A 1,153,433-nucleotide genomic window follows, 5' to 3' on the forward strand; every position below is an offset into this window, starting at 1 on the left:
GGAGTTGAGGTCTACCCCTGGCCTTTTCCCACTTAGCTGGAAAAGCATGAAAGAACTGGCAAAAATGAAAAATAAGAGGGAAACCCCAGTCCTCAGACTCCTCTGGAAGCACTGCTCTCTAGTCTGGGAATGTACCACACACATCAAGTTCTGTGCTCCAGCACTAGGACCTCTGCTTTAGGAGAAAAGTCAAGGAATGGAACTGCCAGTATCAGATTTTCAGTGTTGACCCTGGTCAGACTGACAAGAATAGAGCAACCAGGGAAGAGTGCCTCCCATAGGAAAGGAAGCAGCAAACCCACTTAATGCCAGGTGACAATTAGCAAACATTCTTTAAGTGCCTTCTCTAACAGCAGTAATGATACCTTACATTTGCACTGATCTATGGTGTTCAAAGGGCTTTCACATTCACTACTCATTTTGATCCTTCCAGCAAACCTACAGAGTAGCAGGGGCAGCTGTCATTATCCCCATTTTACAGGAGAAGCAACTGAAGCTTGGAGAATGATGTGGCTACAGCCACAGTTGGTAAATGGTGGTTTTCTCATGATACTGAGACCCTCATGTAGTTCTCGCTCTCTATTGTATTCTTCTACTGCGTTGGATGAAATGTGGGAAATGGAAGGGAAAATGTTAAAACATTTTCTAAACATGTGCAAGGGGTATCTCTGATGTATTGGGGAGGTTTTTACCCCACTTCTTTCCTCCAAGCGAGGCAGATGTTGGTTAAAGTGTGTCATTATCCCCAAATGGTGATAACCACACGGCTGCCGTGACAACCATCCATTCTTACCCCTTTCCCTAAATATTATTAAAGGGAGAATCGTCAAAAAATAGTCAGGGAGAGACACGGGGGAGTTAGGATTCTGTGAGGCTCAGTAGTTTTTAAGGTTTATGGGCTTTAATCACATTGTTCAAAAGTGAATGCAAGCTGATATGCCTGATTTTCCTGGTAGGTCATCAGAAGAAGGCACCCTGGTGGCACAGTGGTTAAAGTGCTCGCTGCTAACCAAAAAGTCAGAGGCTCAAACCCAACAGCCATTTTGCAGGAGAAAGGTATGGCAGTCTGCTTCCATAAAGACTATGGGCTTGGAAGCCCAGTGGGACAGTTCTACTCTGTCCTACAGGGTCACTATGAGTCAGAATTGACTCAATGGCAGTGGATTTTGTTTTGGGTTGGAACCATCAGAAGGAGCCATGATTCTTGCTCTAGTTGGGGGATACAAAGCACGCATTCCAGAAAATTAGAAAAGATGAGAGATAGATAGATAGATAGATAGATAGATAGATAGATAGATAGATAGATAGATAGATAGATAGATAGATAGATAGATAGATAGATAGATAGATAGATAGATAGATAGATAGATGATAGATAGATGATAGATAGATAGATAGATAGATAGATAGATAGATAGATAGATAGATAGATAGATAGATAGATAGATAGATAGATAGATAGATAGGAGGGTAGGAAGGTAGGTAGATAGATTGATTTTATAATGCAGACAAGGTAGTTTGTAATTGGAGATAAAGTCTTGCAGTTTTTGACAAAGTAATCACTATATTTGCAAGGTTTACAGTGTCAAGATCAGAAAATATTATATGTATAACATTTATTGACTACTTAATATGACTAAACAAAATACTAAGTTTTGCATATAATAATAACAAATCCCATGTTTTCCCTAAAAAAAGTGGCAATAATTGTGGGGCCATGATTTTAGTCCCAAACACTCCTTTCCTGGTCCTTATCCACACTTGTACATCTACAATCCCCTGCAAAGTCCTATCAAACCATTTCTGAGAAGCCTGAAGAGGTGATTCCTGTGTGCTCTCATACCTGGTAACTTCTCTGTTGTCATTTTGCTCCTTCCAGTGCCTTCTATTGACTCTGACAATGGACTGAGTCAAAACCCCCATGCTGGTGCCCTCAATTCAAGTTGCATATAAGCTGCCAGACCTGCAGACTCCATCTCAGAGTTACCTTCCATAATATTTGGGTGGTTTTTTTTACTATATTCCATGGGTCCCAAATTGGAACCAGCTGGCGCTCCTAATTCCACAGACTTTAATGAAACTACTGTTAATGATTTCCTCTGAGCACCCGTTTTCCTGAGCTCTTCCTTAACTAAGGTAGCAGGCTGAGCAGAGGCAAGCGGGTAGAACACACCCTCAGAATGACCCCTCTCTGCTTTCCTATGGCCGATTTTCAGTGGACCTTTATTGGGTCCTCCATTCTCTCTTCTCCCCAGCAGGCTTCTTAGTCACCACTGCAAATAGTCAACTGCTAACCCACCTTCATAGATCTTCCAGTCCTCTTCAGAGAGATCCCCATCCTAGGTTGAACTCAGCCTAGTTTAAATCAATACTCCAACATCGCAGATGTCTACATTATGTATATACACTTTTCAGGTAATAATTTTCTAATGGGAGCTCTGTGGTGCAATGGTTAAGCACTGGGCTGCTAAAAGAAAGGTTAGTGGTTCGAACCCACCAGCAGCTCCATGCGAGAAAAGATCTGCTCCAATAAAGACTGGAGCCTAGGAAAACCTACGGGACAGTTGTTGTATGGTCACTATGAGTCAAAGTTGACTCAACGGCACACAACAACAACAACTTACAAAATTGTGCCATAAGGGAAACTGGAGAACACAGCTAAAGTATGAAGAAGGGGGCAGACTTTTAGGCTCTCAGGTTAAGGTTGCTTCTTTTCTGATCTTGAAAAGTACAAGATGCATAAGCTGTTCCAGGAACATGGAATGGACACCTGGCCATACTGTACTCTTCCAAGTATGGATGCTGCCAATGTGGAACCCATTTCCATAATTCCAATGCCTTCGGCTAACTAGGCAGCCTGAGTCCTAGTTACACCCGGGTATCTCTAGTTGGTGAGTTCTCTAACCCTCCTCTTGCTCAATTTGCAGAAACACTGAGGGGTCCTTTACTAGACCCCCTGTCATCAGCCCAGTACATGTCTACAGCATCCTCCTTGGAGGTTCTGCTCTTAGAAGAGTGCAGAAACTCCTTAAATAAAGAGAATGAAGGAGCAGTAGATCACTTCCTATATCCATTTCAAGAGAAAGGCAATATGTCAAGGAAGTGAGTGTTTTACATCTGCACAGTTTTCTACTTAGCCTCTGACCTCTTCTACTATGGCTGTGAATTTGATGACTACCCAACTGTCAGCCTCCCCAGACACCATTTCTCTCCAATGTCCCTCTAGGAAGAGAAAAAATGTACCACCGGAGAGACTGCCTCAGGCAAGGTTCTTGTCTGTTTCTGTCCCTGTGAACAAGGTAAATGGCTGTAGGTTGAAATTAACGAGAAGCTGAAGAGGAATGAGAGAGGAAGGGAGTGTGTGCATGCACATGTGTGTATGTGTGGGCCTCTTGGGACCCGTCTTCCTAGTGACCCCTTCCCCTTGAAGCCTCCACTGGAGTGGAAACATGTTGCTTAGGAATCATCTCTGTGGGTTGTAGTCATAAAAACAACTCTGTCGTAACTGCTGGATGATTTTAAAGTTGGATTTCAAATGTGTCTCTAGTCACCAACGAATTAAGTGACCTTGAGCAATCCATTTAATACCTTTGTCCTCCTTTTTTGTGTGGTTGAGAAAAATGAATTGACTCCACAAACATACACGAATCACCCACTCTGTACCAGCTACTGCATGGGTGGGGAAGGGAGCATAAGAAGATGATCAAAACGTAGTCCCTCCCATCAAGTTCTTTCCTGTGTGATCAAGCCCTGACGACCCTCTACCTCCAATGTCATCTTTCACTGCACATTCACGTACACGCTTACAGACTTTCCCTCTCATGCCGCCTTCTATACTCTTGCTGGACTGAACCACGAATTACATATGACACTTAGCGTCTCTGAAATATTTCTGTTTACACTCTCAAAGAACCATGTCTCTCACCTTCATAGCATTATCACGGTTACAATTTTATCGTTACTTTTATCCTTTAATTAAAGGCTGGCTCACCCTCTTGACTGAAGCTTCTATATAAGCAAGGCTTCTGTCTGTTCTTCACCATCGTTATCTGCAAAGCCTAGCACAGCACCTGACACATTGTAGACACTTCATATTTATTAAATGAATGAATGAATGAATGTCTTCTCTAATATAGTCTCTTTAGGGCTTATTTAGCCCAATTTCCTCATTTTACAGTTGGGAATACTAAGGTCCAGAGGAAGAGAAACTTGCTTGGGATGATGTTACGGGTTAGAGGCTGAGTCAGACCTAACCACCATGTCTCCTGACTCCATGAAAAGAATCCAGGACTCTTCCCTTGCTGTTCTTTTCTCTTTGGTGTACAGTTGACATGCCCCAGGTATATTACCAAAGGAACCCTGGATGCGCAGTGGTTAAGTGCTCGGCTGCTAACCGAGAGTCTGCAGTTTGAACCCACCAGCAGCTCTGTAGGAGAAAGACGTGGCAGTCTGCCTCCATAAATATTACAGCTTTGGAAACCCTATGAGGCAATTCTGCTCTGTCCTATAGGGTTGCTATGAGTCAGAATCAACTCGAGGGCAATGGGTTTGGGGTTTTTGGGAGGTATATTACTAGCCTGTGACTAAAAAAACAAGGGGGGGTACTTTTTTTTAATTGATATTATGATAATACAAACTACTACTGGCTTGGTTGCCAGAAATTAGCTTCCTTTAGATGTCTACAATCTGCAAGTGAGAGTCCCCAAAGTGGAGATTCACATGGACCCACAAAGCAGAGTGTCAGCAATGGCCACAGTTTGTCAGCCCTGTTCTTTTGCCTCTGCTCCCGCTTGACCTGCAGAGACAATTGCGGAACCCTCATTGCTTCCATCCATCAAGTTCACTGTCAAGGCTTCTGCTCTAAGCTTTTCAGTCTGCAGGATGCAAGACTGACTCTTGTTTCCTGAAGAAGTAGGAAAAGCATCTCTTCCCTCCCCCATGCCTTCCTCTGTTCTCTGTGCTCAGTTTCACAAAGACTTGTATAAATCCCCCAGAACCTACCAGCCTCAGACCTTCTCTCCACAGGAAGCCCAAACCAGCCTAAGTGCCGGTTAGGGACATTATTGATGCTCTGAGTCATCTTTCCTAGCACAAGCCACCGACCAAAGCTCCTATGTCCGTGAGGGAATCCTGATGGCAACTGGGCTTGGGGGAGTGGGAAGTGTTATCTACACAACCTTGGTCTAGGCTCAGCAGTCAGAAATGGACTTTTTCATCAGTAACTGGGCTAAGGGAGCACAGAAACATAGATTTTTCTAACAGCAAAGCCAACGGCCATGCCTTTCCCTTGTAACAAAAGTCCTTTTGTTGGATCCAACGCATCCAGGTACAGCTATCCATTAATTATCAGGGGCTTTCAGTATATTGTTTTGTATCTCTTACTGAATGCAGCCCACTATGCTTCTCATGGAAGGCCCCATAATACATCTGTTTAATGTTTAAAGCACATTGTACAAGCTAACCCAATTATTTTGATGCAGGGAGTTTTGTCAAATTAAACACTTGGCTAGAAATCATATGCCAGTCTAAAGGATGGCAAAATGGAATAAAGCCCTACTTGGCCCCTCATAGCCAGATCCTGTTCTGGAAATGGAATTCCTCTACTCTTTTCTCCACCTCTTCATTTATTCATTCATTACAATTTGGGCTAGGATCCGGGGCTTCCAGCATAATAGGACACAGGCCATGGCCTGGAGATACATACATGGTCCAGCTGTATGGGAAACATGAAAACAGAAACCATCTCGCATGAAACATGTTGTAAAAAATGTTGGCTATTGGAGTGTCTGGGGGAAGAAATGGCTAGAATTCAGATTATCAGGAGTACAAATCAACTCTAGAAAGATTTAAAATAAAGAGGGAAATGCCAAAACAGGAAATTGGACAAAATATGGACAAATCAGTGCCAAGAAACTGAGTGGTGATACAGATGGCTAAGCAGGACTAGGCATTAGGCAAAATCACCCAATTCTGTACATGAGGGTGGAAATAGAACGGAGCCAGGGGAAAAGACAGAGCGCACAAGGACCCGAACATCTACAGCCCAGGGGGGTACCTGTGGAGATTTAGGCTGATATCACCAGCAAACCCAAGGAGGCAGCTCAGACCTTGAAGGCCACCGGCTCCTTTGCTGACTGAGATCTGGTGTGTGGTCTTAATATTCCAGGGCCCCAATTTTTTTCTTGGCAACTCTAAGTAACTTGTTCAAGGCCATCTAGAAGCAGATTTGGGGTTATGAATAGGCCCCCAGACTCCACAGATTTTCCCCATTGTCAGCGGACCCCCAGCTCTGCAGATCATGTAGACAAGGCAAAGAGAGCCACACCCAGAATTATGGATGTGGTGGGGAAGTGGAAACCAAGCTGACATTTGGTGTGTTGTCGCATTCCCAGCTCTGGTTTAACACAAGCGATGTGTTTCGCTCACAAACTGGCACTGAGAGCTCATTTACATTTAAATAAGAGGCTTGTTAGTGCCAGCAGGAGGACGCTGTCAATGCCAAGCCTGGTTCCGGATTCCTGCCAAGGAGTTTCTAAGAGCATCGTTCTAGGAAACTCCCCCAGAAGAGAAGCGAGCATGCCTTCTCATTAAGACAACTCCACCACAGTGACATTTGCCTCAGAGCGGCAAGCCTTTGGCTGGGCTGGAAGCAAGTGGTTGAGTCTCGGAAAGTCATCTGTTGCCAAGACAGTCGTTTCGTTTGATTCAGCTCCGCATACACTCAGGGGCCACCTGCCACATGTGAGGTGTAGCGGTCCCTTTGGGAGTGTGACAGACCAACTCCTGCCCTCTGGGACCTCCAGTCATTTTGGGAGGACTGAGGGGTACTAAGAAACACATGCAGAGGACCATGTGACAACATAGAGAGGGTCTACTCCACTGTTAGGCAGCTCTGAATATTGGAAGGTTCTTCCTGACATTGACAGGAAATATGTTTCTCTGCAGCAGGGATTGTGTTACTCAAATGCCTACGGATGCCAGACAGGGAACACAGATGAGTGAGACAGGCTGTCGTTTTAAAAGCCTAGGAAGTGGTTGGGAGTCTGGAAACCTGAATCTCCTTGTCTAGTCTAAAGGGGAAGGCACTATTCAGCAAAAATTTATCATTGGGTTTTATAAACATGGATCTTGTCTTATGCAGTTCAAAGATTAACGGGAAAGACAGATAATTAGACAAGAATGACAAGCAGTTTTTAAGTACTGTCACGGGGAAGTAAAAAAGTGTTATAGAAGCACATGGGGGTGAGAGGGGCACTTATTCCAGAATTTCAGAGTCACAAAAGGATTAATGTTGAAATTGAATCTGAAGAATGAGCAGAAGTTATCCAGGAGAAAGGGTAGAGCAAGTACAGAGGCCCTGAGGCAAGAGAGAGCAAAATACATTTGAGAACTTAAGGAAATTTTTTATGACTGGAGCCTTAAATTCAAGACAGAGAAAGGATGGAGAAGTAAACGGGAACCAGTTGGTAAATGTCTTTCCAAGCCGCTGAAGGAGTTTGAACTTTAGCCTAAGTGTAATGAGAGGCTTTGGAGTAGTTAAGCAGTGAAGTAACAGGATTAGGACTGATGCTGGCTGTTTTGGTCGACTGGTGCTGCTATAAAAGAAATACCACAAGTGGATGGATTTAACAAATAGAAGTTTATTCTCTCACAATTTAGGAGGTTAGAAGTCTGAATTCAGGGTGCCAGCTCTAGGGGAAAGCTTTCTCTCTCTGTTTGGGGGGAAGGTCCTTGCCATCAGTCTTCCCTTGGTCTGGTAGCTTCTCAGCACAGGGACCCTTGGTCCAAAGTATGCACTCCACTTTGCTCCACTCCCAGTGCTTCTTTCTTGGTGGCGTGAAGTCCCTCTCCTCTCAGCTGGTTTCTCTCTTTTATATCTCAGAAGAGATTGACTCAAGATACAACTTAATCGTGTAGACTGAATCTTGCCTCATTAACAGAGCTACCTCTAATCCTTCTTCATTAACATCATAGAGATTAGGATTTATGGCGCATATGATAATCACATCAGATCACAAAATGGTGGACAGCGACGCAATACTGTGTCTAGCCAAGCTGACATATATTTTTGGGGGACACAATTCAATCCATAACACTAGCTAAATCTTCTTCTAAAATTTAAGTCCTCCCAATTCTGATATAGAAGGCATCATAATAGATAAAGAAGAGCCTAGGGCTTGGTTTCAGAAAGCCATGGGCTCTGGTTCTGAGTCCACCACTCTGTGAACATGGGTAAGCCTCATTTACCTCCCTTTTAAATGGGAAAAACATACACCACTGTTAGTAAAATAATGGGGGAAAAGGATCTGTCATACACCATTGGTGGTATGGTGAATTATTAGTAAAATCTTCTTGTCAGGGGCTGTTTGATAATATGCATCAGAAGCCTTGAAACCTCTTGTGAACCTACCACAATTTGATCTCTAATATTTAGCCTAAAGAAAAAAACAAGGATTTTGTGCAAATATTTAGTAACTGCAATGGTGTTCCCTGTAGTGTTGTTTATAAAAGCAAAACAAAAAAGTGTAACTTGAGTCTTTGCTGACTGGATATTCCTCAAGTCCTTTATTATGCTGAGGTCATTTTGGTCTTTAATATTTAAGCACGATTGGATCAGATGCTCATCTCTTGTGCAGCAAAATTCCTGTGACTCCGATCCCAGTATCGCTGGTGATTCTTTTTCTCCTAGTTGCCTCTCTGTGTATACACACTCTACATTTTGCACCTGCCCCTATCTGCAGTGAACTACTCTGCATAATACCATCCACCGCACACACTCTTCCTTCCCCCAAGTACCTTAGCCACGGCCAAGGAGTATGGGCAACTTATACTGAGCATTCAGGCAATAAAAGGGGCTGACATCCCAGCAGACAACTGCCTTACTTCAAGTCCCCCCAGCTCTAAGCCTCTTTCCATCCATTCTTCTCTTTGTTTTCCAAGATCCCCCGTTCTTGGCCTCCTCCTTGGCTACCCACTCCTAAGCCATTTCCTTACTTTTATATTTGCCGAATTCATCTAGCTCTCCACTTCTCAACCCCTACCACAGCCTAACCAGAGTCTTATGAAGGGGTCCTACTCAGAGTCTTATCTGACAACAGCACAGATGAATTGGCAGGTCTGATTTAAGATTTCTCACCTCTTCCTTGCTCCCTCAATGTTCTCTGTAAGTGGAAGGTAGCAATGTAATGATTCATTTTCCCATTCATATGCATTATGCCTTTTCACTTTCAGCAAGCGAGGGTGTGTCATCTGCATAATGCAGGTTGTTAATGAGTCTTCCTCCAATCCTGAGGGCCCGTTCTTCTTCATATAGTCCAGCTTCTCAGATTATTTGCTCAGCAAACAGATTGAATAGGTATGGTGAAAGAATACAACCCTAAAGCACACCTTTCCTGACTTTAAACCAATCAGTATCCCCTTGTTCTGTCTGAACAACTGCCTCTTGATCTATGTAAAGGCTCCTCTTGAGCACAACTAAATGTTCTGGAATTCCCATTCTTTGCAATGTTATCCATAATTTGTTATGATCCATACAGTCGAATGCCTTTGCATAGTCAATAAAACACAGGTAAACATCCTTCTGGTATTCTCTGCCTTCATCCAGTATGTCTTGCACCTCAACATAAAGAAAACAAAAATCCTCACAACTGGACCAGTGAGAAACATCATGATAAATGGAGAAAAGATTGAAGTTGTCAAGGATTTCATTTTACTTTGACCCACAATCAACAGCCATGGAAGCAGCAGTCAAGAAGTCAAAAGATGCATTGCATTGGGTAAATCTGCTGCAAAGGACCTCTTTAAACTGTTGAAAAGCAGGGTTGTCACCTTGAAGATTAAGGTGTGCCTGACCCAAGCCATGATATTTTTAATCGTGTCATATGCATGCGAAAGCTGATTAATGAATAAGGAAGACCGAAGTAGAACTGACGCCTTTGAATTGTGGTGTTGGCAAAGAATATCGAATATACCGTGGACTGCCAAGTAAGTACAGCTGGAATGCTCCTGGGAAGCAAGGATGGCGAGACTGTGTCTTACATACTTTGGACATGTTGTCAGGAGGGATCAGTCCCTGGAGAAGGACATCATGCTTGGTAAAGTACAGGATCAGGGGAAAAGAGGAAGACCCTCAATGAAGTGTATTGACACAGTGGCTGCAACAATGAGCTCAAGCATGACAACGATTGCAAGGATGGCGCAGGACTAAGCAGTGTTTCGTTCTGTTGTGCATAGTCTTGCTATGAGTCGGAACCTGCTTGACAGCACCTAACAACAACAAATGCATTATGGCAACCTCCTCCCATTTTCGGAGACAAAAGAGGAATAATCGTTTTGGTTTTTGTTTTAATGTTTTCACTACCCTTCGAAATAATCTCAAAAAAAAAAAAAAAATCTCAGTGCCCAGAAAATCAGGGATTAAATACACCATGGTCCAGCCTTGCAATTAAGCACAATAAAGTGATTAAGATGATGTTATACAAACATGGGAAGGAAAATGTCCAGGATGTATGTTTGAAAAGACAATTTACCTAGGGACCTGGTTAAATTATAGGTCCTAATTTAGTAGGTCTGGGGTGGAACCTGAGGTTCTGCATTTCTGAAAAATCCCCAGGTGGTCTTGAACTGTACTTCGAGGGACAAGGTTCTGAAATACCAAATTTGAGGCCTTGTTAATGGGCCATCCCCAATAACCACCTTTGGTTAAGCTGGCTCACATCCTTTAGACTAGGGGACAGGAACACTTACTTTCCCAGGTGTCATTTCAGCTGACCACTGCAAACTCAGTTCCCTAGTAGAGACTGTCTATTCCACCTCCCTTACGAATACATACAGACACACACACAGAGACACACACACACACTATGATTCCATTTTAAAATCTATTTTCACTTGTATGAATGCAGGAATAAAGAGTAGAACATGTTATCGGTGTTTAGCCCTAGAGCAGTGGTTTTCAGCAGGAGTGATTTTTGCCCCCTGGGAACATTTGGCAATGTTTGGAGACATTTTTGGTTGTCACAACTGGTGGGAGAGTGTGTTAATGGCATCTAGTGGGTAGAGGCCAGGTCTGCTGCTAAACATCCTGCAATGCACAGGACAGTTCTTACAATTAAGAATTATCTGGCCTCAAATGTCAGTAGTGCCAAGGTTGATAAACCTTGCTCTACTTAATGAGCATGTATTCGTGTGTAATTTTTTTTTTTAAGGGCATTAAATAAGTACTTCTGAAAAAAGATCTAGAGCTAATGCTTGTATTTTTTGCCATGAGATAACTCATGTGAAAGTACTTAGGACATTGCCTTAGGTCTCCTCACTACCACAGTGCCTTTCCGTAAACCCTCTTGTTTAAAATAGGGCCACAGGCCAGGGAACCCAATGCCCTGGATGCAGATGACTCTTTTCCGCAAGTCTTTCTAGTCATTCTGCCTAAGCTGGCCCAAGCGTTTCGGCAGTCTCAGTCTACAGCCACCCAGAACCCAGTGCCGTCGAGTTGATTCCGACTCATAGCGACCCGTGAATTTGCTGTTAACCAAAATGTATTTGACTTGGTCACATATAGTCCTTCTAGGCATTCCACTAGAACCAAAGAGGTGGGGCAGGGGTCTGGGCAGGGGAAACACGATGGCTACACACACCTAGAGCTCCAAGCTACTGAATCCCTCCTCATAGAGCCATGTCTTGGGGGCCCTCTTCACTGCCCTGGAGAACGTTTGCAAGGAAATGTTTCTTGTGGTAATCAAAGTACGTAAGCTTGAAAGTTTAGTCACTTGAAAAAGTGGTTTATTGCCCCCACAGACTCCTCTGCTGTGAACATTAGACCTAATTAGTAGCTGAAATAGTGATGATTTAGCAGAGCCTCTGCATTTGATGGCTGTGGTTTCTGGGCCACCAGTCGCAGTTGAAAAGAAAAAGGCAATCATCTCTGTCATATAATGAATCCTTCTTCCTAATTCCCAGGGAGATGAAAGGCCCTGCGGGGACTGGCTTTTCCTTTGACCCTAAAAGTGGTGGAAATGCAGAGCTTATAGAAATGACTCACATCCCCAGAAAGGTGAATTTAAGTTGGAAGGGGCATTGGTTGATTTTCAGAGCTGTACTGCGCCTCTTTGTGAACGCGTCTAGCTTCTTGCAATTGAAAAAAGTGGTTTCTCAGAGGAATGAGATTTTCTTCTTTGGCAAGAGATAGCAGGCCTTCTCTGGAACTTTCCATGGGACGGTTGATCCCTTCTTCTATCAGATTGATTGAGAGGAGGAGGGAAGCTAAGGCTGTTGACTGTTTAGAACAAAGGCTGATGGTGGAACCTAATAGGGTCTGAGCTAGGAGAAGCCAGGTAAAGCAGGGGCTGACTTCTTCCACGGTTTTGAAGGAGAGAAATAGTGGGACCCCTTTCAGTCTGAAGGGCTTGGATCAAACAATTTCAGCTATCTTTTAACTGCTGCTGACACAGGAGAAGGGACTGGTCTGATCTTCTGATATTACCTTTGATGAATGTCTTTCCTCTTCGCTTCCACTCTCTGAAGATACTCCCAGAGCTTTGGTTCTGCTCCTTTCTCCATTTTCGTCTCTAGTGATTGAGTCCATGTGGAGTATGGTTCTAAATCTCTTCACTCTCTGCAAAAAAATTTGTATCCCAGAAGGCAGAATTATGAAGAATAGTCTACAGGGAGACAGAAGAAATGCTGGCAGACCAAAGGTGTAAGAATGTGTTTTAGGAGGAACAGAGCCCCATAAGAGAGTGTGTACATTGAACCTGAACTGCCTGATGCACTGGAAGTTTTCAGATGGGCAGGGAAAGTGTTGGTCCTCACTAGAAAATCTGGGCAAAGTCTTCCTAACTTGGATTTCAATATTCTGTGCTGCTTTTGTGACTTACATAGAACAAAATCTAAGAACAAAAAGCCACTGCTAAACTTAAGAGAACTCTTAGAAGAGTTTTGTTTTTCCTTCTATTTTTTTTCCCCTCTCTCTCAAGTGGTTATGATGTGCAGGAAGCCATTCTGTCCAGACAGCGAAGTACAACGACAGCCTGGAAATTTTCCATTCTAGAGTCAAAAAAAAAAAATTAAAAAATAATAATAAAAAAATGCCAGAGGAAGCAATATTAGCCAGTACTTAGTCACACTTGAAAACAATGGGATAGTTTAGGTTGGCTTGACATCACAAGTTTTAATCTGGTTATGGTCAAGATGAAGCCCTTTTAATTGGCAAACTTCATCCGGTGTTTGAAGGGATTTGAATCCTCCCCAGCTGCCTCCTGTATTACAATAAAGAACAAAAGATGGTTCTTCACAGCCTCTGAGGGAAAAAGACCTAGTGTACATACTTAGAAAGGTCTGCAAAGGGAAAAATGGAGTGGAAAATTTCTCAGTGGCAAGAAAGGACAAATCCATACTGGTCTATTTTCCTCTCCTTCTGGAGACGTGTAATTGGCTTCCTCCTACTCTGCAGCCACCCCTCTCAGTTTCCATTCCTTTAGGGATAACTCCAGAGAAAGAGTACATATTAACCCTTACCATCCCATAGAGAGCACTCAATCACTCATTCACTCAATCCTTCCTTGAATACACGTTTATTCAAGGTCTGTTATATACCTGGCACAATGCATAAAGATATGAGTAAAACACAATTTCTGCCCTTTAGGGCTTTAATCTAGATGCGAATTTGACTAGGAAAAAAAAAAATTTAATGTAATATAATAAAGTTCCTAGTATATGTCTGTTCAAAGTTGCATGTAGAGTGACAACTCCATCCTGGAGGTCAAGGAAAGGAGGCTTCCTGGGGGCAGGGTCTTGAAGTGTGAATTGGTGCCAGACAGGAAGGGGAAGGGACAGTCTAAACACAGAGAAGAGTGAGTACAAAGGCATGGGGAAGTGAGAAGGGGTGGTCTGTTTGGGAATGATAAATGATTTACTGGAGGGTATGCTGAAGGGGGAAACGGGGTAGATAAGACTAGAAAAGTAACCAGTCTTCAGGGTCATGCCAAGGAATTTGGACTATATCCAAGGTGATGGAGAGACCATCAAGGTTAGAATCAGGGGGACGGGGCTCAGATTTGTGACTTGGGAATACCAGTCTAGCAGCAGTGGAAAGTGGCTTAGGGGGAGAGTGAAGTGCTAAGTTCAGAACGCCCAAGATAAGGAGACAGGTGAGGACACTACGAATGGTTGCCTAAGGGAATGACAGGCTGGACTTGGAAAGTGTGGATGAAGTGAAGGATATGGGTATTAAGAGATGGGACAGTATATGTGGAGTCATTAGCTAAGGAGGTGACGGGGAGAGCTAAGGGGGTGACTGGGATAAAATTGAGATTTAGACTTTGAGTGACCCAAATGACATGGCAGACTTTGTTGACATGACTATTTCATATTTCCTTCTTCCTATTTACCTGGGATCCAGAATTCCTGGTGGCATAGTGGTTAAGTGCTATGGCTACTATCCAAAATGTCAGCAGTTCAAATCCACCAGGTGCTCCTTGGAAACTATCGGGCAGTTCTACTCTGTTCTGTAGGGTCACTATCATTTGGAATTGACTTGATGTCAACGGGTTTTTTGTTGTTGTTGTTGGTATTTACCTGGCTAATTCCCTTTATAAGGAGGTGGGGGTATAGGGGCAGAGGAGGTTCTCTGACCTCAATTTAGGGATTTTTTTGTGGCATTTCAAGCAGAATTCTCTACCATCGTTACGTTTTACATCATCATAGGGAAGTCATGAGAATTTCATTTACTTCTTGAGCATAATAGCCAAGACAGAAAGAGGTGAAATGCTTTGCTTTGGGCATTAATCTGGAGACAAAGTGAAAGAAAATCAGTTTCATTCTATTTGATAATTGTTTACCTAGGTCTGTGATGTGTTAGGTCTGTGTTAGATTCTGTGGCAGCACCAAAATTGATAAGATCGTTTACCAAAACTACTGTTTGTATAGAGCGATGCTGTATACAACCCAAGAACAAGAGCATGGTAGTTTGCACTGAATGAGAACCCGGAAGAGGGAGTGTCTTAGGCTGGGTTCTCTAGAGAAGCAAAACCAGTAACACATATAAATATATCTAACCCAAAAGAGAGCTTTATATCAAGAAAATGGCTCACGCGATTGTAGAAGCCAACAAGTCCCAAGTCCATGTATCAGAATAGAGGCTTCCCTCAATTCATGTAGCTGCAGGGGCTAATGAACCCAAGACTGGTAGGTTGGAGAGCAGGCCTCCTGCTCCCAGGCTGTGAAGATCCATGAATTCCAAGATCTGCAGATAACCCGATAGCTCAGGTCCCAGGAGCCAGAGGCAAGACCAGCAGGAGTCCAGCACAGGATCCAGAGTGAGGAAAAAAGCCAGAACATCTGCTTATATTTGGATGCAGACCTCACCCCCAAGAAAACTCCCTTACTACTGATTGGCTACTCACAGCAGATTCTAATTGTGGGAGTGATCACATATAAACACTGAGAATCCTGGCCCAGCCAAGTTGACATACAATCTTAACCATCACAAGGAGTAACCAGTTTCAATAAAGAAAGTAGAGGAGACTTCATGGAAGAAAAGTCTTTATAGAAGATGCCAGAGGCAGAGACAGAGAGGAGTACTATAATTGGCCCGTACTGAGAACTTTGCTATCCAATCACAATTTTCCATTTAACCTCATCTACATTTAGTAAAGGAATTGCTTCTAGGATTTATTTTGTATAAAAAAGGATGAAAAGTTCTGAGGCTTCTCTTAGGCCCCTCCTGAGGCAGCCTTAATCCCAAATAACTGCATATTAAGGATGCATTAAGGACTTCACTCTACATTAGAGTAGAAAACAGGGGTTCCTTGGAGCACTTCTCCCCTTCCTTTATTTTTTAACTATCATGTTATAAAATATATGATATATATTTAACCAAGAGGTTGGCAGTTGGAATCCACCAGGCGCTCCTTGGAAACTCTACGGGGCAGTTCTACTCTGTCCTATAGGGTCACTATGAGTCGGAATCCACTTGATGGCAGTGGGTTTGGTTTTTTTGGTTTTATATGTATATTTAACACATATTATAATGTATAATAATGCCCATGAACCCACAACCTAACTAAAGTAGAATATTAACAATACACTGAAGCTCTCTACGTATCTTTCACCAATCACATCTCCCTCCTGTTATATTAACACTCCCAGGGGTAACTAATTTTGCATTTATTGTTTCTTACTTTAGTTATATATATATAATCTCCCTGGTGGCTCAGTGGTTAAGAGCTCGGCTGCTAACCAAAAGGTCGACAGTTCAAATCCACCAGCTGCTCCTTGGAAGCCCTACGTGGCAGTTCTGCTCCATCCTATAGGGTCACTATGAATTGGAATTGACCCAATGGCAACAGGTTTGGTTTATATATGTACACATATATACATGTATATATATCCTAAGACAACGTATTTAGTTCTTATTTTTTAAATTTTCTATAAATGATATCATATAAATGTATTTAATATTCTATGACTGTTTTTTCCACTCTTGGTTCAGAGAATTGACCATGTTGATTTATTCAATGATAGTTCATTCATTTTCACTGGTATGTATTATTCTACGGCATGAATATACTACTATTTATCAGTTCTCCCTTGGATGAACATTTGTGATATCTTCTGCTTCTTGTTATAACAAACAGTGCAGCTCTGTACATTTTTGTACATGTCTCTGGTACACGGAGTCCTGGTGGAACACTGTTGGGCTGCTAACTAAAAGGTCGGCAGTTCAAATCCACCAGCTGTTCCTTGGAAACATTGTGGGGTAGTTCTACTCTGTCCTGTAGGGTTGGTAGAAGCTGGAATTGACTGGACAGCAGTGGGCTTGGTTTTTGGTTCTGTACACACAGGCAAGAGTGGAATTGCTAGTCATAGGCTTTGCACATCTTCATCTTTATTAGATAAGGATAAATTATTTTCCAAAGTGATTTTAGCAATTTATACTGCCACCAGCATTGTGTATAAATACCCATGCCTTTATATCATCTCCAATACTTGGTGTTATCAGACTTTTGGATTTTTGCTGATCTGGTTGGTGTAAAATGGTAACTCACATTGGTTTTCATTTGTATCACTATGTGTCAGATTCGACTCCACGACAACAGGTTTGGTTTTTTTTTTAGATGACCAATTAACTTAAGCCTTCTTCTATATGTGAATTAGCCATGCATGTTTTCTCTCAATGAAATATCCGTTCCTACCTTGACTCCATATTCTACTGAGTATTCTTTTTCTTAGGAATTCTTTGTGTATTCTGGATAGTAATCCTTTTGTCAGGATTGAGGCAAATAGCTTCTCTAGCATGAAGTTATTATTGGTCTTTTGGTAACAAATTTCTTAATTTTAATTAAGTTTAAATTGTCAATTATTTTAATTATAACTTTCATGCTCTGTGTTTTGGTCAAGAAATTCTTCATAACCTAAAAGTCATAAAGATATTTTACTGTGTCTTAATATTTTGCCTTTTCTATTTAAGTGTTTACTCCAGCTAGAATTTTATTTCTTCAGATGACATGAGGTAGGCATTCGATTTTATTTTTCCATAGGAAAAATCAATTATTCCAACATCCATCCTTTCCACAGTTATTTGCAGTATCATAGATATAATATATGTATATATAATATCAACTTACCATAAATAGATACTTCTGTTTCAAGATTCTCAACTATAGTCCCATTTGTATGTTTGTCTCTTTGTTTTGTTGTTGCTGTACAAATAATACACTCTCCTAGTTTTTATAGCTTCACAGAAAGTCTTATCTGGTAAAGAAAAGTATCCTACCTTGTTCATCTTCAAAAATATCTTGGCTAAGTTTGCATTTACATCTTTATGATATTATCTTCCTGTCTTCGAACATGGTATACCTTTCCATTTATTTAGATCTACTTTAACATCTTTTAGAGTCCTGGTGGTGCAGTGGTTAAGAGTTTGGCTGCCAACCAAAAGGTCAGCAGTTCAAATCCACCAGCCGCTCTTTGGAAACCCTATGGTGCAGTTCTACTGTCCTATAGGGTTGCTTTGAGTTGGTTTTGTTTTGTTTTACATTTCCCAGTAAAGTTTTATAATTTTCTTCATTAAGATCTAGCACATTAAAAACAAGATATCCTTAAGCACTTTGTATATGTTTTGTTACTATATATGATTTATCAAAAACTAACTTTTTGTGGCTATTGCACATAAATTTTTTTGTGTATTAATGTTATAGCTAACAAACTTGTTAAACTTTTAAATGCTAACTATTTGTATACTATATTGGGTTTTCTACATAGGATTTTCTATAGTTATATCATCTGATTAACGACCGTTTGGTTTTTTACAATATACCTTTTATATAAGGAGCCCTGGTGGGCAATGGTTAAGCACTTAGGTGCTAACTGAAAGGTTGAAAGGTCAGCTATTTGAACCTACCAGCTGCTGCTTTGGAGAAAAGACCCGGTGATCAGCTCCCATAAAGATTGTTGTTGTTGTTAGATGCCGCCAAGTTGGTTCTGACTCATAGTGACCCTATGTGAAACCAAACAAAACACTGCTTGGTCCTGTGCCATCCTCACAAATCATTGCTATGTTTGAACCCATTATTGCAGCCACTGTGTCAATCCATCTCGTTGAGGATATTCTTCTTTTTTGCTGATCCTCTGTTTACCAAGCATGATGTCCTTCTGCAGGGACTGATCCCTCCTGATATCAAACCAAAACCAAACCCACTGCTGTCGAGTCGATTCCGACTCATAATGAGTCTATAGAACAGAGTAGAACTGCCCCGTAGAGTTTCCAAGGAGTGCCTGGCGGATTCAAACTGCTGACCTTTTGGTTAACAGCCATTGCACTTAACCACTATGCCACTCCACTAGTCCAAAATACGTGAGATGAAATCTCAACATCCTTGCTTCTAAGGAGCATTTTGGCTCCACTTCTTCTAAGAAAAAAAAAAAATTTTTTTTTTTTTCATCTAAGATTTGTTCATTCTGCTGGCAGTCCATGGTATAGTCAATATTCTTTGCCAACTCCATAATGCAAAGGCATCAATTCTTCCTCAGCCTTCCTTATTCATTGTCCAGCTTTCATATGCATATGAGTCAGTTGAAAATACCATGGCTTGGGTCAGGTGTACCTTAGCTCTCAAAGTGACATCTTTGCTTTTGAACTCTTTAAAGTGATCTTTTGGAGCAGATGAGCCAGCCCATCATTTGATTTCTTGCCTGCTGCTTCCATGGGTGTTGACAGTGGTGTGGATCCAAGTAAAATGAAATCCTGGACAATCTCAATATTTTCTCTGTTTATCATGGTGTGGCTTATTGATTCAGTTGTGAAGTTTTTTTTTTTTTTTATGTTGAGGTATAACCCGTACTGAAGGCTGTAGTCTTTGATCTTTATCAGTAAATGCTTCAAGTCCTCTTTGCTTTCAGCAAGGAAGGCTGTGTCATATGCATATCCAACCCTGATGCCTCGTTCTTCTTCATATAGTCCAGCTTCTCGGATTATTTGCCCATCATGCAGACTGAATAAATATGACGAAAGGATACAACCCTGATACACACCTTTCCTGATTTTAAACAACGCGGTATTCCCTTGATCTTTTCAAACGACTGCCTCTTGGTCTATGTACAGGTTCCTCAAGAGCACAGTTAAGTGTTCTGGAATTTCCATTCTTCACAATGTTATCTATAATTTGTTATGATCCACACAGTCGAATGCCTTTGCATAGTCAGGAAAAAACAGGTAATCCTCTTTCTGGTATTCTGTGCTTCCAGCCAAGATCCATCTGATATCTGACATCAGCAATGATAGCCCTCATTCCACATCCTCTCTGAACCCTGCTTGAATGTCTAGCAGTTCCCTGTTAATGTACTGTACATTTTTTAATCACCTTCAGCAAAATTTTCCTTGTGTGTGATATTAATGATATTATTCAATAATTTTCGCATTCTGTTGGATCACCTTTCTTTTAAATGGGCACAAATATGGCTCTCTTCCAGTCAATTGGCCAGTTAGCTGTCTTCCATGTTTCTTGGCCTAGACAAGTGAATGCTTCCAATGTCGCATCCGTTTGTTGGTATCCCATCACTTCCCAGAGCCTTGTTTTTCAACAGTGCCTTCAGTGCAGCTTAGACTTCTTCCTTCAATACCGTTGGCCCTTGATCATATGTTACCTCCTGAAATGGTTGAACATCACACAGCTTCTAAAGATGTACAGCTTTGGAAACCCTATGGAGCAGTTCTATTCTGTCCCATCTGGTTGCTATGAGTTGTAATCAACTCCACGGCACACAACAACAACCGTTTACGTATTTTATGCTACTGGATAGTCTTCAGTACAAAGTTAAATAGAAGTGGTGATGGTGGGCATCTTTGTCTCGTTCATGATTTAAAAAAAAAGTTTTTCATTATTTTGGATTTTTTTTGCATATTCATTATTCAGTTAAGGAAGTTGTTTTCTCTTTCTAGTTTGTGAAGAGGTTTGATTTTTATCATGAATGTTTTATCACATGTTTTTTCTGCATCTATTGAGATACTATGATCATAAGATTTTTCTATTTTGTCCTGTGAATGTGGTGAATTATATTAATAGACTTTCTAATGTTAAGCTACTTTTGTGTTCCTGGGATAAACACAACTTATTTGAGTTATCTTTCTTGCTCATTAGTGTGTTTAGCTTTCCAGTAGCTTAGAATTTTTGTATGTAATTATTTATGCACAAAATTGGCTGGCAATTTGCCTTTCTCCTGTTGTCCTTGTCTGGTTTTAGTACTAAGGTTAAACTTGCCTTATATATTGTGTTGAGGAGTGGGAAAGGGAACACAATGTCACATTGTATATACCCTTCTTTGTTTAAAACTTCCTGGCAAGAAGTTATAAATACTCAAGTCCCAGTGGTTTACCTATCATTTGTTTCTCCAAAGATGTATCTTGTGTCTGGCTGCTTTAAAAATGGTGGCCCTTTGCTCAGCTCTATACTTCCCAGATCCCCAGCATCTGTAGGCTGAGACATGATGTTGGAGTAATAAAATCCCTGGCCTAAGGGGGAAAGAAAGGTGATACTCTTTTGTGGTTTTCATGGAAGGAGTCTCATGCACTCTCAGGTTTTAGTGGATAGACCACTGGACTGGGTGTCAGAGGAAACCTGGGTTCTCCTGAAGAGCTGTTCCTTTAAAAAAAATTTTTTTAAGGTTAATGAAAGAATGAGAGTGATCTTGAATTACTACCTTTATTTCTCTCAGTTTCAGCATTTTCATCAATAGAAGGTCAGATAATTACACATCACAGGTCTATTGTCAATGATATAATAGTGAAAACTTTTTAAAAATGATTATTACTCTCCCCTGTGTTTGAAAAGGATGCATAGTAGAGGTGGAATAAAAGTGAGATAAAGTTAGGCAGTTTGTGAGGACAGTGGAGAAACCCTACAACCCAAAGAGATCCATTTACTTGAATCCAGCTTAAAAAAGAAAAACAAAAAAATCCCTCTATTTGTAAGATATGATGCAGGGTGATCAGGCAATTTTTGAACATATCCCATCTTAAAATCTTCTATGCCGAGTAGGGGAAATGGGTGCCTTCATATCATTGTGACATCGTATCAGCTTTGAGAGACATTCTCTTTTTCAGAAGACCACATGGAGAGCAAATGACATAAAAAAAAAAAAAAAAAAGAATCACAGTAAATGGGGTTAGAAGAAAACAGAGATTATCCAACTCAGAAAGAACCCCACACATGGGCACGTAAATGTAATAAGAAGTTTATTGGATTTCTAAATATAATAGTTGGAGTTCTTTTACAGAAAAAAAAGGAGTATGATTTTCATCTTTATTTTTATAAAGCATTGTAAAAACATAATTGGTAGAAAAAAATTTATAGACGGTAAATAGAAACATGTGTTAATATAGTTGGATAATGCATAAATACAAAAGAAAATACCCAAGTCACTTGCTTATAACAGATTTCTTTCTCTTGTTTTCATAGGGAACCATGAGTACCATTTTGGATATGCCAGTGGATGGTACATGATGTAGTGGAGAAAATTCAATTCACTCAGGATAAAATAAAAGAGAGAAACGTATTTTGGGAATACCATGGCTCTGTCAGTATCGAACATGAAAAAAAGGCATATACCTGTGTGGCTTTCCCTGGGTCAATGACCAGACTAAATGATTACAATGGAACTATCATTGTGCTTAGCTACTGGGAAGTGCTTGCTCTCAGTAGACATGCTAAGCCAAGAGAAAATCTGGCTTCTCCCCCATCTCACCCTTCTTGATTTATCTACTTCTAAATGTCATTTAATCTTTATATAAAATTTTGCTCATTGTCACAATAAATCAGATTGAAACCTGAAGCAAAGCCATGCTGCCTCTTTCCCAGTCCATCTTATTCCAAGGAGGGAAACACTTGTATCCTAACACATGACATTGCAAAGATTTTTGAACTCTTTTCTAGCACTAAGATTCTGATTTTCTAAAAAATAGAATATGAGTAGTGTCAAAAGTGGACAAGGTAAAAACAGAAAGGTAGCATCAACAGGAAGAGTAGGCATTTTTAGTGAAGAACAGCACTTTCTCCTAAGAGTCAACTGGTCTCATAAAACGATGACGACCAAAGCCCTGTGGTCCACAATCTTGAGTTTATGAAACAGCGATCTGTTCCACCCTCATCCGAATTCATGCAGTGGGCCTCCTTCCAGGGAGAATGAAATGGTGCTGATTACAATGGCATAGGAGCCATCTTCCATAGCTTGGCTCCCTTCATTTCCATTTGGTGAAACTAGGTAGGGAGGAGACAACATTGTGACCAAGAGGCCATCAAAAGCTTCCTTGGAGAAAGGTTAACTGGAAGTATATCCCTTTCCCAAAACAGAGGCACATTCAAGTGACTATGGAGCCAACTGACTTAGAAGGAACAGGAGCAACTTGGCAAATGTAATTTGCCAGCTGGTTGAGTCAGACAACACATAGAAGAAGATCTTTTTTTGGAAAGCATGTCCTCCCTTCAACCCTTCTTGTACAATCATGCACTGTCTCCTTGGTCCCTTTTACCTGGACCCTCTCCTATCACCCCCAGTGGATAAGGACCAACACTCTAGGCTATGCAACTGCTCCATCAACAATACCTACACTTATTCCGTCAGCGACACAACTATAGAAACAAAGCCATCGAATAATGTAAGCTACTATTTTTAGGAGTCAAAGTAAAAATGCTCTCAGGATCTGGCAAGGACATTTGGCCCCCGGAGCTCCAATTCCCAGAGCTAAGCCTTTTCTTCAGTTTTCTCTGATGTGAGCCTGAGAGATAAAAGAAGAAATGTGCTGACATTCTACACCCACCAATGCTTAGTTTACAAAAATACACATACGACACATTTTCTAATACAGACCCTGGCTCTATTAATTCTTTTAAACATTTTTTTTTTTTTGACTAAATGTTCCAATTCTATAAAGTGTATATTCCCTTGAAGCAGAGTACAGGAAACCTCAGAAATATGCCACCATCTAGTAGGATATAAATATGAAGTGGCTGTATCAGCAAGGAATGCTCAGGGAATATGTTTGCAGCCCGTTTCACGGCGCCACTTGAGAGGGGCTATTGGAAATGCATGTCTTTCTTTTCTTTGGCAAGCTTTTCTTAGCTCAGCACCTACTCCTTTTGGTGGTATGCTTTTGAAGGCTGCACAGCGTGACTCTGGGTACTGTGTGTGTGTGTACATACATATGTAGGGATAACGTTTATGTTTCTCAGAATAGGCACTTTTTGAAGGCAGTAACTCTAAAAGTAAAGTTAGTAGAGCCTATATTTAGTGTTCATCTTCTCACTTTGCTGCTGTGTATGCTGAACAGAAGATCACAGATTTGAGTCAGTCTCGCAAAGGGGCCGGAGTCGGCAAAGGGCTATATTCAGAGCTGGGGAAGTCTTGCCAACTTCACTATAGCTGTTAAGAAGGCCGATTTGGAGAAGGTGCAATCGTTTTTCTCAAAGGTGACGGCACAGAAGGAGAAAAGCCTGTGACAAAGCCGTGAAATAAAAGCTTGTGCGTGCGGCTCAGGGAAAATTACTATCCTCAGGCTCTGCATTTTGCTGTCACGTCTACTTCATGGCACAGATTTGCCATGCACAAAGTTCCTTCCGTTTCCTCTTTTTCTGTGTCTTGTAATGGCACATATTCCCATTCAGTGGTGGAGAAACAGGGAGTTCCAAATCGGTAAAAGTAATGGCAAAGGTGAAGGTTAAGGGACCAAAAGAAAAAAAGGAATTCATTGCATAGATAACATGTGCAAGTTCACTACTACATCCAGGTGTATAAGTTTTGCATTGAAGTTTAAATTTTAGCTTCAAGCACATTAAACCACATGATAATTCTATTCGTGCTAAAGAACCAGAAAAATCAAGCATCATCTTTAATTTTATTTGCTCCTTGATAAGTTTCCTGAAAAAGGATGAGGGTATAATTCTGATTTTTTTGAGGGGGAAATATTCTGACTTTGTTTAGCAGGAAAATAATTCTTGGGTAATTTGTTCATCAGCTTTCCCAAGAGAATAAACGGGTAGTAAGAGGAAGAAGCCCTTGTGGCGCATTGGTTGACAGCTATGGCTGCTAACCGAAAGGTCAGCAGTTCGAATCCACCAGCCACTACTTGGAAACCCTAGGGGCCAGTTCTCCCTATAGGGTCACTATGAGTCAGAATTGACGAAAATGAGCAGAAGTAGCGTAGCAGTAAAAGGAAGTTATTTAAGATGAGTTTTGCTATTACTTCATGACAAGATATTGGTGACAAGATTTAGTTTCTAGGGTCCTAAATCTCTTTCATCAAGGAGACTCCTCTATTCAGACATTTCAGTTGAGCTAGAAGGCAGGGCCCAGATTCACTCTGTTCCCCATTGAGGGAAGTCTGAGGCACTCTACCACTGATGTGTTGATGCACTTGACATTCATCTAAAAACTAAGCAGAAGAAGGGTACACAGTGTTAATAAAATGCAAGCACTGCCAAAATACCAACTCTCCCAAAGTTAAAACATGACGGCTTTGCTATTGTTGGCATCCGAATTATAAAAATCCCTCTTCCTCTCAAGTCTTGTGTCTGAAGGAATGAAACATGTTGGCAGGTGCATCGTAACCTAGCTAAGCTATTCTCTTGCTTCTGGTTTATAATTACCAAGTGATCATCACTGTCACTAAAAAAGCAAGAGAGATGAGAAGAACCTAGATTTGTTTTTCTTTATACTTATCTCCCAAGAAAGGAAGAAGAAACGTATCCAAGAAAAGCTAGCTCCCACCGTTTCCCACCTTCCACAGTAGTTTGGAAATGAAAGAATAATTTGGTGAGAAAAGACATTTAGGCTTAATATTTACTGCCCCATGATGGAAGAAATGGGGTTGAGAAAGAAACTATTATTCTATGCCTGAGGGGGAAGCAAAGGAGAGACTGTACAAAGTGGCAATACAATGGGTCAATAATAATAGCCCAAGGATTGCTCTTTACCCTTTTCCTGACAGATGGAAATATAAAGAATCAAGCAAGAGAGATACATACCTTAGTTTCCAGCCCCGCCTCAAATTGCTTTGGCATATTTTAAGAGATGAATGGATCCATTCGAAATTTAAATAGCTTTTTTCTTTTCCTTTTTGGCAGCCACGAAAATGGGTCAGGTCTAGGAATTATTAATTTCCTGGCCTGAAAAACCCAAGTGTTTTAAAATAAGGTTTCTTTTTTTGAAGGGTCAGCTTTCTTGGAAGATGTTTATTTTAAAAGCACATGTGTGTATCTTAAGGACAACACAATTGTATTGTCCCTAACTACTAGGGGAACTATATGGTATAAATTGGGGGAAGAGAAATTTTCATTAGCTATTTTTCTTACATTATATAAATCAGGGTTTGTGACTTTATTTTTTTAAAGGCCTCTTGTTCATGTTCACCACCTCTTTGTCCTTTTGTTCCCACTAATAAGATGTCACAGGTTCCATCCAAATGAAGCTCTAATTAGATGTCCTCACCTAGATAATTCTAAGAAGTGTTCTTAATGCATAGTCTATTAATGCATTCTTGGGGCTAGAAGGTATATCATCTATTCTACAAGGCTCAATTTCCACTCTACTGGCCACAGTGTTCATCAAACCTCACAGGAAGATGAGAAACCTTTCCAGTCCCTCAATATGGCCATCTCAGCCAAGGGCACCACTTGGCTGGCCCTGCTGGCACTACCTGTATTAACCAGGCGTAAAGACTTGGACCGGGTGAGCGTCCATTTGTTTTGAACTTGGCTTTCGAAAAGTCTAAAGAATACACAGATGGATGATGAGAAAGGTTTGATGGATGATAGATTTGAGGGAGGGGAAATGCCTAGAAAGCTTCCTAGGTAAGATCACTTTAAAGGTTTCCTGCAGTAAATTTAATGCAGGTGGAGAAAGAGTATTTTTCAGTTTAAAGATTTTAACTTAGAGTCAAACAACCAGAAGGGTGGAATGGAAAGAAAGAAAAGTCCAAGAGCACAGCTCGAAAGGCCTAGCTCCCTGGGGGATGAAGCTCAAGAAAGGAATGTCCGGTTGTGGAGCTGCTGTGTAGGTCAGGCTCCAGAATAAACACGGAGGCTTCCAAGTACCCTGGAAACAATGTAGTACCACTCTTTGTGATAAGGATACACAAATCACAAAACTACCACAGCCGGGGAAGCCCAGCCTATCAAATAGCAAAGGCCAACTCTCAGAAACACAATCAGTCCAATAGCATTTGTCCACAGACATCTCAAGGTCATGGGTTAGTTGATGCAGACACACCTGAGGCAGCTGCACGCACCTGGTGGGCTCTCAGTGAATATGATGTGGGACAGACCAATACATACTGTTTACCAACAGCCGTTTCTGCTTCTGTGGGGGCATAAATCATAGCTTACAGGAGAGACACTGGTCTTAAAGATCAAGTCACCCCGCACTCCACTGAATTCTAAATGATATGGTCCCAGTTGATATTCTGAAGCTCACAGTTCCGGAGAGTTTTTCAGTTAATGTAATGTAAACTAATTCTCTCTGGGGAAATTTGATGCAATGTGCTTCGGTGCCACGGTTATTTGTTCTCATCGATGGCCTTTCCCCACCAACTTCATCACAGTGCTGATCAGACCAGAATACACAGTCATCTCCCACAAGATGGCACAGAACACACACATGATCTCTAAACGGACTCAAACACCTCAGCACCCGTATGGATTTGCCAGCTGGTAGCTAAATGGTCTCTGCAAATTTCCCTGGATGACTTCCAACAAGAGGCAAGGACAATATTTTGAGGTATGTTGAGCCCTGCAAGTGGGTATTGGTAAGAGTCCTGGACTTAAGTCCGCCACCCTGTCACTTACCAGCTGTTATCACTTTTGACAAAAGTCATTTAGCAATTCTGAGCCTCAGCTTTCTCTTCTAGGATAGGGCTATTAATAACCTTCTTCCCAGAGCTGTTTTATGTGTGAAAGAAATTTGTAAGCTCTCTCAGGAATTATTATTTTAGAGTTCAGAAAACCACCCCCGGGGCCTGCCCAGGAGACTGATGACAGGTTGTGCCTCTAGGGCTCTAATTCAAAGCTGGCCTGAAGAAGCCACAAGCCTTGTCCTCCCAGGGACTAAGGAATACCACAAACTAAACGGTAATCTAGGGCGATAAAGGTTATCTACATTTCCACATAACAGCATGACACAATATAGCCCCTTCCCCAAGAATGATTTCCTTTTGCACAGAACAAATGACCAGGAGTAATGAGTTTTCAACCATCTTTGGTTTTTGAGTAAAATTTTCCTCCTTTGAACTGTAGATTTACACTTTGACATTTCCCAACAATTATAAGACCATTATCAGCAGGTCAGGTAATGGGGAGTGTATCGTTCACAGCTTGGTTACCAGGGGAAGACATGGAGTGATGTAACAACTGTCAGAACAGTTTGTCTTGTGAATAAGAAAGTACAGAAGAAAAAACCAAAAACTTCTTAAACTCTAAAATCTGACCCTCAGAAAGTCCTTCAGATTTTTGTTAGAGATGTTTAAAGATATTTAAATCTTCAACTAAAAATCATTGCTTTTTTTTTTTTTAAGGAATGGTTGGCCAAAACCAAAAATATTTGGAAGAAAGATGGAGGAAGGAAGTGACAATTGTATCATGTACATGGCGCTAAAGGTTTTGTATGGCGCCCAGAACATAAGCCCAAGAGTCAAGTCACAGGGAAACCAGTTCTGTTCCAAAGTCAGGGGGAGCTTCCCACAATGTGTGATTGAGGGAATCGAAGACCTCGAGAGGGAATGAGTTCCCTGGTGCAGGTGATGTTTAAGTAGTCTGGATTACCACTTAGTAATGAATCAGTGAGGCGATGTTAACACCAAGTAGAATAAATGACTGTGAGGTCCTTTCCAATTGTGGGCCTGGATGCAATAGGAAAATAGAAGTGTCCTGCTTGTTCTTGTGGGGGATCAAAAGACAGGTGTAGATATGAACCAATAAGAAATTACATTTTCTATGTTATAAAAGAAATTCACGCAGGGCTGCTTCTTGTTCATACGTGTTGGGTATATTCTGGCAGCTCATCCTGTCTCCCAAATACAAAGAGATGGAAAAGCAAGTAACAATTTCATTGCCTTCCTCTATGCATTTTCCTTGACCCTCAACATCTGGAAGCCTTTTTCCCATTAACAAGTAGATCTCAGAATCTCTCATACTTTGGCCAAGACAGAGGGTTTTCTCTGCGTATAACCTATGCTTCCCTAAATACTCTTCCGTCAACTTCCGAATCTTCCCATTTAGATTTCTTACCAAATTTCACCTGCTCTGAGAAGCTTTGACTAAGAAGAATTACTCTTTCCAATGCCATATTCCTTCCTATGGAGTGCAGACTGAACCTTTTTTTTTTTTATCTTATTGCAGCTGGCCTGAATCAGATTTACTTAGGGGCTGATTCTCTTAAAGTGATTAGTAGGTGATTATTAAACTGAAGAGATGAGTGAAGGATAAGGATGATGGAAAGACAAAAGTGAAAACACAGGCTCCTAAGGATAAATACCTAACTGATGATGGAACAAAGTGGCTCCTTTGGCCTAAAGTGTAACATCTCTGGGTATAAACATTTGAGCACCGAATGAATGGAAGTGAAACTCAACACAGGTCAACCAGGAAGTATTTATGTAGAACCTATAAAGTGTCCAGAATTCTTTCCCTATATTTAGTATGGCGAACATGGGCAAGAAGTATCTTCTTCTTGAAAAAATAGATTAAAGGAAAGGACTGAAGAGGATTTATGGCCATTAACCAGGAAGTGAGGATCTCATAAATGGCATACACATTAGCTTGCTTCCTGTTTCCATAATGACTTTGCTTTTGGCAACGTTAAAAACAATACAGGACATGGAACACAGGACTGTTTTCTATATATGGGAGCTCTATCTAGAGTCCACTCTCTTAGGTCTGAGTCCTTGGGTGAATTTCCACATTGAATATTAGTATCCCTTGGGTGACTCTACCTCTGTTTACTTTCAACCGTGAATAAAGTGTTTTACCTGGCCTGTCCCAAGTTTACTGCTAAGTTTCATCGAGTAGATTGAAAACAATTAGAGAATATTTGGGGGCCTAACTGTTCAGAGGAGAATTCGAAAGATGATGGGACTTGATGTCATGTCAATAAATGAGGAAAAATTGAAAGAGCTGGTGATATCTGACCTGACAACATTTTAGACATTAGACTTGTTTTGTATAGGTCCAGAGCCAAAAGTTAGTTTAACAAGAGGAAGAACTTTCATCGATAAGAGTTGCCCCAATGCTAGAATGGATTGCTGTGTAGTCCTGCATACCAGCTAAATTTAAGATGTGGGATGGTGACTTGTCAGGAAAATTACAGCGATTTAAATCTTTAAAAGGTCCATGAGTCTATGTTTATGTAGGAACGACACTGGTGTTTGGGGTGCTAGGAGCTCAGGTGGTGCAATGGTTAAGTGCTCGGTTGCTATGCAAAAAGTAGGGTAGGTGGTTCGAACCTACCTCACAGCTCTGTGGGAGAAATGACCTGGAGATCTGCTTCCATAAAGATTACAGCCTAGGAAACCCTAAGGGGGCAGTTCTACTCTGTCATACGGGGTTGCTATGAGTCAGAATCGACAACATAACCATCTACACTGGTGTAGAACAAAAGATGACAAAGCAACACTTCTCTCATTGCTGCAGAGCAGGGAGCTGCATTCAGGCTTCTAGTTAGGTATCTTACGTAAATGACTATCACGAGTTAGAAGAATAAGGTTTTCTCTTGCCCCTAGCTAGATGGGAAACTAGGAAAAATTAAGAATTAACAGCAGGGAAGGGCTACTACAAGCTTCTTAAATATTAAAAGAAACGAGCTGCAGGGTTTCCTCCTTTCGCTAGGGTATTTAAAGTTTTTGTTTGTAGGATTTGTTAGGGTGGCTAGAGACTGCTGTCAATATCAATCAGAAATAAAGAGCAAACATTTTAGTAATTTCAGTAACTTCAAAGGGAAATGTCAGTTTAATCAAAATGCATCTTCCACAAACTCTGCATAAAATAAATTCCGTACATGTTGGGTAACTAAAACAGAGTCTACAACTTTTTGCACAATGCTCTGGGAGGTAAAACAGAGAAACGAATAAGTGTCCTTTCTGTATTCAAGGGGTAATATGCTATTTTATATTTACTTTTCTTTAAAGTTAGTTAAATGAAGTAGGTTATCTGTGTTTGCAACTAAAAAAGAGATAATAAGTACAAATCAGTTATAGCTATTTAGGCAAGACATTAGAGAAAAGTGGATGATTGAATTTGAACAAGAAACTCCTACTTGTGGTCCTCAACAATTAAGTACACATAGGAAGGGATAAAGTACTAAATGTGTGAAAAGAAAAACCTCTAAACTTCAGAGATTCTTAGGCGACAGTGCAGTTTGTATCCCTGTAACCTTTCACCATACTTATCCAATCTGTATGCTGAGTAAATAATCTGAGAAGCTGGACTACCTGAACAAGAACATGGCATCAGGATTGGAGGAAGGTTCATTAACCTGTGAGAAGCAGATGACACAACCTTGCTTGCTGAAAGCGAAGAGTATGTGAAGCACTTACTGATGAGGATTAAAGAATACAGCTTTCAGTATGGATTACACCTCAACATAAACAAAAATCCTCACAACTGGACTGATAAACAACATCATGATAAATAGGAAATATCGAAACTATTAAAGATTTCACTTTACTTGGATCTACGATCAATACCAATGGAAGTGGCAATCAAGAAATCAAATGACATATTATTGGGCAAATCTGCTGCAAAAGCTTCTTTGAAATGTTAAAAAGCAAGATGTCACTTTGAGGACTAAGGTGTACCTGACCTAGGCCATGGGATTTTCAGTTGCCTCATATGCATACAAAAGCTGGACAATGAATAAGGAAGACCGAAGAAGAATTGATGCCTTTGAATTATGGTATTGGCAAAGAATACTGAATATACCAAAGAATGAACAAATCTGTCTTGGAATGGGTACAGCAAGAATGCTCCTTAGAAGCGAGGATGGCGAGACTTTGTCTTATGTTCTTTGGACGTGTTATCAGGAAAGACCAGTCCTTGGAGAAGGGCATCACGCTTGGTAAACTAGAGGGTCAGTGAAAAAGAGGAGGATCCTCAACTAGATGGATTTACACAGTGGCTGCAACAATGGGCTCAAACACAGGAACAATTGTGAGGATGGCGCAGGACCAGGTAGTGTTTTGTTCTGTTGTACACAGAGTCACTGTGAGTCGGAACCGACTTGACGGCACCTAAAACAACAACAAATGCAGTTTGACTAAGAATATGTCGGAATATGTATCACCATCTGTCAGAAAGAGAATAAGCTATGCTTCTCTCTCAGAGAGGATGAAAGGATGTGTTTTCTAAAAGTTATGATGTAATTATGACCAATGTCATTGGGCTAACAGTAATACTCATTTTCCTCTCTTCTGATAAGAGAAAAATATCTAGATTGTCAGGCACAGTGATTTATAAACAGCTTACATAGGTTGGAAATACAAATATTTTACTTTTTTAAACAATTGCAACTGCTGTTACATAAAACCCCTATGAAAGTCCTTAGCATTACACTGTATAGGAAGTCTCTTGCCGAAGTTTTAATTGCAGACTGCCCCTTCTCTCAAAATTCCACTTCCCTTCTTATCTCTGCTCCTATTGGAGACAGGTAAAAGACCTGGACTATATATTAAAAAAGCATACACATGGAGACTATAATTATATTTGTTAGTATGCTTTACATCCTTTTATCTGATCCTTTTAAAAAAAAAAAAAAAAGCAACATCAACCTTGTGAAAACTTAAAGTGAGGGTAGAAAGCCAAAATGGAAATACGATCCTAGAATTATAAGCTTATTCCAAACAAACAAAATGGAGACAAAGGGTATATTTTTATCAGTATCTGCCACTGTTTGAAAGAATCATAGACCCAAATTTTAACAAAGGCGTTATTGAGAGACCTGGACTTGTTCTTTTCAGATTGCTTTGTGTAAACAGACTACAGACCTATAATCTGTGCTCCAGCAAAAACTCTGGACCCACTACCCCAGAAAAAAATTGTGATTAAACTATTAGGATTTATTATTAGTGTCATGGTCAAAGGGCTGATACGTGTTAAAATTCTGGGAGGATATTAGCTTTTTCTTACCACGAAAGTCAAAATGACCAAGTTTCAATGGAATAAAATGATACACCACATTAAAAACCCAATTGTTTTGTTAGCCAAAATGCTTTGTATTTTTAAAAACTCTTGACCTAGTCTTAGAAACAGTACTTTGCATATAGCTGAGAAAACTAGAACGGTCATAAATGAATTTGCCAAGAATTATACGGCCTAAGTCCCTGATGAAAATTCATGAAAAGAAAACTGAAAGACTATTATCTCATCTCATTTTATGGAAAAAAAAACAAAAAAAAAAAACACAGCCTGTAATATACACCCTTGGAAATGAAGACTTTATGGATACCACACATATTTTGGTGTCACCTCCTCCCCTTAATATGATCATAATTCTGTAAGGATAGTAATGAACTGATTTAGTCTCTTTATGAAAAACTCAAGTATGGTAGCATCAAGAGGAAGAATAAACAGCAACAAGGGAGGAAAGGAAGGATAAAGAGAAAAGGAGTGAAGAATTTTCACCAAGTTGTAGTAGCTTTAATCAGATAATTTTTAAAGACTTGAAATAATATACTAACCAAACAACAGCCTCATGAGAAGAGTTTCATTTTACTTATCTGTCAAGTAAATAATCTGACCTGAAATGTTCATGGCTGCATCATAGTAATGATTGAGAACCAAAATTCCCAAATTCTGTCCACTGTTTACTAAACAAATAAAAATAAACTAAGTGTCATGGATTGAATTGTGTCCCCCCAAAATATCTGTCAACTTAGCTAGGTCCTATTCTCAGTACTGTATGATTGTCACCATTTTGTCATCTGATGTGATTTCCCTATGTATTGTAAATCCTGTCACTATGATGTTAATGAGATGGATTAGTGGCAGTTATGTTGATGAGATCTACATGATTAGATTGTATCTTAAGCCAGTCTATTTTGAGATATCAAAGAGAGAAGCGATCATAGAGACAGGTGGACCTCATACCAAGAAAGCAGTGCCGGGAGCAGAGCGTGTCCTTTGGGTCTGAGGTTCCTATGTGGAGAAGCTCCTAGACCAAGACTTACGACAAGCACCTTCCTCCAGACCAGGCAGAGAGCGAAAACCTTCCCCTAGCACTGGCGCCCTGAATTCGGACTTCTAGCCTACTAGATCATGAAAGAATAAACTTCTCTTAAAGCCACTCACTTGGGGTATTTCTGTTATAGCAGCACTAGATGACTAAGACACTAGGGCAACTTAAAAAAATGGATATGCTTAATGGAGGTTAGAGGCTCAAGTTGAAGTCTCTGCTTTCATTATCTGACTAAAACCAGGATAGATCAAAACATAAACACTAATGACATCCACTACATCACCTCCTGGCATAAGAATGTCCAAATTTAGGGATCCATGAAGTACTTCCAACAGACAAGGAGAAAAGGAATATTATTAGAATATACCAAGATAAAGAGTTCAGATCCTTCTGGATTTTGGTTTTTGACTTTTTGATGAGTATGTCTTTGAGATTTGGGGGTTGTTATTTACATCATGGACTCTTCAGCGGACTATTCATAGTAGTGTAAGTACTTTCTTTAAAAATAAGGCACAAAATTACATTGCTCTCTGTGATTATCTCCCATGAAAGTGCACTAAAAGAGCGATCCCAGGCAATGGACTTGAGGCACATTTTGCAGAGGTATATCTTTTTCAGCCTACTGGTTTCCTACAGATGGCTAAGCAGGGGTATGGAGCATGCTGTCATATTTCATTCATAACACACATGTACTGCAGTTCTAGGCAACAGATGGACAATCGCTTGTTTAAACTACAAATGTGAAGTACTAAGGTAGAACTGCAATATTTCTAGAAATGTATATGAAAAAGAAGCCCTTCCAAGCCATGAGGAATGGTGAGAGGCTGTGAGGTTACATCATTGTTTCCCTGATCTCCCTAGCAGCTGCCATCATTTCCCCAACACCCTTCAAAACTTGATAATGGAAGGATCAGGGGGCAACCGACACCAATTTGACAAGGGAAGCCCAAACCATATCAAATAGAAATAACACTGTTATTCCTGGCTGGTTCACATTAATAGGATTTTTACTAACTAGGAAACTGTTGGAAGTTGTGTTTTTATAGAGTCCTGTCTGTCTTTCATTAACTCTTTCCCATAGCCCCATTGAAAATGCGCCCTCTTTCTTCCTCTGGATCCAAATGTAAAATACTTCTATAAACATAGAGTTTTACCTACTTTAAACATCACTATCAACAGCTTTGTGGAATCTTTCATGGTCAGACAGCAGCTATAGTGTTGAGAACTCCACCACATCAATCAGCATATACCCAACAAAATAATTTTACTCGGAGAATTTGCTTCCACAGAAACAAATACATGTCAATGGCAAGAAAAAGAACTCACATCTTTGAGCTGCAGAGATGTCCAGCATCTCAAAACCATCATGCCTTCTGCTGGGATGCATGACTTGTTTTTGAGTTTGAGGGGCAATTTTGTTTGCCAAATGAGATTTCACAGTGGGTTAGCACAGCCTGAGCTGGGGATCCAGACAGTTGGGAACTCTTACTTTCAAAGAGTCTGCAGAGCTCGTGATATAGTGGGTCCCAGCCTCCATCCCTCCCCTTGCCATGTCTCCTATGCTAGACAGGATTACAAATATTTGTGTTCTTAACAATTTTCCAAAATCTGTGTATTTTTACAAATGTTCTCTTAAGAGACTTTATGATGCTCTTTTCTACTCCGTTTGCATTTAAATGATAACCATTAAGACAGCATATCAAAAGACAATAGGATTATAATCATGAAAGCCATATCTTTATCTCTGTTATAGGCAAAATGTCATGTAACTACAACAGTGAAGAGTGACTTGGTATTGTTTAAATCAAATGATTAACAGAAAGCACAAGAAAGCAATATAAATCACGTATTAAAAAAATCCTGGAAGACAACATCACAGGATCCTTTTCTAATTAGACTTTGTGAAAGAAAAAAAAAATCTAAACCTAAATATGTCTGCATATGTATAAGTGTGCACATTCATTATTATAAAAGTGTAAGTCTAAATTAAAAAGAGATTCATTTTTAAAATCTTTGGTAAAGATACTCTGAGGTTATATGATAAAAACACACAATAAAGATTGTAAGCAAGCAGTGTTTTGTTGGCCATGCCATACTGATGGGTCTGTGACCCCCTTTTTATAAATCTTTTTTGGGGCATATAAACATTCAGTTACATAAGAACTTAAATGGAACAAACAAGCAGAGTGTTATTGCATTTTATAGTATAAATGTCTCTTAAAGTCTTCTTTTGGTAAAATTTATAGTAATATGACTGCATTTGATGAGATAAAATCTATCCCTCAATAACTTGGGCTCTCTACTTTTGGCCTAAAGACAGCTCTTTACCCCGTTACCCCCAATTATTTTTTAGAAAAACAAGTTACTGAATTAATTCAAGCAGATTATAATATCATCCTAACTGTCCTATAGAGTCACTATGAGTCAGAATCGACCCGACGGCAGTGGATTTAATTGTCTACGAGTCAGTGATCTTTGATGCCATCAGCATGGTCTGGCTTCTGAGTTAGAACACAGAAAATCAAACCTATGGTTGCCATTGTATCTTAAAATTAATTGCATTATATTTCACATTAGAAGAAATACAAGATCAAGGATAAAAATAGCAAGGAAAGGACAGTGGTCAAGGGAAGCTCTTAAAACCTATAACTTGGGTGGTTTAAAACAAAACTGCTTGGTGATGATAGCAAATGAGCCCTAAATTAACTTAGATGAGCTATGGTGACTATGGGTTTGTTGTTGTACAGCTGAGTTGACTTTTGACTCATGGTGATCCTATGTGACAGAGTAGAACTGCCCCAGAGGGGTTTCTAGGCTATAATCTTTACAGGAGCAGATTGCCAGGTCTTTCTCCCACAAAGACGGTAGATGGGTTCAAACCACCAGCCTTTCGGTTAGCAGCCGAGTGCTTACCCATTGCGCCACCAGGGCTCCTTGACCATGAGCTTAAGAGGGCTTTATTTATGGTTATCCTTATTTAGGGAAAGTAAATTTAACTGGAACTCCTGAGGCATGGGCTGCAATTCAAATCATGCACAAATAGTTTTTCATTTTTGTTCTGGGTGTTAAAATTAAAAAAGAGAAAAAAGAATCACACTATAGAACACCTGACTCTATCAGTCTATAATCATGAGAAAGATCTTTGCAGAATCAGGGAAGGGCATACAGAGGAATATAACTATATTCGTTATATCTGATTTCTTATACTGGGTGGTATAGATTCATTATATTATTATTTATATCTTTTTGTATATTTAAAATATTTCATAATTTAAAAGTATATATTTGTGGAAGATTCGAAGGGAAGTTTAAGAAATCTCAGCCCCAAATACTTCATTATGATACAAAATGGCAACCTGCCATTACTAAGCTAGGTGTCTCTTCTTACACAAAACATTTTAGAACTTAATGAAGTACGGCTCTGCAGTTGGCAAGCAAGTGTTTCACTGGCCAATAAGAGCTGGAATAAAAATTCTAGGCAGAGACTCTGCATATTTTTAGCTCTGAAAGGCAATTTTTTTTTTCCCAGTGATTGTCTGTGTGGTATAAATGTCACACCAATGATATGAAAATGAAAATGTCTCTTGTAATTTGTAATTTGACTTGCAAAGGATTATGAGAATAAAACAACTGTGGGCTCACAATCCTTTCAAGCTTTTCTTTTCTTTTAAAAGTAAACCAAACAAAACTACAGTTTGATTTTGCGTGCCCTTATTTGCAATTGTCAGGCAAAAAGTACGTGGGTCTGGGGGAGGAAAAAAAAAAAAGGAATCTGAAATTGTTCTTTACAGCTATTTTCCTTCTTCTAGGAAAAAAAAAGTCCATTTTGTTTGGATATTAGGAAAAAAAAAAAGCCAATATTTAAGATGAAAAGTAGGATAGCACTGGATAGCCTATACTGTAGCGAAAACTAAGTTTGTCAATATTATTATGTCCAGGTAGTGTGGAAAGGAATACCTCAATATTGTGGAATAATATTCAATGTTTCAAACATACTCCAAAATTCTTTTTTTCAGCATGACCTACCCATAATTTCTTTAGAAAAACATTAAAATTTGTTTCTCTCCCATCTCTTATTAGCTCTGGGCTGATACCCATTTGTTAAATGAGCCCTGATCTCTGGTCACTAGAGATTAGAATTTGGATGATAGCAAATTAAATCTGGGCTTATTTTAACCTACATAATATACAACTTACATTCTTTACAGCCTAACACATAAGTGCATTTTTTTTCCCCCACGAAAGACATGACTGGTTTCGAGCAACAGAAAGATGTACAGACCTACTTTTCAATACATAGAAAAAGAGTGTCTAACCTGTATAATCACAGGCAATATGGAAGTGATAGGAGGGAGCCTTCAAGCCCAAGCACCTGTGAGCTGGCAGCCTCACCCATGAAAAACTGCGTGACAGCAAATACCACGCTAAAAAAAGCCATTCAACCAGATGAAAAGTGAGACAAACACAGGGATTAAAAGTTACAGGAATGCAGAAGTGAGCGGGATGGGGCATAATCCGTGCAAAAATGTGGAAGCCCTTGGGAACAAAGGCCCATCAAGGTCCTACATGATTCAATGTGAAATGTGTATTTGGTAAGAACTTAAAAAAAAAAAAAACTCATATTCTAGGCATTTCTAAAGAAAGGTTAATAGCAGATGATGAACAGAGACCATCCCAGAGTGTGATTTGCTTTCCTCTATTGCTCTATTTCTTTGCTTATCATTTTCTTGTGTTTCGTTCTCAGTGTCACCCACTAGCCCACTAAACAGGCGGCTGGCCCTAAAGGTCAGTGCTAGCCTTGGCGGTCAGCACCCTGATGCGGGCAGAGTTGCAGGTCTTGCAGAGAATGTGTCCGTCCAGGGGGTAGCAGCCTTGGTTATCTCCTTCAGACAGGAGACCACCACAATCCTAGAAAAAATGGAGACAGGTGAAAATGATGTCAGTGAAACACGAAGTATGTAAAGATCAAATTTCTCAATTTTCCATCCAAAGCCTTCCATGATACGGCTACTTAGTACCTTTTCTATTTCATACATCACCAACCCCTTCAATTCCTTCCCCTAGTATGTAAACATAATTATTTCTTCAATTAAAATGATTCAGATGTTGGGGACATAAGTACAAAGGGAATTAAGAGCTCCACTGCTAACCCAAAGGTCAGCAGTTCAAATCCACCAGACGCTCCCTGGAAATCTTATGGGGCAGTTCTACTCTGTCCTATAGAGTTGCTATGAGTCGGAATCGACTTGACGGCAACGGGTTTTAGTAAGGTCACTTAATATGAAATACAGACACAGAAAGAGAAGAGCCAAAGCTCTAGTTTCCTAAGCAATGGCTTTGTCCCTCCCCCTCAAAACAAGAGAAAACAAGAATAATCCCCTTAAGTTCATCTGAACCCTAAAGTTCATTTTTGCCCTTTATCATTAGTTTAACGGGCCCTCAAAGGGAATACACCTGTGTAGGAATGGAATTTCTTGGCCATTTCTGGGCTAAAGCAAAGCTCCAGAGTGATTCTTGCCAAGCAGAAGGGCCACCAGTTGGTTCTGTACATATATTCTAATTGCACATAAGAAAATAAAACCCTAAAGTTTGTGGGGAGAAGTGATTTGCTGTACATTCTAAAGGAAATAGGATGTAGAGGAATGAGTGCTGCGTGGGGAAATGGGCTCCCTGGTACTACCCCTAGTTCTACCAATGCCTGTGACACTGCAGGCAAGGCCCATTACCACTCTGAAAAGGATTCCTGCATTCCACCTTGCCAACCTGTTGGGAGGATCAAAGAGGATAATAGATGTGGATTTACTTTGAAAAAATGCAAAGAGCTAAGCTAAGCGAGGATAACGAGACTATGTCTCACATACTTTGGACATATTATCAGGAGGGATTAGTCCCTGGAGAAGGACACGTCATGCTTGGTAAAGTAGAGGATCAGCAAAAATGAGGAAGACCCTCAATGAGATGGACTGACACAGTGGCTGCAACAATGGGCTCAAGCATAGCAACAATTGTGAGGATGGCGCAGGACCGGGCACTGTTTCGTTCTGTTGTGCGTGGGGTCGCTATGAGTTAGAATTGATTTGATGGCACCTAACAATAACAACTTTTTTTTTTTTTTTTTTTAACAATAACAACAAGAAGCAATTTTAAAGAATTATACGCCTGTTGACAGTGCCTCTGAGGATCCATTTTGAAATGTGCTGGATCTTACCTTTGAGAAGTCAGAAGTGTCTCTGGAAAATAAAAATGAAGTACTTGATCTAGTGGTGTGTGGTCTTGCTAACTTTAGTAGAAACCCTAAAAGACCACAACTACTGCATGCCTCACCTCTGCCATCTACCAGGGCACCAAGGAGGCCAATGGCACACATGTCTACATTTGACAAATAATGAAATTTAACAGACTCAGAGGGCACTTCCCAAAACACGACAGAAGCAGCAACAGTTACACTCTCCAGGAAGTTTGGATTTACCAAAAAAAAAAAAAAAAAAGAACCAGAGGCTATACAGTAGCTCTGGAGGCAACCTGGAAGCTAATAAATATAACAAAAAAATTTTCATTGCACTAAAAATTTTAAGCACATAATGTGCTAACATGTATAGTCATCTGGACATCTGATATGTCCAGAGTAGACCACAGCCTTGGAACCACCAATACATTTAATTTTAGGACTCAAAGGAGCCACAGGAGACATCCAGCACAACCTCCTCATTTTATAAATGCAGAAAGTGAGTGCTTGGCTCTAATCAAAAGGTTGGAGGTTCAAGTCCACCCAGAGGTTATCTTGGAAGAAAAGCCTGGCAATCTACTTCTAAAAACCCTATGGAGTACAGTTCTACTCCGACACACATGGGGTCGCCATGAGTCGGAATCGATTGGATGGCAAATGGCATGCAACATGAATTCAGTGTTCTTTCCATTCTATAGTTTTGCTTCTAAAAAATTTCTCAGCATTTTAAAGGAAATTTAACTTGTATGGCTACTGTTTAATCTGAGAGAAGAAAGACACATTTGATGGAAACTTTAGCCCACACACACGAACACTGAAAAATCGAAATATATAGGTACGTATATCAAGTGTGTGAGGAATGCCGGGAAGCCTTGCCTTTGTTCAGCCTCAGTTTCCCCATCTGTTAAATGATCACTGAAGTATCCATTAGCTCTTCGGGTCAATTTTAAAGGGGATGCAGGACATTGTTGCTGCGCTTTACTTCCCTGGTTATAAAACCTTGTGTATAAGTTCGTTGTCTCTACCAACTTTTCTCATTTTAACATCAGGGAGTGACATGTAACTTGGGCTCTAGGGCAAAACAAAGTACCTGGCATAAAACAGGTGGTCAGTTATCAGTAAGAAAGTGAGCGGAAAGAATACAGTCCCAGAGAGGCAGGCTCCAGCCCTCATAGCCCCACCAGCTTGTGTCCAGGGAAGATCTCCTAGTTGGACTACATAAACCAATCTCATGAGGCTGTGGTAATAAGGAAGTTCATATTATAGATGGAAGAGGGAGCTGAAAATTGCTGCACTCAGAAGAGCTAGTGGAAACCAGATAACTGCTTCAAAAGAGGAGGTCTGGGTAACTTAGTGAACCAGGACATGAAAACGTTTTAAAACCATTTTAATTTGTGAATGTGGTGCCCTTTTGATATCCAAATTTTAGGGGGAGAAGACTTCTTGGCATCTGGTGTATTAATGGCTGGATGTCCCTCGGGCTTCAGCGGACCTCCTCTGAGAAGCCTTCCTTGTCACTTCTAGCCTAGAGTTCAGGTCTAGTCTGTGTATTCCCATAATACCTCATGAATAATTCTCCCATAATCCTTAGCAATCATCTGACTCTTATCTTAGGTGCTCCGTCAATGGCTGCTAAATATATCATGCTCCATAACTTTGCACAAGAAGTTCCAATTCCTCTGAGATGAAAGAGTTCTTATCCTTCTCCACAGGTGACAATGGCATCTTTGCCCCAAAAGAGCAGGCAATTCTATCAGAGCCTAAGTTAAAGACGGAGTATAACTCATAATAACATCATTCTCATGAATATAGCTTTAAAATTTACAATGTCTTTTGATACACAATTTTGTATTCCAGTCTCACAGCCATACTTGGGGGAGTTAAAAACTTGAGAACTTTCGAGAGGTAAAGTGACTTATCCAATGTCACTTGCATTCAATGCCAGTGTTAGATCTAAAACCCAAGTCCTATGAATACAGGAATTAGGATCTCTTCCAGATTAATTGTGACATTTATAAAAACCCAGCTGGAATGGGACTTTTGATGCCAGCCATATGGTGGCAGGGCATGGGGACGCTGACCACAGACCTCACAGCGGTAGCAGTGAACATGGAAATCGCGATCCAGAGCCACGATGCGCACAGTCTCCTCCTGGCCTGGGGCTGGCATGATGGGTTCCTTACACACAGAACATCGGGGAGCAAATTTCCTGAAAATGGAGAGAGAGTTCTGATTAGATATTTTTATGGATTGAATTGTGTCCCTCAAAAATGTGTATCAACTTGGCTAGGCCATGATTCCTCGTATTGTGTAGTTGTCCACCATTTTGTCATCTGATGTGATTATCCCATGTGTTGTAAATCCTAACCTCTGTGAGTTAATAGGAGCCCTTGTGGTGCTCTGGTTAAGACCTTGGCTGCTAATGAAAAGGTTGGCAGTTCGAATCTACTAGCTGCTCCTTGGAAGCCATATGGGGCAGTTCTACTCTGTCCTATAGGGCTGCTATGAGTCAGAGTTGACTTGATGGCAGTGGGTTATAATGCTAATGAGGCAGGATTAGAGGCAGTTATGTTAATGAGGCATGACTCAATCTACAGGATTAGGTTGTATCTTGAGTCATTCTGAGATATAAAAGAGAGAACTGAACAGAGCACGGGGACCTCAGGACACCAAGAAAGAAGAACCAGGAGTGGAGCACATCCTTGGACCTGGGTTCCCTGTGCTGAGAAGCCCCTAGGCCAGGGGAAGATTGATGACATGGACCTTCCCATAGACCTGACACAGACAGAAAGCCTTGCCCTGGAGCTGGCACCCTGAATTCGGACTTCTAGCCTCCTAGACTATGAGAAAATAAATTTCTCTACGTTAAAGGCATTCACTTGTGTTATTTTTGTTACAAACAGCACTAGACCACTAAGACAAGATGCGAAGCATCAACACTTACAAAAAGGTGAGACACACGTAAAAAGAACAGGTTGTAAATCGAGAGTCAGGATACCTGATCTGCCATTCTCATGTGGCCTTGGGCAAGTCACTTTGCTTCTCTGGACCTACCTCATCATTTGTAAAATGAGAGACTTAGACTAGGTGACTTTGAAGCCCTTCTAGATCAAAGATGTTATGATGGAGGTGGTGGTACAAATGTGTGAATTGCTTATGCACGAAGAGCATCTAGGTGCTATTTACTACACAGTATGTGGTATGGATGACCATCCATCCGTCAGTTGTTATACTGTGGTGGCTTGCATGTTGCCATAATGCTGGAAGCTATGCCTTTGGTATTTCAAATACCAGTAGGGTCACCCATAGTGGACAAGTTTCAGTGGAGCTTCCAGACTAAGACTAGGAAGAAAGGCTGGTGATCTACTTCTGGAAATTAGCCCACGGAAACCTTCTGGATTGCACATTGTCTGATATAGTGTTGGAAGAGAAGACCTCCAGGTTGGAAGGCACTACACAACAGCTGTAACAGTGGACTCAAACCTACCAACAATCATGAAGACGGCACAGTACTGGACAATGTTTTGTTCTGTTAAACATAAGGTTGTCATGAGTTGGAACTGAGTAGATGGCCACTAACAACAACAATGAATATGGAATGGGATTTGCCTTTGGATAGATTCAGAACATAACCCTGGTATCGAGGTAGGCTGATGAGTGGGGAGAACAAAGGTCCTGACTGGCCCCTATATGTTTCTGACTTCTGCTTCTAGATTTTTGTACCTGTCCTCAATTCCTACTCAAATATCCAGAGGTTGGTACCTTTACCTCGATTAGAGGCTCTTCCTTAGAAATGTGTCTTAAATTTTAAGAACTGACACAAGAAGACTTCAGTATACAGTTTTACAAAATGGCAGAGGTTAGTGAGTTTAAATACAAATCACATGAAACTTACAATGGCAGAGTCTGAATTTCTTACATCTTGGAGGCATTAAACCTTTGTTTGGAAAGAAGAAGTTAAAGAACTCGAATTCTTTATTCTTTAAGGGATTTTAGCACTTCAAAGGGCATGTGTACAAGGAATACATAGACACATAAGACATATATACATATGTTTTTGAGGCTAACTGTTGATGAGGAATTTTTATATTTCTTAATGTGACCGATAGCCCCTAAAATTTCTTCTCAAAATAGATTAATACACTGCATATATAGCCTGCACATCCATCTGTATCTTCTGGACACTGGAGGTGGCATTTGTGAAGGTGTGAAATGAGACATGATTTGAAATGGCCACGGAAACGAACTGAAGGGATAAAACAAACAAAAAAACCCAGACTGTGCAACTCAGTTTTTTCATGGCAATGCTTTTAAGATTAATGATATTAAAATTTACCTATTTGTAGTGAGACTTAAAAAGAAATAATGATAGTAATCTAATACTTTGTAGAGCACTTTATGGTTGTCAAAGCAATTTTACATATATTATACTCTGTATGGACATATTAATTTCCCTGGCAGCACCCAAAAGGCATCTGTATGGCTGCAATCTAAATAAATATGAATTAAGCAGCTGATCAATTGATTGCTAGGAAAGAAAAATTAAAAGGATCCTGGTACAACTGCAGCAGTAATCAGAGTTGCTATAATTGGTATTTTATGCAAGAAGTTTATACTCAGTGGTAAAAAAAAAAAAAAAAAAAACTGCTTTGGACTACCTGATTATTTTTGAATCTGGGTCATCAGAAATGAAATAAGCAGACTTTTGGGATCGACCACAAAATTTCCTCCCTCCAAATCCACTGGGACTGTAAACTCCTTGAGGATAGAGCTATGTCTTGCCTATCACTGCACCTATGAGCCTTGCCCAGTTTCCCTGGGTAGAATTACTTCTCTAGGTGGAAATTTCTTTCTTTGGGATCAGACGGGCCTATAAAACAAACTATAATACACGTAGCTCAACCATGTATACGAGACTAAATGAGCACACCAAGCCAGGGGCAAGGATGAGAAGGCAGGAAGGGAAAGCAAAGCTGGGCAAATGGGAATGGGGAACCCAAGGTTAAGAAGGGGAGAATATTGCCAAGTGGTGGGGTTGGCAACCAATGTCACAAAACAATATGTGTGTTAACTGTTTAATGAGAAATTAAAAACAAAAAAAATCTTTCTTTGGACATGCCTGTTTTTTAGTAATTATTCAATTCATAACGACCCTATAGGACAGAGTAGAACTGCCTCATAGGGTTTCCAAAAAGCGACTGGTGGATATGAACTGCAGACATTTTGGCTGGCAGCTGGACACTTAACTACTGCACCACCGGGGCCCCTATATATCTTTGGGGAACACTTAACTGTGAGCTCCCAAAGGATAGGACTTTGCTCCATCTCTGAGTCTCCAGAAACTACCTTTGTCACTGATGCAAAGGGCAGACATTCAGGCTACATCTAATGAAGGCAAGTATCTGCCATACTTCTCTATAAAAAAGACCTTGCTTGGACTTTCATGTTCAGTCTTAAGGTCTTTCCCTTTTGGAAAGGCATAAACTGTACTCTTGTTGAGTGATGACTCCTTTCTACCACTGCCCTCATTGTCATGATGTGGAAAAGTAAAGTGAAGAGACAGGAGGTGGTTTCCACAGTCCCCACAGTGTCCCTCGGCTGGTAATGCAGAGAGTGTGAAATCCCAGACGGTCTACTCCAAGGCTTAGTTCATTGAGTGAACAATAATAATAATAATAAATTTGATGAAGACTATTTTGATGATTAAAATAGCTACCATTTAATGAGTGTTTCTTCTGCTCCAAGCCCTGTTAAGCACTCTACACACTTAACTTTATTGTCTATAGACAGCAACCTTAGGGAGAACTACTTTTATCATTTCTACTTTATAGCTGGGGGAGCGAGCCCAGGCCCTGAGAGGCAGAGTCTTAGTCATCTTGTATTCCAGTGGCATAGCTTCCAGCACACTTGTATCCCAGCACACTTTTGGCAATCAAGGAATGGATGTTGGCTATACAAATAAATGGATGAGGGAGATACTCCTGATAAGAAAGCACAGATGGAGGAATAAAGGCTCAACATATTGAAAGGATCAGTTAAGTAAATCTGCTGTTCTGGACTTCATCACTGTGCTGGGATTGGGAATACAAAAATAAACAAGGACTGCAATCAACACACTAGAGAGAGAGATTCTATATATTTCTGCATTTGTTTTATATATATGTGTGTGTGTATACATATATATATATTTTTATACATATATATGCACGTATATATGTATGTATATATCTACTGCCTTAAAAATGCATTAAGGTAGTATGCACATACATGGACTTATTTTATTACTAGTCAGACTGTGCTAAGTGCTATTTATAGCAGATTTACAAAACCCTATAAAACATACAGGAGGGAGAAAAACATTCAAACATTGGGAGATAGGGATGAGCTGAGATCAGTGATGGCTTCTTAGGGGAGATGGTATCTAAGTCGGGCCTTGAAAGATGGCCATTTAGGAAAAATGTGAAAGTGTGCGTGCTGTTGGGGGGGTGGGGGTGAAATAGTCAGTCTGCTAGGGAACTGAGTTATGCTGTGGTCATCTGAGATGACATCTGGGAAAGTGTTCACGCCCAGTCGTCTAGAGGACGTGAGCCGACTTAACCGAAGAAGGTTGCTGGAGGGGATGGCCCATTAGCAAGGGCTTAAAAATGGTATTTCAGAACCTTACTTCAGAACCTCAAAGTACAGTCCAAGACCACCTGGGAGCATGTGGAAAAAGCATGTGGAAAAAGGATCTGCAGTTTAACAACGTCCCTAGGTGAATCATAAACACATGAAAGTTTGGGAAGCACTGGTTTAGAAGACAGGTTACTAAGCAGATGAGATAAATCCCTTCTCATTGGTCTCCTTTATCTTATTGTAGGAGGACTGGTGGTGCAGTGGTTAGGAGCTCAGGCTGCTAACCAAGAGGTTGGCAGTTCAAATCCACCAGCTGCTTCTTGGAAACCCTATGGGGCAGTTCTACTCTGTCCTATATGATCGTTGTGAGTTGGAATTGACTTGACAGCAATGGGATTTTTGGTTTATCTGGCCGTAACCTCCACCCCCAGGGTTCGCCAGGTACAGCAAGGGGAAAACTTCCTTGCTCATAAAGATGCCTTTCTTCAAGCTGTGCCCTTGCTTTTTGCCTGAGTCATTCCTTTTGTCAGGATTCTCATTTCCCATGTAAAACGTTCTTCATATTTTGTTCAAATTCTGCTTTCACAAAGCCTACTCTGGTCCCAGAGCCAAGAAATCTCTTCCAACTCTTAAAGCACACGTTCTCACCTGTGCTTATCTCAAGGTATTTAGCCTTTTGGCCTTATATCTCAGTTGTGTCTGCACATAGTGCCTCCCCTCCTCCTGGCAAGCTCCTTGCTGACAGGGATTTCTCTGTATGTGTCTATGCAATTTCTATCATGTAACTCCACCACTCATCTGTCAGTTTGTCGTACTGTGGTGGCTTGTGTGTTGCTATGAGCTGGAAGCCACATCACTGCTCTTTCAAATACCAGCAGAGTAACCCATGGTGGAGAGGTTTCAGGGGAGCTTCCAGACTAAGATGGATTAGGAAAAAAAAGGCATAATGATTTACTTCCGGAAAATTAACGAGTTTAGATCACAACAGAACACTGCCTGACTCACTTGCTTTGGACACTTCAGCAGGAGGTATCAATCACTAGGGGAGGACACCATGTTTGGTGAAGCAGAGGGTCAGCGAGGGTGAGGGAGACCCTCATGGAAATGGATTGGCACAGTAGCCGCAATGATGGACTTGAACGTGCTTGGGATCATGATGACGGGACACAGGGCCAGGCAATGTTTCATTCTGTTGTACCTGCGTCTCTGTGAGTTGGAGTTGACTTGACGACAACTGACAACAACAATTTCTCTCTACATCTCTCTCTCCTCCAGCACTTTGTATAGTAATTGGCACACAGAGGGTTCTTTGTACATGTGAGTTGAATTGAATGAATACATTTCCTAAAAGCCCACAAAGGGAGGTGAGACTCATTCAGAAAGACCAAGAACAAGACCCTAAAAAATTCAATCTGTAGAAGGAGGTCCTATTCCCCTACTTACTCTCTCCCTGGCCTTGCAATGCTTATACTGTGCTGGACCTTTAGCTGCTTTTTTTCCTAGTACTTTCAAGGCCTAGAAACAGAGTTCTATAAAATTTCTCTTATTTTCCTTTGGGAAATCAGGAAAAGATCAGAAGACTTCTCTCCTACATACCTGTGAATCATGCAGACAGCCTTACTTAAAAAAAAAAAAAAATCGTTTGTTTTAACCTATCATTGAACTAATGGGGAGGGTACGAGATAGTTTCCTTTTAGTTGCTCAAGTCTGCTTTTCTGGAGCTTTAGACCCACCACACACTTTTGACACTAGTCACAGGTCTCTTATTATGCTTCCCATCCCTAGAAATGAAAGATAAATGACATAGATATAAACTTACGTTTGTCAGAATTGATTTCCTATTTTAACTGAGGGGTGTAATGTATCAGTCTACAGCAAGAGAAACACGTGTACTCTGATTATATCTATCAGTCTTCCTTGGATTTGCGTAAATCTAAGAAAGGATCGGAACAGTGACAGAAACACTTCCCATTGCTATCTTTTCACTTCCCTTAAATAGATGCAGGTCTTTCTTTTTTTTTTTTTTCATGTGCAATTACAAGCTAAAAATATCAATAACGTGAAGTACAATTTATGCTGTGACTGCCCTTTAAAAGTGAGCCTTTCCTTGTATAATTCTGGTTGAGAATTTCTGCATCTGGATTTTTTCTTTTTAATTCATTCAGCATCACATTTATTTTGGTGAGGTTTTTACTTTCTTTGCTACTTGGAAAGTGGTCAGGAAATACATTTTTTAAATATGAGTCTCAGGTCCCCAAATGGCTTGTGGCAAGAACCTCCTGGCTGCTGACAATCAACAGAGTGGTGAAAATTAACCCACAAGGCTGCACATTTTGAAGCTGAAGGACAGATACCCAAAGCAGTGAGCAACATGAGCTTTGCCTCCGAGAGCCTCACAGACTGTCCTCCAAGCCACTGCTTGGAACATAAGACAGGAAGACTTTGTGTCTACCTTTTACAAATGACATCTTCAGCTTTCACACAATTCTTAGAAAAATAAATTGAATGGGATCCATCAATTAACCAACTAAAAAACTGGACAAATAAAAATAGGCAAAACATAAAACCATACAATTTGTATGCAAACTCCAGCTCCAAGTAGAAGAAGAGGGATCTATGAAGTCCGAAAGTGGGGACATGTTTTCCCAGCTCTATGAATAAGTGGTCTTGAGGGTCTACTTTCAAATCTTCCGTGAAAGACTACACAGTACCGCATTAATCAACTTCACTAGAAAATATCCTGAGAAAGAGAAGGCCTGTTTGGGGGAAGAGGTTAGGAAAGGGTGTGAATATGTTGGCAATGGTATGAAACTGCTTCCAAATATGTGAGAGGCTTGTATTAGTAAGAGTGACTGAGTTGTTCTCTGTATCTGTGCTCCCTCTAACGCCCGCCCCTGACCCTAACCTCCTATCCGTAGAGGTAGGGAGGTAAAGGTCAGTTCTAGAGAGAACCCTGGGTTGTTACAGTCAGAAGAGCTTGAGGACAGAGTCTGGCCTAACGACCAAACTGAAGAGCATAAAGAAGTTGGGAAATTGGCCCATCTTGTTCCTGTTTAGGCCAAAGAGGGTTGCCCCAGTATCCTATTCTTTCCAATACACACACTTAGCCGATGACTCGACCATCTCACATTAGAGACACAAGAAGATACAATGGACAAGCCCCAGAGAAGTCTTCAAGCAAAGACATGAATTACCTGATATTAATGCCTGCATTGGGTAAGGGGATAAATCAGCTCATGCTAAGGTCCCACCTCATCCTGACATTCTATGGCTTTAAGAGAGACAGGATTATGCCAACCAGATGCCAGACCATAAGAACAGACTCCAAGAAGACTGGCTGGCTGGCAGAGGGAAAGCAGATTGCCTACTTGTGAAAGTCCTCAATGCAGTGAATGAGCCCGCCGGCGTCCACGGTGAACGGGATCCCATCTAGGCTGCGGTGGCACATCACACAGGTGAAGCAGTGAGGATGGTAGGCCTTCCCGGTGGCACGGAGAATCCGCTCCATGATGGGCTTGGAGCACACGTTGCACTGCTCCAGAGTATTCTGAGGAGGAAAAGAAAAGCTCTCGCATTAGGCTGGGACTCGAGGAACTCCATTTAGGTAGTAATGTACAGCAATAGCAAGCATTTTCACAAAACATGTTGGCTTCTGCATTTATCACAGTACTCTGAGGAAGGCAGAGTATATATTTATTACAGGGAGGAGAAAACATAATTAGGTAGATCAAGAGGCTTTTCCAAGGTCACCCAGGTAGTAAGAGGCAAATCCAAGATTTAGAACACATGTCTTCTGACTTCCACCCTCCTTCCTTTTTACTACACTAGAAGTCTGCCAACTTTTCTGTACAGCGCCATACAGTAAATATTTTGGGTCTTGCAGGCCATAGGGTCTCCATCACAACAGCTCATTTTTTGCCGTTGTAGCACAGAGGCAGCCACAGACAATACCAAAACAAATGGGTGTGACTGTCCCAATAGATCTTTATTCACAAACGCAGGTGGAGGGCTGGATTTGGCCCAAAGCTCTGGTTTGTCTACCCTTGCACTACACCATCCAGCTTCTCCACTTGGAGAATGTTTTGCTATTACTTCTAAAACATGATTAACCAGAAAAGACCTTATGTGGGTACCAAGGCTTCTAACTCTTTAGAAAGGGGTCTATCTAAAGACTGGGACTCACATAGCATGCCAGCTGCCAAAGCCAGTCAGAGCTCAGCTTTTGAAGAGTTTTTGATCATTAAAGCCCTGATTTTTCAAAAATCATCTCCAATTTTAGGGCTGATAAACTCTTGACAGAAATCTTGAACCTGGAGGGAGTCCAGTTTTGAGAAGTAAATTGACAAAGTCAGTTTAGCTGGCTTTAAAAATATGGTGAGTTTTAAAATACATGCTGTTGTTGTTATGCGCCATTGAGTAGATTTTGACTCTTAGCGACATCATGTGGCAGAACAGAACTTCCCCATGGGGCTTTCTAGGCTGTGATCTTTATGGGAAGGAGCCCTGGTGGCATGGTGGTTAAGTGCACGACTGCTTACCAAAAGGTTGGCAGTTGAAACCCACTAGCCACTCCACAGGAGAAAGATGTGGCAGTCTGCTTCTGTGAAGATTTATTCTTGGAAACCCTACGTGGCAGCTCTACTCTGTCCTATAGGATCTCTCTGAGTAAGAATTGACTTGACGACACTGGGTTTGGTTTGGTTTTGGTTAATCTTTATGGGAATAGCTCACCAGGTCTTTCTCCCATGGAGCTGTTGGGTGAGTTCCAACCACCAACATTTTGGTTAGCAGCTGAATACTTAACCACTGCACCACCAGGGCTCCTTCTATATACCATTCTTAAAAGGGATATCATTTTTGAGTCAGGACTCCAGGAATGATATTTGCTGTTAATTTTCCATCCATCCCTAGAATTCCATGTTCTCTTACAACCATGCATCACAATCCGAGTTTACAATCTGGAATAAACCTGGATATGAACCTGATTAGAAAGATACAGAATTGGGATGGGGCATGGAAATTAAGGAGTATAATTACTTTCTCACCATGAGAACCTTTAATGGTCATGAGGCAGGAAGTGTCTGTGGGTAGATAACTAGTGTGCTGATGTCTGAACTACAGCAACAGCCCCTCAACTGGTTTCCTTGTTTCCATTTCTCCTCCTGTAACAGTGCCTCCACCCTGAAAATAACTCCCAATTTCCTTTCCAAAACACGGATATGACCAAGTAGCTTTCCTACGAACAAAAACTTTCATGGCTCTGCGCTGTAAAAGGATCTAATTTCTTATATGGCATTCACCCTCTGTTTCCAGAATCAGCTTCTTCTAACATCTCACTCTTGTTAAAACCAGCAAGGAACTTCCATATCCCCAAGCCTTGGCTAATGCCTAGAATAACTCTCAATCTGCCATTTTGATCTTTTAAAGTTCAGGTCAGAGAGCACTGCCCCAGTGAAGGCTTCCTTGAAGCCCTCCCCCCTACCCCCCCGGAATGAAATGCTACTTTCTTTCTCCAGCACTTTATTTATTTTACTTACAGCACTTACTGTATGCATTTTATTCAAATTATTAGCATATGTGTCTATTCCCTCCACTAGACTATAGTTTCTTTAAGGACAGGGACTATGTATTAAGCATATCTACCTTTGTTCCATACTGCACCCAGTATACTGCCCTGCATAATGATGTACGTGCAAGAAGAATGAATGAAGGAGTACTATTTACATCCAACCCCGGCTGCATGATGATGGCCCCAACTTCCTGGACTCTGGAATTCATTCCAAGATGGGTTGGTTAGTCCATCCTCATGCTCTCCCCAAAGCTGCGGTTGCCTGAGGTTCTGAAATTGCTTAGTACGCCTCTGGTCACAGTCTAAATGCATGGAAACTATTAACCTATTTCTTTTTCCCATTTTGAAGTGGTGAAATTAAAATAGCAGAAGGGCTTAGGATGAGAGTCTGCAGATGATGATGGTCTGGACAATAAGAGCCGGCTTCTATTCTACCCTGGTGATCTGAGCTGATGCGGCTGGAAACTCTTCCCAGGCTTGTGTTTTGCTCCTTTGTGGGTTTTAACCTTGCTTTTCTTCTTAAAGCCAGCTCTGTAATGGAGTTGAAAAAAACAAAAAATGCTTGACCAGAAAACGTTTTTGTTTGCATTAAGGCTTGGCTGCAAGATTCATCTCCTTTACTCAAAGCCAGCAGCAATAGATAAGGTTTAGGTAGTTTCTAAGGAAAGGCTTCACGGTCTATAGGAGCACTGTTCCAAGGGCAGGTGATCTGAACACTTCTGTGAAGAAGAAATAATGTAAAATATGCCTAAGGTGGTGGTGGTGGTGGTTAGGTGCCGACGAGTACGTTCCGACTCATAGCGACCCTATGTACAACAGAACAAAACACTGCCTGGTCCTGCGCCATCCTCACAATTGTTATGTTTCAGCCCACTGTTGTAGTCACTATGTCAATGCATCTCGTTGAGGGTCTTCATCCGTGTCAGCCTCCATGGTCAAACTGTGACGTGTGCCAGCCCTCTGCACCCCATGGAGCTATAACAGAGTCTAAGCTTGAGTCACCCAGGAAACAGATTCTGAAACAAAGGTTTGCATGCAGGAAGTTTATTGGGGACAGCCATTGGGATCAACACTTGGAGGAGACTCTGGGGAGTAGAACAGACAGAGAAAGGGGGTGAACTATGATGTGGTTGGAACAAAGCCCTCAGCTAATCCAATGGAGAGCGCTGGAAGTTGGAATGGCCCAAAGAGTTGTCCCTAGGGGGTAGGCCCTTTATACCCCCTGCATCCATTAGTCAATGTGGTGACCTGTAGTGTTCTTAGGTGCCAAGCACAGGAGGAGGAGGTTGGGCAGAGCTTTGGGCACAGAAAAGAAGGGACATGTCTGGGTCCTCTGGTTTAGGCCTGTAGCCCCCCCAACTAGAAAAAGGTGTGATCATAGATAAGGCAGTTCTATTGAGTTGAGGGTAATTTACAGAGAGGGACTCAGCTATAAACCACTGGCCACCAATAATCCCAGCAGCCAGGGAAATGAGAGCCTCAGTTCTGAAGTGGGACCTAGAAGGGGCACCAGAGTGCTCACAAGTATAATCATCCCTGGCCAGTGCCAACCATAGTCTATGCCACATAGTAGCTAATTGGTAACCAGCTGTGGAAGGTCTTATAGCCTAAGCTGAATGGAGAATCTAGATTTTTATTCTTTATACAGCAGGCAATGTTTAGGATTTTTTTTTTTTTCATAGAAAATCTTTTCAGCAGTTATTCTGATAAAAGTATGGTTGAAAGGAAAAGATGTTAGAGAAGCAGGCAAAAGCAAGAAACTCTTCAGTTACTAAAAGGCACAGCCTCCAAATGGTGGCAATACAATTGTGATTAAAAACAAAAAGCAAAGTGAAAATAAAAATAAAGTCACAAATGAATCTTGTACACAAAACTCCCAAACACAACTGTTTTAAATTAAAGATACAATCTGGTTGTATCTTTTCTATCCTTGGAAATTATATAAATAACATCTCTAATTCACAGGCAGAAGTGCTGGAAGTATCATCAGAATATCAATGAGGCCTATAGGTAATTTAAACATTAACTGCTCGTTAGATAAGGAAAATAAGAATATTTGTAAAATTTAGATATTACGTAAGTATGTCTAAGTGCTTAGTGTTGAGTATTTTAAATCAAGGGAGATAAGTAAAGATTTAGAAGACTATAAAGTGATTGTTGCCATTTAGAAATGTTAAAATTTTCATTTCATAAAATTAAAATGTGATTTCATATTCATTTTTCAATTTTTTTTTTTAACATATTAAATCAGTATTGAAACAGGAAGGGCTCGTGGAAAGATAAAGGATGACATCTCTAGATAAAAGTTTTGGCACTTCCCTAACAGGTCGATATTTACTAATTCTCTGACCTTTTTTTCTTTTATAAGGTCTTGATCCTATCAATTTGGATTGTGATAAGAATACAAAGAAACAGAAGAGTTAGAAAATGTAAGATCTTGAAAAGTCCTTAAAGACTACTGTCATGGATTCAATTATGTCCCCCCAAAAATGTGTGTATCAACTTGGTTAGGCCATGATTCCCAGTATTGTGTGGTTGTTCTCCATTTTGTGATTGGAATTTTATGTTAAGAGGATTAGGGTGGGACTGTAATACCACCCTTACTCAGGTCACCTCCCTGATCCAAGGTAAAAGGAGTTTCCCTGGGGTGTGGCCTGCACCACATTTTATCTCTTTAGAGATAAAAGGAAAGAGAAGCAAGCAGAGACTTGGGGACCTCATAACATCAAAAAAGCAGCACTGGGAGCAGAGCCTGTACTTTGGACCTGAGGTTCCTGCGCTGAGGAGCTCCCAGACCAGGGGAAGGCTGATGACAAGGACTTTCCTCCAGAGCCGACAGAGAGAGAAAGCCTTCCCCCGGAGCTGACACCCTGTATTCGGACTTCTAGCCTACTGGACTGTGAAAGAATAAATTTCTCTTTGTTAAAGCCATCAACCTGTGGTATTTCTGTTATAGCAGTACTAGATGACCAAGACAACTATTGTAGTCCAAGAGTTTCTAACTCCCCTCAATTGCTTTCCTTTCCCATAATCCACTGTTCAATGAAACAATTTATCAAAGAAACAGATCCAAAAGATCTGGATGAATAACGTGAAAGAACAGGGCCTGTGGAAGATCCATATAGTACAGTTTGAAAACCATGATTCTAGTCCAACTACCAGAGTCAAGAAACTAAGACACACAGGAGAAAACAGTTTCCATTCTGGAGTTAGAATACCCACTGCTGTCGAGATGATTCTGACTCATAGTGACCCTATAGGACAGAGTAGAACTGCCCTGTAGAGTTTCCAAGGAGCACCTGGTGGATTTGAACTGTTGACCTTTTTGTTAGCACCTGTAGCACTTAACCACTACGCCACAGGTCTATTAATTCTCCACCCAATGGAGAATCCCTCTGCTATCTCGTGCTACAGCTATTCCATATTTCAGTGGACACAGCTCCATATTGCAAATACAAGGCATTTAGGCTGCTTATCTGCAAGTTTTATAGGGTCACTATGAGTTGGAATCAACTTAACAGCAAAGGGATTTTTTTCTTTTTAATCTGCAAGTTACATTCATCTAAAAACATGAAATATCTCAAGATGACATCAAGTTTATCTACAGTGGGTCAACTGCATTTGTAATTGACTCACTGCCAGTTCCCCAACACCTACAATGCTACATGAAGTTGATGTTCCAGCAATATTGGTTTAATGATGAGTTAATCGTTTCTGGGTAAGTACTTTACACAAGCTTCTTAGTTCAAGTACCAATATCATTACTTAAACTCAAATAATTATATTACCTAACTTAATTTTTCGAATACAGATTTATTCTGTATCTTGATTCTGGTAATCAAAGAGGTTTCCCAAATGCAGACAGTACTTTTGGGGTTCCTTTCAGAATAAGGTATTTTACCTGGGGAGTTCTCCTAATGAGCCTATACTACAGTATCTTCCAACAGTTCTGCCTCTTTGGAAGGAATGTATTTCTTATTAAAATTCTCTGACTCTTTCCTAATTTCCTTTACCAATATTGCCAGGCCTATCCATCTCTATCTTTAATTTGCAGCTCAAAACAGAGTGGAAAATAAAAATGGTAGCCTAGTGTTATCACCTGCATGCGAAAGCTGGACAATGAACAAGGAAGACCTATGAAGAACTGACGCCTTTGAATTATGATGTTGGCAAAGAATACTGAATATACCTATGGACTGCCAGAAGAACGAACAAATCTGTCTTGGAAGAAGTACAACTGGAATGTTCCTTAGAAGCAGGGATGGTTAGACTTTGTCTCGTGAACTTTGCACATTTTATCAGGAGGGACCAGCTCCTGGAGAAGGACATCATCCTTGGTAAAGTAGAGGGTCATCAAAAAAGAGGAAGATCCTCGGTGAAATAGACTGACACAGTGGCTACAACGATGGGCTCCAGCATATCAACGATTGTGAGGGCTATGTAGGACCAGGCAGTGTTTTGTTCTGTTGTATATAGGGTTGCTACAAGTTGGGACCAACTCAATGGCACCTAACAGCAACAAAATAACAAATGTCACCCCCATGAGGCACTGGTGGTTCCGTGGTAGAATTCTCACCATCCATGTAGGAGATGCAGATTAGATTCCTGGCCACTGCATTTCCTATGCAGCCACCACCCGTCTGTCCGTGGAGGCTTGGATGTTGCTATGATGCTGAACAGGTTACAGTGGAGCTTCCAGACTAAGATGAACTAGGAAGAAAGGCCTGGTGATCTACTTCTGAAAATCAGCCCATGAAAACCCTGTTTACTGGTTAACCTGCCCCCAGCGTGTGTGTATTGGGCAGCACTAGGAAGGAGAATTCAACATCATCAGAGATACCCATCCACTGACCATGTGGCAGCACCATGTGTCAAACTATCACAAACAAAATTCATGGTTGCTAATTAACACTGAATTTTGAAAAAAAATTTTTTTCTTACAAGGCTTTCTGTTTACACTTGCACTAAATAAACTAGCCTAAAAATTAAGAAATACATCCTAAAACCATAAGACAAAAAGCCAAATGATGGAACAAAAAGATCAGAGAAACCAAGCCAATTTTATTCAATTTTGTTATGAGCCACAAATCACATTCTTCACAAAGAAAATTATGCCTTGTCTTTTATTCTTAAGTACTAGGGTTGGGAATGCATTCTCAGCTTTTGTATATCAGGAAAAAAAAAAAAAAATCTTGACAGGATATTTGGTTAATCTATACCCGAAGGCCTAGAGAGGTGGTATTTATCTTAACAAAATAGGTAACCCACATGGACACTAGGCTTTTCCAGAGCACATCTCTTGAACATCTGTGAATCTCCACTGAGAGCTGTGAAGGAGGGTGGAGACTTGATGAGCATGTCAGACCTTCATGCCAGAAAGAAAATGGAAAGATGGAGACTGTTGTGTGAGGGGGCTGGGGAAGAAGAGGACAGAACTCTTTTCCTTCCCAGCCCAGTCAAATCATAGTTTTGCCTTTATAAATATCTTTAAGGCACAGTCTGTTGGGACTTATTAACTCAGACATAAGAGCAGAAGGTATGTTGTATATGATCAGTTGCAGTTGAGTTGGTTCCGACTCAAGGCACCCTCATATGCGTCAGAGTAGAACTGGGTTCTGTAGGGTTCCCAATGGCTGATTTTTCAGAAGTAGGTTGCCAGGCCTTTCTTTGGAAACATCTCTGGGTGGCTCAAATCTCCAACCTTTCAGTGAGCTGCCCAGTGTGTTAACCATCTGAGTCACCTGGGGACTCCTCGTTATACATGATAGATTCAGGGAGGCCTGGATTTGAAAGTCTAGGCTCCTCTTCCTACCAGTAGTGCTGAACTTGGGCAAGTTTCTTGACCTCTCTGGTTTCTGTTTTCCCTGTCTATAAAACAAGATCAATAATGTCTACACTGGAGTGTTTTTTGAGAGGATTAAATGTGATCACATATATGAAAGCAAACACCCAGTGTCTAGCTACACAATAAATGTCAGATTTACATCATTCCCCTTACCTATCCTAAGAGCTAGGACATACATTTAATTAACACAAAGCTTTGGCATTTCTTGTTCATTTATTTGAATTACTATAGCTAGCAGTATTCTTCTATAATTTTTTTCCTTCACCGTTAGTTCCCTACATTGTATATCTTTATGTTTTTTCTCCAAACAATGGTGTATCTGAGGAATCCTGTGTATGGTACTGTAGGGCAACTGAATAATGTTATAACATAAAATGGGCTTCTAGGTCCCTAAGAAACTCCCCCCATTCCAAAGGAATTTTCTATTAAAGCTGTTCTTACTTCTATATAAACATTATTACATCCCAAACCCATAAATTCCTTAGTTCTTCATAAAATTTGGAATTACTTTATATTGGCTGCTAACCAAAGGGTCAGCAGTTCAAATCCACCAGCTGCTCCTTGGAAACTCTATGGGGTGGTTCTACTCTGTCCTATAGGGTTGCTATGAGTCGGAATAAACTCCACGACACATAACAACAACAACAAACATACAACTTGCCTCGTTACAGTCTTTACATTTTACTAAGCGTACACAAACAGGATCTTAGTTAATCCCCACAGGAATCTAGTATAGAAGGTAGAATGGTAGAATTCTTATCCCTGCTACATAGTTACACATAGTTATAAATATGGTCAAGATTTGAGCCCATATGCTCTAAATCTAAAGATCAAGGCTCTTTCTTCTACTTCTTCACATTTTCCACTAATTAACAAGTTTCTTCTATGTCCTTCTATTTGGTTCCATATAATGGCAATTACGTTGAATGCAATTGTTCACGTCCAGCATACTCCTGTACCTTGCTAGCCTTTCATAAATACTTAGTGTGGTTGAGCCTGGAGGAATTATTAGAACCATCTTGTCCAACCATCTCACAGTACAAGGGTACTGCACGCAGCAAAGTTAATTTGTATAACGTGCACTAATTTCGTGAAAAAGCTGAGTCCAGGTCCCAGAAGTCTTGTTCTCTGTGCAGTGTTCGTTCGTGACCCCACACTGCATCCTCTTTGGGTACCACAACTTTTCTTCGGTGTTATGGACCTTGAACCAGTGAAATATCACTAGACTGGGTACTAACCAAAAAAAAAAAAAACCAAACCCGCTGCTGTTGAGCTAATTCCAACTCCTAGCAACCCTATAGGACAGAGAAAAACCACTCCATTGGGTTTCCGAGGCTATAATTCTTATGGCAGCTGACTGCAGAGCAGCTGGTGGGTTCGAACCGCTAACCTCTCGGTTAGCAGATGAGTGCTTTAATCGAAGCAGTACCAGGGCTCCTTAGACGGGGCACAAAACTGGGTATATTACATTACATAGGTTCTCTCCACTATCAAAAGAAGGTTGTCATGTACACTGATAAATAAGGGGGCTCTCAGAGGAGCTAATCCTCTCCTCAGCCTCATGGTATGATGCTTTAGGTCCAGCTCTCATCAATTCCTGGCACCGGTAACCTGTAAATGGAAGTTATCAATAGATGCCCAGGCCAGTTCCACTGAGCCTGGCACTTTCCAGAGCAGCTGAAATTGTATTTCACACCATTTCTGTTACCATCTTGAACATACTTCCATAATCTCTTTGTGTGTCAGTTTTCTCATCTATAGAATGGGGTACTACTTATTCTGTCCCATCTCACAGAATTGTGAGGATTCAACAAGATAAGGAATGTGAGAAGTATTCCTTAAGAAAGTGAAGAGCTGAAAAGATGCTGTTGTAAAGATATTGTTTTATCTTTCATAAATTGCTTTTCTTTGAGCAAAATGACTGTTCTGTAAGAGGACTGACAGTAAATCTTTGTTCAGCAGTCTTTGACTACTCAACTAAACCTACTTTCCATTACCCTTATTACTGGACGTAGCCCTGGTTGCACAGCAGTTGAGCACTCGGCTGCTAACCAAAAGAGTGGCATTTTGGATCTACCAGCCACCCGTTGGAAACCCTATGGGACAGCTGTACTCTGCCTTATACGGTTACTATGAGTCAGAATCATCTCAACAGCAACAGGTTCAGTTTTTTGGTATTAATGGAGCGACGCAGACAATCCACATTTATAAGATACTCACACACACAATTCTATGTGTATTAAGTTTGGGAAAATACTACGTGTTGTTTTTTGTTCTTTTGTTTTCAACAGGAATCTTTTTTTTTCTTTAATTTACATATTTCTATCACCTAATAAGTGATGAAACAGTTATGTACCATTCATTCAGAGGCAGCACAGAAAAGTCTCATAGATTAGTTAGTTGTTTAGACTAAACGATAGTATAGTTTGCCATAGAAACACTCTGCAGGATCTATTCCCTTGACCAAACTATAATCACAGTTCATCTAAGTCCCTGATGGCTGTGCCTGTGAAGCACCATGTTGACAACCCCCAACGATGTTTATCTTCAATTTAGAGGAAGCTCCGATGGAAAAGATGATATATCTTTAGGTTACAATGCTAACGCCAGCACTATTTGAAAGTATAATTGAGGCAGATATTTATGGAGACCCTCAATGGGACAGTGACAAAGAGAAATGAACCAGAAGCCAAGTTCTACTAAGGCTAGCAACTAGCAGTAAGGTCTGTGCAAAAAAAAAAAAAAATCCCTTTGGACTTAAATTCCTTTACTATAAAATAACGGACTTAGGTTAGTAGACCTCTTGGTCCCTTGAAGGTCTGTGATGGATTTGAGGACTGAACAAAAGTTTCAATGAGGTAGGTATCTCTGTCTTGTTCACTACTTCATTTCCTAGTGCTCAGAATAATGTCTCGCCCAAAGAAAGAGCTCAGTAACTATGTAATAAGTAAATGAATGACCGACTATTTGGGGATACTCCAGAGATCATCCAACAAAATCTACTCATCTTCATCACCATCTTCAGATGGGTCTTCCTTTGCCACCCTATTCAAGCAGCCTCCTCTTCTGGGCCAGAGTCTATCTCATTATCCAGTTCCTTCAAATTCCTTATCAACATCTGAGATCACCTCATGTAAACCCTGGTGGTGTACTGGTTAAGAGCTACGGCTGCTAACCAAAAGGTCTGCAGTTCAAATCCACCAGGTGCTCCTTGGAAACCCTATGGTGTTATTCTACTCTATCCTATAGGGTTGCCATGAGTTGAAATTGTCTTGAAGGCAACGGGTTTGGCTTTTTTTTCATGTATGTTAGTTACTGACATGCTTATTGTTGATCTCCCCCACCAGCATGTAAGCTCTCTGAGAGTGGGGCTCTTATGTCTTGAACACCGCTGCATTCACAGCCTCTGGAGCAGTGCTGGTGGCATAGTGGTTAAGTGCAACGGCTGCTAACCAGAGGGTCAGCAGTTCAAATCTGCCAGGTGCTCCTTGGAAACTCTATGGGGCAGTTCTACTCTGTCCTATAGGGTTGGTATGGGTCGGAATCGACTCGACAGCACTGGGTTTGTTTTTTTTGGGGGGGGGGAGCAGTGCTTAGCACATAACTGGCATTCAATAAATATCTGTTGGTCAATAATAACAATAATGAATGGCATTGAACTAGTTAGCTTCTTAAGGTTCTTCCTACGCTTGAGTTCTTTGATTCTGTCTCAGTAAGAGCAAATGTCTCTAAAAAATTAATGTCGCAAATTTCCTGAAGAATAAAAATGATCCAAAGTTCACTATACAACATAGTAGATGTGGCACTGTTCTTCTTCCTGAGAGTACTGACCTACTCATGGGTAACCGACCCATCCAGGGGCAAAACCTACGACCTTGACATACGCTGTGTTTTCAGTCATATCTGTCTGCCTGCACATTTCAAATTAGAATTAAACTCACTGTGAATCACCCATTAGAATCAAGATCTGTAAGCAGAGACTAACAACGTTCTCAATGCCATTCTACTCAGGTATTGGTTCCCTTCACAGGTGCCTGAAATTCGGCCATGCCCAGATGTTTATTTTCTACCTGGTTTTACGAATTGCAATTACTTCCTAAATTGTAGCAAGCCACAAGTGGTCTGATCGGGTCACTGAAGGTCTTTCCTTGTGCTCTTGGGGATGAGAAGAGAGCTTGATTGAAACAAACTTGATCGTCTTTTAAAAGAAATAAAAAATTTTAAGCCTCTAACTCCTGGGAGTGGCAAAGAGAACAGCCAGAGGGCCATGAGCTAGCTTCGTTCTCGAGAGATCAATTGAACAGATTTAGCAATCCTGTTGCTTCTGTTGAAAACAAGCCCTTCTAATTAAACTTCTGCAAACGGAAGACAAAAGACAGCACCATAGCTTACAAAGGCCATTACGAAATGCCAGCATCATGGCTGTGACTGTGTGGTTTCCTTCTGAACAGAGCACTGCTGATGTGTACAGCCCAATCAACAAAAAAACAAACCAGCTGCTGTGGAGTTAATTCTCACTCATGGTGACCCCATGTGTTGTACAGTAGAACTGTACTCCATAGGGTTTTCAAGGCTGTGACCTTTGGGAGCAGATCACCAGGCTGGTTAGTACTAACTTCTGGTTAGTAGTTGAGTGCTTAACTGTTTGCCTCACCCAGGGAGACCATACAGTCCAACACTCAGTTCCAAATCCATTCATGAGACTGTAAGCCCATGAAGAGCACAAAGGGAATCCTGTGAAATGAGTTGTTTCCCATAAACTGTATCTTGGCTGTAATATTTTCTGACACTAGAAATAAAATAATTCCATGTTTTGGTTCTTCTCTCTACCCCTACCCAGCCAAAAGTGGTTTACATTAAGTAGGTATGACAGGCACAGGCAGCCAGAACAGGGTTTTCCATTCCGTAACTGCTCGGAGACAAAGGAGACAGAAAATACAGATGTGTTCGACTTGTTACTGCAAAAGGGCGGTGGACTAACTCTCTCAGTGTCTCTGGAATGCAAATTTTCTTTCACAGTTTAGCAGTCTTTTTTGGATTTTAGCACAGTGAACTAACACGTTCCCGGATTCCAAGACCTCCAGAGAACCAGATGGATGAGAGGAATTGGGAAAAAGAACCCACACTGCTTGAAAAAGGTATGAATTTCTCACTTTGCGTCTAGCCAAAAACTCTGAAAGTCAGAAGAGTAAAATCTTTTTTGGTTTGTTCAAATGTATGCCATCCTAGAGTTGTTTGTGGTGCGGGCAAAAAAAAATCCAAAGTGATTTGATGGTTTGGAGTCTGTGTTCAGATTAAGCTAGGAAGCAAACTTTAACGGAGATGATATGTTTACTATCAAAGGGAGGAAAGAAAGTAGAAGGAAGACATTACTCAAGAGAATCATTCTACTCCAAAGCCAGTGACGGCTCCCCAGTGCCAAACCTTCAATCTTGAAATTCGAGGCCCTTCAGGATACTATCTTAGCTTCCCTTTCTATGCACACGTCCCATCACCACCCCTCCCCCTCCTGCCAGTCTTCATTTCTGCCAACTCCAACTATTTAACACTCATGCTCCTTGCATTTTCATGCCTTTGCATCCAGTTTGCCTCTACCTAGAACACCTTTCTTAATGAGTTGAATGCCTCAACTTTTAGGGCTCATGGCTTGTGAATGTTACTTCCTTTATTAATCATTTCTCTACTTTTCTGATCTTCACAACACTGCTCATACCTTCATTATAACAGGAACCCTGCTTTTTTAATCTGTTTATATGCTATGGCAAACTGTAATTTCCAAAGATGACCACACCAGTATATATCCCATTGTTCAGGTTCTTCTTACAGTGTGATACTAATGATAGTCCTTCAGCGAGAGGAAGGTCCTGGGAAGACCTTTGTGACTGTCTCCAACAATGGAATGTGATATGTGATGCTACATGACTCCTGATGCTAGTCATAAAATGTGACATGGTTCTCTCTTGAGACATGTACCTTTGGAGCCCTGAGTTGTCACGTCAGAAGTAGAGCTACCTTGAAGCTGCTATGTGGGAGAGACTACATGTAGATAGAGGGAGATGCCTAAAAAGCCCAGATTGTTGCAGCCCCAGCTGTTCAAGCATTCCCAGCCCAGGTGACAGACATATGGATAAGGAAGCCTTTAAGAGATCTTACAAGTCCTGAAGACCTCATGAGAGAACTCAAGCTAGAATCACCCTGCTGAAATGCCCCTGAATTCCTGATCCATCAAACCATGAGAGATAATAGATGATTATTGTTTTCTGCTACTAGGTTTTGGGCTGATTAGGTATGTAGCTGGAGCCTTGGTGGCACAATGGTTAAGCACTTGGCTGCCAACTGAAAGGTTGGCAGTTTTAACCCAGCAGCGGCTCCACAGGAGAAAAGACCTGGTGATTTGCTCCCATAAAGATTATGGCCTAGGAAACCCTATGAGGCAGTACTACCCTGTCCTTTAGGGTTGCTGTGAGTCAGAATCAACTCAATGGCACACAACAACAAATATATAGCCTGAAGAACCTTCACCCTTTGACTCAGCTTGACACTCAGCCATTCGTTCCTTTTATGTACCTTAGATTCTAGCCAAATCAGATTACTTTCAGCTTTCTGAACATATCCTACCCTTTCCTCCCTTAGCACTTCTCTTCATATTACTCTCCCAGGTGGGAATGCCTTCCCTTACTTACGTCCTTGACCAAGCAACTCCAGACCCCAATCATATGTGCCCTCTTCTCCCCTCTCTAGTAGAATTGGTTGCTACTTCTTTCTCTATCCATAAAACATTTTCAAGTATACTCTTATGGCATTTGTTACACTGAGTTCTGGTTTAGGGTATAAGCTTGTCTCTTCTGCTGTACTGAAAATTCCTTGAGATGGGACCAAGACTCCCATCTTTCGTATCCTCTAGCATGGTGTCTGGAACAAACAATAGGTATGCAATAAATGCTTCTTGACTAAAATCAAAAATCAAACTCACTGCCATCGAGTAGATTCTGACTCATAGCGACCCTATAGGACAGAGTAGAACTGCCCCATAGGGTTTCCAAGGAGTGCCTGAGGGATTCGAACTGCTGAGATTTTGGTTAGCAGCCATAGGTCTTAACCACCACGCCACTCATTGACTAATGAGTGACTAAAAAAACACATGGGCAAAGAGTTGCATTTGTGGAAGTTAACAGTGTGAGTCCTCACCTTGTTTTGCAAAGACTAGACTTCATACAAGAAAATGGGTTTGGAAGCCTGGAAGGGAATAGTCTGGAAATTTGGTAAGTAATTATAACCGTTCTTCTTATCTGAGCTAAGCAACAATAATAAATGCTTTGTAGTTATGTAGTACCTTTCTCGAATGACCTCTAAGCCCATTGCAGATAAGATCTCCTTCACCCTTTTTGTGCATCAACTTGCCCCAAGGTCACAGAGTCAGTCTTTGGGAGAAACAACAGACTTAGGAGCTCCCAATTCCCACACCAGTGCTGTGAGTTCTAGATCATATGTCTCCATTACCAATGTTCTCCTTGTCAAGGGTACATGGCATATACACCAGGGGAGACGTATGAAAGAAGCTGGCTATGTGACCTACTTCCTTCATGTTCAGTCAAGGAGAACAAATCACAGATAATCCAAACACTAACCAGAAGAGAGGCCTATCCCCAAATTCTGTATAAATAATGCTTCCCTTGAAGGTGAAAATTCACTTTATCGTGTAGATTTTTTTTGTAATTTAGTATTTCTCCCTCAAGCCCATTCAATTTTTATATTCTTCAAGCTTCTTTTCCTCCCACTTCCAGTATCTGGGGGGTGAATGCCCTATGATTTCCATATACTGGGGCTGTCTGACCTTGGGGCTGGCTCAGCCTTGACTATGGAAGCAGGATACACACCCCCTCACACTTCTCTGATGTATAGAGTATATTAGTACAGAGTGTTGCCACATAATAAACATCTCTATTCTTTCTCCCTGGGTCCTTTACTGGAAAACCATATGCACCAGGACTTTAAAATATGATTTTATGGATCCATTCACAGTTCGGTAAGATACAAGGCAATAGTGGAACACCTCAGACCTGTGAGTGTGAAAATGAAATTCACACTTCATTTTGGAAGTCCCAAAGTTAGAGTTTAGAGCTTTGGGCTACAGTAAATATTAGAAGAACTAATTTTGATGTTATAATGACAAGTAGCCAGAAGTGACAGCTCCTAAGTAACTACGTAAGAGCCTTCATTTCTGGCTACGTAACTGCACCCATTACGCATCTGTCAGTCTGTTGTACTGTGGTGGCTTGGGTGCTGCTGTGATGCTGGAAGCTATGCCACCAGTATTGAAATACAGGCACGGTCACCCATGGTGGACAGGTTTCACCGGAGCTCCCAGACTAAGACTAGGAAGAAGGACCCAACAGTCTGCTTCTGAAAAAACTGGCCAGTGAAAACTATGAATAGCAGTAGAACACTGGCTGATACAGTGCCAGAACATGAGGCCCTCAGGTTGGAAGGCACTCAAACTACAGCTGAGGGACAGCAGCCTCCTCAAAGTAGAGTCGACCTTAATGACATGGATGGAGTCAAGCTTTCGGGACCTTCGTTTGCTGAGGTGGCATGACTCAAAATGAGAAGAAACAGCTGCAAGCATCCATTAATAATCAGAATACGGAATGTGTGAAGTACGAATCTAGGAAAATTGGAGGTCATCAAAAATTAAATGGAACACATAAAGATCAATATACTAGGCATTAGCGAGCTGAAATAGACTGGTATTGGCCACTTTAAATCAGACAATCATATGGTCTACTACGCCAGCAATGACAAACTGAAGAGGAATAGTGTCACATTGTCAAAAAGGTCATTTCAAGATGTATTCTAAAGTACAATGTTGCCAGTGATAGGATAATATCTGTACGCCCACAAGGCAGATTAGTTAATATGACTGTTATTCAAATTTATGCACCAACCACTAATGCCAAAGATGAAGAAACTGAAGATTTTACCAACTTCTGCAGTCTGAAATTGATCGAACATGCCATCAAGATGCACTGATAATTACTGGTGACTGGAATGCAAAAGCTGGAAACAAAGAAGAAAGATCGGTAGTTGGAAAATATGGCCTTGGTGACTGAAACAATGCTGGAAATCACATGATAAAATGTTGCAAGACCAATAACTTAGTTCACTGCAAATACTTTTTTTCAACAACATGAACAGTGACTATACACGTGGACCTCACCAAATGGAAAACACAGGAATCAAATTGACTACATATGCAGGAGAAACGATGTAAAAGCTCAATATCATCCATCAGAACAAGGCCAGGGGCCGACTGTGGAACAGAGCATCAGTTGCTCTTATGTAAATTCAAGTTGAACATGAAGAAAATTAAAACAAGTCCAAGAGAACCAAAATATTACCTTGAGTATATCCCACCTGTATTTGGAGATCATCTCAAGAATAGATTTTATGCATTGAACACTAACGACCAAAGACCAGACATGTTGTGGGATAACATCAAGGGCATCATACATGATGAAAGCAAAATGCCATTAAAAAAGACAGAAAAGATTGAAATGGATGCCAGAAGAGACTCTGAAATGTGCCCTTGAACACAGAGTAGCTAAAGTGAATGGAAGAAATGATGAAGTAAAGGAGCTAAACAGAAAATTTCAAAGGGTTGCTCAAGTAGACAAAGTAAAGTATTAAAATGAAATGTGCAAAGACCTAGAATTAGAAAACCAAAAGGGAAGAACGTGCTCCGCATTTATCAAGCTGAAAGAACTGAAGAAAAAATTCAAGCCTTGAGTTGCAATTTTGATGGATTCTATGGGCTAAACATCGAACAATGCAGGAAGCATCAAAATCAGATGGAAGGAACACACAGAGTCACTGTATCAAAAAAGAACTGGCTGACATTCAACCATTTCAGGAGGTAGCATATGATCAAGAACCAATGGTATTGAAGGAAGACGTCTAAGCTGCACTGAATGGAATGGTGAAAAGCAAGGCTCCAAGAATTGACGGAATACCAGCTGAGATGTTTCAACAAACGGATGCAGTGTTGGAAGCACCCACTTGTCGATGCCAAGAAATGTGGAGACAATTGAGGAATATTCATATGCTGGACTAATACTCAAAAATAAAAAGGAACAAACCACTGATACAACAACAAGGATGAATCTCAGAAAAGGTTTATGTAGAATGAAAGCAACCAGATACCAAAAAATATAGTATGATTCCATTTAGTTAAGTTAAAAAACCAGGCAGAAGTAACATATGGTGACAGAAACCAGAAAGTAGTTGCCTCTGAGGGTAGTGGGAAACCCTGGTGGCGTAGTGGTTAAGTGCTAAGGCTGCTAACCAAAAGGTCGGCAGTTCAAATCCACCCAGGTGCTCCTTGGAAACTCTATGGGGCAGCTCTAGTCTGTCCTACAGGATTGCTATGAGTCAGAATCAACTCGATGGCGATGGGTTTTTCTGAGGGTAGTGGTGGGGTGGACCGGAAAGAATCAAGAGGAAACTTTCTGGGGTGATATGTACAATTGTCAAATATCATCAAACTGAATATTTGAGATCTGAATATTTTATTGTATGCAAATCATACCTCAATTAGGAATGAGAAAAATGTAAGAAGACAACAACAGAAACATATTAACCAGTGATACAGGAAAGAAATTAATTTTATAGCCTATTATCTAACAAAGATGAATGTTCTATCTATGATAGGGTTTAATTCTGTCAGTGCAAACATTTTTTTTTTTAAGATGGACATCTTCAGGGAGGGTATAACCTACTTCTTTGCCACCTGAAAGAAAGCCTGTTCATAACTTAATCTTCTTCCATGATGAAATCTGCGGCTCTTTTAATCAACTCTTTACATAGGAAAATTAAAGAACAATTTCAGAAGAGGATGGTATATTTGAAATCATTCGATTCAAACACATAACTGGGTAGTTGAGAAAATTGATTCAGAAAGGCCAGCTGACTTCCCTGGAAGAGGCAGGACTTGAACTCGGTTTTCTAAGCTCCATGGCCTTCAGAGATGCCTTAAACCTAGCCCGTCTCAGTCATTCACCTTCATAAGGCATTATGAGTAAGCCAAGGAAACTAAAGACAGAAAGTTACAAACTACAGAGACTTTTTCTAAGGTGTCTTCCATGTAGCTGATGGAATTCACATAGATTGTGACCCATGGACACATCTTATGAATAGGCTGGTCTTAATAAAGGGCCTACAGAATCTCTGACCACAGGCCTGGTGCTCTCCTATTTCTTCTGACATGGTCAGGGACAGACTGATGGCTGGCACAGCCCACAGCCACCCCTCTGCTGGAACCTGAGAGGAAGAAGAGCAAGTCCCAAACAGAGCACCATTTTCCCCAGTGGTCTGGACTCCTGCCACATCAGATGGCTCCACCTTTAAAGCACATGGAGCTTGAGCTTGCTCTGAGGACACAGTGAGCCGGAAACAGGCTGGAGATGGAAAAGAAGGTGGCTGGATTTCAGAATGAGCCTGACACAGACTCATACAATTTCAGATTATAGGAAAGTTACTTCACCAGCTTCCTCATCTGCAGAATGAGGATATCCTTTTGTGGACTGGGAGAACTAAACAAGTTGGAGGATAAACAGAACAGAACTCCTATAAACAGAACTGCTTCCAACCTAAGGTTGAACATTTCCAAGGATCAAAGTTCTTTCTAGAGTGTTTTGGAAGGAGGGGAAAACAGTGAGGGGTGAGGGGCTGGATAAGACAAGGCTTTCTACATGACCTTGATTAGGCCAAATGTCTAGGAGTTTAGGAGTTTCAATACGTGGTATTTATTTCCCAGCTCCATCATTTAGGAGCTAACTACATCACATAGTCCTTCATTCTCCTAGAGTCTCTGTTGTTTCATCTGTATGATAAAGATCACGGTACATCTAACAGAAGTCAAGTTAGAATAATGAAGCAATAAATATAACATTTAGTATAATAATAGAACATTAGATACTATTAGCAATAATAGAATAATAAAGTACTGTGTAAGCCATAAAATGCTAAACAAATATTGGCCATTATTCAAGATGGTTATTAATCTGAAGCTACCTGATCAACCAAGGCTTAGAAGCAGAATCACTAGAGATACAAACAAAAACCCAGTGCCATCGAGTCGATTCCGACTCATAGCGACCCTATAGGACAGAGTAGAACTGGCCCATAGAGTTTCCAAGGAGCAGATAGCATTGTTAATAATATGAGTCTGAATTTGTGGAACAATCTATGGTCCAAAGCTGTTTCACATTCTCAGGGAAATAGATAAGGATTGGAGACTTTCAGGGTTATGGACTCACCTAAAAATAATAATAAAAAAATATATATATTTTTTATTTTTAAAGTCATGAAGCTCAAAGGACACAGTACCATGACTCCTGCTCCAATCTTACAAAGCCAAGTAGAGCACTCTCCTCATTTCATTACCATTCTACCTCTCTTCTTTGACTCTTGGGCAGTGGCCCCTTTATACTTCCTAACTCATCCTTGGTAAGTTTCTTTTCTCTAATAACAATATCTAGAAAGAATTTAAGGTTGAATAGATTCTGGAAAGCACAGTTGCGGGCTGAGAAAGAGCAAAACGATGGGCTTCATACTCAATCATTTTCTACCAAACTTGAAATAGGGGCGATTTTAAGATTTACTTATTTATAAAAAAAGATCAGTAGAACAGATTGAATTTCTCAGACAGTTATGAGCATAACTATTGTTCGCCTTGTCCCTGACCAAAAGCAACACCAATTTAGTTATGAACATAAAGGACACAGGTCTTGCTTGGCAGTAATAACGGCAATACTAGAAATGAAGCAGGACGCCCAGTTTTCTTCTTAGTTCTTCTCTATCCCTAGAACCAGTCTAGACACAGTCATAAAGCAGAGTAATGTTACATTTTTGTGGGAAAAAAATTGAGAATATCCATATAATACCTTGACTAAGGATAGTCCAGTCCCTTAATTCGTTCATTACAGATAAATAGGCAAATATGTCAGCTTCCTTATCTGTAAATTATAAGAATTTAGATTTCTGTTGCCGTTGAGTCGATTCTGACTCATAGCAACCATATAGGACAGAGTAGAACTGCCTTATAGAGTTTCCAAGGAGTGGCTGGTGGATTCCAACTGCTGATCTTTTGGCTAGTAGCCGAGCTCTTAACCACTACGCCACCAGGGTTCTAAGAACCTCGTTAGATCTCTAAAAGCCTATGAAGCGCTGACAGTTCAGTATTTTATGCCACATGAATACAAAGTTTGGCAACCAAGCATGGCTATGAAATCCAGGAACTGAGTGTCATGGACCCAAATGACATTTTATGGGAAGATACTGAACTCATTAACTCCATAATTGGAAATATTCTAATTTGGCTTCATTTGGGCTTTATCAAAAGTAACATAAACCATTTATTGAATATTAAAACAAAGTAAATAAATGCTTTGATTAAATAAATGCCTTATGCTAACCTAGGTGGTGCATCTAATGGCATCAAGCAGCTCATGGAATCAAAATGGAAGACTCATCCATGTGTTCACTCATGCCGTGAGCGTCTACTGTATGCAGAGCATAATTATAAGCCGTACAGGGAGAGAGCAGAGAGACGCTGACCATGGATGCCTCCTTTGTCAAGTTGCTCACACTGGAACAATGAGAAGGAACTCCATGCAGGATTGGAAAGTTGAGAAAACTGAAAAGCTGTGAACACCAAATGCTTCTTGTACAAGGCAAGGGCAAATATGACAGCCTAAGGCCAGCATCAATTATTGCTATAAAAATATAAACACACAGGAATGTTTCATGTTTGCCCTCCTCCAAGCCTATAGACTAAAGAGAATAATCCTTTATTTTATGCTTAAAGGGACAACATCAAAGGGTTTAAAACTCCAGATGTGGGGAAGCCAAAACTCACACAAAGAGAAATCAAAACAGGAGTTTGGCAGTAGAAGCTTTTGATACATTTTTCTTTATTATCCCCTTCTTTAAAGAAAATTAAAATAAACATTTCCTGGAGTTTTGAAAAAACCTGACATGACCCTGCAGTTCTGGACAGAGGCAATATATGAAATTCATCTCAAATAAAAGGCAAAACTGCCCCAAAGCAGTTGTTCTAAATCCTGGCAGACAGGTGTTCACAAGATACATAACAAAAGCCCTGGTTTTCTCATCAAAAATGCAAAGGAGTGCACAGGAACCAAGATACACATGTGAGACAATTATAAATGTTTCCCTTCAACACAGACTGTTGTGTCTTTGCGTATGAAGACTGGGCAGAAGGCTTGCCCTTGCTTCATGAATGGCTACCTTATTTATGGATGCCTTCTCCTTTTCTCCTTTAGGTTTCATAAGTGGTTAAGCACTTGGTTACCATGCAAAACGTTGGTGGTTTGAGTCCACCCAGAGGTTACTTGGTAGAAAGGCCTGGTCATCTACTTCCAAGGGACCAGCCATTGAAAACCCTATGGAGCCCCACTGTACTCTGATACACAGGGGGTCACCCTGAGTCAGGACAGACTTGATGGCAACTGTTTCCCCTCCTCCTTTAGGTAGGAATGGGTATGACCACCCTGCCCACACATATCCCCCCAAATCACAGTGGCACCCTCTGCACCCTACGTGGTGTCCTTTCTGGCTGCCACCACTGAAGGCTGCTGGATGCCATTTCTGTGGCTGTCCCAACACGTTTTTGCCCTATTTCTCACTTAAAAAAAAAAACTTGTAGCTTATTCTCTAATAATCTCAGGACCACCTGAAAATTGTTATCTAACACTAGATTAAATTTGCCTCTTTGTGGACTAGTGCTAGGGATTCAATTGTGTCCCTCAAAAATGTGTGTCAATTTAGTTAGGCCATGATTCTCAGTATTGTGTGGTTGTCCTCTATTTTGTGATCTCATGTAATTATCCTGTGTTGTAAATCCTAACCTCTGTTTTATGTTAATGAGGCAGGATTAGAGGCAGTTATGTTAATGATGGAACCCTGGTGGTGTGGTGGTGCAGTGGTTACGAGCTGAGCTCCGCTGCTAATCAAAAGGTCACAAGTTCGAATCTACCAGTCACTCCACGGAAACCCTATGGGGCAGTTCTGCTCTGTCCTATAGGGTCACTATGTTTCCAAATCGACTCGATGGCAGTGGGCTTCATGTTAAGGATGCAGGATACAATCCACAGGATTAGGTTGTATCTTAAGTCAACCTCTTTTGAAATATAAAAGAGAGAAACAAGCAGAGAGGAGAGGGACCTCATTACCATCAAGAAAGAAGAGCCAGGGGTGGAGCATGTCCTTCGGACCCAGGGTCCCTGTGCTCAGAAGCTCCTAGTCAGGGGGAATACTGATGACAAGGGCCTTCTCCCAGAACTGTTAGAGAGAGAAAGCTTTCCCCTGCAGCTGGTGCCCTGAATTTGGACTTCTAGCTTCCTAAACTGTGAGAGAATAAATTTCTGTCCGTTAAAGCCATCCACTTGCAGTATTTCTGTTACAGCACACAAGATAACTAACACAACTATCTTAAGTATGCAACAAATTAGTATATATACATGTCTATGACAACATGAGAACAGGTAGTAAGATAAAGACACTGAGCTAGGTAGAAGTTCTGCCACAAACTCTTCCCAGGACTTTAAGCAAGACATTTGCCCTCTCAGGCCTCAAGTCATCTCTGTAAAACAGGAAAGCTGATATGCATTCTGTCGAACTCTATGAGCTGTAGTATGCATTCATTTCTGACCTATTGGGATGCACTCCATATGTATTTTGGGAGCTGCCCGCACACACACACATACACGGATTTTCATTGATCACACAAATCCTCTCACTTGGTGTCTCACATGCTATGGCAAGATCTAGCATTGTATTAACTGGTCTATGGGAAAATCTGAACCTGTGAATATTCATTCATTTAGGAAATAAACAATATGGAACATCAGATTCTCAGCATTGCAAAAGCTCACCGCCTAGCAGGAAAAACACAGGAATTGAACTGATAAATTAAAATTTTCAGTGGTAAGCATTATAAGGTCGGTTGGAGAGAAGATCTCTGAGACCAAAGATGAGAAAGCAGGTAACTTCCCCTAGTGGGGAAGGCTGGTAGCACCATGTCTGAGCCGCTGAGATAACCAGCCAGTGGAACTCCAAGGAATACAGTATTTAACATTAGCATTCAAATTAGCACTGAACAGCAGGCTGAGACTGGAAAGCACTTTGCTCCCACCCCTTCTCCCGTCCCCACAAAAAACAATCAAAGCAAACAAGTAAACAAAAAACCAAAAACCAACCAACCAAACCAAACCAAACCAAAATGAAAAAAATTGAAATCATGGAGAAGAGGTCTGATGAAGGATGAAGATAAAAATTGCAGCCCTGATAGCACATTTCTGATGTTCCTGCCACTTTATACTGTGACACCTGTCACCCTGCTGACAAGAACACAGGGTGTGTACAGAGAAAGGCAAACACTCAGACCAAAGGTAGGAAACCCATTTGTGGGACCGCACATTAAAGAACATATAAGGTTGGCTTACTGTAGACTTTTTAATCTAATTAAAAAAAAAAGTTTGTGGAAGATTTTGTTATTAATCGTGGAAACATTGTCTTGTTCTTCCTGAAACAGGCAAAAGAAATCCACAATAAAATAGAAGCTATTTTTCACCAAAATGTGAACAGTGTCATATAAACAGATATAGGAAATCTTCCTTGCAAAATACACATACAAAAACATGCTTCTGTCTTCCAAGTGAGACGAAGCAAAACACATCAACAGTCTATACTGAAAGAACAGCGCTTGCCGAGAGATCCTTGAAAGAGCAGATTAAATATCCTCATAATTTCCTGCACTCTTGGGGATTTACTTTTTGGTGGCTCACGGTTGTAGGGAAGACTCTAAATAAGCGAATTTGGGGCTGGCAGAGAATGTACAGTGGCTGGATTTGTAGGTGAAGACATTTTGCTTAGTTAAATCTTGCATCAGATAAACTGCCAAGTTCCCAGCAGCTCTTCAAGAACAGAGAAAACATGTTCAAACCAGTTTTGCCTGTAGACAGAGAGACGCTAATTGCTTCACTCCGATTCTCTTGAACCTTCTTACAAGAAGAAGCATAAAAATAACCAAGCTGTATACACTGCCTCTAGGATCCAACCTTCCACCTGTGAAAAGGAATTCAAGTTCCATCTCCGCCTCCTGCCACAGGTTTGCTTTTCAGCCTAATTACCAACGAAGTTTGATGATAGTATAACTGGCTCCAGGGGCTTCTTGTTCCTTCCAAACAACAAAACAAAACAAAAAAATCAAATTCCTGAAGTAAAATCTGAAATGCACTGCTATGGAATCCAGTCAGTGATGCAATTCCAAACTGGGGCTGGCCTCCTCATCTTCGCATTGGCAGCTTCCCTGGAGAGTCTGATCCATGAGTGTGGACCACCTTTGACAAATATTTACTGACAAATGACTATTATTTTAACAATCACCATTGTTTGCAATCTTTCTTAATTTACAGCCAACAAACGCTTTCATAGACGTTATCTCACTTGATGGCCACAAGTCCGTGGAGCAAGTAGGCAGAACAGCACCATCAGCTTATTAAGCTGCGTGAAACTCTGCACTGCTGGCAAGCAGTAAAACTGGGAACAAGAGATCCAGGGTTATCAACCTGTCACGTGCATTCCCCTCCAATCCTTCTCTTGTGAAGCAGGGGGATTCATGACTTTTAGAAAGAAAGTCCCTTTGCAATAGTCAAGGCCAAGAGAACTAGGACCTGCTTAACAGGCTATCTGGAAATTCATGGCATATCCCAGGCCACCTCTGCAGAGTGTATTGCCCTCAGAAGACCTGAGCTTGACAACAGCTAAACCTGTTAACTCTGAAATGGGCTGCCCTGTGAAATGGTGAGCTCCCTGCTACTGAAGGTGTTTAAGCAGAACGTTGATAACCACCTACTTGAAAGCACATTTATTGGGTGGAAGGATTTTCTACATAGTATCTATTTAGAAAACAGTAGAGTACTGTATTAGCTTTCAATGGCTGCATAAAAATTTTGTGGCTTAAAGCAACACACACTTTTTATCTGATAGTTTCTGAGGGTCCAGGCAATGGCTTATCTGGGTCCTCTTTTCAGGGGGTCACAAGGCTACAGCAAAGGTGTTGGCTGAGATGCATTTGCACCTGGAGGCTTGACTGGGGCTCATTCAGACTGTTGGCAGAATTCATTTCCTCGTGGCTGTATGACTGAAGGCCCTGGGTTTTTGCTGGCTGTTAGCCGGAGGCTGCCCTTAGGTCCTAGAAGCAGCTTGTAGTTCGTGGTGGCTGCCCACAGTTCTTTGCCACATAGGCTTCTCCAACACGGCAACGTACTTCCTCAAGCAAGTAGAGTCTCTCAGTTCAGTTTGCTAAGATAGAGTCTGATACAACTGCAGTATGATATCCCATCACTTTTGCCATCTTCTGTTGGTTAGAAGCAAGTCACAGGTTCCACCTACACACAAGTGTAGGTGACTACACAAAGGTGTAAACACTAGGAGGTGAGAATCATTGGGGTTACCCGAGTCTTTCTACAAGTACCTACAGAAAATCTAAGGTCCTTGCCAACTTGCCCTTCTAATTTCTCAGAATAAATAACATACATTTCCATCCATTGAATTCTCATGAAAACCTAGGATACTATTTCACACCCACTAGGATGACAATTATCAGAAAAATGAAAAACAACAAGCGTTAATAAGGATCTGGAGAAACTGAACCTTCATCCATTGCTGGTGGGAATGTAAAGTGGTGCAACCACTGCAGAAAACAGTCTAGTGGTTTCTGAAAGTTAAACACAGAATGATCATATGACCCAGCAATTCCACTCCTAGGTATATACCCAAATGATTTTAAAGCAGGTACTCAAACAAATACTTGTTCACCAATGTTCACAGCAGCATTATTCACAATAGACAAAAGGTAGAAACAACCCAGGTGTCTATTACCAGATTGTTAAATTGTTACATGAAAAAAAGCCATAAAGAAAAATGAAGTTCTGATATGCGTGTTAATATGGATGAATTTTGAAAACGTATTCTAAATGAAATAAGACAGACACAAAAGGATAAATATTGTATGATCCCTATTGTGGACTGAACTGTGTCCTCCAAAAATGTGTCCAACTTGGCCAGGCCATGATTCCCCATATTATGTGGCTGTCCTCCATTTTGCGATCTGATGTAATTTTCCTGTGTTATAAATCCTAATGTCTGCCTGTGGTTAATGAGGCAAGAATAGGTTGTGTTAAAGAGGATTAGAGTGGGATGCAACACCCTTACTTAGGTCACAGCCCTGATTCAATGTAAGGGGAGTTTCTCTGGGGTGTGGCCTGCATCACCTTTTATCTTACAAGAGAGAAGCAAGCAGAAAAAAGGGACCACATACTACCACGAAAGAAGTGTCGGGAATAGAACACGTTCTTTGGACCTGGGGTCCCTGTGCTGAAAAGCTCCTAGACCAGGGGAAGATTGATGACAAGGACCTTCCGCCAGAATCGACAAAAAGAGAAAGCCTTCCGCTGGAGCTGGCACCCTGAATTTGGATTTCTAGCCTCCTCAGACAAAAAAAAAAAAAAAATTTTTTTTTTTTTTTTTAAACTGTGAGAGAATAAATTTCTGTAAAAGCCATCCAGTTGTGGTATTTTTGTTATAGCAGCACTAGATAACTAAGACAATCCCCCTTACATGAAATATCGAAAATAGCAAATGCACAGAGATAAAAGTTTATTAGTGGTTACCAGCGGCTTGGGGGAGGAGGGAATGAGGAGTTATTACTAAGGGTTATTGAGTTTCTGTTTGGGTTGATGAAAACTTTTGAAGCTAGGAGTGATGATGGTGAATGTCAAATAACATCACTGAATTTTACCCTTTAAAATGGCTAAAGTGGGCAATTCTATTGTTATATGTATTTTACCACAATGAAAAAAAAAAAAGATCCAGGACACACAAATCCATATTTAGCACCATGTTTACGAGACTTTTCCTTTATTGTTCTGAGAGGAAGGAGTAATGCACAGCCTGAGAGTGAAAAGCTTAGCTCATAAGCTCATATGGACTGCAGTACCCTTATCTTTACGATGTGTATTAAAAGTATGAGGAGCTTGATCCATTAGCACAATAAAAGGAGGCACCGCTTTATCAGGGAGTGAACACTGCACTGGGAGTAAAAAATCTGGGCTCTCATCCAGTTCTCCCGTGTACTCACTCTGTGATCTTGGGCAAGCCACATCGCACTCCTGCAGAACTCCAAAATGGTCTAACTCTAAAATTAAGGAAAAACCCCATCAGTGCTGAGAGATCCTTCTGTGCGGTGACTATCTAGTACTGGGAAGCAGGAGGCTGGGAGGCTGGGTCCACAGAGCTCTCTAGCGTCCTTGCTTGGAAAGCATATCCTGGTGAGATGGTACAGTGAGGGAATGTGTTTAGCCAGAGATAAAAATGACCCTTTAAATATAGGCAGAGTGGGACTGGCTTCTTAGGCCTAAAGGGATCAGGAACTTCTAGCAGCTGTTGGAACAACTACTACCAGGGAATTTTCCCCTCTCCTAAATGTTGGGTCTGAACCCTTGAGCTCTAATCCCTTTCTGCCCTCTAGATAGAAGTCTAGATATGAACATGATCCTCTCTGTCTTTGAACTATTGCTGGTTTCATAGCTATCTTGATGTTGTCATGTCTGTAGTGATGTATCACTTATCTCCCTCTTTCCCATCCTTGCCAACTTTGATGGTTTGGACCAGAATGCATTAAACTACAGAGCTCCTGCCTGGCACCATCTCCTGGTAGACCATTGTGCCTTCTGGGAAGCATAACAGAATGATGATAGAGAAGCCTCAACACCTGCACAAAGATGACTTTTGCAATTCAGGCCAAAGATCCTTATTGCAAACATTAACTCAATTTAATTTTACAAATGTCTGTAGAATACCCGGAGCCCTGGTGGTGCAGTGGTTAAGAGCTCAGGCTGCTAACCAAAAGGTCGGCAGTTCAAATCCACCAGCTGCTCCTTGGAAACCCTAGGGGGCAGTTCTGAGTCAGAGTTGCCTCAATGGCAATGGGTTTGATTTGGTTTGGAGTAAGCAATGAACTTGAACTGGAATGCTGAACTTCTTACTATCATCTGGTGAATCAACATGTCATTAATATCACTGAATTTTATAGGTACATGAAAAATCAGGGCCTCAGCACGTTAGAAGTTGCCCAGAAGAATAACCTTCTTCTGTCTGAAGCATGTTTGACTGTTAGGGGGAGAACTTTTTAAAAAATAGTATCTAGACGTCAAGGGTTATGCATACCCTTAACTTTTTCAGCCTGTAAGTTTCAATTATTAAAAATGCTTTCAGGAATTCTAAATTCTTTACCATAACCTAAATCCCCCCTCCCATGTTTTATTCCAGGGCGGAAATTATGGATGTCACCAGTCACAGAGCTTAGGCTCACATTTAAACATGACAATATATCCTTTCTAAAATTTCTTAACATGTTTTTTAGTCTTCAAAATGTTCCTGTGAGTTGGGGAGGGCAAGAACTCTTTTTATTTTACAGATATGAAAACTGAGGCTTTAAAGTACTTTGTAGAGTCATGGGCAAGTTAATAGGAAGCTGGGGTGAGAACCCAGGGTGTCTAACTATCTAGAACAAGCTTTCTGGAACCCAGTATATTGCTTCAGATAATACGAATTCAGATGTCGCCTCTGCCATTTTTAGCTGTATCAACTTGGATTTTTCATTTCGTCTCCCTGAGCTTCCGTTCCTTACTCGAAAAGGGCAGCTGATAATTCCTGTAGCTTGTACCTCACAGAGTTGCTCTAAGGATCAGATGAGAAACTGTAAGGAGGACGAGCCATGTGTATAGATGTCAGCAGGGGAATAGGTGGGTCCCACTAGTCAGAAATGATCAAGATGCGTGAAGGTAGAAAGAGGCTATAGAAACTGGCTGGATCTGCAGTAAAATGATCTCTGAGACTCTTCTTCGAACGGACAGATAGGTGTGAGTCAGTGAAGTAAGTACTGTAAGTATGGTATTCTGTAAGAGGTTGAAAGGAATGATTAGAAGATAGAAGAGGTGAGAAGGCAGCTCCTGTTTGGATGGGATACCAGAGTGATGGGAATTAGAAAAAAGCTCTAAAAACTGGTGCTAATATAAAATTATTGTACCTAGGAAAGGGGTATCCCATTTGTCTCTAATTCAATAAGCAAACATTGACTCTTTTATGTTCTGGGCACTATGGAGGAAACAGAAATAAACAAGATGCAGTCCTTGCCTTCAAACTGTTCACAGTCTAGCAGGAGAAAGAGACATAGACATAGTAAACAGAGGCATTTTGAGAAAATGTCTCCCAAACTAGCGGAACAAAATTCTATAATAATACAAGCTAGTATCAGTTAAGTGTTTATAGGGGACCAGGCCCTGCATGGAGCATTTTACACTTACCATATCATTTAATCCCTATGGTACCCAAGGAAGTACACGTTTCTATTACCAAGAAGAAGACTGAGAACCAGTGAGGTCTATTAACCTGTTCCAGGTCTCATGACTAGTAAGGATGGAGCTAGGAGTCCAACCCTGGCTGACTCTGGAGCTGAGATACTTAGGGCCTTCTCCCCCGGCACTCCCTGCTCATTTCTCTCCTGGCATTTATTAGCTCCTCATAGAGTCTATGGGAACCCTGGTGGCGCAGTGGTTAAGAGCTCGGCTGCTAATCAAAAGGTTGGCAGTTCAAATCCACTAGCTGTTCCTTGGAAACCCTGTGGGGTGGTTCTATTCTGTCCTGTAGGGTCGGTATGAGTCGGAATCGACTTGTCGGCAATGAGTTTCAATGGGTTAACAGTCTATAAAGAACAAAAAACAAACCCACTGCTGTTGAATCGATTCCCGACTCATAAGCTACCCTATATGACAGAGTAGAACTGTCCCATAGGGTTTCCAAGGCTGTAATCTTTACGGAAGCAGACTGCCACATCTTTATCCCATGGAGCAGCTAGGTGGTTCAAACTGCCAACCTTTTGGTCAGTAGCCAAGCACATTAAGCACTGTGCCAACAGGGCTCCTTAATAATCTATATAACCTACCAATTATTTTTTTTTGTCTCCCCAACAGAATATCAGCCCACGAAGGGAGGGATTTCTGTCTGTTCTGTTCACTGCTGTATCCTCAACCAAGAGAACTGGGCCTGGCACATAGTATGTGCTTGATAATATTTGTTGAGCAGATAAATGACCTCAAAAAAGAGAGATCTCTTCACCTACTATGAGGTCTCATAGTTAGGGAAAAAGGTGGTCAGATGGAAATATTTAGGAGAGGGCTGGGATACACCATGAAAAGGTAGACAGAGAGGAAGGTGGGAGTACGGAAAAAGTTATGCAGATTAGGAAAGTCTAAAGAGCAGATGGTTGGGTGGCAGATGGGAGAAACAGGGGTTGCTTGTGGGTCAGTGAAGAGAAGGATAATGAGAAGAGATTTACAGTCCACATTCCAGCATGCACTCAGCTCAGGACACATGAAAAGCTCTGAACTCACTCACGTAATGCTCTGTGCTACATAGTTTGAGAAAGGAATCTTTCTCCCGCCCTACCATTTGGTTCCTGCCCTCTTCTCCTACTGCTGGAGTGCAGGACTCTCAATATTTTCCTCCCTTCACTCTCTTCCCTATTGTAGGAATGTCAGCCAGATCCAACTCCTACTTCCTTTTGTGCTATCAATGACTTGACAGTCTGGACTTCAGTCAATAAGCCTTTCACCAAGTAAGACACTGAATGAGACTTGTCTTATCTGCCTACCCAGATTTCTGATTCTGCTGTGCAAAACCACCATATGATGGCAATACCCATGCTTCCCTCTTAAGTTGCTATGCTTTTGGTTGGCTTTATAGCAGCAAGGAAATAAATATGCGGGGTGATGTCTTTCCAGAATCATGTGTCAGGGCAATATTATGTGCATCTCACTATTCTTTAGCCTTATTTCAAAAGAATATGCTGAGTTGGATGCCAGATTTGAGTTGTAAGTCCTGGCTCTATTATTCATCCATCATGAGATCTGGAATTGTCAAGTCTGAATCTTAGTTTCCTCATTTGAAAATGAGTATGGTCTTGGTCGTTGGTAGTGGCAAGTCTGTTCTGAAGTTCTTGTCAGCTCTAAAATCACATCCTATTGATATTAACATTCCTCAGATCTCCTATATAATCAATCTCTTGTCAGTAGCCCTAGTCATGGGAATGGCTTCCATCTGACTTCTACTTATGGTTTCCCCTATTTATTCATTCATGTATTCAATAAACATTCTTTGAACATCTACAGTGTATGAGGAACTGCCCAAAGCCTTACTGGGTAGGGCACAGAGGAGATTAGACCCTACTGTTGTCATCAAGTTTACTTCCTAGTAGTAGAGATAAGACACAGTCAACTAAATAAGATATAACACAAGAGAGAAAGCTATTGGGGATGTCATAAGAAGACCAGAGAGTGGGGTTCAGAGGAGAGGATCATTACTTTTAGTCAGGACAATTAGGGGACGATTTTTCTGAGGAAGAGGTCCTTGTGTTGGGCCTTAAAGGACAGGACATATGCTAGTGCGGTAGTGGGGAGGGGATTGCTAGACAGACAACGGTTTGACCAAAGATGTAACGATGGGCAAATCTGCTAAGGTGAGAGGGTCGTGAAAAGACTTAGAGAAAAGAGAGTTTGACCTCAGATCATGGAGGGCCTAGAACGCCAGGCTAAGATGTCTAGATATTACTCCACTGAGAATACTGTTCCACATTGCTCATTAAGTCACACGTCTCTGTATCCAGTTTTCTGCCCATTGAAATAGCTATACTAAGATGGCTGCCCATGTAACACCAGTGGGGCAGAAGCTTCCAGATGCGTCGTGGAAGGAATTACTGATGAGAGCCAACGGGGCAAGAATCCACACTAAGGGTTGCAGGATGACGACCCATTATGCAAACCTGTAAAAATGAGAGTATTTTCTTGCTCCCCCTTCTTCTCCCCAACCAAGCACAAATTAGATTCATTCGCAAATGGTAAATACCTCAGTGCATGAGAAGGTGTGAGCTGCTCTCTCTGAAGAGGTAACCTGTTCACTGTAAAAGAGAGTCTATAAGTGTTTGCAGATAGGCTGTTCCCTCCAGTCTGTCCTCTGAGCTGAACTCAGTGATGGGCTATGGGGATTGAGCTGTACCCCACGTTGAGCGGCGCATAAAGACCCAAGAGAGGAGAGGGTAAGGGAAGAGGCTGAGCGGGTGGAGAGAGGAAAGAAAGGCTAGGTATGATTATGTCACTGGGTATCCTTGGTAACCAGAAAACATCTTGTACACTCTGCTCAGAGTTCGGCGGCACGTGGAGGAAAAACGTGACCCACTTCTGTCAACATCAATAGCATGGGAGCAAGACATCCCTGAGCCCCAGTCAAGGTGGAAGCAGAGATTTCCAAGGCTCTTAAGTCTTAAGCATCTGGCAAAAAAGAAACACAAGGAGTTGGAGTGTGTGTGTGGATGTACGTGTGTGTGTGTACACACACACGTGGGCAGTCAGCGGGAGTGGTTGGAATGTGGTGGAGGAGAAAGCTGTCCTAGCAGCAGGAGTTTGAGGGAGGGAAGTGTGAAGGTCTCAGGGCACTGGAGCCGCACTGGATCTGCAGAGAGTATCTAGTCCACTCAGGGGTTAGTGAACATCTTACAAGGGAAGAGTTTAACCCAAGTGGCCCACTTTCTCCAGACACAGGACACGTGTGTCTGAGGTGTGAACCTAACAAAGACACTCTCCTATGTTCTCAAATTTGGCAGGCCACAGGGCTCTAGGAGAGAAAGACCAATAGGGTCCATGTGTCTCTGCTCCAGAAAATGCAATCAAAAGCAACAAGGACAACAAAAAACAAACCCGTTGCTGTCAAATCAATTCTGACTCATAGCAACCCTACAGGACAGAGTAGAATTGCCCCATAGGGTTTCCAGGGAAGTGGATTTGAACTGTTGACCTTTTGGTTAGCAGCCAAGCTCTTAACCGCTGTACCACCAGGGCTCCAGAAGATACAACAGACAACTAGAAAACCTACCTGTCCAGACTGGATTCACATGGACCTTAGCTGACTGCCTCTGTTGCAAGTCTTTTTCACAGGTACTCCTCCCCTGTTGAGGTATGGGGGATAGCAAATAACCACAACTATGCTTTATGTCCACTAATGAATATATTGGAGCCCTGGTGGTGTAGAAGTTAAGAACTCAGCTGTCAACCAAAAGTCACTCCTTGGAAACCCTATGGGGCAGTTCTGCTCCGTCCTCCAGGGTTGCTCTGAGCTGGAATCGACTTGATAGCAACAGAGTAATGAACACATCAGTGGCCTAATTATAACAGTCAATTTTTAGCTAATACTTAAATAGCACTTGTAAAGTGCCAGGGTTTGTGGGTGGTACAAACAGTTAATGAGCTCGGATGCTGACAGAAAGGTTGGTGGTGCAAGTCCACCCAGAGGTGCTTTGGAAGAAAGTCCTGGCAACCTACCTCTGGAAAATCAGCCACTGAAAACCCTACGAAGCACAGCTATATTCTGACACGTGTGAGGTCGCCATGAGTCGGAACTGATCTGATGGCATCTGGCAGTGGTGGGAGATAATGTGCCAGGAAGTATTCTAAGTACCTTTGTATGTGCGCACGCATGCAGATAAGTAGATTATATTTACATATTTACAAATATGCACACACATTCTCATTCAGTCCTCATACTGATCTGATTGTGCTAGGACCTACTACTATTCCCATTTACTATGTTTGAAACACACAGAACATAAGTAACTTTGCCAAGACCACCCAGCTAGTTCATGGTAGACACACGATTTGAACACAGGCAATTAATCTTAGAGTTCATGCTGTAGACAACCAGGTGATACTGCCATGCATAAAGAAAAATGGTATCCTCATGTACAAGTGAGCATAAGTACGAGTGTGCCGGCATACGCACACGTGTGCTTACACACACACACACATCTGGGGGAAGGCAGGGGCCACTGCTCCTGTACAGAACTTCAGATTCTTTCCTAAAGACAGCAGAGATGGTCACCATGCCATGATTTCATTATAATGTTGTTAAATAAAAACCATTAATGATATTAATAACCAATATTGTCATGGATTGAATTATGTCCTCCCCAAAATGTGTGTACCAATTTGGCTGGGCCAAGATTCCCAGTATTGTGTGGTTGTCCTCCATTTTGTGATTGTAATTTTATGTTAAGAAGATTGGGGGGGGATGTAACACCCTTACCAAGGTCACATTCCTGATCCAATGCAAAGGGAGTTTCCCTGGGATGTGGCCTGCACCACCTTTTAGCTCTCAAGAGATAAAAAGAGAAGCAAGCAGAGAGTTGGGAACCTCATGTCACCAAGAAGGCAGTGCCAGGAGCCGAGCACATCCTTTGGACCTGAGGTTCCTGCCTGAGATGCTCTGAGACCAAGGCGAGACTGATGCATCACAAGGACCTTCCTCCAGAGCTCACAGAGAGAGAAAGCCTTCTCCTGGAGCCGGCACCCTGAATTTGGACTTGTAACCTACTAGACTGTGAGAGAATAAATTTCTCTTTGTTAAAGCCGTCCACTTGTGGTATTTCTGTTATAGCAGCACTAGATGACCAAGATAAATACTAACTTTGGTATATGATCTTAGAGCTCATAAAGAACTTTTGAAAGCAGACATACACACAGAATGTGTGGGGTAGGAAACCATACGCAGAAGGAGTAACTATTTTCTGACTACTACGCACCTGCTGCTGGTCACTGAAGATGAATTTTCGCCTATCCATAATAGCAGCATGGTTCTCACATGTCCCCTCACTCTTCATTCTCAGCACCACTATCCCACCCCACTTCAGGCTTCTAAAGCTTCGTATGTCATCATCACTTCGGCCTTTGATGGCTAAATTTATGAAAGAGACTGTGAGGTTTCATTTTGAAACTCAGACGAAGCTGGAGAAACATGCCAAAGACGACACTGGACATATGGTACTTAAAAACGATTCTGACGGAATTCAGAATAAGCATGGCCACTCGTTCCACATCTGTGGTGATACAGCTGACATGCCACTCAACACAAAATAACTAGTCCCTCACACAAGCCGGTTTCATGATCTCATGTATGGTTTAAGGAGAGACAGAGTTCTTCAAGAATTGTGCTAATTTCAGTAGCTCATAAAGCAATCCAAAGAGGTACCATCCAAACTCAAACAGCATTTCCCAGAATTTTGCAAGGGGCCTTCTAGATCAGCACTATCCAACAGAACTTCCTGTGATGACGGAATGTCCTTCTGTGTTGTCCAATATGGTAGCCATATGTGACTACTGAGCATTTGAAACCCGGCTGGTGTGTGTGACTGAGGAGCTGAATTTTTAATAATTAATCTTAATTAATTAAAATAAGCCACACGTGACTAGTGGCTACCATATTGGAGAATGCAGCTCCAGACAGTCTAGACCAGCATTTTCATGTTACTCCTTCCGTCAGTCATCTTGTTAAGCCTCACATCACCTTGATGAGTGAATTCACCTTTCAAAGGACAACACTGGGGCCACCAAGCATAACTCACCTGCTCAAAATCAGACAGACCATCCATGGTAAGAGCCAGAGTTAATAATATAAACGTCCTGGTTGTTACTCTGGTTCTCTTTCCACTTAAAAACACATTCAAAGCGCGATACAAATAAATGGATTACTGTGCGTCAAATCATGACCTCTGACCGATTTTTCTCCTTAAAATTAGTGACTTTGGTAGTAGAATATGCTTAAAACCTAATAGGTTTAAAAATGAGCAACAGTGACAACAACAAAAAAAGTCACAGAGGTTGGGTACATACACTAAGGCCGGAATATAAAAGTTCATGATCAATAAATAACTGAATTGGCAAGTTGAAATAATTTCAGAATGCTAGATTTAAAATTATTATTAATAATCTTTTAAAGGACTGATAAAAAAATGCTAAAAAAAAATCAGAATCTTTACGAACTATTATAATTCTACGTCTTTTAGTATTCCCTGAACTCATTTAACTTCATTAATGCTTTGTCTTTCTACACCAAAGCAGTTATAGCGTGTCATAAACATCCCAAAGTATTTTGGAGTTATGGGAATGCAAAAAGCCCCAGCACAACAAAAACATTCTAATTTCTTCTACTTGTGCTTTTTTTTCTTAACATTTACAACAGAAAAATGGTGTTTGTTTTTTTCCTCCCCCCACCCCCCATCTGTACCCAATAAAAAATGTTTCCAAACTGGGATGCCAAGTTTCCATCCAAATCCCATTTAATTTTATATCCCTGGGCAAACCCTCTTTAAAACAAAGATTTACACCGTGGCCATCTGAACTCTCCAAGCCTGGATGACATTGGAAACGACTCCTCAAAGAACAAAGGCCCAGCTTCAGGGAAGTAAACTTGTTTACTGAGCCTGTAGATATTCTCACCCATGTCTTCCAGAAAGACTGGAAAATTTCACACCTCTTGGTCACATTATCCTAATCATTAGCCTGCATTTTTCCTCTCTGTCTCACAGATTGGTTGGAATTCTTAACAGGACTCTTGGAAGGAAGTAACTGAATCATAAAATGTCTAAGTAAGACCTTGCAAGAAAAAGAGATGTCATCTAGTCCACACTCAAAACTTTGTGCAGGACTTTGCCCTGCCCCACAAAAGCTTCCCTAGTACAAATAGTATAAGGTTTATAGTTTTCTGTATAAGAAAAAAAAACTACGAAGAGGGGTTTACTTTGGAGGGATTTCACATTGACATAAGAAAGGATTTCCTGTGCATATGGTCCCCAATTTTAGACACAATGCATTCCTGGAAATTGTATCATAAAGCAGATCACCAGAAGGGAAAGCTGTGATAGTGCCTGCTTCTTTCATTCAACAAACATCTACTGAATGCCCACTACGTACCAGGCACAAGCTCTGTTCTGTTCAGACATAGGCTAAACATGTTTGCACATCAGAATGCGTAAGGTAGTAAGAACAGAAGTAAGTGTTTATGAGGCTCTGTCAAATGATCTGAAAAGCAGATTGGTAAAGGGTGGGGACAGCTAGAATACTCTTTGGCCCACTGAGTTTGTAACTGAATTCTATACTACCCCAAGCTGTGACTCAGTTATTTCATTTCTGCCTTACTTTCCAGGCAAACTACAAGACTTCGGTGAATAAGCACCATGTCAACTGGGACGACCCAAATCCTAGTGGGCTTCCTTCTAGTGGGCTCATCAATCCACGGCTTCCTCAATCACTCTTGATCCCATTCCTCCCAGAGGCCATCTCAGTCCTTCCTGGGCCTCAAGCCTCCAAATCCAGGCTCGTTTCTCCTAGCCTGAGTAGATAATTTCAACTTTTTATATCTGAAAAGACAGTGCTCATATGCCAAGGTTCCCCAGTATTTCTCCACTCTACCTCAAAGAGCCCTTGTCATCATTTCCTAGACATTGGGCTCCCTGTTTCGGAGGAGGAAGAGGACCCAATCATTTCGAAGATAATTTTTCAAGTTAGTAGAGATTCTTTCAATGCCAAGGTTAGATGCCTGTTTTTAGCTTGTAACAGTGCTGTATTAAGTTAGAAGACTAGAAAACAGCCCTTCCCTAATATGCCAGAGGGAAACGAGGCAGCAGTGAGAACACAGCTTCTTAAGGGAGCTACCACTCTTCTCTGTACAAAACACAGCCCACATAGTAGGCCAAAAAAGAAAAAAAAAAAAAAAAAATTGCTGTCAAGTTGATTCTGACTCATAGCAACCCCGTAGGACAGAGTAGAACTGCCCCATACGGTTTCCAAGGAGTGCCTGGTGGATTTGAACTGCTACTCTTTTGGTTAGCAGCCGTAGCTCTTAACCATTACGCCACCAGCGTTTCCACATAGTAGACAGTCAACAGGAAATTCACAATAGTTTGTTCTCAAGGTAACAATTGGATATATGCCCTGAAAGTGGTTGAAGACTGTTTTTTGCAGCCTTAATGTTCAGGAATACAGGAATGAATAAATCATGGCGTAACTATGTAGTACAAATGTTATACAAGTACTAAAAACCAGGCTCTCAGAGAATATTTCTGCAAAAATGTTCCTGCAAATAAAGCAGATTTGGAATAAAAAAAATACACCTATATACATATATTATAATCAACATATACAAAAATATATAAATATAGGCCATGTTTATATATTAATATATATGTATAAGTTTTATAATACATAAATACATGAATATATGCTATGCACATATAAACAAATGATTCCAAACCTGTATATAAAAAGCAGAGGAAAAAAGATGATCAGGTTAAAAAAAAAAAACTCTCTGCTGTCGAGTCGATTCTGACTCATAGCGACCCCATGGGACAGAGTAGAACTGCCCCATAGAGTTTCCAAGGAGCGCCTGGCGGATTTGAACTGCCAACCTCTTGGTTAGCAGCCGTAGCACTTAACCACTATGCCACCAAGCTATTCCAAAATATTTATAACAATTTATAACAATAACAATGATAGGATTACAGGTGATTGGAATTTTTTTTTTTTTTTAATCCTTTCAAAACCTTCCTTATGTAGGATAGGAAGACTTAACATAGTAAAAATGTCTATTCTACCAAAAGCCATCTATACATACAATGCACTTCCGATCCAAATTCCAATGTCATTTTTTAAGGTGATAGAGAAACAAATCACCAACTTCATATGGAAGGGAAAGAAGCCTCGGATAAGCAAAGCATTACTGAAAAAGAAGAAGAAAGTGGGAGGCCTCACTCTACCTGATTTCAGAACCTATTATACAGCCACAGTAGTCAAAACAGCCTGGTATTGGTACAACAACAGGCACATAGACCAGTGGAACAGAATTGAGAACCCAGATATAAATCCATCCACATATGAGCAGCTGACATTTGACAAAGGCTCAGAGTCAGTTAACTGGGGAAAAGATAGTCTTTTTAACAAATGGTGCTGGTATAACTGGATATCCATTTGCAAAAAACTGAAACAGGACCCATACCTCACACCATGCACAAAAACTAACTCCAAGTGGATCAAAGACCTAAACATAAAGACTAAAACGATAAAGATCATGGAAGAAAAAATTGGGACAACCCTAGGAGCCCTAATACAAGGCATAAACAGAATACAAAACATTACCAAAAATGACGAAGAGGAACCAGATAACTGGGAGCTCCTAAAAATCAAACACCTATGCTCATCTAAAGACTTCACCAAAAGAGTAAAAAGACCACCTACAGACTGGGAAAGAATTTTCAGCTATGACATCTCCGACCAGCGCCTGATCTCTAAAATCTGTATGATTCTGTCAAAACTCAACCACAAAAAGACAAACAACCCAGTCAAGAAGTGGGCAAAGGATATGAACACACACTTCCCTAAAGAAGATATTCAGGCACCTAACAGATACATGAGAAAATGCTCTCGATCATTAGCCATTAGAGAAATGCAAATTAAAACCACGATGAGATTCCATCTCACTCCAACAAGGCTGGCATTAATCCAAAAAACACAAAATAATAAACGTTGGAGAGGCTGCAGAGAGATTGGAACTCTTATACACTGCTGGTGGGAATGTAAAATGGTACAACCACTTTGGAAATCTATCTGGCGATATCTTAAAGAGTTAGAAATAGAACTACCATACAACCCAGAAATCCCACTCCTCGGAATATACCCTAGAGAAATAAGAGCCTTCACACAAACAGATATACGCACACCCATGTTTATTGCAGCTCTGTTTACAATAGCAAAAAGCTGGAAGCAACCAAGGTATCCATCAACAGATGAATGGCTAAATAAATTGTGGTATATTCACACAATGAGATACTACGCATCGATAAAGAACGGTGACGAATCTATGAAACATTTCATAACATGGAGGAACCTGGAAGGCATTATGCTGAGTGAAATTAGTCAGAGGCAAAAGGACAAATATTGTATAAGACCACTATTATAAGATATTGAGAAATAGTATAAACTGAGAAGAACACATACTTCTGTGGTTACGAGGGGAGGGGAGGGAGGGAGGGTGGGAGAGGGTTTTTTACTGATTAATTAGTAGGTAAGAACTGCTTTAGGTGAAGAGAAGGACAATACTCAATACATGGAAGGTCAGCTCAACTGGACTGGACAAAAAGCAAAGAAGTTTCCGGGATAAAATGAATGCTTCAAAGGTCAGCGGAGCAAGGGTGGGGGTTTTGGGACCATGGTTTAAGGGGACTTCTAAGTCAATTGGCAAAATAATGCTATTATGAAAACATTCTGCATCCCACTTTGAAATGTGGCGTCTGGGGTCTTAAATGCTAACAAGTGGCCATCTAAGATGCATCAATTGGTCTCAACCCACCTGGAACAAAGGAGAATGAAGAACACCAAGGTCACACGACAACTAAGAGCCTAAGAGACAGAAAGGGCCACGTGAACCAGAGACCTACATCATCCTGAGACCAGAAGAACTAGTTGGTGCCTGGCCACAATCGATGACTGCCCTGACAGGGAGCGCAACAGAGAACCCCTGAGGGAGCAGGAGATCAGTGGGATGCAGACCCCAAATTCGCATAAAAAGACCATACTTAATGGTCTGATTGAGACTAGAGGAATCCCGGCGGTCATGGTCCCCAAACCTTCTGTTGGCACAGGACAGGAACCATCCCCGAAGACAACTCATCAGACATGAAAGGGACTGGACAGTGGGTAGGTGAGAGATGCTGATGAAGAGTGAGCTAATTATATCAAGTGGTCACTTGAGACTGTGTTGGCATCTCCTGTCTGGAGGGGGGATGGGAGGATAGAGAGAGTTGGAAGCTGGCAAAATTGTCACGAAAGGAGAGACTGGAAGGGTTAACTGACTCATTAGGGGGAGAGCAAGTGGGAGCACGGAGTAAGGTGTGTATAAACTTATATGTGACAGTCTGACTTGATTTGTAAATGTTCACTTGAAGCTCAATAAAAGTTAATAAAAAAAAATGAAAATGGTGAGCAAAAAAACTACTAAAGCATATTAGTAAATTACAATGTGTAATTAAAAAAAAAAGCCAAAAAAAACTTCCCTATGTAAAAATTTCCATGATGAACATCATAATGAAAAAGATTTAAAACAGTGAGTATGAATCTTGGAATTGCCTGGGGAACTTGAAAAGAAAAATACTGATGTCTGGGAGCCCTTCCTAGATATTGATTTAATTGGTTTGAAATGCTGCCCAGGAAGCAGAGTTTTAAAAGTACTCAGGTGGTTCTAATGCTTAGCTAAAATTGAGAACCACTGTTTTAAAATATATATATATATATATATATATTTTCTCAACCATGTGCTTTATTCATCTAAAAAAAATCTTTTAAAAAGAATTTGATTTGTCTTGCAATTAAAATTTACATTCATTAGGATTGCTGCAACTAAAATCTGAAAAAAGATCAGAGACTATAGAGAAAAATGAAGGGGAGAACGATACCAGAAAGCTAAAAAAGATGGTTACTATAGCAGAGCATTAAATATAGGCTTGAGCTTTCTAGCAGCCAGGACAAAGAAGGAAATTTAATGATAATTTCTCTTAAAGAAGCCGCAGGCTAAATTCTAAGAGAAAAATATCTTGTACACTTTTTTAAATGACCTCAGCGTAGGAGAAAATACCTTTCACAGTTTCACAGAAAATACAGACACCTGTCCTATAACGTTGCTGTCAGAGTCGACTCAATGGCAGTGCGTTTTTTTTTTTCTTATAGAAATTTCTTACATTGATTTCTCATGAAAGCCAAAGGTAAAATATTAAATTTTAATTCTGTGAAAACATTTCAGTGGTGAATTGAGTGAAGTAATCTGGGCTTACTCTAGGCAATACTGTATTTATTTATAATAAAAAGGCTTATTCAAGAACACTGAAAACTGTAACGTATAACCCTTAATAACTTTGGTATATGTGTAACTCAGAGGCTGATTCCTCAACGTAGGATTTTCTGATATGTAGCCAGACCAGATTTAGGAAATTACGTTGGGGATGTACTGGGGTGTGGGAGAGTTGGAGAGAGAAAACACAAAGAATGTAATAATTCATATCAGCAGGGATGGGGGGGTATTTTCTGAGAACTTTTGAGAATTGCTCTCCTTTCTGTATACCAATTATGCACACACAGATACACGGGCATGAACACAAAGACACACACACGCAGTTTTTCCTCCTTAATGACAATTTCCAAAGCATATTTATAAACATTTGACTGAAAATAACAGGAAATGTTCAACTTGAGTGCCCTTTGGTCTTTAGCCAATTAAACACACACACACGCACACACATGCACATTTACACACTTTAAAGCAAAATCCACCAGGGAACATAAGGGGGAAATTTTCTTTTTTTTTTTTTTTTTTTTAACTTTAACACATAAGCAATGATTTATTGCTAGCAGCACTTAAGGTGATGGTTTTGGATATGTGCTTACCACACTTCCTTGGGAGAGTCTGCTCCAAACAAAACTAACCCTATTTTACAACAGTGAGAATAACTCCCGAAGCTTCTGGACTATGCATGTGTAGTTGAAGTCACAGACAGTATGTAACCTTTTGAAACCTCTACTCTGCTTCAAGTTAGGGCACAAAGCTTCCAAAGATGATCTTTCTTCTTTTTTCTTTTCCCCAACTGACTCCTCTTGTGGAAACACTAGTGGTATAGTGGTTAAGTGCTATGGCTGTGAACCAAAAGGTCTGCAGTTCATATCCACCAAGCGCTCCTTGGAGACCCTATGGAGCAGTTCTACTCTGTCCTACAGGGTCGCTATGAGTCGAAATCGACTGGACGGCAACAGGTTTGGTTTTGGTTTTTGGATCAATCCAGGTCTGGTCGTGCTATGCCAGGGCTTAGTACATCTTCCCGTTGACCACTACAGGTAAATCCTCTCATCAAATTGCCATTCAAAACCCTCTATGAACCAGCCCTGCATGACTTTTCTACCTTTATTTCCTACCTCTGTCCTTCTCACTCCAGCCCCGCTAGCCGAATTATAACTTCCCATGGGTTGATCTCTCACCTCCTTCTCATCCTGACACTGTCAAAGATCCCATCAGTTTTTAATCCTATTCAGTCTCTAAGTCCCAGCTAAAACCCCAGCTTCTCCACAAAGTACTCCCGGATCAGCTAGCTAAGATAAATCCCTTTCTCCCCAACTTGGACTTCTATTATAATGATGCTTCAAAGTCAACTTTTCATTTTTTTTTCCAAATTAAATTGTTTCTTTCTCTTATAGACTCCCAGAGGGCAGTGGATCTCTGAATGCCCTCTATAGCAAGGCACGCAGTAGGTACCGAGTACGTATTTTTAAAAACGTATTTAGAATTTTAAGACCTGCCCAATCAAAGAGCATCATGCCGGAACAACAGAGATGGCAAAAATTCTTGAGGTATACACACATACGTAACACAGATGCTGCAATTGTTTAGAGATCTGGGGAAACGAATCCTTAAACGGTCACCAACTGAATGCTCATGATAAATTTATCTTAATGAGTTATCTGCTCTTCCTCCTACACCCCCAAGCTGGGTTGACAACATGTGCTGACCAGAGATGGATAGGAAGGAAGCTGCCAAGTGCTACGTGTTTACCCAGGGCCAGGTGCTTCACACAGATAACCCTGCAAGGTAAAGACCTACCCCCATTTTTTATTTGCAGAAACTGAGCCTCAGGGAGGTTAAGCAATTTTGCCAAAGACCACACCGCTGGAAAGCTGTAAAGTGGGGATTTGAATCCTTGGTTCTAGAACTACCAACTTCGTACTCTTTCGATCCTGCCAAGCTGTCTCTCACATAAACACAGCTCTAAGGATTTAGCTCCAGATTAACAAGAGATTAAATCTTATGTTGCCTTACATTTTTGCAGGGCTTTAGAAAATAACACCTGGCCAATTGATGTGGGATTAAGAAACACTGGATATTGTAGAGAGACTAAAGGGAGAAAACAGCCTAAAACACAAAAGAGTTATAGAAGATGTCAGAGCATTCAGAATGGCCTGAACATTATTAAAGTGAGAGTTAGTAAATAGTTCTGATCGATTATACATATTCTACATAACCTGTTGCCGTCGAGTCAATTGCAACTCATAGTGACCCTATAGGACAGAGTAAAACTGCCCCGTAGAGTTTCCAAGGGGCGCCTGGTGGATTTGAACTGCTGACCTTTTGGTTAGCAGCCGTAGCTCTTAACCACTATGCCACCAGGGTTTCCATTCTACATTAACCGCCCCCCCCCAAAAAAAATTCGTATCCATGAAAAAGCATCAGTTAGCTGTATGAGAAAAATACAAAGACCACTGAGAAGAAGTCTTGACACTTGGATTTCAGTACAGAAAACCATGAACCTACTGTGGTGTCTTGAGCAAGTCATTTCTCTGGCTGGGTTGCTGGTTTCAACTGTTTGTTAAATGAAGGAGTTGATGAGAAGATTCCCCATGAACGTTTGAGTTTTAACAAGCTGGAAGCCTGAGGCCATTAACAGAACTATAGGATCTCACTAAGAAGAAGGAGAAATTCTGCTCCTGCCTGCACTCCGAGCATTATTTGATGTGCATCAAATTAGGATCCTCACCGCTGCCTGAAAACTCATCACAGCTCAATGAAAACACTAAGTTAAGAGTGAGAGGACAGAACAAAAACGTAAACTTCCATAGGTGTCTGAAGGCGATTCCTTCACTGCTTTCCTTTGAAGTGAGCCCAGACGTTCCCTTACACAGGAGCATCTGTTACTTCACTCCATTCCATTTTTGTTGTGTGTGTAAAGCAAAATTGGGGCCATGGCAAATTCAAGCAGCACCCCTCCCCAACGCCAGCCTGTAAGAATCTAACAGGGCCGGGTTTTGTTTTGGGGTGGGGAGTGGCGGCAGCAGCAGAAATACTTGTAAAATGGAAGAAGGTGTGATATGCTGCCGAAAAGGAATCAGCTGCCAGGAGCAGGAAGGATGGGAAAAGCTGGCATCCTAATGGAAACAGCTGCCGAAGAGGCAGGCAGTTTGTTAAATTCATTTGTGTATCTCCAGACTCCAGAGCTAAGTGCTTTAGCAGCCCTTTTGAAGTTTGAAAGCGGATTTTCCATTCATTCGGAGCTATCCATTGACTCAAGTTAGCACTTGTTCAGAGAGGTCATCTGGTAGACCCCGGCCCATTGTACATCAGCCATTGTGCATGGAGCTTTGAGAAGGTTGTGTGAAAACAGGGTAGGTCTGCTTGGAAGGGTCTGTAGAGTGAGACCTGCATCAGAGTCCACGCCTGCCCCAGCCACTCTGGTGGCCACTGCCCTCAACACAGGGCATCCTTACAGGCTATACTGAAAAGAAGACAGGAAATGGACCTGCTTGCACCGAAAACTTTTGTGAGTTTCTGTATTCGTTAATTTCAAACATACCTGAAAGCAATCCTGAGTTCAAGCTTAGATACTAAAAGTAGAAGCATTGACCATGAAGTCATCCATACTGCACCCTCTGCTGTCAAGCTGACTCTGAGTCATGGCAGCCCCGTGTGCAACCCAGTAGAACTGAGCTCCATGGGGTTTTCTTGGCTGTCATCTTTACGGAAGCAGATTGCCAGGCCTTTTTTCCATGGCACTGCTGGTGAGTTTGTACGGGCAACCTTTCAGTTAGCAACCAAGCGCGAACTGTTCGTATCACAGGGACCGGGAAAGCACCTGTAGAACATTTTATAGGTTATCAACTATCGTTTGTGGTTTTCTATGGATTCTTTCCTTTGAAAGCAAGGTCAAAAGAAGCTAGAAACTTTACTCAGTTTAAAAGAAAAAAGAAAACTAAAAAAATCCCATGAGCACGATGTGTGTATGCATTTTTTTCCCTATGGAATTATTTCTGGATCCTCCGACTAACATAAAACAAGTGATTTGTTGACGCAAAGACCCTTAGTTGTGAAATCTGCTTTCCTGTGGCCTGCTGGAGCACTACTGTAGCCTGCCATTGACTTGAAATAGAGAAAGCAGCTAGTCTGCCCTGAACAGTTGCCAAGGGAACAGCCAGCTTTTTATGACATTACGGTCAGACTGGGGGAAATAGACTGACCTGTAACAATGCCAGGAGAAGACCAGCTGCTTGGAAAATGACAACGATTACCCAAGGTCCTCTTTCAACACACACATACAACAATGGAAAATCCAAACACACAATTGTGCAAACAATTGGTTTTTTCAACAAATCCATTGTGGAATTCTGGCCTAAACATAAAAGTCAATTATTGCTTTTTTTTTTTTCCCTCATTCAGAAATACAAGCTTAAGTCCAGACTTACATTATTTTAACCGACATCAGCCGGAGAGAAAACAAGTCTAAGTTGAAATGCTTTAAAGGCAAACCTATGCCTGACTCGGTAATCTGTGAGTGCTTTGTCTTTCCTGAGAAAATACTCTTGAGAACAGATACAAAATCTGGCAAGTCCGATTAAGCCCGTATCACTTCAGTGTGTTAACTGAGATGCCAGCAGGGTCATCCAGGTGGCCTAGGAGCCAGCGTCAATCCGAGGGGCTAGGGTTGGTTTTGGAGCTGAATCTAAACAGCATCATAAAGCTTTGTTATCTATATGGCAAGAATCAGAGTGAAGGGTTTGAGTACTACATTCTAGGCCATTCAATGGAATAAGTGCTTATCAGTACCTGGCATTCTGCAGACGTTCCATACATGGTGGCCGAGGATCGTAATAAGCAGTGCTTACGAAGCACAAACTGGGTGTGAAGTACTGCACTGACTGCTTCCTGTGTTTTCTAATTTAATCACTGTGGGAGGAGGACACAGTATTACTGTCATGGATAGAATTATGTCCCCCAAAATATGTGTCAACTTGGTTAGGCCATGATTCCCAGTATTCCGTGGTTGTCCTCCATTTTGTGATTGTAATTTTATGTTAAGAGGATTAGGGTGGGATTGTAACACCCTTACCCAGGTCACATCCCGGATCCAAGGTAAAGGGAGTTTCCCTGGGGTGCGGCCTGCACCATCCTTTATCTCTTAAGAGATAAAAAGAAAGGGAAGCAAGCAGAGAGTTGGGGGCCTCATACCACCAAGAAAGCACCACCGGGAACGGAATGCATCCTTTGGACCTGGGGTCACTGCGCCTGAGAAATTCCTCGACCAGGGAAGATGGACAACAATTGCGTTCCTCCAGAGCTGACAGAGAGAGACAGCATCCCCCTGGAGCCAACGCCCTGAATTTGGACTTGTAACCTACTCGACTGTGAGAAAATAAATTTCTCTTTGTTAAAGCCATTCACTTGTATTTCTTTTATGGCAGCACTAGATGACTAAGACAATTACTGTTCCCATTTTACAGATAAGAACAAGGAGTCTTGGCGAGGGGTGAAGGAACTCGCCCAAAGCTCCACAGCTTATGAGCAGAGAGGCTTACCCCCCAGGCTCTGGGTCTACCCACTCTGCAATACTGCCTCTCCAGGCTGAGACGCTGAATTAATTCAAGGCCAGACTTCTCACAGTGGGTGCCATATGAACCACACATTGACTCTGTCTTCTAAGAGCTTGCAAAATAGTCTGCAGTTAATTGTGTGTGTGTGTGTGTGTGTGTGTGTGTGTGTGAGAGAGAGAGAGAGAGAGAGAGAGAGAGAGGAAGAGGGGCTTGGGGTATACACATGGGTACAAATAACTCTCCTCCAAGCCAGGAAGCCCTGGTGGCACAGTGGTTAAGTGCTACGGCTGCTAACCAAAAGGTCGGCAGTTTGAATCCACCAGGCGCTCCTTGGAAACTCTGTGGGGCAGTTCTACTCTGTCCTACAGGGTCACTATGAGTCGGAATTGACTCAATGGCAATGGGCTAAGCCAGAACAAAATTGGTACTACAAGAGAGGAAAGAAGACTGGGGAATGACACTGGGAATTCTAATCCCATCTGGTCTGGAGTAAGATACTTAATGTACTTTAAAGGGAATATACAGAATCCAAGTGAAGGGGTACCAAAAACAAAAAACAAACAAAACAACTCATTGCATCAAGTGGATCCCAGCTCATAGTGACCCTATAGGTCTATAGGACAGAGTAGAACCACCTCATGGGGTTTCCTGTGTAGGGGTAAAAAAAATAGGTGGGTGGAATTTCAATGACTAGAAACGAACCAAGCTCAAAAAACTAAACCCATTGCCATCCAGTCAGTTCTGACTCATAGCGACCCTATAGGACAGAGTAGAACTGCCCCATAGGTTTTCCAAGGAGCACCTGGTAGATTTGAACTGCCGACCTTTTGGTTAGCAGCCATAGCACTTAACCACTACACCACCAGTGTTTCTAAGAAATGAACAGAAAAGTTTAACACTCTAGCTATTTCCATAGAAGAGCAGATGTTAATACTAAACCAAACCAAACTCACTGCCTTGAAGTCGATTCTGACTCTTAGTGACCCTATAGGACAGGATAGAACTGCCCCCATTGGGTTTCCAAGGCTGTAAATCTTTACAGAAGCAGATTGCCACATCTTTCTCCCAAGGAGTGGTGGCGGGTTCAAATCGCTGAACACTTGGTTAGCAGCCGAGTGCTTAACCACTGTACCACAGGGCTCCTCTGACTTGAATACTACAAGGATGTAAAAAAGAAAGTGTGTACTTATGTGTGTGTTGGGGGAGTTTCAGATTTACTCCTGGGACACTAATTACTTTCACCTCTATTTCTCAATTGACTCAGTGCTATGTAAATGACACTAGTAAAGTGGGGTTTTAAAATTTCTCTCAAGCTGACCCCTTATTATGGCTTTGTCTTCTCTGATAGTATCTCAGCGTATTAATGGGGGCAAACTTCTTGTGTATTAAATGAGATCTGAACCAGATGACTTCCCAACTAAAGGTATTTTACCATTTTCTAAGATAAGGGAGCCCTGGTGGTGTAGTGGTTAAGAGCTTGGCTGCTAACCAAAAGGTTGGCAGTTTGAATCCATCAGCTCCTCCTTGGAAACTATATGGGGCAGTTCTACTCTGCCCTATAGAGTCACTGTGAGTTGGAATCGACTTGATGGCAGTGGGTTTGGTTTGGTTTTAAGATGACGTCAGGAATACACTGCTCATGACAGATACTTAATGAATGTTTTGCTAACCAAATTCCCTTGGAGAGCTGGTTCTTTTAAAATACACTCAGGTGGGTCCCTGCCTTCTGCAAGAGTTGTAACCTTGTGGAGCCTAGGAGTTCTAAGGGGATAGACTGTAGCTTGTGCCTAGTATATCCAGCAAAAGGCTTAACAGTGTAACCAGAAGAGAACCTAGAACTGTGCCTGGCACACAATTAAAAAAACCCAGTGCCGTCAAGTCAATTCTGACTCATAGCGACCCTATAGGACAGAGTAGAACTGGCACATGATAGGCACCCAATAAAGGTACGTCAAATGAACAAACAAATGCAGAGTGATTAAGAATTCATGTTCTAGAAACATGACCTGGAATGAAACTGTACTTATTGACTAGCTTTTTAACTTACGGTAACCTACTTCTCTCAGTTTCCGTATCAGTAACCAGAGATTAATCATAGTACCAATTTAATAGATTACTGATATGATTAAATTAGATCATGCATGCAAATTACTAAGCACAAAAGCTGGCACAGAATAAAGCATCCATTAAGTGATATTATTGAAGGACCCAGAGAGAAAGCCATGTGCGACTGGTAAATGGGCGATACTCCAATGATATAGCCATGGTATTTGTTAATCTTACAGGGGACTAAAAGGTTATGCATATCAGGCTATATGCAGGGTATAATTTCTATTCTTCAAAGACCATTTCTTGTCCAATCCACAAATTCTGTGTAATCTCTGCGGTATGAGTCTGTAAGGTTTCAATGCCATTATCTATTGCCAGGACTGGCTCTAAAAATTGGGGAGAACAATAGAAAATTTCACATTGAGTGGATGGTAGAATCATAACCTATTATTTTGTTCATAATCACCCATCAATTTACCTATTAGATTTGAGTACATTCTCTCCTGCCCTCGCCCTCATTGACTGATACTTTAAAGTGAGAAGCTAAAAGATACCAAGTGTAAATTTTTCTGAGTCAGACCTAGAAGGTCTGATGTTAGGAATAATAGATAGATATACTACACAAAAGGAAAAAAAAAAATTAGCTCCTGAGAGTGAGGGAAATTTAATCATGAATAAGGAAAAAATGTTATCCTGGGTTAGCTCTCTGAATTATTTAATAATCACATCTACAAAAAGAGCATATTAATCTACTCCATTGACGAACGTTTTGGCAACTATTTACTTGGTTTTTGAAATGTAATCTTAAAAAAAATAATATGCACAAGAGAAGGGGAAAATAAACACAGATGTGAAGGAAACAAACTAAGTTTGCTTTTTTTTGAGTCCTCTAGTCGGTTTTGCAAATTCCATCAAAGTCTATATTTAGAGTTTTTTATAGTCTGATTACATTCGCCATTAAAACATTGGGTAAAGTCCCACCATCGCTACCAATGTGGAAATGGAGGATTATGTTAGCTCCAAGAAATGAGCTTTTAAAATTCTCTGGTTGCATGAAGAATGCTGTTTGCCCACTGGTACTGCAAGCACCAATAAAAGAAATTGGGAAGCACTAAAAGGAAGAACTGTGTAGGTGAAACACACACAGACACACACAGACACACACAGACACACACACACACACGAGTAACCGGTATTCTCCATATTCCACTTCATTCTCTGCTGCCTAGATCATCATCTGTTTAAATTACACTTCATTTTTATAAACAAAACATACTTACAAAATACCTAAAAACTTCCCCACCCTTATTTCTGAATAGGTCAGGAGAACAGGGCTTCATTGTTTATTCCCACAACAATCCACTAAGTACAACTGACAAGGTTTTGTGGGGAACAGAGAGACGAGGAATGGCCGCTGCTCAGGGCTTCCAGTGTAACTAGGGGATTTTAACAAGTACATATATCAGCACAGTGTGACCCTGGGCAAGTCCCTTCCCCTCACAGGGCCTCCGTAAGCAAGGATATTGTGCCCAGTGATCCCTAAGAACCTAATGAATGGTTCTAAGATCATTCCTCTCAGGGCCACAGGCCCGCATATCCTCAGTCATTGCTACAAAGCAAAGCTCTAAATTTATTTCCTGACATAACAACACTAAGTTCTATGAAATCACTATGAAGTACACTGCAAGATAAAACCATATAGGATGACAATCATCTTCATAGCTAACATCTGTTGAACATCTAAAATGTTGCCAAGCAAGATGTTGTATTATTTCATTTATGTTGGTGTTTCTACCATTCCTATATCCTTCAGAAAGAAACACTGAAGATTACCCGGCTAGGGAGTGACAGAACCTGTATTTGAGTCTAAAACTCCAGATCTCAGTTTTTGCCCACTATCTTTACTACCATCCTTAAAAGTCTAAATCAAATGATATCTTTTAAAATATGATTTTCCTGATTTCTGCAATCATGTTTTCTCTCTCTCTCCACTTATTTTCTTCCATACAGCATGTGATCACATCCATCTTTTAAGGTTCTTAATGGCAGGGCCTTCTCAGTTAATGTTTGGGAAGTCTGTCATGTTATAATTTAAAATGCTCTATGGTCACTTAAGGCGGCTGTACATTTCTATATGTTATATACTTCAATGAAAATTTTTCGAAAAATAATTTACTAAAGTTGAACACACATATAGCCCATAAACCATCAATTCCACTGCCACTTATATACCCAACCAGAATACTGATAGATGTACCCTAAAAGACACATGCAAACAATGAAGCTTAGTTTGTACTAATGGAGCCAAACTCTAAATAACCCAAATGTCTTCCAACATTGAACGGGTAAATTATGGTATATTCAAATAAGGAAAAACTATACAGAAATAAAAATGAATAAAGTGAGCTTTATGGGTATCACACAAGATGGAGAAAGCTGGAAAGAGCATCCCTCCCACCCGTGCAACAAAAAGTACGCCAGACAGTCTGCAAACTCACGTTTTTTTGGAGCTCATCAGAGAATTGAGGCTGCAGGGCAACCACCTAACCTGAAATTTAAGGAAAGGAGCTGCAGGATGTGTACCTTTGCTTACCTGAAGCAGATGCTTCTAAACAGCATACTACCTGATAAGAAGAATTCACCTAAAATTATTAAAGAATTGCCAAAGGCTAGTTGTGGTTTAGATGTATCCAAGGAGCCTGGAAGAATGCATCTCATGTTGTGGGCATTCACTAAACATCTGCAGAATGAGCTGAATGGATAATTGTGAAATAACTCTGGATAAATATGAGAACATTTTAAAGGAAATGGGGGGAGATTTTTTGAGTTTGCAATAATAAATTATCTTGTAATATATCCACCAATTTCCCATTTTAAAAAAACCTGTTCTGAATAAGCCTTTGAATAAATCCATTACAATAAGTCTTATTGAATGATTAAACTGGTATAAAACAGTCCCACAGATGACTGTAGAAATGAAACCCTTTTTAAATGAACGGGCACAAAAAGATGCATTCAAACGAATGCCCCCATGCTACCACCTTGAACATTTAAGAGTTGTTACTTCACTCTTATTTCAGAAAGAATGAAAGAATGACAGCCACAGCTATAATGAACACTATTCCTGAAGGTTCTTTTTTCCCTTTCATTTCTTTCTTCAAGTCCATTTCAGAAAAGATTGGAGCTAAATTTCAACCGTGGTCTAGTTCAGGATATGTGAACATGCTAAAAACAAAACACACTTAATGACTGCTGTTGCCAATCAAGCTAGCGATTCTACTTGTAACTCTAAATTGAAAAACTCACTGCCGTCGAGTCGATTCCGACTCACAGTGACCCTATAGGACAGAGTAGAACTGCCCCATAGAGTTTCCAAGAAGTGCCTGGCGGATTCAAACTGCCAACTTTTTGGTTAGCAGCCATAGCACTTAACCACTACGCCACCAGGGAATAATACCTCGCACTTTTCACAAAAAGCAAGAATATTCATTACCCATCCAACTCCATCCTAGACAGGATGGACAACGCATGCATTATTACTCTCACTGAAAGAGAGGGGAACTGAAGCTGAGAGAAGTGAACATCTGCCCAACATTACCCAGCAAAGTGTGGCAAAGCAGGGAAAAATGCACTGAACTAGATTAGACGTCAAGAGGCTAACGATTTTGGGTATCGCTCTGGTCTTAACTAGCTCAGTGTCCGCAAAGACTCACTCCCCATTTATAGAATTAAAAGCTAAGCCCAAATCAGCTATTCATAACTGTGGGCAACAGATTCCTGCTGGGCCTCAAGTTAGCAGAATCCCCAGATGTATACACCATCTACTGACTATTTAAGGTAGCACCAAATTTACGTAGTGATAAACAATAATCACCAAGATGATAATGAATAAATCCTGAAGACTGCCTACAGACATAAGGGTACTGCTAATATACGTTGAAGCCATTGGAAAGAATAAAATATATATTAATAGGAAGAAACTACGGAATACGTGACAGCTTTCAGTCAGTATTTATATGTATCAACAGATACAAACGGTATAGTCTGTATTATGCGGGTGTTTGTAATAAAATAGGAACTTAACGTGCATTTTCTAAAGACTCTTCCAATTTGAAAATGCTATGTTGCAGAGCCAAAAGAGATCACTTTACGGCTAATCTAAAGCTCTTCTTCCCATAAAAAAAAAAAAAAAACCCAAAACCAAACCCAGTGCTGCCGAGTCGACTCCAACTCATAGCGACCCTATAGGACAGAGTAGAACTGCCCCATAGAGTTTCCAAGGAGTGCCTGGTAGATTAGAACTGCCGACCCTTTGGTTAGCAGCCGTAGCACTTAACCACTATCCCATCAGGGTTTACCTTCTTCCCATAGCAGTGTTTTTTAGAGATCTTTTTAGCCACAGATGCATTTGCTCAATACCAAGGCCAAAGGCCACCATGAACGCTGGTAAAAGTTGGGATACTCTGACTGACCAGTGTTTGGGCGTGGCTGGAGTTGATAGGGGAGGATGCAGGGCCCTGGGGAGCCCTGTCAGCCAGTCCACTGCTCCCCACTCAGGTTGCTCTCTAAGGAACCCCTTGGGCTTCGTGGAGCAGCTTCAAAATAACCATGACAAGGCGTTAAAACTCATAACTTCCTAAAAATGAATTAAAAAAAGGTGAATCACCTAGTTCCCCCCGCTTCTGCTGCAAAAGAGGCAAGGATATGAATAGGCAAGTGGCTGATAAGCATATAAAATGATGCCAAACCCAATGGAAACCATAAAAATTCAAATTAAAACAAGAAGATCCCATTGTTAGATAATTTTTCCAGGCAATCTTTAAAGCATGCCCAAGCTTAGGGAGTGTGTAGGGAATCTGAGAGTCTTACATGCTGTTGAGAAGGATGTGAACTGAGGGCCGCTTTCTGGAAGGCCACTTCAATAGTTATCAAATGGAAACGTACATATACTTTTGAGACAGCAAGCCCTCTCTGGAAATATATTCTACAGAAAGTCTCAAAAATGTGTAAAGATAATTGCACAAACTGTTTTTAATGGCAAAAAATGAAAACAATATAAATATCCATCTTTCGGGCAATGACTAAATACGATATGGTTCACACATCCTACGCTCACTATGGTACCATTAAAAAGGCTGAGGTAGACTTGTGTGTGCTATCATTTTCAGAAAGATTCCAATCATACATGACTCGGGAGAAACAAAAGTAAGATGCAAAACAATACGTAGACTATTGTTTGTGTGTGTGCGTGTATGCCTGTAAGAAATCTGTGCTCATAATGCATCAAAAAATCTGGAAGTAGATACTCAGAACTGTTAACAGTGGCTTCCCTCTAGGGAGAAGAGCTGAGAAGAAATTAACTTTTTATTTTAAATGCAGCAGAATAATTTATATTTTCTAGTAGGAGATGTATTACATTTATAATTTTTTGAAAAATGAGAATACTGGGCTGTGGCATGCCGCCTTTCTATATAAAAGTTGCTTGAAAGAGGACAGTTAAGCTTAACTTGCCCTTTGTGCAGATGAGACTATTTGGAACCTGGCCTACTTACCTCTTAGGTGTTAAAACCTATAAAAGGAAGGTGGTAGGCCCACTTGGTAAGAAGTTAAGTATTTACACGTTCTGAAGACAGAAAATATTAAATACCCCAAACGATGGAAGGAAACTCTGGTGGCATACTGGTTAAGAGCTATGGCTGCTAACCAAGAGGTCGGCAGTTCAAATCCACCACGTGCTCCTTGGAAACTCTATGGGGCAGTTCTACTCTGTCCTGTAGGGTCGCTAGGAGTCGGAATCGACTTGACGCAATGGGTTTGGTTTGGGTTTAATGATGGAAAGAAAAGGATTTCGACACAATAAAAAAGGATTTAGTGGAATTAATAGAGAACTTCCTGAAACCAACAAGTCACTGTTAAAACAGTTAATAGGGTAAAAAGCACGTGGAGTGGGATGCAATGAGTAATGAAGCCTGGGAGTTTGCAGTGACCCCATGTAGAGCTTCAACAATTCCGGTGGGGGAAAAAAATCTACAGAAAAAGCAGATCAGCATACGAGTCCATAAAAAGAGAGGCTTAAATCTTAAGTGGTTTTGTCTCCATCACGGATATAAAGGTTTAAATGGGCATTAAAAGAGCAATAATTCTTTCTGATTAAATTTTTATCGAAAGTGAGAGTAAAATGTTTAAAATGAAGTAAAGATTTTATTAACAGGAGAGGCTATGAGAGTTAAAATCTAACTGGCTGAGTGGGAGCTATTATTTATTTATTATTATTATTTTTTAAAGCTAAAGGTGATGTTGTAAATCTGGAACCTTCTTGCTGTGCCAGACTGAATGAAAACCTGTTAAAAGGCAGTTGACTAATTCTGGATTGTTTTTATTATGGAGAAGACTTGGCTTACACTGAAGGAGAGAGAAGCAAAACAACTCCACACATGTAGCTGAACTGGCAATTAAATAATTATTCATCACAAATAGTTAATCACCCTTTTAAATGAAGAGGGTGGAACCCAAACTGCAGCTGTACTTTAAGACCGAGCAAGAAAATTCACCAGCAAGTGACAAGAGTTCATAAAATATAAACATGTAGAAGCTTCAGAGAGGGCACAGCCTCCCACTCTGGGACATCAATCCTGTATTTCTATTCGGTATCTTCCCAGTTCCGGCTTTCCAAATGACTGTTACAAGCACTTGACCCAAGTCATCCTGTGGCTACATTAGGGTCTCGGTACAGTGTCCCCTGAACTCAGGAACTGTATCTTCTATTCTCTCACCTCTCTCAGTAGTATCTCAAAGCAGCTACACCCCACACTTGAAGAGGGACATAAAAAGGTTGGAGCCTGTCCAGAGGAGAGAGACCGAGATAAACGTAGAGAGCTGAAAATCTGACCTGTGAGGGAAGATAGAATGGACATGGGAGGTTTAGTCTGGAGAGAAGGCAGCTTAGGAAAGAACTGAGATTTATCTTCAAATGTCTGGGAGAGTGAACAAACTTTATTACATTCTTGGACAGAGCTGGATTTACTAGCTGCATTGTCTACTAAGTGATAATTCAATACTGAGAAAGTACCAAGAAAGTACAGTCAAGAGCACAGCTTCTGGAATCTTGCCTGAGTTCAAGCTCCAGCTCCACCTGGTATCTGTGCCACCATGGACAAATTACTAGACCTCTCTAAGTCTCAGATTCTCCTCTGTAAAATAGGATGGATCATAGTACCCATTTCATAGGATGAAATGCAGAGAATATGCCATATAAGAAGTATTTACTAATACTAAAAGTATCATCTTGACTTCTAAGATATTTTATGTTCCATGAAAACACTCAATTCCAGCCACAGACATATACACATATGAAGGCTATACAGTGGTCTTTCTGAGTATCTACCACGAGTTAGGCCCCACACTAGGAGTTTTCTTGCAAGTTTTCTGATTGATCCCCAACCAATGAGATAGTCCTGGTGAAGAACTGAGGAGGTTCAGAGAGGTGAAGAAACTTGTCTAAGGTCATAAATAAATATTTTAGCTGTACAGCTCAATTTGAACTTAATTCACACTGACCTCAAAGGTACCTTTTCCCACTAGAAGGAGCTCTAGGAACTACAAATACGAAGATAAGTTGTAGGTCCTTTTCTCAAAAGTTGCTCTTATGGGAATGTAAGACATACACACAAAAGTGGCTAAATGTATTAATAAACATAATTGAAGTTACAAAGTCAGCAGAAGAGGGAGCGATTCCCTCCAATGGGGAGGAAAAGGAAAGCCTCTGGGATGAGGTAGCATTGGATCCGGCCGTGAAAGATGGAGAGGGAAAGGCATTGCGGGGCACAGGAGGAGCAAAAGCACAGGGTCAGAGAAGGCTGGAAATTTTGGGGGAAGTACAGGACAGATCAGGATGGTTGGAGTGTAGGATGTGTGAAATGTGGATAATTCCAGTCAGATGCAAGGCTTTGACCCCTCAAACTTTTCTGTGTCTTGAAGTCTAGAGGATTCTATGACTTTAACATCTAAGCAGTAGGAACGTTCATTAGGCGCATGGACAGGAAGAACCGGGTTAACTGCAAATTGTCTTACCATCATTTTAATCATCACCTAGACCCTCTTATATGGGATGCAATTACTTCCCTTGGCCTATGAATTAACAGAGACAGGAGCTCAGTAGCTTGACTACAGCTTCTTAGCAAATATATGATAAAGACACATTCACACTATGGGTTTCTGTCCTTCCTTTTTGTTAAATTACCAAAACCCACAATCACCTGCCCAGAGCCCAGAATTATATTTGTGTTTCCAAGGAAACTTCTTGTTGTTAGCTGCTGTTAAGTCAGCTCTGACTCACGGCGACCTTACATACAACAGAATGAAACGTTGCCTGGTCCTGCACCATCTTCATGATCTTTGAGCCCACTGTTGTGGTTATTGTGTCAATCCACCTCACTGAATCTCTACTTTATCAAACATGATGTCATTTTCTAGTGATTGGTCTTTCCTGATGATGTGTCCAAAGTAAGCAAGATGAAGTCTTGCCATCCTGCTTCTAAGGAGCATTCTGGTTATATTTCTTTCAAGACTGATTTGTTCCTTCTTCTGCCAGTCCATGGTATATTCGGTTTTTTTTTTTTGCTAACACCACGATTTAAATGCATCAATTCGTTCTTCTTCTGTCTTCTATTTTCATTTCATTCATGCATGTGAGGTGGTTATGATGACATGGCTAGAGTCAGGCGCACCTTAGTCATCAAAATGACATCTTTCTTTTTTTAATTTATCTATAGACAATTTCTTCCAACAGCTCTTCTACTCAGTGGGAGAAACATAAAATCAACAAGTTTATTGTCAAGGCAGATTTTTGTGGAGATGGAAGTCTTGAGTTCCAATTTTAAAGTCTGTACAAGTTTTAGAGGGGAAGAAGACATGATGAAGACAGACCTAGTTTGAACAGAAGGGATTTTTTAAGGTTTTAAAGAGGGAAGAACTACAACTGGATCCGTGTGGAAAAAGGGAAAGTATGCTGGACAGAGATCAGGAGGCTGTAATCTAGACCCATTTCTGAAAATAACTGCCTGAAAATTGCTGATAAGATGGAACTGGCTAGTTGAGGAAAGACCTGGCAATATGACTCCAAATCTAATGTGTCTTTATACTAGATTATATATTAGAAAATGCAGATGGGACTCATATTTGGGACAGGAAAAACCTTTCACTATCCAGGTTGTGTTCCTAACTCGGCATGTTTCCTTGAAGTTTTGCTTACTTTGAACTCTGAGAAACTAGGAGATCTGGAGAGATGTGGAATGCATGGTGTGTGGCTATAAACCACAACACTAAGGGAAAAGGTTCTGCCATTCACTCCCTCATGATGTTGCTTCCGTAGCTCCCCTATTGCCAAAGACCTTTCGGGAAAAGCCTGCGATGGATAAATGGTGTAAAAAGTAATGAAATGGCTAGGCCTTCCTTTACTTTGGGGGAAGAAGGCCAAAGCTCTTAGTGTGGCCTACGTCCTTCATCATCTACCTCTCCAACCCCGCTGTCTTGCATCATGCTTCTCCCTCAATCTCTGAACTCTAACCACACAGGCCTTCTTTCAGTTCCTCAAATCAACATGCTCCGCTGTCTGAAATGTCTAAAGTCCTACTCATTCCTGATAGCTCAGTGAAGTATCACTTCCTCAGGAATGACTTTTTTGACCCCTTTGTCTAGGTCAGATTCCTTTGTTTTAATTCTCTCACAACAACACTCCTTTCTCTTAAAACACTTGTGTGTTTCCCTTAATAGAACATAAACTCCCTGAGAGCAAGCCAGGGTCTGTTTTTTGCTCACCACTGACTATCCGGTGCCTGGTGTGTGGTAGGCTCTCCATAAATATTTGTTGAATAATTGAATAAACACTTACTTTATCAGCCATAAGATGCATCCCCCCCCAGTTGGTGACATGGGTTAGTGGAATCTAAAACAAGGAGTTAGAGGTTAAATTATCTAGTTTGGACAGCTTGAATCTATTTGTCAGTCATTAATTCAAATCTGAACCAGATAAAAAACACATATAAGAATAAAAATAATTCACATTACATAAGAAAAATGTCCTTTACATACTTCGCGTTCAGCTAAACAATCCAAATAATTCAATTTGGAAAATTCCAAGAATTGTAATTCTGATTTAAATTAGGTTATCATTATTATTAAAGTACGGCGAAGAACAGCCAGATGTGCACCAAACCACTTCCTCTTCTTTCTGAGCACAGAGTGTAAGTACACTTTCAAGCTTTCCTTGTGATCCAATGTGGCCAAATGACTGAGTGCCAGCCAATGAAATGCGAGTGGGAGGAAAGCATGCTGCGTTTCCCAGTCTTGCCCAGAAGCCAACCCACGAACCCACAAGATCCTCAGTGCTCTCTCTTCCCTCTTCTGCCAGCAGCAGAGGATCTGTCTAGGACCTCATGGCTCTAGAAAATGGTGGAGCTATTGAATGGAGTAAGTCCAAGTCCCTGAATCTCCAAGTGCAAAAAAAAAATTTTTTTTTTTTTCCAAAGCACCTGCCAAATACCAGTTGGATGTTATCAGAGAAAATATTCTTCTATTATGTTAAGTCACTGAGATTTGGGGTTTTGTTTGGTACTGCAGTTAGCATTATTTGCTGAAACTAACACATAAGACATCAGGAAATTAATGTGCGTATATATACATATATATACACACACACACATAAATATATATATATAAAAACTAAAAACCAAACCCATTGCCATTGAGTCTATTCTGACTCAGAGCAACCCTACAGGACAGAGTAGAACTGCCCCGTAGAGTTTCCAAGCAGTACCTGGTGGATTCCAACTGCTGACCTTTTTGGTTAGCAGCTGTAGCTCTTAACCACTTCGCCGTCAGGGTTTCTATATATATATATATATATATATATATATATATATATATATACACCCAACATATATGTGTATATATAAAGTTACCTTCATAATACATTAAGAGAAAGTTTAAGGGTAGATTTGATGAATCCAGTTTACTTCTAACACAGCTTCTCAACCCAGTTCTGCTGGGCTGCTCCATTGCCTCAGTGGTTGTATACTCCTAGGGGTGGACAGATCTCGGGACATTTTATTCAGCTCCTAGCCAATGTGGAAAGTGATCCTTGTCATTGCCAGTTCATCTATAGCCTCTTCCTAAGACGCTCCTAAGCAAGGGTGCACCTATACCCCTGGGCTGAGATATCCCTTCTCAGCCTATATTGTTATCGAATGCTTTCATGTGCTGAACTCCACATCTCCTGAATGACTTTTTTCTATTAGAACATATTCTTCTAAGACTTAAAGAAATGGGTCTGAAAAAGGTCACTCTCTTCTATTCACCTCCCTCCCTGCCCACCCACCTAAAACAAATCTAATTAATATAAATTTCATATGCGCCCAGATGAGTAGGCTTCACTCAAAGGGCAGGCTGGAGGCTATTCTTGCCTCAGAACATCAGTGAAACAATTAGTTTGATTTCTGACCTAGGACTCCATTTTGCTACCGGTACAACAGGAAAGAGAGGCTTGGCTCAGTTATCTTTATAATCTCTTTCTCAGAGTTATGTAAGAAAAGAAACATCTCTGTGCCTCTATCTGCTATCTGCCAGCCCCTCTGGAGCAAACTGCCACCCAGCTGGGCTCCCCATGATGTAGACTGGTGCCCAGCAGAGGGACTAGAGGCGCGTTCACTCTCAGTCCACGGCCCGACTTCTTCCCCTCTATGGAAGCCTCAAGATTCTGTTTCTGCTACTCTTCTAAAAAAAAATCCCTAATGCCAAAAGGAAAGCGAGGACTTTTTAAGGTAAATTTAGCACCGTCTTCACCTTTTTTTTTTTTTTTTTCACCTTACAGTATGCATACAGCTGATTCTTGAAAGTGGTGGCTGATGGTATCCCAAAGGTCCGATTATCAGGGTCGGGTGGCTGAGCAGAGAAATTCACTTTCTTTACTTCTAATGTCAACATATACGAGAAGGGAATGGGGGAAAGAAAGATGAAAAATGGATTAATCTAATCAAGCTTTGCTTGCCTTTTGTTATTTCTCCTCTGCCCCGGACTGGGCCAGTTTTGTGCCCTACTAGAAGAAATATGTAGGAGCCCTGGTGGTGCAGTGGTTAAGAGCTGTGGCTGCTAACCAAAAGGTTGGCAGTTTGAATCCACCAGCCGCTCCCTTGGAAACCCTATGGGGTAATTCTACTCTGTCCTATAGGGTCTCCATGAGTCAGAACTGACTTGACGGCACACAACAACAACAGAAGAAATCTGTGGAACTCCAGACAGTTTCTGCTGTATTGCACCAGGACAGCTGATCTGGCAAGCTCAATAGCAGCCCTTTGATATAAGAGGGAAGGGACCATTTTAAAATCCTGCCAAGTGCAGACTGGAATTTTTGACTCAAGACTTTGATGAGAGGTTGATTGGATGACTAAACAGAAAGGCAGAATTCAGGTCCTCACCTCTCACCAGGGACAACACTGCCAGTGTTCAGAACAATCTGAGGAAGAGGAGGTGAGCAAAAAGACGGTACTATAATTCTGCCACCAAAAGCCATAGTTTTGACTGGACATGCTCAATCCATCCAACTGGAGTTGAAACTGGCAAGATGGAAAATAATTCTCAGAGCAGGGAAGTCTACCCCTTCTTTATTAAGCAAAACCTTGAAGGACATTAAATTAATAACTCCTATCCTGGACTGGGGAAACCCTGGTGGCATACTAGTTAAGAGCTACAGCTGCTAACCAAAAGGTTGGCACCTCGAATCCACCAGCTGCTCCTTGGAAACCCTATGGGGCAGTTCTACTCTGTCCTATAGGGTCACTATGAGTCGGAATTGACTCAATGGCAACGGGTTGGTTTTTTTTTTTTTTTTTGGTTTATCCTGGACTGGAGCCCTGGTGGTGCAGTAGTTAAGAGCTATGGCTGTTAACCAAAAGGCTGGCACTTCAAATCCACCAGCCGGTTCTTGGAAACCCTATAGGACAGTTCTACTCTGTTCTATAAAGTTGCTTTGAGTTGGAATCAACTTGACAGTAACAGGTATCCTGGACTAAGGAGTCCCTGGATGGTACAAACAGTTAAGTGTTTGACTATTAGCCTATAAGTCGGTGGTTCAAACCCACCCAGAGACTCCTCGGAAGACAAGCCTATTGATTTGCTTCCGAACGGTCATAGCTTTGAAAATTCTATGGAACCGTTCTACTCCGCACACATGGAGTCACCATGAGTTGGAACTGACTCAACAGTAACTAAAACAAGGACAAATGCCCTAACCTAAAAACTCCGAGAATAGGGTATATAATACTAGGCTACACATAGTGCTTGGGTCCAAAAAACAGACTAAGGAAGGGGAAGTAGGGAGGAATCCTGATACAGGAGCAAAAGCAGGGCCCTTGGGTTCAGAAGATCCAGTGTCTGTTTTGACTCAGCCACTTGCTCGCTGGAGCTCATTCATTCAGTACAGAGTATATGCCAAACACCAAGTTAGAGCAGAGAGTTTAACAGAATAGTTTCCTCATTACTAATAGGAGGTCAGACAATTTCCCTGTTCCCAGGGAGTGGTTTGCAGACAAGCAAAACCAAAATCCACAATAAAAAGTAATGGGTGCTATGAATGGAGATACAGAGAGCGCTGCTAGCAGCACGCACGGACAGGTCAACACGGACTTGAGAGGCCAGGGAGTGCTCTGTGAAGGAGAGGAAACATCAGCTGAGATCCGAAGGATAAGCAGGTGTTGCCTAGGGCAAAGTCCAGGAAAAAGTGTTCTAGGTAGAGAAAGATAATATCTAAAGGGCCATGAGTAGATGACGGTGCAACTGGAAAACTGAAGGCAGTTCAATGTGGTTAGAGTGTAGAGTGCAGATAGGTGCCTAGAAAGACATAAAAGGGCATATAACCAAGGTCATATGAAACATTTTAAGAAGCTTTGCTTTGATATGAAGAACCACTAGAGACAGGGGGCACTGGGAAAAGGAACCTATTGAAGGATTTAAGTTTGAGATGGCGGTTCAAACCCACCAGCAGCTTCATGGAAGAAAAGACCTGGCAATCTGCTCCTATAAATATTATAGCCTAGGAAATCCTATGAGGAAGTTCTACCTTGTCATATAGGGTTGCTATGAATCCAAATTGACTTGATGGCACACAACAACTACAACCTTAGATATCCAAGTGGAGATGCTGAAAAGGCAGAAGGATGAATGAGCCTGGAGTTCAAGAGAGACATCTGGGAAGCTACATGATGAGGTTTACATTTTAGAAACATGACTTGCTCTTTCTTTAGAAGGATGTTTTGGAGAAGGAGGCAACGGCAGGAATCTAGGTGGCAGAGGGTATGGAGAGAGCAAGGAGCAGGTGTGCACACAATCCTCTGAGAAGCAGGAACTAGAGCTGTAGAATGAGGGCATTGTTAGAGGCGATGGGTGGTCTCTAGGGGCCCTTCTACTCAGAGGCGTACATTTATCACTGCTGACAGATGGCAAGGTGAAGGAAAGGCCAAAGACAAGTCACCTGCCTTCCTGTTACATTTGGGGGATGAAGGTGAGGGTTCTGACATACCGAGTCAGATTACTATTACGTTTGGACTTTAAAAGTCACATAAATCTAAAGCTTCTGAGTTTTAAAAGAATTTTCTACTTGGGTTAATGACGTTGGGCAAACCAATGAAAAACACAGTAGCTAATGAGAATAAGGAAAGCTGAATTCTGAATTTATATATATATACACATATTATATGTATATATATATGTTCATTTAAAACATTCAGTTGGTACAGAAGGTATAAAGAAAAAAAGAATAATTCTTTCTTCTCAGATGTAACCGCCCAAAACTTGAGTTTTCCTGAAAATTTTCTTTGCCTATGTATAAGTATGTTAACACAGACACAGTCACATATAAACAGCCATGTTCAAAGTTTTTCTTAAAACAGAAATGAGATCTTTTATGTACTGCTCTGTATTCTTTTTTTTTTTGAATTAGTTTTCTTGGTATCTTCTATTAGTACATGTAGACTTACCTAGCTTTTTTTTTTTTTTTTTTTTACAGCTCCCATGTTAGTATTGTATGAATCTGCCATATTGTATTTATTTGGTAATTTTACTTAACTGACCTCTTTACAATTACAAACAATGCTGCAATGGGCATTCTTAAACAAGTACTTCTGTGCCCTTGTACAAATAAGTCTGTAATATAATACTATTTGAAATTGAATCTCAGTGTTGGAGTATACATACATTTAAAATTTTGAAAGCATGTACTAAGTTTTGTTTCCAAAAGGTTGTATCAACGTGCACTCCAATCAAAAGTAAACGAGAATGCATGCTTTCTCACACCTTTGCCAACAGTAGGTATCAAACTTTTAAATCTTGGTGAGTCGGACAAGGGAAAAAAAATTGTATTTAAACTCCACTTCTTCAAATAAAATAAGGTTGAACATCTTTTCACGGAAACCCTGGTGGCGTAGTGGTTAAGTGCTACGGCTGCTAACCAAAAAGTCAGCAGTTTGAATCTCCAGGCACTCCTTGAAAACACTATGGGAGATAGCTCTACTCTGCCCTATAGGGTCACTGTGAGTTGGAATTGACTTGATGGAAATGGGTTTTATGAGCTATTTTTATCTTCTAGGAATTGCCTGTTGATATCCATACTTTTGACGGCATCTAACAACAATAATCCATACTCTTTTTGTCTATTGGATTGTTCTTTTTAAATTGTTTCCTTTTTTTTTAAATCAGATCTTTATACATAATCAAAATTATTGGCTCTACTATTTTTTAAGCGCACATGAACAAGTCACTAAGCCTCAGTTTTCAAATTTGTGAGGATTAAATGAAATAATCAATGTAAAAGCACACTGAAAATTGTTGAGTTTACTTGGAAATGTTATTCTTGTGTTTTACAAGAAATTCTTCATGTGAGTGTGTCAAATCATTGTATTTTATTCTGTGCATTATTTCATCACACAATGGGACAGAAAGAGGTCAGTGCTTACTCTCATAAAATGAAAAGACCTTTAAAAAAGGGAGACTGGATAGCACATGGGCCCCTGGGTGGCACAATTAAGTGCTTGTCTACTAACCAAAAGGTTGGTGGTTTGAACCCAGCCAGTGGCAACTCAGAAGACAGACCTGGTGGTCTGTTTCTGAAAGGTCGCAGCCATGAAAACCCTAGGGAGCGCAGCTGTACTCTGAAATACGTGGGGTTGCCATGAGTCAGAATCGGCTGACAGCAACTGATTTGGTTTTTGGTCTGGATATACATTGGAGCTAAAAGAATAAGTGTGGTCAAAAGCTCAAGTCTCCCCCACGTTCAAAGCAGAGTCAGGACTGGCCCAGCTTTCCTGATTCCAAGTTCCGTGTATGTTCCATTAAACCAGACATGTTATACTAACAGTTAAAAAGAAAGACAGAAAGAAAAGACTCACAATGGATGAGGTAACGTATTTGGTAAAATAACAACTGAGGCTTCAGTGGACCACAGACTGGGAGGATCAGCGGCAAACATGACAGCGGCCACAAAAACTTGAGAAGGGACCTAAAGACTGATGATGCTATAGGCAGTGTTGGTTAACCCTGATTCATTCTGGTCTATACAACTTGGGAAAGATGGAGAGAACCTAAAAAAAAAAAAAATCATAAAATAAAAAACAATGCTGACAATATGCAGAGGAAATGACTAAGAAGTTTGGAAATCAGGGGCTGTAGGGCAGGGTTCTAGAAACTGGGATCATTTACCCAGTATATGATCACTGACCCTACAGTCACCTCTCCAGCACCGAGGTATATGGCTTTGTAGTCAGTCATCTCATCTCTGCTTAATTCAGCACAACCCTTCAGTCAGCAAACCTTTATTAAGTGCTTACTACAGGATGCAAGGAAGAACAAGACTTCATCCCTGCCCTGAGGGAAGAGTTCAGAGCTAACGGGGTACATGGAGAAATAAATAGGTAATTTAAATACCATTCTCTAAGTGCTATGCTAGGTAAAGCAAAGATGCTATCACAGGATGCTGGGGAGGATAAGAAGTAGGTATTACATACTTGAGGGAAAAGTGATGTCTCAACTGGGGCCTGAAAGAGCTAGGTGATGGCCATGGAAGTAGGCAAGTTGCACATTTCAAGAAGGGAAAACATTTGCCCAGCCCCAGGAGGAAGAGACAACCTCCTTGTTTTCGGTGTGTGTGTGCGTGTGTGGCTATAGGTGTTTTTAAGTCATTCTGAGGAGTGTGGATTTTCTCTTAAAGACAATGAAAAGTCACTGAAGGATTCTGAAGGTGCCTGCCATGTGAACAAAGGTAGGCCTTGGGAGAGCAAAAGTAGTACCAGAAGTCACTAACTGGATAGAGGAGAGTTAAGGGGCAGGGATTCAGGACCGCTCCTGTGCCTTTGCCGAGGGCAACCAGGTGGTGCTATTCACTGAGAACACAGGGGGAGAAGCAAGATTAACAGGGAAAATCATGAGTTTTGTTTTGAAAATGTTGAATCTGTGGGCCTCTGAGGCAATTTATGAAGACTATCTGGTAAGGTGATAGATAGGTAGTCTGGACCTCTGAGAGGGAGAGAGGGAGGGAGGGAGAGAAACAAGGAGGGAGGGAAGGAAGGAGGGGGAGGGGGGAGAGAGAGAGGAATCTGGGCTGCAGATCTTGGACAGAGTTTTTAGCACAGAGAAGGTATTTGTAGTCATGGAAGCAGATGAAATCACTCAAAGACTGTAGAGAGTGAGATCAGAAGGGGGTTAGGGCAGAACTCAGAAAAACACAGAATTTAAGAGCTGAGGGTGGGGGAAGGGAAATCTATCAGAGAGAGTGGGAAGTGGTAACTAGAGAGACAGGAGGAAAACCCTGAGTGTGTGGTGTCACAGAAGTCAAATGAAGGAAATGTCTCAAGGAGATAGTGTTAACAGCTGTAAACACAGCAGAGGGCTCAAAGAAGATAAGGACTGAAAAGCCTCGAGTGTATTCCGCATCAGAGAGGTCCTTAGTGATGTGGAGGAGTGCAGGTTACATGGAGGGGACTGCAGGGAGCTGGTTTTGAGTAGGGGTAAGATAGTGGAGAAAAAAACGCTTAAATGAGAGACAGAGAGAAAGTGAGAGGGAGAGTGAAAAATGAGTGAGAGAGAGACAGTGAGTGAATGAGAGAGAGAGAGATGAAAGGTTGTGGAAGGGGTTTTATTTGATGTTTAATTTCTATTTTGTTAATTGCTATTTTTTCAGTCAAAGCAGGAATTTTGAGTGGCTGAAACCCTGGTGGCGTAGTGGTTAAGAGCTACAGCTGCTAACCAAAAGGTTGGCAGCTCAAATCCACCGGGCTCTCCTTAGAAACCACGTGGGGCAGTTCTACCCTGTCCTAGAGGGTCACTGTGAATCCGAATCGACTCGACGGCAACGGGTTTTCAATGCCTTTTCAAAAATTATACTTTTTACTTTGTCATAGTTGTTTCATGCGAAGTTGAAGGAAATAATAGAGAGCTGATGCACTCTTTATCTAATTTTCCTTATGGTAACATCTTGCAAAGCTTTAATACAATATCACAACCAGGATACTGACTTGATATAATCCTTCTGATCTTATGCAGATCTGATTCTCCAGTTTTCCTTATTTGTGTGTGTGTATATTTAGTTCTATGCAATTTTATCACAGGTACAGAGGTTCATGTATCCACCACTACAACCAAGAGAGAGAACAATTTCATCCCCACAAGGATGCCTCATGCTGTCTTTTTGTAACTACGCTTACCCCCTCCCTCCATCCCCTATCCCCTGACAACCACTAATCTATTCTCTATTTCTATAGTATCATTTTAAGAATGTTATAAATTGAATAATCCAGTATGTAGCCTTTGGGGATTGGCTTTTTCCACTCAGCATAATTCTCTTGAGAGTCATCCAAGTTGTTGCATGTATCAATAATGAGTTCCTTTTTATTGCTGAGTAGTATTCCACAGTAAGAATGTACCCCAGTTTGCTTAACCACTCGCCTGCTGAAGGACATGTGGGTTGTTTCCAGTTTGAGGCTGTTATGAATACAGCTGCTATGAACATTCATTTATAGGTTTTTGTGTGAACACTGTATTTTTCTGGGATAAATGCCCAGGAGAGCAACTGCTGGGTCATATGGTAGTTGGATATATACAGTTTTTTTTTTAAGGAAACTTCAGAAGTGTTTTCCAGAATGGCTGTGCCATTTTACATCCCCACCAGCAGTGTATGAGTGATCCAGTCTCTCTATACCCCGTCCAGCACTCATTGTTGTTCAACATCATTTGCCATCATCTGAACCAAACCTGTTGCCATCAAGTTGATCCCGACTCGCAGTAACCTTATGTGCTTCAGAGTAGAGCTGTGTCCACAGGGTTTTCATGGCTGTGACCTTTTTAGAGTGCAAATTGCTAGGCCTTTCTTGCAAGATGCCTCTGGGTGGATTTGAACTCCCAACTTTTTGATTGGTCGCTGAGCACTTCACTGTTTGTGCCACCTAGAGACTCCTTCATTAGCCATTACGGACATACAGATTAAAACTACAGGGAGATCTATCAATGCTTATCTATCAAGATGGCTAAAATAAAAAATGGTAACGCTACCATCAAGGTACCTATTTGAGAAAAGTCACTAAAGTGATGTACTTAAAACCGTAGCAGGAAATGGAAGTGACTGAAGAGAGAAGTAAGGGAAAAAAAAGGAGCTCAGAAAAACTGGACCACTTCTGGTTCATGTAGGAGGGGAGGAGCAAGCCCCCAAAGGAAACTGAGAAGCAGCAGCCAGAGAAACAGGCAGAAAATCAGGAGGAGGAGGGTGCTGAGGAAGTTGGGAAATGGTTTTTAAGGATGAAATGACCATCCCTTGTTGAGATACTATGTCCAGTGAACACTGGTATTGACCTACGGTTTTGGCAATATAGAAATCAACGATACCCTCAGCCTGTGGAGTCGAGGTAGAAGTGGCCAGCAGGAGCGAAGGTGGAATGTGAGGTAGAGAAATAGAGGGAGCATAAGTGATAAACACTTTCTAGAGTTTGGCTGTGAAGGAGGGGCAAAGCTGTCGCTAGAGGGAGCTGTGGAGTCAATGGCGAGAAAGCATGGGCCATGCTGGAATACAAGTTGCTGACAAGAATCCAATGGAGAGGGAGAGGCAGAAGACGCAGGATAAAGAATGGATGGCCTCTGGAGTGAGGCCCTGAGAAGTCAGGGTAGAATGGAATCAAAGCACACACGTCGACAGACTGGCAAAAGATAATCAGATGGGCAGAAGAGAAGAGAGGATGGTGCAAATTTGATGGCAGAAAGTGAGGGAGTTTCTTCCGGTGCCTTTCATGTTCACTGCAAAGTATGAGGCAAAGTCATCCTTTGAGAAGAAGTGAGAGAGATGGGAGGCAGCCAGAAATCAGGGAGAGTGGAGAATGTATGCAACATTCTGAATGAAATGTAGGTGCGTAGGCTGTGGGGAAGGAGGGTTTGAGGCTGGTCATAATTTATAATGGCATCAATATGACTGGCTGTGTGCTTTTCTCCAGCAACATTCAGCTTCCTTAGTGAGCAAAAGACAGACGTTTGGTTGAGTTTATCCAGGCTGGAGTATCGCCAGGAGAGAGAGAGAGAGAGAGAGAGAGAAAGGATTGAGGGAAGACATTATAATACAAACTCTTATGGTGCATTTATAATCTATTTGCCAGAGAAGGTATGTTAGATAGGTATCTTCAGGGTGAATCTGAGGTAGTAATAACAGCTAGAACTCATTAAACATCCATATGTAGGCAGGTACCCTGCTAGACGCTTAACACATGGTCTCATTTAATCTTCCCGCTAGCCCAATACAGTAAGTACTATCAACACCCTTTTACAGAGAAACCCTGGCTTAAAAGATGTGAAGAACCTAAACCACTATCACAAAGTAGAAAGTTGCAAGGCTTGGGTTCAAACCAGGTCTCTTTAATTCAAAGGCTGAGAGTACTGTACGCTGCCTTGCCATCTTCAGGTATTCAGAGACCGAGCCAAGTAGGAAGGATTTTCCTGAATGTAACAAGACACTGAGTTTGGTTTTTTGCACTGAGATACTTCCTGATGTGAATTTGCAATAGCAAGTAAAGACAAGTTTCTTTTCACCGCAAAAGGCACTGACTGGTAATATCTTATTTTTTTTTCCATCTGAATAAATAAATAAACTTTTCTTTCAAGAAGGTAGGATATACACCATGGTCGGCTTTGATGCAAGCATGTCAGGGCATTCATGTACAGTGGGTTCTTCTTAGATGTTCCATTCCCATGTTGTAAAGGCCAGTGTAGGTCATTTTCTCCACCTCTCATCCTTCACGAGAGTCCTGTCCGTCACATCTCTGATGACCAGTCACCAGTCTCTGCCCCTGTCCTTTCAGTGACAGGTGTTCCTGTTTCACAAGGCGTCCAGTCTCTGAGAAGTCTATCTCCTTTTTCATGTGGCACGTATTACTGAGAGCTGAATATGTTCCATGTATGGCGTTAGTCATTTTCCCAAACATAGTCTCGCTTTATATCCACAAAACCCCTCTGAAATAAATATTGTTACAGCCATTTTACATAATGAAGAAACCGAAAACTCTGTTTACTTCTCCCAGTTGGTTCTGCACAATGAATACACACAGGACCAGTCTAACTGCCCTTTCATCCAAAATCTCTCCAGTGCTAGCAGGCTGGTCCAGAAGGGCCTTTCAGTATACAGATTTATGCTCAAAACACAACTTGACAAAGGGATTGCTCAACCTCCTTTGGAAGTGTGACCCATTGCCTAACAGCTCAAAGCGTCTATGCCATTACTGGAACTGGCTGCTCAGTACTGGGATTACTGGAAAGGGTTGTTATGATTGGAACACTTCATCCAATATGCAAATTTTCAGGAACCTTCTGAAAGGGACAGTGGGCACCATCGGAATAAGGACATGGATCCAGAAACAGAAGGGTGTGATGGAAAGGAGGGAGAACAATCTGGAAGTGGGATGGTGTGGAGCAATGGTGGTGAGGTCAGGAAGGTGATGAGGAGGAGGTTTTTTTCACAACGAGGGAGAAGCAAGAGGACTTTTACTACAAGCCCAGACTGCTCATGGGCTTCGGTTTCTGCAGGATCAGGTCCAACTGGCCAGAGAGTCTGCCTAAAAACCCAGGAGCTCCAAGTTCTTTTCCTGACTCCACAGCTGGTTCATTTGGGAATGTCACCTTCTTAGCTGTAGTTTAATTTCTCCCATTTGCACCTATGGATTTAACTACAAAGTGAGCTTCCTGCTGGGGACGCCTAAAGGGGTTCCACCTCCTGCCTCAGTTCTGGCCCTCACAGACCTCCCATTCTCATGTGTTACTGCAGATTCATTCTGGATAGTGCTCTGGAAAATGCTGCTCTAACAACTCCTAGAAACCCAAAGGATTTCTTTCAAATTTACCAGAAGTCCTTGAATTAGACTAACACCTTCGAATAGGGTATACAAATCAAAACTCTTCCCTCTAAACCATTTACAAATACATCCTATCTAGGCAGAAACTGAGTAAGTGACAGGAGACAGCCTTAGAGATTCTCTAGATTAGACGACACTGTTTAGAGACACAAAATCCTCTGACCAGCTCTGTGTTCTCCGGCAAGACCCTTAAGCCCTCAGAGCCTTTCCTCATGCTTAAAAAGATGATGATGCCTGTTTTTGTTGTCATTGTTAGCTGCTGTACAGTTGGTCATTGACTTATGGCAATCCCATGCACAACAGAACAAACCCTACCCGGTCCTGTGCCATCCCTGTGATTGGCTGTGGGTTGAACCATTGTGATCCACAGGGCTTTTACTGGCTGGATGATTTTTTAAAGTAGATACCTGTTTTCCAGGATGAAATTTTGTTTGAAAATATTTTATCAACGATGAAGCACTAAACAGTCATTATTACTGCTTTTTAATTTAACAATTAGTGAACACTATGCATATGAAGGAGCCCTGCTGGCGCAGTGGTTAAAAGCGTGGCTGCTAACCAAAAGGCTGGCAGTTTGAATCTACCAGCTGCTCCCTGGAAACCTTATGGGGCAGTTCTAGTCGATCCTATAGGGTCACTATGAGTTGGAACCGACTCAATGGCAACAGGTTTGTTTTTTGTTTTAGTTTTTATGCATACCAGCGCTAGATGCTAATGGGGGAATGAGTAAGTTACCTCGGGCCGGAGATGACAGACACATATACTTTAACACAGGCTCAAAGTCATAAATGTCATAAGAAGGGTTTGGATAGAATTATAGTTGCTTCAAGCACATCTCCAAGTCTTTGGACGATGTATACAGTCTACTAAAGCAGAAAAGATTTCCAGAAATATAACCTTGTACCAAGATTTCATTTAATTTCTGCTTAAAATTAATCAAAGGGCAACCTCACTTGATTCTGCTAGGAATTGAGAAGAGGGCCATAACAGTCTCCTTCAACTATAAAGCATACTAGCATAGCTTTAAAGTCACTAAAGTCACCTTGTTTTGTTGTTACTTGTTTTTTAAACTAAGTTCTACATGGCCCATCAGGTCAATTTCTTTATTTAAGCCAACAGAAGCACCAAGCAGTACACTACAAGAATACTGACATGTTGGGCCCAACCAGAGGAAAGTCATTAGGATGGTGAGTGGCTTGACACCAGGGCATAGAAGAAATGGATGGAGAAACTAGGAGTTAGCTAGAACAAGGGAAGATTCAGAATGACGTGAGAACTTTCTCCAAACACCTGAATCCAGGTTAAGATGTATTAGGTGTCCTCTCTGTGGACCTGTGAGTAGATATCAAGTAAATAAGACTTCAGTCCAAAATAAGAAGTAACTCTATAACCTTGGGAGGATTCAACGGAGGGAAAACGCTGCCCCCAGTGCTAGTGAATTTCCCACCACTGGAACTACACTTATTTAAAAGAATATAATGGTAAGTCCATTGAAAATCAAAGGCTTCTTTTGAAAAGCGAATAAATGCCTGCTCTCTATTTGTTTCTTTTGTAAATTGTTCACTCGGTTAACTGGTGCAAAATAAAGTAGACCTTCATATTCCAAGACCCACACAGAGAACACAAAGCAAACGGCATAGCTGATGAGTTTGAAGTGGCCGTTCACGCACTGCTCAGTGAGTCTCTGCCATCACCGGATCTCTGGGTTTCAGACTCACATTGATCAATGTCCCCCTTGACTTTCTGCTGTACTAAATGAAACAGAGTAAAACCTGTGAGAGCCGGAAATCTGTGTAAGACGGAAATGTGTCAAAGAATGAAAACTCAAGTATTTTCACTAAAATGATTACTTCAGCCTAATAGTCTCAAAAGCTAGAACCTGCTAGACTCTGCCAGAATCAGAAAATCGTTGACACTGCAATTTGAATAGGAGGAAGTACAGATGTAAAAGCCAGAATAGTTCCAAGAAGTAAAAGTAAAAGTGAATTTTACCCATTTCTTTGTTTCACTAGTGTATGTGCATATCTGCACATAATTTGAATGAACATGCAAATTATAGAAAAATGGTTTAGTTTCTTTTCCAGTCCTATAAAATTGAAAAGAAACAGTTTCTGGGTGTTTATGAGGTAGGATTCTTAATTGTTTTTGTTCTTAGGTACCAACGAGTCAGTTCCAACTCACAGCAACCCTAGGTACAACAGACCAAAACACGGCCCGGTCATGTGTCATCCTCAAAATCGTTGCTATGTTTGAGCCTATTATTGCAGCCACTGTGTTAATCCATCTCCTTAGGGGTATTCCTTTTTTCACTGACCCTCTACATTACCAAGCACGATATCCTTTTCTAGGGACTGGTCCCTCCGGATAACACGTCCAAAGTACATGAAATGAAGTTTCGCCATCCTTGCTTCTAAGGAACATTCTGGCTGTACTTATTCCAAGACAGATGTGTTCGTTTTTCCAGCAGTCCATGGTATATTCAATATTCTTTACCAACATCACACTTCAAAGGCATCTATCCTTCTTTGGTTTTCCTTATTCACTGTCTAGCTTTCACATGCATATGGGTGATTGAAAAACTTAATAGCAATAGAAAAGTGGTAAGACTACACCCTGTCAAAGGTGGAAAACTCGCCAGACCTGGAAAAACAAGGCAGTCCCGTTGAGTTCCGGCTCTCACAGGTTTCACAGCAATTCATCGTCCACAAAGCCTGCATTACAGCCCAGTTTGACTCATCAAGGGAATGTGTCCGAAACATGCACCTCTCCAGGATTCCCATCTCCTGAGCACTCTATCATCAGGTACTTTTTCAGAAGGGGAGGTGGTGGCTGACTTCCAAAGGCATGAGTTTCTGTAAGCGCAGTAACACTCCTCAGTTGCTAAAGGGCATTTGTATTTTTAAAAAATTTTTTTAAGTTGTCATTTGAATTCAAACTCTTTGGAAAACATGCATAATAATCTTAATGATCGCATTCAGTAGTTTAAATTCAAATTGTGGAGCATTTGAAATACTGTGCTGGCTGGCAATACTTTCCATAAATTGCTCTCAGATTCAATACATCCCTACACACACGTGTGCAAGCACACATACACTTACATGCACCACACTCAAAATTCTTTAAATTACAGCTTTTCTTTTCCTGCCCCACTGAAGCTGTTACTTAGTTGATAAATTAGTGCTGTAGTGTCTGTTTACGACTTTCCACATTATTTCTTAAAAAAAAATAATTTTGTGGCAGGCATACATTTTATTTCTATTTCCCCTGGGTGTCAGTGGGGCTTTGCCTTGTTGTAGGGTTCCTGGCGTTACGTGCTTGTGTTTGTATGACCACTCAGGCATCTGTCTAGGTGTTTAGTAAACCAAGCTTGATGCTGGCAGTGACTCATTTACCACCTGGGTTACCTCTACACTGGCGTTTTTAAGGAATGTTGGGAGACTGGATAAAAAAAGGTCACTTCAGCTAGACAGACTGCTCACCTAGAATCTTCATAATGACCTCCTACCTACAGCAGACTTGGACTAATGACATCTTGGGGATTTAATGATGAAAAGAAAGCTGTTTCAGATATGGGAGAGAAAAAGGTCCAGTTTTCATTTCATTTCTAGTTATCTTTGAGAATTAATATTTGTTCAAAAAGCCTGACAATAAGATTTACAAACTAGAAAGTGTAGATCAGTGAGCTGGGAAATATCCTGTTTGTCATATATGACCAAAAGAAAGCAATAAAGAGCGCAGGTATCCTTCAGCAGAATTCTAAGCTTGTGAATTTGTGAGTTCAGTCATAACCTCAAGATGAGAAAACATTTTCCCATAAGGTTGAAAATTTGGTCGTCCCTTCTTGCTATCTTGTACTGAAATTCATTCTATTCCTGTGGAAAACAGTTGGAATTTTTGGTATCATTTAAAACATCAGTGAAACAGTGATAAGATACTTGGAGGTAACGGGAATTTTTTTAGACTAACTAAAGACTATTTTTATGTGTTAACAGCCCCCAATGAAAGAAACAATTCCTCGGCTTAAGAAGACAGCAGTCCACACAATAAACCAAACCCGTTGCCATGGAGTTGATTCCAACTCATAGCAACCCTACAGGACAGAGTACAACTTCCCCACAGGGTTTCCAAGGACCGGCTGGTGGATTCTTTCAGTTAGCAGCCGAGATCTTAACCACTGCACCACCAGAGTGCCAGTCCATACAACACCACTTTCTAAATTGCAAATTATGACTAGGCATTAGCTGGTTAAAATAAAACATAATTACTTTTTTGAGTATGCTAGTATTTAGAAGAGTCCCTGGGTGGTACAGATGGTTAGTGCACTCAGCTGCTACTGGAAAGGTTAGAAGTTTGAGTCCATTCCAAGGCACCTCAATAGTAAGACCTGGTGATCTGCTTCAGGAAAAATCAGCCATTGAAAACTCTAAGGAGCACGGTTGTGCTTTGACACACGTGGGGTTGCCATGGATTGGAATCAACTCGATGGCAACCAAAAAACAGAAAAAGTATTTAGAAACTATCTCATCGTAAGTTTCTTTATTTTACTTAAATATGATTTTTAAAAGGCTAACTCAAATTCATGAAAGCAAATCTATTATGCCAAAGGACCATTTTCTTTTTCCCAGGCAGAAAAGTGCTCCAGTATCACGAAAACGAGAGGGAAAAATCACCCCTATGATCAGCTGCAAATATTAACCAAATGCCAGCAGTGTGTGAACCCTGTGTGAGTATCGCAGGGGATGCAGAGAGATACGTGACATGGTGAGACACGTGCAATCTAGTTGGGGCCACAGGACCTTGGCGTACTTAGATAAATAGCAACAAAATTAGTCCCTCAAGTTTTCGTGTGTCCCCCAACCTCCAAAAACCATTCACATGCCCATGACACCAGTTCACGTTGCTAAATTCACCCTATCTGTTTGGATCTCTGTCTCTCGCACTCAAATGGTGAGCTCTCCAAGCACTGGGGATTGTGTCTTATTCAACTCTGTACCCCCAATGCCCACGACGATGTTTTAAATATGGAGGATGCTCAGTGAAATAGTGACCGGATGAATAGATACCTGAAGATCTTGTAGGCAGGTGGCTGAGATGCAGAGGTAAGAAAACTAGATTTGTAGTCAGACCATGGATATCAGGGCCCTGTTTCAGTTTCTTAGCTCTTTGGGTTCCTTGGACAAGTTGCATAAATTCTCTGGGCCTCTGTTTTTCTCAACTCTAATCTAGGAATGGTGCCCTGGTGCCGCAGTGGTTAAATGCTTGGTTGCTAACCAAAAGGTCTGCGGTTTGAATCCACCAGCCACTCCCTGGACACCCTACGGGGCAGTTGTACTCTGCCCTATAGGGTTGCTATGAGTCGGAATCAACTCAATGGCAATGGATTTGGTTTGGTTTTAACCTAGGGATAACACCTGTCTTGTGGGGTTGTTGTGAATATCAAATGGAAAACAACTATCAAAGTACTTTGGACATACACATTTATGGATGAGGTATTATTATAATAAGTGATTGGTGCAGGTGGCAAATGTTAAATGATATGTAATTAGCATAGCTGGAAAACAGGTAAATTATTAAGCAAAGTTGCCTAATACCCATCCAACAGTAACTCAGGAAATTGGGAGTCAGGTTATTCTTTTCTGAAAAGGTTTCACCATCTTTTCTATGTGAATGTAATCTAGATATCAAACAATAAACTGGTTGTTGTATGACTTTAGGAAATTCACACAGCTCTCTCTTACCTAGGCAACTTATACTCCTATTTATCCAAGTGACTTTCTGGGCTTCAGTTTATTAATTTGCAAAAAGGGGGTCAGATTGGAAAAATCTTCAAAATTCTCTCCAGCTTCAGTGTCATGACTGTTGGCTTCAACTCAATTCTTCCAGCAACAATGGATGTCTTAGCAGGACAGCTGTACTTCTTTCTTTACTTTGTAGTTTCTACCTTTTCAGAAAAAGAACAACAGCCTCAACATGGCTTTTCCCTTGGTGCTTGCTTTCCTGTGGTCTCAGGACAAAGGAGTTTGGCTTTGTAATGAATTCCATTAAGATGTCATGAGAAGAAGGTGATGAATTCAAGACTGTCAGTCACTTTACAGAAAAACTCGTGAAACTGAAGATACTTTTTTTTACCTCTCCTACCTTCCACATTTTCTGCAGAATAATACATACATGATGGATGTTCAATAAAACCTTACTGACCAACAGTCTGATTTCTTTTCCTTTGGATTCCAGAAGTGGTAATGGAGTTCAACGTGGAAAACAATTGTTTAGAAACTGGAATTGTTCTCGTCCCTCCTTTGCCTTCTATCAAATTCTCCTCCACTTTTCAAGGCCTAGCTCAAATGCCTTATCCTTTGGGGGGTCTTTCTTGATGTTGGTCCCCTGCTTTCCCAATCCAGGACACAGCGTTCTTTTCTCTGTGCTCTGGTCACCAGCCGTAGCTCACGTATAGTTAAGTCAGATTACCTTCCCTTGTATTATATTTGCTGAACTGTCTGACGCTTCTCACTCATCCATAGGCTATGTGTGAGCAGGGATCCTCCCGGGCCACTGGGCATAGTCCTTTGCAAACAGAAGGGGCTCACTCAACATCTCTTAACCCACTGCCGTTGAGTCGATTCCAACTCATAGCAACCCGATAGGACAGAGTAGAACTGCCCCATAGAGTTTCCAAAGAGCGCCTGGTGGATTCAAACAATAGACCTCTTGGTTAGCAGCCATGGTACTTAACCACTATGCCACCAGGGTTTCCCAACATCTCTTACAACAGGCAAATAGTTTATCCTTCAGTTAACAATATTCAACAGACATATGCGTAAAGGCTTACTTTTTCCAAAGCAATGGAGACAGGAATCCCCTCCATTTCCTGGGTTCTCCTCCGTAAAAACTCAGAGATACCCTTAAGCAAAATCCGACAGCACTATTTCACAAAAACAATCTTCTTTGTTTTATTTCATTTTGAACTTAATTAATAGTAATGCTTAACCTGCCACCACTTAATTACATTGGCAAGTGGGTGACATTTATTGATCCATGCGTGAAGAGTTAATTCCAAAAGAGACTTTGACAGAAGGCACTTTCTGGGAGAACACATAGTTATTCCAACAGCTCTACTGGAATGACCCATAGACACCGCCTGGCCAGACTCAGGCCACTCTGGCTTCTGGCCACTTGTACCAATTTCCTAATGATCTAATAGGAACATGAAACAAGCCTCTAAAGAACCAAACCTCAGTCTTTTTTTCTCTTGGGTCTTAAAAATGAGATCAGATCTGGGGGGTAAAACTCAACATCTAAAGGAAAATGCAGTGGTACTGTACATTGTCTTAAGCTTTAATAGGGTTCTACGATGTTGGAGCCCTGGTTGCACAGTGGTTAAAGAACTTGGCTGCTAATCAAAAGGTTGGCAGTTCGAATCCACAAGTTGTTCCTTGGAAACCCAATGGAGCAGATCTACTCTGTCCAATAGGGTTGTTATGAGTCGGAATAAACTCGACAGCAGTGGGTTTGGTTTTTTTACTCTGTGTCTGAAAGGTCTTTGGATGGCATAAATAGTTCACTTTCAACTACTAATTGAATGGCTGGTGGCTAGAACCCCTCCCCTCCATATCTAGTGATGCTACGAAAGAAAAGGCTGGCGATCTGCTTCCATAAAGATTACAGCCAAGAAAACCCCATGGAGGGCAGTTCTATTCTAACAAATGGGATCGCCATGAGTCAGAATTAACTCGATGGCAACAGGTTTGGTTTTTATCAGTACTGTGTGTCTAGCAAAATTCTTTAAAGGCAGTAAGATGTTCAGTGAACACCTGTTAAATACAGAGTATGTACCTTCTATACCTAGAAAGGTAGGATATTCTAATCTCCACACCAACCAGTGTTGGTGATATACTTACAGATTTATGGTCAAAAGGTCCAATTCATTAGAAAAAAATATTCTAAACTCACCCCCCTTGCCTCCCTCCAGGGTAAGAGGTTTTACTCTGTCAACTATTTTGGGAGACGTGAAATAAGGTTAGGTCCCTGAGTTTTGCAAATGGTCTTCGCTTGACTGTTCAACTAAAGGTTGGCTGGTCAAACCCACTCAGTGATGCTGCAGAAGAGAGGCCTGGCCATCTGCTTCCATAAAGATTACAGCAAAGAAATCCCCGTGCAGCAGTCTACTTTGTAACATGGGGTCTCCATGAGTTGGAATTAACCTGACAGTAACTGGTTTAGTTGTGGGCTTTGGGGAATAAGGTTTGGGGATGGATAGGGGAAGGAGATACAAAAAACACCAAAGAAATTGAACTTGCTCTGAAAAGCTCACAGTCTGTATGATGATGAGATTATCCACTCATGACTGAACACAAGGTACAGGTGGTAAAGTCATACGCCACTCTGGGAGGACGCAGGAGTCTGTCTGCAAGGGCACAGGAAAGGATCCTTAAGACAGTGGCAACCCAACTGGGATCTGAGGGCTAAAAAAATTAGACTTGCTGATCTTAAAAAAAAAAAAAAAAAAAAAAAAAGCCATATCTGATGACAGGCCATCTGTTAGTTTGCATATATTTAAGAGAAAGGTAGAGCCTAAGATTTAGAGTCCAGGAGCTGAAAGTTCTGCTCTAATCCTGAGCTAATTCCTCATTTTTCAAAGTCCTTGGTTTCCTAAGCACTGATTTTTTTTTTAATTTGTAAAAAAGGAATACTAACAGTTTCTACTTGTCTGTCGACGGGGGTGGAAAAAGAATGAATACGTGGCATTAGAAGGAAATAAGATTTACCCCCTGACACACCAGCAAAGGCCTCTGCTTCCACAAAGACTTTTGTCTTTTTCCCACAAGCCTCCAACTCCAATCCCCGACCTGGTACTTAACCCTGAGCTCCAACATACTTAGTACTTTCTCCTTTGTGGACAAACTATTTGTATATTTGTCATGCTTTATACTAGAATAAACTCAGATTCTTTTCCTAATCAGGCTGTTGTTGTTGGTTGCCATCAAGTTTTCTGTCTCATGGTGACCCCACGCGTTTCAGAGCAGAACTGCTCCATAGAGTTCTCAAGGCTGCCGTCTTTTGGAAGCAGACCTCCAGGCTTGTCTTCTGAGGTGCCTCTGGGTGAGTTCGAACCTCCAACCTCTTAGCTAGTAGTCAAGCGCTTACCATTTTTGATACCCAGAGATGCCTCTAATTAGACCAAAAACATAAATTTTCATTTTTGAAAGAATAAAATTTAGAAGGTTTTGTTTTATCTATGACATCCCAAGAGCTTTATTAATATAAATTATCTCAAATATCTTTCAGCATTATTAAAGGGCCCTAAAAATAAAAATAACATCTGGAAAAGATGTTCACCATTTCTTCAACGTAATTTCAAAAGTCACTTCATATGTGCGTTTGTGATTTTTAGATTACTTTAAAGAGCTCTTAGTATCTCCAATTCTGACACCTCAAGCAAGTCCTTCCCTTGGCCTCTTATTTCCCCATACTATACAGACTGAATTACTGAATAATCTCTAAGATTAAAAAAAAAAATTCAAACAAATACTGTTTGAATACTATAGGACCTTGTCAGGGAGCCCTGACAGAGCAATGGTTAAGCACTCGGCTGCTAACCGAAAGGTTGGCAGTTCAAACCCAAAAGCTGCTCCATGGGAGAAAGACTTGGTGATCTATTCCCATAAAGATTAAAAAACAAAACCAGACCAAACCTGTTGCTGTCAAGTCGATTCCAACTCATACCAACCCTATGGGACAGAGTAGAACTGCCCCATAGGATTTCCAAAGAGCAGGCCAGTAGATTCAAACTGCTGACCTTTTGGTTAGCAGTGGAGTTCTTAGCCACCATGCCACCAGGGCTTCCAATAAAGATTACAGCATAGAAAACCCTATGGGGCAGTTCTACTTGGTCACATGGTGTTGCTATGAGTCGAAAATCTACCTGAATGTACCTAACAACAACAAGCCATTGTCACTAGTAAGTGCTCAAAAAAAGAGCAGTTGCCTCAGGGTGATCATGAAGTCAGCCTTGGCTCACATTTCCTTATTCTGTAGGGAGGTGAGCAAAAGAGATCCAGGAAGTAGGCCTTATTTATTTTTTTTAAGTAAGGTTGGCTGTAAGAAGGAGTTACCATGTTGTACTCAAAGTCATCAGAATATCATACCATCTCACCCTGACAATACTGGCACTAATTAAAAAAAGAGAAAATAATAAATGTTGGAGAGGTTGCAGGGAGACTGGAACTCTTCTGCACTGCTGATGGGAATGTAAAATGGTACAACCACTGTGGAAAACAATATGGTGCCTCCTTAAAAAGCTAGAAATAGAAATATCATATGATCCAGGAATTCCACTTCTAGGAATATATTTCAGAGAAATAACAGCCTTCACACAAATAGACATATGCATACCCATGTTCATTGCAGCATTATTCACAGTGGCAAAAAGATAGAAACAACCTAAGTGCCCATCACCAGACGAATGGATAAACAAATCATGATACATACACACAACGATAAAGAACAACTATGAACACACAAAACATCTCACAATATGGATGAATCTGGAGGGCATTATGCTAAATGAAATAAGTCAACTACAAAGGACAAATATTGTATGAGACCACTATTATAAAAACTCAAGAAACAGTTTACATATAGAAAAAAACACATTCTTTGATGGTTACGATGGTGGGAAGGGGTTGGGAGGGGAAATCACTAATAGGATAGTAGACAAATATCAACTCTGATGAAGGGAAAGACAATATGAAATATATGGGAAGTCAGTACAACTCGACCAAGACAAAGTAACGGAAGTTTCCTAGACACATCCAAACACCTTGAGGGACCAAGTTACTGGGGCTGAGGGCTGGGGACCATAGTCTTGGGGGACATCTAGGTCAACTGGCATAAAACAATTCAGAAAGAAAATTTTCTACATCTTACTTTGGTGAGCAGTATCTGGGATTTTAAAAGCTTACATGTGGTCATCTAAGATACATCTATTGGTCCCATCCTGCCCAGAGCAAAGGAGAATGAAGAAAACCAAAGATACAAGGAAAACATTAGCCCAAAGGACTAATGGATCACATGATCTAGAGCCTCCACTAGCATGAACCCAGGAGAACTAGATGGTGCCTGGCTACCACCCCGAGTGCTCTGACAGGGATCATAAGAGAGGGTTCCAGACAGAGTGGAAGAAAAATGTAGAACAAAATTTAAATTCACAAAAAAAGACCAGACTTACTGGTCTGTCAGAGACTGGAGGAACCCCCGAGACTATGGCCCACCGACCGCCTGCTAACTCAGACCTGAAGCTACTCCTGAGGCCCATTTTTCAGACAAACATTAGACAGGCCTATAAAACAATAAGACACATGTTTCTTAATTCAATCAAATATACAAGACCAAATGGGCAACTCTTGACCAAAAGCAAGACGAGAAGGCACGAAGGGAGAGGAGCTGCATGAATGGACACAGGGAACCTGGCATGGAAAGGGGGAGAGTGCTGTCACTTGTGGGGATTGCAACCAATGTCACAAAACATTATGTGTATAAATTTTTGAATGAGAAACAAACTTGAGCTGTAAACTTTCATTTAAAGCATAATACAATTAAACACACACAAATCATCAGAACATCAGAGACTGCACTCAAACCCCCTGACAATTTTTACCTGTGAGCCGGGTCTGTGTATTTGACCTTGAGTCTAGCAGCTCTTATGATAATTCTATGCCTGGAAGCCAGACAGCTGGCTTCACTCTCACATCTTTCCCTTCAATCTTTTATATTTACATTTCAGCAATGATTCTGCTCATAGGCTCCTGGAACCAAGATCTTCTCTTTCCTTTTTATATAGACACATAGTGCCAAGTTCAAGGTACACCAAAAGGGAAATAAAGGGTATGTGAAGTCAATGACTCTGGGAGGAGACACTGGAGTCTGGAGTGAAACAATGTCCCTGTCCCCATAAATATCAAAGGAGCAACAGACTCACCTAGTCTGATAAGAACTGCAGAAAAGACAAAGATGGATCAGATGTGATCTCTACAGTGCGCCCTCCCCCGCAAGCGTTTTCAATTCGTAAGGGAATGTGTCAAGGACTCAAATGGCTTATAACAGCAGTAGGTGGTGCAAACAGGTAATGTGCTCAGATGTTCACCAAAAGGTTGGAGGTACTTGTCAACTTAGAGGCACCTTGGAAGAAAGGCCTGGCAATCTACTTCTGAAAAATCAGCCCCTGAAAACCCTATGGACTGTGGTTTACTCTGACACACATGGGGTCACAAGAATTGGGATCAACTGTATGGAATCTGGTTAACTGGTTAGCTAGGTTAAATCCTACGAGACAGGTAGAAACACAAAACTTGCCTGTTCAGAAAAGACCTCATCTATTTGAGGAGGTACCAGGAAAGCTGTGTTTAGGTTGGTTGATACAGAATTTCAAATGACGGAGATGGAAGGCACAAGACAGATGACAGCCTGGGCACAGACAGAGAAGCCTAATACATCAATGTCTGAGGGAAGAGAGTTCAGTTTGTCCAAGTGATGCAGAAGAGAGATGGGAGGTAAACTTGGAGAAGTCTTTTGAGGCTATTCCTTAGAGGAGCTAGCTTGGAAGTGGCTCTCAAACTCAACTGTGCATAAGAATCCCCTAGAAAGCCTTTAAAAGGTGCAAATTTCCTGGCTCCCTCTGCAGAAATTCTGGGGAGGGGCCAGAACTTTGCATCTTAAGGAGGAACTCATTTAATCCTGAAGCAGGTGACCTCTGGTCACATTTCTGAGAAAACCAAGCTTCGGAGACCAGCCCTCCCTCAGGCTCTGAGATCTCTCAAACCAGCAGCCTGGAACGAATATTCCAGAGACTGAAACGCTAACTTGCAATTGCCCCTTGGTAATTCAAGCAAGGTAAAATTCTTCTCTGCAGATTTCGTATGTACATCCCTGGGCCCTGGTGCAGTTACTCACTGTTCAAACCCCACATACTGTCTTCTGCTTAGCTGTCACCTCCTCTGTCACTGAGCCCTCATTTGCCCCACCTAACCACGTGAGGTGAGAAATACTGCTTTCATTCCATAGGTGGGGAAGCTGAAGCTAAAAGAAATGAAGCGGAATCCAAACAGTAGCTGGCCAAGTGGGGCGTGAACCAGTTCTGACTTGAAATTCCGTATTTTTTCTTTAAAATCATTCATTAACTCATACCAGACCCCCTAAGTAAAGGACTGGATATAGCATAAACATGTGCACACGCACGCACACACACACAGACACACACACAGACAGATAGACACACACACTGTTCTATGGCCTGAGCCTTTTCTTTCAAATTGGAAATGTAAGGTCATAGATATTTCTCTCTTCAGATGGTGCAGAGCAATTCAGAAGACCCTCCCAACCCAGGTTCCATGTTGTAGCTGGGTAATTATCATTCCTTTATCCTTTAGGAGATACAAGATAAATAGGAAAGAAAAAGAGGAATAGACTCCTTCCCTATTTTCTTTCCGTCCTTTTCTTTCTCAAGTAGAAAATTTACTGACTCCCTGCCAGCAATTCACTCAGCCTAATGAAGTGTATAAGTAATGGGATTAAATAATCTTAAACCATTATTACAGTGGCCTGATGCTCACATTCATCCAAACTCTGGCAAACCCCAAGTGGTGATTTCATGCTTGATTTAAAAATAAACAAACTAGGGCAGCAGGAAGATTCTAGCATAAAGTTTCAGAGGCATTTAACCTGGAAATCTGAGCCCCACCATCCTGGTTAGGGCTGAGGCAAAGCCTGTCCTATTTCCACACTCTCCAGCCAAAATTGACTGAATCCAGCATTTTCTAAAAATGTCTCTCTGGACCTGTCGCCAGATATGGCACTTCGTGTTAGACCCCAGGAAAGCAGTTCTTTGAAGCCATCATCAAGGGTCGTGGTTTCTATTCCTGCTTCTGCCACAATAAACTCTATAACCTTGGGCAAATCACTCAGCTTTCTTGGGCTTTAGTTTTTTAGCAAGAAAATGACGTTAGAGAATTTCTAGGGTTCCTTCTGGCCCTTAAAAAGCATGCTAGTTCTATGACAACAGAAGGTATCGTAATTTCGGACAGAAACTGGGAGGAAAAGGTTACGTTCAGCGAGGCTCTTTGTTGGTCTGGGCAACCTACTTACAGGTCTGTGCCTCACTTCCCTGATGTGTTTGGCTACTAACCAAAAGGTTGGTGGTTCGAACCCACCCATGGGAGTGAGACCTGGCCATCTGTTCCCATAAAGATTACAGCCTAGAGAACTCTATAGGGCAGTTCTACTCTGTCACATGGGGTCACTGTGAGTGAAAATTACTCGACAGCATCTAACAACAACAACAACGACATGCCTTCTTGGAGCTGAAGTGATAAGATGAGTAGTAACCAAGATGGGCAAAGTGCTGGCAGCTATTTGGTGAAAGGGCTAAATCAATGGCATTAGCAATTCCCCCACTGAAAGGTTGCTGTTTTATAAATTATAGGGTGATAACATGAACGCTTGCTAAAGTGAGAGGTGCTTTCCAGGGCACATTCGATCCCCAAAGCATGTTGCATCTGAGTTAATTACCCCTGTAAAATTTTATAGCATTCTTCACTGAGATCTTTTACACTGTTAAAGTTTTACCTAGGGTTTTTTTCCCCCCTCTGTTGTTTTTGTTGCTTCTCTAAGGAATACTTTCCTGTTATATTTTCTAAACCTAAATGTATATATATATATTTAGCATACTAAGCTTTATTTCTAATATCTTAGATTTCCTCAGGTTTTCTGGAAAAACGATCATCCCATCTATAAATATTTACACATCCTAATCTTATGAACATAACTTTGAGAGAAAAAGTCATAGAAAAACATAGATACAATGACATGCGTTTAAAATTAACAAATGCTATGCACCAACACTATATGTATTGTTTAGAGATTCATGTATGTAATAAAAACATAAAAAAAGCATGGACATGATAATAAAAAAAAATTAGCATAGTGGCTAAATCTGTAAGGGAATTTTGGGAACACGATTAGGGATAGAACCCAGGGGATTTCAATTAGATTTCGAATGTTTTATTGCTTAAATGGGGTGATGGGTACATGAACCTACATTATATTATGCTTTATGTCTTCATCTGTGTTAGAAATATTACATAATAAATTGAAATATATGTATCTAACTTTTTCTGTATTTCCCAATTTCCATGGCAAAGGCTAGAATGTGAAGAATGATATTAATATAACAGGAGTGATGCTGGGCACATCTGGATCCAGGGAGAAGGTTAGCCATTGGCCATTGGTTTAATTTAAAAAGTCTGCTTTTTTTTTTCTTTCTATTTGTGTTACTGCAGTTTTTTTTTTTTAAACATTTTATTTTGATTTTGGAGAAAATTTAAATACCAAATTAGGTTCTCATTTAACAATTTCTATTCAGTGCCATTGGTTATACTTTTCACAGTGTGTCACTATCCTCATTGTTTCCATTCTGGTTGTTCTGTTTCCATTAATCTAGCTTTCTTGCCTCCCCCCACCCCCTCGCCCTTACCTTTTCATCTTTGGTCTAGGGTAACTGTTGGTTCTTAGGTCTCATTTAGATAACTGTTTAGAGAAGCACATTACTCACAGGTGACATTATTTAATTTTATGAGCCACTCTCTTTTGGCTGATAGGTGACCTCTGGTAGCGGTTTGAGTGCCAAGTTTAAAGAGTATCACAGGGTGACAGTCTTAGGTGTTCCTCTAGTCTCTACCAAGCCAACAAGTCTGGCCTTTTTTTTAGGAAAGTGAGCTTTGTTCTTCATTTTTTTCTCATTCTAGTTTTGTTTTAAAACTAGAATGGGTGATAAATTTCATTAAGTGCTCTTTTCGCAGCTGTGGAGATGACTGGTTCTTTTTTCTTTCCTTCCTTCCTCCTTCTCTCTCTCCTTCCCCCTCCTTCTTTCCTTCTTTTTTTGATGTACCAATATAGTGGATAATGTTAAAAGATTTCTAATATTGACCTAATATTGCAATCATAGAATAACCTGGACTTGGCCATGTTTTATTATGTGGCATTCAAATTGCTAATATTTCATTTAGGATTTGTGCATTTGTATAAGTCAGATTAGAACAGAGTTTTCTTTTGCCAGTAACCAATGTTAGGAATTATTATTGGGATCATGACAGCGTTATAAAATGGTTTGGGATGCTTTCCTCACTAAGGTATGAAATAGCACAGGAATCATTTATTCTTTGAAAATCAGACCAAACCCCGTTGCTGTTGAGTCAATTCCGACTCATAACAGCTTGAAGTTCTGCAGATCTCATTAGTGAGATTTCCTGGGTCTTTCTCAGGTCGAATAGCTCTGCATTTTACCCATATTTATGAGGTTATTAAAGTTTTCTTCCCTGTTAGATTTGCACAGAAAATAGCCTCTTTAATATAAAGTTTAAGTGTCATAATTTTTAAATGTCTTCTATTCCTGGGCTGAGAGCTTCCTTTTCATTCCTAATTTTCTGGAATTTTTGTTGTCTCTGGTTCTTATTATCACCATTGTTCCTCTTACTGTTCATTTCAAAGAATCATCTCTTAGGCCTAAAAGTTCTCGTCTTCTTCAATTTATCAATTGCTGTTTATATTTTAACCAATTATTTCTTTCTTTAGGCTGATTGTGTTGCTTCTTAAGTTAATTAATTTGCACACTTTCTTGTTGCAAGTAAAGATACTAGGTCTCCTTGGAATTCAACTTGGGTTACATTGTATTCCTGCCGCTAAGCAGTGTTACCATAACCACGACAATCTAAGAATTCTTTAACCCAAGAGTCTGTTTGGTTCTCCTTTAATACATTTCTTGTTTTAAGTAAAGCTCCCACCAAAGTAGGAACTGTCTACATTTTCCTTTTAGAGTTTTTTTGATATGGTAGTTTTTTCCCTAAGTCTTCCATGGAGATTTGGCAAGAAACTCTTTTGGTTGTATAGGTCAATGTCATTGATTAAGTGAATCTTACTAACTATATTATTTAACTCATAACTGATTTGTCAAAGATTGAAAGAAATGTATGATAGTTATAAGGGACATGGTTTTACCACTTCTACCTTCTCTTTCATCAATATTTTTGTATTATATATTTCAATGCAATGTTTATTTAATGAAGAAAGGGTCAGGGTTGTTCTTCATTAGAAATTGTGATTTTGACCAATAAACTATTGCTCTCTGGTCTATTTAATGATTGCGTCTTGAATGGTACTCCATCAGCTATTAATATTGGAGTTACTATGAAATTAATATATATTTTTGGTCTGAATTTACTGTAACATCTCTTGCCCATCCTTTTATTTTTAACTGCTAGTTTTATTGCTTCATTGCTTATGACCATTTTTATTTGTTCTGGACCTTCCTCTCATGTTTATTTTGATTAATTTATTTGTCTGCTGGAATATTTGAGTAACTTTTTCAGGGAGGATATGTAGGTGATATACATTCTTTTTGAACGTCCATGAACTATTTAAAAAGTGTTCCTGTAGAGGTAAAAGGAAACCCTGGTGGCGTAGTGGTTAAGAGCTATGGCTGCTAACCAAAAGGTCAACAGTTCGAATCCACCAGGTGCTCCTTGGAAACCCTATGGGGCAGTTCTACTCTGTACTACAGGGTCACTTTGAGTCAGAATCGACTTAGTGGCAACGGGTTTGGTAGAGGTAAAAAGTTTGATGTAACAAAAGCGTGTTACAAACTAGTATCTGTGGTATGGGCCCATTTTGTTTCTGTGTCACCACATGTATACAGGAGTATGGTTACATCTATATACATAAATCCATATACATTAGTATACAGAAATAGACAAAGTGTATGTGCTAAAATGTAAATGGCGATTATATTTAGATCAGGGAAATGCTGAGTTTTTTTTCTTCAGCTTTCTTTAATTTTTCTCTAATGAGCAATAATACTTAAAACTTAGGACATATTATTCCGTATTAATTCCTTAATATATATCTATATGTATTTATATATATTAAAGAATTACTATCATAAGAAAGATTATTCTGAGATCAATAAATTCAGAGATTGGGTTAACTATTAATTTTGAAAACTTCACATTATGAAGAAATAAAAAAAAAATAGAAAAAATTGGCGGGGGGGGCGGGGAACCTAACAATCGCGAATGAGATTTTTAATGATTTCTGTTGGATACATGGAAAGAGCTAGATTTGGGAATGAAAGGCCAAGTTTCAAGTCTTGGCTCTGATACTCACAATCTGTGGAACTGAACAAGCTTACATTTTCTCTGCCTCGGTTTCTTACTCTTGGAAATAATAAAAAAAATAATAATAATAATTGCACACACTGCCTAGATCATCAGAGGATAAAACGAGGTATGAGAAAAGTGTTTTGCACTCAACAACTGTTAGCTATTATGATTATTTTAACCATTAAGAACTTTTTTTGCCTTTTAACTTGAGGCATTTCAGAGAGAGCCACACGCAAATACTCAAGAAAGGCGGAGGTGTATGATTTTTTGTCTGCAGAGGGTCAGCATTCCAGGTTCTGAAATACTAGAGGCATGATTCATGCAGTCATCAATTAAAATCTTAGAAATCAAAAGCTATAATCACAGATGGCTTTAAATGTGGCAGATAGGGGCTGTCAGTATCTTCGTGTCTTCAGGAAGCTGAACATTAGTTTCAGGATCCCTGGTGGTGTAGTGGCTAAGAGTTATGGCTGTTAAACAAAAGGTCAGCAGTTCGAATCCATCAGCCACTCCTTGGAAACCCTATGGGACAGTTCTACCCCATCCTATAGGGTTGCTATGAGTCAGAATTGACTGGATGGCACACACCAATAAAGTACGGACTCAGCAATAAACTGCGAGTTAGAAGATCTGGTCCTAGTCTCTCTCTTTCCCTTTGCCTTTTATTTTGAAAACTTCAAAGCCACATTTGTAAAACGGAACTAATCATCTTCCCTTTTTCTATCTCACAGGGTTCTAATCGGTACGATAACATGCAGTCATAGATGCTCAGGAGCACTGTAAAATGTAATGGATTGTACAAATGGAAGAGCTAACTCTTCATAGTAGAAACAAACAAACAAAAAACCCCACTGTTGTCGAGTTGATTCCGACTCATAGAGACCCTAAAGGACAGAGTAGAACTGCACCACCAGGGTTTCCCTTCATAGTAGATAGAATGGTTAAACCTCTTAAGAGTGCACTTAGCAAATTTGCTTCTCCTTTCTTGTGCCCTTACCGCTTTCCTGGGGGAGTGCTTGTGGGCTGATGATGTAGAGACCAGGAAGGACAAAGGCTCCTTGGAGAGGAAAGAGCAGAGGTGGGCGATAAGAAGAGAGAGAGGGAAGGAAGTTCACGTTCATGTGGATTTTTCAGAGTCAGTCCAAACTCTCAGTTCCTTTTCCAACACCTACATAAAGCACTAGCCATGCTACTTTTAAAACATCTTACTAGGAGGAATTGAACATATAAAAGGGCAACTTTCCTGCAGAGGTGGAAAAAGCTAGCTCTTAATGTCAGCTGAAGGGTAAGAATGTTTTAACTGGAGCCATTTAGTGACAGAGGGAGCAAAAGGCTGAGAGTGTTTGCCGCTAACACGCCAGGTACCTTAAAGTATTTAGACTCCTGCGGAGTTGGCCTCCTATTTCCAGAGGCCCTTTAATGGCTTGGATTGCAACTCTAATAAAAACGTCTGTACTGACTTCCACAGTTGGAGAGTTAGAGTTGGACTCCATCCACTTATTTCCCTTCTAAGAGCCCTGTTTTAGAGGAGGATCCTTGGCTGCCATTTCGTAAACAGCCTTCTGGGGCGCGTTTCTGATGCGCTGGGTCCCTAGACCCAGACTCCTCTGCAATGCTAAGAAGAGAACAGTGATTCTTTTGCTCACTCTAAACTTATGAGTAAGCCCATCTCATCAAGGGCAGAAGGCACAGAAGTGAGAAGCACCGTTGCTGCCCTTCATACTTACAAACTTGAAAACCAAACACATTGCCACTGAATCGATTCTAACTCATAGTGACCCTTCATACTTGCACCAACATAAAAATATTCCTAGGCAAAGTGCGAGCTGCTTCTTCTCATATATGTCCTCATATTCCTTCCATTGCATATATTTATTTCTGTATATCCATAGCAACTGCAGCCAGGAACCCAGCCTTAGAGGGTTTCTATATCACATTATACAGAGGGAAAAAGCAATGCTAATCATGTTAGTAATCAGATTAAGCCCTTACATTAGTAAACAATTTTGTCATTCACAAAATATCACATCCATGAACTTGTTCATTCCTTCTCTTTGAGGACAGGGAAGAGGCTAGTATCTCCCGTTAAAAAAGAGGATACTGGTGCTCAGAAAAATAAGATAACTTACCCAGGGTCACACCAAGAGAGACAGGACTATAAAATCAAAAAACAACAACAACAAAAACCCAAATCCATTTGCTGTTGAGTTGATTCTGACTCGTAGCGACCCTATAGGACAGAGCAGAAGTGCCCTATAGGGTTTACAAGGCTGTAAATCTTTACAGAAGAAGACTGCCACACCTTTTTCCAGAGAAGTTGCTGGTAGGTTCAAACCGTTGACCTTCTGGTTAGCAGCTGAGCACTTACCCGCTGTACCACCAGGATTCCACTAGAACCAATAAATTCAATTTATACCACATTACTTCCTAAGGAAGTTTTATTGCTCTTCATTTTAGTGTCCTCATTTATATAAATCTATTAAAAATAATCAAAACGAAACATTCCTTGATTTTGCTAATAATTGCACAAACTCAAATCAAAATAACTATGAGTTAACATAATACACATATTAAATTGGTACAAAATAAAAAATAAATGTGAAAACCTGTCACGGATTGAATTATGTCCCTCCAAAAATGTATGTATCAGTTCGGCTGGGCCACGATTCCCGGTATCGTGTGATTTTCCTATATGTTGAAAATCCGGTCTCTATGATGTTCATGAGGGAGGATGGGTGGCAGTTGTATTAGTGAGACAGGACTCAACTTACAAGATAGGATTGTGTCTTGAGGCAATCTCTTGGGATATTAAAGAAAGAAGCAGTCAGAGAGACAAGGGGACCTCATGCCACCAAGAAAGCAGTGCTGGGAGCAGAGCGTGTTGTTTGGACCCGGGGTTCCTGTGCGAAGAAGCTCCTAGTCCGGGGAAGATTGATGAGAAGGCCGATAGAACGAGAAAGCCTTCCACTGGAGCTGACACCTTGAATTTGGACTTTTAGCCTACTTTATCGGGAAGAAATAAATTTCTTTTTGTTAAAGCCCTCTACTTGGGGTATTCCTGTTACAGCAGCACTAGATGACTAACGCAGGACCCAGTAGTGAGGAGGCTGCAGTTCAATGTATGGATTCACCGCTGATGGTTCTGTAATTTGGAAAAGTCTTTCTGCAGAAATTTGTCAAGGTAATGTAAAAGCCCTCAAAACTACCTTCAGCATAACTCATTAATCTAAATGAAAGAACTTGTGCTGAGCGAGTAAATAAAAATTAAGAAAAAAAAGGTAAAAATTTTACTCAGTTATTTATAGGCATGTTATTTACAACACTTAAGGCTTGGAAAATATCCAAAACTTTTTGAGTGGCAAATGGTTTTAGAATGTAGTATATAAACACAATGTAAAACTAAATAGACGAAAAAGCTAAAAATAAAGATTATGAACTGGAAAACTACATACAAATTTATCTTAAGTTAATCAACAGAAAATAAAAAAACAAAGCATATATAAAACGAATAAGAAGACAATTACAGTGCCTTACTTAAAGAAATTTGTTGAATTGCAAGGGGACCTGGTGGTGCAATGGTTAAGTGCTTGGCTGCTAACCAAAAGGTCAGTGGTTGAAACCCACCAGTGGCCCCACGGGAGAAAAGATCTGCTGATCTGCTCCCATAAAGATTACAGCCCAGGAAGTCCTATGGGACAGATCTACTCCATTCTGGAAGGTTGCTATAAATCAGACTTGAGTTGGCACTGTACAATAGCAAGAACAACAACACACACAAGAACTAAGAACTCAAGAGACCATCTTCAAAACAAGCTAGTTTCATTTCTTTCTCCCTGCCCAATGCCCCTTCCAGAGAAATCTTTTGGCATTTCTAGTATGCAACTTATTGGGCTTATGAGAGTTCAGAAGAAATCAAGGTGCTAATACATCCATTTGAAGGCTATGCTGAACTCTGAAATCAATACCGAACAAGAGTCTTTGAGTAAAGCCTAACTGAATTCCGATAAGGATTAAATTACATTTTAGAATTACTATGGATAGGTCTCACGGAAGAAAAGTCTTGATTAAAGGTTTTATGTGGGAAAGAAGTCCAACAGGACAGTAAACATTTCCATTATTTCAATTCGTCCAGCTATTCCAAGTATATGATTAAATATCTCTCAGATCTGTTTCCTTGTCATAAGTATAGTATAGTATCAGGCAACCAAAGAAGAAGAAGCTGGCATTCTGAGGAATCACAGAGATCGAACTCCTGGAATGGTCACTGTAAACTGAACCCACACATTTTAGAAACCCCCTGTGTAGTCAGATAAGACTTTCTTCTATCTTGTTATACACTCAAGAAAGCAAGCAAAGCATTTAAAAGTGGGAGGGGGTATTTCTGGGAGGTTAAAACTATTTTCCTCAAGTCCATGAATCTCACTGTACAATCAAGGTCTTCACACTCAGAAATATTAAATAAATCGACAAATCTCATCAAAAGGGATCTCAGAATACCATTAATTCCACCACCATTTCCTAATCAAGGTAAGTGTGCCTTATACAAACATGAATTGTCTCATATACTCTTCACAACCTTTTGGGGTAAAGACTTCACTTCCATCCACTATGCAAATAAGGAAACCAAGGCTTAGAAACTTCAAGAAACTTTCCCAAGGAGATGAAGCTTTTAAGTGACAGAGCCAAATTCAAACCCATATTCTTAGCATCATGCTGTATTATCTCCCAATATTGTCCATAGGATTCTTAGCTCATAAGATACTAAACGTGCATCACTAAAGTAGCAAGAACCAATAATCTAGTTATAAAGGGATGAATAACAGACATAAGACCTACAAAAAACACAGCAGTCTGTGGTCCCTCAGCCTGAGGACAAACAACCATCCGGAGCCTCCAGAGGCTCTGCTGACGTCACTGTTGTAGAGCTCGCTGCAATAAATAAATTCGTAGTGATGATCCCAAGCTGTTGCGAATGACAATCAGCGCAAAGACAGAGAGAGATGCAACACCTTTCAGTTGAAAACAAAGATTACAAGTATTGATATCTGAAATATTCTCATTTCCTAAACAGGTTAGCTTTTGCTTACTAGATTTTCTGTCTAAATGCTCCTTCCATGGAGATTCCAGGTCAACAGGACACCACCTTGTTCATGTTTTGGGCAAACTAAAAATGTGTGGCATCTGTACAGAATATGGGACTAGGACTGTGAACAACTGGATACAACCCTGGCTGTGACACTAAAGAGACACTTTTTTTTTTTTTTTAAATAATTTTTATTGTGCTTTAAGTGAAAGTTTACAAATCAAGTCAGTCTGTCACATATAAGCTTATATACACCTTACTCCATACTCCCACTTACTCTCCCCCTAATGAGTCAGCCTACTCCCTCCTTCCAGTCTCTCCTTTTGTGACGATTTTGCCAGTTTCTAACCCTCCCTACCCTCCTACCTCCCCTCCAAACAGGAGATGCCAACACAGTCTCAAGTGTCCACCTGATACAAGTAGCTCACTCTTTGTCAGCATCTCTCTCCAACCCATTGTCCAGTCCCTTCCATGTCTGATGAGTTGTCTTCGGGAATGGTTCCTGTCCTGGGCCAACAGAAGGTTTGGGGACCATGACCACCGGGATTCCTCTAGTCTCAGTCAGACCATTAAGTCTGGCCTTTTTATGAGAATTTGGGGTCTGCATCCCACTATTCTCCTGCTCCCTCAGGGGTTTTCTGTTGTGCTCCCTGCCAGGGCAGTCATCAGTTGTGGTCGGGCACCATCTAGTTCTTCTGGTCTCAGGATGAAGTAAGTCTCTGGTTCATGTGGCCCTTTCTGTCTCTCAGGCTCATAGTTATCATGTGACCTTGGTGTTCTTCATTCTTGTTTGATCCAGGTGGGTTGAGACCAATTGATGCATCTTAGATGGTCACTTGTTAGCATTTAAGACCCCAGATGCCACATTTCAAAGTGGGATGCAGAATGTTTTCATAATAGAATTATTTTGCCAATTGACTTAGAAGCTCCCTTAAGCCATAGTCCCCAAACCCCCACCCTTGCTCCGCTGACCTTCGAAGCATTCAGTTTATCCCAGAAACTTCTTTGCTTTTGGTCCAGTCCAGTTGACCTGACCTTCCGTGTATTGAGTATTGTCCTTCCCTTCACCTAAAGTAGTTCTTATCTACTAACTAATCAGTAAATAACCCTCTCCCACCCTCCCTCCCCCCTCGTAACCACAAAAGTATGTGTTCTTCTCAGTTTATACTATTTCTCAAGATCTTATAATAGTGGTCTTATACAATATTTGTCATTTTGCCTCTGACTAATTTCACTCAGCATAATGCCTTCCAGGTTCCTCCATGTTATGAAATGTTTCAGAGATTCGTCACTGTTCTTTATCGATGCGTAGTATTCCATTGTGTGAATATACCATAATTTATTTAACCATTCATCCGTTGATGGATACCTTGGTTGCTTCCAGTTTTTGCTATTGTAAACAGAGCTGCAATAAACATGGGTGTGCATATATGTTTGTGTCAAGGCTCTTATTTCTCTAGGGTATATTCCCAGGAGTGGGATTTCTGGGTTGTATGGTAGTTCTATTTCTAACTTTTTAAGAAAACGCCAGATAGATTTCCAAAGTGGTTGTACCATTTTACATTCCCACCAGCAGTGTATGAGAATTCCAGTCTCTCCACAGCCTCTCCAACATTTATTATTTGGTGTTTTTTGGATTAATGCCAGCCTTGTTGGAGTGAGATGGAATCTCATCGTAGTTTTAATTTGCATTTCTCTAATGGCTAATGATCGAGAGCATTTTCTCATGTATCTGTTAGGTGCCTGAATATCTTCTTTAGTGAAGTGCGTGTTCATATCCTTTGCCCAATTTTTGATTGGGTTGTTTGTCTTTTTGTGGTTGAGTTTTAAGAGAATCATATAGATTTTAGAGATCAAGCACTGGTTGTAGACGTCATAGCTGAAAATTCTTTCCCAATCTGTAGATGGTCTTTTTACTCTTTTGGTGAAGTCTTTAGATGAGCATAGGTGTTTGATTTTTAGGAGCTCCCAGTTATCTGGTTTCTCTTTGTCATTTTTGGTAATGTTTTATATTCTGTTTATGCCTTGTATTAGGGCTCCTAACGTTGTCCCTATTTTTTCTTCCATCATCTTTATCTTTATGTTTAGATCTTTGATCCACTTGGAGTTAGTTTTTGTGCATGGTGTGAGGTATGGGTCCTGTTTCATTTTTTTGCAAATGGATATCCAGTTATGCCAGCACCATTTGTTAAAAAGACTATCTTTTCCCCAATTAACTGACACTGGGCCTTTGTCAAACATCAGCTGCTCATATGTGGATGGATTTATATCTGGGTTCTCAATTCTGTTCCACTGGTCTATGTGTCTGTTGTTGTACCAGCACCAGGCTGTTTTGACTACCGTGGCTAAAATCAGGTAGAGTGAGGCCTCCCACTTTCTTCTTCTTTTTCAGTAATGCTTTACTTATCTGGGGCTTCTTTCCCTTCCATATGAAGTTAGTGATTTGTTTCTCCATCACATGAAAAAATGTCATTGGAATTTGGATCGGAAGTGCATTGTACGTATAGATGGCTTTTGGTAGAATAGACATTTTTACTATGTTAAGTCTTCCTATTCATGAGCAAGATATGTTTTTCCACTTATGTAGGTTTTTAGGTCCTTTTTAGTTTCTTGCAGTAGTACTTTGTAGTGTTCTTTGTATAGGTCTTGTACCTCTTTGGTAAGATTTATTCCTAAGTATTTTATCTTCTTGGGGGCTACTGTGAATGGTATGGATTTGGTGATTTCCTCTTCGATGTTCTTTTTGTTGATGTAGAGGAATCCAAGTGATTTTTGTATGTTTATCTTATAACCTGAGACTCTGCCAAACTCTTCTATTAGTTTCAGTAGTTTTCTGGAGGATTCCTTAGGGTTTTCTGCGTATAAGATCATGTCATCTGCAAATAGAGATAATTTTACTTCCTCCTTGCCAATCCGGATGCCCTTTATTTCCTTGTCTAGCCTAATTGCTCTGGCTAGGACCTCTAGTACAATGTTGAATAAGAGCAGTGATAAAGGGCATCCTTGTCTGGTTCCCGTTCTGAAGGGAAATGCTCTCAGGCTCTCTACATTTAGGGTGATGTTGGCTGTTGGCTTTGTATAGATGCCCTTTATTATGTTGAGGAATTTTCCTTCAATTCCTATTTTGGTGAGAGTTTTTATCATAAATGGGTGTTGGACTTTGTCAAATGCCTTTTCTGCATCAATTGATAAGATCATGTGGTTTTTGTCTTTTGTTTTATTTATATGGTGGATTACATTAATGGTTTTTCTAATATTAAACCAGCCTCGCACACCTGGTATAAATCCCACTTGGTCGTGGTGGATTATTTTTTTGATACGTTGTTGAATTCTATTGGCTAGAATTTTGTTGAGGATTTTTGCATCTATGTTCATGAGGGATATAGGTCTGTAATTTTCTTTTTTTGTGATGTCTTTACCTGGTTTTGGTATCAGGGATATGGTGGCTTCATAGAATGAGTTAGGTAGTATTCCGTCCTTTTCTATGCTTTGAAATATCTTTAGTAGTGGTGGTGTTAACTCTTCTCTGAAAGTTTGGTAGAACTCTGCAGTGAAGCCGTCCAGGCCAGGGCTTTTTTTTTTTGATTACCTTTTCAATCTCTTTTTTTGTTATGGGTCTATTTAGTTGTTCTACTTCTGATTGTGTTAGTTCAGGTAGGTAGTGTTTTTCCAGGAATTCATCCATTTCTTCTAGGTTTGCAAATTTGTTAGAGTACAATTTTTCGTAATAATCTGATATGATTCTTTTAATTTCAGTTGGGTCTGTTGTGATGTGGCCCATCTCGTTTCTTATTCGGGTTATTTGTTTCCTTTCCTATATTTCTTTAGTCAGTCTGGCCAATGGTTTATCAATTTTGTTAATTTTTTCAAAGAATCAGCTTTTGGCTTTGTTAATTCTTTCAATCGTTTTTCCGTTCTCTAATTCATTTAGTTCAGCTCTAATTTTTATTATTTGTTTTCTTCTGGTGCCTGATGGATTCTTCTGTTGCTCGCTTTCTATTTGTTCAAGTTGTAGGGACAGTTCTCTGATTTGGGCTCTTTCTTCTTTATGTATGTGTGCATTTATCAATATAAATTGACCTCTGAGCACTGCTTTTGCTGTGTCCCAGAGGTTTTGATAGGAAGTGTTTTCATTCTCGTTACATTCTGTGAATTTCTTTATTCCCTACTTAATGTCACCTATAACCCAATCTTTTTTCAGCAGGGTTTTGTTCAGTTTCCAAGTATTTGATTTCTTTTCCCTAATTTTTCTGTTATTGATTTCCACTTTTATGGCCTTGTGGTCTGAGAAGATGCTTTGTAATATTTTGATGTTTTGGATTCTTCAAAGGTTTGTTTTATGACCTAATATGTGGTCTATTCTAGAGAATGTTCCATGTGCGCTAGAAAAAAAAGTATACTTTGCAGCTGTTGGGTGGAGTGTTATGTATAAGTCTATGAGGTCAAGTTGGTTGATTGTAGCAATTAGGTCTTCCGTGTCTCTATTGAGCTTCTTACTGGATGTCCTGTCCTTCTCCGAAAGTGGTGTGTTGAAGTCTCCTACTATAATTGTGGAGGTGTCTATCTCACTTTTCAGTTCTGTTAAAGTTTGTTTTATGTATCTTGCAGCCCTGTCACTGGGTGCATAAATATTTAATATGGTTATATCTTCCTGGTCTATTGTCCCTTTAATCATTATGTAGTGTCCTTTTTTATCCTTTGTGGTGGATTTAACTTTAAAGTCTATTTTGTCAGAAATTAATATTGCTACTCCTGCTCTTTTTTGCTTGTTGTTTGCTTGATATATTTTTTTCCATCCTTTGAGTTTTAGTTTGTTTGTGTCTCTAAGTCTAAGGTGTGTCTCTTGTAGGCAGCATATAGACGGATCGTGTTTGTTTATCCAGTCTGAGACTCTCTTCTGTTTCTTTATTGGTGCATTTAGTCCATTTATAATCAGTGTAATTATAGATAAGTATGTGTCTAGTGCTGTCATTTTGATGCCTTTTTGTGTGTGTTGTTGACAATTTCATTTTTCCACTTACTTTTTTGTGCTGAGACGTTTTTCTTTGTAAATTGTGTGTTCCTCATTTTCATAGTAGTTGACCTTACGTTTGCTGAGTCGTTAAGTTTTTCTTGGTTTTTATTTTGAGTTATGGAGTTGTTATACCTCTTTGTGGTTACCTTAATATTTACCCCTATTTTTCTAAGTAAAAACCTAACTTGTATCGTCCTATATCGCCTTGTTTCCCTTAAAGAGACACTCTTAAGGAGAGGAGAGTTAGGTAAATGATTTTAAGATTTTTTTTCTAGCTCCATAGTTCTGTGGCCGTATAATGTCATGATGTGTGTTGAAGTTGCCATTGGGGAGAAAAATGAAAATGCACCTCGACCTAAAAGATGCAAAACAATATTAAATCATACAAAGCCTTAATCTTGAAGAAATTTCAGATCTGTGCTGCAGACCTCGTGGCTGCAGAGTTTCAGAGATGTCAGTTACTGGAAGAAACCAATGACGCCAGAAACTTCTGCAGTAAGGTTGGATCTTGGGGATCTGCAGGGCTATGTATAGTTTCCCATATCTTGCACCCAAGGCTTCTTGGATGTTTAAATGCATAGGTGCTGATGGCTAAAACGTTCTTTTTTTTTTTTTTTTTGTGGGTTTGCAAAGAAGTACTACTTTTTTTCCCCTAACTAGTGTGAAATCAAAAACCAAAAAACAAACCTGTTGCCCTTGAGCCTATTCCGACTCATAGCAACCCTAAAGCGACCCTACAAGACAGAGTAGAAATGCCCCGTAGAGTTTCCAAAGAGTGGCTGGTGGATTCAAACTGCCAACCTTTTGGTTAGCATCCATAGCACTTAACCACTGTGCCACCAGGGCTCCCACCAGTGTTAAATAGAGAGATTAAAATCATACAGAAGGATAGAAAAAATATTTAGGTTAAAAAAAAAGTTTGTGCTCATTTTTCACATTTCTCTATCATAAGATAATTTAATGCATAGATTAGGTAACCTTGTAAAAAAGTGGAGGTAATGTAACTATGAGTATTTTTTTTAGAGTCACACAGCTATGTTATTAAAACACAGTTGTGTTATTTCAAAAACGGAAAACACGTATTAGCTCAGCCAGCATTACTACTCACTTCCCTTCATGTTATGTTACGTGAGGTGCTATTGAATCAGTTCTGACTCATAGAGATCCTATGTGCAACAGAACAAAACACAGCCCGGTCCTGAGCCATCCTTACAATCGTTACTTCTGAGTGCCTTCCAACCTGAGGCTCATCTTCTGGCACCAGATCGGTTAATGTTCCGCTGCTACTCACAAGGTTTTCACTGGCCAATTTTTTTCAGAAGTAGACCGCCAGGTCCTTCTTCTTACTCTGTTTTAGTCTGGAAGCTCGGCTGAAACCTGTCCACCATGGGTGACCCTACCGGTATTTGAAATCCCAGTGGCATAACTTCCAGCATCATAGTAACACAGAAGCCATCACAGTGCAACAAACTGACAGACATGACAATTCCCTTTAAGGTGCTCTATATGAAGTGTTTCTCTGTTTGCATCATAGAAAACCTGCTGGGGAATGGAAGGTAAGAAATATCCTGGGTAGCATAAGGGGTGATTCAAAGGCCCAAGAGTTTGAAAGAACATTGATGAGTCCAGAGGGCCTGCAAAGCTTCCCTAAAAGCATTGGGAACTCCAAATGTAGGGTGAGGCTTAATAACGGGAAGTGCAACTCTGCTACTTAGGAAGCCTTCTGATACTTTGGGAAGAAACATGCTAGCTTGTAAGTATACCCTTCAAAGTCATAGGAACAGGATCTTCCCAGCAGACCACCAATTGAATGGTAGCCCCATCCCAATGCACCTTTCTGACCTCATATGAGCAGGGGATAGAAAGAAGGAATAATTTAAGACACGCCTATTCACGTCACATACATGTTTTCTATGGTCAGGGGAGGAATAAAGATCGGATGTTTACATTCCAGCTGGAGTGATTGGCTTTTTGCTAACAACGTCCCTTTTACCAAGCATTTGAGGAACAAAACCAGACTTACAATGTAGCAGGGCTCACAGTACGCTTTCTTTTCCACGGCATAGAAAGGCTGCCCCCGGAGCTTGTTGTTACAGATGATGCAGGTAAAACAATCCACGTGGAAGACCTGATCCATGGCAGTACAGCCTGTACCTTCCCCAACCACGTTTTCCCCACAGCGAGCACAGCGGCCTGAAAGAAAAAGGGATTGGTTGTTAGGAAAAACTCTAGTCCTTCGAATGAAGCCAACATGGGTGAGACAGCAGATTCATCATGTCAGCAGCAGCGATGGAACCACCACTGCCATCGCCACCACTGACGCTATCACCAGCATAGCCGCCACTATTCTTTCTTTGTAAAAGGGTCCCTGGGTGGTGTAAATGGTTATATGCTTGGCTGTTAACCAAAAGGTTGGGGGTTCAAGTCCACCCAGTGATGCTGCAAAAGAAAGTCCAGGCGATCAGTTTCCACAAGATTACAGTAACTGAAAATCCTATATAGTGCAGCTCTACTCTGACACACATGGGTCACCATGAGTAGGAACTGACTGGATGGCAACGGATTTATCATTTGTAAAGGACTCCCGGTGTGGTGCAATTGGTTAAAATGCTGGGTTGTTAACCAAAAGATTGGTGGTTCTGATCCACTCAGCAGCACCTTGGAAGAAAGAACTGGTGACCTACTTTCACGTAAAAACCAGTCACTGGAAACCCTACAGAGCCCAGTTCTACTCTGACACACATGGGGTCTCCATGAGTCGAAGAGACTCAGGGGCAACCTGTAGTTTTTCAATCCTTTGTAAGGCTGGCATGATGGGGATTTGTACATCAATCAGTGAGGAAATTAACCCTCCCAGCCCAAAGTTCCACAAAAAGTAACTGAGTTAAGCTCAGGTTTCCTAATTTGGAGTCTAGTGCTCATTCTACCCCCTCTGCCTCTAATCTCACAGGGAAGTGTAAAAGGACCATGCCTCAGGATGCTAGGAGTGCAGAGCATGCTCTACAAACAGTCTAGGAGAGCCTTTCCTGTGGAAAGTCTATGCATCCAGTTAGACTGTGAGGGAGCGGGGTCCAAACTCAAACTTTAATCCCCTTCACAAAACCCCTGTTTGTAAAACCTCTGCTGTAGCCCTCAAGGGCAGGCAGAACACAAGGCAGCCCCTTTTATTTTCAAGACAGCTTTGGCTGTAGAAAGTTCTTTCCCACATTTAACCAAAAAAATGCCTCCTCACTCTAACTGCTACCCAATAGTTCTACTTATGTCTTTGTGGCCTCACAGATCAACTCTTACCTCTCTTGGACTCGATGACCTTTAAGATATTAGAATTAGGTTATCACTGCCTCCGGAATGGTTCTTAGTTGGAACATCCCTAAATTCTGCACCTATTTTGTGTACTGTAGGGTTCTGAGCCCCTCATAGACCTGATTGTCATCGTCCAGCCCAGCGTTCCACAAACTTCCAGTATTTTTAGATCAGTTAACAGGGCATCTGGTCTATATATGGATATCAGATTTAGGTTTAAAAAATTCCAAATGATAACAATAAAATTTAATAGAAATATTTACATCAGTGAGAGGCATGACGCTAGTTGCAATCTTCACCAAAATATCTGTATCTGGCTCAACATTCAGTTTCCCTTCTTATTCTTTATTTCAACTAAGTTAGAAAATCCTAATATGTAATTACAGATCACTGGGAACATCAATAAGAATTTTCAGGTTTTTACTGATAAGTTATAGCAAACATAATGCTTCATGTATATTAGGCATTTACGGTGTGATGGATCACTTTTGTGTGTCCTTTCTCACTGTGGTCTTGTAACTCCAGCCCAAGTGACTGGGTAGGACTGTGCAAATAAGGTAATTGTGGCCCACCAAGGGAACTGGTTACTGGGCTTGAATTGAGTCATTCCAGAGGTGAGGAGGGGATCTCATCATCACCAAGAAATAATAGCCAGGATTAGAGCGCATCATTTGGATGTGGGAATCCCCGTACTGAGAAGCTCCCGGAACCAAGAGAGAGAACATGAATGAAAGCTGTAACGCTGAGGATAGTGGGAAGTGGTGACAGAGAAATGGAGGCAGGAGAGGCCAAAAGGAGATACTGGCAGGAGAGGTGTGGTGGGCTTCTTGGCCCACTAAGTGAGAAAGCTGAGTGTCTTTGGGTAGGAGGCTTGCCGGCAGAGTGGGGTGCCTCTGGTCACATATCGGCAGAGCTAAAAGAACTTTGTAGTACTTGCCTGAGCAGGTTAGAAGCTGAGGAGCCAGAGAGGGTGTGCTTGTGAGCATGGCTGGGAAGAGGCTGTCCTGATGGACAAACTGTATCATGTGCATTCCTCAAACTAAATTGTAACCTGTTACTTCCCTGATAAATCCCATAACCATGAGTATTATCTGTGAGTTCTGTGTGGCCATTGCAATGAATTACTGGACCCAGCAGAGAAGTAGAGAGTACCATGGGAGGAACGGTTGGTGTCAGAATTGGCAAAGATGGCAGAGACAGAAGGCATGTCTGACCTCCACCTCATAGGAATCAGCCTTGAGCTATTGATCTTGATCCTCCTTCCCTGTTGTGAAGAGAGAGGTGGTCAGACGCTGCCCCCCATGCCATTTTTATAGCATTGTTCTTGGTGCTTTATATGTATTAACTTATTTAATATTCACAAGAACGCTATGAGGTAGGTACTGTTATTATTCCATTTTACAGTTGAAGGAAGTAAGTCATAAAGTGGTTAAGTCACTTCAAACTCACGGAGTCTAGCTTCAGCACCCATGCTCTCAGCTACTACATTATATTTTTTCTTACTAGTTTTGTGCATCAAGATTGAACACAGATCTAGCATCACATAGAGATTTCTCACTGAAGGCTGCCTTTCAGCACTCCATCACGCTGGACTGACAACCATTTCACACTCAAATACGAGAAGGCTAAATGTTTCAATTTGGAAGAAAAGAGGCAAATATATTCCAAATTGTCTCTGGTTGCATTTGGCCCTGGAAATTATTTCCTTATATTCTGTCGCAGGATTTGGTAAGTCTTTAAAGTATGGCCCAAATCATACATTATTAATTTCTTTCTATAAGGAGTAAGAAATATCAAATGCTCTTAGAAATTGAGCTGTTTCTACAAAGCTGATACTATCATGAAGTCTTAATATCATATCCTTGTCATTTGATAAAATAATTTTGTATAATATTTCTAATAAACTTTGTGGTTGGTTTTATAGGCTACTAACAACCAAGCAACCAACGACAACAAATCCAAGAGTTAACTTGTACCTGTTGTTATTATAAGATGTATAACTTGGAATGATGACTTCAACATTTTGGACATCCCCACCTTTAGTAACAAAATTGTTATTTCATATGACATTATTTTTATGATTATTCTGGGGGGGGGGAACTCAATTGGTTTGCTGTAAGGTTCTCCGTGCTATGCTTGACAATGATGCTAAAATTCTGAGAATTGATGCCGCCACTTGACAATGTTTCATAACAGAAAACACATTGAGAACTGGGGCAACTGGATAACCAATCCATGTTGTTGTTTGTTAGATGTCATCAAGTCGGTTCCCACTCATAGCGACCGTATGTACAACAGAACAAAACACTGCTTAGTCCTGAGCCATCCTCACAATCATTGCTGTGTTTGAGCCCATTGTTGCAGCCACTGTGTCGGTCTATCTTATTGAACATCTCCCTCTTTTTCACTGACCCTCTACTTTACCAAGCATGATGTTCTTCTCCAGGAATTGGGCCCTCCTGATAACATGTCCAAAGTACATGAGATGAAGTCTCGCCATCCTTGCTTCAAAAAGCATTCTGGTTGTACTTCTTCCAAGATAGATTTGTTCGTTCTCCTGAGAGTCCACTGTACATTCAATATTCTTCGCCAACACCATAATTCAAAGGCATCAATTTTTCTTCAATCTTCTTTATTCACTGTCCAGCTTTCTCATGTACATTAGGCAACTGAAAATACCATGATTTGGGTCAGGCGCACCTTAATCCTCACCGTGACATCTTTGTTTCTTAACATTTTAAAGAGGTCTTCTGCAGCATATTTGCCCAATGTAATCCATAAAATGTAATTTTTAAAGATTCATCATCATACTTATTATTCAAATGTGTTGTGTTTCAACTTCTTGTACAAAATCATCATATTCATATCACCATATACAGATTCACTTCTCATAGTCATATTGGAATTTATTTCACTAAATTTTACATTTTAATGTCATGAAATAGTTTCATGGTATTATCTTTATTATCATTATTATTTTTTGCCTTCAATGAATCATATTCACCTTGCAGATCTTTTTGGTGAAGAACTAATGCAATACAATAGTGATACGAAAAAACGCAAGTTTAGCAGCAGAAGTAAAATATACAAATGATGTGAAAACACTCTGAGCTGAATGCACTGTTACTGAACATTGGCTAAAACACACCAATCACCACAGGTATTGTCGTACTTGTGCTGCCTTTAAGAACACAATGATTATTAAAAGCACGCTGGATTCTTTTGAAAGTTATAATTTTACATTTCAAATGTTTTAAATGCAAGTCATGAAATAAGCAAAAAGTTATTACTCTTTCCCTTTCTAAACTTCAAAGAGGACCAGGGAATACTAATGATCTGGGGCCCACACTCTGTGAAAAAAGAGTTCTCACCAAATGTTATCAACAACTTGTCATGGTGGTCTACTAGGCAGCTTAGAGGTAGCAGTTTTGACCCTGACCATGGATGCCCAAAGTTTAATATCTGGAACCCAAAAGCCTAAGCCTACGTGATCTATGGACAGGCTGATAGCTACCCATGAGCATCTGGGAGTGAACTTCAATTACTGATTAGAAAAAGAAAGGCTGGAGTAGAGCCTTAAAGGTCAGGCTGAAAGGACAATCCTTGAGATTTTTACCTATTCAATAGACAATCCAAGTACCTACTATTCATCCAATACTATGTTCTGCTTCTGTGGGATATACAGGAACGAATTAGATAAAGATCACTGCCTGTCACAGTCATTACAAAAGTACACACAAGCAACAATCCCAGGACAAAATATGCAAAGGAACATATGAGAAGGTGCCACAGAAATGTGCAAAGAACACATCTCAAAGGGCTCAAGAAAGGTTTTGTAGAGAAAGAGGCATTTCAGGCCAATCTTAAAGGATGGAATTTCAACAAGCAGCGATAGAAGAGAGAAAAACATTTTAGTTCCTCCAAAGAAGGAATTTTTTTGGTGGCTTATTGGATCCTAAAACTCCGCACTGATTTAGTATGGGCAAAACAAGGTTTTGTCTGCTCAGCTATGAAAGCAGATGGACTATATTTCTAAGGGACAAACTTCTCCTTTAGTTTTTGGGGAATATTCTTCCATAGCAGGTCAGATGAATGTGCTGGACCCAGACACAACTAGATCTGCTGCCTCCCGTGTAATTTTCCTATTCTTGGAAGAAATCAGGGACACTAGCCTTGAGGGCAGTCAGTCTGGCACCTTTAAAATCACAAGCACAGACAAACAGTGAAGAACAAAAAATAAAAATAGCCTTACACTTGAGCAGGACAGAAAAGGTGCCCGAATGTTCCCTTTTCACATTAAACAAAAATTTACAAACTCTGTCTTGTAGGGAGGCGTTCAGAATGGAAAGAAACCCACTCAGGCATAACACATCCTTGCCTGGAGAGGGCCTTACACCACACACCATTAAAAGCACACCATGATCTTAGCGCCTGTCTTGTTAAGACAAGTATCTCTGCACTGTCAAACAAGAAAACCCAGGGGAACGGTAGGACATTGCAAGGCATCAGAACACAAAGGAAACATAGTGGATCAGAGGCCTGTAGGAAGCTGAAGCTCAGACCCAGGATCTTGTTGGCAATACTTAGCTCTGTCCGATGACAGAGGAATGGACAACTTGGGGAGGATTTCATCAAGGAGTTAAGATTCTTGGTGCACAAAAGAAGAGCTTGTGTGTGCGTATGCCTGCGTGTCTCTCTCTCTCCTTCCCCTGACTGTGAGGTCAGCCATGGCTTCCTCTTATCTCGCCCCCACCCCCGCCATATCTGCAGCAATCTCTGTGGTGTGTCTGAAGCCCTATCCTTCCATCACATGCCCAGCCCCTGAATCGGGCTTCCTTATCTCTCACTGGGCTATTGCAATGGGTTCCTGGTTATTCCCCTATCTCTGATTTACCCCCTCTTACAAATGGAAAGGTTTTATGGCTGTCTTCACACTTGAGCCAAGTATGGGAGGACAGGCAGAACTTGGACAAGTCATTTTTAGGAATTTCATGGGAGGCGGATGACATTGCAGGCAAAGCAACAGGTTGAGCAAGGGAGGAAGGGTATGGGGTAGCGGCATTCTTCTGTATTGGTTCCAGTTTTCTGTTTTGGTAATGTGAGTTTATTCCCTTTCTAATGCAAAGATATATATTTTTTTATTTAAAATTGTTTTTCCTGTACCATTGAAGCATTAATAGAATAGACCATAGGCCCTCTTTTGCAAATACCACTTGTTTTGGAGGTGGTAATTAAAGAAGGTCCATAGCCATTTTGAGAGATGGTGCCACGGTGATCAGGGGTACCATACTCCCAAACTTGCACGTTAGTCAAGATCAAATGTAAAATAGTAAATTTATGCAGACATCAAGCCCAGTCACATTTTTCTTCATGTTCTCTTTGCTACTTGACTTAGAATTTCGAGGCATAGCAAAATTAATATTCTATCTTTAAATATCATAATGGATTGAAGTTCTATATGCCAATTATATGATTTATCAATGCTTTCTCATTAAGCACTTTCTATAGCATATTCTGAAAAAATTCCTGGTCAAATAGTTTCATCAATAAGGTTACATAAGGGTAGTGAAGTGATGGTCAAGTATTCTTAGAAACAAAGTCTGTTCCAATTTATTCTACATACAGCCACGGGAATTATTTTCTAAAGCACAGCTCCCATTAAGCTGATTCAGAAATTATCTTCCACTAAAGGCATAAAAAGATAATAGAATGAGTTTGTGTCCTTTATGGGACAGGCCCATATGACATCACTGAAGGTTCTAGGATGAGAGCATTTTCCAATCACCAAAGCTTTTATTTTATGGGATCCTTATAGCACTAACAAAGTCCCTGGGTAGTGCAAACAGTTAATATACTTGGCGCCTAACCAAAAGATGGGAGGTTTGAGTCTACCCAGAGGCACCTCAAAAGAAAGGCCTGGTGATTTACATCCCCCAAATCTGCCACTGAAAACACTATGGCGCACAGTTCTACTCTGAAACACATGGAGTCGCCATGAGTTGGAATCAACTCGACGGCAAGTGGTTTGGCTTGGTAGCCTTAGCACAGGTGAGAACAGACAACCCGTGCCTAAACTGCTGAGGTCGAAGGTCAGTGACTCATGATCTTACTCTAGGTTGGAATCACCCAGGAAACTTCAAACATTGTTCCCTGGGTCTGAGTTCCAGCGATTCTTACTTCATTGGTCTAGGGTGGGATGTCCTGGGATTGGAATTTTTAAAAGCTCCTCAGGCAGTCCTAATGCTCTGTAAAGGTGAGCCCCTGTTCCAGGGGTACCTATTTCTGCACTGCTTTTCAGGATAAAAACCAATGAGAATCGCCCCAACAGTTTTCATCTGCATGCAAAACAGTTCAATGACACACTGTTCAAAAATGAGTTGGCGGAAAGAAATTTTTTTCTGTAGCATCATAATACATGTTGTTTTTCACCAACAAGAATAATCTCCCAAAGCTATGTCTTTATGTCTTAGTTTGTTTCCACCTGCTGAAAACATACCAGAACAGAATTAACTAAATTTTCTCATAAAAAATACGTTGCCAGCACCCAATCAGAGAAGCTAGTTCACTTAAATTAATAAAAGCCCGACAGGCTCTTTTTTTTTTTTTTAAATAATTTTTATTGTGCTTTAAGTGAAAGTTTACAAATCAAGTCAGTCTCTCACACAAAAACCCATATACACCTTGTTACACGCTCCCAATTACTCTCCCCCTAATTTTTTAATGAGACAGCCTGCTCTGTCCTTCCACTCTCTCTTTTCGTGTCCATTTCGCCAGCTTCTAACCCCCTCCACCCTCTCATCTCCCTTCCAGGCAGGAGATGCCAACATAGTCTCAAGTGTCCACCTGATCCAAGAAGCTCACTCCTCACCAGCATCCTTCTCCAACCCATTGTCCAGTCCAATCCATGTCTGAAGAGTCGGCTTCGGGAATGGTTCCTGTCCTGGGCCAACAGAAGGTCTGGGGGCCATGACCACTGGGGTCCTTCTAGTCTCAGTCAGACCATTAAGTCTGGTCTTATGAGAATTTGGGGTCTACATCCCACTGCTCTCCTGCTCCCTCAGGGGTTCTCTGCTGTGTTCCCGGTCAGGGCAGTCATTGGCTGTAGCCAGGCACCATCTAGTTCTTCTGGTCTCAGGATGATGTAGTCGCTGGTTCGTGTGGCCCTTTCTCTCTTGGGCTCGTAATCACCTTGTGTCCTTGGTGTTCTTCATCCTCCTTTGATCCAGGTGGTTTGAGACCAACTGATGCATCTTAGATGGCTGCTTGCTAGCGTTTAAGACCCCAGACGCCACTCTTCAAAGTGGGATGCAGAATGTTTTCTTAATAGATTTTATTACGCCAATTGACTTAGATGTCCCCTGAAACCATGGTCCCCAGACCTCTAGAACAAGCTCTTTTGTGTTGTCAATGAATTTATCATCTAGCACTGCTGTATGGCCTCCGATAATACAGGATCCACAAAGAATGTCAACTGATAGCCATTTAAGCTGGGAATACATCAAACTGAGTTTCCACTATTTTCTTGGACTCTGCCTTAAAATAATATACCAACATGCAGTCTCCTATGGCTAGTACCATTTAGCTCTGAGAACACTGGAGTCTTCATTCTATCTTAATCTGGATTGCAGGACAAATCCAGTTCTTTAACTCTGCTTGTGTCATCTATACTGTCATTAGCTGCCATCCAGTCAGCCCTCAACTCTTGGAGACCCCATGTACACCAGAAAGAAACGCTGCCCGGTCCTGTGCCATCACCAGGATCAGTCGCAGATCGGGCTGTAGTGATCCACAGGCTTTCCACTGGCTGATTTTTAGAAGTAGATCACCAGACCTTTCTTGCTAGTTTATCTTAGTCTGGAAGGTCTGCTGAAACCTGTTCAGCATCATAGCAACATGCACGCCTCCACTGACAAAGGGGTGATGGCTACACATGAAGTGCATTGGCTAGGAACTGAACCTGGGTCTTCCACCACTAAACCAATACCGCTCTTCTGTATCTATCAGTATACTATAATACTTCACTATGTTATTGTTTAGATGGTCTTTACAGAGATGCTTGTGGTTTCAGGGGATGGGTAGGTGGTATGCTTTTAGGTGGCTGCTCCCCTCTCTCCTTCGCTGCCCTACACACACACACACCCACCCCTACCCCCACCCCCCCCAGGAAGAGGAGTAATGACTGCTGAGGCACTAGGATTGGTGGTAGAGGTATGGTGCTTACAGAGACAGGCAAATAAGAAACATTCTAGCCCCAAATAAAAACTGTTGTTAGTTGCTTTCGAGTGGATTCTGACTAACGGCGATCCCATGTGTACAAAGCAGAAAAGCTCCATAGGGTTTTCAAGGCTGTGATGTTTCAGAAGCTGATGGCCAGGCCTGTTTTCTGAGGTGCCTCTGAGTGGGTCTGAACCACTAACCTTTCAGCTAGCAGTTTAATGCTTAAGTGTTTGTACCACCCAGGGACTCCAAATAAAAATTAACTAATGGGAGAACAAAACCAAACCAAACAAAGCTGTCAGGGAGAGCAGTTTGGGAAGGGATGGACAAAGGCCTGGGGAATTAACCAGCTCAGATAATCTGAGTGAAGACCGAACTGACCAACCGATAATGGGATGTTACGGTGAAGTCTAACAAGAAGGCAATTCATTTACAGGTATATTTGCTTAGGCTGGACCTTTGCGGGGTCAGTGGGAAGGAAGAGCCTCACATAGGGTTGGAGTAGCAAGCATGTCTCACTGATTTGAATATACTGCAGTTGTGAAGAAAGTTGACAAAAACTGCAGAAGAAAATTATTGCGTTTTTTTCCCGCATTGCCAGGCCCTACTGCCCTAAGCACTTTACACACATGCTCATTTAATCCTACCGACCATTATTATCTATTATCCTGATTTTATAAACAAGAAACCTGAGGTTAAGTCACTCGGGCAAGATCTCAAAGGTAGAATGTGATGGGGCAGAGGCTGGAAATAAGTGGGTTTTTCTACGAATGCTTTTATTATTACTTAGTCATAGCTCTGAAGCTACCTGTATTCCCTGTGAATGAGACCATTCCTACTCCCAGGAAAAGAAAGGAAGATCAAGAGCTGGAACAGCATCACTTATTACTCCCGTGTCTCCCAGCCTGGGGATCTGCTACAGGTGGGGGAAACCAGTACTACAGGTGGGGGAAGCCAGTACTACAGGTGAGGAGCCTTCATAGCAGGTCTGGAAGTGCTGAACCTCAAACCTGGGCTTTCCATCAGGGAAGTTTAAAAAAAAAATTCTGATGCCCACACTGCACCTTCAGAGATCTTGATTCATTTGCTCTGGGGTGGCCCTGGAATAATTACTTTTAGAGGCTCTCCAGGCCATTTTAAGCTGCAACCCAAAAACCAAACCCACTGCCGTCAAGTCAATTCCAATCCATAGCGACCCTATAGGACAGGGTAGAACTGCCCCACATAGTTTCCAAGGAGCACCTGGCAGATTCGAACTGCCGACCCTTTGGTTAGCAGCCGTAGCACTTAACCACTACGCCACTAGAGTTTCCTTTTAAGGTGCAGTGGGTTTGAAAACCATTGCTTTAAAGAGAACTATGCTTGTGTGTTACACAAAGGATGGCTGGTCCTAGAGAAGTCACAGAAAGTAATAACGGCTAGTATGAAAAGACCTGATGGCTCAATGGTTAAGTGCTCAGCTGCTAATCGAAAGGTTGGAAGTTCGAACCCACCTGGTGGTTCTATGGGATAAAGATCTGGTGATCTGCTGCGGTAAAGATTACAGCCAAGGAAACCCTATGGGGCAGTTCTACTCTATCACACAGGGTCACTGTGAGCTGGAATCGACTCAGTGGCACACACCACCACCAACAAAAGACCTTGCCCTATCTAAGGAGCTACATCGCAGGAAACTGAATTCTAATACTGGCCTGACACAAGCAGTGAGGTGAGCACCATACACTCTGGCCCGAAACCTTCTCTAAACTAAATCTCATGCACATATGCAGTAGCCATGAGAGCAGCTTTCTGACAACAACCTCCATTCTCAGGGACGGCAGCAATAAAGCAAAAATAAAAAGCAAAGCATTGCCGTGTAGTTTTGGATATAATACATGGTACCTTTTAAATAAAGATATTTCCAAGATGGTACAAAGAAGTCAGAAAGAGCGGACAGTCATGCTTTATGCTTATTAGCTATGGGGCCCTCAACATGTTTCCTATATTTTCTGAGCATGAGGTTCCGTGTGTTCAAAAAAAGCAAAACAAAACAAACAAAAAATAAATAAAAAGCAACTAAGTGGATATATTCACTAGACAGGTGATCTGTCTAGCCATCCGTCAATACCCCCAAATGCACTTAATGACTATATAGTCTGTGCCAAGTAGTAATCTCTTCTGAGCCTCCAACAAGGAGATCATAATAACTGCCCTAACTATCTGACCACGAAGTTCAGTGAAGGTGATAGCCATAATGTGCCTAGCATGGGGCCCTCTTCTTTCTCCCTCTAACCATAGCAGGTGTTGGCCAATTCAAAATATCTGAATCGCTAAAGCTCATCACTCTCTAAAGATGATAATCAATGTGTGGGTACTAGTGGCAGCTGCATTTTTTTAAAAAAAATTTTATTTTCCTTTAGGTGTAAGTTTTCCCATTGGATAGTCTGTACATAAAGTGTTCCACGGTATTGGTTGCATTCCCCACAATGTGTTAGCACCTCTGCATTTCCGCCCTGGGTTCCCCATTTCCTTTCATCTGGATTTTCTGCCCCTTCCTGCTTTCTCATCTTTGCTTTTGGGCAAATGTCCTTTTGATCCTCTATAGTTGATTGTTCTAAGAAACTCATTCCTCTTGGGTGTTATTGTTTATTTTATGGGCCTTTATTTTATTGTTTGGCTAAAAGGTGATCACCTTTTTTTTAAAAGGTGATCTCCTGGAATGACTTCAATTCCAGGTCAGAAGGATTTCTTAGGGCCATAGTTTCGGGGACTCCTCCAGTCTCTTTCGGACCAGTAAGTCTGGTCTTTTTTGTGAATCTGATTTTTTGTTCTACGTTTTTTTCCCGCTGTGTCTGGGGCCCTCCCTCTGTTGTCATCCCAGTCAGAGCGGCTGGTGGTGGTAGCTGTGCACTATCTAGTTCTTCTGGGCTCAGGGTCATGTAGGCTGTGGTTCATGTGGTCCATTAGTCATTTGGATTAATTGCTCCCTTGAGTCTTTGGTTTTCTTCACTCTCCTTTGCCCCGGATGGGAAGAGGCCAATACTTGAATCTTACATGGCCGCTTGCAAGCTTTTAAGACCCCAGGCTCTACTCCCCAAAGTAGGATGCAGAGCATTGTCTTTATGAACTATGTTGTGTCAATTGACATAGATGTCCCTTGAATCTATGGTTCTTCACCTTCGAGCCTAGGGACTTTGTCCCAGAAGGTGTTTGGTTATGTCTAAGAGGTTCTCATGACTGTGCCCCTTGTGTGCCCTGTTGTCTACCTTAATATATACGCAGCACCTACAAGTATGTATGTAGAAATATCCACCACCAAACCTGGATCTGCAGGTGGGTGTACTCCCTTACACCCTCCCACATCTCTTTATCACCTATCTACCTATACACACACACCACCTATGTATCCATTCATAAATTATTGTTTGCTAAAACTGTTACTGCAGGATTGTCTATGTTATAGTAATTAGTAGTTGCCCTTTACTCTTGCATTCTTCTCAGTGTCTTCCTTTGCCTTGGTCGTGTTGTGCTGACTTCCCTCATATTACTATTGCCTTTCCCTTCACCAGTATTAACATGTGTCTTCTATCTAGTTAGTAATCTTCCCTCCCTGTCCCTCCCATTTCTGGCTGTTGTTGTTGTTAGGTACCGTTGAGTCGGTTCCAACTCATAGCAATCCTATGCACAACAGAATGAAACACTGCCTGGTCCTGCACCATCCTTAAAATCATTGTTATGCTTGAGCTCGTTGCTGCAGCCACTGTGTCAATCTATCTCCTCGAGGGTCTTCCTCTTCCGCTGACCCTGTACTTTGCCAAGCATGATGTGCTACTCCAGGGACTGATCCCTCCTGACATGTCCAAAGGATGTAAGACACAGTCTCACCATCCTTGCTTCCAAGGAGCATTCTGGCCATACTTCTTCCAAGACAGATTTGCTCATTCTTTTGGCATTCCATGGTATATTCAATATTCTTCGCCAACACCACAATTCAAAGGCATCAATTCTTCTTCGGTTTTCCTTATTCATTGTCCAGCTTTCACATGCATATGATGCCCTTGAAAATACCATGGGTTGGTCAGGCGCACCTTAGTCTTCAGGGTGACATCTTTGCTCTTCAACACTTTGAAGAGGTCCTTTGCAGAAGATTTACCCAATGCAACACGTCTCTTGATTTCTTGACTGCTGCTTCCATGGCTGTTGATTGTGGATCCAAGTAAATTGAAATCCTTGACAACTTCAAACTTTCCTCCGTTTATCGTGATGTTGCTCATTGGTCCAGTTGTGAGGATTTTTGTTTTCTTTATGTTGACGTGCAATCCATACTGAAGGCTGTGGTCTTTGATCTTCATTAGTAAGTGCTTCAAGTCCTCTTCACTTTCAGCAAGCAAGGTTGTGTCATCTGCATAACGCAGGTTGTTAATGACTCTTCTTCCAATACTGATGCCCTGTTCTTCTTCACACAGCCCAGCTTCTCAGAGTATTTGCTCAGCATACAGATTGAAGAGGTATGGTGAAAGAATACGACCCTGATGTACACCTTTCCTGACTTTAAACTGATCAGTATCCCCTTGTTCTGTCCGAACAACTGCCTCTTGGTCTATGTAAAGGTTCCTCACGAGCACAATTACGTGTTCTGGAATTCCCATTCTTTGCAACTTTATCCATAATTTGTTATGATCCACACAGTCGAATGCCTTTGCATACTCAATAAAACACAGGTAAACACCCTTCTGGCATTCTCTGTTTTCAGCCAGGATCCATCTGACATCAGCAATGATATCCCCAGTTCCATGTCCTCTTCTGAAACCGGCCTGAATTTCTGGCAGTTCCCTGCTGGTATCTGAATACCGGTGGCATAGCTTCCAGCATCACAGCAACACGCAAGCCCCGACAGAACGACAAACTGATAGACATGTGGAGGCCATCTCTAGTAGCCACCAAAAAAAAATTTTTTCCTGTGTGTAAATCTTATCTTGTTTTTTATAATACAACACTTGTCCTTTTGTGATTGACTTATTTCACTCAGCACAAGGTCTTCCAAATTCATCCATGCTGTGAGATGTTTCGCAGAATTCATCACTATTCTTTACAGTTCTGTGGTATTCCATTGTGTGTATATACCACAGTTTGTTTACCCATTCGTCTGGTAATGGGCATTCAGGTTGTTTCCATCGTTTTGCTACTGTGACTAATGCTGCAGTGAACATGGGTATGTGTCTATTTATGTCATGGCTCTTATTTCTTTAGGGTATATTCCTAGGAATGGGATTGCTGGATCATATGGTATTTCTATTTCTAGCTTTTTAAGAAAGTGCCACACCATTTTCCATAGTGGTTGCACCATTTTACATTCCCACCAGCAGTGTATAAGAGTTCCAATCTCTCCACAACTTCACCAACATTTGTTATGTTGATTAGTACTATTATTGCTGAATAGAAATGGTATCTCATTGTAGTTTTGATATCCATCTAATGGCTAATGAAGGAAACCCTGGTGGTGTAGTGGTAAAGTGCTGTGGCTGCTAACCAAAGGGTCGGCAGTTCAAATCCACCAAGCGCTCCTTGGAAACTCTATGGGGCAGTTCTAACCCTGTCCTATAGGGTCGCCATGAGTCGGACTTTACTCGATGGCAATGGGTTTGGTTTTGGTTTGGTTAATGGCTAATGGGAGCCCTGGTGGCGCAGTTAAGAGCTCTGCTGCAAACCAAAAGGTCAGCAGTTCAAATTGATCAGCTGCTCCTTGGAAATGCTGTGGGGCAGTTCTACTCTGTCCCATAGTGTTGCTATGAGTCGGAATTGACTTAGCAGCAACCAGTTTGGAATGGCTAATGATTGAGAGCATTTCTTCATGTGTTAGCCACCTGAGTATCTTCTTTGGTGAAGTGTCTGTTCATACCCTTTGCTCAATTTTTAATTGGATTGTTTGTCTTTTTGTTGTTGAAGTGTTGAAGATTTCTATAAATTTAGAGATTAGGCCTTTGTCGGATATGTCATAACCAAAAATTTTTCCCCATCTGTAGGTTCTCTTTTTACTCTTTTGGTGAAGTCTTTGGATGAGCACAAGTGTTTATCTGGTGGTGTAGAGGTTAAGTGCTATAGCTGCTAACCAAAAGGTCAGCAGATGGAATTCACCAGGCACTCCTTGGAAACTCTATGGGCAGTTCCACTCTGTACTATACGGTCGATACGAGTCGGAATTGACTCGATGACAATGGGTTTTGTTTTTTTTAATTTATCTAGTTCATCCTCCGCTGGGCAGCTGCATTTTTAAAGCAATTATTAAAGAATTATATTTACCAATATTTTACTAGTAGAATTTGGGGATAGCAATTCAACACCTACTATTCAAAAATTTGTGGACCCCACAGTAACTAGTAAAAAATATTTATTCAGCATTTATTACGTACCAGGCATTGTTCTACCTGCCTAAATTTATTACCTCATGTGATCCTCCCAACAATCCCATGACATAGGTCTTATCAACATCCACATTTTATAGTTGAAGAAATGACAGCATAAAGACATTAGGTAACTTGCCCAAGGCCAGAATTAAATATTGAAGCTGGAATTAGGGCCCAGGCAGTCTGTCTCCAAACCCATTCACTTAGCCACTCTTCTAGGCTAGCTTATTACTTTAAAAAAAAAAAGATCCAAAATTCCTAAAAACATCCAGCCTGGCAAGAAACTTGTATAAATCTTAGAACATTCCTGACAGGAATATCAGCATCTATTTTGGCTCAAGTAAGATTTCCCTTCAAGTGAATACCTACATATAGACATTTTCATATTCTCACTCTTTTAGTCTACTTTTTATATTTAAAGTTCATTTCATGATTGATCTGTTAACAGAAAAATCAGTATTTACTAGAACAGTAACAACTGCTCCTGCAACGATTATTTGTGAATTCTGATTCAGATCTGCCCTATGGTATCTCTCATGGGAATCCGCATTCCCCCTAAGCTCCAGTCAAACATTGAAAACACTCCTGGATTTGTCCAGTTACTTTTAGCTTTGGTGGTGGGAAATCCCCAAATTTATTCTGGCTATTAGAGAGTAGCAAATCTAACACTGAGCTAACCCAAGGGGGTGTTTCTAAAGACACTGTATGTCAGTGCCCAAGAACAGCTCCAATCCTCCCCCATGAGGGTAATAAGCACCACTTATATTTTTTTATATTTATACACAAGGAGTCCCTGGGTGGAACAAATGGTTAAGGACTTACTGCTAATCCAAAGGTTGGTGGTTCGAACTCACCCAGAGGCACTATGGAAGAAAGGCCTGGAGATCTGCTTTCAAAAGGTCATAGACTTGAAAACTCTATTGATTGCAGTTCTACCCTGCAGGCATGCGGACGCCATAAGTTGGAATTGACTTCACAGCAACTGGTTTGGTTTGGTTTATATTTACACATGACCAAACATCAGTTTGTCTGACTGTGGCAGCTTGTATGTTGCCGTGATGCTGGAAGCTTTGTCAATGGTATTTCAAATATCAGCAGGGTCACTTGTGGTGAACAGGCTTCAATGGAATGTCCAGACTAAGGCAGACCAGGAAGAAAGGCCTGGTAATCTATTTCTGAAAATTAGCCAGTGAAAACCCCCTACGAATTGCAACAGAATATTGTCCGATATAGTGCTGGAAGATGAGCCTCTAGTTTGGATAGTACTCAGAAATACACAGTGGCCACAACAAGGGACTCGAGCATACCAATGATCCTGAAGATGGCACAGGACTGGGCAACATTTCATTCTGTTGTATATGGGGTTGCCGTGAGTCGGAGTCAACTCAACGGCAACTAAAAACAAGAACAATATTCATACAGTGCTTTACAATATTAAAATTACTTTCTTATTCATTAATGCACCTGACTTCTCAATGGCCCGTGGAGACAAACAAGAAAGGGATTATTATTATCCTCATTTTAACAATGACAAAAATGAAACTTTAAAGGGTTTAAGAGCTTATAGGACTGTAGTTCAATACGTGGCATATGACCATCTAAACCATCCAACAGACAGAGCTCAGGTAAAGGAATATGTTCCAGATGAGGTGGAAGCCACTTACATAATGTGTAATAAACACACTAACAACAAGACAAAACAGGAGCCAGTTTGCAGATAGAGACATATGACTCACCTTGTTAAGGTGCATTAAGTTTTCTCAAATGTCCCTCTTATCTTCCTGCTTCAAAAAAGAAAGAAGCAGGCAAGCAAGAGTGAGAACACTAAACAGATCCTCTGGATAACTGTATCATATATATTTAAACCTTTATGCAAATGATCAGTATTTCACTTAACGGGTTTCTCCAATGATTCTATTACCCTTCTATCTTAGGCATCTGTGTAGTTGCTAAGACTTCTACCTTACAGTTTCTGCCTCCATGAGGGATATGACTTAGAATATAAACTAAAAGGTGAAAAAAAAGAAAGTTATAACTACTATTACTTCTCTTAAATTCTTAATACATGAAGATTGAGGGGCAATTGTGCCAGTTGACATAGAACTTCATAATTTCCATGCACTCGTTTGAATCTTACAAAGACTCTAAGAGCTGACTAGGGCAACTGTCCTCTTTTTACAGATGAGTGAACTGGGGATAACCTTGTATATGACTTGAGAAGGACCACAGTTGGAATTCAAATCCAGTTTACCTGGCTCCAAGTCCAGTGGTCTGCGAGCTAGACCACGTTACCCATACATGGCACTGGACTAGAGACGGGCCACATTCTCATCCTGGTACCACTTCACTGAGAAGCCAGTTGGGCTTTGGTTTCTCCACTGGACTCAAATGCCCATAATAAATACACTGTCAAGAGGATTCAATATAAAACAAAACTCAGACCAACCTCCTCACATACAGATCCAAAAGCCAAGGCTCAGAAACAGGCAGCACCTTGCTTAGCTAAGATCCCTTAGCAAACAGGTAGGCAAAGCTGAGACTTGAATGCAGGCTTCCTGGGGTCTCAATACAGCGTTCTTTCAGCAGCAGGAAACTATCTACCAGGTGTGCTTCCTCAAATATTAGTTTCTTTCCACTAGTAGGCGCTGTTGCCTGAGCATGAGCAATTTCTCTCTTCGCACAAAGGCAAAATTTCTTGTAAACAGGAGCGCTGTGGGGGCCACTGCACAGTCTACAAGGGTGACGACTACATGCCTCCAGCGCTGGGCTAACTGCGTTATCACCGGCTCTAGCACGTCATTCCATTTCTCTCTCAAACACCCTGGTGTGTTTTTGCACGTCTGTATGTTTTGAAATTCTAAAGGAATGGAAGCAAAATGTCAGGTAGTGACGTTCTGCAAGGTGCCCGGAGCCGCAGAGGACAAGGCTCCAGGACCTCTCTCCTCAACCCTGGTTCTGCTTGACCATGGCCAGTCGGAGCAGATTTGTTTCATACACTGGGGTTACTTACAATATTTCATTTCCTAAAAGGTTTCCAGGTTTTTTTTTTTTTTTTTTAAAATCATAAAACCAACTCAAGTGGAATAAGTGGCAGACCTGCGGTTAGAAGAGCTGGGTTCTAGTCTGCACCACATGTCACCTGTGAGGAATCTGGTGAGTTTGGGCAAGCTATTTCTGTGAAATAGGGGCAGTAATCCCAGCACTCAGGATCTAAAAGCATGCTGGGAGAAATAAATACATAATAAAAGGAGCCCTGGTGGTACAATGGTTAAGCACTCAGCTACTACCAAAAGGCTGGTGACTTGAACCCACTTATGGCTCCACGGAAGAGAGACCAGGCAATCTGCTCCGGTAAAGATTATAGCCTAGACAAGCCTATAGGGGCACTTCTACTCTGTCACATGGAGTCGCTATGAATTGGAATTGACTCAATAGCACGTAACAACAACGACAACATATATCATGCTTGGTAAAGTAGAAAAAAAAAAAGAGAGGGTTAGCAAAAAAAGAGGAAGACCCTCAACGAGATGGATTAACACAGTGGCTGCAATAATGGGCTCACGCATTACAAAGATTGTGAAAATGGTGCAGGACCAGGCAGTGTTTTGTTCTGTGGTACACAGGGTCACTATGAGTTGGAATCAACTTGACAGCACCTAACAACAACAACCTACATACATACATGTATATATATGTACATGTTTATATATATATTTGTGTGTGTATTAAAAAAAAATTTTTTTTATAATTATAACGGAAAATACAAGGAATTCTTCCAGGATATAATAAAAATCATAAAAAAATAAGTTTTTATTATGATTATTGACATAAATCACATGCACAATAGAGTAGAATGTATTTATAAATCTGGGGCTTTCTGCCAGAGGCCACATTCTGAGGAATTCCTGTGTAAAATCCCCAATATGAAATGCAGTCATCAAGTGACTGGACAGCTTTTGAGGGTGTACACTCCTTACGAATGCAGGCAGCGCTGTTTATAGTCCCAGTGGAGTGGGCAGATGGATGCCATGAGAACTGGACATGTCATGTTATATCAGAGCTCAGAGGGAGACCCAGAGGCACACAGAGTCTTACCACGTCAGGCCACCACCGCCCTCGTGTCTCTGTAAAACCCTCCTTGCTAAGCTGTAGGCTTGATTCCATTGCCAGTGCTTGCATAGCAACGCCGAGCACTCTGAGCCGGAGTGATGTCTAGGGAACAGTTATTAATACACGTATGTATGCACACAGTATGTGAAAATATGCAGGATTGAAAGCGATTAGTGTATTACTTTTAGGTAAAACTTCCCACCGGGACGACGCTCCTGGAAAAAAAAAAAAATCCTCTTTCTTTCAAGAAGCTTGTACAGTCATCTGCTATCACTTACCAGAATGTTTGGGATAAAAATGGTGTCAATTTTAAGGAAACACACTTCTCAATTTTCTTTGTTAACATCTGAATAAAACATGAGACAGCTCCAACTTCCCCATCTCCCCTTTCATTCAGAGAATGACTCCTTTCACGGTCTTGCTTTGTGCGAGAGAGGAAATAAACAGCTGCCCTTCTTTGCCACCTCCAGATGAGTAGAATCACTGTGTTTGAAAAGTAGAGGACTTGAATCCCTGTCTAATAAACTCCACCGGCTATCTTCCTTTCTGAGATGCAGAGCAATGTGTTATGATAAGAACGCAGCAAGAAATCACATCTCCACCCTGCACGAGCTCAGAGCCTGCGAGATCATCTGAGGGCAGAGCAGAAGAAAGGTACAGAAAGTTCTACGGGATGATTTGCTTGGGATTGAAGGACGACTTTCTGAAGTACATGAGGGTTTAGAAAAATGGAGCATTTCCTTTGGAAGCCACATATCCGGGCTGGCTATATTCTCTCTCTGTATTTCCCATCTACAAAATAAAGACATTGAATTGAGGAGGTTTTAAGGACCTTCTCAGTCTTCCTTTTTTCATTCTGAGATAAATTTTATAGGAGACACACACTGAATTTAGATGAAGGCTCCCTGAAGGTAAGGAGGATCCACTCAGTGGTGATATCTGGACAACCCTTTAAGACCCCCACATTTGTTGAAACACTGGAAGAGTTATGAAGTAAAAGAAACAAGAAGACCGGGTCATAGCTATGATCTATTTACGTCCAGGGAGTACTTCTGGGCGATTCCTCTTGTACTAAAAGTAGTTTCCACTTTTAGATTATTATTTTGGTAAACACATTTAATTTCTACAGGATGACTAATACCCAAGTGCTTACTAACTAGCAAGGTAAGTCAAGTGCTCTCTTCCTTACTAAGGCTTATAGGAAGTTTCCAGAAACCATGTAAATCCACAGAAACCGTATAAAAACAGATAAGCCCCGTAACGGGTTCTTGCATCAGCTCCTGCTCCATGCTTTTATTTGAAGTTCTGTCTTGAGCAAGAGATACCACACAGAGGGAGTGCAAAGTTGAAGGTCTTTAGCAAAAATGTGGACAGTAAACACAGCCTGGTATTATCCGCATTCTGTGAAGTTCAAAGAAGAAACAGTTACAACAAATACAGCTTTGCTTTATTTCTGAAACAAAAAAACGATGCACATTTTTGTGGCCATACTACTAATTAACCTGTAGATTGTTCCTTTCATCTATTTGGTGCGGTTTTCTCCCCCCTTGTTACAACATGTTGGGGTTATTTTTTCCCATCTGGAATATACTCAAACTGTTCTCTTCCAGGCATAGAGAGAAGAACGGTACCTACGATAAAGGGACTGGAGAAACTGACGTGCACAGGAAGATTAAAGGAGCTATATATGTACATAGAATGAGGCTGATGGATGACTAAGCAGTGCCATGATGACGGTCTATAAATATTTGAAAGGTGTAAACACCGAGGAATAATTTAGCTTGGTGCAGGTGGTACAACTGGGAGTGATACTGTATCTTAAAGAAAAGGGAAGATCTCTATTAAAGAAACAATTTTAAAGGTTTAAGATGTTAGAGATGAGATATAAAACAATTGGAACATAAAGGGTAGTTGAACGAGCAATGGAATAAATGCCAGAAGACTTGGGCTTAAGGGTTGGCTCAACCATATGTAAGTGTGTGATCTTGGAATTTGCATGTCATCCTTGTACAGTGGCCACCCTAATCTTCTCTGTATCGTTCCAATTTTAGTGTATGTGTTCAGCAGGTTGAATCCACCATCCACTCCCTGGAAACCCTATGGGGCAGTTTTACTCTGTCCTACAGGGTCACTATGAGTTGGAGTTGACTCGACAGCAATGGGTTTGTTTGTTTGTTTGTTTTGACCTTGGAAAGGTCATTTAACCACTCTGGGCCTCAGTGCCCTCTTTTGTTGGACCCTTTCTTGTCTCTTAAAGTGTTGGACCAGAATCTGAGATTTTTCAAAGTATGGTCCAAAGAACGCTACAGGTTCTCAGAATCCTGGCAAAAAACCCAAAACCAAACCCGTTGCCATCCAGTCAATTCCGACTCATAGTGACCCTATCCTGCTAAAAAAAAAAAAAAAAATGATGGTAGGAAATACAAAGAATGAAAGGAGTGGTAATAAGATAGGGTTCCCTGATAAGTTTCATTTCTATGTCATCAGCTTCCCCAGAATAATTTGGTTGAACAAGGAAACACCATCTTAAGAAAAAGGTTTGTAAAAGGTATTAGGAATTGGCTCACTGTTGTGGCCCCATTTTTCTCCACTTCGTACCTGTTCTCTAGGTTCTGAATGTGCCATTTCACCCCTCCTTTCTTTTTTTTTTTTTTTTTTCCTTTATTTTCACCTTTCCCTCTACTTACAATACCATCGCCCTCTCTGCTTCTCTACTTTGGTAAAATGTTCTGTTTATCCCTCATAGCCTGATTCTATAATTTAATTGTGGTATTTTTACAAAGGCACCCTGGTAGCTCAGTGGTTAAGTGCTTGGCTGCTAACAGTTCAAACCCCATCAGCTGCTCTGAGGGAGAAGGATGCGGCAGTCTACTTTTGTAAAGGTTACAGCCTTGGAAACCCTGTGAGGCAGTTCTACTCTGTCCTATAGGGTCACTATGAATTGGAATTGACTCGATGGCAACAGGTTGAGTTTGGGTTTTGGCTGGTGATATTTACAAGGACTGAACATTTACCAGAATTTACCAAAATCTATGCTATAAAAGGATTCATATTATATGTAAATTGTACCCAATGAAGTTGAATTTAATAAACAACAAAAACTGTATTTTATCATTTTAATAAAATATATGGCAATGGCTATTTGAGTGAGGGCTGTTGGCCTTGTGTTTGGCACATATCATAGTACACAGTGTCATAATGGATCCTTTATGAGTTCCAATTAGGATTCCTTTAAATTAGCACAAGAACTAAGACACTTGTGAAACAACTTGAGTACACAACGCTTTGAGATATTTATGCTTTTTTTTCCCTAATATTTTTAAGTTGCTTTGCCCAAATAGCCTCCACTCAAATATCACCACTGTCAAGTTAAAGAACACTTCTACCACCCCAAGAAGTTCCGTTGTGTCCCATACCAGTCAATCCTCTCTCCCCATTCAGTCTCACAAAAACACTGATTGCTTTCTGTCCCTAGAGGTCAATTTTGCCTGTTCCAGGATTTCATAAAAATGTAATTTTACAGTATGTATACTATTTTTTGGGGGGTGGGGAGGAGTATAGCTTCTTTGGGTCAGTGTTATCTTTGAAGTTTTACCATTTTGTGTATATTAGTAGTCCATTTCTTTATGATTGCTGAAATGTATTCTCCTGTGTAAATACAGCAAAACTTGTCCATTTACCTGTTGATGGATATCTGAGTTATTTCCAGTTTTTGGCTATTACAATTAAAGCTTTTATAAACTTTAGTATACAACTTTTTGAGTGGGAGAGAAAAAAAACTTTTCATTTTTTTGGGGTCATTATCTAGCAGCAGTGTTCCTTAGACATATGGTGAATGTGTGCTTAACTTTTTAAGAAACTACCAATTTGTTTTTCAAAATAGCTGTACCGTATTATATTCTCACCAGCAATGTCTAAGTATTACAGTTGCTCCACCTTCTCGCCAACACTTGGTATTGTCAATCTTTTTAATTTCGGCCATTCTGATAAATGTGTATGGAGGTACTTCATGGGGTTTTAATGTTCATTTCTCTGATGACTAAAGATGGTAAATACTTTAATTACTTAATGGCTATTTGTATATTTTCTCTGGTGAAACATATGTTCAAACTTTTAACCTGTTTTTTAATTGAATTTTTGTCTTCTTGTTGAGTTTTAAGAGTTCTCTCTATATTCAGGACAAAAGTCATTTTTTAGATATATATGTATCCTTCAGATTTTCTCCCAATTTGTGGCTTGCCATTTCATTTTTTTAATGTTTTTTTTTGAAAAACAGAAGTTTAAAAATGTTTATGAAATTGAATTTATTAATTTTCTTCTTTTATTATTTTTCTTTTTATACCCTCTCTAAGAAATATTTGCCTACTCTATGGTCATGAGATTTTCTTACAGAATTTTTCCAGTTCTAGCTTTTATGTTTAGGTCTATGATCCAAAATGAGCCCTGGTGGGGCAGTGGTTAAGAGCTCGGCCGCTAACCAAAAGGTTGGCAGTTTGAATCCACCAGCTGCTCCTTGGAAATCTTATGGGGCGGTTCTAATCTGTCCTATAGGATTGCTCGCTATGAGTTGGAACTAACGGCAGTGAGTTTGGTTTGATTTTCTGGTTTGTGATCCAAAATATGTACAAGACTTTTATAATGAAAACCATGAAACACTGCTCAGAGAAATTAAAGAAGGCCTAAATAAAGGGAGGAATACATCATGTTCATGATTGGAAGATTATATTGATAAGGTGTCAATTTTTCCAAATTGATTTATACCAATGTTATCTGAGCAAGCTTTTTTTTTTTTTTTTTAGAAATTAACAAGCTGATTCTAAAATTTATATGGAAATCCAAAGAGCCAAACAGTATGAATAATTTTGAAAAAGAACAAAGTTGGAGGATTTACACTACTTGATAACAAGATTTGCTCCAAATTTATAATTAAGACAGTAATAGTGCTGGTTTATGGATACACATAAAGGAAATAATATTCAAGATAATGTATATACATATACGAGGGTAAGTCAAAAAGTATTGCTACCAGGGTTCCGGTTCATACATGCAAGGGTTTATTCCAAACAAAATGTGTTTAAACATGTCTCTGTGATCAGTGGATAGCTGCAGACAAGTTCTCTCAGTAATACACTTGTCTTACTCTCCTTAGGATGCCTTCAAAAAATAGGATACTTTTTGTATCATGGAAAAAAACAATTTGAAGTCAAGGCTAATATCAAATTTGTAACAAAACTCAAGTGGACATCTTCCCAAATCACTGGAGCTTTGTAAAAGTTTTTGGGAATCCTGCCCCACATAAAACAACAGATTTTAGATGGATCAAGTGTTTTAAGGAAGGTCAGGAAGACCTCTAAGATGAGCCAAGAGAAGGAAGACTGCTCAGAAGGTTATGGCAACTACTTTTTGGCATTCCAAAGGGGTAATCTTGATACATTTTCTTGAAGGACAAGGACACAGGAGGATCATCAGGGCTTATTATGAAGAAGTTTTAAGTAAATGGAAAACCGCATTGTTGAGAAAAAGTCCAGGAAAGTTGCCCCGAGGGATTATTTTTCCATCACAACAATGCACCTGGTCATTCTTTGAGGGTAGCAAGGGCTATCCTACGAGAATTTTGTTGGGAAACCTTACCCCATCCACCTTATAGCCCCTGATCTTGCCCCTTCAGACTTTTTCTATTCCCAAACTCAAAGAACATTTAAAAGGAACATGATTTAAGCGCCTCGGGGGTGCCAAACCCGCCATTTTGACGTGGCTTAAGTTGAAGAGCACGGAATTCCTCAGGGAAGGGTTAGAGAGATGGAAACACCACCTTCAGAAGTGTATAGACCTAGATGGAGCATATGTCAAGAAACAATAGCTTTTTTGCTATTTTCGTTTAATAAAGGTTTCTACAATTTTGTAGCCATATTTTTTGACTTACCCTCATATTTACATGGAAGTGTGTGTATGTGTGTATATACACACACACACACACAATTATTTATTTATTTATTTATTACATAGATAGTCTTCATTTCTCTTTTCTCTTCTCTTTCCCCTCTGTCATTTGACATTCCCAAAATGAAAGTACATGTTTGTAATCATTTTTGATTAGCTCAGTGGACTCAAAGGCATTGAGGAAGGTTCTACCGTATTTTTCTTCATAAAGTTCTACCATAAAACTGTAAGTTTTTATTTTAAATACCATGTTCAGGAAAATATCATAGTTCCTTGACTCATTTTCCTCTTTGCAGATATTGAAGACTACTGTTTTCATTTTCTTTCTTTTTTTTTTTTTGAAACACACGTAGGTCTTTTTACTCATTTTCTCTTCCTCCAGAAGCGCATTTGTATATATCTTATCATGGAAATGAATGCTTTGTCTCAAATTTGTTTATTCATTAAAAATAGTAGCTGTGCAAGGTCATGGAAACAGAGAAAAGGCAGAAGATTAGCAGAGACATTTTACATTTCATCAAGAGATCTGAATTAGTACCTGGGTTTTGGTGTTAAACAAAAAATCTACCTTTTTTCTTCTAGTAGGGGGAAGATGATAATCATTTTGCAACTTACAAGAAATCAAATTTAAAAGTGTTTCATTATGATAAAGTCATCTCTCATGGATCACTACAGAACGATATGAATTTTACAACCTGCTGAGCATATCAAACAAGTTAACTGTATGATCACAACCTGAAGACAAAAGACTTCTAAATGGTCTGTAGTCTATGAGTTCAGGCTTATTTTTCATTTCTTGCCATTTATCATGCCTCGACTACTTAAAGTTATGAGGTCCTAAAGTATAAAGCACTCCTTGAAAGGAATGTTCTCCACTAATAACTGAATGTAATTTTTCTTAACTCTGTGGAATAAAATTTTTATAATGGATTAATGTGAAAGGATAGAGACACAATTAAATGTAATTTCTGTGTCTTTATTAAATTGATGCAAGATATTGAGCTTGGAAAGACATGCTGTAATAGAAAATATGAATATAGCAGAGCTCAGAACATACTATTGCTTTGTTTCTTGCTAACCTAAAATGCAAGAAAGAGTGCCCTCTCAAGTCTACAAGTAGATCCATCTACTCATGGCTATTATCATGAGCAAATTAAAGCTCAGAGAGCCCATTAGGCAACATGGTCCGTATTGCAAAAGTGACATTTAGTTAACTATTGCAACAGAGTAATTGGCTTGATGATGCCTGTGTTAATATCCACATTAGCTCTCATATTGACAAGACGGAGGAAATGGCTTTACAGGGTCTGTTAGTATATATGGGGACACATTGTGGCCTTGGATATGCATGAACACCGTCAATGCTGACTTCTGCGGAGAAGCAAAGGCAAAATCTTTGTAACTCACTTACTATGGCTCTTTAATACCAGCCAACTCAAGCCAGTGAAGGCCAACGAACGACACTATTGGTCATTGATCTTCATGAAACATGAGACACAGAAGACCTAAGAAGTAACTTTCAGAGATTATTACAAAATGACACTGTTGTCAGTTAAACAGTGTTATTACCAAGTAAGTATATGGGATCACTCTAAATTCCTACCTTTAGTACAGTGTTGTTGTTGTTAGGTGCTGTTGAGTCATTTCCGACTCATAGTGACCCCACATGCAATGGAACAAAACACTGCCTGGTCCTGCGCCATCTTTACAATCGTTGTTTTCCTTGAACTCACTGTTGTAGCCACTGTGTCAATCCACCTCATTGAGGGTCTTCCTCTTTTCCACTGACCCTGTACTTTGCCAAGCATGATGTCCTTCTCCAGGGACTGATCACTCCTGACAACAGGTCCAAAGTATGTCAGATGCAGTCTTGCCATCATTGCTTTCAAGGAGCATTCTAGTTATACTTCTTCCAAGACAGATTTGTTTGTTCTTCTGGCAGTCCATGGTATATTCAATATTCTTTGGCAACACCACAATTCAAAGGTGTCAAGTCTTCTTCACTCTTCCTTATTCACTGACCAGGTTTTACATGCAAATGACACGATTGAAAATACCATGGCTTGGGCCAGGCACACCTTATAGTCTTCAAGGTGACATCTTTGCTTTTTAACATTTTAAAGAGGTCTTTTGCAGCAGATTTGCCCAATGCAATTCGTCTTTTGATTTCCTGACCGTGGTTTCCCAACTGCCCTGTGTTTTCAAACCTCTAGGCATTTGCCTGAATTATTGCTACCTTCTCAATGCTCTGCATCTCATTACTGATCACAATCATACACTCTTCTATGCGGCCTATTTCAAATGTTGTCTTCTCTAAGAAGCCAGACAAGGAATCGATTCTTCTCTCCCTCCCTTACCACTATCTTTCCTCCCTCTCGCCCCTCTTTCTAATGAATATTGCAATGTTTCCCCTTCTGTAATTGCCTGTTTAGAACTTTTAACCATTTTTTAATTGGGTTGCTCATGAAGTCTTTTTTTTTGCATCTCCAAAGCATATATGGAAACCCTGGTAGGATAGCGGTTAAGAGCTATGGCTGCTAACTAAAAGCTTGGCAGTTCGAATCTACCAGGTGCTTCTTGGAAACCATATGGGGCAGTTCTACTCTGTCCTATAGGGTCACTATAAGTCAGAATCAACTCGACAGCATACTTTTGGTTTGGTGTTTTTTTTTTTTTTTTAAAGCATACATAACTTCTACTTTCTTTAAATTAATCTATATATTTTAACTCAACTGAAGAAATCATATTAATTCATTTTGGGCTATAAATTTTGAGGAACTTTTAAGGTAGAATCATGCTTATTTGTTTATGTACTCTAAATGACTCCCAGCCTATGCTGGATACCAAGAAGGATATTCAGTAGCAAGTCATCATTTTTAAGAGGAGTTAAAACATAATCAGGATAGCAAGTCTTTTCAAGAAAGGAATTTGATGTTTATGCCAGCTAATGTTCTTATAGTAAGAGCTGAAAGGTACATTGCTAATTGGTTTACAGAAATTATGTCTTGCTCATGTCAAATGAAGGAAGAAAGTGAATGTGACTTTCACAACAAAAGTCAGATATGCATAGCACCAGGGATCCAATTATATGGTCAAAGTTAAGAGTTAGAGGACACCAGGATGCTTGTCTGTAGCAACTAAGAGACTATTTTCATTTATGATTAAAAGCAGCTGTTCAGAAAATGGGGATCACTCACACCTCTATATGTGTCAGCACAGTAATATAAGAGCTTTAGATTCTATTCCATTCTACTAAGATAGAATAAAGCTCTTCATATAGTCTTGTAAGGCATATTACTATGTTTAAACAAGAACAATTAGGAACAAGGTCTCTGAAGTCATATCCTCTGCCTTGAAAACCTGGTTGTATCACTGGTTGTGTGAACTTGGGCAAGTCACTGAACCTATCTGGGCATTAAACATGATTGATAATAGTATATATGTAATCAGGATTTCTGTGAGAATTATAGAAGTCAATACACATAAAGAGCTTTGGATAGTATTATTACTGCCAACGAGTCTGTACATTCATTACATCACCAATCCTCATGTTTGGAAATGGCCCTTCTGAAGACTCATGTGCTATAAAATTCTATTTTCTAATAATATCTGATCAGACTTCGGATTCGAGATGGTGGACTAAACACACAAGTGCCTTCCAAGCCTCTACTGAAATACAAGCACACAAGAACCAAAAACTAATAAGGAAATAACAGAAAGGTATGTGTGTGTATGTGTTACAAAAAATATTTCAATTTATATCTGGAATATACAAAGCAAATGAGAGCAGGTAGATTAAGTGCAACCAGTCACATCCGAGAATAAGCAGGATAGGGTTGAGAAAGAGGTGAAAAGACACTATCCTTAAGTACTGCACACCAGTGAAGCCACACTGATTTTTCTGAACCAAGGGTATCCTAGATACTTTGTTTACAATTGCTATTTGAATCACAGGGTTGGAAAAAGTAGGATGAGGCTTCTACAGTCTCCTATCTAGAGGGTACTGCCACATGGCCTAAGGCTGCTAAATATCTCAGAAGTTCATGACAAGTACATCAACAACAAACCACAAGCAATGACAATAAAAATTATTCTGGTGCTGAAATAGCATTTGGGTGTAGAACTGCTTTTGCTTCCTCATCTCATAGCTGAGAGCAAGTGGGAAGCGGGTGGACGGTGGTTTCTGAGCTCTCTTCCAGAAGACTGACGGGTCAATCATTGGGGAGGAATGCTGAAATTCAAACACAGGAACTTTCGTCTGGACTGCTAACCTGGACACCAAGGTTGGCAGGCCCCTGGGTACAATAGGAAGAGCTCTTTGGTACAATGTTGGCTCAGACAATCTTTGACCAAGAGAGAAAATTAACAGCAAGTCTCCCTATTTTTCAGTGACTGAGTCAGGGCTAGAATCCAGGTCTCCTCCACCTCAATTCAAGGATATTTCCACTACTTCTTTCACAACCTTCCTTCCTTATTTTTTCATACTTTTATATTTTACTCGTTTTAGTTCTACACATTCCTTTCTTTTCTCACTATACAAATAACATATATTCCTCGTAGAGAATTTAAAAGCTAAAAAAAAATTACAGAGAAAATAAAAATCGCATATAATCTGATTGCTGAGAAATAGCCTGTTTATATTTTAATGTATTTTCTGGTAGGTTTTCTACGTATATACATTTTTTAACATAAATTTGGTAATATTAAAAATATAAACTTAACCTATATCCCCTCGCAATATGACAGCATTTTCCAAATCAGATTCTTCAAATATACAATGTTAATAATAGCTCATCATTTGGAATCTGTAATATTTTATTGAACAGATTTCCAAAATTTGGTCACTTAAACTTTATGCCATTATAAATTGTTCTTTAGGATGTACTTTTGTAAATTTTGTCCATATCTCTGTTTCCTTAGGGTAAAGTTATACAGGGATTGAAAGATATGCAACTTGAAAGTTCTTGAAGAACACCGTCAAAGAATTTTCTAGAAGAGTTGGGCCAATTTACACTCTCATCAGCTGCAAAGAAGAGTAGTTTCTTTTCCTAAATCTTTGCTAATTTCATAGGTGAAAAACTAGACTGGTGGTTTTAATTCTCATTTTCATACTGTGTGAGTGAAGTTTCTTTCAAGTTAATTATCCATTTGTATTTGCCCTTCTTAAGAATTGTTTACTTCCTTTGTGTTTTCCTATTGGTATTCTTGCATGTGCATGGAAATTTGCATATGGATATTAGCCTTTTGGCTATCATACTCATTGCAAATATATCTCCCATTTATTTGTCTTTTAATTTTATCTCTGACATTTACATACATCTTTACATTTTTGTCATTAAATTGATTGCTTTCTTTTGTGATTCTTCCTTTTTGCTTTATGTTGAGAAAATCCTTCCTCAATAATAGAGGAGATCAATATTTAACTACATTTCACCTTAAGTTCTTTTTTATTTTTTGAAAGTTGTTAATTTTTAACATTGAATTTTTTAATCCATCTGGATCAGGTATAGAGTGAGTTTAAGTTCTATCTTTTTCTGAAAGCACTATGTTTTTTTATAAGTAACAACCCTTATTTTTAAAATAATTTAAACTTTCAAGTGAGCTTTGTGGCTGGTTCTATCTATCTCTCATAATGAACCCACTCTCCCCAAACTACTTCTACTGTGCAAAAAACCACCAAAACACAACCCGTTGCTGTTGAGTTGATTCCAACTCATAGTAACCCTATAAGACATGGTAGAGCTGCTCCACTGGGTTTCCAAGGAACACCCGGTGGATTTGAACTGCCGACCTTTTGGTTAGCAGGCATAAGTCTTAACCAGTATGCCACCAGAGTTCCCCTAAATGACGATGCCTTTGACTCTGCTGGGACAGTTAAAACAAACCAGTTGGCCTGTCTCATGTCTGCCTTTGCTCTCTGGTGCCTTTGACAACTGTGCAGAAACAAAACGATATTCCCATTGCTACTCTAACCCTCATACCTGAGACAGCATCATTCTAATATTTGGGGGCATTTCCCTTTCTCTACAATTTTAAAATAGATTGTTACATTACATACAATAGAAATTGGCTGACAATAATGATGGTAACTTGGTTAATTCATTTAATGAACTGTGAGCATGTTGTCTTTTGTGGCTACAATCAATCTATTGTTGACATGCGTGATCAATCAAGCTGCTTAATTGCCTGAGACAAACACAGGCCAATTTTGAGTAACACAGAAATCTTTAGGTTGGTGTATGAATGCATGAGGTACTGTACAGTTCAGATCTGGTTTAACCAAAAGAACCAGACTTTCTGGTGCATTTCAACTTCTAGGTATAGATGAGCCGAGCCATCTGTTAAAAAAAATTCCACTTGCGATCAACAAAGGGTTCACGATTCCCCTAGAATGTGAACTACGTATGCATATATTTTTCAAGGATGAAATGACCGGTGGGTTCACATTTAGAGGATGGCATTCTGGAATTCCAGACATGAGGTGACACCAAGTGGCTTCAATTTCAAGAAGGATTGAATACCTTCAGGCTCTTGACCATATGTTCCCCAAACCTATCAGTGTTCCTCCTGGACTCTTTTCAAACTTAGCAAATGCATCCTTTCCATTGAAGTCACTGGGATGGATGACAATCTTCACAGGTCATCTAATCCGTGCACCTGCCTTTAGGCAGGGCTGCTCTCAAACCCACCCCCAGACAGATGGTTCTTTGCTGTTCTCAAAAGTCCCCAGGAAAGGAGGTTCTACAGGCTGCCACAAAAGTCCATTCCCATGTCTCCCAGTCACCCCTAGGACACTGAATCCTAAGCATTTAGTTAAGAGCAGGTGGCAATGAGGCAACCCTTTGTCTCTCGCTGAGGAACTGGAAGTTGGCCAAATTAGCCAGAGGGTAATTGCCAAAGTGTACAGGAACCCCAGTGCTGCTCTGAGCTCTACAAATATCAAGTTAAGTGGGGGTATTTAGTGTTCCCAGCTGACAAAATACCAAATTCAGCAGTGAGCTGGGCATGTTTTCCAATGCTCAGTCAGGCATATATGTGTCAGTAATAAATTCCAGGGTGTAATTTCTTTCAATTGAAAAATACTTGGAATAAATAACAAATAACTTAGAAATAAAATACAAACTTCTGTAACTCAGTGGAAGAACAACTGAATTATAAAATACTTATGATTAATAAAAAAATAAGATACATATCAAAATCCATGGGATGCAGATGAAGTCAAAGAGGTATTCATGAATTTAAATACTTTCTTATTACACATAAAAGGTAGAAAATAAATGAACTAACATTCAGGTTAAGATACTACAAAATGAATAAACAGATGCACTAAAAAAAAAAAGCAGGAAGTGGAGACTAGAGATCAGTTTTTAAAGCTAAATGCTAAAAGTAACACCTAAGTTAGAAAATAAACTCCTTCACACACACACACACACACACACACACACACAAAAAGTAGAATTAAAAATAAAGCTTTCTCAGAAATAAAATGTAGAAAAGCTTAAAAAAGGAAAAAATTATTAGACAAGGTGAGAAAGGAGATGTAAATACAGAGAAAAAAGATATTTAAAAATTATAAATGAAAAGCATCCATAAGCCATACTACAGTAAAAAATCGTGAGGAAAAGGATGATTTTCTAGCAATATGTAAACCACCAAAATCGATTCCGACAGAAGAACATCATCAATCCAATAATCATTAAGATATTGAAAACCTGGTTAAAGATCTATAGCAGTACCTAACAGTCAAGGAACACATAATTTCTAAATTAACTGAAGCTATTCTGGAGCACAGAAGAAAGATGAGAAGCTTTTTAATTCATTTTAGGAGGCTAGTCTATACTTAGCAAACCCTGGTGGCGTAGTGGTTAAGTGCTATGACTGCTAACCAAAAGGTCTGCAGTTCAAATCCACCAGGCGCTGCTTGGAAACCGTATGGGGCAGTTCTACCCTGTCCTATAGGGTCACTATGAGTCGGCATCAACTCGGTGGCAGTGGGTTTGGTTTGGTTTATTGGTACTTAACACCAAAACATGATACTGTACAAAAGTATAGAACAACTCTAACTCATCAATATAGGTCAAGAATTATAAATGAATAATATTAGCAACTTGAAACTACTAGATTATTAAGAGAAGCAGATATCATAGAATCGGATTTACACATTAAGAATTCTACTAGCGTAATTCACTATACAAATAAATCAAAGGAGAATATACCTACAGGGTCAGTAGATCTAAAAATAAAACTCAAATAAAGCTTAATGGCAATTGCTAATTTTTAAAAAAATCCAAGGAAAAGAGGAATAGAATGAAATTTCCTATATGAAAATTTGTTTGAAATAAGCAGAAAGTATCACACCAAAATATGAAACACTACTGCCATTGTTATTAAAATAAGTAACAAGAAGAAGAGATGCCCAGTATCATCACTAAAATTCAAAAATATTTAAAAAATTTTAGTGAAATTGTCAGATAAGAAAAGGAAACAAGAAATATAAACCTTGGGAAGAAAAGACAACACTGGTAAATATTGCCATATGCCTAAAAATATTCAAGTGACCCTAACAAAGGGCTTACAGAACTAATAATAAAATTTAGTAAGGTGTTTGGACATGTAAAAAAAGAAAACCCATTGCTGTCAAGTCGATTCCAACTCATAGCAACCACATAGGACAGAATAGATCTGCCCCATAGAGTTTCCAAGGAGTGCCTGGTAGATTCAAGCTGCTGATCTCTTGCTTAGCAGCTGTAGCACTGAACCACTATGCCACCAGGGTTGGACCTGTGAGTAAGCAAAAGTCAAGAGCTTTTGTTTATATCAGCAACAACCACTTAGAAATGGGAACAAACAAAAAAAAATGCACAATAGCAACTAAAATTATCTTGGAATAAAGTTATTAAAGAAGGTATACAACTTAGATGAAGAAAAACGTATAAATGTATTGAAAGACATAAAATGCAATTTAAATAGAGAAAATACCATGCTACAAGAGGGGACAGCCTAATTTTTAACCCTTTGATGGCCCAATTATTTTCTGCTTTGAAGTTTTTGTTGATATCAAGCGTTTTCATTAACGAAAGCATGCTGAATCATTGACTGTGTCTGAAATTTTGGCAGGTAGTATGGATATTTTTTCTTGCCCCCTCCCATAAGCCAACCCTCTGAGTCCAGTGGGACACACTGTGTCCCACTAATTCTACTCTCTCCAGGCTCTACTGGGAAATTTCTATGTTTCCTACCCAAAATTCAGACACCTCATACAATACCCTGCAAAAACAGTAGTTTGTGGTTTTTCGATTTCAAACAGCCATAAAGGCTTTGGCAGCACAGATTGTCAGTGGGAACTCAGCTTCCCAATAAACCTGAGAGGCTGAAAATGTATGTGGTGGTTTCTGTCCCACAGGTCACTAAAGGGTTTTTAAAAACTGACCATAGTACAGATTTAGGATTTTTTATTCTTTGAGTTGAAGGCATGTGGAAACATGCAAAACATTAAATTATTTTTCAGAAGTATTACAGGGTTTTCTAGTTTTCCTAAAGAGGCTTTTTATTCTGCTGAAGTATAACCTGCTGCTGTCAAGTTGATACTGACACACTAGCATGAATATATGTATACATGCACACATACACACACATGTATACATATTTTTAGTGAAGAAAAAAAATCTAAGATAGGCTCAGGACTCTTGACTCTGTGGAAGAGACATAATAATGTTCCCTCTAGATTGCGCCCATGTGTGGTAACACATAAGACTTGGGTTACAATTTAGAACTGTGTTCAGGCAATCATCCATACAGTAACAAAATTTCAGCTGCCTGTGGGCATGAGCACGGTCTTTTTAAAGGAAAACCAGTGGCAGGCGGAGTTCAAGGACAGCCAGTTCCAGCAATTTTTTTTTTTTTTTTACTGAGTTTGAATTCCTCTTGGAATTCTCCCTGTTTAATATACATTTCAGAGTAGCCACTAGTCCAACTTTTCTCTCCAGCCCAAGAAAGAGAAAACAAATTACTTTTGAAGAAAAATAATACAATAAAAAGGAATAGAAAGAAGAACTTGGATGACCACTAGCCAGGGAAACCAGAGCTGGACTTCTAATAATTTGTGAGCTTAAATGTTCCACCAAAAGGATGAAGCTTACTAGAGAATCAGCATCTTTGCCCTAGATATCCCACAACCTTCAAAAACAAAAACAAAAAAAACCCAAAAACTCAAACCTTTTGCCGTCGAGGCAATTCCGGCTCACAGCAGCCCTACAGAACAGAGTAGAACTGCCCCATATGGTTTCCAAGGAGTGGCTGGTGGATTCAAACTGCTGATCTTTTGGTTAGCAGCTGAACTCTTAACCACTGTGCTACCAGGGCTCCTCAGGACCTTCATGTGGTTGACATTTCCCACAGGGGACATAGCAGCAGCAGGAGTTACTGTAGGCAATTCTCAAGCTTTCCTTTACTCCAAGGTTAGAATTCAAAGACAGAGGTGGGCCGCTTAAAAAACAGGCTTATTGGGACACCATAGTGCACATCCCAAGGACAAATTTGGTATTATGTCTAAAAGGCCAATGGACATTTACCAGAAAGATGCTGTGGTAGGTGGAATGATGGCTTCCCAAAGATGTCCATGTCCTAATCCAGGCAAAGTATGAATATGTTACCTTATTTGACAAAAGGGACTTTACAGGCTTTAAGGAATTTGAAATAGGGGAATTATCCTGGATTATGTCAGTGGGCCCCATCTCATCACATCCCGTTGCTGTAACAACCCTATAGGACGGAGTAGAACTGCCCATAGAGTTTCCAAGGCTGTAATCTTTGCGGAAGCAGACCGCCACGTCTTTCTCCCACAGAGCAGCTGGGGGGTTCAAGCTGCTGACCTTTCAGTTAGCAGCTGAGTGCTTAACCACTGCACCACCAGGGCTCCTTCATTTAATCAGATAGTTCCTTACAATCATACATCCTTTCCTGGCTGTTTCCAGAGGAGATGTGGTTATGGAAGAATGGTCAGAGAGAGATACAGTGCTACAACCTTTACAGATGGAGAAAGGAAGCCACCAGTCAAGGAATGCAGGTAGCCTCTAAAAAAAGGGCAAGGATTCCTCCCCTAGAAGTTGCAGGAAGAAATAATGCTCTGTTGACACCTTGATTTTAGACCAGTGAGACTTGTGTTAAAGTTGCAGACCTACAGAACTATAAGATAATACATTTGTGTTTTAAGCCACTATGTTATCAGTTTAGTTTTATAGAAAAGCACTGACACAATTCTTTAGAGCTGACAAAATGCCCTCTCATGTCCTATCAAACCAATCGGAGAGTGAAGAAAAAGGGAGGAAGAGGCTGAAGTATTCTTACATGTTAGCAACGAGTCCTGTTTCCCTTTTGAACGGGTCCTATTTCCCTTTCGAAAGATAATTTGAACTGCGGTTACATATGGTAACCCCATTCACACCTTCTTACCAAGTCTCCTGGAAATTGTTATCATTTCCTCAGCTACAAGTCAGTACCACGCTACCTGCTGCCTTCGGATGACCCACCCAATTCCTAACTGCCCGACACTTCCTAAGTAAGCAATGCAGAAATGAAATGAGTGATCCAGGCAGAGAAGAAAGAACCTAGTTTTGCCCATGCACTGCCACTTGGTGGCTGCAGCTTGGTTAAAATCCTGTTTCTCTCTGGGCATCATTTTCTTGACCAAAAAGATGACAGAATTCGGAGATGAGCTGCAAGGAATGTTCCACTCTAAACCTATATAAATTCTTAAATACGCATCAGTACCTTAAAACCTTTCCTGCTTGAGGGTGGGACCAGCACAAACAAAACATACACCAACACAATTCATTTTCTAAGGATTGGCTTATTTTTTGAAAGTTGGCATTTTGTAATCTTTGAAATCTACATGTGCATATTATACAGTTTTAAAATCTAATAGTCCTCCTTGAGCTGAATCTGGTGGGTTATTCACATAATTGCATTCACATAGTATTGCTGATGTGCGAAAATCAAAATACAAGCAAGACATACCAAAAATATAGTTGACTTGATTTGCATTTCTGCATACCTAGACACTTCCTGTTTTGAACTATGAGAACGAAAGGCAACAATACCTTCTTTCTCACCCCCGCAAGTTCCTTCATCTGTTCTCATGAAAGTTGCAGCCCCACTAGTCCCTGTGAAGTGGCTTTATAAAGTTATCTAGGCCATTAGTTATGTTATAAGGAGCCCTGGTGACGCAGTGGTTAAGTGCTCTGCTGCTAACTGAAAGGTCTGTGGTTCAAACCCACTAGCTGCTCTGTGGAGAAATATGTGGCAGTCTGCTTCCGTAAAGATTACAACCTTGGAAACCCTATGGGGGAGTCTACTCTGTCCTACAGGGTTGCGATGAGTCAGAATTGACTCAACAGCATGCAACAACAATGGCAGTAGTGTTATATGGCAATAGAAGTGGTTAACTTTCCACACTTTTATAAACCAGTATTTTTGATGTTATCCCTCTGTTTAACACCAGACAATAATTTCCTGTTTTGGACAGGAAATGATCCAAAGGATCTTTTTCATGACATACCATGCAACGTCTTTCACCAGAGGACCCCAGGATTGACTCTAACCTCCCATGTGCCACTATTTCTCTCTCAGCTCATTTTGCTTTAGTCCCAGATAATGTCTGATATGGAGTGTGCAACAATTTTTTTCTGGTCCCCAATATACCAGGCTTTCCTCCCTCAATATTTCTGGACATGCTGTTTCTTCTATTTGTAATACTCTCTCTCTCTTTCTCTACTTGGACAAATTCTATTCCTCCTTCAAGGCTTAGCTCAAATGTCACTATTTCAGCTCCCCACTCTCCCAGCCCCCCAGATATTACCTCTCATTGTCACAAATACAGAGCTCCTTTATAACATTTATCCTATGCTTAGAAGTTATGAATTTTTGATTCTCCAATCTCTAGTAGTCTGTGAATTTCTTAGGGGCAGAGTCCCCCAAGTGTTTTTATAGCACATTTTTTTTTCCCCAAAAAGGATGTACAACAATTCTTAAATCTCCCCATCAAGGTTAGTGATGGACATGTAATAAGCTCTCAATAAACATTTACTTAAACAAACAAAACAACCTTAATCTGTTGTTGTTGTTAGGTGTTGTCGAGTTGGTTCTGACTCATAGTGACCCTATGAATCCTGGGCCATCATCACAATTGTTGCTATGCTTGAGCCCATTGTCACAGCACTGTGTCAAACTATCTCTTTAAGGGTCTTCCTCTCCTTCATTGACCCTGTACTTTACCAAGCATGATATATCCTTCTCTAGGGACTGGACCCTCCTGGTAACATGTCCAAAGTATGGGAGAAGTCTTGACATCCTTGCTTCTAAGAAGCACTCTGGCTGTACTTCTTCCAAGACATACTTATTTGTTCTTCTGGCAGTCCAAGGTTTATTCAATATTCTTCATCAATGCCATAATTCAAAGGCATCAATTCTTCTTCGGTCTTCCTTATTCATTGCCCAGCTTTCACATGCATATAAGGTGACTGAAAATACCATGCATGGCTTGGGTCAGGTGCACCTTAGTCTTCAAGGTGACATTTTTGCTTTTTAAAACTTTAAAGAGGTCTTTTGCAGCAGACTTGCCTAATGCAATGCATCATTTGATTTCTTGACTGCTGCTTCCATGGGTGTTGACTGTGGATCCAAGTAAAATGAAGTCCTTGACAACTTAAATCTTTTCTCCATTTATCATGATGTTGCTTATTGGTCCAGTTGTGAGGATTTTTGTTTTCTTATGTTGAGGTGTAATCTATACTGAAGGCTGTAGTCTTTAATCTTCATCAGTAAGTGCTTCGAGTCCTCTTCACTTTCAGCAAGCAAGGTTGTGTCATCTGCATAACGCAGGCTGTCAGTGAGTTTTCCTCCAATCCTAATGCCATGTTTTTCATATAGTCCAGCTTCTTGGATTATTTGCTCAGTATACAGATTGAATAAGTATGGTGAAAGGATACGACCCTGATACACACCTTTCGTGATTTTAAACCACAAAGTATTCCCTTGCTCTGTTCAACAACTGCCTCTTAGTTTATGTACAGATTCTGCATGAGCTCAATTAAGTGTTTTTGCATAGTCAGTAAAACACAGGTAAACATCTTTCTGGTATTCTCTGCTTTCAGCCAAGGTTCATCTGACATCAGCACTGACATCCCTCATTCCATGTTCTCTTCTGAATTCAGCTTGAATTTCTGGCAGTTCCATGTCGATGTACTGCTGCAACCACTTTTGAATTACTTGAGCGAATTTTACTTGCATGTGATATTAATAATATTGTTCAATACTTTCCACATTCTGTTGGATCATCTTTCTTTGGAATGGGATCATATATCAATCTCTTGCAGTCAGTTGTCCACGTAGCTGTCTTTCAAATTTCTTGGCATAGATAAGTGAGCTCTTCCAGCGCTGCATCCATTTGTTGAAACATTTCAAATGGCAATCCATCAATTCCTGGAGCCTTGTTTCTTGCCAATGCCTTCAGTGCAGCTTGGATGTCTTCCTTCAGTACTATCAGTTTTTGATCATATGCTACTTCCTGAAATGGTGGAATGTCAACCAATTCTTTTTGGTACAGTGAGTCTGTGTATTCTTTCCATCTTCTTTTCAAGCTTTCTGCATTGTTCAGTATTTTTCCCCTAGAATCCTTCAATATTGCAACTCAAGGCTTGAATTTTTTTTCAGTTCTTTCAACTTGAAAAGAGCCAAGTGTATTCTTCTCTTTCGGTTTTCTAACTCCAGGTCTTTGCTCATTTCATTATAAATCTTTACTTTTTCTTCTCGAGATGCCCTTTGAGATCTTCTGTTCAGCTCTTTTACTTCATTTCTTCCATTTGCTTTGGCTGCTCTATGTTCAAGAGCAAGTTTCAGAGTCTCTTCTGACATCTTTTCTTTCTTTTCTGTAGTTTTAATGACCTTTTGCTTTCTTTATGTATGATGTCCTGATGTCAACCCACAACTCCTGGGGTCTTTTGTTGTTTGTGTTCAATGTGTCAAATCTATTCTTGAGATGGTCTCTAAATTCAGGTGGGACATACTCAAGTTTGTATTTTGGCTCCTGTGGACTTGTTTTAGTTTTCTTCAGCTTCAACTTGAACTTGCTTATGAGCAACTGATGGTCTGTTCTGCAATCGAACCCTGGCCTTGTTCTGACTGATGACATTGAGCTTTTCCATTGTTTCTTTCCACAGATGTAGTCGATTTGATTCCTGTGTATTCCATCCAGCAAGGTCCAAGTGTATAGTCACCGTTTATGTTGTTGAAAAAAAGTTATTTGCAATGAATAAGTTGTTGGTCTTGCAAAATTCTATCATGTGATCTCTGGCTCAGTCTAGTGTGTCATTATTAGACGTCCCCACTCACTAGAGAAAAGAGATCATACTATATCTAGGAGATAATTCTGCTGAGTTTCACCACCTCTCCTATTTGTTCGGATATCAAAGGAACAGAAATTGAAAACAGACACAAAAAAGCTATGCAACCCACAAACCTACTATTATGAAAAAGTACATTCCATATTGATGAGTAATAACTTAACTGGAACCATGTGAATAGATACAGAACAGCATAATATCATGAACTTATCTTGTCTTGACCCACTGGTTCATTATGGAATCCTAAGGAAATTAATCATTCCTTTTCTATTGTCTTGTATTCCTATAGAACCTTTAAGAAGCATCCCACAACCTAACACTGAAAGTCAGAAGACCCAGGTTCTAAATTTAGATATGTCATAAACTAGCTGGAATCATAGGTAAATTATTGCCTCTCTGGTCCTCTGTTTCCACATCTGTGAGATGAGAAGATTGTACTAAATCAGTAATTCTAAACATTTTTTTTTTTTTCCATCTTCCATCACACCTGGGGAATATACCAGACTTTATCAGTTAAATTTTCTCAGAGTAATATTAGTTTCTCAATGGGAGGGCATCTAGGATCATATCAGAATCAGAGTGTATGTATAAGAAAGGTGTGTGTAGGTGTGCAGGTCTGTGTACTGATAACGTTCCCCCAGATGATTCTTAGTCTCCAAGTTAAGAACCAGGAAACTCAGTGTCCTTCCAGCCCTGGTAAGTTATGATTTTATGGCACAGAAAGGACAGTCTATTGGAAAATACAGATTAATTGCAGGATAGTAGCTTGTTTAGAAAAGTATCATAATTAAAAACAGACATTTGCTGAGCAAACAGGAACAGAACCTTGGTTTGTGAAAATTCAGGCTCTGCCTCTTGTTATCTATGTGATCTTGGACTTAGATGAACTAAGCTACTGAACTGCCTGCCCTAGGTCTCAGTTTTTTCACCTGTAAAATTCAGATACCAATGCCCATCTGCTGTGAAAATTAATTAATCAAGTAATTATTTATTGAATCAATCTGCTTTTGTAAAGCATTCAGCATGGTGCCTGGCACATAGTCAGCACTCAATAAATGGATGTCAAGGATTATGAAGCCAACCTGTGCTAGATATGAATCAAGGAACAAAATATGTCCCTGTCTTTAAAGCTTAAGGTTCCACTTCTGGTTCTAGGATCTCGGCTAATTCAGATCTAGACAGAATTTTCTAGAACGTGTATGAATGGAATGATTGTGAAAGCTATTTTAATGTTTTCTATTTATTCAGTGACGCCAAAGTAACTACCAGTTGACATTTTAACATCTTAGCTGAAAACTGCGGAACATCTTAGTGTGGTTACCATCAGAGACTGGATTCTAGCGTCAACTCAAACATATCGAATCTGATGTAACCTACACCATACTGCTCTAACCCCCTTTTTTCCTGACATATAAATGCAATGAATATTTACTGAACACTAACTTTGAGTCAGGCACTGTTCTAAGTACTTGCATGTATTATTAACTTATTTCATCCTCCAACAACCCAACTGCAAATACTATTATAATCATCCCATTTTGTAGGTAGGCAAAGTAGTGCAAAGAGAGGGGAAACTGGCTCAAGGTCACTGTGGCTAAGTGGGAATTCAAACCCAGGCCTTTTGCTTGTTTTCTATATTGAATAAGGGTAAGATCCCTAGATGGGATGCCAGAAAACCTGAATTCTGGATCTGCCTGGGTATCGTTGAATAAGCTACTTCCTTGCTAGGCCCGAGTCTTCTTTGTTTAAAAAAAGGGATTTGGATTAAATCTAAGGTCCCCTAGCATTAGGAATCTTATGACTACCCTGTTCTCATACTGATTTTCACTGTCCTTTCCATGACTTTCTAATTAAAGCTTTCCAGCACTTCGAATTTCAAGGATTAGTGTCTTAGGAAGGCCGCCCACCCCCCCCCCCCCCCGCCCTGCTTAATATATTTTCTTTTATAGCTGCTGTTTTCTTTCGTTTTTCCTGGCACGTGTTATGTTGGCAATACAAATTATTGGGTATACATCTATGTTTGTAAATGTTTATGTTGCTATTGATCTTTATTTTCTTTGTTTAAGAGAAATAATAATTTTTAAAAGGAAAAGGAAACAAAATTAGGCTGGCCAGATTTTACCAACAAAAGGAACCTCACAATTATATCTGCCACATTATTTACCAAGTCATTTCTACCCGTACGATCACCCCAACATTCACTATCCCCCCATTCTCCAGCTTAATTTTTCTGTGTAGGATTTGGCACCATCTGACATACTATATGTTTTACTTATTTACGGGTTGTCTTTCTCTCATCACTAGAATGTAAGCCACAGAGGGAGATATTTTGTGTGTTGTATGCACTGTTGGTGTCCCAGTGCCTATAACAGTGCCTGCACATAGTACGTGCTCCATAAATACTTGATGAATGGAACTGAATTGTTTCCAAAAGGGAAGATTTCTGGGGAATGATAGCATCATCACTATGGAACTTCTGTTTTCTCACTTCAGTTAATGATATCCCATTCATCCAAGATAGAGACCCGGAAATACGCATCAACTCATTCCTCTTACTTTCCCTCCCTACGGCCACCCCACCGCCTTCCCTAATGGCCACAAGACTGCCTTAGATCCAGACCTATCACCAGTTTCCTAGTTCAACATTTCACCCATCATGGTACCTAGAGTCATCTTTAATCGATATCTATCAGATCACCATGCCATTCCTTTGTAGTAAACCCTGCATGGCTCCTTAGGGTCTTCAGGGCAGACTGACTCTAGTAGAAAACAACATCCCCTTTTATCTGTTCACTGACCATCTTTTAGGCTCATTTTCCCTCCTGTACCCTATTTTTTTTTTTACCCTTTTTTTTTTTCACCCTATTCTAGTCTTACCCCATTTTTTCTTTTTCTTTTCTTTTTTACCCTATTCTAGTCTTACCCCATTTTTTCTGCCATTCTCTCTTTGGTCTCTAGATCTTTCTAGATCTTTTACCCTATTCTAGTCTTACCCCATTTTTTCTGCCATTCTCTCTTTGGTCTCTAGATCTTTCTTCCTACTAAATTGTTTGCCTGAAATGCCTTTCACTCATGGTTTAACTGGAAAATCCCATTAGCATTCAGTCCAAACATCATCCCCACTACACTAAAACATCTTCTCCCATTTTTCCAACCACAGTAAGCCATTCTAACTTCTCTCCTCCCACAAAACTTTTCACCAAACTCCAGTAATACATTTACCATGTTGTAATCTGTAAATACTTCTGTCTCCACTTTGTAGATTAACCTTTAACGGAAATGACCAGCACAGTGTTGGCACAGAGTAGGCCTTCAACAACCACTGAATGAACAAATGAGGGAACAAACAGCACAGATTTCCCATCTAGAAAACTTTATCCTTCTACACCTAAAGCACATTGACAAATAAAATCAGATCTGAAATCCTGACAAACAACATAAGCTTTACAATTCTCCTAGCCTTACCCAAACAAATCTTGTGGCCTGTCTAGGAAATCTCTTGACCTTGAAAGTGACTGCAAAGCTGAGGCCATTCCTTCCATAGGTGTCTTCTTTGGTAATGTCTAAATAGAAGCCCACCTGAGCTGAATGCAGCAATGAGAATGCTGCTATATTTAGAACAGATTTGGGATGGCAACTAGCTGCACACACCTGAGTTGTATTTCCTTGATCTGTCAGAGGAGAACCAGAAGTGACAGTAACTCCATGCCACCTGTGACCAGAGATGCATTGCCCAGGAGGCTCCAGGCAAGTAGGATGTGGAATAGACTGTTCCCAGGATTGCTTTAGACGCACAAAAAATTTTTTCTTTAGAAGCAGGGCGTCACAACAGCTGCCTGAAGACACCACACATCCAAAATTAGGAGTGGGAACTAAGTCGAAGAATCAGTTCATCAGTGTCTGGCTTCCTGAACCACCTTAATGAAATAAAATGCCAAAATTCACAGATACATTGACACTCCTGCTGATGGCCTAAAATAGCATCAACTTCCGACTGAGCGAGCCAATTAGGAGCTATTGCATTGAACTCCTCCGCCTGATGACATGTCAATAGGATGATCTTATTTTCAAGAGATTTTCCTCCTTCTTGCATGCTCTCGTTTCCATGTAGGCAGTGAGAATGGACCTGGCTTTTTCTCAGGTTTACTAGACCATAAGATGCCACTGTGGATGAATCGCTAGGACTAAAAGTAGCTATTTCCGTATGTGAAAGAAGGCAGCACTGGATCGGAGCAAAGTTGTTGGTGGGGGGTCTGGACATAGATATTGCTATAGTCACAAGAAGCCAGGATTCAAGCCCAAGAGGGAACAGAGGAATAGAGATGTATATTGCGAGTGCTGTTAAGAAAAACAGTATTACATTCAGCACTGGTCTTGTATCATCTGGAGTAAGTGGCCCAGCTAGGCACTATTACCCTTGCTGGGGAGCCAAGCCAGTGTCTCTATGGGCATCTGGTGCAGCATAAACAGAGCAATGGCACGCCTGGGTTTCTACCGCTGTCTAGTCAGTGGTGGGTCTTGCAAATCAGAGGACGTCAAATCATGCTTGAAAACACCTCCCAGGAGAAGCAGTGGGAGAAGGGGAATGGGGTTTGGCAAAAAGCCACATGATAAGCATAGACCCTGTGGGCCCAGCCTTGTGCCAGGCCTGTTAGCTCACCTTTTGCAAGCTATTGTTATAGGAACAGTCTACGCAGGGGGATAAGAGCCAGGCTCTGGGGTTCAAATTTGTAACTCCAATATTTACTAGGTAAGTTGCTTAACTTCTCTCTGCTTCAATTTCTTCATTCTACAAAATAATGGTGCACGCTTAACAGAGTTAGAGTTAAGATTTTTGAGCAGTGCACACAAAACAAATAGTACACAGTAAGTGCCCAATTTATGCTAGTCTTATTTTAAAAAGAACCATTAAGTGGGACGTTTTAGCATCAAATCACACTAGAGAAAACTTTTTGCAACCAATGGTCTTTATGGAACGGCACAGAGGGATTTAAAAATCATCTAGAGTGATCTCTATGCACAGGTGTGCTCTCTTCTCAGTGACCTTACAGTGAAGTAGGAAAAAGACATATAAACTGATATGTATACATGTAATATATGATATGTATACATATATATGAGAAAGGCCATTAAGAATTATGAATAAAACACAACAGTGACAAGAATTAGAAAGAAATTCATCTGACTTAGTAATTGGAGGATATGGCAGAGGGTAGGTTACGGTGCCTCTCTTCTTGTTCAAAATTTATAGTCTTTTTTTTTTTTAACTACATTCGCAAGCCAAGTGGATTACATCTGGACCCTGGAACCCAGTAGGACACAGTCTTCCTTTTCTTTAGATACCTCAATAACCCAAGTTAAGTTCAGGGAAGCAGCCACTGCACCTTGACCAGGTTACTGTGGCTTTGCTGTCTCTCTGCTTCCTCCAACCTGACAAACTGACTCTGGGACCTGATGGAGTTCAAGCTTGCCCAGTGTGACTGGCCTCCGACTATTCAACAGAGATCTGATCAACTGTGACATCTTGGGCCAGCCCAAGGTAAGCTTAGGCAGGTACGTTTTTGAAGAATTCAGGTGACAATGGCTGATGGGTCAAAACTCTTGATTGGAATGGTTTTTAGCCCAGCAGAAAAAGAAAAAAGCCAGACTAGTATTTCAGCAGACTGTAGACAAGGAGAAAATTAAGTTTTTTACTATATGTAATTCTCAGCCTGGTAGTAATACACTTTGTGCTACCGACTAATGTCCTATATTGATTATGCTGACACTGACAGTAAAGTGGTGTGGTGGCTGGTTTTCTTTATTTTTCTTCACATCTCGGACGAGAAAGTGGGTTATGATTCATCCCGTACAATCTGAGTCAAAATTCATTTTTGTTTCTTTTCAATTAGTTCCAGTGCCTTCCACATTAAAAAAGCAAGAGTAGTTTGGTCAGCAAATGAGAACATTGTGGCATCCCTTGGTGTGTTGCTTTCTCACACACAATGGTTAAAAAATATTTTTTGTATCCTCTCATGATTTAACACTTGAAAGTGTTAAAATGCAAAGATACCACCTTGAGGACTAAGGTGCTCCTGACTCAGGCCATGGTCTTTTCAATCACCTCATATGCATGGGAAAGCTGAACAATGAATAAGGAAGACCGAAGAATTGATGCATTTGAACTATGGTGTTGGTAAAGAATATTGAATATACCATGGACTGCCAGAAGAATGAAGAAATCTATCCTGGAAGATGTACAGCCAGAATGCTCTTTAGATGCAAAGATGGTGAGACTGTGTCCCATGTACTTTGGAAATATTATCAGGAGAGAGTGCTTCATTCTGTTGTACATAGGGTTACTATGAGTCAGAAGTGACTCCACGGCATATAACAACCACAATGATATTCCAATAACAAGAGAACACCATAAATAAACCTGAAGTGTTAATTCAAATGGAAACAAATGCTACCACTGAAAAGTCAATGAGATCATTACTATACACTAATCATAAATGGCATAAATCAAGCCAGACACTGCAGTGGGAAGCCATACCAGTATTTCTTAAATTTTTTTGTCCTATGGTATGATTCAGAAAGCATTTACACATCTATTTATTTAACTTGATCCCCACAATAAGCATATAAAATAGGGATGGGTAATGATTTAATAGGTGAAATAATGGAGACTCACAAAGGCTAAGAAGTTACATAAAAGATCCAAAAGACCAGGTAATTTAATTGAGAAAATCTAAATTATGAGTTTGCTTCATTCTCTTACCTCTAATCTTAAAACTTCTAAAAGAATGGCTCTCCACAATATATAACAAAATCTTTTAAAGCACATCCTAGATGTCAAATGCCACCCATGTCACAAAGAGAGGATATAGGGCTTGAACTTGGATTTCCTGACTTCAATGACTCTAATTCCAGTGCTTGTTCCACTCTGCCATCTAACAAAATATGAATTATCCATTTTTATGACAGTGCTATATTACCTATACTGAAGACCATTATCACATTAATGGTTACCAATATTAGTATCACTTATGTATGCGAAGTACCATTAGTGAACAATATTATTGACCCAAAAAAATGCTTAAATAGAGTGATGCTATGGTATCTAACCCTAGCACACTGTATTCACCATATTGTACAATCCTATTTTTATTAACTGGCACTCAAAGCTACTGTAAATGTAGCAAACCATGTCATAAAACTCAGGAAGTAGGGCATAGTACCAAGCAGAGTCTAAAATGAAGTGGGGAATATAATTCTTGAGTTTCTTTTTCCAATTCTTCCCTGGAACTCTGACACATGTAATACTACAGCTTTATCTGGTACAGCCATTTTTCCTATCCACCTACATTTTCATGGTTAATAGAGGACCGTATGTGAAATGTGTTTGAGGCAAAGAAATTAAAACACCAAAGGATCCCTGTAGATCACACAGGCAGTCTAGTCTCAATATGAGATGTAAAACTAACAAACACCAATCTAGTTGCCATCTAGTCAGTTTTGACTCATGGTGATCCCAAGAGCATCAGATGAGGCCATGGAGAAGTGGCTGGCCCAAGACATCACAGTGAGTCAGCAGATAAGTGTCAGACCCAGAATGTGGCCTCTGAATGCCTGATGTCTGGCTGTTTACACCACTGCACCACCTTTCATGATAATATGATAACCTGTCTTCAAAAAAAAAAAAAAAAGTCCCTTTATTTTATAAAACTTGATGTGTTACCTTGAGGCCACCATTTCACCATGGTGTCCCATCAATTTATTCTGTTTGTGAATCATAATCCACATTTCTCAATATTCTGAATATCAAATGATTCATTGATGAACATTCTAAATTTAAATACAGTATTTAGTTTAACGTCTTTTATGGGAAAAAAGCAACTAGTGCTTTAACCCATAAAATCAGATAATGAAGATACAGTAGGTTAAAAAGTTAACTGATTTAAATAAAAATGTTAGGTAAATATTAGTATGGAGAATTTATGGATATGGTAAAAATGATAACCAACCAAAACCACTGCCACCAAGTCAATTCTGACTCATAGTGACCCTACAGGATAGAGTAGAATTGCCCCAAAGGGTTTTCAAGACTGTAATCTTTACGGGAGCAGACTATCACATCTTTCACCTGCAGAGCGGCTGGTGAATTCAAACCACCAAACTTCTGGTTAGCTGCCAAGCACTTTAACCACTGATAAAAATGATAACACTACCTTCAAATGACTGAAGAATAGAGAGCCCTCAGACTAGATGATTTCTAAAAGTGCCCCTCCAGCTTTGCCATGATCTCAAGGCTGAACAGGAGAGAACTGTGGGGTCAGGGGAGGATAAGAACTGTTTTCCATCCCCTCCTGCCTACTGCATCCTCTAAGCCTCCTTTAGCAAGACACTGCTGTACAGTTTCTCTGTTCTGTCTTGTTGAATTTCAACAAGTGATGCTCACTGCCAAGTAGGGCCTAGGACTCCTATAAAGTGAAGGTCTGATGGTTGTAGAACCACATGGGGGCTGTGATCAGAGCTAGACAGTGCTGTAGTGAAAGTGGAGAGAATTCAGTGCAACGTGACCACCATCAGAGTCAAGGTTGGGAAGAGAATTGGGATCAGGTCATGAACTTGAAACTGCTTCCATAACTTCCCAATTGCTTTGCCTTGGTTATCTTTGTTTTTCTTTAAAAGGATTCAGCTGTCTCTGCTGGGACTCTAAGCACGGACAGTGCCTTGCCACTCCATTTCACTCCCCAGTAATGGGTGTCCCCCTGTGTGGACTCCTTTGCCGCTTTATGTGTATAGGTCAGCTGGTACGCAGTGGCAAGAAATCCTGAACCTGGATAAAAAAGCCTAGATTTTCCAGTTGTGGAATCTGTTCTCTGTCAAAGCCTCAGGTCCAAAAGGATTTAATGAATGCCTTCTCTTTAGGGCATTACATCACCTCATTTTTATTGTCTTGCATAGTACACACTATCATGATTGGTGTATAGTAGGCACTCAATAAATATTTGTGGATGAATGAATTCATTCAATTAAAAGTACAAAAACAGATGCCTACCAAGTAGAACTCCACAGATGTTCAAACAATGGCTTTGGTGACAGTCAATTAATTATGCCTCTGACAATCTTAGTTACTTCAAAGGCTAGAAGGAGATGATTATCTGTGTGTTTTAGAGCAAGTTGTACAGGGAAGAAGGGTGGTTTGGAGGAAAAGGACAGTTCACAACTACCTGTGTTTATATGTGAAGATCAGAAAAGGCATATTTAGCACTTGTAGGTTCAGGCCTCAGGTCTAGCCAAGTCTCGGTACACAGCCATAAGCAAGCTACGTTCTAAGACTTTTTTTTTCCACCCTTCAGCCATACACAATGGCACCAGTTCTGTCTCTCCCAGATTTTTAAGTGTGGGTCCACGGTTACTGGAGCCCTAGTGGCGCAGTGGTTAAGAGCTCAGCTGCTAACCAAAAGGTTGGGAGTTCAAATCCACCAGCCACTCCTTGGAAACCCTATGGGGGCAGTTCTGCTCTGTCCTGTAGGGTTGCTATGAATTGGAATCTACTCAAAAGCAATGGGTTTTTGGTTTTCACACTTATTAGATAAAGGTTTTATTATGAAGTAGGAGCCTTTTCTCTACATTTCTTTTCCTTCTTCTGATAAATAGTGACCCAAATGCAACAAAATGGGTGGGTGCCTGCTCTTTGTATCAAGAATATGAAACTCCAATCCTGGGTGGTTTTTAACAGTCTTGAAAGGGGCCTATTTTAAGAAGAGGGCCTTTCACAGCCAGTTGCTATGGGCGACACACATAAACTTGGGGAAAGGACATTTCTTCCAATGGGATGTCCTCACCATCTGACCCAATTAGATTACCATATTTTCAAGCAGATAATGCATGCATTATACATTTTTTTTGCCAACCGTACTATGGCAGAACTATTTTACTTAATTTCATCATTACCGCATGTTACACGCGTGGGCATATTACTTGAAAAAAATATGGTAGAACAGAGGACATTGAGGAGGTAAGAGACTGTCTTGGGAATTAAGACTCCACTCACGGATGCTTTATACAATAGGCTGGAGGAAAGCAGAAAAGCGAAAAAACCCATTTTTTTCCCCCTAATCAATAAAGCATTTTCTCTGAACCACTCGTTTGCTAATTTTCTTCCATTGTGGTTTTGGGTTTTTTAATTACATCATTTTGATGCAAACAAGATCTTTAAGGCCTCAGGTTCTATCTTTACTAAAGTCAACTACCCACCTGGAGTCATTTCCCAGTTTATAATTGACAGGTGTGCTTTGGAAACCATTTTCTTGTCAGAAACAAACCAAATAAATAAATTAAAAAAAAAGAAATATAAATTACTTAGCACCTCTCAGTTGACACTCTCTCAGTACTTTTCAAAGGATTCAGATTGTTTTAAGACACAGGGTATGTTAACTGGTCTCTCTTTATGGTCCATGAACAAGCCAGGAGAGTGGTGCTATCAGAGTGACGGGGGTGGAAAGAGAACAGGATCTGGACTCAGTAGGCCTGGCCCCCAATGCAGGTCTGTTACTTATTGGTTCTATGACTTGTAGGGATGGTGGAGGGCCCTGAGGAGGGGGAGATCCCTTAATTATTCAGATCCATAAGTTTCCTCTATGCTAAACGGTTAAATGGAAATAGCATGCTATGTGTTTTGCTATCTAGCTCAAATAACGGAACAGTTATAAAAGTGTTTTACAAAGTGTTATAAAAACATTAGTTGTAATCAAGTAGTGATAATCAGAAGATTTGCTGTTGTTGTTTATTGCTGTCATGGTCGTGTTGGTTCTAACTCATGGCAGCCTCATGTAAAACCTAACAAATCATTGCCTGGTCCTACTGCATCTTCAGGGTCATTGTTAAGTTTGAGTTTACTGTTGCAGGCATTCTGTCAATCCATCTACCTGAGGGTTTCCCTTGCCTTCAATCCATCTACTTGAGGGTTTCCCTTGCCTTCACTGGCTCTCCGCTTTACCATTCATGATGTCCTTCTCCAGTGATCAATCTCACACTGATAGCATGTCCAAAATAAGTGAGTTGCTGTCTTAGACAATATTCTGTGATCCACAGAGTTTTTATTGACTAGTTTTCAGAAGTAGATCACTAGGCCTTTCTTCATAGTCTGTCTTAGTTTGGAAGCTCTGCTGAAACCTGTCCACCATAGGTGAACCCATTGGTATTTGAAATAGTGGTGGCATAGCTTGCAGCACTGTAGTGACATGTAAGCTACCACAATGTAACAAACTGAGACAGGTGGTAGAACCAGGGGGTAGAACTAGACACTGGATACAAAAGGCTGATTCCCAGGCAAGTTTAGATGCTTAAAGTCACTGAATATCAGAGCTGGACAGTGCTTGAAAAATCTAATCTAATCTTCTACCAAGTGCTTGAATGCCTATCACCATCTTTCCTGAGAAATGGCCTAGACTCTTCCAAGGACTTCCTTCTGTCTTTTAAAAAAGTTATTTCATTACACTCAATGAAAATCTAACAGCTTCCAATCACTCGCCTTTGTTGCTAACTTTGGACCAACAAAGATTAAGCCTAATCCCTTCTCCGTATGGCAGTCTTCCAATCAGGACCCTAGGTATTCTCTTCTCCACCCCTTCCATTATAACTCAAATTATGGTTTCCCGTTTCCTAAGCATCTTAGTCAAAGTCTTCTGGATATGCTTACTACTATCACTCCATTGTTCTGGACACTCTGCTTCTATTCATGGACATTCATTGGACGCCCATTTTTTATCTCAGTTGAGAAGATACATAGCACCAAGCATGGTGGGTTGGTATTATCAATAAAGTAATCACAGCAAATTCCCACTCATGGCTTCATTCTTTCAAAGCCCAACAAGTGTCAAGTGCCTAATACCTCATATATCTTTGATCTCTGCTCAACTGTCCTTTGCAGGAGTAAAGCCTACCTGCACTAGAACAAACACCTGGCTTTATGCAACAATTCTCCATATCCTTCACTAACAATGATACCCAGAGGGGAAGAGAAAATTCTCTCAGATAAATTCCAAGTTCTGTGACGAGAATTTACAGTGCGTCTTCAGAGAGCTCACTGAACAATTTTAAGACTCACAGTTTTAATCTTTTTTTTTTTTTTTAAAGAAGGTATATCATATAAAACAATGCCAAGATAATTACACCTCCAGCTTAAAAATATGCTGGAAGATATTTTCATCCCATCCTCAGATACATGGCACCTTTCATTTCCAGGGATGCTCTATTTCAGTAGTGTTGTCGTCATTCAGGACACTATTATTTGAAGAGACTCATGTCATGGTGATGGTCACAGACATGCAGATGTGGAATATCTCACATATAAACACGCTTCCTCTTTCAAAATGAAAAAAAGAATCTTTGACCAAAATGTTCAGTAATGGTAGCCAGGCTCCATCCAGTTCTTCTAGTCTGATGGAAATGGAGGCAGTTTTTCATGGAGGCAATTAGCCACACATTTCATTTCTTCCACCTATTCCTAACTCTTTTTCTTCCATTGCTCCATGTGAATAGAGACTAATTGTTGTACTTGAATGGCCACCTGCAAGCTTTTAAGACCTCAGGCACTACACAACAAACTACTAGATAGAACAGAAGCACTAAACAGGCTATTAGGCCAATTAACTGGTATGGCCCATGAAACTCTGATCGTAAACCTCCAAACCAAGAAATCAAAACCCATTAAGTGTTTGGTGGTTGTACCTAAGCAGCCTCCGTTTCCATGAGACCAGAAGATCTAGATGGTGCCTGACTACCATTACTGAACATTTTGATCAAAGATTCTACAGAAGAATCGTGATCAAAAGGGATAAAATGTAGAACAGAATTTAAAATTCCCACTGATTCCAGCTTTCCAGAGCCACAGAGGCTAGGATGACCCCCCAAAACTATTGTCCTGAGATAATCTTTAAACCTTAAACCAAAAATATACCCTGAAGTCTTTCTAAAACCAAACAATAGTTTAGCTTAATTAGTAAAGAATGTCTGCTTTGAGCACTGTGCTCTTCTAAAAACTGTATGGGATCAAGCTGACAACAGCAACAGGAAACATTAGATAGGAAGCTTAAAGGGTGGTGAGTTTGTATTTATGTCAATGAGGGAGGAACAACTTGGGAAAGGTGAGAATGGTTACACAACTTGAAGAATGTAACCAATGTCACTAAATTGTACATGTGGAAGTTTTTGAATTGGTGTACGTTCTGCTGTGTATATTCTCAACAACACAAAATAAAATAAACTATTAACAAAAATGAACAAAAGTACACAATTTAGAGGCTCTGGGCACCAGCCAACATGGAAAACTCTTAGAAAATTTCAGAGATGTCTTCAGGTTATCTAGAAATAAATTCAACTTTCCTTTATATTTTCCCCTCCAAATTTTCTAAAACCTACATAGAACCTACACAGCCAGTGACCAGTCCTATAGAGTCCCCCAACTTTCTAGCAATTATACCCTCGTCCTCCATTCGCTTAACAGCTAATTTTAAAATTCTTCCTCTATTTTTAAGTTCTGAAATTTACCCTAAATTATAACTTACAGTTCATCACCTCTTATTCCTGCTATGTGTCTATCTCCTCTGTTATAAACACATTTTTCTAGTTGTCCAAGGAAACAGATTGCTCCAAGAGGCAAGCATTTGAACCAAGGTATGTTTCCTTACTGCACATGATGTGAGCTAAACATTCACTGCCTGGTTAATTGAATTAGACAAGAAGTTTCTCCTCCCTTCAACTTCTGGAAACCCTGGTGGTACAGTGGTTAAGAGTTATAGCTGCTGACCAAACGGTCAGCAGTTCGAATCCACCAGGTGCTCCTTGGAAACTCTATAGGGCAGTTCTATTCTGTCCTATAGGTCACTATGAGTCGGAATCGACTCGATGGCAACTGGTTTGTTTTTTTGGTTTTCTTCAACTTTTATGTTTCTTCTCTGCCCCCAGCAGGTAGTGTTCAGAAGTCCACTCAAGGACACCACTGCAGAGGGAAAGACACTTGGAGATGGTCAAGGAATCTGTTATAGCCAAAACTTAAGTTCAAGCAGCTGGAAAATGTTCACAGCTAAGAGATTTTATCTGCCCTTCAATGATATGGACTCACCCAACTGTTGTAACATCTACTGAAAACTGTAACGCAAAGCTACAATTTTTGATGAAGATGGAAGAGAGAGGGTATGGGAACACCAAAATTGGCATCTTTTTAGAAGAAGTCAATTTAAAAAAAGATACCCATCTAAGATTCATTTAACCGTTTCTGCTTGTAATGTTTTATCAACAACTGGCTTAAGAAAACAGGATGAGCTGTGGCTACCAGCAACTTGTCTCCCCTCCCCTACATTGGCAGAAGCATTAAAAGGTAGCTATAATATGGTTGATAGGGAGGTATTAGTGTACTATCTTCCTGAAGTATGTAGCTGAGCCATGGCAAAAGCCTATGCTTAGTGTCACTTGTAGCCCTGACACTGGTGGTCCTTCCATCTCTCACTTGAAGATCATGACTTCAGAAAGGAGAGGGTGACATGAGATGGGAACAGCTAACTATTGACAATCTGCAGAAACAGCATATGCCTTCCTGTAATGTAATGAATCAGAACAGGCTTGCAACTGGAAGAGTCAATCCACATTCTGAAACTTGCTATGTGACTTTAAGCAGCTGGTTGAGCCTCTCTGAATCTGCTTTCTCATCTGGAAAAGGAGACAAGATGTCATCCCCAGATCTGCCAGGGAGATCATGGTTGTGAGTGGGCTTTGTAAACTTGTAGAACGTTAGGTAAATATCAGCTATTGTTAGCACCATCACCCTGGTCATCATCTCAAGACACAGAAAGGATATATGTCTGGTAGAAAATAATGAAACAGATATATAACAAAGGGAAATTTCACCAACTGCAGTCATTAGAGGAGCCCTGGTGTGAAGTCATTAAAGCACTCAGCTGCTAATCGAAAGTTTGGAGGTTCCAACCCACTGGCCCCTCTGTGGAAGAAAGCTGTGGCAGTCTCTTTCTGTAAAGATTATAGCCTTGGAAATCCTATGGGGCAGTTCTACTCTGTCCTATAGGGACACTAGGAGTCTGAATCACCTTGATGGAAACGGGTTTGCTTGTTTCTTTTGGTGCTGTAGTCCTTAAAATGGTCAAGTTTATTAGGTGCAGGAATGTTACTCCATTTCTCCCACCCAAGGAGTCTTAAGATAATTTATCTATGACAAGCTTCAGCACTTTTTTTGGAGAAGGGGCGTGTCCTGGGCAGTTACAGCATCTCTAGCTGTTTTAACCTGAAGTAATGTTGCCCTCCTACTCATACATTTATGCGTATACATAAAGGAGTATATACGTATACATATCTCAAAGTAAGTTGTAGATATGATACTTCATCCTAAACACTTCGTTATGTCAGGTAACTCCTAAAAACAAGAACATTTTCCTGCACAGCCAGAATACCATTACCATATTCAATAAATTAACACTGTTCTATTTTATTATCTAATGTATAGTTCACACTCAAATTTCTCTAACTTTTCCCCCAAATCCTTTACAGTTTTTTTTTTTTTTTTGGATTGAGAATCCAGTCAAGGCTCATGTCTAGCATTTGAATGACACGTCATTTCAATCACCTTTAATCTAACTTTTCTTATGTCATTGGCAATTTTGAAGAATACAGGTCAGTTGTCTTGAGGAATGTCCTGTCATCAGGGTTTGTCTAATTCCTCATGGCTGGACTGAGGTTAAACATTTGACTAGAACATAGGTGACATTGGGTATTTCCTACTACGTCATCAGTTGGCACATCGTGGTCATGCCATTATTGCAGATGTGAAACTTCATTAATTGGATAACAATGGTGTTCAACAGACCTCTCCAGTATAAAGGTATCCTGTTTCCTTTGTAATTGGTAAGTAAACTGTGAGTTGATCTTTTGATACCCTTTCTCAATATGTTTACATGCACCATAATTATAGTTATTCCTTAATGATAAAAAAAAAAGATGTTAAAAATGATGACAGGCTCCAAAAGAAGAATCAATTCATTCATGAATTATTCCACTTAAGGAAAAAGAAAATAGGAGGCAGCATGGGATGAAAGCAATATGACTGCAGGAGAACCTATTCTGTGACACCATTTATTTATATTTAGTCCCTGCTCACTCCCTGTGCAGCTTGTAGTCCAGCAGGAGACCTCTGAAACAACACTTAATTACCTTCAGCAACTCAACTGGTTTGAATGAAAACTCCAGCGTTAAATAAGCAAAGTGATGGAGGACGGGAGTAGGCAATGGGGTTCAGGTGGGGCTGGAGATGGCAGTAGAAACAAGAGTTCATTTGGGGTAGTGCTTGTGAACACTATTTCTGGTCTAGAATGGACTTATGGTAAAATTCTGACAGAGAGCAAGTGAGGACTCATACCACCTCCCTTGGGTCAGGCCCTCCTGATGCAAACACACTTCTGTGTAGCCTTCCTTCAGGCAGACTTATGGGCCCAGTCTTCTGTGCTCACATAGTGTATCGGTCACACTCAGCCCACTGCAGATATCCTTACTAAAATCCCTAACCCGTCTGCCTCTCCCCTGTCCTTCTCAGGAAGCTGTGAGCTCTGTGAGGGCAGAGTCTCTGCATCTGGGTGTCTCTAGCACCCAGCAGAGTTGCAGGCATAGAGCAGGTGCTCAGGAAATATTTCAGGAGCAGGGCAGTAAATGGAGCCCTGGTGGCACAATGGTTAAGCATTTGGATGCTAACCAAAAGGTCAGCAGTTTGAATCCACCAGCTGCTCCTTAGAAACCCTGTGGGACACTTCTATTCTGGGGCACTTCTGTTCTTTCCTATAGGGTTGCTAGGTGTTGGAATTGACTCGACAGCAACGGGTTTGGTTTAGTTTGGTAAAGCAGTAAATGGCAGTTCTGTTAATTATTACTTTGCATATTGCTACTACCTAGCCTGTAAAAGGTAGTGCTGGCATTCACACCAAGTCATTCTGGCCCCTGAACCCACATTCTTAACCCTTACCCATCCAACAGTTCCCATGGCATTTAATCTCAAGGTGTGCTGACTCATTATGAAAGGTAAAGTCCCTACCCATTGTTGTTGTTGCTGTTAATTGGTTCCAGCTCATGGTGATGTTATGTATAACAACGAAACATTGCCTGGTTCTGTGCCATACACATGATCGTTGCTATGTTCAAAACCATTGTTGTGGCTACTGCATCAATCCATCTCATTGAAGGCTTCTCTCATTTTCACTAATTCTCTACCTTACCAAACAAGATGTCTTTTTTTTAGTGTTCCATTTCATTTTTGATGACTTTAGTTTTCCTTGATTCATACTTTGTACATTCCATACTCATTTTGAGTCATGCTACACAAGCAAATGAAGGTCCTGAAGCTTTATCTACCCCCATTATTAAGGTCCACTCTACTTTGAGAAGGCTTCTTTCCCAGTCATATTTTGAGCGTCTTTCAACCTGAAGGGCTCATTTTCCAGCACTATATTGGACAATATCCTGTTGTTATATTTTTGTTACATGTATGTTGGGTTTTCATTGGATAGTTTTTGGAACTAGACTGCCAGACCCTTCTTCCAATCTGTCTTAGTCTGGAAGCTCTTCTGAAACCTGTCCACCATGGGTGATTCTGCTGGTGTGTGAAATATTGGTGGAGTAGCTTCTGGCCTCTAGAAACATATAGGCCACCACAGCATCACAAACTGACATATTGGTGGTAGCCCCAGCCCTTAGCCAGGCATTAAAAGCCCTCTTTAGATTGGTCCCACCTACTTCTCCAATCTTACCTCCCAATATTTGCTACTTCCAACATGGGCGCTCCAATCCAACTGGTTTATTCAGTGTTATGTCAAAATTACCCTCATCAGAAATAACCTCACTCTTCTACTATCTTCCCACTTCTAAATTTCAATTAGTATAATTTTAAAGCCTTACTCAAAGTCTAACTACTCCATAAACACTTTTTTATCCTTGCCTCTCTTTTTCTGAATCCTCGAAGAACACTGGCTGAGCCTCTGTTAAGCTGCTTGTAACTTTTTATCTTGTGTTATGATAAAACACCATAACCGTGTACATATATGAGACGACAAACACCTTTAAAGGCAAGCCCATGCCTGCCTACCTCCATATTCCCCCAAAATGCCTTCCAAGAGAGCCTGCACTTAACAGGCACTTGGTGGATTTTTCTGGACTAAGTACGTTTTTCTTGAATAACTCAGGCTTGCACTCATTATATTGCTTATTCTGTCTGGTTAGAAGAGAATACCCATCTCTTATTTTTCATTTGTCCAAAGCTGATCTCCTCCATAAAGCTTTTGCTAAATATCCAGCCTGGTAAGTTTTCCTTATCTTCTATAGTGTGGTGTTTCAATGCATAGAGCAAGAGCCTGGATTCTAATCCTAGTCCTGAACATATTAGCTATTGATGTGAAGCCAATTACTTAACAGTCTTGTGCCTCTGTTTCCTAACCTGGAAATTAATAATAGCATCTACTTCACAGGGTTACGTTTTCCTGTAAAGGAGTTAATTCATGTAAAGGACACAAACTGGTGACTGGCATATTACGAACACTCAACAAAAGTTAGCTATTATTCCAGATTCTCTCTCATGGTTAGTAACATTCATTTGGCAATGATTTTATACTGATTGGTGACATCTGTTTTATTGTTGCCAGGAACTTCTATCGGGTATTGTCAATAGATTTTTATATGGGCATATCTTGTTTTCTTAAATAAACTGTAAGCCCAAAACAGGAAGGGAGAACTTTGATTATTGATCATATTATACATGCCAAGAACTAGCCTAAGTGATTTGTATAAATATTTCATTCAATACTCAAAATAACAGTGTTATTATTTATATATTATAGATAAAACAAAACAAAAATGAAGATTTAGAGAGAGTAATTCATCCCAGTTTTTTAAGTCAGCAAGTAATTGAACTAGAATAGTTCTTGAAGACAAAGATACCATTTAATTTATGTCTGCTTTTCAGAGTGCTCAACATATATCCATTACATAATTCTATTCAATTTTCTTTATTGCTATGCATTTTATCGTGACGACATCTGAAGCATATATACTTGGTATGTTCACTTCTCATTTTGCTTGTTCCTTAATACTGAGTCCTTAGTTCTCATTTCTAACATGATTTTTTTTTAAGGTTTATCTTAAAACCCATTGTCGTCGAGTCGATTCTGACTCATAGCGACCCTATGGGTTTAACTTAGATTCCAATATAAACCAGCCTCCGCTGTAACAACAAGAGTATGACACACTTTTAGTGTATATATTTCTTATGTTGTGTCCACAGCAGCTCACAAATAGCAGACAATTCATAAATTTGTGCTGCACAACCGGGCAGTGTCTCATTCTGTTGTACATTGGGTAGTTAGGAGTCAGAACCAACAACAATGGACTGAATGGATTACTGGTTCACAGCTGTTCACTGGTTTGGCAAGGGAAAAAGTTAAAACAAAACAAAACAAAATAAAGCATACCTAGGGAACATCCTGTCCTGGAACTTGGATGGGGAAAGGATTGCAAGTGTGGAGTTTAACCAATGACCAATTCTACGTTTTGTGCATGAATCTTCAAGCCAATGAGAAACCTGAATGCACAAGAAACCCTATTTCTGCCTGATGGGAAGCTAATTAATTGCCAAAAAAATTAATAATTTAAGTCAAATTTTTACCACATTACCACTGAGATGTTTATACAAGCTAAGCAGATACCACATTTATGATAATCTCAGAATTGCTCAGTTGGGGGCGTATGCATACCAACTCCCATGCATCAGGACTCATGTACTTTACCAGCGGGGCTGATAATACTTCAAATTCCTATGTAAGGAAGTCAGAACAGGACATAGCATTCAGCAGTCAGCTCTGGACCCCACTCACCAAAGTATTCATCAGCAGGCGGATTCTCCATGTCATATAGCATCTTCTTGGTCAGGTGCTCGAGCTCATCTTCCGGACGGAATGAGGAGGGGGCAGCTGGAGGTCCCATAGACCCTGGGTGTCCACCCTGAAAAGCAGAAAACACCATGGTCCTTTAAATCCAACCTAGACATCAACAAAGGCAATCAGCCGGAAGAAGTCGTGTTTTGCATTGCAGAGGAAGAAGTACTGGAGATTAGGAGACCTAGGTTTTAAAAAATGTTATTACTTGTTCAGTGTCTGACCTTAGATGCATCACTTTATTCACTTGCCTTATGTAGAGGAGTCATCTAACAGGCTTTAGAAATCCATGTTTGTAACAGTAGGAATCTACTTTTCTGGCGGGGCTGTCAGGTAGCAAGCACTGTAATTATAAAGTCAAATTATTCAGGGTTCCTGCCTGCAACAACTCACAGTGTAGGATGAAACTGACAAGAAAACAGATCATTACAATAAAAAATAAAAACTAAAACACAGATATGAATCCAGTGCCCTGAGATGGGAGGAGCCTGCTGGACATGAGATGACATCTTAGTTAGATCTTGAAGGATAAATTGGATTTCACCAGATACTAAACAAAAAAAGAAAGGACAAAAGAAAGAAAGATAGAAGGAAGGAAGAAGGACCTTTTAAGAGCAGTATATATAAAAGAACATGTTTTTCAGCAAAAAATGGTAAGAAATAGAGGAGGAATAGACTTAGGAGTCCCTGAGTGGTACAAACAGTTAAGTGCTTGACTACTAACTGAAAGGCTGGTGGTTCACACCCACTGAAAAGGATCTTGGGAGAAAGACCTGTAATGTGCTGTAGAAAGCTCACAGCCTTGAAAACCCTGTGGAGCAGTTCTTTTCTACACACATGGGGTCACCATGAATTGGAATCGACTCAATGGCAATGGGTTTTAGAGCTAAGATGAGGCTAGAGAGGTGAGTTGAAGTCAGTGCCAGGATACTGTTTTTTAGACAACAGAGAATCATTCGTGGATTTTAAGGGCATGGCTAACTTTATCAAAGACAAGCTTCTGAAACATGCAAATGTGCGAACATCTTCAGACACCCAGGCCAATGACGCCTTAAAAATAGCCACCTGACATCATTTCTGAGCAATTTAAAGGATAATGTGTGTAAAAAGGACCCTAATTCTGTGGTGGAGACAGAGAACTGTTCTCTCTTCCTTCTGGGCATACAGTTAGACTATATCTCCCATCTTCTCTTGTTATACGTAGCCTGTGAGGCACAAGATGGAAGGAGCCTGGGTCCTGAGTTACAACAAGAAGGAGAGCCATCCACTGCCTCAAACTCTTAAAGGAGGAATACTAATTAGAATGAAATATGAAGTATGCTCAAAGGTTAAGGTTGAAAGTGATGGGTACGTGGGTTGTTTTATGTTGTTTCCATTTATATGTTTATGTATTTTCCTTTTTTTATAATAAAGATGTTTTCTCAGATATGAAAAATATAACTGAAAAAGTGTCAGGAAATAGAAAATGTCCAAGTAACTGCACCTGGCTCTTTCCTGCCATTGCTCTTTTCTTGCTAGAGGCGCAGGAGATTGTTATTTCCAGGAAGGCTTAATATGGACGTAACAGGTTAATGGGATCTAGGTCCCTGATAAAAGTTATGGGTGGGACAATGCAATAACAAGGACTACTTTTCGTACACAAAACACATTTGGGTAGAATCCTTGGTGAGCAAGGAAACTCTGCCAGTTTAAGAATAACCCAAATATCAGTGTCCTTCACATTTCTGTAACACTTTATGGTATTTTGAAGCACTTGTTACATTCTTACACAGGAACTCATAGTACAGAAGGCTTGACTATTTAGAATCTGTCTAATCTTGCAGTTGAACAGGCTTCAGCTGAGCTTCCAGACTAAGACAGACTAGGAAGAAAGGCCTGGTGATCTGCTTCTGAAAATCAGTAAGTGAAAACCCTGTGGGTCACAACAGTCCAATCACATCATGCGTGGGGTCGCCATGAGTTGAGGGCCAACTTGACAACAGCTAACGACAACTACAACAACAATCTTAGTTCTGCCTTTAACTTGTCTTGTAATTTTCATTCCCTGGGCCTTGGTGTCTTCATGTGTAAAATTTTTTCAAAGGCTCCTTTGATTTTATTCTCTCGGGTTTTTTGTGCCCATTATACGCAAGGCGCATAGCATTGCGGATGTGTATGGTGAAATCACAGATATTCACATTTACAGGTACTTTGTAGTTTATAAAAACAGACACACACTGAGTAAGTGGAAACCTCATTATGACAGAGGTTTCCACTTACAGACGTACTTAAGCCGCTTGTCAGCATCCCCCGAAACAATCCAGAACTTCATTCAGCATTCTTCATCTGAGTAAGCAGTGGGTAGGTCACAGGGTGTCTGCAGCCTACTGAACTTTCACTACAATGGGGCATAGAACCAAGAACACACGAAGGTTGATCAACCTGCCCTACCATCAGCCCCCTTGGATGGAGAAGGCAGGATCCCATTGGCACTCCTCAAGAATACAGGAAGCAGGGTAAACAGCCTGTACTAGGCAAAAACATCAAAGACGCTGGAGGAGAGGTGGAGGAATCCGGATCACCCACTACCTTGAATCTTAGCTGTCACATTTAAATATTTAAATACACTTCCTAAGGAGCCAGTTTACAACATGGCTTCCCATTACCTGGCCGTCATTTCAGCTTCTTCATACTGGCCTCGATATAGGTCATTATTCTCCCTTGAGTCCTTATGGGCTGTTGATTTCCCAGCTACTTAGTGCTAGATAACTCGAACTTAGTACAAGTCCCACCTTTACCAGCAAAGCAACCCTCCAGACAGATAAAACACCTGGAAAAGACGCCAAGATATTCAGAAAGATTACATGATAATGAACACGCTATGGCTCTGAGTACCAGAGCTGCTCATTTTTCTCTTGTCCATTTGTAACGATGTACAAGACGTTCCTCCTCTCAGAGGGAAAATAACTTCAATTATATGTTCTCGAAAAAAGAAACATGAAAATTATCTTCTTTTCAAAAGGTAGAATTAGCCCCGTTTTGGAGCTGAAGGCCTGCCAGGAAAAAAAAAATATATATATATATATATTTCTGATATTTTCATTCTTTTCTTTTCTTCCCCCTATTTAGCTGTGTCAAGTTTGCAGTTTGCAATTCCCTGTGGCTGCCTCTTCTTTCTGATACACTTCCCTCAATGTCTCACTATTTAATGGAAGGAGCAGTTCTCTCTGGCCAAGAGCAGATGACTGCCGGATACATATTCTGCCTCAGATTAAAAGAACTGGCCACAAGGCAATGAGCTGCAGAGAATTAAGGGAGGGTGGGAGGATTGCCTATTTGTCAACAATTAGAAACCCACAAATGAAAATTCCTCGCAGTTTCATGTCAGTAGAAAAGTATGCTCTTGGTTTTTCTATTCATAAATTCCATTTCCTTGCAGGATGAATGGTGAGAGCATAAAATCAAAGGCCCAGAAATGTTGCCTTTAGAAGTTTGAATCTAGCTTTGAAACCCATTCCAGCCAGCCTTTAACTTTCAATTTTGATTTTCCCTTTCTCATGCCCTGTACTGACGCCTCTAAATCCCCTGAAGCCACAGTTGGAGTCCTACCCAGGGACTGATGATGGTGAATTACAACATGGTGGGCTGCAGGAAGATTTACTGTAGCCAGGGGAGAGGGCTGAGCCTCCACTAAGGCAGCTGTGGTGCTTTCCAACCTGAGTTTTATGGTGATCCAGCCTGAGCTGAGGGAAAGTGACCTCTCTCCACACACACCTCCCTCAGTCTCCATGTGTCAAAACAGCCTCAAGAGTGTCTAGGCTTGGAGCAAGCTTGCTCTTATGGCTTGACATCTAGGGCATTAGGTAAGTTCCCTGAGAGCGTGCTTCCCTATTATTGATTTTTCTCATCAATAAACTAGAGAATAATAATACGTAACTTGTATGAAGAAACCTTGTAAAGCGTTAAACATCAAATAAATGGCCATTATAATTACCAGAAGGGACAGATCACACACCACTAACAGACAAGGCTTTTGCCTTGGACTTGGAAGGTTTGCAGAATAATACCTCTTCAGTAACTTTCCACTTTCCGATTTGCTGATAAAGTACTTCGGTGTAGGAGACCTGAATTTCACATTAATTGTTGCTTTAGCAAGAGATGTAATTATTCCGAGTACTTTATCTATAAATCTTAAAATGCATGATAGTTGGTGAATGCATGCTTTGCTGGCTCTCCAAATTGTTCACCTCTCCACATCACAGGCTTTGACACCAGAAGAGAAATAGTAAAGTAGGGCTTATGTGAGCTAATCAAAGCAGAGCAGTCTTCTCTTACGCTTTCCTACCTGGATTCATCAGGCAGATGAGGTACAACCACTGATGCTATCTCACTTGGTAGGCAGGAAGTAGGGAAGGCATGTGTGCAGCAGTAGCCCCAGATTATCAGGGTTAAGGAGAAGCTAGGTCAAAGGATCTCTTGCCAATCTAATTCACTGTTGTCACTTCACTGCTTTTTCTGTACTCCCAGGTGGGCTCTCCTTAAATAATAAATCAAGCTGCCTAAGCAGGGGGAGAAGATCTTTCTCAGTATTTTCTCCTCTGATGTCACTACACATTCCTCTTACACCTGGCTAAAGGAAGCTATTTTCACAATACTAAGGCTAAAACTTCCATGCCTTTTCCCGTTAATTAGGACTTATTATGCTTCTTAGGCATAATAGGTTTGGTATAACAAGAGTAAGATAATCCAAGACATGATTTCCATTGGTTGGCTTCACCTCAACAAGACTCATGGAAGTTTGATGAGTTGAATGAACTATTGTTCAAAGTTGAGTTTCCAAACTAAACCATGTCTTGGTCTTTTCTGTGTCCCACTAGGGCTTGGCAGTGACTTTCCCTAGATGTTGCATCTTTATTTGACTCCTGGAACAATGCAAAGGGCTAGCTGCTCCAACATTGGGAAGAAAGGTTTTACTACAACCCACCCCATCGTCCCATAGAAAAGTTATCCTTAATCAGATGGTGCACTTTTAATAAAGTTGTATCAAAGAAACACCATGGTGTTTCTCCTACCTGGGCTGGATGATGGTGGTTCTAATTCACTGTCTGCTCAGGGTGAGGTTTTACCAATCTCTTGTTTTTAGATATTTAGCTTGTCTTACATTTCTAACCATTATAACATTAAAAAGATGAAAGAATATTAAAATAGTACATCTGATAATCCCAAATGTATAAAAATACACATGAAAAGTGCCAGGGTGTGTGTCTATGGAAGTGTAGAAAAAATTACTAAAAGGAAATATCCTGAAATGCTAAGAAGACTTAAGTCAGGATGGTGGGATTATGAATAATTTTTAAAAATTAGTAATTTTAAAATTATCCAAATAGTACATAGTAAGAAAAGAAAAAAAGGATGGCCCTTAAAATAATAAAATAACAAAACATATACTTTGTAAAACATGGAGTTCCAGTCTTTTCTTCAGTATTTTCAGGTATGAAGCCAAGAGGGACTTGAGAACTCAAAAGTGTGGACGATTTTTGAGAAAAAAAAAAAAAAAAGAAAGACACCTATATTTTCAGTCTGATATGCACAGAAACACTTTCCTACCATACAAGCTGTTTCTATCTAGTGGGCTTGACAGATGCCTGAACGTGACACAAGACACTGAAATAACATGCAAATCACTTTTCCGTTTTAATATGCAAACACGACGCTTGGCACATCACTTTCCATGGCTGAGGTAAATTTCTGTTTTTGAGTTTTTCGTGGGAAATGCAACCCAGCAAACAAATGGTTAACTCCCCATATTTCACCTCACACATGGTGGTTTTCATTTGAGTCAGAGGGGTTCTTGCTTAGGCACTTTGGATGCAAAGAAACGGCCTGTGTTTTGTTCAATAACAATGCCACCCAAGGCAAACAAGTCCATCCTCTGCAAGACGCACTGTTCTCCCTGATCAAATTGCATTTTGGTGCCTCGGCAGGGAGGCAGGCAAAGTGCCTAGATGAGAATGACAGAGAAAACGGTGTTTTTTGCTTGACCGGTGAAAATCAAATCCAAGTACAGTAGCTCAACAGGGTGAGAAGGTTGGCTTCTAGCCAGTGACAAAGAAGTGACAGGAGTCAAGTCTCTGTTTCCAGGACATTTGAGTGGTGTTGACAGTGTAGATTCTGCTTAAATTCACATTCAATTATCCACAAATACTACTAACTACACATTAAGGTGGTCATCAAAATAAGTGAGATACACCCAGTTGTAGAAATTTATAATCCAGTCAGGAAATCGAGGCGTTTAAGGGAGAAATAACAGAACAAAGCAAAAATTGAATGTTGACAATAATCAGTATGGCTTGTTGTTATTCTTGTTAGTTGCTGTCCAGTTGATTCCAACTTATGGAGACTCTACATGTTACAGGATAGAACTGTTCCATAGGGTTTTCTTGGATGATATTAATGGAAGCAGATCGCCAGGCCTTTTCTTCCATGGTACTTACTGCTGGGTGGGTTTGAACCACCAACCTTTAGGTTAGCAGTCAAACTCCAACCATTGATGCCACCGAGGGACATAATCAGCATGGCTTGTTAGCTGCCTTTGATTCCATTCCGACTCATGGCGACCCCATGTGTGCAGGGTAGAACTGCTCCACAGGGTTTTGAAGGCTATGACCTTTCAGAATCAGATTGTTAGCCTGTCTTCCTAGGTGCCTCTGGGGGGTGTTCAAACCCCTAAACTTTCAGCTAGTCCAGCTCTTAACCATTTGTGCCATCCAGGGACTCAAAGTATAGCTTAGAGATACGAGATACTAGGGTCTGCCTACCTGGGTTCAAATCCCATACCCACTACTTGCCAATTGTGTGATCCAGGCAAGCTGCTTAATTTCACTAATTAGTTGCCTCAACCATAAAATGAGGTCAATAGGATTTACCTCATAAATTAAATGAGATGGTCCATGTAAACCCCTTACTGTCTGTACCAATTAAGTGCTAAATTATTATTATCCACGAAGATATGTCATGCTTGTATAAATATCACTTGAGTGTATCAACAGGTGATACGAATTCAGAGCAGAAAAGGGGGCGCAGTAGGCTGGAGCATACCAAAAAGACATCAGGAGGATAAGGGGCCTGAATTAGGACGTAAAGGAGGGATGAAATTCACAGAAACTAAGGGGTATTCTACTCCTTCATGGGTTAAAAACAACCCTTTACATCTGAATGCTCATTCAAAGTCAACAAGAAGCCTCAATGCAACATTCATACGCTAGATCATTTAATACATTTCAAAGTCCAAAAGGAAACCTTGGTGACATAGTGGCTAAGAGTTCAGCTGCTAACCAAAAGGCTGGCAGTTCAAATCCACCATGCGCTCCTTGGAAACCCTATGGGGAAGTTCTACTCTGTCTTACAGGCTCGATATGAGCCGGCATCAACTTGACGGCACTGGGTTTGGTTCTGGTTTTAAAGTCCAAAAACGTGGTGATGTTATGAAACTCGTTTTGTTATCAAGAAACAAAAGAAGAAAAGTTAAGTAACTTAGCCGACATCACACCCATAATAAGCGGTAGAGCCAGGAGTTAAACACAAGTCTTCTGATCCAAGCTCAGTGTTTTTCCACTAATTTACAGCTGCTTCTATATATTCATTTAGAAATATGAAACTTACATGATCTATCATAAAGGTTAATCAAGACAGTCAACCTCACTGATTAAAGCATGATGCTAATTATACCAGAGCTCGGAGACCAATGTGGCCCCTTTTACTTTCAGAACCACTGATTGTGGTGTAACGGGGAAAGTGTGGGATTCGGAAGCAGAAGAAGCTGGTTCAAACACCAAGTTCTATCACTTATTTTGTGTAACATTTCCCAAGTATTTTTTTTTTTAACTGTTCTTAACATTAGCTTCTGTAAATGGGGGGTGATGGAGGAGGCAGGGAAGAGGGGAGGCCTTCACTTCAGGGTCGTTCTGAGGAATACCTTAGATGATACATGGCATGTGCTAATATTTAACAGGGTTCATGATTATTTGTATTACAGCCTCACAAACAGACTGTCAAATCTGAGCCGTGGCTGCCTTTCAAACGTGGGAGGAAGGTGGAAGACAGAATATGAATGACTCAGTGTCATTCATCAGCAATGCTGCTGAGGGGAACAGACATCACGCTTTGACAATCTAAAAGCCCAGTGTTGGTGTCAGGCGATGTTGAGGTGGTTCTGACTCACAGCAACCTTATGTACAACAGAACGAAACACTGCCTGGTCCTGTGCCATCCTCACAATTGTTGCCATGTTTGGGTCCATTGTTGCAACCACTGCGTCAATCCATCTCGTTGAAAGTCTTCCTCTCTTTCACTGACCTTCTACATTATCAAGCATGATGTCCTTTCTCCAGGAACTGGTCCCTTTGGACAACATGTTCAAAGTATGTAAGACGAAGTCTTGCCATCCTAGCTTCCAAGGAGCACTCTGGCTGTACTTCTTCCGAGACAGATTCGTTCGTTCTGGTAGTCCATGGTATATTCAATATTCTTTGTTAACACCATATCTCAAACCTATCAACTTTTCTTCTGTCTTCCTTATTCACTGTTCAGCTTTTGAATGCACAAGAGGTAACTGAAAATATCACAGCTCGAGTCAGGTGTACCTTGGTCCTTAAGGTGACCCCTTTGCCTTTTAATACTTTGAAGAGGTCTTTTGTAGCAGCTTTGCCCATTGCAATACATCATTTAATTTCTTGACTGCTGCTTCCGTGGGTGTTGATTGTGGATCCATGTAAAATGAAATCCCTAACAACTTCAATCTTCTCTCTGTTCAAAGCCTAATAGCATTTATTATTTCTAATCAGTTATCTACCATGATTAAAATAATAGTAATTCTGCTGAAGGAATTCTTTACCATTCTCCATGAACTCTGAAAGGCAGAAATACTTTAGTGTTTAATTTATGTGTTTATTGATTTATAATTTATGAGACTGAAAATAAGTAAGGTATACTAAATGCTTAACAGGTGCCAGGCAGTGCTCAAAATACTTTATATGAGATGACTAGTGATTCACCACAACAACCCAATCAGCTGGTTACTATCCTGACTTTACAAATGAGAAAACTGAGGCACAGGCTACCTTGATAATAAGCACAATCTGGAATTTGAATGCAGTCATCAAATCTAGAAAGCACGCACTTCACCACCACCCAAACTGCCTTGTCTTCTCGGCTCATCTACTTCATTATGGAGGAATTTGATAACACGTCTACGTGTTTTTAGGGGAACTTAATAAGATATTACAAAGTCTTGAACTATCAACGGAACCTTTTAGGAACAAACACTACTTTTTATGATATAGTATTTGCTTTCTGTACAAAGGCAGCCACCAAGGCTATAGCAAGCACCTGAGGCAATTCTGATGCAGATGGTTTGAGGACAAGACTTTGAGAAACCTGGCCTTTTTAATGTCCTTTTCACCCTGGTTAAGAGCTATGGGTGCTAACCGAAAGATCGGCAGTTCAAATCCACCAGCCGCTCCTTGGAAACCCTATGGGGCAGTTCTACTCTGTCCCATAGGGTCACTATGAGTCGGAACTGACTTGACAGCAAACGGTTTTAGTTTCTTATTCACGCTTCAGCAAAAGATGGAGAACTGCTCTGCAAAGGACTACTTCCTTCACCAATCTCTGATATAAGCTGGGTGATTAATGCTAAATCTTATACTAGCCAAAGGAAATAATAAATAACACTGTATTTAAAGGTCTGCAAAAGGGAAAGACATGTAAAAGACACCTTCTCTCTCATATGAAAAGCTAAAGGATAGTCAAGTTTCTCAGTGACCAAAGTGATAACGTTATCTGCTGCATTCTGGCCTAAACATGCATAAAACACTAAGAAATCAGTCGGGGACTTCTACAAGAACTTAGGCCTCTCCAAAATGTGCCAAGCAGTAGTCTAATTGGGAGGCAATTCTCTCTGCGAGTTTCAGAAACAGAAGAGACACTGGGATCATGTAGTGGCAAAGGAATCCCTTCCTTCGTTTTGAGAAAGCTGAGCATCACAGAGGGGAATTGAGTTGTCCAAGGTCATCTGGAAAGTGAGGGGTAAAATCGAGAAGAAAGCTCCGATCTGGAGAGCAGGTCTCATTCCAAACTATTTTAGTCCTCTTTCCACCATGAAAGATTCACTCAGAACGGTGACGCATTCTTGATGCCCTGTAAAGTAGCTCATTCTTGGCAAGCATTTTGGGAGCCTTAATCTACATTTATGCAGCATTCTGAGATCCTGAGATGGAAGTTGCTATAAAGTGAAAATTATTGCTGTTATTCTCGGCGAGCCGACACAGACTGACAACAGCTGGCACCAACAGATGTGGTCCACAGAGAATTCTGTCAGCCTGCACTGGTGCCATCCCTTTTAAGTCGCCTGTTCCTAGACTAACAAAGACTGTTTCTTCTCAGTCTATGTGGTCCCCAGGGGCTTCTTATTGTTGTGGATGAGTCCAGAGCAGGGCTTCTAACCAGTTTGAAAGAACTAGTTGGAAGCCCTGGTCCTGAGCCCTAAATAAACTGACCTCAGTCTTGCCTCTCTTCCTTCTTCTCAACCACATTTTCCAACATTTTAGAGGGTAATGCTTCTGTTCTATGAGAAGGAAATTTAACGAGCCCTCGCAAGGGGATTTTCCAGGTCCTAGGCCTCATACAATGTCTGAGGGTTATGATAAGAAGTAACATTCGGCTAGCTGCCATGGAGTGGATTTTGAGCAACGCCGAGTGTGTCCAAGTACAAATGTGTTCCATACGGTTTTCAACGGCTGGTTTTTTGAAAGTAGATGACCAGAATTTTCTTCTGAGGTGCCTCTGGGTGGTTAATGGACAAGTACATTCCGAGAGCCATTTATACCACTCAGAGACTCCCAGTAACATTTATGCTGTCAGTATTCTGTGCATGCATAATCTCCTTTAACCTTTGAAATACTCCCATGAAGTACTTTTGTTACCCCTCTTTACAGATAAGGAAATTGAGACACAGGGAAGCTAAATAACTTGCTCAAGGTCATAGAGTTGGTATGAGAAGGAACTAGAATTTGAACCCAACCACACTGATTCCAGAAACTGCCTCCTAAATTCTAGTAACAGGAGATTAAGTCCAGGAAGGTCAGCGTCCAAAGTGTTGTTCTAATTGGAATGCCATAGCATACAAAGGGTCATTACCACACCAGCACTCTGAACACTGTTACAAATGCAATATACCTCACCATTTCTATCATTTTAACGATCCTGGGTCAAATAAGGTTAGAAATGCAAAATACCATGACACATGGGCTTAAACTGTGGTTAAGGTATAGCTGATACTATTTCCTCTCTAGGGAAAAGATATGGGAAGAAAAGCCCTAAAAACCAAAAGGAGAGGGTTTTGAATAAAGATAACAACTGTGATCAGAGGTAACTTTAATTAAAACCAAAACAAAACAAAAAAACCAAAACCATTGCTGCTGAGTTGATTCCAACTCACAGGGACCTTATAGGACAGAGTGGAATAGCCCCACAAGGTTTCCGAAGAGCAGCTAGTGGATTTGAACTGCCGAACTCTTGGCCAGCAGCCGAGCTCTTATCCATTGTGCCACCAGGGCCCCTAACCTTAATTAAAACAAACAAACAAGCCCAGGGCCATAGAGTCGATTCGAACTCATAGCGACCCTATAGGACAGAGCAGAACTGCCTCAAAGAGTTTCCAAGGAGCAGCTGGTGGATTAGAAATGCCAACCTTTTGGTCAGCAGCCAAGCTTTTAACCTCTGTGCCACCAGGGCCTCTAACCTTAATTAAAACAAACACACAAACAAACAAACACACAAACAGAAAAACAAATAAACCCAGTGCTATCGAGTGGATTCCAACTCACACGGACCCTATAGGGAAGAGTAGAACTGCTCCCATAGGGTTTCCAAGGAGCAGCTGGTGAATTTGAACTGCCGACCTTTTGGTTAGCCGCTGAGCTCTTAACCACTGTGCCACCAGGGCTCCTACTTAAAATGTACAGGCATTGTGCCAAGTGGATGTTTTACAAGCTACAGGTAATATCATTAGCCTCCTTCTACAAACAAGGAAATGGAGGAGGAAGGATGGTAAGCAGGTTGACTAACTCTCCCAGGTAGTACCAGCAGAGCCCAGACTCAAGCCATGGTGTGTCCAGCTCTAGCACTGGTGTTCTTCACCACTGAACTACCTCTAGAAGAGGGACCATGATGCAGGAGAGAGGAACGCCTCGACTCTTTCCTTATTCTACCTGCTTCCAACTACAGGGCTTTCGGGAAGTATTTATAGACTTGATCTCTGTTTTACCCTGCTTTTTATCATCCTTTAAAATGTGCTATTCCTTGTGCGAGAAGGGGACAGAGAAATTAGGCCAACTTTTCAATTCCAACTGGTAGATGAAAGAAATACTGAATATTTTTTCGAAACATTAAGAAAAAAACGAGAGGTAACACTGGGGAAAAAATGAAAACTTCTCCTTAAGTGCAGTAGACACTTGGAAGCAATATAGTATTTTCCACTTCAAAGGATACTTCATGCAACCATTTCTATGGCAAATTTAGACGTTTATAGGTTTAGCCTTACCATGCTCTAGCGTCCAAAGGAAAAGCCTAACACAGAGCAAACAGTAAGGAGATTAGGTCATGAGGCTGGGATGTCAGGTACTGTAACAAACACTGGGCTTAAAAGCCAGAGGGCTGGGATTTGAGCCCCAAATCTGCACAAATAAGCCACATGGCTTAGCATGTGCCACATAATCTCTCCAGGGCTTACCGGTCTATTCTGGACCAGGTGGATTCTATGTGCGCTTTACAAGGTAGGTGTGAAGAGGGCCTTTGGAGGCATTATGTCGGCCTTTAAGAGTTTCTCAAATGTATCTGATGACATCTTGAATGGCATACACTCTGTATAATGGAATAGATCTACACTGTGACCAAAGTCAGGGGAACAGACAGGGCAATTTCCTAGCTCAGAGAAGCACATCAGTCTTGGAAATCCCATTCTGCATTTCTTGAGGTCATTCATTCACTGAGCCAAAAATTGAACACAGATCATCTGGTATACCATCATGTGCCAACCAGACAGAAAGCACTAATATTTACTCACAGTTTTTCTGATGCAACAGCAAGCCTCCTACAAAAGGAAGCATGACCTGTACGATCCTGAGCAAGTCACTTCCCTTCTGTGGGCCTCAGTGGCCCCAGTGGTGAGCGCTCACCCCTGCCACATGAACCTCAGAGACTTCATTAGGAATGAGTGAGACTGATGAACCATGAAAATGCTCTGAAAACAATAAGGCATCAAGCAAAGGTGAGGGGCAGCCAACACCTCCTGTTTAAGGCCACTGTGAGAAGGACTCCATCATTTCTAAACACACTAGCTCAAGCCAATCAAGCTCTCCTGCCGAGAGGATTTGTTGCCTTCGGTGAAATAATGGCATTCTGGCTGGAGAGGAAATTGCGTCATCTTCTTTTGACTTTGGTTCTGACTTTTACAAAATACGTGCCCAGGATTCAAGGATGGGGTGTGAAACCCAACACTGGCCTTGAGCTTAGATCACAGCCTGGAGTAAGTGACTTGTTCACTGAGCTGAGAAGGGACCTGCTAAGTAAACATGGTGGTTGCCAACAATAAATATGGTGGCTGAAATCCTCCCAACCCCAGGACACCAGAGTACACAGGCTCTCCAGTCACCCAGGCAGCAGAAGTGTCCTGAATATATACCTACCATGTGGCTGGCACTGTGAGGCAGAAGAGCACATAGAGTTCCTGCTGGGGGAAGCATGTGTCAGCCTTCTCTTAGTTAATTTGTACAGCTCCCTGATGAGTACACACTGCTAGCCCCAATTTCCAGATCAGTTAACTCAGGCGAATAAAGTAAAAATAATAAAGCTAGGATTGTAATGCAGGTCCAACTCTGAAACTTAGGCTTATTATTAGTATTTTTTTTTCCAGTTGAACAAAAGTGCCTGCCCTCCAGGAGCTCACAATCTAGTGGGAAAGTCAGAAAGGCAACTCAATAGACTGTGAGCTCCTTGAGGGCAAGGACCGTTTTTCATTCATTCTTGTGTCTTCAGAACCAAGTACAGCGCCTACCATGCAGAAGGCATGCAACAAGTGTTTGAGAATGGGTAAACCATAATGAGATGTTTTCCTTTGTAAAATGCAAATCTAATTATATTACTAACCTATACTCACATATGCCTCTAAACTCTGCTGGCCGCTTTCTGCCAATCCCGAGCATTACTTAGAAAATTCTTTGCAGCCCTGTCCACATAGCTGCATCTTCTTTGATTCCCTTCCACATCCTCCATGTACAACCTTCATCATCCAGCCACTCTGGCATCATACAGACGGTGTTCGACAAATGTTCACTGAATGAATTAACAAGTCAAAAAAAAAAAACAAAAAAAAAAAAACCAGTGCCGTCGAGTCAAAGAAGGGATATATCTGGTCTATATCTGAGGTACAAATACAGTAGCTCGTGAATACCAAAAGTAGATTTATCTAACTGAAATCATCAGGAGACAAGGCATTTGATTTGGGCCATGCCACTCTAAAATCTCAAAGGCTGGATGACATTGCACAGAAAAAGTCAATCCTCTTTGACTATTAATTAACAAATGACATCAGAACAAAGCATTTTTCTTTAAATCAGAATATAAGCTATGTCAAATTTCATCTCCTCTTAAAGGGTATGGGTTTAGGCCAAAAGCCCATCACATAGATTATTGTTTTTCTCCTCCAAAGTACTTAGGGAAAATTAAGTCGCATCTGGCACTCCACAGCTCTCAGCAAGGTCATGGTTCTTCTGCAGCCATGCCTGGGGCAGTTGAGGTAAGATCAGTTTTCCAAAGGAAGAAACATCAGTCATCCTTGAAAACAAGGGTCAGCAGGACAGGGGACGCTCCAAAGTTAGAGCTTCCATCCTTGAACCCAAATTAGAGAAGACCATGGCCTACTGGAAGGGAGACAGGAGATCTGCCTCTATCGTACTGTGAGGTGTTAGGCATATCACTCGGTTTGCTGATCTGTAAAATGAGGCAGCTGCCACTGAACTAGATGATCCCCCATAATTTGGAAACTGGAAATGAGAGAACATGGAGAAAAGAGATGAGTTCTTACTGAGTACACCAACGTGAAAAAGACTCGTATGAAAGCCAACGAATCGCTTGATTATTTTGACAGCAGGCAAAACTAACAAAATCTCCATCCTTTCAGAGAGCCTGACATTCAGCCTTTCACAACAATACAGAGATTTCCCCTCAGCTACACTCAGCAGATACCTTCGCTTTTCCCCAAGCTGAATTCTTAAGGCCCCTGTCTAACATCAACCTGAAGACTAGCAGCAGCTTTCAGATATCTGATGTTGGGTCCCTCCTCCTTTTTTCTTTCCTGACTGCACTTGTCACACTGAGATAATAGATCCAGCAGAAGCAGAGCACGCTTGTTGGGTACTTGTTTTTCATCGACTCTTCCCATGGTCACTTTGAGAGCATGCCGACGTCCTCCTTTTGCTTGCCCCTTCTCTAAACCACCAGTTGTCATCAAGTAGATTCCAACTTAGAGCGACCACATGTGTTCCAGAGTAGAACTGTGCTCCATAGGGTTTTCATGGCTGTGACCTTTCAAAAGAGATTGCCAAGCCTTTCTTCTGAGGCCCCTCTGGATGGGTTCCAATCATCAAACTTTCAGTTAGCAGCCGAGTGCTTCTCCATTTGTGCCACCTAGGGGCCTCTACATAAATGAGGGGTTCTTAATCCTGGCTGCCTATCAGAATCACTTGGGGAGCTGAAAAATCACAAGGGTCAAGCCTCTCTCTCAACAACAATAAAAATAACACCACTTAAATGGTATCTCTGGGGATGGAGCCCAAGAGATACTTAGAAGTATCTTAGAAGGTTCCCCAGTTGATTCTGGTGGGCAACTGGGGTCACGGACCATTGGTAGTTTAAACATTGGCAGTCATATACAGTGTTAATTTGTCCCTCATTTTATTGCTTGGCATATCTTTGGGGAATCGGTATCCACGATTCCCATTAGCTTTCTCCCTACTCCCTAGGGAATGATATCAGGATAAGGATGGCAAGAGAGAGCATGGGGACAAGCTGAAGCCACCTCCCTTAGTGTTTTTTTTTTTTTTTTTTAATTGGGCTTTAGGTGAAAGTTCACAGAGAAAATTAGTTTCCCATTCAACAATTCATATACAAATTGTTTTGTGACATTAGTTGCAATCCCTGTGATGTGTCAACACTCTCCCCTTTTCCATCCTGGGTTCCCTGTGTCCATCTATCCAGTTTTCCTATCCCTTCCTGCCTTCTCATCTTTGCTTTTGGGCAGGTGTTGCCTATTTGGTCTTGCATACGTGACTGAACTAAGAAAAACCATGTTCCTCATGTGTGTCATTGTTTGTTTTACAGACCTGTCTAATCTTTGGTTGAAGGGTGAACTTTGGGAGTCCACCTCTCTTAGTTTAAAAAGGAGCCCAGACTTTTCTGTGCCTTCTTCTTTATCATCATTGATTTTTGGGATAGGCCTGTGGCGTCATAAAATAAAACCAGCCACAGGAAGAGGCATGAACTTTGGCAGGCATGATTAATCCTCAATACTTCATGTTATTGTCAATAATGGCTACAGTTACTGAGCGCTTATTATGTGTAAGGAATTGGGCTAAATGATTTACATGGATTGTTACATTTAATGCAAAATCACATCCAATCATTACATCCAAAAATCCCTACGAAGCAAATAGGATTAATGGCTCCATTATACAGATGAGAAAACTTGGGCTCAGAGGTGAAGGACACATGACACTGATCTGGCCCAGAGGTGCCTCACCCAAAGCCTGTGCTCACACACACGGGGCTGTGGTAGTGCCTTGACAACGTCACCATGAAGGAAGGTCAATGAAGGCTCTCAAAATGTGGACATCTGACTCCAAGAGTCAGAAATCATCCTTTGGATCTGTTCATGTGCCTGATCATACCCCAGACACTGGCCTGAATAAGGTCCAAACTGGGGGAGAGGGATAGTTTCTGGTTGGTGGAGGCAAGAGACTTTAAAAGTCTTTAGAAGAAAATCAGTTGATGAATTAAGTTCCTTTTTTTTTAAGCATAGGTGATAGGGCTGGTAGCCAAATTCAACATAGGCTACGATGTCAAATATTTTTCCAAAACATTCCAGCAGCATCTGAAAAGTGAGCTGTGCAGTTCCCAGACAGTGGCTTGTCCTGCTAATTGGTAAGTGAGCTTCCTAAAAAAAGGAAGAGGAGCTACAGTTGTGTGTGAGGAATTAAAACTGACACCAGCAAGGGCAAAGCTGGTCCCCTCAGTGCTTCAACCTCATAAAGGATGCTCCCTCCATAGGGTCTTCACTTCTGGCAACACATTGTCAGTGGAAGCCAGAAATTATTTTAAGTACAGAAGGTGACCAAGAGTGCAAGAACAATGTATACAATTCAGAGTTCGTTGGCTCTAATGGGGCACAAGGTTGTGCTAAAGCAAATGTGTTAAATTTGGGAAATGTCCTCTATCAACAGAGAGGTGAAGACTTCTCACGGAAATGGTCCGGCTTGCTCAACTGGGCGTATGCATCAGAGCGTGTTCTTTGAGGACAGCAGGACCTGGTGGCAGTTAGCTGTCTGGCTTCAAATGGTGCACTGCTGTGGACAAGGTACACTCTCCTTGCCATGCTGGTCTAAGACCTACCATTGCCTAGTGGCCCCACTTAGACAAATTACATGAGGCAGGTGGCCCTGTGCGTGCTATCAGAATAAAAAAATATAAATTCATTGACCTTACTTTCAAAGCTTTTCATATCCTGGCACCAAACTTTGTTTTTCATTTTATCTTCCATTTATCTGTACTCTCCATTCTAGACTTGCTCACTTGCTGTTCTTTCAACACAACCACAGATACCATTTTCCACCTTGAGGCTATTGCCCATAAAATGTCCACTGCTAAGAACACGAACAGAAAGCCACTCCCAGTTACCTTATGGAGGGTCAATCCTACTTAGTCTCCATATCCCAGCTCAGATACCTCCTTAATGGATCCAATGAGTCCAAAAATTTCTTTCTTCTCTTGCTATTCTCCAGGGCATATAGCATAGTGGGTAAGAGCACAGATGCCAGAGCCCATAGGCTGATTCTGTAACTGTTGACTGTCTGACCCTGGGTAGATTATTTCCCCTCTCTGTGCTTCAGCTTCCCAACTGCAAAATGGGGTTAATCATAGTACCTACCTTAAAGGGTTATTCTGAGGAAGAAATGCCTTAATAAAGCACTTAGAACACTGCTTGTTTTTTATACACACACACACACACACACACACACACACACACACACACACACACCCCCCAAACAACCAGCTGCTATAGAGTCACTGCCCTAGAGGGTTTCCAAGGCAGGTGGATTTGAACTGCCAACCTTTTGGTGAATAGGATAGTTTGTCTCCTTTGTGGTTACCTTATTATTTACCCCTATTTTTCTAAATTTAAAACTAATTTTTATTTCTTTGTATTGCCGTATCTTCCTCTCCATATGGAAGGTGTATGATTACATTTCTTAGTCCCTCTTTATTATTTTAATGGTGTCTTCTTTCGTATGATAACATCGCTGTTACCCTGTGTTGGGCTTTTTTTTTTTTTTTTTTTTTTTATCTTGCTTTGTTTTTTTGGATTTCCCTGTCTGGGTTGACTTCTGATTGCTCTGCCCAGTGTTCTAGTCGTGGGTTGATACCTGATTATTATTGATTTTCTAACCAAAGAACTCCCTTTAATATTTCTTGTAGTTTTGATTTGGTTTTTACAAATTCCCTCAACTTGTGTTTATCTGGAAATGTCTTAATTTCACCTTCAGATTTAAGAGACAGTTTTGCTGGATATATGATTCTTGGCAGGCAATTTTTTTCCTTCAATTTTTTAAACATGTCACCCCATTGCCTTCTTGCCTGCATGGTTTCTGCCGAGTAGTCTGAGCTTATTCTTATTGGCTCTCCTTTGTAGGTGACTTTTCGTTTATCCCTCGCTGCTCTTATAATTCTCTCTTTATCTTTGGTTTTGCCAAGTTTGATTACATGTCTTGGTGACTTTCTTTTAACATCTACGTTATGTGGAGTTCGATGAGCATCTTGGATAGATATCTTTTCATCTTTCGCAATATCAGGGAAGTTTTCTGCCAACAAATCTTCAACAATTTTCTCTGTATTTGCTGTTATCCCTCCCTATTCTTTTTTTTTATTCTGGTACTCCAATCACTCATAGGTTATTTCTCTTGATAGAGTCCCACATGATTCTTAAGTTTCTTCATTTTTTAAAATTCTTTTATCTGATTTTTCTTCGAGTATATTAGTGCCAAGTGATTTATCTTCGAGTTCAGAAATTCCAGCTTCTACTTGCTTAATTCTGCTTCTCTAGAAATTGAGTTGTCTAATTCTGTAATTTTATTGTTAATCTTCTGAATTTCTCATTGCTGTCTGTCTATGGATTTTTCCAGCTTATTAAACTTTTCATTATGTTCCTGAATAATCTTTCTAATTTCTTCAGTTGCTTTATCTGTGTATTCCTTGGCTTGTTCTGCGTATTGCCTCATTTCTTCCCTGATGTCTTGAAGGATTCTGTATATTAAACTTTTGTATTCTGCATCTGGTAATTCCAGGGATGCACTTTCATCTAGAAGATCCCTGGATTCTTTGTTTTGAGAGCCTGTTGAGGTGATCGATCATGGTCTGTTTCTTTATGTGACTTGATATTGACTGTTGTCTCCGAGCCATCTATAAGTTATTGTATTAGTTTATGCTTGCTTACTGCGTCGTAGCTGCTTCCTTTGTTTTGTTTTTGTATACCCCTACGGGTTGCTTAAGTGAGCTAGCTTGATTATTTTCACCTTTGGAGCTCTGGCATCCTGTCCCCAGCTGGCTAGAGCTGTTATCAGGTATATCACTCTAGGAGTCCATTCAGTTTTCTTGTATGAATTCACCTCAGGTTTCCAGGTAGCTGATCATCAAGCATGTGGTACAGGCTCTGTCCTACAGTCTTAGAGCGGCAGGGGTGATTGGCGTATATACCCGTATCTGATTGCAGCAGGGGGTCAGGCTCTGAACAAGGCAGGGGGCTGAGAACTGACCCCCAAGTGTCTCTGAGGAAAACACATCTCTGTTCCCTAGAGCGTGCTGATGGTGGGTGGGTTCTGCAGAGGGACCATTGGCGCCCAAAGTTTTTGGTTGTAAGGACTGGGAGGTACCAGTTATCTTTGGACCCCTGTTGCTGGTAGCTGGGTGACCTGAGTGGAGCTACCAGTCCTTAGGTCCCTGATGTGGGTAGGTGAGGACCTTGTTTAATAAGCAAAGCAATGTCAAATGTCAAACACCCACCTCTCCACCGCACAGCTGAAATGGTTGGAGTTTGCCAATAGGGGCCTATTCTCCCGAAATAGGCCCACACAGGTCCATGCAGAAGGGAAAGGTGCTCAAGGTCCACGGACGGTTTATGCCTGGACAGGACCCGCTTCTGTCCTGAGCTCCCCCAGTTAACGGAGCTAGCAAATTATCTTTTCCCCCCAGTTGCAAATTTTTTCCTTCTCGAAGGCCGGGAAGATGGCTCTAGGTGCTCAGCAGTGTCTATCTCAGGCCCAGGGATTCAGCTGCTGAAGCCGGCTTGGGGGTGGGGGGGCGCAGTAAAATACACGCAAGTACTTAGCTTTTGCCAAGAGCGCCGTTATTCTCAGGTTCCGGAGGTGTGAGGAGGCTGTGTGGCTGGCTGCTTCTCCCTGAGGAAACTGTAGCCGAACGCTAGTACCAGCCCACTGCCGCTGCCACTCCGGGAATGGTGCCTGAGGGCTCCCCGCGATTCAGGTCCGGTAACTCCTCTCCACTTCTGAACGGTCTCTTCCTCCCTCTGCCCCTCAGTTCGTTGTCTAAGCTTGCCTTTGATGCTCAGGGCTCCCAGCTTGTCACAAATATACTCATTTCACTTGTTTTTTCGGGTCTTTGTTGTAAAGAGGGCTCGCCGGAAGCATCTGTCTATTCTGCCATCTTGGCTCCCCCTGAACTGCCGACCTTTTGGTTAGCAACCTGAGCTCTTAACCACTGTGCCAGCAGGGCTTTTTATATATACACATATATACACATATATATATAAAACCCCACTGCCGTCGAGTCGATTCCGACTCATAGTGACCGTATAGGACAGAGTAGAACTGCCCACAGAGTTTCTGAGGAGCATATATATGGCAATATAAGTACTTGATAAATTAATAAATACCTCTTTTGAGGCATTAGTTACTGTCTAACCAGTATTGTAGTTATACGCTTTTAACACATCAGGAGAGCTTTTAAGTGTTTGTTGTGTTAAGGGTGTCCAGACCTTCCAAAACAGGGGCCCAGCATGTAACACAGGGAACGCAGGCAGTGAGTGCTCACTGAACTGAACTGTGTTGACCCGTCGATATCAACCCCGCATTCCTGATTCTACAAATTGAGTACCAAGTAAAGAGCCTTTGGCAAAGTTTGAGCACCTTCGTCATCCTATAGCCTGTCTCCAACAACACAGGCAGAACTAGTAAAAAGGAAATTTTGTTTTCCTTTCAGTGTTGTATAATTTTGGTTTCATATTAACATGCCTCAGGGAATAAAATATGTATTTACATAAAAATTTCTGGTAATGGCATCTTGAAAAGTAATTAAATGAAACAACAGATTCTATCTGCTGAGCTCCATTTCTTGATCTAGGTATGTGGCAACGAAGTGACTGGAGAGCTGGATGGACCCTCTTCCCCCTAGCCAGACTTCGCCCACTGAAGAACCTGGCTCATCCATGACTTCTGGAATCTGTAGACATCTTCGGAACACAGAAGAACCTAACAAGCTCTAGGCTCACTGATATGACTCCTGGGATAAGGTAAATGTAGGTGTTCCATAATGTCCGAAAGTACACTTCCTCTCTGCCAACCTTCTCCCTAAAAATTAGTTCAAGAGAGAATTGAAGCAACTGACAACTTGGAAAAGATTTGAGAAATCCTCCAGGTTAGTGTTTCTCAACTCGGTGTTCTTGGAACCTGGTGTGTCCATGTGTGTCCATGAAGCCTGTATTATTGAGCTTCAGGAGTTCACTTCAATTTTTAAAAAGCCTAAACATATTCACACATTCACCTGGGAGTAGACTGTTCACTAATAGAATATCAATTCAGTACAGTGACATTTTTGACCAGTGGTCATCATATATGTGTCTTGGAGTATAAACACCAAAAGAGGATGGCATATTTACATAATAAATGAAGTATGGCGCACAGAATCTTCAGCACAGAGGGTAAAAATTCCAAAAATAATGAGAAGTCCTCTCACTGATGAAAAAGACCCGTCTTAAATTAAAATGATGCAACCTCTCAGGCTTACCAATTTCAAAGCTAGCGTTCCCTCAACTATTTCACAACTGATACTTCTGACTGGAAGATCCTTGCAGGGAATGTTTTCACGTCTATGTTTATAGTTTCTGTTTTATGTTCAATGCTTTTGATTCTATACAGTAAGATTTCTTGACCCTCCTACTAAGCACCTACCAATGCATCCTTCTAACAGACAGTAAACATACAACTAGAAACATGCAAACACAAACACATGCAGCTCTCCTCCCACAATATACCCACAACTACAGTTTCCTGACTGACCAGTCATTTCCATACACTTATTTTTTAACAAATTTCAAGGGGTTTTCCCTCCTGTTAGGCCATGTGCCTTTCTGTCAGATTAGGAAAAAAAAATCACGGTGCTCAATCCAAAACCTAGGCGGGCAAGGCAGATGGACAAAGCAGCTTTTACAAACCGTTTCCCTAGGAAACCGGGCAATAAGCAGGCTTTTTACCAAATATAGAACTGGCAGTCAAATGTGGAAATAGAAACTTCGAGTCTTGGACTGATGGGAAACCCCAACAGCCCATGTCGGGCACGGGAGGAATAATCAGAGTAGGGCATGGTTCACTGGGTGAACACAGTGGGGGTCTGAGGACACGCACTTCCTTAACTGGCAATTCCAGTAAGAGAAGCCCCTCTTAACAGCACACATGATTCTCTGACTCCTGAGTCATTTATGAGAAAGGGAAAAAAGAGCTGACTCCTCCTGGAAGCTGAAGTCCATGGACTGTGGCCTGACTCATGGTCAAATGGAGAATCAGACTTGTGAATTTGTGTAGACACCCTTTTCTACCTCATTAAGATCTGTCTGAGTGATTAAAAAAATAGGCCTTGGAGAGTTCCCAGGCTACTGACTTCCCTCGCCACAGAGTTGTGGACATAATGCATTACTTAAGATACTCTCTGCACAGCTTTTCACTGATGAGGCCCTAACCACATGGGTTTTCGAGAAAACCCAATGCTAGATTTCCCTTATTCTTTAATGGAGGATCCTTTATTCCTGTATGCCTTACTCCCCTGAGTAGTCATCCCGTTTTAAGATAACGGAAAAAAGAGAGGAGCCTAAAAATAGACATTAACTACGCATGCTACAACTCTATTTTGCGGCCAAGTATGATATATGCGTCCCCAGTTCCCTTCACGTGGTAGGCCCTTAAAGGTTGCCTTTTCTTGGCTGATGTATTTGTGCCAAATCTGTCTCCGATGATGGGGAGAGACTGCGTGTGGTGCTTGGCTTCTGTTTTTGGTCAAAAAATGATATTTTGGTTGGATTCCAAGTGATTACTGTGATGACTGACATCCTTGGACCTTCAGCACAACTTAATAATTTGCATGGGTGTTTGCTCCCTTTGCCGATGTTAAGCTACTATTAGGGTGAATATAAAACTTTTCGACAACCCAGCCTAGTCCTGCTCCTGCTCCTGAAATGCCTGCTGCCTGGTGTCCCTTAAGCTCAGGGCACTTGCCAAAGTAACCATAACATACCCTGTTGCAGGTCGCTTGGCCTTGGCCTGACCAGGTGGCAGCCCTGATAGGCACTGGGGATGGTCAGGGCAGGGAGAGCCAGCAAAAGGAATTAATAAAGGATTGGAGAAGAACAAGCTGAGAGTGGGAGAGGGTGCATGCGTGGGCAGTGACATGTATGCTAACAAAGGCAAGGGGTTGGGAAAAAACCAAAAAGGTTTCTCCTTTGAAAAAATCACACAGTCTGTGTTGCTATTGGATTGAAAAGTCAGTAATGTCTTGGGTATGAATTTAAACGTGGAACCAACTTCTTCCTTATCTGACTTTCCTTGCTTCGAAACTAATACAGCAAATCCCCCAGAAGATGGACAGTAAAGAACATGGCAATAGAAGACCTGAGCTCAAATCTTGCTTTGGCCAACGAACAGCTATGCGACCTTGAGCAAATCTCAAAGCCTCTGTTTTGCTATCGGCAAAAAGGAGCATAGGGTATGGATAGTATATTCGCCGTACTGGGTTATGGTGAAGGCAAATGAAGTAATATCTTCGTCTGTTCATGCAGCCATGCTTATGAGCTTCTTCTCCTTGCCAGGCACTGTTCAGATCTGGGGATACAGCAGTGAAAACAACAAAGTCCTTGCCCTCAGAGAGCTTACATTTCAGTGTGTGTGTGCGGGGGAAGGCAAGCAATACACATACAAATATCACACACACACATTACATACCCATGCACACTATTTCAGGATAGTGACAAATGCTTCAGAAATACACGTGAAAGAAGTCTGCAAATAGTAAAATTCCACACATGTCAAAGGTCTTATTTAACATTACTACATGAAAATCCACTGATGTCAAGTCAATTCCAACTCATAGTGACCCCTCAGGACAGAGGAGAACTGCTCCATTGGGTTTCCAAGGCTGTAAATCTTTATGGAAGCAGACTGCCACATCCTTCTCTGTGAAGTGGCTAGTGGGCTCTAACCACTGACCTTTCAGTTAGCAGCCGAGCACTTTAACTGCTGTGCCACCAGGGCTCCGTCTTATTATATTAGAGTCCTAGATACAAGCTTTCTCTGTTGTTATTGTTAGCTGCCATGGAGTTGGCCTCTGACTCATGGTAATCTCATGTGTAACAGAAGGAAATGCTGCTCAGTCCTGCACCACCCCCAGGACTGGTTGCAGATCAGACCATTGTGATTCAGATGGTTTTCACTGGCTGGTTTTCAGGAGTAGATCTTCAGGCCTTTCTTCCTGGTAGCTTTGCTGAAACCTGTTCAGCATCACAGCAACATGCAAGTCTCCACTGCACTGACAGACGGGTGGTAGCTGTGCATGAGATGAAAAGATTAGGAATCGAACCTGGGTCTCCTGCACCGAAGGCAGGAATTCTATCACTGAACCAACACTACCCTCAAGCTTTCTTTATTTGAAATATTCTCTTCCCTCCCCCTTTCCCTCCCTCCTATCCATCCATCCATCCACCCACCCACCCACCCATCCATCCATTCATATTAATTTGGAACATACTTTGAGAACAATTGTCTGCAGTTACACAGGGAAACAAATTAAAAACAGGTCCTGCCCTTATGAAGCTTATAGACTTGGCATGGAGATAAGGCATCATATAAATGACTGTCCCTCTAGGTACAATGTAACAAAAACCCGTTCAGAGAAGGGTAAGTCAAAATGCCTCGGACATTCCTCAACAGAGAGACCACTTCCCATTTGGGAGTGGAGAGGCTCAGGAAGAGCCTCCTGGAGGCCAATGTGACAGAGTGGAAACGCAAAGCCTGAGGCAAGGAATGCTGTCCCAGGCAGGGAGGAAAGAGTATATCCTAGGGAGGATTTGTTACACTGGCTGGCTCACAGTGTACGAAAGGGAGATGAACCTGGAAAGACAGCGTAGGGGATCCGTCAGCTCCCCACAGTGAAGAATCCTTCCACTTACGTGCTCAGCTCCATTTACTCAGCAGCAGAAAGTCATCACTTTGGTCAGGAGACTCAGTCCTCCAGTCTCCAAGTTCTGGTCTTAACTACATCATTTTCCTCAGTTTTTAAATTTTTGGTAACTATTATACGGGCTTCCTTTTCCTAACAACGGCACAAAATCTTTTGAAAGATAGTAAGAGACAAAATAAAGACATCTTCTTCAATTGGATTTGCAGTGCTAGTCCCAAAGATGGTCTCTGAGGAAAGCTGAACCCTTTTCCTACAAATTAAGCAAATTATTGCTTTGTTTTTCTTTCTGCTGTTTGGGTCTCAATACACCACTCTCTTCTTCTGCTGTTAGTTTTGGGGGTTATATAGGGTAAACTTCATTGCCGTTAAGTTGACTGCTACTCATAGCAACCCTATAGGTCAGAGTAGAGCTGCCCCATAGGGTTTTCTAGGAGCAGCTGGTGGATTTGAACTGCCGACCTCTTGGTTAGTAGCCTGAGCTCTTAACCACTGCGCCACCAGGGCTTGGAGGTGGGGTAGTATAGAAACGTTCTGTCACTCCTGCAGGCATGTGAAATATGAAGTTAGAGAAGTAAGTTATGCTCTTTTGGCTTTGTTTCAAATACCCTTCTTAATATGAAGGGTGTAAACTGGAAATAAAGATGTCGTCTTTCATTTGAAAGATTGTGAGCATTCTTGCTTGATAGTCGAAATAAATGGATGAAAGCTGCCAACAGTATGTGGCTTGGAATCAGCTTGTTCTTAAAGTCACAGAGAGCTGAAACAATCTGCAAAGATTCAACTCAGCAACGCTTCCTAATGGTTACCATTTAGAAGGAAAGTGCAAGTGGAGGATTAGAAAGAGTAGCTAAAGCCATATAGCCCACACTGCAAGATTTACTTGACAGCTGGAAAGAAAGGAAGGAGAAGGAAGGGGGAGGAAGGAAAAGGAAGAGAAGGAGAAGCAGCAGCGATGTGTTAGTAAAATAATGAGTCAAAAAAAAAAAAAAAAGAAGCCAGAATAAAAACATTTCTTTTCTCTGATACATGCTTCTTTGGACCACTGTTGAGTGCTTACTGACTTGTAACTCATCAACAATTCTAGTGACCATTTTGCTGCGTCTTCCTCATACCAGAGGAGATTAGGACTGATGGACAGTATAAGGCAGTGGGTAAGACTTCCAGAGGCAGCATCGTGACAGCAGAGATGACAGCTGACAGCCTGAGGGGACGGGAGAGAAAAATTACTGACTTCCAGCAGAGCATAATAATAGGTGGTCATGATGGTGACCTTGAGTCACTAAGAGGTTTAGAATGTTACGATGGCTGGTTTAAAAAGGAGACAGATATGTAATGGATTTTAATAAGGTTCTCATGTAAACCAGCTAAAATGATTATTTAAAAATAATTAATTTGGGCTCTGAAGGCCGAGTAAGCTTAAGCCTCGTGGAAAAGTCAGGTATAATGTACAAGGTGAATACACGGAGCATCCATACCACATGTTCGTGACAAGGGCCATTTAAAATGTTCATTTGCTTGGCTATAGTGGACACAGTAATGGCAAAGGGATAGCATGATTTTAAAAATAGGTAAAAGGACACAATCTTTAAGAAAGAGACCCCTATTATAATCTTGACAGGTAAGAACATAACAACAGGCATGAAATTTACTGTAGACTTTCACCATTTCCAACCACACTCATGTAATTCTCTGCATTTCTCCTAACTGCCCTGGGAGGTGGCGGGGCTCCCAATGGCCGCCATTTTGTAGCTGAGGAGCCTGAGGTGCGGATACAGTTAGTAGTTGGCCCATAGTCACAGGCTGCTGAGTGCTTGGAGACCAGGTCCGCTGAGTGCCAACCCCACTTCCTTTCACTCCCCCCTGCAACTTCTTCCTGAGCCAGAGGTTGTCCTGTTGAAGCCTCCAAAGATACCCAAACAATCATGGTGATATTCCTATTGCAGATTGACTGTTAAATGCCAGGCACTTCCCAGGGTCCCTTATTGATCCTTCCCACCAACCTGTAAGGAGACCTGGTGGTGAAATGGTTAAGTGCTCAGGGGCTAACCAAAAGGTTGGTCGTTTGAACCTGTCTAGTGGCTCCATGGAAGAAAAACCTGGTAATCTGCTTCCATAAAGATTATAGCCAAGAAACCCCTACGGGGGCAGTGCTACTCTGTCAGATTGGGTCGCTATGAGTTGGTATCGACTTGATGGCACCCAATGACAATAATCAATCTGTAAAGCTGAGATTATTAACTCCCATTCTTTACATAAGGAAACAGGACCAGAAAGTTTATGTAATCTACCTAAACCTATACATTTATAATCTAATCTCACTCATTTCAGTCTGGCTTATTTATTTATTTTGGTGCATATTTTTCTTTCTTTTAACCTAACTGATTCTCTTTTTACCCACAAGGACAAGACTTAGGTCTTATTCATCTGCATATCCCTCGACATATCTGAGATGGTACATTGAACATGGTAGGTACTCAGAAAATATGAGCTGAATATATGACTATATGTATACACGTGTACACACACCCATGTATGCATACTATGGGAAGAGTATAAAGTTTGAAATCAGAAAGATTAGGATTTACTTCTCCCCCTGGGCCATTCCTGAGCTATATGTCCTTAGGCAATTCTCATAACCTTCAGGAGTTCTCTGTTCACTTGTAAGGCAGAACTGAATGACATATCCTGAGTCCAGGAAATTGTCAACACTTTCCTGGTTAAGTTACAGCTCAATTGATTTCCCTAGATTTTTCCTAGTGACCCATTCTGAAGTGTTTTAGGAAGAGTGTAATTAAATGCTTAACCTTGGAAATAAATCTGAACTACATAAAGAGTGTAGTGTTCCCCAGAGGAAGGAGGCATTGTTTTGTTACACTAACATTTTAAGTATCCTTATTCTCTCATTCATTCATTCATTCAGCATTGAAGGACACCTACTCTAAGACAGTACTGAGATGGAAACTGAGGCTCCAAAATTGAGGGGTTTTGCTGATATGGAACAGAAACAAAAGAATGGTATAATCAGAGTCACAAAGCGAGAAGCACAAAGTGCTTTCTTGGGGAATTTTTCAAACACCTCTTCATCTTCCAGATGGCTAGGTGAGTAAAGAAATTCTGGGGAGCATAGTTGAGGGTCTGGCACTTTCCCATGTAAGTCAGAAATGCCATGACCACACTGGGGCCATATTTGGGCTGCTCCAGGACTGTAGGAAACCCTGGTGGCATAGTGGTTAAATGCTACTGCTGCTAACCAAAAGGTTGGCAGTTCAAATCCAGCAGGCACTCCTTGGGAACTATGGGGCAGTTCTACTTTGTCCTACAGGGTGGCTATGAATTGGAATGCACTCGATGGCAATGAGCTTGGTTTGGTTTTGGTTTCCAAGACTGTAAGTTATTTAAGAATATCAGGAACCTTTGTCATTTCCAAACTGTCAAGTCCCTGCTTCTCCTAGCCAACTACACCTGAGGGTCACCTAGGCCTAGGCGGGTGGGAGAGCCTGTGCTATATAAATACCTTATACACATCCATCATTTGGCTAGTTTTTGCTCCTGTTCTATTTCTGTAACATTCTTCAGGCTGCAGAGTGACCTTGTAAAATAGCTGCTTTATTTCAGGCTCCTCTTAATGTGAATTTAAACATAATTTCACTAGCATGCAAATGACAGATGAGCTTACAGAGTTCCCCGCCCCCCCCCACCCCCACTACACACACTATTTCCCAGCAGGAGAAGTTCTGAGATATCGTCCACCACGTAGCCACAGGAAGATTCAAAAATAGCTTTCAGAGAAAACTCATCTTCAGATAATTCAACTGGAATCAACAAGTATCAACAATTTTCAACCTTATTCAACCTCCTTAAAAAATGGAGTGAGGGGATATCTCCCTTAAGAGAAACCAGCAACTGAGATACAGAATTATGAGTTATATAAAGACATAAATAAATCAACTGAAAAAATACCCTTACCAATATTGATGATGGGGATAACAGGCTACGGTCACTTAATAACCATCGTGTACAGAATAAAGGTCCCTGAACGGTTTGCACTTGATGACTAACGTAAGGTTGGCAGTTCAAACCCACCCAGTGGTACCATAGAAGGAAGTCTTGGTAATCTGCTTCCATAAAGATTACAGCCAAGAAAATCCTATGGAGCAGTTCTACCCTGTATCACATGGGGCCACCATGAGTCAGAATCAACTCAACCGCAACGGATTTGTTTTAAGACAGTGAAAGATGAAGAAAATAATGGATTCTAAAAATAGCATGACTATTATCTATTGGTACAAAACAATAAAAAACTTAGTGGCTTAAAACATATCCATTTATTGTTTCCCAGTTTCTGTGGGTCAAGAATGCAGGGACGTCTTAGCTACGTACTCGGCCTCAACATCTAACAGGCTGCAATCAAGGTGTTGGCTAGGGCCATGGGCTCACCTGATGTTCGACTAGGGAAGGATCTGCTTCCAAGTTTACATGGAAGTCAGCAGCATTCAGTTGCTTGCAAGCCACCAGGCTGAAGGCTTCAGGTTTCTTGCTGGCTATCAATTGCCCACAGCTCCTTGCCATGTGGTCCTCTCTATATGGCAGCTCACAACATGGCAACCTTCTTCTTGAAAGCCAGCAAGGGGGGAGAGACTCCTCCCAGAACACATTACAATCTTGTGTAATGTAATCACATACAAATAATCATGTCCATTCCGTCATTTTGCTGTCTTCTATTGGATAGAAGCGAGTCATTGGTCCTGCCCACACATGAAGGCATCAACACCGAGAGATGGGAAAGTTGGAGACACCTTAGAATCTGTCTGCGTTAATGACATTTTTTGCCTTCTGGCATAACATCTGTCTGTGAAGTCACATGGGTCTGAAATGGGAGACAGGAGCTTTCATGTTCTGATTGAGAAAGGGCTTTCGTTACAGATTTTGGCTTGTCTCGATTTGCTTGAACAGAGTTCATATTTTTCCTTTATTAACCAAGAAGATATGACAAAGGATGGAGAGAAAGATGGTGTTATGGATTGAATTGTGTCCCTCCCCCCCAGTATGTGTCGCCTTGGCTAGTATTGTGTGGTTGTCTGCCATTTTGTGATTTGATGTATACACCTCAGCCCACCTTACTTGATACTCTACCTCATGTCCACAAAGCCCATCAGTACCACAAGTTTGAATACCTAAGTTATTTAATTGTCTCTGCTCTTCCATTTTCTAATCCACTTTCTAAATTCCCACCAGGCAGGACTATGTGTGTTCTTTAATGTTATGCAAATAACTAAGACTAACATTAACTTTGCTTAAAATATTTCAGGATTACTTCTCTGGCGTCATAACTGTTCTAAAGCCCAAGATCAGAATGGTATCTAAAGGTCATTTTGTTAACGTTTTACATGACACCATATTAATACTGGATTACAGATTTGAAGTAATAAATATGTCACTATCTCTGAGCCCACCACTTGGTCTTTGGGACAATTTTTCCATTAGGTGGAAAGATCATGGACTTTGAAGTGAAAGACACCGCAGTTCAAAGCTCAGGTTTGTCACCTACCCTCAGGCAAGGTATTGGATACCTCGGGATACCTGTGGCCAAATGGGATGGTAATCCTTACCTAGCAGGGTTATCATGAAGACTAAATGAGAAACTGTATAAAATAAGCCTAGCATGGTTTGTTGCAAAGTAGGTGCTCATTCTATGAGAGTTTTTCCTTCATTGCCTTCACTAATGCTTGGATTGAAGTTCTCTCAGTCAAAGTCTGGGCACAAGCGCGTCAACAAAACAAACTGAGGTTTACAAATAAAGAGTTCCCTCATATGAAGTATATCGTGGCACGCTAAAAGATTTAAATTCATTACTGTGGACCCCAGGTGACAGGGAAAAGAGGGGAGAAAAGACAAGCCATTTCTGCTGTGAGTGAAAGTGAAAAGGGAACCGCATCAAGCATACAATGTACCCTAAGGGTTCACAGAAAGGACCCCTGGAAATACTGGGATGAAGAGTAGGAGGAGGGAAAGGCTATTAGGAACTTCAAAGCTGGGCGTTCCTTTGTGCTAAAATAGAGTGAGAAAGCTTTCGACTACATTCTTAGTAAACCTGTTGTATGCCTACTGTCCCAAAGTGTATTTTTTAACCAAGTATAATGGGTTCAGAAGCCCTGGTGGCACAGTGGTTAAAGCACTCGGCTGCTAACCATAACACTGGCGGTTCGAACCCACCAGCTGCTCAGTGGGAGAAAGATGTGGCAGTCAACTTCCATAAAGATTTACAGCCTTGGAAATCCTATGGGGCAGTTCTGCTCTGTTCTATAAGGTTGCTATGAGTCGGAATCGACTCAGCAGCCATGGCTTGGGTTGGGTTTTGGATAAGTGGTTCAGAATGGGGCAATTTAATAGGTAGGAGGCCTTTTAGATGAATTCAGCAAACCAAGAGCTCAGCAATGTATTCCAGAAAGTGCTTGTTATGACACGCCCAGTAAACACTCTGTGGCTGGGAATGTTTTCCCTACACGAGAATGAGATGCAAATGACACCAAGGGTTTATTTCATCAGTCATTTCCTGGAGATGGTGATCTTACTCAATCTACTTTGAATGCAAGAGAGAGGGAAAACGATGATTACCAAAAACACAAAAACAAAAAACGCTCCAAGGCACCATTTTTCCTCAAGACTTTGGATGTTGGTCCCAGTGGCCTGGCCATATTCCCATTTGTCTCCTTTTAGTCACTCCACCAATAAAACTCCTCTTCCAGTTTCAGTGGGTCATGCTAAGTTTTCACTTCTTTTCCTCAAAAGGGGGAAGGAACGACTTGGTCTATTCTTCTAATGCCAGGGGCGGTTGGAAGGTTCACAGAATCCAGAACCAGTTTCTGGGAAAGGAGGAAAGGTCAAGGTCAGCAGGATAAATTAACCCTTAGCTGACTGTGGGAACCCTGCCAAACGACCTCCCACATGATGTTTTAAAAGCCTCAGAGAGACAGAAAAGACTGGTCTATTATTGACCTTGTTGACACTAAATTATAAAGGTGAAGTCTCATAGAGGCCACCACTCACGTGTCAGTGGTGGTGGCTTGTGTGTTGCTGTGATGCTGGAAGCTACGCCACTGCTATTTCAAATATCAGCAGGATCACACATGGTAGACAGGTTTTAGCAGAGCTTCCAGACTAAGACAGACTAGGAGGAAAGGCCTGGGGATCTACATTTGAAAATTAGCCATCCAAAACTCTACGGATCACAAGAGAACACTGTCTGATTTGCTTGCTTTGGACACATGATCAGGAGGGAACAATTCCTGGAGGAAGACGTAATGTCTGGTGAAGCAGAGGACCAGCAAGGGGGAGGAAAGCCCTAAATGAGATGGGCTGGCACAAGAGCTGGAATGATGAACTTGAACATGCTGGCAGAATGTGAGGATGATGCAAGACCAGGCAATGTTTTGTTCTGTTGCATGTAAGGTCACCACCATGAGTTGGAGTTGACTCAAAGGCAGCTCTCTTTCTCTAACCAGGGCAAGTGCTATGTCTGATAATTACAGAGGTTGCATACTGTCAACCAGGTTTATAATATTTAATAATTTATAACTAATGTTGACGTGGATGAAAACCATCTTCATCTTTCTCTGAAAGAGACTCCCCCACAGCTTTTTCATTGTCGTTGTTGCTCTTCGTTTTTAATTTTTTTTACGTGTAAGACCTTCAGTCATTCAAGAGATGATGTAAGGTCTCTGCCCCTGGAGGCCTACAAACAAAAAGGTCTGCAAGAAAACAAGGATTGTGACTCTCTGTTATCGCTTGCTAGAATGGTGCAGATTTTGCTGCTGAGAGAGGCTGGAAGATATCGACAGGCTTGGGCTTGTGGTGGTCTTTTAAGGGCCCTTAAGGAGGGTGGGGAGCCCTGGTGGGGCAGTGGTTAAGTGTTCGGGTAATAACCAAAAGGTCAGCAGTTCGAATCCACCAGCTGCTCCTTGGTAACCCTATGGGGCCGTTCTACTCTGTCCTATAGGGTCAGAATGAGTCGGAATCAAGTTGATGGCAATGGTTTTTTTTAAGGAGGGTGGCAGCCCCCCCAAAAAGATTGACCTCCCCGTGACCCTGTCCCTCTGGCTTATACTTGGAGTTTGATAACTTCATCCTGTGTTGCACGCTTGAGAACTTTAGGAAGGGAGCAACTGATGCTCTCCTGGTATACTGCCTTGGCTGCACAGGATGCCAGTACTTAAGGACACCCCTAGGAGGCCGAGTGAAATTGGGGTATTCCGTGGGTTATCCACTTTAAAATGTTGTAAATCGTGAATAACTTCTGAGTACAAAACCAGCAACATTTGCCTTAAATGGAAGTAAAATGTAAAAAAAATACTATTATCATTTGAAGGTTTTTATTTTCATTTTTTTAAGAGAGATGATGTAAATTGATTGAGGTCACAGGAGCCCTCAGAGTTAAAAAGAATAAAAAATAAAAAAGGAGGGAAATTATTAACCATAAATTAGCCCAGCTCAAACTGAACCTCTCCTGGCTAGAAATAGCTCTCTTTTACTTGAATGTTCACAGTTTATTTAATTTGTACCTCCCTAGGCATATGTGGGGAAACCCTGGTGGCGTAGTGGTTAAATGCTACGGCCTGCTAACCAAAGGGTCGGCAGTTCGAATCTACCCGGTGCTCCTTGGAAGCTCTGTGGGGCAGTTCTACTCTGTCCTCTAGGGTCGCTATGAGACAGAATCGATTCGATGGCAACAGGTTTTAACCATACGGATTACTTTTAGGAGAGTTATCGACATGTTACTGTATGCCCTCTATTTGAACAGACAGACCATGTCACATCTGTATTAGTGCCCCAAAAGGGACTTAAGACAGCTTGGAGATTCTCAGTAAATGAGTGCTGAATAGAAGCAAAACAAAATAGACTTCGTTTTATCCTTGAATATCTACTCAATGGCAGCTAAGAACAATACAGAATTTAAGCCATCTCTGAGTGATGCAAATGGTTAATACATTCGTCTGCTAACCAAAAGGTTGGAAGTTGGAGTCCCACCCAGAGGTGCCTTGGGAGAACGGCCCGGAGATCTACTCCCAAAGAATCCAGCCATCGAAAACCCTACGGAATACAGTTCAACTCTGACACACACAGGGTCACCACAGGTTGGAGTCGACTGAAGGGCAACTGGTTATACAAGTTAAGTTTTGTGTAAAACAGTGATTCATATATTGGATCACCTCAAGTCCCGCAGGACCTCTCCTCCCAGAGTCTGGACATTTAGAAAACACATTACTGGTTTAGCAGCAGTTCCAGGAACAACCCTAAAAGGTGTTGTAAGAGCAGTGGAGGGAAGTGAATTCATCTGTTTGCAGAAAGAACAGGTAAATAAAGAGCAGGGAGGGTGCAAACCTCCAGGAACCTGGGGGAGGAGGGCAGACAGTGATCTGGCACCAACCTGCAGGGATGGCCTCGGCCCAGAATTAGGGAGGGAGTCAGTAACAGCAAATAGAACCAGATGGAGGGAAAAAACACACAGCACTATGCACGCACACTTAGCTAGCCAGAGGTGAGGAAGGAGTAAATGACAGCTACCATTTTTACTCAAGTCTTTTCCTCATTCCTCTCCACACCCACCAACAACAAAAACAAAAGCAAAAAACAAAAACAAAACAAAACAAACAAATACCAGTAGGATCACTCATGGTGGACAGGTTTCAGTGGCGCTTCCAAACTAAGAAAGACTAGGAAGAAAGGCCTGGCAAGCTAATGTCCAAAATCAGCCAGTGAAAACCTGATGGATCACAACAGAACACTGTTCGATTTGCTTGTTTTGGACACATCAGCAGGAGGGGTCAATTGCTGGAGGAAGACATCATGTTATCGTGATTCTAACCTGGTCTAAGTTAAAACAAAATAAAACACCGCCTAGAAGTCGAGGTACCAAGCTTAACAAGACGAGTTCTTTTTTCCTTCATGTACTCTTGCAGTGAGTGATTTACAAATAACTTTTATAACAAAAATTTGGAAAAAGGGCTAGCTTTTATTAGTACCGTGAAAGATTATAAACGTGAGTTCTGCCTTCCAGGAATACAAATAGCTTCCTCATTTTTGCTCCTCCCAGTAATAACTTAAATTCTGGTACAGTCAGTTCAGACTCACTCAGTCCCTTGACACCTAAAGTGCGAGCAGGAAAGCACTCAACAGGCAAAGGCGGAGATTAACGGTGGATCTTCAAGGCTTCTGTTTACACAATGTTTAGAGCAGCCTGATTCCTGCTATTCTACTGCAGTGCTTCTAGAGACCCCTGCAGAATACTTATTTTCTTTGTAATGAGATGTCCCACAAATGTGGTAAATGAGGCAAAAAGAGCATTCTGTTCAGAGCTGTCATTTATGGTTAAATAACTAGTCAATATTACATTCAATTGTGACCGTGAGCATTATAGCCATTCTGGGCCGGAGGGCTCTGTAACTCCATTGAATGAGGGCCTACCACGGTAATTTGTCTAAAACAGGCATGTTTTCCAGAAAGAATGGGTCAGCGCCTCTATACCAGCTATGCTTCATAGCTCAAATAACGAGCAGCAGAGAATTAAGTAGAAGATTTTTCCAAAAAAATAGCATACGTAAACAATCTCGTCACTTCATTTCTTTTCCACGTCTTCTCCTTTATTTAAATATGGTGCACACACATTCAGAGTAATAAAAGTGTTTATTAGTTTATCTTCGCCGCAGAGGGAAAATCATGTTTTTGTCTGGGGCAAACCATCAGGCAACTACTTCGAAAAACAGACAATACATTGGTATTGAAATCCACTCATTCATGAGGTACTTACTGAGCTTCATGCAAAAGATATTGTGTTATGCTCAGTGTAGAATCAAAAGATACAAATGACATCAGTCCTTGCATTGGTGTTCAACTGCAGGGACGAGACAACTAACCATACAAGGTTAACACAGGGGGTCTTTGTGCCATAACTATGTTTTAGGAGTGTTCGTGAAACTCCGTTATTAGTAATAACACTAGATGTAAAATGGTGAGTAGCATTAAGCATGTATAAAACTGTTGTGTAAGTTCAGAAGAAGGCACCCTGCCAAGCACACATAGAAAGTGGTGACATCTTTCATTCCTCTCTGTGTCTCCCACCCCACTTCCAATTTAGCAGTAAATCACGTCACCTCCACCTTTAAAATATATCCCCTATCTGACCATAATGGGGCCCTGGTGGCGCAGTGGCTAAGTGTTTGGCTGCTAATCAAGAGGTTGGCAGTTCAAATCCACCAACTGCTCCTTGGAAACCCTATGGAGCAGTTCTATTCTGTCCTGTAGGATCGCTATGAGTTGAAATCAACTCGATGGCAATGGGTTTTATTTGACCACATTGTACTAACTCAACAACTGCCACCTTAATCCAAGACACCATCATCTCTTGCCTGGATTATTTTAATAGCCTCTGCACTGCTCTCCTGCTTCTGGTTTTCATGCCCACAGTCTACTGTCCAAAAATTCAGTCCCATCATGTTATATCTCAGCTCAGAAGCTTCCTTTGGCTTCCCAACTCATTCAGCATGGAATCTGAGTTCATAGCCTGGCTTCTGTGAGCCATCAACATTCTTGGCTGCCTCCCTTATCTCCTACATCATTGCCTTCCAGCCACAGTGGCTTTCTTGTTGCTGAATGTTCCCAATATAACTGAGCCTCAGGGCTTTGCATATCTGTTCCCTCCACCTGGCACAGATCCCTCGGCCACCCATCACTACACTCAGGTATGATGCAAATGACACCTCGTCTGCAATAACATCTCCATTTCATTCCATCCCCTTCTTTATTTTTCTTCCTAGCATTTATTATCACTGAACCCTATGCATGTATTACTTTTATCTTTTTAAAATTATATTGTCTTTCTCTACCCTTTAAAATATAAGCTCCATTAGAACAGAGACTGAATTTTGTTCACCATTGGGGTAAACACCTTCATACCTAGGACAATGCTATCACCAGTTGCCATCAAGTCCACTCATAGCGATCTGACTCATAGAGATCCAATAAGACAGGGTAGAACTTCCCCACAGGGTTTCCAAGAAGTGGCTGCTGGATTCGAATTGCTGACTTTTGGTTAGCAGCTGAGCTCTTAACCACTGTGCCACCAGGGCTCCACTATTACAATGTAAAAATCAACAACAACAAGAAAAACCTATAAGACAGAGTAGAACTGTCCCATAGGGTTTCCAAGGTACAGCTGGTGGATTCGAACTGCCGACCTTTTGGTTAGCAGCAGAGCTCTTAACCACTGCACCACCAGGGCTCTGATGGGGTAGTACATATGAAAACAAACTATTTCTGGAGCTTTCAATATCTATAGTGTTGGTATAATAAGCATCATCGCGGACAGGGTTTAGTAAATGACATAAAAGAGGCAGTGCCATTTTAGGTGCTTGACACTTGATCTGAGATTTAAAAATGGGAAGGATTTTAAAAAATGGAGAGAATCATCCAGGAAGAGCTACACTGCATGAAAAAATAGGTAGAGAAAAGGCAATTCAGGTGAAATACATAGAAGGAGCCAAAATTGGTCCATTGGGTTAGAAATATTTAATTACCAGGAAGTAGCAATGGAAGCCAAGGCTGAAAAGGCACTGAGAAAAAATTATGGAAGGCTTGGGGTAGCTATGGGGGTGGCATTAATCATGAGACTTGCCAAAATAAAGGGCCTGTGGACATGAGATGTGTCAGTTCAGAATCCCTCGGCTTCATTTTGTTCCCCTACCCACCAACCATGCAGTTTGGAGGCACAGGAGGTTACATCTAAAAATAATCTTCAAATATGCTTGTGGTCAAAGCTTTAACACCAACCACGTGTGTTAAATCCAATCACAAAATTACAAGGGGGGGAGGAAGTAATGTGCATGCCAAAAATGGAGGTGAGTTTAGTTCAACATGAGATTCCTGACTCAAAAATGCCCTGTTCTGGAATTGGTTCAAACCCCAGCTGTTGGCCTGAAGGGGCCTTGAATAACAGTGGGCCTAGACCTAAAACTAAAAGGGTGGGAAGACTATTGGCTTGAGTGATGAAAATTCTAGGTTCCCATCCTTGGTTTGTTTTTACATAAAGTTAAACACATATGTGACCATTGGCAAATCCCTTCCTCTCCCAGACCCTTGCTTTTTCCCATCTGTAAAGGAGATTTCACTAGAAGATTCAGGACATGCCTAAACCATATGGGGCAGTTCTACTCTGTCCTACAGGGTTGCTATGAGTCAGAATTGACTCGACGGCAACGTTTTTTTTCAACTTTGACGATCTGTTTTTAAGTGCTGCAGGCTGAGTAGGTAGCACTCTCTGCAACCAGCCTCAGGGCTGAGATAGAATTTGACATGGCTTCATCGGATCATGATCCCAGTGTTTCTGCCCAGTATCAAGAGTCTCTACTTCATTCTTCCATTTTCTTAATATTATACCTCATGTCCTCCTTCTTTACCAGTCTACACGCCACTTTAGGATTATGCTGAACCTACTTTTGTATCTGACAAAGCTCCTAGTGTGGGGTCTTACAAGTAAGGATCACCCAATAAGTATGTGTGGAATGAATGAAATGCCAGAATTTCTGAGTCAAGTAGTAGTCAAAAACAATTTCCAGAAAAATCCTGGAGGAAGTATTAACAATATATATCAAAGAAGATCAGATACCACTAGTGCTATGATTTTTTCCTTTTTGTGTATTTCTTAGGAAATCAGCACAAAAAGATGAAGTAATTATCCTACGGAAAAAGAGGAAATCATTTAATGACCTTACACATGTGTGCCAAACCATGCTTTCCCAATAAAGGCTTTATCCACAGATTCAGGTATCAGACAGAGAAGTATGGAGCCTGCAGATCTAACTTCCAGTCTTACCGCTTATGCTGAAATACCTAAAAGGAGGCAGACTACATCTTGGCCATTTCAGTGCCACTTAGCTTTATCATGTAGCCAAGGAAATTCTGCAATCAGTGTCCTTTAGCACTGATGATTACTTGTTTGGAAGCTGTCATGAATTGAATTGTACCCCCCCAAAATATGTCAACTTAGGTGGGCCATGATTCTCAGTATTGTGTGACTGTCCACCATTTTATGTGATTTTCCTATATGTTGTAAATCCTACCACTATGATGTAATAAAATAGATTAGCGGCAATTACATTGACAAGGTCTACAAGATTAGGTAGTGTTTTAAGACAATCTCTTTTGAGATATAAAAGAGAGAAGCAAGCAGAGAGACTTGGGAACCTCATACCACCAAGAAAGAAACACCTGGAGCAGAGCACATCCTTTGGACCCGGGGTCTCTGCGCAGAGAAGCTCCTAGTCCAGGGCAAGATTGATGAGAAGGCCAACAGAGAGAGAAAGCCTCCCCCTGAGAGAGAAAGCTGACACCCTGAATTTGGACTTTTAGCCTATTTCACTGTCAAGAAATAACTTTTTCTTTGTTAAAGCCATCCACTTGCGGTATTTCTGTTACAGCAGCACTAGGTGACTAAGACAGAAGCTATTCTACGTACTGTACTCTCTAAGTCATCTTCAAACCTTGTAACACCTGAGCAGTTATAAAGTTCACGGAGAAGCCGCTCTACTGAGGATGGCTGAGTTTCATCACAGCTCTTGCTACAGACACCTCCAACACCTGCTCTGCAAATCACACAGCGGCGGGTGTCCACGAAATGGCTTCCCATTGTTCGTTGCACAGGTCAATGTTGTACAGGCACAAAATTATATAAGCTTCCATTTTCAGAGTCAAAAAAGAGGAAATTAAAAAAAATAAACAAAAAACTAATCGAACACATCATCTTTAAGAATAAATGAGGTTACAAATCCACATTTGGAAGAACAGAATTGAGTCCATATGTACCAGATATCATTTTTTTTTTTTTTTTAAACACAAACTCCGGATTGCAAAATGTATACTCTCTCTCTATACAGAGGGAACAGCTTGTCAGAGGAATGTGGAAAACGACAGCAGTGCTAGCACAGCAGATGGGGAGTATTTTTACACTGGCTTTTAAGTGATAATGTGAGTTTACGTAGGGTCATCCTAAATATTGTTTAAGTGCATGGAATAACTGGAGTCACTGTCTAACCTTGAGTAGGCTGTTTTGCTTTCAGTTCTCTTGTAAATTTGCTGCCGTCAAGGCTTCATCAAGAGAAATCTATCTTTTCTTTGAAATGGGAGTTGCGTGAATTGCTCAGAATCTCACTTTTCAGATCCTTGAACACGTTTTAAATTGACATTAAAAAAAAAAAAAATAGGAAGAAAGCTATGAAGTGTCTCTACTTAACACAGTGGCCTCGTTGGACTAGTTAGTTGGCGGAACTCAGTTTCTATCCAACACATCACAAGTGATACGTGTCCCAGAGGGGGGAAAAGCACCGAATGTTGAGGTTGTGAGTTCAAAATTCTACTTGCAGACCCCCACAAGCATCTTTGGAGCCCTGGTGGCGCAGTGGTTAAGAGCTTGGCTCCTAACCAAAAGTCAGCAGTTCAAATCCTCCAGCGGCTCCTTGGAAAGCCTCTGGGGCAGTTCTACTCTGTCCTATAGGGCCACCATGAGTCAGAATTGACTTGATGGCAACTGGTTTAGGTTTTTTGGTTTACTAGACTCTTTAAGCTTCAATTTCCACATCTGGAAGAGGTTTTTACCAATAGCTGTTGCACATGTATAGAGCTGTTAGAGTGGGCGGCGTCAAAACCAGTCCCTGTAAGGCACCTACTAAGACCTTCAGGAGTCACATCTTTCCCTCCTTCTTGTGCCTCTCTGAGTCTGTTTCACTTGATAATAAAAACGGAGAGAACTGTCTTGATGACCTTTCATTTCAGCCCAAAAAGATCGTATGGACTTTAAACCAATCCTGTGTAATCAGATTAGGATTTTCTTTGTGTTCACTGACAGATAAAAACTTCCATCAGCCTTAAGAAAATCTTAAGAAACAATAAATTTATCTTATCAATGCCTTTTGTGTGCACACATACCTGACGGATATAACGTTGAAACCACTAGGCACAGTGGCTTCCTCTAAGACAAAAACCAAAAACAAAAAAAACAAACAAACCCTTTGCCATCGAGTCAATTCCAACTCATAGTGACCCTACAGGACAGAGTAGAACTGCCCCATGGGGTTTCCAAGGAGCAGCTGGTGGGTTCCAACTACCGACTTTTTGGTTAGCAGCTGAGTTCTTAATACTATGCCACCAGGCTTTTCAAATGGGGATGGACATTTTAGAAGGGTAGGGTGGAGGTTTGAGAATTTCTGGACAGTGGTAGGTAGTGCTTCCTTTGAAAAGCTTTCCCTCTGCACCCCAATCAAATAAGCACCCAGAAGGCAGGGATTTTTGACAATTTTTTTCACTACTATATTCCCAGTATCTATAAGAGTGACTGGCACAGAGTAGGTGCTCAAAAAAATACTTGTTGAAGGGCTAGGGAATAAACGACAGGCCCGTTCAAACATAACCTTTTCCCCTTTCCCCAGTAAAAAGTCATTGTTCAATAGGTACCTGCGCCAGTGCCAGTACTAGTTACTGTTGAGTTGATTCCGACTCATGGCAACCCCATGTGCCTCAAAGTAGAACTGTGCTCTATGGGGTTTTCAATCACTGTTTTTAGGGAAGCAGATTGCCAGGGCTTTCTTCTAGGGTGCCTCTAAAAAAAGAAAAACAAAAACCAAACCCACTGTCATCAAGTTGATTCCGACTCATAGTGATCTTATAGGACATAGCAGAACTACCCCTAGGGTTTTCAAGGAGCAGCTGGTGGATTCGAGCTGCCGACCTTTTGGTTAGCAGCCCAGCTCTTAACCACTGCAGTACCAGGGCTCCAAGGTACCTCTGGGTGACCTCAACCCTCCAACCTTCCTGTTTGCAGCTGACTGCACTAACCATTTGTTACACCCAGCTCTATTTCACAGGTAAGGAAATACCATGTTCAGAAGAATTAAGTCTACAGTTTACACAGCCAGAGAATGCCTGAAGAAGGGGCCCACCCCAGAAATGCAGTTCCAAAGGCCCTGTTCCTTCTTCTAAGCCATGCTACCTTGATGGACCTTGTAAGCTGAGAGGCATGGGTCAACTCATTTGAGCAAGGTCAAGCCTCTGAATCTTCTGACCCTTCAAATTTCTCACCTGTAAGGATGGAGCCCTGGTGGCGCAGTGGTTAAGAGCTTGGCTGCTAACCAAAAGGTCAGCAGTTCGAATCCATCAGCTGCTCCTTGGAAACTCAATGGGGCAGTTCTACTCTATTCTATAGGGTCACTATGAGTCAAAACCGACTTGACGGCAACAGTTTTTTTTTTTTAAAGGATGGGATGATAACGTAATACTTCACAGAGTCACTAGATCAAATGAGGGCAAGTCATAATAAGCTAGTAAATGGTGAAGAAAACTTGTTCCCTGGTCTCCTGACTACAAATAGGAATGTGCGATTTTGCTTTGTAAGGTATATAATGCTAGGGAAATATGAACAGTTACTAACATTATAATTCTTAGTGTACAAGCTCTTTGAGCCAAGACCTTTATCTTATTTCTCTACCTATGAATGATTTAGCCAGTACTTGACAACAGCGACTGGCAGAGTTGGCATTCTGAGATGCAATGACCGGATAAATGAATAAGAATGATAAAATCTTAGAGGGAGAAGTGAGGATGACTGCATTTCTGCTAAAACATTAATTGTAGACTTATATGATGGGCCAGATCCTGCCAAACAAGGCAGAGGCTAAGACAATTACACAATAATGGCAAATTTCCCTAAAATGCAATATTCATAGGTTTCCATTTATTTTCTCAGTAAAACTGATCCAGGTTCCAAAGAAAGAGATAAGTTGGCCTCAAGACCTGTATTTTTCAAATTGTATTTAGGAACAAAATAATATGTTAACTATGTTTAGAGGGGAAATTATAATTTTCTAATAAAACAATACTACTACTTTTAGACAGGAAGTAAAGATAAGAGAGTAAAATAAAGTGATTTACCAGAGTTCTCTTTTGCTTTGTCCTAAAATCACATCCATTTTCAGATTGACTCGGAATTCTACATTTTCTGGAAATAAGCAACATTTTGGGTGCTATGTAGTTCTGAATGTCCGTAGTTCATATGACACAGACAAGGATTCCAGTGTTCCTGGCTAACAGCAAAAGAAACGGCATGTACTATTCGACTACATTCAATTCCATTACAATGTTAGGCAAAAGAAAGGTTAGACGGGCCACATAGTAACCAAAATGGAATTTGAGGAGGGCCAGAGGAAAGGCAGGAGACCTGGTGGTGCAGTGGTTAAGAGCTACAGCTGCTAAGCAAAAGGTTGGCAGTTCAAATCCACCAGCTGCTCCTTAGAAACCCTATGGGGCAGTTCTACTCTGTCCTATAGGGTCACTATAGTCGGAATCAACTTGATGGCAACAGGTTTGTGTGTATATATATATATATATATATATTTTTTTTTTTTTTTGGAAAGTTAAAAGCCACACATAATCCCCAGGCAACGCTCAATCACAATTGATCTTACCAGTACCCATTGCCCTCCAGTGGAATCCAGGGAGAGGTTCTCAAAAGATGTGGGGCGTGAAGAAGTGCATGCCTCCAGTAGGCATGTGGAAATGCCCTGGGCAGATTATGGTTGTCACAAGCATAGAAGGGGGCTACTGGTAGTCAGTGGGTGGACACCAGGCTTGACTTGCTAAATGTTCTGCAATGCATCGAACATTCCAACATAATGAACTCTCTTCCCCTAAATGCCAATAAAAAACAAACAAAAAACCAAACCCACTGCCATCGAGTCGATTCTGACTCATAGCAACCCTACAGGACAGAGTAGAACTACCGCATAGGGTTTCCAAGGAGCAGGTGGTGGATTCCAACTGCTGACCTTTTGGTTAGCAGCTATAGCTCTTAACCACTGAGCTACCAGGGCTCCAATATGCCAATAAGCCAAACTAAACCCATTGCCATCGAGTTGATTCCGACTTATAGCAACCCTAAAGGACAGACTAGAATTGCCCCACAGGATTTCCAAGGAGCAGCTGGTGTATTCAAACTGCCAGTCTTCTTTCAGCTAGCAGATGAGCTCTTAACCACTGCACTACCCACCACCAGGTCTCCAATATGTCAACAGGACCTGTGTAAAAAAACACCAAGATATATAAACCCTAACTTACTTCCCAGTTTTCCCTAATTTTGATTTGGTGGTATTTCTATTACACACACACACACACACACACACACACACACACACACAGAGGCAACACTTGATTAAATTAAAAAAAAAAAACTGTTTTGATCATGCCATTGAGGAAATGAAAGTGTAGAATACACAAGCCTTGAACTTCATGGTTGTTTTAATGAAAGCAGAAGTCTTTTCATAGCCAAAGAACTAGGTCAACTTGAAACACCATGTGTGATTTTGTTTGTTTGTTCATTCAAACAAGGTTAGGGAACACCTTCTAGGTTTTATGCACTTAGCAGCGTACCAAAATGAGTCAGTAAGAATTCATTTCCACCAAGCTTCGGCTCTACGAGGAGCATCTAACCCACACAAATAACTTTAATACCAAGCAGAACATTAACACTTCAAAAAAGGTTCTATGTATGATAAACAGCAATAGGCATTCCGAGAGAGGGAAAGCATTTTTAGCTCCAGGATGTGAAAAGGCTCACAGCTGAGGAGGAATCTGAAACCTAAGTGTTCCTGCAATATCTTCGCTCCAGTGACATTCAAGTACAGTAAGTGGTAATATATAACTCGTACTGGGAACGCATACCAGGTAACATTTAACAATATAAATTCTACAGGGAACTTTAGTATAATACCTTACAAAATCATTTGCCCAATTATAATCTCCTCAAAATATCCTCCAGAGGACCCAAAGACCAATATTTTTGTGTTTTCCCACTTTCTACACGGGTTGTCCATTCTGACTCATGGTGACCCCATGTGCTTAAGAGTAGAACTGGGCTCCATAGGGTTTTCAGTGGCTGAATTTCCAGAAGTAGGTCACCAGGCCTTTTTGTTCTTTGAGGAACCTCAGGGTGGACTTGAACCTCCAGCCTTTCTGTTAGCAGCCAAGGGCATTAAATGTTTGCACCACCCAGGGACTCTGGCCCGCTTGCTATTGCTTTCCTTATTTTGCAGAAAACGGTATTGTGTCCCAAATGTATGCGTAGTATACATCATGTGGACACATGCTAAACACAGCATCCACCCCGGCACTTTTCTTAAATAGCAACATGTTTAATACTTAACACAACAAAATGGGGTGGAGAAGAGAATATCAAAACCTTGTTTGAAGGAGCTCACCTTTAATTTGTTGGGTGCAAAGGGATGTCCAAGGCAAAAAACAGAGCTTCCTGTTCCAACAGTTTATTTAACAGTTTGAAATCTTTATAGCAGATTATCTTTTATGTGATGCTTCTCCCTCCAAAAACCCCTTTTTACGGAGTTTACAGGCTCCAATTAAAGAAAACAGAACGGTTAACAGCCAGAGACACCAGGACCCTTTAATCATCCAGATCCGAGATGCCTGTTCATGAAACAATCATGGCTTCTCCAGGTACACACAGATTACAGCACGTAGTGACACCTTCCTATGATTTTCATGACTTGCTCTGCCCCGCCCCTCAAGTTTGTTGTGGCTTTTTCTTTCCCCTTCTTGCTTCTTCTTTCCCTTTGTTTTTTCAGGGGCCTTGTACTGTTCTGTTTGATGACACCTTGTCAATTAGATGTATTCTGTTCGGTTCAGAAGTTCATTAAATTCAGAGAACACACCATTCCTGTAAGCTATGTTTATTAATGTATCACGTGAAATGTGTAATTCAGCAGAGAATTGGCGCCTTTCTTTCCACTCCTCAGATGCCTAGAATAATGCAGTATGCCTGGAATCCATCAGGGGTTTTATAATATTATATACATATTTAAAGAATTCTTTAGAGTCATATGCCTTTGAGAAATTCAGGAACGTGTGTGTTGCGCAAAGATAAATAAAATACAGGCAATATGCTGATGTACACATCCCTAAATAGCTTTGATTTTTGTGCCTGCATTATGGAAGAGGGGGTGGAAGAGGAAAAGAGACAAAGAAGAGGTGAAAAGAAGCTCTTTATGTAATTATGCTTCGGGTTTTTAATGAGATGTTTGGCGTTATTAACAACAATAATAATAGTAACTTTTAATTTAAACAGTAACATCAATTTTCAAAGTATTTTCCTCTATATGTTCCCTCACTAAGCTTGGTTTGTCTACTATGCTTTCCTGAGGGATAGAAACACACGTGAATGAGTCAAAATATTAATTGGGCTCTCAGGCCTCAGTCATTCACGTAACCTTGCCAGGAGGAAGGAAGGATTTCTAAGGGTGGGCAATGCAAAAGCAGAAACCCAGCAAACGTGTAACACCTATGGCCCATCGGGCCCCCTCACCTTTTGGTAACCTTTTGTGCCCATGGAGCTCATTGAGGTAAAACGGTTAGGAGAAGCCCAGAGATGCCAGCGCAATGGTTAAGCACTTGGCTAGTAACTGAAAGGTCAGCACAGCTGTGACCCTAAATTGGACTTTTATCCAAAAGTGTGAACCCATCCAGTGGCTCTGTGGGAGAAAGACCTGGCAATCTGCTTCTGTAAAGATTCTAGCCTAGGAAACGCTATGGGACGGTTCACATGGGGTCGCCCTGAGTGGAAATCAGCTCGATGGTGCTGAACAATAGAAGAAGTGCAGTGATGTCATTATCACTTCAGGATAAATACAGCTAGTAGTAGTTAGCCAGTGCTGCTATAACACAAATACCACAGTGGTTGGCTTTAAAGGTCAGAAATTTATTTTCTCCCAGTTTGGGAGAATAAAAGTCCAAATTAGGGTTACAGCTGTGTTGATTTCTTCCTTGTCAGTAGCCCTGGGTATTCCTTGGTTCTTGGTGATCCTCATATGGTATTTGTCTTCCCCAGTATGACAGCATGTCTCTGTGTCTAATTTTCTGTTTTTATAACTCAGAAGTGATTAGGTTTTGGACCCCAACTACAACGTACGGATCTCAACTGACCGATTAATGACATTGCATTAGACTGGATTACGGAAGGTGTTATATTACATTAGATTCGATTACATCCACAGGTATAGGGGTCAGGATTACAAAGCATTTTGGTGGGGACATAATCCAATCCATAACACAGCTACCCTACTTAATTTAACAGACCTTGCTTGAGTGTCTACTATCTGCTAGGCACTCTTAGATTCTACGAGCTTCTCTGGGAGCTCACAGTTTAGAAATAAACAAGTACCATATCTACACGACAGATAAATATTTAAATATTTTTGTTTCACGTAACTAGAGGGTTGAGCCAATAGGTTTTGCTTTCTCTCTGTCTCTCTCTTTCTGGCTGCAGCGATAGCAGGTCTGAAAATGTGAGAAACTGTGTGGAAGTGCATTGCAACAACAGTCAAATTTTACCTAAGAGGGTTTTGGTTCTTTTATAACGTGATTAAGTACTCACTGAGAATGAGAATATTCTTTTATCTTTCTAAGGCTGTTGTCCATTATGTGAAAGAGGATACAGGTTTCCCTAAGAAACCTCAAGTTGGCCTTTAAAATCTATTTCAAGATACACCATAGATGGGGATAGGTGCTCTCGTCAAAAACACTTCTTTGGAAAACTACTTCACTGTGAGAAGGGCAGGAAGTCTGCGATGCTCAGTTACACTGGAAGAAAGAGGATTTTAAAACATAAATTATGGATTTGACTCCTGGTTCAGAGCTTTACAAGCTGTTTTATAATCTAACAATTTCCACATCTGTAAAATGGGGCCAAATACCTACTTGAAAGGAGATTTGTGAGCATAAGAATGAGACTGTTCACACAAATGCTCCACACACTTTAAAGCACGTACACACTGAATGGTTCTGCCTTCGGGTGTGTTGAAGCAGATTCCTTAAAGAACTGCCTCCACAACAAGGCTGGCATTAATCCCCAAATCACAAAATAATAAATGTTGTAGAGACTGGAACACTTATACACTGCTGGTGGGAATGTCAAATGGTACAACCACTTTGGAAATCGATTTGGCACTTCTTTAAAAAGCTAGAAATAGAACTACCATACAATCCAGCAATCCCACTCCTTGGAATATATCCTAGAGAAATAAGGGCCTTTACATGAAGAGATATATGCACACCCATGTTCACTGCAGCACTGTTTATAATAGCAAAAAGATGGAAGAAACCAAGGTGCCCATCAACAGATGAATGGATAAATAAATTATGGTATATTCACACAATGGAATACTACACATTGATAAAGAGCAATGATGAATCTGTGAAACATTTCGTAACATGGGGGAATCTGGAAGGCATTATGCTGAGTGAAATCAGTCAGTTGCAAAAGGACAAATATTTTATCAGACCCCTATTATAAGAACTCAAGAAACAGTTTAAACACATAAAATATTCTTTGATGGTTACAAGGGTGGGGAGGGAGGAAGGGAGAGGGGTATTCACTAATTAGATAGTAGACAAGAACTATTTTAGGTGAAGGGAAAGGCAACACACAATACAGAAGAGGTCAGCACACCCGGACTAAAGCAAAAGCAAAGAAGTTTCCTGAACAAACCAAACGCTTCAAAGGCCAGAGTAATAGGGGCAGGGGTCTGCAGACCATGGTTTCATGGGACATCTAGTTCAATTGGCATAACGAAATCTACAAAGAAAACGTTCTGCATCCCACTTTGGTGAGCAGTGTCTGGGGCCTTAAACGTTAGGAAGTGTCAATTGGTCTCGACCCACCTGGAGCAAAAGAGAATGAAGAACACCAAAAGACATAAGGTAATTATGAGCCCAAGAGACAGAAAGAGCCACATAAATCAGAGACTACATCAGCCTGAGACCAGAAGAACTAGATGGTGCCCAGCTACAACCAATGACTGCCCTGGAAGGGAACACAACAGAGAATCCCTAATGGAGCAGGAGAACAGTGGGATGCAGACCTCAAATTCTTGTAAGAAGACCAGACTTAATGGTCTGACTGAGACTAGAAGGACTCCGGAGGCCATGGTCCCCAGAGCTTCTGTTAGCCCAAGACTGGAACCATTTCCAAAGCCAACTCTTCAGACAGGGATTGGACTGGACTATAAGATAGAGAATGACACAGGTGAGGAGTGAGCTACTTGGCTCAAGTAGACACATGAGACTATGTGGGCAGCTCCTGTCTGGAGGGGAGATGCGAAGGCAGAGCGGGGCAGAAGCTGGCTGAATGGACACAGAAAAATACAGGTAGAGAGAAGGAGTGTACTTTCTCATTAGAGGGAGAGCAACTAGGTACATAAGGGTGTATATAAATTTTTGTATGAGAGACAGACTTGATTTGTAAACTTTCACTTAAAGCACAATAAAAAAAAAAAATTGCCTCCAAAGATCAAAGAGCGCAAACATCATATGGCCGCATTTGGTGTGCGGGAATAAAATTGGAGAGGGGCTGGCAGCCATATGATTGGTGGCCTGAGAAGGATTTTCACACTTCACGAGGGCAGAGGGAGGCAGAAGTGGTGAGGTTGAGAGTATAGAACAAAAAGCCTGCACACAAACACATAGTATGTGAGTTGTGCCACATGCCATTTCACATCCATTCATTCTCACATCCTAATAACTTCACAGATCCAACCGGCGTATTCCAGTATAAGCTCATTTCTGTTACACAGAAAGCAAACATCATTTGGGTAAGAGATGAAGAATGAGGGGAAATGGATTGAGAACAATAAGCATCAAAGAGATTGCAAAATAATTGCTAGCCCTCAAATTGTGTGTGTGCGTGTATCTAGGATCCAGTATATAAGCAGAAGCATGAATTAAAAACTAAAGAAACTAACGAAAGATTAATCTGTACGATCGGTTCCATGCAAGAAACCTGGTGGTGAGAACCCTTGCCAAGCTGTGAGATAGGCTGCTTGAATCATCCCTGGGGTAGTGAAGAGCAAGACTCTGGCTGTATTTCTGAGCTTTAGTGGGCACTATCCCCAAGCCCTGGTGGCGAAGTGGTTAACCGCTTGGCTGCTAAACCAAGAGGTCAGCAAGTCAAATCCACCAGCTGCTCCTTGGAAACCCTATGGGGCAGTTCTACTCTGTCCTGTAGGGTTGCTATGAGTCAAAATCGACTCAGTGGCAGTGGACTTTTTTGTTTGTTTTGATGCCCAAGCTACCAACTCATCCGCTTGCCCCACCAGACTTTTAGTACAAGTCTAACCTTGGGAAATAACTGAGGAAACATTTATTGAATAAACAAATGACAAAATAAAATATTAAAGGCCACCCCAGACTCCTTCTTTAGCAACTCGTAAGCTATAAAGATAACCGTATCAACTAACCCATTTGATTGTTACATAAAAAAATATTCCAGTGCAAGGATGACTAATCCTATTCTATAGATGCAAAAAGTGAAGCTCTGAAACATGTAACATGTGTAGATTGTCTTGCTAGAAAACAGCTGAGTCCAGGTCTCCTGACTTTGATAATATTCCCATTGTCTCTATGCAACAACTGTTAAGTCCCCGGGAAGCAGACAAATACACCCTATGCAACCAATCTGATGTTGAAGACGTAATTATCCCCACACCAAATAGGTTATCACTTGTTAAGCACCTTGACTATATTTGGAAACACACAGCTGAGATCCAGGGTACACTGCCAGCTGTGTGGGCACTAAGAGCGCCTTGTATTTCCTGAAAGGACATTCAAAATCTCCAAGTCACTCCATCATTATTTCATTAAACCCACTCTTGCAACTTTTAATCCTATGTCTTGTGGGGAAATGGGGCCCTAGAGGATCATCAAATAACTTTTTTGGCTCAAAGCCAAACATAATCCACCTAAAACCCCAGGTCAGCAGGCCAGCAATAAGAAAGGACAAAGCTGCCACACCTCCCAGGGTACCATGACGACCTGATGATAACCTGGAAGCAGGGTTTCCTGATTTTGAAGGGAGATGGGCAGATGTCCTTCCCACCCCCAAACAGGATGCTCTAAAAATACATATGGATGACAGATACACACTTTTTGTATTCCTGACACACAGATAAGGTCTAAGATTCATGGATCTATATACAGAAAACATACTTTTTTGAAACAGAGCTGTATAAATGTACTCCAGGGAGAAGCAACCAAAAGCGTATTTTGGGAAGTAGAAATGGAGAATGGAGGTTGGGGGGGCAAGAAAGAGATAGTGGTTGTTTTAAACCCATTAGAACTATCTATTAGACTTTTTGTAAATACTGGTGGCATAGTGGTTAAGAGCTGTTCAGCAGTTTAAATCCACCAGGTGCTCCTCAGAAACTCTATGGGGCAGTTCTACTGTGTCCTAAAGGGTCACTATGAGTTGGAATCAACTCAACAGCAATGGGTTTGGCATGGGTATTAGACTTATTAAACTATTGACATGAATTACTTTCATCAAAAAACAACTTTTGGTAATTATGAAACATTTATTTATACATGTAAATGACAAGAACATTGGCTACTCATTCATCATCATCGTCCATGTGTTGGTTAGTAAACTGTATCAGACACCCCTGCGGCCCTCAGAGAGGCTGCAGTTTAATACGGATATTCAGACTGCACAGATGGAAGCCATGCCATTCCATATTCTTATCTGACACTTTTCAGTTTACAGAACACATTCCCGTAGTGCTACAGAGAGGTTCCATAATGTGCTGTGAGTATGCAAAGGAAGAACTTATTATTTCCATCTGGAGAAATCTGTGAAGCCATTATGCAGGGGTCTTTGAGTTTAGCCAATCTAGATTAAAAATAATAATAATAAAAGGCATCCTCCACAGAGGGACTAATGGATTAAAAGCAGAGGAATAAAAGTACCGGGTTAGTGTGCACGGGGGCCAGCTATTAGTTTGGACTGGGTGAAGTGAGAAATTGTGAAGGAATATCGAAGGGAAAAGACTAGAAAGTTCAAAAGACCTGTAAATATCAGGCTCTGGCGTACAGACCTGATTCCATAGTCATGGGATGCTGTTTGAAATAAAATTAAAAAATAGCAAAGTGACAAAAGCAGAATGATAAGAACATTTAAAATATAAAGAAACCAGTGGTAAAGCTAAATTTATACCAATTTGTGACCAATGATTTGTATTATCAAGGAAGGCCGAGGATAGCACATACTATAAGGACAAAAATTTTTTGAAATTAAGGTTTTAGTGATGCTAAAAAAAAAAAAATGCTTGCCTCTATATACTCTTTCTCATCCAGATAAAAGTAAAACAAAATAAAAGTCTATTATACTCTGCTTTTGGTTATACAGGCCTTGACAACTCTCAAGAATATTCAAAAAAAAAAAAAAAAAAAAGGAGAAGAAAAAAAAACCCCCAAAACAACAACAACAAAAACTCACTGCCATCAAGTCGATTCTGACTCATAGTGACCCTAGAGGTCAGAGCAGAACTGCCCCCCAGAGTTTCCAAGGAACAGCTGGTGGATTCCAACTGCTGACTTTTTGGTTAGCAGCTGTATCTCTTAACCACTGTACCACCAGGGCTCCAAGAACTAATACTTCACTATGGTATTAAGGAGAATGTGCATATTGGAGAGGAAAGAGGAAAAAATAATTGAATTCAGAAATCGTATCCTCAGGCAACTTAAATCCCTAAGAAAAAACTCAGCAATTATGAAATACCCTAAAACTTGCAAAATATTTCATGGAAATTGGCCAACATGGACTCTGTTTGGAAAGCCCTGTGAGAAAGCAGGGATCAGGTGTTATCTTCAAAGGAGGTAACAGAATCTCCTTTTCAGAAGCTACTGAAGGAGTGGTTAGCTAGATGCAGTAAAAAAAAAAAGCAGTATCATGTAGTAAAAAGAACATGCCATGTGACGTTGAAGGCCTGGGCTAGAGTTCTCACTTCACAACTTACTGGTTCTGTATTCTTGAGCAAGTTCCTCCTCTAATCCTCAGTTTCCTCACCTCTTTTGTAAACCTTCAGCGGCATACTTCAGGTTGAATGTACAACGCCAGTGTTAGCTATTATTCACCATCATTTCCTTATGCAGGAAGCTTTAATGAAACCTTTATTCCAAATGGAAAAAATGAGCATGCTTTGCCCCAGATCACAACCCTAGCCAGTAGGAAAGTCACGTTAAGAGGGAGGACTCCTAAACACCTCCCGATTCAACCACTAGAAACGCTTCACCTGTCAGCAGTACAAGGAGGATACTGTCTGATGTCATTTGCTATAATTTTGGCAAAAACAGAAGCTTAGCCGCAAGGCCTTGGCAGGTGAGCAAAAAGGTTGTCACTGGTTTTTTCCAACACTTTGTTTTTAAATATAATTGTTTGTTTGCTTTTTTATTGAGTCTACACAATCTGTTCTTTGATTTGGGATCTCAAACAGTTTGCTACTGCTTCACGGCTTTGAAGATCAGCTTTAAGAAACGAACCCAAGGAGCTGTCACAGACTGCGAGCAGCCAGGCAGCCAACTTCTGCAGGCGAGGGAAGGCAGCGCTCAGGTCTGCCTTTAGGACTCTGACTTTGAGGACTGGCGACGCCTGGGTATTCCTTGGCATGGACCTTCTTCGTAAAATGCAAGCATTTTCTAAACATGAGAGCATCACCGCTTGCTGTTTGCACCAGGAAACATCAGCATCGCAGGGTGATGTTTTCCAAAGTCACAGTTAAGAGCTGCAAGCACGAAGTTTTGCGTGAGAAGCTCAGAGCAAAGCAGGATTATGTAACGTAAATAAATACGCAGATGGACCAATTCTCTTTAATCTCTAATAGATCTCTTTCCCTATCCTTTGAAAAGAATTCATTTGAACTTCTGGAATTTAAGAAGCCCTGGTGGTGCAACAGTTAAGCACTCTGCTGCTAACCAAAAGACTGGTGGTTTGAACCCACTCAGAGGCTCCACGGAAGAAAAAGCTGGTGACCTGCTTCGGTAAAGGTCACGGCCAACAAGACCCTGTGGGGCAGTTGTATTGTCATGTGTGGTCACTATGAGTTGGAATCAACTTGTCGGCAAACAATAGCAACCACCACCACCAACTAGCATTTTAGAATCTCTTTTTTTTTTTTTTAATTTTTACTGTGCTTTAAGGGAAAGTTTACAAATCAGTCTCTCGTACAAAAATTTATATACACCTTGCTATATACGCCTAGTTGCTCTCCCCCTAATGAGAAAGCACACTCCTTCTCTCCACTCCCTATTTCCTGTCCATTCAGCCAGCTTCTGTCCCCCTCTGCCTTCTCATCTCCCCTCCAGACAGGAGCTGCCCACACAGTCTCATGTGTCTACTTGATCCAAGAAGCTCACTCTTCACCAGTATCATTTTCTACCTTATAGTCCATTCCAATCCCTGTCTAAAGAGTTGGCTTTGGGAATGGTTCCTGTCTCGGGCTAGCATTTTAGAATCTTAAGGTTGAAAACAACCTCCATGGTGATCTATTCAACCCCCAAACACTGCTTTATTTGATGGCTGAATCCCCACTGCAGTTTTGCAGTCTCACCAGGGATGAAAATCTCTCTACTTCAGAAGCAACAGAACTTTCATTCAGAGTTATATTTGGGGCTTCCTGCCATTGAGCGCATCATGGGTCCATGCACCTCTCACTATCACCATTATATTGTGAGACTTATTAAGCAACCTCTCTAATGCTGTGGTGGCACAGTGGTTAACAACTCGGCTGCTAACAAAAAGGTTGGCAGTTTGAATCCACCAGGTACTCCTTGGAAACTCTATGGGGCAGTTCTACTCTGTCCTAAAGGGTGGCTAAGAGTCGGAATTGACTCAACAGCAATAGGTTTGGTTTGCTAATTCTATCTGTTGATTTTGTCTTACTTTGTAGTTAAGAGAGGAACAGGGCGACATATCAGACTCACACCTATATTCAAGTGACTGGAACATACAAATGGGTCAGTTAAAGCCAGAGGAACAGTACATCATACCCTTCACTGCAAGATATGGGCCTAAGACAGTTCATTTTGTATCATCTGTCCATAGTTGGCTTTCCAATGACATATATGCCTCCACCCGATTAATGAGTCCTACCATTTTATTTTACACATACATGTGTTTTCCCATAGAAATTATCGGCCCCTCCCCCCCCAATTTTTTCCTTCCATAGGATGCTGGCCCAACTGCAGGAAACTTGCGGGCTGAAACTATCCTATTGGTCTATCCCCTGAGTATGATTGGGATCGTTTCCTTCTTGCTGGGTATAATCAAGTTGGAGTTATCTTCTTAATTCCTGACTCACTAAAGATATAGCAGGTTGGAGGGGTCCAGAATGTATTTGTGAAGGGATCTTTGTATTTGCATAAGCTGAATCTCCTACCTTCAACTCCTTATCCAAGGAGGAGCTGGCTGAGCTATTGGGGAATCACACAGAAACTGAGCAGGACTGCGAAATATTGACGGTCTTCACCAGTCTGCTGACTGCAGTGCTTAAGCATGCAGTTATTTGCAGAAAATTGGGGAAAATTGTTCCATTTGCTATTGTCATTGATTTGTGGAGACATGTGGAATGTGCGTGTGTGTGTGTGTATACACACAACTCATAGGGAAAGCAGAAATATCTGCATCTTAAGTGTTCTGTAGACTTTTCACCCTAACATATATGGGAATCTTGAAGCAAAACATGGGCACGTTAGCAAAATGTGCCATTTTAAGGCATTCTGAAGTACAGGCAGCTTTAATCTCCAGAATTCCCTACCTCCCTGAGTTTACTCATGTTATTTCCTCTATAAGGAACATCCCTCCCCTAATACTCTGTACCCTACAATCACTGATTGCCAAACTCGGTTGGCAAGACCCGCTCAATCACCACTTTTCTCCTGACCCTTCTCTCAACGCCTAAATGGCATTGCTCCTCTTCGATGGCACTTAATTTACTCTACCTTATACTCCCCCAAGTGTGTATTGGTGCAAGCCAGTCTGAATTTATCTTTGCATAAATCAGTACTTTTTTTTCCCAGTTCCAGGCACATGATAGGGGTGATCAGGAAACCTTGAATAGCTTTTGTTTTCAAAGTATAAAATAGGGGTCCTGGCCATTTTATCAAGGAAGAATACTTCTGCATTGAAACTAAGCTCATAAAGGACAGAGGATGCTGCATGGTGACTTCTCAGCCCACACTACTACCACACGGTAGAATAGGAGATTCTCATGAACAACTCCTTGTGGCAATGGAGGCAATTCACTAACTGGGCTCTGGTTTACAAGCTTGAAGGTAGATATTATAGGGCAGCCAATGAAAGAGCCATCAGTTTTATGCCAGCACATGCCATCCAATCTACAGATCAAAGACTCTCATTTCTTTTTTTTTTTTAATTTTCTTCTTTATATACATATATTTTTTTTTTCTAGTCTTTTTTTTTTTTTTTTTGTGCTTTCGGTGAAAGTGTACAGCTGAAGTTAATTTCTCATACAAAAATTTATACACATATTTGTTTTGTGATGTTAGTTGCAAACCCCACAATGTGAAAGCACATTCCCCCTTGCCATCCCGTGTTCCCTGTGTCCATCTGATCAGTTCCTGTCCCTTCCTGCCTTCTCATCCTGCCTCTGGACAGAAGCCACCCATTTGGTCTTGTGAAGACTCTCATTTCTTATTTAATAAATGAGAAAACAGACAAGGCCAAAATGCAAAGCAGCAGAAACTAACAAGGAAAATAAATCTACTTCATAAGCTGAGTGGCTGAGGGCTATCGCACGACCCTCATTGGTTGCGTTGAAGAAGGTGCATTAGAAACCTCTACAAATACACATGCAAAAGTAAGCAGCATTTGATAAGAATACTGTTGCAGGCTTTCCTTTGCCAGCATCTTTTTCAAGAAGGCTCTTTCTCCAAGTTGGACCATTTCCTATAGATGACTGATTTCAGGCCCAAGTGCTTCTTTGTAAGTCATCTGTTTGGAACTCAGAAATTCATTCTCTCATGAAACCAGTGCTCTAATTGGATGTTAGGTTCAGAAGCTAATCCAAAAAATTCTTTTAGACCCATGATTATGTTAACCATATTTTTGAACCCGAAATAGAAATACGGTATGACACGTTTAAGGGGAGGATTTCAGTGGTAGAAGCCCTGTCTTCCATCCGGGAGACCGGGTTTGACTCCTGCAGCCACGACCTATCTGTCAGCGGAGGCTTTGCGTGTTGCCATGATGCAACGGCAGAGCGTCCCAGCTAAGAAGGACAAAAAAATCAGCCAGTGAAAACCCTATGGATCACAATAGTCCTATAGTGTTGTGCATGGGGTCACCATGAATTGGGGCCAACTTGATGGTGGCTAACAACAACAACATGACAAATTCAAGTACGATTGAGAAGTAATGATAACAACAACAACAACAATAATAATAAAAATAACTTTCACAGCCAGGGACCACTCTAATAGCTTTACATGTGCTTGACATTTAATCCTTACAAACATCCAATGAGATGGATCCTAGTATAACCTTTCACAGATGATGCTTGGGGAGGTTGAAAGGCACTCAAAGTTCGGAACTAGTAAGTGAAAGAGCAAGACAGAACCCCTGGCCGTCTGATTCCAGAGTCCATCTCTTAACCTCTATGCTTTATTAGTTCTTACTAAGGGAAAATGTGTCATATTTTTCACAAATAAACTCCTGCACACATATAACGTGCATGGCATGCCTAGGAAAATAATGCATGGGGGGGATTGCAGGGTTGGCAAAAAATGTATAACGTGCGTGATATTTGTGTAAAAATACAATATTGAAAGCTCCAACTTGTATTCTCAAGACCACTCCCGCTGGGGTAAGAATCTGGCAGTAGAATTTTCCCCAAAGGGCAGTGAGAGAAGAGACTCATATATTCCCAAACCTGTGTTAGAGATTTCCATGACCTAAGACAGAGACCAAGGAGAAGATGGAGGTTTTGCATGTGCAGAGCTCGGACATTTGGGGATAAGGATCTGGAAAGAAGACTGAGGATATAAAAGCAGAAGAAGCACCTGGCATAGTACTTGGTAAGGGTTGTAAGCATAAGTGATGGACCTCTACGGTTTTTAGCACTGTGACGGTAGGACTTGGAGCCCCCGCCCCTTCTCTCAAACACCAGGAATGCTGGTATGGTATCCACTGGATTTAAACGGATTGTTCTCTTTCTAAGTAGAGGAGGGAACTGTGCAATAAGGAGGTACACCTTGTGGTAGAGAGCCCATGAGCTGGCATCAGCAACAAGGAAGGAGGAAAGGAGACTAAAACGTAGACAAGTCTCCAGGGAAAGTGGAGAGTAGAAGAGAGACCTATGGCTGACTAATGAAGGCAGCCATACGAATATAAGGTAAAGCATACCCAATGGAGTCCACTATTACTTCAACTAGCAGCCTGTGCAATAATGTCTGATGCAAAACACGTTTCTTGGTGATGTCTGGTAAAAGGTAGGTTACTCTAGTGCAGGAAAAGTCAAAGGCTTCTTTTGTCATATTTCAGACCGAATACAAGTTCCAGGGAATATTTGTAGACTTTTAGTCCAGGGAAATTTGACTCAGGTGGACAGTGCTGTGGTTTCAGAGTGAGAAGAAATAGGGTCAAGTCAGTTTTACTGTTTATAAGCAGTAGAACCTTGAGCAAGTCATTTAACTGTCCCGACGAAGCCTTGTTGTTGTTGTTGTTAGCTGCCATCGTTGAATTGGCTCCCAGCCAGGGCAATTTTACATATAAGAGAATGAAACACTGCTGAGTCCTGCGTCATCTTCACAGTCCTTGGTATGTTTGAGCCCATGGTTGCGGCTATTGTCCCAATCCATCTAAAGGATTTCTCTTGTTTTTGCTGACCCTGCATTGTGTCAAACGTGTCTTAATTCTTAATACAGATAATGATTACAACTGAGCTCCACTGTAAAGACCAAAGAGATAGTGGATGAGATGGCATTTTAGAAACTGTGGCTAAGTTTTTATTATGTACATCAAATTATTGAATGTAGAGGTATGCTGAGTTGAAGCTTCTAGAAATAAAGCATTTGCTTCTATCCTTGCCTACCTTTCAAAGCTCATCCTTCCAAATGCAGGTCAAATTTCAACTCCTTGTGATATCTTCCAAGAAGGCAGACTCCATGTCTCCTTTCTGCTTCTTCATTCTATCTCCTAGATAGCATCCATCACAGGAGGAAGCATTTAATGACTTGAATGTCCATCTCCCCTAACAGACCAGGAGCCCCTGGAGAGCAGATTGTGTTGTATTTTCTGAATATCACAACAAACACATGGCAGATATGCCTGAAACATATCCTCTGTACCAGTTGGCTGAATAATGGGGAAATATAATTTATGGATTTCCTGTCTGTCATCTCTCAGCATAGGTTTTTTGTTTTTCATTTTTTAAAAAAGATATTCTGAGTTCTATTGACTAAGAGTTTCAGAACCATGTGTTCTATAAATTGAAAATTATGATAAAGGACTAGTTTTTTTTTTTCTGTTCTCCATCAGAGATTAAGAAGGTGATTCACTTCCTAGATTGGCAAACATTTTCTGTAAAGACCCAGACAGACTCTGTGGGCTGTTAGGTCTCTGTCACAACTACTCAGCTCTGCCGTGTAGGCAAAACCAGCCATAGACAACAGGTAACGAATGGATGTGAATGAGTTCCTATAAACTTCTATTTACAAACACAAGTGGTGGGCAAATTTGGCCCATAGGCTACATAGTTTGCTGACCCTTGTCCTAGACACAAAACTCATATCACTTTTTTCCTATTTCCAATGGTCTCAAGTCAAGCAGATAACGTGAAATGTTACACATCAAATGCCCAATTGCCCAGAAAACCAATTTTAAGTTGCAACCAACTGCTTAAGACTTGTGAGAATGCACTTGTATCCTGACTGCTAGTCTCCTTTACCTTCTGCCAGTACTTGATGTATCTCCATGGAAACCCAATGACAAGGAGAGGAGATAATAAAAAAGCTAAACAGGGGAGCCAATGTGATGGGCAGAAGCTGAGGTCTAGTTGCAATGAGAACCACTCAGGGTCAGAAGCGAAGTCTCACAACCTGAGATGATCATATGTCCTCACTCCTATCGAGCACCTGACATGCAATGAGTGTCCAATAAATACTCATTGAATGGATGATGAGTTGCCATGGCCCAGGCTCATAGGCATCAATCTCACGAGTAATGGCTTGAGTTTATAAGTACAAGAACCCTTCATATCGATCCATATTTTCTCAGCTGTTTTTGTTTTCGCTACTGAGCTATATGCTAATTGAACTCTGTATTGCCTTTAGCATCTTGCAAAATGTCTGGCAGATAGGTCACTGTGAAATGAATGGAAGGATGGATGTAAAGTACCGCCCAGACTATACGGCCAAGTGAGAAATCTGTCCAAATGTGAAGGATATTATGTGGTGGGAACACTAGATAGCTACATAGCTAGATACAAAAACAAAACAAATGCTGCTGTTGAGTTGATTCTAACTCATGGTGAACCCATGCGTTACAGACAGGAACTGCTTCATAGGGGTTTCCAGGCTGTAATCTTTATGGAAGCAGACTGCCAAGCCTTTCTTCTGCAGAGCCACCTAGTGGATTCAAACTACCAACCTTTAGCTTAGTAGTCAGGTGAAAACTGTGCACCATGCATGGACCATAGCTAGACAAATACATAAACCAAAAAAAAAAAAAAAAAAATCAAACCTACTGCAGTGAAGTCGATTTCTACTCATAGCGACCCTATAGGACAGAGTAGAACACCCCCAGAGGTTTCCAAGGAACGGTTGGTGGATTCGAACTACCGACCTTTTAGTTAGTGGCTGAGCTCTTAACCACCAAGCCACCAGGGCTCCAGATAGATAGATAGACACATGGAAAAAAAACAGTTGCCATAGAGCCAATTCCTACTCATAGCAACCCCATGTGTGTCAGGGTAGTACTTCATGCCATAGGGTTTTCACTAGCTGTTTTTTCTAAAGTACATTGCCAGGCCTTTCTCCAAGGAGCCTTCAGGTAGACCTGAATCACCAACCTTTTGGTTAGCAGCTGAGCACATTAACTATCTGCACCAACCAGGGACTCCTAGATAGATCAAAAGCCAAACTTGTTGCCACTGAGTCGATTCTGACTCATAGCAACCCTACACTGACCCCAGACAGATATAGACAAATATTCCTACAGTGACCCTAGTTATAGAGAAATACAAATATTAAGTAGCAATAGAGATATAGAAACAGGACAAGATGGAAGCCAAACGATAATTAATTCCCATGGGTGGGGCAAATTTCATGTTATATATTATCAATAAACGCCATGTGAAAAACTATTAAAACTAGGATTTGCATGTCTGAAAAGTATGTAATATAATGGTTCTTTTTCCTTTCCCAAGGTCCAACCTGAAAATTAATTTCTTCATGTACCTTCCTTTGACTTGCACTCCCTCCCTCAGGAAAAGTTCATCAAAGCCTTCTCTGGCTTCCTTGATACCTTGCTCATTGTGATGCTTTGTTTAGGAACTCAGAATTAGCTCTTTATACACCTGTCTCTATTTTCTTGATTATGAGTCCCTTGAGTGAAGAAATCATGGTTGATGCAGGAATGACAGTTAATTCATCTCAATCTCTCTCTTCATCTCAGATTTAATATCATTTCATCTACTGCTCACTGCGAGGTGTGATATGGTGCAATTGTGGTAACTATTTGAGAACTAAAATATTTTGGATGCCTGCCTGACAAAAGAAAGTAGATACTTTGCTATCACCTCAGGACTGCAAAGATGGTCTTCATCTAGCTCACAATTTCATCTGGGGTTATTCCCACAGGAGCCTGGGTTTTACTGCAGGAGCTCAGAGTTCTGTTATGGCCAAAGACAGCCTCATTTGGGGGCTCTGCTTGCAGAGGCTGAAGCTAGAGGTACATTAAATCTAGCGCCTCAGCTTTCCCTCTATACCTGGCAGCTACTGTGGCAAATGGCTCTTCCACTAGGTGATGTATTTTTTTTTTTGGCCTAAGTAGTTACCATGTAATAATAGATCTGCAGTAGATCTGGGTTAACCATCATCTGTAAATGATACTACTAGAGCGTGATGTACTAGAAGATTTAAAATTGAAGGCTTCAAGGATTGTAAAACTAATTAGCTTCTCACTATCTTTTTTTTTCGCATCTGAAATTTCCTTTGTTGAATTTACTTAAAATATGGACTATCCCCGGCACAAACAGAACATTCCCGCTATTGAGCTGAAAATGACAATGATGATAACACTTTGACAAGACAACACTGTGAGAAAAACATTTTGTAGCAAACACTTCATGTGCCAGAATTAGAATCGAGCAAACACTTTTTCCCCCTCCTGAAGCATCTCTGAAGAGAGGGAAGACCTTTTTAGAGAGGAAGAAAAAATATTTTTTTTGCTGTGCGCATCTTAGCTTGGATACAAAAGCTAAGAAACCAACACAACCTAGCAACATGCTGGCCCAAACTGGGTGGCAATAAAATAGAAGGGGGAAAAAATAAAGCTCCAGTGCCAGATCCACCTCAAGCGGAAATTTTCTTGGTGTTTGAGCCTCAGAGTCATCACTGAATCCTGGAGCAGTCTCTCAGCCTCAGAAATACTGAAAACAAATACCCAAATGAAGATACCATTGATTCAAAATAAGGATTAAAAAGAAAAAAAATAAGTTGCAGTAGAATCAATTCTGACTCTTACCGATCCGACAGGACAGGTAGAACTGCCCTATAGGGTTTCCAAGCAGCGGTTGGTGGATTTGAACTGCCGACCTTTTGATTAGGAGCCATAGCTCTTAACCACTACACCACCAGGACTCCAAAATAAGAATATCTTGCAGAAAATGCCTCAGGATATGTGGGTGCTGGAGAGAGCATAAGAAGGAATAGAGGCGGAAGGAACCAGCAGAACAGGGTAGAGAGCTTCAACTGCAATGGGGCACAGGTGATGCCTTGATATAAACTGAGGTCAGACCTATAAATGAAGAGCTCATGATTCCCCATGAATCTTTCCTAGTGATTACTCATTATCTGAAAAGGTAGAACTCAACACCAAAAACACAAGGAAAATATGAGCCCAAGAGAAAGAAAGGGCCACATAAACCAGAGACTCCATTAGCCTGAGATCAGAAGAACTAGATGGTGCCCAACTACCACCAATGACCACCCTGAAAGGTAATACAACAGAGAGTTCCTGACAGAGCAGAAGAAAAGTGGGATGCAGAACTCAAATTCTAGTAAAAAGACCAGACTTAATGGTCTGACTGAGACTGGAGAGACCCCATAGGTCATGGCCCCCGGACTCTCTGTTGGCTCAAAACTAAAACCATTCCTGAAGCCAACTCTTCAGACAAAGATTACACTGGGCTATAAGACACAAAATGATACTTGTGAAGAGTGTGCTTCTTAGCTCAAGTAGATATATGAGACTAAACGGGCAGCTTCTGTCCAGAGGCAAGATGAGAAGACAGAGGGGAGCTGGTTGAATGGACACGAGAAATACAGGATAGAAAGGAGGTGTGTGCTGTCACATTACAGGGAAAACAACTAGGGTCACATAACAACGTGTGTATACATTTTTGTAAGAGAAACTAATTTGAACTGTAAACTTTCACTTACAGCACAATTAAAAAAGAAAAAGGTAGGACTCATAAACTAGTGAGGAGCATTTATCAGAATCTAACTTCCTATCCTGATTTGGCATCATGTAAACACGGCACTGGGCACTGGGTAAACACCTGTGAGCTCAAGGCCTCCCTCCCCCCAGGGGCTGGAGATCACCATCAATTAAGTGGAATAAGGCATACTCATTTGAAAGTTTATGCTGTGGTAGAATAAACTCACCACTGTCTCTTGTGTAGCCTGCAGAGCACACAGAACCACACCAATAGCTCACTTCCTCCAAGTAATGATTAGGTAAAATTTAAACTCTAAAGTTCACTACATCAGCTACTCAGATCAACTACCACGATAATGCAGTGTGCCCATTTATAAGTGGGACAGGAAGAGAGTCCCATACAAATTTTCACATTCATATAGTGTTTTGTGGTCTACACTACACTTTCTCACTGAGTCTGAACCTCACAACAGCAGAGTAAAACAGGCACATCAAATATATTTATCCCAGATTCATAAATGAAAACATTGAGGCTCAGTAAGTCCAGACAACTTAAGTCATATCTTTTGATCACAGGCCCTGTGTGCTTGCCATCAAGTCATCATTTCACATGGAGCTGCCTCGTCTTTAATTCTGAAAGAGTAATAATTTTTGAGAAGGGAAAAAAAATGTACTAGGGTAGCCAAGGTAGAACAGAGAAGGAACAGGTCAGGACAGTAGTGATATACTAGGGAAAGGACCGACAGTGATCCTTTTCTTGAAAGAATGTTCTTGGGGTAAGCCTGAGTGCCCAGATGGTCTCCACTGAACCCATGTGGACATGGTGGAGGTGATGCTTATTCTAAGGTTCCCATAATAAACAGGACTCGTGTGAATGCATTCCCTAAGATCTGTACCCCTTTTGTTACCTCTTAAAGGTGTTGGGCGCGGGCGGGGTGGGGGTGGGGGGCATGAGGGATGTCTCTTAAGTTTGGAAGAGACATCAGCACCAGCTGTATCCTAAGGCGTAAACACACCAAATTAAACAAAACCCAAGAGAGGGAAGGAGAACAGGAGCAAGTGAATCAAGTCTTCTCTTCTGTTTACAGTCCTTCCCGGCAAATATTTTGTCACTCATGAAAAGATCCATTCATGGAGCCCTATCTCCCACTTTCTACCAGGCCCTGCAGCGGAAGCTGTTAGAATGATCAGTCCACATCCCCAACATAGTAAGCATTGTGTGAAGACCACTGCCTGCATCCTAAGGTAGGCAGTGTTTAGCACAAGACAGGCCCAGAGCCATTGTGGTGGGTGGCAGGGCACAGGGGTACACTGTGCTCACCTCCACCTCTTCCACAAATGAGCTTACACAAAGAAATCCAGAGTGGAAATGAACAGTCCAAAACTGGAGTCCCAACAGCATAAGAGGAAGGGGGAATGGACAAAAGGAAGTAAATATTAGTTGAACATCCATTATGGCCAAGGCACTAGGCCAGGTGCTGGCACGTCATCTCAACTAATAAACACCAACACCCTGCTTGGCACATATTACTCACAGCAAGGCTCAGGAAGGGGAACTGACCTAGCCTGTAACAAACGCCCAGTAAGTGGCAATGAGATTTGCACCCAGGGTGCCATGATTCCAAAGTCTATGGTTGGTCTTATCATTCCCTAGTGATTTGCTGGGTTTATGCATCAAAGCCTCAGCACAATATGATATGAAGGAACAAGTGTTTTGTCACCGGCTCACAAAATCTTGGCCTGCTTCTGCCAAAAGGGGGCATCAGGTGAGACTGAGGTTCTAAGGCACATTTCAGATCTGACAGTGCTCCAATTCTGTGGACCTCTAGGGGCTTTCTGAATCTACATGTAGCAAGTTATCAGTGGTTGGAGGTCCAGCTCTACAACATACAAACTTACCTTTGGTAACCTTACCTCTATTGGTTACCTTTCCCCTGTGGAATCAGGTGCCTCATTAGTAAAACGGAAATAATAATAACGCTGCTGTAAGTAACTTACAAATATGCACAGGGATCAAAGGAGTTTATAGTGTTTTGCATACAATAAATTATTTCAAAAATATTACTTATTGTTAGCACAGCACTCCTGCTCCTTCAAGGGCTAGCCTGTAGGACTCCTGACCAGTTACTGTCAGAGCTGAAATTGCCTCAATTTAGGGATGGAGAAGGACAACATGCTTGGTAAAGCAGAGAGTCAGTGAAAAAGAGGAAGACCCTCAAAGAGATGGACGGACATAGTGGCTACAACAACGGGCTCAAACATAGCAACGACTGTGAGGATGGTAGAGGACCAGACAATATTTTGTTCTGTTGTACAGAGGGTCTTTATTGATTGGAGCCAACTTGACAACACCTAATAACAACAACGTATTGCTGCTTCGAGTGACCAACGAAGTTGGCTGGCTAATCTTGGCCATGCCCTTGAGTAATTCCTGATGGAACAGGGAGAACAGATTTTCACTAGGACCCTGGGATGAATGACTGAAGCTATAAGACTATATATTTCTACCATCACACAGTATCACATTAATAATATCATTCTTTCCTGACAATAACCCTCTAATATAGGTAAAGAATATTTTCTCATTTTATAGGTGAAGAAACATATACAATGTCAAAACCAGAAGGAGTCTTAGAAATTATTTAGTTTTACTTCTTTGTTTAAATTTAGGAAAAACGAAGGCCAAATCTCGGGAGAAGTACAAGCAGAAGAGTAGGTAAGTTCCGTACTCTACATTTACATAAGAGAAATGATTTCTTACAAAATTTGCATAGATCCACATTCCTTTTTCTGATCTAAATTATTTAAAACAACATTTTGTAAATTCTTTTTCCCTTTTTTTCCCCCCAAGGACCAATATTTGGCAATCAGGTGACGCGGAACTTTACAACCCTGTCAGGATAAAGGTAGCATACAGTAAATTTCTTCTGAATGAATTATCCCTTTACAAGTAACACTTATTTTCCCAGAGCAAGGAAGGGAAGGATCATTTCTGTGTAGCCATCCTCAGTTACAAAGAACCACATGAAAAAACTGATGCTAGAGGAAAGAGATCCAGGGTCCCACAGTAGTGCTAATAAGGGCACCTATAACTTGATAAAAAGAAAGTAACAGTGCACTTCGCTGGTAAGACCACACCTCCAGGACAGCATTTGATTTTGAGCCTTATATTTCTTAATAGGGATGAGGGCAGTACCTTGAATACAGACAGCTCTCAAAACTGTCACAATGAAGAATTATTTAAGAACTGGGTATGGTCACCCAGATGAGAAGGCTGAAGGGGTTCATGAGTATTGTCTTCAACATACCTAAAGAAAGATGTGTGGACAAGGACACCTTTTCTTCCCTCCCTCCTCCCCTCCGTTCCTTGCTTTATCCAATTCCAGAAAACAGTTTTAGGATTTAGAAATAGCATCAGGGTGCAGAAATAATTGGGGGAAATCTTTCAACTTAACGCAAAGAATATAATAGCCAAATCTATCCAACGATGAGATGAGCTGCTTTGGAAGGTAATAAGCACCTCACTACTGTGAACTATCAAGCTTATAACAATAACCATTAACTGAGTATACACTATGTGCCAGAACTTGGCTAAGTGTTTACATATATTTTTCACCTTTACTGTTGGCTGCAATCTTATAAGTAGAGGTTATTATACCACTTGTCAATGAAGAAAACTGAAGCTCAAGAGATTCGGTAACTCACTTAAGGTCACAAAGTTTACAGACAGCAAAGTCAAGACTTGAGCCCACTTCTGCCTAACTTCTAAATTTATACTAATCATTATTTTTCTGTTCTCTTCCTTTTCTGTACCCTACACCAGTCCACGGTCACTCTGGAATCATTTTGCCAAGACAGACAAGGTTCAGAAGAGCTGGTTGTACTTTTCTTTTGTTAATAGACTGGTGCTCTCACTGGCTGTTTCTCTTTTGCGCTGATTTTTTCTTCTTTTCTTCGTTTCTGATGATAAAGCCTTTTGGCTTCCACATGAAAAAAACACAATCTTTTGCAATACCTCAATCACATATCCTATATCAGAATGATTGTTTTTAAAGACTTCAAATAAATAATAAAAGGACAGGCAAGGAGAGGAAGAGAGAGAACTACAGTTGGAGTGCCTACCAGTGAGGTCGAGAATACTCTTGTTATGCTGAAAAAAAAAAAAAAAAAAAATTTTTTTTTCTGTTATACTGAGGTTAGGATTAATTCCGGATTCTCTAATCCAATGACACAATTATTTCCCAACTCAAATTATTCTGTGTCTGTGCTCAAGGTCCCAAGATTCTCCTGAGGTCTACCATGGTGCTCAAAATTCTTAACATTTAATATCTTCCATAACCCCCCAAAAACCCACTGCCGTCGAGTTGATTCCGACTCATAGCGACCCTATAGGACAGAATAGAACTGCCCTGTAGAGTTTCCAAGGAGCGCCTGGTGGATTTGAACTGCCGACCTCTTGGTTAACAGCCATAGCACTTAACCACTACGCCACCGGGGTTTCCAATATCTTCCATAAAAAAAAAAACAAAAAAACTATCTTCCATTAAAAAAAAAAAAATTTTTTTTTTTTGAGATGGTACCAATTCATCTGACCTATCAAACTTCCCTTGGTTCTTTCACTCGAACCTTTGTTCCAGCTAACTTACTAGTCATGGATCCAAGACCTGGTGACTCACCCATGAGTGAACTTGGCGAAAGCATATTCTCCTTCTACCTTAACTCCTTGTGCTCCCCGAAACCAGTATGCTCTAACTCTTCTGCTGGCTGAAATCTTTCCATTTATTAAGGTCTTCCTTATACCATTTCTCCTCCAGGAACTTCTTTAGAACAGAGAATAAGCTCTCTTATTTTATCATATGAAGATCGTGAGATGATTCACGGTAGACAGGATCTAAATTTTCTTCCTATTACTAGAACTAACGTTGTTGTTAGTAGCTGTTGAGTGAGTCAATCCTGACTTATGGAGAGCCCTTAAAATTAAATACTTTACCGATATTGGATGATGTTGCTTATTTTGTTCCATGAAAATTCCCAGTCAAGAGTATTTCTGTCTTATTTTAAAATTATGCATGACTTTATATATATCTATCTCGATACTATTTCCTGCCTTGTGTTATAGTTACTTGATTATCCCTGGGTTCCTCCCAATCGACTGCAAGTTACTCAAGCAAAAGAGTTGGTCTGACTGCTTTCTACCTTGCCAAACACAAGGCCTGGCACGCTGAAGTCACTTAGCAGATACGTAATAACTCCTTCATTGCTAAAACTGTTGGTTTTAAAGGCATGGCTTAGAGGTATCCCATGGTTTGCCAGAATCTCAAGCAGCAAAGATAAAGGTCAGGAGGTACTACCTCTATCGTACTAGGCTGCACATACTGGATCTAAGGATGATTTTAAGTAAATTTAGTTCTTCTAGAGGAATCCACATCTACTTATAATAATTTTTTTGTATGGATATCAGAGACCTACACAGAGGTTCAGACTCAGATATTGACGATATGCCTTCATTGATGTGCTATTAGCTCCTTTAAGTCATCCAGCTGTAAAATGATAATCCCAGCTGGTGAATCCCCAGCTGTGTCTGAGTCACAGGACTTACTGGTACAATGAGGAGAGTACTCCACTGTTGTTTTGTAGTAACCTTAGGGCTTAACGTGAGGGGGAATACTCTATCCCCTCAAAAAGCAGGGACGTTAGCTTGTAAAAAAATAATAATACTTCAGGCTCAAGAATAAGAACGCAAGTACATAATTAAGTGAATCTAGTAGCATAAGAACGGTAAAGGGAAAAGAGCCTTAGAACACAAAATACCCTGGTCTCAGGCTGAATAGTGGACTAGAAAAGCACTGAACCTGGAGACGTGTGTTCTCCAGAATTTGTCACAACCTAGCTGTAGGTCCCTGGGTACATCTCCAGTATTTGAAATAGAGTTCCTCCTCTGTAAAATGTCTGGACTAGACTAAACGATTTTCAACTTGTGATTTTAAAGAAACCTATGCAGCAATAATGGTCAAAGTTCTCCTCCCACTCCACTCTTGCCCCTCCAAGTCTCTTCTTCTTCTTATCCTCAGGATAAAGGAGAATATTTTCAATGGTTGGGAACCTCTCGACATTTCAGCATTTTTATATGTGAAACTCGAATCTCAGGTCAGTTTTATGCTATCCATCAGCCACAAGCATGGTATTTCTTGACTCTTCTTGATCCTTAGACAAGACTTCATCATGTCACACAACAAGCTTTATAAATGAATCCAATATACAATGAATTCATAACATGAACAGGTTAGAACCCTAAAGGAGACCTTACTAAGAAGTGCATGAAGGCATTGATTCCATTCCCTAGTACGCCACTGTGTGTGGCTACTGGAAACTTGTTGACTACTGAACGTTAACCAAACATCTTATTTTTAGAAAAATATTTAGCTCCATCTTTATAGTGTCTGGACTTGTAACTACCCATTTCTCTACCATTAAGCTCAGCCACACAAGAAAATTACTACAGTGATAATATTTCCAGGGCACAATGAGTCACTGTCCAATGTCTAAAAGGGGAAATAAATAATTTGTGAGGACTTACTGGCACAATGAGAAGGAGAGTACTCCACTGTTGTTTTGTAGTAACCTTAGGGCTTAACATGAGGGGGAATGCTCTATCCCCTCAAAAAGCAGGAACGTTAGCTTGTAAAAAAATAATAATACCTCAGGCTCATGAATAAGAACGCAAGAATGGGAAGAGGCCAGTATCACCAGTAATTATCATGCTTAATTGCTATAAAAGCAAGGATGCAGTTTGCTTTGGATGGTAAAAGGACTTCTTGGGAGAATGAATGATTGGATCCACCCCACCTAGCAACGAGGCAGGAGAAAGGCCAAGGATCAAAGGCCTCCAGACTTAAATCCCAGGCCACACCGAAAGGGGTTTCTATCAGAACAGGCTGAATGCCACAGTTACTATGGGAAGCTGTCCATTCCCTGGGTGAATTAACAGAAGTGTTGTGTCTGTACTTCGTCCATCTGACACATTCCTCTGCTGCCAACTTCACAAAACAAAAAGGAAAACAAAAAAATAGGAAGAGAAAAACAACACTCAAACAATCCCACTGATTATAGAGCAGTAGTCATGTACCTGTCTTCATGGTGGCCAACACCCTTTTGATCAAACCTAAGCTGCTTTTTAGATCCTTCTCCAACAAACACGGCTCTGCAATTTTGAGCTTTTCGTAGGTGAAGAGAAAGGGAAGGGAAAAAGACACAAACAAAACCCCAAACACTGTTTACTCCCCCAGGAGAGCAGCAGGGTAGGAACAAAAATAATAGTTATGCTCTTGGGTTCGGAACGCTGATGGAGTTGCCGCAGAAAATAATTTTAATGGTGAGCTAGAGAGTTTTTGCAAAGCACATAACGAAGCTATAATAAAATGGGATGCTTATCCTGCTGCTCCAATTAGACCACTTCCATTCAATAGTTGTAACTAATGACTTGTTTTTCCTTTGGTATTATGGAGCCCTATTACTGTGCTGAACATGCCATACTTCATTTTGTTTTTCTAGCCAAGCTTATCTCTCTCACCGAGGACTGCAATTGGGTATTTATGAAATCACCTAAAAATACTGTGTAATCCTCTCCATTACCCCCCTCCTAAATTGTATAACATTATTCATGGGACAATAGATTAATGTACACTCCAAGGCATGTGTCCTTTTTTCTAACCACTTCTAGCTGACAGGCTGGCTCGAGTTCACTCTCTCTCTCTGGCTAGAGAACACTCAGTACTCGGGAGATAATTGACTGTGGAATATGATGATGTTTATTCAAAAACAGGTCACACAGTCTGCAATCTGAGAGTCTTCCTGTATCCTCTTATTCTCATCCAAGGGAAATGCATAGAACTGTTTCTGGCCAATCAAGAATGTGGAACTTTAATCACTTCTGTAGGTTTAACCTACTGAGAAATATCCACTGCAAAGGTAGTCCCCCTCCCTGGAGATGGGTGATGTTTAGAAAACTAGCTTTGCATTACTCATTTAGAACATACTGGGATAAGAGAACGTGCACTGAGATCATTTTTAACATTATGTTCTACTGTTTTGAAAGGAAGATGGTACATTACCCTTTTTTCTTTTTTTTCCAGGAATAACACAAATGGGCAGTAATTTTTGCATCTGCAGGTGTGACTGAAAAAAGCAAACTCTCAAGCTATCAATAATCTCTGCTTGGTGGCGTAGTGGTTAAGTGCTACGGCTGCCAACCAAGAGGTCGGCAGCTCGAATCCGCCAGGCACTCTTTGGAAACTCTATGGGGCAGCTCTACTCTGTCCTATAGGGTTGCTATGAGTTGGAATCGACTCGACGGCAGTGGGTTTGGTTTTTGGTTTATGGTACAGGCATGAACGCTGGTCTTTGACCTGGGATTAGAGCTTTTGCTCCTGTCTGCTTCCATTATGGGTTTAGTCCTCACTTAATCTGTAATGCCTTTCAAGTTTTATTTCGCAGATCTAGGTCAGACACTGGGTGGGGCAGGTAGTCCTAGTGATATATCGGCCCCAAAAAAGACAGTCTTCTTGGTAAAGTAGAGGGTCTGCGAAAAAGAGGAAGATCCTCAATGAGATGAACTGACACAGTGGCTGTAACAATGGGCTCAAGCATAACAACGATCACGAGGATGGTGCGGGACTGGGCAGTGTTTCCTTCCGTTGTACACAGGATTGCTGTAAGTTGGAAATGACTCAATGGTACCTAAGCACAACAACATCACTTACAAGCTACTTCCCTAAATACGTGATACGGGTATGAGCAGTGAATTTCTGCATCAATCTAATACAGGACTGTGGTCAGGAAACGGGGACAAACCACAATTATCTCATTCCATTGTAATCATTTAATAAAGATTTTCTGCGTGATGGCGAGGTGCTCAGAAATGTGTGAGATACTCGGACATGAGATATAATCTTGGAGTTTGGTTTTAAAAAGTTACGAACTATCTACCAATGTGTTATTTGGCACAACACTACTGGTATTTCCATGGTTTTGTAAAAGCCTGCCAAGGTACTTTCCAAAGAACACAGCCATTGAAAACCCTATGGAAGACAGTCCTACTCTGACACACGTGCGGTTGCCATGAGTTGAAATTGACGGCAACTGGTTTGTTTTGGTACTTATGGTAGTTTTCAATAAATTTCTGAATAAACATTATGCATGTAGACTTCATAGGACATTTGGGTGCTTTTAATGTCCCTGGGTAGTGCAAAGAAACCCTGGTGGTGCAATAATTGTTCGACCGGTAGCTGAAAGGTTGGCGGTTCAAAACCACCAGCTGCTCTGAATGAGACTGATGTGGCAATCTGCTTCCGTAAAGATTACAGCATAGGAAACCCCATGGAGCAGTTCTACTCTGTCTTGTAGGGTTGCTATGGTTTTGGGGGGGGTGGTTCAAAAGGTTTACGCTTAGCTGCTAATCTAAAGGTTGGTGGTATGAACTCACCCACAACTTCCATGGAAGAAATGCCTAGGGATCTGCTTCCATAAAGATTAACCATATGGAGGGAGCAGTTCTACTCTGTAACACTTGGGGTTACTGTGTGTCCGAACTGACGACAAAGGGTTTTTGCTTTTGGCTTTAGGCCCTTCTAAAAAAGAAAGTAGTCCAATCACGTGTTTTACAGAACTGAAGAAAAGGGAGAGAGATGATTTTTCTATTATTACTTGGGGATTATACACCAGAATAAGAGTCCAGGAGCCTCCACCCAGCCCACTTCTCTTTCCCTTATCCTGTACCACCTCATTTTTATCAGCCTGGTCACTTAATTCCCCCCAAACCCGGTATCAGAATTCACTTCACAAATGCTTATTAAGTACTTATTGTGCCATCCTGGGGATGCCAAGTTGAGGAATAAATGTTTTATTGCCCCAAATGAAGAACACATCATCCCTCTACACCCTGGGCCACCCTCTCATTTCTCAGTGTATCAAATTACAAAAAAGAGGACTTCTAGACCCTGATGTATCAAAAACGGTGTATGGGACGTCGATTTACTGAGATAATTCCCATTTTGCCCGCTCTTCACATAAGTAGAGCTCCTGAGAGGCTGTGTTTCCCTACACACACACCTTCAGCTCTCACATAGCTCGGAACGCCCTGTCTGAGCATGTCAAAATAATCTGACAAAGCCTGTTTTCACAGTCCTTGTGGTGGGGACTAGAACCAAACGTACTGGTAACCTCTTGAGAACAAGCAGGATTTATGCTCCACAGTTAAAATGAAAGGAGTTTTAGGAGCACATCCAAACTCTTAGTGTTTGTCTAGATGCCACTGGAAGCTTTCTCAACTGTTCCCTCTGATGCTCCAAGCAGCATTATCACACCAAACAGAACGTTTCCAATAACCCAGTAGGTGAGATCAGAGGCTTCTGAAAGCTGGAGAAATCTGAAGTCTGGCGTTGATATGTTGTTGTTGGTGTTGTTGTTTGCTACCATCGAGTCAGCCTCCAAATCACGGCAACTTCACGCACAATGGGGTTGGACCATGGTGAACTACAGGCTTTTCTATGGCTGATTTTCAGAAGTCAATTGCCAGGTCTTTCTTCCTAATCTTAGTCTGGAAGGCCTGATGAAACCTGTTCAGCGATCACAGCGACATGCAAAACTCCCCGACAGATGGGTGGAGGTTGCTCATGAGGAGCATTGGCCAGGAATTGAACCCTGGCATCCCACAGGGAAGGTGAGAATTTTACCACTGAGCCACCACTGCCCACATGACATTAACACAGCACACACACAAAGAGCATTTTAAACATAAAAGATCCTGAAGCCCATAAAGCTTGTAACCTGGAATAACAAATTATATCAACCTAGCTGTAACTTCTCTGCCATGTCCCGGGTTAGGGAGATAAAAGTGGTTGAGTAGAATCAGAACTAGGCAGCAGGCTGGGAGACCTAATTCTAGTCTGCTGTCTGTTCTCCATGCCTAGAAGGACCTAGAACAAATGACCATAGGCCTCAGTAACCTCACCTATTTCTTCCTCCACTGAAATCTTAGAAAGCACAGACTATATCTCCTTAACCTGTCTGTCCACAACACCTAGGACGGGACCGGGACCACAGTAAGAGCACAAGAAATGTCTGTGGAATGTCAGAGAAAAACAAGGGCTTTGAACCAAGGCCCACTAAGTCCTCTTCCAGTATGAAAGTTTAGTTCAGCCAAGAAAATATCAGTAGGGTTGCTATGAGTCAGAATTGACTCAACGGCACTGGGTTTGATCTGGTTGGGTTGGTCACCTGAATGTCTAAGAAAAGAAATGAAAAGGAAGGAAGCTTTGATTCCAGAAAATGAGGCACTGAGGGTTTCTGGGTACTTCCTTTTTATTAAGATTTATGCAATTACACTTTATATGGCATTCAGCCTTTTGCACATAGCGCTTAAAAGACATCTTGTGCTGAACCGTTAAACTGACTAAAGTAGGTAGTGCAGTTCTAGTCTAATCAAGCTATGTAGTTTATCTGATAGTTCCATGGCAGACAGAACAAGCCACGTCTGGAACAAAGCAAAAAATGAGACTGGAAAGTTAAAAGCCTTCAAATTAATTCCCTGGACCAAATAATAAGAGTAAAAAGCAAGAGCACTGTATTACATTACATAATGTATTGAAGAAGCATCAGTCAAAGATATTCCTGCAATAAGTAGCTAGTAGAAATGATACACAGATAGATTTTTCAATTATATCCCTGCTGTTTTACTTGTAAATATTGTGAGTATATTACCTGCTAGTTGTCAGTAGAGTGATGTTTTCTTTTTGTTGGCATACTCTCTCCCACCCCATTTGATTTTATTTTGATATACCCATGTCATTATCCCAACAAGCCCACTCTGGGGAGTGAAATTACGTGGGACCTAAACGTGTTTAAGATGAACGTATTCATTCGCTGTCAATCCAGCACCAATCTTTGTATTGTTGTTTGTTGTGTGCCTCTGAGTCGATTCCGACTCATAGTGACCCTACAGGATAGAGTAGAACTATCCCATAGGGTTCCCAAAGAGTGGCTGGTGAATTCGAACTGCTGACCTTCTGGTTAGCAGCCTGAGCTCTTAACCACTTTGCCACCAGGGCTCTTAATCTCTGTATAGTCTTTCCTAATGAAAAAAAAAACAAAAAACTAAACCCAGTGCTGTCGAGCTGATTCCGACTCATAGTGACCCTATAGGACGGAACAGAACTGCCCCATTGAGTTTCCAAGGAGCGCCTAGCGGATTCGAACTGCCGACCCTTTGGTTAGCAGCCGTAGCACTTAACCACTACGCCACCAAGGTTTTCTGTCTTTCCTAATATTACACCTAAAAACTCAGCATATAGGCCATCATTCCCACCAGAGCATTATGGCTGCTATTGGCCACCATTAAACCTTACAGTCCCAATTACCTTAGCAACTCCATCATCATTACCTTTCTTCCTCAAATTACAGTAAGAACAGTCATGGAAGACACAGTGTAATCAATACTACAGCATCTACTGAACACAGGTTCTGTGCAAAGAACTATGCCCTAGCAGTGATGCGAGGGGTGAACTGGCTGGGGTCCTGTGCAGTAGCAGTCATCAGATATTTAGTATTTAACTATTTATTGGCAATAAATGCAGTTCCCTGCCCTCCATGGGCTGACCACCCAGTACAATGGTGACAACGTTCCTCTTTCACAAAGGTTAAAATAACCAACAGACCTATGTGACGTGGCAGAATCATGCAAAGAGTGAATATACAAACATTCCCACTGCCAACTGGGGTTCTGTTGCTAGGTCATACTAGGTGACACTTGGCCAGTCACTGGCCTCATATTTCGTATGAATGAGACACCTTGCTAGGCTCTTCCCCCTCTGGGCCAAGGGAAGTTCAGAAAGAAGACCATGCCTAGGCTATCTTCTATGGGAGTGAAGAGAGTCTCTGAACTAAATAAATAAAACAAAGGAACACATGAGGAATGGGAAATAAGACAATAAATGCAAACGGATAAATTTCGGGGAAGAGTTGTGGGATACGGAGAAAAGAAGCAAGTGAAAAGTACGGCATCAAAAAACAAAAAAAACATTGCCACTGAGTTGATTCTGACTCATAGTGAACCTATATGACAGGGCAGAACTCCCCCATAGGGTTTCCAAGGCTGCAATCTGTATGGGAGCAGATCGCCAAGTCTTTTCTCCTGTGGAGTGGTTGGTGTGTTTGAACCACCAATCTTTCCATCAGGAGCCAAGCACTTAACCACTGTACCACCAGGGCTCCTGCAGAATCAAAGGAGCTATCAAATATCATTGAGGACTAAGTTCTGTTTGTCCCCGGATGATAGTATTAAAACAGAGGGTCTTAGTGAAAGGGGTGCTTTAAGCTTATATCTGATGAAGTGGATAAAGCTACAGGCTTAATTTCTTCAAATGTTGTCATAGAAACTGCTTACGAGTTCCCAGAACAGAGATGTGCTTGCATGTTCTGACCCTAAGTCCCTGAAAGAGGCATCAAACTCTGAAGGACACTGCCTAAAAGCACTGAAGTGGCCACCAAACCACGGGTTCTCTCTGGTACACTTGTTTTGCCTTTACCTTGGCCAAGTAATGAAATAAAACTTTAAATGTTACAGATACAAAATACATCTTGCAGAGATGCAGGCACGTGCAGAACCAGCCCTCTGGAATGTTTTTCCCCATCCTCCATCTCCCCAATCCCAATCTTAGCCATCCTTTAGGTCATATCTAATGCCACTTCCTCATAAGGTCTTCTATGATCCTTCAACTGAAAGTGATCCCTAAATCACCCGGATCCCCAGTAGACTTATCTTTAACCGCCTTTGGTTACCCATCACTTTCTACCTTGTGCTACAGACATCGTCATACTTGTCTTATCCCTTCCCCCTCCTCCAACATAGGTTATGAGATATTATATACACTAAATACATGGTTGAAGAAAACAGAGAGGAGGAAGGGAAGGAGAAAAGAAGGGAAGGAATAATTATTTCCAAGCAAGTACCCATGTGCTTAAACTGACATGGACTGACAATGGAGTGTTAAGGCTCATTTCCACTGGCCCCTCCCAAGGTCCTGGTGGGGCCAATGCAGTGTGTTTAATATTGTCTCTTTCTACTTTAACTGCCCTCTGTCACATGCTCATGTTGGGCAGTGTTGAATGGTCACAGAAGTTTTCAGGTTTTGGTTAGGGGAAGTTGAATTGGAGATACATTTAGTTGAGTGTGTTGTTTTTGTTACTTGCTGTCGAGCCAGTTCTGATTCATGGCGATCCCCTGTGTGCAGAGCAGAACTGCTCCATAGGGTTTTCAAGGCTGTGACCTTTCAGAAGCAGACCGGCAGGCATGTCTTCCCAGGCACCTATGGGTGGGTCCGAACTGCTGACCTTTCAGCTGCTAGTCAAGTGCTTAACCCTTAGTGCAACTCAGGGACTCCTTTAGTGGAGTGTAAGGGATATATTTACATGTTTGGTAGTCACTATGGTGGGCGTTTAGGCCATTGCCAGCTGAATCCATGTAGGAGTGTGACTTCCTGGAATACTTCTAATGTGACTGGGCTCACTGTTCTCCCAACTTTGTGACTCAGAGGTATAGAACCAGAAGCCATGTGACATGAGCATATCCTATAGCACCAAGCATGGGAATTACGCTGGTGGAGGAGACAAGCCATATATCGCCAGAAGTTAGTCTGCCAAAAATTCTATCAACCATTAAAACCAATCCATTGGCGTCAGGTCGATTCTGACTCATAGTGACCGTATAGGACAGAGTAGAACTGCCCCATAGAGTTTCCAAGGAGCATCTGGTGGATTCGAACTGCTAACCCTTTGGTTAGTAGCCGTGGCACTTAGCCACTACGCCACCAGGGTTTCCTATCAACCTTTAGACACATAAAAGTGAATACATGGAGGCTCTTAGCTTACGTTGGCGCTAAAGTGGGTGCTTTCTCTTATCAGGAATATGCTCAATAATGTACTCCAAACAATTATAAATACACCACTTTTTTTTTTTTTTAATAATCTATTTTGACACGAACTGCACAAGGTACAATTTTAGGACACAAAGTTGCAGCGATAGTACAAGTATCTCTGTAATAGCTCATGAATGAATGAAACTTGATAATGGTTTCCTTAAATCTGACAATCACCTTAAACTGTACAAGACTGTACTAATAAAAAGTTGTGCAGATTAAAGAAACTTTTCCAACCTTTTAATAATAATAATAAATATATATATTTTTCTATCAACAAAGCTAGAGGAAAGACTAAAAGTATCTATTCTCTCTATAAAAAAATACTACAAAATTAGGGTTTCATGGATAGGCAATCAAAGAGCACATAGCCACAAAATGTAAGAAAAAGAGATTTAGGAAAAACGTTATTTTTCTGGATTTTGTGATTGGTTTTCTAATTAAAAATAAACATTCACCTAAAAATAATTTTGTTCATAATTTCACTTTTTTTTTTTTTAAAGAACGTTCCTCAAAGCTATAAGCTTCAAAGTTTGAAATCCCACAAAATCTCTTCCTCGTCATTACGGGATGTCTTAACCACAGTAGCTAAGGCCAATGCAGTTTCCTGAGAAATTTCTACTTTGTATACACACCTCTTTACAAATCCTCTTCATCTGGAATGGCCATTTGTATCTTTGTAAAATACTGAACGGTTAATATAACTGAATCATTGAATCAAATTCTTTATCTGGCTTCTGAGCAGTGGGAAGCCTTCCCATCTATGGAGTCACTGTCTACAGACTCTTCTCCAATGTAATGATAAAGAGCACCTAGATATCAGCCCAAGGCTTTTATTCTGTTTCCTGTTTAATGAATTTCCTATTTTCAATCTAAATGTTAAGGAACTACAAGGGGTCTCCTGTAAGCAGAAAAGCCAAGGGCTACAATTTCTTTTAACTACCGTATGTGTCATGTTGTTGATTTTACAGACAGGGGACAGAGATTCTATGATCTGTATAGTGTGCAAAACTGGGGAAATGGCTTGACTTTTCTGAAACTGTGTCAGCATCTGTTAAAGGGGGTAATTATTCATTCTCTGTCCATCTCACCATGTTCTTTTTAAGGATCAAATGAGATAATTGGATATGAAAACGTGTTGCATTAGAACTTTCACTGTTATTTCATCAAAGACAATGATAAGTTACCTACCAAGGCAGAGAATTACCCTTCATCTCTCAAATTTAGAGGTTTTTAAGAATTGTTTTAAAGTTGTAGCTCTGCTGTGAGGTTGGGACAGTTATGAATTCTCTGGGTCTTAATCTCCTGAATGGGCAAGGAGGTCTCTTAGGTTTATGTCAGCTCTGGCAGTCCAAAAATCTATAAATTCTCCATCATTGAGCAAATATTTTGGAAGTACCTATTCCAGTAGGTCCCTGGGTAGTGTAAATGGTTTGCACTTGGCTACTAGCCAGAAGATTGATGGTTTGCATTACTAATGAGCCTTGGTGACGCAACAGTTAGGTGATCTGCTGCTAACCGAAAGGCTGGTGGTACAAACTCACCAGTGGCTCCACGAGAAAAAGACCTTGAGATCTGCTTCCATAAAGACTACAATCTAGAAAACCCTATGCGGCAGTTCTACTCTGTCACATGGTGTTGCTATGAGTCAAAATCGGCTTCACAGCACCTAATAACAATAACACGGCAATACTAGAAGGTGCCCCAGAGGATCCCTTGGTTTACTGCATACTGCATAACAACACCTCTATAACTCCTTGATAATGAGGACCAAAAAAAAAAAAAAAAAACTGATGGTCCGAATTTATCCAGTGGCACTGCAGGAAACAGGTCTGGCAATCTATTTCCATTAGATTACATCCATTGAAAACCCCATGGAGTTCAGTTCTACTGTGAAACCCATGGGGTTGCCATGAGCAGGAAGTGAGTCTATGGCAGTGGGCTATTGAGCTGCAGATCACTAAGAAAGTTGTGCTTTAGTTATTAGGATTTCTTTTTGACTTTCTAACTGGTTAGCACTCAAAGCAGAGAACTAGACTTCTGTTTTGAAATAGGAAATGCTAACGCTAAGCATAAAGAGAAATAAAATGGAAACCAATGACTCTCTGCTCTCTGACTTGATAACCTCTTGCTAAAGGAAAGGGTCCTTTGTAAGTATGGTCCATGGGTTTAAAAAACAAAAACAAAAAAACCAGCAGCAGCCGCACACTCGTGCCCGACTCCCTGTTAATAGCTTGGTCCTAGAACTCCCAGAACTGCCACAGAAGGTTGAACAGACCAAGTTCACACTTCCAAGGTTCTTCCAAATAAAGCTTTCCAACAGACATGGCCTAGGCGGGCTCATCTGGCTTTTTTCCTGCAGGGATGCAACTCCATGTTATACCCAACAGTTTCAAGACCGACAGTTCTAGACTATTCATTTATTTATTTTATCTTCTCTAGGTTTGTTTGGAATCCATGGCAAATGCGACTAGTGAAAAGAACATTCGTTTTGTTCAACGGGCTCCAAACATCAGACCTAAGTGGGCTCGATTTCCAGCTAAGTGTCATGTTTTCTTTTCCCTCGCCCTTTTCTGACCAGCTCTTCAATGATGTCAGAAATTACTCATGCAAATGTTCAGAACAATGTTACTCCTGGCACTTGACAAACAGATCATATGTTTGAGGAAAATTACATTGCTCTTGAAAAACCAGTTATTGTTTTGCTACAACTCTTTACTTCTAATTTAGAGATGTTTTACTGCTGCCACACATAGGGGCAGAAGAGGTCTTTGGGCTGTCTTGCATCTCTCAAAGCTCAGTAGCACTTTCCTCTCAGACTTTCAAAGTTACCGGCGAGATCCTCCTTTATGCCATCCTGCTTATCTCCATTACATAGCCCACCAATCACATCTCTTACCCTGCCAACTGCCTGACAAATGTCTGGCCAGGGCAGGCTGGCAGATGACAAATAAAGGGATGAGCTTAAGTACTCTATTAGAAAAATGCAGAAGAAGCTTTCTTGGCATTTAACCACTCACCATAGCTCCGAAGAGGGTTCTTCAGCAGCTTAGCATATGGAATGTGTTCAAGATAATTTGATTCAAGGCTTAAAGCTTAGTCACTGTACATCAGGGAGATTTTCTATTTAACTTCCTTTTAGACGACGGTACGTTTTGGCTTCTGTTTCACCAAGAGGCAGTGCAGTGTAATGGCTAAGAGTTTGGGCCATGTGGTCTTGGACAAGTAATGTAATCCCTCTGTCTCTGATTCTCACTTGGTAAAAAGTTAGAATATGAAAAGTATCTTCTTCAGAGGCTTTTTGAGAGAACCAAATGAGCCAATGCACATGAAGTCATCACATACAGGAAAAAGAACGTATCTTGGGTACTTCCTAATATTCACATTTGAGAGAAGGTTTTAAAACTTCAGGACATATAGACATTTTTGCATAACAGCATTTTAGGCATGGAAACCCTAGTGGTGTAGTGATTAAGTGCTATGCTGCTAACCAAAAAATGCCACCAGTTCGAATGCACCAGACACTCCTTGGAAGCTCTATGGGGCAGTTCTACTCTGTCCTGTAGGGTCGCTATAAGTCAGAATATCAACTTGACAGCAATGGGGTTATTTTAAGCATGAATCAAGTTTCTCTTGGCACGTTAACAGAGTTTTCCCAGTATAGGAAAGTGTTTGGTAAATGTTAGAAGGGATTATAAAAGTGTTACATGTTATCATCACTTATTTGGAAATGTTATTTTAAGTAAGCCACCTTCTTAGATAAACCAAGGTCTATTTTCTGAAGAACATTCACTGAAATCCAATGAGGAAATACGACAAATACAATAAGGGTGTTATTGCTAAGAGTGTTTCAAGGAGCCCTGGTGGTACGACGGTTAAGTGATTGGCTGCTAACCGAAAGGTCTGTGGTTTGAACCTACCAGCTTCTCCGTGGGAGAAAACACCTGACGATCTCCTTCCATAATGATCATAGTCTAGGAAACCCTATGGGGCAGTTCTACTCTGTCCCACAAGTTTGCTGTGAGTTGGAATTGACTCAACTGCATACAACAATAATAACAACAAGAGCGTTTCTAAAAAGTTGGGTTTTCTATATTTCAGAAAGTCAAAGAGTTAAAACAACAAGTACATATTTTTTGGAACAATGGCACTTTTGGTATTGTACTAGTTAAAAATACTGGATTTTCACTCTGGGGTACTTCTTATTACTCTTTGTGCAAAATCTCTCAGAGTTTTGGTATTCACCACTAATCATTATACATCAATAAATGGTCAGGCTTCTTTGTTTGCTCAGGAAGAGAATAACTACAGTCTCTCCCCTAAAATAGGACAGTATGATTGCTTGCAGCTGGCCAAGAAGGAAATGAGATTCCCAGAGGGACGTATCAATAAGTCTGGTAGTTGTTTTGCTATAGAATTGAAATAAACAAAAGAAAACAAAGCCAAAACACTGATAAATTGACGTGAGTTCTCTCACACTCTAAACAAAAATAAGAATTACATATTGCCACAATCATCTGTTAGAATGTTTTATGATTTATTTTTCCAAAACGACTAAGGACCTGGGATATTTTTGAACATCCAAATCTAAGAAAAAGTTAAATGAGTAAAATGAACAAACGATATCCGGAGGGGTTCCTCAGTGTGCAGGGCATCCATCCGGAGAGCATTTAAACTCTGGTCTAAGGAGAAACTCAGGAAAAGGAAGGACTATGGGCTGAGTCAAAATCATACAGACCCTAGAACAGGTCTTCTTACAGAAGCAACAGTGATACAGAACAGAAGAAGGAACACTAGAGAGGACCCATTTATTATTAAGAGGCAGTCTAAGGCTGGGAAAGAAGCTTCTTTCAGTAATAGGTATTAAAAAAACTCGAAACCAAAATCACTGCCATCGAGTCGATTAGTGACTCATAGCGACCCTATAGGATAGAGTAGAACTGCCCCAGAGTTTCCAAGGAGCAGCTGGTGGATTTGAACTGCTGACCTTTTGGTTAGCAGCTGTTGCTCTTTATTACACCACCAGGGTTTCCAAACAGGTATTAGGCTTCTGAATTTACCTGTCCTAAACTACTCTCAATCAATGCAGAGAGGCACCGTGCTATAAAAAGAAGAGCTAGATTTCAACTCAGATGTACCACTGACCAACTGTATATCCTTTGAAATCACTGTAACTCTTCAGGGCTCACTTTTGCAATCTGTAAATTTAAGGGGTTGAGACTTTATGATTTTATGGTCCCTTCTATGTCTGACATCATGAGTTTCAATAGTCTAGTGTAAGGAAGTAGGGATAAATATTTCTTTCTTCCCACCATCCCACCCCCACTTTATAGGAATTTATAGGAAACTGTTTCTTCAGTCACGTAGCAAATTTTCCAAACAAGAAACTGATGGATAGGCTCTTAAAAGAAATAAACTTATAGACTCCATGAAGAAAATCATCAACTGAACCAACAATTCATTCACAGATGAAATGATCATATTGAAAGAGTAAGCAGTCTAAAAGAGGCTATTAGAACTATTAAATAACCTTAACAGCATCAAGGGGTACAAGGGTAACATACAAAAATCAATAGTATTTCTATATATTAGAAACAAAACATTGAAATAAAAAGAATTCCATTTACAATAACATCTAAAAGTATTAAATGCTTAGGGGATAAATTTAACAAAATGTGTATAAAAGTACAATACACTGTTGAGAGACATTAATGACGATCTAAATAAGTAAAGCGATATACCATGGTCATGGATTAGGAAGACTCAACACTGCTGTGCTATCTATTCTTTTCACATTGATCTATAGATTCAATGCCATCTCAATCAAAATCACAGCAGGCTGTATTTTGGAAATTGAAACACTGGTGCTAAAACTCATATGGGGACAGAAAGGATCTAGGATAGCTGCAACACTTTTGAAAAATAAGAACCAAGACGGAGAACTTATACGGCTCGATTTCAAAACTTACTATACAGGTCAGATCACGACAGTGTGGCCTTGACCTAAGGGTAGATAATTAAATCACTAGAACAGAATAGAGTCCAGAAATAGACCCAAACATACATGATCAATTGATTTTTGACAAAGGTGCCTGGGTAATTCAACGGCGGCTCAACTGGATTGAGAGGCTGAGAATTAATCTTAACCCTTCTGTCATACCATACACAAAAATTAACTTGAAATGATTTATAAACCTAAAATTACATCATAGAACATCTAGAAGGAAACAAAGAATAAAACTATGGTAACCATGTGGTGGCAAAAATAAGGAAACAAAAAGCACAAACTATGGAAGTATCTTCATCATTAAGAATTTTTGCTCTTCAAAAGACAACATCGAAAAATGAAACGTCAAGTCAAAAACTAGTAGGGAACTTTGGCAATGCATATATCTAAGGACTTTTATTCAGAATAGGTAAGGTACTTTTATAACTCTCAATAAAAAGACAAACACTCAAAAAAAAAAAGGGCAAAAGATTTGATGATGCTTCGCAAAAGAAGAGATACCCTATGATCAATAAGGACATAAAAAAATGTTCCACATCATTAGTCAACAGAAAAATGTAAATTAAAACCACAATGAGCTACATCTACATACCATGAGAATGCATAAAATGAAAAAGAATGACAATATCAAGCATTGCCAGGATTGGGGCAACTGGACAAGTCATAAATTGCTGGCAATAATGTAAAACAGTACATTTAGTGTGGCAGTTTATTATAAGGTTAAATAATTAACCTTACACACATACACACCCACTGCCATCGACTCGATTCTGACTCATAGTGACCCTACAGAGCAGAGTAGAACTGCCCCACAGCGTTTCCAAGGAGCGCCTGGCAGATTCGAACTGCTGACCTTTTGGTTAGTAGCCATAGTACTTAACCACTAAGCCACCAGGGTTTCCAGTATTTAACCATGTAGTGAAAAACACTACATAAAGGAGCCGGTAATTCCATTTCTAGGTATTTATCCAAGAGAAATGAAAAGTATGTTCACAGAAAGACCTGTAGATGAGTGTTCACAGCAGCTTTATTCCTAACCTAAGATGGAAAAAAACCCAATGCTCCCCAAAAGAGTGGATAGATAAAATTTAGCATATCCATAGGATACTACTTAGCAATAGAAATGAATTACTGACATGCAAAACAATATAAATGAATCTTTAAAAAATAACACTGAATGAGAAGCTAAGACACAAGTCTATAAGATTCCATTTACATGGAATTCTAGAAGGTAAAAACGATTTGTAAAGTTAGAAAGCAGAGGGACTGCCTGGGGGTGAGGGTAGAGGGGATTGACTATAATGGGGCACGAGGGATCTCTTTGGGGTGGTTGAGATGTTCTATATCTTGATTGTGCGTACATCTGTTAAAGTTCATTGCTTTATGAACTTAAAAGGGGTATATTCTATTGCATGCGAATTAAATATCAAAAAGTTGATTGAAGAGTATGAATCAACAAATTCCATGGCGTTCAGCAAGGGCTAAAACATAAGAGACTCTGTATACCTAATAGCATATACTCACAAACATATATTTTACACGAGAATCCCACAAGGAACATAAAACACTGGAGCAGCGTGAACCTGAGAAATCACTTTGGCTACTGAGCTGCTGATGTGACAATGCTTGTGGTATTGAGGTCACCTAAGCTAATTTGGTAGGGTAGGTTCAGGTTTTGGAATTTTCTCGAATAACCTGCTACATTCTAAAGCAGTGCTTATTCGTTATTTTAAGAGGATACAGGGGATTTATTCAAGCATCTTCATTAAACAAGAAGGTCTTATTTGCTATTAGTTAACTCTGAGACACAGAACTGTTCACATACCATCTATACCTCACAACTTAGAGTTATGGTGGTGAAAGACAGGTCCATAAACGACTCTAATATAACAAGAATGTGAAAACTTCCACAAGAAAGAGTGAAATAACGTACAAGTGGGTTTCAGGAAAAGACTTCATGAAAGAGATTAATACTTGAGTGGGGTTTTACTAGATCACAGAATCCTCGAGTAGTGCAAATTGTTAATGTGCTCGGCTCCTAACCAAAAAGTTGTAAGTTCAAGTCCACCCAGGTGCCTTGGAAGAAAGGCCTGGAGACCTACTTTTGAAAAATCAGCCATTGGAAACCCTATGGAGCACAGTTCTACTCTTTTACACACCGGGTCATCACGAGTCAGAGTCAATTCAACGGCAACTGAGTTTTAATGTTATGGGATCATATTTGCTGTGCAAAACTGAGGCTGACATAGATTAGGTTTTATGATAAGCAAGCAGGTGCTAAAGGTGCCCTGCCACTGAAAATCTGAGAGTGGTGATTGGCCTACAGGTGCTGACTCTGACCCTTTCAGGGCGAGCCACCTCATCTGAATATTGGAGAAGATATGCATCCCACCTCCCTGGGATGTGAAGATAATGTACTGAACATGAGTTCTTTCTGTAAATGACAGAAACATGGACATGATCTAGGCTTTCATAAACTAAAAAACAGTGTCAACTGCAAAAACTGCAAAGGGAATATATTCCATTGTTCCTTTAAGAGCATTTTCCAGTGAGAAGGGATGATTCCTCCCTGATAAAGACCTTCTCACGACAATATGTTCAAGGAACTCAGCTCAGATGGTTACAGACAACATATTATGGTCTACTGTGGCATACAGATTCACTGCTCAGCACACTTGGGAACATAAATATAATCACGATCGCCTAAGCCTGGCAGGTTTGATTTAATCTTCCTTCCTTCTCTTTTTTCTTCCTCTTTCTCCTTCTTTTATACTGCGCTACACAGGCAAGGAAACCCTGGTGGCATAGTGGTTAAGGGCTACAGCAGTCTGAAACCACCAGGCGCTTCTTGGAAACTCTGTGGGGCAGTTCTACTCTGTCCTATGGTCACTATGAGTCGGAATCAACTCAACAGCAACAGGTTTTTTTTTTTTTTTTTAATGTAGGCAAACTAAAGCAGCTCATCTCAAATATACAGGAGATTTCTTTCTTATTTAAAACTTTTTTTTCTTTATGGGTCAATTGCCAAATTCCCCGGAAGTTCTCAATGTAATAAAAGATAATTGTTTGAAAGCATGAAAGTAAGCTTTCCATTAGACATTAAACATTCTGAAATCAATGAAGGCCAGTGAAAAAGCTGAATAGGCCTCACTTGGCAATTATTCAATCCTTGGAAATTTCCAAGCTCTTTGCCATCATTAATTAATTACTTAAGATGACGTTCCACTTTGCCGAGGTTGGAAGCATGACATAAAGAGGTCTAGAGGGTTTCCTCAAGCTGAAAGTGGAATGCTAAGGGAGGAACTGGGATTAGAATTAGGAACTCATTTCTCAAGCCAGTAGTCACTCGCTAAGCCAAGCAGTCAATACTTGGACAATAAGGTTTTCTGTGCACAGGTGCAGCTGAATACAGCAGTGTTCTGCTCAAAGACCAATTGTGAAAGAGCCCACCCCTTCATCAGTCAGCACCCCCACAGCACACTGAAAATACCTGTTTTTTCCATAGCCTCTTTTCCCTTTCTTAAAATATAGACGGCTGGCTAAACATCAACCTCTAATCATTCTCCTTAATATCCATAAAATGAAAGTACCATAGCCAGCAAAAACTACATAATTTGCCTCTAGGCCCTACCAGCTCAGCAATGAAATCACTCCTGAGGTTCACCCTTCAGCCAAAGATTAGACAGGCCCATAAAACAAAATGAGACTAAAGGGGCACACCAGCCCAGGGGCAAGGACTAGAAGGCAGGAGGGGACAGGAAAGCTGGTAATAGGGAACCCAAGGTTAAGAAGGGAGAGTGCTGCCATGTCCTGGGGTTGTTAACCAATGTCATAAAACAACATGTATGCCAACTGTTGAATGAGAAAATAGTTTGTTCTGTAAACCTTCGTGTAAAGTACAATAAAAAAAAAAAAAATAATAATATCCTTGCTGTATCTGTGGACTGAAAAAATTAAACAAATGAAAAAAAGTACAACTTGATTTTCATTTTTAAAACACACAATTGAATAAGATGTTAGAACACAGCACACTGAGGGAAAACAACTATTTCAAATGTTTGAAAAATGACCTGAAAACCACTATTCCCAAATCTGTAATAATGTATTAGATCAACTTGGATAATTCTCTTAATCAAATAAGAGGCAAAATTAAAGTTATACGGTTTACAGTTAAAAAAAAAAACCAAACCCATTGCCATCGAGTTGATTCCAAGACACATAAATGGTTAATAAAAAGTAGGTTGGCGAGGGTGGATCAAAAGCTAGTAATGTATCTCGACCCAACATCTTAGACCCAGGCCTTTCAGTGAGTACTGATTTGTTTTCTTCCACCACTGGGTTGGTTCCAAACGTTGAAGAGTGACCATCCACAGGGCCATTGACAAGATGGGAAAACAGGAGACTCGAAAACTGGCTCGTTCCTTCTCACCAGACTATTCACTCCGCCTAGACATACTTTCACTCTCTCTCATATCTGTTTCCCCAGGTGCAGTGAAAACCAAACCAAAAAACCAAACCGACTGCCGTGGAGCCAATTCCGACTCATAATGACCCCACAGGGTTTCCAAGGCTGTCAATCTTTACTGAAGCATACTGCCACATCTTTCTCCCACAGAGCCACTGGTGGTTTCGAACTGCCGACCTTATGGTTAGCAGTGGAACACTTAAACCACTGCGCTGACAGGGCTCCTAAACAACTCAGGGGCCAGACCTTTCCCTTAGCAACATCACCCAGTCACCCTGTCAATCGGGCTGTGTTGGCCAGGGCAAAATGGCATACCTATTTGAGCTTAACTGCTAGTAGCAACTGTTGAAATGCAAACTTTTATTTTACTTTATTCTTCTATAGGAGAAATGGATTACAGTAGTTTCAAAGTGAGATAAAGCTGAACAATCCCGTTTTCTCCAAGCTGGTTACTTTGGAGGCCAGGAAGGGCTCACGCAAATATACTCTGATGTTAAAAAAAAAAAAAAAGGGCAAGGATATCCAGCTTGGCAACTGTGCACAAAATTTGTTTAAAAAAACAAAACAAAACAAATACCTAAAACCTTAATAACATTCCTTCCCATAAAGAGGTTTTGAAAACAGAGGCCTCCCAATAGTACTGTTTCAAAAATATTTAAAACTATAACTTAAAATGTTTCTATTGCTCTAGGTGGAAACGATCATGGCTGAGCCAATTTCATGTGATGGACACTCCTGGGTCAATGGCTGCCTCTAGCTCCTCACAGATCCCACTTGTTGGGAAGGGCAGGGCTCTGTTTCTCTAAGGAATCCCACATGCAATTGGAGCAGATGCTTTCATGTGTGAATAGAGCTTTACAAAACACTCTACTATGATAGCAAAGGCCTGAAAATTTTTATTACGATGTTGAAAATGTGAATGAATCTATTTGGAAACTGAGAATCTCAAATGTGATAAGGATTTATATATATTTGTTTAGACATATATATATATACACATATATATCTATAAAGGGTTATATATTTAGTTTTATATATATGTATATACATACATACTTATATATACACACACACATATATATATACACACACACACACACACATAAATAACTATATTTATATAGTTAGCTCGGCTGCTAACTTAAAGGTCAGCAGTTGGAACCCACCCGAGGCTCCACAGGAGAAAGACATGGCCATCTGCTCCCATAAAGATTATAGCCTAGGAAATTCTATAGGGCAGTTCTCTGTCATATAGGGTTGCCATGAGGTGGAATCAACTCAATGATACCTAACAACAACCTTCTACCCAACCCACCAGCAAAAATTATCATTCAGCTTCCAGGTAATTAAGGGCTCTAATTTCTGACTTCTCATAGTCCAACTGAAAAGACGAGAGGACACTGTTTCAACCCAGCAGCTGGAAACTGGCTTGGTTTCTCCATTTTGCCCTTTCAAGTAACTCTTCTTGACTTCTCGTGTCAGGGTGGGAGCACACAACATGTTGGTTTTCAGACTGATGTACAACCCAAATCTTAGGACAGTAGGTATGTGCAGAATTTTTACTATTCAGAGGGATTAACAAAGTGTTGTCTTGAAAGGCATACATGTTGGCAGTTACATGAAACAACAAGTGTTTACTAGAGTTCAAGACTAGAGAGTAAGACTCTGCCTCAGTGATCAATGAACAAGGGTAACAGACAAGTCCCATTTCACTACAGCCTGCTTCTAAAGGAAACCAGACCAGGTGTCTGCACTGCCTTAGACTCCCTTAGTCTCACTTGTCTCCTGGGCCCTGGGCCACTTGTTCTGCTCCAGCAACCACTGTGGCACCAACTTTCCTTAGGCTTCAAGTGCTTTCATGTGGACTTAGCCTGAGAGTTGCTCACTTCATACCTGTTTTGCAAACCATTCACCTCCATATCTGGAGATTTCCTGTGCTGTCCAGGCATGAGATACTGCAGACTTATTTTGTGCTCATGCAAGTGCCACCTGGAAGTGCAAGGAAGGTTATGCCCCATAGAGGGAAGCTTTGACCAACAAGACAAAAGAGCTGGAGGATTAATTATTTTCACTTCCTCCCCCTGAAAAAGGAACCAGCTATGGCTGCTACCAAGACTGTCCTGAGACGCTAAGGTTCAGATGGCCTTTTGGAAAATTGTCCTCAAGACTGTGCAATTATGGGCGTGAGCCAACATGGCACCAGAGGCAGACCCACCAATCCATACCTTGCAGAAAAGACCTTAAAAACTAAGTACAAAGTATACAAACAACAATCCTGGAGCCCTGAGCATCAAATGAAGGAATAGAGAATTAGATCAAACACTGAATGAAAGAAGAAACTGATGGAAAACAGAAAATGAGGAAAGATACGGCGTGGAGGTCTCCTGCCAACTAACACAGTACAGCATGGCCATATTTAAACACAGCCAGAAACCACCCTGGGCAGGAAGGCAACTTCACAGAGCTCCCAAGAGGAGACAGAGTAGCTGGTAACCAGAGAAACAAGCTTTTCCACCCTTCACCTTTCGTGTGAGTAGAAGCAAGAACCACCCCCATCCCAGCAGCCCCTACTGCTGGGGTCCAAAATACTAGCCCCTCCTCAGGTCTGCCCTACCCCCTCCTTGCTATACAGTTCCCCGCCCCTCCTTCCTTTCTCCCTCCCACCTAGCCCTATACATCTAAACAATACCTAAAATGATAAAGATCATGGAAGAAAAATAGGGACAATACTAGGGGCCCTAATACGTGGCATAAATGCAAACCATAACTAACAATGTACAAACACCAGAAGATAAACCAGATAATGGGGAGCTCCTAAAAATTAAACATTTATGCTCATCGAAAGACTTCACCGAAAGAGTAAAATGAGAACCTACAGACTGGGAAAAAATCTTTTGGCTACGACATATATGACAAGGGTCTAATCTCTAAAGTCTATAAAATATTTCAACTTTTCAACAACAAAAAGACAAGTAATCCGATTAAAAAAATGAGCAAAGGATATGAACAGACACCTTACCAAAGAAGACATTCAGATGGCAAACAGACACAAGAGGAAATTCTTGCGATCAATAGCCATTAGAGAAATGCAAATCAAAACCACAATGAGATATCATCTCACCCCTGTATTACTGGTACTTATCAACAAAACAGAAAATAAATGTTGGAGACACTGCGGGGAGACTGGAACTCTTATGCACTTCTGCTGGGAATGTAAAATGGTACAACCACTATGGAAAATGATAACACACCTCCTTTAAAAGCTAGAAAAAGAAATACCATAAGATTCTGCAATTCCATTCCTAGGAATATATGCTAGAGAAATAAAAGCCATCACATGAATGGACATATGCACACCCATGTTCATTGCAGCATTATTCACAATAGCAAAAGATGGAAACAACCTAAGTGTCCCTCAATAGATGAAAGGATAAACAACTATGGTACATACACACCATGGAATACTACGTAACAATAAAGAACAATAGTGAATATGGGAAACATCTCACAATATGGATGAATCTGGAGGGCATAATGCTGAGTGAAATAAATCAGAAAAGGACAAATATTGTGTGAGATCACTACTATAAAAACTCAAGAAAAGGTTTATGCAAAGAAAAAGACAATCTTTGATGGTTACTAGGGAGTGGAGGGGTGGCAAGGAGAAATCCCTAACTAGATAGTAGACAAGTGTTAACTTTGTTGAAGGGAAAGACAACACACAATATAAGGGAGGCCAGCACAACTTGATCAAGGCAAAGTCATAGATGCTTTCTAGACACATTCAAATATCTTGAGGGTCTGAGTTACTGGGGCTGAGGGCTGGGGACCATGGCCTCAGGGAACATCTAGGTCAATTGGCATAACATTGTTCATAAATAAAATGTTCTACATCCAACTTTGGTGAGTAGTGTCTAGGGTCTTAAAAGCTTGCAAGTGACCATCTAAGATAGATCTATTGGTCCCATTTTGTCTGGAGCAAAGGAGAATGAAGAAAACCAAAGACACATGAAAAATATTAGTCCAGAGGACTAATGGACCACATGAACCACAGCCTCTATCAACCTGAGCCCAGAATAGCTAGATGGTACCCAGCTACCACCACTGACCGCTCTGACAGGATTCACAAAAGAGGGTCCCAGACAGATCGGGAGAAAAATGTGGAACAAAATTCAAAATCACAAAAAAAGACCAGGCTCACTGGTCTGCAGAGACTGGAGGAACCCTCGAGACTATGCCCCCTGAACACTTTGCTAACTTGGAACTGAAGCCATTCCCAAAGTTCACCTTTCAGCCGAAGATCAGACAGGCCTATAAAACAAACAATAACAGACAGGAAAATGGGGTGGAAAGGGGGTGAGTGCTGACACATGGTGGGGATTGCAACCTATGTCACTAACCAATTTGTGTATAAATTTTTGAATGAGAAACAAGTGTGCACTGTAAGCTTTCACCTAAAGCACAATTAAAAAAAAAAAAAAAAAAAAAGATGGTGCAATGAATTGCACTTGATATTAAACAGGCGCCAGACTGGTAACTATCTGCAAACAGGATCTTCCTTTCCTGCTTCACTTATGCTTCCTTGGGATTCTACTCCCCAAAAAAGAGAATATATGTTCTCATCTTACTTCTGCTTTCTGAGAAAGGCAGGCTAGGCTAGGCACCGACACTATGCTAATGGATTTCTTACCTTTGGTTGCATCGGTGGTACACTAGGACCTAAAACAGGATCCGTGATATAGGTCTTCTTGGGAGCAGGGACAGGATACATCCCAGCAGGGTTCTGGCTGCCTGCTCCAGGAGGAGCGTATCCTGGTTCCCGCTTCCAGGTATTCTGGGGACCTTGTTGACTACAGGCAGGATCGGCGTCATTTCTGCCCCCATAGCCAGACCCTCCTGGGTAATAGCCATCGTAATAGCGTGCTTGGTTGGGGGCATACCCATACCCAGGATCAGGGGGAAGTCCTGGTGGTGGGATATATGCATAATCCATGCCTCCCCGGGTTGAAGGAGGTGGGCACTGTCCAGGAACCGGCACTGGCTGCGTGCTGTAGCCTTGGGGCCCTGGACCGTACAGTTGTCCTGGTGAAGGGGCAGACATGTAATGAGGGCTGGGCTGAGCTGACTTCACTTGCACATTGAAGGCAGGTCTTGAAGGGGTGGGTGCTGTGGTGTAGGAGGCTGGGACCGGCTGAGGCTGAGGCTTGAACGTTCCAACTGGAGCCACTGGGATGGGTCCAGCCTGGGGCGCAGGCTGTGGTTTCAATGTCGACTTTTTGGTGGCTGTTAGAGGAGGCTGGTTTGGGATGACCATTCTCTTGTGTCCTGTGACAGGGGTAGAGACCGGTGGAGAGGCTGTTGAACTAGCAGAGCCCTAAAGTGGGAGATGAAATAAAAATGAAAGATTACTGCCAATGAAACATAATAAAAATATATAAGTGAACAATATTAAAAACTATCAATTATTATATTAACTCTGCAAAACACAAATAAGGCATTTAATGAGACTTGATGAGTAAGTAGGTAACTACCAAACAAAAGATGAGTAAGTTTGAGCAGCAGGAGAGAAACCTGGTGGAGATTCAGACAGAACGGATCACAGAAGGTGCAGAAGGAGACCCTGGCTGATACATGAGTACAGACGTGTGTGTGGTCTATGCCAGTCTCTACACAAATTTAATATTGCTGGAGTGTATACTGTGAGTCATGGAAGAGCAAAGGAGGCAGCTGGATAGGTAGGCAAGGGCTAGATCGTGAATGTCACAGTAAAGTATAATTGAAAAACAAAGAAAATAGTCAACAAACAAAAAGTTCAGCATCATCACCTAGGCAAGACAGAGTCACTAGCAAACGTGAGACGAGAGAAGTGAGGTCAGAAAATAGCAACAAATAGCTCAAGGAACTAACGATAAAGGCCAAAACCAGGGGAGTGACAGGAGAGAATAAAGTGGGAGATGTGAAAAATAATTGGGAGCTATATACAAGATGGAAACCCTGGTGGCGTAGTGGTTAAGAGCTACAGCTGCTAACCAAAAGGTCAGCAGTTCAAATCCACCAGGCGCTACTTGGAAACTCTTTGGGACAGTTCTACTCTGTCCTACTAGGTCACTATGAGTCGGAATCAACTTGACAGCAATGGGTTTGGTGTTTTATATACAAGATAGGAGCCCTGGTGGTGCAACAGTTAAACACTCAGCTGCTAAGTGAAAGGCTGGCAGTTCAAACCCACCCAGCGACTCCACAGGAGAAAGGCCTGGTTATCTGCTCCAGCAGAGACTACAGCCCAGAAAACCCTATGGGGCAGTTCAACTCTCACATGGGGTTGCTATGAGTTGAAATTTGACTCGACAGTACCCCAAACCAACAACATATACAAGATACAGAAGTTGATGAGGTTTGTGTATGCGTGTGTTTGTGTATGCATGCTCACAAACAGGTGCTGAGCAAAGGGATGGGCAGGGGAAAGCAAGACAGAGGAATGTAAGATGTTGCCCAGGTTTCTGACGTGGGACAAACAGAAGCTGAGGGCCTGCTCCAGGAGAGAGAAGATGCAGAAGGCATACGTTCATGGCACTTTGTTCTTCTCTCCTGTCCACAGCCAATTCTGCTTGGTAGAACAGACATCCATTCAAAAGTTATCGACTGCAAGAGCTCCTTTCTCTACCATACTACAAACCGCTTTGGGGAGGGAGGCAAGCACTATTCAACTTAGAATACTGCCCTCCCACCAAGAAGCTCACAGAACTTTACATATTAAAGATGCTTAGAATGGTTAATGGGAAAATAACCACATAAAAAGTACTGCTACAGAGATACAGATCCCAGAAAAAAATATATAAATGTATATGTGTGTGTGTGTGTGTATATATATATGAATATATATACACACATATAGATGTATATATATATATATTTATATGAATCTAATTTTTTAAGTGTGCTTGATTTCAAAATTAACATGTGAAATCACGATAAAACTTGAAGAGTTCCTGCAAAAACAAAAAAAGAAACGAAATGCCAAAAATAAATGCTTGGAAGCGCCAAAGAATCCAGTAAGTAGAAAGATTCGCTATATATTTAATTGAGTATGTGGGCTAGGAGAGTGTTGCCATAGCTTTCTTTAACCACGGAGAACATAAATAAATATGCCTTTAAAGTGATTCCTGTTCTTTACCCCCTCCACCTCCAGTGAGGTGAAGAATGCAAAACTACAAAGGAAAAAATATAGAGATAGCTGAAAGTGCTATTTTCAAACACATAGTTATAATACATAAAACACTCAGAAACATGCCAGCACATATATACCAGAATTCATAATAAAGTTCTAGAAACTGCCTCATCTCTCGAAGAGAGCACTCCTCGTGAGATATTTCCTATGAGAAGGCAATGGCTCCTGACACTGTGCCCTGATGCCTTCATTCAAAGACTGCCTGGACTGGTCAAATTGCGTGTGCGTTCACTAACAGAGAGAAAGGAGGCCTTTCGGTAATCTGTGAAAAAACTTCCTTCTAAGAGTGAGGTCTACATTAATTCCTTTTTGTTGGAGTGTGAGTGATTTTCATTTTCAAAATATGTGACTTTTGAAGTGTGTGTTTTTGGGGGCGGGCTTTAAAGCTGCAGGGGAGGGTGTGTCTATCATTAGCCCCGTTGCTCCGTCACTGTCTCCATTTATAGTTGGGGTTTGTAGAGAGCTCAAAATAGGAACTCTGGGCTTCTGCTCATCTTAAGTCATCAAAGAAATGCAAAAATTTATTCCTTCTTGCATGTAACACCATCTATGCTGACATCAGGGAGCCCTGGTGGTGCAGTGGTTAAAGCACTCAGATGCTAACCAAAAGGTCAACGGTTCAAACCCACCAGCCACTGCACTGGAGAAAAGATGTGGCAGTCTGCTTCCTTAAAGATTTACAGCCTTGGAAACCCTGTGGGGCAGTTCTACCCTGCCCTATAGGGCTGCTATGAGTCAGAAACGACTTGAAAGACAGTGGGTTTGGTTTGGATTTTGGTTAAGCTGCTGTCTATTATGACTGACATAGTTGAGTAGAAATACTGACCTTAATTGTTTCTAGGTCCAAATTGACTCTTTCATGCCATATACAAAGGAATAACAGAATCTTAATTGAGTTTTTCTTTAGGAATTTGTTCAGATTAAAAGAAAAAAAAAAAAAAAAGCACTTACAAGGGCAATTGCATGATGCCTGAGTAACCAGTGGGGACTAATGGGATCACCTTCCTGCAGAAGGGAAGGACCACTCCACCAAGGTGAGACTACGTAGGCTGCTTAAATTACAAAACTAAATTATTACTTTGGCCTCGAAAGGCTAAATAATACCTCCTGTAACTTACTTGTGAACTGAATCTAGAGCTAATTACTAGAATCACTGTGAAACTATAGTTGAGACAAAACAATATGTGGAAATGATGGCTGTAACATTCAGAACACCACAGAAAAGATGGCACACTCAAAACAAGGACATCTCGAGGAGTTTATTCACAAAGGCATTATGTACGGAGACCCATAGGGGTATGGAGGAGCCATAAGGGACAGAGCAATAATCTGGGGCAGCAGAGTCAGAGTTATCATCATCTCTAGGTTCAAAGGGACCAGGAGAGAGAGGAAGGAAATAATACAATGGAGGATAGCACCTAGAGAAGACCAGTGGCCCTCTCTGGCAGATAGCTTGAAATTTAGCAATCAGGGACCCAGAGGAAGATATCTGGCCAAGAGCCTATTAGCACTCTCAAGAGGGACACGTTGTCATCTTGGGTTTGACGATAATATGTTTTGTTTCCTACCTATTTGAGGATAATAGCATCCTTCAGTCACTATGGCAATAAAAAGTACTCCCACTCATTTCTAAAGTTCCCCTGGCCAGCGGGCAGTTCAATCTGCAGTTGAAAACCATTGAAAGTAAACTGTTCATCAAATGCCCCTGGAATTTGTAAATCTTTATCTCTGGGTCAATCTAGAACACCAGAAAGCTATATCTGGAACACATTAACTATACGTAGACATTTCTTCATCAAATAGAATTTTATATTTTGACAACTGAAACACATTTCTAATAGTCTGTAAAATTGCTGCCAGCAACAATGACCAACATATTGTTCAATGGCTCCTGAATAATGATCCTCTTGATCTGACACAGGGTTGTCTGCTCTCTCTCTCTAAGGCCATGACCACAACTTGAAATATCTTTTACATTATGAAGACCCTCAGATTTGTATTTCCATAATTCATCTCCACTCTTAATTCTAGGCCTAAATATTCATCTATTTCAAAAGTCAACCTGAACATTTCATACATTCTTGAGACTCAACAAGTTGAAAAAACTGTTTTCATTTGTCTTTTCTGAATCTTCTTCTCATTAGGTTTTCTCATCCATCCCATTGTTGTTCAAATGAGAACATGTGGAGTCACCCTTGAGCCACTTTCTTCTTCACTTCCTATTCAATTACTAAATCCTATTGATCCTATTCCCTAAATACCTCAAATATGTCCACATCTCACCAATTCTACTGCTACTACTCCACGCCAAGATACCACCATTTCTCACCTGGACTTCTCCAGCAGCGTGCTAACTGGGCCCCCAGGGTCTACCCTTCCCCTTCAATGCATTTTTCATTCTGCAGCCAGAGTAATTTCTCTCAAATGCAAATCTAATTCCATTATTTTTCCTTCAAAAATCTCAGTGGCTTTCTACTTAAGGAATGATTTGGCCTTAGCCTACTTCTCTTACCTCTCCTTGACAGTGTCACTCTCTCCCTTACACAGGCTTTCTTCGATTCCCAAGTTCATGAAGCTCCCTCTCAACCTCAGGGTTTACACCCATGTGTTCCCTATCTCTCTCCAAACTCCCTGTAGAGCTAACTTCTATGCATTCCTTAGGTCTCAACCTAGATGTCACATTCCTCAATGAGCCTTTGACTGAATCCCTGGGCACTGTGAGCAATATTTATTTCTCTTTTTCTATGTGTAACATGCTTGTACATGACTGTCTCTGTAGAGACTGGGGCATCCCTTTTATTCACTGCTGCTTCCCCTATGGTTATATCATCATAGCACACAGTAGGTATTTGCAAATATTTGATAAATGAGTGAATGACAAACTCCCCCCAAAAAGTGCATCTCTTTTATCCAATTGCAACCTTCCATGCAAAATGACACATTTCCCCTCATGAAAATCAAGAAACTCTGCAACAAATTTAATACAGCTTAATTACAGTAATCTCATTAGTCTCTCCCTTTCACTAAACAGTTTAATGATTTTACTTTTTGTGTTTATTAATACTGTTCTCTTTCTAAGAAGCATTTGAGGAGGTTATTTTCATTTTAACGGTCATATTGTATATGTATGCTCTACTCAATGCCGGCTCCAATCCCTTCTGGAAATAGGCAAGGGACAAATTTTAAATAAACTTATAAGAAAAGGAAAGAGATTAAAAGTATTTTAAAATAATTTTTAACAACATGTACTGAAACAAAATATACTTTGAGTTAACTCCCAAGTAATCACAACACTGTAATCTCCAGAAATTCAATTTATCCAAATTATTTATTCTATAAAAATGGACTGACAGCCTGCTGTAAGTCAGGCATGGAGCTAGTCGCTAGAGCTGTAATAGGAAAATCACAGTTGGTGCACTCGGAGATTTTTTAGTTAACAAATTTTGGGGGAAAAAATTCAGTGTGCCTTGAGCAAAAATGATTTCTACTTGAAAGGAAACTTTCTAAGGTAGAGAAGGAAAAATATATAAAACCTAAACTCCTACATTTAATCAGCAACATAAAGTTCAAAGCCTATCATTATATTTTGATTCCCGTTAGCTATCTAATGACATACAAAAATGCTTAAGATGTTAAATGAAAAAGAGAGAATACAGAATCACATGTAGGGTACAATTGAAATTATACAGAATGATGTTCCCATATGAGCAAAGAATACACAAAATATAAAAGGGGGGACGATTGATTTATTAGATCATATTTTCCTAACAATTGTTTTAAAGGCACTTGAACAAGATCTGCTAAATGGTTTTTCACTTTCAGGTATTCACTTTATTTGATTATCCCTGTGGCAGGAAACACAAATTAAAATACCTCTTGGTAACAACAACAACAACAAAAACCAGAAAAGACCATTTTAAACTATCGGGTTACACTTTTCCTATTTTTAACAGAGGTGATCAAGATGTGGATAAAGAAAAATATATTTCTTTAAACAAAAAACAACTATATAAATGGGACAACTAATAGTACATGGGTGCTCTGTGTTCATATCTGGGAGACAACAGGCTCATGTGGACTCTGGAATACTGAACTTATGCTTTCTCTAAAGGCAGCTGCCATACTGTGCCCGCCGACTGCTGCCCGTTGGAATATGGATCCAACATTACTCTTCTGACTTTAAAGCTTTGTTTGTGTTTTGTAGACACCAGGAAGCCAAAGGAAGGAGTTCTGTGGGCCACATATAGTACGTGATATGTCATTCTGTAACTTCCAGTCTAAGTTATGCACACTGGACAATGGGAATATCACCAGGGAAGGTGCTTAACGAGAGTGAGAGGTCTTGCCCTGGAACTCAGAAGACCTAGAAAAAAAGTTCCACCTTTGCCACTGTTCAGGGGTATATGATGCTAGAAAAATCACATTACTTCTCTAGATGAAAAGTGAGCTTCATTCAATGAGGTACGAGATCGGGGGGAAGGAGCGCATGCTTCTTAGTCTCCTAATATTATGATAAATGGAGAAAAAAAATTAAGTTGTCAAGGGTTTCCTTCTACTTGGGTCATCAATAAACACCCATGCAAGCAGCAGTCAAGAAAGCAAACGGCATATGGCATGGGGCAAATGTGCTGCAAAATACCTCTTTAAAGTTCTAAAAAGCAAAGATGACGCCTTGATGACTGAGCTGCGCCTGACCCAAGCCATGGCCATTTCAATAGCCTTATACGTATGTAAAAGTTGGACAATAAAAAAAGAAGACAGGAGAAAAATTGATTCATTTGAATTGTAGGGCTGACAAAGAATACTGACTATACTACGGACTGCCAAAAGAATAAACAAATCAGGAGCAGAAGAAACACATCTGAAATATTCCTCGGAGTAAGGATAGCAAGGCTTCATTCATCTTGCTTGCTTTGGACATGTCAACAGGAAAGACCAATTGCTAGAGACGAATACGATGTTTGGTAAAGTAGAGGGCCAGGGAAAACAAATAAAACCCTTAATGAGATGGATGAACACAAGAGCTTCCACAGTGGGCTGAAATATACCAAAGAGCATGGAGACAGCACAGGACCTGACAAAGTTTCCTTCTGCTATACATAAAGGCACCAAGAGTTGGAGCTGATTTAATGCCAATTAACAACAACACAGAAGAAGACATAACCAGCCGGTTGCCCCCAAGTCAACTCCAACACATGGCCACCCCAGGTGTGTGTCAGAGTAGAACTCTGCTTCACAGGGTTTTCAAATGGCTGATTTTTTGGAAGTACCCCAGAACCTTCTTCTGAAGCACCTCCGGGTGGACTTGAACATCCAACTTTTCATTGGCAGCCACGAGTTTCAACAGTTTGTACCACCCAGGGACTCCAGAAGAAATACAGTGACATTCTAAATATTTACAATGAGTTTCAATGGAGAATAGGAGCTTTATTTCATTGTGAAAGATCAGTGCAGGCAAGTATTTATAAGTAATGGCTGGATGAAATGAACAGATAGATTTAGTTTCTGAGTTTGCACAATGAGGAAAAATGCAAATACAGCCTACCTGTTTCAGTTAAAATGTAATGCTTTCCTCATTTGGTACTCGTTTTGGCTCAGTGAAAAACTACTTCATCATTTTCTCCTACCTCCAAACAGAGGAAAAACTAAATAATTCTGCTTTCTTGAGTCCCCCCGCTAACTATATTTCATAACTCAAGTTTCAGTACCCACAGCTCCATTTCTTGCCCACCCAGGGCTTCTCACACTATCCATTTGATAGATGACACCTCGAGCTAGAAAACTACCTAACAAATTCAGAATACATCATGTAAATGTAACACTACACATTTAGACAAGTACTTCTCTACACTGGCTGCACCACAGAATCATTTAAGACTTTTCAAATATAAATGATCTTGACCCACTCAGAGAGTAAAATGTGGAAGATAAAAAGTGGGAGGGGTGGCAGATGATTCTGAGTTAAAATCAGAGTTCACAAATATCTTTTTTTCCATTCTTGTAATACCTGTTTTTTTTTTTATTGTACTTTAGATGAAGGTTTACAGAACAAACTAGTTTCTTATTAAACAGTTAGTACACATATTGTTTTATGACACTGGTTAACAACCCCACGACATGTCAACATTCTCCCTTCTCGAACTTAGATTTCCTATGACCAGCTTTCCTGTCCGCTCCTGCCTTCTAGTCCTTGCCCCTGCGCTGGTGCGCCCCTTTAGTCTCATTTTGTTTTATGGGCCTGTCTAATAGTTGGCTGAAGGGTGAACCTTGGGAGTGACTTTATTACTGAGCTAAAAGGGATAACTTTTCTTGGTACTGCTGTTAAAGCAGAATTAGGGAAGTGTACCCAGGGCTATGAGTAATGGGTAGGGGTTACTCCAGTTGCCTTCGAGGGCAATGTTTATATATACTGTTTGTTTGTTTCTAGTAAACATAAATTCTTCATGAACAATCTGTCTATAGAACAATTTGACAAGATGTATCAGAGGCCCTAACAAAGTCCATACCTTTTAAACCAGTAATTTTATTTCTGGGAGTTTGGACTAACCACAGATGGCATAAATGTTTTGTTTCAGGAGAAATACAGAGTAATGTATCTTATAAACATGAAATATTATGCATGATTTAAATAGTCAATACATGGGGAGCAGTGAAATAAATTTCACATATTCATATAATGGAATATTATGCAACTATTAAAAATCACGTAGTAAAATGTTTAAAGCCACCAAAAATTACATATTTATAGGTTTTAAAAGCAGGTTAGGAAACGCTGAGGCCTCTGGGTGGCGCAAATGATTTATGCTCAACTGTTAACCCAATAGTTAAGAACTACAGCTCCTAACAACCCAAAGATCAGTAGTTCGAATTTACCAGCTGCTCCTTGGAAACCCTATGGGGCACTTCTACTTTATCCTATAGGGCTGCTTTGAATTGGAATTGACTTGACAGCAGTGGGTTTTTAACAGGTTTCTAACCTTAAAAAATTGGCAGTTCAAAACCACCCAGCAGCACTGCAGAAGAAAAGACTAGCCAAGAAATCCCTACAAAGCAGGTCTACTCTGTAACCCATGGGGTTGCCATGAGTCAGAATCGACTTAACAACAACAGGTTTGGTGTTTTGGTTTAGGAAATATTGTTTTATATCTGTTAATCAACACATGTACCTATCTGTACCTTACATATACACATACAAGCATACATAGTTAGAAGGATTTAGTCCCAAACAGGTAATGGTGGTTATTTTAAGAAAGCAATTTTTAGGCATTATGTATATTTTCCCAAGTTTTGGCCACCAGCATCTATTGGTTCCCTTATCAGAGACATAAATGTACATATATATATATATATATTTTTTTTTTTAAAGCAACCACACAATAACACCAAAAAAAAAAATTATAGTATCTGAACTTGTGTGTATGTGTGTGTGTGTGTCCGCACACATATAAAACAAAGGAACATAGAAAAAGATTAAAAGTAGTTTTAAAAAAAACATTAAACAGGGTTAAACATTGCCCTGAGTGATGCTATGAAGGGAAACTTGGATTTTCACTTATACATTTTTTGTCATATTTTCCACATTAAAGGCATTCCTTTATAAGCAGTCGCTGAAAACTGGTGATGAATTAAAATGATCCAAAGTTCCTTTGGAAATACAAACAAACACAATTTTAATTGGTGTCACCGAGGTCAAAATATTACTGCCAATAGAGGGACATGACCAACGCATTCATCTTCAGTCCTCAGACACGTAAACCACACACACACACACACACACACACACACAATATCTTATGAGCTCCCCAGAGAGCTTTTGACAGAGAGGTGCAGACAAAAATATCTTACTTCTGTGCAATGTATCAACACTTGTTCATTTCACAGCGCTCTGCTCTGCAAACATGTACTCCAGCTAGCGATGGGCTATTCTTAATAGCTTCGGAGTCAGAAATAGCAAAAAAACAGTATGGTGTGGTGTGGTATTCCAGGGCAGCTTTTGTCTTAGAAGCTTTTCTGTTTAATTAATTCTCAGAGCCCTTCTGAACTGGTATCCAATCCTGTCAAGACAATCAGCTCCCTGGACTACTGACAACACCAACGCCAGTCTGTCAAGTTGTTTTCCAGAAATAAAATTGAGTCAAATTGGGAACATCAATAGGCTACCTTAAAAATCCTCATTTCCTAATCCCTAATTTAAGAGCTCAGCTGCTAATCAAAAAGGTCAGCAGTTCAAATCCGCCAGCCAGCTCCTTGGAAACCCTATGGGGCAGTTCTGCTCTGTCCTATAGGGGGGTCGCTGTGAGTCAGAATCGACTCGATGGCAATGGGTTTGGGTTTTGGTTTTAACTATTAAACAGAGGAGCGATGACGCAGATGAGGTCCTGTGCTCACATGATCATAAAACAAGCACATTATCATATTAAAACCAAGAAAGCAACATTCTAAGTAGTTTTTTTTTTTTCTAAGTAATTTTTAAATGAGATGGTATGCCATCAGCTTGGAACTTGAGAGGTTTCTGAGGCTCCTCTTTATTATAAATACCAACCACCCAGTACAGAACACTTAGTCCTCAGCATGCATGTGGCTGGCACTTGATGAAAGACCACTGTGATGAGGGTTAATTCAATCTGAGACTGTCCTATAATCTAGGACCGTGGCGAAAGAAGAGCCTATTTCCATAGCCAGCAGCCTCACCCACTGAATCATCCCCTCATAGGGTCATACGCTTTTCTCCAGTCAAGCCAAGGGTTTAGTGAAAAGCACCATGTGTTGGACCAATCAGCCCAGAAACAAGAAAGCCCCATTCCGGTGAAAATATGATGGTATAGGCGCATTTTACATGACTCACAGGACTGGAAGTTGGAAACATTCTTTTGGTGGGCAAGCTAGCAAGGAAGAATCAGTACAACGCTAACAACTTTATGTATGTTAAAGAAAATTAAAAATATGGCACATTGATCTAACGGGATGTTGAACATTAGGCTGCTGGTAAGCAAGGGAACGTGTATTCAAAATAAGGGTATATAAAGAAAAGTAAAATAAGATTTACAGAAATATGCAAACCCGCTATATTTTACGGTTGGCAAGTAGCTCAAAAGGAGTCCTGCTGGCACAGTGGTTAAGCGCCCAGTTGTAAATGCAAAGGTCAGTGGTTTGAACACGCCAGCAGCTGCTTCACAGGGGAAAAATGTGGCAGTAGGCTCTTGTAAAGAGTAGAGCCTTGGAAACCCTACAGGGCAGTTCTACTCTGTTCTACAGGGTCACTATAAGTCGGAATTGACTCAACGGCAGTGGGTCTGGGTTAGTTTCAGGTACGGCAAAGATTTTTAATAATGTGACTAAATGTTATGAATGCACTACTCCTTTATCCTCCCCTTGGCATTGTAAATGTTGCTGATTCTATCACCCAATGACCTTGAATCTTTCCAGGTATCGCTACTGATACTTAATGGTACCCTAGTCCACTATCACTGGTGACTTTAGTTTCCTGCAATAATATATATCTTTCTAAACCGCCGCTCGTCTTATTGCTCTCCAGTATGTTCTTTATGCTGCGAGGAGAATATTTCTAAAACCCACACCTGATCTTTGCCATTGCTTGTTTAAACCCTCCCCACAAACGTTCTTATTGCTCTTAGGATGAAGTCCAAATTCCTCCCTCATAAGCCGCTGCTTAGCTTTCCAGCCTCCTGTCTTACCCTTCTTCAACCTGGGATTCTATGTTCCAGGCATACTCTGGTTACCCTGAAGTGAATATCTTTTGATCAGCTCCTACCTCTCAACTCCCAACGCGCATTGTCAAATGAAAAAACATTTCTGGGAGGCCATTCTTGATCATTCAAGTCTAGGTAAGGTATCCATCAATAGTGTCCCTTAATGTACTTCCCTTATGGTAAACCTTGTCTATTGTTTGGCAGTTACTTTTTTAATGTTCTCTCCCCCTCTAAGCTCCACAAGGGCAGGGACTTATTCTTTCTCATTCAACATTCTACCTTTAGGGTCTAGTAAGTAGATACTCAATAAGTATTTGTTCAATGAATCAAAGTTATTTAAAAAATGTATTATTGACCAATTCCATAAAAGAGAGATCAATACAAAAAAACACTCATGGCAGTAGTTAGCTAAATGATAACCAACCCAACAATCTTCTCTAACCCTCATCAGTTTTGTGAAATTGAACTCTTAGCCACTCATCTAAGAAGTATTCAAATACGACAGAGTGTACTACAATTCAATGTAATTAAAAAATGTTTTGAGTTAGTTTATGCATTTTGGGTTTCTTAGCTCTAGATAACAGGCAATGTGGTGAGAGTGATTCAGTAGTTTTGGGTTATAATCCACTACTATAATAGAACCAGGAGCCTCCGGGTGGTACAAATGGCTAAAATCTTTGGCTACTAACTGAAACGCTGGAAATTCAAGGCCATCCAGAGGGGCCTCAGAAGAAAAGCTCGATGATCTACTTGTAAAAAAGCAGCCACTGGAAACCCTATGGTGCATAGTTCTACTCTGACACCCATGGGGTTGCCATGAGTCAGAATCAACTTAATGGCAACTGGCTTTAATAGAACCTACCATTCCAATCTATTATTGCTACTTACGAGCCATTAACAAAATAAAACGATGGGTCAAATGGGTAGGATTCTTTCTCTGAGGAAACCCCCAAGTCCTGTAGCGGTGTCTGGATGAAATCTGTGTGTCAGTGGTAAAGTTAAAAAGGTAACCACTGTTGAGACAAGAGTCTGAAAGAGTTAGTGGGGTAGTCACAAGGGCATTTTGAGAAGGAAGGAATAAAGTTGATTTATTTATGCATAATTAAAATATACAATGTTCTCTATAGAGCTTGAAGGAATTTGAAGAGCATAGATTTCCACCCTCTACTGAAGCAAACCAGGCTGAGGAAAGACGTGCCCAAAGTGATGAGGCCTTGACAGGGTCAAGATGAGAACTCAGTTTTCCAGACTCCTAGGACCAGTGTTCCAACCAACACATTACCGAGTAAGCAGACTTGCTAATGAGCTTACAAAAAAGGCAACAAACCCCACTTTGTTCTCTAACAAATGTGGACCTCAGTGTAGACACCAGGCAGCAGTGCATGGAAATCACCAACAAGCCTCAAAGGAGACAAGGTAGGTGCTGTGTTTGCACGCAAGAGTTTCCAAAATAGTAGTGGAATTTGGTAAGGGATGCCACCAGCGTAGGCAAGTGGCTATATTTGCTTCAGTGGAAACAAACAGACCCTCGTTCACATGTTTCCAAAGAATTCGGGTGATTAAAAGCAAGGCCAAAAGGAAGAGGTGGCCATCTTACAGAACTCAGAGAATTCCAAGAGCCAAATGTGCTAAGACCTAGCAAGAGGTCAAATAAAATATTGAAAGGACACCCTACTGAAAGTATATTAAGCTCACAGCAAAGCCACTAGATGTTTGCACAGTTCTTTTCTTTCCCTTTTTGCAGAAAGCATGCTTATTTTTAAATAATCTCTGTATCATTATGATCTGAGTGAATGTCAGCCACATGATACATTGTTTGGGGGGAAAAACAAGTTTCTCTCCTAGCATGTTTGTTCTCAGAAATGGAAGCTGTTTTGTCCACTTACTGTAAACGGATAAAAGGGCTGAATCACAGAAGGGTATAATTTCTAAGGAGAGAGCACTTTTGCCACAGAGCCAGAGGAAGGGGAGAAAATGTTTTCAGAAAAAGCGACTATTAGGGACAAATAACAGCTCTATTCACCAAACCTGTACACATCCCTGTATCCTTGTAAAACAAGCTCTGAAACCCCATAATGACTAATTGCAGCAAAATTACTCACATTCTCGCTTTGCATAATCGCTAAAATGGCTCTGGGTTTTTTAACTCTCCCCCTTCAACAATTCTGTACTCTTCAAAAAAAAAAAAATATATATATATATATTACAACCACAGCACAAATGGTTACAGCAAACAAGTGTACCAGGCACATCTGCTGTTCCAGAAAGAATTCACTCTCGTGTGCCAAATCCACGTCTATCGGAAGAAATAAAAATAAATGGCGAGCCGGTTCAGCAAATGCCCAGATAAATCCTGCAGAGACCACATAGGGTAGATTCATTTCTCCTGGTTACTGTGGCCTGAAAAGGGCAAAGGAACGAGGGGTAATCCAGAAGCAAGGGCCGCTCTCACACGCCTGTCTTTGTCACTCACTCACTGAGTAGCAGTTTAACATCGTTCCCTTCGTGATTTCTCTGGGCAACCACTTAGAACACAGGATTGAGTTTATCACATCAGAGGTGGAGGACAATTGGAAAAAATTTTTGTAATATATGAAGAGTCTTTTCAAAAACAACAGTAATGATGACAGCAACAACCAAAGTCTTTGAAGGGTCCCCAAACGACCCTTTGCTATTTTCTCCGTTTATCTTGGAAAGCTTTGTCGATAGAGTGTATTCGATACTTTAGAACATGCAGTACAGAAAAGTGCCCTAGAATTTGGAGGAGTAGAGAATTTATATTTTCTCTCTTTTAGATAGCCACTGTCAACCGGAATTTGAAGATGGCTGTGGGAGAGACTGCCATTACTTTGGCCATGAACACTGTCATCAAGCTTTGTGGGAAAGCTGGTGGGCCGAGGTCAGGGTATCAGTGCCTTCACCAGCTTGGAGGTAGAAATTTCTGAAAGACTTCATTTGAGACTCTTTCCTCCAGTGGAACTTCCTTTTGACCGTAAAATGAAGAACTGTTTTTTCCTTTTTAAAATTATTATTAAAAAAAAAAGCAAACAAGAACAACAAATTCTAAAACAAATATTCCTTGGGACACAATTTTAAACTGGGGCCAAGAGGTTTGCAAGGCTTGGGTCTAAACAAATTCACTCATGTTCTTGTGTCTCAGTTTCCTCTCTATAATTTGAAGGGTCTGGACTGGAAGAATTCAAAGATTCCATCTAGCTTTTAAGAACTGAAGGAACCCAGCTCCTCTGGTCTCGGATAAACACTGACATCTTCAGTCTGGTATACAAACCGAGATTCTTCTCATTCTGACACTATTTTTGGATTCATTTTCTAAATCTCCCAGAACCAAACCCAGTGCCGTCGAGTCGATTCCGGCTCTCGTAGTCCATATATTAAAAAAAAAAATGCTTCATCAACCATCATACTCCTTATGCTATAATGTTAACTAAAAATAACGGGATATAAACTTGTATATGAAAAAGTATGATTAAAATACAATATGTGAATAAGGAAACAAAACTTATGGGTAGAGGGAATATAGGTATTTTTCTTTCATTTTCTTTTATACAATGAACATGTATCTCTCTATATAAAATAAAATAGCTTTATTTTAAAAGGAAAACAAACACATCACCAAATATCTTTTCCATTCGGAGAAAGCACTGCCTTTCCCAAAACCATCCAGACGCAAGGAAATGCAATATTTAGTCGGCTCTAAATGTACGACTTTAGAATTTCTTTTTGGAAAAAAAAAAAAAAAAAAGGTGTCATTCATACAGTCATCGACCATTTACTGACCACCTTCTAAATACCAGCAATTTTGTCGGCTGCTGGGTAACAAGTCACTGTCCCGTCTCAATGAACTCAACTATAATAAGGGAAGCAGGCAGAAAACCAGTGGAAACCTCTCAGATTCCCAGAAGTCTGACAAACCCCACTTGGAACACAGTGCTCCAGTACAACCCATTCATTTTTTTTAAACATAGAGCTGAGTTCCAGCCAGCCAAAGAACACTGATTTAAGATGCCAAGAACTAGGGTACCCATTCTACTCTGTAAGTACTGGGTGACTGTAGGCAAGTTCCTGCCTTCCCTGTGACTCAGCTCCTTCCCCTTCAAAGTGCTGGCTAAAAATGCTTCTTCATGCTTCACACCTGTACGAAGAGACAATATATCAGGCAACTGCCTCTAGCCAGCCAGCTCTTCCTCTTATGTCTCCCATATCTCAAATAAATGCCATCACCTAGATAACTCACAAGCACTCTCAAGTTTGAGAACAAGTCTTCCAAACTACATATTGCTAGAGATCACAGTCTAATATTAAACTCTTCATGCTCTCATAACACCTAAAACATAGTAGCGAGAAGCCATAGTAGGTTCCCTAAATATGATTGTGAAATAAATGAATATATTAAAGTATGAAGTTATCCCCCGCTTAATTTCCTCTATTTAGTGTGTGTGTGTGTGTGTATGTGTGTGTGTACCTATGCATGCGTCTTAGCCCTTGTGGATTCTAGGGTGACTGTCATTACAGAAATATGGAAACATGATAAACAGCCTCAGAAACATCATAATTCAATAAGAAAGGGAGATACATTATAGAAAGAGAGGAGAGGAGGGAGGAAAGGAGGAAAAAGAAACACCAGAAATGATCCAAGACATGAGAGACGCAATCATGGAGCTACTCATTCTATTGCTGGATTTCTCCACTCAAAACCTCAACAATGAAGAACAACAACAACAAAAAAACCCAAAACCAACCAAACATACAATTTCTCAGGGATCCAGTTCTCAGACAGTAAGAAACAACTCTTCAAGAAGACATTTTACTATTATAAAAAAATAGTTCAACCTTGACAATATTTCTTCCTGTCTCTCCATGATTTTTAAATGTTTGATCAAAACATTATCCTTAATTTTTTGAGTTGTTCCTAAGAGTCGACGGCAATCCCTCATGTAAAACAGTTTCTTCATTAAAACAGTGATACTCAGTCTATAAAACATGAGAAATACTAACAACGGTAATAAAGAAAATGGGGGGGGGACCATCCATAATTCAAGCACTTACTGATAATAGCTGTTAAACCTTGGTAAATTTATTTGCAAGCTATTTTTTTCTATGTATACATATGTGTGTGTGTCTATGTGTGCATGTGCACGGTTCATATGAGTGGTGATGTTTAAATGTGAACACTGTCTGCACGCAGCTTTGTATCTTATTTCTTCATTTAACATCATATCATAGATAGATTTAAAAACCCTTTTAAAAAGCTGTTTACAATGTGGTTACCAAGTAGTCAATCTGCTTTAACAGACAGGAAATTCAAATGTAATAATCGGCTACTTAAAACACGTCTTCAGTGGCAAAACCAGGACTCTGATGCAAAGCATTAAAATTTTTCCACCATTCTGAATTACACGATACTTTCACAAAGTAGTTTGCTGCTGATAACAAAGATGTGAGGAGGTGCAAAGGTATATCAAAGTACCAGGCATGCGCTTCTAACAAAATGTCAACTCCCCACCTACTCAACTTCCCATGCATATCTGAGGATGTTCTTTCAAACGAAACAAGATATGCGTGCAATTCAGACAATTGCCAAATGCCTCAATGTTAAACCCTCTGATATCAAATTCCAAAAGCCTTGTTGTCTCTAGACAATTGATATTTGAGATGGAGCATAGAAGGGGCAGTCATTTATTGTAACTACATTCCTCCTAGACCTTTCAGTTCTATCTCTGTAACAGGTTAGACTGCCAGAAGGTCACCTGTAGAATGACAAGACCAGGGCTCTGTTGAACACTCTGCGGCCATCTGTATATACAGGCATAAAGGGGGTCAGACAAGAAGTGACTTCAATAACACAGGCAAAAATGATGAGGGCCCTGCCCTGAGGGAGAAGATTTGAAGGAAAAAGTCTTCGGCATGATCAAGAGAGTTTCTCCCTGTAGAAATTCTGTCCCAGTATACTTATTTTCTACCATGATATCTCCAAAGATGAACAGGTATGCAGCAAATGAGACCAGCTGCATCCGAAGAAAGCAAAAACACCTTCCTGAAACAGGACCTTTGTTAAAACAGACACTAAAGTGGAGCATCAGAATGCAGGTGAAGAAACGGAATCAGAGTGAGACTGTTAAAAGCGAAGGCCTACAATCTGGCTGTCAAAATTAGTTGACATTATTACATTTGACCATCTATGGGTCCTTTAAGAGGCGGTGGTCCCCAGCCCACCCCCATCCCTGCTTTGGGCTGTCCAAATAACACAGTCCTGGTCACCATGAGTACGGATCAACTGGACAGCAACAAGTTTGGTTTTGGGTATTGCCTTGGAGTAGATTTCAACTCATAGCAAGCCTACAGGACAGAGTAGAGCTGTTTCATTGGGTTTCCAAGGAGTGGCTGGTGGATTCGAACTGCTGATGTTTTGATTAGCAGCTGAGCTCTTAACCACTGCACAACCAGGGCTCCAAATAACACAGTAGTTATTCATAAGTCTTAACAGAGGATCCAGAAAATTTCAAGGGGAAGCACAACAAATGTGTTCAAGTGGCCTCAATAATTTTACCTCTGGCTACAATTCAAAGACATAAATCTTGCCTCTGACTCAGAAAATAATCATCTGGCTGTGGAGATTCCTATATAAACCCTCAAGGAGAAGGGGGAAATATCAAAGAAAAACAAAAACAAATGATTTACTTCACACACTTACTAGACTTTGTCTAAATAGCTAACTAAAACTGGGGCCTTGGGGCTAATCTCCTCAATTTAGTTTTGTAAATAAAACACTGAACAGAGTCACTGGTACAGTGGTCTGAATCTCCTAAGTCGACACCCTTAGAGATCATGGAGCATTTATTTAAATACGACTCAATCTGAGAGATCTAGGAAGAACAGGCCTGCATTTCCACATGCAGCCTGAGCTAAAGCTAGTGAGTACATGTCCCCACAAGTTTTCCACACTCCTCACTACTCCCTAGTATCCACCCAACCAGAGATCAGATGTCAGTCAGCCATTTATCCTGTGAAATACTTCTTTTGTAATAAGTCTATTAAAAAACAATAGAATGCTTGTTTTAAGAAATATAGAAAAAATGTTAATTATTCCTAGGTGGCATATATATAAACAAGAAGCATCTATGCAGACAATGTGCAACCAAAATTACCATTATAAAATAAAGCAAACATTTGGTCAACTTGGCTTTTGTTTTTTTGGTCAGCTTTGTTTTTAAAATGCTTACTTGGATCTGTGATATTACATCTACCATTCTAGAATAAATGAATCATCGTTCGGCACCAAAGAAAGAGAGGTCATTTAAGTCTATATAAGAGTGCTATGCAGTGCAATGGAGCCCTGGTGGTGCAGCGGTTAAGAGCCTGGCTGCTAACCCAAGGTCGGCAGTTCGAATTCACCAGCTGCTCCTCAGAAACCCTATGGGGCAGTTCTACTCGGTCCTGGAGGGTCGTGATGAGTCAGAATTGGCTCCACGGCAACTCATTTTTTGGTTTGGTGCAGTGCAAAAGAAAAGTAGACGTGCCCACAATGCTGCCAAAACAAAACAACTACAATAACAAAAAGGAAAAACATAAACAAAATGAAGAAACAATGCTGTGAAAACAGCAAAACTTATATATTTTCAATATATGAGCTACACATTAACCAAAAACCCACTGCCATCCAATCGATTCTGATTGACAGTGGCCCTGGAGAACACAGCAGAACTGCCCCACAGAGTTTCCAAGGCTGTAATCTTTAAGGAGGCAGACGGCCCTGTCTTTCTTCCATGGAGTGGCTGATGGGTTCGAACCACTGACCTCTAGGTGAACAGCCGAACACTTAACTAGCTGTCTCTAACTCAGAATATGTTTTTTAATATAAAATTTTTTAAACCAATAATAAAATATACCCCGTTAGAACTTGAGAAACTATCGTGGTTTATGATTGTTTTTAAAGTATGGTCAAGTAAATAGCTTAAATGTATAAAAATTAAACTACTTCAAGCCTCACAAGTTTTGAGCACTAAAGAAATAATGCAACATAACTTTTATCATGGAATACAGGGCGTTAAAACTTTATTTCAGGGTGTAATATTTTTAAAGATGTCACAGCATGACAGTTTTCAGAATGTAACTGTTGGCCTATAACCAACAGGCACTAAGGATTTTTTGCACTGTTTTCAGAAAGACAATATATATGAAAATATTCTATTTACCTAATAATCCATAGATGAATGAATGCCATTTATAAGATGGAAGTAATAGATCAGCTTTCTTTTCCTCTAAATAAGAAATCCGCCATTACTTTGCAAAACTTTGGAGGGCTAAGTGACAGAAGGAAAGACAAGAGGGACTCATATTGCTTAAATGGACTAAACATATTTCTTATTTTTGTTCCTCCTCATTTTCTGACCTTTGGCAATGCCCAGAAATGGTAGGCTCAATGCAAAAATAAGGGACCACGTCACGTACATTCAAATGTCTCAAATAACATATAGTAAAAGAAAAGTATTCCCTTGCCACCCAATAAATACATCCAATCAACACAGGTCACTGGGTCCTTGGACAAGGGAGAAATTCATCACACCAGATCCCTGGACTCATGGAGTCCATAAAACAGCAAAAGAGACAGAATAGGCTTACAAATAGCTGTACCACACACCAGGGAGTGTTAAGGAACACAACAGAAGTGTACAAAAGGGCTCAAACGGACTACGTCTTGAGGGAGGAAGTGTTAGAACACAAAGATGGCTGTGTGTTTCTGCATGCCCACACATGCCAGAAGAGAGAGAGTGGATTCTGTTTGGAGGAAATGTGAATGAAAGCACAAAGAACTAGGGCACATATGGAGAGCTATCAAGTGTGACAGGAATTTAATAACAACTGATATACATATGATGTGCCAATCCTTATCTAAGTGCTTTACATTGAACCGAGGAAGGGTCAAGGATCATCCCCATTTTACAGATGAGGAAACTGAGGTCTTATGAGCTTAAGTAACCTGTGTGAGGTCACATAATAAGCAAATGTTGGCATTTGAATCTAGGCCTTCTGGCTCCCAAGCTGCTCTTTGAGCCACCTCTACACGAAAGCAAGTCTCTGGAGGTAAGGCTGCAAAATGAGAAAAGGACAAATTGTGAAGGGTACCATCTGCTTTTAATTTCGGTTGACAACTAATATGATGGAATCAAGGGACATGTATTAGGGCAAAAGAAGGGCAGGGGAGGGACACTAAGAGCTGGGAAAAACATACACTGAAAGGAGAACAATTACTTTCGGAAGAGAGGGCTCTGTCATTTCATCAGGCGTGGGGACACATATACCTTGATGAAAATTACTTCTGTCTGGTTGAGGGTGACATTTTCATATAGTCTTGAAAAACGCAGCTTACAAAATGTTACTCTATTAACTAAAACCCTACTGTCATAGCTACATAAGCTGTTCTGTATTCACACAGGTGCCCAGGTGGTGCAGTGGTTAAGCGCTTGGCTACTATTCTGGAAGGTCAGTGGTTCAAACCTACTGACCGCTCTGTGGGAGAAAGATGTGGCAGTCTGCTTCTGTAAAGATGACAACCTTGAAAACCCTATGGGGCAATTCTACCCTGTCCTATAGGATTGCTATTGGTGGGAATTGACTGGATGGCAACGTGTTTGGTTTGGTCTGTATCCACACATGATCTCAGTTAAAAAGATACAATTCTTAAGTATAAAAGCTTTTTCCCCCCCTCCATATATAGTCCCATTTAAAATTATTTCCTCACAGGACAACCACATGGGAAACAACACACTGTGAAAATTAAAACATCAACAGTGGCCACACACAAGAAGCACGACCTTCCATTCCTTAGAAACCATCACAGGCCAACGCACTAGGAATTATCATTTTTTGCATTTGCTCAGGGCTTTTAAGAGGGAGTTGGAGGAGGAAGACAGAAGAATGCAGATAAGTATTCCCTAAACCTCTTTTTTTTTTTTTTAAACCTCTTAAGGAAACCCTGGTAGCATAGTGGTTAAGTGCTACGGCTGCTGGCCAAAAGGTCGGCGGTTCAAATCCGCCAGGCGCTCCTTGGAAACTCTATGGGGCAGTTTTATTCTGTCCTATAGGGTCGCTATAAGTCAGAATTGACTTGACAGCAATGGGTTTTCAACCTTTTAAAATAGTGAGCCCACTGAAAAACAAGGAAACTAGTTTTTTTTTTTTAAAGGAAGCAAAATAATAACATCTTTTATGAGATTCCTTACTAATTTGAAGTCTTGAGTGCACTGCATCAGATCATTCTAGCCAGCCGCCTCTTAATTTTAATTCAGAATTCAACAGACACAAAGTCCGTAACCGCTTTAGGAGAGGCTGTTTCAAAACACACTGCCTTTTTATTAGCTTGTTATATAAAAATTATGGTAATTTCTTAATAAAGTTATAGAAACAGACCACATTATTAATTGTATTGCTAATATAATATTTAATTAAAGGTGCATTATGTTGATAGCACTTAGCATCTGGCACTCTGGCTTTACAGACCTTATAGTGTAACAACAAGAAAGTAAACAATCACTATAAATGCCTGCTCTCGTTTCAGTCCTCAGTATGGAGTCAACATTCTTTAGAAGAATACTGAAGACTCATTATGTGTGTTGACAGTAGCTAGGAAAAGGAAGAACTCGTAGGCAACTGTCACATAGTACATTATCCAGCATTATGCAGGGTCATTTATCTCAGGAGACAGAAATGGTTTTTCTATAAAATAAGCATATTATCAAGAGAGGCACTGTTCTGTGGACCTGCACAGGTAATCGGAAACGTTGGTGGCATAGTGGTTAAAGAGTTTGGCTGCTAACCAAAAGGTCGGCAGTTGGAATCCACCAGGTGCTCCTTGGAAACTCTACAGGGCACTTCTACTCTGTCCTACAGGGTCGCTATGAGTCAGAATTGCCTTGACGGCAATGAATTTTAGTTGAGTTCACGTGTAATCACTTGCTTCTAACTTTTAACACAGATACTCTAATGACTTTTGTTAGTTTAAAACCAAGTTGTTTTATATATCCCACTTCCAAAGCTTCCCAGATGCCTTTTCTAATGTAAACTAAACACATTCAATGGTGAACTAAAAACAAACAAACAAACAAAAACACTGTAGCCAAGTCAAAATCTGACACATAGCAGCCCTATAGGACAGAGTAGAACTGCCCCACAGGGTAATCTTCATGGAAGGCTGCAATCTTTATGAAAGCAGTCTGCCACATCTTCCGCCCTGGGAGCAGCTGGTGGGTTCGGCCTGGGACCTGGTTAGCTGTCCAGTACTTTAACCACCATACCACCAGGGCTCCTTAATGAAGGACTAATGAGACCTATTTAGTAGAGATTCATAATTTACTGCATTGGAACTATTCCTTGCAGGGTTTTTTTTTTCCTCCCCCTAAACCACAATCATATCTCATTACCCTTGCTTCATGTGAACGTTTTGGTCTAAACTCTGTTTCTGGTATTTATTGAAGGGAAAGACTCTTCCATAGAACATACAGAATCTACTCCTTTTAAAAATGTCAAATCAAAGTCGTCCCAACAAAGTGCACCACCAAACTAAGGTGGATGATCTCAGTAAAAACAACAACAACAAAAGGAGAGAAAGAGAAATTTTTCCTCTGGTGTTAATAGTTACTCCATGTTTTTGAAACCTGACACAAACCTGCAGCCCCCCCTTCTATAGGGAGCAATAATTCTGATCTACTTAAAAATGGAATGTCAAAGGTCGCCACACCTCATCCCGCTCCAACAAAACCCCCTCAAAAAACAAACTGTGATATAAGGATAAATATACGTATATAATTAGGAACTAAATACAGCATCTTGAAGATGGGTGAGGAAACTGTAAAACAGTTTTACCTAACAATGCTGCTCTCTCTATAGATTGATACATGTGTATAGATACAAGTTTCTGTGTATTTACATATACTTCATATATGTTTAGTAAAGGAACAGAAATAATTTTGGTCATTCAGATATAAAGCAAGTCTATTTACATGTCTTGTACTTTCCCCCTATGAAATACCCATATAAATATATACTGACTCTCAGGAGGTTTTCAGGTGTAAATGGTTTTGATATTTTCAACTTCAGAATTTTAAAACTTGAATTTTTAGCCCAGGGGCAAAAGCAATGCATATATATATATGTGTGTATATACCAAGAAAAATACCAAACCCACTGCCGTCGAGTTGATTCCGACTCACAGCAACCCTATAGGACAGAGCAGAACTGCCCCATAGAGTTTCCAAGGAGCACCTGGCGGATTCGAACTGCCGGCCTCTTGATTAAGAGCCGTAGCACTTAACCACTACGCCACCAAGGTTTCCGTGTGTGTGTGTATATATATATATATAAAAACCTTAGGACTAAAAACAGGATGCCAAATCCGCAATGCTGGCCCATTCTACTGGAGAAGGGGTTGTCGGAGTTGTGAGAAAATCATCTCTGCCCCACTCCCCATTCAGTTGCCAAGGGAATGGCTCAAGCTCAGAACCCAGCCTGCAAAATAAGGAGGAAAGAGTTTGGAAAAAAAAAAATACAATGGAGGTACCTTGGAAGAAAGGCCTGGTGATCTCCTTCCAAAAACTTAGCCACTGAAACCCCACTGGAGCACAGTTCTACTCTGACACACATGGGACTGCCAGGAGTCAGAACTGACTCCATGGCAACTGGGTGGTTAGCCTGATAAGAATAAAAATGGTGGGGTTTATTGTTGTTGTTGTTGCTAGGTTCCCGAGAGTCGGTTCCAACTCACTCACGGTGACCCTGTGTACAACATAAGAATAGAAGAATATAAAAGGAAGAGGGTCAAACTACTGCATTATAACAATCCGTATGGACTTGTTATAAAAACCAAAAGCCCAAAACAAACCCATTGCTGTTGGGTCAATTCCAACTTATAGTGACCCAACAGGAGAAAGAAGAACTGCCCCATATGGTTTCCAAGGAGTGCCTAGTGGAGCTGCTGACCTTTTGTTTAGCAGCTGAGCTCTTAACCACCATACCACGAGGGCTCCGTTATAAAAACCAGGCACTATAAAGTACTAAAGGCAACAATTCCAACAAACTCAAACATTCTATTACCTTCTTGAGGACTCTGAATTCTGTAAATAAAGCCCATGTTCTCTGGGGAACTGTAAAAAAGCTGGATGATACTAAGTTATTTATTTGTTCATTTAGGCTGCCAGGTGGAATCTATGGTCACTAGAGAAAAGATCAAATTCCAACATATACGTGCCATTCCCAATGAAAAGCTTTTACATCTCAAAGTCATTTTTTTTAAATAAAAATTATAAGGAAAAATGCAATTTCTAGTATCTTAAAGAGTGACGGTGCATTTAAATTATACTGAGCAATTTTTGTTCCAGTTGTTAAAATGGTTGTAAACATGTTACATAACTAGAATTTGTCATGGGGAGGGAAGGTCATGTCACTGAAGGAACTCAGACCACCTTCACCAGTTTCAATGTTCAAAGTGGGAAGGTTGGCTGAAGAGATCTGGGGTTGAGGACTAAGATGATATAGAAAGTATTGAAAAGTAAGACCCAAATATAGAAATATGAAAGAAAAAAGAAATGAGCGAGGGAACAGGAGGTAGAAATGAATAATTTAGATAGAAAACATGAAGAATAAGCCATGCCAGAAGCTCAATAAATTAAAAGACACAATTTAAAACAGAAAAAGTCCTGTGATAGTTTCAAGTCATGACCAAAATCACATCCACACAAAAAGTCTCGAAGTCAAAAAACATCGAGGTCTCTATTTTTCTGATCTAAAACTGGAAAGAAGAGCTTACTTTTTAAAGAAAAAAATCCCTCATTTTAATTCTTTCTCTTATCTGAGAACCTTCTTTGTCAGTTTTAACAGCAGATTAATCACTTTCGCAACCTACGGAAAAAGTTTTCTGGAAAGCATAACAGCCTGCAAGTGTAAATGACAGTATTACTTTTCCTGCAGCTCTGACGCCTACAAATTCTCTCTTGTCCATGACTCAGCATGAGGTAAAAGGAGCTAATGAAAAGGGCCACGTTTCCCCTTAAAAAATTGTGAACTTTCCTTCAACGTGTAGAACTGTAAAAGAAAGAAAGAAAAAAAAAAAAACAAAAAAAAAACAACAGCTTGATAGAAAACCAGAGCAGCTATATGAATGTTTTTCAGTTATATACCTAGAATTTTCCCTCCACGTGATGCTAAAAACAGGTTTGTTGTTTGCCCCTCACCTAAGGCCTAACTACTGGGGTTTTTGTGTATATACATTTCTATATTACCTTTAATTTGGTAGGATGATTTGAAGTATAAGAATGTTGCTTTGCCTGAAACCAAGATTTCCACAGGGATAGACAGAAATCATAGAACTTTGTGGTCAAGACAAGGGACTTGTCCCGGGGCTTTCCCTCTTAGTAAAATACCACTTGATTTGATTGTACATACAGCTCTCTAGAAGCAGCCAGCTTACCAGGGAGCCATTACAGAAAAAAAAAAAAAAAAAAGAGATAGGAGAATTACATTGTTTCTCTTTCCTACAGGAGGAAAGGTATGATCTCTTTGTTGGAAATGTATGTGTGCTCATGAGATGGTCACATGATAAACATTCATCAAATATTTATAGAGTCCCCAGTCTTTGCTAGACACTGTGCTAAAGCACTGGGTAAAGAGGATGGGAAATTTAACAAGATGGTCATGGTCAGTGGTCCACGTCCTCGTGGAATTTACAATGGGGGGGGGTTAATCATGTGGGAGAAGAAGGAAGGAAGTAAGCAAGCACTTATAAGAGAGTGTGAAAAGGGTGGAGACTAGGAAGTTCAAGGAGAAAGACACAGGAGCACACAGCAAGGGCATCTAAACAAAAAACCTTTGAAGGTGGGTGAACATTGCCCAAGGGAAATGCATCCATGTTGAGACATGGCAATAAAGGCCTGGTGATATGGACAGTGCTCTAGACAGAAAGAAAGGCTTGATGACTTTGGTAGTCTTAGAGAAGTTCAGAGGGCTAGAATAGAGAGCATAAAAGAAGAATAGCAAGAGGAAAACCTGAAGAGGCATACACAGGAAAGTACTATTACTATTCCCATTTTACATATGGGGAATGAACCAAGAAAGGCTACTTGTCCAAGATCCCATAGCTTATAAGTGAGACTCAAGCCTGGTTCTTTTTTACTTCAGAGGCTGGTTTCTTAATGTCTGGGCTAAGGCGATAAGGTGTTAGAGAAGTAATACAACCAGATTTGCATTTTAGGAACAGCTTGGCAGATAGAGAAGGGAACTCCCAAGAAACAAGCTATGAAGTTAGCACCAATGGTCCAAGAAAGATGATGGTGATCCAAAATAATGTAATGGCAGTGGAAGTAAAGATAAGTAGAGAGGTTTGTGAAATATCTAGGAGGTAAAATTGATAAGGGGGAAAAAGGGGTCTAGAAATAATACCTAAACTTTTGGCTTGGGCAATTGGTTAGACAGTGACACCATTCAATGGAACAATGTAAGAGTACAAGGAGCTTTCAGGGAGATGTTGATGAATGTATTCTGGACATGTTGAAGCTGAGCTGCCTATGATATGTCCAAATGTTCCCAGCCAATGAACAGTTGGAAACATGGACATGAAGTACAAGAAAACCTACTGGAACAGATCTGAAAACCAATATTACAGTACTGGCATTTGAGGGCACCGCAGTCAGAGAACGCAAGCCAAATATGAGACATGAAACAAGAAATGGTTCGAGAAAAGAAACCCCCCCACCCCCGCCGCCACACACAAAAAAAAATCAAGGGGAGACAGAAGAAGGGGAATTAAGAAGATTCCTGATATGAAAATGTTCAGAAAGGCAGGGAAAAATTTAAGAGAGCTTGGTGGGCAACGATCTCAAAAAGTTGTCAAGAAGGCCTGGGTGTGCCACAGGTTTAAACAGGGCAGGTATGTGAAGTGAAATTCTGGAAAAAGCCTACAGGTTTTAACAATAAGAAGAGCAAAAGTGCAAAGAATGGGCTGAAGGGCTGAACCATGGAATCTAAGTTGTACGAAAAAAGAAATAAAGACAGGAAGCAACTGATGGGGAGACAGAAGTCAATGTAAAGGGAGGCAAAAATGCAGAGGAAGAGTAGAGAAGGTACTTGAGAGAGTTGGAAGAAGGTAGGGTTGTGTTCAGAGGTAGTTTTTGTCATGATTAATGAGGTAGGATATAGTCAAGCAATGACAAGATCCCGGGTGTAACCATGCGTGTGGCAGCTACAGGTGAGTGAAGATAACAGTCACTGATGATGCAACCACGAGGGGCCAAGAGGCCAGCGAGTTGGACCCTGAAATCTGCTGACAAGGTTGAAAACCTGGAAGCAGATGGGGGACAGTGAGCTATGCGCCATGTGGTCACTGAGTGATAGCCACGTTCAGGAGGTCAGCAGATGGATAGCAATGTAGAGAAATGAGTATTTTAGTCAAATGTCTGCAGCCTCTAAGAAGCATATAAACATGTTACTAAATCGTGACTCAAGTTGAGAGGATAAATGAAACGACATTCAACCCTGCTGTTTGTCACTTAGAACACACAGAAACTATTTGACAATGGTTTTTCTTTCCAGAGCAGGTGGGCAAAGCCTCTTCAGGTCCCAGCATGCCCAAGGTAGAACACTTGTCTGTCCACCTTTACTGTCTCCTTCACCTATGATCACTTCCAGCCACCATTCCCAATGATGATGTTGGCTAGCATTCTCACGGTTCTTGCACCTTCTTGGCTGTTCCTCTTTATTGCCTCCGAGTGCCTTTTGCTTCTCTTCCACGGATGATCTTTTGTAGAAAATGGCTAACCCGTGAAGGTCAGTTTTATGTGTCACCTTTGCTAAGCTACAATCCTCAGTTAGTCAATCAAAAACTAATCTAGATGTTTCTGTGAAGATATTTTGTAAATGTGATTAAATTCCCAGACTTTAAGTAAGGGAGATTCCTCTAGATAATCTGGGTGTGCCTGATTCATTCAGTTGGAAGGCCTTAAGAGGAGAGTTGAGGTTTCCTTGAAGACTAATTTCCACCTGTGGATAGCAGTTTCAGCTCATGCCCCAGAGATCCACTTTGCTCTTGCTGATGGCCTTGCCCTGCAGATTTCAGACTTGCTTAGCAGCCCCCACGATCAGGTAAGCCAATTTCTTAGAACGACAGTCTCTTAATATCTATCTCCTATGGGTTCTGCTTCTCTGGTTGAAGCCTGAGTGGTAAACCTACTGGCATCATTAGTCAAACAAGCACAACAAACCATGAATAAGGCATGGATAATGTTATGGAGGAAACCCTGGTGGCATAGTGGTTAAGTGCAATGGCTGCCAACCAAGAGGTCACCAGTTCGAATCCACCAGGCACTCCTTGGAAACTCTATGGGGCAGTTCTACTCTGTCCTATAGGGTCGCTATGAGTCAGAATCAATGGCAGTGGGTTTTTTCTTTCTTTTTTTTTTTTTTTTTAATGTTATGGAAACTCTGGTGGCATAGTGGTTAAGAGCTACGGCTGCTAGTGAAAAGGTCAGTAGTTCAAATCTACCAGCTGCTCCTTGGAAACCCTACACTGCAGTTCTACCCTGTCTTATAGGGTCGCTATGAGTCAGAATCGACTTGACGGCAACGGGTTTGGTTTCTGGTAATGTTGTTACAGAAGTCCCTGAGTGTCACAAAAGGTTAACATGCTTGGCTGCTAACCAAAAGGTTGGCAGTTCCAGTCCACTCAGAGGCACCTCGGAAGAAAGACCTGATGATCAACTTCTGAAAAATCAGCCACTGAAAACCCTATGCAGCACAATTTTACTCTGATACGCATGAGGTCGCCACGATTCGGAGTCAACTGGGTGGCAACTGGTGGTTGATGTCATTACAAGGCTAAAGCGTAGATCACTGTCGTTGCATTACGACTTCCGCCCTAACCAACAATTATAAGGTTTGCTTTGAAGGAACATGCCTTCCAAGTATAAACTGGGAACATCAGCACTACATCTCCCCAAGGGTTTTTAAACAAGACGGGGAACTCCTGAATCCCTTGGAAGGTTTCAGCTATCCCACCAGGAGGGAGCAATTACACAACACAGGAGGCTACCAAAAACCATGTAATATTCTACATAAATATAAAATGAGGTAATTAAAAGCATGAAAAGGAGCACAAAAGGTAGTCCTAAATATGGAGAACATAAGATTGAAGAGGCAGAGATGCTATAACGGATACATAAATGCTTTACAGGTCATAAACAACCCAGTGCCGTCGGGTCGATTCTGACATCATATCTGCTTATAAATACTAAATGTTTTGCTTTGGGTCATATTTTTAAAAACTAGGGAAAGGGGATCTCTTGAGAAAAAAATTCAATAGTATTTTTCTCCCAAGAAACATGAAAAATGGTGTCATGTTTTGATAAAATAGCTCTTGACAGTAGTATTACAGTTTGTGCGAGCCAGAGTCTAAAACTGAGCTCTTAAGTCATCTGGGTCTTTAAAACTGTAGTTAGACACCCTTCAGCCAAAGATCAGTAAAAAAAAAAAAAAAAAAAAATTTTTTTTTTTTTTTTTTGGATCAGACAGGTCCATAAAGCAAAATGAGACTAAATGGGACACACCAGCCCAGCGGCAAGGACGAGGAGGCAGGAGGGGGCAGGAAAGTTGGTAATAGGGAACCTAAGGTCAAGAAGGAGAGAGTGTTGCCATGTCATGGGTTGGCAACCAATGTCACAAAACAGTAAGCATATGAATTGTTTGATGAGAAGCTAGTTTGCTCTATAAATCTTCATCTAAAGTACAATAAAATGTAAATAAATAAATAGAAATGTAGTTAGATCCACATTCATTAACAATAAAGTTAGATCTCAACTAACTGAAAGTACTATATAATCAATTTTTTAAAAAAATATGATGCTTTTGTGATATTTTAGTTTAGTTTTGTTAACACAGAGACATCATGACGAACATACATGATCTTTCTGTGTTGGAATCACTGGAAGCATGCAAGGTAAAAGATGGAAGCCATGCTTATTTGACACATGGTAACTCAAATTCCAAGAATCATGGGTAGATTTTCCAGGGCCACGCAGCTTGGGTGGAACCAGGTCTGGAATGCTGGTTTCCAAACTTTTTTCTAGAGTTCTTTCAGCTATACGCTATTGGGCAATAAACACACACACATACACCTCCATATCCTTCACTTTCCCCACCCTTCGCAAAATCCCAACAGATACTCTTGGCAGGATTCAGAGATTGCTTTGGCAACTCTAAGGACATTCCTGGAATCCATCAGCAAATGCTGGTCAGCAGAGCCTGCTTCATTCCCTTTTTGGTATTACTCACTCAGTAAAGGTTAAGTGTATATGAATTACCATCAGTTTATTTTTATTCTCCCACCACCTCCTTTTTTTGGTAAGTGATCAATGACTACCAGGCACAGGAAATACATTCCACTGAACAATTTTCTAAAACCAAAACTGTATCTGCATAGAACTGAGACAGGCTCAGGGATGATCATTTATAACATTAGCACCAGTGATACTAACCCACTGAAAGATGCTCAGAGTGGGGAAAGGGTCACCATCTTCTCCTGAGGATATTCCCAAGGCCACATTCAGACAACCCCAGTAGTTAATATACTGCGAGTACTAGCAGCACATGCAGCTGGTGGTCACACTGTGACTCAGGACACCATTGGGATAGAGGGCCAGCTGAGCAGTTAACGCAGGAGAGTAGAACACAAACCCAAAACCATTGCCGTCCAGTCAATTCTGACTCATAGCAACCCTAAAGGACAGAGTACAACTGCCCCATAGCATTTCCCTGGAGTGGCTGGTGGATTCGAACCGCTGACCTCTTGGTTAGCAGCTGAGCTCTTAACCACGGTGCCACCACGGCTCCAAGTCTCAACTAGCAAGTACTAGATGGGGTCTCCTCTGTTGGACAGATCAAATTTTTTTAAAAAGGGGGAAAAAGGTAAGAGGATGAGTTGTTAATATCAGCCTCCTTAAAGTGAGCAATAATCATATTTTGCCCTTAAAATATTCAGAGACACACATGAAAACTTGCCCCATTTGCTGTAGATTATTTAATATTTTAATGGCTAAAACTAACACCATACATGGACTAATGAGGAAAACATTATACAAAGAAAAACGGTATAACAAGGGTGATCGCAGGGAGAAGGTAAAAAATTCATACTCATAACTGACATCTGGAGAGAGGAGCAAATAAAGTCTATATGCTTCAGTTGTTAGGAGACAAAACTCCTGGCTGCTACAAAGCCAATCAACAAAGATCTTAGAAACACAGAACTTAAAAAAGAAGAAGAAGGTGAAGGAGGAGGTGGGAGAGGAAGAGAAGGAGAAGAAGAATGAAGAGGAGCAGAAAGAAAATAAACCGTAATGGTGGATAAGAACTATAATGGTCACTGGACTTGGAAGTAGGCAACTCTAACCACTAGACTTGTGTGTGCGTGTTCAGTGCACATTTTCTCTCATCACGGTGATGGGGAAGGAAGGTCACTCTGTTCATTAAATACTGAAATGAGTGTTACAAGGCACAGTTATACTTTTGAAATAGGTTCATGTACCCCAATCACATGGATGCAAAGCCAAGCCATCTCAGAATCTCATTTTTTGAACACACTGCATTTAAGATCTAGATTGTTTCCGTTTCCACTGTGAAAGATGCTGGAGTTTTTTTTTTAAAGAAAGGGAGGGAAGTAGGGAAAAAGGAAAGGACAAGGGACAGAAGGAAGAAAAGTGAGGAAGGATGGAGGGAGGGAAGGAGTAGAAGGGAGTGTGGGGAAATAACTTAGTAACAGTTTGTGTTTTTTTTCTTTTTTTTTAATCTACCCCTTGGATATTTGTTGCTAAAGACCATTTCACTTTGCTAAATTACTTTTTACTACGTGTTCATCTATATACACAGATAGACTGGCTGCCTGATGGAAAGATATTTACATACATTTATAAATATATACACATTATGTATTTATAATATACATATATAATGTACAAATATATAGTTATAAAAATGTATATATACACATGTCCGTATATATATGTGTGTGTATATACATGTATATACCAAAAAAACAAAACCTTGCCATTGAGTCAAATTCAACTCATAGTGACCTTATAGGATGGAGTAGAACTGCCCCACAGAGTTTCCAAGGAGCAGCTGATGGATTCGAACTGCCAACCCTTTGGTTAGCAGCTGAGCCCTTAACCACTCTGCCACCAAGGTTCCATTTAAAAAAAAAAAAAAAATTTTTTTTATATATATAAAAAATACACATATATAAAATATATAGATATACACTTATTAAAATGTTTATACAATTTAAATTTTATATGTTGTTGTTGTTCTTAGGTGCCATTGAGTCAGTTCTAAGTCACAGTGACCCTATGTGTAACAGAATGAATCACTGCCTGGTCCTGTGCCATTCTCACAATCCTTACTATGTCAGAACCCATGGCTGCAGTCACTGTGTCAATCCATCTCATCGAGGGTCTTCCTCTTTTTTGCTGACCCTCAACTTTACCAAGCATGATGTCCTTCTCCAGGGACTGGTCCCTCCTGATAACATGTCCAAAGTATGTGAGACGAAGTCTCGCCATTCTCACTTCTAAGGACCATTCTGGCTCTACTTCTTCAAAGACAGATTTGTTTGTTCTTCTGGCAGTCCACGGCACATTCAATATTCTTCACCAACACCATAATTCAAATATATATATATAACAAAAGCAAAATAGGCTCATTATACAAAATTTAAAAATATGTAGAGAAGTATAAGACTAATCTCCCATAAGCCCATCTCACAGAAATAACCACTGTCAGTGAATATATCCCTTTATGTTTAAAAAATATGCATATGTAGGTATATGTATGAAAATATATCTCAAAATTCAGGTACTATATAGATTGATATCTAAGAGAAAAAATAGATGATGCAAATAACTAGGGTGATATTTTCCATTTCACTTAAGAGAAAATAAGACAAGAAGTCTTCAATATTGTTAGAGGGATTAAAAACAGATTTAGGACTTTTAAACCAAGACCCTAAAATTACATGTAAGGAATACCGAAGATATTCTCAATTGTTTTTACACATCTAGGAAGTAGCGGGGCAGGGAGAAAGTAGAATGTGAGAGAGAAATAACTGGGTGTTCGTGAGAATAACACTATTCTCTTACATTAAATTACTGTTTTACAAGTTACAAAATGTGTCTCGTCATTTCTTCACAACAGCTCAGCATTATTGCTCAATATTACTGTTGGTCCATTTTTTCCCCAGAGTAAATGAGGCTCCAAGATATCAGCTACATTGGTAAAGGTCACTGAGCTAGTAAATGGTGGAGCCAAGGCTTGAACGAAGGTCTTGTAGTCAATTATTTTACAGGTGGAAATGCTAATACAGAATGTTCCAATGTTTTATGAACATGTATAACTCTCCACTATTGTCAACTACTGCTTTGGGAAATTTGCTCACTGGTGACAGAGACAGTCATGGAAATATTACCCCCTAAGGACATAATGGAAACCCTGGTGGCATAGTGGTTAAGTGCTACAGCTGCTAACCAAAAAGGTCAGCAGTTTGAATCTACCAGGTGCTCCTTGGAAACTCTATGGGGCAGTTCTACTCTGTCCTATAGGGTCACTATGAGTTGGACTCGAATCCATGGCAATGGGTTTGGTTGTTTTAAGGACATAATGGTGCACAGCCCCATCACCCATTCCTGATGACCATCATTCTGGAGAGGACACAGATACAATAATTTTTTCAATACAAAAATAATTCTGATGATAGAAATTCAAAAAATCAGATTCACTAGTTTTAATCCTCGTTGCTTTGTTTTCTGAGATAGAGAAGACCGACCTTGAGACACTAAAGGGAAACAAACGAGCACTGGACATGCAGCTTAGGCATTCTACACTTCAAGTTCATTATTACTGAATAGCCCTGCAAATGAGCTGGCCATTGCTTCTAGCTTTACCTCCTCCACAAAACGGAGCTAATAATAGAGCTGATGAGAGTAAGAGAGGCAAAAGGTAATGTGCCCGGCACCATGACTGATATATGGAAGGAACTAACTCACCCTTCTACCAGCCTGCATTTAACTATCGCCAGTAGGGAGCGAGCAGACCACCCGCTAGCATAAAGATCATTGTTTCCTCCAAGCTGGTGCCACTGTGCTGAGCGCTGGCTAAATTAACTCAACTCTGTTAAATTCTGTGTATTTAAAGGAAACTCATCATTGGGTTTGACCCAAAAGCAAATTCTTGGTTTATCACTAGCCTGTAAAGGGCCAAGGAATATCAAAGAACTGTGACTCTTCTGAATCAAGTCTGGATGTAAACCAATGGCTTGAAGAATAATAAAAACTAGCCGTACCAAGGACAATGAGCCTCAGCTGTTCAGGGCAGGAGCCTAAGCGAGCTGATCCTTGAGAGGAAACCTACTTACAAGACAGGCACAATCCAGCTGGATATCTTTCCATGCCCTTCCATGCATCTCCAGCCATTGCTGAAAGCCTATGTTCCAAAAAGACAATACCAGTGTATCCCCCAAATCCAATCAAATCACCCAAGAAGCATTTCTGTTTTGTTTGGTGAAACAGGGAAGAATTGATCCCTAATGGTCCTAAGAGGCAAGAGCAACTGCTCAGAACCCATTTCTCGGCATCCTTCAATCAAGAGGTTCACATCATCAGTGATGCTAATTTAATAAAACCTGAGCGGTGGAGCTATAATTGGATTGCCATTCTAGCTAGTGGGTTTCCAGGGTAACCGTGTTCTTTACCACAGATAAAATCCACCTAGCACAAAGATCAAGGGTTTGGAACAGTCGGCACCAAAACAAGAGGTCAAGAATTCAGGCTGAAGGGAGCTATACCAAAAGCATGTTAGTTAAGGTGGACTGGACTCAAAATTCCAGCCCTGCCACTTTCAAGCTGTGTGATATCAAAAAACCTATTTCGTTTCCCTGGGTCTTGTTTCCTCATCTGTAAGATGAGCATAATAATGGTACCTATCTCACTGGGAGCCCTGGTGGTGCAGTAATACAGAGCTCGGCTGCTAACCAAAAGGTTGGCAGTTCAAAACCACCAGGTGCTCCTTGGAAACTCTATGGGGCAGTTCTACTCTGTCCCATAGGGTCGCTATGAGTCAGAATCAACTTGACGGCAATGGGTTGGTTGGCTGGTATCTCACAGGGTGGTTACAAGGATATAACAGGGCCCAAAAGACTGTGTGGTGTGTACTAGACACACACTAAATGTTTAAAAAAAAAAAAATCAGGCTTTGACAGATGTCTCTGAACCTGGTTATTCAGAGGTCTGGAAGACTAAAAAAACAAGGTTTTCTTTGTTTGTTTGTTTGTTTGTTTATTTGTTTTGCTTTTTAATTTACAAGTTTTGGGAAAGTACCCTGAGAGCTTCTGGAAAGAGCCTGAAATGGCTTATAAAACCATGGTGTCTCGTGGTTGTGCTTATGTTATTAGTGTCTCCACGGCCCTGGTTTCTGGGAATCCACTGTCATGTCAGGGGCAACTCAGCAAGTCTTAATTGAGGAGGGACACAACTCCTCAGGTCGCAAATTAAGGATCGGGAAATAGTCCTTGCTTCGGGCGTAATGGCTAACTGGAATGTTTCATAGCTGTAAATATAGCAGGCCCACTGAGTATGTTTCCCCAGAGGGGAAACGACTCATCTGCTGCAAAGTAATAGCTATGAAGAAAAAAGGAGATTTTTCTTTTGACTGAAAAACAGGATCAGAAAACCAAAAGTACTTTCTAGATGTACGAAGGTACAAATTCCAGGAATGGAGAATCCCTTTCATTGGTGCCTATTATTAGAAAATGCATTTGAAGGTAAATACTAAGAACTACACTCAGCTATAAAATCCATCATGCTGGGGTCCCCCCAGCCCCCACATCCCACCCCGTAGGGGAAATTCAGCTCACAAAGGAGAAAGAGAACTACTGATGGACACCTACGCTCACGCTCAGGACACACTTTCCAGGCAACAACCAGCACGGTAGTGAGAGTGAGAAAGTTTGAGAGGCAGAACATGGATGCAGAAAAAAGTTTCTGTTGTCCTCAGATTAAATGCTAAGGCAGGAAAGAGATACTATTCTTGAATCAAGTGAGAAAAGATGGCAAAGTGTGATATTAAAATGCAGCACTCTGGAATAAGTTTGCCTCTCGGAAAACTGTTATGTTCTCTATGCGATTTAAATTAATGCCTATATTTGTTGGAGATAAAATTAAAATGGAGATCAACGGTGCCAGCATATAGCACGCTTGCTGGAGCAATAAATAAGGCAGTGAAAGGTACTTTACATTTCCCTCACACTTCTCCAAACAGGGAGTTCAAAGCACTTGAGGAACGTTTGTTAATTAAATGCTATAATAGGTTTGTGAGGCACTGAGACAATTATGATAGGTGTCTTTCAAAAGGAAACAGGATGGTTAAGTGATCCTGGACCTCGGGAGGCGGCTGAAGTGGAAGCCCAGGGTGCTGAAAGCATGCTTTCTAGTTTGGTTGCTTCTCTGCTTAAAGGTAGGGCCTCAAACAGAGAGTTACCTTGATGAGGTTCCATAGAAAACTCAGAGGTCTAGCTGTCTCTGCTTATTACCTGCCTCAGTGGCTGGCAACATTAGTGTTAGCTTGAGAGAAAGGCGATGGTTTTGGCACCTATTGGTCTATATTAACAGCATATCTTTCCTTTCCCCCCGTACATTGAAAGAGCAGCCCGGGATTGAATACGATCACATCATTTCTCCTCAGTTTGGAAACTTGTCTAAAATATGGATTAGTGATGTCTTCTCTTCAAATTGAGGCTCTTCGGTCCTGTCCTCCCCACTTCTCAGCTCTAACCCTCCCTAGCAGAAAGGTGCCAGCTGGTCAATGGCTTTCTGATTTGTTAGCCCTGTTCCCTGCACCCCAGAATATTTTTGGGTAACAAGTTTCGAGCAGAAATGGCCCATGTCACTTCCGGGCTAGAGCATGCAATTGCCGATTCAAAATCCTCAGAGCTGGTTTTCTCTGAGGTGGAGACTAGCAATGTTTCAGGTGGTAGCTGTTCCATCAGCCTGCAAATTCCTCCCTTCCCTCTTCCCCGTTTTGACACATAATGAGCAAGCAACATAAGCAAAAACCACTCGTTTTTAGCACCCAGATTTGGAGAGTATTTGTTGTCACAGCATTACCTGGTTGATCCTGACTGATACACCTCACTTTGGTTTCCAAAGTGCTTTCACTTCTGTTACCCGACTTAACTCACAAAATCCAAGAGAAAAGGGCAGTGTATCCGTATCTAGCAGAGATGAATTTCAACCAAACTTCGTGTAAGAATCACTGAAGAAACTTGGTCATATTGACATAGTCACAAATCAAGTTCTCATTGGCTTTGTTTGGGAAAGCCAAGGAATTCTAATGCACTCTTCTTGAACTCACAGGCCTTAGGACCCTTAACTCTGATAAAGTAATTACCGACGTTAACCTCCACCCAAATACTGATTAGAATTGCTAACATTTTCTCAGTACTTACTACAAAATCTCATCAAATCAAGATGCACTAATTATAAAATACACCATTAACTATTATATCACTAGAAACACAAAAATAAAACCATTTAAATTAAGACACAGTGCTTGGCTATTAACATTTTTATTCTGTATTTACTGAAAGAAATGTCTTTAAATTATTTAGTTTTTTAAAAATCATATGTCATTCCTGTGCATATACAAAACGATAAACACGTAAGTGAAACAAATTGATTGAAGCATTCTTAAAGTGTCTTTACATTTAGAGTTCAACCCTTTGAATCACTTTTCAACTGAAAATCATAGGTTCTGTGTTTTTCCCCCTAATACTGTCCTTTGGGCTATCGAGAGCACTGACTGAAGAAGGTTCCACTACTGTCTCCAGGATTTTCTTCCAAGTCACTGATACCCACATTCAGCAAGTTTGGATGTACATGTGTGGACAATGACAACTGTGTCATGACTGTCAACTAACAGTAATTAGTCAAAAATGTTAAGGATGTGAGTAAATACGGTTCTTCGAGTTGATGAAATGCAATCATGTGAGAGACATTTCTGAGTGGTTTACTGATTCTTGTATATTACCGATTTATTCCTCACAACAACTGTATGAGGTAGGCATTCAATTACTATAACCATTTTGAAATCAGGGACGCGGCATGGAGAGGTTAAGCTGCTTGTCCGAGGCCATGCAGCCGGAAAGTGGTGAAGCTGGGGTTTTCCATCCACGGCAATCTGACATCTTTAGACTAACTGCTCTGTACAGCTTCTCATTAACCAAAACCAAACCCACTGCCATCGAGTCAATTCCGACTCAGCAACCCTACAGGACGGAGCAGAGCTGCCCCACAGGGTTTCCACGGAGCAGCTGGTGGACTCGAACCGCTGATATTCCAGTTAGCAGCCAAGCTCTTAACCATTGCGCCACCAGGGTGTAGCAGTAATTAAGTCAGCTTTTTCTTTTAATCTTATGGTTGGGCACAAGGATTACAAATCTACGAAAAGTGCTCAGACACTTGGGTCTCAAAGTTTACTCACTGGGCTGTTTATTGTGTTTAAAGAAAATGAAAGGGATATTGACCCTTGTATTAATGCCAACTCGCTTTTCAAACATGTAGATGATTAAGTAGATTTCTGGGGCTCCTTTATGGTTATCCTAGAAAGACTTATTAGTAAGATTTTGCATACAAGTGTATCTTTTGAAAATACTGGGATGAATATGCAGCGAATACTGATATATATCTATGGCTACACATGTTCACAGTAGACTTTAGATCACACTTTGATTGAATTTAGTTTCCTATTGGTGTCCATGTTTTACATGGATGTTATCTTTTGAAAGGCAAAGAAATCACCACTATTAAGTACCTGAAGGCCAATGTGCGCTTGATCCTCACGGAGCATGAAATTAGACTTAATCTGCACCCAGAGGGGAAAACCTGACTGAACAACGTATAACAATTGATTTTTTATTTTTATTTTTTAGCAGTTCTTTCTCCTCTTTTTTTTAAGGACAGTTCGCAAAACTGAACAATTACTTAGGAGACAGTACAAAGCTTTGAGCATAGCTCTTTATATACTTAACAAATGAGTATAATAATTTCCTATGATTCTATCTCCCGATGATATACAGTAGCTATTCCATTCTCTAAATAATATCTTATACTTTTTTTTTTTTTTAAGTCAGATAAATTGCTTAGGAGGACAACATTAGGCTTAGTTTCTTTGAAGGGTAATATCGTGGGAGACTGTATAATTATCTCTACCGGGCTCTCACCCACCACACAATGCTGTCTACTGTATCTATTGCTCTCCTATTGAGAACTCCAGCTAATCCTACTAACAAGCACACAGTAAAATGAGGCAGGCAGATTTTATTTTTAACTCGGGACGGAGAGAATAAGAAGAAGAAATCCTAAGATGGATTGATTCGGGTGCATTCACAACTTTTATTTTAAGCCATTTCAGATATATGCGCTACCAAATAGGTACAGTAATTCAGAAATTACTGTTACTTCTGTAATGGTGTCCTAGCTGGTACTCTCTGCCTGGGACCAATTGTCCTTTAAGCCACTCCACAGCTGGGCTATTTTATGCCTGGCAATTACAACTCTCTTCCGGATGGGGAGTTTTATTTTATTTTAAATTGATGTGGATTTTATTCTCAAAATGCCAAGCATTCCAAAGGCTTCATACACACTAAAATTTTAAAAACAACTCAATGGTTTCCAGCAGGAAGAAGTTTAACATAACCCCTTCAATAAACACACCAGGGCTTCCAAAAAACTTCCACCCCTCAATGTTGCTCAAAAGTGTGTCTATTTATGTGTCTGCTTCTCCTACAAGACAGAAAATTCAAGGGTGGAGTCTGGGGCAGTCAAACTCATGTGAACATGACCAAAGATTGAGACAGAGCCTAGCACTGCTGCCCTTCTTGGCTTGAAATTCTCAAGAAAGAGCACCAACTGCATGCAGAAGTTACGAATGAGAAGTTCAAACGAACTGTGTTATACTCTTGAATTAGTGAATAAGGCTCTCAGATTGCTACTAGTCAAAGTTGAACTGCCATTAAACTGAAATCACTATTCACTTAAAAACTGACTACCACTAAAATGGATATGAGGTTACCTTACGGTTGGGGGTGGGAATGGGGAATAACTGCAAATGAACAAGAAGTTTCTTTGCGGGGGGTGGTGGTGAAAGAAATATTCTAAAATTAGATTGGTAATGGTTATACAACCCTACACCTATTTAAAAAAAAAAAAAAGGCAAACAAAAGAAAAACTGTTGCCCATCATCCCTCTTCACCAATACGATTACTGATAGTATTTTCTATCTTGCGTTCAGTCAATTCATAGAATTTGATTTTGAAGCTAGACTGCTTTTGCTCAAACACCAATTCTGCCACTTACTAGCTACAATCTCGGCAAAGCCATTCACTGCTCTGGTCCATAAATTCCTTACCTGTAAAATGGGGGAAAATGGCAGGCTACATGTATAAATTCGTTACTTTGCACAGAATCTCTTTAGAAGCTACCCTTCCAACCCTCACCAAAGTATTCTTCTTCTGTTCCACTTACCCCATTCTCCAGCTACATCGAGTTCCTCATCCAGCTGATAGGCCCATTCTTTTTCACAAATCTTATTTTTGCAATTGAAGTTCCTACCCATAGCCTGTCTCAAACAACTCCTCCACACCTCTGTGACCCAACTCAAATGTCATAGCTTCTAGATGACCTCATCCTGCTTTGTGACATCATAATAAGATACATACTCTAGTCAAGCACACAATGCAGACTCTCTGTGTCTCATGCCCTGAAGAAAAAGTCCTTCCCTCACTGCCCCTCATGCTCTAACCATATTGAGCTACTTGTGGTTTACCTATCTTCTACCTATGGACCTTCCTCTTCCACGAAAACACTCTATCTTCTTTATTATCTCTATGCCATTAACCTAGGAAATCCCTACAAGTCTCTCAGATCTCTGTTCAGGGATGACTACCTCCCAGAGATCTCTCCAGGTCGTCCAAGACTGGGTTTGCTTTGCCCTCCCCCTTCATGTGTCCTCAGATTACCCTTTCCTGGCTTTGAATATTGGCCTATAACACCATATGGAAGTTGTCTGTTGGTGTACATCCATAATTGTTGTCGATGTCTATAACCCCAGCATCCAGGAAGTCCTGGCACATAGCAGGTGCTCAATATTTGTTGAGAGAATGCATTTAAAAATCATCTTGGTGAGTGAATTGTATATTATGTGATTTTTTATGTCAATATATCTGTTATTTAAAAAATCTGAATTACCAAGTTCTCTTTTTCCACTACAGTTTAACCACTTAGTTACTATACAGAGGTGTTACATACTTGTATTCCTACTGCAGAGCCTGGGACCTATATGATACTCAATTATGTCTGCTAAAATAAAAATGAAACGTTAGGTCAGACTCTAGGCCATTGAACCACTTTCTATAAAAAAAACACTTTCTATAAGAGACCAATTAATATGAAACTCCTCCGTAGGTAAACTGACAATGATATCACAAACCACAGAGCTAGAAGATTGACTGAATATTCACATTTTAGACATAAGGAATCAGGTGCAGCAAAAGGAGTGAATGACCCTAGATCATGTGGATAGGATCCCAAAAGAATGCCTCCTTCCAAATCAACATCATGAAGCGTGTCTGAATTGGAAGCATGCATGTCATCACTGAAGTCAAATGTAACGTCATGAGTATGGACTATGCAAGCACCAAGTATGGGTGCTGAAATTTATAGTTGGAAATAAATAAACCACCAGTTTTTTTTTTTTTTTTTTTTAATATGATTGGATTAAACAGGTGTTGATATGCCTGAGATGGTAAATAACTCTTGGCTTGACTTGAGTCATTATTTGCTGGGCTATTTCAAGACAGAATTGATATTTCTAAACAGCTGATGCCAAGAGAGGCAATACCAAAGAACCACAGAAGTAGGAAAATAAATAAATAAATAATGACTCCTTTTATGGAACAATTCCATAGACTATGAAGAGTTACCACTCAAGGATTGGAAATTTCCACTTGGAAGATTTTAAGCTGTTCAAAACCCTCCAAATTTGACACTGAGGAGTAGGTATGTGACTCAACTAGATATCACAAGCACTGCATGACATCAGAAAGCTAACTAGGTGTACTCATCTGGAACAGAGGATAAAACTATCCACGTCCTCATATCTCTCCCCAGAACTCAGGGAATTCTCTAAAGCAACACCTCCCCCCCCCCCAACAACAACAACAAAATCACAAGCTTGTAAGGTATGGTAAAGAATACTTAAATCCTTTGGCTCCCAAGATTTAATTCAGCACCTGCAGTCTGAAGCCTAAACCAGTTATGTCTCCCTCTCTTAGGACTGCAGGCATCCATTAACATCCTTGGGAAGGATGGCTCATTCTCATTCCTCAAACAGCACTAGCTCATTCTTGCCTTGGGGAGAACGCACCTTTCTGGCATGAGCAAAATCCCTCAACTTGACATCAAGGTATCATTTCAGAAGCCAACACCTCAGAGGAAGTTTGCCTGGCCTTCTAGCAAACAGCATGCGACCCACCCCAATACGCACCCTTCAACCTGTGTCACTATCTGGATTTTTCTATTCTGTTTACTTGCTTATTATACATGTCTTTGCATTCCCCTAACACGTCTTCAGTATCTGAGGTCCGCCAGAGAAAGAACCTCATCTGCCTTAGTTACCACCTCATTGCCAGTAATCAGAGTTCAGTACATGTAACACAGTAGAACTCAATAAGGTATGATGAATGAAAAAGAAATAAAACAACTTGAGCTCAGGGCCACTTAGTGGCTGTGTGGTCTCTGACAAGTCCTCCAGGCTCTATTTACTCAAATAAGAACGAAATAAGCATATAAAGAAGCTCGACAAGGAAACACAGGACTTGAATGACACCATAAACCAACCCCACTTAACAGACATATAAAAAACTCCACACAAAGCACAATATACATTCTACTCCAGTGTCCATGGACCATTCTTCAGGATAGACAACATTTTAGGGCACAATGCAAGTACTGATAAATTTAAAAAGATTGTAATCGCACAAAGTATTTTCTCTGACCACAACAGAGTGAAGCTAGAAATGAGTAACAGAGAACAAACAAACAAAAACCTGGAAAATACACAAATATATGGAAATTAAACAACACACTACTAAACTACCAATGGGTCAAGGGAGAAATCACAAATTTCTTAGAATCAAATGAAAACACAACATACCAAAACTTACAGGATGCAGAGAAGGCAATACTCAGAGGGACCCTTATAACAAAAAAATGCCTATATAAAAAAAGATCTCAAATTAACAGCCCAACTTGACAACTCCAGCAACAAGAAAAAAAAAAAATTAAGCCTAAACCTACCAGAAGAAAGGAGATAACAAAGATCAGAGGAAAAATAATCAAAAACTGAAAAAAAAAAAATAAATAAAAATAGAACCAATAAAACCAGAAGTTGGTTCTTTGAAAAGATCAATAAAATTGACAAACCTTTAGCTAGACTAACAAAGAAAAGATGACATAACCAAAATAAAAAATTAAAGACGGAACATTAAAACTGACCTGATAGAGAATTATCACACAATATTATGAACAACTGTATGGCAACAAACTGGATAACCTAGATGAAATGGACTAAGTCTTAGAAGGACATAACCTACCCAAACTGACTCAAGCGGAACGAGAAAGTCTCAACTGACCCTTAATAAGTGAAGAGATCAAATCAGTGATCAAAAACCTCTCAACAACAACAAAAATTCCTGGACCAGATGTCTTTATTGAGGAACTCCGTCAAGGGTTTAGAAAAGAATTGCCACCAATACTGTTTAAACGATTCCAAAAGACGGAGAAGGAAGGAATGCTCTCTAATTCATTCTATGAAATAAAACACACACTGATACCGAGACCAAAGACACCACAAGAAAGGAAAACTACAGGCCAAAATCTCTTATAAATGCAAAAATCCTCAACAGAATGCTAACCAACAGAATCCAACAGCATATTAAAATAGTCATATGTCATGACCAAGTGGGATTTATTCTAAAAATGCAAGGATGGTTCAACATTAGAAAAATCAATCAACATAATCAATAGAACAAAGGAAAAGAACCACCTAATCGCTATGGATGCAGAAAAAGCATTTGATAAAATTAACACTTTTTTCTTGATGAAAACCTTACAGAGTATTCAAATAGAAGAGAAGTTCCTCAATATAATTCAGGGCATATAACAGCCAAAATCACTACTTAATGGAAAAAGACTGAGAGTTTTCCCCTTGAAATTGGAAACAAGACAAGGGTGCCCACTCTCACCACTTCTATTCCATACTGTATTAGAAGTCCTAGCCAGAAAAATAAGACCAAAGAAAAAAAAAAGAAGAAATAAAAAGTATCTAGATTGGAAAAAAACAAAACCAAAAACCAAACCTGTTGCCGTCGAGTCAATTCTGACTCACAGCGACCCTATAGGACAGAGTAGAACTGCCCCATAGAGTTTCCAAGGAGCACCTGGTGGATTCAAACTGCTGACCTTTTGGTTAGCAGCTGTAGCTCTTAACTACTACGCCACCAGGGTTTCTATTTTTTAGATCGGAAAAGAAGAATTAAAATTATCTCTCTTTGCAGATGATATGATCCTACATATAGAAAACCTCAAAGACTCCGTAAGAAAACTTATGGAGCTAAATAGAGGAATTTAGCAAAGTTGCAGAGTACAAGGTCAACAAGCAAAAATCAGTTGGACTTCTATACACTGGCAATGAGAAATCTGAAAGGGAAATTAGGGAAACAATTCTATTTACAACAGCATCTAAGAAAATAAAATACCTAGGAATAAATCTAACCAGGGACGTGAAGGATTTATACGATGAAAACTATAAAATATTGCTGAAAGAGATTAAAGAAGACTTAAATTAGTGGAAAGATGTTCCATGTTCATGGACTGGAAGACTTGATATTATTAAGATGTCAATACTACCCAAAGCGATCTACAGATTCAATGCAATACCAATCAAAATTCCAACAGCCTTCTTTACAGGAATAAGAAAACTAGTTCTCTACTTGATATGAAATGGCAACAGGCTTGGATAGCTAAAAACAATGTTGGAAGAGAAAAATGAAGCAGGAAGACTTGCACTTCCTGATTTTAAAACATACTACACAGCTACAGTAATTATAACAGGCTGGTACTAGTATAACAATAGGCGCATAGACCAATGGCATAGAACTGAAAGTCTAGAAATAATCCTACACATCTATGATCAACTGATTTTTGAAAAGGGTGCTAAGTCCATTCGATGGGGGAAGAAGAGTCTATTCAAATGATGCTGAGAAAACTGGACTGCCACATGCAGAAAAATGAAACAGGCTCCATGCCTCCTGCCATAGACAAAAACAAATTCAAAATGGATTAGGTACCTAAATGTGCAAACTAAAACCATAAAATTCTTAGAAAAACAAGCAGGGACAATGCTGTTAGGCCTCGCTAACAACAATGGATTGTCTAATATAATAATTTAAAAAAGCATGAAGATCAAATGACAAAATAAATTTATGGGACCTCATAAAAATTAAAAACTTTTGTTCATCAAAAGACTTTACCAAAAAAGAAAAGACAAGCTACCGACTGAGAAGAAAATCTTTGGAAACCACATATTTGACAAGAATATAATAACCAAAATATGTACAAAACTTCAACAGCTTAACGACAGAAAGACAAATAATCCAGTCACAAAATGAGCAAAGGACTTCAATAGTCGATTCACCAAAGAGAACATTCAAATGGCCATCAAGCACTTGAAAAGATGCTCAATGTCATTAGCCATCCGAGAGATGGAAATCAAAACCATAACGAGGCACATTTTACCACCACTAGGGTGGTTAAGATAAAAAAAAAAAAAAAAAGCAGAAAATAACAAATGTTGGCAAAGATGTGGGGAAAGTGGAACCCTTATCCATTGCTGGTGGGAATGCAAAATGGTGCAGCCTTTGTAGAAAACACTGTAGCAGTTCCTCAAAAAACTAAAAATAGAACTACTGTATAACCCAGCAATTCCACTCCTAGGTATATATCCAAAAGACTTGAAAGCAGAGACTCAAAAAGAGACTGGCACACCGATGTTCTTTGCAGCACTATTCACAACAGCCAAAAGGTGGAAACAACTTAAATGCTCATCAGCCAATGAATGGATAAACAAAGTGTGGTACATACATACAATGGAGTACTACTCAGCCAGTAGGAGAAACGGAGTCTTGATACATGCTACAGTATGGATGGAGCTTGAAGACATTATGTTGAGTAAAATAAGCCAACCACAAAAGGACAAATATTGTATCACCTCACTTATACAAAAAGACAAGAAAAGGCAAATGTACAGAGACCAAAGTTTATTAGTGGTTACCAGGGGTGGGAGGGAGAGGGAAAAGAGGCATTAATGGTGATGGAAAAATCCCACTGAGTAAGGGTACGGGTGCACAGACAGTTATCATAATTGCTGTCAATAAATTGTACATCTGTAAAAAGTTGAATTGGCAAAAGATATATTTACAACAATGACAAAAAAAGAAAAGAAAAAAGAGTAGATGTTGAGGTTGCTTATGTACAACCAAACACCTCATGAGATCTGGTTCCTTGATTTGGAGGTTTAGGGTCATGGCTTCATGGGATGTCCCAGTTAATTGGCCTAATAACATGTTTAGTGCTTCTTCTCTATCTCTTTGTTTGTTGCATAGTGCCTGGAGTCTTAAAAGCTTGCAAGTGGCCATTCCAAGCACAACAATTATTCTCTATTCACCTGGAGCAACAGGAATGGGAGGATAATATGAAATATGTGGCTAACTGCCTCCATGAACAACTGCCTCCTTTGCTATGAGACCAGAACTGGATGGTGCCCGGCTACCTTTACTGAATATTCTGATCAAATGTTCCATAGAAGAAACTGGATCAAAAGAGGGAAAATGCAGAACACATTTTCAATTTCATAGAAAGTGGGTGGACCCTTGAAACTACTGCCCTAAAATAATCTTTAAACCTTAAACCAAAAATATTCCTTGAAGTCATTTAAAAGCCCAACAATAGCTTACCTAGTGAAAAAAAAAAAAGTCTGTAGTGAGCGTTATGCTTTTTTCAGAACTATCTTAAGGGGATCAAACTGACAATAGCAACTTGAAAGTTTAGATAGAAATCTTAGAGGGCAGTCAGTTTATGACAATGAAGGAGGGACAACTCAGGAAAGGAAGGTGAGAGTGGTTACAGAACTCAAAGAATGTAATCAATGTCACCACAGGGCACATGTAGAAACTGTTCAATTGGTGTACGTTTTGCTGCATATATCCTCAACAACAACAAAATAATAGAATTTGGGGAAAAAAAAGATTACAACCTAGGAAACTCTATAGGACAGTTCTACTCCGTTATACAGGGTCACTAAGAGTCAGAATTGACTCAATGGCACACAATCACAAAAACAAACAGGATAAAGAGGGACATAAAATTTAAATGTCTAAAATGTCTTGTTTCCTTTCTTCCTACTTATGGAAATTAGGAGGAAATATGGTTTCCATTTCCTTGTAGCAGGATTTTAAGTGCCGGTTATGGTCCAAGATTAGTTTGATGGCCATAGGTTTATAGCTTTAACTTTGTATTAAAGCATAATATACATAAAGAAAAATGTACCTACAAAAAAAAAAAAAAAAAGGAATAAGCATATCTGCCTCATAGACATGGAGATGTAAATGCTTCACAAACCACAAATATGCTGTCAGACAATAATAACAGCAGTAGGTATTGCTCTATTAAACTTATTGTGTCCCAGGCTGTGTTGTATGCACTTTATACAGGTGATATTTTATTGATTTACTGACTGAAAAACACATCATTATTATTTTTACCACAAAAAAATGAAATAACTGTTGCTAATTCATCTACAATTAACACGATTTCTTTCTTATCAATTACAGGAAACATATCAATCTAAAAAAAATTAAACAATGGGGGAAAAAAGTGTTTTGTAGGATAGAAGAAATAATAAAACTAGCTGTTGTCTAACTGATTCCAACTCATGGTGACCCCACAGGTGTCAGAGTAGAACTGTCCACCATTGGCATTTCAATGGGCTGGTTTTTTGGAAGTAGATCACCAGGCCTCTTGTTCTGAGGTGTGTCTGGGTGGACTTGAACTGCCCAACTTTTGGTAATTGGCCAAGCACACTAATCGTTTGCACCACCCAGGGAGTCCAGAATATTTAACAGTCTTAACAATCTTATGAGAGAGATCCCATTACCATGTCTGTTTTGGAGATGAGGAAACTGAAGCTCAGAGAAATTAAGTAACTTGCTCACAGTCAGGCAGCTCATTTTAATAACAATAAGAAAAGATAAACAGGGACTTGTAAAGCTTTACAGCTTCACCTCTCAGAAGCCCATAAAATGCCAAGTGTTAGGTTTGCCTCTCGCAGTGAAACGATGGAACCAGGGAATTTTCCTCACTGAAGTGCTTGGTGTTCTGAGCCCTGACAATCGTCATGGCAAAGTATTATGAATATAAAAGTAGAAAGCAGTTTTAAAGATTAAACTTGGAAGGCTCTGTTTGGTTGGCTGTTTGCATCCTCTTCACATTTACGTAACTCAGCTGATATCAGAGCAATTTTCACTCATTTGGATTTTGCTACTAAGTCTTCTTATGTCTTTCACTTATCTGTTTTCATAAAGATACTGTAAGCTATTCTGGACATGACAGTCTATTTGTTTTTTGATCTCTTTTCTTCCTTTTCCTGTGTGTGTGTATGTGTGTGTGTATATATACTGACATGAAATGGATATTGCTGACTAATTAAAAAAAGAAAAGGGGTTCAATTTGGCATCTTTGCCCGTAGGATGATATTGAAACACAACATACACACAACTCAAGTATACATTATTCTTAAAAAACAAAAAAACCCAATAAAACCCTTTGAAGTCGAGTCAAACTCGACTCACAGTGACCCTACAGGAGAGAGTAGAACGGCCCACACAGGCTTCCAAGGAGTGGCTGGTGGATTGAAACTGTCGACCTTTTGGTTAGCAGCCAAGCTCTTAACCACTGCACCACCAGACCCCATATTATCCTGAGCTTCCCAAAAATGATTGGTGGCAAACTTGGTATAGTTTACATAAACAGAGAGCATGGCTTTTTGAACTCAGCAAAAAATGAAGGACTGTCTTTAGAGGAAAGAGGGAGTGGGGTTGAAAACAACACATACAACACATTCAGAACTGTGACTAATTTTACCAAGATTTCGTCGTTAAATCAGCTTAGGCTGATCACAGTTGAGATTACAAAAAAAAAAAAAACCTGAGTTACTGTCATGAATTGAATTGTGTCCCCTCAAAATATATGTCACCTTGGTTAGGCCCTGATCCCCAGTACTGTGTGGTTGTTTTCCGTTTCGTGACTGTAAGTTTATATTAAAGAGGATTAGGATGGGACTGTAACACCCTGGCTAAGGTTGCATCCCTGATCCAATGTAAAGGGAGCTTCCCTAGGGTGTGGCCTGTGCCACCTTTTATCTCACAAGAGATAAAAGGACAAGGAAGCAAGCAGAGAGTTGGGGACCTCATACCAGCAAGAAAGCAATGCCAGGAGCAGAGCCCATTCTTTGGACCTGGGGTTCCCGCGCAGAGAAGCTCCTGGTCTGGGGAAGGATTGATGAGAAGGCTGATGGAGAAAGACTTCCCCTAGAGCTGACGTCCTGAATTTAGACTTTCAGCCTACTTTACTGTGAGGAAATAAATTTCTCTTTCCTAAAGCCATCCACTTGTGGTATTTCTGTTATAGCAGCACTGGATGACTAACACAGTTACTTAGTGAGGTGATGATGAAAATAGGTAATAAGCAAACCCTAGAATACACATATGAAATGTGACAGAGTTTAAAAAGCTAGCATAGTTGCCATCAATAATCATTTTCAAAGTAATATTATTTTATGTATAAAATCACTTCTAAGAACAGAAGGACTATTTGCTGAGTTCTGCTCCCACATATCAAAGTCAAGATGTGGTATTCAAAATCACCTGTGAAATTCTGACATATTTAATAGGAAAAGCCATCAAGAGGTAATCTCTTTTGTCTTGGAATCACACAAGGATGAGGTTCTTGAAAAGACACACTATTGTGTGCTTTTCTAAATGTTCCTCATCAAAGACTCTGCTAGCACTAGTTGAGAAGTTAGAGAATACGCCATTAAATCTTGTTAATCCAATTTTTTTTAATCATATAGAAGTTTCTATTAACTTCCTTCCTAAGTGACATCATGCAATCCCCACTCACAACATCTTATGGTGGCAGTTAGAGTTGACTTGCATATTCTGCCACACGGGCTTATCCCTACCTACAAAAGTTTGGGAGTAAGGGAACTTCTATACATTGCTGCAATAATGTTGTTGTTGTTAGGTGCCGTTGAGTCCATTTCGACTCATAGCGACCCTATGCACAACAGAAGGAAACACTGCCCGGTCCTAAGCCATCCTTACAATCGTTATGCTTGAGCTCATTGTTGCAGCCACTGTGTCAATCTACCTTGTTGAGGGTCTTCCTCTTTTCCGCTGACCCTGTACTCTGCCAAGCATGCTGTCCTTCTCCAGGGACTGATCCCTCCTTACAACATGTCCAAAGTACGTAAGATGCAGTCTCACCATCCTTGCTTCTAAGGAGCATTCTGGTTGTACTTCTTCTAAGACAGATTTGTTCGTTCTTTTGGCAGTCCATGGTATAGTCAATATTCTTCGCCAGCACCACAATTCAAAGGCATCAATTCTTCTTCGGTCTTCCTTATTCATTGTCCAGCTTTTACACGCATATGATGTGATTGAAAATACCATGGCTTGGGTCAGGCGCACCTTAGTCTTCAAGGTGACATTTTTGCTTTTCGACACTTTAAAGAGGTCCTTTCCAGCAGATCCACCCAATGCAATGCGTCTTTTGATTTTTTGACTGCTGCTTCCATGGCTGTTGATTGTGGATCCAAGTAAAATGAAATCCTTGACAAGTTCAATCTTTTCTCTGTTTATCATGATGTTGCTCATTGGTCCAGTTGTGAGGATTTTTGTTTTCTTTATGTTGACGTGCAATCCATACTGAAGGCAGTGGTCTTTGATCTTCAAGTGCTTCAAGTCCTCTTCACTTTCAGCAAGCAAGGTTGTGTCATCTGCATAACACAGGTTGTTAATGAGTCTTCCTCCAATCCTGATGCCCCGTTCTTCTTCATATAGTCCAGCTTCTCGGATTATTTGCTCAGCATACAGATTGAATAGGTATGGTGAAAGAATACAACCCTGACCCACACTTTTCCTGACTTTAAACCAATTAGTATCCCCTTGTTCTGTCCAAACAACTGCCTCTTGTTCCATGTAAAGGTTCCTCATGAGCACAATTAAGTCTTCGGGGACTCCCATTCTTCGCAATGTTATCCATAATTTCTTATGATCCACACAGTTGAATGCCTTTGCACAGTCAATAAAACACAGGTAAACATCCTTCTGGTAGTCTCTGCTTTAGCCAGGATCCATCTGATAACAGCAATGATATCCCTGGTCCCATCCATGTCCTCTTCTGAAACCGGCCTAAATTTCTGGCAGTTGCCTGTCGATATATTGCTGCAGCCATTTTTGAATGATCTTCAGCAAAATTTTGCTTGCGTGTGATATTAATGATATTGTTCTATAATTTCCACATTTGGTTGGATCACCTTTCTTGGGAATAGGCATAAATATGGATCTCTTCCAGTCAGTTGGCCAGGAAACTGTCTTCCATATTTCTTGGCATAGACGAGTGAGCACCTCCAGCTGCAATAATACATGTTCATAAAAACAACCTGAAGAACCCTGAGAGTATGGCCCCCTGGCACCGTTTTAGCTCAGTAATGAAGTCACTCCCGAGGTCCACCCTTCAGCCAAAGATTAGACAGGCCCATAAAACAAAAGGAGGCTAAAGGGGTATACCAGCCCAGGGGCAAGACCAGAAGGCAGGAAGGGACAGGAAAGCAGGTTGAGAAGGGAGAGTGTTGACATGTCACAGTGTTGTTAATCAATGTCATAAAACAATATGTGTACTGTTTAACGAGAAGTTAGTTTATTCTGTAAACCTTCATCTAAAGTACAATTAAAAAAATAACAGTGATAACCCTAAGAGATAGTAAAAGTCCCTTTTGAGTCATCATACATTGAATGTTTTGCCTTATTTTACTATCAAACATGCTTTATTCTATTTGGTTCTTTAAAGTCTTTCCACTTGACCCAAAAGACACACTATGCATTTAACCAAATGAAAATCCCCTTAAGGATTTTAATGAACAGCTCAAACTATTAGGTTTCAATGGAGGGAATAGAATACAGTCCTTTAAAATTTATCAAAGCCCTAATAACTCAAAATTGCTTTTGAATGGGCTCATTAATATGTTAACTCTGCCTATCAGATATTTTTTAAGTGTGTGTGTGTGTGTGTGTGTGTGTGTATTGCTAATTTGCCCCTTTTAAAGTATAATGACACTTTGTAGGAATGTTTTTACTGAGACAGGAGCTTGGTTACCATATATTTATAGGTATGTTCGTGCACGAAGTGGCATATCCCATCTGTAAGGTTGTTGTGTGCCTTTGAGTTGATTCCAACTCATAGTGATCCTATAGGAAAGAGAAGAACTGCCCCACAGGGTTTCCAAGGCTGTAATCTTGTAAAGATGGCACAGGACCAGGCATTCTGTGTTTCATTCTGTTGTGCACAGGGTTGCCATGAGTCTGAACCGATGTGAGGGTACCTAACAACAACAGATCTTTAAGGAAGCAGATCACTAGGGTCTTTTCTCCCCTGGAGCCACTGATGGGTTCCAACCGCTGATCTTTTGCAGCTGAGAGCTTAACCATTGCGCCACCAGGGCTCCTTATCTGTAAGGTACCCCAGCATTTAACAGAATGGGATAAGCAATGTAGGAGTGTCAAGGGAGTCAGTTTCTTTGAACTAGGCATGTTAGGACTTTACTACATGAGCCTCCACTAAACCTTAGTTTCATTGCTTGTTTAAAAAAAGGAATATTAAGTTGTTCTTATATACCTCAAAGAATCATGGAGATGTGAATATTACTGGAAATAAAAAGCTCGAGTAATGACAGTAATTTCCCTTATTAATCATACTCCTATGGGAAGATTTCCTTTTTAGATTCTAACTAAATTTCCTCAAGACTGCATGTCAGAAACCTAAGCACTGCATTTAGTGTCTGGAGCAAGCAAAGTGATTATTTTACAAACTCACTTGAAAATATACCAAAGTAGACACATCTCTCACCATGCCTTATCACAGATGAGGGAACAAAGCTGTGATGAGATGCTAGCAGGAGACAGGCACTCAGGAGCTTTCATATAAACATGAAGAAGAAGAATAACCACAAGGCCCACAATGCCTCTCATCTAATATAAATACTGCTGAGAGTGCCACTCAAATAGTGTGGTAGATTAGCATTATTCAAAACCACAGTGAAAACCAAGGACAAAGTGGAACACTGATCTGCATTCCAAGGCAGAGAGGCCGTAAGAACAAGAGAGAAGCAAATCTCTAAGTTACAGAATTTGTTGACCTGGAAACACCTGGGGAGAAGTCACAGCCACAGATATTAGAATCACCCTGCCTTCGTAATTCCTTTCTCTAGCCTACCGGACTAGTCAATCATTTTTAGTCCACAATAGTCAATCACCTCAGCTACATTCTAGAATTCATCTCCACCTATATTCTTTTTTTTTTTTTTATATATTCTTACTATCTCTAGAATACGCTCCTTTTAAAATCCTATCTGCCGTACCCTTCTGGAATTTCTTTGCCTTTGTTGTTGTTAACTGTCATTGAGTTGGCACCAACAGAACTAAATGTGGCCCAGTCCCATGCCAACTTCATGATCATTGGTATGCTCAAATCCACTGTTGTGGCTACTGTGTATTTTGAGTACCTGCCAGCTTAGGGGGCTCATCTCCCAGCATTATACCAGGCAATCTTCTGTTGTGATCCATAGCGATTTTACCGAGGAATTTTCAGAATAGATCACAAGATTTTCTTACTAGCCTGTCTTAATCTGGAAGAGAGAAAACAAGCTGCCTTTGAGTTGACTCCAACTCACAGTGACCTTGTGTACAACAGAACAAAACATCGCCTGGTCTTGCATCATCGTCACATTCGCTGGCATGTTCGAGTTCCTCGTTGCAGCTCCTGTGCTAATCCATCTCATCTAAGGTCTTCCTTGCCCTTGCCGGCCCTCTACTTCACCAAACGTGATGTCCTCCTCCAGAGGTAGTTCCCTCCTGATGATGTGTTCAAAATAAGCAAATCGGAAAATGTTCTGTTGTGATCTATAGGGTTTTATTTGGCTAATTTTTGGACATAGGTCACCAAGCCTTTCTCCCTAGCCTGTCTTAGTCTGGAAGCGCCACTGAAATCTGTCCACTGTAAGTGACCCTGCTGGTATTTGAAATACCACTAACATAAAAAATAGTTTCCAGCATTACAGCAACACTCAAGCCACCACAGAACAACAAACTCACAGATAGGTGGTGATCTTTGCCTTCAAAAAACATCGAATCACAGCACCATTATTTAGATCCTGAAACCTTATTTGGCTAAATCCAGTGAAAGCTTGGCCCCTGTATCAACACCTTGATGCTACCTTTGTTAACAAAAAGGGGAAAAGTTTATTCACCACTCCTTCATTCTTCCTCTGAAGAGGAGCAATGATTTACCCGATTGGTGAATTTCACAGAAGAAACGGCCTTGTGATCCAACCACTCACAGGGTTCTATTCAGAATCCGCCTATCTGAAACAATCATACTTGGGTTTTTTCATAAAATCAGGATGGCAAATCTGTTTCAGAGCAGCAGTGACTTCATTTGGCTCAGTGTTAACACCAGTCACGCAATGTGCTTTTTCAGTTATAACGCTGATATTTCTCCATCTCTATTTCTCAATGGTTTCTGAATACAGCTGAAGAGGCAGGATACTAGTTACTGTGGTCTCTGAAGTCACAACTAATCCTCAGTCTTGTTCCCTTAGTTTTCATCCATTCATCCAGCCTTCCTGCTAACACATAAGTTGCAGACACTTGCAATGGCCTTTCGTAGAGCTGGGATTGTGTGGGTTCTTGAGAAAGTCAAGAAACAGTGCAGGCCTGATCATCACATTTCAAGTGGACCCTGCGTGCTAGACCACAACCTTTTCACGGATCTGTTTACTGCATATCCCAAAGGGCCCATTCACTTTCTGTGGGTTCACATCCCCTTCTCCATGCTCCCTTCCCCACACAGAACCTCCCATCCTACTTTGGAGAAGGATGAGGCTGTGTAGCACACATTTTCTCCTGTAATTATTCTCTTCTTATCAAAGTATCTGTTTCAATAAATGTACTCATTTCCTTCCCTGCAGGAACATAAGAAGAGATGCCCAATCTCTGTGCTAAGCAAACCTTTCCCACCATGTTCTTGTTTCTAACCAGTACTGCCTCCTCTGGAACTTTGTTCCCTCCTCCACTCCCTTCTCCAAACTCACTAGTATCTTCCACTGTCCCCACTCTAAGAGTGTCTTCCCTTTGGCATGTGAACACATAGGCCTCACTTTTATCTGGAGGCAAGGGTTGTTATTGCTGTTGTGAGTTGATTCTGACTCATGGTGACCCTATGTCTACAGAGTTAGAGCTGCTCCACAGGGTTTTCAGGGTAGTGAGCATGTAACTCTAATCTTCCTCTTAACCTAGAGTCGTCTTTTTTTCACAGCAAACTTCTTGAAAAGATAATAACAAAGAGAGGCTTAAACGTGGCAAGTAAACTTATTGAAAGTTCTACTGATGGTTAGGGTAACTTTGGAACTAAAATCTACATCTCTGAATTGAGTCTTCAGCATGTCCATTTGGATGCTGCATGTTTAAAACCTTCCATTAGGCTGAGGTAAAAACTCACTATGATAAAGAATCCTTAAAATGGCAAGTGTCTAATATACACACAGCTCTGTTTAAAGAAAAAGCCTTCAAAAAGTTGTTTGTGTTTGGTAAATACCTTGCCACAATTCTATAACAGGCAATTATAAACTCTGGTTATACCTAATTGGACCAGAGGCTGAACCAAAACCTGATCAGATACTCATGAGATGTGCTGGCTCCTCCTCAATGTGTACTAGAGAGGAACCAACGACAATAATGGTTCAGTGGTAGGCATACAGAGAGAGCACAAATGGTAGCAGGAATGGAGTACAGCAAAAGGAAGAGACACAAAGGTGGTTTGATGAAAAAGCCATGAGGCAGCAGAGGACATAATATATCAAACACCATGGTGCAGAGGAGAAGACTAAAGAAAATCGCCACAAGGAGCTGTGGTAGGAAACAAAAGAGAAAAACCAAGAGAAACTAAGTCGTAGGAATGGAGACCCACAAACTAGGAAGTATTGAATGTTTTCATTGAAGATGACGACAAAATCAACTACTGTTGTCCCAAGTTTCCGTAAGGTTTGGTGGTTTGGCTGCTGATGTAGGTTTTTTTGAACTTCTTAACTTCGGTTTGCATCCTTACTGTATATTCTAACCACCTAAACTTACCCAGGTAACTTTAAGCACATCTTGCTTCCTGCCACCTGAAAGAATCCAAATGAAACCAACCTGAGCAACAATGTCTTTATTCAAAAAGAATGTAGACAAACATGATTCTGACCCATATTGGTGTATTATGGTTCAAAAATGACAATGCCTTGAAACAGAATGACAAAAAAAATAAAGGCACGGGGGAAAGCTTTACTTTGTGTCTCTCTCTGCTAGCAAAGAACAATAACATATTATCCATTATTTGGGAAATATCCATGAGGATACTATTCTGCAATCTATAATACCATAAATAAAAGCTATTCAAATCGGCTGAATTCTCTTATATACCCACAATTTCATATTTTAGCCCCATTCATTATTTCTAATATGAATCAGGTAGGAAAAGTAGAAGTAGGATGGCTTAAGAGGTAGACTTAACCCTCTAAACCTTCATGTCATATAATCAGTTGTTGTTGTGTTGGTGATAGGTGCTGTTGAGTTGGTTCCGACTCATAGCAACTCTATGTACAACAGAATGAAACACTGCCCAGTCCTGTGCCATCCTCACAATTGTTGCTATATTTGAGCCTATTGTTACAGCCACTGTATCAGTCCATCTTGTTGAAGGTTTTCCTCTTTTTCGCTGACCCTCTACTTTACCAAATAGGATGTCCTTCTCCAGGGACTGGTCCTTCCTGATCAGTACGGAGAGTTTAATCATATTTTTTTAAAGACAGATTATACAAAACATTTGTTTCTTAGCAAAGAATAAGTTAAGAACATTTTTTAAAATTCATTGCTACATTTGCATTTTAATTATGGTAGATATTTTTATTGCATTAAGTACCTTATTTTATTCCAAGTAAACAAAACTCTTCTTCCACCGTGAGTGCCTGTATCCAAACCACAGTGCCATGGAAAATAGCCTGCCTGACATTTACTCTGCTGACCACCAGTGTCTGTTTAAAGAAATGTCTGGATTGGTCTGGACAACACATCCCCTAGCAACTAACTGAACACTCAGGTCAACAGCACAATGATTGTAACAAATGGGATGGTAGTACAAACTCACTTCTTACTACCCTCAAAAAGCCAGGCAATTCCAATTCTTGACATATACGCCAAAGAAATAAATACCCTCAGATACACACAAAGATACACAAGCAAGAAAGCTCACCTCTGCATTGTTTATAATAAAGAAAAAGTTGAAATCTACCCTTAGTGCCCATCAGTAAAAAAGTTAAATCATGGTACAATCATACTGTAGAACATTGCACAGGTATCAAAAATTATACGGTAAATCCCTTTTTACTGACATTATAAGATCTTGAAGAAAAGAGCCAACTGGAGAAAATGGATAACACTGCGACACCGTTTATGTTTCAAACAATAGCTATCTGTGTATAACCACACTTACATATGTAAATGCATTGGAAAGACACATGATAAACACACAATACTAATTAATTTGAGGGGAAAAGAGAAGTCGAAAGGGTGGGGCAGAAACAAGAATGAGTGGTGAGGGAGGGCTTTTAAATTTTACTATATACGTAGTCCTGACTTACTTGAGGCTCCATTCTAATGACTCTGCTGTAAGGCGGTTCAGTCTTAAGTCAGATGCTTCATTTTTTTAGTTTTCATTATTATTGCCTTTTATTATCAATATCTTTATAAACCTGGTCTTTATTTGTCTTCGGGGGCTGGAAACATTATATATATACTTAGATATATTTTAATTATATAGATATATGGTAATACATACATACGTAAAAACTTACAGTATCATGACTTATTTTGCTAGACATATTGTCGGGGGCATAAGGAGTGCAGTATTAGAGTTAGAGAAACTTAAATAACTCGGCTTCAAATTAACAACTTATGGTATGAACCGCAGAATAAAGTCATGCTATAGGCCCAAAAAAAAAAAAAAAATTTTTTTTTTTTTTTAATAGGCCCAGTCTATGATGAAGTCTGTTTCACTGTCCTAACAATGAAGTTGGAGTTATAATGGCTGTCAGGTGCATGTGCAGTTCAATTGTCACATTGATTTAGAGTTGAATATTGCCCAGCTTTCTATCTGTTACAACTCCCGCCACTGACACCGACTTCGCTGCAGACCGGGCCATAGCCAGCTATACAGCAGTGTTTCGAACAGTAAATCAAAAAATTGAAGATCTGTGTGAGGACATATGAGAATGATAACATCAAATTATGCGCTGCAACATTTTATGTAGTACATATCACTAACGATAAGATGTACCCCAAAAAAGGGACAGTCACGTAAGTGCGGTTCAACATAAATCGAATATAAGTCAGGAACTAGCAGTATCTACCTGTGATTGCAGGTATCTGCTGGGATGAGAAATGTATTCACGTACTCTGTAGATGCATACATATCAATAAAGTTAGTAGACAGGATATCAACAATAAAGTTAGTAGACAGGATATCTACAATACATACTGATGTGTCGTGCATATGGCTGACTGGTTTGGCCAGCACGGAACAATAGAAAATCATTGGATTCCAAATCATCAGATCAGGCATGAGAACCGACTCCACCACGTTAGAGGGAGATTTGGTAGAACCACTCAACCTTGTGTGTAAAACTGGGATAACAGTTTTTGGCCAGGCAAACTCACAGCCCTCATCTGAGGATGGAATGGGATAATGAACATAAAAACACTCCACAAGCTGGGAAACACTCCATAAATCTCAACTATGACTATTATTATTGTTCATATCATTTGACCTCCCAAATTTCCCTGGAGAGAAAGGGTTAAATTTGTGATAATAGATCATTTGTTTTACACTCCTCTGTTTGAATCACACTGTTTTATCCTCTCTCTCTCCTTTTGCTCAGGTCTGAAATTAAAACAAACATCAAATGAGGCCGTAGGATTTTATTTTATCTGTCACATACTGCTGTCATTAAACACACTCAAGATGAGTGGGTTTAGTTCAAATAAAACTGCTTCTTTCCGAAACTCAACAAACATGAAGGAGGGGAGAAAAGGAAGTTTGCACTTGAATCACATTCAGAAGCTCTGCACGCTACATCTCAAGGAGAAGATCCATCTGGCAGGCTGACACAGTAATAAGTTCTTTTAATTGTCAGGTCAGGCAGATTACAGATCCAGGCTGTCAATTCTTTAGTTGCAGTTTTATTTTGTTATTGGTAGCTAGTTAAAAAAAAAAAAGGAGGGAGGGGAACCAAAAAAAAAAAAACTCTCCTAGTATCTTCCTTGGAAACTCTGGTGGCATAGTGGTTAAGAGCTACAGCTGCTAACCAAAAGGTCTGCAGTTCAAATCCACCAGGCGCTCCTTGGAAACTCTATGGAGCAGTTCTACTGTGTCCTATACGGTTGCTATGAGTCAGAATCGACTCGACAGCAATGGGTTTGGTTTTACTATTTTTATTTTTTTAGTATCTTCCCTGGAAAACCTGGTGGCGTAGTGGCTAAGGGCTATGGCTGCTAACCTAAAGATCGGCAGTTCGAATTCACCAGGTACTTCTTGGAAACTCTATGGGGCAGTTCTACTCTGTCCTATAGGGTCTCTAGAGGAAGACAGCCACAGGAAGAAGGAGTACCTTCCTCTCTAGGACTGATTTAAGCAGGCAATTAGTCCAACAAGTATCTACTACTGAGCACCTACGATGTGCCCAGGATGCAAAGCAACCCCTGTAGGACAGAGTAGAACTGCCCTTAGAGTTTCCAAGGAGCTCCTGGTGGATTCAAACTGCTGACCTTTTGGTTAACAGCTGTAACAATTAACTACTACGCCACCAGAGTTTCTGGAACTATGCTAGGTGTTGGGCATTCAAGCACAGATATATCGACAGTCAACAGGGGATGCAAACTGTTATAACCCAGAAGCATACTGCCAGCGATCAAAATTGCTGGTGCACTTGATTTTTCCCCATCTTTTTCTAGGAAGTTCCTTCTCAAAGTATGAATCTACATCATCATGGCAGTTTATCTCTGTGCTTTGCTGAAGTGAAAAGAACTACAGGCAGTTAGGAGATCCTAGAAAGACGCCCGTGGGTGGGTGTGTGTGTGTGACAGCACATGTGTACGCCTGTGCACGCGCACACACAGGAAATACTGCAGATACCCTCCAAACTCAGGCCAGACCTCTATTCTCCTCAATCTCATCTCCGACGGCTCACCTCCATGCACTGCAGGTTCTTGATGGCAAACTATTCTCATTAAAAACTTGCACTTTCAAACTGCTGTATCTTTACTCATACAGTTTCCCCTTCTGGAATGTTCCTTTTCCCCACTTGCTACCAAGGCCCAGTTCACACAAAATCCTTTAAACTGGAGTCCCTGGGTGATGCACACGGTTAATGGGCTCAGCTGCTAACCAAAAGGTTAGAAGTTTGAGTTCAGCAAGAGGCACCTCAGAAGAGAGTCCTGGCGATGTACTTCTAAAAAATCAGACAGTTTAAACCTTAGGGAGCACAGTTCTGCTATGACATACATGGGGTTGCTGTGAGTGGGAATCAACTCCGAAGATATCCTTTCTTTTCACCCTTCCCTGCAACACACCTGTAAGCGCTGTCTCCCTCCTCCAAACTTCCATTATACTTTAATTATATTTCACATCATCTGAGGAACGCTGGTGGCTCAGTGGTTAAATGTTTTTGAATTCACCAGCTACTCTTTGGAAACCCTATGGGGCAGTTCTAGGCTGTCCTAAAGGGTTGATATGAGTTAGAATCGATGCAATGGCAATGGGTTTGGCTTTTTTTATTTTTTTTGGTGCTCAGTGAATATCTGTGGGATAAATACATTCCCTTAACCTTGCATGTAATAATATTTCTTTGTCTGCACAATGAAAAAGAAGGTGAAGGATAGCATTCCAATACACTGGGAAGTAGAGCAAAATATTGAAGATTTATAAGATATTAGAGTTGAAAAGGAACTTAGAAATTTTCTAGTTCAAAAGGTAAAAGATGAACCAGATGTTCAGAGAGGTGATATGATTTTCCAAAGTCAAAAAATCAGAGGAAAGGGAGGGGTTCAGGATCTGTCCTTTTGACTTTTAGTCCAGTGCTCTTTCTACACCAAACCCTTCCCTTCCATTTTTGAGTAATGACAAGGAACATATACTGACAAGCTCAGTGGATTAGTAAATATGGGATTGAATTCCACTAAAAAAAAAAAAAAAAAAAGAAGGGAAAACAATCAAGGCTGCTCATAAAAATAAATGTACTTCCTTTGACAACAACTGCCTCCCAAGAAAACGTACATTTGGATATTGAGTAAACATCCCTTGCTGCTCACAACGAATAAACGTGCACTACCGAGTACCAGAAGCCATGGTGGTACAGTGGTTAAAGTGATCGACTGCCAACAGAAAGGTCAGGAGTTCGAAACCACCAACCACTCCTTGGGAAAAAGATGGGGCAGTCTGCTTCTGAAAGATTTATAGCCTCAGAAACCCTATGGGGTCACTATGAGTCAGAACCGACTCGCCGGCAATGGTTTACCAAATTCTGCAAAAGCCCATGATAATGGTAAACTTCCACATTGGAGTAAAACACCCTTTTAACTGAATAAGGAATTTAAGGTTAGGAATATAGTAGAAGAGGAGAGAAATACAGACCTCATAGGGTTAAGAAAATGTTTGCAAGTTTTCATTTCATTTTCATATAAACTAGGAGAGATTTGCTTAAGGACTAAGACATCTTGACTGAGGTTGGGAACCACATTTTCTTACAGAACGAAGGCTGGGACACTGGCCTGAAGAAGGATGTAGGTGCTGGGCATTGAAACCTAGGTTCTACAGCACATATTATAGGACTCCTGGACAAATCGTATCAGCTCCCTAGCCTGTTTCCTTGTTTCTAAAATGTGCTGCAAAAGACCTCTGTAAGGTGTTAAAAAGCAAAGATGTCACTTTGAGGGCTAAGATGCGCCTAACCCAAGCCATGGTGTTTGCAATCACCTCACAGGCATGCAAAAGCTAGACAATGAGTAAGGAAAACCTAGGAAGAATTGATGCCTTTGAATGATGGTGTTGGTGGAGAATATTGAATATACCATGGACTGCCAGAAGAACCAACAAATCTGTCTTGGAAGAAGTACAGCCAGAATGTTCTTTAGAAGCGAGGATGGCGAGACTTCATCGCATAATTTAGACATGTTATCAGGAGGGACCAGTCCCTGGAGAAGGACAGTATGCTTGGTAGAGGGTCAGAGAAAAGTGGAAAACCCTAAATAAGATGGATTAACACAGCGGCTGCAACAATGGGCTCAAACATAGCAACAATTGTGAGGATCGTGCAGGCTGGGCAGTGTTTCATTCTGTTGTACATAGGGTCACTACGAGTCAGAACCAACTCAACAGCACCTAACAACAACAACAGCAACAAAATATGAGTAAGAACCTCCATCTCCAGGGGCTATTGTGAGGCTTGAATAAGAATGAATAAATGAAGATACTTTGTAAACCATGACATATTAGATGAATGCACTGGGTGATCATTATCAAGACAGGAGATGCAACCTTGAAGGGCTTCTATTTTAGGCAGGCTTAGATATGGTACCTAGTTATTTTTCTAGGGGAAATGATGAGCAGACATGAACTTCTGATCCTGGAAAAGGAAGGAAACACAGAAGGAGATGGGCTTCAATACTTAAGAACAGAGCAAATGAAAGCACAAATGAATGAGCCTGAGCAGTGTATGTAGCTCTGGAGAGACCTTAGGGATAGCATAATATTGCTGTTTAAACAGGTAGAAGGAAACGGCTTAAATGAGTCACATATTAGGTTAACCTGTGCATGAGGACTGGAAGTCAGGTCTGCTGGATCCCAGGTCAGGGGTCTTTCTCCTACACTATATTATGTAGGAAACTATGAAACAACAAAAGCCTGAAAAAAGACAAGGAAACTGATTATCACAGTGCTACAGAGATTGCTACGTAGGGACTCCCTGCTCATTAAATTGGATGGGATCCCAAGGAATGGCTGCAGGCCAGTCTTCCTTCCTTACCAGTTCAGTGGAAGGCCCCTTAGCAAGCAGTATCAGTTGCTGTCAAGTTGATTCCCATCCAAGGCAACTCCATGTGTATTAGATTAGAACTGTGCTCCCTAGGGTACTCAATGGCTGATTTTTGGAAACAGATCATGAGGTCTTTCTTCCAAGGTGCCTCTGAGTGGATCTGAACTGCCAGCCTTTCAGTTAGCAGCCACATACATTAACCCTCTGCAATACGTAGGGACTCCAGCAAGTGGAACAGCCCTGAGATAAGCCACGTGAAGAAAGAGAGATATTTCAGAGACCAAGGACATCTACAGGGGGAGATGTAAACCAGCCTCTGTGTTAGATGTTTCTATGCCTATTCTCTCGTATTCTTAGCAATGGTCAAAAATAAATATAATTATTCCTTTCTTAGTGATGAGAATGATAAGATCTAGAGAACTTAAATACCTTCCCAACAGCCATAGAGCTACTGAGTGGTAGAACCAGAATCTAGGTCTCCAGATACCAAAGAGAGACAAGGATCTCTTTCCACTTTGCCAGAAGAATGACCCAGTTGCCCATTCCAATGCAGTAGGTGGAAGGGGCTGAGGCACTGAAAGTAGCAAGTCAGGAAAGTTCCTTGTGGACAGTTGGCATTCAAGGGAAAAGTGGTTTCGGGAACAGTGTTACATTCACATTTTCTGCAGTGAGTTTATGTGAGGTAAGGGTTTTTATTTTCTCTGATGAGAAACGGGGATTCTGGGTACCTTTTTCAAAGGAAAAATATTTCTCTTTCTGTGGCATTGGCGTGGTAAAAGAATAATAAAATATGCATAAATATAAATATAACCAGAGTGGGTGAGAAGCCAGAATGACTTGGACAGAGTAGCTAACAGGAGGCCTTGTTTTCCAGTTTTGAGTCAAACGGTTACTTCTGTGAACATGGTAACAGAAGAGTGAGAAACAACACATTCTCATTGGTTTGCCTTATTAGACACAGGATTACATACCCCAGCTCCAAGTTTCACATAATTGGAGCCCTTGTTATACCATCATCCTTAACTCATAAAAATCAAATTCTATTATGCCCTTATCACAATGTTCTAAGTCTTCCTCGCTTGGTGCGTATTTCACATATCATTTTACACTATAATGAGATCTTGAATAGGCTACATTACATATACATCTGATAGAATCTTTAGGACTCAATTTTCACCATCATTGAACAGCTTTATACAATTCATATATTCAAAAATGTGTGAATAATCAGGTGCTTATGGTCATGATGGTGGGCCAGTTAAGACCTGAAGGTCGGACTATATGTCATCAGAAGGAATTACTCTTCAATTCCAACCTCCCATTCCAGTCAAATGCACTCTAGCTGGAAGAAAAAAAATAAATAATTTTTTTTTTTTTTTTTTTTTGAAGAGACACTGGCAATTAACTACTTCAGCTCTCTTGTTCCACATCTGGGGAGACTAAGGCCCAGACAGGGGCATGTACATGTTCAAGCCACGTAGCTAGACAGGGGCTGAGGCTGAGCAGTCATTGGAATCCAGATAGTTTGTTTCCCAGTCTCCATAATACCTTCTTGTCCCTTATTTGAGAGAAAGAGCTTAAGATCTTTGTTTTATCAAAACCCATCTTTTGCTTCCACTTGAATTCAGAATAGAACAAAGGCATTGCTGGTCTGAAAAAAAGCACAGTGAAATAAACAAGTCTCTAGAAGACAGAAATTGAATCAAACGTAATCGCTGTAACTCCACTGTCCTTTAGACTTTTCGATTCATGTTCTGACCTTGGGGAAACATATGGCTTTATTCTGGAAAGCAAAGTGGGACGTAAAATGGCAAAAACAAAACAAGACAAAACTATGGTCTGGGAGTTCTGATAAGTCTATTCACTGAATTGTGGATAAAATTCTGTTTGATTTTTTTTCCGGATTTGTCTTCATTCATTCAACAAGCATCCGCTCAGTGCCTAGCTCATACCAAGCACCATCATGACAGATGCAGTGGGAAACCCAGAAACGGAAAAGTACACATACATACTTTCCGAAATTGCGCACTTTCTGATGTAGTCAGGAAGGTGGAATATACTCAGCCAACAATAACTGTAATAGAGTATAGAATATAACAAGTGCCTGAAGAAATGTGTCTATCAAGCAGATGGGTGGAAGGGCAGGTACCAAGGTAGAAGGTGACAGTTGAGAGTGATAGATGGATAGTGATGAGTGGCATCATACAAAGATGGCAGAGAGAAAAGAGCAAGAACTGGACAATTATAGAGCCCACTGGAGAGGTCTGCAGAAGAGGGAATATGAGCACAATAAACTACAGGTGAGTGAGGCAGGACAACATGAGTTTTCATCCTGGTGTTTTTATCATATACTGGTTTACCCAGGGAAACCCTGGTGGTGTAGTGATTAAGAGCTATGTCTGCTAACCAAAAGGTTGGCAGTTCGAATCACCAGGTGCTCCTTCGAAACTCTATGGGGCAGTTCTACTCTGTCCTATAGGGTCGCTATGAGTTGGAATCGACTTGATAGCAATGGTTTTTTTTGGTTTAGTTCACCCAGAATTAAAGTCAGCACTCCTCCTGGCCCAGTGTTCAATTAAGATTTCCTACATTGCTTTTTAAGAACCCAATAAACACAGTTTTACTATATTTTCAGGTCTATAGTTACCTTTATTCATATATTTCAAAGAATAAAAAGAAAACAAATATCAAACTCCTCTTTTTTTTTTTTTCCTAATTCATGAAAGAATTTCTGAAACTGTTAAAGGCATCATTATTTGAGCTTCTGGAATCATGAATGGGGAGAGTTCAAAATAAGAGTTTAAGCTCCAGGTCCCCAAAATAGAAAAAGTATAGTCTCTGGAGAAATGCCTACTGTATATCAAGACTACAAACCTCAAAGATCCATTGTGCTGAATGGTAGCTCAGGATTCCTTACAGACGTGAGGAAATTAGAGGGGTATTTACCAGTAAAATAAGCTATAACAGAAAGGAATGACAGATCAAAAACAGTGAAGTATTATCTTGAGAAATTACAATTCATTTGTAAGAAATTACAGTAATGAAGATTCTATCCCAGCATTCTTATATTGTGTATCACAATGGCCCTGGAGGTTACACCAGATTCTATCTACCACCAAGGCATTCAGAAACTGTTAATTTCAAGCCTGGAATGCCAAAAGTGCCAAGCCCGGTGTTAGGTGCTGAAATAAGAGCGGGATATGGCTCCTCAGGGAGGTTACAGTCTAGACAGGAGAAATGTGGAAGTAATTAGATTCCAGTGCAGTCAATTCGTGTAGCGATGGGAGAAAGCACCAACAAAATAGCAAAACGGAAACACGACGAACCTATTTGACGCCCTGAACTGCGCATGTGAAGACGGCTGAAATGGCAAATGTCTTGTTACCTACATATTTACCACAGTAAAAAAAAAAAGCAGAGAACATAAATAGTACAACCAACTTTGCCTCAACTCTAGAGAAACATTGTAAGATTTTTTTTAGAATAACAAGAAAATATAAGGCAGGTTTAGAATAATAAGAAAATATACAGCAGGCATATTTTTGTTAATGTGAGTAATCGTTTCCATTATCAATCATTAGAGCAAACAGTTGTCGTAATTTAGTACGTTACAGATGCTGTGTTAAGTATTTAACTAATTCATTCCTCCCAATAACTCTATGAAGTGGTTAAAATCGTTTCCCTCCTTTCTGAGAAAGGTTTAAATAAGGTGCCCATGCTCAAACAACTAATAAATATGGAACTAGGATTTGACTCCACACAGTGTCACTCCTGGGCATTTACATCTATTCATCGTTCAATGTGGCCTCCACCTTGAGAAGTGAGGAGTAAAGCCAAGACTGAGCCAACAGTTCAGAAGAGTGATAAGAATTGTTTTTGTCACGGTAATCTCCATTCAAGATCTAAATCCCATGGTCCATTTTAATCCTCATTGCATTTGATCTAAGAGTGCCGAAAACTTGATCATTCACTCTTGAAGCACTTTTTTCATTTTGTTTCTGGACACATTTGTCCCTTGCTCTCATCCTACCCCGATGTGCTTCTTCCATGACATCCCTTAATGGTTCCTCCAGGCATCTCCCTGACAGCAAAGTATTGGTCCCAGAGCCTAATCCATCCTCTTAGATAATGTCACCCAGTCTCCAATTTTAATTTATACCTGGTAACTCCTAAATCTATATCAAGTCAAGACCCTACCTTTGAACTCCAGATGTAAAAATATAACTGCTTGCTCATCCACTACTTGGAAATCCATATCTCAAGTTTAACATACCCAAAGTCAAATTCTGGATCATCCCCTCTCCTCTCCCCTCAAAAAACAAAAACAAAAATTTAAAAAAACAAAACAAAAAAACCTTCTCTTGCTATCTTTAGGACATCTCACTAAATGTCATGTCCAGTCTTCTAATCACTCAGGCCAAACACCTAGGAGTCATTCTTGAGTCTTCTTCTGCTCTCATATTCCACATCCAATCTGTCAACAAAACTTGTTGCCTCTAATTCAGAAACATATCCAGAATCCTACTACTTCTTAGCACCCCGCCACTTCCCTGGTCAAACCAACTATCATTTCTAGCTTGGATTATCATCAGAGTGTACAGTCTCTTCCCCATCAAGCCACCAGAAAGATCCTTAATATAAGTCTGATCACATCACTACAAAGGCTCCTCATCTCACTCAGAGTAAGAGATCAGCCTATGAAGCTCTACATGATGACCTGGGAATCTGGTACCCCCCTGACCTCATCTTTTGCTCACTTCCCTTCTGATTACTTGACACCAGCTACTTTTTCTTCAGCCATGTTCCTCTCACAGGGTTTTCATGCTTGTGCATCCCTCTGTCTAAAGCATGCTTATCCCAAGAACCTGCATGGCTCGCTCTCTCACCTCCTTGGGCTCTTTGCTCAAACATCACCTCCTCCTGAGGCTTTCTCTAACTAATTTACATAAAACAGCAAGTATGGCTCCATTCCAACCCAAGCACTCCCCCTTACCTTTGCCTTGCTTTAATTTTCTCCTCAGCCTTTCCCTCCATGTGACTTAAATGTTTACTTGTTTACCTGCTTACTATGTCTCTCTACAGAGAAATAAGAACTCCATGAGGAAACAGGCTTTGTTCTATCCATAGCTGTATTTTCACCCTCTAGAAAAGAGCATGTCACCCAACAGGTGTTCAATAAATATTTGTCACGATAATGAATAAATTGTTCCCCTGGTGATTCTTACTAGAGTTCTAGAAATAAGACTCAATTTGGAGAATCCAATAGAATAAAATGTAATGTAGCAGTGTAAGCACTTCTAAAAGTGGCTTGTTGATTTAGTGTCAAAGTAAAATATTAGATGTCACCATAGATTTGGACTGAGTCATAGACTATTAAACGCGGAGGCAGCTGTGCTGGACTAGAAAGAAAGTAATGTGGGAGTCAGTTGACGATGGTTCCAGCCCTGGCACTGCCCCTGATCTGCTGCATGACTTCAGAGAAGTAGCTTCATCCCTGTGGGTTCTCGTATTTCATTTAAATAAAGAACAAATAACCTCAAATCTCTAGTGGTACAAGGTCTGGTATGAATTCAACTACCATCTGTTCAAAAGATACTCTTTCTGAGTTTGTATAGAAGACTCTAGAAGATAATTTCACTGTTGTCAACTCTACTTGCAAGTTAGGAAAGGAGTCTCGCTTGAAAACGTGTGGCTTTTCTGAAAAATGATGTCACACTATTAGCACCTCAAGTGGAAGATAGAAGGTTCTTCCTCTCCAGGCAGCACAGCGGGTGTTAGATATTATCAACTCCAACAGAGAAGAAACAAGTATTCAGGATGCTCAACTGTTCCAGAAAAAATATGTTTAAAAAAAAATGCCATTCACACATGAAAAACAACTTGCAGTTTTCCTTCAAGTGTACTCATTTCCCGTTTCTGCTGTGCAGTTTCACAGAGGCAAGGGACGTGATGCTCTGTTTCCCCCTAAGTAGTAGAGATGACCTTTAAAAATACACCCCTCTCTATTCCCCCGGCCTGCAATCCTATGAAGATCAAAGCCAGCTTTCTACTCTGCATTAACATTTCTGTGATCAGATAATAATGTGGGCATCTTGATTCTGTGTCAAGACATTTTCACACAAATGACTCACTCGGTGGAAGCCGAGGCACTGAACACCAGCTCCTTTGAGGCTGATTCCACCTTGGTGGTATTACGAGCCAACATCCTGTTCAGCTGCTCTCCTCTGCCACACAACAGTGTAATTGGAACTGACTGTGCAATAAATCTCAATTTCCCTGTTCCATGAGGAGGATCTTTCGATTTACTAGCTGCCTTCTACTTACTAGCTTTTCTACACTAGGAATCATTCTTGAACAAGCACACAAGATAACGGCTCACTCTCACACCAAAGGCACAAAGAAACAGTGCCAATTCATTCATCAGACTTCTTAGATCTATTGCGGGGAAGCCTGAGAAAACTGAGTGTTGCTCCTGGGGTGAATCTCTGAAGAAGCCATCTACCTCCTCACCTGGGCTAGGCAGCTCCAGGAATCATAAGTTCAATATGTTGCTGTTCTAAGAAACACACATCTCTTTGTCCTCCGAAATCCCCCTTCACCACTACCAGCTTTCACTTTTCCAAAATCTAACACATCTTTACCCGGTGAAGGCCTTCAGGAACTTTTCACCCAACAAGTCATAGATCATGAATGACACTCCCTCAGCTTACAGAGAGGCCAAGTATGAGGAGAGAGCAGAAAAGAGCATAATAAAAAGAACATTAGTGACAGACACATGACACTGAAATGTGTCTTGGTGTGACAAGTCAAAAACAGACTTCATTTCCCCACAGCAACAGGTGTAAAAAATGGCTTGGCATCAAGGATAATCCAACAGTTTAACTTTATTATAGATTAAATGGTGCCCTGATGGCGCAGTGGTTAAGAGTTCCGCTGTTAACCAAAAGGTTGGCAGTTCGAATCCACGAGCTGCTCCTTGGAAACCTTAGAGATAGTTCTACTCTTTAATGTCCCTGTATTAAGAAGAATTGAATGGTTCCCTATCGCTATCAGGCTAACTTTAGAATTCTTTACACAAAGCACAAAACACACTTCATGATCTGGTTATATTATCTCTTCTAATTTCCACCCTCACCCTCTGCACATGAATCATGTGAAATTTCTAGGAAAAGACTGTGAAAGGCAGGATAATGTCCCTCTGTTCCCAGAATGGAAACCCTGGTGACCATAGTGGTTAAGCGTTATGGCTGCTAACCAAAAGGCTGGCAGTTCAAATCCGCCAGGCGCTCCTTGGGAACTGTATGGGGCAGTTCTACTCTGTCCGATAGGGCAGTTATGAGTGGGAATCAACTCAGTGGCAACCGGTTATGTTTTTATCCCCAAAGATGTCCACACTCCAATCCCCAAAACTTGTGAATATGTGACCTTACAGGGCAAAAGGGACTCTACAGATGTGGTTAAGGTTAGTATCTTGAGATAGGAAGATTATCGTGGATTATCCAAGTGGGCCCACTCTTATCACCTGAGTCCTCAAAAACAGAAAGCTTTTCCCAGCTGTGGACAGAGAAAGAGCTATGATGAAGAAAGACAGGTTAGAGAGATGCAACGTTGCTGGCTTTGAAGGTGGGAGACAAGGACCATGAGCAAAGGAATGCAGGTAAGATGCTAGAAAAGGCAGTTTCTCCTCTAGGATTCTCGCTTAGACCTTCCAGAAAGGAATTTGGCCCCGCCAACACCTTGATCTTAGCCCAATGAAACCTGTATAAGACTTTTGACCTACAAAACAGTATAAATTTGTGTTGTTTCAAGCTACCAAGTGTGTAGTATTTACAACTAGCCTACTCCCACCTTCAGGCCTGCGTTCGCGATGTTTCTTGAGCAAATAATGGTCCTCACAGCATGCTCTGCTTCCACGTAGAGTTTCTAATACAATATTTAAATTGCCAGTGCATGGCTGTTCTCTCAACCCAAGTCTCCACCAGACTTTCCAGTGCTTGAGTTTATTCATGCCAGGCCTCTAGCATCAGCACTAGCAGAGTGTGCTGTAGATCCACTGTACAGCTCACCACAGACCTAGTGTAAATGTGTGCTGAGTGAATGATTCTCAGTGATAAGCTAAGACATGATAATTAAAGGAATTATAAAGCATCAAAGCTGGCCATATTTTTAGAAAAAAAAAATGGCTTTATCAATTAAAACCCTTCATTTGACAGATGGGGAAACTGAAGCCCAGAGATGGGACAGTCCCAAAGACTCAATGCAATTTCTTTTTCCAGTTAATTAGTGAATATTCAGATTCATGTATTCCTACTCAAATATTTAGAGCTCATATTTGTATGAGTTCCTCGGCCTACTTGTAAGGTCCTCCAAAATGGTATCACATCTTTCTAACTTGGCCTTTTTATCATTCCTCCCTTCTTGTGGCCTACACTCAAGACAAAGCTAAACGACCTAAGCTAGCCATATCTCCTCCTATAACATCCTCCAGCTGGCATTACTGAATGTCCACAGTTGACCTGTCCATAAAGGCCAGGCTCAGGTATGGCTTTCTCAATGGGAAATGATCTCCTTGACAGAAAAGGACTCTCTAACGGTCACCACCACCCCATTCCTATATACCCATCAAGACGTACATTCTCCATCCTCCTCTCGTGGACAAAGAACCTTGTACTCTATATTCTCTTAGTGTATATGCTATATTTTCTCTACTAAAATGGAAGCTCCTTAAGGGAGTTTTTGTTTTTGTTTTTACAGCCTGGTGACTAACACAGAATTTGCCCCATATTACCTAATTAGTTTGATGAGAGGCCAAAATACTTTTTTTTTTTTAATTTAGAAATGGTACATACTGTATAAGCAATTAATTGTCAAGCTTACTAAAGTGATCAGTATTAGACCTCACTCCGAGTTCATAACTTGGACATTACTTCCCTATGGAGAAATTTATACACTTGTTATTGAAAATTTACTCTGTGTCCATTTCCTTCTCAAGATACAACTCTCAAGCTCCCTGAGGCTCATATAGCCTGCTTCCCCAAAAGACAAATTGACAGTAACTCATGTTTGGGAGGACTCCAGAGGGTTAACAACCTCAGCTGCTAATGGAAAAGTCTGAGATACCAGTGTACTCAGAGGAGCCTTAGAAGAAAGGCCTGTCGATCTACTTCCAAAAAAACTCAGCCAATGAAAACCTCATGGAATACAGTCTTACTCTGAGCTGGAGTCAACTCAACAGCAATTGGCAATGTCTGGAGATAGAACAAAATGCTTTCATTTCTACCATCCCATTTCATATCCAACCCCATGAGTTAGCACCGCTATTATTGTCTCCATGCTAGAAATAAGGAATATCCATTCATACAACCTTGTCTCAGCATGACCCAAGGGCTTTACCACCTCTAACCAACAGCTGTTCCAGTCAACTCACCAGTAACCTAAAGCCTGTCAATGCAATGGATCAGCTAATTTGTGTTTTTCAAAGATGTGAATCACAAAATAGTAAGTGCTTAGGGCATGGTTGCCAGTTTAATATTCAAACAATTACTTGTTTGTTTTACTAAAAAAAAAAAAAAACCTGATGCTTTTCTAACTATTCTGTGATTTGTTTTTTTTATTCTGTACCTATTTTGAAGTATACTTTTAGAAGTTTGAATGCAATGCTATTTATAACATATGGGTTTTGTTGAATTTAAAAAAAAGTATGGAAGATATTGCATTCTAATAATGTAAGATTGCTTTTGTAGTCATTTGGTCACTAAACAAACAAAAAACAAACCCAATGCTGTTGAGTCAATTTCGACTCGTAGCGACCCTACAGGACAGAGTAGAACTGCCTTATAGGGTTTCCAAGGCTGGTGGATTCCAACTGCCAACCTTTTGGTTAGCAGCCATAGCTCTTAACCACTGTGCCACCAGGGCTCCAGTTTGGTCACAGTAATATCAAAATAGCATCCTCATTTATAGTAAGCACAACCCACACGTAGGAGTGCACTGGGAAAGACAATGCCAGATATGCCCAAGAAACAGGTTCTTGTCATATTAACTAAGAGCTGGGTCTTGGCTATGAACATCGCTGAAATTAGGTGATAGCAAAGCTAATCCACGTTTGCTAGAATAAAAAGCAGCCCATGGATGAGATCGGAGATGGCTTCACCTCCCTACACAAACAACTATGTGAGTGTGTCAAAAGTAGAGACAGGGTGAGGTTAATGGGACAAGAGTGGCCAAACCTCTAATCCAGACAATGCTATGTGCTTTATAACAGACTACTTTTGTCATCATCTCTATGGAGTTAAATTGTACCTCTGTGAGGTATGAATGGAATTATTATCCCCATTTAAGCCCCTCCCCAAGATCATACAACTGGAAAGTGATAAAGAAAGAAATAAGGATCTAGGTGTTTTGATTTCTAGTCCATCATATTCAGTTGGAGCCCTGGTGGCACAGTGGTTAAGTGTTTGGCTGCTAACCAAAATGTCCGCAGTTCAAATCCATCAACCGCTCCTTGAAAACCCTGTGGGGCAGTTCTACTCTGTCCTGTAGGGTCAGTATGAGTCAGAATTGACTTAAAAGCAATGGGTTTGGTTTTTTGGTTTTTATATTAGGGTGCCTCCTGGTCAAGAAAAGTTAGTTGATATGAACCTCAGTGTGCAGAGAACTCTGACTTATTTTTGAAGATTCTTTTCATTAGGGGCCATATCTTTTCTGGGTACTATTTCAGAGTACACTGTATAGTAGATGGGCAACAGAATCAGACAACGGCTATCGTAATTCCCACTTACCCAGTCATTAGCTGTGACTTTGGTAAACTTATTCAACTTTCCCATGCCTCAGTTTTCTTATCCATTGTTCAATTGGGGTACTCACAGTACGTCTTCTTAAGGTTACTGTGAGGGTTAAATAAGACGATGCATGTAAAAAAATTAAGAGTTCCTGACAAATAATAATAGCTTATGTAATACTATGGAGACCTGGTGGTGCAGTGGTTAAAGCACTTGGCTGCTAACCAAAAGTTGGGCAGTTCAAACTCACCAGCTGCTTCAAGGAGAAAAGATGTGGTAGTCTGCTTCCATAAAGATTTACAGCCTTGGAAACCCTATGAGGCAGTTCTACTCTGTCCTATAGGGTTGCTATGAGTCAGAATCGACTCAATGGCAGTGGGTTAAGTAATAACAATTATGGCTATTATGCCCTTAGCCACTGAAGAGTTTACCTTTAAGGAAAGCTCAAAATATATGGGTAGATACGTGTGCATATATGTGTAAGTGTGTGTGCATACACGCGTATATATGTGTACATGTACATTTGCATATATGCACGTGTGTGTGCATGTGAGCATAAGCGTATGTGTGTTTGTATTGGTGTGTGAATATGGATGTATATGTGAATATGTTTATGTGTGTGCATGTATGTATATGAATATATGTGTCTATGTTTGTGTCGGGGGCAGAGAAAAAGGGATAGTAAAGAGGAAGAAAGGAAAAGTAGAGTTCTGAGGATCAGGTAGTTGGAGAAAAGCTACTTTACAAAACAAAACAAAAAAGGCCATGACAGGTCATCGCTTTACAAATAAAAATCTTTACAGGCATAAGGGTAATTAGATATCTCATATCACAACAATGGCACATCTTTTGATGAAGCTTCCAAATTTATTCTCCCATCTTAAGGCCATTTCTTCTCAGAAACTGCTGAATAGGGAACAAGAACGCTTGTGTGAGACTGAACACGTTCATGTTTCCTAGTTACTTCAGGGAAGGGTAGGAGGTGGGCACAAGAGTGTAAACTTTATTTTTAATGAGAAAACCCCATTCCCTTGAGAAGAAAGGGGTGGGGGACTGGTAGTGGAGACCTTTGTGGTACTCAGATTCAGTGTAAACTAAGTTTTTATTTTGAGTTCACCACTCCATTCTGTATCTCAGATCCTATTCTCAAGAGTAAGACAGTAAGATACAGCACACCACTCTAGCTTCGGTGGTAAACAGAGTGTGGCTATAAAGCAGAATTGATTGGTAGTCAGGCTCTGAGCTACCAAAAAATAAAATACATAACACTATATTAAAAAAAAAAAAAAGTCACTGATTGCAGGTTTCTGAATTATGAGTTAAACCAACTTCTTTTTACCCCCTCACACAATGGCTCCATGAAACCAGAAAGAAAAAAAAAAACAGAATAAGTAGATGTACCACAGTGAAGCTCTACCAATTCATATCTTTCATGGATTTTTTTTTAATAATATGGAGATTTAATATACATGGGATAATGCATTCCAGTACTGCAATCGTATCTTAATATGTTCCAGGCAATAAAGGAAAATCAATAATGAATAAACACACACACACACACACACACACACACACACAAAGAAATGTACACTTCTCTTAAACTGTCCACGAACATCCAGCGTACACGGGGAACTGTTTTGTACTGGAACGTTTCATATTTATTTTTATAAATTTGAGGCCTCTAAACACATCAAGTATATGTCAGGAATGACAGTGGCGCCTGTTGTTATCAAAACGTTCTGTCTGTGCGTTTCTTTTTCTGTCATTCCCTGGGAGACTTGGCTCCTTTTCAACCAGGTCTGAGCCCCAGGGACCAAGTGCGTGTTGGTGAATACGCAGCTGGACTGAACAGATCCTGGGGCCTTTTAGGATGACTTGGCCCCTGCATCCATCTACACCCAATGGCATCCACTCATCATGATCTCCCCCTATGAAAGGGCTGTGCAGCAGCAATGTCAGTGGGCAAGTCAATTTCCCCCACTCAGGCCTTGCTACCTCTTCTATAAGATCCAAAAAACCAAACCAAACCCAGTGCCGTCGAGTTGATTCCGACTCATAGCGACTCTATAGATAAACTTAATTAGGAAGAACTCTAAGGACTCTTCCAACTTGGTAGTATTGGACAGAACAAAGCTGACATGCACAGCATTTTATAAAGGGCTCTGGCATCGCTACCGTCTATGCCCTCTCCTGGTTTCTGCTTTACCCCTCCTCTTATTACTTTTTAGATCTGAATCAAATCTATTCTAATTCTTCTGCGACAAGTGACACAGTGGCTGGTGCTTCTTACTCTCATTTTCTGCCTTTCCTCTCCCTCTTCTTTACCGCAAGAATTTCCTCGTTTGTTACACCATAAACCCAAACCAAAAACCAAACCCGTTGCCGTTGAGTTAATTCCAACTCATAGTGGCCCTACAGGACAGAGTGGAACTCCCCCATAGGGTTTCCAAGGAGTGAATGGAAGATTCGAACTGTTGACCTTTTGGTTAGCAGCCAAGCTCTTAACCGCTGCACCATCATTACACCCAGATATGAGGGGGCAAAATAGGGCAGGAAGTCTAGTAAAATGTTTGAACCCAATGAACCAATTCATGAGAAAAAAGTGACTAAGCTCTTGAATTCCTGCATAACGATAACTTGCCCAACCTACCAGGTCAAGCTCCGTCTACTCATGACATATGACATCTCCAAAACATCTACCACATGAGGTCTTGACACAGAGTGTGAAACTCTAGGGTGGGACCGTCTCCCTGAATGGGAAAAGCTATGTGTATTCCTCAAGGAATGGAGCCTTTGTGGAATATTTTCTATCTGAGCGTGAGGAACCCTGGAGTCAAATTCTTAGTTTATGAATTGAAACACTGCTCATGAGAAGCAGACGAGCTTGCCTGCTAAAAATCACACAGCAAATTAGGGCCAAAACTAGGATGAAAGAAAGCATGAGGTCTGTCCACTGTACCACACAGCTGTCATCATCTCCTGGTTCTTTTATTCTCTGATCCACATGAGCTCCTACTAGGATCAGTAGAGACCATTCTGGCTCACTTCCCACATTAAGCCACCATGGACAGCAACACACTGGTGCGGTCTTTCCTGAGAGCTCCAAATTAAAGACAGGGAGAATTAGCACAAGTAATGGGGTGGTTTTCATACCATTAGAGGTGGAGATGTCTCTGGGAGTTAGAAAGCTGCTCTGCCATGCCCCAGAGATTCACTCCATATTTAACCAGAGCTGCTCCATTTTAGCCATTTTATACATCAAGCTTCCAATGAAAAGTTCATTTGAACAATGTTTCCACCTATGGAGAGGCACTGATGTACTATAAATATACTGAGACATGCAGACACGAGATACGAATTCAAATCCGAGTTTTTGCAGTTTTCTGGAGTTACTTCACCTATCTTGGCCTCAGTTTTGTCACATGCTGAATGGGTTAACAATCCCTAGTCTAACTAACGCACAAGTGTAAGTAATAAAAATATATTGTAAATATGCTTTACACACTCTAAAGTACTTCGAATTATGAGTGTTACCACAAGATACTTCTATAGACAGTCCTAGCAGCTTTATGAAGAAGAGACTAGAAGAAAGAAGGCTGACTTTAGAGGGCCTAGTGGCTTATGAATGGTGAGATTTTACATGAAGGGGCTGATTATCCCATAGGCAAGGTAAGCATAGGGCTTACCTTGCTTACCAAATCATCTGTAGTGAATAATTTCACGTGTTTTCACCCTGCTTCTAGGTATGGCTGATATCTATCTCTCTCCCAACCCGACAGCACCCTCCCACAGAATCCTCTTTTCAAATTTATAATCCTTGGCAGAGACAGATTATCTAGTGAGCAAGGTAAGCACAGGACTACTTGTGCCTACTTACTAATCTGTAGTGAACAATTTCACATGTTTTTGCACAACATCCCATGTGAAATGATTCACTACAGATTAGCAAGCAAGCACAGGGAGTGGTGAAACAAACAAGTGAAATTGTTCACTACGGATTAGTAAGTAAGCACAGGTTAGCCCGTGCTTACCTTGAGCCCCTGAATACAAGGCTTTCTAGCTCACATTCTGACAGTTTTCAGATGAGTTACTGGCATTGAAGTATTTGCACTGAGGACAAATAGAGGGAGTACAAAGAAATTTAATATTGTCTGTGTTTGTTATTTGTTGTCTGAGATTCCCGGTACCGAGTCATGGCCGTGTATGTACGGCAGACAGGAAAGCTGAGAGAAAGAATGCCTTTGCAGAAACATGTCTACCTGCCTTTCATTCCAGGCATATTTTATGACACTTGCCCTACATAACCTGAGATCCAACCAGGCTGAACTATTTCTAGTTCCTGTAACATAGCTGCTTTAACACCATCTCTGAAAAGCCTCCTTTGGCCTCTCCAGGAGGGGGTTGGGGCATCTTCCTATGAGTCCACAGAGCCCTGTTTATATATTCAACACTGTCTGTATCCTATATTCTGCTGTTGTCTGTTTACTCATCTGTCTCCCACATTAGAAGTCCATGCATTCAGTAAGGGCTTGATAACTATTGACTGAATCAAGGAGCGAATGATGAAATGAACACATGAACGTTTATAAATGGTACAAACTAGCACATAATCAACGCTGCTTTTTCTCAACTTAGGGGCTGGGCTCTGATAAAAATCCCAGTAAAGAAGCCAGTGGGATTTAACTGACGAAATAGATCACCAGATGGAATGTCAGAGAGCTGAACTTTGGTGGGGCAAGAATAGATGCCCCTCAATTTCTTCAGTGTTCAAATATTGGTCTCTATTTCCCATTTTCCTTTTTGAACCTCTCTCTTCTTACTCAGCTGCCCTTCTTGGATTTCACTGGGCTCCCATATGTCTTTTTTAAGTTAAAGGCAAAATCATCATGGTTACTGAACCCCTTTGTATGGAACTACAGAAATGGTAGGTTGTTTCTTTTCTTGGGACTTCCTAGAGTTGGGCCTAGAATACCCAGGGGCAGCCTCAGACCCATTGTTTTCAAGGTAATACTACTCTCACATGTGATTTCCCCCTATCCTGTCTGCCTCTCTTCAAATAGATAGATGGAGACAGGAATGGAAAAGGAGTTGGGGATGGAAATAGTATGGAAATGATTTAAGGTAGAGATACAGATATATGCAAAAAAACAATCTGGCAGAGGGATAAGAAGTGTGGACTCCTGAATCAGATCACTTGGGTTTGAATCTGAACTCCACCATTTATGAGCTGGTACAGCCTTAATGTCTTTGTGCCTCAGTTTACTTATCTGTGAAAATGGAATAATGACTTCTCATAATGTTCTTGCGAGGACTAAATGAACTTTAGAACATGTCTGGCACACAGAAAGTATACAGCAAATACAAGTCATTACAGTAGGGTAGGGTAAGATACAGAAGCTTAGGGCAGGGTACAGTAGGGTAGAACAGAATAGAATAGCAGATTGTATTTTCTAAAGATGGCCACAACTGCATCTCCTGCACACATGCTCTTCGGGAACTTCTCCACAATCCCATCAAGAGAAGGAATCTAGGTACTCTGCCCTTGAACTGGAGTAGACCTTTGTGACTACCTCAACCAAGAGGGTACTATGGAAGTAACATTACATGGGAATTCGAAAACAAGGTCATAAAAATGCCATGCATTTCCACCTTGGTCTCTTTGGATAGTTCTCTTGGAACTCAGCCACCATGCTATAAGGAAGCTTAAGAAGCCTGTGGAGGGCCCCAGATAGAGAGAAACTAAGATCCCTGATACACAGCTTTAGCCAAGTTCCTAGGACCAACTGGCTAGTCATGAGGGAATCATCGTGGAAATGCATGCTCCAGACCCCAGTCAAACCACTTGAGCTGATTTTGTATGGAGCAGAAATAAGCCACCCTCACTGAGTCCTGCCCAAAATGTAGTATTGTGAGTGAAACAAACAATATTAAGTTTTGGGGTAGTTACTTACGTAATAATAGGTGACTGATACAGATATACGTATCTACATTTACATGATCTGGTACTAATAAAACCAACAAAACCCACTTCTGTCAAGTCAATTCCAACTCACAATGACCCTATAGGACAGAGCAAAATTGTCCCATAGGGTTTCCAAGGCTATAAGCTTTACAGAAGCAGACTGCTATAACTTTCTCCCGTGGAGCGACTGGTGAGTTTTAACTCTTGACCTTTCAGTTAGCAAAGGAGTGCTTAACCCACTGTACCACTAGGGCTCCTTCTGGTACTCATACTCTCTGGCAAAAGAGATTGCTTATTTTGCCTAAAGCCGTTGTTGCTGTTAACTGCTGTTGAGTCAGCTCCGATTCATGGTGACCTTACGTATAACAGAACGAAACATTGCTTGGTCCTGTGCCATCTTCATGACCACTGATATGTCTGAGTCCATTGTTGTGGCTATTGGGTCAATCTTAAAAGCATATTTTTTTTTTAAAGACTTTACAGTTTACAAAGAATTTTCCCAGACAATAGCTAATGTGCTTATCAGATATAAAATAAATATACAGGACAAATGATAGCTCCATATTATAATCTTGGTAGCCATATCTCAAGTAAGTAACTTGATTGAGGTCACACAGCTACATAGAGGCAAATCAAAAATCACAAATCCAGGTCTTTTTACTCCAATTTAGAGCTCTTTCCATTACTATATCAAGTTGAAAATCTGGATCAGGTCAGAAGTTTGAGAACTTGGGTTTTATCCTTGGGTTGGCCCCAATCTCTGTGACCCGAGTAAGGCCCTTGGTAGGCCCCAGTTTCCTTGGGAAAATGAGGTGATTAGATCAAAAACCTCTGAAATCCCTCAAGCTCTAACATTTTCAAGTCTAGAATTCTTCTCACATATGTTTGCACTTTTCATTACCACTTATTCCTTCTAGATTCTATTTCCACAACATCTCACCTGCCTACTCCGCTCCCTGACTCAACACATCCACCCAGCTCTACAAGCAAACTTGTGTTTGTGCTGAATTCTCAGGGACATCAAGTCTAACCTTGACATCTTCTGGGGTAGGCAGGTTTCTAAGATGGCTCCCAATAATTCCCAACTCCTAACATTCATACCTTTGTATAATTTTCTCCCACCGAGTATAGGCTGAACCTAGTGACTTACTTCTAACAGAAAATAGTGAAGGTAAATATGATGTCGCTTCCCTGATTAGGTTACAAACAATTCTGATTTCCAGCTTGGGTATGGACTCTGCCTATTGCCTTCTCAGCTTGCATGCTTTGATGTAATAAGCAGCCATGTTGGAGAGGCGCACATGGCAAGCGAGTGAGGGCAGTCTCCACCCAACAGCTAGCCAGGAACTGAACCTTTCGGTTCAACAGCCAACAAGTCTGCCAACAACCACCTGAGCTTAGAAGTGGATTCTTCCCCATTTGAGCCTTCAAATGAGACTAGAGACTTTGGGTTGATACCTTGATTGAGTTGTGTGAGCAACTGTGAAGCAGAGTACCCAGCTAAGCCATGCCCAGATTCCTGACCTTCAGAAACTATGAGATAATAAATGTATGTTGTTTTAAGCTGCTAAGTTTTGAAGCAATTTGTTGAACAGAAATTGATAATGAATACATTTTCCCATGCATTAATAAAGGAGACCCTCTGAAGATCACTGAAGGGAAAAACTCACTAAATGTATCGAAGCCTCTTCTCTAGCCTCACTTCCACCCCAACAACTTCAGTCCAGAGAATCAAAGACAGGACACAGTTTTCTCACTGCTTCCATTCACACCAACAGAAACGTCAGTCCTAAGAAACACAGAGAGGTCTGGATAGAAACTGACCCACCCTAAAGGTAAAGCATTGAAGAGCTTCACTTCAAATGCCAGCAGTTGTTTGGCCCAAGACACAAAATGGAAAATATCTAACTAGAACAGACCCAGGTCTACATGGGCACTCTTTTTAGGGTCACTCAACAAGATGAGAGTCATTGTCTAAATGTTGCCTCAAAATCACAGAAATAGAGGACGGAAGACAATGAGTAAGAATGAGTAAGAAGTAGCTCCACTTACAAATGGGTACCTGAAGCTTACAGGATCCTAGGGGACAAATTCATAAATTGCAGGTATGTGTGTGGCCAAACCAAACCTGATGCCAGCAAGTCGATTCTGACTCATACCGACCTTATAAGACAGAGTAGAACTGCCCTGTAGAGTTTCTAAGGAGCACCTGGTAGACTCGAACTGCTAACCTTTGGGTTAGCAGCCGTAGCACTTAACCACTAATCTACCACGGTTTCCTGTGTGTGGCCACAGCTCACATACATGAAAGTGATCAGATGCATAAATGGCTAAATGACAAGCTTCATATTATTTACATAAAAAACCAGATTAGGAGAAAAGGGGACGTAGGAAATAAATGAAAGAATTCTGTGCAAAAGCAGAGACATTTACAATGTACCATTTCCTCCTGAAAACCGTTATTAAAAAGTCAATATTTACCCTAGCTGAGTGGGTAAGGATGTGCCTATCATAACATATATTAAGTTTAACATGATATTGCATCTGATAAATGGGATGAGTAGGAAAATGATGTTCGTATAAAGCTTCATAGTTTACAAAGCATTTTAATGTGTAACACATCACTTATTTCTTAGAAAAAATATATATGTATGCTAAGCAGAGTAGGTATTAACATCATGAGTGAGGCAAATGAGGTTCATGGAGAGAAAGCAGTTCAAATTCATACTTGCAAACATGGCAGACCCAGAACTGGAATTCTATTTTTCTAAATATAAATGTTGAGCAAAAATACAAATCAGATCCAATCTAAAAAACAAACAGACGAACAAAAAAAGCCACTTTTCCATAGTCTGTCAATTTACTATGTCACCTGGGGGAGACACTTCTCTGGTTAGCATTTCCTTTTTTAGAAAATTAAGACATTGAACTAAACGATGCCAAAGGCATACTCAAGCTTTACACTAAAGCTCTGTTATTGACACTAGACCAACTTAAGGATATACAGCTGACAGAAAGGAGGAAGAGACTGCTGTTTACAAAGCGTGTGACTGACAAGCTGCTTTGAAGGGCTCTCAAAGTGTGGCCCTCACACCAGCATCATCTGGGAATCCAAAATCTTGAGCCCCACTCCAGGTCTACTGAATCAGAAACTCAGGGGGTGGAACTGAACAAGTTGTATTCTGTGATTCCCATGGACAGCAGTAATTCAAACCATAGCTTACCTTGATTCAGTCTCTCCGTAAGTAAGGAATGGAGCAAGAATAAATTACATTCATCTGTCAATGTTACTCTTATTAAAATTGTAACCAGTTCATAATCTATGACTCTTGATTTTTTGTTTTTAAGTAAACTCTGTTCTTATCAGAGGGATTACCTTGTAATCCATAGACACAGATGCTAAATATTTATGGATCTGTCAGTGAGAACAGGACTGGTTATCACTCTGGTGCTGGCATTAGAGTCCATATGTTAGAAATCACCAAAGTAACCAAAGGGCCGGGGCAAAAGTCCAAGAAAGTGAGCGAACCATGCCCTTTTGAGTACTACAGGAATGGCTCCCACTTAAATGACAGAGATAACATGTTTTAGAGAATTGGATGAGCTATTGTAGACCAAATTTATGAAACAATCTTTTTATATAAAAGCAATAATTCAGACAATTTAAGATCTGCTAATGCCAACAGTGCATACGAACTACGTGCCAAATACGGTTTCAAGTGCTTCACACACGGTACCTCATTCAGTTATGATTACAGTCAGTGAGGTGGATGCTGGAATCATCTGTGTCCCGGAGATGAGAAAACTGAGGCACAGGAAGTTTAAGTGACTTATTCCAAGTTATACAATTAGAAAGCCATAGACCTGGAACTTGAATCCAGGCCAGACTGGCCCTAGAATTCAGGATTTTGACCACTACAATATGTTCCATCTAAAATATTCTTAACCTTTATAAGATTAGGTCCAAATCATCCTGAACACAATGAAATTGGGTTTAAATTATCTTGAACAACATAACCTTCATCCTTCAATGCTCAGGAAATCCCTGCTTTTTCACATGATCATTTCCATCAGCTTCAACCCAGCCTTAAAGCAAAATCTTCTAGAGTGAAATAACAAAAGGTCTGTAAAGAAAATCAACATAGTTTTTATTTTACACAGGGTAAAACCTGCACCAAGTCAAAGCTAGAGTTGGCATGAAAGACCCTCTAATTCTGTATGTCCAGTTTACAGATACTGAAACTGACCAAGAGAGTAACAGTGACTACCCACTAGACATCTTGGCCAATCACAGAATGTTAAACTTCCTTTAAAAAAAAAAAAAAAAATTGCCATCAAGTCATTTCTGACTCATAGTGACCCTACAGGGCAGAGTAGAACTGCCTCATAGAATTTTCAAGAAGCAGCTGGGGTGTTGGACCTGCCAACCCTTAAGTTTGCAGCCGAGCTCTTAACCACCCTGCCACCAGGGCTCCAAAACTCTTAAGACATCCTAAATAACTGTATCTGGAGGTCTATCCAGGTTGTTTCTTTTGCTTGTTTCTAAGGGATGGCCAATTTGGAAGGCTGAGGAAATGAAGTCTCCTGATTCACCCTCACACTGTTTCTATAGATATTCATAGAGGCTATCTCCAAAGGTCACAATGTACCTCTCAATAACAATTTTAATGTAAGAAACATTTACACCAGCTAAAAAAAAAAAAAATTTTTTTTTTTTTTTTTTTTTTTAATCACAACAGTGTGAAGGCAGTAATAAAGCTGAGTAAGCTTCCTTAGACACAGCAATAGTCAATTTGGAGGCCTCGAATAAAATCAAGTCTTCTGTCTTTCTTTACAAGTTTTTTTATCAGGGACAGAAATCCTCAAGCCCTGTAACAAAGAATGAGAGTGCCATGGAGCCCTGTTGTTGTTAGGTGCCATTGAGTCAGTTCCGACTCATAGCAACCATATGTACAACAGAACGAAATTCTGCCAGGTCATGCGCCATCCTCACAATCATTGCTATGTTAGAGCCCACTGTTGCAGCCATTGTGTCAATTCATCTCATTGAAGGTTTTCCTCTTTTTTCCCTGATGCTCTACTTTGCCAAGCATGATGTCTTTCTCCAGGGACTGGTCCCTCCTGATAACATGTCCAAAGTACATAAGCCTGAGTTTCACCATCCTCGCTTCTAAGCAGCATTCTGGCTGTACTTCTTCCAAAACAGATTTTTTTGTCCTTCTGGCAGTTCATGGTATTCAATATTCTTCACCAACATCATAATTCAAAAGCATCAATTCTTCTTCGGTCTTCCTTATTCACTGTTCAGCTTTCGCATGCATATGAGGTGACTGAAAACAGCATGGTGTGCGTAAGAAGCACCTTAGTCCTCAAAGTGACATCTTTGCTTTTTAAAACTTTAAAGAGGTCTTTTGTAGGAGATTCGCCCAATGCAATATGGAGTTAGATTTCTTAATTGCTTCTTCCACGGGCACTGGCTGTGGATCGAAGTAAAACGAAATTCTTGACAATTTCAGTCTTCTCTCTCTTTATCATGATGTTGCTCATTGGTCCAGTTTTGAGAATTTTTGTTTTCTTTACGTTGAAGTATAATCCATAGTGAAGGCTGTAGTCTTTGATCTTCATCAGTAAGTGCTTCAAGTCCTCTTCACATTCAGCAAGCAAGGTTGTGTTATCTGCCTATCGCAGGTTGTTACTGAGTCTCCCTCTGATCCTTCATATAGTCTACCTTCTCGGGTTATTTGCTTAGCATACAAATTGAATAAGCATGGTAAAAGGATACAACCCTGCTGTACACCATTCCTGAATTTAAAAAAAAACCTACTATCCCCTGTTCTGCTTGAACCACTGCCTTGGTCTATGTACAGATTCTGCAGGAGCACAATTAAGTGTTCTGGTATTCCCTTTCTTTGCAATGTTATCCATAATGTGTTATGATCAACACAGTCGAATGTCTTTACATAGTCAATAAAGCACAGGTAAACATCTTTTTCTGGTATTCTCTGCTTTCAGCCAAGATCCATTTGACATCAGCAATGATATCCCTGATTCCATGGCCTCTTCTGAATCTGGCTTGAATTTGTGGCAGTACCCTGTTGATGTACTGCTGTAACCTTTTTTGAATGACACGCAGCAAAATTTTACTTGTGTGTGATATTAATAATATTGTTTGCTAATTTCTGCATTCTGTTGGATCTCCTTTCTTTGGAATGGGCACAAATATGGATCTCTTCCAGTTAGCTGGCCAGGTAACTGTTTTCAAATTTGTTGGCATAGATGAGTGAGCTCTTTCAGCATTGCATCGTTTGTTGAAACATTTCAATTGGTATTCCATCATACCCTGGAGCCTTGTTATTCACCAAAGCCTTCTGTGCTGTTTGGGCTTCTTGCGGTACCATCAGTTCTTGATCATATGCTACCTCCTGAAATGAATGAACATTGATGAATTTTTTTGGCACAGTGACTCTATATAATCTTTGCATCTTCTTTTGATGCTTCTTGTTACATTCAATATTTCATCCATAGAATCCTTCAATATTGCAACCTGAGGAGTGAATTTTTTCTTCTGTTCTTTCAGCTTCAGAAATGCTGTAGTTTGGCCTCCTAACTACAGATCTTTGCACATTTCATTATAATACTTTACATTGTCTACTTGAGCTGCCCTTCGAAACCTTTTGTTCAGCTCTTTTATTTCATCATTTCTTCCATTTGCTTCACTTTAAGTTCAAGAACAAGATTCAGGGTCCCTTCTGACATTCATTTTGGACTTTTCTTTCTTTCCATTCTTTTTAATGACCTTTTGATTTCTTCAGGTACGATGTCCTTGATGTCATCCCACAACTTGTCTATTCTTTAGTCATTAGTGTTCAATGCATCAATCTATCCTTGAGATGCTCTCTAAATTCAGGACGTTCTCTAAATTCTATACTCAAGGTCATACTTTGGCTCTGGTGGACTTGTTTTAATTTTCTTCAGCTTTAAGTTGAATTTGCATATGAGCAATTGATGGTCTGTTCTGCAGTCAGCCCCTGGCCTTGTTCTGACTGATGATACTGCGCTTACCCATAGCCTCCTTCCACGGTTGCAGTTGGTTTGATTCCTGTGTATTCTCATCTGGCAATGTAAACATGTATAGTCTCCATTTACGTTGTTGAAAAAGTGTATTTCCAATGAATACGTTGTTGGTCTTGCAAAATTCTATCATATGATCTCCAGCATCATTGCTATCACCAAGGCCACATTTTCCAACTACAGATCCTTCTTGTTTCCAACTTTTGCATTCCAATCACCAGTAATTATCAATGCATCCTGATTGCATGTTCGATTAACTTGAGACTACAGAAGCTGGTAAAAATCTTCAATTTCTTCATCTTTGGCCTTAGTAGTTGTTGCGTAAATGTGAATAACAGTCATATTAACTGGTCTTCCCTGTAGGCGTGTGGATATTATCGTATCACTGACAGCGTACTTCAGGATAGATCTTGAAATGTTCTTTTTGATGACAAATGAGACTCCGTTCCTCTTTTTCATTCCCAGCATAGTAGGCCATATGATTGTCCTATTCAAGATGGCCAATATCAGTCCATTGCAGCTCACTAGTGCCTAGGATTTCGATCTTCAAGCATTCCATTTCATTTTTGACAACTTTCAATTGTCCTAGATTAATACTTCATACATTCCACATTCTGATTATTAATGGATGTCTGCAGCTGTTTCTTCTAATTTTGAGTTGTGCCACATCAGCAAATGAAGGTCCAGAAAGCTCAACTCCATCCATGTCATTAAGGTCGACTCTACTTTGAAGAAGCAGCTCTTCCCCAGTCGTGTTTTGAGTGCCTTCCAACGTGGGGGGCTCATCTTCCGGCATCATATTGACAATGTTCTGCTGCTGTTCATAAGTTTTTCACTGGCCAATTTTTTATAAAGTAGATCGCCAGATCCTTCTTCCTTGTCTTAGTCTGGAAGCTCTGTTGAAAACTGTCCACCATGGGTGATACTGCTGGTATTTGAAATACCGGTGGCATAGCTTCCAGCATCACAGCAACATGCAAGCCACCACAGTACAACAAACTGACAGAAAATTGGCAGCATGGAACCCTAGTGTCATTAAAATCAATTCTCCAAGCTGTTGCTTGAATTCCTTCCCCAGCATTATTGTCAAAATTCATTTAATGATGGTGGTGGTGAGAGTAAAAGTTATAATAGTGTTTATTATGGAAACATTATATACACACCTATTATTCTATGCGAAGCCCTGGTGGCACAGCAGTGAAGAGCTTGGCTGCTAACCAATATGTTGACAGGTCAAATCCACCAGCAACAACTTAGAAACCCTAGAGGCAGTTCTACTCTGTCCTATAGGGTCGCTATGAGTTAGAATCTACTTGACAACAACGAGTTTCTTATTCCATGTGGTCCTCATGTCACATTTGAGATGTGTTGTTAACTCAGGAAACTGAGGTTTAGAGAGATTAAATAACTTACCTGGCAACGGCCAGGGTGTCATTTCAAATGCTTCCAATGAAGGCAAACTTGCCGTCTTCTAAGGTAGTCTGCATTGAAATTTTTAACTGCTGTGCTAGAAAGGCATTGTCCATATATTGCTGTCTGCCTTCCTCAGTTTCTAAACGCTGGCCTTAGTTTTGCTGTCTGGAGCTGCACAGGAGTCTGATCCTTCTTGCAGAGGAAGGACAGGAAACACAAATAACTTCCACGACCCCCTAGGCAGACTTCTTCCTGTTCAAGCAGCGTCATATATGTACTTCTCTGTTAGGACCGACTACTCTGTATATAATTGTCAGCTTGGCTTTACTCTACTAGACTGTGAGCTTCTTGAAGGTGGGGGCCATGCTCAATTTCATCTATCTATTCTAGGCACACCACTCAACACTGAGTTTTGTTGTTGTTTTTTAAATTGAGATACAATTCACATATCATAAAATTCACCATTTAAAAATATGCATTTCAGTGGTTTTCAGTATATTCAAATATTTACTCAGCCAACATCAATAATTACAGATTACTTACATTACCACAAAAAGAGACCCCATACCCGTTAAACCCAGTGCCGTCGAGTCAATTCCAACTCATAGCGACCCTATAGGACACAAACCATACCCGTTAGTAGTCCCTATTTTTGCATATCCCCAGACTCTGGCAACCACTAATCTACTTTATGCCTCTGTGAATTGCCTATTCTGGACTTTGCTTATATAGGAAATCATATAATACATGCTTTCTGCATCTGGCTTCTTTTACATATCATAATTTTTTGAAGGTTTGCCCATATCGTAGTGTGTATCAGTACGTCATTCCTTTTCTATCACTGAATGGATATACCACAGTTTGTTTACCTATTAACTAGTTGATGGACAATTGGGTTGCTTCCACTTTTTGGCTATTATTAATAATTTTGTTATAAACATTGACGTTTAAGTTTTTGTGTGGACATATGTTTTCAATTCTCATGTGTATGTAAGTAGGAATGGAATTCCTTGGTCATACAGTAACTCTATTTTTAACCTTTTGAGGAGCAGACTGTTTTCCTTAAGTGGCTGCACCATTTTATAACTCATCAGCCACATGGGAGGATTCCAACTCCCCCTCAGCCTCCTCAACACTTTTTCTTACCTTTTTTTCCTGTAATTTTAATTACGGCCATCCTAATGTGTGTGAAGTGGTGTTGCTTTGTGGTTTTCTTTTGCATTTCCCTAATGACTAACGATGTTGAGCATCCTTCTATGTGCTTATCGTCTATTTGTATATTTTCTTTAAAGAAATGTCTACTCGGATTCTTTGTCTACATATTTTTTTATCTGTTTATTGCTAAGCTGTAAGATTTCCTTATACAGTCTACCTTATGAGATATATGATTTGCCAATATTTTCTCCCATTCCGTGAGTTGTCTGTTCACTTTCTTAGTGATGTCCTTTGAAGCACAAAGTTGTTAAATTTGATGAAGCCCAACTTAACTATTTTATTTCCTTTGGTTATTTGTGTTTTTAGTATCATATCCAAGAAATCGTTGCCTACTCCAAGGTCATGAAGACTTACTCCCATGCTTTCTTTTAAGAGTTTTATAGTTTTCATTCTTCTATTTGTGTCTTTTGTTCATTTTGAGTTAATTTTTGTGATGCAGAAGTCCAACTTAATTCTTTTGCATGTAGGCATCCAGTTGTCCCACTACGGTTTGTTAAAATGATTGTTCATTCCTCATTCAATTGTCTTGGCACCCTTGTTGAAAATCAGTTGACTACAAATGGAAGGGTTTATTTCTGGACTCTTAATCCCATTCCATTTACCTATATGTCTATCCTATGCTAGTGCCACATTGTCTTGATTACTGTAGTTTTATAACAGCTTTGAAACTAGGAAATGTGAGTGCTCCAACTTTGTTCTTCTTTTTCAAGATTGTTTTGGCTTGCAATTCCATATGAACTTGAGAATTAGCTTAAGAAGCCAGCTGGGGATTTTATAGGGATTACGCTGAATTTGTAGATCAACTTTTAAAATACTGCCATTTTAACAAGACCAATCAATTCTTTCAATCAAGTCTTTCTTAATTACTTTCAATGATTTAACACAGAGTTTGTGGTTAATTAATTGTCAGTGAAGAAAAGGACAAATGAATGGATGAACAAACCAATCAGTGAACAAGAAAGGATCCATGCAAATTCTGGAAACACGTACAATATGGCCACCTTCTTGAATCTCATTTTCTTTCTCAAAAAGTCACCCTTATACTAGATCAAGTTTTCAAGACACATTTCAGTCTTTCATCACATCGTCAGCCATAAATTCTAAATTGTTCCTTTCTCTTTTGACCATCCAATTTGATCAATAATGTTAGAAAGGTAATGGCCCTGAATGACACATCTGTATTCACACCCTCCCTTTGGAAGCCATCCCAGGAAACTTGTTCTCATGCTGCTGCAAACAGGAGACCCCGATTCTCTCACTCTTTTTCCTCCCTTGCTAGTGTAAGGATTGATCCACAAGCAACTGTAAAAGTAGGTTTCCCCATAAACGAAGTTAGACATCATAATGTTTAAATATGCTAGGCCGGCTGATGAGAAAATGAGCTCTAAAATTAGTATTACATAGAGTATTAAGTCATCCAGGATGCTGTTTATAAAAATTGTTTCCTGGCCTAGGTAAGGATCAATTTAACATGAGCCAGTCATTCGGGGAAATAAAACATAACTTTGTGTCTGCTGGGTGGTGGAGAGGGCTGGGAAGAAGATTCCTTATTGCTAAGGAACTTGGCACCTCTAGCAGTATCTAAGAAGTAATGTTTTCATATACGCAGTACAGTATCAACATGGAATTAGAAAGAGTTCAAGGCACTTCACAAATGATTCAAGGAATGAATTCAGCCATCTGACTACAAGTATTCCAAGCTTTACAAAACACCGTATTTCTTAGGAGAAACAAATATTCTATTTCTTTAGTCCACTTTGCAGTCCTGGTGGCACAGCGGTTAAGTGTTCAGCTGCTGATCACAAGGTCCACAATTGGAACCCATGGGAGAAAGAATTGGCAGTCTGCTTTCATAAAGATTACAGCCTCGGAAACCCTGTGGGGCAATTCTACTGTGTCCTATAGGTAATTAAGAGTCGGAATTGACAGCACACAGAACAACAACAAGCCCATTTAAAATTTTACAATTCATTTACACAGAAGAAAACGTTATGTTAATGGAGCCATTGTTTACCATCACTAGAAGCAAAAAGTTCATTTAGAATTCGGTTCCCTTTAAAAAGGACCCTGAAGTTTACATACTTTCAAGGATGTTCTCAGGCGCACATACGTGTACAGGTACAAAGTTTCTTTCCATTTAAAAAAAAAGAGTTAGATTTATACAATTACTTGGTTTTTTTAATGACTTAAGATTGGATTCTACTTACGGCATTTCAAATACCAAGTCAGGAGAGATCAGAAACAACGAGGCAAAGAAGGAAGAGATGAACCTTAGAGACACCCTTTACTTGATGCTGCGCTTCCTAGCAGTCATAGTTAAGAGTCACATGATTATTCTGCAGACTGCTTTTTCTGAAAAAGAAAGCATGTACTAGTTATCGGAGCCCTGGTGGCATAACAGTTAAGAGCTCAGCTGCTAAGCAAAGGTCAGCAGCTCAAATCCACCAGCCGCTCCTTGGAAACCCTTTGGGGCAGTTCTACTTTATCCTAGAGGGTAGCTAGGAGTGGGAACCAACCAAATGGCACTTAACAACAACATACCAGTTATCAGTCAGGTAACTGCTGACATTAAATCCAAAGAATGTATCATATGAATCTTTGTATTAGGTCTCTAATGGTCCTGTCTTTTCAGCAGTTCCATAGAAGATACAAAACAGATCTTGATGCTTATTTCCAACATAACACCACTACTAATAGACGGGCATAGCATTGGCTGATAATTCACGATCCAAACCAAAAAACCCGTTGCCTCGAGTTGATTCTGACTCATAGCGACCCTATAGGACAGAACAGAACTGCCCCATAGAGTTTATAAGGAGTGCCTAGTAGATAAGAACTGCCAACCTCTTGGTTAGCAGCCGTCGCACTTAACCACTGTGCCATCAGGGTTTCCATAACTCATGATAGCATCATCTTAACTAAGTACATTACCTTCAAGTGACAAAAGTGAACATTGGGATAAAGTGGAAATTTTAGATTAAATCTGTTATTACCATTAGGTTTACCTTTTCAAAAACCATTTGCCTCAGACTGGGGCTAGAAGGGCCCCAGAGGCCATGGTCCCCAAACCTTCTGTTAGCCCAAGACAGGAATCATTCCCAAAGCCAACTCTTTAGACAGGGATTGGACTGGAATATGAGATGGAAAATGATACTGGTGAAGAACGAGCTTCTTGGATCAAGTAGACACATGAGACTATGTAGGCATCTCCTGTCTGGAGGGGAGATGAGAGGGCAGAGGGGGCCAGAAGCTGCCCAAATAGACATAAGAAGAGAGAGTGGAGGGAAAGACTGTGCTATCTCATTAGGGTGAGAGCAATTAGGAATGTATAGCAAGGTGTATGCCAATTTTTATATGAGACTGACCTGATTTGTAAACTTTCACTTAAAGCACAATAAAAATTAATTAAAAAAAAAATGCAAAAAAAAAAAAAAAATTTGCCTCAGCTGTACTGATTTATTTGTGTAAATATATGTTCATCACAGAAAAATCGGGAAGAAGCTATACCTTTGCCACCCACTAAAGAGATTAGATTCTCTGGCAGATTTCTAGAGTGTGGCTATTTTACATCATTACTGGATTTGATGACAACATTAATTTATTTCTTCAGCAAACATGAGTCTGAATGCCTCTTATGTGCCAGGAAACAAAAGATAATCTTGCCTCCAGGACTTCATAGTCTGGTATTTATCACAATTATTTCTTTGCTGTTCAAGCTTAGACAGTATGCATGTTTATGCTGTCTCACAAGGCATATGCTGAGTGGTAAAATTATTAGACTTTTTACTTCATATCTGAGTAATTCGTGACTTAGCACAATGAAACGTGATTCAATCCCCTTCTGTGGTCTTGAACTTCAACACTACAGCATTGCTAAAATGAATATCTGGGTGAGGGTCCAGGATCCATGGCAGAGAGAGACAACATACAAAATCACAAGTGGCCCCGTTTGCACTTGCCAGTGAAAACTATAACTTTGGCTTCACAGCAGTATGTACCCCAATTGTATTTTTTACTTCCATACAATTCCAGTCCACAGTTTTACAAGGAATTCTGGATGTTCAAACTATGAAACTTAAACTAAAGTTTCATGTTTGTAACTAACATATTCAATGAAAGGCAATGTACAACTTTCCTGGTAACTGTCCCGTAGTGTGAAAGGAGCCTCGGCAGCTGTACTCCAGTGTAATATTCTGCGTAGAGCGGGTAGACCAGTTATTCACCATGTCAAATGGTACCACGTAGGTTTGGTTATTAACCACTTCCAACCTTCCATCTAGAGAGACCATTGTTGTTATCATCATACTATAGTTTGGCTATAAAGCACATAAAGGAAACCTCAAAACCAAACGCACTGCTGTCGAATCGATTCCAACTCATAGTGACCCTATAGGGTTTCCAAGGAATGCTGGCTGATTCAAACTGCCGACATTTTGGTTAGCAGCCGAAAGCTTAACCCCTGTGCCACCAGGTCTCCACATAAAGGAAATGGGTGTCAAAATGGACAAAACAATGAATACATCTAATCTGAAACGTGGCTTTTTTATCTAAAAACACAACAAGTGTAAGTATGTGCCATGATAAAGCCTAGTCTAGTCATCTTGAGGAAAAAATGTTGTTACTGAATCTGTTTTTTGCTATTTGCCTTTAAATTTGAAAAAAATAAAATAAAAGGATCAGAGGGTTCCAGACAAAGACAACTACCAAAATAGTCTTTAAATAGTGGGAGAGGAAGAGAGAAACAGGAAAACCAGTTAAATGAATATTTTATAAGAATCAGTACAAAGGTCGTTCTGGTTCATACGAGGCAGAGGTTAAAGATGTCCCAAATGTCTAACTTTTCTAAATTGCTGTACCACTCCATCATCTCTGACATCAACTACTCCTCCACTCAGCCCTCTCCCTCCCATCTTTGGGTTCCATAATTTGCTGCAATGTCTGACAGAACTCAGGAACTGTATCAAGGAAATGGCTCACACGGCTGTGGAGGCTATCGAGTACCAAATTTGTGGGTCAAGTGTAGGCTTTTCCTTACTTATATGGCCACCAGCATGATGAACCCCAAATGGCAACTCAGACAACAGACTGTTGCTGGCTCACAAGGTTGCAGAAGCTGGCAAATCAGGTCAGATGATGGACTGCTGATGAATCAGGTCAGATGATAGACTGCTGGCCCGTGGGGCTGCAGAAGCTGGTGAACCCCAGGATTGGCAGGTCAGATGGCAGGCCACTGGCTCAAGTCCCAAGAGCCAGAGGTCAGACAATGATGGAGGATTCATGTGCAGAGAGAGCCCTGACAGAGCACCCATATATACACCTTGGATGCAGGCCACACCCCAGGGAAGGGCATGACTTGAGTAAGGGTGGGACTTGAACATGCCCTCTGCCAGGCTATGACTCAAGATACACCCCACACTAACCCGCCTCATTAACATACAGAGGTTAGGATTTATAACACATAAAATGGAGGATAATTATATCAGATCACAAACTAGAGGATAACCAATACAATACAAGGAATCACGGCCTAGCCAAGTTGACACATAACCCCAACCATCACAGGTTCCATATACTTTATTTGCACACTCTCACTCAATCATTATGTGTGAGTCACAAAGACCACGGTTAGAAGGGCCATATTAAGTAATGCACTGGATCGCAACCAGTCCTGACAAGAATGCTCTTAATTTTGCAAATGCGATGTGCACTTCTGTGTGACTATAAAAAAATTATAGAGCTAATTATTACCACTAAGATGTTGTTCAAAAAATGAGATAGCCAAAGGGCAGCTTTGTGTGTTTCTTTTTAAACCAATGCCTGGGTTGAGTGATTCAACGCAGGGTAATACAATCATCTCTGAGTCAAGGACTCATCAAGATCTTGAAAACAAATCATAGCTAAAGGCCACCATGAGGAAGTATGGCCAAGGTCCACTGAAGAGCGTCCAGCCTTCAGCTGAGCTGACTTCTTCATGGCGCTTGGCAACAGCCACCTGCTCAGTTTCTTCCCAAATCACTGCTAAGAGCTAACACACACTGGGAGCAGACTCTTACACTAGGTCAGGAGAAATGGACATCTTTGTGCAAGAATTCAGTACAGGTATGAAGCAAGGTAGATTTCCAGCCTGAATTTCCACTCTGAAAATAAGGTTCCATTTCCATGGCACTCGAAACACAGATTAAAAGCCAACTTTGATTACGTTCATCACATCTGGCACAAACACACACATCTTTTTAAAAAGGAGGAGGAGGTATAAATGTTACTGAGACGCAATTATACACAATCTAAAAATTAATTGCCCGTCATCAAACCCATGCCATGCAACTCTGAGTCAGCTAACCACTCCTACACCCCCACTTCATTATTATTTAACTGCTGAAGTTTTCTGGCAGGTACAGACTAATTCGAAATAACTCCAATCCTTTAAACATGGGCGTGGCAAAAATCAGATCTCTCTTTCTTATAAAATGATACTTTTTTTTACATACTTCCTTTTACTGTATTGCAGTTAATATCTTATACATGAGATTTCCAGAGCGTTTCAATCTTTCCTATTGCTCTCAAAGAAAGCTCACAGCAAGCAGACAAAGGAGAATGATAGACAAATCTGTTTTCTCAGTAAATCATGAGAACACGGTTAAGAGGGAGATGATGGTACCCAGACCTATTCTCTTTTCCAACAGAGTCATACCCAATTCCTATCTCAATTCCCAAGAAAGAAAGAAAAAAAAAAAAAAAAAACCCAACAACGTTCCCAGTCTGCAGGGATAGCCTAAATCTAATCAGACAGAATCAGTATGTTGCAGTTTTTATCTGCCAGTAGCCCTACATGTTTGGATTGCACTGGATAAAATGAAATATTAAAAATTTAATTACTAATTAATCTCCCTTGCAGCTGTTCAAGGCTTTTGCAAGCTACAACACAGAGCCCAAGAAAACAGAAGATCCATGGCACCACAAGACTCTACCCTGATCACACTGCGGCCAAGCCCTCAGGCCACATGAATTCCTAATAAAAAGCCTTCCACACAACACACATACAAACACCTGAAATAATTTCTCAGTTCCCTCAAATGTTATTGGTCCATGGAAGGGACTCAGTTTGGGAGCATTAGGAGTGGAATTAAAAGACTTGTCCATGACCAAACAACATTTAAGCACTAATTTTCCAAATAGGCTAAAGAGTTGCAATAATTTTTAAATGTTTTAAATGATGAAGTTAAATGTATCATCTACAGGGCAATCTACATGCAGAAAGGACATGGGCAAAATCTTCACCAAGGTGAAGCTTTAAAGCAAGCTCCAGGCACATAGTTAACAAACCCAAAATGAAACTGAAGGATTGAGTAGACTGTTGTTTGGAGCCACCATCTTATGTCTTGCAGCTCCTGAACAATATTGTATTTCGGAGCAAGGGGAATAGACTGTAGTTACCATGCCCATTTTAGAAATCAGGAAAAGGAAGCACAGATTTGTGATGTGGTCAAGTTCAAACAAATGGAACTCTTTCTAGAAAGGTATCCACAGGGAAGTGAGAAGACAGTGATTTTCCTGTTGGTAAACTTGAAGTCTAGGCTATCAAACTATACCCAATTCTATTCTTTTCCCTAAAATCTCTCCAAAGTTTTCATACCAGTCTAAGTGACCACAGCAAAATTCTATTCGGTCTAAACTAAATCCCCAACTACCCTGAAGTAGTATTACAAGAATAACTGAAAGTTCTTCCAAATCACCTAGGTATAAGCTTCAACCCTTTCAAACTCTCAGTGGAGAAGAAAAGGCAGGCTTGACTAGGAATTAGAAGACCAGCATTCTAGCAAAAGTATTTTCAAGAGCTCCAGCCTCTTCCAGAGTTGTTACCTGAAGGGAGCTCCTTTAGACCACAAACTGAACACAAACTCCACGTATGTGATCATTTTCCCCTAGAGCGAGGAATGAAAACAACCTTACAAAGGTGAGTCAGAGGCAAATTTGGGAAAGGACACATAAATGCCTGAATAACGAGCCATCATAGACCTACTAGTCTACAAGTTGTCAGGTAACTCAACAGGTTTTGAAATTTACCTTGGCTCAAAAATGGAAGCGTCAAAGTTGGACATGAACGGTCTACATTTCTAGGACTTTTCAAGTACCATTTAATTACAACACAACAGTATCCTGCAAATATCATCTTCTCTTGGCACTTTTTTTTTTTTAATATTTTAAGTGTGTGATTATTGTTCTCCCAGCATATAATTATGTGAACCAATGAATACTAATATATCTAATTCAGTTCTGGCAGAGTGAAGATAATGCAGAAGCGTGAGCTGTATCTCCCCCATTAACTCTAGTTTTCTTAAACTAGAACAATAACAACAACAACAAAAAGTTGGAATTCATCACCCTGGAATTCTTGAATGGAACAGAAACACTGAAAGAAGATTTAACTATAATTCTGGATTTCTTCTATTTAAGAGTCGTCATAATTAATTTTGTAACCACCTGAATGGTTTTCTTTTTATGGCAAAACCATACTCCAGGGACACTGTTACCCATATGACTGATTTCTTATTTTTTTGCCATTGGTAAAACTATTGAAGAAAACAAAACAAAACAAAACAAAGAACTCTGACATTCTCAGTCTGGTTCTGCAACTTACAATCAAACAAAGTCCTACATTCAAGGTCTAGCTGTATTCACACAGTAGTTAGGTGGCCTAGGACAAGTCACTTATCTGTTCAGTCTTCGTTTCCTCATCTACAAAATAAGTGCATCATTTATATCTTGGAGTTGGGTAGATACACACAAGTGAGGATATATGTAAAACTACTTCACATCCAACAAAGTACTGTCCAAATATTAGTGGTTATGAGCTTGTGTGGATGGTAAGATCACACAAAAATGCAGCTGCTGCATAAACCCATTAAAATTCCATGGTTTATGGGAGGAATGTGTAGACATAGCCTTAAAGAATGAAGTCTATATTAAGCAAAACCTCAGAGCAGAATCTCCTCAGTACATATTAGGGTATAAGAATTTAGGAGTGGAGGAAAATAAGATGAAACAAAAATCCTATAAAGAAAACAGCACCGAAGCATTTGGGCATAAGATAACTAAGTCCAATGGCAAAGTCAGTGACCTTGCTGTTTTGAGAAACTGGGTGGAAATGGAAAATTTATTAACATCAAACAATGATCAGAAACTATGATGTAAACAAGTCTCAAGGGAAATTATCTCTCTGGCCTAGTTCCATCCTTCTGCATCATGCCAGTATTGGTCTTAATTGTTTTATTTATTTTTCAGAATGAATTTCAGCTTTCCCCTGCTTAACAACCTTTAAATATTTCCCATTATCTGCAAAAGATAGGCCAAAATGTTAACCTGGCATTCAAACTTGTTCACAGGCTGTCAGTAGCAGGATGCCTTCCCTTTCTTATAGCTCACTACAGTCTTTGATGGCCTCACCTTTGGCCACTCGTCTGCTCACAGTTTTCTGAACACAGCCTGGACCTTCCTGTTCCATAGATCAGTCTGTTCTCCTCGGTGATCTCCAACAAGACAATTCCACATGAAAGCAACAGCCAAGAAATCAAATGGCATATTGCATTGGGCAAATCTACTACAAAATAGCCTCTTTCAAGTTGTAAAAAGCAAAGATGTCACTTTGATGACAAAGGTGTACCTAGCCCAAGGCCATGTTTTTTTTTTTTTAATCACCTCATATGCATGCAAAAACTGGACAATGACAAAGAAAGGCAAAAGGAGATACATTCAAATTGTGGTGCTGGTGAAGAACACTGAATATACTGTGAATTGCCAGAAGGATGAACAAATGAGTCTTAAAAGAAACGCAATCAAAATGTTCCTTAGAGGAGATGATGGTGAGACTTTGGCTGATTTACTTTGGACAAGTCATCAGGAAAGACCAGTTGCTAGAAAAGGACATTGCGTTTGGTAAAGTAGAGGGTCAGCAAAAATGAGGGAAACCCTCAATGAGATGGACTGAAACAGTAACCCCAACAATGGACTCAAACATGCCGACGGTTGTGAAGATGGTACCGGACAAGGGAATGCTTTGCTCTGTTGCACGTATGGTTGCCATGAGTTGGAGCTGACTGAAAGGCAACTAAAAACAATATCTCTAGCTAAAAATGCAAGCCTTCTGATAAACCTTTTCAGATTTTGCCACGTCCAAAAGAATTTATCACTCCCTTCCCTATGATTCTACAATGTCTACCATAGTTCACCTTATAATATTATGGGTTCCTGAAAGATGGTAACTGGGTCCTATTTTTCTCCCTGTTAACCATCCATTTCCCTTCTCCTACCAGTTCCCCTAAGGACCACAGTATTTATTATATACCAGCAGCTCAATGGAAACCCTGGTGGCACAGTTGTTAAGTGCTATGGCTGCTAACCAAAGGGTCGGCAGTTTGAATCCACCAGGCGCTCCTTGGAAACTCTATGGGGCAGTTCTACTCTATCCTACAGGGTCGCTGTGAGTTGGAATCGACTCGATGGCACTGGGTTAGCAGCTCATTTCATATTTACAGAATTGAATTACATTTCTATTATTGACAGGTCTTATAGAGCCAAGAGCAAAGATAGCTAAGGAAGAGCTAAGCTCTAGTATGTTTTGCCTTGTGCCTCACACAGTTGACAGTCTTATTATGTGTCTAGAAAATGTAACAGGGATGTCTCAAAAGAAGAAAGCACTGCAGTGATATGTGTAGATAAGTATTAAAATGAGTGACAGCAGAGAAGCAGGACTTGTTTTTAATTTGTGAAAGGAACCGTTGTTAATATAGGAGCTGCCTCTTGGGAACTGCAGCGGGATTCAGAGTGCCATATTCACGGTCACTTAGTCAAGCTAACATCCCACAAGAGTCAAACAACAATAGAGCAACCATAGTGCCCATCCAAGGACTGTATCTAGATTTCTTCTGTCTTCTGAGAACTTGAAAGCCCTGAAACGGATCTTACCATTCATACTCTCAAGATGCCAGAGAGGCAGAGAATGATCACCTAGCAAAGGAAGATCAGCTTTCGAGATGCAAATAATAAACTAAAATGCAGAAAAATAGTCAACCTCTGAAGGAAGCAAAGAAAGGCAAATAACCGATAACAGGGCACCCTTCATGCTTACAAAACTGACTGCTATCGCCACAGTCTGGTAAGATCAAGGTGAAACTGATATGTTCAAACTGAAGATGCCAGTATAAATTCTTTATAATCTTTGGAAAGAAAGGTAACAAAAATGGTCATACTCCTCGATAGAGGAATACTACTGTTAGGAACCTGACACAAAGAAGTAAATCTAAACAAAAGATGTGCGAACATGATCCTTGTGGCATTTGTTACAACAACAAAAAACTGAAAACATCCATATCCAACATAAGGAATTTCTTTACAAAATATATAGCCCCTCACCTTAACCTTACTTAACCATGCGAGTCAAAAAGAGTAACCATGAACATATAACAAAATATCCACATAGGCAAAGCTAGAAAAAGATAAGGCAATGGAATAAGAAGAGATTTAGTTTTTCATAACATGTTTTTATAATGTTTTATTTTTAAAGAAGATACCACGAAATCAATTTAAGAAGTTTCTGCCTGTTAACTAATACATGTTAACATTAGTAGAAAGACAACTTAGACCATTGGCTCTAAGAAGAACCCAAAAGAAACAAAGAGGTGGGAAAAGAAGCTTGTTCTTTCAGAAGAGAAAACAATATGCCTGAATGAGGAGAGCTTATAATGGCAAGCACTTACCTGTGGGGGCCGAGGCTTGTAGGGGGAGCTACACTCCAGGTCAGCCAAGATACTGGTCAAGGAGTCAATCTCTGCATCCAGGCTGGAGCGCCTCTCCTCAAGGGTCTTGCCTCCGGGATTTCCCTGCTAGAAACAACATATATATTTTAAAGAAGGAAAGTTCCAGTTTCCACTGGTATTAGCATGATTTCCATTTGCTCAAGTCATTCTGTGGCTTTGTTCACACTTCCCTGTGCTCTGTGTTTTTAGCTTTTATTCAGTCTCTGTGAGGTAGGCTGTAGTAGGATTGTCCCTTTCGCCACGCACAAAAACCCAAGCAGAAAGAAGATGACTTTCCTAGGGTCACACACTTATTTAGAGGCTCTTCTGATGGGCATAGGAGGGAAAGAAAATACACGTCTCAATCTCTGCACTTAAGGAACGGATCCATCCAGAGCAGAATCCAAAGTTCCTGGAGTTCAGAAACCATTGCAGGGAATGGTAGGTAGCATTTTCGTTGGAGCAGGAAATGGCAGGGGAAGAAGATAGCCAATCTGGGAAGAGGAATCAGTGCTTAAAGCATGAGCGTATGATCAAGCTTGGTGACTATGGTGCTCAGTGGGTACTGGACATGGATGTGTATGTACAGTGGGGATGGGGAAGGCAAGTCACAGTTGATGAACCTGAAAAGTGGACTAGAAAAAGACTGCTCAGGGTTTTGGCCAAGGGGCTGCTGAGAGGGCATGTGGGAGTGATCGCTGACTATGAACTTGGGGATTTATAGGTTCTCTATAGAAGCTCTCATGTTATCAAAGCACACGTATGTACCTGAGGTCCAAATCAATAAGGCAACAGTCACATGTATGATACCACCAAACGGGCATTTCCAAGAATAGTGGATAGGCTTGGGAAACACAAGCAACGAACAGCTTGCCCGGGGCTCAAGGCAAAGAGATATAAAATGAGGTGGCCCTAGGATTTGGTAGTAGGATCAGGTAAGATGATCACCTAAGGTGAGAATTATAATTGTGTGAGTGGGATGGGAGTGTCTCTTAAGACTCCATCAAGAGACCAAAGTATATTTTCAGCAAGACCCAACAGGAATGAAATAATGCGGAGATACTGAGCCTAATTAACTCTATTGAACTTGTCTGAAGAGGTTAAATATCAGGACAGTGTCTGCAAGAGGCTAAAGAAGGAAAAAAAAAGAAAAGAAAGTGAAAAAACCAGAGTATCTCCAGCAACAACAAAGCATAAGGTGTCCTTACAGGCTAAGGTTAAATCTTACAGCCCTACAAGTAAATCTATCCTTGTAGTGAATATGGTGCATCATGCAATGATAGCATAATAAAAAAATTTTTTAAAAACCCACTGCCGTCGAGTCAATTCTGACTCACAGGACAGAGTAGAACTGCCCTGTATGGTTTCAAGGCTGTAAGTCTATGGAAGCAGACTGCCACATCTTTCTCCCTCGGTGAGGTTGGTGGGTTCGAACCGCTGACCTTTCTATTAGCAGCTGAGCGGTTTAACCACTGTGCCTCCTGGGTTCATTGATAACATATCAGCATTGCCTATTAAGACCACTATTTTTTTTTTTTCCTTAATATCTTGCTCACCAAGTCACCTTATCTGAGTCCTAGGAATTATTTAAGTCTCTGCATGAAAATATCCTACTGGGATCTGGACTATCGGTCAGTCTCATGTGAATTTAGCCAGTATGACTTAATCCATACTGACCTGATCTATCCTTCCAAACCCAAGCCCACTGCTATCGAGTGGATTCTGACTCACAGTGACCACATAGGATTTCCAAGACTCTAAACCTCTATGGAAGGAAACTGCCACATCTTTCTACCGCAGAGCCACTGGTGGTTTCGAACCACCAACCTTTCAGTTAGCAGTCGATCGCTTTAACAACTACACCACCAGGACTCCTTGATCTACCCTAGGCACACTGATAACATCACCTGTCTACGAAGCTGTGGCCCAGCCCTTTGGAGTCAAACCACATCACTGCCACCTGCCCCAACAACCCCAACAAGCAGTTGTCATCCTTGTTGGTTAGCCCTCTTTAAGTATGAAAAACATTTACCATATTATTGCTAGCGGCCTTCTCATGATTTCTTATTTGGGACATTTGACTTCTCTATATCACTCTCTGTCCACTCACCCTGTTCCTTCCTTCCTTTCTTTTTTCCCACAATACCTATCACCATCTACAATTATCTTATATGTTTATTTGTCTCTTTATTGTCAATTTCCTCAATAAGAATGTAAGCTCCATGAGAGTAAGAACCTTGTCTGATTTGCTTCTGCAGTATCTCTGTGGTCTTGCTCAGGGTCTGACCCATAAGGAAGTTGTTCAATAAGTATTTCTTGGTAAATAAATGAATAAATGATGACAGGCCGAGTCAAAGGCCCAGCCAGTGACCTTTTCCACATCAACATCTTTTGGGTAAAAACAGCTAGAGGCACAACAGGAACTAGGAGGTGCTCAGTCCATGGTATAAAAGGGAGCCAAAAATGGCTCTGGTGTGTGCGCATGTGTGCGTGTGTGCGTATGTGCGTGTGCACACTGAAGCTAGGTGGTTCAGATTTGCACGTTGGCCATATGAAAAATAAGAGATTGTCAGCTCCGTTGTCACAGCCAAAGATGTAAAACCAGTGATATGACTGGTGTAATTTCTCAGAGTCTGCATCTCAAGCTTGACAACACCTTCTAAGGCCAATGGGTCTTTGCCCAAGGAACAGATGTTTTCAAGGCAGTAATCCCTCTATCAGGAGTGATCTCATCTTTATCCCATAGAGCATTAATAATTATGAAAGATGGTGGTAATGTCAAAGCAAATCAAATCCCTTTAACGTTTAAAATTCATATGAGCATTCTGGGTGATGGGCCACCTGGTACAACAAGGAAAGGTAGGGTGTCACCATTATGGAAGGCTATTGAGAACCACCTGTACTCAATTCTCTTATGTGCAGATATAAAGTATTATAATAATCATGGATGTGATAAGTGTATTTTCATATACTCATGTTGTTGTTCTTGTTGTTATTAGGTGCTATGCAGTTGATTCCGACTCATAGTGACCGTATAGGACAGGGTAACACTGCCCCATAGGGTTTCCAAGGAGCGGTTGGTGGATTGAACTGCCGACAATTTCGTTAGCAGCCAAGCTCTCAACCACTATGCCACCAGGTCTCGATAAACTCATAGACATCACAATTTATTGGGAAGGGCAACAGACTTAGAGTCTGGTTAAATTCCTCCCTGGGCCATAGCTCTCCTCATCTATAAATAATAACACCGCCTACTCTACCTATGCCAGAACGTTGTTATAAGACCCAGATAAGATAATGGATGAGAAAGTGCTTTGTAACTATAAAACGCTGTAATTATGATGATTTTCATAAATAGCATTAATTATATCGACCAGTAACTATAAACTATAAATTATAACATAGCTATTGTTAATTATTCTTATTAAGAGAAGCATCATTCGTTAAGCGTTTCCTTGGGGCATCAGTAAAGAGACAGGATCTGATCAGGTCTTCAACACCTGTGCTGCACTGTAGCAGAAAGCACCTCAATTGCCCATGCCCTAAATGACTGAACTACCTAACCACAGAGACTCAAAAGTCACAGAATTACCTTGAGCTACACCAAGAAACAAGTAATTATGGTGTGCAACCAGCCTGTGCATGTAAGACTTCACTTGGTATCCACCCCCCACCTCATTCTTGTTCCCTTCTGTATTGAGATTGCTCCTAATTTTCAAATTTCTCATCTTAAACCAAAAAAAAAAAAACAAAACCCATTGCATCGAGTTGATTCTGACTCATAGGGGCCTGATAGGACAAAGAAGAACTGTCCCACAGAATTTCCAAGGAGTGCCTGGTAGATTCGAACTGCCAAACTTTAGCAGCTGTAGCACTTAACCACCATGCCACCAGGTTTTTCTTCTCAACTTAGGTTGATGTAATTTAACAAATTCCAGCCTAATGCTGTGGGCTTCTGCACCAAGACTCTTTGCTGCCCTAGTGACCCTATGATAACAGCTTTGCTCCTAAATTTAAATCCCCATTATGGATCAGAAGAGGCCTCTGTCTCTAACTCACATCTCGGTTTTATGTCTCAGTGCAAATACCTGAAGTCCTGCTTAAGTCCCACCAGCATTCCTTGTCATAGTACTCTCATCTACTTTCCCAGTACCCTTAGGTTCAGGGGCTATCTTGCTATTCTTCACACCTTATACTAGAGGTTCTTCTCAAGCTACAGTCCTATAACCAGCTAACGGAATCCTGTGGACTCAACAACACGTCTGCTCCTTAATTCCCTATCAGTGTAGCATCACCAATCACTGATGGTTACACAACCTGTCCAAGGCCAAATAACAATAACGGCAATTCTCTTGACTCTTCACATAATGCCTTTTCTAGATACCCCAGGACCTCCAATAAAGTGGTCATTATAATAACAACAGTTTGGTAACAATCCTCACCCTGTTCAAGGGTAACTAGAGGAATGCTATTTTCTTAGCCTGGACTGTACCGAAAAGTAAAATCCAAGACAAGGACTTGCATAAACCAAAAAAAAAAAAACCAAACCCGCTGCCATCGAGTCGATTCTGACTCATAGCAACCCTACAGGACAGAGTAGAACTGCCCCACAGAGTTTCCAAGGAGCACCTGGCGGATTCGAACTGCTGACCCTTTGGTTAGCAGCCATAGCACTTAGCCAGTACGCCACCAGGGTTTCCAAGGACTTGCATGAATGTAGACTATTTTGGAAATCCATTCAAAGAAGAGTAGTGAGGGACTATCAAGAGTGAAGCAGGGACGGAAGGAAAGCCAACTGAAAGAGGTGATATGGATCTGGTCAGCCAGTGGGCAACTAGAGCTCCATGCCTCTGGGAGCCCTCTGAGGAGTCTTGTGAAGGCACCTGAAAACTTCCCACCTGAGGGATGGAAGAGTGGAGGCTCCAGTCAGTTCTCCATTGGCTTAGGGTTGCCACATGGGTTTGTAAACTTCCTCATCCTTGTTCCAAGAAACTCCATGACAGAAAGTGAGAGGAATGTATTGCAGCTGAGGCAAGGCACTCTCAGTGCATAACAGGCTACTGCTACAATAGCTGGTATATGGCGGTGAGATAAGAGGGTGAGACCTGGGGTCCAAGAGGTGTCCACTAAAACCAGTGACAGAGTCCTTTCTCACTAATAGCTACATGAATAAGCCCATGTGAATAAACCATTCATAAAATAATATATTCTATATTTATTTTTCATTCATTCAACAAACATGTATGTGATAAAACCTCATCAACCCCTGTTAAGGCTTATTAAAATTTGGAAAAATCATAAATCTCAGGGCTAACAGTAGAATGACAGGAGGGTGTCTCTCCCATTGTCAGTACATGGGAACAGAATTTAAAGCAAGAGCACAGAACCAAAGTGAACAATGTGTGAGGAAAATAAACTCAGGCTATAGTCCAGAGTCTGACTTTAGATGGGCCATGTTTTAGCCCGTAAGATTGCTAATTTACCAACTACAAGGGGAAGACAAAGAGAACTAGTACTGAATTAAAATAGAGTTATTTTTTTATAGAAGAGCATTTACGTATTTACTTGTTGTAAGGTGCCCTGGAGTTAGCTCTGACTCACAGTGAGCAACCCTACGTACTACACAATGGAACACCGCCCTGGCCTGAGCCATCCTCACAATCATTGTTACGCTTGAGCCCGCTGTTGCACCCACTGTGTTAATCCACCTCATTGACGATCTTCCTCTTTTTCGCTGACTCTCTACTTTACCAAGCATGATGTCCTTCTCCAAAGACTGGTCCCACCTGATAACACATCCAAAGTACATGAGATGAAGTCTTACCATCCTCTCCTCTGAGGAGCATCCAGGCTGTATTTCTTCCAAGGCAGATTTGTTTGCTTTTATCTATTTATTTATTCATTATATTTGAACTCTTTATTAAAAAATACATGAATCCACAGAAAAGCTAAACAGGTAGTAAAATTTATACCACTTACATACCCAGATCACCAACTGCCAACATTTTGCCGCCCTTGCTATTTATCTATATAAATTCTACTTGTTACAGCTGAACTATTTGAAAGAAAGTTGAAAAAAAGTTCACCTCCAAATACTTCAGCCTGCATCTCCTAAAATCTCCTAATTTCTTCACCACCAATTACCAAAACCCATGTCAAAACCATTATCACACATACGAAGTTTAACATGGTTACAGTATTATATGCACACACACTGAAATGCCATCAACGGTCCGGGTAACGCTTTTTTATCTGTTGTTGATTTCCATTCAGAAAGATTGCACTTTGAGTTGACATGCCTTTTCAGTCTTTTAAAATCCAAAAAGGCCCCTAGCCTGTTTTTTTTCTTTCATGAAACTGATGTTTTCAAGAATTTAGGCAGGTATTTTATTTAAAAAAAAAAAAAAAAAAGTTCAGCAATCCAGCTTTAGCTGATGATTTCCAGACAATAAGATTCAGGTCGAACAATCTGGGCTGGAATATCATGTATGTGATGGTGAGTTCTTCCCACTGTATCAGACCTTAAAGGCACATGGTAATGGTTTGTCTTATGTTTAGAGATGTTAAGTTTGATTAAAGTAGGATTCACCAGATTTCCCCATTGTAAATGTACCTTTTCAACAAATAAATCATCTATGACGTGAGACTCTGCTATCACCCTGTTCTTTAAGAATCTTTCACCCAGCAGATTCAGCATACATACATGACCCTTACTGGAAATGATTATTGCATTGCTGGCACAAAATAGTGAACGCAATCATTCTTAATGAAGGGGGTGGGTAGTGAAAAACCTGTTTAGTATAGGAACAATTTACTTGGTAAGTATTTGTTTCAGTTTTGTGGTAGGGAGCAGAAAGATTCTGAGCCCAGGACCAACTGCTAAGCCTTCTGCTATGAATACAACACCAGGCACCTCATGATCACATCAACGTTATTTCAAAGGCAGGTCTTGTTCAGGCTGTTAAGAGAAACACAGGATCAACGATAATGGCCATGTTAATTAAATCAAGAGCCAGTCTCTGCCCTAGGAAATTTACATCCTACAGCTGGTGCCAATACCCAGCATCACACTCAAAATGAGCATGTCCTTGACCTAATCTTCAATCACCCTCAGAATCTCATGGCCAAGCAGGAACACTGACACATCACAAAGAGCCAAAACCTGTATGTGACTGCTCAGTAACATACCTGAGAAAGGAACCTAATAATCAGAGAAATTCTCAATTTTACATGTACTTAACAAGTGATTTTTAAATCATGCTTCGCAAAGCCCAAGACATTAGACTTGACCACATGTGAACACCAAGGGGCTGCCAGCCCTTTCCTCAAGCTTGGGCTTGCTTTTGAGATTCATTAAAACAAACAAAAAAAGGGGGGGCGCGGGGTGGGAAGCTTCGTCTAACAGTTTAGGAGTAAAAAACTATCCCAAGTTAGGAAAACCTAAGAGGCTAGTGGACAAAATTGGATGCTATTTTTAAGTATAACTTTGATTTTCTTTTCAGTGGTATTATTTCAGCATTGGTAATCTATCATGAATGCCACTTCATTTTTCTCCCTATTATGGACAGTATGACAACGCTGGTGGCATAGTGGTTAAGAGCTACAGCTGCTAAGCAAAAGGTTGGCAGTTCAAATCCACCAGGTGCTCCTTGGAAACTCTATGGGGCAGCTCTTCTCTGCCCTATGGGATTGCTATGAGTCAGAATCAACTCAATAGCAACTGGTTTTTTCCTTTTTTTTTTTCCAGTAGTCAGTAAGGAGCCCTGGTGACACAGAGGCTAAGAGCTCGGCTGCTAACCAAAAGGTCAGCAGTTCGAAGCCCTGGAAACCCTGTGGAGCAGTTCTACTCTATACTATAGGGTCGTTATAAATTGGAATTGACTTGAGAGCAATGGGTTTGGTTTTGGCGTTTGTGGTCAGTAAAGTTCATTATTCCCTTATTTCTAACACCAGTGAAGAAAACAGATGGTGATTCCAGAAGACATTTTAAAAAGGTACACTTTCCATAAACAGCAAAACTAAGTATCTATCTATCCATCCATCACCGAGCCATCCGTTCATCCACCTATCCATCATTTATCAATCATTGTTCTATTTTTGATGATGCTATGGACATAATCAATTCTTTGAGGGATTTGTGATAATTGTTATTAAATTATTCTAAAAGGCACTCCTAATGCAAAAAGGGTAGTAAGTAAAGGCTCTGGAGTCAGAATGTAGAGTTCTGAAACCTGAATCTGCCACTTGTCAGCTTTGTGACCTTGAGCAATTTACCTAAGCTCTCTGGTTCTTGGTTCTTGATGTAGTTGTTGTAAGGATTAAATGAGCTCATATATGCCAAACGCTGTTCACATTATCAGCATTCAATAAACGTTAGCTACTGAATTATTAACTTCTGGTGTCTCAAAATAAATACTTTGGTTGACACAGCCAGTCAATCTAGTATGTAACTTTTAAAAGTATTTTGATTGAAAGTAAAAATCAGCCTGGCTGGGGGCTTCAATATGGAGCCCTGGTGGTGCAGTGGTTAATGCGTCTGCCTGCCAACTGAAAGGTCGTTGGTTCAAAATCACCAGTGGCTCCTCGGGAGAAAGATGTGGCAGTCTGCTTTTGTAAAGACTTACAGCCTTGGAAGCGCTTGGAAGCCTTGGGGTCACTATGAGTTGGGGGCTTCAATAGACAGGGTTCCTGTGGTTCTTAACTTGTGTTATGGTGTCAGGGAATTAACTCTGAAGCATATAACCCCAGATCAGTGGTTCTCAAACTTTACCCTGTACAGAATCACCTGGAGGGCTCGTTCAGCTGATCACTGGGCACCAGCCCCAGAGTGTCTGATTCTGTAGGCCTGGGTAGGCTGGAGAACATACACTTCTAACAAGTTCCCAGGTGATGCTGCTGTTGCTAGTCTCAGGACCACACCTGGAGAGTCACTGTTCCACGAGAATTTCTAACACAATGAACATTCTAAAAAGGCACGTGTATGTGTGTATTAATAAAAGAGATATATATTTTCTTTTAAAAACAGCCTATGTTATGTTGTATGGTTAAGACTTCTGTGAAAATACCAACAGGCAATCCAAATAGTGTGTCGAGAGATCTGGGTAAAAAAGTAAATGGAGACAATAACATCGTTACTTAATGTAATCCCCAATGCTCCATAATAATACGAGCTGCCTGATCACACTGACTCAGGTAATGTCTAGGGGAGACATACAGCATTTGGTATTGAGAGTGACAGCATGTGTGGCCTGTTTTCACTAGCAGAAATGTCACTTTATTGAGTGAGACCCAAAATGTTGGAAATTAGAAGGAAAAAAAATGCCTTAGTTCATGTTGGATTGTGAACCCTCTCTCCCATTCATTTAGTTGAAATGCTTACTTTTCTAAAAACCTACTTATCTATCTCATCAAAGGTCCCCTCCACCATGAAGACATTACTGATACCTCACCTGCTCTGGTAGCTGTCTCCACTTTGTCCATTCTCCATGACAGCAATGTTCATAGGGTAACTTGCATTGCTGATTTGTGTGAATGGGCTTTCTCCTATACCGCTCAGGAAATAGTTTGTGTTAAGCATTACGTAGTCTAAAGAGGGCATGGTATCCAACCTCAAACAGTTTACACTCTACTTGATAATATCACTTTCACATTTGCCTAGTGATAGCCAATACACTGCGACTTTGAGATTCCTTGGAAAGCCATGTGGAGGAGTCACAGAAATTGAAATAAACAAATAAATAAATAGAACCCTTCACTAGGGAACTTAATACCTAATGGCTGACAGAAATATTCAATGTTTCTAATGCACGAAACCAGGCCAAAACTCAAAGTGTTATTATTATCTAAGAAGATCCACCTGCTCTATAGGTAAAAGGCAATGGAAAAGGTTCCTCAAAAAGCCATTGTTGGAGTAAACACTGCAGCATTCGTAACAGAGCAAACATTTTCACCATTCAACATGAGATAATAGCTTGACAACTGGAAAAGTAGCAAGGAAGACACAGGGAAAATGGTAGCAAGCAGAAAACAAAGACCGTTTTTCATGGTTCTAACACACTTGAAACCAAAAACATCAAGATAAAATCTAAATACTAGGCTTGATAAGTGCTTCAGTTTTCAATTTTTTTTTTTCCTTTACATTCCCTATCATCTTATCCTTTTCACCCCAAAGTTGATGATGTTTGCTCGACAAGCATCTCCTCTGAAGAAACCATCCTATTCACAGCCCTTGTTGACAAAAAAAGACATGCTTCGGACCATGTGACTCCATCTCAAAACACTGCGGCTCACAGAGTTGAGACTGGGCACCTGACCAAAGGTCCATAAACTGGTCTGTGAGCCTTACCTATGGCGTAGGTCCAAAAGATGAGGGGGGCAAATAAACCTCCTCCTCTTATAAATATTAACTAAGAAACATGTAACAACATTGCCATGAGGATGAGCCATGGCCAGGATAGGCCAAAAGGAAGTCTACCATCGGAAAGAGGAGAAGAATGGACATGCAAATAAGAGAAGCAGAGAACATTAAAACCAATCTGTTAACCCATTTTTTAAAATCTGCTTAAATATCAATAACTTGATTGATCTGCACATAATCTATTAAAAAGTTCATGAACCTAATTTTCCCATACAAGAAAGTTTGTGTTGTCCCTTTAACATATCTACATATATTTCTCTCCTACTTTGCCACAGAAATGATCTAAATATCACGTTCTTAAATTAAAAACTATATGCTTCTCAGCTTTCGTATTTAGAGAAATGTAGAAGACTTGATATTGATCATCTTTAAATCAACTCATGGTATTACCTTTCAACCAAATAAAAATAGATCAAAAAAAAATCATGTGTTGTTTTGTTTTGCTGTGAAGTTGTCCTTATAATTACCAGTACGCAATTGAGTATCGTTGCAAATATATTGGAATTTTTGGGAAATACTTATTGAATCTAAAAAATGAAAACAAAATAATTAAAAAATAAGGAAACTACATCTCTTTCTTAATTATTTTGTTCTCATTTTTCCTAGCTGCTGCAGTCTGAAACTGATCGAACATGCAATCGAGATGCATTGATAATTACTGGTGATTAGAATGCGAAAGTTGGAAACAAAGAAGAAGGATCAGTAGTTGGAAAATATGGCCTTAGTGACAGAAACAATGCCGGAGATCGAATAATAGAATTTTGCAAGGCCAATGACTTCTTCATTGCAAATACCTTCTTTTACCAACATAAACGGCTACTATACACATGGACCTCACCAGATGGAACACACAGAAATCAAATTGACTACATCTGTGGAAAGAGATGATGGAAAAGCTCAATATCTTCAGTCAGAACAAGGCCAGGGGCCGACTGTGGAACAGACCATCAATTGCTCATATGCAAGTACAAGCTGAAACTGAAGAAAACCAGACGAAGTCTATGAGAGCCAAAATATGACCTTGAGTATATTCCACCTGAATTTAGTGACCATCTGAAGAATAGATTTGATGCACTGAACACTAGTGACCGCAGACCAGACAAGTTGTGGAATGACGTCAAGGACATCATACATGAAGAAAGCAAGAGGTCATTGAAAAGACAGGAAAGAAAGAAAAGACCAAGATGCATGTCAGAGGACACTCTGAAACTTGCTCTCGAACGTTAAGCAGCTAAAGCAAAAGGAAGAATTGATGAAGTAAAAGAACTGAACACAAGATTTCAAAGGGCAGCTTGAGAAGACAAAGTAAAGCATTATAATGACATATGCATAGAGCGGGAGATGGAAAACCAAAAGGGAAGAACACACTTGGTATTTCTCAAACTGAAAGAACTGAGGAAAAAATTCAAGCCTCGAGTTGCAATAGTGAAGGACTCTATGGGGAAAATATTCAATGACGCAGAAAGTAACAAAAGATGGAAGGAATACACAGAGTCATTATACCAAAAAGAATTAGTTGATGTTCAACCATTTCAAGAGGTGGCATATGATCAGGAACCGATGGTACTAAAGGAAGAAGTCCAAGCTGCTCTGAAGGCATTAGCAAAAAACAAGGCTCCAGGAATTGATGGAATATGAATTGAGATGTTTCAACAAACAGATGAAGCACTGGAGGTGCTCACTCATCTATGCCAGGAAATATGGAAGACAGCTTCCTGGCCAACTGATTGGAAAAGATCCATATTTATGCCTATTCCCAAGAAAGGTGATCCAACCAAATGTGGAAATTATAGAACAATATCATTAATATTGGAAACGCTGGTGGAGTAGTGGTTAAGTGCTACAACTGCTAACCAAGAGGTGGACAGTTCAAATCCACCAGGCGCTCCTTGGAAACTCTATGGGGCAGTTCTACTTTGTCCTATAGGGTCGCTATGAGTCGAAATCGACTCGATGGCAGTGGGTTTTTTTTTTTTTTTGGTTTGTTTTTTTATCATTAATATCACACACAAGCAAAATTTTGCTGAAGATCATTCAAAAATGGCTGCAGCAGTATACCGACAGGGAACTGCCACAAATTCAGGCCGGTTTCAGAAGAGGACGTGGAACCAGGGATATCATTGCTGATGTCAGATGGATCCTGGCTGAAAGCAGAGCATAACAGAAGGATGTTTACCTCTGTTTTGACTACGCAAAGGCGTTCGACTGTGTGGACCATAACAAACTATGGATAATATTGCGAAGAATGGGAATTCCAGAACACTTAATTGTGCTCGTGAGGAACCTTTACATAGATCAAGAAGCAGTTGTTCGGACAGAACAAGGGGATACTGATTGGTTTAAAGTCAGGAAAGGTGTGCGTCAGGGTCGTATTCTTTCACCATACCTATTCAATCTGTATGCTCAGCAAATAATCCGAGAAGCTGGACTATGTGAAGAAGAACGGGGCTTCAGGATTGGAGGAAGACTCATTAACAACCTGCGTTATACAGATGACACAACCTTGCTTGCTGAAAGTAAAGAGGACTTGAAGCACTTACTAATGAAGATCAAAGATCACAGCCTTCAGTATGGGTTGCACTGAATTCTAATCCTTATAAAATAAAAACAGTATTGATAATATATTCTAAAAATAGTCCCTTGCAATTAAAGACCAGTTTGCCTGATAATGGCTATTAATACAGAAAAACACATATATTATCTAGCTATCCATCTATAAAATAAGAGCCAGAAGAATAACCATGATAATCCTTCTAAGATACAACTATTGGTCTCTACTCATCCAGAACAAAAGCGAGAGAAGGAAACCAAAGACTCAGGAAAGAAAGTAATTTACAGGGCTAATAGTCCACACAAACCCTGGCCTCATCTACACCAAGACCAGAAGAAGGAGATGGTGCCCACCTACCACTACCAACCATTCTGATCAGGCTCACAATAGATGGATCCAGACAGAACAGGAGAAGAATGTGGAACAAAACTTGAATTCTTAAAAATTCCAGATATACTGCACCTATTGAGCCTAGAGGACTCCCCAAAACTATTGCCCTAAGATATTCTTTAAACCTTAAACCAAAATTATCCCTTGAGGTCACCTTTTAGCTAAATAAGAGATTGGCCCATAAAATAAAGAATATCACCCATGAGTAATAAGCTTCTTTAAAAAATCATCTACATGAAACCAAATGATCAACACTGTCTCTAAAGCAAAGGTGAGACAGTAAGGGGACAGGGAAACCAGAGTACTAGAAATGATACAACCAGAAAGGAATAAATGAGAATGATGACGACACATTGTGAAAAATGTACTCAATCTCACTGAATAATCTGTGTAGAAATTGTTAAATGGGAATCTCATTTGCTGTGTAAATTTTCACCTTCAACACAGTAAAATATTATTAAAAACAATAAAGAATAACTATAATAAGATTAATTATATGACAGCCACAGGCAATATTGACATCTCTTTTTATTTGCAGCAGAATCCTCTTATGAAAATGAAGGCATATAAGGAACCCTATTATTTAAAACAGCTAAAAACAGAGCTACTCTGGTTCAAGCAGAAGTAGTGGAGGCCCTGAGTTCCCCCCAGTGGGTCTCTCCCTCTTGCTTCCAGCAATGTCCACTGAAGCACTTCTAGAAAACAGAGTTTGAAAACCAACATTGCAGATTGCCCAGGCAAGCTACAGATGAAGAAACAGAATCCTTGGAAGCCACCTTGCCAGTCATCAGTCTACACACATCGCTTACCAACCACAACGCCAAGGTGCCTCTTCTGTACTGTGTGTGTGTGTGTGTGTGTGTGTGTGTGTGCATGTGTTTGTGTGTATAATTCAGGTACATCTATTTGAAATATCTATAAAACTATCCATACAATGATCTGGTATCATGGTAATTTTCTCTGGAATCCTTTGCGTAATGCCATCAACATGAAATAACGCAAATAACAGACAGAAGTTTTAAAAAGTAGAGCGGAAAAAAAAATTCTGGTTTTCTTTGGGGGGGCTAGGGAAGAAACAATAATGGTTTAAATCTATGAGTTAAGTAGAATTACTAAAATGATCTTGTTCTCCACTACAGCATGCAATAGAAAATGGAGCATGTCAAGTGTTTTTGTTATTGATTCTATTTTAAAACCTCATGGAAAAGAGTTTTTTTTTTAATTGTAGTAAAAACATATAGCTGAACATAAGCCATTTCAACCCCTTTAACGTGTGCACTAATTAACATTTTACAGGGCATTCATTACATTTACCATGTTGTACAACCATCACCACTCTCCATTTTCAATTTTTTCATCACCCTTAACAGAAGCTCAGAGCCCCTAAAGCAATAACTCCCTATTCTGTCCCCCCACCCACTCCTAGTAACCACTAATAACTTTTGGTCTCTATGCATTTTTGCCTATTCTAGATATCCCATTAAGTGAGATTCTACAATATGTGTCCTTTTCTGTCTAAAATATCTCACTCGTCACAATGGGGAAGACACAGATTCCATTACTCTGCATTTTGATAATACAGAACCAATGAGATGGGGCAGTATAAATTTCAAGAGCCACTTTATCACATTCCCCAACAATATAATAGAAATAACTAGAAGCAAATGTTTAAAAACTTAGCAATTTTTAAAATGTTACCAAAATTGGAAACCAAGAAAATATGTTCAGTTCCCATGCCAGGTATTCCATGTCATATAGCTAGATCTAAAAACCAAAGAGACATGCCATCCAAGTGGTTAAATAATGAGAAATTCCTTTATTAAACACTAAGTTCAAATCTACCAGGTGCTCCTTGGAAGCTCTATAGGGCCATTCTATTCTGTCCTATAGTGTCACTACGAGTTGGAATTGACTCGACGGCAATGGGTTTGGTTGTTTTTTTTTTTTTTAATGGAAGATATTAGAAACCCTGATGGCGTAGTGGTTAAGTGCTACGGCTGCTAACCAAAGGGTTAGCAGTTCGAATCTGCCAGGCGCTCCTTGGAAACTCTGTGGGGCAGTTCTACTCTGTCCTATAGGGTCGCTATGAGTTGGAATCGACTCGACGGCACTGGGTTTGGTTTTTTGGTGGTTATTGATAAGGATATACAGAAAAAGAATGTTTGGGACAGTGCAGGAGAATTGATTATAGATGACTAGCATAGAAAAAGGGAACTCATGAAATATTAGAACTAAAAGAAGAATTAAAGCAGCTATCCCAACATTTTCATTGAAAGGTAATAAAATCACCCAAAGAGAATAATTCAGTAAGCGAGCTGAGATAGGACTAATGCTTTATCACCTTATGCTGTGTAACATCTCCAAGGTGATAATTCATTCATTATTTCAAATTATCTTCATAAGAACCTATGAAATAAGCAGGAAAGATACTCTCACCCCACCCTCCAGATGAAGAAACTTTGAGGAAGAGAGGAGCACAGGCCCTGCCCAAGAATTTCTAGGCTCACTGGTAGGACAACATCAACAGAAATAGGCAAGGAGAGTCCATCCTCAAGACAGTTCAGAATCCCATACTGGCACCCAAGATCAAAGGGCTACAGAAATTCCAAGAAGGGAGCTGTTAGTATGGGTTAGAAACATTGGGAAACATAGACACTGGAGACAGGATGAAGCCTAGATAGCATCTGTTAAGATCCCATGATTGAACCAAAAAGGAAACGAAGGCCCAGAAAGCTTAAGTGATTTACCAATAGTCAAACAGCCAAATGACAGTGCTGTCATGCTGGGACCCGAATCAATGCTTCTGTAGTCCCCATTCTCCGTACTCAAAATGTGCAGCCAAGAAAAAGAAAACAGCACTGTTATTTTCTCCTAAGTAACTTACAAGTGTACTAATGTAACTCTGAATATTTAGAAATGTGGACCCAGAAAAGCTATACTTATTAACTATTGAGGGACATCTTTAGGGAACAAGGAGGTAGATGTGTAGGGCTGGGGGCATGGTGAAGCACTAGGCTAGGCATTTTGTCCTGGGTCTGCCATATGTAGTAGGGTTCAGCTTCTATGTGCTATACCCTGGGCAAATAACTTCCCCATTTTCAGCCTGTGTTTTCTCAACAGCAAAATGAGGAGTTTGGATTTGATCTCTAAGTTTCCTTTCACTTTAATAAAAATTCTGTAATTCTAACATATTCACATAAATGCAACCTATCTGATATAATATGGAGCTTAACATTTTTTGTTGCCGTTGTTATTGTTACTTTTCTTCCCCACTTATAGCCACTTACTAGAACCAGATTACTCTGTTCCTATTTCTTGAAAGTACTATTTTGATAGTTGAAAATGCAGAAGACGTAGAGTAGATACAAACAAGATACAATCTGAAATACCCATTTCAAAAATAGAACCACTGCTAACAACTGTAGAGAGGAAGCCACATTCAGTTATACTGCTTTCGGAGCTAACACCCAATTAATGGAAATGGAAAAAGATAGGTGAGAATAATGGCATTCTAGCAAGCAGACAGGAGGGGAAAAGGCGCAACACACATTATGTCTTATCTTAAAGGTTAAGAATGGGAAAAGATACGGAGAAATTATCTAAAATGACAGGAGTCATATCGTGTGACTAAAAAAGATGCATTGGCTACCTAATAAGCATCTTAAATCTGTTCATTGTTTTCTCTTTGTCGAAATTCCTGTTTGAAGACAGTTCTGGGAAACACGAGCCAGTAGCATTACTAGCTGGCTCCCCGGTCCGTAAAATGATCGCGCACAGTCAGGGACACAGGGACTGCTGGAACCATGAGAGAAAAAGTCATACATCCTGTGGACTGCCATGATCAACAGAAAGTTGCTTAAATTTAGAGGAACGCGCTCATAAATATTACCTTATTGGATTCTTCCAACAATCCTATTGAATAACAGATACCATATTCCCATTTTACAAACGAGGATGTTGCTGTGGACTCAATTCCAATTCAAAGTGACTCCATGTGACAGAGTAGAAAGAACTGCTCCCATAGGGTTTTCTAGGTTGCAATCTTTATGGAAGCAGATCACCAGGCTTTTCTCCTGCAGAGCCACTGGGTGGGTTTGAGCTACTAACCTTTCAATTAGCAGCCAAGCACTTTACTGTTTACACTGCCAGGACTCCTTACAAATGAGGATACCAAAGGTCGAAGAAGAAAAAGAACTCTTCTAAGGTCACTCAGGTAGTAAGTGGAAGAACTGGAATGTGGGTCTCAAAAGTCTCCCCGTAAAGCTCATGCACTTTGCATGACACAGGCTAGAAAAGGAAATGGAGGAAAAGCCTTGCCTTCAAACCTCAAACTGGAGATCATAGGGGCCGCGGCAGTCTGCTTCTGTACAGATTTACAGCCTTGGAAACCCTACAGGGCAGGCAGTTCTATTCTGTCCTGTAGGGTTGCTATGAGTTGGAATGACTCAACAGCAATGCGTTTGGTTTTCTGGGTTTTATTAGATTACTAAGCATTAGGTCATGCTTGTACCTACAGGTAAAAGCCAAGCTCCAGTCCCCTCCTTTGTCATCTAGAGCCGTATTTAACACAGTTTTCATTCATTCATGTTCCCACTAACATTTATCAAGTATTCAGGACTCATTGATACAAAGAGCAGGTATTATTAAAAAAAAAAAAAGAGTGGTCCTCTACCCTCCGAGTGTTTACAATGGCATGAGAAGGATTAGTTTACACAGAAATAACCACATTATAGGGCAAAATATAGGAGGGTAAGAAAGTATATGAAACCCGTGGGGATAAGAGCAAAAATGAGTGAAAAAGAGCCAGAGAGAGAGAAGCTAGATAGAAAAATCAGAGAGAGCCGATGGAAGCAGTGAGAACTGAGAAGACCTTAGCTGGACAAAAAGTGATTTTTAAGATATTTACCCCATGAGCATAAAGATGTAGGGGGAACACTGCAACAGGCATCAGCACTTGGAAAACAGAAGTGATCCTTTAGGTAAGACCAGAGTTAGAATAGACTCAAAGAGTCAGCCATGGTCAGACAACGCAGGTGTGCAAGCCCTAAGCATTCAAGGAAGTTGGCCCTTATCCAGGGTACAGATACCTAAAAGATAAACAAAGCCCCCATGACGAAGGAGGATGGGCAGGAGTAATTGTATCTTCAGACTTAAGAGCTGACTTGGGAACAGACACATGATATGATGCAGGATTGACATGAAGGACACTCCCAGCAGGAATTCCTATTGTTAGGAAAAAAAACGTTGCCACTGATAAAAAGTGAGTAAGAGACCATGTCAAAAAGTTATAATAGGAACAAATATGAATCCATAAGACAACAAACGTGGTCCAAGCTCACAAACATTTCTGCCCTAAAAAAAAATAAAATATCAAACCCATTGCCACTGAGCTGATTCCGACTTATAGCGACCCTATAGGACAGAGTAGAACTCCCCCATAGAGTTTCCAAGGAGCGCCTGATGGATTTGAACTGCCGACCTTTTGTTTAGCAGCACTTAACCACTACACCACCAGGGTTTCCACTACTGCCCTAGACCCACAGAATACAAATGAACAGACTACTATGAAAAGAGTGCCATTTTGCTAGGTAGAGACTGAAAAAAAAGTCTAAAGGAGGAAAGGAATGATGTCTCAAGCCTCACTATTCTTGTCTCCACTTAAAAATCCTTCTACTCCAAAATTCTGCCCGTCTGCCCTTTCAGGCTTCCCTGAGAAATGTTTTCTTTTTCATAGGCTATTCAGAGTCAAACAATAATCAAATGTCTACCACTTGCTTAGCAACAGTTCAGTACCTAGTCTGTATTATAGAAACGAGACAAATAACAAAGCAATAATGAAAAGCTGCATAGGTCATTTCCACATTTCCCTTCTTCCTCTCCCTCCTCTGCCATGAATGTTTTCCTTTATGATATACCCCACTTCAGTCAGATCTAGAGACTCTGTCCCTGTCTCCGGTCTCTCTCAGGGCCATAACACTTTCCATCTGTGGTTCAAACTTGAAATGAATCTGGTCCCTCATCCCTACCCCTTCAAGATTTTAAAGCAGTGTGATCTCTGGCCAAGTCATCCGTTTCTCAGTGTGAGTCTTCTCATAAGAAACAACCAGTTGCCAACGAGTCCATTCCGACCCATGGCAACCCCACGTATGAAGAGTTGAACTGCATTCCATAGGGTTTTCCTGGCTGGGACCTTTCAGAAGCAGATTGTCAGGTCTTTCCTCTGAGTGGGTTTGAACTGCCAACCTTCAGGTTAGTGGCCAAGTGCTTAACCATTTGTGCTACCCAGGGACTCGTCATGAGAAATTAAAAAAAAAAAAAAAAAAAAACACATTGCCATTGAGTCAATTCCGACTCATAGCGACCCTATAGGACAGAGTAGAACTGTCCCATAGGGTTTCTAAGGAGCGGCTGGTGGATTCAAACTGCCAATCTTTTCCTTTGTAGCCATAGCTCTTAACCTCTACACCACCAGGGTTTCCTCATGAGAAATACAGGGATAATAATACCAACTGCACAAGACAGAGCGAAGATGAGGAAGGACGAGGCTCTGGGTGCCAGGTGAGCCGCAGAATGCTAAGCATGCAGTAGGCCTTCTATAAATGGTAACTAGCGGTACATTCTGTTGAGGAGAGGACTACAGGATTAGACTAGATAGGTTCTTGGAGATACTGCAGCTATTTAAAAAAAAAAAAAAAGTCTTGGTCTCAGGGTGAGGCTAGATTTCGGTGGTCAAAGAAAGGTCTCATAACAAGGAAAGTTTGTGGTTCTGAAGGGAAGCCAAGCCTCCTCTTAGGACTATCTGCATCAGAAGTGCTTCAGCTATCTATTACAAAGGGAAATTCTCCTAGACTTAGCAAATCAAAATCTTTGGGGGCAGGCCCTAGGAATAAGCATTTAACACCCCCTCTCTTGTCTCTCCCCAATTCTCTGCCACACTAAATTTGGAACCTGCTGGCCTAGAATTGGGTTGCCTGGTGGTAATCCAAGTGCTAACAATAACTGGAACAATTTAATCAAAATCCCACAACTCTGAACGCATTTAGGGAGAATTCTTTACTAATGTCTTCTAACCCAATTCCTGGGGACAGGGAAAATACTTTTCTCTCATTCGACAGCTCTGCATTTTTACCCACAGTGCCAACAGAGCAAACACAGTCTACTGCACTTCTCGTTTACAGACACAGCAACGATGTATACCACCTCCAAGGGGTGCTGTGCGTTTCCATTTATTGGTGTTTATAAAGTTGTCTGAGTGTTCTGATAAATCAACTCTAAGTTGGCATTATTCATAGCACCCTGTTGGAGCTTAATACATATTCAATTAAAAACAATGACAACAATACAGCAATATCCACAAATTAGCATTAATTATACCAATGCATTCTTCTCAGCCTACTGCCACAATTTTACCTACGCAGAACTGTTTAATTCTGAGACTGGATAGTCCCCTCTCATTAATGAATCGAAATCTTTGCATAGCAATATCAATGCTGCTTCTCGTAAATTTCATATCCCACATGCCTCAGGGTTCTGATTTTTCAGAGGGTCTTCTACTCAGCAAATGCTAGGCCAGGAAAAACATAAACAGCCCTTGGAAAGAATCATAATCCTGCAAAGCATCCTGGATTCCTCTCTCCCCTTTACCCACCTCTTTCCAAATTGCCCTGGGATCTAGAGCCCCTTCTCCACCTTCATGGCCACTGCCTTGGTTCGGGCCCTCGTTGTCCCTCTCACTGGCCTTCTGCGGTCAATTCCAAGCCATTCTGTCATCACCACTTCTGACCACCGAAATCTTGCTATATGTGGCAATCAGTCTAAATGCAGATTGGACCATCTGATTAGCTTGCAGAAGGTTCTTTATCGTTCTCTAATGATAACTAACATCACCTCAGATTGGAAAAATCCCCAAAATGCCATCAAAACCACTAAAGAGAACGCAGCTCATTTATTTGAATTATGGGAGTGGCATTAAGACACTCAGGGCAACTCTTAACAAGAGAAAGGAGAGATACTCAGACAGAAGGAGCGGCTTAGCCATAGGACTACAATGCTACATGCCCCTCTACTTAGTTTGGGGATCAGCATTCTTCAGGGGGCAACATCTGGTGGCTGGCCAAGCAGTCCACTGGACTAGAAGCGGCATTACCACCAGCTCGCCTGGCTTCCCCGCCCTGCCTCAGTACCATACCACATCTTGCTGTACAAGTTTTGCTGACTCCAGACTCCAGCTCCACATGAGTCTTTGACTTGCATACTTGAGGTTGAGGAATTGGTGCCTAGTAGGTTTGAGGTTTCATCAAGAGAAAAAGAGGGAACTGATGTGATTTCACTGAGTAACTATTTTCAGTACAAAAAAATTCCCATATTTATTTTTTTTCCCTTTTTTGAAATGGCACTGAGGAAACACATGCCAGACTGCCATGAACAGGGACTGTACTTTCCAAACAGTAGCAAGGACTAAAAATAGAAAAACTTGATTTGCTCAAGATGTATATAACTTCCTCTCCCATTTCCTTCCCCCATCACACTGAGTCAGTGCACAGAAGTGGTACATGGTGAACCCTTTACAATGCTTACAACAGCATCAAAACCATTGAAAGGGTGATAAACCCACCAAGAGTACATGCCCCATAGACATTTCCTAGGGAAGTCCTATCGCCAAGTCCAAGAATGAACAAGTCAATCAATGCGCAAATATCAACCAAGAAGCCACTCTACATTCCCTCAATGGGATAAGGGCTATATAGGAATATGAGATGGGATTCAACCCTCAGGCACTTTCTAAAAAGGGAACAAACAAGAAAAGAATGGAAAGAATACAAGCCAGGGAGTCCAGAAACCTCCAATCAGGGTTGGAGCCAGATCTCCTACTCACTGTGTCATTCTTGGCAATTCATTTAAGAAATCTGGGTGTCTGTTTCCTCACTGGAAGAAAGGTGGGCTGGATAAGGACCATCTCAAATCCGAGGCTCTAGGATCTGTGATTTTAAATGATTTCTACAGGTCTCCCCCACATTATATTTAGAAACATAGTGTGGGGCAAGACTGTTGATGTTGTTAAGTGCTGTCCAGTCAGTTCCAACTCATAGTGACCCTATGTACAACAGAACAAAACACTGTCCTGTCCTATGCCATCCGCACAATCGTTGTTATGGTTGAGGCCATTGTTACAGCCACTGTGTCAATCCATCTCATTGAGGGTATTCTTCTTTTTCGCTGACACTCTACTTTAGCAAGCATGATGTCCTTCTCCAGGGACTGATTCCTCCCAATAACATGTCCAAAGTTTGTGAGACCAAGTATCATCATCCTCACTTCCAAAGAGCATTCTGGTTGTACTTCCAAGGCAGATTTGTTTGTTCTTTTGGCAGCCCATGGTATATCCAACATTCTTCACCAACACCATAATTCAAAGGCATCAATTCTTCCCTGGTCTTCCTTATTCACTGCCCGGCTTTGACAGGCATGAGGTGAATGAAAACAGCATGGCTCGGGTCAGGCCCACCTTAGCCGTTTAAGTGACATCTTTGCTTTTTAACACTTTTAAGAGGTCTTTTGCAGTAGATTTGCCCAATGGAATGAGTCGTTTGATTTCCTGACAGCTGCTTCCATGGGCGTTGATTGTAGGTGCAAGTAAAATGAAATACTTGACAACTTCAAGCAAGATTAAGGACTATGAAATAATTGTATCATTCCACAAAGAGGCATAACTTAAGCGGCAGGAACATCCAACAATATTAACAGTTACTGAGTCTTTACTATAAATCAGAGACTTTTTGATACTCTATGTCCATCATCTTATGTTGTTGTTATTGTTAGGTGCCGTCGAGTCAGTTCTGACTTATAGCAACCCTAGGCACAACAAAACGAAACACTGCCCGGTCCTGAGCTATCCTTACAATCGTTGTTATGCTTGAGCTCATTGTTGCAGCCACTGTGCCAATCCACCTCGTTGAGGGTCTCCCTCTTTTCTGCTGACCCTGTACTCTGCCAAGCATGATGTCCTTCTCCAGGGACTGATCCCTCCTGACAATACGTCCGAAGTACGTAAGACACAGTCTTGCCATCCTTGCTTCTAAGGAGCATTCTGGTTATACTTCTTCTAAGACAGATTTGTTCGTTCTTTTGGCAGTCCATGGTATATTCAATATTCTTTGTCAACACCACAATTCAAAGGCGTCAATTCTTCTTCGGTCTTCCTTGTTCACTGCCCAGCTTTCACATGCATATGATGCAATTGAAAATACCATGGCTTGGGTCAGGTGCACCTTAGTCTTCAAGGTGACATCTTTGTTCTTCAACATCATCTTATATAATCCTTAAAAGAACTTTATAAGAAATTGTTCTTATTATTCCCATTTGCTAGGAAAGTTGGGTAACTTAAAGGCACACAGCTGGTAATTGACAGACCAGGGCTTCTGCACTAATACCTGGGCTCCCGTCACTACATCATGTTATGTGGTCAAGAGAGTCAGGACGCAGAGAAGGGAGCGATTAGAACGTGGCAGAGGTGTGAGGGGCCCATGAGGAAGACAGTGGGACTTGGATTAGGCTTTTAAGAAGGGGAGGATTTCTGATCAATTGAGAGAGATGGCATGTGAAGCCAACAATGAAGACATCAGCCTCACAAGAGCAAGAACTGCAAGGAGCACCATGGGTGATAAGATGTACTTTATAGGATGAGGTAGGTCATGGAGTACTCTGAAAATCCACCAAGAGAAGAAATCTAATGTTGGAGGCAACACAAAGCCATTGAAACAAAATCACATTTTTTGATGACTAATGGATCACCGTGGTTTCAACCAACCAGCCACTCCATGGGAGGAAGATGTAGCAGTCTGCTTCCATAAAGATTACAGCCTTAGAAACTGTGGGGCAGTTCTACTCTGTCCTATAAGGTCACTATGAGTCAGAATCAACTTGAAGGCATGTAACAACAATTGGTCAGTGGTATGCAGCTAGAGGGCACCCTGAGTGGTGCAAACAGTTTGCACTGGAACTACTAACATAAAAACGGTGGTTTGAGCCCAGCCGGTGGCACTGCAGAAGATAGTCGTGATCATCTGCTTTTGTAAACATTACAGCCAAGAAAACCCTATGGAGCAGTTCTACTCTGTAATACATAGGATTGCTATGAGTCAGAATCAACTCGATGGTAATAGGTTGTGTTTTTTTACAAATGCAGTTGGAATGGAAAAAAAAGAAAAGATCAAGGCAATGATATGTGATTTAGAGAATAAGCTAGGATGACAAAGCTAGGATGGAAAAATGAAGAGACTGCAGCAAACTTGGAAGTCACTCCAAGCCTGCTGATATGAAGCATTGGTGATAGATGGACTAAAGAAGCAAGACATATCAACAATGATTATGGAGTTTTGATTTTGGGAGATTAGAAGATATGGCAGTATCTCAAGCAGAATAGAAGCCTTGGGAGACGACAATGAGTAGAACTGGAACATACTGAATGTGAAGAGACAGGTTTTCCCTGTGTAGAGATCCTTTGGAGAAATGGCACAATAGTAGTCAAAGGAAATCACAGAGCCAAGAATCATAACCAGTTCACATCACTGTAGATAAACAGAGATCGACATGGACTTTATGAGAGTCATGACTTCTACTGAGAGAAGACAGAATGTCAAAGGGAGACCACCGAGAGGGAACATAAATGATTAGCCCATATAAGAGCTATTTCAGTAGAGAGAAACACTGTGGAACGGGTGTGGGTATCTCATTTAATGAATCTAAAACTCTGAAATATTTCTCTGCAGTCGTCATGTCCCAATACTGATTTCTATCCCCACTGGGTCAAAAGAGAATTACTTACAGAGGAAGGAACAACTCAGAAAGGGAAGGTGAGAATGGTTACACAACTTGAAGGATGTAATCGATGTCGCTAAATGGTACATATAGCAACTATTGAACTGGTGTATGTTTTACTGTGTATATTCTCAACAACAACAAAATAAATAATATTTAAAGAAAAAAGTTAAAAAAAAAAAAAAAAAGATCTCTCCATGCCCCACATTAAGGCTCTTCCAGCTGCAGGTCTTGACCCATTGGTGGGCTGTGGAATCAATCTTCTGAGTTTTGGCAAGCACTTCTTTATGAAATACATAGACTACAATAAAAAAGGGAGTTTCGCATATGGTAAAAAATATATATATGTAAATATATTACTACAGTGTCACTGTATGGCTTTCAGTGAGCTAAAAGGAAATGAAAACAATCCTCTAGGCACTTCTCAGCTTATAAAATGGCTTGTTGTAAAATGATAATAAAAACGATGGAGTCTTATGTATGTATACTGTCAAGTACTCTTACGTGACCATTGCCATCTTTTCTATCCAACTTCACAGACCATCTAACTCTAAGCCAGGTGCTCTAGGAAGTTCTCACACAGGTCTTCAGAACCCAAAGCTTTCGCTCTGAGGTGCTCATAGTATAGTAAGTCATGGCTGGAACCCATAAACCTCTAGTCAGAGGACAATTTGTCATTCTCTTTTCAACATCCACCATATCATCAGAAAGGCACCATTTAAAGGCCGTGCAATTATTCATGGCCCTTAATATGAGGACGATATAATTTCTAATAGAAAGAATTAAAACTCAAGGATATTGAAATAATCTTAAAACAATTTACTTTTAAAGATAAATCCTTAATTTCCTGATTGAGAAAGCACTGTCGCCTGGGCTATTTTCATCTGCCCCTCAAAAAATCGCAGAAAGTAGGAGGCAAAGGATCAGTATAATAGTTTTAGAGCTGAAGAAACTGAGACATAGCTTTAAGTGATTATCGACTCCAAATCACATAATGTCTTGATGTATCATCTACAGTTCAAAAGAGAAGGTGGTTGCAGGGCAGGCCCAGACTCCTTTAAACACTGTGAGAAGTACAGGGAAAGGAAGGAATTTCTCAGCTACTCCTAATCTGTCTTTTTTCCCCTCATAAACCAGACGCTTGACTCAAAAGTAACAGAAAAATTACATGTCTTACAAGGCAGATTCTCTCTTGTATCACCTGTGTCCTTCCTTTTTTAAAAAAACTGCCATAGCAAGACTTTTCTCCCATGCACCACTGACTTTACTCGTTTCCCACCATAATAAAGGGTTTTAGCATTTCTACTAAATGTTACTGGCGAACTAAATACCAAAACAGACATAAACTTTCGGAAAGAATTCCGTTTTGAAGGTCTGTAAACAGCAGTCTGTATTTTCCAGTCCAAGTGCATTCTTTCAATCTGTGAAGATACAGAGAATAACAAAGAAAGAGGCGGATGACAATATTGCAACAGAGATTTCTATGACAGAATTCATAAGAACAAGCGTTTCCCAAATAATGAGGCTCCTTGGAGAGGAAAATGACAACCAGAGCTTTGTTCCCTTCACTGAAAAAAGGGTTTAAGGGAAGAATAAACAATAAACCAGGGAAGGCAAAGAGAGAGAAATGGACGGGCATGACTCAGAAAAAAAATGTTGGACTTGATTCCTGCCTGGGTTGCCTAATACCATGGAAACCTGGAATGCTGCTTAATCGTTCTAGGCCCCAGTCCTTTCACTAGCACGGTATCGAGAATTACCCTATCTTGCCCTACTCATAAGTTGTTTAAAGGATCAAGTGAAATAAAGTATATGAAAGCCTTTTATGTAACAACAAAAAAAAAGATTCCATTTTGGGATTTAAAGGCGGAGAGATCGTGGATGGGCAAAACTCACAAAAGATCATAATAACATAAGGATACTAATAGTAGCTTAACCCCTCAAGGATTGGTGTATGTATTATATACAATATACTTTAAGTTATCCAATACACAGTTGTTTAGAACTGCATATATACTTGACCTTTGAATGAACCAAGTAAAATCAACCATGCACCAAAAAAAAAAAAAAAAAAAAAAACCCTAGAACATTAGAGTTTCAAAGTACTATATATTTAAAAATAAAACATAAGTCAATGTCCTAGGTTTTTGGTCCCGGCATGTTCAATTCTCTCTTATCCCTTCTTGCAGAACAAGTTGTTTTGTGCCCATGTTGAGTGGATTATGTAAACTACAGAGGAAATAAAGGATTTGTGAGCCCAACAGGACTTCCTTACCAAATCCATGGATAAGAAGTACATGGTGCGAGCTGTGAGGGGATTGGCCAGAGAATATGCCAGAGGCTAGGATGGAAGATGTGCTTATTTCTACTAAAAAAAAAAAAAGAAAGAAAGAAATCTCTCTCAGTGGCCCCTGGACACATATTGCTGGTGACTCTGGCTGCTTTTTTGAGAATTTAAAATGAGTCACTTTCCCCCTTTTGTAAGGGAATTGGTACTATGCCAAGAGGCTTAAAAGTCCCCAAAATGCATTTCGTTGCTGTCCATTTAAGAATAAATTACTGCTGGATGGAAAAACACTTAATGGACAATAGATAAGTGGTAATGTTGGTGAAGCACAAGACAGAACACAATACTGGGGAAGCCAGCACAACCCGTACAAGGCAAGGCTGTGGTAGCTCCACAGACACATGCAAACGCCCTGAGGGACCGAATTGCTGGGTTGAGGGCTGTGCGGACCATGATCTCGGGGAGCATCTAGCTCAAAAGGCATAACATAGCTTATTAGAAAATGTTTTACATTCTACTTTGGTGAGTAGCGTCTGGGGTCTTAAAATCCTGTAAGCGGCCATCTAGGATACTTCACTGGTCTCACCCCTTCGGGAGCAAGGAAGAATGAAGAAAACTAAAGATACAAGGGAAAGATTAGTCTAAATGACTAATGGACCACACCTACCACTGCCTCCACCAGACAGAGTCCAGTACAACTAGATGGTGCCCAGCTACCACCACTGACTACTCTGACAGGGATCACAACAGAGGGTCCTGGACAGAGCTGGAAAAAAACGCAGAACAAAATTCTAACTCAAAAAGAAAGACCAGACTTGCTGGCCTGATACAGACAGGAGAAACCCTTAGAGCATGGCCCCCAGACCCCCTTTCAGCTCAGTAATGAGGTCACGCCTAAGGTTCACCCTTCAGCCAAAGATTAGACAGACTGTGGAACAAAACAAGACTAAAAGGGTGCACCAGCCCTGGGGCAGGGACTGGAAGGCAGGAGGGAACAGGAAAGCTGGTAATAGGGAACCCAGGGTTGAGAAGGGAGAGTGTTGACACGTCGTGGGGTTGTTAAGCAATGTCTTAGGAGAATGTGTATAATAACTGTTTGATGAGAAACTAGTTTGTTCCGTAAACCTTCATCTAAAGTACAATTAAAAAAAAAAAAAAATGCTACATTTATGTTAAAAAAAAAAAATAAAACAAATCTCTGCTTCCAGGATGTCTGCTTGTTGTGAAATGCAAACAAGTTGCTTCATGTCTTTGAGCCTTATTATTACTATTATTTTTTAATTTGTCAAATTATATCTGTGTTCTTTTACGTCCTAGGATTTTTATAAAGATCAAATAAGAATGTAAAGTATTTTGCAAACTGTAAATCACCACAAAGTTACAAAGAGGTGATACTTCACTGCCAAGGCATTCAATTTAGAGCTGTAAGAGACTGGAAAGATAATTTAATTCAATCATTCATTTTACAGAGGAAGTTTGTGAAAGCATTTCTTAAGCAAAAAGACAGAAAATCCCTAAACTTATATGAGAGCAAGGGACGGGAAAGGTGGTGGAAACACACAGACAGCGATGACTGTGCCAGAAGCTAGCATAGAGACCCGCTAGCCCAGAATATCACGGCAGTAATAGCATCAACAGCAAGCATTTAGTAAGCCTTACGATGTACCAGACAGATGCATTGTTCTTTACATGTGTTATCTCTTTGAAATCTCCCAACAACCCAAAGAGGTAGCTGTAATAATTATCCCCATTTTACAGATGAGAAAACTGAGGCACCCAAAAGTTCAATGGCATAGCCATGGTCATACAGCTAGTGAATAGGGAGCCAGGTGTGAAACCAGGTGGTTTGGCTCCAGCGTTGCTGTCTTCACCACCACAGTATGCTGTCCCACAAGCTTACTTGGCTTAGATGGTGGAATCAGAGAGGGTGTTTCTGTGGTGGTCCTCACAGAAAGGTGACCAACAGCAAAATGTAGCAGCATCTGAGCTGACTTCACAGTGCCACAATAACAAGGGGAGGGGGCTCTTTGGAAAGGGGAGTTTAAGGTAGTTAATGAAGTCTAGTTAAAGCTGTGCAGGAGAAAGATGTGGCAGTCTGCTTCCGAAAAGATTAAAAACAAACAAACCAAACCCATTGCCATCAAGTAGATTCCAACTCATAGCGACTGAGTAGAACTGCCCTATAGAGTTTGCAAGGAGTGCCTGGTGGATTTGAACTGCCGACCTTTTGGTGAGCAGCCATAGCAGTTAATCCCTATGCCACCAGGGTTTCCACCGTAAAGATTACAGCCTTGGAAACCCTATGGGGCAGTTCTACTCTATCCTATTGGGTCACTATGAGTCAGAATCAACTAGACAGCAATGGGTTTAGTCAAAACAGCGATGGAATCGATTACTGAGTTCATCCTTTCTAGTAAAAAAAAAAAAAGGCATTGCCACAAGGCAGCGGAACATAGTCATTGAGAAGCAGAGATGAAAGAAAAGGGTAGATGGGGAAACCATGGAGGAGGAAACTGAAAAGGCTTGGGATCTCAGCTGCGAGAGAGCAGGGCTGGCTACAGCCTGCTGCTGGCCTCACTTGGCTTACTGGCATGTAATGTGGAGGCTTTGCTACCTGCCTATGGATCCCCATAACCGCAGCCTTGGCGGATGGGCTAAGGCCTGCCAGTCTGTTCTTGGTCTGTGTCTCTAAGTAAAACCCTTTCACTGGCCTGCCTCCCCTAATCACACACACAAGGTGAAGACTGCCTGCAGAAGACCTATGGCCACCTTCTCTTTAAAGAACTATCTATATATTCCTCATCTAGGTAAACGTTTGGTATGCAAGCTAGCTAGAAACACGAGAACAGCAGCCCCAGAGTCACTCCCAACTGCATGTTGTTGTTGTTAGGTACCGTCTGGTCGGTTCCGGCTCATAGTGACCCTATGCACAACAGAATGAAACACTGCCCAGTACCAGTCCCAGATCAACTAGGGATTGCTGACCCAAAGCCCAAAAGAAACCACGCAAAGGGCCAGGAAGAAAGGGGCATCTCAAGCACCACTTTGGTGTGTTTCCATGGCTTGAGATATCCTTATCGTCTCACCATGCAGAAAGGACAGGCTCTTCAGGGAGGATTAAAGCTTTTGCTGGTGATTGTTTTTGCTCTGGCCACACAGTTCACAATCTCCGCTCCTACCTTTGTAGCCTGGATCTCCTTAATTTTTATTTTTCACTGAGGTTCCCATGGGTATCAGCAAATAAGTCACCAAGGCACTCAAAGAAGTCTATCAAACAATTCAGTGCTTTTTACAGGGGTTTCCCACACAGGCAACATATTTTGCGCCTTATAATGTGTTAAAGGTACCACCTGGCATCTGACAACAGATCTGGGAATGTCACTCTTACATTTAAAATTAAAGCAAACACCTGCAATAAACTGTCAATGGTTCAGAATAAAGTGAAAATTCTACAGCCTGATATATAAGGCATATCAACACCTACTTTGCACTTTTCTTCCTCTGTGTTATTTTTCTCATTACTTTATTGCTGAAACATCTATTCCTCCATCTGAAAATTAAGATCCCACCCAGCCATTAAAGTTCAGTTCAATTTAAATAATTTCCAAGAATCTTCCCTGGGTATCCCCAGCCACTGTTAATTTACTTACCCACTCCTCTATCAGTAACACAGGACTGGGTTTATGCCTCTGATCTAAGCATGATGTTTAAGGCATATTTTGCCTTGAAATACCTTGATCTGATTTATGTACTTATCTCCCCAATTTGATTCTGAACTACGGTATCTGATCCACCCCTTTATCCTTCAACATTGTCTTCTCCGGAACAGTCACCCACAGATATTAGGCCAAATTGAAAAATATCGAGAGACTCAAACATCAAAAAGGGACTTGCGTGTATGCTTTCCAGGCCTTGTACATCTGAAATTCTATGAGACATTCTCTGTCCTTGAAACGGTCCTAACCTGCACGGGCTGGTTGGAAACAGAAAAAAATTACCAACCATATCATCAGATCAGAACAAAGCCAACTGACTCAGGGCACCAGGCCAGTGATGTCAGGTTCTAAGGCTCTAATCCCTATCAAATGTAACTGACTTATAGTAGGTATCCCACAACACTGAATGAATGAGTGGATAAAGACTAACCAAATTAATTGACTACTAATGATCCCTCCAAACCACACAGGCCCTGGGGTCAAGTAGATCCTGACATAAAAGTGAATTCCTCATCCTTTCCCACCAAAATGAGAATTCTCAAAACAAGAGTTCTTTTTTTTAATGCTTTGTTATTATTTTTCCTTTTTTTAATTAATTATGCTTTAAGTAAAAGTTTACAATTCAAGTCAGATTCTCATACAAAAATTTATACACACATTGCTATATGACCCTAGTTGCTCTCCCTGTAATGTGACAGCACACTCCTCCTTTCCACCCCAGATTTCCCGTGTCTGTTCAACCAGCTCCTGTCCCTTTTTGCCTTCTTATCTCGCCTCTGGACAGGAGCTGCCCATTTAGTCTCATGTATCTATTTGACCTAAGAAGCACTCTCTTCCCAAGTATCATTTTAAGTCTTAGAGTCCAGTTTAATCTTTGTCTGAAGAGCTGGCTTCAGGAATGGTTTCAGTTCTGGGTCAACAGAGAGTACGGGGGCCATGTCTTCCAGGGTCCTTCCAGTCTCAGTCAGACCATTAAGTCTGATCTTTTTACTAGAATTTGAGTTCTGCAACCCACTTTTCTCTTGCTCCATCAAGTTGTATTCCCTCTCAGGGCAGTCATTGTTGGTAGCTGGGCACCATCTAGTTCTTCTGCTCTCAGGCTGATGGAGTCTCTGGTTTATGTGGCTCTTTTTGTCTCTTGGCCTAATATTTTCCTTGTGTCTTTGGTGTTCTTCATTCTCCTTTGCTCCAGGTGGGTTGGGACCAATTTCAAAACAAGAATTCTTGACACTAAATATTCATTTGCTTTTCGCAAAGACAAAAATAAGGTGATGGCATGTATCAAAAACTCAGGGAGCCGAGCAAAACTCCCACCGCACTTGACCCTTTACAAATTTAAGTATGTGATCCCCTAGTCTGAATCTCAGAGCCTCACAGGTTGATGGAGGACTAGTGCAGAACTATGTACACAGGCCACCTAGTACAGTGGGGAGAAGGTCATATTGAGGCATCCAGATTCCTCAAATTCAGTAAGAGCTCCATCAGAAACTATAGCCTTCACACCTCTTTGGGTCTCAGTTTCCCCACTGGCAAAGAGAGGGGGTCAATTCATTCAGCAAGTACTTTAAAGGGCCGTTACTAGATGCTTGGTGCTAGGGTTGGACGAGATGATCTCTAAAGTCTCTTTCAGGTCTGAAAATCTTATAATTCTTATAGTCACACTTAGTAGACATTCTTTTGGCTCTAATTTGAAAATCTGGCTGGAAAGATAAACAGTCTTCTACATAAAAACACACATTTACCAGCTGTAATTTGGACTTGGCAACATGAAGTTTAACCATGGCTGAGAGGAAAAAGAGCACAATTCTCTCCAGTGATCATATTACTTTAGGTGGCATTATAAAAGGTGGTGCAAATATCGTAGGGCTAAGCCACTATCAGACCCAAGTCAGCACTACATAGGGCTGGACATGTCCATTACCTTTTGAACTTGCCGACAATCTTCCATATGATGAGTCTCAAAAAATAACACGCCTCTCCCTACCACACTTGTCCTTTCCCATTTGGCAAGCACCATTCTATTTTTTATCCTTCTCCCTCCTGTTTTGCAGTGAATGTAAGCCAACATGGCAACAGGCTTTTTGTTTATTTCCTTCCTTTTCAAAAATAATGCCATGTCTACAGTACAGTTATCAGGACAAAGGCCACACAGAAAAAGACTTCTTGCGATTCTGTGAAAGCCCCTTGTTTAATTTTTTTCTTAATGGCACCCATTGGCAAAGTCTTATTATTGTCGTTGCCATTTTTATGTAATATGAGTTCTTAATAACATCAAAATATCTCTATAGTCATTGTAGCTTAACAATTTCAAATCCATCTGTATTTCATTTAATTATAAAAGGCAGGTATATTTACCTTCTTTTTTATTTATGAGGAAATTAAGACTTAGACTCTATGACCTGCTCAAGATCGTACAGCTAGAATAACCTGCTCAACTCATGTTCAAACACAAGTCTTCTTTCACTAGGACGATCTTTGTAGAACTAAAGATTAAAAATGCAACAAAATAGTTTCCATAACGATCCAACACAGAAAACAAGCTAAGTGAATTGTTTAATTGTGTAAATTAAACAATATGCAAAGACCCACCTCCAACAAAACAAGAGCAAATGTACATAAACAGCAAACTTCAAGAGTTCTATTTTCTTTTCCATTTTTCATAAAAAAAACTACAAATAAGGGAAATTGATTACATTATTCTTATTTGCCAAGGGATCTATCAGTTGCATAAAATAAATATTTTACCTTGGAGGACTCCTGGCCATTACTAGCATCTTTTTTTTTTTTTTTAAATAATTCTACTAGCTTACAGCAAAATAAAATATATAGAAAATCTGTAATGCATTTATCCAAGACATGAAATTTTTCATAGCCTTTAAAAGACCTAATCCTCAAACTGAATTGGAACTTACTGGTTACAACTGGAACTAATTTTAACAGATCAATAACATACAAAGCTTCCATTTCTTAAGATGGACTACATGAAAATGTACCCTCAAAGAAAGCCATGTGGCTCATTCCCTCCTCTCCTCCTGTAAGTTTTTGTTTTATTTGCACCTTCTCAGTGAGGTTGTCTTCAACCACGCCCACCCTAGGTAGGCTGGACACCCTCTACTACCGGACCCCCTCTACTACCGTGCCCCCCCAACCGTGGCACCTAACCCATTCCAAGGTACTCTGTAACGTACAAATTTTGTTTACCTCCATTCCAAGTTCCACGAGACAGAATTGTGTATGTCTTATCTACTACAGAATTCCTAGTTCTAGAACAGTGCCCAGACAGGAGTGCAGATTATTTTTTGAATAAATGAATCATTTTTTCCCTTGTCTTCACCAAGCTCAAATTTAGCAGAAAGAAAGCCAGACCAAGGACTCAACCATTTAAGCAGTTACTTCTTATGGTTTTCCATTTTAAAATTTATTATGGGAAACTTTATATATATGTATAAAGACAGACTAAGAGAACAAACTTTCATACACTCAACAATTATCAATGGATAATTTTTCACCTATGTTTTCACTCAGCTGCCCCCTATTCTTGTTATTTTGATGCAAAAACACAGATACCATTACATTTCATCCATAGCTATCTCCATATGTTTCTCCAAAAGACACACCATTACCAAAAAAAAAAAAAGCTCCAAACCCATCAACGACAACTCATAGCAACCCTGTAAGACAGAGTAGAACTGCCCCATAGGGTTTCCAAGGAGCAGCTGGTGAATTCGAACTGCTGACCTTTTGGTTAGCAGCGGAGCTCTTAACCACTGCACCATCAGGTCTCTAAAATAACACATCTAAAAAAATAACAATAATTTTATAGCTTTATCATTTAGTTTTCCTTCCTGACATAAATGACAGCTTCAGCTTAAATCATGACAACTAGTTACCAGTGTTCCCATCTATCTATCTATAATCACAGTCCGAGAACTTCTTCTGTTGTCCCTTCTGACCCCAGTCCTGAGTTACTTTGCAATCAGCACTTTCCAGAACACAAAAGTTCCAGGTCATCCATACATTTTTAACAAGTGTATCCCTGAAATCACTCAGAAGAGAAAACCAGGGGGGTTTTGCTGTTGCTTTTGATGTTGAAGATGTTGCTGACCAATTAAGACTCACAGTGATTAACCAAAGCCTTAAAATACCAGCCTTACTCTTTAGAATACAAGAGTATTGGATAGGGAAAAAAAAAAAAAAAGCAATGAAAAAGCATGATTGTGTGCTTCAGAATAATAAGAAAACATGGACTTCTCAAGTGCCTTCCCTAAAAAACGGCTCTCAGTTCCGAAACAAAATCAGCAGGCAAACGGATTTTCAGGGCTTCAGAGTGCAAGCCAGCAGAACTCTGAGAAGCCTGAGCTGCCATTTTGCCTCAAAGTGCCTTCGCTCTTTGTCACTGTAAAGCTCGATGCAGGAGCTGGATAAATATTTATTCACCACAGAAACAACCTCTGAGCTTACGACCTTCCTAGCATGGCATATAAACATGACTTCGGCCATAGATCTTACCTGCACTCCGAAAGCACCTTCATCAAGCGGTGGTGGAGGAGGGAAGTTTCCAGAGCCAGATGGAAGGGCACTGGGATCATCTATAGGTGGAGGTGGGGGTGGAAGAAAATCACCTACAGAAAGGAACCACACACATGGAGTTAATATGCATGCAATTTATAGTACTCTTTAAAAAAGCATATTTGCTGGCATGTTACTACTGCTGGGCCATTGTCTTTGACATAATTTTCTGCTTTGGACAGCAATTATTCCCCATCTTAGTTCTCTTCAGTTTAATTAGTAGCCCTAGATTTTAAAAGAGGACCAGATTTGATACTGAGAAGACAAGTAAAAGCTAATCTTGCTTCTATTTACCAGGAGCAGGGAAGGTGCTTGGCTTGAGGGGTTACTGAGGTATATGGCATTGGTGCTTACCCACAATGAATTTTACAATCAAGCAGAAAAAGAAGGAAAAAAAAAAAGTATACACAAGTAAGGAAAATATAAGATGCAATTTATTAAGATGCACAAATGCTTCTGGATATTAAGATAAAAGAAAGTTGATGTCCAGCTGGAGGAGCAAGGAGAGCTTCACTGAACCATTTAAGTTGGCCCTGAACTCTAGGATGTAAAGACCAAGTTCAAGGTATAAAAACAGGGGAATAAAGGCACGGAGGTGAGGAAATTCAGAGCACAGGAGATAAAGAATAAGTTACAATCTGGCATAAACATGGGAATGTAAAATAATAACTACTGGGCTATAAAAATTGGAGAAGTGATGAAAATAAGCTTTTAGGTAGACTGCACACCTAGCAAAGGGTTTGAGTTTTATCATGCACGCAACAGAGACTCATCCAGGATTTCTAAAAAGGAGACACTTGGTTACAACTATGATTTCCTGAAAGCAAATCTGAAAGTACATGCAGGACAGATCAGAAAACACTGGAGTAAGAAACAGTAGATTCGAAAATCTACACAGACTGTAAGTAGGAAATAAGGAACTTTCAGGACGCTACCAAATGTTGAAATCCACAATCCACAAGAACAGCCCTGAACAACACTGAAGTTAGAGGTGTTGAAAGAACATATCTAATCCCTAAGGGCTGAGGTATAAACATATGCTTAAGAACTCTACAGGTTTATGGTGTGGAATCTTTTACAATATTTACTGCATGCAATTCTTTTGGGAAAATGAAAACTCCAATTTTATTTTTTAGTATTTTCTCTGTGTCTTTTTTTTTTTCTTTTCTTTTAAAAATAATGTTTTTGATGCACTGGGAAAGTGTTGTCCTCTATGAAGAAGCAGCTTTCCTTCCATTTCAACTGTTCCACACATTTTAGTAGGACAGCCATCTTTAATATTAAATGAGTTGCTTTTGGATTGTTTCAAAATATCACAACTTGGGTCTCCAGAAAAATGAAAGTTGAAATAGCACAACAGAAAGATGGATAAGTTGGTTTGTTCTGATACACTTTTGAAATGGTCCACTTGGCCTCCATTTGTCTTATACATTAGTTTTGGGATATGATATTACCATATTATTCCTATTTTATACCCACAGGATTAGAAAGGTCCAATAACCTCCTACTTTTCAGAGTACATGGATTTGGAGACATACTTTGTCCACGTCCTTATTAGGGTTATAAATCTCTTAACTGAATTTCATACTCTGGAAAAGTACCAGACAGTACATGTTTCATGCATCCTTCTGCATTTTAAACCTTTATTAACTTCACTCAGTGCTTCTAAACCTTGACTACATGTACGAATCACCAAGTATGCTTAACTAAAAATGCTATGCCCAAAATTCCATTTCACATCAATGCAATCAGAATCTTGAGGGTGGTAAGAAGGGGGTGAGCAGGAGGGGCTTGACATCAGTATTCTTTTAAAATCCAAGTAATTCTAATGTGTTGCCAGGACTGATAAACCCTCATTTGGCCTTTAGTTGGCCAATGACTACAATAAAAAACACTTAACACCTGTTAAATTAAAAAAAAAAAAAAAAAAAAGCACTGTCACCAAGTTCTTTTTTGCCTTGAAAAGTTACTATGTAGGAGAAGAAAGCTCACAAGGACATATTATGTGATCATGAAAGTAGGTCTAGGTTGTTAGAGACTTGAGTGTTCAACTCTTACACCCCAAAGTTGAGGTTTAAATGCTCTGTCTCAATGTATGCCTTCTTCATACTCACTTTAAAAGAGGATTTCTGAACACCATCTTACACTTCATCAGATTGTGTTATGTCATAGAGAATTGCCAGAGCATCATACAATACCAAACCTAAAAGAAATCTTAAAGATCATCTTATAAAGGCAAAACAGAGGCCCACAAAATCCACATGAACAGTCTCTAAAATCTCTCAGCAAATTATTCCCTTCCAGTTACATCTTCCTTTGTTCTGTTTCTTTCTCTCGCAGAACCTACATGTAGTGAGGCACGGGTTGGCGATAATCAATGGAGGGTGAAAAAGAACAGATAAGGAAAATGCAAAGTATTTTTTTGAAGAGCTAACTTGAAAACAACATAAATTTAGATCGCATATTATAAGTAAGATTAGGCAGAATTTGAGAAGTCCTCGTCATAACCTCATAATTATTTGCTTTATTTAGCGCAGTTACTAAGGGAGGCCAAAGCTTTCAGTTCTTCAAGCCCAATCATCAAAGGCTTCCTACTGCATTCTTTAGAACGGAGCTCACAGATTACAAAGATGTGGAGGAACAGGAAAACATCTAGACAAGAGAAACAAACACAATAAAGTGATAGGAAAATGGGTCTCTGGAGGAAAGCACAAAATAGTTGGGATAGCTGGAATGAAAAACTCTATTATCCTAAATCATAGTAAGGGTTGATATGAAGATGGATAGTTCATCATTCCAACAGGCAAGTAACCAAGAGGAAATGCTTCTAAACTACAGGAAGAATAAGGTCATCCTAAGAGAGAAGGTGGAATTTTCAAGCTGTAGGAAGATGGCTAAGTAGAAAGAAAATACACGTGGTTTAGGGAGAGGGTGAGCAACCCTTTCCATCTATTTTTGTTTTGTTTTATTGTGGTAAAAATATAAACAACAAAACCTTCACCATTTCAACAATTTCCACACGTACAATTCAGTGGCATTATTTACACTCTTCATGTGGTGCAACTTCTGTTGCTATCCTTCCCCAAATTATTCCACCATTATTAACATAAACTCAACGCCCCCTAAGCAAAAACTCCCTCTTTCCCCCTCCCTCCCACCTTTGGTAACCACTAATAATCTCTGGTTTCTACATCTCTGCTTTTTTCATGCAAGTGAGATCAGGTAAGGAGCCCTGGTAGTGCCGTGGTTAAGCAGTCAGCTGCTAACCAAAAGGTCAGCAGTAGAACCCACCAGCTCCTTCACAGAAGAAAGACCTGGAAATCTGCTTCCATAAAGACTTACAGCCTTGGAAACCTTATGGGTTCTATAGCGATGCTATGAGTCAGAATCGACTTGACGGCAATGGGTTTGGGGTTTTTTTTTTTTTTTTTTTTAAAACAAGAAATCATATACTATTTGTCCTTTTGCAACTGATTTATTTCACTAACGTAATGTTTTCAAGGTTCATCCATGCTATGGCATGTATCAGGCCTTCATCTCTCATTATGGCTGAGTAATATGCTATTGTATACCACATCTTGTTTACCTATTCATTTGCTGATGGACATTTCATCCATCTAATAGATTTTTGAAACCAATGAAAGAGAGGCCATTTGGCTTAGATGCTTAGGTGAAGGCCCTCTTGGAGAAAAACAGTGAAGAGAAGAAACTGCATTTCCTCCCAGCTAGCAATTCTAAGCTGTAGACTTCGTATGTGCATATAATCTATCCTCTCTGCCTTGATGGGAAAATTCAAATGGAACTCCCAGACCCTGTGACCCAAAGGGACACTGAAGAAATCAAGCAGGGAGGGCAAAAAAAGGGCATGCCATCAGGCAGTTGGGGTAGTGCCCAAAAAACTAAATCCATCACTCTTGGGTCAATTCCAACTCACAGTGACCCCTACAGAACAGAGCAGAACTGCCCCACAGGGTTTCCAAGAAGCAGCTGATGGATTGGAACTGCCAGTCTTTTTGGTTAGCAGCCGAACTCTTAACCACTGCACCACCAAGGCATCAAAAGGTATATATAAAACCCAGGTTAAAAATAGTGATTTTAGAGAAGGTGAAGAGCCACAGACACCTGGCTACAAACATGGTTCCCTTCTCATCCATTTCCTTGCCAGCCAAAACATATCTACTTACGAAGTACACTTACCACTCAATTTCCATGTAAAATGATTTAGTCAAAGTTACACAGCTAGGGATATACAGGGCTGGAAAGGGAACTTCACTCTGCCTTGGATTATGAATCCAGTTGCTCCAAAGCACCTCAAATCTCAGAGCTATATCCAAAAGGCTTTTGCTTTGTGCCAGAGGTAGCCCCATGAGGCAGTTGAGGAAATAAAATATTATGTCCCTGTTTCCAACCACTAGTTTATGCCCATTTACTTCATAAAATAGCCTGTTAGGCATAGTATTAACTTGAAAAGGGAATGAGGGGAAGCTCCTAAAAACTCTGATATGCATATTTTTCTAACGAGTTCACACCAACTCATGGTGACCCCTTGTGTGTCAGAGTACAACTGTGCTTTGTAGGGTTTTCAGTGGTTGATTTTTTGGAAGCAGGTCACCAGACCTTCCTTCTGAAGCGCCTCCGGGTAGAGTCAAACCTCTAACCTTTCAGTTAGCAGATGAGCATGTTATAAAAAGACAGCGACACTGAGAAGCAGCTGGGGCCACAGCCAGGGTACAAGACCTGGCAACCTGGAATGAGCTGAGTTTTAACCCACTGTAGTTACCCCAGCAACATAGGCTAGGCATAGAGGAAAGCACCTATGTAAATACAGAGCTTGCTTATCACTTCATGAATTAAAGGCTTCGATATAGGAAAAAAAAAAAGAAGAAGAAGAATTTACATGCATCCAGAGTGATAAATCCCTGGATATGCATAATTGGAATGAAAAGCCCAAGGAAGCAATTCAACTCAGAACATCACTGCAGCTTGGATTCATTCACTACAGTGAATAAAATGAAAGCATTATTCCCTTTCTTCTTTGTCCAAACACCCATGTAAACCAACACATGTACCCAGGGATTTAGACAGCCCTCCCCTTTGGTGCCTATAATAGATCTCTAACAGTTGATCACATTTATGTGTTAACAGGTCACCCTCCCCTAGTTAGAACTCAAGAGTTTCTTACAAATAGAGCCTACCCATGACTTATCTTTATATCCCCACCATGTGGCATACGGCTTGGGACAAGGTGCACACTCAGTAATTGTAGGCTGACTAACTGAATAGAGAAGAAGCCAATCTCTCTGTGGCTCAATTGATAATATATTAGAAAATAATAAAATGACCTGATGCCTTCGACCAGTGCTTCTCATATGTCACCGCACATCCAAATCACCTGGAGACCTTGCTAGAATGCAGACTCTGATTCAGTAGGCCTGGGGTGGGGAAGGGGGAGTCTTCATTTCTACAGTGATGCATTTCTACAACGAAGCCAGATGATGCTGCCGCTGCTGGTCCATGAACCGCACGTGGAGCAGCAAGGCTCTCTGCCCTTCCAGCTGGCAGCTGTTGAGTCTCCAACTTTTTTATGTGCGTTTTTTTTTTTTTTTTAAGATTGAGGGAAATCTAAACTTTAAATTATATATAAAATGTAAAGGGAAGTGTAAAATCAATCAGGGACCTCTAGATTTAAGAAGAATTTAAATTATGAGGGGAGAAGAGATTGGGTTGAAAATCAAAACAAAAAAGAAAAAAAAATTAAAGGAACTAATATTTTTATTAACGTCATGGTGACCAAACCATAAGCTTCAAGTAAAGACGTTTATTCACTTCCCGTAACAGTAACTAATCGAGAAAAGAACTAGGTTTGAAGACAAAAATGATATAAAATTTCAAGCCCAGAAACTTAAACACAAACCCCAACTCTACTTTGGGAAAGGCGATGTTACCATCTCAGGTGTGGTGTTTTCCTCTCCTGTAACTATATTCACTTCATGCTGTCACTCTGAGAATCAAATCAGCTAAAACAGTGGCTTTGAGACTTTGGACACAATGCAGAGTGACAAAAACCTTTTGTATCATGATGCAATGCATATATATGAACACATGTAAAAATATATGCACACCTGAAACATGTATGGTTTCATGAAACCCTACTTACTACATATAATGCACACTGAAATTGTCTATGTATTATGTATATTTACTTTGAAAATACTGGTGTGAGCCACTAAATTAATTGAGGGACTGATAAATGGGTCTCAACTCACAGTCTGAACATCACTGAGCTAAACTATATGAAAGGGACTTACACAGTGCCTGTGTGGTACAGGACAACTCTTTCTTTTCACTCACGCACAAGATGGCAACTGAGTCTACACGTGATCACTCAGCAGAGGAGACCAACTCTGAGAAGAGGAAACTCTGTGAACAAGGACTTGCAGGTTGAGGAAAGAGAGCATGTGAAAATATGACAGAAACATTGCAGGACTGACAGTCTCTATAAGGTGACTGAGTTATGTCACAGCTGTAGCTCTCTCCTCATAGATTTTAAAAAAGAAACCAAACCCGTTGCTGTCAAGTCTATTCTGACTCATAGCAATCCTCTAGGACAGAGTACCATAGGGTTTCCAAGAAGCAGCTGGTGGATTTGAACTGCCGACCTTTTGGTTAGCATCCAAGCTCTTAACCACTATGCCACAAGAAGCGGCTGGTGGCTTGAACTGCCAACCTTTTGGTTAGCAGCCAAGTTCTTAACCACTGTGCCACCATGCCTCACTTTCTGCCTTACTAACCTATTTACCATCCATTGGTTGTAACTAAAATATGATAGAAATTGCCTTGGTTGACCCAATATCTCATTCTTATCAGACACGAAGTACTTACATGCTCTCTTCCAATCCCACCTCTGCTCTTTGACAAGGCAGGGGATGCAAATTTGACTGATCCAGCGACTACTACAAGGATGTCGGCTTTAGAAAGCAGTACCCAAGGGAACGTTTCCTTATACTTTCTGTCTCAGACTAAACGGGGTCTAGCTCCCAGGGCAGACAAGCGAACTATCGTCTAGAACATTCCTTTTGGCTTCACAGAGCAGGATCAGAATGTCAAGCTAGGGTCCTTTGGAAGCTGCAGCTCTTTGAGCATGCTGGCCCTCAAGATGTGATGCTATGAGAAGGGATTAAAAATCCTGCTTATTCCTGGAGCCTGAGTCTGTGGGCCCTCTCAGTATGAACAAAGAGCCCTGTTCCAGAGGGATCAAGCAATCATGGAGCTATTGACAAAGCAGCCCCTTGTCTCCCGTCTTACTCCTGTTCTTTGAGTGTATAGCCCCATGGAGAACTCTCTGGGAGGAGTGATCATTAATTATCAGGGCAAGGCTTGGGCATTCCTAGTAGCTTGTCCTCACTGCCATCAAACTAGCAACAACGTGCCCCCTTCAACTAGACGTTCTCATCTTTGAATGAGAAGATATGTGACCTTGACCAAATAACTTCAATTAGTTTGGTTCTCACGATAGACATTTTTAGAGACCAAGCTCTAGCATACATTAAAAAATTAACCTGTGTATTTTTTTTTCCATTTTTAATCTCTATGGCTCAGCTAAGGAGCCCTGGTGGTGCCGTGATGAAGAACTTTGCTTAGCTAAAAAGCAAACAGTTGATCCTCATAGTACTTAATTTTCTAAGCAAACAAGGTCATTCAGAAGGAAGGACTAAGATTAAAAATCATGATAAAACACATTGGGGTGGTATAAAAAAAAAAAAAGAAAACCCAGAATTCTCGTGTGCCACTAATATATGAATACGAGTGTTCACAGGTACAACTTTTCTCAATAAAATTTGGTAACCACAATCAAAAGCCCTAAAAATGTTTATAATCAAAAGCCCTCAAAAAATGTTTCAATACCCTGATACAGAATGGTGCTTTTCATGAACAGCCTAAGCAAGTAACTGAAGAGTCTGCAGAGAAGCACATTAAAGAATCTTCATGAAAATGCAATGGAAACAGAACATTCATCAATAGAGCATTGGTAAAAAAATAAATTGCAGTCAATCACACACTGGGAAATTGTATAGCCATCAAAATGATGATGCTGATCTATATCTGACATCTATTTTTCATTCACTGAGTGAATTCTATGTGCCAGGTATTATTCTAGACACTAAGGGGATATACAAGAAGAAAAAATTAACAAGCAGCAAGCGAATACATACAGAAGACAAAAAGGGCTGCCCTCTTGGAATTTATACTCTAACAGGAAGGGAAGACTACTTGAAAATTAATAATTAAAACATCCAAACCCACTGCCATCACCTCAATTCCGCCTCATAGCAACCCCATCGGGTTCCAAGGCTGTAAATCTTTACGGAAGCAGACTGCCACATCTTTCTCCCTCGGAATCACTGGTAGTTTCAAACTGCTCACCTTTCGGTTAACAGTCTCGTGCTTTAACTACTGCGCAACCAGGGCTGAATTAAAACATGCTGAATATCAAATGGTGATAAGTATCATGTAAAAATATAAAGACAGGAAGGGCATAGGGACGACTAGGGTGGTGGTGGGATATTACAACTTCATAGAGAAAAGTTAGGAAATCCCTCACTGAGAAGGTAGTATTTGAGACAAACTAGTGAGTAACGGTTTTTAGTGAGTAACGGGGAAACCCTGGTGGCATAGCAGTAAAGTGCTATAGCTGCTAACCAAAAGGTCAGCAGTTCAAATCTACCAGGCGCTCCTTGGAAACTCTATGCAGCAGTTCTACCCTGAACTATGGGGTCGATATGAGTTTGAATCAACTCAACAGCAGTGGATTTGGTTTTTGTGGTTTTAGTAAGTAATGGGGAGCCCTGGCGGCGCAGCACTTAAGAGCTCAGCTGTGAATCAAAAGGTTGGCAGTTCGAATCCACAAGCCACTCCTTGGAAACTCTATGGGGTAATTCCACTCTGTCCTATAGGGTCGCTAAGAGTCAGAATCGACTTGATGGCAACCAGTTTGTTTGTTTTGTTTTCGGTTTTAAGTGAGTAATGGGGTGTCTGGGGGAAGAACAAGATAATATGTTTCTGATAAATTACCATGCGAGGAAAAAAGCAGGCTACTGAATAGTGCTTATAATAAGGTCCCATTTTTTGTATAAACCAATATGTCAACACTAGTTAGCTACAGCTCTTGGGATTTTAAGTGTTTTTATTCCCCCTCCTTTTGGTTTAATTGTTATACAGGAAATGTGAGTAACGTGTGTGTTTTTACAAATTAAAGGGAAGGGACTTAGAAATGAATCACAGAACCTACTCAAACCCAGTGTTCAATTTTAACGCATCACTGCATTAATTTCGTAACTGGCGGAATACAGAGCGAACCTGAACTTTTTCAGCCTCTGGGGCTTATTGGGAAGCTGTTGCACCACTGACCGTGTGTGCTGCCTCAAGGCAGGGGCCTTCATGACTACTTGAAACAGAAGAAACTGGTGTGTGCCACAAATTAGTGTTTTTACAGGGTGTTGTGTGAGGTGTCTGAATTGTGGGTAGGAAAAGTAGAAATTGTTAAATTTTTTATTTGTTCCATATGTACCAATAGGCCCTGGTGGGGACTCTTGGGTATAATCAATGGTACTTTGTATGTACCACTAAACACTTAGGAGAGGCTTATGGGAAGGGGCAACAACAAAATCCATACTGCCTACCAACAGATTCAGACACACTCAATAATCCAGCATGCCTCCATTAATGAAATCATAGGGTATCAACAAAAAATTCAAAGCAGAAAATAAACGAGTCACCAAAGGGTTAACCCAAGCCACAAGGTTAATGTCTCCATCATCTTCCTTAATAATTTAGCTTGAAATGCTCTTTGAGATTCTCAAGTTGAAAACAAGGAGTATTATTCCCAAAGTAGATGAAGCCTGCCTGATTTTTGAATGGACAGTTTCATTCCAAGCTTAGCTAATACAGGCTCTCTGGGCCTTCAGGGAGTTCAACAGCCCTCTTGTTTAATCGCAAATAAATAGTCTGTGTGAAGGTGAAACACGTCGGCGTATCACATCTAAGCATACCGCACGTCTCTGCCACACAGTGGTTTCCATTTGTTGAATAGCATTCAATTGCTCAGTTGAAAACATTGAATGGATTTCAAATAATATGAAATTAGGAGGACAGCCTGGTTCTGCAAATGGAATGGAACCAAATAGCACTTTTAAATCTACCAAGTGTCATTTGTCTTACAAAAACATAATAATTGCTATCCAAACAACAAACCACACCATATATTTTGACTTCCAAAGATGGGTGCTCAATATAAAGAGGGCAATGAGTTGAGCCTAATGCATCAATTTTCTACCAGCTAGTAAAATAGCTTCAGCCCCAATACCAAAAAGTAAAATTCTTTCCATTTAAAAAGGAAGTAAAAATAAAAAATTCATGTTGTAGACAGAGACTGAGGCAGCAGCCCAGCAAAACAGAAACCTTAATTTATCACTGAAGAAAGAAGCTGACAAACAGGTATCAGTGTATTGACAGAATATCCCAAAACTACCCCTGTACCTTAGACATGGAACATCACCCTTTGGTAGCCATTAGGCCAGAAGCTTGCCTTCCCAAGAATAAAAGGCAACAGAGCCAGACTGAATGTGGATTCACAATAAAAATACTTCTAGTAGGTCATTCAACTAACTTCACCTAGCTATAGAGTAAACCTCCTCTCCAATGACAATGTATTGCTCCTTCCCAGTTGACCTACAGTAGAACACATACTCAGCTAGCTCTTTGTTAGTTTCATTGCATATCTATTGGATTTCCCTACTGGACTGCGTGCTTCTCAAGGGCAGGCTATCTGTTTTATCAAAAGGCCAGCAGTTCAAATCTGCCAGTTGCTCCTCGGAAACCCCATGGTCCAATAGGTAGCTATGATTTGGAATCCACTGAAAAGCAACAGGTTTGGTTTGGTTTTACATAGAACACAGAGTCCTTGTGTGGTGCAACAGTTAGCACACTTGGCTGCTAACCAAAGGCTGGAGATTCAGGTCCACCCAAAGTTGCCTTGAAAGAAAGCCCTGTTGACCTACTTCTGAAAAATAAGCCATTGAAAACCCTGTGGAGCACAGTTCTATACTGAGACACATGGGGTCTCCATGACTCTAAATCAACTCAAAGGCAACTGGGTTTTGTTGTTGTTATTTACGTAAAACATATATGACACATAGGAGATGCTCAATAAGTAGTAATTATAACAGTATTATAAATCTGTATTATATTAAACTAAATTGAACTCTGAAAGAATGGGTAATTTTTTTTCAGGACAACTTCCCCCCTTTCCAATTACTGACATAAGGTAACCATACAGTATTGGTGGGTCATTGGTACAGCATGATGTTAATAGATGGGCAGTTAATAACATTGGTGGTATTGTGGTTAGTTGCCATGGAGTCAATTCTGAGTCATAGTGAGCCCATGCGTGCAGAGTAAAACTATGCTCCGTACATAGTGTTTTCAAGTCTGTGACCTTTCAGCTGCAGATCATTAGACCTGTCTTTCGAGGCACCTCTGGGTGGATTTGCACAGCCAAGTTTTTGGTTGGCAGTCAAGCTCTTACCCTTTTGAGCCAGGCAGGGACTCCTAACATCGGTCTTAATGTAGTTATTTTTATACGTCAACTTGGCTAGGCGATGGTGCTTGGTCATTTGGTCAAAAACTAGTCTAGATGGTGCTGTAATAAAGGTATGTCATAGATGTGATTAACATTTACGATATGTTGGCTTTAAGTAATGAAGATTACCCTTGATAATATGCATGAGCCTCATCCAGTCAATTGAGGACCTCAAGAACAAAAACTGAGGTTTCTCAGAGACAAAGAAATTCTTCCTCAAGACAGTAACATAGAAATTCTGCCTGAGTTTCTGGCCCAATCTATGAGTTCTGAACTCAAGACTGCAACATCAAGTCTTCCTGAGTTTTCAGCCTGCTGGCCTGCCCTACACAATTCAGACATTCAGACTTGCCAGCCCCCACAAGGAATCAATCTCTCTCTCTCTCCCCCCACCTTCCCCCAGGGGCACTGCCCAGGCACTCCTAGCCAGGTCTTAAACAGGACCTATATTCCACAGAAAATCCTTTAAAACCTCCAGGAGAAATGGGAATGGGAGAGAAATAGAGAATTGAGGGAAGAGGAAGGAGAGATGTCACATACAGAACCTCAAAATGTTCGCATCGAGGTGTTGAAATAGATTTGACCTTTAACCTGTGGTATGCATGTGAAACCCTTGGGGCACTTTCATCTACTACATATATTCAGAACCCGCTGTAGAATTATTGGATCAGAATCTTCACAAGCAGCTTGAAAAGCTCCCCAGATGATCACAATATGTAGCCTGGGTTAAGAGTCATTGGCTCCATCAAAGACAAAATAAGACTGAGGAACTATCCTAAATTTAAACACTACGGAGACATGACAACTAAATACAGCATATGATCCTGGAATGCATCCTGGAGCAGAAACGGAACGTTAGTAGGACACCTGATGAAATGTGAACGAGGTCTATACATTAGCAAGTAGATTGCGTCAGTGCTAATTAACTGGTTTTAGTAACTGTTCTGTGGTTATGTAAGATATAACATTTGGGGAAACTGAGTCAAGAGTAAATGAGAATCCTTTACCTTATTTTTCAATGCTTGTATAAAGCCTGGAATTCTCTCAGAATGAAAGGTCAAAATTGATTTTTTAAATTTTTAAGGACAAAAAAAAAAAATCACTGACCTAGTCTAGTAACTATTTTATAGACAGAGAATTTTGAGACCAATGCGTTAGAGAAGAGCACCCAAATGCCCTGACCAAGAACACCACTGGGACCCTACATCTCCTAACTTCCAGCTGAGGGCACGTTTACCACAATACGTGACAGATGTAGTGGGGGAAACAGATTTCTTGGGGAAAATGGGGAAACCTGCTCTGCCTCTACAATGTCAAAGGACTATGAAGAGGAGGAGGGTTTTACTACTTATGGCACTTGGGATAGATGAGCAGAAATATGGGAAATATCTTCAACAGAACCAGGCTGAATGCACCTGGATGGACCAGTAATCCTAGTTTGATGGTCAGCAGCAAAGAAACCCTATTAAACTTCCTTTTCCCAATGCTGGAGCCCATACCTCTGCCTCAAGAGATCCCCCTAGGACAATATGGCAAGATGAGGCCAGGAGCCTTCTGCGATTTCTCCGCTCTTCATCTTTTCAGCACAAATAATTTCCAATTCTTCTCACTGAGTAAGTCTTGTTACTATTTATATAAGATGATGCCAACCATTACTCATTCTCCTTCAACCCTGCCATTTCATCCAGTCTGAAGCTTAGCAAATGCATAAATGCTTTAAAAATAATCAAATAGAGACACTCATTTTATTTCAAGGTGGTTGTTTTTTGGCATGTATTTTTTTTTTTCCCAAAGGAATACTGGAGCTGACAGGTACTTGCTCTAAAAATTTACTTCACCACCTGCTAGCTGAAATATTGCTTTCATGGATTTATATTGTATTAAAAGGTCACTGGCTGTTTAAGTCTTAAACAGTTTTAATCATTCTGAAAGTCTCTTAACAGTAAGAAAAGGAAGCTCAGAACAAACAGCAGCAGGGACTCTAATTAAAAGGGCCAATTCATCTAATTTTATTTGGGGTTAATTATTCAGGATTCACTCTTTGATGTGTAAGGAATAGCAATTAGTAATTTCAGTGATTTGAGAATCGTTGGAGGTGTAATCAGTTAAAATGAGTGAGTGTTTACAACACAAGATGGTGAATTAGTCTCTCTCAGCTGGAAAACAGGAACATTAGACTCCAAGAGATCAAGGCTAAGGATTTCAGACCCTAGTTATAATAGTCACTTCAAAATAAAACACATGTCAACAGCAATCTAGCAGTGTTTACTCTTAGCTAAGGCAAGGTACAGATGCTTTAAGAAATTACCTCTACCCAGATCTTCATTCTTGCCATTGTCCTCAACTCTTCCCTCTGCTGGCTCTTGCCGCCATGGTAACCATAAATGTATCACATTAAAAAAGCAATCCGGAATGAATGAACCATTTACAAGCAACATCCAGAATAATCATTAAAAACAAAAAACAAACTCACTGCCATCAAGTCTATTCTGAATCATAGCGACCCTACAAGAACAGAGTAGGACTGCTCCACAGGGTTTCCAAGGCTGCCATCTTTAAGGAAGCAAATTGCTACGTATTTCTCCCCTGGAACGGCTGGAGGGTTTGAACCGTTGGCCTTTGGGTTGGCAGCTGAGCACTTAACCACTGTACCACCAGGACTCCTAGAATAATCATACCAAAAAATAAAAAACTTGTTGCTGTCGATGTCAACTCATAGCAACTCTATAGGACAGAGTAGAACTGCCCCATAGGGTTTCAATGAGCAGCTGGTGGATTTGAACTGCTGACCTTTGGGTTAGCAGCTGAGCTCTTAACCACTGTGCCACCAGGGCTCCAAAATAATCATCCTGCTCGTTTATTCCAGGTCCACATCTCTGACTGCTGGCTGGGCATCTCTATCTGAACCTCCACTCAGTGTTCAAAACTAAATTCACATATAATCCACAAATCTTCTTATCTCTTTTGGATCTTCTTTTTTCTGTGCACTTCATCACAATTGTTCAATCACAAAGGCCACAAACCCCCTATCTCTTTGTTGTCCTACTCATCCACTCTGGTTACAAAGAGGCTTACATAAGTTTACCACCTGCTTCCAACGTGGGTACTGCTCTCCCTCTCCACTGCCACCAAAATACATAACCATCTCACGCCTAGACCAAAGCAATAGACTAAATGGTCTGCTTTTTTCCTGACCTAATCCTTTCCAGCTAATCTTATACACTGTTGTCAAATTAAAACTATAGATGGGCACTAGACTAAGCCATCCAATGAATGAAGACTAGCCCCTAAGGCCCTTTACAGTCATACTCCATCTTACTTGTCTAACCTCAGCTCCCTTTGAACATCTCATGTCCCAGCCAAACATGACTATCATAGTCACCCAAACAGCCTGAGTGCTATTAGCCTTGGCCACCCTACCATGCTCTGACTCTCCTAAGCTTCAAGGGTAACAGTTGTCTGTTACAGACTGGCTATTCTTACGTGGCTGCACTGTGGCTGGGTTTCCATGATGCCTGGCTATTATCATCTAACACATGGACACTAGAGCAAGATGGTGGCATAGTAGGAAACTGTACCCAGATTACAGAAGATAGATCCTGGTGACATGATTTACTAAATTCAGTTTTTGTTATTTTCTAAGACAGGGATATGTAAAATATGGCCTTTGGGCCAAATTCATTGCCTATTTTTTAAACGAAGTTTTATTGTAATGCAGCCACAGCCATTTGTTTACATATTGTCTACAGCTGCTTCCACAACCCAACGGATGAGCTGAGTAGCTGCAAAACAGATTCAGTGGTCCACAGAGCATAAAATACTTACTCTCTGGTGGTGGTGGTAGTTGCCTTCAAATCAAATCGATTCCAAATTATGGCAACTTCATGTGTGCAGAAGAGAATTGCTCCACAGAGTTTTCAAGGATATGACTTTACAGAAGCAGACTACCAGGCCTGCTTAAAAAACATCACTTCTACTCACAGCTGAACTATTTACTGGCTGTATGAATTTAGGCAAATCATGACATTTCTGAGTCTCAATTTTTGTTTGTAAAACCAGAGTAGTATCATTTGTCTTTTATGAGTGACGCTTACGGTTGTCTAGACCAAGGCAGATAAATGTAAAAATACTCTTAAAACTACAATGCTCTACAAAAATATAATTATTTTGAGATGATTCTCCATGTGACTTAACCATAAACCTCTCTTCAGAAATACAGCGAAACCTATGAGAGCTGGAAGTCGATGGGAAGGCCTTTATTTTTTGAGGTTTCACAGGTTTTCTGCCTTTGCCAAGGTGTAGTCTTACCACTTTTCCATCACTCTCTATTAGTGGAAAATATTTAAGTTTTCCTTCTCTGACAGTTTTCCACCTTACACAAGCTCTGGCTTTCACAGGTTTAACTGTATGTGTAAATCTGCATACAAAATTTAATTGTTTATTGAGTCTATGCTGTACTCTTAATATGGCTGTTAGCACACGGTAGTTCCAGAGAACTGGTGGTGAACAAAAAGAGACCACATAATGGCACATCTAAAAACTAGCACAATGGAGACCTAGCAGCCAAATAAACAAATATTGTGCTGTCCCGAGAATGTCTAGAAGTCTTCGAAAGGAACTACATCAGAAGCCCCAAGGCAGCACTGAGTTGGCACATCTACCATTTCGGGAACTCATTAACTCAACATTTCCTTGCATCTGGAAGTACAGCTAGGTCATTTTTTCTTAATGGACAAACTGTTCTTGAACAATTTACAAAACATAAACAAGCTATTGTGATGGACTGATCAAATAGGGCAGTTCTGTCCACAAAACCCAGCAAGATAAAAAAAAATTTTTTTTTTTATAGCCAACTCAAAATAATAACACCACCGCCACCAACAACAACAACCAGAGAGACAGACAAATAAGATTATCCCAATATCCCAATACCCTTTGCTTAGTTCTGGATGGTCTCTTCTTTGTACCTGTATTTCCACACACCCACAGTGGGCAAATCCCATGTCAACAGCAATGGTCAAAAAGCCTCCAAGCTCTATCAGATGCTCACCATCCAAAAGCTTACGACTTTTGAATTAGAATCTAGAGTCAAAAAAAGTAAAGGGTTCTCTTGAAAAATGAAGTTCTTTCTCTAGGGAGACACTCCCCCAAAAAAGTCTTTCCTTGCATTTCAACCATTATGCTTCCCTCAGCCCCTCAAGTTAGGAGGTTCTATGACAGAAGACAGTCTCAAATGCAAGTCTGATGACGTGCTCTGGGCAGAAGTCTGAGCACCCAGTTATTTCAGCAGACCTGGTCTGCCTGCCCAAAGACATGATTTAGCTGAGTGAGGAACTCCTGCTCACTTGGCCAGCTGCCCCGGAAGGTCTTTCATTCCAGAGGGCAACGGATTTATTGCTCCCTTTTATTCCCCCAACAGTAGCTCCAGTTTCAAGCTCAGTGAGCTCAGCCTTGGCATTCAAGGATCTCCTTATGTCTCATCCTTAAGAGCATTTGTCCCAGGTCCATTTGCCAAGGACATGGTGGCAGTTTCCTTCCTGGCACTTAAATCTGTAATATTATACTTCATCTCATAAGCACATCCTCCCATCCCTTGAATTACCTCTCCAACTCCTACCAGCACTTCTTTGGTTTAACTGGTACTAACGGTACCACATTGATTCTATAAATTCTCAATTCATCAGATTAGAAATCAGAAAGAAATAAGGAGGTCCTGTAGTCCAGGAGTCAACAAACAACAGGCTAAGGGCCAAATCCAGCCTACCTCCTGGTTTTGTAAATAAAGCTTCATTGGAACACAGCCACACTCATTCATTTACTTACATCTACTGCTGCTTTAAGGAGCCCTGGTGGCACAGTGGTTAAGTGCTCGGCTGATAACTGAGAGGCTGGCAGTTTGAATCCATCAAGCTACTCTGCAGGAGAAAGATGCGGCAGTCTACTTCCTTAGAGATTACAGCCTTGTAAACCCAATGGGGCAGCCCTACTCTGTCCTATAGGGTCACTATGAGTCAGAGTCAACTTGAAGGCAATGGGTTTATGGCTGCTTTTATGCTCTATCAGCAGAAATGAGTAGCTGTGCCAGAGGCCATATGGTCCACAAAGACTAAAATATACATTGTGTGGACTTACAGAAAAAAGTCTGTTTTTCTAGATGGAAAAGTTAAGATGCAGTAAGGTTAAACAATGTTCTCAGAATGTAAAATGAAGTCAAAGAGCAAAATACCTAGGTAGTACCAAGCATATGGTATATACACTCAGTAAATATTAGCTCTCTACAGTGTTTGACAGGAAATTATGTGTTACTTTAATGTAGAATTGTGCTAAGGTGATTTTTTTTTTTCCAAAAGACAATGCTGGTGCCCTTGATAAAGTTATTGTCTAGGAAAAAAAAAAAAAAACCTGTTGCCAACAATTCTGACTCACAGAGACCCTATAGGACAGAGTAGAACTGTCCAATAGAGTTTCCAAGGAGCGCCTGGGGGATCTGAACTACCAACCTTTTCGTTAGCAGCCATAGCTTTTAACCACTACGCCACCAAGGTTTCCTATTGTCTAGCGGGGTACAAAAAAATAAAAAACAACCCATTGCCATTGAGTCAACTCTGACTCATACGATGACAGAAAGAGACACATGAACAGGTTAATTTTAATATAAAATTGCAGGTATGCATTATTTTTCTATTGATGTGGCAATTAATTACCCCAAACTTAGTTGTTTGAAACAACACAAATATATTACCTGATAGTTCTGTTAATCAAAAGTCTGATACAGGTTAAGGACTGTGCTTCTGAGTTCAAGTAGATACACGAGACTAAATGGGCAGCTCCTGTTCAGAGGCAAGACGAGAAGGCCGAAAGGGATAGGAGCTGGTTGAGTGGACACAGGAAATCCAGAGTGGAAAGGAGGAATGTGCAGTCGGTCACATTATAGGAATACCAACAAGGGTCACATAACAATATCAATTTTTGTATGGGAAACTAACTTGAGCTATAAACTTTCACCTAAGCACAATTAAAAAAAGAAACAATAAGTCTGACAGAGGTCTCATTGGGCTGAAATCAAGGTGTCAGTAGGGCTGTGTTCCTTCCTGGAGCCTCTAAGAAGAATCTCCTTTTTCCTTGCCACCTCCATTCCTTGGCTTGTGGCCCCTTCCTCCACCGTTGAAGCCAGCAAAGACTGATTCCGTCAGTTCATCTTACATCCCCTCACTCCAACGACCGCTTCCACTTTTAAGGACTCTTGTGATAATACTGGGCACAGCCAGGACCTCAGGATAATCTCCCTATTATATGGTTAGCTGATCAGCAATCTTTATTTCCCTTTGCCATGTAGCATAACATATTCACGGGTCCCAGAGATTAAGATGTGGGCTTATGGGGGGCCATCATCCTGCCTATCACAACAAGCTGTAAGAGGACACATGGTGCTGGAAAACTTGGAAAAGGAACCATCCATCAGCACAGGGACAAAGTGTAGGCAGGATGTGACGCTCCAAAATGTATGTTCTTTCATGGTACGTACATTTTGGAGCGTCACATAATTTTCTGAAGAGTTCTTCATGTTTCAGCATATGTTTTTTAATTAAATCTATTACTTAAAATAGCTCCATTCTGTTCCACATACATTGCTGTTTTTGTTTGTTTTCTGAAAATATGATCTTGCTATCATGTTTAACAAAAATCCCAATTAGAGATTAGGTTGAAGAATTTTAGGAAGCAAATATGAGTTCGAATTTGGGCTAAACCAGTTACAGACGTTCACTATGGGACAGCTTTCTTTAGTTCCATTTTGTGGATAAACTAAGCCTCTGAATGATTAGGAGACTGACCAGGAACACAGAGATCAGAACTAAGGCCTAGAGAAAGTTACTTCCCCTCTCTGAATCTCATAAAGAGAATGAAAAATATAGTATAGGGTGTTTGTGATGATCTACGTGGCAATGCATACCTGAAATGAAGAAAAGCATTTTATTTTGGGTATATTTAGCTCTTCAGACAAAAATATAGCTGAGGGGAAAGCCATAAAAGGTAAGGGCTTTTACTGTTATTATGATACACAAAGCTTGTTGAGAAGAAATCTGAAGAGTTTCACAGAAACAATTAACAAGGATATAGCAATAGAAAGTAACTACATTTACAAATCTTGAGGCTCCATGGGGAAAAGTATAAAGAATTTTCTTGGCTTAAAAATGTATGAGTACCAAGTACTCGAGTTGAGGCAAAAAGACTACTTGACATGAATATCATAAAGGGGATCCGAGCAGTATAAAAGGAGCCCGCTTGGTGGCCATTAAAGGCCCTTTCAACTCTACCATTTTATGATTCTATGACTCAAAATGCAAGGGGTAATTAATGGTCAGAAGAGACTCAGGCTTCCTTTCAATGGGTGCAGACTGAAAATGCTTGCTGATGCCATGACAGGACATCACCCTAACTGTAAGTAGGTTCTAATCACGGGTACCACCTAGAAATAATTCTCCATGTAAGATTAGGCAAAAAAGCAAATTGTAATATGGACAACCACCACCCATCATTCAGTTTGTTGTACTGCAGTGGCTTTGCATGTTGCTATGATGCTAGAAGCTATGCCACCAGTTTTTCAAATATCATCAGGGTCACCCATGGTGAACAAGTTTTAGTGGAGCTTCCAGACTAAGAAAGACCAGGACGAAAAGTCTGATAATCTACTTCCAAAAATTAGCCAGTAAAAATCTTATGGATCGTAACAGAATGTTGTCCCATATGGTGCTGGAAGATGAACCCTCCCCTAGGCTAGAAGGCACTCAAAATACACAGTGGCCACAACAATGGACTCCAGCTTACAAATGACCATGAAGACGGCACAAGATCTGGCAACATTTTGTTCTGTTGTCCAAGGGTTGCCATGACTTAGAGTCAACTCAAAGGTAAATAAGAATGACAATATAGACAATACCAATGATTGACCCTGACTCCCAGTCTCACAGAGACATTGAAAATGCAGATTTTTATATTCAGAAATTCCCAAAGGTAATGTTCTACTCACTATTAGGACATGATTCTCCATAGGACAACCAAGTGCCTACCTAGTGATCTAAAATGGAACACCTGGGATTTCAATTCTTGCAAAACACTCTAGCTTCCCCTCAACCCTCCCAATTTGCTTTATGGAAACCGCCTTTGATTCCCTATGTCTTAATGGACATATAAGGGTATTGAAGAAAGGCTTCAAAACAAATGAAAATTTTCTGACCTAGCCCATGTTAAATGAGCTGGTAGTGATGCAACGATATTTCTTAAGTGAGAGTGTACACATTTCCACCCTTTACAATAAAAACCAAGTAAAATACCAAATTACCAAGATGGAAAATTCCCACCGTAAACAACTAGAGCTACCCAAAAGAGAAAAACAAGACATCCAGTCACAGGAGCTAAATGCCCTCTTGTTAAGAGAAAATATACACACATTCCCACGCAGAACCCTTTCCTACTGAATAGAGCTCAAGGTGCAGGAAATAGTTTGATAGAGACATTATATTACTTAGACAAAACTGAACTAGATTATCTGTTTGTTTATTAGATTATGGCTTTAGGCACATTGTTCTTTCCTGAGAGCTCTTGACATGAGCTGACACACACATTCTTTGGTATGAAAGCCTTTGTGAGAGTATTTTACGGTACTTAGGCTCTTGAAAGGACTTGTGAAAGCAGTCACACCAGAGGATTAAGCCTAGCCTTGGAGGCCACTACAACAGGAGGGTCCAGTTCACTTCACACAGCCTTAACTAGGACACATGAGCTTTCTTGGACATAACACCAAATGGTTCCAACTCCATTCTTTGTAGAATTTCTGACAATTACCTCCACCCACTTGTCTTAGTCCCTTAGTCACAAACCAAACACCAGATCCTGGGTGCCAATGGATGAAAATGAACGAAGAGCATTTCAGAAATGGAACACAACTCGGTTTCATTCCTGTGTGTGGCTAAAGGGCAGAGAGATTCTCTTGGTTTGATTTTTGTGTACATTTCAGTCAGGGGCATTCTTTAACCGATAAGTAAATTCCTAGAACACAGAGCAACATGCTCCGATTTCATATTTTCCTAATTGGATAAGAATCATGGCAACCACTTGGGTTTTACTTATTTATTTATTTCCACATTAAGGCTTTTCAGCCTCAAATTGGTTCTGAAATTAGACCAGTGTGTGGAATTCAAAGAGTCTCATCTCCAGCTTACCTAACATTTAAAGTACTTGAACAGCAATTCATCCCAAACCAACAGAAGAATGCACGCAAGCAAATGACATGTGCTAGTAGAAGGGCTTCAGCCTTTGTCTCTCCAATATTTAAGGTGTTGGGGCTTGGGAGCGCCTCTTAATTTCCTTGGTTATAATATAGGTATACCAAACTTTGACCTATCTTTATAGTCGATATTCTACTTATCTTGCTGTTCTGAAATAACGCCTATGAGTTCGTTTGAAACCATGACCTTTCAATGTTCTACCAATTATCAGTAACATTTTAAAGAAAGGGTTCTTCTCTCTATGGAAAGAAATAAAGTTTCCATCTCAATAATTGCTCTTCCTTTTTCCTAAATCTTCCCTTTGTAGACTCATTTAGACCAGCATTGTCCAATAGAACTCTCTGCAATCTTGAAATATTCTCTAGTATGCCATGGCTTGCCATATGTGGCTAAAGAGCATTGAAATGTGGCTAGTGAGTCTGAGAGACTGAATTTTTTAATTTAACTTTAAATTCAAATTTGACTTAAATTTACATTCAAACAGCCAAATATGGTGAAAAGCTACCATATCTGTACGGATTGAATCATGCTATACTAAAAATGGCTTCCTCTAGCCCTTAATCCCCGCTCAAATGCCACTATAAAAGCAACAAATGTAATTTTTCTGTCTGACTCAAGATCTCAATCACAAACAATTTAAACCTTATTAAAGATTTTAGATTAAGAGCTAGAAATATTAACATAGGCCTGCATTTCCATTTATTTAAATAGAATAAGACCTTTGGGAAAAAGAATTATGTTTACTTTCTCTCAAAACTCCAATTCTGACACTGTGTACAGCCAATGTTGGCTCTGCCACAGGCTTGCTGAAATACACAGCAAATCACTACCTACAGTGGTATTCGTGCTTCGTAGGTGGATGATTCGCTGAGACAAAGGGTGCAAATGTTTCTAAGGAGAGCTTCGCAGGCTGTCGTTAGTTGCCATCAAGTCATTTCTGACTCATGGCAACTCCGTGTGTGCACAGTAGAACTGTTCCATAGGGTTTTCAAGGAAGCAGATCACCAGGCCTGTCTTCCGAGGTGCATCCGAGTGGGTTCAAACCACTACCCTTTCCGCTAGTAGTCGAGCGCTTACCAGCTTGCACTCAGGCAATAAACAAAACCTGGTTAAATGACAATTCTGTGAATATTGAGTCCTCCCACCAAAAGGTAGACAAGCAAGAGGGTTGTCCAGCTGGCAAAGTTTCTGTTCAGGTTCCTCCTAGCCACACCAGATCGCACTGCTCCTGTCCTCTGACACAGAGGAAGCAGGTAGGAAAATTAAGTTAGGCAGAATTGGACTCTTATAAGTCCTCTTAAAAAAAAAAAAAAAAAAAGATACCAGAAAGATGGGTAAGAAAATATGAAATAAAAGAAGAATGAAGGGAGAATTGTCCTAGTAGATATTACAAAAATATTATAAGTTGACTGATGAAAAATGGGTGGGGTTAGGAAGTTCCACAAGAATAGACAGCTATTCACAGAACAAAACATGTGTGCCAACACACTACATATATAGTGAAAGTAACACAAATTAATGCGTAATGTTAAGGTTATTCATTTCATAGAGCTGGGAAAACAAATAAGCTATTTAAAAAAATCAATTTTGATCCTCACCTTTGACGAAAATTAATTCCTGTTGGGTTAAACACTGAATATTGTTTTCAATGAAACCGATTTGTATACGCTTCCAAAATGAAACAAAATTAAAAATAAACATCCAGTAAGGTGATAGACACATGTGTATATGTAAAACTCATATAAGTTGATTACACATGCTAACACTATAATACCTATATCAGAGGAAGCAGAGTATGGAATGTGGAGTAAGCCCCAAACGTGACACTAATTAGCTTAAGTATACTGGGCATATTACTCAGTGTCTCTATTTCTCAGTTTTCCCATCTTAAAAATGAGAATACTACTACTACATCTATCTGTCCACCCAGCCACCCATCCACCCAACCATCCATCCATCCAAAAAACTGGTTTAAAGACCACATGCAGAAAAATGAAACAGGACCCATGCCTCACACCATACACAAAAACAAATCCAAAATGAATTCAGGACCTAAACATGCGATCTAAAACCATAAAATTCTTAGAAGAAAATGCAGAGGCAACGCTGTTGGGTCTAGTTTTAAACAATGGATTATCTAATATAATAACAAAAGCACAAACAGCAAAAGACTAAATAAATAAATGGGACCTCATGAAAATTAAAAACTTTTGTTCATCAAAAGACTTTACCAAAAAGTGAAAAGACAAGCTACCAACCGGGAGAATGTCTTCCAGAATCATATATCTGATAAGACTCAATAACCAAAATGTATATAAAACTTCAACGAGTTAACCACAAAAAGACAAAAAACCCAATCAGCAAATGGACAAAGGACTTGAATAGACATTTTACCAAAAAGGACATTCAAATGGCCACCAAGCATATGAAAAGATGCTCAACGTCATTAGCTGTCAGAGAAGTACAAATCAAAACCACAGTAAGACACCATTTCACTCCCACTAGAATGCATTTCAGCTGCTAACCAAAAGGTTGGCAGTTCGAATCCACCAGCCACTCCTTGGAAACTCTATGGGGCACTTCTACGCTGTCCTACAGGGTCACGATGAGTCAGAATCACCTCGATGGGAACAAGTTTGTTTTTGGGTTTTTTTTTAGGGTGACTAAGATTAAAAAGGAGCCCTGGTGGTGCAGTGTTCAAGAGCTACAGCTAGTTACGGCTGTTAACCAAAAGTTCGTCAGTTCGAATCCACCAGTCACTCCTCAGAAACCCTATGGGGCAGTCCTACCCTGTACTATAGGGTTGCTGTGAGTCAGAACCGACTCGATGGCAATGGGTTTGTTTTTTGTTGTTAAGATTTTAAAAAAAAAAAAAAATGACAAATATTGGTGAGGAAGCAGGGAAACTGGAACACTTATCCAGTGCTGGTGGGAATACAAAATGCTATAGCCGTTGTAGAAAACAGTGTGGCAGCTCCTTGAAAAACCAAGCATAGAACTACCATATAACCCAGCAATTCCATTCCTAGGTGTATACCCACAAAACTTAAAAGCAAAGACTTAGGCTGCTTATGTACAACAAAAAACCTATGGTATGTGGCTCCTTGGTTTGAAGGTTTAGGGTCATTGCTTCATGGGACATCCCAGTTAATTGGCCTAATAAAATGTTTAGTGCTTCTGTTCCACCTCCTGGTTAGTTGCGTAGTTCCTGGGGTCTTTGGTTTGGAAGAGAAGATCATCTACTTAAAACACAAACTGACCATAGGACCTTTAGGAATCTTCAAGGGTCACTAAGCTAGTGCTTCAAAGTCCTCTAATGAGAAGAAACTCTACCCTTCCTATAGGACCCCATTCTATCTTTGGACTGTTCTGTCAGAAAATGTGTCCCATATTGAATGGGAATCTGCCTCTCTGTAAATTCTGTGTCCTGGTTTACTTCTACTCTCTGGAGTCATTCAGTAATATGTACATGGCTCCCAACAGCCCAAATCTCACTCTGGGACCTCTGACCACTGTCTTCTCAAAGTCACATTACACAAGTCCCTTCAACAATCCCTCATAAGACAGAGTGTCAAGCACTCCTCCATCTTGGTTGGTCTTTTCTGGATGGCAGTATCTCTTTTATGGTGGAATACCCAGAATTGAACAACCAGCCTCCCAACTGAGTTCTGGCAGCAGCGAAGTAAACTTAGGCAGGAGGCTAACCTCTCTCCATTAATGAACATTCCAGTGCTCTATATTGCTAATTCATACCAAGTTTATCCAAAGGATAACGCTACTAATGACACGATTTTAGTGTTTTCAACACTTTACCAATATCCTTTCAAAATAGAAGATCAGATGTGAAACATTAGACTTATTCATATGGTTTCAGAAACTAAGAACACAGTTTCCTGAAATTTTACCATGGTTGGTAGGTCATAAATGAAGAGGCTGGAATAGCCTATGCCTCACACTGAGGATAAAATCAGTGCTGATAATGGGGAGAACCGATTAAGGAGAATGCTATATTCCAACAGGAACTGGTCCTAGAACAACTCAAGTTTTTTTGCAATGGACAAAGCCTAGTTTTCCCTTCTCACCCTCTCCATGAGCATCCTGAGGTCAGTCACTGAAATGCTTCAAAGTCCAAAGCAGAAAGAATACTTAAGGAGCATCTTTATCTAATCTCTTTGTATAAGATGGATGAAGCTGAAACTGAAGTGAAGGGTGAGCTTCTCGAGGGCACACGCATAATTTGCTAGAAGAACTCCAAACAGTCTTGATAACTGTGCTCCGGCACCAGCCAAGACCAACTCCTATGCATCTTTTGTTTATGGATCGTGTTCAGAAATAAAAACACACATCAAGAAGATTTGTTCCTTCCCAGCAGCATAAAATTAAATGAAAAAGACTTCACAAATGTGCACGACAACCCACCTAAAAGCCTGAATAAAAATAACTCCTTTTACAACTTATTGGTTACATTTCTTGATCAATCAAACCCTCCTTACTTCCACACTTAAGCCAGTAACCCACTGACTGATTTCTTGCAGGAAAGGCTGACATACTGATGAAAGTTAGTATAAATGTTGATGAACACAAAGACATCTATGAATTAATGAAGCAATTGCTTATTTTAAAAAAATTTCCATCATAAGGCAGACAAAGCTAGATTTTTTTTGTTACACAATTGACTACTTTCTGTGCAGGAAATAAATTTTATCAAATAGCTTCTATGAAATCATAAAAAAATAAAAAATCATAAACCATCTCCTTAATAGTCTTTAATTGAATGTAAAGATTCAAATTTTAAAGATTCAAATTTCAAGCCAAGACTCATGAACCTGAGAAAGGTAAAAAACTATGGAGTAAGACAAAACATAGACATATAACCAAGGCATTCTCTTGATCTCAAAATGACGTATCCCAAATGAATAAACTAAATCCTTAGTCTGATTTTACTGATACCATTCAGATATTAAAATTCAGAACTAGGTTTGATATACAATATTATGAAACTCTCTCTCTCTCTTTTGGGGTCTCATGACAATGGATTATCAGAATCTCCCCTCCCCCATGGTTTTCATTTAAATAAAAAAGTTAAACCATGCTTAAGAAAATTCTTTTGGAAAATAGAAGCAGTAACAAAACAGGTTTCTTGGAAAAGTCAACACTGAACAGGAATCATGTACTGCTGAGTCATACAGATGAAACTCTAAAATGAATGTCTAGTTTTCTGCCTTAATAAAGAAAACAAAACTAAGTTTTACTTGGATGAAGAACACTGGACTGGAAATTAAAAAAAAAAAAAATCTATGAATAATCAGTTCTCTTCACGTATCTCTATAAATATAAGAATAATTCACAAACCCATATTTCTAAAGAGTTTATATCTGCCCAAGACTAAGCCAAGTACTTCAAGGATTTAGTATAAGCATTAGACATGGGAACCAGATCACCAAACAGATAAGAATCTAGACATGATGAAGATAACCTGAATATTACATATTACAATCAGAAAAGAACAAAGTGTTACATTGTATATATCTATATATTCAAAATAGACTTGAATTCATTAATTCCTTCAACAGAAGACATCCATTGAACACTGTGATGGACCTCGTCTATGTAGCTCCATGGATTCACTCATTCAGGGTCTCTCAACTTGATACCACTGATGACTTTTCAGGAAGATCACCAGAATTAATCACATTTCTGCAGCCTTTGGAGGGAAAACGTCAATCTTTCTTGGAGGGAGGTTCATTGCCGCCTTCATGGTGGATGACATGCTGTGGCCTTCACCTGCTTGGTCTGCAAGACCACTGTTAAGGTTGTCCAGGTCTCTTACATCCCTCGTGGGCAAAACCCAATAGGTTTGCTTTGCATCTAGTAGACTTCTCCGCCCTCTGCCCCCAGGCTTCCTATTGTTTTCAAGGCACTTTTTTACATACTACAGGGTAGACTCCAGCTCATCACCCATGTTAAGATTCTCAGAAGTAGATGACAGCACCTCTGTATTAAGGTCTGGCTTCCTTGGAGGCTCTCCAAGGGTCCAGGTAGCACAACCCAGGAATGAGAGAGAACTGACTGTGAGGAGTACTTTAAGCAAAGGTAATCAGGAACCAGAGCATAAATTCTTCTCCCTCCTTCCCACTGATGGACTATTCTGAGACATACTAGTTCATGTGGCCTTTGTGAAGACATGCTGTGAGACCAATCAATCACTTGGATTTGTTACAAAGTTGTGGACAGCTTGGTAATGCATCTATCGCCTTATCCCTCTCCTTTTCTGTCTCATTCTTCTTATTCCCTCATTCTTGCTTCCCTGGGTCTGCATGCTCCAATGAACATCAGTTTTTGCCTCAGGATCCATTTTCTAGGTAACCTGGGCTGGAGAAATACCTTCTACGTACTATGCTTAGTATGCCGAGACCCACTTATGGTATGATAGAAATCACTATAATAGAGCATTAGAGAGTGTTCTAAACCTAGGCTTATACTGGTATCTTATAGTATATTTAAAATTAAGACCATGACAAACCAAAAAAAAAAAAAAACAATCCTACTGATGTTGAGTTGATTCTGACTCATGGCGAACCTGTGTGTTACAAAGTAGAACTGCTCCATAGGGTTTTCTTGGCTATAATCTCTACAGAAGCAGTTTCCCAGGCCCTTCTTCCACAGAGCGGATGGGTGGGCTCAAACTGTCAACCTTATGGTTAGTAGTTGATCTCAAAACACTTGTACCACCTAGGCTCCAGGACAACTACTCTATAAATAAAACACTAAAATGATATGCTAGATAATTTAAGAAGGGCATTTGTTTTGAGCTTCAGTACAAGAGGCTCTCCAATGTGAACCTAGTCTATCCACAATAAACTCAGGGCTACCCGAGATCTTTCCCAACCAAAGAAGCCACCTAGAGCCTAAACCCTTATTAAATAACATTCCCAACACTTGGAGCCCTGGCGGTGCAGTAGTTAAGAGTTCAGCTGCTAACCCCAACACTTACCCCGAAAGCCAAGCCTACCTCCAGAAAACAGAGAAAAAAGCAAAACAAAGGACTATATTCTCTAACCTCTTCTTCCATAAAACAGCAGCCACTCCTATGCTCATGGGGAAGCCACAAAATCAATAAACACCTCTAGAAAGTGGTCTCCTAAGGCATTCTTCAGAGGTGAGAGAAATCTTTTAGACACATCAACTAAAGAATAAAATTTACAGGACGATTAAATGAGATGGTATCTGGCATTAGTTTCAACATAATCAGGGGTGGGGGGATAGGAACAGGTGTATAGATGAAACAAGACTGGCCATGAGCTAATTGTTGAAGTTGGACAATACATTCATAGAGATTCATTATATTATTCTCATTACTTTTGGGCAAATGTCTGAAACTTTCCTTAACAATAATTTTTTTAATGGAAAATATATATATGTGCGTGTGTGTGTGTACATTTTAATTTTACGATAGCAACCCCCACTATCTTAAGGCTAAGAAAGGTACACACAATTTAAGTGTGTTCACCGCATTTCTTAGTTAAAATGCACTGTGCTCAGCTTGTTTTAAACAATAAAAAAATAGACAACTCTTCTGCGTCAAGAAAAATGCTTAAGCCCATCTTCAAGCTAGTCTCAGCCAATATGTTTAATGTTTCATGTGGGTTGAAAAGTGCCGTTAAATCTCTGCTGAATCTTTTATACACGTACAACCTCACCCCATATCCGAGTTCTCCTTCAATTATCTCTTCAGAAGCTTAAAAAGGTACCTAGTGGATGCAAAACTAATGGTACCACTGGGTTCCTATTTACTGGAAACAGTTGGTACTAGAAATCTAAGGTAGAAGGCCTGAGGTAACTATGCAAGTTTAACATTTGCATTTGTCTAAGGAAACGAACTAAAAATACGGTATCTACTGCTCCCTGTATCAGTCTACAGTTTAATACCAATATGCTGCCTATTATTTTCATTAATAATATTATTTGCAGAGAACTTTAATCCAGTGACCTGGATTGAGGAACATGACCCAATTGATAAGATAGGAGGAACATAACCCAGCTGATTCCCAAAGCACAACCCTCCTAAATTAGGAGCGCAAATGTTGGGGAGAACCAACACTGAATGTAATTCCAAGCATGGGCGCGTTTCATGTGCTTATACCAAGCAGAGGCAAGAGCTAGGATTTTATCCTTTGCAGGGAAAGTCTACCTAGGTAAATTGTAATGGGTAATCTGGCTTTTTCTCTCTTTAAAAGATAAGGCGTAACTGGAATTAGATAGATGCACAAACACCCCAGTATTCCACACATCCCCACCCCACACGGGGTGTACTAGGCACTTTGGAAAATGACATCATTTCTTATTCCCCCTCTAACTTCTTATGTGACCTTGGACAGGTTATTTATCCTATAAAACTTTTTTCAGCCTGTATTTCTTTTTTTTAACTGTACATCAACATGGGCATTTTGGAAAGGGGTGAGGGGTATAGAATAGGAAAAGATGTTAATGTCACAGCACCTACTACCTCTTACCTTGTTCAAACAGTTCCTCTCCCAGGTACAGGGACCGTGCTGTTCAGTCTCAGCTTGAAGGCTTCAGCGCCTTCTAAGGAACCCTGCACCATTTTTTAACAGGACCAAATTATGGGAAAGATTCCACCACTCCAAGTCTACCATGTATGTACATTCTGAATAGTCACAGAGAAAACTGAACACACCTTTTTAATGGTTCTCAAAAGATTCTCTCCCAGGATGTAAAATTCTGTGACTCTTCAGAAAATGTCTGCTTCAGACACCAAATAGTAGTCCCAGAGTTTCTGAAGGGTTATTGCAACTTCCAGAGCAGTCTCGTTTGCTGTGAGAAGCAACTTCAGCTCTGGCTAGTTACCTCTTGCCCTTTCCTCAAAGCATGCAGGAACTAAGTGACCGCTGCATCCTCCATACAGCAATCAAAAACGTAATTACAGACCATTATCTCGTCACTCCACGCACTTTTCTTCCGTGGGCTCTTGGAGCTTAGCTCCTTTTCTCATAAATCCACTGGCATCTCCTGAAGCTCCCGCTCCATTTGTTTAGCTTACTCCTTATTAGCTCAGAGTGCTCACGCTCTCCTTCAACTCAGGAACCAAGGCTGGGTGTGCCACCAGTGGCCAAAAGAAAACCGAGACTTTTTTTGAAACATTATGGGTTGCTTTCAAAAAAAAAATTTTTTTTTTTCAGGCCCTTAAGCATATCCATATACACTAATCCCAGTCCTGACTCCTACACCTCTAGTCCCATCTGGAATTAGCCCACTGTTCAAGTCCAGCACAAAAGGCACCTCCTCCATTAAGCCCTTGTGTAAAAACAGCCTGGGGGCGGCGTCAGATCTCCTCCGACCCCACGAGGGCCAAGGAGAATCAAGATCAACAGCTCAGGGCTGACTTCCATGACGCGAGGCGGCCAGACAAGCCTCCTTTCTCTGCCATCTTTACCAGTTCTGACACCAACCATCTCTTCCATGGTACTCTCCACTTTCCTGCTGAGTTTGATAATTCATTGCAATCACCACACAGAACTCACAGACAATACTCAGGATTACAGGATTTACTAGGGAAGTAACAGGTTACAACTCAGGCTCAGGAATATTCAAGGATACAGTTCTCCCACCAGGACAGCCTCTTCCCAGCTGTTCTCACAGGCAAGCCTCTCCCTGGGCCTAGGCTTCTGCCCAAAGGCACTCAGCTTTCTCCCTCCATGGGCCAGGAAGCCCACCTCGCTATCTTCTGCCGCTGGATCTCTCTCTCTCTCACACAATTACTATATCTGCATAAAAAAAAAAAATCTGCATAGTACCATCTAATTACTTGGATGGGTTTACAACATCATGGCCAGAAAGGCCACACAAAAGTAATCAATCATCACATTGCACCTTGCCAATTTCTTCCTTCAAATTATTTTCTGAGTTCACTGCATTCTCACATTAGGTGTCCGCGTCTCTCGTAGCATTATTACCTTCTGCCTTATGCTATAATTTTATCTATACCTACCTAACTGTTAAGTCCCCTACAGGCAGAAACCACGCTTGATTTGTATGTCCCCTATGGCAGAATTTTTCAGGCATTTTACCACGACTCACAATAAGAAATATATTTTACACTGAGATCTAGCACACACACACACACACACACCCCTGAAACAACAGGTGTCCCAAATAATACTTATCCTAACTGAAGTGTTAGCAACAAGGTCAAGTGTTTGTTCATTTTCTGCTGCTCATATCACAATCTACTCATTTGATACATGACCTACTAATGGGTCATGAACCACCTTTCAAAAAACACTCCCTGTAGAATATAGTAGAGGGATTCTTAGTTATCAACAAACACTGTACAAATGAATGAATCAATGAATAAACAAATAAGCCAGCCCACAAAAATGGATTTACTTTTTTACAACCATATTTGCCAACTACCATCCTTTTGTTCCATTAGTAACCAGATCCCCTGCAAAATGCTGTTCAAAATAAACATCCCTCTTACTGGTTAAGCACTGAGAGCTGGTTTTACCATATTCAGAGCAGTTCATACTCATTTTTGCCCTGATAAATTCACAAACACGGCTCACCTCATTCTCCAGTCAGTATGTCATGACAGACTTCATTTGAAGCCTCGTTTTTAAATCACGTATATGGAAACCCCGGTGGTGTAATGGTTAAGAGTTCGGCTGCTAACCAAAAGGTTGGCAGCTCAAATCCAGCAGCCGCTCCATGGAAACCCTGTGGGGTAGTTCTTCTCTGTCCTATAGGGTTGTTATGAGTTGGAATCAACTCAAGGGCAGTGAGTTTTATATACATGTATATAGTAGCCCTGGCAGTACAGTGGTTAAGAGCTCAGCTGCTAACCAAAAGGTCAGCAGTTCGAATCCATTAGCCATTTCTTGGAAACCCTATGAGAGCAGTTCTACTCTGTCCTATAGGGTTGCTATGAGTCAGAATTGACTCGACGGCAATGGGTTTCGTTTTTGGTTTTGTTATACAAATCTACTGTTTTCAACCACGGTTTACGTGATTTGGTAAAATCTCAGTAACTCGAATTTCATACATTATATCAATTATTTCACCAATCAAGGAAACAGGATTTGACTACTCTTTCTTAGAGTGTTTTTTACTCATTCCAAACATTAATTAAACCCTACAATCAGGGATGCATAAAACCTAGCCTTTAGCCTCAAGAAAACTCACATTCTCCTGCATGTACGTAGACTCCATTTTATAAGCATTGCTTAATACTCTTTCTAGGAAGAGAAGGCAGTCTATCAGGTTGGCACCTCCCTTTTGCCTTCCTGTCAATGCTTGTCACAGCAGCACTTTGCCAGACTCCAAACATATTTATGAGTAATGGTCTTGAGATTTCATCAGGCTCTCAACTAAATTTTTTTCTGGATAAACTGTCCTGAAAACTTCCAGCTTAATGAAGCAGCGCCTACGTTATCTATCAAATTGTCTTCCACTCCAACTGTCCCTGCTATTGGCAACAGAACCCAGAATTATGATGCCAGCTCATCTCTGATAAAGACAAACATAAAAGTGGGTGCTGACAATTGATGTCATCTCATTTGCATAAAGGATACTTCTCCAAATGCACACTAGTAAGTTGTTTTCCAATAATATATCATGAGTACCTTCCAGAACCTTAAAATAGGGAGCTAATCCTTCTCTACAACGCATAGAACAGGAGTTGTTCTCAAATAACGCAAATGAAGATTTTACTTTCGAATTCTTTTCTGGCAGGATAATTTTAACAATTGGTTTATCTCAAATTATACATTTCAAATACTGGCAACTGAGAAATCCTTTGAAAATATACAAGCCTTGAAATACAAATCAAAGGGACATGGTGGTTTTCCTTTGAGAAAAGTTGTGAAGGAATACCATCGCCAAAACTAATTATGTCAGTGGATTCAGGCTTATATTTGCATTCCTATTCCCTACAGCACTGAAGACCAGGGAAGAACGTAGGCTGTAGAGCCAGGCTGCCTGGTTCCGTCATCAGCTAGCTACATAACCGTGGACAGGTTACCTAACCTTCCGGTGCTTCACTCATTATAGACAATAGGGATAGTAGGATTACTTGCCTTAAAGAATATTTATCAAGATTGAATAAAATATCAGCTCTTCAGGCAGGGACTGGACTGGACTATAGGACAGAAAATGGTACAGGTGAGGAGTATAGGATCAAGTAGATACATGAGACTATGGAGGAGTACAGGATCAAGTGCATACATGAAACTATGTGGGGAGCTTCTATCTGGAGAGGAGATGTGAAGGCAGAGGGGGACAGAAGCTGGTTGAATGGACACAGGGAATACAGGGTAGAGAGGAGGAGTGTGCTGTCTCATTAGGGGGAGAGCAGCTAAGAGTACATACCAAGGTGTGGATAAGTTTTTGTATGAGAGACTTACTTATCTGTAAACTTTCACTTAAAGCACAATAAAAATTAAAAAAAAAAAAGATTGAATAAAATAATAAACATCTAATATGTAAAACAGTGCCTGGAATATACCAAGCGCTCAAAAAAAGTTTGACATTATTCCATTCCCTGCCCTCAACTGTAATATATAAGGTAAAAATATATAGAATGAGAAGACTGTGGTATAGTGGAAATATGGCAGTTTAAGTTAAAATGTGAGTTAGAATCTCCACAGTTCTACTTGCTCTATCTGTGAGGTATTTAAACCGAGTCCCATCTCCTCATCTTTAGAATGCTAAGATATATACCCTGTAGTCGTTGTTAGGTGCCATCAAGTCAGTTCCAACTCACAGTGACCCTATGTACAACAGAAAGAAACACTGCCCGGTCCTGTGCCATCCTCACAATCGTTGCCATGTTTGAGCCTACCATTGCAGCCACTGTGTCAATCCATCTTGTTGAGGGTCTTCCTCTTTCTCCCTGACCCTCTACTTTACCAAACATGATGTCCTTCTTCAGGGACTGGTCCCTCCTGATAACATGCATAAGCAGAAGTACTCATAAAGTGTTATAGAAACTTAAAGTAAATCAAAACAGCTTTCAGCGAAGGAATCACAGAAGGCTTAATAGACAAAGCACTACGTATAAAGATTGTAAAATAGGTATGTGGAAACAGAAACAATGAAAAGTGTATTCTAAATAGAGGGAATCTTTCAAGTGAAGATTTGAGGAAGGAAATTATAAAGTATCTTCAAAGGACAGCTCCTGGTCCAAGATGGCCAGTGTAAGGGGTGTGAAGGGAAGCTACTTGAATTGAGGTTAAACAAGCAAATTTAGTCTCCAACAGCATCTCCAACACACACCTGCATCAAATAAGCATTAGTAGATCAGATACCCCTATTATATATCATAGCCCCTTCTGCTTCCCCTTCACAGCACTTGCCCTTGTTGTGTTTGTGTGAGTACTTGACCAACAGCTATCTCCTCAACCATACTATCCCCACTGCCATCGAGTCGATTCCAACTCAAGGGCAGTGTCTATTCTGCTCAGAACTGTATTACCAAGTACTCAGAAAAGTTTCGCAAGATATGGTTGTCATTCGATAAATATTGTAAAGATAAAGGAATGAAAGAAAGATCCTTCAGCAAATGTCAGTAAAACTTCCTGCCCTGACAATACTGTTTTCTCAGAGAATCTGCTCTGTCCACATACCCACTGCTGAGTGGGCAATATGCTTATCTTATCACCTTGATCCTGAGATCTCTTCGAATAGAAGTAGATATTTCATCTTTATGAAAAAAAAAAAAAATTAGTCTTCTCCCCAAGAACTTTAAGAGATGAGTCTGCTTATTATGCATGGAACAGAAAGAGAAACTGGGAGCTACCACTCTATACATATCATATTAGAAAAATGATAAAGTTATGTGAAGCCATGGGTTGAGGATACTATGGAGAAAACAAGAATCCTAATGCTCTACTTGGGGAAATGGACCCTAGTGCAGCTGTTATGTAGACAAATTAGCAGTACCTAGTGAAATTTGAGTAAGAAAAAACACCATGACCAAGCACCCCATTCCTAGTCATACACCCTGAGCTAACTTCTGTCAATCCTCGTACAAAGATGTTTATCACAGCCATGTTTGCAGGATCAGTGAGTTAGTGGCAGTTTTGAGATTTATCACTAGGGAAATGAATCAATGAGATGCAATGAATAGACATTCTGGAATACTTGGCAGTGTCAAAAGCAGTCAACTGCCTAGCAGAGTGCACTGCAACATGAAAAACAGTAAAATACGGTAAAAGGATTAGGCCTAGGAGTAGAGCTAAGCATGTGGGAAGTACCTAATAACTGCAAGGCAATATTATTATGTAATTTAAAAAATACATATACACACATATATATATACATATATATACATACATATACATATATATATATATGAAGCCCTGGTGGAACAATGGTTAAGAGCTACGGCTGCTAACCAAAGGTTGGAAGGTTGGCAGCTCAAATCTACCAGCCACTCCTTGTAAAACCTATGGGGCACTTCTACTCTGTCCTATAGGGTCACTATGAGTTGAAATTAACTCGAGGGCAGTGAGTTTTATGGTTTATATATATATATAAAAGCCCTGGTGGTGTAGTGGTTGACAGCTCAGCTGTTAACCATAAGGTCAGCAGTTATAATTCACCAACCGCTTATTGGAAACCCTATGGGGCAGTTTTACTCTGTCCTATAGGGTCACTATAAGTCAGAATTGACTCAACAACAACCAGTTTGGTTTTTGTTTTTTTATATGTACATATGTATGTGTGTATATACACATACATACATAATTTCAAAGACACGAGAGTAGAAATCTATGGTGTGGAAAGGAAATTAGAATGAGCATCAAGGAAGAGGCAAATGGAAAGAAAATGGAAGGAAGAAGAGAGAGAGAGAGAGACAGGGAGGGGAGGGGAAGGAAGGGCAGGAACAGTGAGAGAGGCTTTGCAAGGACCAATAAAGAAAATTTACCATGCTTGGGGTTATATAGTTAATTCAATCTAATGGATCTGATGAACAGAAAAGGAAAAAGCAGATAAGAGTCATACGGGTAGGAGACCAGTAGCGTGAAAGTCTGGGAACTCCTGCTTCCACAGACCCCAGAGCTAATGCAGCCCCCACCTTGTTAGCTTTTGACCTCTCTTGGGTTTTCTGATTACAAGAAACCAGTCTTCACATGGCTGGTTTGAGTTAGTTTCTGTTTCTTGCTTACAATCTCTAACCAAAAAAGGCCCTCAAGTGAAAAAAAGATGGAGCCTACACTGTGTTGCCTCAGATAACGAAAGATGTAAGAAGGCAGAATCCAGTATGAGAAGCATGTTTCCACACTTGGCTCTACCCAAGAAATATATATGCTTCAGGAGTAATGAGTTAGTTATCGCTCTGTATATACAAGCAAAGTTTATACAACCATGCAAGTTCTGAGTGGGAGGCTGAAGGTTCTTCAGGAATGCGTGGTTCTAAGACTCACTAAGATCTTTATGAGGATAGAAGGCATTAGGTATCTAAGAAATAGTATAATATGCATTTATGATATAAATGGTGAAGGACTAGCATTTCCCATATAGGCTCACTTGTCTCCTCCCATTTGCACAATATGCCATTTACATAGTTTCAGGATGTGGACTTTGGCCATAGTTGATCACCTAAGTCCTATTAAATAATGTCCTGGGAAAAACTGACGGATTTTGATTTGGCCACATATTTAGTCCTATCTCAGTTTCTACAGCAAATGTTAGATTAACCTGCCTTCAACATCAATTGGCATTGAGTATCTCTCATGTGTCAGCTTTCACAATCATGTCATCTCAAATAACCCTCCTAACAACCCAGGGAGCTATGAAAGCTCAAAAGGGAGTTTGTCCAAGTTTCAAAAACCTCAAAAAGACAAAGTTGGAATTTGAACTCAAGACATCTGCCACATACCACAACATACCACAAATACCTCTTAGGAACACAACATCTTTTGCAGTGTCAAGTCCTAAGGCCAAATCCTATGACCCTCTCCTTAGGAATTTATACACACCCTGTTATCCAGATTCCCTTTTCATCTTGAATCAACAGCTAAAAAACTCCACCTCTTTATGATGTTGAGTAGCTTCACAATATGCAGTCTATTCTCCTGTGTAGTTCAGGTTGCGGAGTTCTCTCCATCCCACAGGATAGGGGTAGAGAACCTAGCACAATCATCTGAGAATAAATGGTAGTAGTGCATGCAGAAACAACAGCATGAACTGTAAACCAGGAGATTTTCTTATCCCTACCCTATCACCCTACTGCTTTCTGTCCCTACCCTACCACTGTATAGCTACGGGAGCCTGGGCAAGCCATTTTTCCCTTGGACCATATTTTCTCCCTGTAAAATGAAGTGGTCATATGAACTCAAGTGGTTCTCAGTCCTGGTTTCACAGAATCATATGGAGGAGCTTTATTTATAACGTATTGATGTGTGAACCCACTACAGAAAAATTAGATCTGAATCTCTGGAGGATGAGGCCATGGTATTTGCATCTTTTCTAAAAGCTCCCCTCCTGATTCTAAGGTATAAAACTCTGATTCCAGGATTAAGAACAACTGGTCTAGATACTCTCTGAGATTTTTCTTGGGACTTTCTAAGGTTCTCTACCTCAAAAATCAGAGACTTAGACCACAATTCACAATTTAGACTTCCCAAAGGTCCCCTACTTCAGGAAACCTCTTCTAATGCCAACCACTTAAGGAGAGACACCATCTCTTCTTCCAACAGCACAGGGTCACCTGCATCTGCTCTTCAGAAAACAACTATGAAAATGTGAAAGAAGAGAATTCCTATGATAAATGGAACATTTCTAGAAAACTTAGAAATGAGAATCAGGATAAAAATGGACATGGAGGAAATACAAAAGGAGAAATGAAAACAGTCTTGTCCAATCATTCCCTCGAAAACTTTGCTCCACCACCATGTGGAAAACATAGATATTAGCAAGCAGTGGGTTTCTGAAGAAGGCAGAAAGCAAGCTGGGACTTAGAGAACGGCAAGGAGGGCAGTGAGGCCAAGAGAAGCTAAGAAACAAGTTTTGGAATAGGCACAGTATTTTATTTATTTTCATTTTCTTATTGTGTTTTAGTTGAAAGTTTACAAAGCCCATTAGTTTTCCATCCTATAGTTCATATATAGAGTGCTCCATGACACTGGCTGCATTCCCCTCAGCCTGTCAGCACTCTCCCCATTTCCACCCTGAGTTTCCCGTTTCCTTTCATCGGATTTTCTACTTCCTGCCTTCTCAACTTTGCTTTTGGGCAAATGTTGTCCTTTTGATCTCATGTAATTGATTATTCTAAGGACCACATTCCTCTCAGGTGTTACTGTTTTTCTTTTATGGGCCTGTCTATTTTGCTGAAAAGTGGTCTCCGGAAATGGCTTCAGTTCCAGGTCAGGAGGGTGTTGTAGGGCCATAGTCTCAGGGGTTCCTTCGGTCTCTGTCAGACCAGTAAGTCTGGTCCTTTTTGTGAATTTTATTTTTTGTTCTACATTTTTTTCCTGCTCTGCCCAGGACCCTCTGATGTGATCCCAGTTAGAGCAGTTGGTAGTGGTAGCCAGGCACCACCTAGTTCTTCTCATCTCGGGGTCGTATAGGCTGTGGCTCATGTGGTCTGTTAGTCCTTTGGATTAACTGCTCCTTTGAGTTTTTGCTTTTCTTCACTCTCCTTCACTCCAGATGGTAAGAGACCAATAGTTGCATCCTAGATGGCTGTTCACAAGCTTTTAAGACCTAAGATACTACTCACCAAAGAAGGATACAGAGCGTTGTCTTTTCGAACTATGTTGTAGGCATAGTATTTTAATCGTTCAATGAAAAACTTTAAATACTCAATGAAGTAAGGTGAGAACAACAGAGTAGGGCTGGATTATAACTAAACAAACAAACTCACAGGTGCTTTTAGATGACACTATAAATCCAGTCTCTTTAGATGCTAAAGATGGGCTAAAAGTCATCCACAATAACTAACAGGTTACCATGACACTTTTGAAAAGAAAGAGCTGAGACAATCTACGTTCCCTTTCATGTTTCCACCCTGACATTGCTCCTGGCACAGTGTCTGGATAACGGCACAGAGAGAGATATTTAAGAAAAACTGAAAGCCAAGCACCATCTGCTACTTTCACTGGTTCATAATGGCCATGCAAGATTTGAGTGGGAAAAGGAAGCTGAACCTGCACAATCACTTCAGACAATGAGACCGTGCCAGTGCGCTTACTAAAGAGAGCTACTTCCAGTCATTTCAGTGGTGCCCCACAACCCTTTTTAAGACAAGCATCGTGGACAAGACTCTCCTGAGATTATTAGGCACCAAACACATCTGCAAGACCAATACCTTTGTGCAGACTAGGAGGTGCTGTTTTTACTGAAAAATTAAAGAACTGGGTACAAAAGGGGTAGGTACTCACCTCTCCCCACGAGATGTGACATTGAAAAAGCAAATGAAAGAACTCATTACAGGAAGAGAGGCCTTTAATGATGATGGAACTGGCAACAAACCATTACATGTGTTCTATATTACAAACAACTTGGGAACTCTTTAATACCTTGTTCTCTGTGTGTGTGAGTTCCGCCACCTGAGCCATTACCCACTTTTTTGTTTATAGTCTATCCTCTTTAGCCCTTACAACATAAATCCAGGAGGGAAAGGACTTTGATCAATGCTTATATTCCCAGTCCTAGAACAGTGCTCTGCACACGATGGGATCTCAGTAAGGATTGGATGGATGGGTGGATGGGTGGATGGGTGGATGGATGACAGTAATTTTTTTTATCATTATGAATGTATACTTGCATATTTCTTTCACAAAAGACCTGAGAACGCTCTAGATCCAGTATAACAGATGGTTTTCCTATTTGCATGCGATCAAAGAGGCAGACACAACCTTTTGCTTTTGAATTTTGAATTGAGATGCATAGCTAAAGTTATAAGGCAGTTTGGCCATAATCATGTTTTCATTTCTCAAAATTCACCCCTTACCCTTTTACCATATACGTGCGTAGGTACGAACCCACACACCCACAGACACACATAGAACTATTTGCATTATTAGAAGAATACAGCTCAAACATATTAATGCGGCGCAGGCAGAAAATACATCATCCGTGTAGTTTAAAATACTGAAATCATTTAGTGGTTCTCTTTCCAAGAAGTGCAAAATGTCTAAATTTTCCAAAGATAAAGCTTTCAGGTGGGAAAATTTTTAATGAAGGGAGGAGAAACACAGATTCTGACAGGTTTGAGGCAGATTTAAAGGCGTATTTGAAAATTATGCACGGTATTTGCAGAGGGAAGCATCTGTACTTAAAGAACACTCTTTATACACATGCTGACGAAATTAAGGGCACACCATCCTTCGCTGAATGAGCGCTTATCAGAAGCACTAGTGTGAGCCATTTCCTTTTGTTGTTCCCTGGAGAAAAGAGAAGGCATGAAAAATACCTTGCTAATGAATCATCTCAAACTTGCAAATTTAAATTCTGAAGTCAGTTAAGATTGATAAATTAAGGTTCTGATGGCAACGTGGTTCTTTCCTGTCATGCAAGTCGGGGAGCTATAACAGAAACACTTGTTTCCATCCTAAGGATTGGGGAGGACTGATTCAAGGCTAAGTCTTGGCATTGCTAACTAGGAATGTCAGCAAAAGAAGTTCTGAACCTCCCTGTGCTACTGAAGTCAAAACAGCAAAGAAGGGGACATGAGATTCATGCCACCATTTTCTCCCCAGCTAGAGGAAGGGATAATAACAGCCCTTCGTATTTGTTCAGCACTTCCCATTATTATACACTTTTACACACAATATGCCATTTCAAGTAGAAGTAAAGGCAGGCCAATTATGTTTATCCCCACCTGGTAATTGGAGAAATTGAGGTTCAATAGAATAAGTGACTGACCCCACATCACAGAGGCTTCAAGTGATGAAGCCAGGCCTTAAGACCAGGTCAGTCCTTTGACACTATACACCAACCAAAAACCAAACCCACTGCCGTCGAGTTGATACCAACTCATAGTGACCCTATAGGACAGAGTAGAACTGCCCCATAGAGTTCCTAAGGAGTGCCTGGTAGATATGAACTGCTGACCTTCTAGTTAGCAGCCATCACACTTAACCACTACACTGCCAGGGTTTCCTAACACTACACAAGACAGTATTAAATTATAGGTATACAGCCATGAACCTGCCTTCTGTTCTTTCCCTTTGCTTGCATAATTTTCAAGAGACAGGGCCTGTCATTTTTCCTGTTGTTGGTAAACCAAAGAACAATTAATGGAGCCCAAGTACAGAAATGGCTCTGTCTCCTATTAGCAAGTATTGTATGTTCTTTGGTGTACAGGTGCCAGTCATAAAGGCATGGAAATAAAGTTTAAGCAATGAAAGTCAAGTTTTGAGAGGACAGATCACCAACATGCCACTATCAACTGTCCACGTCAGTACAATATCTGCCTCTATCTCCCCTTTCGAATAAGTTTTTTTCCCTTGTATTTCTTGTTACCATCTCCAAAAGGCTTTTTCAAAGAGACACATAAACTCTTCAACACGTTCTTAAAGCAAACGAAGCTTCCTCAGTTACCCAGGTTCCTCTGCTTCTTTACAATGCCAGTCAGCATTTTCAGGGCAAAACACTTCAATCTGACATATGACAGTAAGTCACATTAGGTATCTCGGCAGAGCGCTTCCCACGACAAAGGACACACACGAATACAGGCAGTCCCTGACTTATAATGGACACAAGTTACGATGAGCCACACTTAATGACCGTCTGTTTTGTTTTTTAATAACTTATTGTTAGTAATATGTACTGCATAATATGTTGTAGCATGCAATTTGTATATCTGTAAGTTTACAGTAAAAGGCAATAATAAAGAAAACTAAAAAAGAAAAAAATGAAGTATTCGACTTACATCAGAACTGACTTATGACAGAGTCATTGCAATGGAACCCCACCATACATTGGGGGCTAGCTGTACACACACACACACACACACACACACACACACACAGAAAGCTTAATTCTTAAGTTCAGAAGATTCTCCGCAGTGAAGGTAGGAACTGAACCACATAGCAACTGGAGTAAGAAAAACAGAAGAAACCAACCTCAGGCACCACCAACGTTATATCTCACTCAGTCTTGTGCTACAGACTACAGAAGGCTTGTCGTTGCCCAGGCCACCCATCTGTCATGTCTATACGTGAACAATGTCAGTTTTCACAACAAACCGTTAAGTATCTATCTAAGTCTCAGGTTGGGCAAGGAAGACAGGGAGAGAAGAGTAGGCGATTACTTAGAGAAGTGGGGGTCAAAGAAAAAAACAGAGTAATTGTCATAGAAGAAACAATAATGAACAGCATTAACTTTTCATAGCTTCTCCCAACATCAGGGCTCAACTCCCACTGATCCTCCATTCGGACGCAGCGATCCATGTCCACCCATCCGTTCACTGTTCTTTCCTAACACGTTCTCACACACAGAAATTCTACTTTCCAAGATCCAGATCAAGTACACCTCCAGGAAGCCTTGCCTGACTTCCCTGATCAGAAGTAATACCTTATCTCTTCCTGCTGTTCCCATCAGGCTTGGCCTAGGACTCTGTTTTAATTCATGTCACATACTTCAATAGTTTAAAAGCTATTAGTTTTTGATGATGGAAATCACGTCTTATTTGTCTCTAAACCCCAAGGCATCTATGTCACCGTGTGGAACCAAGGTTTTCAGGGACATTTCATTAGCTTGAATTCAAATACTTAAGACTCCTTCTAGCACTGACATTCTGAATTTTAAAAAATCTGTGTCCATTTCATTCATTTATGAATTTATTCCTTAAACAGTTCTTTATTAGGGATCTATTGCATGACAGGCATTGTGCTAGATCCCTAGGAAATAAAGGTGAGTAAAAAGATTTGATCCTTGCCCCCATGGGTTTATAGTTGAGTCTGGAAGGAAGGCAGTAATCAAATCATTATGCAAATACACAATTAGAAATTGTGTTAAGTACTGCAGTGTATAAGTTGAGGGAGATTGGAGGACATCCATTCAGCTCTAACACTGCACCTTCCAGGGACCAGTTATTAGAAAAAAGATTGTGGCAGCTGTGGTGAGAATAGAAGAAAAGTACAAAGACTCCTAAATGGTGGCAAATTCAATTCCACTGCAGTTTTACTTTTACTAGGAACTTACGCAATACTGCAAAAGGAGAAGGAAATGCTCAACTTTAACCTATACTCAAGCTTCTAAATTGTCTTCTGATTTATGTTGATTGTTGTTGTTATTCTTACTTGCCATCTCAAGTTGTTTCCAACTTATGGCGACCCCCACATGTACAGAACAGAACTGCTCCATAGGGTTTTCTGAAGCAGATCGCCAGGCCTGTCTTCTAAGGTGCCTCTGGGTGGGTTCAAACGGCCAAACTTTCCACTAGTAGTTCAGTGCTTAACCATCTGCACCACTCAAGGACTCTTCTGTTGATTAACATATAAATACTGTAAAGTCATAATTAAAATGTGTTCAACATTTGACCCTTAACATTAATTCCATGAAGTTTAACATTTAAAATGATTGACAATTTAAAATGTCCGGCCGTCCGTCCATCCCTCCGTCCGTCCCTCCATCCGTCCGTCCGTATGTATGTATGTATCATACATAGTGAAAGATTTTAACTGGCTTAGGGTTTTGAAAATCTAGATTCAATTCTTGATCTAGAGCACACTGCTTGCTAACTCTGAACTTCCCCATCTGTAAAATGGGGAAAACCCATCATCTCTGCGGTGCCTCCCACGCAGGGGCGAGGTGTAAGGATTCGATGTCAGTTGAGAATAAATACATTTTGAAAAGTGCATATTGTTTATGCACATACCCAAAAGTCTAACACACATACACAAACACACAGAGAGCTGGGTTTCTGGTTGCATTACAATTTTTTTTTTCACCGCAACAATTTTCCAGTCACTCTGTTCCTCTATTAAGCAAGGTTTTCAGTACCAGGATGGGAGACGGGGGGTAACGCGGATGCAGAAGTCATCTTGCCTGACTGCTCTGCTCAAAGCCAGAATGAACAAGGATCACAGTGAAACCCCAAAGGTTGAGCTGCATGGCTCCATGCAGACACTGATTAACACAACCTTTGGAACTACTGGTATCAGCAAGAAGTATCAGGAAAAATCCCGGGACTTAAATGAGACCATGAATTTATATCTCGGGGAAATGGCAGCATAATTTTTACTTAACGTGTTGTCAGCAATCACAAGAATGCAAGATGTACACAATGGCAACAGCACATTCACGTCTGCTTTCCTATATAAAGAAGGCCAATGGGCAGTCCTAGACTGCCTGACTCTTCTCTATCAATCATAAAGAACTGTAAGAAAATCCTAGAAGGAAACACTACTGCTTTGTAAGTAGCAACAAAATCATTTATTAATGATAGCATTTAGTAAATGCTTACTAAGAGCCAGGCACTATTAAAAGAACTTTAAATATAATCTCGAACCTTCACCACAACCTATGAACTAGGAGCTGATATTATCCTCCTTTTGACAGAACAGGACCCTAAGACTCAGAAACATTAACTTGTCTTAGATTACACTGCTAACATTTAGGAGATACAGTGGGCAGTTACCATTGGGAGGGAAGGAGGGGAGGGGACAGAGAAAAGTAGAGAGGGAGACATCCTTGATCCAGAGATGCATCACCCATTGGTTCTAACCCAAGAACTTGCAGAGAAGCTACAACATGAACATCAACAACTACAACCCAAGGTACCAAATATTAAGTACCACAAGAAACGCATACACGAATCTTGGTATTCGTGTCTAGGTGCAGGGGCACAGACAAGACTGATTCCAGGCAGAAGACACTGCAGAATTAAGATGAATAGCCTTGTTCAGCCCAACTTTACAAATGGTTAAGAGCTCAGGCTGCTAACCAAAAGGTTAACAGCTCAAAACCACCCGCTGCTCCTTGTAAACCCTATGGGCAGTTCTACTCTGACCTATAGGGTGGCTATGAGTCAGAATCGACTCTAGGGCAATGAGTTTGGGTTTTTGGTTTTTTACAAATGTCAGTTAGAGCTTGATTCCTTTAGGATAATCCCCTAGCCTGTGTATTTTCTGAAATTGTTCTCTCTGGGGGTAATTGAGTAATATAGTTCATAGTAACCTCACTAGGCTAGAAGCTTCGTAAGGGCAAGTACAATGCCTACACGGTATCCTGAGTGGTGTTCAAGAGATACACATGTGGAATGGGGAATGCTGAATTAATTCAGTTAATTAATTAAATGAGTGAGCAAACGAAAAGAGAAACATAAAGCCAGGTAGACACCATTACAAAGTATAGACTGTACTGGGGTTCATGAACTCCAGTCCCCAGCTGCTAAGGTCCTTTGGTCCACAGGTGTCACTGGCAAAGATAACTGTCAGGGGACTTTTGTTAGACAGCAGGTGGGAGCTCTTTTGACAGACCTAACCGATGATCTCACTGGTCAATGATTTCAAGAACACCCAGAAGCAAAATGTGAACTTTTATTCTCCGTCACGGCAGGAAGCACAGAGTGAACCACAAAAAGCTGTGTTTTCTAGAACTTTTTTGAGAGGTATAAAGTAACTCATTTGCAGAAGTCGTTGATTTTGTGCTTGGGGACCGTTTGGTGAGATTGAGGAAGCGAATGATGACTGACTTCCTGGAGTGAGTCACCCCTACAACCCCCTTTGACAATATTAATAGAATGGGGGGAAAATTTCCAGGAAACATCAATTACCACAATGACCAAAATAGAAGGGCGGCTGGTGACTTAATCGCTGAACTTGAAGGGAGACTCCCCTTTCTTTATCAGAAAAAGACAACAATAAATCAAACGAATAGATTTTGAACCTAGTTGATAGCATCTTTTCATGGTTTGCTCAGTTATCCTTTAACCCTACACTTGGATTTTGCTTTAGCAGACTGACCACACATACTCCAGGCTAATTTCAGAGGAAGCACATTAAGTCAGGAAGTCAAGATTAGGCCTCCAAGAAACAGACACATACACTACCTGAGTGATCCACTCATCCACCCATTCTTTCCTTCAAACCTTAAATTAATTGGCATTTAATGGGCACATACTATGTGCCTGATCCATACTCTCTAAGAGACAAAGAACTAAATAAAAAAGCTAAGAACTACAACAGACATCCCAATCTCTGCTCAGCCTTTCAGTCAATTCACTTCACCCCATTTGTAGTGGTTTATGGCTAAGAAATTAGTTCTGTTCTCTAGCCTCAGAAAATGTAAAGAACCTGACCTCAGTCACTCAATGGATTTTAGTTCTACTCTGAAGGTACGCCCACATCTGCCTTCTGATCTTTCATTACTTCATAAACAGGCGGCACGGTGTCATAGCTATGTGTGCAGTCTCTGGGGCCAGATGGCCAGGGTTCAAGTCTCAGCTCCACTGCTTATTAGTTATGTGGCTTAGAGCAAGTTATTTCACTTCTCTGTCCCTCAGTTTTCCTCAGCCATCAAGTGGAGATGAAAAATAGCATTATTTCATAAGATTATGAAATTAAATGAGATTATAACATATATATAACACTTAGAATAATACTTGAAACACAGTAAGCACTTTAGAAGCTTTTACTATTATTACCATCATTATTTTTACCCTAGTTATTCCAAAATCATGTTTTTTCATTATTCTCCAAAGGAATAGAATCACCACCAACCCCCTCCCTCTCCCCCACCCCCAGGTGCACAGCTATGATCCAGTCATGATGCCAACAGATCTCTGATCACTCACATATATTCCATCACCATACTCAGCCATACTGATATCAATGAAACTACACGATCCAAACCAAAAGGATACCATATTTTGGCAACCTAGTTGAGCCATCTCGCCCTCATCACAGTGATTTGCCTCTGTTGCCTATTTAAATTCAACAGACGTGGCTAAAGAAATAGCCCACCTATTTCATACTCACCCACCCTCTCCTCACCCACTTTGCACACACAAAAACCTTCTAGCCTAACCAGTTCCAAACACCCTGTCTGGCTCCCAAGTGCTTCATCCTAGCTGTTGCAGTTCCTGCAGAATGGGACATAATTAGAAGGACATTTTGGGAGGTACTAGTCCATGGAAGTGGGTACTAAACATGCTCCCAACTTCTTCCACAGATCTGTCTTCTCAAAAAGCTATACCCATGAAGACCTTTGCTGTCTCCTAACAGAAAAACACTGGAAACAACACACATGACCAGCAATATGGTCACAGTTAAGTAAATTGTGGTATGTCCACTTCAAGGACCATAACATCATTACTAAATATACAATACTGGGGAAAATTCTTATTCTATTACAACATTAAATGTTGGGAAAAAAATTAAGATTATGCCTATCCTGATTATATATTATAAAAAGTATAGATGCATATTTGTAAAAGACTGAAAGGGTACACAGGACAAGGGACTTGATTTGTTAGGGGACTTAAATTGTGGGTATATTTTTTAAATGAATTTGCCTTCTTGTTTCTATAACTTCATTTACGCACATATGAAAGTGCATAAAAGCTTCAGATTTACCTAAGTCCACAGAGAAGAAAACAATAACCAAGAAGGATTTATATGGTTGAAATATATTAGGAAACTTCAAGTGCATCACGAAATTACCCTAAGGGCAGGAACTTTTCCTCCTGAAGGATACATAAGTAGTGCCAAAATTATATCCAGGCATGACTTAACATACCTCTCTGAAGCAGGTACTTTGAACAGAAGCTCTCACATCCTCCCAGATCCATTTAGCCCTCCCTGCAGCCTACAGAAGAAGCCCTGTGCCTAAGTCTCATTCCTCAGCAGCATGAAGTGTTACTCAGGAAGGCTGCTCATCAGAGAGCATCGTTCTGATTTCTAATTACCGCCATGCGAGCAGCTATGGAAATGGCTGACTGAGGTGTAGGTCCTAATTCCAAGGAGATGATACAACCTCAGAGCCCCAGTGGTGCAGTAGTTAAGAGCTACAGCTGCTAATCAAGAGGTCGGTAGTTCAGTTCTACCAGCTGCTCTTTGGAAACCACGTGGGGCAGCTCTGCCCTGCCTTATAGGTCGCTATGAGTTGAAATCAACTCAGCGGCAATGGATTTGGTTTTTTGGGGTGGGTACAACCTTATCTCACACTACAGTGCTATGTTCCAGGCTGAAAGGCTGTCCTTTTCCTCTCCTTGATGACCCATAAGCACCTATGAGGCCTAATGCTACCTATGGCCATATGCACCTCAGATACCCAACGTAATCATGTCTCTATCCAAGCAGCCCCTTCTGGCTCTGCCTGCTTAGCACCTGCCGCCCTACCCCTAACCAATTTATAACTACTTGTTATGGATTAAACAATCAGCCCTGGTGGCGCAGCGGTTAAGCACTCAACTGCAAACCAAGGGGTCGCTGGTTCAAACCCACCAACTGCTCCATGAGAGAAAGATGTGGCAGTCTGCCCTGTGGGGCAGTTCTACTCTGTCCTACAGGGTTGCTATGACTCGGAATCAACTCGACAGCCATGGGTTTGGTTTTAGTTTTTACGGATTAAATTGTGCCCCCCTAAAATATGCAGTGGACTCCTAACCCCTATACCTGTGTATGTAATCCCGTTTGGAAATAGGATTTTCTTTTTATATTAATGAGACCATACCCAAGTAGTAAGGGTTCTAAATCTAATCACTCCTGAGGTATGAAAACAGCAGGTTAGACATAGATGAACACACACACAGGGGAAGACAGATGCCATCTGAGGACTGGCTACAAGACAAAGAACCAAGGAATGCCCAAAAAACCCAAACCAAACCCACTACCATCAAATCGATTCCGACTATCTACAGAAGCCAACTGCCACATCTTTCTCCTTGGGAGCAACTGATGATTTCAAACCATCAACCGTTTGGTTAGCAGTCAAACGTTTCAACCACTGGGCCATCAGGACTTGTTAGGAATGCCCAAGACTACGGAAAAGAAAGTAACTGACAAGGTCAAGGCACTAATTTAAATGTTTAGCCTCCAAAACAGTGAGAACGTAAGTGTCTATTCTTTAAAAACCACCCCCTTGTGGTATTTCTGCTACAGCAGCACTAGGTAGCTAAGATACCACCCACCCTTAAAAGAAACTCACCTTCTTTTGCCTATGCAGGTCTAAAGATACGTGAATCCCCACTGAACTTAACGCCTGGACCTAGAGTTAAGCACTTACCTTCTAATTGATTATTTTTCAAAACTCACCAAAAGCACTAGAGCCTTTTGAGTATAAACTTCAGGTCTTATGTTTTTGTTGTTGTTGTTTTCCCCAAAGCAATTAACAGTACTCAACAAATATTGGGTCTGAAGTAAATATTTGCTTTAAAAATATTAATAATGCATCAAAGATATGAAAAATAAGCAGGAGTTCATTACAAAATATACACATACTACTTGGTTACTTGAGTAATGTCTTGCACTGTACGTTGCTATGCCAGAACACAGGGTCTGAAGAGTGTTGAGTCTGGGTGATGCTTTATTAAAAGCCTAACACTGGGAAGCAAAGGTCTGGGTCTGTGTACCAACCTCCTAAGCACTAGGCACTGCAACTCTCTCAACCTCAGTGCCTTCTTCAAAATGAAAGGCATTCAAACAGATAATCTGAATCGAACATCAGTCATGACTTTCAATGATCCACCTTAACTCCTCTGGGCCAGGACTCAGGAGCCATGTTTCCAGTCTTGGCATCATCACTTTCTAAGTGTTATTGGGTGGCTTAGCCTCTGAACGCTTCAGCTTGTTGTTGTTGTTAGGTGCCATGGAGTCGATTCCGGCTCCTAGCAACCCTCTAGGACAGAGTAGAACTGCCTGGTAGGGTTTCCAAGGATCAGCCGGTAGACTCAAAAACTGCAGACCTTTTGGTTAGCAGCCAAACTCTTAACCATTGAGCCTAAAAATGGAAGAGTAACCCCCTATGGTATTTACATATCAAAGAGTAGTTCTGAGAATCAAATAAAATAAAGGCCATGAAGGTATATTATGATACAAAACAGCATCTAACAGTGAGGGATTTTATTTACTCTTGCCATTGGAATGTGTAGGGTTGAGAAAGAGGAAGAATGGGAGCACAATTTGTAACAATGTTGCCCTGTAAGAGGTCTTCAGGAAGGAAGGCTTCAGTAAATGAGCATCAAGAGCACAACACACCTTTCTGTCTCATTAGGCCACTTGGAAACCGAGAGCTGGATCCATGAGTGAAAGATTTGAATACGTAGGGTCTCCCCAAGGAAAGGCACAGAATACAAACAAAATTACAAACACAGAGTCCTCAGATTAATCCTAATGTTTTGCGTTTATTTTCTTTGATTTAATACCCAAATCTCAATCCGGTTCATAAAATGTTACCACTGAGAACATTATTTCTAATATCCCCAATCGTACTTCCTTGGCTGATAAACTACTGAAAGGTCAGATCAAACGAAATAAATCCCTGCCTTAAGAAAAAAGAAAGAAAAAGACTCAAGCATTATTTTTCTGAAGCTACCAGGTATTAATTAGCATGTGTTTACTTACCTGCCCTTCTGGGGGAGAAAACATTTGTAATAACATCTTGTATTGATATAAACAAGTGTCTCCTAGCAGCAGGTAATACTATACAGATATTGTTTAATTAACCCTCACCTTATCACAGAGAAGCAGGCAATGGGTCATTATTAATGGGTCATGTTAGTGAAAAGAAAAAAACATCTATATAATATTGAAAAATTTGGAGGGCAAAGTCAACTCTGGTAAGCTCTCAATGAGGTCAAAAAACATAACTTAGAGGAGGAGATTAAGACTCTTCTACTAAGCCCTGGGAACCCTGGTGGCGTAGTGGTTAAGTGCTACAGCTGCTAAACAAAAGGTCAGCAGTTCGAATCCACCAGGCACTCCTTGGAAACCCTATGGGGCAGTTCTACTCTGTCCTATAAGGTCGCTATGAGTTGGAATCGACCCAACAGCAGTGGGGTTTTTTTGTTTTGTTTTGTTTACTAAACACTGGAATAGGCATGCTGTTCATAAGATAAGCAGGGCAAGAGTATAAAAACATAAATGAAATTAACACCTTGAAAATCCACCGACCCAAAGGATTAATACCAATAAAAGAAGAAGTGCATGGTCTTAGTGGGTCGTCTTATAAATCCAGAGATAATCACTGTGAAAGGTAATGTGTAGACTAAACATCTGGAGCCACAGTCAAGAGATGTTTTCTCTTTATCTTCGGCTTTCAGCAATCTGTGATGTATATTGTTTTGTTTTGTTTTGTTTCCCATTTGCCTTAAGGTTCTTGGAGATAGGTTCTGCAAATGTGTCTTTCACACAAATGGAAGCCTTAAGCCATTATATCTTACGTATCCTTCCTGCTCCATTCTCATTTGCTTCTTTTGGGATACCAATTACAGGTATGTTGGATGCTTTTATATTGTCCCACAGGTTAATGATGGCATCTTCATTTGTCTTTTCAATCATTTTTCTATCTATTCTTCAGACTGGATAATTTTTATTTATCAATCTCTAAAGTCACTGACTATTCTACTGCCTTTACTCTGTTCTTACTCCCCTAGAGTGAATTTTTATTTCAGGTATAGCATTTTTCAATTCTGAAATTTCCATTTGGTTCTGTTATAATTTCTGTGTCTTTATATCCACGAGCATGATTCTAGCAGCTGCTTTAAAATGCTTGCCTGCTAATTCTAACATCTGGGTCATCTCAGGGTTGGCTTCCATTATCACTTCTCTTTGCATTATATCCTGGATATTGTGAATGGTATGTTGCAGACAGTGTAGATTCTATTACATCCCCTGTGAAGAATGTTAATTTGCTGTTGTCATCTTAGCAGACATTTAACTTGGCTGAACTCAGGATCAAGTTTTGTGGTGAACAGTAGCTCCAATCTCAGTTCAGTTCACTTACCTTTACTGAGCCTGGTGGGGCTGCTCAATGTCTGCCCACATAGCGAGGGATTTGGGCAGAGTTTATATACAGAATTTGGTTTCCCTCTTTCTGGCTTTCTCCTTTCCAAGAATAAACCCGTTGCTGTCGAATCCAACTCATAACGACCCTATAGGACAGACTGCCCCATAGGGTTTCCAAGGCTGTAACCTTTTGCACTGCGTTTAATCTTTATGGAAGCAGACTGCCACGTCTCTGTCCCTCAGAGCTGCTGATGGTTCCTGATGGTTCCCTTCATTTTCTAATTACTGTGGTTGACCTGCACTGTATTCTCTGGTTCTTCAAGTCAGTAAAACTGAGAGTTTTCTATTAGAGTTTTAGTCACTTACAATACTGTGTAGACGGGGAATGCCCTCAAGCAAAAAGCCAACCATCACTGTTCCTTTCTCTCAAATTTTGACTCCATTCCAGTTAGCTATGTTTTGATCTCTCCCCAGTACCTTTAGGTAGTTCCTTTTTTTTAACTTTTTTATGCAGAATCCCCTATTGATGTTATCTGAGGACAGGTTGATGGAGTAGGAGCTATGTAGAACCAAGAAGTATCTAGAGATGCAGTTTTGATTCTTGGCCCTTATACTCAGTCACATAATCTTGAACTAGTCCCATAGCTCCCAAAGCTTATCTCACAACATCTGTACAATCTAGCAATCCAGCCAAACAAGATGGCTCCCAGGAATGCATCCTTCCTTGCATATAACATTTACTCAACCTGCAATGCCTTACTCTCACAAAGTTCTCCAGGCATGACTCTTTCGCTTCCCTCAAATTCCAGCCCAAATACTTCCTTCTCCTCTGCTCGCATAGCCTTCAGCCTTAATCTCCCTAGTCAGATTAAAAAAGTCTTTTTTCTAAGAGAATGAAGAGCACCAAAGACACAAGGTAAATATGAGCCCATGAGACAGAAAGGGCCACATAAACCAGAGACTACATCAGCCTGAGACCAGAAGAACTAGATGGTGCCTGGCTACCACCGATGACTGCCCTGACAGGGAACACAACAGAGAATCCCTGATAGAGCAAGAGAGCAGTGGGATGCAGACCTCAAATTCTCATAAAAAGACCAGACTTAATGGTCTGACTGAGACTAGAAGGACCCCAGAGGTCATGGTCTCTGGACCCTCTGTTAGCCCAAGACTGGAACCATTCCCAAAGCCAACTCTTCAGACAGGGATTGGACTGGACTATAAGAGAGAAAATGATACTGGTGAGGAGTGAGCTTCTTGGCTCAAGTAGACACATGAGACTATGTGGGCAGCTCCCGTCTGGAGGCGAGATGAGAAGGCAGAGGGGGACAGGAACTGGTTGAATGGTCATGGGGAATACAGGGTGGAGAGGAGGAGTGTGCTGTCTCAGTAGGGGGAGAGAAGTTAGGAGTACACAGCATGGTGTGTATACGTTTTTGTATGAGAGATTGACTCGATTTGTAAACTTTCACTTAAAGCACAATAAATAAATCAACCAAAGTCCATACTGAAAACATCTTAAAAAATAAAAATTAAATTAAATGTCTTTTTTTCTGAGTTTTTATACTTAAATTCTACTCTATTCCAGTAAATCAGTTGCCATCAAGTCGACTTTGACTCATGGCAACCCCACGTGTCAGAATGGAATTGTGCTCCACAGGGTTTTCAATGGCTGACTTTTTCCCAGATTTTTCTTCCAAGGTGCCTCTGGGTAGACTTGAACCGCCAAGCTTTCAGTTAGCAGCCAAACAGATTAATAATTTGCACCATCCACAGACTTCACTCTAGCTATAATGTCTAACAAGTTGTCTTTTTTTCAAGCTCAGTTTTATACATGCCTTTATTCCCATACCAAGCTCAGATATCAGAAGTTGGGAAGTAAGAGCCAATCTGATTTGCACATTTGTTTTTATCGCAGAGCCTTAAAGGAAGTAGGGAGTCTATCAATGTTCTTTTTCTAGACATGAATCTTGGAAATAAAGAGATTAGATGATTTCTGGGGCCCCTTCCAGCTCTGAACTCCAAGACGTTGCAGCCAGAAGACATTTATGGCATTATCTAATTCAATCTCATCATTAACCAAGGGGCTCCGAGGGAGAAGGTGATGTGTCCTCCAAGTGGAACAAGGTCTTATGAGGCTAGTCCAGTACTTCTTGCCCACACATGATACCTTCCAAAACTGCTGACTGTCCAAGAGGAATTGCGTAGGATTTATTTCCCCAAATTTCAAGCCAGGACAGAACCCTAGGGTACATCTACTTGACAAATTGTAAGTAAACATTTAACTCAAACAACTGTTACTCTGAACATCATAATGCTGGCTCCTTATCATGGCTAAACTGGCTGCCTGGCACCATTTTAATATGCTTGAAAGTAGAAGACAAATGCTGACCCTAGACTAGTGTTTTTCAGGCAGAAAAAAGCAACTCATTAGTTGGTCCTAAAATTAATCTATTGAATCTCCAAGAGTCTTCTTAAAAAAATAAAATAAAATAGAAAATGTTAAGGTATATCACATGAAGTAGGAGCAGACACTGTTAAGTGAAACTGTTTTTCATAACTTTACATAACTATATGTAATTTTCCATGTAAAATTTATTTCTCACTGCCAGGTTTGTCAAAAGAAGTTTGAAAGCCACCGCTTTGAAACAAGATCTGCAGTGACAAATATTAACTGCAGTCTACAGAATTACAGGGTAAAAGCAGGCCTTATAAAATTAATACCTACTCTAGACTTCACATTCCCATTCCTCTGAAGACCGGTGCAGATCTCAGTTGAAAACACTGGGCACAATGAAGTTATACTCCTTGATCCCTCACCCCTCTGCTTTGGACCTACCAAGTTTGTTTTAGGAGACAAGGTTCCTTCTGTCCTTGTCCTCCTTTCTTTCTGAGATAAATTAAAAAACAGAAAGAGAGGGAGGAACGAAGGCCAGGAATACAAAGGTTTCCGTTTTGGAGATTTTGTTTTGTTCATTTCCGACTTTCTCTTTTCTTTCTTGTTTTGCTTCCTTTTCTTCCTTTTTTTAGGGAGAGCCCCAAACCAGCCTATAGGAGCTGGCACATAAAAGAATCATGTCCCTGAACACTTTCAGCAGACTTTCAGAATATTTTTTCTTTCTACCTCCCTGGATGGATGGCCGGGTTTGAGTAATTTTCTCTTTCTCCTGGGGTTGGTTGCTAAGAGACACTCTGTTACTTCTCCTTCTCATATGACCTGATTACTGTGATCAGCAAAGACGGTGTGCAGACAACAAGGGGCTGGTTACAAAATGGTGGGCTCTCTTAACCCTCTCACAACTGTTAGACCAAGGTTTCCAAAGGGCTTTGTCACAAAGGGCCAAAGCCTTCCCCGTCTTCCTTTAAAACGGTGGCTGTGAGAGATCAACTGTGTCCATCATTAACAGCAGCCAATACTCACACTGAAATGCATTTCAGAAAAGTCCCCAAGCCACATCCTGTTTATTCTTAATATTATCCCCCTTCTCTCCCCACCCCCCCACAGGTAAATGAACAGACCAAAACTTATTCTGACTTAATCTTCAGTCTAGATAAGGACAAGCCTGCAAGAGAGCCCTTTAAAAAATCATTTAAGGAAACCCTTAAATAATAAATAGTTCCTTAGCTACAGACCTTGAGCCTCCCCTCTTTTTTCTGCATTATACAACCAAAGCAAAGTTCATGCCTTGTTTATTTCTAATCCTACACAGCTCTTGGCAGGATACTTTAAATATCCTAGGTGCTCAATGGATGTCTGCTGAATGAATAAGGGAATGAAGGTTCATAAGCTCTTCTTCCCATCCTCTGAGGGCCCTAACCACTCCTCCTACCCACACATTTTAGTTAAAGGAAAAAAGAAAAGAGGATTACACATTCCTTTTTAAAGCTTTTGATGCCCTCAAAACAGAGGAGGTAAAAAAATAATAACGAATGTAAGAAATGCACCAAGATTCTAGATCTTTAACCATTCTATTATCCATGGTTTATATTATCCTTATGGTGGGTATTTGGAGGAATTCCTGGGTGATACAAATGATTAAGTACTCAAATACTAACCCAAAGGTTGATGGTTCAAATCCACCTAGAGGCACCTCAGAAGTAAAGCCTGGCGATCTGCTTCCAAAGGCCACAGCCTTGAAAACCCGATGGAGCAGTTCTACTTTGCACGCACAGGTTCGCCACGAGTCGTAATGGACTCAACAGCAACTAGTTTATGCTACTTGGAAGACTTGGCCAGTCAGCTAGCCATTTATTTACTTATTTATTTCCCCATCTGAATTTGGGAAAAACCTTATATTTTGACTCCCTTCTTACGACAAGGCCAACTTCACATGTAATCATCTATAGCATATACCCAAACACACCATGTCTCTCAGTTCTTCCCATGACTGATTCGCATCTAAACTTTTGTGATTAAGACTTTTTGCCTTCTTCTTAAGGTTTAAATTTCTACTAAAAATGGAGACCCCTCACAGGGATCACAAAATAGTGTCCCAGACAGCACTGAAGAAAAATGTAGAACAAAATTTTAATTCACAAAATAAAGACCAGACTTACTGGTCTCACAGAGACTGGAGAAACCTCAAGAGCATGGTCCCCGGACACCCTTTTGACTCAGTACTGAAGTCACTACTGAGGTTCACCCTTCAGCCAAAGATTAGACAGGCCCATAAAACAAGAGGAGGCTAAATGGGCACACCAGCCCAAGGGCAAGGATGAGAAGGCAGGAGGACACAGGAAAGCTGGCAATGGGGATCCGAAGGTCAAGAAGGGGAGAGTGTTGACATGTCATGGGGTTGGCAACCAATGTCACAAAACAATATGTATATTAATTGTTTACTGAGAAACTAATTTGCTCTGTAAAACTTCATCTAACCCAAAACTTCATCTAAAGTACAATAAAAAAAAAAGAAAGAAAGAAATCCTTCTGGAAAGCTCCACCGTGACACAGTATCAAAGATGTAAACCTCTGTCTTTTTGATAGCTAAACAGATATGTAGAAGTAGGTATAAAGAGAAATATAGATATATCCATATTTCAGTGTGTGTGCATTTAACCATTATTTTTTGTTACATTTTGGGAGTCAACACGCAAAATACAGCAGAAAGATTACGGACTTTGGATTGAGAGGTATCTGCATTTGAATAGGAAGATCCAATATTTACCAGCCTCGAAAACTCGGGTAACACATTTATTATCTCTCTGAGTCTCAATTTCATTCATTGAAAAATGGAAATATTACTGCCAAATTTCCAACAACTCTGTAAAGACGATACATCACATACCTGGCAAATTGTAGGAATGGGATTTAAATGTTAGCTCCCTAGTGAATGTGGATTGGCATTTTGCTAGAATGTAGGGAGAAGGATGTTTGAGGGTATTATCCTAACATGGGACAGTGTGGAGAGCGCAGGGGTAGTAGAAAACACTGTGAGGGCGTAGAGATTCAAGAGCTGATGCCCCATTTCACAACCTAACTAAATTCACAATACTCCATGGGAAGAATTTTACTTCATGCCTTTTAGGAGTAGCCAATTTTACGCAATCTATGTAGCTGAATCATACTTTCAAACAATTTTAGAGCAGGAAGGAAGTGCAGAGATAATATTGTTCAATCCCTCTGTTTTACAACCAGGGGAACCAACCCAGAGGGGTTCTGTGATTTACGGGGCCCATAAGTACACAGGGAAGTACTCTTTCCATTTGGCCATGCTTCTCTCTAGTTTATATCTTGTCATGCTCAGAGGTTGCCTTCTTGATGGCTGCCATCTCCTTTTTGGTGTGGTTAAGGTAACATTTCTTTTATCCTGGAAGGCTCCATTGGTTTTTCTCCTCCAACTATCCAGGCACAATTCTGAGATTGTATTCAGAACCACGCCAAACTTTATAACGCAACCTAACTCTTAACTAGGAATCAGGGCTCTTTATGCTGTCTGGGAAAGAAATAACAGGTGTTACTAGGGAGGGGGCCCTGGTGGCATAGAGGTTAAGAGCTCAGCTGCTAACCTAAAGGTCAGCAGTTCGAATCCATCAGCTGCTCCTTGAAAACCCTATAGGGCAGTTCTACTCTGTCCTAGAGGGTCGCTATGAGTCAGAATCAACTCGAAGGCAATGGGTTTGGTTTTTTCGTTTGTGTTTACTAGGGTTGGGCTTATTTTTGAAAACAGATACTTGAAAGGTGCTTTTACATTACATGATGTTCAGCTCCTAACTACAGGCCTTTCATCCTGCCCTTCCCAGGGACTTTAGCTGTATCCTTCTTCCACTTCTAGGCCGTGTCCAACCGAATACACTACTCTGCTGCCAACAAGCATCCCGGAAGCTGTTCAGAGAATGCCAATTCCTTGGTAGCCACCAAAATGGGAAGAGGCCCTAAGACATCTCCTCAACCTTGGGTTGCCACCATTTTCCAAGATGAGACACAGTCATTCTAAATGATAACTTCAGTCAAGAACTGACAACATTTTTACACAGGTTAATTTTTATCTGGGCTATGTTCCACATAGAGCAAACTGCCTGAGATAAACTCCTTAGGAATAATGGATTCTCCACTAACAAAACACAATGCCTCCAAAAAAACCTCTCCTTAGGGGACTATGGCCGTAGTGTACTGAAAGAATACAATTATTTGGAAGCCAAGAAACCTGATGGGGGGATGGGGGGGGGAGGGGACTTATGAAAGAAGAAAATTCCAGAACAAATAAAATTTATTTACCAAAAAACATCTAAATCTGGGAGTAAGAAGGGATTCAAAGTCATCGATGATTATATCAAAGTGTTTTAAATTTTACTGAACTTTGTCTTGTCTACTGGGCTTTGAATTATGTCCCTGCCATCTCAGGTTGCCACAGAAAGATTTTTCAGAAGTTTCAGGAGATAATCTTGCCAGCATTCCCTCTTCAGATGTCTGTGGTTGTTTAATCACCTGCATCTATTATTCCAGCTGCTTAGACAAACACAGAGAATAATAAATCACAAAGATCATAAGTGTGTGCTGACTGCTGTCATTTCATCATCTTAATTGTAAAGGTTGAGTTTTAAGAGTTTTGTTCACTTTTCAAATTAATCCATAATTCAGGCAAACTAGAACCAAGCTCGGCTGCTGACCAAAGGTCAGTGGTTCAAACCCACCAGTGGCTCCACGGAAGAAAAGACCTGGTGATTTGTTCATGTAAAGATTACACCCTAGGAAATCTTACAGGGTAGTTCTACTCTGACTTAAGGGTTTGCGATGACTCAGAATCAACTTGACGGCACACAACAACAAAAGAACCAAGTAATGGTAGTGCATAACTATGACATCCAAATAAAAAATCACTGGCATAGACAGAGAAGAAGTAGCATATTATTCTATGTTCTTTAGAAAAAATAAATAAGAATAAAAATAAAATAGCTGTAAGACAACTTCAACCCATGAAGAAAATAAGCCAGAAAAAGCTGCCAGGAAAAAAAAAATCATATAGGTGGTTCTGATAATTTTCTTAATAATCTTAGTTCTGCATTTACTATTACTCATTTCGAACATTTGCTTTTCTGGTTTATTACTTCAAAACTTAAACTTACTTGGGATCCAAGAACTCTGACTTATTCATTCAACTATAATCCTACTTGTCCTAATGGGCTACTGACTCTAATCACAAAAAAAAAAAAAAAAAAATCACAAGAAAGGTCTAAATTCTGTTTCTGATCTTCCTACTCTCAGGGACCTCTGTCTTCTTTCCCATTCATAGTAAAGGAAAAATTATTTTTAAAAATACACACAAAATTAATTTTTTAAAAAAAGTCAACTATAATGATAACACATAGAATGGTCCTATAAGCGAGTCAAACTATTGAAAATGGTCAAGGTGCTTCGTGGTACTCAAGCCTTTAAGAAAAGGAATTTTCTTAGAGAATGTTGCCATTTTCTGCCTGCATCTAATGGCAATATGCTTGGTTCTGGTTCTTCATAAATGAAGCTTTCCGAGATAGGCTAGATGAAATAATTAAGGTGTTAGAACCCTTGCCTGCAAGGGGACTGTTCAGGCTTGAAGAAAAAACAAAAACAGGGTGAGAAGCATGTCACCACTTTGAAAGAACTGAAGGGCTTATACAGGGAAGAGGGATTAGAATTGTCCTTCACAATCTGCAAGGGTAGATCTAGGATCAAAGGGAGATTTGGGGAGCAGCAGGCTTGCCCCAAATGTGAAATAATAATTTTTCATCTAAAAGTAGCACAGCGACCCTATAAATAAAGTGCCCCCCATTCCTACCATATATTCAACCCAAAATAAACTTAAGGTTGTTTAAGAGGGCATGGCTGCACTTGAGGGACTGCTACGATGTAGGTCTTCTCTTAGGGACTCCAAAGAGCTGGAGAGTTGTTATTTTGTTATGTTGTTGTTATTGGTGCTTGGATATAGGACTCATATCTCTCTTACTGAATTTCTGTCTAGGTATTTTAAACTTTATTCACTCAGCAAACAGGACTATATTTTCTAAATGAAGCTACCAGCTGGAAGGTTGGAGGTTCAAATCCACCTAGTGGTGCCCCGGAAGGAAGGCCTGGTGATTATTGTTACATTTAAGGCTACTGGTTTTTGTCTATTTAATTTGAACTCATCCATCTTAATAAATTTCATTATTCTAAGTTATTCAATGAATAATAATTGAACATCTCTGTGCCTTGACCATATGTTCAAATAAACCAAAAACCAAACCTGTTGTGTCAAGTCAATACCAAAAACATGGCGACCCCATGTACTTCAGAGCAGAACTGAACACCACAGGGTTTTCTTGGGTGTAATATTACAGGAGCAGGTCGCCAGGCCTTTATTCTGAGGCACCACTTGGTGGATTCGAACCACCAATTTTCCCGTTAGTAGCCAGAGCAAACCATCTGGGCCACATAGAGACCCTGGCCATATGTTTAAAAAAAAAAAAAAAAGTTGCTGTCAAGTCGATTCCATCTCATAGCGACCCTATAGGACAGAGTAGAACTGCCCCAAAAGAGTTTCCAAGGAGCGCCTGGTGGAGTTGAACTGCCAACCTTTTGGTCAGCAGGGAAAAGTTCTCAACGACTACGCCACCAGGGTTTCCACAACCATATGTTAGGCACTGTGAATTTAATGGTGAACAACACAGAGCTCCTGTTCTCAGATAGTCTAGTTTACAAGGTAAATTTAATCATGCCTCACAATAGTATGTAACTCTTCCTTTTGTTAGTATGTTTGCTTGCTCCTCATCATTCTTTTCCACAGGTTCATAACTCAAAAGCATGATGGGAGAAGGTCCATTTGATGAGGACAAGATCAAAATTGGGGAGGTGTGATCAGATAGTTAGTTTTTTGTTTTGTTTTTTTTCTTTTTTGGAGGGCAGGTGATGGAAGAAAATAATACTCCGATGTCTGCTTAAAATGTCAAGTTCTAACTAAACTCCCTGGATAGAGATTATAAACTTAACAGACTAAGAAATGTGCCAGCATTTTATAAAGGCAAATTTCAAATCAACATAGAGACAAACTTTCAGAAACTCAGAGCTGCCCAAAGATAGAAAGAGCTGTTTCGATTTCCTGCACTAGAAATATTCAAGAAAAGCCTGAAAAACACCTTCTCAGTGACAGTAGGGATTCAAGCATCAGAAGAAAGACTGACCTAGCTCAGTAGTTTTAATCCTTGAGGAGTGTTAAAAAAAAGTTGATGCCTACCCCAAACCAACGACATTAGAATATCTGGGGGGGGGAGGACCAAGTCTTGGTATTTTTATGTCTCTTCCCAGGTGATTCTTATGTACAGTGAGGGTAGGAACCACTGACAGACACTTAAAGTCCCCTGTAACACAGCACTGGCTATATTCTAGAAAGTCTGTAGATCTTGAGCTCTAAAAAAAAAAAGAAAATACAGTCAGGGACACTACCATACCTTTTCCTCTTTAGCAAGGTCATAGAGAATAAAAGCATATGGGTCAAAACACTGGCTGTAATAAATGAGTTTGAATTCTAAGATGTGCTTGTGAGGGAGAAAGGCTAGTCCTATAAATAATATATTGGATGCAGACTCTTAAGAAAAGGGGACTGAGAGAGATAGAAAGGGACTCCTCTTCTGAGATTCCAGAAAACATTACTTTAACTGGCTCTGTCTGGAATAGCTATATTGAGTAAGGTGGTCCTTTTAGGTTATCAGGAGTTGTTGCTAATTTTCTTTTCCTTCCTTCCTTTTTTTTTTTTTAAATCAGAAAAGTCCCTACCTATAACCTCGCCTCTCCCAAAGGTGCATTTGGGTTAACAAGATGTCTGCACACTCATTTCGACTTTGGAAAGACTGGCAGCAGAGACAACCTAGCAGAATGCCTTGTATGTATTATATCCATGAAAAAGCTATGGTTTGGGGGAACTGAACATTGTTCTACCAAAAGTATAAAATGGAGACGCAGACACCCAGAATAAGCTCAAAGATACCCATTAAACATTTAGGATTTCCAAGCACCATAACATGCTAACCCTAGAAAACAGACTATTTTTAGTACTTGAGGTTGAACATCGATTTTTTTTTTTTCCTCCTACGACATCTTTTCCGTGTCTGCTCAGTTACTGACGATTCCTGGCCAAAACGCTGCACGGCAAAAGGGAACCGGAGTAATAAGGTTGGCACCCCTGGGAAAGGAAGCTCCACTTCTACCCTTCAGTGGCCCAGAGGAAGAGGAAGATAAATGGGGAATAGAAAGGTAAGCACACGCCAAAGCCAGAGTGAAACGTGGTGTCGGCCCCAAGAGAAAATGCAGAAGCTCTGACTCTCAGCCTTTATTGTCAACCACCAGCCAGTCTCACTTCCCCTGCCAACAGAGTTGACTTTTGCCAGGGAGGAAAGAACTAGTTTCAGAAACCAAGATCACAACAAGATATAAGGGTGGGGTACAAGGGCCCATAACTACTGTGTCCGGCTGTCAGACCGTAAGATCGCTGTCAGGCTTTTAAGAGAAATTGCTTTATTCCTTCAGCATTTTGCTAGGCCTGTTTATAAGAGAATCCTGTTGGCAGTTACTGGTTGCATTGATGGAGTTGAAAGATTTGCTCAGGGGTCCAGAAGGTTTCAGGGGATGGAGAGACAAACTTGACCTGAACTGCTGACTTTCAAAATAAAAAAGCCGCCGCTAGAGGTGCCACAAATGAGCCAGGGCAGAAGAGCAAAAGGGGATTTTCTACAGTCTTTAATTGTCAAATTAGCCTTATTATCATTATATAACACAGTAGCATATGGAGAGTATTAAATGGTGCGCTTTCTGAGGAGGCTCTGGCCAAGTGGGTTAGGCAATGGCCTCCTTGACTCAAAGCCTATTGCTCCTTGAGGCTTGCATAGCTGCCTTGATTAAACGCAGTGGCAGGCTCCAGTTGAGGGGACGAGTCTTCTTTTCTGAAGGGAGGGAGAATACAGCAATTGCCAGATGTTTGCAATTTTAGCTATAAAAAGATGGCTGCTTTCCATTCCTGAGTTTGTTGAACCTTTCTTTTTTTTCTCTTTCTACCCAAGCTATTGTGGTTCACTAAAATAGGCCACTGCGCTGAGGAATCATCATTCAAAACTGCAATAATGGAACCGGAACAAATACAATGTTTTAAATTCACAGAGGAGAGAAATAAAAATGTAGGGATAATAGCTATAGGTGAAGCCATCGAAAGCAGGCTGCAGTATAAAGAATTCAAGTCCAAAAGAGTTATGCTTGAATCTCCTCTTGAGGGCTTTCTAACTGTAGGTTAGGGTGTGAGCAACTTCACCTAGCCTTAAACTCCTCATCCTAGCCTGTCTCTCAGAGGAAAGATACCATGCCTATCGGTCCCCATCCCTTCTCGGTGTATCGCACAGGCACTGCCTAGAAGAGGTGTACAAATATTTGTTAGGTGAATAAGCAAGGGAAAATATAAATGAATGTGCTTATAAGCCATATATCATGATATGACTGTACATAAAAATATAGATTACATTGTGTATAAACGCTATTTTCTAATATAATTTATCATATTATTACATTTCTAATACAATTATTAGAAAAACCTCCTCCCCCAAATACTCATTTATCCCTTCAGAAAATGGCTCCTAAATTTGATGAAAGGAAAATGGAAAACTGGTTTTTATTTAAGTCGCACCAGCACGAATGGCCTGAGAGACTGATGGTCTCCTAAGCAGGGGTTGTTATCTTTCTTTATGAGTGTGCTAAGAATCCTTTTGAGGGTCTGATGATGTTACGAGCCCCTTCACTGAAAAAGATAAACACATAGACCAAGTTTAAACACAATTCTAGGAGACTGGCTGAATCCCAAGTATGAATCCCAGAGATGAATGGCACCCAAGATAAATTCCCTAACTAAATTAACTTATTTTTCTGGAACTATGTTTTTATGTGGTTAATCACATTCCTAAAATCACTCTGCCTAACTTGATGATTCAAAAAATTAAGGATTTAAAAAATTGTTAATCACTAGTTTATATAACATTCACTCTATATTGCTATCCAGCATCCCTGGGTCACACAAATGGTTAAGCACTGAGTTACCAGTTGAAAGGTTGGCAGCTCAAATCCACCCAGAGGTGCCTCAGAAGAAATGGCTGGTGATCTACCTCAAAAAGATCACAGCCATCGAAAACCCTACAGTGCAGTGCTCCTCTGAAACACACAGGGTCACCATGAGTGGGAATCAGCTCGATGGCAACTGGCTGGTACATAGTGTCATCTGTAACAATTCAGTAATAAAAACTCTCCTTCTCAAAGTGATTCAGTAAAACAGACTCAGTTGTTCTTTGTTTTTCTTTTTCACATTGACATAGTTCAAGTAATGTGGAGCTCTTTCTGAGAAAGGTGTTATGCAAATTCAGGAAAGAACATTATCAACACATCACAACCCCAGCAGGGACAAACAGAAGGCACACTAATCCTAAAACGTTCATTAGCAAACACATTACCAAAGTACAAAAAGAATAAAACAAAGGGAATTTTTAAAAAATGGCCATTGTGGGTTCAGTTGGGATTCAAAACCGATGGATTAAAGAAAAAAAAAAAAAAAAGTATGAACTATGACTTCCAGAGCTAATATTCAGATTTTAATAATAATAGTAATAATAACAGTAACAATAACAAAAGCAGCTTCCATTGATGGAGCCACTGCTTTGTATCAGATGCTGTGCCAACTTATTGTTTCATTTAATTCTGAAAACAACTCTTCGAGATACATCTACCCCCATTTTAAAGTAACAGATCAAACTGAGAGAGCTGAAGTCGCACTTAACCCAGGGAGTCCAAGTTCCCAGAGAATAAGGGTTAAAGCAGGCCTTGAGCCCAGATCCATCTGAAGCCACAGTCTACGTGATTAACCGTTTCATTAAAAGGCTTCCCTGAGTCTTCTCTGATTGGAGCCTGCCTGGCCACAAGTCAATTCTTCTCTCTGTGTCTTCTGAAAATTAACCATAGAGTCACTTCACAAACAGAATTTACAGCTTCAAATTGTTAATTAACTGGTCATTTGCATAGGTCAAGCTTCTAACAAACATATAAACTGCTTCAGGCCCAAGGTATGTTTTCACTCCTCCTACCAATTATGGGGTCTCATTGGTAAAAATGGGAGATGGTGTTATCTGAATTGGCTGGCCCCAGGAAATCCAGGGATTGCGATATGAGAAGTCAAGTCACACAGGGACCATGCTGGCTGGCTAGGTTTGGTATCTCACAGTCATCTCAGATGGTGATATTTCTCCATATGCATCATCTAATGTGGAGGTCCCTTTTCCACAAATAACTTTTATAAACGAAGCACTTAGTAAAGCCCAAAGATTATACTAATATATCCGAGCAGATCAATAATAAATAATATCAAATGCTGCTGTAATTTAATTTCATTTGAACGTCAATAAAGCTAACAAGTTTAAGCAAGATGACATAATTGACCGGAATGAATGAAGATTTCAAATCATTATTCAAAAGGCTTTCTAAGATCACATCTTCCTGGTAACAACTACTTGAGATGACTTTAGCTGCTTCCTAGTTTAGTAAATCACAGAGTACATGTCCACGCACAGGGGGCTGAAGTACTTTTTATGCCTCATTTTGGATGATTTCGATTTTCAAACAGCTCTGAGTGGCAACGACTGAGGAAAATAAAGTGAATTTCTTTTCTTTCTTTTAATTAAAAAAAGAAAAGAAATAGCCTTAATATGAGATGCAGTGTTTGTACTGTGGAAAATCCCTAGACCTGGAATTTGGAGACAAGCGTTCAAATCCCAGCTTTGCCCTGTGCTGGCTACCTCACTGTGAGTACATTATACCCTCTGCAGAAGGAGGAAGATGATACACAGCCAGTGAGCTGAAAAGATTAGATAAATAGTAAAAAAAAAAAAAATTTTTTTTAATAGTAAAGCAACATGGAATTTGGATGCAACAAAGACTAATAAATCCACCAAAAAGTTCTTCACATCTATTAAGACAGCGTCCTGCCAAACAATTGTTTTGCTATTAATAATAACCCATGATTATTGTACAGTGATTTTTCTACTTCACCAAAACTTTATTTAAGGAAAAATACTAAAAGTCAGTCAAAGGTAGCTTCTACGTTCATTAGCTTCACCTTGGGCTCTCTCTGAATCTAAGATGACTGTCATTTCTAGAGTGTTCTACAAATGGAATAAAACATGAAATATGTCCATAGCAACCATAATAATGTTACAACATTAGATGTTGATTTAAATAAGATACTATGTGAGAAAGTGCTTTGAAATCTATTCACATACACACATCTTTAAAGTTGCAAGTTGCAATGGATTATTTCATAAAACTCTTCTTTCATTACTTCCTGTTTTCTCAGGATCATCCCAAAAGGGAGACAAAAAAAAAACACAACAACAGAAGAAAAACATTTTTTTTTTTTCCGAAGAGGCTCACATTTCACATCTTAAGTGTGTGTGTCTCAATCAGTAAAAAAGGCTGAGTTGAACAGGACTAGTTTAGGGTGAATTAAGAATTGGTTTTTTCTCCCTTCCTTTTCTTTTTCACCTAGCATCTTTATGTATAAGTCGTGGTCATTCTAAAGTGCAACAGAAGACTGGGGAGAGACAGCAGGAGAGAACACCCAATACTATAATACTTCTGGCCAGGACCAGCAGAAAAGTGTTTCCTGCCCTCCTCGAGGTGTGGAAGACCAGTATGCTCTTGTTTCTTGGGGAATCTTCCTCTGTGTACCTGCCCAACTTCCCAGAGCTCATCCTAGAGGTATGCTCCAGAGCATGCTAGACTATAGTGAAGTCACTCTGTTCCCACTGCAAAGCTACCCCCAGAATCCCAGGTGCACTGCCTGAGGACATCAGCAGAGAACTGCTACAATGACAGTGCCTCTGCTCTTCCGCATGCTGTTCCCCTTGCTTAAAATCCCAGGGTGGCATGAATGGTTTGCATCCAGCTACCAACCAAAGGGTTGGTGCTTTGAATCCACCCAGCGGTGCCACCAAAGAAAGCCCTACCAATCTACTGCCATAAGATTACCGCCACTGAAAATTCTATGGAGTACAGTTCTACTCTGACACACATGGGGTTGCTATGAGTCGGAATCGACTCGACAACAACAGGTTTGGTTTTGGATTTGGGTTCCCTTTGCTTTGGCGGGCTATGCTTTTTTCCCTCAATCTCCTTTGCCTGGCAAGCAACAAACACATTCTCCAAGACTCACCTCAGATGGCCCCTCTTCTGTGACACATAACCGCCACCCCTCCTACAGCATGTCCTTCATTTTATGGCACTTAATTAGCATAATCCAACCTTACAGGTGTTAAGGTGCCTGTTACCTGTCTACCTTGACCAGCAGACTGTCTTTTCTTTTTGAAGACAGCAACATGCAGAACAATGTAAAGAATGGATAACAAGGAAGGGTGCTGAAAGGGCAAAGTCGCAGGAATCACTGGGTGCCACATCCCTGGTTCTGTCCTCAGCCAACCCATCTCTGACAACGGAGAACTTAAGGCTTGCTGATAAAAATACCATACCATATCCTTGCCTTTTTTTTTTTTTTTTTTTTTTAATAGTTCCTTTCTTCCAGGGTATGATTTCTTTATATGGCATATTTGCCCAAAGGCTGGAGTGTCAGCTTTATTTTTATAATATACATAATGAATCCATTTATAGATGATTTACATAGAGCTGCCTTGACCCAAAATCAGCTGAGATTTCAGGCACTGTGACCTGAAGTAACACAATAGCAAGTGTTCTATATTGCAGATCTTCGGGCATTGCTGCGATATTCTAGAAGAATCTTTTTGTTTTTTTTTTGGGCATGGCTGGGATATTCTAGAAGAATCTTTTTGTTTGTTTTGGGGGCATTGCTGGGATATTCTAGAAGAATCTTTTTGTTTGTTTGCTTTGGTCTTCTATCTTCTGATATCAAAAAATAAAAAATCGTCTCAGACAACACATAAAAAAATTGGTGTTTCTGATGAAAACACAGAGGGAAAAACAGAGCAATGAGAAGGATGCTTGGGGTCCTTGACTCTGCACTGTTCACCTGATATGTGTTTAAGGCTTCAAAAGCCACCATCATTAACTAAGGAGAAAGTATATACTCATAGGCCCAGGGGTTGGTTCACAGGGCATTAAAGCCCTGCCCCTTGGAGTCAATGAATTGAGACGATGAAAGCTCCCAGACTGTCACTGAAAATCAGTCATAATGAACCAAGGAGTCTTTCAGGGGCTGTTTGTTTTAATGCAGATTCCTGGGGCCCATGAACTGAGATGCTGATTCTGTGGGGCTGAGATGGGCCCAGGACCTATATTTCTTTTTTTTTTTTAATCCTTTGCAGAACATTCCCAGGTGTTTCTGATGGCTGGCCAGCTCTGAAAACCATTGCTTCAAATCACTCATTAGAGCAGTGATCTTCAACGTGACATGCAGGCAATTCAGGTTGTGTGAAGATGGCACTTGGAGTAGGACAAGAAAACATGAAGAAATCTATATGCATGTATTTGTTTTATCATTTTTAAACTTCTTCATTTTAAATAGTTATAGACTCAAAGAAAGTTGCAAAAATAGGCAACAGTCCCATGTACCCTTCATCCAGTTTCCCCCAATAGTGGCGTCTCATCTAGCTCTAGTATAATATCAGAACCACGACATTGATAGTTACATTACTGTTCACGAGACCTTACAGAGTTTTCATCATTTTTTATCCTGCATTCGTGTGTATGTGTATGTGTGTGTGTAGTTGTGTGTAACTCTGCACCATGTATACATTAGTGTAACCACCATCACAATCAAGATACAGAACTTTTTCATCACCACCAAGAAATCCCTGTTGCTACTTTGCTACTGATTGGTACAAACAACCATGCCTGCTCATCTCTACCCACCCCCATTTCTGTCCCCTAGCAACCATTAACCTGTTCTCCATCTCTACAGTTTTGTCGTTTCTAGTATGTTCCGTAAATGGGATACAATATGTAACCTTTTGAGATTAACTTTCTTCATTAAGCACAATGCCTTTGAAGTCAACCCACATTGTTAGATGTATCATTCTTTTTTGTTACTGCTGAGTAGTATTGACCCATTTGGAGGTACCAGTGTATTTAACCTTTTCCCATGTGTCATGGATTGAATTATGTCCCCTCAAAAATGTATGTATCAACTTGGTTAGGCCATGATTCCCAGTATTCTCGTGGTTATCCTCCATTTTGTGATTGTAAGTTTACGTCAAAGAGGATTAGGGTGAGACTGTAACACCCTTACCTGGTCACATCCCTGATCCAATGTAAAGCAATTTTCCCTGACGTGTGGCCTGCACCACCTCTTATCTCACAAGAGATAAAAGGAAAGGGAAGCAAGCAGAGAGTTGGGGACATCATACCACCAAGAAGGCAGTATCGGGAGCAGTGTACATCCTTTGGACCCGAGGTTCCTGTGCTGAGATGCTCCCAGACCAAGGGAAGACTGATGACGAGGACCTTCCTCCACAGCCGACAGAGACAGAAAGCCTTCTCCTAGAGCCGGCACCCTGAATTCGGACTTCTAGCCTACTGGACTGAGACAGAATAAACTTTTCTTCGTTAAAGCCATCCACTTGTGTATTTCTGCTAAGACACCATGTAAGGACTTTTCAACTGTTTCCAGTATTTACCATCACAAATAAAGTTTCTATGAACATTTAAGTACAGGTTTTTGTGTGAATATAACTTTTTATGTCTCTGAAGTAGAATTTCAGGATCATATGGTAAATCCACAGACCAGTTTCTCTGCATCTTTGCCAACATTCAGTATTATCACTATTTATTCTTTAAAGCTGAATCTAATTGGTGTGTAGGTTCCCTGGGTGGGGCAAAATGTTAAGCGCTCAACTATTAGCTGAAAGGCTTGCAGTTCAAACCCACTCAGAGGTGCCTGGGAAGACAGGCCTAGCAATCTGCTTCTCAAAGGCCACAGCCTTGAAAGCCCTATGGAGCAGTTCTACTCTGCATACATGAGGTCGCCATGAGTCAGCAACAACTCAATGGTGACTAACAACGACGACAATAGGTGTGTGGTGATATCTCACTGTGGTTCTATATATAGTTTTAACATAAAAAAAAAGTCAAGTTGTATTCAGATTTCAAATACGGAGAGAAAAAAGTGTTATGGATTGAATTGTGTCCCCCCAAAATACATGCTGTAAATCCTAACCTCCATGCTTGTGGTGGAGCCCTGATGCGCAGGGGTTAAGAGCTCAGCTGCTAATCAAAGCATCAGCAGTTCAGATCCACCAGCCACTCCTTGGAAACCCTGTTGGGGCAGTTCTACTCTGTCCTATAGGGTCCCCTATGAGTCTGAATCAACTCAACAGCAGTGGGTTTGGTTTGGTTTTACGCCTGTGGTTATAATGCCATTTGGGAAAGGGTTATTTTTGTTACATTAATGAGGCATTTATCTTACCGCAGCTCCCCTCTTAGTCTGTTTTATATTTCCAAAGAGACTGACTCAAGTTACACCCTGTATTAATCCTGTTCATTAATATAACAAAGATAATTCATTCCCAAATGGGATTATAACTAAAGGCAGAGAGGTTAGGATTTACAATACGTATTTTGAGGGGACATAATTCAATCCATAACACCCTGGTTCTAGAATTTTCATTTATAGAATATTGAGGCACTATGATTCCCATTACCGTCATTAGAAGAAATTAATGGTATGTGCCAATATTTATGAATACCACTAATTAACCTAATTATTAGTAAAATATGTATAGGATTATAAAGTATGTTTATTAAATGTCATTTGGTAATTTTATTACTATTATATATTAGTAAAAATAAAAATAAGTTGTTTTTATTATAGCAAGAAAGTACGCATCAAGAGGGCAGGGGTTATTCTATGTTACACTTATTGCCATTATTACCTTAGTAATAAGGAAGAGTACCTGGCACAAAATCAGTTTTAATAGTTAAGTCAGTCAATAAGCATACAATAATAATCCCTTAAAGTAACACGGTATTTTATGGTTTATAGATATTTTCATATTTATTGTTTCGTGTGCCTTAAAACAATCTTATCATTAATGTTAACAGTTAATTTTATAAATTAAGGAAACTGTGGAAGAGAAAAAAAAAAAGAGTTCCATCCAAGGTCAAGTGGTAGAGTTGAGACTTGAATGTCAATGTCCTGAGCCTCAATCCAGTGCTGCACCTTGGCTGTTTCGAGTGTCAGTAAGGTCTACGAATATTTGGCAAGATCTGATACTGTCCAAACAATCACAAGTTATTTTCACTTCAAGAAGATGCAATATAAAGAGCAAATTAATGCAATTATCTTCTGATCCTTTAATGAATGAACAGCTTGTCCTTTTTTCCCCCTGAGGACTCAAAAATTAAAAGTCATATACTATACTCCACAGTGGTAGATGAGGCTCAAGATGCTTCCCCGGAACCAGAAAAGGGACACGCCAGGCAAACCCAAGTCTCATTAGAGTTCCTGATGTTTCAGTGAATTTCTGACCACCCTCATGACAAACTGCGCATAATTGTAACAAAAGTCGGAGATGTGGCAACTGCTCTTCTGTGATTACTGGCAATTGAACAGGGCTGTCAGGGCAACACAAGAGGACGTGTTCCATCTGTACCTCCAACGTCACAGGTCAGATTCACCTTCCATGATGAGGAACAATGACTACAGGACTCCAGAGAAAGGAGAGCCTGCTGTGACTCTCAAAATTTTAGATATTACTGTTCAAAGTTCATAATCAGCCCTCTTATACATTTTCTACTATCCAATTATGACTCTATGTTAAAAACGAAAAAATACTTTACAAACAGTGAGAACAGGAGTAGCAACACATTGGACTAAATGTTCAACATAGAAACAATGGGGAAAACCCGTTCTAAATTATTCCCTAAGTATTTCACCATAGGTGGCCACCAGTTTTCCTCCCATTTTAGAACTGTTGAGAAAACAGTTATGCCCTGGCTAGGAAGAACAGCCTGATGATCTACTTCCAAAAATCAGTCAATGAAAACCCTTTGGATCCCAGCAGCCCACTGGTCATAGGGATGACGCAGGGCCTAGAAGCATCTTGTTATGTTGTGGATGGGGGCACCATGAGTCAGGGCCTGACTCAAGGCAAGTAACAACAACAACAATGTACTAGAACACGTGACTTATCATCATTGTTAGTTCTTCATCAAGTGTCAATAATGCAGGACTCATCAAGTCCCAGGAACCAACCCCCAGTCTTATCTATTCCAGAGACAAACGGTGGGTGGTAGAATAAACACATTCAAGAGAACTGGTTCCTGGACTCAGTTCAGCCTAAACACATGGGTAGACTTGGGCAAGCCACTTCCTTCTCTCTCAGACTGAGTTTTCACATCTGACAAAGGAAAGAACTGGACTAGATCATCTTCAAACTCTTTTTTCCTCCTACTGCTCAAAGACTTCATGACTAAAGCAAGAAAAAGGCGCTGGCATGAAAGCAGAAAGGAAACAAGCTTGGCTGTCACCTCCATCATGGTAGAGTCAGCTGTCCATTATAGCATTTTGTTAAAGTTACTATGTCTATCCCATATCAGCCATCATCTTTAACTATTCTACCTCCACAGAACAAACTAATAACCTCGGGGTAGCAGAAAACATAGACAGACCTTGTTTAAAAAAAAAAAAGTCCAGATTTAGAAACTCCATTTAAAAGAATAAATTCCACCTATCTTTCTCTGCCATGATAAGCCTAAGTGAACCAAGGTAGGCTAAGCTTAAAAAAAGAGGCCTTACTGATATTACACAGATGTGTGCAATATAATATGATCTACGTAGAAACAGTCTGTGACAAGTCACCATTGTGAAATTAATTTCAACGCAGAATCACGTAAAATTAAAATGGAGGCATTAGAAGAGACACGAGGCTGTCCAGCCCAACCTCGGATAAACAGAGCCTTTAAGGTCAGTAAGAGCCCTGGGTATGAAGGTCCATCTCTGCCCTTTCACTAGCTGCGTGATTCTCTAATAGTTATTTCACTTCTGGTGGTTTACTAATCAGGAAAACAGCAATAATATCTGTTGCACCTCCTCACTCAGAGAGCTACAGTAAGAATTCTCTTTTCAGAATTAAAAAACAATGAACATGGAAGTGCTGGATAAAGGATTGTACAAAAACAAAGCATTGCTGAAAAAACGGTCATCGTACATTTGCACCCTGTGGGCTGACTTTTTCAAAAACCTACATAAAAATGTTTTTTTAAAAGAACTTCAGAGATTGGCAAAGGTCAACTCCAGGCTACAGGACAACCCCAACTTTACAAACTTCCAAGTGTCCCCTTACCCTATATGATTAGACTAGTGTAATTTCCCGTTGCTGTCAAGTCAATTTCGACTTACAGCGACCTTATAGGACAGAGTAGAACTGCTCCACAGAATTTCCAAACAGCGCGTGGTGGATTTGAACTGCCAGCCTTTTTGGTTACTAGCCGTAGCTCTTAATCACTACGCCACCAGGGTTTCCAACTAGTGTGATAGTTGGGTAAAATACATTATCAAACTTCATTTAGTCAAGCTTGTGTGTGTGTGTGTGTGTGTGTGTGTTTCTGACTTCAGGATGGTAATCACAGGAATATTTCAAAACCCTCTCAAGAAAATAATGCATTAGGAAAGAAGGAGAGCTCACTTATTTTTGGTATCTACCAAGAACAGAACAAGGTGTACCCACTACTTACTCTCAAAGTCTAAGGCTTTTGGGTTCTTGTAAACTTGAAGCAGAGAGGAGATCCAGACGACTGGACAAAGAACACTAAATGCTCATACCTTACAAACCAGATGAAGAAAAATAGCATTATTATGTCTTCGGCATCAGCAGAGAAGAGGGAAGAGACCAAATCATGTCTACCTACCAAAATCATTTCAACAAAAATGATACAGACACTTACAGTGTAAATTCTATATGAGCAGAACTGCCCCCGTAGAGTTTCAAAGGAGTGGCTGGTGGATTCAAACCGCCAAGCTTCTTAACCATGGTGCCACCAGGGCTCCAAACTCTGTATGAAGACGAAACTAAATACAGATATATAGGCTCACAAGTGGTGGAGGGTCAGCGAAAAAGATGGACTGACGCAGTGGCTGCAACAATGGGCTCGAGCATAACAATTGTGAGGATGGTGCAGAACGAGGCAGTGTTTCGTTCTGTTGTATGTAGGGTCACTATGAGTCAGAACCGACTCAATAGCACCTAATAGCAATATAACAGGCTTCTAAGTGCTGGACACAGAAAGCATTTGGAAATGCAGGCACATACATAGACAGCTAAAGAAAAACAAGTTGTCTAAAAAAAAAAAAACAAGGAGAACAATGGGAAAATAAAAACACATGATGGCCCAAGGAGTTACTAACTGAAAAGAAAAAACATAGTACACTTATAAGTGTGCCAAAGCCCAGCTGCTCCACAGAGAAAGATGTGACAGTCTGCTTCCATAAAGATTTACAGCCTTGGAAACTCTATGGGGCAGTTCTACTCTGTCCTTGTAGGGTCACTATGAGTCGGAATTGACGTGACAGCATCGGTTTATTCTTGGAAAGGAAAAAGCCAGAAAGAGGGAACCCAATTTTTTTTTTTTTTAATTGGTTTTGGGTGCCACATATACCATAAATAGAAGCACAAGCCACACAGATATAGGTTAAGGCAACAGATCAGTTCAAAGACTTAACCCAAAAAATTCCACTGCTGTCCATCCCAACTCATAGGAACCCTACAGGACAGGGTAGAACAGCCCCATAGGGTTTCCAAGGATGTAAATGGTTACGGAAGGAGGCTGCCACATCTCTCTCCCATGGAATGACTAGTCAGTTCGAATCATAGACCTTTCAATTAGCAGCTGAGCCTTAACCACTGTGCCACCAGGGCTCAAAGACATACTAGCCATAAAACCCAGAGAATGACACATCCCCTCTCCAAGCTTCTACTTCTTTATGTTGAAAAAAACATTTACTTCATAGAGTTATTGCTAGAAGGCAATAGAAAATAATATAAAAAAAATAGTGTCACACATTGTCATGGATTGAATCGTGTCCCCAAAAAATACTTGTTCCCTTGGCTATGTCATGATTCCCTTGTATGACTGTCTACAATTTTATCTTCTGATGTGATTTCTGTATGTGTTGTAAATCCTATCACGGGGGTATAATAAGATGGATTAAGCAGCAGGTATATTGATGAGACATAGAAGAGTAGAATAGCATCTTAAACCAACCTCTTTTGAAATATAAAAGAGAGAAGCGAGCAGAGAGACACGGGGACCTCATACCACCAAGAAAGCAGCACCAGGGGCAGGGCGTGTCCTTTGGACCTGAGTTTCCTGAGCTGAAATGCTCCCAGACCAAGGGAAGACTGATGCATCACCAGGACCTTCCTGCAGAGCTGACAGAGAGAGAAAGCCTTCCCCTGGAGCTGGCGCTTAAATTCGGACTTCTAGCCTCCTGGTCTGTGAGAGAATAAACTTCTTTGTTAAAGCCATCCACATGTGGTATTTCTGTTACAGTAGCACTAGATGACTAAGACACACACACATTATGTTCTCATCAAGTGACACAGTAAGAGCCGTAGCAGCAACAGAAGAAGTATAAATTTAACAAAATTTAAGAATAATAGAAAAAGATGTGTGTGGGCTGATTAACTCCGACTGAGGCCTGAGGTCAGGGGGAGCCATTCTGGAGAAGGCAATACAAGTAGGGTTTGATAGGTGATAAAAAGATGTGGGGTGGCAAGCTGAGAAAGGACAAAGAGTTGTGAGGCGCAGAGTACGCAAACAAAGCAGAGATTATGTCAGCACTGCTGGGAGACATGCCAGATTATAGGAAAGACAGTAAGGTATCTCAGCGCAGGGAGAATCATCCAGAAAGCTAACTCACCGTGATTCTTAGTGTTTGGAGTGACGGAGTCCAATGTTATATGTCTTTCTCCTTACTATCTCACATGTGCCAGCAATGAGCCCACTGAACAGGGAAGCTGCCCCCACCCTAACCCTTGAGTATATATCGACTGTCATACATCCTGAGACTTCCTTACACCTTCGTTTCCTACTCTATGTGTGCTGTTGTTTTTAGTTGCCATTGAGCCAGCCCCCAACTCATGGCGACCCCACACACAACAGAACAAAACGTTCCTGGTCCTGCACCATCCCCACGATCAGTTATGGACTGGACTGTTGTGACCCATAGGATATTCACTGGCTGATTTTTGGAAGTAGATCTCCAGGCCTTTCTGCCTTGTCCCTCTTAGTCTTGAAGTTCCGCTGAAACCTATTCAGCATCATAGCGACACGCAAGCCTCTGCTGACAGATGGATGTCTCTTTAATCCCTCCATATTAAAGGGAAGTCTATTTTAGCTCTCCCCAAAAGCTGGGAGTCAAAACAACAACCTCTCTAGTAAGTACCCAAAAGGGAATGGCTGAGAAAACAAACGAGGAAGTCAACACATGGATCCTGCTGTCCCTGGGCAGAGGAAATCTCTTTCAGATCCCATCCCTGAACCCTGCAATTACTCAAGAACCAGGAACTAAAGAAAACCAGTTCCACTAGATTCTTGATAAACTGCTAAGGTGCAGTATCCAGGAAGGATGATAAAACTTCAGGCATGCACCGAACTGGAGATTCCGAAAAGATCAAGGCTTCTTTTATCGTTTTAACAGAGAAGCTCTCTGATGGTCTTGTTGCTGCCCTTTTGGGAGAGAACATACCTAGAGATCCACAGCTACAGCTCAGGTGTGCATTCTATTTTCCCTACCTTCCCTATCACTGTGTCCAAGCCTCCAGACATAGGATAAATAAATAAATATATTTTTTTTCCCTATCACTGTGTCCAAGCCTCCAGACACCTTATACAAGCTAGACCTCTGAGCTCAGATGTCAGTCCTAAAAATCTAACAGACCACCAAAGTATTTCACTGGAAGCTAGATGAGGAAGGAAACAGAAAGAATGGCCCAAATATATCAAGGAGTAAATGCAAATCCAGATATTTTAAATTCCAACTTGCAGAGCCCAAAGAGACATGCAGAATAAATGAAAATTAAAGAAAGAATTCAGGGAAGATGATCAGGAGCAGGTTGACACACAGTGTGAAGAAGTCTCAAGCAAGATTGCTGAAACAAACACACAAGCTCATCCAAGAAGCAAGCAGATAACATCACGGAGGAGGTAAAAAAAAAAAAAAAGCTAGGAGGTAGAGAAGAAAACAGAGTAAAAGGGGCTAGCATCCTTCCACTTCCCTTCTCTCTCAGCTCCCAAAAGTCTCCCGCTCTTCTTTTGGAAAGTTACAGGTTATTGCTGCCATGGGTTTGTATGAGCCACAGACACTGACTGGCTAAAATATGGAACCTCTTCAACCCAAGAGTAGGGTCTTCTTTATGCTGCCCATGGATTTTACTGTCTAAGTGTACACATACATGTGTATATCTTAAAAGAAAGACACTGATCTCAGGTAGACCTTTAAACTGAATGTACCTCTGTTAAAACCATGAAAACTAAGCTTCGCTCAAATTTGCCAGTGAGCCTCAACAAAAGATCTCACCCAGCCACGCAGCTCTCTAGACAACTTTACCTTATAGCAGCCGATGGGAGGAAAAATAGACAGGGAAGGCAAAACAATTCCAGGCATCTTAGTATGCCTGCTTTGCATGGGCTTCCCATCTGACCATCGGCTGGCAGCATTATGGGATGCTTGTCCAAAGGCAGGAAGGAGGGATAATTGAGTTATAAAAAACACCCTACAAGACAAAGGGGTAGAAGGTAAAAGATAAGGCAGTAGAAATGCACTGAACTGTGTCTGAAGAGATCAGGGTTCTTCTTTTGGCTCTAATTCTAATTCACTGTGTAACCATAGTCATATAACCCCTATGCAGTCTCAATCTCTTTGTCCACAAAAGATGGGTTGGTGTAGATGATTTCTAGGGGCTCTTTAAGCTCTTACAGTCCATAGCTATGATAACAACACTATAAATTCATGAGCTACATTATTCCAACAAAACAGTGTACTCTAAACCATTTCCATGATATTGAGCTTTCCCACTGTAGGCCCCCAAATTCCAGCACTTACCCTCGCCTCCAGGTTGCTTGTATGGGTTGTACTTGGGCTTTGGAGCAACTACTGGTGCAAACTTCTTGGGTGGCTGTTGTGTGGACACGGAAATGCTAGGGGTCCCAAAGGAATGGGTGGTCTCCATCCGTGCAGGCACATGACCAAGGGGCTCTGCAGTGCTTTTGGGTGGCAGCCAGGATGGGTGAGACATTGTTGGAATCTGGAATTAAAAATAAACACAGCTGTTTTTATAGAACTGTGAAAATGGAGGCAACATAGCTGACTTCATTATTATTTCATATTAATCCCCACTTTCATGCGTCTTGATAAAGCTCTCTGGAAAAAAAGAAGAAGAAAGACGGAGGAGAGAGGACAGAGGAAGGAAGGAAGGAGGAGGAGGAGAAAGAGAAGAAGATAAAGAAAGAAGGAGAACACGAAAGAGGAAGAGGAGGAGGAGGAGGACAGAACACTATCCCCAATCAGTCTCCTCCATCTTAGTCATCTAGTGCTGCTGTAACAAATACTACAAGTGGATGGTTTTAACAAACAGAAATTGATTCTCTCACAGTTTAGGAGGCTAGAAGTCCTAATTCAGGGTGCCAGCTCCAAGAAAAGGCCTTCTCTATTGGCTCTGGAGGAAGGTCTTTGTCACCAATCTTCCCTGGTCAAGGAGCTTCTCAGCACAGGAATCCTAGGTCCAAAGGACATACTATTCTCCTGGCTCTTCCTTCTTGGTAGCATGAGGTCCCTCTCCTTTCTCCTCGCTTCTTTTATTTATCTCAGAAGAGACTGACTCAACATACAACCTAACCCTGTGAATTGAATCCTGCCCACTAATCCTGTCTCTAATTCTGCCTCATTAACATCATAGAGGTTAGGATCTACAACACATAGGAAAATCACATCATATCACCAAATGGTGGACAACCACACAATACCGGGAATCATGGCCTAGCCAAGTTACCACACATTTGGCGGGGGGAACACAATTCAATTTATGATCCCTCCCTCCCAATAGTTACCAATTTTAATGCCTAGCACTTTTCAGGAAGTAGATATGAATTAAAAATGGCCCCCATAGTGAGGGAAAATCTTAAACTAGCAAGGTTGGAAAAACATGTCGATGCTATAAATAATCTGTTAGGATAACTACCATACCAAGACAATGGTGATTAAGTTACCTAAATGAAGTGGTAAGTTATCTAAGTGAGGTAAAAAGTGTTGCTGGGATGCAGAAAAACATAATATTACTTCTCACTGGTACCAGAACTAAGAAGACCCCACTGATGACGAGACATTCATGCTGGGCTTTGTGTGACTCAGGGCAAGCTCAGACCTGAACAATGTTAGCAAAAGTACATGGGCAGAAAAATACGTGACACTTATGTTTAGTATGGCTGGACCAGAGAAGGGATAAGGAAAGATAGCTAGCAAAAGGAGTCCCTAACATGGTGCAAATGGTTAACGTGCTTGGTTGCCAACCAAAAGGTTGGAAGTTTGAGTCTACCTGGAGGTGCCTGAGAAGAAAGGCCTGGCAATCTACTTCCCAAAAAGCAGCCACTGAAAATCCTCTGGAGCACAGTTCTACTCTGACATGCATGGGGTCACCACGAATGAGAATCTACTCAATGGCAACTGGTTGGTTAACTAGCAAAAACTAAAACATGGATGGCACCAAAGCACAGGCACCTTTGGGTACCAAGTCTGAGAGGTTTAATTAAATTTATTCTGTAGGCAATAAGGAACCACTAAAAGCGTATTCTTGAAGCTGGGTATAATGAACGCATAGCAGGGCACTTCAAAGTCATCTATCTGGCAGGAGTGGCTCTGCTCCCCACCAAGAGGCACTTGGAAATCGGGGGGGGGGGGGCTGGTTGCCACAGTGCCTGGGGAATTTGCTGGCATTTAGAGGCCAGAGGATAAGAATATTCACCCCCTATTTTTATCTATAACATGTAGGACAGCACCACACAACAAGACAATGTCCCAAAAGGAGTTCTGGTGAACCAATATCATATTGGACCTTCACAAAGAACTTCCTTTAACCAGGAGAGCACAAACCATTCCAGCCCAGGTGCTGTTTTGATCAATTACACAGGCTAGGTTAAAGAACAAGGATGATGCCTGGCCTCATCAGCCCTCCAGGCAGTCTGCTGGTGGGAGAAGCCTCTCAGACTGCTGCTGAGGATGGCTCTCCAAGCTTGATTGCAAGAGCTCTCCTGCACAGGAGGCCCGGAAGGCACCCTGCACCCGCTCCCAGCCCCAACCCCATCCAGTAATTTATTAATTGAACTGAATTAATTGAGAGGGCTCCATGATTACTTCCAGATGTCTGGGAAGACAAAGATCACTGGAAATGCAGGGAAAAATACAGTCTTCAGCATGTGGCACCGCAATGGGGAGACAGGGTGGAGGGATGAGACACAGTGCTGTCTGGGTGTTAGCATCAGGCTGCCCCATGAATGAATGACAAGACTTTAGACAGGTCTCCCCCTCCACTCACCCTTGACCTGGGCCTCAGGTACATTCCACCATCAAAATTAAGATAAGGAGGCCTGTTCTTCTAACTCACATGACAGCCAATGAACAGCAAAATTAAAGTGCTCTATATGGGGTAATGGTTAAGTGCTATCTATGGCTGCTAATCAAAAGGCCGGCAGTTGGAATCTGCCAGGCACTCCTTGGAAACTCTATGGGGCAGTTCTACTCCATCCTATAGGGTCGCTTTGAGTCGGAATCCACTCGACAGTAGTGGGTTTGGTTTGGTTTTGGTATATACTGTAAGGGAGTCCTGGTGGCGAAGCGCTTTAGGAGCTTGGGTGCCAACCAAAAGGTCGGCAGTTCGAATCCACCACCCACTGCTTGGAAACCCCATGGGGCAGTTCCAGTCTATCCTATGGGGTCGCTATGAGTCAGAATTGACTTGATTGCATCAAGTTGTTTTGTTTATATACTGTAAAGTACTATGCAAAATGAGAGAAAAGCAATGTCTCTGTTCTCACTGAAAGTCACAGGGAATTATTAGGCCATTCTGCATGGCGGAAAATTGTTGGAGGTGCAGTTTTTGCAAGACGAGGATAACAGGAATCAAGAGACTTATGTTACTGAAGCCAGTGATGACATTGGCTTTTCACACTGGTTATAGGATCCTTCTTTTCCTTTTCCTTCCTTGTACCCTGTTGTATATATGCTATGTATATATACACTTGCTAAACTGTGAGTTCCTTAAACCTGCTAAACTGTGAGTTCCTTAAAAGGGCAAGGACCATATCTTATACATCCCTTCACTGGCATTAAAGCCTAAGACAAATCAGCAAAGAAAAACAACCAGTGAACACCTGTTTTACTTGTTTCTTACATCAGGTGCTTATTTAGGATCATTTGAAAAAAAAAAAAATTTTTCCCCCCCAAATACCAAAACCAAACCCATCTCTCAGGGTTGAGAGACACCAGTTTGGCTTTGGTTTTGCTTCTTGAGTCTCAGTTTTCTATTAAATAGGGATAAAAGTATCTGTTCTGCTTTCAACCTGACTAAAGTGCATATAAGTGGGAAATAAGTGAGATAAAATAAAGGCTTGAAAGTTTTAATGCATTTAAATACATTTTGGTTTAATGCATTTCAATACATTTGTAGAAGAAATAGGAGCCCTGATGATGCAAGTAGTTAAGTGCTCGACTGCTAACCTGAACTTCAGTGGTTCAAACTCACCAGCCGTTCTGCGGAAGAAAGAACAGTCTGCTCCTGTAAAGATTTACTGCTTGCATCTGGGGTCTTAAACACTAGCCACCAGCCATCTAAGATGCATCAATTGGTCTCAACCCACCTGGAGCAAAGGAGAATGAAGAACACCAAGGACACAAGGCGATTACGAGCCCAAGAGACAGAAAGGGCCACATGAACCAGAGACTACATCAGCCTGAGACCAGAAGAACTAGATGGCTACAACTGATGACTGCCATGACAGGGAACACAACAGAGAACCCCTGAGGGAGCAGGAGAGCAGTGGGATGCAGACCCCAAATTCTCATTAAAACCAGACTTAATCGTCTGAGACTAGAAGGACCCCTGTGGTCATGGTCCCCAGGCCTTCTGTTAGTCCAAGACAGGAACCATTCCCAAAGCCAACTCCTCAGACAGGGGTTGGACTGGACTATAAAACAGAAAATGATACTGGTGAGAAGTGAGCTTCTTGGATCAAGTAGACACATGAGACTATGTGGGCAGCTCCTCTTTGGAGGGGAGATGAGAAGGCAGGGGGGACAGAAACTGGCTGAACGGACACGAGGAATACAGGGTGAAGAGAAGGAGTGTGCTGTCTCACTAAGGGGAGAGCAACTACGAGTACATAGCAAGGTGTACATAAATTTTTGTATGAGAGACTGACTTGATTTGTAAACTTTCACTTAAAGCACAATAAAAATTAAAAAAAAAAAAAAAACATTTACTGCCTTGGAAACCCTATGGGGCAGTTCTACCCTGTCCTATAGCGTCGCTGTGAGTTGGAATCGACTCGGAGGCAATGGGTTTTGTTTGTTTGTTTGTTTGTTTGTTTGTTGTACTAGGAATTTTAGTCATTTTTAAGTGAGTTAATACTACCCTTACAACTTCTCTGTAAATCTAAATAATTTTTTTTAATGGGTTAATACAGGATGCAGTGATTTCTAAATGCATATTTCCAGAGCACTCTCACGTTACTGGTCAGCTAAGGCATCCATAGATATAAAAGAACAGGCAACTTCTGGAAAATGACAACTTAAGGATTAGTACGCAGATCAATTGCTCCACAGTCTTTTCAATGATCCCCATCACCATATATTTCCCTGACACTGTCCCTCCATGGAGGTACCTCCAGTTCCACCTCCCAAGAGTGCTTGGGTCTGGCCAAATTATCTGTTCACAGATGAACTTTCCAGCATTTTCTCTCACCATTTTGCTCCATGTCAACAGCAGTCCCGTGACACCATTCCCAGTACCTGTCATGAACTTCCGTGACTCTGAGCCCTTGCTCACGCAAGGGCATAGCCTGTCATTGACAATGTCATTTCCCTCCCTTCACTTTCTATAAGGTTCTGTTTTTTTTGTTTTTTTGTTTTTTTTTAATCTAGACCCAGTTCAAATGTCTCTGGCTCTGTGAACAGTTCTCTAACTCCCCCCAAGAGGGGTAGCTTAGCTCCTTTCCTGTACTCTTTCAGTACTTTGTTTACATGACTTCTAACAGTCCATGTAGAAGCTATCTGTTGACCTATCTGTCTTCTCAATACACTGAAAGCTCTTTGAGGTCTCACCTGCATAGTGCAATCAGAGATGCTATTTTATTTAGAAGTTTTGTACATAAATCATAAATAAGATCATTCTGTAGTGTTTCTTTTTTTTGCTTGTTTTATTATTTTTAGGTTTTGATACGGCAGTTCTACATCCTTTTTGAATATTTGGATTACCTTAATGACCACATTAGAATTAATTGATCTTTAAAACTTTTTCAGGGGCCCTGGTGACGAAATGGTTAAGCAATTGTCTGCTAATGAAAAGGCTGGCGGCTCAAATTCACTTCCGCTCTGCCAGAGAAAATACCTGGTGATCTGCTCCTATAAAGATTAGAGCCAGACCAGCGCTGTCCTAGTCGCTGAGTTGGAATTGACTCAGTGGCACACAACAACAAAGATTTCGCAGAATTCAGCAAAGTTATCTAGATACGATACCTTCTTCAATAATAGATCTTAATCATATTTCCAGTAACTCTTTATAATAATTACAGCGGTTTCTGAGTTCTTCTGAGGTCAGCTTTCAATATTTATATTCTGTGGGAGCTTCATCCACTTCCTGTAGGTTTTATCCTTATACCCTTTTCATCCATGCTGCCTCTTGATTAAAATTCATGCCTCCTCTACTGTAAACCTTTTAGATCCTGAGTATTACTTCCTACTACTTCTTAAAGGCGTAATTCAGGTAGCCCATCCTTCAGGTCAAGTTTTATACCATTTTTCTACACTTTCAGAACACCAAGCATACTAGTATCATCACACCGATCATATGCTACTCCACCTGTGTGTCTGTTTCCTAAACTACACTCTTAAATTCTCATGAGCAGGAGGAGTAATCATTTTATAATCCCAGGGCCTAGTACATGGCAGGTATTCAATAAAAATGACTGTTAATTTAATTAATTTATTACCCACTGCCATTGGGGTGATTCCCACTCATAGCAACCCTATAGGGTTTCCAAGGCTATGTATCTTTACAGAAGCAGACTGCTGCATCTTTCTCCCATGGAGCAGCTGGTGGTTCGAACTGCCGACCTTTCAGTTAGCAGCCAAGTGATTAACCACTGTGCAACCAGGGCTCCTTAATTAATTAATTTGTTAATTAATATTTGTCTGGCACTGCAATTCCAGGTGAATCAGAGTCACATTCTATACTCAAGGACCTTAAAGCCGATCTGATGCAGATATGTTTACACACGTAAAGAGAGAAAGAACAACACAGAAAACATATGGATACTGTCAGATGTCACAAAGGCTAACATGGGCTTCACATGGGTAGCCCTTAACCAGATCTTTAAAAACTGAGTGAGTTGGAAAGATAAGTGAAACAATAAGGATAATGACTAGAAATACCATGAGCTCAGGGATAGGGGTGAGGCATTTCTATGGGACAGGGAGTAGACCAGCTGTACTGAAAAGGGGCACTGAGATAAAAGAAGAGGTGGGGGAAAGGTCAGGAAAATAAAATAAACTTTGCTTTGCAACCCACTTCCATTGAGCTGATTCCAACTCATAACAACCCTACAGAACAGAGTAGAACTGCCCCATAAGGTTTCCAAGCAGAGGCTGGTGGAGTCAAACTGCCCACCTTTTTGTTAGAAGCTGAATGCTTAACCACTGTGCCACCAGAGCTCCTTGCTTTATAAAGGTCTTATAAAACAGAAATGAAAAGCTAGAACTTCTACCTTTGAACAAGGATCTGACAAGAGTGAAAGCCCTATGTAAGGAAAGGGAACTCAGGGGCACATGTAGAATGGATCTTGGGAAGCCAATAAATGCTACAGCATAAACATGGAGTCTCTATGGCCCTAGTTCTAGTCTCAGCTTCACCAATAACCATCAGGTGACCTTTAACAAAGCGAGGACACTCATTTGTAAAATGAATGTCTGTAAAGTCCCAACCAGTTCTAATCATTCTAGAGTGTCTTCTCTTAAATCTTAATTACGGTCCTTCATTTGCTAAATGGGTTTGAGAAAACCTCTCAGGTTTAGTGAACAGATGAACTAGAACCTGTCAGTCGGGGTTTCTCAGCTTCTCAGAGGAAAACCCAATGTAAACATAAAGATGAGCAGCAGTGAGAGCTGGTTTTGGTGGACCAAAATTTACCCGAGCTCTTACTTCCTCTGGTTCCACATCAGTTTCACTCTAAGCTTCTGATCATCACGAAAGCAAGAAGTGAAAGGGAAGATCTCCGCAGAAGTTTTAAAAACACACAAATACCATCAGAAGAGGGAAGACAAGAGAAATGGCCCCCCTCTACGCAAGATGTCCACTGCAGAAGAGAAAGTCTGAAAGTTGCTGGTCCCTAAGCATTGCACTTTCAGGAACTGTGGTCAAATGCAACGCAGAGCAGAAGAACCTAAGAGCTTTCACTTATCACCCTCGCTGTTGCTCTTCTGTCTTCTCTCCCTATCTGTTCAATGGGTATAAGAAAGCCACAGACAGACAACAAATAATAAGTACGTGTATTGCGGGCTTCCTATACACCAGGTACTTTGCTAATTGCTATACAATCATTCCAACTACCATATGAGGTAGGGTTACCATTGCCCACATGTAGCAGATCAAGATAACAAAGCTGTAATAAGTTCAAAAATTTGTTCAAGGAAACACAGCTACTAATAACAAAGTTGAGGCTTGCACATGGATCTTCTAACCCCAGATCCATGGTCTCCACCATCATCTCGCCTCCCTGTTTGAAAGAAAAACATCATAACACAAAGGAGGCCACCACTTAGAAACAGTAGTTTCTGCTCTCCATTATCAAGAAATCACCTTCATTCCTAGCTTCTGGATCCTTCTTGCCATAATGTCTTCACTACCATATTGCACAAAACTTAACCTTAATGAGCCAGAAGAACACTGATCAAGCCAATAGTGTGATCAAACTAATCAATGCTCAACAGAATGCAAACAACAACAGGAGTCCATGTGATGTAAGACCTAGACCTTTCCTCTGCAGACAGGAAATTTGAGGGCCTCAGGTAAAGTGAAATTTAATACCAATAAAGCTATTAAGCATCTCTGAAGATACTATACCAAATGCCACATCGTCACCCACAAAATTTGGGCTAACTACTGGGTGGTCTAGGTTTTCTTTTTCTATTTTTTTTCCCCAAAATCAATATCCTAATTTTCTTAACATCTATTTAGAACACCAAAATTTAGAACAACCAACCATTACATGGTATTATCTAACATCTAGCCTTATGAACTTAAAGCTCTTTGTAATGAATATATATATAAAACCAAAACCAAACCCATTGCTGTTGAGTCGATTCCTACTCAAAGAGGCCCTAGAGGACAGAACAGAAGTGTCCCATAGGGAAGGCTTTAATCTTTACAGAAGCAGACTGCCATATCTTTATCCCTAGGAGTAGCTGGTAGCTTCCAACTGCCCACCTTTTGGTTAGCAGCTGAGCACTTAATCACTGTGCCACCAGGGCACCTATAACCCACTGCCATCGAGTCAATTCTGACTCAAAGCGATAATACAGGACAAAGCAGAACCGTCCCATAGGGTTTCCAAAGAGCAGCTGGTAGATTGGAACTGCCGACCTTTTTGGTTAGCACTCAAGCTCTTAACCACTGCACCTACAGGGGTGTGTCTGTCTGTCTGTCTGTCTGTCTGTCTGTCTGTGTCTGTGTGTGTGTGTATTCTACTCAGATCTACAATCAACACCCATGGAAGCTGCATTTCACTGGACAAATCTGCTGCAAAAGACCTCTTTAAAGTATTGAAAAGCAAAGATGCCACCTTGAAGACTAAGGTGTGCCTGACCCAAGCCTTGGAGCCTAACCCAAGCCTTGGTGTCTTCAATTGCCTCATATGCATGTGAAAGCTGGATGATGAATGAGGAAGACTGAAGGAGAATCAATGGCTTTGAACTGTCATACTGGAAAAGAATATTGAACATACCATGATCTGCTAAAAGAATTAACAAATACAACCAGAATGCTCCTTAGAAGCAAGGATGGCGAGACTCCGTGTCACATAATTTGAATATGTTATCAGGAGGGATCAGTCCATGGAGAAGGACATCATGCTTGGTAAAGTAGAGGATCAGTGAAAAAGAGGAAGGCCCCCAATGAGATGGATTGACACAGTGGCTGCAACAATGGACTCAAGCATAACCAGGCAGTGTTTCATTCTGTTGTAGGTAGTGCCTCTATGAGTTGGAACTGACTCGACAGCACCTAATAACAACAACAACATCCATACACATATACGTGCGTGTGTATCTGTTTGCGTGTGTGTGTATGTATGTACAGATATCCCAGACACCCAGTGCCATCGAGTCAATTCCAACTCATAGCGACCCTATAGTACAGAGTAGAACTGCCCCACAGAGTTTCCAAGGAGCGCCTGCCTGGTGGATTTGAACTGCCGACCCTTTGGTTAGCAGCCATAGCACTTAACCACTACGCCACCAGGGTTTCCTGTATATAGATAGATATATATTCTGATTCAAGGGTGGAAAACCATTGGTGGCTTAGGCTATTTATATTAATCTTTGAACTAGCCCCTTGAGCTAGTCCCTACAACTCCCTTGACAATTATTCCAAGTCCGGCTGTGGTCCTATTTATTGAATGATACTGAGGGAAGAGGCAGGTATTAACATCTCTATTTTAGCAACACAAGAATTGCAAGGCTGAGTGTTCTGTCACTTAAACATCAGCAGTAGCTGATGGCAGACTGAAGTTTAGGATTCTCGACCCTTAACATTTTCTTCATTTAAAAATGCAGCTGCAGTTTAAATACCTCTTTCCTATAACTGGAAGGTTCTTCTTTTTACATAAAAATCAGTTCCTTCCTGGAATTTCAAAGCTGCTTTCTTCATGACCAACCAAGACGGCACAAAGCGCTTCTCTCCCTAGACCAAAGCTATCCATCCTCCTCTCCATCTCCAGATTCAGTTTGAGGATGCCTGATCTTTAAACTGCAGACCCAGCTTCCAGTCTTAGCAGGGCCATGAGTTCACAGTGCAGCCTTTGCTCTCTCTGGGACCCTGGTGTCCTCCTCTGAAAGTGAAGTGATTGGATTAGATGACTACTAATGACAACTCCGGAGCTCTGGTGGCACAGTGGTTAGGAGCTACGGCAGTTCGAATCTGCCAGTTGCTCCTTGGAAGCCCTGAGGCAGTTCTACCCTGTCCTATAGGGTCACTATCAGTCAGAATCGACTTGATGGCAACATGTCTTTTAGAACGACAACCCTGGGTCTCTGGGTCATGCAAACAGTTAAGTGTTCCATACTAGCCAAAAGGTTAGTGGTTTGAACCCACCCAGAGGTGCCTCAGAAGACAGGCCTGGTGAGATGTTTCCTAAAGGTCACAGCTCCTAAAACCTTATGGAGTACTTCTACTCTGTACACATGGGGTTACCATGAGTGGAGATGGACTCAACGGCAACTAACAGCAACAACGACAACTTTACACAAAAATTTCTTTTTGATTCTTTGCAAGATTCTGACTGTAGGACTAGCCAAACCCGAGCAAAAGTCCAGACCATCTCCCACTCTTCTCCACTATAGTTTATCAGTACGGAAACTCATCCTCCCTTTTCTTTCTTTTTTTCTCACCTGATTCGTCAATCCTCTCCATTGCAGGAGGGACCCTTGGGTTGCACTCAGAGATTACCAAGGTATCAATCAAGATTTATTATGCACAAGTAAATAAGCACTTTAGGCAAACCTTTTCCAAGCAATGTAGGTAAATCCCTGCCAGTGTAATTGCAAAGCAGATCTGCTGTGGCATGTGATGGAAGCGTGGGAAGACAGCGTTCAAGAATAAGGCAGCCTGAAAATTACACACAAGTGTTCAATGAACAGCAAATGTAATTGCCCTGCCTCTGAAGCACTGGGTCCGAGGAGAGCCGGAAGGACAAAACGGAATCTGCCATGGCTGAAAATGTCAATGCATTCACCAGAGTGCTCTTCACAGATGGCTCTGGCCCAGCACTGGCTAAGCGTTCCGCCCTCTGCCTGGACAGCTGGCTTTATGCAGAAGGAGTGACTAGAGGACAACTCTACAGAAATACCAAACCTTTATATAGGCTCTCTGAGAGACAGACGGAAATACTGGCAAGGTACTAGACTTAGACACAGAGGACTTGGGCATAAGATGGAGCTCAACCAATCATTGGCTGTATGACTTTAGTCCCCTGACCTTCTCGAACTTCAGTCTCCCTCTTTGTAAACTAAAGATTAGACACCCAATCCCATTCCTTCCAACCCTCATGTTCTGTGATTTTCCCCTATAAGTCTGCAAGTTGAAAGAGCTGAGGTTTCTTACCTAACGATGTCTTAATTCCTATGAGCCCCACAGATCAGAGAGTGCAAGGTAAAAGGAGATAGGATGGGAATCGACACATTAAAAGCCAACCTGCCTTGCACAATGTTATAACCAACACCAATTAATGCTAAAGGCATAGTAGTTGTTCCTGGCAACACTGTTGGTGGCAAGAAAAACCTAGCTGCATTTGTAGGTTGCAGGCAAACTAAGCAGCAGCAAGAGAGAGAAGCATCAAGTCCAGTCAAACAAACACGGTCTCTGTTAAAAGATTTAAAAAATGAGGCAGAACAGAGTCATACTGCCACACTGCACTCTCACTTGAGATTCAGAATGTAACTTGAAAGGAGAACAATCAGTGTTGACAGGGAAAGAATAGAGCTGGACACCCAGACTCTGGCGAGAAGGTGAAGCAGAGAATGGAACCAAACCAATTAATAACTAGCTGGACTTTTGTTTGCCACAACCCCCAACAGTTCTAGAAAAACAGACATGGGAGACAACAACCAGGATAAGCCATTCAATTGCCAAGAGGTCACTGAGAGGCCCAGCTGAGAGAAATTCTAGGAACTAATTTGTCCCATGTAATCTGAATATTCAAAAGCCCATATTTAGAGATGCTGAAGTGGCTCATCCAAGGTAACAGAGCAGCTAGAACACATCAGAGGCTAGATTCAAACCCGAGGAGTTGCAGCAAGCAGCCATCAAGATGGCCCTTGACTTACAATGACCCCATGCACAATGGGAAGAAACTCCAGCAGACCCAGCACCATCCCCATGACAGCTTAGGAGTCCGAACTTTGTGGTTCATGGTATTTTCACTGGCTGATTTTCAGAATTAAATTGCCAAGCCTCTTTTCCTATTCCATCTTAGTCCAGAAGCTCTGCTGAAACCTGTTTGGTATCATAGCAATACACAAGTCTCTGCTGGCAAATATGTGGTGGCTATGCATAAGGTGCATCGGCCAGGAATCGAACCTGGATCTCCAGCATGGAAGGTAAGAATTCTACCACTGAACCACCACTGACCCCATCTGAAAATTATATACATGTGGAAAGTTTCACTAAACAAACTAGTAACTCTATTGGTTGGTTGATGAGGACTAAGGTGCACCGGCCAGGAATCGAACCTGGATCTCCAGCATGGAAGGTAAGAATTCTACCACTGAACCACCACTGACCCCATCTGAAAATTATATACATGCGGAAAGTTTCACTAAACAAACTAGTAACTCTATTGGTTGGTTGATGAGGACTAGGAGGTGTAGGTCAAAAGCATTGCCATAGACAAGGGAGAATCTCTCTCCTAAAAGAACTGGTACCCACACCATTGAAAATAACACAGAAAACATGTGACCTCAGTATCCCATTGTAGGTCAACTGCAAGTGTTCTAATTGGCTGAGTGATCAAGAAGAGGTTTCCCCTCTCTGGACCTCAGGTTCCCCAGCTGTAAAATTATGAGCATTAGCAAGATCATCTTCAAAATCCCCTCCTGCGGTAATATTTACGTTCAGTGATGATATGGCTAGTGTGTGAAGTGTACCTGCATAAAAAATGGGCTCTTGAAGAGACCCTTCACTTCTCCGATTCCAAAAGCAGGCTGCTTCTCTGCACAAGGCCAAGAGAAAGAGGCCAACAAATACCTTGATCTCTTCAGAGCTCAGTAAATCTACTTCTGGAAATGGAAATCTGGATTATAAAGATGAGATTCTGGGTGCCTAATTTGAGTTGAATATACCACAGGCTGCCAGAAGAACAAACAAGTATTTCTTGGAAGAAATATATCCAGAATGCTCCTTAGAAGTGAAGGTGGCAAGACCTCATCTCAAGTACCTTAGACATGTTATCAGGAGGGACCAGTCCCTGGAAAAGAACATCATGTTTGGTAAAGTAGAGGGTCAGCGAAAAAGAGGAAGACCCTTGACGAGATGGACTGACACAGTGGCTGCAACAATGGGCTCAAACATAGCAACAGTTGTGAGGATGGCAGAGGTCCAGGCAGTGTTTCATTCTGTCGTACATAAGGTTGCTGTGAGTCAGAACTGACTCAATGGCGCCTAACAACAATTCATAAGATCTTGCTTCCCCACTAGGATGAGAAAGTGACGATGGGAAAACTCACCAATATCATCTCTAATGAAGCCTAGTAACCTGTCTGGTACTATCTAGAATCTTCCAAACACACCAATAAGTGGATAAGTCCGAAAGCTAATTGCTGCTCACTTGTCTGTGTTCCCATGACAGCTTGTTCAAACTTGTATTAAGACACTTAAGCACTGTGTTTTAGTTATCTGTTTACAAGTCCGCCATGCCCATTAGGCAGGTCATAGAATTTTACTAGCACTTGAGGGATGTTTTAATTACTTTTAATTTTTTAATAATTCTGTTTGTATGTTTTCTTTTGTTGCAGATTCACTTTGATATTCCAATAAAAATGAACGGAGTAATAGAAAAAAATTCTATTCTAGTTATACCATGATGAAACAGAAATGCTTAATGTTGTCTTCAATGAATACGGGTCAGCTATTGACAAATCTTGGCCTATATTCACATATGGCAATACTGAATGTGACTCTGTAAAGCAGTATTTATTCAGGCCACATAACCAGCCTAAGAGTAATCATCTCAAAAAGACATGGAGTTAACCATTTATTTCAGTCTTCTGAACATCGTATTGCTTACCCAAATGCTACCTGCCAACAGTCCTGTTTATAGCCTGTGATCGCGAGTACTATTTGTCAACTGCCTTAACACCTCTGCCTTAAGTTTTGGAGGCTATAATTTGGTTTAACACCACTGAGGTTAGACAATATTATTATTGAATTAAGTTCACCAATTGAATATTTGTTTCTCTAACTATTTAAGTTTCATCTTAAATTTCTATTCATTTTCATGTAAAAAAATGAGAATATTGTTAACCCTTCAACAGGCAATACTACATATACGTTCCAGCTACATTTTCCACCCTGGACGGTTACTGGCAGACATTTGAGCCACTTTAGTAACGTCCTGGCCTCATGGAGGATACTGGGGCAACTGTCAAAAAACGAGGAAGTTGGTCTGCACCATATTTAAGTGCTGAGAGCCATTCGTATGAGGAGATGCTTCCCAGAGGAGTGACTGTGTGAAAGTTTTGTGTCTTTTGGCTTCTGTACAGCAGGGCAAGGGTTGCAAGTATGTTTACTATTTCCTTTCTGTTACGGTCACCAGTATTTGGAAATATTCAAGTAAATGAGTTATTTTTGGGGTGAAAACAGTCTGTGATGTACTTCCTGGGCCACAGTGCCAATACGTACTTCACGGAACATGGGACCTATATACACTGTGTGTGTGATGTGTTTTGTGGAACATGGGATGGACATGGCCCACTCAAATTCATCAGCTCCCTGATAACATCTTTTATTAAATGCTCACTTCCTCGGAAACAATTTGTGATACATTTCCCGGGCCATGGAACTGATATGTACTGCACTTGTGATGGACTTCATGGAACTTGGGACAGATACAGCCCGCTTGCATTTGGCATCCCATTTTTTTCAAACACTAAAAAGACTACCAACAAACAATGATACAGCATCCATTCCATTAGTGAAAAAACACGGAATCACCAAAAATTTTCAAAATAAATATAAATCCTTTGAAGGGCTAAATTAAATTTAAAATGCTCAGGTATTGGAAAAATAAAGGAGGTGGGAGATATACATGTTTTAACCTTCAACGGCCATGAGCTAGTTTTAGAAAACAACGAGATTCAACCCCATACATTATTCGCTCTGAAATAATCATTCTTGCTTAACACTAATCTAAGGGCCCAGAGAAATTATTTCTCAGGATTTGAAAGGGTATGAAAACCAGACAGCCTTCTCATAAAAATGTGTTATAAATTTAACTTATGTAATAGGGGCTAGTTTCATAATTTCACATTTAACAGTCAAATAATTGAAACCATTTTCAAATAGTGCCCTTCTTAAGTCATGCTGGAAGTCGCTCCTCTTTTATTTCAAGATTTGGAAACAGGAAGATAATCTACAGAAGCATTGACCAATGGTAGCCTAATAAAAACGAACCAGGCTGTTTCAGGTTAGTTTCAAAATGGCATTGTTAGGTGTCACTCCTTTTTAAACTTTCTCTCGATGAAAGTACTGACGTTGTGCTTTCTGCGTTTTTATCAATTATTGACCACTATGCAAAAAAATAATAAGATGTGTGAAGAATGTATTCTGCTGCCAATATTATGGGGGAAAAACACAGTTCAGACATTTGTATAGTAGTAGCTAGTCACCCAATACAGAAGTGTAATAGCCATGAAGTGTGAAACTGTTCAGATACTTCTAACACAGGCCTCAAGCTGAAACTTAACTCCCATTTGTGAGTTCACTTGTACATATATAATGACAAGAAACTCATAACCTCCCAAGGCAGCCCCTTCCATGGCAGAAAACATGCCACTGCTAGAAAGTCCTATGAGGTGAAACCCATACTCCTATCAAGACTAACTACTGGGATTACCTTTGCCCTCTGGAATCACAATCCTTATACATGGCGACTCTTCACATATTTAAAAAAAAAAAAAACAATTTTTTTTCTGAGTTCTAAGTTAAACCAATATAGTTCATCCTTTTTTTCTTTCCAACTAGCTTCATAGCTTTAAAAGAATAAAATGCAATTTAAAATCCCAAAACCATGGCACAGTACTTCCCTAATCTTCTTAGCTTGCCATAAGCCAGAATAAAAAAACTACTGTCCTAAACTCTTACGACAGTGACTGAGAATAAATTAAAAAAAAAAAAAATGTTTTCCTCATCTTCATTTTCCCAGTGTTTAACACAGAGTCTCAGTACTCAGGAAGTTAGTATTATATAAAAGGGAAGGTACCCTTAAGGAATGGAATAGAAAGAGTCAGGCTCTGGATTTGAACCCAGACCAAGGTGACCATGCATCCTGGTTCACCCAGAGAGGTCTAATTTATGTCTGCTCTTCTGGCATCATTATTCACAGTGCCTCTTCTTACTCTCGGAAAAACCCATTGCTGTCCAGTCAATTCCAACTCATAGCGCCCCTATAGGACAGAACAGAACTGCCCCAAAGAGTTTCCAAAGAGCAGATGGTGGATTTGAACTGCCGATCTTTCGGTCAGCAGCCGTAGTCCGCCGTAGTTCTTAACCACTGTGCCACCAGGGCCCCTACTCTCAAAAGTATCCTGATTTAGATAATAACTTACACAGTCACCCGGTATATAACATTGAAGCAGTGGCGGTTCACTGGTAAAATTCTGCCTTCCACGCAGGAGACGTGGACTGGACTCCTGGCCAGGAACAGGCTTCAGCAGAGCTTCCAGACTAAAACAGACTATGAAGAAAGGCCTGGCGATCTGCTTCTGAAAATCAGCCAGTGACAACCCTGTGAATCACAAAGGCCCCATCCTGCTGTGCATGGTGTCACCAAAAGTCAGGGGCTGACTCAGTGGCAGCTAACAACAACATGTAAGTGATAAAGACGGTTTGGTCACTGAATCTAAGTGGACGGGTCTTGTCCCAAAGGCTCCATATAGCCAAAGATCCCACACCTTGGGTCTACTGCAGCAGTTACAAAGAGGGCAGAGCAATTAGCAGTAGGAAGTAGAGGAGCCTATGGGAGTTTTCCTGTTCCAGGAGCAATAAGTATAAAATAAGACAAAAAGAATACACCAGAATGATTCTGCAGGAGTAAAGGAAAGTATGAGTCAGCAGAAATATAGCAGAAGCTGTTATCACTAACCTATTCACTTAAGTCTCTTTCTCCTAAACAAGGGAAACCCTGGTGGCATAGTGGTTAGGGGCTACGGCTGCCAACCAAAAGGTTGGTAGTTCAAATCCACCAGGTGCTCCTTCGAAACTCTATGAGGCAGTTCTACCTTGTCCTATTGGGTTACTATGAGTCGGAATCGACTTGACAGCAACGGATTTATATCTTTTCCACCTGCCCCCACACCCATTCAATATTAAAAGGGATTCTGTAACTTCTACTTGGTGCTTCAAGCTGAAGGACAACAGCTTTCCCTGATCTTTAATTTCCAACAAGAAAAAAAGAGGGGAGGGGAGAGTAGACAAATACAGTTCTAACATGTGTCCACATGAATCCCCTAGGGTAAAAACCAGTTGCTGAGTCATTCCAACTCCTGGCAACCAGGGATAAAGGGGGTGGGGGAGGCAGGAGCTCCATACAATTATTTTATATTTCTAAATAGGGGTTACACAAGACTTCAGGGAGATGAAGTCAGTGAATTTCACGCAGGCCAATAAAGCCATATTAAATACATATATATTTTTTACACTGATTTCCATTACAGTCTAAATGTATATTCGAGGGTAGGGAGCACAGGATGGAAAGCTGACAACCTTTCCCTAAGACAGAACTTCCCCAGAACCTGGTAAGCACTATTGTACCATAATATCACCCACCTCCCCGCAGTACTTTCCAAGATGTTTGAAACCAAAACAGTTGAGAATATTCTCCCGGCTAGGTGTCTTCCCACCTTATGGCATTTTTCTGATCAATAGGAATTCCCCTGAGGGATTCCCTAAAGTCAAACTGTTGCATTTTCTTCTGTTATATAATTAATTACACGGACAAACAGAGCTGGAATACAACACAGTCGTTAATCCACCCGCACCTGAGCGTCTACTACACACAGAGACTTTTGAAACGCATACCCAAAATGTGAAAACCACACCCTTCCTGAGTTGGATAGGGTGGACTGACAGTCAAACCCACTTCTGTATCTTCTAGCGTGCCTTCTCATATACAAAGGCTTCCTCCCAGGTAGGATCTGATTGCCAAAGAGAGTCTGTCAAAATTAATGTACTGGCTTGAGATTTCCAAGGCAAAAACTGTTGTTTTGTTAGGTTCCCTCAAGTCAGTTCCAACTCATAGCAACCCTATGTACAAGAGAATGAAACACTGCTCGGTCCTGCGCCATGCTCACAATCATCGTTACGTTTCAGCCCACTGATGCAGCCACTGTGTCAATTCATCTCGCTGAGGGTCTTCCTCGTTTTCACTGGCTCTCTACCAAGCATGATGTCCTTCTCCAGGGACTGGTCCCTCCTAATAACGTGTCCAAAGTACTTGAGACGAAGTCTTGCCATCCTCACTTCTATGGAGCATTCTGGCTGTACTTCCTCCGAGATAATTTGTTCACTCTTCTGGCAGTACATTCAATATTCTTCACCAACAGCATAATTCAAATGCCTCAATTCTTTTTCATCTACCTTATTCACTGTCCAGCTTTCTCATGCATATGAAGTAATTGAAAATACCATGGTTTGGGCCAGGCACACCTTAGTCCTTAAAGTGACATCTTTGCTTTTTAACGCTTTAAAGAGGTCTTTTGCAGAAGGCAATACATTGTTTCAATTCTTGGCTGCTGCTTCTATGGGTATTAATTGGGGATCCAAGTAAAATGAAATCCTCAACAACTTCAATATTTCTTCCACTTATTATGATGTTGGTTATTAATCTGGTTGTGAATATTTCTGTTTTCTTGATGTTGAGGTGTAATCCATACTGAAGGTTGTAGTCTCTGGTTTTCATCAGTAACTGCTTCAAGTCCTCTTCACTTTCAGGAAGCAAGGTTGTGTCATCTGCATATCACAGGTTGTTAATGACTCTTCCTCCAATCCTGAAGTCCTGTTCTTCTTCCTGTAGTCCAGTTTATTGGATAATTTGCTCAACATAAAGATTAAGTATGGTGAAATGATACAACCCTGAGGCACACCTTTCCTGATTTTAAATCACAAAGTGTCCCCTTGTTCTACCTGAACAACTGTTTCTTGGCTTATGTACAGGTTCCTCATAAGCACAATAAAGTGTTCTAGAATTTCCATTCTTTGCAATGTCATCCATAATTTGTTATGACCCCACAATCGAACACCTGTGCATAGTCAATAAAACACAGGTAAATACCTTTCTGGTGTCAACGCTATTATAGATTGAATTGTGCCCCCCCCCCCAAAATTTATGTTGAAGTCTAACCCCTGGTACCTGTGACTATGACCTTGTCTGCTTGGAAACAGGGTCTTTCAAGATGCTATCAGTTAACATCTAAGAAGGCCTGGTGGCAAAATGGTTAACCACTTGGTTGCTAACAGAAAGGTTGGCAGTTGAACCCACAAGCCGTTCATGGGAGAAAAGACCCGGTGATCTGCTCTCATAAATATTATAGCCTAGGAAACTTTATGGGGCAGCTCTACCCTGTCCTATAAGGTCACTACGAGTTGGAATAGACTGGAAAGCACAAAAAAACACATCAGTTAACATGAAGTAAAGTGGGTCCTAATCCAATCTGAATGATGTCTTATTAAAGAGAAAAGATACATAAAGACAGATAGAGAGAAGACGGCCATGTGATCACCATGGAATTATGCTGAAACTGTAAGCCAAGAAATGTCTGAGACTCCCAGAAGCTGAGAGAACAAGGAAGGATCTTACCTAGAGCCTTCGGAGAGATATGGCCCTCCTGGTACCCTGAATTTGGACTACTAGCATCCAGAACTATCAGATAATAAACTTCTGTTCTTATAAGCCACATACTTTGTGGTACATTGTTGTGGCACCCTAGGAAACTAAGACAAAGTCTATATTCCTACTGCTTTGGGCTATTTTCTGCTGGCAAGCATGGTTTTGAAGATGGGGGAGTTTTCTGCATCCATATTACCATATCCAGTCTTCAGCTTTCTGGCCATCAGGAAGCAGCTGCAGCAGAGGGCGTAGCTCAACTCCAATCTCAGGGTCCAGTTACCACCTTTCTGGGTGCTGATGGACAGGTGAAGTGACAGCTCTCCAAATCAGGCTTCTCAATCTCTGGTTCACAAGTACAACGGGGTATTTTTAACTCCCTATTTCCTGTGATGGCCTCATGATTCTCTACTTTCCTGACGGTGGAAAAGGTAGCAACTTTGAATGGCCCTGGGATCCATTATCGGAAACTCAGCTTAGAGCCTGTTCTTTCAGTCCACCTAGTGATTTTGAAAACACCTAACTTCCTGTATGAAATCCCTCTCTGCCTAAAGTATCTGGAATGGTTTCTATTTCTCATAGTAAACGCCCTCTCAAGATCTTTAAAAACTGAAACTTGAGAAGTAAAACCCTCTCATCATCCTTAAACTTTAGTTTGTCAGTCAGTAATGAATAATGATATTTTATCAACTCAAGAAACCAGAGTTCAAATCATTCGCTGAGCAACTAAATCCTAAGCACCTAGCCTATGCATAGCACCCCAATCATTAGGCAGGTAAGCCATGCCCAGAGCAGTCATAAGTCCATCCCTCCCCAAGCTCAGGTCTACTGGGAAGAGGCATCCCCTAAGAGGAGAGACATGAAGTGATATGAAGGAGGCAAGGCAGGGAGCCTAATCTAATCTCAGAATTCTAGTCTCAGCTCTATCATTAACTGGCCATGGTTTCTAATCAAGAAGACTAGATTCCTGAAAGTCCCTTCAAACTCTAACATTCCAGAACTCTATGAATTTTTGCACTCATGAGGGAATTTACTTGGATTCGAGTCCTTAAAAAACTTCCCAGATTTTCAGTTCCCTAAAACTGAAGGTCAGAACACAAAGGTCACATTAAGCACAGACCTCATATAGTTAAAATAGGAACAGGAATTAATGACCCCCAAATGTTATCCTTTGTGGCAGCCTACAGCTAGAAAGCCTAAGCAGAAAAAAATCCAAAACCATGGTTGCAGTGGTTGTGAAGAAGAGCAGGGAACAAACACAACTTCTTCAGGGTCTCTGTCTTCTTTGAAAACGTCTGCCTCAATGTCTGAAGAGTAGGGGGAGTATTTAGATGTAACATACTCATGTGACGCATTTAAATTATGGCATCCGCAAAGAGTATTGAATATACCATGGACTGCTGGTAGAATAGATAAATCTGTCTTGCAGGAAGTACAGCCAGAATGCTCCTTAGAAGCGAGAATGGTGAGATTTTGTCTCACTTATTTTGGACAAGCTAGCAGAAATGACCAATCCCTAGAGAAGGACACCATGCTTGTTAAAGCGTCAGCAAGAAAGAAGAAGACCCTCAGCGAGATGGACTGACACAGTGACTGCAACAATTGGCTCAAACACAGTAATGATAGTGAGGATGGCACAGGACTGGCCAGTGTTTCATTCTGTTATAAAATGGGTCCCTATGAGTTGGAACTGACTTGACAGAACCTGACAAGCACAACACTGTATTCAGACCAATAGACAGAGTGAGAAAAACTAGAAAAATCCATTACTACTTAGGTGTCTCAAAAAAGGTCTCTAATATCTTCATGTCTCTGACAAGAAAATCCCTGAAACTCATAATAGAAAAGTAGTTTTGTGGACAGGGAGGAAAATGGCAGAAGGAACCAGGTCATATGTCTAATCGCAGCTCTGGCACCAACTCCAACAAGGACCAGAGACCAACGCCTTTCAGACGTCACTGGGCCTTAATATCTTCATCTGTAAAAAAGGAGCCCTTGAGTGGCACAAACAGTTAAGTGCTTGGCTACTAGCTGAAAGGTTGACGGTTTGAATCCACCCAGAGGTGTCTCAGAGGACAGGCTGGGTGATCTGCTTCTGAAAGATCACAGCCTTGAAAACCCTATGGAGCAATTCTACTCTGTACACACGGGGTTGCCAGGAATCAGAATTGTCTCAATGGGAAGTAACGACAAGAACGAAATGGAAACAACGATACTTGGCCTACTTACCTAATAGGTGCTTATATGAAATAAATGAGATACCACATATAAGGGTATTTTATAAGCATCAAAGAATAATATACATATTAGGGAAGGTTACTAATAAAGAAATATCCAAGGAAAGCTTGGAATGGTGCTTCTCAAGTGCGGCGCAAGCAGCAGAGGGAAATGTAAATCTAGCAGTGCTTTCACAATTTTATAATCTGGGGGAAAAAATGGTGAACAGAATTGTGACAAACAACGATGCCCAAAAGAGAAGAGAAACCAGCTGGGCTCTGTCATAACTGTCTCAGTTCCTACAGCATACACAACGAAAGACTGCAGGGCGGGGAAGGGTCAGCCTCTGAGATTGCAGCGCTGATGAGATGGAGATGCTGAACCCAACAAAATGATATTTTCGCCTCAGTTGTAATAATTGTTCCCTTTAATGATTTTCGTGTGGTTTTTCTACGCATGTGACATCATTGTTTTCCCAGTTATCTCTCTTGCAAAATGGAAGTCACTGTCATAACTCAAGAGTGAAGCATAATATTGATGGTTCGTTGAAGGAGAATGACTGCAGAGAATGTGCCCAAGCTCTAGGCTTGCTCACCTGGATGGACAGAAATGTAAAGGCAGATCTCATCCAGAGCAGGATTTCAGGACCCAAAGGGCATAGGAGGTTCAGGTAATATTCAGACAACAGCTACGTAACTCTAAGATTTCCAAGAGGAAGTACAGGAGGCCTAATCAGTAAGTATGTCACAGCTCAAAACACGTAAGACTGAGAGGCAGGGTGGTCCTCCATCCTCAGTCTACTGGAAAGTGGTCAGGCTAGGAGAGAGCCAAACTGAAAGTCAGCTCAAGTCCCAGGGCTTTGGGAACACTCAGCCAGGAAGAGTTATAAATTTTTAGGCAAAAAGGCTCCCTGTTGGTCTACATTGGTCTAGCAATACCACAGAAGTCTCCAGAGCACTGGGATCCTATCTGTCATTCACAGAAAAGGAGACCTTAGTGGCAAATAGATATGTCCCCCCATAAAAAAGAAAAATATACACACACACGCACACAAAAAAAACTTTAGTAGTAGTAGTCAGGAAAACACAAATTAAAGCTACAATGAGATACAGCTTTTTCTTACACAGTTTGTCAGAAATTTAAAAATTCATAAAATTCCCCGTGGGTGAAGATGTGTGGGGAAAATGACATTCACAATATTATGTTTCTTCTTCTAAATGGCCTCTCTCTTAGACCTCTCCAAGTCTTACTGACACTTCCTTGACATAGCTCGCACAAATGGTAAGCCTGGGTTTTATTCAGAGTCATCAGGTTAGAAAGAACCAAGGAGTAATCCTACCCGTCGCCCATATTTGTAAAAGTTCTATCGGAACACCAACTAACCAACTTGTTACCATCGAGGCGATTCCGACACATACTGACCGCACAGGATAGAGTAAAACTGCCCCATAGGGTTTCCAAGGAGCAGCTGGAGGATACCAACTGCCCATCTTTTGGTTAGCAGCCAAACGCTTAACTACTGTGCCATCAGGGCCCTTTACTGGAACACAGCCAAGGCCATTTGCTTCCCTATTACCTACAGCTATTCTGGTACTACAAGGGCAGAGCTGAGTAGTTACAGCAGAGATCACCCAGCCCGCAAAGCCTAACAGGAAATGTTTGCAGATCCCTCTTCTAACATTAAAAATAATAATAAGTTTTTGTATCCAACTATCACAGATATACAAAAATCTGGTATTTTTTCTTAAGCCTTTTGCTATTTTCTTTTTCCATGAACTTTAATCCCTATTAGGGTTTATTTTGGTATATATTCATGATGTAACTCTTTTTCATTAATGTCTACTAATTATCCCAATACCATTAAAATAATCCTTCCTTTTCAGAATATTGGTAGGTGGTTCCTTTATTGCATATGAAGTCCCATTTGTAGTTTCTCTGCTTCTACCAATGATGCTGAATAGTCTCCATCTATTCAGGAGCTACCCACGACATCACTACAGTTAGCGTTGCATTAAAGTGTATTTTAAGTTTTAGTACGTGGCTGGGCTGGTTCCTATCCCTCACTACTTTTTCTTTTTTTTTTAATTTGTCTTAGCTGTTTTGCCTGTCTAATACCAAGACAATTGTAGAATCTTTTTGTTATGATTCAAGAACAACTGATCTGAAAGTTGCACTGAGATTTCATGAAATGTAGAGAGAAATAACTACTTAACAGTTTTTACATATTCATTTAGGAATAGGTATGTCTTTCAATGCATTCAAGGGGTCTTTCATATGAGCCCCAGTGGCACAGTGGTTAAGAGATTGGCTACGAACCAAAAGGCCGACAGTTTGAAATGTACCAGTTGCTCCTTGGCAACCCTACGGAGCAGTTCTACTCTGTCCTATAGGGTCACTATGACTCAATGGCGATATTTTTTTTTTCTTATGACTCAATGAAGTTCTATAACCTCTTTATATAAGCCAAGCATAATCTTCATTTAAACATTTAACTCTTTGTTTTGCTGTGAAAGGGATCTTTTTGTTTATTTTCAAATGTTATGCAAAAAATATATAACTGGGTCCTGAAGGGCACCCTTGCCCAAAGATTAGACAGGTCTATAAAACAAACAATAACACACATGAAAAACATGCTTTATAGTCCAATCACGTATAGGAGACTAAATGGGCACACCAGCCCAAAACAAAGGCAGGAAGGGACAAGAAAGCCAGAAGAATGGAAACAAGAACCCAGGTGGAGAATGGGAGACTGTTGATACATCAGAGGGATGGCAACTGATGTCACAAAACAATTTGTGTATTAATTGTTTACTGAGAAACTAATTTGCTCTGTAAACTTTCACCGAAAGCACACTAAAAAAATAACTAGAAACAAGATATATGGAGGGGTACACAGACTCATTTTACCTTACAACAATCAAAGAACTGCAAATACCAAAAAATGTACCTCGTGCCGGCACCATTGGGGGGGGTACTGATTCACTCATATGTTCCTGCTCCAGAGTTATATAAACACAAGAAACTTAAAAACACAAATAAACCATAAAAATGTTAACCACTGACCCTTTTATCTCACCCCTCAGGCGTCAGTCATGCTTAGGATTTTTGAGGGACTAAGCTCTATTTTTACATTAAAATGTTCATGTCAGCAATATATAAAAGTAATGGGATAATCAGATAAGATATGGTATAACCACCTCATGAAATATTAAACTGATATTAAAATTGTAATCATTCAAGAATATAAGCATAAGCAATATGGAATATGCTTAACATATGATATCAACGAATATATATCATTGTAATTTATGTTATGGCTAATGACTGGAAAAGAACACACAAAAATGTTGGAATGTACCTGCATCTGGGTTGTGGAATTGTGACATTTTTTCTTCTATAGGTTCTAAGCTGGACACACATTGCAGGATTACGCATATAGTAAAAATCACGTGACCAATCCTTAGGTGTCTTCTAGCACTAAGTTTTGTAATTCCCTTGTTATAAAAGGTGGGAAAATGAGGTGCAGAGATATGAAATGACTTCCCGAAGGACAATGCCAAGTCACAGGCAGAAATGGGTCTAGGACCCAGACCTTCAGACTTGAGATGCAGTATTTTGTCCTACATTGCATTTCATGTCATCATTTTCCTAAGGCTAAGGCAACTCTTAGGTCATTTTAATATTTTATATATTATATGGAGCCCTGGTGGCAAAGTGGTTAAAGAGCTCAGCTGCTGTCATGGATTGAATTGCGTCCCCCCAAAATACCTGTCAACTTACCTGGGTCATGAGTCCCAGGATTGTGTGATTGTCCACCATTTTATGTGATTTCCCTATGTATTGTAAATCCCATCACTATGATGAAATGAGATGGATTAGTGGCAGTTATAGTGACGAGATACACAAAACTAGATAGTGTCTTAAACAAATCTCTTTGAGATATAAAAGAGAGAAGGGAGCAGAAAGACAAGGGGACCTCATACCACCAAGAATGAACAGCAGGAGTGCGTGTCCTCTGGACCCGGGGTCCCTGCACTGAGAATCTCCCTGACAAGGGCAAGATTGATAACAAGGACCTTCCTCCAGAGCCAAGAAGAGAGAGCCCTCCCCTGAACCCAATGCCCTGTATTTGGACTTGTATTCTACTAGACTGTGAGAGAATAAATTTCTCTTGTTAAGCCATCCACTTGTGGTATTTCTGTTATAGCAGCACTAGATGACAGAAGATAGCTACTAACCAAAATGTCAGCAGTTGGAATCCACCAGCTGCTCCTTGGAAACCCTGTGGGGCAGTTCTACTCTGTCCTATAGGGTCACTATGAGTCAGAATCAACTCAACGGCAACAAATTTATACATATATATATATATATATACTTATAATATATATATAAGTAACTGAAAAGAACAATGTTCAATTTCCTCTCTAAGTGTATAACTGCTTTAAAAATCCCCCAAAAGGCTTTGCTGTAACAGAGTTTGAATTAAACTGCTCCTCTGAATAGAGCTGTTCAACAGAACTGTGGACATCAAAGTATGTTTTCTACAAAAACTTGCTTTTGTAGAGATAATCCTTTCCTTACAATTTCAGTACTATGTTAAGTATTAATTTCACATTAAGTTAAACGCCACCTTTAGACATTTACTAGAGCCTAAGAAGTCTCTAGTCTCAACTGGCAGAAATGTCACTCTTCGGGAGAAAATTCCTTCGAAATCCAAAAGCTAATGAGAAATATTTCTTTAATTTTTCTCACTGCAGCATGACAACAAAGTTGGTGGAAGAGGTTTATGTATCTACATACACAATGGATAACCATAATTAGTTCCTAATATTCTGTAATGCCTAAAAATAACATATGGAGCCCACATCTATTCTGATCTTCTGTGAATTCTGAGGGGTTCTAATTAGGTCCCAGTGGAGGTAATATTTAGAAAGGAACAGGTAAAAAAAAAAAAAATCATTAACGATAGTTAACAACAAATAGTTAATAAAGCAGTGTGTGTGTGTGTGTGTGTGTGTGTGTGTGTGTGTGTGTGTGTGTGTGTACAGAGACACCATTATTTATATATTATCCACTGAAGGCACACTTTCCAAGACTGTGAAGTAACCACCTCCAGCAATTGCTGACACATTCTCCTGTATCCTATTATGCTGCAGTCCTTTCTTCCTAATTCCCAGGGTATTCTTGACATTGACATATACATCCATCATTCCTCATTTTTGTTTGTTTCCCTTTTGAAAAAAGAATAAATCTTTCATCTCCCTTTGATGTTACTCAAATTATAATAACTACAAATCGGGGGACTAAGAGGTGGGGAGGAAAGGTCAAAGCCAGGTAAAAATTGGAACCTAAAAGAAAAAAAAAAATCACTTCAGCAGAAAGAAAGAATTTTGAGGTTAAACCAATTGTGTAAGATGAGTATACTGGCAACATCATGAGAGTCTCCAGTCAAATTTGATCTTTTCTTCTCACGGACTCCTAAGACACACTTTGTGCTAGGAAGTGTCCTAGCCTACCTAGTATTAGAACCCTTCTGTTAGTACATCTGTCTTTCCCACCAAACCTAAAGCTCTTTGAAGGCCGGAACTAGGTCTTTATCATCTTTTCATGTCATAAAGCACCTTACAGACTGCCTGGTAAAGAAAAGAGTCTCGAAGAGCTGCTGGATTAGATTAAGTGCATACTTCTTTGTAGAGGCTGACTCATTGAGAGGCTGTTGATTTAAACTCAGATAGTTTCCCACACAAGTATAGAAATTTAAGTACAGTCCTCATTCTTTTTGCTTATTTGTATGTGAAATCTACAATTGTCTGTACCTTATAAAAGTTCAAAAAGCACAGAAAAGCCTTCAACTGTGTGGCTACAATCAGCCTATCTCTTGAGGTCCATTCATTGCCAATGCTGCTAATCTTCCCATTCTCAATTCTGTCACCAAGAAGGTTTTAGAGAACCCTGTCTTCTTCCCATGTTGATTCAGTCATTCAACAAGCACTGCGTTAGTACTAAGAAAATTAAGGTATTTGTCTTAAAGGAAATCAAATATATATATATATGTATTCATAAATGATTCTGGTATGAAGTAAATGAAGAGTCTCCTAAGGAAGGCACAAAAAATGCATTACAAGAATGTGAGGAGCTCACCAAGGAAGAAATTAGATTAGTTCTTACTTGGGAAGAGTTGGTGGGAAGAAATTAGGAGAGATTCCATGAAAATGTCTCATTTTTATGTGAAGTCACAAAGGACCGGTGAGGTTTGAAAAAGAAGGCCCACCCAGTCAGGAATGGCAGGAATGTAAGCAAAGGCACTGAAGCAAGGAGACTCAGGTATGTTTGGGGATAAGCGAGTGGTCTGAAAAGGTCTGTATTTTCTGTAATAACTGAGAACGCCAGCATTCCTCCTCACTCTCAAGCCAAGTATGCCCCTCAGAGGGAAGACGGATGAAAAAGATATGGAAAATTAAGAGTGAGGAAACAGGCAGTGAGAAGTGAACTCAAGGAAACAGATTTGAGTGAAAAACCCTCTTGTCTAAGAGACAAGGGATTTGGATTCTGGTCTCAGCCCAGCACAAACTGACAGACTCACCTGACAGGGACTCAGGTTCTCCTGACAGGGTCTCAGGCCCTTCTGACAGGGACTCAGGCACTCCTGACAGGGACTCACGTTCTCCTGACCAGGGACTCAGGTTCTCCTGAAAGGGATTCAGGCCCTCCTGACAGGGACTCAGGTTCTCATGACAGGGTCTCGAGCCCTTCTGAAAGGGATTCAGGCTCTCCTGACAGGGGCTCAGGTTCTCACGACAGGGTCTCGAGCCCTTCTGACAGGGACTCAGGCCCTCCTGACTGGGACTCAGGTTCTCCTGACAGGGACTCAGGTTCTCCTGACAGGGACTCAGGCTCTCCTGACAGGGATTCAGGTTTTCTTGACAGGGACTCAGCCTCTCCTGACAAGGACTCCTCCTGACATGGACTCAAGCTCTCCTGACAGGGACTCAGGCTCTCCGGGCCCCACTTGTTCACTGAAGAAATTGAGAAGATTAGGCAAGATAGCATCTGTTGTTCTTTTCAGAATTCCGTTAGGCCTGGAATTTGGTGAAACTCAGGACTCCACCTATAATACTAACCGATGGGGAGCAGTGTGATGAGTTTTGATGTGTCAGCTTGGCTAGTCCCCAAAGTTCCCTTTCAAATATGTTTCTGTTTAGGGTGAGATTCAAGGGATATTCTCACAAGACAGACGGAAAACAAAAGGGAAACAGCAACCATTTTATAACACACACACACACACACACATTTTCTCTCAGTTATTAAATCAAATGCTAATCTAGGTGCTACTGTGAAGTTGACTTTACAGATGTAATTAACATCACTACCCAGGTGAATTTAAGTTCATCAAAAGGGAGATTATCTTGGATAAGCCTGTAGCACAAGAAGCTGCAGCCTAGGACAGTTGGCTTCCAGCCTGGTGGTGATCTCCCTTGCTAAGTGTCTGCTCTATGGATTTCAAGGAGCCCTGGTGGCATAGTGGTTAAGAGCTCAGCTGCTAACCAAAAGGTTGGCAGTTCAAATCAACCATGTACTCCTTGGAAACTCTATGGGGCACTTCTACTCTGTCCTACAGGGTGGCTATGAGTTGGAACTGACTCGATGGTACCTAACAACAGCAATGGATTTCAAAGTTGCTTAGCCTGCCCCCACAAAGGTATAGGCCAATTCCTTGTAATAAATCCCTATATATCCTACTTGTTCTGCTTCTGTATTTGAACTGATACAAGAAATAAAAATCTCGCATTGAAATGTTCCAGTGTGGGCATCACCATGAAAATCAATGCCAATAGTTAATAGTGCTCACCCACTTTCCACCCTATCATATAGATACTTTTTGTCAAGCTGTCGAAAAGAACCTTATCCATTAACCAAATGGTTACCTACATTTGATTGCAAACTTTTACCAAGTTTTTCCCCAAAAACTAAATTCTAAAACCCACTGCCTTCAAGTCCACTCTGGCTCATGGCAACCCCATGTGTGAAAGTACGACTATGCTCCATAGGGTTTTCATTGGCTGATTTTTCAGAGGTAGATCACAGGCCTTTCTTCCGAGGTGCCTCTTGGTAGGCCGAAACTTCCAACCATTTGGTTGGCAGCCAAGCACATTAACTGTGTACACCACCCAGGGACTCCAAATATGTGTGTGTGCACGTGTATGTGTATTCACATATACGTGTATGTATGTATGTGTGTACATATACACATGTGTATGTATTATGCGTACGTACACACATATATATGTATGTTTATGTGTGTACACACACACAAACAATATAACTAAAAAGACAAACAAGAAACTCAGGGTAAATATTTGCAACAGATGTCAGACAAAGCGTTAATAAATATTTGGGATCCCAAATAAAGACAAAAAGTCATGAACTCAATAGACCAAATGGGCACAGGCCATGAACTTACACTTCATAGAAGAATACATCAATTTAGCAAAAGACACATGGAAAAAGAATCTTCTTAATGGTCACAGGAATAAGGATTAAAACAACAGATGACTCTTCTGAACCTATTAAATGAGCAGAAATTAAACATTACAATCATACACAATTATCTTTTCCTGGAGGGAGGAATGTTCTAAAAAAAAATTGTGTTCTGGTAAAATGAAAACATATTGCTGCTGTCAACTGAAAATGTCTCTTTGCAAATGAAAAGTCATTGACCCAAACATCCCACTCCTGCCAATCCTGCCAAAGTAGAAATGTGGTAGGAATAAAATAATAATAATCATATTAGAATGAAGTTGAAAGTAAATTACACTATGCAGCAACACGGAAATCTAAAAAACAATGCTAAGTGGAAAGAGAAAAAAGTATTTTTCAGATATTAAGGTTGAAACTATGTAAAAATATACTTGTATTTGGGCAAGGGCTGGTTAAAAACGAAAAAGGAGAATAGGTCAACTGTCAAGATAGTAAGCTTCTGGAAGGATCTTCTTCACTCTACAAACTTTTACATTATTACTGTTTAAATATCATGCAATTAAAAAGTCTTGAAGAAACGGCAAAAACATAAACATATATTACAAATATTATTAAATAAAACATATTATCTATTTGTGGCAAGCCAGGCTAAGGAATAAGAAAGTAAAGAAAATTGAGAGTAATATTAACCAAGAAAGTTATACATATCCATGGTATCTACATTCAACACGATAAAACAAACATACTAAATTTTCCACTAATACACAGCAAAACATGTTTTCTGTCTGGTGTCATCTCGGATTATGTCTGGGAGGAAAAAAAATACACCATAACAGGGTGAAAAAGAAAGTGCAATTTGAGCTAGAAGAAAATGGAATTGGATTCAGGAATAGAATCCTCATGAAAATTTAAAATGTGATAAAAGTCAGTAATTTCATCCTAAAAATTAAAAAAAATTTCTTTTTTTTTTTTAAATGCAAGAAGCAGAAGCTAAACACCAGTAAGCCTCAATGGAATGCACTGAGTGGGCACTGTTCATAAAATATCCCCTATACCCATTTTAACCAAATATATAGATTACCCTCCTCTGAGCTTAAGTTTTCTATGAGGCAGCTGGACCCCATGTCCCTACAGGGTTTTAAGTGTCAGCAGACACTCTAAAGTCACCACTGCTGGGACAAAGTGAAAGTGCCAGGAGGTACGCACCTTAGCAGCAGAAGGGTACACCACACAGAGGATCAGACACAAGAGAGGGAACTGGGAAAACCAAAGAGAAGTTAGCAGCCTACTTACCTGAGGGAAAAGCTCTTTGTAAGGAGGATAAGGGTCCAGAGACAGAGGGAGAAGAAATGGGGTGGGGAAAAGAAAAGAAAGAAAACAATAACTAAAATCATGTACGTGACCATCTGGAGTGACTGGGTAGTACAAACGGTTAAAGTACTTGGCTGCTAACCAAAAAGTTGGAGGTTCAAGTCCACCCAGAGGTGCCTTGGGAGAAAGGCTTGGTGATCTACATCCAAAATATCAGCCAGCAAAAACATTATGAAGCACAGTTCTATTCGGACATACGTGGAGTCAATCTGATGGCAAGTGGTACCTGAATGTAAATATTTAATACGCACAACATTGTTTCACGTACTGAGGTGGCTAAAAAAAGGAAAAACAAAACCAGTTGCTGTTGAGTCCGTTCTAACTCATAGTGACCCCCAGGACAGAACAGAAGTGCCCCATAAAGTTTCCAAGGAGTGCCTGATGGATTCGAGCTTCCAACCTTTTGGTTAGCAGCCATAGCAGTTAAACACTACTACCTGGAGAGCTAAAATAAAAATTACCAAAAATAAATGTAGAAAAGGGTGAATTTCATAAAGACTCTTCCCACGTTCCACATTCTGCTAAGGGCTTTATTTTATTAGAGAGCTTTCATATCCACTGTTGTATTTAAAAAGTTAACACCAACCGTGTGAGATTGGCAGGGTAGACATTATTATTAAGCCCATTTTACAGTCCTGGAATCTGAGGCTGCGAGAAAACCCATCTGTCAACCACACAAATAGTGAACACCAAAGCCTGCAATCAAAGCACAGGTCTACTGACTTTCCCTGTGTCATGGCCTCTCTCCCAGCTTAATAAACACAGGCGACCTGGAATGGACACATGGTTAAGTGACCAAAGGAGACTTACAGGGGTTCCAATACCAGCTGACATTGCCTAAGTTAGGAGTGATTAGGGAGGGTTACTTGGGCAAATGGGACTTCAGACAAGTGCCAAATGCTAAAAGGAAAGGGGAAAGGGCTTTTTTTTTCCTTTCCCTCTCTCTACAAATGTTCCCTGAGCTACCTCATCCATGACGATGCTTTTATTACATCCTGATAGTTCCCAGTTCTTGTCCCGACCTTTCTTCTAAATTCCACCCCTGGACCTCCAGCAGTTTATCTGTCCTTCTTAAGGGTCAAGCTCTCAAAACCAAAAAGCTCAAAAGAAAAAAAAAAAAAAACCTCTCATTCTACCCCATAAACAAAAAACCCGCTGCCGTGGATTCCGACTCAAAGTGACCCTAAAGGACAGGGTAAAACTGCCCCAGAGGGTTTCCAAGGACTGCCTGGTGGGTTTGAACTGTCAACCTTTTGGTTAGCAGCCGTAGGTCTTAACCACTACACCACCAGGGTTTCCCTTCTACCACATACTCACCTGAAAGTGAAGCTTCCTTCCGTATTGTTCGTCCATTTGAATGAGTGGTACCATCCAGTGCCCAAAATCAGAAATCAGTAGCCTACTCTGTGAACCAGGGAGCAACACTGGCTTCAGGTACTTTGCTTTCCTACAACATTGCTTCATGTGTTAACAGCTCCAATGAGAATGTTATAGGGTCGAGGGAGTTTGGCTACCAAAGGGTAGGGTAGTCCCAGTCACCTGACCATAAAATCATTTTAGTTACACAAAAACATTCAATTACTAATAATGCCATTGTAGCTCAGAATGAGATAAGTGCTCAGAAATGTTTGTTAAGGGAAGAAAACAGAGGGAAAAGCAAAGGGAGAGGAAAGAAGTGGTAGGAGGCAAGAAGAGAAGGAAGGAAGAGAGAAACAAGGGTCAATGGCACAAGCAAAGGTCAAAGGCAGCATTATTAATCTAAAACTACGTGTTAAAACGTCAGGACTTGACTTGGGGTTTGCTGGTTTGTTTGTATTACTGTCAAATGTTGACATCTCTGTGTCCTAAATCACAGCACGATCTTGGGCCTGTTTTACTTCTCTCTGGGCCTCCATCTACCCACTTATTCCACCCACTGCCATCAAGTCCATTTGAACTCAAAAGGAATCTATGAGTTCCCTATGAGTTGAAACCACAGGGTTTCCAAAGCTGAAAATCTTTACAGAAGCAGACTGCCACATCTTTCTCCCATGGAGCCACTGGTAGTTTCGAACCGCCAGCTTTTGGTTAGCAGCTGAATGCTTTAACCACCACGCCATCAGGGCTCCTTACCCATTTATTACAGGAGAGTTAATCAACTCCAGACTCTAAAACAGTAGAACAGAATAGTATAAAGGGCAAGAGGTTAAGAATACATGAAGAATGAGGAATGCAAGGGCTTGCATCTAGATTTTGTTGCCTCTAACTTTGTGACCTTGGGCAAGCTGATTTAACCACGCCACAATTCAGTTCCTATATCCGTGAGACAAGTTATAAAGATTGATACAACACAAGTAAAGTGCTTGAAGTATATGGTATTGTAGAAATATTCAATAAATGTTCAATATCATTAGTATAAAAGTGATTCTTCTGCTTTGGAGAGACACAACTTTATAAAAAATCTTATGGAAATATATATACTGTGTGTGTGTAGAACCCTGGTGGCGGAGTGGTTAAGAGGTTGGCCGCTAACAAAAGGTTGGCAGTTTGAATCCACCAGCAGCTCCTCGGAAATGCTACAGGGCAGTTCTACTCAGTCCTATAAGGTTGCTGTGAGTCGGAATCGACTTGATGGCAATGTGTTTGGCTTTTTCTTTTTTTTTTATGCTTTTTGGTTTTATGTATATATTTCAACACAAATATAGAAAATCGTTTAAACAATTTCAGGAGGCTCATGGACCACTAAGCCCCACCCATGAATGCTTAATTTAAATAACCCTGTACCACGTGATCTCTAAAATCCCTCCTTTGCAAAACCCTGTGACATGATTCGCTCAGAAGCAAGCCGGGAGAAACATCTCTTGGCTTCAAGAGATGGAAACATAAGCCAACTACCCTTGGGATAACTTTGTCTTCCATTTGACTGGCAGGAATCTGTCAATATAAGAAATATAAGGAATCAGACTCAAGGGCCAGGAGTCCAAAGGAAGTACAAACAAGGAAAGATTTTGTATTCAAAAGAGCACGTTACAGGGTCTTGCAGAGGTGAGCAAATGGGGCCAGAAGAGGGCCTGAGTTCCTGATGTGGAAACATGCACAGTGGGCTTCGACAGGAAAAGCCTACCTTGTTCCAAGTGTCCAAGGAACAGCAATTTCAACTACAACAGCTAAAGGTTGTTTTTTTTCTTGCTTTTTTTTAACATACTTCTCATCATTCAAAAAATTATAACAGAAAAAGTCATCTGTGTTTTTTCTTACGCCAGCTAACCAATACACAAAACTTAAGAAGAGGCAGTCAAGTACAAGGAAAAAAGTGGCTTGGGAAGTTAGGAGCTTTTGATTTTCCACTTGGCTCTCCACCACCAACCCAGGTAGCCCTGCAGCTCTAATTGTCAATTTTTCTTCAAATTCTATCCATCAGGTCATATTACGCTCCTCTCAAGAGCATCTGCATTCAGACAAACAGTCCAAACTCATTCAAGGCCTCCCATGATCCGCTCCTAAATTACCTTTCCAACTTCATCTCCTATAACATCCACATAGTTTCTGCTCTGCAGACCCAGTGTTCTACTTTCCACTTATCAAGCACAGCCCATAGTTTCTTACAGAGGTCCCCTTCTTAGCCCACCCTAACGCATTATGTGGGGCTGAACATCCTTCCATTCTCCACCAATCAAAAACCTACTCCAACTCAGCTTGGTACAACGTGGATGAACCATGAAACATTACCCAAAATGAAAGAGGCCAATCACGAAAGACCACACATTCTATGAGTCCATTTATATGAAATGTCCAGAATATTAAAATTTATAGACATAGAAGGTAAATTAGTGGTTGCTTAAGGCTACTGGAAAAGGGGTTTGGGGGAAAACAGGGAGTGACTGTTAACAGGTATGGACTTTCTTTTAGGGGGTGTCTTAGTCATCTAGTGCTGCTATGTCAGAAATACCACAAGTGGATGGCTTCAACAAAGAGAAGTTTATTTTCTCACAGTAAAAAAGGTTACAAGCCCAAATTCAGGGTATCAGCTCTGGGGGAAAGCTTCCTCTCTTTGTCAGCTCTGGTGTTGTTCTTGTTAGGTGCCGTCAAGGCGGTTCCGACTCATAGCCACCCTATGCACAACAACAGAATGAAACACTGCCCGGTCCTGTGCCATCCTTACAATTGTTGTTATGCTTGAGCTCATTGTTGCAGCCACTGTGTCAATCCATCTCGTTGAGGGTCTTCCTCTTTTCCGCTAACCCTGTACTCTGCCAAGCATGATGTCCTTCTCCAGGGACTGATCCCTCCTGACATGTCCAAAGTATGTAAGATGCAGTCTCGCCATCCTTGCCTCTAAGGAGCATTCTGGTTGTACTTCTTCTAAGACAGATTTGTTCGTTCTTTTGGCAGCCCATGGTATATCAGTATTCTTTGCCAACACCACAATTCAAAGACATCAACTGTTCTTCGGTCTTCCTTATTCATTGTCCAGCTTTCACATGCATATGATGTGATTGAAAATACCATGGCTTGAGTCAGGCGCACCTTAGTCTTCAGGGTGACATCTCTGCTCTTCAACACTTTGAAGAGGTCCTTTGCAGCAGATTTGCCCAATGCAATGCGTCTTTTGATTTCCTGACTGCTGCTTCCGTGGCTGTTGATTGTCGATCCAAGTAAAATGAAATCCTTGACAACTTCAATCTTTTCTCCATTTATCATGATGTTGCTCATTGGTCCAGTTGTGAGGATTTTTGTTTGCTTTATGTTGAGGTGCAATCCATACTGAAGGCTGTGGTCTTTGATCTTCATTAGTAAGCGCTTCAAGTCCTCTTCACTTTCAGCAAGCAAGGTTGTGTCATCTGCATAACGCAGGTTGTTAATGAGTCTTCCTCCAATCCTGGCGCCCCGTTCTTCTTCATATAGTCCAGCTTCTCGTATTATTTGTTCAATATACAGATTGAATAGGTATGGTGAAAGAATACAACCCTGACGCACACCTTTCCTGACTTTAAACCAATCAGTATCCCCTTGTTCTGTCTGAACAACTGCCTCTTGATCTATGTAAAGGCTCCTCATGAGCACAATTAAGTGTTCTGGAATTCCCATTCTTGGCAGTGTTATCCATAGTTTGTTATGAGCCACACAGTCGAATGCCTTTGCATAGTCAATAAAAAAAGAGATAAACATCCTTCTGGTATTCTCTTTCAGCCAGGATCCATCTGACATCAACAATGATATCCCTGGTTCCACGTCCTCTTCTGAAACCGGCGTGAATTTCTGGCAGTTCCCTATGGATATACTTACTGCTGCAGCCGTTTTTGAATGATCTTCAGCAGAATTTTGCTTGTGTGTGATATTAATGATATTGTTCTATAATTTCCACATTCGGTTGGATCACCTTTCTTGGGAATAGGCATAAACATGGATCTCTTCCAATCAGTTGGCCAGGAAGCTGTCTTCCATATTTCTTGGCATAGATGAGTAAGCACCTCCAGCGCTGCATCTGTTTGTTGAAACATCTCAATTGATATTCCATTAATTCCTGGAGCCTTGTTTTGGCGAAAAACAAGTCAGCTCTGGAGGAAGGTCCTTGTCCTGAATTTTCCCATGGTCGAGGAGCTTCTCAGGCACAGGGATCCTGGGTCCAAAGGACGTGCTCTGTTCCTGGTGCTACTTTCTTGGTGCTATGAGATCCCCAACTCTCTGCTTATTTCCCTTTCATCTCTTGAGAGATAAAAGATGGTGCAGGCCACACCACAGGGAAACTCCCTTTACCTTGGATCACAGAAGTGACCTGAATAAGGGTGATGTTACAATCCCACCTAATCCTCTCAACATAAAATTACGATCACGAAATGGAAGGCAACCACACAATACTGGGAATCATGGCCTAATCAAGTTGACACATATTATTTGGGAGGCACAATTCAATCCATGATGGGAGTAATGAAAATGTTATAGAACTGATTATGGTGATGGTCTCATAACCGTGACTATACTGAAAACCACTGAATTGTATACTTTAAATGGGTTAATTGTATGGTATGTGAACGACATCTCAATAATGCTGGTTACCAAAAAAACTTACCACACTAGACTCCTCAAATTCTATATACATTGATTCTCCTCTCCCCACCCAGTCTGAGTTAAAATCTTTTAACCAAACCCCCCCAGAAAGTTATTTGTATCTCTGGCTAATATAATTCATACAGGCTGGCAATAAAATGGAAACCCTGGTGGCGTAGTGGTTAAGTGCTACGGCTGCTAACCAGAGGGCTGGCAGTTCGAATCCACCAGGCTCTCCTTGAAACTGTATGGGGCAGTTCTACTCTGTCCTATAGGGTCGCTGTGAGTCAGAATCGACTCGATGGCACTGGTTTTTTTTTTTTTGTTTTCTTGTTTTGGGCAATAAAATTACATTTAGTCATTCCTGTGTCTACCTAAACCCACTAAATTATGAGTGCTCTCAGGAAAAAATATTTCCATACCCAGGGCATCTGCTAGCCATTAAGTTCCTTTGTGCAAATTAGAAATCCCCCAACCCCGCCTTGGCTTGGCAAGTGGAGGGTGGCAGGATTTTGGCCCTACTTGCCCTCCTCCCGGGACCCTAGAGTAGGACACAACCTGGGCAGCAGTGAGCAGCAACCCTGGTATACCCTTCCCCTTCTCGCCTCCCCACTCCAATAAAGCACTTGACACGTGGCAGACTCTCTCAATAAGCAAATAAAGAAACCCACGCAGAGAGAGAGGTTTGAAACCATTTCTTTCAACAAGACAGTCCCAGCTTCCAGCAGGAAGCTTAAGACATTCATTTTGGAGGTTCCCCCCACCCCCCCCCACCCCCATTCCCAGTTGTTTATTTTCAAGTTACTTAACAATGACACGAACAGTGTTTTTCTTACTAATTGAATTCAACGACCTTGGGCGTACTTATGAAATATAGTGAATTATTTTAACACATTTGAACAGTCTGAAAACACAGAGAAGTTTTGTTGTTATTTTTTTCTTCATTAAGTCAATGTACAATGACTAAAACAGTCTACAATGCCAGTAAAGCCCTTCATTTATAGAAGGGGCCACAAGAAATTATACTGAAAGGAGTTTTGTCATCAACTCAATTTTTAAAAAAGTTCTTTCTCAATGTCCACATGACTTGAGCTGGACACTTTAATACGGCACTTTAACTTTATACCTCATATGAGAGGTGAGGTATCAGTGTCTAAATTCACTTTCCTGTGCCTTCCTCCACCTGGTTGATTCCATATTCTCAGGGAAACATACGTGGCCCCTCAAACCAAACCAAAAACCAAACTTGTTGCCGTCGAGTTGATTCAGGCTCATAGCAACCCCTATAAGACAGAGTCAAACTGCCCCATAGGGTTTCCAAGAAGCAGCTGGTGGATTCGAACTGCCAACCTTTTCATTAGCAGCCGAACTCTTAACCACTGTGCCACCAGGGATCTGACCCCTCAAACTAGGTCAGAAAAAAAAAGAAAACTGTTAAATATTTCCACAACGCCCTGTACCCGTCCTTTGTGAACCTCTCACAACTGTAATTACGGTAATTATCTGTGAAATTACGAATTTGATGTCTGTCTTTCCTGGACCAGAAGCCCTGTGATGACAGGGGTTGTATCTGCCTGGCACCCACAGTCCCAGTTCAGTGCCTGGTACAGTACCTGGTCATGGTAAGCCCTCAAGAAATAGCTGTTGATAGAATTAATGAATCTCCTACGTCAGAGTATTAGGTCTTTCAAAGCAGGAATTGTTGTGTCTAATTCATTCTGGCATCCCCCTGTGAGCCTGATTCAGTGTCTGATACTTAACCCAAAACCAAACCCACTGCCACCAAGTTGATTCTGACTCATAGCGACCCTCTAGGACAGAGAACTGCCCCTTAGGGTTTCCAAGGAACGACTGGTGGAATCTAACTACAAACCTGCCAACCTTTTGTTTAGCAGCCAAGCTCTTAACCACTCCGCCATCAGGGCTCTGTCTGACACATATAGGAAATACAAAATAATCCATCTTTTAATGAATGAATACATGAACTCCAGAACGGGCCACCTAATCGGGACTGGGAAACTATTCGTGGTATGCTAATGGCAAAATAATCACACCGAATGGTTTAGGAGCTAAAGGCAAGACTCCAAGAAAGCTGGCTCAGTAACGGATCTTGGAACAAAGGAAGGCAAAGAGTCAGACATATAAGACATTCACACTATAAAATTTATGTCAGTTTCCTTGGGTTCCAAGAGTTAATTTTCTCCCAATTTCATCAGGTGTGACTCCTTCCCAGATGCAACTAGACTATAAATCTTGTGTTATACCCAAGCAGAGCCCAAGTAAACGAGGCTTTTCATTTTTTTTTTATTTTTAAAGCAAAGCAAAACAAAGCTGAAGCAGCTAGAAAACACGGGTAGAGTTACGTTGTTGTTCATTGTCATCGAGTCGATTCTGACTCGTGGAGACCCCACATAATAGAGAACTGTCTCCATATGGTTTTCAAGGCTGTGACCTTTCAGAAGCAGATCACCAGGCCTGGCTTCTGAGTTATGAGGCCATGACAAAAATCATGGTCCATAAGCCATGTTAGCCAAAAGGTCGGTAGTTCAAATCTGCCAGCTGCTCCTTGGTAACCCTATGGGGCAGTACTACTCTGTCCTCTAGGGTCGCTATGGGTCAGAATCAATCTGACAGCAACTGGTTTGGTTTTCATTGTTCATATGCCGTGTAGAAAGCAAACAGGCTACAACCTGAAACATGTTTCTCTGTGGAGAGGCTTGTCTGGAGTTGCACCACAGTAGCCACAGCTGGGACAGGGCTGCTTCAGCCCTGTGAGGTAATGTGAAAAGGCCATTTTCCCAGACACAGCTTGGGGAGACATGACCCCTCCATAACAGGTTCAAAGAACTTAAAAGTTTGGCAGAAAAATAATCTGTGCATATACAACAGAGCACTACTTAGCCAAACCCTGTGGAAGATACTGGAAATACACCTTCCAGTACAGAGAACCTGCAATCAAAACTCTGGGAATCTAATTGTGGAGTTAAATGATACCCACCACCAAAACTCTAAAGAGCTAAGTGATTATCCTGATGCCAATTAGATGAGGAGTGTGGCAACAGAACTCACCTGGAATAGCTGAAGAGTTATCCAAAATCTATGCAGCCACCAACATTCTCTTACACCAGAGCCAGGGTTTAAACCCCAGCTACCGCTTATTAAAGAAGCCCTGGTGGCACAGTGGTCAAACGCTCGGCTGCTAACTGAAAGGCGGGTGCACAACCCCACCAGCTGCTCCATGGGAATAAAGGTCTGGCAGTCTGCTCCCATAAAGATTCACATCCTTGGAAACGCTACGGGGAGTAATGCTCTGTCCTATAGGGTCACTATGATTCAGAATCAACTGGACAGCAAAGAGTTTCACACCGCTTACCAGGTGTGCAGCCTTGGGCAAGTTATGCGAGCTCTCTGTGCTTAAGTTTGTCCTTACCTCTAAAATGGAGCCCTGGTAGTACAGTGGTTAAGAGCTCAGGCTGCTAACCAAAAGGTCAGCAGTTCGAATCCACCAACTACTCCTTAGAAACCCCATGAGGCAGTTCTACTCTGTCCGTCAGTGTCACTATGAGTAGGAATTGACTCAATGGCAAGGGGTTTGACTTTTGCTTTTGTATCTCTAAAACGAATACGAGGACAGTACCTACCTCAAGGGTCCTCATCAAGTTTAAATGAGTCAATACACACTGAAGACTGCTAGAAGACTGGCTGGAGCAGAGAAAGTGCTCAGCTAAATGTGAGTTCTGAGGACTATTATCAATGACTGAGCCTGTGGGGCCAAAAAACTACCAGACAGATTCACAGAATACCAGAACAGAAAGACCCTGACGTTCCATCTGAGCCCAAGAGCCTCTTTTACAAAGAGTGAAACCCAGACTCAGGAAAGGGAAGTGCCCGCGACTATGGAGTAAATCGCTCTCGGATCCAGGTGAGCACTCAGGACTGCTGATTCATGAGGCCTGGGGCTATTCATCAACACACTGGAGCTTGTGAGAATTAAATGAGCTAATACATGTAAAGCCTGACTCAAAGGCAGCACTATGCAACCATATGTTACTGTTACTATTAATAATACCTTACACATATTTATACGGAGACCCGGGGGCCCAATGGTTAAGCACTTGACTGCTAACCAAAAGGCTGATGGTTAGAACCCAGGTAGCCACTCCAGAAGAGAAAGACCTGGCCATCTGCTCCAGTAAAGATCACAGCCTGGGATACCCCCTGGGGCAGTTCTACTCTGTCCTATAGGGTCGCGATGAGTCAGAATCAACGTGATGGCACACAACAGCAACACATATTTACAGGGTGTTTTGTAGTTTACAAAGCCTTTTCATATCCCTGATCCCATTTAAATCTCACCATTCCATGAGGATGACAATACAAGAATCATGACTTACCACTACCAATGGAAAGAAGGGACCCAAATAAGGCTCAGACAGAATGCTTGATTTTCCCAGTGCCCCACTGCTCGTTTGCAGAGGACTGCAGGCCAGAACCCATATCTTCCAAGTAATGCACTTTCTTTCAAATGATGCTACGCCACAGATAGAGCTGGTTCCAGTCCACGGATTCTGCAGTAATGTTTCAATGGGGAATTTGAACAACATATCTTCCTCATGATCCACAACCTATCAAATCCTTCTGATTAAAGCAAGAAACACAAGGGCATAAGAATTACACCTTGGTTTTGCTATGCCTACTAAACGCAGTAGACGGAATAGCTTTCTTTGATCTGAGCCTCCTCATCTTTCCATGGGAACTGGTGGAATAGCCCCCACTGAGGACATGGCAACAAAGAAAAAAGAGACTGAAACTAACAGAAAAAAAAGAGAGGGGGAAATAACCACACGATGATTTATAACTAAGCCACATCCCTCAAGCGCTTGGTGACATGCCAGTTCTTTTCCTTACGGTGAAAACCTTAAACACTGCCTGGCTGCAGTGAATCTCTCTGCCTGAAGTAAGACAGAGAGATAAAGCACGGGGTAGGACCCGTGCCTTCACACATGCTTCTTCCTTTAAAGTGAATCAATTTCTCAAGTGAACAGTATCAAAAGGCTGACCTGAGGTGGGTGAAGTTCATAAAAAAAAAAACCCAAGACATGGGCCTATAGAAGGTCTTTTTACTTTGAGGGTTAGAAGAGCTTAGGCTTTTATCTATCAGGTCGGCAGGTACATAGGGTAGGTAGGTGGGTAGGTGAGGTAGGTAGGGTGAGATGGAAGGATGGATGGATGGAGGGAAGGATGGAGGGAAAGATGGATGGAGGGATGGAGGGAAGGATGGAGGGAGGGGTGGAGGGAGGGAGGGAGGGAGGCATGGGTGGGTGGGTGGATGGATGGATGGATGGATGGATGGATGGATGGATGGATGGATGGATGGATGGATGGATGGATGGATGGATGGATGGATGGATGGATGGATGGATGGATGGATGGATGGATGGATGGATGGATGGATGGATGGATGGATGGATGGATGGATGGATGGATGGATGGATGGATGGATGGATGGATGGATGCATGGATGCATGGATGCATGGATGCATGGGTGGGGTGTGTGGGTGAGTGGGTGAGTGGGTAGCTAGGTAGGTAGGTAGCTAGCTAGGTAGGGCGGATGAATGGGATGGATGGATGGATGGATGGGCGGGTGGGTGGGTGGATGGGTGGGTGGGTGGGCAGACGGGTGGATAAGTACATACAGTTAGCCAAGAGAAGCAGTTAACACTTTTGTTTTTACAACGTATACAACTAAAAAGGCATGGGACAGGTAAATGAGGGACCCTGTATTTAGTTCTGGTTTTGTCACTAACTAGTTTTTAGTAGAGAGACTTGGAAAGGTTACTAAGGTCTCCGAGGCCTCTATTAACTCATCTGTCAAGTGTGGGCTTGGACCAGATCTCAGAGGACCCTTCCAGCTTAAAAAAGTGAATATCCTCAACAAGCAGGAGGGAAAAGAAAAAAATGCCATGATGGTCAAGCCAACTGTTTCAGAAATGTTAAAGAAAGTGTTGTTTCCCCCACAAGAAGCCCTGGGCTTGAAAGCAGGAAAGAGGTCACAGTTTAAAATCACCCATATTCATGCCTTTGATGGTGAAAAAGTCTACCAACAAAGTTTTGCTTAAAAACAACCTATTTTCAGGAACAACACTCCAAGTTAAGGCCTGAATGCACAAAATTGGGTTTGGCTGGTAGAACACAGCCTTCTTTTCTGCAATTATTGGGCTCTGAGAAGTTTGGGGTTTTTTTTGTTTCTGTTTTTATTTTTGGTTTGTTTTGTTTTGGTTCTGTTTTGTTTTCTACTGACAGCATCTCATTTGAAAAGTGTTTGATCGTGAAATAAACCTGCTAATTTCTCCTGGGGAGAAGGGAGGGTAGACAGAGGTCTACAGTTTAGACCAATGACTTTGTATTTCAACCAAGATGAGGACAAGATGACAGATGTGAAACCTTAAGAATTTTAACAATAAAGTCAAGCTATCTAAGGGATGTTCCACAGAACACGAGTCTGAGATATTATCCATAAAACAGTTCCATGACAAAATAAATTTAACAAAATCTGATTTTAGCATAACAAGAAGGAATGAATGTTGTGGTTACCGTTCTTACCTAGAGGACTTCTCAAGAGTTAAACTTGCTAAATATACACGGAGAAGCTCCAAAGTGGGTGGATATTATGCAATTCACTCCCAAACTGACTTGACCTTTTCTAGAGCTACTATTCCATGGAACACACATTGTGGAATACAGCCATGAATATGACAAGATGACAAAAACATAGCTTTATATCTGACAATACCCGTAACCCTGAGAAGTACAGTCTACAATTAAATTAGGAACGTGCACGTTTAACTAAAGGAGCCCTAGTGGCACAGTGGTTTAAGCGTTCAGCTGCAAACCAAAAGGTCGCTGGTTCAAACCCATCCGCCACTCTGCAGGAAAAACATATGGCAGTCTGCTTCTGGAAAAATTACCAAACCTGTTGCCATCAAGTTGATTCTGACTCATAGCGACCCTGTAGGACACAGCAGAACTGCCTCATAGGGCTTCCAAGAAGCAGCTGGTGGATTCGAACTGCTGACCTTTTAGTTAGCAGCTGAGCTCTTAATCACTGAGCTACAAGGGCTCCTCTGTAAAGATTACAGTCTTGGAAACCCTATGGGGCAGTTCTACTCTGTCCTATAGGGTGGCTATGATCAGAATCTACTCGATGGCACAGGGTTTGGTTTCTTTGGTTTATGTTTGACTACTTTTATCTACATTGAATTTGATAATAGACGCAACAGTAATCAACTGAAAACTTTGACAAAGTAATTTCTACTTCTTTAGACTTTCTTATAATGTAAAAAGAGCCCCACCCCAAAAGGGCTGGGCTCTCCTTTTGCTACAGATACACTATGATCAGGGTTGGATTAAGGAATATGAGGGTCCTGAACACTGATAATCTGTGGCGTACCCTCCTCTGCTTACTCACGCATTTGAACGGGATATGTGAGCCACATATACACGTGTGTATGTGTGTGTGTCTGTCCGTCTGTGTTAGCTATCCATGATATTAGCCATTGAATGCAAAAGTGGTGTGCGCTATTCTAGTGGAATAAAATAAACTGGATTATAAAATCTTCAGTGAATGTGGGGTAGTGAGATTTTTGCTATATGCCACACTTTGTTCAAAAAGAATATTCCACATATTTTATAAGAAACTGAATCAGTGCACTTAGTTGTTTCAACAATTAATGTAAAATTCTGTTGATCTCCCACAATGAAAAATTCACTTTCACCAATCTTTCTTTAAACAGCTCATACTTCGATTTTGATGCTTATTTTGTAGTGAATGTTATAATTATACATGAACAAATGAAAAGGTGTCATAAAAGAAAATTTATGACCAGAAAACAATATATTACTATTTTATTTTTAGATAGATCTTTCATCTCTAACATGTTATAATCAAGAATACTTCTTTCTATTCTTTGCTTTCTAAAAACTCTTGAATGATTTCATCATAATTAAGCTGCCAAACAATATCTACTTCCATACATAATAAGGATAATGAATCAAGTCTTTCTTGAATCATTGTATGAGGCTCTTTAGAGATGAAAGTTAGCATTCTGTTGCACAGTTTGTGATCATTAAAGTTAGGAATGTGTGTAAAGCAGATGTCAGTGTACAAGATTCTCTCAAAATGGATCAGAAACCTGTTGTCTATTAATATAATCCATCCTTGCTCAGTAACTGCTCATGTTGGATCCAGCTGCAGTTGGGTGAATGTAGCAAGAGTTGGGCTCAACAGCCTACTCCCACCTCTTGTTTACTAGAAAGAAATAGTATACACCCAAGGGGCCCACCAAGAGAAGGAGTTTTAACTACACAGGAGAGGGCCATTTAAAAAAAAAACCAAATCCTGTGCCATCGAGTCGATTCTGACTCATAGCGACCCTATAGGACAGAGTAGAATTGCCCCATAGAGTTTCCAAGGAGCACCTGGCGGATTTGAACTGCCGACCTTTTGGTTAGCAGCCGTAGCACTTAACCATTACGCCACCAGGGTTTCCGAGAGGACCATAGGAGGCAGATTATCAGCAAAGGTATTGAAGTGGTAGGGCCTCATGGCTTAAACAACCTTGAACGTAGGCACCCTAGTGACACTTTATGAACTTTATTTCCAGCCGGCACATTCTCACACACTAGAGCAGGTATCAATTTCATTTAGTCCCCTGCCAGTTTTATTCCACTGCAGTGCTCACTTTTCCTTATGTCCTGTCTGCTTGGCATCTATGGGTCTTTGCTTTGGACAGCTGGTACCCCTGTTTTGTTGATGCCCTAAGCACATGCTTACCTTGCTTATTGGGTAATCCATTTCTGCCTACGACGATATTAGACAACATTAAAGGGCACTTTTTTTCCTCTCCCTCTTTCTTCTGGAGTTCCTGGGTATACAAAAGGTTAACGTGCTTGATTGCTAACCGAAATGCTGGAGTTTCAAGTCCACCCAGGGGCACCTCAAAATAAAGTCCTGGCCATCTGCTTCCAAAAAATCACAGCCATTGAAAACCCTATAGAGCATAGTTCTACTGTGACACACACGAGGTCGCCATGAGTCAGAGTGGACCAACGGCAACTGATACTGGTACTGGTTTTCTTTCTAATTATTTACAGACTTAACTCAGAGTCAATTTTCTTCAAGGCACAGAGACAGTAAGAAAATATAAAGCAGAGGGCCAAGGACAGACTCGAGAATTGATGCTGCTCCTCTCTCTCTGAAAGGCAATGTGTGTCTTACCCACTGCCATCAAATCCATTCCTACTCGTAGCGCCCGTTCCCCCATAAGATTCCCAAGGCTGTAACCTGTACGGAAGCAGACTGCCACATCTCTCTCCCATGGAGTGGCTGGTGGGTTCGAACCGCCGACCTCTTGGTTAGCAGCTGAGCGCTTAACCACGGTGCCACCAGAGAGCTCCTTAATGTTTGTCTGTAGGACCTCAGTTTTCTCCCCTTCAGAAAGAGGTAAGTGGATTCCATTTTTCCACATCTCATGATTCTATGACTTTTTCAGGCTCATCCTCAACTCTGAAGGCAATTCCAGGGATATTTTGAGCAACGGCAGCAACTTAGGAGCGAGTGCTTCCTGGGCCTGAATGCCACCCCCACCCCCCAAGCATTGCTAGGATAACTATACTTGCAGGTACATGCTCCATCCAGGGTGTTGGCTAAAATCACTGGTCTCATTATTTTGCAACCATGCCATGTAATGTTTGGCCAGCAACCAAACCAAAAAACCAAACCTACTGCCGTCGAGTTGATTCCAACTCATAGCGACCCTATAGGACAGGGTAGAACTGCCCCATAGAGTTTCCAAGGAGTGCCTGGTGGATTTGAACTTCCAACCCTTTGGTTAGCAGCTGTAGCTCTTAACCACTACGCCACCAGCAACACACATACTATATGGTGCCTCATCAGGTCACTTGCAAAAAGTGACAGAAATTCTAAAACCACCTTGACACAGCAGAGAGCTGAAGCAGAGCAGCCACAGCATTGAAACACACTCAAAATCCACCTCAGGGCTGTTGGAGGCATCCCGGCTTGTCATAAAGACCTTCTACCAGACAGGTACTTCAACAGCCAGATCTACTACCTAGCATATCCTGTACTCCAGCAAATACTCTTTTGCCTAACCCCACCCAGATTTATTTTTGAGAGCCGAGGACCAGTGTGGTTTTAATCTTGGCTCCTAAGAAAAAGAGATAGGAGGGAAAAGTAAGACTTCAATAAGAAAGAAAATCAAAAGCTCTGTATCACCCCTAAAGCTGCTCTAAGAAAAAAATGAGGACGACTCAGTAGCCTTCATCGTGATCCCTCTGTGAACACCCAGCATTTCCTGCTTTCTTGCACTGATTCTTCCTCTCTCTACCCCCTACAAAAAAAAAAAAAAAAAGCAAACCCCCTTGATTCTTCCTCTCTCTATCCCGTACAAAAAAAGCAAACCCCCTTTAAAAAACACAGGTGGCTGGTCCTCCGTCCACTTTATGTACAGGACATGGAGACAATAAAAGCCTCCCACACTCACCAGCATTCCAAATGCCATCCCACCTATAATGACAGCTCCCCAAATGGCCTGGATGGTGGCCAGAGGAAGGCACAGGGAAACTTGAAAAGAACAAGGGCAGCTCATGAAAAAAGCCTGGGAAGCCTTTGCCCCTTTTCCTACTCAACTTCAGGTTCCAGATCAAATCCCGCTTCCACCAGGAAGGCGCCCTAGATTTTCTCCACACTTACTTCCAATTCCAACCAAAAGTAATGTTTGTCTTCTCTAATGGCCACAAGTCCCTTAACTATATCTCCAAGTATTTAGCATGTTTCTCTATCTCCAATAAGGAAACCCTGGTGGCGTAGTGGTTAAGTGCTACGGCTGCTAACTAAAGGGTCGGCAGTTCAAATCCACCAGGCGCTTCTTGGAAACTCTATGGAGCAGTTCTACTCTGTCCTATAGGGTCACTAGGAGTCGGAATCGACTCGACAGCACTGGGTTTTGGTATCTCCAATAAGGAGCCCTGGTAGCGAAGTGGTTAAGAGCTATAGGGAGCTATGGCTGCTAACCAAAATGGTCAGCAATTCGAATCCACCAGCCACACCTAGGCAACACTATGGGGCAACTCTACTCTGTCCTATAGGGTCTCTACGAGTCAGAATCGACTCAACAGCAAAGAGTCTGGTCTGGTCTGGACCTCCAGTAGAAGTTATCTGCATAATTGTCAATAAGGCTACACTTCCAAAAGGAAATGTCCCTTAAGGGCAGAGGTTGTGTCTTGTTTAACAAAGATAAACATAAAATTTGCCGAAAGAATGAATGAAGATAGGTATATAAATAACTATATAGTTAAGGTGTCCAATTAAAGACAGTAAGACAGAGATAAAGAATTCTAGGCTAGAGGTTAAGCGGGTCCATCTCAGATGTGTAATAAAGACCTTCAAACACAGGACAATATATTGACTTAAAAAGAATGGAATAAACTAACATGAACTGAGCATAAACCATGCTCCAGGCAGACCTGTAAGCCCTTCCAGGTATTAACTCTTTAAATCCTCACATTCACCCTGGAGGTGGGTCCTGTTATTAACCTCCATTAGATAAAGGAATGAGGCAAATGAATCGCAGACAAGCTTATGTCACTGGCGAAAGCAAATAAAAGAACTGGCTTCAAACCTCAGCTAAGAGACTACCTCCAAAGTCCTTGACCACCGTGCTCCACTGATTCTGTAGAAGACTGCCAACATCCTCCACAAAAGAAGAGGGACATGGTGCTTCCTAGGTCCAAGCAAGTCACAGGGGGCATTTGCAAAAGGGTCTAAGAAGCCATACCATGAAAGTAAAGGAAAATGTAAAGAAAAACATCGCTCTCTAGGCATATGCTCCTGCATTTCTGGAAAGGTGAAACCCCTGGAGTTTGAAAGGGAAAGACTGAAGTCAGCAACTGAGTGGTAGCAGCCTTTTCTAATTTACCTGACTTCCTCATTCTTCACCAAGAGCAGTGAGGCTAAACTTCTAGTTGCAATGTTATTTTGTGAGTGACAGAACTGTGGCTTTTTCCTTGACTGTAGGCACTATAAATGCTGATGCTACCACCTTGATGATGACTTGGCAGGTATTCTCCTTCCAGAGAAGGTTAAAGCAAAGAACTGAGTGTAAAAATCAAACTTCTATGGTGAAAGAGAGCATCCTGTGGCCACTCTTAATGCCACTTAATCCTCAGATGAGGAATTCTGTAGTAAACAACCTTTTGATTCCGTGCAAAACATTTTTAATTTCATGCTCTGCTAATCACACAGCTGTTAAATTTCCCTTCCCATCAGTTGTAAAAATAAGTAATTAAATAGATAATAATTGTAATAATAATTTAAAAAACAGTTGGGCCTCAAACAAAACTTGAGCCCTAATGAATTTCCCCATCTGGAATTAATAATGTACCAGATGACAAAATTGCAGCTGATATAAAATTATCTGACATTATCATAAGTATCAAAATGTAAGGTGGCTCCCAATATCCTCCAACCCTTCTGACATGGCTGTCCAGCAATGTATGGTCCACAGTGCATTCTCAGACAACCTGGCACCTCACATTTTATTCCGACAGATTTTAACAACCTGCTTCCTCTCACCATAGCCTTATGTCCTCTCAGTCACAGCACGTACTATAGGTCTGTAATGCACTTGGCATTCTGGGCTGGAGGAGACAGAGCTCAGGGAAGAGAAAATTGGTGTGCTCATATTGCAAACATGTCAATCTAATCAATACAGGGAAATAAAGAAGAGCCTCTCGGTAATGCTACAATTCTAAACTATACCAGAAGAGTGAAGAATGGAGAAGGATCTTAAACTATATGGGATCAAGAGATAAAGAGGATTCCCAAAGGAGGTCAGTAGTGAGATGAGCCGAGGATGGAGCAAAGAGAGTCTAACGACCAGGGAAGGGAACTCAAGAGAGAAGTGGCAAAAAGAAATACCCAATAAAGAGAAATTGGACAGATATACAAAAGGAAATCAAGGAAGCACAGTTTGATGAACCAGGAGTCAGCAGAGGATGCTCAAAGGAGATATTCTCATATCCTTACACATCTCTTTTCTCATTACCGAGACTATAAAAGACCCAAGGAAACACCTGCATGTTTGTTAACATGCTGGCCCTTTGTGTGGCATGTTCCTACCTGAAGTCCATTTGCTGAAACTCTTTCCATTCTGAACCCAATGCTGTCGAGTCAATTCCAACTTATGGTGCGATGGCACTGGGTTTTTTTTTGTTTGTTTGTTTGTTTTTTCCATGTGTTATAGAGTAGAACTGAGCTCTGCAGGGTTTTCTTCACTGTAATCTGTACGGACGCAGATTGCCAGGCCTTTTTTCCACAGTGCCACTTGGTGGATTTGAGCCCTCAACTTTTCAGTAAGCAGAAAGAAAACCGTTTGCACCACGCAGAGACCTTCAGTTTTTAACCATAAACCATACCAAACCCGTTGCCGTCGAGTCAATTCTGACTCACAGTGACTTTATGGAGCAGAGCAGAACTGACCCATAGGGTTTCCAAGGAGTGGCTGGTGAATTCGAACTGCCAACCTTTTGGTTTGCAGGCAAACACTTAACCACCACACCACCAGGGCTCCTCAGTTCTTAAAGGGCTGCTCAAATACTGCTTTAGGAATTCCTTCCCTATACTCATACCCACCAAAACCTTCCTATCTGTTCCTCAGCCTGTTATCTGTACCTGTCCTTTGTCACCTATTATGTTTTGCTTTGTAAACAGCCAGTATGTAAGTGTCTCTATCCCTCACTGGACTATGTACTCCATGGGGGTAGGAATTACATTTCGTCATGATTTTATTTCTTGGTTCCAGCCCTTTGCTTTGCATAGCAAGCCCTTGAAGAAAAGATATGCTTTCTGAAGAAAGCTTAGAGGACGCTTCCTTATTTAGGTATTTACATTATAGAAAACAGAATTTTAATGATTTATAAATATACTGGGAGCCCTGGTAGCACAGGGGTTATGCGTTCGGCGGCTAACCAAAAGCTCGACAATTCAAATCCACCAGCTGCTTCTTGGAAACCCTCTGCGGCAGTTCTACTCTGTCCTATAGGGTGGCTATGAGTCAGAATAGACTTGATGGCAATGGGATGGTTTTTTAATAAATTCACCCACAAACGATCACCCTACATAGGCCTATAAATGGTAACCACTCTGGATCTTTCTTTGTTCTCTTCAAGTTTACAAGGGAAGTTAAGAATATGAACACAACTTTCTCAATCATTCTCACGGTCCAGCTAAAGAAAAAAGTGCTGTGCAGAGGTAACCTTGCTCTTCTGAACGTAGCAAATGCTCACAACTGTCAGTGTGAGAGTCACTTCTAGAAGCCGGAAAGAGGTCTTCCCAAAATCTCAGCATCCCTCAGCCCCACCCTCCACACTCACATCTCATTGCAAAACAAGAGCATTTCCTTCAGGCCTCATCATTAATGCTGAAGCAGAATGAATCAACTATACGGAAATGAACGAAATGCCAACCATAATTTACTGGGAATATCACAGCATTTGTAAAGCCTTTTATATCTGCACTATCTCATCTGATCCTTTCCCTGAGAAAAATGGAATGATTATTTTAGATGTGAGGAAATTCAAGTCCTAAAGATGTGGTTTGCCCAAGAACCCACCGCCAGAAAGAGGCTATTAAAAAACAAACTAAACCAAAGGAAGTCCATTGGCAGTTTCAGCATCATCTGGGAGCCTGAAAGAAATACAAATCTCCCAGCCCTACATCAGACCTACCCCATCATCATCTTTGAGGATGGAGTCCATCCATCTATATTAATATGATCACTGGGGGATTCCAATGCATGTCAAGTTTGCGAAGCGTTGCTTTAAAGATAAGCTAGGACCCCATCAAAGTAGCAAGAAGGTAACAGACATGTTCCAGGAGAAGGAGGAAAATGACATTTAGAAATGGAGATCAAGACTCCAAGAAAAGCTCAAAATGTGTCAGCAAAAAGAGTCTAGAGAAGAGGTATTTTGTTAGGGATTGGATTTAAAACATTAAGATAAAGTCTGTTATGAATGGAATTGCATCCCCTCAAAAAGTAAAATGTTTAAGTCCTAACCCCTGTAACTGTAAATACTGGAAAGAGGGGTTTGCTTTTGTTATGGTAATGAGACTATGCCAGAGTAGGGCGGGTCCTAAACCTAATCATTTCTAAGTGGTGCTTTATAAAAAGAGCAGAATAGACACAGAGACACACACAAGGAAAGACAAGCACCCTATAAGGACATGTCTACAAGTAAAGGAACGCCAAAGCTTGTCGGGAGACAACAGAAACTAGGGGACAGGCTCACAGGAGGAATTGACATGGACGAGACCCTATTTTAGACTTTCAGCATCCAGAACTATGAGAAAATAATTCCGGTTCTGTACAGCCACCCACTTGTGGTATTTTTTGCCATGGCTTTTGTTATTGATGTTGTTATCGTTAGATGCCGTTGAGTCAGTTCCAACTCATAGCAAACCTATGCGCAACAGAACAAAACCGCCTGGTCCTGCACCATCCACACAGTTGTTATGCTTGAGCCCACTATTGTAGCCACTGTGTCAATCCATAATAGAGGTCTGCAGCTGTTTCTTCTCATTTTGAGTTGTGCCACATCAGCAAATGAAGGTTGCAAAACCTTGACTCCATCCACATCATCAAAATCGACTCTCCTTTGAGGAGGCACTTCTTCCCCACCTGTATTTTGAGTGTTTTCCAACCTGACGGCTCTTCTTCCCACACTATATCACACAGTGTTCTGCTGCTATTCATAAGGTTTTCATTGGCCAATATTTTCAGAAGTAGACTGCCAGGTTCTTCTTCCTAGTCTGTCTTGGTCTGGAAGCTCTGTTGAAACTTGTCCACCATGGGTGACCCTGCTGGTATTTGAAATATCAGTGGAATAGCTTCCAGCATCGCAGCAACATGCATGCCATCACAGTATGACAAACTGACAGACAGTGACAGACGGTGTGTCATGGCAGCACTAGGAAGTTAAGACAAGGTCATACTGCAGAGAAGGCTGAATGCAGGCAGAGCTGTGCAACATAAGTACATGATCTGAGTCACTCAGTTTTGAATCTTAAGGAGAGAAACGTGTCAACACGTGTAGCATCATGCAATCCGGCACCAGAGGTCAGACAGGTAAGAACCTTATTTACAACGTGGAGAAATACCAGTTTGCCAGAAAGACAAGTAGGGCACACAGCCAAGATCCAAGCTGAAAAACAACATGATATATTCCGCACCAGGGAGGCACCCTGGGATTCAGCTTCCTCTTGTACAGAGATTAATAACCCTGAACCAGTCAGATTGTTGAGAGAATTAAGTGAGGTCATTTTAAGTGGCTCCTAACACCTTTACCAGCACAGAGTAGGCACTCATTAGAGCTCACTGCCTTTCTCTCCATCTCAGGTCAGGCAATGCTGGGAGAAAGAATGAAAGAAAGTACTGAGTCCTCTCTGGGGTGAGTGGGTAGAATGCTGACTTTTAATGGTGCTTTCGCGTAATATATTCACAGGGCAGGCTGTTAGGGTAGTTCTTGTGGCTGGTGACTATCACTTTTAAGCACATCCCATTTCAAGACCTGAGGCTCCTTCACTTCCTGCTTCTCACTTTTACTTTTGCACTGGGGCTGCAGCTTCTCAAGTTTGTTATCTTGGGCACAGCATTCTTTCTAAATGACACATAACAATTTCTACAGAGCAAAAGGGCTCTGTCTAACTTCTTCTTTCAGAATAGGACTTCTGGTCGCCCAGAGAATAGAACTAGTTCAACAGACCAGTTCAACGAACGATGATCGTGCTGATCCATTAATTGGAGTTTATCAATGGGAAAAAGGTTAAAAAAAAAAAAAAAAAAAGCAAGTCCCAGAGTCGAATAAAATCAAGCTGACTGCTGTCCCCCAGCACTTTCTAGAAGATTCAGCATGCTAAGGTACATCGTTCAGACCTAAGAGGGCGCCAGAGTATACAGCCTTCTCCATTTTTCTGTGACAACTCCATCCAGAGCAGTACCTCCTCAGACTAGTATTCATGGACCATTCATCAGAAAATGATGGGTCAAAGCATGACGTAGGTGAGGCAAGGACCATCTGTTTTCCCAGTGAAGATGGTCATGTTGTTCTGACTATGCTTTTTCAACATTCCTTTCAGGATCTTCTTTCTTACTGCTTTCTTTCCTTCCTGTACAAGCACCCAAGCCTCCTCATTCTTCAATACACAGTTTTGGAAAGGATCTGCTAAACTAATCAGCTTTAGATGAAATGAACACCTTCTTTTTCACCACCCTGCACGTCAATGCTTCAGTTCCACTGTTCCTTCCATTTGCTTTATCAAAACTCCACCCAGTCAAGGCCAACCAAAAGGTGTCTTCCTCCGTGAAACCTGCTTTGAGCGTGTGCCCTCCACCAAGGTTGGAAGTGATGGCTCTTTTTCTTCTCTGAACTTTCTTGGTGAGTTTCTACTCTGTGCTTTCGATTATAGCTATTTGCGTGTTGCCTCGCCTTTAATTCTTTCACACCTATTAACTTGTTTCAGCCTCACAACATGCTATGAGATAGAACAAAAAAAAGAACAGACAAGTATAATTATAATCATTATATGAAGACAATATAACTCAATGGTTTAGACTGTAGCTGCTGGAGCCAAACTCCCTGAGTTCAAATCCTGGCTCTATCTCTTATGAATGGTGTGACCTTGGGTAAGTTACGCAACATCTCTGGGTTTCAATTTTTCATCTAAGAAACGGCCACAGTACCTTCCTCAGATGGCAGTAGCAAGGACTGAGTTAATGATGTAAAAAGTGTGTAACGTTCAGGATAATGCCTAACTCAGAGTGAGCACTCAGTAAAAATGTGTTCTAGTCCCAGGGAGGTTAGGTACCTTCTCCAAGGTTAAAAGTGGCCAGGTCACAATTTTCCACATTAACATGGTTTCTTCCCCTGATGCTGAAAGATACTGTTATCTTTTAGTAGCACTCATTCATTCAGTAAATACTGATTGAGCCCATAGACAAGCCAACAGTCACTTCAAGTACCAGGGAAACAGGAGAACAATACAGATACAGCTCTCAACTCAAAGGCCTTACACTCTGGTAAGGAGAAAAGACAGGGAAAAGGGGGTCAATACAAAAAGTAAAACAAAAGAGATAGCAACTACACTGGGTTTTGGTTTCTCCTCGTATGTCCCCCCTTTATCCCAAAGACCCATTATGCTGTCCTACTTTGGCCAAAACAACACATAGCATGTCTTCTGCTTTATTTACAACTGTATTTTTGGAGTTCAACATTTATCTGGAATGTTTTGCCTCATCTCCTCAATGTCTTCAGGCAACGAGGAACAAGGAGTCACTCCTGAGTTTTGTCTCAACATCCTCCATGTAGATCTTTGGATCATTTTTCCTCCTGTAAAAACAGGTACATTCCCAGTAGCTGATACATGACTCCATAAAAGAACATTTTTGCCTTTGCACTCAGCTGCTGCTTTGGGGCTCACACAGATTTATAAGGTTTGTCACTACAGGGGCATTTCAGTACTAGAAAGAGCTTGGTGTCATTCGCAAAACTGGAGTCTCAACCATTCTCTCCAGTCTTCATTTCGGCAATTACAATAGTTAAGTCTAACTAACCCTAGAATTTGATTGAGGGGGGCGCAGGGGTTTGGAAATGGTGCATCTGCTTCTAGCAAAATGGCTATTCATCCTGTCTTCCATCTTTCGGATATGATTTATCCATGAGAAATATTTTCTCTAATTTGATTTTTTTTTAATTCACACTTAAAGGCTTTTCTACAATGTTATTAATTCATGGCCTTTGCTCATATGTCTTTCTGACAGTCTCTGCCTAAATTTGTAATTCACAGCTTTTGATTCTCCTGCCCCACCCATATCTGAGGGACACACACAGGAATATGCCATTCATAGTGGTCTGAGGAGGTGGTGGTGGTAATAGTTGTATGTGTACAGGGGGATGGAGAAGTGGGAAGTTACAAAAGGATAAACAAAATAAAATTACAATTTGTGGCTACCTACCCTCTCCCCAAACTGTTAGAAACTCACTAGCTTAAGGAGAAAAATCCATATCCTTGGCCAGAAGCAGATGACATACCTTGCCAAAGCTTCCATACCTTCCTCTGTGTGCACTTGTTCTTAACTACGGTCTTCGTTGACCCAAAAATCTGCTCTATTGGAAAGTAAGACTAAAAGATCTAAGGGTGAAAATCAGCTATACATGGGATTCTCAGCGTGATCACATTATGTACCTTACCTCAAACCGCAGTATGGAAAACCCTTCCCCCTGAAAGGACTTCCATGGAGGCATCACTGAAGTGTATGCAGACCCTAAGGCCAGTACCCAAGATGCAGTTGCCAGGGCAACCAACTGAAAACTCAGAATGGTGCCTGGAAGTATAATCAATATGCTAGGTGTATGGTGGTAACTGACGGGTAGGTGCATTTGTTTATCATTTAAGCAGTGAACCTTTTATTTAAATGAAACAGCAGGAGACTGTGTCTTAGGTTCCTAGGACTGCAACAAAATACCATGAAGTATGGCTTTAAAGAACAGAAACACACTGTCTCATAGCTCTGGAGACTAGAAGTCCAAAATAGGGCATCAGCTCTGTTGATTCCTTCTGAGAACTCTGAGGAAGGAACTGTCCCATGCCTTCCTCTTCGCTCTGATCTCTGCCAACAATCCTTGGCTTTCCTTTGTTGCTTGTTGTCTCCTTGTGACTCTGTTTCCCTGTCTGTCCTCCTCAGACAAGACTCAGACCGGATGACTCACCCAACTCCAGTATATTAACTTCACTGATCATATCTTCACAGAAAGACAGTAATTTCCCCAAACAAGGTCACAGGTATAGGGGTTAGAACTTCAACATATCTGAGGAACACGATTCAATCGTTAACAGAAGCTAAATTATAAAAAATTTAAGATTGGAGTTGCTCAAGTTGGAGCACCCAGAGTCCTCACCACCTGCCCTATACTCCATTAGGAGGCCATACTTCTACCCAGAACCTCAGGGCTCCTTGGAACATCGGTTTAAAAATTCACTGATCTAATTTCATCTTTGCCTATGTGGCATTGGAAGATGAGACCCAGAGACTCAGTGTAGTCCATGGACATAGAGCTGGTACCTAGCACGGCCATAAATGTTCCTCAAAGAAACCACGTTGCCTTTTCCTCAATATATTATATTTATGTTCTATGATGCTGCCCTTTAAGTAGGATGAAGAAGTTGGTGTAATCAATATGCTAGGCAAAATTCAAAACTATGCCCAAAGTCAAAGGGTTAGTACTGGCAAATAATGACATCTAAATTATACCTTGGGGAACCCAGCTTGGAGAAACACACAAAACATCCATTCTGTAAGTTAAAGTTTCATGTGATAGTTCTGCAGTGAAAAAAAAAAAAAATTCCAGTAGAGGGAAAATTTTTTTAAACTACTATACATAAATGTGTCAGGCACAAAATCAAACCGCTTGAAAACGATGTGAATCCATTCAGTTTTAAGTACAGAAAAACAGAGCAGTATTTGTGTGAGGTGTGAGAGACAAGTAACCCAAATGTGCTCCTTGGGCTGTAACTCGAACTAGGAATTCACTAAAGAAGTGTGAGGAACCTTCAAGAAAGAGTGTTGAGCAAAAAACATTCTGAGACACATTTGATATAACAGTCATATGATTAACAAACTGTCACATCAAACTTTCCGGCAACGTGGGAACACTTTGACACTTCATATTTTTAAAACTGACATTTTGATTCATTACTGTAAATAGCACTTTGGGTTAAATATTGTGACAAGGAACAGATCATATATCTATGTACATATATATATATGCACTCTATATATTATATGTATATATTTTCCCTAGCTCCTTAACATTTTATAATATACAAAAACTTTTCTTTCAGTGACAGTTTGGGTCAGTATGTAAACAGGCTATTTCACACCAAAACTACCCATTTCATTTCAAGTAGGCAGATGGACAATGTGTCTTCACAGGAAGTCTATGAAGCAGAGGGATTTCAAGAGCAATAGAATGACTACAAAAAAAAAAAAAAAGTAACCCTGTGAACACCAAGCAAAGGATTTTATTAAGGCTGTTTTAGTTTATTACACCTGAGTTCATAAAATCATTGTCACAAAGATAAAGGTACATCAAACACCTCCCTTATCTTCAGGTGGCTCCCAATCTACCTGGGGGAACCAAACACATAAACAACTTAAAGCAAAGCATATGGCTTCAATCATGCAGGAAAAGGGGCAAAGGGCTCCTTTTTCTTCCTTTTTTTTTTTCTTTTAACCCCATCACATCCCTTGTAGCAAATACATGTTCTCTGGGCCACTGCTCACAGTCAACTGATTCAATGGAATTAAACAGAGTATGGATACCATCCACCAAGCATTTGTTAGTCTGTCGTACTGTGGTGGCTTCTGTGTTGCTGTGATGCTGGAAAAGCATCCATCGATATTTCAAATACCAGCAGGGTCACTCGTGGTGGACAGGTTCCAACAAAGCTTCCAGATTAAGACTAGGAAGAAGGACCTGGCAGTCTACATCTGAAAAAAATTAGCCAGTGGAAACCTTATGAATAGTAGCTGAACATTGTCTGATAAAATGTCGGAAGACGAGCCCCTCAGGTTAGAAGGAACTCAAAATGCAATTGAGGAAGAACAATCTCCTCAAAGTACAGTCAATCTTAATGACATCGATGGAGTAAGGCTTTACGGACCTTCATTTGCTGACGTGGTACAACTCGAAATGAGAAGAAACACCTGCAAACATCCATTAATAATCGGAACATGAAATGTACGAAGTATGAATCTAGGAAAATTGTAAGTTCTCAAAAATGAAATGGAATGCATAAAGATCAATATCCTAGGCATTAGTGCGCTGAAATGGACCAGCATTGGTCATTCTGAATTGGACAATCATATGGTCTACTATGCCAGGAATGACAAATTGAAGAGGAATGGTGTCCCTTTCATTGTCGAAAAGAACATTTCAATATCTATCCTGAAGTACAATGCTGTCAATGAGAGGATAATATCCATAGGCCTACAAAGAAGACCAGTTCATATGACTATTACCCAAATTTACGCACCAATAACTAATGCCAAAGATGAAGAAATTGAAGATTTTAACCAACTTCTGCAGTCTGAAATTGACTGAACGTGCAATCAGGATGCATCGATAATTACTGGTAATTGGAATGTGAAAGCTAGAAACAAATAAGAAGGATCAGTGGTTGGAAAATATGGCCTTACTGGTATCATCAATATAACACACAAGTAAAATTCTGCAGAAGGGAATTCAAAAACGATTGCAGCAGGACATAGAGAACTGCCAGAAATTCAAGCCGGATTCAGAAAAGGCTGTGGAATGAGGGATATCGTTACAGATGTTAGACAGACCTTGGCTAAAAGCAGAGAATAATAGAAAGGTGTTTACCTATGTTTTATTGACTATGAAAAGCCATTCAACTGTGTGGATCATAACAAATTATGTATAACATTGCAAAGAATGGAAATTCCAGAACATTTAATTGTACTCACAAGAAATCTATACATAGACCAAGAGGCAATTGTCCAGAGTAAAGGGGTGCTATGTGGTTTAAAATCAGGAAAGGTTTGTGTCAGGGCTGAATCCTTTCATCACACTTATTCAACATGTATGCTGAGCAAATAAACCAAGAAGCTGGATTATATCAAGAAGAACACAGCATCAGAATTTGAGGAGGACTCACTAATAGCTGCGATATGCAAATGAATACAACCTTGCTTGCTGAAAGTGAAGACAATTTGAAGCACTTACTAAGGATCAAAGACCACAGTCTTCAGTATGGATTATATCTCAACATAAAGAACACAAAAATCCTCAACTGGACCAATATCATGATAAATGGAGAAAAAATTGAAGTTGTCAAGGATTTCATTTTACTTGGATCCACAATCAACACCCAAGAAAGCAGCAGTCAAGAAACCAAGTGTCCTATTGCACTAGGCAAATCTGCTGCAAAATACCTCTTTGAAGTCTTGAAAAACCAAGATGTCACCTCGAGGACTAAGGTGTGCCTGAGCCAAGCCATGGTATTTTCAGTTGCTTCATATGCATTTCAAAGCTGAACAATGAATAAGGAATACAGAAGAAGAGTTAATGCCTTTGATTAATGCCTTTGATTATCTAAAATCAAATATCGGTAAGACTTTATGCATATTTCATCCTCGGGCAAAATCCCTCTTCATCTGTAAACCTTTGAATCTATAATACAAGTTATCTGCTTTCACAATACAATGGTGGAACAGGCACAAGGTAGACATTTCCATTACATATGGGAGAAATTGGAGGGAAAGAAGGGATAAAGGGCACCAAACAAGTCCAAAACCCAGAAGAACAATTTGCATTAGCTCTCAAGGCTTGGAAACAATCCTCTGTTCTCTCAGGCCATCTAGACAAGGGCCCTGCTCTCCAGACTCTGGGTGTTGACCACATGCTCTGGGTTCTGGATGGAGGCCCCTCGGTCCTAGGCTTCAGCTCCACCTTCCAGGACCAATGGACAGCAACTTCGCCCTCTCCACTTTGGGTGGCCCCATTCTCCTACTCCGTTTGAGTGGTGACATCACTCCTGGGCCTAGGCAAGCCCTGTTCTTCTGCCCTTTGGGCCATGCCCCACCCCCCACCCCCAGCTTTGGGTGGTGACCCCATCTCCTGGCATGCCTTAAGGTGAGCCCCACACTCTGGAACTGAGTTGGCCAAGATCCAACTCTTTGATTGTGGCCCCCCTGATTTAGTCATCTAGTGCTGCTATAACAGAAATGTTACAGGTAGATGGATTTAAAAAAGAGGAATTTATTCTCTCACAGTCTAGTAGGATACAGGTCCAAATTCAAGGCATCAGCTCCAGGAGAAGGCTTTCTCTCTGCCGGCTCTGGAAGAAGGTCCCTGTCATCAATCTTCCCCTGGTCAAGGAGCTTCTCAGGTGCAGGGACCCTGGATCCAAAGGATGCACTCTGCTTCTGGTGCTGCTTTCTTGATGGTATGAGATCCCTTTCCTTTTATCTCTTGTAAGATAAAAGGTGGTGCAGGCCACACCTCAGGGAAACTCCTTTTGCATTGGATCAGCGATGTGACCTGAGCAAGGGTTTTATATCCCACCCTAATCCTCCTTAACATGATCTAATCTTGCCTCATTAAGCACAGGCAGAGATTAGGATTTACAATACATAGGAAAACCACAAAATGGTGGACAGTCCCCCAATAACTGGGAATAGTGACACAACTCAACCCATGACACTCATCCATTGATATGCAGGTGACCATGATCTTGATGAGAAAAGACTGAAGTTGTCAAGGATTTCATTTTATTTGGATCCACAATCAACAGCCATGGAAGCAGCAGTCAAGAAATCAAAAGACGCATTGCATTGGGCAAATCTGCTGCAAAGGACCTCTTCAAAGTGTTGAAGAGCACAGATGTCACCCTGAAGACTAAGGTGTGCCTGACCCAAGCCATGGCATTTTCAATCACATCATACGCATGTGAAAGCTGGACAATGAATAAGGAAGACGGAAGAAGAACTGATGCCTTTGAATTGTGGTGTTGGTGAAGAATATTGAACACACCATGGACTGCCAGAAGAACAAATAAATCTGTCTTGGAAGAAGTACAACCAGAATGCTCCCTAGAAGCAAGGATGGCGAGACTGCATCTTACATACTTTGGACATGTTGCCAGGAGGGATCAGTCTCTGGAGAAGGACATCATGCTTGGCAGAGTACAGGGTCAGCAGAAAAGAGGAAGACCCTCAACGAGGTGGACTGACACAGTGGCTGCAACAATGGGGTCAAGCATAACAACAATTGTAAGGATGGCGCAGGACTGGGCAGTGTTTCGTTCTGTTGTGCATAGGGTCGCTATGAGTTGGAACTGACTTGACGGCACCTAACAACAACAACATGATCTTGAAGTTCATTTAAGGCTTTCGGAACGATGTGATGTGATGGGGAGAATATGCTTTGTATGCACAATGGAGAATTTGGGAGGTGGGGGGGTAAAGGCTAGAATGTTATGGATTGAGTTGTGTCCCCAAAAAATATGTATTGTAAATCCTAGCCTGTAGTTATAATCCCATTTGGGAATGGGCAGTCCTTGTTATATCAATGAGTCAGATTAGTATAGGGTGTGTTTTAAGTCAATCTCTTTTGAGACATAAAGAATGAACGAGCAAAGGAATAGCACAGATGGCAGAAGAGAGATGCCAAGTCACACGAAGATCACCCAGGAGCAGGAGCTCAAAGAGACAAGAATCTTCCTTCAGAGTCAACAGGGAGAAAGCCTTCCTCTAGAGTTGGCACCCTGAATTCGGACTTCTAGCCTCGTAAACTGTGGGAAAATAAATTTCTTTTTCAAAAGTCACCCATTTGTGGTATTTCTGTTACAGCAGCAGTAGATAACTAAAAAAACTAAGGTACCATCTAATACCAAACAATACAATTGTCTAACTTTCACTTTACCTATACTCTAAAACAAAGGAGTCCTGGTGCCAGAGTGGTTAAGTGCTCAGCTGTTAATCTAAAGGTCAGCTGTTCAAATCCACCACCCACTCCATGGGAGAAAAATGTGGCAGTCTGCTTCCATGAAAATTACCAGCTTGGAAACCTTATTGGTAGTTCCACTCTGCCCTTTAGGGTCACTAATGAGTCAGAATCCACTTGAGAGCAATGGGCTGTAAATCTAGAACAAAAGATAAAACATTGATTCCCTTCCCCTCCAAGTCCTGATTTCAATTCATTTCTTTAGTAATTGCAAAGTTATCTTATTTTTTTTTTTTTACAAAATATAAAAAACACTTTTAATAATTTATAAATCATGAAGGATCATAAGCTAATCTCCCTGTTTCTATCTCATACACACAAAATACAGAAATAGACTCACAAGATTATATGTCTATGTGTTCAATTTTCTCTCAGGACATTATATCATTGTTATTCAACTCATCCTCTCCCTAAACACCTGGAAAGTTAGATACAAAAAGAAACAGGGGATCTATATATATCCAGATATTATACTCACTACAAGTCGACGTTGCCTCTGTACTGAAATTTAAATGAGGTAACGGTGTTCTTTCCGAGCACACGCAGAGAAAAGAACATTGTTTGGCATTTGTGGTTTTTCAGAAAGGAGGCAGAATGTTACCAACTAAACTCATCCAAACCCCGTAAAAAGACATCATCTAACGAATACAGCATAATGCTGAGAAAAATCTACAAAACATCAATATCAACCAAAATGTGGGCTTCAGTGGTACTGTTCATAAATTCTTGCATCCTTCTTTGGTATTCAAAAAAGTGGTCTCATTTTGTTCTTAGCTAAAATAGTCAATTCATCGGGGCTTTTTTTTCCCCTTATTCTGTATGTACCCAAATGTGCTGAAAGTCAAAACAGTCTTGTATATTACTTAAAAGCTTATTTCAAAATTAGGAAGTTAAAGAAGATAGAAAATGCAGTAATTTTCCCTTGGCTTAGTGGAAAAAAAAAAATCAGCTAAAGTGTTGTCAAAAGCATTATAATAGTTTGCTGTTTGAACCTGACCCCTCATAACTATTTTCTCAAACTGTTTAGGGGGTAGGTTACTATCTAAATATACTAGAAGATTCCTCAACAGAAGGCTGAATCACCATCTATGGACAATACCTCTTCTGTAAGAACTGGGGAAGAGCAGAAGTAACATTACAGTACTTGGAGACAGGAGATCTGGAATCAAATCAAATCTCTATTTATGACTTCAAATACCTGTGAGCCAGTCACATGACTTTGGTTACTTCATTCTACAATGAGGGCAATCACGGACGCCATGTGGGGTTTTATGAAAATTAAAATGTATAAGAAATCTTAACAGACTCTACATTAGTGAGAACACTGTTCCCCAAAATCATCATCTGCCATCTTTTGCCACAATTAATAAAACATTTAAGAGGACAGGTGAATTCAACTATGTTCAACTCAATAAAAATTTATTTGGATGCTCATCGTATGTGTTAAGGTCTATGCCAGGCATCATGATTGAAAGAAAAGGAGGGAAGACAGGGAGCAGAGAGGAAGATCCATTTAAGTCACTCTTTCTGTCTTCTAAGACCCTGTGATATTGTAGAGAAGACACTTCACATATGAATCATATGAAGAACCACTCACTGGCACTAAGTAGATTCCGACTCATAGCGATCCTATAGGACAGGGGAGAACTGCCCCATAGGGTTTCTAAGGCTGTAAATCTTTATGCAAGCAGACCACCACATCTTTCTCCCGTGGAGCATTTGATGGGTTCAAAAGGCTGATCTTTGTTTAGCAGGTAAGTGCTTAGCCACTGTGACACCAGGACTCCTTCACATGAAGAACGCTTGACATTATATAACAAAGCACAGTGCTAACAACAGCTCTTATGGAAATTTTGTGTGAGGTCTCACATGAGGTCAGGAAAGGCTTCAGAGCAATACAGAAGACGACATTACTTTGTCCTTTAAACATTCACCTCTTAATGAGCCAATCCATGGGATGTGATGGGATAGCTCTGCCCAGAGAGCCTCAGGTAGCCTCAGGAACATGCTGAGTGGTTCCTCAGGCATTACTCTGGGCATCCATCACCTGTGACTATGCATAACTCTCCCTCACTTTCTCCTTCCTTCCTCTTCTCTGAGCCATTCCCCCTTTCTCCACCTTCTCTGCCTATTCCTAGAGACAGCAGTGTCCCCAGGCCTGGCTGACCCCTATCCACAACCTTCAGGGCTGACCAAGGCACTCAGGCAGGGGTCAATGTGGCACAGCTGAAAAATCACAGACTGGGGATCCGGACACCTTGTCCCAGCCTTGTCCTTACTTCTCTCTGCAACCTTGCGCGAGTCACTTCCATGCAATGGGCCTTGGTTTCCTCACACATCAAACGACCATAGAGGATATTTAAAAGCCCTTCTTACTCCCAAATGTTCAACGTCTGTGCCCTGACCTACAGTTTCCAAGTGACAACTGGGGGCTCACCAGTCACACGGCTCCTGAAGAGGCACTGACATGACCACATCAACCGTTTCTATTGTGGGGAAGGTCAGGGGCTCCTTCAGAAAATAGCTGATCTAAACAGAGCCCAAGGAGCGTCATGGCAACACTGCTCACAAGCTGCCAGAGGTAGAAAGAAAAAGCAGCCAAGATGGGTGTACAGCTGCCACATTTCAGAGCAGCATTCAAACCTCGTTAATATCATTTTGCTTAATACCAAGTCCCACAGATCAGAAGCTATTTTTACTGTGCATTTAGCACACTTGTGTATCATCTTCCCTGCTGGCGTGTCCACAGTCCAGTCCAGAGGACTCTACCATCAGAGAGCCTTCAAGACCTTACGCTACCCAGGGTTAACTCAGGAGAAGAGGGAGGTGGAGAGCAAAAGAAGTAGAACAACGAGTAAAACCAAAAACCAAACCCACTGCTGTCGAGTTGATTCCAACTCTTTGCGGCCCTATAGGACGAGCAGAACTGCCCCCATTGGGTTTCCAAAGAGTGACTGGTAGATTCGAACTGCTGATCTTTTATTAAGCAGCCAAGCTCTTAACCACTGTGCCACCAGGCCTCGAGAAGAATGAATGGGGGGAGAAAAAGATAGCAGTTGGGGTCAGGAAGTAGGGATGAGAAAGGAGAAGATGTAATAAGAACACGTTAAAGCAAATATGACGGACACTCGAGTGTGAGGTATCTAAGACCCAGATCTTCAAAGACTAAGACATGCGTGTCTGTGCAGAGCAGAGCATGGGAAAGTTGAGTCCTCTGTGAGGCTCAGGTGACCATGGGTCCTCTCACCCCAATATTGCTCATTACCTCTGTTTATTTACCGTTATCGCCAAAATAAGCTCCTCTTAAAACAGCCACACAAGCCACTCTGTGGACCCCTATGTCCATGTTCTAACAGGTCATCATCGAACCACCACTGTGCCTTTCAGGGCTATACGGAGCGGCTGTTGCTACATGTCCTGTTTACAAATGACATGTCTCTGTCATGTTAAAAAAAAAAAAGATCAGTAGCCATTGACTCAACTCCATCTCACGGTGACCCCATGTGTGTCCGAGTAGAACTGTGCTCCACGGGTTTTCAGTGGTTAATTTTTTGGAAGTAGACTTCCAAGTCTTTCTTCCAAGGCACCTATCGTGGCCTCGAGCCCCAATATGTTAGCATGTTACTGTCTGTACCACCTAGGGGCTCCTGTCTCTCACGTAGGAGTAGGAATTCTGGCTTTTGATGACTGACCAAGTTAAATTACATGAAAGCATCTTTCGTGGGGCCCATCGCAGAGCAGGTGAACATCTGCTTCTTTCCATCCGTTTGTTTGGCAGGGGCAGCACATGTCCTGCCATCATTCCCAATGGTCTTCATAGAAAAAGGGGTCCAGCCAAGGCCTGTCGGGCAGCAGGCAGGGACCCAGGTCCAACCAGCTCTCTAATGATCACTCAGATGTGGGCACCATTCTCAGACCTGCCACTAATTGGGGAGTAAAGCTGGGCAGTTCATTTCTTCCCTGGGAGGCGGGGGCTGGACTAGACAGGGAGTTTTTAAGTTCCTTTCCGATTGTGAAATTCTATAAACCTATAAATCTCATATACATTTTGGAAACAAGCAACATGCAGACATAAAGCTGTTAAAAACCGCACAGTAAATTACTTCTTTGTTGAGCGCTGTGTCTGTGGCACTGTACCAAGAGATACAGCGAAGTCAGAGATAAATCATGAAAAACAGAGAAAATATTGAAGTTGTCAAGGATTTCATTTTACTTGGATCCATAATCAATACCCAAAGAAGCAGCAATCAAGAAATCAAATGAGGTATTGTTTTGGGCAAATATGCTGCATAAGATCTCTTTAAAGTGTTCAAAAGCAAAGATGTCACTTTGATGACTAAGGTGTGCCTGACCCAAGCCATGGTATTTTCAGTCACCTCATATGCATGCAAAAGCTGGACAACGAATAAGGAAGACCAAAAAGAATTGATGCCTTTGGATTATGGTGCCGTCAAAGAATACTGAACATACCACAGACTGCCAGAAGAAGGAACAAATTTGTCTTAGAAGAAGTATACCCAGAGTGCTCCTTAGAGGGACGTCTCACTTACTTTGGAAATGTTACCAAGAGGGACCAGTCCCTGGAGAAGGACATCACCCTTGGTAAAGGAGAGGATCAGCAAAAAAGAGGAAGATCCTCAGTGAGATGAACTGACACCAAACCATAAACTAAACCCAGTGCCTTCCAGTGAATTCCAACTCATAGCAACCCTATAGGACAGAGTAGAGCTGCCCCATAGAGATTCCAAGGAGCACCTGGTGGATTCGAACTGCTGACCCTTTGGTTAGCAGCTGTAGCACTTAACCACTATGCCACCAGGGTTTCCTGAATTGACACAGTGGCTGCAAAATAGCAACGATTCTGAGGATGGCTCAGGACTGGGGAGCATTTCCTTCTATTGTACATAGGGTCACTATGAGTTGGAAGTGACTCAACAGCACTCAACAACAACAGAGAAACAGAAGATAGTCCTTAGTGTCAGGACCCTCATAATATGTTGGAGGGTTCGAATGGGGAGAGGAAATATCAGAGAGCAATACAGAATCAAGTTTAATATCAAGCCAAAGGGCAATGCTAAGACTATAGTTCAGAGCCAAGGGATGTAAAGAAAAGGCTGCCCAGGAGAACAGATACTGCTAGACCTTGAAGAAGGAGAGCTAGGCCCACACAGGCAAAACAGAGGGAGGTGACATTTTACAAGAGCTGCGTGTCTACAGAAAGAAGTGTCATCAGTATCTGGGACGGTTGAATCTCTTATTTTTTTCGAGTCTTAGGTCATTTTTTAGCATCTTGTGTTTCATACATGGATCCCTGGTGGCACAGTGGTTAAGAGCTCAGCTGCCAACCAAAAGGTAGGCAGTTCGAATCCACCAGCCTCTCCTTGGAAACCCTAGGGGGCAGTTCTACTCTGTCCTATAGGGTAGCTATGGGTCAGAATTGACTAGAAGGCAATGGTTTTTTTGGTTTGGTTTCATATATGAAAGGTTAGCGCGGTAACGGCCACCACCCTCCCCCACTGCCGTAATGCTATATAGGATGGTAGGAAGAGCAACAAAATGGGGACAAGACACATAAGTTCTGAGCCCTGCTCTGTAGCCACCATTTAACTGCCAGGATTTAGTGAACTGGCTTAGCTGGCTATGGGATAAGCGATCTTGCAGAATTCCAACTGGGTCTCAGAACTAGAAAGCTTCTTAAAAATCATCTTGTCCAAGAAAAGGTTTAAACACAGAAGAAAACATTCTTTGATGATTACAAGGGTGGGGAGGGTGGGAGAGGGGTATTCACCAACTAGATAGTAAAAAAAAAAAAATTTTTTTTTTTTTTCATAGTAGATAAGAATTATCTTAGGTGAAGGCAAGAACACACAACACAGGGGAAGTCAGCATAACTGGACTAAGCCAAAAGCTAAGAAGTTTCCTCAATACAACCAAACACTTGGAGGGACAGAGTAGTGGGGCGGGGGCCTGGGGACCATGGTTTCAGGGGACAGTTAGGTCAACTGACATAAAAAAGTTTATTAAGAAAATATTCTGTATCCCAGTTTGGTGAGGGGCGTCTGGGGTCTCAAAAGCTAGCAATCAGCCATCTAAGTTGCATCACTTGGTCCCAACTCACCTAGAGCAAAGAAGAATGAAGAACACCATAGAGTCAAGGAAAATATTAGGCCAAGAGACAGAAAGGGCCACATAAACCAGGGACTCCATCAGCCTGAGACCAGAAGAACTAGATGGCGCCCAGCTACCACCAATGACTGCCCTGATAGGGAACCTAATAGAGAGTCCCTGATGGAGCAGAAGAAAAGTGGGGTGCAGAACTCAAATTCTACTAAAAAGACCAGACTTAATGGTCTCACTGAGACTGGAAGAGCCTGGGAAGGCATGGCCCCTGGGCTCTCTGTTAACCCAGTACTAAAACCATTCCCAAAGCCAACTCTTCAGACACAGAATAGACTGGACTATAAGGTATAAAATGATAGTCATGAAGAGTGTGCTTCTTAGTTCAAGGAGATACACAAGACTAAATGGGCAGCTCCTGTTCGGAAGCAAGTTGAGAAGGCAGAAAGGGACAGGAGCTGGTTGAATGGACACAGGAAATCCAGGGTGGAAAGGAGAGGTGTGCTGTCACATTACAGAGATAGCAACTAAGGTCACATAACAATGTGTGCATAAATTTTTGTATGAAAAACTAACTTGAGCTGTAAACTTTCACTTAAAGAACAATAATAAAAAAAAAAAATCACCTTGTCCAAAGCTCTCATTTCACAGGTGAGGAGACTGAGGCCCCTCAGAAAAGAAGCAAATTCTCTCAGCTACACATTTCTGTAATCTCGTTCCAGTTCCCTACACATGCTTCATATCTGCCTTTTTCTGGGTTCTGCCTCAAGCTGATGCTTTTTTTTCCCCTGTTTTATTATTATTTTTACTGTGATAAATATATATATTACAAAACATTTGACATTTCCACAGTGTTCACATGTATGCTTCAGTGGCAAAATTATATTCATCACGTTGTTCAACATCACCTTATCCATTCCTAAATGATACCATCACCCTTAAGGAAACTTCACTGTCCTGTAAGCATTAAGTCCTCTTTTCCCCCACCCTTGGGAACCACTAATAAACTTTGGTCTCTATGCATTTGCCTATTCTACATATTTCATGTAAGTGGGATCCAAAAATATTTGTCCTTTTGGGGCTGGCTTATTTCACTCAACATACTGTTTTCAAGGTTCACCCCTGATGTATCAAGCTAAGTCTGGCCTGCCTGAGATTTACTCTTCAACTCCCTGTGATATCCCATCAAAGTCCATTTGTCTTTCAAAGCAAGCTCCAGTCCCTAGTCCTGTATGAAACCTCCAGGTACAAAAAGTCCCCAAAATTCTCTCACCCCCAAAGCACATTCATTGAGCTCTCACATCACCAAAACCCAAAAACCCAGTGCCGTCAAGTCGATTCCGACTCATAGCAACACTGAGTCTTAAGTGTCCCTGAATCAACTCATCTCCACATACCCTGTCAGCTCCCTCCTGTGAGTTCTTAGCAAGCTACCTTGCATTTGGTAGGTGCTAAGTAAATGCTTATTCAGCCAGGTTGGTCTAGAACCTTTGTTTTCTGACATTCAGTCAAGTACCTTCTCAAACACATCACATTGCCTCCAATCATTAAAAGCCTAAATGTGGGCGATCACCAGAGAGGCCAAAATAGTTCCAACCACCTCCAAGACCATCAAGCTCCTTACCGACCAAAAACCAAAACCAAACCCAGTGCCGCTGAGTCGATTCCGACTCATAGCGACTCCATAGGACAGAGTAGAACTGCCCGCATAGAGTTTCCAAGGAGCGCCTGGCGGATTTCAACTGCCGACCCTTTGGTTAGCAGCCGTAGTATTTAACCACTACACCACCAGGGTTTCCAGCTCCTTACCAGACCTACTAAATACATAGCAAAGAGGAAGATGCATAAAGGAAAAGAGAGGAGGAGCAAAGGATAAACAGCCAGGTGGTGAACTAAGAAGTGCTGGTATTATCATTCCAATTTTACAAGTAAGAAATCTGCTGCCTGGAGGTTCAGTGGCTGGCCCAGGGTCTCACCCAGGGCCCTGATGGAGGAAGTGGGTTCCAGTTCTGTGGCCTCCTAGGGCACTGTTTTTCCCACTGTAGAAAACTGTCAGATTGAGTCTCAACCAGTAGCCACAGAGCAGGGCCCAGAACCCAAGTGTCTTCCCATTTCAGTGCCCTGGCTCCCACCCCACAAAGCTATTGGCTGGGCAGGCCCATTCTGTCTACTGTAGGCAGAGACATATGGAAGAGAAGAACCCCTACAGCTACCTATAGCAAAGGCTTTACACTTAGTAAACACTCAACCAGTAATGTCTGTATGGAAGCATGGCAGAGAGATGTGTGAGCCAGAGCTGTGTCATTTCCAGACACAACCCAAGACACACATCAGATGGGAATTTTGGGGAAAATCCCTTTAAACACGCGAGGACTCAGATGCCAGCACACGTAGTGATGGGCCCAGCCAGACAGCAAAGGCATATTGGCACCACCGTAATTTGTCCATTCACCAATATGCTTCCTGAAAAAACACCCATATGCTTTCTTTTAGCTTCCATATGCTTTTTAGCAAGGAAACTAAAATATTTCATTAGTTTTGAGTAATTAATAATTACTTATTTCACAATAAAAAAAATAGTCACCCTCATTAAAAAAATGAAAATAACTGATTAAGCCGCAGGATCCTGGCTTTCAACTCAAGCTTCTTTTTTTTTTTTTTTTTTAATTCTTCCCCTCTAGGAATTGAGGACTAGAGTAAAACAGCCCACGTGGAGATATGCACAGTACAGGGAACGGAGAGTTATACACACAGCCCAGCATTCGTCTGTACCGACACATCATGGTTTAATGAAAAGAACATGGACTCTGGAATCAAAAAGACTTGGGATCCAATCCCAGTCAGACCCCTGTGAATAGTACTTCTGAGGAAATGAAGGGCGTTGAAAGGCAAAGTCTGCTGAATCCATTCAACCCAGCCTTCCATTTTCCCCATGGGGGGAAATCACAGGGCTCCCTCCAGCTATCTCAAGCCCTGGGTACAGCACACCACCAGAACGCTGGCGGTGTGCCCGTCTTTGTGAGTAGGCCAAAGCCAATAGCCTTCAAATAGTCTTGGTCCTAACACAGTGCTCTCATGTTCTCTGAACTACCTGGGGATCTTGTTAACGTGCAGATTCTGGCCTCGGAAGCCTAGAAACGTAGCCTGAGATTCTGCATTTCTAACAAGTTCCCAGGGGATGCACATGCTGTGGGTTTTTTGACCATAGCTTTGAGAAGCAAGGCCCTAAGAAGTATCAGGTTGAAGGTAAAAAATAGAATGAGTAAAAACAGGACTACTGTGCCTGCCTCATGGGGCCGTGAGGAGGATTGCTAATCACACTGATAATAATATTTCTGTGTATCGAAAGGCACAATGAGCTTTCGTTTATCTTCACAATAGTCCTGTAAGTAAGGGATTATTTCCATATTATAGATAACAAAACTGAGACCTCAAGAAATAAGTAACTTATTCAAAGTCACACAGCTAATTAAGCGTTGGGCTTCACGCCCCAGGTGTATCTGCCCATCAGTGGGAGTATAAGCACTTGCAAGACGTTACTGAAGGATGCTGCTACCAAGTCTCGTCCTTGTTCTTCCACAAACCTGCTGCCCGAATTTGAGTTGCGTCCCTTCTCTGAGCCTCCGTGTCCCCACCTCTTCCATCTCTGACAGCGGTTTTCACCCTCGTGGCTCCCACGAACACTCACAGTGGGTCACCAAGCGCTACACGTCAACTTCACACGTGGTAGTCATTACAGCTTGGCATGATCCAAATTCTAACTGCTTCCATCTGCATTTGTGCTGATCGATGCAGGGTCAGAAGCCTGTCTCTGTTAAAAGTCCCACACTCAATGTAACATGGAAAAAACAACAAATGGATGGATTCCCCAAAGCATTAAAATTCCAATTCAGTTGTGTATCAGGGCAGTATGGCTCTAACCACTCTTCGCCCTCCTCCTCGTCTCACTTGCAAAATGGAGGTATGGAGACCACTGAGCTGACAGAAGTCTGAAGAAAACGAAAAATGATGTATAAAATAGTCCAACATATTATATTCTGCCTTGACGTGCCAGATAAGCATTTAATTAATGAATTATAACTAAATCAGAATGTGTGATCTTGTCCCTCTCTGAATTCTCATGCACATATTCCCTGTACTCCTCTGGGGCCACTCACCCTTTTGTACCAGGTATTCCTAATGTTTATTAGCTTCTTTCATTGTTCCTATTCATATTCAATGAGATTTCTGGAGGTATTCATATATTTTGGAGCAGATCTGGATTTCAATCCAAGCTTTTTTATTTATTAGATGTATGGCTGTGGGCAAATCACCCAAACTCTCTAAGCTCAGTTTCCTGGAATGAAACATTGGGGGCCATCATTTTCTATTTTACAGTATTAAATAAAGTAATGCCTTAAAGTGCCCAGCATTTAGCAGGTTCTTGGAAGAAGCGTGGTCGAATGAGTGAATGAAACAAGCAGAATAAGAATTTCAAAAATCAAACACTCAGCAGCTGGGACACGTAAACATCCAGAGTCCTGCTCAGAAATGAGGCCAACATTGCGAGTAGAACAGCAGGTGAACCGTGGGAAAACTCCAACAGCAACAGGAAACGTATGTCACTCCAACGTCATCTCACCCTTCTTCCCGTACAGAAAAAAAAAAAAAAAAAAAACATCTTTTGCTTAACCTAGAAGCCGTGTGTGGCCTTCAGAGGGTCTACAAACCTCCTGGAATTGTCGACCACATTCTGTGAGGTGTATCATTTCCCAGGGTAGCAATTTCAGAGCTTTCATCTGAGTTTCCAAAAATTCCATAATCCAGCCCCCCTTCCCAGCAAACACACATACACACAAATGAAGACCAACTGCTTAGCCAAGTCCTTTAACCTACGGGGACTTCTCAGCCCAGAGAGAAGAAATTCACTTAACACAACCAGGCTGAGAGATAGAAACGTGCTATTTGGAACATCTAGACAGAGGAAGCTATAATGATGAGCACCTCAAACCTGAGAAATTCAACAATCTGGCTCAGCCGCAAACTTGCTAGGGGCCCTTGGGCATGTGATGGGAAGTCAGAGTTAAGAAGCGACCTTTGATACCACCTCAGTCCTCCTATGCACTAGATGGAGAAACTGAGGCCCAGAGAAAGGCCATGCACTCCCCAAAGTCATAGCAAACGAATTAGGGCCAGGATTGAAACCTCAGGCATAATAAAATCATTTCCACTCTCTTAATCTCAGTATTATGAGGGCTATGATAAGAGTTCAGACCTTCTAAGATATCTTTCAACTGATATGATAATTACTGCTTTCTTCTCTGGACCTGAAAGTCCCATGAAAACATGAGTTTGGTTTTGGCAACCATTATTTCAGCTGCTTCACAGTCCCAGCCCAGTCCCACAAGAACAAGGCAGAGAGACGGGTCTGAGGGAGTGAGACACGCTGCTATTAATCTTGCGTAGCCCAGCAACAGGGAACTGCAGGCCTTGAACTAGATTTCACTCTGTTGGCTATTACTCTCCTGTCCTCTTGCTTATTAATCCCTTGTTCTGTCGCCTCTTTATGAATGTTCCCAACTATCTGCAGGGAACAGCCAGTTAGGTGCTCAGGCTCGGCTTCCTATCATTCACTGAACCAGAAAAGGGCGGAGGAGGGAGTGATGATGTCAGGGTCCAATAACCTCTCGTAGGAAGAACTGCAAGGGGATCTGCAGACTCCTAATAAATACCGAGAGAAGAAGGAGCCCTCAGCAGCCCTGCCAGGTGGAATTAATGAAGATGCCTAGAGTCTGTTCATGTCTTAAGGACCTTTCACCTCCCTGCAATGACACTGAGATTCATTTGGCCTGAGAGACAATGACCCTTGAAGCACTGGCAAGGGAAATAGCAGTTTCTAGAAAGAGATTTCTGTACTAAAACAAGATGTATCTATGGGGTAAGAAGAAAGATTTCTACCCTAGAACCTGCCACGCCTTAAACAAATGAGATTCCCTCCTTGACCCCATAATCTCCATGCATGAAACGAGAGAAGTTGGTTAATTGATTCTCAAAGCCCCTCTGGCTTTACCTTAAAAGTCCAATGACTCACCCCGCAAAAGTAAAACAACAAAAGAGGAATCCACCAAGGTTAACAACGGATGAGTTCACCAAATGCTCTAAAAATGGGGTCCAGATTATAGAACAATGCCACAGAGTCGAGGAACATGGGCAAATGGATTTTTTTTTCCCCCTGACCAGAAATTGCAAGCAGCAACGTTGCTAGGGAATAGGGAAGGACCAAGGTAGAAATGCCCAGTCACACTGCATACACAGATAGCTCAAGTCACTGTTCCTCTCATAGCTAAGAAAAACAAAAGCTCAACAAAAGAATAGCTTTCACACACTGGCTCTATAGTAGAGTCACGGGACTTTTTTGTGACTTTGGGAAAGTGGCAGCAGCAGGGAGAAGGGGTTGGCTAAGACATAAAGTCCCAGATAACAGAACAAGAAGTAATACCATGACCTACTGGGGCAACTCTGTCTGTTTCTAGGAGCTGAAAGGAACCCCAGAAAGGGAAAGTGACTTGTCTAAGGTAACTCAGCTACTTGACTGGAATGAGGTCTGCTTGGTCTGTGGCTCACATTTCTTCCCCCTAACACATTGTCTCATTCCCCCAAAACTGTCCAAGCAACTAAAAAAAAAATTCATTTTTAACTATTGCTTCTACCTCCACCTCAAAAAAAAGAAAAAAACAATAATTGGTTCATTTGATTTAATGCAGACTATGGCTGTTTCCACCAAATGATAAAAAACAATTCACTCTGGCAATATAGACAAATCTGTGAGAATTAATTGGGCATTATTCATCCTTGCTAATGAATCACCGTGTTGAAAGCAGGGATAATCAACGGTCTGCAGGAGGCCAAGAAGCCTGTTCTTGTTCAAGTACAGATCTTGCCTATTAAAGAACATTAGGCATCAGCTCTAAATAGTAAACAGGGTATACCGTTTCAGATTCCGTGAAGGGCAGCTTTAAATAGATTTGGTTTGGAAATGGGACCAGGAGCACACCACAGTTAGTGGATCATCACGGAAAGTAGAGAAAAACAGTGATTACACTCGTTAATTGGGTACCTGTTGACACGTCTACTGTCAAGTCTAATTATTTACTTAAACGGTTATTCTTTCTTCATTACTGCCACTGATACCAATTATTACCAAAACACTCTTTTAAAATTCTACAGCATGCCCCAGAGTATTTACTTTGCCACCAAGGTTACAGATGTTTCTATGCTTTTCTACCTAATAGCCCCCACCTACAAAAGCTAGGAATGAGATACACAGATAAATAAACAGAAGACAGCAAAACGTAAACAGACAGATGGGCAGAGAAGGCAGATAAAACTGTTCTTTTTCAAGAGCAAGTTTTTGTACCCTTTCAAGGTTTGCTTAAACTCCTCTCTGCGATCCCTAGGTAGTGCAAATGATTAATGCACTCAACTGTTAACTGAAAGGTTGGAGGTTCAAGTTCACCCAGAGATGCCTGAAAGGAAGGCCTGGTGATCTACTTCCAAAAAATTAGCCACTGAAAACCCTATGGAACACAGTTCTACCCTGATACACATGGAATGCCATGAGTCAGAATTTACTCCACAGCAATTGATAATGGTTTTTTCTGTAGTTCCAAGATGAATTGCGGTGTGAGGGGGCACGGTGACCCACTTTTTAAAGCTCATTCTATTAATATTTTACAATTGGCATTTCGTGGAGAGTTGGCGTGATAACTTCCATTTTTAAATGCATTAGATCTCTGCCTCACAGAATTATCAAAAGATACTGTGTGCACGTTTATAATACATTCTTTTCTGATATACCCCCATTCCTCACTTACTATCTCATTATCTGACATTTCGCATTTACAACAATAGTAAAAAAGTCTACTATCCAACTATTTTGCATATTAATGACATATATCTGGCAGTAACAGATGCTGAGGTGTGAGCAAGAGTAGTGCTGGCTATGATGGTTAAGGTTATGTGTCAGCTTCGCTGGGCCATGATCCTCAGTGGTTTCGTAGTTATGTGATAATGTAATCTGGCAGTTGTGTAATGATGTAATCATCTTCCATTTTGTGATCTGATGTGGTCATCCTCCATTTGGGCATAATGCTGATTTTTGCATAACAATCTGGTCTTTGGAACCTAAGTGTATTGATAAGTGAGCAGAAGGTACATTTATCCATGAAAATAATACATTAGAAGGAAGTTTTTACAGGGGAGGGGTATATACTGGACAGGAACCAAAAGAGGGATGGGAATTCTTTCTGTATTTTTTGGGTACTGCTTTTTTATATAACCCTCTTTAGATTTTATGAGAATAAAATCTAAATAAATCAAGTGGCTGCTACGCCTGACATAATTGTAGGCGAGTTTTCCAGTCCATAGGTTGGCCACAATAGTTGCAGATGATGTGCTTTTATTTCCTGTATATGGTGCATATTACCTTTGAAAAGCATACTAACCTAACACCGTAACTTCCATTGAATTCCAAATTGCTAGCTTCTACAACTATGGGGAAGTACCAACAAACTTCTATGCTTTCAATGGTCTGTGTAACGGAAGTTATGTTTGTGGCTCAAGATAATGAAAATAACATGTCAAAGGGATGAACAAAAAATTCAGCAGAATATTTACAGTATTTGAAATGCTGATATCAAATCTTTCCACTCTTTACAGACCCTGCAGTTGGAAACTTATTGATTACTTCCCCTTCTTTTGGCTAAGATTTCTAAAGGATTCCATAGAAAATAGCAGAGCTCACTGGGAGATACAGCTATCAGCTGGTTGCCTGCAGAAGAAAGCTCACCATTTTGCAAATTTTAAAAGTAAACATGCTTCCATTTAAAAAAAAAAAAAAAAAAAAAAGTTACTGGTTTCCCTTTTCTTGGAAATTTCAGGACAATTTTATTTTTCCGCCAAAGGAGTATTACCTTCGCACTGGTCCTCCCCAAGAGTGGTGTACAGATGCTACGGATCCTGGGTTTCAAAAGGCTCTAGTTCATTTTCTTTGTTGTTTGATTTTTTGTTGTAGCCTCAGATTATGTCCGTTTGAGATGATCTGTCGGGCAGCTAAGAGACCCAATCAGTAAAGTTTGGCCCCTTCGGAATCAGGTAACACTGGCAGCAGAGTGAAGTAAAACATTTACTTGATCAAGGACTGGGAAGGCATGGTGGAAAGCCCTCCTGCCATGTACTAGCTGAGGATACAATGAGATAATGGATAGGAACATCCTAGTACACAGCACATCATGGACACTTAGCAACTACTTGCTGAACTGGAATCTTCTTTGTTACCCAGATTTGTGTCCTTTTGCAATCAAACCTTAAGGGCAGGAATTGAAAGGGAAAATTAAACCAAGAAGACATAAAATGAAGCAGATCACCATCTTGGACATTTTTCAGATTCTGTTGTCCATGAACTACTTTTGTATTTCTCCAGTTAGGAGTAAAATCAACCTTTTGAACATTGTTGGATAAAACATTGTCATGGATTGAATTGTGTCCCCTCAAAATGTGTGTCAACTTGGCTAGGCTATGATTCTCAGTATTGTGTGATTGCCTACCATTTTGTCATCTGATGTGATTTTCATATGTGTTATAAAGCCTACCTCTATGATGTTAATGAGGCAGGATTAGAGGCAGTTGTGTTAATGAGGCAGGACTCAATCTACAAGATTAGGTTGTGTCTTCAGTCAATCTCTTTGGAGATATAAAAGAAAGAAGTGAGCAGAAGGACTGGGGGACCACCTATCACCAAGAAAGTAGTGCCAGGAGCACTTTGGACCCAGAGGCCTTGCACTGAGAAGCTCCTAGACTAGCGGAAGATCAATGACAAGGACCTTCCTCCAGAGCAAACAGAAAGAGAAAGCCTTTCCTGGGAGCTGGTGCCCTGAATTCGGATTCTAGCCTCCCAGACTGTGAGAGAATAAATTTCTGTTTGCTAAAGCCATCCACTTGTGGTATTTCTGTTACGGCAGCACTAGATAACTACGACAAATGTCTATCAGCATTGCATAAAGATAAAGAGGCTGATCCTGTTACCTCAGAAAGCTAGCTCCTGGGGTCCTCAGCAGACAGAATTCAGCAAACTTCAGTGTTAGGGTCTGTAAATGAAAACAGCTAAGAGTTACTTTTGGGTATTAAGCTCGTATTTATTCATTAATAATCGTAACTTCTAATATCTACATAGCAGTTTGTTTTTCCAAAACATTTTCATATTGATTCATTATCTCATTTCAGCCACAAAACGACTCTGTGAAGAAGAAGGGTAGGGATTATTCCAGTCACTTCGTAGCTGAGGAAACTGAACAGAGGAAAAGTAAACTAACACAGATCAAGCTTCTAATATGGCCACCATTTTACATATAACCTCTCATGTTTAACTTCAGAAACACCATAAGAAATAGCTGTTGTTGTCCTTATTTTAGAGATGTGGAAACTGAAGCTTAAGAAACATAAGCTACTTGCCCAAGTCTACATAGCTACCACAGTATGTGGCAAAGCGTGAGCTTGGACCCAAGGGTTCTGCCTCCTGGCCAAGTGTCTTTCCTTCATACTTCAGTCTCCCGTTGCTTCTTAGGCTGAGAAAATGCAAGGACTAACAACCTGTTGAGTTGATAAAGTAGGCTTGATAGAACCAAAAACCAAATCCGTTGCCATCAAGTCAATTCCAACTCATAGTAACCCTATAGGACAGAGTAAAACTGTTCCACAGGGTTTCCAAGGAGCGGGTGGTGGATTCCAACTGCTAACTTTTGGGTTAGCAGCCATAACTCTTAACCACTGAGAGCCACCAGGGCTCCAGGCTTGGCAGAGGAGGGAATAATAAAGTAAAAGCAGCTATATGATTAATATGGGGAAACAGGGAAAGCAAACAGGATTTAGAGCTATTTGACCCTTTCTCCCTTTTACCAAGTGGCTCTAGGCAAGTTACTAAAACTCTCTGTCAATTTCCTGGATGTATATGAAGATGATAATAGCTACTTTATAGCCAAAGCTCTTCTAAATAAAAATTTTTTGGAAGATTTTCTTCCATTATTCCATTTCTATAGATATGGATAGCAGTAATACAGGAAGCAATAACATCTCTTCCTTAGGTGATCAAAGGATGATATTATAAGGACATGAGAGAAGGGAATGCCTCTGAGTCAGGTATTTCCTTGATTCATGTTCCCAGTTTTAAAACAGTGCATATTTACCTATGTCAGTTTCATACGGCCTCACCTAAAAACAAACAACACAAAGAACTCCTGCTCTGAAAGGCAAGGCCACAAAATTAAAAAAAACAAGTGTCCACTCAATCCCCAAAAGGCAAAAGAGACAATGTTTTAGGTGAAAGACCTGCTGATAAACGAGGGTCATTTTAAAGTGTGTGCCTGTATCATGACTTAGATTCAGACATGTAACTGCCAAACTGACTGAAAGAACTTTGGGAAATAACAGTAAAAATATTCAGCTTTCATACTAGATTCAAATCAGATTAAGACAAGACCATGGTTGATAAAGGTACTCTGAAAGAAATACTTCCCATCTGCCACCAAAATCAAAATATTAATAATCTTCTAACACTATAAATTATGGTTTGCAAAATAGTATATTACCACCATATCTCAAATCATCCCCTCTCTAACTCAAATGAGACCTTATTACCTCACTTTTACCAACAAAAAAACCAAACTTCAAAGACCACATGGGTAATATAAAGCAGATCAAAACTTAAATCCTGGTATCTCGACACCAAAACCAGTAAGCATCCTTCTAATAATGCAATGCAGCCTCCCATAATTAAGCACACTATTTTGTGGGGGTAAATTAAAAGCTTCAGGAAAGAGAAAATGGGTATGGAGTATGGAAAAATCAATTGTCAAAGTACCAAAGTACACTGAGTATTCTGAGTTCTGCTTCACTGGCAAGTGAAAAGACAGAGAGAAGACCTCACATCTGTGGTCTAGCCAGAAGGTAACAGACTACTGACACAGAAGGAGGGCTCGATGCAGAGTTACCATGAATACTTTCTCACCTCTCCTCAGTGATGTTTTAGAGATGCAAGACCCTTAGGCTAACCGTCAAAGCATAAGCCACAGAAACACCAAGAGTCTGTACTACTGAGTTTTGGTGATGGGCCCTTCATCAATAAGTCTCATGCTGAGCAACAGAACAGTTCAGGCCGTGTAGCTGAGAAGTTCACCAGCTCCTCTCCACCAAGTTCAGACGTCACAGGTACTCAGTAACTCCTGGTCTTTCATAATACAACCTGGTTCTCCACTAAACCCATAAAGTCAATTGACAAATCCCAATCTAGCCTCTTGGTAATGAAACCAGTCATCTTTGGCTGCCTCTTATGTATTTTATGACTTTGTCATAACACCTTTGTCAAACTGCCTATCCATTCCCAAGAAAAAATGTTCTCACTTCCTGTAATGGAATGAAATATGTCACCCAGAAAAATGTACTGTAAATCCTAACCTTGATGCCTGTGGTTATAATTCCATTCAGGAATGGGTTTTCTTTTTTATGTTAATGAGGCAGGATTGGTATAAGGAACACCTTGAGTCAATCTCTTAGAAGAAATAAAAGGAGTAGATTAGGCAAGCAGAGATGGGGGGAAGAGAGATGCAAAGCCACAGGAAGATTGCCCAGAAGCAGAAACTCAGAAGAGTCAAGGACCTTCCTCCAGAGCCCACAGGGAGAGAAAGCCTTCCCCTAGAGCCGGCACCTTGAATTCGGACTTCTAGACTCCTAAACTGTGAAGAAATAAATTTGTTTGTTAAAGCCATCCACTCATGATATTTCTGTTATAGCAGCACTAGATAACTAAGACACCTGCAAAAGTAATTTCAATCAAAAATAAACAAACCTGAATAAACAACCCCTAGCTCGTAAAACTTCAAACTATCAATTAAAATCTATGCCAAAGTTAGACTCATCAAACTTAGCTGGGACTGCTACAAGGTAGGTTACTGATCATTTCTATGTACTTTGGATAAAACAAGAGACAACAATGAAGCCAAGAAAGGAAAAAGAGTGGCAAGAAGTAAGAAAAAAGGAGAGGAGGAATGTAGGGATACAAGAAAATGGCGCATAGAAAGATCTATTTCAACAGGTTTTATATTCTTTAAATCTTCCATCACACCGAGGGCAATGTTTAAACATAAGCATGAAAAGATGTTCCTAACATTATGGACGAGAATGCCAAATTGATTATTTTGTAAATCTGATAGTATAAATGAGCATTATGACCTTGTCTTGTAAATACTTGCACTAAGCCAATATATTCGTAACTCTGTAGCCCTGTGGCCCCAGATGTTCTGAATCTGAAGCACTATCTTGTAAATCACACTGGAGTAAGGACCCAGGCAAAACCCTGGTGGCAAAGTGGTTAAGAGCTACTGGTGCTAACCAAAAGGTCAGTTGTTTGAATCCACCAGCCACTTCTTGGAAACCACATGGGGCAGTTCTACCCTGTCCTATAGGGTCACTATGAGTCAGAATCAACTTGACAGCAATGGGTTTTTGGGAAGGACCCGGGTTCTAGTCTTAGCACTACAATTCCCAAATCGTTTTAATTATATGTTATAGAAAACATACATTTTCCTTTTTCTCTGTTCACAGACCTTGGCCATGGTTATACCTAAACTACCATGAAAAGGCCAAGATTAGTTCTGTCTGAATTTTGTGTATTTTGGTATGCTTATGTGGTAGTGACGGTGGTGAGAGAATAATTTGTAGTAAGATTGGGTAAAATGATATAATGTAATAATTCAGAACGTGATTACTAGGAACTTTGTCCCCAGAAGGAATTGACGTGTTAGGTTGGGCCAAAGGCAACAGAAGCCAAACATGAAATACCCTCCACACCCAGCCCCAAGTTCCTTAGCAAGAGTATATTTAAATGTACTCTCTTACCTGCCACCCTAAGACAATTATCAAGAACACACACATTTCAGAGAATGACTCGGTCGTCTCATTAAAGTAATGTTTGCCAGTATTTAATTGCTTCCCTTCTTGACTTTAATTTCCTCACCTGTCAGCATCTATCAGCAGCACCGAGATCTTCTGACATCTTGGCTAATTGTGTTGAAATTAATCAGAATTTTTAAAAGTATACTGCTTTGGCCTACAGGTAATGCTCAACTTCTGAATGCGGTGTTCATAAAGGATCTATCAACGGAACTTATAATCTGGAAATTAAATGAGAGGTTCGGGAAATCCTAAACTGAAATATAAGCAGCTTACAAATCTCAAGCACTGGACCTTAAAAGATGAGTATTTAAAAAAAAAAAAAAATCAGTTAAGTGCTCACTGAAGATGTAGCGCTTGCCGGCCAGCAAGCCCTCTGAGGCAGGGCTTCTAACCTGCTAGTTTCCCTTGGAACTCTTGCAGAGAATTTGCGTGTCTAACAAGTTCCCAGGTGACGCTAATGCTGCTGGTTAGGCACCAATTCTGAGACCACTGGTAGAGCCAGACCCTTTGCCTTCAACTCCATTCCAACTCATAGTAACCCTATGGGACAGAGTAAAACTGCTCCATAGGGTTTCCAAGGAGCAGCTGGTGGATTCAAACTGCCAACCATTTGGTTAGCAGCCTGAGCTCTTAACCACTGTGCCACCTGGGATCCACTAGTAAAGCAGTGGTTCTCAAATGTACTGTACACAAGAATCACCTGGGGGTCTTGTTAAACTGTAGATTCTGATTCAGTATAATGGGGTGAAAATGAAAATTCTCAGCAGGGGTTCGAACCTGAATAAACCGGTTTGAAGCCCTGCTTTGAGATAAACAGAAGGGAGTAAAACAAAGTTACCTCAGAAATTTTGAGGAAAGAGGTAAGAATTAATTAAACTGAACTCAGCTTAAGTTATGATAGCTCAAAATCTGGTCATTCAAAAAGTACACTTCATATTTACGAATGTGAAAGGCTGTATGTTTTGGGCTTTCACAAACATTAGTGATCTTACTCTTCACCACAACCCGTAAAACCAAAACCAAACCCGCTGCCATCAAGACAATTCCGACTCACAGTGACCCTATAAACCAAAAAAAAACCCAACCCCAGTGCTGTCGAGTCGATTCCAACTCATAGCGACCCTATATAGGACAGAGTAAAACTGCCCCACAGGGTTTCCAAGGAGTGGCTGGTGGATTCAAACAGCTGACCTTTTGGTTAGCAGCCGAGCTCTTAACCACTGTGCCACAACCCAGTGAGGTATACTTTGTTATTATTAGTAATGGCAGCAATGTTTCCATTTGACAAGAGACAGAGCTGAGGTGCAGAGTAAAGGGGCTCTCCCACACACTTAGTTATGGGCAGGCCCTGTCTTGCGAGCTAAATAAAATCAGACAACACAGCAGGATCATTCTGGAATAAAAGGGAAAATATTCCTTGCAAATCCTCCATACATAATTATTCAGTGCTAATTCTTGTGCTAATATCCAACAGTCACAGTGCTTAAGACATTCACCTAGCAGTTCTACAGGAAGTAAATGACAGATACAGAAATACTTGGTAATGTGTCCTATGATTATGAGATTATTTTTATGTGTTTACGCTGCTATTCTTACTTGAGATGATACAAGCAGCAGATCCATGTAATAATTAGATCCTTTAAAAGCAAGACTATAATATCAACACACCTATCTTTCAGATACTCTGCTGATTCCGGGTACCAAAACTGAACAGACGAACGGAAAATGCTGCATGCCTGCAATTGGGGTAGGAGGATCACCCACGAGACCGCAGGGTTTTTTCACAAAAATAGCCTATCACCAAGTATAACCCAAACCACAGTCTGGGTCTATTAGACTCTCAGCCCCTACACAACCTTTAAGTGTCTCCCCTACTGTCAAGGTTCTCCTGACTCAGAAAGGTTGGGTAAAACAGTCTTTCTCAAGGCTACCCGAATACCTGGTTTCAAATCTAGATGGCTATAATTACCATATCATTTTATAGATTTTCGTTGATGTATGCCTTGGAAAGAGACACCCGTCTAATTGAGTTTCTTGAATCCTGACTCATTCCAGCACCTACTCCTTTGTAGGTACTCAAGAAAATGTTTACTGAATGAATGAATGAATGAATGAATGAACCAAGGGGTCTACGTCGCCCCTGGTTCATTCATTCATTCATCGTGCCTAGCACAATGCACATCCTACAGGAAGTGCTAAGTAAATGTTTGTTGCACTGAAATTAATTGCACATTTAATAAAAAAGATACTGCCCAACTGAATGATCTGAAAAGCTAAGTGACTGAGTAAGGGGTTCACTGAGGAGTTAAGTAATCCGTAATGATCCAAAATGTCATCATTAATCCATTAGAGGGGCAATGACATGTTTTTCACAGGACAAATAACAAAGGCTGAAACACATGAGTAGAAATGTAGGCAAGAGCTGAAAATACTCACCTAGAGGAAGAAATATGTGTCAAGACAACGATGTTAAGTTCTAAATACAAAATAAAAGGGAAAATAAATTTAGAGATGTTGGGGATTTTAACAGAATTATAGATGTGAAGAAAATCCAGAGAAGGAGGAGTGGAGGTAAAGAAGGAGGGAGACAGAGAGAGAATGAGAGACAGAGAGGATGGGAGAGACTCTTGAAGTAATGAATTCTAAAAACCAAGTCCATGTGTGTTAAAAAATAAATTAAAAAAAAAAAAGAGTCATCAGACAGAGACAAAAGCGTTAATTAATCAAGCTGTAAATGATATTTATTGAAAATACCATGTTTCGGGAACTGAACTAAGCATTTTACACACTTTAATCTTTAAAATATTCTTAAAACACACTTTAATCTTTAAAATATTCTTAAAACACACTTTAATCTTTAAAATATTCTTGCATCTCAACTGATCTTGGAATGATTAAGTTCTAGTACTGGAACACATGCCCAGGCTTTAAGATCTGCAAATTTGCACTGGTCCCAGTATAACCAAAAAACCATTGGTCATTGAATCAGCTCCAATTCATGGTGACCCCATGCACGTAAGCATAGAACTGTGCTCCACAGGGTTTTCAATGGCTCATTTTTCAGAAGTAGATCACCAGGCCTCTCTTTCAAGACACATCTAGATGGACTTGAACCACCAATCTTTTGATTAGCAGCCAAGTACAGGGACTCTGGTCCCAGTATACTAACAGAGAAAAAGGCATAAGGTTGAAAGAGACCCTTAGCATTGGATGGCATGATTGAAATCTTTTTTTTTTTTAATGTGGAAACATAAAGAATATGAGTATCCAAACTGTTTTAAGTCTTGGGATAGCAGAACTTAGTCATAGCAAGGAGGGGGATGAGGAAATTAAAGCTATCTTTGAGTTTCTGATGACATGTCACTATACTTTTCTGAAATGTCTAAGTGTTAGGGTTGAAACTACGGAAAATCCAGTTTGAGAGCAATGCAAAGGAGAACTTTAAAAATGAAGGTGTCCAGCAGTACTGCAAACTGCCTTACAAAAAGCTGAAAGTGTTCAAAATTCCAATGCTGTTGAGTCAATTCCGCCTCAAGCAACCCTACAGGACCGAGGAGAATCGCCCATAGGGTTTCCAAGGCTATAATCTTCACGGAGGAGGGAAGTGTTTAAGAGCTTGGCTGCTAACCAAAAGGCCAGTAATTGGAATCCACTAGCCACTCCAACCCTATGGGGCAGTTCTACTCTGTCCTATAGAGTCGCTATCAGTCAGAATGGACTCGACAGCACGGGGTTTGAGTTTTGGTTAATCTTTTTGAAAGCAGACTGCCACATCTTTCTCCTTTGGAGTGGCTGGTGGGTTTGAACCACCAATCTTTCGGTTAACAGGCAAGTGCTTAACCACTGTGTCATCAGGGCTTCTTGGAAGTGTTCAAGTAGTGGTTAAATGGCCTTCGGTCTAGGAAGGCATGGATGGTATCTTTGCCATGTAATAGAGTCTGCATCAAAAGATGGTCCACGGCAGTTCAGTGTTACAAAGATTTAGTAGCCCAATACTGGACGATAACAACCGCTCATATCCCTAGACAGAATGACTCCCTGAAGAGAAGCCGCTGGGTAAAACAATATTCATTTAACACATCCATGGAGCTCCCATGACGTACAGAGCATAAAACAGCTCCTTTCCTCAGGAGATCAGACAAGAAGGCAGAAAAACACAAATTTTAAGAAATTAAATCAGAACTACTGTTAAGCAATTTGTAAGCTTAATAAATTGTTAGAAAAGACTATAACCAGAGGCCTAAGGGGAAAAAAAGACTAAATGGTTTGTAGAAACCCTGCTGGCATAGTGATTAAGAGCTCATTTGCTATCTAAGAAGTCAGCAGTTTGAACCCACCAGCCACTCCTTGGAAACCCTATGGGGCAGTTTTACCCTGTCCCATAGGGTCGCTATGAGTTGGAATCGACTCGACGGCAATGGGTTGGGTTTTAAATGGTTTGCGATTAACAGTGAGGACTGAAATTCTCAGTCTTGTGGAAAGAAAAGGAAGTCATCAAAGTCCTAGGGATGGGAAAGAAACTCACAGGGGTGACCAAAGGTTAAATCAGATCACACTTTGGGGTAACCAAGCAAGACATGCTAAATAAGCAAAGTTTATCTCAAAAAAAATTCAGAGGTGGAAGGAACGCAACAGAATGTTTAATGAAGAATCGGAAAAAATGAGATCCTACAAAAGAACATCAATTTTTTTGAAGATGAGAGAACAATACATCAGAGAGGCTATAACTCTGCTTTCAGAGTTTCCCAAATTTAGTCACATATTTTCACACACTGCCTCTCCCTCAACCCTCCTTCCTCAAAAAAGGCAACTCTGAAACAGAAGAGGGGTATTACAGAGAAAATGTAATGGCTGGGTCCAATTCCATTGCCTTTCTCAGCATTCTTCATTACTGTTTCATGGCCTGGCCAATTTTTATGGAAGAAAGCAGATCACATAAAATATTACCATGACCAAAAAGCAAAATTAAGAGTAATTTTATTGGGAAACCTTCCACAAAAATAGTAACAACAACTTTAATAGAAAATTTGGGGGAAGGAAGGTAATAGAAAAGATGGTTGTACAATTTCCTTTCTGTGACTTTTCACTAATTTTATCAAAGTGAAAAAGAAAGTGGCTTCTTCAAGCCAAACTCACTGATTCTTCCTTCTCCACAAAGCTGGAATTTTGTCTTACCCAGAAAATGGTCAACCAGTCAATGCTTCTTGACCTTTCCTCTCAGTCTTGTCAAAGCCAAAGCACATAATGTTTAAAGAGGCTCCCTAGCAGCAGTGGTTGCTATTGAAAAGCAGAAGAGAGTTGTGAGTGGATGGAGTAAAGAGACAATAGGAAAATACGCAAGAGGTTTTGACACTCAAAAACTATGGAAACCTTCCTAAATTAGCCAAATAATGGTATGTATTTGCCATCACCATCTTTCAGAAGGAAGTTCAGAAACATCTACCTTGAAACACCTGAAACCAAAACAGGAAGTGAAAAGAAAGAACGATTTCGCCAACAACTGAGTTTTTATCCCAGCTCTGCCACTAACTAGGGGCGCCATCTTGGGCAGGTCTCTTCCCACTCTCCTCTCTTGTAAAATGAAAGGATTGAACTACATCAGTGGTTCTCAATGCACAGTGGTCCACAGACACTTAGGGGAACCCCTGGGCCCTTTCAGAGCATCTGCAAGTTCAAAACTACTTTCATAATAATAAAAATGTTATTAGCCTTTTTTGCTCTATGGATATTTACACTGATGGAGCAAAAGCAATGATGGGTAAAACTGCTGAAGTCCTAATATGTGGCACCAAGTAGTCCTGACAGTCATTGAATTTTTCACTCCAGGCACCCACAGTAAAAGGTGGAAAAGCCAGTTTCACTGAAGATTGTCTTTCATGCATTAAAAACTATTAATTTTATTAAATATCAAGCCTTGAGTACACATCTTTTTAATACTCTGCATGAAAAATGGGAAGTATGCACAAGGCACTTCTGCTGAATACTGAAGTTGTCTTAAAATGTTGTTGTTAGCTGTCACCAAGTTGACTCCAGCTCATGGCGACACCATGTACCACAGAACAAGACGTTGCCCGTTCCTGCCTCATCTTTACGGTTGTTGGGATGTTGAGTCCCCTAGGTTGAAAACCCACTGCCATCGAGTCGATTCCAACTCATAGCGACCCTATAGAACAGAGTAGAACTGCCCCATAGAGCTTCCAATGGCGACCTGTACTGTGTACTTGACACTTTCCTAATACTTACAAACTTTTTTTGATGAAACTGCTGGTGATATTAACATGATTTCATGATATCATAGTATTAAATATGACAAGGTTTGGAAGATCTGCATAACTCAGTGGACCAATAAGATGTTACAAAATCATAGGTGGGTAAAAGAATCATTCAAAAACCATAGGATTTTAACATAACAAAGGATGAAAAGTTCATTGATATGATTGATTTCAGATTCCATATTATAACTAACCTTTAATAAACAACCACTTGTCAAGTTTTGGTGTAGTATCAGTGAAAAAAATCTACAATCATCTCCTTTTTTCCTTCCTTTTCTAACTACCTGTGTGAGGCTAGATTGTTTTCATATGCTTCAGTCAAAACAACCCATCGCAACAAATTGAACACAGAAATGAGAATCCAGTTGCCAGTTTTCCCAGTAATTTTTTTTTGGGGGGGGGGGGGTTGGAAAATGTACTTATCTGTCATAAAAGTATCTTTTATTAAAAATATCCCTTATTTCTCAATTTTGATTTCTAATAAAATAAACATTGATAGATATAACCCATATATATATAAAGGGTCATTATATTGAAGCGTGTAAAGGGGTCCTGCCACAAAGAGTTTGCGCTCATCTAACCTAAAGGTTGGCGGTTGAACCTACACAGCAGTACTGCAGAAGGTAAGCCTTGCAATCTGCTTCTGTAAAGATTACAGCCAAGAAAACCCTATGGAGCAGTTCTACTCTGTAACTCACGGGATCACCATGAGTTGGAATCAATTGTTCATTCTTCTAGCAGTCCGTGGTATATTCAGTACTCTTCACCAGCACCATAATTCAAAGACATCAATTTTTCTTCAGTCTTCCTTATTCATGGTCCAGCTTTCACAAGTCAACACATATTCATTGTATGCCTATTACAGAGTAGGCATTAGTTAACATAGTACCTGAATCAGAACCCAGACTGCACTGCTAGTCAGGTATACTCCTGGTGAAGATTCATAATCTCTTAAACCTCAGGTTTTTTCACGTAAAATGAAAATGACAATAAGACTCACTTCATAAGATTACTGTGAACATCCTATTAAAGTATCCATTAAAGAGCTTACCTATGCAGTGCCTTGCACACAATAAGGAGTTCTCATGGTGCACAGTGGTTAAGTGCTTGGCTGCTAACCAAAAGGCTGGCTGTGTGAACCCACCAGCCGCTCCTCGGCAGAAAGATGTGGCAGTCTGCTTCCGTAAAGATTACAGCCTTGGAAACCCCATGGGGCAGTTCTACTCTGTCCTAAAGGGTCTCTAGGAATTGGAATTGGCACACATTAGTAAGCACTCAGTATATCTTAGCAGTTGCTATTATAACCAAGATGTCTCTTACCAAAACAGATTATTTTCCACATAAAAGAAGAAAATAAAGACATTCTAACCATATATTATCAGTGGCTCAAACTCCATCCCACCTGCCAACTCCACGGAAGTAGAAGGAAATGTATACAGGAGTACTAGTTTCTCACCTCAAAAGCAGAAGACTGTCTTTGGCCAGAAATAAAATTGGGGTTGCAATCATGGCCAAGCCGCCACCCTAAGTTCCTAAACAGTTTGTGATCAAATGAGCAAGCACTTCATACTCAATATCATTCTCAGCTCTGCGTTGACGGATCAGAGGATGACAATGGAGTTAGTGTTCAAACCAAGTTCCTGATTAGACAAGACAGAAGATACTCACGTTTCCTTTGCTTAGGCAAAAAGTCATGCCCATTTCTCTATGTCTTCGCTTCATTCCAAATCCAAAAGGAATGAGGTTGGGAAAAAAATAAGGATGTTTGTCAACCCAAGGTCAGACCAAAAGAAAAAAGGATGCCCTCATATTGCTAAGAATAGATTATAAATGAGAAAGAGACAGAGAGGGAAGGAGGAGCCTCTTGATAAAGCCCTTTAAACTGAAAACATAATCGGAGAAACAGCCATATGCACTTACCGACAAATCATTATAAATCTATAAAGGAATTAATCATCGCACTAGTTATATCTGTGAGACCCAAATTCATTTTTAAGAAAAAAAAAAAAAAAAAAACACGATGCCATCTTTTTTTTTTTCACTTTATTTTAACAACTCTTCAGTACAAGCACTTCAAGTGTCACTAGCTTACCAGCCTGGTAAGACTTTAAGTGCTGATTTAAAAGAATGATGTAAGCTATGCCTCCGGAATAATGTATAGAAACGATCATGCCCCCTTTAACAGCACTTGGATCTTTAATCAGGAAATTCAATTTTAGCTGCAAAACTATGTTTTGGCAAAAGTGCAATTGAACTCAGTGTACTTGTCACGTTTCTAAATATACTCCAGTCACCATGACGACAAGTGAGACTGATGGATCTGCTTAAAAGAGTACGGTATATTTAATTGTCAGCATTTTAAACTGACTCAGAAAAATGCTGTGTGATAGGTCTACTCTCCATGGTGACTGCCAGCTGAGCCCACAATAAAAGGTTCACATACGCACACTGACAACGTGTGCATAAAGAACGTAAAAGTCAGAAGGGCCCTGTATTTCCAATCACACCAAAAGCCAAACTTCAAGCTTTAGAAAGGATTTTTTCTCATTAAGGTGCTGCTCAAGAACCCTTCTTCCAGAATCATCAAATGAACCGCACCAGGGCCAACAAAGCACGTTCTAAGTCAGATTCCAACACCGGCTTCCCTGTCTTCCACTAACGAGGCAGGTTATTTTATCCTGGGATGGATCTGGAATACAACATGAGAGAGACCCTTAGTTCTTTCTTTCCATATGGGTCTGTTCCCAAGTGACAATCCTCTGGGATCCATTTCTTTCCTTAAACAAACATTTCCCAAGCAATCTCTACAGCAACAGAAAGACAAGGTCCCTACCTTCAAGGAGCTGACATCCTAAAGCAGGGGGAGGAACATCATGCAAATAAAAACATCTATTAAAGAGAATGAAATAATCCATCAACAAGCTTACTACATGGAGTGCCCAGGGTACAGGAAGCACTCAGCAAGTCTCAGCCATTTTTATTATATCTAAGATACCTCTTGCCAAAACAGACTGTTTGCAACATAAAGAAATCAAAGACACAAACCACGCTTTCAGAGAACGGCGTTATGTAGAATATAAAACAAGACGAGGGGAGGGAGATGTTATTTTAGCTAGCAGACCAGGGAAGATATCTCTGAGGAGATGACATTTGAAAGATGACTCCAAGCCAGGCTCTCAGAGAATCAGGGTAGGTCAGATGGAACACTCAGCCTCTATATGGGGCATAAACTTCCCGAGTGAAGTGGTGAGGGGTGGAAGATGAAAGGAGGATATGGCCCCGGCTCACAGGGCCTTGAAGGCCACATAAGGTCTTTGGAGCAGGAGAGTGACATGATCTAAGTAACATGTGGTGTGAAGAAGGGCCACAAGAGGCAATCATAAAAGTATGGACACTATTTAAAAGACGCTATTGACACAGTCAAGGTAAGAGATGGTGGCTAGGGCTGAGGCGGACACAAAAGAGGTGGTGAAATATTCCGGAGGCAAAACACACACATACCATACACAGACCATACACACATGTACACTGGGCAAGAGTGGTAACAAGATAATTTGGATGTAGGTCCTGCAGCATGTTAGGAAACATGACCATGATTCAACAGGTCTCGGTGGGGCGTGTGATGCTGCATTCCTGACAAGCTCCCCCATGATGCTTCTGCTCCGTAAACTAGACTTTGAGAATCAAGGCTCCATAAGAGTCTAGAGGCAGGAACACCAGTGGCTCAGAGGTATGAGAGTTTGACTTAGGGTAATAAGTGGGATAGAGAAAAGGGCAAATCCAAGAAATGTGGCAAAAAACAAAACCCAAGGCTTGATGACAAATGAGCTATGGGTGGAAATACAAAAGACGATGGTGGGATTGATTCCAGCGTTTCCTTAATAACATTGTTCACTATATAGATAGAACCTAATCGTTTCTATCCAACTAGTGCAAAGCATTTTCACAACTAATATTTCACATAGCCATAGTAGATGACTATGTGATAGGGCCAGGTGAGAATGATTGTTGTTACAGATAATAACAATGACAACAATACCAACCATTTTTTAAAAGCTTATTCTTGGCCAGGAGCCCTGGTGGCTCACTGGTTAAGAGCTACAGCTGCTAAGCAAAAGATGAGCAGTTTGAATCTACCAACCACTCCTTGGAAACCTTATGGGGCAGTTCTACTCTGTCCAATATGCCTGGCACAGAATAAGTCTGTTGCCATCCAGTCAATTCTGACTCATAGCAACCTGGTGGTATAGTGGTTAAGTGCTAAGGCACTGGGTTTTGTTTTGTTTTTTTAGCGACCCTGTGGGCTGGTGGATTCCAACTGCTGATCTTTTGCTTAGTAGCTAAGCTCTTAACCACTGTGCCACCAGGGCTCCATTATGATATGCACTACCCGTAATTCTGACAACAACCCTATTCCTATTGCAGAGATGACAAAAGTGACACTCAAAGACATTAATCATGTGGCTTGCCAACAGTCACTCCTGCTTCGGCCAGATTCAAACCCAGGAGCTGATGCTAAAATCCGTAACCTTCAACTCCAATCTGCCTAAGTTAAATCTGTGGTTAGTTGTTAGTTGCCGTCAAGAAAGCTCGACTCCTGGCAACTATACATATAGCAGAATGAAATGTTGCTCAGTCTGTACCATCTTCACATCTTTGTGACTGCTGGTATGTTTGAACCGACTGTGGCAGCTATAGTGCCAATCCATCTCACTGAGGGTTTCCCTCGTTTTTGCTGACCCTCTACTTTACCAAACATGATGTCCTTTTCTAGCGATTGCTCTTTCCTGATAACGTGTCCAAAGTGAGCAAGCGGAAGTCTTCTCATCCTCACTTCTAAGGAGTGTTCTGGTTCTATTTCTTCCAGGATTGATTGCTGAAGCAGGAAGCATCAAAAGAAGATGGAAGGAATACACCGTTAAATCTGTAGGAGAATTGGATGCCCATTGCTGGCATTCATCTCCAAAGTCAGGGTTCCCGTCTAATCTGACTAAGGTTCCAGGCTATGAGACACAGGTGGCACAACTGGATACACAGGCTATAGTGGCATAGGAGGAAGTAAGATACCCAAAAGTCAGGTGGGCCATCCACAGCAGAACCATGACTCATTTCATCCCCTTCTAAAACAAACACGGCTGAGGTGTCTCAAGGGCCATTCCCTGTGTCTGTGCTCAGACTCACGTCTCTGGGCTCTTGCTCCAACACTTTCTCATGGCCCCACTCTTATCCTCTCAACTTTATGCTGCTTTTCCTTTATAACATTTTCTGTCCAGAGAGTAATGATGTGTTTTGCACAAGGATGCAAGAAACGAAGTCCTCATTTGTGAAGATACATGGGGAATGGTAGTGGATGTTGACAAGGCATTGGAAGATGCAAAAAATGAGCTTGTACATTTCTCCAGCCCAGGAAGCGGTAAGAAATGAGCCACACGATCTTCCGTCCGGTCACTCACACTGTGTTTTTCCAAGAGGATTCACAGTTGTGGCTCCACAGACCTGACAAAGGGACCATCTTCAGGATGACGAAAGGATGTTTTTACACCTACTCTTTTATTTTTTCATTTGTTCCTTCTCGAGTAATAACTTTTAATTGTGCTATGAGGGCAATACAGAGGTGAGTCCACCAGAAAGCCAGCACAAACCCATCAAGTGCTTTTAGTCCAAGTTTTTTAGAAACAATTGCCTACCACATTTCCCATACTCTTTTGCTCACAGCTAGAATTAAAGTGGATAATACCACACGATCACATCCAGGCACTCCTCCTCTACGTCCAAAGTGAAGGCAAGAGTTGGCTATCGGTCTGTCACCAACAAACTCACCAGATGCATATGAGAATATGTATTCCCTTCGTGTTTATGTAGACTAAGTATTGGGTCCTGAGATAGGCACTCTACATTCATCAGTGTCTTAGTCATCTAGAGCTTCTATAACAGAAATACCACAAGTGGATGGCTTTAACAAAGAGAAATTTATTCTTTCACAGTTTAAGAGGCTAGAAGTCCAAATTCAGGGCGTCAGCTCCAGGGGAAGGCATTCTCTCTCTGTCAGCTCTGGGGAAAGGTCCTTGTCATCAATCTTCCCCTGGTCTAGGAGCGCCTCAGTGCAGGGACCCTGGGTCCAAAGGACACAGGCTCCTGGCTCTTCTTGCTAAGTGGTAATGACGTCCCCTGTCTCTCTGCTTGCTTCTCTCTTTTATATCTCAAAATAGACTGACTTAAGACACAAGGAAAACTTGTAGATTGAGTCCTGCCTGATTAACATAACTGCCTCTAATCCTGCCTCATTGACATCATAGAGGTAGGATTTACAACACATAGGAAAATCACATCAGATGACAAAATGGTGGACAATCTTACAATACTGGGAATCATGGCCTAACCAAGTTGACCCACATTTTGCGAGACATAATTCGATCCATAACAATGAGCATATGACAACTCTGTGAAGCAGATATTGTCTGAGTTGGACATATAAACTAATGCTTAGAGAAAAATTACTTGTCTAGAGTTGTGTAACTAGAAAACAGTAGAGACAGGAAGTAAACACAGATCTTCTGACTCCAAGACCAGTAGTTTATCCACCCACTACAATTGTTCCTTATGGTTCCAAGAGAACTTGCAATCTTCCATTCTGTTCTGGAGAGCCAATGCTTCAAATAGGACCTAGAAATAAGGCTGAGTACAACCAAAAGGCCTCTTTCAAGATGGTGAGTGACATAGCCATTCAAAGACTAGATGTAAGGGTCATCTCTGACAAAAAGCAACATGTTCTTGACTACAGTCAGTTTCACAGGTTAGCATCTGCACCATGGCTAACATGGCATCATGGGGGCCTTGGAATTTCCCAGCACAGAGCTATGATCAGACAACAATATAAATAACACAAAATAAACCCAGTGCCTTTGAGTCGATTCCGACTCATAGCGACCCTACAGGACAGAGTAGAACTGCCCCATAGAGTTTCCAAGGAGCGCCTGGCGGATTCGAACTGCCGACCCTTTAGTTAGCAGGCATAGCACTTAACCACTACACCACCAGGGTTTCCAACACAAAATAGCACACAATAAATAATATAAATAACACACAAAAATACAAAATCACACACCAAGTCCTCTCCCTCACCCAGCACCAGGGCATTTACTGAAGAAGACTCAAGACACATAGAGGAAGACCGGAGCCTGTCCACCGTATGCAATGAAAAGCATGGCTGTTGAAGCTTTTCCCTTTAAGGCCAATATTACTAGAACTCGCTCTTTCTTTATTGTTGTTAGTTGCCATCTAAGTGATTCCGACTCACGGTGACCCCGTGTGTGCAGAGTAGAACTGCTCCGTGGGGTTTTCAAAGCTGTGACGTTTCGGAAGCAGATCACCAGGCCTGTCTTTCAAGGCACCTCTGGACAGATGGGTTTAAACCACCAACCTACAGGCTAGAAGCTTGGTGCTTAGCCATTTGTGCCACCCACAGTATGACACATCCTGCACAGTATAAGTAGATGTTAGAAAGGATCAAACAGGAAAAAAACTAATCATCATCACCCAGTCCCAGGCCCTTAGATGAAATATCAGAACACAGATGAGGGTTAATAATGTGTGAACAGCAGAGGGGTGGTGAGATTACACATTTTGAAAAGATTCCTAACCACAAACCATGCTGATGGGGACACCTGGTGAGAATAATAATTAAATCAAGAAGTAAATAAACACTTGGATCGAAGTTCTTTACTTTCGGTGGCTGTCTCAAGAAAACGGGTCGACTTATAAGGGTGGATATTTTTCTCCTCCAACCATAAATACAGGGTAGCTTCATAAAGTTCTCTTTTTTAAGTTCTTTTGCTCTTCAGTAAATGCCAGACAACCATCTCCTATGCCCTACTAAGTGTGTGTGTTTTTTGTAGGGGGAAAGGATGGTAGAAAGCAAGGGAAAAAAAAAAAAAAAGACAATCTCTATTTTCAAAAAGCTCAATGCCTACTACCTAAGGCCAAGCACAAAATGTTGTGATTTTTTTTTTGAAGTCAGCAAGTTATGTTCTCGATTATGAAAATACCAAATGTCAGATTCTTCTCCAGTCCAAGCAAGGTTGTAAAATGAGCCAATTCTTCTGAATCAGACTTTTTTTTTTTTTAATGAAAAATATGACTGTTGAAGTTTTTCCCTTTAAGGCCAATATTATTATAACTCAGAGAACACAAGGTCAATTTACCATGCTCTATAGTCTTCCCAGGTTCTAACTCATCACTATCTAAGAGAAATATATGAGCCAGATATATAATTTTGAATTTTCGAGTAGCCACGAATTTTTTTAAAAAAAGTAAAAAGAAACAAGAAAAATTAGTTTTAATAATAAAAATCTTTTGACCAATTTATCCAAAATATTTTCCTTTCATCATGTAGCATTAGTTTTCAAGTGTAGACAGCGCAGTTCCAACCTTCCTTCCACCCTCAACTTCCGGTAAGTCAACAAAGCAAAACACTTCCTGGAGACAGAGACAAGTTTAACAATAGATACCAAGATAACTCCCACAGGTAGACACCAACCAAAAAACCAAACTGACTGTTGTGGAATTGATTCTGATTCATGGCAACCCCAAGTGTTACGGGGTAGAACTGCATCACAGGGTCTTTTGTTTTTTTTAGTTGTAATCTTTACGGAAGCAGATCGCCAAACATTTCTTCTGTGGCGCAACTGGGTGGGTTTGAACTGCCAATCATTCAGTCAGCAGCCAAGCACAAACCATTCATGCCACCCAGGGACTTTCAGGCAGACACAACCCTCCTAATATTGAAAAGTGTTTCTCTCAACCCTACATCTTTTGGAATTTCAGGACCAGGAGATTCCAAGCACTACAATGACAAATGGCTCCATCCCATTTGTGAGGATGAGGTAAGCCAAACAGGACCAAGGATTAAGACCAATAAAATGGTAGCTTGGCCACTCTGAACCACTGGGATACCCTTTTACTAAAACCATCACAAACAAGACCTGAGATTCTTCCCTCACACTTCTTGTGGCTTGAAATAAGGTTCCTTTTCCAGTTCCAGTCACCAACACTTCTTCCCAACCCCACTGTGTATCTTCTGTGACTAACACAGAGGAGGTAAAAATTCAGTTTATGTGCACTGCATCTATCCACCCTTCTCCTCTTCGTATCTTCTGGTGTCCAAACACCCAGGAAGTTCTGTTCCCTTGTCAACAGATAAAGACCTTTCTCCATCATTCCTTCCTCTCCCACTGGACAAGGGTAATTTTACCTGCCTGGCAAATGGCTGACATCGCCATACGTATCAAGAGGAGGACCATAATCAGTAAGGGGGATGGGCAGGGTTCATCTCTCACTCCTTCCTGGTTTCCCTCGTTCTGCCCCTTCCTTCAAAACACTGGGTTTCTGAGACAGGCTTCAATCCCTATGTTGTTCACTGGGTAAGTATACACAAAACCAGCACTGTAGCTCAACTCTCCCCTGAGGTGGGCCCCAAGATGGAAACTGGAGGGCACGCTGCAGCAAGCCCAAACTTGAGCTTCAGGTCCTAACCATATTCTCTAATTGAGTTTTGGGAGCCATGTGCTTCGGGAGTTACTGACCTTTCATTATAATGAAACTGTAGTTTGAGGACTAGTCAGTGATTACTACCACTAATCTACAAAGATGTCAGAGTATTAGAAATCCCAGACAACTGGTATTTGAGGAAAATGAAACAAACCAAAACCAGCACTATCAAAGTCAAGATTACGAGTAGCAAGAAATGTTAATGTCATATACTCTCTGACATGAACTGACAAGAAGGGTACTTCACCTCTATGGTGTTATTCTCCCAAATCCATTATACCTGCCTAATCATGAAAAATATAAGACAAACTCAAATGAAGGCACATTCTACAAAATTCCTAACCATGGTCATGAAAAAGGAAGGACAACTGAGAAACAGTCACAGATTGGAGGAAATTCAGAAGACATGATAACTAAAGGTGCCATGGTATCCTAGATTAGATTTTGGAACAGACCAAAGGCATCAGTGGAAAAGCTAGAAAAATTTGAATGAAATCTGTGGTTTAATTAATAGTGTTACACCAATGATAATTTCTTAGCTTTGTTAAGTGGGCTTTGCTTATAAAAGATGCTAATTTTAGAGGAACTTAGGTAAAGGGTATACAGGAACTCTATACTGTTTTTATAACTCCTCTGTAAATCTAAAACGATCTCAAAATTAAAAGTTAAAAATAAAGAAAAACAATCACTAGCAGAAACAGGTAAAAATTACTGAGAGATGAACACCTTTCAAGCTGCTTCAGGCCAAGCCAAAACTCCATCAGGAAAAGAGCTGACAAAAATTGAACTGCGATAAAAGGCATTACATAAAGGGACTTCTCAGTTTTTGTTGTTGTTGTAATAAATTAAAAGCATTTCAAATGCATTTGATTAGTTAAAAGGTTCACTGGAAGCTAGAAATTAGCTGAATAGACTTTAAAACATTAAAAAAAAAAAAAAAAAAGGAATAGAAATGATAAAGGCCAACTTTGCCAAAAAAGAAATTGGTAATTGAAAAATCCACAGTTTTGCTAATTGCTAAAAACTTTTATTTTCTCTTTGGGCTGGCATTATGCAGAGACTCATCTTCCCAAATCATATCTGAAGGGCTCAAAGATTATGCTGGCCCAGGTTTACTGACAGAAAGTCTATCTCCATCTGTGTTCCTGGGAGGGAAGAAGCTTGGCCAACACGCCTACACGTGTTTTCAGGGATTCAGTGTCCAGTTGTTTCAGCCCCCATCTCCAGTGTCTGCAGAACTACATAACCAAGCCTAGGAAATCCTTTTAAAAGAATCATGATAGTTTTGTTTTTCAAATTTTCATCTCAGAAGTTACTTTTGCTTCAACTCGGCTTACTTGATTCAACAAACCAACCAAGGTCCAAAGAAGAAAAATTAAATATCACCATTTTTCCATAGTTGGACAGACAGGCAGACAGAAAGAGAGAGAAAGAGAGCAAGAATAAAAGCTAAAATTAATGATAAACACTCAGCTGCTAATCAAAAGGTTGGCGGTTCAAACCCATGCAGCGGCCCCATAGGAGAAAGACCTGGCGACCTGCTCCCATAAAGATTACAGTCTAGAAAAAACCCTATGGTGTAGTTCTACTCTGTCACATGGGGTCACTATGAGTGGAAAATTGACTTCACAGCACCTAACAACAACAACAGTTTACAAGCTCAAGTTCTCTGCTATAGGACTTCAAGAAAAACGCTCTCCATTCCCCAACCCTCAGCTCTATTATGAAAATATCCACACATTTGCTGAGCCTTTTTTTTAATCCTAGTTTTAGAAAAATGTTTTCCCTTCAACAAAGGTAGTGAGCATCACAGAAACCAGATGAGAAAACAACAAACCAAAAAGAGAAACAGAATTGCCCAAATTAACTCAGCTCTTCCCTATCAAACACCCTTCAGGTGCTCACTCTTTAAATGAAAAGCAAGGCCCAATACATTGATCATAAACATAAAAGCACACCTGGATCAAAGGAGAATGAAGAACACCAAGGTCACACGATAACTATGAGCCCAAGAGACAGAAAGGGCCACATGAACCAGAGACTTACATCATCCTGAGACCAGAAGAACTAGATAGTGCCCGGCCACAACCGATGACTGCCCTGACAGGGAGCACAACAGAGAATCCCTGAGGGAGCAGGAGAACTGTGGGATGCAGACCCCAAATTCTCATAAAAAGACCAGACTTAATGGTCTGACTGAGCCTAGAAGAATCCTGGTAGTCATGGTCCCCAAACCTTCTGTTGGCCCAGGACAGGAACCATTCCCGAAGACAACACATCAGACATGGAAGGGACTGGATAATGGGTTGGAGAGAGATGCTGATGAAGAGTGAGCTACTTGTATCAGGTGGACACTTGAGACTGTGCTGGCACCTCCTGTCTGGATGGGAGATGGGAGGGTAGAGAGGGTTAAAAACTGGCAAAATGGTCACGAAAGGAGAGACTGGAAGGAGGGAGCGGGCTGACTCATTAGGGGGAGAGTAAATGGGAGTATGGAGTAAGGTGTATATAAGCTTATATGTGACCGACTGACTTGATTTGTAACTTTCACTTAAAGCACAATTAAAATTATTTAAAAAAAAATAAAAATAAAAGCAACTACTGAGAGCAAAGTACAGTGCTAAATGACAGGATGCGAATACAGGACAAGGATCTTTCTAGCTGTAAGGAGATTTGGCACAGTTTTTACTCTCTTCAGAGGGCATTTGGAAGGCCTTCTTGGAGGAGTCTCTTCCATGAAGATGCTGTTTTCCTCACAGCCTCTCTATCTGCTGACGCTCCCACACTCCAGATGCACAGGCAGCAAAGCCAGTGCTGCCATTTTCTAATTGTCTCTTGTGACCTCCACCCTCACATGCCCTGATTCTTGCCTCCTGTTCTTCTCTCACCTCTTTTATTTCTCCACCAAGACTTCCAGATCCTCTTTAATTCCTGTGCACCATGCCCTCATGATGCCATTTTGCTAGTCCACGCTTCAGGGTAGACTCTATAGGAGATAGCATTTGGGGCATTTTGCGGGAGTCACTATCTGACCTGAACCTCCCCAGTGCTGGATTAATACAACAACCTGCCTTCCCAGATCTCACACCTACACTGCTTGATTGTAACACACTAAATATAACCTCCACGGCCTAAGATTTCAACAACGCAAAAATAACTGAATACCAACACTCTAAAATTACAGTCCACCCAGAGGCACCTCAGAAGAAAGGGCTAGCAATCTACCGGAACTTCTGAAAAATCAGCCACTGGAAACCCTGTGGAGCACAGTTCTATTCTGACACACATGGGGTCACCGTGAGTCGAAATCCACGGATGGCAACTGTTGAAAACTTACAATGTGGAGCTAATGAGGCATTTCCTTATTCATTACCTCATTTGATTCTCATGACCTAGTAAGTTAGGGCCAACAGTTTAGATCCCCCATTTAACAGACAAGGCAGCAAAGTCGCAGAGATGGAAAGTAATCTCTACCAAGGTCTCAGGATATTTCTGGCACAGCTGGCGCCTGAACTCAAATCTCCTTGTGCCTGGCCAGGATGATTTCCATTACACCAGCCAAGACACTAGAATTCCCTGCACAAAAAACGATACCCAGTGATGGTTGATAAACCTTCATCCTACACCTGAATTGGACCAGCATTTTTGTTGCCTTAGAAAGAAGGAAAAAACTAAAGGAAAAAAAAAAAAGTTCGCACTGCTTTTCTCGAACTGATTCCGGTAGAGAAGATTAGCAGAAATATCTTGCAAAGAACGTGGGTGTCCTGGAAGACTCATCGTCGTCATCATTATAATTTCTAATCATGCTGTGTGGGCAGGTGTCCGTGTAGCAGAAACACCACTGGCACCCAGATTAGCAGTTTCATCAGGAGACTCGAAACTTCAGTCTGCAATTCTTAGACCTCAGAGCCTGAATCACAGCTTTCCCCCAGGGATCAGCAAATATGCAGTCTGTGTCTTAGCAAGGATTGTTGGGCCTGCCGAGGGAGTTAATCAGATATCAGGACCATCTGAAAATGCACATCGGAGCAGGGTGCAGGAGGCTTCATGGAAGCCTCGCAATATCACTCCACGCAGAGGCAGAAGGCCTGAGTTGTAGTGCCACGTTATGTCTCTTGTTCACTGAGTTAACTTTGAATGAACCATTTGCCTACTTCGCATTTGCATTTTCCTTCCCATCTGAAAACTGAGACTTTTTGAAGTCAATCTATTGGTTTTCAAATAAACCATGAGAGATGGTCAGGAAGGCTGGTAGCCGGCAACAGGGTTTTGGGTCTGCATGCTTCTCTCCACCGCAGCAGATCGTTTATGATTGTATACATTAGACCTGAGCTTCCCTGTAAGATTTAACTTGGACAATGGGTCCAAGTCCACATAAATCATGAGCATCATCTCTGCTATTTCGTAAACTCTAATATTCTTATTCTACTCAAGTTATATATTCTCCTGCACTACATTTTACAAAGACTCTTTTACCCATGGTCACTTGATTTTAGGAACATTTTATTAGCAGACTTTAAAAATAAATCTATTAATACCACATCCTAAAAATGTAACATGAAGCATGCTTAATATTTTCTTAGGCCTTTACCTTAGTAGATAGCTGGAGAGAGTATCCAAAGAAGGCAGAAAGGAACTAGAAATGAGTAGTCTACAACAGGGAACTAGCCACAAATTCTATAATTATTTCACAGTGTTTTATTTATTCGTACAAAAATACGTATTTAAGCACCTGCTACAGGAAAAAAGGTCCGGCACTTTTGGCTTTTATGGGAGCAGTCTTCCAAAAATTAGCCAATAAAAACCTTATGAGTCACAACAGAACACTGTCCAACTTGCTTGCTTTGGACATGTCATCAGGAGGGATCAATCGCTGGAGGAAGACATCATGTTTGGTGAAGTAGAGGGCCAGCAAGGTTGAGGGAGACCCTCGGTGAGATGGAACGGCACAAAAGCCGCAATTATGGACTCAGACATGATAGCAATTATAAGGATGATGCAGGACCGGGCAATGTTTCATTCTGTTGTACCTAAGGTCACCAGGAGTCAGAGTCGAGTCGACCCCACAGCAGCAATCTATCTACCTACCTATGGGATGGAAACCCTGGTGGCGTAGTGGTTAAGTGCTATGGCTGCTAACCAAAGGGTTGGCAGTTCGAATCCGCCAGGTGCTCCCTGGAAACTCTATAGGGCAGTTCTACTCTGTCCTATAGGGTCGCTATAAGTCAGAATCGACTCGACGGCACTGGGTTTGGTTTTGGGTATCTATGGGATAGGTACTACAGTAAGCTCCAAATGAATAAACAGACAAGGTTTCTGTCCTCGTGGAGTTTACATTCTAAAGGGACCTTGTATTTAAAAAGCTGTATATAGTCAAATAATAAAAACAACAAGATCAAAGCACTACATATCAAAATATATGGCATGCAATTAATACAATTCTTAGAGGAAAATTTATATGTTATTTATATTAATAAAAAAGCAGAAATGAAAAGATGTAAATTAAGAGTCAAGCTCAAACAGTTAGAAAAAGATCAACAAAATAGGCCTATGGAAAGCAGGAGGAAGGTATTACTGGAGATTTGAAAGAGAAAATAAAGAATTATAAAATGGTAGTTTTTTTTTTTTTTTAGAGTCATTTAATAAATGCAAAAGCTGGGTTTTTTTTTTCAATAAACAATGCATAGACTTTTTTTTACTAATTGAAAAAGGAGATAGAGAAATAAAACACAAACCACAAAGCTTTAAATAATAGTCCAGAAATAACCATAAATACAGAAGAAACGAAACTTATCACAAGAAATTATATAATTCCAAGCAAATGAATTTGAAATAGATGACTTTCCTAGGACAGTATAATTTAACAACAGTGACCACAGAGAAGATATAAAAACTAATTAGTCCAATTACTACAAAAGTAATTTGAAAAAGTTGTTAAAGAGAGGCCATCTCCTCCTCCAAAAAGGCATCAGGCTAAGACAGTTTCACAGGGGAATTCTGTCACATTTTCAAGGAATAGATCACATAAATGCTATTCAAACAATTTCAAAACTAAAAAAAAAAGTTCACCAATAATTTTTATGATAATTTAAGCATAACACTGACACTAAAGCCTGACAATACTGATACACACCCAAATTTTTTTAACAATCTCCCTTTTAAAAATTGGTGCAAGAATCATTAATAAATTATTGACCTTGAGATTCCAGCAACACTAAAACCAATATACAAACTATTTATCAAGTGAATATTATTTCAGAAATACTAGCATGGGTCTATGTTTGTAAATCTATTCATATATTTCACCAAACTTATAGGACAAAAGAAAAATATCTATGCCTTTATCTTTGAAAAGAAAAAAGAAGAAAATAAGTGATTATTTCCATGGTGGATAATAGACATTAAATATTCAACAACCAGCCTTAATTATTTAAAAAAAGGAAAAAAGCTCTCAAAAAAATAGAGACAGATGCTGTTTTAAAAATGATGTATTTCTCAAACAAAAAGCCAAATACTGGGGAGACATTAGCAGCATCCTCCACTAAAGTTAAGAATAAAAGAAAGAAATCCACTCTAATACTGCTATTTAATATCTACACTTCTGGAAGTAGCAGACAATAAAATTAGAATAAGCTGTATATAAGAGTTATAAAAATTATTGGCAGATGATAGAACTATTTAACAAGGAATCCAAAGAAATACAACTAAACATCATTCAAATAATGAAAGAATTCAGAAAAGTGGCTAGGTATAAAATCAATTTACAGAAATCAAGACCCTACAAACACACACACACTAGTTAGATGGTATAATATATGAAATTATTCCATTCACTAGAGCAAGCAGAAAATGCTAGGAAAATAAACTTTTAAGCTGATGTGCTGATTTGGACTTTTAGTCTGCAAAAACTGTGAAGCAATAAATTACTGCCCTCTAAAGTCATCGAATCTGTGGTAATTTGTTACTGCTGGCATTAGGTAACTAAGACACTTCCGGCAAGCTACCTTTTCTCCCTGAAGTACCAACAGCACACCCATCAATTAAGCCTGCCTGGTCTGCCGCCCTGGTGAGCACAAACAGGCACGGTATATACCAAGTCATCTCCTTCATGTTTTTGTACGTGTTAGAGAACTAAAAAATTACCCTTCTTGCAGTATACTAAAAGGCCAACTTCACGAGTCTTCAGAAGAAGACCAAAAAAAAAAAAGAAAGAAAACTTTAATGAAGGCTTTCCCCGGATAGAAAGACAGGGCCCCTTTCTCAAGAACTTGACAACTTAACAATGTATGGGTAAAAATGATACATCCTAAGAACACTGGGTTTTGCTGGCGGTGATGGTGAGGTTTTTGTGTGTTTGTTTTGTCTTATTTTTCTTTTTTGGTCTTTGAGAAAGATTCTATTATAGTTGCTATCAATTCTCATTTAAAGAAATAAGGATGACAGTATTAAAAATGAAACAATAGTACTCCTTTTTACTCTCTGTGGTCTGCAATGAGTTTCACGTTTCACTCAGATCACAACTCCGTGTTTTACTGATGTGAAAGTGTGTGGTTTTTGCGATAGCCAAGTTCTTCTAATATTCAACTTTCTGTTGTTTCTTACTTGCAATTTACAGTAAATGAATCCTGATTTTTCCCCTTTGTCAAAATCAGCCCATTTTCAAAACAACCAGGCTACCTCACATATGGACACTTTTCATGAATATCATACAGGCAAGAGGCTATCTGGATCCAGTTTATTGGATTACACAATCTGAATTACAAAACAGATTGCCCAAATTTTATCTTTGGATTTCACAGGACATAACTATTCTGGAGAATCGCAAAAGCAAGCCAAATCCTGCCTCTGCTGGTTTCCCCTTTTCCCCAGTCTCCTCTCAACCTCCATTTTGGGCCAAATTCAAACAGAGAAATCAGGGGCCATCAGTCCAGGACAGGAGAAAAACCATCACTGTCCTCATCACCTCAACTGGCATCCTTTTCTTGCGCTGTATCTTGCAAAGCTGCTGCATAGGTGCTTACCCAGTCTATCAAGCCTGTGAAGTGGGTGATGTAAAAACGACTCTCACCCACCCTATATCAGCAGAATCTTAAGCTCAGAAAGGGCAAGTCTTTTGTCCTGGAGCCCCCAGCAATGACGAGAAGGACAGGGCCTCAATCCAAGCTTTATTATTCTAAGGAAGGGCTGTTTCCAGTTTGCTCTGCCTAAGGAGAGCACCTGGAGGTTCTTGTTTCCTTCCAACACCTGTGTACCCCTGGCTCTTTGCTGCTTTGTCAGGACGCACTATGACTCTACCAGCAGCGCTGACAAACAGCTCAAACTTGATGGCACCCGTCTCCATCGGGGTTCTGTTTCAATTCTTCAGTGTCTGGTCACACCAGATGTTAAATATTTTCAATATCAATTGTTAGATGTGTCACAAGCAATTTGCTGCTAATAACTGACAAAGTCCTAAGGCTTCAAATGATTTATTAGCATTTAGAAACTATACTGGTTCAAGGTTATCCTCATACTTTCACTTATTCATACTCCCATTCACTTTCTCAAGTAGGAAAACAAGAGACAAAGGTTCAGGCAGGTCTCCAGGTATTCCACCTCACCCATGCCCTGCCTTACCCCTATCACAGGCCATATTGTACTGTTATATGAACATAATCCCAAGCCCTGATGGTGTAATGGTTAAGGGCTTGGCTGCTAACCAAAAGGCTGTCAGTTCGAATTCACCCATCACTCCCTGGAAACTCTATGGGGCATTTCTACTCTGTCCTATAGGGTTGCTATGAGTTGGAATTGACTCTATGGCAATGGGTATGAACTTAATCCATTATACGGGTCCTGAAGACTACAGACTGAGAGCTCTCGCTATAGATGGGAGGGGAGAGGGACTTGGAGGAGTTGCTTTCCTAGAAAGGGAAGAAAATATCTGAGTTCTCTATGGATTGGGTGAGCCTCTATCATGCATCCTAAATTTCTTCTACACCCTGATGGTTAAGTAACAGAGCTCAAAATACCCCACCGTAATCCCTAGTTGTGTCCTTGATAAACAGTACCCAAGGGAGGCAACGTGAATGGGTCACCCACTACTCTAGTTACACACACACACCAGAGCACAGAACAGATCCAGTCCAGTACTCCAGAGGACCACAAATGGCCCACAGTCCATTCCACACGAGGCGAGACAACTTATCCTTAACAAAGTCTAAGGGACAAACAGCAGTATCTCAAGTTTTGGTGAAATCTGCTTGACCATCACAGCCATCAGCTTTCCCACAGAACCAAGTTTTTTTTTTTTTTTTTAATTGTACTTTAGATGAAGGTTTACAGAGCAAACTAGTTTTTTTGTTAAACAGTTAATACACATATTATTTTGTGACTTTGGTTGCCAACTCCACGATGTGTCAACACTCTCCCTTCTCAACCTTGGGTTTCCTACTACCAGCTTTTCTGTTTGCACCTGCCTTCTCGTCCTTGCCCCTAGGCTGGTGTGGCCATTTAGTTTTGTTTACTTTTATGGGTTTGTCTAATCTCTGGCTGAAGGGTGAGCCTCAGGAATGGCTCCAATACTGAGCTATAAGGGTGTCTGGGGACAAGACTCTTGGGCAGGACCAAGTATTCACTATCTCCCTCACTAGACAGCAAGAACCCTGCAATGAAGAACCAATCATTCATTCAAGTAAATATTTAAGGAGCCCCTACTATGTGCCAGAAGGAGCCCTTGTGGTGCAATGCTTAAAGCGCTCAGCTGCGAGCTGAAAGGTCGGTGGTTCAAACCCACCAGAGACTCCACAGGAGAAAGACGTGGCAGTCTGCTTCCGTAAAGAACTGCCCTATGGGGCAGTTCTACTCTGTCCTACAGGGTTGCTGTGAGTTGGAATCTACCTGATGGCAGTGGGTATGTGCCAGGAAGTCCCTGAGTGACACAAGCCAAAAGGTTCAGGTCCACCCATAGGTACCTTGGAAGAAATGCCTGGCAATCTACATCCAAGAAATCAGCCACTAAAAACCATATAGAACACAGCTGTACTCTGAGACACATGAGGTGGCCATGAGTCCACGTCAACTGGATTGGAATGGAATGAACTGCATCCCAAGCACTGATGCAGATGCTGGGGATACAGCGATGAACAACAACAACCAAAAAAAAATTAAATTGCTACACTCATGGAGATTACATCCCAGTGGGGAAGGAGATAACTCACAAACAAATAAATGAACATATAATTTACAGACAGTGATAAATGCTTTAAATAAAAATAAAATCAGGCAAAAGAGATAGGGAGGAGGGCTCTTAACTTCTACTTCCAATCATTTATTTGGAGCTATAAAAATACCCACGCTGATAAATGGACACAGGGACACCGGGGTATGTAGGGAAAGAGGGAGAGTACTGACACATTGCAGGGATTGTAACCAATGTCACGAAACAATTTGTGTATAAATTTTTGAATGAGAAATTAATTTGTGCTGTCAACTTTCACCTAAAGCACAATTCAAAAAAATAATAACCATGTCTAGGCCCCAACCCCAGAAATTCTGATTTAATTAGTTTGGGGGTGGGGTTAGGAACAGTGCTTTTAAGGGTATTCCAGTGTGTCATGGATTGAATTGTGTCCCCCAAAAATTTGTGTATCAATGTGACTAGGCCACGATTCCCAGTACTGTGTGACTGTCCACCATTTTGTCATCTAGTGTTGTAAATTTTCCTGTGTTATAAATCCTACCTCTATGACGTTAATGAGGTGGGATAGGTAGCAGTTATGTTAATCAGGCAGGACTCAATCTACAAGATTAGACTGTGTCTTGAGCCAATCTCTTTTGAGATAGAAAAGAGAGAAGCAACAGAGAGACGGGGACTTCATACCACCAAGAAAGCAACACCAGGAGCAGAGCACATCCTTTGGACCCAAGGTTCCTGCACAGAGAAGCTCCTAGTCCAGGGAAAGATTGATGAGAAGGACCTTCCTCTACAGCTGACAGAGAGACAAAGACTTTCCCTGGAGCTAATGCCCTGAATTTGGACTTCCAGCCTACTAAACTGTGAAAAAATAAACTTCTCTTTGGTGAACCCATCCACCTGTGGTACTTCTGCTATAGCAGCACTAGATAACTAAGACACAGTGATTTTAATATACTGCCAGGTTGAGAACCACTGGTATGCATGGTTTTGAAGATGAACAGGCATGGGTTTGAAACCCATTTGTCACATATCATCTGTGTGACCTCAGAAAAGACACTTAATCTCCCTGAGCCGCAGTGTCCTTATCAGTGAAACAGGGATAATAATATTAATGCCTGCTTCTTTTAGTTACTATGAGAACTAAGTGCTATGTGTGAAGCCCACCACACATGGAAGGACTCACTAGGTGTTGACCACCATCACTGTTCTCTATGTCAATTACAAATGCACAAAAGGCATGAACTGGAAGACTGCCACCAAATCTGGTCTTCAGACGGGTTCTGACCGACTTGTACAGCGCGGACTTTTCAAGTGCTCCATTGTTGTTGCTGTTCCGACCCAAAGCTGATGTTACTGAGCGAGACCCCTTCCATCATGGAAGCACCTGTTGCAGTGTTCCAAAAATATCCGAACGAGTTACCAACATTTAAAAACTCAAAACATTCGTGTACGAAGGTGGCAAAAATGAGCCTACATTCCCACCTGGCAAGAATTGGCCCTCTAGGCAGCTGTCACCCCATACAGAGAGCACGTCCTCCCTCTCAAGCTCCCCAAGCCTCCCCCCAACCCCCAAGCTCTCTCCCAACACAGAAGGCTCAACTCGTTGGTGAAGGCTCAGTGGCCATTTTCTTTCCAACAGGAAAGAAAAGAATGAGATACCCCAGACTCTAAAGTGGAAAAAGGAAAGCTACACCAAAGGCTTTAGATTTCAAGAACGGGCAATGAAAGGATCTTCTTTGTGCAAGTGTTAGATCGCCTTATGCGTTAATTACGAAAACGCGGTGCGCCTGTGTCAAAGGCCTATAGCTTACGTGTCACCTGCCTCACTCTTTCATATAACTTGCCTGGCCCTGTAGGCATATGACCTATCATCTTCTGGGCACTAAGATAGGAGAATTACATACCTTAGTTCCTTTAACCCTACACTTTATAAGGTACTTCCCACTATTACTATCTTCACAGAGGAGGAAACTGAGCCTTAGAGAGGATTACTAACTGCCCTAGGTCGCTTAACAATAAATGATGAAGTGAGGTGTGGACGCAGAGCTGCCTGGCTTCAAAGTCAAAGTTTCTTCCAACATATTATGTTCCCACCACCAGGGGACTATTACTTACTTCGGCTGGGAAAATTCTTGGGAAAGGACATTGTCTTAGCTATCTAGTATTGCTATAACAGTAACGGAAATACCACAAGCAGATGGTTTTGACAAGATAAATTTATTTTCTCACAGTCTAGTAGGCTTGAAGTCCAAATTTAGGGCACCAGCTCCAGGGGACGGCTTTCCCTCTCTGTCGGCTCTGGAGGAAGGTCCTTGCCATCAATCTTCTCTTGGTCTAGGAGCTTCTCAGCACAGGAACCCCAGGTCCAAAGGACGTGCTCTGCTCCTGGTTCTTCATTCTTGGTGGTATGAGGTCACCCAGTCTCTGCTCATTTCCCTTTCCTCTTATCTCTTGAGGGGCCATGCCCCAGGGAAACTCCCTTTACATTGGTTCAAGGATATGATCTGAGTAAGGGTGTTACATCCCACCCTAATCCTCTTTAATATAATCTAATCTTCCCTCATTAACCACAGGCAATGATTAGGATTTACAACACATAGGGAAATCACATCAGATGACAAAATGGTAGAAACTCATACAATACTGGGAATCAGGAATTAGCCAAGTTGACAGATATTTTGGGGGAACACAATTCAATCCATGACAGACACCACTGGTCGAGAATAGTGTAGGTTTCTCTCTGGCCAATGTACTTGCTTGCTGTTCATGCCATTGATGAGAACACCCATCCCAATTACTTTGGGTGGCTGCACTTTCAGGCATTGAGAAACCTTCAGATTACACAGGGAAATCTACTACTTTATTCCTTTTCACCAATGTAATTCCTTTTCACCAATGTAAAGATAGTTCTACTCTTAAATCTGCGAACATATTGCAAAAAGAAAGGAAAAAAAAAATCACTTGTATGTGTGTGTGTTGTATTGCAAAAGATCAGATCCAAAGACTGAAATGGAAGACCAAGACACATGAAGGTCCATCTCAAATACTATCTCTTTGCTGAAGGCTTCCCTGACTCAGCTCGTCTGGTTGAACCTGCCTGCAGGTTGTAATACAGGCTATTTGTACCAATATCTAGGATTTCTATATCACATTATACTCATGTGTCTCAGGAGCCCTGGTGGCACAGTGGTTAAGAGCTCAGGATGCTAACCAAAAGGTTGGCAGTTCGAATCCACCAGCCACTCCTTAGAAACCCTATGGGGCAGTTCTACTCTGTCCTATAGGGTCATTACGAGTTGGAATCAACTCAGCAGCAACGGGTTTAGTTTTGTTGGTTATGTATCTCAACATCCTTACCAAACTAGAACTCCCTGAGACAAAAAGAAAAATACTTTATTCACTTGTATATGCCCCTCCCCCATCCATCCATCCCCATAGCCAACATTGAGTACGAAGCCTGGCATGAAGTTTGATATTCACTAAAACAGTTATTGAGTTGAAGGCTGCAAAGTAAGAGTAAATTAAAGATAAGACTGACCATCTTCTAGTGATGTTTCTTTAAGCAAATTAAAGTACTTACAAAGCTAGGCTTTGTGGCAATAAGGAGTTTTTTGTTTTTTTTTTTTTTTTAAGTGCTTTGACTTTAAGAAGCTCACAATCCAGTGGGAGGCACAAACGTACATAAACAACCCTAATGCAAGAAAAATAAAAATTAAGTCTCCTAAGAGATACAAACAAATGAGTTCTGGCAGTTGAGAGCCAACAGGCAAGCTAGGAAATTTCTCAGAATTTTGCAATAATCTTTACTTGAAGTGGTCAATTAAAACATTTCTCCCAGAATAAATACGCAGTTTCTTTCTCTGATAATTCACTGACATTTCTTTTCTGAAGTTCCTGACATTTAACTATCAGAAGAGCTGTTAAGAAAGGTCTCAGCCATAATGGGAAATCCAATTTTTTGGGGGTTGTTGATGTTATTTTCAAAGGAAGCTTAAGAGAAAGTACCTTTGTATTTCAGCAATTCTGAAAGAGCTTGACTTTGCTGGCAATATAAATGCAAAGGAACTCGAGTCAAAACACATGAGAAAAGGAAAAGGAAAAGATGCTCAAGATAATTCAAGTCTAAGTTATTGGCTGCACACATGCTAAGAGCCAGGGAATCTGTTAAGCTCTCCAAAGAAAGGGAGCCCAATCTTTATTTGGGGGTAACACTGGAATACTGGTCTGGGAGACGACATTAAGACATTACTTTATGATAAGCAGCATCGAAGAGGTGTGGGCAAAAGGTTATGGGATCCAAAGGGGGGAAATACGTAAATTCGAAACTTTATCGATAAATGTGACATGGCTTGATGAAAAGAAAACTAAACTGAGTAGCTTAGCATTTGCATTTTAGTCGTAGTTCTGCCAATAATCTGGTGATGGGACTTGGGCAAATCACTACCTGCCTTTCGGGCTCCAGTTTCCCCCCATCGTTAAGAAGGAGATATAGGCTGTATGGCCCTTCCAATGGTCATAGTCTACATATCTAGGCATTAAACTAAACTACCCTCTGGACTAAAGTTTCAGCAAGAGAAAACAAGCTTTCTATTTGTCATTTGAATCAGTTTGCCCTCTTAGATGTTTGCCAACCAAGTAATTCAAAAGCAATGAAACTAGTACGTACACAGAGCTTGGTATTTTCCTTATAATTTACACGGCTGACTAAATTACAAGCCAGTTCATCATAAAGGCTGTAGTGCCCCTACAAATCAACAGTAAACATATCAGGGATGGCAGTGGGGTGCATCGCTACCAGGGCTCCAGCTCTCCATTCTATGGTATAAAAGGTACACAGTAATTATAGGTCCAGTTGTCGTTAGAAAATTCTAGTCCTGTTTGGAGACGCAGTACGAACCTTATTTCCTATTAAAATGGCCCCGGTATATCATCCCAACATATCTCACTACTCCCTTTCATATCTCTATTTTATAAGCTTCTATTGGCAAAACCAAGGAACCCTGGTGGCGCAATGGTTATTAAGGGCTTGGCTGCTAATCTAAAAGTCAATGGTTTGAACCCACCAGCTGCTCCATGGGAGAAAGATGTGGCAGTCTGCTTCTGTAAAGTTTACAGCCTTGGAAAACCTATGGGGCAGTTCTACTCTGTCCTGTACGGTTGCTATGAGTCAGAATAGATTCAACAGCAATGGGATTGGCTTTGTTGGATTCTCGAAACTTGCCTCATGAAATATCCTGGGTTGAACAGCATGCACCAAAAATTCATATCCACCCAGGATCTGTGAATAGGATCTTATTTGGAAACAGGGTCTTCACAGATGTAATCAAGTTGAAACGAAGTCATACTGGATTAGATGGGCCCTGAATCCAACAGGAAGAGAGACAGAGGTGCGGAGACCCTCAGCAGAGGCAGAGACAGGAGTTACACGTCCACAAACTAAAGAACACCAAGGGTTGCCAGCAATCAGCATAAGCTAGAAAAGACCAGGAAAATTTCTTCCCCGGAGCACTGGAAGGAAGTATGGCCTTGCAGATACGTTGATTTCAGACTTCTATCCTCCAGAACTGTGAAAGAATAAATTTCTGTTGTTTTAAGACATTCAAAAACCAAACCCGTTGCCATCCAATCGATTCCAACTCATAGGGACCCTATAGGGCAGAGCAGAGCTTCCCCATACTTTCCAAGGAGCGCCCGGTGGATTCGAACCACTGGCCTTTACGGTTAGCAGCCACAGCTCTTAAAACACTATGCCGCCAGAGCTTCCTTAAGATACCCAGTCTGTGGTAATTTGGAACAGAAGCCCTAGGAAGCTACCGCACAAAATCAGAATCTCCGGGAAGGAGGCTGGGAATCTAGTGATTTTGGTGATCAGGCAAGTCAGAAAAACCACATTACCAAACATCTGAACTACTCATTATTCGAAACCACAAATGCCTGCTTCTTGCCTCTTTTATGTTTCTTCTGCCTTCTATGTGCTTCTCCCATCTCTAGCTAGTAACATACTACTTGCCCATCCGGCAGGATCCCTTGGATTCCACTCCCCTCTACTCTCTCCCCTGGGAAAGTCCCTTTTATCTCCCACAGTTCTTTGTACTTTCTTCAAGTATATACATTCTATACATACTCATCCTAACTCTTCTATGAGGCTGTAAGCTCTTAGAGATCAAAGATGAAGTCCGATTGATAAACTCACTCATGAGTTCATTCATTCCATAAGCATTTACTGAGCACCTAACATATGCCAGGCACCAGGCACTGTTCTAAGCATTGGTGATCCGGCAATGAGCAAAGCAGGGCTCACTACCTCCACGGGTATTATAGCTCAGAGGGTGGCAAACTATGACCCACAGACCACAGCCCGCTGCCTCTTTTGTAAATAAAATTGTATTGGAAACATAGCCTCGCTCATTTGTTTACACGCTGTCTATGGCAGAGTTGAGTGGTTTATAGGTTGTCCAATAGCAGAGTTGAGTAGCTATGACAGAGATCACAAAGGCTAAAATATTTACTATCTGGCCCTTCCAGAAAAGGTGTGCTGACTCCTGTTCTAATATATCCTTCCCACCTGGTGCCTGGTACACAGTCCAAAACAAAACCAAAGCCATTGCCGTCGAGTCGATTTCGACTCATAGCGACCCTATAGGACAGAGTAGAACTGCCCCATGGAGTTTCCTGGTGGACTCGAACTGCCGACCTTTTGATTAGCAGCCATAGCACTTAACCACTAAGCCACCAGGGGGTACACAGTAGGCAATCAATAAATGTTTAGAAAATAAGAAAGATGGAAAAGGAGAACATAAATCAGGCCCTATGGCAGAGCCTCTAACTTGACCTAGTCTCTTTAATTATGCCAAAACTAATTCCCACCCAGATGGACAAGCAGCTAGCAATGCTACCATCTAAGGTGACAAAAAGGGAGGGAGCAAGCTTACAGAAGAAAGGCCGGGTAATCTACTTCCAAAAAATCAGCCACTGAAAACCATATGGAAAAGTTAAGAACTAAATAAATTTGCTGTGTTTTGAGAAGTCAGTTCTATTTCAGGCTCATTTGTGAGCATAACAGCTGGCCTGGCGAAGTATATTACAATAGCTGTCTTTTCTGGCTTTCCAGAACTTACAGAAGTTTGGGGAGAGCTGTTACTGTATTTCACTGGTTGGCTGGCCTTCCTAAGACATATTTCGTGGAGAAGACCTTTGTGTCTTTTGGATCAAGCTGACTAATGAGACACCGGTGAGGTTAAACACAAACACACAGCTGCATATGCGGAAAACCCCATTCTGTCAAATACCAAAGTGAAGTTTATAAATTTAATCACATATCCATATCCTAAGAGCTGTCTTCTCTGTCAAGTTTGTAACAAAACCCTCTCGCGTATCAAGTAAAACACTGGAGAATATGGTATTTGCAGAATCCTTTTCAGAGGCTGATTTACTATAAAGTTGAGAGTTAATACATAGCTACAGTTTACAAGTCTTCTGCATGGTGTTGGTATGTTTTACTCCAAAGACTAACAGTTTTAGAATCAAACAAGTCTCAAATCCAATGAAGGTCTGCTATTCATTAGCCATGTCAACTTGGGGAAATCATTTAATACCTCTGAGTCTCTACCTTCCTATCTCCAGAAAGGCAATGAGAAGAGTGACATCACAGGACTGCTGTGAGAATCAAACGAGACAGGTAATGCAAAGCAGCTTCCAGAGCATCAGGAGAAAGTCGGCTTTCAGTAAAGGCTGGCTCCTTTTCTTCCCTTTTGTCCAATAACAAATGCAACACAGGTTCCCATCCCTCAAAAATACCCTCTCTATGAGGTACCCAAATTCCCTAAGGAGTCCCTGTGTTATACAAATGGTGAACATGCTCAGCTGCTAACAAAAAAGTTGAAGGTCCAAGTCTGCCCAGAGGTACCTCAGAAGAAAGGCCTGGTGATCTATGGCAAAAAACCAGCCATGGGAAGCCCTATAGAGCACAGTTCTACCGTGACACACATGGAGTTGCCATGAGTTAGAGCTGACTTGATGGCAAATGGTCTGGTGGTTTTTAAACTCCCTGAAAATGTTAAAATGTGTATGTGTATATGTGTGTGTGTGTTTTAAGTTGTCTTAGGCTAGGTTCTCTAGAGAAGCAAAACCAGTGAAGCATCTACACACAGAGAGAAAAAGAGATTTATATCAAGGAAATGGCTCATGTGATTTGTAGAGGTTGGAAAGTCCCAACTCCGTGGGTCAGGCTGGAGGCTTCTCCTGACTCGTGTAGCTGCATGGGCTGACAAACCCAAGATCAACAGGCCAGGCAACAGACCTCTGGCTCACAGGCTGCAGAGGCCGACAGATCCCATGATCGGCAGGTAAGCGGGCAGATCACTGGCTCACAGACTGCTGAGGCTGACAAATCCCAAGATCGGCAGGTAAGCTGCTAGCTCAAGTCCCAAGAACCAGAGGTCAGATGAACAGGAGCCAGCACCAGGATCCAGAGCAAGCAAGAGCCCACAAGCCAGAAAGTCCCCCTATATTGGATACAGGCCACACCCCCAAGGAAACTCCCTTTTAACTGATTACCTACTCACAGTAGATTCCATCATGGAGGTGATCACATTGTATCATATCTCATCATGGAGTGATTATATCATTATATGACTGGCAAACAACAACATAACTGCCAAACCACTGAGAATCATAGCCCAGCCAAGGTGACACACAATGTTAATAATCACAAAAGTCATCAAATCTGGAGATAGCATTTGTACATCTTTGTCTCCTGCTTGGTCTGACTTCAAGAAAATTCTTTTCACGTCTTCATTTACTACCCAGAAGCTATATAATACCTCTTGTTTATTCAATTTCCTGGAGACTGATTTCTAGCAAAATATGAGTTGTAATAACATATCCCATAATACATTATATTAAAAACTTCCCGATGAGCACCACAGAATGGGTAACCAAGTCAGTTCAGAACATTCATCCTGATTTCAAAAGGAAAACAAAATGGTGTATAGTTCCAGTCATTTTCACTTTCAGGTTCTCATGACTTTGGACACCTGGGATTCTCGGTGTAAAATACAACAAAAAAATTCATATGCCCCCATTAAGAGAGTTTCCATTAAATTTATAGACAGATTGTAAGCAAACAGATATATAGATACAGGTGGTTGGACAGATGGATATGGATAAAAAATGAAGGAGAGCCATAAATGAGACAAACAGGTAAGGAGGACCACAGGGATGGGTGGTTAGATAATGGATAGGAGGGTGTATGGATAAACAGAGGAATGGAAAACAGGCAATTGTAGATGGCAAGATGCTAAGCAGGCACACAGAAATGCCTAAGGAGAGACAGATGCATAAAGAGAAATCCATGACAAAAAAGAATCAATCTCAGAACTGAAATACCAGTGCAGTTATCTTCTCCTAGCCTAAACCCATTGCAGTCAAGTTGATTTCATCTCACAGCAACCCTAAAGGACAGAGTGGGACTGCCCCCCACGGTTTCCAAGCAGCAGTTGGTGGATTAGAACTGCCGACCTTTAGGTTAGCAGCCGGGCTCTTAACCACTGTGCTACCAGGGCTCCTTCAGGTTAGTTGTAGTTATTGTTAGATGCCGTCGAGTCAGTTCCGACTCATAACAACCCCATGCACAACAGAATGAAACACTGCCCGATCCTGCACCATCCTCACAATTGTTGCCCGTTGTTACACCCGCTGTGTCAATCCATCCCATTGAGGGTCTTCCTCCTTTTCACTGACCATCTACTTTACCAAGCATGATGTCCTTCTCCAGGGACTGATCCCTCCTGACAACATGTCCAAAGTATGTGAGACGCAGTCTCGTCATCCTTGCTTCCAAGGAGCATTCTGGTTGTACTTCTTCCAACGTAGATTTGTTCATTTTTTTGGCAGTCCATGGTACATTCAATATTCTTCAACACCACAATTCACAGGCCTAGATTCTTCTTCGGTCTTCCTTATTCATTGTCCAGCTTTCACATGCATAGGAGGCGACTGAAAACACCATGGCTTGGGTCAAGCACACCTTAGTCCTCAGGGTGACATATTTGCTTTTTAACACTTTAAAAAGATCCTTTGCAGCCGATTTTCCCAACACAATGCGTCTTTTGATTTCTTGACTGCTGCTTCCATAGCTGTTGATTGTGGATCCAAGTAAAATGAAATCCTTGACAACCTTGATCTTTTCTCCATTTATCATGATGTTGCTTATTGGTTTAGGTTAGCAGTCAAGAGAAAACTGTTTGTGGCATCCAGGGACCTGGTGCCACCCTGGAACTAAGTGCAATCACAAGCTGTGATTAAATATTACGTAGTGATTAAAAATTACGTAGTGATTAAAATTTACATTTTTGAAGAATGTTAAATAACATGGGAAAATATTGACAATATTATATTATGTTTAAAAGAAAAATAGACTAAAACTAAATATAACACAATCCCCTGGTAATGTGTGTAAACTAAAATACTGGTTGTCTCTGGAGAAGGGACTTATGGGTGTTTCAACTTTCTTTTTTGTACTTTTGTGCATTTCAGTTTTCAAAGTGAGCATGCATAACTTTGATCATTGATAAAGAAAGGACTGTTTTGTTTTAGGAAAAAGACAAGCACCTGTGCTAAGATAACAAAACAGGAAATTTGTTGTGTTTTCCATTTACAGGGTATTTTCACAGGCATTAACACATCTGATCCATCCAACAGGCAGATGGACTCCATAAGCACTATGTACAGCTGGATAGTCAAGTTGACAAAACAAACCTGAACCGAAGCAGACCCTGGCTCACCATTTCTTGGCACCCCATTGCCTTCCTCATGAGTCCCTGGGTAGTGCAAACAGTTAACCCACTCAGCTGTTCACCCTAAGGTTGGAGGTTTGAGTCCATCCAGAGGCAGCTCAGGAGAAAGACTTGGAAACCTACTTCTGAAAAATCAGCCACTGAAAACCCTGTGGAGCTCAGTTCCACTCTGACCCACATGGTGTCGCCATGAATTGGAGTTGACGCAACAGAAACTGTTTTTTGTTTGTTTGTTAACCGCCTTCTTTCCAATGTCCATTTATTTGCTCAGGAAAAGAGTTTGGGTTTTTGTTGCTTCTTGTTTGTTTGTTTGTTTTCCCTAAATGGGCTCTAAAAACATTTCACTTTCCTCCCCCCGCTTCAAAGTACCAACATCCTATTTTAAAAAAGAAATAAATGAAACACTGCACATATAAGCAAGCCTACCTGGGCGATTAACACCTCACCCCACAGTGGGAGGGGAAAGTTCTGTTCAAGAAGGATGAAATTTCCTACTGTTGCCATTTTTATAAACCCATAAAGCCACCTACCCTAATGGGACCAGTCCAATCTATTAAAGGCATGTCCAGGCTCAATTAAGAAGAAACACAATCTGACCTAGATAAGGGAATCAGAGACAAAGATTCGAAAGCTGCTTAAGACGACAGAACACCCAGGGAGGTTTAGAAGTCAGAAAGGAAGAAGCAACACCGCTCAAATCTAGCTGGTTTGGAGATGACTCATCAGTCTTGCTGTGACGCTTCCCTTCCTCATTTATCAGACTGGTTTTTCCATTAGAATTTACTGGTGACATGCTCCTCAGTAAGTTGGTGAAATCAATTTTGAAATTTTAAAAATAAGGACGATATGACTGCAAAGCTGTTGATGCTGACTCCATACATAGACTCAAAAAAGCCCAGGGAGAAGACAACGCCAGCTGAAGGAACACTGGCCTCTATTTCACCTCAGCCAGTAAGCCCCATTCATCTCCAGATCTTCCACCCCACCCCTCCCCTGCTGGTAAGAGCTAATTAGCATTTATTGAGAATTTAAGTGCTAGGTATAAAGCTAAGAGCATTATATTCATTCTCTTGTTTAATCTCCCCTGTTTTTTTTTTTTTTTTTTTAGGAAGTAGGTCCCACTACCTTGCTCTCAAAGGAATAGGGTCTGAGCTCAAAAAGGCTCATCATTCCAAGCATGTCTTGCTGTCTTTGGCGTGAGCAACAATGAAGGGTTATAGACTTGAGGAGAACAGCAGATGGGAATGGAAGCGAGGCTTAGGGAGTCTAAGTTCAGTCCAAACCTTGGTGCTCTACCCTATCTTCACTGCCTTGCCCTTCACCCACACTGCTCCCGAGCTTTTTGAAAAAAAAAAAAAGGAAGATGGGGAAAATGAAATAAAGAAGTCTGTATGGTCACTGCTCCGTGAAGGGTCTAACGGCTCAATGTGGACAAATCTCTCCATCCCCAGTCCTTGTTCTGAAAACAGAGGTCTAGATGACTATGGTTTTGTCACTAGATGAATAACAAGCCCCGAGGACTGCTAGAATTACAAGGCCCAGACCAGATCCACTCAGATATAGCTGGAAGCTTTCTAGTAACTCTAACTGTGCATGGGGGAACGAGCTGCTCAGAGAAGTGAGTCACTTACTGGAATCGGTGCTGCCTGCATTACTCAGCTGATATTAATACACCCACTTGTTCATTAAAGTTTAATTGGAGTTCATGTGAATTGGTTTCACCGGATACTTAATCAAAGAGAAGTGTTTGTGTATGAACGGTTCACACACAAAGCTAGAAAGCACAATTTTCTTCCAGCTTCTACACATATCCACTCGCTGCTCTTTTCACTCTGTTGACACAATAAGTTATTCTGAGGGGGTGGAACAATGACCTTGAAGGAGGAGAGGAAAGAGCTGCCCAAACTCAAACACAAAACAAGAGTCAATGAAACACCCTTTGTGAGGCACTGTCTACAGCTCCCTAACTCATCAGCTACAGCCTGAAACAGGCCAGGAATCAAATGCCAACTCCTCATAAGAACTTGTTCTTTCTAGTTCCTTCCAAGGAGCGGCTGTCAAAGCTGCAGGTCTCCTTTTTTTCCTCCTGGGCACCTGTCTTCCAGCCATACATCTTTATTTCTAAAAGGGGTGGATAAGGAAATCAACCATCATTCAACATAATCACACACTTCTCTTGTACTGACAAGCAAACCATGAACACAATCCCAAACGCCTATTTATACAATCAGGGCTGTCAGTAACCTGTTGTTCATTATCGGAGATCTCACTAATCAACGTTTCAGGAAATACAAATTTTAAAGCTCCTGAAAAGATTGTGCATGAAGCTGAGGGCAGGGTTATATTTCAAGCTTGGTGGTTCAGGTTGTGTTACAGACATTTCCTTGGGTATGGTCGCCATTGTTAAGTACACATGGCTTCCTTGCCCAAAACAAATCAAGATGATTGTTATGGACTGACTGTGCCCCCCTCCCCAAAATCTATGTTGGAATCCTAACCCTTATACCTGTGGGTGTGATACTGTTTGGGAATAGGATTTTGTTAGGTTGGTGAGACCTTATCAGTGCACGGTGTGTCCAAAACCTAATCAGCGGCTTCTGAGTGGACACAGAGGAAGCATGGGGGAGGCAGATGGGGAGAGAGGAGATAGGTGCCACATGAAGATCACCAAGGAACCAAAGAACACCGGGGCTACAGAAGCTGAAAGTAAAAAGGGTCTTCCCCCAAAACTACAGAGAAAGAGAGCCTTCCCCTTGAACCAGTGCCCTGAATTCAGACTTCTGGGCTCCTGAATTGTGAGAAAATAAATTTCTGTTCTTTAAAGCCACCTACTTGTGGCATTTCCATTACAGCACCACTAGGAAACTAAGACAAGGGATGAGTTTTAAAACTTGGCGCTACAGGCTACCCTGAAGACTAAGGTGCCCCTGACCCAAGCCATGGTATTTTCAATCGCATCATATGCCATGTGAAAGCTGGACAATGAATAAGGAAGGCCGAAGAAGAGTTGATGCCTTTGAATTGTGGTGTTGGCAAAGAATATTGAATATACCATGGACTGCCATGAGAACGAACAAATCTGTCTTGGAAGAAGTGCGGCCAGAGTGCTCCTTAGAGGCACGGATGGCGAGACTTTGTCTTACATACTTTGGACATATTGTCAGGAGGGATGAGTCCCTGGAGAAGGACATCATGCTTGGCAAAGTACAGGGTCAGCGGAAAGGAGGAAGACCCTCAACAAGGTGGATTGACACAGTGGCTGCAACAATGAGCTCAAGCATAACAATGATTGTAAGGATGGTTCAGGACCGGGCAGTGTTTCGTTCTGTTGTGCATAAGGTCGCTATGAGTCGGAACCGACTCGACGGCACCTAACAACAACAACAGGCTACTTTGATTCTCTGAAACAATTCTCAGAGACTGCAGACTGAAGGGCAAACTACATCTTTTTTTTAACAGCTGTATATTGAAATATAATTCACCTGCCATACAATTCACGCACTTAAAGTCTACAATTCAGTTTTTATTCTATCCAGAGAGTTGTGCAACCATTGCCACAATCTAATTTAGAGAACGTTGTCATCACTCCAAAAAGAAACCCTGTACCCATTAACAGTCACTTCTCATCCCACCCCCTCACCTCCCACCACCATCCCTGCCAACAACCACTACACTAATCTGTTTTCTGTCTCTATGGACTCTTTAGGTTTGCCTGTCCTGGACTTGTCATGTAAATGGAATCATTTACAACATGTGGTCTTTTGTGATGAACTTCTTTGACTTACCACACATTTTCAAGGTTCATTCATGTTGTAGCATATATCAGTACTTCATTCCTTTTTATTGTCAAATAACAAATTTTCTGGATATACATTTTGCCTATCCATTCTGCAATCTACTTTTGAAAAATCAAAATAAGCCCCCATCTACCAAGCAAAGAAATTACTTAGTTGTTTTGCTTGTTGTTGTTGTTAGGTGCCGTTGAGGCCATTCCGACTCATACTGACCCTATGTACAAATAAAACACTACCTGGTCCTGCGCCATCCTCACAATTGTTGAGCCCACTGTTGCAGCCACTGCGTCAACCCACTTCTTCGAGGGTTTTCCTCTCTTCCGCTGACCCTCTACTTTACCAAGTATGACATCTTTTTCCAGGGACTGGTCCCTCCTGATAACATGTCCAAAGTACATGAGACAAAGTCTTGCTTCTAAAGAGCATTCTGGCTGTATTTCTTCGAACGTATTTGCTCGTTCTTCTGGAAGTCCATGATATATTCAATATTCTTCATCAACACCATAATTCAAATGCATCAATTCTTCTTCACTCCTCCTTATGCATTGTCCAGCTTTTGCACGCATATGAGGTGATTGAAAATACCAAGGTTTGGGCGAGGTGCACCTTAGTCCTCCAAGGGACAGCTTTGCTTTTCAACACTTTAAAGAGGTGGTTGGCAGCAAATTTGCCCAGTGCAATATGTCATTTGATTTCTTGACTGGTGCTTTCATGAATGCTGATTGTAGATTCCAAGTACAATGAAATCCTTAACAACTTCAAACTTTTCTCCGTTTATTATGTGGTTGCTTTTTTTTTTAATGAGTCTGGTTATGAGGATTTTTGTTTCCCTTTATGTTGAGGTAGAAATCCCTTAGTCCTCAAAGTTTTTGCTTATCCCTTCAATAATCAATTTATGACCATTATATATGTGGAGGAAGTAAGAGCTGGTAGGGACTTCTCAAATGTGGGAAGACATGGCAGATCCTTGAAGCCTATTCCATACTGAATTTAAAACCAATCAGGACGTGTGCATTGTTTCACAGTTGACGAAGCCCTCCCATCTACACACTAGAGTATGGGCTCCCTAAGGAAGGAGTCAAAGACATGTGTCTTCATCTTTGACGTCCCCAGAGTGCCAAGCATAGTGCTCCCCGCAGGCAGAGGTGGGATGCACTGAAGCAGCATCATTCTCTCTCAAGGAAAACCATCTTTTTCCAGCGACTTAAAACATGCTCTAACCACTCAGTTCTGGGGTGATCAATAAGGTATGACATCTGCCCACCGGGAGCCCAAAATCTAGCAGAAGAGACCAAACCTACACAAAAGGACAAATCAATGCCAGATTAAACAGAATTAAGGGTGTGAGAGGAACTCAGAGAAAGGAATCTTCTGCATATTACATCTCATTAGCCATTCTAGTGATTTCATTTCTAACCTTTTCTGTAGGGTTGGAGCTAATTATTAGATGTAAACATTAGATGGCACATAGGCTTTCTTGGAGATTCAGAAATCAGAGCTCTGTGTGTCTGAAAAAGTACAAGCTGATCTGTATCTGGGCCATAAATCACAGCCAATTAGAGCAACTACCCCAATAATATTATCAGATGATGTAGACCTAAAAGGAAACCAGCAAAGATGGAAAGTCAAAGGGTCACCTGTCCAAATGCAAACACTTCCTGAGTCTTTCTAAAGCAGGCCTTTCAAGTCAGTTTCAGGAAGTTTCACAGTCCCCCCTCTAATATAAGGACACCAGCAATTCACTTTAAAGCTGCCACCTAAGAAACCATGAAGTGTAAAGGAAAGAAACAGGTTTCCAAATACATGTCATCTAACCCACATTCCGGAACATGATGCTAATAATACAGCACTGGGCTTATTCGGGGCCATGCGTCTAAGGGACTCAAAGGCATTTGCCAGAGAGAATTCAATCCTTCCCACCTCCCAAGCAAGCATAGTGCTGACTCCTGAGTCATTAGGAAGCTCAAGAGCATCTTCCATTTCTCTGCTCTGTATTCTTAGGGCACACCCAGGTTTCTAAATAAAGGCACCTTGCAATCAAAACTAGAAGTCTGAGTCATGCTTCTGTTTTTTGGGAGTGTAGAAATACATGGCCCCTTGGATCCAACTCATGGGATAGTTTAAGTTTTCATGCAAACCAAAAAAAAAAAAAAGATACACTTAACGAAAACTACTTTCACCATAATTTCTACCAAGCATGACACCCTTCGTAATAAACACCCATCCCGTTTGTACATTCGTACAAGTGTTTCTCTTACAATTCCCACAGCAAGTTCGCACATCCTGCTTCCTGATTACCTCATTCGAAATGGAAATTCACCTTCACCTCACTAGTTCATTAGGGCCAGTTTCAGGAAATAATTTAACACTTGATTTTTTTTTAAATGCATGCTGGTTTCATAGAAAGTCCTAAAGATTCCTTATTGCTTACACCTGAGCTGGAATAGGTGACCAGCCAAACCACAGTTAATTTTTTAACCAACCTTTATTTCAAGAAGGAAAATAAAAGTGAACATTCTTGAAATACATTACAACTCTAGATAACCTGGGTAGTGCTTAGTAAGAATGATCTCATTACACCCAAATCAGAGAGAAGCAGTAAGCACCCAGAGCCAAGGGGTCTGGGTTTACATCCATCACTGCTTTAAGAAACTCACTCATCTCTCTGAGCCTCCGTTACGTCATCTCTAAAAGGGAAATAATACTAAGCCCTGCCTTGCCTACTTCCTAGGAATGCGATAAGGTACGAGTATGTGTATTTAAGTGCTTGGAAAACCACAAAGCCCCATGCACAATGTCAGGCAGTATCTTAACGTCCTTTCCCATAAAAACTTTTTTTAATGACATGAACAAACACTCCTGCCCTTCCATTTCTATTTTGAATTGCCAAAGAAACACCCCAAAATCAACATTGCCAATTCCAGGAAGTTTCACACACACACACACACACACACATATGCTTTGTAAGGATAATTGGTGTTTCGGATTATAACCCAGTGAAAGCACAAGATCCTGAAGAATCTTTATCTTAGAGCTATGCTCTGTGGCACAGTTTTACAATTAAGGGTTTTTCAGGGTACTCTTGCTCTCTGAGGTTGAGTGAAATATATGTTAGCATTTGTTACCTTTAAATTATGGTATGCCCAAATTCCCACCTACCTCCTGCTAGTGCTAGAGAAACAATCCCAGGAAGAGGTAGCCCCAGTCTATCATCACTTCTTTCTAAAGGGGAGGGAGATCGAGACAGCTCAGAGGACAAGACCTAGGCAGGTGCACACTGTGGGAAGACAGAGCTTACCTGGATGAGGCAGAAAAAACAACACCCTACAGACCATCTTTGACCAGAGAACTGATACTCAGTAGCCACGTGAGAACTCTCCACCAGCCAATGTACCATTCCGTTCTAAAGTTGACTCTCTCAACCACCAATTGCCAATAAGCCAAAGTCGAGGACAGAGAAGCCAAGAACTTTTCAAGGTCACTAGTGGCTTTGCAAATGTAACTTCTATGCCCCAGGCTAAATCAATTCACTGTCTTTGAGGCATGGTGGGCCAGAGTCCCAAAAAGCCCTCAACTATTCCCCTTGTGCCTCCCCTTCTTCAGCATTATAGCAGGATAGAATAAGGGTAAGGGCGAACACTAAGATAGGGATTACTATGCACCAGCCCCTGTTCTATCTGCTTTACATATTTTAACTCATTCTTTGGAGGTAAGCCCATTTTACAGATAAGGAAACTGGGGCACAAAGAGCTGTTTGACCAAGATCATACATTCTGTGGCGGAATGGATCTAAACCCAGGCAATCTGACTTTGGCGACCATTCCCGACCAGCAGGCAAAACTGCCTCCTCATGGGCACTTTCAATACTGGCTGAACATCCACCACAAACTCCTGCATATAGTATCTCATTTACTCTTACAATGACATCGGGAGGGAGATTTTAGTATCTCTAGATCAAAGGAAGTCACTGAGATTCTAAGAGGTAATTCATCCAAGGTTTATACAAACACTTAGAAGCATACTGAGACTTGAGCTTTTCTCCAATTTCAAGATGAATGCTCTTTGAAAACATCCAGGTCCTGGACCTGCCTCTGACATCAATAACCATCACTATCATTGTCTGTTATCTATCCATTTATTTTAATTATTTTATTTATTTTTTGCCAAGTGGCACAGTAGAAAGAACATGTATTTGGGAGACAGGCAGACCAGAACAGTCCTACCACTTGCTAACTGTGCGACTTGGACAAATTGTCTTCTCCGTGCCTCAGTTTCCTCATCTGAACAATGAGGACAATGATAACCATATATCCTGTTGTCTCAGAGGATGGCCATAAAAATTAATTGAGATGATACAAGCAAAACACTTAAAACAGTGACCAGTACTCAATAAATATTTACTCAATGAATATTTGAGTGAAACATGAAAATTAAATGATATTGGGTATGAAAAAAATTCCTACTAGAATTTTATATTATAGCTACTTGGAAATAAAAATAGTATTTACAGTTAATTTCCCGTTTAATAGCCTAAGTACATCTTGAGTCTTGCAGCCCTGTGTTGTCAGGTCTGTAGACCCCCTGGTGGCCAGCATAGTCTGCCTTGCACAACAGAGACGTTCAGAGTCAACGATTATACGTTCTTTCCCGAGCTTCCTGAGGAAAGAAACTCTAAGACGTTAAGAAAACTTCTTTGAAAGTTTGGGAGCTTCGGTTGTCCATTTTCACCCAAAATTTTAGCTCCAATTTGAAACTGACGACCCATAATTAAAACCTAAAACACCCTAAAAAGCCTCAATTCAATGTTCTTATGTATTTCTGATACATTCTCAAGAAATAAAGGTGAAAAAAGACTTCCCCATCACCATACCTTCCATCTTATCTCTCTCTTTTCTACAAAGACTCCCACATTACTTATAAAAATCACTTATTTTGCATTGGGTCCTTCACAGATGGTAATCACAAGCGCTATCCTGAGTCAGTCAGTAGCTGGAGAGAGAGAGATTTTAAAAGTAAGAAACAGAGGACATTTGGTATCAAGAAAAATGTCATGTGGCAGAATCGCTTCAACTGGGACACCAGAGGAAAAACAGCTGTAAGACTATATAACTAAAATTTTGATAAAATATATGTGTGTGTATGTGTGTGCATGCGCACGTGTATAAAAGGCTAGGATAAAAACCAGCCACCAAAGGACAAAAGAGACAGTGCACACACCAGGAGTTTTAGCAATTGTTTGAAAGGTCATCAGGCTAAAGGAGATTAGGGGCTAAAGAACATGCCTGGAAGTTCTACTCTGCCACTCAACTACCTCATCAGGAAGGGGTCATTTAGCTCAGCTTTCTATTTCTTGGAAACCATGGTGGCGTCCTGGTGAAGAGCTATTGCTGCTAACCAAAAGGTCAGCAGATTGAATCCACCAGGCACTCCTTAGAAACTCTATGGGGCAATTCTACTCTGTTCTATAGGGTCACTATGAGTCAAACCGACTTGACAGCAATGGGTTTTGTTTTGTTTTTTCTATTTCTCAGAATGGAGACCTCACAGGACTTGTGTGAGATTTAAGCAGCAAAATAGGTTTGAAAGCAGTTTTGGAAACATCTGTACAAACACCAAGGGACATCACTACCCTTTTCTTCCAAGGTCCAGGAAAAAGACTCATATTTTTTTTTTTGAACCAACATGCCTCACAACTGGAGCCTACTCCCCTTACAGGCTGCTTTCAGCAAAGGAAGAAAGGATGGGGACAATTTTCCAGAGAGGCAATGCTTTCTAATTTCTCTATTATTTCCACCACAAAAAAGCAAATTCTTTTTCCCTCTTTTGTTTTTTCCAAATAAAAATAAATTATAACCCTAACTTGCTAATAAATGCAGCTGGAGCTGTCCTTAAGTAAAAGCTTTTGGTAACAAACTGCCTGCACTAACTGCTATTTTACTGCTGAATTTTTTATTGTTGCTTAAGCACAGCAATTATGCTAATAAGCCTGGGAGGATGGTACATCTAGGATTGAATCTGACAGATAAAATATTCAATAAAATACTAATCTCACCTGAAAATTGGAATCGGACAGCCTTATTAGTATTTATGGATATGGCATCTTAAACTTTTTTTTTTTAAGATGAATATATATGAAATCAATGTTGTCTAACACTGCCTGCCATTTCTAGGCCTCTAAAAAAAAAAAAAAAAAAACATGTTTTAAATTCAAGGTGACGATGACTCATTGCCTAAGCATTGTGTCTGGCCAAAGAAACCAGAGCTTGTTGGTCATCTCTGCACATAGAGAACCAGGCAATAAAATGTTTTCCTTCCTTCATCCACCTCCCTTTCTGCCCACATCATCACCACCCTTGCCTCCCCCCGCCAAAAAAAAAAGGGAAGGTTAGAACTATCTGTCTGAGCAGAAAGAGAAGACAGATTCGACAGCAACAAGAACCATTTATCAAACCATCTGGCTTCTCTCTTTACCTGACAGGAGCGAAGAGTGATGTGTCAGAAACAGCCGTGAAATGAGAATCCAAAGAACTGGCTTCTGGTCTTGATGCTGCCATTTCTTCCACATATGACCTTGCCAGGCCTCAGTTTCCTAAATAGGGACCTTCTGGAGCCCAACGATTAAGTCTCTTTGAGAAACACGTGTCTGTGGGTTGTATTTAAAAACTGGGGACCCAAACCCCCATATCTATGAAGAATTATATATTACGAACCAAGGTAAATAGAAGGTAGAGTTCCTGGGTGGTGCCAATGGTTTAACGAGCTCGTTCCTAACCAGAAGGTTGATGTTTGAGTCCACCTAGAGGTACCTCAAAAGAAAGGCCTGCCATCTACTTCCAAAAAATAAGCCACTGAAAACCCTATGGAGCACAGTACTACTCTGACACACCATGGAGTCGCCATAAGTCAGAGCCAACTTGCCTGCAATTGATTTGGGGTTTTTTTGTTGTTGTTTTGTTTGTTTATTGTTTGTTTCTGTTGTTGTTGGAACCTGATTCTTGGACTTGCACTTTGATTTACACGGTTCTCACTTACCACGTTTCCCCAATCTATATTTGAAATGGTCTAAGCCTAAGTTTACAGATCTCAGACACCAAATAAAAACAGAGTGGTCCATTTACAATCAGTCCTGAGAAATTTAACTGGTTTTTTTGGTTTGTTTCAGTATCAATACTCTTACTCCACCAAGAAACCAAAGAAGAAAAGTTAGTGGCCCTCTGAAATGGCAAAATGGGATCTGAATATTACAATATTATTACCCCCCAAAAAAATTTTTAAATATTTCTTCTCTCCTTTGATTTCTAAGCCAAGCCCACAGAGCGGTAAGAAAGAATATACAATTTCCCAGAAGCTGCCATAGATAGAGGATCTGAGAGGCCAGAGGCTTTCTCATCCACCCAAGTTTAAGTTGGCTCTGGGGTCAGAATGAGCAGCTTGGCCCTCTGACTAATCCCAGCATGCTGCCAAGCACATCACAGGGTCCGCTGGGTCACAGGCATGTTGACTCATCCAAAACCCAAATACCCAAGTAACAAGTCACTGCTGGACACGAGGAAAAATGAACAGGAACCTTGACACCCGCAGCAGCAGATGAACCAGACACTTCTCCTCAGGAGCTGACACTCATTCCTGAAGTTTCCATATTGCTCGGGAAAGGTCCCAGGCATGGGCAAATCAGGGTCACCCTGAACAGTGGAATATGGCATGTTCTGACAAACTGGGCACAAACCCCAGGATTCCCATTCACACTGGGGCCGTCAGAAAGTCATTCCCTCCATAAACTCCAGCTTCCTCTCTATTCCAGTCAATCTTTTCACGACCAAAGAGGTCCCTCAGCCACTGACAGAAGGGAAAAAAACAGATTCTGAAAATATAAAGAATTCAATATAACTTACAAAGGGCCTTCCCATCTCTTTTTTCAGCTAATCCAGGCAGTACCTCCATAAGGCAGATAAATCTGGACTTATTTTTACCTCCACTTTGTAAATGAACATATAAAGGCCTAAAAAAAAAAAAACCCAAATCCATTGCTGTCAAGTAGATTCCTACTCATAGTGACCCTATAGAACAGAGTAGAACTGCCCCATTGGGTTTTGAAAGAACGTCTGATGGATTCGAACTGCTGACCTTTTAGTTAGCAGCAGAGCTCTTAACCTCTGCACCACCAGGGTTCCTAAAAAGGCCCAGAAGTCCAGAAATTTCCTCAGGATAAGAGAGCAAGCTAAGAGATTCTGAGCGTAAGGTGATACTTATCCCATAGCTGTTGGGACGCAGGGAACAGGGTTACCATAGGGAAGGGTAGCACCAGCCTGTAGATTCTGCAGTCTTTGACCACAATGTCCCAGACTCCCAGAAAAACAAGATGCCTGTATTACCATATATACTGCAGCACAATCCCCAGGAGCTGACCAAGTCACTGCCACCACCACCCCAAGTTCGTACATCCCATTATCCTTATTGAGTCTGATCTACACTGTAATGCACCAAAGCAATGTCACAACAAATCCATCAAGTAGGAATTATTATCGCCAACTTACAGGGGGAAAAGCTGAGGCACACACAGGTAGATTTACTTGCCCGATTCACATAGGCTTCAAAGAGCAAGGCCAGGACTCAGATTCAGGCCCCCCAGCCCCAAAGGTCCCACTTGTCCTACTTTATCTTGCTGCCTCTGAACTGCCAGTGCCGCCATTATTTTAGGAAACCAGAGCAGAAAGTCAGCTCTGAACTGAGACATCTCCCAGCAGAGTAACGATTCAAGTCATACTTCGAGGAATAATTTCTGGGAAAGCAGAGGAGGTGATGCTATCAAACAGTGAAACTTAAAATTCCTACTCACTACCTGCTAGGCCCCTTCCTTACCCCATCCCCTGCCCATCTCTGTAACTCGAAGCCCTTTCTAAACTTAGCACTTCAAGACAATGAAACCTGGTTCCCTGCTCTATGGTCTTGGGGAAATCTGTGACCTCTTTGGTCCTGTTACCAATACATACACATGCACATGTGACATGCATATACTGGTACACATGGGCACACTTTGCATACACATACACATGTGTGCACACACATACACATGTGTGCACACACACACACCTAGGACATGCCTCATTTTGCCTTGTGGGAAGGTGACAACAGAAAGCCCCTGTCTTTCTTACCCCTGTGTGGTGAAAACAGTTAACAAGCTCGGCTCCTAACCAAAAGGCTGGAGGTTAGAGTCCACCCAGAGGTGCTTCAGAAGACCTGGAGAACTAATTCTGAAAAATCATACATTGAAAACCCTATACAGCACAGTTCTGCTCTGACACACATGGAGTCACCTTGAGTGGGATCAACTAGATAGTAATTGGTAATTGGTTTCTTACCCTGCAAAGCTCCACTGTTACATCCCAGGAGTTCTAGCAGTTATCTCCAGGCTCTGCACCCTACACTCTGTTTTGAACCTCCACCTGTGCCTTGGGATTCCTGGTTCTGCACCATTTCTTTTGCCTGGCTCCCCTCCCAAATCTTCTCCATCCCCACTGTCAATGCCCTAGGTTAGGCACTGGTCATCTTCACCCTAGGAATGTACTAACTCATCTCTGTCTCCAATCTCGAAGGCTCCACCTCAAATCCATCTTTCTCTGGGTAAATATTTCAACAGCTCCTCCATAAAAGCTCTGAACTCATAGCAACACTCCCATACTGGCTGCACTTTTCCAGACAGACTACAATTTGTACCCTTCTAAAATCTGCATGTCCGTAACTGGGTCTGCTTTGCAGGTCTGGTTTCTGGAGAAAAAGGTTTCACATCCAGGATACAGGAAGAAAATCTGGCCGTAGAGTGGAACTTCATTCAGCACCTTCGAGGCAGGTCACCCTATTAAGCATATCCACTACCCCATAGAAGCTGGTTCTTCCGGGTGGTGGCACAGATGGTCGGTGTCAACCCCTGGCCCAGATGTTGAAAGACTCTACCACTGTTCTAAGTCTTTTACAACTATCCTCTAATCTTTAGAAGTTGGCATGGGAGATATATTTAATCTCATATTAAAGCCATTTAAACTCGGGATCAGACAGGTTTAGTAACTCAGCCTCACAGAAGTTATGGAAATCATCCAAATTCAAACAGCTATTGGAACTCTGATGGCGAAATGGTTAAGAGCTCAGGCTGCTAACCAAAAGGTCAGCAGTTCGAACCCACTAGCCACTCCTTGGAAACCCTATGGGCCGGTTCTAATCTGTCCTATAGGGTCGCTATGAGTCGGAATCAGCTCGATAGCACACAACAACATTGGAACCATGGCTCAAAATTCTACTGGGACATCTTAGGGAATACTCAGTGGCAGGAACATCACTAAATGTTTTGCCTAAATAATCTCTGTTAATTTATATAATTTATATTCATATCCCCATTTTACAGATCTAGAAACTAAAGCCCCACATCATACCACATGTCTCTGGCAGATTTAGGATCAAGTCTCCTAGTCTCCTCTGTTTCTCTTTTCTCTGCATCACACATCCTCTTTCCAACTATATTCTCTATCTGCTGAGTGTAAAAGGCTTTGATCCACATGAGTCATGAGACGCAGTACACGGTGGCCCGTGCAGAGTCTCAACTATCAGGAGAAGGCGTTTCATAAGCAGCAGTAAAGATCCCAACACTGATGGTGGGAAGTGGGTTTACTGAGCAAGCCATGTAAGCAGTCTGACCTTGGACTGTTCCCCAAGGTCAGAGTCAACCAACCACCTTGGCAAGTTCACCTTCCTTACAACAGAGGCAACTGCAAACTCTTCTCCAAGAAGGTAAGTAATCAAATTCAGAAGTCATCATGTAAACCACTTTCTCCTCTCCAAAAGCTAAGCTTCCCTGATAGGAAAACGTTGCTATTCTGAGAGCTGCAAGCTAAGAGAAAAAATGGCACTATGACCTACTTCAAGGAAGAGCCACCAGCATCTTAAGCAGAGGCTGCCGTTCTCTCTGCCTCTAGAGAGGCAAGGTTTAAGAAGGTGCCTGGGGAAAGCTGACAGTTGTTCATAAAAGCCACACTCTTAGTCCAGTTCCCAGGGTCCCTTCTAGTTCCTTGGGTTAACTGTAGTTAACCTTCCAACCCCTCAGGCCTCCTTGGGAATTCAATTTTGTAAACATTTACAGAGTGCCTATTGAGACAAGTCACTGAGCAAGGCCCAAGAGAACTCAGAGATGCCTGGCCTCTGGGGAGCCCAGCTCAGAAACAGATAAGCCAGTGGCTGTCAGTGGACTCCACTCGTGGTGACCCCATGTGTGTCAGAGTAAAACTGCACTTTATAAGGGTTTTCCATGGCTGATTTTTTAGCCATAGATCTTCAGGCTTTTCTTCAGAGATGCCTCTAGGTAAATGCAAACCTACAACCTTTTGGTTAGCAGCTGAGCACATTAACCATTTGCACCACCCACCCTGGGACTCCCAGAAACAGATACCAAATTCAAACCCATTGCCATCCAGTCGATTCTGACCCATGGTGACCCCACAGTGTCAGAGGAGACCTGCGCTCCACACGCTTTTCAGTGGTTGATTTTTTGGAAGTAGGTCATCAGGTCTTTCTTCCAAAGCACCTCTGTAAGGACTCCAACCTCTAACACAGACAAGCGGGTTAATCATTTCTACCACCAGGAACTCCCCAAAGGCCCATAATATCACGTAAATGCCTGGCCACTGAGACCCATTTTAAGCTAAGGACCAGAAATGAAGGGAGGGAAGGGGAGAAGGGAGGGAAGGGGAGAAGGGAGGGAAGGAAGGTGGGAGGGAGGGAAGGAAGGTGGGAGGGAGGGAGGGAGGGAGAGACATGCAAAGGTAGATAGGAAAGAAGGAGGGAAAGAGGGAAGGAGGGAAGGTGAGAGAGGGAGGGAGGGAGGGAGGGAGGGAGGGACGAAGGAAGGAGGGAGGGAAGGAGGGAGAGAAGGAGGGAGGGAAGGAGGGAAGGAAGGAAGGAGGGAGGGAAGGAAGGAAGGAGGGAGGGAGGGAGGGAAGGAAGGAAGGAAGGAAGGTGGAAAGGAAGGTGGGAAGGTGGGAGGGAGAGAAGGAAGGTAGGAGGCAGGGAGAGAGCAAAGTCTGGAAGGTGGGAGGGAGGGAGGAAGGAGGGAATGAAGGAAGGAGGGAGGGAGGGAGGTAGACAGGAAAGGAGGGAGGGAGGGGAGGTAGATAGCAAAGAAGGTAGGAAAAGAGGGAATGGGAGGGAGGAGAAGGGGATGAAGGAGAAGAGGTAGGTAAGCAAGCTAAGCACAAGATAGGTTAAGTACAAGGTAGGTAAAGCACAAGGGAGGAAGACACAAAACATTCCCAGGACCCAGTGAAGGAGTAGGAAGGCCATCCTGTGTACCACTCTGCCCACAGGTATAAAGATGATTCATTATAGGTCAAACATGTTAACTGCAGTTCCAAGTGACCATCTCAACTTTGGTGGTCCTGGTATTTTATGAAAGAACAAAGGATGTTAACTTTGGATAAATAATTTTGGAGGTCTTTTTTTTAACCAAAAACCAAATACATATTCATAAAAATATAAGTGTGTGGGGAAAAAAAAACTAGACACATAGTAAATCATTAATGATGGTTAGTTGTTTCATGTAAGATGGGGGATGGGGGAGTGGGGATGGTAAGGGGCCAAGATGGTCACAAATCCTCCCCCTCCCTGCATCCTCACCCTTCCATTGTAACTTGTAGCTGCTCCCATCAAGAAGTGGACTTTTTCTCCACCCGTGTAATTAATAAAGTATATACATTTGTTCACAGACCCATAAATCCATCAACTGCGTTTTTCGCAATCCTGTTTACATTTCCCTCATCTTATCCAGAAAGATGTAAGGGATTTTTAATAGCTTTACTAAATACAAATGTCTTCCTACTAATACTAATGATGGGCAACACTTACTGAAAGCTGAGTATGTGCCAGGCGTTGTTTTAAGCACTTCACAGGCATTGCTTCATTTAGTCTTCACAGAAGCCTCTAATGGAACCGTCATAGCCCCACTTTACAGAGAAGGAAGCTGAGTCACAGAAATTAAGCAACTTGCCTATGGTCATGTGGCTCCTAAGCAGAGGAGCCTGGATTCAAACCCAGTAGATCTGACTCCAGAACCTGCTCTCTGGACACCAGGTCTGTGATAGCGTTCAAATCCACCCAATGGTTAACCCAAACAAAAAGGGAAATGGCTAAATGGCACTGTTCTGGCTCTTTGTGACCACTGCTTCCTTTCAGAGAACACACAAATCACCTGTCTAATAAGCCACTCTAAAAACTGCACCAAGAATCACTGTAAGTCAACAGATTCTTGACTCCGGAGGCAGGCTTTTGATAACTGAGATCTGTTTCCTCATCCCCTAACTTCTGGCATTTCTGCTGATTTCCAGGTTTCCTCAAACTTACTGGCAGCCATTCCTCAGCCACTACCACACGTTCTTCTCTGAATCCTGAGATGCAGTGTGCGTGGCCCAGGAGCTTTGCAATCACTGACAAGAGCAAACTGCTCTCTCACAACTTTCTCAGCTGTCGTGGGCGTCAATTTCTTCTTAATCATGTCAATTCTACCCTTTCTAGTTTAAAGATCACCTCCCTGTAATAGAGGTGACAGAACAAGAGAGCTTCCATGCAGCTCTGCTTTCTCTCTGTCATCTGGGCCATTCCACCACCCTCCCCAGATCACAGAAATGCTGGACACCCCCACAAAAGGACTTCCTAACCTGGAGTCCATTCTAATTCCACCCCTGAGCAGGAGGTAGCTGAAAATGAATAGCCCTGATTGGCTGCCAATTACATCATTGCTCTACAGGCTTGATTAAACTCTTAATTAATTAAATGCCACTTTCCTTCTACACCTGACTCCACAGACAAATAAATAACCACAAAGAGAACAACACACGTTGAAGCCACTAATAAGCTATAGCTTCTGGCTCAGGTAGGAAAAAGGGGCTATTTGCTGGGGTTACCTATCATTAAGAAAGATTCGGTCACTGGGGGGGACATACAGTTCTCTCTATTAAATTAGAGAAATGATTCAAAGGGGACCAGTTGCAGCTGACAAGAGCAAAAAGAAAATCAATCGCAGGTTGCCAGGACAACTAGACTTTTCCTGCAAGAATAAATTGACACAGCCCTAAAATCTGACAACTAAATGTTTCCTCGCATTACATCACATCCCTAAAACGTGTGTTCAACCAGTGAGATAATCATGCCTGCTAATTACTTTCTACAACTCCCAGAAGATGCAGAATTGATGGCCTTGGCTCCAGTCTAGCTTTCCCCTTACAACTCTACCCACCATATCTCAGTTTTATAGGGAATGAGGATGGTGTGTTTTTTTAAAGGAATGTGGAGGCATATCCTTGTCAGTTAATCCTTGGATCCCAGAAAAAGGAAGGCAAACACTTTTTTTTAATACAGGTCCCCTGTATGTGTCGTTACAAGTTGGAACCAACTTGACACCACCTACCAACAACGACAATGGCTTAAACCTATACCCCTGTGCCCTGTCATGTAACTCATTGGCCTAACCCCAGCAGCTCCAGCGAAGAGGTACAACATCACAGAATTCTATTTTATAGAAACCAAACCAAACCCACTGACGTCGAGTCGATTCTGACTCATAGCGACCCTACAGGGGAGTCCCTGGGTAGTGCAAATAATTAACACGCTCGACTGCTAACCAAAAGGTTGGAGGTTCAAGTCCATCTAGGGGCACCTCAGAAGCAAGGCCTGCTTGTCTACTTCTGAAAAAGCAGCCACTGAAACCTCTACATAGCACAGTTCTACTCTGACACACATGGGGTCGCCATGAGTCAGAATCACCATGAGTTGGAATCACCATGAGTCAGAATCGCCATGGGAACTTGATGGGTTTTTTTGGATCCAAAGAGACACTGACAATAACCCTTGTTTTACAAGAGGGTGAATCTGAGACATAGATAAGCAAAATGCTCAAGGTTGGTACAGCTGGGTAGCAGTGGCCAGGCCTGGAACCCAAGTCTTTCGATAGCAGCTTCTATGCCATTTCCTTAAAGAGCTGCCATCATTCCACCTCTGCCTTAGGGACTCTGGAAGCTGAAGTCCACTTGATCTCCTACTAATACACATGGGGCAGTGACCTCAAATGGCCTTGTCCCAGGAGGTCAGAGTCCTGACTCCCAGATTCAGTAATATGTGATGAAATGAGGATTCTCTGTGCTTTTAGGTTCTCAGAAGGCAGAATATCAACTTACCACCAGGGGCTATTAAAAACAAGAGCAGCTAATAAATCACTGGAAAGCTCTTTGCAAATGTAAAGTAATACAAAAATGCAAAGCACCTATAATGTAAGTATCCCAGGCCGAGGCAGTCCCCCAGGGAGCAAGATGATTTCAAGGGGGCTAAGCTTGCTCTTTACACAGTCCCCACCACCATCCACCAGAAGATGTGACAAACCTCACTCTCATTTCTTGTTTTGCTCCCACATTCTCAGCTACGTTTCTAGATCTCATTATAGCATATAGTATCGTGATCGATGTGCAAAAACATACCCACTCTCAACTCAAATGGTCATGAGTCTTCGCTAAGCACCGAGAAAGGAGAAACGCTGTGAGGAGATATGAAGCAAACGGCTATGTGCACATCGCAGACCGCTGACAGTAAGGCAAATGTCAAGCTGTCCCTAGCTTGTAATAAACCAAGTAAACCATGAAAAACAATGAACTCATTAGAAGGTGCTTGTCAGCGAATTCAGCCTTGAGAGCCAATTCAGAATCTGGTGAGAAGTCAGAAGAGAACCACTGAGGAACCTGCTACAGGTGCTAATGGTGGGAAGAGGTGAGAATGGAGTACTTTTTCCAGCCACCTGCATGGTCTCTGCATGCAGACAAGAACCCACATCACACAAGCTATGCACAGACAGGCAGGAAAGGACACAAGGGAGGTGTGATCAAGACATTCAAAGCTGGGGTCAGAGAAATTTGGTTTTGAAACTTGACTCTGCCATGACAACATGTGTGACTTTGGGCAAGTTACTTAAACCCCTCTAAGCCTCAGTTTCCTCATCTGTACAATATGCGTAACAACAGTACCTACTGTACAGGCTGGCTGCGAGGATGCAATGAGATAATGTACAGAAAGCAATCTACCCAGTGCCTGGCCTGTTGTCAGTGTGCAGTGTGAGCTATCTTGCTATCCATGCATGATCTCAAGAGATGTTGGGGCTGGAATCTAGCACAGGAGCCAAGGAAAGAGGAAAAACACGTTTCAGATCTAGATCATGAGTGGAAAAGAGATCTTTCCCAAAAGCTCTGCCTTGTGTCTACTAAGAACTCAAATATCAAGTTTGCAGGTGGAGGAGAATAGCCCATGCGTGGTCAGGCACCTGCAAATCTCAGACTTCAGCAGAAATCTGGGGACAGTACAATCCCAACCAACTGGTAAACCACAAAGACCAGCTCTCTATATTTCAGTACTAAGATCTAGGACTGAGATTTAAATGGGCTCCAAGATTCTCATCCCAAAACAAGGAACTAGAGGAAAACAGGACTCCTCACATCCAGTTCACTTCACATACTTTAACACACATGGACACAGTCAGGCCTCCTACAGAATTGAAGAAATGGGCACAACAACGATGACATTAAATAGTAAGTGTCTGGCCCAGATAAAAGAGTTATGAGACCACAGAGAAGGGAATGAAACTAGAACTTTCTGAGCACCTACTCTGGGCTAGCTGCATAATAAAAATTAAGAGAAAGAAGAGAATCAAGGAAGACTGCCTCTGAGCAGACTATGCTGGGGCACCTGGGCAGTGACACTGTTTACTTGGGCCACATCTGTTCCTTCAGAGGAGTCCTGCCAACCGAGTGATGTTAGATGGGTACCCAAAGGCCACAGGGCCACCCGTCAGTCTTCCCTGCAGGCTCTCACCATTGGGCTCCTACCATCCCACCACCCCGGGAGGTGACGCAGGAGAAAAGGAGCAGCCAGGAAATGAAGATGAGGTTGGGGTCCAATCAGCATCAAGCCCCATCTGTTTCATCCCCATATGAAAAGCTGAAGCAGACATAAAGAATTATTCTATTGGAGACAAAAAAGAAAATAAGTGTCTTGGTGTCTTAGCTATCTACTACTACTATAACAAATTTATTCTCTCACAGTTTAGGATACCAGAAGTCCAAATTTAAGGCACCAGCTCTAGGGGAGGACTCTCTCTGTCAGCTCTGGGGGAAGGTCCTTGTCTCCTTTCAACACCTGTGGGCTCAGCATTCCATGGAGATCTCCATGTGTCTTGGTATCAATCCTCCCCCGGATCTAGAAAGTTATCAGTGCAGGGACCCTCAGTCCAAAGGACACACTTCACTCTCAGCTCTTCTTTCTTGGTGGTAGGAGGTACCCCTCTCTCTGCTCGCTTCTCTCTCCTTTTACCTCTTGTAACATAAAAAGTGATGCACGCCACACCCCAGGGTAACTCTCCTTACATCAGATTAGGGCTGTGACCTGAGTAAAGGTGTTGCATCCCACCCTGATCCTCTTTAACATAACCTAATCTTGCCTCATTAATCGCAGGCAGAGGTCAGGATTTTATAACACATAAGGCAATTACATTAGATCACAAAATGGAGGACAACCACACAATATAGGGAATCATGGCCTAGCCAAGTTGACACATATTTTGGAGGGACACAATTCAATCCATTACACTTGGTAGGCCAGGAGGAAAGGGGAAAGGGTGCTGAGTCCAAGGCTGTGCAGAGAAAGAGAAATGGAAGACCAGAGAAAAAGTAGGAGGAAAGGCCAAAAGAAAAGGGCTGTTTTGTTTTGCTTGCTGTGTTTGTTCTGTCTTGTTTTTTAATCATACTTCTATCAAAAACATTAGCTCTAGGAGGACTTTGTTCCATTCACTGAAGAGTGAATATCATTCAGAAAAGCTCCTGGAACATAGCAGGTGCTCAATAAATATTTCTTGAGTGATTGAATAATGTCCAGCTAGAGTGGATCACTTTTGGCTAAGAAGAAAGAGGCTTTTAAAGTCACCAAGAAGAAATAGCAAGACTCTGTTTATACTTGTATTTACTCCCTGCTTTGTATTTAATAAGGTAAGATAACACAGGTGAAAACATCAAGCTCAGCTCATAGCTACTGGCAGGCAGTCCCCACATGTTCACTGAATCTGAATCAGGATAACCCACGCCAGAGGACAAAGGAAGGGCAGGGCACCCGGCCCATAAAATCCCAGGAGGAAAAGCAGGACCTCTCTGCGGAAACAGAAATACACTCTGACACAGCTAAATGATGTTTTACGATGGTTTAAAGTCAAGAGGTATCCTGGCTTTTCCTCTGTCTCCTTTGGGGAAAGGTGCCAATTGCCACCTCTTAAGTGTACCACGTGCTTTAACTAAAATAGAATTGAATACTGACTCTTCTGAAGAAATAGCTGGTAGGGAAGAGAATGGGATCTAGAAAGGACTGAATTTAAACACTGAGTTAAATAGCCAGATTAAAGTCTTGCTTGGAAGACTTGCCTCTCAAGTTTCACGGTGCTCCTCCAGTCCCTCTTCTAATGATGACTAGAAGGATTAACTGCTAGATAGTCAGGAAAGCAAGTTTTGCCCCTAATGTGGAAATACAGTGACTTGAAGGTGAAAGTGCTGATGACAAAAGATGACAGGAGTCAGCATCAGCCAATTCACTCGTCCACTGTAAGGTCTATCAGAAGTTTCTGGAGACTGCAAGGTCAGCACTTCTTTCTGCGGCTGTGCCTCATCTTGAGAAACCATTATTATTTATTACACATGAAACACTTTCTACCTGCAGAGTACTCTAGAGTTGCTTTTTATTAGTTACTCAGCTTTCTTAGATCTAAACACAACTAAAGCTCTAGCGGAGGACAGCAAACCCCATGATGTCTTCACCATCACACTCCTTTCCAGTGACTGGACAAGTTGAGTAAGGGGCAGACAGCGGTATGAATGAGAAATCCAGTTCAATCCAAGACTCTTATTGAGGCCACCTGGCATTGGTTGGCGATGCAGAAGGAGGAGATACAGAAATAAATCTGGCACAGCTCTTAACCTCAAGGAATTTATGGTCTATGGCTATTTAACAGGATCTTTGTGGTCCCTTCCTGTGTAAAGATTTTGTGGTTCTAAGAAAGTATAAATAAGTTTCAAATACCATGTGTAGGACTTAAACCCTGAGCAATGGTATAGACACAATCCCAGTCCCAAAAATGGAATCAAAAGAAAAGACCATGCAGAATGGCTTGTTCCCTCGATTTCAACTCCCAGAATTAATTTAAACCCAGTGCCGTCAAAGAATTAATTTAGGCAGCCCAAAATCAGCCTATGGAGCAACTACCTTCTGCATTGTTCAAAGTAGTCAAGTTGGCCTTACCACCTGGTAAGGATATCAGAGAAGAGACCAAAGGATCAGAGGAAAACATGGTATTCCAAACAAATTTTAAACTCCTTTCCAACCCTTGGTTTATGGTCCAATTTGCAGCTCAGTATTTCACACAAGGCCTGGCACTTACTAAATGTTCAATAAATACTAGTTCTTTGCTGCCTTAAATCAATGAAAGTACATATACATGAGTGAACAGTCCAAAACCAGAAATACTAAATTCTGTTATCTAACATGGTACCCTAGTTGATAATTCAGCTGTGAAAGCAATGTGACGGACATATCACCCCACTAATCACCAAAAATTATGGCTAACACAAAGGGGTGTGTGTGTTTGTGTGTGTGTGTGTGTGTGTAGGCTGAAGCTTCAAGGCAGAAAACAGGGTGCAGGCATACGAGCACTGGACAAGTCTCTGCCATGCTATCTCTTCCCCACAAAACACTGGACAACCTCTTGACTTTATTACAGCATTGTTTTGTTCCTTAGTATAAGGAGTGTAATAGCCCTTGGCCTCCCATCTTCATGGACCTACTGTGAAGATCAGTTGAGTTAATGGATATGAAAGGGGTTCGTCCACGATAAAGCTCTATATAAACCTACGTCACCTATCATACTCCAAAAGGATTAGTTATGGCCCATAAATTACTACTGTATATATGGTTTGTCTTTTCTGTGGTTTTCTTATAGCAGCACTAAACATTTGTAACCACCAAAATGTATGCTTTTTATTAAAACAGAGGATATATTGTGCTTGGTTTCCCTAAAATTTCTCTAACTTATTTGTTGAGTTCATCACAAACCTCCAGAATTCTGATTCATTCTTATCAATTCCACTCCCAACCCAGTAACTCTGCCACGTCACCATGTGCCAGATCTTCTTTTCATATGCGTACCTACCTCTAGGATACCAAAGAGCCCACAGAGAGCTCAAAGTAAAGATGAAAGCTACACATGAAAGAGATGCTTCCAAAGTCCCGCTCCCAAACAATAGAACCATCAGTTGGAACTAGACTGTGAAGGGAGTTGAAAGCTACACTAAAGTTTGGTTGTAGTATTACGGAGACTGGGGTGGGCAATGGTGGTTCAGAAGTAGAATTCTCACCTTCCATGCAAGAGACCTGGGTTTGATTCCCAGCCAATGCACCTCCTGAGCAGCCATCGCCTGTCTGTCAATCTTGTGTGTTGCTATGATGCTGCCCAAGTTTCAGTGGAGCTTCCGGAGTAAAACGGGCTAAGAAGAAAAGGCCTGACAATCTACTTCCAAAAACCAGTAATGAAAACCCTATGAATCACATGGGTCCAATTCCAAACAATCATGAGAATGGTGCAGGACCAGGCAGCATTTTGTTCCATCGCGCACAGGGTCACCATGCGTCAGGGTGGAGCAGAAAGCAACAACAACAGTTACAGAGACGGGGAGCCCACCAAGGAGCAGGTTTTTGCTCTATTCAATGTTTAAGAGGGTAATGCATGATCAAAACTTTATGCAAACTGATGAGCTCAGTACCACTGGGAATACCCATGAGGAACAAGCTGGGACATGAAGAGACAACTTTGAAATACATTACACTTATGCTTTAAGATCTGGAAGAAGCCTTTAAGGCCCACTAGTTCTTGAACCATCTTGACCAAGGTCACAGAGCAACCTTGGTGGCAGAGCTATCATCAGAATACAGACCTCTTTGCTCCCATCTCTACAGCAATCCTTCTTCGTTGTATAAGTGCTTGGCCTCTTTCTTTTCCTCCCCCCAGGACTGCGCCAGCTTCCAGCACAGGGGCCATCCGCAGGGAGGAAAGGCCAAGTCTGAGTTTCTGCAGAGTCACAACTGGTTCTTCAGCCTCAGCAGGAAAGAAGGAGACTCTATGGGTAACTGCTAAACCGCCATGGCTTACTCAGAGCAGTGACTTTCTATAACTGTTCTGCCATCAAGACATTAAAGCCTGAGGAATCTTTTGTCAAGGAACAAAGGAATCTTCTTCCTTTATCTCAACTGAGAAACTCATGTCATGCTTTTAGAAGGGAAAAGGAGAGGTCAACTTTGGCTAGGAACCCTTCCGAAAGGAGTGTGACGATATAAACTACTGCAGCAAGACTAATGCAATCTGTTGACAACGCCACAGACCATAGAACCCATGACAAAGAGAAGCACTGAAAATCACGCCTTGTCTCAGGGAAGTAGCAGTCACTGTAATCCACTCTAGGCCTAGAGTTTTGCATTTCTTTTTCTTCTTAACCTTCTTAACATCTGTGACAGCCAAGTGACTCATCCAATTACTGACTGGAAAACCAACACCTCAGTTTCACATCCCTAGTTCCATTTCCTAAGGTGTGAGCAAGCTGTGGGATCTGCCTCCTGCTGGTCCCACGTCTCCCACAGAGAAAGCTTAATTTATAAGAGAAGCAGACAGCTAACAAGGCCATTAAAAGGCTGTCTTTTCTAAGAACACACCTTTTCCCATAACTGTGAGTTGAGCATAGCCTCATGTCTTCTTTGACAACAAGAAGGTCAAGCAGAGGAAGACCATGAAGCAGGGGCAGAGTATCCAATAGGCAAGGTAAGCACAGTGCTTACCTTGCTTACCAGATCATTTGTAATGAGCAATTTCACATGGGTTTCAGTACATCTGTGATACAGTGAAACTCATGTGAAATTGTTCACTACAGATTAGTTGTTGTTGTTAGGTGCCATCAAGTCAGTCCCGACTCATAGCGACCCTATGTACGATAGAACAAATCACTGCCCAGTCCTGCAACATCCTCACAACCATTGTCATGCTTGAGCCCATTGTTGCAGACACTGTGTCAATCCATCTCCTTGAGGGTCTTCTTCTTTTTTGCTAACCCTCAACTTTAACAAGCATGATGTCCTTCTCCAGGGACTGATCTCTCCTGATAATATGTCCAAAGTATGTGAGACATATTCTCGCCATCCTTGTTTCTAAGGAGCATTAGTAAATAAGCACAAGAAAGGCCATGCTTACCTCGCCTAATGTCTGGAATTGTAAATTTGAAAAGAGGCTTTGATTGTGTAGGAAGGTGCTGTGGGGCTGGGAGAGAGACAGATCCCAGCCATACCCAGAAACAAAATCTCTGATGTGGTGAAAAACTGTGAAACTGTTCACTACAGATGATCTGGTAAGCAAGGTAAGCACTGTGCTTATCTTGCCTATTGGATAATCCACCCCTGCCATAATGATATAGAAAATGTACTCATCACCACCCTGAGCAAAAAAGCACCTGCCAAGCAAGAGCAAATAACATGTCCAAAACATATTTAAGGAAATCACAAAGAAAAATTCAAGACCAGGGTTTTGTTTTGTTTTTTTTAAGATCAAACCACAGAAAGTACTTGGAAGAATCAGAAACTTTACTTTCTGTGGGGAATTCCACAGAAACTGAAAAATCTCAGGCAAAAGTAGAATCCAAGAAAACAGAAATAGTAGAGATCTCAGAGATGATCAAATCCTACCCTGCTACTTTGCCACTGAAAACACAGGCTAGCAAGGAAGTTTCATGGCAGGCTGGCCATCGAATTGGGCCAAGAACCCGTGTCTGCTGACTCCAAGAGTAGTTCTTTTAGTCCTTATGCCATACTATCATTGACTTGAAGTCTGACTCCAAATTAAACCTACATGTGACCAAAAAGAAAAGGGAAAATAAACTGTTCCCTGTGGCAGATGCCTGGAACACTGGCTTCCTTCTCAAGACTTCACAGTTCATATTCTGCATAATATGGAACCGAAGGCGAGTCGTGTTTTCTCAGTTGCAAATGCCCATTTCTTAGGAATGCACTGTATGTCTGCTATTGTCCCTCAACTCTCTCTTCCTGTTCCTCTTTTTGCCATATATGGAGCTGAGCTTAGCAGTCTGGGTGACAAGAACTCAGGCCTGAGTATGAATGCAATTTGGTTTCTGAGCTGTTTGTCTTTACTGGAAATCCGATGAATCCGTCTAGGAAACATTTACTAAAAGGCAGGGAGAATTGATTCACACCCTGAACTTGGCACCGAAAGATTTTTCTTTTGCTTACCCAAAGGTACGCTAACCAGAGTCTGGGGAGAAAAGTAGCAAGTTTGACAAATGGAGGAGGCTTTCTTTTCAGAACAGTGTGTTTGTGTGTGTGTGTCTGTCTGTCCGTCTGTCTCTGTGTATGTGTGTGTCTGTGTCTGTATGCACAGGGGGAGATTGCTCTAACCTAAGAGTTAGGAAGAAAAAGCTGACGCCAAAATAGCAAGACACAGCCAGAGGGCCCATCAGAACACATATTTGGCATTCATCTTTCTTGACACGACTTGGTTACTTCTTCAAGTGGTGTCTGACTTTCAAACCTTCGCAAACTGCATTTCAGAAGCAGAAAATCTCTGAAAACAAGGATAATCTGCAATTGTCATTCAGATATAAAAAGGGGGATTTATAAAGTTCAGTTTATAACTCCAAATAATACTTTTCAAAGGAAACAAAAACAAACTGGATGGTGTTGATTCCAACTCACAGTGACCCCATGTGTTAACAGAATACAACTGAGCTCCATAGGGTTTTCTTGGTCATAAAATTTCTGGAAGCAGATTACTGGCCTTTCTTGCATATTATGGCTGAGTGGGTTTGAACTGCCAACCTTAAGGTTAGTAGTCAAGAGCAAACTGTTTGCATCAACCAGGGGCTTTACATGAAGACAATTCAATAAACACACTCCTTCAACATTCAACACTTAGAAGGAGAGAAAGATCAGAACAGGAAAGGAGAAACCAAGGCCCAGGGAATAGAAATGGCTTGTAGAGCTGAAGACTCATAATTTCACTGGGCAGCACTTAAAATCTAAAGAGAAGGTTGAAGGGACTACATAAAGACATTATGGCCTTCAAAAGCAAAGTGCGAAAATAGCCACCTGTTCACACTTAACAGTTTATAGCACTCACTGTAGCTTGTGGTTGCCTGCAGATTAGCTTTGTCATTTTCAAGAGAATACTTTTTGTCTCCGGGATGAGGACTGGAAAAAGGCAATGATCATATCCTACACTTGAAAGTCCTCTGGAGGCAGGCAGTCCTAGCCAGAACCTGAGGTCCATCAATTCTCAGAATGGAGAGCCCTGAGCAAGTTCTTTCTTCTCTCTGTATCTCTAGTGATTCGTCTGCAAACTGGACATCATCACTTTTACCTTACAGGACTGTTGAAGAGATTAAATGGGTTTTTTACGAAGCACCTACCTAGCACAGTGCTTGGCATACAGGTAAATATTTAATAAACAGTAGCCCTGGTGGAGGAGTGGTTAAGCACTCAGCTCCAAACCTAAAGGTTGGCGGTTCGAACCCACCAGCAGTTCCGTTGGAGAAATATGTATCAGTCTGCTTCTGTAAAAAGATTTACAACCTCGGAAACCCAATAGGGCAGTTCTCCTCCGTTCTGTAGGGTTGCCACCAGTCAGAATGGACTCAACCACAATGGGTTTGGTTTTTTTTTTGGGGGGGGGTGGGGTTAGTAGCATATTAATTCACAATTCCTGCTACAAGGAGAATGGATTGTAACGGTGGTTTGGTGCAGCGGCACAAGTCAGCAAGGCTAAGGTTCAATCTTCACAACTCCTTGACCTAAGCATTAACTTGGGCGTACACGTATAATCTTGTTAAGCCTCCTTTGCCTCAGAGTTGCTGTGAGTTCTTAGCTGGGAAAGCTCTTTTGAAATCGCCTTGCCATTTGAAAATTTAAAATATGATCATAAAAGTGAGAACTTTCTTTGAAAAAGAGCAGGGTGTCCCATGAATGGATGTGCTGGATAAATACTGGTGGAGGGAAGAGAGATGGCCTATGCTTAACCTTTCTTGTAAAAAGCAATTTCAGCATTTAAAAAAAAAAAGTTCCCTTAAATATATCTTGACCCCCATGTTACTCCTCTCATAAATGTTCCTGAGGCAACGGTTACAGGGCCAGGGCCCAACCAGGTTGACAAAGCTTTACTGAGACTGCTGCTCAGCACAATGTAACTAATAATAGCGTGCCCAGACAACAGCCCAGGCACAGGTGTGGAAACCTGGGAGGCCTGGGCTCTGACAAAGCCCACTGAGAAGAATCACCCAAAGTGAGCAAGCTAAATGGCTTTCATCACATGGCATTTCAAAGCCAGTATGTAGAAGCAAAGAAGGGTCAACATCTTCTGCTAGTCCCATTTTCTGAACCATCATCTTTGAAAGATGTACAAAGAGGTAGAAAATTCTTAAAGTGGGCAGTACCACAGCTCATCAGGGCCACCAAGGGCCTTGATGAGCCTTCAATACAGTGGTTTTGAAACTGAGCTCCCAGAGGCAGAGTCCTGGAGAAAGAACTTGGCCCTGGGTAGAAGCTTACTGGGCCTTCCACCACTGAACTACAGCACTTACAGGTTGGCTATTTTATATACTAGGATTCCACATCAGATTTTGTGAAGGGCTTAAAAAAGGATTCCATGAAGGAAACACATCTGGAAACATTGAGGCTGAACGAGTTTACTTTCCAAGGTCGAAGGGGCTAAATAAAAGAAACCATCAGAGGTTACAAAAGCTCAGGAAAGGGCTCACTGTCCTTTGAGAGATCAGCTTAGCATCGCCCCCACCACCAAAAAGCTGGGAATCTCCAGAGAAATTGAGGTAAAAGAAGTAAAGATTATGGAAGCCAGAAAGAACGGGTATCTTTTCTTCTCACCACCTGCTCACCTCTGGGTCTGAAAGTACTTCATACCAAATGAGCTGTCCCTGAGGAAATATCTTTCTGTTTGATGGTAGGACTCAGAAGAAGAGAAAAGGCTTGAAAAAGGAGGGTATACACTTTTATTCATTTTCTGACTCTTCAGACACTGCTTTGGCACCTGAGGTAAAAATCAATCCCTCATGGGTAACAACAAACTCCAGTTTTTTTTTCAATTCTCCATCCTTCCATCTGCCAGACAGGGACAGAAGGATCTTAATCAGCTCTAGAGAAGTCTGGTGAAAGGGCAGGGAGAATTCTACAGTCGGCTTAGTAACCGGCAATAAAAAGTGCTACAGAACTGAGTCAAGAAATATTTCTGGAAGAGCTATTCAACTGGAATGCTTCGAGAGCCGCCCGCACTGCCATAACTCGATCTGTCCTCATCTTTAGAACCCATGTGAGCCCAGGTTTAACAAAGGACTCTGCAGCTCCAGAGGCAGCCAAACCAATAAATAAATACACAGAAATCTCTCAGTGACTTACTGAAGTTACTACTGAGGAAGTTATGTTCGCAATAAGAACTCAGTTTCGTGCTTTTCTCTCTCTCTCTCTCTTCACATCTTCTCCCTAACCACTTTTGGGAGTGAGCAGTCTGTCAGACGTCCAAGAGAAGCGACACAGTCTCCCGCGCGGCTGAGCCATCTAAAAACATATCATCTGTGTGTACGGCAGAAAGCCCAGTTGGAATAAGCAAGTTCTGTGCGTTCAACTAGAAAACACTTCTTGTTCTCACTGTCAAAATAATTCTGTATTAAACTTCTGGGATCTGTGAGTACTGTGCCTGGAACCTGTTAGAGCGACTGGTTTATTTATTTTAGGGAGGGGAGTGCGGCTGCTCTGGGTGGGGGAGGTGACAAAGAAGGAGGAGGAGGAAGAGAAAGGGAGGGAAAAAAAGGATGGAAAACGGTAAAGAACATGCAAATGGTCTGCTCAGAGATCTCACAGCAGCTCCCAGGAGTCTGCCTTGCCACACTTCATTACCAGCAGCAGAGAAGGAGCTCGGCCAGGCAGCAACAAAGAAGACAGCATACTTCTCACAGTTAAGGTTGCCTAAAGTTCCTAAAAAGACTGCAAATGAAAAAGGGAAAGCAAAACAAAATACACACACACGCCAGAGTAACCGTATCACCAGAAACCCAAAAAACAAAAACCAAACCTGTTGCCCTGGAGTCGATTCCGACTCATGACTCCATAGGGCTTTCTTGGCTGTAATCTTCACGGAAGCAGACTGCCAGGCCTTTCTTCTGCAGAGCTGCCGGGTGGGTTTCAACCACTAACCTTCCAGTTCAAAGTCGAGAACAAACCATTTGGGCCACCCAGGGACATGCCCTGGTGGCACAAATGGTTAAGAGCTCAGTTGCTAACCCAAAGGTGAGCAGTTTAATTCCCCCCAGAGGAGACTCAGAAGAAAGGCCTGGTGATCTACTTCTGAAAAATCAGCCACTGAAAATCCTAGGGAGCACAGTTCTGCTCTGACACACATGGTTTGTCAAGAGTTGGAATCCACTCAATGGCAACTGGTAATCTTGTCGCAGGCCTTCCATAAAGCCCGTACGAGCTCCCTACTGTCTACAGAACTAAAACTCCAAATTTCATAGAAGAGGAATCTGAGACATTCATAATTTGATACAGATTTCTCACTTGCAAGCATCTTCCAGACACAGCCTGACACTTGCAATTTCTCCAAATATTCTCACACCCAAGCCTCTGCTGTTTCCTTTGTCTTGAAGACTCAACTCTCTTCATTGCATATTAATTCCTAGCCAATCCTTTAGGCCTAGGACAATGCAATGTCACTCCCTCCGTGAAGCAGACGACAGATGCCTTGGTCCTTCCACAGTACTCGTAACTGTAGCCCAGGTCACTTCACAGCCGGCCTCCAGGGGACTGTTAGTTGTTGGCATACCTATCCACCTACTCCCTGAACCACAATCCTCCCTTTCCAGAATCCAGGCTCCCCATAACACCCGTGCACACACAAACACAACTGCTGGGCTCTTCATTACCTCAGGATCCTCCAAAGCCAGTTTCAGGCCTGCATACACCAGGCACTCAGTAAATGCACGCCCATAGTTGAACTTCCGTGCCGTCTACAGCAAAACAGCTTTTGCTTGAAACTCAAGGAATGTCAGAAACATGGAAAAATCTGCCGGAGAAACAGGCTAGGAATGTGTTCCCGGAAAACCTCTAGAGTCAGCTCTCAAAAGCTGTGCTTCTCCCTTCTGTTTTTCCATTCTCCTCTCCTGCTCTGAGTCAAGAGGCGGGTAGAAAGTTAAAGGGCTAAGTGGGCCCGAGGGGGTTGAAGGAGAAGGCTTTCAGCAGAAAACAGACGAGGTAATCAGATCAGGTCAATAAATCCAAAACACATCATTTCTATAAACTGGCAAATGATACAGGCTGAAATCATCTGCTTACTTTGTGTTTGGTTTTACCTACCTGTAATACTGTTTTTTTTTTTTTTAATACTTACATGTTAATGAAAGAAAAAGATGTTTGGGCATGAAGAACAGGAATGGGGAGCGACCAGGGCAATGATGGAAGGCAACAGCGACTGGGCCACCAAGTTAACGGTCCTACTGCACGTGGCTGGTCAGCTGTGGCATGCCTGCCCCTCTGAACTTTCTCTCCAGACAGCTATTTGGCAGAGAGAGTTTCAGAAAACAGTTTTCACTTTCTTTCTCCAAACCCCACCTCCCTCCCCACCTTGTTTTAAAAACCAGCTCCAAGCTCCTAAAGAGGAAAAGGAAAACGGAGACCCGGTCCACCCCACATTTCATACCACTTAAGGGAAAAACATGTCTTGGAGCAAATGCTTTATGGTTCAGGAAATAAATAACCTACCCTGTCACCTCCTTTCACTCTACTGTCAATTTCTTCTCCCTATCTTCTTCTTGCCTTTCTTCCAGTTGGAAGCCATTTGCTGCCCTCAGACCAAACCTCATCCTTCCTCCTTTCCAAGTTTACACTTACATACACACACAAAGCCATGTTTACTCCTACTGTTCTTGCCTTTATTGTTGTTGCTTGCCGTGTGCCATCAAGTCAATTCAGACTCGTAACGAACCTATATGAGCAGAAATGCCCCACAGGGTTTCCTAGGCTGTAACCTTTGTGGGAGCAGATCGCCAGGTCTTTTCTCCCACAGAGCAGCTGGTGAGTTTAAACCACCAACTTTTTGATTAGCAGTGGAGCGCTTAACTATTGCACTATCAGGTTTCCTTCTTGCCTTTATTAGAAGCTAATAAATACCCATTAAGGGTAATCATCATTTCATATTTCATTTATTTGCTCATTTATTAATTTTAAATAAAGCAATGCAGCTTAATAATGAAGCACCTATTAAGGAGAACCCTGATGGCATAGTGGTTAAGAGCTATAGCTGCTAACCAGAAGGCTGGCAGTTCGAATCCACTAGGTGCTCCTTGAAAACCCTACGGGGCAGTTCTACTCTGTCCTTTAGGGTCACTATGAGTTGGAATCGACTTGACAGGAACAGGTTTTAATGAGAACCCTCTACCACTCTTCTGTCAGTTTGTCCTACTGTGGTGGCTTGCAGGTTGCTGTGATGCTGTAAGCTATGCCACCAATATTTCAGATGCCAGCAGGGTCACCCATCATGGACAGATTTCAGTGGCGCTTCCAGACTAAGACTAGGAAGAAAAGCCTGGCAATGCACTTCTGAAAATTAGCCAATGAAAACCTTACGGATCACCACAGAATGCTGTCCAACTTGCTTGTTTTGGACACATCGTCAGGATAGGTCAATCGCTAGAGGAGGACATCGTGTCTGGCACGTTGAGGGTCATTGTGGGCATGGGAGATCCTCGGTGAGATGAATTGGCACAATATCCTCAATGATGGACTCAAACATGCTGGCAATCACAAGGATGACACAGGACCGGGCGCTATTACATTCTGTTGTACCTACAGTCACCATGAGTCAGAGTCAACTCAACGGCAGCTAACGACAACAACAATGAGCACCCTACCCTAAAGAAGCAGATCAAACAAACCTAACACGAAGTACAGTGTGATGCAGGTGGTGATACACCAGAGAAGAGGTTTGCATGAGAGACCACCCAGAGATCACCCTTCACCTCCTCCAGATGGAGGGCTTTTAGATAACGCTCCTGGCACACAGTCGAGCCTCAATAAAATTTGTTACGAGAATGAATGAATGAAGAAAGAAATGGAGTAGGAGGCATTTCAGACTAACTTTAAAAGGTTAAGTACGATTTGGATAGGTGGAAATGAGACAGCAGTTCAAGGGTGAGGGCCAGAGCTGCATGGAGGCAGGAAAAGGAGATGACTCTGTCAGGAACGACTGGAAGTTTACTGCAAAAGGGAAATGTTATCAGCAATGAGGCTAGAAAAGGCATTTATGTAATAAATTAATATAGTGTTTTCTACGTGCTAGAACGAACAAGTTTGTCTTGGAAGAAATACAGCCACAGTGCTCCTTGGAAGTGAGGATGGCGAGACTTCCTCTCATGTACTTTGGACACATGATTAGAAGGGACCAGTCCCTAGAGAAGGACATCATGCTTGGTAAGTTAGAGGGTCAGTGAAAAAGAGCAAGACCCTCAAAGAGTTGGACTGACACAGTGGCTGCAACAATGGGCTCAAACACAGCAACGATCGTGAGGACGGCGCAGGACTGGGCAGCGTCTCCTTCTATTTTACGCAGGGTCACTGTGAGTCAGAGCCAACTGGACGGCATCTAACAATAACATGTGCTAGATTATGACCTAGTCATGGCTAAGCCCTTTAAAAATATTAACACATTTCATTCCCATAACAAGCCTAATCTCATCTCACAGTTAAGAAGTGAAACACAGGAAGGTTCGATAACATGCCCAAGTAAAAGTTCTAGTTGCTGGTGGAGCAGCTTGGCTGCAAAGTCAGGCTTTTCACTGCTGCGTTAGTTCATCTCCATATTATCTCAGTGGCTGTGAGGACAGATCATAAAGGGCCCTAAATGCCAGACAAAGGAGTCCGTGCCTTGTTTCCTAAGCAAAAGGGAGCCACTGAAAGTTTTGAAGAAGAAAATAATACCGTCAGATTGAAGGAGTATGAATAAATTGGCATTTGTGCATAAAAACGACTGGAGCTGGTGAATGGATTAAAGACTAAGAGATGAATCAACCATGACATCCCCCTCTCCCCCCCATCACTCACACACTCATAAATCACCGTTTCATTGTTATGTACACAGTACAACTGGATACGCAGTAATTTTTTTCCATGTACACTCAGACCCTGAGATTTGACTTTTATATTGGAATAGTCTGTTCCCACTTGGTTTCCGGGCCAGGGGTTCTGTGGAGTCTGCCACGGAGGGCCGGCAAGACTCAGGGTGCAGTGAATGGCCTCTTAGTCTAGCCGGAATGCTCCAAGAGGCAGCATTGTACATATGCTGAATAGTCACCAAAATAGCTCAGCGAAAGGACATAGAAAAAAAACTGCACTCTTTAGAACTGACGTGGTTTTCCTTTTCTCTCTCCACCGCTGCTTCTATGACCCAGAAAGGAAGGAACACGGCAGGATGGAAAAAGCTCTGCATCAGAATTCAGGAGATCGGAGTTTGAGTCTTGATTGCTACAGTTATCTTTTTTTTGTTTGTTTGTTTGTTTTTTAAACATGATCTTAGCCAAGTTCTAGGCCTCAGTATTCCCCTCTGTAAAATGAGAGCTTAGTTCTCAACTACAGTGTTTATTGCTCTGAGTGTATGTGGAGGGGGGTAAGGGGGAAGGGAAAGGAGGGGAGGGGTGGGGTGGGGAAGAGAGGAGTGGGAAGCAAGGGGAAGGGGTGGGAAGCGAAGGGAAAGGAAGGGACCAACAAACATACAAGTGCATTTTGGTGGAGAAAGGTTTCCAAAGAGCGACTGGTAGTTTCGAGCTACTGACATTTTGGTTAGCAGGCATAGCTCACTGTAGCTCTTAACCACTGTGCCACCAGGGCTCCTTCACTCTCTCTCTCTCTCTCTCTATATATATATGCAGACACACATATATGCATAGGCAGACACACATATATACACACACATCATATTAACATGGATAAATGCCAGCTTTTCTATAATTTTTTCTCATGCAACAATATGTCTTGAAAAAATTTTTTTATCAATAAATATGTATCTATGTCATCTTTTTAACAGCTGCAGGTTTTCTCTCAGACTCATACTGTAATTTCCTTAAGGACTTCTTTATTTCTGTAGGTAAGGTTTCATGATTAAAAAAAAGTTCTTGAGATTCCCTTAAAAATTGTTACAGAAAGACAGCTGAGCATTAGGTTAGGGAAGGTGAGTTCAGATGAAAACCCTGGGTCATACAGTAAAAGACTTCTGCAAATAAAAGGTCAGCATCGTTACCTGGAAGGGGTGGGGTTATAGGTGACTTCCAGTTTCTTTTCATGCTTTCCTGTACATTTAAATTAATGACAGGGATCAAACAGTACTTTTACTATCAAAAGAGAAACAATATTCTTAAATATTAATTCTATTAAATCATTAAATTTTAAGAATGCCCAGAATCACGCTTGAGGTGAAACAGCCGGAGCCCAAGCAGCTCACTGACAAGGTGATAAGTCTGGTAGTTTTCACAGGAGAAGAACAAAATGGAGACCATCACCACCAACTATGTGCTTCCTTGTGCCCCTCCACAGAATAAGCCTGCTTCATGGTGGTTTTTGTTTGTTTGTTTGTTTTTATTGTGTCTCAAGTGAAAGTTTACAGAGCGAGTTGGTTTCTCATTCAACGATTTATAAACAAATTGTTTTGTGACACAGGTTTTGATCTCTGCGACCTGTCAACACTCTCCCCTTCCCCGCCCCAGGTTCCCTGTTTCCATCGGTCCATTTTTCCTGTCTTCTCATCTTTGCTTTTGGGCAAGTATTGCCTGTTTGGTCTCGTATACATGTTGAACTAAGAAACACACTCCTCACATGTGTTACTATTTGTTTTATAGGCCTGTCTAATCTTTAGCTGAAGGGTGAACTTCAGGAGTGGCTTCAGTTCTGAGTTAAAAGGGTGTTCAAGGTCCACAGTCTCGGGGGTTCCTCCAGTCTCTGTCAGACCAGTAAGTCTAGTCTCTTTTTCTGTGTGTGACTTTGAATTTTGTTCTACATTTTTCGCCCGCTCTGTCCAGGACCCCATATTGTGATCCCTGTCAGAGTGGCCAATGGTAGCCAGGCACCATCTAGTTGTTCTGGGCTCAGGCTGGTGCAGGCTGTGGTACTTGTGGTCCATTAGTCCTCTGGACTAATATTTCCCTTGTGTCTTTGGTTTCATGGTATATTTGAAGGAGTCCCTGGGTGATGCAAACAGAAAAGTACTTGAATATTAACCAAAAGGTTGGTTGTTTGAACCTACCCAGAGGCACCTCGGAATAAAGGCCCAGTGATCTGCTTCCAAATGGACACAGCCTTGAAAACCCTATGGAGCACGGTTCTACTCTACACACATGGATGGTGTCGCCATGAGTCAGAATTGACTGGAAAGCAACAGGTTATTAATAGGAAATATTGTTCACGGTGTGCTTGCCTCCTTCCTGCCAGGCTATGAGTCCAGGCATTAGTTACTCACTGGTTAATCCTGTCACCTAGATACTGGGCAGTATTTTTAAATATCTAAATGTTTAGTCAATGTTTCTTAAATTAAGAAATGACTTTCTTAAGTTACAGTAGTAAACACAAATAATACCCAATTATATCGCAAGAACTTTTTTTTAAATCATGAAAGCTTACCTACAGAAATAAAAAAGATTTAAAATACCACCAGTCCTTAAGAAAAATTACGGTTTATGAGTCTGAGAGAAAACCTGCAGCTGTTAAAAAGATGACATAGATACATATTTATTGATATAAAAAAATTTTTTCAAGACATATTGTTGCATGAGAAAGAATTATAGAAAAGCTGGCATTTATCCATGTTAATATGATGTGTGTGTATATACGTGTGTCTGCCTACGCATATATGTATGTCTGCATATAGAGAGAGAGAGAGTGAAGGAGCCCTGGTGGCACAGTGGTTAAGAGCTACAGTGAGCTATGCCTGCTAAGCAAAATGTCGGGAGTTCAAAACTACCAGTCACTCCTTGGAAACCCTATGGGCCAGTTCTGTTTTGTCCTTTAGGGTCACTAGGAGTTGAATTGACTCGACGGGAACACGTTTATTTATATAGAGAGAGGGAGACTCTAAGATGTGTTTCCCAAAACATTAACAATGATTAACTCCAAAAGATGGATTTTGAGAGATTGTTATTTTCTTCTTTGTGCTTTTCCATATTGTTTTAAGTCTCCCCCCATGCTTGGAAACATTGTTAGAAAAATAATAAAGTCATTTAAAAATAAAAGGGAACAAGACAAAACCTTTAAAAAAAATGAAGACAAACCAAAAAAATAAAAAAACACCAAAAAACAGAGACACCAGCCACAAGCACTTGGCCTGTCCCAGCCATATCTAGCATAAGCATGATAGACTGCAGGAGTGGTTCCTCGTGCTTTAAAGTCATCTCTGCCCCTTCATTTCCTAACCTCAGTGGGTATCGATTACTACATGGGAAAAAGTCTACAAGGATAATGGACTTTATAAATGCACAAGGTATCTTCCCATAAAGAAGCAAAGCCAGCAGGGTTTCACCAAAATGTTGGCTATTCAAACACAGAGGGGCAGGAGTGAGCTGGGGCCTCAGGGTGCTCCACACCCTCTTCCCACCCTTCCCAGACCTGTCACCCAGGCTACTGGTCCACCTCCTCCAGGCCCCCACCCCAAAACACTGCCACCATACTCCTGAAACTGTCTTTTCAAACTTTGGCTCTACCGATTTCTTCTGTGATGTGGCTTCTCTCACACAGCTGTTATTGGGGACTAAGGGCTAAAAAAAAAAAAAAAGACTACCAAGCACTTCGTAAATGTAATAGTTAAGAGCTATGGCTGCTAACCAAAAGGTTGGCAGTTCGAATCCACCAGGCACTCTCTGGAAACTCTATGGGTCAGTTCTACTCTGTCCTATAGGGTCGCTATGAGTTGGAATCGACTTGACGGTAACAGGATTTTTTTTTAACCATAGTGCAGCCCATTAGGTCCTTCTCGGACTATAGCAATGGTGACAATATCTATTTTGGTTTAACCTCAGTGTTAATAATAACTAAATAAACTAGCCCACCCACTGGATACGCTGACCTTGCCACCAGCTATAAAAATACTGACAAGCAAATTCCTATGTCCAAGCACGCAACACCCTACATTATCATCTGGTATTAAAACAGTGCCGGTTTGATTAATCATTATCTCTGGGTGAAGGTGTCAGAAACGCTCTTTATTTTTTTCTCTCACTCTTGTCTACATTTTCTGAATTTTCTACAAAAGAATCCACTCATTTAAAAAGACACATAAACCACCACCACCATAAATAAGCCAGGCTCCGTTGTCACCAAGTTTGAACATGAGCCTTCTTACCAGTGCGCCTGCAAGGGACATTGTGTAACTGGCGTCGCCAGACTTCACGGTAGACCTTTCCAAATATTCACCAAAACTACCAACATCCTCATGAGGTTAACTTCGTAGGAATGCTCAGTTCAATTAAAAGTAATACATTTATTCAAAAGACATGTAGGGAAGGCCTTCAATTCTTGGCACAGCAGGAGTTCCCCCAAATTGAGAAGAGACTGGCCCATCCTCAAGCAGCTTACTGTAGCAGAAGGGGAAGGGATGACACATACTCATAAATAAGAATAGCTCAAGGTACAACGTGTTACGTTCTAAAAAGCTTCCCACTCAAAGCATTGTGTGCCTTCTAGGAGAGGAAAGCTTATTTCTAGCTGCCAGAATGAGGGATGGCTTTGAGACAGAGTTAATGTTTCAGCAGACGAGCCAAGGGAACAAAGGCAGGGATGGGGCAGGGCCTAGTCCAGGGTACAGTTCAGCTGGCCTGAGCGCAAGGATGATAAACAGTGGCTTAACTCTGGAGAGAAGGGCTGGTGTCAGATGGTGGAAAGCACTGAACCCCAGCCTGGGAGTTTGGGGGTACCAACACAAGCAAGATACAATGTCTCTTAACACATACTGTGAACCATAAGTGATTATTCCAACTTACAGTGCATAGAATAACACATGGTAGTAAATTAAACTATGCAAACAAAAGTGAAGTATAAAGAAGCCATAATATGTTCCAGAATTAAATCAATCATCAAAAAAAAAAAAAATTGCGGTCAAGTTGATTCTGACCCCTGGCAATCACATGTGTGCAGAGAGTAGAAATGTGCTCCAGAGGGTTTTCAGTGTCTGTGACCTTTCGGAAGCAGATGGCCAAGCCTTTCTTCCAAGGCTCCTCTACGTGGATTTGAACCGCCAAGCTTTCAATTAGCAGCTGAGCTTCTTAACTATTTGTGCCACTCAGGGCTTCCTAAATAAATGACCACGATTGTGAATACCCCACAACTAGGAAATACACCCCTTCAATGCTAAAAATCTGGAGGGGTGGAGGGGGTAGAGAACAAGGAAAGGTGACCAAAAAAAGTCACATCTCTGTCTTTTGGTTGTTCCCAGGGATCCAACACAAAATGGCCTGTTCCCCTCCCTCAGGGCTACTAAATTCAAATTCATGTCCATTCCTGTACCACCCTCTCTGTGCTGGAGCTACCTTGAAAAAACAGAATGGCTCTTAGCTGCACAAATCTTACCTTTTAATGGACTACTATCTGGATGAAGGCTCACTGGGACAAAGAAGAAAACAAAGTATAACGTACCAACAGAAGAGGGGAAAACGGGTTTTCTGCTTCTAAGGCAGTACTCCCTGGAGTACTGCTTTTAAAAATGCTGATACCCAGGGCCCTGTCCCAGATCATTTAAATCTGAATCTCTAGAATGGAAGCCCAGGCATCCTTGGTATTTAAAAGCACCCCAGGTGATTTTAATATGCAGCCAAGGTTGAAAGCCACTGTCTGAAGTTTGGATAAAATGCCAAAATGTAAGATATATAATTAATAAATTGCTTAATATAAAATGTAAGAGAGAAGTTAAATTAGTGAGAATGAGTGGCTGGCCGCTAAGTTCAAGCATCAAGCCAAATTACAACCCTCCTCACAGCCTCTTTTTCTCTGTTTAGGAGGTCCAGGGTGGGCTGTTTGTACTGAGGGCGCCTGGGTCCTTGGGCCTGTCAACACAGGTGCCCTGGGTGCAGAGGGGTCATAAACTCCATGTAACCCAATGAAGGCATGTCCTTACATTGCAATGCAGGTCAAGGACCCCTTGGAGGAGGGAGCCAGGGCTGGTCCAAGCCGAATTCTACTTCCTATTGTAAAAGCAGAGGATGAAGGAGGAGTGTGTGGAACTCAGTACCCAGCCTTCAATCCTGGGGCAGTTGATGGTGTAAGCATGGTACAGGCTTCGCATTTAGCAAAACCTGCGTTTGAATTCTGCTCTGCCACTTTCTAAGTGACCTTAAACAAGTCTTTAATCTCTGTAAGCCTCCATGTCCTTATTTGCAAAGTGGGAAATTAGAACATCTGCCTTGCATATGGTTTTCCTTTTAAGATTAAGCATGATACACATACCCCAGCACATACTAGGGAACCCTGGTGGTGTAGTGGTTAAGAGCTACAGCTCCTAACCAAAAGGTCAGCAGTTCGAATCCACCAGGCGCTCCTTGGAAAATAAATGGCAGCTAACACTATTCTTATTATTAAGCAAATACATCAAAGTGAACTTTTCTCCAAAATCGTATTCCATGAACTGGAAAAAAAAAAAAAAAACAGACAGACAGACAGAGAGAAATATAAGTGGTAGACAACCAGTCTCACCTTATAAACCATTAAGAAGTATTATTTACACTTTTAATGTCAAATACAATCAGCCTGTCTAAACCTAGATGTCAATTTATTTCACTCAGTGTGCCTCTCAGCATATACAAACTGGCCCAGACTCCAGCAGTTGTTAGGTCTTGCCTTTCCTCTCTTCTGTCCTAATCAAATGACAGAGCGGTGAAGGTGAAAGGAGACCTGTGGAAGTGACATAATCTTCTTCCTCACAGTGCATATAAGGGGGGAAACTAAGACTTGCCCAGGGTCACAGGGCTCATCAGCAGTATGTCCGTCTTCAAGACGGTGGTAATTTTAATTAAGAAGTCATTATTGGTCAGAACAGAACTATAAACACAATCCTAATTAATGAATTTACCTATACTTCTCCTAAGACACCACCCATTGTGGTTGAGTCAATTCTGACTCATAGCAACCCTAGAGAACAAAGCAGAACTACCCCATAGGGTTTCCAAGGAGCAGCTGGTGGATTCGAATTGCCGACCCTTTTGGTTAGGAGCCTGAGTTCTTAACCACTGCGCCACCAGGGCCCCTCTCCAGGCAGTATGGAAATTAAATGCCTTACTACATGTTTGCTTGGATCCCTGGTGGCACAGTGGTTAAGAGCTCAGTGGCTAACCAAAACGTCAGCAGTTTGAATCCACCAGCCACTCCTTGGAAACCCTATAGGGCAGTTCTACTCTGTCTTATAGGGTCGCTATGAGTGGGAATTAATTCGAGGGCAATGAGTTTTTTTTTTTTTTTGGATGTGTGTGCCAGGGATAGAGTTCTAGAGCCAGTATTCAAAGCCAGGTCTGTTGGACTGGAGCCCTGGGGATAGAATTGGGAGATTTGGTGGGAAGCTCAGGCTCAACCACTCCCTGGTACTCTCAGACCACTAATGCCCTTCAACTCTCTTGGTTACAGGTTCCCGCGTTCTAACGGGGATGAAGCTCCCTGCCTTCCTCAAGGATCACTGGAGGATGAGTGGGATGGCGACCACAGAAACAATGTGTAAACAAATTAACAACAGATAAACGTGATGGATTTGTTCCAGTCTGATCTTGAGACTCCCACATTTTGCTCCCCATACAAATGCATACAGAACCACTGTCAGAGGACTTGCGTCCATCACTCGTGGACCAAATGCCAGATGGCTATGTGTTCAAATCAATATGAAGCCAAAGCACAGGCTGAAATCTACTGCCACCATCATCAAGTGAACTTGTGTGATACAAACATAAGTACAGAATTTCTTTCTGTTGAAGGTAATTATCATTGATGTTGCTATACATGATTTTAGGGGTTTTCCGGATCATGAAATTCTGGGGCGACATAGCTGGCATTCTGCCTTTCATTTATCTTTAGAAAATGGGAAAAATTCTCAAATAGGCCTTTTCCTGAGAGACTCATGGCATTATCTAGAATTAAATAACTAAAAATTAAAAACAGTCCTTAACTGTCATTTTGTTTAATGTTCTAAATGCTAGTACACCCAACCATTCTATAATCATTAGAATTACGATACCACATAATCTCATTATGGCACCTCATTTACAATTTATACTTTTATAAACATTTACTAGCTACAAAAGGATATGATGCTCTTCCCAAAGTTACCTACTAAGTGTGCTCTATTTGTATTAACCACCAATTTATTTTCCTAATAGTTTAACTACTTGAAAATGCTAATAACTGTTTTATCCATAAAAGGAATAACTTTCACAACCATCATTCATTATTATAGCATTTTATTCTTTTCTACTTAGGGATAGAGTCCCAATGTATGAAGCACTTTAAGAAGATTCTTCACACTGAATTACATGTAAAACATTCGTTTATATGTGAAAGGGAATATCTGACTATGAACAACAAATCTGAAATCCTGCTTGCTCAGATTATGAGTGCTTTCATGTTGATATGACGACAACCTACGTGATGTTACCATCATTGATCATGCATTTCATCATTATCCCAGACAAATTCAGGGATGCCCAAGGTGTTGAAGTAGGCATGACCTGTATATTCAGAAAGAATGCCAATAATAATCATTTTGAGAAAGCAAAATAAAGCACAGTAACATTCCAGATACAGATATTGAGAATAAATGAAAAACGGAGGGACAGCATCAGAATTTTGAGCCCCAAAAGAGCTCCTATATGAAACCCAGATACCTTCCTCCTCAGTCTCTTACTCAGAACGCTGCCAGGCACATCTGTGTACGTGTGTGTGTGTGTGTGTGCGCGCGTGTGTGTGAGGTTGACATTATCTAACCTACACTATGGGATGCTTTGTGGGATTCTGAATGGGTCTGGGAATGGAGGGATGGTTCCAGGGAAGATTGGACAAGATCCAAAAGAAGGACTCATTTTTCAGAGCAGCTGAAACTGGGGTACCTCAGTGTGCCTCCTGATCAGGAAAAACAAAACAAACCAAACCCTTGCCATCAAGTCGATTCTGACTCATAGTGACCCTATTGGACAGAGTAGAACTGCCCCATACGGTTTCCAAGGAGCAGCTGGTGGATTTGAACTGCCGACCTTTTTGGTTACCAGCCATAGCTCTCAACCACTGCATCACCAGGGCTCCCCTGAACAGGAAAGCTATCCCAAAATAGGAGACAATAGGACAGAGAAAACCAACAATGGGTTCCAGAAGGAGCCCTAAACTGAAAATCAGAAAAGCTGAGATCCCAAATGCAGGCATCGGTTGTGATCTGGGTGCTTCACAAATAGGCAATTCTATGTGCCGATTCCTAGTGAAAGGATACCGGTGCTACAATGGTTTTAGGTGCTCATTTGCTAAAACCTAAAGAACGGTGGATCAAATTCACCCAGGGGCTCTGTGGGAGAAAACACCTGGCAACCTACTCCCGTAAAGTTTACAGCCTAGGAAACCCTATGGGGCAGTTCTACTCTGTCCCCTCGGGTCGCTATGAGTTGGAATCGACTTGACGGCACCTAACAACGACAGCATTGCTAGGCGAGTAGTGGCAAAGATTAAATCATTTATTTAGTAATGATTACTGATTAATCCTTATACCCTTAGGAGGCCAGAATGCCACAGATAATTCTCTGCAAACACGGTAGTCTAAGTTTTTAGATTAAAAAGAAGGAGCGCCTGGTGTATTTGAACTGCCAACCTTTAGGTTAGCAGCTTTAGCACTTAACCACTACACCACCAGGGTTTCCCAGAGAAAAATTAGTGCCTAACAAACCCCAGTTTGCAAAATACAAAACAAGGATTGTGCCATTAATATGAAATCATCATGGGAGGAGTTCTTTTAAAAAGGATATAAGTTTATTACTCTTTCTATAAAAGTTAACAAACAAAACTTTAAGTTTTGACTCTCGAGGGTGGGAAAGCTTATTTATTTGGAACTCATGATTCCTCAAAATCTAGGAGAAAGAGATTTTGGTCTCTTTTTTTTTTTTTCCCAACTTCTCCCACTTGCTAGAGAATTACTGACCTGTAAAGCCATCTCCCCTAAACCCTAAAACTTCCCAAGTGGACTTCACACCCAGTGTGCTTATGAGGTATGAGCAGAGGCATCGCTGACACACAGGCAGTTTTCGGAAAAGCAGCACTCAAAGGTGATTAAATGCTACAAAGAGCAGACACCAGGATGGCAGGCGCTCACACAAATGTATGCTTCCAAGGTCTCGTCCCTCTGCATGGGGGAGAGGGGTGGTTACAGGTCCTACTAATTCCTAAACTCCCCTGTTGTTATAAACACCTTTTCTGTTAAATATGTTAATCAATTTGTTGACAAAAGAAATAGATCACAGGGGTTGCCTTGTATAAGGGAAAGCGTTTTGGATTAAATCAAGAGATTTAGGTTCTAATTTGGTCTAGGTGATTATCTAGCCAAGAAGTCATTTTTTTCTAAGTATGTGGTTCTAATATTCACCATCATTCATTCTTCTTCACATCTAGTCATAAAACAGTTGCTACCAAGTCAGTTCTCACTCATGGGGACTTCATGTGTTTGAGTAGAGGTTTTCAGTAGCTGATTTTTTGGAAGTAGATTGCCAGGTCTTTCTTCCCAGGCACCTCAGGGTAGACTCGAACCTCCAAACTCTCAGCTGCCAAGCATCTCAACCATTTGCACCAACAAGGGATTCCCAACCAGTCAAGGTATAGGTTAAAAAGTATTCACTAATCTCAAATCACAGGGACAAAGGTGTCTTCTTAATAAATGGTGTTGGGATACTACAAACCCATTCCAAAAAAGACAAAATTAGGTCCATTCATCACATCATACACACGAATAAACTGCAAGTAGATCAAGATTAAAAAGTGAAAAATGAAACTACAGAGGTACTGGAATATAACAAATGAAATCTTATAAAACATAGGAATGGGAAAATGATTTCCAACTATGATTAAAAGTCCAGAAGCTAAAAGAAAAGATTATTAAATTTTGGTTATACAGATATAAAAATTGTTGAATCGCTGGGGGGGGTGGGTGAACACAGTAGGCAACATTAAAAGACAAATACCAAATTGAGAGAAAATATTTGCAATATATTTCACAGATAAAGGGCTAGTATCCCTAATTTCCAAAGACTTTGTTAGCTGAAAGGAAAAGGGAATAAAGTCTGAAAGAAAAAAAAAAGGGCAAAAGATATGAAGAGACAATTCACAAAAATGGAACTCACAAAATTAATAAATATGGTCCTTAAACATAAAAATGTTGAACTTTAGTCATATGAGGGTACATGTAAATTAAAACAACACTAAGATACCATTTTTTTAAGATACCATTTCTCACATATCAGATTAGCAACAATTCAAAAGCCTGACAATATACTCTAAGGTCATGGTTGCTAGTGGGTACCCCCATAGAGAGGAATTTGGTGCTACCCACAAAACATTTATTCTTGACCCAGAATTCCGACTTCTAGGACAATACCTTGAAGATGTACCTCCAAGAAGATGAAATGATGAAGTGAAAGAGCTAAACAGAAGATTTCAAAGGGTGGCTTGAGAAGACAAAGTATTATAATGAAATGTGCAAAGACCTGGAAATAGAAAACCAAAAGGGAAGAACACGCTCGACATTTCTCAAGCTGAAAGAACTGAAGAAAAAATTCAAGCTTCAAGTTGCAATGCTGAAGGATTCTATGGGCAAAATACTGAACAAGGCAGGAAGTGTCAAAAGAAGATGGAAAGAATACACAGAATCACTGGACCAAAAAGAACTGGTTGATGTTCAACCATTTCAGGAGGTAGCATATGATCAAGAACTTACATTACTGAAAGAAGAAGTCCAACCTGCACAAAAAGCATTGTCAAAAAACAAGGCTCCGAGAACTGACAAAATACAAATTGAGATGTTTCAACAAACAGATGCAGTGCTGGAAGAGCTCACTCATCTATGTCAAGAAATTTGGAAGACAGCTACCTGGCCAACTGACTGAAAAAGATCCATATTTGTACCCATTCTAAAGAAAGGCAATCCAACAGAATGTGGAAATTATTGAAAAATATCACAGGCAAGTAAAATTTTGCTGAAGATCATTCAAAAATGGTTGTAGCAGTACACTGACAGGGAGCTGCCAGAAATTCAAAAAAAAACCAAACCTAGTGCTGTCGACTCAATTCCAACACATAGCCAGAAATTCAAGCCAGATTCAAATAAGGATGTGAAACAAGGGATGTCACTGTTGATGTCAGAGGAATCTTGGCTTAAAGTAGAGAATACCAGAAAGATGTTTACCTGTGTTTAATTGACTATACAAAGCCATTCAGCTATGTGAATCATAACAGTTATGGATGACACTGTAAAGAATGGGAATACCAGCACACTTAACTGTGCTCATGAGAAACGTGTACATAGACCAAGAGGCAGTTGTTCAAACAGAACAGGAGGATACTGCATGGTTTAAAAATCAGGAAAGATGTATGTCAGGGTCATATCCTTTCAGCATACTTATTCCATCTGTATGCTGAGCAAATAATCCAAGAAGCTGGACTAGAATAAGAAAAAACACAGCACGAGGACTGGAGGAAGACTCATTAACAACCTGCATTATGCAGATAAAACAGCCTCACTTGCTGAAAGTGAAGAGGACTTGAAGGACTTACTGATGAAGATCAAAGATTACAGCCTTCAGTATAGATTATACCTCACCATAAAGGAAACAAAAATCCTCATAATTGGACTAATAAGCAACCACATAATAAACAGAGAAAAGTTTGAAGTTGTCGAGGATTTCATTCTACTTGGATCCACAAGCAACATCCATGGAAGCAGTGGTCAAGAAATCAAACAACATATTGCATTGGGCAAATCTGCTGCCAAAGACCTCTTTAAAGGGTTGAAAAGCAAAGCTCTCACTTTGAGGACTAAGGTGCACCTTACCCAAGCCATGATATTTTCAATTGCCTCATATGCATGCAAAAGCTGGACAATGAATAAGGAAGACTGGAGAAGAATTGATGACTTTGGATTATGGTGTTGGCTAAGAATACTGAATATACCATGGACTGCCAAAGGAACAAAGAGATTTATCTCGGAAAAAGTACAGCTCCTTAAAAGCTAGGATGGCGAGACTTTGTCTCGTGTAATTTGGATACGTTATCAGAAGGGCCCAGTCCCTGGAGAAGGATGTCATGCTTGGTAAAGTAGAGGGTCAGTGAAAAAGAGGAAGGCCCTCAATGAGATGGACTGACACAGCGGCTGCAACAGTGGGCTCAAACACAGCAATGATTGTGAGGATAACACAGGACCAGGCAGTGTTTCGTTCTACTGTACAGAGGGCCGTTATGAGTCGGAACCGACTCCATGGCACCTAACGAGGAGGAGATATGACAACTACATGTAATGCCTGATCCTAGACTGGATTCCATGTTGGAGAGCAGGAGCAAGCAATGCTATAAAGCCCATAACCTGGCCAACTGACAAAACAGGAGTACAAAGAGTAGATTATAAAGTTTTGAGTCAAGGTTAGCATAATGAAGACAGAAGGATGAAGGGGAATGAGAAAATGTTAGCAATAGTTGAATCCGGATAAAGGGCTGTGTTGTGTGCCGTCTAGCAGATTCTGACTTGTAGCAACCCTATATGACAGAGTAGAACTGCCCCACAGGGCTTCCTAGGCTGAAATCTTTACAGGAGCAGATTGGTAACCACCTGGTCTTTCCTCTCATGGAGTTGCTGCTGGGTTCCAACCACCCACCTTTTAGATTCACAGCCAGTGCTTAACCATTGTACCACCAGGCCTCCTTGGATAATAGGTAGATGGCTAGTATTTGGACTTCTTTTTTGTAACTTTTTTATAAGTTTGAAATCATTCCCAAATAAAAATTTGAATTAAAAAATAACCACCAGGAAAGAGAAGGAAATAATGTAGTAATTGAGAATTAGAACTATTTTCTAACAGCATTTGAAAATAATAAATAAATTAAGCCCAGGCTATTTCAGATAATAATATTTACATATTCGGTGAAACCTATGAGAGCCAGAACTCAACGGGACTGCCTTGTTTTTCCAGGTTTCCAAAGTTTCCCACCTTTGACTAGGTGAAGTCAGTCTTAACATTTTTCAATCACTCTCTAGTAGTGGGAAATACCTGTTTTCGTTCTCGGACAGGTTTCCACCTTACAAAGGTTCCGGCTTTCACATGTTTGACTTTATACATTTCAGTGCTACACAAAGAATTTTGTAGACTGTAATTTCTTAACATGGGAGAAGATTCTATGATTTCTTCTTATAAAACTCCCAGTAGAGAAAGGAAAGGAAACAACACCTTCCGTATCCCAAGGTCTCCACGGATACATAACCAGAACTACAATTACAAGATTTGTAGGTCAATTCAAGCCTCTGAAATTCTAGTTCACCACATCTGTAACCCGAGTACCATGTCCCTTCAAGAAAGAGCAAGTTTAGAGTTAGAAAATGAGCTATTTCTAACAAGGTAATAGCTGGTATCAATTTTTAAAAACCTATTAGCAGTGGCCTTTGGGGTTAAATATGACCAGGTGGATTCTGGGGGGAAAGAGAGTATGTGTCCTCATCAAAATACGGACTAGGTAACATACACTGTGTTTCCCTACACGCCTAACCTTCCCATAGATGGAGAAATTAGTAAATCAGTCCTGGAAGCCTCTTTCCTGGATAAGTCAGGAGGGGTAGAAAAAAAAAAAGAAGGTTAGACATTATGGGGTCAAGAACCATCAAGTGAAATGGAACTTGATGTTTAAACAGAAATAGGTAAAATATCTGGGCAGGCAGCAAAATTCATAACCTTCAGACTGCAAAACATTCAGACTCCAAAACAGGCTCTGCTGACTGAAAAAAAAAAAAAAAATTATATATATAATTCAAAATTATTCTGCCACTGAATACTAGGTATTGTTCCCTTCCAGAAAGCATTAAAATATAAAGGTCAGTTAGCTTAAATAGTATTTTATTGTAGAGACTTTAAAAAGACCTTGAGCAATTAAAGCAATGAAATACATTCCTTGCTATCATTTTTTAATGTTCTTAGACACATAAAAGAAGGCACCTCCCAATGGAGGAAAAAAAAAAGTTAACCCCTTCTCTTCCTTTGTACAATATTTATTTCAGGGTCCCACAGCATGCAGGTGCCTTTTCAGTAGGGTTTCCAGTGCAGCATGTTGTTGGGATGCATTTCTTGGTCACCAGTGGTCTTCATGTTGGTGGCAGGGAGGTGATAACCCAGAGCGCAGTCCATCAAATGAGACTATAACCAAGACTCTGATCAAAGACACAGATCAAAGACTACAACGTGGACTAGATCAATCCTCCTCAACTCTGAGGAGCTTTCAAATCTGACTGAAGCATGGGTCCTACCCCCAGACACTGTGATTCCATTGAGCAGCATGGGGACAAAGCTTTCTTTTTTTTTTTTTAACATCTCCTGTGGTGCAGTGGTTAAGAGCTAAGGCTTCGAACCAAAAGGTTGGCAGTTTGAATCCACCATCTGCTCCTTGGAAACCCTATGGGGCAGTTCTACTCTGTCCTATAGGGTCACTATGAGTCGGAATTGACTATGCGGCAATGGTTTTAGTTTTAGAGATTCTAACATGTAGCCAAGTTTGCAAATCACTGGACTAGATGATCCTAAACTCCTTTGAAGCTTTTAAGTTCTAGGGGAGCTTCAGCCCTCTGCTGCTTTACAGTGTCTTTAGACTGACAGATAACATCATTGTATTTCTTTCCCTAACTCAGCTGTCACAGAATCAAATGGCAGAAATAATAAACCCATTCCACTAGTCTAGAGAAAAAAAATGAATAAATTTTAAAGCACTTTGTATATATGAAAATCGGTTTTATCAACTTCCTTACATCTGACCTCCACAAATTGCGGAGGCACAAAAACAGGCTTGGAGGTGCCTCAGGAGACCAAGTGTGACTGACTCAAATCACTTGAGCTTTTGAGCCTCAGCTGACCCACCTATAAAATGGGGGTAATGGGCTCTTTTCTGCATGAAGGCAGGGGCCTGTCCCAGACTGCCCTGAAACCTATGATTCTGTGAGCAAGTATAGTGTATAAAAACTATTCCTTCAAGTTCCTAAGATACTGATCTCCTGCCAACGAGTCTGTAAACATTTTAAGGCTCTAAAAAGTGCCTTGATCTTTTTATTCTCCACCAAAGTACCTGGAAACTAGCACCTAGGGTGTGGGTGGTACTTGCTCACAGAATCATAGGTTTCAGGGCAGTCTGGGACAGGCCCCTGCCTTCATGCAGAAAAGAGCCCATTACCCCCATTTTATAGGTGGGTCAGCTGAGGCTCAAAAGCTCAAGTGATTTGAGTCAGTCACACTTGGTCTCCTGAGGCACCTCCAAGCCTGTTTTTGTGCCTCCGCAATTTGTGGAGGTCAGATGCTTTCCTATTGGACCGATAAGCACTGAATGAATCGAGTTCCCACTCTAGTTTATCTGGAAGACTTGAGACAGTCAGAGTCTACTATCCAGGCCATAGTTTACTAATCTCTAACAAGAGGCTGAGACCCCATAACCTCTTACCTGAGGCAGTAGAACAAAAGACAAACAGGCATTGATGTCAACAAACTATTAAATGAATTGATTAGTAACTACGAGCAACACATTTAGCACACTAAGCCTCCACTGCCTCATCTGAAAAGTAGGAGGAATAATTTTCTGAGAATTAAAGAATTCTGTGGATTCAGCTAAATAAATACCTCTACCCCTACCTTTGTGCCTCATCTATGCCAGATACTGGGAAAAAATGGTGTATTCAAGACTTCTGCCTTCAGGGGCTCACAGTCAAATAGGGGGCTCTTCCAGGATGAAAACTGAGGTTCTCGGTAGCAAACGTAGGAACTAGAAGAAATAGTAAAGATCCCATGCCCTATTTGTTGTTGTCGCTGGGTGCCATCAAGTCGATTCCAACTCATAGCAACCCCATTTAAAGAACTACTTAAATTAATGAAATGTGTAAAGCCAACAGAGATTTTAGATAAGAGAAGTAAAATACAATTGGCATATCATCTCCAAGCAAGAAAGAATTCCCTATAATTAAATATCAGAACACTGAGCTTTGGGACTGACCGGGTGGAGGATGTTAATCACAAACAAATCAGTGAAATGAATTGCAGGGTGTCTGCTTCGGGAAGTCTTCTGAAACATCTACTGAAGCTGGTGTTTACAATTGTTCAGGGGTCATCACTTCTATTTAAAGGACAAAAAAATGAAAAAGATGCCTAGAAATATCTGCCTGCTACCAAAGCCCTCACATACCCCAGGGGTCTAACATTAATTCACAAAAAGACACAAAGTATGGAGATTATCCTGTCCAATAACCTCATTTTTGAGATAAAAGGAAGAAAGAAGGATAAAGAAACTTGCCCAAGAGGACAAAACAATTAAGAAGCAGATAGAACATTCAAGGGACACGCTAAGTTGTTTCTCCATTAGGAAATCCGCATATCATTTACACTATTTTATGGTATCAGCCAAGAAATAAAATGGAAAATCATGAAAATATGTTTCAACAATGACAGTCAAGAAATGGTCAATCTTTTTATTTTACTCACGAAATAAGAAGGTATCACGGACATAGGAGAATGGTAAGGGGAACATGATATGTTTACCAGGACTTCGTTTTTTAAAGCAAGACACAACGAAAAGCAAAACTATTTTGATCTAAAAACTGTGGGAGTAGGAGAAGGAAATCCACTTTGTTACTTTTTTTATTAAGCCTATTTTGCAATCTTTACTGTTTGGGTGGCATTAATTATACAAGCTGGCTCCTAAGAGGAGCTGGAAAGGCCGTGAGGGAAGCAAAGGTGGTGGGATAAAATTCAAATCAACAACACTTATTGAGCATTTTCTCTGCGGACGGCTCAGTGCCAGAACCTAGGGTACAAAATTATAAGAAAACACCATCCCTTCCCACAGTGTTTAAAATCAAATAGGGCAGAATTATGCAAACAATTTACCCTAATTCAAGCCTGGAATGAAGAGTGGAAAGAATAGGAAAAAAATTAACAGCAATGTACCAAGCATGAGAAATCAAGTAGACACTGGCTCAGCCAGCCAAGAGGGCCTAGGCATGACAGACCACTGAGGGAACAGGAGGAGAGTCACCTCCCACCCCACAGCGCTCAGTCAGGCCTACAAATACTCTATGACTCTGTCAGCCTGGTTTTCAGAAGATGCTTAATGTGACCAAGCCAGATGGTGGGTGGATGGATGGTGGGCAGGTGGATGGATGGATACGTGGATGGGCGGGTGGGTGGACGGATACACGGATGTATACACGGATGGGTACGTGGATGGGTGGGTGGGTGGGTGGGTGGGTGGATGGAAGGATACACGGATGGATACACGGATGGATACGTGGATGGATGGATACGCGGGGTGGATGAGCGGGTGGGTGGGCAGGTGAATGGGTGGGTGGGTGGGTGGATGGATGGATATGATGACGACGATGACAGAAAGAAGAGATTAAAAAAAAGTTACCAAAGAGTCAATTCCAGCTCAAGGTGACCGTATGTGTGTCAAAATAGAACCATGCTCCATAGGGTTTTCAATGGCTGATTTTTCAGAAGTAGATTGCCAGGCCTTTCTTCTGAGGCAGCTCTGAGTGGACTTGAACCTCCAAATTTTTGATTAGCAGCAGAGCACTTAACTGTCTGTGCCACCCAGAGACTGTGTGTGTATATATATATGTACATGTATACAAAAACCCAACCCAGTGCATGTATATATATACATATATATGTATAAATACACACACATATGTGTATGTGTATTTACACACACACACCTTCCTTGCTCCTGATTCATCTGCGCCTCTCTTTATGCAATTCAACAAACAGTAGTTGATCACATGCTGCAGTCAAAGCCCTGGGCTGAACACTCTGAAGAAGGAAGAAACTAATTAGACATGGACCTTACCTTCCAGGAACTCACGACCTGTTGAAATAATACAGAATCATCCATCCACCATTCATTCATTCAACTGACATTTACTGAAAATTTACTCTGTACCAGGAACCAACCTACACACTGAGATGTCAGAAATGAACAAGACACAGCTGAGTTCGCAGTATAGGCCAGAAGCAAACACAATACTGATTAAGCACCATGCTATGGGGCTGAGCAGAGGAGAGGTATGCACACGAGGTATTCAAAGGAACCGCTTACTCGGAGCGGAGAGGAGTCGGGTATCAGGGATGGCATATGAGATCACCAAGGTTGTGTGTCAACTTGGCTAGACCATGATTCTCAGTGGCTTGGCAGTTATGATGTAGTTTGGCAGTCATGTAATGATGTAATCACCTCCGTGATGAGATCTGATATAATCACCTCCATGATGAGATGTGCCGTGAGTAGCCAACCAGTTGAAAGGGAGTTTCCTTGGGGTTGTGGCCTACATCTAATATAGGTGGACTTTCTGGCTCATGGGCTTTTGCTCGCTCTGGATCCTCCAGCTGACTCCTGTTCATCTGACCTCCAGTTCTTGGGACTTGAGCTAGTAGCTTACCTGTTGATCTTGAGATCTGTCAGCCTCCACACCTGTCAGCCAGAGGCCTACTGTCTGGCCTGCCAATCTTGGGTTCGCCAGTCCCTGCAGCCACATGAGTCAGGAGAAGCCTCCAGCCTGACCCACGGACTTGGGACTTTCCAGCCTCCACAACAATCATGTGAGCCATTTCCTTGATATAAATATCTCTCTAGATTAGACAGATAGAGAGAGATGGGCGGGGGAGGAAGGGAAGAGAGAGATGCTTCATTGGTTTTGCTTCTCTAGAGAACCCGGCCTAGGAAATTTGGTATTGAGAGCAGTTCTAGAGAAACAAAACTGCAATTATGAGTTTTCTAAATTGGTTCTCAAGCCTGGGTAGTCTTAAAGATGTTGGTGACTCTGCTTCCAGTAGGAATGAGGGCACTGCTAGTCCATGACACGAGATGGCAACAGAAATACACAAAATATCACCACCAACAGATCAGATATTGGTGAGAGGCAAGGCTCTGGGTGATTGTATGCATGTTTGATGCCTTTCTACAATTTTGTCATAACGAGACATATAAGGAAGCTGGTTGGTTAGTCCTGCTTCACCAAAGTAGTGAAAAAAAGAGAGATGAGCTCAGGGCTTCAGAGACAAAGCTCAAGAGCTGCATAAACAACCTCAAAATTTCCACTTGTGCCTTGAAAGAAAGCCTTATTTCTTGTAGTAACAGAGCTGATGTTGCGGAAAACCAAACCCAGAGTCTTAATCGTAAGAGTGGCTGAATTACAACACCAACTGAATTCCCAACTTCGAGTGATGTCTGAAGTTAAAGGGAGAGCACTGATTGGGAAAAAATGGGATCTTGAAACGTGGGACGTGGATATATGGGCAGATAATCATGAAGCTGGGGACACTGAGCCACTAAATTCCATTGAATCACTCCTACCAACAGAATCAGCCCTCTCACTCCCATTGAAAAGATTGCTCCATCTTTGTCTGCTAAGCCACCCTCCCCAGTAAAACCATTAGCCCCTCCACTCCTATCTGATGAGATTAACCCAGCTGTGTCTGAAGAGCCTTTGCCTGAGTCATTGCCTAGAACTAAAGGTCAAGAGCTTTTCCACAAATGCTCCCAGCTTGGTGGCCCATGGCCTCATTCTCACAGCCAACATTTTTTTGCAGACACCAGGCCAGCAAGGATCATACCAAAAGGATAACATTAATTAGCTTGTGTACTGCAGAGACAGATCACAAGAAATAAAGAAAGACAGAAATAGAAAATATTTCACAGCTCTTTTCACGCAAGCTTCCCAAAGGTCTTCCGAGCCCTGGTCTTCTGCACACCATCCCAAATTCTTTCAGGGGCACTCTCTCATTCAACTGCCCCAGTCTCATGGTTTTTTAGTCAGTATCCATGGCAAAGGTGGGAAAGGACTGCCAACCTCTTGTGAATCCTGAAGATTTCCTTTAGAATTCATGAGAAACAAATAACACGGGGGTGACGGGCAGAGAAACTTTAGAATGAAAAACAGTTTCAGATCAGTTCTAACTAATTTGTTCCTCTGTGTGGTATAACTGCTGGTATAACACAGGAAAAAATAGATTTCTAGAGCTGATGAAAAAAATGCAAGTTTTTGTTAGGTTCTGTCAATTGTCACCGTGGCATTTTTATTAAGGTTTTTCTTACTGTCATTTTTTTTGTTATATTAATTATAGTCTGATCAATGTAGGAGCTATTTTGAATCCATGGGACTTTCCTAACCAGATTGTTTTGGCATTTTAAAGTCATTCACATTCATAGCCTAAACAATATGGCAAGAATCTTTTTTTTTTTTTTCTCTGTCTTTCCTTTATGCTCAAATTCTAAACAAAAGAACCATCTGTTCTCACTCTAAAAACATCAGCCCTTGTTTTCACTTTTCCATTAATAATAATGCCTCAAACTTATATAATACATTTCTCCAAGTTGCTTATTAAAGTATTTTGTAGATACTGCCTCGTTCATCTCCAACATCACCCCCTATAAAGTGGGGAGGAAGGGAAGACGTTTGCCAATTTTCAGTTGGCTAAGTGATTACTGGATGTTGAAGAAGCATTTGGATGAATGACTGCAAGTACGCATCAGAAGGGACCTTGGTGATCCTCTAATTTAGGTCTGGCTCTTACATATGTAAAAGGAGACCCAGAAAGGAGAAGTGACTTCGCATTCTATTTGTGTATACATCTCTCTACCCTTGACTGTAAGTAGTGAGGGCAAGAACTGAGGCTTATATGTTTTTGTATCGCCAGTACCTGATGTATAAAAAAGCACTCATTTAAATAGGTGTCAAATAAGTGAAGATACTTGTACATAATTACACAGGTGGCTGTGGCAGAGCTGGGGTCAGGGCCCAGCTCTCCTGCCCTCCTATTCAGTGTGGGTTTTTAATAATACCATACAGAACCAAAGCCCGTTGCCGCCGAGTCAATTCCGACTCATAGCGACCCTATAGGACAGAGTAGAACTGCCCTATAGGGTTTCCAAGGGGCAGCTGGTGGGTTGGAACTGCCAACCTTTTGGTTAGCAGCTGAGCTCTTATCCAGTATACTACCAGGGCTCCAATACCATATAGTCCTGAATGGAATAAACAAATAAATAGAAATATCTCCAAAAAGGCGTTGGGAGGATGGCAGGAAGCCTGTGCCTGTAAGTAAGAAATGTGTGGAATGAACCCAACAGGAAGTGTCGAGGTCAGCCACCAGCCACGCTAAAGCTTAACCCACGTGGGACTGCCCTTCCAAATGCTCCATATTCCTCATATGCTCCACACACCTGGGATCTGGCAGAGCGACTCCTGCAACTTTATCTGCCTGGAGAAAAGTGATCAGCCTTGATGCCAAAGGACGGTATGTCTTCTGAACACCCCTCAGCCCCGTAAGAGAGCATCTCTACCCTTCGCTTTAACCTCATCACTCACTGTAACTTGAGAGCGCTCACAACGTCATATCATGAAATCCACCAGCTCAGAGTTTTCCAATGAGCAAAGAGGTCACTGAAATAAAGACCGTTTCTTTCCACATGCCTAGCTGGAAATCAGCATCTCACTTGGCACGTTTCTCTTATCTTCAGAATGCCCTCTTCCCCGCCACTACTCCTTGAAGCCGTAGGAATAATAAATTGTTCTGGAAAAGCAAGCTACAGCTGGGACTCTGTCATCTGAGTTGCATCTACAGTTACAGGAGTTCTAACAAAAGTCAATAACTCTCTAAAGATCCTTCCAAAAATAGGTTGTCCATGTAGATGAGAAAGCTGGAGGCACGAGGAGAAGATAACTTTTTTTTTTTTTTAGAGGAAAAGGAAAAAAAGAAGTCAGAGAGTGGAAGAGAATTCAAGTATATTAAAACGTTGTTGCAGAGGAAATGGATTAGTCACAGACAGGAGCAGAAAACAAATTAGTTACAAGATTCAAACAAGGCAACACAAATGACCCTTCAAACAATTCTGATGACTTTTTGTTTCCAAAGCAGGAGGTAGGTGGCGATGATACAGAGAAGAGAAAAATACAGAGCAAAAAGTATGGAGACCCTGTAAGAATGAAGCCACACACCTAACAAGGTATATCTCACATGAACACGTGAGGTTGCTCTTGGCATCTGGGATTGTCCAGCACACTGAGGAGAAGCATTTATATCAAGCCTTGCAGAATCAGCTGCAGAAATGTATACCATATACTTCAGGGCAGACAGTGCAGAGGGGTCCCCTTCACAGGTACCAGAAACGGCAAGTTGAAATCCTGCCATGACATGGAGTCCTTTCCTGCGCTCCCCCCTCCCCCCCGCCTTGAACAAGGCATCTTACCTAGAGATCTTTAGAATCATGGCTGTCCCTAGGACCATGTATCATTCTTGCAACCACTACACAGAATATCAACTGTTTTGATACTTTCCTGAACAAAACTTTGCCCTTCCTACTCTCCTTCTACCTCCAAAAATAACAGATTAGGTGGTGTATGCAGAGCCCATAAGCCAATGTTTTATATTTAAAAGTGAAAAAGATCCTACATTTATAAGCATGTGAAAGATCTACAAAATGCTACTTAGCTGCTGGCCTTGACTCCAACAGAGGATTATTGGTAACACAGTCAATGCTGGAGAGGCGGGGTCATTAGTTAAGTGTTTGTCTGATTTCTGATCCGTGTCTGCTCATATCTGCAAGGACAGAGGAGGTCTCCCACTGGCCTTGCCATCCTGCAATGACCGTAAAAACCACTTCCGAAGCAAGAATTCCAAAGAAGGCAGGAGCTTCACCTCGCCTGGGCAGCCCTACTAACCAGTAAATTCAATGTCATAGTGATGACTGAACTTCTCCGAACAAAAGTTTCTATCAAAGGACACTGCTGGTCTAATACCGTTATTACTCAATTCAAGTTGGATGTTCCTGGGCTAGGCTGTGAACCACTCTGAACATCAGTTTCCTTTTCTACAAAATAAAGCAGCTGTATTCATAAGCTCTAGACTTCTTCCTTCTGGCTCAGAAATTCTGTACTTAATTATGAAGGTTCTATTGCCTAGTGGTTCCATCTTTCTTTCTTACTCTTTTTTTTTTTTCTTCTTCTTCTTTCTCTCTCTCTCTCTCTCACACACACATACTCACCCCAAACTCTCACAGTCATCCGGTGGACAGCCTTGGTAGGCAAGCTATAAGCGATTCCCATACCCATTCTCCATCATTGCTTCTTTGCTTAAAGTTTAATACTAAAAGGATTTTCAAATTCGTTCATGAGAGAAAAATGAGAAACACAGACATCATTTACACACAAGCCCCACCTTGAAATAAGATCCTCTGTGGGGTCCAGCAGTCTCTTCATCATCCTAGACCACAGAGCAGGCAGCTTCCAGCTCCATGAGTCTGGGTCGGGGGGCAGGAATGCCAGAGTTGCAGCTCCATAAGGCCAGTTTCTGCCTCTCACTGTCTGAGACCTTAAACAAATCATTTTACCTCCCTGGGCCTCAGTTTAATGTGAAATGAGGCATTGGGGATAAAAGAAATCCAGGGTATCTACCAATTCTGACATTCTACACTTGAACTCGAAAGTTTTGTTGGAAATAAAAGCAAACACCCATCCCAGGCCCTCAAGCTGGTATTAGCTCTTCGCTATGGGCTCCCAGATGAACGGAGGTGACTTTTTGCATGACATTGTGCAAAAAACATTAAGGGCACCTCCATAGGTGCAAATACTACTAATTTGTGTTTGTTTATTTGTTTATTTCCAGGCAAAGGAAGTTACAAATACCACCTGCCAATGGGCTTTGGAGACTCCATAACGCACTTTTTTTTTTTTTTTTACAATGGGCAAGAGGTTCAGAAACTAGAAAAGTGAAAGTGGAAACCAAGCAAAAAATCTATGCAGGGCCCGAAATATGGAAGAAATGATTTAGGGTAAGTTAAATCTTGTTTGGCGATAAGGAGAGAGGAAGAAGGGGCAATATAATCTCTAAAATCTTGTTTATCAAGAAGGATATAAGAAGAGACATATAACGTAAAAATACAATTGAACACAGAAAGCCTGATTTGCCTGGGGTCTGTCTCACCGTGTCATCGGCACGCACAGCAAAAGCGGTAACACTCGCGTTTCTATTTGCTACCCTCAACTGACACGGCTGGCCATTTGTTTTGTCTTAAATAAAATGGGGAAGCAACCAATATATTAAATCCATCTGCAAAAAACCCCTATTTGCATGTGGAAAACAAATAAGTGGGTGCTTGAATGGGTGATTAGGCATGTAATTACCCATCTGCACCCAGCGCCCCAGCCTCTCTGCAGGTGCGCCCGCCACAGGAGAATCCGAGGGGAGCGTCCTCTGCCACTGTGGGCTAGAGACTGGGCAAGCCAGGACCTCCGCGACTGGACTTGTTCAGAGCTGCCCGCTGCTACCATCCCAGCTCCTGATCTACTGCCCTGTGTCTTATACTTGAAAAACAGGACTATCTTGTCATCCTTCTGCTAGGTGTCAATGTATACATTATATTACAAACGTAATTTTTATTTTTATTTTTCCGCTGAGCAGCTTCAATGCACGCTTAACAACAAACATACGTTGTTGCAACTATTTTTATTAGCAAGCATGACCTCCTTTCCTACGTCCTTCCAGGGGTCACACCAACTCTAGCCACAGTGGTCTCCTCATTTCCCTGGAACATACCAAGTGGGCTTCTGCCTCAGAGGCTTTGCAATGGCTTTCTCTCTGCCTGGAACACTCTACCGACTTGCCGCCTCACTGCACGCAGGTTTCCACTCACATGCACGCTTCACAAGACTTTCTCAGACCAATGAATTTAAACCTGTCCCCTCCCTCACCCTCAGTGTTCTTAACCCACTTTATTTTTCCTCTTCACATAGATCACAACCTGAATAATTTGTGTATCTTCTGTCTCCCCCTACTAAACCAAAACCCGCTGCCGTCGAGTCGATTCCGAGTCACAGAGACCCTGTAGGACAGAACTGCCCCATGGAGTTTCCAAGGAGCGCCTGGGGGATTCAAACTGCCAACCCTTTGGCTAGCATCCATAGCTCTTAACCACTATGCCACCGGGGTTTCCCTCCCCCTACTAGAATATACAAATATACTGATAAGATTTCTGTTCTTTGCAGCTAGAATACAGCCTGGGGCTAGTAAGTGCCTGATAAACAGCTGTTAAGTTAATGAGTCATCACTATTATATGGAAATCACAATACAAGGGACCTTGGGACTTATGAAATAAGACAGGGTTCACGTCTTCAAGGAGCTTCTACAATCTAGTGGAAAAGCAATTGAAAAACCCACTTACATGGCTGAGTAAAGTGAAATGAATGCTCTACTGGATGATGTATAAGCCAAGAATCCTGGTCGTCCAAAAAAAAACAAAAACAAATCAAGTCCCTGAAATGGGGGGCATCTGGGAAGGCCCACAGGACAGAGTTCTTTGGAACCGTCTTGAAAAGAAGCACAAACATCATCCACAAAAACGTATCCAGTACAAACGAGTACCAAGACATCCTCAGTTTGCCTCCTTTCCTTTATCAATAACGCTAAAGTGGGACAAAAAGCTGCCCAGGATAAAGTCAGCACTTATGTGTGCCAAGACCAGGGAGAAAGGAAGACTCACTTTCCTCCATAAAGCTTTCATTTCAAAATGGATATTATTTAAATACCCACAAAAAGTGTCTTCAGAAAATTTAAGACTTTCTGGACAGGGTGGCCCTTAAAGATTACCAAGGTCAACTTCTTATTCCGTCTACAAAACACTCATTGTTCTCAAAACCAAAAACCGAAACCCACTGCCAGTGAGTCAATTCCAACTCACAGCAACCCTACAGGACAGAGTAGAAGTGCTAGGGTTTCCAAGGCTATAAATCTTTATGGAAGCAGACTACTGCCACATCCTTCTCCTGAGGAGTGGTTGATGGGTTCGAACCACCAACCTTTCAGTTAGCAGCTGAGCACTGACTACTGTGCTACCAGGGCTCCTCATTGGTATCAGCCTCTATCTAAATTCCCGCAGTGATGGGCAACTCTGAGACAGCACAAGGCATACATGGCCTATTCTTAGTATTGGAAAGTCCTTCCTTATGCTGTCTTCCTGTTGCTTCCACCCACTGCTCCCACATTTCCTTTGTGGTCACAAAGAGCAAGTACGCATCCCCTTCCACAGAAGAGTCCCACAGGACAGCACCACCTACTCTGCTCTGTCCTCCTTCCTCCCTTTCTCTTTTCTCTACACTAACCAGTTCCTTCTTTCTTCTCTCCAGGGCTCTGGTTTCCCCTGCCTTCAACCATCCTAAACTTCCCCTTTCCTTTCCCTCATCTATCCTTCTCCCACTGTTCCAGCACCTGGTTTTTGAGAAGACCTATTTCCAACATACTGTGGACATGTTATCAGGAGGGACCAGTCCTTGGAGAAGGACATCATGTAAAGCAGAGGGTCAGGGAAAAAGAGGAGGACCCTCAACGAGATGGACTGACACGGTGGCTGCAACAATGGGCTCACACATAGCAACAATTGTGAGGATGGCACAGGATCGGGCAGTGTTTTGTTCTGTTGTACACAGGGTCGCTATGAGTTGGAACCAACATGATGGCACCTAACAACAACAATAAGTTCTCAGGAAATTTAACTCCCTGGCTGACCCTCAGGCAGCGGCATTTGAAATGGCATTGGGGGAAGAGACACAGGTGATCTAAAGGATTCATGAAGTAGCTATGAGTCCTGACCCAATAAGATCCTAGCTGAGTCAGTCTGCCTTTCTGACCTTGACATTGACCTGCCATCTTTGACATTAAAAATGTAACAGCGTGAACTGTATAACAATTTGGAAACAAAAAAGATAAAGATGGGAAAGCTATCTCCTGACCCCACTCCCTCTCAAGGACATAGAGAATTGGGGAACTCTTGTGCCTCCTGTAAGACAAACCATGCTTACCCCACCTTCACTACTCCCATAGTCTGCACGGATCAATGTGAGATTAGAAGGGTAGCTTTTAATCATCTCTTTGCCTGAGAGGTTCTAGACCCTGACTTGCTTTGTGACCTTGGGCAAGGCACATAAGGTCAGCAAATTGAAACATTCCAGAAGGTAGAACAAAAAGAGGCCTTTAAATCAGCTTGTCCAAAAACAGACAAGAGTCCCCTTTTATGCTTCCATTCTTTATCCCCTGTCCACAACCACAGCAGATATCGCTAAATGCACACGGATTCTTTCCCACTCAGCCTGGATACGGCCACAGAATCCTTCTCAACATAGCACCTCAAGGAGCCACTACCAATATACCAGACAACCATATGAAATGAAATCCAAATCATTCATTTTTCAAACCAGGAAGCTGAAGCCCAAAGATAGGCCATTGCCTGCCCACAGTTTCCCTACGAGCAGCAAATATGGAACTATAAAGACTCCCTCGCCCAGTCCCAAAAGTCACTTCTCTTCTAACGCTGATATTCTAATAAAACCCAGTGCCGTCTAATAGTCTGTGAATATGCCTGGAGGAGAGGAACTTCCTGTGTGTTAAGTTCTATGAGAAGTACAGATAAATGGCTTCTAAGTAGGTGGCAGTAGCTTCAGAGAAGGCTTGGAGGAAGAGGTGCATTTGAGCTGGACAGCGGAAGGATCCTATCTGTAGGAACCAGAGTAGTGAGGTGTATCTATCTATCTTTAAAAAGCGGAGAGGAGCATTTTCAATTAGAAGAAGCTGCACACGCAAAGGAATGGTGAAAACTGTTGCCTGATGAGTTCAGGCTGCGAGCAGAGCAGTAGCTGTAACAGAGGCTTTTGCTATGATATGATGCAGTGAATGTGTTTTACATGTGGCAAGGACATGAGTCGGGGGGGCGGGGGGCAAAGAGTGGAATGTGATGGATTGAACTATGTCCCCCAAAACTGTATCAATTTGGCTAAGCCATGATTCCCAGTATTGTGTGACTATCCACCATTTTGTCATCTGATGTGATTTTCCTATGTGTTGTAAATACTACCTTTATGATGTTAATGAGGTAGGATTAGTGTCAGTTAAATTAATGAGGCAAGACTCAATCTACAAGATTAGGTTGTGTCTTAAGTCAATCTCTTTTGGGACACAAAAGAGAGAAGTGAGCAAAGAGACAGGGGAACCTCCTACCAAGAAAGCAGCACAAGGAGCAGAGCATGCCCTTTGGACCTGGGGCTGGGAAGCCCCTAGACCAGGGGAAGATTGATGACAAGGACCTTTCCCCAGAGCTGACAGACAGAGAAGGCCTTCCCCTGGAGCTGGAGCCCTGAATTCAAACTTCTAGCCTCCTAGGCTGTGAGAGAATAAATTTCTCTTTGTTAAAGCCATCCACTTGTGGTATTTCTGTTATAGCAGCACTAGACAACTAAGTCAGAATTTGTGGGGGAAAACAAAGAAGATTGCAAGACAAGATTAGAAAAGTAAACCAGAGACTTTGTCCAGTTTTTGATGCTGTTTTTTTTGTTTGTTCATTGTAATTAAAGACCTAAGACTTAAGACGCCCAAAGCCAACTCTTCAGACAGGGATTGGACTGGACTATAAAACAGAAAGGAAACCCTGGTGGCATAGTGGTTAAGTGCTACAGCTGCTAACCGAAGGGTTGGCAGTTCGAATCCGCCAGGCGCTCCTTGGAAACTCTATGGGGCAGTTCTACTCTGTCCTATATAGTCGCTATGAGTTGGAATTGACTCGAGGGCACTGGGTTTGGGTTTTGGGTTTATAAGACAGAAAATGATACTGGTGAGGAGTGAGCTTCTTGGCTCAGGTAGACACATGAGACTATGTGGGCAGGTCCTGTCTGGAGGGGAGATGAGAAGGCAGAGGGGGACAGAAGCTGGCTGAATGGACATGGAGAATACAGGGTGGAGAGAAAGAGTATGCTCTCTCATTACAGGGAGAGCAATTAGGAGTATATAGCAAGGTGTATATAAATTTTTGTATGAGAGACTAACTTGATTTGTAAATTTTCACTTAAAACACAATAACAATTTTAAAAAAAAAAAGACTCAAGTGGAAAAAGAAGATAAGATAGGAGTAGAGCAACAAGTCAATAATGTATCTCCAATTTTTTTTTATTCTCAGAGGGAAAGAGCCCTTGCTATCAACTGTGTTACAGGAACACTTTCATTATGTAAAAGCCTATTTTGTTTTCATGTCATTCTTAGATTACATCATAAAGTGGCTGCAGCCGTCTCGAACTATATTATAAATAAATCACCAGCTTAATCATAGAAGGAGCCAAGGCCTCAGATTTAAATGGAAAATGTGAGATCACTCTTAATAACTGATATAACTCAAGCCAGGTGCCATTGAAGCAAGGTGACGTGTTCTCATCTCAAAAAAGTCGTGGAACTTACCAGGGTCAGAGCTGGGCAGGTCCCAGAAACACTTCCATTTACAAACAAAGAGGAAATCAGTGCAGGGTAGATGCTCACCCCCGCCCTAGATGGTCTTTTCATAAAAAATAAGATTTATTTTTTAAGAGACATGCCCAAAAGATCTTCCTCAACAAACACAGTTTATGAAGATTTTTGCTCCCAGAGTTCCTATATTTCCAAATACAGAAAAGCGGGAGCATATTATGATACTGGTATTGATGTCTTGGGAGCCATTGAGCAAAATTACAAACTTTAAGACCTTCAGTTATTCAAAGGACCATGAATCTGGAATGACTGATATGCAAATCTGGTCCAAACCAAGGGGACAGTGCCAACTGGAGACACAGAGACAATGGTCTAACAAAGAAAAACGGGATAATTTCCAGCAGAGTTATGAGACTACCAAGGAGATTGGAAAGCAATGCTTAGTGCACACCAACTATGTATAAAGTACCATATTCAATGTTGTTGTTGTTAGCTGCCATGAGCTGGACCCTGACTCACAGCAACCTCATGTACTATGGAATCTAATGCTGCCCAGTCCTGCGCCATCCCTATGATCAGCTGCAGGCTGGATCAGTGTGATCCATAAGGGTTTTCAATGGCTGATTTTTGGAAGGAGATCATCAAGCCTTTCTCCCAAATCCATCTTAGTCTGGAAGTTCCATGGAAACCTGTCTAGCATCATAGCAACATACAAGCAACATCCGGATGAGTGGTGGCTGCACGTAGGTCCACTGGCAGAGAACTGTATCTGGGTCTCCCGCACCGTATGCGAGAATTCTATCGCTGAACTGCCAGTGAACGCGCCATACTCAACAGGCACTTTTCATTCACTATGCTGTTCCATGAGCACAAAGGCTCTGTGAGGTATGTATTACTAGCCTCATTTTTTCAGGTAGGTAAACAGTTTTAAAAAATGATTAAGTGACTTAAGATCAGACAGCTAATAAACTGGCAGTCTCCCTGCCTCAAAATCCACTTCTACCATGTTGTCTTCTCCAATTAAAACTCTATTTCCTACTATGCACTTTCAATAACAATTAAATAACTGATGCAAAAAAAAAAAAACCTCTGAAAACATTCAATGTCCAAAAAACAGGAGAGTTGAAAGGGGCTGTGAAGTGGGAAGTAGTAATAACATTCTGGGCAATGACATTCTCAATGACCAAGGCTCTGCTCCCTCATTTTGGCTGTATGGCTACTCATAAGCTTGACCATAATTTTCAGTTTCCATTTCCATTAATTTTTTTTTTTTTTTTTTTTATGCATGGAAAGGTAGACTCCAAGGGAACTTGTCATCTTCTATAAAATGAACTGCCGAGCTTGGTTTTATAAAAAGATTATTTTTGGTGGGGGGAAGAGATGGATGCTCCACAAAAGAAACCTTCTGCCAGACAGAAGGTATTGGCTGAGGTTTTATGTCTGATCCTGTCAGTCTCCCAGTAATTCTGTGTATCAGCTCTCTGTACTTAATAGAAATGTTATTCATAACTACAGAGACACACTGTCTGGGCCAAGTCATATTGATTTATGCAACTTTTCAGGACAGCATGACCCAACGGGTGATGGTGAGCCCTGAAATTTAACTAAAGGGACACCATCAAGGCTCAAGACTCCAAAATGTGACCTGTTTTTCCTAACCTGTTTCTGGAGCAGGACAGGGGTTGTGCACAGAAGAAAAAACACACTGAAAGCTCTTCGCTACAAAGAAGAGGCTGTGGGGTGAGGTGGAAGAAGAAGCGTTGGATCAGCATTAGAGGAGCCCCTTATGGTTCCTTCCTGTGCTACCCACAATTCTCTGGACAAGTCTCTGCCCTTGTTGGGTCTTGGTGCTTCACCTCTACAGAAAAGGGCTTAAATAAGAACTTTCAGACAGTTCCACCAAAGCACCTTTACCTGCTGAAGAGGGTAAAATGGAGAGGCATAGGGACACAGCCTTAATCGAAGACTTATATTTTTCCTCTGACAAAAACCAAAACCAAACCCACTGCTGTCAAGTCAATTCTGACTCATAGCGACCCTACAGGACAGAGTAGAACTAACCCATACGGTTTCCTAGGAGCAGCTGGGAGATTCGAACTGCCGACCTTTTTTGGTTAGTGGCCATAGTTCTTAACAACCACTCCACCAGGGTTTCCTTTCCTCTGAAAAGCCCTCCCAATTTTGCATTCTATTCTATTATACATCAATGTTTATATTAAGATTTTTTTTTTTTAATGGCATTTCCCCGTTTTTGGTTTTTTTTTCCCTCCCAAAAAAAAATGATTTACAGAGAATTGCTGAATTTATTCAGTGGCTCCATGTAACCCTCACTCCCACCTTAGTACATGGTGGAAGGAAGTCTCTAAGATGGCCCTCTATGCCTCTACCTCCTGGTGTCCACGCCCTTTTGTAAACCACCGCTCCCCCGTGAGTATGGACGGAATTTAATGACTCCCTTCTAGCAAACAGAATGAGGCAGAGGTGATGATGGGATGTCACTTCTGAGGTTAGATTACAAAAAGACTGTGGCTTGCTCTGAGGGAAACCAGATGCCATGTTGTGAGATGCCCTGTGGAGAGGCCCACATGTCAAGGAACTGAGGGAGGCTTCCAGATAACAGCCAGCAAGGAACCAAAGCCCTCAGTCCAACAACCTGTGAGAAACTGAATCCTACCACCAATCACATCAGTGGGAATGGTGGTAGATCCTCCCTAGCTGAGGCTTCAGATGAGATCACAGCCCCAGCAGATATCCTGACAGCAACCTTATGAGCCAAAGTCAACCAACTAAGCTGCTCCCAGATTCCTGACCCACAGAAACTATAAGATAGTGAGTGTTCATTGTTTTAAAGTACTTCATTTGGGGGTAATTTATTATATAACTAAAATAGCATTTGAGTTTGAGATGTCCAGTCCTGGATTATTTTAATGACCTCATCAACTCCAGGAGGTCTAGTAAGTACATGGCACTTTCTGCAGCAGTATGTTGGTGGGAATGAGCTGCAGACCGAACCACACACAGAAGGTGAGAGGTCCCTTATCTGCCCACCCAAGCCTCTGCTATCAGTTGCATCCACTTCCAAAACCTGCGCAGCACTAGTCGGCCACTCTGCTCTCTGTCATAAAGCTCCATGGCCCACTGGGAAGTTCTGAGATCAGATCTTCTCCTCCTGGAGATCTTCTCCAATGTTCCCAATCCCTTCTGCTCTCCCAGTTCTTCATCTAAGCCCCTTGACATTTAATTTGCTTACCTCGGTTTCTTAAGCACGTAGTATGAGGCCTAACACACAGTGATTAAAACATGTGTGTTGTAAACAATACTTTTCTAATGGGTCTTTCTCTCTCTTGCATGTGTGTCTTTCTCCCCAACTAAACTGTAAGCTTCTCACGGGCAGAAACTGTGCCTAATCACCTTGGTGCCCTAAAAATCCTGAGGTTCACTAACTTCCAGAAGAGCACTGGGATGAAAGGAGACAACATGTACACACTCCAGGAACCAAGGATAGATATTGGCAACAATCTACAAAGGACCCACCGGCTCACCCTCCTTCCTGGCATCATTCTACCATACGCTAACCAAGTGAGGGAGAATTCCTCCGATCTCCTAGGGCCATACCACTGGACTCACAACCAGGGAAGAGTAGGGCAACCTCCACTGTGCCAGAAAGTCAATGTTATGGATTGAATTGTATCCTCCAAAATATGTACTGGAATCCTAACCCCCCTCTACGACTTCTAACCAAAAGGTCAGCAGTTCGAATCCACCAGCCACTCCTTGGAAACCCTACAGGGCAACTCTACTCTGTCCTATAGGATCACTATGAATCGGAATCGACTCAACTGCAAAGGGTGTTTTTTTGGTGTTTTTTTTTTTTTTTTTTGGTTTATACCTGTGGGTGTCACCCCATTTTGGAAGAGGGTTTTCTTTGTTACATTTATGAGGTCATATCAGTGTAGGGTATACCTTAAACCTAACACTTTTGATACAAAGAACAAAGGTCCAGAAGCAAGCAATCACAAAGAAGGAACTATAGATGCCGCGTGAAGATCACCGAGGGACCGCGGAATGCTGGGGCTAGAGCAGCTGAGACAAGGATTTTCCCCCAGAGCTGACAGAGAGAGAACCTTCCTCTAGCGCTGATGCCCTGAGCTCAGACTTCTAGACGCGAAAGCGACAGCAACAAAACTATGACAAAATCAATTTCTGTTTGTTAAAGCTATCACTCATGGTATTTCTGTTATAGCAGTGCTAGCTAACTAAGCCAGTCAAGAAATAGAAGAATGTGGAATCAAGAGGAAGAAAGCAACATACCTCCTATAAGGCACCCCTGGTTACAGGAAGAGTCACAGAGCTCGAGAGGCTGAATGAATCACTGCTCAGACCCAGCAAGTCATTTCGTAGTTGTTGAAGCAAATAACACAAAAGCAGTCATCAAAGCTGCCTAAGCAGATGTCCACACATGCCCAAAAAGTCCTGACTGGAGCAATCGTAGAGAGCAACGACATTCACCTCTGGTGGAAGTGACCAAGGTTCTGCTTCCCGAAGAGGCTAATACCTGATGCTTTTGAGGACCAAAGAGGAAATATTAAAACTGAAAGCCCCTGGCTACAGTCGACAATTGTATACCGGCATCAACAGAGGGAAATAATTTCCTTCCTGACTCCCACTGGGCCAGTCATGCCTGGGTCAGGAGGTGTGATTATCTAATCAAACAAAGCAAGAGCCAAACAGGATAGACTGTAGCGTCAGTGGGGCCTCTCAGGCATTCAGCTTCCTCGGTCTTTGAATGAATCTACCTCTCTCCACATCCTGCCTCCTGGGCTACAACTACGGTTGTATAACTAATAATCGGCAGATCTACCACAGCCAACCAGCTCTTCTAATAGCCCACCCGCCATGGCTCACTGCCTTTTTATTCGCTCACAAACATCTTCAGCCATACTGGTCCCTGATGGCTCTCTCTGTCTAGTCATTCATTTCGTTCTCATAAAGCCATGCAGTCCGGCCTCATCTGACGAGACTTCCTATCCTTTCCCAACAGATGGCCGATCAGTGGCTGACAGAACACCCTCTGGGAAATGGACACTCGCTCCCTTTTGATTTATTCTTTCTTTCCACAAAAACGAGCCTCTTATGTGCCAGAGATTCCACTAGACTGAGGATGCATGAACGAGAGATGCTGTTCCCTCTTGTGACCAGGTTTTATGTTCCTGAAGGCCATAATCATGTATGCTCCATCGTTCTGCCTTCTCCGGGGTCTCATTCCTGTAACAATTCCTGGTGGGATATCATTTCTGGTTCCAAATGTATCCTCTTACAGACAGGCCAGTTGGTTAGTGCCCCTCTAAAAGGGTGAGGCAAGAAGTAAAGCCCAGTGATGGGAAAGTAAGCGGTGAAGAGAACATTCGTGGTTGTTCACACAGTCTCTAGGCCTGCTCCCTCTCCCTAACACACCCAGATGCTCCTTTGAGGGACCAGCTCTTCTCTACTATGGAGCTGCCATGAGGTTTGGGTGCAACTGTCTCCAGCATCAGTTCCAGGGGATATCTGTGGCTCATATGTGTCAGTTATCACAGTCCATCTCCTTGGCCTAGTGACTGGTTCAGGAATACACAGTAACCCGAGCCTGTAAGACTATGGCAGACAAGGCCCTCTTCCCCCCAAATGGGAAGGAGGATGCCTATAACTGGTTTGCAACTGGCAACCATCTCCAGACCATGAGATAATACATCCTAAGGTGTTTTTTTAAGGATGAAGCCAGAACACAGAAAAGGGTGGAGCAAGGAACACTACAGGGAAACGGAGCTGGAGCCCGGCTCAAACAGGGCCTGGAAAAAAAACAGTTTTCACTGGGGTGATTCTAACTCACGGAGGCATTTACATGTGTCAGAGTTGGACTGCATGTAGGATTCTGAATGGCTGTGAAGTAGATCGCCAGGCTTTTCTTTCAAGGCACCACTGGGTAGATCTGAATCATCGGTCTTTCTGTTAGCAGCTATAAGCTTCACCATTTACAAGATTCAACAGGTCCTGAAGCCCACCTTAAATTCGGGCCTCCCGTTTTCCTGGTGTCTGCTCTTTGCAGGATCACCCTCCTACTTTGTTCTAGATAGACCTTACTCTGTTTAATGCAGTCTGAAGCTGCATCATCATTTTAGAAGACAAAAGACACTGCTGGCTCATAATTAGCTTACAGACAACAAAAACTTCTGAATCTCTTCCAGCTCCCTCATGTTATGGCAATCTCTCCCATCCTGTCATTATACATTTGATTTTTTTTTTTTTTTAATTCAAATACAGAGCTTCATATTCATCACGATTAATTTTAAACCCTGAAAAACCTCAGGAAGTAGAATGGTAAGATTCATTCACATTTGATAATTAAACTGTATACTAGGGGGAAAAAAATCAAGACCTTGTTGGAAATGTTAACAGACTAAAAGTTTTAAGAGTTAAAGCAGTAGTTTCCAGCCTCTCATTTTATATAGATTCATAGAGCCCATAGAAAGTCAGTTGTACTTTTAAGGTACATTGATTTAAAAAAAGTCAGAGCCACAAAGAGCAACTCAGTAACACCTTTAAATGAAGTCAGGTTTTATCAAGTACAACAGCATCTGCTCTGTTTGGAAAACCACATCAAGACTGTGGCAGGGCGTGTTATTTATTCAATATCAGACTAGTACTTGGGGCACATTTGGACTTACCCTAAGGATGGAAACCACAGATCTATACTCAGTGGAAGCCTTACCCTAGTATAAGGCTAGCCTCACTCAGCCATTCTCCTAGATGTCCCCACAGCCCAGGGTATCCCACACCATAGATTCTTCTCATTACCCCCATTTTTTAGAACCTGATGTTGTATTCTGTCATGCTCCCCTTTCCAGGTACCCTGCAGAATTCAAACTCAGGTCCCAATGAAGCTCTAGTAGGCCCTTTAAGACATAAGGCTCTCAGTCTTTATCTAAACACATTTAGCTGCACCTACTTCTAGGGTAAAAGATGATGAAGTAAAAGAACTGAACAGAAGATTTCAAATGGCAGCTCAAGAAAAAATATTATAATGAAATGTGCAAAGACCTGGGGTTAGAAAACAAAAAAAGGGAAGAACACACTTGGCATTTCTCAAGCTAAAAGAACTTAAGAATAACTTCAAGCCTCGAGTTGTATTAAAGGATCCTATGGGCAAAATACTGAACAACACAGGAAGCATCGAAAGAAGATGGAAGAAATATACGAAGTCACTGTACCAAAAAGAATTGGTTGGGGTTCAAACATTTCAGGAGGTAGCATATGATCAAGAACTGATGGTATTGAAGGAAGAGGTCCAAACTGCACTGAAGGCATTGGCAAAAAGCAAGGCTGCAGGAATTGATGGAATACCAATTGAAATGTTTCAACAAACAGATATAGCGCTAGAGGTGCTCACTCATCCGTGCCAAGAAATTTGGAAGACAGCTACCTGGCCAACTGACTGGAAGAGATCCATATGTGTTCCCATTCAGAAGGAAGGTGATTCAATAGAATACAGAAATTATCAAACAACATCATTAACATCACACGCAAGTAAAATTGCTGAAGATAATCCAAAAACAGTTGTAGCAGTACATTGACAGGGAACTGCCAGAAATCAAGGAGGATGCAAAAGAGGACGTAGAATGAGAGATACCATTGCTGATGTCAGATAGATCTTGGCTAAAAGTAGAGAATACCAGAAAGATATTTACCTGTGTTTTACTGACTATGCAAAAGCATTTCACTGTGTGGTTCATAACAAATTATGGATTACAATGTGAAGGATAGAATTTCCAGAACAGTTGAGTATGCTCTTGAGAAGCCTGTACATAGACCAAGAGGCAGTCACCCAAACACAACAAGGGGATTCTTTGTGGTTTCAAATCAGGAAAACTGTGTGTCAGGGTTTTATCCTTTCACCATACTTATTCAATCTGTATGCTGAGCAAATAATCCAAGAAACTGCACTATATGAAGAAGAACAGGGCATCAGGATTAGAGGAAGACTCATTAACAACCTGCCATATGCAGATGAAACAACCCTGTTTGCTGAAAGTGAAGAGGACTTGAAGCACTTACTGATGAAGATCAAGGACTACAGCCTTCAGTATGAATTACATCTCAACATAAAAAAAGCAAAAATCTTCACAACTGGACCAATAAGCAACATTATAATAAATGGAGAAAAGTTTGAAGTCATCAACGATTTCACTTTACTTGAATCCACTATCAACACCCATGGAAGCAGCAGCCAAGAAATCAAAAGATGTAATACACTGGGCAAATCTGCAGCAAAGGACCTCTTCAAAGAGTTGAAAAGCAAAGATATCACTTTGAGGGCTAAGGTGCACCTTACCCATGTCATGATAAATATTTTCAATAGTCTTATATGCATGTGAAAGCTGGAAAATGAATACGGGAGACTGAAGAAGAACTGATGTCTTTGAATTATGATGTTGGCGTAGAATATTGAATACACAGTGGACTGCCAGAAGAATGAACAAATCTGTCTTAGAAGAAGTACAGCCAGAGTGTTCCTTGGAAGCAAGGATGGTGAAACTTCATCTTATGTACTTTAGACATGTTATCAGGAAGGACCAGTCCCTGGAGAAAGACATCATGGTTGGTAAAGTAGAGGGTCAGTGAAAAAGAGGAGGACCCTAAACAAGACAGACTGACACACTGGCTGCAACAATGGGCTCAAACATAGCAACGATTATGAGGATGGCACAAGACCAGTTAGTGTTTCCTTCTGTTGTACATAGTGTAGATATGAGTTGGAACCCATTCCTCGGTACCTAACAACAACAACCTCTAAGGGATGTTGTGAAATTAAATAAGTTGACAAAAGAAGAAGGGTAAACAAAAGTCACTCAGGAACATCACTTTCTTTCCTGGCAAAACACTCATAACACTGTTCACTGACAGTTTTGGTCTTTCAATTTCAAGAACATTTCACTCCACGCCAAAGGAGAAAGAAGAAAGCAATAAAGTTATTGGCAACCCAAAATCATCACTACTCATACTTTCTTCCAGTTTCTCTAAACACCACCTACCAAGAGCTGATTCCTGCCATTGCTTGTCACACATTTTATTAGCATTATTATATTTTGTCCATTGTGCATGAAATTAACTCAAGACAAAAGGAAAGGCATTTCGGTTCTCCCCTAGTTCTTAACCCATCTGCGTTACTAGTGCCCACGCTTTAAATGGAAATTCCTGATTTTCAAAATCCACTAAGACATGCTGATTGACATTAAAAGATAAAAGTCAGCTTATCTTTTATCTTTTAATGCATGTTGTTGTTGTGTGCTGTTGAGTCAATTCCAACTCATAGCAACCCTGTAGGACAGAGTAGAACTGCCCCATAGGGTTTCCAAGGAGCAGCTGGTGGATTTGAACTGCTGACCCTTTGGTTAGCAGCCTAAGCTCTTAACCACTTTGCCACCAAGGCTCCATTTTTCTGCACAGGACTCACCAACTGAGGAAAAATATCTTCCCAAGGATGAGTGCCCACTGGAACGAAGGAGAAGCACTAGACTGGGATCCAGGGGGACTGGATTCCATCTTCACTTCTCTCTCTGGGCCTCAGTGTCCCCACAAGTAGAAAATGAGAGAAGGAGGGTATTATGGATTAAATTGTGTCCTCCCAAAATATGTGTTGTAAATCCTAACCTCTATGCCTGTGATTATAAACCCATTTGGGAATGGGTTGTCTTTTTCAACTGGGTTTGTTTTGAAAGGCAAGCTAGCAAGCAGAGATGGGGTAAGAGAGATGTCAAGCCACATGAAGATCACCCAGGATCAGAATTCAAAGAGACAAGGACCTTCCCCTAGAACCAGCACCCTGAATTCAGACTTCTAGCCTCCTAAACTGTGAGAAAATAAACTTCTGTTTGTTAAAGTCACCCATTTGTGGTATTTCTGTTTATAGCAGCACTAGATAACTAAGAAAGAGGGTGGTTATGAAGCTCTAGGGTTTTACTACCTTTAGAATTTCCTAAGTTTATGAACTCACTAACTAGACCATACTAGGAATGAAGTCAGGTTTGAAACCCACAAATCTAGTGACTTCCCTGTATCCCTCCCTCCTAAAGTTCCAGTCAGTTCCTAGCACTTATATTTCACTGATATATGTCAGGGTGACAGAGAGAGAAAATATCAGTGCCCTAGTGTTGAGTCCTCAGTTTTCATGCAAAAACATGCTTCACCTTAATAACGGAGGAGACAGAGATAGGTCAATTAGTTAGCTACTCAGATTTTAGGCACACACGTACAAAAAATAAAAAAAGTTAATACCAAAATCTGAACTACAACAAATAGAAAGAGAAAAGATATGAGTTTGGAGACAAATTGCTAACTATGAAACCTAGTGAGTGCTCTGTGAGCCTTAGTTTCCTCACCTGCAAAGTAGGGGGTACAAGAAGGAGAGCCATAGATAATCTCAAAGATTCCTGCTAAGCCCTTCTTACAGGTTTTATTTTATTGAGGACCATCACTCTTAGGGATTACGCAATATGGTCAGCCTTCTTTATCCATATCCAAGGGTTCTGCACCCTCAGATTCAACCAACCGAGGATCAAAAATATTCGAAAGAAAAAAGAAAGTTCCAAATATCGAAACTTGAATTTGCTGCGCACCCAGCGCTCTATCGAAAGCACGTGAATGAAATGAGGTGGAGGCGTCCCCTGCTGTAGCCTTCCACCATCTGACAGAGCCTCACACAGTCATATGATCAGTTAGGAGGCAAAGCCAGGATGTACACGCCCAGGCCTCAGAACACCTGCTTCAACATTCTCCCAGTATATTCTGACAGCAAAAAAAATTAAGTAGGGAAGATGGAACATAATCAACATGAGCCCAGCAAAGCAATGAGCTTCCCAGGAGCTAGTGGTCTTCAAGGACATTAGAACTCTCAAAGCCATGTTCACTGAAATGAAAGGAATAATCTCAAGATTGCTGATGAACGGGTCTTTAGGAAACCAGCAAGTCTGTCTGTAGACAGTAGAATCTCATGGAAACCAGAAAGACACCCCCCACACCCCAGCCCCAAGAAACTTAAGCCTCTCCTTGCAGAGGGAGATAGAAATCAGAACAGTACCTACCACAGCAGCAAAGGACGTTCTGACTTCCCAGGTTTCTAACATTCACTGAAAGGCCCAGCCCTCCACCCTTGTCCTTGGGGAGTTTCACTCACACTCTAACCAGCTTCCCTCCAAGCAGAAATGGAAGTGGTCTCACTTTTCAACGTCAACTTCTCTTTCAATATATTTTTTTCCTTCTTTTCCACAAAGAGAACAAGCAGCTTCGCTAAAGAACCACTGTGAAATGATTGAAGTTCTCCTGCAAACAAACCATTAGCAGAGTTCAAATGCAATTTAAATTACCAGTTGTGAAAGCGCTCCTCAATATCGTGGTAAGTTTCCAAGGAGAATTACATGCTATATACTATTTAATTGGTTGTTTTCTATTTTTTAACATCCATTTATCTCCCCCCACCCTTATATTTCAGAAATGTCTGTAAAAGCTTCCCTTTAAAAAATTATACATTTTTGAACAGAGTAAATCTAAAGATTGAAAAGTATCAGAGAAACACCTGCAGGAGTACACACCTCAGCAGAAATGGATGGTTTTGACACCATAAAATATGCAGAATTTTAAAATCTTGGGAGTCACCAAGAAGTGCTCTCTCTCTTTAGAGGTGAAGAAAATGAACCCCCAAAAGAGAAAGGAACAGTTGCCCAAATCTTCTTGCTGGTCAATGACAGATTCAAGCTGAAAACCATGGGTCCCACCTGTCTCTTCCCACCTCTAAATGTTGCCCATAAATGGCAGGAGGAGACCGGGGTATTGAAATAGTATAGTTGAGTTTCCTCCTGTATTTTTAAAAAGAAAACCTGAAGTTCTCCTCAAATACACTCACAACCTCAAGTTTCTCCCCATAAGACAGCAAGAGAAGTAAAGGCTGATGAATGAAGACAGTTAAAGGAGCTGAGAATGAGACATTTTATGAGCAGATACTTGGCAGGAAAAGTCAAGACATTCATCTAGATTCATTAAGCAATTTATGGGATATCAAGACTGCAGATTTCTCCTGCTCTATCTGGCCTGGGAATGAGAGGATCAACAAAGGGAAGACTGGACTGTCCCATTTGTAAATGGGAAAGGTGTCTAGAAGCCATTCGTGAGTGCACTCTGAAATTCCAAAACCAAAAACCCATTGCATGGGATCAATTCTGACTCAAGGCGACCCTAGAGGTCACAGTAGAAATGCCCCATGGGGCTTACAAGGCTGTAATCTTTATGGGAGCAGACTGCCACATCTTTCTGCTGGTATGAGCTTCAAGTCTTCCATATTGGACTGGTGTTCAAATCCAGTTTCGAATCCTTGCTGGGATGGAGACTTTGAGTAATTATTCAACCTCCCTAAGTTCCAGCTTCCTTGTCTGCAAAACTAGGCTAATATCAGCTACCCCTCAGGGCGTATGCAATCATTTCCTGGGATTTCATATCCAAAATACACAGCACAGAGAACACACATGCTATGTATTAGGTAAGGCTCACCCCATTTCTTTCCAAGGTTTCTATAATTTCTCAAAGCCTATAGTGCAGTGGTTCTAATTTACTTGTACTACAACTGACTCTTATAAGCCGTGTATGTTCCCTAAGTCTGTTACATAGATTATGTCCCCAATGGTAAACTCACATTTTTTTCAAACAAATGAAAACTTACACATACACATATTTTCCTTCAAAAGCAAACTTACTGGAACTGTTACTTAAAAATTGCCATCAAATCCCATTTATGAACCACCAAAAAAACCAAACCCAGTGCCATCAAGTCGATTCCTACTCATAGCAACCCTACAGGACAGAGTAGAACTGCCCCATAGAGTTTCCAAGGAGTGCCTGGCGGATTCGAACTGCCAACCCTGTGGTTAGCAGCCGTAGGATTTAACCACTACGCCACCAGGGTTTCCTTAGGAACCACACGGTAATAAAATTCCAATCCGATATCCAAAACCTCATGTAAGTTTTCAGTCAACCCTATGAGGAAGAAATTTGTTTCCCGACTATATACTGAGAGTAAAGAAGGTTAGGCACCTGCCCAATGTTTCAGGGCTAGAAAGTGCTAAAGCTGGGATCTGAACCCAGGTCTTCAAAATCAAGTTCTAGGACAAGGGTTTTATTACTTTGTAGTTACAACTACAGAAACCCTGGTGGCGTAGTGGTTAAGTGCTACGGCTCTTAACTAAGAGGTCGGCATGTTCGAATCCGCCAGGTGCTCCTTGGAAACTCTAGGGTCAGAATCGACTCAACGGCAGTGGGTTTTTTTTTTCGTGGTTACAACTACAACATGGACAGTTATTCTGCTAGAGGTAAAAATCTACCTTAAAAATAAATCTTCTGCTATTTTTTACATTTCATGGAGCTTTGGGATAAAAATATGCATTTGCAAAATTTAAAAAAAATATCACATCAGAAACAAGTAAAACCTGAAACCCGTTGCCGTTGAGTCAATTCCAACTCATAGCAACCCTACAGAACAGAGTAGAACTACTCCATAGGGTTTCCAAGGAGTGCCTGGTGGATTCGAACCGTTGACCTTTTGGTTAGCAGCCGAGCTCTTAACCACTGTACCACCAGGGCTCCTTCCTAAATTCCACCTTGATGTTATGCTTGCTCTTCAGGGAAACAAAAAGCTCCGAGCCTTGGCACTAAGCGGACACCTACCAGGCATGTGGGAAATAGACATAAGAGAAAGGTTAGCAAGGAGCTGATCTCAGGCCAACTCAAAATCAAAATTCAAATGGCTGGGCTCATAATCAAACAAATGGTGGGCATGAACTTCTAAAGACCCCTGTGGTACAGCTGTTAGCAGACAGGATGCCATGTGCCCTGCATCCAGTAGTGTCCAAAACGGACACTAACTCACACCTCCTGTCCCCTGTAAGGGACAGCATGTGCACCTCCCAGGGGTAGGTGCTGTGGAGAATGGAGATGACTGAGACACACCTACCGCTCTCATAGAGCCACTGTTTCACTGGGGACACACTAGGATACACAAGACGGCCTGAAAAGCATGCGAAAGCAGAAGTACACACAACGCCCCTATGAGGTCTAGAAGAACTTTGTAAATGATGTGACATCTAAACTGAGCCTGAACACCCAAGAGGATTTCCACGTACAAGGAGGAGGAAAATAGCTCCAGGGAACACAATGTGCAAAGGCCTTGAGGAGGGCAAGTTCAGGATGTTCTGGGGGAAAGTGACTAATCCAGTGAGGCCAGGGGCAGAGGACGTGGCAGAATGAGGTGGGACATGAGGCTGGAAAGGAATGCTGCGGCCAGAACACGGAGGACCTTCTGTGCCAGGCTACAGTACTTGGATCTTCAGGCTCTTGGGTGTTGCATTTTGGGAAACAATGCAAGAGAAAGTTAAACAGTAGAGTTATCTTTTTTAAAAAGGAATTTCCCTCCGCAGTCTGCCTCTAAGCACAGCAAGGGTGAGAGTATCCAAAGGAAGAGTGTCCTCTGAAGGGAGCCCCCTCTCTGTGGCATAACCCACCAAGAAGATGGTTGCCCCTAACCCACACCTTCATTGACCCTTTCCTCTAAGTCTGGAAGACCCAGGAAAGAAACCAAGTCTCATGTTCCAAACAGGACTTCACTCTGCCTTCAGGCGACTTCCAATACCACCCAATTCCTTGAATCAGAAACCACCTAACTCCTTGACTCAGAAGATGGGCTGGACACAACTCTAGCCTCCTTCCTCTCACTCAAGAAGCAGGAGCTGGGGGGCTACCCAACACATACCGTGTGTACCCACAGCTCCAAATCATGGAGTCCCCAGCTAGGCCTGGCACAGCATGACTTGGGGCTTCTACTAGTAATAAGTGTGCAAGGATGTCACCACTTAGGGTGTCCAGAATCCTCCTTTCTCTTAAAGGAGCTTTTGCAGCAGTTCCCACAAGCTCAAGGCATAGGGAAGACATGACAGCCTTCTGCCTTTAAAGAACTTCCCATTAAAAGACATGTACAAAGTAGGAGATAGCAAGTACATAAAAGAAGCACAGATAATAACAATACAAGTTCTCATAACAGCCCTATGAGACGGTGTGATCATTTATACCCATTTTATAGATGAAGAAACTCAGGCTCAAACAGGTTAACTGACCAGGCAGATCACACAGCTAGGACGAACCACAGTCAGAATTCAAACCCAGATCCCGTGCATAGGAATGTCACTCAGTTACACTCTACTTATTTACAGCTAACTGTTGTGTGAATTAGCAGAACAGAGAACAGAGAGATCACTTCCAGTGTGGGGAGTGTGGATGGTAGAAGGTTACTGATGACCATGAATTACCATATTTTACGCAAATAATGCACACCTTCTGTGTGTGTTTGCCAACCACGTTCCACCTATGCGAGGTATTTTCATAAGCACATTACATTAATTTTTCTTTTAATATCGGGCACAGTGGTGCTTATGAAAAGATCTCACAGGGAGAAGGCACGGTTCTCAAACAAATGTAGAAAGTGCGTGTTATTTAAGTAAAAAACTCAGTACTTCACGTGGAACATGGCATCTGCACAGAGGAAGAACAGGAGTTTCATGGATAGAAATGACAGCAGTTATCTCAGGCTAAAGGAATAGCATGAGCTAAAGCATGAAGGTTAGAAAATGCAGGCTACGTCTCAGGAACAGCAAAGAATGTGGCTGATTTATGGAAGAGTAGGCAGGAGCATCAAGAAGTCCACAGTGGACATATATTGGTGTCTAGTTATGACAGGTCCCAGAAACCACAGACAGAAGTTTTTATATAATGCCATTAAGTTCGTGGAAAATAAATTTTTCAAAGCAGAATTACAGCATGTTTCCAGCTATACTTGGAATTCTCTGCTCTAGTGCTAGGGCCATGAAGATGACCTTCCAGGATTTGGACTACAATCAGGGATAATGGGCCGTCAGGTCCTTTCAGGCGAAACTTTTTCTATGGCTATGACTTTGGGGTTAAGAAATCTATATCTATTTCATAGACACTAACCTTTCTGAGAAAAGTCTCCATGGTTCATTAAATGAATTTTAAGCCCCAGGTGGATTATAAACCAAAAACCAAACCAGTTAACGCTGAGTTGATTCCAACTCATGGGAATTCCATGTGTATCAGAGTAGAACTGTGTTCCATTGGGTTTTCAATGGCTGATTTTTTTTGGAAGTACGTCGCCAGGCCTTTCTTCCAAAGCACCTTCGGGTAGATTGGAACCTTCAACCTTTCAGTTAGCAGCCTAGTATGTTAACTCTTCATACTGCCCAGGGACTCCAGTTGGAGTACACCAAAAATAAAGGCCAAACCAGATGCCATCAAGCTGATTCTGACTCATGGCGACCCTGTGTTACACAGCAGAGCTGCTCCATAGGTTTTTCTTGGCTATAATCTTGATGGAAGCAGGTCACCAGGCCTTTCTTCCACAGTGCCTCTGAGTGGGTTCCAACCACCAACTTTTCCACTAACGGTCCAGCGCTTAACCATTTGCATCACCCAGGGGCTCTTGTTTGCGCCATAAGTACCACCAGTTGATGAATGGAGCACTGAGAATGGGACTGGAGTCTTAGAATCAGAAGTCCTACCCTTGATTCTTGTGTTCTTTACTTACCCATTATGGAAACTTGAGAAGTCACTTCCCCTTAATGAAGGCTCAGTTTCCACATTCATAAAATGGAAACAATACTTACATAGCTAGGCTCCAGTGAAAATTAACAATTCACTTGTGTGATTCAATATACGGATATATGTTCCTACACACAGGGTTGCCACGTTTAGAACAGATGTTTCTCCTGAAAGCCCACCAAGTCGACTGGGGTAGTATAAAATCTACCCAACCCTCTTGGTGAAGTCGTAGTTACCACCATTTTCTTTATCCCTGTTGAAAATTGAGCTGTATTCCCCAGGTAAATCATTACATGTTTGTGTGCCAAATTGTTTTCATCTTTTAAATGACCCAGTAATCCCACTTTGGATAATATACATAAGGGAATAATCCAAAAGGAGGGGGGAAAAAAAGGCAATTTGTTCGGAGATGTTATTCATAGTGCTATTTATAGCTCTTTCTATATCCCTCGATTAAACCACTTATCTCACTGTGCTGTAATTATCCACTCCCCTTCCATACGTCTCCCAATTATCTTTGAATCAATCTCCAGCACCTACCACAACACCTGGCATACAGCAAGAACTCAATAAATGTTTGTTGACTACGCAATGGGTAATACAAAGGAAATTTTAAAGAAACTCCAATGAGCAAAAACAACCCGTTGTTTTGAAGAAATTATGTTAAATACATTTTTTTAAAAAAAAAACAGATGACTATAGACAGCAAATTGTTTAAAAAAGGAGTATGAGAGAAGCCTCCAGGGTGAATTTTAGTTTTTTTGGGTGGGTTTAGTTTTAAGGTCTCTGTGCTCCTCTGGGGTTAGGCTGACTGTAGACTACCTAAGACCTTCACTGGATACCCAGGGCCATGATAGTCCATGGCCTTAGTGGCCGGAGCACAGGGCACAGTCAGGAATCTCAAGTTTCCTATCTGACTCAGTCACTTCATTGCTATGGGACTTTGACGAAATGGCCCAACTTCTCTGATCCCAGTTTCTCTGCTGAAAAATAGAGTATATGCATCTAAGGCCAGCCCGTTAAAATAAATTATGGGGCGCAAACAAGGGCTCAAAAGTGTGAACTCCAATGTAAATGAAAGAAGGTAGAGAGGTGCCCTTGGACAAAGGTGGGGCTCTCCCATTGGGCCTCCCAGGGCCATCTCACGTGGTAGATGAAAGCGCCTCACCAGGGAATTTAGAGGCAGAAATCTGCAAGAACGGACGATGCATCAAGAAAAAATAAATATGTTAAATATGGCCCATAAAGTCAACATCACTCTGAATGTTCCCTATCTTCAGTGGGAAGGAATGCTTTATAAAAATACCCAGGAAGACCAAAGGAAGCAGCATGTTCTGTGGGGCTGATTTGGGGGCGTTCCAGAAGGTCTCAGCCAGGAAGTCAGAGACAGGAAGTCACTGCCCTCTGTTCCCCGGCCAGAAGCTCAGGGTGAGAAACCAAAGAGAGGAGCACACACACCCCTTAGTCCTAAAACCCCAGGTGCATGTCTGTGCAACCACCACTGCACAAATACCCATCTCCCTTGGGATCACCCGGCTTCCCGCCCATTTAGCTTCACATGTCTCGGCAGAACATCTTGCTTGATGGCCTGGAGACAATCCCTCCAAAACATGAACGGAATCCATTCACTTCTCTCCAGCCCCACCTCTAGTGCCCTAATTCAGTTTACCATCATCTCCCACCTAGACAGCTACAGGGGTCTCCCCCTGCCTAACCTTCTTGCTCCTGCTTTTACCCTCCTTGCAACCCGTCTCCCCCTAGACCTGCCAGAATGTCACACGCCCGCCAGCCAGAATCCAGCAGCTCACTCCTGAGCGGCATACACTCTGAAGTCAGACTGCCTGGGTTCAAATTCCAGCTCCACTCCAACTCTGTGATTTTCAGCAAGTTACTTAACTTTTCAAGGTCTCAGGTCCTCACTCTATTTAAAAAAAAAAAAAAAACTCGTTGCCATCGCGTCAGTTTTGGCTCATAGCGACCCCATAGGAGAGAGCAGAGCTGCCCCATAGGGTTTCCAAGGAGCGCCTGGTGGATTCGAACTGCCGACCTTTTGGTTAGTAGCCGTAGCTCTTAACCACTACACCACTAGGGTTTCCCTCACTCTGTTAAGTGAAAGTAAAAACAGTACCTACTCACAGGCAGCTATAAAAAAAAAAAAAGCCAAACCCATTGCCATTGAGTCAATTCAGATTCATACTAACCCTACAGGGCAAAGCAGAACTCCCCTATGGAGTTTCCAAGGAATGCCTGGTAGATCTGAACTGCCGACCTTTTGGTTGGCAGCGATAGCTCTTAACAGCTATGCCACCGAGGTTTCCACAGGTAGCTATAGTGTGACTAAATCATTTAGGTAAAGTGCTTAGCCCAGTGCTCAGCATCTAGTAAGCAATCAATTCGTGTCTGTTCTTACTAACAGTATTACTGTTCATATTAGCATTACCACCACTGACCTCTTAGGAGAAGCCCTGGCAGTGCAGTGGTTAAGCACTTGGCTGCTTACCAGTTTAGTGGTTCGAATCTACCAGCCATTCTGCAGGAGAAAGATGTGGCAGTCTGCTTCTATAAAAATTTACAGCCTTGGGAACCCTATGGGGCAGTTCTACTCCGTCCTATAGGGTCGCTATGAGTCAGAATCAACTCAACGGCAAAGGGTTTGGTTGTGATTTAACCTCTTACTACCTGCTTCTGCATCACAGCCAGAAAACTTCCCAAGCCTTCATCCTTTAAGACTGTCTCCTTCCACCTCCTGAGCAGGGCCTATAATTACCACCCAGCCACAGGTCGCCCAAGAAGGAGACAGGCTGTATACAGGTTCAAGCTCCTGCTTCCCAATAGCTTGAAGAGCTACTTCCACCCCCTCCAACCCCCTTCAGCATCAAGAAGAACAAATATAAGTCTCAGAGTGGCTTCTCTGCTCTATGACATTTGCCACCTAACACCAGTGGCAACCAAAGTGCCTCGCCAAAACACATCTCTGCTGTCTTCCCTGCGTTGTAGAAAGGGGCCCTCAAGTTGATCCAAAACTGAACCAATTAAAAAGCGTAACAGGCAGTACGGCTGTGTAATGCCTGCGTGCTCTGTAACAGGGCGTGAAATGCTGCAGTACATCAAAGCAGGCTAAAGAAGAATGTGGGTGTGGGTGTGGGTGTGGGTGTGGGTGTGGGTGTGGGTGTGGGTGTGGGTGTGGGTGTGGGTGTGCGTGCATTTAAAACCTGTTCAGAATCAGGGCTGATCTTTGAATGGGAATAATACTCCAGGATTCTTGCAGTTTCAACAACAGCAGTAGAGGCTTAGATGGAAAGCCTGCTCAATTTCTTTCAAGGCCGATGCACACTTTTCATTGCTACAGGTAACACTGAAATCAAGAACTCCACTATTCAGCTCACCTCTTGGACAAGCTCTCACCTTCTTTCAGGAAAGAAAGAGATAAAGGCAGCAGAGCAGATCAGAAGGTAGCACCTCAGGTTCAAAGTGAACTGAAAGGTAAGCAGAAATCAAAGGAGGACAGAAAGAAAAGAGCGACACTCTTAAAACCATAAATTCTGGCCTCTGAGCCCGTGTGACTTGATGGAAAAGACATGTGAACTGGGAGAACAAGGTTCTAGTCCTCAGCTGCTCACCAGCTAGTGAAGAGTGAGCAAACTGGGCATCTCTGAGTTCCAGATTCCTCTCGCCCTTGCCTAAGAGGTGGCTTACATCAAGTAGTGGAAGGAGAAATGGGCCGAACGTGAGAAGACCCAGGGTTTAACCCTAACCTCCTACTGCTCATCAGCCCTGCGTCTTCAGGGCAAGCGAGCTATGACGCCCTCTGGACTTCCATTGCTCACCACCATTCTATAAAATGAGACAACTGGACTCCATAATCTCTAAGACACCCTCCAACTAAGACAGTCCATCAAATCTACACAACGCATTTATCTACACAATGTATTTATTCCAAACTGGAGACACTGTGCAAATATTATACACCAACATTCTGCATATTCTTAAGTTATCCAGCCACACTGTTTTTCCAGCTACAACCATGCCTCCCCAGGTGTCTGTCCACAAACGTCGCTTTTGGGTTGTCCTCTGAGCCCTAACAATCAGACAGAGAGTAACAGTCCCAAGTTATCTCTCTACCCAGCTCAAGCCAGGCTTCAGGTAGAGGGAAATATCTGCCTAATTTCTTTATGTACAAATACAATTTTTCCTCAGGCAGAGTTCATCTGTAAATTCCACTGTGAGAAACAGTCCCCTGGGAAGGCAGCTGTCCACAACCCAAATTAAAGCGGTCAGCACTCCCTGAGAAATATCCCATCATCGGTCAAGTGAGCCAGCCCACAGGGCTGTGGGCCCTGGGTCTGGGAGCAGAAATACCATGCACTCTGGCAATAATGATGTACTCACGCAACGACAGGCCCCCACGGGCAGCCGGCTCTCCGTTTCCCTCACTCCCACTCACGCTCCCTCTGTCCCGCTGCACAGGGCACTGCAAGGAGGTGGTCCTGAAGCCCAAGGGAAGCAGAACTGAGACATGCTCTCCTCAGCTTCCAAACCAAGGGGCAAAGAAGGAGGGGGAGGGGTGGGGCGGGGGGGCGACTTTGTTTCTGGAAACAGGAATTCAAATCCTGCTTCTCCTAAACCCTGAGTCACCTCCTCTTCTTCCAATAGATCAGTGTGGTGGGTAAACATTCCCAAATATGGAGATACAGACTGGAGGATGTCAGAAAAATCACCCTTCTCTCCTCTGGCACTTGAATAACATACCCCACTTAAGACAGAATTCCTTACTCGTTGTAAATTATTAACCCCAAAACATGCGGAGTCTCAACTATTCCATGCAGTGTCCTATTCCAGGGGAAATGCTCCTTCATCCAAACAAGGCAAGTTTGAAAGGCCTTAAGTTCACCTCAGGAATGGGTCCCTCTGGAATGCAACTACGTCTATGAAATCAATCTATTAATTTGGGGGAGGGGAGATATTTTAGGGTGATGCACCTGAGGAGGACACCTAGGGTCTAGCCTGCAGTTCCCTGGGTGGTGGATGAGTCGAAAACAACCCTGCCCCTCAGACCCCAGCCCCAGGTGGGCTGCCTTACACTCAGATTTCTTCTGGGAACTTAGTTTTGCATGAGTTCTTCACAGGGCAGACACCAGGCATAAAGGCCCAGAGTCACCCCAGACTGTTAAGAGAACACTGGGGGTGGGAGTTGGGGAAACCCAATTTAATTTGTAAAATTAATTCTGACCTCCAGATCCCGAGACATGGTTGATGACTATGTGGAACAGTGAAGCCAGTCATGGATGAATCTGGTCCAGAAGGACTCCAGAAAAAGGACAGAGAGATGAGATGCTGGGGAAATGGAGGTGTGAAGAAGTAGGGTCTACTCAGAGAAGAAAGTCCAACTACCATACCATGGCTTTCTGGTGGTTCTATTTCTTAGTGCCATACTGTTCCACCACCGGTTTGATAGGCTTACTGTAGGTTAGATGAGCTCTTTTTCAGAATCATGGCCCACTTCATGGCTTTTGAACCTGCACCAGGAGGCTGCCTGTTCTCACCTCCCAGGGCTCTTCAAGCTGAAAATACCACTGGTCAGGGAGTGAGGGGACCCAAGCCCTAGAATCAGTCACTCATTAAGATTTTACACAAACCAGCTCTTCTATCTTAGCCTCCATTTTCTCATCTACAGATTTGGTAAGGTATTCCAAAATTGTCCAAGCTGTGTGCTCTAAAAGCAAATCAGAAGTTGGCCTATCCAAACAGCCATCACAGTTATTTTAATTATTTGCTTTATTATTTTCACAAGCACTCCACAAGTGCATAAAAAAATAGCAAACATGTCTTATTTATTGCACATTTAATAAAGGAACACAAATGTAAGTGACTTTTGAAATAGATGAGGAAACAGGATCAGAAAATCAGTGGCATGTACTCCACCACATGGCAAAAAAAAACAAGCCCACTGCTGTCGAGTCAATTCCGACTCCTAGCGACTCTATAGGGCAGAGCAGAACTGTCCCATAGGGTTTCCAGGGCTGCGATCTTTATGGAAGCAGACTACCACATCTTTCTCCCATGGAGTGGTTGGTGGGTTTGAACTGCTGACCTTTGGCTTGGCAGCCAAATGCTTTAACCACTGTGCCACCAGGGCAGTCAGTGGCAAAGCCAGAGCTAAGAGCAGAGTTCTTGGCACTACAGCTCTCCAAGGGGGTCTCAGAGAGAGACCAGAAGGGAGTAAAGGACGGTCCATACTTGTAACTAGAAGACTAGACCAGCTATCAGACTCTGTGGTCTTTCCAATATCCCATTTAAGCAGAGGAAAGAAGGAGGGTCTGGGAGCTTTGAGAGTTAAGGGCCAGGAGGCGAGCCACAGGGGCGGGTATGAAAAACAGAATGAAAGAGTCTAAATCTACGATCTATTTTACAAATAGCATTTGGAGATCAGTTTCCACATCCACAAAGAGGCCCTTCATTCCTTAATATACCTGTGTGTCTCTTCCTCTTAATACCTGAGAACCATTGGCTCTGGGGTCTCCGATTGAGAATAAAGACCAGGGAGCTCAATGCCTACCCTATCATGAATCCTTCATGGTATCCCTGAGGTCCCCAGTGATGCTGAGATCAGTAGCTCCTACAGCGGCAAATTCCATCTTTCCAACAGAAAGTTCTTCCTTATATGGAACCAAAATCTGACTCCTTGGCCTTCAACCTCCTGCTCTCTGTTCTGCCTATTAAGACCATACAAAAAACCTATGTCTGCCTCACTGGTCTGCAATTCTTGTAGGTGAGCAGATATACAGAAACAAAGGCATCCAAGATCTCATCCCCCAGTCACTGTGGCTGCTCTCCTGACCATGTCACATTGCTGACTCCTAAGGCATTTGTTGCCAACTGGAAATCCACCCTTTCTGGTTTTCCCCAACAAGTGTTACTGCTGAGCAACCCATTCTGCATATGCACGGCTGCTGGCCTCCAGACTTACAGGATGTACCCTATTAAATCCCAGTCACCAAGCGACTAGAGAAGATAGACCCTCAAGGCCAGGTCTTCATCAACCTCAACCCCATTGTCTATCTCATGTTCCCAGATCCACCTGGCAAAGCTCAGGGCTGGAGATTCCATTTCCAAATCCCCATTCCTGCCCTCTGGTCCTGCTGGACCTAAAACTGTCTCCAGGATACAATGCTGTTCCAAGTGACATCAGGAGAGAGAGCTCTGTGAAAAGAGAGGGCCTTGACAACACAGTCTCAGAATAACACAACCACCTGCAGGCAGGGCAGGAAGGTCAATTGGCTAATCACAGGGCTGGGAGCTTATGATACCGGACCTCATTAGGGACCTCAGTGTCTTTACAAAAAAATAAGGAAAACATTCTTTTCTTCCACAGCTCTAATGGCGCTACTTGGATTTAAGGCTCATGTACTCAAAACTACGAGGTGCCACATTAGCAGTGGTCTTAATCAGGTAGTAAGAACTTCCCCAGAGTCCCTGGGTAGGGAAAATGGTTAACACACTCAGCTGCTAATCAAAAGGTCTGTGGTTTGAGTCTGCCCAGAGGTGCCTCAGAACAAAGGCCTGGTGATCTACTTCTGAAAAACCATCCACTGGAAACCCTACGGAGCACAGTTCTACTCTGACACACAGGGGGTCGCCACGAGTGGGAATCTACTCAACAGCAACTGGTAAATGCTTTGCCGGATGGTCTCATTCGATCCCGAAAGACGCCCACCCCAGAGGTAACATTATACCCGGTTTAGTGAGACTAAAATGAAGGCTCAGGGAGGTTAAGGATATGCCCAAGGTCACACCAACAGTAAAAAGAAAAAAGAACACTGGTTTAGGAGTTAGGCTACTTGAGAAGCCAGTTCCAATTCAGCTTCAAACTAACTGACTCTCTCACCAATGGCTTGGTGTTGTCGTTAAAAGTGTTGCCGTTAGGTGCTGTCAATTTGGACTCGTAGCGACCCCATGTGACAGAGCAGAACTGCCCCACAGAGTTCTCTAGGTTGTAATCTTTACGAGAGCAGATTGCCAGATCTTTCTCCCTCGGGTTCACTGGGTGGGTTCGAACCACCAACCTTTTCAGTTAGCAGCCAAGTGCTTAACCATTGCGCCACCAGGACTCCTTCACCCATGGCTTACCCTCTCTGACCTTCACTTCCTACACCTGAAACTTAGTGATTAAACCAGCCACTCTGCCTAGCTCTCAGAACGGCTGTGAGGATCAAATGAGATGAGGGGAGCGAAAGCCTTCTGGAAAACAGTAAGGCATGATAAAAGTGTAAGGGATTATTGTATGATTACTTGTAAATGACTTTGCATTCCATTACAAATACAAAAAGCGGTGAGGTCATCCTCCAGACAAAGAAACATGAAGGCTCTGGGAATTAGAGAAAAATGATTTGATGTTCCGCAGGGTTATGTCTATATGCTGCGCGCTCTTACAGTTCAGAGCTGGGCAGCAACTGTCAGATTTTCCACCTCCAAGTCACAGACGTCTATAGGACGGCTTAAGACAAAAATCTCCCTTTTTCAGCTAAAAGCAAATGCTGGGCCAAAAGGAGGTAACAGAGATGGATGTTCAGAGGACCCCCTGAGATTCTCAGTTCCGGAAACGTGGTCTGTGATGTTTTCCTTGGAGAAGTTGCTAGAAACACAGGCTCCAGGCCTTCCGAAATAAGCCCGTGGGGAAATAACATACAGTAAGGAGCCTATTTACCAGAGAGCACTAAGGAAGCTCCCAAGCATGAATTAATCAAGGGCACAGGACATTTCAAGTTGTAAATACCAAAAAGAGAGTAATCCCCAACCCACTAAGCCTCCCCGACTGGGCTCAGGGAGACTCAGCCTCCAGTTCTGGATCCCAGGCAGCGGGCAGCAGGCAGAGGGAGAAGCAGATGAGGTATGTTTACATACCAGAAGTCCTGCTGCAGGTCACCTGGGAGCCGGAGGAAGCCAGGCAGAAAAGCTCTGGGAGGGTAGGCGCTGGTCCTCTGGTCTGGCTAGTCGTCGTAGTCAGGATTCTCTTCAGTTCCTACAAAGAGCCAAGTCATCCCTGTCATTTATGGAGGGGCCGGATTTTCCCCAGAAATGCATTCCCAAGGCTGATGACCACACAGCTCAACGATGTTTTCTGGTTTGCATGTTTTTTATTGACTTCCTCATGCATTAACACTGTGGCAGAGATGTTTGAGCATCAACAATGAGTATGTATGTGCCTGAGTGCCCAGAGATGCTACAGCAAAGGGCTGGGACGTGAGAAAAAAAAAAACTTAAAGGAGCTCACAAGCCTAGTACAAGAAAGCAGCTGACTGTAATAAAGGGCAGGATATGCCAAACTCTAGAGCTCAGTGGGATTCCTCACAACGGGAGGGATGGACTTTTGGGTTGGGGATTAAAAGAGGGTGGGGCACAGGAGAGGGTGCAAAGGGTATTCCAAGCTAAAGGGAAGATGTGAACCCAGGCAATGGGGAGGTTTCATGCTCAGAGAAAAGCAACTTACTGAGCCTAGCTGAGAGGGTGTGTAAGCCACTAGGGAGACGTGGTTGTTGTTAAGTGCTGTCGAGCTGATTTCGACTCATAGCAACCCCATGTGACAGAGCAGAACTGCCCCATAGATTTTTCTAGGTTGTAATCTTTACGAGAGCAGACTGCCAGGTCTTTCTCCTTGGCAATTCCAAGATGGGTGGAATTAAATGGAGGTAACAGGGAGCCCTGGTGGCACACAGTGGTTAAGAGCTCAGCTGCTTACCAAAAGGTTGGCAGCTGGAATCCACCAGCTGCTCCTTGGAAACCCTATGGGGCAGGACTAGTCTGTCCTATAGTGTCACTATGAGTCGGAATGAACTCAACAACAATAGGTTTGGTTTTGGTTTAGTGTTGAAAGGCAAATTGAAACAAATTGTTGAAGGCTAAGGTAACTGGATTCTATTTTAAAAAGTAGAAGTAGGTTTTTGTTTGTTTTTGAGAACCTCTAATTACACCATTGATCAGGTTAAAAAAAAAAAAAAAGTATCTCTAGCTCCTCACTGCCAGATAACAACAACAATAATTTAATGAGCGTTCACTCTATGCTAGACATTGTACTAAGCAGGTTACACACACACTATCTCATTAATCCCATCAACAACCCTGTGAGCTAGGCAATCTCACTCCCATATTACAGATTAAGAAATGAAAGCTTAAAGAAAAAGTAAAACGCACAAATCCCAAAGACAGTAAATGGAAGAGCTCAGGATTAACTCACAGTGCAAGCTTACCCCCTTGCCATTCTAGACCACACTGTCCAATTTCTAAGCTGCTTCTTTCCCATTGCCCAGACTTTCCCCCACCCATTCCTATGAGTTGTAATCCTTCTCACATAACTAGCAAATCTAATAATCAGACGTAGCCAACATAACTACATCCAGAAAAAGTGACAAAATTCCCAATTTGCTTATCTCCCTGCCAGACCCTTGGGCTCTGGACCCTTGCCAGTGTCCTCAGCACAGTGTACTCAGTAGACACTCAGTAATTCAATGAACTCAGTCTATGTCTTTGAAGGTTGAAGCATGGAGGTAGCACAATACTGGCTGTAGTTTCAACTCTTTTCTGCACAGAAACAGAACCAATCTCAGTGAGGTTACCAAGGTCCAAAAGGGAGGCACTGCCAAGTTGAAGGACATAGGTCAAGGACCCTGTGGTTGGGGTAGCCTGAAGTTCCCACAGCCACTAAGAACTACATGACCTGGAGCCTCCAGGCAAATGCTGAGAGGCTCCTGTGGGAGCGAGGCAGAGACAAAGGAGTCAGGATATCTGTGCATTACCTTGGAAAAAGAAAAAATTGTGTCCCACCAAGATGAGAGCTTGAGTTAAAGGAGCGCCTCTAACAAAGCACCTCAGAGTAAAGAGCAGAGATGGATTGCCCAATAAGCAAGGTAAATACATGCTTAGGGCATCAACAGAACAGGGGTACCAGCTGTCCAAAGCAAAGACCCATATATACCAAGCAGACAAGACACAAGGAAAAGCCAGCACCACAGTGGAAGGGAACCAGCAAGGCACTAAATGAATCTGGTACCAGCTCCTGTGTATGAGAATGTGCCAGCCGGAAATAAAATTCACGCAGGGTCACGAGGGTGCCTATGCGCAAGGTTGTTTAAGCTATGAGGCCCTACCACTTCAAAACCTTCGTTGACATCTGTCTCCTATAGTGCCCTCCCATGTAATTGAAAGGCCAGTACACTTTTTCTTTCTAATAAACAAGAGGCAGGGGTGGGATGTCAAGTCTAACTCTTGCTACATTCATCCATATGCAACTGGATCCAACATTAGAGGTTACTAGGCAAGGTCAGATTACATTAATAGATAACAGGTCTCTCATCCATTTTGAGAGAACCATCTTGTACATCCAGGTCTGCTGATCCAGCAACTCCCCCCAGGAGGGCCAGCAGTGCTCTTTGTCATGATACCAAAGTACGCTCTTTCACACATCCTGGTAAACAACCAATGGGAACTCCAGCCTGAGATGATGCACAAAGGCGAGGGAACTCGATAAGTCAACTACTGCAATGAATTCAACCAAGTTACTTTTTAACTGTGTAGCATATACATACAGTTATATCCTAAGTTTCCTCAGCAATAATATTTATACCTTTAACTTTAAAATACGTTTTGCATAAACACAGACTCAATCTAGCATAGATTTAATATAATACTAACACAGGTAATAATTTAATATACTAACATAGCAAGCTTCCAAAAATTCTGGAAATATTAATATTTATCTAACGTGAAAAGTTTTAACTTAGGTATCAAGTGAGTTTTGTTTTTTATTGTCTGTTGCATGGGACAAGTGTTTGATATTACTCTATATATGCTAGTAAATGAGGTATTAGGCATATTAAAAGGATGCAAAATATACTTCTATCTTGCAACAATGAGTGTTTCTAAATTCGTCTTCCAAGAAAGCAACAAAGAGCATTTATCAGAACATTATATTTATATTTTATCAGAATATTTATATATCTGTGTAAGGAAATTGAACAATTCCTCAAGGAAATAAATTAAATGAATACTCAAAAAAAAAAACTTAGATAATAAAAATTATACAAATGTATTTTATTTTCCATTTCCCTTTAGACTGACTTCTTTTAAGAAATTGACTGATATTGTTATGACGTGAAAAACAAACTTGCTCATCAAGAAGCGGTGCTACGGTTATACCGATTACATACGTATCCCCAAATACGGGAGCCAAACGATTCCACAAAGAGATAAAATGTGCATTTCATAAATTTTGTACATGGTAACAATCATATTTTCCTTTTCATTTCAGACCGACTGGGTGTAACCTCACAATTGTCTCTCACGACCACATAAGAAGGCACCAGCAGCACCATAATCACATGACTAATAACGTATCTGGTCCTGTCCTGCACAAAGAAAACCAAAATGCACCTTCAGATTTGTATTTGTATCGTGCTCTTTGCGACCACTCTCACTCCAGTCAGGTATCAGCAATAGTCCAATGACGCAGCATCAAAGGACGGAACGTGAGTTCTCAAGTTTTTAAGTAGTATTTCAAGATGAAAGACACTCGTGGAGGTCTCTGAAGGGCCCACCAACAAACATCGTACAATAAACGAATGAAATCATTTCCTACTGCCTTGTAAACATAACTTTTTACTATCTCAGAACTAAAGAACAAAATTACATGTTCCAAATCAATTTTTTTACTTACTAATTTTCAAATATAAAATTTTCTATTAACATCCAAATTCGAATGTATTTTTTATTTTATAAATCTTACTTTTTTAATAAATTTTATTTATCCCCAATTACCCAAAATTTTAAAAATGATATAATTTTATATCCATATAAAATGAAACAACAACTAAGCGGAGTGCAAAACCAAAAGTTCAAAGACAACAAAAAGGAAAGGATTTGTGAAATCCTAAAGACAATTCCAATTAATTTCCTTTTAAAACATAATGAATCAAAAGAGACTTCCGTTAAACGCTCAAGTTTAATGGGCGTAATCATTGTACAAGTACCGCTACTGCTGAAATTACTAATAGCAATATGAATAGAATTTGTTCCAAATTCTGCACTCATTCCTTTCTGTAGTAAAAAAAAAATTAATAATGGTGTAGAAAGTGAAACTATTTTAGAATCTGAAATTGTCGCAACTGCAGATCCCATAAGTAACAGAAATGCAGATGCTGCACCGTGGAATAATTTTTCTTCTAATGATGTAAATTATTGGATCAAAAGAGGGCCAAGTGATTGTCAACATCACAATGGACCAGTTGAAAATTTGTGTTGAAAATTTCCAGACAGTAAACAAACATGATTCTGTAGCCAGAATATATTTCTAGGGGACAACACTAATGGTGAAAATTAAAAGAGGGAATGGTTACTGTATTCTCCATCAGGTGACTCTGTATATTGTTTTGTTTGTAAACTATTCAGTCTTAAATCATTTAATTCTTGATTTGGATGGTTTTAGTGATTGGTGCAACTTGAATACGATTGATAAACATGAAAACAGTTCAATTCGAAGAGATTATATATTGGCATATTCAAACCGGAAGACATGGTTTTGGATTAACTCATTAACTGGAAACACAAATCAATGAAGAACATCAGTATTGGAAAGCTTTTTGCAAAGCATGGTTGCTGTCACTGTAACAATCAAGGAAAGTAGACTATCTTTTCGAGGAAGAAACGAAGCATTTGAGTCCCCCCAAAATGGAAATTTTTGGTGTTTAACTTGTTGCTCAGTTTGATCCATTTTTTGCAGGTTACATCTCAAAATATGGTAACACAGGAAAGGGAAACCCATCATATATGTATAAGACAATATGTGAAGAATAATAAACTTAATAAGTGACAAATTTCGATCAACTATCTTCAGTGAAATAAGTATAGCTTGATATTTCAGTTTGTCTATAGATTCCACTCGAGCTTTCTCATACAGATCAGCTAAGGATTGTTTTAAGACGCTTATCTCCAACAGACAGAAAACCTGTCAAGTGATTTATCACATTTACTAGCTTAAAAAGTCATACCAGTAAAGAAATTACAAATCAAGTACTTCATTATTTATATGAAGTTTGCAAAATTGATTTTTCTACATACACTGGCAGGTCCTATGACAATGCTGCCAATATGTCAGGGCGTTATAAAGGCATGCAACAGAAATTTTGAGAATATAAGGAATATTGTCGTGTTGCATGTTCACTTAAACGTCTAGAATGTAGTACTTTGTCTGGACGCTGTTGACTTTTTTCCTACTATTCAATTACTGTACACATTTTTTGCTGATGTGTACTCACCGATGGGCAATTCTTAAAACACATTAACGCAATGATCGAGTATTAAAATGTCTTTCTAATACACATTGGGAAGCGCATGCTGTAGCAACAAGTGCAGCCCTAGAATGGTACACTCAGATTCTAGATGCCTTAAAAAATTTTGCTGAAGACCAGACACAAAAAGGAGATACCAAAAGAGAAGCTGAAATACTGCCAACGAAATGGAAACACTAGAGTGTGTATTTATGTTGAGTATGTGGAAAAATATATTGCAGCATTTTCATTGGGCAAGTCAAAAGCTCTCCAAGATTCAGAAGAAAATTTAAAGACATGCACAGGTCTCTACCCGTCATTAACGGGATATTTACATAAATTAAGAGAAGATTTTGAAAACACAACAAAACAAATACTGCCAAATAACTGATTATCAAAGAGTTCACCACCACAGAAGCATTAGAAAGAAACGAGTAAATGAAAGATATGCTCCAGGAATATTGAGTGCCAGAGACCAATTTCACATAACCACATAGTACACCATCATTTACACACTTGAATCTTGCATGAAAAGAAGGGTGACAGTGTACGAAGTTCTTTCAAATAGATTTTCCTTCTAAAATAATGTGATGATGATAAAATAATTTGATGAAGAAGGCATGAATGCATCCAAGAAATTAGTGCTGGCTTATCCCAATGACTTAAACACAAACCTTTACAGAGAAGTGCAACAATTCCATTCTTACATGAGAACTAAGTTTACAGATTCAGGAAAGACAAATTTTACTCCTGTAGGCATGTATGATTCCATAAAAAAATAGAAGAAAAATACAATGCATGTTTCCCAGTGTTGAAAATGCTTTACGCATATTCCTAACTTCAATGATCATAAATTGCACAACAGAACGCTCATTTTCATCTCTAAAGGAACTCAAAAACCTTCAGCATACAACAATGATTCAAGAAAGACTCAATTCATTATCCTTGTTACGTATGGAAGTAGCTGTTGTTCAGCAGCTTAACTGTGACAAAATCATTGAAGAATTTATAAGTGCATAGAAAGCAATGTTTTTAATTATGTAAGGCATGAGCATCTACCTAAAAATAAAATACACTAATTTGTTGTAATATTTGTTTTCTGATCATTAAATTTTCTTTCATGACATCTTTTCATTTGTTCATTTATAATTATAGCATTTATTACAAAACAAGCATCAAAGCTGAAATATGAGTCATTTAAAGCAAAATTGGTGAAGGTCAGTTTTTCATTGTGGGAGATAAATAGATTTTTACAATGATCGTTGAAATAACTAAGTTCACTGACTCATGTTCTTTGTTGTAGAATATGTGGAATATTCTTTTTCTTAGAACATGCGGTGTACAGTAAAAATCTCAGTACCCCGCAACCACTAAAAATTTTATAATCCTGTTCATCGCATTCTGCTAAAATGGCATACACCACTTTTGCGTTCAATTGATATTACAATCGCATTTAAAAAGAAGTCGCTCTGAGTCGGAATCGACTCGACGGCACTGGGGTTACCATGGATACCTAAAGACCCCCCCCCCCACACACACACACATATACATATAACTCACTTATCCCACTCAAGGAAACACTGGTGGCGTAGTGGTTAAGTTCTGAGGCTGCTAACCAAGAAGTCAGCAGTTCAAATCCGCCAGGCGCTCCTTGGAAACTCTATCGGGCAGTTCTACTCTGTCCTATAGGGTCGCTATGAGTCGGAATAGACTCGACGGCAGTGGGTTTGGTTTTGGTTTTTGGATCCCACTCAAATGCATGAGTAAGCAGATGAGGGGACACCACAGATTATCAATGCTTAGGGAACTTTGCATGCTGTAACCCAGCCCTGGTGAAGGGAGATCTAGGCTGGGGGTGCTGGGCCCTGGGACACCTCACAATGTGACTTGTGTAAAGCCACTGTGACTCTTGGCCTAAGTAAAAGGGGTTGGAATATCACAGCAGTTTTCAAGCCTTTTTTTCCCCCTAGCAGCAGAACTTTTTCTTTAAACAAAACACAGATGCTTAGCTAACAGACACAACTGGAGCTGCTTGCCTGGACTCTAGAACTTCCCTTCCCTCCTCCACTTCTCACCCCTTTTTCACCATTTTTCATCTCTCTTGGCACCCGACCCCACCAAACCACCCCAACCCCAAGGCCATTCTTGGAGTGTCCCGGGCTCAAAGGAGCACAGCAGGAAAACCACCAGCCTGCCAGCTCTCCATAGTACCTTAGAGCTCTGATTCTAGTAGTTTCCAAGGTCTGAGCTCCTCCTTAAAAAGCAGCTCTGCATTCTTACCAAGGAAGAAAGAGGTCTCAAATTAGAAAACTCAGATTATAATCTATTTAGGACTTGTGTGCTCTCCAGCAAGTTATTTAATCTGTCTAAGCCTTATTTTCCTCATCTGTAAAATGGGGAATAATATCATTATCTTATCTACATAATGAGGCTCTTATGAGGAGTAACTACTTTAATATGTATAAACTGCTTAGCAAAAAGGCTACAATAAATGTGTATTATGATCAACCCATCCACGAATTTATCTAAGTCCTCAAGTGGAAAAGCAGGCAGCACTGTACCCAAGGCAAAGAAGATGCTGATTAAGTGACAGAGGCAATTTCTTTCCTTCCTTGTTCTCATTGAGGATATCTTCAACCTGAACAAACAATATGAAAGCAATAAAAAGAGTTACTGGGAAAAACAGATTTTGTGTCCCAAATCCCCTGCAGCTCTTCTTCGAAAATCTCATGGCTTGTCCCTAGAACCTTTGAAACTCATGGCCTTTGTAGACTTCCCAGGATGTCAACCAAGAAGAAAGGTGAGCTGTGAATGCCCCGGTGAGAAAACCCCACTGATCCAGGTTCCGGGGCACAGGAGGAAGTGTTAAACTTGGCATCCCAGCTCCCAGCTTTGCCACTAGCCAGCTGTGTAGCCTAAGAAATCCCATCTGCTCTCTGGGCCTCTGTAAAATGGGGATGAGAACTATCATGCCTTCTACCTCAACAAAACGCTGTGCGCAACAAATGATTAACAGACGTGAACACTTTTGAAATAGCTTTACAGCTCCGTAACGGTATAAAATATTATCACTTATCATAATGTTATGAATTGAATTGTGTCCCCCAAAAACACGTTATGTCAACTTGGCTAGACCATGATTCCCAGTATTATATGGTTGTCCACCATTCTGTCATCTGATGTGATTTTCCTATGTGTCATAAATCCTACCTCTATGATGTTAATGAGGTAGGATTAGAGGCAGTTATTTTAATGAAGCAGGACTCAATCTGTAAGATTAGATTGTGTCTTAAGTCAGTCTCTTGAGATATAAAAGAGAGGAGAAAGACGGGGGACCTCATACCACCAAAAAACAAGAACCAGGAGAATAGTGCGTCCGTTGGACCCAGGGTCCCTGAACTGAGAAGCTCTCCAGCCAGGGGAAGATTTATGAAGAGGACCTTCCCACAGAGCCAACAGAGAGAGAAGACCTTCCCCTGGAGCTGGTATCCTGAGTTTGGACTTCTAGTCTCCCAGACTGTGAGGGAATAAATTTCTCTATGTTAAAGCCATCCACTTATGGTATTTCTGTTATAGCAACACCAGATAACTGAAACATATAACCTCCAATAAGAAGCTGAACCACCACAAAAAATAATTAAACACATACCCAAAGCTTGGGAATCACCCAGCCTTGGAGGCCCCTGACAAACTACAAGGTTCCCTGTCTCTGGCCTGGGTTACTGCTAGAGTTTCCCTACACATCCTGAAGGTGTTGCCAGGTGAAGACCCATTTCAAAGTGGCTTCTCTCATCAGTGCTCTTAACTTCACAAAGATAATGCCTAACTGTCCCTAGGGCCTCCAGGATGGGCTGCAACCCATCCTTCTAGTTCCTTCTCCCGTTATACTTCTACATGAATCCCTGGCTCCAGACAAGAGTGTGCCCCCAATTTCATATAACTCTAAGACTTGGCTCATGCTTTTCCCCTAGTGCTGTGCCTCTAAGTCTGAATGCAACATCCCTTTACAGGGACAATGGGGAAGTGAGCCCGTTGGGAGTGTTCTGTGTTTGGGGTGTGGTCAATAGTGTCTTCACTGCCGCACCCTTTCTCTCAAGATGGCCCCACCAAGTTCCAGTCTAGAAACATCCAGATGATTTCAAAAAGAAGAAATACATTTGCACTTCTTTGTACTGGCAAAGCTTTTCACATGTCCCAACTTTCTAAATGCTTCATATCAGATGTGACTATGATACCTATTTTACAAATGGGGAACCTAGGAGCCTGTAATTAGTCACATGGCAGGTCAGTAGCTAAGCCAGTAGCCAAGGCCTTTGGCTCCAGATACAGAACACGTCACACTCTCTCCCGCAATAGCAAAGTAAAATTTAAGCCCTGCTGCAAAAGGTGGAGTAGCGGTTAAGAGTTCAGCTGCTAACCAAAAGGACAGCAGTTCAAATCCACCAGGCGCTCCTTGGAAACCCTATGGGGCAGTTCTACTCTGTCCTATAGGGACATTAGGAGTCAGAATCAACTTGACAGCAAGGGGCGTTTTTTGTTGTTGTTTTGTTTTGTTTTTAACAAAAGGTGCCAGTCTGGTCCTACATCCTGTTTGCTGCATGCCCCTGGCCAAACCACCTTCATTCCTTGAACCACAGTTTCCCAATCCCTAAAATGAGGGTACTAGGCTCATTCCACAACTCAAAGCATCCCTTTCTGTCCCCCTGGAAGAATCCTGAAATGAACCCTGATCATGGAACTGACAAGGCCACATCTTACACACGTTTGGTCAGTTTCACCTGCAAACTTCCCCTCCCAATCTCCAAAGCCCATCCAGAAAGAAGAAAGAGGGACTGACCCGAATGTCAAAAAGCTACGTGACTCCACGGGACAGCACGGGGAACGTGCATGGCAGACACCACCACGCAGACAAGCAAGCCGCTTCCCAAGAACATCTGCAGTTGTGGTCACAGTGCATGAACCTTGTCAGCAAATTGCTGGTTTGACTGACAATTTTTAATAAGCGCAAGATTGAAAAGCATGAACGCGGGCTGCAGAGTATGCTCCCTACATGCTTCATGGCCGGTAGGCTTCACAGGGGAAGTTGATGGAAGAATCTCTCTTTCCTGGAAGATTCTTAGGACATTAGCTTCTCTCTTTGGTGCAGGCAGTTACTACTACTGTCTGACCAAACACTCTCCTTTGGATGTAGAGATAGTATCTGCATGACAGGCCACCATATCCACTCTGTATCTTTTTCAAAAGTTCAAATGCTGACTGCCTAGGGCTCTCCCACAGTCCCAGGATCCTAGATCTGGCAAAACCCAGGTACCCACTAGCCCAACTCTTGCAAACAACCTGTCTGGAGCATTCATTCATTCGAAAACCATACTGTTGCCTACTTGGTACACCACAGTAACATGAGCCTAGATTTCTGCTCCCAATGAGCCTGCTCCAGTATCTTAAAAGGCTTCCCAATAGAATAAAGTCCAAAGCTTTAATGTAATATCTCAAGTCTTGCCATCATCTGGACCCAACCTTCTTCCCCTGCCATAAACTCCCTCCTGTCACCACTCAGCAGACATTCTTTGCTTTGTTCAGACTGAACTCCTGGATCACTGTGACCCCTTCACTTGACCTGCTACCCCTCCACATCCCACCAGACACAGATATCTACATATCCTTCAAGGCCTACTGGTACTTCTCAAGAGGAACAAGACTGCCCTTTGAGGAAGGTGAGTTACTTATGTGCAATGTACCTCATGCATTACAGGACATTTAGCATCCCTGGCCCCTGCCTACTAAATGCTGATGGCAGCATGGCCTCAAGTCGTTGAGACAATGAAAAATGCCCCACCACAATTTCGAATATCCCTTAAAGAGATGGTACTGCCCCTACCTGAGCATCACTGGACAACTGCCAGTCTTCAGGAAGCCTTCTATGATTCTCAGCCCAGTTGAGAGTAATCTCTCTTCTTTGAACTTGGTCAGCCACTATCAAGTGTGCTGATCTCAGTCTTCTTTGTACTATGAACTTGACTTACTCCTCTTTCCAGACATGGGCTCCTGATGGGAGGATCCATGACTTACTTCTGTGCACACTGCCAAATCTGGCACAGGATTAGCCACAGACTAAGTACTTAATAAATGTTTGTGAACAAATAACAGATAAGTAACTGTCCTAGGTCATGACTCCCAGGAGCAGATTAAATGGAATTGGAAAATTATAAATCAACCACTGTTGTCAAATCTAAGGAGAACCCAACTCAGAAACTGAAGTTAGGTAAATGGCCTGCTTTTGGGGAATGGTAAATAGGCGATCCATTGGCATTTCAAAATGAATATGTTGGTGGCAGATACATTCTCTGGATTGGCTCAGAGTCCACTTCCATCCTCTCGAGTGCCTTCCTGTACTGCCAAAGCAGGACAGCTAAAAACTTCATCTCCTACACTCCCTTGAAGCCAATAAATTAAGATCCACCAATGAGATGTACTAGTGTACAATTTGGAAGGTAGCAGTGAAGTGAAGCTAAACCTTCCTGCTGCTATTGCTACTAGCAAGCAAATCTGTGAAACCACCAGAGTCAAAAAGCTGTTCAACATTTTGATCAAAGATTCTGCAGAAGAATCCTGATCGAAAGGGGGAAAGTGCAAAACAGAACTTCAAATTCTCATGGACTCCAGAACTTCTGGATAAGCCTCTGAAACTATTGCCCTGAGGTAATCTTTAAAGCTTAAACCAAAAATATCCTCTGAAGTCTTCTTAAAACCAAACAACCGTCTAGATTAACTAGTAAAAATAATAATGCCTTCAGCATTATGCTCTTTTAAAAACTATCTACATGGGATGGAAGTGAAAACAGTAACTTGAAAGATTAGATAAGAACCTTAGATGGCAGGGTTATGTTAAGGAGAAGGAAAACTCAGAAAAGGAGGGTGAGAATGGCTGCACAACTCAAAGAATGTAATCAGTATCACTGATCGTACACATAGAAATGTGTACACATAGAAACGCTTTGAACTGACGTATGTTTTGCTGCATATATTCTCAACAACAAAAAAATTAAAAAAAGAAAACAACTGCTCAATTTAGCAATCCCGTGTCTAGTGATCAGCTTTGAGGATGCGGAGGAAAGTTTCAGGGGCCTCAGCAGTGGCTTCCTAATCCTGTCTTCCTTATCCCTAGATTGCAGCTATGGAATAAATTCTTAAACTCATCAGCTCCAGATGTCACCTCCTGGCTCCCATTGCTGCAGCCTTTCCAACAACGTTGTTAGCATTTATTTCTCTGAATTAATGTCTTTCTACTTAAATGATGTGAAATTTTTCCCTGTACTTAAACTTGATAGATGCAGGAGAGGAAAAAAAACAAACACAGATTAATTAACTGATCATTCAATCTTCTGTTTCTTGGTCTGCTCAAGTCTACGCTTGTTTCTCCTCTCTTGCCTCTGTGAATGGAAGAAAAATATCTCCCTTTACTGTAATGAGCCAAACAGGCCTAGAAGTCCAAAGCCACATAAGTAGCAGGTAGAATGCGCTAATCAGGGTTACACAAACTGGTTTATGGTCACGGCAAACACGAATTAGTATAAAATGAGGCAAGATCAGAGCCTAATCACTCTTTCCTGAGAATTCCTGGCTTGGCTTCTTTGCTTTGCAGATATGTCACTGAATATTCCAGCACCTCACAGGCAGGTCCGCTGTACACCTGCCCCACCACCACCTGGTTCTATGCACCACAGGGTAGGCTTCCAGAAAGGTCTGTCCCTGCCCTTCCTCCTCTCTTTAGTAAACAGAAGCCTGTGGCAGACTGAAGGTCTCTGGGTGGCCCAAGCCATTTGCACTTGGCTACTAACATAAAGGTTGACAGTATGAACCCACCCAACGACACCACAGAAGAAAGGCCTGACAATCTGCTTCAATAAAGTTTACAGCCAAGAAAATCCTATAGTGTAGTTCTACCCTGTAATACATGGGGTTTCCATGAATGGAGGGGCCAACTCTATGGCAATGGGTTAGGTAAGGTTGGATTGGGTTGAGTTGGGTTGGGTAGGGTTGGATGGGGTTCGGTTGGGTTCGGTTGAGTTGGGTTTGATGGCAGATTGTATTTCGCAAAAACAGCACCAGCAACATTCTCAGTCCCACATGCTCTTCCAGAACCTTGCCACTCCATCAAGAAATGGACTCTATATCCCTCCCCTTGACCCTGGTGGCCTGTAACTACCCTGACCAATCGAGCATATTGGAGTGAGGCTAGTATAAAAAAGACGCAACTTCCATTTGCATGGGCTCACACTCACACACACACTCTCTCTCTCTGTCCTTCTCTTTTTCTCTCTCTTGCTTCATCTCTGTCTCCTTCTCACTCTGTGTATCTCTCTCTCGCTTACTGTCTCCTTCTCTCTTGCTTCATCTCTGTCTCTCTCTCACTGTCTATCTCTCTCATATGCACGCTTCATCTCTTTCTCTCTTTCGCTTTGTATCTCTCTTGCTTCATCTCTGTCTCTCTCTCGCCCTGTCTCTATATCTCTTCTCTGCCTGTCTCTCTCTCAGCTTGCCCGTAGAAACCAGCTATGAAGTGGTAAGGAAGTCCAGGCCACATGGAGATACCACATGTAACATTCTGACCAACAGCCTGGTCAGATCTGTGAGTGAACTGATACGTGAGTGAATGAACCTCCAACCTTGAAGTCTTCCAGCTGAGGCTCCAGATACTGTGGAGCAAAGAGAAGACATTCCTACTATTTCCTGTCCACCTCCTGACCTGGAGAATCCGTGCACACAATAAATGACTGTCATATGCCACTAAGATTTGGGGTAATTTGTTACACAGCAATAAACAGCTGGAACAGAGTCCATCCTTCATCTGGTACCTGCTCTAACCACACAGCCTTGCCAACGTGACACACCTTCCTTGACAGACGACCCATGGTCTCCACAGACACTGGTTCCTCCTGGTTGGCAGTGGTGGGCAGAAATTGGGGGTTGTTCTGCCACAGCAAGTCACTCTGTGAGGCAGCACTTTTAACAGAGTAACCAAGAACCCTGGGCTCAACAGATCTGGTCTGTTCTATGCTCACCAGAGTAAATCTGAAGAGGTAGTTACCTCTCTATGCCTCCTTTTCTTCCTCTGTAAGATGGGCATGAGAATAATACCTGGCCTGAGGGAGATGGACCTTCTCTTGTGTACAGTTCAGAGCATGAACGAGGGGTCTGTTGGGACAGCCAGTGAAATGGGTGTTCACCTGGCAGCACCTTCAAGATGTGCGGGGAGCTCGTGGCAATAATACCTGACAAAACAAGTGAGAATAAGAGAAGAGGACATACACAGAGTACTCCACCCAGAGTCTGAACATCACAGATACCAAACATCTACAGGACTTTTCAGCTGACCGAGAACTTTCATCTGCCACTGCAATTTAAAGTCTCTATTATGGCATAAAGGACCTCTGGCGGTACAATGGTTAAGTGCTAGGCTGCTAACTGAAAGGTTTGTGGTTCAAACCCACCCAGTGGCTTCATGGGAGAAAGACCTGGCAGTCTGCCCCCATAAAGATTCAAAGAAAAACAAGCCAAACCTGTTGCTGTCAAGTCGATTCTGACTCAAGAGACCCTATAGGACAAAGTAGAACTGCCCCACAGGGTTTTCAAGGAGTGGCTGGTAGATGTGAACTGCCGACCTTTTGGTTAGCAGCCTAACGCTTAACCACTGTGCTACTAGGGCCCAAGGTAAAGAGTACAGCCTAGAAAAGCTCATGGGGCAGTTCTACTCTGTCTATAGGGTCGCTGTGAGTCAAAATCAACTCAATGGCACTTAACAACACCATCACCACTATGGCATAAATCTTTAAACATATTGCTCTGCACCTAGCATCTAGCACAGAGCTTCATACATAGCAGGTAGTTAGAAAATACTACAGCCATATACCAAGCAAAAAGCCTACATCATTTTGAAACAGTAAGGTACAGCAGAGAAGATTACAAACCCTGCAGCCTCTGGCCTGGGTTCAAGTCCCAGCTCGACCACAACTAGCTGGGTGGCCTCAGGTAAGTGACCTAACCTCCTTGTACCTGTCTCCTTGTTTGTAAAACAGGGTTAATGACAGTCCCTTCTTCAGAGGTTTGTTTTGAGGATTAAATGAATGAATATAAACAAAGCATCTGGTACAGTGACTGGCACACAGCAGCTGGTCACTAGGTGTCACCTACCATGTAAACCTAAGAGAACCACAGGAGACATGTATGTGTAAGTTCCACTTTACAAATGAGGAAACGGAGACCCACAGAGATTCTATAAGTTGCCCAAGGTCAAACAGCTAGTGAGCAGGGGTGGAGGAGGGATCCAAATCCAGCTCTGTTGTCTTCCACCCAAATCCAAAGCTCTTTGCACCTCTCAGCATCCTGCTTCCCAATATGAACACCTAATAGAAAAACGTATTAAACTTGTGGGGAAAAAACAGCCCAGACATAACGCGGTTGTACCCTGAGAGTTCTCTGGGCATCACAGATGATAAGGCCAATGTCATAAGCCCTGCCCTTCAGCACAGTCAGCTCCTGTGGGTAAAATTAGTTCAGCTCTGCTCCAGTGCTGCCTGGAGCCCCGAGGCAAAGCTCACCCTGGGCAAAGTATGACCTCGCCTGACACTCATTCTCAGGAAGGGTCCCTCATGCACCTCATTAGGGCCTGCGATGACTCATTTTGTTCTTTCCTGTCTCTGGCTGCTGAGGTCACCTCTCTGCTATCCAGAAAAGCAACTCCAAGGAGGAAAAGATGAAAACGAAAGCAACCACGCTGCACTCCTCTCCTCCAGGGCAGCTCCCAACCAAGGACTGGGTGCCCGTCTGCCATGCCAGCTTTGTCCTAAGTAATGAGGTTTCGCTGAGTTACCTAACCCAGCTCAGGGGCAAACGACAGACAACGGACACTAGCCCAGGTGGACCCCTAGGATTATCCTCCTTCCTTTACTCTGGTGATGATGGTATTGAACCAGGGGATGGACCTATTCCATATCCTTGTGTTATGGATTGAATTGTGTCCCCCAAAAAATGTGTCAATTTGGCTAGGCCATGATTTCCCAGATTGTATGGTTATCCGCCATTTTGTGATCAGATGTGATTATCCCCCGTATTGTAAATCCTAATGTCCATGATGTTAATGAGGCAGGATTTAAGGCAGTTATGTTAATGAGACAGGATTCAATCTACAAGATGAGGTTGTATCTTGACTCAATCTCTTTTGAGATATAACAAAGAATTGAGCAGACCAATACCACCAAGCCAAGAAGAGCCGGGCACAGAGCATGTCCTTAGGACCCGGGGTCCCTGCACCGAGAAGCTTCTAGACCAGGGGAAGATTAATGACAAGGACATTCCCCCAGAGCCAACAGAGAGAGAAAGCCTTCGCCTGGAGCTGACGCCCTGAATTTGGACTTCTAGCCTCCTAGACTGTGAGAAAATTAATTTCTGTTTGTTAAAGCCATCCATCTGTCATATTTCTGTTATAGCAGCACTAGATAACTAAGATACCTTGTTAAATCCTCATGTCTTTCAGAACACAGCACACCAATGATGATCACCAAGGTCCCCTTTGTACCCTCCCACCACAATATAGCCAGACTTGAAGGCCCAGTTCAAACACCACCTCTTCTGAGAGCTTCCCTGATCACATCTGACCCAGCTAGAATTTCCATCATAACTCCCATGATGCTCTATCCCTATGCTTTATAGGTAGCATTTGTTTGTTCAACAAATCTCTCATGTGTACCTACTTTGGACTTGAGGATACCAAGATGAAAGGAATAACCCTTGCCCTCAAGAAAAGGAAACCCTGGTGGTGTAGTGGTTAAGAGCTATGGCTGCTAACTACAAGGTTGGCAGTTCGAATCCATCAGGCGCTCCTTGGAAACCGTATGGGGCAGTTCTACTCTGTCCTATGGGGTCGCTATGAGTCGGAATCGACTCGACAGCAGCAGGTTTGGTTTTGGTTTTCTCAAGGAAAAGCAAAAAAAAAAAAATAGCTTGAAATGGAGGAAGTGGCAATGACAGAGTTCAGAGATACAGTCCAAGAAGTAGTATCAGAACTAAGTCTTAAAAGGCACAAAGGAGCTATTCTGGTAAGAGGGGTGGGAAGATGTTCCAGAGAAGAGGTCAGTGTGTGTTAAGTAATGGAGGCTAAAAAGATCTCCTTGAGGGGAGGCCAGAGGGGTAAAAGCAGAACAAAGGAAGCGCAGGAAACGAGAGTGATCAATGGTGAGCATGCCACAGAGGGGCCAAATAAGATCAACGCCAAAAAGAAATGAATTTGGCACGCCAGACCTACAGCAAGAGGGGCTTCCATCACGCTGAAATAGGTTAAGAGGTCAAAGAAGGTAAGGAAGTTGAGACAAATGCAGAGACAGGAAGAAAGATGGCATGTTGTCAGAGAAGGACATACGGTTATATGTCTGACTTTCTTTACCGGACAAGAAGTTTCTAAAACAGTGCTGTCCGACAAAACGATAATGCAAGCCACAGGCATAACTTTAAATTTTCTACCAAATTTTTGTAAAAGTAATGAGAAACTGGAAACATTCATTTTAATAACATTTTATTTAACCCAATATATCCAAAATATTATCATTTTTATATGCAATTAATATAATAAAATTTATTAATACATTTTTCTTTTTTTGTACTAAGCCTTTAAACTCCTGTAAGTGCGCACTTACAGCACATCGCAACTCAGACCAGCGGCGCACCTGCCAAAGCTGGAACCTGTCAGAGAAGGAAAACTAAAAATTTTCCAAGAAACAAGCAATGCAAAAGTGGTTAAGACTGCACCCTGGAAAAGGTGGAAAACTTGCAAAAGCCGGAAAAAGAAGGCAGTCCCATCGAGTTCCAGTTCTCACTGGCTTCACAGTATCATGTACTCAAGGGCCACGTCATTGCAATGTCAACTTTGGTGAATCAGGGCTTAGCATGGTAGCTGGCACATAGTGTATCTTCAGAAAAAAAGTATGATAAGGTGAGTGGATAAAAGGATGGATGGATGGACATGATGGACTCTCAATCCATTGAGAAATGTAGGGAGCTTGCCACGGCTGCTTTCTCTCTATCAATTCTAAGTCTCTGGTCTTAGGTTGTATTATGACTGGAGCCTTGGTATAGCTGTGGTACCATTCATTGCATAGCTTCCATCCCTTCTAAACTTTCTCCCTCCCTTCAAAAATCACAAAAATAGCCCGTCTCTAATTTTCTTGGGACGAAACTGTGCCAAACACTGTTCAGAGGACCTACTACTCATATAGATGTTTGTTCTCAAGCAAACCACTTCACTCTCTGAGCCTCAGTTTTCCCTACCATACCATCCATAGTGGACATATAATATCAAGTCTGCATGTCTCATAGAGTCATCATAAAACTCAAATTGAATCATGAAAACTTCGAAGTGCTACCAGAAGTAAGGTATCACTCAAAAGTCTCCCTATATTACAAATACACACCATATCAACCAAACCAAACCTATGGCCATAGAGTTGATACTGACTCATAGCAACCATATAAGACAGAGGAGAACTCCCTCACAGGGTTTCCAAGGAGCACCCAGTGGATTCGAACTGCCAACCTCTTGGTTAGCAGCTGAGCTCTTAATCACTACACCACCACAGCTCCAAACATTCCCTACCCATGGGTAAATAGCTGCTGTTTTGAGGCCCCCAAGTGATCTCACACACCCCAATTGTCCCAGTCCCTTCCCTAGGAATCCCCAGGAGCCACCCCCAAAATCCAGCAATGCAAAGGTTCCCCCTGGTAGAGCAAGTGCCCTTTCAGTTCAGGTTGTTATATATTGTAAATACCATCTCTGTCTATATGCATAACTCATCTACTAGAAAACCCATTGCCATCAAGTCAATGCCAACTCATAGCAACCCAAAGGTAGGAAATAAATATAAAAAGTTTTAAAAGGAGTCCTGGTGGCACAGTGGTTAAGAACTCAGCTGCTTACCAAAAGGTTGGCAGTTTGAATCTACCAGCGGAAACTTGAAAACCCTATGGGGCAGCTCTACTCTATCCTACAGGGTCACTATGAGTCGGCATCAACTTGACAGCAACAGGTTTGGTTTGGTTTTGTGAGTTTTAGGGGAATACCTTATTCCTTATTCCTAGAATGAAGTCAAGAATGAGGACATCAGGAGACTTTGGATTTGATCCTCTAGCAGCAGTAGACCATTGGAGGTATAGCACAGAGAGGTGACCTCCAGGTCATGTCATTGGAAGGGTATGGGCTTGGCCATCAGCACGGGTCAGGAGGTGACTGGGCAACTAGGGGGAGATGGGCCCCAGCACCTAGACCAGTGAGAGGCACAGCTGGACGATGAAAACAATATGGGCTTGGAGTCAGCCCAAGCTTGACTCCCTCCTCGCCGAGTTACCAGTAGCCTACCCGTTAGCAAGTCACTAACCTTCTCCATGCCTCAATTTCCTCATCCTCAAAATCCAAATACTGACACCTACCTCCCAGCGTGGTTGGGAAGGGTAAGAAGAGTATCGGCCGATGCTCCACACAAAATATGTTGCTGTTGTGTCTGCTGCCATGGAGTCGGCGACCCCATGTGCTACAGAGTACAACTGCTTCCCAGGGTTTTCTAGGCTGTAATCTTTACACAAACAGTTCAACAGGCCTTTCTTCCATGGGCCGCTGGGTGTGTTCAAACCACCATTCTTCAGTATAGCAGCCTATCACAAACCACTTGTGCCACCCAGGCTCCTGTCCACACAAGATACCAAAATCAACCCGTTGCTGTCAAGTCAACTCCGACTCATAGGGTCCCTACAGGACAGGGTAGCATTGCTCCATAGGGTTTCCAAAGTGCAGATGGTGGATTCAAACCGCCTACCTTCTGGTTAGTAGCCTGAGCTCTTAAACACTGAGCCACCAGGGCTCCCCATATAAGTGCTCGACAAATGCCTGCTTATCCCTTTCTCCCCAATCCCCAGCTGTGTTTCCTTCATCCCCTACTCAGCCCAAAATGAGCTCCTTCTCCTCATCAATTGCCTTCCTTGCCCACAGCACCCAGGACCCCCATATGTCCTTCAACATCCAAGAGTGTCAGCACCTCCCCCGGGCCCTTTCTGAGGCAGGTGTCTGCAAGGAAGACTCAGGCAAAGCTCACAGCTGGAGCCAACCACATTCTAATGTCAGCTGAGCTCTGACCTACTTCCTAGCCAAACCAAAGGAGGTGATGCTGGTAGTGATCCAGCGAGGTCTTTTGTGTTGTTTTCCCTAAGTCATCTTGGATATGATGTATAACACAGAGCCATGGAGCCAGAGAGCTCAGAGCTAAAGGGTCTAAAAAGACCAGCCCATCAGGTCCAACCCTCTTACTGTATAGATGTGGAATCTGTGTACCAAAGAATGGAACTGTCTTGTTCAAAAACATATACTCACAAGCTTCCCCAAGCTCAAAAACAACTGAATGACCCCGATTATATCCTAAGAAAGGGCCTTGGCTCAACTACCACCTTCCCTCATCTCAGAAATGATTCCTTATGTCTCAGAGTTTACATTCTCCTGATTCCATTCCAGGCAAATAAATCCTCTCCATTATTAAATGTTCTGCATTTCATGACATGATTTTTTAAAAAAAAATCTCTGATTTCTAGACTCATGAAGTACAGTTTACACATCTAGAAATGAAACTGTTGTTGTTGTTAGGTGCCATCAAGACAGTTCCAACTCATAGCGACCCAGTGTACCACGGAACAAAACATCACCCAGTCCTACACCATCCTCATGATCATTGTTATGCTTGAGCCCATTTTTGGAGCCAATGTCAATCCATCTCGTGGAGGGTCTTCCTTTTTTTTGCTGACCCTCTACTTTACTAAGTTATGATGTCCTTCTCCAGGACTGGTGCCTCCTGATAACATGTCCAAAGTATGTGAGACAAAGTCTTACCATCCTCACTTCTAAGGAGCATTCTAGCTGTACTTCCTCCAAGACAGACTTGTTACAAATGTATTAAATTATAAGAGGCAGTGCCTTAGTCATCTAGTGCTGCCATAACAGAAGTACCACAAGTAGATGACTTTAACAAAGAGAAATTTATTTTCTCACAGTATAGTAGTTTACAAGTCCAAATTCAGGGCGTCGGCTCCAGGGAAAGTCTTTCTCTGTCAGCTCTGGAGGAAGGTCATTGTCCTCCATCTTCCCCTGGTCGAGGAGCTTCTCAGGCACAGGGACCCCATGTTCAAAGCATTCGCCCTGCTCCTGGTGCTGCTTTCTTGGTAGTATGAGGTCCCCAACTCTCTGCTTGCTTCCCTTTCCTTTTTATCTCCTGAGAGATAAAAGATGGTGCAGGCCACACCCCAGGGAAACTCCCTTTACCTCGGATCAGGGAGGTGACCTGAGTAAGGGTGGTGTTACAATCCCACACTAATCCTCTCTACATAAAATTACAATCACAAAATGGAGGACAACCACACAATACTGGGAATCATGGCCTAACCAAGTTGACACATACTTTGGTGGGGGGGGGGAGGGAAGACACAATTCAATCCATGACAGGTGGTATAAGGAAAGAGTAACGGACTACAACAGGGAGAAATGGAGTCTAGGCTTGGTTCTGCCACTAGCTACTTAGGTGACCTTGAGCGAGCCCTTCTCCCCTCCAGCCCCCTTTTTCTCATATTAAAATGAGATTGCTGGAGCAGATCTTCCTCAAGCTGTGATATTCTAATCTATGCGTCTCATCATCACCTTCCATGCAATATCATCACCCACTATCCAAAATTATCGGGCTGACTCATTAAGCTCCGGATGCACATAATCAGTATTCCTCAATGAATTACAAGGCTTTTCAAAGACAAGGGTCCCGTTTTTTTCACGCAATTATGTCACACAAACCCACTAAGTATCATAGAGTAATTGTTGCCAGACTGAAGTTTTATAGTCATGCAATGCTGTAGGGTGGCAATAAAATAATAAACTAGCCTCCTCGATACATCAAAATTCACGCTTCCCATGACTGCATTTCTTCACAGCAGTCCCTTTACTCTAATAATCCTGCCATTACTCAAATCCCTTCCTTATAAACTCTGTGTAGAAGCAGTGATAGGTCTTTTATAATATTCTCAATCGGAGTACCTCTTTGGTCTTTAAGAATGCATCTGATTTTTTCCAAAAGTCACTGAATGACAATTCTGTAAGAGAGGTGGCCCAGGTAGAGGTGACCATGCTGAAGTTTTTGCCAAAAATTATTAGGAATAGTTTTTGGGTGACAAGAGCCTCATGGACATAAGTCATAGAGCTTCAGCTGGCCCCAGAGAACTCAATTAAAGAGCATGATACGCAATGGATTTCTCGGCTGCACCAGGTTTGACAAAAGTCACGATACATCTTCCTAAAGCTGCCAAGAAAAGTCAACACACTGACTAAGAAGTGGTTCTCCTCTCCTGATTCCTACTGTTCCTTTTCAGAAAAAGAAAAATCAGTATGAAATGCCAGGTGATCCCTACTAAAACACAACAACACAAGCATAGTCCTTGGAATATGTCCTCAAAGATGGTGACACAGGCTTCCTGGTTGTCTTCCCCCAACAAGCACTCATGTAAATTAATGAAAAAGGCTTTATGCATAAAAGTGTTCTTAACAGTGTTATTTATAAAGCAGATATTTGGTAACAATCCACATCCCTAACAGTATGTACATGACTAAATTTTAAAAAATTAGTCCATCTACTCAATGGAATATGATAACAAGCATTAAATAAAAACATGTGAATTATAAAATAATTTGGAACAGGTTTATGAATACTCCATGGGCAAAAAAGAAAGAGTAAATAAAACTGCCCAGTAAGAATATTCATAAGAAAAAAAAATGGTAAATAGTATTTAAATAATATATCTTCGTTTGAATAATAATGAGAGTGATTAACAGCTAATGGCATGATTCGGGGGCTCCAGAAGGTACTGCTTGAGAGCCTGGGAATATCTGAAATGATGATAAAGACAAAGCAGTTTAAATAAAAGCAAGCAATCAGAAACTTTAGGAAAAAAAGGCTGCATAAAAGTCACGGCCCAAATATGGAGAAACCAGCCTAAAAGAGAAAGTTGGTAGACCTTCAAGAAGGAACGCAGAATAGATTCCAAGCAGGGAAGGGAACAAATTAAAGAAAGAAGACACATGAGATGTGATAGAAAAGGATGAATTTTCACCTCCCAACAGAAGAAATACAACCTCAAGCTCCAAGAAAATAAAATAAAAATAAGCAAGAAGCTCGCTATCGGAGAAAAAACAAAACCTGGGATGGTTCTGGGCAACTAGAGGAACATGAGAAGAATCTGATTTTGAAGCTAAGGGAAGGTTCAGTCACCTGTGAGTGGCTCACAGGTGGTGACCTGGGAACCTTAGAAAAAGAAACGAAACCGTAGCATGTGACGTAGCCTTCTATTGAGCAATATTTACCTAGAAATCATAATGTAAATGTTGCTGATTGGTTGCAACTTCTGAAGTCAACCCACAGACACAGCGCAGACTTGGCTTTGGTTACAAAACCATATGCATGTGTACGTACCCATTATACACCATGGCAACCCAAAAGGCAACACAGAACGTTACTGCCAAGCTAAAGGGCAGAAGTGGGAGAGGAAAGCTGGAGGGGAATCCCAATACCTTCAACTTACAAAACAGTAGGTGAAGCAATACTGTCAAAAGTTGATATAACAAAAAAATGGAAAATATAAAGGGATCCCTGGGTAGAGCGATGTTTAAGCACTGGAATACTAACTGAAAGGCTGGCAGTCCAAACCCACCCACAGATGCCTTGGAAGTAAGGCCTGGTGATCTGCTTCCAAAAGGTCACAGCCCTGAAAACTCTACAGAGCAGTTCTATTTTGCACACAAGGTTGCCATGAGTCGGAATCTACTCGACAAGCCACTAGCAACAATAAAAACATAAACTTATACAGGAAACTAATAAAGACAGTAAGAGTAGTGACCAAAACTCAAACCCACTGCTGTCAATTCCAACTCTACAATGAACTCTGCCCCACAGGGTTTTCAAGGCTGTAAATCTTTAAGGAAGCAGACTGCCATCTCTTTCTCCCATGGAGCGGCTGGTAGGTTTGAACTGCCTACCTTTTGGTTGGCAGCCGAGTGGTTTAATCACTGAGCCACCAGGACTCCTAAAATAGTGACATACCATGTAAATTGAGAAGGGCGATGGGAAGTAGCAATGGGGTATAAATGAACTAGACCTTGCCTATCATAAAACGCTCAATCCATATACTTAAAACAACTCAAGAAAGAGAGAAATAAACATCTTTCACCAGAAGAATTAAAACAAGAATGGCTACAGGTCGTTGATTATTAGGCATGGAACCCCAGTTCCATGCCTAATAATAATCCTTGGAGAGATGGGCCAAGAAATTCTTGTTTTTCATTTTTATAAACCCTCCTGTATTATTTGGTTTCATTTTTATTAGGAGCCTGTATTTAATTCTTGAATGTATTTTAATCTTCGAAAACTTTTAGGAAAAAATTATTTCAAGCAAAAAAGAAATAGCTACAAATAGCATGACCCAGAGGTCACAAAGGTCAAATATGAAGGGATTTTCTTGGGGAAACATTGCAAAATGTCAGTGAATTCTGACTCTTCCAGAGTTCACTAAATGCACAAAGAGGCCCCCTTTGGTAAGTCATCCTGCTCCTTTTTAAGGACTCCCCTCTTTCTCCTGTCTCCCCAAGCTCTCTCTTTCCTAACATCCTCCTATAATAATTTCAACATTCTAAGCCTCTCACCTCTCTTCTCTGGCTTAAAAACACAAAGCAGCCCCTAATGAAAACCTGAAAATGTACAGAATCCCTGAGGAAGCCCCCAAATCAAAAGCCAACTCAGGCTGCACAGTCCTGTGGCCTAGAAGCACACCAAGGCCTGGAGGTTGGAGCTATAATTAGCAGTCTGGGCAGACAACAAGGACTCCTGTTCCCTGGAAAGGAGGTAATTAAAGGAGGCAGATTGAGGCCTGAGGTGGTAAGTCTCAAGGAACTGTGGCTCCAGGCAATCCCAGCCTGCACCCTGAATGAGGAAGCAGGAGCCTGCAGGCCTGACATTCGGTTCTTAAACCACCTTCTCTTCTCCTCTCAGGTTTCCAAAGCCAGAGGAATGAATGCCAGCCATCAGTCTGAACACCTCTTTTTTCAGTCACTTAAGACCCGTTTCTTGGGTGCCCACCGTGTCAGGCATGATGCTCAGCACTGCAGCCAGGGCAGAGATGCAACAGATCGGAGCCCTGACCTCAGGGAGATGACAGGAGAAATGGGCTAAACAGACTCCTCACACAGACAGACGACAGACAGGCAGCTACCGTTGAGTCGGCTCCAACTCATGGCAACCCTATGTATAACAGAACAAAATGTTGCCTGGTTTTTCGTCATCTTCACAATTGTCAGCTTGTTCGAGTCCATGCCTATGACCACTATGCCAATCCATCCCTCCCCTTAAGGGCCTCCCTCTCCTTCGCTGGCCTACTTCATCTAACACGATGTCCTCCTCTGGCAGTTGATCCCTCCTGATAATAGGTTCGAGTCCTGGTGATGCAGTGGTTAAGAGCTCAGCTGCTAACCAAAAAGTCAGCAGTTCAAATACACCAGGCACTCCTTGGAAACCCTATGTGGCATTTCTACTCTGTCCTATAGGGTCTCTATGAGTCAGAATCGACTTGACAGCAATGGGTTTGATGTTATGTCCAAAGCAAGTAAGTAGGGCCATGTTCTGTACTGATCCATAAAGTTTTCATTGGCTAATTTTCAGAAGTAGATCACAAGGCCTTTCTTCCCAGTCTTAGTCTGGAAGCTGTGTTGAGACCATTCCCCCAGGGGTGACCCTGCTGGTATGTGAAATACCAGTGGCATAGCTTCCAGCATCACAGTACCACGCAAGCCACCACAGTAAGATAAACTGACAGACAGGTGGTGGGATTACACAAAGTAATAGGGAAAAGGCAATCCGACCTTAAAGAGGAACTCCAGTGACTGAAGGCAGGCCACTGTCCACTGGAATGCCTGGGAAGGGCATCCTAGAAACCATGGCAGAGGGTTGGCCTTATAAGTGGAAATGATTTGAACATGTGAAGGAAGGGTTGCCTTCTAGAAAGTGGAAATTATGTCAGCAAAGGCTGCTAAATGGGGCATATCGAGGGAAAGAAGAGCTATCCACTGTGGATGGAACTAGGACAGGCAAAGAAAACTAACGCTCATAACTCACTGCGTGCCTTCGACACGCCCACACAGGCTCCTCATAGGCATTCCCTCCAAGCCCTACAACACACTAACCAGTTGTCATCAAGGTGACTCCGACTCATGGTGGCCCCAGGTATCAGAGAACTGTGCTCCACATGGTTTTCAACGGCTGAGTTTTCAGAAGCAGGCCACCAGGCCTTTCTTCCAAGGTACCTCTGAGTGGACTTGAAGCTGCAGCCTTTTGGTTATTCTCCTAGTGCTTCACTGTGTGTGCCTCCCAGGGACTCTGCAGGCACACTACAGAGTTGGAATTCCCACCCTCTCCCACTATCAACATTTTACAGATGAAGAACCTGGAGCTCAGGGAGAAACAACTGCTGGTATTTGAATTACCAGTGGCCTGGCTTCCAGCATCTTAACAGCGCAGCATAACAAACACATGGTGATGAGGTACTGAAGTTGGCTACTTAAATTTAAGTAGCCTGCTCTGCATGTCTTTTTTTTTCTGCACGTCTTAGGCAAGTCCCTGAATGGCGCAAATGGTTAAGCACTTGACTACTAGCGGAAAAATTGGCGGTTCGAACCCGCCCAGACGTGCCTTGGAAGACAGGCCTAGGCGACCTGCTTCCGAGAGGTCACAGCCCTGAAAACCCTTCGCAGCAGTTCTACTCTGCACACACGGGTTGCCATGCGTTGGAAATGACTCGACAGCAACTGACAACAACAACAACTCGCGTTTGGTTAAGTTTGCCGCACACTTGCAAGTATTCACGTGGCATCAGCTACTCACAGCCCTGGTGACGCTGAGGTTAAGGGCTCGGCTGCTAAGCAAAAGGTCGGCAGTTCGAATTTACCAGCCACTCCTTGGAAACCCTATGGGGCAGTTCCACTCTTGTCCTGTAGGGCCGCTATCAGGCAGAATCAACTGGATGGCAATCGGTTTGGATTTTTTTTGCTGTCAGCTACTCAGCTACTCCCATGGCAATTTTCCAGGACAATTTTCTCCCCAATAAACTATGAACTGAAGGGTATTCTTTCTCTCATCTTTAATGGCCTTTACTGCAAGTAAGAGAGAACTTACACCAGGCATGAGCATATGAAGGCAGATAAGGGAAGATATTTACTAATTCATCTGGCAAGAATTTCATGAGCAACTAGCTCATGGAGGCACTATCTTGTGCTAAGTGTCTGGATACAGAGCTGAATAACGTGGCAGCCTTCCTCAAAAACCTCAGCCTAACAGGAGCGCATGGACAAGCACGTTATTCCACAAGTTGTTGGCACAGCTAAACCCATGCCATCCACCGTGACCAGCAGCAATACACATTTCCCAAAAGCCAACATTCCTGGACTTGTTCTAACAAAATGCTAACCACCCACTCTTCAGTTCTCTGAGCCTCTCTCCCAGCTGGAAGCTGGGGAGGAAGATAAAAGACCTAACAGACTAGTAATACACAGCACAGTCAGTTTCATGCTGCAGGGCAAGTAGGGAAGACAGAGATAAGGAGCTTTTTCCAAGAGCTTCAAGGCACTCTTCTTCCCCAGCTTCCAATTGCCAGAAGGTACCAGACAGAGACACCCGTTCAGTTTTCACCAGCTGTACACACCTAGGCACTGAATTCAAGGCCAGCAGCTTTGCCAAGGAAACCCTGGTGGCATAATTGTTAACAGCTACGTCTGCTAACCAAGAGGTTGGCAGTTCAAATCCATCAGCCACTCCCTGGAAACTCTGAGGCAGTTCTACTCTGTCCTATAGGGTTCCTATGAGTTGGAATTGACTTGACGGCAATGGGTAGCTTTGCCAAGATCAAGGACAGCAAACAGATGTCCAACACATGCACGCCTCTACCACAATGAGATGACCAAATCTCTCCCTCACCCTCGCTAACACTGTTCCCCTGTCCTGCAGGCCCCTGCCCAACCTCTTCTTCTGGGTAATTCCTACTCATCCCTTTAGGTCACTCGACTCTCTTCAGCCACACTGGTCACGCAGCAAATTCTTATTGAACTGGAGAAGGTATTCCTGCACTTTCTCTGTCACACTGCAAAAATTAATTTATCAGGTCCAAACTGTAGGAAGAAGCCCAAGACACTCACTTTTCAATACCTCACCCTCCAGGGCCCTCCACACTCAGATCTCAACCTGCTTTCCCCACACACAGCTCCGTGTAGAGACTCAATGGCACCCTCCTACGACCTAAGAGAATTCTACGCATCCTTCAAAGCCCAGCTGAAGTCCAACAGTTTAAATAAAATTTAACAGTCCCTGCTCATAAAACCCACCCCTCCTCTAAACGCTCAAGGCGTACCTTGCATAGTTTCCCCGCACACTCTCCAGCCATGGATAGCTTACTATCTTTTTATGGGACCATGCCCTGCCTCTCCTACTGGACCAGAAGCTGCCTGAGGCCAAGTTCTCATGCCTGAGCCTTCTCAAGAGCCTGGCACATCATAAAGCAGTAAACCAGTTGCTCTCGAGTCAATTCGGACTCATGGCAACCTCATGGGTCAGAGCGGAACTATGCTCCACAGGGTTTTCAATGACTGGTTTTTCAGAAGCACATCACCAGGCCTTTCTTGTGAGGTGCCTCTGGGGGGACTGGAACTTCCAAACTTTCAGTTAGCAGCCAAGCACGTTAACCATTTACACCACCCTGGGACTCCCCAGCACATTGTCAGCATTCAGAAGCTCGAGCAGCACCCATACAAAATCAAATACTTTAGCGCCTCTCCATTGACCAATCTATACTTTTTGCTTAACATACTATTTTTTCTATGACTGGATTCTCCACATAGATTCACAAAATCACGGAATCCCTAAGCCAGAAGGGATCTGAATAGCCAATCTCATCCCCCATCTTAGAGTCTCCCAACAAGGAGTCATGTGATCTCTGCCTGAACACCTTTAATGACCAGAAATCTTCTACCTCTTGATGCAGTCCACCCTAGTCTTTGACAACTCTTAACACGTGTCCTTAAATACTGCCTCCATGAGCTTTTTGGTTAAATTCTTTGGTGCGGCAAGTGAGAGCTGACAAGCATAGAAGAAGCTGGGACAGTAGTATAGGATGATAACTACGACCATGTATGTGAAATCAAGCTGAATTGGGTTCAATTCCCAGCCTGCTACACGGAAGAAGTCACCTAGTCTCCCCAAGTCCCTCACGGCTATAACAGGATTAATGGAAATAATGGCAGCCAAGTGCCTAGCACACAGCACAGCACTCAATAGCAGTAGTTATCATGGTGGTTAGCTCTATTCCTGTTTTGCCTCTGACCTGCCACATAATCAGAGTAATAATCATACCCTGGGCCCCTCTATTATGTCTGTACACCCTTCCATAAGACATCTTTGCAAAACCTCAGCCAGCATCCTGTTCTGATTGTTGCTGGCTGGGCATGACCAGAAGCAAGGGTTGACTGAGGTTCCCATTAGAAACCCTGATAGTGAGGGGGTAGTAAAAAAAAATCAGAGAGAACGCAGCTTCATTTGATACAGCATTTAAGGGTGCCATCTGTCACTCTGAAAAGGTGAAGGATGACACCAGATGCCAGGGAAGCTGCCTTGGTCACTTGGAGCGATCATACCATTGCTCAAGTCTCTCCAGTCAGAGCCCCAAAAGCAGGCATCAGGAAGGAGGACAAAGGTGGGGAGGGGCAAGGAAAGATGCCACGTGATTCGGCATCTGTTCTCTGCATCCCAGAGTGCCAAGTTGCCCACAGCATTGTGGCACAGCTGTGAACATTTTACCTGGTTCTCCTCCCAGCTTATCACTTCAGGCTGGCAAGCAGCTCAGGGTGCTGACAAGTGTGTCCGCTGGCAGAAGGTATGGGATCTAGTCATGCCAATAAAAATCTACACGGCCTTGGGAGACACACTGATCTCTTTGGGCCTCCCTTTCCTTATCTATACAATAGGGCATTGGTCTAGACCTTTTGGTTCTTAACCAGAGTACCCAAAAGAAACACTTAAGGGATGTGTTCTAAGTACAGATGGCCAGGCCTAACCCCTAAAGATTCTGATTCAGGACTGGGTGGGTGCCAGCCATGCATGTTTTTAAACTCCTCAACTAATTGTGATGGTTAAGAATCTCTAGTCTAAAAGATGCCCATGTCCCCTTAGCTGAGATCACCAGGCTTCAGCCTTGGAAGAATGCATGTAAAGAGCTTGACACAGAGCCTGGGCACACAGCAGGCATCAAATAAATGCTAAATCAACACATCACACCCACCCACATCCGCCCTCAAGCAAAACCAATGACAGCCACATAGGTTGCCCTAAGCAAGATGGCAGCCAGTGCTACACATAAAACAAAGTGTGCTGGCTTACCAGGCCTACTCCTGAATGAATGAACGCCCACGGTCCGGTCACAGGTGGGTCCTACCAATGGAAAGGTGTATGTGTGGAAGTGAGGAGTCCCTGTAAGTAAGCACACGCCCAAAACAGCAGAGATGAGTTCTAGAGCAACGGTTCTCAAATTACAATGTATACAAAAATCTCTTAAGGAGAGAGATTTCACTGCTGCTTCCATGGCTGTTGATTGTGGATCCAAGTAAAATGAAATCCTTGACAACTTCAATCTTTTCTCCATTTATCACGATGTTGCTTATTGGTCCAGTTGTGAGGATTTTTGTTTTCTTCATGTTGAGGTGTAATCCACACTGAAAGCCGTGGTCTTTGATGACTTAGACATGAAAAAGAGATATCTTAGATATATTCACAATATACTTTCAAATCTGTATCACAGCCATGACCACAGCGCCATGGCGTGCTCCAACAGCAGCCATTAATTACATCTGGGCAGTATGAGACCAAAAACCAAGAGGAACAATGAGGAAGCAGTTAAATTGCAAAGAGTAATTTTAAAGTAGTATATCCAGATGGCTCCACTTTCATGGCAAGAACCAGGTCAGCAAACTGTATCTAGCTGTATAATTTAGTAGTCAAGAATAGCTTTTTTGTTTTCTTTTCTTTTAAAGATTCTTTAAAAAAAAAAAAAAGGAAAGAAAAGACTATATGATAAAGACTATATGTGGCCTGCAAAGCCGAAAATATTTACTATCTGGCCCTTTATAAAAAATATTTGCCAACCCCTGGGCTAAAAAGATAGAACCAGATACAGTTACACACCTGAATTTTACATCGGTTATCACCAAGTGGCTGCAGGTTGTTGTTGTTGTTTTACATTCTTCATGATTTCCTGCATATTCCTAACTTCCTCCAGTGTCCATGAGTTATTTTTGAAATACCGGGTGAAAAAAAAGTCCTTACTCTTGAGCAAGCAATTTCACTTCCTAGTCATCTAGCCTGGAAAATAGTCAGAGGTGCAGATAAAGAAGTTTGTAAGAGGATGTTCATCACAGCATTGTTTACGACAATGAAAAATCCAAAACTCAAATGTCAATTACCGAAGCAAATGATCAAAAAACGACAGCATATTCCTAAAATGGAATAATACACAGTCATCAAAAATGACCTGTATGGAGAATCCTTAATCTCTGAGAGGCTCTCTGGATTTGTGAAAGGGCCAAGATGTACAGCCGACAGCCCGATGTCCAGTCCGCAAAGTGCACAGCAACAAAAAGCAATAAAAGGATCCACTCAAGAACACTGAAAACATGAAACGATTCAGAAAAGGGCATCGAGGAAGGTAGCACAGCTCAAAGAACGTACCCAATGTCACTGGATTGTCCATGGAGAAACTGTCGAATCGATGGATGTTTTGTTGCGTATAACTTCACCAAAAATAAATTTAAGAAATGAAACTTAAAAAATGTATACCGTGCTTATCTCTGAGTAGTGAATTTGTGACTGATATTCACATTCTTCTTTATATGGTTTTGGACTTTCTAAATTTTCTACTAGCAGTATGTACCGCTGTCTCTGTCATCTGGTGCTGCTACAACAGAAATACCACAAGTGGATGATGGCAACAAACAGGTTTATTCTCTCAAAGCCCACTAGGCTAGAAGTCCAGACGCGGGGCACGGGCTCCAGGGGAGGGCTTTCTCTCTCTGTCAGCTCTAGAGGAAGGTCCTCATCATCAGTCTTCCCTTGGCCTGGGAGCATCTCAGCGCAGGAACCTCGGGTCCAAAGGACGCACTCCGCTCCCAGCGCTGCTTTCTTGGTGGTATGAGTTGCCAACCCTCTGCTCACTTCTCTCTTTTATATTTCAAAAGAGATTGGTTTAAGAGGCTATCTAATCTGGTAGATCTCATCAATATAACTGCTGTTAACCCATCTCATTAACGTCATAGTGACAGGATTTACAACACACAGGGAAACCACATCAGGTGACAAAATGGTAGACAATCATACAACACTGGGAATCATCACCTAGCCAAGTTGACATATTTTGGGGGGACACAATTCAATCCATGACAACCACTCTCACAAAAGGGGAGAAAAATCACACATAATAAAATCTGAGGTTTGGCTTTAAATTCTGCCTGAGGAAGTGATGGGAGGTTCCAAAAGGAGACACCTGTGCTGGGCTTCAAGGGCTGGGAGGACGTTCACCAGATAGAAAGAATGGAGACACGTCCTCCGGCCATCAGGAAAGCATTGCTAAGATGCCCAGGCAGCCAAGACAGTGTGGCCAGTAAGACACACAGGGTAGCTGGAACAGCATGCGACTGGCAGGGGACGGTGGGGGAAATCCTGGAAACTGAGGCACGATCCGAAGATGGAAGGGCAAAGACTCACACGGTGAAGGACTGTAACCCACCAGTCACAGCAGATGGCGAGTGAGAAGGCAGGAGGCTGAAGGTGAAATGTGTTTCCAGAAGCCCTGACCACAAGCAGCTTCAGGCAGAGCAGAGCCCGAATGGGGCAGGCCAGGGGGAGAACTGCAGATAAGGGCCTGCCGCTAGTTTCCACTCACAAACTGGTTCTCCTTAATTTGCTTCTAATAGGGCTGTGCATATACTTGTGTCTGGAAATAAAGTTAATCGGGAAAAAAGTTAAAAAATCAAATCAACACATCCTTACTGTTCTAGGCTTCACTAAAGGGCCTTCTGACTTCCTCCTAAAAGTATTCCCAGTCAACCTTTCTATGCGGCTTCACATCTAACTTCAAAGGATCTTCAGGCACAGGTCCCAGGAAAATGACAGCATTGGCCTGGAGGTGCCAATGTCACACTGTGGGTTAAAGAACCCAAGGCAGGATGAGGCTGATGCAGGAGGAGGAAGCAGAAAGCTTCATACACTAGGGGTGGGTGGGGAATCCCACTGACCCAGAGGATAGACAGGCCCCACCTCCAGCCAAGGTCACATTCTCAGAAGACAGAAGAGGCTGCAGAGATGGACTGGGCTGCACTACTGCCCACCTCATGGCTGGATCCCTGGCAGGATGGGACGTAGGGCCCTTGAAACCAGAAGGAATGCTGCTGGCAGGAAACACTCGGAACTGCTCAGAGAGCTTTAAATGGAAACAGGAGAGCAGAAGAAACTGTAAACGCAGAGAGTGCATTGGGCAAACAAGTGTGTCCCATAAATCAGCACCCCAGAAGGGGCGAGGCCCCGGAACCACAGGGGACACCAAGGAAGAGAGGGTCTGGACAGTCTACCCGTCATGCCCCAGGTGGGAATGTGGCCAAGCCAGGAAGTAGTCCAGAGAGCTAGCCAAGGGAGCCTGGGAAAGGTTCCCAGCCCTGTGATGGAGGACTGCCTGTCAGGGCTCACGGATGAGCCAGAGACAGAAGCTTCACTACGAAGATAGCAGACAACACAAAAGGGGGACACAGTGGAGAATTCAGCACATGGTCTTCAGAGATGGCAAATTCAAATGCCGCAATTAATAGAAAATAGGGAGGACTACGGTTATGTAGCCCCCATTTCAAAATATCTTTTTTTTTTTTTTTTAATCTTGGTTGCCAAACACATCTGTATGTCTGCAGGACGGCCAATCTGCAAGCCTAAGGGTCTCTCTCTTGACCACCCACACCCTCTTCAAGGACAGTGCCCCCCAGCATCTTGCACACAGATACCCGGTCTATGATACTTAACCCACTGCCCCAATTTAGTTTTGCATGTCTGTTTCCTGTATAGACTACAACCTCCTCGAGAGCCAAAATGGTACCTTCTTCACCTCTATGTCCCAGCCTCTGGAATAGCAGACAATAAATATGGACTCACGTGTCTTTCCCTGCTCCGCAGTTAGCAAGGAGTCTCTTTTGCTAAAAGCTGAATGTGGAATGGATTCCCTCTTTGGCTAAAGGACAGTGTGATCCGAAGTTAAGGGAACCATGAAGGTAAATGATTACCAGGTGTTTAATTTCAACTAAGGAAGAACTGTTGGACGCCATGGGTGAAAGGCTTTTCCAGAATCCCTTAACAGGAGCAGGACAAAACTTGAAAGAACAACACTGTGCTGTCTTGAGTTGTGATCTGAAGAAAGAGAGCTGCAAAGACCTTGGAAATCAAACACTAGCCAGCAACAGGGAGTAGTCCTGCACAACAGAGAAAACAGGTAAATGAGGAAGGGTGGAGAAAGAAAAACCATGATGATCACCCTAACTGGGGTACACCATGAGGAGGGGGACGGAGGACAATCAGAGAGAGAAGAGGAGGGAAAAGAGCTGTAAAGAACACAGAGGAACTTCCCGTGGGGTGCGGTGTGCTGGGGTCCGGAGTTTCCAATGTACCTCACTCTCCCTACCTGTGAAATGGGGTGATGATTAGCCCAGTGGAATCCCTGCAGTCTCTCCAAGCACCAACTGGCTGTAAAGCAACCAGTGAGCCTGAGAACACCGCGAGCTCCTTCCACAGCCCTGAGACCCCATGTCATGTGAGATCAAGAGCAGCCACACTCTTCTTGTGCTTGGAGACCGAAGGTGCTCCAGTGTCTGCCACATCAGAGTACCCAGGTTCACCAGTAACAAACGTCCAATTAACAGGAAAGGCAAAGAGTGCACTGAATCAGCTAGGGCTTAGAAATAATTTTCATGTGCTCTTAAATCGGACATACTCGTGCACACAGTCACAGCCTCCCAGCACCCCTGGACCACTTCTGACAGCTGCCATCATAGTTCTCCTCACGACGACCTCCCAGAATCCTCTGGGCAGCTCCACTGCTCCATCCCTCGTTATTCTGTAGCTCTTCAATGACTCACTGTAATATGAACAGCAAACTTCTCTGGTATTTTATAACCATAAAGTACTTCCCCACACTTTAGCCCTTAATCCAGTCAGAATAGGTATTATCAGCATAATCACCATCATCACTCCCATTTTACAGATAAGGAAACTAAGGCTCATGTGAAACCTTATCCTTATCTTCCCCAGGACTCCCCTCCTCCTAGCCAGGCCTCTCCCAACTCCTGAACTAATCATAAAAGACATATCAATCACAGCAAGTACCTTTCTAACCCAATGTGTTTGCTGCTAACCAAAACCAAAACCCAAGGTACCAAAGTCAACCCTGGGTCCAAATAACTACTGACGGCCTCTTGCTTGTGCTGGCCCAGGCACAAAACAGCGACTCTGCCTCAAGGTCCCAATCCAAAGCAGATCCATCATCCTGGTCACATTCTCTAACCAGGCTCCAAGGTTGGGGACAGGTAGCCACCTCCCTTCGACCAGCCCTCCTGCCCAGTGCTAGGGGCTGTCCACCAGGGGGACCTGCCATGAGAGTGAGGACAGCTCTCCTAGATAGCCAGCAAGCCCCTCTCCGGCTGGCCCGCCAAGTCAACCAACACTGGGCAGCACTCGGGATCACTTCCCCTTCCGACACCAACCCTTGGGCCACCCAGCTCCTCCTCGGCACATTCCTTCCTTGTCGGTCTGAAGCTTGCAGCCAGTCAGGAGATTTCCTACTCTTCCTCATTTCCTCCCTTCCTCTGCTCACTCCATGTCTCCTGCCACTTATGCTAAGTGTACCCTCTTCCAATGACAGCTCAGAGAGGTCAAGTGACTTGTCAAAGGCCAAGCACAGCTGATAATTGGCAGAGCTAGAGTTGAACCCATTCTCCTAATCCCAAATTGTGTTCTTTCCAATAAATCCCAACTGCCTCTCTCCACTGTCAGGCTCAGGAAGCCACCTGTACATTAGGTGGTGGGAAGGCCATCTTACTCCTCTTTAACAATGACTACAACAAGAGCTACCATTCACTGACTGTACTGCGGGCCAGGTATTATTACGCTCAGTGCTTTACCTGCAGCCCTATGACATGTTACCGTCCTTGTTTTCAGATGAAAAAATGAAGTCAAGTAACATACTTGGGTCTGATTAGTTGAAGTCCACTCTTTGAGGTGATTACAGTGCTATACCACCTCTAGGTCAAACACAATTCCTAGCGCACAGAAGCGGTCGATACATGTGTGTGACCTGAATCAAAAAAATTTAGTTGGAGACAGCCAGATGGGATGGAAGGCCCTGAAAAATAAATCTGTGCCCATATCGGGGAAAGCTGGTGGAATCCAGCTGTTACTCTGGTGGAAAACTAAAAATAATATTACTCCTGGACAGTCTCTGGTGTGGAATCAACCAATTGGCGCTCAGGATTCCTGGCTTTTGACTCTAGCTTTGTTCCTGACAGGCTGTGCCAGTATAAACAAGTTCTTTTCCCCTATCCTTGGGTCTCATTTCCCCAAAAACAGCAGTTAGGCTAGGTCCATCATCTGACTGTGGTTCTCAGTAGCACTGGCATCACCTGTGAGCTTGTAAGAAATGCAAATGTTGGGGCCCCACCTGGCCTACTGCATCAGAATCTCTGGGAGGGGCCCAGTTATAAGGGTCTTAGCAAACTCTCCTGGATGACTCTTGTGTTCACTGAGGTTTGAGAACCACTAGACTAGATGAAAGGAGCCCTGGTGGCACAATGGTTAAGTGCTCCACTGCTAACCAAAAGGTCGGTGATTTGAATCCACCAGCCACTCAGTGGGAGAAAGATGTGGCAGTCTGCTTCTGTAAAGATTACAGCCTTGGAAACTCTATGGGGCAGTTCTACATTGTCCTATAGGGTCTCTGTGAGTCAGAATCAACTCAACAGCACACAACAACAAACTGGATGATTTCTGCTATCCTTCCAGTTCTACTACTGAGAACGTTAAAAACCAAACCAAATTCATTGCCGTCAAGTTGATACTGAATTATAGCACCCCTACAGGAATCGACTCGACGACACTGGGTTTACTGGACAGAACAGAGTAGAACTGCCCCATCGGGTTTCCAAGGAGTGGCTGGTGGATTCAAACTGCTGATCTTTTGGTTAGCAGGTGAGCTCTTAACCACTACACCACCAGGGCTCCTGAGAACCTTAAGCTCCCTCAATTCAGTATCATCAAATCCCTCCCAACTTGGCCTCTCTAATTCCAGTCCTGGCGTGGAATCTCTCATCTGGTCACGTCTGATGCTTCCCCCTGTGATTAGTGTAGAAGGCCCCAAGAAAAAGTGGATCCACTCCACTTTTTCCCATTTACCACCTCAGCAGTATACATTCTGTCACTGTATTAAAATGAAAAGTGAAAACATTAACAAGGAAGGCCAGCCATGAATATTCTGGCATCCTGGCACCATCTTTTTAAAAGCTACAAAAAGAGAGTTTGTCCCTGAGGTAAGTCAGTCAGGAACCGCCGTATAACCTGGGAGAGAAACGGTGCCTTTCCAAGTCCGGTGGTCTCTCTTGCGTATAAAGCCAGATGAAGGAATGAGGCAGCATTTGTTTGTAAACCAGACACTTATAGACAAACCACTTCTTGCTTGGTCCTTATGTGTCAAAATAAAAAATATCCAGATAAACCTAAATTGTATGAAAACACATCCAAAAGAGTGCTATTCTCTCTGTGAGGACAGTAAACAAATGGGCTGTTCACAGACACAACCCTGAAATAGTCCCTGAAACTCTATTTGTTGAATGAATAATAAAACGATAGCTTCCCAGTGCTGGGTACTGGCAGGTATAGAGACTAGCAAGTTAAAATCCTACTGTAAAGGAATTAAGTTTGAGTTTAGTGTGGACGATGTCAAGCCTGTCCGTCTGTCCGTCCGTCCGTCCGTCCATCCATCCACCCACCCACCCACCCATTCATTCAACAAATGTTCATTCACTACGTCCACCAGATTCCATGCAGGAATGAATGTCCTAAAGGAGTTAAAGGCCCAAAATAAGAGAGGCGCGTAGATAACCACAACAGGTGGGAAGTGTCCACTGTGTGCAAGTGACGCAGATAAAGGGCACGGAAGATCATAAGAGGAAGCAGGTATTTCCTGCTTAGACAGAAGAGGTGGAAATCAAGGCCTGCTTATGGAGGAGGCAGCGATATTAACGTGCTGAACCTTGAAAATCCTTTTGTATTCAAACAGGTGATAACAGCGGGGAAGAACAGTCTAGGCCAAGGCAACACTGTGACAAAGGCAAGAGAGAGGGAAGGCTGCGGTGGCGATGTCCCAAGAGTCACTTGGGCCCCATTCAAGAAGAACCATAAATGACAGGATAAAAGACGACGGTATACGGAGGGTTGACTGCTCTGGAGTCCTCCCACAGCCTTCACCGCCCTGAGCTCCCTCATCCCGCTTCTCCTTAGGGATGTCCGCCCTCCTCCATCTCTCCTGGCACCAAGGATGATGCTCTGCACTTGCTTGCCTCACCCGGCTCCCGTCTTCCTGGCTCCCGCATCTCCAGCCACGTGTTCCTCCCTGGGTACCCGTGCCTGCCACAGGCTTCATTCTGCCATATCTTTACACAACTGTTTTCTGTAATTTATAAAACACATACTGCCCACGAGTTTGTATTTTTAATTCCCGTAAGAAGTTTTAGGATCCAATTTGTGTAAAAGTCAGACTGCAACATAATGTAGTATTGTATGATAAAAGCCTACAAGAATAAAAACAGACCATATATCCTGCTTATTAGAAGCTCAAAGACTGCTTCCATTCCTGATTGTCACAGATTTGCTTATGAATGACTGTTCTTGTTCTGCACGCATTTGCCCACAATCTTCCTTGAAATAAGTTCTGAGGACAAAGTTTCCCGAGAAAGAGACAGACGGAACAACAGAAAGGAAAGAAGGAACAGAAGGAGGGAAGAATGGAGGTAAGGAGAAGGGAGGGATCTTCCTTTTACATTCATTTATTGAGAAACTACTATATTTCGGATTGTGCTAAAACTGACTCAGCTTAGCTCACTTGACTTTCACCACGTAAAACTGTGGTACTTTGTGAAGAGTAAGTCCCAGGAGATACCACTGATTTCTGTACCCTCTTCACAAATAAGAAAAATCGAGAACAGTGAAAAGGCCTGGGTCCTCTTCTTCTGGATCATCCGGAGTCCCTGACTGTTACTCACTCATTCAGACAACAAACAGGGACAGAATCAGGGCATTGCCACTATCTTTTTCTTTAATCTCCTCTGGGCTTCCAGCTTCATCCAGCATTGTCAGACACCCGTTTGGGGCCTCAGCCTCATCCCCTGAAAATGAGGAGCCTGGATTTTGGAGATTTTTATGCCCTGCTTTGCCAGACCTCCTTTAAGGAGAAAAAGCAGAGGAGAGCAAGAAAAGCGGGCCCCGTGCCACCCTAATCTACAGCCACTCCCACTGTATACATTTAACATAAGGGGTTGTAATCAGCTTTTCTACAAAGAAGCCTTCTCCAGCTATTAAAAAAATGAAAGTTTGAAAAGCCACTCATCTAGGCTGGGGAGATGTGACAACTAAATGCATGGGCACAACCCTGGGCTAGAGTCTGAAACAGGAAGAGGACATTCATGGAAAAACTGGTTACATATCCAAACAGAGCCTGGAGTTGAGTTAATAATAATGTACCAATGTCTGTCTCTCGGTTCTAACAAATGTACCACGGTAATATGTCAAAAATGGAGCAAACGGAGGGTTGTATGGGAACTCTCTGTGTTGCAACCTTCCTGTCAAGAGACCACAGGACAGAGTTAGGACAAGCCCAGGGATAAGTGGTAGGCAGGTTTGGTTCAGCTCCAGCTAAGACTAAAAAGTTATTTAAGAAGACCACAAAAACAACACCCCACTCATCTAGATGGTCTCTAATATCTTTCCCAAATTATCACTCTGTGATTCCATAAGAATAACCATAAAAACAATAGCTAGTATTTAATGGACACTTGCTTTGTGTCAGGCCCTGTTCTAAGGGCTTTATATGTACTAACTTGCTGAATCCTCACAACAACATAGGCAATTTTCTTATCCCCATTTTATGAAGGAGCCAACTGAGACCTAAAAAGATTGAGTAACATGGCGCAGTGTTAATGCTAGAGCCAGGATGCAAATCCAGGCAGTCTGGCTCCAGAGCCCATAGTCTTAAGCACTACATATTTAGATCCAAGCTTTCAAAATGTTGCTGGATTTTTCAAGTAGGCTTACACAACTAGGGACGTCCAAAGGATGAATCATAAAGACTGAAAGGTGAGTATGATTAATACAAAGAAAAGGAAACAAAAGGGGTCTCAAGGTGAATCCCTAACTTCTGAACATCTTCACTGGAGCTTAACCAAACCTGCCTACCATCATCAATGGCCTCTTCACATCTGAACAGCATCCCCTGGCTCGTCCTGTGCTCTCTGACACACGGTTCTTGAAGGGTTGCATCACCAGCCCAAGTTACGCCCTCTAGTCTACTTCTTGCCGGCTGTCTGCTGACATTTTGATTCCTAAAGTATCTGTTCAGGTAGATGGTGAAGTGAAACATTCAGGCTGGCTGCCTTTTCAAGAACTGCAAAACAGAGTTGAGCTTTCCAAGAAAATGGTTTCCCTGATGCTCAGGAATCCATGCCGAGAACTGAACATTTCATTCCCCAATTCTCGCAAGTAAAAACCTCTCCTCTCCAATTTATTATGCACCTCATCAACTGTGGTTTCCAACGAGTGTCAGAGAGAAAGCAACTTTGTAAGCTTCTCACCTCAACCATGGACTTTCAGAGGGCAAAACTTTGTCTCGTTCATTGAACAACTTCATTCATAAAGAAATTGCTCTGAAGAAAAGACAGCCTTCTAAAAAGATTTGTAGCTGGTTAAGATTGCTATCTTAACCCCATCTGCCCCACTACTTAAGTCATTTGCCTTTAGAAGGTTCTAGAATGAACACCCTCCATGGACAGAGCCAGAAGGGAAAAAGGAATCCTCATGAGGTAATATGAGAGGGAGCTATCCAGCTGGGGAACAGAAGAGAAAATTTACAGCTGTGAAGGTATAGGCAAAGAAGAGGTAAGCTTGGGTGGCAGAGCAGAAGGAGGTACATGACTAAAAAGCAGATGGAAATGAATCCAGAAGTAGCCAGCGTGTAGTAGAACTACATTTATTGATGGCTGCTATGTGTGGGCATGGGGCTATCTGTGCTCATTGCCCTTTTCTCCCCATATTGCTAGGCTCAAAAATATATGTCTGACCAACCATCCAGGTTGACTTCAGCTTACTGTGATCTCAGAAAATGTTTACATCATTTATTCCCCTATAAACTCAACATTTTTTAGTTGAAAGTGTCCTGAGAGTACACCAAACCTAATCCTAACATTTCATAGATGAGTAAGCTGAGGCTCAGACAGGGGAAAGATGGAATGAAAAATGCAAAGGCAGCCCAAAATGGAATGAGAAATAGAACCCAGGTCTCCTGACTCCCTTGCCTCTGACACATTCCACGCAGATACGTAGAACGAGGTGGGTACTGCCAAGAGACTGAAAGGCCACAACCTGAGGTCAAGTCTTCCATGACGTCATAGGCCGAACTTGAAGATTATCCTCCACCTTATCTTACATGTTCCGTCTACTGGTTGCTACCAGAGAAAAGAAAAGAGGTGGCATTATTTTAAATGAAATAGGTGAGTTTTCAGGAAGAATATAGAAGAATAGTTTGCCTTATATGAAAAGGGTCATACGGATGGGTAAGAATGAGAAATGAAGACACAGGTGATTCACCAGAATAGGGAAAGCTGAGGAGGAAGGAGAGGAAGAGGCAGTGATATGTGAAGGGGTAACTGGAAACTAAAAAAAAACCGGTTGCCTTCATGTTGAGTCCAACACATGGTAACACCGCGTGTGTCAGAGTAGAACTGCGCTCCATAGGATTTTCAATGGCTGATTTTTCAGAAGTAGATCACCAGGACCTTCTTCCAAGGCAACGCTCAGTGGGTTCAAATCACTAGCCTTTTGGTTAGTAACTGAGTGTGTTAACCATTCGTGCCATCCGGGGACTCCAACAAAAAAAACAAAACCAAACCCGTTGCCATCGAGGCAATTCTGACTCATAAACCAAAACCAAACCCAGTGCTGTTGAGGCAATTCCGACTCAGAACAACCCTAAATGGAAACCCAAAATAAAAAAAGAAAACGGAAAAACCGAACCCACTGCCGTAGAGTTGATTCCAACTCAGAGCGACCCTATATGACAGAACAGAACGGCCCCATAAGGTCTCCAAGGCTGAAAATCTTTATGGAAGCAGACTGCCACATCTTTCTCCCGAGCAGCCAGCGGCTGGTGGGTTTGAACCACCAATCTTTTGGTTAGGAGCAGAGCGCTTCAATCACTGCGCCACCAGGGCTCCTAAAAGGAAACCAGCCATCCACACCAGAGTCAAGATTCACATGTAAGAGAGATAGTGATTCACAAGACAGAGGCTCTGCCCCAGACAAAGCATTAGAACGCCTTAAAGAAATCAATCTACAGATGGGCAGTCGCTGGGTTGGAACAAAGCCCACAGCAGAGAGTTCTCAGGCTATTGGTCTAAGTTGTATCAATGCGTTAGTTTCTCAACCAAATCGGTCATGTCAGAATTTCACAGTTGTTCTGTTCCCACTCTGCCACGATCCTCCAGGCCTCTCTGCTTATACAAACGGCATCTCTGCCACGAAGCCCAGCTCTCGTCTCCAGTAGAACCTGCCCTGATTTCACATCCTCAACACCCGTTAGAAGTCCCTACATCCGAAATCACACACTTCAGCTGCACACCTTTCATACAAATCACCACTTCTAGTCTTGTATCACAGTCACTTAGGTGTATGCCTGAGCACCCCTCCCAGACTGTGAGGTGCTAGCGGACAATACCTGAGGCTCACAGCATCTTTCTGAATGGAACACTAAGCCCAAAAAACTGGTCTGGAAAAAAAGGGGGATGCGGAAGTTCTATGATCAAATAACTCTGAGAAACAAATCTCCTAAGACGTGTCTTGGGAGGTCACATGTACATTAGTTTACTAAAGGCTCAGAAAAGATATCCACTGAATTTTAATTTGGACTTTCCCAAACTCACCTGGCAACTAAACCAACTCATAGCGACACTACAGGACGGAGTAGAACTGCCCCATAGGGTTTCCAAGGAGCAGATGGTAGATTCAAACTGCTGACCGAGCTCTTAACCACTGCGCCACCAGGGCTCCACCCTATTCAACATTTCTTCTACTGCACCCCTCCCTCTCCACATTAAGACTATGATCTCCTAAAGAGCAGGGACCTTGTCTGAATCATCGTGGTGTCCCTGGCACCCAGCAAAGCGCCCGATACACTGCGGACCAGTAAAGATGTGTTCAATGTATGAACTAAATGCAATCTTCTTGCTTCTGAGAAAAGAAAACCAAAAATGTCAACATGACCTTCTCTGTATCATCCTCAATGTTCAGAAAAATGTCTCCCACACAGAAGGTGCTCAATAACTCTTGAAGAATGGAGTGGATGGAATGGGATGGAGTGGGAAGGAATGGGATGGGATGGAGTGGGATGGCGTAGGATGGGATGGAGCGGGATGGGATGGGATGGAGCGGGATGGGCTGGAGCGGGATGGAGCGGGATGGGATGGGATGGGATGGGATGGGATGGGATGGGATGGGATGGGATGGGATGGGATGGGATGGGATGGGATGGGATGGGATGGGATGGGATGGGATGGGATGGGATGGAGCGGGATGGGATGGGATGGAGCGGGATGGGATGGGATGGGATGGGATGGGATGGGATGGGATGGGATGGGATGGGATGGAGCGGGATGGAACACAACTGATCTTTTTTGGTTAACTTCTAACCTGTGTCAAAGCAATCTACTGCTGAGCCAGGTCACCAATTTTTCAAAACTCTCATGTTTAGAGAGTTGTTAGACTAATAATTTTCTTGGCTATGCCCCAAACCGGAAGTTCCTATAATATTCCAGACTCCTGCCTCTCCTCCTCCTTTACCCAAGCTGGGTGCTAACCAGAAGAAAATGAAGATGACAAATCAGAAGAAGAAAACCAAAGGCTCTTTGGGGTGGGGGTAGTGGTTTGTGCAAACTGGTGGAGATAAACAAGAACTGTCTCTATTTGATTCAGACTTAATAAGATAGTTTGCCGAATGTTAATTAAATACTTAGTGGTTGTCACCAACTATGGTGATTAACTTAATTTTGAATTAAATAAGCAATAAATGCTTAACTGAAGTTCTATTAAATTTTACCCTGCAAGTGAGTATGAGGCTCTTAATTCACTTTAAACAAGATAGTTATGGCAAGTTAGTTGAATTTTATTGCCTAAGGATAACTGCCTTATTAAAATTAAATTGACGATTTTATAGAGAGGGAAATATGTTATCTGTTCTTCTCATTTACCATAAACAAGCCTAAGAAGGTTCACAGTGGGTCCAACCCACTTGGATTGGGGTTATTTTGTTTTTTGATCCTGTTTTAAGAATGAGTTTATCCATTTAAGAATGAATGAAAATATAAAATGCCGAAAGGTCTACGAAGGAGTTACGCATAAGAAGACCGAAGAACGAGATGGCCATGTTTTCCAAACTAAAACTCAAGGCTTTGCTTTCTCAAAGTAGATACAGTTTCGAGATGCTATGTAGACACCACAATACTGAAATTTCCAAGATGTTTCCATGGTTAAAAAGACAGTGATTTAAAAAAAAAATAGAAATCTGCTCTGGAAGGGGGGAGTTATATGATCTTCTGTAATTCATCTCACTTTGCTAGCGCTAGGCTTTCTCACATGTTAAATTAGGAGGCTATCTGGAGCCCCTGGAAGAGTGCCTGGCACACAGTAGGTGTTAAATAAACATTTCCTGAACAAATTAATGAATACATAAATAAGTAAAGCTTGTTCTTGTTTTTGTTGTTGTTAGGTGCCATCGAGTTGGTTCCAACTCATAGCGACCCTATGTACAACAGAACAAAACACTGCCTGGTCCTACACCATTCTCTTGATCGTTGTTATGCTTGAGCCCATTGTTGCAGCCACTGTGTCAATCCATCTCATTGAAGGTCTTCCTCTTTTTTGCTGACCTTCCACTCTACCAACCATGATGTCCTTCTGCAGGGACTGGTCCCTCCTGATAATATGTCCAAAGTATGTGAGATGGAAGTCTTACCATCCTTACTTTTAAGGAGCATCCTGGCTGTACTTCTTCCTAGTCAAATTTTTCATTCTTCTGTCAGTCCGTGGTATATTCAATATTCTTCCCCAACACCGTAATTCAAAGGCACCGATTCTTCTTCAGTCTTATTCATTGTCTGGCTTTCACATGTATATGAGGCAATTGAAAATACCATGGCTTGGGTCAGGTGCATCTTAGTCCTCAAAGTGACATCTTTGCTTCTAAACACTTTAAAAAGATGTTTTGCAGTAGATTTGCCCAACGCGATGCATCACAGCAACACAGAAGCCCCCACAGTACGACACGCTGACAGACGCGTGGGGGAAAGAAAAGCTTAGGAAACTCAAAACGTCAAACATTTTTAGCCCTTTCATACAGAGCTTCTCCACCCTAGACCATTTTCAAATGTTGACATTTGACAATTCACTCAAGAGGAAACACAAACACTAAAACATAACTTGGGAAATTCTGTCAGTACTGAAAAGGGATGCAAATTAAAGCATTAATGAAAGATTTTTTCTTACAAAGACAAATACAAGTTATAAAATTAATGGTGAAGATACAGTGAAACAAGCAGATTCACACACTGCTAATAACTGCAAATTAGTACAGTCTTTCTGGAACTTGGGTGGCAACTTATGCAAAAAGTAATTAAAACGTTCAATATTTTGCCCCTACGATTCTCCTTTGAAAGAATTTAAAATTTATTTAGACAGTTATTAAGCATTTATTTAAGATCTAAAACCAGGTATGGTCACCTCCTACTCACAGCAACCGCATGTGTGGCAGAGTAGAACTGTGCTCCACAGGTTTTCAATGGCTGATTTTTCAGTAGATCACCAGGCCTTCTTCCGAAGCACCTCTGGGTGGACTCAAACTGGCAACCTTTCAGTTAGCAGCTGTCTTAGTTATTTAGTGCCACTATAACAGAAATAGCACAAGTGGATGGTGTTAACAAACAGAAATTTATTCTCTCACAATTTAGGAAGCCAGAAGTCCAAATTCAGGGCAACAGCTCTAAGGGAAGGCTCTCTCTCTCTCTGTTGGCTCCAGGGAAGATCACTGACTTCTTTCAAAATCTGTGGGCCTGGCGTTCCTTGAAGATCTCCACGTGTCTTGGCATCGATCTTTCCTTGGGTCTAAGAGGTTCTCAGCGCAGGGACACCAGGTCCAAAGGACACTGTGCTCCTGGCTCTTCTTCTTCATGGTAATGAGGTCCCTCTCTCTCTGCCTCCTTCTCTCTCCTTTTATCTCTTGTAAGAAAAAACATGTGACTCAAGCAAGAGTGTGACTCGAGTAAGAGTGGTGACTTAAGAAGGTGTGGTATGACTCAAGATACATCTCACCCTAATCCTGTCATTAACATAACAAATATAACCTAATCCTCATTAACATAATCTAATCCTGCCTCATCAACATCAAGAAGACAGGATTCAAAACATATCACAAAACTGAGGATAATTACATCAGATCACACAATGGAGAACCACACAATCCTGAGATTCATGGCCTAGCAAGGTTGACGCAGATTTTGGGGGGATACAATTCAATCCATGACAGCAGACAAGCATCTTAACTTTTTGCACCACCCAGGGACTCCAGGAAATAATTTAGAAGGAAGTAAAAGCTAGCTGTCCATAAATGTTGATCACTGCATTTTTTAGCATGTTGCATTGCATTTCATTTAAGAGGGGGAAAAAAAAAATGAAAACTCTCCAGTGCCCACAGTGGGCAATGGTTAAACTAAGATGTATCAATTTCAACAAATCTTTAGTCACAAAAAAAATATATAAAACCTGGCAAAAACAAGAAAGAGTTTCTTGGTAATAATATTAATCGAAAAGAAACATCATATACTAAAATGGATACACATTTTAAGGATTTAAGATTAGGGCTTTGGTCTCAAAAGAGGCCAGAGAGGTAAATAACAGCTCTATTTGGATAGAAGAGTTTCATTTTGTTTTTTCCTGTGAAGTTGAGTATATGACTGCAAATGAATTATTTTTCGTTTTCCTTTAATAACAGAGTAATACTTTAGAGGAACTCAATTTTTTATTATCAAAGATATTCTCAAAACTCAAGTTGTCATTCCTTCATTTGTTATTCATTTATATGTTCATTCAATAAACATTTATTAAATTCTTACCATATATCAGGATCCTAATGGATACCGAGGATATGAATACGAACAAAAGCTAGGCTGTCTCAGAAATCTTCACAGGTGGGGGATAGGAGAAAACTCTTAGAAAACTTAAATCCTGGTTCCATGTCCCACTAGCCTGGAACCTGGAAAAGTCACTTGACCTTCCCCAGCCTCAAGTTTCTGATCAATCAAATACAAATAATAAAAAATGACTACCTCTCACAATTAGTGTAACGATTAATCAAGGTAATTTTCAGGGGGAAAATGGTTAACGGTAAAGCCCTATAAAAATTGGCAACCGATAGAAAGTGTCATAACTATAATTTCTGGATCCATCTTGATCAGGATCACGCAGGCTGACCTGGGCCATGATCTCTCTGGTACATGAGTTAATTTATTGGCACCAGAATGGTTGTTCCCTCACTTCTCTACATGTACTACAGCTGGCTGATATTAAGAGCCCCATCATCCATTTTTAACCCTCTCTGCCTTTCTTCCAATTTGACTAAAATGACTCTGAGGAGCCAGATGCATCGAGAATCCTGGATATGACTGTCATAAGTATCTTTTCCCAGGAATTAAAAAAAAAAAAAAAATCAGAAGAACACCAAAGACACAAGGAAAATATGAGCCCAAGAGACAGAAAGGGCCACATAAATCAGAGATCCCATCAGCCTGAGACCAGAAGAACTAGATGGTGCCCAGCTACCACCAATGACTGCTCTGATGGGGAACACAACAGAGAGTCCCTGACAGAGCAGAAGAAAAGTGGGGTACAGAACTCAAATTCTAGTTAAAAGACCAGACTTAATGGTCTGACTGAGACTGGAGGGACCCTGGAAGACATGGCCCCCAGACTCTCTGTTAGCTCAAAACTAAAACCACTCCCAAAGCCAACTCTTCAGACAACGATTAGACTGGGCTGTAAAATGATACTTGTGAAGAGTGTGCTTCTTAGCTCAAGTAGATACATGAGATGAAATGGGCAGTTCCTGACTAGAGGTGAGATGAGAAAGCAGAAAGGGACAGGAGCTGGTTGAATGCACTTGGAAAATACAGGGTAGAAAGGAGAAGTGTGCTGTTGCATTATAAGGAGAGCAAATTTACTAGGGTCACATAACAATGTGTGTATATATTTTTGTATGAGAAACTAACTTGAACTATAAATTTTCACTTAAAGCACAGTAATAAATAAATAAAACATTTCTGTCAAGTACTACCAATCCATGTTAGTCTACCAGCTTGGTGGAAAAAGCTAAAATGAACTCAAAATAAAAAGGAAAAACAGCAAAAAAAAAAAAAAAAAAAGCCACAGTTAACTCCAAGACCATCTATCCTAAGTCTCCAACCAATGCCTTAATTTTCCCTACAGCATCCCTACCAGTCACTGCTTGAATATGTCCACCACTATGAATATGTCCAGAGACTAGAAATTCCATTGCTCCAGAAACAGACAATTCCATTCAGAATGAAGACGTTTCATGTAATCCTTAAAAGTACAAAGGGGTAAAGATCTTCCTCTTGAAGCTATCTCTACAAACATGCACTGTTACCCTTTTGACACTAACAGGGAATAGGATCACCTCAATATTATGCTGGGACCAGGGCTGTGTGACTTTGGGTGTGTCACCTTCTCCAGGCCTGGGTTTCCTCTTGTGAAAAATGAAAGGGATGGATGATCTCAATTCTACCTGTAAAATATCTCTCACATCCATTGCTTGAACCATAATCGAGCTTCCCTTTAACTTCTGCCTGGGCTACTACAATATCTCTCGTTATCTCTTGGACCCTCCTTTTCCATCCATCCAGCACATCATAACCATTTAGTTTCCTTATGTACAGATCCAGTCACTTCAGTTCCCTGCTTGATGCTCCTCTCAGAATACCATCTCAACACCTCAGTGTAGCTATCAAGGCCCTTCATAATCTGTGTCCAACCTACTTCATTGGCCTCTCTACTATGTGTGTTAGGTATTAGGTACCATCAGGCAGGTTCCGACTCATAGTGACCCCGTGTACAACAGAACAGTCTTGCACCATCCTCACAATCTTTGCTATGCTTAAGCCCATCGTTGCAGCCACTGTGTCAACTCATCTTGTTGAAGGTCTTCCTCTTTCTTGCTGAACCTCACTTTACCAAGCCTCTCCTATTCAGTCCACACTAAAGACTCCATTTTCCAAGGTGCCATGCACTTTCTCGCCTCCACGTCTCTGTCCAGGTTATTTCCCCTTCTTATTATTTCCCCCATTCCTCTCCTCCTCCACCAGACAAACTTCTACTCCTCCTTCAAGGCTCATATCAAATGACAGTCTCTTCATCAGTGAAGCTCCTCCCAGGCCCCTAGAGTTGCTCGCTGTCCAACCAGAGCCACCACGTATTTTCTGCACAAACGTCCACATCCTATCTTGATTACTCACATGTCCTCCTTGAAGGCAAGGATCACACAGCATTCAGGTTTCCATCCCCAAAGCCCAGATTAGAGCTTCACTCATTCATTCACAGGTATACATGGCATGTGGTATCAAATGAATGAATACATGAATGTGTCAGATCAATGAGCACCTGTATTTTTGAAGCCCTGTCTACCTGTTATTACTATTATCAGAATGTCCTTCAAGCGACACTGCCAGGCCTGTGGCCAAGGAGAGGAGAGATATCCAGGGTGAAAAGAACCAGATTACAGGAAAGCTGACCTACCTTTCACCTCATTCTAAGAAAAGGCGACAACAGCACTGCCAGGTCTGCATTCCCGATGACTCAGGGCACACCTTGCCCTTTGGGTGGCACCTCACTCTTACATGAAAAAATGATTTGTTTTCATGACAAACTAGACAGAAGCCACAGGTGCCAAGCCAATTTTTTTTTTTTTTTTTTCTGCCTAGGAAACAAACAATAACCATCTCCAGTGGAAACTCATTAGAAAGAATAAGTACAGGTCACTCTGGTGCCCTCTTGGCACAGAATTTAGTACAGGCTTGAGATCCCAGAGTTATACTTAGAAACCGTTATCAAGATGGGAAGTAATAGATTCAGGAAGGAAATAAGAGCTGAAAGATAAAAGATTCAGAAACCCAGCTAAAGCACACACACGGGCTGAGAATTAATTTTATTTCTTGGCTGATGATAGCCAGAGCAATCTTGGCTGTTCCTCATATCTTGGTCTAAGGCTTCAAGTCCTTCAATCCAACCCAAGCCACTGCACCTCCACGAAGCTTCGCCACATACTCCAGGGGACGTGCACCTATCATGGGTCCTTCAGTGTACCTCTCTCATGGAAGTTTCTTATGTTCTAGATATATATTAGCATGTTTTATCAACCCTAAAAAACATGTGTGCCTACAATTTGGGCATCCTCTTCAAACCTTCTCAAACCTTGCCTTTATAAAAGTAGCTCATTCAACAAACATTTCCTGGGCGCTTAGCACCTCCTCTAACAAAAACAGTGGATTTTTGTGCACTGCCTCACTTAACACTCAGCTTCAAGCAGAGTGACCGTATCATTTATCCTCCAAATCAGAACACCTCGAAGAGTGAAAGAAAAACCCAAAACCCACTGCCGTCGAGTCGATACTGACTCATCGCAACTCTATAGGACAGAACAGAACTGCCCCGTAGAGTTTCCAAGGAGCGCCTGGTGGATTTGAACTGCTGACCTCTTGAGGACACTATTAATAACCACATGGGGACACAAGTATCAACCAGGGTTGTCCTAGGCAAACCAGAAAGTACAGTCACCACACCTATGAAGTAGGTACTGATGCTCTAGACATTTTTACAAACAAGGAAATTAAGGCCAAGGTTAAGGATGGGAATATCTCAATATCCAAAGAATGTTCTCTCACTGCATCTGTCCATACCCATATTCCCCCAAGCAGGAAAAGGCAGAGGACCTGCTGAAGTCCTCTGCAAAGGGGTAGCTGAGTGGCTGGTTGATGGTCTAACTGACTAAGGAATGCTGACAATGGCAAGAGCACACAAAGTGATAATCCTGGGGATGAGGCGAGGCCAAAGCATACTTCCTGAAGGTCAGCAAAATTACCCTACCATATCCTGGTCCTCATGCTTAAAGGCCCCAGGAGAGGCTCCCTCACAAGTTTCTGAGGAAGTTCTGGCTCCACTACTCAGCACTAGTTTTTTGGTTGAACTACAGGGGTCTTTCTTGCCATAACATGAGGCCAAACACGTATAATTACATGTCTGAAAAACAAACATAGCACAGACAAGATCCAACAACGGGGTGGTCATGATGGAAGAAGGGACACCGTACAGCCATCCGTGGTGAACCATCTCACAACTTGGAAAGGCCTGTAAATGTCTGTGGCACTCAGCCCACTTTGTGACCAAACTATTCTTAACACTGGTCCCCACATTAATAAGAGGACTAAAGAGAAAATAAGAAGGTATACCAAAAAGTACCGGTGACCAGCCCACCCTCTGTATTAAGTGTCAGAGCTAAGACTTGAACTTGGAGTTGTCTGGGTCTAAATTCCATGATCTCCACACGTAGAGTAAGGTGCCATCACTATCTGTTAGACAACACACTGGGCACAAGAATGCCACAACAGGCAGAACCCTAGCCACATGTACACACTGCATTACCATTTATGAAGCACTGTCACTGTCACAGAACTTTTTCTGGTCCCCACATCAGCATTGTGATATACCATACGATCTCTATTTTGCAAACAAAGGTAACTGAGGCTCAGGGATGTTCCCGAGCTTGCTTAAGATCACTGGGCTAGCAGGTAGCTCAAACACACTGGTCTTTTTTTTCCCTAAACGTGCTGGTGATGGCACTGCCAAAAAGACAGCATGGTGAAACCCGAGGGCTTCTCAGTCCTCAACCTGATTCTCAGTCTCAACTGCCAAAGTCTAGTAGATGGGTAGCTAATGCTACTAATTAGTACACAGTGAAATAATAATAATTAGTACACAATGAAAATATGTATATGCCTTGCTAAAGGCTTTCATATCAATTATCTCATGCTCACCTGCAGAAGGAGCAGGACATGCATTTGAGAAATGGGAGTTTGATTCTCACTCTACCTACCACTTACGGCCCAGAGCCCGGTGGGAAAGTTTCCTCATCCCTGAGCTCTGTCTACCCCACGCTCTGCAAGACAAGACTGATCCTGCCAGCCCATCTCTTGGATTGCAAATGGGAAGTGAGTAATAAAAATGTAAAATGTAGTTGCCACATAAAAAGTGCTTGGAATGGCTATGAAATACTAACAGGTTCTGTGAGATGGGTTGTGATGGGCAAGTTTAAGAGGGACAGAGACAGGAGGATCTACCCTATAATTCATCTAATACTGGCAGCCCAATAATCTTAAGGCAAGCAAATATAAGTGTATCTAAATGGGACAGGTGGCTTATCACCAAGTAGGAAACCTTGGAGTTAGCATGGAGTCAGAAGCTTGGTTCTTCCCAACAAGTCATGGGCATAAATGGCGGAAACATAAATAAATCCCCAAACACATACACACTCAAACTGAATCACTGTAATCACTTTGTTTTCAAGGTGTAAAGCACAAAGTTTAAGCCCAAGAACATGAAGATCTCCAAGTTGTATTCCCTTCCAAAATTCTCCATAGCAATGCACCTGGCGGGTGGGGGTAGGGTGGGGAAGGAATGTGTCAGGCATAGCAGAAAGCAAGACTCAAAAACTCCTTGGAGAGAGGGCTGGCCTGCCAGAACCATACGGTTTGGTGTGACTGTGAGCAAGTCTGTCCTTTGCTTGGAGCCTCAGTTTCCTCATTTGTACAATGAGGGATCAGGTCGCTTTGACCCCCAGGGTCCCAGCCCTCTCGGTGAAACACTTTTAAGACAGGCATTGGCCACCTGCTTGCTCCTTCTCCTACTGCCTGCAAACATTGGTGCCCATAAACTAGTTTCTTCCAGCCAAGGCTGATAAGCTAGTAAATAATTAGAAGGACGAGAGTAGGAACTAAGCTGCCTGATCTTAAGCAAACAGCTTCTGGAATCCCCTTTCCCCTCCCTACTCTGCTGACCTAGTCCAGGCCTGTATCTCCTCTCCTGGAACATTCCAGCAGTTTCCTAAGCTGGATCCCCTACCTCTGGTCTTAACCTGATATCTGCCATCAGTGTTCTCTGAAACACAGATCCAGTAAGGCCCTCTCCGGCTCAAAAAGCACCAAAAGTCTCCCCTGCCCCCACTACCACCACTGACATTCTTTTACAGTAATGTCCGAACACACCCTCCATTCCTCAGACATTCTCAGGTCTCAAGCCTGTGCACACACATCAAGGTCCCTCTGCCGGGAAAGTTCCTCTACCCCTGTCTGCCAGGCGAACTCCTACTCATTTTTCAAAACCCAAATGTTCTTCTTTTCCATGAGCATTCAACAGTTCTTCCAGGTAGCTGGTCACTCTTCTTAGTTCTCCCATTAGTCTTTTGTCATCACTCTGTTAGGGCTCTTACCCTGTTCTACTTCAGTCTCTTTCTTTTGCTAGAATGAAGGTCCTTAAGGGAGCCTGTCTTAGTTGTCTTTGTAAGCCTGTATCCAGCATTCCTGCCTAGCATATGGTAATCCCTCAGGACACATGTGCTGGACTGAACACAAGCAATTGAGGTATATATGATTATAAGTGTACGTGGGATAGTAGGGAGCAAGGAGTCTGGGAATGGCTTCATGGCACAAAGTGGGTTTTGACCTTGATCCACAAGGATCGTAAGATTACAACCAGCAGAGATGGAAAAGCAGTAACTCCAGGGAGAGAAAACAGTGTAAGCAAAGGCATGGATTAAGAAAACAGAGGAATATTCAAGGACAATACAGCCACATGGCTATGTGAGGGAAGAGGGAAAATACACTTGCAATTACCATTACCCTTTCCAAGGCTAGTCTAGTGACTTTTCAACTTGACACTCCTAGTCCTCCAATCTTGACCCTGAGGTTGGGTCTGATCAATGCCACCTATGGCAGCTACAGCATGGGTGATTCTCAACCCAGTCCTGGCACTCCATAGGCCCAAGCTTCTGGTGCAGTAAAAAAGTCCCTCTCACTCATCATTGCTATCCTGTGGTTACAACAAACCTTGTCAATTCTTTTCTTCACCTAACAAATATTTCCGGAGTATCTACCATGGGCAAGGTACTCTTCCAGGCATTGGTAATATGACCATTAACCAAGCAGACATAGTCACTATCTTGATGAAGTTTAAGGTGGAGAGGAGACAAAGACAAATATATAAAGTCGGGCGCTGGACCATGCTATATTGTTTTTATAACACTGTTCATTCATTTAACAATTACTGAATACCTTCGGGGCAGCAGAGATGAGAAAGTCAAGGTCTTATTTACTTTGCTGGATGCCATTCCCAGGGTCTGCCTCCTCTCACCAGACTATCAACGTCCAGGACAGCAGCCCATTCATGTCTTTATTGTTGAGTCCTCAAGATGCAACTGACCCTCCTGACACAGGCAGGCTCTAGGAAGGACTTTAGTTGATACTCTGAAGACCTAAAAGCCAGAAAACCTTCTTGGAAGAAGGAGTCAGCATGACCCAGGGAAAAGCAGGATCCACCCGGAGCTATTTCGCTCAACTCCAGAGAACATCTAACATTGGACGTAGTTATCATAAGATCAAAGGCAATGACTAAGATTAAGCCCCACCATCACTTCTCCACTGGGTTCCTTTATTGCCCCAACAGCTTCTCTATAGGGATGCATCAAAGCCTTATCACCACAGGGGACTGGGGAGGTAGGTTCGGGCAAGAAGGGTGGATGATTTACTAGAGGCTCTGTCATCTCCAGTCAGGCGAGGAGAGAGAAGACACCCAAAGGGCAAAGCAAATTATAGCAACTTAGGAGTGAAGAAGGGGCTAGAGCAGTGTCAGGGTGTAATTAAGAAGCCTACTTGCCCAGGCCCAATGAATGTGTGCTAAAGTAATTCCAAGGAAGGAGCTGACAAACAGTGTAGATTTGAACTCTTCTTGCGTATGGGCAGAGAGAGTGGTGACGCAGCTATAGATCAGGCAAAGGCTTGAAACTCAGTCATGTCACAGAGGAGTTGTAACCTTATTCAACGTCTCCAAACTCATTTTCTCATCTGCAGAATGAGACTGATAATCATAAAATCTATTTTAATGAATCAGTATGAGAATTACAGGAGTGCATGTTAAATACTCAAAAAATGTTAAAAATACATTATTATTATTATTATTATGGAAGAGTAATAGGAAGATAAGCATTTTCCAGCCCCAACTCTGTGGATTATTTGCTTTCCAACATTCATCCCGTTAGCTACTCACCCTATTTATAGAAAGTCAAGAGAGGTGAAATCCCCACTGATATATCCATGTCCTATCTCATTTCTGTGAACTGCATTAGAAATACACCATCTATTTCCTCCAAGCATCTGGGCTGCCTCTAGCAGACTCCCACCATATACTTCCATTCCTTCCTCCCCCTCTCCCCTCACCCTCACGTTCTCTGCCCCATCTGCACCTTCGAGCCCATGGATTTCCACCCAGATACTAGCTTACTGCATCACCTTACCTCCCCCTTCTTCATGGTGGTTTCTTCTAGCAAGGCGCAGCCTTCCAATACCATATTCCAGGAAAAGTCCCCACCCACCAGGCACACACTCAGCTCTGAGCTCATAATTACTGGCCCAGGTCAAAGTCTCAGGTTCACTCAGCCAGTTAATAAATGTGTTACCATGGCTCCTGCATTACCATCCAAATTTTGAATCCCGAAGACTTGGTTCCTGAGCCCCTGCCGGACCTTATTCTCAGGCGACTCTCTAGAGAACCATCTAATGGCCCATATAGCCTGAGATAATTTTAAACCTGCTTAGCAAAAATAAAAGTCCTCCCTTCCTTCATCCTCCAGAGCCCCCTTCATGCTGGCCGCTCAAAACACAGCCTCAAGCATAAACCACCTTCTTCCCTCCATCTGTATGGGCTGCTACCTTTGCCTAGCAGATGAATCTTTGTCCTTCCATTGGGCAACTCGTACTTCACCTGCAAGATTCAGTTCAGACACCAGCACCTCTGTGATGGCTTCCCCAAGGTAGTCTCTCTTCAGTTCAAAGCAGGCAAAACATACCCCTATGACAGTACTTATGGCACTGACCACCCAGCTCCCCCCACACACACCCCTATATGTTCTTCAGAGACAAGGACCATGCCCTCATTCCTGGCACACAGTAGGCAAACCCCAAAACATGTGTGCTTCATGCCCCACTCTTCTCCTTTCAGCGTAAAAATAGCTGGACTCCATCAAATACTTCTATGGTGTTAGATGACATTTTCTAGCTCTCTGTGCATTTTACACGTAACGCAGCAAATCTCTTTGCTAAGAGGGCCTTCCCAAGTTCTCATGGCTTACCCTCTGTCCTCGGCCAAAATCCCATCTCTCCAGCAACTGAAACCATGGTTCTGAAATCAAATCCAAATTTTTTCCCCCATTTCCATTTAACCCAAGTTAGCTCCACAGCAGCGGGAAGTCACATATTAACACCCAGAGTCAAAGGTTCTGGTTAGTAATTTTGAGCACATCCCTCATTAGCTGTGTGACCTTGGATGAGGGTTAAAATGGAGATGACTGTGCCCCCAGGCCTCATTCTCAGGGACTTTTTTGAGATTGAAATGGAATATCTGACAGCAAAGTGTTTTATAAAGCACAAAGCACTGTAAGTTCATGAAGGGTATGATTAACAAATGTTACCTACCAAATCTAAGTCTTTAATTGTAAGATGTACCATTATCAACTCAGAATAAAAAAGAAAACTGCTTAACTATGACACATCCATGATTGTAAGACATCCCAATTTCAGTGATGGTTCCATTTCAAAAATATATATTTTAGAATTGATGAAATACAATTTATTTATCCTGATAAAATAAGGAATCTGCTATAAAATTTTACATTTGCCATTAGCACAAAATGCTGCTCTTGTTGTTAGGTGCCATTCAATTTTGACTACTGGTAATCCCATGGGACAAAGTAAATCTTCCCCATATGTTTTCTTGGCCGTAAGCTTTATGGAAGCAGATGGCCAGGTCTTTTCCCCTCAAGGACCTGTTGGGTGGGTTCAAACCACCAACCCTTTCGTTAGCAGCTGAGGGCTTAACCATTTGCACTACCATATATGTCATGTAAATGAACACTCATTGGTGATATTCTTAGGCCAAATTACTGTCCCTCTGACTGGAATCTGGGTAGCAGTAGGCTCCCTATAGTCAGCTCCTCACCTCCAAATCATGTCCCAGCAATATCCTGATTCTCGAGCCTGGCATTTGTAAGGCCCTGCATAATCAAGCCTCTTCTCCCACCCACGACTGCCTGAAACTGACCGTCTAACCTCCCCCAGCGGGATAATGTCCCTACCAGAATATGTTACCCCACAAAGGGGCCTGCTCAGTCCCAGCCACAGTAACAGCTCAGCCGCTCAGTTTCTCTTCCCTAGGCTTATCCCCAAAGCCAAGTCTAGGCCCCACCACTGCTTAAAGGGAGCCAGGCTCTGAGGCACTGCCTGACCCAAAGGTCCCAGGGCTGCACCCCTTCATTCAGACAGCAAATCTTAACTACTCATCGTCCAACTAGAGTCTAGATTCTAGACTGTAAAGGCCTGGATGGTGGGGATGGGAGGCTGCCTTGTAAAGATTTAAACGCAAGATCCACACTCTTCCTTTTAATTGCCCTCAAGGGCTGGCAAGAACCCTGGAAGGAGAAAGGCTGGTGATGGGGGTACAGGGAACCCTCCTGGGAGTTCTGACCAACCCCCTCCTCCACTGCCACCACCTACTCCTATTCACAGTTGTTTCTACGGCTAGTTCTGGCTTTCTCACCGCCTCTATTTTCCTATCTGTAAGAGTGAGGGCAGGAGGGAGAATTAGTCGCTTTCTAAAGGTGCCTCTATCCACAACTTCCCTCCGTTCACTATAAGGCTTTCTTAAAACGCACAGGTGCTGGGAGGGCTAAGTCATCAAGTCACTAACACCTCAGTGAGAAAGTTTTACTGGGGACGCAAGCAATTTAGTAAAGGGTGGGGGAGAGAAAGAGAAAGGAATTGTTAAATAGCTCAGAGAAGATCCTGAGTTTTTGCTGATTATTTTGTGTTGGGGACAGGAAGGCAGTGGATCTGTAGGGAGGGGAAGGGAAGGGAAGTGCGAGAGAACTTAGGATCCCGGAGGACTCCGCGGTCCCAAAGGCTCTCCCCCCGTTCTAGTATCTAGGCACAATTCCACTGATATCTTCTCTCATGCAGCCTACTCCCCAACTCCAAGCCCCCAACACAGTTATATTTAATTTCACCTCCACTTCCCAGATTTTATGTAGTCCTCGGTGATCCTGGGCCAGTTCCCTTGCGGAAATGCCCTTCCTCCACGCAGCTGACTGGCGTCAGAAAACTCCCCATTCCTCAAAAGCCCAGATCTAGTACTGCCCTCTCCAAACGGCCACCTCTGGTCCCTCCCCAGGCAAAAATAATAATAATAATAATAAAACTCCGTTCCTGAGACCCTCAAAACTTTATCCATATTTTCCCGCAGCACTTAGGATTTTCTACTTTGGGTCAGATTTGGCTCCTGACAGAGCACTCCCTGAGGGCAGGGGCTGCACCCCCTCTGCCTCTGACACCCGAACCAACACAGCGCCTAGCACACAGTGGGTGCCGGAGAAATGTTTACGTAAAAGACACGAGGGGTCTGGAGCCATCTCTTGTGACTATGGCTTCGTCTCTAGTGAGTGACGTTGAGGCAGGCCCTCCTCCTCTGTGGGCCTCAGTTGCCCCGACTGTAAAATGGGGGAATTTGGAAGACTCGGCCTCTAGGCCCTTTCGCCTATGACAACTGTGATTCCGCGAAAGCTCCAAGCCGCTGGGCGTGGCCCCGCCCCCTGGGCACCCAGAAAAGCCAGGGCAGGGGGCGCACAAGGCCTGGCTCCAACCCCGCCCAGCTCGGGGTCGACGTTTCCCGAACTCTGGGCCCCCTCCCCCACGGCGTGCACCCCGTGATTGGGCCGCAGCGGGCACTTCCGCGCCGCGGGCCCGGCAGCCCCGGCAGGACGCACGCCCAGCGGCCCGCACTCCTGCCACCGCGGAGGCGCTTGCGCCCGGGACGGCTGGGGGTTCCCGAGGCGCCGGCGGGCGGAGGGTGAGGGGAAGTAAGGAGGATTTGCAACAATACCTCGGGGAGGAGGCGGCCGGGGCAGCGGCGGCGGCGGCGGCTGGAGGCGGAGGCAGAGGCGGAGGAGGAGGTGCCCCGGCACTCCCCCTCCCATTGTCCCCGGCCCCCGGGCAGGCCCGGCCCCGCGCCCCGCAGCGGCCCCGCCGAGCGCACCCCGCGCTCGGGGCGGAGCAGCCAGCCCTTACCTTGCAGCGCCCGGCTCTCCCGCTCGCTAAAGCTACTTATCCCGGGAAAGCTCGCGCGGGGCCCGGGAGCGAACCCACAGAGAAAAAGTGAAACTTCGGCCGGCTGGAGCGGCTGCTGGTTGGTGCCTTTCCCCCTCCTTCCTCCCCACCGTCCCCACCCCCTCCCCTAGGTCTCCCGTGCGGTGCCCTGAGCGCTGGAGGCTGACGTCAGGGGCCCGAATTCCTGACTTTGCCTGCACGCATTTGTCCATGTAAGGTATGGGAAGGCGTGTGCCCGCGCGGCCGCCGCGCAGCGCTCGCCGGGGGGTGAGGGGGCGCCCGCCGCGGGCGGCGGCTTTGCCAAAAGGTGGCCGCACCGAGGGCACTGCCTTTCCTGGGAGGAAGAGGAGGAGACGCGGGAATGCAGGGAGCTGGGAAAGGAAGAAGGGAAAGAGGGAGGTGTGGAGGCTTTCCCTTTGCTGGAGGAAGAGGAAGGAGACGTAGAAGGAGGAAGCGGCCAGAGTCCAGGGGCTGCTGGAGACTCAGGGATCCTGCTCTGCTATTAAGGTGCCAAATTCAGGCTTTGAGCCTGTGAGGAGGAGATCCTGCCATGGAACCCCTATCCAAGATCTTGCTCGTGAGCCCCGCCCTGGATTCGCTGCAAGACTCAAAACTTACAGAGCTGGCAGGGGACCAACGTCCAATCTGTCCACTTTACACATGGGGACGCTGAAGGTCTCCGAAGAGAAATGACCTGCGCAGGGTCATAAACTCAACAGGGCAGGAACCGAACCGATGTTCTGCCTCCTGCCGGGTTCTCGCCGCCAGGCTGGGCCCTGTCTCGCTCCTCTCTGCTGACCCACGGGTTAGATGGCAGCGGGCGGCGAGGACCACCCTGTGAAGTGATTTCGTACTTCCATTGGCCCCGGAGCCAGTTCCTGGAAGGTTCTGATTGACGGGAAGCCGTGAATACCAATGGCAATCATTTGCTTAAGGGAACTTCCTGGTCCTGTGCTCGAATAATCGGACCCCTGGAGTTTTAACATGTACTTCGAGGGCACTGGGGGTGGGTCACCGCTCAGTCCTGGAAGCCCAAAAAGCTTGCGCTCTGCTTATAGTAGCAAAAAAGTCTGCGAACTGGGTGAACTGGTTTGAATAAAGGCGAGCCTATTCTTGGAAGGTTTGAGTTGGATGTTTTTCCTCTGACATTTGCAAATGTGAGCAAAACTGAGAACCACTATATACTGTCAAGGAATTATAATGTCGGGCAGCCATTGCCTGGAAGACCGTCCTGGAAGGCTGGAGACTGTTTCCTTTTATTCTTTTCCTACAGATTTCTGAAAGAATAATCCCTCCCCTCGGCACTTTCTCAGCCTCTTATTAGATCTTCATGAGTGTTGGATAAGACAAATTGTAGTTTCCCGTTTACATTTGAGGAAAAACTCAGGTGAAGTGGCTTGCCCAGTCACAAAATAAACAATTGAGCAAGCACCTGACCCACTCTCTCCAAGTCACCTGACTAATCCCATGATCTTTGCACCAGAACCATGGTGGAGAAGTGGTTAAGTGCTATGGCTGCCAATCAAAAGGTGGGCAGCTCGAAGCCACCGGATGCTTCTTGGAAACTCTATGGGGCAGTTTTACTCTGTCCTATAGAGTTGTTATGAGTTGGATTTGCAACGGGCTTTGGGTTTAAGGTGATCCAGTCCTGATCTCGTTTGTGAATGTTGAAAGTCCTCGGTGAATTACCCATTCGTGAAACCTCCAATACTTTCATCTTGTGTAGAGGGATTCTTTGGACTAGCAATTAAAGAAATAAATTATAAAAACACGTATTATTGCATTTATCATTTATCAAGCACCTTCTTTGTGCAGGGTTTTTGAATTCAGACATTCCAGGTTTCAAATTACTTAACCTCGCATGTCTCTCTGTTTTCTCATTCCTTACATATAAATACATAGAAACAGTAGCAGAGGGTAGGGCCAGAGCACCTATCTCATGCACTCGTTAAATATTTTACTTTTTGCATCTAACGTGGTTTAAATTAGGAAATATGAGCTCTGGAAGTGATTTTGTTCCGGTGCTTGAAATACATCAGATCCCACTGCTATAGAGTTCTCTCACTGTGTCAACATTTCAGCAAAGCAATGTTCTGAGTGCTGCGCTTGGGTACCAGAAAGTCCTACTGTCACCAAGTGAGAATGGATTCACCCAGTCCTCAACAGATGTAACAGGACTTGACCAGCATTTCTCCCCTTCCCCCCGCCCACCCCGTAAACCCATTTATAAGGAATAATAGGGTTCTAATGAGGATTTTTTTTTTTTAATGAGGATTAATAAGGTATAATCAGAGTCATTCTTTTCTTCCATCTTACAGGTTATGAGAGTGGTGTGTTGGCTCCAGGAAGGCCACTGATTATGTTGAAACTGTTGTGTGGGTGTGTTGGGGAAGATCACTGTGTTTGTCCTCCTAAAATATTTATGAATTGCTCAGGTGGGCATGGTGTTAACATGAGCGTTATATAAAGTTAATCACAAAAGAGAATGTCAGCTTGTGAGCCACTCACCAGGACCGTAAAGAGCCATGTCATAAATTAGATGCTTGCTGAACCCCATACACCACTGTCATCAGTGCACACCCAAGCCAAGAGCCTCCTTCTCATTTGCTGTTCTGGTTATTTCTGTACTCTAACTTTTTTCAACATCCCTATCAAAACTTGTGCTTACAGGGGCTTGAGCCACAAGGGAAAGCTGAGTAAATCTGCAGACTCAGTGCTAGAGAAATACAGGTTTACCAGTGCAGAGACTAAAAGAAACAATTTCAGGTGGGCTGGGAGGCATGAGAGGCAGGAGTCATGTGGTCCAGGGATTGCACACTAGTGGTCTGATGCTCTACGGCCCCCCAATGTGATGGCAGCAAAGACTGTTAGGCAAGAAGGGGTATGGACTCCACCACTTCCTTTGACCCACTACAGCCCTTACCCAGAGGCCTTTGTGTATCTCACTTTTACTGAGGGCTTATGCTAGGCACTGTTCTATGGATTTTTCATATGCAATTCATTTAACCCTCATAAAACCCTTCTGAGATAGTAGGCATTATTACTTTCTCTGTTTTGCCCATGAGGAAACGGGCCAGTGGAGGTTAAGTAGCTTGGTAAGACTCACAGAACTAGTACATGGGAAAGCTGAGATTTCACCATAGGCCCAGGCTGCCAAGTGGCTATCTGGTCTCTGAGCACTCCAGTGTGGGGAACTCAGATCTCCTTTGACTGAGCACAGTAGAAGAATAGGACATGATGAGGCTACCAGAGTGATGTGAAGATGCAAGGCAAATACTTATCTGATACTGCCTCTCCCAGCTTAAAACCTTTCAGTCCTGACTCCTTAGTATGGTTTTGCACAGCCCTTCATGATTTGGGACGTGATTACCCCTTCTGCCTCATGTCTGCCAGTCCTGCATATGCCCTCACCCTCCAGCCAATTAAAACTTGTAGTGGTTTCCAAGGAGTCCCTCGATTGTGCAAATGATTGAAAACTGGACTACCAGTTGAAAGATTGGTGGTTTGGGCCCACCTCTGAAGACAGGCCTGGCGAGCTGCTTCCGAAACATCACGGCTTTGAAAACCCTGTGGAGCAGTTCTGCTCTGCACATATGGGGTAGCCATGAGTTGGAATTGGCTTCATGGCAACTGTCTTAGTTATCTAGTGCTACTATAACAGAAATACCACAAGTGGATAGCTTTAACAGAAATTTATTTTCTCACAGTTTAGGAGACTAAAAGTCTGAATTCAGGGTGCCGGCTCTAGGGGAAAGCTTTCTCTGTTCGCTCTAGAGGAAGGGTCTTGTTTCTTCTTAGCTTCTGCCCCTGGGCGATCGTCATGTGGCTTGGCATCGCTCTTCCCCCTCTCTGCTTCTCTAGCTTGCTTGCTTAATCTTTTTAATATCTCAAAAGAGTTTGACTCAAGACACTATGCTAATCCTGTCTCATTAACATAACAAAGAAATCTCATTCCCAGATAGAATTATAACCATAGACGTAGACATTAGCATTTACAACACATATTTTGGGGGGACACAATTCGGTCCATAACAGCAACTAGCAACAGTGGTTACCGAAGCACAGCTTCCCCCTCCACACTTATCCTCTGCCAGGAGCCCTCTTCCCTCTTCCTTCACCGTCTACCTGGCTGACTCCTAATCAACCTATTGAGACTTCTCTTCGTTATCATCACCTCTTCTGAGAGTTTTTCCCACACGTCAACTGCCATCTCGTCTAGTTTATTGCCCCATGGAGGACGCTGGTCACTCTGTGCTTATCCTCAGTCACATCACTCTGGGTCATGTTATTGGTTACCTTGGCTTTCTCTCTTGGTGGACTGAGAGTCAGATTCGAATCTGAGTCCTTAACACAGTTCCTGCCTGGGTCACTGTAGGCATTCAATTGTTTTTTTGTTTTGTTTTTCTTATTTTTGCTCCTGGCCAAAGGTAGCGGAAGAGGGAGAAGGTAGCAGGATAGTAGGGCTGGGGAGTTTAAGCAAAATCAGGTAACTCCATCATAATGAGGCCTGGATGCACGCAGACCAGTGGGAAGGGAGAGACAGGGACAGAGGAGCCTGGTCATTTGGAGCAGAACCAGGACTTGGAATGGAAAGGGACTAGGTAGAGGGGGGTTTATAGCCCTTGCCTCATATTAAAACCTCTGTGTGACTTCAGGGCAAGTCACTTCCTCTCTGGTCCCAGTTTCTTCATCCATGCAATTAGGTTCTTAGAGTTGATTTTCTCCAACACTCTCGCAGCTTTTTGGTTTGTTGCTACATTTTCTCTCTTGGCCAAATTCATCTTCCAAAGTATGGCATGCCACAGTATACTTTGAAACTTGTAAACATTCTATTATATCAACTGGCTTAAATCCAAAAACCCTTTAGCTGCCCCTTACCAGCTCCTTGATCAAGTCCTAACAGTCTTTTCCAACCACAGACTATACCCCCAATTATTCCCCTCCCATCCCCCAAGACCTCCCTTCTACACATACCCAGCTTCTTGCACATCCCTGCTTCTGCATTTTTCCTCATTTAGTGTCCTCCTCCTGAAATACTTAACCCAGGCCCATCTTCACAGTTGCAGATCCTACCCATCCTGCCAGGCCCTCTGTAAGGATACCTCCCCCCAGTTGCCCATGCCCTCCATTGCCCACCATTGATTTGAAAGTAATTTGTCTTCTAAGAAAGGTATACACTGGACAACCCAATTGCGTTGTCATATTTTGTAGGTCCATTGGGTCACCTCTTCTCAAACATAAAATCCTTCATTTACAGTAGGATTCATGCCTCCCCAGGAGCCAAGGCAGTGCCTGGCACGTAAGGGCGAATTAATTCACTGAGGGAGTGTATCCTTCATCTATTCTAGAAAAGTAAGGCAATTGATGTCCCCTCCCTGAATGATTGCTGATGTTATCTTAGAAGTTGTTTCTGGGTGGGAGCCAGGGTAGGGAACGAAGGACTAATATTTGCATTTATTACAATATGTCCTGTCTGCACTGTTCTAGGCCTTCTCTTCATGTTTGTGGTTGTTAGGTGCCATCAAGTCGATTTCGACTCATAGAGACCCCATGTTTCAGAATAGAACTGCCCCACAGGGTTTTCTAGGCTGTCATCTTTACCGGAGCAGATGACTAGGTCTTTCCCGCATGGAGCCTCTGGGTGGGTTCAAACCTTCAACGTTTCAGTTAGCAGCCAAACTCTTAAACATTGCACCACCAGGGCTCCTTTCTTCGTGTTTAATATATATAAAATTTATAGGTTAGATCTAAGGATATAGTTCTGCTGTAGAAGTAGACAAGGAATTAAAGCAATGGTTATTTTGAAATTTTTTATAAAATTATTCAAAACTACCCCAGGTCATTTTTTTTCCCCCACGGAATAACTAAGCACATGTGACAATTTGAACATTTGATATATCCTATTCTATGGGAGTCCTGGTGGCATAGTGGTTAAGTGCTACAGCTGCTAATGGTAAAGGTCAACAGTTCCAATCCTCCAGCCACTCCTTGGAAACCCTATGGGGCAAGTCTGCTCTGTCCTATAGGGTGGCTATGAGTCGGAATCAACTTGATGGCAGAGGATTCTGTTTTTGTTTTGGTTGATTCTCTAGCTGATCAGCCTTCTCCTCCCAAGACTGCAGTACAGTGTGAGATGCAAACAAGGCCCCTGAGTGACTCTGGCATCCACAAGCATTGGCCTTTTGTAGAGAGATGAAAACTGGAGATAGCAAGCAGCGGTGGTAGGCTTTTTAGTAAAGGCAGCATTAAAGATAATGAAGCAGCTTACAAAAGGCTTGTTTACTCTCTGTTCTTCACACCTCACTGTACAATGGAAAAAATGATCTCAATGTTAAAAAAAAAAAATCGTGAGACTTCCTAAATTCTCTCCCTTTTTAGAGTTTGAGGTTGTGTCTTGAGAGAAAAATGGTGTCATGACCTGCTTTCTTCATTGGCTGAGAGGAAATCAAGACAATGTGGAAAAATGAAGACTTGTATCTGACCCATGTATTTCTGCACAAATATTACCTAGCTGTCAGCCACTGACTGTAATCACTGTTTTCCTGTGTGTTTGCAATGAGACAAAGACAGGAAAGTTCTTCTTCCTTTTTTTTTTTTAAGACAAAAAGCAAACAAATAAATATTTGGAAAGATGCAATCCCTCATTTGACACTTAAATCTTCTCAGTAATCCGTGCCAGATGGTTTGTGGTGGAATATTATTTTGAACTATTTAATGAGATTCTTACCCATATTTCTAACCCTTGGTCCTTCATGCGCTGATTTACCAAAGACATGGTTATGGATTGAATCGTGTCCCTCAAAATATATATCAACCTTGGCTAGGCCGTGATTCCCAGTATATTGTGTGGTTGTCAACCATTTTGTGATCTGATGGGATTATCCTATGTGTTGTAAATCCTACCCCCTATGAGGTTAATGAGGCAGCACTAGGGGCAGTTATATTAATAAGGCAGGACTCAATCTACAGGATTAGGTTGTATTTTGAGACCATCTCTTTTGAGATATAAAAGAGAGAATGGAGCAGAGAGGAGGGGAGCCTCATACCACTAAGAAAGAGCCAAGAGCTAAGCATGTACTTTGGAGCTGGGACTGCTGTGCTGAGAAACTCCTAGACCCAAGGAAAGATTGATGACAAGGACCTTCCCCCAGAGCAAACACAGAGAAAGCCTTTCCCTGGAACTAGCACCCTGAATTCGGATTTCTAGCCTCCTAGATTGTGAGAGAATAAATTTCTGTTTGTTAAAGCTACCCACTTGTGGTATTTCTGTTACAGCAGCACTAGAAAACAAAGACAAACACTGTATTAGTATCATTCCCAGAAAAACCATTGTCCTCAAGTTGAATTTCAACTCATAGCAACCCTATAGGACAGAGTAGAACTGCCCCACAGGGTCTCCAAGGCTGTAAATCTTTATGGAAGCAGCCTGCCACATCTTTCTCCAGTGGAGCAGCTGGTGGGTTCAAATTGCAGACCTTTAGGTTAGCAGCCACGTGCTTAACCACTGCACCACCAGGGCTGAACTCAAATTGAATGACAGTAGGCTATACTGACTTTGTAGAATGAACTTAATTTTAATTGCAAACCCCCCGTTATAGACAATTTTAAAATTTTTTATTTCTTACTTTTGAGTTTGTAGACTAAAATTAGTATCCTCCACAGATTCTCCAACATTTCCTGGAGAACCCTCAAACCCAGAATGGCTCAAAATTGAACTTGTCTTCTCAGTTCTCCCCTTTCTGTGCCTCTGTGTTTCCCTTCATGGTGCACCAACTTTCCCAGTCACAATCCAGGGCCATTCTTGACTTCTCTCTTTCCCTTACTCCTCTATCCAGTCACTTGTCAAGTCTGGCTGATTCTGCCCTAAAAAGATCTGTCCCATCTGTCCCCTTCTTTGAAGTTAGGTTCTCATTACAGGAGAGTCCCATCATTTATGCATCTACCATCCACAAATTCAACTGTGTGAGCAGAGCAGAGAGAAGAAAGGGAGCAATTTAAATGCTGCCAACTCTTCTCTCCACCAGGGCTCTTGTGAGAAGGACATGGTGAGATGGGAACCAGGTCTGTTCTGCACCAGATTTGCCTTTGCCTGCCTTTCGTTGTGCGCTATCCTCTCTCATTCTATTGTTTAAAGAGACCTTTGTTTTATTCACTGTCTATAGGGTCGCAATGAATAAGGAAGGCCAAAGAAGAATTGATGCCTTTGAATTGTGGTGTTGGCAAAGAATATTGAATATACCAGGAACTGCCAAAAGAACAAACATATCTGTCTTGGAAGAAGTAAAACCAGAATCCTCATTAGAAGCAAGGGTGGTGAGACTATATCTCACGTACTTTGGACCTGTTATCAAGAGGGATCAATCCCTGGAGAAGGACATCATGCTTGGTAAAGTAGAAGGCCAGTGAACAAGACCCTCAACAAGATGGATTGACACAGCGGCTGCAATAATAGGCCCAAGCAAAGCAAAGATTGTGGGGATGGTGCAGGACTGGGCCACGTTATCGTTCTATTGTACATAGGGTCACTATGAGTCAGAACCAACTCAGTGGCACCTAACAACAACATAGGGCCACTATTGACTCAGTGGCAGTGGGTTTTGGTTTTGGTTTATGTTTTATTCAGTTTGTTCCCTAGTTCAAAGCCAGCTGCTGCTTCTGGTGCTCAACCAATAACAGCAGTTGACCCCAAAGCTGGAGGGAAATGGGCTATGTTGGGCTCCAATGTGATACCTATCTAAATATTTTTCAAGGAAAATTTTTATTCTGAGCAATTCCCATTATATGTATTTATTTCAATAACCCTTACATTAGCTGGGACCGCACTATATGGTCACCTGGAAAATTCCAGTGTGACTGGAGAACCCAATATAAGCACGTTTTTCCAAAAAACAAAAAAGCAAACAAAAACAACATTAAATAAAAAATAATATCATCTACATAGAACAGTGGAGCCCTGGTGGCACAGTGATTAAGAGCCCAGCTGCTAACCGAAAAGGTCAGCAGTTCAAATCCACCAGCTACTCCTTGGAAACCCTATGGGCAGTTCTACTCTGTCCTATAGGGTCACTATGAGTCAGAATCGACTCAATGGCAACGGGTTTGGTTTTGGTTTTTATATATAGAGCAGTAGGTCGGTAATTCATGTTTGCGTCCCTAAAATGATTTCTCAAACCAAAGGGCTAGTGTTTTCATCTTCCCTTTGAACTTTACAAAGCACCAGTGAAGCATGTGGTATTATTTCATTTATCACACTTGACTCATAGACCACGACATGACCTTAATGTTTTACCTTAAGATTCGGAAACTTTCCAACACTAGACCACCCAGGTGGCTACAGCTGTGTAACTTGAGGCTCAGATTCCTATACGGGATAGAGAAGGGTCTGTCTGGAACCCTTCCCGAAGAAAACTCATCAGACATGGAAGGGACTGGACAATGGGTTGGAGAGAGATGCTGACGAAGACTGAGCTACTTGTATCAGGTGGACACTTGAGACTGTGTTGGCATCTCCTGTCTGGAGGGGAGATAGGAGGGTAGAGAGGGTTAGAAACTGGCAAAATCGTCATGGAAGGAGGGAGCGGGCTGACTCATTAGGGGGAGAGTAAGTGGGAGTATGGAGTAAGGTGTATATAAGCTTATATGTGACAGACTGACTTGATTTGTAAACTTTCACTTAAAGCACAATAAAAATTATTTAAAAAAAAAAGAAGGGTCTGTCTACAAGATCTAGCTTCCTTTCAGCAAGTTAGTTTATTATGAGCTTTTTCTTTGCCTATGGCAAACATGGCATAACAGACAGGCAGAGGAAGAACCTGAAGCCTTCATGTTTCTTGAGCAGAAATATAAGTAGCTTGAATGGTTTGGGTGGTGTTTGTAGATTAGAAGTAGGAGGTCTCAGTTCTCCAGTTCTTCTACACCTTACAAAGATAAGATGCTCAACCACATCACTGGACACAGGAGATGATGCTTAGGTTAGGAGTTGGAAGACTTGGGTTCTAGTCCAGCTCTGCTAATAAAGGTGTGACCCTAGGCAAGTAATTTCTTCTCCTTAAGACTTAATCATTAATTAATTGTGTAAAGTATTTGTATTCAGACTGTATTAGACCCTGTCTGTTGGATGGGGGTCCTAACCCCTGCCCTACTTTCCTCTGTTTCTTAGTGGCATAGATCACATACAATATGAATGTGATCATACTCTGCAAATGTAAACAGTATGCAAATGTATAAAACTATTGTTATATGAAGGAGCCCTGGTGGTGCAGTGGTTAAGGCAATCGGCTGCTAACTGGAAAGTCGGCGATTCGAAACCACCGGTGGTTCTGCGGGAGGAAGATGTGGCAATCTGCTTCCATAGAGATTTACAGCCTTGGAAACAGTACAGGGTCACTGTGAGTTGGAATCGACTCGACGGCAGTGGATTTGGTTTTTTGGTTTTTATTGTTATGTGACTCCTAGCAATGCTTTTCTTCACCCAGCCTTTTACCACTGCTCTCAAAGTTAGCGTCCAGTGTTCTCTCATGGTCTATCTGACCCTTAATTTGTCAATCTATTAATAAGAATGATTTTAAGCTGGATAACCCGTTGCTGTTGAGTCAATTCCCATAATGACCTTATAGGACAGAGTAGAACTGCCCCGTAGGGTTTCCACAGAGTGGCTGGTGAATTCGAACCACCGACCTTTTGGTTAGCAGCCAAGCTTTCACCACTGCACCATGAGGGCTCCAAAAATGAAGCTACTAAACTGCAAGCTGACTCAAATGCGATGTATATTGAGCCTTGATCTCCCCAAATAGAGCATGGATAAGAAGACTTTCCAGCACCGAGCCCTTAGCTTGAGGATTACTGAACTGATGTCTAAATGTTCTGAGTGCTCTTCTTGAGGGATGAAAAGCTGCTGCTGTAGTGGGATGATGGCTGAATCCCCAATTAGATTCTTTAAAGCACATGGCTCTGACATTTCATTCCTACCTCTGATTACAATCAAAGAATTATGCTTGATCACCATCACAGATGTAGGAAGAAACAGATTTGATTTTGTTTCCTTCTAGTTTATGATGACTAATTATTACAGTTCAAAAAATTATCTAAATTTCAGTGTCTCATTGCGTGTGCCCCCACTTAATCAAAAGGCAAGTTGCATCTATTACGGTAAAGAGGAAAAAGAATCAAGAATCCTGGGCAATTTGTCTGCCCCTGTCACTTACTGGCACAGTGATTAAGAGCAATAGCTGCTAACCAAAAGGTCGGTAGGTGGAATCCGCCAGTCGCTCCTTGGAAACCCTATGGGGCAGTTCTACTCTGTCCTATAGGGTCACTATGAGTCAGAATCTACTCGACAACAATGGTTTTTTTTTGTTTTTTTTTTCCTATGGGTCACTAACAAGCTACTCACTGTTTGTGAGATGACAGCCTTTCATGCTCAGTTTGTCCTTCTAGACTGGGTATAAGGCTAGAAGCTCTCTCTGAACCTTTCATTCTGAATCAAAAGTCTGCAAAACAACTAACTGATGATCTGCAAAAGATATTTTGCTGGCTAAACAGGGTGACCATGCATCCAGTTGCCCAGGACAATCCCACTCATGCCTGTTGTCTCAGGATAATTGTTAATATCATTGCCTTTCACTCTTAGAAGCAGCCCTATTTGCATAATTGGTTTTATGGTTACCCTACAGCTAAGGTCTTTTCCAAGTAAACATCTCTTGAGTACTTTTTAACATGGAAACCTCTGAACACGATGTTTACTTGAACCAGCCATGGATCCTACTCTAAAAGAACAAAGACTCTAATCGCCTGTATACAAATACTTTAAACAAAGAAAGTCATTGTATGTTAAAGTGTTATGGGTGTTCATGGTGGGGAGGTATTACTTTCAATTATTTATTTATTCTTTCAACAAGGATTTTCAAGTACGTACTCTAGACATGTGACTAAACACTGGGAATATAACAGTGAATAAGTCACGGTCAAGGGGTTTGCTGAAGTCTAGTAGGGGTTATAAACAAGTATATATTCAATTGCCATAGAAAATTATATGGTTTAAGCTAGGGATGAACCCGGAGTTTTATGGGACCTTTTTATAGGAGGGGTGGAAACCCTGGTGGCGTAGTGGTTAAGAGCTACAGCTGCTAACCAAAAGGTCGACAGTTTGATTCCACCAGGTGCTCCTTGGAAACTGTGGGGCAGTTCTCCTCTGTCCTGTGGGGTTGCAATGAATTGAAATCGACTCAGCAGCAACAGGTTTTTTAACGGATTATAGGAGGGGTACCACATGGTCTTGGGAAGGACAAAGATGGGGAAGATTTCCTGAAAGGAACAATATGTAGAATGAGACCTAAGAGAAGAGTAGGTATTAGTTAGGTGGAGTAAAGTGGAGCCAGGGAAAGTGCTGCAGGCAGTGGATGTAGCATATGCAGAGAAAATTATGAAAGTATGGTAGTATCAGGGAATGAAAAATAGTTCATTGTGGCTTAAGCATAGAATATGGAGGAAATAAGAAAAGATGAATTTATGAAGGGAAGGGAAGAAGGGAAGAAGCAACAGAACTGACAAAATTTGTATTAGGAGTGAGGATGAGGGAAGGCAACATTATTCAGAGAAAGGAGCAGAGAAAAGCATTGAGGTGTGGCGGGAGCTGCAGGCAATCTATTCTGGACATTAAACTTTATCTAAAGTCCACGAAGGATTTTGAGCAAGGGTTGGGCTGACCAGAGCTGTGTTCAGGAAGGTTGTTCTAAGCAGTGTGACTGGCAGTGAACGAGTTCAGTTCCTGCCTCAGTCTCCTCCTACCTGCCTCATCACAGGCAGGTCAATCTGCATGTACACACCTGGAGGAGCCTTTAAAAATCACTTAGCCCAATCCTCTGATTTGATACGTGAGGAAACTGAGCTTTGGGGCAAGGTCTGTACCCAACAGAGTAAAACTAGTTGCCATCAAGTCGACCCTGACTCACGACAACTCCATATTTGTTAGAGTAGAACTGTGCTGCATAGGGTTTTCATGGCTGATTTTCAGAATTAGATTGCCAGGCATTTCTTCCAAGGGGCCTTTGGGTGAACTCAAACTTATAACCTTTTGGTTAGCAGATGAGACATTAACTATTTGTACCACCCAGGGACTCCACCTAAGAGAATACTGGGAAGCTATTCCTTTCCACTTTCAGACCTCTATTTCTACATCCTCAGAGCTAGAAAATCCCAGCTCCAACCGACAGGCCTGCACAGGATGAAAGCCTGAAGGACCAGGGATTGGACCAGAAATGGAGTATCCACGGGAGTGGGTTTTGACCAGGACCCAGGTGGACAGGGTGAGATCAAGGATCTACTCTACAGCAATCTCCCAGGTTAACCAGTTCACTACTCATTCAAGAAATGATTGGCAGAAAATAAAATCACTGTGAGGTCTATTGAAAAGACATTGGTTATATCAGACAGGGCTCTTCGCTGTTGTAATAAATTCATAAGTTTATTAAAAAGATGTTGAATAGCCTCCAGAGTCTACTTGGAGACTAAAGAACAGGTTCAGTGGCTATACAACTAGTAATAAAGCTATTCAACTGGTCCGCTGATGACAACTCTGATGCTACTGCTGGCTATGAACAGTACTGCTGTACCATCACCATCCCCAAGACCGGCTGCTGCCTCTAGAAGTGCCACCATGCTGCCTCTGGGAATCAGATATGGCCAGTCCTGCTTTACTTCCTTGTGTCACAGGTCTTAGTTAATGCCTGGAATAGATATATCTGATTGACACAGCCTACTCCATGTGCTCTAATTGCAAGGAAGACCAAGAGATTGAGTTTCTGGCATTTTCAGCTTCTATGTAGAAGGCACTTTGCTTCATAAAGTGGGAAATTCTCCAAACATAAGATGGAGCAGGGTTTAGAGGGTGACTGACAAAGAAAATGGCGAATATCAGTTATAGTACAGAACAGGGGACAAGAGGGCATTATCCTGGAGATACAAAAGAAGAAACACCTTCTGGAGATGATTTGCTGGAATAACCAGAAGAAAATGATAGAGAATTGTTTGGCACTCTCTAAAAAGCTTAAAAGCAGTACTTTTATGAAACAAGAACATAAGTAATAAAAAGAGAACAGTCTGACATGAAAAGATAATAAAATGAAGCAGGAAATGGATGAAATAAAAATTACTGTAGGAAATTAAAAGTACAATAGCAGAATTAACATCTACTTTATGAGCAAGAATCAAGAGTAGAAATGACCCAGAAAAATCTAGTTTATGATAATAGAGAATAAACTCGAGAGGCTTTTCTAGATGGTAGAAAAATGCCCAAAGAGATGAAAAATAAATAGGAGAGAGAATGTATAACAGGGATCAGAGATCCAACCTGAGAATTACTGAAGGCCCTTAGGAAGGAAGCAAGATAATTGGTCAGAAAGAATGGTTGAGGGCATAATTAGAACAAACCTTCTTGAGTTGTAGAGTTTACCTGAGTATGCAAAACAGAAGGTCTACCGCATTCAAGGCAAAATCAAAGACAAGACATTCAATCTTAGTCACATCAAGGTGAAATATTTGAAGCACAAGAGTAAAACAAAGCAAAACAAATCCTTTAAGCACCCAGGTGGAAAAAAAAAAGTTTACCAAGACGGAAATAAAAATTGCATTGGCCTCAGCTTTTTCTGCAACAATAAAATGCCAAAAGTAAATAAAGCAATATCTGTACATAATAGATTTGTGGGAGAAAGGCTATGACCAAGTCGATTTATTTGTGTAAAACAGCAGACATCTTAGGTATGAAAAAAATACTCTGAGAACTTCTCAAAATATGGTCTGTGGGCTGGGAACATTGGTGTCACCCAGGATCTTAATAGAAATACAGAATCTCCAGCCAACCCTAAATTTAGGGAATCAGAATCTGCACTGTAACCAGACCCCCAGGTGATTCATATACCAAGGCAATTAACCAGTAAGCAAGGTACACAAGGGTTTACAGTTAGCAAAGTATGCACGGGGTTTAATCAAAGATGTGGTGAAACCCATGTGAAATTGTGCACTACAGATTAGTAAGTAAACACAATTAAACCTGTACATATCTGGGTTATTGGGTGATGTGTCCCTGTTATGCACATTAACAATTGGAGAAACACGAGTTTAATAAAATAGAAGCCCTGGTGGCCCAGTAGCTGCTAACAGAAAGGTCGGCAGTTAGAACCCCCCAGCCGCTCTGCAGGAGGAAGATGTGGCCGTCTGCTTCTGTAAAGATTACACACTTGGAAACCCTATGTGGTAGTTCTGCTTTGTTCTATAGGATCGCTATGAGTTGGAATTGACTCCACGGTAGCAAGTCGGATTTAAGACATATTCAGCACGGGACTACTAACCAAAATGTTGGTGGTTCAAACCCACACAGAAGTTCCACGGGAGAAAAGCCTGGTGATCTACTTTTAAAAGTCACAACCTTGAAAACTCTATGGAGCACAGTTTTACCCCTGGAGTTGCCATAGGTCAGAATCAATGCAGTGCAGCTGGTTTGGTTTTTGGCTCTATTGATCAAGAACAGAACCAAAATTAAGAACTCAGGAATGAGGAAATGATGGTATAGAAAGATTGGCAAACCGCCCTGTGCACTTCCATCAGAAAGCCTGACCTCTTCAGGATGGCCCTAAGGGGCGTGCTCACCCATCAAGAGCACCTGTAATTGAACAAGCAGGGCAAGGCTCTTTGAGAACAGGGAGGGGGTAGGTGCCTTCTCACAGCAGCATCTAGATAAAAGTTTCCCTTTATACTTTTGATTGTGGCTTTTATCTAAGACTGACCCTGTAATTGGACACAGAAAATTTCTCTTGAAGGACATATCTCTCTTGCAAGGTTTAATACTGGTTCGAGAAGCCCAACTGAATACAATTAGAACAATGTTTAAAAAAAAAAAAAACCTATGTCTAGGAAAAAAATACCAGCATGAATTAGAGTAGCTTATTAAGTATTTAGAAGTTATTTTTTCTTTAGAAATGTCTATCTTTTCAAGTGTTCTTGAATGAGCTGATTATTATAGGTTGTAATAAGCTTATATTTTTTTAAATGTTTCCTATCATGATGAGACTACCTAAGCAAGAAAGCAAATCATAACCTGTATATGGAGTTTTCTCTAAGCCCTCCTTTCCAGTGTTATCTCCCACCATTTTCCTTTCTGCACTCAGTGTTCTAGCAAAGCTCGCTCAAGCTTTTCCACCTCCATGTTTCTGCTTGCTAGAAATTCCTCCTCCTAGGCCTGCCAAAGGGCCTGGTGGCACAGTGGTTCAGAGCTTGGCTGCTAACCAAAAGGTGAGCAGTTCAAATCCTCTCCTCCCCACCCTGTCCCTCCCCCAACCCAGATTTTTTTTTCTTTTTTACATGTTGCTATTTAAAAAAAAAAAAAGCATAGTGCACTTTTGAAAATGCTTTGTGGGGGGAGGGCATGGTTAGCAAACAAACGTAGAAGTTACGCTTTATTCCTTAAAACCGTAATAGAAGTGGTAGCCGTAATAGTAGTAACACTCTAATGCCTTTGATATACACTGAACTCTTCAAGTCCTTTTGGTGTTGTGCAAATACCTTGATCATACCAGGCATCAATAGGTGATTGTTTGAAGAATGATTAATTATTTGCCCTTAGGATTTGAGACAGGTCCAAAAGGGAGTGGAAGTATCCTGCCCTTTCTTCTCTTTTCTTTTACCAGCTGTGTAACCTTGCTTTGCTTTTGGCTAATATGGCAACCCGGTGGTTTAAGTATCAATAGCATTGCCTGAAAAAATAGAAATCCCAAGAAATACTTAAGTGTTTCTTTTTAAAAACACCAGAAGAACATGCTGTGTCTCTATTTAGACCAACTTACCGTCCTACCTTGGGAAACAGGCTTCCTCGGCTACAGACAAACTGCTCTAAAATTAGAAGAAACAAGTTTGGATTAAAAGCTCTCTAAAGTCCCTTCTAAATCTAACCTTCCATAATCCTAAAATGACGATAAAGCCAAATGTGGCCTTCAAGGACCTCAGTCGTGTTTCAAATATGATAACATCAAAGTACTGTAATTATTAATAATGCTTAGTTATTTAGGGAGACCTCAATCTGATTCCCTCTTTGGTCTCATCATCTCTGCCATAGTGGTATTTTTTTTCTTTCTAGGACAACCTAAAGCCAAAGGCTTCCCGGAGGATCTGTTTGCCTTCTCAAGTGGAGGCACGCCTTCTGCGGCCACAGCTGTCCCCAATTAACCTTTCTCCCAGCAGCCAGTGCAGGGGCCGCCGTGACTCAGCAATCCCAGCTTCTGAAGGAGCCTATCATGACAAGCAATCAACAATTTACTTGTACACTAGTTCTAAGGTAAGAACCAGTTTCTTTAAAATGTGTATCTCCAGCTCGAACTAAATGATCAGCTTCTCATACATACTGTAGAAACTTTATTGAAATTTATTAGGTACATAAGAAGCCCTAAGGGTGCAGTGGCTAAACCGCTTAGCTGCTAACTGAAAGGTGGGTAGTTCAAACCCACGAGCCACTCCTTGGGAGAAAGATGTGGCAGTCTGCTTCTATAAAGATTTCAGCCTTGGAAACCCCATGAGGCAGTTCTACTGTATCCTATAGGGTCACTACGAAAGGGAATTGACTTGATGGCAATGGGTTTTTTTGTTGTGTTTTGTTTTATTAGGTACATAAGGAGCCCTGGTGTCACAATGGTTAAGTGCTCGGTTGCTAACCAAAAAGTTGGTGGTTCAAACTCACCAGCTGCTGTGCAGGAGAAAAGACCTGGCAATTACAGGTCTTTTCAAACAAAGCAACTCCATGGCACCAGACAATAACAACATTAGGTACATAATTATGAGTACTATACCTTGAAAAGATTGAAGTTTTCCAGGATTTCATTTTACTTGGAGCCACAATCAACGCTCATGGAAGCAGCAGTCAAGAAATCAAGCGACATATTGCATTGGGCAAATCTGCTACAGAAGATCTCTTTAAAGTGTTAAAAAGCAAAGATGTCACCTTGAAGACTAAGATGTGCCTGACCCAAGCCATGGTATTTTCAGTCATCTCATATGCATGGGAAAGCTGGACTGTGAGTAAGGAAGACTGAAGGATTGATGCCTTTGAATTATGGTGTTGGCGAAAAATATTGAGTATACCATGGACTGCCACAAGAACGAATAAATCTGTCTTGGAGGATGTACAAACAGAACGCTCCTTAGAAGTGAGAATGGTGAGACTTCCTCTCACATACTTTAGACATGTTATCAGGAGGGACCAGTGCCTGGAGAAGGACAGCATGCCTGTTAAGGTAGAGGGTCAGCGAAAATAAGGAAGACCCTTGAAGAGATGGATTGATACAGTGACTGCAACAATGAGCTCAAACATAGCAATGATTGTGAGGATGGTGCACGACAGGGCAGTGTTTTGTTGGTTCTGTTGTACATAGAGTTGCTATGAGTCGGAAGCGACTCAATGGCACCTAACAACAACAAAAAACTTCTGGAATCAGGACCTAATTACGCCCCATCTGTAATTAAAAAAGCCTCGTGATTTAGCTGTGGAGCCAGGGACATCTATGTTGAGGGCAGGAGGCTTATGTATAAGTCATATGTCACTTGAGAGGCAGTAAATCTTACTGGCTAAGAGCCTAGGCTTGGAACCAGCCGGCTGGGGTTCATCCCAGCTCTGTTACAAGTGAGGCCCTTCAGCAAGTCACTCGCCCACTCTAAACTTAATGTGTAAATGGAGATACATCCTGAGTTTAAGTATATCAATTGTATGAGCACTTCTAACATTGCCTGACACTTAGCATGTGATTGTCCCCTGTGGCATCTGTACCCAGGAACTTCTTTCTGATTGAATATATAAGGCCATATGCATATAACCTTATTGATATGAAGCACAACCACGAGCATGTATTTGGATCATGTGTTTCTCAGGGGATTTAGAGGAATGAATTGATCTAAATTCATAAATCTGAGCTTTATATGGTCTTTGGAGCCCTGGTGGCGCAGAGGGTAAGTGTCTGGCTGCTAACCAAAAGGTTGGCAGTTCAAATCCACCAGCCGCTCCTTGGAAACCCTACAGGGCAATTCTACTCTGTCCTATAGGGTCGCTATGAATCAACAGCAACAGGTTTGTTTTTGTTTATGTGGTCTTTACAACGCATCCATACTCATACTTGCACTATCTTGTTTTTATCAGAACTGACCACTTTTCTCCCTCTGTGGCAAATTTCATTTATACAACATGAAATTGTTGTCAGCAAGCCAACAAGCTTAGAGCGTTTTTGGAAACTTCATTGGCCTGACATGGCATGCATTTAGAATCCCCCAGCAAAGGCGCTTTCACAGGCCACTTCCCAGTGACAGGAGACAAATGGGAATCCTAACAGAAGCCTGATGAGTGAGGCAAGTGAGCACGCAAAGCAGATGTGAGGAAGCTGAACGCAGATTAAGCTTCTCCAGCGGCCAAGATGAATGAGAATTCAGATTGATTTTCACGTTTTCTACAACTTGTTTATATTTTGGTTCCAAAACTGCATTTTTCATAGGGTGTACTTGTTTCAATACCAAGGAGTAAGAAAATCTAATGTGTCTTTAAACAAAAATCAGCATTGGTTGGTATAAGAATGTGCTTGCAAAGATGGCCACGGTAATCTGACCCATCACTCTATGCACAAACCTTGGCAATGGAATTTCACTCTTCCTTTCATAAAGGAGTCTACTTATCCACTCTGGAATTCACACTGACCTTGTGACTTGCTTTGACCAGTAGAAAAATAACCGCAGAAGTGATATTTTGTAACTTCTGACCCTAGGCCTCAAAAGCCTGTAGCTTCGGGTCTCACCTTCTCTTGCTGCATTTACAATTTAGCTACCATGCAAAAAAGCCTGAGCTAGCCTGCAAGACGCTGGAGACACATGACCTAGCTGACAGCCAGCTTCAATCAGCCTCAAGCCCACTTGCCATTGGCTTAGTCATCTAGGGCTGCTATAACAGAAATACCACAAGTGGATGGCTTTAACAAAGAGAAATTTATTTCCTCACAATAAAGTAGGCTAAAAGTCCAAATTCAGGGTGTCAGCTCTAGGGGAAGGCTTTCTCTCTCTCTTGGCTTGGTAGGAAAGTCCTTGTCCTCAATCTTCCCCTTGTCGAGGAGCTTCTCAGGCACGGGGACCCTGGGTCCAAAGGACATGCTCTGCTCCTGGCACTACTTTCTTGGTACTATGAGGTCCCCAACTCTCTGCTTGCTTCCCTTTCCTTTTATCTCTTGTAAGATAAAAGGTGGTGCAGGCCACACCCCAGGGAAACTACATGGATCAGGGATGTGACTTTAGTAAGGGTGTTACAATCCCACCCTAATCCTCTTTAACGTAAAATTACAATCATAAAATGGAGGACAACCAAGTTAACTCATATTATGGGGGGACACAGTTCAATCCATGACACCAATTGACTGCAACTGCATGAGCACCCAGGCAAGATCATCAGAAGGACCGCCCAGCTGAGCCCAGCCCAACTTACTGACCAAAAGAATTGTGAGCTGATAAATGACTGTTTTAGGCCACTAAGTCTTGGTGTGATTTGCTATACAGCAAACGCTAACTTGTATAGTTAGTGAATGTTATTGAAAGAAAAATCTCTGCCCTTTAGTTCAGTGAAGATATTTGAGCTGTTTAATAAGCCTTTTAAAAGCGGCCTGAAATGAAAAATGACTGTTTTAAGAGTGTGTACACAAGCGTACAACAGAGAGAAAAATGTACTGGGTGGTTCCAAGGGACAAAGTTTGCATTGCAGGTACTCTATTTTTGTGTGTGTGTAAGAATGAGGTTAACTACATATTCAGAATTTGTAAGCAATCTGCTTTCCAAAATGACTCACAATAACTCTTTACATTTAAAGTCCAGCTTATAACTTACCCAACACTTTCAACTACAGTATCTCTTCTCGTCATTTGGAATAAAATAATGTCACAAGTGGCCAGGGCCATCCAACTCAGAGCTTTCCACACTCCGCATCATAGACTTAAAGGTGACCTGGGGCCATTACCTCAATATTCCATTTTATCTATTTTTAAATATTAAAAACTCAGTGGAGATTTCATTTGGAAGAAAAGGCTCAAGGACTACAAATGTGTTCAATGGCACTGATATAGCTCAAACCCCTTATTCACAGACATAGAAACTGAAGCCATTTAATGAATTTCTCCCAATACTCCCCCACACACCAGAATTTGGGTTTCTAGACTGTCACACACTTGATTGCCCCGTTGGTAATCTCCACATTCCTGAGATGGGCAACTGGGCTCAGCTACCTGCTTGAGATCATAGAGCCCAGATAAGTTTCTAACCCAGGCCTGCTGATTCTAAACCCAGATCTTTCACCCCGCCAATGATACTTGGGAACTGGTAGTTCTCTTGAGCTAAAGCTCAACCATGGGCAAATTATACACTCTGTATAATTCCCCACTTGTTGTTATGATCACCATAAACACAAGTTCATGGTTAGTTTTTAGAGAGTGAAATGGCCTATGTCTGGCATTCTTATAAAAAAACTTTTTAAGCTCTTGTGTCAGAAAAGCGATGACTCTTCTTCTTCAACCCGTAGAGGATGAACAAACTTGTCCTTATGACCCCAAATGTAAAGAAGTAGGATCAAGAGTTGGAAGTACCAGGAGGAAGATTTTACTTTATGTAAACCATCCCCCCGCCCCCACCTTTTTCAAAACCTAATTGCTGTCATAAAATAGGCAGCTCCTATCCCTAGAAGTGTTAAAAGAGGAGAAGCCACCTCTTCCCTGGATGGTGCAGATGGGACTCCTGGGCTCATTAGCAGGCTACATAAACTGATATCTAAGATTCCTGTAGGGAAATTTATAAGACCCCAGGTCCTTGGTCTCAAATGAGTATTATTGCTTTTATTGATTCTCGGAAAAATCTTGTCCGCAAACGGGAGGCATGTTTCCCCTAAGATTAAAGGGCCCTTTATTCAGGACCATTTGGGAACACAAAGAACATTTGCTCTGCCCTCTTAGTCTAGTACCCAAGATCCTCAGCCTTTGCCTGTGCACACTGCTTCACCAAAAGTATTTTTGGTAGGGCCTTCAGGGATACAAATATCCCTGGCCAAATGTCTTTCATATTGAGGGGACAGGTTTCAAAAAGAGGGATAAATTTCTCATTTTTCCTACTTCAGTTCTCTCACACACGCCAAAGTAGGAGGAAGTAGGGTAGGGAGGTGCTAGGGGTTGAATTATGTCCCCCAAAAAAGATACACTGAAGTCCTAACCCTAGATACCTGTGGATGTGACCTTATTTTGAAATAGGGTCTTTGAAGATGTGCTCAGTTAACATGAGGTCATACTGGAGTAGGGTGGGTCCTAATCCAATATGAGTCGTGTGCTTAAAAAGAGAAGAGAAACACAGAGACACACAGGGGGATGACAGTCATGTGAAGATGAAAGCAGAGATGAGTTATGCTGAGCTGCATGACAAGGAACAGCTGGAGTGACCAGAAGCTGAGAGAGACAAGAAAGGATTTTCCCCTAGCACTTTCAGAGAGGATGACCCTGCTGACACCCTGATGCCCAACTCCTAGCCTTCAGAATTGTGAGACAATAAATTTCTGTTCTTATGTTGCTGTTGTTAGGTTCCATTGAGTTGGTTCCAATTCATGGCGACCCTACGCACCACAGAATGAAACACTGCCCAGTCCTGTGTCATCCTCACAATTGTTATGCTTGAGCCCTTTGCTGCAGCCACCATGTCAATCCATTTTGTTGAGGGTCTTCCTCGTTTTCGTTGATGCTCCACTTTATTTGTTCTTATAAGCCACTCAATTTGTGGTACTTTTCTACCGCAGCCCTAGATGAGGGCAAAGTACCCAATAAGCAAGTACATGTGTGCTTACTTGTGCTTAACGTACTAATCTGTAGTGTGCCATTTCACATAGGAAATGGCGCACTACAGATTAGTACATAAACACAAGTAAACCCATGCATACCTTGCTTACTAGTTAATCCATCCTTGCCCAGGAACCTATAGGAGGGGACAAAAAAAGGAAAGGAACTTTTAGTTATCTTTGAGGTTATACAAGCACTAACCAGGCTAGGGGCTTTACAAGTTACCTTATTTAATCCTCAAAACAACCTGAGAACTACTTGCATTATCTCTATTTTATATACCAGTAAACTGAAGCTCAGCGAAGTTAACTAGTGCAAACTCACAGAACTAAAAGGGTCAGCCAACTCCAAAGCCCCTGCCTTTCACCCTAGAATCTCTAGAGGAAGAATTCGGTGAAAATAGCTCAATATTTTTTGACTGGAATTCAAAAGAATGATGTATTAGTGTTCTTTATCCACCGTGTCGTCTTGCAAACCCTCACCACCTCAGGAAACCCCCAAGGAAGGGAAAACAGTGTTCCAATTCCTCAGAGAGGTCACTGGGCTGACCAAGCTCAGCTGTGCTCTAAGCTCCAGTTTGCCCACTTGTAAAGAAAGGGATTTGGACTACTTGCTGGCTTAGACTCCATTTCTAGCTCTAAAAAAAAAAAAAATTTTCCCTTGGAATCAGAGAAATTATTACCCAAGTAATGTGTGTTAAGGGATTTCTTTCAATAGCAGAGAATCCCTAACTCTGTGGGTTTTATTTTTAAGCTCCTTTTTTTTTTTCTTTTTCATGTGAATACTTGGTACGTACAAGCAGAAGGTGTTGGAGTGGGGACTTTTATTTATTCCCAAGGTGTTTTTGGCATAAGCAGGAACTGCCGAGAGCTTCCCCCACACATGAGCATCACAGACACCTCTCCCAGGGGGTGCGAACAAAGCCTCCATCAGCCTTTGCTGAGGAGATAGCAGCCTGCCTGGTGGGGCTGGAGGTGACAGGGAATGTTATGGGCAGACAGCTTGGAAGAGCAGAGTTTCAGGTGTCACGCGATGCTGTTCTAGTGCAAACCCAACCTGGGGTGTGATGTCGGCAAAGACATGGCCCTCTAGTGTCTTAGCTCTAAAATGAGGCAGGCGGGCTGACAGAGGGCTAGGTAACCTAATGTGGTGACCTGTGCATGATAATATAACTTCATTCATTGGTCATAAACCCCAGTTCTTAGAGCTCAGTTGGAAAACAGGTCTTGTGGACCCTCTTTCCACCTCAGAGATCATCTTGGACTAGCCTAATCTACCTGGTAGTCTGCCTGTCTGTGAAGTGGCTACCTTATGTATTATCGGATTCAAGATTCCAACCCCAGGAACAGAAGATGTTTTTGCTTTTCATAGAGCAAAAAAGGCATTGCTTGGGAATGTGCAAAGAACCAACAGGAAAGCATCTGGAGTTAGACAAAAATGGCCCATGGTGTCTGGGGTCTTAAACACTAGCAAGCAGCCATCTAAGGTGCATCAATTGGTCTCAACTCACCTGGAGCAAAGGAGAGCGAAGAACACCAAAGACACAAGGTAATTATGAGCTCAAGAGACAGAAAGGGCCTCATAAACCAGAGACTACGTCAGTCTGAGGCTGGAAGAGTTAGGCAGTGCCCAGCTACCACTGATGACTGCCCTGACAGGGAACACAACGGAGAATCCCTGGTGGAGCAGAACAGTGGGATGCAGACCTCAAATTCTTGAAAAAGACCAGACTTAATGATCTTACTGAGACTAGAGGGACCCTGAAGGTCATGGTCCCCAGACCCTCTGTTAGCTCAAGACCGGAACCATTCCCAAAGCCAACTCTTCAGGCAAGGATTGGACTGGACTATAAGACAGAAAATGATACTGGTAAGGAGTGAGTTTCTTGGCTTAAGTAGACACATGAGACAATGTGGGCAGCTCCTGTCTGGAGGAGAGATGAGAAGGCAGAGGGGGACAGGAGCTAAATGAATGGACACGGGGAATACTGGGTAGAGAAGAGGAGTGTGCTGTCTCGTTCAGGGGAGAGGAGCTAGGAGTATGTAGTGAGGTGTGCGTAAGTTTTTGTATCAGAGACTGACTTGATTTGTAAACTTTCACTTAAGGCACACACACACAAAAAGGCCCATGGGGAGATTACCCACCATATTTCTTTCCCAGAGCTGCTTTGTATTAACACAAAGTAGGTGGCTTAAAACAATAGGAATTGATTTCCTCACAGTTCTGGAGGTCAGGAGTCTGAATTCAGGGTGTCCCTCTAGGGAAAGATCTTTCCTTGTTTCTTCCAGCTTCTGGCAACCCCGGAATTTCATTGGTTTGTGGCAGCATGACTGCAATCTCTGCTCCTTCATCACGTGGTGTTCTTACCTATATGCCTCTCTGTGTCTCTTCTCCTCTTCTTATGAGGACACCGGTCACAAAGAGATTAGAGCCCACCCTCATGACCTCATCTTAACTATTATGTTTATAAAGACCCTATTTCCAAATTAAATCACATTCACAGGTTCTGGGAGTTAGGGCTTGAACATATTTTTTGGGGAGACACAATTCAACCCCTAACACCCACACATCATTGAGAAAGGGACTTGCTGCCCCTCACAAACAATCAACTCATTGATCTAGATTTAAGAACTTAGTCTCCAGCATACCAGGGAAAGATGCTCATCTCTGCCCTTCCCACTGGTGCTCAGCCCAATCCAGAGAGTCTCCAATGAGCCCAGCCAGCCGACAGGCACAGCAGGACAAGCACCATTGCTTCTAGCACTTGGAAAGCATTTTCATTAAACCTGTTGACTAGATTCTAGCCCATTGTCCTGCCAAGCCCAGGAACCCCTTTCCAGAGAATCCCTGATGTTTAAATGGTTGTTCCCTCTCTGTTTCAATTTTTCTAGAAACTGGAAAATTACCACTTTTTTTTGCAGCCTGTCCCATTTTTGGACAGCAATTAGTTATAAAATTATACCGTAATAGTGACCTCTCCCTAATGGGGTAAAGGATCTCTTTCAATCATTCACCTGTATCAAGCTTTCTAAAGGAAGAACCATCCCGTTTATAACCAGACTTTGTGGCTGGAAGCAGCAGAAACGGGCTCTGGTTCTCTCCTGTGAAAGGGACTATATTCGAACTCACAAAATAAATGGGAGATCGGAAGAATGGACCCGGACAATAGGGAGTATTGATGGTCAAGATCATATGTCAAGAACAGTCAGGTCCATGTATATGTTCTCTAAGCATCGTGACCACCAAATGCTTCCTCCATCTGAATCTCATTCACTAAAGATTGAAAGTCTTGGGAGCAAGCATATGTTTGGCCAAACTTAGGTCACATGGTTTGGATTTGGCAAATTTACAATACAAGCCAGCCAGCCCTTCCTCCTCTAAAGGGGTGACCACAAAGCCATTGTCACTGAACTCTCTGAGAACAAAGGCATAACTTACCTTTTTGTACCCTAATACAGCCTTGCACAGACTAAGTGCCCCATGCACGTCTCAAGTAGAGACACATAGTTATCCTCCAGAATACTATTTTGCAGAGGCGAAGAGATAAATTCTGCCATCTAGTCCAGTTATACCTTCTAGCTTGTCAGTGCCATGTATAACTATGTTTCTATTACCCACACTAAAACACACCAGTATCACTTAATGACCTTTTAATTGGCTCTTTAAAATAGTAGTGTAATCAGGTTCCTCATTTGATTCATGCACAAAAGTCTGCAGCCAGACTAAAAGGAAAAATGTGAATCATAGTTTAAATAGATGCTTTTCAACTGTTCTGTAAGACAAACAGATGTATTCATTAGCACATACTTTAGGGCATGTTACATACTTAAATAGAGGAAAAGAGCAGAATATCATCTCACCAGAGGCAATAAGAAAGATTTGAGTGCTGACCCCAGAAACAAAATGGCACCTTGTTTTCACAAATGCCTAGCTCTGAAAACAATCAATCAGGATTTGGAGCAAGGGTCCCAGGCCTGAACAAGCCAGGGAAATGATCTTCGGATTTATGACACAAGGGGGCTCTTACCTAAGAGGTATGTAAGGACTAGAACACAGCCTGAGTAATGTGGGGAAAAGCATTTAACATGCTAAAGAGGAACCCCTGGTGGTGTAGTGGTTAAGAGCCATGGCTGCTAATGAAAAGGTTGACAGTTTGAATCTACCAGCTGCTCCTTGGAAACCCCATGGGGCGGTTCTATTCTGTCCTATAGGGTTGCTATGAGTTGGAATTGACTCAGTGGCAATGGGTTTGGTTTTTTTTGGTTATGTATAGACAAATCCAGCAGTCATAGAGGTAAGGCATTTTGAAAGGTGTTTAGATACACAAAGGAGCCCTGGTAGTGCAGTGATTAAAGTGCTCGGCTGCTAACCATAAGTTCGGCAGTTTGAAGCCACCAGACACTCCTTGGGAGAATGATGTGGCAGTCTGATTCCGTGAAGACTTACAGCCTTGGAAACCTTATAGGGTCACTATGAGTTGGAATCGATTGGACAGCAGTGGGTTTTAGGTTGGGTTAATTATACAGTTCTGTCCTAATATGCCCAGAATAGAAGAATAAGAAGGAAAATTTAGGCTGAGGGTAGAAGTGAATTTCTGGGTAGGCATATTATGCTAAGTGTTGTAATAAAAACCAACAGGGTCCCTACCCTGCAGGAGATGACACGGGCAAAGATTTAATGAAGTCGATTATTCTTGTTTTGTTATTTTGGTAAATTAGCGTTTCGTTGCTTCCCTACCACCCCTTTTTGTTTTAATTAAAAGATGAAGAAAACTCTTTTCCATAGAATGAGAATCACGTGGTTCTTTCTTTCCCTGAGTTTCCTTGGCATTTATCCCGCCCACAGGGTTCATTGTTTGTGCATAGGTCTTATCTTACCGGACTTTTTAGGCATGAGAGGAAGAACTATGTCTCGTTCGTTTCCCGTTTTCCCCTCCCAATGCTTGCCTAGCACAAGAGGATTCTCAGTATGTGTGCTCTGGATGAATGAATCCTGAGACAGAATTAGGAAAATGTGGGTTTCCTTCTAGTCCAGGAAGAATTCTCCCAGATCACTCTAGATAAGGTTGTGTGAACTTGGCAGGTAAATCCGTCTCTCTGGGGCTTTTCTGTAAAATGAACTTTGGCTAGATCAGGAATGGTAAATTGCTTTCAACTTACACACCTGCTCAGATCAATTGGTAGTGACTGAATTTAAGCTCTAATTTGAGAAGGATTTGGAGGCTGCATCTGGATTTAGAAGGGACAAGGCCTGTGATTGATTAGCCATGTCTGCCATGGGCATAGGAGTGGCAAGTGGTTGCACATGTCATCCCTAAACTAGAAGACATGTGCCAATAGGACCTTTTAAGTGTTACTTAAACTGAGGGTTTCAATGGAGATATAAGAACTTCAGAGTGCCTCCAAGCCAAGGAGATGACTGGCTTTACTAGGCTCTAAGTCTGGATCTCTCTTTGCCAGATTGCATATTCATGGAGTAGGCAGGCAAGACTCTGCTTGTTATAAAACAAAAAGAAGACCATTTTGAAGCTCCTGTATATCTGATAAGAAGCCCTCATGGCATGGTGGTTAAGTGCTCTGCTGCTGGCTGCTAACCAAAAGTTCAGCAGTTCAAACCCACCAGTGGCTGTATGGAATAAAGATGTGGCAGTCTGCTTCCATAAAGATTTACAGCCTTGGGAAACCTATGGGGCAGTTCTATTCCATCCTATAGGTTGCTATGAGTTGGAATCCACTTGATGGCAGTGGGTTTGGTTTTTGGCAGGTTCATGTATCTGATAACCCTGTAGGTTGCTGTATTTGGATTATTTTGTAGACTAAGTAAATGATTTGTAAAAGAACAATGTCAACAGAACGTAACAGGTGCGTGGGAGTCATTGCCTGCCCTTCCATGTAGATGTGACTTTACCCTCCAGGGGTTTCCTAGAACAATCACGTTTATTAAGGGCGCAGGTGAGATTGAGCAGGGGAGGCTGGGGGAGACTGAAGATTTCCAAATGCAAGGGGATGGAGACTAAGGGGCTGACTGCTAAGAATCATCTATGATGCTTGTTTTAGGTGCAGCTTCCTGGGTCTCACCCTAGAAAAATGAATCCAGATCTTTGGAATGGTGCTCAGGAATATTTCTCCTAGAAAACTTTCTAGGATGATTCAAATTTGGAAAGCACTGTTCTTGATGGCTGAACCACAGTCCACCCAAACCCAAAACCCATTGCCGTGGAGTTGATTCCGACTCATAGCAACCCTATAGGATAGAGTAGAACTGCCTCAGAGGGTTTCTAAGGAGCACCTGGTGGATTCAAACTGCCAACCTTTTGATTAGCAGCCGTAGCTCTTAACCGCTAGGCCACCAGGGTTTCCAAACTGGGTAACGCAAACAAGATAAGATGCCAAAGGTAAAGTTCTGAACTTTATAATAACAGAACTGGGAACACCTAGACTGATAACAGCATGTATAATAAAGTGTGGCATTTCATTGTCTGTAAACTCAGGATGAACCAACTCTGGGACACAGCTTGCCAAAACAGTGATGGTTATCTCAGGCTGAATGCATAGGAATGTAATATCCAGAGGAAGAAAGAAGGCACTCCCTTTTCTAAGACTGTATTCTCAGAAGAGAACTGGATTCTGTTCTTGATTTAACAGTCTTAATTGTTATTTTTAGCAGTAATATCTAGCAGCAGTAGCAGTAGTAATAATGTTTTATGCAGCACTTTGTTATTTATAAGCTTTCTGTGTTTTTTTTTTTTTATTTACCCTAAATAAAAACTTCAGTTCAGCTATGTTGATGGAATACAGCCCCTTGGTGGAGGCACAACTCAAACCTACCTCTTTTATCTCCCAAGTTCATGTCTTGTTTGACAATTCAGAGAATTTAGAAAGCAGGAGTGTAAGATATCTGAAAACGATTTCATTCGAAGAGCTGAGGGCTCTTATCCTGAAGAAAAGAAACCTTAATGAGGCCATGCCTGTTGTCTCCATGGTGGGTTTCCACAGGGGGAAAGAGGACAGACTTGTCATGAGAGGCCTCAGAAGATGGAACTTGACCAATGGCAGAAGTTACAGGGAGACAGACATTGACACACACCTGACCCAAATGTTTCTAAGAGACAAAGTCCTCTAAATGGGGCAGGCAGATCCCAGAAAAACATTTACCAGGAATGCACAGTGAAGGTGTTTGGGGTTGGAGACCTCGCAGATCCTACATGGGACTTCGAGTTGTTGTGAAACCCAGGCAGTCCATCCAATCCTCTGGTGATCAGGTTGCTGAAACAGCAGGTCTGGAAGTCAGGGCTGAAAGGCAGAAAAGTGGCCACAGGCAAGAGGCATTCTTGCTGCTATGCCCAAGTGGCTGTGAACCTCAACCTTTTAACGTCTCACCTATGCTGGGGAACATCATGCCTTAGCCTTAGCCAGAACACTGGGAGCTACCTAATATCCCTTGTCCCCTTCGGAACCACAGCCTGTCTCCTTCAGACCTGTTTGTTGTTGTTAGCTACCATAGGATCAGCCCTGACTTATGGCGACCCCATGCACAGCAGAAAAATATGCTGCCCGGTCCTGCGCCACCCCCATGAATGGCTGTGGATCAGACCATCGTGATCCACAGGGTTTTCAATGGCTGATTTTTCGAAGATAGATTATCAGGTCTTTCCTCCTAGTCTGTCTTAGTCTGGAAGCTCTGCCAAAGCTTGTTCAGCATCATAGCAACATGCAAGCCTCCACTGACAGATGGGTGGTGGCTGCATATGAGGTATCTTGGCTGGGAATCAAACACAGGTCTCCTGCATGGAAGGTACCAGTAACCCGCCACAGCCCCCTTTACATCTGTTTAATAAGCCCTGCTTCAGTCATAGAACCACAGACTCTCAAAACTAGGGGGAACTTAGAGGTCATTTGGTCCAACCTGGCCATGATATATATGGGGAAACAGTGATATATGTGACTTTAATTATAAACAACGTTGAATATTAGAGTTGGAAGGGGATCTAGGGACCATCTGGCCATGCATCTTCATTTTCCTGAGACTTGAGAAGGGAAGTGATTGCCCAAGATCACAAAGCAAGGGCATGGCGTGGCTGAGGCAGCAGCGCGGGCCCTGGTCTCTGTGCACCATCGTCTCACTGGTTACATGTTTCACCCGCTTTTCACTGAGGATTTTTCTTTCTGTCTATTCCACTAAGAAAAGGACCCTCTTCCTGTGGCCTGTTGCTAGAATGTGCAACCACGCAAAGAGTTGAGTTAGTTCACTGAGGGCCAGACCCATCAGGCATGGAGCCACCTCATCCCCACCATACCTGGCCTTGGACACTTGGCCAGCACTGTGGTGGCCCCATGGAAAGAATTCTTCAGGCACACAGCAAAATGTAGGTGTTTTATAATCTGCAACTCACGCCACTGAGATTTTCAAATAAACACTAAACATTCTTGGGAAACCCTGGTGGTGTAGTGGTTAAGAGCTATGGCTGCTAACCAGAAGGTCAGCAGTTTGAATTTACCAGGCTGCCCTTGAAAACTCTATGGGGCAGTTCTTTTGGGTAGTTCTAGATTTTAATCTCTCCCTGAGTTAGTTTTGTATATGTATTTGTGTGTTGGAGGATACAAAGCCCGGAGTTAGTATTGTGACTGAAAAATAGAATTTATTCTTGCAGTCATTGAGACTTTTTTTTAAAAGACTTTTAATGGGGTGAAGAGAGAGACAGCATTTAGTAATTTTCTTAGGCTTTTTCTTTCTTCTTTCCTTGCTTCCTTCCTTCCCTCCCTCCTTCCTTTCTTCCTTCTTGTCTTTCTTTCTCTTCCTTTCTTTTCTCCTTTCCTTCTTCCCTCCACTCCTCCCTCCCTCTTTCTATCTTCCTATCTTTCCTCCTGAATTTTCCAACTCAAGAATGTGGGTATTTATCAATTGAACAATGAATGTTCTCAGGAGCTAGCATATAGAACTCTAAGGATGCTATCTATGTTCTGCCTTTCAGCTTCTTTGCTCCTCTTGAATGCTATTTTCTTTCAGAAAGTCTATGTTCAAAGCTGGTGCAAAATCTCTCTGAAGTCTGACTAACACACTCATTTGTTCTGAAGGTATTATCTCTGCCAAGCCTAGCATTTTAGTAACAAATGCCTGCCCTGCCTGTTTCAAAGTTCCTCTTTGTGATTGCTTACTGTTCTTTGCGAAATTTTCCTTTCCCTACTGGAATTTTCCATAGAACACTCTCCCCCAAAGGTTAATTTTTATAGTGCGGAAATGTGAATATCCCATTTACGAGTTTTTTTTTTTTTTTTTTAATTATGACTTTGCTTGCCATTTTTAGCATGGAAAAAAAAAATCCAATGCTGGAAGACTCAACTCTCTAACTTCTAATTGCCCTAGGAAGTGACTCTCTGGGGTAAGAACCAACTTCACTAGTTTGGAAACTAGTGATGTCACCTCCTGACAGAATGGAGTGAATGTGAAAGATCAGGAGCCTCCTTGGGACTGAAGACCTGAACTCATCTCCTGTTTTCATTCCTTCTACATTATGACTGCGAGGTCCACCACTTACAAGATGTGTGACCTTGAGCAAAGAGCTTAGCCTCTCTGTGCCTCAATTTCCATCTCTGTAAGATGAGAATAATAATGCTACCTACCTCCTAAGTTTGTTGTTTGGTTAAGTGAGTTACTAGACCTAAAGCACAATGGATGAAAAGCCTTCCATGGTAACAGAAGAAAGAGAGTCCTGGAGGCTGGAGTAAGGTACCTATGTGGTTGACAGGAGAGAAATCTTCTGACCTGGACATGGCTACCACGAAGAGCAACAGGGCAGCAGGAGGCCAGGGTGGGCCAGACCTGCTCATCGAGGGTCTTGGAAATACCAGGCTAACTGAGGTTGCAGCAGAAAGCTGAGATTCCCTATTCTCAAATGAAGAAATGGAATTCACAACTGGAGGTGGGAGGTGGGGTCCAACATTGTTTTGGAGATTAAACCACGTAACAAATTACCAGGACTGGAAAGAACATCAACCTTGTCTCAGCATGCCAGGAATTTTCTATCTGACTGTAGGCAGGTAACTTACCCTCTGTAAGGCTCAATTTCCCTGTTACTTAACAAAAGGAGGAGGGCTGAATTACTAGATTGTTTCCCCTCTGGCGCTGACATTCAGTGATTTCTGATTTATGAGCATTCTCCTTTGTGCTTAACAAGGACAGAAAAGATTATGCTGAAGAGTAATCGGGGGAAAAAAAAAACACAACCTTATGATTTAATAAAACTAGTGAACTGTGCACGGTTTCGAGCAAGCCCAGGCAAATGTTTCATAACAGTGGCAGCTTGCTTACCCCTTATGGAATAGCTGCAGAAAAAGAAGGTACAGATTGTAAGCAGGAAGACACTTGTGATGCTGAATATCTTTGAATGTCTGATAAGAAAAGGAAAAAAGGGGAAATGGCATTTGATGTTAATTTGATTCATTCAATAAACATATGTCAAGTGCATACTACGAGTCAGTGACTGCATCCGGCCCATGTGAATCCCCCTTGATTTGGGTCTTCGAGAAGTCAGAGTCTAGTAGGAGACATGTAATTAAAAAAAAAAAAAAAAAAAAATCCACTTGAAAAGACTTAATGAAGTAAGAGCTAGAGAAAAGGAGTCATCCTAACTGGGAGGGTTAGGAAAGGCTTCCTACAGGGCAATATATGAACTGGCCTTTAAAAAATGAGTAAGATTCTGACCTAGGTCACAATAGAGGGTCCTGGACAGAGTGGGAGAAAAATGTAGAACAAAATTCAAATTCACAAAAAAGACCAGATGTACTGGTCTGACAGAGACTGCTGAACCCCTGAGACTACGACCCCTTGGCACCCTACTAACTCAGAACTGAAGCCACTAATATTTCAGCCAAATATTAGACAAGCCTATAAAACAAACAATAACACCTGTGCTCCTTAGATCAATCAAATATTTGAGACCTAATGGGCAACCCCTCTCCAAAAGCAGAGAAGGCAGGAAGGGGCAGGAAAACTGGACAAACGGACGCAGGGAACCCAGGGTGGAAAGGGGGAGAGTGCTGACACATTGTGGGGATTGCAACCATGTCACTAAACAATTTGTGTATAAATTTTTGAATGGGAAACTGATTTGTTCTATAAACTTTCACCTAAAGCATAATAAAATGTTTTACAAAAAAAAAAAAAAGAAAAAAAAGAATGAGTAAGATTTTGATAGGAGCCCTGGTGGTACAATGGTTAAGCACTACTCAGCTGCTAACTGAAAGGTTGGCTATTTGAACCCACCAGTGTCTCACTGGGAGAAAGACCTGGCAATCTGCTCCCAGAAAGATTACAGCCTGTGGGGCAGTTCTACTCTGTCCTATAGGGTCAGTATGAGTAGGAATCAACTGGAGGCACACACAGTAAGGAGACTTTGATGGATGGAGGATGGGGGTGGGGACATTCCAGGCTGAGGTAACCACACAAAAAAAGCACTCCAGGTGGGAAACTCTGGGTATTTTCAGGGCACAGAGGTTGGCCATACTGCTAAAACACAGAAACATGGGGGATCTCTGAGAAGTGACCAGAAACAAAGGCATAGCTAGGGTATCGCACCGGCCCTGGGCATGTGGAGCCACTGAGCAGTTTCTATTAACCCTGTAAGGCCCAAAGTCCTTCCTCAGGCATGGTAATGTGTTAATTAAAATATTAATGACCTCGACTTGTACTTTTGAGCTGATGTTATGGTAAAGTTATCTAAAAGAGGGGTGTCAGATATTTGGGCAGGGGAGCCATTTCAGTGCTTGCCATAGGCGCCATTTTCCTTAGATCCGCTCCTGGCCTTACTGGGTTAATAGAAACGGCTCGGTGTAATACCTGCCATACCTGTCTACCCTGGTTACGCCTCTGAGGTGGGTTTGGTTTTTGTTTGTGTAGTCTAGTTACTTTAATTGTAATTGATTTCCCTTGTGATCATTGCTAGAGAATCTTACCTAATATTCATCTGAGTGACAAAGAATAATTAATAAGATACTGGGAAAGACGATACCAGTATTTAATAACACAGCCGAGGTGCAATCTGGGAGTGATAAGTGCAGAGTTGTATGGGAATGGCTGATACCTTTAAGAAATAGATCTTTTCATTCTTTGTCTTCTTATTAGTAGTAAGAAATCTACTGTAGTGCTTAGAGTGACAGACTGGGGACTCAGTGGCTATGGTTAAAAAACGTGGACAAGTCACTTCATGTCTCCAAGCCTCTCTAGATGAATAATGATATGGGGTGGGTTAAAGGTGATTTTCAAAAATAAAGATTCTGTGGCCATGTATTCAAAGCTGATTTGGCCCTACCACTAACTGGCTCTGTGACCTTAGCCCTAGACAACTGAACTTTCAGTGTCTTAGCTTCTTCCTCAGAAAACTGTGGCAATGGCCCAGTGTCCTGAGTCACTGTGAGAGGCCCATGGTGATGGCGTGAGGAGCACTGGAACAAGAGTCAGAAGATGGGGCTTCCACGGGCGTCTCTGCAGGTAACTCAGGAAGACCTTGGGTCACCGTTTCCCTTCACAGAGGCCTGCCGTCCTCATTCTAAGTAAATGATAGTAGTATTTACATCAGGGAGCCCCAGTGGTATAGTGGTTAAGTGGTTGGCTGCTAACCAAGAGGTCAGCAGTTTGAATCCACCAGCTGCTCCTTGGAAACCCTATGGGGCAGTTCAACTCTATCCTATAGGGTTACTATGAGTCAGAATTGACTCAATGGCTATGAGTTTTTATCTACATCACAGGTTTACATGAGAATAAGAGGTTATGAATATGCGATGAGATATGACAGCACTAAAAAATATAAGGGGTTTTATTATTGTTGTTGTTGTTGTTAGGTACCTTTGAGTCGGTTCTGACTCATAGCGACCCTATGCACAACAGAACAAAACACTGCCCAGACCTGCACCATCCTTACAATCATTGTTATGCTTCAGCTCATTGTTGCAGCCACTGTGTCAATCCACCTCGCTGAGGGTCTTCCTCTTTTCCGCTGACCCTGTACTCTGCCAAGCATGATGTCCTTCTCCAGGGACTCATCCCTCCTGACAACATGTCCAAAGTATGTAAGACACAGTCTCGCCATCCTTGCCTCTAAGGAGCATTCTGGCCGCACTTCTTCCAAGACAGATTTGTTCGTTCTTTTGGCAGTCCACGGTATATTCAATATTCTTCGCCAGCACCACAATTCAAGGGCGTCAACTCTTCTTCAGTCTTCCTTATTCATTGTCCAGCTTTCACATGCATATGATGTGATTGAAAATACCATGGCTTGGGTCAGGCACACCTTAGTCTTCAGGGTGACATCTTTGCTCTTCAACACTTTGAAGAGGTCCTTTGCAGCAGATTTGCCCAGTGCAATGCGTCTTTGGATTTCTTGACTGCTGCTTCCATGGCTGTTGATTGTGGATCCAAGTAAAATGAAATCCTTGACAACTTCAATCTTTTCTCTGTTTGTCATGATGTTGCTCATTGGTCCAGTTGTGAGGACTTCTGTTTTCTTTACGTTGAGGTGTAATCCATACTGAAGGCTGTGGTCTTTGATCTTCATTAGTAAGTGCTTCAAGTCCTCTTCACTTTCAGCAAGCAAGGTTGTGTCATCTGCATAACGCAGGTTGTTAATGAGTCTTCCTCCAATGCTGATGCCCCGTTCTTCTTCATATAGTCCAGCTTCTCAGATTATTTGTTCAGCATACAGATTAAATAGGTATGGTGAAAGAATACAACCCTGATGCACACCTTTCCTGACTTTAAACCGATCAGTATCCCCTGGTTCTGTCTGAACAACTGCCTCCTGATCTCTGTAAAGGTTCCTCATGAGCACAAGTAAGTGTTCTGGAATTCCCAGTCTTTGCAGTGTTATCCATGGTTTGTTATGATCCACACAGTCGAATGCCTTTGCATAGTCAATAAAACACAGGTAAACATCCTTCTGGTATGCTCTGCTTTCAGCCAGGATCCATTTGACATCAGCAATGATATCCCTGGTTCCACATCCTCTTCTGAAACCAGCCTGAATTTCTGGCAGTTCCCTGTCGAAATACTGCTGCAGCCGTTCTTGAATGATCTTCAGCAAAATTTTGCTTGCACGTGATGTTAACGATATTGTTCTATAATTTCCACATTCAGTTGGATCATCTTTCTTGGGAATAGGCATAAATATGGATCTCTTCCAGTCAGTTGGCCAGGAAGCTGTCTTCCATAGACAAGTGAGCACCTCCAGCGCTGCATCTGTTTGTTGAAACATCTCAATTGATATTCCATCAATTCCTGGAACTTTGTTTTTCACCAATGCCTTCAGAGCAGCTTGGACTTCTTCCTTCAGTACCATTGGTTCCTGATCATATGCCACCTCTTGAAATGGTTGAACATTGACTAATTCTTTTTGGTATAATGACTCTGTGTATTCCTTCCATCTTCTTTTGATGCTTTCTGCATCATTTAATATTTTCCGCATGGAATCCTTCACTATTGCAACTCGAGGCTTGAATTTTATCTTCAGTTCTTTCAGCTTGAGAAACGCCAAGCGTGTTCTTCCCTTTTGGTTTTCCATGTCCAGCTTTTTGCACATGTCATTATGATACTTTACTTTGTCTTCTTGAGAGGCCCTTTGAAATCTTCTGTTCAGTTCTTTTCTTCATCAATTCTTCCTTTTGTTTTAGCTGCTCGACGCTCAAGAGCAAGTTTCATAGTCTCCGCTGACATCTATCGTGGTCTTTTCTTTCTTGCCTGCCTTTTCAGTGACCTCATGCTTTCTTCATGGATGATGTCCTTGATGTCATTCCACAACTCGTCTGGTCTTCAGTCACTAGTGTTCAATGCGTCAAATCTATTCTTCAGATGGTCTCTAAATTCAGGCAGGATATACTCAAGGTCATACTTTGGCTCTTGTGGACTTGCTCTGATTTTCTTCAGTTTCAGCTTGAACTTGCATATGAGTAATTGATGGTCTGTTCCACAGTCGGCCCCTGGCCTTGTTCTGACTGATGATATTGAGCTTTTCCATTGTCTCTTTCCACAGATGTAGTCAATCTGATTTCTGTGTGTTCCATCTGGCGAGGTCCATGTGTATAGTCGCCGTTTATGTTGGTGAAAGAAGGTATTTGCAGTGAAGAAGTCTTTGGTCTTCCAAAATTCTATCATTTGATCTCCGGCATTGTTTCTATCCCCAAGGCCATATTTTCCAACTACTGATCCTTCTTCTTTGTTTCCAACTTTTGCATTCCAATCGCCAGTAATTATCAATGCATCGTGATTGCATGTTTGATCAATTTCAGACTGCAGCAGCTGATAAAAATCTTCTATTTCTTCATCTTTGGCCCTAGTGGTTGGTGTGTAAATTTGAATAATAGTCGTATTAACTGGTCTTCCTTGTAGACGTATGGAAATTATCCTATCACTGGCAGCATTGTACTTCAGGATAGATCTTGAAACATTCTTTTTGACAATGAATGTAACACCATTCCTCTTCAAGTTGTCATTCCCAGCATAGTAGACTGTATGATTGTCCTATTCAAAATGGCCAATACCAGTCCATTTCAGCTCACTAATGCCTAGGATATTGATGTTTATGTATTCCATTTCATTTTTGATGATTCCCAGTTTTCCTAGATTCATACTTCGTACGTTCCAGGTTCCAATTATTAATGGATATTTGGAGCTCATTCTTCTCATTTTGAGTCGTGCCACATCAGCAAATGAAGATCCCAGAAGCTTTACTCCATCCACGTCATTAAGGTTGACTCTACTTTGAGGAGGCAGCTCTTCCCCAGTCATCTTTTGAGTGCCTTCCAACCTGGGGGGCTCACCTTCCAGCACTATATCAGACAATGTTCTGCTGTTATTCATAAGGTTTCCACTGGCTAATGCTTTTCAGAAGTAGACTGCCGGGTCCTTCTTCCTAGTCTGTCTTAATCTGATTAGTTGATTATTAGGTATTTAAAAATTAGTACTGTTTGAGGCTCTAGATAAATATACACATGTAGTATATTTAATCAAACCAAAACAAATTTACTAGACAGTGCACATGTATTAGCACAAAGTTCACGTTAGTACCACAGTCAAAAAAACTTAGGAAAAGTGAAGATGACTGGAAGGTTGAAGGGAATATAAGACTTTTCGTTAAGAATTTTTTTTTTTTTTGGTTGTTTGGAGGAATAAAAAGTATAAAATACAAAAGCCCTGTCAAGTTCTAGCTTGACAGAAATCACTAATATCTCAGGGTGGAAGATGCCTTCGGAGTTGTCTTTTCTGGATGGAGCTTTGAGCGTGGCTGCCTCATGATGGGCCAGTCCTGTGAGGAGACTCAGTTTCCCTTGGAGCCACTGGCAAGTTTGAAAGGCATCTTCTCGAGTCCTGCCATAATTTGCTTCCTGAATTTATGGAATCTTAGAAGTTCAGAAATGAAAAAGCCCTTGGAGTTCATCTAAATCCACCCCCACAGGGTACAGATACACCTTCTACATACAACACAGCTTGTGGGAGTGGCAGTCACCTGACTTCACCTAAATATTTTTTCCTAATGGGTTTCTTGATGCTCCAAGGGAAAGGCTGTGCCATTATGGATAAGGTCCAATTGTGGGGGGAAAAAATGCACCTCTTTCTTTGCTATGGCCGTGGCTCTCTGCCTCAGATGTTGACCTTTCGGTATCTTAACTTCATAGAACAAGGCTCACCTATGGTTGGTCTCCCTTCAGGTACATGGATGCACAGAATTGCCTCTATTTTCAGCTAATTAGTCCCAGTTCCTTCAGGTAGTCCTGATTTCAGTCCTTTTCCCAAACTCTTTCTCCTTCTGGGTCCCTGCTCTTAAGCTCTGACCCAGCTTCCGCCACCTCAATATCTTCCTGTTTCAATCCTATTCATTCATTGCAGCCTGAGAGTTATGCCTCTTCTCCAAGACTCTTTGTGTCTGCCCCCTAGACCCTCACCCCCAAACTGATAACTCATTCTTCATTCAGTTGTGCTCCAATGCCTCCCCTCATCATTTTCTGTCTTACCTACATGTTACATATTGAAAGGGAAGGTCACACTTTCTTCTCATTGACCTGTACTTTGGGGAGTATTGATGTTATCATTCACCTTCAACTTGAAGAGTATAATCAAATGAAATTCTCTGTGTGTTCCAAAAAAAAACTCCATTGCTGTCGAGTCAATTCTGACTCATAGTGCCTCTATTGGACAGAGTAGAACTGCCCTATAGGGTTTCCAAGGCTGTAAATCCTTAGGGAAGCAGATTGCCACATCTTTCTCTTATGGAGCACCTAGTGGGTTTGAACCACAGACCTTTAGGTTAGCAGTCAAGTGCTTTAACCACTGCACCACCAGGGCTCCTTACAATAGGGGTGTTTTCAGGAACAAATGAGGTACTTACGTGACAGTGCCTGGCTCACAGGAGCTGCTCCATCAATGTTAGGTAAAGTCAAGTGAAGTAGAATTAGAATTCATTACGGCCCCTTGAATTAGAGAAGTTGACGTGAATATGCAGGATTATGCTTAATTGAGAGCATACGAATTATCTGACAGAAGACAAGTAAACAGCTATTATACAAAAAGGGAGATGACGGCTTATGCTCGAGATAAATGTCAAAGTACCATACAAATATAAGGAGGTATTATGTGACGAATGCAAAAATACAAAATTAGTGTAAGTTAAATATTGTTCAGTGATCGGTTATTATCAGAATTCCTTATACCTTGTTTACAGTTCTTTGTTTGGAAAAAGCTGCAACTGTGTGACCTTACCCAAGACCATGCTCACTGGAGCCTCAGTCTTCTCCTGTGCAAGATCTAAAAGTTTGGAATAAATGATTTCTAAGATCCTGTCCAGCTCTCAAATTCTCAGACTGTAGAATTTTTTAAAAAACCAAAGCAATTGCTGTTGAGTCGATTCTGACTCATGGTGACCCCATGTGTGTCAGAATAGAACCGTGTTCCATAGGGCTTTCAATCGCTGATTTTTTAGAAGTAGATCACCAGGCTTTTCTTCTGAGTTGCCTCATGGTGGACTTGAACCATCAACCTTTCAGTTAGCAGCCAGCATGTTAATTGTTTACACTACCTAGGGATGCCAGCATTTTTTAACTCATTGTAAAAACTTTCAAGTAAAAAACCCCATGTTTATGAAGAAATGTGATAAGTATTGGGAAACATTACGGAAGAGCTATCTCAATACCGGCCATTAGGCATCAGAGAGGATATTACGGTATGGGTAGGGGCGTGGGGCTGTGTGGGAATAGCTTTTTTCCATTCCACTGAAGAAAGAGCCAAAGCAAATGAACTTAAATTGCCTAAGGGAGGTCTTTCCAACTTTCTGGGGTGTGTAACCCAGAAACAGTTACCAAAGAGGGCTTGGGAAATCAGAAGTTTAAGAACAGCAGAGCGAAGGGTTTCAGCAAATGACTTTGTAAAGGGCTTGCTTCCCAGCCACGAGCTCTCTGCACATCTGTGCATTAGGTGAGCTGACAGGCACTTCCCGGCGCTGCATCCTGGCCTAGTCTGAGTATCCCTTACTTTCACTCCATGTTACTAGGAAGTATGACTCAGCCGAATGGGGCCAGCTAGGTTGCCAGTTGGTCAGTGTTTTATAATTAGCAGTTAGATGAGACTTTGCATGGTAGTAATGTGCTTTAGGATGAGTTTTATTAGCTGTTTCTTGTAATTATTTTGTGGTACCTTTGCTGTTTCCCCATTTTTGAGATGGGGACGCTGACACCCAAAGAGGCGAAGGCAAAGTCAGAGAGGGCATTAGAAGGCATAACTTCCCAGGTCTGAGCCCTTGTTGGTCTTCTTATATTCATGTTACCTAGTAAGTCGTATTAAGTCCTATTAGGTCCTCATTTAACAAATATAAGAAACAGAGTGTCTTAGGCTGGGTTCTCTAGAGAAGCAAAACCAGTGAAGCATAGATATATATAGAGAGAGAGAGAGATAGACAGAGGGAGACAGTGAGAGAAAGAGAGATTTAGCTCAAGGAAATGGCTCACATGGTTGTAGACGTTGGCAAGTCCCCAGCCTGTAGGTCAGGCTGGAGGGTTCTCCTGGCTCATGTAGCTGTAGGGGCTGATGAACCCAAGATCGACAGGTCAGATAACAGGCCTCTGGCTCACAGGCTGCGGAGGCTAATGAATCCCGAGATGGGCTCGTAAGCTGCTAGCTCAAGTCCCAAGAACTGGAGGTCAGACGATGAGCTGGGTGCAGGATCCAGAGTAACAGCCTTGCTGGAACATCCGTTTTTCCACTGGAGGCAGGTCACAGCCCCAAGGAAACTCCCTTTCAACTGATTGGCTGCTCATAGCAGATCGCATCATGGAGTTGATTACATCATTATATAACTGCCAAATTACATCATTATATCAGTGCCAGACTACATCATAACTGCCAAACTTCTGAGAATCATGGCTCAGGCAAGTTGACACACAACCTTAACTATCACATAGAGTGTGAGGGTGTGAGGGGCAGGGAGATGCCTAATCTACACACCAGATAATTTTACTCTGTGTATTCCAGAGCTAGGACGAGAATATAGGAAATCCAGACCAATGCTTTAACCATTTGGTGTCATTAGAGTTATTGCAATAGAGGTGAACTTGGTCTTCTTCCTGTGCCAAGATTAGTGACCTGGGTGCCTGGGGCCATGGAGCTATGGGAGTGTGTCCAACACACCTTCCCATGAAAACCCAGAGTGGCTGAAGGAAGAAGAATGTGATGCAGCAGTATATTCAGAAGACGGATTTCCGGTCTTAGCAACGCTATGGACTTGCTGTGGAGCCTTCGGCAAGTCCCTTTCAGGCCCAGGCCTCAGTTTCCTTCTTTGTGCTAAGGCAAATCTGTGGATATTAAGGAGCATGAAGGATGGACAGCCTGTGTAATTGACTCAGATCACAGTGGACATATGGATGCTTCTGGGGGCAGGTGCTGTTGTAAGGTGGGTCTGGCAGCCTCTGGAAGTTCATGGTTGTCAGAATCACCCAGGATCATCAAGTACAGTGCCAAGTACGGAATGGGTATTCAGCAAATGTCTGTTAGGAGAATGTATTATAGCATCGTCTGGGATTAGACTCAGCCGTGGGTAACAAAGATCTGAAAAATAATTGTTTGGACAAGATAGAACTTTATTTCTCTACTTTTTTTTTTTTTATGGAAGCAGAATAATGGCTCCCCAAAGATATCTATGTCCTAATCTCTGGAACCTGTGAATATGTTAGGTTACAAGCCAAAGGGGAATTAAGGTTATAGGTGGAATTAAGGTTGGTAAGTTTTTTTTTAATCAGCTGACCTTAAAATAGAGAGGTTATCCTGGATTACCTGGGTGGGGTCCTTAAAATTGGAAGAGAGAATCAGAAGAGAGAACCAGAGTGATGACAGCATGAGAAGGACCAATGTTGCTGTTTTTGAAGACAGAGTAAGGGAGCCATGATCCAAGAAATGTGGGTGGCCTGTAGAAGCTGAAAAAAGCAAGGAAATAGATTATCCCTTATAGCCTCTGGAATGAAATGCACCCTGCCAAATCCTTCATCGTAGCCCAGTGAGATCTGTGTCAGACTTCTGATCTATAAAACTGTAAGATAAAAAATTTGTGTTGTTTTGAGCCACTGAGTTTGTGGTAATTGATCAGAGCTATAGGAAACTAATATATTCACCTAAAACAAATCCGAGGTAGACAGCCCAAAACTAGCACGGAAGTTCCGTAGTTCAGGTACTCAGCCTTTTTCTCTCTTGTTGCTCCACAGCGTGGCTTCCATTAGTTAGGTCACTTCAAGGACAAGAACGGCTGCTGGAGTTCCAGCCGTTACAGCTACAGTCTAAACAGTAGAAAGGATGAAGAAAGGAGAATGTTTCCCTCCAAGGAGAGCTTCTAGAAATCTCACATGTATATGCATCCTTCCCACTGTCCCAGGCTTGATAATATGGGCACACCAAACTACAGAATAGGCTGAAAAGATCTGTTTTATAGTTGACTGATTTTGTGCCTAGCCAAAAACTGAGGTAGTTATTGAAAAGGAGAGTGTGGTTTGGGAGGCAACTAGGAGACTCTGGCACAATGATGACTGTGTCTTTCATCCCCTTCTGAAACAGATTTTTAAGGATCTGAGTTCTAATCCCAATACCAGCTGTTGCTGCACAGTAAAAAAAAAAAAAAAGGTGTGTAAATCCTCATTGCGTCCTTATTTTCTCATCTTCCAACCCTTCCTATGGGCCAAACACACAGTCTCAGCCTTCCTCTCCACCTAGCTGTCTTTAGAGCTGGGATGCCTTCACCTCTCCATCTTGATTGCTTTGTTCAGACAGAGGCTCATCACCTGTTGTCTGGGTTACTGCAAAGCCTCCTATCTGGATCCTGGCTCCAGCCGCATGCCCTCCAATCCATCCTCCCCTCACCTGCAAACCCTCAGTCTGATGATCCTCTTTTCCTCGCTGCCGCTCACTCTCTTAGCCTTTGCAGTGGGTGTCCATGTTGACTTGAACTTACCCCCTGTTCTCCCACATCATCATTCGTCTTTCTCAGGTCCTCTTCCTTCTTGGTCTTTCTGAAGCACTTGACACTGTAGCAAGGTAGGTGAAATAGGTTTAATATTCCCGCTTTTCTGCAGATAAGGAAAATGCAGGTTAGGAAAGTGAACTGACTTGCCTGAGGTCACAATTGATAAATGGCAGGGTGGCAATGAGGAAAGATCTTTGGGTGCATGTTGGCAGTCTAATTTCTCTAGACAACTTTTCCACTGCTAACCAGGCCTCTGGGGAAGAAGTGAATTTGCTGGTCATATTCTGGGGTAAGTGTCCCAGCTTATCAAAAAATTGAATTAATTCATAATCTACTATCTGTAACATAGAGTGCTAAGCAAAGGGGATAGGGTTGGGAGAAGAAGAGATAGAAAACAAACGTAAGGGTTTATCCTAACGTGAGCTTCCTTTTTCCCAGCATCTGTGTTGATATGTTGGTGTTTCCCCTAATCCCCGCCCGCCCCCCAACATCCCTATCATTGAGGACTCAATTTCTGTGTTGCCAGGGTAGAAAGTTTGGAATTATCTTTTATTTTTCCCCCTTTCTCATCAGTTTCTTTCCTCTGCCTGCTACCATCTAGTTATTGCCAAATCCTATGGATTACAAATCAGCACTACCTCTTATATCCATTTCCTTGGTGCTATTCCCACTGTCCCTGCTCGTTTTCTGCTCTGTATCTCATAGCTGTCCGGTGGCCTGCCTTCTTCTTGCCTGTCTCTCCTGCCTTCTGACACATGCTGCCAAAAGAACCCTTCTACATTGTAGCAAATATCATTCAGCCACTTAGAAAGCTCCAATGGCTCTTCCATTATTCCAGAATGTAGTCAAACCCTGCCCGTCCCTCCTTTGTTGCCCTTGTTCCTGCTATTCTTTTTAAATAGAATTCCCTTCCCCTACATCATTCAATATCCAAATAGTACACAACCATCAAGGTCTGACTCAGATGGTACATTGTCTATGACACCTTCCCTGATACCCTTCCCCGCTTCCCCAAACTGGGAATAATCCCCCCTCTTAAGATCCTGTGGGATTTAATTTTTTATTCGTAATTGTATATTTATTTGCATAATTATGTAGCTAAGGCCTGGCTCCACCAATCCTTTTTATAAGTTCCATGAAGACATGGACCCTGTCTTTTTGGTCACTATTGTATGACTAGAAACCCTGGTGGCGTAGTGGACTATGAGCTAGAATCAACTCAATGTCAGTGGGTTTTTTGGTTTTTATTGTATGACCAGAGCCCTGGTGGCACAGTGGTTAAGAGCTCAGGCTGCTAACCAAAAGGTCAGTGGTTTGAATCCACCAGCCACTCCTTGGAAACCCTATGGGGCTGTTCTACTCTGTTCTGTAGGGTTGCTGTGAGTCGAAATTGACTCGACAGCAACCAATTATTGTATGATCAGTACACAGCACCTGGCACATTGTAGGTACTTCTCAAATATTTCTTTAATGAATGAATGAATGCATTGGTTAGGCTACTTTCCATAGTTGCGTGGCCAAATCAGTATCACCTGAATTTTTTTAAAAATTCGTATATGTATACACACAGAGATTGATTGAGAGACTGAGGCTCCTCACACCCCACCCACCTACCCACCCACCCAACAACTAACAAAGAAGTGAACAAAATGATCTTAATGAGACTCTCAAGTGGGAAGGAGTTCAGCATATTTTGATAAAGCTCCTAAAGGCAATTGCAATAGCAGTGCTCTCCTACCTCTGCCTCTTCTGACCCTGCCCCTGGTGAGGGCTACAACATGCATCTTCTATCTTGTATTAAAGCTTTGCCTATGTGTGCCATTCTCTGTCCATCTAGCTTCTAAACTTGTCAAGGACTGAACTGCATCTCATTCATCTCTGCACCTTGGACATAATCATGTAGCCAGGAAGTGAGTGATGAATGAACAAAACGCCGTGGAAGACTACCTGCTGTAAATTTAGGAAACATCAGTGTCTTCCTTTGCCCAGAGCAAACTTGGCTTTGGAGTATTTAGACAGCCCGCCCTCTGGCTTGTGTCAGAGAGGGCGCTTTTGAGAAAGTGAATGCTTGGTTCTAAAAAAAAAAAAAGTTTCAAAGCCAAGGCCAAACATTTCAAAAGGTGAGCAGATGAGCCCTGCAGGTAGTACTCTCTGACTAACCAGGGTGCTTTTCAACTGCCTGTGCTAAAATTGGTGCTGGGGTGGACGTCTTGCTTGTCCTACCTCATTAGAAAGTTCTTCTCTTTCTAAGATGTGTTTCAGGAAAAGAAGAAAGAGAAATGAGGGGGAGAAAAAAGACAGCTGCTAGGTTGCCACTGGAGGGAAACAGGGTCTAACGCTGAAGACTGTAGTTGGAGAATGGACTGATGCGTCTCACCTTTCAACTCACTTTATTGCTACTTGGCACTCTCATGTCAAGCTTCATTTTTCTATTAGAATCCTTCCAAAGAAAGGAGCTTGCCTTTCTATTGCTTCCACGAAGGTTGAAAGGCATTTCTGATCTCTTTAGCTGGAACTAGCTGAGCTGGGCCATGACCTCTCTTATTCCTACTGCTCTGGGGACGAACAGAAAGAAGAGAAGGTGATGCACTGGTGACCTACCTGGCAGCAGGAGTGCTTTGCCCAAATTAGCATCACAGAGAGAGCTCAGACCCCCTCCTTCCCCATTCTGGCCTCAGAGTCTTGATCTCAGTGGCAGTCTGAGGCTGATGGTGTAGGGGTGCGGGAAAGAGAGGCAGAAATACTATTGTCACTTACAATTTTGCATACTGAGAGGAGGCTGAGGAGGGTGGCAAAACTCTAAAGAGTGACAACAGATAGTGGATAATCCCAAATCCACAGGGAAGAACATTGGATTAAAAGGTAGTTCAGGGCATCCCAAGTGGAATTGAGATGACAAGCTCTGGGAGTACAGGCCACGACATGAATTACAGGGTACTCTGGGTGCTTTTTTTGTTCTGGGTGAGTCAAGGACAAGCAGAAGGAGATGTATAGTTCAAAATTGCCAGCCCTTCACAGTTGTGTGAGTCAATTCCTTGAAGCAGATCTCTCTGTCTCTTTCTTAGATCAATAGATAGATCTCTATCCCTATCTGTATCTGGAGCTCTGGTGGCACAGTGGTTAAGCACTCAGCTGCTAACCAAAAGATCAGCAGTTTGAATCCGCCAGCAGCTCCTAGGAAACCCTATAGGGCAGTTCTACTCTGTCCTATAGGGTCACCATGAGTCAGAGTCCACTCAGTGGCAACGGGTTTGGCTTTTTTTTTTTAATACCTGTGGTTATAATCTCATTTGGGAATGGGTTTTCTTTGTTATGCTAATGAGGCATTATTAGGGTAGGGTGTGTCTTAAGTCAATCTTTTTGAGATATAAAAGAGCAGATTGAGCAAGCAACTAAGCGAGAAAGCAGAGATGGGGAAAACTAAATGTCATGCCACATGAAGATCACCATGATAGCCAGGCTGAGAAGTGTTAAGGACCTTCCCCCAGAGCCAACAGAGAAAGCCTTCTGAGACTTCTAGCCTCCTAAACTGTGAGAAAACAAATTTCAGTTCATTAGAGCCACCCACTTGTGGTATTTCTGTTACAACAGCACTGGATAACTAAGATACCACCCTTTTCCTTTCCTATTTCTTTTCACTGTGTTTTATATGTGATGGTTGGAGCTGTGGCAACCAGATTGAAACCAGGAGGAAAAAGCTAAGAGAATTTCAATTGAATGGAATTGTGGGAGCTTTACTGAGTCTCTAAACTGGTACCAGCAATCACCCACCTCTGAATATTTTATGTGATAAACTTCTGTTTGTCTAAGCCACTGTAGTTGAATCTGCTGCTACTTGCAACTGAAAAGAATTCGTAACCAATTCAGGGAGTGTGCTTTGGGTCAACCTTTTTGTTTGGTGGTCCCTTCACTGAAGTTCTCTGTTGTAAACAGCTTAAAAAAGAGCGCCTACAAAAAAAAATAATAATAATATTTTTTTTTTTCCCACAAAGGAGCAGGTGACAATGTGTCTTCTGTCACTCCTCTTCACTCAGTGAACAAGGCACTAAGATTTATAACCGGGAGAGAGGGACAAGAGTTATAGGTGGTTGGCCCCCGTCTCAGCACCGTCGTATGTTTCTTTAATGAAGTGTGAGACCAGAACTCCATAAATTCACGTAGTAGCAGAAGCTGGCAGCAGCTCCTCAGCGGGGCTATTCAGGGAGCCCAGCATCACTTTCTGCGTATGAGAGAAGTTCACAGCCAGTTAAAAATAGGCTTGGAGAGAAGTCGCTTTTAGACCACAGCTCGTTTTGGATTTCTCTGGAGCCCCATTCTGGGCTACAGTGCATTTCCTTTTTCCTTTTGTTTGAGTGAGCGCACCCAGGCGGTTCAGAGACAATAGATGCACGGGTATCTTTAGGTCTGCTGTGCACCGAAAGCAGAACTACCAAGAAACAATAGTAATCCCTTGGGTACCTGGAGTATTACAGCTTTTTAATGAGTGCCAACCAATTGAGCTTTTACTATGGGCCAGGTCCTATGCTTTATAGTCTCAAAATGACCCCTTGAGAAAGAGTCTATTAATAGCTTCCTTTCTGGGATAAGAAACCTGTGGTTCAGAGTAGATAAGCAATTTATTCAAGGTCACACAGCTAGTATGTAGCAGGAGCAGGATTTGAACAAGGCCTGTCTGAGTTCATCCAATCTAACCCCACTCACGCCTGGTCACATAGGGCTTTCTGCATCCCTTTATTATGATCCTTCTGAGGTACCATGAAGTAGACAGAGCCAGGAGATGACCCCAGTTTTCGAGAAGAAAGCTGATGGCCAGAGAAGTGAAAGGTTTTGCCAAGACCAACCTGGTCAATGCACAGTAAAAGTAGGACCTGAACTATATCTTCTAACTTTGAGTCCTGTGCAGGACAAGCTGAGTGTTCAAGCACCACAATTCTGAAAGAAGCACACACTGAATTATTTTGCTTGACTTCTGAGACTCAACAGCAGACCCCAGATCCAGGAACCAACTAAACCAACCAAAACCAAACCTGTTGCCGTTGGGTCAATTGCCACTCATGGCGATCCTATAGGACAGAGTAGAGCTGCCCCATAGGGTTTCCAGGGAGCAGCTGGTGGATTTGAACTGCCGACCTTTTCGTTAGCAGCCGAGCTCTTCACCACTGCACCACCAGGGCTCCAGAACCAACTAAGGCTGCTCTGATTTATTCAGAATCTCTTATAAATAAGTCTTTACCGAGTGTATCTGTTGAATGATGGTTGGCACTGACATTTAAAATCCCAAATATATCATTTTCAATGTTCATTTAACAGTCCTTCAGATAATTGGAAGAGAGGGTGAGCTGGAATGGATAGATGTCTTTAACAGGGATACTGCCAATTTAGCTGATAAAGCTGGTATACTCCCTCTCTGAACATTTGAATTATCCAGTGACAAGAAAGCCGAGAATTCCTTTATAAAGGGGAGGAGTGTAGGTGTTGTACGGGTGATTTTTTTAAACACCTGAAAAATAAAAGTGGTCTGCTCACATTTTCAAGCATGGTGGTACTCAAAAGAGAGCTCCATTGAGGTAATAATACCTTGTATTTAAATACTGCTTGTCTCTGAAGAGCACAAAGCACTCTATAATCATTTTCTTATTATGATTCTCAAAACTTCCTGGGTTAAAAAGTTACAAAGTTTATGTCTTCAGTCTGCACCTCAGTTTCCTCTCTGGAATTTGGGGGGAACGAGGAGCTGCTGGCGGTCAGTGGTCAGTCGTGGCATCTGAAGCAGGCTGTGGCCAGAGCATTTCCAGCTTTCTCCCAATCCGCCCCTTCTCCCGTCTCCCCGGCCCCTGACGCTGTCATCCAGCTTCCCTGGCTAAGCTATCTTATTTTTTTTCTAGCTCTGATTACTGGCCTGGCATAGAGCCATGGAATAATTTCATGAGAAGAGGTTCACTCCAGTGAGCAGGGAAGTTAGCAAATAGTTCCAGGTGGGAAGAAGGAGGGGCCCTTCGGCCAGAGCGCTTAGTTCTGTTTTTATCTGCTTTTATTACATTGGGGATCTGCATGAGATTTTGTTTTTAAAAATGGATTTCTGCTGTTAAAAGGAGTTTGCTAGTCCAATCCAACTCTTTATTTTGCTGATGGAAAAGCAGACTCAACTATTGGTTGGCCCACTGCTCCTTGAAGCCTGGTCCTCGGGTGCTGGTCCTGGGCTTCTGGCAGGCCACCAGGTTGCTTTTTCCCCAACTTTCACTTTCGCCAACATAGCCCTAGTCCCAAATGTAGACTCGCAGCTGTGGCCTCATACCTTGTGGGGCTCAAATGCACCTGACAGAAGAGAATCTACTTCCCTTTTTAAAGTGGACTCATTATACCTGGGAATGTCAGACTAGACCATGCAGGAAGAAATGGGTAGAATTAGTATGTGCCATTTTCACCTAGTCCCAAAATGGTTCTCCACCTCAACTAGGTCATGAACAAAAAAAGTGTAAGTACAAACATACACATGTATTTATATAGCTCCTGACTTCCAGTGAGCTCAAAGCATATATATATATATACCTCATAGTTTTCCTAAGAAGGAAAAAAGAGACAGTTACTGCCAGCCTCATTTTATGGGTAGGAAAACCAAGACACAGAATAAACAGACCTTGAGTTAAATCATGCCCTGAATTGGTGGTATTGGCAGAAGAATGTCTAAGCATTTGTCCTTGGGTTCAAAGTCTAGGAACTTGAAGAGCCAACCTCTAGACCTGTGTCTGGCTGTGACCTTGGGCAAGTGCTTTGCCCTCTGTTTTGCAGTCTCCCATGTAGTAAATGGATAGAGAAGGGGCCTTGGCCTTTTTTCTCTCTATGGCTCCTTTCTCTATTGAAAGTTCTGAGCAACAAGATTAAAAAGGAGCAGGGCTGAGCCTGGAGCAGCTCACCTGGGTGGGCTGTGCCTGCCTTTTGTTTCCTTAACCCTGAATCTTTCAGCCTTGGAGGTACATGCAATGTACACCCATATGTAATTGTTTTATGGAAGCCCTGGGCCATGGATTCCACGTTCCAGCTGCTATGTAATCCTAGGGCCAAAATAGGATGTGTTTATAGGCGTGTGGCTGTGGTGGGAATATGCAGTGAATGGCAGGTAATAGGCTGTCATGGATTCAATTGTTTCCCCCTAGAAATATGTGTCAACTTGGTTAGGCCATGATTCCTAGTATCCTGTGGTTGTCCTCCCTTTCGTGTTCGTAATTTTATTTTGAGATGATTAGGGTGGGATTGGAATACCACCCTTACTCAGGTCACCTCCCTGATCCAAGATAAAGGGAGTTTCCCTGGGGTGTGGCCTGCACTACCTTTCATCTTTCAAGAGATGAAAGGAAAGGGAAGCAAGCAGAGAGTTGGGGACCTCATACCACCATTTGCACCACCCAGCAATTCCTTATACTGCTATAATAAAAAACAGACAATAACAACTGTTGGTGAAAATATATAGAAAATGAACCTCATACGTTGCTGGTGGAAGTGTAAAAGGTATAACTGCTGTGGAAATCACTTTGACAGCTCCTCACAATGACCCGCACGCAGCTCTGCTTTCAAATAATTGAAAACAAAATAGTTGTACTCAAATACATGTACATGTGTGTTCATAGCGGCACTATTCACAACAGCCAAAAGGCGGAAACAACTCAAAAGTCCATCAATGGATAAATGGATAAACAAATTATGGTATATACATACAAGTAAAAACAACAACAGCAGCTGTCGTTGAGTTGATTCCAACTCATGGTGACTTGATGTATTTCAGAGTAGAATTGTGCTCTGTAGGGTTTTCAGTGACTGTGAGCTTTTGGAAATAGATTGCCAGGACTTTCTTCTGAGACACCTCTGGGTACACTCAAACTGTCAACTTCTCAGTAGCTGAGCTTTCACCACCCAGTGGAATATTACTCAGCCATAAAAAAGAATGAAGTGTTGATACATGCTATAATGTGGATGCCCTGGTGGTGCAGTGTTTAAGTGCTTGGCTGCTCATGGGAACTTCGAGGGTTTGAACCCACCCAGTGGCTCTGCAAGAGAAGAGACTTGGAGGTCTGCTCCTATAAAGATTACAGCATAGGAAACGCTATGGGGCAGTTCTACTCTATCATATAGTGTTGCTATGAGTTTGAGTTGACTCAATGGCACACAACAACAACATAATGTGGATGAACGTGGAACACATGCTAAGTGAAAGAAGTCACACAAAAGGTTACATGTTGTATGGTTCCATTTATATGAAATACCCACAGTAGGTGAACTGGTAGGGACAGAAAGCAGATTGGTGGTTGCAAGGGGCTGTGGAGAAACAGGGTGGCAAGTCACTGATCGATGGGCATGGGAGTATTTTTTGTAGTCATGAAAATGCTTTGGAACCACCTAGAGGTGTTGGTTGCACAGCATTATGAATGTACTAAATTCCACTGAATCGTACACTTAAAATGGCTAATTTTATGTCATATGAATTTCACCTCATAAAAAAAGAAGCAATAATCTTAAGATGTTGTTGTTAGGTGCTGCTGAGTTGGTTCCAACTCATAGCGATCCTACATACAACAGAATGAAACACTGCCCTGTCCTGCGCCATCCTCACAATCATCACACTTGAACCCATTGTTGCAGCCACTGTGTCAGTCCATCTCCTTGAGGGTCTTCCTCTTTTTCGCTCACTGACCCTCTACTTCACCAAGCATGATGTCCTTCTCCAGGGTCTGGTGCTTCCTGATAGCATGTCCAAAGTATGTGAGACAAAGTCTTGCCAACCTTGCTTCTAAGGAGCATTCTGGCTGTACTTCTTCCTAGACAGATTTGGTTGTTCTTCTGGCAGTCCATGGTATATTCAGTATTCTTCACCAACACCATGATTCAAAGGCATTAATTCTTCTTCGGTCTTCCTTATTCATTGTCCAGCTTTTGCATGTATATGAGGTGATTGAAAACACCATGGCTTGGGTCAGGTGTGCTTTAGTCCTGAAAGTGACATCTTTGCTTTGTAACACTTTAAAGAGGTCTTCTGCAGCAGATTTGCCCACTAAATCTTAATATAACCTTATGTTAAGATAACAGCAGCAACAAAACACTTATCCCTGATCTCTGCTCCACTGCGAGGAGTGAGGTGCTCCACACTTGGAGTGAGGTACATGGGGATAATGAACCTCTCCCAGAGCAGAGTCATGGCACAGTTGCGTCACTCGTGGTCACAGTTGCTTCCAGTCAGAGGAAGTTCTGGGCCAGGGACCCAGATTGCTCTGATCAAAAGGCAAGACTAGGAGGAACTATGGTATATTGAGCCAGGCCACGGAAGGGTACTTTTTGTTTGTTATTCAAGTCTTACTACCGTCTGAAAAGGTAGATATTACTTATCCTGTTTTAGAAGTAAGGAAATGGAGACCCATGAAAGTGAAGTGACTTGCCCGGGTGCCACAGTGAATAAGTGGCAGAGTTTTCAAAGACTGTGTTCTTTCCAAGAGCTGTGCTTTTCCATAGGACAGCTGCCAGAAAATGTAAAGGACACTTTCTGGACCGAGGGTATATAATTTGCCATGGGAAGTCAGTAAGGCCATGCAGCATGCTAGGTAGGTTTTTGTTGTTAGTTTTGCTTTTAAAGAGAGAGTGTCTCTTGCAGGTTCCGTCCACTGCTGTGCTCAGGGCCCACCCAGAGCACGTTGTATGGTGGTCCCAGCTGCTCAGGTTGACAGTCTGACAGTGAGTCATGGCATAGCCACATCTGTACAGGACCACACAGCCTTCTGTCTAAACACTTGCACTCAGCACAGCTGTACGAAAGGCACCCTTGAGTTCTCCAGTAAACAAGGCAGGGTGGTTGCCTTGGTGTCTTTCCATCCCTCTCGGTCTCTTAGGAGATTATCCACATCACAGTCCAGAAGCTGAGCAGCCTCTGAGCAACACAGCAAGATAAATGAAGCCAGAACTTTCCTTCGTTAATTTCCTTGCTCCTTAAGGATAAGTATCTTAGGCTTTTACGGTGCCTTGGTTTCTATGTTTGGCAAAGGGGGCACGTGGGTGCTAGCTTCTTGCAAAAACCCAAAAAAAACAAACCCGTTGCCGCCGAGTCGATTCCTACTCATAGCGACCCTATAAGACAGAGTAGAACTGCCCCATAGAGTGTTTTAAAATGTATTATTATCCTTGCTTTTTAAATAATCCGAGCTGCTCGAATTTGGAAGGATGGAACGGGCTGCCTGGGAGGTAGTGAGTTCCTGAAACTATCTACATTTTCAAGTAGATGATGGAAGACTTGGCTGTAGTGTGTGTAGAAGATTTAAGAACTAGATGATCTTTTAAGCCCCTTTTAACCTTATGACTAAATGATAAGTATATGTCAGTATAAAAGAAGTTAAGTTGCATTAAGTACCATAAAGAGGCACCTATTGGACCAGTATAAAAATATAGAGGTTTTTTTCTAGTTGGGAGAATTGGAAGAGACTTCCTGGAAGGGATGGTATTTGAATTTGACCTGGAAAAATGGCTGAGATTTGGGGGGGTGAGAACAAAGGTGTGGGGTGAGGCCCAGCAATGTACAGAAGAACAATATTTGTAGTTAAATATGAGTAGAATATTCTCATTGAAATGTGATTCAAAGAGAGGGAGACACTGCTGATTTGGTAACTTGAGGTTAGAAAAGATAGGACAGTCTTGAAGCCTAAGGCATTTTTACTTGATCCTGAAAACCATAGGAGGTTATCTATTTGCTTGTCAAGTTATTTTCTTTTTCAGTAAAAGAGAAATGTCATAGTTTCCATGCCCTTCTCTGAATATTTCTGGGTCTGTATCTTCTAGGCACATGATAGGATTAGACTTCCTGACCACCTGTGAGTGGAGCTGTGAGACCTGTTCTCACCCATGAGCCATGAGCTGAAGTGATGACTGTCACTTCCAAGCAACAATTTAATTGTCAATGTGAGACCCCCCCCCCCCTTCCCAGAGCTCTCTTTTCTCTTGTCTAGAGCATTGGGAATATTTTACACAGTGGCCAGTCCATCAGCCTGGGTCCCAAGTGAGGACCATAATGATGTGGAGCTGGATCTCCATCTGCCGAACAATGGACATGTGTTGTTGTCGTTAGGTGCTATCAAGTCAGTTCTGACTCATAGCAACCCTGTGTACAACAGATCAAAACACTGCCCTGTCCTGTGTCATCCTCACAATCATTGTTATTTTTGAGCTCGTTGTTGCAGCCACTGCGTCAATTCATCTCTTCAAGGGTCTTCCACTTTTTCACTAATCTTCCCCTTTACCAAGCATGATGTCCTTCTCCAGGGACAGGTCCCTCCCCATAACATGTCCAAAGTATGTGAGATGAAGAGTTGCCATCCTTGCTTCTAAGGAGTATTCTGGCTGTACTTTTTCCAAGACAGCCTTGTTCATTCTTCTGGCAGTCTATGGTATATTCAGTGTTCTTCGCCAACACCTTAATTCAAAGGCAACACTTCTTCAGTCGTCCTTATTCATTGTCTAGCTTTTGCATGCATATGAGGCAACTGGAAATATCATGGACATGTAGTAAGTGAGAAATAAACCTTTTTGAAATGTTGGGGTTGTCTCTTACTGCAGCATAGCCTAACCTATCCTGACTAATACAAGTCATAAGGTCAGAGTTGTACTTTGGGAATGTTAAACTTGCTGTGTTGTGCAAGGTAGGTTGTCCTTAGGAGATAGTGGAGCAGGAAGAGCAGTTATGGGCAAGTGCACTATACTAAACAAGATGAGGAGCAACGAGAGAGGGCAATGGGCAGGAAGGTGGAGTAGAATGTACCAATGTGGTCACTTTCAAGGGTGGCCTCAAGGGAGGAGTCACAGGACCTGGCAAACATTTAGATTTATCATCAGATGCATTTTTAACTAATTTCAGCTTCCCACTCTGATGAAACAAGTCGGGTTGCCTAAAATGGCCCTGGGAACTCCTACTGGAATGCAGGACAATGAAATGATCGGAGCCTTTGGCTCCCCCTTCTCCCAGCAGGAGTTGCACCCAAATTCACCTCCTAATGGGACATGTCAGGAGGTGTCCTCTCCCGGGTAGGAGGGTCTGTTTGTGTTCCCAATTTCCTATAATCCAAGGTTTGCAGGTACAAAACAGCTGGCATTCCCAGATAACTCCTATAAACAACTTAGTGGCATATAAAAGCCAGACAGCCTGGCACACCCATGCAATCCACTTGTTTCCCCACAGAAGTATGCTCTCAAGTTTGCCCTTTAAAAGGGGAACATGTACCCACAGAGAGTCCAGCAGGGCATTCTGACCTGAGCATGCCTCCCCAAGGAAAAATATGAGATTGGCTTACATGCCTTCTACTGCTGACCCTTGCTTTGTACATTTTCAAAAAAAAACCCCTTGTTCTATAACTCATACCATGTCCTGAGCCCCATTGTAGGCTGCATGGCAGGTGTGACAACAAGGCAACCCATCATACAGGACCATCACAGGTGCAGATATACTGTGACACTCATAGAGTACAGAGATAGGAGAAGAGGCAAGCAGAGGGCTTGACAGATGTGCCCTGGGTACAAATGGGAAGGCTGAGAACAACAAGGATCAGTGTAGAACACAGTGCCTAAAAAAAATAAATAAATAAAATAAAATTCTCCACTAAAGGACCACATGAACCAGAGCCTCTATCAGCCTGAGCCCAGAAGAACTAGATGGTGCCCGGTTACCCCTACTGACTGCTCTGATAGGGATCACAACAGACAGTCCCGGACAGAGCAGGAGAAAAATGTAGAATAAAATTCAAATTCATGAAAAAAAGACCAGACTTACTGGTCTGACAGAGGCTGGAGGAACCCTTGAGCCTATGGCCCCCGGAAACTGCTAACTCAGAAGTGAAACCACTCCCAAAGCCCACTCTTCAGACAAACATTAGACAGATCTATGAAGCAAACAATAATACACATGAGGAACGTGCTTCTTGGTTCAATCAAATATACAAGACCAAATGGGCGACTCCTGCCCCAAAACAAGACAAGACGGCTGGAAGGGACAAGAACTAGATGAATAGGCACAGGGAACCCCAGGGTGGAAAGGGCAAGAGTGCTGTCACATTGTGGGAATTGTGGCCAATGTCACAGAACAATGTGTATATGAATTTTTGAATGAAAAACTAACTTGAGCTGTAAACTTTCACCTAAAGCAAAATAAAAATTTAAAAAATCCTCCAGAATGGGTAGAATCACCCCCATCTTTGTAAAAATTGTTTGGTTGAATTAAAAAAAAAAAAAACTCCATTTTTTTGAGAAGAGGGTCTGCATTGTTGAAAATAATTAGTCTGCACTTTTTCATTTTTCAACCGTAGCCACAGATCTCCCTGAAGAATTTCCTAAGGATCACAGAGTGTGTACAATTTACTTGTAAGTTGGGTCCAGGCTTTTTTTGACTTGGTTATTTGGTCTCAAGCCATGCTACCTGGATATATGGTAAAGTCTCTTAACTCTATAATATAATTGAACATGGTATATGCTTGTGTTAAAAATAGTAAAACACACTCTAGTAGTTTTGAATATGGGGTGGTGTATTTGTTTGAGTTTTTAGGTGGCATATCAGTTCTTTTAGAGCCATGGTGGCACAGTGGTTAAGAGTTCGGCTGCTAATCAAAAAGTTTAGCAGTTTGAATCTACCAGCTCTTCCTTGGAAACCCAATTGGGCAGTTCTACTCTGTCCTGTATGGTCAACATGAGTTGGAATCAACTCGACACAATGAGTATATTGGTACTTGAGGAAAACCCACGATGAGGATATTGCTAGATACTTTTGCAAAATTTCCTGGGCAGAGTTTCGCAGAAAAGTAACTTGGGGACACTTTCAAGGACTTTAAAGGGCTGATGAAATTGGTTCTTTGTAATATCTAATTTCACCAGTATCTAAAGTCTTCCTTTGCCTTTTGCTTGAGGTGTCATTAGCACACCTCTTAGGAGTGTCAGCCTGAGAGAGTGGTTTAGGGTTCCTGTCAGAATTAATGAGGGAGAAAGAAGGAAGTAGAGAGATTTTCTGTGGTAAATGGGAAAGAGCTAGGTCGGGACAAGAAGGAAGAGGACTGGGGAGGATGTGTTTGTACATGTAAAAGAGCAATTGCTTGAGGTGAGTTACCTCAGTGAGAACTGATGAAAGAAGGGGGAAGGAGGGAAGGTATAGTAAAGGCAAGTTCCCCTGAGGGAGAAGAAATCTTGTAGGAGAGACAGCTCCCATGCCAGCCATTCTGGTTTCTACTAAAAGGGGGTGAACCAAAAGCCTTGTGTGTGGAATGTGCCAAAGGTGGTATTGTGTGGTATTTGACAAACTGGTGTGTGTTTCATGGCAACCACTGTAGTAGCATGGTGTAAGAGGGCAAATTAAGACATCTAAGTTCTTGTCTTCTTTTAGTTTAATTCACTAAATGTGTAATGAGTGCTGACTACATGCCAGGCCTGGTAATAGGTGCTGGTGAATACAGAATGATGTAGATATTAAGAATGTCACTTTAAGGACTAATGTGCACCTGACCCAAGCCATGGTGCCTACAGTCACCTCATATGCATGTGAAAGCTGAACAGTGAACAAGGAAAACCAAAGAAGAACTGCCTTTGAATTGTGGTATTGGTGAAGAATGTTGAATATACCATGGATTGCCGCAAGAACGAACAAATCTGTCTTGGAAGAAGTGCAGCCAGAATGCTCCTTAGGAGCAAGGATGGCAAGACTATGTCTCATATACTTTGGACATGTCATCAGGAGGGACCAGTCCCTGGAGAAAGACAGCATGTTTGGTAAAGTAGAAGGTCAGTGAAAAAGAGGAAGACCCTCAAGGAGATAGATTGACACAGTGACTGCAACCATGGGCTCAAACATAACAATTGTGAGGATTATGAGGATGGCACAGTGTTTTGTTCTGTTGTAGATAAGGTCACTATGAGTTGGAACCAACTCAACAGCACCTAACAACAACAGACATCTTGAGGAGCTTAGGCCTGATGAGGAACCAGCTACCCCATTTGCTATGCTCTGTGATTGTGACACTTACCCTCTCTGGGAATATGGTTTATGTCTTGGGCAAGTGGACTTCCTAATACTGAATCCTAGAATTATGTTGACTTACCCACCCTATCACCGGCAGTGCTGGACCCATAAAGGCCTCCCATGTGTGCAAGGTGTTGATTGCTAAGCTTACATTGGACCAACAGCAGTTGAAAGCACATACTGTCTGGGCGCAGGCTGGCCCGGGAGAGAAAAGAAGAAGCAGGGGAGGTGCACCAGACAGGACCCCACTTCCAAACCGCCCGTCAGAGAGGTCACCTCTGGCTTCTCTCTGTGGAGGGTGGGGAGCTATCTTTGTAGCTCCCCTCCCACTCCATCAGGATGGAAAGTAGGGAAGAGGTCTTCCCTTCCTAACAGACATCTGGTAGGAAAATTTATTCAAGCCCCTAGTTGTCTTGTTATCAATATTCCCACTGGAATAACACTTCTCCAAACTGGATAGGGAATGGGAGCAAAACACACATATAGTAATACAGGCGCTTAATCTCAATACACTCTCCTGGGAATCAACAAATGCTGATCAAATAACCTGAAACCAGTAGACACCGGGTTTCAGGTTATTATAAAAATATATAGATAATATTTACGAATTTCATTAAAAGCGTAACAGCTTATCTGTTTGCATGGCCAGCGCTTGCTTTCTTTCTTTTTCTTTTTGCATAAAATAAAACTGAGCAACAAAGTTTGTCTAAACTGAAATAGATTGGGGTCTTGACATGATCAATAAAAGAAACTTGGCCACAAAGTGTCCTCAAGTTTTTAGAGCATAAAACTGAACCGATATTGTGTGTCGGTTGCAATTTGCTTTTATTTATTCATCAGCATCCTCTCCAACTAAATATAAGTGTGTATGGTCAGCAGTTACAGCTATGGGCAGGCATAGGTGTCTCCAGAATTATTAAGGATCACCGAACTGTGAAATATCAGTGTTCAAAAGCTCTGATTTCTCTCGGGGGGTACTTTTCATATTTTATTTTGATAACTGAATGCAAATGAGCCTCAGAAAACTCTTCCTCACCTGTGTTCTTTGCATGATGGTACAACTGCATCTGTTTATTAGAGACTATTAACAAATATATAGCCCAGTTTAGATTTATACAAATCAACTACTTTTGGGGAGTTACCAAAAAAAATTTTTTTTGAAGGTTAAAAACAAGTCCATCTTAAATCCAGCTGTGTTGATTTTTGGTTTTCTCTAATTATTATGATTTGTGACGGTGCGTTGGCTTGTTCGGTGGTAAGAACATCAAACTAAGACTCCCCGGGTTCACCTTCAGCCAAAGATTAGGCAGGCCCATAAAACAAAACGAGACTACAGGGGTATACTAGCCCAGGAGCAAGGATGAGAAGGCAGGAGGGGACAGGAAAGCTGGTATCAGGGAACCCAAGGTTGAGAAGGGAGAGTGTTGATGTGTCTTGGAGTTGTTAACCAATGTCATAAAACAATGTGTGTACTAACTGTTTAATGAGAAACCCGTTTGTTTTGTAAACCTTCATCTAAAGTACAATAAAAAAAAAAAAAGAACATCAAACTAAGAATGAAGGGTTTGAGTCCAGACTGCCATGTACGGACTCTTGGATATTAGTAGTCACGTCCCCTGTCTGAGCTTCGTAAATTGGGACAAGCATCCTTGCTGTGCTTACCTTACTGGCTTGTTGAGGGGCTCGGATAACAAAATAGATGGAGTAGCTCTTTGACAGAGAAAGGATGAACATGACTTCTGGGGAACACCTGCCTGCGTCCTGGAGATGCAGAGACACCGAGAGCTCTTAGGAAACATGACTTTTGCTGCTGTTTCAGTCTTGCTCGTCACTGTAGCAATAGCAACCATAGTTAATAGTGTTCCTACCTCTCCCCTATTGGTGCCTTATTACATTTCATGTACATTTAATTGAACAAGCACTGATTAAGGACCTCCTTTTTTGTACCAGCCCCTGTTGCAGGGACACAAAGTTGAGAAAGGAAGACACTTAAAGCACACGAGTAATTCTAATGAAAGGCAGAAGTGTGAAGGAGCTCTTGAAGTGGCAAGGGCTCTTTGTTGAAAAAAAAAAAAAAAAAGGAGAGCTTAATTCCCATGGGGGGTCAGATGGAAGGGTGCTCGTAGAGAAGGTAGAATTGAAGCAGATCCTTAAAGGGCTCTCCACGAACGTCTGCTAGATGTTTCCTTGGTGAATGGACAAAAGAACCACGGTTAGCTGCATGGTTGGCCTGTGAACTTGTTTCAGAAGTCTTTCCTCTTCTTTATGTTTGACTGACCAGGGTTTAGCAGATGACCAACAAACAGTGCTGTTTGGCCAGCCCCGAGTTATCTCCATGGGATTATGAAGGAGCCATGTTTCCTGTTTCAGTGGACACAACGCCTGAGGAGTAGGCAGAGGCTTGGGGGTGCAATGATTTGCTTTTGGGGGAGCTGCTGGAAGGTGCAAACTGCAAACAGCACTGTTAAGAGTAGCCCATGGTCACATCCTCACCCACCTGCAGCACCAATTTTGGCTTTTTTTTTTTTTTTTCCTGCTTGTGGAGTCTTTCACCTGAAGGGCTCCCTTGCCTAAAGTGTGTTTTGTGGCACAGTGGTTAAGAGCTTGGCTGCTAACCAAAAGGTTGGCAGTTCGAATCCACCAACCACTCCTTGGAAACCTTATGAGGCAGTTCTGCTCTGTCGTATAGGGTCCCTATGAATTGGAATCCGCTTGATGGCAACAGGTTTTCTTCATAAGGCACTTTTACAAATTTGTATTAGTATTGTCCAGTTGGCAAGAGTCAGGGAAATGCTATTTACCTCCGGTTATGAGAGTCGAATACACTGGAGAAATCAGGAAAGTGAAGAACACTCTTTGTGGCTGTGAAGCTGTCTCTCGGGCAATGGGAAAGAAATTTGCTGCCATTCTGGAAACAACAGCTACCATAACTCATTAGTTACTCTGGCCATCCCTCCTTTGTGGGGACCCGTCACTGCTCCTCAAGTTATGTTGTCATTCTAGTGCCTCAGCTAGTCTCAGCTCCTCCTGCTTCTTCCTACATTGGTTACTGCCCTCTTAGCTGTGCTTTTCTGCTATCTCAAGGCTTCTCCTGCCTGGTGGCTTCAGCTCACCATTACATCTCTGTGTGTTTCTCAGTTCCTGTACCATTTTATTGTCCCCATTTGTGCTGGTACTTCCCTCAAGAGAGAAACTATGCATAAAGAGTATAGTGGGTTGAATAGACCAAAAACAAAAAAACAAGACCAAAAACAAAAAAACAAAAACCCATTGCTGTTGAGTTGATTCCAACGTATAGCAACCCTACGGGACAGAGTAGAACTACCCCATAGGGTTTCCAGGGAATGGCTGGTGGATTCAAATTGTTGACCTTTTGGTTAGCAGCTGAGCTCTTAACCACTGTGCCACCAGGGCTTCTCAAATTGAATAGTGTCCCCCCAAGTTTGTATCTACCAGAACTTCAGAATGTGACCCTATTTTGGAAATAGAGTCTTTGCAGATGTACTTAGTTAAGGTCTTCAAGATGGATTTCAATGGATAGTGTCTTTACAAGAGAAGGCAGAGGAAGATTTGGATGTAGAGAGACATGGAGGGAAGACAGCCATGTGAAGATGGAGCCAGAGATTGGAGGGAAGCTACCGCAAGCCTAGGAATCCCTGGAGCCAAAAGAAACTGGAAGAGGTAAGAAAGGATTCTCTCCAAAACCTTTGGAGGAAGCTTGGCTCTGCTAACACCTTGATTTTGGACTTCTGGCCTCTGAAACTGTGAGTAAATAGATTTCTTTTGTTTTAAGACACCAAGTTTGCAGTAACTTGTTAAGACAGCTCTAGGAAATGAGTACGTGATATCTTTGCTGGCAGGGTTGGCTTCATGGGCACGTTAACTGAGCAGTCACACAGGGCTCTTCACTCAGAAGGGCCTCACGCTTAGTTTAGCCTTCTCCTCTAGAAAGACTTCTCAGACTCCATACTTTTCCACTTGGATCCTATAGCAGTGTTACACCTGCATAAAAGCACACATTTCACTGTAATGCTTCTATCTGCTTATTTGTCTGTCTTGTCTAATGCAGTGTGAGCTCCCTGGGGGCAAGAAACAAATCTACTCATTTCTAAGTCCTGGAACCTAGCATAGTATTTGGCATTGTTTTGAACTGAATTATGTCTCCCCAAAATAGGTATTGGAATCTTAAACTCTATAACTGTGGATGTAATCTAATATAATCTGTATAAATTTATAATATAATATATAATGTAGTCCCTGGGTGGCACAAATGGTTAGGTGGTTGATTACTAACTAAAAGGTTAGGGGTTTGAGCCCACCCATAGGCACCTCATTAGACAGGCCTGGCTATCTGCTTCTGAAAGGTCACAGCCTTGAAAACGCAATGGAAAGGTTCTAATCTGCACGCATGGCATCACCTTGAGTTGGAATTGACTCAGTGGCAACTAACAACAACATAATGTATAAATATAAACTATATCCTCTGCATTCTATATAATAGCTCTGGTGGTGCAATGGTTAAAGTGATTGCTAACCAAACGGTTGGTGGTTTGAAACCACCAGCGACTCCATGGGATAAAGATGTGGCAGTCTGCTTCCATAGAGATTTACAGCCTTGGAAACCCAGTGGGGTTGCTATAAGTCGGAATCAACTCTACAGCAGTGAGTTTGGCTTTTGGGTTATTCTGTATAATGCAATCTAATGTAATGTAACCAATCAGTAGAGGTTATACCAGTGTGGGGTGGATTCTAAACCTAATCGCTTCTGAGTTACATAAAGAGCAGCATAAATGTGAAAATTCAGGGAGAAGACATTGTCTACTTGATGATGATGGAGGCAGATGAATCTACTGTCCCAGGAACTATAAGGATTGCAGCTACTAGAAGCTGAAATAGACAAAGAAAGACCTTCCCCTTGAGCCACACCTGAGTTCAGACTTCTGGCCTCCTGAACTGATTAAATTTCTGCTCTTTAAATGTACCCACTTGTATATTTCTGTTGGAGCAGCATTAACTAAGGCAGGTATATAGTCCAAGCCAAAACCGAACTCATTGCCATCAAGTTGATTCCAGCTCATAGCAACCCATAGGACAGAGTAGAACTGCCCCATAGGGTTTCTAAGGAGCAGCTGGTGGATTTGAACTGCCAACCTTTTGGTTAGCAGCTGAACTTTTAACCACTACGTAGTTGCTAATTAAATATCTGTGGAATGAGAACAAGGGCCCAGAGTTTGTTAGTGGCTCCTAGACCAGAACCAAAGACTCTCAAATCTCCACCTTAGACTTGGACAACTACATCAAAAGATGCCAAAGGATTTTCAAATGACATCTCTTATGGAGACTACCATATTTTCCACAGATAATGTGCCCACATAAATAACATGCTCACACATATAACACAGTGTGCCTAGGAAAATAATGCATGAGGGGGTTCCACAGTTGCCAAAAAATGTATAACGTGCATGCTATTTGGGTAAAAATACAGTGTCTTCTTTTTTTACATGGGTTCCCAAGCCAGAAAAATTGTTCCTGGCATCAGCTTTCCCTTGAAAGTCAAATCAGGTGAGCTGTGTGTTGCCAGCTGGATAGGCAGTGCCCACAGTGTGATGAGTACTCAATAGGATAAAAAGTGGTTCAGCATGGAACCTACTGGGGCAGGCTCCATAGGCAGCAAGCAACAGAACTGAGCAAAGAAGAAAGCACAAGGAAGACTTCAGTTTTGGAAGGTTGGAAAGAGAAAGGGGATTGTGGGACACAGAGTAGCCATTCCTCTTCCAAGTTCTACCTGGTTTCTGCCACAGTTCTGCTATTAAAATGTTGTGTGACCCAGTTAGGTCACTTAACCTTGATGAAACTTGGTCAATGAAATAATGACATCTCTACGGCCCACCTCATGGTGTTTTAATAGAATAAAACTTCAGAGTGTTTATAAAAATGCTTTGTCAATTTGTAAAGCATGATGCTCATACAGAGGTCTGTTATTACCAAATATACCCATAGAATACTTGGCTTTCTGTGAGGTCTCTTCATTGAATTTTGACCAGGCCTGGACATCCCAAATGAACCATCACTGTATTTGGTCCTGGGATAAAAACAGTTTTTAGCAGATATAAAAACCCAGAAATGCCTTTATTCACCTGAAAATATGGATTGTAGGCAGGCCTAATTATTGTGTCTGGGGAGGACACACATTATCAACTTTGGTCCTTGCCCATTGTAGAAGTATTCTGCTGCTCTGTCTTTTTGCCACCAACCCCACTTCAAATAAAGTTGAAGAATTTTTACTATGACGACATGCTATGTACCAGGCATAATGGATGATGTAACATACCCTTGCCTGAAATCTTAGGAGAAAAACTAGACATCAACATAAATAATTGTAATCCAAAGTAGACCATGAAAGAAGTAAAAACAATGTTATTTGGCAGCTTATTTGGAGAGGAAAGATGGTGTCTGGCTGGGGGTTTGAAGAATGATCCATGGAATCTATTTCTGAGTCCTGTGGTTCTTGGGTCCATGCTCTTTGACAAGGGAAAGCTCCACTAAGTCCTTACAGAGAGAGCTTGTGGACCAATGTGGGGAATGTTTTCTTCAGGAATCTTTCTTGCTCAGAGCCTGGGAATTGCATCGTCAGATTATCTTGTCTATCTCTCCCAGTGAGGCCCAGAGCTCTGCCCACAGTTGAAATTTGAAATGCTGGCCTTCCTAGAATCTCATTGGTTACCCCCTAGGCAAGCCCCTTAGACTCTCTGTTTTCTTATCTGAAATATGGGCATAATAATACTTCAAAGAAATGTTGTGACATTTAATTGACGTTTGCAAAACTTTCCAAGATCTATAGATGAAAGACCTTGGAGAAGAACACAACATGATTATTAGAGAAGAATTAATCCCTTAATCAGCCTTTGTCTGTTCTCTGCTTATTCAATCTGTACCCTCTTTGGGTGCCACTGGACTGCATTTCCAATGTAGGACATTCTTACAGGAAGAAGTGGTTCTTGTTTCCCTGGTCATCCTCTGGGACTTTCCGAACATTTTTCAGTTTAGCAGCATCTCTGGACCACCACCCTCTTTCTCCTTGGCTTTTTTTTTTTTCCTTTCCCACTCTTGAGGCAGTGGCGTTATCTTCTTCTCACCTGGTCAGTGTTCCTCCTGGTTTCACCCTGGAGCATGTTGTGGTGTTATGGAGCTGACCCATTAGTAGTAAATTTGCCACTTCAAAGACTCAGTACTTCCTGCTGTTAGAGCTACAGAGAAAACAACATGACCAGTCTTGGATGTCAGTGATAGCTTCTTGGCCCCTCTGAAAACATATCACCAGTGTCTAGAATCTACTCTTCTTTCTTCATTCTGAAAGTATGTGAGATGGATGCCCTCTGCTTGCAATGCAATAGTGGGAACAGTGGGACCCCATCGTCTTCTGATCATTGCCTCTGACTTTATCATTCATTTGCTTCTCTCAGCCTTTTCTTGCCTTAGAGTCCTCAACTATAAAATGGGGACAGTAAGCCTTGTATTGCTTTTCTCAAAAGGTTGTCCTGAGGAGTTCATGAGAAGCTTTAAACTCTAAGTGATGCACAGACACACAGATGTGAGGTAGAACACGATCTGATCTGTAATTCAGAAATCAGTGGGTCCAGCCAACACTCATAGAAACAGATTTGGAGTGAGCAGTAAAGTTTTTAAGTTCAGTCCCACAGTTTCCAAGTTTGCTGCATGAATCTCATCTACAACTCCCTGTTTTAGTCATACAGCCTTTGTTTGAACACTTGCAATAATGGGGAACTCACTACCTACTAACAGTTTGTTTCATATTTGGAAGCTTCTCACTCTTGAAAAGCCCTTCCTCTGACTGAGATGACATCAGTCTCTCTGTAGCTTCCAGAACTGGTTTGTAATTCTGTCTTCTGGCTCCAGACCAAAAAAAAATCTAATCCTCCTTCCCTATAAAGGTCCATCAGATTTGTGAAATCAAGGGTCATGTCTCCTAGGTTCTCTCATCACCAAGCTAAAACTCCTCAGTTCTTTCAATTCACTTCATAGGACTCTGTTTCCAGGCCCTTGACCATTCCAGGGTTGGGTGGGAGCAGAGGGAATCAGTGATTTGCCCAAGTGGAAGCAGCAGAAGCTCCAGGACCAACAGGAGAGCAGGGCGTGGATAGCTGACTCTCTGTATTCTCCAGGTTACCAGGAACAGCATGGAACTGTAACAGCATGGAACAGTGAGCCCAGCACCCAGCACTGTCAGTACCTTGCACATAACTAGAACTGAATGAATAAATACTTATGAATGAAGAAACGCAGTGAAAGCTTAATTGTCTATAATAGAACACATTTTTATTCCACCAGAACATTGTAATTTTGGAGTGTCTTTCAATATCTTTTTTGCTGCTATATCACAATGGAGGAATAGGTTAGCTTTTAGTTTCTTCTTCAACCCTGAGAGGTATTGAATCCCATCAGGGTTTTGTCTTTGGGTCCTGTGCTTTAGGTGGACATGAGAAAATAGAATGTGAGGGCAAATTGAAGAGTGAGGTAGAGTCATCTTGGGTAATCCCAAGTTCTCTCCAACTGCTTTTTGCAGCTCTTTCTCTTACCCAGTCTGATGGTGGCAAAACCGAGAAAGAAGCAGAAAAGATGCCTAAGGCATAATAAAAGGAAACAGAGCCTGAGTCACAGATCCAAATGGAAGGGACATTGGATGCCAGCTGGTCCAGTCGAACACCTGAATATTGATCTCCTTTACAGCAGCAGATTTGGATTTGGTTAATATTTATTGAGCAACTACTATGTGCCAGGCACTGTGCTAGGTGCTTTTACATACAGTCTCTCACTTTATCCTCCCTTCAGTGCCGTGAGGAAGGTGTTACAGTCCCCTGGAGTTGTGTAAAAGATTTGCCACTGACAACACAGATCTGCAGTTAGTGTTCTGGTCATCTTCCAAGGAAGCATGTTTCATTGATTAAATCAAGAAATGTCTCTGAAGCCCCCAGCAATGGTTTCCAAGCTCTGAATTCATGAGCCTGTGGAGTTATTACAAAGGGAATCTCTGAATTCATATGTGTGCTCAGGATCATCTGTAGACTGCAAAAGACTGCATATTTTACACATATGTACTTGTATTTCTCACATGTATGATATTGTAATTAACTAAAGACTATTTTTTAAAATTATGTTACTAAAGCTATAGGGTTTTTTTTTTTTTTTTTGGTCATCATATGTTTTCTCAGTCATTTGAAAGTTGAAAATACAACTAGTATCAGTTGGGAGGTCTGTGATATTTTTCAGGCTAAAATGTGAACTGCGTAATCCTAAACATGGGAACCGCCAGCGGACAACGTGAGGCTTGACATGAAGTCACTCACCGTAGGGCTCTGAGCTCCTGCTGCCAGAGGAGTGTCTAATGGTGTTACTCTGGCAATGTCACAGCACACAGGAAGGAGAAAGCTCATCTGCGGTGCAGACTCTAAGAAGGAAATAACATTTTCCATCCAAGAGCTTTAAACTCTTCTCTGTTGTTATGGCTCCTACAGAGAGAAGGTGGGCAACAAGGATGCCCCTGTGCAGAGGGGGCAAGTCTGAGGAATGAAGAGCTGCAGCACCCTGATAACGTAGTGTGTAAGTGCTAAGGCTGCTAACCAAAAGGTCAGCAGTTCGAATCCATCAGGCGCTCCTTGGAAACCCTATGGGGCAGTTCTACTCTGTCCTATATGGCCGCTATGAGTCAGAATATACTTGACGGCAATGGGTTTGGTTTTTTTGGTTTAGCACAGTAGGTAGCCCGTATTGTCATGAGGTACTCTTCTCACCCCACCTTTGGCCAGCTCAAGCATCACTTCCTTGATCCTTCCAGACCTCTTGAAGTACTGTGTTCCTCAACTTCATTTGCATTTCTTTCTGCCATTGGTAGATGAAGATCTAGACATCTCATTGGACTGTAAGCTCCACGAGGGCAGGCACTATGTCTGTGTTGCCCATTATGGTCCTGGTGCCATAACTGTTGAGTGAATGAATGATTGATTGGATGTCCTACAAAATCATGAACTGTGTAGAGTTCTCATTTTACAGTATAGAGGCCGCTCAACTAATCGTTTTATTATCCTAAAGGACTCTTTTAGTTATTAGATTTCTGGTGTGGGTGGCTCCCCACCCAAGCAGTATAATCAATATTCCAGTTCCCAAAGCAGTAGAAACCGAGTCAATAGATTCCTCTTAAAACGTATTGTTGTAGTGAGGCTTACAGCAGTCTGGGTAAGTATTAATTTTTTTTTTTTTAATTTATGTTGCAAGCATTTTTGAAATGCCTACTGTCTGCCACACACTGTGTTCGGTGAGAAGCAGGTATGGAGTCTCTCTGCCATCATCTCCGTCTTGGGAGCCTGCTGTGACAGTGCGGGAAGAATGCTTATAAATCCCATGCCAAGCTGAATGATAGTGGTGGAGTCCTAGAGGGGACTATAAACTGTTGGCTCTGCAGCCCAGTCCAGCCTGCCTGTTTGGGTTGGCTGCACAGTCTTTCTGAAACCTTTTGGTCTGCATCCTGTAGGCACGTCCTGCACATTTTGTTCCCTCAGTTGCCTACCACTCCCTACTGTCTCCTCACTGGCTCAGAGCTTCTCAGGTTTCCATTGCCCACCTGGCCCCTAAATGCAACTAGTTTATGACACTTGGTAGAGCCCGGTCCTCCTCTGGGATTGGTGGCTGGCCAGAGAGAGAGACTGCTTTTCCCATTTCTATTTCATGCAAGGAACTGTGGGAGACTCCCAGTTAGATCATCCAGGGCCCCAGTGATCAAAACCTCACAGTGAGGTCTAGAGAACGATGTGCACACGTGTGACCAAAACACTCTGTCTTGGGGTGTTTACAAAAGCAGCTGCAAGAAGGGCAGGAGCACATGGTTCCGACCTCTGTGTTTGTGGCTCAGGGTGGAAAAGGTGAGGCAGAGCCAGCCACACAGGCCCTTAGCTTGTCTGCACTCAGTGGAAACAGCCATGGCTCTGTTGCTCTGTGACCCTGGCCAAGTTACGTCAATGTCACCTCTTTGATCCTCAGTTTCTGCAACTATAAACTGGAGGTAGGATTAGGAGGTGATATGGTTGTTGTTTCATAGTGTTGTTATTGTTGTGTGCCATTGAGTCAATTCCAACTCCTAGCAACCCTATAGCACCGAGTAGAACTGCCCCCCACCCCCCATAGGGTTTCCTAGGCTGTAATTTCTTAGGGGAGCAGATCACCAGATCTTTTCTCCCACAGAGCTGCTGATGAGTTCGAACTGCTGACCTTTCGGCTAGCAGCCAAGGGCTTAACCAGTGCACCACCAAGGCTTCTTTGTTATTTCATGATGCATATGAAAATGTCTAGCATAGTTCTTCAGATAGAAGAGAAAACCAATTGATGTAGAATCTGAGTCCCGCTTTACAGAGATCTTCATAGAGATTGTTGCTGAATGTGTTTTGGCACTTCTCAGGCCCACCTTTCATAGGAATTCTCAGTGGGGGATCAGGCCATCCTCATCCCTGCCTGGCTATCGGCTGCACAGAACATTTTGTGCTGGCAGCAAGGCTGGCCATGTGACCTCTTCTCCTTCTTGGCTGTTCCCATTGGCAGGCCGTAAATAGCAAGAGGTGCCCTCCATAATGCTGAGACGTTTTCCCGAGGAGCCTAGAGAGAAGAATGTTCTGTGTTTTTGCAAAGCCTAATCCTCTTCTGAAGCCAATTCTGGTGGAGCTACAGAGAACCTAATTGTTTTTCATGCCCCTCCATCGGTGGCTAGTAAAACCCTCCTTATACCATAATGAATGAAATGCTTCAGAGAGCTCAGCTTCCAGGAACACCAAGAGTTTTGGGTTCACTGATTTAAAGACTATCAAAGCAGGAAGGTGTTCTGAGCTTACTTCTCCAACTTCCTCACTTTGCAGCTGAGGAAATTGAGGGTCGAAGAGACAAAGGATCAACCCTAGGGTCATAAAGTGAGCCAGTGACAGACCTAGGTTTCCTGCCTTCCACGCCGGAACTTCAGTCATGACACCATGACACCATGCTGCCTTCCACATATGCTGAAGAACATGGAGCATGAATGTATGTGTGCCTGTGGTCAGTTATTACAAGTGACAGAACACCAGACTCAGCTCACGTAACCAAGTTGTCCAGAAGGATGTCGGGCTATGACATTGTTCTTGGGATCTAGTTTTGCTCCCTCCATCTTTTAGCTCCTCTTCCTCTATACTACCTTTATTCTCAGACACTCCTTTTCCTCAAGAAGAGGCCAGCAGTTTCCAGGGCTAAATCCTTTCAAGATTATGTGCAATGGGAAAGGAATAAAGGTCTTGGTCTCGGCCTTCTCTGCAAAAATTCCAAGATTCGCTCTGATTGGGCTACTTGTATCATGTGTCTTCCTGTAAGGCAATCACTGGAGCTGGGGACTGCAGTGTGCTGGCTAACTTAGGCCTGAGTCATGTGCTACACCCCAGGGCTGGGGGTGGACCCTGTTCAGGACTTGTGGACTGATGGTGGGCTGCTATTAGGGTGGGGAAGTGGACGCTTGGTGGCCTAATGTGGAAAAGGTCCCCTGCACCTTCCTAGCATGCCAAGGTTTGATGATGAATGTATTGTGTCTTATGTTTATCAAACCTTCCATCTCTGCAAATTAGGCAGTGTTCTCCCCTCTAGCAAATAAGACAGCCATGATAGTAGAAATCGACTCACGAGAGACTAGAATGTTTTCCTGGGTGAAGTGGAGGTCCTGGGTTTAGGTAACACGATGTAGCCATGTTGATCAGTTAACCCAGGCCTTGTTCTGAATGTGCCCCCGCTAAATAAAAAGTGAGACAACAAAAAAAACAAAAGGAAAAAACAACACCAAAACAAATAGAAAACCCCAAACACAAACTTTCAGATTGCTAAGGAAGTCTATTTAAACATATTTTAACCCAAGGCTGGGGCTATTGTGTGAAGAACACTGGTGCTTGGGAATACATCACCCCGCTCCCTGGCCATCAGTTTATTCATCTTCTAAGTCAGGTAACATCTAATAGTTCCCAGAGGTGACCACTTTTGAAGAATTTTTCATGTCTATTGGTTCACAGTCTGGAGGAAGGCAGGGTAGATGCCTTGTTCCTATTTTACAGGCAGGAAAGGAAGGCTGAGGGAGGCTGAGGAACTCGCCAGAGTCTGCTCAGCTTCTCAGTGTTAGATCCAGGAAGACAATGCAGCTCCTTTGACTCCAGAAAAGTTTATCTTTCCAACATGTCATATTTTCTCCCAAGAAAGCTAACATGTTTTAAAGTGTTAACACATTTTATTATTTCCCATTTTAAAGGGACACATCAGATTATTTTATCGTGGTAAAAAAACATATAACAAAGCATTTACCATTGCAACATTTTTTACATGCACAATTCGGCGATGTTAACTACATTCATCATGTTGTACAAATGGAAATATCGTATTTGAAATGCATATTAGAAATCAACAATGAATTTTTTTTTACCATCAGATTACCAGTGAAATTAACAGAATTAATGATTTCGAATTTTAGCAAGAGCATAAGGACACAGTTCCTCTCATACACTGCTGATGCGTCTGTGAACCCGTACAATATCTTTGGAGTGGCATTTGGGAATGATTTATTGGAAACCAAAAGACGGCAATTTCTTTGTGTTTCTAAGGAGGCACCTATACGAATGTTCGTTGCAGCGTTGTTTGGAAGAGAGAAAAGAGAGACCACCCCAAGGTCCATTTATCGGGAAATGGCTAACCTGTGCACGGTGATGCTATTCAATCCCAGATATATTCAAGTGGTAAGCGGTGGCTGGATCTCCACCACGTGTTAAATATCTTTAAAAATGTAGAACAGTCTCTACAAGATTTGATCATTTCTACAAGCACACTGCAGAAACAAATCGAGATATTTCTATAAGCACATGTAATTAATTGCACAGAGAAAAAGTTTAAATGATACCCCAAACTGATAACAGCTGTGGGGTAAAGGGCAGGAAGGTTTGGAAGTTTGGTTCAGGAGGGAGAAGTCAAGGGGAGGTTTGCTTTCAAATACCTGAATTTTGTACAGCCAATTGTATTCCTGTTCTATTTGTATAATTAAAAACATTAAAATGTAAAACAAACATGAGATTCCTAGTAAAACATATTAAGTCATTTGAATTAAGGAAATATTTTATTTGTAGCTGACTTTAGAGGGGAGAAACGCTGGCTCCTTCGACAGTTTTCTGACTGTAACAAATACTTATCAAAAGCCTACTCTGTACCAGGCAGCCTTCAACCCTTTGATAGATTCATAGATCCCTAGAACTTAATGCTAGAAAGAACTTCAAGGATACCGGTGTTTGCCTACAGAGAAGGAGGCCACTGGGAACTAGAATCCAGTAAACTTCCTAGTTCTTTTCCCAATGACCCATCCAGCAGTCCAGTCAGGGCCACATGCCTGGGACTCCATCTCTCAGACCCTCAGATTTTCCCTCTGTAGTGGGTGAGATAGTCAGAATGCTTCCTTCTCTGCTTTGTTACAAGGATTAAATTAGGCAGTGGTTATGAAATTACTAGGGAGCTGTCAAACATGATAAAAATGTTAGATGGTGATGTCATTGCTCTTTTTTCCATTTTTCTGAGCCTCAGAGTGTTGAAGTGATTTGTCAAGGACACATGGCTGCAGAATCACTTTGGTTCAGTCTTTGTCATTTTCCTGGTGGCACTCTATTTTGACTTCAATTATGCTCATATCACATTGTTCACAGATTGTGAGTGTGCTTATTTCCCCTTCTAGAAGAAGAATTCTGTAAAGTCAGAGACCAGATCTAGTCGTCTTCCTACCCAGCACCTAGCTAAAGTATAGTAGGCTGTCATATAGCTTCCTAGTGCTGCAATAATACAAATACCTCAAGTGGGTGGCTTTAAAGAACAGAAGTTAATTTTCTCACAGTTTTGGAGGCTGAAAGTCCCAATCAGAGTCCCAGCAATGTAGATTTCTTCCTTGGTGGTAGCCCCAGGCATTTTTTGGTTTCTTGGTGTTCCTTGGCTTGTAGAGGATTCTCACATGGCATCTGTGTACCCTCTCGTGTGTGTCTTTTTGTCCCTTCTGCTCTTCTTATAACTCATAAGTAATTAGATTTAGAGCCTTGGTGGTGCAGTGGTTAAGAGCTTGGCTGCTAACCAAAAGATCAGCAGTTTGAATCCACAGCTACTCCTTGAAAAATCTATGGGGCAGTTCTACTCTGTCCTATTGGGTCACTATGAGGTGGAATCCACTCCACAGCAGCGGTTCTACATGGGTATGACCTAATTAATGTAACAAAGAAAACTCAATTTCCAAACATGTATAGGTATAGGGACCAAGTATTCAATATATATTTTGTGAGGACACAATTTAATCCATGACACAGGGAATGTGAGTTATTTGTGAAACTTTCTGGACTTAGCTTCCCTTCTCTAAATAAAGAGTATGGGCTAGATTACCAATATCTCTTTTGGCTCTTAGGATCTGTGATTTTGAGGTCTGTCTTTGCTTCAACAATATTCCTCGTCTTTAACCACATGATCAACTTCCCCCAAATCTTTCAAAGCTTGGGAACTTCAACTGGATGAGAAGCTGAAGGATCATCCAGTCCTTTCATATGAGGGGAAAGAGGAGGCTTCTGTAGGGACCTTAACTGTGATGTCCTTGGCTGATGTGGGCTTAGGAGTAATAACACCTTGTGTTTATATAGCATCTTGCTTCTGAAGAGCTCAAAGGGCTTCACAGACATTATCTCACTGTTTCTCACCATATTCTTTGAAGGGTGGCTGAGGACAACTATCATTATCATTCCCTGGCACACCCTGCACCAAAGGGTTGAGTGGTTTTCCCACAACCATCCAGTGGCAGAGTCAGGACCAGGACTCGGGTGGCCAGACTTCTAGCCTTCCAGCCTTCCCACTACATCATGCATCTTTCAGGATCACTTACTTGACTCATGGAGAAGGAAAGATTTACTGTCATTAATAAGGGGACATTTACTGGGGACTCTGGGAGAGAAGACTTCTAGGAGCCTACTCTAGACTCATGAAGTTGATGATGTATGAACTGATTATGGGGAAAAACTCAAACATGGGGTGATTCATCCTCTAGAGGAACATAGCAGGGAATCAGGAGACATTTATGGATGTCAGGGTTGACTGTATGGGGACATTGGAAGCCTAATGCTGTGTCCTTAAATAAGCCTGGCCATCCTTGGCTTGGAGCACTGGTGGCGCGTGGTTAAGAGCTCAGCCGCTAACTAAAAGGTCAGCAGTTTGAATCCACCAGCTGCTCCTTGGAAACCTTGTGGGGCAGTTCTACTGTGTCCTATTGGGTCGCCATGAGTCAGAATTGACATGACAGAAATGGGTTTGATTTTTTAGGGGTTTGTCTTAGGCTCAGCGGGCATTTTGCCTCAGTAAGGCAACATCAGAGACCTTGGTCAGACCATCCATTTCACTCCATGATTATCTCTCAGATCAGGATATTAACATGAGGGAAGCCTTTAAAGAGAGCTGGTCTCGTATGCAGGAGATCTGGGTTCCACTCAGGGATTTCTTATTTTGGTCTTACTCTCTACTGGGAAAATTACCTAACCTCTCTGTGCCTCATTTTGCCCATATGTGAATATGCCTAATGCCTACCTCATCAGTTTGCTATAAAGAACAAATAAGAAATGATCTAAGCCATGGTTTTCAAAACATCCAGTATAATCAATAGTGCAAGGGAATGCTTGAAGCTGTAATATTTCTGGGCTACCAACTTCAGCAAAGATTTTGAAGAAATTAATTTTATATTAAAATAAACATGGATTTATTATGAAGTGGCATGTTGTCGTTGTTAGTCGCTGTTGAGTCATTTCTGAGCCATGGCGACCCCATGTGTGCAGAGCAGAACTGCTCCGTAGGGTTTTTGAGACTGTGGCCTTTTAGAACCAGATTACCAGGCACCTCTGGGTGGGTTCCAACCGCCAACTTTTTGGTTAGTAGTTGAGCGCTTAACCATTTGTGCCATGCAGGGAAATTAATCTTATTTTAAAATAAACATAGATTTATTATGAAGTAAAAAAAACTAAAAAGTTTTTTTTTTTTTTTTTTATTATGAAGTAGGTTGCTAAAATTGAGTAATTTTTAAAGATAAAACTGTAAAACAAATTTCACCTTGCCCCAGGGATGGGGATGGGGCCTGATTAATGCTCTGACTCTAAACCCCATAATGTGGAATCACTTTTCTCTGCCATTAGGCGCCGTTAGAAACACTTGGATGGAAGTTTGAAAAGCGTTTGCCCAAATGATCCATTCCTTCGATTTTTCCGAATTATACCCTTGTGTCAATTTTGGTCACTTAGACGGTATTAGTTCGGGTACCTCCAGTGATGACTTCACGAAATTTTTTCTTTTTCTTTTTTGGTATTATATTCTCAGTTTTATCAAGTGTCAGCCTAATAAATGGTGTATGGGGCGTGAGTCTGCACTGCCTTCAATGCCATTGTTGAAGATCTGGTTCTTTGGCTACTTAGTGTCCCTTGTATATGAGGATTCAGGTGATAAAATGCTTCCTCAAATTTTCTCCTCTGAAGAATGGGTATTGGTACTTTCGATCACATAATAAAAGCCAGGTAATTCATCACTTTTCCATTTTTGCCTTGGCAACCAGGAGGCTCAGTGCTGTTTTAGTCTTATATTTATTAACAGTTATATCTGAGGTCCTGGCATGATTATCTCCTTTCTTTCACACAGTGTCAGAGTTCTTTCTCTGGCTGTAATTTTCACCATCTGATGTTTTTGCTCCAGGACTTCTCCAAAAAAAAAATAGGGTATCAATTATTTAAAAAAAACAATTCTGAGCTAGCTTTACTCCGAAGCAAGGCAGAAGAGGTGCTAAGACTCACATTTAAAAAATAAAATAAAGTTCTTTCAGATGTGAGGACTGAGGCTAGTTTGTGAAGAAGTTTGCCTGCAGGGACTTTGAACTACCCAGCTAGACAGCTCCAGTATAGGAAGGCCCTGGTAGCTTAGTGGTTAAGAGCTATAGCTGCAAAGCAGAAGGCTAGCAGTTTGAATCTACCAGGTACTCCTTGGAAACCCTATGGGGCAGTCCTGCTCTGTCCTATAGGATCACTATGAGTTGGAATTGATTTGATGGCAATGAATTTGGTTTTTGGATAGTATAGGAAGAAGGAGCAGTAGTTAAGCACTCAACTGCTAACCTAAAGGTCAGAGGTCGAATCTGATGGTTGCTCAGCTGGAGAAAGATGTGGCAGCCAGCTTCCTTAAAGATTAGAATTTTGGAAACCCCGTGGGGCTGTTCTACTCTGCACTATAGATAGGGTCTCTGTGAATCGGAATCAACTCAGTGGCAATGGATTTTAGTGTAGGAAGGATATGCCACTTAGCCGCTGGACCCACTGTTCCTCTCACCACTTCCCCCAAAAGACTCTTTCCTGCTGGCCAGGCAAGAGTACAAATGGAGGTTTCTGGTCCTAAACCTTCTTCTCTCCTGTACCCACCCTGTCTCTGCTACCCACCATTGGTGGCCTGGCATTGAAAGCACACAAGCAGTGCCTCTGCCCGCCCCCTACCCTGTCCAAAGACAAATGCTTCTCAAACCTTTCCACCCAAGTTTTCCTAATGGCAGAGAAGAGTGGGGTTTGAAGGTACAGCATCTACCCCCTGGGCCACCCCTCAGTCCTAGGGGTGTGTATACTGGGGCTGTGATCTGCTCTTGGGATGAGCAACCAGAGGAGATATAACATAGGGCCTGGAAACAGGCTTTGGGCCATTTGCACAGGGAATTTCAGGGACCCGGGTATGTAGAGTTTGGTCTAGAAGGGAGGTGGGCTCAAGGTGCACAGGTTCATGCCACTGTATGGACTTCTCCCCCAAAGGGGAAGGCTGGAGCTGGGCCCCCTGAAGCCCGGGACCTAGAACAAGGGCGCCAGCTGCCTGGTTTTCCCGTTCTTTGGCATTCCTTGTGCTTAGAAAGACTGCCCTTATCATCAAAATTGACCTGCTCAGTGTCCCCTTCATGGGATGCTGAGCTATTGAAGCTGGAAGTGATCACGAAGACTGACTAGACCAACCCCTCATATTTAAAGATGAGAATATTGAGGACTAGAGAGGCAACCAACTCGCCCAGGTCCTTTAAATTCTATTATCCCTAGCTGTATCAAGTCCTCCAAGGATGAAGGTAGAATAAGGAGAGAGAGTTATGACATAATGAGATGGTGGTAACATAGCCGGATCCACTGGGTTGAACACGTTGTGATTAAAGATTCCTAGAGGTTGGTGAATGAACAAGGTTTGAGAAATAAAAGTTAGAGAAAAAATTAATATCCAACTTCCGGTGTTAGAAAAGTATTTCTTCCCCCTTGGATATATTGTCTTCACTCAAATGTTCTGTTACACAGCAGAGATAAAAATAACTTTGTTACATGTGATCTCTTTATCAGCCAAAGTACAGGGATGTGGTGCTCAGTTATTTTTATGGAAAATCTGAAGTTGTATTATTGGGTGATAAGGCCATGTCAGACATTATTTTATTCTCTTATCTCCCTTGTTCAAGGTGAAGTGTTCAAGCCCTGACGAATGAGCAGTGCTATCGTGACTGCGATGTTCCCTGTGCCTTGACCTTATGCCACCTTTTACTATAAGAGAGACTCCTGGCTAGCTGATTCTGAGCTCAGATCCCGGGGAAGGCTTTGGTGGCTGGAGTCCTTGTCTCAGAGCAGGTACCTTGGGGGGCCCAGGTTACTGCACTGCACGACCTTTCATCAATCCTCCAGGAGAATTTTACTCAGCAAACATGAACTGGTGATCTCGGATGTTCTCAGAGTTAGGTTTGATAAGGGGAGAAAGATGAGTCATGCCAGTCCCAGTTGTCCTGGGGAAGCTCACCACCAAGAATCACAGCCTTGATCACACGGGAAGGAGGCTTAGTCACATCCTTCTCCTCCTCTGGGCTTCCAGAGCTTATCATATCTACCTGCCCTACGGCTCTGGTCATGGTGTGTGGTCATTTATTTCTCTGTGTGTCTGTTTCTTCTCTTATTAGAATGGGTGCTGCTGGGGGCTGTGGGGAGACAGGATCTTAGACAGGGTCTCATGTCCATCTTCAATGCCATAGCTGAAACATGATCAATGTTTGCTGCCTAAATTAATGTATAAGCAAATTCATTATTTGTCATCCATTATCTGTTGCTTGTTTTCACTATATTGTTGTTAGTTGCCATCAAGTCAGCTCTGCCTTATGGCGACCCCATGTACAACAGAGTGAAATGTTGCCCAGTTCTGCATCTTCCTCACTATTGTTGGTATGGTTGGGTCCACTGTTGTGGCCACTGTGGATTTGGAGTGTCTTCCAACCTAGGGGGCTCATTTTTCAGCACTATATTGGACAATATTATATTGTGACCCATACGGTTTTCATTGACTGATTTTCTAACATAGATCACCAGACCTTTCTTCCTACTGTCTTAGTCTGGAAGCTCTGCTGAAACCTGTCCACCATGGGTGAACCTGTTCATATTTGAGATACCGGTGGCATAGCTTCTAGCATTGTAGCAACATGCAAGCCACCACAGGGCAACACACTGACAGACACTATATTTCTTCTAATCAGGAGTAGGAGACCTGGTGGTGCAGTGGTTAAGAGCGTGGGTGTTAGCCAAAAGATCAGCAGTTCGATCCACCAGCTGCTCCTTGGAAACCCTATGGGACAGTTCTACCCTGTCCTTATAGGGTCACTATGAGTTGGAATCAACTCAACGGTAACTTTTTTTTTTTTTTAATCAGGAGTAACTTTGTTACGAGTGTTAAGGATGGCTCATGAACCAGGACAGAGCAACTTCCTGCCTTGGTTCCCTTGTCACTCCCACAAAGGCCCCTGGCTTCTCATGCTCTGTCAGCCTGGCGGTGGTTTGAGACTGGCAGTGGGGCAAGAGACTCCTCGGATGCTGTAAATGAAGCACTGGCCATCAGTTGGGCTCTGATGCCCCAGTTCTGCCCCTTCTCAGATAGGTGACGGCGAACATGCTTTCCTTCTCTGAGGCTCAGTTACTTCATCTAGGAAATGGGGATGATAAAACCCTCTCTTGCCTGCTTCACAAGACTGTTGAGGTAGCCATAAGAAATGGGTGTGAATGGTAAAAACTGCACCAGGGGGAGAGAAGGTTGTCAGGGAACAGGGTGACTCCTTCCTTTCTCTACCCTAGAACTGTTCACATGCTTTGGAAAAAGGCCTTCCAATCTGGGTGTGCCCTGCCTTCCTTTTTCTGTTTAGAACAATTATTTCACTTATATCTCGCAGTGACTCTGAAGGAGCGATTTGGTAAGCAGTAAGACCAGATCCCAAACTGCCATACTATGGCAGCGTCCATAGTTCACGAGGTACCCACGTGTAGCTTAAGGAAGAGTGCCTCTCCAGCGAGGGCTTTCTTGTGGGGACTTTATGGTTATTGCTAAAGAGCAAGGAAAGTCTTCCAGGTCTGCGTGACTCAGCCCCAGGAGAGGCGTGGTGCTCATTACCATCTTACACTCAAGAAATGTGCTGAAGCGAGGCAAGGCAAGTCACAGGAAGCTATCTGAGATAAGAGACAGCATCAAAATACAACTCCAGAATCCTCCTCCTATTTCTGCTGGGGTGGGATAGAAATAATGAGAGCAACTCACATCAGCTGTCTTGCTTCAGGGCCCTGGAGCTCTGGGTCTCAGGGATATCTCTGTAGGAATAACCTTGGACGAGGCATTCATCTTCTTCAGCCAAGAAAACCTTATGGGGCAGCGCTCTGTCACACAGGATGGTCATGAGTCAGAAATTGACTCAATAGCACCAAACAGCAAAACAACAACTGACTGATAGAGATTTTGATAAGTGGAATACTGAACCAGAAGGCAGAGTAGGAGTTTTAGTCTAGCTTGCCTATGATTCAGTTAATCCTTAAAGACCCAACTTAAATGATTTCTCTGTTATGAAACTTTCCAAATTACTCTCCAGGATGTTTCTGTCCCCCTAAACTCTCATGACCTGTTTTCTGTAGTGCTCTAATGGCCCTTATCTCATTATATATTGTGTTGTTCTTAGGTGCTGTCGTCGGTTCTCAGAGACTCTAGGTACAACAGAACTAAACACTGCCTGGTCCTGTGCCATCCTCACAGTCATTGTCATACTTGAGTCCATTGTTGCAGCCACTTTGTCAATCCATCTCGTTGAGGGTCTTCCTATTTTTGTCTGACCCTCTACCTTACCAAGCATGATGTCCTTCTCCAGGTACTGGTCCCTCCTGATAACATCTCCAAAGTATATGAGACTAAGTCTAGTCATCTGTGGTTGTACTTCTTCCAGGACAAATTTATTTGTTCTTCTGGGAGTCCGTGGCATATTTGGTATTCTTTGCCAACACCATTCTATACGGCCTTGTAATTAACCATGTCCTTCTCTTAGGGTGGTAGGGACAGGCAAAGTCACCTGGCTTCCCACAGCAAGGTTTTATGTATGGTAGGTACTCAGTAAATATGAATTAGTGACTGGAGGAATTAGAGATTTAAATACGAATTTATACTGTATAGATATAATCAATCTAATTAATTAGATCTAATCTAATCAAATGATGTATTGCATGGGCAAATCTGCTGCAAAAGACCTTTTTAAGATCTTAAAAAGCAAAGATGTCACTTTGAGGACTAAAATGAGCCTCAGTTAAGCCATGGCATTTTCAATCGCCTCATGAGCATGAGAAAGCTAGACGATGAACAAGACCAAAGAGTTGATGCTTTTGAATTACGATGTTGGTGAACTGAGCTGCCAGAAGGACAAACAAATTTGTTTTAGAAGAAGTACAGCCAGAATGCTCCTTAGAAGTGAGAATGGCGAGACTTCATCTTGCTTATGTTATCAGGACGGACTAGTCCATGGAGAAGGACATCATGCTTGGTAAGGTACAGGGTCAATGAAAAAGAGGAAGACTGCCAATGGGATGGATTGACACAGTGGCCACAACATAGTAATGATTATGAGGATGGTGCAGGACCAAGCAGTGTTTTGTTCTGTTGTATATAGGGTCGCAATGAATCAGAACCGACTCGACAGCACCTAAACAACAACAGATCTAATAAACTTATTTCTATGAATTCCTTGGAGCTAAGTTAATGATTACAAACCTAGAGACCTTGGAGTCCACGGACCTGTTTAGATAGTAATGTGAGGGAAATGTGACCTTAGGTAGAATTATTTTAGTTATAAGTGACAAAAGCCCAAATCGAATTGACCTCAGAAGTGTATTATTGGGGACAGAGTTGGCTTCTGGTTTGACGCTCTAGGTGCTGAAGTTGCTGCCAGCCTCTGCACTCCGTCTCTCATCTTTGCTTCTTTCTTCGTCAGTTCTGTGCTCAGGCTTACCCGGCCCGCCATGGTGGCCATGCAGCTAGTAGCAACAGCAAGGAAAATAAAAATCTCTTCTCCCTAATTTTTTCAAAGGCTTATCTATCAAAACTTTTTATTTATTAGCAGTTTTTGTGGCAAGAGGGAGAGAGTACTCTGATTGCCTTGGGTTACAAGCCCATCCCTGGGGCTGTCTGAGGTCAAGTCTACCCCAACCACAGGACTGAGAGTGGGGATGGTCTCCCTAAAGAAAAAGAAGGCACTGTTTTCAAAAAAAGGAGAATTGCTACTCATTGCAAAGCCAAGAGGGGGTATCTTCAAAATGTTATTAGTGTTTCAAAAAGCTTAACAGAAATAGTCCATTTGCTAATGTTAAAGCCATACCAGTTAGTGAATATGTCAGGCCTGTTTGCCTTTGTCTGAAATTATATTGGGTCATTGTAGGAACACTGGTTAACCTCTTGTTAACCAGAAGCTCTTTGCCTTTTTAAAGAATGGGAAGGGAAATTAATTTATTGCATATCCCACTTAACAGCCCTGATTCGTTATAACCCTTATTTCTATGACATTTTTACCTTTGAAGCATATATCATACCATGAGTAGTTCCACTTGCAATATGAAGGCTAGTGTATATTTTAGGCAATAAGAGCTGAATAAATGACTACTCTATCAGTCAATCAACAGAAAAGAGGAAGACTCTCAACAGGATGGATTGACCCAGTGGCTGCATCAATGGCTTAAGCATAACAACAATTGTTAGGATGGTGCAGGACCAGGCAGTGTTTCGTTCTGTGGTACCTAGGGTCGCTATGAATTGGAACTGACTCGATGGCACCTAACAACAACAACAACAACTCTCAGTCAATGAGCATTACTGCCCTACACTATAAGCAAATCTGAGCCATGGGCACTCCACTGCACTTTGAGAAATGAGGACCCCCTTGGAATCCCTGGATGGTACAAATGGTTAACATGCTTGGCTACTAACCAAAAGGTTGGAGGTTCAAGTCCACCACCAGGCACCTCAGAAGACAGTCCTGGGGATCTACTTCTTAAAAATCATCCATTGAAAACCCTGTAGAGCTTTCTACTCTGACATACATGGGGTTGCCATGAGTTGGAATTGACTGAACAGCAACTGACTTCAGCCTTTCCTTACTGCCATTTATTTTGTGCTTTGGTCAACAGTTTTAATCTTTGTGGTTAACAAAGGATATAACAGCACAAGTATTGAAGGAAGATGAAGAAACGAAGTTGAGTAGCTTGCTGGAGCTTAAAATGCAAGGCTCAAGGGGCCTTCAAAGAAAGGGTGGGCCCAGAGTGAGGATGCAGAAGCCATGAGGCACTTGTGACAGGCGGTCCTTTGACCTTTGGAGGGCATACCTGGTGGGCGCATCTGAGCCAGGAGAAAGACTGCTGGTTATAAGTAAGAGAAGCCATGCTCAGGGCACATAGGTAGCTGCAGGGCATTGGAAGTGTTCAGAAGATCCTTGCCCAGAGGTAGATGTTGAGAAGGAACTCATTAGGGGCCATGCTACAACACTTTCTCCTCTGATTCAATTGGCTCCCCAATTTCAAGGATGTACAAATACTAAAGAGCAATTTTGTAATTACTTTACTGTAACCATTAGAAGATCTTACCAAACAAAAAAACCAAACCCTTTGCCATCAAGTCGATTCCTTATAGGACAGGAAGGAAAAAGAAAAGGGATGACAAAAGCCGTTTATCTTTAAGGAACTCACTCTCTTTACAGGTTTTGTTTTTTACTGTGTTGTTCAATCTGATCAGTCCTGAGCTTCATCCTGTATAGTGGGCTGGAGGGGACAGGTGTGATTGTCTCTAGTTCTGAGGAGGAGTGGGGCCTAGAGAAGCAGGAACCCACTAGACATTGCCACCCAGGACAGACCATCCAAGGACCAGCAGTCTCCAAGAGGAGAGCCTGTCACAGACAACATTCTGGATGGCAAGCAGTGGGGAGGACCTAACTGAGAATCTTGGATGGAATCCCTCTATAGGTCACACTGAGCTCTGTGTGAATGATTTGCCTGTATTTGAGTTATTGGCTTCAGTAAACATGTTCCCTGGTGGTGCAGTGGTTAAAGCACTTGGCTGCTAACCAAAAGGTCGTCGGTTTGAACTCACCAGCTGCTCCATGGGAAAAAGATGTGGCAGTCTGCTTGCATAAAGATTTAGAGCCTTAGAAACCCTATGGGGCAGTTCTACCCTGTCCTATAGGGTCGCTATGAGTGAGAATTGACTTGATAGCAGTGGGTTTGGTTTGTTTTTTTGGTAAGCACGTGGCCTGTTTGGGCTACCAAGGGAACCCAGAAGCAAGGCTAGGGCTAGCCAGTTCCTAAATCATAAAATCTTCATTTTCTGAATCTAGAGGAGACCTTAGAGATTATCCCAGTCCAAAAAACCAAACCGGTTCCTGTTGAGTCGATTCCTACTCATAGTCCTATAGGACTATTACAGAGTACACAGAGTAGAACTGCCCTATAGGGTTTCCAAGGAGCAGGCTGGTGGATTTGAAATGCCGATGTTTTGATTAGCAGCCTGAGCTCTTAACCACTGTGCCACCAAGACTCCTACCCTGGTCCAGTGTTCTTGCTTCACAGATGGGAAAATTGCGGCCCAGAGAAAGGAAGATTTCCCTAAAGCTTCAATAGGGTTTTAGTCAGCATGTTCACTTGTCTAGTTGTATCAGAATTGCTGGGATTGCTTGTTAAAATGCTGAATATCCATCCCTAAATTAGAAAATTAGATGCTCTGGAAGTGGACCCAGGAATCTGCATATTAGCAAGTACCCCAGGTGATTCTTATACACTCCCAAGTTTGAGAAGGCGCCAACACTGGTTTCTGATTGACAGCAGAAGGCCTACTAACTCCAGGTTCAGCCCCCTCTCTTTCATACCAGAGGCCTGTGGGAGATGGTGACCTGGATGTGGGTGGACCCAGGAGGGTGAATCAGGGAGCTATGAGGAGAGAGGCATTGTTTCTGTTTTAATTCCTACTGCAGTTTACACCAGACTAGATTGGTAGTTCTGTGGTAGAGTTCTCGCCTTCCATGAGGGAGAACTGGGTTTAATTCCTGGCCAATGCACATACGCACAGCTACCACCATCACTCAGTGGAGGCTTGTGTGTTGCTAATGATGCCGAACAGGTTTCAGTGGAGCTTCCAGACTAAGACAGAGTAGAAAGAAAAGTCTGGTGATCTACTTCCAAAGATCAGCCAATAAAAACCCTATAGATCACAATCCACATAGGGACGATGCAGGCCTGGGCAATGTTTCATTCCATTGTGCATGGGGTTGCCATGAGTCCGGGGCCAAGTAACAGCAGCTAACAATAACAACAACAACTAAATGTAAAGGAATTGAGGAATGGAATTTTTAATTCCTATGGAATCCTGATTTGTGGATTCCATGGCGGTTGAGGTGCCTCGCCCAAGCTCTCAACCCGAGATGATCTTTGAAACTTGAGCCTTGAGAAAACTGTTTTCCTAAAATCACCTTTAAGTCAAACAGTAGTCTAGCCTTGGGCATTGTGCTCTTTTAAAAGAATGATTTATGTGCAGCTTAGACAACAGAAACTCCAAACTTCAGACTAGAGCAAATTATCTGAGTAAATCAGCAATTATCTGAATTGTTCTTCAAGAAAATGCTGCATGCCCGCAAGTTGCTATGTAAACGGTGCTCTGGCCCTGTTTCCATGGCAGTGAATATTTACTAGTGATAAACTGGAATATAAGAATCTGTAAAAGATCTTTTTTTCCTTTAGAACATTTTTCACTGTCTAGTAGAAATGTTACTCTGATTTGCAAATCATATACTAAAGAAACTTCAATTTCTATTAATGACTTAACAGGATTTTTGTTTTAGCAGAATTGAGCAAATGATTTCTGCTTGTCAGTCAAGCACTATGATGTTTACATGTATCTGTGTCTTGAAACACTGTTACACTCTAAACTAGGACTGATTATTTGACATATGAAAAGAATCACACTTTTTTATTAATAACTCCTCTCTAGTTTCCAGTACTTCATATTAACATTTTAAGAGACTGATGTGTGTCCTTCTATGGCTTTCCCATCTCAAACTTTAAATTGCTGAAAACCACATGTGGTAATCTCTAAATCTTAACCATAGAGATAAAAAAAGAATCAGATCCTTTTGTCATTTTTTAAAACGACAGATTTTCTTTTCCTTTTTTACTACTGATAGTTAAAATAACATTTACCTCTTGTTGTAAGGTTGTGTATGTTGTCCTCTATTTCATTACATGAAGATGTTTTTCTGCATTTTAAACCAATTCTTTGGGGATGTCCCAGGACCCCCAAATCATTAAAAGTTACTTGCTAAAAATTGTATTTTTCAATTACAACAAGTGAACAAATAGTTACTAATAAAGATTAGACAAATAAGTAAAACAGGTTTTCTCTTTTAAAAAATTTTATGCATATGTTTCTGTATAACATTTACTGGGACTCTGAAGAGGGATTCAATCTTGCCTCTACTCTGAATATGCTGTGTGAATGTGCACAAGTAGCCCTCCTTCTCTGGGCCTCAGTTTCCTCCGTTTGAGAGCTCAGGGATCTGCTAGGTGATTTCTGAAGCCCTTCCCAGCTTTGAAAGTTTCAGGGTAAAGTACCAAGGGGTTATGAAATGTCGCACAGTGTGGGAGGGAACAAATATGTCATGATTTCCTTCCAGTTTAATCTCTTTCATATTTAGTGTTGTCCAACCTGTCACAGATCCTCTGCGGAACACAGATGACTCACTTCCTGTCCTAAGTGGGTCTTCTCTGAGGTGTGGAACAGATCCTTCCTTCAGATACCTAGCTAGCCAAGGGGCTGGAGCTGATGGGCCTCCAGGCAAGTTCTGCGCATTTTTTGTCTGCATCAAATTAAACCTGGTAATCCACAAAGATACACACCCAGGGACATTTAAGGGCATTGCAATTTAGGGGCTAGATGTTCCTGAAAAGTGTGCCCGTCAAGTTTTTATAAACACAATCACATTTCAAATGCTTTAAAGTAGTTGGCAATTGAATTGATCATTAGGGTAAACCTTTATTTATGTAAAATGGCAAATGTCTTTTACATAAGTAATTTTTAAGGCTGAAAAAGTCCAGATTATAAACTACTTCCTCCAGGAAGCTGCCCTCGACTGCTGGAGCCCTCACCCATCCCCTTCCCTTCTGCATCCTGCTGGACTTAAAAGTCGGACACACATCAAACCAAAACCAGTTGTCATCAAATGGATTCCGACTTATAGTGACCCTATAGGACAGAGTAGAACTGTCCCATAGGGTTCCAAGGATTGCCTGGTGGATTCAAACTGCAGACCTTTAGGTTAGCAGCACTAGCTCTTAACAGCTATGCCACCAGGGTTTCCTGACACACATCAGTATGTACAAAATCATACTCTTAAAGCCACAGACTCCTTATATCTTAGGTCAGAAAGAACTTTGAGATGTTGAATCTCCCCACCCCCACCTTTCATTTTGTCATTTGTTCATTTGCTTATTCATTCATTCGTTTAGCAGATATTTACTTAATGCTTTACTATGTGCTAAGCACTGTGTTAGGTAGAGGTCACACACCAAAAACAAGCCATAAAGTGGCACGAAATGTTTGCACTCAACTGATAACCTAAAGATTGGTGGTTCAAAGCCACCTAGGGGTACCCCAGAAGAAAAGGCTTAGTGATCTGCTTCTGCGAAGATTATAACCAAGAAAACTCTATGGAGCTGTTCTATTCTAACACATGGGGTTGCCATGAGCTGGAATTGACTTAATGACAACTAACAACAACCGTCATGGAATTTACATTTTATGTGTGTGTGTGGATGTGGAAAAAACCAAACCATACCAAACCTTTTGCAGTTGAGTCAATTCAGACTCATAGCAACCCTACAGCACAGAGTAGTACTGCCCCATAGAATTTCCAAGGCATAGCAGGTGGATTTGAACTGCCAACCTTTTGGTTAGCAGCCATAGCTCTTAACCACTACACCACCGGGGTGTATGTGTGTTGGGGGGGAGGGGGTAGGAAGGACACAAATCATAAACAAGTAAACAAAGTATGTGATCATTAATAGGCTGATGGAATTGGAACTCCCTGGCCTGGCAGGAAGAGCTACTTTAGACAGCGTAGTCAGAAAGACATTCTCTGAGGAGGAGACATCTGAAGAATGAGAACTAGCAGCCATGGCAAGTGCTTAGGGACGAAGAGAAGGAATAACTGGCAGAGACACTGAATATACAAGGCCAATCAAAAGGTCGACGGTTTGAATCCACCAGCTGCTCCTTGGAAACCCTATGGGGCAGTTCTACTCTGGGTCACTATGAGTTGGAATTGACTCGACAGCACCAGTTTTTTTTTTTTTTTTGGTTTATGAGTCAGAATCAATGGATTTGGTGTTTTTTTTTTTTTTATGGTAAGGAAGAGCTTGGAGAGTTCAGAGACGTAGAGCGAGAGGAGACTGGAAAAAGAGGGGCTGGAGAGGTCCGGGTTTAAGATAAGGTCAGAGAGGTAGGCAGGGACCATACCAGGTAGGGCTGTGAGGCCACAGTGGGGAGCTGGAATTTTATTCTGAGTTCGGTGGGAAACCACTGGGGGACTTAAAGCAGGGGAGTAAATGATCTGATTTATTTTCTTATATGATCCCTCTGACTGGGGAAGGGGTAGGAAGGGGATAAGCAAGGAAACAGGGAAGCCAGTGTTCTAGGGGAGACTTGCTGGAAGTATATTTGGGTTGTTACAGGGAGGCAGATGGTCGGAGACCAATTGTGGGGTGGAACACACAGGACTTGCTGCTGGATTGGACAAGGGGGCTGAGAAATAAGAAGGGATCAAGGGTGACTCCTTATCTTTCAGTTTGAGACCTGGGTGGAAAGTTATTGAGATGAGAAGTTTGGGGGACGGCAATACAGCTTGGGGAAGAAATCTGAAAAATCTGTTTTGTATGTATTAAGTTTGACATTCTTACGGACATTCAGGCGAATGTATCTGGAAGGATATTCATTCTTCTTGAAAGGTGCTCTGATTTTTTGAGGATGTTAGTTTTGTCTCCTGAACTAGACCAAAACTCCCCTGAGAGCAGGCAGAGGTTATATTTCATGTTTCTTCTGTCTCCTTCAAAGAATTCAGGGTGAGAGGAAAGTAACAGAATTTTTATATTCCCATGCTCTGAAATTAAGAGCTCGGCTGCTAAGCAAAAGGTCAGCAGTCAAATCCACCAGACACTCCTTGGAAACTCAATCGGGCAGTTCTTCTCTGTCCTGTATAGGGTTGCTTTGAGTTAGACTCGGCTCGATGGCAATGGGTTTGTCTTTTGTGTTTTTGGGCGTGCTGAGTTGATTTGTACCAGCTTGCAAGAGCTGATTGCTAGCATCTCAGAAATGTTGTGACCCAGTTGTTCAACCATCCTTGAACTTGGCCATGATGGGGGTATTTACACATGGAAATTGGCAAACTCCACAGATCGGGGTTTTTGTCTTTAGAGAGTCAGTTTAGCTGTACATTGTAGTAAGGTCCAGAGCTACCAACTGGAATGCCCTTTGAGGAAAGGAAGGTAACCTGGAAAGTGATTAGTTTTAGGTCTAGAAACATTTCACCCAAAGAAATTTCAAAGCATGCTGGGGCCTAACGAAAAAGAAACAAAAAAACAAAATCCCAGTGCTGTGGAGTCAATTCCGACTCATAGAGACCTTATAGGGCAGAGTAGAACTGCTCCATTGAGTTTCCAAGGAGTGCCTGGGGGATTCGAACTGCCATCCTCCTGGTTAGCAGCCATAGCACTTAACCACTACACCACCAGGGTTTCCAGGCCCTAACTAGGCTGAAATAAGTATCTAATTTGCATTAAGATCAGAAACTCCAATTTAATCTAGTCTAAACTCAATCTAAAAGATTAAATTTAATTTAGTCTAATCTCAGTCTGAAAGATAGATGTTGTTATTGGTGGTGGTTGCTATGGAGTCAATTTCAACTTGGGGTGACCCCATGTGCCTCAGAGTAGAACTGTGCTCTATGGGATTTTCAAGATCGTGACCTTTCAGAGGCAGATCACCAGGCCTGTCTTCCAAGGTGCCTCTGGGTGGGTTTATACCACCAACCTTTTGGCTAGTAGTTGAGTGCGTAGCCGTTTGCACCACTGGTCACCCCTAAAACATATACATTGAGCTTATTACAAAACATTCAGGTTCCTCCCCACCAAAAATCATCTTAAATTTGAAAAATTAAAAAGCCATAATGGGCATTAGCGCTCCTAGGAAACTCTATGGGGCAGTTCTACTCTGTCCTATAGGGTCGCTATGAGTCGTGACGGCAACAGGTTTTTAGGTAATGGACATCTTCCCTGAATGCAAACAGCCTGCTTCAAGAGAAAGCCAAATTTTCACCTCTAACTAGGTAGAGGTAAAGCCCTAAGATGTTAGTTGTCATTTGGGGCAAAGATTCCCGCAGTATTGCTAGATCGTGTATTTTTGCAAAAGGAGCCAGGAATCTAGGTTTTAAGGAGAAACCCCCAGCTGCTAAATATTGACTTAAAAAAAAAAAAAAAACTGTGTGCCAAACAAAACACTTGCATGGGCTTCATTGGGCCCAAGGGCCATCAGTATGCAACTCTGTTCGAATTTCCTGGGCACAGTCATGCACCTCGGGGAAGGAAGATCGCCCCTCAGAATATGCTGGAAACTGACTTTCCTGCCAACCCTGGCATGTGGGAGTCATGTCAAATTTGTTTGATTTAAAACATTATTTTTTAAGTGACACGTTTTGCACTCCATCATGGTACAGCAAGTACACACCAATTACATCTGTTTTTTCCACTTGACTGGAGGCTCCTTGAGGTCAAGGACGATGACTATGCATCTTTGTATCCTACTAGCAAGTAGCACTTGTTACCAGCTGTCGAGTCAGTCCCTGAGTCATGGCGACTTAGTCCTGTACCATTCCCATGATTGGTTGAAGATCAGATCATTGTGATCCATAGGGTTTCCATTTTTGGAAGTAGGTTACCAGGCCTTCCTTCATAGGCTGGAAGCTCCATTGATACCTGTTGGGCATCATAGCAACACACAAGCCTCCACTGACAGAAGGTGGTGGCTGAGCATGAAGTGCATTGGCCAGGAAACGAACCTGGGTCTCTCTCATGGAAGGGGAGAATGCTATCACTGAACTACCACTGTCCTTGAGCATGTAGCAAAGAGAACAGCAAATAGGAACTTGGTATGGACGGGTCCTTAGCGACATCTTGTCCAATTTCTTGAAGAAACTGACGCCCAAAGAGAAATCACTGGCCCTTGGCCTCAGTAGTGAATTATGCAGAGCTGGGCCTAGAAACCATATCTCTGAATGATTGATCTAGGGCTGGAAGGGGCCCATTGTTCTCTGGGAATACGTTCTGATTTAATGAGCACATGAAAGAATGATAGAAGAAGCAATGAATGTATGAATGAGTGAACATAACCTGAAATAGCCATCTGGTTTATGAAACACACTTTAAGAATCATATGAATTGGGATATGGTTCCAGGTTTTCTACTAACTACCATGTTGCTTTAGGCATGCCCGTTATCCTCTCTGGTCCTTGGCTTCTCTTATCTACAAACTGTTTTGTGTCTCAGCGTAGTCTCAAAAGTCATAAATTAATAGTAATAGTCAGAAGTTGAGTGCTGTGTGCCAAGCAATGGGTTAAATACTCTTCCTGTATTTTGTCGTTAATGCTCACAACAGGTCTATGAAGTGAGTACAAATAGTCCCCGATTTACGATGGGGTTCCGTTCCAATGACGCCATCGTAAGTTGGTTCTGATGTAAGTCAAATACCTTATTTTATTTTTCATTATTATTGCCTTTTATTATCAGTATCTTTAGAAATCCAATCTTTATTTGTCTTTGGGGGCTAGAAATATTACATATGAATGTATATATATATTTTAACATTGTACATAGAACATATTACTAATGCTAAGATGTACAAAAAAAAGAAGAGAGAAAAAAGACAGCCGTAAGCGCAGTTTGTCATAACTCAAATACATTGTAAATTGGGAACTACCTTTTTATTGCCTCCAATTCATAAATGAAGAAACTTATGCTTGATAATGTTAAGTAACTTGTCCAAAGTCCCACATCTTGTAAGTAAACAGTGGTTGGGATTTTGACCTAGGTATTTTCTGCTCCAGAGTCAGAATAGCAATAAAAGAGCCATGAAGAAATAAAAGCATGACATGCGTGTTCCATCAGATCACTTTTGGTAGACTCAGGAATGTGGCATTCCTCAGACTCTTGTGAAGAATGATGCTCTATGTTAAAAGAGGTTAAGACATGTTTCCCACCCCCCATGCTTCATATTGTAGAAACACAGAAGACTGGGATTAGGTGACCTCTGAGTAGAGGTGTACCTTAGTATGGCAGGTTTAGGGTACATGCCCTAGGTGCCGCTTGAGGAGGGGCAGTCCCAAGCAGCTTCTACTGGCCATTGCAGTTTCCATCTCCAGCTGTGAGAGAACATTCAGCAATTTAAAGCTAATTGCCATAGACACTATTTTCCATAGACAGGCCCCTGCCTCTGAGGGGCCTTTAAGACTAATTCAGAGATCAGGCTGCTAGTCTGTAACCTCTTTGGTAACCTTGAGATGGCTCTCTTAGTACCTCCATGTATACAATGGACTCAAACAATTCAGAAGTTTATTCAGCTCTAACATTCAAAGGTTCTATGGAGGATTTACTAAGAAGCTAACTTGAGTCAGGACTCTGATGGGTGTATATGGCAGAACCTTAACTCAAACTAGCCTAAACCAAAGAGGGAGTTAAGAGAAGTTCAAGAGTAGTCTTCCTTCAGGTTTAGCTGTATTCAGGGGCTCAAATGATACATCATCAGGGCTCTTTCTCTCTAACTCTCTCCATATTATGGGCAGGATAGTTGCCTACAAGACTCATTCTACCAATTAAGTAAATCCAGTGGGGGAAATAATCATTTTCCTTGAGAGCAGAAAAGTTCTAGCGAGGAATTGGATTGGCCCAAATTTGCTAATGTATTCATTCCTGAGCCCTTCATCGGGGTACAGTGATGGGCAAGGTCTGGGGCATTTGTTTGCCTCTTTGACTATGTAGGGAGGGTCTGTCTTATACAAAACACATGGGATGGGTTTTCCACAGAATAAGGGATTTCTGTATAAGAAGAAGGAGAAAGGAGTGCTAGATTGACTCCAACCACTGCATCTTCCACTTAAAAGGAAGGCCGCCGGAATGAATCTTGAACTCAGTTCAGAATCACAGGCTGGGCTGTTGGTCCTGAGTATTAGGAACAAGCCATTGAATGTATGTCTTTTGGAAAGTTTTCCTCCACCCTCAGGGACATTTTGGACTCAAGCAGTGACATCAATGAATGTCGCCGAGTATTATTTTGCCTGTAGTTACAAATTCCTTAGAGAAATATATACAGTGGTCATCTCAATGCAGGTAATAAATTAAGAAATAAATGATCAAGCTTTGAGCGAATTTGGCAGAGTTGTATTAATTTATGAGGGAGGGGCACAGTGGTTAACAGCTATGGTGAGCTACGGCTGCTAACCAAAAGGGTGGCAGTTCGAATCCACCAGCCACTCCTTGGAAACCCTATGGGCAGTTGTACATGGTCCTACAGGATCATTATGAGTTGGAATTGACTTGATGGCAATAGGTAGTCAATTAGGCTCCCTGGTAATGCCTCTGATTTAACTGAGCACCCTGGGTTTGGACTGGAGAGGTTCGCCAGCCCTTTGCCTCTCTTAGTTGCCACAGGTATTACTTGTGCTAATCGGCTGTAGCGCAAAGCAGCAGAGAACAGGGCAACATGAAGTACCCACCAGTAGGATGCAATAACAAAATCTTTCCTGGGATATGACTTCTATGACGCTAGTGGACAAAAAACTATTTGATCAGCCTCCCCCCCATTCAAAAGTATCCAATTTATTATTTGATTACTACATACTCACAGCTTGTTAGAACTGGAAGAATCTCCAGATGTCACCTAATCCAACTCTTTTATAGATGAAGAAACTGATACTCAAAGGGGGAAGTAACTCGGTCAAGGTTATGCAGCAAAAGAGTGACGGAACCAGAACACAAACCCACGTCTCCTTATTCCTCTCCAAGGGCTCATCCCTGGTGCCGAGCTCCCTCTGGTTTGGCCACGCAGGACACTGGTAAGCATTTTGAATTATGGAAGCTGTGCCCACCAGAAAACCTCATTTAATTTAACCTTCACTGGGAAAACAGGGGAGAGAGATAAGAAGTGACTGCTGCAATGCTTTAGACCTAAATCTACTCAGCTCTCACTTCTCTAAGCTAACGGGAGGAAGTAATACCTTGAAGATCCTCAACATGAGAAAATCAGAAGGTAATTTATGAGTCTTTGAAAGGGAAGAAAGGGATATAAATTACCTTTCCTTTCCTAAATAGACTTGTTTGGTTAATATTAAAAGGTGGCAGTCCTTGCGCAGCACAACTGGTTAAGCACGTGACTACTAACCTAAAGTTTGGCGGTTCGAAGCCACCCAAAGGTGCCTCGGGAGACAGGCCCGGTGATCTGCTTCTGAAAGGTCACAGCCTTGAAAACCCTATGAAGCAGCTCTACTGTGCCCACCCGGGGCCACCATGAGTCAGAATCGACTCGATGACAACAGCATTAAAGAGCGCAGAGGGAGGAACTGGAGGATCTAAATTCTGCTTGAATCTGGGTCTCAGTGGATAATCTCATACAAGTCATTTCTCTCTGTGCTTCCATTTCTTCACCTATAAATTTAGTTGATTATAAGGTCCTGGCCCCTTAGGGGGTCTGACAAATACCTGTACTTTGAGCATCATTGTAAAGAAAGGAGAAGGAAGTTTCTGGATGGCAGATAGCTTACACAAAACCAGCTTGTGTTTCAAATGAAGTGCCTCCCTTACTGACCTGGCCCAATGGAACAAGCATAAGACTGAGAGTTAAGATGTCGCTGGGCTTTCCTTTGCTCCTTGACATTCTCTAGGCCCTTTTTTTAAATACATAAAATGGGATTAACACCTGTCTGTAGGGTCACCGGAACCATGGTGGTGTAGTGGTTAAGTGCTATGGCTGCTAAGCAAAAGGTCAGCAGTTTGAATCCACCAGCCACTCTTTGGAAATCCTGTGGGCAGTTCTACTGTGTCCTATAGGATCGCTATGAGTCAGAATCCACTCAGTGGCAACAGATTTGGTTTTGTTTGTTTATGGCTGCCTTGGAGCCCTGATGGCACAGTGTCTAAGTGCTCAGCTGCTAGTTGAAAGGTTGGCGGTTCAAACCCACCAGCTGCTCCAAGGGAGAAAGATGCAGCAGTCTGCTTCCGTAAAGATCACAGCCTTGGAAACCTTATGGAGCAGTTCTGTTCTGTCCTATGGGGTCGTTATGAGTTGGAATCAACTTGATGGCAGTGGGTTTGATTTTTGGTTGTTTTTGGATTTGATGGCTGCCTCATGGAGTCCCTGGGTGGTGCAAATGATTAATGCACTCGGGTACTAACTGAAATGTGGAAGGTTCAAATCTACCCAGAGGTGCCTCAGAAGAAAGGCCTGGCAACCTACGTCCAAAAAATCAGCCATTGAAAACCCTATGAGCACGGTTCTACTCTGATACTCATGGGGTCGCTGTGAGTCGGAACTGACTTGAAGACAAGAGGTTTCTGCCTGTCTCACAGGGCTGTTGCAATGGAGATAAAGGATGCTGAAAGGCTTTATGATATGCAGACTCCTTTATATATGTGACTTAATACCAATTTGTCCTTGGTGACTGAAACGAATGTAAAAGCAATCTATAGAATCAGTCAAAAGTTCAGTGGCCAGGACAACATTGAGGGAAGTGAATTTTCTTTTTATCAGTGTCATTTTGGATTCCAGTTAAAGTCTAGGTTGAAACAGGGCTTAATAAGCTGTCCATACATCCTGGTTTGCCTGGGACAGTCCTATGTTAGCTTGTCATGCTGGGGTAATCATTAATAACCCAGATTTTCACTCTCAAAAGTGTGTCTGTTTTGGCAAGAAACTACACTTTTGTCCCCAAACTTAAATATCATTTTTTCCAACCTCTTCACTTTGCATATGGAGAACTAGAGCGTCAGAGAAGAGAAATGGCTTCCCAAATTCATCCAGAGGCTACCCAGAGCCTGGACTTGGCAAACCCCTTGTCTTTGTACCTGGGAAGGAAGGGGAGGTGAACAAGGGGCTCCCTTTGTCTGCTCTTAACAGTTTCTTGAAGCAACTCTTTAAGGGAAGCAATCTTACCCCCTCTTAGTTTCCTGGAAAGTAATCAGCAACGGCCTGGCTGCCAGGGGCCAAGAGGGGGCTGGAGGATGGTGCAAATATTATAGGATCCTGGAAAATGAAGCTTTTTTTCTCTCCTGTACCCAGAAGAACAAACCCAAGGGGAGAAGCACTCCAAATTCATAACTAGCCTGTGTTTAGACACCGTTTTTTTTGGTTCATAAACAATTTTACACCTATGATCTCGACTGATCTAATTCTGTCATTGGAAATGACCAACAGTATTCCCATTTTATAGTTGACAAAACTGAGACCTATAAAGACAGTGAACTTGCTTCAGGTTTCACAGTGTCAGAGTTGGGACGAGAGTTTTGTCTCCTAGCTCCTGGCTGGATATTCTTTCCACTTCTCCTTGCTTCCTGCAGGTATATCCTAGGTGATACCTCATTCTAAAAAGGTCTTTTTGATAGTCAAGTAACTAAATCCCCTTGGGCGGAGTCCAAGGCAGACTCACCTGATATCCTGAACTTGGTTCTGGGCACACAGTTTTAGATCACGGTTTATAATCAGCTACGGGCTTCGTTCTACAAACATCATTTCTGAAAAGATGAGTATGTCCATGAAAAACAAGGTAGTTCATCCAGGATAAAATATTTCTCTTTGAAATTGTTGCTTGGAACATGGAGAATAGAGGGGCAGTCTCACCACAATACTTCACTGTTCCGTGCTTGCATATTGCTGACCTGATAATTTGCAGGATCCCCATTTCAGAAAGATTTGTTCTGGTGGAGACTGAAATTCTCTGTTTGGAACTTGATGTATCCCAGATCCAGAAAAGCTCAGTTTGGCAAGATTTGCAGCTACACCCATTGTCCCTTCCTTAGCATGGCAACCGTGCAGGGGCACTGGCTTTGGTGGGTGAGAGCCAGGGACACCGAGTATGGTCCTTGTCTTAGTCAACTAGGGCTGCTATATTGGAAATACCACAGGTGGGTGGCTTGAACAAGGAGAAATTTATTCTCTCACAGTCTGGTAGGTTACAAGTCCAAATCCAGGTTGTCAGCTCCAGGGGGCGGATCTCTGTCTCTGCTGGCTCTGGAGGAAGACTCCTTGTCATCAGTCATCCCCTGGTCAAGGAGCTTCTTAGGCACAGGGACCTCAGGTCCAAAGGACGTGCTCTGCTCCCGGTGCTGCTTTCTTGGTGGTATGAGGTCCCCCTGTCTCTCTCCTTGCTTCTTTCTTTTATATCTCGAGAGATTGCCTCGAGACACAATCCAACCTTGTAGACTGAGTCCTGCGGCACTAACACAACTGCCGCCCATCCTCCCTCATTAACATCATAGAGGTAGGATTTACAACATATAGAAAAATCACACAATACCGGGAATCATGGCCCAGCCAAATGATACACACATTTCTGGGGGGATATATTCAACCCATGACAGTCCTTATTCTGTGGCTGACCCTTGTGATGTTAACCTGTTGACATCAAGTCAATTCTGACTCATAGAGACCCTACAGGACAAAGTAGAACAGCCCCATAGGGTTTCCAAGGAGCGGCTGGTGGATTCCAACTGCTGACATTTTGGTTAGCACCAAATGCTTAACCATTGCACCACCAGGGCCCCCCCGTGATGTTAGGGGGGCTCCGTTTCTTCAATTGTCAAATTTCGGAATTGGATAAATCAGTGCACTTCGAACTTCTAAAGCCACTAAATTCTTTTTTTCAGGGTATGCTTTGTGGAACCCAACACTTGTAAATGCTAAAAGGGGTCAGGCTGGGGACTTGAAGCTCCTCCATTTGTCCACTTACTTGTCCATATGGCATTTCTGGACTCATCAGTGTGGGAATGGTTGGATAATGTTTAAAGGTCCTTGTATTCGTTCTTAGGATTGCCCCACAAAATTCCATAAGTTGGGTGGCGTATGAGAACAGAAATTTGTTGTCTCCCAGTTCTAGAGGATGGTGTTCCCATTCAGGGTGTCAACAAGACTGTGTTCTCTCCCAAGGCTCTAGGGGATGACCCTTTCTTGTCTCTCCAAGCTTTGGGTGGTCCCAGGCATTCCTTGGCTTGTAGCTGCATCTTCACATGGCCATACTGTCTGTCTGTGTCTCCTTTCTTTTATAAGGACATCACTCAGATTGGGTTAGGATCCATTCTACTCAGGTCTGATCTCAGGTTAACCTGAATGATGACATCTAGACGTCTAATCAAAGACCCTATTTCCAAACAAGGTCAGTCTCTCAGGTACCAGGGGTTAGGACCTCATCCGATCTTTTGCAGGGACACAATCCAATCCATTAACAGTCCCTAACACTGGGATTCTAAGGACGAGTAATGACTTAGTGATAGACGTTAACCACCTGGGGGGTCTCCGTGAGCCTGAAATTCAGGAAATAGAGCCAGACAGACAAGAAAAGGGGTTGTGATAGAGTAGCAAAGAGCAGAGTTTGGAGTGGAGGGCAGTTTGACACAGTTGTTACCTTTCACAGGTGCACATGACTTTACAGTTTACAAAGTACGTGTATACCAGTTGTTTCTTCTGAGCTCTGTACATGCAGGTATTTGCACAAGGCATTTTTCATAAAGCATCGATTAGGTGCCTGACGCTGTAGAGGGCAGGGATATAAGGAGACCATTTGAGTCTTAAGGAGACTACTGTCTGATAGAGGAGAGAAAGGAGCATGTATAAAAATAATAATAAACAAACAGAAAAACAATTGCTGTTGGGTCAATTTTAACTCCAGGCAACCCCACATGTGTCAGAGTAGCAACGTCCTCCATAGAGTTTTCAATGGCTGATTTTCAAAAATGGATCACCAGGCCGTTCTTCTGAGGTACCACTGGGTGGACTCGAACCTCCAACCTTTTGACTGGCAGTCGAGTTCACCACCCCCAGGGACTCCAGTTGCAAAACGGAAAGACTGTAAAACAAGTGCATCCAAATGCTGAGGAAGGAAGAGGAAGAAATGATTCATTTTGCCTGTGAGGGGTGGGAAGGCATATTTAGTGTGGGGCCCTGTAGGTTGAGTTCCCGGGGCGAATTAATGGGGGCCACACTAGGCGGGGGAATCTGTACACACCAAGCAGCAACGACCTGAGTGGGCCCAGGCGCATGTGGAGAAAAGGGGAGGAGCTTGAGGAACCTGACCATGGCGGAGTGGACAGAGGTTAGACTCTCACGTTAGGCTGCGGCCTGACCGGGAAGGGCTTTGAAAGCAATGCAAAAGATTTGGACCCCGCGGCAATTAGATTCCCATTTTCCAGATGACGAAGGAGGCTCACAGAAGTCAGGACCTTCGCTGAGGCCGCACGCACAGGTAAGGCACAGGCAGGGCCAGCTGGGACCCTGTGCCCAGGGCTCTTTTTCTACCCTGTGCTGCCTCCAGCCGGCCTGAGCCGTGGCAGGCCCGGAGCAGGGAGAGGCCTCTGGGCTGTTTATCCTGCTTCAATGGGGCTGGCTTTGGCAGGGAGGGGGGCACGGAGGAGAGGAGGGGCCTGACAACAAGGGCTACATTCAAGGCCTGCACTGGAGCCGGGCGAGGAGAATGGAAAGCTACAGTCTGTCGGAGCCGTCCAGCCCTGGCCAGGCGGCCGGGGCCTTATAAGGAAATGTTGTTCTCTCCCAGCCAGTGGACAGGGAGGGAGCCCAGCGCCCACAGGACAGAGCTGCCCTTGTGGCAGTAGGTTGGGGGTGCCGCCGCCCTTCCGCTGTGAGCAGGGGCTCTCAATGGACCGCTTCTGCAAGCTCAGCATTTCCTCTCAGCCCCAGAGCTTGTACAGCCCCCCTCCCCCCGCCCTCCCACTCCCCAACGCCCTGGGCTGATTGGAGGAAAGGAAAAAAACAAACAAAACAAAAACTTGGCAAGGTCCTTGGCCTCGTTGCTGTTTGATGTTGAATTACGCAGAAAATAGGCTCAAGTCAAATTCGCTGTCTTTTCCCTGCAGGGTGTATGAGTAAAGGGTCACTCTTTGTCCTCCTTCCCTACCCTGCACCCTGCTCACCTCATCCTGAGGGACCACAGAACTCCCAGGGCCAGGCCCGGTCCAGTACAAGAAGGCAGGGCGCTGAGACAGAGTGGGAAGGAGGGAGCCTGGTGCTGTGGCTTTTCCAGCTCCCAGCAGGAGAGCAGGGGCCTTGGGAATGCTGATAGGAGAATAGGGTGTCTCCTCAGACTCCTCACCTGTGCTAGGCAGGCCAGAGGGCCTGGGAGACTCAGGAGGGCACAGAGGAAAAACACAGCTCCCCCCAGAATCAACAGGGAGCGCTCCTTGGGAAAGGACTGTAAGCATTAGTCAGCTTCTGGAAGCCTGACACGTCCACTGTGCAGTGAGGGGCGATTAAAGCATTGATCCCTAAGAGGTACCCCTAAACCTGAAATTGGCGGTAGAAGCAGAAAAGATGCCTAGTGTGGCCTTTGGCTTTTACTATTCATAGACTCCTAGACACATGAAACCTTGGCACTACGAGGATGCAGGTCAGCCAGCCCAGCCCACCACCTAAAACTAAAATCTCCTGCAGCAACCCAGACGGACAGTCAACCAGCCTATGCTTCCCAGTGAGCGTGAACTCAGTCCTCACTTCAGTCTGTCCAGTACGCACAGGTAACCGCCCCCCGCCCCCCACCGCCGCCGTGTATATCATTATGCACCACCCTGAGGGTGCAAGGAGCAGGCAGTTCTCCATCCAGGGCAAAGATAGGAGAAACATGCAACAATCCAGATGCAGAGGAGAAAGTTAGGAGTCCTAGGAAAAACCCACAGAAGACGCTCTTAGAGTTTGGAGGCAGGAGAAATTCTTCTTGACTCGGTGTCGGGAAGCAGGAAATGAGTAACGGTCTTGTTAAAGAGATGAGCTTTGGGGTGAAGAGCAGCTACGATTTTAAGAAGGGACATGTTGAGAGATTGGAGAGCAGGAAAATGGTTTCTGGGGAACGAGAACAGCAAGAGCAAGCACAAGGAAGTAGGAAAGCTTGGAGCATGTTCCGTGCCTGTGGAAGGATGGGCATAGTTCAAAAAAGAAAAAACCTGATGCTGTTGAGTTGATTCTGACTCGGCGACCCTATAGGACAAAGTAGAACTGCCTCATAAAGTTCCCAAAGAGAGGCTGGTGGATTCAAACTGCTGACCTTTTGGTTAGCAGCCAAGCTCTTAACCACTGTGCCACCACGGCCCCATGGGCATGGTTACCAAGCCTGTTGCTGTCGATTCTGACTCATAGAGACCATATAGCACAGAGTAGGGCTGCCCCATAGGGTTTCCAAGGAGCACCTGGTAGATTAGAACTGCTCACCTTGTGGTTAGCAGCTGTAGCTCTTAACCACTACACCGCTACAGTATCGGTGTGTACAAATGGAACATGAGGGAGCTAGGCCTGTACAAGGGGTTAGCACCTGTTATGGATTGAATTGTGTCCCCCCAAAATATGTGTTGTAAATCCAGACCCCTGTACTTGTAGATGTAATCCCATTTGAGAATAAGTTTTTCTTTGTTATGTTAATGAGGCCACATCAGCATAAGGTACGTTTTAAGCCAATTGATTTTGAATATAAAACAAGCAGATTAGGCACAGAGAAGCAAGTAGAGATGCAAGAAGCTAGATGCCACATCACATGAAGATCACCAAGGAGATGAGGAACAGAAGTTGAAAAGAGACAAGGACCTTCCCTAGAGGGAATGGAGAGAGAAAGCCTTGCCCTAAAGCCAACACTCCGAATTCGAACTTCTGGCCTCCTGAACTGAGAGAAAATAAATTTCTGTTTGAGAAGCCACCCACTTGTGGTATTTCTGTTACAACAGCATAAAGAAACTAAGGCAACACCGTATTTTGGGGGCAGTGAACGCCAGAGTGAATAGGAGATTCAAGGAATAAACAGGCAAAAGCCACTGAAGGCTTTGGAGTGAAAGTGAGATGTGATGCGGGCTGTGATTTAGAAGTGTGATCTGGAAGGTTGGAGGGAGAGGCACTAGCATCCTTGTCCTATATCACTAAAGTCAGGAAGCGCTCCTTCCCCAAGCAGGGCTGATCCCCCTGCCTAGGGTATGGAGGCCTACCTTTCTAAAGAGCCAGCTAGATCCCAATGTTTCAAGGACTGCTAGGTCTTAGAGGTGTTTTTGAGCAACCAGCCACCCTTCCCCTAGGAGAATATTAGGACTGGCCTCTTCCGTTCATTTCTCTTTTCACTTTGAGGCTTTTCTTACACAAGTTATTCTGTTCAGATGCAGTTAAGAAACCTAATCTTTAGTACACTTTGGCAGGAGGTTATCAAAAACTACCCAGTGTTAAAAGGTGAGGGCACAGTAATACCATCTCATCTCAGAGAGCCTGTCCTTTGTAAGGCACCCACTCCTCACACACCTGTGCTGGTCTCAAGCTCACCTGGAAATAACAGACAGCAGCCTCCTCTTCCATTCTCCCCTCTATTGCTCCTTTCCCTACCTTTATTCAAGGGCTGCCTCCTTTCTTGGCACCTGATGCCTGTGAGGCACAGGGCCTTGACAGAGGGCTTCAGACACTGTTGGAAGGCGGGCACAAATAATTTTTTTCCGTTTAGGAAAATCGGAGGCACTTCAGAACATAACAATGTGCTCCTCTCAGTTCTCTGGCCCTTGGTCTGTTCAGTCAGTATGGCCTTGGCCCACTGCCCAGCACACATGAGCCTCGCACCTGATCCCTGCCTCACGGCCATACAGAGCTGAAGCTGAGAAAGTGATGCTGTACGTCTTGGTAGCAAATCTTGGCTTGCCACCAACTTTTTCTACGTTGACAATGTAGACACTTGCCGTTATAGTCATGGAAATACTTTTTTTGGCCATGGAGAAACTAGTTTTCCTCCCATCCCTCCAATAGATGATGATTCATTTTGAATTTGTATTAGATGACAATGAATGTATTTCATTCCTCTTCAGGGACTATGTGAGCATTTTATGGTGATATATTTCCTTAGCTCTCAAGAGTGAATTTCAAATAGTAAACTTTCAGAATGGCTGGGATGATATTTTGTGAAGTAAGAGTCTTCTTGGAACTCCTTAATTTTTACCATCACCACCACCTAAATTGTCCGCTAGCCTCAGCGGACATGTCATTCAGGGAAATGTCATTGGTAGATCATCTGTATTTTTTCACTTTATTTAATTTTACTTAACTATTCATTTTGGAAACCCTATGGGGCAGTTCTCCTCTGTCCTATGGGGTCACTATGAGTCAGAATCGACTAGATGACAATGGGTTTTGGGTTTTATTCATTCATTCTTCAACCGTTTTTTGATTTGGTAATGAGTGGTTCAAAAATTCAAAAGGCATAAGAGGAATATAGTGAGAGTCTTCCTCTCATCCTTTCCCCAACCACCCTGATGCCCTTCTCCAGAGTAGCCATGTAATCACTTTCTTGTGTATACTTCTCCTCTGTGATGTTTCTGTGGAAATAGTTATGAAGGGCTTTCCTCATCCTATGGACATTGCTCATCCAGAAAGAAGCAAGCCTATTCACGCAGAATTCTCTAGGGGCAGCTGCTCTCCCAGGTCCGTCTACTCAGGGTGCTGAACCCTGATTCTAGATGTCCAATAGGCCTCACCTGGCCCAGGTGTCTGTAGAGCAGTACCTGATATTCTTTAACCTGGCCCTTTATGAAGATGTGCTGAGGATGCTTGAGCACGTTCTCTGGAAAGAGACCTAAATACCATTCCCTCTGTAATCCTTATAGAAAATGAATCATACAGGAACTGTACTTTGAGTTCTGGTGCCAGACATTGAAGGATCAAGGGCAGATCTGAGTGCCTGGGGTGTTGAGATCTCTTCTGTGGGCCACATTTCTCTGGTCCTGAGGTCCTCTAGTCTGTACCGAAATGTCCGTTGCTTGTTCAAGGCCCCTAATTACTGATCACAGAGAATTTGTAGTCTTTGCTTACTCACCCTGGGCCTGGCAGCACCACTAACACTGTGGCACTGTCTCGCTCACGGATCATGCTGGAGCTGCATTTTCTCAGCGGGGATCAGGATTCATCAATCCTGGCAGCTCTGGTCTCTGCATGCTGGTTGATGGGAAGGGTTTATAGCCTCTCTGGTGGGAAGAGTTTCTGATTAGAGTCCAAACTGAAAATGGATTCTCCATTTGCGAGTACCATGACACTTCCAGGGCAATATCATTAAATGTTTCCCAAGCAACAGCAAGTGGGACATTATTGTTTAGCCACTTCTTGCCCAGTATTGTGTGGGTTTCACTTACAGGAAGATCTTCATGGTGAGTGAGGTAGAACAAGTCAGCACAAACAGAGCCGTAAATATCTCGAGAGAGAGCTGTGTGAAGTCTAACTAGGCAGGGAAAACAGATGTAGATGAGCAGTTGGATAAGAGTATAGGCTTGAACCTACTGAAATGCAAAGAAGTTGATATAAAAGATAACATTAAAGAAAAAGTTGACTGTTTTATCTTTTTGCAACAATTTTTATTTTCCATTGTCACGCCAATTGTCTTGTCCACTTACAGGGCACATTTTCTGCCTAGCTGCAAACCTATTACACATACTATTTGGGGTTCTGCATTTTTGCTTAGTATTATATCATTAAGCATTCTCCAAATTGCTCCAGTCTTTATCTTATGACTGCAGAAGTGCCATTGTGGTAATTCATGGTACATTTCTTGCCTTTTACCTATTGTTGGAACTTTATGCCTCCAGCTGCTTAGTGTTCTGGATAGTTTTGTAGAGAACATCTTAGGATATTTAGCTCTGTGATTTTGTAGGTTTCCTTAGGATCAAATTCCAGGCAGGTGATGACACAGCCAAAGGGGATGGACCCTCTAGGAAGAGCAGCATTTTCTCTGATGCAAAGCTGTGTGGGGCAGAGTGAGCTGTATGTATACTGATCCTATTGGCTCAGTGCTCTAAGCCACTAGCTAGCATGTCATCTGGCAACTGAGCAGAAGAGCAGAGGTTGACTACTCTCTGAGGGACCCCATTACTGACACGTTCTTTACTGGTGACAGTAGAAAGCACATGGGACCCCTTCAGGAGTCTGCCCTGTTTGCAAAGGTCACTCATTTATGGCTGCCATGTGAGGACCTCGGAACGCACAATTGTTTGGGAGAAAAAACAAACCAGTGCTGGCTTCCCAGTTCTTGCACTGGGGCTGCAAAGGAGAGGGCTGCATGAGGTGGAATGTGTGGGCACTGTATTCTCAGTGCTGGGACACCATGGCCCTCATCAGTGGCACTGCCTGGGGGCTCAGTCCTCATGGGAAATACCCAATTATATGCAACTCAGAGTTCAGCTGAGGTCCATCAGAGATCTGATCAAACTTGACCAAAACCCCCAATTCCAAGCCTGTGAGAGCCTCAAATCCACAGCTCAATTTCAGTGAGTATCCCCAGCTATGTTACTGGGCCTCACTCAGCCTTCATGCCCCCTCATCTGAGTGTGCTGCCAGCTTCTGCCCTGGACAAATTCAGGCACACAACCAGTTCCTCCCCTGGCCCTCACAAAAAAATCCACTTCCACCCAGGACTTTGTGAATTTGCAACTTTGCTGGTGACTGGAGTCCCAAGAAGGAGTCTCATCAATGACAGGGCAGCCTTTTGCTATCTTGTTGGCCTCCTCCCATCTCTTTTTGTCAACTTCATTTCCCAGAGCAACAAGCAAATGATTCCTCCCATCACCTGTCCCTCCCCAAAATGGTCCCCTCATATTCAGGCCCCTTCAGTGCCTATGCATGTTCTTTCCTCCAAATCTCTTCCTAAAAGGAACTCTGGTGAATAGCATTTCTCCTACCCTTACCAATAACCACACTTTACAAGTGGCTAGTCTGAGAGCTGTTTTTGATTTTGTCTGCAGGGCACTTTTGCAGATATTATCTCATTCAAGCTCCTAGTAGCCCTGGTAAGTGGTTAGTTGGACAGGCATTATGATCCTGGCTTAGAGGTGAGGGGCAAGGGAAGAACCAGCCTCAGATCACTCAGCTGATAATCTGATGAGCTGGAACCAGAATCCAGGTATCTTCCAATCTCAGCAAATGGTCCTTCTCCACACCACACTGCCAGGTTTGTGCCCCTTACAGAAATTTAAATGTGGCAGCCATTTGATGAACGCCCGTACAGTAGACATTATCAAGCCCGTACTCCATGCCTGCTTTCAAAGAGTGCGATGTGAGGTGTGCTCCTTATTACCCTAGTACTCAACTCTTTACATTCAAGTTGTAGTGTTGGCAAAGAATATTGAATATACCATGGATTGCCAGAAGAACAAACAAATCAGTCTTGGAAGAAATACAACCAGAATGCTCCTTAGAAGTCAGGATGGTAAGACTTTGATTCACTTTGGATATGTCATCAGGAAAAACCAATCTCTAGAAAAGGACATCATGTTTGCAAAGTAGAGGGTCAGCAAAAACAAGGGATACCCTCCATGAGATGGATTGACACAACAGCCACAACAATGGGCTCAAACATACAAACAATCATGATGATGGCTCAGGACTGGTCAGCGTTTCATTCTGCTGTACATAAGGTTGCCACAAGTCAAAACCCACTTGATAACAACTAACAGCACCACCCAACTCTTAGTTAAAACCGAGTGTGAATTTACTCTCCAGTACCTTCTTGGCACAGTGATCAAGAGCTCAGCTGCTAACCAAAAGATCGTCAGTTCATACCCACTAGCCACTCTATGGGACAAAGATATGGCAGTCTGCTTCCATAAAGATTTATAGCCTTGCCGTGGGGGACCATGGTCTTGGGGAACATCTAGCTCCATTGGCATCACATGGTTTATAAAGAAGATGTTCTACATTCTACTTCGGTGAGTAGCATCTGTGGTCTTAAAAGCCTGTGAGTGACCATCTAAGGTATTCCAGTGGTCTCACCCCTTCAGGAGCAAGGAATAGTGAAGAAAACTAAAGATACAAGGGAAAGATTAGTCCAAAGGACTAATGGACCACATCTGCCACAGCCTCCACCAGACTGAGTCCAGAGCAACTTGATGGTGCCCGGCTACCACCACTGACTGCTCTGACAGGGGTCACAACAGAGGGTCTCAGAGAGAGCTGGAGAAAAATGTGGAACAAAATTATAACTCACTAAAAAAGATCAGACTCACTGGCCTGACTGAGACTGGAGAAACCCTGGGAGTCTGACCCCCACGTACCCTTTTACTCTGTAATGAAGTCACTCCTGAGGCTCACCCTTCAGCCAAAGATTAGACAGACCCATAAAACAAAACAAGACTAAAGGGGCACAGCAGCCCAGGGGCAAGGACTAGAAGGCAGGAGGGGACAGGAAAGCTGGTAATAGGGAACCCAAGGCCGAGAAAGGAGAGTGTTGACATGTCATGGGGTTGTTATGTTAACCAGTGTCATAAAACAATATGCGTACTGTTTAATGAGAAATTAGTTTGTTCTGTAAACCTTCATTTAAAGTACAATTAAAAAATAAATATAATGGAACCACAAAAAAAAAAAAAAATATTTACAGCCTTGGAAGCCCTTCGGGGCCACTCTACTCTTTCCTATAGGGTGGCTGTGAGTCAGAGTTAACTTGATGGCAGTTGGTTTGGTTTTGGAAGTGAGGCTGCTAACCAAAAGGTTGGCAGCTCAAACCCACCAGTGGCTCCAAGGTAGGAAAGAGTTGGTAATCTGCCCCCGTAACGATTACAGCCCAGGAAACTCTATGGGGCAGTTCTACTCTGTCCTGTAGGGTCGCTATGAGTCGAAGTTGATTCAGTGGCAACAGGTCTGGTTTTTTTGGTGGGGGAGGAGGTTTACCTTCTCCCCACTTCTTTGCATGGTTCCATGCCTTGATGTTCCTTACTGGACAGAGAATGAAAATACGTAGCCCCAATTCTCCATACTGTCACTTACTGGATGTATGACCTTGAGTAGGTTATCCCTCTTTCTGGATCTCAGTTTCCCAGTCTGCAGGATAAGGTGATTATTCCAGATTTTATCTGAAGCTCCTTCCAGGTAGGTCTTCTGGGGTCTTGAGGGCAGAAAGGAGGATGAAATCCAGTCAGGGGAGGTACTCTCTCACTCTGTGTGTTTCTTTTGAACCTTTCTCTCCTCAGCTAGTGGACTGTAGTGATTTTTAATTTCCTCTGTCCCCAGGCACCAGGGAAACAGTCGCCACATAACAGCTTCAGCTCCTGACCTGGCTGGCGCGGCTGGGGCTCCCACCATGCTTCATTGAGCAATGTAAGCCCCTTGGTAATCCTGTTAAGCCACTAGGGCAGTGAATCATTTCAATACCACCCAAACACCCCCTTGCCGAGCCCCAGCAAGGAGAGACATTCCAGCCGGAACATAACAACTTGACCTGCACAACATTTTAAGCATAAATTGGAGCTTTTAATTGGGTTGTGACTTGGAAGCCCATCGAGCCTAAATCAGCATTCAGAAGGGCTCAAACTGTGCTCATTCATTCCCTTATTACATGTTTCTGAGCTCCTGTTACATTCCAGGCAGCGTGCTAAGCTTTAGGAAGACACAGATATATCATAACCTCTGTCTTCAAGGAATTTACAGTCTGCTGAGAGAGAAAGACTTGTAAACAGGAGTTAAATGTAGCATTACAAAGGCAGTGATGTAAGTGTCATTGTTCTTGTTAGTTGCCATTGAGTCAGTCTTGACTGATGGCGCCCCGTGTGTGCAGAGTAGAACTGTTCCATACAGTTTCCAAGGCTGGGACCTTTTGGAAGCAGATCCCCAGGCCTGTCTTCTGAGGCACCTCTGGTTGAGTTTGAACTGCCAGCCTTTCAGCTGGTAGTTGAGTGCTTAGCCATTTGCACCACCCAGGGACTCTAAGTATAAAACAGGAAAATATGCAGTTCAGAGGAGAGAAGCATTAATATGGGGGTGGAGAGTATAGCAGTGGGGCAGAGGGTCAAGGAAGGGCTTTACCAATGAACGGACATTTAAATCAGGGTTTGAGGGATAAGCAGGGGTGTACCATGTTCTAGAGATGTGGTTAGAATGGTCTGCCCCAGTGGGGAGGAGTATTTTATCACCCTCAAATATTTAGAATTATAAGTGCATAGTTACCAAGAAAAAGAGGGCCAACCTTTAGTAAGTTTGCTTATTGTTTTTTAATTCCTACAAACAATATGCTCCATTATTGCCTGTACCAAGCCAGACCAATTCCCCCACTCCTGCTAGGCACACAAGATGGGGAAGGGCACTCAAAGCAGGGGAGCAGCATGTGCTAAAGGCACGGAAGTGGGAATACGCAGAATGTGTTAATAGAATGGCAAGCAGTTTGGTATGATGGGGCGTGGACTATTTGGACAAGGGGAGCTGGAGAAGAGCTGAAAATGAAGCCCTTTCCTTGAGGGCCCAAGGTACCATTCTAAGTTTGGGCTTTATTCCAGAAGGTGCTAGGGAGCCATAGAAGGTTTCAAACAGCTGGAACATGACATAATCAACTCTTTTGTTGATACAGTATTTGACAGCTGAGGATGGATAGAATGAGGTAGAGCATGGGGGAAGGAGCCTGGTCAGGAGGCTCTTGCAGTCATCAGGAGAGAGTGGATGAGGGTTCTACCAGACTTGGGTCATGAGGTAAAAAAGGAGAGAATGGGCTTAAGGGTGTAGAATCTGATTGGAGGTGAGGGTGAGAGAAGGAAGGTCTAAATGATGACTCCTACCTTCCCCTCTGTCTTAGGCTGGGTTCTCCAGAGATGCAAAACCAGCAAAGTTTATATATATAAAGAGAGACAGAGAGAGAAAGAATTATCTCGAGGAATGGCTCACACAGTTGTAGAGGCTGGCAAGTTCTAAGTCTTTGGGTCAAGCGTCAGGTTGGAGGCTGCTGACTCATGTAGCTTCAGGGGCTGACGAACCCAAACTCAGCAGGTCAGATGGCAGGCTGCTGGCTCACAGGCTGTGGAGACTGACAAATCCCAAGATCAGCAGGCAATATGTCTGGCTCAAGTCCCAAGAACTGGAGGTCAGATGATGAGGAGCTGAACGTGGCATCTAGAGCAAGCAAGCAAGCTTTGCCAGAACATCCATATAGATATTGGATGCAGGCCACACCCCCAAGGAAATTCCCCTTATAGCTGATTGGCTGATCATGTCAGATCACATCATGGAGGATGACTACATCATTATATAACTGCCAAACTACATCCTTACATAACTGCCAAACCACTGAGAATGATGATCCAGCCAAGTTGACATGCAACCTTAACCATCACATCCTCTGTATTAGTGTACTAGGGCTGCTATAACAAAGTACCATAAATTATGTGGATTAAAACAACAGAAACTTATTCTCTCGGAGTGCTGGAGGCCGAAAGTCTGAGTTCAGTGTGTCAACAGTGTCATGCTCTCTCTGAAGCTTTAGGGGATGACCTTTCCTTGTCTCTTTCAGTTTCTAGTAGCCCCAGGCATCCCTGGGCTTGTGGCAGTATGACTCCAATCTTGGCCTCTGTCTTCACATGGCCATCTTCCCTCAGCATCAATTCTCCCTCTTATAAGGATACTAGCCATTAAGTGATTAGAGTCCGTACAGAAGTCCTTAACTAATTACTTCTGCAACAACCCTAGTTCTAAATAAGTCACATTCACAAGTACTGGGGTTAGGTCTTCAACATATGGTTTTTGGGGACACGGTTCAACTCAACACCCTCACCGTCTGCAAATGTTACAATTGGAAGGGATATGCAGGACTATCTGCACAACTGTCTTTGTGGCCCCAAGAAGTGAAAGATACTTACTGGCCAAGCACTTACTTGTCTGAGTTGAAACAGAATCAGCATGGACCCCCAGACTCCTAAGACCTGGTCAGGGTTCTTTCTTCTGCAGAGGTGCTCTCCATGGGGCCAGTGACCCTTCCCTTCGACCCTGCCTCTGCTGAACAAGCATTGGCCTGGACAGAGGAGACCTGAGTTGTCATCTGTCATGGATTGAATTGTGTGCCACCAAAATATCTGTCAACTTGGCGAGGCCATGATTCCCAGTGTTGTGTTATTGTCCATCATTTTGTTATCTGGTGTGATTTTCCTATGTGTTGTAAATCCTACCTCTGTGATGTTAATGAGGCAGGATTAGAGGCAGTTGTGTTGATGAGGCAAGACTCAATCTACAAGATTAGGTTGTGTCTTAAATCAATCTCTTCTGAGGTATAAAAGAAAGAAGCAAGCAGAGAGATGGGGGACCTCATACCAGTAAGAAACAAGAGCTGGGAGAATGGCATGCCCTTTGGACCTGGGGTCCCTGAGCTGAGAAGCTCCTCAACCGGGGAAGATTGATGACAAGGACCTTCTTCCAGAGCCGACAGAGAGAGAAAGCCTTCCCCTGGAGCTAACACCCTGAATTCGGGCTTCTAGCCTCCTAGACCATGAGAGAATAAATTTCTCTTTGTTAAAGCCATCCACTTGTGGTATTTCTGTTATAGCAGCACTAGATAACTCAACCCCAACCCATGATGACCTCATGTGTAGCAGAATAGAACTGTGCTCCACTGGGTTTTCAGTGGCTAAGTTTTTGGAAATAGATTGCCAGGCCTTTCTTCAGAGGTGCCTCTGGGTGGACCTAAACCTCCAACCTTTCAGTTGGCCACCAAGCGCATTAACCATTTGCACCACCCAGGAGTCCTCTCGTCCACACACTGACCCTAAAACAGTGTGACTTTGTGTAAGACCCTCTCTTCCTGGAACTTTAGTCTTCTCATCCCCAAATAAGAGACTTGCACATGTGGGGCCCAAGACTTTGGCCAGCACAACCCAGAGTCCTAAATTATTTTGAATCTGAATGTCTTTAGAAGCGACTCACACTCTCCAGTTTTTTTTTTTTTTCTGTCTGTTTTTTGTTTGTTTTTGTTTTGCTACAGTCCCCACCATTCCCTCTTGTCTTGCATTAGGGCCACTTCACTCATTTATACATATCTGCCTGGACCTGAAGGCGTTTGAGCCTCTGTACCCCTGGCCTAGACCTCCTCCTGAGACCCTGGAACCCTGTGAAAGTCCCTCAGCTTGTCCCAGAGCAATTGGGCCCTAACAGGGCAGAAGAGAGCTCTTTCAGGGCTGTGCTCCCCTGGGCTGGACGCCGTGCTCTCTCTGGCTGAGAAACGTTGCCTCTTTCTCTTTCTATGCTCTCACGGGCCTCTCTGAGCCTGAGTGGAAAGTAACTGGATGCTGAATATTGAGGATCAGAACACTGCTGCACTGAGTGAGGCACTGTTCATGCTTCTTTTTTAAAATGTTGACTGTGGTGAGATATATATATAAATCACAAAACATTTGGCATTTGAACCATTTTTATACATGCAATTCCATGACATTAATTACATTCACCATACTGTGCAAACATTAACACTATTCATTTCCAAACTTTTTCATCATTCTTAAAATTCAGTACCCCTTAAGCAATAATTCCCCATCTCTCCCTCCTCACAGCGCCTGGTAACCATGGATAAACTTTGGTCTCTTGCCTATTCTAGATATTTCATGTAGGTGGGACCATTCAATATTTGTTCTTTGGGGTCTGACTTAATTCACTCAGCATGATGTTTTCAAGGTTCATCCATGTTGTAGCATGTATGAGGACTTCGTTTCTCTTGATGGCTGGTAATATTTCATTGTATACATATACCACATTTTATTTATCTGTGCATCTGTTGATTAACATCTGGGTTGTTTACACCTTTTGGCTGTTGTGGATAATGCTGTGATGAACGTTGGTATACAAGTACCTGTTTGAGCTCCTGCCTTCAGTTCTTTTGGATATATACCCAGAAGTGGAATTTAGGAAACTCCACACTGCTTCCCACAGTGGCTGTACCACTTTACAATCCCACCAGCAATGGATGAGGGTTCCAGTTTCTCCACGTTCTCACCAACGCTTGCTTTCTGTTTTTCTGATAATAGTCGTCTTAGTGAAGGTGCAGTGGTAGCTCTTGTGGTTTTGATTTGCATTTCCCTAACGACTAACGATGTTGAGCATCTTTTCATGTGGTTATTGACCATTCGTGTATCTTCTTTGGTGAAATGTCTATTCCAGTCCTTTGCCCTTTTTTTTTTTTTTTGGATTGGGTTGTGTTTCTGTTGTTGAATTGTAGGAGTTCTTTATATACTCTTGATACTAAACCGTTACCAGTTTTATGGTTCCTAAATATTTTCTCCCGTTCTGTAGGTTGTCTCTTCACTTTGTTGATAAAATCCTTTGATGCACAGATGTTTTTAATTTTCATGAAGTCCAGTTTATCTGTTTTGTCTTTTGTTGCTTGTGCTTTTGGTGCCTTATCTAAGAATTCATTGTCAAAAACTAGGTCCTGAAGCATTACTCCTGTATTTTGTTCTAAAAGTCTTAGGCTTTTTGTCCTTATATTTAGGTCGTTGATCCACTTTGAGTTTATTTTCATATGTGGTGTGAAGTATGGGTCCAGCTTCATTCTTTTGCATGTGGAGATCCACTTGACCCAGGACCACTTATTTTTTATTTTTTCAGCAATAATGAGCTTGTATGCATTCAAAGCAAACAATGCAGAAACTAGAATTATGTGGAGAAATTGCGATATTACAATCTTTTTTTTTTAGGTTTTTCTTTTATAATTTATCTTATTGTTTTTGTTGAGAATATGCACAGCAGAACATACACCAATTGAACAGTTTCTACACGTACAATTCAGAGACATTGTACCTAATCTCTCAAGTTGCTTTTGTCACTTTGATCCCATATAGATAGATAGATCTTAAAAGAGCATAATGCTAAAGGCAGACATTTTTTTATGAGTTAAGCTAAATTATTTTTTGGTTTTAATAAGGAGATATTTTTGGCTTAAGTTTTAAAGATTATTTTAGGGCAATTTTTTCAGAGGTTCATCCAGCACCCGTGGATCCAGAAAGTCGGGGAGTCTGTAAGAATTTGAAATTCTATTCTGTATTTTGTCCCTTTTCATCAGGGTTCTTCTATGAAATCTTTGATCAAAATGTTCAGTAATGGTAGGTTGGAACCATCCAGTTCTTCTGGCCTTGTGGCAAAAGAGGCTGTGTTTATGGAGGACATTTGCCACACCTTCTATTTCCTCCTCCTATTCCTGACTGTCTTTCTTCCTCTGTTGCTCCAGGCAAATAGAGACCAATTGTAGTAACTTGAGTGGCCATTTGCAGACTTTTAAGACCCTAGACACTTACAATGAACTAGGAAGTAGAACAGCAGCATTAAACATTAGGCCAGTTAACTGGGATGTCCCTTGAAAGCATAACACAAACCAAGGAACCAAATCCCATGAGGTATTTGGTTGTACATAAGCAGCCTCAGTAGCTAACCCCCCCCCTTATTTTCTTGTCATTTTTGTAAATGTACCTTTTTTTACACAACTTTTGCCAATTCAGCTTTTTACAGGTGTACAATCTATTGTCGGCAATTATATTAATCAGCTGTGCAATCCTACCCTTAATTAATGTGATTTTTTAATCACCATGAACTGAAACTCAGTACTCCATAAGCAATAACTCTCCCCATTCCCGCTTCCTCCCATGCCTGGCAACCACTCATAAACTTTGGTCTCTATACACTTGCCTGTTCTTGTAAGTGATTGACTTATTTTACTCAATATAATGTCTTCAAGCTTCATCCATATTATAGCATGTTTCAAGACTTTATTTCTCTTACTGGCTAAGTAGCATTCCATTGTATGTTTGTACTGCATTTTTTTATTCAGTCATTCATTGATGGGCATTTAGATTGTTTCCACCTTCTGGGTATTGTGAATAGTGCTGCAGTGAACATTGGTGTACAAGCATCTGTTTGTCTATACTTTCAGGTCTTTTGGGTATATACCTAGGAGTGGAATTGCTGGGTCATATGGTAATTCTGGAAACCCTGGTGGCGTAGTGGTTAAGTGCTACAGCTGCTAACCAAGAGGCTGGCAGTTCAAATCCATCAGGCGCTCCTTGGAAACTCTATGGGGCAGTTCTACTCTATCCTATAGGGTCACTATGAGTTGGAATCGACTCAACAGCAGTGGATTAGTGGGTATGGTAATTCTATTTTTAGTTTTTTGAGGAAATGCCACACTGCTTTCCACAATGGCTGTACCATTTTGCTTTCCCACCAGTGTTGGATAAGGGTTCCACTTTCCCCACATCCTCGCCAACATTTGTTATTTGCTTGTTTTTTGTTTTCTTTTTGTGTTTATCTTAGCCATCCTAGTAGGAGTGAAATGGTATCTCATTGTTTTTATTTGCATTTCTCTGATGACTAATGACGTTGAGCATCTTTTCATGTGTTTGGTGGCCATTTGAATGTCCCTTTGGTGAAATGTCTATTCAAGTCCTTTGCCCATTTTATGATTGGGCTATTTGTCTTTTTGTTGTTAAGTTGCCAAAGTTTTATAAATATATTGGTTATGAGTTTCTTATTGGTTTCTGATGATATTCTCCCTGTCAGTAGTTTGTCTTTTTACTTTTTTGGTAAAGTCTTTTGATTGACAAATTTTTAATTTTTATGAGATCTCATTCGCTTTATGTTTTACTCTTTGTGCTTTTGTTATTATATTAAATAATCCATTGTTAAAAGCTAGGCCTGACAGTGTTGTCCCTGTGTTTTCTTCTAAGCCTTTTATGGTTTTAGTTTTCACATTTAGATCTTTAATCCATTTTGTGTATAGTGTGAGGCATGAATGCTGTTTGATTTTTATGCATGTGGAAATCCAGTTTTCCCAGAACCATTTACGGAAGAAACTCTTCTTTCCCCCATCGAATGGGTTTAGCAACCTTGTCAAAAATCAGTTGACCATAGATGTGCGGATTTCTTTCTGAACTCTCGATTCTATTCCATTGGTCAATGTGTCAGTTGTTATAAAAGTACCAGGCTGTTTTGATTACTGTAGCTGTATTATATGTTTTAAAATAGGAAGTGTGAGCCTTCCTACTTTGTTCTTCTTTTCCAACATTGTTTTAGCTACTTGGAGCCTCTTGCCATGCCATAAAAAATTGAGGATTAGTTTTTCTGTTTTCAGTACCATTCATTGAAGAGACTATTCTGTCTCCATTAAATAGACTTAGCACCCTTATTGAAAATCAATTGACCATAGAATCATGGGTTTATTTCTAGATTCTCAATTCCATTCCATTGGTCGATCATTACAACAGTACCAGATTGTCTTAATTACTGTTTTGAAATCAGGAAGTATGAGTTCTCCAACTTTGTTTTTCTGTTTCAAGATTGCTTTGGCTATTTGGGGCCTCTTACAATTCCATATAAAATTGAGGACTGGTTTTTCCATTTTTGCAAAGAAGCTTGTTGCAATTTTGGTAGGGATTGAGTTGAATATGTGGATTACTTTGGGTAGTATTGCCATCTTAACAGTATTAAGTCTTCCAATCCACGAAAGTGGAATATCTTGCATTTATTGAGGCCTTCTTTAATTTCTTCTAGCAAAGTTTTATAGCTTCCAGTGTACATGTCTTGACAGCAGGAAAGTCACTTTCTTGTGGATCCAAGGCAGTCTTTTGACTGTATGAAAAAAGATCACATATCCTACTCCCATCCAACGTTTCTCCTGGAAGATTAAACTCAACCATCTCTTTTAGTTGCCATGTTCTTAGGAAAGGGCAAAGATTCCAGACACGGGCTAACTAACTTCTAGAGCAATAAACTCCAAGATGTCAGTGGCCTAACACAAAGGAAGTTTATTTCTCTCTTATTGAACAATTTCTGGTCCGTGGGTGATTTTCTTCCACACAGCGATTCAGGGTCCCAGGACCCTGCTGTCTTAGATCCTCACTATCCTCTAGGCAATACAGCTGACGCTATCCTCGCTATCTGTCTGGCAATGGAGGAAGAAACAAGCGAGAAGGCACAGAAAGACTTGCCTGAAAGTGACCCTTAGCCCTCCACTCTCATTCTATTAGTGAGACTCACCCGGCCTAAGGTGGATTGGGAAATATAATCCCTGGGTAGGCGGCTGCCTCTTGGAGACAACTCTGCATTCTTGGAAGGGGGAGGGGAGAAAAACGTTTGGAGAAAAGCTGGCCATCACTGCCAAATACGATATAATTGTTGCAGCCCTCACCTCCTAGCAGCCAAGGTGGGGAACATGTTAGAGGCCAGGAGGCTCAGACACATCTTCCTCCACTCTTGATTCTAATTGGTAAGAAGTGTTTCCCTAAACTTCAGTCCTACAAACACTGCCTTTGAGATTTTTGCTGTATCTGCATAACACCTGTACTATAATTTACTTAATATTCTCATTAAATTCATTCACTTTTTAATTTAGTCTCCCCTGAATAATAATATCTGGGAAATCATGAATTTGATGTGCTAATTATATTTTCCCTAATATACTCTAAAATAAATATATAATTATTCCAATAAAAACATTTGCACAAATACCGTCTCCAATATTTGCATGCATTGCGCACTCTGGGAAATACCGTAATTGTGTTTATATAAAGCCTTCCATGATCTGGCCTCTGCCTTCCTCTCTGATCTCATAATCTTCTGTCTCCCTCTTGCTCACAACACTCCAGGTTCATTGACGCTGCTTTTTGTCCCTCAAACCTACTAAGCTCCTTTCTACCCCAGAGCCTTTGCACTGGCTGTTACCTCTTCCAGGAACACTCTTTCTTCATACCTTTGCACGGCTGGTTCTTTCCAGACATTGACACCTTAGCTTGGATGCCCCCCCCCCCCCGCCAAGAGAACTGTTCAGTCTGAACTAGCTGTCTTGTTCCCCACCCTGCACAGTCACTCCTTGTTTTAGCACCGTCAAAGCACTTTTCACAGTCTGACATATTCTATTTGTTTGCTGTTTATTGTTTCTCTATACCTGGTAAAATGGCAATGCCATAAAAGCAGGAGTTTTACCTGTCCATTTATGTCCACTTTCCCAGCACTGAGCACAGAGCCTGGCACCTAATACACGCTCCATAAATATTTGTTAAGCAAATAGAAACTGTAGATAATTGACACATAGGTCACTAGTCAAATGAGGATTAAAATAATGTTTTATTAACTGTTTGGTAACCGCTGATATATACCTGGTAAATTACTAGAGATGAGGCCACAATGGGGCCTCCAACTCTGCCCTAGAACTGCAGACACCTGGGCTTGCAGCAAGATTTCTGGGTGGCGCAAACAGCTTACGCTTGACTACTAACCGAAATGTTGGCGGTTCAAACCTACCCAGAAGCAATGCAGAAGAAAGACCTAGCAATTTGCTTCCACAAAGATTACAGCCAAGAAAACTCTATGGAGCACAGTTCTACTCTGTAACACATGGGATCGCCATGAATCAGAATCGACCTAACGACAACGGACAGGCCTGCAGTGCACAGGCTACCTGACTTACTCAGTTGTAGAGAGAGAAGCTGGACAGGATAGAGCTAGAGACCCAGACCTGCCTCTAGAAAACAGACCTTGGACCCCCTCACAGCAGGGAGGTAAGTGGTGAGGAGAGGGCAAGCCAAGGATTCACTCATCCATGTTTGGGGCCAAAAACAGGTTCAGAGGCCCAGAGTACCTGCCCACAGGGAGCATGTGGTCCAGAGGCTGTCAGCCTCCTCCAATCAGTTTGGCTCCTGCCCCTCCTCCTTGGGGGTAGTGGGGGCTGTAGGTGTGGTGTGGGTAAAAGTAAGGGATGTTGACAAATCTGGAAGTGTCCAATCCACACCTTGAATTGGGAAGGGGAGTGAAGGTCCCCTTAGGAAACTGTGAAGAGAGTGGATATAGTTTTCTTTCCAGAAGGACTCAGTCCGCTAACAGAAATCCAAAATGAAGGGGAAAAGCCTATGTTCCCCATTCCCCCCTCTCTCTAGAATACAGTTGTGCTGGAAGCTGATCCCTGACCCCCCTTCAAAACCAAGGCTCTCATTTCTGCCGCTCAGTACTGCCAGGCTTACAGCTGAGGCCATTCCCAGGAATTGTCCTTGGCTCAGGAGAGGCATCTATCTCACTCAAGGTGGCACCCTGTTCTGGGGCAGTCCATGTTCAATGACAGTTGATGTGGGAGTACGAAGACCTGGCCCCTGTGCCTCAATCAAGGGCAATACTGAATGGCCATCCTAGCTCCAGACCAATTGCATCACAGTTCAACCTTTCCTATCACCCAATCCTGTTTCCCTCATATCCTCACATTCCCAATAAACTTCTCGCTCACGAAGCTCCATCTTGGAATCTGCCTCCCAGAGAGCCCTAGGACAAAACATATAAAACCCTAATTGGCTATGGTCTCTACAGTCAGCTTCCATATTGTCTAGGTAAGAACCAATTCCTCACCGAAGCCTTCTATTATATTTGCTTCTTATACTTGAAGTTGAACCATATCCCAATGGTCTGTTGGTGCACCTGAAAGAAAGATGCACCATTCTCTTAAAACTGCTCGAGACAATAAAGACTAAAGTTAAAGGAAGGCACTACAAATAGCTAAAGTAGCATTTGTAAAGCAGGTGACATTTCCCAAACCTGTTTCACATGAAACATTGGACCACATTTACGTACTGCTCCCATGGTGTGGCCAAGCCTGCTCCCTGGGCCCTTAGCTTGCTTAGGGGAGAGCCCCAGCAGCTGCTACCTTTGCTGGATTTTTTAATACCGCCATCTTTCTCAGCCCTGCACCCTAACCCACCCTCATGTCAGGGCTGGGCTGAAACATGACCTCTACCACATCCGCTGCCATGGGAGCTGAAGTATCTCCAGTGCTCAGGATGTCCAGGGAGGACTCAGGCAAGCTTGTCTGTCACCCCATCTAGTTTCAGATGATAGGGGGTGTCTCCCTTGCCAATTGGCTGCCCATAGGGGCCAGATGACACTACATAACAGTAAAGATTAGTTTCCCATGATGTGAAGTTTGACCAATGAGAGCGAGGAAGTTACAGGGAGATAACTGTTACACTCTTACCCTGCTCTGTTTCCTCCTTGCTCCAACAATGGGCTGTTGTAAATTGCAGAGGTTCCATTAGCCTATCTAATAACCTCCCACATGACGGAGCATCTGGTGATGCTGTGGCTAGAATGGCACTCACCTTCTTGTATTTGTTCCCTCTCCTTTCTGGCTCCCTTCCCTCTTGCCCTCACTCTTGCTGCCTTGGGATTACAACTTCCAAGAAACCATCAGCCTGCAAGCTTTACTTCAAGTTCTTTTTCTAGACAACCCAGACAAAGACATAGGCATTATCTTGCTTAATTTTCATTGCCCTTTCAAAGGGGCTGAAATTAATACTGTGATTTTTCAGTTGAGTAAAGCTGGAGGTAAAGGTAACTACCCAAAGACAAGACCACATACTAAACAGTAGATCCAGGACAAAATCTATGTGTTCTGCCTCTAAACTGGGTGTTTTTCTTACACTTGAATATGTTTCCATCAAGAGTCATGGCAAAAACCAATTAAGGATTTCTTTTCCTGTAAAGGAAGTGTCTACAAGGCAGTGGTAAAGGTGGTGGGCGCTGGAAAGGAGATTGAAAATCTCCTGAAAGGAAGCAGATGCCCTGAGATGATAGACCGCTGACTCTCACTTCCTAACTCCTCCTCCCCTCACTCTTCTTTTTCACCTGTTCAAAGTCACCTGCCTGCCTTTAGGATTGATGAGAGCCAAGAGAATATTGTTGCCACACGTACTCGCTTCCTACGGCTTCTGTAACAAATTAGCACAAACTGGGTGGTTTAAAACAATGCAGCTCTGGAGACCAGAAGTCTAAAATCTCCCTGTTGGCAGGACTGTACTCCCTCTGGAAGCTTTAGGGAAGAGCCTGTTCCTTGCCTCTTCCAGCTTCTGGTGTTTGTTGGCATTCCTTGGCTTGTGGCTGCATCTCAGTCTGCTCTGTCTTCACGTCACCTTTTCCTCTGCATGTCTGTGTTATCTTCTGTTGCCTCTCTTTTAAGTACGCTTGTATTTAAAGTCCACCTGGAGAAACCAGGGTGATCTCTTCAGCTCAAAACCTTTAATTGCATCTGCAAAGACGTTTTTCCAGGTAACATTTATAAATTCCAGGGATTAGGATTTAATATCTTTGGGTGGCCATGGTTCAACCTACCACATGTAATAGGCCACTTTGCCTGGAGATATTAATGTGCTTTGAAACATTCTTAAGAACAGTCCAGGGTATTCTTTATATTATCTTTTTTTTGTCTTATCAGCTGGTGCGGAGGAGAAGTGGTCTTGGGTTCCAGAGGTGGGTGGAAGACAGGCTTTATGCTTATCCAGCAATGAGCTAGAAGGTGGCACCAGAGAGGAATTGACACTGTTCTACCCTTGTGGCTCTAGGTGCAGGAGAAGGTCTCATAGATGTTGGCTTGAGGCTGACATGACTCCCCTACTGCTGGGACCATGGACAATCCCTGGATGTATTGCTGTGTTTGACTTTTCAGCTACTGTCAATCACCCTGATCTAATATTTGTGTCTCACAAGAATATCTCATGGCAAGTTTGGGAGGAAAGAACCCTCCTCTCACAAATATTTGCAGTACTTGACCTTGGTGCACTTTGGCCGGTGATGTTGAAAGCAGGGTCACGTGCAACCCTGAGGTCCCCTGCAGACAAGCCTGTCTGATAGTTTACCAGCCCTGCTGTCTTCTAAGGCCTCTTGTGTAGATCACTGAGGTGTTGAGAGGAAAAGAGGACAAGCTGTGCCTGACAGAGGGCCAGCTGCCATGCAAAGAAAGTCTTGGCAAATTCCAGCTTCCTTCTTTGATTCTAGGCTGCATCTCCGTTGTCCTCGGGGCTACAGCTAATCACATATCATCTTTTTCTTTAAGTTCCCTACCCAGCTCCCAGTGCTTTTCTTTTAGCAGTCAATATCACATTCATTTTCTGGAAAATTGAGGCAATTGAGTAAATGCCTTCAATTTCCTTCACTCCCTTACCAGAAAACCTACGTTTACATGTATTCTTCCCTTTCCCTCAGTCTTAGAGCCATTCATACCTAACTCTTCCACTGGCATGGAGGTTTAGCCTTTCTTATGTTCTCTGGGCCTTCAGTTCGTCAATTAGTACCTTTCTTTTTTTCATAACTTTAATGGGATTTAATTCACATACCGTTAAATTCACCCTTTTAGAGTGTAAAATTCAGTAGCTTTTAGTATGTTCACAAAGTTGTGCATCTATCTCCACCAATTCCAGAACATTTTGATCACCCCCCAGAAAACCCGGTAGCCATTAGTAGTCACCCCCCATTCTCTCTAAACTCCACCCCACAGCCCTAGCCAACCATTAATTTATATTCTGTCCTCCCATAGTTTTCCTATTCTGGACATTTTATATAATTGGCATTGTACTATAAGTGGTCTTTTGTGACTAGTTTCTTTCACTTGAGCATAATATTTTCAAGGTCTACCCATGTTGTAGCATGTCTGCATATGCCGTTTCTTTTTATGCCTATCCATCGTATGGATATTTCACATTTTTTTTCATTCATTTATCTGTTGGACATTTATCAGTTGATGGATACTTTGTAACTATTATGAATAATACTGCTATGAACATTTGTGGATAGATTTTTATGTGAAGACCATTTCATACTCCTGGGTGTGTACATAGGAACGGACTTACCGGATCATATGCTACGTCTATGTTTAACATTTTGAGGGACTGCTGAACTGTTTCCCAAAGCAGCTATACATTTTACATTCCCACTAGCAATGTATGAGGATTCCAACTTTGCCATACCCTCACCACGCTTGTTATTGTCTATCTCTTTTGACTTTAGTCCCTCTAGTTGGTGTGAAGTAGTACCTCATTGTGATTTCGGTTTGTATTTCCTCGATGACTAGTGATGTGAAGCATTTTTTATGGGCTTATTGGCTATTGATATGTCTTCTTTGGAGAAATGTCTATTCAGATCTTTTGCTCATCTTTTACTTAGATTATTTGTGTTTGTTAAGTTGTAAGAGTTGTTTATATAGTCTTATACAAATCCCTTATTAGATACATGATTTGCAAGCATTCTCTCCCATTCCATGCATTGTCTTTGGTGTCCTTTGAAACAGTAAAGTTTTTAGTTTTGATGTTCAGTTAACCTACTTTTTCTTTTGTTACTTGTGCTTTTGGTGTCATATCTAAGAAAGCATTGTCTAATTCAGGGTCATGATGATTTAATCTTGCATTTCCTTCTAAGAGTTTCATAGTTTTCCCTCTTACATTTAGGTCTATGATCCATTTTGAGTTAATTTTTATATATGATGTGAATTAGGGATTCAGCTTCATTTTTTTTTTGCATGTGGGTATCCAGTTGTCTCAGCATCATTTGTTGAAAAAACTGTTTTTCCCCTCATCAAATTGTCTTAGCACTCTTGTTGAAAATTACCCATTGCTGTTGAGTTGATTCAACTCATAGTGATCCTATATGTTAAGAGTTTATTTCTGAACTCTCAATTCTAACCCATTGGTTGATATGTCCAGTCTTATGCCAGTACCACACTATCTTTGTTACTGTAACTTTGTAGTAAGTTTTGAAATTGGGGTCAAAGTCCTCCAACTTTGTTCTTTTTCAAGATCATTTTGACTGTTCTGGGTTCCTTTAATTTCTACATGCATTTTAATATCAGCTGTCAGTTTCTGCAACCAATGCTAGCTGGGATTTTGATAGGGATTTTCTTGAATCTGTAGATCAGTTTGGGAGACTATTGCCATGTTACCAATATTGAGTCTTTGAATCTATGAACATGGGATATCTTTCCATTTATTTAGGTTTCCATTAATTTCTATCAATAGTATTTTATAATTTTCTGGGTACAAGTCTTGCACTTTTTTTGTTAAGCTTATTTGCAAGTATTTTGTTCTATTTAATGCTATTGTAAATGCCGTTGCTTTCTTAATTTCATTTTTAAATTGTTCCTTGATAAAAGTACGTAGAAATGCAATTGATTTTTGTATATTGCCTTGTATCCTGCAACCTTGCTAAACTCATTATTAGTTCTAGTAGCTTTTTGAGGATCCTCTGGGTTTTTCTGTATAAAGATGATGCCATCTCTGAGTAGATATAGTTTTACTTCTTCTTTTAATCTTTATTTCTTTTTTTAGATTAGTGGCCCTGGCTAGTACCTCCAGTAAAATGTTGAATTGAAGTCGAGAGAGCAGGGGGAAAGATTTGAGGGAAAGATTTGAATCTTTCACCACTAAGTATGCCATTAACTGAATTTTTAGTAAGAGCCTTTTAACAGGTTTAGAAAGTTTCCCTCTAGTCCTACTTTTTTGATAAAAACATGAAAGGGTGGTGGATTTGGGCAAATGCATTTTCTGCATTTACTAAGATAGTCATTTGGGGTTTGTCCTTTATTCTATTAATATGGCGTACTGATTTTCTTAAATTGAACCAACCTTGCATTTATGGGATAATCCCACTTGGTCATGATGTATAATCCTTTTTATGTGTTACTAGAGTTCTTTCTTTTATATCTTCAGTATTTTTAATACTGATTTCTTTCCTTTAGCCTATTAAAAAAATATATAAGCATGCTTAAATTTCTCTCATAGTAACAGAGAACCAAACAAATTCTCCTCTTGAGCCCTATGCCGCCAACCTACAGCCCTATCTCTCATCTTCCATTTCATTCCAGCTTTGGAAAATATTGTCCTCTTTCTAGCTTTACTCTGTTAACACCAATGTTGTAACTTAACCACAGTGGAAACTGCTCTTGTTAAATCAGGCAAGACATTCCAACTGCCAAAGTCCACGAACACTTTCTAGCTCTGGCTTTATTGGACTTCTGAGCATTTCACAGTTTACTACTTCCTTCCTCTTTGAAACTCCGAAATCCCTGACTTTCCTCGTATTTTTTTTTTTTTAATTATACCCCTTGATCTCCTTTGTGGTCACTTCTTCCTCTGCCTACCAAATGTTGGTGTCCCTTTAGGTTCTCCCTTCATCTCAGTGCTCTACTCACTCTGTGACTTGTCTGGGAAACCTCATACACTCACAGTTTTTACTCCCATCTGTCTGCTGATGAATACTGGATCGTTATGTCTTCTTAGATCACGATGACTGGAATATCTGACCATATCCAAACATCTCCACTTGAAAGTCTCATGGTCTTGTCGAATATAAGAAGTCAAGACAAAACCTTTGAAGTCCCCCTATCCTGCCCAATCTGTGCTTGTTCCAGTTTGAAGAAAATTTGTGATGCTTAAGAAAACTTAAACAGCTTCTTGGATGAGGTGGTAATGGCCTCCATTTACCATGGAAGGTTAGCTGCCCTTCCTTCTCATTGGTTTAAGATTAGGTGCTATGTAACAGAAGAGAGAGAATGCAGCATTTTACCCTATCCTCAGAGAGCTTTTAGTCTTCAGCAAGAGACAGAAATGGATGTAGCTGTCTGTATTCCACAGCAGATTAAGGTAAGTGCTCTAACAAAGAAATGAATGGTAATAGATACCCAGAGGAACATGAACTTGATTCTCTGTGGGAAGGTGGTAGATAGAAGTGGGGAGGCTTCACACTGGGCTTCTGAACTGGGTCAAGAAGGCGAGTAGGACTTAGAGAATCGGAGCAGGGAAGGAAGGAATTGCCTGAGCTGTTGTGGATAAAGCCAGTGTGTACAGGGAGGAGCATATGGTTTGGGGTATCTAGCAAGAAATGGGGGAAAGTAGCTGTAGATGTGGCGGAGGTCAGAACTTGAAGTGTGTTGGTTTATACCATGGGGAGTTTGGAATTTCATTCTGTAGGTAGGAGGGAGCCACTGAAGCTGTTAAGCAAATGGGGTCAGAGCCATATTTTAGAAATAAATACTCAAAGCATCCTGTGCGTCTGGTGTTCACATGCATTTTTTTTTAGTTGTCTCTGAGCTCCTCAGGAAACCCTGGTGGCGTAGTGGTTAAGTGCTACAGCTGCTAACCAAAGGGTCTGCAGTTTGAATCCACCAGGCGCTCCTTGGAAACTCTATGGGGCAGCTCTACTCTGTCCTATAGGGTCGCTATGAGTTGGAATTGACTTGACGGCACTGGGTTTGGTTGGTTTTGGTTCTGAGCTCCTCACAGGCAGTGAAGTGGAAAAGGTCTTGAAAGATCATCTGTCCTTGCTCCTACTCTGGGGGGTGTGATTCCTATATTTAAAAATAGAAAGATGTAATTAATGTCACTGACTTGTACATGTAAAAAAACATTAAAATGGCAATTTTTTTAGAGGCACACACACATTTACCACAACTAAAACAAAACAAGCCAATGAACTGGCATGGGACCTTAACCTGCCACAGTTCAGACACCTCTATCCAGGGTCTCTTCCTCCACACCCACCTGGCACTGTCCCTTGCCAAAACTAAAATGTGTGTCACTGTGTGTGTCCTAAAGGCAGGAGGGGAAATATGTATACATTAAACAAACAGAAAAAAAAAAAAAGGCACAAAGAAAAACCCACCAACAGCCATACATGGCAGGTGTACAGACTGTTCTCTACTCAACAGCCCTCCCCCCTCCACCATCCTGTATGGTCGCTGAGGTTGGAGTAGAACTTGAGCAAAGAAGGGTTTCCTCAGGATATGGAACTCACAACTGTTTTATATGTCACAGTCGGCTCTAAGGCCCCCTCTTCCCTGAAGGCACTCTTCTCTTCCCTAAATGGCAGTAATAGCCCCTCTCCTGCTTTTATGTGACACTCATATCTGGGAAGTTCTCATGGCAGTTGTTCACTGGACGGCCTGTGAAACCCTGAGGAGTGCGACTGTGTTATCCATGCAGAATGCTGGGTGTCCAGGCGTCTTAGGGCACTGGTTGGCAAAATGTGCACAGCCTGGTGGGTATAAAGAATGGTTTTGTAGAGAATGGGGAGAAGATTTTAGAGCTTCTACTTATGCTTATTTTCAACCCAAAAAAAGAAAGAAATTAAGCTTTGTCAATCTCTAATGCACAGATTGACAAGAGTATGTGCATAACAACCAAAAAATATAAATAAATGTATTGGGATAAGTGCTAAAAATTTTTTTATTGGTGGGGTTTGATGAAAAATATTTGGCAGGGAGGAAAACTTCCTGGCATGGGCTCTGGGGCTCTCCTGTTGGGCAACCATCCTATCCCGCCTACTGCTGCCTGGGGCTTCCCTACCCCTTCCTCTCCTCCCCCCAGTCTCCACCATGGCCGAAGCCTAGACAATGTCTTCAAGATGGGGTGGGCAATACTTGTCTGATCATTCACTTTGCAGAGGACAACTTCAATAACATCTACATCTCCACTGTCGGAACTAACTTTCAAGATCCTCATTGTGAACACAGAGGCAAAGATCAAACTGCAGGTCTGGGACATGGCTGGCCAAGAGCAATTCAAGACCATAACTACTAAGTATAGAATGGCTATGAGTCAGAATCAACTCGATGGCAAGGGTTTTGGTTTATTTACTATAGAGCCATGGGCATTATCGTAGCATACCATATCACAGATGAGAAATCCTTGGAGAATATTGAGAACTGAATGAAGAGCATCAAAGAGAATGCCTCGGTGATGGTGAAGCGCCTCTTACTGGGGAACAAGTGTGACACGGAGGCCAAGAGGATGTCGCAAAGGGAGAAGGCCAGTAAGCTGGCTTGGGAGCATAGATTCAGACTTTTTGAGACAAGTGCCACATACAGTATGAATGCATGCTGATGAGGCCTTCAGTTCCCTGGCCCGGGGTATCTTGCTCAAGCCAGGGGGCTGGAGATGGGGAAACAGCAACAAGACTGCAGCACTGACCTGAACACCTGTGACAAGAAGAACATCAATGAGTACTCCCTGGGCTGAGGTCCCCAGGCTGAGGTCCCTTGCCTGCCTCCCCACCCTGAGCCCGGAGGCTGGACCTGAGGGAGGCAGGGCTGAGGGGCTGGGCAGGGGAGAAACAGCTGATGGGGCTTGGAGTAATAAATGGGTAGGTGGTAAGGAGCATGAGGAGAAAACAGAGAAGAAGAAAAGGAAGGGGATAGAAGAAGGAAAAGAGGTAGAATAGAGGCAAGGAGAGGGAGGCAGAGGGGGTGAGGTGGAAGAATCAAGGAACGGAGAGAAGGTGAGAAGGTAGGAAGAAAGGGAGGAAGGAAGGATAGATGGCTCTAGATCATCCTGGGTTTCCAGGACAAACCTAAATGTAAATATCTGGATTTATTCTGTTACTGGATCAGGTTTTAGGGTCCTGTGAGTGGCTTGCTCAGCACCGCCCTCTGAAGGGTCGGTCCTATCCTGTTACTCGGTTTTTCTCAGATTAGAGGCCACTGTTTGCACGTGTACGCGCGCGCGCACACACACAAATGTTAGGTGACCACTGCTCTAGGTACTGAATGATGTTGAACAAATGCTTAAGTAATTCCAAGATATTTGGTGATAAATAGAAAAATATTTTTAATGAGGAAGCTAGGTCATTCATTCATTTATTTTTAAACAATCAAATATTAAATAATGCCTTCTATGTGCTGGGGGGCCCAGGTGGTGCAGCGGTTAAGAGTTTGCCTGCTAACCAAAAGGTTGGCAGTTCAAATCTACCAGCCGCTCCTTGGAAACCCTAAGGGGCAGTTCTACTCTGTCCTGTACGGTCATAATGAATCGGAATCAACTTGACAGCAGTGGGTTTGGTTTTTTATGGTATGTGCCAGGTAGTGTGCTAGAGTGTGTGGTGGTGTGGACCTGTATATGGGGAAGTGGGCAGGTTCATTGCCTCATGGAGGGAGGATAATTGGGGCAGTATTTTTCTGGAGGATATTTTCACACTGCATGTCAAAAACCTTTTATAAAGTTCAAACTTCTGACCCAGCAAGTCTACTTCTAAAAATTTGTCTGAAGCATAATTAAGGATTATCACATCATTTCTAATACTGAAAAATCAGAAACAACCCAAATGTCCAATAACATGGGATTGCTTCATAATATGTTATATCCCTTCCATGGAATACAATTAAATTTTAATTTTAATGGAAAAACATTAAAAATTGATAGGTAGATCCATATTTAATTACATTGAAAGCTATTTACAGCATTTTAAAATTAAAATGGATTATACAGTATTGTGTAATATAGGATGATTCTATTAAATATCCATACAGAAAAATATTCAGGTGAAATGTGCTCAGACTTTTTAATTCAAATCAATCTTTTTTTTTTTTTTTTTTAGTGTACAGTTCTATGGATTTTGGCTATGCATAGATTTGTGTAACCACCACAATGATCAGAATAGTGAACAGTTCCATCACCTCAATCAATCAATCAGTCCATCAATCAAGTGCTTCCCCTTCCCACCCCTAATTTCTAACGACCACTAATCTGTCCTCTGTTGGTATGGTTTTGCTTTTTCCAGAATGTCATATAAATGTGATCATACAGTATGTAATCTTTTAAGAACGACTTCTCTCACTCGGCATGATGCCGTTGAGATTGTGCATCTATGGTTCCTTTCTTTTTGTTGCTGAGCAGTATTCCGTTGTATGTCTGTATCACCGTATTCATTCACTTGTTAAAAAACATCGGGTTGTCCACTTTGGGGGTACTATGAATAAAGTTAATATAAACATTTGTGAAGAGGTTTTTGTGTGAACATGATGTTTTTATTTCTCTTGGGTAAATACCTATGAGTGGGATTGCTAGGTCATATGGTAGGTGAATGTTTAACTTTATAAGAACCTATCAAACTGTTTTCCAGAGTGGCTGTACCTCTCTTTTTGCTTTCCTTCCAGCAGTGCATGAGAGTTCCAGTTTCTCTGCATTCTTAGCAACACTTGGTATTGTCAGATTTTTTTTTTTTTAATTAGCAATTCCACTAGATATGTAGTGGTATCTCATTAAGGAGTCCTAATGGCACAGTGGTTAAAAGCACTCAGCTGCTAACCTAAAGGTCAGTGGGTTTAATCCCACCAAGTGCTCCACAGGAGAAAGATGTGGCAGTCTGCTTCCATTAAGATTTACAGCGTTGGAAACCCTATGGGGGCAGTTCTACTCTGTCTTATAGGGTCACTATGAGTCGAAATCAACTTGATAGCAATGCGTTCGGGTTTTTTTTTTTTTTTTTTTTTGGATATCATGGTTTAAATTTGCATTTCCTAATGGCTAATGAAGTTAATTTCATTTTACTTGGCTCCACAATCAACGCATGTGGAAGCAGCAATAAAGAAATCAAAAGATACATTGCATTGGGCAAATCTGCTGCAAAAGACCTCTTTAAAGTGTTAAAAGCAAAGATGTCACTTTGAAGACTAAGGTGTGCCTGACCCAAGCCATGGCATTTTCAATTGCCTCGTATGCTTGTGAAAGCTGGACAATGAATAAGAAAGACCGAAGAAGAATTGATGCCTTTGAATTGTGGTGTTGGTGAAAAATATTGAATATACCATGGACTGCCAGAAGAATGAACAACTCTGTTTTGGAAGTACAACCAGAATGCTCCTTAGAAGCAAGGGTGGCGAGGTTACGTCTCACATACTTTGGACATGTTATCAGGAGGGATTAGTACCTGGAGAAGGACATCATGCTTGGTAAAGTAGAAAGTCAGTGAAAAAGTGGAAGACCATCAATGAGATGGACTGACATAGTGATTTCAAAAATGGGCTTATGTATAACAATGATTGTGAGGCACAGGACCCAGCAGTGTTTCGTTCTGTTGTACATAGGGTTGCTATGAGCCAGAGCTGACTCAAGGGCACCTAACAACAACAACTACAATGATACTGAGGACAGCTTTATGTGTTTATTTACCATTGGTATATTCTCTATGATTAAGTGCCTATTCAAGTCTCTTACCCATTAAAAAAAAAATTATTTGTTTTCTTACTGTTAAGTTTTGAGAGTGTTTTATATATTCCAGATACAAGCCTTTTGTCAGATACGAAATTTGCAGCTGTTTTCTTCAGTCTTCTCTTACTAGTATATTTAATGATAAAAGGCATTTAATTTTGATGAAGTCCAATCAATGGACTGTGCTTTTAGTATCATGTCTAAGAAGTCTTTACCCAACCTAGGTCATGAAAATACCGTCCCCCTTTTTTTTCTTCTTTTAGCTTTACATTTTATATTTAGATATGTGATTTGGAGTTATTATTTTTCTGTAAGTTGTGAAGTTCAGGTTGAAGTGGTTTGTATATTTGCAAATAGATGTCCAGTTGTTTCAACATCGTTCTTTTAAAAAAAAAAGTGCCTTTGAACCTCTGTAAAAAAAACCAATTGGCCATATTTTTATGGGATTGTTTCTGGACTGTATTCTCTTCCAATGATCTATGTGTCTATTCTTTTGCTACGCTATCCTGATTACTACAGGTTTATAGTAAATCTTGAAATCAGGTAGTATGAATTCTCCAACTTCATTCTTCTTTATCAAATTTCTTTTTGTTATTCTAATTCCTTTGCCTTTCTAATATAAACTTTAGAATCAGCTTCTCCGTATTTGCAAAAAAAAATCTTGCTGGGAATTTGATTGGAATGCCATTAATTACATAGGTGAATATATAAAGAATTGACATCTTAATTATATTGAGTCTTTCAATCTATGAACATGGTATGTCTCTTTGTTTGCCCTAAGATTTTAACCATTTGTCTTCAGGTAGTTAGATTATGGCTGTTCTTTTTTGCTTATTTTGAAAGTTTGTTACTTTTGAAATTTATTGTTAGCTTTAATTTAAAAATTAAAGAGATTTTCCTTAGGCAATGGACAGGGAAGATCAGGAGAAGGGTAGACTGGGGAGTAAAGATGCCTATCATGATGAGCTGTGGGCAGATCCAGCCTATAGTGGGGTAAGGAATTCTGTTGGGTAGACCTGGCATATGAAGAGTATGGTGAGAGGTGACAATTTGTTAAGATCAAGAAGGACCAGGGAGAGGTAAAAGTCCCAGCAGAAACTCTTTCAGTGATGATCCAGTGCCATGTGCCAATTCAGGCAAAGACTGAGCATCATGGAGGGTTAGGAAGCAGGGTCCCAGCTATGAGAATTCAAGAGAAAGAGGTACAGTCTTTAATGGAAGTGGTGATAGTTGGCAAAGGTTACAGGATGGGGCCTGGTAGCAAGTGATCTAGGTTCTAGAATTGAGGTACACAGAGGAGGCTATGGGAAAGGAACAAGGCAGTGGTCCAAATATGGACTCAACGTCACCATAGGAGGACTTACAAGTACACTAAATTCTGAGACTTTGAGAATCTGAACTAAGGTCCCTGAAATTCTATTTGACTAAGTTCTGAATTGTTACTAGGAGTGATGCAGGATTGAGCCTGAAGGTGGGAGTCTAGTGGCCTCACTGGTGGGAAAAGGAGGAATGTTGAGGCAAGGAACCAGGTGGAGCATTTGCTCATTTATTCACTTATTCAACCAGCATTTACTACATAAAAGGCATTTTTACTGTTATTGCTACAGTCCATGGTAATGCTGTCTGCTTGTGGAATGAGCTGACAGTGTACCCACACATGCCTGAACACATGCACTCATTCACACATGCATGTGCTCCTGTGTACATGCATGGGTGGTTGCACAAGAGGAATGGCAAGCATTGGACAAATGCCAGCTGGGAAACCCACAGTGGTACTGAGCCTCCAGCACTCGAAGCCCCACGGATCAGTTCACTAGGTGGCAGGTGACATCAAAGAGCTGAGGATAGTTCCAGAACTGGGACAAAGGTAAGTTGTAACCCTGAAGCCTGTGACACCAGAGAATATGTTGATACATTTTCTTGGGACTCATAAAAATTGTAGGGGGAGTTTAAACAGCTGGGCCTAAGGACATAATGAATTGGTGGAGGAGGGGAAGGGGATCTATTTAAAAAAAAAAAAAAATATATATATATATATATACACACACATATATGTGTGTGTAAAAAATATGTATATATATTTAAAATTGTTCTTGATTTAGGTAGCTGCATGACAGGGTAATATTTTTTTCCGACAGGCGAGGAGATTAGCACCTTCTTTCCAGCATCTAAAAGCAAAAAGACAGTGTGTCTTGAACTTGAACTTGCTTATTATAAGCTCATCAGAAACCATTGGTCTCTGTGTATTGATTTCTAGCCAAGAATTAACCTCAGAGCCTTGATACTAGCTAGAGAACTCAGCAGAGGGAAGCCTGCTTGTTTAGGAACAAAGCAGGTATTTACGGAACCCCTCAGCCTCAGGTGAGTGTTTTTTCCATTCAGGTGGCACTAGAAGCCACAGAGCTCTAGGGGGCCCGTGAATGTGAGCCTGTGCTGACCACCTGGAGGGGCGATGAGCTCTAGACCTGAGTGGGATGACTCATCACCAAAACTGTGAGACCAGCCACCTTTTAGAGGACTGAAACCCATTGTTTACATCCCCACACAATAGGATTACTGAAAATAATGTCACTCACCTGTGTATTCTTCATACTCCACAAAATGTTTATGTCATTATCATGGTAATCATTTTTCTCCCTGTTTGATTCCATTTATGTAATATTCAAAAGTAAATGAACGTTAACTATATTGTTCAGAGATGCACATTTCAGTGGTAAACTCTAAAGAAGGAGCCCTGATGGCGCAACGGTTCAGCGCTCGGCTGCTAACCAAAAGGCTGGTGGTTCGAACCCATCAGTGGCTCCTCCGGAGAAAAGAACTGGTGATCGGCTCTTGTAAAGATTTAAGCCTGGGAAGCCCTATGGGGCAGTTCTACACTGTCCTGTAGGGTCGCTATGAGTGGGAATCGACGGCACATGACAACAACGATAATAAACTAAAGCAAATCAAGGAAATGACCACAGTAATGTCAGGTGTGAGACATTGTTGCCCTTGAGTCGATTCCCACTCATTAGACCCTATAGGACAGAGTAGAACTGCCCCCACAGAGTTTCCAAAGAGCACCCGGTAGATTTGAACTGCAGACCTTTTGGTTAGCAGCCATAGCACTTAACCACTACACCACCAGGGTTTCCGCAGAGGACAGAAAGGAGGTGTGATTGTGAAGCGGCACACCCAGGCCTTCTGAGGTGCTGGCCACATTCTGTGTATTCACCTGAGTGGAGCTTATGGAGGGATTCATTTTATACTAATTTGTCGAGTGGTACATTTAAGACGTAGGCTCTTTTTGTACGAGTGAATGTTTCATTTCACAAACATCAAAACAAAGGAAAAAAATAAGATAAAATCAGTTCTCTTCCTTTTGTCATTCCAACCAAGATTGAGATTTGAGAGTAGGGTGGCTCAAAGCTGCACCATGTGTCATGTGTGACTGCCTTGATGATATTTTGGATTAAAAAAATACACATTGACATTTCATATCCATTTAAAAATATAGATATTTTTTAAATATCTATATTTAGATGTTTCTGATCTGAGAGTAAGAGGCCCTGGTGGTGTAGTGGTTAAATGCTCAGCTGCTAACCAAAAGGTGGGCAGTTTGACAGTCAACTTCTGTAAAGATTTACAGCCTTGGAAACTCTGCTTTGTCTTACAGTGTTGCTATGAGACGGAAGCGACTTTTACGCAACAGGTTTGTTTTGTTTTTGTCTAAGAGTTCTATAGTAGGACTAGGAGACTTGCTCAAGGTTACCCGCTAGTTAATGTCAGTTGTCTTTAGGTGCCGACTCATAGAGACCCTATGCACAACAGAACAAAACACTGCCCGATCCTGCGCCATTCTCACAATTATTGCTATGTTTGATCCCATCGTTGCAGCCACTGTGTCAACCCATCTTATTAAAGGTCTTCGTCTTTTTCACTCACCCTCTACTTTACCAAGTATGGTGTCCTTCTCCAGGGACTGGTCCCTCCTAATAACATGTCCCAGGTATGTGAGATGAAGCCTTACCATCCTCGCTTCTAAGGATCATTCTGGCTGTACTTCTTCCAAGACAGATTTGTGCGAGTTAGAGCTTAATCCCACATGTTTTGACTCCATGTAGAATGCTTTTGAGTGGCAATACTAACATTCCTCTCCTAGATTTGGAATTCCATAAATGCCTTTATTTAGAGTGCCACTGAGTCAAGTATCTTGGGTAATTGTGGAATTATCTGTCGGTTTTCAGACTTGTTTGAAAAGATGGGTTATGTTTGGCTCTGCACTAATTAGTGTGCCAGCAGAAGGTTTGGTTCACTTAGCTTCGTGAGTGAAACCAGTAAGAAAGAGGTGCCAGCTTTCTCCATAACGACAGCATCTTGAGAAATTAGAATCTCTTACATAAAAGATTAAATCTCATTATAATATTTTTCTACATAAATATATTATGTGTTCACTCTAAAATGTCTGGAGAAATTCAGAAGAGCTAAAGAAGGAACTAAAAACCACCCGTAACCTCTGTCCTCAGAGGTAAAAAAAGTTAAATTTTGATAGGTCTTTATTCTTTGTGTATATATATGTTTGCAAAATTGATATCCTGAAAGTACTATTTTAAAGCTTACTTTTTAAACTTAATAATATATTGGGAACATTTTGTTTTTAATATTAGTAAGTCTTCTGTAAAACTATTTTTAATGCTTGTATAACATTGTATAGATGAATGACCATGTTTTTTAAGAAGCCAGTTTCCTTTGTGGGCTATATGGTTTGTTTCCAGTTTGCTGCTATTGTAAATAACACAGAAATAAGCATCTTTGTAGGTAAATCTTTACACACACCCAGTATTAGTTCCTTAGAATAAATTCCTAGAAGTGAACTCACTGGGTCTGGGTCAAAGGGCATGCACACTTTAGAGGTTTTTGATACATTTGTGAAATTGTCTTTCAAAAAGATTGTCCTAATTTATGCTCCCTCACTAGGTGTCGTTGAGTCTACTCCAACTCATGGTGACCCCGTGTGTGTCAGAGCAGCACAACTCATGGTGACCCCGTGTGTGTCAGAGCAGCACAACTCATGGTGACCCCGTGTGTGTCAGAGCAGCACTGTGCTGATCACTCCAACTCATGCTGACCCCGTGTGTGTCAGAGCAGCACTGTGCTGATCACTCCAACTCATGATGACCCCATGTGTGTCAGAGCAGCACTGTGCTGATCACTCCAACTCATGGTGACCCCATGCGTGTCAGATCAGCACTGTGCTGATCACTCCAACTCATGATGATCCCGTGTGTATCAGAGCAGCACTGTGCTGATCACTCCAACTCATGGTGACCCCGTGTGTGTCAGAGCAGCACTGTGCTGATTTTTCGGAAGCAGATCACCAGGACTTTCTTTCGAGGTGCCTCTAGGTAGATTCAAACCTTCAACCTTATATTTAACAACCCAGCACTTTAACCATTTGCATCATTCAGGGACAAAACAAAGCAAAGCAAAAAACCCATCGAATTGATTCCTACTCATAGCAACCTCCTATAGGACAGAGTAGGACTGCCCCATAGGGTTTGCAAGCAACCGCTGGTGGATTTGAACTGCCAACCTTCTGGTTAGCAGCCAAGCTCTTAACCACTGTGCCACCAGAACGCCATGCAGGGACAAAGTATATAAAAGTGTTTTCCCTAACCATGCCAATACCAGGTATTCTAATTTGAAATGTGAAAAAAAAAAAAAAAAGTTTACTAATAAGGTTAAGTTTTTTTCATGTGTTTTTTTAGCCCTCATCTTGATTTAATTCCTTTAGTCTTTCCATAAAATTTGTCATGTTATCTCTCCTCTAGGAGCTCTAATGATCAAACGTGAATTACAGCACTCAGAAACCTCACACAGATACACGCATTTAAAATTCTCCACTTAAAGCTGGAGGGGAATCCACTATTAAGAAGAAAATGAGTAGATTTTTGTCTGTAGTAAAGTTACCATTTCAACTGAATCGCTTATTTACCTAACTAATGCCCCATTAGGAGTTCTTAGCACATTCACATATTGTTAAAATACCTGACAATCATTCACAGAAATGGGAAGTCAAACAAGCCCAGTGTTTCAATTTGCCAAGTTCAACAAACTCCTTGGCAATCTGCTTACAAGACCCTGTGGAGGATGGCAGTCAGGAATAGGTTAGGCAACCCATTAGTTTATGAAAAGACCTGTCGATGCAATCATAATCTATTTGCCTGTGTTTCACTGGCTTTTTTTCTGAGCTTATGGTGATAGAAAACTACTTCCCATAATCCTATTCAGGTACTCAGCAGACAATATACATATCCCAATAAGACAAATATTGCCATGATAGAAATCTTTCTGTAACCGAAAGAATTTTAGGCCCCAGGTAGAATTCCATTTATTTGAAATATGTATATACATATATATTTAATCTTTTAAAATCCTAACACAACAAAGTAATTGGGGCAATGCTTTGGCCTACTTTCTATTGGGATTTGACTTATTAGTGATAGCTTGATAAAGAAAGCCTTGGAAAGAAATCTCCTTTGATTAAAGGAGATTGTAACTTCATCCTGAGGAAGAGCTGTTTGGGAGAAGTATAGAGTTGTTCTTTGTTATTCTAGAAGTTTAGAGGGTAGAGCTAAGACCAAAGGGTGGAAGTAACCGAGATTCTGACTTTGGTTGTTTTTTTTTTTTTAATTTTTATTGTGCTTTAAGTGAAAGTTTACAAATCAAGTCAGTCTCTCACACAAAAACCCGTATACACCTTGCTACATACTCCCAATTACTCTCCCCCTAATGAGACAGTCTGCTTTCTCCCTCCACTCTCTCTTTTCATGTCCATTTCACCAGCTTCTAACCCCCTCCACCCTCTCATCTGCCCTCCAGGCAGGAGATGTCAACACAGTCTCAAGTGTCCACCAGATCCAAGAAGCTCACTCCTTACCAGCATCCCTCTCCAACCCATTGTCCAGTCCAATCCATGTCTGAAGACTTGGCTTCGGGAATGGTTCCTGTCCTGGGCGAACAGAAGGTCTGGGGGCCATGACCACCAGGGTCTTTCTAGTCTCAGTCAGTCTTATGAAAATTTGGGGTCTGCATCCCACTGCTCTTCTGCTCCCTCAGGGATTCTCTGTTGTGTTCCCTGTCAGGGCAGTCATCGGTTGTAGCCAGGCACCATGTAGTTCTTCTGGTCTCAGGATGATGTAGTCTCTAGTTCATGTGGCCCTTTCTGTCTCTTGGGCTCATAATCGCCTTGTGTCCTTGGTGTTCTTCATTCTCCTTTGATCCAGGTGGGTTGAGACCAATTGATGCATTTTAGATGGCTGCTTGCTAGCGTTTAAGACCCCAGATGCCACTCTTCAAAGTGGGATGCAGAATGTTTTGTTAATAGATTTTATTATGCCAATTGACTTAGATGTCCCGTGAAACCATGGTCCCCAGACTCCTTCCCCTGCTACGCTGGCCTTTGAAGCATTCAGTTTATTCAGGAAACTTCTTTGCTTTTGGTTTAGTCCAATTGTGCTGACCTCCCCTGTATTGTGTGCTGTCTTTCCCTTCACCTAAAGTAGTTCTTATCTAATATGTAATTAGTGAATGCCCCTCTCCCACCCTCCCTCCCTCCCCCACCCTCCCTCCCTCCCCCCTCCTTGTAACCACAAAAGAATGTTTTCTTCTCAGTTTAAACTATTTCTCAAGTTCTTATATACAATATTTGTTCTTTTGCAGCTGACTAATTTCACTAAGCGTAATGCCTGCCAGGTTCCTCCATGTTTATGAAATGTTTCACAGATTTCTCACTGTTCTTTATCGATGCGTAGTATTCCAATGTGTGAATATACCATAATTTATTTATCCATTCATCCATTGATGGGCACCTTGGTTGCTTCCATGTTTTTGCTATTGTAAACAGTGCTGCAATAAACATGGGTGTGCATATATCTGTTCATGTAAAGGCTCTTATTTCTCTAGGATATATTCCAAGGAGTGCTGACTTTGGTTGTTTTTAAGGAAGAAATTTCTAACAACCAGAGTTGTGGCAAGATGAGTGCCTTGGGAAGTAGGAAGTACACTTCCTTCTGTAAGGGTCCAAGCTACCAGTGGAGGCCTAGTGAGGAAGGCTGAGGAGACAGCTTCCTCATTGTAGGGCAAATGTTTTTGTTTTCAGAGGGGATCACTCGATATAGTTGTGGTGATTTGATCCACTAATGGCCTTTTATCTAAGCCAATAAGAAACGGGAAATTCCAAGTTAATATTTTCAGATCATTTCTTTGTTTTTGAATAATACAACAGTTAAATGCAGATTGCAAGGGTAATGGGCCATCATCCAGGTCAAAGTGTCAGGCTAGATTATTCTCCTCACATCTCATAAATATCTATTTATTTATCAAGTAAACTTCATTGACATAAGGATCCAGTCTAATCTGGCACCTCCATTACCTCAACATCTGACTTCTAGGGTCTCCAAGGAAGGGAAAAGAGAGCTTGGAAGATCCACATCATCTACTCTTTCAAGCTTCTCTTTATGTCACTTCTTCTTAGAATCCATTGGTCAGAACTAGTCACATCATCCATCCTAGATGCAAAGGAGAGTGGGAAATACAGTTCTCCTGTGTGTTCAGGGATTGGTAAATGAAATAAACCTGTTGCCATTGAGTCAATTCTGACTCGTAGCGACCCTATAGGTCAGAGTAGAGCCATCCCATAGGGTTTCCAGGGAGTGGCTGGTGAATTCGAACTGCCAGCCTTTTGGTTAGCAGCTAAACACTTAACCACTGCACCGCCAGGGCCCCTCACTGTGGAGGAAGAGGAGGAAGCCGTTCTCAAAGCACTGGCTCCTAACCTGCTGGTCAGAAGGCTGGGCGTGGCTACTGACAGTGCTTCTACACCCATTCTCCTGCTAGCAACCTGCTCTGGCTGTAGCTCAGGGCCATATCTAATCATGTGGAGCTGGTGGTAGTGGGACAGGCAGTCTAGACAGACCCTAAGAGACAAGGAATCCCAAAGGCCAGGGAAACAATGACTAGGCATTTGACCAGTAGGAGGATGGGATGGACTATACTGTGGTGGGAAGGAATGCACGCCGACCTCCTGCCACAGCAGACAGCTGGACACACTCTTATGAGGACCTCTTCTCCATGGTGACAGGCATGTGGTCACGCATCCTGGTGGGTACAGGGGGGCAGCAGGGGAAAGCCTTGGACAGGGAGGCAAAAGGCCTGAATTTAGACCCACTTTTCCTTTTTCTGAGCCTCAGTGCTTCATCTTTAAGATGGGTCCGGCGAATTCGGAAGTTCTTTCCTGCTTTACCTCTCGGTTGTGCGTTTGGTGACATACAAAGATATAAGGCATCATGATGAATAAGTTCATGACTGGAAGGGGCTATGTGGCTTTCTGGGCCCCTAATCACCTACTGAAGCCCTGGTGGTGCAGTGGTTAAGAGCTCAGCTGCTAACCAAAAGGTTGGCAGTTCAAATCCACCAGCTGCTCCTTGGAAACGCTATGAGGCAGTTCTACTGTGTCCTATAAGGTCGTTATGAGTTGGAATTGACTCGAAGGCAATGGATTTGGTTTGGGTTTTAATCACCTACTACAGCATGACTTAGGTGCGGAGAAAGAGACCACAAATTGTGGCTTATGTGCCGAAGGGCTCGCACTGGCAGACAGGCTTGAATTCAGTCTTATCTGTCTCTTTCTCTCACACACACAGTTTTGTTTTAGGATAGAGGAAGAAGATGTTTTTAATAGCAAGGCTTTTTTTTTCTCCCTCTTTATTTTTCCTGGAAAAAGATGAAGCCATCCATTTATTCTGGACCAATTACAAGCACTAGAAAGCACAGGCAGAACAGAAAGCTTGATCACAAATAAATATACAGTGGGAAAGGGGGTGGTTGGGGAGGAAACTGTTATTGATTGGCCTTGTAAAACCTGCTGCTGAATCGATAGCAATTTCTAGAAATGCCTGGCATTTATTTTGTGCGGCTTGAACAACGGAGATAATAACAAATGTACTTATGAAGTGGGTCTCTTGACGCTATTTCCTTGGGCCTCTTATAATAACACACATACATAATGAGGTGCAACAGCTACACAAACCATAGTGAATGCACGATGAATTTGAAGCCCCAGACCAGTTGCCATGGCCAACCTCCCAGTTGTTGGCCATGGCATTTGGAGAAGTCTTCTCTGTTAAAGAAGCAGACAGTTCACCTGTAGGAGATGGGAGATGTGTCCTCGTCACCTGAGAAGGGACAGGCCTGGACTTGTTCTGATGCTCAGAGAAATCAGATCCTGAAACTGCTGGATGCTACGTAGCCACTCTGAATTTCTGTATCTGCTCTCTCATCAGGACCTGGCTCAGTCGCTTTCAGAGCTCTGTTCACTGTTTCTTTCCAATAATAGGCAGCTTACCTTATGGGATGCTCCTCTACCCCCGCCCTCCATTCTTGGCTAGTCCCCTGTCCACATGTCTTTGTACAAACACATTTGACAACCTTGTCAGGGCCTTTAGGTCTGAGAAAAGACTCAGGGGTGTTTCAGGAATAGGCAAAGCTATTCAATGTGCTTCAGTTTAGTAAAAAATAAAAAATTGTTGTTAGCTGCCATGCACAACAGAACAAAATGCTGCCCCTTCTGCACCATCCCTATGACCGGTTGTGGCTCAGACTGTTGTGATCTGTAGGGTTTTCATTGGTTGATTTTTGGAAGTAGATTGCCAGCCCTTTCTTCCTAGAGATGACTTTTCCAACCTACTGCCTTGATACATCCACATTTAGCATGGCACTACTAAGGAGAATTTGAACTACCAACTTGGATGGTGGAAGAAGGTGTTCTTTCTAGAAATAGATAGGTTCCAGTTCAATTTCTATAAATCTTCCTAGTCTGTCTTAGTCTGGAAGTTCTGCTGAAACCTGTTTAGCATCACAGCAACACACAAGTCTCCACTGACAGTCAGGTGGAGGCTTCACATGAGGTACATTGGCCAGGAATCCAGTCCTGGACTCCAGCATGGAAGGTGAGAATTCTACCACTGAGCTACCAATGACTCTGTGTTAAACATAACTACCATTTACTGATCATCTATTATGTGGCATTGGGAACCCTCGTGGAGTAGTAGTTAAGTGCTACAGCTGCTAACCAAAAGGTCAGCAGTTCAGATCCACCAGGTGCTCCTTGGAAACTCTACAGGGTAGTTCTACTCTGTCCTATAAGGTCACTATGAGTCAGAATCGACTTGATGGCAGTGGGTTTGGTTTTGGTTTTTTATTTCGTGGCATGCACTTTATACCCATTAACTCATTTATTCCTCACAAGAACAATTTTTTTTTTTCTAGGAACTGAGGCTCATCAAGATCAATAAGTTATTCAAGATCATAAAGCTATTAAGAGACTGAGCTAGATTTGCACTCAGGTCTGAGTCTAGAGCCTATATTTTTTCCATTCTGCTATTGCCTGTTTAAGTGACTGGGATGGTGAGAGGTGAAGTTATAACATGCAGAGTGCCATGAATGCTTGGCTAAAGTATTTGGACGTTATTCCTTGCAATAGGAAACCGATGACGGTTTCTTTGGACATATAGGTAGTTTAGTCAGACTTAAGTATTAGGGAGGTCATTTTGGTGCTTTGGTGTAGGATCAGTTGATGCAGACAAGAATGCTGGCTGCGAGACCGTTTAAAAGGATACTGGAGCAGCTAAGGCGGGGGGCAAAGAGGTTTATCCAGCGGTAGCTCTTGTCAGTTATAAAATGGAAACCATTTTCCTGTCTCCTCACTTTGTCTCAACATCACATCTGCCTCCCTTCTTAGCCACTTCATCTTCTCCTGCTTCATAATGGTGGGATGATTCCCTGGAGAAGGCTGAATCCCAGCCTGGGCCTCTCATTACAAAGCCAATCTCCATGAAATTGTTGGAAACAGATGCCTGCTGAGCTGCGTATAGACAGAGACCACTTTTCCAACCTACTTCCTTGAGGCATTCCTATTTAGCATGGCACTGCTAAGGAGAATTTGAACTACTAACTTGGATGGTGGAAAAGGTGTTCTTTCTATAAATCAGTAGACTTCCAGTTTACTTTCTATAAATCAGTAGATATGACAGTAGGCTGTGTCATATCTCTCCATAACGAACCTATACTCTTGATTCCATCTTTTGGCTGTAGTGAATAGCACTGCAATGAACATTGATGTATAAGTATCTCTTTGTGTTCCTGCTTTCTGTTCTTTTGGGTATATGCGTAGGGAACCTGTAGTCTTATGAGACGTTCTTTATGGCTCTGGAAGCCACTGAAAGGCTTTCCTTTGAGATCTAGCTTGGTGCTGAGAGTGATGCTTTTCCTACAAACTACTCAAGCAGTCAGCTCTCTCCAGATGCTGTGCCAATCCCTGTCTCAAGAGCTGGCCCTGGAAAGTAGCTCCCTAGATATTGGGAGATAGTGACACTTCTTGGATGAGCTATCAAGTGAGGAATCACATGAGTTAATGCCCCTGGTATCCTTTGTGTACTTTTGTGCCATACCCTCTGCTAGGGCCTATGAAGGAAGCACTCAGCTTTTCACCATTAATTATAATGTTAATTGTAGGATTTTTGTAGATATTCTTTATGAAGTCGAGGAAGTTCTCTATTCCTAGATTTCTGAGAGTTTTTATCATGCATGGATGCTAAATTTTATCAAATGCTTTTTCTGCATTGATTGATAATGATCTAGGGCTAGACAAAGACTTCTTAGAATTGACACCAAAAGCACAATCCATAAATTAAGAAAAATCAATTAAAAGGACCTCATGACAATGAAAAACATTTGGTTTTCAAAAGATCCTTTTACAAGATGAAAAGACAAGGTACAGATGGGAGAAAATCATTTCAAGTCAAATATCTGACAAAGAACTAGTATCTAGAATATATAAAGAGTTCTCAAAACTCAACAGTTAAAAAACAAACAATCCTATTAAAAATAAGCAAAGAAAACAAAAAAAAGCATTATATGGATTGAATTGTATCCCTCCAAAGGATACATTGGTTCAACCTCTATATCTGTGAATGTAATCCCACGTAGGAATACTGTTTTCTTTGTTATGAATGAGGCTCTACTTAGTGTAGGTTGTATCCTAAGCCTCATCACTTCTGAGTTATAAAAAGAGCAGATTAAACATAAAGGAAAGCACAAACTGGAGAAGACAGAGGAACCAAGGAACACCAGGGCTACAGAAGCTGAAAGAGACAAGGATCTTCCCTATTCTGAATTTGGACTTCTAGCCTCCTAAATTATGAAAAAATAAATTTCTGTCCTTTTAAGCCGCTCACTTGTGGTATTTGTGTCACAGCAGCACTAGGAAACTAAGGCAGACAAGAAGAAGCATTTCACTGAAGAGCAGATGTAAATGGAATAAACACATAAAAAGATGTTCAACATCATTAGTGATCAGGAAAATGCAAATTGAAAACTCAGGAGATATCACTACACACCTAAGAGAATGACTTAAAATAAGAAAAAAAGCAACAACACCAAATACTGGCAAGGATGCAGAGAAACGGGATCACTTATACATTGTTGGTAGAAATGTACAATGGTACCTCCACTCTGGAAAAGAGTATGGGGAATTTCTTAAAAGAAACTTAACGTGCACCTATCACATATCCCAGCAATTGTCCTTCTTGGCATTTACCCCAGAGAAATGAAGACTTATGTTCACACAAAATCCTGTGCATGAATGTTTATAGCAGCTTCATTTGAAATAAACCCAAACTGGAAATCACCCAGATGTCCTTCAGTGGGTGAATAGTTAAAACTGTGGTACATCCATACGTGGAATACAACTCAGCAATAAAAAAAGAACAAACTATTGACATTCACAACAACCTGGGCGGACCTCCAGAGAATTATCCTGATTGGTAAAAGCCTGTGTTAGTTATCTGGTGCTGCCATAACAGAAATACCACAAGTAGTGACTTTAACAAACAGAAATTTATTCTTTTACAATCTAGGAATCTAAGAGTCCAGATTCATGGTGCTGTCTCCAGGTGAAGCCTTTTTCTTTCTGCCGGCTCTGGGGAAAGAACCTTGTCCAGTCTTTCCTTGGCCTAGGAGTTTCTCAGTGTAGGGACCCTGGGTCCAAAGGACACGCTCCACTCCTGGCTCTTCTTTCTTGGTGGTAGGAGGTCCCTCTCCTCTCTGCATCAGATCACAAAATGGATGATAACCACACAATACAGAGAATCATGACCTAGCCAGTTGACACACATTTTTGGGGGACACAATTCAATCCATAACAAAGCCCATTTGACATTCTTGAATTGGCAAATTATAGAAATGGAGAACAGAATAGTGACTGCCAGAAGTTAAGAAGAGGGCGTGGGCAGGAGGGAAGTGGATGTGGCTACAAAAGGGAAACATGAGCGATCCTTGTGGTGATGGAAATGTTCTGCCTCTTGACTGTATTAACGTCAATGTCCTGATCATGATACTAAGCTATAGTTTTGCAAGATGTTAAAATTGGGGGAAACTGGGTAAAGAGTACACAGATCCCTCTGTATTACTCTTACAACAACATGTGAATCTACAATTACCTCAAAATAAGAAGGTTAATTAAAAAAAAAAAAAATCAGAAGAGTCCTAAACTAGGATGGTGATGGGAATGATTGGGGTATTTGAGAGGATGAAAAAGACATGAATAAGAGAATTTAGACCTATTTTACCTGTTCTTACTTCTCCCATCTGCTGTCCATTGTTAACCTGGAGCATTATTCTTTTCTGATCTATTTCAGTGGCTTTTGGAGGCAAATAAAAAAGGTATTCATAAAGGCTTTGAGGGGCAAACTACCTTTACATTCGTCCCAGTGCCAAAGTTTGGAGAAATCACACAAAGAAATTTCCTAAAACTCTCCAAGATAGTGGGAGGTGGTGATGGAGGCCGAATGGGTGAACTGAATATGAGCTTTCATGAGAAGCCTGTGATGGTAAGGTTGTGTGTCAACTTTGCTGGGCTATGATTCTCGGTGGTTTGGCATTTATGTAATGATGTAATCATCCTCCATTTTGTGGGATAATGTAATCACCTCCATGATGTGATCTGATGTGATCAGCCAATCAATTGTAAGGGGTGTTTCCTCAGGGATGTGGCTGCATCCAATATATATGGACGTTCTGGTAAAGATAGTTGCCTTTTGCTCGCTCTGGATCCTACATTCAGCTTGTCATCATCTGACTTCCCATTCTTGGGACTTGAGCCAGAGGTCTGCCATATTGCCTGCCAACCTTGAGTTCATCAGACTCTGGAACTATGTGAGTCAGGAGAAACCTCCAGACTGACACCTGACCCCTGGACTTGGGACTTGCCAGCCTCTACAATTGCATGAGCCATTTCTTTGAGATGAATCTCTTTTTTCTCTCTGTGTATGTGTGTGTGTGTGTGTATATATACATACATACATATATATATAATCACTGGTTTTGTTTCTCTAGAGAACCCAGCCTAAGATAAAGCCCGTGGATTAATAAAGAAAAAGAACAAAAAGCAAGGGAATGCTGGCTTCTAGAGGGAACATAATGTTTTTCTCGTTCCTCTCCTTTACACCCGTGTCCATGTCCACACCCATACTCCACCCTCAAGGATGGATCAGGGTCAAAGGCAAGGACATTATGGACCCTGGAGTTAGGGAGGGGGCTTTTTAAGGGCTGAGCTAATAGCCTGCATGTTCACCCTTGTCCCTCCTTCTCCTGGAGTTTCTGTCTCTACTGTTTGGAAGTGAGTTGTGCTTGGAAGGTGACTGTCCTTGGGAAAGTCTAGGGGAGGGGAGCTCAGGAATATTTTGTTTGGCTTTCAGAATAGTTTCTGGGCTTCCTTGTAGCCTTGTCAAGGGGACGCCTCCTGAGTCCTTGTGGCCCAGTTAAACAAGAACCTCACTGAGGCCTGGGACCAGGGCTCAACCTTGAGCTGATAGGAGCTCCTCTGCCTGACGCTGCCTCAGCATAGCTCCCTCAGGAAGGCACCATAGAGGGGGCTTGAGTGTTTGGATCCTGGATCAGGATCCAAGATCTGAGAAGGAGAGAGAGTGATCACAAGTGAATAGGAAATGGTCACTTGTTTTCCTTCTCTTTTTTTCTTTTTTCATGCGCCCCTCACTTTTTCTTTCCCTCTCTTCTTCACCAACTCTGACCACCTGCTTATTTGTTTTTTTCTTCACTTTACACTTTTTTTTTTTCATTTTACCTTTCTGTCTGTCTGTCTCTCTTTTAGTAAATAATAGCAGGCTTTCTACATCAATACCAAGTCTTGATAAAGGTCTACATAGTCCATCCTCCAGCCCCTACTCCCTACTTCTTTAACCTCTCCACTCTCTCCCTTCCTTGCAGCCACTCCATGCTCCTTGCTATTTCTTGAAAGTTCTAGGAAGGTCCCACCTCTGAGCCTTTGCATTTGCTGTTTCTGTAGTTACATTGTCAGTGAGGTTTTCCCTGAACATCTTATTTAAAATTGCATCACCTCCCCCAACCCTAAATCATATATAACTCTAACATACTCTGGGTTTTACTCTTTTATTTAGTCTCTGAATTCCTCAACTAGAACGTAAGCTCTATGAGGCCAGGGCCTTTTGACTGTTTTGTTTACTATTGAGCATGTCTAGAACAGAGCATGACATATAGCAGGAAGTGAAAAAAAAATTTTTTTTTGGTGAATGAATGTAATGAGTGAATGGATCAAATTCTTTCGGGTGCTAGGCAGGGAATTATGTCTATACATATTTCTTAGAAGACTGTGACCTTGAAAAGAATCTCAGACTTGGAGTTTGAAGAGTTGGGGTTCAGTTCTGGCTCCTTCAAAACAGATCTGATTAGGAGGAAGCGTTTAATCTCCCTGCTCTGGTATCTGCGCTTATGAGATGGGGATATAGCTCCCTGTGTGCTTCACAGGGTTTTTGTGAGAATCAAATTTAAAAAATGGACATGAAAGTGTAAAACTAAAAGGCAAATCACGCACACACACAAACTTCCCCAAGGATAAAGTACTGTTGTTGAAGTTTAGTTGTCATGTAATAAAAGTTCAGAAAATGATCTTATCTGGCATAATGGTGATAGAAATACGTAATAGGACAGGAGAGCTGAGTATTTTGTAAGGCTTAGTCTTCACAAGGTACTGTGAGGCTGTCTGGGAAACTTAGGAAACCTGAGCGTTCTTTGGGAGCTTATCAGGAGTGTTTCATGAGGGAAAGGAGAGCAGAGCTCAGCTGTGTCATGGAATATTCCTCCCTTTCTTCCATTCCCCCAAACTCTGTATTGTTGCATTTCTTGCATTTCTTGTTATTGACAGAGGAAATGCTGATTCACGAGTCTGAGTTACAGGAAACCTGGTTTCCTGGAGAGGAAACAAACCTGGTGGTGCTGCCAGCGTCCTCCTCTGCCAGTGTCTGCCATGTGCCCTGCTCCTGGGCCAAGGGGTAGGGCCAACTCAGGCTTAGCCAATGAGGTCACTTCCCCTTGTGAACTGAATTGAGTACAGGCTCCTCATGGTACCTGTCAAGGCCTTAGGCTCTGGCCCCTATACCTTTCCAGGCATCTCCCACCACTACCCTGCCTGCACCCCCTGTTTCAGCCGCACATGACTACTCCCAGTTCTCTATGCCTTGGTTCATGACGTTCCCTGCCCAGAACGGACCCTGACCCACTGTCAGCTCATTGAAATCTTACCCTTGCCTTGGTTCTGCTCAGCTGCTACTTTCTCTGAGAAGCCTGATGCATTTCCTTCCAACTGATTCTTTTTAGTATGGGCATTTTTTCAAATATGCATAAAAGTAGACAGGATTGCATGACCAACTTCCACATACCCATCCCCTAACTTCAACAATCATCTGATAACTTGTAAATAGCACCTGAGGGCTCCTTCCTTGAGCTATCCTAGTAGCTCTTAGCCTTAATCCCTACTTGCTAAATTGAATGGGAAGAAGGTGAGTCACAGGATTTGGAGTGCTCTGTTCACACAACCCTACAAGGAGGAAACTGAGGCCCAGAGAAATGAAATGAGTTGCCTAATGGAATAAAGACAGGTAATGGCAAGCTGGGACCAGATTCCTCTGAAAGACCTCATGGCCTAATATACTCATAGCAAGTACATGCTACTGGATCTTAAGTACTACAGGAGCTCAGGATAAGTAATTAGTAAGTGTGGATTGGATGAATAAACTAATCTTCCATGCAGTTGATTAACAAGATGACCTCTTAGTCTTGACACTGAGCAGTCCCCCTGGTCCTCTCCATTCCATAATCTGTTACCAGCATGCAAAAGGCATTGGCAATACCTGACCTATGTGGAGAGAAAAGCCATCTAATATAAAGGCCAGCATGAGTTAGTGGAAGGTTTAACTTGATAAACATTTTAAGGTAAATTCTGTTTTACCCACTACATGGCTCAGAGGGTAGGTGTCCTGTATCTGAAGAACCCAAATGCTCCTGAGTCAATTTGGACTAGGGAGGTAGGAAGAGAAATTAAGGGAGTCTGGAGTTCTGTGGTTTGAAGTCCTTGTGAATTAGACAATTAGGGAGGCAGACTTTAAGATAAAATGTGGAAAGAGAAACCAAAGAACAAAAAACCAGGCCTGGTGGTGCAGTGGTTAAAGTGATTGACTTCTAACTGAAAGGTCAGAGGTTCAAACCACGAGTGGCTCCATGGGATAAAGATGTGGCACTCTGCTTTCGTAGAGATTTATGGCCTTGGAAACCCTATGGGGTCACTATGAGTCGGAATCAACTCAACGGCAGTGGGTTTGGAATAATCACAATTTTTCATCTTGATCCAGGCCTGGCTCAAACCTACATGTTGAAGAAACAGCAGGTTGTCATCTGGATATAGTGCGTGAGGTGTCCTGACTTGACCGTGACAAAATGGGAGGCAAGATCAGGTCAGCAAACCAAGAGGTGAAGTTGTTACTGAAATTGGAAAGTGTATGTAGATTTTCCTCATGTGAGTGAGTTAAAACACAAATTGAGATCCTTTCCTTGGAAAAGATCTCCTGAATTAGATTCTTTTTGAGGGCCACACAGAAACCAGTCATCGTCAGGTTGGCCCCAACTCATGGCGACCCCATATGTGTCAGAGTAGAGCTGTGCTCCATAGAGTTTTCAATGGCTGATTTTTCAAAAGTAGATTACCAGGCCTTTCTTCTGAGGTACCTTTGGGTGGATTCAGACCTGCAGTGGAGACACATAATCAGTGTATAGTCACTGTATTTCCTTGGTAAGGCAAAATGGATGGGAGAAAAAGAACAGGTGACTCTGGCTAGGCACCCACTAGGCACTCTCTCAGCATCACCTGAGTAGCCCATTTAAAGATAATGATGCCTAGGTCACAGGAGGTTCTAAGATTCAGCAAAGTAAGGGAAGAGAAAGCGATTTGTAAGCTGTGAAGTGCCTCATTAAGGTCATGACTGTTGTTCATCTGCCATTGTTAGAAGCACAGTCGTGGCAATCTGGATGACATAGACCGTATTGCCCCGGACCACACAAGAAGGGAGAGAACAAGGGCTATTGGAATGATGGGCTCACACTTTACATTTTAGCATGGACCAGAGACTTGGGGAAGGAAGCCACTGGGGAAAATTCTGGAACCTTTGTGTCCTTTCCCTACATTTGTCACGTTCTGTTGGTATCTCTGTGGAGATTATCACTAAATGTAGCAAATTGAACACTTACCCTCTATGCCTGTTTTGGGGTCAGCAAGTTGAGGAGTGGGTATGTGCGAGGGTGTGGAAGATGTGAAATGTTTTGCATTCTGCAGGCTGTCTGCTATTATGAAGCAAGGAAAATGGGTAGAATTTTGGGAGCCTGTAGGCTCAAGATTTAATAGGCAGAAGGATAGGGTGTAGTCCCAGACTGGGCTGTTCTTGAAAGCGATTCCTATCAAGTACAGACAAGGAAAAAATACTGACAAAAAGAGATGCATGATACCTACCACAAAAATAAAAACAAAAAATCACACCTGTTGCCCTTGAGTCAATCCTGACTCTTAGAGACCCTATAGGACAGAGTAGAGCTGCCCCATAGGGTTTCCAAGGAACAGCTGGTGGATTTGAACTGCCGACCTTTTGGTTAGCAGCCAAGCTCTTAACCACTGCACCTCCAGGCCTCTGATATCCACCACATTTAGGTAGCAGGTGGTGGTTTGCCCTCTAAAATCAATGAAAACACATTTTCTTATGAGGAAAAAATTTCCCCCACCCACATGCACAGCATGCATACCTATTTATTTGCTTAATGAAATCTGCAAGGGGATGATAAAAGTAAGTTGTGGCCCAGCACTCAGTAACCATTGTTGTTAGCTGCCATGAGTTGGCCCCTGATTCATGGAGATCCAATGTGCTCTATAGGATTTCCAATGGCTGATTTTTTGGAAGTGGATTGTCAGGTCTTTCTTCAGAGGTGCCTCTAGGTGGGCTCAAACCTTTAACTTTTCGGTTAGCAGCCGAACATGTTACCATTTCGCCATCCAAGGACTCCCATTACAAACTGTAGATATGGTCTTTAGTAGGAAGAAAAAAAAAAAACAAAAACCAAATCCATTGCTGTCGAGTCAATTCCTATTCGTAGCAACCCTACAGGACAGAGCAGAACTGCCCCATAGGATTTCCAAGGAGCAGCTTCCAACCTTTTGGTTAGCAGCCGTAGCTCTTAACAACTGCGCCAGGGCTCCAGGTCTTTAGTAGAGTGCACCTTAAAATTGAACATCACAGATGATCAAGGCACCTGCTCAGGGGATCACAAATTAGAACAGGATTTGAGCCCTCAAAATGCTTACATCTTAGTGAACTCATGTGGTTTAAACCCTTCACAAAAAGAAGAAAAGGCAGGTCTTCTTTTTTCATCCGTAAAGGGGCTCATCTTCTTTTATACGCTCTTTTCTTCAGGACAACATTTCCAAGCCAGAAGCGTTGAAGGAGTGGGATGGAGGTAAAACGGGCCCCGAAGGGCATGGCCATTTAGGGCCTGGAAGATTTCCATTGGAGAGTTCAGGTGAGGGACTTGGCTCCTGGAGCCTGCTTCGCCTGGAGGGACCCTAGCAGGAAGAAAAGACATTGGCCGTGCTGCACAGGTCTCACTAGTGGTAAGGTTAATCCTGAGGTTAATATATATTCGTTAGACCTTTTTGTTTCCTGGTGTGATATTTCTATTCCTAAATTGAGAGCTGCTCTGTAGACTTTGGCATGGATTAAGCTGCATTCTTCCTGAAATGCAAGCCAGTTTCCGTGCAGAAGACGACTTCTGATGTTTTCCCTGAAAACAGCTACACTGAGTGTTCAGATAAGATGATCAGGCTAGAGAAGGCACAGAAGGCTAATGGATTACAGCATGGTCCATAGTGGCGTGCCTGTAAATGTTTAACAACTGGCTCTACAGGGAAAACCCCGTAATTTATAGTGTTTGCTGAATTTTATGGTGTAAATGTTCCCACAATGGCTGATTTCAAGCTACCACCATGATGGTCACTATACGCAGAATTGGAAAGAGATGCCGCTGATCAGTTCTCGTGTGCTAGTGTGAGCTGACTTCAGCACCCACGAGCCGGGAGTGAGAACAGACACACCAGAACTCACTTGGAGGAGCAGGAAGAGTGGGAACTTGGAGACTGAATGAGGAGGTTAGGTTGGATGAGAAGGTTGGGTGTGGGAAGTGACTGTAGCACAGACAGGCAAGAGGTGGCAGGCCAGGTGACAGCCAACATCAAGTCAGCATAACGGGTAGACAGCTACTGTTCACTGACCACATACTCTGTGTCATATGCTCTGTCTACATTGTCACTAATTCTCACAGCATCTCTGGCAGGTATTTTTTTTCCTATTTTACATTACAGATGAGGAAATTGAGCCCCAAGGAGATGGCCAGTCTTGTAAGAAATGGTGGAGTTAGGATCCAAACCTGGAGCTTGTTTCAGCTCTACAGTCAGGCAAGGGGGAGGCAGGGAGCGAGTCCTATTCCTAGACATGCCAGACAGGATTTGTGGCTGCTGGTGGTTGACTCTAATTCCCAGGAGGGCTGACAGTTTTGTAGGAATGAGGGCATTGGGTGGATTATGAAATCAGGAACAAGACAAGTCACTGAACCCACAGTACAAGGTTGGAAATGGATGGACACAATGTTGGGTCACCCAACTCTTTAAATGCTCTCCAACTGAACACGGTAAAGGCCCTCAAGCCAAGAGTGAAGCTAAATATTTGGTTGAGAACTCTCTGAAGTGTCACCCATTCAGTGTATTAATCAACCAAGTCCTTGTTAAGGCAACTGGGACTCCTGAGGAAGGAACCTATGTAGGATGACTGCAGATATCTGTGTTTTATATAAATATGGTGTCCTCAGTACTTCAAAACTGCAGTCAAAATCTGTGGAAGGTAATTTAAAAATGCAAATGTGTACTTTATTAATAAATTACTTGTGACCCAACCTTTCTCAAAGGCAGAGTTGAGGCTGATGTGCACTGAGAGAGCCATGAAGGTTGGATGTAGGAAGAGCTGGGTCATTTGTGCTGATATAGATCCAGATGAGTGATGTGTTGGGAGAAGAATGCAAGAACTTGCAGAGAATTGAAAGCCTAAGAATGAGATCAAGGAGAGAGGGAAGGCTAGGAATTGTGTTAAAGAAAACCAAAGGAGGACCAGCTTCCAGGTGGAAGATGGAGAAGGTCCAGGACTGGAAAGAATTCTGAGGGTTAATGTGAGGCTGGTTGGGGAGGGAAACCTGGGTGGCAGTAAGCAGCTGAGAAATCAGATTTAACTTTGCTCTTCTTATCTGTAGATAGTTTATGTTCTGAAGTTCCTTTCCTGAGTAGGAGAGTTTCTCTCAACTCTCAGTATCTCTGAGTTGAGCTGCACACAAACAAGGCGGAAAATTAGGGTACTACTGAAAGAAAAGCCAGTGGGATGTTGTCTTAGTCATCTAGTGCTGCTGTAACAGAAATAGCACAAGTGGATGGCTTTAACAAACAGAAGTTTATTCTCTTGCAGTCTAGTAAGTCCAGAAGTACAAATTCAGGGCGTCAGCTCGAGGGGAAGGCTTTCTCTGTTGGCTCTGGAGGAAGTTCCTTCTCATCAGTCTTTCCCTGGACTAGAACCTTCTTTGTGCAGGAACCCTGGGTCCAAAAGATGTGCTCTGCATTCTCCGTGGTATGAAGTACCCTCGCTCCGCCCTGCCTCTGCTGGCTTCCCTTTCCTTTTATCTCTTGTAAGATGAAAGTGGTACAGGCTACACCCCAGAGAAACTCCCTTTACATTGGATCAGGGATGTGACCTTAGTAAGGGTGTTAGAATCCCACTCTAACCCTCTTTAACAAACATTGCCTCATTAACCACAGGCAGAGATTAAGATTTATAACACAAAGGAAAATTACAATCGCAAAATGGTGGACAACGATACAACACTGGAAATCATGGGCTAACCAAGTTGACCATATTTTTAGGGGACACAATTCAATCCATGACAGATGTTGAGGGTGGGAGGCTGTGATTGGATGCCCATCTGTGAAGGATAACTGGCTGTCCTTGTATCAGTCCCAACTCATGGCGACCCCATGTGTGCAGAGTAGGACTGCACTTCGTAGGGTTTTTAACCTTTGTGACGTTTTGGAAGCAAATCACCAGGACTTTCTTCTACGGTGCCACCAGGTGGGTTTAAACTGCCAGCCTTTCAGTTAGTAGCTGCATATTTAACCATCTGCCTTACCCAGGGACTCCTCTATGAAGGTTAAGCCTCCTTTTCCGTTCTTGGGTGCTAGTAGCCACGAACTGTACCAGTTGCATTACATGGATTATTTCATTTAGTGCTCACAACTGTCTTGTGAGGTAGGCTCTATTATTATCCTTATCAATAGGTTATCCTGCCCAGTGAGTGACAGAGGTAGTTTTTCAACCTCAGACACTCTTCAGAGCCTGAACCTATATTATTATTTTTGTTGTTGTTAGTTGCCATCAAGTTGATTACAACTCTTGGTGACTCCGTGTATGCAGAGTTGAATTGCTCACGTCTGTTATTTTTTTTAATTATTATTGGGGCAAACTATATGGAATTGTCATTTTTTTTTAGGGAAGAAAATGGTTGAGTATTGGCAATTCTGTATTATCCTATTTCAACCCTCTGGGCACTGAGACTGTTCTGGAAGTAAACAGACCTCGTTGTTGCTGTGAGCAGATCGAGTATTCTCAGGTGCAGTGCATTGTCAGCAGAGACTAAAGGACTTTGTGAGAAGCAAAAGTGATGAACTTGTAAGATTTTCAAATCTGCAGATGTTACTTGAATGGGTTCCCATCAGGTAATAGGCACTTCATAGAGACTTAGAAAGGGACTGCCCAGACAGTAAGCTACTTGAGAGAGCTAGCATGGCATCTGGTACAGAGTGCTGAATAAATGGTGAACAAAAACATATGCCTGCGTAAGATTTCACACTGAGATTACATAGTAACATGGCTTCCTGTTCCCTGGTGAGTACACGCACGAATTCAACATCTTGGCACATGGTTGCAATTTTGGACCAGAGCAAATTTTGGCAGAGCAAATGACGCTGGGGTGGGAGAGTCAGCATTAGCCCAAATTGTTCTTCCGTGGGCTGAGCCAGGTGACTTCAGGAATATTGCCCTAGGGCCTCTGTTAAGTGGGCAGACTTACTCTTTCTAGCCTTCTCTCAATTTTTTTTATCTAGATAGTCGGAAGAATTTTAACAGTTTAGAGAAAGTAAGGCTTTGTGAGCTTAAAAAGAAATTAAAAACAAACACTATTCAGGGTAGAAAACAAAAGGTTTAATCTTGTAGAAAACAAAAGGAAGAAACATGGCGGCTAGAATGGCGGTCTGAAGGGCTCACGATTAGGGAAGTAGTGTTGTCCGTTGCTGTCCAGTCCCTCCCAGCTCATGGCGGCCGCATGCGTGCAGAGTGGAGCTGTGCCCCGTAGGGTTTTCAAGGCTGTGACCTTTCGGCAGCAGATTGCCAGAGCTTTCCACGGAGGCACCTCTGGGTGAGTTCGAACTACTAGCCTTTCAATGTAGTCTAGTACTTAACCCTTTGCGCCACACAGGGACTCCAGCCAAAAAACGAAACCTGTTGCCTTGGAGTCGATTCTGACTCATAGCGATGCTATAGGACGGAGTAGAACTGCCCGCTAGGGTTTCCAGGGAGAAGCTGGTGGATTTGAACTGCCAACCTTTTGGTTAGCAGCCGAACTCTTAACCACGATGCCACCAGGCTTTCCAGGGACTCCAGAGAGATGATAAAAAACAAAAAAAACCTAAACCTGTTGCCATCAAGTTGATCCCAACTCATAGCACCCTATAGGACAGAGTAGAATTGCCCCCATAGGGTTTCCAAGGAGCAGCTGGTGGATTTGAACTGCTGACCTTTTGGTTATCAGCCAACCTCTTAACCACTATGCCACCAGGGCTCCAGAGGGATAGTAGAGGGGTCAAAAGGAAAAGTGAGAACACACTTCTGACCATTTGCTCAAACCTGGCCCTGTGCCTGAATTTCTACTGAAGCCACACCACCAGGGCCCCTACACTTTGACTCAATATTTTCACCTCCTGCAAAGGATGATTAGTACCAATGCCCATGACCACAGCTGTGGGCTCCCTGCCCCTGCCTGCCCTTTCCGGGCCTCTCTCTGCCTCATTCCTCCTGGCCTCCTCTCCTTTCCCCTTTTTGGAACAACTGTGCATAATCCCGTCTGTCCCTCCTCCCCTCTCCTCCAACACTCCCACCTGCCCCTTCCGGTTCTGTGCTAGCAGCTGGCCAGTGAGCAGTGCCAAGTCAAACAGATGTGTGTGGTATTGGTGGGCACGTGTTCCCAGGCTGTCTGCCCAGCCCCCTGCCTGAGCATGCCCAGGGCTCTCTCTCCACTGGCCAAAGGCTGGGATCCCCCTTCCAGGGCGTCAGCTGGGCCTGGGGCAGGGAAGTTGCTGCCTTTGCCTCCTGACCATCCTTGTCTCCCTTCTCCTCACCTCGCAATTCTTTCTCTTTTCTTTTGGTTTAGCACCTTTTCCTCTACCTTGTTTGCTTGCCTTTTATTTTTATCTTTAAAAGTCTTCTTTATCAAGTTCATGAGCATTTTTTATTGTACTTTAGATGAAGGTTTACAGAACAAACTAGCTTCTCATTAAACAGTTAGTACACATACTGTTTTTAAGACATTGGTTAACAACCCCATGACATGTCAACACTCTCCTTTCTTGACCTTGGGTTGCCTACTACCAGCTTTGCTGTTCCCTCCTGCCTTCTAGTCCTTGCCCCTGGGCTGGTGTGCCCTTTAGTCTCCTTTTGTTTTATGGACCTGTCTAATCTTTGGATGAAGGGTGAACCTGAGAAGTGACTTCATTACTAAGCAAAAGGATGTCCGGGGGCCATACTCTCAGGGTTTCTCCAGTCTCTGCTAGGCCAGTAAGTCTGGTCTTGTTTTGTAAGTTAGAATTTTGTTCTGTTTTTCTCCAGCACTGTCTTGGACCCTCTATTGTGGTCCCTGTCAGAGCAGTCAGTGGTGGTAGCCAGGCAGCATCTAGTTGTGCTGGACTCAGTCTGGTGGAGGCTGTGGTAGTTGTGCTCCTTTAGTCCAATCACGAGCATTTTAAGGAATGCTTTAATAAAAAGGCAAGGCAGGGTCTTTTGAAACAGATTTGAAAGTTCAGGTTCTCCCAGGTTCCTAAAAGGTATCACAACAGGCCAGAAACCATGTAGAAGAATTATAACAGCTGGTCTCCTTTACTGCTGCCACCCAAGTCCAGGATCTTAAAGATGTCACTTCCTTCCTTAGTCAGTGGCATGTAAAATTCTTGGTAATTCTCAGAACAGGTACCCTTGTGAGCAAGCGTCTTTGATTTCTCTGTACAATTGGCTAATTCTACTCACTTCTACCTACCTGTCTAGGCAGAGATGACTCGAGAACAGCAGCAATTAACCCAAGAGGGCCCTGTAATAGATCAAAGCCCTCCATAGCGCTGAAATCTCCTTGAAAAGAAAATGAGCAGGTCTAGCATAATGATATGAAGATTGTTCAGTGTTTTAAAGTATGGATAATTTTTTCTTATGAGAGGTGAAACAGCCTGCCTTCTGCATAGCTGCTTGCTGAAGAAAACAGTCCATTCAGAAATAGAAAAAAAAAAAAAGGTTCAATGGTTCATACGTACAGATGATTTCTCCAAAATAATGATCTTAAAAGAAGACCATGGTTAGTGCCTACCTGAATGTCTCGAAATTCATGGCTGTGCTTGCATGTTGCATTTCTCAATTGAATAGAAAACACGAGATTCCTGAATTCAGCCCTGCCTGGGTTTCTCTATATTCCTTGAGAGACAGCTGACATTTAATGAATCTTAAAGTACAATAACGTGTTTCCCATTTTGCCTTAACCTTCAGGAAGCTCAGAGCTGAACTCGAGGGCTCCCTGCGACCATTATATTAACCTTTGCCCTTTCGTCTTGTTTTAATCTAAATTTCTAGTTGTTATATATATATATTTAAAAAAAAAAAAAAGCTCAGTGCCTGTTCTCCCCTTATATTTTTATCTTCAGAAATGCTTTTTGAAAAAAGCCTTGTCTAATAAATACAGTGAGCTCCATCAAAATTATCATAATGATGATGATAATGATTTATGACACTTCACTTTCTACCTTTAATTAGTTCTTTATGTACGTGTTGTAAGGTCCTCATTAGACTGCAGATTCCCTGAGGGCAGAGCCAGGCTTGCTATAGCCCTACTTCTCACAAGTGGTGGGTATTTAGTAAGAGTCTGTTGGATAAGTACAACCTTAGGATTAATTTAGGAGGAAATAGAATAAGGGTTTTCCTCTCCTTTCTTTTCCTGTCTTTGCTTCTGAGAAGACTCTATTGATAGAATTTTTTTACAGTCAGAACAAGCTCGGAGTTAATACATGGGGCTGCCTCTATATGGCTGGGTGAGATGTTATTTTCTCCTCTTTCCCATTTGAAGCCCATCATAAATTTTTTCTTCTGCTACATTGTTCTCTCCCTCTTCCTGCATAATACCCAGTGATGTTCTCCGACATAAATAATAACCCCTTACATTTACATAAGCACCATTAACGTCGGCACATTCTTTCCAAAAAGGATTTGAGATGGACAACTTAGCGGATTTTCAAATTCTACAATGCACTCTCAGATATTACTGCTGCTGTTATTAGCTAATATTTATTGCATAGTTGGAAACCCTGGTGGCATAGTGGTTAAGTGCTAAGGCTGCTAACCAAAGGGTCGGTAGTTAGAATCCTCCAGGCGCTCCTTGGAAACTCTGTGGGGCAGTTCTACCCTGTCCTGTTGGGTCGCTATGAGTCGGAATCAACTCTACAGGACTGGGTTTGGCTTGGTTTGGTTTTATTGCATACTTACCATGTGCCAGGCACAAGGCTTTCTGTGCATGATGTCATTGAGTCCTCACAGGCAGCCTATGGAGGAGATACTGATATTATCCCCACTTTCAAGATGAAGAAACTGAGCCTTGGAGAGTCTCTGGAACTTGCCCAAGGTCACACAGCCGACACTGAGCGGGACTGGGATTTGAACCCTGGGCTCTGACTACAAAACCCGGGTCTCTAATCTCTAAATACACATTATCCCTTTGGGTCATGAATTCAACCCAGTGAAACTGCCAAAGTGGGGTAATTAACTCTGCTTTATGGCTGCTAACCAAAAGGTCAGCAGTTCAAATCCACCAGCTGCTCCTTGGAAACCCTATGGGGCAGTTCTGCTGTTTCCCATAGAGTCATTGTGAGAAGCAATCAACTCAACAACAATGGTTTTTTTTTTTTTTTTTAACAACAGATGAGAAGGAAGTGGAGGAGCAATGTTGATTGCATGTCTATGAAGTGCCAGGGCGTTACGCTTGATGCTTTGCTCACGATATCTCGTTTAGTCCCTGCAGCCACCCTACAAGGTAGATATCAATACCTTTGTCTCAGTTGAGAGTGCCTAGTGAACTCGCATAGGCACTCAGCTGAGAAACTGGGATATGATCCTGGGTCTGTGTGGCTCTAAAGTCCATATTTTTCCCACTGTGCACGTGGAGAAATTGGCCCAAGTTCACTCAGTGGGTTATCAAAAACCACCAAATTTGATCCCAACTAGAGTTCTTTTAACTGTCCTTTCTTTATACGTTCTGGTTCAAAAAGCGCAGCGTGTTTCTGGCCACTGAGTGTCTTTGCCCATGTGACTGTGTTGGAGGGGCACGTTATGATGACTTGACAAGGCGGATGCAATTGTATTTCCAGCTCCTTCAGAGCAGAGAGAGAATAGCTTCGGGAGTGAGGCTCGTTTGAAACAAGGGCTCCTGAAGCTAATTAAAGCGAGGCTGGAGCTGGGCTTTTCATTCCTTAAGAATGTTCGACCTCATTAAATAGGGGAAAAAAAAAAGTGAGATTTTCTGACTTTGTTCGGGTTCTGCAGTGGAAGGGGACTCTGAGCGAGCAAGACATGTTGTTTCTAGGGCTTCCAGCCTGCACAGTGCCTGCGACAACATTCCTCCTGCTGCTGAAGACTTAACCCTCCTCAAGTGCTTCCCACCCTGGGGGGAAGGCAACTTGGCAAAGCAGGACACAGAAGGACATCACGTCACGTTGTGGACTCCTGCTTCAGGCCCCCAATCTCCTGCACTCCCGCCTCCAGTGGCATCCTAGGGGGGTGCAGGGAGTGCAGACCGTACCAGGTGACACTGTCAGAGGGGGTGACACCAAAATGACTGTCTATAAAATTTCGGTGCAGTGTTTCAGCAGAAATTTATTATTTTTAAATAAAAATAACCCTGTAGTTACTTGTAACATCAAAAAATTTTTTTTCGTAAGCCCAGCTTACACTTATTGATATACCTACAAGGCTAAAACTTATTCTAATTTACTTTTTGAACCTTCTAATGGGCTCTGGTCAGAGCTGTCATTATTACCCAATTACAATGACACTTCGAACCACGTGATTTTGTCTACACGTGTGTCATGGACTGAATTATGTCCCCCCAAAAATGTGTGTATCAGTTGGGCTGGGCCATGATTCCTGGTATGGTGTGATTTTCCTATATGTTGTAAATCCCGCCTCTATGATGTAATGAGGGAGGACGGGCGGCAGTTGTGTTAGTGAGGCAGGACTCAACCTACAGGATTGGATTGTGTTTTGAGGCAATCTCCTGAGATATAAAAGAAAGAAGCAAGCAGAGAGACAGGGGGATCTCATACCACCAAGAAAGCAGCAGCAGGAGCAGAGCACGTCCTTTGGACCCAGGGTCCCTGCGCCTGAGAAGCTCCTCTACCCTGGGAAGATTGAGGACAAGGACATTCCTCCAGAGCACACAGAGAGAAAAAGCCTTCCTCTAGAGCTGACACCCTAAATTTGGACTTTTAGCCTACTTTACTGTGAGAAGATAAACTTCTGTTTGTTAAAGCCATCCACTTGTGGTATTTCTGTTACAGCAGCACTAGATGACTAAGACAATGTGCTACAAGCACGCACTGTTGTTTTCATTGCTGCCAGTTTTTATAGATGCTGACATTGTCAAATTTTCTGGGGTTTTAGCTACAATATTGTGGTAATTAGTTTTTGTGAACCTACGTCAATAACTTTTTAGTGAATGAAGTAGTAATTAAAGGAAAAGAAGGAGTGATATATGGGAATTACGATTTATGAGCAACGTTAGTACCAAAAACATTACTAAGGATTCTGTATGGTCTGGTATGGGAGGAGGTCCATGAGGGGGAAGTGAAACCCACCGTAGTGATGCCATTGCCCACCTCCCCTAGTTGCAGGGGGTGGAGAAACTGTTTCCAGGCTCAAGCGTACTGGTCGGTCTTGGGAAAGGCCTCCCTTGGGTTCTTTCACAGATACCTGGAGCTGATTGGTGCTCGGCACAAGGTTCCAGCCAAAATAAACAGTGAACTTCACAGACTGTCTGTCATGGCCTCTGACTGGATGGAGTGAGAAAAAAAAAAAAAAAAAGGCCTAAATGTTGTTCTAATGTTTGGAGTTCATAGTGACTAATAGTAAGTCAGGGCCCCATGTGCTCAAGCCATGAAGATGCCTGGAATTGAGAGGACAAAAAAATCAGGCTGGAGGGGGCTTGGATTGGAAATCTTTTGGTTTTGATTAAAACCAGCATTTATGAGACACCTACTGGGTGCCAGGCATTGTGCTAGTAACTTTGCATATATCTAATCCTTCCAAAAATCCAGCAAAGTAAGTATTATTATCCTCATTTTAGAGGTGAGGAAGCAGAGGCACTGGCTACAATCCTCCTCTTCATGGTGGAGGAATTCCAAGTCAAGGTCACTGGAGGAATCCTAGCTTTGCAAAGTATCAGAACTGAAAGGTATATTAGAGGTCAATGCTATGCTCAGAGGAATAATCATGGAAAGAAATCACAAGCCAGAAACGTAAATTAATTTGCTCAAGGACACACAGCAGAACTGGCACTTCCCTCTGGACCTCTGGGCTTACAGCACAGACCTGTTTTTTCTTCTTCATGTAACAACAGGAGGACACAGAGATGTCATCGCCTGATGGGATGGAACAAATATCCAGGCTTTCTCTGGCTCCATCTCTGAGCAATGGTCAAGATGGACATGGGTGATTTTGTTTGATCTGCTCACCATCTCTTACAAACAAGGGAAGTTTGCAGTTCTGAAGATAAAATAACGTGCCAATGATGAAAATGCACATCTGTGTCTATAAAATGCTTCAAGTCCTTTAGAAGAAAGGTGTAAGATAAGAGTAGACAGTTTCAGTATTTTCTTATTTTTGTCATCTTGTGATCTTAGGTGTCAGACCCTGCTAAATCCTTCCTTCAAAGTAGTGACGAGTTTACTTCTTGCACTCCTCGGTTTTCTTCCAACTGCTTGGGGTTCCAGAAGAAAACTCTTCTAGAAATGCCCCTGTCTTATCTCATGAAGTCTCTAGTGACTCTGTAGTCTACATTCATAACCATAATATAATCGCCAGTCTCTTTGAGCCATATAGAGGGCTGTACAGACTCTAGCATATCAGAAATTATTCTGTGTGCTGGGGTGTACGTGCGAGAGTGTGTGCAGGATGGTTAAGAAGCATTTGAAGACTATTTCAAACTCCTGTTTTCTGAATCAAATTGTAGCTACTCTTCATCTGACTAGTGGCCCTCAGAATGATGGTATGTTGTTGTTAGGTGCCACCAAGTTCGTTCTGACTCATAGGAACCCCATGTACAAAATAACGAAACACCACACGGTCCTGCGCCATCCTCAAAATCGTTTTAATGCTTGAGCCCATTGTTGCAGCCACTGTGTCAGTCCGTCTCATTGAGGGTCTTCCTCTTTTTCGCTGACTCCCTACTCTACCAAGCATGATGTCCTTCTCCAGGGACTGATCCCTCCTGATAACATGTCCAAAATATGTGAGTAGTCTTGCCATCCTTGCTTCTAAGGAGCATTCTGGTTGTACTTCTTCCAAGACAGATTTGTTCATTTTTTTGATTGAATAGGTATGGTGAAAAGATACACCTGATGCATACCTTCCCTGACTTTAAGCCACAGAGTATCCCCTTGTTCTGTTGGAACAGCTGGCTCTTGATCTACGGTATAGTGATAGGCAAGTCATTTGAAAGGGCACCAACCCAGTGATTCAGAAGCTCATTTTATTTTCCAATTTGAATGCTCTTTCTGAACCAGTTTTATTGATCCATTACTGAATAAAATAATGGATAAACCCATGTTCCTAAGTTGAATAAAATATAAAATCCAAACACATTCAAGAACCCCTCTTCAAGCCAGTTTTAGTCATACTTCCTATACTTCAGCCACTGGATGGCTTGCTGGTCCCTGAACATATCATAATATCCACTTAATGTATACTAATAACGTCTTCAATTTGGTATCAATGCTTTATGCTTTCTCTCTTTTCAAAAAGGATCTGAGGTGGGCTCTTCTAGAGTGTTTTGAAGTTAAACTTTCCCAGACATTGTCCCATGTGATCTTCAAAAGGACCCTATGAAATCGATGGGGCAGGAATCTTTATTCCCATTTTGCAGATGAGGAAACTAAGGCATAGGCAAGTGTAATGACCAGCTCAAGGTCATACGGTGTGTTAGGTACAGGAACAATGGGTCTTCTGAATTCCAATCCAGAATTCCTTCCACTACATTGTGTGGGACAAGTGCTTAAGTCTCCCATATTTGGAGAATATGTTTGTCTGCAGCTACTTTCTCCCAAGATGGGAAAAACACCTGGCTACTGCTTGCCACACCATACCAGTGTTCGAGTACCTCATGTGCACGTAAGTGTCCCTGCTTTAGTTTGGGCTGTTCCCTCTGCTGGGAATGCTGTCTCCAACTTTTTTCTGAATGGCCACTCTTCCTACTTCAGTTTACGGTCAACTCAAATCACACCTACTCTCAGCACTTTCCCTGATAAATTTTCATATCTATGTCTCTCTGTTGCTTTGCATGTCTCAGTAAATAAGCACTAAGCAGTGGCCAGATGTTTTTCCAGAGTCATAGAAGGAAGAGAACCCAATAACCAAGAAGAGGGGAAGGTAGTTTAGATTGGGGATCAGCCTTGTTTTTGTATTTCCATCACTGAACACAGTGCCTGGAATATAGTAGATGTTCAAGCTCAGATTGCTAACCAAAAGGTTGACAGTTCGAATCCAGCAGTCAATCCTTAGAAATCCTGTGGGGCAGTTCTACTCTGTCCTATAGGGTCACTATGAATTGGAATCAACTTGATGGCAATGGGTTTGCTTTTTTTGGTTGGGTTACTTTTAGTCAAATATCTACTGAAAACCCCAAACCCGTTGTTGTCAAGTCGATTCCAACTCATAGCAACTCTATAGGACAGAGTAGAGCTGAACCCCCATAGGGTTTCCAAGGATCAGTTGGTGGATTTGAACTGCCAGCCTTCTGGATAGCAGCCCTAACTCTTAACCACTGCACTATCAACGCTCCAAAAATAACCCAGGGCTTGAAAATTAGGTTGCTCCTGAAAAGAAATAAGGTGGTGGGCAAAGATTACTGTAATAAAAACGGAAACTAAAACCTCAGACTTCATATTTCAGAGTGGACTTCTTGAGGCTACTGCTAACTTTCTCTAGCACTGTGAATCACGATATGTTTACTGATGCTTTGGAGGCTCTTAGAACCTCTCTGTGAGATGTTTAAGTGTGTTCCCTGTGTTTCCTATATGAGTGAGAGTGAGCTCCCTTAACTAGTGCCCTGAGAGGCTCTGAATGCTGGTGTGCCATGTACTTGTTGCCTTAGTCCAGATTTTTCCTTTAACTAAGTGTCAGAAACAACTCTGGAATGAGAAAAGGAATTGAGCTGGGAGGTCAGGGGAGGGTGGGGTGGGGGGAGAAATCCATGAGTCCCAGAATAACCTCCAGTTTGTTAATGATTTATCCTGTTCCGTTGTTAATTTTGCAATTAAGCAAGAGTGTTTTGTATGCCTGAATGACCCATGGATTGTATCTGAATCAAATTAACGTGTCTGTAACATAAGACTGATTCAGTGTTCAACTATTGGAATGACAAATGATACAAAGCCCAAGCTTTCTCTCTCCTTCACCCTCTCCCTGAAAAACTCTCCATCATGAAAGGTCAACTGACTGAAAGCCTGTTGTTCTCATGACTGATAGGAGATTCTATTGGTTGAAGATGTGAGAGGGTTGGCTACCTCCCCTCACCCCACTGCAAACCAACTGTGTATATGTGTGACAGTGTGTGTGTAAGTTTGGATGAAAAAAAAATTGTGGTTAATTCTTCTTGTTGTATACTTCCTGCCCCTGACATTTGCTGCTGCTGCTGTGTAATGAAATTGAGGCTGGGTAAAAGAGATAGAATGCAAATGACCTATTTATTTATTCCCCAATTATGATTGCTCTTCTCAACCACGGTTCTTGGAAGACCTGGAAAGTAGAAAAAGATGGCCAGGAAAGCCATCTAGATATGGCATTGCCCTGAAGCAACTCTTTAAGACTCTGGCTGATCTTAGTTGATAAGACATTAAGAAAAAATATGATTCTTCTTAATAAAACAGCATACATTTTTAAGACTTTAAATCATAAGTAATGATTAAAACCTTTGTGGTTTGAGTCAAAGACTAGGACTTATACTTCACTGGGCTCTATTCATCAACTCTCTCCTGGCCTTCAGCAGTAGTCTCCCATCCTTGTCCAATTTTCCACACTTACTGGAGTAATTTAAAAAAAAAGGTTAATCAGATCATGTCTCTTCCCAGCTTAAAACCCTTCATTGGCTTCTCACTGCACTTATAATAAAGTTCACAGCTCTGACCATGGTTAGAAGGCCCTACATGAGCTCAAGCATAACAAGGATTGTAAGGATAGCACAGGACTGGGCAGTGTTTCATTCTGTCACGCATAGGGTCGCTATGAGTCGGAACCAACTCGAAGGCACCTAACAACAACAACGACATGAAGGGACATCCTGCCTTCTTCTCTGGCCCTGTCTTTCTTCCTGCCCTCTTGATGTACAGGCTTCCTACCCATGGGACCTTCACACAGGCTGTTCTTGCTGCTGGCTTGCCCCTCTGCTCCTTTCCTGTTTCACAGCATAATGGCTACCTTTTCAGACAGGACTTCCCTGAGCCAGCCATCTCATAAATTAGGTTGTTCCTCATACTACCCTCTACTTTGTCCTTCATCGGTGTATCATAATTTATAATTTTATATTTATTTCTCTGCTTAATTTTTTTTTTTAAGTTTTCTTGTGTTTTAGGGGAAAGTTTATGGTGCAAATAAGTTTTTCATTCAAAAATTTTATACAGAAATTCTTTTGAGATATTAGTTGCAGTTCCCACAATGTGTCAGCAATCTCCCCCTTTCCCTTTCCAGCCTGGGTTCTCTGTGTCCATTCGTCCAGTTTTCCTGTCCTTTCCTACCTTCTCATCATTGCTTTTGGGCAGATGTTGCCCATTTGGTCTTGTATACTTGATTGAACTAAGAAGCATGTTCCTCATGTGTGTTATTGTTTGTTTTACAGGCCTGTCTAATCTTTGGCTGAAAGAGCAGAGTGTCCCAGGGACCATAGATAGTCTTGGAGTCTATGCTTAATGTTTGTTTTGCCCATGAGTCTTTCAGCTTTATGTCTGATTTTTTGCTATTATACCTAGTTATGGGCCTCTACTAGGAGCTTAATTAAGGTTTATTGAAAGACAGAATGGGCAACCCATTGACTTTCATAATATTTAAAATTCTGTAGCCATAAAATGAGAATATTCATCTTTATTCTACAGCTAGCTATGGAATTCACTTTGATATTCATTTTACACTGAATTTTGAGATGTTGGGATATTGGTTGGACACGGAAGGAATGTGAGACCAAGAAGTTTTTTTCCCCCCTCTGCTCAAAGTCCACTGACTCATGGAGAGATCATACACTGCCCCTGATCTCCAGCTCCTGCCAGGCAAAGGTAGGCCACGAAATCATTGCATCTCCTCTCCTTTTCTACCCCTTTCCATCATCAGTTCTGCTTTTAGCAAGCCGGGTAAATCACAGAGACTACTCAAGTCAATAGTCACTCTTCACCATCCCTCCTTTCTTCAGGAGTTTCTTGTTGTCTAAATGACCTGGGAGACTTTAAAAGTGATGCTCAAAAACTGTTGAAGAAAATACTAAGTACAAAACTCCACTCTTCTCCCAACGTATCCCTTCCCAAAAGGCTCATGGCCCAGTTCTGCCTCCTGCTTGGCCTCCATTGCCTGTCGCCCTCTCACCTGTGAGATGCCAGAGCGTAGGGTTTCTCCAGGTGTGTCCTTCAGAATCCATGGCTCTAGTTTTTTTCTATCCCATGAATTTCTCCCAGGTAGATAGAGACCTTGAGAGAAGATGGAAATGAAAATAGTCAAAAAGAGCCACATGGCTTCAGGAAAGCTCTATCTCTGGATTTCAGCTTATTTATAAAATGGGGTTTAAAAATACCAACCTCACTGGGGAATTAAGTCTAAATTAAATCACATAGGTAATAGTTTTTTATATAACGTCTGATACTAAGTGTTCATTAAATCTCTGTTGATTATTAATCTACCACTTTTTGGAGCCCTGGTGGCACAGTGGGTAAGAGCTCAGGTGCTAACCAAAAGGTCGGCAGTTGGAATCCACCAGCCACTCCTTGGAAGCCCTATGGGGCAGTTCTATTCTGTCCTATTGGATCACTATAAATTAAATCACATAGGTAGTAGTATTTTTATAATGTCTGATACTCAGTGTTCATTAAATATCGGTTGATTATTAAACTACCACTTTTCACTTCTGCTTGCCCTTCTTTTGGACACTCTAGAACCATGCGACTCCTTTAGCCCAGGATGAGAAGATCACTTCAAAGTGGTCCACCTGGTTGTCAGGACAGGTGGTTCAGTTTAGAAGGTGAATCAGGTAGGAGCATTGATCTCACATAGGATTTTCCACTTCAGCTCTGTATGTGTGCTAGATTTCAGCCTCCCGAATCTCAGAATGAGTGGGGATTTTAATGGTAAGCAAATTCAATCTCCCCCGACTTATTGATAAATAGCAGTCTAGTGGAAGAAGAAGTCATTTGTTGAAAACACTCCTGTCTGGCTTTGCAAACATGCTCCATCTCAACTTCCCAAGGAAAGAAAGCCCTGGGAAGAATGTGAGATGCCTAGAAGAGAAACAAAAAAGATGCTGCCCAATCACTGGCCAACTGCACCAGCAAAATACAACTTCAAGCTTATTATATTGGCCCAGAGGAAAATGGTTGTATCCTCAATCAGGGAGGAATATTACTATGATTAAAATCAGTTCCCTTAGAAAAATGGTAGGGCCCTTGACATCTAAGAAGCTAAATGTATGGGGGATGAGGAGAGAAGCTTATAGAAGACCAAAGATTTACCTTGGACAGTGCAGTGCCTGCCTGGAAGACATGATTAGGGCTGGCAACATTTGAAAAGGAGTGAGAGAATCTCCTGTTTTCCAGCTATTTCCCTCCACTGATGTATGCCTTCCAATACAACCAGTTTTTTTGGGCCTGCTGCCTTTGTCTTTATATATGTCTGCTATGCAGGATTCTCCTAAAATTCGTAGGTTGGGAGGGAGCTTCCACCTCTGTGCCACATTCCCCTTCTGGGATTACTACTCCTAGAAAGGTGCCAGCTTGGAATTATAAAATAGTTAGCCAATCTGAATTGGAAGATCAGAGTTCATGCGCCAGCTCTGCCACTTATAGCAGGGTGACTACAGTCAAGTCACTTCACCTGCCTGTGCCACTGCTTCCAGATTGATAAACGGAGGAAGGTAATGACTATCTTATGGTATTTTTGTTGTTGTTGTTAACATGGTCAACAATCTTGCAAGTTGGCTTCTCCCCACCCCCTCCATACTCAATCGTGTATTCTGTGCTATCAAATGAATCTTCCGAACATTTAGGGACAGTGAGTAAGATGGAGAAAGGAAATGTCAGCTGAGGATGGTCTGGAGGGTATCAAGGCAGAGGTGAGGCACTCCCTTTATCAGATTGATTTTGCACATGAAGGAGTCTTGTCTTTGGACTTTCAACAAAGTTTGGTTGGACAGGCTTTGGGTCTGGACGTGAAGTTGAAGCTGCAGACAGATTTCCTAGTCTGGATTTATGGTGCTATTTTGAAATGTGCCTAAATGCCAGAGGAAGAATTGTATCACAAATATGTATGTTCAAAACCAACAGCCAACGTCATTCTCAGTACAGAGAGGCCGAAAACATTCTCGCTAAGAATGGGAACAAGACAAGGATGCCCCTTAACACCACTCCTATTTAACATTGTGCTAGAAGTCCAGCTAGAGCAATAAGGCAAGAAAAAGAAATAAAGGGCATCCAAATTGGTAAGGAAGAAGTAAAACTCTCCCTATTCATTGATGATATGATATTATACATAGAGAATCCTAAAGACTCCATAAGAAAACTACTAGAATTAATAGAAAGATTCAGCAGAATAGTAGAATATGAGATAAACATGCAAAAATCAATTGGATTCCTATGCACCCACAAAGAACTATGAAAAGGAAATTAGGAAAGCAATACTACTTATAACAGCCCCTAAAAAATAAAACACTTAGGAATAAATCTAACTTGGGACATAAAAGACCTATACAATGAAAACTACAAAATGCTACTGCAAGAAACCAAAAGAGATCCATATAAATGTAAAAACATACCACGCTCATGGATAGGTAGACTCAACACTGGAAAATGTCAATTCTACCCAAAGCAATCTATAAATACAATGCAATCCCGATCCTAATACCAACATCATTCTTAAACAAGATGTAAAAACTAATCATTAACTTTATATGGAAAGGAAAGAGGCGCTGGATAAGTAAAGCATTATTGAAGAAGAACAAAGTAGGAGGCCTTGCACTACCTGACCTCGGAACCTACTATATAGCCACAGTAGACAAAACAACCTGGTACTGGTGCAGTGACAGACACATTAACCAATGGGACGCAATTGAGAACCCAGGTGAACCCAGATGTAAATGCATCCGCCTATGGTCACCTGATCTTTGACAAAGGCCCAAAGTCCATTAAACTGGGAAAAGACAGTCTTTTTAACAAATAGTACTGGCAAAATTGGATGTTCATCTATAAAAAAGTGAAATAGGATCCATACCTCACACCATACGCAAAAACGAATTCCAAATGGATCAAAGACCTAAATATAAAACCAAAAACTATAAAAATCAAAGAAAAAAAAATAGGGTCAATGCTAGAGGCCCTAATACATGGCATAAATAGGATACAAACCACAACTAACAATACACAAACACCACAAGATAAGCAAGATAACTGAGATCATCTAAAAATTAAACACTTAAGCTCATCAAAAACATCACCAAAAGAATAAAGAGAAAACCTACAGACTGGGAAAAGACATTTTGGCTATGACATGTCCAACAAAGGTCTAATCTCTAAAGTCTACAAGAAAATCCAACACCTCTACAACAAAAATACAAACAATCCAATTAAAAAATGGACAGTTTAATGAGAAGCTAGCTTGTCCTGTAAACCTTCATCTAAAGTACAATAAAAAAATTAAAATAAATAGAAGGCAGAAGACCATGAAAAATGAATGGCAGAGCTTAAGCTTCTAAAAAAAAAAAAAAAAAAAAATGGGCAAACAATATAAACAGAGGCTTCATCAAAGACGACACTCAGGCAACTAACAGACACGTGAGGAAATGCTTGTGATCACTAGCCATTAAAACCCATTGCCGTCAAGTCGATTCTGACTCATAGCGACACTAGCCATTACAGAAATGCAAACCAAAACTACAAGGAGATACCACCCTACCCCGACATTACTGGCACTAATAAAAAGAAAACAAAAAACAGAAAATAACAAATGTTGGAGAGGTTGCGGGAAGATTGGAACTCTTATACACTGCTGGTGGGAATGCAAAATGGTACAACTGTTTTGGAAAATGATATGGTGCTTCCTTTTTGTTGTTGTTAGGTGCCGTCGAGTCGGTTCCGACTCATAGCGACCCTATGCGCAACAGAGCGAAACACCGCCCGGTCCTGCGCCGTCCTTAAAATCGTTATGCTTGAGCTTATTGTTGCAGCCACTGTGTCAATCCACCTCGTTGAGGGTCTTCCTCTTTTCTGCTGACCCTGCACTCTGCCAAGCATGATGTCCTTCTCCAGGGACTGATCCCTCCTGACAACATGTCCAAAGTATGTAAGACGCAGTCCCGCCATCCTTGCCTCTAAGGAGCATTCTGGCCGCACTTCTTCCAAGACAGATTTGTTCGTTCTTTTGGCAGTCCATGGTATATTCAATATTCTTTGCCAACACCACAATTCAAAGGCGTCAACTCTTCTTCGGTCTTCCTTATTCATTGTCCAGCTTTCACATGCATATGATGCGATTGAAAATACCATGGCTTGGGTCAGGCACACCTTAGTCTTCAGGGTGACATCTTCGCTCTTCAACACTTTGAAGAGGTCCTTTGCAGCTTTTTTTTTTTTGCAGCAGATTTGCCCAATGCAATGTGTCTTTTGATTTCTTGACTGCTGCTTCCATGGCTGTTGATTGTGGATCCAAGTAAAATGAAATCCTTGGCAACTTCAATCTTTTCTCCGTTTATGATGATGTTGCTCACTGGTCCAGTTGTGAGGGTTTTTGTTTTCTTTATGTTGAGGTGTAATCCATACTGAAGGCTGTGGTCTTTGATCTTCATTAGTAAGTGCTTCAAGTCCTCTTCACTTTCAGCAAGCAAGGTTGTGTCATCCTCATAACATAGGTTGTTAATAAGTCTTCCTCCAATCCTGATACCCCGTTCTTCTTCGTATAGTCCAGCTTCTCGGATAATTTGTTTAGCATACAGATTAAATAGGTATGGTGAAAGAATACAACCCTGACACACACTTTTCCTGACTTTAAACCAATCAGTATGCCCTTGTTCTGTCTGAACAACTGCCTCTTGATCTATGTAAAGGTTCCTCGTGAGCACAATTAAGTGTTCAGGAATTCCCATTCTTCGCAGTGTTATCCATAGTTTGTTATGATCCACACAGTCGAATGCCTTTGCAGAGTCAATAAAACACGGGTAAACATCCTTCTGGTATGCTCTGCTTTCAGCCAGGATCCATGTCCTCTACTGAAACCAGCCTGAATTTGGGGGATTTCCCTGTTGACATACTGCTGCAGCCATTTTTGAATGATCTTCAGCAAAATTTTGCTTGCGTGTGATATTAATGATACTGTTCTATAATTTCCACATTTGGTTGGATTACCTTTCTTGGGAATAGGCATAAATATGGATCTGTTACAGTCAGTTGGCCAGGAGGCTGTCTTCCATATTTCTTGGCATAGACGAGTGAGCACCTCCAGCATTGCATCTGTTTGTTGAGACATCTCAATTGATATTCCATCAATTTCTGGAGCCTTGTTTTTCACCAGTGCCTTCAGAGCAGCTTGGACTTCTTCCTTCAGTACCATCGGTTCTTGATCATATGCCACCTCTTGAAATGGTTGAATATCGACTAATTCTTTTTGGTCTTTTTGCCCCCACGTGTCTGTCAGTTTGTCGTACTGTGGGGGCTTGTGTGTTGCTGTGATGCTGGAAGCTATGCCACCGGTATTCAGATACCAGCAGGGTCACCCATGGAGGACAGGTTTCAGCTGAGCTTCCAGACTAAGACAGACTAGGAAGAAGGACCCGGCAGTCTACTTCTGAAAAGCATTAACCAGTGAAAACCCTATGAGTAGCAGTGAAACATTGTCTGACATAGTGCTGGAAGATGAGCCCCCCAGGTTGGAAGGCACTCAAAAGATGACTGGGGAAGAGCTGCCTCCTCAAAGTAGAGTCGATCTTAATGACGTGGATGGAGTAAAGCTTTTGGGACCTTCATTTGCTGATGTGGCAAGACTCAAAATGAGAGGAAACAGCTGCAAATATCCATTAATAATCGGAATCTGGATTGTATGAAGTATGAATCTAGGAAAATTGGAAATCGTCAAAAATGAAATGGAATACCTAAACATTGATATCCTAGGCATTAGTGAGCTGAAATGGATTGGTACTGGCCATTTTGAATCAGACAATCACATAGTCTACTATGCTGGGAATGACAGCTCGAAGAGGAATGGTGTTGCATTCATCATCAAAAAGAATGTTTCAAGATCTATCCTGAAGTACAATGCTGTCTGTGATAGGATAATATCCATACACCTACAAGGAAGACCATGGTGCTTCCTTAAAAAGCTAGAAATAGAAATACCATGTGATCCAACAATCCCACTTTTAGGAATATATCCTAGAGAAATAAGAGCTGTCACACAAATAGACATATGCACAACTATGTTCATTGCAGCATTGTTCACAATAGCAAAGGATGGAAACAACCTAGGTACCCATCAACAGATGAATAGATAAACTATGGTATATACGCACAATGGAATACTACACAACGATAAAGAACAATGATGAATCTGCAAAACATCTCACAACGTGGATGATCCTTGAGGGCATTATGCTGAGTGAAATAAGACAATCACAAAAGGACAAATACTGTATGAGATCACTGTTATAAAAACTCAGGAAAAGGTTTACACTACAGAGAGAAACAATTTTTGATGGTTATGAGAGAGGGGAGTTGTGGGGAGAGAAAGACACTAACTAGACAATAGATAAATGGTAACTTTGGTGAAGGATGAGACGGTACGCATTATTGGGGAACTCAGCACTACTTGACCAAGGCAAAGTCATAGAAACTTCACTGACACACCCAAACTCCCTGAGGGACCTAGTTACTGGGTTGAGGGCTGGGGACCATAGTCTTGGAAGATATCTAGCTCAGTTGGCATAACATAGTTTATAAAGAAAGTGTTCTACATCCAACTGTGGTAAGTAGCATCTGGGGTCTTAAAAGGATGTGAGTGGCCATCTAAGATACATCTACTGGTCCTATCCTGGCTGGAGCAAAGGAGAGTGAAGAAAACCAAAGGCACAAGGGAAGGATTAGTCCAAAAGACTACAACTATTACAACCTCTGCCAGACCAATCTGAGCTGAACATCAGGAAACCAGGGTCCTAATCCCGCCTCTTCTGCTAACTCACTGAGTGAGTTGGGATAAGCCTCTAAGCCTCAAAGATCATCATTTGCAACATGAAAAGGTTTGAATGGATTAGAGGCTCACAGAGTTGGTAGCTTGTCCTCAGAGCCACTGAGGGTGAAGGAAGGGAGCCACCCAGGGTGGAGAAGGGGAGACTGTTGATACGTCACGGGGTTGGCAACCAATGTCATAAACCAATTTGTGTATTAATTATTTAATGAGAAACAAATTATCTCTGTAAATTTTCACCTAAAGCAGATACACACACACATATAAAGAAGTGGAGAAAAAAAAAAACCCAAATATGGTATGTGTTACCTCTTGCTGAAAGTGGTCTTTTCAGCAAAGGAACAGGAACATTGTGGTTTTTCAGTTAAGGGACTGGGGCCATGTTAATACTAGAGAGAATAAGGTAGGTAGATACCTTGTTATCATTGACTCTTCAGCAGAGGAGGTTGAATATTAAATGAGCAATAACAATAAATTGGGCCAGTGCTCTCAGAGGGGCCACACACAGTACCCTGAGAACACACAGTAGGGCCACCTAAGCCAGTTAGGGAGTGTGTGGCCAGGGAAGGCTTCCTGGAGGAGTGGCATTTAAATTGAGACCTGAAGTGTGAGTAGAGGTAATTTAGATGAAGAGAGAAGGAAGAGTCTGGTCTTTTTATGAGAATTTGGGGTCTGCATCCCACTGGTCTCCTGTTCCCTCAGGGGTTCTCTGTTGTGTTCCCTGTTAGGGCAGTCATCGGTTGTAGCTGGGCACCATCTAGTTCTTCTGGTCTCAGGATGATGTAGTCTCTGGTTCATGTGGCCCTTTCTGTCTCTTGGGTTCATAATTACCTTGTGTCTTTGATATTCTTCATTCGCCTTTGATCCAGGTGGGTTGAGACCAGTTGATGCATCTTAGATGGTCGCTTGCTAGCATTTAAGACCCCAGATGCCACTCTTCAAAGTGGGATGCAGAATGTTTTGTTAATAGATTTTATTATGCCAATTGACTTAGATATCCCCTGAAACCATGGTCCCCAAACCCCTGCCCTGCTACACTGGCCTTCGAAGCATTCAGTTTATTCCGGAAACTTCTAGATTGGGGGTTTAGTTTGTGGACAGAGCTAAGATGGAGAAAAAATTTGGGGGTTATCAGTATATGGATCACTGTTTCTCAAATCATATCCCGGGTACCACCTGCATCAGACCCACGTATGTTACTCAATAAGCATATAGATTACTGGGGAAGGCGGGGATGACGGCAGCAGAGTTGTTAAAAATCTTGTCCATGAAATGGGCACAGAGAACATAGACATGAACTTTGTTTCAGGATGAGGGACACTTACAGTAATGGTCTCTGAATGGTCCTGGTTGCCATGGAGTCGATTTCCAACTCATAGGGACCCTATAGGACAGAGTAGAACTGCCCTACAGAGTTTCCAAGGAGTGCCTGATGGATATGAACTGCCAGCCCTTTGGTTAGCAGCTGTAGCACTTAACCACTAGCCACCAGGGTTTCCTGAAATGGGCACAGAGAATATAAATAAAAACTTTCAGAATGAGGGGCATTTGCAGTAATGGTGTCTGAATAGTCTTGGTGTGGAATACCCGTTGCCACCTAGTCGATTCTGACTCATAGCGACCCTATAGGACTGAACAGGACTGCCCCATAGAGTTTCCAAGGAGCACCTGGTGGATCTGAACTGCCAACCTTTTGGTTAGCAGCCTAGCTTTTAACCACTACACCACCAGGGTTTCCTCCTGGTGTGGGGTGCTGGCAAAAGTCTGCAATAGGAGAAGGAAGGCTTCCTTTTATTTCTCTCCCTCTGGCCTTTTTTTTGTTATCCAGGTCACACCCCTTTGCCCCCGGCAGACACGAATTTTTTTTGGCGGGGAGGATGGAACAAATGAGGTCATCTGCTTTGGTCTTTGGTGGTGGTTTTATTTTATTTAAAAAAAAAAAAAAAAAAATCTCCTGCAGATGAGACTCATTTAAACATAATGAGGAGGCAACAAAAGGCCTAGCACAGAGGAGCTTCAGATTGGGTTTGACTCGGGGGAGGGAGAGCCAAACAAGGCGGTGTCCTGTCCGCTTGGCTCCCCACTATAGGGCCCCGGAGCAGCTGCATTTCAGATGCAAATGGAAGCGGAGGGTGGGGGAGGGGCCGCGGTGGAAAGGCCCAGGAAGCTGGCGGGCAGGTGTTGGAGATTCCAGACATTGCTGCAGCAACCCGCTGCAACCGAGCTCCCAGACAGCGCGCTTGACAGCGCGTGCTCCGCGGGCTCGAGTCAACCCGCAGCTGCACTGGACATTCCTTTTTGTGGTCATCAATGGGCCCTGTATTGAAAATACGAGCGCGAGCAAATGGCACGTTCGGAGAAAGGAAGTGCTTTGGAAATGGAGCCAGCGCCAGGCCGAAGGGCCTGGGCTGCACTCACTCTTTAAGTCCCTGTGCGCGCACACAGTGGACACTCGCTATGTGACCCTACGGCAACCCAGCGCTGGAAGGGACCCACTAATCATCAAGGCCATCCCTCTCATCCTATGGATAGACAACCGGGAGCGACTTGCACCAGGTCACACTGCGCGGGAGGGGAACTGTTTTAAGACAGAATGAGGGGACGGGGCAGTGGCATTTATCAAGCCCTGTGTGCTAGGCACTGTTCACTATTTCGTATGCATGATTTCATTTAATTCACACAACAGACCTCGGAGATAGGTTTCATTTCCATACTTCGTATGGAGAAATTGAGGCTTCAATGAATTGAAGAGCTTTTCCCAACTCAAAAAGCTAGTAAGTAATGATCAGGATTTGCCTACTTATACAGGGACGCTACAAGCCTAAAGGAAACGCTTGTGGCCTAGTGGTTAAGAGCTATGCCTATTAACCTAAAAGTGTCGGTAGTTCAAATCCACCGGACGCTCTTTGGAAACTCCATGGGGCAGTTCTACTCTGTCCTGTAGGGTCATTATGAGTCTGAATGGACTCCTCTGCAATGGGTTTTTTTTTTTTTTTTTTTGGCTAAGCTTCACTCCTGACTTCTAGGCAAGTGTTCTTTTCTCTCAAGTACATGTACACAAATATCTAAATATAAGGAAATATTGTTTGTATTCCCATATAAGTGCATGAACATATATGTTAAAGTCTTGAAACATGAAACATTTTACTTCAGACATATAAATATTAAACTACAGCATTATCAAATACTGCTATGGGATATGAGTGACTATTATCCATTGCACTGTGTCTAGCACATAGTATGTACTCAATAAATACTTGGATTTCAATTGTTCCTTTGCATGTAAAAAGATTTTCTTCCTCAGAGATAGAGCCTAGTGTCCACCGATATTCATATCTCTCTGAATCCTACATGTCTGCATTGTGCCTTTTTTTTACATGGCACATTCACATGCATTTGTTCGTTGTATTTTGGCCATGCACTACCTAAGGAAGGTAAGCAGAGCCAAGAGTACCTTCTTATGGATAAGAAAATGGAGGCTCAGAGAGGTTAAACAATTTGCACAGGTAGAGCAAGAAAGTGAAGGCAGGTCTTCTCATGCCAGCATCTGGCAGAAGATTTTCAGAGAAGGGCACGCTGATGATGGAGCTCTGAGGAGAGCCATCAGACACAGGGGCATCTGTCGCACCTGCTGAAAGACTCTGAAGTCCGATGGGTAGAACTGGATGTTTGCAGATAGACAACCCGACACCCTGTGGTGTGTGAGTTTGTGCGTGGCAGCTGAGTGTGTGTGGGTGATGCTGGGAGGCATGGGGTCATGGAGACTATAACCTGGGGGAGGTGAGACAATGTAGGTGGCTTCCTTTGCACAGATGTGTCACCCTCTGTGCTTGCCTTTGTGAATACCTGCAAGTGCACACCCATGTGGGTGGATGATAGCCATGACTGTGCTGTGGACAGGGCCAGATTCCTGGCCGGAGGCAGACTGGGGTCTAGGTTTTGAGTCCTTATGTACAGCATTGGCTTTGAAATCTGTGACTTTAGCCTGAGCTTCTGAGACCAGCTGTTTTGTAAAGCAGTGTGGGTGGAACCATCAACCTCGTTTCTCCTGTCTTGGAAAAAATAACTCAAAGGGTATCTCCTACTAATTAGTGAGCTGGGAGTGTGAGCTGTGTATCTGAATGATAATATAGTATCAAATCAGAGGCTGTTAAGAGTTGGAAGTTACCTAGATCAGCTGTTTTACAGATGGAAACACTGAGGACCAGAGGACTAGAGAACAAAACAGGCTTTACTATTAATTCATGTCTGTCTTTGATACTTCATTTTATTTACTCAAAAAGCATTCGTTGAGTAGGTATTTGGTGGAAAAGACCTGCCTTCAAGATCTCTCAGGCTTGAGCAGAGAGAGACATGCATAAACAAGAAGTCATGACGTCAACAGGTGCTTTAGAAAAATAACCATGTTTTTTGAGAACTCGGAGAAATAGTTACGAACTCCTTCCTGGGAGTCAGAGAGGGCTATAAGGCAGAGATGACATTTGAGCTAAATCTTGAATGAATGCAATTTTACCAAAAGCAGGGGATACCTGTGAGAATGAATGACATGCTCAAGGACCCAGCAGTGGGGAAGAGTGATTTGTGATTTAAGAACTCGGAGGACTGACTGAAATTTAGGGTATGTCTCTGATGGTACAAATGGTTAACACACTAGGCTACTAACTAAAAGACTGGAGTTTCCTTGGAAGAAAGACCTGGTGATCTACTTCTAAGAACCAGCCATTGAAAACCCTGCAAATCACAGTTCTACTCTGACACACATGAAGTCGTGATGAGTAGTAGTTGACTTGACAGCAACTCTTTTGTTATTGTTTTTATGTATGAGTTTGTGTGGTAGCCTGAAGAGGCAAAATCAGAAGGTGGGCAGAGACTGGATCATGAAAGACTTTATATACCAGAGTAAGGAGTCTGGACTATTTCCTGTAGAAGCTGGGAAAGCATTGAAGGATATTAAGCAGGCTGATAACAAGATTTAAAAATGAGTTTTGAACATATTCTGAAATAGTCTATCGAATGCACTGGAGGTGAGAGAATGGAAGCTGGGAGTCCAGTTAGAAGATGATGGAAGTAGTCAGAGTAAATGATGATGCTGGCCTGGCCGGAGTCAGCTGCAGTGGGGAATGAGAGGAGGAGATGAATATGAGATACCTGGAATGGGAATTGACATGGACATTGAAGACTGGGAGTATGGATGGAGGTGGAGAGAGAAGCCCAGGATGACTCTGGGTCTAGTTTGGATAGATGGAGGCATAGCCAACCAGGAAAGGAGCTGAGTGGGTGTGGGTGGGGAGGGACATGGTATGTTCAGTTTTGAACTTGTTTCGTGTGTAATGTTTGGGGATATCAAGGTAGTGGTGTGGGTGGAGGAGTCAGTCTGGAGCCCAGGATAGAGGTCAAAGTTGGGAATCAAGGGATTGTCAGTATTAGAACCCATTTATTTATTATGGGACACTTACAGATGGGAAACCCTGGTAGCATAGTGGTTAAGTGCTATGGCTGCTAACCAAAAGGTCGGCAGTTCGAATCCACCAGGCTCTCCTTGGAAACTCTAAGGGGCAGTTCTAATCTGTCCTGTAGGGTCACTATGAGTCGGTTTTTTTTTTTTTGGTTACAGATGAGTGGGTTTTTTTTTTTGGTTACAGATGCGAAGGAGCCCTGGTGGCGAAGTGGTTAAATGCTTGGCTGCTAACCAAAAGGTCAGCAGTTTGAAATCTACCAGCTGCTCCCTGAAAACCTTGTAGGGCAGTTCTACTCTGTCTTATAGGGTTTCTATGAGTCAGAATAGACTTGAGGGCAACGGGTTTGGTTTTTTTTTTTTTTAAATAGATGGGAAATCATCCCCTGTCTGTCAGTTTGTTGTACTGTGGTGGCTTGCGTGTTGCTATTATGCTGGAAGCTATGTCACTGGTATTTCAAATACCAGCAGGGTCACCCATGGTGGACAGGTTTCAGCAGAGCTTCCAGACTAAGACAGACTAGGAAGAAAGGTCTACTTCCAAAAATTACCCAAATGAAAACTCTATAGATCACAGCAGAACATTGTCTGACTTGCTTGCTTTGAACACATCATCAGGGAGGTTCAATAACTGGAGGAAGACATCATATTTGGTAAAGTAGAGGGCCAATGAGAGCAAGGGAGATCCTTGATGAGATGGATTGACACAGTGGCCACAACAGTGGACTCAAACATGCTGGCAATTGTGAGGGTGACACAGGGTTGGGTAGCATTTTATTCTATTGTACGTGTAGTCGCCATAAGTCAGAGTCAACTTGATGGCAGCTAACAGCAGCAACAACATAGATGAGAAAACCGAGGCTCAGTGAGCTTAAACAATTTAAAAACCTGGTTCATCACCAGCGGTACTCAAATGTTTCCTAGTACCTGGGCTGAAGGGCTCCAGAGCCAGAAGGTTGACAGCATGTACTCTGTAAGGCAGAAGCTGTCAGGCAGGTGGGGAGCTCACCATGAGATGAGGTGGAGGGTGTCATAGGAAAGTATTCAGACCCAAGGTCCTCCACACCATGTCAGAGCCAGAAGCACACCAGGAGCAAATCATCTCCTTTATCTTGGAGCCATCTTTCATTAGATGCAGTCTTCATTTCCTCTCCAGCCCCCATTCCCTTCCTACCACCATCTTATCTTCAGATCTTAGTCACTGGAGCTGAGTCATCCTTTGAGCCTAATCCTGTTGCCATCCTACTGGTGGAGATGAAAAGGGTTTGGGCATAGGTATTGCCATCTGCTGGCCAGCTGAGAACAAGAGGAGGGATCCCAAGCTCCATGTTTGAATTCCTTTACCATTGTTTCGTTCCCAGGAAGAGAGGCAGAGAAAAGAATGAGCCTGGTCAATCTCTGTGACTTCACGAAAGAAAGGAAGAGAAAGGAGCTGATAGGGACTGAGCACCTGCTGTGTGCTAGCTAAATGCTAGCTGTGTTAACACTCACTCCCTACCACAATGCTCTTTGGGCAGCAGTGTTATCTTCTAATGGAGACTTGGTGAGGGAAACCATTTTCCAACAGTCACACAGTAGGTGTATCTGAGTGCTGTCAAAGCTCACACTATTTCCACTTCATTGCTCTGCCTCCTTACATTGTCTCTGGGGAGGACAGCATTTGGGTCAACTCATGGTTGAATACCTACTATGTGCAAAACACTGGTTAAGACAGAGTTCCTGCTCTTGGGAAGCTCAACATCTCATGTTGGAAGTGTTCGATCCTTTGATTCATTCACACAATATTATCTGAACACCATCAATGAATAGGGCATTCTGGTGAGCCCACTTGGGGGATATGGAGATCAATAACCCAGGGTCTCAGCCCTGAAACTCTAAAACACTGGGCACAGGGCGCTGGGGTTAAACAGAGGGGCAAGGGAGTATTTAATATTCTGTGAAGGGTTCAAGGAAGATTTCTCAGAGTTGCTTTTAGACTGACATTGATGATTGAGGATTTTGGCAGATACAGAATGTGGAAAAGGGAAACCTGGGCTGTAGGAACTGCAAGGACACTGAGGTGGGAAGGTATAGGAAACAGGTGTAACTGGAGAGCAGGATGGGTTGGTAGATGTTGGCTAGATGTTGGGGAACTAAAATAGGCATTTAAAACTCCACTAACAAGTGATGGGTTATCAGAGTGGTATTTGTTTATTCTACCCTTCACTCATCAGCTGTCTATTGCATGCCTCCTGTGTCAGGTGCTGTGGCAGATGTTGGGCTACAATGCAAAGCAATAAGCAGAGACAGCCCCTGCCTTTAGGATTTAGAGACTTATATCAGATAGTCACGATGCAATGAGTATTGGCAAACTTGGACCGAGTTAAAAAGGAAAGGAACATGGTACAGGAAGCCCTGGACCTGGTCTTTTGGGGGATGGTTAGGAAGGGCTTCTTTGAGGAAATAGCAGTTGAGGTGAATCTGAAAAATGAGTAGGAGTAATTAGATCGTGTGTGTGTGTGTGTGTGAGTGTTGAAGAAATGGTAGGGATGGGGAACAGGGAATATTGTTCCAGGATAAAGATGGAATTAACAAAGAGGAGACAGATAACAAAACAAGCATTTTAGCAAGATGGCCTGGAAGCTGGTGGTACATTTCCGGCATCCCCTAATTTAGGGACTCCCATGGGCTCTGGAGCCCTGGTGTCTCAGCGGTTAAGAGCTTAGCTGTTAACCAAAAGGTTGGCAGAGAATCTACCAGCTACTCCTTGGAAACCCTATGGGGAAGTTCTACTCTGTCCTATAGGGTCGATATAAGTCAGAACCAACTCGATGGTAATGAGTTTTTCTTTCTTTTTTTTTTTTTTTTTTATGGGCTTATTCCGGGAATAGCTGCTGAGTCTAGTCTTGAGTCTTTCATTGACGTCGACTGATGGATTCTTTTCTGTGACTAGAAACTATGTGCCTTAGTGTCTTCGTCTGTAGAGTGGAATAGAACACATCTGCGTGGCTTTCAGAAACCCTGGTGGTGTAGTGGTTAAGTGCAGGGCTGCTAACCAAAGAGTAGGAAGTTCAAATCCGCCAGGCACTCCTTGGAAACTGTATGGGGCAGTTCTGCTCTGTCCTACAGGGTCTCTATGAGTCGGAATCAACTCGACGGCACTGGGTTTGGTTTGGTTTTGGTACGTGCTTTTCAGAACACTAGTACTAATAAGTGACAAAACACAAGTTGTCTATAAATATTCGCTGAAGGAATAACAACTTGGAGTTGATATGAAAAGTCAGAAAGAGCTTTAGAGCTTTAGTTAAACACAGACACATGCATACACACACACGTGCACACACACACACAGCCTTAATACCATCTGTCAACCTCTAGTAGACAGGCATGGGCTTCATTTCCATATCTACATATCTCTAAATGAAGGAGTGGGCTTTGAATGGATGCAGGGCACTGACCCCACTGCTGTGCTCCTGGGAATGCTCCTGAAAGGAGAAAGCGACCTCTTACAAAAAAAAAAAAAAAATTTTTTTTTAAAGGGGAGCCTTTATTTTCCTTGATTTCTAGCACCTTTTTTTCTTCCTGGGAAGTACAAAGGGGCTTCAGTTTGGAAGCAAAGCACATCAGACACAAAGATTAGTGTCTAAGCTGGGAGTAGAATCCAGATTTCTGTAGCACAAAGCCCTGGCAAAGTTTCTAGTTTGTTGTACAAGTGCCTAAGAGCTTAGACTCTGCTGCAAGCTTCAGAGACAAATGAGAAAACATTTCTGCACTATTTCAGTACGTTCTCATCCCTGAGAAGTTGAAGGGTTGTGACAGTTCTTAGAAGTCAGTGTGCTGAAGGGCAGTATCCTGAAGTAGAGCACCGCACTCTAGCCTCTAGACTTGGTTCTGCCACATATTGCCTGTGTGACCTTGGGCACAGTCTCTTCCCTTCACTGAGGCCCTGTTTCCCCAACTCCAAAACCAGGTGGTCTGTACATGATTTAGGAGTCTGGGTGTCCCTGATAGTCTCGGTAGCTGTGTTGCTAGGATGTGAAGCCCTCCCAGGAAGATCCTGGGCAGCATCTAACCTGGTTTTGGATCACCATCTACCTCTGTTTACCCCCTGAAAGGACTCTCTCTCTCTCTTTCTTGCTGATGTCCTGTCTCTTAATCCAAAGCTGCAAGTAGTTTTACTCTTTAACATTTTCATTATCAGTAGTACCTGGTTGGCTTTACATAAGTTCAGGATTTTCCATTGGTGAGGGCTCAGCAGGTCTGAACTGACACCATATTAAGTTTGATTTATAATACAGACAGTGCAGTGTCACTCAGTGCAGGCCAAGTGAAAGGTGATGGATGGCTTGGTGAAGAATAGCCAGGGCAGTGATTGGTCCAAATGACCAGTAATCAAAACTTGCCACTTCACCTGTATTATCCAATGCTCTCCTTCATGGCTTCAAACTGAAAATGAATTTCTCTGACAGATAAGAGTTTATTTGTGAAGGATGATGAGTTTTTCTTTTCTAAATAGCCATGATTCTATGTATCTATTATTTCATTCCTATATATCCCCTGATTTTGATACCTCTATGATTCCTTGGGTTGGTCCAGACCAAAAAATGAAAGTGTTTACACACCTTAATTCTATTAGAAAGGCTATGATTTGGAGCCGTGGTGGCACGGGAGTTAAGACCAGAAGGTCAGCAGTTGGAATCCAGGGGCAGTTCTACTCTATTCTATAGAGAGGTTCACTATGAGTCGGAATCAAGTCAACATCAATGGATTTGGTTTGGTTTTGGAAACTAAGGACTTTTAGGAAATAAAGAAGTAGGAAACCCCGGTGGCATAGTGGTTAAAAACTAGGGCTGCTAACCAAAAGGTTGGCGGTTCAAATTAACCAGGTGCTCCTTGGAAACTCTGTGGGGTAGTTCTACTCTGTCCTAAAGGGTCACTATGAGTTGGAACCGACTCCACGGCAACAGGTAGAGTTCATCCTGGAGATTTGAAGCAGGGCAACTCCCAACCCATAATCATTTTCTCGGATGCTTATGAAAACCCTGTGAGGTGGGTAGCCTGGATGAGAAAACAGAGGCTCAGAAAGGCACCCAGCTAGCAAGTTTCAGCACCAGAACACAACTGCTACCATAAAAAAAAAGGGGGGGGGGGCGGAAATCCTGTCCAAAAGCAAGGCAAGAAGGCAGGAAGGGACAGGAACTGGATGAATGGACACAGGGAACTTGGGATGGAAAGGGGGAGTGTGCTGGCACATAGTGGGGATTGCAAGCAATGTCACACACAAAAAGTAATAAGTGTACAAATTTTTGAATGAGAGATTAACTTGAGGTGTAAGCTTTTACCTAAAGCACATTAAAATAAAAATAACAACAAAAACAAGAGTGATGATATTGTATAAGTCTCTCTTATGATGCAGCAAATTAATCCAATTTGTAGATGAAGAAATTGAGTCTCCATAGTTAATCTCCAAAGTGCCCCTTGGTTTGTGATTTGGCTTGGCTGTACGGGGGACTTAGACAGATTCCCGTCACATGGTGTGGCTTCTTGTTGTCTATTACAAGTGCTACCACTCTTGTGAGACAGTTTACTCAGGGCTTGTTTGTCTGTCATTCTCTGTCCCTTTGAAAGCCCATTTCATGGTCCAGTAGAGCAGAGTTTCATCCATAGCACTTTTGACGTGATGACTTCAAAGTACAGGGCCCACCCCTCACCCTCTGGCAGAATTTGGGGCAGTAATACTTAACAGTCTGGTAATTAAATTAGAAACAATAACAACACAACAGCCAGACTTGCTCCCAACACCCTAACAATTCTCAGCCCTCAAGCTACAACTGGAATAGGTGGAAGAAATGTTCAAAATTCTTCCATTGAATTCCTGCCTTGTCCTTCTTCAGCCAGATAGCACAGGAATACCTATTTGGCCCTGGACCAAAATATTACCCCATGGTTTGAAAGGTGTTTGCTTTGCATATCATCTCTCAAGTCTCATTGCTGACAGGCTGGAAATAAACTAGAAAAATTCATTCTGAAGTTGTTCCCCAAACAAGTCCCCTACTTCCAAAGGCCTGGGCTGGCTTAATATCTGGAGTAAATGCTATTTGAATTTTTCTTCCAAACATTAATGAAATAATCCATCTAGCCCTGGACTCCAGAGCTCCAGGGTCCCCAGAAATAGAGTGCCTCAACCTGTGTCTCTCCGCTTCCCAAGTTAGCCCTTGCATGAGCCCCCAGTGTGATGAAGCAGCAGGCTTTCAGACTTCAGTACCCTCAGATGTTCCAACCAGAGCAGCTAGGTTCATGGTTTACCTCAGGACAATGTAAACTGAGCTCTGCATTTACTGTAATTCTGATCAGATGATTCTATAATTGGAAGAACACCAGTGGCATTCTGTCTTTGGAGTCTTCTCCATTAAGCAACTGAACAAGGGCCAGGGGAAATTTGCTTGTCCCAAATGTAGATCCTGATAGAGACTTTGGAATCTGGGTACTATGTTCCATTCTGTAATAGGATCAAGTTCTCTCTTGGTAAGATTCTAAATCAGTCTGGAATTGGCACACCATATACCCAGGAGTCATTTCCCCCCTACTCTCAATAAATTCAGAACAATTGATCTTCTGCTAGTGAAGAACAAATGAAATGAATAAAGTGGGTATGTGTGTGTAGGGGGAGGGTGGGTACCTGTGTGACAGTGGCTCTGAATATTTTAGGGGAACATTTCAAAGTCTAGATAATAATCACATTTGGGAAAGCTTGTCTAAAATAACCAGAATACTAATCTGCTTTTTAAAAATTTCTCTGGATTCCCCTATTAGAGACAGAGAGAAACATTAAAGGCAAATATACTGAGAAACTAGCTTGTGGTAGGCACTTTGCAAAACATCGTGTGGCCATGGGAAATATAGAAATGAATCAGACATAGGCCTTGACCTTGAAGAGCTCACCGTTTAGAGAGGGAGATAAATCATGCTCATAAAAATTATAATCCAAGACAGAAAGCACTGGGTGCAGGATTTGTGGCATTGGAACTGACATAGAGGAAGGAAAGCTTACTCCCACGTAGGAAGATCTGGCTTGGCTTCTTGGAGCAGGTGGATTTCAGGTTAGACTTTAACAAAGGGGAAGGATTTGGTCCAGTGAACAATAAGGGAAGAGAGACTTGAAGGGGCAAAGCAAGACGGGAAGTGTGAGTCTGGCGTGGGGACTGGTGAGTGTTTCCCTCAGACAGACAGGAGAGTAAAGGGCATTACCACCAGGGGTAGGAGTCTAGGCCCTATTCTCCAAGTCAGCACTCCTCAACTTTTGTGTGAATATGAACCCCTGGGGAGCTTATAAATACAGAGTCTGGTGCAGTAGTTGTGACGTGAGGCCTGAGGGTCTGCATTTCACGAACTCCAGGTGATGCGGCTAATCCATGGACCATACATATTTTGAGTAAGACTCTAAGCAATAGGGTATCACTGAGGGTTTTGAACCATAGGGAAAGAGTTCTTTTTATAACCTTCAGTGTTACAAGTCCCCTTAATGAGACATTCCAAGGCTGCTGACACACACATGACGACTGGTACAGCAAGCAGAGTTCGTGGCAGTGTTTGCTTTCCTTCCTCCTTTCCTCCATTAAACCAAAAAACCAAACCCCTTGCCGTCGAGTCCCATAGAGTTTCCAAGGAGCACCTGGTGGATTCAAACTGCTGACCTTTTGGCTAGCAGTCATAGCTCTTAACCACTGTGCCACAAGGGTTTCCTCCATTGGACTGACTTAAAATAAAGGGAAAGTGGACAAGGGGCGGAAAGATATTGAAGACCTGGATTCTAGAAACCAAATACTACACTAACCACAATGTAAATGCTCTTTTGGTTTCAGAAATGGTTTCCCCTTCTGATCTGTTTATTGAAGGGGAGAAGTGAGCTGATGAGAGCCTTTATATTTGAAAGTGATTTAAATATTGGCCCCTGGTGTGGTCATTAATATAATTTTATAATAACATGGTAAAACTTAAGGGTGTTGCAGTGGTTAAGAACTCAGCTGTTAACCAAAAAGATCGGCAGTTCGAGTTCTCCAGCTGCTCCTTGGAAACCCTGTGGGGGCAGTTCCATGCTGTCCTATAGGGTTACTATGAGTCAGAATAGACTCGACAGTAACAGGTTTTTTTTTTTTTTTTTTACTTTAGTTATACCATGGGAGAGAATTGGATTTAGAGTCAGAAGACTTGACCTTAAGTCCTTTAACCTCTCTGGGGCCAAGATGCACTTCCTCATCTACAAAATGAATGAATAATCCTTCCCCTGGCTACCTCTCAGTTCTTTATAAAAATCAGAGGAGCTAATGGGTATGAAAGTGCTCTGTAGACTCAAAATGCCTCTTGTTTGTAATGGCCACCTCTTATCATTACGGATGGAGGCACAGATTCTTTTCTCTGTTCCTGGCAACTGCTGGAGGAATGAGTTGGTAGCTAAGGGGATGGCCCAGCAACAACTGGAGAGGCAAGGCCCCAGGTAATATGGCATGAGAGATGCTCACGTGGGGCTGGCTCCCCGTCAGAGCAGGATGCACCTGCGGCCGGCGGGTCAGGCTTACCCTTGCATCTGGTCACACAGCTTCCTGTGATCTCTGGGGAAGTGCTATCAGCAGCAATATTGCCGTGCAGAGCATCTTCTGGGTGAGACTTTGGGGCCCAGACTTGGACGCTCATGTGCTGTTTCCTGAGTTCTGTCCTGCATTCTCTGGTGCCTACTGAAGGTTTTTCTGGCCACCTCCCTAGAGCAGGTATGGCTGCCAGATGGGAATGTTTATGTTAGGGTAGAGTCCAGGGCATTACAGCCCCGAGGACTAACAGAAGGAAGAGCAAAACACCAAGAAACAGCCTTTGGGCAGGGTAGAGAGGAAGGCAAATAGGTGGGATTCAAGGTGTGTGGGGGGAGATAAAAAAAACTCCTGAGACCCACACCTGCAAAGTCAAGAACCTGGACCAGGAAGACTCACCTTATTACGTTTGATATTTGTCAATACTGGGTGTTCTTCAAATAACAGACCTTAGAATAACCATGGAGGTCATCAGGTTCAATCCCCTCATTGTACAGAGAGGGGAACTGAGCCATTTGGCAGAAAAGGGCTTTACCTGGTTACCCTGACTGAGTAGAAGACTCCAGGATAAATCCCAAGTCTCTTGGTTCTCCATCTATTGCTGTTTGAGAAGGACCATCCTCTTCCTCTCCCCTTGCCTCAGTTTCTTCATTTGGAAAATGAGGGGATTAGAAGAACTGGTCTCTCCAGTCTGTGTTTCTCCAGCTCAAATATTTGATGGCTCCCGGGGACCCAAGCTTCAATCTAGGCCTAGAACGTTTCCTGAGTAGGCCATGCTCATAAGACTCATGCCTTCTCCCTTTATTCTCCCTGAGGAATCTGTAATAATGCCTGATCCCTGCTCCCAGACTCAATTTCACAAGAGAGAATCAATAGATTCTTCAAGCGGTTGGACCACAGGATGATGCCTGAGCCTATTTTGTCAACCAGGTGGCTCTGGGGGGGGAAGTTGTATGAGTCATTGTCGGCCAGAAATGTAAATCTGGCCTGAGGCGCCCCTTGCAGCAAATTTGGGTCATTAATAATAGTGAATGTCTGTACAACAATCTACAGTTACAAAGCCCTTTACATACTTCATTTGTTTATCACAACTATTCAGAGTGTAGGTGTTATTGTTGTGCCCATTTTACAGAGGAGGAAAATAGACCCCAGAGGTATGGTAATTTGCCCAAGGTGACGGGAAGAGTGAGTGGCAGAGCTGGGACCTAGTTAAGTCTTTGGATTTGACAATCCATGCTTAAATCTCCTTATACTAGACTTCCTATTGCCTACTTAGCTTCTGTGGGTAGAAACTAAAGCAAGGTAGGTCAGCCTGCTCTGGGTCGTTTACATGGAAGCACGATTCTGAAGACAGGATAATTGCAGCTTGGAGGTGATGGCCCAAGAGCAAACCTCTGGAGATGACAGCCCAACTACTTCTGTCCACCCACCCTGCCTCTCTCACCTCCCCCTCTCCTGACCGAAACCTCCTGATTCCCAAACCAAGCTCGTTTTTCCCCCCTATTTTGGGAAATATGAGACATAACTCAAATGTATAGAAAAGGATGGCAAGTACTATAACCAACACCCATTGATTCAACTTTTGTGCTCATAGGCAAATATTTCCAGTTCTTTCCACTTCTGGACACATGGTGGAGTTGCACTTCCTGGCCCCCTTGAGTAGAGGAAGACCTTGTAACTAGTTCTGGCCAATTAGTTGTGAGGAGCTGACTTGTGCTGCTTCCAGGCTGGGGCATGTAATTGCCAATGGGAGATGGCTTCTTTCCTCTGCCCTCCACCCTGAGCTTTCTCTTTCCCTCTGGCCCAGCCTCCAGCAAGGAGATGGTAGCTGTTCTGTCAACCTTGGTCCCTGAGTGACAACAATAAGCAGAGCTATTCTGGCAACCCATGATGTCTCTATCATGTGGGCAAAGTAGAAATCTTTGTTGTTTTAAGCCAATGAGATTCTGGATTTTTGCTTCTGCAGCAAAACTTCACCTATCCTGGCCTTTATGTTCATATCCTCACTACCCTGACCTTTGAGCATGTTAACATTTTGTTATACCACTTCAGCTTTTTAAAGAAATAAAACACCACCCCAAACAACTGAAAGCCCCTTTGTAGCTCACTTCTTCCCAGCGCTTACCTTGCTCCTCAGAAGAACTGCATCCCAAAGATGGTGTGTACCTTTCCTGTTCAGGTTTGGTACTTTTACTCCACAGATGTGTATCCAAAATTATATATAGTATTGTTTCACAGTTTTCAATTTGCAAGGATGAGATCATACTGGTTTATTCTGCAAGTTGCTTTTTTTCCTTTCAACATTCATTTTAGATCTACCAGTATTGACACACAGTTTTAGTTCATTTCACTTTCGGTTCTAATATCCCTTTGTATGAATGTATCACAATTTATTAAGCATTTCTCTACCAATGGTCTGTCAAATTGCTTTTCCCTCTTATAAACAATGGTGCAGTGAACATCCTTGTCCATGGCTCTTGGGTAGAAGGCATATGTAGCTTCAAGTTTAGTAGATGCTGTCAGATTTCTCCCCAAAGTAGTTGTACCCATTTACAGTCTTATCATCAGTGTGTATGTGCTCTGCTATTGCTTTATATCTTGCCAAACATTTTAAATTGTCTTTTTTAAAAATTCTGGCCCAGTCAATGGGTGCGAAACGGCATTTCTTTATTTTTATTTAATTTGCATTTCGTTGGTTATTTGTGAAGCTGAACGTCCTTCTGTATGTTTAAGGGCCATTTCCTTTTATGAGTTTTGCACATTCATATAATCTGCCAATTTATTTATGTTTATTGTGGTAATACACATGTAACAAAACATTTGCTGTTTCAGCGTCCTTCACATGTACAATTCAGTGACATTCATTATGTTTATTGTATTGTTCAACCATCACCATTATTCATCTCTGAATTTTCCCATCGCCCTTAACAGAAGCTCAGTGTCCCCTAAACAATGAGTTCTCATTGCCCCTGCTAATCACTAGCCAACTTTGGACTTTATACACTTGTCTATTCTAGATATTTCATACAAGTGGGATCATACAATGGTTGTCCTTTTGTGGCTAACTTATTTCACTCAGCATAACGTTTCCAAGCTTTATCCAAGGTTGAAGCATGTATCAGGACTTCATTTGTCTTTATGGCTGAGTAATATTCCATTGTATGCATGCTCCACGTTTTGTTTACACATTCATCTGTCGATGGCCATTTAGATTGTTTCGTAGTCTGCAAATTTATCTTTGTTGCTGTTTTTTTCTTTCTTATAATTAATGTGTAGGATTTTATTCCACCTGTATTTTGTGTACTAATCCTTTGTTGGCAAAGAATATTGAATATGCCATGGACTGCCAGAAGAGTGAACAAATCTATCTCGGAGGAAGTACAGTCAGAATGCTCCTTAGAAGCGAGGATGGTGAGACTTCATCTCACATACTTTGGACGTGTTATCAGGAGGGACCAGTCCCTGGAGAAGGACATCATGCTTGGTAGAGTACAGGGTCAACGAAAAAGAGGAAAAGTCTCAACAAGATGGATTGACACAGTTGCTGCAACAGTGGGCTCAAGCATAACAATTGCGAGGAAGGCACAGAACCCTGCTGTGTTTTGATCTGTTGTACATAGAGTTCCTATGAGTTGGAAGCAACTTGACTGGCGCCTAACAGCAACAGCAACAGCAACGATCTTTTGTCATTTATATGCATTGTGAATACATTCTCTGCCTCTCTGAGTTGCTTTTCGTTTTATTCATTGCCCAGTTCTCACTCTCTTGCAAGCCACTGGCTACCTGCTCTGCGCAGACTTGATGTTTTTAGGTCACAGCAAGCACATGGTGCAAAGGGCTTAGAGCTGTATTTTGAAGTCAATGGAATGAATGTTCTTTGACTCTAAATATCTGCAGAAGGCTAGGGAATGTGTTCTTACAAGAAAGTCTGTGAAGGACCTGGTTCACTCACTCAAGGATCTCATTTGCTAATACAGTTGCTTGGTGCAAGCAAAATAACCAGGTGTAAGTGGAAAAAACCTTAGTCACTAAGGGTTGTTTGGGCTGCTCAATGCTAAATATCAGGGGTGACTGGTTCCCCCGCCACGACGAATCTTGCATGATTTGCTTGGCTGTTTTGACATTCTGTAGATCCAGCATATGTAGGAGGACACCCGAAAGAGCTTTCATACGCATGTGGTCTCTCCTCTCCCCACACACACCTTGGAGAGCCTTCACAAGGGTGTAATCAGGGGGAGCCTGGGACACACTTGTCAGAAGGTAGGAAAAAGCAATGTCTTGGAAGTGCTTTCGGCTTCCCAGTGGGGAGAGTCACTTTAAAGCTTTGTTTATTTCTCTGTGCCTTAGCTAACCCCAAGGGGAAAATCTTAGCTCAGGACAGGAAGCGCAGAGCACCCAAAAGGATGACTGCAGCAGTCCAGGACTATTAATATCTGCCTTTTATACATCTCTCCATGCTGTCCCTTGGGGGGCCAGGGCTTTGCTGGTGCTCCAAGGGGGCCTGAATATGCCATCACTCCCTAGAAACTAGCAGATATGGCAGAAACCGAGCTCTGGGATCAATTATGCTGGTAAAACTGCAAAGGCAAAGGGCTAGCCAAAAGTGCTGTGGCTTAGGAACAACTTGCTGAAAAAAAAAAAAAAAAAAAACTTGATGTGCCCAAGTGGAGTACAGTGGCCCCAGGGGAGGTGACCCCAGCTGTCTGGTTGGCCAGCCAGAGTACAAGGCCTCAGGAGTCAGGACACACCTTCCGTTCCAGTCGACCCACTTAAATGGCAAATTCTTTTCCCCCTCACAGTCCTCTCATCTTCAAAGAGAATTTGTTAAGCCCTGCAACGCCGTTGGCACTTGGCCAGGTGTTGTACTGGCCCATTAGGTGGATACAGGTCATGGCCCCAGGGAGTGTACCAAATGAGGCGAAGGATGGCAACTGAGACCTGTTGACATGCCCCGAGATTGTTCCACAACACCTTCTATAAACCCTCCAACCGTATCAAACTATTTGTGGCTCTCTATGCCTGCTCTGTTTTTTTCCTGTCCCCTTGCTTTAGATGACTCTGCTCCCTTTGCCTTGAATGCTCTTCCATTCTTTGTGTGGCAACATGCATAAATGCCAATTTGTGGGTGAAGACTTCCCCAGGCACGATCAACCTGCCTGACTTCTAAGTGTTTCCACAGCATTTTGTATCATTGGTATAGCACGTACCAGCCTGCAGAATTTTCTCATTAAGGGTCCATCTCCCCATTAGACTCCAAATCCTTTGAAGGTGGATCCTGTGGCTTCTTTGTCTTTGTTTCCTCTGCAAGAATTTGGAAGATGCTCGGTAATTGTGTGCTGAAATGCAGCGTAGGACACAGCCAATGATTTCATTTGGTTCTACCTTGTGATGTGACCCTAAGCTGTTCACGTTTCTCTGAGTCTGTTTGCTTCGCTGTAAAATAGGTGGGGGAAGGTTAAATTTAGAAAAATAACTCTAAGAGGTTTCCTGGGTCTACTGTCTATGATCTTAAAATTCTGGTCTCTTAGTGGAAAACTGGAAGTCCATCATAACTCTTTAAAGACCAGGATGGTGGTTTTATTTACATGTATTAAAGAGCCTCGTGTTTCCTTCCAACCTGTAGTCTGTTACCTTTTTAAAAAACGCATATAATTTAGTAGTTTGCCAATTCTCTGAGTAAAGTTCCAAGAGTTTTGTGGGATTGGTTGATTATAAGACGTGTGTACATTTCATTTTCCCCAGGGAACAAAATTGTCAGACTAATTGATTCCTTGAAACAAGAGTCTGACTGTATTTCGGTCTGATGACTTGTGTCAGCCCAGCTGTCTGTGGAAGGGGGCCCTTGTGTACCTGTGCATGCCAGCCTCTCTCTTCTCAACAGTGAAGACTGTGCTGCGCATGATGCGCTCAGTAGAGCCTGAGCTCCAGGCTTTTCCTATCCCGCCTCTGCACCCTTTGAGTAGTTGTTGTCGTTAGCTGCTGTCGAGTCAGCCCCGACTTACGGTGACCCTGAATCATGGCATCCCCATGCACAATAGACCGAAATGCTGCTTGGTCCTGCACCACCCCCACAGTCAGTCGTGGATTGGACTATTGTGATCCATAGGGTTTCCATTGGCTGGTTTTCTTCTAGTCTGTCTTAGTCTGGAAGCTCCACTGAAACCTGTTCAGCATCAGGGCAACATGCAAGCCTCCACTGACAGACAGTGGTGGCTGTGCATGCGGTGCATTGGCTGGGAATCAAACCCAGGTCTCCTGCATGGAGGTGAGATTTCTACCACCGAATCACCCCTGCCCTCTTGCCTCTTGAGTTATAGCTTTGTAGTTTCCTGCGTGGCTAGAGCTGAGTACCCCTTACATTCGAATAACACATTTACAAGGTGATAATAAGACATGGAGTGATTTTAGAACTTCATAACCGGTTTATGCAGTGAGGCAGGACAGAGGTTATTATGGGCCCACTTAGCAGACGGAACTAAGACTCAGAGAGCTGAAGTGACTTTTATGAGATCAGAGGGCGAAGAAAATCTCTGAGCCTGGCCGAGTGAGAACTATTCATTCCTCAATGTTCCAAATTTCATTGACTCCTTTCAAAAACGTTGAGATTACTGCTTTATAGACTGTCTGGTCTTGAGCCTATTGTCTGGTGTAACCAGAGACGGATGAATTTTATCAAGGAAGGAATCTCATCCACTGCTGATTTTGCGGGACAAATTCCAGTCCACTTCTGGTTGCATTCATTAGTAAAAGGGGGAAGTCAGACTAGTTAAAACTGTCCATTCGGTGGTTTCGATCATTAGCATCTCACTATGCCAGTAAATGAGTTGTTGAAGCCTGAAGTCAGGGCTCTCTCTGAAAGCATGACAGGATTCCAAGCTGTGGGGGTACATCCCAGGAACACAGCATCTTTAGTGTTCTCTCTTATCTCTAGGAAGTCAGCTAAGGGGTTGTGTAACTTTTTGGTGTACTTCTCTGAGCCTCAGTTTCTGTATCTAAGAAAAGGAGACAATTCCTTCCTATCTTACCTTAAGTGTCATGTGTTATGATTGAGGTGACAATGCTCTAGAAACTGAAAATGCTTGGCAAAAATCAGGGAGCATCCCTTTACTCTTAATATTTTACTTTCCTAACTGAATGGTCTTAGTGGAGTGAAATGAGCCCAGCCCCGTGTTTGTTTCCTAAAAGTGGCTCTGGGAAACAACACACCAGAAGACACATGGGCCTACAATGGGAATACTCACAGTTCCTGCCCTACGTACCTGTCAGAACTTACAAGAAGTTAGAGTTAGCTAATAGATTAAGGCATTTTTTAAATGGTACAGTTGTTACACTTACAACATATTTTTTTTCTGTAAAGGTTAAGGGTAATCCTTAACAATCTGAAAGGAATTTCCCCAAAGCCTCCATGATGCTATTTATGTATGACTCATGCCTCTTCTTGGGAGTAGAGTTCTACTTGACCAAGAAGTAGGAGAGGGACTGGGCTGGAGTTCATCTGCCCAGACTTCATTTCTCATTCCTGTCAGATGCTCTTTTTGAGCTAAAGGCTCTAGGTTTCTATAACGACCTGTAAGCTTCTGGCCCTCTTGACTCCTACTGGTTCCCGAGAATCAACTCCCTTTCCAAAGAAGGCTTTTTTTGTTTTCTCTCTTGTACCTTGAGGAAAACAGTTACTCTTACAGATTGGAAAGAAAAACTCCTTCTTAGGAGCCTAGAAAAAGTCTGAAGTGGATAGGGTTCAACCTTAACTAGTAATGCCAAGTGAAAACATGAGTTTTCACACCCTAAAACCAGTTGCTGTCGAGTCGATTCCAACTCATAGCTACCCTAAAGGATAAAGAGTAAAACTGCCCCATAGGGTTTCCTAGGCTGTAATCTTTACAGGGGCAGATCACCAACTGTTTCCTCCCTTGGAGCCACTAGGGGGTTTGAGCTGCCAACCTTTTGTCAAGTTGATTCTGACTTATAGTGGCCTTCTAGGACAGAGTAGAACTGCCCCATAGGGTTTCAAAGGAGTGGCTCCTGGATTCAAACTGCTGATGTTTTCATTAGCAGCTGAGCTTTTAACCACTGTGCCACCAGCGCTCTAAATATAGAGGGTTGCTATGAAGTTGGAATAGACTCAACAGCAACAGGAATACCTATCAGTATATCTTTTTTTTTTTTTTTTCTAAGAAAAGTCAAGGCAGCTTAGAATATGGAACATACGTGGAGGATGTTAAATTAGAATTCAGAAATTAAAGCCATAAAAATGGTATGAAAGCAAATATGTGAGTTATAAGACTTAATATAATGATTGTGATAGAGCATTAACTCTGAGCTTCCTGGCAGGCAGGGCAAAAAAGTAAACATGGTGGCTTACATAATTTCCTTTTCCTGATTGAAGGGAGTGCACTGATTGTTTGAGAGAGTTTTTTTTTTTTTTTTTTTTCGTGGTATTAATTTTGAAAGGAAATTTATCACTGAGTCATCTACAAAGGCAATGACTATGTCTTTAGCAAGAATTTTACATCTAATATAGGAAAGTTCTTTTTCTATTTCCATTCTATTCTCTTTTTTGAACTCCAAACCCATATTAACTGCCCACTATATTTTTGGAGCCCTGGTGGCTCAGTGGTTAAGAGTTATGGCTACTAACACAAAGTTTGGCAGTTTGAATCCACCAGCAGCTCCTTGGAAACCATGTGGGGCAGTTCTACGTTGTCCTGTAGAGTTGCTGTGAGTTGGAATGGACTCCATGGCAACAGGTCTATTTTCTTGTTGTTGTTATATTTCTTTGAGGAGTCCTGGTGGTGCAGTGGTTAAACTTGGCTGCTAATCAAAAGATTGGTGGTTTGAACCCACCAGCCACTCTGAGGGAGAAAGATTTGGCAGTCTGCTTCCATAAAGATTACAGCCTTGGAAACCCTACAGGGCAGTTCTACTCTGCCTATAGGGTTACTATGAGCTGGAATTGACTTGATGACAACCGTGTTTGTTTTTTTGTTTGTTTGTTTTAGCTTAGTTATTCCAGAGTCACCTCAAACTGAGCATATTCCAAACTGAACTCAGTAACACTTTTTTCCAAAATTAGTTTCTCTTGTTCATTGTCTGTGTTAAAGCATTGCATTCGAGAGCTGCCTTTGCCAGAAAATCTCAGGTTGTTTGCATGACTCCTTCCGCCTCCCCCAGCCCGCACCCAGTCAATGCTGGAGATTCTGTCTTCTCGATTTCTTTCAAATTGTTCCTCTCCTTTTCACCGTGTCATCACTGCTTCAGTCCAGGGTCTCCTCATCTCTCACTGGGGCTACTACAATGGCTTCTTAACTTGCCTTCTTGTAATTTCAACCTGTCGTTCATGCTGCATCTAGAACTAAAAACTGATCTTCAAAAATGGCAAACCTAATCTTTCTGAAAATCTTTCAGTGACTGCAGTGGCATCACTAGGGTTGATGTCACCTAGTGCGGTGATTCATGGTGTTACCCCACCCCCCGCCATCCCCAGGGACCTCCTCCAATACCAGACCATACAGAATCCTTAGTAATGTTTTTTGTATTGGTGTTACTCGTAAATCGTAATTCCCCTATATTGTTTCTTCTTTTCTTACTACTTCATTCTCAAAAAAATTGCGACTCGACGGCATTGGGTTTTTAGGTTCATAAATACTAATTGTAGCGAAAACACCAGAAAATTAGACAAAATCATTGACTATAAAAACACCGAAAGCAACGAAACCAACAGCTTGTAGTGGGTGTAGATGAAATCACGTGATTTGAAGCGTCATTCTAATTGAGTAATGATGACAGCTCTGACCGGAGCACATTAGAAACTTCAATAAGTAAATTAGCATAGAGTTTTAGCCTTGTAGGTGTGTTGATACATGTAAGCTGGGTTTACGAAAAATGTTTTTGATGTTATAACTAACTGTGGGGATATTTTTATAAAAAGTAATAAATTGCAGTTGAAACTCTGCACAAAAATTTTATAGACAGTCATTTTGGTGTCACCCCCTCTGACAGTGTCACCCGGTATGGTCCAAACCTCTGGCAGCCCCCTAGTGATGTCACTGAGTAACTGTCCACTACCTTCAAGATGACATCAAAACTCCTGACCTGGCTGATGAGTCTTTTCATCTGCTTAGTGTCTAGCCTCACCTACTGCCACTCCCCTTACCAATTCTCTGTTCCAGTAACACGTGGCTACTTGTTCCCTCAATGCACACCACTGCTCGTGTCTTGGTGCTTTGCAGAGGCTATTCCGTCTGCCCAGAAACCCCTTCTCCTCTGAAAGCCTGATGACCTCCCACTCTGCAAAGCTTCTGATGCCCTTCTGACACCCACCATAGTTAGATACTTCCTCCTCTGAATCTCCTAGTACCTGAGTATATCTCAGTCACACTTGCCACATGGCGCTGTAACTGTTCGCTTAATACCTAAACATTCTAAGACTACTAACTCCTTAAAGACAGAAATGGAATCTCACTCATCCTGGACTTTCCAACACTAGAAATGTGCCTGACGCATTGTTACGCGATAGTGTTTGTTGACTAAATGGGTGGATGAAAAAATAGAACATTGATTTACATGTCTTAACAAGGATGAGCTTAGGTGTGTTAGGGACAATAGGTTTTCTGTTGATGGACTTAGTCCAAGTGCCACCTTTAGGTTATCTGGAGGAGTGGGTGGATAGATAGAGGTTTAGATAAGCCTGTCTGGACAGCCTCTGTCTCTGCTGGCCTTTCGGCAGGAGCTCGGTGCCAGACGGTGAGTGGTCAAGCATCTACAGAGTCCTCAGCCCTGACATTCTGTGTCCTGACCCAGGAGAATCCACAGGTTTTCATCATTCTGTGTGTGGGTGGTGGTCGGGGGCAGTGATACTCTATTAAGGGATGAAAGAAGCCCAACCAAGAAAGGGATTATAAAGGTATCTCTATGCACAGCCTGGGTTTCCCTCAGGATCTGGCATAGAAGCAATGGAGAATTCTTTCCCATGCTCCACTCCATCAAGTTTCACATCATAGAGAATTTTTCTCAAGTTTTGCTTATATCTCAATTAAAATGTAGATTTTGCCAGATCCCCTCCACAGACCCTTACCTCAAAGATGGCCTCAAAGTTGCCTGGGGAAAGTTCAGCAAGCCCTGTCGCGTAGCCCCTCAGTGGAAAAATTAACAGCTCTAGATTGACAAAGCTGTGCCACCAGGGCTGTATTTTTGGTGCACTGGTGGCACAGTGGTTAAGAGCTTGGCTGCTAACCAAAGGTTTGTAGTTTGAATCCACCAGCTGCCCCTTGGAAGCCGTATAGGGCAGTTCTACTCTGTCCTATAGGGTTGCTATGAGTCGGAATCAACTCGACGGCAACAGGCTTTTTTTTTTGTTTTTTGGGGCTATATTTTGTTGTTAACCTCTTTGGGCCATTTGGTGTGAAGGTTTGTGGGCAAAGCAGTTTTCGATGCCACTAGGCCTAGTACAATAGAGCTACCCCACAGGTCCCTGGAGGCTCATCTCTTCATGTCACCCAGGCCCCACCTGAACACAGCTATACTTAGCAGAGCAGACGGCAGAGACACCCTAGGGAGCTGCACTTCAGCTAGAGGATGCAGACTCCTGTGCAGGGCTGGGCCAGCGCAGCACAGATTGATCATAATTCTTATAAAGAACAACTAGTTGCTGTCAAGTGGACTCTGACTCGTGGAGACCTTGTGTGTGGCAGCGTAGAACCAAGCTCTGTACGGTTTTCAGTGGCTAATTTTTTGGAAGTAGATCACCAGGCCTTTCTCCCAAGGTGAACTTCCAATGTTTTGGTTAGCAGCCAACTGCGTTAACTGTTTACACCCCCAGGGACTTTTTATAAATAATAGTGGTTAGTAATCAATTCTTGAAATAAATAATAGTAATTTAAAGCCAAATAGGACTTGGCTGATCTCAAAACTTGTACTTCCACTATTTCCTTGGATCTCACAATAATCCTGGGAGGCAGACGTAGCCAGGGCTATTCTCATGTTACGGATGTAGAAACTGAGACTCAGAGAAGGTAGATGAGTTGTACGAGGTCACACGGATGGGACCGTTAACACTTGATCCTAGATTTTCTGACTCTATTTTCATGCTGTCTTCCATTCTACCTTGCCGATCTCTTAACTTACCAGATTTGAAAGTTGAGAAATATTACCTAGGATAATAGAACTGTATACCAGGGCTCATTGATGTCCATAAAAATCAGCAATCGTTATTTGTTATAAAATTTGCTAAATGCAAATTTAGATAAAAATAGGAATTCCCATTTCTGAATTATTGGAAAAGGAGATTCTGTGACTATAACTTAAACCCAAGTCCGTAGTATCACCAAGGCTTCCAAAGCTTATACCAACCTAAGCCTTCAAAAACCTTTCAGTGGTGGGCTGGAGCAAGCTTTCACCCACTTGCAACAGCTAGTCGTGGGCATCTTTTCCCCACTCCGTGGTTCAGTAATGTGACATTGGCTGCTTGAAATTGGCCACGATGCAAATATTTACACTGTGAAAATCAGCAAAGGCTACAACTCAGGGCTTTGGCACCTCAGAGAACCTGTTGTTAAACATTTACCAGCACACCACGGCTTCCAGCTAACAGTAACTGGTACACACTGGAGTTCAAAAGTTCTGTTGTCTGCATGGGACCGTCTTGGGTGCCGCTTTTGCGTCTAACCACAAGTCATACCCCAGTGCCATCCCTTAAATGGGACAGTCTTCCCATCTGAGTTTGCAAAGTCAGATTGATGGGTTTCTACTAATAGCCCCTCACATTTGTCTAGTTTGCAAAGTGCTTTCACATCCCTCATCACTTCTGAGCTTTGTGTGGTCTATGGGGCAGACACCATCTCCCCTTGGTAGGAAGGAAGGGCCCGAAGATCCAACACTTTCAGGGTCATAGGCCTGGCCAGTGGCAGACGGGGGCTTCGGCATCCTTGTTCCCTTGTACCAGGCAGCCTCCTTTACTTAGGACACTTGCAATGGCTGGAGCTCAGGCTACTGCCTGGGCACAGAGAAGGGGCACTTAGCAGCATTCTGGGGTGTGACCTGTGTCTTAGCCTTTCCCGGGGAAGGACAGACATGCCAGCTTGGAAAAATCTACTCTCAGATGTTAACCCAGCTTTACTGATCTAGCGTAAGGAGAGGAGCCTGCTTTCACTACCCACTTTGTCCTTGGTCCTCTCTTTGCTTCCTTTAAGACCTTTTATGGGCACCTTGTATCTAGGAGCCTCCTGAGTGACCCAGCATTAATGTTCTGCTCCTTCTCTTGCATAACTCCCAGGCTTGCTACTGTCTGGTGATGGAATTATTGATCGGCAAGCATTTCTCAACACATTTTCGAAACATGCTGAAGGTCAAGAATTAATGACTCATGGTCACTTCCTTTCTTTCTGCCTCACCACTTCTATATAACATCAGTGAGGTCAATTCTTGCACGTAATTAGAGAAACTGAGGCAAAAGTCAACCCAGTTCAGCCCTGGCCAACGGGACTAGGAAGTGGTTTAAAAAAAAATTCCTGTCTTCCATTTAGTGATAACCCCAGTGCTGTCGATGGATCTGCTAAATCCGTGTGGTTTTTAATACCACATCTCTGTTGAAGGATATAGGATGGAAGTTACAGAATTTCAGTGCTGGCTTTGCCACCAAATTGTTCCTCCCTGAAACCCTGGCAGCGTAGTGATTAAGAGGTACATCTGCTATAACCGAAAGGTCAGTAGTTCAAATCTACCAGGGGCTCCGCAGAAACCCTATTGGGGCAGTTCTATTCTGTCCTGTAGGGTTGCTATGAGACGGAATCGACTCAATGGCAGTGGGTTTGGTTTTTGGTTTGGTACTCAGCTGAGGAGGAGGGTTGGGTAATAACTGGGGAACGTAGCTGCTCTGATATTCATAATTCTACATCGGTTCTTTAGAGAATAAAGACGTAACCCTTGATCCAAGCTTGTAGATAATTACACACCTCTCTGCCTGAGGCCAGTTCAGCTCTTGCAGAACAGTGTAGAAGATTGCCACAGAGTGTGGCAGCAGAAAGAATTCTGGACCATGAGGCAAAAAACCTGGGTTAACTCTCAACTTTGCCACCTACGATCTGAATACCCTGACAAGTTGCTAGACCTGTCTGAGCCTCAGTTTCCTTGGTTGTAAAATGGACAGAACGACAAATGCTCTTTTACAGGGTTCTTTCAAGGATCAAATGATATAATGTGTATGAACTTTTTTTGGTTATAAACATCAGTGCCCTGAAACACTAGTCAAAAGTTTAGGGGGGAAAGGACATCAAGGTGAAAGTTTTTTGTTTTTGTTTTTTCCCTCTTTCTTGAAAAAATAATACAAAGTTTCAGAATGCCTTATACGGAAGAATCACGGGACTGGAAATTTCTTAGTAGTTCTCTTGTAGGTTTTTATGTTTTAAATTCCTTGATGGTCCTTTAATTCTAAAATAATAAAACCACAGAAATAAGAAGTGTGATCAAGTCAAAGTTATTACGGGTGTCGGAACTTCTTTTACTCACCAGTTTCCCTCACCATGCTCACCCTCTCCCCACGTACACACTAGCCTATTCACCCTCCCCAAGCTGCTGCAGAAATACTGCTCCCTCACTCCTGACTAGAGGATGAGCCATTAAAAAAAAAAGGAACCAAATTCACTTATGTAAAGCACTATCTGGGTGAGGAAAGGCAAGCATATTTTTCTGCTTGACTGAAATTGCTTTTTTCCCACTAGTTTATCCTCTCGTCAGGACATGTGAGAACTTGTAGAAACCTTGGTAATAACTACCCACCCCCCTTCATTTTACAAACAAGGAACCTAAGACTCAGCACGGAGAAGCGACTTCACCAGGGTGACACCACTAGTCGTTCCCAAGTCAGCCTTCAAGCACCCATTCCCCGACTTCTCTGGTCTTCTCTCTCCATTACACCAGATATTGGGAGGATACGAAGCACCTAGAAGAAAAAAATAGATCTTTGTCTAATATCCTGGGCTTCTGGTTTTTGAGGGCAGTTTTATGATTAGTAGCAATGATGTCTCCAAAGCTATGTTAGCTAGCTTGAATGAACTTACGTAAGAAACACTGATCATAGAACATGTTTCATCAGACACCTGCCAGATCTGAGCGTTGGCCCCACAGCTGCTTCCATTGTCAAAGAAAAGAGGGGGAAAGGAACTTGGCTGAACAAAGCTGGCAGACGTTTTTACTAGAAAATTCAGAAGTAATTTCTAGAGGAACAGGGACATATTCCCGTAGGTTTTTAAAATTTACTTAAATGCAATTGGGTGCATTTAGTAAAGAGGTGAAAGGCACTGAGTATATTTTGGTGCCGAAAACCTCTTCCAGATCTTCTGTCCCGTGTGTCTGAATTGGTCATAGATGCCTAGAAGCCTCAAGGTGGACAGACCCAGAGGTTACCTAGAGCAAAGTGACCAGCTAAGCTCCCATGCAAGCACATCCCAAGGTACCCTTGGTTCTGACTGGAATCTTTTGTCATTAACAGAATATAGCCAGAGGCTAAGAGACATGGGCCATCTGTCAAACTGAGGCGACCCATACAAAGTGAATTTTTTGCTCTGTTTTGGAGGCCAATTTACATCAACAGAATAGAGCAGTTACCAAATATGTGGCAGCTTCCCTTTGGCTACCCACAAATTTGTGAACTGCAAGACCCGCTCGTTTATGTACTCTTTTTATAGGTATTATTGGGAGAACATTGGACTAGAAGCCAAAAAACATGTCCTATTAGGTTTAATTGCAGATATAACAAGCTCTCTGAACCTCGGTTTCCCCACCTGTAGATACTATTCATTATCTGCCTTGCTGACCTTACCTAGTTGTTGGGAGCATCAAATGAAATATATGTGGAAGTGTTTCCGAACTCTAAAGCCCCCCACAAGTGTGAAGGACTCTTGTAACTACTCTGTGCCCAACAGTGTGGTGGTCACCAATGGGTTACACAAGAAGTGTGAGAGATAGTCCCTACCCTCCAGAAACTTACAACCCAGTGATGTAAACCAAGACACATCCAAATGAAACAGACATGTAACACTTCAAAACTCCTTGCCATGGATTCAGACTCACAGTAACCCTATAGGACAAAGTAGAACCACCCCATGGAGTTTTCAAGGAGCAGTTGGTGGATTCAAACTGCTGACCTTTTGATTAGCAGCTGAGCTCTTAACAATTGCACCAACAGGGCTCCGTAACACCTCAAGGCTACAAAATATTTACTACTTAAATGATGGCCAAAGACTCTGAGCTCTCTTGGAATGCAGATGAGATCCTTGAAGGACTGGAGAAGCTGGGAATGCCTCCTTGAGGAGGTGAGGCTCGAACTAGGTGATGAGGTAGACAGAAAAGAGGGAGAAGGTCTTTATGGGTACAGTACATCTGAGTCAACAGATAGAAATTTTTCTTAGTATACTTTGAGTAGGACTGTCCTCTTGGAGGTAGAGCTCCCAGAACTCACAGTCAGGCTGGAGTTATGGACTTAAGAATTTGGGAAGAGTTATAGGTAAAGGAAAGTCAGAGAGGCTTTTAGACTAATGATAGGCTCTGATGAAATGATGATTTGGAAAGACTAAGATGTAAAGGATGGACTACTGGAAGGAGATACTGGAAGGAAGAGGACAGCTGCAGAAATCCAGGCTGGGGATGATGATGTGGTACTGGACAAAGCCAGTGGTGATGGTAGGAAAAAAAATATATAAGTGAAAGATAGCTATGTTTGTAGGAGGAGGACAAGTCATATAACTAACCTTCCTCTTTCCTGGGTGGTGTGGAAACTTTGGGATTTTAGTTAAATTAGGCAAGAAAGGGGCAGGGAAAAAAAAAAGATAATCATGAAGCCACCTATATTTGTATATTGGAAGATTCTTGAAAACCCAAATTGGTCTCACAGTATCTACTTATCTATCTACTAAAAAAGATTTGAAGTTGCCAGCTGATTCATAGAATTATAGGTTATCAGATTTGGATAGGACCGTAAAGGTTACCTGATCACACAGGAGGCCAGTTGAAGAATTTCTGCTCCAACATCTCCAGCAAGTGCTCCTCCAGCCTCTTCTTGAAACTCTCTAATGAAGGAGCTCACTACCATTTGAGAAAGACTCAATGGTTGGAAGTGATGTGTCTAGCCTCAAAAATTCTTTATTTTGAGCATTTGTGAGTTCTCCTGATTGACCCTCTTATTGTTCCCCCACCTCTGCCACCGCTCCCGAGGGTCATATAGAACAATTGAAACCTCCCTAACATCTTTTTGATTCAGCCATTCAGTTGAAGATGTAGGTCCTGTCTCCCTGAGTTTTCCTCATCACCCTTACTTATAAATTACCTTTCTCACTGAATAAGTAAAGTGCCATGCATGAAGCCTTGTCAATTCTATTTTTATTTCTCACTTGACCGGAAGACAAAAGGATTGGATCTTGGACCACATGGAAAAAAAATGAAGGACCTGTGAGACTTTTCTTTCTTTACTTCAGCGGGAGTCTTTTTGTTTTGTTGTTTTGTTTTTGTCCTTGCTCAAAAGTTAGATCCTATGAACCAGAGAAATAGGTGCTTTCATCTCTTTCCTTTCCTTCTGATCAGGTAGATATCTTTCCAGGGATTTGGTGTCAGAAATCAAATCTAATTAGTGGGCAGCTTGACTAGATTCAGGACAGCCTTGCCAAATAACAAAGCAGAGAAGGTGAAACCAGGTCAGTTGCAAGGGGCAGCAAAAATAAAATTTAATAACAGATATACTGTGTATTTGGAGCAGGAAATGGCTTCAGTCAATAGTAATCCATTGCTGCTGAGTCAATTCTGACTCATAGCAACCCTATAGGATGGAATAGAACTGCTCCATAGGGTTTCCAAGGCTGTAATCTTTACAGAAGCAGACTGTCACATCTTTCTCCTGAGGAGAGGCTGGTGTGTTTGAACACACTGGCCTTTTGGCTAGTGACCAAGTGCTTTAACCACTGCACCACGTGGGCTCCTTCAGTCAATAGTAGTTGATATTAATAAAACTTTAAAACAAAATAAATAATAATAACAAACAATTAGGCAAACCCTAAAACTTCTTAATTTACACAGAGGGAACATGGGAGAAAATCTCACCGTTGCTCTAAGATGGTCTTTTGTCTATAGGATCACTGTGAGTTGGAACTGACTTGATGGAAATGGGTTTGGTGTTTTTTTCGGAAGCAAAAAAACATTGTGTGTTAGCCTGTTACAGAAAAACGTAAGCGCTTACCTTGAAATTTTAGGGTAGAAAGGGTAATTCTTAACAGGAACATAGAAAATGCTCAATCAGATCAAAACAAAAAAAGCAAACAAACAGAAGCAGGTCCGTTTTCTCTTTTTGGCAGCATGTAGGACCATATGTTTCTAGAGATGGGAAGTTAAAAATAGACTGTCACATAGCCTACATTGTAACCCTGGGACATGATGGGGTGGGAGGGATTGCCTCACACTTAATAATAGTGACACTTCACGTTTATACCAATTTCATCTCAAAGTAACCAAGAGTCCTTTTCAGTCATTTGTTTTCTTTTCTAAAAATCTAATTGCTCTCCCTGGTGTACCTGTAGGTTGAGTAGGAGGTGGTACAGTTATCCCCACTTTATAGAGACGACGACTGAGGCATTGGAGGGTAAAGTCAGGCACTCAGGATTGCAGAATGACTCAGGGATTAGTCCTGCGCTGTTTAAAACACACTAGGCTGCCAACTGCAGCAATATCCTGGGCCTGTGAGAGCCACGAGTTCACAGGATGTTGCACAAAAGAGAGAAAGTTGCTTCCCATTGCCTCTGTTTTGAAATGCACTGCCCTTCATTCTAAACATCTCATCAGTTTCCAATGTTAAGGCAAATTGCTTATCAGCCATGGAGACCTACATTTGCAGACAATAAATCAACATCTCACATCAGGAAAAGCCTTAGATGTACCTTTGGTGCCACCTTACAGAGTCATAATAATAATGTAATTTTTCCTATCTCCCTAGTTCCTTATACTTGGAAGATGATTTTGTAGTCACCATCTCATCGGATCTATGTAACAAGCTATACTTTAGGCAGGGCAGGAGTTATGATGAAAGAGAACAGAGGCTCAGGATGTGAGGGGACTTTCTTGGCTGGTAAATGCCACAAAAACTGACCGAAACCCAGGTCTTCTCTCTCCAAGTCTGGGGTGTTATCCTGCCAACCACACGGTTTTCAAGAAGAGTGCGTGTTATATGGAAAAAATCCCCCTCTGTGCTCGAGAGTTATTCTTCCACCTGCTTTGGTGCCCAAGTGGTAGCACAACCCTGAAGGGGGATTCTGGATATGGCAGTATCCAAGAGATACCAGTAATGAGCTCCCTTGGCCAGCAGAAGGAAAGCTTGAGGATGGACGAATCCAGGCAGACAGTTTGCATAGATGTGGAAACCAGTAATGTTGTGTTATGGACTAGCCTTAAGCCTTGTTCCAGCCATAACTCTCATTAGTCTGCACCATAACCACCTTTTTGCAACACCCTGAGCTCCCTTGCTGCTTTCCTTCACCGTAATGGGAAAAACCCCAATACTGATGAAAAGCAATTATCCTCTCACTCCCCGTTTGCTTGCACCCGAGCATCACAATGCTGTTGAGATCATTGTAGACCATGCTGACCAGTTCACTTTCATTGTAGGACCATAAACCTCAAAGGGACCCTGCCAGAGAGCCCTACAATGCTTTTCTAGAAAATTCACTTTTTCAGTGTCTGGATTTCATGCCTTCGATCTCTCTCATTAAATCTCCAACATGCCTTACTCCCGCCCCCAAGGACAATGACCTTTCTTCCTTGCTATCAGAGAACTATTTCCTCTTTCCACCACCAACTCATTAACCTGCCTGCATCTGTACCCACATACGTTGCCTTGTGTCCAGTTGTAGTGGAGGAAGTGTCACTGCTTCTGAGACTGACCCCTCCACTTGTCCTCTGACTCCTGTCTCCTTTCATGTTCTTCTCTCCTCCAACATCATATTCTCCTGTTGTGTTACATCCATTCCATCAACATACAAGTATGCCTTAAATATAACCATTAAAACCAAAAGACAAAAAAAATGCTCCCTTGACCCTACATGTCTCTCCAGTTACTACTTCATCTGTTTGATCCCCTTCACAAATAAAATTTTTTCTAAAGATCTGCATCTGCTGTCTCCACATCTTCGGCTCCCATTCATCCCTCAACTGTGCTTCAGTTGTCTTTTGACCTGCCCCAAAACACCAAACTCATTGCAATTCCGACTCATGGCGACCCTTTAGGACAGAGTAGAACTGCCCCATAGAGTTCCCAAGGAGCATCTGGTGGATTCAAACTGCCAACCTTTTGGTTAGCAACTGTAGCTCTTAACCACTAGGCCACCAGGGTTTCCACTCCCCCTAAATAGCCTTTATCATGGTCACTGGTTATTTACATCTTTCCAAGCCACCGTGTACTCATTTTACGGAACTTTCTAGCAGAATTTGCTATGGCTGATCCTTCCTACTTGTTTAGACACTTTCTTCTCTTGGCTTCTGTGATTCTACACTTGTCTGGTTTGCCCTTATCTTTCTGTCTCCTTGTCCAGCTCCTCCTCCTCTATATCAGATTTTGGAGTGGTCTGAGTTGCTCATCTCTGTTCTGTCTACACTCTTTCTAGGTGAACTTACTGATTCCTATGACTTTAGCATACCATCTATATGCATATGAAGCCCTGCTGGTGCAGTGCTAACCAAAAGGTCAGCATTTGGAATCCATCAGCGGCTTCTTGGAAACCCTATAGGACAATTCTACCCTGTCCTATAGGAGTGCTATTAGTCAGAACTGACTCGACAGCAATGCGTTTTTTGGGTTTTGGTATATGCAGATAACTCTAAATCTCTGTCTCTCACCGACTTCTCCCCTTGATAGCTCTACTTGTATGTCTAATGGGCATTTCAAACTAAACCATGAACAAATCAAACTACTAGTTTACCCCTCCACCACCCCAGCTCCTCCTCCCTAAGCCTTCCGTGTCACATTAAATAGTATCAAGTCTCCTAGCTATTTGTGCGGGACAAATAACTGAGTCATCCCAGTTTTCTTGATTGCCTTCAAACTCCCCATGTTTAATCCATCAGTAAGCCCTATTAACCTTGCATTTAAAATATATGTCAAATTAGACTACTTCTCACCATCTCCGCTGCTTATCATCTTATTCCAAGCTACCGTTATGTTCTTCCTGCCCACACTTTTTGCCCCTTATAGCTCGGCTGCTAACCAAAAAGTCAACAGTTCCAATCTACCAGCTGGTCCTTGGAAACCCTATGGGGCAGTTTTACTGTCTCCTATAGGTTTGCTATGAGTCGGAATTGACTCGATAGTGATGGGTTTTGGGATTTGTAGTCAACTTTACATGCAGCAGTCCAAGTGATCTTTCTAAAGCCATAAATTGTACTGTCCCTTTTCTGCTAAAACCCTCTCATCATGTGCTATGAAACCCTACATGATCTAGCCTTTGCCTACCTATCCAACCTCATCTCCCCCCACTCTCAGCCTCATCCACAATGTTCTCTGGCCTTCCTCTCCCTCCAACATGCCAAATGGTTTCCAGTCCGAGGGCCTTCGCACTCGCTTTTCCTCTGTGTAGAGGCTCTTGCCCCAGATCTCCAATGGCCTCAGTACAAATGTAATTCCCTTGGAAGAAATGCAGCTGACCAACTTTGCTAAGGTATCCTTCTCTAGGGCCGGTTACGTAGATACCCCCCCTCCCCACTTCCCACCAGAGAAGTGTTTTCATTGAGTTGAATTTGGTGAATTATACCTTCAACTTTTATAGAGGGTTTAATGTAAAATTGAAATGGCAATTTCCTACTACGTTTGCTCATGTGATTTCTGAAGACTTTATTTGCTGTGTCACTCAGTGACCCTTTCTATAAAGCCCCATCTGGGTGATTCTTTTAGGAAGTGCTAGAAAAGCTTTGTTTCCCTTGAGGAACTGGTAATGATATAACTGACTTTGCTTTGTTTTTTGGCTTTGCCAACAAGAATCTCAGAGCCAAAATTTGGGCTGAATTATTGCAGATATATAAGTCTTTATGGCCTGGTTGTCTGTCCAGAACAACGATGTCCCATACAACTTTCTGCAATGTTGCAAATGTTTTGTATCTGTGCTCTCCGACACAGTAACCACTAGCCCCATGTGGTTACTGAGCTCTGAAAATGTGGCTCTTGTAACTGAAGAACTAAATTTTAAATTTTAGTAATTTTAATTAATCTAAATTTAAATAATCACATGTGCCTAGTGGCTACTATATTGAACACCACAGATGTAGTTCCTTAAGATCTATTTCTAAGACACTGAAGCTTATTTTTACGTACACTTTATTATTACTTATAGGAAATATATTTCCTATAAATTGCCTCAATCCTTTGTGGCTTGAGGTAGGAAAAAAAATAAGGAAGAAAAACAACTTAAATAAGTAATTGACTTGGCAGAGCATGTTGGGTAAAATGTTCAGTGTATGCAAACAATAAGTCTTAAATCCTTTGTGAGTTTTTGTGGAAAGAGCACCAGGCATCAAGTCTAGTGATCCAAGTTCTACTTCTGATTTTACTGTTGGACTTGAAGTGTGGCTCTGAGTGAATCACTTTTCACCACTTAGAGATTTGGTATGTTCATATGTGAAAGGTACTTCCAGATGGGTGATTGGTTCCTTTGGCATCTGGAAGGCTAGATGCACAGCTGCTGTACTCATTCCTATGCTTTCTGAAGCCAAGGAGGGCAGCCCTTGTCCAAAACCAAAACCCAGTGCTGTCGAGTCGATTCCGACTCATAGCGACCCTATAGATAGGGTAGAACTGCCTCGTAGAGTTTCCAAGGTGCACCTGGCGGATTTGAACTGCCGACCCTTTGGTTAGCAGCTGTAGCACCTAACCACTACACCACCAGGGTTTCCCTTGTCTATCTACTTAAAATATGAGGTGAGTCTTTAAGAGGTCATCTCATCCCTGTTCACGCAGGGTCAGTGGTAAACTAACTCAGAACAAATACGTATTGTCCTATCTTCAAAATGTCTTCAAGGAAAGAGAACCCATTCTAAATGTATAGCAATTTGAGTGATTTTAATACAGATTGAGGTATGGCTCCCTTTAATATACAAAAGCACTGGGCTGAAATCAGAAGACTTTGGGATCCAGTTCCAGCTTAGCTACTAACAGCTGCATGACTTTAATCAATCCAAAGTTTCCTCTTCTCTCAGATGAGGGATTGAGTAAGATAACCTTTAATTTCTTGCCTCCCATCAACCACAATAATAATAGCTAGTATTTACTGAGTGCTTAGAATGTGCCAAGGCACATGACCTTATTTAATCCCATGGTGGTCGAGAATACTATCATTTCTATTTCACAGATGGAAGTAACAGGGCTTTAGTGCTCTCCAGGTCACACAGTTGGTGAATGGTGGAGTCTCCATCTGAATCCCATAGTTTCATTTCAGAATCTACCCTCTTACTTGTTCTGCCTTCTCTAGAATTTTCTTTCTTTCCTTTTTTTTTTTTTCCATAGGCCAGAACACCATCTTTTTTCTGGCTAGAAAAGGAGTTGTCTTAATTTTTTTAAACCAAAGCTTACCAAATCTGGGCTCTGGACAGGCCCAAATACTATCTTCTCAGGCCTGGAGTGACCAGCTGAAGTAGTGGGTTGGTTGCCACCAGGCAAGAGCAGCCTTGTTCATGTGTCCAGAATGCTGCACAAATAATATAACTTTCTATGTATGCCATGATATGAAAATACTGGGAAGCTTATAGGCTTAGACATATGTCATATGTCAGGACTCACTAGCAGGCTTTGGCTTGAGTGTTTCACAGCGCACACACCACTGACCTGATGCTATCATAAAGGGATGCTTTATCCCACCAATTGCAGTCATAACCCCCTGAAGGTAGGGTATCTCTAACATGTCTACCCTAGGACTTGGCCCTAAATGGATCGTCAATAAATGGCTGGAGCAGCATCCCTTTGTTGGTTAGAATTCCAGAAAGTCACTGTCAGAAGGGATTTGGAAATTTTAAGTCCAACCCAAAGAGGGTAGTGGGTTTTCTCAAGGTAAATGTCAGAGTTGGGACAAGACCCCTGGCCTCCCTCATACCGGATCCAGGTCCCTTTCTCCCCCACCAGACAGGTAGTCAGAGCCGCATCTTTGGGAGATGGAGCAAAGGAAACATGACTGGAATTTCATCTTGCCAAGGTCAGGAGCGATGAAGCACCAGGGTGGAAAAACTGCCTGCCCTGCTCCATCAAAAGCCCCAGGCCCCTGAGCCGCGCGCCCAGGGGCAACAGCAGTACGCCAAGCGGCAACAGCAGCACAGGAATGTGAGAGGAAGTGGAAACGTGCGAGCAGAGGGCTCAAAGCAACGGGCTCACCACCGGAAAAAAAAAATAAAAATAAACATGCTCAGAAATAGTGTAACTGATATGCAAAGGAGATCAAAACAAGAGTTTTAAAATATCTTGGCTGCTTTGGAGGAGGTGGGGGTGGTAAGTGAAGCGAGGTTGCTGAGTATGTGCTAGGGGGTGAGGGGGGAGCGGTTAAGTGGATGGTTCACTGCGGCCTGCATGGCACGGGAGCCCCAAGGGCCTGTTCAGATGAAAATGTGGGAGGTGTAAATTCGGATGGGTACCTCAGAGGCAGGTATCCACTGGAGAGTCCCTCACCCCCAAATTGCCCCCTCCCTTCCATTCCTCCCTTGCTATTCCTTGCATTCAGAGGCGACATTTCTCCGGGGTAGTGCACTGAGCCTCATACAAGCCCGCAGCAGAGGCACGGGAAAGTCCTATCAACTTGACCGAACTTCAAGGCTCCAGTACCAGCTTGGAGCAAATTTTCCAGGGTTAACGGCGGGAGCTGAGCAAACTCAGGAAAGACAAACTCCCCTGCCTTGCAAAGGTTTCAGTGTGATGCGACGAACTGCAGAAATACGTTCTTTTTAAAGGCAAAGGTTTTATTTTGAAACTGGTTTTTGAAACGGGAAACCAAAAGGTTAGTGATGGCTGCGCTGGCTGTTTTTAGCCTCCTTCTGCCAGTATAACCATCCCTAATAATAGTTCAAGGATCATGAAACCTTTCCAGCATCAGAGGGCCATCAATCAACAGCATAGATCCAAAGAGAGCTTTCGCTTCTCTGCAGAGCCATATAGTCTCATATATTTTAGCAGAGGAAAGACACTGGGCAAGGGTGGAGAGTAAGAGGTGGGCTGGGCTTTGGAAATTAATCGTCCCTTTTGTAACCAAACCAAAACCAAACCCAGTACCGTCGAGTCGATTCTAGCTCATAGTGACCCTATAGGACAGACTAGAACTGCCCCATGGAGTTTCCAAGGAGCACCTGGCGGATTCAAAGTGCAGACTCTTTGGTTAGCAGCCATAGCACTTAACCACTACACCACCAGGGTTTCCTCGTCCCTTATATAGGCCTAGCATTTACACTAACAAAGCACTTTTACCACTATTTTCCAGTGAGATGGACAGGACAGGGACAGTCACTTATGCTTTCTAGCTAAGGTGAAGGGATACAAGGTCAACACTACCGACTCATCATCCGAGGACTCTGCTCTCAGTGCTGTATATTCATTGTAGGGCACTGAGAAGCCAGAGGAGGGAATCAGGTCCCTTCACTCTGAACTTGAGCCATCCATCTCGACCACTTCCTCCTCTTCCTTCATCGACAAAGACAGTACCTTTAATACTTTAGGGGTTGTCTCGGATTAAATTGTGTTCCCTCCAAATATCTGTCAATTTGGCTAGGCCATGGTTCCCAGTATTGTGTGATTGTCCACCATTTTGTCATCTAAGGTGATAATCCTATGTGTTGTAAATCCTACCTCTATGATGTTAATGATAATGGCATTATCAGCAAGTATGTTAATGAGGCACAACTCAATCTATAAGATTAGGTTGTGTTTTAAGTCAATCTCTTTTGAGATATAAAAGAGAGACATGGGGGGCCTCAGATCATCAAGAAACAAGAGCCAGGAGAATAACGTGTCCTTTGGACCCTAGAGTCCCTCTGCTGAGAAGCTTCTTAACTGGGGGAGATTGGTGACAAGGACCTTTCCCCAGAGCCGACACAGAAAGCCTTTCCCTGAAGCTGTCACCCTGAATTTGGACTTCTAGCCTGCTAGACTGTGAGGGAATAAATCCGTTTGTTAAAGCCATCCACTTCTGGTATTTCTGTTATAGCAGCTCTAGGCAACCAAGACAGGAATGGAATAGAAGTTTTGTACTTATGATCCAACTTTTTTTTCTCCTCTTTCATACTTGTTCAGTCATGAGAAGGCAAGTCCTTCTCCAAACTCTTCTTGAATGTGATATTCACTGGATACCTACCAAAGGATGAATATGTGGCCTATCTTCTTTTCATCTGCCATGCTGAGCTCTGGGCTGAAGTGGGAGACGGCAGGTCAAAGTTAGTCTCATCCCTGTCTAATGTAAGTTTGTCTCTAGACCTGGAGAGTAGTGTGGCTGATGTGGGCTGTGGAATTTCAGAAGTGAGAGTTCACCCAGGCTGAAGGATATTCAGGGGAGACTTCTTGCAGGAGGTATCCCTTAGTGAAACAGCACCTTGAAGATAGATCTGTGCATAGCTATGGAGAGTTCTGGGAAAGCAACAGGATAAAAGTCCAGAGGTTTAAAAAAAAAAAAGAAGAACATAGGACATCCAGGGAAGTTCACAGAGACCCACCAGGCTGGAGCCATAGTGTAGGGCCTTGAAAGACAAGCTGAATTATTGGAATTTTGTCCTGTGGACATATCTTAGTTACCTTAAACAAAACAAAACAAAAAATCTGTTGCTGTTGAGTGGATTTCAACTCATAGTGACCCTACGGGACAGAGTAGAGCTGCCCATAGGATTTCCAAGGAGTGGCTGGTGGGTAGAATCGAACTGCCAACCTTTTGGTTAGCAGCCAAGTTCTTAACTATTGCACCACCAGGGCTTCTAGTACTGCTGTAACACAAATACAAGTGGGTGGCTTTTGAGAACAGAAACTTATTTTCTCACATTTCTGGAGGCTAAAAGTCCAAAATCTGTGTTGATATCTTCCTCGTCAGTAGCCCTGTTCGAGCCACCCTTGATTCCTTAATGATCCTTGACATGTAGATGATCCTCACATGGCCTCTGTCTTTCCCCATGTGTGTGTCTCTGTGTCTGTTCTAGTCTTTTCATAACTCAGAAGTGATCAGATTTAGAACCCACCCTACTTCAGATATGGTCTAATTAACAAAGAAAACTATTTCTAAACAGGATTATATTTGCAGGTATAGGGGCCAGGATTTCAATACATACCTTGGGGGGACATAATTCAATCCATAACAGGGCATTTAGGAGTGGTGGATTGGTCTAAGAAAAATGGTGTTTTAGGAAGTTTCTTTTGGCCAGGTGGGTATGCAAGATGGTAATAAGAGAAGTAGCTGAGACAAGAAAGATTACAAAGAACACTGGGCTTGGAATCAGAAGGCTGACTATGTATTTTCTAATGTGTAACCTTGGTCAAGGCAGTCCTGTATATATGTATAATTATGCATATACACAATATATGTGATTATCTTCTCTCTAATGTGCAGACCTGCCCTGCCTAACCTTCAGGGAGGTCCTGGGCATCACATGCAGTGAGGGAGGTAGAAATACCGTGTAAACTATAAAACTGGAAAAGAACCAGAGATAATGACCCTGGCCGGTAAGGTGCAATGGAAGCATAAATTGGTTGGTGGCCCTAGGGATAGGTGATTGGAGGGAAGATTGAGTGAATATCAAGTCTTCATTTGGGGAGCATCTTCCTTCTGGCGGGATATCCTGTTTCTTCTCTGGACAACTATCCTGCGTCACCTGGCACAGCCTGGGAGCTAGAAGATGGAGATGTTGTTGAGCTTGCCAAGAGTCAAAGACCAGAAATCCCTGAGGTCCCTAGAAATTCCCTCAAGGGAAAATAAATAAATAAATAAATAAAAGCTAGCTCTTCAACCTTGAGCTTGAAATAAAAATAAACAGTTGGATTGCTGTTTTGCAGAGTTGCCGAGTAACTGTGAAGGGCAAGGAAGAGTCAGTTTGCACAAGGTGATTGCTCAATGGAAAGTCTTGCCAGTGAAGGTGTCCCGAAAGGTACAAGCAGAAGTCAGCTCAGTTGTTCTAAGGCGTTGCTCACTGGGAGGCAGGTCTTGGCCTCATGGACAGGAAGAGTTAACACAAAGGAATGGGATAAAAACTGCTGAACTGGGACAAGGTTAGGAGAGTCGGGTGAGAACCATCTGGGCTTTCAGCCAGCCCTTGGATGTGGAAGCATTTCACAACCTCTTCCTTTCTCCATGGGTTATATCCCTGGATTGAACAGCCCATTGGGTCATCTTGGGGTAGTAGAAAGTGCACTGGTCTGAGAGCCTGAGTGCCTTGTTCCAGACCTGGCTCCATCACTGCATGGAGGGGTGACCCTTTCTCTCTGGACCAGGGTGAGACTAGACTGAATGATCCCTGGGGCTCCTATCAGATCTAGGCTCTACGGAGGTGAGGGGCAGGGGAAGGCCAGCCTGTCCTCTTAGATTGGAATTCAGAGAGGACAGCTATTGTGAATAAACTGACCTATAGCCCAGAGTGAGCAGGCTTTCACTACGGTCACAACAGCAACTTGGGGAATTTTAAATGAGGTCAGCTCAGGGCAGAAGCAACTGTGCGCCTGTTAACCAAGGTTTGTAGCTTAGAAGAACCGACAGCTGGGACCCCTCTGAGTTCTCAAACGCAAACAAAAAACTAAGGCCTGTTCAAGGGTCTGTCTGGCCAATAACTTGAGAAACTCAGAGCCTGGTTGAGAACGGAAAAAGCTGAGGCAGACGAAGGCCAACATCAAGGCTGCGGGTCTGGGCCCTGCATGGTTGCCTACAAGATCACCAAGCTATGGAGCTCCATGTAGCTAGGAGGAGAATTTCCCTAATCAAGATCACATACAGGGCAGTGTCTTCCCTTTGAGTCTGAGAGAGCATAAGCCATAGACCATTCCCCTCCCACTCCTGTTTCCGTCCCCAAGTTTTCAGAAATATGACCCCTTCCCTTCCCTCCTCTCCCAATTCCTTAAGTAGATTCCCAGTGATAAATATACCATTCCCTCCCTTTCACTCACTTCCCCTTGTTCTTTCTGGTGACCAAGGACAGCACTGGTTCAAGCTTCGGGACTAGGGTCTTGGGACAGGAGGGAAAGCTCACAAAGCTGATCTGTTGACCCATCTGTTGGCTAGACAGAGAAACCAGGCAGTAGAACCCCATTCCTTCAGAGCAGCTCAGGCTCATCATTGATTTTCTCTGGTCATCCCTCCAGGGTCCAGGGAACAAACAAATTAAACAAAACTTTACTGAGCACCTACCCAGTGCCACGATCCATTTTTAGGAGAGGCAAAGACTCTAGAGATGGCTCAGTCATGACTCCTGCTTTCAAAGAGGCAGACAGGATAGGTGGGAAAACCGTTGCCATGTAACCTGGAATATAAGGATGGCCACAAGCACAGGGAGACTTCTAAAAGAAAGGGATATAGCACTAGATGAGAAGATCAGTGAAGGCTTCATAGAAGCAATGATCTGAGATGATAAAACAATCATCCACATCATCATCATTATGAAGGTGATGATTATAGCTAACTTTTGCTGAACTCTTACTATGTTCAATATACTGAGCTAAGCACTTATATATTTTCTTTGCTCCTTTTCTTGTTTAAAATTTTTATTGTGCTCTAAGTGAAAGTTTACAAATTAAGTCAGTCTCTCACACAAAAACCCATATACACCTTGCTACATACTCCCAATTACTCTCCCCCTAATGAGACAGCCTGCTCTCTCCCTCCACTCTCTCTTTTTGTGTCCATTTCACCAGCTTCTAACCCCCTCTGCCCTCTCATCTCCCCTCCAGGCAGGAGATGCCAACATAGTCTCAAGTGTCCACCTGATCCAAGCAGCTCACTCCTCACCAGCATCCGTCTCCAACCTTTTGTGCAGTCCAGTCCCTGTCTGAAGAGTTGGCTTCGGGAATGGTTCTTGTCCTGGGCCAACAGAAGGTCTGGGGGCCATGACCACCGGGCTGCTCATCTCAGTCAGACCATTAAATCTGGCCTTTATAAGAAAATTTGGGATCTGCATCCCACTGCTGCCCTGGTCCTTCAGGGGTTCTCTGTTGTGTTCCCTATCAGGGCAGCCATTGGTTGTAGCCAGGCACTATCTAGCTCTTCTGGTCTCAGGCTGATGTAGTCTCTGGTTTATGTGGCCCTTTCTGTCTCCTGGGCTCGTAATCGCCTTGTGTCCTTGGTGTTCTTCATTCTCCTTTGATCCAGGTGGGTTGAGACCAATTGATGCATCTTAGACGGTCGCTTGCCAGCGTTTAAGACCCCAGATGCCACTCTCCACAATGGGATGCAGAATGTTTTCTTAATACATTTTATCGTGCCAATTGACTTAGATTTCCCCTGAAACCATGGTCCCCAAACCCCTGCCCCTGCTACGCTGGCCTTCGAAGCATTTAGTTTATTCTGGAAACTTCTTTGCTTTTGGCTTAGTCCAGTTGTGCTGACCTTGCGTGTATTGTGTGTTATCTTTCCCATCACCTAAAGTAGTTCTTATCTACTAATTAGTGAATACCCCTTTCCCACTCTCCCTCCCTCCCCCCCTCGTAACCATCAAAGAATATTTTCTTCTCTGTTTAAACTATTTCCCAAGTTCTTATAATAGTGGTCTTATACAATATTTGTACTTTTGCAACTGACTAATTTCACTCAGTATAATGCCTTCCAGATTCCTCCATGTTATGAAATGTTTCACAGATTCATCACTGTTCTTTATCGATGCATATAGTATTCCATTGTGTGAATATACCATAATTTATTTATCCATTCATCCGATGTTGGGCATCTTGGTTGCTTCCATCTTTTTGCTATTGTAAACAGTGCTGCAGTAAACATGGGTGTGCATATATCTGTTCGTGTAAAGGCTCTTATTTCTCTAGGATATATTCCAAGGAATGGGATTCCTGGATTGTATGGTAGTTCTATTTCTAGCTTTTTAAGGAAGGGCCAAATTGATTTCCAAAGTGGTTGTACCATTGGACATTCCCACCAGCAGTGTATAAGTGTTCCAATCTCTCCACAGCCTCTCCAACATTTATTCTTTTGTGTTTTTTGCATTAATGCCAGCCTTGTTGAAGTGAGATGAAATCTCATTGTAGTTTTGATCTGCATTTCTCTAACGGCTAATGATCGTGAACATTTCGTCATGTATCTGTTAGCTACCTGAATGTCTTCTTTAGTGAAGTGTCTATTCATATCTTTTGCCCGTTTTTTAATCGGGTTATTTGTCTTTTTGCAGTTGAGTTTTTGCAGTATCATGTAGGTTTTAGAGATCAGGCGCTGATCAGAAATGTCATAGCTAAAAACTTTTCCCCAGTCTGTAGGTAGTCTTTTTACTCTTTTGGTGAAGTCTTTGGATGAGCATAGGCGTTTGATTTTTAGGAGCTCCCAGCTATCTAGTTTTTCTTCTGCATTCTTAACAATGTTTTCTATACTGTTTATGCCATGTATTAGGGCTCCTAACATTGTCCCTATTTTTTCTTCCATGATCTTTATCGTTTTAGATTTTATATTTAGGTCTTTGATCCATTTTGAGTCAGTTTTTGTGCATGGAGTGAGGTATGGGTCTTATTTCATTTTTTTGTAGATGGATATCCAGTTATGCCAGCACCATTTGTTAAAAAGACTGTCTTTTCCCCATTTAACTGTTTTGGGGCCTTTGTCAAATATCAACTGCTCAGATGTGGGTAGATTTATGCCTGGATTCTCAATTCTGTTCTATTGGTCTAAGTATCTGTTGTTGTACCAGTACCAGACTGTTTTGACTACTGTGGTGGTAGAATAGGTTCTAAAATCAGGCAGAGTAAGGTCTCCCTCTTTGTTCTTCTTTTTCAGTAATGCTTTACTTATCCGGGGCCTCTTTCTCTTCCATATGAAGTTGGTGATTTGTTTCTCCATCTCATTAAAGAATGTCATTGGAATTTGGATCGGAATTGCATTAAATGTATAGATAGCTTTTGGTAGAATAGACATGTTTAAACTGTTAAGCCTTCCTATCCACGAGCAAGGTATGTTTTCCACTTATGTAGGTCTCTTGGAAACCCTGGTGGTATAGTGGTTAAGTGCTACGGCTGCTAATCAAAGAGTCAGCGGTTTGAATCCACCAGGTGCTCCTTGGAAACTCTATGGAGCAGTTCTACCCTGTCCTATAGGGTCACTATGTGTCGGAATTGACTTGAAGGCACTGGGTTTGGGTTTTTTTTTTTGGTAGGACTTTTTTGGTTTCTTGCAGAAGTGTATTGTAGTTTTCTTTGTATAAGTCTTTTACATCGCTTGTAAGATTTATTCCTAAGTATTTTATCTTCTTGGGGGCTACTGTAAATGGTATTGATTTGGCGATTTCCTCCTTGATGTTCTTTTTGTTGGTGTAGGGGAATCCAACTGATTTTTGTATATTTATCTTGTATCCCAATACTCTGCTGAACTCTTCTATTCATTTCAGTAGTTTTCTTGAGGATTCCTTAGGGTTTTCTGTGTATAAGATCATGTCATCTGCAAATAGAGATAATTTTACTTCTTCCTTGCCAATCTGGATGTCCTTTATTTCTTTATCTAGCCTAATTGCTCTGGCTAGGACCTCCAGCACAATGTCGAATAAGAGCTGTGATAAAGGGCATCCTTGTCTGGTTCCCGATCTCAATGGGAATGTTTTCACTCTCTCTCCATTTAGGATGATGTTGGCTATTGCCTTTGTATAAACGCCCTTTATTATGTTGAGGAATTTTCCTTCTATTCCTATTTTGCTGAGAGTTTTATATCATGAACGAGTGTTGAACTTTGTCAAATGCCTTTTCTGCATCAATTGATAAAATCGTGTGATTCTTGTCTTTTGTTTTATTTACATGATGGGTTACATTAATTGTTTTTCTAATGTTGAACCATCCCTGCATACCTGGTATGAATCCCACTTGGTCATGGTGAATTATTTTTTTGATATGTTGTTGAATTCTATTGGCTAGAATTCTGTTGAAGATTTTTGCATCTAAGTTCATGAGGGTTATAGGTCTGTAATTTTCATTTTTAGTGGTGTCTTTACCTGGTTTTGGTATCAGGAATATGGTGGCTTCATAGAATGAGTTTGGGAGTATTCCATCCTTTTCTATGCTCTGAAATACCTTTAGTAGTAGTGGTGTTAACTCTTCTCTGAGAGTTTGGTAGAACTCTTCAGTGAAGCTGTTCAGGCCAGGGCTTTTTTTTTTTGTTGTTGGGAGTTTTTTGATTGCCTTTTCAATCTCTTCTTTTCTTATGGGTCTATTTAGTTGTTCTACCCCTGTTTGTGTTAGTTTAATTAGGTAGTGTGTTTCTAGGAATTCATCCATTTCTTCTAGGTTTTCAAATTTGTTAGAGTACAATTTTTCATAGTAATCTGATACAATTCTTTTAATTTCAGTTGGGTTTGTTGTAATATCACCCATCTCATTTCTTATTAGGGTTATTTGCTTCCTCTCCTGTTTTTCTTTTGTTGGTTTGGCCAATGGTTTATCAATTTTGTTGATTTTTTCAGAGAACCATCTTTTTGTCTTGTTAATTCTTTCAATTGTTTTTCTGTTTTCTATTTCATTTAGCTCTGCTTTAATTTTTATTATTTGTTTTCTTCTGGTGCCTGAGGGTTTCTTTTGTTGCTGTCTTTCTATTTGTTAAAGTTGTAGGGATAATTCTTTGATTTTGGCCATTTCTTTTTTTTTTTTGGGGATATGTGCATTTATTGATGTAAATTGACCTCAGAGCACTGCTTTCGCTGTGTCCCAAATGTTCTGATAAGAAGTGTTTTCATTCTCATTGAATTCTATGAATTTCTTTATCCCATCCTTAATGTGTTCTATAATCCAGTCTTTTTTGAGCAGGGTATTGTTCAGTTTCCAAGTGTTTGATTTCTTTTCCCTGCCTTTTCTGTTATTGATTTCCATTTTTATGGCCTGCTTTGTAATATTTCAGTGTTTTGGATTCTGCTAAGGCTTGCTTTATGACCTAATATGTGGGTCTATTCTAGAGAATGTTCCATGTGCACTAGAAAAGAAAGTATACTTGGTTGCTGTTGGGTGGGCTGTTCTGTGTATGTATATGAGGTCAAGTTGGTTGATTATGGCGTTTAGATCTTCTGTGTATTTATTGAACTTCTTTCTGGATGTCCCGTCCTTCACCTAAAGTAGTGTGTTGAGTCTCCTACTATCATTGTGGAGCTGTCTATTTCACTTTTCAATGCTGATAGTGTTTGTTTTATGTGCCTTGCAGCCCTGTCATTGGGTGCATAAATATGTAATATGGTTATATCTTCTTGGTATACTGTCCCTTTAATCATTATACAGTGTCCTTCCTTATCCTTTCTGATGGATTTAATTTTAAGGTGTATTTTGTCAGAAATATAATATTGCCACTCCTGCTCTTTTTTGATTGTTGTTTGCTTGATATTTTTTCCATCCTTTGAGCTTTAGTTTGTGTCTCTAAGTCTAAGGTGTGTCTCTTGTAGGCAGCATACAGATGGTTTGTGTTTTTTAATCCATTCTGCCACTCTCTGTCTCTTTATTGGTGCATTTAGTCCATTTACATTCAGTGTAATTATGGATAGGTATGAATTTAGTGCTATCATTTTGATGCCTTTTTTGGTGTGATGTTGACAGTTTCTTTTTCCCACTGAATTTTATGTTCTAAGTAGATTATCTTTATATATTGTCCTTTCCTTGTATTCATTGTTGTTGATTTTGTTTTCTGCTCAGTCTCTATTTTTTTCTTGTATTTTATGTTGATACATAGGATAGTTTGTCTCCTTTGTGGTTGTCTGATTATTTACCCCTATTTTTCTAAAATTAAACCTAACCTTTATTTCTTTGTATCACCTTGTCTTCCTCTCCATATAGAAGATCTATGACTACATTTCTTAGTCCCTCTTTATTGTTTAATGTTGTATTCTTTTATATAATAACATTGCTGTTACACTGTTTTGAGTGTTTTTTAAAATCTTGCTTTGTTTTTTTGATTTCCCTACCTTGGTTGACTTCTGATTGCTCTGCCTGGTGTTCTAGTCTTGGGTCGATACCTGTTATTATTGATTTTCTAACCAAAGAACTCCCTTTAGTATTTTCTTATAGTTTGTGGTATGGTTTTTACAAATGCCCTAAACTTCTGTTTATCTGGAAATGTCCTAATTTCACCTTCATATTTGAGGGACAGTTTTGCTGGATATATGATTCTTGGCTGGCAATTTTTTTCCTTCAATTTTTTATATAAGTCATCCGATTGCCTTCTTGCCTGCACGGTTTCTGGTGAGTAGTCTGAGCTTATTCTTATTGGCTCTTCTTTGTAGGTGAGTTATCATTTTTCCCTAGCTGCTCTTAAATTTCTTTCTTTATCTTTGGTTTCAGCAAGTTTGATTATAATATGTCTTGGTGACTTTCTTTTAAGACCTACCTTATGTGGAGTTCGATGAGCATCTTGGATAGATATTTTTTCATCTTTCACAGTATCAGGGAAGGTTTCTGCCAACAAATCTTCAACAATTCTCTCTGTATTTTCTGTGATCCCTCCCTGTTCTGGTACTCCAATCACTTGTAGGTTATTTCTCTTGATGGAGTCCCACATGATTCTTAAGTTTTCTTCATTATTTAAAATTATTTTATCTGATTTTTCTTCTAATATATTAGTGCCAAGTGATTTATCGTCAAGTTCAGAAATTCTGCCTTCCACCTGCTCCATTCTGCTTCTCTGACTTTCTACTGAGTTGTCTACTTCTGTAATTTTATTGTTAATCTTCTGAATTTCTGATTGCTGTCTGTCTATGGATTTTTCCAGCTTATTAAATTTTTCATTATGTTCCTGAATAATCTTTTTAGTTTCTTCAATTGCTTTATCTGTGTGTTCCTTGGTTTGTTCTGTGTTTTGCCTTATTTCCTTCCTGATGTCTTGAAGGGTTCTGTATATTAATCTTTTTATTCTGCATCTGGTAATTCCAGGAATGCATTTTCATCTAGAAAAATCCTTGTATTCTTTGTTTTGAGAGCTTGTTGAGGTGGTCACGGTCTGTTTCTTTATGTGAGTTGATATTGACTGTTGTCTCCGAGCCATCTGTAAGTTATTGTATTAGTTTATTTTATGTTTGCTTACTGTGTTGTAGCTTCTTGCTTTGTTTTGTTTTGATATGCCCAAATGGTTGCTTGAGTGAGCTGACTTGATTTTTTTCGCCTTTTGAGCTCTGATGTCCTGTCCTTAGATGGCTACAGCTGTTATCAGGTATATCAGCCTAGGAGTCCATTCACTTTTCTTGTATGAATTCAGCTCAGGTGTCCAGGTAGCTGATCATCAAGTGTGTGGTACAGGCTCTGTCCTACAGCCTTAGAGGGGTAGGGGTGATTGGTGTAGGTACCAGTATCTAGTTGCAGCAGTGGGTCGCACTCTGAACAAGGCAGGAGGCTGAGAATCATATCCCATGTGTCTCTGAGGAAACTGTGTCCCTGATTCCTAAAACATACAGGTTGGTGGGTTCTGCAGGTGGACCATGGGCACCCAATGTTTTTGGTTTTAAGGACTGGGAGGTACTAGTTAGCCTTGGACCCCTGTCTCAGGTGGCTGGGTGACCTGAGTGGAGCTACCAGTCTTTAGGCCCCTGATGTGGGTAGGTGAGGACATTGTTTAATAGGCAAAGCAATGTCAAACATCAAACACCCACCTCTCTGCCACACAGCTGAAATGGTTGGAGTCTGCCAACAAGGGCCTATTCTCCTGAAACAGGCCCACACAGATCCATGCAGAGGAGAAAGGTACTAAAAGTCCACAGACCGTTTATGTCTGGACAGGAGCCACTTCTGTCCTGAGCTCCCCCAGTTAGTGGAGCTGGAAAATTATCTTTTCCCCCACTTGTAATTTTTTTCCTTCTGCCAGGCCAGGAGGATGGCTCTAGGCACTCAGCAGGGCCTATCTCAGGCCCAGGGAATTTAGCCACTGAAGCTGGATTGGGGGCGGGGGGTGTGGTAAAATCTAGGCAAGTACTTAGCTTTTGCCAAGAGAGCTGTTCTCTGGTTCCAGAGGTGTGAGTAGGCTATGTGGCTGGCTGGGCTCCTAGCTTGTTATAAATACACTTATTTCACTTGTTTTTTTTGGGTCTTTGTTGTAAAGAGGGATCGCCAGAAGCATCTGCCTGTTCCACCATCTTGGCTCTGCCTCCTTCTTTGCTCCTTTTCATTCAAAGCATTCTTGAATAGATGCTATTACTACCAGCATCATTTTGCAAATGAAGAAACCAAGGCTCAGAGAGGTTAAATAACTTTCCCAAGGCCGCTCAGCTAGTAAATGATTACAGCCCATGATTTTCACGGAGGTATGGAGGAGCAGGAGTTTCCAGGTGGTACAAACGGTTAACACACTCGGCTGCTATCTTAGTCATCTAGTGCTGCTATAACAGAAATACCACAAAAGGATGGCTATAACAAACAGAAAGTTATTTTCTCACAGTTTAGGAGGTTAAAAGTCTGAATTCAGGGCACCAGCTCCAGGGGAAACCTTTCCATTCTCCATTGGCCCTGGGGGAAAGTCCTTGTCATCAATCTTTCCCTGGTCTAGGAGCTTTTCAGTGCAGGGACCCTGAGTCCTGGCTTTTCTCGCTTGGTGATAAGGAGGTGCCCCTCCTCTCTGATTACTTCTCACTTTTATATCTCAAAAGAGATTGACTCAAACTACAGTCTAATCCTGTAGATTGAGTCCTGCCTCATTTACATTACTGCTTCCAATTCTGCTTCATTAACATCATAGAGGTTAGGATTTACAACGCATCGAATAATCACTTCAGATCACATAAAGGTGGCTAACCACCCAGTACTAGGAATCATGGCCTAGCCAAGTTGACATACATATTTGGGGGACACAATTCAACCCAAAACAGCTGCTAAACAAAAGTTGGAGGTTCAAGTCCACCCAGCAGCACTTTGGGGGAAAGACCTGCTGATCTACTTCCAAATATAATCATCCACTGGAAACCCTGTAAAGCACAGTTCTATTCTGACACACGGCAGCTGATTTACTTTATTTTTATTTTTATGGAGATGAGTTATTCTTAAAAAAAAAAAAAACCAAACCCACTGCTGTCGAGCTGATTCCGACTCATAGCGACCCTACTATGAGTTATTCTTAGTGGAGGGAAAATAGTGACTGATTAGAGTGGAAAAGCATAGGGAGATAGGGCAGTGGGACTTGAGGGCTAGTGAGTAGTTCTGTTTGTCCTGAGGCTGCAGGGAGGCTGGGAGTGTTTGAGCAGGGTAATGACATAATCGGAAGACAGCTCTTGGAATGTCAATTCAGCCTTGAGTACAGGGTGGACTACAGGGAAGACTGAAGGCAAGGTCGGGGAGAGGAGGGGTAGAGAAACGAGTATATTCTAGGCGAGAGGTGATGAAGACGAGCTAGGGATGTCAGAGTGGAAGAGCAGCTGGACGAGAAATCCTGAGTCTGAATATCTGTCTGTCCACCCATCCTTCTGCTTTCAGCACGAAGGCCTAGCAAACAGAGAGTAGGGTAATGGGTGTATAGAGGCTGCCCCCAAGCTGGTGAGGTTCCACAGGTTTCTCAGGAATCTTCCTATCGCTCAGGTCTCATTTCAGTCATCTGTGAGGTGGCTGGCACTCTTTCTTCACCTTGAGTCAGCAGTGTGTCCTCTGAATTAGAACCCTTTGTACGTGTCTCATTTGTACCTTTCTTTGTCCCTCTCTTCTCACCACTCCCAAACCTCCAAAGAAACGCTGCAAATGAATCATAGAATTCTTTTAATGGAATCAGGGTCTGAAGGAGAAGACCTGGATGGAACCAAAGGAGGATTTTCTGAGTCATCAGCTACCTTCAATAGATCAAACAGGAGGTGGATCAGAGACAGAGAGTGAGGGTGAGCAGTGAATGAGTGGCCAAACACTGCTCAGTGCAGTGGCATCTGAAGCTAATATCAGAGTTCCCTGGAGACCATCTGTGGGAAGACTACCTATTTCCAAGCTCCTGTGGTGCCTTCTGCAATGACTTTGGCTAAGGCCCAGGCAAAAATGGAAGCTGCAAGGTGTTTGACTGAGCCAAGTGAGCTTAGTACTTGTGATCATGCTCTTCTTTGGTACATCCAAAGAACTGCCTTAGCATCTCAGAGAGATTTAGACTGGGCTTTCTAGGCCTAACTCTCCCAGCACGGAATGCTATCACCATGAATTCACAAATGGAGGGGCAGGAAGGGGCCTAGAGAGCATTTAGTCCAATCTCAGATACATAAAAAAAAAAAAATTTTTTTTTTTTATGTATCTGAGTCTAGTGCTGCTGTAACAGAAATACCACAAGCAGATGGCTTCAACAAAGAGAAATTTATTTTCTTGCAGCCTAGTAGGACAAAAGTCCAAATTCAGGGTGTCAGCTCCAGGTGAAGGCTTTCTCTCTCTCTCAGTTCTGGAAGAAAGTCCTTCTCATCAATCCGCCCCTGGACTAGAAGGAGCTTCTCTATGCAGGAACGGCAAGTCCAAAGGACTCGTTCTTCTCCCGGTACTGCTTTCTTGGTGGTACGAGGTCCCCACTCTCTGCTTGCTTCCCTTTCCTTTTATCTCTTGTAAGATAAAAGGTGGTGCAGACCACCCCCCAAGGAAACATGCTTTACGTTGGATCAGGGATGTGACCTGAGTAAGGGTGTTACATCCCACCCTAATCCTCTTCAGTATAATCTAATCTTGGCTCATTAACCAGAGACTGAGATTTACAACACATAGGAAAATTACAGGAAACCCTGGTGGTGTAGTGGTTAAGTGCGGAGGCTGCTAACCAGAAGGTCGTCAGTTCAAATCCACCAGGTGCTTCTTGGAAACTCTACGGGGCAATTCTACTCTGTCCTGTAGGGTCGCTATGAGTTGGAATTGACTTGATGGCAGTGGTAGTGGGTTTTAGGAAAATTACAATCACGAAATGGAGGACAACCACACAATTCTGGGAATCGTGGCCTAATCAAGTTGACACATAATTTTGGGGGACACAATTCAATCCATGACACTACAAATGCTCAAAGTGGGCATCTAACAGGCTTATACCAGTCTCTCGTCTTCTTAGTTTATTTATTTCGCTTAGTGCTTCCTATGTGCCAGGCACTGTTCCAAGCACTTTATAAGTTACTAACCTACTTAATTTTCATAAAAATCCTATAAGGTGAGCACTTTCACCCCCATTTTACAGATGAGGAAACTGAAGCACACAGAAGTAAAGCAGCTTGACCAAGGCTACACATTAATTGGAAAGACCAAGATTTCAGCCCAGCCAGTATACTCTCTGAACCCCTAAGCTTTGTTACTCTTTATTCTAATTTTCATTCTAAGATTCTTGCACCACTATAAAAAGGGAGGTTAGATAAGTTCATATCTGGAGTTCTACTGAGATCTGACACTTTGTGATTCAATGACATCAGTAACTGGCTAGGGCTTGGGTTGTGAGTGGACTGTTGAATGTGCTTTGGTGTGACACAAATATCCCGTGTCTGGTAACTCCACTGAGTTCTAGCACCAGCTTGCTACTACACTATGAACTGGGGGAATCTGCTGACCCATTGCAAGGCCCCAGGACTTTACATTGAGGTTTACAGATTCTGCCCCAGTTTGCAACCCTCTAGCCAATGAGGTTGTGAAAACAGAGCTCAATCTAAGCAAAGAAAATTGAGATAGGGAAGTAACTGTAAGGATTCAGGCTGCAGGGGTACAGTGATTCTGCGAGATAGGGCTGGGAGGAAATACTTGGCCTGAAGCCCTGGCTCCAGGCGCAGGCCAGAGGCTCTGGTTTCCTTAGCAAGGATGGGGAGGCCAATGATTGGTTGGTGACAATGGAGTTACTTGAGTGGAAGAAATAAAACCTTTCTAGTGGCCCAAACAAGGGTGTTTATGGTAAAACAATCTCCCATTTCCTCGTTTGTTTAAACATTCAAATGGGATTTGGCTAAATTCTCATTGTGGATTCCCTGGATGGAAGGCAGTAGGTATAGCAGAAAGAACACTAGTCTGGTGTTGGGACATCTAGGTTCCAGTCCTGGGTCTGCTCCTAACTAGATGAACGATAGCAGGTGAATCATGCTCCTTGGCCTTAGTTTATATATAATGATTGTGCTGTTTTAGGCACGGTTCTCAGAGCTTGACATGCATTAATTCTTATCTAATTCTCATTGCAGTTCCATGAGGGAGGCACATAATTGTTGCTGTAATTCAGAGGAGGAAAATGAAGCTCAGAGGGTTTAAGTAACCTGCCCAAGGTCACACAGTAAGGAATTGAGCTGGGAATTGATCTGAAGTAGTCTAACCACCACCCACACTCAGAGCTACAACACTATACTACTGTTGTCTTTATAAGGAAAGAGTTGGGCTCCCTGAATGATTGCTATGGCTGTTCTATGTACCGTGGAGTTTTCAGTCCCCATGTTCTGTACTGCTGTAGGATATTTATGCCAAAGATGGCCCTTCCGGGAGCTGCAAATGGCTTTCCTCAGCACCGGACTTGGGATTGAGTCAACATGTTCCTCATGCATTTGTTTCAGCAAAGTCTGACAGCTTCTTACAACCTCCTGTGGATAGTTAGCTCTGTGGGTGCTGGACTCCATCACTGTATCCCTCATGATGAGCTCCATGGCTGACTCTGTGCTCCGTAAATCTGTGTTGATTCAATGCATGAAAAAACAATTAAACCTGGTGGAGCAGAGGAGCAGTTGAAGTGATGGGAAATATGAGAGATACAGAACAGAATAATCTCAGTAGAGTGCGACGAGTGCCCTGGTCTAAGACAGTCTGAAATCTTGAAGCTCAACACTATGAGTCAAGATTTTGGCTTTAGATTTAAGAGCTGCAATGTGGTATATGATTCCCTGGTTTAAAAAAAGAGAGAGAGAGAAGTGTTCTAGTCTCTTCATACATCATTCCACCTATGAAAACATCTGCTGAAAGTTGCCACATAGCATTTGGCTGCTGAAGAAGAATGTTGAGAGCAGAACCCAACACCAGCAACTCTCAGGGAAGCCTCTGCAAGCCTATTAGGCTCTCTGAGCTGGGAGTTCCTCCTCTGTCCAGTTGGGATTGGGACTAAGTGCCAACCTGATACTTCCCCACCTGAACTTTCCTTCCGTTGTGGGGAGTATATCAAGCTCTGGTCTTTCCTGCCACCGGCTGCCAATCAAAATTTACCTGCCCTGTGTCCTGTGTCCTCAGGATCCTGTTCTCTGCCAAGCGATAATTATTATTAGCTACTCTGATTAACATGCCAGCTGGTGTGTTCTTCGGTATTCATTTGCTTTGTCCCAGTAACGTATTTGTATTTTACCAAGTCCTTGACAACACCAATAATGGTGGGAATTTTAGGCTCATCAATAGGTTCATGGGGGGAAGAGTGTTATTATTAATTACAATTATAATAATATAATTGACAAAGCACTTGCTCATCTTTTATGTCATTTGACTCTCACACCAGCCCTGTCACTTGCAAGAGCAGGTGGGAGGAGCCCCGTGGGGTTGTGAGAGGAGGGTTGGGCGAGAGAGGAGACTTGATGTGGTCCCAGCACTACCAATGACTGTGGGGTCTTGAGCAGGTTATTCCTCTTTCTCAGTATCTCATTTTTGTATGAGAGAAGGTTGGTCAGATGATTCTAGGTCTTCTCTAGCTTTAACCTTCTTCAAATATGGGAATTATTAGCTGTGTTTTCCACCACCTGTCAGATTGTCACACTGTGGTAGCTTGCGTGTTGCTGTGATGCTGGAAGCTATGCCACTGGTATTTCAAATATCAGCAGGGTCGCCCATGGTGGACAGGTTTCAGCAGAGTTTCCAGACTAAGACAGACTAGGAAGAAAGAACAAGTGATCTGCTTTGAAAACTAACCAATGAAAACCCTACGGATCACAATAGAACGTTGTCCAACTTACGGCCGGAAGATGACCTTCCCCCCGCCCCCGCCCAGGTTGGAAGGCACTAAAAATACACAGTGGCCACAATAAAGGACTTGAACATCCCAATAATCATGAAGGTGGCACAGGACCAGGCAATGTTTCATTCTGCTTTACATGGGGTTACCATGAGTTGGAGCTGACTCAACAGCAACTAACGACAAGCTGTGCTTTACAGAGAGAGAGCAAGAGAAGCTCAGGTGAACACCAGTTGCTCCAGTGCACTGGCCCAGACTATTTGGAGTCCCCGGCAGTCTTACATGATCCCCAAGTGTGTAAGATGATGGCCTGTCCTGAGGCAGGCAGCACTGAGGTTATTATTATTGTATTCATTTCACAGAATAGGATATAGAACCTCAGAGAGACTAAATGAATTGTCCTAGGTCACACAGAGGCTAAATGGTAGGACTGGAATTTAAACCCAGGCCCCAGGACAGCCAACACAACACGTGGTTTTACTAGGGTCTCTTGTGAGCTCTTCGTGTGGTTTTTCTTGTGTTCCCCCGAGGCCCAGGAATGGATTGACTGCCAGGCAGTTGCAGATGGGCTCTGGGGTGATTCTACCCTGGCAGGTCAGGGCTACCCCTCCCTCTCAAACTCCAGCTCTTCTGTGCCAACCCTTCTGCCCTGAATCGCTTGGCTATCTTGGCTGAGAGCTATGTGCTGGATGTTCTCTGTCTGACCCTCCAAATCCACTCTCCACCCTTCTCTTCTAGTCTCTCCAGGAGGCTGACCTTTATGGGCATCAGTAGGTTTTTTTGCTCTCTGGCTTTTGATTGGATTCACTAGTACAGATTAGATAATCAGAGGGTGGGAAGAGAGAGAGGCAGGGGCATTTCTTTCCTTAGTACTATCTCTGCTGGTCCACAGTTTGTCAATGGCTGCGTTTCTCTACCAAGGTCATAGCTCCTATTGGTAAGCCCTCTCCTGTAGTTTACCCAGTTTTACAGATTCTAATAACTGCGTCTCCTTTTGCCCTTCAGGCCCGGGACTATTAGCAGCTCCCAGCTGTTGTTAGCCTCAGGGCTTATCAACATCTCTTGGTCCTCCTTAACCTTGCCCACACCTTTGTGAATTATCCTTTTATTAACCTCCTTTTGAATGTGTCCTGTGCCTCCTGCCAGGACCTTAACTGGTACAGCTGCCTCACTCTTTCTTGTTCCTATTCTTCCATTTCTTTAAGCATTGATGGTTCCAGGCTTTTAAAATGAAGGTTTGCAGATGTTGCTTCTTGCAATGTTTAGCTAAAACAAAACAAAACAAAACAAAACAAAGCTGGAGGGAGAAGCAAAAGGTTGGGGTTCGGTAGAATTGTGGTAAAGGGTACTGAGTTTGAACCTGGAGGCTGAAGACCCAAGTCTGCCCTTATTAGCTCTGTCATTGCCAAGCCACTTGGGCCTTGGTCTCTACTCACATAAAATAGAAATAAGAGTAGTTTTTGCCCCATCTTCCCCATGGACCTCTTGGGAAGATGAAATGAGGCAATGTCAGTGAAAGTGCTTGGCAAGTGCAGGGGCATTTTATGAGCACTAGGTGTTACTGTGGTTGTTTTTACCACACATGGCACGCAGACAAAATCCTCAAAAGGCCATGTGCTGCATTTTCCAATGCACTCAGATTTCCCTGTCGTCTCTGTACCTCCTGCATCAGGAGATCTGGCATTTGTGGAATCCAAGATTAATGTCCAGGGAGGGTTGGCCAAGCATGGGCCTGCATGAGCAGTGGCTAAAAATACCTTTGACCTCAGTGGGAGCATCTCAGTTCCCGAAGGAGGTGGGCCTGGGGGGCAGAGAGTGTGTCGGAAATGACTTCCATCATTCGTCAGCAGGGGTGAGGAGAGGGAGTAGGAGGGGGCTATCACAGTCCCTCCTTTTCAGGAGCCAGTGGGCACACTGGCTTGATTTCTCTCTCTCCTTCTCTTCTCTCTGTGCGTTGGGGTGGCAGGTAGGGGTGGAAAAGAGGATTGACCTGAACCTTTTGTACTTTTCTTTTAGAGGGAAAGCTACACCTTAAAGCTCTTCCTCACGGCGAAGCCTCTTAGGAATTTTCCGAGACACCTAGAGCCAGAGGGAGGTAAGGAGGTAATGCTAGGATCTGTGCTTAGAGTCCATTGCAGAGGCTGACTTCAGTCCCAGGAAGGAGACGCTCAGCCAGGAGCCCTGGCTTCATAGCTCCAGGGATGAGGGTAGGGAGACTCACTGTCTCCCTGTCCTAAAGATCAATGGTTTTCAAGCTATGATTTTTACTGCTTTAAACCCTTGCTACCTAAAGGGTGGTCCATGGCTCAGCAACATAGACATCAACTGGGAATACATTAGAAATGCCGAATTTCGGGTTCCAGCCCAGACCTCTGAATCAGAATCTGCATTTTAACCAGGTCACTATGAATTCATATGCACATTGAAGACTGAGATGCACCACACAGTTCTAGAATCCCTCTGAAGGTCAACAATGGCTGGGCTTTGTGGTATCAGTGGAGGCCCATAAAGATTACATCTGAAAAAGGCGTTTCATTTGCATTTTAAAAAAGAAAACAATGCTCAATTCCCTTTCTATGGTAGAATAGGAAACTAATGTCAGAAATTTTTTGTTGATGTTGGGCCCTGACTGCCCAGCCTTGTCATTAGCTCCATGGATGTCTGAGTCCTTCGTGGCTAGCACAGACCTGGCGTCGGGGAGAGCGGTGTTTCGTAAATGAAGGATCACATTAGGAGGCCAGTGGGATACTGAACGACTTCTCACATTGTGCCCTTCCTGGCTTGGAGGGTCCAGCCCTCACAAGGCCGCCTGGGGAGACACTCATGACACTAGAGAAGCTTGTCATGACTTGGAATTTTAGGACTCAGCTTGATTTTCTGAAGAGGGCAGGGGCAGAAGGGTGCAGAGCTTCCTGCTCAGTAGGTGGAATTATGCAGGGAGCTTAGTGTTTGTTGTATGAGGAACATCCTGGCAGGATCAGAAGGACTGCCAAGAGCTCAGAAGAGATAAGCCCGCTTCCAGCTGGGATCTGGGCACAGCCCCACGGCAGCAGGTTTTCAGGATTTCCAGAGTCTCAGTTTGCTGCCATTATAAATAACTGTGAGTTGCATTTCCTTCGCATCCTACCCTGGAGGAGCTCACAGCTCCGCTATCACCTCCCCCTGCCCCACCTTCACACAGGTCTCTTATAAGCAGCCTTCATCCCTTCCATTTTTTAGAAGGGGAAACTGAGGGCTCATCTAGGACTGGGAAAGTCTGGGTGGAAACAACCCTTCAAACTCCAGCCCCAGACTCTTTCTGGCATGAACTCCAGTCCCTCCTCATCCTGCCCCTGACCCTCTGCCCAGACTGCCCAACCCTGCTTGCCTTCCCTGAACTCATCGGACCCTCTAGTTGTTCGTACGTGTTCCCTTCTCTGCTCTCCTGCCTCTACACCCCAGACACATGTCTTTGCCTCTCTTGTGACATGACACTTGTCTCTTGACAGGAGTTATGTGACAATGTGCTCCCCTGCTCCCCGACCTCCAAATCCTTGAAGGCAGGGTTGTGTTTTAGCCACTCCTCATCCCCCCCAGGATAGTGCCATCCTCAGAAGAACGCTCGTGTAATGATGACTCGAGGATCCCTGGTGGTGCACAGTTAAATGCTCAGCTGTTAACCGAAAGGTTGGCGGTTTGTACTCATCCAGCCTCTCCATGGGAGAAAGACCCAGCGATCTGCTCCCGTAGAGATTACAACCCCGTGGGGGCAGGTCTACTCTGTCACACGTGGTTGCTTTAGTTAGGTGCCTTCGAATCAGCTCCGACTCATAGCGACCCCATGCACAACAGAACAAAACACTGCCAGGTCCTGCGCCATCCTTACAATCATTGTTATGCTTGAGCTCATTGTTGCAGCCACGTGGTTGCTAGGAGTTGAAAATCAACTTGACGGCAGCTAACAACAACAATGACAAATCCCCTGGAAGTCAGAGAAAGATGAGCTAGTGGATGAAGCAGAAAGAGTCTGTATTTCCCAGGACCTCCTAGGTGAAAAGATCACGTCATTTAACAGTTCTGATCCCTTGGAGGGACCCATTCAAAAAGAGATTTGGAGTAGGAGCTGCAGTTCTCTACAAAAAATCTTGCCATGGTTAGAGATGGCTTAGGAGGCACAAACCTAACACTAGCTTGTGACTAAGACAAGATACTTGAGCTTTTCACCTATAAAAATGGGGATACTGAGATTATTTACCACATAGAGTTGTTATGAGGATAAAATAAGGTGATGTACAAGTAAAATATTTCTTGGAGGTTTGGCACCTGATAAGCCTTAGATGGGGTCGCCACAAGTCAGGGACTGCCTTCACTGCAGCTAACAGCAACAACAGCAAGCCCTTGGTACTTGGCAGCTACTAGTAAGTGGAATCATCCTTTCCTCTCCTGTCCTGGAGCCCCAATAATGACTGAGAAGGGCAATAGGCAATCCCAGTTTTGGAACTGGGTCTTCCTTTTCAGCACATGAATGCTCTGGATCTTAGGAAATATTTATCCAGGATTCTAAATACAATGACTAGAAGAAACAGGGTCTGATCCAGCTCCGTGCTAAGCTTTTCCTTGTTGTTGTTAGGTGCCATCAAGTCTGATCTTACTCATGGCAACCCTATGCACAGAACGAAACACTGCCCGATCCTGCTCCATCATCACAATCATTGTTATGCTTGAGCCCATTGTCACAGCCAGCGTGTCAATCCATCTTGTTGAGGGTCTTCCTCTTTTTCGCTGACTCTCTATTCTACCAAGCATGATGTCCTTCTCCAGGAAGTGGTCCCTCCTGATAACATGTCCAAAGTATGTAAGACAAAGTCTTGCCAACCTCGCTTCTAATGAGCATTCTGGCTGTACTTCTTCCCAGACAGATTCGTTCATTCTTCTAGCCCACTTAAAACTAAACCCACTGCCGTCAAGTCGATTCTGACTCATAGCGACCCTATAGGACAGAGTAGGACTGCCCTTTTGAGTTTCCAAGGAGCACCTGGCAGATTCGAACTGCCGACCTTTTGTTTAGCAGCCGTAGCACTTAACCACTATGCCACCAGGGTTTCCATTCTTCTAACAGTCCATGGCATATTCAGTATTCTTTGCCTTTCTTAGTTCCTAAGCTCTTCTTTAGGTTCTAATTATGTACTAAATTTATCAGTAATTCAGGAGTCAAGTGAGCTTAGCCCCTGGGTTAATTGTCTCCATTCTGGCTTACATTCAGGATTGTATGGTGGGAAAAGGACTGGCTTGGGAATTATCAGAACCTGGATTCTTCCTCTGACACGCCTTGTGACTTTGGACAATTCATTCTCCATCTTTGGGCCTCAAGTTTCCTAATCTGTCAAATGAAGGAACTGGACTAGGCACTTCGTAAAGCCAATCACCCTAGGTCTATTATGGAAAACTAGGGCTTCCCCAGCCTCCACTCTGTGGCTATTTACTATTCCTCTTTCTTCTCTCCATGTCTACCTATCCTAATGAGTGAAGTCTGAGTTGAATAAGAATAAGCCTTAGGAATAGAGCTTTGTACATTCAATATACTTCCACATATTCTTACCCCATTCTAGCTTTACAAACAGCTCAAAGGAGGTAGACAAGATAGATGTCATAACCCCCATTTTATGGAAGACAAAACTGAGGCTTAGAGAGGGAAAGAGGCCCAAGATCACATTATTTGGTAGAGGCAGAACGATGACATTGTATTCTCAGTTCTGATTTTCCCTGCCAGTCACTCCCAGGACTGGGGGTGGTTACACTGCTGGGTTGGTTCCCTGGGCCAGAACAAAGCTCCTCCTGGCTTCTTTTCATCTCCTTGTTCCTGCCTGAGCTCCAGTCATCTTTGTGCTTCTTGCTTGCCTTCCCAGTAAGAGTGAGAAGTGGTAGAGTTGAGTCCACTCATCTAACCAGAATGAGTTGAGTGGATAAAGACCAATGGGGGGTCTCTTTCATTCCTTCTACCAATTCCTTCCCCATTCTTTGCTAAAGTTTTTGTCCAGGTGCCACCTACTGACTGAACCTCCATGTTAGAGCCTGGAGACTTAGGGCTGTTGTCCTCAGAGTACCCAGACGCAGATTGCTGCAGACAGAGACAGTGCACGGGAGCAACCTAGGCCAAGTGTGACAGTGAGACTTCTGAGCTGCATGGTTGACCTGCTCTGATGGGTTGAAGACAAGTAATTGGGCAGAAAGTCATGCACCTGGAAGATAAAAAGATAAACTCCCGGGGGGGGGGGTAGGGAAAGGTAGTAGGACACCTACAATGAAAATAGATGTGCGAACTATTTAGGAGAATTAGTCAAGGAGATTTGGAGGAATTTAGGCATCTCTGTGGAAACATTTCTCATACTCATTCCTTCCTTCCATTTTCACCGCCACCGCCCTATCACTTCTCATCCAGGAGTTTGCAAAAGTCTCCCAACTGGTCTCCCTGCTCCAATCTCCTCCCACTCCATTCCACCCCCGACATGGATCCCAACGTACCTGTTCAGCCATATTCTTCAGTGCTCCCGTCTGAGCATGCAGCGCTGCAGCCTGGGTGAACTACTCACTCTTCCTGGTCCTGTACTTTTCCATCTCCTGGCTTTGCTCGTGTTTTTTTTTCTTCTGTTTTATTCTTCTAGCCCTGTGAATAGAAATCCAACCTCATTCTTTCAGGCCCACTTCAAATGCCACATCTTTTATGAAGTCCTTCCTCATGCCACACTTTCTCTTGTTCGCAGGGGAGTGATCCCTCATGCCTATGAATGTATACATATGTGATCTTCTGATATCCTCTTTTAGAGCTTTGATTGCCATCTACTTTGTATTAGAATTATTTCTGTGCCTGTCTTATCTTGCCTAGTGAACTGGAATCACCTTGCGGTCAGGAAAGGCAGCACTTTCAAGTTTGTATCCCTCAGGGTCTTGGCTGCTATTATTTAGTGAATTAAGAAAGACATAAATGAATGAATACTTTCTGGGGCAGGAGACCAAAGAGCTTTAGCATTTAAGCTTCAAATAAAATTAACCATAAAACCAAAATTAAACTGATGATGTTTTGAAGCACATGCTGAAGGAAATGCAAATAAACACATTCAAAGAAAGGTGGATCAGAAAGAAGAAAGCCTGGCAAGGGAGTACAACCCAGGGGACCAAGAAAATAGGTACAAGGGAAACGACAGTGTTTGTTTTATGCCTGGTAACAGGAGAAATCAACAAAAGCTGAAAGAGCATCTTAGGGTTGGACCAGATGAATCATGCAGCTTCCATTTAACCCTTACTTAGCCCCATATGTCTTCCCCAAAGTAGAAGCCATAGGATAGAAGAGTGCCTGGCATATTGTACAGACTGGGAGTTATTCAACATTTAGCATTGACCTTGAGTCATGCCAGTGAAGAATATCAACACAAGCAAGACAAAACCCTTGCTCCCAAAGAGTTGACTGTCTACTTGGAAAAGGTGACATGGTTCCAAATAATCATGGCAAAGCATACTGGCAACTGTGCCTTCCAAAACACCAAACCAAACCCTTGCCGTCAAGTCAATTCTGACTCAGAGTTACCCTATAGGACAGAGTAGAACTGCCCCATGGGGTTTCCAAAGAGCACCTGGTGGATTCAAACTGCTGACCTTTTTGGTTAGTAGCCAAGCTGTTAACCACTTACCCACCAGGGTTCCAACCATGCCTTAAGAATGGGGCATGGGACTATGGAAGAAATAACAAGTAACTCCAAAAAAGGGAACAAATAGGAGTAAGAGGGAAGACTTCATAGAAATCAGGTTTTAGAAGCAGAATCTTCAAGAATAGGCCAGATTTATACCAGTCTCCCAAAGGCTTCTGTGAGAAGGAGGCATAGCGTGAGTTAAGAGGGGGAAGTTGCCTGAGAAAGGCACACCAGGCTAGATCCGAGGCATGGGGGACTGTAATACAAAGTATGCAGCAATGCTGGTCCATCTTTCTCAAGACCAGTGGGTATTCACTGACCAGTGTTTATGTATTAGAATGACTGAGAAGGCCAAAGCTATTTTGTGTGTGCTTCTCTGTGTGTGGTTAAGCAGGAAGGCTAAAAAAGTTATAAAATGCCAAACCTTATTGAAAAATGAAAAGCAATCCTCCTTTACAGGTGGCATGGAGGGGCTGAGTCCCTGTGAGAGACTGTGTTAGAGTGGGAGCCCCGTCTTGGTCATTCTTTACTCCTTGGCTTAGGGAAAACGTAGTATATGTGCCGCCTAAGTGAGCATTGGTTAGGGAAAGCGAATGGCTGAAGGTAACGTGAGGCACGAGTGCTTTTCACTTTTAGCAGACTTGTTTATTCGTTGCCTCATCTGCATAGGTAAATCGAAGTGGCCAGCAGTGCAGGATGGAGCAGCTGTGGCTGTGCAGCTGCACCAGCGGCTCCGGCAGCGGCACCGGTGGGGAGTCCCCATAACCACCCTGGGCCACCAGTGCCCACAGTACTTGGGGTGGCTCCTATGCAGCTGGGTGCAAGAGAAGAGGGGGTAATGGAATGGGAGACTGTCAGAGAGGACCTAAGGTCATTTAGGCAAACACACGAGGAAACCAAAGCCAAGAGAGGCAATGAGCTCAGGCATGCTCACAAAGTAAATGACTGTCTGGACCTTGGCCAGAATTCAAGGGTCTTAGGATCAGTTCTCTGGAGAAGCAAAACTAGTAAAGCGTGTGTGCATGTGTGTGTGCGTGTGTGTATCTATCTATATATGTATACGCTTCACTAGTGTATACATGGTGCAGTGGTTAAGAGCTCAGATGCTAACCAAAAGGTCAGTAGTTTGAATCCACCAGCCACTCCTTAGAAACCCTATGGGGCAGTTCTACTCTGTCCTATAGGGTCGCTATGAGTTGGAAACAACTCACTGGCAACAGGTTTGGTTTGGTGTTCTGGAGATATATATATATGTATATATATACACATACATATATAGAGAGAGAGAGATCTCAAGGAAATGGCTCACACAGTTATGGAGGCTGACAAGTCCCTAAATCCATAGGTCAGGTGTCGGATGGAGGCTTCTTCTGACTCATATGGTTACAGGGACTGATGAACCCAGTAGGTCAGACAGTAGGCTTCTGGCTCACAGGGCTGCGGAAGCTGCTGAATCCCGAAATCAGCAGATTGGATGACAGGCTGCTGGCTCACAGGGCTGCAGAAACCGAGAATCCCAAAGTGGGCAGGTCAGACAGCAAGCTACTGGCTCAAATCCCAAGAACAGGAGGTCAAATGGTGATACGCTGGAAACAGGATTTAGAGTAAGCTAGCAAGCTTTTTTTTTTTTTTTTTTAGCAAGCTTTACCAGAATGTCCATATATATATACAGGGTGCAGGCCACACCCTCAGGGAAACTCCTCTTACAATTGATTGGCTGATCACATCAGATCACATCATGGAGGTGAATATATTGTATCACAAAATGGAGGATAATTCCATCGTATCACAAAATGAAGGATAATTAAATACTACTGAGAATCATGGCCTGGCCAAGTTGACACATAACATGAAGTATCATACCAGGTCTTCTGACTCCAGGGCTATGGGTGCATCCTGTCCCCTCGCAAGACTAGGGTGGAGAAGAGGGGTGGGGGAGGCAGATGACTGAGGGGGAAGAGCCCCAGGTATCCCATGAGACATTCTGGCATTTCACCCTGACCGACTGTCCTCTGCAGGCCGTCTTCAGCCTTTATGTCACTCATGGTCCATGTTTCCCTTCTCCTAGGCCACAGGAAGTTGGAGAGGAAATGTGAATTCCATATGAAAGTCATTCACAATGTACAGTAAAGTGCGAGCTAGTTTTTTTTTTTTCCTTTAAGGTTAGTGGAATCCTTTTAAATCTCTTCTGTGTTGCTTTTGGGTCAGAGAACTTTCAGTTACCAATTATCTCAGAAGGTTTTAAATGGAAAAAAAAAGATGACTGTTAAGAAATGTATGCTTGTTCCACAAATTTTACTTCGTGTTTTCAAAGTGAACGCGCTGAAAGGCAGCTATCCCCCTACCGGGAAAAGCAGTAATACTGACATCTGAAAACTTGTGTTCAAGTGCCAGCTTCACGATTTCCTAGCTATTTTACTTTGGTCAAGTCAATTTATCTCTCTAAGCCTCAGTTTCCTCATGTGCAAAATGACGATGTTAGTATCTACCTCAGTAATTTGCTTATTTAAATTCATTTAACTGGTATTTATTGAACTCCTGTTACATGTCAGGTAATGTTCTAGATACTGAGATAAAATCGTGAACAAAACAGAAGAAATTCATACTTCATCAGAGCCTATATTGTAATAGAAATGAAATATGGTGACATGTATGGAAGAGCTTAGCACAGCCTGGCATGTAGTAAAAAAAAAAAAAACAAAACAGTTGCCAATGAGTCGGTTTTGACTCATGGTGAGCTCATATGCATGTATCATAGTAGCCAGAGGGTTTTCAATGGCTCATGTTTCAGAAGTAGATTGCCAGGCCTTTCTTCTGAGGTACCTCTGGGTGAACTCCAGCCTCCATCCTTTCAGTTAGCAGCTGAGCACCTTAACCATTTGCATCATCATTTAATAAATTGTATAGGTGAACTCTCACAACATTGGGTGCTAGGAGACATGTTCCATTAACCAGGTGGGACACCTCGGGAGTCTCTGGACACCTGGGTGCTTTCCAGTGCTGTTCCTTGGCTAGTGTGAACTTGGCCAGCCTTCCCTGGCTATTCCAAGGAAATAAAGTCATTCTTTTGTACAAATGCTTGGAGTCCCTCCCAAGCAGAAGATTCATTTGCCCCATTCACATAGGGGCAAGACCAGGTCACCAGCCCCAAACATGTCTTTGTCCCATGATTCAGTCCCAAGATCTGAAACTAAATTTTGTTGCTTGCTTTCTACTTATTAACCTTTCTCTGGCTATTGTTAGGAAGCTTAGCTGAAAATAAACAGCAATTTGATGAAATCTGCTCTATCTCTAGGTGAACCTACTTTCACAATGGCGGCTGGAGAGTTAGTGACCAATAATTGTAGCTGATTGTGTTGGCCCATTGTAAGGGGATGAGATTGGTAGAATTCCTCTCCAGTGTTGGTAACTGAAGTGGAGTTTTAGAAGAAGTGGACTTGGCTCTCACACTAACCACTGGTTAACTAAGTCCAAGTCAGAGAGTCATGGACAGAAGGAGAATTAACACTATTTTGTTCAAACATTTCACTTTACCGTTGAAGATACAGTAAAGACACAGTTAAGGTACCTGTGGTCCAGAAAGGTGAGGTCCCTGCTCTCTAAGACGTATCTGTAATTAGTGGCAGATACAGTGATATGGACATCATATAAATAGTCACAGAATCCAAACCAGAATCTAAGTCTCCTGATTCCAAATCCAATGCTGGTTCCTTTAGCCTTCTGTGGAATTTCGAAAGTCCCCTGAAACAATTTCTGGGTAAATATGATTTCTGCTAATCACACTGACGTCAACAACTATGAGTAAAAGCTGGATTTAAATGCCTGAAGGGATGTAAAAGGAAGTCTTCAGATTGTTCTTTTGGGTCTCAAAGGTAGAAATAAAGCCACAGTGGGTGTAATAAAAGGAGGTAGATTTTGTTTAAACCTAAGAAAGTTATTTAAACCTGAGAAAGAACTTTCTGGCACACAGAGCTGTCAACAGATGAAATAAATTGCCTAGGGAGAAAGTTAGCCTCTTACTATTGGAGGTGACCCAGTGAATACCAGAAGCCCATCAGGCAGTCGATTGGGTCAGGTGATCTTTAAGGTCTCATGCATCTTAAATAAACCCTTGTGGAATTTATGAGATCCTGCTAACCAAATAGTCAGCAGTTCAAATCCACCAGCCTGTTCTTGGAAACACTGTGGGGCAATTCTACTCTGTCCTATAGGGTCGCTGTGAGTTGAAATTAACTTGAAGGCAATGGGTTTTTTTGGTGGTATTAAAATAAAACCTTCTTAAACCCATTTGCGCATCCTCACTGCCGTCGGTTACTACTTCTCAGGCGCATTAAATTTACTATCTACTACGTATGCTAGTACTTCCTTTCATTTCCTCTAAATTTAACTCTTGCAAACTTTGGGGTCAGGAGGTTGGGATAGTTCTGTTTTTCTGAGATTTGCTGATTAAGTACATAGTTCCATTCTATCAAGCTTTGTCATAGCTCCTCGCAGCCTTCTCTTTTTTGATTGAGGAAATCTAGTTTTGTTAATCTAGCTTTAGACCAACAAGCCTCCATGATATCGGTGATATAAACAGTTTGTTCTGTCCGTTTCCCACTTCCCCAGCTCCACTAAATTTTTCTTGGTCCATGAATACAGCTGCCACATTTTTTTCTGGATTCCACACATGGTTTTCATGCAAACACAGGATAACATCTTTCTCTTTGGCTTCCAAATTATTTCTGATGAAACTCACCATTTCTGTGAGTATCTCAGCTTAGCAGCCACTAGGGCTCAGATTTGTCAGAGCTAATCTTAATTTCTGCCCTAACACTTATTAGTAATGTGACCCTGAATAAGTGACTAACTTTCCTTTGTAAAATGGGAGAATCGATACTTCAAAAATTGTTAAAACACTCAAATAAGATACATGCACGTGTCCTCAATAGTACCTGGTACAGAGTCTATGCTTAATACATGCTGATGGAAACAAAATACGATGAACTTAAATGCATGTCCTGAGCTGTCATAAATTCAAGTCCATGGTTTTATAAATAGAGATTGGGGTATACATTACCTAAGAGGACTGCTTTATATTTGCCTAAACTCAAGCTCAGCTGTTACATTTTTTCTCATTCTTCTGAGATCTTTATGCCCCTGAGATTTACAGTCAAGGAACTCCAGTTTGAATCCTTTCTCTATGATTTATTAGCTGCACCATCTTGGCTCATTAACATCTCTAAGCCCATTTTCTCAACTGTAACATTGAGTTAATAGAAATACTTGACTGGCGATAAACTTGGAACTCAGACTCACAATTTAAATCCTAGCTCCATCAGTTTCTAGGTTTGTGAACTTGGGCAAGTTGGTTAACCTTTCTCAGTGTAATACACAAAAAGAGTCATTGCCATAATTCAGTGGGATAACTACTCACAGATCTAATATAGCCCCTGGGTGCATACAGTAGGCTCCCAATACAGTTAGTTTCGTTCTTCTCCAGTTTTCCCGATGCTGTGTAACTTCTAAGGAGTTGTGCAGATGTTGGAAGTTACGGTTTGTCGTGATACTTCTTTAGGCAGAATCAGCATTGTATAGTGGAAAGAGCACTGGGTTTGGAGTCCAACTGGGATTCAAGTGATGTGAGCTTTGGAAAGGTACTCACCTCCCTGAGGCTTGAATTTCTTCTCTCAAATGGGCTGATAGACCTCCTCCTGCTTACCTCACAGGGGTGCCTTGAACATCAAATGAAATATGGATGGTGAAGCAATTAATGGAATCTGAAAACAAGGTGCTATGACAAGGGGAGGTGTTCAGTAACATTTGCAAAAGTGGAGCTTTTACTACTTCTGTATTCCTTCTTCTGTGTCTTTTATTACAACATGAATTAAAACCTGAATCAGGGCAGATTTCTGATTCTGGAGATCTCTCTGCTAATATTCTCTATCCAGGAAGGTTGCAACAATATTACCATATTGTTTCCATGCTCCTTGTCAAAGATGACATAGCACCATGACAACCAATTCTGCCATCAAGCTGCTCTTTGAGGTAAAAATCCGGTCACAGATTTTTTGAATCTATGAAAAATTGAAAGCCTTGTCTTTCAACAGTCCCATACTTAACCCGTAGCCCTACCCTCTTAGAGAACATTGGTTTGTTAAAGGCCTTCTGTTGTCTTTCCCATAATAGGTTGTGTTTGCTTACATCTCAACGATAAAAACCAAAAACATCTCAATGATACTACTCCTTATTATGGATTCCAGACATGGTGGTAAGATTTTGTAGCTTGTCACTCCCACGTAGTCCTTCCTATGGGTGGAAGTCCCATTGTCAGTGTGACAGCCCCTCTGGTTTAGGGATCATTTACAATGACAGACTGTGTATTCTGAATAATGGTTCCAAAATTTTACCCAAGAGTGACTCCAGAATTCTGGAGTGAGTGCCATCTGGTCCAGGTGATTTATTTATTTTGTTTGTCCATTCTCTTTAGGCAGGAGTAGGAGAGGGTACGCAGCATGGAGCCCTGGCTTGAGAGATAAGAGATTTGGGCTCTTGCCCCAAATCTCCTGCTAAGTTACACGATGAACCTGAGCAAGTCATTTCTGTCTGTGACTCAGCATCCCCGTCTAAGACTTGAAGGTGTTGGATGAGATGATCTTTAATGCCCTTTCCAGTTTTGACATTTTGTGATTCTAAAATATGCTGTCACTCATAGCTCTTCCTGGCAAGGTCCTTGATGGGTGAGGCTAGGTGTAGCTGAGACATTTGATACACATTTCTTTTTTCTTGCCAGCCCTCTGAAGCTCCCCTTCAAATAAACTATGGAGAAAGCATCCCTCATGAAACACACTAGACTCTGTGGAACTCAGCAATTAGAATGGCAGCCTAGACCAGACAAGAGCTCCAAGGGGATGGGAAATCATTGGTATTGATTTTCTATTAGTCAAGTAAACTGCAAAAATACCCATCAATGAAATTTAGAGTAAAAATAAAAAGGAAGAGCGCTTGCTCCCACTTGTTTGATAGTGTTGGCATTAGAACTATATCTTCATTAAGACCTCGTGCAGAGCAACGGGAATTGAACTAGACAGAAGTGCTAAGTTCTATTCTGATTACATTCTCTGGCTTCGTGACCTTGGGCAGCTCTGTTTCTTCCTTTGAGCCTTTGCTTCCCTCACCTGTTAATGAGCTTGGAGTAAGGCAGTGCCTCTGGAACTGTGATGTGCATATGAATCATCTGGAAATTCTCTTAAGATGCAGCTTCTGATTCTGTGGGTCTGGGGTGGGACCTCAAGGTCTGCAGTTCTAATAGGTGTCTCAGTGATGCTGCAGCTGCAGGTCCTTCAGACATTGATAAGCAGAGGCAAGGTCATTTCTAAGATGCTTTCCAGCTGTGAAAAAGCCACCATTCAAATAGGCCCCCAACCCAAGCAGGATAGGGAGGCTTTTAGAGAGTTAAGAATAGAACTCCTAAAGCCTGGCTTAAGCAAGAAGGAAGGCAAGCATTGATGGGGACATTTGCTCTAAGGCTGAGATGGTCCAAAGAGGTATTGGTGCTTGAAAGCGACGAGGGAAATGGAGGCAGGAAGTTTGCCTAAGGCAGGTAGAAAAATCAAGAGAGCGACCACCCACAGAAACCACAAATGATGATGTTGGAAAAGGTCTTAGAAAAGTGCCACAGAGCTTCATGCTAATTCCACAGACACGCGTGACTGGCCCTTGTGTTTTACAGACTTGGCTTCATTCACCCTCACAGCATTCCTGCAGAGATGCAGGGGGACACAGGGGCTCTCGCCATCGTAAAGGGGAGCTAGGTGGAGAGAATGCAGAGAACATTGTTGGAGCCAGCAACTTCTGGGATAGAGCAGAACCTTGACTTTGACAGCTAGTGGACGGGCTGGAGCCAGCATGTCTCTGCACAGGCTTAGGCACAAACTGCTGAGGTTCTCCCCACGTCACCCCTCTGGAGCAGCCTGTGGGCTGCCGTGTGGGGGAAGGAAAGCGTCTCAGCGGAACCTCAGTTTCACTTCCTGCCAGGTACAGAGAGTCATTATATAAATATCGACCTCAGCAGCTGCTACTCTCACCCCTCTTCTCATTATTACTCCCGGGGCCCAGCTCACAGGCAGGGCGCCTGCACCTCTCACTTTCCTCTGGTCCCAGAGCACTTGCACTTGCCGGCCAGGTGGGTGCTTGGGGCAGAAATGAATCACAACCTCCCTCTGGCCCACCAGCCCGCCATGCCCAGCGGCCCACGCCTGACTGAGCAGGGGAGGCTGTCCTGACCAGTGGCCCACGTTAATCAAATTAAACCTTGTTCACAGACGTGACAGGCAGTCAGTCCATCTGCGGAGGACCACAGAATGCATCGTCAGCGCTCGGACGGATGGAGGGGGGGAGGTGAGACTCTGCATTTTCATTCATCTATACCTTCTAATCCCATGTCTCCCATAAAATGAGCTACAGTCAGGGAAACTTGGAAACATGTTTGAAACCAGAGCGTGGCATGTGTGAAGAGTGGCGTGGTCTAACAGTAGTTCTGGAACGAAAAAACAAAAAATGAGTTCAAGTCTCCACTCTACCACGAACAAATAAAATGTCCTACTAACTTCCAATCATAAGAAACTCACCTTCGAACATAGGTTCGTTTTTGTTTACTTCATATATTTCTGCAGATGTTATTTAAAAAAAAATAAAAATCTCCCCAACACCCTTTTAACTCGGTACCGAATTCACTCCCGAGGTTCATCCTTAAGCTAAAGATTAGACAAGTCTATAAGTCCAACGATAACACGCGTGAGGAATGTGCTTCCTAGAACGGACATACCAGCCCCAAAGCAAAGACGAGAAGGCAGGAAGGGACAGGCAAATTGGATGAATGGAAAAGGGGAACCTGGGGTGGAGAAGGGGAGAGTGTTGACACATTGCAGGGTTGGCAACCAATGTCACAAAACAATTTTCGTATTAATTGTTTAATGAGAAACGAATTTGCTCTGTAAACTTCGACCTAAAGCACAATAAAAGAGAAAAATAAAAACAGTCATGTCTCTTAATCTCCCTGATCCTCCATTTCTTTGTTTTTAAAATAACGGAAACGTGTGCCTGGCCTCTGTTCCCAGGTTGTCACAATGAACATATGAGATATACGATGTTTCGCTCTCTGCCTACCAAGCACAGTGCTTGACATGTGATAGGTAGTGTGTGTGTGTGTGTGTGTGTGTGTGTGTGTGTGTGTGATGTAGAGAAGAGGGCAGCAAAGAGTAAACTGTTACCCCAAAGTATTAGAATTTCTCAGGTCTTATTTTTAACAATCTTAGAGCTATGGTCATCTCAGATACAAGAAAGCTCTGGATGAGACCGGTAAAATGGCTCTGGTGGGCCCCGGGAAAGTTTGGGAATCCCCAGCGTCTATGTGTTACTCAACACGTAAAACGCTGTCAAAATATTATGCCCATTCTTTCAGTTGATCAGCTTATGACCTGAGTAGGGACTTGTGACTTATCATTAAATGACAAAAACAGATTACCAAGCAGTTTTTTTCAGTATGACTGAGTTAAAAAATTATATGTAAGCTTTGAAAAAAAAAAGAATGAAAAAGGATGTGTGTTTGCCAAAACGGTAACTACTGGTAATTGTTGAATGGTGGGATTTGGAGCGGTTTTCACTTCTTTCTTTGTGCTTTCTTTTATTCATCCAAAATGAATTTAGTAAACATAAGAGAAATTGATCCCTTCAGGAGCATAGAGTTTTGGTGGTGTTAGTTTTTCCTCTTCCCTTAAACACATGCATCAGGTGTCAAGCAAAGAGAAGCCAAGGGTGAGAGAGCTGAAGAAGCCACTATGGGTCCAAGCAGGGAGTTTTCACTGAGGGGTGGGGGTAGGGTTATTTATATTTTTAACTGTGATTCCCAAGACTTATTGATTGATCGATGCATTCATTCCTATATTTGTCAATCTTTCATTCGTTTATCTGTACTATCATTATTCATTTGCTTGGTCATTAAGTACCTGTTGGATTGGCCAAATAATGCAGTGGAAGGGCACAGATAAGTCGTCAGAGGACCAGAGTTCAAGTTCTGCAACCATTTTCTGAGGCCATGAGCCTTTTGTCTCTTTAAGCCACATGAGGCTCCCTGATCCACAAAAGGGGTTCATGGTGAACATGACAGCTCTCAGAGAACTCCACGGTGCTGGGCAGAGAAGGGGTGTCTGTTAAGTAGTGTAAGAAACTGCACCAGCTGAGCAAGAGAGACAGGTAAGTTATATGCAACCTGCACTCTTGAGAAGCTTACACACACGTGATCTGCTGAATTAACACCATCTCTGGCAGTGTGGGACGCAGACAGAATCACTTACTTGGAATCCAGAAAGCCTGGGTTCCTGGCCATTTTGACCTACTGTGTGACGACAAGCAACTCACTTACCCTTCTGGTTCTTGGTTTTCAATCTTTTCTATAAAGAGATTATAAAACTCATTAGCTCCAAGGCAACCTGTAGCTTGGGCATTCCATGAAATGAGATAAATCAGGAAAACTTAGAGTGAAGTGAAGATATCCTTCATGAGCCAATATGTATCATGCCCTGGTTCCTGTTTATATAACAGGGACCTGGGGCCGTTTCCAGCAGCCCTTCTAACTCAGGTGTTCCTATGTTACTTTACCTGGGGTCCTGCAGTGAGAAAGGTTTACATACAAAGAGGGAGCAATGGTCACAGAACAATCTGCAGCAGAGGTGACATAAAAACACAGAGCCTCAAGGGCGTACATGAAGCCAATAACCCCAGTAGCGATGGCTGTGAGATAAAACCTGGTCCAGAGATACAAAGAGTAACAGGATCAACCGCACTGACTCTGGGTTTTGATGGACCCTTCTCTTAGGCCACATACTGGATGATGTTACAGCTGTCTCACTGGTCCGGACTGGGAGTAACATGGAACTGAACACACTTTGGTGAGACAACAGAATCTCTGGGTTCCTGTCGCCACTCTCCCCCCTCATTTTTACCTGTGTCACCAAAACCTTCTGGGGCTAGCAACACCTACCTCACACATTACTGTGATGATTAAATGTGAAAAACACATGTGAAAGGTCTTTGTAAGCTCTAAAGTGCTTTGTACATGGAAAATAGAATTAATAGTCTTGGAGGAGGATAGACTAGAAGGGCACCTTTAAGAATTAGTCATCACCAGGCTGGATAGCTATGTACCAGGCAGTGAGTTAAGCACTTTATAAAAATCAATTCATTTAAGCCTCATAACATAAGGTGGAACTATTATTACTCCCACTCTACAGATGAGGGAACTGAGTCCTAGGGAGTTTAAATAAATTGGTCAAGATCCTGCTAGAAAGTGGCAAAGATGGGACTCCCACCAAGGCAGTCTGGCTGCAGAATCTGTGTTCTTAACCAATAGCTCATTTGCCTCCCTGCATTAAAAACAAAAACAAAACTCTAATTCTGATTATTCCATCCAATAGGCGTGGCCTAAGTGCAAGACTGGGCACAGGGCATATGATGAAGACATAGTCCCTGCTCTCAAGGAGCACAAGCAAATAAGGAAATAGATTCTACAAATATGACTGGTACTGGAATAGTGTAAAGCAAAAAGTAGAGGTGGGAAAGACAAGGAGTGTTTTGGAGGGTCAGCAAGACTAGGACACCAAGGGTGATGGATAAGGAGTAGTTCAAGGTGAAGGGTCTTTAATGCTGGGCTAAAATGATTGGGTTTTGCCTGCAGTTGACAGGAAACTATGAAAGGTGCTAGAGCAATTGAGTAGTGTATCAGAAGTGTTACGCTAATAAAATAGAAGAAAGCCATTCACCTTGGACCAACTCTGTTACCAAGATCTGAAGACTAGTGAAGATGAAATTAGATGAAAGTTACTTAATTTTTCAAGTTGAATTCCTCACCTAGGAAAAGAGGTGATGCAATTACAGGGATTTGGTACCTCAGTGATACTCAAAATCATGAAGAAGAGTTAAATTCGTAGAAGATTGAGTTGAAGGAAATCTCTAGGGTGTTTTGTGCCCACCCTATGCTGGTTCATCATCGGGATGGTTGCCTGGCTTCTGGTAAACTGGTAAACCTTTCCAGTGATGGGGAATTCATTACCCAAATGAAGCAACCACTATCTTCGAACACCTCCTACTGTTAGAATGAGTTTTTGTCTTTATTCTTTTCTATCTTACTTAACCCCAAGCCCTCAGCCCTTGTTTTATGCAAATCTAAGGATACCTTTATCTCTGTGTCACCATGTTGGCAACCTCCACAGGCCTAAAACCTTTGCTAGTTGTCAGCAGGCAGTTTTGTTGGGTTCTGAAGGGGCCAGATGAGGGAAGCTCAGAGCCTGGGGACCAAGCATGCACCCTCAGGAGGGGCAGAGACTTAGCTAGATTAGGGGAAGAAACCCAGCCAGGTGAGTGAGACAGGTTGTCTATTAGAGGTGGGCAATCTAAAAGAGCAACTGTTATGTGGCCTTGCCAGCTAAAGCCCAAGAGCAGGACTTTGATCATAACTTTGTTAGTCAGAAAACAGGAGAAATAACCAAAATAAATCTCAACTCTAACTCCTTTTAAGCCCCCTTTACTACTACTACTTCTTTTTTTTTTCTGACATACAAAAATTTATTACTACCATGTTTTCATCATCAAGACTTATGATCTTGGACTTTTCTCCTTTCCTTTGTATAAGGATACTTTGACAACCTTAATGGAGGCTCCAGGAATGTCAGCAACAGCATGACCTTTGTGAACAAATCAGTTACCAGAACTTCATTGTTTCCCTCAATAAAATTCAGGCAACCGTCATTGGACATAAAGGCTGTGATTTTCTTGTTATTCTTGATCAGCTGGACTCTGACACACTTCCTGAAGGCAGAATTTGGTTTTTGGCTTCAACCCCTACTTTTTCCAACACAATTCCCTTGGCATGGGAAGCACCTTCAAAGGGGTTGGCCTTCAAGGCTATGTCCAAATGGGCTTTCTTGTACTGTTTACCATGCCACTTCTGGTCCTGTTGGTAGATACAGTGCACTTACCCTTGTTGCCAGTGTCGCTGGCTTGAGCTTAAAGCCCCTTTACTTCTTTTGAAGGAATGACTAGAAAATCTTCACATACCATTCCTGCAACCAATACTGACTGTCATGGATTGAATTATGTCCCCCCAAAAATATGTGTATCAGTTTGTCTGGGCCATGATTCCTGGTATTTTGTGATTTTCCTATATGTTGTAAATTCTGCCTCTATGATGTTAATGAGGGAGGATGGACAGCAGTTGTGTTAGTGAGACAGGACTTAATCTACAAAATTGGATTGTATCTTGAGGCAATCTCCAGAGATATAAAAGAGAGAACTGAGCAGAGAGACAGGGTGAACTCATACCACCAAGAAAGCAGTGCCGGGGACAGAGCATGTACTTTGGAGCTGGGGTCCCCATGCAGCAAAGCTTCTAGTCTGGGGGAAGATTGATAAGAAGGCCTACAGAGGCAGAATGCCTTCCCCTGGAGCTGACACCCTGAATTTGGACTTTTAGCCTACTTTACTGTGAGAAAATAAACTTCTCTTTGTTAAAGCCATCCTCTTGTGGTTTTTCTGTTATAGCAGCACTAGATAACTAAGACACCCACTCTGTGAGAGGCAGTGAGATTGCCAAGAGGATTAGACATGGCTCCTACCTCTGAGGAGCTGACATCTTGGGGGAGCAGGCAAACCCCGTTACCGTCAAGTCAATTCCGACTCATAGCAACCCTATAGGACAGAGCAGAACTGCCCCATAGGGTTTCCAAGGAGCGCCTGGTGGATCCTCACAGCTGACCTTTTGGTTAGCAGCCATAGCTCTTAACCACTGTGCCACCAGGGCTCCTGCGGGGGCAGACAAGGGGCAAACAAACAGAAAGATATAAAGAACCTGTGATTTACACACAACAGGCCACCAGTCTAAGCTCCACGAGATGAAGACTGTCTGTTCTTACACACAATACTGTATCCCCAGTGCCTAGAATGGAGCCTGGCCCATTCTCAATAAATATTTATTAAATGAATAAATGAGTGAGTGAATGAAAATGTGACTGATGGCATCTCATCGGAAACCACGATCATGTTCTTTTGACCTTCAACCTAATACTTTATTCACTGTAACCTAGCATCTCTCTGTTTTGTGATGTTCCCTGTTTGAGACTCATCTTATCGGGTAGAGTATTAATTAATTGAGGACAGGCACAATGTCATTTACTCCTTTATATCCCAGCATTGCCCATCCTAGTGCTGATTACTTGGGCACATTACAAGAGTCTCTGGTAGCATTGACAGCAGTCTGACCTTGGAAGGAGATGACCTGGTCATGAACCCTGCTCAATTCCCTTACTGTATAGTGAACTTGGGAAAGTCACTTGACCTCTGTTGAGGTTCCTTAACAGATAAGGAACTTTAATTCCTTATCTGTTAAAGAAAAGGAAGATCACTTCCACTTTACATAGTTATTAAATAATTTTGTTCTGGGAAAGAGCTTGGCTTTTTTGAGAAAAAATTAAAACTGAACTGGCCAATTTCTTCCCTGAGCTAGCTCAATCTTTTCAGAGCTTTCAGATTCAATGGTTAGCCCTAGGGAGCAGCTGACATCAGAGGGGTATTTGAACCTCTGAACTTTTAGCTGGAAAGTAAGAGTTTAACTACCCCCAAGGTCTCTTTGGTGTTGCAATGTTGGCCAATAGTAGCTGCTGCACCGTATGTACAACCGGAAAACCCAAATTAGGTTTGCATCTCTCTGGTAGGGGAACCTTCCCCAGCTCCACCTCCAGTTGTTCCGTGGGGGCTTGAGGTGGGGAGGAGGGGTTAATGGAGCCAGCGCCTCTCTGATAGGGGGGCGTACATGTGCGTGTACATGTGCAAGCGCGAGCTGGAGGTGGGCGTGTTCCCAGCCTGCTTCTGTAAATGTGTGTCAACAGCTACAGGTTTCTTTAGTCAAAAGGAAAACGCTTCTGTAGTCACAAGATAGATACTTCCACATGTTCCCTCTGAGGAAGTTTGGAGGCCATTTCTTTTTCAGCAAAGTGCTTTGCTTTTCCCCCCGCATCCATAATATTTCAATGACTTTTGCAAGTTTGCCTGCCTGTTTTTTAATAAGCAGGGCTTTGCATTTATGGTACATGTGCAAAGTCTGACCTTTTCATAGGAAAAAACATTCATAACTGAAGTCTATATATAGTAACTTCAGACTGGAGCAGATAAAGATGTAGGTCATATGACTTTTTTTGTGTGTGAAGCATAATGCAAAAGGGAGGTGACAGACAATTTGAGCCTCATGAAATACTGTCACTGGCTTGAGCCTTCCCAATATTTATCAATGGCTTTAAATAATGGCTTTGTTTTCAACTGGAAATTACAATGCCACCTTCCATCCCTGGAGACTTCCCCCGCCCCCCACAGGGTCCAATTTACTTAGTTGAAAAAAAGGTATTTTGCTATCTAGTTAACTCTTAACTATTCCTGATAAAGGAAAGAACGGTGACCATCAAAATCTAGTCGAGGAACAGGTATTTAAAATGTTGTGATGGGTAATCAAAAAATCTGATTTGTGTCACTTTTCAGAGGGGGGAAAAAAAGTCCCCAGGTTCATTGTTGCCTCAGCGAACGCAAACCGAATTTCTCAGCATTCAAGGCTGACACATGCAAGAAATTTTCTGCCTTTCCAAACATCCCCTAGGCCACTCCTTTTTATACTCTATATTCCGCCAAATTCCCTGCTCTTTATGCTTCTGTGTTCCCATGTATTTACGTTTGCTCCCTTTACTTTTTCTTCCTGGGATGCTCTTTCCTGGGCATCTCTGCGTGTCCTAGTCTGAAATATATGACTCAAATGTGCTCACCTTCACGAGTGCTGCCTTCTTTCCCTTTCCTGACCTTTCCAAGCTCTTTGTCTGTTTCTTTCTTCTTCTCCTTTTTCTTTAAATTGTGCTTTAGGTGAAAGTTTATAGCTCTAGTTCCTCATACAAAAATTTGTATATACATTGTTATGTGACCCTAGTTGCTCTCTCTATAATGTGACCACTCATTACTCCTTTCCACCCCGGGTTTCCCATGTTCCTTCAACCAGCTCCTATCCCTTTCTGCCTTCTCATCTTGCCTCCAGACAGGAGCCCATTTAGTCTCGTGTATCTACTTGAACTAAGAAGCACGCTTTTCACGAATACCATTTTATATCTTATGGTCCAGTCTATTTGTCTGAAGAGTTGGCTTCGGGAATGGTTTTAGTTCTGGGTTAACAGAGAGTCCAGGGACCATGTCTTCTGGGGTTCCTCCAGTCTCAGTCAGACCATTAAGTCTGGTCTTTTTACTAGAATTTGTGTTCTGTACCCCACTTTTCTCCTGCTCCATCAGGGACTCTGTTGTATTCCCTGTCAGGGTGGTCATTGGTGGTAGCTGGGCACCGTCTAGTTCTTCTGGTCTCAGGCTGATGGAGTCTCTGGTTTATGTGGCTCCTTTTGTCTATTGGGCTAGTATTTTCCTTGCGTCTTTGGTGTTCTTCATTCTTCTTTGCTCCAGATGGGTTGAGACCAACTGATGCCTATTAGATAGGTACACGTTAGCTTTTAAGACCTCAGTCTTTGTCTGTTTCTTTATGAACTTATCATGGGTTGTTCTGGATTATACTTACTGGTGTCTATGTCTTATATTCCACCCTGTTAGACCATGAACTTTTGGAGGACAGGACAAGATTGATGTTTGAAGTATTAATAGTACCTTTCAATTTTTTTTTTTTTTTCCCAGTGTACACCATGAAGCACCAATAAAATCTACCCTGAAAAATGTTTAATGAACGAATGAATTTGACTTCGGAGAGCACTAATAGTGGTTTGATGAGCATATATTATGTATAGCTACTCTGCTAAAAACTATCTCATTTAATTATCACCAATAAACACATGAGGTTATTCTTGTTGTTACCTTCTACAAATAAAAAAACTAAAGCTCAAAGTTGAAAACCTAACCCAACATTACATAGCTAGCAGAAGTGTAGGCCAGGATTTAAACCCAGGTCTGTCTGGCCCAGTGGTATCCTGTCACTGGCTTGCTCCAGCTCACAAGAGTTGACTTAAATTTTTAACGGTCAGCTGGCTGAAAAGTACAGCCATTATTAAACATGAAGTCATATAAACTTACAATTAAATAAATTATATTAAAAACAAAGGCAATAAATACTTTAAACTCATCATTTCCTATTTATTTTGCTATATTTTTATTATAATATATGCTCTTGGGGCTACTTACGTTTCTCGTATCTGTATGCTTATTGTTGTTAGTTGCTGTCACGTTGATTCCAACTCATGGCAGCCCCAAGTAGAAATGCTGTACCATGGTGTGCTGCTATTCATTTCTCCAAATTCCACATTCAGTGACATCACATTGGTAGCTTGAAATTGGCCATAGTGGGAGTATTTACACCAAGGAAATGGCACATACTACGTATTAGGGCTTCCTCCCACTAACCACCGCCCCCGGCCCATCCCAAGAACTGATTGTTAAACATTTACCAGCACATCACTAGTCTGGCCCCAAAACTGGACTAAACGTCAGTAAGTAATAGGCTTTAGGCCCAAGATAAACATAGACTCATCCATTTCCTGGCCTAGTCTTCACCCAACAGGGCCTAGCTTTTGATCATCACAGATAAGCTGCTTCCAGATGATAGAAAATTGACCTTTACTTGGCTCCTTTGGGTTTCAGAGTTGGAATGGAAGTAGCTCTCAATTATGTTATGACTACTTCCATATATCCTAACAAATTTAATTACAGTCTCATCATATCCAGGAATATGCCATGTAACTCTTACAGTAATATTGGAATTTTTCCAAAACATGGATATAAATTTATTCTCCAAAGCTTATATTAATATAATACCCTATTGTTTTATGTATATATCTTCAAAACCTGGGTTCCAAATACACAGTTTCCATACTATGTAATTTATAAGTAATCTCATGAAATGAGATCTGAACTTTGAAACGAGGTTATAGGATTTGAGTACAGTTTTTTCACTCAAGAGTAGATTAGTTAATATTGCTGGGCCTCTGTTTCCTCATATTCCCAATGAGGGATTTGGCTTACAGGCTCTATAAGACCCCTTTGGCTCTACTTCTCAGCAGCACCGCATGTTGCCTCTCTTTTCAAGGGCTCCGTTTCTGCATCTGTAAACAATGACAGTTCCTAAAGTCATTTGTAGCTTCATAAGCTTGTGGTTCCATGTGGAAAGCTGTATTTTCCACTTAATGTGTCGTTCCTATCAGATACCATCATCCTTTAACACCAGAAAAAAGCCAGGCAACCTGCTGAGCAACCAGTGATCTGGTGCCAAGAGAGGACCTAGAGATGGAACAGCTTTTCTGGCCAGGAGCTCCAACTGCCACAAGGCCAGGTTGCCACAGCCATCAAAATAAAGGGAAGTACGTGGGTGGAGGGAGTGCCTTTGCTGTTTTCTTTTTGGTAGTCCAAAAGACTAAAGAGGAAAAGGTGAAGTATGTGTACATGGGTTTTGATTTGACAGCCTAGCTGGGCCTGTAGTGATGGGGGTGAGGGGTGAAGGGAGGAAGGCACAAAATATAAGACAGAAGGTTGTGATGCCTCCTATTGTATTGGGGCCATGGAGAAGTGACGGTGATTAACACAGGAGCCTCTAGGGTGGTTCTCAAGGTGGGCAGAGCACAGGAGCTCAAATAAAACATCTCTCTCCCTACCCTTAACTTACCTGTTGACCCTGAGCCCGTAGCTCATTTGTATCTTTATGGAAAATCAGAAAATGGTCTTGACTTTTCATTGACATCTTCATTTTTATCCTCATTCAGTCACTCCTGTATGGTTTTCAGGTTAAAAAAGCACTTGGGCATCCAAAATCGCATTTGACCCACGGAACAACTCTGTCAAATAGGCATTATTACTTGCATCTTTCAGAGGAAGAATTGGAGGTTCAGAAAGGTAACTGAAATAACTTGTGCAAGATCGCCTAGATGTGGAGCTAAAACGGAAATCCAGCTTGTTCCTTTGACTAATCAGACTGGTGCACTTTTCCTGCCTCCAAATCAGGCCTCTACCTGACGACATCAAGACTGTTAACTAAGATGAGAAGTTTCTGAGCTGCTGCTCACCTGAGGAATCCCAGAGCCACATGAGAGAAAGAAGGAACTGATGAATTCATAGATTCAATGAATCCTGGAACTGGAAAGGACCCTACACATCACCTGGTATATCCTCTTCAATTTTCAAATGGGGAAATGAGGCATGCGGTATGTCCAAAGTCATGTACAGGGTCCGAGTCAAAGCTGGGACTCAAGCACAGATATTATTGCATATTATTGCCATCTGCTGAGGCATTGTTCATTTCATCTGCTTTTCAACCCACCACCACCACCAGCAACACATACGAGATCACAACTACTTTAAAACCCTTTGACCATCACTGGGGGGACATGTAACATTTTCAACTAGCGTGGGCATGGACTGAAGCACCCTTGATGAAGGGAGGACAGCACGCTCCAACCTCAGCTGTCATTTTGCATTTGATCTATTCTGTGCCAGGAACTGGATTTGTTGCTGGTGAGAATAGTGACTCATGTTCTTCTGACACCGACCAACTACTTTATCCTGCCGTGGCCTGGTAGACACAAACATTTAGTATGTCATTAAAAAAATAAAGACCCCTTCATCATCGAGTCCCTCAGGATAGGTCTTGCCTAAGCCTGAGGACTTACTCAAACCCAAATCAAACTTTGACCCCAAATGCATCCAGATAGGTTTTATTTTAAAAATCATTGATTTGTAATCCAGCCCTGAAGGTTAGCAAAATGTGATAGAGAAAGAGCCTCATTTGGGAGTTACCTGTCCTGAGTCTATTCCCACTTCTTTTATTAAACTGATCCGTCATCTTTGGCAACGTATTTGCTCATTTGCCAAATAAACTGGCTAAAGTAGGTGATCTAGATGATCTATTTTAATGGGTTCCTTATGAGATTATACTTTTATCAGAAGCACCTTGTACATCTCTGTGTTTCTATATGGTCTTGCCGGGCTTTGGGGCTGAGGTTTGGCCCATGTTCTTAGAGGGCTCTGCTCTGTTTCTGAAAGGGTGAAGAGCTCCCTAAAACCTACGATGAACTGTGTCAAGTTTACCTCTTCGAGGTTAACTTCAGGATCACCAACAAAGAGTAAAGCAAACTTCAGAACTTGACATGCGTTAAGCTTTCTCTTTCTCATAGCAATGTCTTTTTTGAAACCTATTTTCTAGGCCAGATGGACGGGCCACCCATCATTTCCATCCAAGAGGTAAAGATGAATTCAGGGGAAAAGCCCACTGGGCTAAAAACAGGTGAGACGTTTTATGTAAAAAGTCACAGATGGTTGTCTCAAGATTCAGCTGGCTTTGGCCCTGGAGAACTGGCTGTTATTGATTTTTTCTAGCATGACTGTAAGAACTCAGGTCTGAAACTTGGGTCTCTTCATTTATTTACTCAACTGCCATTTATTTCCTGAGTGCCTATGCAGTGCCAGGCACTTTGCTATGCTGTGGGAAAACGAGGATAAATTTAAGAACGCTCCTGATCAGAAGGAGAATAGCGTCTCCCAGAGATAATTTGGCAAGTACATAGATAACTGTAGCTTAAGGAAGAGGCTTCTTTGCGCGGAGAAAGCTCTAGGCTACAGGGAGAAAAGTGAGATTCTGTCCCACTGAGCGTGTTCCCCAGAGGAGGTGGCACCTTGCGTTTTGATGATGGTCAAGCAGGATTTTTATGTTCAGGTAGGATTTTGATGATCAAAAAGATTGGGGCGCTTACTTCTCTGTGATACCATTTTTCCATCTGTAAAGTAATAATTGTGTCAATCTCATAGAGCTGTGGTGAGCAATATGGGAGTTTATATGTACTCATGTTCTTAGAAAAGTTCCTGGGACATTGTTAGTGCTCAGAACTGTTTATCATATTTATTCTTAGCCTCTGAGTAAAATTACCCAAGGGTTTCTTGCAATTTCAAAGGGGAGGTCCAGGGAGGTAAGACCAAGCACGTGGAATTCTATTTTAAGTTACAGTAAAACAGACTCAGGGCTTTGTGGGTGCTTACGCTGTGTACTTCATAAGTGTGCTTTTATTTTCTCTCCTTTCCCCCTAAATTCATCTTTCTCTCTCTTTCTCCCCAAATTCATCTTTCTCAATCACTTACACACACACACATACACACACATGCATACACACACACCACTGTCTGTCTCTGTAGAAGCTGGATTGTTTATCAGCAGCTCCAGATACAGGAGTGTTTCACATGAATTTTGGAAACTGAAATGATTTCAGAGATAATAAGCATTAAGAACGTTGACGTGATATACAAACAATAGAGGACTTCATACTGAAATCGGTATATTTAAGAGAGGTGGGTTTTCCTTTCTGTTGCCTTTTTTTTTTTTTTTTCCAAAAGCATCATCATTTATGTGGTTTGAAAATGATCTTTCCTCTGGAAATAAGCCATCACAACCCAGAATGCTGAGATGTAGCTGATTACCTGGATCAAGGGCTCAGTCCCTTTTGAGCGAGGCTTCACCCTCTTTCGGGCATGGCAGCCAACAAGGTGAATTTGCTTTGAGTCAGATATTTTACATAAACCAAAGAGGTTACCCCTACGATGAACTGTCTGTCTGTTGTTCCCCACCCCCACTCCGTCCCACATACCATCACAGGAAGGCATTAGCGGTTTCAAGACTTGAACTTTCTCTCAAACATTTCTTTACCTGAACTAGGCAGGGTTTCTACATTAAAATATAACCGTCACCATGCCTGTCATAGTTAATGACTATGGATGTGTTGTCCTTTTGGATGTAAAGATTATAAAATGGTATTTCTCACTCACCATGGGTGTGGCAAATAGCGGGGAAGAGTATTCCCTCCTGGACTGAGCTGTGTTTTTTTTTCTCTCTTGGTCGACCAGAATTGGGGTTCTTGGAGAGCATCTAGCTCAGCCCACGCCTCTTCCATTTTATAGATGGAGAAACTGAGGGCCAAAGAGAGAGCATGACTTGCCAAGGTCATGCAAGGGTTAGAACCCAGGGCTCTTGAATCATAGTCCAGGATTCTAACACCAGAACAAAAGATTAAAACTCTAGCCTATAACCACGGCCTCAGAAAAATCAGTACTCTCACAATACAACCCACCCATAATGACACAACACAATAACTTTGGCCTGGAAGAGTTGTTATGTATATAAATAAGATAACGAATGTGAAACGTTCATGTAAAATGTTAAAGCACTAACTAGGTGGTGGATGAAGACTGCAGACCTCTACTCAAGTCAAGGAAAAAATAAGAATTATTTTCTTCCTGCAAGTAAAACTGAATTCCCAAGGCCATTTAAAATATCTATTTACCTATATGATTTCTTTCAGCCTGAAGTTTCCTTTGCAGAGTTAAGTATTAGGCAGTTTCGTGTCATTCTAGAGTTAAAGATAATTTGTCTCAGTCTACATACAATCTTCAGCCAAGCACAAACTGTGGCTGAGGTCAAAAGTAGAAACACTAAGTGAAACTTTTGATGGCACTTGTTGACCTAGGAGTCCTGGTGGTGTAGTGGTTAAGGGTTCAACTGCTAACCAAAGGGTCTGCACTTTGAATCCACCAAGCTGTTCCTTGGAAACCCTATGGGGCAGTTCTACTCTGTCCTACAGGGTTGCTATGGGTGGCAACCAACTCGTCAGCAACGGGTTTGGTGTTTTTGGTTTGTTGACCTAGACTTAGGGCAGAAAGTCAAAACTCTGAGTGGAGGATTCCAATTAAACAGGTAAATAATATCTTTATCTATTTAGCTATTTAACTAAAGTCTTGCCTAATAGAGCAACAGAGTTTGGAAGAGATGACTGAAGGTTAGTTCAGCAGGAAGATATGTTGGGCTTGAGAATAGAAGTATATGCTGCTGATTGAATTTTTAAGATATGGGTTTAAAACAAGTAGAGTCACCTGTCAGCTTGGTGAAAACACATTTCACACTTGTGGAAGCAGGATCAGGCTTGTTCAGAGCCACCGATAAGAATAAGTTCCCACAAGACAAAGTTTGGTTAAGAACTTTCCAATAATCTAAGCTGTTAAAACATGGATCCTGGCTGCCTCTAGAGGTAGTGAGAGCCTCATCACAGAAGCTAATCAACAGAGGCTGTTGAAGGGATGCTGAAGGGGAGGAGTCAAGCTTAGAGAGGGTACAGGTTGGATGAATGCCCCTTTTGGTCTGCCATGCCGCTAAGAGTCTCTCTGAAAGTTGATGATTCTGAAATGACACAACTTAGAATTCCTTTCACTAAAGAAGGAAGGATGTTAGAAGAGCCATGGAAGACAGAATGACAATAGATAGAATGAAAAATCCTTGGCAGGCCTCTCGTCTTTTCTTCAATAAGTGGAGAATGCTGGGATCCTGCACTCAGAAATGAAAGGGTAGTGAATTTCCATGGAGATAAAAGGAACTGCCTCCAGTCCTATATGCAGGCAACATGTGGAAGTCCTTGCTTTCAGAAGGATTGTGCTTTTTTTTTTTTTAAACACAAAGGCTTCTGTGGCTGAAGTGATGGAATCCAGACTGTACAGCTGGAATTGCGCTGTTAGGTGGAATCAAGCCTGGAGGACCACACTGCCTGGCCTGGTGCGTGTGACGCTGGGATGGCCTGAGCAGCGAGGGGTTGTGGTCCTGGGGTGGTTGTATAGTTTTTCTTGGAATTTGTTCTACTGCTTTGAGTGGCCAATGGGATCATTAGAGAACATCCCACTGTTTATCAAAACAGACTCCGTGGAATCCTAATCCCATAAGATCCATGTTCTGGGGTCAAATTAGAGGAAGGTTGCATATTCATGGTGCCTCTCCCCCCCACCCCCACCCCAACTTGCTCCCCTGGAGATCTACAGGGTGCATTCACACGTAAAGGATCTGAAAAGGGCTGAAGCAAAGCAACCTGCTTCATTTTGAACAATACTGCTTTTCTCTAATTTATTTGACCACAGTAACCATCTTGGCCTAACATTACTGCCATCCTGGGGATTAGTTCTCCAAGGTGAACACTTTGGACAATATTTTTGGGTAATTCCATGGATGCGCAGTATAACCAGAAGTAACACTGAGAGAATTTAATGCCACCCTTACATGTTTTGAATGGAGAAAGTAGAGGTCCACAAGGGTTATACAAATGTAATGACCACCAGCTACTAACCTTGACCAGTTGCTGTCAAGTTGACTCATGCTGACCTGTCATGGATTGAATTGTGTCCCCCAGAAATGTGTGTCAACTTGGCTAGTCCATAATTCCCAGTACTGTGTGACTGTCCACAATTTTGTCATCTGATGTGGTTTACCTATGTGTTGTAAATCCTGCCCCTATGATGTTAATGAGATGGAATTAGTGGCAGTTATGTTAATGAGGCAAGACTCAATCTACAAGATTAGATTGAGTGATTAGATTGTGTCTTAAGCCAACCTCTTTTGAGATATTAAAAAAAGGAGTGAGCAGAGAGCAACATGGGAACCTCATACCAACAAAAAAGCAGTGCCAGGAGCAAAGCACACCCTTTGGACTGGGGGTCCCTGGGCTGAGAACCTCCTTGACCAGGGGAAGATTGATGACAAGGACCTTCGTCTAGAGCTGACAGAGAGAGAAAGCCTTCCCCTGGAGCTGATGCCCTGAATTTGGACTTGTAGCCTACTAGCCTGTGAGAGAATAAATTTCTCCTGGTTAAAGCCATCCACTTGTGGTATTTCTATTATAGCAGCACTAGATAACTAAGATATGATCCCATGTGTGTCAGAGTAAAACTGTGCTCCATGGGTTTTCAATGGCTGATTTTTCAGAAGTAGGCCACCAGGCCTTTCTTCCAAGACACCTTTAGGTAGACTTGAACCTCCAACTTTGCAGTTGGCAGCTAAGTACACTAACCAGTTGCACCACCCAGGGACTCCCAATCTTATAAGAACCAAAAATTTTTAAATGTCAGTAAATAACCATGTAACATTTGATCATAGGTTATGATGTAATACTATATATAAGTTCAGATGGCAGTTACAAGAATGTAAGAACTGCCCTCTTTTGCTGTGACTACTCAGGTACATCACTCTCCTTTTATTAGCATCAGGTCCCCTCATCTTTAAAATGGGGAGGATAATGCTTGTCTGGCTGATCTCACAAATTCTGGTGAGAATCAAGAAAGAGAAAGGATGTGAAAGTGGTTTGTAAATTGTAATGTGCTGTCTGAATGGCAGGGATCCTTCCTCCCCCCAATATGTTGAGACTGTGGCCTGCATCAATAGGATGTGTATATTTTCAGTTGCTTCTTGTTAGTGAGGGTGGTTTGCATAAATCTCTCCACAGACCCCATCTTTTAACCACTTTCATGAGTTAGTAAGGTGGCCTGCTACCTCAGCGCGGAAGCTCTCAGAAAAGCCAATTACCCCCTGGAATGGGATGTTGAATTGTTGACCTTATGCTCACAGACTTGTGACAGGGGAAAGCGGAAAGTTATGGGAAGGGTCAAACCCCCGGCAGATTTTTAGATATTTGAGTCTTCATTCTCATAAACACCTGCAAAGACAAAGGACTCCAAATTCTGTGTTGTCAGGCCTTAGAAGAATAAAAAGAAGATGAAGGCAACAACAACATCACCACAAGCAAAGAGAGAGAGAGGAGAGAGAATGACTCAGTTGGTGAAGCTTTGGTATCTTATCTCTGGAATGTTATTGATGATCTGAGTGTAGTGTGAGATCTTAAGCGAAATGAATTGGTGGTTTCAGTTCCGGATATGGTATGCAAAAAAAAAAAAAAAAAAAAGCCCTCTTTGAAATTCAGCGCTTCCTTGTCTGTGCTTCAGGAAGCCACACGCCTGAAGCTGAGTGTGGAAACTGACTCATTTCTAGCCCTTTGAGTTAGTCTTTCAAGCCCCCAGACTGTGGGCAGGATCTGGGGCCTAATGGGAAACCAGAATCAGGTCTGCCCAAACTTGGAGACGGAGAATCAGAGACAGGTCATCAGATGCCAGAAGGTTCTACAGGTAGCACACCTATAGCAGACCTCTTAGACAAGCTATCTCCAAAGCTTTTCAACTTGCAACTGGCAGTAGGTAGATCGCCTGAAAGAGGAGAAAGCAAAAACACAAATGCCATCCTCTCCAACACTTGATTTTCAGAGTTGCGTTAAAGCAAGTTGGCTGACTGACCCTTGTGGTGGAAGGACATTAGGACCTTGAGACTTTAAATATAAAGGATATCATTGTATTTTCACACCAACAGGTGCGAAGACACACTGAACCATTCTTCTCCTTGACTGTTGTGTCTGAGTACCACTCAGATACTAACGAGGAAAAGGAGAGGCCTTTTAAATAACTTACGTGGAAGGGAAAGACATGCTAGAGCCTGTATTTTTCCCATTTTCCTTTTGCATAAGACGTGCAAGTTAAACTGAGGCGTGGGACAACAGGATGAAAAGGTGTTCAGATGTTCTACAAGTGACCATTTCAAGCTTGACCCTTTTAACCTACGATCAATGTTTTCCACACTTCCTGCAGACCATGGTAACATGGAAAATAATCACTAATCCCGTTTTGATCAATTCCCATTGACACACCAAAAACAAACAAAAAACTTGTTGAGGGATAACGAGGCTGCTGGTTTAAAATGAGAAGTAGAGAAAGACAAGGTGATGCCCTGGAGAAAAAAACAACAGCAAAACACTTGGTTTAGGGTCAGAAGACAAGAATTTGCTCAGTCTATGACCTCTGGCAATTCCTCATTTGTGAAGTGTGAACAGTAATTACAAAATGAGATCATACCTGTGAAAGCGCTTACCTTGTCAATGGTAAAACACCTGTGCGAGGGCTCATAGTTATTATTATACAGAAACTTTTAAATATTAATGATTATTTGGTGTTAGAGGTGTCATTTCAGACTTCATCATAGAATAAATATTAATCTTCCCAATTTACACATCTGGAAAACTTTTGTAAAACAGCTCTCATTACTGATTTATTTGAAAGCCACTTACTTCCAAGAAGGATTGGAGGTAACTTACAATATTAGACGCAAGAAAATAGGCTTGTTAAAACATGAATAAAAGCTTAAGATCTGGCTATAAAAGAGGAAGACATTTAGGAGAAAGAAAACCCAGAATAAAAATAAGAATAATTTTAGTGAAGCATAGGTTAATTTTTTTATTGTGTATATATATATACATACCTATATATATGTGTGTGTGTGTATATGTGTATATATATATATAGCCAAACATTTATCATTTTGACATTTAATATATACATTTCACTGACATTACTTACATTTGTATTGTACAACCATCATCACTATCCATTTCCAAATTTTTCCACCACCCTAAATCAGTGCCCCGTAAGCAATGACTTCCTCTTTCCCCCTTCCTCTGACCCCTGGTAATCACGAATAAACTTTGGTCTCTATACAGTTGCCTATTCTAGATATTTCATATAAGTGGGATCCTACAATATTTGTCCTTTTGTGTCTGATTTATTTTACTCAGCATGAGGCTTTCAAGGTTCATCCACATTGTTGCATATCTGAGGACTTCATTTCTCCTTCTGGCTGAGATACACAGCTTCATTTTGGGCTTCCCCGCAGCTTAGACAAAAAGGGAAATGCGTTGTCTAACACAGTCCCCGTCATCTAATAAAGAACACGATCTATTCATCTGGGCGACCAAACACTTGCTGGCATTAAACTCCACAAGAAATATATCCCATGCCTTCATTACCCACACCCATTGCCATCGAGTCGATTCTGACTCATAGCGACCCTATAGGACAGAGTAGAACTGCCCCATAGGGTTTCCAAGGAGTGCCTGGTGGATTCGAACTGCTGACCTTTTGTTTAGCAGCTGTAGCACTTAACCACTTCACCACCAGGGTTTCCATGCATCTGTTAGTTAGGGGTTCTCAGAAGCGAAAATGGGCAGCCTCTTCAAAGGCAGATACAGCAAAGATACCATTCCAGTCTAGCTACTAACAGCTAAACAAACAGAAAGATGATGAATAGAAGGAGCAAGCTGCCTTAAAAAATAAATAAATAGGATAGAGAACATCAATGTTTGCCCTCGGCTGGGGCGTACTGGCTGGCACGGGGAATCGCGGAGGCAGTTATCCTTTATTAGGGGCTCAGGTAGGCAAGGCGATATGAGATGCCTTGCACAAGGTCATTTGGTGTTCTGAAGTTGACTCTGCATCCTGAGTTCCTTAATATGTTTTTTTTTTTTTTTTTTTTAGGTCCCAGTGTTCTAAGAAAGCTCCCTGTTGATGTACATCTCTCATGTTAGATTTAGATTGTCTCCTTTTAGGCAGAGTTCCATGGAAATACTGCCCGGGGTTTGTAAAATGCCGTCTGATTTGGTCCTTGTTGGAGTGGACAGCGATCTCTATGGTGGACACATTGCCTGAGAGTTGGCAAGGCAGCGACCTCAGAATCCAGTTCTTGTAGGCTATGATTACGCCAATGCCATAGTAAATTCCTGTTTACTTGAAATAGCTGATGAATTGGGTAGTCTGGGCAATGGAAAATTCTGGTTGATCTGGTGATGTATTATTCACTGATTCTTGGTTTCCAAAGACGTAAATTACAACACAGTTTGCTAAACACTAAAATGAAACTGAGTATGATTTGGACTTTCTTTGATGATTCCTGAGATACTTCACAGTCTATAAGCACCTAGTGCTGTTGTTAATATCATGACTTCACATTTTCTTGGAGACTAGGTGCAAAATCAGAACCTGGGGGAAATTGGACTGCATTTAGAGAAACTCCCGACCAGGCTATGGGAGCTGTTTTTGCTGTTTAGTTGAATCATTTCATCCTGGATATCAGTTTGTTGGTAAATGCAATAATAAACACAAATATATTAGCATGGAGCCCTGGTGGTGCAGTGGTTAAGAGCTCAGCTGCTAACCAAAATGGTCGGCAGCTTGAATCTGCTAGCTGGAGCAGTTTTACTCTGTCCTATAGGTTCGCTATGAGTCAGAGGCAACTGGAAAGCAATGGTTTGGTTTTTTTTTTTTTTTTTTTTTTTTTTTTGTGATATATTAGCATAGGAAACCCTATGGAAACCCTATGGAGCAGTTCTACTCTGTCCTGTAGGTTTGCTATGAGTCAGAATTGACTCAATGGCAAGGGTTTGGGTTTTTTTTTTTGTGTGTGTGTGTATTAGCATAGTATCTAGTATATTGTTTTACCATATTTTTTTTACCCAAGAACGTTAGAAAAAACAGAAAATAATCTGATTCATTTAACTAGCCAGCTTGGCAGCTGAACAAATTCAGTTCATAGAGTGTTAGGTCTGGCAGGGGCTTCAGAGATAATATGCCTAAGTCTATCTTTTTTGTAGTTGTTGATGTTTTAACTTTTTTATCAAAATATACATACAGAAGAGTGCGCAGACAAATGCGTATCTTGGCAAAGATTATAAACTGAACACACCCATGTAACCAGAACTCAGTTCAAGTCCTGCCTCCTTGCAAGCACTGTCTCCCCACAAAGCAGCCATTATCCTGACATCTGAACACATAGATTGCTTTTTTCTCTTTTGGTGATTTATACAAGTGGAGCCATAGTTAGTCCCCTTTTCTATCTGGCCTCTTTACCACCAGTTGCCGTTGAGTTCATTCCAACTCCTGGCGACCTTATGTGTATCAGAGTAGAACTGTGCTCCATAGGGTTTTCAATGGCTGCTTTCTATCATCTCTTGTAAAAGAAAACAAAGGCCAGGCGAGGGAGCACAGCTCTCCTACCATCTCATGGTCACCCAGGGTTAGAGTTGATACTAGGATCCACGTCTTCCAGGTCTAAGATGAGGGCTCTTTTAGCAGACTGACCCCTACAACGTGTAGAGAGTTTCTGCACGGTGGGAAACAGAGATGGAGGAGAAATGGTCCCTTTGCTCAGGGACTCTAGGAATTTACCATATCAATTCTGCTTGAGGGTCGTCAAAGTTCCCTTCATATAAAAGCCCTGGCTCTGTCTCTTAGACAGTTCACAAGGTAAAGGCCTAATGAAGCCCCAGAATCCAGTCAAAACAGAAACTTTTCCAAAAAGAGCAGTCACACAACATATTACATCTGCAAGGGTAACTTTTCAAAAAGCCGCCTAAGACTGGTTTAAATTCCTGGCATCTTCCTTTTCTTTGCCTATATTTTGAAGCTTGATTCGTTTTTATTCCAGTCCCTTTGATATTTTTAAAGAGAAGTCTGTACAGGTAGTCCCCATCTTATGATGTATTTGAGTTATGAAGAACCACACCTACAACCTTCAATGTATCTGGAACATTGCCTCTTCCTGGGAGGGGGTATGGAAGAAAAATCACTGAGTTATGTGAAGACGCTCCAAGCATTTGATCAGGATAATATGATGGAAGAGATCGGTGGGAAAATCATCCTTATGGGCAAGTACACTGAATTTAGAACTTGGTATCGCTGATATGGAACAGCTCATAGATCACAAGGAAGGGGAATTGATAGATCAGAACTTAATGGATTTTGAAGAGGAAAGGAATGCTAAAGAAGAAAGAAAGAATGAGGAAGAGGAAAAGTTGTCAAAAATTTTTTACAGTAAAAGAATTAGCTGGAATTTTGTCTAAACTAGATCTGGGGCTTCAGTGGCATGAAAATATGGACTCAAATGATAATCGCCTTGCTAAAGTAGGTAGGCAGATTCAGGAAGCAGTGAGATGTTACCACAAAATATATGAAGAAAAAAAGAAAAGGACCGTACAGACAGAACAGTGATTTTCTGACTAGAAATGCCATCTGCATTCTCAGGGATAATCCAGATAATTCAGAAGCTTCCATAAGTAGAGTTACTACCGCAAATGACAAAATTCCAACATTGTCCAACTCTTCTTCACTGTTAAAGTAAATTTTTATGATTTGTGTATCTTTTTATGTATGTATGTATTAAACTATATCTGTAAGTTAATACATAATGTTTCCAACCCCCAAAGACAAATAAAGATTGGATTTATAAAGATACCGATAAGAAAAGGCAATCATAATGAAAACGTAAACAACAACAAAAAAAAAGAGGTATTTGACTTAAGTAAGAGCCTTTTTTTTTTTTTTTTTTTTAAGAGCCTACTTACAGCGGAGTTGTCCAAACAGAATGCCATTAAGTCGGGGACTACCTGTACTCACCAAACTTCCAAATTAGGTTACTGTAAACTTCTCCCTCTGTAGGAATGGAGAGAAGGAAATTAATGTTTTTAATGCCAATTGCATTTTTTAAATGCAGGATGCAATCTCTTTAAAATTAACTTCTCTGTTGGTTCAGAAGTATTTTCTCTTTCTTAGTTTCTGATTCTGACTTGTCTCTTTTCCTCTTAGCATTCTCTTAGCTCTAACTGTTACCTTTAATTGTGGTCTTGGGAAACTGCTCTTTGTACATGAGAAATCATAGAGGGCTGAGCTCTCCACTGCCTTCCAGAGTGGAGAAAATGTTGCAGGAAACACTAGGGTCTGAGGGACCCAAGTCCCACTATTACTGTTAGCAGAAATATAATTTTGATGTCTGGCTTTCTGTATCATATATTTTTAGTTCCAAGAGCCTTCCTTTTCAGAATGTGTGCATGTATGTATGTACACATGTGTTTTTCTGGCATGTTCTGCAAACGCCTTGTGTGGATTACAAATGAGTAATTGATCACAGAATCTCCTTGGAAGGGACAATAGAGGTCATGTGTCCAACCCTCCTCTGAGTTTTGGGTCGCTGCCGAGCTGCTTCTGCAGGTGGTCCTTCAGGTAAGATAGGGAAGCAGTCAGGTAGCAAGGCTCTCCATGCTTTCTAAGTCAGCCCTCTCTCAAGACTCTCCAGTGGCCCCACTGCCTACAGGATGCAATCCAAACCTTGGAGATTGGCACTGAAAGGTGGTACCAGGACCTGACAAAAACTAGTGCTCAATAAATATTTGTTGAGTAAGTAATGTATGAAGGCAGGTCTCTAAGACCTGGCCTACCTCTTCCAACATGGCAAAATATCCCCCTTTCTTCTCTTACATACTGTGAGTTGTAGCCCAACACACTTCTTAACTTCCTCCACTGCCCTGTACTTTGAGACCTCTATACCCTGTTCCACCTCTTTTCCTGACTGACATGATCAGTCCCTGTTTCTGTCTGTCAGATATGCTTCCTCCTTCATGAAGTATTCGCTGGTCTATCCTCCAATGTTTCAACTTCTGTCCAAATGGACTTCCTTTCTTCTTTGCTCCCCCAAGTAACTTACCCCTGTATCATTTTAAGTACATTATTCATCTCTTTCACTAGCGTGTAAATTTCTTGAGTACAGGAACCATTTTATCTTTCTTTATATTCCCCATGAAGCCCTGGTGGCACAGTGGTTAAAAGCTTGGCTGCCAATGAAAAGATCGGCAGTTCAAGTCCACCAGCTCCTCCTTGGAAACCCTATGGAGCAGCTCTACTCTGTCCTGTAGGATTGTTATGAGTCAGAATTGACTTGACGGCCATGGGTCTGTATTTTTTGTTTTTATATTCCCCGTTAGCACCTAGGTGTGGTGATTAGGACCCACTGCTCCTAACCAAAAGTCGGCAGTTCAAATCCACCAGGCACTCCTTGGAAACTCCATGGGGCAGTTCTACTCTGTCCTATAGGGTTGCATTGATTCAATGTCAATGGGTTTGGTTTTGGTTTTTATGGCACCTTAACATAGGGCTCAATATGTAGCTGTCATCAGGCCCGGCTTGAACTGACTCTCAGATCACCTTCTCCTCCAGAGTATGAGAGGCAATCTGTTCTCACACTGTCCTCCTCCAATGAAAGCTGAATTATTTCTGTCCTGACCTCTGATCTAAATCTACATGTCTATCCTGAAAACCACACCCACAGATGATAGGAGTCAGTGGAGATAGCCGCAGGACCCTTGTAACATAGAGGCACATGCACACCTGTCCAGGCCTTCGCAGGGCCCTGGAATTTTACAGGAATGTATAGCTGTACTGTTGCTGAGCTGGCTTGAAATCTGTTTTGCTCGAGGCTTCTTCCCTCAGCAGGTATTGTGGGGTATTGTGAGTGTTGCTAACTGGGACAGGAGGACGCCCAGTCAGTGCCCAGGTATTTATCTCAGCTAGCAGACTTGCAAGGTCAGGGCTCCATGGGCTCTTTGATCCTTAATCATGAACCTGGGAGCCCTTTGAGTTGTCTTAGGCAGTGAAGCCAGGGAGGCTCTCTGATTCAAATGGCAACAACCCCTTGTGATTTATTGAATCTCAGACCCCAGAACATTAGAGCTGGAAGTAACCTTAAAAATCATCTAGTCTGGTCTTTCATTCTACAGATGGGGAACAAGATCAAAGTTCCCTTGCTTATAAAATGAGGGAATAGCCTGCATTCATTCACTTTGTCATTCATTCATCCATCCATCTTTCCATCCAGTGATCTATCTACCAATTCATTCATTAAATATCCACTAAGTGTGGAGCCCTGGTGGTGCAGTGGTTAAGTATTCAGCTGCTAACCAAAATGTCGGCAGTTCGAATTCACCGGCCGCTCCTTGGAAACCCTATGGGACAGTTCTGCTCTATCCTCTAGGGTCACTGTGGGTTGGAATTGACTTGATGGCAATGGGTTTGGTTTTTAACACTAAGTGTCCAGCTGTGATTGACTCTGGACATAAAAATATGAATAAGACATAGTCTCTGTTCTCTAAGTGTTTATTATACACACACACATAATTCAATGTGATGTTACAACACATGTATGGACAAAGTGTATTGTGAGCACAGAGAAGGCAATGACTAATCTACTCTGCCTGTAGGAGCAAGGAGAGACTTTTAAGAAAAGGTGACATTCAAGCAAAACCTTAAAGGAAGAGAAAGAGTTCTATAAACAAGGAAAGGAGGAAGTGGATCACGGAGTGAGAATGATTTTCATGAATGCCCAATCTAATGCCAAGAGAACAGTGAGCAGTCCTGTGGGATTCCTGGAGAGGGTGTGTGGGGCGGGGGCAGGAAAGATGCAGGAATGTGGAAACCTCTTGCGGAGATCTTTTTTTCGTTTGTTTTTTAATTTTTAATGTGATTTAAGTGAAAGTTTACAAATCAAGTCAGTCTCTTGTACAAAAATTTATATATACCTTGCTATATACCCCTATATATATACTCCTAATTGCTTTACCCCTAATGAGACAGCACACTCCTTCCCTCCACTCTCTTTTTTATGTCTGTTCAGCCAGCTTCTGACCCCCTCTGCCCTGTCATCTCCCCTCCAGATAGGAGATGCCAACATAGTCTCTTGTGTCTACTTGACCCAAGAAGCTCATTCTTCACCAGCATCATTTTCTATCCCATTGTCCAGTCCAATCCCTGTCTGAAGAGTTGGCTTTGGGAATGATTCCTGTCTTTGGCTAACAAAAGGTCTGGGGACCATGACAACCAGGGTCCTTCTAGTCTCAGTCAGACCACTAAGTCTGGTCTTTTTTCTTGTCAAGACCTTGATGGCTGGGCTGAGTGCTGGAGCTTTATCTTGGGGGTGATAGAGGGCTTTGGAAAGTTTTCAAATTGAGGGATGTCACATCAAATTTACATCTTGGAAAGAACTCTTTGGCCAAGAAAAGTTAGAGACTGTTGCTGAGGGAGCTATTGCAATTGTTCAAGAAATAAAGGCAACCATAAAACCTGTAAACCAAGCCCATTGCTGTTGAGTCGATTCTGACTCGCAGTGACCCTAGAGGTCGGAGTAGAACTGCCCATAGGTTTTCCAAGAAGTGGCTACTGGATTTGAACTGCCAACCTTTTGCTTAGCAGCCAATCTTTTTACCACTGTGCCATCAGGGCTCCAAGGCAGCCATAAGCAAGGGGGTGACATGATCTGATTTATATGTTTAAAAGGTCACTAAGGACAGCTATAGTGACCTTTTAAACAAGTAAACCAGATCATGTCACCCCCTTGCTTATAATCCTCCATACTCATACTCCTGTCCCCCACCTGGTTCCTCTCTACCACAGATCTCTGGTTGGTGGCGTAGTGGTTAAGTGCTACAGCTGTTAACCAAAGGGCTGGCAGTTTGACTCCACCATTCACCCCTTGGAAACTCTATAAGGCAGCTCCACTCTGTCCTGTAGGGTAGCTATTTTAGAAGGCAGCGAAGGTTCAGCGGTAGAAGTCTTGCCTTCCATGTAGGAGACCTGGGTCCAGTTCTCCACCAATACACCTCATGTGCAGCCTGAACCCGTCTGTCAGTGGAGAATTGTGTGTTGCTATGATGCTGAAGAGGTTTCAGGGAAGCTTCCAGACCGAGGCAGACTAGGAAGAAAGGCCAGATGATCTACTTCTAAAATTCAGCCAAAGAAACCCTATGGATCACAATGGTCTGATCAGCAACCCATCATGGGAATGGTGCAGAACGGGGTAGCATGTCTGTCCATCGTGCATGGCGTCACCATGAGTTGGGGTTGACTCGATAGCAACAGCATCACCATCTTTATTTATTTGTTTGAAGCTAATTGTCTGTCTCCACTCCTAGAGTGAGAGTGCATGAGAGCAGGGGCTGTGTGTGTCTTAGTCACGATGGTATCTCCAGGCCTCGCACAGTGCCTGGGACATAGCAGGTGCCCAAAAAGAGTTCATGGAACGATTGACGAGACCCTGACCTCAGAAAGTAGTAAAGAGGTTGGGGAGGAAGGAACTAATTTGATGACTATTGAAGGTAGTGACACAGGTGTAGTCTGTGGATTCGGTGATGAAGCCAGCAGCAGGCTCCTTTCTGTCCCCTGACTGGAATGTTACCAGATCACCAGAGCCTGGGAAGGGGAAGAGGCCATGTGATTCTGGCAGGGTGTGTGACATGGAATTCATGCAATAAATTTGGAGAGGATTTGTTTTGTCTTTTGCTCTTGCCCAGGTAATAAAAAATCAGAGCAACCCACTACAAGTGTGCCATACTTGAGTGTTGTGATTTTGGTCCATTTCAGTCAGATGGAGGCAAAACATATTTGATTCCACAAAAAAACAGATCCTCCTTTGTCAGAGTCACTATACCCAATGAGTGAATCAGAGCTAGTCTTCATTTACGAGAAAATGGGGTCATGTTCTTAACAGAGTTTGCTCCCCACACCTGAAAATTTCTATTAGATGATCCCCTTTATTTTTTCTTACTCCCTTCATCCGATGCGCCTTCACACACTATCAGTCTATAGAAAGTAACCTTCCAAGGATTTCCTCCTCTAAGTCTCTATGTTCTTATCCCTGCTTGGTTATTAGCTAGTTATAGGACATACAGGTCGCCTTGGTGAGGGCTTCAGTTTCCTTGACTGTAAAATGAGAATGTCGGTCAATGACTTCTAAGTTGTTTTCTAACTTACACGCTAAGAGCTTCAAATTTACCTAGCGAGACTGAGTTCTTCTCTGTTGCAGTTTTGAAAAAAAAATATATAAACAATGGCTATACAGAAAAACTCATAAAAAAGCAACATTAAAAAAAATATTTCTCTGTTGTCTCTTTCAATTTCTAGCCATAAGTCTTTTTACAGAGTTGTAATCTGACACAGGAGCCCCAGTGGCACAGTGGTTAAAACTCTTGGCTACTAACTGGAAGGTTGGCAGTTGGAACCCACCAGCCATCCCTCAGGAGAAAGATGTGGCAGCCTGCTTCTGTAAAGACTACAGCCTTGGAAACCCTATGGGGCAGTTCTACTCTGTCCTGCAGGGTCGCTATGAGTCAGAATCAACTTGACAAAGAAAAAAATATATATATATATCAGGGCACATGTACAATTTTGTGTTCTACTCTTTTCCTTGAATGTTATTTGTTATATACTTTTCACATTGCTGCAGAGTCTTCCCATTTATCATTTTAAAGGCTACATAATTTTCCATGGAGTTAATATATCATAAATTATTTAACCATTCCCAAATTGTTGGGAATTTGAATTCTTTCCAGGTCTTGATATTTCAAAGAGCTTTGAACATATAGGGTTTTTTTTTTTTTTGTCTTCTTTAAAGTTATTTTCCGTAGGGTAAACCCCTAGGAATGGGATTATCAGTTGAATTTTTATGGCTTTTGAAAACTATTGCCAAATGGCTCTCCAAAAGAATTGTTTCAGTTTGTGCTCCATGCACGGGTGTGCCAGTTTCGCAGAAACTTTGCCAACATGTTTTTAAAAGTCAATTTCCTTTATTTTTTCAAGTTGACTTGTATGAAATAGGGCTTCCTGATTGTTGCTGTCTGAGGATTATCATCAGTCAGGCTGAAGTTATAATACCGCACTTGGCGAATAGAAGCCCTCGATAATCAGCACTGTTTTTATAAAGGGAATTCAAGAGGGTCAAGCAGGCTTGGCCTACCCTCTAACCCAATTTTTTTCTGTTTGCTGTCTTGGGGTCAACTTACCACATTATTTGCCCTATTCCTCCAGTAAAAATGCTACCAAACCTTTTCTCTTCCAAAGTGGTCCAGGTTCCTTACACTTAGAAGCCATAAGCCAAGCTATCTTCCTTGCTAATTCTCTCCTCCCTTCTACATTTTTATCAAAAGGGGGTCCTCACTGGAGACAGGTTGCTTGCTTCCTTTTCCAAAACATCTTCTTAGGTTCATCTGGAGCTTTCTTCCCTAGAGTCACCTTTTCTTATTCCTCATGGAGTCCCTGGGTGGTTCAAATGGTTAACGTGCTCAACTGCTAACAGAAAGGTTAGAGGTTTGAGTTCACCCTCAGGTACCTCGGAAAAAAGACTCGGCAATCTACTTCCCCAAAATCAGTCATTGAAAACCCTGGGGAGCAGAGCTCTACTCTGACACACATGAGGTCACCGTGAGTCGGAGTGGTTCCAAAGCAACTATACTAGATTCCTTATCCTCCCAAAGATAGCCTTTTGGCTATTCGAAGATGATAATCATTTTTCCAATGGGACTTTTCTTCTTCAGGTTAGGTATCTCATTTCTTAAGCCATCCTTTATCTATTCAATGTTCATCTTCTCACAGACCCGGTTGCTGTCCTCTGGGTGAGTTTCAGTTAGCAAATTTCTTGTTTTAAGTGTTGGGCTTATTCATTTATTAAAATGTGCTAGGCATCCCCCAAGTGACAGGCAGGATATAAAAACGAGTAAGATGTAGTCCTTGCCTGCTATGAATTGAACAGTGTCCCCCCAAAATATGGGTTGAAATCCTGGACCTCCTACCTACGGATGTAATCCTGTTTGGAAACAGGGTTTTCTTTGTTATGTTAATTAGGTCATAAGAAACAAGGATTGGTTCTAAATCTAATCACTTCTGAGTTAAAAAAAAAAAAAGACAGAACGGACACAGACACATCCACACACACATGCGGAAGGACAGATGCCATATAAGCGGCATCGAGGAACCAAGGAATGCCCATGGCTGAGACCCTGATTTGGACTTTTAGCCTCCAGAACTGTGAGAAAATACATTTCTATTCTTTAAAGTCACCTGCTTGTCACATTTGTGTTACAGCATCACTAGAAACTAAGACACTGCCTTCAGCGTCCCTTGGGTCAAAGAAAAGCACAACTCTCCAAGGTTTTGGGCTTAGAGACCTCTTAGGCAGCAGGCTGGTATGTGGATCAGGGGTTGACACCCTCAGGGAAATCTAATGGTTCTCCTTTGTTTAATCAACCCTACACAGGCTTCATTGGTAAAATGATCCATGCCCTACCAAGTAGCAGCTTTCATAAACCATTTGGCAGAAATGGCATAGCGCCTTGGAGCCTGAATTTATAAGACTTAGGGTGTGAGAAGAGCCCTAAGAAGGGTGGAGCAGCAAGTAGAGCTGATCCAGGGCTACAACTAAGATAGAGGCTAAACATCTAGGTATCTGCCTAGGTGGGGCTGCTGGTGATTCAGGGAGCTGATAGGATTCTAAGGAAAGTCAGTTTCTTAGGGGAGAAGAAAGGAAGCCTAACACTGACCAGTAAGGGATGGATGGTGGAAACTCTGGTCCTACTCAGCCATTGTTGTGACTTGGGTTATGTCATTTACCTTCTTTGAAACTCAGTTTCCTCATGTGTAGGAAGGGGTAAGTTTGGATGATTTATTTGGTCTGTAAGGTCCCTTTCATCTCTGATAACCTACGATTGCAGCAAATTCTGATTAGTCTCTTTCAATGATTTCCCTATCCTCCCACACCCACCCCAGAGAAGCAGAGAAAAGAAGGTGACCTCATCGGTCACTAGGCAGATGTTGGAGGGTCCATTGGGATTCCATGACCTCTGTGGCTACTATAATGATTATGCCCAGTTGCAGCTGAAATCTGTTGCTGGCAGGACTTGTACTCAGCTTACCCAGCCTGGTGCTGTAGCTGCTGCCTCATACTTCCTGTCATTAAGGCAAACCACCATCTTATTTTGTTTTGTTTTCCCTGCATGTTTTGAGTTTGCTGCTTCTTAGCTCTTGTTATTAGAACAGACATAATTAATAACTCCTGGCACACAGAGCGGCCAGATTGGACAATCTGCCTTTGCTTTCTCGAACTGTCTTCTGAGCAATCTGCAAGCCTGAATTTATAGCCTGGACCCAATACAATAGATTGTTTTGTAATTCCCAGAGAGAATCAGGAACTCACCACATTGCCAACTTGAGAAAATAAAATCTTCTTTATAGCTCTACTGGAAGTTTTACCCAATCTTCAGTTAAGAACTGAAAGAAACACATGGTCTCATCCTTCCTTAAATCTCTGTTAAGAAGAACGATTCTTTGGCTTTCTATGGTCACCATTCCAGAGTTTTCCATTCTGGGTCACTAGGAGTTGGTTAGACCTGACTCCTTAGCAGAGATTCAAAACAAGGATTTGCCGTTCCTGGTTTACTTTTCTTATGATTTGGAGAGAATTGTTCAGAGCTTTATCAGCATCCTCTATTTTTACCCTAAGCAAACACAATTCCTTGGCTTTTTCTACTTTAGGACCTGCTCTGCAAACCTCAGGCATTGCCAGTCCTGTCATTTGGATCCTTGCCAAGTTGTCCGTGTTCTTTTAAATTGATAGAGCCTAAATGGGACAAATGTGATCATTCAGTAATATTCACTGAGCTACTCCTATTTGGTTGGTGCTTTGGGAGACCCAAAGGTGCTGCCCTCAAGTAGCTTGCAGTTTATAACTACAGGTAAATTAGTAATTGTAATACAAGGCTGATTTAGGTTAAGTGTTATAACTAGTATGTCTGCCCATTGAATCACCTAGGGAGCTTCAAAAAATATTGATGGCTGTGTCTCACCTTCAGAGAAATTCTGATTTAACTGATTTGGGGTGTGTCCTGGGCTTTGGAATCTTTAAAGACCCCCAGGTGATTCCACTGTGCAGACCACTTTGGGGACCAATGGTATAATCAGAGGGCTTCAGAGGCACAAAAAAAGACAAAAATATATTTTAATAGAGAAACCGAGAATGTCCTCGTGGAAGAGTTTAGTATAAAACTCTATTGGAGATTCAGTTTAATAGCAGGGATTAAATTGCTGGCTTTGAGGTTATGCAGACTGGAATTTGAGCCTTGATTCTCTCTTAGTGGCTATGTGTCCTTGGGTGGATTTCTTACCCTGCTGAGGGCTAGCCCTGAGCAAGGGTACTCAGAATCCGGGAAAGGCTCAGAGGGCACGTGAGGGAAGAAGTAGGAGGTAAAGTCAGAGGAGAGGGGTTGATTTTTTCCTGCTGAGAGAAGATGGAGGCTTGAAAACGGTAGGCTCAGAGAAGACAGTGGTGGGTGAGGGAGACGTTGTAGAGGATAAAGCATCCCTAATATCCCTTCTCTCCATTCTGACCTCCCACCTAAATAAAAGCTACTGAACTTCTGTTATATGATAGGAATACAAATCAAGAAGAAATGGCTAAAGAGCCAGACCAGAGTTATGTTCTTATGAACTGAAAGGATGCTCAGCTGATTCTCACCAGCAGAATATGGCAACCTTTTTACCAGCCTCTTGCTAGGCTCTCCATTACTCAGGCCCTAAGACGTGACTAAAGAGAAAAAGGAAATCATGGAAAAAATGCATATCAAGTATGTCATGAAAGGACAAAGCAATGAGGAGTTTAGTATGAAGAAGCAAAAGCTGAGAATAAACTACATTTACTTTGAATAAGAAGTCCCTGGGTTGTGCAAATGGTTAATATGCTTGGCTGCTAATAGCAAGACTGGAGGTTCGAGTCTACCTGGAGGCACCTCAGAAGAAAGGCCTGGTGATCTACTTCTGGAAAGTGAGCCATTGAAAATTCTACGAAGCTCATTTCGACTCTGACATAATACATGGGGTCACCAAAAGTCAGAGTCAACTTGATGGCAATTGGTTTTACTCTGAAGAAACCCAGGTCTGCCCCAGTTAGCATTAATTGCTGCCAATGACTCCATTGCAAGGTTTGCTTAAGTAATAACTGGTTATTACACTGGGAATGTCAGTTCCATAAGTTTTGTCATGAAGCCCACCACCGGATTGAAGGGAAAAAAAAACCCTACATTTCCAAATGAAGAACTAGTTTTGCTAGAGTACACTGAAGAATTTCAATGAGGATATCACATAAATTGCAAACCCTTGGAAGAGGTTATAGACATTTGGCAGAAGAGAATCAAGTTATTAAGTGTTGGAACTAGAAAGGACTTTGGAGTTTACCTTGTCCAACTTTCTATGTGTACAGATGAGGAGATGGTGGCTCAGAATGGTATGTGATTTCTCCAAGGCCACACAGTGAAATAACCATTGAGAAGGGAAGGGAAGTTGGGTCTTTTGTCTCTTACTGCTAATCTGCTATAGAAAAAAATTAAATTTCTTTGGTGTTTCAGTCAGGAAGAGATGGACTTTTCCTGAGTGACGTTTACCTGACAAACACTGAACCCTGTCATACACCTGTAACATGGCCACAGGATTTTGTGTGCGTTATTTTATTTTACTCCATCTTACTCTATCAGCTTTAGTTTCTCTTACCTCGTTTTCTTTTCCTTTTTTTTTGCATCGTTTTACTTTGGTATATTAGAAGCATCAGTACAAACTATCTTATATCCTTCATGGAACAAGGTAGGGAAGATGATGTAGAAGCTTCATTTTACTTGTACTTTTATGTTCTCATCATAGTGAAGAACTTACTTTTATTGAATATCTACTATGTGCTCCTATGGATTATGTCTTTTAATCTGCTCAACTTCACTATGAGTATATACTATTATTATCTTCATTTTGCAGATGAGGAAACTGAGTCTTCTGGAATTTAAGAAATTGCCTGAATCTCACAACTGGTAAGTGGAAGAAATGAGGTTAAACCCAGATCTGAATGACCCCAAAGCTTGTGCCTCTTCCCCCTGCATTGAACTCTGTAGTGACTTATTGCCCTGGAGCAGGAGAGCTGCCTGAGCTCAGCTGAGTGGCCCGGGTGTGCTGTTTTCCCATAATGCTCTGCTGCTTTATTCTTCAGAAGTACCTAATTATTTCACTCAGCAAGACCTCAAATCCTGCTCCGAACAACTGGCTTCCAGAGAATTGGCTCTTTTCCCTGTTTGTAATGTCTGGGGAAGAAACTCAACCAGCTATTTTTCTTTTTTACTCTATTACTTTACAAGAACAAAAATTAACATATGAACCCATCACTGTTGAGTCGATTCCAACTCATAGCGACCCTACGGGACAGAGTAGAACTGCCCCATAGGGTTGTACCGAAGCAGACTGCCACATCTTTCTCCCAATCACATTAAGATGTCAAAAATAAATTTTAAATGTGTAAATGTGGAGAAAGACACCTCCTCTCTGGGGGGATCCAAAGAAATTTAAATAGACTCGTGTGTGCTCTTTGTATGAAAAGCAGTGGCCACCATTCAAACTAAGATGTTAACAGGACATTAATAAGAATGAGCTGGGGACAAACATGGGATTGTGATATAAGTTCCCAAAGTCAGAGAATCTTCTGCGTGTCCAGCCCTGAGCCAGATACTACCATCAGTTGCCATGGAGTTGACTCCGACTCATGGTGACACCATGTGTGTCAGAGTAGAATTGTACTCCATAAGGCTTTCAGTGGCTGACTTTTTGGAAGTAGATGGCCAGGTCTTTCTTCTGAGGTGACTCTGGGTGGATTCGAACCTTCAGACTTTCAGTTAGCAGCTGAGCACTTTAAGTGTTTGCACCACCCAAGGATTCCCAAATACTACAGGGGAACAAAGGACAAACCAGGAAACAGTTTGCATGCTCAAGGAGCTCTACTACAGCTGACTGTAATTACAGTGACCAAAGCTCATTCCCAAGAAACCAATAGGGTGAACTGCCGACCTTCTGGTTAATAGCCGTGGCTGTTAACCACTATGCCACCAGGGTTTCCTAATAACAACAAAAAAATAATAACTAGGCAGGGTAAAATCCAGGGTCGAATGAGTGACCCTGTAGATTTGCCCATTGCCTTTGAGTTGATTCTGACACATAGAGACCCTATAGGACAGAGTAGCACTGCCCCACAGGGTTTCCAAGGAGTGGTTAGTAGATTTGAACTGCTGACCTTTTGGTTAGCAGCCAATTTCTTAATCACTGAGCCACCAGGGCTCGGATGGAGCTGGAGGTAACCTCAAAGATGATAGCGTAAACCCTCATTTTATAGATGGGGATTCCAAGGAGGTCCAGGAAAAAGAAGGGACTGACCTAGGGCAATACTGCTTATTTATGGTAATCATCATGGCTAGTTGTCAGGTACTAGATCCTGTGCTAAACACTTTGCATGCTCAGCTACAAATTTAATTCATGACAGCACTATGAAAAAAGGTATTATTCCCATTTGGAGATGAAAAAACTGAAGCATAGAGTTGGGAGTTGCTTGTCTGAGATCACACAGCTAATAAGTTGTGGAAATGGAATTCAAACCCTAGTACATCTGATGATCAAAAGTCCATCCTTTTTTTAACATTAACAATAGTTCCGGGACTAGCATCCAGAATTAATTTCACACCAGTGAAGTACTTTCCTTTAGAGTAGAGAAGCTCTGGGTGTGTTCACTGGTTTATTTCATACACATTTTCCCAAGGGCTCACTATGAAGCAGCTCTTGGGCTACACCCTGGGGATATAAAAAATTAATAAGTGCAGGTTCTTAAATTCCTGAATCTTAAAGTATAATGGAGTGACTGACACATGAAAATTATGGTACAGTGTGGTAAGTGTTATTATGAAGAAACAAACAAGTGCAGTGGGAGGTCAGGGCAGAGCAAATAGTTCTGTCTGGAGGGAGTAAGGGAGGTCATCTCACAAAGAAGGTGAAATTCGAGTTGTGTCTTGCAACGTGACTGAGTTTGCCAATCAGAGAAAGGCAGAAGTACATTCCTGAAACAGGGAACAGCATATGCAAAGGCCCCAAACTGGTATGTCGAGGTAAGAAGCTCAAGGTGGTTGTGTAGAGTAGAGAGGTGGGAGATGAAACTAGAGATGAAGCTTGGGATCAGATTGTAAAGGGTGTTATGTGCCCAGGCCGAGGGGTTTTGTCTAATTCTGTAGACAATGGATCATCAACAGGGATCCCTAAGCAAGAGCATGTCTTGGTTAGATTTACTCTCAGAAGATAATCCAAGGAGATATGAAGGAGAGAAAGCAGATGTTGCAGTGGTCCTGCTGAAAACTAATGAGTGCTTGGACCAAGGCATTGTGGATGGATGGGCAGGAAGGATGAGAGCTATTAATTTCTGCAGTTAAACTCCTAGGGTTTGGGACAGGGAGAATGAAGGAAAGCTGTGTCTGGGGATGGAGGAAAGAAAGTATTTGAGAATGACTCGAAGATTTTCAACTTTAGAGGTGGAGTGCATGTAAATGCCATTAACCAGGGCTGAACACAAAGGACGTAAAACAATTTTAATAAAATTAGCCTGAAAAGTGGGGGAAAATGAATTCTCTTTTGGGAATGTTGAGTTTTAAGCTTCTGCAAAACTCCCCACTGGCGGTGTTGATAGGCATTTAGAAAATAAATTCGGTGTTTGGGGGAGAAGCAGAGGCTGGAGACACAGATTTGAGGGACATCGGGATATAGATGGAAATTAAAGCTCTAGAACTAAATGAGTTTCCCCAGGCAGGTCAGAGCGGTGGGAGTAGATGAACATCCAAGAATCCCAACATTAAAGTGCATACAGCAGAAGACAGTGATGGAGACTGAGAACCAGGAGAGGATTTTGTGATTGATGAAGCAGTTGATTTTCAGTGCAAATAACACTATAGGGCGAGGAGGATGGAGACTGCAAAGATATCATTTGATTTGACAATGAGAAATTCACCAGGGACCTCAGAAAGAGGGTTTTCATTTATGTGTATGAGTATGTGTGTGTGTGTATGTGTGTGTGTAAGTACGTGTGTATATATGTGTGTGTATGTGTGTGTATGTGTGTTAGCATCTGTGTGAGCATGTGTGTGAGAGTATGTGTGTGTAAGTATGTGTATATATATGTGTGAGAATGTGTGTGTGAGTGTGTGTGTGTATGTGTGTGTGTGTGTGGTGTTATGATCCAGGTTGTAGTGAGTGGAGGGTAGGTGATGAGACTGTAGCACATACTCAGTAAGTTTCTCTGTGAAGACGAGGGGGATTTATCAGTTACTGGATTAAAAAAACATGTTTAAGAATTTAGAGAGATCCAGGCTAAATGGGCACACCAACCCAGGGGCAAAGGCAAAAAGGCAGGAGGGAACAGGAAAGTTGATAATGGAGAACTCAAGGTCGAGAAGGCAGAGTGTTGACATGTTGCGGGGTTGGCAACCAATGTCACAAAACAACACGTGTATTAATTATTTAGTGAGAAACTAATTTGCTCTGTAAACCTTCACCTAGAGCACAATTAAAAAAAAAAAAGAGAGAGAGAATTTAGAGAGATCCAATCAAGGGCATTGACAGGCTGAAAGAAAAGAGTTCGAGAAACAGGAGAGACTGATGATCTAAGAAGTAATGAGGATAACTGATGAAGCAGGTTCTGGAAGGAGGCTGAAGAGAAAGGGTCTAGTCCACAGGTGGTTGGACCAATCATGGCAAGAAGAGCTGCCTCAAGTTCTGACTCAGGAGGGAAAGGCAAAGGAGGGGCTGTGCTGACCATGTGTTTAGAAAATACTGAGAACCAAGACTCCTGACTTCTGTTCCTGTGCCTGTTTGGTTCCCCAGCTGCTTCTCAGATCCTCATGGCCCTAGGGCTGGGGAAGAGGAGCACTGGTCCATAGCAAAAGCACTCCCTCAAAGCAGGCACAGTTCCCTGGAAAGGAGAGCCTGCGGAGCTTCTTCTAGACCTCTGATGTGGGAGCAGGTATATTTTCTACACTGTACATCTCCTTTAAGGCACCTGGCCCCGAACCCTGCACAAAAAAAAAAAAAAAATTTTTTTTTTTAACAACTCTGCGGTTATAGTTGCCTGATCCTGTGCCATCATTCATGGCTGTTGGTATGTTTTGAGTCCATTGTTGTAGCTATTGTATCAATCCATTTCATTAAGGGTTTCTTTCCTTTTCATTGGCCTTCTTCTTTACCAAACGATTAAGAACCCTATGGCCCTCATGTCACTTATGGCATCAGCTCTGAACTTTTTGACTCAGCTCATTCTTTCCATACCAGCCTCACTTACTTTCTTGTACCTACATCCATCTTGCCTTCAAACAGATGCCTAGCACTCCCCACCCAGCTCCCCCCTTAACAAAGATTCCTCTGGCTGATCTGCCTGTGATCACCCTAAGTAAAGCTCTGCTGGCCCTTCTCAGATCCAGAGTAGGAGAACCCTAAGGGGAGGTTCTCACTGCAGTCACCCTGGCTACCGGGAGCGGAACTTGGATAATTTGGTTACTCTGTGTTTATTTCAAAGTCTGTACTAATTATGATTTTTTTCAAATAGCTTTCTAAAATTATTAACCTAATAACTATGTATTAAGAGCTTAGTGACTGCTGGGGAGTGGAGCCATGAGTCAGACTGGTCTCTGTCTTCCATAAGTTCTATCTAACATTAGGGAGAGATAAACAGCAAATTAAACAGCAAGTGTGAAAGTGCTTAGCAGGATGCCTGACTTAATAGGTGAGGAATTATTTTCATTTTTGAAAATGATACACATAAATATCTGAGAAGAGAGATAAAGATGGTTCTGCACAGGAGGAGATTACTTTTAGCTAGAGGGGAGAGGGAAGTCTTCTTAGAAGAGGTAGACTGTGAGTGGGGCCTCGAAGGGTGGGTAGGACTTGAACCACAGAGGTAGGGATATCAGGGATGGGGGAACAGGGAAGGCATCTGAGGTGGAGGGAACTTGTCTGAGAAGCAACTGTGTCTATGGGTGAAACCGAGCATTGGAGAGAGGTCCCAGACATGTACTGCCTCTTGTCCCACGACAATGGAATACTAGAACTAACGCCGATGCCAAATACCGTGAGTACCTGGGCTGGCCACAGTAGCAAGACTCCTTCCCAAGAAGATGGACCAAAGGGCTCTGGGTGCCCCTCCCTGTCCCCACCTTGCCTCATTGAGGGACAAAGCTGAGTTTTAGCACTTCATTTCCCTTGGCCAAACCAGGATGATTTGAATGCACCTGCCTCTATTTCCTCCTCGGGCCCCGTGGCGAGAGTGGCCGTTGTGAGGGGCAGGGAGCACTTCCTAATTGTGTTCCTGTGGTGGGGCCCCACGTGAAGGCCCTTGGCGGTCTCACTCAAATGAGGTGGTAGCGGCTGACTGCTCAGCCACATTTGGATGATGGCTTGGCTATTCCTTCTCAGGAGTCCTCTGGTCTGGTTTTGAAGTTACAAATTTCAGAAGCTGGTGATACTCTTAAAAACGTTGTGTGTACGTTGCGGGGTGGGAGGGCAGGGCTGGAGAAGTGGAGCTCCACCTGCCAGAAAGCCGCCAAGTCTATGCAACAGCCCTCTGCATCTTACTGTCATGGAAGCCTAACTCCTGCCTCCCCAACCCCTCCTCCCCACTAAATTAGCTGCTTTGGAAATGCAGAGCAATGGTCTCATCAGAACAAAAGAAGAAAGATGGGAAAAAACAACAAAATATCGCCATGCTTCTGGAAGGATCAATGTCCTTTCACAAAAAACAAGTGAATTTGTCTGGAAACTACTGTTTCACCAAGCAGAGGGCCACCTTGTTTCGCTGAAAGGGGACAGGAGCTTGGCATATCCATTCGGGGCCCCACTCCCACCAGCCCCACATGCACAGTAGCCAAGAAACCACAAAACTCTGAGATGTATTATTTTGACACTGTCCCCAGAGACTATGAGGCAGTGTGGCGGGGGGGGGGGGGGGGAGTGCTCTAAACACAGCAAGTAGAGCTATTGTCCTGTTTGAGTTCTCTTGGTCTCCAGGGCACTTGATGATGAAGATGATAATGATGATGATGATGATAATAAGAATAATGCCATCAACAACTTTCTGCCGTACTGAGTCATATTGCCACAAAGCACTTTCACATTTATTGGCTCATTTTTTCTCAAAAACTCACTGGAGATCCCAGTTACTTTCAGGGTATTCCCAAAGGAAAAACTACCACTGCTAGTAAAATGGATGTAACTGTAGACTCATTATTTAGACCTGAGTGAGGTGAAACTTCTGGAATTTGCATTCAGGTCTTGCCCTTCCCAGCTGGGTGACCTTGGGCAAACCACTTCACCCCTCTGAGCTTTAGCTTCTTCATATGTAAAAATGTGTTAATAATAACTGTCTCGGAGGGTTATTGTAGGGATTGAAATGGCTTCATGTAAATAATAAACTCTAAAGCATTATGCAAATAGTAATGATAATCTGTACAAGAATGGGCTATTTGCAAAAATGAATGTAAATATAGTTTTGAGATGGTGAGTGCTATGTGCCTGAAAAAGCGCTTTGCTTGGAATTAGAAGGTTTGGGTTCTATTCTGGCCCCTGTGTGTCAGGTGGCAGCACCAAGCGCGACTCTCAGGCAGACAAACACGGCCACACAAGTTATGCATTTACAGTTAAAAAAAAAAAAAAAAAACAGGCTGCTACCACCCACCTGGCACCTTGTCACCTGTGATAGGCTGAATAAAGAACCCTCCCCACCCCCAACACACATGCAATGTCCATGCCCTAACTCCTGGAACCTGTGAATGTTATCTTATGTGGTTAAATGGATTTTGTAGATGTAATTAAGTTATGGGTTTTGATATGGGGAGATTATCCTGGATTGTCCAGGTGGGTTCAATGGAACCACAGGGGTCCCTCTAAGAGGCATTGAGGAGGAGTCAGAGTTAGAGAGGGGCCATTTGATGATAGAAGTAGAGATTGGAGTGAAGCATTCTGAAGATAAAGGGGCTGTGAGCCAAAGAATACGGACAGTTGTCCAGTTGATACTGACTCATGGCGACTCAAGTGTGTCAGAGTAGAATTGTACTCCATAATGTTTTCAAAGCTGTGATTTGGAAGCAGATCATTAACCCTGTCTTTCCAGGTGTCTCTGAGTGGGTTCCAACTGCCAACGTATCAGCTAGTAGTTGAGTGCCTAACTGTTTGTGCTACCCAGGGATCCCTTCACAAATGGCCTCTAGATGCTGAAAAAGGCAAGGAAACGGATTCTATCCTAGAACATCCAGAAAGAATCAGCCCTGCAGACAACTGGAAACTGATTTGAGACTTCTGGCCTCCAAAACTGTAAGAGAATACATTTGTGTTGTTTTAAGCCACTGAGTTTGTGATGATTTCTTACAGCAACAATAGGGTACTGCTACACCACCTCTACCTTAAGGTCCCCCCTCCCCAAGCACTCTGGTTCCTTTTTTTCCTCCCAACTTGTAGGACAGAGTGGTGGCTGTATCCAGGTTTTCTTCTACCTGCTTCCCCTTCTTTGGTGGGCTAGTATGGAGCTGTCCTTTCTGGTTCCGCACAGCTCATGCGTTATTGGCATTTATAACTGATAAACTCACCACCTCCACACCTCGAGTTGGCTGGAGCTCTTCCTGGAGCTCTTGGGCTCGGGAGATTTAGCTTGACTCTGGGCAAGTCATTTAAACTCCTGGACCCTCTATTTTCTCATCTATCATTTGGGGATAAAATTTCTTTCCATGCTTACTTCACAGGGTGGTTGGCCACATATATGTATACATACATACATATATATGGATGTTCTAGAAAAACTTGGTCACTTACTCTAGATCCTACATCCTGCGTGTCGTCATCTGACCTCTGGTTCTTGGCACCTGAACCAGCAGCCTGCCATATTGCTTGCCAATCTTAGATTCATCAGCCTGCACAGCCCATGAGCCAATGGCCTGCTGACTGACCTGCCAATCTTGGGTTCATCAGCTCCTGCAGCTACGTGAGTCAGGAGAAACCTCCAGCCTGATGCCTGACCCACAGACTCGGGACTTTCCAACCTCCACAACTGTGTGAGCCATTTCCTTGAGATAAATCTCTCTCTACATGTATAAGCTTCACTGGTTTTACCTCTCTAGAGAACCCTGCCTAAGACAAATGCACTACAGGTGAAACCTCTGTTATTATCATCATTAATATTATTTTAGAAACATACAATTTCCCATCTTAATCTCTTCCTGACTTATCATTTTTGTTTGCCAAGTGACAAACAGTATGATGCTAGACAAGAGAAAACAAAGCTTTGTAAGGAGAGTATCCAGTTGGCCATTGCATTTTGGACATCTGGATTATCCATGAACTTGTGCTTTCAATATGAGCCTAAAAATATAAAACCCAGATGCTGTGAAGGCATTAAATAATTTTTCAGTAATATCACCCATTTAGAGATAGGGAGGAGGGGCAGATTTCACTTGCCTTTCTCTTTCCGGAACTAAAAAATAGGAATGACTCATTGCTAATCAGTAACAGGGTCATATGTAAACAAGGGGCTTTTAAAACATTTTTCAGCCACAAGACTACTAAGGGCAGAGGAGCTGTGCTTTACTGCAAACCCATGATTGCTGCATCTTGCCACCGAAAAATGGAAACTACCACTAGTTATGGGTAGTTATCTTTCTCAATATTAAAACCTCAATTTACCTAAACCTCATCCTCATCCCTCAGACTGGTTTATGTACCACAACCTCAGTAATCTTCTCTGACTTGGTTAGGATCAGAAAGAACCAAGCAATAGTCTGGAGAATTTGGTCAGAGGAGCAGAGAGGATTAGGATGCAAGAGTAGAGAGCTGGAAGGGAAGTAACAATTATCAACCACTTAGTTCAACATGTAGGGCTGTTCTTTTCCATGCACACTATCTAATTTAATTCTCATTATAATCCCTTTAGGTGACTACCGTTATCCCTATTTTACAGATGAAAAAGCTGGAGTGCAGAGAGATCAGGTCATTTTCCAGAAGATCACAGTAGAAATTGGTAGAGCTGGCTTTCCACACCACTTCTATTTCATCTCTTCTTCACAAAAAAAGGAAATTGGAGGAATTGATAGTCCTGAGAACATACACTGACTTAGTGCCCCTTCAGCTTCTAAAATTTAGATTCACTTAATAATTGGTGTTAATCTCCTTTGAAACTACACCCAAAGCTCTGAAAGTACTTGCTAACCCAAGAGAAGTGAGTAGGACTCCAAGACCTTCTTCTTTGGCCTCTGGCATTTGTACTTCTCAGGTGTATTACCTGGGATTCTGGGTGTGTTGAGGCCCGTAGCTTCCCATGGGAGACTGAAGTCTCTTCAATGTCTCTTTGCCAGCTTTTGCTTCATGTTGAGCAGCACTACTAACTGGAAGTGGTGAAAAGCCTTTGCAAAATGCTTCCCTGTGCGCAATGCAAGGAATAAAGCAAGTACTGGATTTTAAGCCACAACGCTGGAGGTCGAGACCAGGCTTAACCACAATCTCACTGTGAAATTGAGGGCAAGTCAGAGGTAAGACTAAATGACCTTCCAGGTTTGGATTTCTCATCTCCAGAAGATTGATGTGATTGGTTAAAATCTCAATATATGAGGTCTGTGAAGGGATTCTCTATATGGATTCTGCCTTCGGCTATTTGAAATCTAAACTCTTGGTCGTCCATGGAGAATTTAGAACAATTCAGTGTCCTTCCCAAGAGGGTACATCCCATGTTCCTTTGAGAGGGATGGACCAAGGTGTCATGTTAAGGCTGTGATATTGTGCGATATTGGGAGAGCTGAAGACAGGGAGTAGGCTGGTGGGGCAGAAGAGCAGGGTCTTAGGGAAGAAAGACAGGAAAGAAGTGGAAAATAAGTTAACCCAAGTTAGGAAGCTTGATGTATTGTGGAATTCTGCAGATCAGAACCAATCTCCAGAAAGCAGAAAGTCTAAAATCTGGTACTAACTGGATCAGACGCTCTTTGGACCTACTTAAGCTGTTCAGCCTCTCAGGATGTCATGTTCCCCAACTGTGCAAGACGGATGATGACACCTTCCCTGCTGCCTCACAAGGTTGTTGTAAAGATTAAAACAAGGCAGTTTATGTGAGCATTCTTAAGGAAACGTGGAGTATCATACAATGAAGTGATAATAAACATCTGTAGAGCCCTCACAGAGTGTCCTATTGGGCAGTCATTCTTATTCGTCTTTTATAGATGAGGGAAGCTCTACCTGAGATGTTGTGACCTTCCTAAGGGCTTCCATCTGGTAAGTGGCAGAGCCAAAGGACACTACTATTAACACATAGATGAAAGGAGCACAGTTGAGTGTTCTCCTTTGATACTAGAGATACCCCAACATCTGACTGTGCTGCTGTAACCAGATTTGGTAACAAGATGGAGAAGGGGAATGTTACAGTTACTACCTTTGATGACAAATCACCCCAAAGTTTACCAGTTTGAACTGTGTGTCAGGAACCCGGAAGGGACCAGGCTTGGCCTTCCTGGCTCAGGGGCTTTCATGTGGCTACAGACAATGGCTGGAACTGGAACAGTTCAGAGGGAGGTACTGAAGTAGCTGGCGTTTGGTGGTTGCCTGGGCACCTCTCAGAGCCCCTCCATGTGATCTCTCTGCCTGGGCCAGTTTGGGCTTCCTCCCAGCATGGCGGCCTCAGGGCAGTCAGACTGCCTACTTGGCAGCTCAGGGCTCTAAGCCGGGGTGAATTATCCAATAGGCAAGGTACCTTGCTTACCAGATCACCTGTAGTGAACAATTTCACATTTTTTCACATCAAAGATTCTGCTTCTAGGTATGCCTCACATCTGTATCTCTCCCAGCCCCACAGCACCTTCCTATGGAATCAAAGCCAGTTTTCAAATTTATAGTCTCTGACACGGACAGATTATCCAGTGAGCAAGGTAGTTTCCCATGTTTTTCACCACACTGAACGATTTCACATGTTTTTCACCACAGAGGTGAAAATTGTTCACTACAAGTTAGGAAGTAAGCACAAGTAAACCCGTGCTTACTTGCTCACTGGGTAATCCGCCCCTGGCTCCAAGTGTGAGTGTTCTAGTGACCAAGGAGGAAGCTGCATCAGCACCTTTTATGACATAGTGTCAGAAGTCACGCAGCATCACTTACACTGTATTGAAACGATTCCAAGCAAGTCGCAACTCCATCCAGGTTCAAAGGAGACTTAGACTCTACCTTTCTGTAGGAGGAGTGTTAAGTTTCTAGAAGAGCGTGTGGTATGGGAGAGACTGTTGCTGCCATCTTTGAAAATGTGATCAGCCACAGAGAGGAAAGGCTGCAACGTTGTCAGAATGAAAATTGTCGTTGTTGTTAGATGCCAATGAGTCAACTCCGACTTGGGGCAGGTGACCTTATGTACAACAGAACAAAATTTAGCCTCGTCCAGCATCATCCTCACAATTGCCAGCATGTTCAAGCCCATTGTTGCAGCTATTAGAAAAAAGATCTATCCAATGAAAACCTTATGGGTCACAAACCCTGGAAAGAGGGGGCAGTCATTTCTGCACCAAGGATGTTAATTTTAAAGCACAGGCTCTTATTAAGAAACAAGTCCCCTCATGAGGGGAGACTGAAAAAGACCAGCAACATCTTATCATTTGTCAAAGGGGTTTGTTTAACTGGCAATGGGATAAGGCTATATTAGGATTGGCTGATAAGGGAAGGTCCTAAAAATTATATCTGGGCAGATCAATCAATGTGGTGAAAGGCTATTAGAAAACGTGTTCATAGAAACAAGTGGAAAGAGCTCTCAAAAATTGGCTGGATTATAATGTCTTACAGACTCAACTTCTCGTGTGAAAACATTTAAAACTTAGTTTTTCTATACGGCTTAGTTATCTTGGAACAGCCCTATCTTCTCCTGCCTCAGCTGAAAGTTGATGGATCTGAGTTATAAATCAAAGATCTTTTCCCACTCATCCATCAATGAAGTTATAAAAGAAAAAGAAAGTAACTTATCTATCATATTGCTTCTCATTATGTATATACGTACATATATACATACATACACATATATACATAATGAGAAGCAATATTATATATATATATATGCACACAACACACACACACAGATGTGTGTGTGTGTATTTTTAACTGAGAAGTTACTTTATGCAAAGCACCACGCCAACCGGAAGGTCGGTGGTTGGAACCCACTAGCAGCTCCGCAAGAGAAAAAAAGACCTAGTGATCTGCTCATGTAAAGATTACAGCCTAGGAAGCCCTATGGTGTAGCTCTATTTTGTCCTATCAGGTCACTATGAGTCTGAATTGACTCAAGGGCACCCAACAACAACAACCATGCTGTATACTGGGGCGAACAAACATGAGGGAGAATGCTCTGCCTTCAACAGGTGGCAGCCACCCATTCATTATAAATGAGTAAAGGAGATAAGAGTGAGCCAGGCATGGACTGAGAATGGAACTCAAGCCTAGGGCTCTGGATTGTAGAGTTGAAGCTACCAGGTGTGAGCAATCATTTAAATCCTGCTGTGTATGTGACTGTGTTTAAACCCTGCTCCAAGCATATAGTTGTTGGTTGAGAGTCCTCCCAAGGTTGTTCCAGAAATTAAAGCAAAAGATGTAAGTGAAACCCTTGGCACACAGTAGGTGCTTGGAAAACATGGACTATGGTAGTTTAATGTTTACATTAATTAAAGTGTGAATAGTCCTTCTTGTTTAAAAATCACTTTCACAATTTTCATTCATTTAATTGTCATAACAGTCTTGGGATTTAGGCAGTGTAATTCCTCCCCTCTCCCCCATTTTATAGAATTAGGACATTGATGCTCAGGGACAAGTGGCTTACTTGGGGTCTCTCAGCTAGTCAGTGGCAGAGCCCAGATTTGGAACCCAGCCATCGCACAAAAGCACCCCCTTTTTACCATGCCACACTGCTTCCTAAAATGCCAAGTGACCTTCTGCCAGCAGCCCTCCCATCCTCCAGTCTGGGCTTCCATTTCTGCATCTGTAAAGTAAGAGGACTGAAGTAAATCATGCCTAAGATCCCATCCTGGGTCTCGCATCTCTGATTACAAGTTTATGTTCAGGCATGGACCCTGCTTGTTGCTTGTTGCAAATTGGAGTCAGGCTTCAGAGGGGGCTGGAACCTGAGACTGCCTTAAATCACAGGCCTGGCATGTGCTCACCAGCGTAGCTGACTGCCAGAAGGACAGAATTCTTTAGCGTGCCCGAGTCCAACCTGGCCAACTTCGGATGGCCTTAAGTTATCTTCTGATGGCCTTAAGTTATCTTCTGACCTCAAACTTCTAGTTATCTAAAGCTTATTAAAATAATGGCTTACAAATAGACATTTTATCTCTCCAGAGATCCTTTACTATCTTACAGTCAGTATGTTCCTCCACTTACAGAGAGCGGGTCTGGGAGACAGGTGTATGTAACTTGTTTCTGATTCTGCTGTTCTGTGGGACCTTGGGCAAGTCACAAAAAAAAAAAACTAGCCCACTTCTGTTGAGTTGATTCCAATTCATAGTGATCCATTAAGACAGAATAGAACTGCCCCCGATAGGATTTCCAAGGAGTGGCTGGTGGATTCGAACTGCTAGCCTTTTGGTTAGCAGCCACTCTTAACCACTGTGCCACCAGGGCTCCAACTCACGTGACAACCAGGCTATTGCTAAAGTTTCTCTCAACTTGAGGGTTTTATGACCCTCAAGGAAAAAATGTAAGACCTACATTATACGTGCCTTTAAGATTTTGTAATAATAATGCCTGATACTCAGGATTGGTCACTTTAATCGAGTTTTTTTTTTTTTTTTTTGACAACTTTTTTTTTTACTGTATTGCAAAAGAAACCCAAACCGAAAACTTGTTGCCATCGAGTCGATTCTGACTCATAGTGACCCTATGGGACAGAGTAGAACGGTCCCACAGGGTTTCCAAGGAGTGGCTGGTGAATTTAACTGCTGACTTTTTGGTTAGCAGCCGTAGCTCCTAACCACTGTGCCACGGAGTCTCCTCAATTATAAAGGAGGTAGGTGGGAAAAATGCCTTCTGTATCTATCTCCAGGAGAGGTTTCGTGTCTCAATTATAATATTATGTTTAAAGCAGAATTCTTTTTTCCTTCTTTCCACCTCCTTCCCCTTGTCTAAATGGAATCCGCAGTGATTCAAAGTCACATAGCAATTAAGTCTCTGAACTATGCTGGGTGTAGTGTTGATTCTCCTAGGTCATGCTGCCTTGCTCATGTTCTAATCCATCAGCTGGCTTCATTCTGCAGAGACTCAGGCAGGAGATCCCCTGTAACCCTTGGGGAAGGGGCTTCACACTCACAGGCAGTGGTACCAGAACTCACCATGAGCTGAGGCTGGGGAGCATCTCCCCGCTAGTCTCTTGCCTGCAAAGTTAAGGAGTTGTGTTTTAGTTTCATTTTAACAGAGAGAGGGAAGAAAGAATTGAGTTGACCCATGCTCCACTTCTAGGGCAGAAATTGTGCATACTTGTCTCTGGAAGCCCTCTGCACACTGCCAGCAGTCCAAAGGGAATAGAGAAGAGGTTAATTGCAATAGCCTTGGGACAGCAATTGCACAATTCACTACAAGGTCACAGGGCAGCTTAGAAGGGATGATTCTAGCCATGTGGCTCTCCCTTGCCACATGGGGCAGTGGATTGAATGCTGGCGTGGCCTCTGGTCACCACTCTGTCACCTACGTACTGTGTGACTTTTGGCAAGTTACCGTACCTCTCTAGGCCTCCATATTCTCACCTAGGAAACAGATGCTTCGTAGAATAGTAAGGCATCAGATTTGGAAAGTAACTCTGGCTTCATCTAACAGCCTGTTTATTTTATAGTCTTGGAGACTGAGGACCAAAAGGGAGAATAAAGTGCCCTATGTTACATGGAATCCCTGGGTGGCACAAAAGGTTAAGTAAGCTCTCGACTACGAACCAAAAGTTTGGCAGTTAGAACCCACCCAGAGGCACTTCAGAGGAAAGGCCTGGTGATCCACTTCTGAAAGGTCACAGCCATGAAAACCCCATGGAGCAGTTCTACTCTGCAGTACAAGGGGTTGCCATGCGTTGGACTGACTCCATGGAAACTGGGAAGTGTTATATGGCAGGTAAATAGTAGGGTCATTTCTAGAAGACTATACTACTACGTATGACACATTGCTGCTTTCTTTTCTAGATATTCTCCAAGCTTCTTCCCTGTTCCAAGAGTCTATCACTCTAAAGGTGAGTTCCCCTATCAGCTCTGGCTGCCATTGTTGGGCTTAGTCTTGTTGGTCACCATGCGCTTCCTTTGGGACTCTTGGTAACATATGCTGCTCTGCTACTATCATTACAGAGTTCTTCGATTTTGTGTAAGGCTGGGTGCAGCCCTACTCAGCAGTTTCCAGCCTGTTGTAATGTGTGTGTCATGATCCAGGTTTATTTCAGGCATAGCCTTCCTACAGAGTGTTGGGCAATGGTGGGGCCAGCATGGCAGCTTGCCTGTGCATAGACAAGGCCATTGCAGTAACCTCCAAGACCTGTGTTCTAGGTCTAGCTTGATTCCTGAGGCACTTTGTGACCTTAAACAAGCCTCATCCCCTTTCTGAGTCTCAGTTTCCCCATATTTAAAACAAGTTGGTTGAACTAGGTAATCCCTAACATACCTCCTAGCTCCAGCATTCCATAACAGAATGTTGTTCAATCTTTCTAGTCCGTGGGAGAATTTTATTTAGAAACTAGAAGGATTATCTTTGTCACAGAAAGTCTGGGGATGCTTTCAGACCCAAGGAGCATAAAACAAGTATTAGAAAAGAAACGTAAGAATGTTGTCCTGTACTTTTGGCTTAGATTGTCTAAGGTCCCTATTAAAAGTTATTAGAACTACATATTCATTGTCATATACAGAGAAGTAGATGAGAAGATGGGCTAACCCTTGTTATGGAAATTAACCATTCTATATCCAAATATGGAAACCCTGGTGATGTATTGATTGGGTACTATGGCTGCTGGCCAAAGGGTTGGCAGTTCAGATTCACCAAACATTCCTTGGGAACTCTGTGGGGCAGTTCTACTCTGTCCTATAGGGTCGCTATGGGTCAGAATCAACTCGACGGTAGTGGGCTTTTTTTTTTTTTTCTTTTATCCGATATGGAAACCTTGGTGGCATAGTAGTTCAGAGCTATGGCTGCTAACCAAGAGGTTGGCAGTTCAAATCTACCAGGCACTCTTTGGGGCAGTTCTGCTCCGTCCTATGGGTCGCTATGAGTCGGAATTGGCTCGATGGCAAAGAGTTTTTTTTTTTTTTTAATATTCAAAAACGGAGTCCCTGGGAGCTGCAAAGGGCAAGGTGCTTGACTGCAAACTGGAAGGCTGGCTGTTTGAGTCCACCCAAAAGTGGACTAGAAGAAAGGCCTAGTGATCTATTTACAAAAAATAAACCATCGAAAATTCTATGAAGCACAGTTCTACTTCCGAAAAATAAAACATTGAAAATCCTATGGAGCACGGTTCTACTCTGACACAGACACACATGAATACCATGAACCAGAATCAACTGGATGGCAACTGATTACTGACTAATATCCAAATATTATTGTATTTGATTATATTTTGAAGGGCATAATTGGATCTTCAGCTTTTAGAACTCCTACTAGGGAGCCCGGACATGGATATATCTGACTCAAATACCCTACAGCCCACCCCCCAAAAAAAAATTGCCGTGGAGTTGATTCCGACTCATAGTGACCCCATAGGACAGAGTCATACTGCCCCATAGGGTTTCCTAGGCTGTATTCTTCATGGGAGCAGACTGCTACATTTTTCTCCCACAACTCAAAAACAAAGTATGATGTTTTAAAAGCCAACAGAAAGGCTTTTAAAGGGAAGAGAGATCATCTCCAGTTTGTGGAAATCAGGAAATTCTTCATAGAGAAGTTTGTATTTGAACTTAGTTTTGGGAAATAAATGAATGAATAGTGATGAGAGGCAAAGGGAAGCTAATCAGAGGAAATTCTATGGACAAAGGCAGAGACAGGGAAACCATAGGAGGTTTGGTGACTAGTGAATGGGTAGTTTGCTTAGTGGGGGTATGGTGCTGTGAAGAGGGGTAGCAGGAAAGAAGCCTCATTATATTTGTGTGTCATGTCTTCCTGGCTAGTATGAAAGTTCTTTAGGACAAAATCTTTGTTCAATTCATCTTTGTATGTTTAATAAATAAGTTTTATCAAGTGGTACTTTTAACCCAAAGCCATCAATGCACTGTGTAGACACAACCATATCTTGGATTCTCAGGAGTCAGTTTGGACATAATAATTATCTCTTGACTGTCATGGTTGTGAAGTGCTATCCTCAGCCCTGTGACTGTAGATAGGCAATCTCTCACCTGGGAAAGAGGTTGTGTCATATTTATTAGCTTTTAACAGTTAAAAAAAAGTACAGCCGGAAAGCTCCTTAGAAGCAAGAATGGCAACTCTATGTCTAACATACTGTAGACATGTTATCAAAAAGAAATACAAAACAAAACAAACCCACTGCCATTGAGTCGATTCCGGCTCATAGTGACCCTATAGGACAGAGTAGAACTGCCCCATAGAGTTTCTAAGGAGTACCTGGTGGATTCGAACTACGAAACTTTTTGGTTAGCAGCCGTAGCTCTCAGCCACTACACCACCTGGAGAAGGATATCACGCTTGCTACAGTAGAGGGTCAGGGAAAAAGAAGAAGACCCTCAGTGAGATAGATTGACATAGTGGCTGCAACAATGGGCTCAAGCATAACAATGATTGTGAGGATGGCGCAGGACCAGGCAGTGTTTCATTCTGTTGTCGACTCGACAGCACCTAACAACGACAACAGTTAAAAATGTAATGTGTACATAACATGTACAAGATGCTGAATTCAGCAACTCTGAGACAGAAATAAGAGCACCAACTATAGCCTCTTGCAATGACCTACAGGGCCACTTTCTAGGGACGATAGAACAAAAGGGATCCTAGAAATGGCCCATGGACTGCACCAAATAAAATCCTTTAAACTATGTGTTGTAAATATTTACTTAGTTTCTGTCACTTAGCAAAGTATCTGCCTTACTGTTTCAGAAAAAATAAAAAGGAATCTGGACTCCTATGTCTTGACTATGGTGTTAGATAACGAATCTACCCATGTGATAAAATTGTATAGAACTATGTGAGAAGGCCTGGTGGAGCAGCGGTTAAGAGCTACGGCAAACTACGGCTGCTAACCAAGAGGTCTGCAGTTTGAATCCACCAGCCGTTCCTTGGAAACCCTATGAGGCAGTTCTACTCTGTCCTATAGGGTTGTTGTGAGTCAAAATCGATTCTACGGCAATGGGTTTGGTTTTTTGGTTTATACACAGTGATACTAACGTGGCCAAAATGTTATTCCTGTGATGTCTTCTGTGACCACTCTGAAGCCAAAACCAAACCCACTGCCATCAAACTGATTCTGACTCAGTAATCCCATAGGGTTTTCAAGATGTAAATCACTACAAAAGCAGACTGTCACATCTTTTCCCGTGGAGTTGCTGGTGGCTTCGAACTGCCGATCTTTCAGTTAGCAGCCAATCGCCTTAACCACTACACCACCAGGGCTCCTTATGACCACTCTAGATGGTGTTAAAAACTCTCTTCCTTGGCTGACTCATTAGGGGGAGAGTAAATGGGAGTATGTAGTAAGGTGTATATAAGTTCATATGTGTGAGACTGACTTGATTTGTAAACTTTCACTTAAAGCACAATAAAAATTATTTAAAAAAAAACTCTCTTCCTCTATTATCTCATAACATATTGTCATGTTGTCTGTTTCCCTTTTTACACGCCATACTTGTAATTATGTGTTTTCACAGCTATTTATCCCATGGAGGGTGTCTTAGTTGTCTAGTGCTGCTATAACAGAAATACCACAAGTGGATGGCTTTAACAAAGAGAAGTTTATTATCTCAGTGCAGTAGGCTAGAAGTCCAAATTCAGGGTGCTGGCTTCAGGCACAGGCTTTCTTTCTCTGTCAGCTCTGGAGGAAGGTCTTTGTCATCAGTCTTCCATTGGTCTGGGAGCATCTCAGTGCAGGAACCTCAGGTCCAAAGGACTTGCTCTGCTCTTGGCACTGCTTTCTTGGTGGTGTGAGGTTCCCAACTCTCTGCTTGCTTAACTTTCCTTTTATCCCTTGAGAGATAAAAGGTGGTATAGGCCACACCCCAGGGAAAATTCCTTTACATTGGATCAGTAATGTGGCCTGAGCAAGGAAAATCACAAAATGGAGGACAGCCACACATAGCCTAACCAAGTTGACACATATTTTGAGGGAACACAATTCAGTCCATTACAGAGGGAATAGTTAGCTTTTTGAGTACAGAAACTATGTCATATTCAACTTTGCATCCCCAGCATCTAAAATTGGGCCTCAAGAAAAGTAGGTGCTCTAATATTTATTGAATCAATGACTGAACAATTTTAAAAACTGAAATATATTAGTTTAAGAGTATCTTGGGATGATATTGAAGGGTTTTCACTAGGAAAGAGGCTCCATAAAATTAAATGGTAATTTGATTTTTTTTTTTTTTTTTTGGTGGAAGCAACTGGCCATTTGCTAAATTATCTAAATTGCCTGATTGTATTGTCAGTGTGAAGTCAGAGTTAATTTCCCCAGATATTTGCTTGCTATTCACCCTCTATTTCAGAAGCCCTCTATGTTATTGGCCATTCTTTAAGCCAGGAATTAAGCTCAAGATTCTATTATCAGTGTTGGTGATCTCATAGCCATTAGCAGAGAGGTTTCATGCAACTATGTACTCTACCAACCTTCTCAAAAAGCACAGTCTATGCCTGTTGGGTAAAGGATAGTTCAGAAATCATCAGGAAAAGTCAGCCACTGAGCTCAGCTGAGATGATTCACGATCAATCTCCCCCAGTTCCAGCCCCTCCCACTGTATACCCAATGCCATTTTTAGCAGTAGTGATTTGTGTTGCCTTAAAGCTTAATTCAGAAAAACCAAAGGAACAGATAGGATTTAGCAGGAAAATGAGATGATTCAAGGGTGTCATAATTGCTATTGTCAAATACCTAGAAGATTATATACAGATAAATAAAAATGACCCCTGTCCCCAGAAGAAGTTACAATGAAGTAGGGGATGCAGTCACATACACGCTAATGGAAGACAGGAAGACAGTAAGATCTCTTGGAAAGAGCAGTAAGATCTCTGTGGAAAAGAAACTTAGGGTCTAAATCCAGCTCAGTTTCTACTTAGCCATTCAATATTTATTGAGCAAGACAAACCTAATCCTTCAGGAGCTTACAGACCAAACACTATCACCATGGGGCTTTGAGCAAACTACTTTTCTTCTCTAAAACTTCCTCCCCCACATATAAAATGTCTGTTCCCATTTGCCTCTAAAATGTCCGTCTCTTAACATATTATCTCTACTGATGAACCAAGAAAGAAAAAAAGAGAAAGGGCTGAAGGAAATTGAGAATTGAATTTATCTATCTCAAGAATCTGGGTAGAACAATTTGGGTCATCACGTAGGAAAGGCTGAGTTTTCATTCCATTTCACTAACCCAGATGGAACAACTGTGTCTACCCTAAAATTTATCTGTAACCCCAAGTATATTGCTTAAGATTGGGACCATTTATACATTTATCTTTTTGTTAATATGTGATTCTTTTTGGAGGATAAATTATAAGGAAGTAGCTTGGTTGAAGGAAGACACATAGCTGGAAACACTCTAAGACATGGCTACCAAGAGGTCTAAGGCTAGAGCTGTTCTTCCTGGGTCCCATATCCAAGGTAAATATATAGTCCCTATTGAGCAGTTACTAGGGCTAAGGGATTGTCTACGGATGTGAAGAAGAAGTAGCCCCACCCCTCTACTTTCTCCAGGGATGAGCTTTTAATTGCTATGCTTTGGAGAACAAGCTACTTTTTCCCTTCAATGTCAGGGTGACATTTGCAAATTCCTGCAGGCTCTGAGTCTTACTACTAATCCCCTTCCATCTTCTTCCAATTTGGCTGCTGAAAGGGTTTTTTCCTCTGCATTCTGGGCAGCCTGAACAGGCCACGGAAGCAGGGAATAGCTACCATGTGCTCTAAATTTGGACTCTGAAGACCCAGTTCTGAGAACTTTGTCTTCAGCAGGTAATGCCACAATTTCCTTTTGTCCACTTTCTACAATGATTCAAGATACTTGATGAAAATATTTTCAAATTTGCTGGGGTTTACTTAGTCAGAAGGAGCTTGTGGGAAGGGGTGAATAGTTCCAAGTTCATTCTCCAGGTAAGAAGACTTCAAATCAAATAACTGATTCCATTTCCCTCAACCACCTAGAGATACTCTGTGATCCAGTGACCTGAGAGAGGAGATTTATGCCTTCCCAAAATTTCTCATACGCAATCCTGGAATTTTAGAGCTGACTAAAGCTCTTTGGGCCAGCGGTCTATTTTGCAGATGAGGGAAATGAGGCCTGAACAGAGGATGCCATTTTCCTGGCTCTCACCCACTGAGCCAGGGTTGTGATCTTCCCGAAGGGCATGCTTTCCTGGAGGAGCACCAAATAACCCATGAGGATGCCAGAAGGATATTAAAACTTCTATTCATGTATTTTTAAAATAATTATTGATTCGTAAGAAGTTGGGAAAAAAAAAAAAAAAGCAGATTCCATTAGTTTTCCCCAGTGGTAACATTTTCTATAACTGTAGTCTAATAGAACCTGTTGCCATTGGGTTGATTCCAAAGCATAGTGGCACTGTAGGACAGAGTAGAACTGCCCCATAGGGTTTCCGAAGCTGTAAATCTTTATGAAAGCAGACTCCCACATCTTTCTACCACAGAGTGGCTAGTGAGTTCGAACTGCCCACCTTTTGGTTAACAGCCAAGTGCTTAACCACTGTGCTACCAGGGCTCCTATAGCCTAATATAAAACCAGGAAAGGGACGTTGATACAGTTCACAGAGTTTATTCAGATTTCCCCAGTTTTTACAGGTACTTGTGTATGTGTGTGGGTAGCTCTATTTGACTTTATCATATGTACAGATTCATGTAACCACCCACCAAGGACTCCTGTTTATATTTTAAATCTGAAAAAATAAGAAAGAAAACTTCATCAATATTTAATAAGCGAATGGGTGCTGTTGCCCATATTGGTGTCCATACATCAGATAATCACACACCTTGTAACATACCTGAGAAGACTTCAAGGGAGAATGGGAGTTAAAAAGTGTGACAATCCACCTTCATTCTTTCTTCTTAAGCTCTTCGAGTATTGTGGCATTCTTCAGTTCACATGAGTCTCGTCAAGAGGATCTGTGGATTATATTCTCCAGTTTTAACTAAACTACTCTTTTCAAATTGGACTTAAGTGGGTTAAAATGATTTCGGCTTAAGAATATTTCTAAAAGCAGTGGATGGAAGATAATACCTGTGTTGTAAGCACACAACCAAACAACAACGAGATGGCAGATCTGACCTTTCTCCAACTCCTGGGAAGAACTCTTTGCCAGCCACATTATAAGGAAAAGGCAAGAACCATTTAAGCCGAACTTACAAGAGGTCAACCAAAAAGTAATTGATATAATCAAGAAGATTTTTTGAAAATGGATTTATAGCCACAGTGGCCAACAGTGTAAATATATATGGTGTCATGAGATAAAGACAATGATGGGACAAAGCCATCATGGTTAGCAAGACATCCTGAACGTGATGACAAACCTTTATAATGATCTCCACCATTTAAAGTCATGTAATATAGAATATGAGACAGAATACATACCGTGTGAAGACACACTTATTTCTCTTATAATAAAAGGAATAAAATTATAAATAAAAAGCAATGTGTCAGCAGACTAACATGCAGTCGTTTGCCTCATAGCCCAATCTGTGAGAGCTTCCATATAACATGATGCCTCCCCACAGGGCTGTTGGAGAAATCAAGGAAGAGAAAGATGTGAACATGTTTTGCAGACCCTTTTTTTTTTTTTTTATAGCTCTTTGCAGAGCTCTGGTGATGCTGTGGTTAAGAGCTACGGCTGCTAACCAGATCAGCTGTTCGAATCCACCAGCTGCTCCTTGGAAGCCCTATGGGGTGGTTGTACTCTGTCCTATAGGGTTGCTATGAGTCAGAATTGACTCGATGGCAATGGGTTTTGGTTTATGGTTCTGTGCTAATGGAATATTATTATAATTAATTATTTTAATATAAGATTTCAGAAGAAAATTAATTGAACAGGAATGTTATTACCTGATAGGCAAATAAGCAAATCTCAGATGGGGATATTTTCAGAAATCTGGGTAGAGAAGTGATTCTTCGGGCAAAAAAAAAAAAAAAAAACTCATTGGTAGCAATGTGGCGAATTGTCTCCAGATTTGACATCGATGGTCACTCACTGCTATGACCTTGGGCAAGACATTTAATCTCTCCAAGTGTCTGTTTCCTCATCGGTAAAGGAGAATAATATATGACCTAGAGTCGTGAGAACTGAACGAGATAATATACGTAAAGAACCTGGCATAGTACCTGGCACATTGCAGGTCCTCAAACCATGTTAGTCCTCTTCCTCCTCTTTCTCTCCTTTTAGGCAGCTCCTGAAATAGACACCTGCAGAAAGCTTCCATCCTACCAGCATTACATCTATTGTCCTCCCAACTATTCAGAATTTTTTTGGAGGACTGGGTTGAGTCCCCTAATTTCTTCAGCAAAGTCACAGCAATTTACTGCTTGCATTAGGTGCTTAATAAATGCTTATTAGATGAATGGTTGAAATTAATTATGTCTAAGAGAATAAATGTGGGGACTCAGGTCAAAGTCCTTTGGTCTTGGGATTTCAGACACTGACTGCTACTAAAGGATTATTGAGATGCCCTCCTACCCTGAGCCCTGGTGCTAGGTAGTTTTACCCTAGTGGATGGATGTAATATAAATATAATAATCCTTTTGATTTGTACAGAGCCTTATAGTTTCCAGAGCACTTCACTTTCATGTCCATCATCCTAGTTGACCTTCACTACAAACCTTAGGCCCAGAAAAATGAAGTGGCTGTTCTAAGGTTGCTAGGCCAGGCATCTGACACAATGATGGTATCACCAATCATTATAGGGGCACATTCTTTGTGTCAGGTACTTTGTGTAGACTAAATTATTCAGTCCTCAGAAAAACCCTTAGTTCAGTGTCTACTGCTGCTTTAAAAACTGCTCCAAAACTCAGAGGCACAAAGCAACAATTTTATAATGAGCATGGCTTCGGTGGGCCAAAAATTCAGAAAGATCACAGAAGGGATAGCTTGACTTTGCTCCGTGACGTCTGGGGCCTCAGCTAGGAAGACACGAGGGCTGAGGGACTCAACAGTTGTGGATGGAATCAGCTGGAGGGATCTTCTGATCCATGTCTGGCAGTTGATACTGTCTGTCAGCTGGGATGGGAGCACCTAGATGTGGCTGCTCCCTGTGGTCTGGGCTTCCTCACAGCATGGCAGCCTCAGGGTAATCAGATCTCTTACATGGTGGTCAGAGCTCCAAAAGCAAGTGTGCCAGAAAAAAACGTAGAAGCTGGGTCACATTTTATGACCTATCTCTAAAGTCATATCACATTCCTTCTGCTGAAATCCCTTGGTTATAAAGAAGTCATATTCCAGGGGAAGGAACATAGATCCCACCCTTTGATGGGAAGAGAACTCGTATGGGATGGAAAATGTTGCAGCCATCTTTGGAAAATATAATCTTCCACACCCCTAACAATACTTAAGAATGAGGAAATCAAAGCTCAGGGAGGTTGAGAAACTTGCTCAAAATCACACAGGTAATGCAGTAGAGGAGCTCTGGTGGCACAGCGGTTAACAGCTTGGCTGCTAACCAAAAGGTTGGCAGTTCGAATCTATCAGCTGCTCCTTGGAAACCCTATGGGGCAGTTCTACTCTGGCCTATAGGGTCACTGTGAATCAGAACTGACTCAATGGCAATGGGTTTGGTTTGGGTTTAATGCATTTCACCCAGGGGTTAGGATTTCCTAGACAGTGAATAAGGCAAACATTGCTTAGTGTCCAAATTACCCTTGGAAATCCTTTGATTTGTCTGTAAAGTACAGTATATGTGGTTCTGCATAAGAAGCAGATTCTAGTGTTTCACCTCATGCTTGTTGAGGAACATCTACTAACTTAATAAAATCATGAGTAAAGTCATATGCACTATTTAAATTTTTCTTTCATTTTTTGGAGTTCTAGTTCTTAAATTCCCATAGATTAGATGCATTTTAGAGGGTGGATCCAGAATTTCACTCAGGTTGGTCTGACTCCAAACCCCGAGTTCTTTCCACATTTCTGCCTAGAAACAAACCCTGGAAGGCTGGAAAGACCTCGAAGTTTCAAGCCCACTTATGTTGGTCCTGCTGACCCATGTGAAGGTCTCAGGAACCAGACCTGAATTTGCAGCCTGGACATGATTTGCAGGCTCAGTCTCTAGCTTAGCCCTGCATGTATAAACTGTGTCTGTGTTGAAGCTGCATTACTACTGGGTACCTGGACAGTCACATCTTCCCTTCCTGCTGCCCCTTCTCCCCAAGTCTTCATAGAATAGGAAGTAGGTGAACTGAGATTTGCAAATGAGTAAAAGGTCAAGATAAGAGTAAGGGCATTTTCAGAGAGAGAGTGAACACCATGAATAAAGGCAGGGAGAGGCAAAGTACAGAATGAGTTCACAGATTGGTGAGTTACGTGGAGCTAGGAACATTTGTTAAGGACAGAACAGAGGTCATTCAATGCCCAGCCAAAAACTTGATTCTAGAGGTAATGTGGTAGGAAAAGAATCTGGTCAGATCTGCATTTTAGCAGTAACAGCCCAGAGGCAGTATGGAGGAGGACTATAAGGGACGGTGGAGCTTGAGGTAAGGAGAGTGGTTAGGATACTGATACTGCGGGACAGGTAGTCTTTTGGTTGATGTTGGGGTGCAGTGGAAGACAAGTGCATGGAAATTTAGGGTCTTTTCCCATGATCTTTAAAACATGTTTGATACGAATACTGGGGCAAATGGCCACTAAAACAGTGTGACTCTGAGGTTTCAGACAGCTCTGCTCAGAGAAATCTCCCCTCCAGAGCCTCAGTGCCTGAAGCCTCCCATTTGAAACAACTTTTTTAGATTTTAAGGACTTGAAAACCCTGTGGGACAGTTCTACTCTGTCCTGTAGGATTGCTATGAGTTGGAATCAGCTCAAATCGTTTTTTTTTTTTTTCCAGAGCTAGATTAATCATAACCCTTGTTTATTTACTTAGTTAATTTAATGTAATAAGCATTTATGAACCATCCTTGAGTGTGAAAACCAGGACTTTGATAGTAACTTGACCGTGTCTTCCCATGTGGGCTTCCCTTATTCCAGCCATAACCCCACTCAACAACCAAGGTAACCACCATTATGAATCTTATATTGATCATTCTCTTGGTTTCCTTTTTATATAGTTTTATTCCTCGTGTGTGTGATATATATATATATATAATTTGCTTTTTTAAGAAGTACATGTATAGTACATGTACTTCTTAAAAAACAAATTTTATTGATGTTCATAACATAAAAAGATCATGCTCAAATACTTTAGAGATTTTTGATTTTCAGTCAATATTATGTTAGACTCATCCATATTATTGATGTTTAAAAATATATTATTGCATTTTCAGTGAAGGTTTACACAGCAGGTTAGGTTCCCATTCAATAACTTTTATACAAGCTGTTCAGTGACACTGGTTACATTCTTCACAATGCATAAACATTCTCATTATTTCCATTCTGGTTGTTTGATTTTCATTAATCTGGTTTACCTGCCCCCTTATATTCTCATCTTTGTTTCAGAAATAATTGTTGACTGTTTGGCCTCATATAGGTGATTTTTTTTTTAAAGGATCACTGTACTTATGGGTAAGATTCATTATTTTTTAAGGCAATTTATGATTTAGCCAGCAGGTGATCTCAGGAATTAGTTTTGATTCAAGGTTTGAAGAGTATCTCTCAATAGTCTCGGTAAATCCTCCAATCTCAACCAGTCTAGTAGGTCTGTTTTTTGTTTTTTTCAGGAATTTGAGGTTCTGTTCTACATTTTTCTCCCATCCTATCAAGGTTCATCTATTGTAGTGGTAGCTAGGCACCGTCTAGTTCTTCCGGTCTCAGGATAGATGAGGCCATGGTTCATGCAGACTATTTGTCCCATAGACTAGTTCCTATATTATTGCTTTTTCATTTAATTTTTATTGCTGTTATGGTAGCCATCTTCTGAATATACTTTTTTATTCATCCACTGTCCTATTGATGGGATTTTTTTTTTTTTACATTTATTTATGTGTACAGTAATGCTATGAACATTCTTATACCTATTTTCTGGCACACACACACACACAAATGTTTCTTTTAAGTTTATTCATAGAAATAGAAATGCTAGGTTACACCCAGTGCCGTCGAGTCAATTCTGACTCATAGCGAGAGGTTATAGGATCTACAAATGTTCAATTTTATGAGATATTATCAAGTTTTTCTATGTAGTTATGGAAAATTCCAGTTTCAGCCATGGACTAATCCTCTCACCCAAACAACTATAAAACTTGGTCAAAATATATGAAACCATAGTTTGAGGGCATGGAGAACAACCAAATCAGGCAGAAGTTGAGGGGCCACTATCATAGGAAAAAAATGAAGCACAGAAAATGAGTTCCATCTGGCTTTTTCTGTGAGGGTAGTTTCCAAACCATGGTGCAGGGGACTGGAGTCAATAAAGAAAGAGGCAGTCATGCTGGGCTAAGAAGCAGAGGTTGGTGTTTAGGGTTTCCAGGAGAGCTGAGACTTGTAGGGCAAAATCCTAAAGAGGAGAGAAGTGCAGTGGAAGACCCAAAAGTCTCCATAGAAATTACCTTCAAGCTCCTAAGCTACACATGGAAACCCTGGTGGCGTAGTGGTTAAGCGCTACAGCTGCTAACCAAGAGGTCAGCAGTTTGAATCCACCAGGCACTCCTTGGAAACTCTATGGGACAGTTCTACTCTGTCCTCTAGGTTCACTATGAGTTGGGATCGACTTCACGGCAGCGGGTTTGGTTTGGTTTTTGGTTTAAGCTACACATGCACGGGAGTTTCCCGGAAACCCAGCAGAAAGTAGCAGCCAGGAGACTGAAGAGCTGAGCCAAGATTGCACCAGCTTCAGGCACAGAGGTGGGAGTATAAATCTGACCAAGGTGGAAGGTCCTTCATAAACACCCTGGACATTCTGTTTAAACCCCAGAAAAGCCACAACCTAGGAGTAAAGACAGCACTCTAAGATAAGGCCTTACTCTCCCTGGGAGTAAAGGGGAAACTAAAGTGGGCCATTTCTAACCAAATCTAAAAGGAGCCCTGGTGGCACAGTGGTTAAGGCACCCAACTGCTAACTGAAAAGTTGGTGGTTCGAAACCACCAGTGGGTCAGCAGGAGAAAGATGTGGTGGTCTGCTTCCATAGAGATTTACAGCCGTGGAAACCCTATGGGGTCGCTTATGAGTCAGAATTGACTCAACAGCAGTAGGTATGGCTTTGGTAACCAAGTCTAAAACCAAGGTTCGACAGGATCAAGGGTTACTCTGTCTACTCAACAGAAGAAAACTTTATTTTCTTTGGAAAGATCATCCTGAGCTTCTACAGTTTTTATATACAATGTTTAGCATCTCATCAAAATTTACAAGGAATGCTAAAAATCATGACCGCATGATTGAAAACTAAGAGAAAGATTCAGCTGTGTAACACACCCAGAAATGAATCAGATACTGGAGTTATCAGGTGGGGACTTTAAAGAATGTGAGTCATATGTTATAGAAAATAAATGATGGATAAAATAGATGAAAAAGTGAGGAATTTTATAGAGAATTGGAAATGTATTTAAAAAATCAAATACACACTATAGAACCATGCAATATTTGAAAATAAAAACTTCCTAGATGTGTGTAACAGCAGGCTGAACACCAGAGAAAACAATACCTAACCAAAACAGTTACCATCGAGTTGATTCTGACTGATAGCCACCCTACGGCACAGAAGTAGAACTGTCCCATGGGGTTTCCAAGGCTGTAAATCTTTACAGAAGCAAACTACTACATCTATCTCCAGCAGAGCAGCTGGTAGGTTCAAACCACCTACCTTTCGATTAGCAGCCAAGCGATTAACCACTGAGCCACCAGGGCTCGTCCAGGAGAAGATGGGATTAATTAATTTCAAGGCAGGCCAACAAAAATACCCAAGCTGGAACACAGAGAAGATGAAGAATGGAAGAGTAAAACAAACAAATAAATCTAAGACATGTCTAAAGATCCCAAATGCATGCAATCAGAATTCCAGAAACAGAGATGAGAGATAATTGGGTGAAAATATTATATGAAGAGATAATGGCCAAGAATTCTCCAAAACTGACAAAAGATATTAGCTCACAGATTCAAGAACCTCAGCATATCCCAAGTGGTATAAAACACACACACACACACACACACACACCAGAAATCATAGAAGCTAGAAAACATTGAAATGACATCTCTGACTTGCTTAAATAAAAAAAAAAAAAACCTTTCCACTTAGAACACAATTCCCACCAAAAATATTCTTCAAAATGAAGGTGAAATAAAGATACTTTCAGAAAAACAAAATCTGAAAGAATTTGTAGGCAGACTGGCATTCCAAGAAATATTGAAGAATGTTTTCAAGCTAGAGAAAAAATAATCCCAAATGAAAGCATAAAACTGAAAGGAAGAATGGAAAACACCATAAAGAACTTTTATGTCCCAGTATAATCTTATAGTTTTCCCCATAGAAGTCTTACTCATCTTCTGTTAGGTTTATCTCTTGTAAAAGATATCTTCTTTTTTAAATAATACTTCCAACATAAAGAAACTAAAACCCTCACAACTGGACCAATAAGCAACATCATGATAAACAGAAAAGACCCATTTAAAGTGTCGAAAAGCAAAGATGTCACTTTGAGGACTAAGGTGTATCTGACCCAAGCCACGGTATTTTCAATCACCTCATATGCTTGCAAAAAGTGGACAATGAATAAGGAAGACTGAAGAAGAATGGATGCCTTTAAATTATGGTGTTGGTGAAGAATATTGACTATACCATGGACTGTCAGAAGAATGAACAAATCTGTCTCTGAAGAAGTACAGCCAGAATGTTCCTGGGAAGGAGGATGGGGAGACTTTGTCTCACATACTTTGGATACGTTATTGGGAGGGACCAATCCCTGGAGAAGTACTTCATGCTTGGTAAAGCGGAGGGTCAACAAAGAAGACCTTCAAAGAGATGGATTGACACAGTTTCAAACCTAGCAACAACTGTGAGGATTGTACAGGCCCAGGCAGTACATAGTGTCACTATGAATGTGAACTGACTTGACAGAACCTAACAACAGCAAGTTGTTTATTGATGATATATGGTGATGCAATTGATTTACAAATTAATCTTCCATCCAGTCGCATTGATTAACTACTATTAGTTTTAATACTTTTTGTGTAGATTATTTTGAAATTTTCTAAGAAAAGAATTTCTATCATCTACAAATAATGGCAATTTAATTTTCCCCTTTGCAATCCTGAAGCCTGTATTTTACTTTTCTTTTCTTATTGTACTGGCAATATTCAGTTATTATGATGAGGAATAGAGTTTTAGTTCTCATAGAATCTAAATTTCTGGATCCAAGAAGGTTGAGGTGACTCACCTAAGCTCTCACCTGCTTTGAATCTTGAGCCTTGAAAAAACTGGCTTCCTAAATGTCAAACAGTAGTCTAGCCTTGGGCATTGTGCTTTTTTCAAAAAATTATCTATGTGCAGTTTGTACAAAAGAAACTCCAAAGGACAGATCTGAGCTATGTTTTAGGGGAAATCAATAATTATCTAAATTGTTCATCAAGAAAATGTTGTATGTCTCAAGTTATTATGTAAACACTGTTCTGACCCTGTTTCCATGGCAATATATGGTAACTACGAAAAAGAAAAAAAAACGTTTTTTTTTCTTACCAATAAACTGGAGTATAAGAATCTGTAAGAGATTTTTCTTCTTTGGAACATTTTTGACTATCTGGTTGGAAATATTGTCCCAATTTGCAAATCATATACTAAACAGTGTTTAATCAATTTCTATTACTGCTTGTAATATGATTTTTGTTTTAACAGTGGTGACTTATGTTTATTGACTTTGTAAATTTGAAACTATCCCTATATACCTAGAGTTTAAGCCCAATGTGGTTTATGATCTTTTCAGTACACTAATGGATTTGATTTACTAAAACTTCTTAGAATTTCACATCTATAGTAATAAGTGGCATAGTTCTGTAATTTTCTTTCTTACAGCTCTTAGTTTTGGTACAAAGGTTGTAATGTCTGTATTATTTCATAATATTACATCAACATCAGCTTTCTTTCTCTATGCCTGACTAATGGGCTCAAGCATAACAACCATTGTGAAGATGGTGCAGGCCTGGGCAGTGTTTTATTCTGTTGTGCGTCGAAATCAACTTGACAGCACCTAACAACAACAACAATTATATTCTACTTTTTTTTTTTTTTTAAACTTTCATTCTTTCCACGCATGCACGCTGCTTTAGAATTTGTCTTGTGAATAACAGCTATTTGGATTTTGTTTGTTATGTGGTGAGTTAACTCATTTATTTCTACAGTAGTTATTCATTTATTAGGAGTTTCTTCTACTTTATTAGTTTGTTACACTTTTTATGTTAATTCTTTATTTTTTTGAGTTACTTAGGTTTTCTTCTCATATAAAACAAGGTCTACTCTTCACCCTTACCCCATCAGGTTGACTTCATCTAGACTTTTAATTCTTGGTTTTACAGATATGTTTTCTCTCTCTTTTCTTTCGTCTTAGTTACTTTTTTTGAAGCCAACCACAAACTTTACCAAGAAGTTTGACTACCTTTACTTCACACATTGCTTGCATCATCCCTTAGAGCTGTTTCTATCATATTTAAATGTCATTGAAAAATGTTTTACGGGTAGGTCTTTGAGTGGCAAACATTCTGAGATATGGTATAGCTTAGAGTATTTTTATCATGCCTTCACATTTGAATGAAGGTTTAGCTGGGCATGAAATTCTTTACCTTCAAAATTTGAAAATGTTCCTCTACTCTATTATCTTTTTGCATCCTGTCTTGCCACTGAAAAATCTGATGATCAATGTGATTCTTGTTCCTTCATATGTAATCTTCTCTCTCTGGAGACATTTATAATTCCCCCTTTATCTTTGATACTCTTAAATTTCAGTACAATTTATGCTAGGAGTGTGGTTTCTCCTTGTCTCTCCTCTTTTGCTCTCTATGGGGCTTTTTAGTCTGAAGTCTTTTATTTTTTTAATTGTGGGGAAATTAACTCCATTACTTCTTTAAATATTTTCTCCCCTCCAATTTTTTTTCTGTGACTACTTTTGTCTTTTATATCTTTACTTTTATAATTTCTGTTTTTAAAATAATTCTCAGCTAAAGAGGACTCCTCAATCTGATTCCCTAGTTCACTAACTCATTCCTCAGCTAAATCCATTCTTCTGCTTAAACCATCTATTTTGTTCATTATTTCAACCATTGTATTTTCCTACTTCACATTTTTACTGGATTCTTTTTATGGTTTCTTGTTCTCATTTTGTATTGCTAATATCCCTTATTTTTAGAAAGTTGCGTATTTTATTTTAAATTCTTGATCTGTCAGTTCTAGTACCTCTGATTCCTATGGAAGCTATAATCTAGTTTGTTTGCCTTTTGAAACATTAGTGCTCTCCATTTGGCCCCTGACCTTTTTTCCTCTGGGGTTATGGGCTGCTGTGTCCAGCAATGCCAATGGCAGAAGGACTGAAGGCCAGACCTCCATCTTTGTCAGTCCTGAGGAGCTCAAAGTAGACGTGGGATGAGCCTAGAGTAAAGTGTGCCAGGCATAAGAAAACCAGAGGTGATTGCTCCTTACTCCACCACACAGCTCCTCAGATGTGTTCTTTAGGAATAATTAGCATCTAAAAGAGAGAGAAAAAAGAGAGTTTTTTTTTTTTTTTTTAAAAGAGAGTACCTGGGTGGTGCATACGGTTAAAAAGGAGGTTAGCATACTAAAAAATCAAACTGAACCCATTGCCATCAAGTGGATTCCAACACATAGCAAGCCTTTAAGGACTCTGTAGAACTGCCCCATAGGGTTTCCAAGGCTGTAATCTTTAATCTTTAGGAAAGCAGACTGCCACATCTTTCTCCTGCAGAGTGGCTGGTGGGTTTGAAGCACTGACCTTTCAGTTAGCAGCCAAGCACTTAGCCGCTGCATCACCAGGGCTCCTAACAGTTAACATACTGGTTCCTAAGTAGAAGTCCCTGGGTGGTACAAATGGTTAAGATATTCAGCTGCTAACCAAAAAATTGGAGATTCAAGTCAATTCAAAAGCCCCTTGGGAGAAAGTCCTGGCGATATGCTTCCAAAAACTCAGCCGTTGAAAATCCTGACATATCATGAAGTCACCCCAGTCAGAACTGACCCAACAGCAACTGGAAGTGTCTAGAAAAAAAGAGAGAGAGAGATTATAATCCACCAGCCTGGAGGGTTTAGAAGGAGAGGGTGAGACAGTGACCAACTGAGACCGGTCAATCTCCCCATGTTTTCCTTGCTCCCACTCAGGTGCAGTCCATCTACCCTGCCCCAGTTTTATACCAGATGCCAGCCTGGTCTATCCCAAGGCAATAGGGGTGGGGACAGAGGCAAGATGAAAACCTGAACCCCAACAGATCCTTCCTTATTTCATCCTCCCTCAGCAGCCTGATGCCTTCTGCCTTGGGTTCAAGTGATTCCAGCCACACATACAAAACAGCTCAAAACAGCCTTCTGTGTCTCCAGGGGGCTCTCACAGTTTTCTCTGCATCTTAATATTTTTCTTCTACAGTTCCTCAGAGTTTACTGTGGGGGAAGGAGCCGGTAGGCCAGGCTGATTCAGCATCTGCCTAGAAACACTGCCTGACATCCCTTCTTACAGGTTACACACTGTCCTTTCCCTTCTGCCTCTTTTCAGACATAAGTATCCTTGGAATGGGCGGCACACACTGAGCCACTGGTCAGCTCTTCTCAAAGAGAATCAGCATGGAGGGCTAGTGGAAGGGGCGCTGAGCAGATGTCAGTGTTGGGTTTGTGTTTTCATTTGGTCCATGACTTGCTATGTGGCCTTGTTGATGTTGTTGAGTCACCCCTGACTCATGAAAGTGGATCGCCAACACTTTCTTTATCGTCTGTCTTAGTCTGGAAGCTCCACTAAAACCTGTTGGGCATCATAGCAACAAACAAGCCTCCTCTGACAGACAGGTGGTGGCTGTACTTGAGGTGAATTGGCAGGGATGGAGCCTGGGTCTCCATCATGGAAGGTGAGAATTCTACCACTGAACCACCAACGTCCCTTGTTGTGTGGCCTTAGACAAGTCAGTTTACTTCCCTGAGGTTCAGTGTCCGCCTCTGAAAATTGAAGTTAATGCAAACGTTGACCTCTCTAGACTGATGCAAGATCCAACTGTGAAATTAGATGTGAAATGGCTTCGTAAACTGTTATACGAGGTGATTTTATTGATTTTCTGGAGGCAGGGAAAGGAGTCTTGGGCTAAGCGAAGATTCAGTTTGCCAGCCTCAAAATTTTACTAAGTGTTGGCCCTGATAAAAAGCCTGATGCAACTGAACATTCTCTTAATTTAGAAAATGACGAGTCTATGCTTGTTGCCAGAGTTGTCACATTCTTCCAAGAGTACAGACTTTTATGGGCCCCTGGAAGCTTTGTCTGTGTCTATTTCTGAGGACGGGAACATTGTGCCTCATTGGCAAGGCTTGTTAAACCATGGCCCCTTTGGTCATTGAAGAATCTGGGTCTGCTTTTGCAAAGTTAGGAGAGAGATATCAGATCTAGCCCTTGGGTGTTTGCTCATTTGGTTATTGGCTTCTGCTAAACTTGGTGTCTTTGCTCCCTTGTTTGATGGGGCTCCTTGTCCTATTCCAACCCAGCTGGAGGAGTAAGAAGTAGGAAAAGCGGATGGAGCAAGTCCAAATCAAAAACAAGTAGCAGAGATGGAAATGAATAAGAATACTGTGTTCTCTGGAAATTTATACAAGGACAAGGCTAATGAGACTTTGTTTTCAATTACTTAAAATGTAGTTTGTCAGTACAAAGATGATGTCATGACTTCAAACAGAAAACAAGCCAGAATTCCACACCATATCCAACTGTCTTGTTGCACATTCTCATCTATGTCTTGTCTTCCTCGTCCTGCCTGAATGACGCGCGTTTCATTTGTGGCCTGATTTTTTTCACTTAACATTGTACAATAAACATTTTCCTGTTCGAGTTTTCGTTTTAATGATTAGCTAATATTTTTTATATTATTTTATCATTAATAAAGCTATTTCCCTCCTTTGGAACTCTTGCATTGTCTTCCTTTTTTGTTGTTGTCTGTTCACCTTTTTGCTCTTATAGTGAATACTGTCATGAACATCTTAGCATGTTTTGCTTTTTGTTCTTGTTGTTGGATTATCACCTTAGCATGACTTCCAATATTCCTCTGAATAGGATGACTGGGGCAATATCCCTGGGCATCTTTATGACTCTTGTATACTGTTGAAAAAAACAGAAAGTGTTAATTTAAAATGCCTTTAGCTAATTTAACCACAACTCTTCCAGTTTGCTTGAAGTTTTTTTTCTACTTTACTATATAAAAAAGCAGTGCTTCAAATTTGTTTTCAGTGGTACTTTGCTGCTTAACAGCCAAGCCTAATGTTTTCCATGTGTTTTTGCTTTTGTCTAGATCATGTTATTAAAATTAAAAAGTAACCTGCCAAGTGTATAGAGACCAAAGTTTATTAGTGGTTACCAAGGGCAGGCGGGAGGGAGAGGAAAAGGAGCACTTGATACTTAGTTGATACCGAGCCTTGGTTAAGGGTGGTGGCATAATTTTGAAACAGATAAGGGGGATGAATGATGAACGAAATTAATGTCACTGAGCTATACATGGGAAGATTGTTGAAATATCAAATGTTTTGCCATCACAGCAACAAAATGAAAAGAAATTAAAATAAATAAATAAATGACCTGCCACAAATTTTCAGAAATTTTGAAAACCCCAGAGAAATGCCCCCAAAATATGTCCTAAAGAACTCAGTTTTTCAAGGTATCAGCTATAAGCACTTTACGGCCAAAGCAAAGAGGAGTGTCAAACTAATTGGTCTTTTTTTCGCTTGTTAAATTCCTTTCATACATAATTCACATCCTGTCATGAGTATTTTAAGCAATGTTGAAAATAAGACGTGGACACTGCTGCCCCACAAAAGCTTATATTCCAGTAGAAGCATTATCAAGTGACTGACCAAGATTCAAAAACTGCTGAATGTCGTAAGGAAGGACAGGACAAGAGTTATGGAGGTTCAGAGACCAGAGAGTCCATTTCTAACTGGTATGATTGAATATGAGAAGTCAGAGAATGCTTCTTGGAGGAAACTGCATGTGAACTGAATGAACAGGATCTGAGATAAAGGTCTATTTCAGGTCAGCAGGAAGTGTGTTAGTGAGAACCTTTTGCCCATTTTGTGTGAGGGAGCTCCTAGGATTTTAACTGAGTCTTCTAAATTATAGCTACTATTTTCTAAACGGGGAAATAGTCAGGCGGGGATGAACAATCCATGGTCACCAAGTCACATGGAAAAGATAGGTTTCCACATAAGTATGACTTCAAAAACAAAAGCCCCCAAAAAACCCCAAATGGCCAATTTCAATTGTCCATAAAATATTAAAATAATATCGTGAATTTTGAAAGGCCTAAATTTTACAGTGAATCTCAGTGCTTCCCAAACTCTTTAATTACATGACACAAAGAAACTGATAGTATTTCTATGTTAGGAAAAAAAAAAAAACCCCAAACCAAACCCACTGCCATTGATGTGCTTCCGACTCATAACAACCCTATAGGACAGAGTAAAACTGCCCTATAGGATTTCCAAGGCTGTAAATCTTAATGGAAGCAGACTGCTACATCTTTCTCCCCTGGAGTGGTTGATGGTTCAAACCACCTACCTTTCAGTTAGCAGCCAAGTGCTTTAGCCACTGTGCCTCTGGTATAAACAGATAAGCCTTCTTGGAGGCAACTGGCCCAGAACCCTGGCTGCCCCAGGTCCTGTTGATGGTGCAGAGAGCTGAAAGGATCAGTATCTCGGCATTCTTGGAATCCACTGCATGTGGATTTCTGCAGGTAGATAAAGAAGAAGTAACACCTTTGAATTGTGGCGTTGGTGAAGAATATTGAATATACCATGGACTGCCAAAAGAACAAACAAATCTATCTTGGAAGAAGCACAGCCAGAATGCCCCTTAGAAGCAAGAATGGCGAGACTAAGTGTCACGTACTTTGGACATGTTATTAGGAGGGATCAACCCCTGGAGAATAACCTCATGCTTGGTAGAGGATCATCGAAAAAGGGGAAGGCCCTCAATGAGATGGACTGACACCATGGCTGCAACAATGGGCTTAAGCATAACAGTGCTCATGAGGATGACACACGACCGGGCAGTGTTTCGTTCTGTTGTACATAGGGTCGCTATGAGTCAGAACCAACTTGATGGCACCTAACAACAGCAGCAACAGATAAAGATGATTGATAAAAACAGTTACTAGATCTTTTCAGTATGATAAAAAATGAACTAAGATTTAAGATTGGTAAAGAAAAAAAAGAAAAATTATTATAATTCTTAATGGATCTACCTACCATGGAATAGAAAAATTTCCAGTATTACACAAAAAATAACATAGTAAAACCCTGGAACTTTGACCAACTGTGTGATCAGATAAGTTTCTTTATGATTTCTGTTCTGCTGAGCAACCCTTCATTAGCACTCTTGTTTTTTCCCAACTCATCTTTGATCTCTCAACAATGGATTAGACATAGGTTAGAATAATAGAATCTCATGGTTTGGAGGTATATTTGAGGGGTTTCTAGTCTACACTTCTTTACAATGAATAAATCCCTACCATAGTTTTCTGTCAAGTCACTAACACTCACTAACAGAAATGATCTTTCAGCCCAGGCCTGAGAAGCAGCCAGAGACAGAAAGCTTGTAACCTCTGTGTAACAGGTAATGGGACCAGGTGATTGTCTTGGTTATCTAGTGCTGCTGTAACAGCAATGCCACGAGTGGACGGCTTTAATAAAGAGAAATTTATTTTCTCACAATCTAGTATGCTAGAATTCCAAATTCAGGGCATCGGCTGCAGGGGAAGGCTTTCTCTCTCTGTTGGCTCTGGAGGAAGGTCCTTCTCATCAATCTTCCACTGGACTAGGAGCTTGTCTGAGCAGGAACCCCAGGCCCAAAGGATGTGCTCTGCTCTTGGTGCTTCTTTCTTTGTGGGTATGAGGTCCCCAACTCTCTGCTTCCTTCATTTTCTTCTTTTATCTCATGAGAGATAAAAGGTGGTATAGGCCACATCCCAGGGAAACTCCCTTTATATTGGATCAGGAATGTGACCTGGGTAAGGGTGTTACAATCCCACCCTAATTGTCTTTAACATACAATTACAATCACAAAATGGAGGACAACCATAGAATACTGGAAATCATGGCCCAGCCAAGTTGATACATGCATTTTTGGGGGGATATAATTCAATCTATGACAGTGATGAAAATAATACTTTGCATTTATCTAATGATCTAATTCCAGTGAGTTCAAAACATGGGATCTTAGCAATGCTCACATCCTAAACAGGTAGAAAGGCAGCAAACAAATTTCTTAGGATTCTCATTTAACCAATAGAACAATTCAATCTGTGTATTTATTTATTGAAACCTTTCCTTGTTCCAGAAATTGTTTCAACTGGACAGTTTCAACCGGACCAGCTACATTGTTATCTGGGGGCTTAATAGCATAGTGGTTGAAAGAATAGAAAACAATTTAAAAGATCTTGCAATAGAAAAAAAAAAGATTTGGCCTGGATATTAAAAAAAATTTTTTTGCATAATTAGGTGCAGTGCATTTGTGGAAAAAATCCTGAAAACCTTTGTGCACCACGATGTTTATTGTTCTATTAGAAACCTGAGCAGCTGTGCTTTTCTTCTAAATCCGGCCCACGCCTCCCGCCGGCCTCGGACCCTCGGGCAAGAAAATAAAGCAATATCCTGAGCTAATGCCGCATCAGAATGGTGTGTTTCAACACTTCAAAGTCATGTATTGCCAGAGTTGAGTTCTCCTGGAACCCTGGTTCACCCCGCTGCTCCTGGAGGCAAATGTTGGAGTGGTCACTCCAGGGTAGGGGGAGTCAGGATTTCTTGGTTCTCCTTCCAGACTGTGGTGAGGCCCTGGACATGCTTTTTCCCACCTCAGTTTCTCTGGTGAGGCCCCCTGCCATGTAAAGAGATTGTGTTCAAGTGGAAATATTTGAAAGAGTTGCCACATGAAAGAGGGATTTAGGCCTATTCTGTGTTGTCCTAGAGGAGAGAACTAGGGCCAACAAGAGGTAGCTGCTACAGAGAGATGGATTTGGACTCTACATAAAGATTGATTATAAGGAAAACAAGTCTTAACACTGCTTACTACTAGGACAAACACCTCATTTGCACTATTTAATTTAAACCTTTCAATAACCCCATCAGATATTACTCATTGTTTTACAGGCTAGGAAACTGAATCTCAAAGAAGGTAAGTAATTTGACCAAGGTCACATCACTACTGAATGTGCCATGAATTGAACCTGATTGGTTGTATATAATTAGTACTGAGTTATACTCCCTTGGAGAAAATGAAGTAGGAAGAAAAAAAATTCAACATCAAGCACTATTTAATAAGCAACAGGTTATTATGAGATTTGTGAATTATCAAGATGGATCTAAAGTATAAGGGCAGAACTATAGGATTGGAGGTGGGAACACCAGCCCAGGTAATACATGTACAGGGGTGACCTGTGTGGAAGGTTAATCCTTCAAGGGAAACTCAGCCACCTTGTGGGAGACAGATCCCAAGGAAATAGCTGGTGAACTGACCAGCGATAGCATTGAGGCTTATTTTAATTAAGAAGGCTTGTCAGCTTTCCTGTGAAAAACTTGCTCATAATCAGAACTGTTCCAGATGGAACTGGCTGTCTTAGGAGATAATGGGAGGGACCTTGCCCCGGAGATGTTCAGGCAGAGCTTGGGTGTGTACATGTCCAAGATGGAAGAAAATCAAGACATAAAGAGAGATGGACTACACGTTCCCTCAGGTCTCTTCGAGCCCACCCTCTGTGGAACATGTTTGACCTAACCTACTAACAAAAGGAAGTTAATGGGGACAAGTTTGGAGGAATCAGAAAGCAGAGACTAGGGTCTGTAACATACTCAGGTTTTTACAAATCATCTGCAAACATGGAATGAAGGCAAAAGCCATGGCCTTGTCCAAAGGATCACATATAAAGAAGAGTAATGTGACCCACGTTTTGAAGAACGAACCACAGGCAATAGGAGAGTGGGTCTCCCTGCTCCACTCCCATCAAGGAAGAGGAAAGAAGATCTTCCTTCTATGACATTGTAGAAGAATGGACATTGACGACTTAAAACCGTTATAACATGAGGCCCAGAGAAAGGAAATAATTTGCCCAAGGTCTCCCATTAAAAGAAGGTCAGGCTTCACACTGGAATCAGGTCTCCCAACTCCCAGTTTTGTCCAGGCTCTTTCCACTGAGCGGCACTGCCTAGTGATCTCCATTTCTGGAAAGGATGTTATATTGCCCCTGGCTGTAAGCTCAGTGAGGGCAAGGCTCATCTCACACATCTCTCACCCATTTTAACCCATATCTGATGACACACAGTAGGTCTTCAATCAGTCCTTGGGACTCCAGCCTAGTTTCCTAATCTGATTTCCCTTATACACATGTACAAAGCTAAGGTACTCAGCTTGCCTAAAAATACCAGTTAAAAATGGAAAGTGTCTAGGGATGATCTGATATCACCCTAGCATTTTACAGATGAGAAAATAAGAAGCACAGAAAGAAGTAATTGGGTCTCTCAAAGAAAAAAAAAGAAACCTGTTGCCATCAAGTCAATTCCAACTCATAGCGACCCTACAGGACAGAGCAGAACTGTCCCATAGGGTTTCCAAGGAGTGACCGGTGGATTCAAGCTACTGTCCTTTGGTTAGCAGCCCATCTCTTAACCACTGTACCACCAGGGTTCCACTAGGTCTCAGTCACTGATACATTGGGCAAAGTGCCCATTACATGTCATGCCGGGTGCGAGAAGGTGCAGGTGGCTACAACAGCTGAAGAAAACTCAGTCTCTGCTTCTAAACAGCTCAAGAAACAGTCATAAGGACATAGAGGAGCATGAGAAACAGGGGCGGGATGGCTGGATCCTGGTGTTTTATAACGCTGATTCACACACAGACTTCAGATCGGACTGGTGTCTTTCCCGGGCTTCAGTGTCTCCAATTTTACCAAGAGCAGGTGAATGCTTTCCTCATTTACCTCCTGGGGGCTGGTGAGGTAATGGCAGAAGCGCATTTGGGGAACTTTGGAGAAAGAGCCCAGAGAGGCTGGAGGCATTATGGTACGCCTGGCGTGGCCCTGCCAAGGGTTCTGCCCATGAATTCACCTCACCAGTTCAGAGGGGAGGGCCTGGGAAGAAACTGTGGGGGGTAGGGTGGTGTGGGGGACCAGATATTTCCACTGTTTATAGGCTTGATGTTGTAGTAATCAAAACAGATTTGGTCCTGGTGCATGCCATATCAAAGGGACACTCCCTGAGTGATTCACCCTGTTTGGGAAATTCCCTCTGCCTGGACTTGCTCCTCGAGGGCAGGGACCTTGACTCTGCTGCCCTCAGTACAGTGCCCAGCTCACTGCAGGCACTGATGAGGCTGTGTTGTGTGCTGCCTTCCTACCAGGGACATCTTAAAGAGTAATTGTAGACCGTGGGCTGTTTGCTCCATTTTCTCAGTTTATAAAAGTGTGTACCCTTCCAGTCCTTGGTGAAGGATTGTGACTCTGGTCTGTCCTGAAGGACAGTGCAGTGGCTGCAGCTTTCCTGCAGCAAACTGGAATGCTTCCAGCACTGTGGGTCAGTGGGAAGAACATTTAATGGGAGTCAGGAGGCCTTTGTCTGAGTCCTGGGCCTATGCTGGAGACCTTGGATGAGTCATATGCATCTGTATGCAGCACTTCGGAGTTTAAGAATCATTCACATGCAGGATTTCATTTAGGCTGTAACAGCACTCTACAGAGCCCTGGTGGTGCAGTGGTTAAGAGCTCAGCTGCTAACCAAAAGGTTGCAGCTTGAATCTACGAGCTGCTCCTTGGAAATCCCTTGGAGCAGTTCTATTCTGTCCTATAGAGTCGCTATGAGCTGGAATCAACTCGACGGCAATGGGTTTCGGTTTGGATTTTGTTACAGCACTCGATACACAGTATTATTTTCCCCATTCCATCCTATTTATAGAGAAGGAATGTGAGTCTTGGGAAGGTTGGGGGACTTCAAGGTCACAGAGGTACATGGTAGTGCTGAATGTTGATGTAGGTCTTGAAAACACTGGTGCCTCTTTCTACAAACGTTCACTTCCACAGCCTAGGTCCCTGGTTCCTGCTCTGTAAACAAGGAAATTGGACAATCTCTTCAATCCGGTCCAGCTCTGGAATTCTGTGGTTTTGAGGATTGGATGGTGTATATTGTCTCTCTAATACTGGGTTCTTAGCACTTGAGTTTAAGACGATATTTCTGTGCTGTAACAGAGAGAGATGAAGGGAACAAGAGACCCTATCGCCGTTATTTTGGGAGGGGGTTGTAATAGAGTGAGAAGAAGATTGGCTCTGGTGCTGAAGGCAGGATGCAGTCTTGTCTCTCCCACTTATTAGCAGTGAGACTCGGCAAATCACTAAAACTCCTGGAGTTTTCAAACAGGACAATGACACTGGCTTAGCCAGTTTATGGTTGTGACGATCATAGGAAATTGCTTTAAAAAGGCTCATACTCGTATTACCTGTAATAAAAAACCAAACCCATTGCCGTCGAGTCGATTCTGACTCATAGCGACCCTGTAGGACAGAGTAGAACTTCCCAATAGAGCTTCCAAGGAGCAGCTGGTGGATTCGAACTGCCGACATTTTGGTTAGCAGCTGAGCTTTTAACCACCGAGCCATCAGGGCTCCTGTATGCAGGTGGTGGATGCTTATTAAAAGGTAGCTTCCGTTCCTTACTTTTTCCTGGTGGATATGAAAATCTAGACTTTTGTCAACTATGAAGATTTTCTGAATCTTACGGTCTCAGCAGTGTGGGCTTTATCTGCCGGAAAGGGGCTTAAGACCTCTCGCACGCATGCCTATTGGAGTGTTCCCAAGGGCAATGGGAATACATATGTACTATTTGGTTTGGGGTGGAAGTTGATAGACACAGCCAGAAGTGCCCTTCCAGGTGAAAAATAATTTTGGGAACCCTTGTTTTATCTTAGATGATGTAAATTTTGCGTATTATTCCATAACATATCCCTGTTTATTTTTTTTTATGAAAATGGTGCTTAAAATAGTATCTAGCATATAGTGAATGCTCCATAAATATTTGTTGAAAAGGGGAGTAAATTTTTGAATGCAAAATAATGTTTTAAAGTGTTTGCCATCGAGTAAAATTGATGCTCCAGGAAGATGTGCCCTAATTAACCATAACTTCAAATATCTTGCTGCATGTTTCTCCCACCTATGGCTCCCCCCAAGAAACACCCCGCCCCCCCAGATTCATCCTTTTATTCTGTAGGTGAAAATATCTAGGCTTACATATGTAAATAAGTAATTGCTGAGTTGGTCTAAAACCCAGGTCTCCTAACTCCCACCCCAAGCCCATCCCACTGAGCCAAACTTCTTTGTTATTAGGTGCAAGACCTTCAAGCTTTTAGCTTCTCTGCAGCATCCGCCATTTAGGTTTCCCACATACAGTACTTGGACGCTAGAATTTGAGTGCTTTCTGTGCTTTCCTGAGGCTGTGTTTCACAATGTCGACACTCTGTTAGCTCGCATTTGTTTTCAGAAGCCTCAATGTTAACTGTTTGAATAGTACTATTTGTGAAGAACTTTATGATTATTTTGGTTATTTCTTCCATTTTTGTCTCGAGGGTATTTAAGTAGGGTCATTTTTGTGAGAAAAATTCCAAGTCTGGTCTGTTTTCTAAGAAAAGGAAACAGGTTCAGAGGGAAAAAAGCTTTCCAGCCAGATGCAGTCCCTAGAATTACAACCTGAGCACATGAATTTTGTCCCCTTCAGGGACCTGTAGCATACTGGTTTTCCTGCTTGACCAGAATCTTCCCTGGAGTCCAGTCTGGGAAAACTTCCAGACAGAGACACCCAGTTTTGCTAACCTTCCTGACACCTTTCCTGAGATAGTCTTCTCACTGTACCAAACATTTCCTCTTTCTTCCTTTCACCACACCTCCCCTCCCTCTCCTAGATGTCTTCCTCACCAGCCCAACACTTCCGTGTCTGTCAGAACTTGTTTCCTGTCAGTTGCCTCTCCCTAAGCTGGATACACCCCAACCAGTATCCGTGACAAAGCAATGCACTCTAGTGATGCAACAGCCCGAAGTGTCAAAATAACTAGGTAATTAAAGCAGGCGAAGGTCGGGGTTTCTTCTGTCTGGCAAGACAGACGCGCACTTAAAGAGAAATGCTAAACAAGGAAACCAATTTTACATCTCTCCTTTGTGTCTCTGCTGCTCCTTGGCCCGGATTCCAAAGCCCAGTGCCTAGAATCGATCTCGGGGTGCTGGACTAAGAACTTGCCTGACTTAGAAGGCGTGGCAAATTTGAACACCAGAGAATATAATATTTTCAAGGTTTCAACACACCCCTTGTTTTGCCTTCCCTGTTTGTTTTCACATCAGCCTCACCCTAAGCTCCTGCTGGTGCAATGGCCCCGATAGTGCTCAATGCCAGGGATGGGGTATTGTTCAAAGGGAACTGGGAGTGCCAACTGCAAAGTCTTCTTTCAGGAAAACAAACCATGAAGGTCATCCTTCCTTGGCTCTTATTTGTTCATTCCTTCTTTTATTTGTTTACTGCTCAGCACTTAACTGCTACACACAGGTTCGCTATGAAATGGAACTGATTCAAGGGTAACTGATTATGTTTTACGTATTGTGCTTGGAGGAGGGAGATGGGAGTGGAGAGGCAGCAGAGATAAATATGAAATAATCCTTGCCCTCTACAAGCTCACTGTCTAATGGAAAGGATGGAGATGATAAGCAAATACTATCTGCTGTGATGATGGGGCTCTAACTGAGGTTTGAACTAAGTCTAGAAACCTCAGAGAAAAGTATGATCAGCCCCTGTGGGAGCCGAGGAATAATTAACAGAGGAGGTGACAACTGAATTATAACCTTATTGCCCGACCTCCAAGTCTCGCTCAGCACGACACCGAGGCACAAGTCGGGCAATCACAAAAGACGAAAAACTTGATCTGCCTGACCAAGCAAAGGAGCACACTGGGAACCTGCGTCACCAAGATGGCTCCTCCAACCGCAGGCACAGGCCTTTACACACGAGGAGGAAACAGAATAGGGGTGGGCTCTTCTTGAGGGCGGTTCAGTTCAGGGTGTGTCCAGGGGCGTGGCCCACCGAGATTGGTGGACGGCTCCTGTAATGATGCCGACTTCATGGGGTCTGCACAGTCGCACTGAGACTATGATGGAGGAAAATTGGTGGCTTAGCTCCGCCCTCAGGGTGCTTGTCAGCCTCACGCTCAAGGATGAGTAAATTTTCTCCAGACAGGCAGGGAGACAGCATTCTAGGCGGAGGAAACAGTATATTCAAAGGCAGGAGGCTGGAAGAACATACTGTTTTCTGAAAATGTTGAGTTACTTCAGACTTAAAATTGAGGCTTACTCTGGGGGTAGGTGTGAATGGAGGAGATATGACTGAATAGGGAAAAATCTAGGGGATCCTTAACAATATGCGAGGGCGTGTAGCTTGTCCTCAAGACACCAGGGTGCCAGAGGAGATTTGGGGGCAGAGGAGATGTGGTCAGATCTATGTGGCATGGGCAGCAGCTCTGTTCCCCAGTCACTTTCCTGCTGGAGATCCACATTCTCAGGTCTTCTCTCATCAACCTTCACCCTTACTTTCTCAGCACCCATCTCTCCTCAGAAAGAGTCACCTGCAGATGACCGTGCCAGAAAGCAGGAGATTTCCCACAGCTCAGCTATCCATGTGAGGCAGGATAGTAGAGTAGTTGAATCTCCAGTCTGCCTCTTGATCAGAAGCAGCTGTTGTGGCGTCATCTTTGACTCGGGGCGACTCCATGCGTGTCAGCGTAGAACTGTGCCCCATAGGGTTTTCAATGGCTGATTTTTTGGAAGTAGACCACAAGGCCTTTCTTCCAAGGTGCCTCCAGGTAGACTCAAACCTCCAACCTTTTAGTTAGCAGCCAAGCACGGAAACTGTTTGCGCCACCCAAGGACTCAGGTTCTCCCTCTTACAGTAACTTGTCTTGAGCAAGTTACTTAACTCCTCTAAAGCTTCAGTTTTGCCTTTTGGGAAATGGGGTTGAAGGACAGCAATGTTGTCATCATTGGCTTTTCTTGAGGAGGTAAACCAAGGGCACCACACAGGGCTTTGTTCACAGCACATGGAAGTGCTTCATTGATTGTGTATGTCTATAAACAAACAAACAAACAAACAAACCCCATTGCTGTCAAGTTGATTCTAACTCAGAGTTGGACTCTGTAGGAGAGAGTAGAACTGCCCCCACAGAGTTTCCAAGGCTGTAATCTTTATAGAAGCAGACTGCCACATCTTTCTTTTGCAGAGCAGCTGGTGGGTTTGAACCTCTGATCTGTCAGTTCGCAGTCTAGCACTTAACCACTTCACCACCAGGGCTCCTTGTGTAAGCCGACAAAGAAAAAAAAAAAAAAAAAACCACTGCCATGGAGTTGATTCCAACTCATAGAGACTCTAGAGTGTATGTCTATAGGCTTGTTCTACTGGTGTCTCTTGGAGCTGTGGAGGCGCAGTGGTTAAGAGCTACGACTGCTAACCAAAAGGTGGGCAGCTTGAACTCACCAGCTGCTCCTTGGAAACCCTGAAGGACAGTTCTACTCTGTCCTGTAGGGTCGCTGTGAGTAGGAATCCACTTGACAGCAATGGGTACTGGTGTTTCTTAGCCCTGTTACTGAACACACCCATGTGACTCTTGCCAGTGCTGCCTTTAAACTCAGGCAAAAGGGGACTTTATCTGGACTCCGTGCTTCATCTATAAAGACACCAGTATATATCACAAATGTGAAAACAAATGAATTTGAAGAAGAAAACATAGATAATTTTGTTATTCAGGTGATCAGAGCTGGCACAGCAAGACTCATAGCCCAAAACATTCATTCTTGTGGCGAAAGAATGAATGATTTTGAAACAAAAGGCAACTGTGTCTGGATGTAGTGTAGCCCACTTTGCAGATGGATACTACTTCAGAGGACGGGGAGGGATTTGGATGGTTGAAGCACTTAGGTAAATGAAATAAAACAATTAATTAACATGTCAAATCCTTCCTCTTAAACAGCATGAATGTAATAGATTCTTGATAACGAAATAGTGCTTCCTAGTAATGCTGAGTGTCCATTTTCTTGCTTCTGTTTATGTTCTAATTCATGACCCTGGAGGTGCTCACAAATTAGCTTCCAACTGTAGCACCTGGCAGCCAAGGAATGGTTTGCAAAGCTAAGCAATTCATATTACTCTTAAATTTTTTATATATGTAGGCTGACAATCGGTATGACAGGTATGATACAAGTTCATAACGTTGGCAACTAACTGGGCATTAAAGCCTAGTATTGCAAATGGTTTAATTTTTTAAAGAAATCATTAAAATTTAGATTTTAAGCCTTACTAAATAATTTTGATTTAAAATTGGTATTTTTATTCTAAATTTTAATGTTGAAAATATTTTAAGAGATATTTTTGAAAATTTATATGGAAAGTATCAATTTTCCAATTTTCTTTCATTTATATTTTAATGAAATTATATTAAAATTTTATACACTTTGAATACAATTGTGTTGCTGTTGTTGGGGGCCATAGAATTGATTCTGACTCATAGCGACCCCATGTGACAGAGTAGAAATGCCCCATAAGGTTTTCTAGGCTGTAATCTTTATTGAAGCAGATGACCAGGTCTTTCTCCCATGGAGCTGCTGGTTGGGTTCAAACCATCAACTGTTCAGTTAGCAGCCAAGCACTGAACCATTGTGCCACCAGGGCTTCTTTTGAGTACAGTTACAACTGGTTTTATAACCCTTAAGATCAGAGCTATCCAATAGAACTTTCTGCTATGATGGAAATACTCTATATCTGTGTTGCCAGTATGGTAGCCACAAGCCACAAGTGGCTATTGAGCATGTGAAGTGTGGCTAGTGCAACTGAGCAACTTTGACTTTCATTTAATCTTAGTAAATTTGAATATCCACATGTAGCTAGTCGCTACCGTATTGGACAGTACAGTTTTAGATCACTGAAAATGAGAACAAGCCTAGACGACAATAGAAATAGAAAATGCACAGGACGACCTCAGAAAAGAAGAAAAGTTAAGAATCAAAAGAAATAAAGAGGCAGTCTGCCTAATTCTTCAAAATGAAAATAATAAAGCAATAATTGACTTAAACATAGAAAAGCATATGTGTGATTACATGAACTGAAAAAAAAGGGGGGGGGACTTGAAAAAGCAGCAACTGATGATATACAACAAAGGCAAAGCTAATGTTTCAATGTTAGTATAAAATTTTTAGAATAATATTATTTTGCCAATAGTTAGCCAAACATTATGATGTTTTCATGACTCAGTTTTTTCCAGGGGGTGAAAAAGGTAATTTCTGGGTCTACTAGAAATTAGTTTAAATATGATAGTGGAAAGTTTGAACGTGTTAAGACAGACAAAAAGTAACAAAATGAATTTTCTTTATTTGGCATGGCAATTTCAAAAAGAGACTATTGATTCAATAAGCAGTAAAGTGAGAAAAAAATAATATACGAAAAAATTTTTAAAAATAAATATTACCCGATTCAACGGTATTTCTCCAGGGGCAAAAGACATGTTTAACAAGTGACAGTTATCATCATACCATTGAACTATACCAAAGAGGAAAACAAGGAAGTCAAAATTAATTTGATTGGCTTGACACCTCTTCCATAAAGTACAGGTGTTGACTTAAGTGAAAATACAAAAAGCGGTTTTCCATTTTAAGCATTGACAGTTCTTGAAAGATTGCCAAAGATGAGCCTATAATGGTCCTAATAGGGATGATCGAGAAAAAGGGATATAAGTTGGAATTTTAGCCAAAAATCCAGAGGCATTCTTTGTCCTGTATATGATTCAGAGTTGAAATTTGTTACTGGAAGATGAGCCTCAATTGGACTAATTGATATTATATTCTTCGGAACAATTCAAAGATGATATGCAGTATTTTGGAGGATCACCCATAGATAGAACATCTTGTAAAAACATATGTCATATTTGACCTAATAACCATTCTTAAATATACTATGGAGAAAGCCATTAAAGCAATTAGATTTAATAGATAAGACATAAGGAGCACTAGAAGAAGTAAGGAAAACAATAGAAGATCCTCAAATAAGTGTTGAATTATGGTTTTTGGTGGAAGGTAAAATTAATTCTGAATGGAGAATATTTGGTATGAATTATGTATTTGGGTTATTTGTATGAATGATTGCTTGCCATTAATGCTATTAGCAAAGTATTATAACCAAACAGAGCTAAGTTTGGCTTTTTCAGTTTTAAAGGCTGTTAGTTTTTAATTTTAAAAAATGGTTTTTCTGAATGAGCAAATGCTATGTTAAATATGCAACGTAAGTGATATTCCAATAAAATATGAGAAAACTAGAACAAAGAAAATAAAGCATTTGTGTGATTATGAAAAAGAAGATTCATGTGCTAATAATCCCCAGACTAACTTTAGAGTCTATTTTCTAGCTATGACAGATCAAGGCATGATTTCTATTGAAGAGAAAAGTGAACAAATTAAGTAACATTTAAAATTTTTTTTTCAGTAATGTCAAAGCATTCTTAAAAAATGGAAAGAAGCTAAGATATACTGTGAGCACTAGAACTCTTAGAGCCTGTGAACATGGTGATGTAGGTAACACAGGTTTGTAATATTTTGTGTGACAGTGATAATTGATCCTATGTGACCCATGATAATGCTTAAAGGTGATATGTAAAATTCATGGTTCATTTTCTAATCTATGTATTGCTTTAATAATTTCATTAGTAATTCCAGTTGCTGTTGCCTAGGGTAAGTTCATAAAAAGGATAATCTGTTGTTGAGCCCCTGAGGAAAGACTGATACTTTCTTCCTAAGAGCTTAGAAAAATAGGACTCCTGATAGACAAAATCCAGGGCTTTAAAGATGGAGGCGGGTGTTGCTTTTGGGTTGTATGATTTTTTGTCATTCTGAAACACAGACTGAAGACTTTCTGTGAGGTCAAAGATGTCAGGTTTTCCAGTTGCTGATGTTTAGCAGGACTAAGTCACAAGACTAAGTGACAAAGAAACCTGGGAGACACACGTGGGGTCCAGATGTCTGGGAAACATCTGAAAACAAGTCTAGAACTTTTTCCACTTGGATCCCTTCAGCACAGTTCCTCTTGATTGTTAAGCTCTTGTGCATTGTGAAAAGAATTTAAGTGCATGCCTTTGTAATCTGTTCCACTCTTCATACGGAGGCATCACTTGGCATTTTGCATGAGGCATTTCATACACAAGAGGTCTATCTTTCAAGGGAAATTATAACTATATTCATCTCTGTATCCAGAGCTATGGAAACCCTGGTGGCATAGTGGTTAAGTGCTACGGCTGCTAACCAAAGGGTCGGCAGTTTGAATCCACCAGATGCTTGTTGGAAACTCTATGGGGCAGTTCTACTCTGTCCTACAAAAAAAATATAAGTCGGAATTGGCTCGACGGCACTGGGTTTTGTTTGGTTTTGTTTTGTTTTTGGTATCCATATCTATGTCCAGGTCCACGTCCCCACCCATGTGGTTGTTGTTCTTAGTTGCCGTCAAATTGGTTCTGACTCAAAGAGACCTTACGTATAACAGAACGAAACTTCGGCAGATCCTGTGCCATCTTCACGATCGTTGGTACATTTGAGTCCATTGTTATGGCTATCGTGTCAGTCTGTCTCCTTAAGGGTTTCCCTTATTTTCGCTGACCCTCTACTTTACCCAACATAATCCCCCTTTCTAGCGATTGCTCTTTCCTGATGACACGTCCAAAGGAAGTGAGTTGAAGTCACCCGGTCCTTACTTCTAGGGAGCATTCTGGTTGTATTTCTTCTAAGATTGATTTGTTCCTTCTTCTGGCAGACCACAGTGTATTTAATATTCTTGGCCAACATCATAATTCTAATACATCAGTTCTTCTGTCTTTCTTTTTCACTGTCCAGCTTTTGCATGCATACAAGGCAATTTGAAAAGACCATATCCATGTCTATATCTTTGTCTGTATCTATGTCTATGTGTCCAATATCTTTCTGGCTTTCAAGTACTCAGTTTCAAACTTGTTACAAGTGAGAGAAACCTGAATGGACCCATGTTTAAAGATGAGGGTATGAAAAGGAACATGTGTAATGTTAACCTTCTCTGAAATAACTGCTGAGTGCAATACACCTCTGGTTAAGGTGTTTTTCTTTTAAGTTTTTGATTAACATTTCTTTCTAATATGATGAAAAAAGATAGTATCATAATTATGGAAATAAAAAGCCACCCACAAGCTTACTATCTTTACATATTATCTATTTTCATTCTTTCCTGTCTTTTCCAAAAAGGCATATTTTTTCACAGTGTTGGATTTGCAACACAAATATAATTTTGCATTCTAAACTTCTTCATAAGCATTGCAATGAGCAATTCCAGTGTGGCCTTTGTAATGACCTAACTTAAAGACTTCAGTGGAAACCCTGGTGGCTTAGTGGTTAAGTGCTACAGCTGCTAACCAAGAGGTCGGCAGTTCAAATCCGCCAAGTGCTCCTTGGAAACTCTATGGGGCAGTTCTACTCTGTCCTATAGGGTCACTATGAGTTGAAATTGACTTGATGGCAGTGGGTTTGGTGTTTTGGTTAAAGGCTTTAAAATATTATTTGAGTAATAATTTTATAACATATCAGCATTTCAAAGTTATTGTAGGGCATTTAATTATCTTCAGTTCACTTCTATTATCAATAATACTTCTTTAGCCATTTCCCTGTCATTTTTTTCCCCCAATCTTGGATTATTTTCTCATAATAAATCTTCAGCAGTGGGACTGTTGAGTCAAAAAGGGCGGGAACTTACTGGAATCGTTGGTTGCTACCTTCTTTTATTTATTCATTTTTAATCACAGTCTTCCTCTCTCATTTAAGTAAGGTAACTTATCAGCTCACTAACTCACTAATTAACTAGTTTGCTGTTTCAGCTTCCTGGTTGGTTGAGAGTACAAATGTTGAAATCCAGCCGGTTCACAGAGTTCTCTCTCCTTTCCTCCTTCCTGACAGTGAGACTCTCATTCTCAAATCTTTGTACAAATAAGTCGCAGCAGTGATAACTTTTCACCCTGAACCTTGATGGCTTCGGAGATCTATTTGTCACATGTGATCGGCAGCTGACTTTCCTATTGTTCCTACCCATCTTCTTCCCTTCAAGAAGGCTTCAAGGAATTCCCCATCTGCAAAATTATCCATGAGACAGAGTTTCAGTGATTGTGAAAGGGGCCGATAGACTAAGTAAGGGCTGGGCTCCTGGCCATCTGCTTGTTCTGCCTCTTACCAATTACGTCTCTGCCAAGGCACTTTGGGCTCTGCCACCAGCCTGTCCCACCAGCTCTTGCCAAAGAGTAGGCAACTATTTGAGCATGGACACAGGCACTCACTATACACTCACTCTGTGCCTGGACCTGACCTAGGTCCCATGAGGGATCCACTGGGCATGCAGATGGAATCTTTACCCTCAAGAACCCTGTAGGCTGAAGAGATTAAGATATGTACACTCGAAGAAGATTGCTGTGAGTCTGTGATTCCATAGAAGCTCAGAAGACATAGATATCATAATGGGCCCTAAGCTGCATCCAGAAGGACAGATTGGAATCTGGGAGGCAGAAAGGAACACAGAGGACATTTATTTATTCAGCATTCAATCAACCAGCACCTAGTACATTCCAGGCCCTGAGCTATGTTCTGGGCACACACAGATGAGTAAGATAGTCCTCAGAGCAATACCGTGGGAGAGACATTCAGGACAAGATCTTCACAATATGGTGTAATACATGCGATTACATGCTATTGCAGAGGGATCAACAAACCAATACTAATGCCATGGCCAGGTCTGTCTGGGAAAGACAAAAGGTCTGAGAGAAAAGGAAACTTCTCTCTGGATCTTGAAGGATCTGGAATACTTTATGAAGATCACGGGAAAAAAAATGGAGAGGCGGCAGTGGTAGAGGAGAAAGAAGACTCTGCTGTTAGTCTGGAGACTTGAGTTTTCATGTGATGCTACTACTTTCCAGTTGTGTGGTTGTGATGGGTCGCTCAAAGTCCCTGGGCCTATTGAGTCACACGGTCAAATGGAAATCACAATACTTAACCTCCTTACTGCTGGGGGACTGAAATAGAGAGTGAAGGTGAAGGATCTTGAAGTGATAAAAGACCATGTGAAAGAATTGTAGTAGTAGCTGGAGAGGAGGATTGCTATCATCACACAGGGTTGTTGTATATGAAAGCCCTTTAGAAATTCTCTAACCAGTTGCCATGAAGCCGATTTGAACTCATGAAGTCCCCATGTATGTGAGAGTACAAATGTATTCCACGGGATTTTCAACAGCTGATTTTTTGAAGAAGACCTCCAGACCTTTCTTCTAAGCATCTCTTGGTGGACTGGAACCTCCAACCTTTTGGTTAGCAGCTGGGCACATTAACTGTTGGCATCACCAGAGACTCCAGAAATTCTCTAGTCCAGTACAAATGAGCACAGTTATTGTTGTGATGGCTTTATTATTACCACTTTTACCTGTCCTAGTCTTCTAAGCTCTTGCTTCTACTGGAAACCAAAGGGTGTGGCTATGAATGAACAAGGTTTACCTCCTCGCTGTTTTTCTTTGGGTAAAACCCACCCTTTAAGGTCTCTGAATGTTAACCTCGCATTCCCGAACTCTCTTGAACATGATTTTAAGCACTCCCCACCCCCCCCGCTTTAAGGAAATTAAATCATTTAGAGGACACTACCCAAGGATGTTTAAGGTTCGTGGAGGGTTGGCTGCATGCCCGGGGTTCATCTATTCACCCAGGCATTACTGGGCGGGCCATTTATTTCATAATTTCTCATGAGAAACTGGCAATAGCCAGAGATGACAGAGGTGACAGGTGAGTCAAGGATTGAGGGCCACCTCAGAGACAGGCCTGTCAGCCACCATTAACTGGCATACCTGGGCTTGCTGGCTTCCATAGAGAGTTATACTTTTGTTTGAGTATTGTTTTAAGGAGATTAAAAGATCTCATTCCTGGAAGCCTTAGTCCCTGTTTCTGCCCCTAGGCCCTTCAGACCACGCCCCAGTTCATACCTTTGTAATGAGAAGAACTAACATTCTTTGGAAATTTATTCTATGCCAGGAATTGTACTCTGTCTTTTACAGGTGTTTTCTGATTTACTCCTCACCACTACTAAAAAAGAACAAACCAGTTGCCATCACGGTGATTCCAACTCATGGAGATCTTTTGTGGGCAGAGTAGAACTGCTCCGTAAGGTTTTCAACCGTGTGACCTTTCAGAAGATCACCAGGCCTTTCTTCCAAGGAGCTCCTGGGTGCATTTGAACTGCCGACCTTTCAGTTAGTTGCCGAGCACTTAACCATTTCCGCTACCCAGGAATCCAGGAATAACTTCACCATTACTACACAGCCATTTTTTTAAATAATTTATTTTATTTGTTGTTGTTGTTGAAAATATACGTGGCAAATGCATACACACCAATTCAAGTTTCTACAAGTACAATTCAGTAACTTTGATTACATTCTTCAAGTTGTGCAACCATTCTCATCCTCCTTTTCTGAGCTGTCCCTTGCCATTAACATAAACCCACTGCCCCCTAAGATTCCTAATTTTTTTTGAGTTGCTGTTGTCAATTTGATCCCATAAGACCTTAAAAGAGCATAATGATTGTCATGGATTGAATTGTGTCCCCCAGAAATATGTGTCAACTTGGTTTGGCCATGATTCCCAGTATTGTGTGGTTGTCCTCCATTTTGTGATTGTAATTTTATGTTGAAGAGGATTAGGGTGAGATCATAATGCTTTTACTAAGATCGCATCCCTGATTCAATGTAAAGGGAGTTTTCCTGGAGTATGGCCTGCACCACTTTTTATCTTCCAAGAGATAAAAGGAAAGGGAAGCAAGCCGAGAGTGAGAACCTCATACCACCAAGAAAGAAGCATTGGGAACAGTGTGCGTCCTTTGGACCCAGGGTTCCTATGTGGAGAAGCTCCTAGTCCAGGGAAAGATTGATGACAAGAACCCTCCTCCAGAGCAGACAGACAGAGAAAGCCTTCCCCTGGAGCTGATGCCGTGAATTTGGACTTGTAGCCTACTAGACTGTGAGAAAATAAATTTCTCTTTGTTGAAGCCATCCACTTGTGGTATTTCTGTTACAGCAGTACTTGACGACTAAGACAATGATCAAGGCAGATACTCTTTACTAGTTAAGCTAAACTATTATTTGGTTTTAGGAAGACTAAAGGGGATATTTTTGGTTTAGGTTTAAAGATTATCTTAGGGCAATAGTTTTGGGGGTGCATCTAGACTCCACAGCTCCAGAACAACTAGATTCCTTGAGATTTTGAAGTTCTGTTCTGCATTTCCCCCTTTTGGTCAGGTTCCTCCTATAGGCTCTTTGATCAAAATGATCAGTAATGGTAGGCGAGCACCATCTAGTTCTTCTGGTCTCATGGCAAAGGAGGAAGTTGTTCATGGAGGCAGTTAGCCACACATCCATTTTATCCTCCTATTCCTTACTCTCCATTTTCCTCTGTTGCTCCAGGTGAATGGAGACCAATTGTTGTGCCTTGGATGGCCACTTGCAAACTTTTAAGACCCCGGGCTACTACACAGCTACTTACTGTTTATTTTTCCCACTTTAAAACAAACAAACAAAAAAAAAAAAACAACAACTCAGTGCTGTTGAGTCCATTCCAACTCACAGCAACCCTATAGGAAACCGTGACACAAAGAAATGTAGTAACTGGTCCAAGGAGAGCACAGGAATAAGTGGTAGAGCTGGAATGTGGGCATAGGCTATCTGACTTTAGAGGCAACGCTTTTGACCATTCTGGAATTCTGCCTCCTTCAGACAGGAGAGCCTGAACTTCCACAACACCTGACAAACTCAGCCATCCCAAATTGTGAGTCACAAAGACAGAAGTACGGAGGAGAGGAAATTCAGTGAGGAATATTTCTAAGCAGTCTTCTTCCTTTGAAGGCAGCCAGAGAAAGCTTGGTTCATGGAACGTGTCCCACACAGCTCTTACTGGTGGTTTGAGGAGGTCAGTGGTTTACCCTAGGAGGAAAGGAAGAAGAACATTTTTGGAAGAGAAAGTGCCCAGCTGTTTAATGGCTGTCTTCCAGAATCCATCTTGCCGTATTCTTTGTGCAAACCTTTTCTTTTTTCCCTTGAGAAAATATGATAAAGTTTATCACCGCCTAACACAGCTCTGATCATGCCTCCCATTACTCAAGGGTATTCCATAATGGTTTCCCATGGTCTTAACCAGCAGTCTCCAAACTTTTCTGAGTATGTCGCCACTGGTAAAAAGATTTCCCCATGTACCCCAACAGATTTATAATAGGAGTGTCTGCGTGTACATGTGTAAAACCATACCAACATATTCCTGTTGTTGTTGCTGTTAGTTGCCCCGTGGCAACCCCACATATTATATATTTTGTCAGGGAAGTACCCGGGCTAAGGACATCAGACTTACGTACCAACCCAGGACAGGCCGTGCTTCTCCCACGTGCACAGGTGTCACACCTGGGTCCTTGGGCAGCTACTGGCAGCAGGCAGGCTCCTGCAGCATGGTGCTCCCAGCGGCTGCCAGCAACGGAGAGCTCACATGTACCCACCTCCCTGGGAGCTAGGAAAGGGCCAGCCCCATTGTCTGGGCGCCCCAAGTACCGCCCTTCCCCTCCGCTTGGTGGGCCTGCAGGTGGTAGCAGCCAGCAGCCAGGTTGAGGCACCTAGCTCGACGTGTTCTTTGAATACAACCAGTCAGTGCGCCGCCAGGGGCATAGGGCCAGGCCTCCGAGGTGCACCTTTACCCAGCTCTGCCCCCACTGCATCCTGATAGGCTTTCTGTGCTGTGCAGCCTGGGGCTATAGCAGCCTTTCTGGGCTTCTGTGTGCCCGACCTTAGACATGTGGGATTTCACCGTTGCAGCAGTTCTTGGCCTTTTGGTAGCTGGAAGGGGAGGGGGGAAGTAGTCTTAGATTCCTGACCTCTGTATGTCCATACAGTTTCTGGTTTCCGTGGAGAAGTTTGAACTCGAGTCTCCCCAAGCATCCTCTTCCCAACCCTTGGGCGCTGGCTGGCTTAGCACATCCCGAGCGCACTTCCTTCGTTGTACCCTCAGCAGGGTGCTCATAGTTGGTGCATGAGGTTGCCAGAGATGGTGAGGAGGTAATGGGGGAATGATCCTTCTGGCCCCAGCACCATCCCACCTGTGCCCCCAACCCTCCCTGCCTCTGCTGAGGAAGGTTCAAAACCCAGCAGAATGCAGGCCAGTGTAACTCAGATTTTTTAGCTCAGCGTCTACAATAAAGTATCTAATTGATCTCAAAGATTTTACAGGAGAGAATCTTCTGAGTATTTTGGGTAACGTTTGCCCTGCAGGTATCTCTTCAACTGCGGAGAAGGTACATACAGTGGTTCCTAACAGCAAACAGGTGCTTCTTTGCAATGCACGTCAAAACATTATTATTACTGTATTACTTTGTTAAAGATGTTTTAGTGTATCTGGAAGTACTTCTTAATGTTTTTATGCATAGAAAGGAACACTATATACTATATATTAAGGCAAACATTTAACTAACTGACATTAGTTACGAACTGATACCTTACCGTTCTGACTTACATACAAATTGGACTTGAAGACAGACTTAGGAATGGAACTGGGGACTGCCTGTACATCGAGAAAAATAAATCAAAATTAGAAATTATAAAAAAGATAAATATGAAATAAAGAATACTTTAGAATCTGTGCTAATCTCAATGACTTTATACAATGAAACCTGTGAGAGCTGAAACTCAAAGGAACTGCCTTGTTTTCCCAAGTCTCACAGCTTTTCCACCTTTCACAGAGTGCAGCCCCTGCTTTTCTGTCACTTCTCAATTTAGTGAAAAGTATTTGCATTTTCCTTCTCTGAGAGGCTTCTGCCTTACCGAAGTTCTGGCTTTCAGAGGTTTTACTGTTCTATATTTCCTACCACCTCAAGGTACGATCAAGCATCTACCATGGCCTCCACCAGACTGAGTCCAGTACAACTAGATGGTGCCTGACTACTCTGTCCTGTAGGGTCACTATGAGTCAGAATTGACTCGATGGCAATGGGTTTGGTTTGGTTTTGGTTTATGGCAGTATGTATGTGTTTGCTATATTTTAATCTAATTTTACTTGCTTTATGTGCAAAACCTTCACTAAACCCTCCCTCTACCCCTAAGAATGGAAAAAAATAAATATGAAAACAAACCAGTTGTCATTCAGTTGATTCCAACTCATGGCGACCCTGTGTGTGTCAGAGTAGAGCTGCATTCCTTCCCGTGGAGAAATGGAGTTAATTGTTCTGGCCTCGAGTTTCCACATCACTTGTTTGTAAATATCACATAGTATTTACTTCACTTCGCCATATATCGCTTTTATTTGTACACCTGTCCCAACTTGACTGTGAGCAATCAGGACAAATGCAAATTGAAAAGAAGAGGTTTTACTTTTCCCTGTTGAAAATAATAAAAGAAACTCCCCCCCTCCCCCGACTTCCTTTGGAATTCACTTTGTACAACTGGTAATGGTAAAGTTGTTATTTATCTTTCTGAAAAGTGTGTAAATGGATGTTCCCTCTATGACCTGGGAGCTCTCTCTTTTGAAATGTAATCATTGATCAGTTTCCCCACCTCCCAGTTTCCTGGAAGGAGATTAGCATAACATCAAGTATCCAGTCATAAAGATACTGGAAAATTAGCATTTTTGTATTGAGTTGTACCCACTCAGCTATAGAAAGGATAAGAGGTCTTTCTTTGCAATCTCTTCAGCAGATTGTCTGTGATGCAACACATTCTGGTTTACTGCTTATTCCATAATAAAACCTTTGTTTCTCTTCTGTTTTTGTGGAGAGGTTTTCTGGGTTGGGAGTTGTCATGGATTGAATTGTGTCCCCCCCCTGAAAATGTGTTTCAGCTTGGTTAGGCCATGATTCCCAGTGTTCTGTGGCTGTCCTCCATTTTGTGATTGTAATTTTATGTTAAAGAGAATTAGGGTGGGATTATAACACCCTTACCAGGTGACATTGCTGATCCAATGTAAAGGGAGTTTCCCTGGGGTGTGGCCTGCACCACCTTTCATCTCTCAAGAGGTAAAAGGCAAGGGAAGCAAGCAGAGTTGGAGACCTCACACCACCAAGAAAGCAGCACCTGGAGCAGAGCCCGTCCTTTGGACCTGAGGTTCCTGCACTGAGATTTTCCCAGACCAAGGGAAGACTGATGCATCACAAGGACCTTCCCCCAGGGCAGACAGAGAGAGAAAGCCTTTCTCTAGAGCTGACTCCCTGAATTTGGACTTCTAGCCCACTAAACTATAAGAAAATAAATTTCTCTTTGTTAAAACCATCCACTTCTGGAATTTCTGTTATAGCAGCACTAGACGACTAAAACGGGAGTAGATATTGTTTCTTAATAACTTTTCCCCAACAGCACTTTCAAGAAGGGTCTACAATAGATTTGGTACAGAGCAGAGGCTTAGTGAATGTGGTCATTGAATGAATGAATAAATGAGAGGGGGGAAAAAAGGTGTTAGGTTGGGTATGATTTCTTTAGAATGTAACTTGATATTTTCCTGGTGGCCTGAGGTACACACTACAAACATATATGGGTGTGGGTTTCATTATGAATTGAATTGTGTCCTCCAAAAATATGTATAGTAAATTCTAACCCCTATCCCTGGAAACCCTGGTGGCGTAGTGGTTAAGAACTACCCCTGCTAGCCAGATGGCCAGCAGTTCAAGTCCACCAGCCACTCCTTGGAAACCCTATGGCGCAGTTCTACCCTGTCCTATATAGTTGGTATGAGTTGGAATAGACTTGATGGTAATGGGTTTGGGATACCTATGGTTATAATCCCATTTGGGAATGGATTTTCTTCATTATGTTAATGAGATGGCATCAATTTAGAATGTGCCTTAACAATCTGTTTTGAGATATAAAAAAGACTAAACAATCAAGGAAGCAAGCAGAGATGGGGGAAAATAGATGCCAAGCCACATGGAGATTAACAAAGAGCCAAGGAACAAGGACTTGCTCCAGAGCTAACAGAGACAGAAAGCCTTCTCCTAGAGCTGGAGCCCTGAATCTGAACTTCTAGCCTCCCAGACTGAGAAAATAATTTTCTGTTTATTAAAGTCACCCACTAGTGGTATTCCCATTATAGCAGCACTAGAAAAAAAAAAAAAAAAAAAATTTTTTTTTTTTTTTGATAACTAAGACAGGTTTATAACAGATCACAAAGATTTCCAACTAAAATGAAAGATGAGGGTTTCATCTCCCAATAATTGCAAAAGCATTTAGGAGTTGTCTTACTCTTTAATATAGAGCGGCTGGTTGATAAAAACTAAAACTTATATTTCTATAATGCAACATTCCAAGAGCTGAGTGCAGTACAAAGCTGTCACCCTGTTCACTTACAAACAAGCACTTGACACCTTGGAAGACTAGAGAAGGACATTTTGGCAGGACCTTGGAATGTTGACAAGACCTAACGCAGTTTACAGGGGAAACTTTCATGTCCATGATTTCATTTGATCCTGAAAACAACACACATACACACACAGACCCGAGCCCTGCGATTTAGGAAATTTTCTTCGTCCATTTTATGAATTCACAAACTGAGGTAGCCAGGAAGTGAGAGAGCCCATATGCAAAGCCAACCTTCTGGACTCTGATTGCTTGGTCTTTCCCCACCCTGCCTCTCAAACACAAAACAGATCACGGAGTGTCAGACGTTTGAACACCAGAAGCTCTCTTCCACAGGCAGAGAGTAAATAGCCCCCTTTGTGGTGCCTTTGAGATGCTATTTGGCACAAGCCTGCAGTCTTGGGGGCTCTCCATGCAGGGGCGGGACTAGCAGGCTTTTAATCCCTGGATGACTAAGCAGAAGCCCCGTCCATCTGTAATAAATATCCCTTCCAAGGGCCACAGGCGTGCACCACAGAGCCAGCATCTTTGTTTTCTGCCTCAGTGCTGAAACCACCACGAAGCATTCCATCTTCTGCTCAATTAATCCTTCCTTCCCATTTATATTTTCTTATTAATGTTTGACTATGTTCTTAGCAGAGGTACAATAGATAGCTCACTGGGGTCAAGCCACATAGTAAAATGGGCCAGCTAGCTGCATCTAGTGGAAGCTGGGATATCAGAATGTATAGGAAGGGCCTCATTCCTAGTCCTCAAGGGCTAGAAGAGACAAAGTTAGACCCAATGCCTCACCTTCTCTGGACATGGCATCCACACCTAGCCAGATGGCAACTGTGGGCTCCTTTGAAGGGAAGGCCATTGAAGCCACGTTCAAACACCATCCAATAAAAAGAGTGAAAGTAGACTTACTTAGGGGGTTCCTTAGAGCACAGAACTAGAGGAAAGGTGTGAAACTTAAAAGCAAACTGTTTTCCACTAGTTATAAGGCAGGGCCTCCTGACAGAGATGCACACGAGAGAGATGGGCTGCCTTGAAGCATTCAAGCAGTGGCTGGACCATCCCTTCTTGAGAGTGGCATATAGGGTATGCATGAAGAGAGTAGTTTGGGTAGATGACTGCTAAAATGCCCCTTCCAGCAATGGTATTTTGCATTTCCCCTAATATTCCACACTTGAATGCCCTGGGAGATAAGTTCAGACAAGGCTCATCTGTTCCATGATACTTGGCCATAGTACAACGCCTGCTGCCTGGTCACAAAGCATTTTACGGGCAGCTGTTACCATCCCTATTTCAGAAATGCGGTGAAAACGGAATTCAGAGACAGGTGAGGGACCCACCACCACGTGAGCAGGTGGGAAGAGCCAGCTCCAGAGCTGCCTGGTGCCTTTGTCCTCACACTTCTCAACTGGATCCTAACTCAGCGATTTTGAACCATGTGGTTTCACTATCCTTGGGAATGTCTTGGAATTTTTTTCTTCTCAGCTACAAAGTCAAAAAATTTCAGTGTTTGGAGAGTCTTTAGAAGTCATGGAGCCAAGCTCTTTGGAAACCACAGGAAAGCAACATTTCCCACTGGCTCTATCTGACAACTAGAAAACAGAATGAGCCCCATGGAATCCCGAGGAATTCTGTCTGGGCTTGGGGATAAATAGAGCAAAAGTCCCTAAGTCTTCTACCAGCCTGTCCCAAGGGAAGAGAGAACCAGTCTCTATGGAGGGAAAAAGGGTAAAGTTTCTTGGGCAGAGGACATGCAAAATAGTTTGTTAAAGTTGCAAGCATTTGAAGCAACAAGGGACAATAACAACAACTAAGAGTGACATATCCGTTACTGAAAGGTCTTTGTGTTTCACAGCGAAGAGCAGCAAATAGCAAATAGACACCAAGATCTAGGAGAGAGGACAATGAATCAGGAAATCTATTCTGCCACTGGAGTCCCTGAGTGGTGCAAACAGTTAACGTGCTCAACTGCTAACGTTAAGGTTGGAGGTTGAGGTCCATGTAGAAGCACTTAGGAAGAAAGGCCTGGCGACCTGCTTCCAAAATATCAGCCATTGAAAACCCTTTGGAGCACAGTTCTACTCTAATACACATGGAGTTACCAGGAGTGGGAATTGACTCAACCGCAACTTTTTTTTTTTTTTCCTGCTGCAACTGACTTGCTATGTGACCTTGGGAGAAATGAGTCTCCATTTCCTCTCAGGGATGGCAGTTTGCATCCAGGTTTGACTGAAGGACCAGATGAGGTAATGGACGTGAAGCACTTTGTAACTGTTAACATTAGACAAGTGGGAGGGCTGATAACCCCTGGCGCAGTGGTTAACAGCTCGGCTGCTGACCCAAAGGTTGGCCATTTGAATCCACCAGCCACTCCTTCGAAACCCTATGGGGCAGTTCTACTCCATCCTCTAGGGTCACTACGAGTTAGAATCATCTCTATGGTGATGGGTTTTTTTTTTTTTTTTTTTGGTTTTAGGCAGGAGAAGTGAGGAGATGGTACTATTGTTCCCTATTTGCAGATGTGGAAACTGAGGGTCAGAGATGTGAAGCGGCATGGCACCTCAACCAAGAGAAGAGGCCTCCTGACATGGGGAGGGCATTGGTGCCACCAATGATGTGGTACTTCCTCTCTTTCTGAGAGTGATACCATTACTTAACTCTTTTGGGTGGTGCCCCAGACCGTGGAGATTTTCTTGTGCCCACAGCTACATGAGGCACACCTACCCAAGGATGGAAGTAGGAAGATGGCCACTTTCACAGCTTAATTGTCCCAGCACCCACCACCTAATTCCTTACCCCTGGTCTTGGTACAGTCTCGGGATGAAGGGCACATACCCAATGCTACCTCAGTTATGTCTGGCCTCTCTCTGGTTCTCTGCCCTTCAAGAAAGTCCCAGCCATCATTTACCTCTCTACAACAGCCCTCTGGTCATTCTTCCTCTGCTTCTCCAACACTGTGGCCTCTTCTGTGAAGTCCTCTAACCACGGGTTTCCCCAACACCTCCTCATTCGGGACGCCCTTCTCCCATCCAGGCTTCCCCTTGACCACCATCTCTACCTCAGAAAATGAAATGAGAAAGAACTCCTAATGACTCATTGGTCCACATGGGCAGGAGGGGAGAAGTAGAAAAAGCAAGTTTGTGGGTCCAGTGAATATTTTATTTCCTAGGCTTCTTGACTGCTTCACACAATGTGCTGAGCTTCATGAAAGGAAAGATATGCGAACCTGAGTGGTGCCATCTTTTCTTCAAAAGCAGCCAGTGTGAAAATGGAGTGTGACTGCTGCCTCCCCCAAACGCAGAGCAGCTCCTGCCTCCCACCCACGACTGTGGCTCAGCGGCTGCTGGTCCCAGCTGAGGAGGCTTACCATGTGACCCCTGGCCTGGAGCTACAGTAAAACCGCAGCTGTCCTGCTCTTTCTGGAGTTAAAGGGATGAAGATGTATTGGAAGGGCCTCATTCTTACTCTTTGAGGACTCGGCACCACCCTCCCTAAGACCTCTGTTGCTTCTTTAGCACCTCTCTCTCGATATACAGCAGGGTCGACACAGGGATGCCTTTTGGAAACACGGCCCGCTAGCAACATGGGGTTTGGCGAGTCACAGAGTCTATATGCCTAGGTTGTTCTGAGGCCTTTTAAACCAAACCAAACTAGCTGCCGGCAAATCCGTTTTGACTCCTGACAACCCCGTGTGTGTCAGAGTAAAACTGTTCTCCATAGGGCTTTCAATGGCTGATTTTTCAGTAGTAGATTGCCAGAACTTTCTTCCAAGGTGCCTCTGGGTAGACTTGAACCTCCAATCTTAGCAGCCAAGTGCTCAATAGTTTGTGCCACCCAGGAAGTCCTAGAGGCCTTTTAGACAAGGGATTTTTACTGAGTAGACTGGGCATGATGAGGAGGCATTAGAGTGGGTGGGTTCTTGCCCCTCTGTTAACCAGGGGTCTCTGCTCTAATTTACTTTATGTATTGGACATCTGCCTATGATCTCATTCAGACAAAATCAAGCCCTCTACAATTACATAAAAAAACAAAGCAAAATAGCCTTGGAAAATCACTGATCTAGCCTAGTGGTTCTCAAGCTTCAGAGTGCATTAGAATCTCCTGGAGAGCTAGTGAAGACGGAGATGCCTAGGCCTCTCAGAGTTTCTGATTGAGGATATCTGAGTGGGTGATATCTGTATTTCCAACAAACTCCCAGGGGACCCCAATATTGCTCTTCTGGGGACCAACTTTAAGAAGCACTGATCCAGCCCAGTGTTTCCTTTTCACAAAGGCTAGGAGAGATTATGCCATCCAGGTGCCCTATCAAGTTAGAGTCAAGCTGGATTGGAACCCCACTTCCTGACTCCCCTCTTCCCTGCCTTGTCCAGAACTCATCCATCATGTCTTGCCCTGGTCCAGCACAACAGGACCCTGGTCAGAGAAGGTCACCCTGGCTTGTGCATTTGGGGCAGCTTTGTCTTTGCAGTGGTGATAACAGCAGCATTTTTGACCCGGGGCCTATGCTCAGCCAACCTGTGTTCCCAATCTGGGAAGCTGTGTCATATTCCAGGTCATCGGGGTGCATCTCCGAACTTCACTTATTCTTGTCTTCATCCATTTATTGAGCCATCCCTGATTTCTCATTCCTTCCTGCCTTTACCCAGTACTTCCTCATTTTTTTTTTTCCTCATAGAGATGTTCTAGGTGCTGTGGCTAGGTAGTGCAAACAGTTAAGAACTCGACTGCTAGCCAAAAGGTTGGTTGTTCAAATTTACCCAGCACGCCTCTGATGACAGGTCTGGTGATCTGTTTCCAAAAGATTGCCACCTTGAAAACTTTATGGAGCAGTTCTACTCTGCAAGCCTTCTCTGACACTTCGGTGGTAGCTGTGCGTGAGGTGCACTGACCGGAAATCAAACCTGGGTCTCCTGAGTAGAAGACAAGAGTTCTACCATTAAAACACCACTGCACCTCCAGGGGTGGGGGGTGGTCATTGTTGTTGTTATTAGCTGCTGTAGAGCAGACTCCGGACTCATGGGGACTCCATGCACAACTGGATTGGACCACTGTGATCCACAGGGTTTTCACTGATTTTTTGGAAGTAGATTGCCAGGCCTTTCTTCCTAATCTGTCATGGTGGGAATAAAACCCATTGCTGTCCAGTCGACTCCTACTCATAGCAACCCTATAGGACAGAGTAGGACTATCTCGTAGAGTTTCCAAGGAGTGGCTGGTGGATCTGAATTGCTGACCTTTTGATTAGCAGTTCTGAGTGAAGAGGGCATATTCAGTGTAAGAAATGGAATAATTAAATAATGAATCTTCACTGTATTTACTGAGTCCTCACTATATGCCAAATGCTTTGCACATTTCTCCTTTTACCCTCACAACTATTCCTACCAGAAGTGACCTTATTAAATCTTTTTCTACAGATGAGAAAACTGAAACTCAGAGAGGTCTGTAACTTGCCCAAGGCCTAAAGCCTGGATTCCTAAGTACTATACTATCTTATTTCTCCTACTAAGAAATGGACAGCTAATGCATTCCAAAGAGCAAGGACTTCTAGTTCTACTAAAGCACTAGGCAGGTGTTGGGAAGTAGTTGGAATATCAAGAAAGATAGGTTGAGGCTTTATTTGTTAAGGGGTTTAACTGCCAGCGTGAGGCATTGGAACTTAACTCAGGAGGCTGAGGGGAGCCACGGAAGGACTCAGAGCAGGAGAGGAGTGTGTGGCACAGCTACAATTCTGGAAAATTGCCCTGGCAGTAGTGGGAAGATTGGGTTAGATTGGGAAGGTGTTGGAGGCCGGAAGACCAATTTGGAGGCTGCTACAGAGTTTCAGGAGCCAGAGATCAAGGGCCTGGATTAGGGCAGGAGTGGCCGGCATGGGGACTGAAGGGTAGACTAATTATTGTAAGCATTTTTGACCGCCGACCACATGTATTAGCTATGTCAACTCATTTAATCCTCACAGTAGCTTCGAGATCAGGTCGCTCTCCTTTTGACAGTTTTCCTATTTGGGGATCAGGACCTGAGGCTTCTTCCTTGAATATACAATAATCATGGGCTGAGAAGAAGTCCCTGGATGCTATGAGTGGTTTGCGCTGGACTACTAGCTACAAGATTGGTGATTTGAATGCGCTCAGAGGTACCCCTGAACTCAGGCCTGGAGATATGCTTTTGAAAGGTTACAGCCTTGAAAACTATATAGAGCAGTTCTACTCTGTAATACACGGGGTCACCATGAGTCAGAATCGACCCCGTGACAACTAACAACAACATTAACATAAAGGTTGGTGGTTGGAACCCAGCCAGTAGTGTCACTAGAGAAAGGCCTGGTGACCTACTTCTGTACAGATCACTGTCAAGAAAACCCCAAGAAGCAGTTCTGCTCTAACACATGGGGTCGCCGTAAGTTGGAATCGACTCGATGGCCACAGGTTTGGTTTTGATTTGGGGCTGAGAAAACCCAGGATCAAGGAATCATGATCATTCTCAGCACTACATATAATCCAAATTTCACAGCAGAGGAAGTCGAGGCCTGGAGAGGATCAGTAGCTTGTCCCATCCAGGAAGTGACCACGCCAGGATGAGAGACAGGAAGTCATCCACCTACATACACCATGCGCCCTTCGCCTGCTTCCCAGCCTGAGCTGGAGGCTCTGCAGCTGCGGGGGTGCCAGATGGCATCTCAGTCACCAGGCTGGAGGGCGCCTGAGGACCCTGTGGTCAGCCCAGCCTGGCAGCACCACCTCCCACACTGGCATTGCGGTCACGGGGACAGAGGGACTGAGTGAAGGGAACAAGTGTGGTCTGGGTGACTCACGCCCTTGGCAGTGTGCTGTTCACAGCTGTTCAGGGGACATCCCAGCCTAGATGGCAGCTGCTACCTTCACTTTGTCAGAGCGTCATTCTTGACCCCTGTTTAAAACCAGAAGACAGGGAGTTAGGCGGTAAAAGGGGGATCACTGTGCAGAAGGGGACCCAACTGTGAGTTAGCTAACCTTGCCTACACACTCGCGCGCGCGCACACACACACACGCTCTGCTCTTGCTATTGTGTGACCTCAGGCAGGAGTCCCTGCTGGGCGTAAATTGTTAAACGCTCTGAGAGGTTAGTTGGCAGTTCGAATCTACTCAGAGGTACCTTGGAAGGAAAGCCTGGTGATTTACTTCCAAAAAACCAGCCATTGAAAACCCTACAGAGCACAGTTCTACTCTGACACACCTGGGGTTGCCAGGAGTTAGAAACAACTCCATGACAACTTTTTTTTCCTGTATGTTTTGTTGTTTTTGTTTGGACCTTGGGCATGATGTCACCTAAATCTGATAAGCCTCACTCTTCTCATCTCTTTATGGGGGCAATAATCCTTGCCCTTCTCATCTTGGAGATGTGGAGAGTGATTGGTGCAATAATACGTGGGGAAAAAAAGCCTCTTGCAAATCTTGATCTACAAGTGTCATTACTATTATCACTATTAGTTACATCCTTGAAGGAAACGTGGTGGTAAAATGTTTACATATCTCACTGGAGGGTATGTTTGAACTCTTTGTACTACTTCTGCAAGTGTTTTTTTGTAAATTTGAAGTCGCTTCACAATAAAATGCTTAAAAAGTTGCACTCTTTTGAATTAGGTTCTCTTTCATTCATCCAGGCTCATCATGTGGCAGGCAGACTTCAGTGGGCAAAAGGAGGGAGGAAGAGCCCTAGGGGACGGAGATAAATATTAATCAACTCAATTAATATGAATACTCTCCGTTAAGTGGAGCAGCATAAGGTGGAGTAGGAGTCCCAGGGTTGGGGGTGGGAAAGAGTAGGCTGATAGAGTGGTCAAGAGAGACCTCATGGAGTTGAGATTTGACCAAAGACTTGAAGAAGGCGAGGAGCTCATGAAGCATGTATCTGCGGGAAGAGCATGCCAGGGGAGAGCAAAGGCATGAGATGGGACCATGTTCTGAGCATGTTCTAGGAGCATGGAGGCCAGCATGGCAGAGGCAGCAGGATTAAGAGGCAGGTGGGCAGAAGAGAGTAACAGGAGATAAGGTCAGAGAAGGGATGTGGAGCCAGTGCCCAGAGGACCTGATCAGCACTTTTGAAGACTTGGGCTTTTACTCAGAGCAATGGGGGACCAACAAAGGGATTTGGACAGAGATGTTAACATGATCTGATAAACATTTGAAAAGGATCATCCTGGCTGCTGTGTTGAAAATATACTAAGGGGCACAAGAGTTAAGTCAGGGAGACAGGTAGAGGCCATTACACTGATCCAGAGAGAGATACTGGTAGTGTGAATCTAGAGGTGGTAAAAAGAGATTGGCTTCTGATACATATTTCAAAGGTACCGCCAACACAACTTCCTTGACCCAAATTCCATCTCCAAGGCCCCTTTGAGTTCTTAAATCTTTGGCTGTACTAGAATCTCATCACTGCCTCTTCAAACTCCCTTGCCCAAGTGTGGAGATGGAGACAGGGACACTTTTACACCTGTATGTCCAAATTCCCTCAAGGGTCTTGGGTCGAAATCCCTCCAGCGTTTTGCTTCTCTATGGGACTTTTAAGCCTACTTAAAAGTTGGGATCCCCATTGCACGACCCAAGCTTCCTGGGGTGATGTTTACTCAATCTTATTCCATGCCCAATATAAATGCAGCATTTGAAAGAATAGACTGCCATTCTCTCACTCAGAGTTACTACCAAATCCAGAGGCCAACTCACAGGGACAATGGAGATGCCTCAAGTATCAACAAAAGGGAGATCTGAGCAAGTAGTTGTGCTCCTTAATGAAGTGCTTGGATCCCAGGAACAAACCCCTTCCTTGTCTCTGTCCTTGATTGAAACCAATGTGCTATTTGTCACCTAGACAATCACTGTAGTCAGTTCGGCCACCTGGTCTCCTTGCCCCACTCCACATTGCCACCTCTCATTGAATTCAATTGGAGAAGTTGCGTTCTCTTGAGCTCAATTCCACCTCGGCAGTTTCGGGGTGATACAGCTTTCTTCTTCACTTCCTGCTCTAATTGCTGTGCAGTGTTACTGTGGTCTGTTAAAGAGCTGCCACCTTCCAAGCCAGACCTGGATGCCATCCAAGGGCAGGTAAAAATATTCCTCCCTTCATATAACTTTTCAAAGAAGTCTTCTGGAAGACACGTGCTCAAGAAATGTGCATCACTGGGCCCATCCAATGGTTTTGGCCTGTCCTCCTCCATTGCCTTGTTCTTTGAGACTGGTCACTCTGCGAGCTCTCGGTTCCTCCGCCACCCACTTTATGCTTCCTTTTTAAAGTCTGTGGATGGGCTGAGTGTTCTGGTCTAGAACAATGGAGGAGTAAAAGACAGTTCAGTTAATGGAATCTCATAAGCAACCCCCCTTTTTTATTGTGCTTTAGATGAAGGTTTACAGAGTAAATTAGTTTCTCATTAAACAATTAATACACATACTGTTTTGTTATATTGGTTGGCATCCCTGCAACTTATCAACATTTTCCCCTTCTTTACCTTGGGTTCCCCATTTCCATTCTTCCATCTTTCCTGACCCCTCCTGCCTTCTCGTCCTTGCCCCTGAGCTGGTGTGTCCGTTTAGTCTAGTATGCATGGTTGATCTACATGTGTTAATGTTTGTTTTATGGGCCTGTCTAGTCTTTGGCTGAATGGTGAACTTCAGGATGACTTCAGTACTGAGTTAAAAGGTTGTCTGGGAGCTAGACTCTCCGGGTTTCTCCAGATTCTGTCATACCAGTAAGTCTGGTCTCCTTTTGTGAATTTGAATTTTGTTCTACATTTTTCTTCTGCATTGTCTTGGACCCTCTACTGTGATCCCTGTCAGAGCAGTTGGTGGTAGTAGCCAGGCATCATCTTGTTGTGCTGGACTCAGTCTGGTGGAGGCCATGGTAGTCGTGGTCCATTAGTCCTTTGGACTAATTTTACCCTTGTGTCTTTGGTTTTCTTCATTCTCCCTTGCTCCAGATGGTCACCTCTCTTTTTAAAGCAGTAAAAACACCGCTGTCATTATTTTAAATAAGCCTGGCCTAGATCCCAATATATAAAGTATATGAAGGTGAAACACCTCTGACTGAAGACGAGTTAGGCGCCTAGTTTACTTCGCTCCCTTCCTCCGCCCTCAGTGGTTCTAAGGACAAGCTACCAACCCTGTGAGCCTCTAATCTGTTCAAACCTTTTCATGTTGTAAATGATGATCTTTGAGGCTTAGAGGCTTGTCCCAACTCACTCAGTGAGTTAGCAGAAGAGGTGGGATTAGGACCGTGGTTTCCTGAAGTTCAGCTCAGGTTGGCTTAAAGAGCTCAGGCATAAGACCATTAGATGCAAAGATCTCAACTTTAGAGCACTGGGGTAGAGTCACTTCCACCAGCTCTCTAGAGCCACGGGCTCATTCACATCCCATTTCCTCTGTCAATGAGATCACGTTGTTGGCTTGAAATTGGCCATGGTGGGAAATTGGCAAATTCTACAAACCAGGTTTTTTTGTCCTCCCTCAAGAGTGAAGATTATTTATTAAATTCGACCAATGCACCCTTGGCCTGGAGATATTCGGTCCAGTCTACTAGTTTCTGAAATAGACTTTCTTTGGAATAGTGACCCTTGCTTCTTAGTCGTTAAGGACTTCCAGGGAACAGTCATGAGATGTGAGCACTCAGAGACCCTGGGGATAGCCTTGTCCAGGGATGACAGACTTAAATGCCTGCAGAACCAGCTGATCATGTAAATGGGCCAAGCAGCTGGGTGGAAGAAAACAGAGAATGGTGAGGAATGTAGTAAAAAATCCAAAAGCCTTGAAATTTTTTAAAAAAGCAAAGTACAGGCAGGACAAAAACAAAACCGAGTATCAGATCTGGCCTGCTCATGGCCCTGATTCAAATCCATTCGACAAATTTTGCAGTTGTGGAAACTAAAACTCAAAGAGGGAAGTAAACGGCTCTCCAAAGGTCATGGGTAGGAAAGGGTGAGGCAGGCCTCCTGATTC

At 41.8% G+C, this 1,153,433-nt stretch overlaps 1 protein-coding gene, 1 long non-coding RNA gene, 1 other non-coding gene and 1 pseudogene across 17 annotated transcripts; 2 read left to right on the forward strand and 2 right to left on the reverse strand.

Annotated features, from left to right (window-relative positions):
- Positions 1-21,709: 21,709 nt before the first annotated feature.
- On the reverse strand, positions 21,710-800,355 carry LPP (LIM domain containing preferred translocation partner in lipoma). 14 transcript variants are annotated; one of them, XM_049854907.1, is made up of 13 exons: positions 799,417-799,504; positions 739,009-739,126; positions 607,218-607,279; positions 557,965-558,067; positions 527,254-527,455; positions 447,807-447,919; positions 412,081-412,206; positions 308,967-309,650; positions 214,404-214,530; positions 153,169-153,338; positions 49,918-50,096; positions 42,023-42,143; positions 21,710-38,616 (listed from the first exon to the last, which is right to left on the reverse strand). In XM_049854907.1, the coding sequence occupies exons 5-13, from the start codon at positions 527,444-527,446 to the stop codon at positions 38,488-38,490; spliced, it is 1,842 nt and encodes a 613-aa protein (XP_049710864.1). In that variant the 5' UTR covers positions 527,447-527,455; positions 557,965-558,067; positions 607,218-607,279; positions 739,009-739,126; positions 799,417-799,504; the 3' UTR covers positions 21,710-38,487. The 14 variants fall into 14 exon arrangements, with proteins under 14 accessions (XP_049710864.1, XP_049708454.1, XP_049759721.1 ...); XM_049852497.1 differs by lacking the exon at positions 557,965-558,067 and adding an exon at positions 613,575-613,614; XM_049903764.1 differs by lacking the exons at positions 557,965-558,067; positions 799,417-799,504 and adding an exon at positions 800,074-800,355.
- Positions 175,126-175,236, reverse strand: LOC126057706 (U6 spliceosomal RNA). Its single transcript, XR_007512786.1, has one exon. It is a non-coding gene; the product is annotated as a U6 spliceosomal RNA (small nuclear RNA).
- A 99,158-nt stretch (positions 800,356-899,513) lies between the features above and the next one.
- LOC126062252 (ras-related protein Rab-13-like) lies at positions 899,514-929,314 on the forward strand (annotated as a pseudogene).
- A 129,188-nt stretch (positions 929,315-1,058,502) lies between these two features.
- On the forward strand, positions 1,058,503-1,107,968 carry LOC126064237 (uncharacterized). Of its 2 annotated transcripts, none has more exons than XR_007514508.1 (5): positions 1,058,503-1,059,616; positions 1,081,447-1,081,499; positions 1,088,720-1,088,847; positions 1,089,348-1,091,784; positions 1,096,698-1,107,968. It is a non-coding gene; the product is annotated as an uncharacterized LOC126064237 (long non-coding RNA). The 2 variants fall into 2 exon arrangements; XR_007514576.1 differs by lacking the exon at positions 1,058,503-1,059,616 and adding an exon at positions 1,076,278-1,081,138.
- The last annotated feature ends 45,465 nt before the right edge of the window (positions 1,107,969-1,153,433 follow it).

Source organism: Elephas maximus, chromosome 1, assembly GCF_024166365.1.
Source record: "Elephas maximus indicus isolate mEleMax1 chromosome 1, mEleMax1 primary haplotype, whole genome shotgun sequence".
Classification (NCBI taxonomy): Eukaryota; Metazoa; Chordata; class Mammalia; order Proboscidea; family Elephantidae; genus Elephas; species Elephas maximus.

Excerpts from the sequence above, each read along its gene's own strand:
- LPP (XM_049854166.1), bottom strand. The coding sequence starts at position 527,446 with ATGTCTCACCCATCCTGGCTGCCACCCAAAAGCACTGCAGAGCCCCTT. Across the intron at positions 412,207-447,806 it reads AAGGTGCTTTCGGAGTGCAG|CAGGGAAATCCCGGAGGCAA; the intron begins GTAAGATCTATG and ends TGTTGTTTCTAG. Across the intron at positions 38,617-42,022 it reads TTCACTGCTACCGCTGTGAG|GATTGTGGTGGTCTCCTGTC; the intron begins GTCTGTGGTCAG and ends CATTTTTTCTAG.